Raw genomic sequence first — 1,153,433 nt, forward strand, 5'->3', positions numbered from 1 at the left:
ACAGTGGGAGAAGCCTATTCAGAAAAGATTCTTAAATACTATCTCAAGTCATATACAATCTGCTTAGTAACTATTGGTATTAAGAGCCCAAGGTCTACTGGAGTGAGCAAACAGAATACAAAAATTAAGAATGGGGATTTTTTGTGTAATTATTCTTACTTATGAAAGCTAATGTAAAGCAATTCTTCCCTTAAAGTATTATGGGCATCAGATATAAAGGCTCAGAGGCAGGCTATTGAGATGTAATTGTTACTTGCATCATGTATCAGGCAGAAGTATTAATGAACTTGGGCACAAATAATTACAATGCATAGAAGAAAGAGCACTGGTTTAAAAGTCAGACTTAAAAATTATACTGAAAAAGGAAAGAGTGCTTCATTTTTTTTCCATTAAAATGAATGGAAGCTTTACACTCTGTCTTCAGTTGAAATAGGCCTCATTCCCTTTCACAACTGCTTTGGAGTAGGGGATAGGGTAGATTATTAGTAATAGACTGATAGAATATTCATATAACATACCCTTACAGTTTTTCCAAAGATGAAGTGTCAGATTGTCAGCGGAGCTCTATTTCCTGGCTACGTCTTCTTGGAAAGATGATGAAAGTGTACGTAACTTTGAGGTTCTGGTAACTATTAAGGCATTGGTGCATGACATCAACAAGTAAATAATAAACTGCCCAAAATATTCACCTTTAAATGTCTAATTGCATAGGCAGTCTCACTAAAATTTTCACCTCCATCTAGTTGGAATTCTACATAGGAATAATGTAAAACACATTTCCAATGAAAAGGCAACATGGAATACAAAGGGGGTGCGGGGGAATCTCATCTTGCAAGTATGCTTCTTTTGTGAAAAATCTCCAATAGACCATATTTAAAGTATTTCTGTGGAAATAATTAAATATTTCCATAGCTGTATATGCATTAAGGAGGTAGCAGAATTACACAAACACAAATGGCATAATAGGAACAGTTAAGTTTGGAATCTAGGTTACAAAAACCACCATATGCTGAGGGAAAAATCCTGGCCACTGCTGCAGGGATTCAAAAGGCAAAGAAGAGGATACAAGTAGCACCATCTGTGAGCAGCAGGTAGGATTCCAACCCTGGTACTCAGGAGCACTAGGGAGGGATCAGTTACTGCCTCCTGCTCTAATAACCCTAGCCTTCTTGTGTGTTGTACTTTGCAGCAAGTGTAAAAAAAAAAGGTGACATTCTGCTCAAAGGCAGTCAAGTTTAATTCAACTGCCTTGAGCAATTTTGCCTAGTGACAGAGTTGAGAAAACATATCTTGTAGCCCAGGCAAGAGGAAAGTGAAATGCTTCTATATCATTTCAGCCTGAGTAATGGAATTTATGAATTACTCTTCCTAGTAAAAATAGGGTGCACATTTTCACTTTCTTTAAATGCCAAATTTCAGTGAGAACTTAGACAGCTTAAAATTCAATCACTTGCAATTTTGTGATTTGTCACATTTCCTCATCCTTCTTTTATCTCTCTCCTGCTTTTTTACCTCAGTTTTGTTCATTTATTAACCACATGTCTGAATTTCAGACCTCACCTTTCAATGAGCTCCAAATGGGCAGGCACTTGTGTCTGCATTTATTCTTTAAATAATTATACAGCATTCTCAATAATGTACTGGGAGCTGCTTATCAAAAACACAGTAGGCCAAATTTAGTTTCAGCAAGAAAAATTATCTGTAATTTACAGCCAAAATAGCCCAGTTTTAACTCTAGTTGTTAGACAATTGCTTTTTGTGCAGAGAAACAATGACATGTTTGCTGGTAGCTTACTCAGTAGTGTTCGTCTCATTGAGTCAGTGTTCAGCCAGTGTTCCAGAAGAGCTTGAATCAGGCAGAAACAGGAGTAGTTGTGCTGTAGCTCCATCTTTTGTTGTTGGATGAGAATAATTCAACTCTTCCCTCTTTTGCTGAGGCATGTAGTCCCTTATTTTCTTCCCTATTGTTCTGCAGCTGGTATTATGGGTGGGGAGTGGAAGCCAAAGTGTTACTGGAGGTGACCACTTTTGGATGTTTATCTGAAGAAGTGGGTCTCACCCACAAAAACTCATTACCTAATAAATGCATTAGTCTCTGTGGTGCTATAGGACTCCTTGTTGTTTGTGAAGTTACAGACTAACACAGCCACCCCTCTGAGATCTTTTAAATGAGACTTTAAATCAAAGACTCGAATACTTGTTCTTGTGACAGACCTGATAATATTGTTATAAGCATGGAGGGTCCTGGCCATGTTGTGTCTCAAATAATTACATCATTGTATGTCTGCTTCAATCCTCGACATTGCAATTAAATATGGTATCACGAAATCTCATCCTTTTGCAGTGTGAACAGTCAAGCTATCAGTCTGCTGAAAGCTTAAAAGCAAAACTGAGTTAATTGGTTTTCATTGCCTGAGATGAGAGAAGGGCACAAAGTAAGGCACTGATCTTCATGGAAGCTGAAGTGTGTGCCCCATTGAGGTCACTGCCGTAGAGGGCTGTGTGCACACATCTCAGTAAGAAATGTGGACAAACAGCCCAATCCTGTTGACTTGCAGTGCTGTTGATCAGGCCCAAAAGGAAGAGAAAAAACAGTGAAAAACAAAATGAATTTGTGAAATTATTTCACTGTTTAATAATCTAAGGTGAGGGTGGGCAAAAAGCAGCGTGCAGGCCAAGCATGGCTTCACAGGGTTAACCCCTGGTGAGACATTAGCTCGTTATTTACCTGTGTGTCTGCAGGTAGAGACTTCTGCAGCTACCGTTGGCCACGGATCATCATTTCCAGCCAATTAGAGTTGCAGAAAGCAGCGTGGACCAGGACACTGTTTCCTGCAGCTCCCATTGGTGGGGAACATTGATCCATGGCTAACAGCAGCTGCAAGTGGCCATACCTGCAGATGCTCAGGTAAATAGTGTCTGGTAGCCCCCCTGGGGCTAACCCTGGTGAACCACATCCTGCCCATGGGCCTCCTATGCCGACCCCTGATCTAAGGTGGTGTTAGTAAATGTGTTTGTAGTACAGGATATTTGCATGTTTAAATTGTAATAAGTTGATGTGTCTAATAAATAAAGTAGAAAATAAAATGTTCCCTAGATACTTAAATTTGAATATAAACTTGCAATATTTGCCTTCAATATCTAGTATTTAGTTTTAATAATGCTGAGGAGGCCACATTGGAAGCATTTATGTGGTACTTACTACAATCTAGAATGCAGTTCTAGCTGAAGTAGCAATAACTACTATGTCTCCACAGATTGTATGAATAGTTTCAGCCATACAGGAGCCATTGCTATGATGTTATGTCTCTTGTCACTAGCATGTGCCATTGTAAGTCTCAACTGGTACACATGGGCTGTCTGCTTCCGAACAATAGTAGAAACACCCTAGGGAATGGGGAAGCAGACGTCGGCTTTTCTCCTCTTCTCAGCAAACACTTAGAGGTCTGTTACTTATTATCTTTTGAAGAAAGGGCACAGGTTTCCACAAGCAACTTGAGCTTGTATCAGCCCTGAGATCGCAGCAGGCAATGTAGCCCCGTCAGTTCAGAAAGACAAATTGGTTAAAAGATGAAAACAAAATTAACGCTCTGATATTTGAATGAGTTTCTGCTAGTGTCAATATTAGGTTCACTGGACAATGTTTGGGATTTACAATGTAAAGATTAGCTTTAATAACTTGAAAAAAGAAAGAAGGCTTCCCCAGCTCGCACAGTAGCCAATGTAATCTCACCTATCGCCAAAACATGGATGACAGAACTATTAAAAAAGCGAAATCTGCCAAAATAAAACCAGGAGACTCATATGCCTCAAAGATACAAGAGCAAATTAGACTTTGTTGGAAAATTTTGGATGAAATAACTTTTTTTCATCTGAAAATGCTGCAAAAATGTGTTGATTCTTTCAAAACATCCGACAGAAATCCAAGTGGAGGGTTTCCTGCCAGGTGTCCCTACACCCCTGTTTTCTCACAATGTGCCTAGAGATCAGCCAGACTAGCTGGCTGGCGCCTGAGGTTATACAGTTCCCCAGCAAACTTACTGTGGAGCATGGCGGCACAGGGAGTCTGTGAAGCAGGAATGACTATTTCCTGCTGGTGTTTCTGGAATGAAATAGAACAGTTTCAGTCTTGTGGAAAAAATTCCAGTTTAGTTTTTGTCCAGATTCAGGACCGTATTTGCTTCAAAAATTATTCCTGTGATGGAAATTCCATTTCCTGGCTGATTCTAAAGTTATTACAAGATTAAAATGCACATTTGCTATGATAGTACATTTATCGTAATTTAAAATAGTCACTGTCAGGTACAGAAATTGCTTCTCAAAAAATAACTATCAGCAGCTGGCCCTTAGAATTAGAGCAAGCCACAACTCTTATGGGTAATGTTGATCATGAAGTTGGCTTCTGAATCTGAGTCTGATATATTTTTGCTATGTCTCAAAAATCATGATAGTGGGAAATTTTGAATATGAATCCAATTCTGATGCCTCCCAAATCCCAGACGTTAAAGTTTTCCCCTTTCTGATTTGAATTGCTGGGGACTGTATGAAGGACATCTATTAACTTTATCAAAGTCAAAGGTCTTCTTGTGGAAGATATGAGAAACCTGAGTGTAAAGTGTGAAAGTCCAATGAGGTAAAATAGCTAAATTCAGAAAGTCAGAGTTTTCTTCATAAACCTGATTGACCGGTATAGGTCTTACGTAGTAACTTTCAGTATAACTTTTGCCTGAATTTTGGTACAATCTGGCCTAATCTTATAGGATGGCTGAGAGAAACTGAAAGATCTCAGCAGCAAAGTTGGGGTGGGGAGGTTCTGCTCTGTTATTTCCTTCCCCTCCTGTGCCCTCTACTCCTCTCCCATTTCTGTAATATCCAGGCTGGGAAGTGGGAGAAGGGACTGAGACCCTGCTGTATTCCCTACAAGGCCTGAGGGAAGGAGGGTGAAAAACCCCTGGAGCTACACGAGAGGCAGAAGAAAAGCAAGGGTCAGAGGGTACAGATGTGGCAGCCAAATTGCGGAGGGAGACATGATGTCAATTTCATTTCTGTAGAAAATGATAGCCTCCATTTTTTTCCTTGCCACTTAGACCATTGCTAGTTTATTCTTTGATTTGGGTTCAGCTGTAGAATAAAGATGTGTTTTCTTCTTGCAGCCCTACCCATCCCAGGATATTAGAGGGACGAGATGGATGAGGTAATATATTTTATTGAACCAACTTCTACTGGTGAGAAAGACAAGCTTTCGAGTGACACTTATGTCTTCTCTGTAGTTCAAAAGCTTGTCTCTGTCACCTACAGAAGTTCATCCAATAAAAGCTATTATGTCATTCACCTTCTCACTAGAGTTGAGATATTTCATATTATACCATGATTTAGATAGACCTGGCTTTTCTTTATGACTTCAGGAAAATTTGCCACACATCTAGTTGGCAGGAGACCAAGCATGCTGATAACTCAAACCTATCACAAAAGAAGTTACTTCTTGAAAAGTGAATTTACCTTAAAACAGTTTTGGAAAATCTAGAAACTAAGATACGCCAGTTGTTTATAAGAACTCTATAAACCAACAGTATTGCATGTCCCGACTGAAGGAATGGTTTCCTGAATAAAAGCAAGCTACAATAATTTACAGTGCTGCATTTGGTGTTAATTACTCTCGCCCCAAAAAGAGGTGGTAGCTATATCAGTGGTGGGAGAGCTTCTGTATACACCAGTACTTACCTCACTTGCCAGTGCATGAGGGTGGTGAGGTAACTTATGTCCGCCTAAGCTGTTGTGTACACATAACCCAGGTTAAAGGAATACACCAATCCTAGCAACAAAACTGTCTAAATGACGACCTACATTCTGTTAAATGTGCCCATATACCAGAGGGAGAATAAATATGATATCAAAGTCAAATGGAGATTCAACCGCTGCAAGTAATAGCATTTTAAAATGTAGTCATATGCATTTCCTTCCTGTTTCCTTGGTCACAGATACATCAGTGACAAGACAATTGAATGGGTACGTGTCACCAACAGAGAAAATATATTCTTAGCTCAGTGTTTTGCATCATTGCCTCCTGTAGTGAAATACAGAAATATATCAGTTATCTGAATTTGATAGGTATGTGTAGCCAGAGCAAGGAAATAAATATGTTCAATTAACTTTGTTCACTTATCAGAATACTGAGATAAGTGATATTTCAGTGAGTCCAAGCCAGAGAATGAACAAACAGAGCAATGTATGGAATAGGAAATCTGTAATAAATAGTTTACAAACGGAAATCTGCAGAAGAGTGTTTGTTTTGGATAGAGTGCAGAGAACAAGTTATGTCAGTGTCTCCATCAGTGAAACTTGTATTACTGCTAATTGATGACAATTCTGATGTGTCAATATGTGCAAAGGACAATTAATTCTGCTTCAATGAGAAATAACAAATAAGCTATTTGTCAGCCACTCGGATGAGGCATTGAAAGCCTACCTCTGATTTTAGTTACGCATGAACTGTATGTTTTTATACAACAGAAATCATTAACTGAAATTATCACTTTAGCTTAAACCTCTGTCTTCAAAATCCTTAATTATCTTATTTCTTGGTTGTACAAACAGCTATGAAATGTTGCACTTAAAAATAGTCTAGCAAAATTTTAATTTTTTTAGGTGGAAATAAGAGTTAATATTTATAAACAGTTGCAAATGGAAATTTACTCTTTTATTAGATATTGAGAGCCAAATTCAGACTCATCATAATTGGATCCCAAATCCTGTGAAGCACATGATTTTTCACCTATTTATACCAGGTCTGAATTTGAGCTACTGGGACCCAGTTTTGCCTACCCTATTCAGATGCATCTCTCGTTGATCTCGATGGGAGTTGCACCTGTATAACAGGGAGTAGAAATTGGCCATAAGATTTAATTCTCCATCTTCTATTACACAAAATATTACTTTTTAGTAACAGGCTAAAATCATCTGAAGTATTTTGTGTGTGTGTGTATAGAGATTAAATTCACATTCTAAAGCTGTGCTCTGTGCCAAGGTATCTAAGCACCCTCCTGAGTCAGAAAAATCAAACCAGGAAATCTTAATATCTGATTTTTAATGTCTGACTTGTGGTCAGGTGTGGGGATGAAGCAGAACTAGAAGTTTTCTTCTCATTCCATTTGCTAGACCAGGGTTAAAAACCATGTTTAGAGAATGCCTTTGTAGTTTGCGCTCAAACAAAAGCTGTCTTCGTATTCAGTTAGTTATACATGCAAAGGCAATCTTTTCTTCTTGGATGTGCATTGTGTGATGTGCTAAATAACAGTACAGCAAAACATAAGGGTTCCAGTACAAAATACTTTATACTCTGATACCAAAATAACAATGTAAAACAAGTCTCATTGATATGTATTATGGGGAGAACAGTTACCTAAGGGGGTTTGTGAATCACGGATAAGTACTTTCATTAGTCTGCCTAGGCTGTTCCTCCTAGCATCCTGAGCTGCTCCTCCAACCCACATCAACCCCATAAGCTACTTTCGCTGGATTGGGGAAAGGGTGAGCTTGTGTGAGATATAGCCCTGGGGCTAGTGTGCCCTTCTGGAAGGGAGCTATAAATTCAAATACCTGCTTTAGAGCAGTTGGGAAAAATTGAACTGGGGTCTCCTACATTCCCAGGTGAGTGTTCCAGTCACTAGGCTATAACTTATGGATGGGGACCACAACCTCCTTAAGTGGAAATACTACTTCTAGAAATAAAATAAATGCCTAAGAGACCAACTTCAGGAAGGGGTTCTTAGAAGAGAATCCCAAGCACAGACAGATGGCGCCCTTCAGCCTGGCCAGAGGCACTTAAGCCCTGCCCTGCAACAGCAGCTGGATCACACCCCTTTCCTTGTTGTTTTCTATTGGCTAGCTTAGGTACCTCCCCATTCAGTGTGCTGGCTTTTGTGGATACAGTGTTAGGTACTTAACTCTTCCCATGCACTGTGCAGGGAAACAGATTACCTAACACAAGGCTTTGGATTCTGCTAGGTGACAAGAGCTCTAAAAGTTAAGCACTGCAACACCCAAGTCCCTCAGTGGATCTAGCCTAAAATACCTACTAATATACTTTAATATACCGTAGCAGGCCACAACCTGCAGGCAGCAAAGTCCTGATAGAAGGCAGATATATTGGGAGTTGGGTTAATGCATTCCTGTTCCCTAACTAATCAGGGCAGGCAGCTGTGGCCTCATTAGGATCCAGCCTGCTGCAGTGGGCTAATTAAGCACCTGAGGCCTCTGGACTTTCTGTAAATGGTTCCCTCCAGCCAGCAGGGGAGGAGAACTGGGAGGCATACTGGGAGAAGTGGCTGGACGATTGAGATCAGAGCGGAGAAGCACAATAAGGTACCAGAGGGAAGTGGCTCAGGGAGAGGACGCTAAGGTGGGCCGGGGCCTATAGTCCCACTAGCTGTCTCCCTCTCCTAGGGACCCTGGACCAGAGTCCAGGTCAGTGGGTGGGTTCTGGACTCCCCCATCTTCCCCTGGAAGGCTGCCCTGCTGGGCCAACAGGAGCAGCTCAAAACTTATAAAGGGAGTCTGCCATACCCCCACTCAGGACTGGCCCATGATGAGAATGTCCACTTACTGAGCCACTCTTGTCTTGGGGAGGGCCCAGGCAGCAAAGGGGCCGCTGTGAGTCTCTGAAGCACACAAGAAAACCACCTGAAAGTACAGGAACCCCAAGATGGCCAACAGGCAACTTGCCACAATACTTGCTATCCTCAGATATCGTATATGCCAAGCTTATGTGGGGGAAGGTTTATATATTATAGGTTTTCCCAGGTATACCCCTAAACTTTGCAAGAGTTCAGGAACCTTATTTCATGAAAGATATCCCACAAGAGTCCATTATATAAACTGGTGTGATAGCTAAAGATGATTGGACATATGGAATTACGAAGGAAAAAAAAAAACATTCACCTCAAGCACATCTGTTTGTAGTAATTTTATAGTATATGTCAGTGGTATTGCAAAATTACATATTATTCCAAGTGTTACAAGCTAAAAACAAACAAAAAACCCACACTGAATTGTTACATACAATTTCTTTCTTACTTAATTTCTATCTGGAATATAGAGCTGGATGGTACAGTAGATAATTAAATGCATACTTTGTATGAACTCTTGAGCTGTATGGTATTTTAACTTGACCAAACACACCAGCATCTATTGTGCTAATTAAGCAAGGCTTATTTTATCATTATTTATAACAAAACCCCAACTTATTCTGAAAGAGCTGAACGAAAATAACAAGCTGTTCACACACATCATATGATCTGCACCAAACATGTCAGGAAATGTTCTATATCATATTCTTCCCATAGCTTCTTATTGCTAGATTTTGGAATAGTTCCCATTCTCTTCTGATGAGCATTAAAAGATACCAACAAAAATCCACTGATGTCTGAATGCTGGGGAAATGAGCTGTTTTCCTTCCCCACCTTTCATTTTAAGAAAGTCAACTGAAACTCTTTTATACTGGTTTTCAGACTTCCAAACACTTTGCCTCCAGTACTAATAAAGCTTTTCACAAAATCATTATCAAAGGAAGAAAAAGTTTTTTAAAAAAATGTTATGCTTTAAATAGGTAGGCTTAAAGATGCTGTTTTTCTCTTAAAATTGTCCTATTTCCTATCTCCATCCACATCATCTCTAATGAAGCGTCACCATTTTCAGTTGTAAACTAGTTGCATTATGTACTCTAGAGATTTAAGTTAACCTTATCGTGAAGGGAGATTAGCTTGAAGTTGCATTTATAATTCAAACTGGATGCATGTCCCTCTTCTTCACAGTAGGGATTTCATTCCATGTGTTGCACTGTTTTTTTCCTGGCACTTGTCACCTGGCCATTATAATCAAAGTATCAATGCTGCTTTAATTGTCAAAAGTAAATCAGATTTATTTAGATTACTCATTTATTATTTCCTTGTAAACCACTGATAATTTCTCGCTAAACTCTCTGGCTGCATCTACAGGACAGTTGTTTCGGAAGAACGTCTTTTGAAAGAGGACATTGAAAGATGTGCTTTCGAAATGGAGTGTCTGCACACCCCAGCAGGCACCGAAGGTTCGGTCCATTCTTTCAAAAGGCCCCCAGCACAATTTCGAAAGAGAGCGTCCACACACGCCAGGGTGCTCTTTCAAAAGAGCAAGGACAGGCAGCACCACGGGCAGGGTCACATGACAGACAAGCCCTTCTGGAGCCGTCACCCGCTGTTCCCTTACACGGCCCCCCCCATACCTAAGCCTGCACAGGCCGAGGGCCAGCAACCCTGTCCCCAGGCAGCGCAAGAGAGAAAGAAACAGTGGAGGTGGCATCTCAGGCCCCCATGGACCCCAAGCAGCACCCCCACTCCATCGCAGCCATGGCCAGCACCCTGGCCGCTGTGCTGCAGTGGATCCTGGTAGCCACCACAGTAGCCACCCTCCTGGACACCATCATCAGGGTGCAACATCCCCAGCTGGTCCCCCAGGTCAGCTGCTGCCTGTGGAGCTTCCCCACAAGCAGCGACTGGTGGGACCGGCTGGTGCTGGAAGACTGGGGTGATGACGGGTGGCTACAGAACTTCAGCATGACCAAGGGGACATTCCTGGAGCTGTGCCACTGACTTGCTCCACTCATCCAGCACCAGGACACATACCTGAGGCCAGCGCTCCCCCCTGCACAAAAGGCTGGCCATCCTGGATAGTTACTGATCCATCAGCCACCAGCTCAGGGTGGGCAAAGCCACTGTCGGGGCTGTCCTCATCGAGGTAAGCCATGCCCAGCTCACACCTCGACTGCGTGTTGGGGGGCAGCCTGGCAACAGGCACCGTCGGAAGAAGGGCGGGCACCCCAGGCCCAAGTGCAGGGATGGGGATGGCCACAGGCGGGCACCCCGGGGCCAGCAGCAGGGATGGGGACGGGCACAGGTGGGCAAACTGCACCCCACCCCATGCTCACAAATGCGTCCCCCTATGCCCTGCAGGTCATCCGGGTGATCAAAAGGTGCTCCTGAGGCAGCTGGTTCACATCGGGGACCTGGACGATGCCAGCCAGGGATTCCAGGAGCTGGGCTTCCCCAACTGCTTTGGGGCCTTGGATGGGCCCCAGGCCCCGGAGCACAGCCGCGAGGCCTACGTGAATCGCAAGGGCTACCACTCAGTGGTCCTGCAGGCTCTGATCAATGCCAATGGCCGGTTCGAGGACATCTACGTGGGCTGATCCAGCCACACCCACAATGTGAGGGTCTTCAGGAGCTGAGGGCTGGGATGTCATATGGCTGAAGGGATCTTCATACCCCAGTGGGAGCTCCCCATTGGTGGATGCAATGATGCCACCCTACATTGTGGCAGATGTGGCCTACCCCCTGCAGGAGGGCTGATGCGGCCATACACCAGACACACCCAGCCGAGCCAGGACCTTTTTAATGAGTGGCTGAACCATGCCTGGAACACCTTGGAGCAGGCGTTCGGCCGCCTCAAGGGTCGTTTTAGATGCCTCTGCACCAGGCTGGAGGTGGGCCTCCCCAATGTCCCGGTGGTGGTCAGGGTCTGCTGCATCCTCCATAATCTCGTGGAGGCAAAACACGAGCCCTATATGCAGAGATGGGCTGCCAAGGCAGGGCACGGTTACGAACAGCCCCCTGCCACCCCGTGCCACCAGGCCCAGCAGGACGGGGTGCGAGTAAGGGAAGCCCTGTGCCAGGCCTTTGAGCAAGGGCCACAGTAACCAACCCCACCCTGCACACTCCCCCACCGCACCCGCATCCCACACACACACACCAGCACACATGCATGGGGGACACAGGTTAAACCATAAAGATAAACTATTTACCCTCTCCCCCATGAACATAGTTCCCCCTAGTAAATGAGGGGCACAGTTTTGTTAAGTAGAGTGGAGAGAACTATTTACATGGGAGGGGGGACAGCGGCCTGGGGTGGGGAGGCCTCACCCCTCCGGGGGCTCAATGGCCAGGAGCCCTGTCTCCCGCACCCGCCCCTTCTTCATCAGGTCTGGGGGCCCCTCTGGGGCCTGGCCAAGGCAGGTGGCACAGGGACGTAGGGGCGCTGCTTGGGAATGGTCCCCCCCATCTGTGCCAGGCTCGGCACGGGGAGGGATGGCGGCTTGGCCTCCACCAGGCCAGTTCTGGCCAGCAGGGTAGGTGCCAGGCAGATGAGGCTGGCTGAAGGGAGGTGGGGAGAGAGCAGGGCCTCCAGGTCAGCCTTCTCGGGGAACGGCGTTGTGGGGAGGGCGGGGGGGAAACCACTAGGAGGAAGTGGGGATGCATGGGCAAGGGTGGTGTGGGGGATAGTGGAGGGGGTGACAGCAGGGTGTGGGTGCAGGAGTGACCTGCAATGGAGCAGTGGCAGGGGCCAGGTGGCCGACCACGGCCTGGGTGAGGGCATCCAAGTTGGACCCCACCTGGTCCCATGCCTGCCACTCCATGGCAAGCCACTCCCGCATGACACCCATCAGCTCCCCCATGCTGGCCCTGTCCGAGGCCTGGGCTGCTCTCCCTCACTCTTGGTTGTTGGGTTCCCTGGGCCCGTCATGGTGCTAGTCCATCTGCTGGCTGCTGGAGATGTGGAGACAAAAGGGGAGAGGAATGGGCTATTAGTCCTGGTGAGGGACCCCCCTGAACCCACCCCCCCGTCCCAACCACCCCATCCCAGCAGTCCCTTTATCCGGGGTTACCCATCTGGGTTGCAGGAGTACTGGCTCTTCTCTGCCTCCCTCGGTCTCTCTGCAGCCCGGCAGCCCATGGTACTGTCTGGCCCGCATGGTGCTGGGTGCCATGTGGCAGCTCTGTGAGGCCAGGATGGTGGGGCCATCTGGCCTGCCTGTGCCCTGGAGCTGATGTCCCTGTGGGTGGGCTGTGGCTACCCAGGTAGGACTGCACGCCCCTGGCCCCGCAGCCACCAGCGTGCATGGTACATACTTGTGGGTCCCTCCAGGAACTCGGGTGAGGTGCGGTCGGAGGGGGCCAGGCTGGATGGGCCCGAGGGGATGTCGATGATGAGTGTTCCCTCGCTCGAGCCCTCATCATTGCCAGTGTCCTGGATCCTTGGAGGGTTCCTGCAGGTGGTCTGGGCCGGTCCTCCCCCTGGGTCCCCATCCCCGTCTGCTCCAGCTCGCTTGGGGAGTCAGCAATGTCCATGTACATGGCCGGGGGTCCCACCTTCTTGGGCCCAAGAAGGCAGTCCAGTTCTTGGTAGTAGGGGCAGCTGGTGGGCGCTGTCCCTGACCGCCTGGTCATGTCTCAAGCCCAACAGTATGCCTGCCAGAGCTCCTTCACTTTTGACCTCACCTGGTCCAGGGTCCAGGTGGGGTGACCCTGGCTGGTGAGGCCCTTGGCGAGGCGCTCAAAGGTGGGCGCATTTTGACGCTGGACCCCTGCCTGCTGCAGGACCTCCTCATCTTCCAAAATGGCGAGGAGGTTCTGCAGCTCGGCCTCTGTCCAGGAGGGGGCCTGACATTTGGGGGCCTGGCTCCCCTCCTGGGAGGACTCCGCCGGGTCCCTGGACAGCCCCTGGGGTGGACGGGAGTCCCGGCTGCTGGCCATGATGCCGGAGGTGCTGCGGCTCCCCCCCCGGGCATTGCGGCTGGGAGCTGTGCGGGCGGCAGCGTGGGCTCCGTGCTGCCTGCACGATCTCAGCTTCCTGCCTGAGGGCTTCTGGGAACCTGGGTGCTGAAAGGTGGCCAGACGCTGGCGCCATAGGGCTCCGCTTGTGCTGTGAGCGGCGCCGTCACCTGCCAACTGATCGCGGCCATGGAGGACCCGCTCTTTCGAAGGACCAGGCCGCACAGCATCTACACTTGCTCTCTTTTGAAATTGTCTTTTGAAGGAGGGTGCTTTTCCCATCTCAGGAGCAGAGGACCAACTTTGAAAGAACAGGGGGTTTTCTTTCAAAGTTAATTTTGAAAGAGCGCCGTGTCAGTGTACACACTCTGCGGCTTCTTTCGAAAGAACTTGGTCTTCTGATCCTAATTTTGAATGTACTTGCTAGTGTAGATGCACCCTCTGCATTTACATCTACACTAGAAGCATCTGTCTACAAAAGTTACTTGTCAGAAAAGATGTTCCAACAAAACATCTGTCGACAGATCACATCTACACATAAAAGTGGATCGGTCTTTCACTCCACTCTGTGGACAAAAGCCCCCCAACCCCCCGAGCATCTACACAGCAGTTTTTGTTCACAGTGTGTTGACAAAATGTTTTTTGTGTGCAGAGATGCCACAAGTTTTGTTGAGGAAATCCCAGTTTTAGCTACAAAACTCTCTAGTGTAGACATAGCCTCTCTTTTTTCACTGCTGCATTACACATGCCATAAAGCTTCCTCTCTTCTGTGAACATACTGAGTTTTTTTTCTCCTCTTCCATCAGATGGTGAAGCTCAGAAGTTGCCAGAAGACACTGAGGGTATGTCTACACAGCAAAGTTATTTCAAAATAACTATGCTAGCATCTACGTGGCACAATAATAATTTCAAAATAGTGGTTGGCTTATTTCAAAATTGGTAAATCTCTTTGCGTAAAGGGATAATGCCTAATTCAAAATAACTATTTTGAAATAGCTGTTTAGACAAGCTGTGTCTACACTACAGCAATCCTGTGAAAGAAGTTCTTCCAGAAGAGATCTGCCAAAGAAACCTTCTTTTGAAAGATCGCGTCCACACACAAAAAAATGTACTGAAAGATCTATCTGCTCTTTCAATAGACACCACACACACAGCCTCTGTTCTTCTGAAAGAACGAACCAGGGACTGAAAAATCTGGTGCCATAAGGACTCTTCCTTCGAAAGACAAGCCCTTGGCCCACCTACACATACTTTTTTAAAGAATCTTTCAGAAAAAAGGTGCTCTTTCTCATCTGGGAGAGGAAGAGGACCGCTGGATAAAGGGTTGTGTTCTTTTGATTTCAAATCAAAAGAGCACATTTTGGGTGTAGACGTTGCATGGGTTTTTTTTGAAAAAGGCCCATCTTTTCCAAAATAACTTGCTAATATAGATGCAGACACAGGGAACAGAGCCCATTTCAAAATAAGCCATAGTTTATCCAATGGCTCTAGTTCAAAATAGGTTCTGTGTGTAGATGCTGTATTTTGAAATAGGTTAGTGCTATTTCAAAATGCATTTCATATGTAGCAGTGTTATTTTGAAATAAACCACTCTAGAATAGCTTGTTTCAAAATAAGGCTGCTGCATAGACATAACCTGAAGGACCAGTTCCTTCCTTTTTCTGTAGTAAATCCTTTGTTCTGTAAAGTAAAATGTCACATTGCACATCTTGAACTATCATTCTTGATCATTCAGAATCGAAATTCACAACTTGAACTAACAACCTGATCATTCAACCTTAATACAAAGGTTTATATTAATATAGAATCACTGTTGAGGTTATGTCACGTACATTCTACAAAATTCTACATTTGTAGGTAAGGATGGGACCTTCTCTCTAACGACATTAGATAATGGGCCACACTCTAATATTACAGTACATTCACTCATGAAATTATTTCACTATATAACTGCACAAGTGGAAAAAATGAGCTTTAGCTTCATTTGTTTTGCTTTTTTGGGGGGAGGCATATGGCAAGCTTAAATTTGCTTGACATAATTTAAAATGAAAAATAAATCTTAGCAATGTATGAAATTGGTAAATTACAGTGGTATTATTATGCTGCATATAAATGTTTACTAATCTTCCAGAGTTTGGATTATGAATAGTTGCATGTTAGGATCTTTAAAACAATCATATAGTGCAAAGGAGTCTGTGCTCTATTAGGATCTCTTTACGTATCATGTACTCAGAGATTTTTTTTATCATGTACTTTGAGATTAGCTCAAATTATTTGAATAACTATAAAGTTAATAGACTTTAAAACTACATATTTGCAGTAACATAACCCTGAAGATCACATCTGGTACTAGCAGCATTAATTCATTTCAATTAATTACTTTCACCATAAAGTTCTGTGAAAGTTGTTCTCATAATGCTGTTGACTTCTAAGCTATATTAAATTTATTACAAATGCAAGTTTGGATTTCCAAAAAACCTTAGCACTGATTAATTGCTGCTGTTAATGTTGGTGATAAAATTTCCATTGTTTTCCATAGGAGCAGATTAGTTAAGCCAATAGTGAGTTCTTGAAAAATCAGTTTTCAATTAACAGACTTCCAGAATGGGAGCGTCTGGCACAAACACAAGAGGCATCAGGGTTTCATAGCACAAGGAAATGGAAATTCATTGTTAAAGGAAGGAAAGAGAGTGACATGCTGCAGTGTAGCAGTGTGCAGCTTTCATAAGGCTACCCAAAACAGGGTCAAAATAACCCAGTTTCAGCCTTTGCAACTTTTCATGTGAACCTGAATAAGACTTGCATCAATGTGGGCCACATTTCAAGCAAAGTGCTCAGTATCCCCAGATGGAAGGGATTTAGGGTTTAATCTTAAACTCGGCATTCTTTGAACCTGAAACTCAAAGGGAACACTAACTTGCTTGGACCAAAACAACACAAGTTCTCTGAACTCCTGGGAACTGAAACCACAGTTACATACGGCTCTAGCTGGCTATGTTCCAGTGAGAGGGAATGGCGTAGATAAAGAACAAAATGTTCAATGGCAATGCACAATCCTAAAGAGACTCCAAGTCTAGCGGGAGGTAAGGTTTCAGGCTGGTTACATTAGGCTTTTGAAGAGGCAATAAAATACATTTAGGAAATGAAGTCCCAAGTGTGCTGACTGCTTATTGCAAGGTGAACAGGATAATGGGAAGGAAGAGTTTCTTCAAACTCCCAGCTGACTCACTAAATACTCCCTTCAAATCAATTATCCACTGAAATGCTTCTAACCGGATGTGCTTTGATACTGCTGCTTAATGATACTGATGTGTATTTTTAATGTGACTCGTCTTCTTGCTCTGGCAGTAGTACAGCTGCAAAGAGGAAGGTGGGGATGGGGAGGGCTACATAGGTATTGAATCAATACAGTGAGGTGCTAAAGCAGGCTTCACATTGAAAATTGTTCTCTGCCACAAAGCATAAGACATTTGAAATAAACACTTCCAAGAAATTGTATCTTCTTAAATCATGTCACTATAATGTGACCAGCTCTGAATCTAACACTTGAGTTCTGTGGAAGAAAACTAACTATATTTTCTTTCTCTGACTTTGGAGGAAAAGTGTTTCCTACTGAACATAAGAAGTACAAGTAATAAATGCATACATACCAGAGTTGTTATTGATCTATTCTATCCCTGTGCACAACACCTTGGTCAGGTCCTCCAAGGGCACATTTATTAAAAGTGGAATGCATTATTTCCATAGCTGTGAAAAGCAGTTGTATTCTGACCTGCTTGTTACTTCTGTTGAGAACTGTCCTGCTGGAAATATTATGGAAATGCTTTCCAAAGGAGTGGCAAGCAGCAGCAGAAACACACACCTGACAAACTTTAACACGAGGTCATAATAGTATTGAAATAATAATCTCAAGGATGCCCTAGAAATTTCAGGAATAGAACTTTACATGAGGTTTTTGGGTCCATCTACACTGCGTGCTGCTGCTGGCAGGGTCATGCACGTGACATCACTTGACATTGCAAATGAGGCACTCATTTACAAATCACATTCTGCATTTGCACACTCTCACGTGATCGCTGTCCCAGTAGAGGCTTCAGTCTCCACAAAACAAGCTGTGTAGATGGGAGGCTGTTGACCAAACCCCCACTTATTGACAGCCCCCTCATCCCAGGCCCAGAGTTTCAAAGGGATCTGGAGCTCAGCCATTTGCTTCTGCCAAAGTAGCAGTAGCAGCCAGAGCTCCAAGTCCCTTTGAAATGCTTCAGTCCACTTTTTTGCTGCTCCATGCTGCTGGAGGGTGGGGGTGGCGGGCGGGGGTGGGGAGTAGGACTAAGTGCCAGCTGTGCTTGGCTCCACTCCTTCTGAGGTGTGACATTCGGACCTCTCCCACTTTGCCCTAGGGCCCCCACTGGCTGTTGGCCCCAGTGGATCCAATTGCTATTTTACCCAGAATATGCAATAAACTAGGCTTTTCAGGAAGACGAAATAATGCATAGAAAAGCGTTTGTAAACCAGGGGCAAAGTTAAATGGCACACATTGGTTAAAGCCTTTTTGCTGCTGGCAAGTATGGCATGACTCATCCAGAATTTGTCTTGCAGGGTATCCAGACTAGTTTTAGTTTTCCCCCATCCTTCGAGGGGATGCTGTATGTTTTCTGATCTGTGACCTGGTAGCTTTGCTGGTCTGCTATAATAAAGGTGTGACCTACAGGACTGTTGGTAGGAGACCAACCTGTACTGAAACATAACTCTAATTGAAACATAAGCTAGTTTGCCCCCTTAAATCCCTGTGCAGATGACAATGAAAGGATTGGCCCAGTATTGTGTTATTGCAAAATAGGTATTTTTTGTTACCATTCTGTGTGGCTGCTATCAGAAGCACCTAATCAGAGGGGAGGGATTGAAGAGCTGCTCTGATGTGAAACCTTGTATTCAAGACTGAAATAACATTTTCAAAGTTATCAATAGTTATTTTTCTATCACATGTACAGAAAATAAATATCAAGAACAAGTGACTCCAACTCTTTCATTTAAGTTGCTGGCTCAAGGTTCAAGTTTTCAATAACATCTCTGAATTTGCTTTTGACTATTCTGTGCTGCGTCATTTCGTTGCTTCTCTCTGCTGCTTTCAGTGGTTTCTTCTGTCCTGCTCAATCTTGTCCCTAGTCATGCAAGCTGCTCTACTGATGTCCCTGTAGGCTGGAACAATTTCCCTGCATTTCCCTGTGTTGTGAACAAGACACGAGAAGTCATTCTTCCTCTCTACTCTGCGCTGGTTAGGCCTCAGCTGGAGTATTGTGTCCTGTTCTGGGCACCGCAGTTCAAAAAGATGTGGAGAAACTAGAGAGGGTCCAGAAAAGAGTGACAAGAATGATTAAAGGTCTAGAGAATGTGACGTATGAAAAAAGGTTGAAAGAATTGGGCTTGTTTAGTTTGGAAAAGAGAAGATTGAGGGGAGACATGATAGCGGTTTTCAGGTATCTAAAAGGGAGTCATAAGGAGGAAGGAGAGAACTTGTTCTTCTTGGCCTCTGAGGATAGAACAAGAGGCAACGGGCTTAAATTGCAGCAAGGGAGGTTTAGGTTGGACATTAGCAAAAAGTCCGTAACTGTCAGGGTGGTCAAACAGTGGAACAAATTGCCAAGGGAGGTTGTGGAATCTCCATGGCTGGAGATATTTAAGAACAGGTTAGATAGATGTCTATCAGGGATGGTTTAGATACTACTTGGTCCTGCCATTGGGTCAGGAGACTGGACTCGATGGCCTCTCGAGGTCCCTTCCAGTCCTAGTGTTCTATGATTCTATGATTCTCTGCCTCTCTGGCCTTCCAGGTGAAACATATATATCTTGTCTGTCATGCTACAGACCCTTTGGAAAATGAGTGCTGGTTCTGTGCAATCATCTTTCACCTGAGAGCTAACAAACACGTACACATTTCATAGAACTGGAAGGGACCTCAGGAGGTCATCGACTCCAATCCCCTGCCCTTTTGGCAGGACCACCACCATCTTTACTACACTGAACATCTCATCCAGGATATATACCCCAAAAGGATAATGTACAAGATATTGACAGAAAGTACTTTACTTGTCAAGATTCATAATTAGCTCTAGGTGTGCATATATGTAATATTTAAGGAATGAATTTGAACTGAAAGTAAGCATCATGGACCTGTGGTATAAAGCAGTTGCTGGGATTATGTATTTCCTCCATGACCCATTCAAGGAAGAGGCAGTTGCCATCCTGTTAATGGAAAGTTCTGTGATATACCCTTGCCACAGCCTATAACAATCAATGTAAACTACAAAAATTATTGCAGATTAGCCACTTGGCAGTAAAAGGAATACTGAGACTGATAGGAGATTCCCTGACTATAAGCAAAGATTATTTCAATATAACTGAGGCTGTGTCTACACACAAGCTGTTTCTACACATGCCACTTTCCTCCGAAAGTGGCACACTAATGAACAGCCCGAAATATGCTAATGAAGTGCAGATGGAAATTCCTGGTGCCTCATTCGCATACGGTCACGTGATTTGGAGTCCAGAAGATGTTGTTCCAGATTCCAAAACAACGTGTAGAAGCGTTTCCCCCTTCCCCCGCCCAGGGGTCTTCTGCAAGGAAGTCCTCCTTCTGGAAGCCCCTTCTTCCTGAAAATTTTGCACCACATTTACATATTTCTGCAAAATGCAGCCTTCAAAGTGGCATCATTTTGGAAGTGAAAGTGCCATGTAGACGCTGATACTTCGAAAGGATACCCTGACTTTGAAATTCCTTTATTCCCATAACGACACCAATTAGCTCTTCAACAGATGTAGGTTTAGGAGAAATGAGTGTGTGTGTGTGTGTGTGTGTGTGTGTGTGGAGGAACTCACTATAGGAAAATAGTCTCAGGGGGTAGCCGTGTCAGTATGTTGCTGCAAAAAATAAAAAAGAAAGAAAAAAGAAAAAAATCACACACATACAAGTAGTTCTGTTGTTACACCAATTTCTCATTTTTGCTCCAAAATCTGATGAAGTGGGTTTTAGTCACAAAAGCTTATTACTGGAACAATAAAACTGTTAGTCTTTGTTGTGCTATAGGACTGTTCATTTGTTTTGACTATGGGAAAAGTTACTACTGGTAAGTGTAGCCCAAAGTGAATAGTTTATGATTTGTGACCCATTTGTAATGGTTTGTAAACATCTGCTTCCAATACTTTCTCTCATGTCTAGGTAAAACTTGATTCTTTCCTGAACAAACCTACTTTTTTTTTTTTTTAAATCAGACGTGCTCACAAGTGCTGTGACATTTACAGGCATGTTGGTTTTGGGTACAGCTAATAAAATGGGTGCAGAGGATCTAGAATTTCAGAGAGCTGTCAGAGACTGGCTCCCAAAGGTGAAAAATTCAAAGGGATGCAAGAATGGGGTTTCACCTACTCATAACCTGACAGGTGAAGTTAGGCAGGCAAAGACCTGAGGAGAGTGTGTGAGTGGCTGAAAGACCGATGATGCAAGGGAAATGATACCAGCTAGTATAAGAAAGACACGCTTCTGCTTGTTGCAGCAGGTAACAAGATGACTGTCACTGCCGGATGCCCTGAGAACTTACACCTATAGCTCACAATTACTCACATTCAGCACTACTGTTGTTTAATTGTTCAGTTGCATAATTTACAGTAATTCTGGAAGGCACAGCAAAAATGTTAAAAATAAGTGTATGCTTTATTGCAAGGGTGGGCAATAATTCTTGATGAGATAGGCCACTCCAAGAATTTGGGAAGTGATCAAGGGCCCCAATCTTCCATGATATTAATGGAGGAGATTTGGGATGGTAGTTGCATGCAGAAGGGAGCTTGGGTAAGACATTGGCGTGAAGGAGGGGCTGTAAGGTTTGGGAGAAGGAAGGCAATTGTGACATGGGTCAGGGTATTTGGGTGCAGGATATGGGTTGTGACCTAGGGCAGGGGGCAGGGATTTGGACTGTGATCTAAGATATGATGTGGGTCTTGAACCGCGGCAGAGGATTGGGTGCAGGGTCTGGGAAGGGGGTAGGGAAGCAGGACGGGGCTCAGCGGGTTGGGAGGTGAGAGATTAGGTCTGGAGTGCCAGAGGCAGTCTCTGGTCAGCAGACGTACCTAGGTGGCTCCCAGCCAGCAACCCTCTGAGGCAAGCGCTCTGCCTGCTGCATCCCCAGACTGCTCAAAACTACTGTTGCTTCATGTAGCTCTCTACTCCGAATGCTGGAGAGGAGTGGGAGGCTTCGTGCGTTCTCCTGCTGCTCAGCTAAAATCTCGAAGCTCCTACTAACTAGAAACTGTAAACCAGCCAGTGGGTGCTGAGATATTTTGCAATGGAGTGGGAGCAGCACACGGAGTTCTTGGCATCCAGAGCACAGAGCTACATGGAGCAGGAAGCCACTTAAAGCAGTGACTGGCTGCTCCTGCTTGAAGCGGTTCACATGCTGGATCCGCTGGCTTGGTGGGCTGTAATGGCCGTAAATTAATGGCTGTAAATTAAGTGCCCAGGTAATATATATGTGATACCTTGCAAACAAAGACTGAGGGGTAGTGAGGAAGCAATAAGATTTTGTCTATTGTAAACACATGGCTGTAAAATCACAATTTATGCTGAAACTCAGTATAAGAATTGTGAAATGTCACCAATGCTCCAAGTCATTGTGGGGGACAGGGTAATCGATATAACTGCATAAGACATGGATTACACAGGGCTTTCTGGTTTAAAGCATTGTAAAGCAGATGGGGAGGGGTATGGGTTGAACTAGCTAACTGAGTGCCTTGGCCATATAGCTGTAAGCCTGGTTTGACTAGCCCTTCCCACCTGTTAAAAGATAAAGCTGGCTACTAGTGTTTTTATGAGACTCCACTTTGGTGGATAGATATTAAGAGCTGAAATCACAGATTGACAGCTGAGGCCACCAAGAACTGAAGTCACAGGGTTTTGCCTTAGGCCAGACCCACAGCAGTGGATGGCACAACTGGTGGGTGGCCCGTAGGAGGAGCAGTGGATGGTGCAACCAGCAGGCAGCCGGTAGGAGGAGCAGCGGACGGCGCGACTGATGGGCGGCCAGTAGGAGGAGCAGTGGATGGACAGGCAGCACGACCAGCGGATGGCTGGTAGGAGCAAGCAGAATGCTGGACAGGTGCAAAGGTGGCATTGTCTCAGGTTCCATGAGGGAATGCATCAGCGTGAGATGTCAGGGCCCACGTGGACTGGACCAAGTTGTAAGTGGGGCATTTGAATTGAGGGGTGTGGAGAAAGTTGGGTGTGTAGATTGGCTGTTTACAGTATTGGACTGGTGAGCCTGAGAGGCCAAGGACATTGCTCAATTCATTTGAGTGGGGACAGTTTCTTGAGAACTGGTTATGAACTCTGGGTGTGATAATTTTCCCAAGCTTATGCTAATTGACTTTTCTGCCTCGTTTATTAAAAATGTCCTTTTCTACACTCAGCCTCTGTGCTTGCAAGTGGGGAAGCATTGCCTCTCTGAGGTGCTCGGGGTGTGTGATGTTCCCAGGCTACTGCGTGGGGGCTTGAGCCGGTTCTGTGTGAGATGGATGAAAAGGAACCCCTAGATGTTGAACCCAGCCCTGGTTGCTGCCAATGCCTTCTAGCAGAAGGCTTACATATACCATAGCTGTGTGTCTTAAATCCATATAAACACTCTGGCACACTAAGATGTGTTTTACATCTAGCACAAAGGGCTCTAAGCTGGCTACAGACTTATGGGCTGCTGCTCTATAAATGTTAAAAAATATGACATACATAGAGGTGCTGGCTGACTCCAATATCAACAGGCCTGCTAAGGGAGGGGAGGTGCAAAGAGGGCAGCTGCCCTGGGGCCTATCAATAGGGTCTGGGGTTCCCAGTTGCACATCAGCTATTGAGGCAGTGGCTGGCGCCCCAGCCCCTTTAAATCACCACCAGATCCCTATGCAGGGTACTCTGGGTTGCTCTGAGGCCTGTTGGGGGGAGGGTGAAAGTGGTGCAGACTGGGCAGTACCAAGGGCTGGCTGTACCCCAGCCCCACCCCTTCTGCCTGAGGCCATGCCCCTTCTGGGAGAGCAGAGCCAGCCCACCTCTCAGCGCTGCCCAGGGGCCTGGCAAGTCTGTCAGCACCCCTGGAGGTCTGTGGCATTAAATGTTTCTCAAAAATTAAAAAGAAAAATTGAGATTGATACATTCTTTAGGCCAAAAACAAAGGCCATATGAACAGTCAAAAGCCTTATTTGTAATTTGATTGCAAACTCTGTGGGACAAGAGCTGTCTTTGTCCTTCTTTGTACAATGCCTATCACAATGAGGTCCTAATCCATTCCTGTCTCCAAGGAACTGTGGTAAATTATTAACAGTATTGCCCTTGCATTTCATTTAACTGGTTTGTGTTTTGGAATCTAGACTTTCTCTCCCATTATCAGGAATGGTCTCCACTGGAAAGAAAGAGGGGTCTGAGGTTTACCAGCTGGGGAGTGGGATCAGATTTTTAGGGGTAGGTTCTGAGTGTCTCAATATTAAGCTCCAGGGGACTCTGGAGCCCTCTCTCTCACACACTAGATAAAAGTGGTATTTAAGGATTCAGGAGTTTTCCGTTGTGGGGTATTTCCTCCCACTTTCTCATCAGTACGTGGTCTACAGGTAAAGAGGCCAGATGCCTGAGGTGAAAGGCTGGTCCCCACTGCAATAAATGACAGAATTCCAGTTTGATTTTGTGAGATTGTGCTTTCACCCCGAGTTGTTTCCTCCTTTTGCTCCTTTCTTAGCAACAGACACTGTATCCCTCTGGCTTCTGTCCCAGTGGGAGACGTCAGCTAGCTCTGCTTCCAAGCCGCAGACATAAAAGCTAGCTGGCTCCTCTCACAGCAGCAGACATGATGACCGGCTCCAAGCCCCAGAGACACTTAAGGTCACAGACTCCACGCTTGTGTTATGAGATTTGGTGGGGATTTTTTCTGAAGGTTCATAAATGTAATTCTGGTCTTGTATGCAGCTACCTATTCTGCTGCAATAACAACCATATGGAAAAACTGAAGAAAAATTTACACAAATTGGGCTGCTCTTCTTTCTGTACTAATTTTTTCATTGTTGTAATTTAAATAGATTTAGCCTTTTTTCATGATAAGCTTTCTTAAAACAAAATGCCTCCCACTTCCATAAACTCCATGAACCTTATTTATTTGATTGTTGTTTTTATTCTCGTTTTCCATTTGCCATTCTCAAATGTGGATTTTTCTTTTACTTTGTATACCTTCTGCCACTTCTAACCTACTCAGGGAGCTGCTTTTTCTTCTCCCTTACAGTCCTTACCAATTATGTTAGTTATCCTCAACATTTGCACCTCAGTAAGGACCTACTGTTCTTTCATTCATCTTCCTATTCTTTAGTTTATTTTGTTCCTTTGTCATTTCTTTCCCATTATTTAGTTGTCTAACATGCCTACTGATATTTTGTAGCCTAACTGTTTACAGCTACAGTGGTCCTGGCCAGTACTCCTGAGAAACCTGAATAAACCTGATGTCTGTTGTGCCCATATTATGCTTATTTCCATCATTGCTAATTTGTGAATGCATATAGTTAGCTGGAAGGAAACTATTCCTGAGCATTACTTTATTTTCTTGAGAAGTATTAGAACTTCCATAGCACTAGATAAACAAATTCTGCCAGTGGTATCCCCCTTCCCAACTCATTTCATGCTCTGCTTCTGAATTTCAAGTTTTACTCTGGCATCATTTCTTTCCTGTTAATTGTACCTGCTCACAACTATCATCTTGTATTCCTACTTTTACAGTTGTTTTCTTTTCTTTCTTCACTGATCTCGCTAAATCTCCTTGGCTACGTCTACACGTACACGCTACATTGAAATAGCTTATTTCGATGTAGCGACATCGAAATAGTCTATTTCGATGAATAACGTCTACATGTCCTCCAGGGCTGGCAACATTGACGTTCAACTTCGACGTTGGGCAGCACCACATCGAAATAGGAGCTGCGAGGGAATGTCTACACGCCAAAGTAGCACACATCGAAATAAGGGTGCCAGGAACAGCTGCAGACAGGGTCACAGGGCAGACTCAACAGCAAGCCACTCCCTTAAAGGGCCCCTCCCAGACACAGTTGCACTAAACAACACAAGATCCACAGAGCCGACAACTGGTTGCAGACCCTGTGCATGCAGCATGGATCCCCAGCTGCGGCAGCAGCAGCCAGAAGCCCTGGGCTAAGGGCTGCTGCACACACTGACCATTGAGCCCCGCAGGGGCTGCAGAGAGAGTGTCTCTCAACCCCTCAGCTGATGGCCGCCATGGCGGACCCCACTATTTCGATGGTGCGGGACGCAGATCGTCTACACGTGCCCTACTTCGACGTTCAACTTCGAAGTAGGGTGCTATTCCCATCCCCTCATGGGGTTAGCGACTTTGACGTCTCGCCACCTAACGTCAATTTCAACTTCGAAATAGCGCCCAACACATGTAGCCGTGACTGGCGCTATTTCGAAGTTGGCGCCTCTACTTCGAAGTAGCGTGCACATGTAGACACAGCCCTTGTGTCCATTTTTTTTCCATTTACTCAACTGCCCCACTGAGAACTGTCTTGTCCTAATAAGATTTTTTTCTCACTTTATTGACACTTTGAAACTTTTAAATGGTGATCCTGTTCCTGATTTCATTTCATTATTGGCTGAAATTATTGCTACTGACAAGACCATTTTCTGCTCTGTACTCCTTGATCTGAATTATTCTGATAGTTCAGTTCCAAAAGATAAATCATAATAATGAGGAAACAATCCCAGTCCAGACTCTAGGGGAATTATTCAGAGAAAACATGTATGTGTTATTCCCACCAAATAGTGTGCCACGAGAATATAGTGGTTTCCTATACAAAGGTTAGCATGATTTTGCAACATCTGTGACGGCATACAGCTCAGTGGAATTAGGAGCACTCTATCAAGCAATCACTTAAAAATCAATTCATGGTGGTCTCAGGCTATGTTTTTGTTCTGGCACGTTAAACAGAATGAAGACATATGTCTGAATTTAAGACATCCTTTTGGTTCCCTATTCATATGAGCCAGCTGAGAAATTAGAACTATTTCAAAGCACTAAAAATGAAATTGTAGGCACTTCCTTTGTTTCAGCATATATTTTTAATTATCCTGCTTTTTAATACTCTTTTCCATTTGAGTATAATCAGACAAAATAGATCCTGCTGGGCATTGTCATGCTTAATATAAATAAGATTGAACATCTGCAAATTTGGCGACACTGTGGCGCATATGATGCACCCATGGCTGAGCTGTATTCTTACAGAGTTATAACACCACATGTAGCTATAATAGTGTCATTTTCTGTTTACATTCATTCTACCACTTATTCTAAACTTTGCTGGACTGAGGGCTAAGCATTCATACCGTCTAAAATGAAGAAAACCGAGAGAAAAGAGGAGGGACATAAAATAAGAGCGAATGTTGTATTTGTGTTATTGTACATGCAGACATTTAAAATACACACTGTAGAGTCTGATTTTGATCATACTTGCTCCATTTTAAATCAGCAGTCGCACTGTTGAAGTCAATGGACATGCACAGTGTGAAACCAGAGAAAGTCAGATTAAAAGTTAGGCTCATAATCTCTTCATAGTACAGAAGCTTCACCTAATACCAGCCTCCAATTCTGGGATGATTTATGCATGTGCTTCACACTGTACTCCAGCCAAGCAATTTTTCACATGATGGTGGAACATTTTAGCCCTCCCTACAGGAACAATGGATGCAAAAGTCACTCTCTCATAATCTCTTCCCTAGAAAATGAAAATCTCATAAACTCTTTATAAACCTAAGTCGCTCAGTGGGTCAAATCTTGCATCACCAGCCACACCTCAGATTCTCTAGATTATTACCTGTCAGAGGTACAGAACAAGTAGAGAAAGAAATGCAGTTCTCTTCTATTAGAAGAGTAAATTGCCATGTGTATTTTCAAAAAGTCTCTTTTTTCCTCCAGAATTCAGGCTGATTTAAATTCAAGTGATTTTGGCATCTGAACTAATTGTCATGTCCAAACTCCATAGTTGTCTCATGCAGCATGGAAGCTTTTCAAAAAGTAAACCCTTATATCTTAACAACACTTCACTTGACAAATGACAATCTGTGTCTTCTTAGGGTATGGGAATCATACCTTTACCTCAGACTTAGCAAGTGTGCAGTAAGTGAAGAAAAAGGTTTTGATATTATAAAATGCTCATGTTCAAGTTCACTCATGAAAATATAGGGGAAATGTAATTGCCATATTAGATACATGAGCGAGATCAGTTACAGAAAGCCCTCAAAATAGCCCCAAGTCATTGCGCTTTGTAAAAATTTAAAACTTTTGACTAAGATAAAAATTCATTTAACTCTATTTTTCATTTACAATTAAGGCATTAATAAGGCAGCTACCTTTTCAACTATTAAACACCTATTTTGTATGATCTTTGGGGTAGTGACTGTGGTTTTTCTCTTTGTAAAGTACCCAGAAGAGTTTGGGCACTACAGCAATATAAATACATAACTAAATTAATCATAAGTAGGGCAAAGAAAGATGCACTTAGATCTTCAAACCTCTCTGATTAAAAAAATCCATTATCAATTAAAACTCTATTTTGACAATACGGTAAGCACTGTGCAACATACCTTCTCCCCTCCACACACACACAATTAAGCCTACTTTTGGTTTGGATAAGCTTCCCACCATTCATATATTCATCCAAAGCTTTTCTAAACTAGACAGTTTGCAAAAATTACCTAGAAGTCTCATGAGAACAGCCACGATTATGTGATTAGGAATTTCCTCTAATGTTAATCCCTTATTCTCAGACCTTCTGTGAAGAGGGGGTTTTGATGTAGGTTTATTTTGTTTTGTTTTTGGTTGTTTTGGATTTTTATTGGGGAATCAGAAAATCAAATGGAGTGCTCTGATGCTCCCGTTTCCAAGGGTAATTCTGTGTTCCAGTGGTCCCTTAAAGAAATGTGAAGCTTTAAAATGACACCTGAATGACCCCCTTTCTCTCAGAATCTCCTCCTCACTCCTCTTCTGCAGTATGGAAGCCTAGCTGTGGTCTTGAGGAAATCTTTCTCCTGAACCTACTGGGGACACTAGCCATAGTGAGCAGCCAGCAGCAGCAACCCCACTGGAACCTAAGCAGCTTGCGCCAGTAACAATGCAACAGCAACATGAGGCCTGCATGTGTAGGGCTCAGCTAGTGGAAATAGCATTAGCTAGGAGTCAAGTGGAGGGAATGAGTGTAAGGAATGAGTTCCCCAGTGGGGTGAAGAAAACAATTAGACTCTGCACAAGAGGAGGAGGTGAAAATGTCCCACGTTAACTGAAGAAGGGGAGATGGAAAGATTCCAGGAGACCTCTGTCTCCAAATTGGGAAAAAGGTGGTAAATCTGATTTGTTATCATGCATTATGTCAAAACAAATTTAAGTGGATCCTAACACAACTCCTTACTTGAGAGAAATAAATTTCCTCGACAGCTAAAAGTATCATCTTGAAGTTGAACTAATGCATTTTGGGTGTATCTACACAGCAAAGTTATTTTAGAATAATGGCCACTATTCTGAAATAACTTTGTGAGTGTCTCCACAGCCAAACCGCTCTTTCAAAATACTTTTGAAACAGTGGACAGCTTATTTTGAATTCTGTAAGGAATAGCGCCTGTTCTAAAATAGATATTTTAGAATAGGGACTGCATAGTCGTGGAATAGGGACTATTTTGAAATAAACTAATCTGGAATAGTTTATTCCAAAATAATCTTGCTGTGTAGACATAGAACACTGGCTGCAAGCGGCTATCTTGTATGTGCTTTCAAGGGCTCTGACCTGAAATAGGCTCTGTTGTATATGGGCACACTATTTCAGAATAAGTTTTGCTTATTTTGGGGCTTCCCTGTAGTGTGGATGCACTATTCCAGAATAGTTTATTTTGGAATAATGACTCTGGAATACACTATTCTGGAATAACTCTGTAGTGTAGACATTCCCTTTGAGCGCTTATTAACTATGGCTGAGTCTACACTAGCAAGTTCTTTTGAAAGATTTTTTGAAAGAAGGGGACTCTTTCAAAAGATCCCATGGGAGCGTCTACACACACAAAGTGTTCTTTTGAAAGTAAATCGAAAGAATGGGCTGCTGCTTTTGAAATCTGGAGGAAACAGGAAAAGAAGAGCAATTTCTAAAACAGCAGCTTTCCCCTTTTGAAAGTTTTCAAGAGAAAAGGCATGCAGATGCTCCACAGGCCCTTTTTCAATCCCTGACCCGTTCTTTCAAAAGAGCAGGGTCTGTGTGGATGCTCTCTTTCGAATGAGCAGATCATTCTTTTGATCTGCTTTTTTGTGTATGGATGCGATCTTTCAAAAGAAGTTCTTTCTGAAGAGATCCTCCTGCAGGACTTCTTTTGAAAAATCTTGTTGTGTAGATCTAGCCTCTTTATTCAACTTGATACCAACCCTAATGTTTGATACTGTTATGAGCAGGATGAAACTTGTTATGGGTTTAATTAAAATCGTGTTGAGCTTGATAGCTGTAAACTCACACTTCTGCTAACATAACTGGAAGATTAAGCCCCCACCCCTGCCCAAAGACAAAAGGAGTATGGAAAGCTACATAGGGACTTTTGCTGATTTTTGGTTTTGGATGGTGGGGGGAACACAACAAAGTGAGAGAGATGATGAGAGAGAGCGCCTGACACAGCAGCTGAAAATGTGATTGCTGATTGTGAGAGAGGATTTTGGGTGAGGGGTGCCGACTGAAAAGAGTTCTTGGTGCTGTAAGTAAAAGAAGCTGTTTCCTGCTATTTATTTGATTCCTTCCTTGTTCAGGGAGCCAGGATTTTGTACGTCCTTTGTCAATAAACAAAATACATCAAACAAATGCCTGACTATAGCAATTTCTCCATCTAACTGGACTATCCAACTAGACACTACATTTTTGACTAGCTGCTCAGTTCAAAAATACTATCATGCTTAGTAGTAGTTGGCAGCTACAATACAATTATCTTGATGGCCGGAAATTTAGGAAGAAGAATGTTGTTAGGATTTGTATGCCTCTGTGCCAAGAATTATTCAAATATAGAGAAAGGTCTTTGATGTTATGCTTGGTATAGTTATTGAGAATATTTCAAACATTTTAGGAGTACTTAATTCATTGTATTCATTACTCAAATTTACAGTCATGTTAAAAAATAGATCAGTGGAATTGTTTACTTTTCTACAGTAAACCCTCAATTATACAGACCCCAATTTAGTGCACTTTGGGAATAGTAGACATCCCCCTATTGTTCCTGAAATCTGCCGGGGTCCATAAAATCTTCCCCCCCCCCGCAAAAAAATTGATACTTATGTTGCCGCAGCCTGGAGGAGCCACCATGTCCTCCACCAGAGCTGCCATGCGCTCCTCTCACCAGGGGTTGGCCATGTACACAGGCAGACTGGCACTCCTGTACCCTGGCATAGTGGTGGGAGGATGGTGTGGTGGCTCCACCAGCGGTCTCTCCAGCCCTGTTTTTTTTCCTTTGCAAAATCTCTCCTGACACTGTGAGAGCATGACAGTGTGCTAGTGAAGTGCAAGATTTGTAAATCAGGGCTTCATTTACAATGTCAGATCCCCTCGTTTGCATTTCTCTCGCATGAGAGGGATGTCGTGTAGGTGTAGCCTGGGACACGGAACACATTTATGACCCACCATTTTTAAAAACAAAAAAGTGGTCCAACCATGGAACCTTTACGCACGCTGGTGAATGCTTAATCAGATGCATTGTCTGATTTGGAGTCAAATGATCATCTGAGCACATACTTGTGAACTTAAGAGTTCTATAATTGGGCTGTAGCAATGTGATTTAAACAGCAAAGTGCAAAATGTTACAAAAGGAAAGTAGGACAGGAGGTGCTGTCAATAGAAAGAGGTGAGCAACAGAGGGAAGCTTGGCATCTTCAGAAATTGCATTATCTTTGGAGCATTTGCACTTCACCAGAAACAATGCATCATCTAGGAATTTAATGGCTTTCCAACTGAGAAATCAGATATAAACATATGCACCTGGCAAAGTGGATCTGCCCACAAAAGCTTTTTGTGCTCCAAAATAAGCTCTGAGTCTATAAGGTGGCACAGGGCTTCTCATTGTTTTTGCAGATACAGACCAACACGGCTACCCCTTTGAGGCTTGTCATCCTGCAAAAATACATTATTTTGTATTCTCTTTGAAGTACTCCAGTAGTCTGAATCTTTTTACATCTAAAAGCTGGAATCTTGAGCTATTAATCAAGAACTAATTAGGGAAAAACGGAATTGCTTTTCAGGCAATATCTAGGTGTCACTGCAACCTCCATGCCTCATAGCTGTTTATCACCTAACCTAACTAAGGCTAGTGCTTGTCATTCAGTTCACTAAAAAAGAGGTTCTCTGCACTGAGAGAGCACATGAGAAAAGGAGAAAATTCACAGTCTCTTCTAGGTGTGCTGTCACTCTCATGGACTATGTCGTGTTTAGTGGCAATTTCTAGGTCTAAAGCTTTCGGTTTAGTGTAAACCTCTTTTAAAAACACTGAAAAGTAAGGGTGAATGCACAAATATATGACAGTGGAAATGAATATCTAATATATACACTAAATAGGGTTAGAAAGATGAAATAGATTCAAGCTTCCAGACAGTAAGTGCTAAAATGCATTCCTGTACAAAGGACCAGAACGTGGCATATGCATCATTTAAATCCCACTTAAGATCTCATATCAGGGATTCCAGCCATTGAAACCTGTGCTTGCATTGCTTTTCTTGTTGTACATAATGAAATCATAAATATTTCAAATCTTTGACCACGGTGGCAAAGGGGAGGATCTGGAAAGCATGCAGATTAGCAAAACACTGAATACATGATGTAGAATCTTCATTAAACATTATTTTTCCCTCTTACCTCCTACACTCTCTGAAAACAAAAGAGAAGTGCACCTAAACATCCCTCAGATCCCCTGGCCCATCCTATGCTTGGTTTTGTATCAAATTATACTCTGAAGCAAAAAATAAACTAAAAGGAAATATTTCAGTGTTGTCCACACTCACTGACTAAATCAGGGACAGTCACAGACTTTCTGATCTTGGAGTGTTGTGACTTATTAGTTGTCTAAACAACAAACATCACCATTTTCCCCACTCCAGATCTGCTTTGCATAACATAAGTATTGTATAATTCTTCCCCCAACTATTCATTGCCTCCTGAACACTGCAGAACAAAACAATTATATTTGTCAAGTGCCTAATATATTATTTTCAAAAGTTGACTCTGGCATGGAGTCCTACCAGGGCTTCTCGAATTCTCAAAGAATGTTGTTAAACAATCCTAGAATAAATATTCCATTACTCCTGATTCTCTAACATTTTTGTGGTGGGGGAAAACAGCTTCTGTGAAGGGGCTGCTTTCTGTAGATCTACAGCTAATGATTAGTGAATGGCCATAAATTAAAGGCAGCAAATGTGCAGGAACCACAAGTAAGAGAAGCAAATAAATAAATAGAAAGTGAAGTATATCACTGTTTTTGTTTCTGTCGAGAGTGGAAGCAAACAAAGCTTTTGATTTATGGCTTCCAAATTACAATGGGCCAGCTCCTTGAATTTGTGGTAGTAGATGTCCCCTGTTCTGAGAAATGCCAGCAGGCATTGACCATGGAATACTCCTAAAGGTGAGGTTCTACAGCAGATTGCTCTCAAGAGTTGCAAACTCAGATCACCTAATGCCAGTACCAAGGGCAAGCGGTGACTCTTCACCTTCTTCCAAGGGCAGGAGACAAAAATCAACAGTTTTTTTTTTTCTGGAGTGTCGTTTAACATCTATTTTGAGTGATTGATCCTGAAGAAGTGGAGGGGAGTCTATCCTCCTAGGTGCATGGATTTGCCTCTGTGCTATCCACACTTGGCTGCCAACTTTCCCTGAGTCCAATCAGGCTCTGGTAGAGCAGTGCTGATAGGGCTTCCCCGCAAGCACTGGCTTCTGTCCCTGCCACACTACTGAAATCTGAGGTTCCATTACAAAGGGAAATTCTGTAGATATTCCCCATAGGTTGGGATGAAAGCAATGTACCTCTTCTGAACCTATACCCTCCCCTCCCTCAGCACATCAGCCATGTGCTTATATGAACTATAAGTTACTTACCATCACAAAATCAAATGCTGGCCCTGAATTTTAAAAGGCTTGCTCTTGTACATTCAGGATTCATACCTCTTTGCACTTTATTTCTTACATTGGAAAGGCTGTCAAAGAATCATAGAATCATAGAACACTAGGACTGGAAGGGACCTCGAGAGGCCATCGAGTCCAGCGCTCTGCCCCAATGGCAGGACCAAGCACTATCTAAACCATCCCTGATAGACATCTATCTAACCTGTTCTTAAATATCTCCAGCCATGGAGATTCCACAACCTCCCTTGGCAATTTATTCCGCTGTTTGACTGCCCTGACAGTTAGGAACTTTTTCCTAATGTCCAACCTAAACCTCCCTTGCTGCAGTTTAAGCCTGTTGCCTCTTGTTCTATCCTCAGAGGCCAAGAAAAACAAGTTTTCTCCTTCCTCCTTATGACTCCCTTTTAGAAAACTGCTATCAATCATCTCTTTTCCAAACTAAACAAGCCCAGTTCTTTCAGCCTTTCTTCATAAGTCACTTTCTCTAGACCTTTAATTTTTCTTGTCGCTCTTTTCTAGACCCTCTCTAGTTTCTCCGCATCTTTTTTGAACTGCGGTGCCCAGAACTGGACACAGGACTCCAGCTGAGGCCTAACCAGCGCAGAGTAGAGCGGAAGAATGACTTCTCGTGTCTTGTTCACAACACACCTGTTAATGCATCCCAGAATCATGTTTGCTTTTTTTGCAACAGCATCACACTGTTGACTCATATTTAGCTTGTGGTCCACTATAACCCCTAGATCCCTTTCTGCTGTATTCATGCCTAGGCAGTCCTTTCCCATTCTGTATGTGTGAAACTGATTGTTCCTTCCCAAGTGGAGCACTTTGCATTTGTCCTTATTAAACTTCATCCTGTTTACCTCAGACCATTTCTCCAATTTATCCAGATCATTTTGAATTATGACCTTATCCTACAAAGCAGTTGCAACCCCTCCCAACTTGGTATCATCTGCAAACTTAATAAGCGTACTTTCTATGCCAGTATCTAAATCATTGATGAAGACATTGAACAGAACTGGTCCTAACACAGACCCCTGCGGAACCCCACTTCTTATACTTTTCCAGCAGGATTGAGAACCATTAAGAATTACTCTCCGGGTACGGTTATCCAGCCAGTTATGCACCCACCTTATAGTAGCCTCATCTAAATTCTATTTGCCTAGTTTTTTTATAAGAATATCATGAGAGACCGTATCAAATGCTTTACTAAAGTCTAGGTATACCACATCTACCACTTCTTCCCTATCCACAAGGCTCATTTTCCTATCAAAGAAAGCTATCAGATTAGTTTGACAAGATTTATTCTTTACAAACCCATGCTGACTGTTTCCTATTACCTTACCACCTTCCAAGTGCTTGCAGATGATTTCTTTAATTACCTGCTCCATTATCTTTCCTGGCACTGAAGTTAAGCTGACTGGCCTGTAGTTTCCTGGGTTATTCTTATTCCCCTTTTTTATAGATGGGCACTATATTTGCCCTTTTCCAGTCTTCTGGAATCTCTCCTGTCTCCCATGATTTTCCAAAGATGATAGATAAAGGCTCAGATACCTCCTCTATCAGCTCCTTGAGTATTCTAGGGTGCATTTCATCAGGCCCTGGTGACTTGCAGACATCTAATTTTCTTAAGTGATTTTTAACTTGTTCTTTTTTTATTTCAACTTCTAACCCTACCCCTTTCCCACTAGCATTCACTATGTTGGGCATTCCTTCATCAGACATCCCAGTGAAGACCGAAACAAAGAAGTCTTTAAGCATCTCTGCTATTTCCAAGTTCCCTGTTACTGTTTCTCCCTCCTCACTGAGCAATGGCCCTACCCTGTCCTGATCTTCCTCTTGTTTCTAATATATTTATAAAAAGCCTTCTTGTTTCCCTTTATGCCTCTAGCTAGTTTGAGCTCATTTTGTGCCTTAGCCTTTCTAATCTTTCTCCTGCATTCTTGTGTTGTTTGCCTATATTCATCCTTTGTAATTTTTCCTTGTTTCCATTTTTTATACAATTCCTTTTTTATTTTGAGATCATGCAAGATCTCCTGGTTAAGCCAAGGTGGCCTTTTTCCATATTTTCTATCTTTCCTACACAGCGGAATAGCTTGCTTTTGGGCTCTTAATAATGTCCCTTTGAAAAACTGCCAACTTTCCTCAGCTGTTTTTCCCCTCAGTTTTGCTTCCCATGGGACCTTACCTATCAGCTCTCTGAGTTTTCCAAAACCTGCCCTCCTAAAATCCATTATCTCTATTTTGCTCTTTTCTGTTCTACCCTTCCTTAGGATTGTGAACTCTATGATTTCATCATCACTTTCACCCAAGCTGCCTTCCACCTTCAAGTTCTCTACCAATTCCTCCCTATTTGTTAAAATCAAATCTAAAACAGCTTGCCCCCTGGTAGCTTTTTCAACCTTTTGGAATAAAAAATTGTCTCCAATACAATCCAAAAACTTACTGGATAGTCTGTGCCCTGCTGTCAGGTCACTTCTCTCTCTAATGATAAAGTTCTTTAAAGCTATGCAATATGGAGACCATTCAGGCTGCAAAAACATTACTTTTAGGTAGAAAGTAGAGACATTGGTATCATCCGTTACTATTGGTACATTGAAACCGTTTGACACTATGGTAGTCAAAAATGAATGGCACGGTCTGTGCTTACCTCTTAAATCTGGATTACAAATAGAAAGTGGGCTAGTATGAATTTTAATGTATTTTAAAGTAATTCCATATATAAGTGTGAGAGACCATTAATTTCTCTTCAGAAGATTAAGTAAATATCAAGGATATGCTGGAAATGCAAGGTATTGTACAAAAATTTTCTAATTCAGAGTGGAGGGTCTAAGTTTTAGCTGTCCCTTAAAACCACAATTTTAAATTTTGTTTTAAAATTCACAATACTGAACACTAAGGAGTAACTTTCAGATCTCCTGGATTTAATCTGCAAGAAATCAGTTCAAATCCCGTCAGTGTCCAATGTGTATTCTGATCTAGTCTTTGTGTGTTTCCCTTCTTTGCAAACTGAAAGGTTTCCAAAATGGCTTGTGTTATATGTTCATCAGTAATAAATTTGCCATGCCATACATAAGCCGTACGTTGCTTACAAACTCTATTAACTTATCTCAAAATATATTACATGGCAAACCCCAATGCATGTTAGCAAAAGAATAAAGTGTTCAGTTGTGGCTGGATTGGACTGCTTTTACTTAAGTTGAATGCTTTTGCTCCTGGAGAAGAGACTTACTCATATGAAACAATACCCCAACATCTCTCCATTAGCACTGCACAGCCTGATCTAGCCTACACATTTTACTATGTAAGATTTTAGACTTCAACAAATGTGAAAAATGTGTTTTGGAAGTGAATATATTTTACCACTACATAACAGTGTAACGAACTCATTAAGGAGGGGTAAATGGGTTGGCAAGGAAGGTTGCCTGCTGAAGCCCAAATTGTTACAGTAGAGGGTCTTTTCCCCTTGAGCTTTTATGTCCAACCAAACAATGTGTTTGTGTAAACAGCAGGTAACAAAGCTTCAAACTTTTTGTAGTTTATATTGCCTCTTAAAATACTGTAAAAATACTGTTCCTTTTAAAATGTCCAAGATGAAAGTTACAAATCATTTTAAAAAAAGAAGCCCCACACAGTTGAGCTGAATCCAGTGAAAAAATAGTAGATGTGAAAGCTTTGTGTTTGCTAAGTGGACTAACCTTTCATCTTCCAGCTGCAGTCTTACTACTCATTGTTTGTTGCTACCAAGCAGTAAATGTTGTTTGTCTTCAGTGGAAAACCTAGGGCTTTGAATCTTTGAAGTGTTTTCTGTTACTTATTGTCACCTACTGTTCCTGTCAGCAAACTGAGATAAACCTGATGGACTCAAGGTGTCTGGTCTAATTCCTTTATTGACACATAGTCTTGTCTTCAAACACTTGTGTAAATGAATAAGTGTTGAGATAGTAATGTGTCAGTAATCGCCTGCCAGATAAGCACCATTGTTTATGTACTGATCCTTGCTTCCTACCTTCCTAACAACCCCAAAATCTTACAAATTAGCACCTCACTGAGATCAAAGATTTTTCTTTCTGCAATTACCTTCTTGTATGGCAGAGCAAATGAGATTCCTTTAAACTGTCTCTTACAGGATCAAATCTTACTGTTGCATAGAACAAATGGTGAAATTATTCTTCCACTATTTAGGAAGAAGTGATACTAAAGCATAACGTTTTTCTGTAATTAGCTATGCAAGTTGGGTCAAAAATAAAAGGGAACTCTCAAATCGCAGTCCTCCTCCATTCCTTCAATTTTAAGCATGGCGGAAAGAAAAGTTCTCTAATTGCTCTTAATAATGAACCTCTGTGATCCTTGAAAATGACAGTGATATTGCTATACTGTGGAGACAGACAAACTTCCAGCCCTTTAATTTCCTATAGTATTCCTAGCTCAACAGATTTAGTTATCTGTTGTTGTTATCTAATAGTAACAGAAAGGTAGCCATGTTAGTCTGTACTCCAACAAAAACAAAGCAGCAGAAATGCTGCACTTTAAAGACTAACAAAATGATTTTTTCTGTTACGAGCTTTTGTGGGACAGACCCACTTCTTCAGATCTGTCCCACGAAAGCTCATCACCAAATAAATTATTTTGTTAGTCTTTAAAATGCTACATTTCTGCTGCTTACTGTTGTTTAACGTCAGCTTTTCCTGCCCAGTCTTTTACTCTTGCATACATCTCCTTTCCGTTCCTTTTTTTCCCCTGTGTGTCCCAAAAGCTCTATAAATTATCAGAATTCCTAAGTATTTGGTGAGGAGAGAGAAAGTTTTGTTTTTCAGCATAGAACTAACATGCCATTATGCAGAATAGTAACAAAGAGGAAGCCGTGCTAGTCTATACACTATCAAAACAAAAAGCAGTCAAGTAGCACTTTAAAGACTAGCAAAATAGTTTATTAGATGAGCTTTCGTGGGACAGACCCACTTCTTCAGGCCATAGCCATACCAGAACAGACTCAATATTTAAGACACAGAGAACCAAAAACAGTAAGCAAGGAGGACAAATCAGAAAAAAGATAATCAAGGTGAGCAAATCAGAGAGTGGAGGGGTGGGGGGGAAGGTCAAGAATTGGATTGACCCACTTCAGCAGGTCTGTCCCATGAAAGCTCACCTAATAAATTATTTTGTTAGTCTTTAAAGTGCTATTTGACTGCTTTTTGTTTTGATAGTATATAGACTAGCACGGCTTCCTCTCTTACTATTCGTAAAGGCGTCTATCAGCTTGTCAGTTTCTCTTTGCTTAATCCTCATGTTTTGCACACAAGTGGACATTTATGATCTTCCTTTTATCTTACTGTGTTCAGTTTTGTGCAAAACAAATTTAGCCAACCCAATAAAATTGATGGAAAAATCAGTTCACTATATTGGAAGTGTGTGTGTGTAAGTGTAAGAGAGAGAGAGAGAGAGAGAGACAAAGGATATGTGCTAGAACCAAATTTTCCAGTTAATTCACTGAATTCTTTTCCTGACTGCCATTGGGCCCAGTGGTACAATCTGAACTACTAGTACTTGGAAAAATCTCAAATTTGGTGTTTTATTGCCTGAAGAAAAATGCTGAAAAATACATCACCTTGAGCTGCAATAGTCAATCCTCTGCCATAATATCACGTACACACACACTCAAATGCTAGAGCAGTGAGAAGTATTGTCTTTATTACATGGAGGAAGAGGAGTTGAAAACAGTGATAACAATAATATATTGCTTTATCATTAAGAATGTTCTTACATCTGTTTCTGGTAATACTAGTGCTTACAATTTTTCAGAATACTAGTTTACCAGCAGTAGTTACAATGGGGCATGAAAAAGGAGTATGCAGAATGTGCTATGTAGCTGTATACTGCGTTGCTGTAGCTGTTCTAGGATATTAGAGAGACAAGGTGGATGAGTTGTTATATTTTACTGGACCACCTTGTGTTGGTGACAGCAGAGCCAACAGCTGCTGCAGGCCCTGGGCCAAGGTGGGAATGTGGCTTGACTCTGCACTGTGAGCAGGAATGGGGCAACAGGTAGAAGGTGTGAGGCCTAGGGCATTTACCCTCAACATTGCCAGGAACATGGTACTGGGTCCCCCACTCACACTCTCTCACACAGCTGCAGCACTTCAAAGGGGCCCAGAACTCCAGGCACTGCCAGTGCCAAAGTAGCAGCAGCAGTGGCCAAAGCTCCAGGCCCTTTCAAAACACTGGGACCAGAGGCAACTACCTGCTTTGCCCCCCGCACTGTTGGCAGGCCTGGTTGTTGAGAGACAGAAGCTTTTGTAGTTACAGAGTTCTTCAGGTCACTTCAATGACTAAGTTACAGAGCATTATGGCCAAACTGAAGTTAGCATCATTTCCCTAGGCAGTGGGTCTTGAATGTAATGTGAACATTTACTTTCTAAACAATTCCTTTCATGTTCTCCCGTAGTTAAGGTAACTGGCTTATAGCGCAGGCGCACTGTATAAATGGTACATATAGGCTATGTCTACGTTGTCCCATATTTCAAAGGAAGCATGATAATCACGGTGATGGGAGATTACTAATGAAGTGCTCCACTGAATATGCAGCACTTCATTAAGTTAATTCTCGCCCCACAACAACTTCAAAGTGTCAACCTTCGAAGAGCCGGCATATGTGTAGCCGTGGGCACTTAGAAGTAAAGGCACTTCAGAGCAGCCCAGGCACTTCAAAGTACCCGTGGCTGCATGGCATGCCAGCACTTCAAAGGCTGACACTTGGAAATTGTGGCATGGGAGAATTAGCCTAATGAAGTGCTTCATATTCAGTGGAGCACTTCATTAGTAATCTCCCATCACCCTGATTACCATGCCCCCTTTGAAGTATGGGGCAAGTGTAGACATAGCCGTAGAGTTCTACTGGCACAAGTGTTTCCCATTAGTTGGTCAGCTAGAAACTTTCATCCATGTTTTTTTTAAAAATATCACTTTACTATTTCACATAGACCGTGTCTACACTAGCTCCCCCCTTTTGAAAGGGGGATGCTAATGAGACACATGGGGGTATGCTAATGAAGCACTGCAGTGAATATTCAGCACCTCATTAGCATAATGGCGGCCATGGCACTTCGAAAGTGCCGCTTTTGATCAAGCGCAGCTCGTCTACACGGGGTCCTTTTCGAAATGACCCTGCAGACATTGAAATCCCCTTATTCCTATAACCCATTGAAATGGCTGCTTACCATATAAGGAATCAGATTTAGCCGGAGAGAATCTGAAAAAGGAGGATGCCTTTAAATAAGGACTGCCTTTGTGCATTACTCCCACATGTAAACTACCAGGATGTGATATCTATAGTGGGGTCTACCTAAACTAACTTGCACAACACATTACAGATGGCCAGTGGTTGCCTGTGAGCAGTGTGTTTGGCCATCCAACCAGGACATTCACATACCACCCAGCAGAGTGGCTGGAGCTGGCAGCATGTGTTTCTGCTGAAGGAGCACAAGCTTCAGTGCACATAACAAAATTTATTTTGTACATGGTTATTTATTTGTTTTGATAATGCACCTGATGCTTACGCCAATCTCTAAGTATTAGGGATTACCATGAAATGTTCAGTGAGAGGAGATTATCCCACGTTTGCCTTCTCTGGGATTTTGCGACTTCTAAAATATTTGGTACTGTCTGGGGTAGGATACTAGAATAGATGAACAATGGATCTGATCCCATGTGGAAATTCCTGTGTTCCTAGGTGCCACATCCCTGTTTTTTATTTGTAATATAGGAACATAGGCCCTGGTCTGCAAAGATAAATTAGGTGCCTCATTCCCACTGATTTAAACAGGAGGCATTTAAATATCTTTGAGGATCTGAGCTATAGTATCCTCACCCCCATAATTTCTTCTAGAAAATATTTTCATTGTGATATGCTCCTAAAACTAATTATGGACAGCTTTTCTCAGGTGCATATCCTTTGACCCAAAGAGTGAAAACCTTAACATTATCTAGTATATCTGTCCATTTCTGCTATACAAGTCACTATGTTCTCTGGAAATTATATTGATAGTTAAGGAAACCAACATTTACCATTAATTGTTGTTTATACGGTGCCACAAGTGCAGATGTTACTTACAGAAACTGTTTTTAAAACAGCATCATATTGCTCCACCCATTCTCTGTTTGCAGCACTTTTCTGTCTTATAAAGTTATTTCTGGATTACATTCTGCAACTATGTTTGTTAAGAAAAGGCTCTTACAAAGAGAGAGGTTATATATTAAGCTTCACATGACAAGGTTCAGGAACATGCTAATCTTTGTTGTCAGTTTCATAATGGAGGGTCTTCCATTGAATACACAGTCCTTAGCTGCTGATCTTCACCATTGTTCCAGAGATTTCTCAATGAATGTGGTTTTTATGGTGGTCTGTGAAAAAGCCAGGCTCTAATTAAAGATTAAAATCAAGACTTTAGAGTTCTAGGGCACTGTGCTTTTGTCAGTTTATCTTATCAAAGTGGAGTGCTGCTGCAGGTTGAACCCACTGGAGTTTGCACGTGGCATTAATCTCAGAGTGTAGTACCAAACAGTAATGTATTTGTGGAGCTTTGAGGGTTAACGTTTCGTAAGTAGAAAAAAGTCAGCAAAAGTTTCTATACTACCTACATTAGCCCCATTTTAAAGTGAAAGCTATCAGAATGCACATTAGTATGAAAACCTGAAAATTGGTTCTGACAAATTCTGCTTCATGGGAAATTACTGTTTTATATCCACTTTGAACTCAGTCCATAAGAAACAATTGATTTGAAAATGGGTAAAGTGATTGTGTTCATATTTTGTCACTGTGAGGAGACTAGCATGTATGGGTGATCTCAGAACACTCTATTATCTGATTTTAGGCCACAGTAATCAGCAAGTAGAACACCAGATGTGAGATTTTTCTATTTAATGGCCTGTTTCTTTTGAAGTGTGAGATTAATGACCATATCAGATTGTTGACTTTACAGAGGCTTTCGTCAGAGCTAATGTCATTGTGAGATACTTTGATATCAGGAAGATGATACTCATGTCTGATAAAAGCTGCCAATACACAAAGATAGACTGAACTCCCTTCTATTTTATTAATCTTTATAAACAATACAAAAAGGTTGACTCAGCAGGTCATAGTTTTATTTCATCTAAAAGCTTGATGAAGTAAGTGATTGAATGTATTGAACACAGTTACAAATATCTCAGAAGCACACTGCAAGGCAAATAAGAATGGTTTGAACCGAGATGGAAATTTTCTGAGTCACTATAGGGGCTGGTTTGCAGACTTGGCTTAATCTAGTTTTTGACCTCCCCACCACCACCACCCCTCTGCTCTCTGATTGCTCACCTTGATCATTTTTGTTCTGATTTGTCCTCTTTGATAACTGTTTTTGGTTCTCTGTGCCTTAAATATTGAGTCTGTTCTGGTACAGCTATAGTCTGAAGAAGTGGGTCTGTCCGACTAAAGCTCACCTAATAAATTATTTTGCTAGTCTTTAAAGTGGTACTTAACTCCTTTTTGTTTTCAAGAAAAGGTTTGTGTTTTGAATTGCTAGTGAAAAATATCAGCTATCACAATTTTCTCCCATATATAAAAGAAATGGAACAAAGGTAGAAAGAATCCAAATACACTTTAGAAATAAAGTAAATAAAATTTGATCCATTAGAAAATAAAGTGTTCTGTTTATCCATTGAACAGGCACCCTATGTATTAGTACGTCTATAGAGGTTTTCATCTTCAAAGCACTTTACAAATAGTAACTCATTAACAGGCGTGAGAAAGGTAAACAACTGGCACATGAAAACTGACAAGTGAGCCCTGACAAGGTTGCTAACCCATGATCTGGCAAGAATAAAGGCAATATTTTTATCTTTTATTCCAAGTGTGTTAATACACGGGTGTGGGGAACAGAGGGGGAGAAAACCTTAAAGAACTGTTGAAACGTCTAGTCTCAATGATGATCCTGATAAGACTTTTCTGTTATGCCTAATATAATTTTATGTGTGTGTTTCATTTCTCCTTCTGAGACTGGTAACCTGACTTTTAGATGGTGAGGAAAGCAAGCTTTTAACTGGCCAAGCAATAGTTTGATACCTTACATGTAAATTGGGGGGAAGGATAGCTCAGTGGTTTGCGTATTGTCCTGCTAAACCCAGAGTTGTGAGCTCAATCCTTGAAGAGGTCATTTAGGTATTGGGGCAAATAGATGCCAGGGATGGGGCTTGGCCTTGCCAAGAAGGTAGGGGGCTAGACCAGATGACCTCCCAAGGTCCCTTCCAGTTCTAGGAGGTGTGTACCTCCACTACATTCTCATTCATTCTCAAGAAGGGGCTCCTCCTCAGAGGAGAGGCAGGGCAGAGGTGTTGAGATATGTGCAAGTAGAAAGTTGGCAACCCAATTTATAGCAGACTGTCTTTCTCTCTTCAATGTTGCTTTTAGGAGATATCAGAACATATGCTAGTTTAGTGCAATTCCTGTGGAATAAAGCCAAAGCATACACATGGAAAAAATGGTATATGAGGTTAGAATATCCAATTTTTTAAAGATTCCCTTATAACATAATGCAAAAATATATCAGAATCAGGTATATGATACAAAAAAACTACCCTTTCCCTAGGTTGAGGTTGCATAGATGTAAATAAAATGAATTTAGCCAAACTTTGAATTATTTCTCATAAACAGGACCATTTTGTATAAATTTCATATTATAATTTAAAAAAAATTCCTCATTCCAAGTGGATTAGTATTATCCCAAAAATTCTGTATAAGGAACTAAAAATAAGAAGGTGAGAAAGAAGGAAATAGAGTTGTTGGGAAGGGAGCTTTCTCAATGAATAATAATTACACATTTTAAAAGCATATAATTAGAAGTATGCTGAGGACAGAATTAAAACAGAATTGTCTCTGGCACAGATTTTTCTGCTTTTCAAAAACTGTAGGTGATCCTTCTCTAAAGCCACTCCAGCATTCTGTCAGGTAAAGAGACCTTCAAGTGGGTATAAACTGCATTTCAAATACAATGTGAAATAAAGCATCTTCACAATGCCCTTAAAACTTGATATTACTAAAATATTACCCATACTTTACTCAATTTACTTTTATATCCACTTTCAGGGTCCCATTAGATTGCCAGATCAGCCTAAAGGAAATGTAACCATGGCAGTGAACTAGAAAGAAAGGTGTATATATAATAAAACATAAAAGCAGTCACGTAGCACTTTAAAGACTAACAAAATAATTTATTAGGTTATAAGCTTTTGTGGGATACACACACTTCTTAAGATCTGGAAATTCTGATGAGGGTAAATTGGCACAATGAGAATTTAAAGAAGCACAGAGGAAAAATTCAATGAAAACAGACAAATCAGCTCCTTAGGACAGAAGCAGTGGTGGGAGTGGGAGGGCAAGTGTCTATTCAGTTAAGTAACTTGCCTGAGATCATTGCAAATATCAAAGATGGGGAAACTATCCTCATAATGTGTAAGGTGATTGTTATCTCTATTGAGACCTAGGCACAAAGTGTTGAATCTGAGAATAAATTCTAGTTCAGATGTCTCTGGCTACGTCTACACTAGCCCCAAACTTCGAAATGGCCATTTCGAAGTTTACTAATGAAGCACTGAAATGCATATTCAGCGCTTCATTAGCATGAGGGTGGCTGCGGCACTTCGAAATTGAAGCGCCTCGCTGCCGCGCGGCTCGTCCCAACAGGGCTTCTTTTCGAAAGGACCCCGCCTACTTCAAAGTCCCCTTATTCCCATCAGTTTATAAGGGAATAAGGGGACTTTGAAGTAGACGGGGTCCTTTTGAAAAGGAGCCCTGTTGGGACGAGCAGCGTGGCGGCGAGGCGCGTCAATTTTGAAGTGCCACGGCCGCCCGCATGCTAATGAAGTGCTGAATATGCATTTCAGTGCTTCATTAGTAAACTTCGAAATGGCCATTTGCGTGGCCATTTCGAAGTTTGAGGCTGGTGTAGACACGGCCTCCCTTTGTAATCTGGTGTTAGTCTCTTTGTTGTAGGATGCAGAGTTTCAGGTCTTTAATGCTATGGCCTGCTCCACTGAATGCTCACTGATGTGTATGTATATGTGTATTCAGATTCCTAATGTCTGATTTGTGTCCTTTCATTCTTTGGTGAAGTGATTGTCCAATCTGTCCAATATTAATAGCAGAAGGGCATTGCTGGCCTACAATGGCATATATAACATTAGTGGAGGTATAGGAATGTGAGTCCCTGATCATGTAACTGACGTGGTTAGGTCCAGTGATGGTGTCTCCAGAATAAATGTGTGGAAAGAGTTGGCAACAGGGTTTGTTGCATGGAGAAGTTCCAGGATTAGTATTTCTGTGCTATGGCATGTGGTCGCTAGTGAGAATTTTCCTCAGGTTAGGTGGTTGCCTGTAGGAAAGGACAGGCCACTCACCCAGGGCTGCTGAGAGTGTAGCATCATGTTCCAGTGTAGACTGTAGATTGTTGATAATATGCTGGAGGGGGTTGAGTTGTGGGCCATAGGTGATGACAAGTTGTGTTCTGTCATAAACTTTCTTGGGACTATCTAGAAGTAGCTGATTTCTGGGTATTCATCTGGCCCTGTCAATCTGTTTTTTCACTTCTCCTGGTGGGTAGTTAAGTTTTATGAATGTCTGGCAGAGATCTCTGTGACTAAGTAATGTTTTAAGTCAGTCATGGGTGATCTGTGACCAGTGGACTGCATGTGGCTTGTCAGGAAAAGCCACTGAAGGGCTGACAGACTGGTTGTTTACGTTGTGTCCACAAGTGTGGCCTCCTGCGGCTCCTACTGACCACAATTTGCTGTTCCCAGCCAATGGGAGCATTTGAAAATGGTGCAGACCACAGAGACTTGCTTCCTGTTGCTTCTTGCAGCTCCTATTCACCAGGAATGGCAAACTATAGCCAATGGGAGCTGTGGGTAGATGTACGTGCAGTCTTGTGCAACTTACCATGATGAGCTGCAGTGGTTCACAGGCCACAAGATGCCCACCACTCCTGTAAATATTTTGTCATGTAATTTTCACTTCTTGTAATTGTCAGTCATGTGCTAACAGACACTCTCATTCACACTTCTGCATCATTTTCTGTCTTCTCATCATGTCCGAAATCACAGAGCAGGAGCATGGAGATTTATGTGGTGATACAAAGCACACAAAAGATTGAAGTAAAGTTTGAACAGTCCAGCCAGGTCAGTCTATTCCATGGACAGTGTAAGGAAGAAGATGCAAGCATCTGATTCGATTGTCTTTACAGAGTGCTGAACTGAAAAACACTTCAGGTTACATAATTGTGATCTCTAGAATTAAGATGAATTAAATTTCTGTGTGTGATGGGGGGAGGATTTTTAAAAGAAACCCTAGAAAAATAAGCCTATTAATATGCTAGATAAATTTCACATGTCCAATAAGTAACTGCCTTTCATTTAGCAGATAGTGTGTGAGCTAGTGCCTTTATAGAAAATACGCCCAACTAGAACTAATAGAAATACTTCTGAGACAACAGCCTGAGAGACTATACTCATTATCTGGCATCAAGATTTTGGGTATTGCCTTCGCATTGACTTGTCTCCTTATCCTACTCTACCAGTAGTCACTCAGAGTTTTGCTATCAATTCATTGGAAATGGTACTGGGCCCACAGGACTATAAATTCCATACTGCTATCTTTAATCTCATGAATAGCTCTTGCTCAAATGAGCTATTTAATGTAAATAAATTAATGTGACTTAGAAACATGAGAAAGGGTTTTTGGAGTGGGCCTTATGCTTTAAAGACCTCAACTTCACATTTTACTGGGCCTGTATGAAGTCTTATTAAAGTAATGCAGTGAATTGCAAAATCAGAGCTTCTAAGACAAATCAAATAAATCTAAGTAAAAACACAGCAGCTTTCATTTTTATTCAGAGAAGACTTTGTAAAATCATTCGTTAATGGTAGGCTTAGATTACATCAGAAAATGTACGGTAATATATGCCAAAAACCTTCACTTTAATACCACTCTATATTTATGTTTCTGTTGATCTGCTATGGTTTACAAAGAGTGCTGTAGTTTCACACTATGCAGGCATATTCATGCTCTCTGATAATGGAGCTAGGCTACTTAAAGAAGACCATTCCTATGCTTTTCCATCTCTTTTTCTACATAGTAAAGAGCAAAGAATTTGGAGAAAGGCTTCCTCCCAGGAATGTTTTCTGTTAAAGAGAATTATATGTGACTTTTCCCAGGTTTCAATGAAAATATTTTAGGTTTTTTGTAGTTTGTATGTGCATATTCTTATGATGTAACATTTGTACAGTTGCATTCTTAGATTATTATTTCCTCTAGACTGTTTGAAGCACAAAAATCCTATGATAAAGTAGCAACTAAATCAAAAAGACATTTTAGTACATAATTAAAATGATTAATTTTATTATACAAAAAATAAATGCACAGTAAGTTCTGTAGCCCGTCCTGCTCGCTAGCCCAGTAGAGGTTATCCAAAAAGGGAGAAGCCTTGTGACTTTTTTACACAACTGGGAGACTCGGTTTGAAGCTCCTTTGTTTGCTCTATGTTGTGTGTCAATGTGTGTGCACCTCAGACCAGACACACTCAGACAAAGCACCAGTAACAGGCTGTATTCTGTAAAGAACACAGAACAGTTCAGCATCCTCCTCTCTGCTTGCAGTCTATGTGCTCCAAGATCAATCAGTGCTGAGTCCCTGTTGAGTGACCAAAGGTTACATTGTACAAAACAAGCCCCCTTCACAAACATGTTGTAACTCCCACAAAAACTAAACCCCAAAACAAACAAGCCCATGTTCTGCTCTCTAAGCCCTTTTTGGTCCTACCTGTAAAGAACATAGAATAGGATTACAGCTCAGCAGCCTCCTCTCTGCTTGCAGACTAAGTGATCACAACTCACTGAGACCCCACTGGGGAGCAGAGAGTATATCCTGGCAAGAACCAGAAAGTTCCTCCAACATGCTACAGTTTTTAGTCCATAACTTGTACTTCCCAGGGCTGCTCCTGAAGCACAGTGGACATGGGGCTACACCCCCATACAGCCCCTATGTTGAAATGTTGCATTGTCCAGAATTGGATACAATGAAACCAGAATCACAGAATCACAGGGTTGGAAGGGACCTCAGGAGGTCATCTAGTCCAGCCCCCTGCTTCAAGCAGGATCAAACCCTGAGGCTAGAGCCATACTACTGCAGAAGAACGACTTGCTCTGGGTCAGTCTTCCAGGGTTTTGTTTTGCACCTGTGTGAAACAACGCTTTCAGTGGTCAATGTTGCCCCCAGAACTCCTCATGAGAGGCAAGGAATAAGGAGGGTCAACAGAAGAAACGTTCCCATCTACAATTGGTGTAGCTAAAATTGCGTATCAGCTGTTGACTTCTATGTCTAGTGTAGACATAGCCTGAGCTTTTTTAGCTTCTAAGCCCTACTACAATGCCAATGTTAATAATAATTCGGTATCTTGGATAAGGAAACAGCCAAAGAAGTCAGGCAGTCACCTGATGAAGCAAAGTAAATCCAGAAGAATATGAACTTTTATATTAGTTTCTCACCGTATAAAATTCTTTGTAATGAAGAAATTATTAAATGTCATTTGAAGAGGCAGATTTTTCCTAACAATCATCTGGTGCCTGAGTTGTTAAATTAGCTGATGTGCAGAGTGTCCATGGCTACTCACTTCCTCATTTCCATTCCTCTTTTCCTTGGCTCTAGAAGATGAATTTGGAGAAATGCTGCTAATGCCTACTTTCTCCCTGAGGTAGGGCAATTTCCACCTATCTCACTAACAAGTAAGTAGGAGTAATTTTAAAGGGTGAATGCAACATATAGAACAAATTCCTGCGTGAAAATCCTGAAACAGGGTTGTCAGCTAGCAGAGTAGTTATGAAACTGGAAACTCTCCCTCCAGGGCAATTGGCTGGTGCCTTTTCAATGTTTCATGAAATGAAACACTCACATAGATTTCAGTGGCCTTGGATCAAGTCCTTATTGAATAGTGATCATGTAGTGTGGGATGGGGAGATAGCAGACAAAAAAGCAATTGGCTGCTCATTTACATAAGAGCTTCACAGACAGAAAACCTGGCCACAAATCTACTTGTCAGGAAGATTTTATTCTTTTTAGCATGAACCATGGGATTTTCAGAGCTATAGAAAGCTTGTAGACGGCAGAAACAGGCATTCTTTTCCTGAATTGAGCCTCTATAGTAAATTAGAACATCTGAGCTGTTATGGGATTGAGAGCTCAAAAAAGGCTTTAAAAATTTCTTAGGGAATGAAGGAAAAACAGGGCCTATGGCCTTGAAATTGAAAGTGTCATCTTACATTAAAACAGGAAGTATGATAACGGTAGGCATTCGTACATGAGTTCATAGCAGTGTTTGGATATAGTTAAACGAAAAGTTTATGAGAGTCTTTCACAGCAAATCAAAATGTTCCAAAGAAATGAAGAGCTTTGAAGGGACCACCAACCATAAACACTTTTCCCAGAGATGACACCATCCAAAGAGTAAATGATAAACAGATGAATTTGCAAAGTGATATTTTCACAGCACAGTGTCTTAACTTTAACTTTCTTCATGTGTGAAGAAATATGCTTTGTACAACAGCTATGGAGCTGTTTAGCATTAACAATGGGTATATTTGTTTATATAAAACCCAATTCACTTCTGATCCAATGATCAGACACTTGGTGATCTTTAATTTGCTGCCAACCCAATCTTCCGTTTACCACAATATACTTTTTATTTTTGCTGACCAGCAGTTTTTGCTTATATTAACATTATCACAGTATGCACACAACTTCTCATAACTTTGGATGATCTGTACAATATATATTGAGGTGAAATACATTTCAACTGGAAAAATTAGTTTTTGAGCCATAATTACAAAAGTGTCAAACTCACAGGCTTTTTGTTCCTTTCCCCCATACCTGCACATTAACCCATTTGGAATAAAACATAACATATCCACCCCTCCACACACACTTACCTTACCTCCTCCAGGTCATCAGTAAGGAACATTTTAAGGGTAGTGTGGGTAAACTCACTGGTCAGTATTCATGTGCCAGTTGTTTACCTTTCTCACCTGAGTGTTAATGAGTTACTCTTGCAAAGCGTTTTGAAGAAGAAAATCATTAATAATGTTGTGCCTATTTGCAGGATAAACAGTATACTTCACTTCCTAATAGAGTAACTTTGAAGAGCATTCCATTTATTTTGGAAATGAAGTCTATTCAGATTCGATTCCAAGGGTGAAGGTTGGCAGCCACCATTCCCAGGAGGAACTACAGGGTGTTAGTGGTTCAAGGCTCTCATCGAAGGAGGATGTAGGCACGTATATATTGCCCTGATCATCGCATGCTGGGATGTATGCTGCCCACCAAGGGTCCATATCTGAGATGTTAGTAAGGGATTGTTGAGGATTATCTGGCCCTCTGATTGCTACCACCATGCTACTCATCCATGAGGGCACTGACGATACTGCAAGGTATGTCTTTCAAAAGATCAGGGCTGTGGGAGTACAGGCACAAGGAGGTGTTTTCTTCTGTCCTTCTGCACAGGGGTGGGGCCCAGGTAGGGACAGATGCATCCTGGAGGTGAATGCCTGGCTGTGAAGATGGTGTCATCTTAGCTTACCTTCTCTGACCACGGGATGCTGTTCTAGGGAGAAGGACTGCTAAGCAGCGATGTGGTCCCCTTCTTGAGGAAGGAGAGGAGCATATTTGGATACAGCTCAGCTAACTTAGTAAGGAAGCCTTTAAACTAGGTTCAACAGGGGCAGGTGACAAAATCCCACAGTTAAGTCATAAACATGGAGACCTGGGAGAAGGGTAAGAAAATAGGGACAGGAAAGGGGGAGCATTGACTATAATACCGGTTGCACACATACAAAATGGGAAATGACTGCATAAGAAGCAGTGCTGCAGAAAGGGATCTAGGAGTAATAGTTGACCTCAATCTACATATGATTGTCAATAGTGTGACACTCTTTCAAAAGAAGCAGGCACCATCCTGGGATGTACTCGTAGGAGTGTTGTGAGCAAGGCACAAGAAGTAATTCTTCCACTCTACTTCACACTGATCAGGCCTCAACTGGAGTGTCGTGTCCAGTTCTACGTACCATATTTCAGGAAAGATATAGACAAATTGGAAAAAAGTCTAGAGAAGAGCAACAAAAATGATTAAATGTCTAAATAACATGACCTCTGAGGGAAGATTGAAATATTTAGGTTTGTTTAGTCTGGAAAACAGAAGACTGACAAGGGATGTAGCAGCTTTCAAGTACCTAAAAGGTTGTTATGTAGAGAAGGAAGAAAAGTTATTCTCCGAAACCTCTGATGCTAAGACAAGAATCAATGGGCTCAAATTACAGCAAGCGAGATTTAGGTTGGACAGTAGGAAAAAATTCCCAACTGTCAGGATAATTAAGCATTGCAATAAACTGCCTAGGGTCATTGTGGAATCTCCATCACTGGAGATTTTTATCAGCAGGTTAGACAAATGTCTGATAGGGATGTTCAAGATGGTGTCTGGTCCTGCCATGGGTACAGAAGATTGGACTTGATAACTTCTCGAGTCTCTTTCTAGTTCTATGATTCATCTTAACAAGAAAAGTGATTGGACATGGTCATAGGAAGAGGCATGCTATTTAAGGGAGAGAGTTGCAGTTTGGATTTACCAGAAATAAACATGGGCAAAACATTCCATTACAGTTTTAAATAAGAAACACAAGGAAGCTCTGTGAGCTGGAGTTTGTCTGTTCTTAGGCCAAACTCTGGGTTTACATGTACAAAAATGATTTCTGCAATGCTGCTTCATCACAAGAGGCTGGGAATTTGGTGTATAGTATCTAAAGCACACATCGATTATGGCAACTCACCAGGAGGTGTAGTCACTGAGTATGTATTCTATATACATACTTCTCAGAGTTTTCATTCCAGTAGGTGTGTCTATAGAGGGCCCGACTCTTCACTGTTTAATATGCTAACTATAAAAATAATGTTTAATAAAGGGTCATTTGTTTAAATGGTTGAGTTAAACAACCCAGTTAGCTTGGTTCTTGTTTGTAAGATTAGAACTCGCTATCATATATTATTATGTGCAGCACTTGTGAGAAAAGGCAAAACTGATGGCTCCCTGGATCTGTCTGTGTGCATGAAGTGGGGAGAAGGCCAGTGTTCCCTGAAAGGCTCCCATTGAAGACGAAGCATGAGTAAGATTGCCAGGCATCCCACAATCTGCTGAACACTCACACATTTCAATCAGCAGTCCTGTGTCCCGCAGTTATACAAAAATGTCCCATGGGGCTGCCGATTGAAATCTGGAGTTCCACAGCTGTGTTCCCACGGACATCCTCTACAGCTTCCCAGGCTGGGGATCCTGTGGCTGGGGCTGCCTGTCCTGCATAACCTGCAGGAATATTTGGCAACCCTAAGCATGAGTTGACTGCCCACAGAAATTCAATGGTGAGAGGCATGAACAATTATGCTCCCCCTCCTTCAGAAAAAAAGGGGCCAGTGAGCAGTGGTGCCAACAGTTGTCATGGGCCCCATGGCAAGGAGGGAGGGAAGCCTTGTTCTGCACCCCAGAAAGTGGAGGGATGAGTCGAAGGGGTGGAGCTAAGGGCAGTCAGCCCTCAGCACTGCCTTGACCTCAGTACTGGGCTCCTCCCCTCCCACTCCCTGACAGCCCTGGTCAGCCAGACCGGTATGGCCATGCATTTGAAAGGGGCCTGGAGCTCTGGCTGCTGCCACTGCCAAAGTAGCAACTGCTGCCAGAGCACTGGGCCCAAGGGCAACTGCATCTTCCCACACCCTGCTCTCCTGGCCCCTGCCCATCAGTAGGCATGCCAGGGAGATAGAGAGGAAGGTGAGACCTGTATTACCAGAATACAGAAACAGTTTAAGGGGTGCCCGGAGAATTAACAGAAAGTTATATGGACTAGAGTCTGAGCAAAGTAGGCTGCATTTGCACCTATAAAATCTAGATGATTGTTTTCCACAATGTGGAACTAACTGGATCCCAAACCAGGATGACCTATGCAGTATTCTTCATCTATGTCTTCCACCTTCTCTCCTCCACCTACCCCACAAAAATAAATACATTAGTTAGTAGCTGCAAGTCAAGAGCAGGCATAATTCTAACTTCTATCACATCTATCTATACAAGGTCAAATTTAATAAGGAATCTGAGGGGCTTCTTTGAAAATGCCAGCAATAAAACTTTGCACACTAATCACTTCAATAGCCCATTAAAATATCAACATGTTATATAAACAGAAATATTATAGCCCAGCTCAAAAACCACATAAAATTTGCATGAATACTAGAGCTACCTTTAAATAAAGCAAGACATGGATCACTTCACAGTGCAAAAGCGATACTCTAAGGGCATTTTGAGATATAACAGGCTTTGCAAGTAAACAACACCTAATGTATAAGAGACTTATGTGCAGAAGAGCTCAAATGAAGGAAAGCTTGGGCTGAATTCCCTGCCTTTGCTGGCATTCACACCCTTTCTGGATGCTGCTAAATCGTCCCTTGGACTCATAAACATGCTTCTGAAAAGTAAACATTTGACTTTGCTTGCAGAGTGATATCTGAAAAAAATAGTCGTCAGAGAAGCCTCCCCAAGTCACCCTTACAAGATTTATACAGGCACACCCAACCAGGATCAAATTACACAAGTTCAGTACATCACTTGCTAATTTTTTTAATGGGAATATTAATAAGCAGAAACTCCAATCTCAACTATATGACCTGCAGAATACATACCTCTGGAACTAGACAGGAAAGTTAGAAGTTAGGAAAAAGAACAGTTTAGCCAAATATGATGTGGGATAGTAGCTATATGTGGACTTGGTTGCTTGTTTAAATAATCAAGTTAAGTTATGGCACAAATAGTGCTAACCTGATCTGTCCTTCACCAAACAACAAGAATTCATAAAACCATTCATAACAGCTTTAAATTAACAGATGAGAGCCAAGTTAACTGGGTTTGTTTAGCTTGACCATTTAAACAAACAATCTTTTAATAAACATTATTTTTATAAATATCACTTTACAAAGTAAAAATCTATACACATACCTATTGTAATAAATTAAATACTATAAGTAAATATGTATCTGGCACACACTGCTGAATTGTTTAATTTATGGAAGATTTTAGAATACAGATTTAAAAATAAGCCTGTAAACTTTATAACACGGCAAGAAAATAACTTTATTTTTCTCTATGGTGAGACCACACTAGTTTGCCTCTTACCTATTTCCAAAGGCCTACCTATATCAGAGGTTCCCAAACTTTTCTTATTGCTCACCCCTTCCAGATCTATGAGCTGCTCACACACTCTTACTGTTCACATCACTGATACTTTATGTTCTTAACAGTATCTGTTTTTAGGCAACTGTCCATTTTTCACCATTACAAACAGAGATAAGGAAATAGGAAAGAAGATCAGTGTAGACAGGATCAAACTAGTGAACGTAGAGAAGTTCACGTATCTGCGGAGAGAAACATGGTGTATGATCTAGACTGTAAGATAGAAATAGCAACTAGAACAGCGAAAGCAAGGGTGAGTTTGAAGTTGATGGATAAGATCTGAAAAAGGAAAGCAATTAGCTTAGGAACAAAGCTGAGTGTCTTGAAAATGTATGTATTCAGCAGCATGTTGAATGGATGTGAGACATGAGTGATACTGAAAGATTCTAAGATAAGGATATTGGCATTCAAGAGGAGTTGTTATAGAAAGATCCTGAGAATATGGATGCAGAAGGTAACCAATGAGGACTCATGTAGGAAGATACAGCTGAAAGAGAACCTACTGCAGAAGGTTATACAATGGAAGCTACAGCTATTCGGGCATATCTGCCGAATGAACAATGAATGAAAATTCAAGACCCTGGTATTGGCATAATGGACGGTTCGAATAGGAGAGGCAGACCCCATGGAGAATGGGTAGGTGATATAGTAGATTGGTGCAGAGCTAGCCTACAGAAACTAAGCCACTCCGCGCTGGACAGCGAATTATAGAAGGAAATAGTGAGGGAGGCTATGGTTGTTGATGATGATGTCACCACTGGAAAAAAAAACCTGCCAGCTCAGTTAAACTGAACATTTACGTGGTACCTGAACTGTAGAGTAACTCTGATATTGACGCAACAATCTTACTTAGAGCCCTTGACCTGCTTTCATACAGGACCAATTGGTGTTCTGCAAAGAAATGCTCAATGTTAATTGTGAGGTTTATCTGGGAGTCATATTTTTAAAAGCATGTAGTGTATGAATCTGCCCAATGAACTAATCTTCATGGCTGTTTTCTTTCTTTCCCTGCAGATGCTCTGTGAAATAGTCCTGATTATTCTGCACCACATCGAGGCTGCCAACAGGGTGTGCAAAGGGGGCAATTCTCTCCAGACCTAGCATTACAAAGGGGCCCAGAGCTCTGGCCAGCACCACAGCCAAAGCTCCAGGCCCCTTTGAAACATTAAGAAGGGCTGTGCACCTCTTCATGGGCGGCTCATAGAGAGTGGGGGGATCCAGGGCTGAATGCCCTTCTGCCCTTGGCTCTTCCCCTTCCAGGGTGGAAAGCCAGGCCCCCCCTCCCACTTGCCACGGGGCTTGCGGCGCCTGGTGGAACTGCTGATCACATCATAGGCATAATGTATATGTTTTAATAGTGTTACAAAGTATATCTCCCCTTTGAGCCCTGAAGATCATCCCCTTTGATTTCAGAACAGAATATGCTAGTTTACTAATCAGTTTTTTCTCTTTCGTTGCTAATTTAAAGTGTTATTCGTTAAATAAACACATAGTTCTACTCCTCTTTTGTGTTTATTTTAAATGCTTCCATTTTAAGAACTTCTTTTAGTTTTATATTCATAAAGGCTATCTGTGGGCATCACTTTTTTAATAGTGTATACACATGATTATGGAAGATGGGGGAAATGGACTTTAATTCAAACCCTGCCCAGAGAAGGGTTTTTACAACGTCAGCTACCAGTGCATTCGCATATAAATGTGAAGAACTGTTTTGCCAGAACCTTACATACTTTGAAAATGAGAACAGGAAGCAATACTATAACTTTTCTATTTTCACACCCTATCAATCACTAACTCCCTTCCTTTTCCTACACAACTGAAGCATCTCAAGAATTGACTATATTTCTGTCACTCGGGCTACATCTACACGTGCAGCCAACATCGAAATAGCTTATTTCGATGTTGCGACATCGAAATAGTCTATTTCGATGAATAACGTCTACACGTCCTCCAGGGCCGGCAACGTCGATGTTCAACTTCGACATTGCTCAGCCCAACATCGAAATAGGCGCAGCGAGGGAACGTCTACACGTCAAAGTAGCACACATCGAAATAGGGATGCCAGGCACAGCTGCAGACAGGGTCACAGGGCGGACTCAACAGCCAGCCGCTCCCTTAAAGGGCCCCTCCCAGACACAGTTGCACTAAACAACACAAGATACATAGAGCCGACAACTGGTTGCAGACCCTGTGCCTGCAGCATAGATCCCCAGCTGCCGCAGAAGCAGCCAGAAGCCCTGGGCTAAGGGCTGCTGCCCACGGTGACCATAGAGCCCCGCAGGGGCTGGAGAGAGAGCATCTCTCAACCCCCCAGCTGATGGCCGCCATGGAGGACCCGGCAATTTCGACGTTGCGGGACGCGGATCGTCTACACAGTCCCTACTTCGACGTTGAACGTCGAAGTAGGGCGCTATTCCTATCTCCTCATGAGGTTAGCGACTTTGACGTCTCGCCGCCTAACGTCGAAGTTAACTTCGAAATAGCGCCTGACGCGTGTAGACGCGACGGGCGCTATTTCGAAGTTAGTGCCGCTACTTCGAAGTAGCGTGCACGTGTAGACGCAGCTTCGCAGTGCTCAAGAAAAGTGCTAGTATCTGAAAACTAAGTCATCTGTTGCAGAACAGGTCCAGTATGATCAAAAGCAATGCAACTGTTACCACAGTACCCTTTGCACAATGTGATCTTCAGTTAACAGTCACATCTCTCTTGTGTGCAGGAAAGTAGTAGTTTCTATACTGGGTCAGAACAATGGCCAAGATCACAAGAGTGCTCATTGACTGTGACCTGAGCCCGATACTTGGAAAAGAAGGCATTAAAAACTTCATAATAGATGATTATTAACAAAATGCCCATTTGTAAATGTTTCTTCTTAGCTCTGGACTGCTATAATGGCTGTTTTATCTGACATTAGAAATAAGAGGTAAAAAGGACAATCATTTATACTGCTCTGATTGACTCAGTGCAAGTTATATGGTTCAGATACTGTTATATTGCACACATACAACATAATTTGTTCCTGTTATGAAATTGCTTTTGGAGATTGTAAAAACAACATCACATCTGGAGTATGAAAGGTCAACCTATATCATCAGGAAATTATTCTGTACCATCTTTCTTTAGCTCTTAGTTTTTCTGTGCCAAATGCAAATAGCCAATTTCTATTTATTATGGGGACTTATGCTGCTTTAAATGGTCTGATAACTATATGTATCATCTTGTCTGTTCTTTTTTCCCCTCTTTCTCTTTGCAAACCAGCTGCTTTTTGATAAATTTAAATAACCCTTCTAGCCAGCAGGATGCAAAAAAGACTAATAGGAAAGTGAATGGCATGGCAAAGTACTTACTGTTCTAACTTAAAGAAAAAATTGCCTTAATTTTGGAACTTTCAGCTATGGGTGATAACCTGACTTGCTCAGTTCAATGTTCCTTTTTACTGGCAGACACTGATAATCCTCAGGAAGGGGTTCATTAAGCCAAGACAGACTTTTTTAATCTTACAAACCGAGCTTCATGGTCAGACAACAGACGTAACATCCCAGGCTTTCATCCTTGGAGACAGACTAGGAGACAGACAGAAAAGTTGTAAGTAGGCTTGTAAAATGCTTAAGAGGAGGTAGAACTGCTTTGAAGATTTCAGTACTTCATAATGGGTAGTGTGGCAGGTATAGCAAATTAATGGCATTTACTTCAGAAAAAATGACATGACCAAGGAAACCTCAGTAAGAGATCAGTGAAGCTCAAGATGATGAAGCATTTGGTCAAAATCTCAAACATTCTCATTTTCCCTTCAGAACTTACCTAAATGCACAGAAGTATTCTGCCTCTTCCCATGTTTCAGCTTCTCTCTTCCTTGCTTCCAATGTGCTGCTTCTTTTCCATTCACACAACTGCATTTATGAATTCTTCTAGCTTTCATAAATTGTTTCTTACACAGCACTCACCTCATTGGCTCACAGTTTGGCTCACTCTACCCTGCATACCTCAGCAATTCCCTTTCAGTTTTTCTCATCTTTTCACCTTTTGACCATCATGATATCTCTTTTACTGAGATCCTACTGTACTTGTGGTAGGAGCTCAGCAAACCAGGCAGTTTATGCTAGGTAGGCTATTTCTTCAAGAATTCTTGCTTCCTTGGACCAGACATATACTTAGATACATAGGTAATAAAAATGATGATTTCCTCCCACCCAGATAATTATTCCATCAAATAAAAAAACTACTTAACTGTCCTTCTAAAGCTATTTTCATAATTCAGCAAACTTTTTCTGGTGTCTGTGACAGCACAGAATGATGCATTCTGGGCATCACAACCTGACAGTTGCAGAGAAGGAGAAGAGCAAGCAGTGTCCCAGTATGGATTTCTCCTTCCCGCCACCCACATGAAATGCAGCCCTTGCCAACATCCTCAAGCTACCACTGAGAGTACGGTTCTTAAATAGCTGTAAGGATTGGTGCCTTAATCTTTATTAGAATCTTTCAGTTTGTTTTTGTTTGTATCCCATAGACTCAGAAACCAGGAGGCTAATAGTTGTGCTGAGCCAAAAACTATTTGCCAAGTGGAACACCAAAGTGGTGGGAATTAGGTAGAATTTCCAGCTGGGCAACTTGGAAACTGTCAACTTCTAAGACTTTGACTACACTAGCACTTCTGCTGGCAAAACTTTTGTAGGTCAGGGAATGAAAAAGTGATACGGCTATGCCACTGTAAAGTCTGTAGTGAAGACAAAATTGGTCTCTGAGAGAGCAAAGAGAATTCTGATTATTTTTATCTTATTTTGTGGTGGTGAGCCTCAAAGTTCAATGACTTGAGCTAAGTTTCTCAACATGTGTCTGTTTCACTACATTTTCTCAGAATCTGTTGATATTTTCCTTCCTTTCTTCATCACTTCCCAGTCTTCGTACAAACTAAGCATATCCTTCTCTCGATCCTTAACCTTTGCTTCTCGACATGACATGGGAGTTAACATTTTCTTTTTGATTTCCAAAAAGTTCTCTGCCTTTGTCAATATTGCAGTATTTCACAAGTGTTCCATGTGCCATGTTCTGACTGTTCAAATGTCGTGGTTTAGGGTTATTCTGGATCAGATTGACTTGGTGTTTCTTCTTGAGAGAAAAGGGATTTAAAAGCAGTAGCTAGTTCAGATTATCATACTTTCAAAGGGAGAAGTCAACAAAAGCAAGAAATCTCTTAAGGATTGGAGAGATGAATAGTGTGGATTCGATTTAGTTTAACATAAAAACAAGCTGGTGATGGTGAGGCTGAACACACCTCAGCTAGAGGGGAAGTGGGAACTACATATATTGAAATTGGAAAGGGTTAAAAAAAAGGGCAAAAAATTATTAGTTCTAATCTAATATCTATGCCAGTGAATTTAAATGAGAGGTATAGTTTACATGCCATTGTCCTGTCAGTTGAACAACATGGATAAATCATACTATCTGAGAACAGAATTTTGATAACAGAATTTTTACTGGAGAATTAATTCATGGCACCACCTTAAATTACTTAAATGTTTGTTTATGCCATGCAGAGCTGACATCTGGTCTTTTGTGTACTATTAATTTCCAAGGACTGTTGTCTCACAATTGACTTTTTCCTCATAATACCTTAGTTGTTAATGTCTGAATAATTAGCAGTTGAGACAGTTGTCTTCACCTTTTGTTAACCACTATGATTCGTTGCATACTTTTGCTTCCAGTATAAGAATATAGCCCCAAGAAACAAACATCACGTAATTCTTTTCTTACGTAGTAACAAAGAGAGAGCCGTGCTAGTCTATACACTATCAAAACAAAAAGCAGTCAAGTGGCACTTTAAAGACTAGCAAAATAGTTTATTAGGTGAGCTTTCGTGGGACAGACCCACTTCTTCAGACCATAGCCATACCAGAACAGACTCAATATTTAAGGCACATAAATATCGAGTCTGTTCTGGTATGGCTATGGTCTGAAGAAGTGGGTCTGTCCCACGAAAGCTCACCTAATAAATTATTTTGCTAGTCTTTAAAGTGCCACTTGACTGCTTTTTCTTTTCTTACAGTGTATGAAATCAATTATAGGGTTAATATATATATATATACTCAATAATAAAACATTCAGAATACAATGGCTTTTGTGGGACTTTTTGTTTAAGAACTACTTACATAAGTAAGACTTAGCTCTAAGATCTTGCCCTTACATGGTTTCAAACAGAGGGTTTGAACTGAATTTCATCCAACTTCGGCCGCGTATTGTTTTATTGTGTTTTTCCTCAATATAAGGGAATAAACATTCCTGTAATTGCACTCAGTCCTACCTGGTGATAGTGCTCAGATTTTCAGGACCATGCTTTTGAAAGTATCTTAGACACTTAAGCAGTGCAGGTTACAGGCACATGATTTAGTTGTATACCAAGGTTGGCAGGAAAAAAAAAAAAGACCAGAACCCTGTCAATAAACTCTGAGTGTTCCCACTGGTTTCAGCTTCCTGCTCAAACGGGCTTCTTTGTGCTATCTAGTCATAATGGTACTTGACCATGTTTGCCCCCATTGCATGGATTATTGGAACAGGATCCAAGGAATATGATCTTGTTGAAAGAAACCCATATTCTGTTAAGGCAAATTTAAACATTGTGATGGAGCATCCATGATACACAAGACTTGAAGTGGTTAAGATGACCAGAAGACAGGAGGAAAATAAATGCTCAGGCTGCACCTGGAGAAGCAACAAGGGCTTATACATGAGCCTCAGCTGTATGGGAACAGGAAGGATTTAGAAGCTGAGTGCAGCTAAGGGCGGCAGGAAGTAATCTACAGTCATTCGCTGAGAGAATGGTGGTTGTCTGGGGCTATAGAAGGAAGTACCATGGAAGAGGGAATTTGGGCCTCACAGCAGGGGTGGAGGGAGGTTGAAAGGTCAAAAAAGGCTCAGGGGAAAAGCAGCAAGGTATGGGGAAGACCTTGATTGCTGATGAAAGGGCTCCAAGTTGGAATCCAAAATAGGTTATAAGTCCTCATTCCGCTACCAGCCACTGGGGAGGTGGTACAGCTATGGAGAGTTGACTGCCTGGGACATATTACTCTGGAAGGGGAAAACACTCATAGGCCACATCTACACAGCAGTATTATTTTGAAATAATCCATTCACAAATAATTATTTCAAAGTAACACAGCTACACACAAGAATGCATTTCAAGATAACACTTGGCTATTTCAAAATACAGTGCTTATACGCATAAAGCTTATTTCAAAACAGAGACATCAGATGCACTATGGCTTATTTCGAAATAGAGTAAATGCCCGAAATGTGCAATTTCAAGTTGTGTTTAATTTGTGTTAAGGTGAGTTTAAGTGCAACTCAAAGCTGTTCTGCAGCTGGCTGGCTGGCTGGCTTCCTCCAGCTGGGAGAAGCCTGGTGGGCAGCCACAGTGGGACAGCTGCTCCCTGGCTCCCTCTGCTGGGGGAGCAGGGGACAGACAGTTGCCCCATTGCAGCTGTCTGGATGCCAGGATTCCTCCAGCTAGAGGAAGCCAGGGAGAAGCTGCACCTGGTTCCTAGAGTGGTGGGGACCTGGAAACCAAGCAGCCGCCTGGTTCCCAGCTTCCCACCACTGGCAGGGTCATAAAACTGGTCAGTTTCCTATCTCCTGTGAGTGGCGAGAGCTGGAACCTGGCTTGCCGCTCTCCACTGCTCCCAGGAGATAGTTTTCTGCAAGCAGTGGGGATCTGGAACCTGGCTCCCAGCTCACTGCACTCACAGGGGACTGGAAACTGACCAGCACTGCTTTGTTGGTCAGTTTCCTGGCTTTCAAGGTACGCAAAAATTCAACTTATGCAGAAGTTGCCAAGAACACAACCTCTGCATAAGTCAGGGGTCCACTGTAGTGCTATTCCCTGTCTTAACAGTGCTTATTTTGAAATAGATATTTTAAAAGAGGCACTATTCTTGCAATTAAGTTTACAAAATTCAATATTATGTGCCTGCTATTTTGAATTTATTTCAAAAATAGTGATTGTTGCTCTAAATGTTATTTCAAAATAATAGTCAAGTTGTGAATAAGGAGCACATAGACTTGCAGAGACAATTTGGAAAACTGCCAGATAAGGGTGCACCAATAGGAGGAGCTAATCCCCAGAGCAGCCAGGAGGAGGCACACTAGTGGTGAGTGGACCCTGTGACATCTGGGTAAAGGAGATGAATTGGCTGGTGAACAGTTCTCTTGTCTCAGCATTGTTCCAAATTTTTCAAATTGCTTCTGAAGAAGGTCCCTCATTGCTAAACAAAGTGGCACAATCCCAGCCTAAGGGACCCTGTCATAATATAGAAAAAAGGCTTTGCGGTCATTTTGATAGGCTGCTATGAGCATGGACAGGCTGCTATGGAGCACAGTCCCTGCAAAAGCCTTACATGGACTGTTCCTCATTCCAAGCAGATGATGTAACCAGGCTGGAGTCCAGCTGACAGCTGCCAAATGCTCTAGGGGAATATTTTGTGCTTGGCACATGAGCAGCTTTGCAGTGTGACCTCAAGTTGTCTAGAAGAGTCAGGCTGGACTGCTTTTCTTTCTTTCTTTTTTAAATGGTACTTGCTATTAGAGCTATAGAAAAGATGATTGAGTTACAATGTGGTTAACTTAATGCTGGTGTTACTTCCTGCACCTAGATAAAATCATATTACAGCAAAATAAAGGATAAATAAGCCTTTTCCATGTGTTTGAAGCACTGCTGTCCACTCCCACTTCTTATCACTCTCCTCCAATGGCTGTACCTAGCTCATTCAGCCTGGAAGCAACATATGGCCGTTGTCAGTGGGACCCAAAAGACAATAACTGCTACACAATAAACGAACTTGGTTTTGACTTATAGCTTGATTGATGTTTTGACTTGTTTCTTTTGTTTGGTATGTGACCTAGCTTGGATGGGAATGTGCCCCATTTAGTTGGAAACCCTCTGTATGACGCTGTAGCCAATAAAAGAAGGCTTCCATGTCCTCCAATGCAACAAACCCCCCTTACACCACTATTGCAACACCCAGGAAGACCTGTCCTCATGCTCCTGGCAAGCCCAACCAATTAGCTCTGCCCTTTAGCAGCAGATGCAGTGCACAATGTAAACATTTGATTTGATGGTTGTTTATCTGGAACATTTGTAAGTGTTTTATACTGTACAGCCTGCAGGGATGAAGCAGTAAATTAAAATAAATGCAAACTAAATAACTGATAGTATGATACACTGCTGCTGGCTGAGAAGAGTCTGAGGCTTCAAACCATGGACATGCCTCTTCAATGGAGGAACCAATGCGCCAGATACTTTTACCCAGCAGTTACAACCATTTTAGGGTTGTCTGGACTGAATCTCAATCAGTTCAGTTTCATCTAGACCCCAAAGGAAGAATGGAGAGCAAAGAGACCACAGAAACTGACCTTGGTGCAGGGCTGAATCGAACCCACAAATATTATTTTCCTCAAAATAGCCATGGAAGAACTCCAAGTGAAAGGTAAATAGCCGGCAAACATATAGTCTATGCAAGATTTTTACATAAACTATACATTTTTTTTGTCATTTGACTACAGAACAAAAGTTTGTCTCACAGTTATTTCAAGTGTGTATTTTCACGACGATCAATCTCTTTTGAACTCAACTGGGTCAGTTCTCAGTTGTAGAATAGCGGAAAGCCAGTTAGAAATTAAATTTGTTGAGCAACATGCATCTAATTAAAGTATCTACTAGTTAACTGGTTTTATTTTCAGGGCTTGAACCGAACTGCAGCTCCAGACAGGGTATAATCGTATTTATTCAGAAGCAACATATGTACGAGGGGAAAAAAAAAAAGCTAATAGGTGAAATTGCTTTTAATAAATACATGTGGAGGATGGCTGGGACACTGTGTGTTAGTTCAGTGCTAGAATTCCCATTGTAAATGAGCAAGGTCTGTCCCCTTTCACCATCTAAGAGTGTGCTTTAATATGTTCTTTGGGACTTCCCCTTTTCTCTTTGATGCAAAACATTTCCATCATTATTTATTTGCATTGTGCTGGTAATGGGAGAGCTCAGTCCCTTTGCATTAAGCAGTCTATAACCTTATAACAAAGAGATGGCTCCTGTCTGTCCTGTGGGCCAGTGGGCACAGGAACCCACAGTAAGGAGAGGAGTATGCCCGTGCACCAATTAAGGCCCATGCACAGAGCCCACCTGTCCCTACCAGGCACACCGGTACTGCTCCCTGTCCCATAGTTCTGCCCCGGTGGCTCTGTCCCTGCCGTCTACTCCCTAATCAGCCTCGAGATACACCACCACACCAGAAGGGAGAGAATGAGCACACGGGAAGAGGTTATGCAACTGTAATTGTTTTATTTAAAAGACAGCCCATAAATCTAAAGGAGGATATAACAAACACAAAGTTTAAAACTTAAGATCAATAACTAAACAAGGATTAAATTAAAAAGCTTTGATTTTTAAGAAGTACTCACACTAATGAAGGCTGATGAAGCCATCTTCAATAAGTAGAACTATAGCCTTCAGGAAACCTTTTGGTAAAGAGGCACCAGAGATCGATTTCTGGAAGGGAGATTATCCCGGGTAAGGAAGAGGTTTGTTAGGCCTCTCCACTTTACCAAGGACAGTTTGCTAGGCCATCCCTTTGTGGTCCAGACACCTACCAAAAGGTTTTCACGGCCCTTCAGTGGGATTGGATAGGTGGGTGAATTCAGGTAATAGGGTAAATAGAGTACAAAATTAAATCGATTCTAACATAACAATAACAATCAATAACGCTAACACTAAAATTGTTATGCTGACTATTATACTAACAACATTAACTGCTTAGAAACATGAAGTCATTTCTTGTCAATCTGTAGGTAAGGAAACTAAACTGAATTTATAAAGTGAAAGGTTAAAGTCATTAAACAGTACACGCAGTTTAAACAGGAAGGATATAACAGGCGACTGGGCCGCAATTCTTTTGCTGCGGCCTCAGTCCCTGTGCTGTAGACAGCTGGGGGCTCTACTGCTATGCACACTGGCTAGGGCGCAGTACCCCTAGAGGGGCCAGTTCGACCGCTAGCCAAGGGGCAGGAGCCACCCACTGGGAGTCACTTCAGGTTCTCCAGTCGTTGTATGCTGCAGGGACCATCGCCGGAGTTCCCGCTGCTGCAGCAGGTGTGCAGCGGGGCAACAGTCTTTCGCCTCTGGAAAGTCTTCTTGTAAATCAAGGTAAGGTGACAGTCTTGTGCCAGGTGTGTCTTTGGGTGCCAATCTCTGCCACTGAGGTCTTCAGGACTTGGGGCAAAGCCCCGGGACTGCGCTAGCTATTACCCTAATGGGGTTCGCCAGCCACTTCCCTCCAAATCCACAGTGATTTCAGCTAGTGAGCTCTGAGCAGTGGAGTGGACAGTGAACAGTGGACAGTGAGCTGTGGAATGGCCCCAGAGGCCTGTGCAGGCTGTTCTTTTATAGAAGGTCCTCATGAATAATTCATGAGATCATTATCATGCAAGTAAAGTCCTCAACTAGGTCCACACTCTGATGGAAAGTTCTGGAAGGCATCCAGGCTCACCTAATCAGATTGCCCCAATGCAAATTTGAATACCCCTGACTCATGAATATGGATGAGCGCATGGAACAATTCAAATTCTCAGGGGAGTTAACAGTCAAAGTGAACTGTTTACAATGTCTACCAATAGGCAACGATGAAATACTTTAGGTTTCCTTAATGTTGTGATCCCCCCGCATCAGTTCAGTCCTAAATAAACAGGATCATGCTAAATCCCAGCCAACGGGGACGATAATGTCCATGCAGATGTTATCACACGACACTGTCCTCAAGGGTAAGAGCTACAACAGGTGGCTACACCAAAAACATGAGGTAAGGGAGCACAGGGCAAAAGATGAGATGACAATGGTCAGCATGATAAGTAGCAATAACAGCACACCAGCTACCTAAACATTATCAAGGAATATTTGTTTGTTTGCTTTGAATTGGTTTCATATTAGAGGAGCATTTAAAGGAAAAATATAAAGGAGGACAACAACATGGATTTCAATGAGGAACTCCTTCCGAGTATAAGGTGAAGTATGCGTCCATCTGAAAATACGAAAAATAGGCGGTTGAGTGGGATCATTAGATGAATAGAGTTGAAGATCATCTCAGATGGTAGGTAGACTATGAATAGGCCAAGATGGAGAATTGTCTGTGATTTGACATAATGGATAAATGGAAGCCAATGAAGGAATGCAAAGAGGAGGAGGAGGTCAAAATGACAAGTCAGAAAAACGACGTTTGCAGCAGGATTTTGAACAGATGAAAGTAGTATGTGTCAAGGCCAGAAAGGAGACGGTTACAGTAGTGGGAAATACATTGATGAGAGGATTTTCTATGTGGATGGAGAGGAAAAGCAAGAGCTTAAGAAATTATGTGCAAAAATCAACAAGGTTTAGTTATATTTTGAATAAATTAATGAGTGGAGGGGGCCTAAGTAAAATAACCAATATGCAAATTACAGAAGGATGGTGGTGTTCACAAGGACAGGGAAGGACGTTAGAGGTGAAGTTTAAGAACTCTTTTTCACTACATCAAGCTGAGGATGATAACTAGCCATCCACCAGGAGACATCAATGGACTGAGATTTTTGCTTGTACAGAAGGAAAAATGACAAGAATAGAGAGTCCATCAATATGCAGGTGATATAGATGAAGTTGTTTTGGGGAATCAGATTACTCAGAAACACGCCATAAAAGGAAAAGAGCAAGAGGACATGAACAAAGCCCTGAATGACCCTCACAGAATGTTGTTACAGGAATGAGGAAATGGTGAAGATGTGAGAGGAGGACAACCAGTAACGGAAAGTAACAATAGCTGAGGAAGGACACAATTGACTGACCAGGTTGATGGCATTAGAGAGGTCACAGAAGATGGAGTATCAATTCTGACCGTTGGCCACAAAATGTCATTAGAGACGTGGCTGAGAACCATTATCTGAAGTTCTTCTCCTTCCATTTTTTATCAGATGCTCTCCAATCCAACATCTGTCCTCTGAAAGCCACGGAAATATGCATCTCCCTTTCCTGATGTTTTTCACTCTAATATAGTCACACCATCCATTATTAGGCTAATTGTCCACACGCCAAGAAAAAAATTCCCACTTCATCATGCTGCCACATGTTTATGGCTTGACAACAATTTTAGCTTTGTATTGTGAAAGAAAAATTAACTGCCTGATAATGATATGATTTTTAGTACATTCCTTCTTGAGATAAAATGCAGACCTAATGACGAAGGAGATAGCTTAAGAGCTTTAAGAAGCTTTTTAGACAGAAGTTACAGCCACAGCTGCTGATCTATTCAAAATACCACATCAGTTGTCTTCATCCTAGAAATGATAAAAATGGAGATGGGGAAGGATAATGGTTGTACATTAAAAATCTTGAAGATGGAATGGGACAGTCACTTCTTTAGAAGGTTTGTATTTCAGCTATGGTTACATTCTGAGTGACCATCTGTTTCCTTTAAAAACCCTAAGAACAAGAAAATCAGCAAAATTCAATGTGATTTTTTCCATACATCTTAGCAAAATCAGTCCTGCTCCTTCCTGTTCCACCGACAGTTTTAAATGTGCTTGTCATGTACTGCACAAGTGTATGAAGTTTCATTTGGAGAAAAATAATCATATTTGGAATATTTGGGACATTTGTCATAGATACTAAAGCTAGAAGGGACCATGGTAATCATCTACTCTCACCTGCTTGATAGCACAGACCACAGAGCATTCCCAGAATAATTCATAGAGCATGTAGGTAAACATCCAAGCTTGAGTTAAAAATTGTCAGGGATGGAGATTCCAACATGATGCTTGACAAATCATGCCAATGGCTTCTTACATTTATGCCTTATTTCCAATTATTTTCAAATGTCTCCTTCTTGTCATGAAGAATGTAACTGAGTGTTTAGAAGTGTTAATAAATTATTTTTATTTAAATTTTCCTTCTTTAAATTGTCCCCTCTGGATGTCTCTGTACAATGTAAAGCCAAGGTGTAAGTAAAAGGCAATACTATGGCGCCTCAGATGCAATCCTACAGAGATATAATTCTAGAACTCACCTCCAAAATATAGAAGTTAAAATGGAAATAAACCCAAATAAGCACACTAATATTTAAGACAAAAATGGAATAAAGATGACAACTACTGGGAGAAAACAAAATATTGAAAAAACATACTGTCCTTCATTACCCTGCCCAGACACGAGGTAGCGATATTCTCTGTTACAACCCCTTTCCAGCTGCCAAATTCTCTTTCATCATGACATTCTTTACTTCTGCAACCCATAGTAACAAGGATCCAGCTCAGTAAAACAGCCATCTCGCCATCCTGGACAACCCTTTATGAGAAGCACTCACTGAATCCCCTTTGTAACTGCCAAACCCACTCCTCCTCCTTCCACAAATGCCTATACTCTCCCTGCCCCAGTGACATATAATAAACCAGAAGAATGTGTGAACGCATCTTATAATTGCAAGCTCCAGATAAAAGTTAATAGCTAATGAGGCTGGCTCCAGCATTAAGTCTGAAGGCTTGCTAGCCATCTGTAAGGAGGGTCATTTCAATGTTGCTGCTTTCATTCCCGGAAATTCTGTAGATTCCTCAGTTATCTACCTTTTACAGAATTGAAACACAATAGAGGATATCTTTGATGATAAAGTATTGTGAGATACAGCGGGGACCACTGTACAGTGACACAAAAGAAACACTGTGGCTGAGTACAAAAAAATTAATGAGAAAAAGAGCAGCTTAAGAAAGTAATTTGGACAATATTAAATTAGGTTTCAAAAGCAGGTATAATGGACAAAGTTTGCCAAATATTTTAGTTTCCTTTCACTCTATAACTCTTGCCAGTATCCTAACTGTCTCTACTATTCACTGATGTTCTTTCCTCTTCCTCCTATTAATCGCCTCATCCCTGACAGTGTGCCATCTGCACCATCACCCTCCTACTCCTGCCAGTCCTGCCTCAATTAAAATAATTGACTTTTTCTCTATTATTGCTGTAATCGAACCATTTGCATCAGACTTTTTCTACCTTTAAACAGGTTTTAGAAAAGGGAATGGCAGCAGCTGCCAACAGAAAGTTTATTCTTCCATTTCCTCTACCTCTTTATTGGCTTTTTCTGTTCTGTAAGCACCTCACAGCCTCCTGCTCTAACTCATCTCCAAAATACAGATGTTAAAATAGAAGAATGTAGTATACCTGTTTTCTAGCACATCTGTTTTCTAGCTGGCTGTCATAATATAATGGGGCCCAATAAATTTGCTAAAAGATGAGATTTGATTAGATAATGACCACAACTGACTGGCCGTTTGTTTTACAAGAATTATGTGCCATAATCCTTTTCTCCAAGGTGTACAGAAAAATCTGCCAGACTGAACACAAGATCCAAATAAGGTTTAGCAGACTAGACACATTTAGTATTTTATGAATTACAAATGACAATCATATTTTGAGAAAACTACCATACAGCTAAGAGAAAAAAAAAAGCTCTTGCCAGTGGTTACAGCTATTTGCATTCTGGGAAGACACTCTCTTTTCAAAACAAATTGACTAGATAGATACAGAGAGACTTTTCAACTTAATGAATTTTCAATTTTCTGCTGTAAATTCACAGGGTACTTAAGTACTGTAAATAAAAGCTTAATCTTACTTGCTAGTGTCAGAAGTAGAGAAGTACTCCACACATCGCTCATCCACCCCTGTTCTTGACTTCTGGAAAAAGACATTCATACTGCGTTATTTGGGGATGTGTATGTAGGGCAGAGGGAAGGCTGGCACAATTACTGCTATTGCTTCATCTCTCAAAAGCCATCTCTTGAACCTCCAGTATGCTTAGCAACCTTTGTCTTACAATACACCATCTTTTACGCTATGTTCTTCAATACCTAACCTCCTGGACTTCAGTGAAACAGTTGATGTTACTGAAAACAAAAGCCTTTAAAATGATGCTGTTTATATTGTAGCTCTCTTCTCAACTACGAGTAATCTTGGAATGTAAATATATTTATTTTAAAAGAAAAACAAAATCTTTTCAAGTACTCTTTTCTGCTTTCAAGGATGACATAACACTGGTTGAGGCATTAAGTTTTTCTGATGCTGCAACACTTCCAAATCTCCCTTGAAGACTTCTTGTTCCCAGACCAGCAGCTCCCCTGACCCCTTTCTTCCTGCCTCCCTAACTTGTCATCCCAACCTTCAGAAAATGCACATCCCTGGCTATCTCAGAGGTTAAATCTTAACACCAACGACAGCAGACTTTAAATCTATTTTCTGAAAACTGGAATAGCGAAACCATCTCTTCCTGAATCCCCCTACTCCTCTCCAGCCTGGGGACCTGTCTAGTGATGGAATACTATTCAAGTAAAAACAATCTTCACAGCAGACCTCCTATAAAGCTAGCTGATGCACTCCCTCACCCCATGGCTTAGACTTACTGCTCATCAGCCTTACTCCTCATAGGGGAGGATTAGCTCAGTGGTTTTATGTTGTTCATTGGTTTTTAATCACAGACAATATGTTCAATACAAAATTATACAAATCACTATAGGAGTCCGACTGCTTCCACTTAACAATCAAGCACATTCTCCATGTCCATCATCATTACTGTGTTTTTACTAATAATTTTGATTTATTTTTCCTTCTATTAATCCAACAACATTAAAACAAAAGGCCATGAGACTGATGTGTTTTGCTGAGACCAGAATGGCTTTACCATTTACTGTTTTGGAGTACTATAACTTTAAAATGTAATCCAGTGCTTAGCAGACTGATTGTAAAGTTACATACCAAAAAGAGTGCCACGTCTGAACGAACAGTATATAAATGTAGGTAAAATATAACATATTCACTCTACACACTCCTTATTGATACTGAAACATTTTCTTTTTTTTCTGCTGTGTAGCTCCTACTGCATGTCTACTCGTGCTTAGCATTTCTAGGCTCTTCTTCTCCATTGCAAATCATTTTTTTCTAATAACTCTTTAGATTAGTGGTACGGCACCCAGGGGGCTGGGGAAGCGGGGGGGGGGAAGGGAGGGGCTGGGTTGGGAGGGGAATTGTGGGGGGGCGGTGCCTGGAAGGCAGGGGAGGCAGACAAGGTGGAGGTGGCCTGGGGGGGGCAGGGGGGCACTACAGGGCTTACAGCTACACCTGGAGCAGGGGAGGCCAGGAGGGGCACAACAAGGGTGGGGCAGAGCAGGATGGTGGGGGACACGGGCATGGAGGCCTGCACCTCCCTGGCATCTCAGATGGTGGTGATGACATTTGTTCTGGGCCGGGGGGAGATAACTCAGTAGTTTGAGCATAGGCCTGCTAAACCCAGGGTTGTGAGTTGAGACCTTGTGGAAGCCATTTATGGATCTGGGGCAAATAGATTAAAAAAATGTCAGGGATGGTGCTTGGTCCTGCCGAGAGGGCAGGGGACTGGACTCAAAGCCCTCTCAAGTTCCCTTCTAGCCAGCTGAGATATGTATATCTCCATCAGCTGGTCCCAGGCTCTTACCTGCTGCTGCCACTCCTGGGCCTCCTGCAGCTGCTGCTCCACGAGGCCTTCTGTCGCCTGAGGGCAGCCGGGTAGGCCTGGAGTACATCATCATCGATGTGGCAGTAGCCGCTCCAGACACAGGCCTGCTCCGGCAGTGGTGGGGTTCTGGCTGAAGTGTGTGCTTGTCACAGGCTGCCGGGCTCCGGGAAACGTATGAGACTGGCTGGCCCTGGTGGATTAGCCACAGGGGGTCCCTGCATGAGCGGGAGGTGGTGTGGGTGCAGGCTGGCCCTCCCCTCACAGTGTTGTCTGTGGGCGCGGGTGCTGATCAGTGCCTGCGGGCATGCCCATGAGATGGGAGCCAGGGTCTGCAGAGGTGTGGCTGGCCAGCTCACAGCCATGGCAGGGGCAGGCTCTTCCCTTTTCCCCCACCCCCCCCACTCTGGGGTGTGCATTATGCAGGGTACTTATTGGACTATTCCTCAAAAGGTCCTGTGACACCGTGGACAATGGGGCCTGGCTCAATAAGGCCAAGCCTAGGGCAAGGTCCAGGTCCAAGGTCAGGTCTGGCTCTGGCTCTGGCTCCGGCTCCAGCTCTGGTTTTGTCACAATCCTGGTCTGCTCCCCTGTCAGCTGTGACTCCAACTCTGGGGTGATCTCAGCTGTGGTGTTCATGGGGTTGGTGGCAGGGAGCTGTGCTTGGCCTTCAGCAGGCTGTGAAGCTCCTTATATTAGGAGCAGGTGACAGGACACCCCCGCCCCAATCCTGGCCAGGTCTTGTCTTGGGCTCTGGCAACACCCTGCTGAGCTCCTTGACATTGGCCCAGACCTGCTTCATGGTCTGGGTGGGTTGACCATGGTCTCAGCGTCTGTTGGCTAGGCGGGCATAGCTGGGGGCATTCTGCCTCTTGGCTAGAGGGTCCTTGATGATATCCTCATCAGCTTCTGGGCTGATGAGGGCCCAGCTCTTGGGCTTTGTCACTCAGGGGCGGGGGGAGCTTCTGGGACCTCTCCAGTGAATTCCTGGGTGACCACAGGTGTTGCAGGGCTGCTGGCTTGCTGCCATGGTCTGGAGAGACACTGTGGAATGGCTGAGAGGCGTGGGTGCAGACAGTGTGCTGCTTGCATGCACTCAGCTTCCCGCCATGGGGTCGCTGGACTCCCAGGCTCCCTTAGCCTTTAAGAATGGCTGGAGGCTGAGAGCACACAGCTGTGACTGCACTTGGCCCATGAGTGTGTCTACATGGTGTTATTCCTCATGGTGGAGAGGCAGAAGGCTGTCAGCAGAAGTGCCGAGTTTTATTGCCAGACTGTTGGCAAAACACATGTTGTGTGTAGAAGCGCCATGAGTTTTGCCAACAAAAGGTCAGTTTTGTTGACAAAACTCTCTAGTATAGACATAACCACATAGATTTACTGTCTTAGTGGATTTTTCTTTTCATACCAGTGCCCTTAGCATTCAAACCTCTACATGTGCTCACTTCCATTCCCTGTTTTGATCATCATTCAGTTTTTTTTTTCCCCCCACTTTTATGTCCTGTCAGGCGGGCACATGGGCTGTTGCTACACCTACCACTTTCTCTAAACGTGACATGCTCATAAACAGCCTGAAATATGCTAATGAGGCATGTATGTAAATTCCCAGCACCTCATTAGCATAAGGCCACATGATTTGGAGGCCAGAAGATGCTCTTTCAGATTCCAAAAGAGTGTGTAGAAGCATGGGCCCACGCCCCCCCCCCCCACCCCCCGGCCCACGGGCGGGGGGGGCGCAGGTGTGTGTCTTCTGGAAGGAAATCCTTCTTCCAGAGGCCCCTTCTTCATGAAATTTTTTGGGAAGAAGGGGCCTCAGGAAGGAGGACTTCTTCCCAGAAGACACCGCCCCCATGCCCCCACACCCCCGCCACCGCGCTTCTACATGGCATTCTGGCTGTTTATTAGCATGCAACTTTCTCTGAAAGTGGCATGTGTAGACCTAGCCATGGTAATTAGGGATGCTGCACAGCTCCTAAAAGAGCCGGATTTTAATGTCTCCATCCTACAACAGATAGCAGATGAAAGATTATTGCATAGATTATTGCATAGATATTGACATGATGTGTAGATTTAGGCAATCTCAAACAACAGTACCCAGGAAAAATAATGGAACAAGTAATTAAGGAACTCATCTGCAAACACTTGGAAGGTGCTAGGGAACAGCCAGCATGGATTTGTAAAGAACATAATAGATGACCTAGCTAGGAAAATTAAAGTGGTAAAGGTTTGCTGTAAATATCATGAAAGTATTCCTGAGGCTACTTTCTGGTTCATGAGATGTGCCCCCCCCCCGTATGGGTCCAGTGCGTACTTACTGTCACATAAATATGCTGCCACAACTGTTGTATGCTCTAAATTTATAGAACTGTCGCATGCTTTTAATACATAAGGAAACATGTACGGTCAACAATTGCTTAGTTTTAATAAAAAATGTATTAACTAAATGAGGAAAAACTAATCACAAAGTTTGTGAACCAGAAGCTCAAATATCCGAAGGGCTGTTGCCTAGAACTGCCTTCCCTCGCAGGTTCTCAGTTACCCAAAAGCACAATTACAACTGTTAATTGGGGCACAAATCAGACACGGCTAAAGAATAAGTTCAAAAAACAGTACAATGTAAATGGCACCACAAACATCATGTTGAGTTATTAGAGATGTACCTACACTATTTTGTTTAAAGAAGAACCATAACGTACTGCATAACAAAGAAATCAACATTTATACTTTTACACCTGTGCCTTTTATTTGAATGAACTAATTAGCTGTTAGGCCACCTGCGTGGCTTTTTCCCAATTCAGAGGACAGCAGGGTTCAATTAGACAGCGACCTGAAACCAGCAAAGAAGAGCATAAAACTGTTTAAGCAGGTGGTCTAGGCTTTTTTTTTGTAGGTAAGAGCTATCTGTGCAGCCTTACTTTCATGAAGCTTTCACCTGCTCACTCAGTGCAATGCTTTCATGTTTTTTGAAATACTTGCATGCTGTATCCTCTGTAAAAAATCTTTTGTTGAACCAATAAAAATATTTAAAAAAAATCCTGTTCTTAGTACTGTTTTCTGAAATATCTGTTGGTGGGGCTGCGTCAGAAGCAAAAGTACAAATCACTGGTTCTGTTTCTTTGCACCACAGTACATGAGTGGAAGGTTTATTTTAGCCAATTTCTGGGCTTTCTTTTAACTGCATGCCACCCTGCCTGTGGTACTAATAGATATTGCTCCTGATCCATTGCCCTCTAGAACTTCAGGCTTCAAAGACAGCAGTATTGTCCAGCGGCTAGGCTTGCTGGTAGGAAGACTGAATTTGAAGAGACCTTCATTAATTAAGTGCTTCATATGCTATGAGATTCCCAGTCAGACGATACAGTAAAAGTCAAAGGGCATTAAGCACCTATTTAAATGTTTTCCTGAGCAAAGCTGCACCTCTATATTGAGCCTATTCCCCCCCTCCCCCGCTGCCCCGTCTCCCCAAAATAATGTTTAGCATATAAAAATGGGAACTGAATGTAAGATGTTTGCCCTACGGCTGTACTAGTAATCAGGTATAGGGAATCTTCACTAGGTGCACAGCTTCATTTTACCACAAGCCAGTAAGATTAGCATGACTTTGTGTAAATAATGCTCTCATCAGCCCAAATGTAATAATATGTTACTGAACAAAGTATGTGTCTTTTATGGAAGGATTTTTTTTTTTTTAATTACTAACCTAGTTAGAAAAAATGGTTTATGTAAGTGAAGAGTTGTCAGGGAAATAAAAGATTGTAACATCTGAAAATAAATTCTAGCTGTAAATGAAAGGCTGGTGGGGAGGTAGGGCATTAAAAGAGCCTCTCTTTAGGACAATGTAATTAAAATTCTAATTTTTTTATTTTATGAGGTCTAGTTAGTATAGCCATCACGAATTGGGAAAGCTAGTTGTGCGGTCATTAAATCACAACACTGGGACTCCAGAATCCTGCAAACGATTCAGTAGCAGTGATGTTAACTCCTGTGCTAAGAAGTGAGCTCTGAAGTAAACCTTAAATGACTTGTGGAACTTGTGATGGTGGACTGCACAGGGGAGAATTTTACCCTATGTGACTTCAGGACCACTGTGTTAATCTCCGTGTGGCTCTCTCTTTAAATAAGGTATGAATGACTGTAAAGTGCTTCTCATTCACACTCTTTCAGATTTCAAAGTTATTCTAGGTTTATTGTTTTGTCAGAGTATTCTTCGAAAGATCATAGGCAAATAAAAGTAAAGTGGGGATTCCCCCCCACCAAAAAAAAGCACTGTTTTACACATCCTACCCCCCAAAAAAAGAAAATGATAAACAGTAGTTTTTAGTAGCCCAAGAAAAGGACCAACAAACAAAAAACAAAAACTTCTTTGGAGGTATAATTTGTAGCAGTCAGAAGTGCCTCCTCTTTGGAAATAGGCATCTAAGGAGTTTTTTTTTTTTTTCTTCAAAATCAGTAGCCACAATAGTGAGGCAGTAGAGGACCCCACCCCCTCATAATTTTTTGTAAGGCTCTGCCATCTGGCACATACACAATCACTGAGCACCTTCGCACTCCAGTGATGCTAAAGTAAGAGCATGGTTACATTAGGTTGGCACTGCAGAGGTCCAATTTCTCTGCTCCACTGACATCAGTCATTCAAAATGGAACAGCTTTAACAGGAGAAACGGACTGGTCCACAACTGAGAGGTTGGGCCTTTTACCTGAGAGTTGGGAAAGCCCTGCCTCTCTTATTGAGAGGTAATATGAAAAGGAAGTTGTCTCCTCCATCCCTGCTCAATAACAACCACTACCAAAAAAGTTATGAGGGCCTCCTCCCCTCTCCCCAGCTGTTCTGTACATCCCTCTGAGCATATATATTTGGAAGAATCCTATAAACTTACAGAACCAAAGCCCAGACATCTGAATACGTAGAGTGAGGCAGCACTGTGCATACCCTGTGGCATAAATACAGGCATCCAGAGGACTTTTCAACTGCAAAAAGTAGATGTTGTGAGTGTTCAGGTACCTTCAAGGTTTAACAGGAGTCTGCTGAATTGGCGCTTAAAACTGGCCCTAGAGGATTTTAAGTGCTTAAAAATCAGACTTTGGTGCCTAAGTACCTTTATTACGCTAGACCCCTGATCCTATAGTGATGGGTGCCCTTTTAAAATAATAGCACCAAACAGATGCCAAAACTGGGGTAGCACTTGGAAGGATTGCAGAAGGACGTTACAAAAAATATTCAAGGTAATGTTGAAAGTATGCAGTCCCATGGAAAGCCACACAGTTTGCACTTGAATTTTCCTCAAAGTTACCCATTTTGAACACCAACCACATGTCAAATGAAGCTAGTTTTTGCCCACAAAAGCTTATGCTCCAAAATATGTTAGTCTACAGGACTTGTCTTTATAAAACACCACTAACTTATTTTTATTACACCTATTTTTCTGACCATACTGTCTGTACAAACCAATGGCATCGCTGTCCAATTTGCACTAAGTTAGTTTTCTGGCTCAGTATGCGTTAAAAAAAAATAGCTGAATTATACTGAGCACAGTCCAAAATAAATTGATCAGCATTTCAGGTACACTGCACCAAAAACAAAAACTTATTTTGCACCAGTATCTTGTATGCTCTTTGTACTGATAAGATGCTGAACTTTTGATGCTGTGGCACCCGCTCTCTGAGTTAAGATTTAATCTATAGCACTAGTAATCTAGATCACAGATGCAGGATGTCTGATCCTACCCCATCCTAGTGTACGCATGGTCAGCTTTAGAACCAAGTGGGTAGAAGACTTGTTTGCATTTTTTAAAAACAGATTATCTAAGTTCTTGCCTTCCTATATAGAAATGATCTTACCAATTTCTAAGTAAAACTACAATCTACAGTAATTCTAGAGGTAGAGTGGTTTCAAGCAGGACAACTTGTGCCCTTCCCCCTGAAGAAATTGGCTGTTGTGTCCTTTGGCGTCCAAATGAGCCTCTTCACTCTACAAATGGTTTCCTGTTTCTGCCCTTCTATTATGTTTTTCTGAGACCCCCGCCTTAGATCAGTGGGATCTCTATTTTCCTGATACTTAAAGCACTGCAAGGGGAATGAGCATTTCAACCTCAGAGGTGAAATTTACTCCTAAAATGCAGTGTCACAACATGCCAATTTCCTGTGCTTTGATATGGCCCCTTTTGTCACTGAACAGCAATCCCTGATGCTATAGGTATTACTGGCTGTAACCCCTTGTGACAAAATTGAACTCAGTTCAGTAATATTAAAGCAATGTGCATGCATGTCTGACAGTCACAGGTCACTGAAGAGGCCTTCACATTTAATAAAGTGCTGCACACACCCCCAGAGCAATAGTTACAGTGAGTTAGTTTCAAAGGACACACAAAGCAAAAAAAAACCAAAAACCGTGATTTAGAAAGATTTCATCTCCAATGTGTGCAGCCCCAAATCCTAAGCCTCTTTAACACGTTGGCTTAGAGTTGACATTCACAACAATTAAGACACTGGAAGTATCACAGCAATGGTGTGCGTTTAATCCTTCTGGAAATTAGTCAGTGAAGCCAATGGCTAATCGAACCACCTGAGGAGTCAACATTTTGAGCAGAGGTCTAAAGAAGTGCACCCAGTTTCTTTGAGTTAATGGCTATCTGAAAAGATACTGGAACCTAGAACTAGCCAGCAGAAGTTATGTTTGTATGTTATTCTATAACTGTGGAGGAACAACTCCCCATCTCACCCCCAGAAAAAAAATTGAATACAAGGGGCCAGTCTTTTACTCAGGTGCTCTTGAGTGACCTCTTCAAGTGTGTAATATCTGAACTCCACAGTGATGGAAAGTATATAAAATGCATTTGTTTTGTGCACCTTTGTTCCAAGTACAGTGTAAACGCAGGTCGGTCAAAGCACTGGGGGAAAGCCGATCCTTTCCTCCACAGCAAGAGCACTCCTAACTGAAGATTTATGGGTTCCAGAGTTGTTGAACCATTTTCAGAAAAATGGAGAAGAGACCACCACCATGGAAGAAGCCCACCTATTCATATTTAACCTTGGACCTCTTCCCATGCAGAGACTCTTATAAAAGGGAATTTCAAGTTTACACACATTATTGTTTCTGACAAGTATGTCTCCATCGGGGATGGCTCCAAGCAGAGTTAAGAACATAGCAGTGTTATTTAAGCTCAACTTCAGCTGGGTATTCATTAGACTAGAGGTAGGGAGAAATTTCAGGACATGTCAGGCTTTCTTTCCTGAAAAAGAGTTATTTATTTAATTTCCACCTGGCTAATAGATTCAGGAAGCTTTACACCAGTGTGTACAAAAAGAAAAAAAAAAAAAAAAAAAAGCAGCTAGAGATCATGCAGCACCTTAAGAAAAATTAAAATTCTGGAACATGTACACAAATAAGTGCCACATTGAGTATATACACACACAACACAGTAATTTACTGCAAATTAGTCACTGAAAGTAGTTTCCTAAAGAAACAAGCCTTGTATTCCAGCTAGGAAGGGAACAAAGAATACTTCATATAACCTCTGAATCTGTACATCCTTAGAGAGGAGCTGCAAAAACAATGACCGGAGAGGTTCTCTGAACACAAAGTTCATCATAGGTCCTAAACAGTGGTGATCAATGTCTTTGGCAAGTATGCAGTCTGGAAGAGTTGGTGGTTGCATAATCTTTTTGTAGCCGACAGGACAGGCCTTCTCCACAGTAGCATCGCTGGAAGATCTCTAGGCCATGAGAGCCTTTCCTTCGGTGTCTGGTACATACTTGACCTTCCTTAAGGACAGGTTTACAGATCTTGGACCAGAAGTGCCGGGCACAGCACTGTCCAGCACCACAGTCAGAAGAGCGGAGGCAGGTGGTACTTTCCTGACCTTAGAAAAGAGAAAGCGATTAGAGTCTGGTCCTTGGCCTGAACTGCAAGAGAGTCAAACAAGCAAATTGCAGGGTAGGAGACAGACTGTCACAAAGCAGCTGAACTGGGAGAACTGCAGACTAGTAGCTAGACCCTGCATTTTGCCTCAGTGCTTCCTCCGGGTGGTATTTAACTTAGGTTGGGCTGTCTTGGTTAAAACCCTTTTAGAGAAAACAGGACTTGGCATGACTAAGGGAAGTACTGCTCCCGAGTTACACGTGCAGCGTAAGAGACCCCTTCCTTACCTTTTAGGTGGTGCGATGTCGTCCTTTTGGGATGCAGGTCTGGGATGGCCTGGTCGCTCTCTATGATGGTTTCCTCCAGGTCCCCCGGGAGGAAGGGACCTTGCTCAGAGGACACGCAGATCCCTGGGAGGACAGGGGTAGGAGTCAGCACAGCCGGGGTTAAGGGCCCGGCCGAGTGGCCACGCCGCGGGAGCGCGGACACACGCCCCTTATTTCCTCCCCCCGTGTAGCCATTGCACCTGCCCTACGGCCGAGCCCCTCCCGCAGCAGCGCGACCCCGCCCCGCAGCTCACCGTTGTTGCAGTAGTTGCCCGGGCAGCACATGGCGTGGCGCAGGCACCGCTTCCGGCGTTTCCTGCAGGCCAGGCAGAGCGGGAGTGCGGGGCCGGTCCCGGGCGGCGCGCTGGAGCAGAACTCGTCCGGGGCGCAATCCTCGTCCTCTGAGCACGTGGCCGGCTGCGGGGGAGACAGCCGGGTGAGGCGGGGGCCAGGCGCGCCGCTGGCGCCCAGCTCCCGGGAAGAGCACGTACCTGCTGGGACTGGGCGAGCTGGTGCTTGTTGCCCGCCTCCAGCAGGGCTGGGTCTGCGGGCGCGGCGGCGGAAGAGCCCCCCGGCCCGGAGGCGCCGCCTACCGGTAGGCTCTTGATGGCGTTGGAGTTGAGGAGGCTGGGGCCGAAGGCGGCACTGGCTGCTACTGTCCAGGCGGAGCAGCACAGAGCGGCCGCCAGAGCCACGCACGGCAGCATCTTCCCGGCTGCGGCGGCGGCAGTGGCAGTGGCAGGGGCGCAAGGTAGGGCCCCGCAGCGGGACCGCGCGGTAGCTGTACTCCGGGGGTGGGGTGGCGTGGGGCAACGCAGCGCTGCAGGCTGAGCCCTGTGTGGCGTGGAGCAAAGTCCCGCACAACCGCTGCTGTCTACCTGCCTGCTTCTCTCTGGCGGCCTTTATACACTTGGGGCTGGCTGGGGCCCGCCCCCACGGGGTGAGGGGAGGGCGCCACGGGTCAGGCTGGGATTTCAAAGCGAGCCCCGCGGGGATTGCGGTGCTTCCCGCCCCCCCCCCCCCCCCCCCCCCCCCATCGTAAAGGCGCTTTCATTGGCTGAGTCCCCATATGGGGATTTCGCAATCGCCGCCCTGGCAATTATCACTGATCCCGGGCGGCCGCTGCTGCCCCCGGTCTCTCGGGGGCCCCGGCCCTGCCTATTCGGCGGGGATCGCGCACCCGGTGCGAGTGAAGTCCCGCCTTCCCACTCGCGTTGCCCCCGCCGCCGCACCCCGGCCGCTCCCAGCTGCCTAATCCACGTCCTTAGCCCCGGGGTGCGCTTTTGTGTATTCGCGGGAGCCGCCCATCCCCGGCTGCGCTGGGTGCGAGGCTGGCGGCTGGCTCGGGCCGGGGCTGCTCGAGCACTGATCCCCTCGGGAGAAAATGCCCTGGATTTCCACATCAAACGGTGCGGCGGAGTAGGAGCCACGCTTGCTAATTACCCCGTGATGGGCTATTTAGCAGCAGCCGGGCACCTGTCAGCTGCAAATGAGCGCGGGCGGTGGGTGGGTGGGTTCGTCTGTGCAAACACGGGTAGCCAGCGCGGCTCCGGAGCGCGTCTGGGCCCCGCACAAAGGAGTTTATTGGAGCTTTATGCAAATGCTTTTGCTCAGCGGGCAGCATTTGCCCCCTCCGTTCAACGGGAGACGCCGGTTAAAGACACGGCAGAGATCAAAGGCCTGCGTCGCGGCTGGCTGCCGAAAACCGTTCGCCAAATTCATTGGCTGGGCCAAGTCCCCCGAAGGAAAGCTGCGCTGAGCGGCACGTCACGAGAGGCGGCGGGTCAGGCGCTGGGAAGCGCGCCCAGGTCGCAGCGTTGCGACCCAACTGGAAGGGTTAGGCTGTGCAAAGGGGGAGTTACTTAACCAGCGTTTCTGTGGGGAGAGGGCAGAGGCGACTGGCCTTTCGAGGCTCCCGCGCTAAAGGCCTGCTCCAGCCGGGGCTTGCTTAGCTGCAGCTGCGAGGGCTCGCGTACGGTCCCTAGGCTTTGGCTGGAATGCCTCTGGTGTTGGGGCACTGGCACAGTTAAGAGAGCTGGGCGGAGATGTCCACCTGCTAGGCAGGCTTCGAGCCATCGAAGAAGGCCCTTGCCATCTGAAGGGGCTAGTAGGCCCGGTTGGGGCTTTAAAACAGTGGATCGCTCACCCCAAGGTGGCAGGTGCAAAGAGGTCTCCAGGCCTAGCCTTTCGTCACACGCTGACTTCAAGGCGGCTTCTGGAGGTCACTGGTGTGCTTAGAGACAGGTTCGGGCCTTGTGGTGGTAAATTTTCCAGGCAACTTTGTCTCAGCTAATAGTCCCAGGCTTGGGCTTTACCAGCAGAAAACGCTGTTTGGAGGAGCTGGGGGGAGCCATGTCTGAGCACCCGTTTTTGCAGGTACTCAGGTAGCTGTGCGGTTCCCACGCTGGTAGGGTGACAAGGTATCCTCAACTGGGCACACCAGGCAAAAGAGAGAAGTTTTGGTGCACAGCCCGCACTTTTCTTCAGTTCAGATTTTGGTGTCTGCCTAGGCAGCAGAGCAAATCAGCTCCTATAATACAGCACAGAGGGAAGCCATTGGGCAGTGTGGAAGGATGTGGCTGAGTGCTGTATGGGTTAGGTGGCCTCCCACGACAGGACGCACCTGCTGTACTACTCAGCACTGCTAGCTGAGCCCGTTTGTCTCAACAGAACCATAAGGCCTCAAACAGTAAAATCAGTTAGGTGGTGGGGGGGGGGGGTCGTCAGACCAAAAGTCCATCTAGCCCAGTGTCCTGCCTTTCAGCAAAACAAGAAGTCCTGCGGCACCTTATAGACTAATAGATATTTTGGAGCAAAAGCTTGTGTGGGCAAAGACCCACTTGGTCAATTGCATCTGATGAAGTGGGTCTTTGCCCACAAAAGCTTATGCCCCAAAATATCTGTTAGTCTATAAGGTGCCACAAGACTTCTTGTTGTTCCCGAAGCTACAGACTAATGCGGCTACCTCTCTAATACTTGCCTTCCAGCACTGGCCAGTGCCAGATGCTCCAGAGGGAGGGAGGGAGACCAGATCAGGTAATCATCAGGTCACCTGAGCCCTCTCCTTTCACCGACTTCCAGGGTCTGACAGTTCAGCGGTGGCTGCTCTTACCTGCAAAAGGCAAAGCAAAAAAACAGCCAAGTAGCACTTTAAAAACTAACAAAATAATTTATAAGGCGATGAGCTTTTGTGGGACCAACCCACTTCTTCATTGGATCTGTCCCAGGAAAGCTCATCACCTCATAAATTATTTTGTTAGTCTTTTAAAGTGCTATGTGACTGCTGTTTCGTTGTGATATCTCTCTGTCACTGTTAAAGGCAGGTACTGTACTGCCCCCCCCAGGCCAGCCCAGAGAGGGGCAAAGGGGCCTGCGCTTTAAGGGACCTCAGGGCTGCAGCTGCTGCCTCACCTGCTGCAGCCCTGGGTCCTTTTAAATAACGCTGCTATACCAGCGTGGTAGGACTGTGGAAGTCCGCAGAGCTAGGATCTGCAGGGGGCCTGGCGGTTTGAACTGGGTGTGTGAGCAGGGCGGGGAGAGCTGAGCTCTGGGCTAGAGTCTGCAAAGGGACTGCGGGGCGTGAGGGCCGAAGAGGTCGGGGAAGGGAAAAGAGCGAAGGGTGGGGGCTGAGGTAGGCAGGGGGGTCGGGGAGCAACAAGCACAGGACTGCTGGAGGGCAGAGGTGGAGTGCGGGGCGGGAGAGCCAGAAAGGGAAGGGGCTGAGCTGGGCACAGAAGACCTGGGGGGCGTGGAAACAAAGAGGGCAGGGCTGAGGCGTCTGGGAGGGCAGGTGGAGGCTGGATTGCGACCGACCCGTGTCCTGTGACTGAAGGGTGGTGCTGGGGAGGTGGGGTTCCCTGCTCTCAGCGGGGCTTGTGGGCTCTGTCCAACCGTGGGGACGGGTCCAGTGACGGTGCTGCCCGGAATATCTGTCCGGCGCCCGATCGCCGCCGTTCAGCTTTCCTTCCCAGCGGGCTTGCCCGCTCCGCGCCTGGTGCCTGGGCAGCGCTGCAACAGTGCTGTCAGACTCAGGCGGCCAGCCCTGGCGAACGCAACCTGACTGGCCGCTCGGGCTGTGGCATTAGGTGGGAAGGAGGGGGCTTGGCCGTCAGACCAGGCCCGGGTGCAATCCCCAGTGGCGCTGCGTCCTGCCAGCCGGCGTCTTCCACCCCCCTAGAGCCGCAACCCCGGTGTCCGGTGCGAATGGGGCGAGGCAGCCCCCTCCCGCCCCGTGGCTCTCCCCGCCTGTACCCTCGCTGACCTGGGCGCGCCTTGTCGAGCCCCCCCCGGTGTAGTTGTAGGTGGGGCCGGGCTGCGCGCACACCCCGGCTCGGCTCAGCGCCGGGGTGGGTTTACTCAGCGGTGGCGAGCGAAGCGCCCTGCCTGGCTCGCTTTGCTGAGCGGCCATCAAAGGCGCCGGAAACACTCGGTCTTAATCAGCCGTGCGCCTCAATGGCTAGGCCCCGAACAGGTCTGCGGCGCGGCGCGTCTCAGCTCAGCAGCGCCTCGGGGCAGCGTCTGCCTGGCTGCAGCTCCAGTCACGCGCCAGTGCGCGGTGCTGCCGTACAGCTGCCGCCCCTCTGCCTGCACCAGCGGGGAGCGGCGCGATTCCAGGGGACAGGAAAGCAACTCCCGCGGCCCCCTCGTGTGGGCCGTAGGCGGCAGCTTGCAGCACACTCCGGCGTGTCCCTCCCCCGCCCCCCTTGCGGCGAAGGGGTGGTAGCCAGTACGTGGCTTTCTAAAAACGGCGGGTGGGGGAGGTGTTTATAATGATGCATAAAACGCTTCCCCTGCTAGGACCACCACTTCCACTAAACAACAACAAGAAGTCTGGGTCTTTGCCCACAAAAGCTTATGATCCAAAATATCTAGTCCATAAGGTGCCACAGGACTTCTTCTTGTTGTCGAAGATACAGACTAACCTGGGCAATACAATTGCACTAGGAAGCTCAGGTCTGAATGGACTCCAGGTCTAGGTACCAGTGTGGCAATAGGGTGAAGACTGGCTGAGTTTGACATAGCAGGAGAATAATGTTTAGACATGCCGTCAGATGACGAGATGCCTGCACAGGCTGTGATGTGCTCAACAACAACAGGCTAGAGGTGATAGGAGAGCACTAACCAACAGGGTAGTTCTTTATGAAGTTATTGGGGCTCCTGTATACTTTAGGTTTGTTCTCAGTTTAGGGTACAGCTCTTTAGTATGTCTCACCCTTCTTGTGTAAGGACCTCTACACCATGTAGCTTAGCCCAGGAACCATCCCCACAAGTCAACATGCTGTGATTGGAATAGGGTGTCCTAGTACTGCTGCTACAGTATGAACACTAAGAGTAAACTGTGTTGTGTCCCCCTTATCAGCAACTCTTGCACAGCTGTCAGATTGGTTTGGTAAGGCAATTTTCAGCCCATAGCTGCTCTTCAATATTAGGGCAAGTAAAAGGCCTGCCAAGCCGCTCTTCCTTCAGAAAGGGTTTACAAATATTGCTGGCTGTGCACTTTTTAAAACTTGCTCTTGATAAGAATGGGTATTTCGTGCCACCCCACCCCTCCACAACCTTCCCCCTGTTGCTCTAGCCCTGCCCAAAAGTTGAGATTACTTCCGCAACATACGTAAAGGAGAGTCTCAGCCTTCTTTTTTTTAAGGTTCAAGTAATTTTTCTTGTAGTGATAACACCATTTGAGACAATCTAATCTTTAGGATTGATAGCAAGGAATGAAGGAAAAGAGAACTGAGTATCTTTGACCAAACTAAATGGAGTGGGATTCTCAAAAACTCTGAAAAATCCCACCCTACATGTGGAAAAATGAATCAGTGAAGTTTGAGGCAGTGTCCCAGCGATCAGTTCAGTAATCTTGGCTCAAAACTTCAGACTAGCCCAGAATTAGGGATTGGTTAATTTGAGAGACAGCATAAAAATTGCTCATCAGATTGCTATTTAACAGCAGAGCTTCAAAGCATTTCCACCCAAGAGGTGGACAACCAAGGGGAAAAATAATGTAGCAATTTTGCAGGGGAAACCCAAAAAACAAACTGGTGCACTGAAACTATCATCAGTATGAAAATGGTTTGAAAGTAAAATGAGGCAAAAAATACCTGGTTACCTGGAACCCTTCTTGTGTGGCTCTAGTCCAGTTGCTGCTGGATGGGCATTCTCCAGTGAGTTGGGATTGAGAGGTACTAAGGCTATGTCTGCACGAGGCAGTGTAAGTCAACTGCACATTTGCAATTCTAGCTCAGACGGTTGCATAGCTAGAATCGACCTATCTGTCCTCTGCTTACTTCTACTCATGAGGAGTACAGGGGTTGGCTGTGACCCCTGAGGGGTGAATTTTGCCCATCCCTACCAATGTGTGAAACTGAACCCTGAAAGATTGACCTTCAGTGGGTCAGTCTTCCGGGCTAGTGTAGATATAGCCTAAATTGGGTGAATGTTATGCCCCACATCAAGTTTGAAGTGTGTGCTCTTGTGTGGATGAGAGACCTGGCACACTAAGAAGTCTTCAAGTCACAAGCTGCAGCCATTCATAAACAGATGCCTGAGGTATAACCTTCACATCAAATGGCAAGACTTCATCACAAATTAGGAGCATTGGAACAGAGCAGGACAAGAACCAATTGACATTGAACTCATGAGAAGAAAATGGAGATGGATAGGCCATTCTCAGAAAGCTATCATCCAGCATAGTCTGTCAAGCTCTCACATGGAACCCACAAGGAAAACACAGAAGAGGAAGACCTTGGACAACATGGATAAGGTCTACTGACATTGGAGGCCAACAACTGGGGTATTCTGGAGCCACTAGAAGTTGTCCCAAGACAGACTGAAGTGGAGGAGATTTGTAGATGACCTATGCTCCACTCAGAAAGCAAGGTTTAAGTAGTAGTAATTAGCAGCCCCACCCTTCCCCACCCACAAAGTATGTAATGCAATTCAAACTGATAAATCTGTGGTTATGCTCATCTAATTTAGAAAAAACACTTTCAGCATTTGTAAGAAAATACATACGTAAAAGCTTTATTAGTAAGTATATAAACATGAATATACAGATATAAACAGTTCAACATTTTAAATTAGATGGATGGGTCTGAGACCCAGCAGCACTTTGCTCACTGCTGGCCTAAGGAACATATTGCCTGTATTACCATAATTTAGTCCACTGGCAGAGAAGGAGAAAGAATCCACTATAGAATTCCAAGTAGTTGAGTGGGGGTAATTATATACTGTGACAAAGTCAGTCCAGTTCCCGTACCACTGTCCTCTGGTCAGTCCATTAGGACCCTTAAGGGCCCTGTTGCCCTCAGTGGGGTGAGAGGTGGTCTGGGGGGAACCTAGCCCCCACCCACTCATGCCAGGTTCTGGCCTAGGGACCCTGTGCATGCCAGTGGGAGGAGCTGACTCCCTTGGTCCTTGGCACAGCAACTCTCCTCCCTGGGCTACTTCCCCAGATGATTCCCCACCCCCGGGTACCTTTTCCACGCCATAGCAGTCACAGGCCTTTATTTTTGATCTTGTAGAAGAAGCTCCTGCTCACATGCGCGTGCCCGCTTGCTCCCTCTGATCTCCAGTGTTCCTATTATTCTCTTTCTGCTCCTCCCCTTGTGTCTCTCCCTCTACCCTTCCCACTGTGGAGGGTTTTAAAGGCCTCTCAATGGCCCAGTCATTGGGGCCAGCTGATTTTAATTAGGCTGACATCTCCCACCCAGCTGCCTCTCATTGCCCTGCAGGCCCTTCTGCTTGTTTAGGCTTCCTTCACCTTGGCCCTGCCACAATACTGTTTTATGCTATAATCCATGACCTCTGTTTTCATGATAGCTGCAGTAATGTTAAGGATCCAGTAATTGTGTGTGTGTGTCCATTCTCCAGTAGTGTGCATGGTTTATCTTGACACTAATGTACATTCACTTGGGGATAGTAAGTAACTTTGCAGAGTATTTGCAGGTATGTGAAGGCTCAGTACTCTACACAGGTGGTTTTACATAAGCTTCATATAATAACTTTTCCTGGAGGGAGAAGGAGCTAGATAGTGGGAGGAAAAAAAAAATTCTATAACTTTTCCTCATGGGCTATTTGTCTCTGCCAGCCAGAGTGAATTTCTCCTTAAGATTCTTCCTCCCATCACTAGGCAGATTGTAGAAGAGAGTAGAAAAGCACTTGTGTTTGAGTGATTGAGGACATTTAATTTGTGTGACTATAAGAGAATAGATTTTCTTAGTGAGAATTTATTTTTCTCCTAAAATTTGGAAAACCATGCAATCTCATTGTGTAACAGTGGCATTGTTGTTATAATGTCTCAGACTATGGCTACACTGTAGCTGTAACTCGAAATAACTTATGCAATTAGCCTTGCACAAATTGCATAATTTATTTTGAGTTAATTTAGTTCAAATTCAGTGCTGTCCACACAGCACCAAAATTCACAATAATCAGCTATTTTAAAGTTTCCAGTACCCATCATATGATGAGGAGTACCAGACCCAGAATACTCTGCTCAGAATAGTGCTGCTATTTTTGAGCATGGTGGTTAGCTGTGGAGTTTGTATCCCAAAATAGCAACTATGTAGTGGCCATAGCCTTAGGGTATGTCTACACTACAGAGTTACTCTGGAATAGCATTTTCTGGAATTATTATCCCCAAATAAGATATCCTGGAATAACACATCCACAGTACAGGGAAGCCCCAAAATAAGCAAAACTTATTCTGAACTAATGTCACCAAAGATTCTATTTTGGATTAGAACTTCCAGAAACTCTGCTTCCAGTGGCTCTAATCTGAAATATATCTACACAGCAGTTTTATTTCAGAATAAGATATTCTGGAATAGTTTATTTTGAAATAGCCCCTATTCCGAAATATCTATATTGTAATTCTTACCTTAATTTACACTAGAGAGACCACCCAGGGTTACACTAGTATAGATTTACTGATCAAGGAATTAAGCACTCCAATATATGGACTATATGGGTAAACGAAAGAGGATAGAGCTTCCACTAAAGGTTTAAATTAGAGGGAACCAGCTTCACTAATTCACACACACATTCATTCCTGGCCCTGAGGTGCTCACACACTTGAACAGGCATATAGGTTGCAGAAGGAGCCAAGGCATGTTGGTCCTGGAGCGTCTGTTGGTCATGGCTGGAGAGCTGGTCAGGAAAGAAAGTGGCTGCAAGAAGGCAAGAGGAGAAAGCTACTGTGAGGTGCTCTCTCCTTTTATAGCCTCTGCACCACCCCTGTGATGTATCCACATTCATCATCAGGGAGCATTCCCTAGAGACCGAGAAGCAGTCCTGTTCAGCCTTGCAGGTTGATGACACATTTCCATGTGCTCAGCCTTACAGGTTCTAATCCCAAACGTTCAAGTCTCCACTCTCTCACACATTCCTATGTGAGGGGACAAATGCTGTTTGGAGGGTGGATGAAAGTTACAGAAGATTCCAAGCTTGCAAGGCTCAGTCTCCAAGCTTACAGTAAGTTTTGGAATTTATAAAGCAAAGTTGCTTAGAGTTACAAAGATTAGAGTTGTGGGGTTTAAAAAGTAGCGCAGCAGAAACGATTACAAAGCTTCAGAGAATCATTTACAAATCATAGGTACCGAAGTGGCTTAGAAGAAAACTGATCCCACTCCCCAAGCAATGCACTCAGCAGGAGGTTGTGCTTTTTTTTTGGTCAGTCTTTAAGTCACATGTTGCAGGTCCTTACAGATTAGTGTACTTCCAGAAAATCCACGTGTAAAATAGAGTAATAGCTTGAGTAGAGGCTTTATGCAACAGGAGTTAGTGCTATTCCTTGTAGACTGAGGTTTACCAAAACTGACATAAGCCATCTGCTATTTCAGAATTATTTAGAAATAGCAGTTGCATTGTGTAGACACTTGCAAAGTTATTTTAGTATGGCAGTCAGTATTCTGAAATAACTTTGCTGTGTATATTCTTAGAATCTAACTCTACGTCTGTTGAAGTCAGCTGCAAAACTCCTCTTGACTCCATCTGACGTTGGACTGGGCTTTATTTTATGAATCACCCCCATGCTGTAAGAAGGCACAGTTATCTTTAATGCAAAGCAGACAGTTGTCTGTTAAAAGAGAATACTGTTTTGCAATGGGGTAGGATAAAATGTGTTAGTAGTTGGGGGAGAGGTTCCAGCAGGTATAAATTTTCCTTCCACCTAGCCAATTTGGTGATTTCATTATGAGGCCTTTGAAAAGATTTTTTTCATATTAATAGGGAGTGCAGTTTGTTTATTTTATTAATTTCATTTACTAAGGTTAGATAAAATCAGCAGCAATACTTTCATCAGCAGGAAAATATATTGCTTTGAAAGTAAATTGAGGCAAAAATAGGGCAACTGTACCATCTTCATCAAAGTTTAGTGGATCATAAATGCTAATTCCCTTCAGGCTTGGGTGTTTACTTGAGAAGATACAATCCTTTGGTGTGGGGGTGGCTCGCAGGGCACCTGCTGCTTGGCCATCTGCGAGGCTCTCAGCTATAGTGCGTCCATGAGGGCGTGGTGGTGGGGGGGAATGCAGCTTGTAACCCTGCTGCTTCCATTCACTCAGCTTCCTGCCACAGGGCTTCCTGTGGCTTTAAGAGGGGCAGTGACAGGAATCAGAGAGTGCTAATTGCTGTAGACAGGGTGGCCCACAGGGCAACTGCACAGAGCCCTGGAGGCGTTTTCTGTTGACAGAGAGCCACCTGGAATGTCCAGGCCCATGTTTTGTCAACATATCAACAGAAATGCTGCATTCTGTCGACTTTCTGTTGACAGAATGTGATTGGTAATCTGGATGCTCCCCAGGTTTTGTTAACAAAACCTTCTAGTGTAGACAGACCCTTTGAGTCAGTGAGCAACCATCCTTGGAACATGGTGTTTTAGGTATTGTGCTGCTGTTTTTTCAGCTGAGATATGAAACCACGATTCTTACAGAATAGTAAGGAAAGCTTACCTGATAGTGGAGGAAAATATCAAGAATGATTTTTAGAATCTGGTAACTACCAGTGTTGCAGTTTGTAGACAGAGCCTTTGAAATTGGACCATTTTATCAAAGTAATTCCAGGGCATTTACAAAAATAATGAAATACCACAAAGCCCTATAAACTAGACAAGGGATGCTGTATAAAGAGCTGACTTCATGCACTACTGACATGCAGCCATATCTGACACTGAATGCAATAGCCACTTTCCCGCAACAGTTTAGGACATGAAGTAAAGATGAATTCAGCTGAAAATTACAAAGAGAATTTGGGCTAAAAATCAGATTAAGGCCAGCGGTGACATTAGATATTTTGTGCTAAAAGTAATATGAATTCATGAGTTCTGTAACTATGTAATTCTTTTACAACTTCTAATAATTGTACATAAACATATGATACTGTTAATATACTCAGGTGTACCATCTAACACACCTGTGATGCTCAAATGAAACATCAGACTTCAGTCACCATGGCTTTCTCACCTCTTCCTCATGATTAATTTGTATATATTTTAGAAAAGGACATGACTACATTAATGCCTTAAGAGTACTTAGTCTGACAATACCTCCTAACAATTGTTAGAGTATGTCAGTGTGTGTCGTCAAAATACAATTAGGCTCTCATTTGAAGTACAACCTGTACAAAATTAGAAATATGACACTACAGTGTTCAAAAGTAATTATTTTTATTTCAACTCTATAAAGTATACAACAGGCACTCGGCAATTACAGTTGCAGGGAAAATACAGAGCAAAACAAAAGCAGTTAAATTTCTGGAAAAAAAGTTCTTAAATCTACATCAAAAGAGTGCATCTGGTCAGTGACCACTGGATGACAGACACTGTATTTTGACAAACAAAAATCTTTCATGTGGAATCCATTGTAAGAAGAAAACCAAAGAATTATAGCCATCAGAATACAAAACAAACAACCAGTGTAAAAATAGCGTACATTGGAGTAAGTATGGTAGGCAACTCTGAATGAAATTTCCCTTTGCTAATAAAGCCTGAAACATTTGAGAAATTGTCAACATCTGTTCATGTAATAGACTGATACGGAAGAAGAGACTAATAACACACTTTCAATATTTAGCTTTCTAGGGGCTTGTCTACACTTGTCCCCAACTTTGAAGGGGGCACGTTAATCAGGGCAATGGGAGATTACTAAAGAGGTGCTGCAGTGAATATGCAGCACTTCATTTGGCTAATTCCCGCCCCCCCGGCGGCAACTTTGAAGCATCAAACTTCAAAGTGCCAGCATGCGTGTAGCCGCAGGCACTTTGAAGTGCCTTTACTCCTCAAGGCACTTTGAAGTAGCGCGAACACTTCAAAGTGCCTGCGGCTACACGCATGCTGGCACTTTGAAGTTTGACACTTCTAAGTTGCCATGGGGGGGATTAGTCTAACAAAGTGCTGCGTATTCACCACAGCACTTCATTAGTAATCTCGTGTCGCATGGATTGAAATGCCCCTTTCGAAATTGGGGACAAGTGTAGACCCAGCCTAGGTGTGTTGAGAGCTTGCCCCAGAAATGATTTGCATATACAAGAGCTCATATAAAGCACTGATCCTGTTTTGTTGAGTGGTGCAACAAAGTGTTTGTTTTGTAGTCATTGGTTTCATGTTGACTTGTGATTTTATTTGGTGTAAATTAATTAATTTTTAATAATTTATTTATGTGGAACATTTGTAATGGAGTTTATAAAATATGATATGTTAGAACTTTACTGCACTATAGTCTTTTTTTAAATCTGCACAGCTTAGCAAAACAGGAATACCTGTATACAGACTGATAGAATGTCATATATTAATTTGACCTGCACATACATTTATACATTTCACAGAAATGACGCTGTATCTCATTAACAGATTCACAGCTCTGGTACATTTAACAGAAATAAGAGAACAACTTCATCATTTCTGTAATTCATCAATATTATATAATAAAGGCTTATAAATTGTTAGCAGAAAGAACTGTAAAACGCAGCAAGCTAAGAAAGGACAACATTTTGAGGTGTGTTTGTCTTTGTCATGCAGCATAACACCAAATTTGTATTTTTATAGGATGCCATGAGTTTAAGGCACTTGCAACAATGCCAAATAGCTAGGTCATGTTCTAAACTATGGGACAGATGAATAAGAGTACAGTTGACAAAGTTCAATAATACTGACAATCATGACATTAATTCAAGTCTACTTTGATCTAAAAACATTACGTTACAAATAAGAAAAAAATGATTTGATAATGCCATGGAACACTAAATAAAAAGTTATGAGTACCACAAAATATCAACACGAAATACTATTTACATAAATATTTGCTTATGGTCCTATTGTTAAATAAGAGTTTTTTTTTAATGAACAACACAGCAGTGTAATGAGCTACAGATACTCTTTTTCTTGTGAACCCAGTGCTGACCCACTTGTTTTAAACATGGCAGCTGATTTCTCCTTCTGTAAATGTCATTTTTCCATATATTATAAAGGAGGTATAAAAAAGACAAGTGGAAATGCAGAGGCAATCAATTGATGTGAATGTATATATGAAATCCAAATATATTAATTATAAATGAAGAGGTTATTCATATACTTATAATTTAAGTTTCTTTAAAATATACTTGGTAAATAAGATTAAAATTGAGTGAAGATTTGTATCAAAATAAATTTGTATTAAAACACTACGTTACATAATTCAGATATTATTGTTCATGGCACAAGGACAAAACAGATATCAACAAATAAAAGAATTGATAATGACCTCACTGAAAAACATCCTGCTGGTAATGTTTTCACTTCACCCAAAAAATATTGTGATGCTCTTTTCTCGTGGCGATTCTTCAGTTTACTGTTATACTGATAGTTGAATCCAAATATTAATACCAGAATAACTGTTTAGAATTGATTCAGATGATCAGCTCCTGTTCTTTGTTTTCTTATGTATAACAAGAAAGTCAGTTAACAAATTAAACAAGTTTCATTGTCCAGTGTAGCCACATCGCTCTGTGTCAGACAATGGGGTAGAGGGAATCCAGGCTTTAATGTCAAAATAAGGTGAATACATTTTTTTAAACTAAGATGGCTATGTGATTGTTTTAGCCCTAATATCTAGTGTCTGCTTTCAGACAGTATTTTAAATCCCCAAGTTAAATGTTTAAAATTAAATGTGTGTTATACTTGTAAAGAAGTAATTTCTGGTAGATGGTATTATTACTTTTACATGATTGCTTTAATGTCTACAAATCTTAATGCAATGCCACACATAATTAACAAACAGCATAAATTACTTGCAGTTATGTTGTGCTGCTGATGTTGCCTCATCCTTCTATATGTAACTGTAAAAAATAAATGATATAGACTGCAGAAGGTGAGGCTTTCCAGTCTGCTGGCATTGTAGACTTGTTGGTACATTTATTATTCTATTTGTTTGAAAATGCTATCTTTAAAATGCTCTGCTAAACCTATGGATGTCCTTATGAGTACGAAAACCTACTAAAATGTATTAATGGTAGGCTTTCTATTGATAAATCCCTTGCTATTTGCTTCTCCTGTGCCACAAAATCTTCACTTGCGGCCTGGTCTTCTTGAAGTCAGTAGTGAAACTCCCACTGATTTCAATGGGATGAGATTAGATCCTAGATTTCCAAGCTTTGAAAAATCATGCATACTATTAGTATGCTAATGTATTGGGACAGGTGCAGTGTTCACCACAGAAAACTAATATCTGTTAACTTGTTCCACTATGTTACTGGGCGTTACCATATTCTTCACCTAGATTTAGAACAAGCGATACCTATAACAACTGTGTGGTAATAAATATAGCCAGTGTTGATCTTCTAACAGCTTCAATGTATAACGTGGTGGAGCACAACAAATTAAGTCACATAGTTGACTTGATAACCTTGTATAAATCAGATGTGGTATCATCTGCTGTGCCAATGCATATAACAAGTTATGGGTAAAATCTTTTTGCAAGGTATGAAAACTTTAATGCCTCTTGTAAATGTGAAAGGGCAAATTTACATTCAGTCTAACACATCTCTGATTATTTGGCAAATAAGGTTTGATTTTTTTTTCTGACAGTTTAAAACAGGGCTAACTCTTAAGAACATAGAACTGGCCATTGTGGGACAGACCAATGGTCCATCTAGCCCAGTATTCTGGCTTCCAGCAGTGGTCAATTACAGGTGCCCCAGAGGGAATGAACAAAACCCTCTGTCATGCATTCTGAGCTCTGGCAAACAGAGGCTAGGGATACCAACCAACCCTGTTCATCCTACCCAATAGTCATTGATGGATTTGTCCTCTATGGAGATATCTAGTTCTTTTTCAAACCCTCCACTGATGTCCTTGATTTACAGTGATGCAAAAGCAATGGAAGTGAGAAAAGAACTCAGACCAATTGTATCCTTTTCTCCTTCCTTTTTTTTTTAATAGCAGTGTGTATACTTTGTAGCTATTGCAGCACTGCAGTATAATCACTGAAGTGTCTGTGTACTGCAAATATACATGCCAACAGATCTCATGCAAATACAGTAGACCTGTGCTGCTGTCAATAATTTTCCACTTATATGGTGTGCCATTAGAATTCCATCTGTTATTGCAGGTGACTGTGAGAATTCATTGTTATTATACTGATTTCTAATAGAACTCATTGGTTCAGTTACATTTCAAAATATAGCAAATAAAAATATAGCTAAAGGCACCTGCACACGGCCCTAGGTATTTACATATTGTAGAGAAGCAGAAGTAAGAATACTATGATGGCTCCCAAATACTGCAGAATAAAAGCAGAGAAGATGATTAAGATGAATTCTTAAAGGATTTTCTGTGTTTAGGTCATCACTAAAAATGATGTCTCTTGCTACATATTTCTGAAATGCTTGTTGACTGCTGAACATTTATGTTCACAGATGAAAGATGTACATAGCACCTATGCAGTATGTTACGGGTGTTAGATTTTCATCCTTGGGTTCTAAAAGGTAAGTGTTATTTTAAGATCAGTCTTTATTTCTAATTGATAATTAATAAGATCAGTTGGTTGCTCTCATTCTCTTTTAGGACCTTTATGTAAGCATAATTTTTATACGTAAAATGAATAATTACGATTTTTCCATGCAAATATGTACTGTGACAAAGAAAATAAGAAATACGTTAAATACATCATGTTCTCTTTCATATGTGAGAACCGACCCATTCCTGCCTTAACAGTTCAACAGAATCTGTAGCAGTTGTGCTTTTGTTATATTAGTTTTTTTTTTAAAAATTCTGTCAGAAAGAAAAAGGAAAGTAACATTCAGTCTTGTCATGAACACTGCTTGCAAAAAGGACAACTTTTAGTAATGCTTTGACATGAACTCATTGACCAGTAGTTTTGTGGTCCTCCTTTGTTTTCACACTGGCCTGCAGTAAAAGACCCTACAGATTCACTCTGAAGTGTGGGAGTACCCCAAATTCTGCACCATTGATAGCTACTGTTTGATCCTAATAATTCTAGTTGTAAAATACTGGCTTTAGGTGGATCTTACACTATTATTATCTTTCAAATTATAATTAGAACATAGCAAAATAACTGCAGTGACAGAAAACACATTTCATTACTGGTAAAAAGGCTTTGCTTCAGGACCACCATGTCAACTGCTATTATAAGTTCAAACAGAAAACATGTGAAGAGCACTATTGTCATCTAAGCAATAAGTTCTAATGCCACTGTAGTTACTGTAGCAGCATCAATCAAGGCATCATGGTGACCCCGAGCACTAATCCTCCCAAATTCCTTCACTTTTGCTGGCAGCCATGTCTCAGGAAGCTGTCTTCAGCAAGGCAGAAGCAGGTAAGAGAAATACATTAAAAGTCTATATCCCATCCTGAGTTGTCATCAGGTGGTGGTTCATCATTGTCCTCAGGGAAACTGTCAAAATTGCTTGTGTCTGTCGGAGATGCAACCTGTCAAATGAACAGTTAATGTGTTTGCATCACTTGCATTTGATTTTAACAAAGTCTGTTTTTCGACCTTTAGAAGGACCATTCTTCCAATCTCAATATTGTGCTCTTCAATACCATTTACTAACAAAGTATTTTATTTGTAGAAAAGCTTGCTCGTTGAAATCTGACTAGTAAAACCTTTCAAAGAAAAGGGAGAACAAAATACATCTGTCTCTTGGCAGTATGGTCATCTAAAAGCTATCACCGGCAGCATAGTTTTTAAAATAATTATAGGAAATTAAAAAGTGATGATGCTGAGGTCTATGTGCATGTAATGTAATTGAAAATATGGTAGTGCCAAAAAAAAAAAAAAGTGGTTTCATCACAGCAAGAAAATAACCGAAGATGTAACCTCTAATATCACCACACCAGTAAAATCAAAACATACCAGTGGTATCCAAACACACTCACACATACCAATTATCATTTTCCTCACATACAAAAAGCCTAGAGTGAAAGATGTACCTTGCAGCATGCCCTGTATGTCAACAGGCCACTTTTAAACCACAGAGAGGGGTGAATTGTACACAAGTGCACAATGACAGCTCCCCTGCTTTTATACGAAAGAAGTGCCATTTCAGGTACTTCACCTGATGCAATTGAGGTGGTATGGCATGGAGAGAGGGCTTTACTTTTGAAAAATCTTGGGTGCTGACCTATGTAGACATAACCCAATATTTCTGCTATGCCTAAAAATAAGAGGTAGCAATACAGATCCCAAGACACTGTGCTAAGCAGGCCACCAAATTCTGCACCACGATCAAATTTCCACAGTGATTTAAAGCAAAGCATCTGCGGGGCAGGGCATTGCTGTAGTCTAAAGGCTACAACGTAAGGGATATATTCTTGATGATATAATGTCCTCTTGGAGAGTGGGGTTAGGGCATCATGTGCACACATCTTTGCTCAATTGGAACAAAGGGTTCAACCCAAAATTTTAAGTACTCATCTGCATCAGTACTTAGTGGCTTCTTAATATATCTTGGAAATAATTTTTATCCTTTAAAAATGTACATCAACAGTTTAATTGAAGATTGTGGAATGCAACTCAGTAAAATTTTGTTAACAATAGTCTTTCATGGGCAACTGTCTGCTTTAAGTGATCAACACAGACTAGTCCCATTATCTAGCATCTAACTACAGTGCGCTCACGTGAACTGGAACTAGTAACTGTTAGAGATGTCAAGTCAGACTTATCACAACATAAATATAAGCAAATATTTATAGAACTAGAGAAATATTTTAAATACAAACACTTCCTTTGAAGCATTTTTTGCTAGTGCTGCACATAAGCCAGAAATGAATAGAAATGGGCAAGCAAAAGTATTTCCACTGTCCACATGGAAAGTTAACAGAATTAACTACAGAAGTTTTAGAAAGAATAAGTTTTATCTGTTACTGTCTGAAAGACATGGATGAATAGAATACCAATATTATTTTAAATGTTGTTCCATATGAACCCCCCCCCTTTTTTTTTCCCTACAGAATCCTTTTGGCGAGAATGACTTGTCCTCCACATCTCACAGAGAGAGAGGGAAGGGCACACGACTTTCTGCTCCCATCACAGTTAAGAAAAGGAACAACTTGTTACTGAAATATGGTCATACAGCCCGGTACAGTGAATCATGACATCTGCTGATGTTCCTGTACTGATCGACTGTATGGATGAATGGAATATCAAAGTACAATTGATTGTTAAAATTCATTCTGGCTACATCTTCACTAGAAGCATCTGTCTATAGAAGTTACGTTGGAAGAGATGTTCTGACAAAACTTTTGTCAATAGTTTATGTCTATGCAGAAACGCCGATCAATCTTTTTATCCGCTCTGTCAACAAAAGGACTCCCAGAGTGTCTACATTGCTTTTTTGTTGACAGTTTCTGTCGACAAAACACATTTTGTGTGTAGATGCTCCACAAGTTTTGTTGACAAATCCCCAGTTTATCAACAAAACTCTCTAGTGTAGACATAACCTCTGAGTCTAGAAGAAAAGAAAAGCAAAAAGAAGGGGGAAAAAAGAGGAAGTACGAAGAGATCAAAAACCAAGTGATGCCAAAGTAGAAGAGGCAAAGAGAAAGAAGAACTCAATAGTGACAGGCTCACCCAACTTGAAGTGCTGGGAAGAATATTTCACCACAGGGCCTACTGATGAACACCGAACCACAAGAAAAACATGTATTTGACAGAAATAAAAGAAAATCTTTGTGACCTATTTTCTATTGGTCTTTGGCAAGTAACTTCAGACAAGTTTCTCTGCATGCTGCTGCTACCTTTACTAAGGTATATGTATACTGGAACTTTGCACAAGTTACACAAAGCAAACCATTCCTGATTGAACTGGCAAAGACAGAAGTAGGAAAGTACTTACACTTGGTATTATGGGAGGTGTCAGTGTACCTTTTCTTAAACCTTCCCAGTTAAAGCCCTCAAACCATCTAGAAAAGGGATAATATTAGAAGAAATCAAGATGTTAGATATACAAATTAAATGTTTGTATAATACAGAAAACATTATTCAAATATCTTAAACATTTTTTTTAAATTCCTGCAGACACTTTCTTCAGTCCTTCTGATTTACAGTCCTCATTATAATTCTGTTGATTTTATGAAATACACTTCTGAAGTTTTTTTTATTTTTTATTCAAACTAAAATATATGCAGCAATTTCATGATGATGTAAAGGGTGGTGTAAGATACATGATTGGAGAATGGCATTAGGAGTCATCCTTCTGACCGTTCAGGGTGTGACCTAGCTAGTCTTCACTACAGGTGTCCTGACAGCTTCTTCTTACCTCTGCAGAATCCTTGTGGGTCCCACACTCCACAGGCTCTTAATTCAGATCCTTTGATCCACACTATCGCTCAAACTGCAGGCCTTCACAGATTGTAAGGGAGAACAGCACAGCACTGCCTCCAGTCTTTGGGTGGCCTCCACAGACCTCTTGGTCTGGTTGCAGAGGAATACAGGGTTGCTCAATCAGTTAAGCAGAGAGTTGATAGTTTTGGCTCCACCACCCAAAATACTGACCAACACAGCTGAGCTGAATGGGGATAAGGTAGTGGGGGTGAACCTGCTGCTACTCCTCTAGTGGACCACCCTCCCAGAGGAAGCAGTCATGACACTTCCACAGGGCAGAGTGGAAAGGCAAAATCTTTCCCTCCAATAGGAGCTCGGCTTGCTCTGGTTTACCTGCTATTTATGTGTCAAGCAGAGCGCAGATTGCACTAATCACTGAACTACTGAGACAAAAAAAGATCAAATGAAATATCAATCAGAGGCTCTATACTATTCGTATCTTAATGCCAGGGCAGAGCCACATGTAAAAAACAAAAGAGGAGTTTGGAAAATGGTGGTATGTACAAGGGGGTTAAAATAGACAGTGACTCTAATTTTTCATGTTGCAAAATGTCATTTGGATGCTAAGTAAAATGCGTATTTCACTAAGCATACCACCTTATGTGCCACATAAGGAAGGACAGAATAAACTGATGATGGAATGTAAAATAGCATAATAGCCAAAGTTCAAGTTAGAAGAGAATTGTTGTGAAGAGTGTTTTGTATCTTAAATGAACAATTTTCCATATATGAAAGTATTTGATAATTATGCAACACACTTACTTGTGCTTTTGGATATCTTTTACTCCATTTTTCAAGTTTCCTAATCTTTCTGATGGATTATCCCTATGAAGAGAGTGACAAGGTTGTTTAATTTTTTTAGGACTTACAGGTTCAACATCCCTCATTTGGGACCTGAGCGGTCCCATTTGAGGGATTTTGCCAGACCAGGGGTGGCAAATTCTGCTCTTTACCCCAGCCTCCGCTCCTCTCCCCACTGTTGTTGCAGCTTTCTGACCCCACCGTCTCTCCACCCCAACATCCACAGGCACCTCAGCTGCCAGCTTTCATCCCCAGCTGCCCTTCCCCAGCCTCCCTGGGCCACAGCTTCTTTCCTTGCATCAGCTGCAGCTTCTGGGGGCTGTGGCTTTGCGTACAGCCCTTGACATGGCTTCCCACGTGGCTTTGAGGATGATCTGGTGTGAGCCACCCCTACCCAGCTGGGGGCTTTGTGCTTGGCCCAATGAGCTGCCATGAACCTGGGCTGCCAGCTTACCTGTCGGAGCCACTGCTCCCTGCTGCTGTTCCTGGCCTGAGCTTGCTGGCTGCAGCCCCCCACCCTAGCCACCAAACCAGCTCTGGCTGCCCTGCGCTGGGCTCCTGCTGCTGGTCTGGCTGGCCCTCCTCCTCCCAGCCCCAGGACTCTCTGGTTCTGCAAGATCTGTGGTCCTGTTGGACGACGGATGTTGCCAGATGAGAGAATGACGGATTTGGGAGTTTCAACCTGTATTTCTTAACTCATAAAATACAGATTATTGTATTTAAAATATATTTACCTGCATAGTTTTTTAATTAAATTAGCAGCATTTTTGGCAATCTTCTTTGGAAATTCAATCATGTCAATTCCCCTTAATATGATGTTATAGGTCTTCATGGGATCTGGGCCTGAGAAAGGAGGACTTTGGGAAATGGGAGTGAGGGGAAAGTGAAAGTTAAATGCCTGTCTTTAAAATAAAAATTTCATTCCATTGTATTATAAAACAAACCTGAGGAGCTAAATTACAGAATTAATATTTCTCCTCCTGTAGTCTGAGAAATGTTGAAAGGCCAGAAATTAACATTTTATTCTATGCTTCAGGAAGTTCTCAAGATGTTTCCTTCCATCTCAAAAGTCCACGCCTGGTAATTGTTTTTACGGCCAAGGAGTTCTGGGTGTGGTTCAATCTGGACTTCATCAATGTTGCTCCAAGTGTTGGCCAGAAGGGGGCATTACAGAGCAAATTAAGGTGGTCATTTCCCTGTATTGGACTAAACATCTCTTTTCACCCGTGATCCCATGCGCTTTCAGCCTCAAAAGCCAGGGGCTGAACTCAGTTCTGACCTTGGGTCCTCTGTCTTTCATATTTTATTTATTTATTATGTAATCATTTTCAAATAGCACTGGATAGCGTGCTGGAGTAAATGTGTCCTCGTTTAAAAGCACGAAGACACAGCAGAGCACAGTGATAGGTGAACAAAATGTTCTTAAAAATGGATGATGGAAGGTGCTCAGTTTGGGCTAGCTTGTGACTTTGACTACAAACCCACAAAAGTGTAAAAAATCCCCTCTTACACCTCAATGCTGCTTGGCTTGGTCTTGGATTCAGTTGCATAGGAGTAAGTGGAGTTAGTTCACTTGCTTCCTACGTACTAGAAGCAAGTGGGGAGTGAATGTGTGAGCAGGGGTGGGAAAAAGTTGGATGGAACCCTTGTTCAAGGGCCAGAATAGCTGAGCCAGCACAGAGTGAGAAGTAATTACTGTTGGCTTATTACCCCCTGCCCATTCCCCTAGAAAAAGAAAGAAGCAAGGGAAGAGCGGTGACCCCATGCTGTGAGTCTGAGTAGAATATTTTCCAAAGTTAGTGCAGTTTATGTACTGTTTAGGGTCGTGCCTGAAGTCACAATCTAGCCCTGTCTATTAGGGGGAGATTCATCCAGTACTACTGGTAGATTCAGACCCACCTTGAGAATTAAATTTTCACTATCCTACAGACAAAAACAAAAAAAACATTTCATAGAGCTAACAAACTGAAGTGTTGTACAGTCTGTGCTCAAAGTCTCATCTAACTTAATTGCCCCTCTTTGGACTACTAATTTCTCTATGGATGATACATTTTGACAAGTATCAAACAATAGCCATCCTCTTTATGAAGAATAGGGCATAAGTCAGGCTGTTGTGTATTTTTGATAAATGTAACAAAGCTACATTGGAGCCAGTCCAGGACATGCAGCCACGTGCAGAGAGACTTTGCATCCGCTGAACTCTCTGATCATTGGTGTCTTTCTACATAGATGATGAGTCTAGGTGTATGACCAGTGTGTTTGCCACTGTGCGGATCCACTGGATAAATCATTGCATAGGAGGTGCATAGGGGCAGCAGACAATTTTACAGCTCCCAAGGATGAGAAGAATCTTCTCCTTAAATCCACCATGGAGAGAGCCCAGGCTGAAAGTCAGTTACCTCAGCTTTGTGCAGAGACCAGATTTGTTCCTTAGATATTATTTGATTGCTGTTTTGTAAAATAAACAAAGTGCCTCCTATTCAGTAATAAATAAAGGAATAAATGTTAACATTCCAGTAATGTCTAAGAGTTTCTAATTTGTGTAGTTTTTAATTGGTAATTATGAAAGCTAATTGCAGATGGCTAAGTGATATGTATAAACTCTGTAGCTCACATGTTATTTAATGGAAGATTAGTAACAAATATTTTTATCAGTAAGTGCAAACATCAGATGACATTTTCAAATAAATGATATATCATATAAAAAAAATGCAATTTATAAATGAAAAACAGCTCACAGATGATTAGAAAAGTTTAAAAATTGCAAATATTTTTGATCAAAAGCTCACACATCTGAAAGAGTACGAGCTTTGAAATTATTTAACAAGAGGCTTTTGTATATTAATTAATTTTGAAGTTTCATTCAGCAGACTTCCAAGCAATGTATGGGGCAAATATTCTCAGTAATAAGACTTTGAGAATGAGAAATTGTGAAGTTTCTGTACCTTCAGCACAAAATGTAGTTTAAGAGACTAATTTCATGTATTCCTCTGCTGTACAGTCATTTAGAGCTGTTTAAAACCCAGGATTTACCAGGAAAGCAGAGTTCATGGGTCATTATGGCAAATGATACATTCTAGCATGATGAATTTAAAGGTACATACGATGCCATTTTATGTTATGATAAAATCTACATAATATTTTGTGTTTTTTTAAATCTATGTATAATTACCAATAGCATATACAATACTGAAGAGAGAAGTTGGTTAAGTTATAAATAGACTTGGAAGGAATAGATTTTTATTGGTAAATGTGGTTAAGCTCTGCACTGACAACTCTTCACTATGCACACAAGGCAGTGAAAAATATTTGCATTGATCATCTAAATCTGGAGATAGGCAAAGCAAGAAAAATGCTGCTTGAGAATTTAGAAATTGATTTATGAATTTACTTTAGTCTATTTTGACGTGATGTTGACCATTTGTTTTATAACTGTTAAAAGCTGTAACTTTTTGAATCTCAGAATCAATTGTCATTAAATAATTATTGTTGATTCCTTTATTGACCCCATTACTTCCTGAAAGTGTGAAAATTTAAATAGATAAAAACAGAAAAATATTAAAATGAACATTATTATCCATTGACATTATTAAAGATTGAATTGTAGATAATTATGTTTGTTAACCTTCAATACAAATTAATAGGATATTTTCTCTGTCTAATTTCTCCTGATTGTATATAATTTATTTCCTAAATCCTTTCACAAAGCTCTGAAAAGATGCAGTTTGTAATCTTGTTAGCAATAAATGCTGGTGCAGTTTATTGTTGATTCCAAATGCCTACAAGAATTAAAAATGGAACCATCTGCCTTTTAATTATCTGATTTGTAGTTTTTAATGGAAAGTTAAATTTTCCTTTTTTTTGTCAGAGAGGCTACATCTACACTAGAAGTATTTGTCTACAGAAGATACTCTCGGAAGAGATGTTCGACAAGACTTCTGTTTACAAATCACATCTACGCATAAAAGTGGATCAATCTTTTGATCCACTCAGTTGACAGAAGGCCCCCTCCCAACATCTACACAGCTGTTTTGTTCAGTGACACTTTCTGTCACCAAAATGTATTTTTTGCATAGATGCTTTGTGAGTTGTCGACAAAACTCTTTAGTGTAGGTGTAGTTAGTGAGGGGGGTTTACTATCCAGAATCTATGATGGCAATGCTGAGTTTTTACCTAGACTGTTGAGTCTGTTCTGAATCTTCAGTACCAAATGTGATTAATTTGCTGATTTTATTTAATAAAGTTCTTTGGATCACTACAGGAATAAAATGGAAATATTCTAAAAAAATTGTAAATTTGTATATATAAAATGTGTAATAGTAAGGCTGTGTCTACACTAGCCCCCTTCTTCGAAGAGGGCGTGGTAATCAGCCTGAGCGGAGAATACTAATGAAGTGCTGCAGTGAACGTGCAGCACCTCATTAGGCTAATTTTTCCCACGACATCTTTGAGGTTGCAGACTTCGAAGCACCAGGACGCTGTGTAGCCATGAGTACTTTGAAGTGCACATGCAAATTTGAATTGCTCTTACTCCCCAAAAGCTTTAAGGACATGAGAAAGGTTTTGGGAGTTGGGTGTTGATGGGTAATAGATTACAGCTTGTGATATCCAGCACCCACACATTCAGTGGTTTCCCCCTAGAATGTGGGGGGGGCAGCCTTCCTACTCATAGGCATTTGGGACTCCACCTCTGCCCCTGCAGGAGGAAGCCCCTGAAGGGAATGTCTCAAGTAGCCCTTCAACCAATTTCCCCCCATGAATGTCATCCCTCCTAGAATGTGGAGGGACAAGCCCTCACAGTCATAGGCATTTTGGGGCTACCCTCCTCTTCCAAGAAAGCTGCTGAAGGGACTCTGTCAACTGGCCCTTCAACCACTTTCCCCATGACATCCCTCATTGAATGTGGGACCACTTTGGCCAGGCAGGGGTAGTTTCAAGGTGTGGGAGTGGGGAGAGAAGAAGTAGCGGGGGGGGCAGTAGAGATGACAGTCACCTGGGTGATCCTAGTGCCCAGTCATTCTGGCATGTGAGTATGACAGTCCCCTGCCTGGCGCTAGCTGACTGATCAGGTAGCAGTTGTACCTACAGGTGTTCTTTCTAAGGGTGAAGAGCAGCTGAGCAACCTGTTTACATGGTGCAGTCACCTGAAGCCAGCCTATTTGGTTTTCTTTCACCTGGGATTCCCTTCTTTCCTTCTGAATAAATGGCAGTTTGCTTTCCACAGGAGGGAAATGAGGGCAATGCAATGTGGGAAGATGACATCACATACCCACAACCACTTGTGGGCCATTTTTTCCCGTACTGCACCAGTGAAAAAACCCATAATGCCACTGGGCTGAGGGAACTGTAGGATAGGCTCCCACAATGTACTGCTGCAACAGTCAATGTCTGGCAATTCAGTGTGGCAGCACTAACTTGACTTTGGGGGGAGGTGAGGATACTCAAAATTGAATTTCTAAAATCCAGTGTTATAAAATTGAATTTATATTGTAGTGTAGATGTAGCCTTAGTTAGATTTAAGGGATAAAGATGAGACAGGACCACATCCCTGTTTCCACTCTTGCATAGCTAGCAGGATGTGTACGGGAGAGCCTGCTGGGTTTTCCTTTACTCCCATGTATCGCAACCTCATCCTGAACAACCAGGGAGCATCACTGAACTCTAGCCATAGGTTGCACTTTATAATCTGATGTCAGAGTGATGACATACTTAGCTCCCTGGGCACTGCTGCTTTGTGTGATTTAGAGCTGAGGTAGCAGTGCCAGGGAAGCCCTTTTAAGCACAAAAGGAGAGTCTGGGGTTAAAAGTGAGAACATGCATGTGTCATTTTGTTCTGTAATAAGAAAAATATAGAGATGCTGCACCATATCAGGTCTGCCTGATCTCTTTCAGATTCTCCTAGCTTTCACTCTGTTAGCACCTCATGGCTGAAATACAAACATTTCACTTTGCCTCTCAAATAAATTCAACCCCATCTTTCTCATTAGGAATTCTGGACAAAAATGTTCATACATTATAGCTATGGTTTTAGTGTCATTTTACATGTATTTCATGATAAAATTGTAAACTGCCTAGCGACAAAATTCCTTGTCGTATGAGAGTTCCATATGAAAGCGTTCTGTGATTAAACAGAAAAAGCAATAACGATTAGGTTTAACAGTAAAGTTTTCAGACTGTTCTATGTCATTATCACAGATGCCAGCCCTGAGTCTTCCAGTGTTGTAATCAAAGTGACAAAGGCAGAAATATTCTGTAATTTGCTGATCTATTTTTATCACCAATTCCAGTTCCAATTCCCATACCTGCCAGTCAAGAGTTCATACATTAAGATTCCCAGTGACCAGTAGTCTGCTGAAATGTCATGACCTTTGTTCAAGATGATCTCTGGGGCTACGTACTCTGGAGTTCCACAAAAAGTCCATGTTTTTTTTCCAAATCCTATTTTCTTTGCAAAGCCAAAATCAACCTGTGAAAAGAGAAGGAATTCCTTCAGTGTAAAAAAAAATAAGTACATTTCAGTGATGTGTTCTGCTCTACTTAGAGAAAGCAAAACAGAAATAAAGGTTTCCTCATGGGAGTATTATCATAAACCAGAACATAGGTTAAAAAATAAAGCAGCCAAGCACAAAGTCACATTTTTCTGGAGTTAGCATTCACAGTACAAACTAGTGCTTATTTTGAAGTAAGACTAGAGAATGACTATGAGCCCAGCATAATGTTAGTGATTACTAGATCTGGTATAATACCTCCGTTCATCAATGCCTGCCCCCACCCTCGTTGAAGTGATGTTGGATATTTGTACATGGCTCACATTTTTTTTCTTCTAATACCAAACTCCTGTCTGAGTAATGAACTAATTGTGTCAATTTCGTATGGTCAGATCACAGGGTAGGCACCAGCTCAGAGTAGCATGAACAGATTATGCCCTGCAGTGTAGGCTTGTGCTCCTCTTCCTGTGGGAACTAATGCCATCTGAACAGTTCCTAAGAACCACAATTAGGCAGAGCAAACAAAGAGGAAAAACAATCTCTGTTGCCCATATTTTCTCCCTTGATTAGCTGACTGAGCCATATCAACTGGGATTTGAGCAGGGGCTGCTAGTGGAACATAGTTCTGTGCTTTTTCAATGAAAGTAGCCAAGGAGATGTTCGCATTTGACTTTCACACACTAGAGCAGTACAGTAAAATAATTTGTCACCCAACTAGGAGATGGCAATTATTCTGGCTTTTTGTAATAATCCACAGAGTGTCACTGCAGCAGAGCATAAATGCTAGAGCAGCCCCAGCAACTGCTATAATTTAGAATAGGGACCAAAATGGTCTTTGATCTAAGTGGCATGCAGCCACCTGTTGCACTCCCAATTGTGTCAAGCTAAACTCAGAATTGGGCCTTTGTTCTTTTAAGTGCTTTTCGTCAACTAGAGAATTTTGATAGCTCTCCAACCATATCTGTCTAAATAAACTACCAAATAAATATAGGCAGACTAGAATCCATCCTTTTTGTATTACTCTGTTGAATGATGGTGTAAAGGATGGGAGGACTACAATCCTTTTTTGAGACATCCGTTTATTCAGTTAATTAAATTGCCTCTAAAGGGTTAAACCTAGAGATAGTGGATCTCTGAAAATCTCCAGAAAGTATTGGCAAGGAGCTAGTGAGCCAATGGGAAGAGACAGTGGGATTTTTGAATTGAAGCAGTGATTTGTCTGCAGCAGTTCTTTCTGTGGCCAGAGTATAGGTACTGAGATGAAATACAGCAGTGATCAGATATGAAATGCAGAAAGGGGATGTTTTGTCAGATGTGATCATGCTATTTTTTAATTACGGATTTGGTTTGCTGGATTTCTTAGCCCGATGTATGAAACTCCATATGTCCCTGTACACTGTAACTTTTAAACTGAATCCCAGGAAGCAATTCTCTGTGTTTTAATCTGCCTTTTTTAATTGCTTGGTAACACCTAGCAATCAAGCCTACCGCCTTTTATGACTATGATTTCTGTGTCCTAGAAGGCAGGAGGTTGTGTTGCACATGCCTGTGATTGAAAGGTCAGCTATTCAGAAATTGCAGTTTGTTTTCAAGTTCTCTCCTAAGGGAGGGTTAAGACCATGGGGTTACCCCACTGGGAGACATCCAAAGTGTGTCTTCCTGGATTCTTTAGAGGAGTTTTTGCACTTGGTTGGTGGCAGTGTATCTACCAGGGTCAGGGAATCTGTGTCTTTGGGGAAGATATTTCTGGTTTAGCTGAAGCCTTTAGAGGCAGCACACACAAAAAGTTCTTGCAGACCCCCACCTTCTGCACTCCAAGTGGGGAATCAGCCTTGACAGATGGGTGCTGAGCCATTGCTGTCTATGGAGAGCTCCTGAATTCCATTTACATCTATGAAGTTTTTGTCTAGAAATCTCTTTTAGAGCATCTGCTCCACCTTGTGACTTAACCCAGAGCTACGCTCCTTGACTGCCCTTTGTGTTATCTCTGGTGGGGAGACACACTGGATGAAGGACATTAATTTCTAATTAAAGGGCCCCTGTCTAATTATGTTCTGCCATTTGTCCCTTCCTATGTACACTATGGAGCTCAAGCAACTCCAGTAATTGCTATTGCCATGGTATCAGATTGGAAGTCATATGCACTCTCAGACAGGACTAAATTATGGTTCTAGCTCAAAACTAACACCTTAAATTTCACCAGGGCAATCATTCTGTAGCCCGTGCAGAAGGTGGTGTGCACATACTATGTACTAAGCAAGCTGCTTCTTTCTGAAGCATACACCCCGTTGAAGCTTCTATTTTAAAACTCAGGAAATTCTGACTCAGTCCACAGGAGAGCTCTAGACGTAATTCAGCAGCAACTACCTTGGATAAACAAGTGAAAAAAGTTCTCATTGCCAATTATCTTTCCTCATAATCACTTTACAATTTAGGGTTCACAAAAGGTTTCTGGATAAGAGTCAAAACAAAAAGCAATCAAGTAGCACTTTAAAGACTAGCAAAATAATTTATTAGGTGAGCTTTCATCTTTAAAGTGCTACTTAACTGCTTTTTGTTTTGATAGTTTATAGACTAGCACAGCTCCCTCTCTGTTACTGGATAAGAGTGTGAGGACAGGAAGCCCAGGCTAAGTGGATCCAGATCTGCAAGCATTTTTCATTCCTGGTTGATGTTTGATTGACTGGTAATACAACCTGATCCGATCCTTATTTTAGTAGGGTCTTGGTGAATACTTTAGCATATTATGCAAGTGTTGTGTTCGTGTTCTTCATTTAAATCAACAATTTGTGTCTAGAATAAAAGATTTTTAAAGTACATATAAATATACCCAGTTCTAACAAGCAAAGAACTAACCTATGTATCCAACATGTAACTAAATTATAATGTTTTGGCTAGCACCTCATCTCCCTCTGCACCCTGAGTGCCTGCAGCATTTTATATCTATATTTTGTCTGGATAGGGATTCAGATGTGTGTAGAAAGGGGCATAAAAGAGGAAGGAAAGACATTCTGGGCACTCCCTCATCTAGTAAGCTGTCCAGTATTGTATTCAGGGCTGATAGTTTTCAGAGAACAAGTCAGATCTCTAAGGCTCAGCTTCTGCTTTTCCAGGAGCAAATAATGGTATTTGACTATTTAATTTCCTTGTTTGCAGGTGAAATATAGTAATTCAAATGTCTAAATGGTGATTATTTATGCCTACTAACTAAATTGTGAGCACAAATATAAAGGTCAACTTTACAATCTGGTGAACAGTCAAAAATTAATTTTTACTTTTAACTTCATAGACACACGCAGTAAGTAATTTTCTTCCCCACCTTCTGTCCTATGCAGCTGATTTGTCAGTTTTCATTTAGTTTTTTTCTACATCTCTGTTATATTTTTGTCATGCTAGTTTATGTTAATCAGAATTTCCAGATCTGAAAAAGTGGGTAATTCCCACGAAAGCTCACTACCTAATAAATAATTTTGTTGGTCTTTAAAGTGCTACTTGACTACTTTTTTGTTTTGTTTACAATTTGAGTTATCTTTCCTTTGCCTGTTACATTGATAAGCATATCTATATGAAACGTAATACACATTGCTACTCTATGTAGAATTCCTCTGATGACCAATGTAAAGATTTCAAAAAAGGAAATAAGATCAGGCATCACCAATCTACAGTCTAAGGATGTTACTTGAAATCAAGGGAATACAGTACTCCTGTTCCAATGCGCAGGCATAAGTGCTTGTAGGATTGGAGTCTTCATGTGAAAGAATTTTAGCCTTAAAATATAACTAAATAGAAAAGATTCTTATTACAGCAACATTCTGTATTTAGCTACATATTAGTAGGACAAGCCTGAGAAACTAAAACAATTAAAGAAAGTATTTCTGAAATAAATTGTGACTAATATCTCCATAAAGCAAATATGATTTTTTTAAACAAAGCAAGCAAATGAAGAAAATTGTTCTTATCAAGGCCTTAGCAGCCTACAAAAATATGGCACCAGTAGTCTGTAAAAAATAAAAGTGAATGTCAGACAAAACAAACAAAAAACCCAACAACTTTGAAACATGTGAACTTCCATTTTTTGCCCCTGTACAGATTAAAATGGTTAGATGGATTTTTTCTAATTCTTTTTTTGAAATGATTTGTTCTGGGATTTCAAGTCTTTATGCTCAGTTCTAGCCAGAAATACTGTATTATTTGATAGGCGGGTTATAAATCCTTCCAATGGGAGCTCCTGATGGAAAAGACACTGGAGACTTAACTCACATGTAGTAAACATGGCACTGCAGAATTTTGTGGGTTTGTTTTTGTTTGCTGCACAGAAAAAAAAAATTGTAAGCACTCACCAGTTTGGCATAACCTCGGTGATCTAGAATGAGGTTTTCTGGCTTGAGGTCCCTATAAATTATTCCTTTGGAATGCAGATAGGCAAAAGCTTCCACTACACATGCAGTATAAAATCTGGTAGTAGAATCTTCAAATGAACCTCTGTATAAAAGAAAATGGAAAAAAGGGTATGGAAACCATTCAAATTTTTTGTATTTAATATTGTATATTTGATTGTAACATTACTGCATTCCACTATGATTACAAACAATGAAATAAAGGGTAACAAGGATTAACCTCTGTTAGGCATGTAGGGAAGAGAGATCTCACAGATTTAATATTCTAGATTTGAAAGCCTTGATTTTCTAAGCTGCTAAGCACTCTGGCCATGCTTCTTATAAATCTGCAAAGTCCTACTTACTTCACTTGGAAGTGTCAAGCCCTAAAAATAGTTACAGTTCAAAATAATCTTGCTAAGAAAGCATATTTTTCAATATTTTTTTTCTGTAGCTGCCTCAAGGGCTTGTGGTATCAAGAGAGTATGCTTTACACACACACACACACACACACACACACACACACACACACACACACACACACACACACACACACACACACACACACACACACAGAGAGAGAGAGAGAGAGAGAGAGAGAGAGAGAGAGAGAGGGCTTACTCTAGCCCAGGAGTAAGCAAACACAGTTAAACATTTCAATGAGATGGGAGAGCCTCAGACACATGCTGTGCTCTGCTTATGAAAATTCATGTCTCCCGAAGAGGCCTGTCCACCCTTTGCTCACTTCTGCTCTAGCCAATCCTTAGCTGCAAGAAGGTAACATACTGTGAAATAGCTGTATAGATATGATACAATCATGTTGTTCTGTTTGCTTAATTTATTGAAAGTTAAGGTTATAATTTGCAGATAAATAAATAAATCTTCTTTATTCACATTCTACTTATGTTTTTATTCAGATGGGAAAAGAGAAGACATCAGGATCTCAAACTGATTGGAGGAATACCAACTATCCAGTTGTAGGTTAGTTATTTATTCTTTCCTTGAGAGGGTTAGTCTTCTGTATTAACAATTATGGAAACCCACTCGCTTCCGCCGACTAACAGACTACTCTCCAAATGCTAATCTGATCTATCACTTTACTTTAACTAGTACGACAGATACACAGTTTGGAAGCCTCTGCTTATTGGGAAATAGCCATTAGCAAATATGCTTTTATTGATAAAAGCAAGCTTATTTCTGTTTGGTTTCCTCTCATGAAGTTATCACTAGATGAATCCTTGTGAAACATTGCTTTCATGCTAAGTTCCAAAATTAACACAAATATTGTTACGTTAGACACAATCATGAAGCTAGATGGCAGCAGATACCACAATTCAAAGAGCAAAGATGGAAGAATTTATGAGACTTCTGGAAAAAAAAAAAAAAAGAAAAAGAATAAATCCAGACACCTGACATCTTTAGAACTGTAATGCTTTTTAAGTATGTTGAGGGTAGGCAAAGTTTAAAATAATTAAAAATAACTGCTTAGAGATAATTACAGTGCTATTTTATGTTGGTTTTCAGCTGCATTTTCATTTAACATTTAAATATTTACTCTGAGGATAATGTTAAATTTACAAATGTCATTATATCTATTGCATTTTAATTGTATGCCCATTATTTATAGTGTTTGTGTACAATTTACCACATTTTTCTCTCTCCTCATAAACACACACTCGCCATATGGTATATGGCATACATCCAACAAGCTAAGATGAAAGAACATTATCAGGGTTACAAAGACCTCTTACAGGGTCCCAGAGCTCAGATTCCAGCCCGATCCCAAATGCCTACACCTCAAGCAGCCCAAACAGCTTGTGCTCTATGAGTCCATATCAGCTGGCATCCCTGCTCTTGTTTGCTTCTTCCCTCTGTCTCCCTACTCTCTCCACTCCTCAGTATTTTGGATGAAAGTTCATTGCTGAATGCAGTTTTTGCAGTTTAGTACACTACGAATCAGAGCCTGTCCCCTGCCTCTGTTCCCTTTTTATGGATCCCAAGAGGCTCAGTGTAAGTGAAAGCAGTGTTTTTTTTGTGCCAGCTCTCCCCCACCCAATTTTTTTTCTTTATTTTTTTTAAAGAAAGGCACTGAGTGAAAGGATCTGAAAGGGGACACGATAAGGTGGCAGAGGACAATCCTCAGTTGGTGGGCTGATTACTGTCCTAGTTATCAAAATTTACAGCAACCTTTAGTCTACTCCCATTTATGAGAGGAGTCACTTTGGTCTTTGCTCATCTCCAGGATGGGTGGGGAGAAGAGTGGAAAACATGACTTTCTCCACCTTTTCTGGGTCCTGTGCCAAGCACAGCTTGATGAGATCCAGGGGTCTGGCTTTTGATGTATGTTAGAGATTGTCTGCTAGGAATAAACATGTACAAGATCACAGTTCACGCTGACATATAATTTTCCTGTTCAGAGAGACACTTTTTAAAATGTCTTACCTGTCCCTGAGAATTGTCCAAAGCTCTCCCCCAAGACAGGCTTCCATCAACATGTATAAGTATTTGCTGTCTTTGAATGTCCTGTATAGCCTATTATTTGCAAAAAAGAAAGTGCAACAAAAGTTAAAGAAATCTTTTTGGTAAAAGGTATTCTGGTGATTCTCCAAACTCCTTATTGTTACATCTATTTTGCACATCACAGTATTGAGCCTTACTTACTGTCTTCATTCATACTTGAAATGTTTCAACAGAACAGATGCACTATTTTAGTGCTGAAATATATTGTAAGAGGATCGTGTTGGTACTCCAGGAGCTAAATTTAGGGCATGACATTTCTAACTATGTAGCCGCTTTCCAAGATTACTTGAAGATATCATCTCCAGATCTGAGGAAGTGGTCTGCCCCACAAAAGTTCATCACCTAAAAAATTATTTAATTAGTCTTTAAAGTGCTACATGATTGCTGGTTTGTTTTGTTAGAATACAGACTAACACAGCTACCTCTGTTACTGTTGAAAGAGAAGGAAGACAATATGTTCAGTAGCTCTTGTAATGAGTAGATTATTTCTCCTTCAAAGTAAGGAGTCATTCTGTAGATCTGAAGTCTTTCTTTCATCTACTAATTTCAAAGAATGCCCCTTAATTTTTGGTTCACATAAAAGTTAACACAATGTGTGAATAAATTTCATAATTTTTAAAAAGAATAACACAAAGAAATCCTGATCATTTGAACATCAGAAGATACTTGCTTCCCCATACAGGTTAATTGAGTATGTGTAAAAATGTGCTTAATGAGATAATTAGGGCAAGTAATATGCATTCAGCAGGTACTCTATATCAGCCTTCACCTAAATTCTACAAGGAAACGTTCCTTTCTAAGCATTTCTGCAACATTTTTGTGAAGCAGACTGGAAATTATGTACTAGTTTCAGATCAATTAAATAAATGGAATATTTTTATTCAATTAAATGACAATAATAACAGGAACTTTACATTATTGTATTTATTTGATGTTTAACTAAATTATTTTTCTCTGCCTACATACTTTCCATTTTCAAGGTGCTGAAGAGCTTTTTACTGATGACATACAACACGCAGAATCTTTTTGGGGGGAAGCTGTCTATTTTGGCAGATGGATAGCTACTCAGGTATATTTGCAGAATGAACGAGGAACAAAAATCAAGACCCTCGTATTTGGCATAATGGATGGTTCAAATAGGAGAGGCAGATCCCACAGGGAATGGGTAGATGATGTAGTAGGTTGATGCAGAGCTATTCTACAGAAACTGAGCCACTCCACAGTGGACAGGGAAAGATAGAAGGAAACAGCGAGAGAGGCATCAGACATCAACATGCATTGAGCCCATGGTGGTGGTTGTTGATGATGATGATAGAGAACCATTAGGGTTTTGGGCTGCTGGTAAAGTAAGGTCTGGGAGACAGTTTGGGTTTGTTAGATAAGTACATTTGCTCCCAATGTTGACATTTAAGTCACCATCAGATTTCACAGTTGCGATAGCACTGAGAGACTATTCTCAGAGCTATTGTTATGCCTGTGACAGTTGTCATTTCAGGCTCTCTGCAGAAAACAGCACACTTTACTATGTCTGTTTACACTCACTTCGCACCTTTGGAAGATTTGCTTTGTAACCGCATCATACAGAACACTTTTTAAAAAACAAATCAAAAAGCTTAGATTCTGGAACATAATTCTTCAGCAACCAGTGGCTTCTGTGACTGTGTAAGTGCATCCAATGCACAAAGCTCTGTATGAGTTAAGCATTATGGGCCTGATGATCTCAAGTGACTACAATTAAAACAGAAAGTATTGCAGAATCAAACAGTTCAAAGTACTGTTGTGTGACATATGTTATGACAGAGGGATAGAACAGCTGAATGTTTGATTGAGCATGATTAAATTGTTTAATGCAGTAGTCTTTTATTTTTGAGGGATTTGGTTAATTATCATCTTAGGTAACATGAAAATGTGCTGGTCTCAATGTAGTACCTATTGGACATTACAACACAAATCTGGGCATAGTTTGTTTTTGGTCTACATTTGGCCAGAGCACTGCACAATGTCACTTAAGGTAATAAGGACAATAATAATAAACCAACAGTCACACACTTTGGGATAACTATTCATCTTGTTCACTTCTACTAGAAAACTCTGAAACTTGTGATCCAGGTTGGGACTGAGGATAACTTGCTGACTTGTATGAGGAAGCTTGCAAAGTTTCACTGAATCAATACTACTTGTCTCTTGATTTCATGAGTGCAAATGGTCACAGAAAAACACAGATTAAAGCAGTAAATGCTCCTCTATTTGTGAACTATTTTTCTTGATTCACTAAAATGTACCACGTGATCACAGAAGATTAATAGAAATAAATATAAACCTGTCTTTTAGATCCTTCTTAACTACTATACAATTTTTCAATTTATTTTGACACTTAGGGGGCTTCTGTACAAGCTCAAATAGCCAATATTTAGTTATCTACTTGTTTTGGTTAAGATCTGTAGAAAGAATCCAGTAGTGGGATGATATACTAACACAGGAACAGCCATGCTGGGTCAGACGAAAGATCCATCCAGCCCAGTATCCTGTCTGCTGACTGTGGCCAATACCATGTGCCCCAGAGGAAGTGAACCGAGTAGATAATAATCAAATAATCTCTCTCCTGCCATCCGTCTCCAGCCTCTGACAAACAAAGGCTAGGTACACCATTCCGTACCCATCCTGGCTAATAGCCATTAGTGGACCTAACCTCCATGAATTTATCTAGCTCTTTTTTAAATCTTGTAATAGTCCTAGTCTTCACTGCCTCGTCTGGCAAGGAGTTCCACAGGTTAACTGTGGTGCTATGTGAAGAGAACTTCCTTTTATATGTTTTAAACCTGCTGCCCATTAATTTCATTTGGTGTCCCCTAGTTCTTATATTACGGAAACAGGTAAATATTTTTTTCTTGTTCGCTTTCTTCACACTACTCATGATTTTATATACCTCTGTCACATTCCCCATTAGTCTTCTCTTTTCTAAACTGAAAGGTCCTAGTGTCTTTAATCTCTCTTCATATGGGACCGGTTCCAAACCCCTAATAATTGTAGTTGCCCTTTTCTGAACCTTTTCTACTGCCAATATATGTATTTTTTAAGATCAGGAGACTGCATCTGTGTGCAGTATTCAATATGTACGTGTACCACGGCTTTATATCAGGGCAATAAGGTATTCTCCATCTTATTCTCTATTCCTTTTTAATGATTTCTAACATCCTGTTTGCTTTTTTGACTGCCGCTGCACACTGCGTGGATGTTGTCAAAGAACTATCCCCGATGACTCCAAGGTCCCTTTTCTGATTAGTTGTAGCTAAATTAGTCCCCATCATATTGTATGTATAGTTGCAGTTATTTTTTCCAGTGTACATTACTTTACATTTATCCAGATTAAATTTCATTGCCATTGCATTGCCCAATCATTTAGTCTTGTGAGAGCATTTTGAAGTTCTTCACAGCCTGCTTTGGTCTTAACTATCTTGAGCAGTTTAGTGTCGTCTGCAAACTTCACCACTTCACAGGTTTGGTCCTAGGACTGACCCTTGGGGAACACCACTAGCAATCCCTCCCAATTCTGAAAATTTACCATTTATTCCTAGCCTATGTTTCCTGTCTTTTAACCAGTTCTCAGTCCATGAAAGGATCTTCCCTCCTCTCTCATGACAACTGAATTTACGTAACATATTTTGGTGAGGGACCTTGTCAGAGGCTTTCTGGAAATCTAAGTACATTGTAGCTGCGTCTACACGTGCACACTACTTCGAAGTAGCGGCACCAACTTCGAAATAGCGCCCGTCGCGTCTACACGCGTCAGGCGCTATTTCGAAGTTAACTTCGACGTTAGGCGGCGAGACGTCGAAGTCGCTAACCTCATGAGGAGATAGGAATAGCGCCCTACTTCGATGTTCAACGTCGAAGTAGGGACCGTGTAGACGATCCGCGTCCCGCAACGTCGAAATTGCTGGGTCCTCCATGGCGGCCATCAGCTGGGGGGTTGAGAGATGCTCTCTCTCCAGCCCCTGCGGGGCTCTATGGTCACCGTGGGCAGCAGCCCTTAGCCCAGGGCTTCTGGCTGCTTCTGCGGCAGCTGGGGATCTATGCTGCAGGCACAGGGTCTGCAACCAGTTGTCAGCTCTGTGGATCTTGTGTTGTTTAGTGCAACTGTGTCTGGGAGGGGCCCTTTAAGGGAGCGGCTGGCTGTTGAGTCCGCCCTGTGACCCTGTCTGCAGCTGTGCCTGGCATCCCTATTTCGATGTGTGCTACTTTGACGTGTAGACGTTCCCTCGCTGCGCCTATTTCGATGTTGGGCTGAGCAACGTCGAAGTTGAACATCGACGTTGCCGGCCCTGGAGCACGTGTAGACGTTATTCATCGAAATAGACTATTTCGATGTCGCAACATCGAAATAAGCTATTTCAATGTTGGCTGCACGTGTAGACGTAGCCTGTGTCTACTGGATCCCCCTTGTCCACGTGTTTGTTGACCCCTTCAAAGAACTCTAATAGATTAGTAAAACATGATTTTCCTTTACAGAAACCCTGTTGATGTTTGCCCAACAACTTATGTTTTTCAATGTGCCTATTTGTCTAAGCTATGCCTCATCAGCTAGTCTGATATTTATACTCATACTAGAGATAAGGGCTACCTGAGTATATACTCTGTGTGCCATGGTGACAAGTATGCAGCAATAACCTAAACAGTTTCTGATCAATTTTAACAATGTTAGATTTACTCATTCTTAAAGTAGTCCTGCAAGTAGTTCATTACATGAGCAGCCTTATTTTAGTGCTTTCACCCCAGTATTCTGCAATAGATCTGACGATAAAGAGAAATAATTTCCTGGATCTCATCTTATACATGTATTAAATAAACAAAAGAGAAGGGAAGAAGCTGTTTAATATATATTTCATTAGCTATTGAGGTCAGTGTTACAAGACTTGTAAGTTTGCAGGATCAGGCTCTCAGTCTTGAGAATATGTTCTTTTCCAATTACATGAAAATGTCCTTTGTATTTTTAGTTGACATGTCCTGCTAGCTCAGTCAGTATATTGATTCAGAGAGTGGGTAGCACATTCAAAAATTTAGAAAATAATTTGTATGCTGTAATAGTCTACAAGAAGTACTTGGCATTTCAGAGGTATGTCCAATCTAGATAACTGAGGCATTTTTTGGATATAATCTGAAAGAAAAGCAAAGTATAAAGATGATTGAAGCATTACATCGTGTCACTCTCTTTATATCATACAGTATTTGCTGTGGCAAATGAATCAAGCATGAGGTTGAAATAAATATATTACAAATGGAATAACAGATGGTGCTTCAAGTCTTTTCAAGATATATACATACACAATTTTCCTTTCAAGTCTGCGTAACTTAATGCTTACACAAGATAAGATACGAGAAAACACTTCTCTTTATCTAATGTCTAGCATAGAGTACAGAGAACAAATTCACTACCCCTCAGAAACATATGGAGCGAAGTTATTGTTCCATTTCAGATCAGTACTAAGAGGGAGTATTTGCTGTGTTTATATGTCTAGACCCATGCTCAGAGTGATCACTTGTGCACTGCAGTCCTTCCAACGGTGTTTCCTCTTCTGTTAAATCTCACAGAGGCCCCTCTGCCATCCAGGGTCTGCACAGACTTAGGAAATGAGACTAGACAGTGGGGGAGGAGAAGTGAGGATGTAACATGGACACATCATCTCTGCTCCATCCCTGTGGAGTTCATATAGGTAGATAATAAAGTCCCCTGCTACGTTATCTCTTCTGCTGAGCCCCATCACCAGCAAAACTGAGCTATAAGGGAGTGGAAGTTCTGTCAAAGACTAGAGCTGGTGCAAATGCAGAGAGCCCTTCCCATGGATCTGAAAGTATTTCTTAAGTCTCTAATAGGCGTTGCAGCATATTTTACTTTGGAGGAGATATCCCCAGCAGTGATGTGGGGAAGGAGTTTTTGTGAGGGTGTTCTGGAGAGTTCATTCTCCACAGACTTGTGCATGGATTTTACCACAAAGAGAATGACTTGGGCCCTAGGTTTATTAATCTACCTAATATGTTGAATAATATTGTCAATACCTTTGTCATAATGATTAAATGTCAGATTTAGCAACTCCTCAAGGCTCTTACGATAATCTTGACTATATAAGGGAGTATCTCACCATCCATTTTTTCTTAAAATGTTCCACAATATAAGAATCTAAGTGTGATTATGATCAGAAAAGTGACCATGGCCACCTCTTATACATTCACTTGCTGATCAACATTTGGTTTTACTGCTTTTTTACTCCTGGAGAGTAAATAAGCCGGAGGGATGATCATCTAGATTCAGTTTTAGCATGCATAATTAAAAGATTTGCTGAATTTGTTGACTCCATACTGGTGCAGGATCCAGAAAGAGTGCACTTGACTTCCAGAATCTAAGGCTACGTCTACACTATGAGATAAAATCGATTTTATTAAAATAACTTCTTAACACTGGGTTTTATCCATTCAGTTGTGAGCATCTTCACCTTCACACATGCTCCCCACAAAATCGACTTACTGCTGCCACACACAAGTAGCTTAAATTGAGGGTTGCTGCAGTTTATTGTGGGAAGATGGCATCATATACCCACATCTACTTGTGGGGCCAGAACACAATGGGGCTGAGGGAACCAGAATACTGAGAGACAAGACTGCTGGCTGTAAACAAACTTTATGGGACCATGGGAAATTTGGCCACACCCATGATAAGTGGACATGAGGCTAATTAAAATCACTCTGGACTGTAGATGTTGCCAGACCAGAGAGGTTCAACCTGTTTAACTTAAAGGTGTGTTACCTTCAGTGCTTGTGGGACAATTCATGACCACTTCCATAATACACTGCAATTTTATGAGAAACAATAGCAAGTCTGAGATGTTCTCAATTTGAAACGAGTTTATGAAGTGGACTGACAATACCTCACAATGAAGTCTGAATGAGCCCCCTGCATTATCTGCTTCTCTGAGCGTATGTGCTCCTGCTGTCTTGTGTCCACTATGTGACGTTTCTTCAGTATCTTCATTGCAAATGTTTTGGATTCTTCACTTTTCAGCTGGACCTTGAATAAAAGTGGCACATTTGTTAGTTAGAAGACCATAATACCTTAGAAATTAACAGTCTGGAATTTTGGATGGGCATATTTAGCTTCTTCTGAAAATGTTAGATCTTCTGAAGAATAGAAAGTTCACTTCATAGGAATAGAAAGTTTATTTTATAGGGGGACATAAACATAATTAAACAAACAAATAAAAATGCACTTATTTCTTAGATGACTAAAGATGACTGTTCTTGTCTTCAGTAGTCTTTTCTTCACCAATATGATCCTTCCTTTCCCCACCTTCTGAATGAGCTCCAGAACACCAGACTGCACACCGGAACACCCCTTCCTCAGTGGAAAAGCACCCTCATGTTCCTTGAATGCTTACACCCACTGACTGACACAATCTCCTTGCACAATACCACTGTGAATTTTGTGAGCAATTGATTTTTCCAGTTCCTAGTTTGACACAACAGCACACTTTGTCTCTGACTTCTGATTTCCAGGCCAAGAGAAGGGTTTGGCTGAATGGACAGATGGATCACAGTAAGAGGCCAGGCTGAGCCAGAGGTAGACAGGAGAAGAGTTTGTAGCAGCAAGAACTTATTCAAGCATAAGCTATGACCCATTTTAACTCCCAAAAGCTAGGAACCCTCTCTTTTCCAACAGAGTGTTTCCTAACTTCTCTCTTAGGAAATTAATTTACTGTAGGCAATAACCATTTGCAAATTAGTTTCCCATGCTTTAATAAAGCATACATTTTAACTCATTGGATGCATTCACATTTGACAGTATGATACACAATTGAACTGAAAAGCCATTTATTACAACTGGAAAAAACAATCACATCACCATTATATATTTCTCTGAGATATATTCACAACATAAAGACGCTGGTGCTCATAGACATACAACTTCAATAGAAAATCTTTTCTATAACTATAACATATCCACTGGCTTTGACAAGGCAAGGTAGTCCCTGAAAGGGTTAAAAGCATGCAGAAACGCAGCTTTTTCTTTTTCTTTTTCTTTTTCTTTTCCTTAATTTGCCCACCCAGTCTACTACTTTGCTAAATTCCTCCCCTGGTTACAGTAAAGGAGTCATATCACACCATCTTGTCACATTGTGACAAGTGCACATAGCTAATTCATTTTTTTCGTATAGAGCAGTGTATGGTACAAATGCTATTTGTCAATTTTTACAAAAACATAGAGAAGCAGCCAGCTTTCATTTTGAAACCTATTACTCTACCCAGTATTTTGAAATGCAGGCCAGATCAGAAATCTAGTTTGTGTCTGGGGGAGGGACATCATGTGAATTCAATAGAACTTACTTAAAAAAATAATTTTTATTAAACAAAAGGACAACCAGATTTCCGTAAAAGTAAAGAAAATAAAAAGATCTAGGCTGGCCTAAGAAAAAAATCACCATCAAACATTTTCCTAGCCTGTCTTTGAAAACTATAATTTTTAAATATTTCCACTTTCCCATCAGTCCTTGCTGAATGGCTATGAAGACATTTTAAATGGTACACTTAATTGCCAAGTATGTAATAAGTGAGTGGAAAACATATATATAGGTTGATTTGCGCAGAATGAGAGCTTTTACTATAAATTAGGGCTTTTCTATACTAAGTGGAAGATGGATCCAGTTAGGGTCAATCTTCCCAGAGTTTGGTTTTGTGCATCTGGTAAAGATGCAGCAAAATCAGTCTGTCTGAGGTCAGTGATAGTGTGGCATAAGGAAGGTCGATGGCAGAATATATAGGCTAGTCTTCACTAGGGAAATAAGTTGATTCCGATATGTCAAATCTAGCTATGGAAATACCACAGCCAGAACTGTGTATCTGAAATCAACTTATCTCCATAGTATAGACATAGCCTTAAGCTGACACAACAGCTGTCCTCTCTAAAGTAGGGTTAACACATATGAATATACTAAATTTAAAACAACAGGTATAAATGCACACCAAACAACACTGCTTAAAGAGCAACTCTTGTCCACGTGATTCAGCAAGAATGTTTAATAAGTGATAATCCATTTTATACATATAACATTTTTTCACAATCTCTTCAATTTTTAAATTCCACTTCAGAAATCTTATCTACAGTGAGCAAATCACACATATTAGAGTTCTTTACACCTGTCATACACGTCACATTTGTTGCTCTGCTTAAGGCTACAGCATCTCACGACAAGTAGTCTACAAAATACAATTTAAGATTGATGAATTCTAAGAAAATCTGAAGAAGGGCTGAACGTACTTTCATTACGTAGACCCTTCTGGCAACACTTATGAGGGTTTCATTTATACATATGTTCCTGTCACTACTTGCATTGGAAGCACCATGTTGTTTCAGACTCTGGTTTGCTAGTTTATATTTTTTGCTGTTGCCATATGCTGAGGTTCTAGTATTCCCCTTGCCACTGATACAACTCTTTGCTTTACAATAAATGGGATAAATCCTTAGATGCTTGTAGGTCTGTTTTTAAATTGTGAACAATTCTTTTTTAAAAAAAGCCTCCTGGCGTTTCAGTATAACTTAAGTCCTGGTAGCTGTGGTTTTTATTTTCTTCATATTTTGCAAGCATTTTCAGTCTTCCACTAAACTTTTGTTTTTCCAGAGGAATAGCTCTTGCTTCCCACACTGAGATTCTCAACTATTAGTTTTTCTTGAAGGTTATGCTTCCCACCTAATTTTATGAAACTGGAGTATCCACATAAAATGAAAATAAATATTTCTCGCCATCCATCTCATCCATCAAGGTTTCTCAGTTCCTCTGTTGCATTTACACTGCACTGTGCTGCCGTGCTATGCATTGTGCCCTTAAAATGAGGGAGGAGGGAAATAGTTGTGGATTTACTGAATGAGGAAAAGGAAGGCGTTCTGTGTATTAATTTGCATAGATATCATATGCACCTCAGTTCACCTATTTGATATTATTCTACATGATTACATAGAATTAATTCAAACAAGGCTCTTTAATGTGAGAACATACAGGAAATGAAACTGGCACAGAATATCAGAGCATGGCAGAAAATACCAAGGAATTTGAGGAAAAAGTAGAGAAATTGCTTTAAAAAAAGTTTACTTTTTCAAGACCAGAGCTTTGAATCAGAGGGGATATTAAAACCTTAATAACAGCATCCTGAAAGAAGCAGATTCAGAGCCTTGTCATCAGCTGCTGAGGGGAAGCTACTGACAGTGACACATTGAGTGACAGTCTTGGCAGCAAGCAGGCTGGGTCTCTGGACCCAGAGATGGAATTGATTGGGCTGAATGGAACTTACCAAAGCATGTGAGAAAACAGTAAACTGGTTTAGATATGGGAAAATATGTGCACAGGCCCTTTTTGTTTTATTCCTTTTGGAGGGTACTATACATCTGTGGTTAAAAAATATCCCTTGTTTTGAGGAAGGTATTTTTGAATCACTTTAATTAGCCACTGTCACATATTCTCAGAGGATACCAGTGCCAAATAGAGTTGAACCTGTTGGATTACAGTTTGTAAACAGGAGGTCTGTAGCCCAGAGATCCAACCTGGAATTGCAAGGTTCCACTCAGAATGGGATAAATGTAGTAAAACTTGTCCCTAAGGGTGCACAGAACAGAAACTACATGGAAAATAAAGCACAGTTTTCTCTGTAACTGTGAGTGTGCAAAAATCTAATTCTCTCTATCAGATACCCCAATTGCTCAGTTCTCTACTAGAATTATATATTTAATAAAGAGCAAGCAGCTGCCACAGTAATAATTTCAAACAAAAGCCAGTGCACAATCATAGTGGTACTGCTGGCGTTACAAATAGGACTTGTTTTCTTTTGTCATTTTTATAGATAAATAGTTCAGAAACAAAACACTAATATATAAACAATGAAATCAACAGAAAATCATTAGAAGACTCAATACAAAAGCAACCCATCTCAGTCTAATCACAGAATTTTTAAAATTATGTTCACTGTTCCATTTCTTATGTGTATAAATTTTATTTATACTTTTTATTTTTTCACACAACCTACTGCCTTTATTTTTAACTTTGGCATCTAATAAATCTTTGTAATGATCTGAGTGATTTTTCAGACCAATAACTTTTAAAATTTTATGATGACTGGTAATAACAATAAATCATATGTCCACATATTTTTTCTTCCCTTTCTAGTATATCATTCCAATAGCATGGATTTTTTTGCAAAGAATTATGCCATTTATAGCAAGGACTACTTTTTTAAATGACTGTCTTCAGTGAGGCAAGTAATTCATAGCATTCCAAGGAAGCTTCAAAATGAATAAATAGAGCAAAAGTAGTTACTTTTTGGAGAGAAAAAATACTCAGCAATTTTCTTATTATCTAATTACAGTTCTACCTCCACGACCATACAGAACACACAAAAAGCAACAACTAATTAATGCAAGGTATTGACCTAAAGCCACAACACCATTCCAATTTTCTACTTACATTCCTAACTTACTTTAAATTGTGTAAGTACTGCAAGTGTTTCAGATCAGTGTGAGTAAGGAAAATTGGCATCTACTTTTGGAGACAAGTCCTTTGTTCAGGTCTACGCTGTTCTGAAATCTGAGAAGTTGGAACAAGGCAGGTAATGACAATATTTGGAATTTATATTCACTGAATGACCCAGAACCCCTCAGGAATATCAGGACAGATTTGTACGTGTGCATATCCAATCCAAGAAGCACTTTCACATCATGAGATGGCAGATTTCAGGATCCTGACAAAAGGAAGAAAGGTGAGCAGTAGAATACAGACCCTTGATTTCAGAAGGGTAGACTTCAATTCCCTGAGAGAACTGATGGGCAGGATCCCTTGGGAAATGGATATGAAGGGGAAAGGAGTTTAGGAGAACTAGCAGTATTTTAAAGAAGCTTTATTGAAGGCACAGGAATAAATCATCCTGATGTGCAGTAAGACTACCAAACAGGGTAGCAATCAGCTTGGCTTAACATGGAAATCCTTGGTGAGCTCAAACTCAAAAAGCGTGCATGTAAGTGAAAATGTGGACAGATGACTAAGAAGGAATATAAATATATGGATGAAGAAAGCTGGGGAGTAATCAGGAAAGCAAAAGCACAATTCAAAAGGCAACTAGCAAGGAATGTGAAGAGTAACAAGAAGGGTTTCTACAGGAATGTTAACAATAGGAGGGTGATCAGAGTGTGCAGGGCTGTGACTGGGTGAGGGAGGTAACCTAGAGACAGATGATGTATGAAAATGCTGAAATACTTAATGCTTTTTTTGGGTTTTTTTTTTTTTTTTTTTTTTTGCTTCAGTCTTCATGGACAAGATCAATTCCCAAACTATGGCACTAGGCAATGCAGTATTGAAAGGAGGTTGGCAGCCCTCGGTGGAGAAAGAACAAGGTAAGAAATACTTAGAAAGCTGGATGTACAGAAATCCATGGGTCTGGATTTAATGCATCCAAGGTTACTGAGAGAACTGGCAGATGTCATTGCAGAGCCTTTGGCCATTATCTTTGAAAACTCATGGAGACCAGGAGAGATCCTGGCTGACTGGGAAAAAGAAAATGTAGTTCCCATCTTTAAAAAAGGAAACAAGGACAATCTAGGGAACTATAAACCAGTCAGCCTTACCTCAGTCACTGGAAAAATCATGGACGGAATCCTCAAGAAATCCATTTTGGAGCACTTGGAAGAGGGGAAAATAATCAAGAATAGTTAACATGGATTTACCAAGGGCAAGTTGTATCTGACCAATCTGATTAGCTTCTGTCACGAGGTAACTGGCTTTGTGGTCATGGAGAAGTCAATAGATGCGATATACCTTGACTTTAGCAAAGTTTTTGATACAGTCTCCCACAACATTCTTGCCCATAAGTTAAGGAAGTATGGATTGGACACATGGACTGTAAGATGGTAGAGAGCTGACTTGACAGATGAGCCTGTAGGCACCCAGGCCTATGGCAGTGCCCATAGCTCTGGGTGGGACCGCGGCCACCCCGGCTGTCCCGGGATGCCCAAGGTCTGTAGCACCAGCCCAGCCCTCAGTTCAGGGCAGGGCAGCAGCTCACAGTTTGCAGCACAAGCCCAGCCCTCAGTTCAGGGTGGGGCAACAGCACTAGGTTTGGGGAACAAGCCCAGCCCTTAGTTCAGGACGGGACGTTAGCCCAAGGGTGGAGGAACAAGCCCAGCAAGGGCTTACCCTGTGAGGGAGTGGGGTAGGGGGTCGCAGGCCCTCCCACACCACTGCGACCCGGCCCGGGGCCCTGTGGGTCGTTTACACACAGCCACAGCGGTGGGGATCCAGGCCGCAACACACCGCCATGGGTTCTGGTGCAGCGTTCCCCGGGCCACTTCCTACCTCCACCTCTGTCGGGGGAAGGTTCCAGTCCATCTGGTCAGGGGGTCCCACGGGGTTGGCCCCCTCCAAATCGTCTACCTCTGGGGGCTCCGGCCAGTCGGTCATCTCCACATCATTGGGGTAGTCTGGCAGCGGTAGCATGGTGGGTTCGAGGCAATCCTGGGCCTGGGGGTTGCAGGGGTCCACTGGAACTCTGGGGAAGTCCGCTCCTGGGGCCTCGTGGTTGCTAGCCCCTGGCTGGCTGGCTGGGCCTGGGGTTTCCTCCAAGGAGGGGGTCCCCCACCGGCGTGAGGGTCCTAGCAGGTCTGGGAAGTTTGGGTAGGTCCCCTGGGGCATCCGGATCCGTAGCTGTCCAGGCTGGTCTGGGCCGCTGGGGGCTTGCTCCTCCCGACCGGCCGGGTGGCAGCGGGTTCTCTGCCCCTGGCGTCTGGGAGCCCGCGAAGGCACTCCCTCCCTGCCTGGAGGCCCAGGCTTTAATGGGTCCCGCACTCTGCCCTTGGCCCTTCTGGCTCTAGGCCCCGCCCTCTGAGGGGTGGGCCACTGGTGTTCTGGCCCCAGGCCCGCCCACCAGGGCTTCTGCACAGCCTCCTCTGCCTCTGAGTCAGTGGGAGGCCACAGTGGCTCACTACAGAGCCCAACAGCTAGTGGTCAGTGGCTCAATATCTGGTTGGCAGTCAGTTTCAGTGGAGTGCCCCAAGGATTGGTTCTAGGGCCAGCCTTGTTCAACATGTTTATTAATGACCTTGATGAGGGGATGGATTGCACCCTCAGCAAATCTGCAGATGACACAAAGCTAGGGGGACAGGTAGGTATATTGGAGGGTAGGGATAGGGCCCAGAGTGACCTAGACAAATTGGAGGATTGGGCCAAAAGAAATTTGATGAGGTTCAACAAGGAGAAGTGCAGAGTCCTGCACTTGGGACAGAAGAATTCCAACCATTGTTATGAGCTGGGGACCAACTGGCTAAATAGCAGTGCAGTAGTAAAGGACCTGGGGATTAGAGTGCATGAGAGGCTGGATATGAGTCAACAGTGTGTCCTTGTAGCCAAGAAGGCTAATGGCATATGGGGGTGCATTAGTAGAAGCATTTTCAGCAGATCCAGAGAAGTTATTGTTCCCTCTACTTGGCGCTGACTGGAGAATTGCATCCATCCTTGGTCCCCCCAAGGATGTGGACACATTGGAGCTAGTTCAGCAGAGGGCAACAAAAATGATTAAGGGGCTGGAGCAAATGACCTATGAGGAGAGGCTGAGGGATTTGGGCTTATAAAGTTTGCAGGAGAGAAGATTGAGGGGTGATTTGGTAGCAGCCTTCAACTTCCTGAAAGGGGGCTCTAGAGAGGATGGAGAGAAACTATTCTCAGTGGTGACAGATGGCAGAACAAGGAGCAATGTTCTGAAAGTACAGAGAGAAAGGTGTAGGTTGGATGTTAGGAAAGAAGTATTTCACCAGGAGGATGGTGAAGCACTGGAATGCATTACCAAGAGAGGTGGTGGAATTTCCATTCCTAGAGGTTTTTAAATCCCAGCTTGACTTAGTCATGGCTGCAATGATTTAGTTGGGGTTGATCCTGCTTCAGGCAGGTGGCTGGACTAAATGAGTTCCCGAGGTCCCTTCCAGCCCTAGAATTCTGTGATTCTATGATTCACATTTAGCACTATGTTCAAAAATCTTCCAGTCATTATGGTTTCTGGTCCACTACTTCAGTAAACCTAATCTGCACAGACAAAGTAGTGGAATGCAAAACAGATCGACAATGGACCTGCTATTGCAAGAATCTAGGGATCTCTCAATATACTGAAGAGTCTATGTACCTATTCTTATGACTTGGGCAAGGTGCCTTTAGTATTGAGTTTGTTAAAAGCACAAGCACTATGGTTTCTCTGATCTCTGTGTTGCAAATGAAATTATGAAGCAGTGCTCCTGTTTCTCTTTCCAGCACGTTTTCTGTCAACACATTTGCAAACTGAAGTAACACTGGTGCATTCTTCCTGAAATGCAAAGGGAAAGAAATAAGGTAGAGCCTGTAGATAGAACTCATGCTCACATTCCATGTTGAAAGGTGATGTATAAAAATATAGGTTCTTGCATAAAATTAGATTACATGGATTTGATTAGACAGCTCTAAAGGATTCTTTATTTCCAAATGACCTGCATCCCATTGACAGAAAGAAAGGCAAATCCTTGTTTAAATATAAACCAGCCTATGACATTAACAGCAGAAACGCTATGGGAAAATTTGTTTTGCTTTACTTTCTAAAAGGTATTAATCCAGATATTGCATTGAATATTTGTAGGTAGTCCGTCATGTCCAACAATGATGTCTTGAGCTTGCACAGGCTCATCAGTTGTGGACTCGCATGTAACTGAGGAGTCCAAGCTTTGAATGGCATGGGTGTTCACAGTGGGGGCCAGGGAATTGAAGTGGCTCTGTTGGCGCGGCTGCTGCTGTTGCTTTCTTCTTCTCATGAGCATCTATGAGGCGTATGCGTCGCTGCTCTTCAAAGTTGTCATACGTGTGTTGTACAAGACCATGCCAGCCCGTTCAGTCTTTTGCATGCTGATCTGGTTTTAAACCAGCATGAGCAATGTTGGCCTTCACGCAGTCTTTATACCTCTTGCGAGGCCTACCTTGATTCCTTTTGCCCTGGGAAAGTTCACCGTAGAGGAGCTGCTTAGGGATTCTTGACTCCTCCATTCGTATGACAGGCCCTGTCCAGCGAAGCTGGGCTTTCAGAATCATGGCTTTGATGCTTGTGGTTCCTGCTCTATCCAGGACTTCCAAGTTCTTAACTCTGTCGTGCCATTGAATGTGCAGAACTGACCTCAGGCTGCATGTGTGGAAGCGCTCCAGCAGTTTTATATTTTTCTGTACAAGACCCAGGTTTCACAGCCATACAGGAGACTGGTCAGGATTATAGCCTTGTACAGTTTCAGTTTAGTGGACTGTTGGATATTGTGCTGATTCAACACTTGCACTCTCAGATGTCCTAGTGCCCATCTGGCCTGGCAGATTCTGGCATTACAGGGTTGGTTAAAGTAGAGTCTGCAACTTTATCGTAACAGAACTAAGGAAAACTGCCAGGCATCTCCTCCCAATGAAAGCCATCCATCAGATTAATTTCAGAACAATTTCCAAAGAAAAATAAATTCTTGACGTGAGACTCAGGGTATCAGAGGGGTAGCTGTGTTATCCACAAAAACAATGAGAAGTCCTGTAATATTATAAACTAACAGATCTGCATCTGATGAAGTGGCTCTTTGCCCACAGAAGCTTATGCTCCAAATACGTTAGTTTATAAGGTCCACAGGATTTTACATTGTTTTATCAATACTACAGTCCCTGTCCCTAACCAAACCTCATGTGCACTTTTAGGAAGGTAATTTGTTCCTTCCCCTGAGGCCTCCATTGCAATGTGGGAAGAGTTTTTAACAGGGAGGTGGCTGAAATTCACAACACAGTGGGACATTCAGCAGTAAAAAAACAGGAAAGGAAACATCAGAACAAAACAAGGGAAAGGCAGATGGGCAGAGCAAGCTGGTACAAAGGTTGTGTATGTCTTGGAGGCACAATATAAGCTTCTCTATCCTTGTGGAGTACCACTGAGCCTGTGGGTGTGCCTAGTAGTTATGAATTGGCCTGTTGTATTGAAACAAAGTTCCTGCCCATGCACAAACCTGATGCTAGTACTCCATGGGGAAGCCTCGTCATGCTATGTTTCATTATGGTGAACCAACTCACTTTGTATTGGTTTATTAATCATTAATATCACAGTTTAACAGGTTTTTTGAGGGAGGATAGCTCAGTGGTTTGAGCATTGGCCTGCTAAACCCAGGGTTGTGAGCTCAATCCTTGAGAAGGCCATTTAGGGATTGGGGCAAATAGATGTCAGGAATGGTGCTTGGCCCTGCCAAGAGGGCAGGGGACTGGACTAGATGACTTCCCAAGGTCCCTTCCAGTTCTAGGAGATTTGTTTCCCCAATTATTTTTTTTTTATTTATAAACCTGAACATATTGGTTACAATCTGAAAGTCCATTAGCGTGATAATCTCCTTTTAAGAAAACATTAGGATATTTCACTGAAATGGGCTTCATTTTGCTGCCAACTGCTGTGAACATATATGACAGCTTTGAGAAAATATTTCTGTTCAAAATGTCATTACCAGCTCAAGGGTTTCCTACTCTTTGGTTGTTGTATTGCTTAAAATGATGGTTGAGAACCTGAGGATTAGCATAAGAGCCTTGTAAAGATACATATTTTTTAAATCCTGTCAGAAAGAGGTCAAGAGCTTTCAGTAATTAGAGCAACATCCATACAAAATTAGTTAAGCCAAGATGCTAACATTTGGGAGAAGAGAAGAAAACAGATATAACCTCCCACTCTTCTCAATTCTTATTTCATTAGACCTCAGTTGGCTTTTGCATGGCTCACTCAGCTTAATTTACTGTTTCTCTGGAACCACTCCAAAATTGCATCTCTGCTTATGATGGGTGAGCTACTTTAGCTTCCAACACACTTTCCATGCAACGACTGATTTTTTGAAGACAGTTGTAATTCACAGACAAATAAGCATTTTAATCTTTAAAACATTTTTTCAGACTTTCAGACAAATGAATAGTTAGCATGAAAAAAGTCAGAAATTTCATGATGTATTAGGAATGACACCAGCTATTTGTATGTAATTTCAATGAGATTTGTGTCACTGCAATATTAATCATCCTTTTCTATAATTAACCCTTAACAAATATTTATTAGAATGTGGAGTAATTTTCCAAAGGAAGAATTTTTGAATGAAGATTACCGAGAAGGTTGTGATGAGTCAAAGCAGGACCTAGAGTCCTCATGACAGTCTTGACCTCAGGCACAATCTGGTTTTCCAATATAGCACAGAGAGGGCACGGGTTTCTTTAGTGAATGCTTCCCTTGTAGTGGATGAAAGTAAAAGAAAATTGCATTTTTGACTATTATCTATATCTGACATTATTAAAATGCTTGTGGACTGGGGCAGGGGTACATGAAGTTGTACTTGAATAACTTTGTTCCTTCTGAGGGTTATTATAGATCATATTCCATCTCTCATGTTTTATATTCAGATTATTAGTTCAGGTAGTATGGTCTGTGGTGTCTTCAGTACTCAGATGAGGCTCAGCTCCATTTCTGCTTTATTACCTTGTTGGTGAAGTTGCTCATCTCTTTCAGAATTGAGATGAAATTCAGGCATGGCTGAGACCTGGCAGCCCGATGCCAAAAAGACAAGACAAAGGTAATGTTACTTAGAGGGGCGAAACAGTGAGAAACTATAGTGAAGGTTACATCAGCTTCCTTGAAAGAGGTAATGTGCTTCCTTTTTGCATTTCTGGTTCACAGCTTGAGGGTCTAGCTATATATAGAATCAGCTGAGGATCTCTAGAGAGCACTAGTGCTTTTTTCCCACCTGCATGGGGCAGATAAGAACATAAGAACATAAGAATGGCCATACTGGGTCAGACCAAAGGTCCATCAAGCCCAGCATCCCATCTGCTGACGGTGGCCAATGCCAGGTGCCCCAGAAAAGGAGAACAGAAGACAAGTGATTTATCTCCTGCCATCCATCTCCTGCCCTTGTTATGAAGGCTAGGGCACCATACTTTATCCCTGGCTAATAGCCATTTATGGACCTGACCTGCAAAAATTTATCAAGCTCTTTTTTAAACCCTAATAGAGTCCTGGCCTTCACAGCCTCCTCGGGCAAGGAGTTCCACAGGTTGACTGTGCGCTGTGTGAAGAAAAATTTCCTTTTATTAGTTTTGAACCTACTACCCATCAATTTCATTTGGTGTCCCCTAGTTCTTGTATTATGGGAAAAGGTAAATAATTTTTCTATATTCACTTTCTCCACACCGTTCATGATTTTATATACCTCTATCATATCGCCCCTCAATCGCCTTTTTTCCAAACTGAAAAGTCCCAGTCTCTCTAGCCTCTCCCCATATGGGACCCTTTCCAAGCCCCTAATCATCTTAGTCGCCCTTTTCTGAACCTTTTCTAATGCCAATATATCTTTTTTGAGGTGAGGAGACCACATCTGCACGCAGTACTCGAGATGTGGGCGTACCATAGTTTTATATAGGGGAAGTATGATATCTTTTGTCTTATTATCGATCCCTTTTTTAATAATTCCTAACATCCTATTTGCCTTACTAACTGCCGCTGCACACTGCGTGGATGTCTTCAGAGAACTATCCACTATAACTCCAAGATCCCTTTCCTGATCTGTCGTAGCTAAATTTGACCCCATCATGTAGTACGTGTAATTTGGGTTATTTTTTCCAACATGCATTACCTTACACTTACCCACATTAAATTTCATTTGCCATTTTGCTGCCCAATCACTCAGTTTGCTGAGATCTTTTTGTAGTTCTTCACAATCCCTTTTGCTTTTGACTGTCCTGAACAACTTGGTGTCATCTGCAAACTTTGCCACCTCACTGCTTACCTCATTTTCTAGATCATTGATGAACAAGTTGAACAGGATCGGTCCCAGGACTGACCCCTGGGGAACACCACTAGTTACCCCCCTCCATTGTGAAAATTTACCATTTATTCCAACCCTTTGTTTTCTGTCTATTAACCAATTCCCGATCCATGAAAGGACCTTTCCTCCTATCCCATGACCACCTAATTTACATAAAAGCCTTTGGTGTGGGACCGTGTCAAAGGCTTTCTGGAAATCTAGGTATATTATGTCCACTGGGTGCCCCTTGTCCGCATGTTTATTAACCCCTTCAAAGAATTCTAATAGATTAGACAGACACGACTTCCCTCTGCAAAAACCATGCTGACTTTTGCCCAACAATTCGTGCTCTTCTATGTGCCTTGCAATTTTACTCTTTACTAGTGTTTCTACTAATTTACCTGGTACTGATGTTAAACTTATCGGTCTATAATTGCCAGGATCTCCTCTAGAGCCTTTTTTAAATATTGGTGTTATATTGGCCGTCTTCCAGTCATTTGGTACCAAAGTGGATTTAAAGGATAGGTTACAAACCACTGTTAATAACTCCGCAATTTCACATTTGAGTTCTTTCAGAACCCTTGGGTGAATGCCATCTGGTCCTGGAGACTTGTTACTATTCAGCTTATCAATTAATTCCAAAACCTCCTCTAATGTCACTTCAATCTGAGTGAGTTCCTCAGATTTGTCACCTAAAAAGGCTGGCTCAGATTTAGGAACCTCTGTAACATCTTCAGCCGTGAAGACTGAAGCAAAGAAATCATTTAATCGCTCCGCAATGGCACTGTCTTCCTTGATCGCTCCTTTTATATCTTTATCATCCAAGGGCCCCACTGCTTTTTTAGCAGGCTTCCTGCTTCTAATGTATTTAAAAAACATTTTACTATTGTTTTTTGAATTTTTGGCTAGCTGTTCCTCAAACTCTTTTTTGGCTTTTCTTACTACATTATGACAGTTAATTTGGGAGTGTTTATGTTCCTTTCTATTTTCCTCACTAGGATTTGACTTCCACTTTTTAAAAGCTGCCCTTTTCTCTCTCACTGCCTTTTTAACATGGCTGTTTAGCCATGGTGGTTCTTTGTTAGGTCTCTTACTGTGTTTTTTTATTTGGGGTACACATTTAAGTTGGGCCTCTAGTATGGTGTCTTTAAACAGTTTCCATGCAGCTTCCAGGGATTTTAGTTTAATTACTCTACCTTTTAGTTTCTGTTTAACTAGCTTCCTCATTTTAGTGTAATTCCCCTTTTTGAAATTAAATGCCAGAGTGTTTGACCGCTGCGGTGTTCTTCCCAACACAGGAATATTAAAAGTTATTATATTGTGGTCACTATTTCCAAGCGGTCCAGTAACAGTTACCTCTTGGACCAGATCCTGCGTTCCAGTCAAGACTAGATCGAGAATCGACTCTCCCCTTGTGGGTTCCTGTACTAGCTGCTCCAAGAAGCAGTCATTTAAGGCATCAAGAAATTTAATCTCTGAATCCCGTCCTGAGGTGACATGCACCCAATCAATATGGGGATAATTGAAATCTCCTATTATTACTGTGTTTTTTATTTTGATAGCCTCTCTAATCTCCCTCATCATTTCAGCATCACTATCACTGTCCTGGTTAGGTGGTCGGTAATATATTCCTAATGCCATATTCATATTAGAGGAATGAATTGTTATCCATAATGATTCTATGGAACATTTTGATTCCTTTAGGATTTTTACTTCATTTGATTCTATATTATCCTTCACATATAGTACCACTCCGCCACCCGCACGACCTGTTCTGTCTTTCCGATATAATTTATATCCCGGTATGATAGTGTCCCACTGATTGTCCTCATTCCACCATGTTTCTGAGATGCCTATTATGTCAACTTCCTCCTTTGATATGAGGTACTCCAGTTCACCCATCTTATTAGACAGACTCCTAGCATTAGTGTAAAAGCATGTTAGAAAACTACCACTATTTATATGTCCGCCTTTCACAGACGCGTTGGATTTTTTTATGCACGATTGTTTCACATCTGATCTTGCCCATATATTATTTCCCACGTTCCCTATCTGACTAACTTCTAGGGAATCCCTGTCTATGGAGCCTCGTGTAAGAGAAGTCTCCGTCCGATCCAGGTGCTCCCCCGCACCAATCGGCTTTCCCCCACCTCTTAGTTTAAAAACTGCTCTATGACCTTTTTAATGTTTAATGCCAGCAGTCTGGATCCACCTTGATTTAGGTGGAGCCCATCATTCCTGTATAGGCTCCCCCTACCCCAAAAGTGTCCCCAGTTCCTAATAAATCTAAACCCCTCTTCCCTACACCATCGTCTCATCCACGCATTGAGACTCTGAAGTTCTGCCTGTCTATCTGGCCCTGCGCGTGGAACTGGAAGCATTTCAGAGAATGCCACCAAAGATGTTCTGGATTTCAGTCTCTTTCCTAGTAACCTAAATTTGGCCTCCAGAACATCTCTTCTACCCTTCCCTATGTCATTGGTACCAACATGTACCACGACGACCGGCTCCTCCCCAGCACTGCCCATAAGTCTGTCTAGATGCCTCGAGAGATCCGCAACCTTCGCACCAGGCAGGCAAGTCACCATACGGTTCTCCCGGTCATCACAAACCCAACTATCTATATTTCTAATGATCGAATCCCCCACTACTAAAACCTGCTTCTTCCTAACAGCTGGTGCTCCCTCCCCCGGAGAAGTATCCTCGGCACGAGAGGATACATCACCCTCTGGAAGGAGGGTCCCAACTACGGGATGGTTTCCCTCTGCTCCCCTTGACTGCTCTCCTTCCCTGAGCCTTTCATCCTCCGTAACAGCCTCAGGACTGTCAGATTGGAGGTGGGACAGCCCTACTATGTCCCGGAAAGTCTCATCCACAAACACCTCTGCCTTCCTTAGCTCCTCCAGTTCAGCCACCCTGGCCTCCAAAGCACGCACTCGGTCTCTGAGGGCCAGGAGCTCCTTGCATCGAGCGCACACATACGCCACCCGCCCACAGGGTAGGTAGTCATACATACTGCACTCGACACAATAAACAGGATAGCCCCCACTCTGCTGCTGGGCTTCTGCCTCCATTTCCTACTCTAGTTATATATGAGGGTTAATTAATTAAATGGCTCTGACATTTCCTGCTGGATCTCACTAAAATAAACACAATAAACTGCACTCGACACAATAAACAGGATAGCCCCCACTCTGCTGCTGGGCTTCTGCCTCCATTTCCTACTCTAGTTATATATGAGGGTTAATTAATTAGATGGCTCTGACATTTCCTGCTGGATCTCACTAAAATTATCTTTGCTTCTGACACCTCCAGATTGGTCCAGGAACAAGTGCTTGATGGGTGAGCTGCCATTCAGAGTAATTTGACAGCTTTATTAATCGTGAGACCTTAATATTCGTGGTGTTGTATTCTCATATGGGATTTGCAACTAAAAATTAAAATTTGAAAAGCCCAAAGCTGTTTTTGATACATTTAAAATACTTGCAAATTAAAATTTTAATTGTTTTTACCCATCTTCAACTTTTTAGAAGATAGCCTCAGTAAGAAATCATCCTACCATACTGGAAGAAAGAAATTATGTATAATAGAAGTCCTGGCTTCTAGCTAAGGGAAGATACACAGTAAATTGAATTTGTCTAAGTAAAAAGTGCTGATTAGTCTAGGCCATTATATAAACATTAGGTCAGAGTGAATTTTTATGATGTATAGAAGCTACAGTTACAGTGTTGCGTACATTAACTCTAAATGGGCTAGTAACAGGGAGGTAGCCGTGTTAGTCTGTAGTCGAACAAAACAGAGCAGCAGAAATGTAGCATTTTAAAGGCTAACAAAATGTACTTATAAATTGCAGTCCGTACTGGAAATGCAATTGATGTGAAGAAGTGGGTCTGTCCCACGAAAGCTCATCACTGAATAAATCATTTTGTTAGTCTTCAAAGTGCTATATTTCTGCTGTTTTGTTTTGTAAATAGGCTAGTTAGGTGCTACTTAAGTGTATTAATTTAAAGTTGTCTGTATTAGCAGAGGTAACACATCTCAACAATTCTGGATCAGGTGCATCTGCTGACACTTTTGAAATTGTTTGCAAATACCCTGTAATATAGTTAATAAAGATACAGTGATATAGCAAAACTCAGAAAACTATGATTAATAGGGAACAGATGAAAGCTACAGTTTCATCCAACTACCTCTATCAAAATAGCAATAACTCACGCAAAAACCTCAATTAAAATATGAGTGCCTTATCGCTCCTGCCATCTACAAGGTTTCCTGCTTTCTGTGGTCTCACAAATATATATTTGACCAACAAAAATAGCAGCAGTTGTCACTGAAGATAGCATTTAAAGTACAGACAAGCTAAAGAGAATGTAAGCTGAGTTATCTTAATCCTAGCAGCTGAATTGCTGCATGAACAGGAGTAGCAAGAGTTTTTCCAAATAAAGGAGTACATATTTTAACTCCAAATGCATTCCTGTTGTCCAACCATGAAACTGTTTTCTCTGTTAATAGTGTTCTTTTGCTTTACAATTTATTCTTTCAAAAATCTGTGGGAAGATAAATACCTCAAGATATTTTTCTTCATTCACTTTCAGATTTGTCACTACAGTGAAAATTTGAAAGTGTACCGCCCATTTACCTAAGACCTGATTCTGCCCCCATAGCCAAGTTGGTCCTGATCCAATATGCACGAAGCACATTCTTATCGAGAGCTGGGCAAACTATGGTCCGTGGGCTGCATTTAGTGCACCAAGTCACCAGATCAGCTTGTGGCCCAGCGAGAGTCTTTGCCAGGCACTCGGCCTGCCCCACCCACCCACACCAACCAGAGTGGCAGGCTATGAGTGCCTTTGTATCTCTGAGCATCACTTTGAGTGAGGGGTAGGGGAAAAAGTCTTTAAATGATGCTCTGCCCCCCAGCACAATCTCACAGCTCTCACGAGCCAGAAAGGGGTCCATGGGAGCTGCCTGTTTGCAGGACAGGCCACATATGATGCCTTTCCCCTCTCCAGCTCCCTGTGCTGAAAGTGGCACATGGCTCCAGCTGCTGGCCACTCTGAGCAGCGTACGTGGGAGGGAAGGCAGGAAGCCTGTCTGAGAATCTGCTTAGGTGAGTGCCTCCTGGCCAGAACCTGGCTTTGGCATCCCAGCTCTTCCCTCTCTGCAACACTCTGCAACCCTGTTTGTGCACCCATATCCCCTCCCAGACCCAAATCACCTGCTACTGGTCACAATTCAAATCCCTACTTTCTACCGAGCACCACTTCCCCTGCTCACAACCCCATCCCAGACCTTGCATGCCTTCATGTACCCTTCCTGCAGGTCACAATTCTTTCCTGCACCCATGCCCCCTCCCAGACCCTGCACCACAATTCCTTTTTCTAGGTCACTCCTTCATGCCTCAGGTAATAACCCAACCCCTGCACGTCCTGCATCCCTGCCCTAGGTCGTGACCCCCTCCGAGATACTGTACCTTCCTCCTACAGCCCTCCTTGAGGTCAGAATTCTCTCCTGAACCCACATGGCACCAGGTCAGATCCTCCTCCTTTACCCAAACTCCCTCTTAGACCCCACACCATCTCCTGTGCCCCAGTCTTCTACCCTGAGCTCCCTTCTGCACCCAACATCCATCCTAGATCCTGCACCTCCTCCATTTATATCATGGAAGAGTGTGGCCCTTGACTACTTACACATTTTTTGAGTGCCCCTTCTATCAAAAATGACTGCTCCCCCATTCTTAACTGTAAATATACAAGTAGTGCCACTGGAATCAATGGGTCTACTTATGTGATTAAAGTTATCATGTGCTTAAATGCTGTGCTGATCAGGGCCACTGAGTAGCATATTACTTCGTGTGTGGTCCAGTAGAAGGGGGCTATTCACAGTTAGGTATTACTCTATGTGAGAAAAAGGTGGCAGAATCTGGCCTTTACAGATTCTGGCTCTTACTTAGCTGTGTGATGATTGAATTTTTTTAAAAAATAAGTCAGAATTGCATTTCTGGTGAATAGTAGTGTAAATCCAGGATTTGCAAATGGCTTTGTGTCCTTGGAATTGGAAAATAAAAGAGATTAGATTCAATTAAATGACAAACATATGTTGTGAAGAGCACTAAATATCATATTGGTACGCAAGACAATTGCATTTTGAATGCTATGGAACACAAGAGGAAATCACAAGAGGAAATTCTGACCTCAAGGAGGGCTGTAGGAGGAAGGTATAGTATCTCGGAGGGGGTCACGACCTAGGGCAGGGATGCAGGACGTGCAGGGGTTGGGTTATTACATTAGACATTGTATGGGCACGTGTATATAAACACATGCTAATGATCCTACTAAATTAAGTTGCCTATTTAATTATTCATTCATGCTTAATCAAATATTGCAGTTTAGCTAATAGTCCCTAACAGTGTATTTTGGTTTCAGTATTATGAATTTATATTCTTGCTTTTGAGAACCTGTGTTAATATTCTTTTACCAGGGGGTACATATTTTTTTTAAATCCCAGTAGGAGCCTAAAAGCAAGTCTGATAGTCAATGATGCTGGAGAGAACAGAAGAAGGCAATACTCTGCCATTCCATGCATAAAACCATCTCTATAAAATGTAAGTACAGGATGCACCTCCCTCATCCAGCTCCCTCAGTACTTGACGAGCCCAGAATGAGAGAAATTGCCAGACAAAGAAGGGTCCCCCTGCCTCCAGCCCTACAGCCTGCTGCCCCTCTCTGCCACTGACTCCACTTCCTCCCCACTGGTCCCCCCCCACTTCCAGCCCTGATGGCCCCCTTACCTCAGGCCTGGGCCCTCGCCCTGGCTGCTGGACTCAGTCCTGGCCCTGGCCCCCAGGACACTGGCTCCAGCCCCAGCCAGACTGCCAACCTAGTCCTGGGGACACAAGGCCCAATGGGCTTTACCGTACAGGGCCACTGGCCTCACTGTTGCTGGGCTCCCATCTGCTGGCCCTCATCCTAATAGCTTCCCAGCCCAGGGATTTCTGGTCCAGTAACATCTCTGGCTGATGTTGCCAGACCAGAGAATCCCAGTATTGGGAAGTGCAACCTGTACCAGAAAAGATGTTATTTAGGTAACACAGAAAATAAAATAAATATCATTTTACTGTGTTTTCTGAAAATAATAGTGATTTCTACAGTCTCCCACATGCTCTCATTTATTTAGCATTTTAATTAAGAAAACTACATTTAAAATAAATCTTTTCTCTACACTGTCATCAAAGCAAGCTCTATTGCTTGATGGCTTCTTTGAGGTCAACTGGAGATCTGGTATTAATATTCCTGGAGCCAAAATCTCATTCATTATTTATATTTATTTGGCTTATCACTACCAGATAGGTTGTAAGTTTCAAAGTTTTCAAATAATTTCATTCATTAATTTTAAACATCTTTTTCAACAAAAAACAAGTACAACAGCAATCAGACTTTTTCTTCCTTATTCGTTTCCCCTGCTTTATAGCCATCCAGCTAATATAGTTCAGAAAATGAAGCATAAATGTGAGGTTTGATAGATGCGTCAGGCTATGGCTACACTGCAGCCCTATTTTGAAATAAGATATTTCAAAACAGCTATTTTGAAATATCTTATTTTGAAATAACACAACTACACACAAAGGCAGCGTCTACACTAAATTCGTCTTTCAAAAGAGGAATGAAAATGAGGGCAATTGAAAAGGCAAATGAAGTGATGATTTAGAAGTCTCACACTTTATTTGTGTAATCTTGTCCAATCACTTATTTGGAAAAGATTTTTTTTGAAAAAAAGCAATGTAGATGGAATTCTTTAAAAAAATTTTTTAAAAGAACCCTTAGTCCTCAGTTTTTTCAGAAAGAGGAATACAGCCAAAGTGTATTTTGAAATAGCATTTCTGGACACATAGCGCTATTTTGAAATAGTGCCATTGGAGTCCATTATGGCTTATTTCCAAATAGCATTATTCTGTGTCTTAATAGTGCCTATTTTGAAATAACAGTTCCTCCTGGATTGAGGGTTACCAGTTTCAAAATAAAACACCTGAAATAGCACATGCATACTTGAGACTCCAGCAATGTTATTTCTACAGAACGGCTGTTATTCTGAAATAACTGTGTAGCATAGCCATAGCCTCACAGACAATATCTCATCTTTTTGGAACTGCACATCGTTCTTTTTACGTGAGAAGTGCTATATAAAAAGTAACACTGACAAAACGGTTTTCTCCAACTCTTCCAATAGATAATAACAACGAGAGAAAGACGAGTAAAAAAAAATTAATTCTGTAGTATTCAAGCCTAGTGTGATAGTGTCACTCAAAGCCTTAAAAGAAAAATCACCAAATCTGTGTGCATGCGTGTGTGTGTGTGTACAGAGGCTATGTCTACACTATAGCGATCTGTTGACAGAAGTCATTGTCGGAAGAGGTCTTCCGATAAAACTTCTATTGACAGAGCGTGTCCACCCACAGAAGTGGATTGAAAAAGCAATCCACTTTGTCGACAGAGAGTGGCTGGAGTCAACAGAACGGTTGACTGGAAGCACAGCAAACAGGGCTGACTGGTGACCCGGAAGCCCTGTCTGTCAACAGAGTGCCTCCCTGGAGTATCTACATGGATTTTTTGTCAACAGATTCTGTCAAGAAATGAGTTCTGCCTTGTGGGGGAGAGGCAGAAGGCTGTCGACAAAAGTGCCAAGTTCTGTTGACAGTATGACAACAGAATGCATTTTTAGTGTGGATGCTCCACAGGTTTTGTCAACAAAGCCCTCTAGTGTAGGCGTAGCCAGAGCGGGAGAGGGGGAGAGAGAGAGAGAGAGAGAAAACAAAGCCTTTATAATCAATGATTTTTTTCAGCTTCACCTAAATTGGGTTTTCCTTGTCAGTTTTATGGGGAGGTCTCACTCAGATCTCCAATCTTAACTTCCACCACAGGGCATCATCTTCCTTACCATTACAGCACTCAGAATGTCCCTTCTTTTGAAGGAAAAGCACTTAGTTGTTTCCTTGCATGCACACACACTTCAAATACAAAGCTTGCTTTTTTAAAAACTTGCAATATTCCTTGCAAAGTACAAAAAAAAAAAAAAAGAAATAAAGGAGGAAGCCTGCATTAAAAAAACAGAATTTCTGTGTACTTGGAAGTATACTCAAATAAGTGATAGAATCTCACTTTGGCCATCTTGTGGGAGTAAACTTAGATTTTCCCAAGCCAGCTAATTAATTGAGTAGGTCTTCTGGAAATCCATAAAAAGGATTATTTACAAGAATGCTTACAGGCTGCAGCAAATTTAGTAACACTCATGGTCAGCTATCAATTAAAATGAAAATTAGCATGAAAAATGACTACACTGTCTTTTAAAGCCTGTTTTTTATAGGTTCAATGCAGGAAATTGTTAAACACATGCATAACTTTAACCATACGTCTAAGTCCATCCCAACTCAGCAAAGAAGTTAAACATGTGCTTAACTTTATGTAGTAAAGCTCTATCGACAGTAATAGAACATTAATATATGCACAACGTTAATACACCATTACGTGCTGTGCTGAAATTAAACCTAAAAACCAGACTCATTTACTCAGTTGCTCATAATTTGGTTTTTACAGTCTGACATCAATGACACATGACACCAATAATAGGACTTTGCCCTTTGGCAAATATCCTTGAATATTAGGCTATCAACTGCTCACTACCAATTTGTATATCCATGGTGACAATGGGAAAGATCATAGATTCATAAAATTGTACAACTGGAAGGAACCTCAAAACGTTATCAAGTGTAGTCCCATGCACTCATAGTGGACCAAGTATTGACACCATCCCTGAGAAGCATTTGTCAAAGCTGCTCTTAAAAAATTGCTAATGATGGAAATTTCACAACCTCCCTACACAATTTATTTCAGTGTTTAACTACCCTGACAATTAGGAAGTTTTCCCAATGTCCAGCCTAAAACCTCCCTAACTGCAATTAGAGCCCATTGCCTCTTTTCCTATCATCAGAGGTTAAGGAGAATAATTTTTCTCCCTTCTTCTAACAGTATTTTAGATATTTGAAAGCTATAATCATGTCCCTCCCAGTCTTCTCTTTTCCAGCCTAAACAAATCCAGTTCTTTCAATCTTTCTAGACCTTTAACTACTTTTATTGCTCTTCTATGGATCTTCTCCAATTTCTCCACATCTGTCCTGCAATATGGAGCCCAGAAATGAATACAATACTACTGTTGAGGCCTAATTAGCACAAAGTAGAGATGAGGAATTGTTTCTCGTGTCTTGCTTATATTACTGCTGCTAATACATCCCAGAATTATTTTCGCTTTTTTTGCAACAGTATAACACTCTTGACTCATATCGACCTTGAGATCCACTATAACCCCCTAGATCCCATTCTGCGGTTCTTCTTAGGCACTCATTTCACATTTTGTGTGTATGCAACTGATTGGTCCTGCCTAAGTGGAGTACTTTGCATCTTTCTGTATTGAATTTCATCCTATTTAACTCAGATTATTTCTCCAGTTTGTCTAGATCATTTTGAATTATAATCATATAAGTCCAAGGGCCTGGATACTAAGATGACAATATTTCCTAGTGTTATTTCTACCTATTTGTAAGATATTAGAAGTGTATAAAGGTAGCTGGGAATGGTATAAGGCTTAACACTTGTGTAGATTGTGGCTTGTATGAACAGTCCTTTTTAATATATTTTGGACTAGGAATACTAGACGCAATTACAATTCATTACAAACAAGAACCCTTAGTTTACTTTGTCTATTTCATGGTGATATTTTGTGATTGTTCTATAAACTTTTCTCTGGAGCTATACAGTCTGTGTATTCCACCAGTATCCCATTTTGTTGTGAATTCACATTAGCATGTATGTATGTGACTCATTTCTCTGTTTGCCATATGAAACAAATCTTATTATTTGCATGTTTACATGCCAGTATTACTTTAGTCATTTTACTCCAGCTGAGTGCATGACAGGTTGCATCTTTCAAAACTGGGATTATCTGGACCAGCAGATATTACTGAATCAGGGAGCCCCAGCTATGAGGAGGGATGGTGGCTGGGAGCACTGACAGGTGAGAGTCAAGCAACAGGGAAGCTGGGATCCCTGTGCAAGGCAGCCCAGCAGAGCTTATGTTCCTGGGGCCACCTCAACAGCCCAGCCATGATTGCCGCTGATGCTCCTGGGGCTGGGGCCAGGGCCAAGCCCAGCTGTGGCTGGAGCTGGCACCCCCGGGGCTGGGGCAAGGACTGAGTCTGGCTGCACGTGGAGCTGGCACCAGAGACTGAGCCAAGTCTGGAATCTTGGCCGCAGCTGGTGCCAGGGCCAGGGCCACGTGGCAGTCCAGCCACAGCTGGAGCTCAGACCAGACCATGGATGTTACTGGACGAGTGGAAGGCTATTAGGATGGGTTCAGGACCATTGATGTTACTGGACCTGGGCTGAAAGGCTGTTATGAGTAGGGCTGGTGGCTCAGAGTCCTGCTGGGTGGGAGCCCAGCAACAGGGAGACCAGCAGGGTTTGTAGCCTGGGGCTGGGGCTAGCTCCCGTGGCTCTGGGACCAAATCCATTTGATCCTTAAGCTGGCACCCTTGGGGCTGAGTCCAACCATGGCTGGAACAGATGCCTTTGGGGCTGGGGCTAGGGTTGAATTTAGAGCTGGCACCCCTGGGGCTGGGGTTGGGGTAGAATCTGGTAGACCAAACGTGGCTGGAGATGATGCCCTGGAGCTGGGGCCATGTCCAGGGTTGGGGCTGGCAGCCAGGGCTGGGGAGGAGGCAAGGGGGCTGCTGGAGAGGAGGCAGAGCTGGTGTCAGGAAGGGGCAGGAGGCTGAGGGGCCAGAGGCAGGGGAACTCCCTTCATCCAGCAAATTCCCTTATTTGGGACCGGTCAGGTACTGAGGATGCTGGACGAGAGAGGTGCAACCTGTAAAATGTAAATGAATGCCAAGTAGAATTTAATGGCAATGAACTTTGTAGCAGTGTATGCTGATAAAAAGTAAGTTTGACCAAATATCTCTGTTGATTATTTTTGGGGGGTTATAGTTTTCATCAGTTGTGACAACCAAAATCATTGGTTTCTGTTGTCCTGACTACATAGAGTAAACTATTCCATGTTCACTTGCAGTTTGTAGAGAAGCTCCAGCTCTTTTATTTCCACTTCAATGACATCCCAGTGGTGTCAACATTAGAGGACTATTCTTTCAAATGTTAATATTCAGTTATCGATTATTAATTGTCATAGGTAAAGTAAACACTAGTTTGAGTGTATTGCACCATATTTTGGATGTACTAATAAGACAGAGTGATTGGAGAAGAGACCACTGACTTCCTAAGCGAATGGGTCAAATTGCCAATACAAGAAGAGAGAGAAAATCAGAATTAATGGACACTCCCTTTTTACTAGTAGCCAAGAGTTCTTTAATGGCTCTATGAAGAAGGAGGGGGTTGGCATATGGTGAGTGTTTGATATGAAAGGATGAGCTTAGTTTGGCTTTTGCTTGCCTGAAATGTGCCACTCTTTGGGTAACTAGCCAAACTCTCAACAACTGGAATAGCAGTGACAATAACTGAAATGTGCCACTCTTTGGGTAACTAACCAAATTCTCAACAACTGGAATAGCAGTGACAATAACTTTGGAAATGCTTCTGGTCTCTCCTTCCAGTGGAAGACTTCAACAGATGTTTACCATAGAGGAAGTCACACTGGGGGCAAAAAAAGGACAAAAATGGTACCCATGATGATAAAATTAGCATGGAACAGAGGTGAGATATCTAACAGCAAGTGTGTTAACTCCATGTATAAAAACACAAAGCTAACAGAATTGTCTATTAACCTACATAGATGACAAAAATACACAGGAAAGCCCCCATCATCCTATTTGACAGATAAACTTTTTATTGCAGATGATTTTATGTTCCTGCTACATTTCCGTTCTTTGCTACAAAACCGCCAAACAATCCCACTCTAATCTCCGTAGAATTGGTAAGTGAGTAACTGATTGGCTTGCCAAACAACATGTACAAATATAAATTGACTAAAGGAATGAACCCTCAAAACAGTCTAGAATTCACAAAGGTGTCTGCCATCCTTATATTTACACAAACCACATCTGAAAGTTAAACTATTGTCCATTGATAACATTCTTCATAATCAGCTAACATTTGAATCCCAGACTTTTCAATTTCTACCTCATTACAAGGTACACTATTGAAGGGCATAAAGCACACCCTGGGGATGGGAAAGCTTTCACTGCAAAAACTGGGATAAAATTATAAACATTGTTTTTTTCTCAACATAGTGCATTGTACTTGATTGCTGTTCTTCAGGAGAAGCACAATTATTATAACAGTTTAGAGCAACAAATTTTACCACTGCTACACGATGACAAGGTTGTATAACATTTTTACTATATTTATGCAACAAAAGATGAAAACAGATTTCCTTGGTACATATACTGCCATTTATATTTGGTATTATATGCATATCTAGTGCATATATAGCATCAGCACTAACAGATTTGTATTTTAAAACGTCATATCATACTGTTTTTAGACAGGATAGATTTCTCTGAAATAGGTTGCTATGCTACATAATGGGATATGCTTGGTCTTTATGGGAAGGAGAATTAGCCATCCTTTCATACCCAGCCCTTCTACCAGAATACAGGGCAGTGATGACAACTTTTGAAAAGTGTTTACAAACTAAAAAAAAAGAAAAAGCCCTAAAATTAAATCAAGAAAAAAGATCACTTGTTCTAGTCTGATATTAAATCATAAGCTTTCCTTGTACTTTTTCAAAAATATTAACCATAATAATGTCTTTGACCATTATATAATAATTAAATATGCAAAGGGTTAATCATCTATCAAAAACAGTCATGGTTACTACAGTGGTAACATATTATGGTTATTCAGTTATTTGAAAAACTTAATTTTAGGCCAGCTGTTTCAGAATTGGATACCTAAAGAGAGACATCTAGATCTCTTTTTACAAGGTTATATATAGGTATCCTAACCATAGCACATGAATTTTTGTCAGGACCAAGTCTGTGGCTGTGACTAAAGAAGTCCATGTAGTATACAAAGTGCAAAAGTTTTTAAATTTTGCCATATGTTTCCTATCTATATATTCTGTCTATTATGATTGATATCAAGATAAGTTTATGAAGAGAAAACGTCTCTTTTCCAATCAGCCTTCTACTCCTGAGTGGCTTATTAAGTACAAACTGAACCTCTCTAGTCAGGCACCCTTGGGACCTGAGAGGTACTGAACCAGTACTGAACCAGAAAAGTTACTGGACTATGGAAGGTCAGCATTGTCCAAGAACATTACCAACACTTCCACTACTTACTGGGCTCTTAGATTACATTTAGGAGTAAATTGCACGAATTGTTGGGCAAAAGTCAGCATGGTTTCTGCAGAGGGAAGTCGTGTCTAACTAATCTATTAGAATTCTTTGAAGGGGTTAATAAACATGCGGACAAGGGGCACCCAGTGGACATAATATACCTAGATTTCCAGAAAGCCTTTGACACGGTCCCACACCAAAGGCTTTTATGTAAATTAGGTGGTCATGGGATAGGAGGAAAGATCCTTTCATGGATCGGGAATTGGTTAAAAGACAGAAAACAAAAGGTGGGAATAAATGGTAAATTTTCACAATGGAGGAGGGTAACTAGTGGTGTTCCCCAGGGGTCAGTCCTGGGACCGATCCTGTTCAACTTGTTCATCAATGATCTAGAAAATGAGGTAAGCAGTGAGGTGGCAAAGTTTGCAGATGACACCAAGTTATTCAGGACAGTCAAAACCAAAACAGATTGTGAAGAACTACAAAAAGATCTCAGCAAACTGAGTGATTGGGCAGCAAAATGGCAAATGAAATTTAATGTGGGTAAGTGTCAGGTAATGCATGTTGGAAAAAAAAATAACCCAAATTACACGTACAACATGATGGGGTCAAATTTAGCTACTACAGATCAGGAAAGGGATCTTGGAGTTATAGTGGATAGTTCTCTGAAGACATCCACGCAGTGTGCAGTGGCAGTTAGTAAAGCAAATAGGATGTTAGGAATTATTAAAAAAGGGATCGATAATAAGACAAAAGATACCATACTTCCCCTATATAAAACTATGGTACGCCCACATCTCGAGTACTGCGTGCAGATGTGGTCTCCTCACCTCAAAAAAGATATATTGGCATTAGAAAAGGTTCAGAAAAGGGCGACTAAGATGATTAGGGGCTTGGAACGGGTCCCATATGGGGAGAGGCTAGAGAGACTGGGACTTTTCAGTTTGGAAAAGAGGCGATTGAGGGGCGATATGATAGAGGTATATAAAATCATGAATGGTGTGGAGAAAGTGAATATAGAAAAATTATTTACCTTTTCCCATAATACAAGAACTAGGGGACACCAAATGAAATTGATGGGTAGTAGGTTCAAAACTAATAAAAGGAAATTTTTCTTCACACAGCGCACAGTCAACCTGTGGAACTCCTTGCCCGAGGAGGCTGTGAAGGCCAGGACTCTATTAGGGTTTAAAAAAGAGCTTGATAAATTTTTGCAGGTTAGGTCCATAAATGGCTATTAGCCAGGGATAAAGTATGGTGCCCTAGCCTTCAGAACAAGGGCAGGAGATGGATGGCAGGAGATAAATCACTTGATCATTGTCTTCTGTTCTCCTTCTCTGGGGCACCTGGCATTGGCCACCATCGGCAGATGGGATGCTGGGCTGGATGGACCTTTGGTCTGACCCAGTATGGCCATTCTTATGTTCTTATGTTCTTAATTAGAGCTAAATAATAGCACAGAACACTGAGAGCCAGGACTAGTGGATGCTAACAAACTTTACAGGACTATGGGAAATTTGGTCACACCCATGATAAGTGGCTGTCTGGCTAACTAAAATCATGCCAGATTATGGATGTTGCTGGATGTGAGAGTGCCAAACTAGAGAGGTTCACCCTGTATGGGCACAAGAGTGGATATAACTGTAATTATATTGTATTAATAATTTTGGTGTCAGAAACGTAGTGGTGACCAGGTTTTTACCCTCTGTACTGGATAGTATTTTATCATCAGTGTATGAAGTCTTAATATAAAATGTGTGAATTTTTTTTGTGGCACTAAATGTAATAGGTTTCCTATATTCCATAGATACTGAGGTTGAACAGCCAATGTTGCCGTGTTCACTTTTGTTTCTCAGCCAATCCTGCTTTTCATACTATAATAGGTATTGACTAAAGTCCTGCCCACATAATATGACTTCTGACTAATGTTATAACCATTTCATGGCACAGACATAACTGACTATGAATAACACGGTTCAATTTATGTCCTAGTCCAGAAATCTTTACAGGATTAGGGTCCTAGAAACAACAGGAACTCTAAAATATATACCTAATACAAATGGCCAGGAAGGATCATCTTTGGTTAACTTTTAATATAAATGAAAGTCCAAAAACAAAATAAAAACCAACCAAGTAAAACCCCTCTTAAAATACAAAAACAAACCAAAGAAACATGTTATTCCGTGTTACAGAATGTTGAGACAAAGTTAAGATGGCTAATGAACCGAAGTCAGGAGAGTCAGAGTTCTCACAGCGACACTCCGTACTCTGACTTTATATAACATAGAGATATAATCACGAGGCACAACTAAATTATGTAAATCAGAAGGTCACAGTTTTAACATAGAACTTACTGGCTTTTATCTACTTTCACAAACATTCCAGTGTTATTTTTCAGTATTACATATGCAATAATAAAAAATCTGATTGATGGCTTATGTGTTTAAGTGCTTCTGCTGAATTTCAAGATCCCAGCAGTAGGAGGATAATACAAAAATAGTGTTTCATTCCTTTACTTTTATGGAATGGGGGCTCCCTTTCATTTTTGTGATGGCATTAGTAACTGTGTTTACTGCACTATACATAATTCACAGGAGTTCCTAACATACTGAACTGGTGTCATATATCAGGGACTCCCTGGTCAGCACAGTCATATGGACTAACCTCCAGTTACTAAAATAATTCTCTTATGCACTTTAAATTCCAAATGGATCTCTCAGTTGATAACCTCTCATGTTTTTCTTTGAATAGTCTTTGCTTTTAATAAAAAAAAACTATCCATCCACACAAAAATGCATGTGTAGATTTTTAATCATTTATATTTCTTCCTCACAAATTTAGAAGCAAAGGACATTCTTTTTGTGAATTTCTATTACAATTAAGCCACATATTACTAAATATACAGATAATCCAGTTTTATTGTTAATCAATGACATTATGTCTCTCTACTTATAAATTGGAAAGGTCTGAAAACTGGAACAAAACATGTTATTTCAATTTTCAATAATTAAGATTTTTGTTACATTTTACCTTTAACCTTTGCATGTTCATCCATTTAATTTTTAATTATTACATTTACATTTTTAAAAGTAGATAAATGTAAGCACTATTCATAAGTGGTAATATTTAAACATAAGATGACACTGGCGGGTGGGTGAAGACATTATGAATGCAGCCCTTAGTGAAGGGATTACATTAAAAATAACAGCTTGCAGTTCATTCATGCATATTCCCTCTAAAATTTAATGCAGCTTTCCTCAGTTGCTGGAAACTTTAGAATCCTGTAATGTAGGTAATTAACAGTAAATCAAGTCTTTTAATGAGAAATAACTAAAAGATGGAGAAAGCCACATTTGGCTCAGATAATACCATTATATAGACATCTAAGTTATTTAAAAAACAAAGAATGATTACCTACCAGTTCAACTCGTCCAAAACCTCCAACTCCAAGGGTGTCAATGATGTTGAAATCAGACAGTTTCAGGTTAGCGAAGAAGGCAGCTTCGGCTTCATATCTGGATTTTTTTATGCGAAAAAATGGAAATTTCTTAGAGGTGCAAACATGGGTATTGCATAAGGTTGTACCTGAATGGCATGAGTGCGGAACAGGATTTACCTGTTTAACTTCCATCTCGTCTCAAAGTCTGTGTTTGTTCACACTCATAGTTTTGTTGGTCCCAATTGTAAAGTATACCATCTATTAGTACTTTTTTCGTCAAAGTAGGAAAACCAAAGTTTCTACTGCGTGTCTATAAAACAGTTTTTTGTACTGTAATTCAATTGAATACTACATTTTGACACTTCCTATTAATCTTCTGCTTTGCCTTTTTAGTATTTTTGGAAGATAAAGTCTCTCACATGAGTTTCCCTTATCCACAGGCTGGCAGTAGTTTCTATAAATGTTTATTGAAAGTAGCAAGATCATTAAGGTCCCTGGAGAGAAATCACAGCCCAGTTATGTGAAATCAGATCCGATAAGCTGAGGGCTGGTGTGTAAATGTCTGAAATGAATTATTTCAGACACATATTAACATTCCTAAAAGCACATCTTCACTTCTTTTACACTTATAAGCTTGCTTAGAGTAGAAATTCCCACCAAGTGATCCCACAGTTCAGAAGCTCTCTCTTTAGCTTGTGTACAAGTGGCTTGCATTAAAAGTTCACAAAGCACTAACTGTGCAAGCAGGCAAATCTGACACATGCAAGCCTGCCAAAATAAGCTTCCCACGAATATACTTGTGAATATGTATCCCTTAAAATATCTCCTTGTTGAGGATTATGTTATTTTTAGAAAGGCTCAGAAGGCAGATGGATGAACAGGATCCTCCCGCTTAATAAATTTTGGACTGTGAGGCATTCAGCTGCCCAAAAAGTCCTCAGTGCATGTGCATAGTCAACTGTAATCTCTGACCTTCAAGAACACAAGCTGTATATGAAAATAAAGGTGACAGGCTTATGAGCACAATCATGCAGGGCAGAAGTGGCTTAGTAAGTTGACTGAGATACAATATTTAATTTTATGCTCATATTTTGAATTTAAAGGATCCAAATAGTCTACGAAGTTCTATTTCATCATAACATAATAAATAAGCATGGATCACTAGACACAAGAGTTTAATATTTTCTCACAATAATACAGTCATGATAAAATGTCATAATGTTATTGATGATCACATACACCTATCCATTCACCTATCTTTTAATGTAACTTATCTTTCTATTTAAACTGTCACTGTCAAATCTGATCTAATTCAATAATGGAATTTAGCTTTTTACTCCCACCTTATTCCCCTCAAACAAGCATTTTAAAAATAGCATTCTTTTTAAAACAAAAGGATATTGTGAGGGCAGGGAAAGCATCAGCTAAATTGTTCCAAGGTAACAGAGGAGCATGAAAAAAGAGATATGGGAGGAGGCGGAGGAAGGAGTTTGAAGTGGTTATATATAACAAAGACCACATTAAAACATAATACAAGGCAAGCTTATCTTCTGATAGGTCTGATGACAAATTAGTTGAGTTCTTTTTTATTATTTATAATGTCAGATTCTGTCAATAACCTTGTGCCTAAGGGCAAAACCAAAAAATCTGATGGCATCCGATGTTGGAAGATAATCAGTGCTGATTCTACTTAGTACTTGGAGTAGCCTTGCATGACATGGTTGCTTATTGATAATTTTATACTAGCCATGATGTGCATATTAAATTGGTAACATGGAAAAAAAAACCACGTGCTGTTGGTAAATGAAATGAACTACTTATAAATCTCCTTATTCCTAAATAACAAAGAAATAATTATATCAGCTATCATGAGAGATAGCCAAGTTAACCTGTATCTTCAAAAACAACAAGAAGAGATCATGAGAGATATTACTTCAGTCTGGCTGCCTGGACCAATTTAAACTATATTACAGTTTGTGACTTGTGGGCTATGTCTACACTAGATAGTTTTGTCAACAAAATTCACTGCATGTCAAGACACAGAATGTGTTTTGTTGAAAGTCTGTCAGCAAAACTTGGCACTTCTATGAACAGACTTCTGCCTCTCCACAATGATGAATAACACCTTTGTTGATCATTTTGGTTGGCAAAAAAGCCATGTAGATGCTCCAGGGGCCCTCTGTTAACAGACAGGGATTCTGGTTCACCGGACAGACCTGTCTGGTAAGCTTCCAGTTGGCTGTAGTGTCAAGGAAGCAGCTGAGCAGTCTGGCAGCTCTCTGTTGACAGCGAGGACTGCTCTTTTGATTCACTTTTGTGTGTGAATGTGACCTGTCGACAGAAGTTTTGCTGGAAGATCTCTTCTGGCAGTAACTTCTGTTGACAGACTGCTGTAATGTAAATGTAGCCCTATTGTTCTAGCCCTTTTGGCCGATCTGCTACATTTACTAGTTTCTCATTTTTAGATCTAGTGGTAGGGCTTACATCTGGTCAAGGATTTTCACCCCAGAGCTGAACCAACTGAGGGAAGGCTTCCCATGTGCAAGACATAAGATACCACATTAGCCAGCCACATTCCATCCCAGACCTGTGGTAACTCATTTTAGGAAGATGGGACAGGAATTAGCAAGATAGTGTGGTAAACTGAGTTTACCAAATGAGGAGCTCCATATGCACTAAGCCAAGTCATTTATTCCCTAAAATAGGACCTGCAATATGCATTAGGGCAGTGCCAAGCTGTCAAATCCCTGATTTCAAGGAGGCACAGGATCGGGTCGTCCAGACTCCTTCCCCAATCCTGTGAAACTTGGTTGGATTCCCCAGTGCTGAGTAAGTAGAAGATCTGACATATTTTGCATTTTAAAGTGGGTGTTAGGGCCTCCATGATCAGTTTTTACATTGCAAAAACATGGAGTCAATGGTTTTTATTTCTATAATGTCTTTTGGCTGAAAGACTGAAAAGTGATGCATAAACTGTATACAGGTCCAGTTGAGAGGAGAAAGCCAACCTCAGCATCTCAAAATAGCACACAAAAAACAGATGCTCTTTCTGATTCTTGAGTATTCCAAAGCACCTCTTCAAAACATCCAGTACAAAAGAGCATTGCACATCAAGCACATGAGTCTTCCTTATGTGGGTTAGTCACAAAAATTGAGGTTCTACTGACAGCTTTTAAATTGACTTGTCTGACTTGTTAGGGAAAAGTTAATAAAATAGTTTTAAGGTTCTCAAATGCATTGTTTGACTTTCTTCTTTTTTGGCTAATTTCATTTGGCACATGGGCTGTTATTCCACAATTATTAGACCAGTTCAATGAAGACTGCAAAGCAAACTTTGTACAATGTCCCAGATACTTTGTCATTGGCATTATAGAAGGGAAATAAATGAATTATATATATCCTGAAACAAAAAAAAATGTGTGTGAAAGAAAGCACACAGAATTCACTTACAATCATGTATACACCCTAATTTTGTTTCATTCCTACAAGCAAAGACCGAACTCTAATCCCATTCAATCTTCAATAAACAGAGACTGGCATTGTATTTTGTTTCTTAAGGAAAACAGAGACAAATTCTGCCCTTACATATGAGCATGCAACTGCCTGAAAAGACTGAAGTCAATCTGGAGTAACTTCTCTGAACTCAGTTAAAAACAGATTGGCCCTCAGGTCATGTAAAGTTTTTGTGCATATCTAAGCATAAAATTTAGCACTACCTCCAACAGTCAAAGATTAGCATTGGGTGTAAACTGTACAATTAACTTTAATAGAAGTCACAAAGCTCAACACTAGGAAAACCTAGCAGTAAATGTATAATACCATTTAAATAAAAATATCAGAGTGAGAAGATGCCTGTTCATGCCATAAATTAGGAATTAACTCTTTATCCGAGTTTCCCTTTATACAAAGGCTAGCACATCAATCAGTTTGTTTCTTGTACATTTTCATTAATTCACGTTCTGTTTTCTAAACCAAAAATTATGAGACGTAGAGTGCATTCTCCCAGAAGCACTTTCAATTACAGTAATAGGCTATGGTTACCCTACAGCACTCTGCCGACAGAAGTCACTGTCAGCAGAGATTTCCTGACAAAACTTCAGTCAACGGAGTATGGCCACACACAAAAGCTAATCGAAAGCGTGTTGTGCTCTATCAACAGAACAGCCAGACCGCCGGGATGCTCTCTCGACAAAACAGGCACACAGCAGACAGGGCTTCCCATTGTTCTGGATGACCTGTCTGTCAAGAGATGCCACCTCCCCAGAGCATCCACGCAGTTTGTCAACAGATTCTGCAGACTGCAACATTATGCCTCATGGCTGAGAAGCAGAGCACTGCTGGAGAAAGTGCTTAGTTTTGTTGACAAACTGTCGACAAAACGCATTTTGTGTGTGGACATTCCACCAGTTTTGTCAACAAAACTGGAGTTTTGTCAGCAAAACTCACAAGGGTAGCCATAGTGGGAGACAATGGGCAAATATAGTATGTTCAAATCATGCTGTTTAGTTGAAATAGATTTCTCAATTTCATGTAAAAGAGGAGCAGTATCTTGTAATTTTGACAAAAATTTCACATGAATTATCCTACAGTGAATTTGCTTAATTTCAAAAAATATTCTCCAAAGTGCATTTAGTCATAAAGGATTAGGAGGAGAGCAATTCAATCAAATACAGATCCATGTGAACATTAAATATTGGATGTGCAAAGGCATGTCTCGTTTTTGGGGGAGTTCAAAGCCCCAGCCACTTCCGGAGACACCCAAGTCTTTGGAAACCCACCCCAGCAGGGACAGAATGAAATGCTGGTCAGGCCTGCTGCCACCAACAGGGGTGGTCAGGGCAGCAATAAGGGTCCCAGCATTTAAAAGAGGCCTAGAGTTCCAGCTGCCACTGCTGTTGCTTTGGGTGTGTCTTGAGTACCAGGCCCCTTTGAGTTGCTCCACCGCTCTGTGCAGCTCTGAGGGAGGGGTTGCCCCAGTGGCGTGGTCTAGGCAGCACTATTGGCTAACTGTCCTGACCCCTGCCCCTTCCACCCTTGGTCACGCCCCTACTGGGAGTGTGGAGCCATGCCCCGCCTCCCACCTTGACCTGGGGCCCATAATGGCTGTTGGCCCTGCTGAGTCTACTGGAATGTTTACAGGAAAATTATGATGATGCAGTGTCTAAAATAACTGGAATATCCTTTGGACACGTTCTGGTCATATTTCTTTATGATTTCCACAACAGAGATTCTAAATACTTTCTACAGCTGGCATGGCAGATTTGTTTGCATTAGTTTGAGGGCAGAAGGTTACATACTAGAGACTTTGCCTTATAAATTGGCTGTCTGGGTTTGTTTGAACTTCTAGCCATGATCTTTTAGGACCCCTGGAAGAGAACATGACAGCCATTATATCTTAATTATATAATTTAATAAAGTAAATAATGTACGGAAGTACAATATACAAATCTTAGAGCAATTCTGAAATTTTGTTGAAGTATCCAAAGGTCTGAGTACTTATCTGAACCATATTCAAATGCTCAGAAATTCTTGCATCTGGATAGTTCAGTGAATTTGAGAGAAATTTGCCATACTGAGATTTCTGTTACTTTTCCTTAGTTGAGCTAAAATATATTTCAAGAACAATCTTTCTCATATTTTTGTTCATTTCCACTTCAGAGTCTAAAGCCACCAGCAGTGGGGCCATTAAAATGACACGTGAGAATACAAAGGAAAACAATAGAATGGATAGAACTTTTTTTTCTCCAAAAAATGATGTGTCAGATGTGTAAAGGAGAGTTAGCTTATTCTTAGCAATCATGGATTCTCAGCAAAATATTCAGCTTGTAGGAGTGGGGAGGGTGGGAAAGAAACATATCTTGTAACCCAAGCTATCCATGCAAGGCAACCAAACTTTTTCTCTTAAAACATTTTCAAGAATTTAGGGAGGGATTTTCAAAGGTGATGAAAGGAGTTAGACAGCCAACACTCACTGAATTCCAATGGGATCCAGCTGCCTAAAGCCTTCAAGATCTTTTGTCATTAGATAAAATAATAACTCATGTTTTTAATAGGAAAAATTCTCTTTGTGTTTACAAACATTTAGGTGTCATTTATATTAGAGATGGACAGAAAAGGAGATATTTAGATCCAAATCAAGCATAAGCTATAGTTCTCCTTCAAGGGATGTCCCTGGGAGATGCTCCATGCCAGGGATACACCTTGATTGTAAGTGGCACACCTTGAGCATTTCTCATCTTGAAAATGGTCAGTTACTGCACAGGTGAGTAACTTCATCTTCTGATTTGACCATGACAAAATTTCATGAGCAGTTCTATTAAGATATTTTTGAAAATTGGCATGTAGCACTTATGTCATCTTGTAGTTCTGGAATCTCATGAAAATGGTTATCCTTTTGATATCTCTGAGAAAGAACCAAATACTAGAAATCAGGCTTCTCATAGTTGTGGCAGATTTTGGTCTAGGGGTTTGTACCCAGCCATTTCCTTCTCAAAATTCATAGTTATAATTCAGTGTCCTGATTTTATAAACATTTAGTCTTGAGTGATGTCACATGTTAAAAAAAATCTCTTAAGGGGCACTAACCTCTTTCTTTTCATCATACGATAACCCTATTGCACAGTTTCTCTCAGTTTCCAATAGCGGTCACTGAATCAAGCCCTAAAAATTCATGTAATGTATGTTATGCTGGGAGGTTGTGGGGAGGAGAGCTTTTGGCTAGCATGTATGCTATGTTGGAATGTCCACTATCCACGTTGGAGATTGGTGTATAAAAACACAAAGAATTACTTTGAAATACATTTCAAGTTCTACTTAAAATTTATCTGAAGTGTCACCAAAATGTTAATCTCCCAGGCACTCAAAAAAGATGAGAAAATGACAAGTACAGAAATTTGTAATTATTCTATTATTTAGTTTTATTGAACTGGCTGATAAATTAAGGTGTTAGGAAACATTAGACATCTGTTACTAAGCAGTTATCTCCAATACAAAACTTGGCTGAACTCGATATCTACTGCCAACTAGATATAAATTGTAGCCAGTTGGGAGCCGACAAATTTACTGACACTAATAAGATGACTTTAAAGGAAAAAAAAAATCGGTGTCTTTTTTCAGTGATATGCATTCAATGGCTTTCTTTGGTCTTACATTCCATTTTATTGGCCGCCTGAATTGCTTCTGTGTTGTAATAGTGACAGTGCAATTTTGCAGAAAAGATTGTGGACGTTTTGTAGAATGTTAGCTAAATTAGCTTTCTAGCATCTGGATCCACTGTTCAAGTCTGGCCTACAGTAGTCACATATGTAATAAGCCTCATGATGTCAACCTAATTAGCATAGGATAATACTACAAGAGCAAAAATGTATTTCAAAACAATTAATATTGCTTGCTCAGAAATAGTTTAGAATTTTAATAAATTGGATTTGGAACTTGACACATTTGTAGGACTAGTGTAGAAGGCTCACATTTGTAGGACTTGTGTAGAAGGCTGCATATTTGTGCTGGCTCCAGGAATCAATATGTATTTTAGTTGGAAGAAACATTCAATAACAACCTAAATTAAAACACTTAGGCTATGTCTACACTAGGAAAAGAGTCAATTGCAGATACACACTTCTATTCATGGCAACTGCACAGCTAGAATCTAGTTACCTGGTCATCCTCACTGAAGAAGGTTGATGGGAGAGCTTCCCCAATAGACCTGCCTTCCTTCTCACATCTCACAAGGAATACAGGGGTCGATGTCAACCCCTGATAGATTGATTTTGCATGTCCCTACCGGACATGTGAAATCAAATTCTGGAAGACTGACCCTGAGCTGCTAGATCTTCCAAGCTAGTGTAGACATAGCCTGAGTCAAGCTCCCCTTTTCCTGCTACTCAAAAAGAATATTTTCTCTCGCTATAAACACGTTGTGGAAAGAATGTAATTTAAATGATCTATGATAAAGTGAAGCAAATGTTTCTTTATTCTCTGCATTGTGACCTTAACTATCTCAACTTCAATATCATTGAACTGATATTTATTTTACTATGGTTTCTCACTTCCTACTAATTTTCATGTGCATTAAACAAAGCTTTTTAAAGTAGTGCACTTGCCATGTTTAATATTAGTTTTCTGCCACTGAAATAGAATTAGACATACACTCATGTTTGATCTAAAAAGGGACTGATGCAAAATTATGAAGATTTATTTCAGAAGCACATTACACCTAATCTCCTTCATGGGTGAAATACTGGCCTCACTAAAATTAATGGCAAAACTTGTTTTGCCTTCACTGAGGTCAGGATTTCATCCCTATAGAATCTTGTGTTATACAGGGAGCATAAGGAATGCCATTACACTGACAGGTCATCTCTAAGGCCTGATGATACTTTAACATATGTAGCTAACTACATTAAAACTTAGGTGTGCACACTTACATAGGGGCTTATTATGTAGCTGGTTGTATTTTGTAATGTGACAAGAAACTTTAAAACCGTTTGTTTTGATCATATTAAATAACACAGTCAGTCAACTCCTGCATCAGAAGAGTTTTAGTAAGAGCTGTTCTTCTGAACTGTGTTTTGAAAATTTGTTAGCAATACATTCTGTGTGATGGTAATGAACCTTCTTTTTTAGAGTAAGTAAACTATAGGTGAAAAGATGGTTTAAATTAGTGAAAGAATGAATTTCACCTAATTAAATTTCAACTTTGAATACTTAAGAACAAAGGTGATGAAAAAGAATTTATCATCATATAAATAATAAAGTGGCTTCTTTATTTTTTTCCTCTGTGGTCTGATACACTCATACTGCACCTGGTAAATATATACAAATTGCTGCCTTCCAATGGTTTCTGATGCCTATACAGATAACCTGTTACCCCAGTCCCAGGTACATTTTCTAGATTGGATTTGTATATACCAATTGGCAAACAGAAGTGTCATTGTAGGCACTAGTGGATTAAATTCAAGCAAAGAATATTCTTATTTGTACTAATGTAGACAAGAGCAACATATGGTAAATTGTATTATTGTTGCATTCCCACTATATTACTGACTGCCCATTTTTTATAATATAGATTGAGATATTTATATAAAGGTCACATCTCACATATTTCTACTATATGTGATTAACCCTTGGAGAATATGGAATTTGTGAACACACACATGGGCAAAAGAAAAAAAAGTCTCATGTTGGTTTTGTGACATCCTTACCTTCAACTATGCCCTGTTTGTGTGGGGCACAGATGATAAATCAACTCACACACCTTAGCCACATTCAGGCAACAGAGAGAAGTATGAAAGATCGACAGAATATATTACAACCACCATGATCCAGAGCCTGGAAATGCCTGTAAGCAGATTCTTGAGAGGCATTTACAGCATATCTTTGTTTTATTTTAGAAGGCTGAACAGCTGCAGAGTTTTTGTCAGTCATCTTCTCAGAGCTCCCACCTTGTGTGTGGACAACAGTGATCATCTAATGCAGTGTTTCTTAAATTATATTCTGTGGAACACTGGTGTTCTGTAAACACTCACAGGTGTGCCGTGAGTGTCTGACACTTTTCGATATCATACACTGATGGTATATATTTTCTGTTATTAAAACCAGATACAGTGTTACTTCTTCGTTGCTATGATAGCTGATAAAATTACTTCATTTTGTTTTTGCTGCATGTGTTGCTGTTTGGTTTTTATTTTTGGTCTGCCAGCAATTTTTTAAAGAAAATTTTCATAGGTGTTCAGCATAAAAATATTATTGTTTGGGGTTCCATGGTCTCAAACAATTTAAGAAACACAGTTCTTATGTATGCTTAGCATGTTGGTAATCTTCAGTATTAGATACAGCTGGTGGAGATGTCCCTTAACGGACCATTTTAATATGAAGAAATCTGAAGATGATATTCCTCTTTCAGGACTCAGTCCTGTGAAGTGCTGAGCATCCTGAGCTCCCACTGGTTTCAGTGGGAGCTGAAGGGGCTCAGCCTATCCCAGGATTGACCCCTAACTTGTTTTTAGGTGCAGTGATGTCCAAGTATAAATAGAAAAGGCAAACGCAGTGGGCTGAATTTTCCTGAGTGGAAAAAATAAAACCTTTTGTATAGGTGATGCCTATGTTTTGGATCTCCTACCGCCAGGAACCATTAACTGATTTTTAGATGCTGTTTCACAGCATATAATGCCATTTCATATAGACCTTTTTCGAAGGAACACAGACATTGGTAAGATAAAAGTGTTGAGAAAGAGGCTTTATCTTCAGTTATTTTACTGACAGAAGTACGGAAAGGCTGTATTCATTTTTATGGTCCATCAAATCATACTAGTAAGGTGCCATTACTTCAGATTAGTTTATTAGTTCATTTTTTTATACGGGATCACAAAACCATATTGGGACTTCTCCATTTATTGGAAAATACAAAATGATTCTAACAAGACACTGCACTATTAGATGTAAATAATGACACAACAAACCTTTGATGTCACCTTATTCCAAGATTGTCATTTTTGTCCACTACAGCTCCCAGTGCTGCTGACCAGAATGCACTGGCTTGTTATTGCTGTAATTCTGAAAAGGACCTTTTTCCCTTTCCACCTGCATATGGAACAGGAGGCATTCTTGTATGTCCACGCGGTCCATTTTGTGCATTTATTTGCTGTCCTCATGGTAGAGCATACAGGGGACAGATATGACTCAGAATAAGAACAGATCTTTACTTATTCAAACAGTAACACACAGGTATTTGCTGCATGACCAGTATAGCAACAAAGGGAAACAAAGATGAATCATCACATTAATCTTTTACCTTAATCTTATTTTTTTATATAAATATTAAGGGAAAGGGGAAAAAAAAGGAACGTGTATCAGTAGAAAAAATATTCTAAAAGAAGAGGATTATAAAACCTTTCCTTTAGTTCAGGTCTCCTTCTTCCAGACCAAGATCCATCTGAGGTCAGCAGTGCAGTGGCTTTAATTCCTGATTTAGCTGCTACCACTTCATTTTACCCTTTTTACTTTCTACTGAAAATCCAAATCAGAGAGATTATGTTTGGATTTTTAAAAGCAATGTATAGCGAGCTTGTTGTGTTTGTGACAACTATGCAATTGAAATCTACAGATTCACAGACAATTGCATTAAAAAGAAAGGTTTTCTTTCTTTTCAAGTGAGTGTTGCTAAGGCTATGCAGTTTGGTACCACTTTAACTTACAGTGTACTTGCCTTTAATGAATTCCAAATCAGGAGAAATAGCATATCTCCTAGTTTAGATTTTCTAACAGAAAGTGAACATTTGAGTTGCAGCTAAAAGAGACATTAAAGCTATGGCATCACTAACTTCCTCTGGAAGGGGAAAGAGATCTGAAATTAAAAACAAAGTTAAAAACTAACAGAGAAGTGATATTTCACGAGCAAAAATACTTCACTTATTTTAAAATTACAGTATTTAGGAAGTAGAATTATTAAGTAATATGAATGTAGTATCTGGATACACAATTGTTTGGTCATCATTTTAACATTTTTTAACTATTTTATTACTCAGACAAGTAAATAAGTCTGAATTCAAGGGTACTGAAATGTAGGGGAAGGGGGATCATTTTACACAGAACTGCCACTGCATGCACTCAGATTTATTTTAGATATAACAACTGAGGATGCTCCCCCCTATTAAAAATTGCAGCTCCTTAGTAAAAGGATTATGCCTAGCAGTACTTTACACATATTATTACTAGAAGTTATTAGACTTATTTCAAGAGGACCTTCTCTGGATAAATAATATGTGGAGAGTGCTTGATCAGCCTTAATTGAAAAATAAACCCAATAACTCTGTGAATGAAATGAGAAGGATTGCCAGAAATGGCTCGTCTCATCCAATTGTTTGCTAAGTTGATAACCTGGCCTCCTCTGATGTGAAAAAATGCGTTATTCTTTAAATAAAAATCACTGTTTTTACTTTTGTCTGAGTCCAAATTCAACCTATTAGCAGAAAAAAAACGGTATTACAACTCTGAAACTCCTCTTTGCAGTAAGACATGTTTAGACACGGAGAAGTCCACAAAACTTATGCCCAAATAAATCTTTAAGATGCCACAGGACTCCTGTCTGATTTCGTGGATACAGACCAACACTGAAGGTGTGTTTAGGTAGCTCACACAGTGTTTACTGCCATCTTAAAATAGTCTTTCCGCATATTGGTCAGAAATAGTTTTTTGGATGAGAGAATAAAATGTTCTTTTCATTATCACCCTAACAGTAAGTTTGGGGAATAGATTTTTGTGTCAAACCAATTTTCATGATAATTCTGCAATAAGATGAAAAAACAGAGCAAGTCACCAGGCCAATCCTACCATGACAGATACAGCAAACTCAAGGCAAATGTTTAGTTACAGTACTAGTAAGTTTACTTGCTGTCCTCAAATAAAATTGGTAACTTCCTGAAAACGTTAAGTTGTGCATTCAATCTCTCTGAGAACAATGGAAATTTTAACGTGATCAGTTCATACACCAAACAAATCTTCAGTAAAAAAATCCCTACATGTGTATACAATGAAACAGAATTAAATTCCTTTTCTAAGTTGAGGTTTATTGTACCAACTGAACAAGAGTTCACAAAAGATACTTCACACCAATTCCTCCTGCTGTTATAATTTTGACATTGCAACCAGTTTGTCCATTCAAGAGTTGTTTTGTTACTTTCAGTATAACCCCAATTTCCAACAGTTTAAAATTCAGCTAATAACATGTAATGCCAACTGGAGTTTGTCAGTAAGGGTTCCAGCCCTGGAGCCAATTACGTTTGGCATGTCCAAAAGTTTTTTAAAACGTGTTGATTTTTAAGAGTGCTAGAGCTTGGTCTGAGTTTTTTGCCACTGACTTCGTTAGAACCTGAATTAGACCCAGAGAATTTAAAACAAAACAAGAAGTTATAACAGTTTCCAACATATTTTTGTACCTCTCATACAATAGTATATTCTCATATAATTTTAGCCCTCGCTATGAATTAGGAACTTTGATTTTTTTAATTAAAATAGAATTAGTTAAAATGTGAACATCACTGGTAACAAGATAATTCTTCATAACTTAATTTTAAGAAAAACATTTTTCTTAACACTGTACCTTTCTGTAACATGAACCAAGGACCATAATGGTTACAGAGCATCAGATATACTCTAATGTTTCAATTTTACATACCTAACTGCTTATATGAATATATACAAAGCTTCAGTTTTTGGATTTTAAGGCAGAAGGGATGCCAGAATTAATTTCGCTTACTTCTACTACTAAAGTATCCTTGTGAAGGATGTTTTTGAACCTGGCTCTGGTGAGCTTATAATGGATGTGATCCAAAGCCCACTGATTACTGGGAAGATTCCCACTGATATTTCCATCAGAGTCCATGCTGGAGCAGAACAGTATAAATTATCAGCCCTTTCACATGGCTGCTGAGCATGGTGCTTTAAGTCTCAAAGTGAGGGCTGGCTGAGAGAGAGGCATTTTTTGTTTCTCAGGATTTTGAAAAAATATTCTGTTCAGAAATGGAACAAGACCAAATATTCTCAAATTTTCCTGTGAAACAAAATTCTTGAAAAAAAAATTTGTTTGGGAACAACTAAAATTTTTGTTTCAACAAAACCAACATGTTTCATGTTAAAACATTAAAAAAATCCCCCAAACCATCATTTTGTAATGGAAAAATGTAACATTTACTTTCAGTTTTGTCAAAACTGACACATTTCCCTTTAGCGTTTTGCTTTCAAGGAATCAGAAAAAAGTCTCATCTGCATTAAAGGAAATCAGTTGACAGGAGCAGGGCCTGCAAACTTTCAAAGACCTTGTGCCGAGCATATATCAATAGCAGCTGGCTAGGAGAGATACTGTTTTATTTGAAACCTCAGACATACTCTGTGCCAATGGCTGATCTTCAAAGCTGTCCCTGTTATCACTTTCTTCTCAATGCTTGTGGTATGTACTCTCAAGTGAGCCATTAGTCCTGCTTGGCAGAAGTTAAAAAATGGCCACAATGCACATAATTTACTTTCACTGGATTACATATAAGTCGCCATGCCCTGGCTGTACCTCTTCCTCAGCCATCCTTCTTTCAACAGGGTAGAGAGTTAGACTCATATTGCAGAAAAATGTTTGCAGGGCTCAATGATCTGCTAAGCGTGTATGTACAAAAGAGGATCATAAACTGACATTGCAGTGCTACTGCATTGGTTTTTGGTTCTGTAGCACCTTAAAGACTAACAAATTTCTTTATTAGGTAATTTATGCATTAGATAATTTGTTAGTCTTTAAGGTGCTACAGGTCTGCTTGTTATTTGTGAAGCAACCAACTAACATGGCTACCCCCTGAGTCTTATTGATTGTGGCAGAGTGGAAATAACTTGGGACAGTTGCAGTATCACCGCAAGTGATAGTTCTGCTAGTTCTTGTTGCTGAATATTGTTTGCAATTGCTGAAACCATTTCCACTCCTCTAACGATAGTTAATGGAACACAAGAAATATTAAATGCTGGCTTCAATCCGCAGGATATTGCTACCAAGTGTGCATGTGTATTCACTTGATAGCAATTTCTTTTGGGGAGATTGGAATCAAAGCTCTCTAGAGAGACAGATATTAAAGAAGTCAAGATAGCAAGAAATTGACAAACTGCATTAGCTAGGGGTTGGCCACTAGGCATCATCATTAGTATTCAGTGAGAGGTAGGTTAGAATTGAAGTATAACTGTAGAGTCTAGTGGTCAAAATTTAATTTTTAAATTATTGGAATGAATTAGTAAATTGAGTATAACATTCTGAGTATTACCCTATAAAATTCACCTGGTCCCAGCAGTCCCCCAAACTCACAGAAAAATAATACTGTAGGGAAGGGAGGTCATTTACTAAACTCCCTTTACTACTCACTACACATGCATTAATTTTGTCTTTTCTGCAATTTAATATGCATATGAAAAACATGTTTAGAAGATAAAGCTTCAACCTTTCCCCCCAAAGCCTCAGCCTCCAATCTGATGTCTATAGAAAAAAAATCCTTTGGAAATGGAAGGATGGATATTAACATAATTTAGATTAATTAAGATATATCTGAAAGACCACTATTTTTTGTAATTGGAATGCATCAGATAGCATCCCCATTTAAATGGTATTTTCAGGGAAAAGTACTAGAATCACGTACACAGACAAATGCAAATTAAATAAATTTAACATTGACACAAATATTGGAACAGAATACCTATTCTGAACTTTTGAAAGAACTAATCTCTTGCCATCTTATCAATGCTTTTCTTGTGATTAAATAATATAGTCTACCTACCAGCAGGATTGGGGAAAGAGAAGAGGACCTCCCTAAAAAGTGATCTCTGAAGTTGCTGCTCTGCAGAACATCTACCCTTACATCAAGCTCCTTTGGAGGGCAATGCCTCCTAAGCCAATAAGATTCAAACCTTTATTTGTGCAGATGAGTTTCTGTGGGTTTGAGAAAGAGGTGATACTGACGCAATCTCTCTCTCCCCGCTCTGCCTGTCAGTTCTGTGCCCACTGCAACAGAATTTCTGCCACACCGCTATCTTCCTAGCCACATAATGGAATGAACAATGTAGCCTCTGGTCTATTAAAAAAAAATGGGCATCTGCTATCTTCCCCCCATAGCAAGTCTATATCCCAAGGACATTTTATGTGCAACTGCTTGAGCATTTTGTTATACATTTAATATAATTCACCTGGAATAAAGTTCTATTTTGTTCTGGATAAGCTGAGGCCCTATATGATCTTTGAAATTAATCCATGAACACAATATATCATGGATAAGTCTGTCCCTGCTCAATGGCAGATGGTTGTATATATCAGTGAGAGAATTTTGAACATTGATTTTAGACGTGTACTTTGATTATGACAAGTATTGTGCTCTTTAACGGTGAATCTATCACTTCAAGAATAATTAACATCAATAAATGGACCTAATGCAAGTGCCTGACACCATATGTGAAAAAAGAGCAAAATACTTATTCTAAGGTAATTTGTAGCAGTTGGCAAGGAAAAGGTGCATTGGTATTAAAACATTAGCTAACACCTCCTCAGTAAGTAGCATGTAGCCTCAAGAAAAAGACAGTATAATTACAGCTTCCACTTGGTCAAATCATAGTCATTTTGTTCAATTAATTCCATTCTTTTTAGTACTGCTTGATAAAAATCTCAGGAGTTTATAAATGTATTGCATACTTCTAATTAGAGCCTGTGAACTGAAGATCTGCTCATCTAAGCATGTAAACACTTGATGACCCCCTTGTTGTCAGACTGAACTTAAAAGACTACACTGCTTGCATAAGTAAATGCTCACCATGACAACAGCCATGCTCCAATGAAGAACTTGATTGCTTTTTAAAAAAAATAAAAAAGGAAAGCGAAAAAAAAGCTCGGATGTCCTCAGTCTCCTTTTCCTGACCTCCTGGCATTATACATATGTCCAACTTACCATGTACTTAATTAATTACATATTGATTGAAATGACACAGTTATCAAGTAATAGAGTGACTGAATTTCTGCTCTGGAAATGCTATGTGAAACAGTCATATTTAAAGGTTTTCCTTTGCAGACAAAGACTTACTTGCTAAAGACTGATTTGATACTGAGGAGTCAACCACCAACCCATGGTCTCACCTCTTAAGGAGGGCTGAGAGACATTTCTATGTGCTACAGGTTGCATAATCTACTGTAAGTTCCAAAATTCCTGTAAATTCTGGGTTTATGTAAAAAGTGTTACAATTTTGCTTTAGCAAGTACAAAAATGTGAGTGGGAATCTATGATGCCTGGCAAGCTTCAGCAACTCACCAGAATAACCGAAAGTCCACCAAAGAGGACTGTATTTTATATGATGGTTTCAGAAGTTTCTAAAACTGTATTTAGTGCATTAAATTTCTTCATTTATGCCACAGATTTAGCACCGTTTCGGTCATTGTGGTCTCACTGCTGAAAGCTCCAATGACTGAAACATCTGCAGATAACTGAATTAAATGATATCTTTTAAATGTTAGAAATATTTTAAAGCCATCAGGGACAGAGTAAGTCTTTCTCTAATGAACTTCTGCAACAGCTCTGAGATGATTAGGAAAACACTGGTTTTCTCAAAGGGCTGCTGGTAGTGTTCTTCTACTGCACCCTGTCAAACAGTGAAGCAGTTTTAAAAATTATTTGGTGATGAACTTCAACTATTTAAAATTGGACAAAAGTTTGTTTATATCAGTGCTTTTGTTTTGTGCTGGTACTTGCCGGTACTGAGTACCAGCATCTCAGAAGTCCCAGCTTCAGAATCCCTGGCTGGGTGGCAGGTGGAGTGTGGGGAGTGGGGAAGGAGAGCTATCTGACTACCAGCTTGTCTTAAAAAAATAAAATTAAAAAAACCACTAGTTTATATGATACAAATATTTTAGACAGACTTGAACTATCCTTTCTGAATAGCAAGTCACAATGCGAGTCAAACTCTTAACTTAGTAGTAGTGAGTTTACATGAATATTCTTTTAATGGGACAATGCCAGTTGTTTACTGTATGATAGGACAATATAATGCAATACCTATGATGACATAGATAAATCACACACCAAAACTAAATATTTTTGCAAACAGAGCACAACAAATCTAAAATGGGTTGTGATTCTCATCTATATCATTTCAATAGTTTCCATTTTTGTGTTTGTATTGGCAGCAATAGAATAACACAGAAGTAATGGTAGATTGTGCCTGTGGGCTACTTCTCTGAATCTGCAGGTATGTGGCACGCATTCCAGGGACACTTGTGGACAGATTGTAACAGAGAGGGAGCTGTGCTAGTCTATATACTATCAAAACAAAAAAGCAGTCAAGTAGCACTTTAAAGACTAACAAAATAATTCTTTAGGTGAGCTTTTGTGGGACAGACCCACTTCTTCAGACCATAGCCAGACCAGAGGATTGGCTTCAAGAATTAAAAAATCATCATTGAACATTCTTGGAAGGATGGGGAATATGCTCAGAGTACCCTTCAATTTACCTCCCCCCCAATGTGCCAGATCTTCTTGTGGGCAGACCCACAGGGGATGGCAGAAGGGCCATCAGTGTTAAACATCTATTTCTCTATAGGCTCATCCCTTGGGAAAAAAGAAAGTGGGTAATTTGTCTGAGATTAGGAGGACGTGCTTGAATTCTCTTCCATAGAGACAAAAACCTAAAAAATTGCTTTGCAGTTTGTGGTGTGGGAGTTCTAAATGTTCTTGGAAACATTTTTTTTTGTTTTTTTGTTTTTGGTTTTTTTTAGGTATTTCCGAAGGACATTCTTGAAGGTGGGAGTTGGTAGGAAGTAGTTTTTATACATGGACGTGCTCAAATATCAAATAGGTAGCGGTAAGAAGGGGCATTGTTTGTTTTAATTATTTTGACAGGGAGATAAAGTTATAGAATGCATTAAACAGCCTTAGGTTCCATATATTTAGTCCTATTATGATGCTTTCATGCCAAATGATCTCAAGTTTGTATGATGCTGTAAAGATTTTGATACTTGTGGTGTCACTATGCTTGTGAATCAACATTTACTTCAGAAAACTAAAATTATTCATTGTGTTTGTGAAGTAGAACATCAGCATCTCTGCTTTAGTTTTCCTTAGAAGTTATTCTCCACTAAATAAAATCATCAAATGAGTTTTATTTCACCATATCAAAGGCATTGCCTGATTGTTTCATGTTTTACTCATATCTGAGGATTAGAATGGAAGACAAACTCAGATCTTCGCTCCAGGCCTTCCCTTCAGTCGGACTTAGGCTACACTGCAGAGATATGTTGGAAAAAGATATGCAAATTGCACACCGTAACTTGCATATCTTTTCCCCACTTTCCTGTTGGGAGGGGCTTTTCTGAAGGTTGGCCCTTCTACATGGCACCAAATTTCAGAAAACCATCCTCTGTTGGGCCATCCCGTCTTCCTCAGGGAATGAGGTTTACAAGGATAGCAACAGAACGCTCCCAATGTGGCAGACCTCTTCCAAGAGACCACCAGTTACCCAGAAAAAGTCCTCAGTCTATACATAGTTTAGGAAAAAAGTTTTTTTTTCTTGTTTTAAAATCACATATTATCCAAAAGTTGTAACTAATATGTAATAAAATATTAGCATGTACAAGGCAATTGTAGGTTTCACAAATGTTAGCTGGCTGAGGTGAGCCTAGGGATCACTCACACCGCTGTGTACTGTGCCCCCCTGTGTAGTGCCCCAGTTTTGCTAACACATGAAAACTGCATACTTCCCTGGTAACTATGATGTGGTTCTATTCTAGTGTAAACAAGACAGTCTGTAAATTTCATTTTAGCAGTTCTAGGTATGTACTAGGGAGGAGCCTAGGATTTACCTCAAGCAGGTAATGCATGTGAAGATTACAACTACTTGGTCAACCCAATAATGTAATAAATGTTAGTTAACATGTAAAACACCTCACCATTTTTACCTTGCATTGACATACCCTTAGCCTGAGTAAGAATATGAGTGTTGCAGACAGAAGTGTGTTCATACAGGAAAGCAACAAGAATGCATAGGAATGGAATGCCTTGTGTTATCATAGAGACACCTGGCTGGCTTGGGAATCACCCTGATAATTTCCACAGTTCAAACATCGTCAGATGATGGTTGAATAAAGCAAGGTTGGAAGGGCATGTTTTTGAGAGTGGATGGGTTAAACTAAAAACAAAGGTAAGGATATTGTCTAAAACCACATCTCCATTACCCAGAAGATTGACCCAGTCTGGTTGGAACATGCGAAATAGACCAATTGGGGTTGGCAGTCAACCCCTATACCACTTGCTATCACAAGGAATAAGGAAGGTTGGTGGTAGAAATGCTCCCATCGCTCTTCCTAAGTGAGGATGGCCAGGTAAGTCGATTACAGATAAGTTGATTCTAGCTACACATTGTCATAGCTAGAATTGTGCATTTGAAACTGACTTATTTTCCTAGTGTAGACCTCACCTAAGAAACACTAAGGTGTATGGTAATCTATTTAATATGTCATTATTGCTTGGTGAGACATCATTGCTGGTTCCCATTCATCAGTTTTCCAGCAACCAAGGAATGCTTCTGTCAGGTACTTTCTCATAGCTCCACTGGAGGGCACAAGTGTATTAGGTTTTCACAAGTAAAACATAAGCTCATGTCTACATATTTGTTTATTTAAAATACTCTAGTCTACTTCTTGCATCTGGGAGATGTTCTTATATATGATGCAAGCTTTATTTTTGTGTTCTACATTTGCTAACAGTTTTTGTAAACTATACTGACATTGGCCTGCCAAAGGGATTCTTTGCTTCCAACTCACTATTTTGATATTTTCAAGATTAACATAATAGACGGAAACATCATTGTACCACAAAAAAGAGTTTATCTTTTGAAAATTCTATCGTAATAGGCATTTAGAAAAATAGTTAAAATACTGAATTTCTTCTACTTTACAGAAATATTTTCCAAATGTATGTACATGTGAGTATAGATGCTGAAACAAATATTGTAATTTGAGAATGTATGTACAATGTATTGCAAAAAATAAATTCCACTATTTGTGTAGTTGCAAGGTTTCAAACCTTGAAGTTTTGACTTAAGTTTTGACTTAAAGAGTTAAGCAGTTTTGGGGATTTTTTAGGCCAAATTTTCAAAAATATTATGTTTCCCAGAATGTTTCAGTTTATCAATGTGGAAAGTACTTTTTTCAGGTAAAATTGATTTTTTACTCCTTTGATTAAAAAAAAAACCTCCTTCAAATACAGCCAGCAGCAATAAAATCTGTGGTGTTAAATTGCTTAAGGTTCTAGCCCCAGTGGCAGCAGACAAGGATATATTTCTAACTGTGTGACAGACTTTCTGTGACCTTGGATACAACCTCTGTGTATTTCAGTTTTTTCACTTGTAAAATACAGAAAATACCATATAGAAACATTAATATCTGCAAAGCATTTTGAGACTGTGCTACAGAAGGGAAATTTATGATAAAATTTTAGACTTTATTTAGGGGAACCTTACATATTGCTGAGGCTCTGCCACCTTTGTACACTGACCTGACAGCCCTGAAGATCCCTGGTAGCTGGTGATGTTGAATGTGAAACTGTTTGCTAGACTGAACCTCAAATTTTAAGAGGTCAAACTGTTCCACAGACCATGATGATCTTGGGATGTGTAGTACAGGACAGGACGTCTGTGGAAACTGACCAGGATTGTAGAAAAGGCATAACTAGGCTTGGTAGGATTCGATTTTTTATCAGTAGTAGGTAGTCCGTCATGTCCGACGATGACGTCAAAACAAGTAAATATTGGTAAATGTTGATTTCACTGTATACTCTCTCTCTCTCTGAGGAATATTTCCATTGCTACTAGTTGAATCTACCAATAGGCAAACTAATATAATGTTTTTTCAGAACTACAGTTTGATGTTTTGTATATTGTTCTGTATGATATGATAATTTGTATTCTAATGGTTGAAAACCAACTTTTTGAATCTCAGCATCTACTGACATTACATAATTATTGCCTATGTCTCTCCCATTCTTTAATTTGCTGCAACTAAAAATTTAAATCAATAAAAATCAAAAGAATAGCTTAAAATAAACATCAATATTATCTTTCAAATTTATACAAAATTAAAAAAATTGAACTTTGCTAACCCTAATCATAACAGATGAACTCAGCCAGTTACTGAGATGACACATGAGAAGTTAAAGGGACCAACAAAGAGAATCAAAACTGCAGTGGATGCTTTTTGATATATTTTAATGTAGATGGGCTTTTTGTAAAGCCAAATTCCAGTCTATGAAAAGCAGGATAATTTTCAAAGAAATAGTTTTGCTTGTGATACTCTTCCTCTCTCTCCACACACACACTGAGTTGGGCAATATTATCAATTGGCCAAACTATATATAGCAGATGAAGCAGTGGGGCTGGCCTGCCTGTTGCCAGTTACTGCCCTCTAAATCACTGTCTGACCCTATCTGGGGGTGGGAAACACTTGCATATTCTATGCTAACTGACTTTGGTCCCCTGCTATATGGGAACGGTGCTTGCCTTTTCGATACACACCTCTTGCTCCATAAACCCCGTGCACTAGCAGTTGTGGATCAGAGTTGTACAAGCTGGGTCTGTTCTTGGTAGGGACTTTTCCATACCAGAGGTCTCCCTAGCAACGTGCTTGTGGTTAATTTCCCCTCTGCAGCATTTCAGTGCTTGAAAGACACCAGGGTTAGCATCCATTCACCACATTTTTAATATTATGGTGGTTATTTCTTTGATAGGTTTATTTTTATGCTTAAATGTTTCTTTGTAAGCTACATGAAAATACCGTCCACTATCTTTCTTAAGTCATTTTCAGCATTATTGTAAAATACATTAAAATATTTTAAAGTTGTCTCAGCTGCTTCTTATAAAGATGAACACACAAACATACAAACTGCAGCCATGCATGTGTCTGCACACACACCATCACAGAGGAAATAATGGGAATCCACTGATAAATAAGAATTCTTTTTCTTAATATCATCTTCGGTAAAACTACAAAAACATACTAGGTCATTTTTCTACAATTTCTTCCAAGGGCAGAAAGAGACCTGATATACAGCAACATTTATTCTTTAGTGGAACAAAAACACTTATCAGCCAAAAGGGAAAAAATGACTTTGGGAAAAGAACTATTTAGCCTTTCTTCTGAAGATCATCTTTCTACATTTCCTCTCCATTAATGGGCACATTGTCACTTGAAACTCCCAGAAGAACTTTAATGGCTTCTACGTTTCCTGGTATTAGCTACAGTGGTTTCAAATTAGCTCCTATTGCTACAAGGCAGAATTGAAAATGAATACGAAAAGGGCAGAACTCAGTTACGTGTTGAACAAGTATAATTGTAGGATTTTACTGTAAAACATTTTACTGTAAAACACAGCTGACTCCTGATTAATAGGGAATGCAATCATGCTACAGGCAAGTTCAGATATAATTTTTAAGTAACACAAGGGAATTATAATGATATGGAATGCTTGCACTTAGCAAATCTAAGAGGCACTTACTTTCTAAACAGATAGTAACGTATTAGCCAATGTTAGTATAAAATATATATTTTTACTTATAGGGTGGAATATGTCCCTTTGAGGAGGACCCTCATACAATTCTCTTGTCCAAGGCTACCTGTTATAGCCCCATATAGGAAGGGGTTAATGGCACATTTTTCCAGGAAAGGGATCTCAAAAATCTTTCAATTGTGCTGCCAGATCCAGTACCAAGGAATTTCTGCATAGAGTACACAGAGGGACAGAGAATGCTATTGCAGTCCAGTCCAAAGGTTGAGATGAAGCTCCTGGCTCACCCAAGCCTTTTTTTTTCTTATATCTTTGGCTTGGTTCCCCCCACAAATTACATTTACTTTAGGGAGGTGGGAGTGGAGGTGAATTTCACCCATAATGAATAACTAGAGTTAAATGCTATTAAGCAGGTAGGAGGTTCTCATTCATTTCTGCTGCACTACTTCTATTAAAAATACTTTGTTCTCTTTCCTTTTATTATGTGACTCTTCTCTTGTATGCTGTTTATCTCTGCTCAGCTGATATATCGCTCTACATTATTTCTATTGCTTTTTCAGTGTGTCAGATAGTATACAATTATTTGTTTTTCTTGGAATTGGAGTGTAACACCATCAAAGTATTTTTCTTTTTTTCTTGATACAGACTGTCTAGAAAATGAAGTTCCTAGACAATGTAAATACATGTTCCTCCAAATAATAGACTATTAAATACTGTCACTGAACATCACAACTGATAAACACACACAGCACCAAATTTGGAACCACACATAAAGCAGTGAATGTGGGAACTGCAGATTTCCTTTATGGTACTGAAGATTTGGACTGAGCTACTATTCTATTGTTGCAGCCATAAGTCCCCCTCAGTTCCTTCAAATTACTGAAGCAAAGCAATTGCAGCCTCTAAATGAAGGCCTCTGCTTTTGTGTGTTCCTGTTTTGCCAAATAGCAGATGTTGCCACATTAATCTAGTTCTTTACTACATTAAATAAGATTTTCTTGTTTCTTTTTATTGGACTGTCACAGTTTTGTACCACTCATTCCAAGCCATTTTTTTTCATTTGGTTCTAGTGATTCTCTCTTTTTTTTTTTTTATACAGTCATTTTGATTTTGGTTGAATATGAGAGAGCGCGAGAGGGAGGTTTAAAGTGGTTCCCATTACTGCAGGGATAAGATGTCAATCAACTATCACCACTTGCTTTGAATGCATTTTCTGAGCTAGGATTACTAACTTGTTCTGTTTTATTTTTATATCTGTACTTCAAGGGATCATGAGTACTGGTGCTGGTCTGTTTTGATGGAGACAGCTTTGAGAGCCTCACTAAAACATTTTGGTTTTGGTGCTTGCGTGACACTGTTCCATGGACAATGATATTGCTCCATCAGTAGATGAGAATTATAGAATTGTCAAAAATAATGCAGGAATGGCACAAATATTCAATAGTTTTTTCTGTTACATGTTAGGGGGAAGATAAAGAGATGATGCAGTCATGTTATATAACAACATTCATTCCAGTCCATTTTTTTAAACTGAAGCTACTAAAGTTAGACATTCTCGGACCAGCAGGAATTTTAAAGAAGATGGTGGTGGAGCTTGCTGGAACATTGATATCGATTTTCAGTAAGTATTGGAACACTGGGGTCATTCCAGAAGCCTAGAAGAAAACTAAGGTTATTCCAGTATTTTAAAAGGGTAAACAGAATCGCATAGCTAATATTAGGCCTGTGAGTCTGATATTGATCCTGGGCAAGATAATGGAGCAGCTGATATGGTATTTGAGTAATAATTTTTTTTTGAAATATAATTAATGGCAATCAACATGGCTTTCTGGGAAATAGATCTTGTCAAATTAACTATGTATCTTTTTGATGGTCCTACACATTTGTTTAAGAAAGGAACTGTATTTTGTAATATACTTGGACTTTTGTAAGGCTTTTGATTTGTTACTGCACAATATCTTGATTAAAAACAAATATAAAATTAACATAGCATAAATTAAAAAAAACCTATCTGATAACATCTCAGAATGCAACTATAGAGAAGGAGGTGGGTGTTTTTCTAGCAGGGTCCTGCAGGGAATAGATCTCGTCCCTTGCTATTTAGTGTATGAGTGTAATGCTGTTGCAGAAAAAGGGAACATCATTCTGATATGAATTAGCATGAGTGTCATAAGCAAGACATGAAAAGTAATTCTTCCACTCCACTGTGCACTGCTTAGGCCTCAACTGAAATAGTGCATCAAGTTTGGGGCATCACATTTTAGAAAAATGTGCATAACTGGAGAAGGTCCAGGTAAGTGAAACAAAAATGCTTAAAGGTCTAGAAAACATGGCCTATGATGGAAGATGGAAGGAACTAGGTTTTTTAGTCTGTAAATGAAAAGACTGAGAAGGGACATGATAGCAGCTTTCAAGTACCTAAAAGGTTATTACTGGGAGGAGGGAAAAAATGTTTTCCTTACACTCTGATGATGGCAAGAAGCAATGGGCTTATATTGAACATTAGGAAAAACTTCTTAACTGTCAGACTGATTAAACACTGGAATAAATTGCATAGGGAATTTGTGGAGACTCCATCAGTGGCAATTTTAAAAAGCAGGTTAGATAATCATCTGTGATGGATGATCTAGATGGTGCTTGGTCCTGCCATGAATGTAGGGTTCCAGATCTGATGAGCTAATGTTCTGTGATTCGATGGCATTTTTCATAATATCAATGAAGTGTGGTTCAGGCTCTAACAAAAAAAAACAAAACAAAAACCTCCATAAAAAAACCTTCTAAAATAACAGGATATTTCTATACCCAAGCCCCAAATTCTTTTGAAGTTGCACTATATCAGTTTATTTTTCCTAAACATGATACTTGACACACCTTAAAGAAAACTATGAAGCATTTCAGTGTTCTCCTGCATTCCACATGTGCTATCAAATTCAAGTACTAGATATACAATAATAATCCTTAACACTTTTCATGAATAAATCTCAGTAAATCTCACAGCGCTTTAAAAAGGAGGTCAGTAGAACTATCCCTCATTTTACAGATGGAGAAACTGCAGCACAGAGAAGTGAAGTGACTTATCCAAGATCACCCAGCAGATTGGTGGCAGAACCCAGATCTTCTGAGTGTCAGGCCAGTGTTCTATCCAGTAGGTAACATTACCTCCCTTCAAACAATACACTACAATGTAGTAAGCATTCTTCTATGTGGACGACTCTCTCCCCAAAATAATATAGCTACAGATGAAATCATAACAATCCAGATTAACAGCTTAGGAAAGAAAAGTGAAGGTTATACATCAAACTTAAATTTAACATTTCCTGATTTTTTAGGTTTTTTTTTTTTGTTAAAAAAAAAAAAAAGGAGTAAAACGGTTCTTTTTAAAAGGAAAAAGAAAAGACAAAACCAGAGTGAATGATGGCTTTCTATCTAGGCAACCAGACATAGACTGAACTCTAGTAGATACAGAAGCAACATTTGGTCTTGCTTTTCTTAATGCACTGAATTTAATAGTAATTTTACATAAATAGATTAAGAAGGATTTGATGTTTAACGTGCCATTCAGCCAAAGGCTGAACTCCACACAACAGAGGCTGGGAGTCACTTGTGTTAGCTTAAAGATATTCTTAAACTCTACAGTGATATGAGTGTATATGAAAACAAGTACAGAAGTGCATGATCAGGGCCTGTCTATATTGTGTGGCAATGCACACCTGTTGTACACCAACTGGCCTGTTATGCAGAGCCTGCTGCTGTGCATTATGTTCTCCAATACACATTAACCTAGTGCTATTTGAAACAGAAATGTTATCCTCCTTAGTTTTGGTCATGGAGTCATGGGCAACTGTGTCCTTTGTCCTCAGGATGTGAACAACGGAAGCAGCAGAAAGGCCAAGGAGACGATGAGAAGTGGGAATGGTGTTGGCCACAATCAAAATGATAATTATAAACTTATAACAGTTAGAATAAAACCTGTTACTCTCTTGTTAAGACATAGGTAAAACAGAATTAATGAGTTATTAAGGTAGCAGCAGCTAATAGAGCTGTGCAGTACAAGAAACCTCTACTTGGCCGTGTCTACACTAGCCCCAAACTTCGAAATGGCCATGTAAATGGCCATTTTGAAGTTTACTAATGAAGTGCTGAAATACATATTCAGCGCCTCATTAGCATGCGGGTGGCTGCCGCACTTCGAAATTGACGCGGCTCGCCGCTGTGCGGCTCATCCCGACAGGGCTCCTTTTCCAAAGGACCCCGCCTACTTCGAAGTCCCCTTATTCCTGCGAGCAGATGGGAATAAGGGGACTTCGAAGTTGGCGGGGTCCTTTCGAAAAGAAGCCCCGTTGGGATGAGCCGCGCGGCAGTGAGCCACGTCAATTTCGAAGTGCCGCGGCCACCCACATGCTACTGAGGTGCTGAATATGTATTTCAACGCTTCATTAGTAAACTTCAAAGTGGCCATTTACATGGCCATTTCGAAGTTTGGGGCCAGTGTAGACATAGCCCTTCAACAGTAAAGAGAAGCTTCACTATATGCTGTATCAGTGGGACCATAACTAGAATGCTCACCCAGGGCCAAATAGAGTCTCGGAAGTTGAAGAGATTGGCAATATCTTAAGTCAGGGCAAACAGGAACAAATGATGCCAAGAATCATACCTGACAGCAGAAGTTAAAGGAGGGTGAACCCAAGGCACAAGAAGTCTCAAAGGTTTTAAGTTAGGAAAAACCATCACAACCATCTAATCCAGGCACGTCTAACTCAAAACTGACTGAGGGCCGCACAGACAAAAACAGATAACTTTCAGGGCCAAAAGTAAATCTGCTTCTATTGGAAAGGCATAATTATTTATTACAGGTTATGTTTTAGGTAGTTTTTTATAATATTTGCCAGGTCTTGATTGAATATAATACACTAATTATCATTAATTATTAATTGATATTAATACTTAATATGAATTGTATTGTTTTATAATTTTATAATCATAAAATTTGGGTTGTGTAAAATTATTTGCTCATATGTAACAATTTTTAATTTAAATATAAATTTAAGGTATTCTGCACCCTAGCTGGATCCCAGCCCCAGGGCTGCAAAAAAAATTTGATAGGGCTGCATGCAGCGCTCAGGCCACATATTTGGCATGCTTGATCTAGTCTGACTTCCTGCACACTGCAAATGGGAGTGCAGAGGAAGACTGCATCATCTGTGAAGATGAAAAGCGTGTCTACTTTGTTGGGAGAAACACCAGATCACCCTCCGGGCTGCATGCCTTGGCTAAATTCAGCTGAGATTGGGAGAGACTGCAGCTGGGGAAAGAAGTTCATACAGTGGGGAAGGGGTGCCATTGTGAAATGAAATGATTACATGAGACAGAAACCACTTAATTGACTAGACAACGGAGATAACATATGAATATTAGTGGGGGATAGGCCAGATGTTTATTTAAAGGTATCTGAAAAGGGGTGTACATTTAACCATGGTGACTGGATGGTTCCTAGATCCTTTGTTGAACAGGCACTCTCAGCCATGCATGAGTATTATTTGAAATAGCACATGTTAAAAATCACTTTGCTACAAACGTTTGAACTAACCTTTAAATAATATAGAAGAAAACTTTAGTGAGCTCAGAAAAAAGAGTTTGGAGAATTATTCTTAATTTGCAGCTCATTTGGGAGAATATCTAAGGGAATAGATGTACCAGAAAAGGGTTTCTATGCCAGAAGAGGCCTTCCAGATGATGAGAATAAAAGTTTTATAAACAGTACTCTCATGAGTTTAAAGCAGGCCCAAAACATTATACACGGCAGGCAAACAAGCAGATGTATATATTGAGAGCCTCACTCTCTGGATTGTCACCTTGTTGTGGTAAGTGGACTGGTGTGCTTCAGTGAACCCGAGAGCAATACCATAGTGAGTCTGGTACTACCAGCAGAGTCACCCATGGTGGTAAGATCAAGGGGGAGGGTCCAGATGAAGAATGATATTAAAGTCCTCAATGGCAAGCAGGCAGAGGTTAGCAAGGGTAATGCTACAATGATTGTGAAGGCGGATAAAGGCTGCAGGGGACAGAAGACTCTCAGTCATTGTGTATCCCATGCCATTGGACCTGAGTCTTCTATCCATTCACAACCATGTGGTGGCAGCAGTGTAACAGGCCCCCCATGTTAAAAGATGTCACACACAGGTAGGTGTACTCCTCTCCTAAACTTAAGCCCTAAGACAACAGGCAAATGGCAACAGGAGCAGGATTGTGAAATCTGGAAGCTTTAATCATGGACCAGCACATAGGCAGTAGATTTATGTATTAGCTGTTCTGTTTCACAGACTGAGGTGGTAGAATAGCCTGGCTGCTGCATCCATGACTGTACAGCCCTATTTAGGATCTGCTCTGCTTACTCCACATGGAGAGAGGGTAGAAAAGGTGCCTTAAACGTAGTCCGCCTCAGCCCCCATGACTGGATAACTTCATCCAGCGGCTTTACCTCTGGGCAGTCGAAATCAAACAGTAAACTTTGGAGTACAGAATATTCAGACTCTAGTGGACAACCCAGATAGCGAGCAACCCAAAAGATGAATGACAATTATCATCCATGAACTGCAACAATTCAACATCGATATAGCTGCCCTGGCAGAAACGCATAGACCAGAAGAAGGACAGCTAAGAGAAGGTAATAGAGGGTATGCATTTTTCTGGAAAGGAATCCCAAAGGAAGAAAAATGAACTCATGGAGTAGGGTTTGACATCAAAAACAAACTGACAAAGATCCTATCTGAAGTCCCTGTTGCCATCAATGTGTGTCTCATGATTCTACACTTGACGCTGGCCAAAAAACAACAGGCAACTATCATCAGTGCTTATGTACTAACTCCAGATGTCAAAGACACAGTGAAGGAGAATGTCTGAACCCAATTGGACACAGTCCTGAAAAACATCCCAAAGGAAGACAAGATTATGCTCTTGGGGAATTTCAATGCCAGGGCCAGAAGAGACATGGACTTCTGGCAGACTACCACCGGGAAACAAGGAATTGGCAAAAGCAACTCCAATGGAGTGCTCCTCCTTATGAAAAGTGCACAACACAGCTCATCATCATGAACGCCCTCTTATGCCAGAAAAAATTTAAAACCTCATGGCACCAACCTCAATTGCAGCACTGGCACCTCATAGACTATATCATTGTCTGTGCTTGGGATAAATGTGATGTCCTTCTCACACATGCAATAACTAGTGCTGATGACTGCTGGACTGATCACTGCCTTATTCAATCTACAATGGTGATTAGGATTGTTTCCAAACAGAGAAGTTGGAGGAAACAGATCTCATGAAAAATCAACTTACAAGGCTTGAAGAACCCTAACAGATGAAGTGACTTCCAGATAGCACTCCAAAGGAAGCTGCCAACAGTACACCCTGAGGATGTAGAAGAACATCAGTGTCAACTGAAAAATGCCATCATTGGAGCTTGTTGAGAAACCATTGGCTACCAGTCAAGAAAGCATCAGGACTGGTATGATGAGAATAATGTGGAAATTGAATGCCTGATTGAGGCAAAAAGGAAAGCCTTTAAGGCCCGGCAAAGTGACATCAACTGCATTATGAAGAGAGAAGCACATAAGGCCAATGCAGAAGTCCAACATAAAACAAGTGTAGAGCAGAGCCTTCTCTCGCACCAGATGAGGTCTCAGTGCCTCTGGGTTCTACCACGTGAGCTAAATGGCAGCTGGCTCTCAGCCGAGGCTGTAGAGCAGAGACTTCACTCACCCCAGATGAGGTCTCAGTGCCTCTGGGTACTACACAAGGATTCTGAAAAAACAGTGGTGCACTGAGAAAGTGAGAGAACTCCAGCATCTTGCAGACATTAACAATATAAGAGGTTTCTTCAATGCTACCAAAGCTGTTTGTGGACTGAGAAACCACTGAGAATCAATCCCCTGAGATCCAAGTATGGTACCCAACTCTTGAAAGACAACAAAGCCATTGCTTCTCGCTGGACGGAGCACTATAATGAGCCCTTGAACTGCCCTTCACCATGGTCCTAGAATCCCTTGACCATATACCTCAGCAGTTGCCTAGGGACAATCTTTCCATACTTCCTATCTTAAGTGAGGTCCAACCTGCCTTCAAAGTGATGAAGTGCAACAAGGCAACCAGACTAGATGGAAAGTCTTCAAAGAAGGTAGGTCAGATCTCCACAAACAACTCCATCTTCTGATTAGCAAGATCTGGGACAGGGAGCAGATGCCATGAGATTTCAGAGACATACTGAATGTCAGTCTTTCCAACAAGGGTGACAAGTAGGACTGTGGAAACTATTGTGGCATCTTTCTCTTGGCAATGGCAGGGAAAATCTGTAATAAGAGCTGTGGCTCCAGAATCAGACTGATCAGTCACAAATAGGAGGGTGACATGAAGATGTCCTACTTGTTTTTGAGTGACCACCAAAAATATTGAGAAGTTGCCTGAGGTAGATAATGAGAACACAGGATAGACAGAAAACAGGTTCAAAAGGAAGGATTATGTGGGAAATCTGCTCTTGAAACCAGATAGGGCATCACCACTCCAAATCAAGTCCCTTCAGGATGTTGTATCTGACAAAAACATAAGTCATGTCAAATATGACTCATGAATGCACAAAAGTTAGAAATCTGAGCAGGAAACAAGCTGTGCTATACCTCCTCTGGAAGAGAGGAAAAGAAATGAGATGACCAAACAAAGAGATGCACATTGAAAAGGTCGGAATCATAACATCGCAGCAGAATCAAGACGTACAAATTAACAGGAAACTCTATGAGGGCCGTGGCAATACTCAGTGTATATGTAATCTTGCAGAACTTTTCCTATTTTGGAGAGCGCATTGACTCAAATAATACATTCAAAAGGAAGTGTTGAAACAGATTTGAATGTATTAATCGAATAAGGATAAGATGGCCTAACATTCTGTAGGCTGTTTTATTTTCAAAGTGCTGTACATTCCATAATCAATTCTGAGAGAAATGCCTAAAGATGTGATGGGAGATATTTCTAACTATTTAGGGACACTGTTGAGAAATAGTAACCTTAATGCATGTGGACATTAAAAGCAAAACTAACTCGCCCACAAAAAATGTTTCCAGGCAGGTTTATGAATCTTGCCAGTAACAGTCTCATCAGAGACTAGTGATCAGCATCATTATATTCTTCTACATACATCCTCCTGAGAAGCACTCCAGAAAATCCAGAAGACAGGCTGTTCTAAATTCAGCTCCTAAGAATACCATTTTATTTGAAATGTGGTACAGCTGATATACTCAAAATGTTGAATTCACACATATCTCGCAGTCACTTTGAAATTTAAGTGTCCCGGGAATTCATTTATATCGCACAGCATGTAAGAAGTGCTTTTAGGAGTCTTTCTAGTTATTTTATATTAATCAGCTCAAGTAGCAAAATTATCTGCTTTACTCACCTTGATTCACATGACAGGTACTGTAATAGCAGACATGTATTAATATAACTGGATTTTTTTCTTACAAATGTAATGTGTCCTTACCTGGATATAATGAGCATTAATAGCTATATAAAATAGAGGGAGAAATTACTTTTTAAGACTTCTTGGTGCACTGGAGTTCCTTCTAATGAAATAACAATAAAATCCAAAATTGATGATTATTTTCTGTGTTCCCCATATATTTCCTTATCACACAAGTATTCTAACGTTTAGGTAAACATTATCAAAAGAAAAACCCAAAAGTAACCAATCACAAATTAAGCTTTACACTATTAACAATCTTGCACTTAATTTGCGTGTTTTGCTTTTACAATGTATATACTTAATGTGCTCAGATTTGGATGGTTTTTGGGCTGCTATATAATCCTGGGACTTCTGCACTGAGATCATTTATATCTTTGAAGAACTGTCTTCATTTCTTATTCTCTATTGTCATACCAATTCAGGTTTCCATAGAAACTGAGGCTAAAGAGTGAAATCGTAAAATACAAATGAACAGGTCTAAGCTGACAATGTTGTGTTTCGTTAGACATATAAAGGAAACCGTATGTACTACGTATGCACTGCATTTTAATAAGTAAACCAAAACACTATGTCTTATAAAATCACTTATATACACATTTTCAAATCTGAAATCCACTTAATGCACTGGAAAAGTGATACTGTTTTTACAGCATAAAAATTAGACATTTGAATACTAAGATGCTTTCACAAGTGAGAGCCTCATCCTGCATTCTTCGTATAATCTGAATTTCCACTGATTATAGTTTACTATAGTTGGAGTTTTGTATGTGCAGGACTGTAGCAATATGTAATTTAAGGTTTAGTCTACAGATTTAGAGCCAGATTCTGTTCTTGCACTAGTATAAAGTAACACCATTGACTCCAATGGAGTTGACTTCAGTAAAGTTACTCTGATTTACACCAGCCTAAAGGAAATCAGAATCTGGCCCTTAGAGAGAGATTCTCCTTTGAAAAAATGTGCATAAATATATCATTGTTCCTTTTATATTGTCTCTCATTGTCTTCTTATCAATATACTAAATTTACAATTAACTCTAGTCCTGCAAAAATATTCTCTGACCTGAAAGTGAAGCTATGCTCTTTTTGGCTTGTTTATAATCATCAGTAATGAAGATTCTTCCCCTTATTTAGCTTCATTGTCCTTAAACTCAGCCTTTTCTATACCTATGTAATCCCTTTATTTACAACTGGTTTGTACCAACCTAATGGTGGACCAAATGTGACATGATTTTAATGCTGTATATTCTCACTTACAAGAGTAATCTTAGATCTGTAGAACTGGCCCTTACTCAGCTCATGATACACAAACAAGAAGATAATCCAGTTCACCTTTTCATCGTTGTAGGGTTTGGTCATGCTAATAGAAATGGCATAATATATCAGTCGACCTTAAATTGTCTTGTGTTTAAGCTGAATTGAGGAAGGGATGATGCATCCAAGTCAAGTTCTCTGTCTGACTCAAATGCATTTCAGTCAGAAAAGAAAATTGGTGAACAACAGGAAGTCCTGTGGCACCTTATAGATTAACAGTAACTTGGTGCATAAGCTTTTGAGGGCAAAGATGAATTTTCATTGATTATAGTTTATTACAATTGGAGTTCTGGATGTGCAGTATTGTAGCACTATGTAATCTAAGGTCTTTAGCCACAAAAGCTTATGCTCCCAATTCTACAAGGTGCCACAGGACTTCTTGTTGTTTTTGAAGATACAGACTAACTCAGCTACCTCTCTCTTACAAATTGGTGAAGTTCTTATTGATATGATGGCAGCTAATGACACTGTATTGCAGGTTGGACTGACTGCCAATTCCCTGTAGGTTATTCCTTGTAAACATATTGTATAGTTCATTCAGGCAATGAATAGCAATAAAAGCTTTATCCAACAAGCTGCAGAGAAAATAAATAACTTTAAACATCTCCTCTGTAGCCTTCCACAAGGGTCAGTTTTGATGTCCCTTTTATTAATATATACATGCAACCTTCCTGAAACTCAGGTCAAAAAGCATGTTTAAGCAGATGATATATGTGTTACTGACCAACTGAAGGGAAACTGAACCAAGTTATGGAAGTTTGACAACTTTCTGGCAGCAATGGAGACAAAATTTCAATGAAAGTAAAACAATGACACCCCTTTCCTTCCAGAAAAGTCTTGTCAATCATCCTGTCTCAATCCATGTCTAAGAATGGCAAGTGATGCCCTGCCTTCTGGGGAACTTACTGGTGGTGCTGGGACTGCCATGAGCCACCTACTCAGAGGAGGCAGATGATGCCCTGCTGATCCTCACCCCAAGGGGACTGAGGAAGAGGCTCAGGGAGAGTGACTGTAGCCTAGCTGCAGTTCTAGCTTATGCACAGTCAGCATGTCCTGACTGGGATCCCCACTTACTCAACTGCCAACCATTCCACCATCCTACTGTACTGGGTTGGGGTCCAGTGAAGTAGGGTAGGCCTGGACCACACCTGTCACTGCAGCCTGGGTTTTTCTGATCTCTGCACCAAAACAGCCCAGCTCTACTTAACTGCTGGCTTGCCTCTGCCTCAAGAGCTGCAGACTAAACTACTGGATTCTGCTCTGGCTCTGCAATGAGGCCCCAGAGCTAGCTGACTACCAGGCATGTATTCCGTCCCTGAAGCAAGAGATTAGAGCTGACTGGCTTCTGTGTGTGCCCTGCCTCTGCATGAAGGGTTAAGGCAGATTGACTGCTGGGCTTGCTCTGGCCCTGCTATAACAGTCCAGAGGTAATTAACTGCTGGGTTCCACTGGCTCTGTTTCAAGAGCCTAGGACTAAATGACTGTCGCTTGTTCTGAGACTGCTGCCCGAGCTCAGAGCTGGGGGATTACTGGGAACACCTCATGTCTGTGGCAGAAGCTAGGGCCAGCTGGCTATGGAGTTTCCCTAGTACCTGCTTACTGTGCCCTACAGATTTAGTGGGGGTATCTGTCCAGACTGCACAACGCAAGGCATACTGACTGCTGTGGGGGAGCCTGCTCCTGCATAACAAGCCAGAGCAAGGTGCCTATCTGGGAACTCAACCTCATTAGGCCTGCAGGGTCACTACTGTCAATCTGCTATTTCCCCAATACTAAGATGAGATACTGACAACACACAGTGAGGCCATGTGGCCTTCCTCCAACCCAGACAAGAGGAAACACTGATCTAGGTAATTATAGACTTGTTAGGGTAACTTCAGTAGATTGCAAGACTTTGGAATACACTGCAAAGGAAAGAATAATTTAATTCTTAGATGGAAAGGGGAAAAGGAAATATAAGCTGTGTCTACACGTGCATGCTACTTTGAAGTAGCGGCACTAACTTCGAAATAGCGCCTGTCGCAGCTACATGCGTCGGGCGCTATTTCGAAGTTAACTTCGACGTTAGGTGGCGAGACGTCGAAGTCGCTAACCCCATGAGGGGACAGGAATAGCGCCCTACTTCGACGTTCAACGTCGAAGTAGGGACAGTGTAGACGATCCGTGTCCCGCAACGTCGAAATTGCTGGGTCCTCCATGGCGGCCATCAGCTGGGGGGTTGAGAGACGCTCTCCCCAGCCCCTCAGCTCACTGGTGGCCGCGTGGAGCGGCCCCTTAAAGGTCCCCTCCCCCTCCCTTCCTCTGCAGGAAGCTGAGGGAACATGCAGGCTGCAGCCTGCACACGCGGGCAGCCTGCAGCACCCTCAGCCCCACAGAGCGGCGATGGCTAGCCGGCAGCCCCCCCAGCGCCCCCAGGGGACCCTCCCCAAGGGGAGCCAGGGCAGCCAGGCTGGGAAGCGGCAGCGGGGCCCCTCCTGGACGGAGGCCGAGCTGCGGGACCTGCTGGGGCTCTGGAGCGAGGAGGAGGTGCTCCAGGTAATGGGGAGCAAGAGGCGGAACGCGGATGCGTTCGCTCGGCTGGCCGACGGCCTGGCTGCCCGGGGTCACCCTGCCCGCACTCCTGACCACGTTAGGAGTAAGGTCAAGGAACTGCGGCAGGGTTACTCCCGGGCCCGGGATGTGGCCAGCCGATCTGGGGCCACCCCCGTCACTTGCCCCTTTTACAGGGAGCTCAGGGACATCCTGGGCTCCCGGCACACCTCCTCCCCTCTGGCCACCCTTGACACCTCGGCTGACGAGCCCCAGCAGGCCCTGCAGCCGGAGTCCACCCCGCACCCCGGGGGCCCCCCCCGGAGGCCACCCCCGGGACATCGCGGCAAGAGGAGGAGAAGGAGGAGGAGGGGGGCTCCTCCTCCGCAGAATCCAGCCTGCAGATCCTCCTCCTGCCATCCTGGAGCAGCAGCAGGGCCTCCGACCCCCAGGGATCTCCGGACCGTGGGAGCGGACCGACAGGTAGGTACCCCTCTCTGGTGGACACCCCTGGGCTTGAGCGGCGGGGGTAAGAGATATGTGTCGTGGGCCCCCCACATGCTCACATGGCCATGGCCCCAAGGACATCAGGGCCATCGCCCTCACAGCACTGCAGCCATCAGCCCATGCCCCCCCCACCCCGCATGACAGTGCCATGCCCCATCCCCGGGCCAGGGGGGAGAGGAACCTCGAGGGGCCCCCGGGAGGAGGGGGTGGGACACTCCGCAGCAGCAGCATGTGATGGAGTGGGGGGAGTGCAAAAGGGAGACTCAGGCTACATAGGAGCCACAAGAGCCGAATAGCTCCCAGGGCCAAAGGAGGATCCTGGTGCTACAGCTGGCAGGTGACACCTCTGCCCTGAACAAAGAGGAGGGAGGAGCCGAGCTGGCTTGGAATTGGGGGGCGAGGGCGGGGGCCACAGGTAGAGGCTAGGGGAAGGGAGAGCTGGTAGGCAGCCAGCCTGAGGAGGGGGAAAGCTGCATCCCAGAGGGGCCCCCCTTGGGGTCTTCTTCCCACGACGGGTTGGAAGGACTGTCTCTTCCGACAGCTGGTGCTGTCACTCCTGCCAGAAACTGGCCATCTGTGGCCTAAGAAACCTCTCCTGCTCTCAGACCCTGCGGGGTGAAGTGAGAGTCGCTCCCACCAGGGGACAGGGTGCAGGGCAGGGGGACCCCTGAACCCCATCCATCACAGCAGCATCTCCCGGGGACGGGGATGGGGAACCTGCAGCACAGGGCTGGGAGGACAAAGGCCACGGCTCGGGGCCCACACTAACGCCTGTCTCCATTCTTCTTCCCCTCCTCCTCTCCTGTGTCCTGCACCTGCACCATCACAAGGACCGGAAGAGAGCGCCGGCGAGGCGTCAGTCGTCCCGGAGAGCCCTCCGGGACCATCGCTCCAGGGCAGCCCCTCGGCCGAGGACCAACCAGCCCCGCGGCGGGCTAGACGGCGGACCCCGCGCCTACAACCGCCGCCGGCGACGGACCCCCAGCTGCTGGCCATCCTCCGTCGGCAGCTGGAGGTCGTGGAGCAGCACCTCCACCTGCAGGAGCGGGCGCTGGCCTAGCGCCAGGAGGCATGGGGGGCCTACATGCAGACATTTAACCGCCTGGTGGACTACCTGGCCCCCCATGCCGCGCCGGCCGAACCATTGCCCGCCCTGCCCGCTCCTGCAGCCCCACCACCAGCTGCTCCGCCCATCGCCGGTCCGTCCGCCGTCGCCCCGCCACCCACCCGCGAAGGCCAGAGTGCCGAGGGACCCCTGGAGCCACCTGACACTCGCCGGCCCCCATACCTTCCGGTCCAGCCCGCTCCCACCCAGCCACGGACTAGGCTGCGACCGCGGCGGGGCTCCCAGCCGGCCAAGCCCAGTGCCGGGGTATAGGGGCGAGGGGCCCGGGACGTGGCCCCCCCCTTGTATATAGTTGCACCCTGTTTTTTTGGTCCCCCCGTTTGCCCCGTCCCCCCCATGTAAATAGTTCTCCCCTTTATCCTCCCTGGTTTTCTTTTTATTATTTATGGCACACAGTTGTTTCTTTGCATTGTTTTATTTTTGTACATATTGCTTTTGTTGAACGTTTGTACCTAGTTTTCTGTTTGTGGTTCACATATTTCTTTACATCCAAAAAAAAAAAAAAAAAGGTTCGGAAAGACAAAAAAAAATTTACGTTCAGCCACAAGTGCGTGCTGTCATTTGTCCAGGACAAGTGGGGGGGGGGGGGGGCGGTGGGGTGCTCCATGGTGTGGGCGTTGGGGCAGGAGTGTGGGGGAGGAAGGGGCGGGCAGTAGGGGGCCTGGGCAGAGTTCACCCCGCGGCCTGTTTGTCGAAGTGGGCCCGCAGGGCCTCCCGGACCCGGGTCTCCTCGGGGTCCACCTGCCGACTGGGGGCAGCAGGTGGCTGGACGTGTGCCCTGCCGGCCTCCGCAGCCCAGCCCTGTAGAAAGGTCTCCCCCTTGCTCTCGACCAAATTGTGCAGGGCGCAGCAAGCACCCACAATCTGGGGGATGTTGTTGGGGCCCGCATCCAGGCGGGTCAGGAGACATCTCCAGCGTCCCTTCAGGCGGCCAAATGAACGCTCCACCACCTGGCGCGCATGGTTCAGGCGCTCGTTGAAGCGCTCCTGGCTAGCGGAGAGATGGCCCGTGTAGGGGTGCATGAGCCACGGCCGGAGGGGGTAGGCCGCATCTGCGATGACGCAGAAGGGCATGGTGGTGTCCCCCAGAGGGATCTCCCGCTGGGGGATGTAGGTCCCCGCCTCCAGCCAGCGGCACAGGCCCGAGTTCCGGAAAACCCGGGCGTCATGGGTGCTGCCAGGCCAGCCCACGTAAATGTCCTGGAAACGTCCCCGGCTGTCCACCAAGGCCTGCAGGACGACAGAATGGTAGCCCTTGCGATTGAGGTATCGTCCGCCACTGTGATGCGGGGCGCGGATGGGGATGTGAGTCCCATCCAGAGCCCCGAAGCAGTTGGGGAAGCCCAGGGTGGCAAAGGCGGCGATGGTGGCATCTGGGTCTCCCAGCCTCACGAGCCTGTGCAGGTGCATGGCGTTGATGGCATGCACAACCTGCAGAGAAAGCACATGGGACGGCACCAATGAGAGGAGCAGGGTGTGCGTGGCCCTGCCCTGCCCTGCCCTGCCCTGCTCTGGCCCCCCTGCCCTGGCCCCCCCCCGTGGGTTCGCTTACCTCCATGAAGACAGCCCCGACGGTGGCCTTGCCGACACCAAACTGCTGGCCCACGGATCGGTAGCTGTCCTGAGTGGCCAGCTTCCAGACAGCGATGCCGACCCGTTTCTGCACCGTGAGGGCACGCCGCATGGCAGTGTCCTGGTGCCTGAGTGCGGGGGTGAGCCACTGGCACAGCTCCAGGAATGTCTGCCGGGTCATCCTGAAGTTCCTGAGCCAGTGGTCGTCGTCCCACTCCCCAAGCACCAGCCGCTCCCACCAGTCGGTGCTGGTGGGGTAGCTCCACAGCCACCGGCGTGTGAGGCGGGGGGTGGAGCGGGGTGCTGCAGGGGTAGGGGTTGAGCCCTGCTGCCCTGGGGGCATCTCCTCCCCTGGGGCAAGGAGGTGCTCAGCTGCCTCCCACATGGCATGGGTCAGGGCAAGCCCTGCTCCTGCCGGGAGGGCTGGGTGGACCTCTAGCTGCTGCTGCTGCTGCTGCTGCTGCTGCTGGGGGTCCATGACTGCGGCGCCCGGGGTCTGTGTGCCTATGGCTCCTCAGACCGCGTGCTGTGCAAGCTGAGTGTGTCTGGGAGGGGCCCTTTAAGGGAGCGGCTAGCTGTTGCCCCGGAAGCGCTAGTCCGCCCTGTGACCCTGTCTGCACCTGTGCCTGGCATCCCTATTTCGATGTGTGCTACTTGGGCGTGTAGACGTTCCCTCGCTGCGCCTATTTCAATGTTGGGCTGCGCAACGTCGAAGTTGAACATCGACGTTGCCGGCCCTGGAGGACGTGTAGACGCTATTCATCGAAATAGCCTATTTTGATGTCGCAACATCGAAATAGGCTACTTCGATGTAGGCTTCACGTGTAGACGTAGCCATAATGCCGTATAGGTTTTAATAAAAATAGATTGTGCCAGATTAACAAGATTTCCTTCTTTGAGAAAATAACTGATTTTTTTAGGTAAAAGAAATGCATTAAACTTAATATATCTGACATAGTAACACGGGGACCCTTATTAAATTAGAGAAGATGGGGATTAGTACAAATATTATAAAGTGTATGAGGAGCGAAGGCAAGAGGTTATGCTGAAAGGTGAATTATCTGACTTGAGAGAGAGGTCATTAGGGGAGCTCTTGATGGTCAACTCCTATAGTGTATGAATCAAGTCCAAAGTGAGCAGCATCTCACAAATAGTCCTTTGCAGATGCTGGCCCCTCATGATCTAATCAGAGAATAAAGATTGCACCAAAAACAACTAAAACTACTTTTTTCAGGTGTCAACCTCAATTTGTAGCAAGAGAGCATTTGAAATAGTGTTATTTTACATGTAATGCTTTCTTTTTCCTGAGACATGAACTTAATTATGGATTCAGCAAGAAAATAAAGCTGTGAAGAAAATAATGAAGCATAGGCCTACTGAACATTGTTTCAGTGATTAAATGGTCACCTAAAACTAAACCTAAATATATAGGATTTCAGTTTTTACATGCATAATAATAGTAACGTGTAGGCCTTATAGGCTATTAGAACGTCATAAAACATCTCTCAGTTTTCAAATCAGGAAAGGATGGACTTGAACTATTTATCTCCCATATGTGCATGCAATTAGAATACAAATCATGAAGATGTTGAATGTTAAGCAGCTTAAAAAGAGTCCCAAAAATCAAGGGGAGTGAGGTGTTATTCGCCCTCTCCCAACCACCCCACAATCACCCGAGCAATAGCATATACGGGGGCTGAGTCAAGACATTAAATCATGGGCTGCTCCTAACTTTCTGAAATGTAAAAGTAATCAGTATCAGCTAACCTGGTATATTGCCAACAAAGTTCTAATTATTGGTTCTTAAATGAGTTCAAAATATTTGATAAAGCACATAAGCAGCCATCAAAGCTGAATGGTATTCCCTATACACACACTAATTTTCTAAATGAACTAAAGAAGAGCTATCCATTAAGGTGACAGTCTGCAAGAAAAGCATCTTTGTTAGAAATGATCTTCTTAAAAGAGGAAGGATTGGGAAATCTATCAAATCTTGTTATTTAATTCAAACCGAGCTACTTAAGCATTTTAAATGCATCTGTGCTTTTGATGGATTTGGTTGGTGGTATAGTAATTCACAACACAGTAATTAATAGCAGGAAATAAAAATTCAGATATCTTCCCTTGGGTGCACAAGTGAAATTGGTGTGGCACATACACATACAGTATGAAATTTAACATTTTAATAGGCTAAATTGACATTTTGGTGACAATAAAATACATTACCTTTATATATTTATGAAACAAAAGTTTTTGGTATTGTTTATTGACCCACGAAATGTAATTTGAAAAAGGATTCATGGAGTGGAAACATACAAGTTAAAAACCAAAAGGTTATAGTACGCATATGTATGGGTACAAGATGCAGAGACAGAGAGAATGGGAACTGATTAACTTCCATGAGCAAAGCAAAGCAAAATATATTTGAGGACAAATTCTCATATTTCAATTTATCTATGATTAATAAGTTTATTAAACATCCAGAAAAAATTTATCATCAGCCAAGTAGATAGGACATTTCAGATTTTTGATGGATTTGTTGTAAATTCTACATGAATTTGGTTTTCCTGCAAACTCAAATTTAATTCTACCTAGATATTTTAGAATGTTGTAATCTTAATCTATGTTCAAAATTAAAAGTGTGGTTAATTAAACCGTGAGCTCCCTTTATTATCCTTTCAACAGCAGATGAGGAGGAATTGCCATAAGGAAAATGAAAAATAGATGAATATAGTATTCAGTGTTTCATGAATAATAATGAATATATTTTCACCTCAGCCCTGTGAGATCAGCAGGCATTATCCCCTCTTGACAGAAAAGAACTGAGACACAGAGGCTATGGCTACACTGACTTTTTATTTTGGGGTACATTTGTATCCTGAAATAGAAACCCCGTGGCCAAACACCATGCTCAAAATAGAAAGGCTATTTCAAGCACAGTATTTTGCTCCTACTACCCCTCATTCTATGAAGGGAAGTGGGAAGTTTGAAATAGGTGGTTATTTCAAACTCTAGTGCAGTGTAACTGGCATTGGGTTTAAAACAAGTTCCCTCAAAATACCTTATGCTACAGGAAAGGCCTGCTCAGTCCTTGGCTGAAACATGTCCAGTCCAGCAGGAATATTCAGGGAATTTATCTGCTAAAATCTAAGCAGCCCCACTTCATATATGCAAATTTCAGTGAAATTTATCCAAATCTGGTGAAGTGGCAAAAGTGGCTTCCTTGACATAAAGGGCATCTCCCTGCCATATTTCAATTCCAAAACATGGTTCGCTAATGCTTTTCAAAGGAAAGATTTAAAGACATTTTTAACACAGGGAAAACAACATACTTTTCCTTATCCTCATCTTGGATGTGATTGGACCACTTTGGCTGAAATTTTCAAAAAGTAATTTAATATCAACCTGCAGCAGGGAAAACTGGTAAGGAAAATTCAGTTGAAATGATCGATGTATGGCAGAGATATAAGCAACCAAAACCATAAGATGTCTGGAAAATTCAATAAGCAGAGGTACCTATGTTTGGTCCTACCTATATTTGGTCAAATGCTGATGTCATCTTGTTTTCTTAATATTTTAAGTAGTCTGAAATGAGAACTACACAAAAAATATGATACTACCCCTTAAAGGTATATTTGAGCTTTTGGAGAAAATATGTAGACAGAAAGGAAAAAAAGCTAATTTGATGTGGTGCCTTGGCTATTCGTATAATGGAGATGTCAGCAGGACTCTGAGTTAAGGTTGTGTTGAACTTTTCACTTGCAACAGTATTAAAATGCTTCTATTTCACACTTCAGTAACTGATGTCAGTTTCCAAATTCAATTACTGATGATGGGTCAACTGAATTTGCTATGCTCTGTTCAGATAACATACTTACTAACTTTTCCAGGGCAATTAATATTCATTCACCTTTGAAATTTGGTCCTAACATACTTTTTTCCTCATATCTGCCAATGTAGATATCACAAACTAAGGCAATTATTAGACCAGAGGCAGCGATATAGATCTTTCTGAACATTTCCAATTCAATATAAAATTATATCTTTATGTGTATAGCCTTTATTTCTTTAATATCCTCTTATTCAGTTGTTGACTGCAAATAAAGGGGTCTGATCAATGTAGCCAGACAGAGTCTCCCCCTTACAAGCCAGCTTGCTCGTTGCCCCCCCCCACTGAGGAGCACACAGGGCACGGAAATGGCTGCTGACAGCACAGTCTTTGATGCTCTCATTGAGGCCCAGATATGCTGGCTTATCGTGACCCTGAGAAGCAGAAAGTACAGCTAGAAGGCTAACAGGCCAGACTGTCAACATGGGGGGGGGGGGGTGAACCCTCAAGAAATCACCCCAGCTGGCATTGATCAATATGATGCACACACAATCACCCAGAAGGGGACGTGCCCCGCCCGCACAAAAGAATGTCCTGTACTCCTAAATTGTTTCTCTTGTCTTACAAGTGCAAACTAAGTAGAAATGCCCTTGTAACAAACTGGAGTCACAAAGACAAACCAGTATGATCTGGCACCATAGATAAGAAAGAGAATACGTAACCCAAAAGGGGGTATAAAAGATGGGTCCAGCAGAACTCTAACTCTGAGTGCATTTCAACCAACTACCTGCTGGTCGGGTCAGGTGATTGCCTCCCGAGGTCCACTACTGGGGACGCCCAACCTCGTATTCGTCTTTCCGCGGAATTGAGTGACCGATCCGGCTTGGCTACGCTGGTATCGAGAGACGCAGAGAGGGTAAGATACACCCATGCTAGGTCTCTGACTTTTTTTGTGCACAGCTAAAGAATTAGAGCTCTGTAACTAGTGCCAAGGTATCATTGTGTTAGATGATAACACTGGTTTCAGTGACAGCTAGATTCTTCAACAAATAACAAGTAGTCCTGTGGCATCTCAGAAACTAACTTGGAAACATCAGTGAAGAGTTATGATGGTAATGATTTGATATTGGCAGCCCTGTAGGGATTGGCCTTGTGATGGAAACTTTTCAATATTGATGAAAAAACGATATTTTAGAAGCCCATTTGGGCATTTACGGACTATATATACACATGCACACAGACACACACTGATTATTCGAACCCCAGTTATCCAACATTTGTTTTATCTGATACCTCCCAGGGCGCAGGGAGCTGACAGTCAGCCAGCTGCCCTCCCACTTCTGCCCTCCATATTCTCCCTCTCCCCGACTATCTGACATTTTTGTTTCCATCGGTCAGTCCTGATTTTGTTGAATAACCAGGGTTTTACTGTATGTGTGTATATATACTGTATATACACATATAATTTCAATTACAACACAGAATACAATAGTATATCGTGTTCACCTTATGTTATTTTAATTCAAATATTTGCACCGTAGAATGATAAAGAAATATTATTTTTTCATTGATCTTACACACATATAGGTTTAACTTCTCTAGTCTGGCAACATCTGTGGTCCAGCATGATTTTAGTTAGCCAGATGTCGACTTATCATGGATGTGGCCAAGTTTCCTGTGGTCCCATAAAATATGTTTTACAGCCACCAGTCCTGGCTGTCAATTCTCTGTGTTATTTAGTTCCAATTCATCTGTAAATGTCTTCTAAGAGCCCAATAAGAATGGAGGTGTTGGTAATGCTGCTAGACCGGGCATGTCAAACTCAAAACCTACTGAGGGCTGCACAGACATTCCAAGGAGCTGGGATTGGTGTTAATTCCACCCCCTCCCACTTGTGCAAGCCAGAGAAGGGTGTGTGACTGGGTGGGCTGCACTTAGAGATGTTTTATTAAAGTCTAGTTGTGGGCTGGGGAAAAAAAAACGCCATTGTCAGGCTGCACGCAGCCCCCTGGCCTCACGTTTGACATGGCTGTTCTAGACAATACTGACCTCCTGTGGTTTGGCAAATTAGCTGGTTCAGCAACAGTCAGGGTATACATATCTCATAAAACTGGAGGGGACCTCAAAAGGTTATAGATCCAATCACCTGCAATCACAGCAGGACCCACTGACATCCCTGACAGCCTTTTTTTTTTGCCCTCAAATCTGACTTGGCCAAACCCATGAAACGCCCCCTCAAGGACTGAACCTACAATCCTTGGTTTACAAGACTAATGCTCTTACCACTGAGTTGGTGCCATATGAGAGAGGTATCTATACTGTAATGCAATATCCCTATAATGAAAGTGCAATTTACAAATGTGAATATTTTGTTACATAACATCACTCAAAAACAAAGGAATACAACTCTTCAGTGCCTACAAGTCCACTCAGTCTTAATTCGCATTCAACCAATCCTTAAGACAAACAAGTTTGTTTATAAATGGGAGATAATGCTGTCAACTTCTTCTGTCACCAGAAAGCAAGGTATTTAGGTTCCAAATATGCTAAACATTCATATGTCCCTCATAGTTTGGAAACAGTCCAGAGAACATGCTTCCATGCTGATGATGCTTGTTAAAAAAAACAGATTAGTTCAATTTCAGAGTGAATGCCTAGGCACAGGGTGGAAGCGGGGTGGAGAATTGTATGCCTTCTGCTGTTTTACCCACATTTTGACATGACTCAGATGATGTCAGTTTGTACTGCTTTGGATCATTATTGTGAAGAACCCACATAAATGAATATTCTCTCAAATGGTGCTTGAAGCATAAGTGGGAATACTTCAAAAGCCACAATAAACAAGAAATTATCTCTTGCAAATGTAAACAAACTGATGGGTCTGAATGGTTGGGTGAACAAGACGTAGGACTGAGTGGACTTGCAAATGCTACAGTTTTACATTGTTTTAGTTCTAAATGCAGTTTTTTGTCCATAATTCCACATTTGTAAGTTCAGCTTTCATGATAAAGATATTCCGCTATGGTACTTATAGTCTGAATTGGAAAATACATTTTTGTACTTTATACTGCAAATATTTGTAATAAAAAATAAAGTGAGCACTTTATAATTTGTAATCGGTGCTATATTTGAAATAAATATATATGAAAATGTAGAAACCTTCAAAATATTTAAATGACATTCTATTACTTCCAACAATGAAATTAAATATGAAATTAATTTTAATCACTTGACTGCCTTAGAAAAAAATAGCTTAGGAAACAGACCATATAAAAAGAGTTAAAAATCTATCTTTGAAGTTTTATCTTAGAATCTCCTACCACAGAATATATCATGCCTTCTCCCCTCCTGTCCACTATACTAGTAACCCTGTCAGTGAAGCAGATATTGGTTTGTCACTTCCTCTTCACAAAGCCATTTTGGCTATTACCTATATGCCTATTTTCTTAATTTTTCCAGTATGTTTCCAGTTAAATAAGATACAACATTTGGTCTACAATTCCCCAGCTCTTCTTTGTTCACCAGTTTAAAGGGACCTCACCTGTTCTCCATGAATTCTGAAAAATAACCACTAACAATTCTAAGATTCCTTAAAGCTTGTTCCTCAAGTACCCTTGGATGAATTTCATCAGGACCTGATGATTTGAATACATCTAAACTATCTTTAACCTATTATTTCCCTATTTTGGTTTGCATTCCTTCTCCTTTGTTGATAATACTGATTGTCTTAAGTAGGTTGCCAGAAATTACCTTTTTAATGAAGACTGAAGCAAACTAGACATTAAAATATCTTGGCAAAGCACAAACATATCAATATGAGATTTCTAAAGACAGCTTCACTAGTCTACCCAAGATATAAGAATCTGAAGTATCTTCCAAAATCTGAGAGGGATGAGTTCTGAAAGATCTTGAAACTACAGAATCTAAACCACTCAAAAATAACCTTTCACTGGTGTGTATCTCAGCTTTCTTCATGTGATTATTTGCTCTCCTTCTCTTACAGTTAGCTTAACTTTCTCTGTTTCTTCTACTGTGTCTATAGAACTTATCACCTTTTATGTCCTTTGCAAGATGCAATTCATTTTGTGCTTGAGCCACTCTGATTTTGTCCCTACCTGCTTATGCTATTCTTTTGTACTCATCCTTCACAAATCTCCATGTTTCCACTTTTTATTATGGTCCTTTTGATTTTCATGTCATTAAAAGAGATCAACAAGAAGTCCCGTGGCATCTTATAGACTAAAATATATTTTGGAGCATAAGCTTTTGTGGGCAAAGACCCGCTTCATCAGATGCATGAGTGGGGGTTGGTTTCAGAGGGGTATTTAAAGAGTGGAGTCCCAGTAAAAGGGAGGGCTAGAGCAGACACGGTCTATTCAGTCAGGGTGGAAAAGGCCCATTATCAGTAGTATGCATGAAAAGAGGAAAAAAACAGGTCAGATAAGACGGGGGGGATATGCCCATTGTCAGTCTAATGTGGAGATGTTAACACTGAGGGCAGGGAAGCTCCTTCTGTAAGGTGCGAGCCACTCCCAGTCTCTGTTTAATCCTTGATTAATGGAGTCAAATTTGCAAATAAATTGCAGCTCAGAGATTTCTCTCCATTTGATTTTTGAAATTTCTTTGTTTCAGGACTGCCACCCTTAAATCTGCTGCTGAGTGTCCAGGGAGATTGAAGTGCCCTCCCACAGGCTTTTGTATCTTACCATTGCTGATGTCTGATTTATGTCCATTTGACCCTCTAAGCTAGCAGTCCATGGATTTTGTAGTGAATATTAGCAGAATGTTATCAACTACAGTATGTTATCAGAAGGTATATGTATTAGAAACGACTTTGTTTTTATATATTTCTTAGAAACACAAGTCTGGAAACAGCCCTGATTAGGCTTCAGTTGGAGTATTGTGTCCAGTTTTGGGCACCACCTTTCAAGAAAAATGTGTAGAAATTGGAGAGGTCCAGAGAAGAGTAACAAGAATGATTCAAGGTCTAGAGAATAGAAGCAATGAGGGAAGGCTGAATGTATTGGGCTTGTGTAGGTTAGAAAAGAGAAGACTGACAGGGGACATGATTGCGGTTTACAAGTACTCAAAAGTGTTACAAGGAGGAGGGAGAAAAATTGTTCTCCTTGGCCTGAGGATAGGACAAGAAGCAATGGGCTTAAACTGCAGCAAGGGAGGTTTACGTTGGACATTAGGAAAAAATTCCTAACAGTCAGGGTGGTTAAACATTGGAAAAAATTTCCTAATGAGGTTGTGGAATCTCCATCACTGGAGATATTTAAGAGCAGGTTAAATATACATCTATCAAGTTTGGTTTAGATGGTCCTGCCATCAGGGCAGGGGACCGAACTTGATAAATTCTTGAGGTCCCTTCCAGTTTTAGTGTTCTATGATTCTACCTTCATCTGAGGAAGACAGTGGAGGCAGATTCCACCTTTTACCATGAGAATTGCCTGAATGTGCTCTTCTAATTTCACAAATTCATATGTGTACACAAACAGGTATACCAGATCACTACCAGATTATTTATGAGGGCCATTTGATAATTTGTCCCTGAATATTCTCAGGTACAATGCATTAAATCTGAAATTTTCAAAAACAAGTCCAAATTTCATGTTTCCTCCAGAACCAGGACAGACAGACTGCGAGCCTTAATTTTGAATTATTTGTCTACAGTTATTAGTTTGTTTTAATAACTTGGCATTATTTAGGTTTAGTTGAATAGTATTGCCTTTTTTGGTTATGCATTTCATTGAATTCTGCCTCTGCTACCCTGTGAATCCAGCAAGGCAGTATAATGAAAACCAATCAAATACCATATTTTATCCTTCAAATACCCAAACAGAAATAGGGGGTGTTTAATAAAAACAGAAAGAAATTCTAAACAGGACATTGATGAAAGAAGCACAAAACAGCTTCTGTTTTTTTATAAACAAGAGAAAAGCAATGGATTTCAGGACTTAACAAGTTCCATATTAGAAAACTTACACAACTATAGTGACTATCAGGAGGAGGGTGGAATCCTTTAAAAGCAGATGGCATCCATGGATGAGATACCTGTCATTACCAGGACTAAGTTTAAAATTCAGCAAAGGACATTCTTAACTTGACATGAATAGATTAAGTAATTATGTGCTTTGCTAGAGTGGATCCTTAAAAACCTGTGGTGCTAAATCTGAGGAAGTGGGTCTTACCCACAAAAGCTAATAAATAAAATTGTTAGTCTTTAAGGTTCTGCAAGACCACTTGTGTGTGTCTTTTTGTGAAGCTACAGACAAACACAGCTACACATCTGAGACTGTGATGGTAAATTAATGACAGCTAATATTTTACAGGCAACCAATGAAAATAATGAAGAACAGGCATAGTAAAATCATGTTTGAGCAAGTCATAGAACTATATTTTACATATTAATGCCAGAATAAATGTTACCATTCAAGTCTAAAGAAAAGAGAAAATATAACGCATCAGGGACAAAATTTAAGTCTGATTAGTAAAATGGAACTATCACGATATGAAATGTCTTCCCACTGGACTGGAAAATGAGGGAGCATTATATTCCCTTTGGGGCGTGGACTCAAACCCATTTCAAACCCTGCCCCAATCCCTAGAAGTACTGTGTTAAAAGGGAGGCACCACTGCTCAGTTGGGCTGGATTCTGCAGAGAAGGATGCGTCTGTGTTACTGTGGCACCAGGAGTGGAACCTGGACACTGCTGTCCCTGTCCCCAGAGGGGACAGACTGTGACAAAGAGTTATCAGGATGACCTTCGTCTCCATCTCCAGAGGAGCACTATTTCCTGTAAACTGAGCACTTGGGTGGCCACCAAGGAGAAATTCAAATGGCACCACAGTGATTAGCAGAGTGCCCACAGCTGGAGGCATGTGTTTCTTTTGATGGTGCACATTTACACATACCTCAGTGCATGAGACAAAATTTACTTAGTATATGGATGCAAAAAATTAGAGGGATCTCGGCAGAGGAGTCCAAAGATCTGTGGAAGCCCAAGGTACCAAAGCATAGAGAGACAGGAAGTAGCCAGGGGCAGCTGACAAGTGACATCCTCTCAACTGACACTTTGCAGCTGAATCTTCATCTATCCAGTCGCAGACCATCCTGAAGATCTTAGGGTCCTGAGTTGGGATGTCGTGGAGTAGGTGCTCCAGAACCCCTGCCTGCTAGTACTCTAGACTGCCTGCTGGGTGCACAAACCCTCTTCTGAGCCCCTAGACTTTAGAGTGGGGGGTCTCCCTTATGTAATCTCCATACTGGTGGTTTTTTTGCTGGGTTCAAAAGGCCAAGCTAAAGCCTGGTCACAACTAACTGTGTTTGGTTGCTGGCTGGCTGAGCCCTCAAGTCCAGGCTAAACCTGCTTCCTGCTCTGCTCTGCCAAAGGGCTAGAAGCTAATTGACCGACAGGATCTGTTTGCTGGTTCTCTATGCCAGGGCATAGACAGGCTGCTATCACCCCAGCCCCACCCAAGGGCTAGGACCAGAGATTGTTATTTGCTGCTAGCCCTAATGTAGGGCTGCAAGCCAGGGACTTCCACGCACACCTCATCGAACTGGAGGGGATCTTGGGAGGTTGAGTCCAGTCCCTTGCCCTCTTGGCAGGACCAAGCACCATCCCTTTAAACAAAAATCTATTTACTCCAGATCCCTAAGCGGCCCCCTCAAGGACTGAACTCTTATCCCTGGGTTTAGCAGGCCAATGCTCAAACAAATGAGCTATTTCACGCATGATCGCACCATTCAAGGACAGAAAAGAAGCCCTGACACTGCTATTGCTTGTCTCCATTGGCGGGGCCCAGAGCCGAGGACTAAGTCCCCAGGACAACCAGTCAGATTGGCCTCCATTCCCACTGCTGCACTACAGGAACTATATCAGCCAAAATAAGAATTAAAAATCTTTCACAGAAACATGAAAATCAAACTGTACACAATGAGATTTTGCTAGGAGTGATGAAAGACAAGTGGTCAGTTAAAGAAAAACATTAATTGTTTTGCATGCAGCACAGTAGCTACAGGTCTTTAAACAGGGATAATGTAAAGATGAGAGGAACTACTATGGAACAGTTAAGACCACATTAAGACATCGGCCCCCACCTTGGGCCCCAGCTTCCAGCATAAGGTGATGAGGGCAGAATCTCCAGTTTTCATTTTCAAAAAGTAAGCCATCAGAATACCACAAAACCTTAAAAAAGGAATTGAAAGCACAACCAAGACATCTACCTGATTCTTCAAACAGTCTGGAACAATAACTCTGAGAGATGTGTGAACTGTGGTATATTTTAGCAGGATGTTAACTCCATGACTCACTGCCTGGGGGACCCCATCAATAACCCCCCTGCAGAGGATACAGTATTGTGGGAGGAGAAACATTCAGTGGCCTTGGCCTGCTACACACATACACCTGATTGCTGGGTATAACGGGGTGGTAGACATTTCTGCCAGCCTACCTCTATTCTGCTCCTGTTTCCCATTGCTGCAGCCCCTGCCTGTCTAGCCCCGGATGTGTCCCTCCTTTCCACTGCCACACAAGGCAGAGACAAGTAAAAATTGCAGAGGACCTCATATGGGTGTGTGTTTAGGGACCCAGACTGCTTTCATCTGGCCCTGACAGTGGTTAAAGTGGTGTAGAATGAACATGGGTAAAGGTAATGTAGCCTCAAGAATACATGGAGCATAACAAAAAAGAAAGAAAAACAGCAGAGGTGATAGTGAGAAAAGAATTAGACATAAAATTCATAGAATCCTAAGACTCTGCCACTCCACTTGTCTTCAGTAACTTCATTAGAAGCCACTTTTTTTCCTCTTGGATTTGTTAGAACTTCAGTAGTGGCTCCACATGGAATTAATTTAAGCAAACAGATGCTCTCTTTTTAGCAATTTATTTTCACACGGAATAATAATTCACCTTATTATGTAACATTTGCTGAACCTGATCCTACCGTCAGAATGTACTGTTTCTTCTGCAATTACTGTTATTGTTGGGAGTATGTATCATGTTAAATGTATGCTTCTCATTGTGATCGAGGGACCTTTTGATGCAGAATCCACAGGGGGTTCACAGGATTTTACCTTGAGGGCAGATAGATGCATAATAGTTCACCAAAGGGTGGCATGTGAGATGTCAGCCGAGAGCCACTAGCTCACTGGTCATCATAATTGTTGCTAAAAATAAGGATGGATAATATTTAAGAAGTTGTTTATCAACATTGAAAATAAGGTTCTGAAGGTCTTGGAGTCACATAAGGTCACCAGGAGGTGATGTGTTTTGAACATATTCCTTCCAGGCAGGAGGTAACGGAAACCCACCTCCCAGTCTCATCACATGCATATTGTCTGCCACAGAATGAAGACCTATTTGTATACTAAGCCAAGTGCCAGTCAAGAAGCTGGGAAATCTACATGACAGAGAAAATCTGCAGGAAGAAACAAAATAGGAGGGGGGTACAGCCTATTTAGAAATGAAAACAAAGGATGGACATTGCATATTTTGGAGGGCAAAGGAACACACTGGATCCTTCACCAGAGAAGAAAGTTGACACTATGCTCATCTCATGAAAGGAGGATTACATCCAAGTCTGGCTGCAAGGATTTAGGATGAGCCAAAAGCTACAATATCTAGATAAGTAAGTGTAGGGTCTAGAATGCATGCTATAATGTTGTTTTCTATGTAACCATTTGTTTCCAATACTTCCCTAATGTTAATCTCCAGGCTTTGTTAAATAAATTTATGAAACATTAGACTTGAATGTACTATAAACATATCTCAATGCTGTGTGTTAAGTGAAACAGTGACCAGAGGTGGATCTTGTAAACTGCACTGTTTCTTTGGACGTAATAAATTGGAATTCTGAGTGGCCTGCTAATACACGGAGCAAAAGATGCTAATGAGGCACAGATGCAAATTCCCTGTGCCTCATAAGCATAACATCATGTGATTTGGAGTCCGGAAGACTGCTCTTCAGGACTCCAAAATGCCATGTAGAAGCGTGGCCCTGGGGTGGCTTCCAGAAGGAAGTCCTCCTTCTGGAGGCCCCTTCTTCCCAAAAATTTTCAAGACGAAGGGGTCTCCGGAAGGAGGACTTCCTTCTGGAACACCCCCCGCCCAACGCGGGGCTGTGCTTCTACATGGCCTTTTGGAGTCCAGAAGAACAGTCTTCCGGACTCCAAATCACTTGATGTTATGCTAATGAGGCATGGGGAATTTGCATATGCACCTCATTAGCATCTTTCGCTTCATGTATTAGCATGCCACTTCCAAAGGAAGTGGCCTGTGTAGAAACAGCCAGAGTGTCTAGTGGAAGAGGGACTGAACACTCCAAGAAGAAACTGAGAGGGCTTGACAGTTAGGGTGTGCTTATGTTAAATAAAGTTTATTAGTGTGTTACTAATCCATCTGTGCTACATCAGAAATAATATTTATAGTCTTCTTGGTTCAATGAATATTTCTTAATTACTTGAAGGCATAATATACATTGAAATAATAAAACACTGTGGTTAAAATATTAAACAAAATGTTTTGTTGGCTTCCTCAACTGCTAAAATCCATCATGATCCTATTAAAAGTGATAGCAGACATCAGTATGATATAATACAAGTTGAACCACTCTCACCTGGCACTCTGAGGACCTGACCAGTGCTGAAAGAGAGAATTTGCTGGACTGTGGGAGGTCAACATTGACTAACACATTACCAACACTTCCATTGCTTATTGAGCTCTTAGAAGACATTTAAGAGTAAATTACAGCTAAATAACAGCACAGAACACAGAGCTGTAAACAAATTTTATGGGACCATGGGAAACTTGGCCATACCCATGGTAAGTGTTCATCTAGCTAACTAAAATCATTCTGGATTACAGGTGTTGCCTGAAAAAAGAGTTCTGGATTAGAGAGGTTCAACCTGTATTAAGTTGAACTGAGATAAGGGTGGTCAACACTCTTCAGAATCAGATCCTTACTGTTTAAGGTTTACAATGATGCTTGCTGAATTTCTGATCTCTTTTTGTGAAACATCTTTCAGTGAACCTTATATTTGATGACAGAATGTTATGTAGTAACCTTATTCATTCAAAGAACTGTTTATTACATCCTATAAACAGCGGAACATGTCATGCTTGCTCCTAAGAAGTGACAAAATACTATTATGCAATTTTCAGTTATTGGAAAGCACAGCACTTTGACAAAACAGTTGTGTCTCATGGTTTCTAAGCCAGGCTCTTTTACTTCATAATCTTTCATTTTGAAAAGATGAACCCTTGAAGGGCAATTAGCTGAAGTTAATTAAGAACTGATTGAAAAAATAATCTAGGGTAAAGTTTCTGACAAGTAGATTTCCTCCAAGAGGAATATTATTTTTTCAGAAATAGACATAACTGTTGAGTGGCAAAGCAGGTTCCGATATTTCTCCTTTTACTCCTAGCTTTTAGTCACTTCTGCTGTTCTATTCACGCCTTTTCCAAGCAATTGCTTTCAAGAACTCAAGGAAATCCAAATGTGGTATTTAACTAATAAAGGCCATAACTTTTGAAAGAAAATTTCCTTTATAACCTTTGTAAAGGCAGACAGCACTGATGACTTCTGCTTTTTTAAAGTCAAAATGTCGCTATGTGGGGGGCAATGGCATGACTGCTGACTCTGGCACCTTGGGATTGTATGCAAGAGTTAACCCCTGACTTGTAAAGCTGTGGGTAAATACCTAGAATGTGCCATAGCAGCTTGTCAGCTCTTCCTACTGTGAAACTGTCCACTTAATTAAGATCCCTGTAATATTAGGAATCTTCTGCCTCATCTTTTTCATTGTTTAAAATATTGGACGCTAAGAAACAAACAAGAAAAAGACAAAATTAAAGAGGAGCAAATTTTAAAGCTGTGTAGTGATGTTTACTTTTAAAAAATGAGTTGCTCCCTAAGAGATGAATTCTACTGTGGTTTCTCAAGCAAAATATCTACTAAAGTCAATGAGATTTTTACTAGAATCATGGCTGAATGAGTTAAGTGACCATAAGGCTTTAGAAGAGGGAAATAAACATTGAAAATACTTCCTTACATGCCATTTATGTTGATGTTTATATCAAGGTAATTGAATCTTTTCAGATGTTTAGACCATACCCATCTGCATTCCCCATCTCACCCTGATAACTGAGTAGAACATATGGCATATCAATAACACCACTTAAATGACATAAACCTGAGAGAATTTTCTAAAAATAGTGAAAAGAATTCATTATTTTTTCAACTTACACTAGCTGCTAATGAATTAGAAAGTAAAGGTCTTCTTACACAGGCTGCATATGCAATAATGGGATTATGCTATGCAGGAAATCCCCACTCGTACTACCAAGATTTCCTCTCTACTCTATTCCCCTTTACATTATCCCTTTGGACATTTAAATAACAGCACTGATGTGGTATATTTGTAAGTATCTTCCCAAAGAAATGTTTAGTTACTTATGATTAGTTTACTCAACAGCATGCAAATTCCTAAAATTGGGCCTTTTGATAAGCTTCTACTGGCAATTAAAATAAAATTATGAGACCTGATTCAGCATTTCAAGCCAACGAGAATTTTATTTATTTATGGAATCCAGGATGAATTCCTATTATAGTTTGTTAAGGGGCCATTATTCTGCACAATGAGGAGAAAAGTAACGTGGTAGTGAGATGCAATAGCTTTAAAAAGCATTCAGAGTGATAAACAGAAAATGTCTCTCTAGTCTATTGGTGTACTCTGGCATTACCAAAATGAATGAAAGACACTGAAAATGGGACACAGACTCATTATATAATAATCATCAGTTTCAATTCTTTCAAAACTAGGAAGGTTTAGTTCCTTTCCATTTCTTTACACAATAAAACAGTGTATTTTTCATATAGACTCCCTCAAGCCCCTAAGGACTAGTACAAAACCACTATTCATGTATTGGTTATAACCATTAATTTAGGATGACAAAACTGAAAGTCTATGATAGTCACACACTTCAAATATTTAATTCTGAGAAGAGCCCTAATGTCTAATAATTTCCTTTCTTTAAAGTGGTAATTGTAAAGAGATCTGCAAAAGAGAAAACATCAGACTTTCATGCAATGGCTTCCATTTCTCTCTAAAAGACCCTTAACTCAGAGCCACCTGTGTTTAACGTCAATATTGACCTGCATCTCAGTAAATCTCGATGTTCACTTATTATGCCAAAGCATTACAGGGGATATTCCAGAGTTCCCAGCTCAAGGTTAAGAGTAAAATTTTACAAAGCTAATTAGGTGCTTACATTCCATGTTTGTAAGCCACACAATTCCTGCTAAATCCTGTAAGTGCCTAAACATATTTGGTGCTTATATACCCCCTGAGCATATGCACTACTCCCTCATTTTAGGAACCCAAACTCCTACCTTCTGCTAAGCCCCAGAATGATTCATGAACCAGGGAAGACAGGCAGTCATTCACCAAAATTGTCTCAGGGTCGGGATCTGATTAGTGCCATCTGGACATATCTACTGGATTTTGTCCCATTCAAAAGATGCCCAGAAGAGGAATGATGATGCTGCCATCCACCTTAGAACTTTTAGACCACTGAACATTAATAGTTGGAGTACTCACCAGGATGTGTGAAACCCAGAGGCTTTTGGCACCCAGGTGGGTCCCCAATCTCTGGACTATGGAGTCACTTCCATGCTCTCATTCCCAGAGAGTCTTTAATTATTTAACCAGAGCAGAGAAGCCCCCGATCAGAACATTCCACAGTTCAGTGGTTAAAGCATTCTCATGAGAGGCTGGAATTCCCTGTTCATGGATCAGTAGCAGAACTACGTGCCTCCTTGCAGCCTGGGCTTATAAGTCTGTCTCCAAGAAAGGGTCCCCCTTTAGCACATTAACATCTCCCGCTGGCTAGTGTAAGCAGAATGCCACCTAGCATGCTGGCTTCTATAGGTCACATTCATTCCAACAAAATTCTATGGATCTGCAGACACCCAAGATGCTCAGGATTGCAACATCTAAATATCTTTATAGACTCCACCCCTGGAGTCTAGGCATATGGAAGTCTTTCTATTAAGCACAAGATGTTGACCAAATGAGAACTGTTGCAGCTCTTGTTTCTATTTGGTAGCACTTACGTGATAACACATTAGTCTTAACTTCAAGAAAGAACACTTTTAGCCAGCATTTTTTACTGGAAATGTTATTCCATAGCAAACAAAAAAACAGTAAAGTAGCACTTTAACGACTAACAAAATAATTTATTAGGTGAGCTTTCGTGGGACAGACCCACTTCTTCAGACCATAGCCATACCAGAACAGACTCAATATTTAAGGCATACAGAACAACAAGAAGTCTTGTGGCACCTTATAGACTAACAGATATTTTGGAGCATAAGCTTTTGGGGGCAAAGGCCTGCTTCATTAGATGCATGATGAAGCGGGCCTTTGCCCACAAAAGCTTATGCTCCAAAATATCTGTTAGTCTATAAGGTGCCACAAAACTTCTTGTTGTTCTCGAAGCTACAGACTAACACAGCTCCTTCTCTGATACTTATTTACGGCATAGAGAACCAAAAATAGTAATCAAGGTTGACAAATCAGAAAAAAAAAATATCAAGGTGAGCAAGCCAGAGAGTAGAGGGGTGTTGTGGGTGGGAGTCAAGAATTAGATTAAGCCAAGTATGCAAAAGAGCCCCTATAATATTTTGTAGTTTTTAAAGTGCTACTTTACTGCTTTTTTGTTTTGATAGTATATAGATGAGCATGGCTTTCTCTCTGTTACTATTCCATAGTAATGTATCTGTTATTCAAAAATCCACTCTACTTTCTCCTCTTCAACCTTCTTTTACAGAATTTGTTTTATTTGCTAAAATTTGAAAAACTCAGGACTGTTTGAAAACAACCCAAAGTATATTAATACTTTCCACTGCAGTAATTTCTTTGTCAACTTGAGGGATTTTTTTAAAATCAGTTTAGAATTTGCATACGTTAGTTTATACCTTAAAATATTTCATGACAACTATTTGTCAACCATTTTTAGATTAACAAAGCACTATTTCTTTTATTACCTATCAGACATTTTATTCCCTATGTTTGAGCATCATGTGATAAAAACTCCTTGATTTGATTTCAATTGGTACAGGCAGTACATTGACATTTAATTGATTAAAGCCAAAATCTTTAGTGGTCACTTACTTTGCTTTTGCTTCTGCATCTTCATAGGCCTTATTGGAAACATCATCTAGACCTCCAATCAAATGTTTGAAAGAGCTGTAAGACCAAAGTGAGATATATCTAAGAGATATGTTTTTCCTAACATGGAATTAAAAGAACAAAAACATGTTTCCTCAACAGCACATCATCATCTTGACCTCAATTTATCAATAAAGACAAACATGATCAGCTGAAGCTGGCAAAGCACACAGAAAAGTGAGTAGACAGCTAATATGCTCACCTCCCATTTTCAAAGTTGATGTACGTAAGTAAGTAAATAAATAAATAAACAGAGGACCAATCTTATCACTCAAACTATTTTAGGGATTGATCAAATTGAGCTCAATGGCAAAACTCCCAGACTACAACTACACTAGAAGTTTTTGTTGACAAAACAGGCATTTTATCAACAAACCCTGTGGAGCATCCACACAAAAATGCATTCTGTTGACATACTGTCAACAGAACTCGGCACTTTTGTTGACAGCCTTCTTCCTGTTCCCTGTGAGGCAGAACAAATTTCTCAACTGCATCTGTCCACAAAACAGCCATGTGGATGCTCCGGGGCGGGGGTGGAGGGAGCCCTCTGTCAACAGACAGGGCTACTGTGTCATCAGGAAGCCCTGTCTGCTGTACTTCCAGTTGGCCATGCTTTCAAGTGAGCAGCCGAACAGTCTGTCCACCCTCCATCAAAAGAGCAGATCATGTGTGGCTACAATCTATTGACAGAAGTGCAGTGGTGCAGGGTCAGGTCACAATAGCCAAGTTCCCCAGGAAGAAAGAAACTGTCACTCTTGATAGTGAATCCCATAATGGCCGAGAGCATGACTTATTTCTTGGTCTTATCTTTCTCACAACTGCAAGGAAAACAGCAATGAAGAATGTAGGTGGTAGAAGAATAGGAAAAAGGGAAGACAGGAATGAAAGGATAGACAGAAGAGAAGGATAAAGACAGAATAAAAGATCCTCTCACTCATACCCACAATAGTCCAATTTCCTTAGGAGAGTAGGGAGGAAAAATAGACTTTTGTAAATCTGTGCACTAGAGACTATATACATAGCAATATATGCTCCTTTGTGCAACATTTATACTAATGAATAACAAGAAATAACTGACTAGAGTTTGCTCCTTATAGACCTTGTATTTTGAAGAACAGCCTACCAAAACAGTCACATATGAAGTACTTTTACCCATATTTTGCTCATAATTACTATAAAATGTTAGAAACAATGTCATAATTATGAGGGCTATTTATACCTGTGCACATAGTGCTAATTGCTGTCAGCTTCCCTTTTACATAGTAAAAATAGTTATGACTGACACATGACACAAACATATATATAAACACACCTCTTCAGTTTTGCCACTTTGTTGAAGGCATAGTTTTTTAAATTCCGTGGCGTATGCCACTACTCATGCACAGCTTGGTAAAAGCAACAGGGAACTCATTAATGAAAAATTGAGTTTCCATGAAAAACATGATTTTAAGAATTTTACTACGATGGGGCCTCAGCAGGCTGTCTTTATAACCATTAAGATGTGCTTGTGATTAAGCAAAAACCTCTTTTCCCAAAGGAGTTTCTAAAATATAAAACTCAGTAGAGTTTCTAAAATATATATTTATATGGTTTAGCCACATTTAGGTTTGCCTTTTGCAAAGAAACCTGACCATGTGCATGGCTAACAGTTAAATAAATAGATAGATATAAAAATATATTCATTGACAAACATCTTATAAACCCTCAGGGTCTGAATCTAGATTTCATGGACAACTTGCACAATACATTCACTTCTGTAAAGATTTGAAGGTAAGGTTAGTCAAAGAACAAAAAGCCAAAGCTACAGCAGACAAAACTTGTCCATTATAGAACCCTGTGGCTTACAAAAAGGCAACTCCTGACCATCAGCATTACTTTCAATCAGCCAGATGTCACTGGAAGAATACCGTTCACAGTTTGGCACCCGTGTCTTCTGAGTGCCAACTCTATGGCTTTGGCCACATTAGGATGACGTAGCCAAGCCACGTGTGATCAAAACACGGCACCTCAGAAGTGCCGTGGCCAGCAGCATGCTAACGAGGCACTGAATATTCATTTCAGCACCTCATTAGTATTCTCCAATTTGACCATTAGCATGGCCCTTTCAGAATTTTGGCCAAGTGTGGCCACAGCCTATGACGTCTGGGGGCTATGGCCAATGGCCAAACCCTGAAAGAAGATAAGGAGAAAGAAGAGGTGAGTTTATGTATATTACTGTTTGTTTGCACCATCCACAAATATTTAAGTTGTAATGACCCTAGCATGTCGTGATGCCAGTCACCAGAGGGTTAAAATGATAGCCTAGAACTGTTTGACTGTAGTTATGAAAATTATTTTTGCAATGTTCATGAATGATTCTTCCACGGTGTTACCTAGCAGCTCTGTGTTCTTGGGAAACCAGCGAATATACGCATGGAAGACCATGCCCTCTGGCCTCTACTTCAATTAAAGTCAATACAAAAAGCAAAGAAAAGGCAGGGGAAGAGGCACCTACACCTGCCAGACAAGGGTGATGGGATTAAGGAAACACCCCTAGCTTCATTTGCAGCAGAGATGGGACAGCTCTAATAGTATACAGAATGGAGAACAGAGGTTTTGAAGCAAGAATTACACTAAACTGAGGGACACAGAGAGCAGGAAAGCACTGAGTGGTGGAAAACCTCTGTTTCAGATGCTAATGAACCTAATGCCTGGCTACACACAGATCAATAATTATCGAACAATTTCAGTAGTAAATCCTCTATTGGCATCCAAAATACTGAAATTGCCTAATTGCCTTATGGCCTCCCTCAAATGACCACTAACCATAGCCAGGAATGATCAGTTTCTATTATCTATTCTATTATACAGCCCAGACAGAAGAACTTCAGAATAGTCCTTTGAGCCATCCATTTACCCTTAAATACATCCAGTGTTCCTTCTTCAACTGTTGTTTGTTTTGTTTTTTTTCCCTTCTACAAAAAACTTCTACTCAGTAAAGTGTTCTGATGCCTGGACCTAAACTCTGCAATAGTTCCATTGGGACATCATCCTTTCCATAGTGACTATGCTAAGGGCTCTGCTTTGCCTGTTCCCACCACTCTGGATCCCAGCTACCATCTTTATCTAGGAACCATGATCAGTTCAAGCTTCAAGGAGTGATTGATGAGATCTCAATCTCAATCCCCCCATCTCTAGGTATAGCTTCCCTTCCATGCCTTATGTGATCAGTTGTAATTTGCTAGCCATAACATTTGTAAACGGATTTAAGTTAGATTTAATATTGTAGCTGTTTTGTTTGTTTGATTCCCCATATGTGGTTACTACTTGGAAATAGCTTTCATGGTTAAACTGGTTGCTTTCATCTCTTCCTCTAATTCTCTCCCCCATCTCCTTTTGGGGGCCACCCCATTCTCTGCAACAATGCTCCTTGTACCTAACCTAAAAATGTGGCACCCTGTGGGCTTTGCTCATCAAGTGGGTTACCAGCAGAATGGTTGTGGTGTGAAAGTGAGGGTAGGGAGGCATGAGTCTGGGGAGAATGAGGGTGGCAGTTTAAAGTGCTGTTTAAATCCAGTCCACTGAGTTCAAGGGCACATGAGGGTCACAGCTGGGCACTGCAGTGCAACACAACCTGAGGACAGCAGGGACATATAAGGGGTCAGCTTGTGAGTGCTGATTCACTGGTCCTCTTAAATATGCTCAGATGAGGGTGGAGTGTTCGTGTTCATCTGATTCTAAGGTGGGAAGAAACCTGTCCTGGGGAACCCAGATGCTGCAGGATAGCACCATTGAAAGGGAATTGACAGAAGGAGAAATAAAGCTCCAGGTGAGAACACAACTAACACAAGCAGCACATTAAAAGAACTACTATGCCCCGCCCCTTAAGAGTACCCTTAATGAATGAGTATACCCCAAAGTAAGGGGCACATCTGGTAACAACAGCGCAAGATTGTGTAACAGAATAATAGGAACATTTAAAAGCATGACAAAAGTATCAAATTTGACATATTTTTATGAGTTGCTGATATCAGTGTGTCATCCTTAACAGGTGGAGCTGGTTGAGATGATGGTCTGAAGCAGCAGCAACATACTCTATGTGTAGGACTAGATGGTCATGAAATGCAACCTAAGATCTGTATCTGGGTATAAGTTGCACTTTGCAGGTGATGGTGACCAGAGAAATGGTGAAGGAGTTGTGATTCACAGTTTATTTTGTAAAATCTCTGTCTTCCCTATTTGCCTTTGACATAAAAAAAAAAAAAGATCCCCTTTCATAACAGGGTTTCATTTTCAGAGTTAAACAAGTTTTCAGCTGCATGAACTCAAGTGACTTTATTAGGATCTGAATAGTTAAGACTTTGTACACTGGTCCCCTTCTCTGTGTTTCAGAACGCTAGTTAATTTTCTATTCTCTTGATTTACAGATCAATAGAAGTTGTTGAGCATATATTGTTCAAAGACAAACATTTCATAAATGGGCAAGCGAATAATCACAACATGGTCATCAGGTTGTTTTGTTGCAGAGCACATGTTGCCAGTAACTTTTCAACACTGTCAGTACTTTATAGCTTTACAAGGCAACAAAAACAAAAGCTTCTTGAGATACGAAACAGGACTGAAGTCGTCAAAGTATGGTAATTTAAGCAGAGCTACATGATACCATTTGACCTAGGTCACGGAATGTTCAATCTCTAACTGCGTAGGACACAGAGCTATTTCACTTGGTGCAGGATGACCATATCTCCCTGTCCCAAATTCGAGATGGGGGGAGGGCCGCTTCTCCCAGCTCCACTAAGTCCCAGGGAGCTGGGAAGGAGGTGGCAGCTGCTAGCTCTCCCTGACAAGCAGCATGCGTTGGCCCACCCCCAAAGTCTAGGGAAGTGGCAGTCACCAGCGCGCCCTGTGGAAGCAGCAGCCGCTGGCCCTCCTTAGGAGCCTGGGGAAGCGGCAGCCCCCAGTGCACCCAGGGTAAGTAGCAGCTGCAGGAATGCAGCCCCGGGGAAGCAGCAGGGATGCAGCAACCGCCCACGCTCTCCCGCTTCCCTGAGGCTTGGGAAGAGACTCCCACCAGCAGCTGCACCTGTGCAGCTTCTGGCAGAAAAGGTCAGTGGGGGGGAGGGCCCAAATATGAGACAATTAGTCCCTTTTAAAAAATAAGTAGGGATGCCTTTTTGGCATCCCAAATATGGTACTGTGCCGCCTATTACGGGACAGATAGTCACCCTAACTCGATTTCACAGTGGTTTCATGCAAACCTACTTCCATACTTTGATTTCTTCAGGTTTGAAACAATATTGATATGGACTTGTCTAAAACTTGATCAGACTTAACCCTTTTCAAACAATGCTTCTGGGCCATGGCTAGAGTGTAGGATTTGAAATGAAAACTGACACATTACAGAGTTTTTTCAGTTTGGGGTCCATGAATCCAGCAGGGTTGGAAGCTTCCAAATAACAGCAGACTTCCACTTCTTTAGCTACTGGAGTAACTATTAGCGATAGTAGCTTGCTATTCTCAATCTTACTACTCGAGAAGAATAAGATATATATTTTTGTCAATTAGTGTCACAGATATTTGCTAAAGAATAAAGAACTGTTGACACACAAATCTTGGGTTCTGTTCCAGGGTCTAGAAAAAATGCGCTTGAGTGTTTGAGGATTCTTCTACTACTACCATCACCTCAGAGCTTTGTCCCTTCCTCTGCAAACTCCATCATTCTCTATTTGACTCTGGCTGCTTCCTCCTCTTATTCCAGAATGGGAGCATTCAGACCACAGGTGAAACTATATCATGGCTCTTAATTCTGATACCTGGCACCAGAAGCGGTTGCAGAGAGAGACCTCTTGAGCCCCTGAAGTGCAGGAAAGACTGGAAGGGGCTTTAGGGGATGCAGCCCAGGGGGCCCATGACCTCCATAGCTCAGAATGCTGTGCTGAAGCCACCAATGCCCTTAATGCCCACCCTTCCTGGTTGGGGGGGAAGGCAGCTTCATGTGCTGCCATTCCCCCAGGCTGGAGCTGCAACACTGCACATCCCGGCATGCTCTATCCCTGTGCTGCCCTCACCTGGAGGCTCCCATTGGCCAGCAATTATAACCAATGGAAGCTGCTGGGGATACCTACAGGTGAGTATGGGGTTGTGAGAAGACACCTGTTCTCCCCACACCAAACAGGAGCTCCCTACTCCAGCCCAGAGCCCCCCATACACTCTAACTCCCTCCCAGACTCTCTACCTCAACCCTGTGCCCACCCCACCACCCTAAATCCTGCCCACAGCCTGCAATCCCCACCCAAACTTATTTCCTGAGCCCACTCCCACACTCTAATCCCCTTGGACTCCAGCCTGGAGACCCCTCTTCCCCCACAAACCTCTTATCCTCAGCCCTACCCCAGAACCTGTATATCCAATTGGTGCCCTCAGCCCCTCCCACATAATATCTACTTTTCTGCCTCAATCCAAAGCCCCCTCCCACACACCGAACCCTGACAACAGGGCTGGAGCATGCTCGGTGCAAGCAGAAACTTGAAAGGCTTATAAATAGGCCAAACTTGAGTGGATTCTTACAAGTAGTTGAAAATAAATCTTTTCTCTGATCGCAGTGTAATCCCTCTGCCAAATCTCTAGTTCCTTCTCCAAAACAAGGAAGTAGAAGAATTTCTCAATGGATCTCATGTAAGAATTCAACATTTTTCCACCACTTGTTTCTGGAGATGACTATATCATTGTTGCTACACTTTCTATAAAAGTTCAGTTTGAGGCAGATGCATTCATGAAAAGCTATAGACTACATGGAATGGGAAGCCCATGATCTGGCCACAGGGGGAGCCTAGCCTGTGGCCCCTCCCCTTGTGCCTAAGATTCTGCCCAACCCATTCCCTCTGGTACCCTTTCCTGCAGGAGCTCAGGGAACCCCCACCACAGCTGGCCTCTGAGCCCACGCTCAGGGGGCCGGGGGAGACAAATAAACCCCAGCCCTGGTGAATGCAGCAGTTACAGCTGCCCCAGCCCAGTTTTCCAGGCAGCCTGGCTGTGCAGGCACAGCTTCTCAAGTTCCTGTGCAATGGCTAGCCAGACACAGAGCACTGGGTGGGGTGGTGGCATGATCTGATGCTGGGTAGGCAGTGTAGCCCCAGTCTCTTGGAGTCCCTGTGGGAGAATGGTCAGCCAGCCCGAGCTAGCATAGCCAGCCATGGCGGAGCACTAGGAAACACGGGAGGGGGCCTGGCCAGGGAGCAAGGTGTAGGCAAGGCCATACATAAGCTGTTTGAGGAGGCATAAAGTAACAAGCAATTGAAGACAGAGTTTTATAATGTATAATGTCAGACAACGTAATTCTAGATATTGCTGCTAGCTCTGTCCATAACAGATGACACAGTATCAGCCACTGTAGGTGAAGCGAATTCCTATTTTCCATTGACGCCTACTCTCTTGCTCACATTCTCAGACAGTTTCAAGTTACTTGAATGTTAGCTTAATAATTGCACAGTACTTGGCAACAATTATCAGACTGCAGCATCTGAATTATCTAACTAATTTCCTGTTGTGTAGACAAATGTAGTTAAAACACACACCACACCACCGTAGTTGTTGATAAAAGTTTATTTTTTAAATAGCAACCCCTGTATTTCGCAACCAGAAATTCGACATGTGGATAACTTAAAAAAAATGCTTGAAATTAGAAAATGCAAGCTAAAAACAATGCTGGTGAATTTGCAAGAAGATGCCTTCATAACAGAAACAAGTATAATCCAGGGAAAAATGAAATATATGCTGTGACTTCTAAAATTAAAGTGCATTGTGAGTAATATATAAATGAGACAAAATCCTTTGGGTATTAATATAAACAGTTGACCAAGGCTTTAAATAAGTACCTTAAACACTTCAAAATAGATTTTCACTACATTAAAATAAGTTTTTCCCACTTAAGAGTACATATATAAAATAATCAATTAAATACTGATAGCAACTATACTGACAGCAAAATCTCTAGAGCCACAGAACAGACATACTTGTCTTGAGCTATAAATAGTATTGTGCAACTAGTCTTCTCTTAACTGAAGAACATTGCTGGGAATCTCTGGCATACCCTATGGATTAATTTCTGTTTTAAAATTTTAAACTTAAATGTCTGATTTCGTGCTAGTTCAGGGATATTTTTATAGTGAAATGAAAATATATTAGACGGAAAAATGACCAGTTGTTAATGTGAACAATTAGGATTCACTTTTTGCCTGACTGTATTTACAAACTATTCTTTTGATTAAGACACAAGGTAAATAAAATGTCTGTATGTTTGTTCAGATAAAATTGGGATAGATAGTTGTTCCACACGTTTCTTAAAAGATATTTGCTAAAATATTTGGGTTAAATAATTTCCCCTTATCCACAGTGAATAACGTAACTTTCTCTCTCTTACGTAACATATACCTTGCTTGTGGATGTATCAAGAAAGCTATTTAGCTGATAGAGATTCTAGCCACAAATGGAAGACATTAAGGTTACATCTACATTACAATGATCTATTGACAGAAGTTACGGTTGGAAGAGAACTTCTGGCAAAACTTCTGTCAACAGATCACACCTACGCATCCCTGGTTTTGTCAGCAATACTCTCTAAAGTAGATGTAGCCTAAGACTGCTTTGTTAGCTGGTCATAAATTAAACTGTATACAGAGAAGCATTTTAAAAGCATTATTCAGTTACAGTTTAATAATACATCGCATAAATTTATCACTCAAAGTCATTAATCATTTTTTAAATGTGCATTAAAATGTCTCCCTGCAAAATAATCCAAGTCATTAGTTAAGAACTATAATATTGTTTGGCACTATCCAGTATTGTATTATAAGAAAACAATATACTTACTCTCGATCTATGACAAGACAAGTTACTGCTTCAGCAGCAATGACATTTGCTGTTCGCACATCTTCCCTGAAAAAAAAAATAAAAATACGTCTCTTAAGTAACATATAATTTTCTGTTAATAATCTTCATACCTTAGAGTCATTATTAAAATGTCTCATGAAAGAGAAATGCATGTCACATAGATTTGCATTTCATCAATCAGACAAATTTTAAGCATGCTCAAATGTAAAAAATATTACATACAGATGAAGTAAGAGAAATATAATCTGCTTTTGTAGATACCATCAAGTACTCAGTTAGGTATGTCCCATTTTTGTCACTTTCCTAGTGAGTAGTTTGTTTTCTACCACATACTATTTACATAAGCGAAAACCAGTCATAATTGTCAGTAAATTAAATACTTATATAGTCTACATCTACATTAGAAGCATCTGTCTACAGGAGTTATTGTCAGAAGAGATGTTTCAACAAAACTTAGGTTGACAGATCACGTCTACACATAAAAGAAGACTGATATTTTGATTTACTCTGCAAACAGAAGAGCCCCCCAGAGCATCTACATGGCTTTTTTTGTCAATGGTTTATGTCAACAGAAAGCATTTTGTGTGCAGATGCTCCGCAAAGTTTGTTGATAAATCCCCAGTTTGGTCTGCAAAACTCAGTAGTGTAGGCATAGCCATAGATATGTTTAAAATACACATATTCAGGGCTATGAGTAATGACAGCTACAAACAACTTACATTTCATCTGTTCCTTCTCTCACCTTACATTATCTCACTACATAAATCTAATTGAATCATTCCAAATATGTAATGGATTTTGATACTGTATATCGAGAAAGAAGGGTTCCCAAAAGCTTTCAGACTCTGGGATGTCCTGTAGAAGGGTTAGAGGCAAGTACAGGTCAAGCACTTGAGGGAATAAGGGATGCCACTCCTTCAGATGGGTGCAAAATACATCAGACTATATCACATTTGAGGAACAGTTAAGTATGCACTCTCACATCTGACCATTAGGTAGCTTGGGAAGGGATGGTGCCTTGTGGAAGGCTCAATTAGGGATTTTTCAAAAACTCTCAGTATTGGCCTAACTCTGGTATCATTAGTATTAATGGGAGTTTTACTATAGATATTTGCAAAAGCAGAGTTAGGCCACCCCTGAGCATTTTTGAAAATCCAACTCCTACTTTTAAATCTTTCTTTGGGGTCTAAAATGTGACATTTGGAACTACACTTTCATTTTACTTTGTGATTCTTCACTAACGAACACTTTATGTCTCCTGTTGTATATCATACTGTAATACATGGCCACCACTCATAAGATTTCATTTCAGGAAAACAGTTCCATGACTTGGGTTAAATTGTATGTTGTCAATTAGTCCTGACTAAAATATGGAATAAATGTGACCCTAGATGCATTTCTTTCTTCTTGAAAAAAATAGTTTAAATGTATTGATTTATAAATTATAAAGCAGTAAAAATAAAGATGGTTATGGTCTCAGTTTACCCTGATTAACTAAGTCATTATTTTTACAAATGAAAATTTATCAGCAATTGAGCTGGTTTCTCTCCATTGCCATGCACGCTGGTTAATCTTTCTAACCTGCGCAAAGTAATGGTACTCACTGATACTCATCAGAGTCTCCTTTTTTAAACACACCCTGCATGTATGCATAAATGACAAATTAGTGGTGAATCATGCTCTTAATAATAACATATGCTTCAAAGGATCTGCCATGTGTAAGTTTGGACAAACTCAGTGCAGTTAGCAAAGAGACGTTTGTCAATTAAAAAATACAAACCACGTGTTCATGATGAGTTCATATTGTAGCAGGAGCATTGAAATTTATGTTGGCCTCTTTGTAATACTTCTGTGATGTACAAATAGGAAAGTAAACCAATAGTAACATTAATTTATGAGGACCTCATTATGAAGGTGATTTTCTATTAAAGTTTAAGGCTGCACAAATGAAATGCATGTAATTAGAGACTCACGTATCATTGCTGTACTATGAAACTACAACCCTAGGCTCTGTCTACACAGCAGCATTATTCCTGAATAAGCTATTTTGGAAGAGGCATTCTGGAATAGCTTATTCCAAAATAGCTCATCTACACACAAAAGGGCCTATTTTGAAATACAGCCATTGGACACACTATGCTTTATTTCAAAATAGGCTCTATTCCCTGTCTACACAGCCCCTGTCTTGAAGTACCTCTTTTGAAATAGGTGCTGTTCTTTGTATAATGACGTTTACCAATTTTGAAATAAGGCACTCACTGTTGGAAATTATTTCAAAATAGAGGTTGTGTTGTATAGATGCTTGCTTAGTTATTTTGAAATAGTGGTTGCTATTTCAAAATAGCTTTGCTGTGTACACATACCCTTAGATGATACTGGGAAGATTAACAGTCTCCAGGCCATCTAGCAATGCCATAACATTTTTGTTATATTATTTCACTACTTCATGATGGAATAACCATTACTCTGAATCTATATGGATGTGAGGCCAGGGCATCCAGGTCGTCCTCAAGAGGGACTAAACCTGCCACCTTAGAGGCTAAAGCCCTGTGCTCTACCACATAGGCTGAGAGCCACCTCACATAGGCTGAGAGCCAGCTGGCTCTCAGCCAAGTCTGTAGAGCAGAGACTTCATTCTCCCTTGTCAGTGGTCTCACTGCCTCTGGAGTTACACAGACATAGCTCAACTAAAAAGGATGCTGAAGAAGAAAAGCAGAAACTAAGAGGCTGAACTAAGTTCAGTCTGCTTACAAAGAGCAGTTACTAGATAAAAACGCAACAATATGCACTTACTATTATATTAAAAATCTTAAGGTTCATTCCACAACAGAAAGGAAATTCTCATTTATTGTTGCAGTAGCACCTCTACTGTCATATTATGTTTACTTTCCGTAGCACCTATACATAGGTTGTATGCCATACTATACATGCTCCCTTGAGAGAACAGATTTACTGGAACTGAATGAAGATCAGAAAAGCTCAGAATTCCCTTGCTTTTTCAGCATTTTGTCAGAGCCTTTGCATTACTGTTCTGTAAGTATTGTGCTTAATGATTTTTAAAAGGGTATCATATACTTGGACAACTGCCATATTACAGAGTTTATATAATAGGTGTTTGGCAATCTTGTTCTAGGTAAACTTAAAAGCCTCTTCAAACTTTCAAAAGCCAAAGACGATGACTGAATTTGCATTCATAGCAGTACAGAAACATTAGTACAACTACAGTGTAATTGCATATTAACTTTAAAATATAGTATACATAGTGTTCTAAAACATATTTTACATCAATACCTATTTTCTTAGTTACTATTATTCTAGTTAAGGTGATAAAAATTGCATTTGCATCTACAAACATGCAACTAAGTACTGATAACACTTTAGAGCTATATTCAAATAAAGCAAGTTTTTAAAAGTGTCATTTAAAAGTATCCACTAGCTCAGTGCAGTACAAGCAAATCAATCCAACATGAAATGATTTTTTAGTATTGTTTTCTGAACACTGACTCTGATGTTTTCTCAACTTCATCACTGGAATCTTCTTCACTACTTCCTGAGAAACAACACTCTTCGTCGGAAGATTCACTTTCGCTCTCTGAATAATCCATAACCTGTGTTCGCATCTACCATTTGCCTTTATGAAGACTGCTGTTTCCTTCTGCCCAGCTCCTGCATCTTGTCCTCTGGACTCTCTCTGGAACATAAAGCTCTTAGGCTTGGAAAAGGTCACAGCTGTTGAAGAGATACCTACTACGTATCATTGGGAACTGCAAGCAGAGTATATTGATGTGCCACAGGCGCATACAACTAATGCAGGAAGGCAGTATTCTCCTCCCAGTACTCTCTCTTACAGCTTTGGTGCAATGTGCCTGCTGTCAACAGACATAGTAGCAAATACTTTCAGCCAGCACTTACTTAAGCAGACACCTGTTAACCCTTGTATCAGGACAAACTAATGTGTGTGCCAAATCCTTTTATTATTTTTTAAAGTCAAGCTCAGCAGTTTCATGCAATGCCATAAACATATTTCTCTAGCCACAAGATCAGCAGATTTCTCCACCACATTAAGATATTTGATTAAATAAACAGAAAATCCGAAAAGGAAAAAAATATAATCTAAGTTTACTACAACTTTGAAAAGTGTATTACATCACTATAAATCAGGATACCACTACTGAAATACATATTAACAGACGTTTTAGAGGAGAATAGGTGTGCATACATATAGAATTCACCTTTTAGATCTGAGGGATCAGTTCATTATAGCTATGGTTACATTACAGAGATCTGTCGACAGAAATCAGTGTCGGAAGAGATTTCCCAAAAAAACTGTCTACAGAATGCGGCCACCCACAAAAGCCAAACAGAAGAGCACTCCACTCTGTTGACAAAGCGGCCGGACGGCTTGGCCACTCTCTCGACAAAACAGGCACTCAAAAGCACAGCAGACAGATCTGCCCATTGTCCTGGATACCCTGTCTGTCAAGAGAATGCCCCCAGAGCATCCACACAGCTTTTTGGTAGACAATCTGTCAACAGCAGCATTATGCCTCCTGGCTGAAAGGCAGAACACTGCCAGCAAAAGCACTGAGTTTTGAGTGGGACATTCCACCAGTTTTGTTGGCAAAACCAGAGTAACTGTAACTGTAGCCAAGGTATTTTCAGCATTTTTATGCTGACAAACTGCCTACAAAGAATTTTTTATAAATAGTTGTGAATAGTTTTGTGACTAATTCTTTATATTCCAATAAACAGCTTATGAATATAGTGAAATATTTCATGGGTGAAATTTGCAGTTTTGATTAGAGACATTATACTGTATGCCTACATCTATATAAGAGGGCTTTTCTGGCAAAACTGGGTTTTTGTTGGAGAAACATGTGGCCCTTCTACACAATGTGCTTGGTTGAGAGTCTGCCAACAAAACTCGGCACATCCACCAAGAGTGTTATACTTTTTTGTGTTCACGCATAATGCCTTTCTTAACAGTTTCCTGTTGACAAAACAACTATGTAGATGCTCTGGGGACCTTTTGCCAACAGAAAGGGCTTCCAGTTCACTGGGCAGCCCTGTTTGCAGAGCTTCCAGCCAAGAGAGGGCTGGAGAGTCTAGCTGCTCTTTGTTGACAGAGTGGATTGCAATTTTGATCTGCTTTTATATGTAGATGCAGTCTGTTGATGGAAGTTTTGCCAGGAAATCCCTTCAACAGATGCTTCTCATGTAGTGGTAGCCTATATTTCTATAGGTCTATATTGTCTGATTATATTTACTTAGGGCTTGTCTACACTGCCCTGTAGTTTGGACCAGAGGGGTGTGAATAGCAGATTGCACCAAATTGCAATGCTGTAACTCGCCAGTGTAGATGTGGCAGGCATGTGGAATAAAAGGTACTCGTGTTCTTATTCATGTCATCCTGTTTGAATAGGATTATATTAGCATGAATTAGGAACTTTTAGCTTGTGCCTGCATTACCCACACAGAGGAGTTACAGTGTAGCACTTTGGTGCACACCTCTATTCCCACCCGCCATAGTCCAATCTGCAGGGCAGTGTAGACATGCCTTACAGGTGTGTTGCTGTAAGATCTTGTACATAGCCATCTTTTTGCTGGCAGAAGAGAGCTCTTTTGCTGGCATAGTTAACCACCCACCCCCAGGAGCAGCATTTGCTACACCAGCAGGAAAGCCTCTCCTGCCAACATAGCACTGTCCATACCAGTGTTTTTCTCGGTGAAACTTATATTGACCAGGGCTGTGTTTTCACACCCCTGACCAACAAAAGTTTTACCTATAGAAGTGCTAACGTCGACAAAGCTCTAGCTGGTAAGTGTTTGAATGGCAGAGACTTCCTGTGTTTGCATATTGCTTTGCACAAAGGAATTCTGGTTCATGGTGAGGTTCTTAGGTGTTACTGTAATCTAAAATAATCAAATTCATGCAATCCATAAAAAATTATACTGAAAGGCTGTGTCTACACGTGCCACTTCAAAAAGAATGATAATGAGCTGTCCAGAAGATGCTAATGAAGTACGGATGTAAATTTCCTGCACCTCATTAGCATATGGCCATGTGATTCAGAGTATGGAAGATGCTCTTCTGGACTCCAAAATACACCTGCAGATGTGCAGCCCACAGGGATCTTCCAGAAGGAAACCGTCTTTCTGGAAGCCCCTTCTTCCTCAAAATTTTGGGGAAGAAGGGGCTTCCAGAAGGAGAGTTTCCTCCCAGAAGACCCCTGTGGGTCGCACATCTGCACTTGTATTTTGGAGTCTGGAAGAGCTTCTTCTGGTTCCAAATCACGTGGCCATATGCTAACAAGGCACAGGAAATTTACATCCATGCCTCATTAGCAACTTCTGGATGGCTCATTACCATGCCACTTCCAGAAGAAGCGACATGTAGATGCAGCCATACAGAATATTTAGTCAGTGAATAATTAGCTTAACATTTATTGTTTTACCGATAAACTCAGCCCTAGAATATTTGTGGAAACTGAAGCCAAAGAATGGTCACAGCTGTGTTAGTCTGTATCTTCACAGAACACAAAAGCAGTCCTGTAGCACTAATGATATATTGTTAGTCTTTAAAGTTCTACAAAAATGGTGCAAACACAATTCAGCAAATCATTTAAAAATGTGAATAGTTCTTATAATGTTTTGCAGTATTTGGCAGCACTAATGATCAGATTTTGAAATTCTCTCTCCTTACAGAGAAAGTGAAAAGTGGTACATAAAACATAGAAAGAGTGCATCCTCCATAAACTGTCAAAAGAATTACTGTGAGTTATCTACATGAGTCTAGGTCTACACTAGAGAATTTTGTACATCAACATAATGCAGCACCTCTGTCAGCAGCATTCCGCCACTCCCCTATGAGGCAGAATGCCTCTGTGAACAGAAAGCTGGTCTGGAAATTCTGCAGACACCAGGCAGACCTGTCTGCTGTACTTCTGGTAGGCTGTTTGGTCAAGAAAGTGGCCAGTTAGTCCAGCTGCTCTTTGTTGACAGAGCAGTTTGCTCTTTTGATCTGTTTGGCAGTCTGGACGCATTCTGTTCACAGACGTTTAGTCAGAAGATATCTTCTGACAAAAACTTCTGTCGACAGATTGCTCTACTGCAGACATAGCCTTCCTCGTCAGTTAGCCTAGCTTTAGTGAGAACAGCCACACTGTGGGTACTTCTGTAATATAAGATAAAGTCAAATGTATTAATATTGATTTTGTAATGCTGGTTTTTATACATTGCAATTTGACTGTCCTCACCTCCCTACGTGCTTCTCACAAAATCCACGTACTGGTGCCCCACTTACTCAGCAAACATCGACCGCTACAGAAATGCATTGTGGGGATCTATCCCACAATTCCCTCATGCCCGTAGCTATCTGTGTATTTTCACTGGTATTTGACATCAGCTTCCCACATTGCATATCCCTCAGTCCCCTCCTATGGTAAGCAAACATCCATTTTTGAAGTAGGAAGGAAGGAAGGAAAAGCAGGGCATCAACAAAGATTGCCAAGTTAACAGAAAACTCTTCTGTAACTGAATTTATCAAGGATTTTATAAAAATCAGCAGGTGTGTGTCTTCTCAACTGGCCATCCACTGACTGTCCCCTCTCTTGATTGCATCTGATCCCTAAAAATAACACAGAGACAATGAAAAGCCTGAAGAAATAGCAGATAGTAAAAATTTGAGAAAAAAAAGAGAGTTGCTGATGGGAAGGTCTTCAGCTTCCCAGTCCATTATACAGCTTCTCTGCACAGTCTGTATTCGCAACTGGCCCTCCACCCACTCTTCCCTGCATGAAGGGATCCAAAGTTAGAAGAAAGAGTATAGAAAAGGCTGGGAAAAAAGATTTTTGTTTTCCCTCGTCACTACACAGAAATTATCAACACGGGGGATGGGCTGAAATCTCTTGTTTTTTGAAAAAGCCAACAGATTCTCAACTGGCTCTCCATGCACTCTTCCCTGCATGAATGGTACCAAAGGTAAAAGAAAGCGGGTAGAAAAGGCTAGGAAAAAAGATTTTTGTCTTCCCTCTTCACACTACACAGAAATCGTCAACACAGGGGATGGCATCAACGCCCCAAAAATCTTAGCCACCGGGGAGACTGTGGAGACATACCCTAATAAGCATAACCATAAATGTTAAATACAAAACTTTCGTTCCTTCTTTTTTAGTCAAAAACTCTTTCAGGTAAAATTTTGAAAATCACCTTAGTGACTTGGAGTCTAAATTCCATTATTAAAGGTGCCTGAAAACTTTATGCTGGGATTTTTCAATATAGTAAGAGCTTTCAAAATGCAAACCAATCATGCCTAGCATTGTCATGCTGAAAATAAAAGCAGAAAAACCACAACTCATAAGCTGGGCTCCTGCCATTAGCTACTACAGTTCCAGAAATTAACTGACTTTTCCTGGCACCTTCTTTATTTACCATCCCAAACAAAGGGGCAGGGATGAGTCAAATCTTCCTTTTCCACATGCTGTCCAGTTTTTGTTACATATTTGCTCTTAGCTTCAGTGCCTGTGCTACCAGTAACATCAGAAAAATGTGTCATTGGCCCTTCCCCTGTACAAACCCCAATGTAGATTGTTACTGTATGTCTTTGGGAGAAATGGAGCCCAATATGAATGATGTCTCCTGAAGGTGTTGCTGCCTGAAACTTGTTGAAGAGTCTAAAAAGTGAGACTCTACTTCCAGGATGATGCATTATGCCACTTTTGGGGAGTAAGGGAAGCAAGTAAGGAAATATTATTTACATTAAACCCTGTGGATTAAAATTTATGACATATGTCCTAAAAAACCTTTTCTATTATTTGTTACTGAAATATAGTTAAGCATCATTCTCCAAGTGAACTGTAATGAAAGTAGTGTAACTATTTTGGAAACCATGTGGGCATAACCACTTAGCAAAATTCAATTTGTATCCAGCAAAGCAGAGCTACATTAAATCTCCTATAGCAGGCAATTACTGGCCACTGGTGTGTAATGCACAGTTCCCTTAGGGATCTGTAGCTTAGGGGCTTCTGAAATGCCTCTATAACTATTCAGTAATGCCTCTCTTCTAACTCCCAAGAGGCTCCTCTTCTGAACTGCTTCAGGCTGCAAGATCACTTCCCAGATTATTCTTTAAACCAGGAGTTCTTCAGTAGCTGCAAGTCAAATTGTTTGAGATGAGTTACAAGAGCTATGCTTCTTGTGATTGTTTTCTCTTTTGAAAATATTTCCGCTAGTACCTGGGAACATTTTTGTAAATATTACAGCTGCACATCAAAATAAATTGTTCTTACTCTTTCTTGAATTTGCACAATAAAACCACGGAAGCCCTTGTTCTTTCACAATGTTGAAAGGAAAAAAAAAACGTAAAAATGTCTGCTGCAAAGTTACAATATCTGTCATATAGTGTTATAAAGTAGTATATAGCACTGCAGATGCTGATAAACCTCTGGGTTACAGTCTCACCTTGACGGCGATTTCCGATTATAGCTCACAGTTAACCACAATAATAGTTGTACACCTAACCAAAATGTAGATAAATGCTCAGCTAAAATGAGTGAAAAATGCAACTTGGAAAAGCTTCAGTTGTAATGAAGTAGGATTTTTCTAAACCTAAAATAAGAATTAACATAAATGATGTAGAAGAAATTCAGTCAATGAATTACAGCTTTTGCAAGAAGAGAGAAATGCAGTCCCAGGACGTCAAACATTGGAAGATATATAGACAGTAATAAGATTTGAGGCAGTACTACGTAGGTAGTTTGTCACATCCAACAATGACATCTTGAGCTTGCATAGGCTCATCGGTTGTGGACTTGTGTGCGGCTGAGGAGTCCAAGCTTTGACCGGCATGGACGTTCACAGTGGGGGGCAAGGGAATTATCCTGGCTCTGTTGGTGTGGCTGCTGCTGTTGCTTCCTTCATCTCACGAGCATCAATGAGGCATACGCATCGCTGCTTTTCAAAGTTGGAATATGCATGCTGTACAAGAGCACGCCAGCCTGTTCGGTCTTTTGCATGCTGCTCTAGCTGATCTGGTTTTAAACCAGCATGAACAATCACGCAGTCTTTCTACCTCTTGTGAGGCCTACCTTGATTCCTTTTGCCCTGGGAGAGTTCACTGTAGAGGAGTTGCTTAGGGATTCTTGACTCCTCCATTCTTATGGGGTGCCCTGTCCAGCAAAGCTGGGCTTTCAGAATTATGGCTTCGATGCTCGTGGTTCCTGCTCTGTCCAGGACTTCCAGGTTCGTAACTCTGTCCTGCCATCGAATGTGCAATATTGACCTCAGGCTGCGTGTGTGGAAGCGCTCTAGGAGCTTTATATGTTTTCTGTACAAGGTCCAGGTTTCACAGCCATACAGGAGACTGGTCAGGACAACAGCCTTGTACACTTTGTTTAGTGGACTGTTGGATATTGTGCTGATTCAACACTCGTGCTCTCAGACATCCTAGTGCCCTACTGGCCTGGCAGATTCTGGCACTGATTTCTTTGTCAAGGGAGCCATCATTGGCTATCACACTGCCAAGATACTTGAACTCCTCCACTGTTTTTAACTCTGTTCCTTCAATAAAGATTGAAGCAGGGAGAGCAACAGATCCTGGAGCAGGTCGAAACAGTACCTCGGTCTTTCCTAGACTGATGGTCAAACCAAAGAGGTGAGTGGCATCAGCAAACTTGTTGACGATGAGCTAGAGATCAGATTCCTTGTGTGCCATAAGTGCACAGTCGTCAGCAAAAAGGGCTTCAAGGATGAGCCTCTCATGCATCTTGGTTTTAGCATGCAGACAACGGAGATTGAAAAGTGACCCATCAAGTCTGTATTTTATGTAGACTCAGTGGTCCAGGTCCCTAACTGCGTGGCTGAGGACACACGTGAAAAAGAGGTTCAATAACATTGGGACCATCACGCACCCTTGCTTCACACAATTGGATATCTCAAACGGATCTGAGGACTCACCATTTGAAAGAACAAAGTCAGTCATGTCATCGTGGAACAGGCATATGAGGTTAACAAATCTTCTCCGGCAGCCAAATTTTGACAGGATATTCCACAGGGCTTCTCTGTTGACAGTGTCTCTGTTGACCAATGCGTTGGTCAGGTCTATAAAGACAGCGTACAGATCCAAGTTCTGCTCTATGCACTTTTCCTGGATTGACGAACAGCAAAGATCACGTCAATGGTACTGCGGCCTGGGCGAAAACCACAGTGTGCCTCTGGTAGGTTCTCCTCTGTGATGCTGGCGATCAGATGGTTGAGGATGACTCAAGCCAAGATCTTCCCAGCAGTACAGAGAAGGGAGATGCCCTGGTAATTTCCACAGTCAGCTTTGTTGCCCTTGTTCTTGAAGAATGTGATGATTGTGGCATCTGTACAGTTTTGGGCATGTCTTCTTCTTCCCACATGCTGATCAAGATGTTGTGAAAGGCTTCAAGTGACACTGGTCCTGTCGCTTTGAAAATTTCAGCAGGGATACCGTGCATCCCAGGGGCTTTGCCAGAGCTGGTCTGGCTGATTGCTTTTTTGACCTCATCCATTGTAGGGGGCAGGTCAAGACTGTCTATTGTGGGTTTCTGTGGGATCTGGTCTAGGGCCACAGGGTCGACAATGGAGTGTCTGTTGAGAAGGTTGCTGAAGTGCTCTCTCCATCTATTGTTGATGCTGTTCTTCTTCCTCAGAAGGGTCATGCCATCTGCAGACTGGAGAGGTGTAGTACTTGGAGCACTATGTACACTGATATATAATTAGCTCACACAACAATTCACACTTGCTTCAGAAAAGAAAAAAAACCATTACTTACAGCCCACCATTTCAGTTCGGTCCAACAAGGAAGTTTTAAAGGCATTATTTATAGCTTCCTTACATCTACTCATGAAAAATAAGTTTTATGATTCATGTATAGGCTGGATAAATGTACCAACCACTTACAGTAATTCATAGCTCTATCCCATCTGGTGCATATAAATAGTACTTACTCTGGCCTCCTACATCAAATATTTAGTTGCATTCACAGTGGATTCCAGCTGAAAAGGTTTAGCTTCAGGGAGAATTTTACAGGAGAGAGAGATAACTGCATGCTCTCCTTCTGACTGTTGTAATTTTAATGCTTTTAAAGTTAAATATTTGGGGGTCATATTGAAACAGTTTTTCCTTGAACCCTGTTGTGCCCAGCAAGATAACAAGCATTTCTATCCAAAAATATTGCTCTTTCCCCTACTCTACTGGAAGCTTCTAAAATCATGCTGAGACTTCAGATAGTAACTGCTAAAATGACAGTGAATTTTAATTCAAAAATCCTACTACAAAGGATGCTCTGAATTCCTGCCAAGATTTTATGTAAGGCCTGTGAATTACCTTTTGTTTCATGACAGTTATGGACATTATTTTATAAGGAAAGGATCAGTGGAAAATGCCACGGTGTGTTTGTTTCTTCTGTATTTGGTGCAGGATGTAAGTTAATTTCAGTCTAACAGAAATGTCTCATCTTAAATATTTTATATAGAAGCTCCAAAAGGAAAAAATGTTATGACTTTATAATGATTGTGTTTATTTTTAATTGTATATATTTGAAAGGCAGTGTGGCCTTCTTGATAGGGCCCTGTATTGGAACTCAGGAAACCTGCATCTATTCCTAGGTCTGCCATTTGGACCACTGACTTCACTGCTTTATGCTTCTAAATTTCCCCATCTATGTAACAGAGATAATGTTACTTAGCTCCTTGCTAAAACCTGTAACACTTATGCATGAAAAGCCTTATATAGGGTGGAGGTATTGTTATTATCAGTGCAGTAGTTTTGAAACAGTAGAAGGCTGATTATATAATCAATGCTATGTTTTTTTTGTGTGCGCAATAGAGGGGTTTAGTTTATTTTTATTGTGCCCTTCAATGCATAAAAAAGGGAATAATTATAGGGCCCTGTGTAGAGATGCATTTCTACCTTCAGGTGCAGATCTCCATGGACAGAAATTGATCTGCTGGGCTCTACTCCCAGGAAATGCTGCCACAAAAGGATGCTGTCGCTCTACTACCAGGAGCCAGTGCCTCATGCCAGCACTCTTCCCAGCCATGCAGCTGTACTGTCCTCAGCTATGTTTCCTATCTGGGGTCAGACAGATCCATTGGTGGTGGGCCTCCAGATGGTACAGTGGTACTGCTGGAGGAGTTGCTGGAAGGGGGCTTTGGCTCCCGGGAGTGGCACCACCACATTCCTCTCATTTGGCTGCAATATCTCCTGGGAGTAGAGCCCAGTGGATCAGCAGACACCAATTTCTATCCATGGAGATCTGCATCTTTGGGTAGATATTTGTATTCATGCAGGGCTCCAGGAATAAATATAAACAATTGGTGGCAATAATTGGTACAAATTAAACTGACCTGAACTTCTACTACCTGAATCCAGTAACGGGATATATAGTCTTCCAAAACTCAGACAAATTAAAAATAGTCAATGTGAGTATACATGTTGCACTGATTCCCTAAAATCGTTAATCCTGAGCTTTAGTAAAGAGTAGGTGGGAGCAAACTTCAGAGCCAACATCTTTCTGCTGAAAATGCCCTGAAGCCAGGCTCCAGGAGTTCAGCCTTGGATGACAGACAACAAGCTATAAGCAGCCATAGCAGAGCAGAGAAAGAAAGTAGGTCTTTCAGATGCCTAAGATTCAAGCTTTTGGGGACTTTGCATAGGATAGCCAACAGTTTACTGTGTATCCAGTTGTAGACCAGAGTGCTATGCACTGAGTGAGAATTTGATATATTATGGGTGTGTCTACACTAGCCAGCTACTTCGAAGTAGCTGGCACAATGTTGAAATAGCATGTGTCGTGTCTACATGCTCTGCGCGCTACTTTGACGTTGAAATCAACGTTAGGCGGCAAGACGTTGAAATCACTATTCCTATCCAAAGATGGGAATAGCGCCCTACTTCGACGTTCAATGTCAAAGTAGGGCATGTGTAGATGATCCGCATCCAGCTACGTTGAAATAGTGGGGTCCTCCATGGCAGCCATCGGCTGAGGGGTTGACAGATGCTCTGTCTATCCCCCGCAGGGCTCTATGGTCACCGCATGCAGCAGCCCTTAGCCCAGGGCTTCTGGCTGCTGCTGGGGGTCCATGCTGTGTGCATGGGGTCTGCAACCGGTTGTCAGCTCTGTGGACCTCGTGCTGTGCAGGCTGAGTTTGTCTGGGAGGGGCTCTTTAAGGGAGCAGCTTGCTCTTGCCCCAGAAGGGCTAGTCCAGCCTGCGACCCCATCCACAAGCTTTGCTGGCCCCTTATTTTGACGGAGAATGCTTGTGTGTGTGGACGCTCTGCATTTCCTTCTGGGGCGGCTCCTTTCGATGTTCCCTGTTGCTACTTCAACGTTGAACATCGACGGCACCAGCCCTTGAGGACGTTTAGACAATATGCATCCAAGTAGCCTCTTTCGATGTTCTTACTTCGAAATAGGCTACTTTGACATAGTGTGCTAGTGTAGACATAGCCTATGTATTAGAAACAACCAATAGGCAGGCACACAGAAAACAGACTGGAAAACACTTCGCTGTCACCAAGACCTCATCCTTATTAGGAGAAATTGTGAATTCTTAACATAAGTTAAATGAACACAGGGGAAAATTCTAGTGAAGCTAAGGAAATTTGTAGTTTTCACATGACTTAGATCAAGGTAAACCCTGTTTCCCACCATGCTGTTTCAATTCAACAGGAGACCGATCACTTGATTACTGCTCTGTTCATTCTCTCTGGGGCATCTGGCATTAGCCACAGTCAGGAGACAGGACACTGGGCTCGATGGACCTCTGGTCTGACCCAGAATGGTCATTCTTATATTTATGTTCTAAAATGTCCAAGATGATATAACCTGTAAGTAGCGGAGCCAGAAATGTCATGCTACCTCAACTTACTCTCACCCATAAAGGAAGAAACAAATTATTCCCAATTGTATCTTATGTATATCATTTTTACAAGTGATAACCTTCAAAGAATCTTCTGTATAGATGTAAAGAATCTCCAGTGGGTAAGGGCTTGTATTCATGTATCTACAACTGCAAGATCAGAGTAACAAATCTTTTTTTCTTAAAATGTTTTTATGACTGGTCTGTAACAACCTAGCTTTTTTACATCTCAATGCTTTAGATCACATATTCTTTACCACATCAAAGTGACAAGCAGTGGTTCTACTAAAATATACTTTCATATACCAAAGCTAGCTGCATTCTTCGGAATTAATAAATTATTTTCCAATAAGAAACATTTTTATAACACTTCTTCTGAAACTGATAGTTTTAAACTGAGATTATGTATTTTAAACTACATTTTTGCTCAAGTGCTAGTTAAGATGAAACGGTTGCAAAAAGATTTTCAAGTGTTATTTGCAACATCTTCTTTATAAATGCCAATTACAGGACAAGTTGTGCATGTACTTTTTCTGCTGGTGATATCTGTCTCCTTGGATCACACCAATAACAGCCCTAGTGGAAGGTTTATCTTTGGGGGTGGGGAAGGGAAACTTTGAGTCACTTTTTGAGATAGGCTGTGGATTACAGTCTGTGCATCAAGATTTGTCTTCTGATAGCTTAAAAATCATCTCTTTGTTTATCCTTGGAGTTTTTAAAATCAAGAAATAAATGAAGTCTCTAGATCCCTGAGTGATAACAACCAGGCTGAGCTTCTTTCACATACTCATTGCTCCCTGCATTCCACCCTCTCCCACATCTACTATGAACCAATGCATCAGCCAGAGTGGCCATGAGGATGACAGTGGACCAGGCATTGTGTAGCACAGTTCCATTACCTCCTCATCTGGCCACAAACTCCCTGTGTGCCACCTTCCCAACCCCTTCATTTCAGGGACTACCTGCAGTTACCCACCTGTATACCAGGAGGTTTTGGCATCTGCATGCCACTGTTCTCCATTGTCTCTCCCTGTACTAGGATCTCCCATTCTTCTTCTTGCGGGAAAGAGTGGATGATCTTGGAACTGGGATGAAGAGAGGTATGGGACTGTGTCTAGTATAGGAGATGGGGACTTGAGAAGAATTGGGGAACACACAGAGCCCTGCCATAGTGGGCATCCTGGTAAAGGAAAAGTAGAAGAGGGCCACAAAACACCCCTGTTGGACTGAGAGCTGCAGAAAGCCCCTGAAATAAAGGCAGGTGGAAGAATGACATAGACGAAATTTGTGGGGGGTGAAAGAGAGAGATTCAGGGAACCTGGCGTGTGTCATAAGCTCAGCTGACAAAAGTCACAAAGTATATGTCCCCTTAGTAGTTAAAGGCCATTTGAAACCAGAGTCCTGGAGCCTGCTTTTGTGGTGTGCAGCTAACAGTGCAGCAAAGGACATACTGCTGCCTTTCCTTCTGCAGTATTTTCCTGTCTCAGACACATCTCAAACCAGCTACGTAAGACCTGTGCCTTCTCCCCTGCCCACATCCAATAAAGCCCAAACTTCCCTTCAGACGTGAAACCCTCCCACTGACAGGATGAGCACTAACAGAGTTTGGTTAACCTGGCAGCTCTTGGACCTCATAAAAATTGTCTAATGTAGTTTTATTTTTCTAAAATGACACACACCAATTTCTTTACTTTAGTGCTTACTTTCTATTTTTTTTTCTATTTGGAAACTGCATTTCACTTTAGAGTATGACTACCATAACAGATGAGCTCCTAGTCCACAAGAAGGGTACGGAGTTGCTTATATCTTTCCCATTATTGATTAAATCAGAGAGGAAGGGAAGTACATGATGTTTTTATTAAACTATTCAGGAAAACAACTGGGCCGTTACAATGATTCAAGGTCTAGAAGTAACAATTATACACCTATATTTAAAAAAAAAAACCCAATGTGAATGATCCCTTTAATGACTTAGATTGCTATTTTCAGGGCTTCTTTGAACTACTAATGCTTTAATTACTGTGAGATTCAATTGCACTCCAGAACACACAGGGTATGAAAGCAACAGTATCCTGAGATTTGCCCAACTTCTATCTAATCATTAACAATACAATGTTCACTTTCATTCAACAAACAGAAAGTGGATTCTCCTATAAAGCCTTGACAGCATCTTAACACATTTGTGAAATGTAAGAAATACATTTAAAAAGAGTGAGAATCAGTTAATGAGTTCTGTTGAGTACTTGGTCTTCAGATCTTCACCAACAGATCACAGGAGATCATTAAACATGATAAGATGTCTAATTTAAATTTTTTCTTCTAGTCTAATGTAGGAAAATGATGTGCTAGATTTTATGGTATGGTTAAGTAGTCTGTGCTGGTTTAGTTTATGCTCAGCTTTACAGAAAGCGGAAACATCTATTGTTTATTTACGATGGTTTGAAGACTTCTTTGCAATCTTCCATGGGTTTTGTTGGATGACCTCAGGGAGGTCCTAGGCATTTCCACTGTGAGTTCTGACTCTTATTTGAAGAAGAGAAGATGCCAAATTTTTAAAAAAGACTCTTAAGCTAAACAGACAATAATAAGAACAAAGCAATGGCATGGGCCCATTTTGCACAAGGTGCAGCTACATAAGACACTATTAATTTATTACTATTGGGCTACGGCTACACATGCTCCCTGCATATTCAGCGCTTCATTAGCATGCGGGTGGCCGCGGCACTTCGAAATTGACGAAATCAGCTCATGGGAATAAGGGGACTTCGAAGTAGGCAGCATCCTTTCAAAAAGGAGCCCCGTCTGGACGAGACGCGCTTCATTAGTAAACTTCAAAATGGCCATTTGCGTGGCCATTTCGAAGTTTGGGGCACGTGTAGACATGGCCTTGATGTGCTCTGTTGTTTACTATAAAGAATGGTTATGTGCCATTTGGAGTGCAGTGGATTACAGTCTTAGAAATTACTGGGAATCTAAAAAATTCATTTGATGAAAACTAAAAAAAAAATATATACAAATAAATTTGAAAAAATTATAAAAAGCAAAAGAGTTTTTATTTTATTTGCCTCAAACCTAGAAAAATAGAAGGAAGTGGTTTGTTGGCACTGCCTCTGGCCTTTAGCAACCACCAGCAAAATAAATTGGAAAATATGTACATATATCTCCAGAAATTGCTGACTTCTAAGTAGGGCCAAATTAAGACATGCTGAGGCTCTAAATTATGTAAAGTTTAACAGGCCCCAGAATATTCTCCCCTCTGCCCCCAAATTAAATTTAGTAATTGTTTTGTATTTGGAAACCCCTCAGTCTGAGGCCCTAAACTGTAGTTTATTTAGCTTGTGAGTAAATCCAGCAGTGCTTCCAAGTCATTCTTTTATAGTTCACCACCATGATCTCAAACCTGACCAAACATTCCAGAGCCCAATTTATGGAGCAATATGTAGCCAAACTTCACAGCCATTATTATATTCTTTCCATTCTCTTAAAGAAAAAAATAGGTACAGTAGATTATAAAATCTCATGGAAATGAAATACATAATGGCATGAAAAACAGAGCTTTTTTAAAAAAAATCTGCCTATTAACATTTGTAGAGTTTATAGCATTATAGTGTACATGGCACTTTATATAACAAGTGAATGAATTTACACTCTTTAGACTGATCACCACAGAGCACGTGGGGGATAACAGACAAAGAAATGAAAGAATAAAATTATGGGACTGCTGCCATGGTGCAGCACACATGTTAATTCCATGTTTAATTGTATTATTTTTATTTTAGAAACAATTGGAAAGGATTCTTGCTTGAGGGACTGTGCTAGAAAAGTGGCTTTTGAGGAGAGACTAGGAGGAGCTGAAAACTGCAAAGGTTTGGCTGGTGTTAATCCAGGAATAAAAACAAGGAACAACGGTACTTCTCCAAGAGTACAGCAGACAGAGTGAAGCAGAATTGTCAGCATACAAGAGCATAAGCAGAGTGGCACATATCAAGTGATGTGATTTAGGCAAGATCAAAGCTGAAAGAGCTTTGGAATTAAGGAAGAGGTATTTGAAAGCGAGAAGAAATCGTTTTTTAAATAGGGATGAGGTAACAGGTGAAGATAACTCTGTTAATGTCAGTTCATCTAAAAGTGTCAGAAAAGACAAAATGAAAGAAGTTACAGCCATCCAAATGGAAGGCAATTCAAACAGGACAGGATTTTGGATGTGTGATCAAAAGATACTTTGGGGTGTGGACATGCTGAGAAGGAAAAAGGTGACAAGACCATCATGGGCTGTACCTGCTGAGCATGGCACTGAAGTTCCTAGTCTCTTCTGGGCTTTCACTCTCTCTGGCTACATCTACACTAGCCCAAATCTTTGAAATGGCCATGCAAACAGCCATTTCGAAGATTACTAATGAGGCACTGAAATACATATTCAGCACCTCATTAGCATGCTGCCGGATACGGCACTTCGAAATTGCCGTGGCTCGTCCAGATGGGGCTCCTTTTCAAAAGGACCCTTCTAACTTCGAAGTCCCCTTATTTCTACCAGCAGATAGGAATAAGGGGATTTTGAAGGTCCCAGGGTCCTTTCGAAAAGGAGCCCTGTCTGGACGAGACATGGCAATTTCAAAGTGCCGCGGTCAGCTGCATGCTACTGAGGTGCTGAATATGTATTTCAGTGCCTCATTAGTAATCTGCAAAATAGCCATTTGCATAGCCATTTCAAAGATTTGGGGTAGTGTAGACACGGCCTCTGACTCTGAAATAGTGCCCTGACTCCCAGGCTCCTTTCCTAGATCCTCCTCACATACTCCAGCAGAACCTCATGCCCAAACTGAGCTTTATCAGGTCTTTTATAAGGCTTAGGTGTTTCAGGCTGTCATGTGACCCCCAATTAGTTCAGACCCCTCGAGCTGGTATGAAGCTAATTAACCCTATGCCACAGATAGAGCTGACTGGACAGGGCTGGCTAGAATAGGATTCCTAGCGCATAAGGGGCAAACTAAGATGTCACACAGATGGAGACTAGTTAGATCATAGTTTCCCAAACTGGGGGGTGTGCCCCCCCTGGGGTTCATGAAGAAATTGCAGGGGGGTTGTGACGTGACCCAGCCCCTGCCCCTGTCGTCCCTGCACACCAAGAAAGAGCATGGCTTTGCTACCAGCTCTCAGACCCTGCCATTTTACGTAGGTGACCTTGTGTAGCTGCTATAAAAAGCAGGCAGCTGGTGAAGACCCATGTGAGCTAGCAGCCTCCTGCAAAGATGAGTGAGTGTGGGTTGTGTGGGGGAGGAGGAGGAGGAGAAGATTAAATGAGAAGCTGGGGGTGTCTTGCTCAGGTGAGAGGGATAGAGTAAGAGTTGGGGGGCTGGTGGTCCCTGGTTTTGTGGGATACGAGGGGCTTGGGCAGCCAGCTGGCTTGTGTGACTCACGGTGCTTGAGCAGCTGGTCCTGGCATTGCAGGGTTCAGTCAGCTCAGGCTGGTGGCTGGCCCTGGCAGCGTGGGGCTTGGGCTGGCAGGCAGGTGGCTGGCCCCAGCCATGTGGGGCTCGTGCAGCTTGAGATGGCAGGCAGGCAGCTGGCCCTGACAGCATGGTGCTTGAGTTGGTGGCTTGGGCAGCTGACCCATGGCTAGGGTGGGCGGGCAGCTGGTCCCAGCAGGCCAGGACTGAGGCAGCTGGCAGACAGGCGGGTGGCTGGCTGGCCCCAGTGGCACGGGGCTTGGGGGGGCAGCTCTGGCAGTGCAGGTCTCAGGCGGGCAGGTATCTGTTGTGGCCAGTTGTGGTGGCCCAGAAAAGCTATTTGTGCTTGTTTTTAAGTAACATTTTTATTTCAAGTTTTTGTGTTTATTTTAAATGAGTTGAATTTTTTGTTAAAAGGGGAGTTGGATGAATATGTGGAGGTGGGCATGTCGTTTCTCAACTATCAAACTGGGTGGGGGTGTGATGCTGAAAAGTTTGGGAACCACTCAGATTAATGCTTGGAAAAGAGCATTTTAAGGGGAAAAAATCATTGCATGAAGTAGTTCTTTTAATTCAACAAGTAGCAGTCATCTCTCTGAGTCATTATTTTGAATTCAAGAGATTACCCAGCAATATGTAAGGAATGCAGAACTAGACCAATGGTTAAAATTTGTAAACAAGTGAATCTTGGGGAAGAATGTAGTTTTCCTCTAAAAGTCAGACAGGATCACGTATGAAAAGATGTACCAACATCATCCTCAGAATGACAGAGGTTTAAAGCTTAAAGGGAAAAGTTTTAAACTCAGGATATAATCAAAATCCCTCCATTCTGTTTAGTGAAAAAGGGAGAGCTTCTAACAGGAAAATGGATGGAAGCTCCATTTCCTGAAAGGATTAGGGGCCCAAGAAACTAGGCTAGTTCTGGGGGCTTGACTCGGTGTAGCCTTGGGCATAAATTTTTTGGTAGTTTCTAATTTACCTTTATGGAGATGACTTTACTGAGAAAAAAGTTGTGTTTCTGCCATAGAATAATGTGAGTTAGAGGACAAAGTACAACAGCAAGGCCAACCATATGCATGAAGTTGTCTGCCTACCTTAGAGTAAAATCTATAGGTACCTTGTCTCCATTTAGGGTTTCATAGATAATTGCTCTGCACTAGTTGTCTAGCTATCCTGTTGTAAAAACATGATATTGAAAAAGCACAGTAGTGATACCATAAGACAAATTAAGCTAGGATCATTGGGCATTGGTAACCTCACCTAACTACCAGAAAATAAAAGCGTTTAGGATTTTACAAAAAATTAATTGCTGCACTGTTAAAAAAAAAAAAGAAAAAGAAAAAAAGAAAAGAAAATCCCTCTTCTCTTTTAGATGCAGTGTAAGTACAAACTCTTCTATTTCTCCTTTCTTCATTACTTTAAAATGAATGAGTTTATGAACTGCATGGGTTGCATCGTCTTACTTGCTGTTATCAGAGAACTAGTTTGTAATGAGAATTATCATAATAGAGAAGGAAGTTACAACAGCCCACAATAGTCAAAGATTTGCTTCCAAACTGATCTTAACAAACCTTCCTTTGAAGCTAAGAAATAGCTGCAGAATAAATAGTAGCAAACTGGAAATTGTGCCTGTCTGATGCAGAAATTGAGGTGAAGATATGGTAATGGAAAATTTGGAGTGAGGTTAAAATATTCAGACAGAGAAAACATGTTGGTGACTGAGCTGCCACACACCTAAGGGCAGGTATTAAAGATAGTTTGCAGAAATTTAAAGTTCTCTTTAGGTCTGTGTCTAGCTTGCCGAGAACTGTTGGCAAAATATACGCAAATTGATGAATGCATTTGCGTATCTGTTGCTGACAGTTCTATCAGGAGAGGCCTTCTCAACATTTGGCCCATCCACATGGGGCCAAATGTCACTGAAACTCCCTCTTCTGAGGCATCCTTTCTTCCTCATGGAATGAGGAAGACCAGGATGTTGCCAGAATGCTCCCAACGTGGCAGACTTCTGCCAAGGGACCTCCGGTCTCCTGCCAGAAACCTGCAGTTTAGACATAGCCAGGGGTATACCCTAAACTAGCTTCATATTGGTTTGTTTATAGTTATGGGTAATTATATTTTTCTCTATTTTCACATGACTATATAAAATAAGCCACTCCTGCACCTACATTTCATGAACACATTCTTGGGATTCAGAGTCGGGCTGAGGCTTTTCTAGCATGGCTGTTTAGATCAATACTTTTTATGGCTGACCTGTTCTTTCTCTAAAGGTTTTTTCACATGTTTTAGATTAGATATTACTATTCTCTGCATGTCATAGTCGTATAATGGAAACTTGCTTTAATGTCCAATAAAATATCCTTCCAAAATATACTCTTTTCATTTAATTTTGGAATCATGGTGTCTCTGTTAGTTAAAAATAATGGCTAGTGATGTGAAAAGACTCTTCTCTTTATAGTGAAGGTCAGTCCGTGTATCCATTTTCCATTTGGTTCAATTAGGAAGCAGCATAGCCAAGTGAAGTAAATGAAAAAAAATCCTCCTCTGTTGTCTCCAAATACTATTGTATTTTGAAAACTGGAGTAGTGGAAAGGTGAATGTTAAAGATAAACAGCACATGGTGTTTACAAACAACATGAGCCAAATTCTCACAAGGTTTTAAATATTTTGTAAACTATAGCTCCTCCTCTTCCCCCTCGATTTCTAGATAAGCATCACCTGTACCTTTGTAGCTTTATCAAAACTGACTGGAAACTGAACATTTAGTGGCTCTGGATGACCTACATTGACTTTTTCATGATGTGTACAGTTCTAGCTGAGGAGGACTGAGCAGCCAACAATTGTTGCAGGTTTACACTCGGTAGAGAAAGTCAACCTAAGGTATGCAGCATATGCAGCACCAGCTATGAGAATAATGGAGCTGGAGTTGATTTACTTTACGTCAACTTTCTCCACCATCCTCACAGTGGGTGGTGAACAAGAGAAACTCTCCCATTGACTTCCTTTATTTCTTATGACTGCGAGAAGCACAGGGTTGACTGGGGCAACCTGAATATTCAATTTAGTGCTGCCCTACTAGAGGCACTAAATCAAACCCCAGAAGATTGACCTCCAGAGTGTTGATCTTCCGTAAATAGAGACATGCCCTTAGTTATCCCAAAATATTCAAAAGTACAATCTTGGAGGAAGAGGATGCACATATAAGCAGTTCTGGACATTAGAGCAGCAATCAACTGTGGCATGACAAACAGTAGAACAGGTAGTTTCTAGATAAATGCTGCTCTGAACACAGTTATGTGCTTTTAAAAAGTTAATTCAAGAAATAAGACTGATGTGGGTAAAGAACCAATCACACTATTACCAGTATGTGCAGACTGCACCAACAGCCAGGCCTGCCAACAGAGAGGAGGATAAAGTTGCCCCCAGGCTTGGTGTTTCATAGGGGCCCAAAGTGCCAACCACCATCACTTCTAATTTGGTCACAGCAGCGGCCAGAGCTACAGTCCCCTTTGAAACACCACTGATACTGGACTGCCCATCTGAGCACAGCTCTGAGGAAGTGTGGGGGCCTCAGGGGTAACAGCCCTAAGCCCTGCCCCTTCTGCCCTTGAATACATTCCTTGGGGGCCGTGAAGCTGGTCCCCCTCCCACCTTGCCCGAGGACAGCCATTGGCTCTGCAGCCAACAGACAAGCAAATAAAGTAATTTAGTACAGTAACAAATATGTATTTTATTTTTCTTTTTGCCGTTATGCAACATCTAGCAATGTACTCCTGCTCAAAAGGGATGCCTCAGCAGACATTGGTCTGCATGCCATAACTGCTAGGAAATCAAAGTCAATGTAGGATTTTTAAAATGTGTTGTAATTTTTAATTATGCGAACAACAAAATTAAAAATACTGAAGAATCATGGAATTAATATGCAAAATAGACTGTCTATCTTTTGTGTACTCCTGCTGTACTCTGTAATAGCTGCAAAAGAAAAAAGACAATGTAGTAGATTAAACACATTCTGTTGAATGGCAATGTCCCTTATGAACGTAAAAAATCTAATTTGCAAAAATTTTTTGTTGCTGATAGAAATGACATGAGTTTTTAAAAATACCCTTTATATTTAATTACATTTTACAACCAGTCCTTCTAAAAGTATCATAAATACTGTATGTGAACAGCTTTGGTTTGTCATCTTAAAAATTCTATCCAGGGAATAGATTTGATTTGAAAAGAAATGAACTAGTTTCTGGCTCCAATGGGAATGCCATTCATTTGACCTACAGGAAATTAAGTTGCTAGGAGTATGACATAAATGTTAAAGGGGCAATTAAGGTTGTCACCTGGCACATTCCCAGGAGAAATATGATAGATTTTCATTCTTGGCCCCATGTCTTGCAGATGTCTTATTGGGTATTATTATATTACTTTAGCACTAAACGAAAGCAGGAACTTCAGGAGTTCTTTTCTATTCACTCAAGTCCAACTTGTAGGATTCCATCAGTATCCCAACGTACTGATATTTTCAACCACTGTTGCCTTTTTTTTTTACACACACCTTCTCACCTATTTTTTCCATTTTCCTACTTCCTACGAGTGGAAACCTTCCCCGAACAATTGCATTAATGTATTTTGTTTTGTTGTGTTTTGCTTCTTTTAAAAAAAATGCTCGCAATTTGGGGAGAAAAGCATTTCTTGAGTGCATTGACATATCTGGTTAAGTGCCTACCATTATATTAAGTCTTTTACCATATCAATTTGGACCTGCTGAAACAGTTATTTCCCTTCTGAATTCTTACGGACTATACTCAGTTCTACCCCGATAAGTTGTCGGTTCTCATAAGTTCTGTTGCTTCAGTCCCTTGGTTTTACAAGGTATGCACAGCTGAGCACTCACGTACCAGGATACAAGATTCAGTGACTAGCATCACAGAACATAATGTTAAAACCCAGTTGTAAGAGGTTTTTGTATGTGCCGCAGCTATGTTTTAAACTACATCAATTCAGAAACTTAGCATTTTTCACAAATTAATTTTAAATGAGCCAAATAGATCTTTCTCAAAACACATTTGAAAACACTGATATATTTTGGCATGATGCGCATTTAAACTGCTAACTACTGAATCTTTGGAAACAGTGAATTTAATACTGGAAACATTCACATGTCAATTACAATTAGAAGGCTAACCTTTGGTGCAGCAACAAGGAGGTCATCCTTCTTGTGGTCATTTCAGATAAGATCCCACTCACTCATCCCCCTGGCTGTTCACCTCTGGTTTCTCATTCTGCCCTCTATAGCCAGCCTTCTATAAGGTTTAATGATATTTGTAAACCAAATATAAACTCTGTTGAAACCAAAGATGAACCTGAACTGAAAACCTGAATCCAAATACCTGTGTACTTTGTGGGGCAAGTGACTCTCACTCAAATCCAAACGCTGTGATTGCAATCAGTCTCTTTGATGGCTTGAATCAGATCAAATAGGAATGAAATCAGCTTTGAGAGATCTTGAAAATCCAGACCTTAGCTTTACCCTGGATCTGAAATGTATGTGGCCCAAGCCCATCTTGAGTTTGAAAGAGATTCCAGGTGACCAGTTTCAAAAATCACTAGTGGATGAGTGTAGATGGAGAAAAGCAACAGGTCTAGGCTTAAACAGCATGTCTGAAATGGATTTTAAAAAATACTGACTGCAACTACCCTGACAGGACCAAACACTTCTGAAAACGTTTTAGCTGAAGTTATTTGCTGCATAGATAGGTGCTGAGGGGGTGATGTCTAGAGCTGAAGCAGCACTATGTTTTGGCTAAAGTTTAAAGTCTGGATGTAAACCCCATCAAAATATTATTTACCTAAAATAAAAAATGAAAGAAAGTTAGTATGAAAATCTCTCTAACATCCCTGGGAAGTTGCTCCATCCATTCTGAGAGCAGAAGGAGGTGGAGAGACCCCCAGAGAACGACAGGTCAGATTGTGCAGAAGATCTAGGTTTTACTGAAGAAACATCTCCCTCAGCTTTGTCCAAGTCTCCTCAGAAGAACATCATGAATGTTTCCTTGTTTTAGGAAAGGGGTGAAAAAGGCAAAGAAAGCAAATGGAAATGCTCAGAACTCCACTGGAGCTCAAATGCTTGCTTCATCAATCCAGCAAATTAAGTTAAAAGCAGCCATGCAGACTCTATATGTTGGAAAAAAGAGCCACCCAGAAAGCAAATAAACAAAAGGCACCCATTTCCTCTAATGTAGCCAATTCAGATGCACTACATCTATTTAATAATCTAAAGGTAAGCCAGGCAGAACAGGCTTGTTACCAGATAGTGCTGTAAAACAGAGTAATTCAGCTGCAGAATGAATGAGACACTTTTGAAAGATACAGCTTTCATATAAGAACTCAAAAAGCGGGAGAAACTTTTAAAGAATTTGTGACTGTTCTCAGATGGCTGAGTCAACTGTGTAATTATGGAGAGAGCACAGATTTCCTAATTAGAGAGCAGATTGTTATTGGGACCAGAGACATAAAGCTCAGAAAGAGACTGATGGAAGATCCGGTCTTGAATTTAGAAAAGGCAATCAGAATTTGCCAGGCATCTGAGGTTACTAAGGCCAGACAGCAGCAGTTGAAGGGAAACGGATACACTGAGATAGAGGACAGAGGATGACAACTACTGTAAGCCAGAGAAAAGTGCAGAGACAAAACATATTTGAGAGATCTCAGGACAAATCTGATGAAATCCCCCAAAGGAGTCAAAATGAATTCCCAAAAGATCCACACACATTGTTACGCCTCAGTAATGTGGAAAATCTGCAACTGCAAAAAACGGAATCAGTTTGCAGACTGGAACAGTATGTGCTCAAACAAAATGAGATGCACACCTTACGTATACTGCAAAGAGAATAGCACAAGCACCAGAGAAGAAGAATTCTTCAGAGGAACTACACGAAATAGCAAAAAACAAGGCCATGTCTATGCAACAAAAATAGTTTCAAAGTTGCTTACTTTAATGTACAACTTCAAAGTAAGACTTCAGAGCTGACTGAGAGACTTCAGAGCAGTCTACACACACCCTACTTCAAAGTTAAACTTAGAAGTAGGGCACTACTCCATTCCTGTGAATGGAGTGAGGACTTTGAAGTTGGGCTTCCTTACATAAAAGTTAACTTCGAAGTTAGGGAAAATGTGCATAGACTCTCTGCAAGCTACTTCAAAGTAGCACCTAACTTCGAAGTTAGTTCCTAGTGTAGACACATTCCAAGTGACTGAACTATTATTTTGGTAACTTTCTTGTCTTTCAGTTGGACACTGGTGCACAAGTACATTTTGGTACCAGATCCATTGTGTTGGTTGAAAAGGAAGGGTGGGGTGGGGTGGGAGCAGAAGGTGGAAACATGGTACGCTGGAAAAACACAAGTAAAGCTCAGGACTGACGGTTGGGAGCTGGATTTCAACTGTTGGCATCTATGAGCTTAGAAGAGGTAAAAGACAACGTGGAAAGGATGATGTTTGTAATTGTGCAAGGTGAAAGAATACCAATGCTAGGGCTCAAACGGTGTCAGACTCATATATTGAATATTCTTTAGAGCAACAGAGGATCACTCACACTGATAACCAGTTCCGATACGTCTTCAAGGGGATTGGAAAATTGTGAGCAGAATATGAGTTACAGTTGAGTGAGCTCAAAAGTTCCTCATCTCACTTCCCATCTTTACAACCCTTATCAAATCTGACTAAGGTATTGATTAATTTTTTTTCTTACTTCCCATGTGAAGAGAATTTTTGGCAAGTTAAATTCACTGCACCTGTGACATCTTATTAAAAATACCTGATTTGAATCCGTGAGTACAATTTCATTGTGCTTATTAGGGACATAAGACTTTACTAAACTAATAAAAAAGCTAAAAAACAACATCTAGTTAACAGTGCAAGACATATTGAGCTTTTAAAATAAAAAATAATGTATTTTATTGGGAATATCCAATGATTAAATTTTCTCTCTATCTTTGTAATCCTCTACATCACCATCAATGATTTATATTTAAGCAAATCAAGATGTAAAATTAAAGTCCAATTTTGAAAAGTAGATTCTAAACTTTTCAAGCCCATGTACATGTGCACACCTTCAGAGCCCTTACATCAGTGCATGCAGGTGAAGACCTTTGTGTCTTTATGTGTAAATTCTATCAACGGTGCACACCAGTGACAGAATATATCAGTTATGCATTCCTAGAAGTGTTAATGCACAAATAGTGCCACGTGGCATTTAACAAACAAACATACCCATGAGCTAGGCTAAGGCCTCTCTCAGAGAAATCCTCTAATCCTTTTAGCCTTTTCTTTGTATTAAGTTACTGTTTTCCAAGACGAATATGCAATCAAATGTTCAAAATGGAGTGCTGGCTCTGGAGAACTTCTAAAAATGAAACTGTGGAAGGCTTCTGCCTGAAGTGGTTCTGCTCTTTCCTGCTAGGAATATTATTCTTCAACCCAACAAGTGCTTCTCACTTGAACTCTGTTTACTTTATTTAATTGTTAGATATGCATTACCTAGAACTGGAGGGGACCTTGGGAGGTCATCTAGTCTAGTCCCCTGCCCTCTGGATGGGACTATGTGCTATCCCTGATGTCTATTTGCCCCAACCCCTAAATTGCCTCCTCAAGGATTGATCCCTCAACCCTAGGTTTAGCAGGCCCATGCTCAAACCACTGAGCTACCCTCCCCCCAACAATGTATCAGGTCAGGAAGGAATGAACCGTAGAGGTCAATCAGCAAAGAGCACATTTCTAAGGATCAGAGAATGAGTACTCTGGTCCCCAGTGCAAGCCAGTCCTACACACAGTTTTTCAAAGTTTAAAAAGTACGCAGATAAATCCCTTATTCTTTGCTACTCACTCATGCATAGCAAGTTATCTGGTGTAAAAATGTTGTAATTTCAAAGTTCTTGTCATGGTTACAGTCTCATGCATGTTGCATCTCTCTAAAGATCCTTCAATAGGTGCCTATATTAATCACTTTATTAATTTAGTATCAAGTCTAAATCAAATACACTTAGAAGAAGGTATTCCTGGATGTGGGTCTATTGCCTGTGTTATTCAGGTCATTGTGCTAATCTAGTATGGACCCCTTAAAATCTTGGAAATAGCGAATGTCAAAAACATTTCATTTCTTTGTAGTGAATTTAGTTCCACTCAACAGCAGTTTTAGAATCCAGTTAGTTTACACTGTTTTTAACAGAGATCTCCCAGAAGAAAAGAGTTTTCAATTATAGCAGTTTGGTGATGATCCTCTTCATTTCCTTATGTTCTCATGCGTTAGCATAATGACTCCCATCTCTCTCCCCCCGATATGCTCCTTGGAATGAAGAAAGATAGTGTGTTTGTGTGTCTTAAAACCTTACAATATTCTGCAATATTTGTTGCTACCTCGATCTATTTACTAACCTAAAATTCAATTCAACTATTCAAAGTACAGTAGTATGTACTCATGAGGAGAGAATTTATTTTATTGTTGAAGCATTTGCCACAAGTTGTGTGTGAGAAACATAACAGCTGTGTCTACACTAGCCCAAAACCCCCAAATGGCCATGCAAATGGCATTTCAAAGTTTACTAACGAAGCGCTGAAATACATATTCAACACGTCATTAGAATGCCAGCAGCCGTGGCACTTCAAAATTGACGCAGCTCACCGCTGCGCGGCTTCTTTTCGAAAGGACCCCAGCAACTTCAAAATCCCCTTATTTCCATCTGCTGTTGGGAAAAAGGGGATTTTGAAGTTGCCAGGGTCCTTTCAAAAAGGAGTCCTGTCTGGACGAGCAGCGTGGCAGCGAGCCACGTCAATTTTGAAGTGCCATGGCTGCTGGCATTCTAATGAGGCTCTCAATATGTATTTCAGCGCTTCATTAGTAAAATTTGAAATGGCCATTTGCATGGCCATTTTGAAGTTTTGGGCTAGTGTAGACATAGCCAACATAACAAAGATTCTGTTACTAGCTAAATCTTAGCTTTTTTTTACATCTTTTTCTCATTTGTTTTCTGTTTGCCTGCAAGTTAGAATTCAAGTTTGTGACTCAACCCTCATTCCATGTTAATAGCAAGCGTATGTATTTCTTCCCCTTCCACCTTCCCAGGACTGTTAAAAACAAAATGAGGAGTCTCTAGAGCTGGGTCTACACGTGCCCCTTCCTTTCTAAAGGGGCATGTTAATGAGCAGGTTTGGAATATGCAGCGCCTCCTAAGCATAATGGCGGCCTCAGCGATTCGAAAGTGCGGCTTTTCAAATTGCACGCTGCCCGTGGAGAGGAGACCTTCCGAAAGGACCGACCCCAGTTTTCGAAAGCCCTTCTTCCTGTCTAGTGATCAGAAGAAGGGCTTTCGAAAACTGGGGGGGAGGTCCTTTTGGAAGGTCCCGTCTCCACGGGTGGTGCGCAATTCAAAAAGCCGCACTTTCGAATCGCTGCGGCCGCCATTATGCTTAGGAGGTGCTGCATACTCATTGCAGTGCCTCATTAGCATATTTCAAACCTGCTCATTAGCATGCCCCTTTTGAAAGGAAGGGGGACGTGTAGATCCAGCCTAGAAGTTTTCACAGTCTGCATCATCACTCTGTATCAGGTTTCTCCATGGAGGATAATCAGTTAAACCTCAAGCAATAAAAAACTGTGTGAAGGACCATAAATTAGCATAATGGTAAAAGTACTGAGTTCTAGAAAGACACCTCATATGAGGATTACCTGGGTTTGTGTTAGGTCCAGCACTGCTTAACCTCTATAAATATGCTATACTGAGAAGATTAAGAAAAAATTAAATTAAGGGCCTAGTGGAAGGAGAAGATGAATCTGTCAGCAGATCCATTTAGGGGCTTGGAAAAATGTGCACACAGGAGGGTGGAAAGTAAATTCAATGAAATGGTTTTCCATTATCCAGGACCCCTTGAAGTGTTCTTTGTAGCTTTTCACACGACTAAGTGGCTGCAGGATTTTGGGCATAAGAAAGAGTGCAACATAGGACCAGCTGTAGTTTTCAATATAATCGCTTTTTGACCTCTTGCAGTTATAACCAAAAACCTTAAGAATGGGTGACAAGGATTGCATCTTAAGCATAAAACCACCCATGATTCTGCAGGCTGATATGGCTTTGCAACGGCCCCTCTGAGCAAGCCCTTTGCACAACTTATATTATGTGGTTTCAGCACTTTTTCATCTACAAAAGAACTCACAAAGACCAAACTCATCAACACCTAGTCTAGCCTTTGAGATAGCAGTCCTGAGCTTAACCTCAGTGTAGCATGGGTTGACAATCTTCAGTAGGTAGCCCACCAGGTATATCTACTGGTGGGCCATAAGACATTTTATTCATGTTGACTGTCCACAGGTGTGCCTCCCCATAGCTCCCACGGACCATGGGTTCATCATTCCTGACAAGGGAAAGCTTTAAGGGGGCTGTAGGGATGAGTTGATGTAGCAAAACATATTTTGTTCCAAATTTGTAATCTTTACAATGTCCTGCAACAATTATGCTAAAGTTAAAAATGCAACAATATTTCCCTTTCAGCATGGGTTGGGTAAATTAGCATATGTAATATGTGCAAACATTTATAAAACCTTGACATTGTGGTTTAATCATATTTTATACTTAACACCAATTTCCTTCCTAACTTAAATGGGCTATACTTGACTAAGTGTCTGTTCCACCAAGACATATGGAACATCCAAGAGGCTCCTTATTGTCAAAGGTCCATTTGCTTGAACCAGCTTTGCAAGGCTTGTGTTTAAACCTTATTAAAAAGCTTCACACTGCTGTCTTTTCCGATGTGTCTGAGTAATTTGAAGAATAGCTGGATAAAGGATGGGTCAAGTTTATCAGTTTAAGGATAAATTCATAATTTATAATTTAATTTCTGCACAAATTATCAGTTGCCTAGATGTATTCAAAGGTTTCACAGATACTAAAATTTATGTTTTGCCTCCTTGAGGAGACATGGAACAAACCACACATTTACAATTTTCTCTCATTTGCTTTTCAGAAACACAGTTTTGTACAATTTTAAAGAGATTTGAAAACTGATGCAGGTTTTTAAATTTTTATAAGCAGTATCATTTGCCTCTTTTTTTAGTTTATTGGATCAATTGTTTCTGCTTTCTGCTGCATAATTTAATTGCTATCATGGCCAAACAGCCCGAGTCCTGTTAAAACTGATAGATAATTAGTGAAAAATCCTGCATTTAAAGTAAATTCCATCTGGAGCTCATGGCTTATTGATCATTTATGGTTCAAATTCTGAAAACTGTGTTAGAACACACTTATTTCATTAGCCTCGTTTTTCACTAAGAAGGCAGTCTCTACAGGGAGTGCCTTCCTGATCTGATAGTGCAGATGGGGGAATTACATTTTACTGAGACAGTTTCTATAATTATGTGCAACAGACTTTAAAGCCACCACTCACAGCAGCCAAATTCAAAGTAGCTCCATGAGTAACATTTCTGCGGATAGTCACAAAAAGGTAGCTGTGTTAGTCTGTATCTTCACAAAACTAAAAAAAGCAGTCCTGGAGCACTTTAAAGACTAACAATATAATTTATTAGATGAAGAAGTCCTTCAAATCTGAAGAAGTGGGTCTGTCCCATGAAAGCATTGACAATTTCCAAGTGGGTCAAGTGACTATAAAGAAACCATTGGCAAATATTTACAGTACTTGGCATTAGAAAGAAAAGCAGAAATGCAATCAAAGTATTAAGGCAGTTCACCAAGAACATTGGCATCTTGAGATTTTTTCATTGGCAAGATGTGAATTAGGATTTTGAACTGATATATTCTAGAAAGACAAATGGAATCCAAATGGAGTAAAGTCAATATCAGTTTTTAGTATCAAATTACCCATTAAATCTATTACAGGTTTAAAACTATTATTCCTTTATGTTACACTTGGCATTGAAATGGTGATTCACTGGAAATAAATTCATAATGCTTTCAATTTGAAACAATCCATACGTATTAAAATAACACATAGTACCCTAACAAAACTGTCTTTTCAAAATGTAAAAGGTATCATAACATATGCATCCCACTAAAGATTTTCCAGCAGAAAGTGAGTGCAACGCAGAATGATTTTGCTATCAGTTATTATTCAAGGACAAATGAATTGAAATATGTGCCACCCAGCACAATTCTACCACTTACAGCCTCAGGGCATCACATTGACTTCACTACCTGTGTATCTGTAACTGGAATTAAAAAGTTGCATACTGATATAATTTCTTTGATCAGATCACAAAAATAGCAAGTACTCCTACAGAGAGGGATGTGCCCAGAATATGTATATGTTTCCTCAAAATGATTATTGTACTTGTTTCACTTGCATTTAGTGGGTGCACTTGAACAGAGTCGCTATTGAATACTAATGTGTCTCGAACTGGCTTGACAGGCTCAAAAATATAACAATTAGGAAATATGTGAAGGTATTTCATGTACAGGTTGAAGCTCTCTCATCTAGCACTCTCTCGTTTGGCAACATCTCTGGTCCAGTAGAACCATAGATGTTCCTGGACCAGAAGAGTACCTGCTGGCAGGGAGCACTTATTGCACAGAGCCTCACTGGCAGTCCACAATGGGAAGCCCCAGGAAAGGGGAAGCCTGGCTGGAGTTGGGGAGCCCCGCTGTAGGAAGCCCAGCCCTGCGGCAGGGAGCCAGCATTGCCAGCAGGTCCGCAGCTGTGGCGACCCCCCAGCAGGCAAGGAGCCAGTAGCTCCCAGGCAGGGAGCCAGCTTGGGTTCAGAGCCCTGGCAGCAGCCTTGCAGTCGCAGGCGCTCCAGCCAGGGCCAGGGGCATCCCACAGCCATGGGGCACAAAACACTGCTGGCAGTCCCACAGTCACAAGGACCCAGGCTAGACTTGGAGGCAGCCCAACAGGAGTGGCTCCAACCTCCAGCTGGCCTGGGGGCCTGACCTACCCTTGCTCAGCAAATTCCATTGTTCAAGACCACTGAGGTCCTGGGGGTTCCAAATGTGGGAGGTACAACCTGTACTTGTCAAAGCTAAATACATGTAAAGAAATATTTTGTAAGAGGAACATATCAAACATTTATTTTACATATTTAAAATATGTATACCATATAACACATGAATGCTGTGCAGTTAAATAATATAAAATATATGTAGTAAAATCCTGGGGTATGTTTAATCTGGACAGAGTTCCAGTCAGAATTATTTGTACAAAGGTGTTTTACGAGTTATTTTTGCATTCTCTTCATGACCTCAAAGATCTTTATCTCTACCAGAAGGAACAAAAAAGGTAGTGATTCCCATAAGGGTCCTATCCCTTTCAGAGGTTGAGAGAGTGGATAGCTGGGTGGAAAGAGGGCATTTTCAAGGGTCTCCACCAATGCTTTATGAAAATTGGCTTGCTTATGAATACACATAATTCAAAGATACTTTATGCAAAACTGATCATGTAACTTATCTATTTTACAGTTACCATCAGCTGAATCTATATATCCTATTTTTGTGCTTGTACCATTCTTGTATATGAAGTCAGAAATACAAAGAATGCTTCTGTTCAGAATTCTAAATGTGTTAGTTATGTCCTGGAACTAGAATGGTTTTAGTGATAAAGTCAATGACTTCTGAATAGCCTTGGTTTTCTTGTAAGCCCAAACTGTGGTTGGTCCTAGGAAGACAGAGTTCTTGCTCGGGGGAAACTCTATTTAAGCTATGGGAAGCCATCAGTCCTCTTTCTTCAGCTGGCCTTTGAACCTGCCTGCCCACCATAAGAGGAAACAAAGAACTTTGAAGAAGTTGGTACAGATCTCTGATTTGATGTTTCTACCTGAGATAGGAACAGCTGTTTAGGGTAAAAAAGTTTGCATGTAATAAGTTTCTTAGGGTATTAGCATTAGCTAAGCTTTTTTTTTTCCCATTCACGTTAATTTAACTTATTTAATCTGTTTTCACTTAGAACCATTAAAATCCTACTTTGCGTATTTCATAACAACACTTCACCAACGAAAGAGAGAGATGCATAGGAGTTGTCCCATGCCTTCCCAAGATAACAGTTGTTTACATTAGGCTTGGCAATAAAGGTGGCAGACCTTACGATCTTTTCCTGCGTAAAACATTTTTGTCCCATTTGGGGATGTATTCCTGGGTGTTGAGCCCTTATAACTGAGTCCTTGCAGAGCTGAACTGATTCAGTGTCTGTGTTGTTCTGCAGCAGGAGTGTTAAGCAAAAGTCTGTGGTTTGGCTGGAGGAGAGGGAGGATCTCTCTCAGCAGGACAGGGTGATGGGAAGCCCCAGAGAGCAGGCATGCTTGGCATGATCAGCACACCAGGGAATCCCCAGAGGACAGGAAAGGGTCTGAATGCCAACGAACGAGAAATATTATACAAAGCTTGTAATGTTCTTAACTTGATAGTCATTCTGAGATATGTATACAAATGTCATTTATGAATCTGTACAATTATGTGTATCTAATATTATGCTAATAATTTGTACAGCAATTTCAAATAGACAGAGCAGGGACCAGCTCTGCCCAAGCCTGCTAATTACATGAAACTGCCTTTGTGTACCCATCCATTGTCCAGCCAGGGAAAGATGTTTGTGAACCGTGAGGATTAATGAGAAACACTGAAACAACTTGAAACTCAAAAGAAAAACTGAATTTTGGAAAACCAGGGAGGAGAGAATTTCCCCCATGGTGATTGACCAGTTGTCTGGGAACCCATTAAAAAATCCTGCAAGCCTTTAAATAAGAAGGGGTTGATATGAAGGACACCCAGCAACTGAGGGCCTGCATGTGGGTAAGCAGGGTGCTGTCAGTGATGGATTAGCCCAGAACTCCCAGCCAACTGGGGAGCCTGGAAAAATGGGCATACCTTTGCCCAAATCTATTCTCTCTATCTGATGTTTCTGCAGAGAAGTGGGGCTGTGCACAGGCATTTACCTCGCTCTGCCTGCCCACTGCTCCAGCTGGAGACTGAGGTAATGGTACAGCAGCTTGTCCCACTCTTCTCAGCCAGTGCTCCAACTGCTCCCCATCCCCTGACCCTGCTGGGGCGGGTTACTGCAGGAAAAGCCTGGAGAGGGGACCCTCACTTGCTGAGGCCCCAGGGCATGACAAACCTGAATCCACCCTGGATGACGTCAATGAAATACTCGATCCCTTGGGTGATGGGGGTATGTTAGGAAACTGTTCAGAAGCACTAGGAAACATACGAGAAAAGGGAACTTAGGTAACATAGAAGTGTAACGTCCGAAATTGCATATTGATGTTTTTTTTCTGTGTAACTTGTGCTTGCTTCACCTTACTACTTCATCTCTGAATTTGTGATTATTCTATTAAATAAACCTTTTGTTTATATTTACCCCCAAGCAGCAGTCTGTTGTGCAAACTGTGTGTGGAACATATTTGCCAAGGTGAACTGATAACAGAGGCATGTTTCACTCTTGTGGGGTGACAAACTGGAGGGGAAAAGTCCAAGATTCTGGTGTTAAGTAATCAGCATGGACAGTCTTTGGGAAACATGGAACTGGAAGATGCTATTTGGATCACTCTGCAAGGAGCAAATAGTTTGGTAGATGATGGGGTGACACTTTTGTGTGTGTAGGCTGGATATTAGTATTAGGGCTGTGAGCCATATCTTCATAGCACTAAGGCACCTGGGGCAGTCCATGACAGAACTACTTCCTGGGCTGATTTGCAAAACTTCACGCATCTGTAAAAGCTGGGAGTCCAAGGCTGCAGCTATACTACAGAGATCTTTTGAAAGATGTTCCAGAAAATCCCTTCTGGAAAATCTTTCTAAAGATCCCGTTCACACACAAAATGACAACTGAAAGAGTGATCTGCTCTTTTGAAAGTGCATGGCCACACAGCCCTGGGCACTCCATGGCATTTCAGGCCTGGAAATGCCATGGACAGGGTTGCATGGCTGGCAAGCCCTCCTGGGAACACCAGCCATGTGCTCCCTTAAAGGACCATTCCCAAACACCCTCTCCTCTGCACATGCTGCTGAGGCCTGCGGAGCTGTTCACAGTGAAGCTGAGCTTGTGGCTGATTCTGACCCTCGCTTCAGAGAGCCATGGATACACAGCAGCCACGGAGCTGCTTGCATGCCCTGGCTGGGTTACTGGCCACAGCTCACGGCTGCCTTCCATCTGTTCCAGTGATGGAGCCCCATCCTTGGGGTCCCCACACCCAAGGGCCTGCTGGTGTCTCTTGAGCTACCCACCAGCTCTGACTGATGGGACCAGCTGGTCCTGGCCAAGTGGGATAACACACACTGGCTGCAGAACTTCTGAATGAAGGACACCTTCATGGAGCTCTGCAGATGGCTCACCACTGCCCTCTGATGCTAGGACCCCAAGATGTGGCCCGCCTTTACCCTGGAGATGTGTGGGGCCATCGCCATTTGGAAGCTCACCACCCCAGACAGCTAACGCGCCATGGAGCAGTGGGTCAGGTTGGGCAAGTCCACGATTGGGACCTTCCCCTTTGAGATAAGGTACACTCCACTTGCTGGCCCAGCATGGGGAGGGGGTGCCAGGGAAGGGGAACCCTGGGAGGCTGGAGTTATGAGGAAGTGGAGCACAGGGGTGGGGAAGGCAGGCCCAAGGGGACCGTAATGCCCCATCCTCCCACATGTTCCCTGCCGAAGGGGGTAGGGTGAGGAGGGAGGGGGCCTGGTGAGCCCTCTAGGGCAATGGGCACCCTTCATGCACTTATGAGTGTGCTTGCTCTCCATCTCTACAGGTCATGACAGCAATCTACCAGGTGCTGCTCTGGATGTTTGTGCATGTTGGGGACCTAGGTAAGGCTGTCGCAGGGTTTGCTGCCTGGGGTTTGCTGCCCTCAGCTTCCCCGCACTGCTTCAGCACGATTGACAGCACTCCCATCACCATCTGACCCTCAGACAACAGCACTGACCGACATATCAACTGCAAGGGCTACCATTCTGTCGTGCTGCAGGCCCTGATAGACCACAGGGGCCAGCTGGGGCAGGCCCATGACACATGGCTCTTCCACAGCTGTTAGCAGTTTTACAGGTTTCTGGCACCTAACAGATCTAAATGGTCATGAAGTCCTGCTAAGGCTAGGAAGCCTAACATTAAACCGACCAAATTTGTTTTAAATTAATTCATATTTTGACATGCTTTACACTAAATCATTTTTTTTTAAATAGGGATAATCGAACATATAAGACAAGCCTCAGGCAAAGAGAAAAAGCAGTTAAGCAAAAAAGCAGTACATTTGATAAACTGCACATTTTAAAATATTAATGCACAAAACAGCATTTGAGCATGGTGTGCAGAGTGAGAAAACATGTTAGTGTACTTGGAATATGCTGTCAGATCATTCAGCAGTGCACTAAAGAAAAATATTTTAAGCTCTCTGTTATGGCAGAGAGATGTATTAAGGAAGGGGTTCTCAAACTTCAGTGTACTTCAACCCCCTTCTGACAACAAATATTACTGCATGACTCCAGGGGTGGGGAACCTGAGACCGTCTGACCCCCGTTCTTGGGGTCCAAAACTGGGCTTCAGCCCTAGGCAGGGGGCTTGTAATCTGAGTCCTGTCACCCAGGGCAGAAGTCCTTAAACTTCAGCTTTGTCCCTGTGCAGTGGAGCTTGGGTTTTGGCCCAGGCCCTAGCAGGTCTAATGCCAGCTCTGGGGACCCCGTTCAAAAGGGGTTGTGGCGTAGTTTGGAGTCCCAATACACAGTTGGAGAATCACTGTATTAAGGTATAGCCTTCTTTTCTAATTTATCTCAAACCTGCCAATATGACAGACTAAATAGCACAAAAGTTGGTCCCGTAAAATATACCACCTCCATTACCCTGTCAAACAGTGCTCAAATTATCTCCTACAAACTATGTACTTTATTATACCAATTAAATCCAATGTCATTTTCTTCAATTTTAATGTCTTAAAGTCCCCCACTTCTAATAGCTTAGTTCTGAAGTTTACTGGTTTCCAAAAGTTCTAAGAAATATTTTTTTCTACCTAGGCCTGAAATTTAGAGTTATAAATTATGCTGTTCTAGACAGGCACCAAAAACTCTGACTGACCTCATTGGCAACTTCATGCAAAGAGCCCATATAACTGTCAAATAAAGTCGTTTAAAAACGGAAATTATCAAAAAACAAAGCTCCCAAATTTTGGTGGCTGGAGAGGACTAATATCTGAAATCAAATTTTGTGGCTCAGACTCGTTTCTATTTTGTATTGATATGCTAATAGGGCCTGCTAGAGAAAACATCAAACAATATAAATGCTGAAATGGCCTCATCCGCCACTGAGACCTAGAGCCACAGTAACAGTGTTTCCTTACTAAGATTCAAGGTTTCTGATAATCGGGATAATTTCAGATAATTCCCTTTTCACTTTGATCTCCTAATCTAGGCTCTCCGCAAGAGAAAAATTTGTTCCTCTTGCAAAAAAAGGAAAACAAAAGAAGAATATTGTCAAAGATTAAATAAGATGTTTTATAAAACCTCCACAACATGTATAGGTACAAAACACTTTCCTACATTAATCTGTATTCCACTGTGACTCCTTGCCTAGAAATAATGTGCCTTTATTTGTAAAATGTCAACTCTCTCACAAGCACACACATTGGGATTAGTATAAAACCTCAACATTTTGTAATTGCTTTATAACAGCAAGGCAATAAACCAACAGTATGAGAGTCAGATTGTCTCAGGTTTTGAGTGCCTTAAGTAGAATGTTCTCTTGAAAAATGCCAGACAATATATTTCACAGATTGTTGGAACTTGAAGATGTCCAAAAATGGTACTTGGTGTATCTCTTAATCCACAACCCTGCATTGTGATTCAGGCAGATTAACCCCTTTGCCCATCATGAAGTCAATGGCACCTCTTGTCTGCGCAGGGGCATACTTCTGCATATGACAATGAATGACTGGGATGTAAATACTGTAGCAATTTATATCTAAGCATCCTTTGCTCTTAAATCCCACACAATTCAATTTTCAAAAAGTAGTTATATTTTTTCCAATAATTGTATCATTTTGTGTATGATACAAAACTACAAGTTGTGTAGGATGCACATTTTGTAGGTTTGACAAAATTAAAGGCTTTACAGCTTGTATTGTCTCTTGAAATTACACTCATCCCTTGTTTAACGAGTACTTGCTAAAACGAGGAACATATATACCTACCTTTATTCACTAAATGAGTGAACTTCCCCTGCTTATATGAGCAGGGTCTCTGGCCTGGGGGTGGGGAGACCAGCCTTACAAACCCCCTGCAGCCCCAAACTTCCCCCAGTCATAGACTCCCCTCTCACCGGGCATCCGTCAACAGCCACAGCCTGAGACACTCCTCTTCCTCCCACAGCCTCTTCACCGGGGTTGTCAGGCTGGGTGGCTACGCCAGCCCTCCTGCTCCCAGCAATTAACTCAAGTATTAATGTTTCAGCACCGAGGCATAAGGTAACTGCTCTCCCTAGTGAAAGAGATAGCTACCATCTCCAGAGCTACGGCTATTGATAGATATCTCTTTAACCTTTGATGATAGAACAAAAACCAATGAACTTAAATTGCAGGAATGGATGTTTAGGTTGAATATTAGGAAAGCTTTCTAACGGTCAGGGTGGTTAAGCACTGGAATAAATTGCCTATGAAGATTGTGAAATCTCCATCACTGGAGATTTTTAAGAGCAAGTTAGAGAAATAGCTGTCAGGTATGGTCTAGATGGTGCCTGATCCTGCTGTTAAGTACAGAGGACTGGATTCAATGACTTCTCAATGTCACCCTCCACACAGTTTGAATATTCTCTGATTCTATGAGGTCTCTGTTGTTGTAATTAGTGTCACTCTAAAGAGATGATGGAGAAATAGGCCCTCTACACAACCCCATCTTTTTAGGATGCTGTAATATAAAACAAATAACTTTCCCCTTAATAATAACAAGCAGCAATATAATGTTTCAAATATCCAAACTATTTTATATTTAATTAGCCTCAACTAGAGAGATCAAGAACTTCCATGATATTCCACAATGTCCAGAGACTAAAGATAAAACATTACATCAAACTGTTATATAAACTGAAATCTCCTTTAGTATTTTTAGTGAAACTGCTTCCTTGGTGAATTTTTGTTATGCAGCAAGAGTTGTAGCCACAACGTACCAACAGCAGAGGGTACCCAAGGGCATGGGGAAAGCTTGAAAAAAGAATAGGGATTAGAACTGGCAGCTAGTTTATTTAATTGTAACAAAGTGTGGCCAGATGCATTTAGCAAACAAAAAACAAACAAAACAGACCATGAAATCCCTCTGCACTGAGGGTACATCTATACTTACTGCATGTTCGGCACACTGCAATAGATCCTCCAGAGTTCAGTTTTGCCATGGCTCTGAAGACTTGGCAAAATTGAGCTCTCTGAGTCCGGCCATTGACTCTGGAACTCCACACTGTTGCATGGAGTAAGGGACTTTGGCACAAGCCTGAAGAGCCCCAGTCTACACCAGGGAACAAAATCGATCCTGATATGTCGATTCTAACTACGCTAATGGCATAGCTAGAATTGTGTATCTGGGATAGACTTTATTACCTGATGTAGACCAGGCCTGTGATAGTTGGGAAGAGGTATGCAGGAAATACAGTTTATGCTGCCTACTAAATTCCACAGATCCTTACTGGTTTCTCTACTCCCAAATAGTATCTCATGACCTTCTTCATCTTTGTCTCCTGATACATTTTTTTTTATAGTGGTAATTTTTTAACAGACTACACGAAAGGTTTGCTAAGGTTATGCGGTGCCTGGAGCGTTCCTCTAGCTGTTCTTAGAGCATGTTAGACGAGCAGCCAAATGTTTCTCTGCACACCTCCCATTCACATATGAATCTGCTTCAGACAGGAAAAGCATATTTGTTTTTCATCTTTAAAACCTGGCCATCCTGAAAGTGAAGTATATTTCATTTTAAATTTCCAGATATTTGAAATATCTGTAAATATTTGCATCTCCGGTTTAGACAACTCTATCAGCGGGAACTATCTAGTTTTTTTGCATGCACATCTATAAGGTGTAAGTGCTTTGGACAATGTTATCAATGAAACAAATTCCCACTCTAACACTTCTATTATTTGTTCCATTGATATTTATTTCACTAGTAGTCCTTCTGACTCATAACAACCTTAAGTGGTTTAAGTTTCAAAAAGCAGCATTCTGCAGACATTGCAGTATATGGGAACAGGAACTTTAAAGGCAAATATACAGTGAAAACCAGGGGCAGTTTGCCTACTGCAAGAAAAGTCTGATATTTCAGAAAGCATGTCACTCCTTGATTAGTTTCTGATTATTGAAGTGATTTTTAAATATATTTTAGGATTTTTCACAGAACTCTATTCAAGAGTCAGCCTTGTGTGACAGGTGGCTTGGGGAAACATCTTTTGTCAGCTTCTAAATAAGAAAGACAGCTCAGTATTCACAGCCTGCCTGTGGATTTTATTATGATTCATTATAGGACCCACTGTGCTTGATGCTGCACAAAAACACAGTTTCTCCTAAGTGTGAGGGGTCATGTAAGAGAAAGAATAAATATGCTTGACTGAAAATGTAACAAGTGGGCTATGGAGATTGGCATCCATGGTCAAGTTGAGATGGGACAAGTGTTCTCGGTATGCTGAGCACTTGGGCAGCCACCCATAGAGATTCAAATGCCATCCAGCTGATAAGCAGAGCACCTGCAGTGAGCAGCATGTGTTTCTACTGGTAGTGCACATTTGCACAAGCCTTGATGCGCTTAAAATTTCTTCTGCACCTGAATGGAAAAAAATTAGAAGGAACTTTGGATAGGACTCAACCTTATGATAGGCCAGACAACAGGGATGAGGACTGTGGCTGACCGCTACTGCTACTCTTCTCTGGCATAATAAAACTCTGAATTATCACAATAATGCTTATCTGTGTAGGGACAGAAGGTTCTCGGGGCGGCTGCCTAAGTGCTTAGCTTACAGACTTTACCACATTCATCTCCAAGTGCACGGTGCATCTCTCTGACCTTTTGTTCATTAAAACACACTCATAGCAACAGATATATTTATATCAAAACCCAAACAAATATAAAAAATAACTCCCAAACCACTCTACACTAGGAAAACAAGACACACCACTGCAGAGTCTGCTCTCCCCCTGGAGAGGATGAGATAACAAACACATGAAAAAATGTTACTTAGCTACAGAGGAAAAATAGCGTTCTATTCCATACAGATTCTTATACCATGCCTGTCACCACAGCGTCTGTGCACCTTCCACCAGTGTGTTAAGCAAAATGAGTAATAGCTTTTCAGTTGGGGTGGAGAAGGGAAGAGAAGTAGGTAGAAGTGCAGGAAACTGCAGAGCAGTGAGTATATCCAGGAAGGGGAGATAAAGTCAGTGATAGGAAGGAAGAGGAAAACAAATGATTTGGCGCAGATGATTGTGGTGACAGCTGTGGGTGAATGGCACTTCATTTTTAACTGTCAAAATATGGATTTAAGTGTCTATTTTATACACAACTTCTCTATGATTCAGCATCCACATTTGCAAACGCAGTGGATTGGGACAATTTAAACAGGCTATGCACAAATTGCAGTTTGTCACAGTATGTTCACAAAAGTTGGCACCTTTGCCAGCAAACTGCCTCTCTCAGATGAGGAACAGCACTTTTGTCGACAGAGTCTGTTGATAAAAAAAGCTGTGTGGATGCTCTGGGGAGCCTTCTGTCAACATACAGGGCTTCCAGTTCACTGGGCAGCTGTTTTTGCTAAGCTTCCAATCTGCCAGTCTGTCCAGAGAGGGCTGGGCAGTCCAGCGGCTCTCTGTTGACAGAGCAAATCACTCTTTCAATCCACTTTAGTGTATGGCCACACTTTGTTGACAGATGATTTGTCAGAAGATATCTTCTGACAGGCAGGTCTGTTGACAGATGCTCCTGGTATAACCATTGCCCCAGTGTTTATAAAATGCACACTGAAAGTCACCACAATGCATACTACCTTCCCAGCAAAGGCATTTATTTGCTTTTTTTTAAATTCCTAGATTTTTATTTCAACAAAATCAACTGAACTAGCACGCATGTTGGACTTTTGCTCTTACTTTTAAATATCATCTCATTTTCTTCTGTGGGAACCCTAAAACTGAACAACCCTGAACAAACAAAATTATTTCACTTTGCATTCCTTTATACTTCAGAACTATTGCATCATATTTTCCCTATTAATTAAAAACTTAGCAGACAAGTTGCAGATGTGAAAGTATTTTCCCAATAAGTTGCAAATTTTTCATAATAAAGAATTACAAAAGAAAGCCTGAAAGAGTCAGGACTGCAGTGGCAGGAGTGAGCAACACTAGAATAAACATCTCTTCAGTTCATTTTACCAGGTTCTCACACAATTTAAGCTATGAAGGTTAAGGCTGAACTTGGCAGTACACCTTCCACAAACTGACTGATTTATAAAGTGTTCCCATCCAACCTACGTAACCCCCATTCTGGTAAAAAAGAGGTCTTAAAGAGCAAAGATAAATTGCACTTTAAACGGAAAACAAAAGCACAATTTGTATAAGTATTTCTAGTTACCATTGCCTTCCCATCAAATGTTAGTTGATTCTTAAGCATATACGGACATGGAATATTCCTAAATATTTTCAGGGTTTACCTATTCTAGGCCTTTGGCTTAAGAAAATTTGATGGGAGAATTTAAATGGTTACTCGTGAGATATTTTCCTCAGAAAGCCACTATAAAAATACAACATTATTGAATAACTTCATCAGAATAAAAGGAAACATATTGCCTGTGCACAGATTTTGGTAGCTATAATATGTCCGCAATAGGACATTTAGAAAAGTATGTTCATATTTTTTGATTACAGAAAATTTGGGTTTCTATATTGATAATGCAACCTATTTATTTTTAAATACCAAAAGACTATGAAAGAAATTTCCAGTTTGCTTCAATTTGTTTTCTAAGGTCTGCAACATTTTCCACCTTTCTGATCTTGTAGCATCCCTAAAGAGGTTGTACAAGGGAAAGCACACCTAGTTAAGTTATTTTATAGACAACTGCCTCTGACTATCACTGTCACAGACAAGCATTATTGAAGGTTTAAGAGGAAAGAATAGATGCTTTTTAAAATCTTAAAAAGGTTATTTTGATAACAGGACTTCACAGCAAAACATTCCCTCTCTGGAGATATATAAGAACAGGTTAGATAAATGTCTATCAGGGATAGTCTAGACCAGTGATTCCCAAACTTTTCAGCATCATGTCCCCTTTTTGATTTTTGAGAAACTTTCATGCCCCCCACCTCTTCGTTACCATCATCCAACCTCCACTTTCACAAAAAAATCAATTTGTAATTTGAAATAAACACAAAAGCTTTATATAAAAATGTTATTTAAAATTTAAAATAAGCACAAAATTTTTCTTGGCCCCTTTTGATTGCCTGGTGCAGCCCCAGCTGCCTGAGCCCCATGCCAGCCTCCAGAGCTGCCTGTACCACCCACCTGAGACCTGCACTGCCAGAGCCACCTGCCTGAGCCCCACCCATCCCACAAGCTGGCAAGCCACCTGAGACCCTCCTCCACCCTCCCACACAGCCAGACATCCCAACCCCTGCATCTATCCCATCCTCCTCCTCCCCAACACACACTCAGTCTCATTTGCAGAAGGCAGCCAGCTCCACATGGGTCTTTGCCAGCTGCCTGCTTTTTATAGTGGCTGCATCGGGTCACCCACGTAAAATGGCGGGGGCTGAGAGCCAGAAACAAAGGCTGAATCTTTCTTCAGGTGGGGGGAATGATGGTGGGGCTGGGTCACCTAATGCCTCCCCTGGAATTTCTTCATACCCCCTGGGAGGCATACCCCCCCCTGTTTCAGAAACCATGGTCTAGACAGTACTTGGTCCTGCCACGAGGACAGGGGGCTGGACGTGATGACCTCTCGAGGTCCCTTCCGGTCCTAGTATTCTATGAGTCTATAAATTTAATATGCTCTTACTTTTGAGAGATGGGGCAATTCATGTTTGCTATAGGATATTCATGAGGTGTATGGTGGTACCCTTACAAGCCCACATTAACAAAACAAAAACAAAAAACATAGTACTCATGAAAACTACTGGTGTGGCAGTCCCACTGTGCCTGCTCCACATTCTTCAACTAAATGCCTTATTTCTGATGACAATAGGTTCCTTTTAGTGATGAGACCTAAACCTGTTCAATCCTTGGTTTCTCTATTGAGACTGCAAACCAAAGTACCACAACAGGTGATGTTTTTGTGACATGAGCACAGTTGCCCTCTGGAAATTAGTCTGACATCACCAATGTATTTCAGATAGGCCACCAAGAACTCTAAATATTGTCTTCCATCCATTTGTGATCTGCTAGATCAAGCCACTGACTTAGTAGTCAAAGCCTTCCTACATTTGTGCAATCATCTGCAAAATGGATACAAACCCACAAAAATCTGGAAGTCGTCATTTATACTAAAAAGTACATTAAATATAAGCCTGAGGAAACATTTTTTTATTCTAGGTTAACTGCCACAATTATATTTATGGTTTCAAAATATTGTAGAAAATATAGTTTCCAATGCATTTGTTATATTCTTGCAGTCACAGATGTACTTTCAGCTTGCAAGATAATTTTTTCTAAGATAAAGGAAAATTACTCTTTCTTCAGTTTATGTGTGTCCTTTGTATCATACATCTTCTGATGGCACAAACAATGAATTACATGTTAGATAATCAATGTAGTCACTCTAACATACAATTATCATCCAGAGCCATGAAGTACACCCATTCACTTCTATGATTTTAAAGAAAGAAATCTGTAATGATATGGCACACTCTCTGTTCTTGAGCTCCAGGGACAGGGAGCTCAAGAAGCCCCAGTGATAAAGATGTAAGTTAAACTGCGTATAAACACAACTTACCCTGTTGTAACATAGAAGGATCTTCTGAGTTATATAGTTGTTCTGGAGAAAGTGAGAGCTAATCCAGAGATATTGGGGATGGATAAATGAGTAGTCTATCATTAGTCCAAAACGAAGTCCCGCATCATCTTTTGATGCTGTATTCCTTACAAAGTTTGTGCCTGATGTACAGTCTAAAAGGTTCAAACTGCTTCAGAAAAAGGAAGTCTTGATTTTAGTAAGTGTTTTTTATGTGGATTTAGATGAAATTATGATGTTAACAGTCTTGGAATTTGGCTAGATACAGTAATATGGGCAGGGCCTTTCCTTCACACCTAATTGCAGGAGGAGCACTGCCAGCCTGGACTGGGAGGTGGGAGATAGGAGTTTTCTGGGTTGCATCAGTGATAATATGAAGGGCAGGGTTGATCATTGAGTTCAACTTAACATAACGATGGCTGGAGCCTCATACTGCCACACAACATTTGATTGGTGTGAGAATATTCTAGATAAACCCCCTACCTCCTTAATTAAATAAAAATGAGGATTTGTTGTCCTTTTTTGACAAACATTTTTGTCCTTTAGTACAACACAATATCATCCTTTTACACCCTCTTCTATATATATGCTTCTACAGTTTCCTTACAGAGTAAGCTCATGTTTGTGTCTTCAGAGCTTCACTACTAGCTTCCAGTGGCCCAATACACCCCAGGAAGCTTTGACTTCCTTTCATATTGCCAGTTGCAAAATCTTTTGCAGACAATGTTTAAAAAAATCTGGTTCAGGAGCCCACGGGTACTAGAGATGCTACAACAGCTCTGACGGTCATATTGCCCAAAGTGTGGCTGTTTTCTCTTAACAGATTAAGAAACTGTGCGGGCAAAATAGGCTCCATTCTTGCCTAGATTCATTAGTTACTGCAAGCTGGTATGGAACCTTGATAGTCCTGAAAATGCAAACAGGAGATTACTCTCTAAGGAAACCGAGGATGCAAATGTATTGAAGTGGATGTAAAAGATTCACATTACATTGTGCTAAAGGACAAAAATATTTATCAAAAAGGATAACAAATCCTCATTTTTATTTAATTAAGGATGTAGTGTTTTACCTAAAACATGTTTGACATCAACCCTTTGTTCTTCTGATGTTCTAATAACAGATTACTGACATGAAGTGGTACCTCATTCTACAAGTAGTTCTACTGGCTTCAGTGACATTACTTGTACTATTCACACAGAATGTTACCCAAAATATTCCGAGTACAGAACACACTGTATGTAAAGCATAAAGGACAAATTCTGACCACATTGTATTGTGTCCCCCATCTGGAGTAACACTGACTAAGAGTAAGGCAAAGCAACTTTCAAGACAAGAAGTTAAAGATGAAATTAGTATTTAGGTACCTAAGTTTTACATGCTTTCATTAAAGTTCTTTTTAACATCTATGTTCCTAGTTCACTGGATTTTATCCTGCAAGAGATTGCAATGAGAATCTTAAGCTTACCATCAAGAATGTTCTAAAAACCTTACCAACCCAATGACAGATAAATCCTTTAAAAAGGGGTCTTTGGAGGAAGATCTTTGACCTGTGTTATAGAGGTGGTCAGAGCAGATGACCACAATTATGCTTTAAAGCTACACATCTATTTAATGATTTTAGTTAGAAGCAAACTTTTAAATTCAGTGTTTTCAAAGTGAATTGTAATTTATAGGTTGTTTCAATACCATTTTAAATAAGCATTTCTTGAAAGATAATTTAATTTATTAAATTATCTTTTGAGTTAGACAGAGATCTTGGATTAAACATTCAAACAGTAAGCAGTTCTGTCTCTATGCTTTTACTAAGTTTTGTTGATTGAAAATGTCTATTTTATACCATTGCATGTTTTATGTTTAAATGAAAATACAGTTAGATCTCTTTTTTTTTCCACACATGAAAAGGTTAAAAGAAACTGCTATGTTAAAAGAGTAGCAACTTTGAAATCAGGACAAAATTCAGCCAAGATGAAAAGAGAACAAGTTTCTACTGAGTTTAGCAGTAGCCTGCATCACTTTTAAATGTGGCAGTTTGGGACATGAACTTTGGCCCCAATTCAGAAGACCAACTTTATTTTTGAAACTACTTGAGCATCTGCTTAAGTAACATTGAATTCAATAGGACTTAAGCAAGTACTAACATTTAAACAAATGCACAAGTGTTTACCTGAATCAGAGCTTGAGTGAAGAACAGACATGCAGAGTCAGAGCTTAATTTTCTTTCTGTTGTATTCACATATTGTGGTACACATGGCAATGTATATAAGGTTAAGCACTTGCTGAAAGTAAAATCCTTTAAATTGGAGTTTTCTTGCTTTCATTTTCCTTCATCATTCAAAATTGTACATACACAGTGAGATACACTTTAAATCAAGCCTGAAAGTAATTTGTTTCATCATTATACCTTCTTCAGCTTGTTTCTCAATGGCTTGATGAAGGCAATGAAATTGCACCCAGCCACTAACTTTTGTGTTCTTTGAAAAATTACCTTCTACATACAAAGCCCTTTTCCTGAAAATAAAATATTGAAATGCCTTATAAAATGCACAATAATTTAAGAAAAAATTCAGTGGAAAATTTGAAATGATATAGGCTTTCGTATGTATTTTTACATCATCATGGAGGTATGATTTTCATAATTTTGATCACTTACTCATTGAATAAGAACAAAAGATATGTTAAGAATTTTAAGAAATAAATATGCTACTATCTACTATTCAGACAGTTCCTACTGTTCTACCAAAACTGCATATATCATTAGCTTCGTTGATAAGAAAGGCAGAAAATGTTTCAAGACTAAATTGCCTTGTATTCATCCAACAGGAGACCACCTACGAGTGGGTCTGTCACACGAAAGCTCACCACCAAATAAATTATTTTGTTAGTCTTTAAAGTGCTACTGGACTGCTTTTTTGTTTTGATAGTAACATAGACTAACACAGCTATCTATCTATTATTACATAAACCCAGAAAATCTAGACGTCCCTAATGGTAGCAGTAGAATATGTTGCTGTCTTATTTCATAAACTGACTCTCCTAATTTGTCTTGGAGATGTGTGTGCCCGCACACACGTATATATGCAATCATGCAAGTATAACAGTATATTTATAATAATAAAACAATGGCAATATCACATGACCCAGTTCTGCAGCCTTTACTCTGACAAAATCTCAGTATTAGCAATATTCTATATTGCTATTCCAACTAAAGTCAGAATTAGTTTTTCCTGAGTAAAGACTGTAGAATTGTGTTTTCTAGGTATAACAATATATAATACCTTCTTAAATATTATAAACTTTTAGTTCACGCATTTGAGTCTGTTCAGTCACACATTAACATCTTATCTTCTTATATTTTTATAAGATTCAAAATGACATGATTGTTTGTTAGTTCCACATGATTTACATTGTATTTGAACATTGCTTTATTGCAGAAATTGTGTTTTTGTATCAAGCGTAGAGGTGAATGCACTACTCTCCTGTTAAACAATTATATAAACAATCTGTGTCTTCTGAATAGGCCAGTAATTCAGCAATCATCATTACATGAACTCCAGCCAAAAGGAAGCTTTCTATCTGATGGTGTAAATTCAAAAATCTGAGATTTTCGTTACAGAACACAGAAAATATTTTATTCAGACTTTTATTAGCATGGTTCCCTGTTTTCCTTCAGTATCAAATTATTTTCATCATTATGTATTTTATGTAAACACGTTTTTGAAATGCAAAATGGTTATTTGAAATTCAGCACAGAAGGGAAATGACTGATAAGACACAAAAGACTCCAGTTTTAATGTTCACTGATCTTCTAGCTCCAGTATATATTCATTTGTTCCTAACTCTTAGTGTGGTATTTACTAATGCTGTTGGGCTGGAACACTTTGTTTTTATTCAGCTTTATTATAAAAGAAATCTACATCTAATTTCCTAGGCCATTTCACATCGATCCAAGAGTCTTGAGGCAAGACATTTGGCGATGGTGTATGTGGCAGCTGAAAAACAATCTTCTGCTTTATATTCACATTGCACAAATTTAATAGCTATTTGATTCATTTTAGGTGCCCATCAAAACAGAGCCACTGAATGGGGCTCACTCAAAAGATCATTTTCAACTTCTAATTACAGTTTTTCCAAGTGAAAGCATGAAATAATCCATTGAAGTCACCCATACAAAAGTTTCAATAGTGAGATATGCCAGAAGGTGGAAAGAGTGTAATCTAGGTCAGTGCTCAGCAACCTTTATCACCTCCTGGCACACTTCAGTACTCATTGTAATTTCACTGCACACCCTATATATAACCCAATCCCCTCCCCCTCTCCCAGAGCCAGGCACCCCCAACCCCCGGCTGTAACCCAATCGCCCTCCCCTCCCTCCAGAATAAGTCACCCTCTGCTCCCCACTGTAACCCAATACCCGAGAGAGTCAGGAATCCCCCGACCCTCCATTTTAACTCGATGCCAGTGACTCACCACAGCCGCCGCTGCTGCCACCACACACTTCTCCCACCAAGCAGTGGGGTGTATGTGTAGAGCGGCGGACAGCACACACTCAGTGCACAGTTCTGAGGCATACTAAGTCCCATTTTGTGGCATGCCAGTGTGCCATGGCATACCGGGTGCAGAGCCCTGATCTAACGTACTAACATGATAGCATCTAGGTGAACCCTACCCTCCAAAATAACTTAGTCAACACACTAAAAAAAACACAAGAAGGCGAGAGCTTAAAAGCTATCTTGGCTTGGGAAAAATGGTCAGCTTAGTATCCATGTGGTGAGTCATTTTTACAAATCATGCTACATTAAAAAAGTGGTTACTAGAGCCACAAGGATGAAATCAGATTATAAGTGAAGATGTAAACTGGGATAATAGGTTGTGTGTATGGTATACTGATACTTTTATCTCATCTAGATCTCATTGTTTTTCAAGTGCTCTACTTGTCATATGTCAGGGATTTTTTATCCCTAGGACTTTATCACCCCCGTGTGTCAGGGGAAACAAGCCTCTGGCTGTGTTAAAATCAATACAGGTACATGGAAAAACTAAAGTCTCATAGGCTGTCATTTAACAGCCCCCCAACCCCACCCCCCCGGCCAACGGTCACTCTGAGGCAGTTGGTTTCCCTGGTAACCGGAACTCATGAATAATTCACGACTTAGGGTTTCAAATCCAGGGTTCTGATTGGGCATAGGTGGGAGTTTCTAGTAACTTCCACTGCCTGGAGGACCTGGTTGAGAACCACAGGTAGAATCACAAATATTCAAATTGACTAATGAATAATGTATGAGGACAGAATAAAAGCAGGCGCAGCACAGCGCTCTGAGGCCCTTGGGACAGACAGGATTCTGTCACCTGTACAGGTAGGTGCTGGCCACTTGTGGTATCCACCAGCCCTCAGGCCAGCTGCTCAGGCAGTGAAGCCTTTTTGAAGAGCCCCCGAGGGAACACTGGAGGCACCTGTTGGCGCCATGAAGCCTTTGTGAAGAGCTCCTGAGGCAACATCGGCGGCACCTACCTGCTGCTGCGGCGCCAGCGCCGCTTGATACACCGGTGCCTGCACCAAGGGAGCAGCAAGCAGGCCCTGTGGTGCAGCGGCCAGGTGGTGAACTGGCCCCGCCCTAGCGGTGGGGTACTGCGTGCCTGGCTGCGAAGCCCAGGGTCCGCCATCAAGCGGCATCTGTGCTCCCGCTGCCTCCGCCACCTTGCGGCTTCGACGCCTTTAGCACCTACCTGACTGGACACCATAACCAAACAAGACCTACCTACCGGATTGGACTGCTTCTTCAGGACACGTAACTTTACTAGGCCCATGGCAGGGCCCGAGGCCTCCTTCACCACTGAACTAGACATACATACACTTTATTTAAAGACATTCTAACATTTCTGTGGGTACCAGGACGCCTAACAGGGGAACAGGGGGTCGCGACCTCCGTTGTGCCATCCTTCGGCAGGGGGAGGGCAGAGCCTGGGGGCCTGACCCCTTAGGGCTGGGCCTAAAAAGCCCTCTCTAAATTAGACACACTTGATTAAATTTAGTGGTTATAGTTAGTTATAATTGTAGTATTCATAGATAAGATAAATACACTTATAAGATAAGGTAATTAGTTTAGTGCCCTAAGGCCTCATTACTACCACCCTATTCCCTTTTTCCTTACCTTTATATTCTTCTCCCGAGTGGGTTAGAGACCCGGGGAAAGGGCTGGGGATAAAAAGGAGCTGACTTTGGCTGAGACCCGGCAGTCCCCACAACCAGCCACTTGGGCCGGGTGTAGCGCCCCGGCCCAGATTCCCTTACCTTCCCTCCTCCCTTTATTTGCTAACCAGATTTTTTAGAACATAAGAATGGCCATACTGGGTCAGACCAAAGGTCCATCCAGCCCAGTATCCCGTCTGCCGACAGAGGCCAATGCCGGGTGCCCCAGAGAAGGAGAACAGAAGACAATGATCAAGTGATTTATCTCCTGCCCTTGTACTGAAGGCTAGGGCACCATACTTTACCCCGGGCTAATAGCCATTTATGGACCTAACCTGCAAAAATTTATCGAGCTCTTTTTTAAACCTTAATAGAGTCCTAGCCTTCACAGCCTCCTCCGGCAAGGAGTTCCACAGGTTGACTGTGCGCTGTGTGAAGAAAAATTTCCTTTTATTAGTTTTGAACCTACTACCCATCAATTTCATTTGGTGTCCCCTAGTTCTTGTATTATGGGAAAAGGTAAATAATTTTTCTATATTCACTTTCTCCACACCATTCATGATTTTATATACCTCTATCATATCGCCCCTCAATCGCCTCTCTTCCAGACTGAAAAGTCTCAGTTTCTCTAGCCTCTCCCCATATGGGACCCGTTCCAAATCCCTAATCATCTTGGTCGCCCTTTTCTGAACCTTTTCTAATGTCAATATATCTTCTTTGAGGTGAGGAGACCACATCTGCACACAGTACTCAAGATGTGGGCGTACCATAGTTTTATATAGGGGAAGTGTGATATCTTTTGTCTTATCATCTATCCCTTTTTTAATAATTCCTAACATCCTATTTGCTTTACTAACTGCCGCTGCACACTGCGTGGATGTCTTCAGAGAACTATCCACTATAACTCCAAGATCCCTTTCCTGATCTGTCGTAGCTAAATTTGACCCCATCATGTTGTACGTGTAATTTGGGTTATTTTTTCCAATGTGCATTAACTTACACTTACCCACATTAAACTTCATTTGCCATTTTGCTGCCCAATCACTCAGTTTGCTGAGATCTTTTTGTAGTTCTTCACAATCCCTTTTGGTTTTGACTGTCCTGAACAACTTGGTGTCATCTGCAAACTTGGCCACCTCACTGCTTACCTCATTTTCTAGATCATTGATGAACAAGTTGAACAGGATCGGTCCCAGGACTGACCCCTGGGGAACACCACTAGTTACCCCCCTCCATTGTGAAAATTTACCATTTATTCCAACCCTTTGTCTTCTGTCTTTTAACCAATTCCTGATCCATGAAAGGATCTTTCCTCCTATCCCATGACCGCCTAATTTACATAAAAGCCTTTGGTGTGGGACCGTGTCAAAGGCTTTCTGGAAATCTAGGTGTATTATGTCCACTGGGTGCCCCTTGTCCACATGTTTATTAACCCCTTCAAAGAATTCTAATAGATTAGTTAGACATGACTTCCCTCTGCAGAAACCATGCTGACTTTTGCCCAACAATTCGTGCTCTTCTACGTGCCTTGCAATTTTATTCTTTACTATTGTTTCTACTAATTTACCTGGTACTTATGTTAGACTTATCGGTCTATAATTGCCAGGGTCTCCTCTGGAGCCTTTTTTAAATATTGGCGTTATATTGGCTGTCTTCCAGTCATTGGGTACCGAAGCGGATTTAAAGGATAGGTTACAAACCACTGTTAATAACTCCGCAATTTCACATTTGAGTTCTTTCAGAACCCTTGGGTGAATACCGTCTGGTCCTGGAGACTTGTTACTATTCAGCTTATCAATTAACTCCAAAATCTCCTCTAATGTCACTTCCATCTGGGAGAGTTCCTCAGATTTGTCACCTAAAAAGGCTGGCTCAGATTTAGGAACCTCTGTAACATCCTCAGCCGTGAAGACTGAAGCAAAGAAATCATTTAATCGCTCCGCAATGGCACTGTCTTCCTTGATCGCTCCTTTTATATCTTTATCGTCCAAGGGCCCCACTGCTTTTTTAGCGGGCTTCCTGCTTCTAGTGTATTTAAAAAACATTTTACTATCGTTTTTTGAATTTTTGGCTAGCTGTTCCTCAAAATCTTTTTTGGCTTTTCTTACTACATTATGACACTTAATTTGGGAGTGTTTATGTTCCTTTCTATTTTCCTCATTAGGATTTGACTTCCACTTTTTAAAGCTGCCCTTTTCTCTCTCACTGCCTTTTTAACATGGCTGTTTTTCCTTTCCGGTAAAATAAAAGCAAGTGTACAGGAGAGTGTCATGAAGTATAATTTAATAATTGTAAGTTAGAGTATAGTTATAGTCAATATAGTAATTAATATGAGTAGAATAATGTGCATGTTTTACTGTTGTTGCTGTGTGTTTGCCTGTTGTCTTTTTTGTTAAATAAATTATTTATTAGTAGTACCCTTTATTCTGTGCCTGTCTCTCTCTCCTGCTGTCAGGGACTCTGTCTGCCAGGGAAATAGAGTGTAAACTTCAACACTTATATTGCTCCAGGAGTGACTGCGTTCTTCCCTTGCCTAGGGGTTGGTGGGATCGCCCCTCCTGAGGACCTTGGGTTCTGACGCCAGCTCACCCACATTAATTTGGCCATCTCTCACAGGGAGTAACCACCGGGCGTTGTCATCATACACTTTTGTCCTGAGGAAACCTTTAGCATGTGCAGGCTGAAAGAGAAACTACTCTGTTACTAGCCAGCTGGCTCATATCTGAAGTCCTGTACAGCTTTCAGACACAAATATGAGAGTCGTCATCACCTACAAACAGCAGTTAGATAATACCTTCCTATATCACCAACATATGGCTCAGCAAAAGAGAGAATCGGTGAAACAATTATTTGTCAGCAAGTGTGGTACTGAAATCGATTATTGCTATTTCCATATCACCTTTCGAGAAAGGGTACTCCAAGACAATCAGAAGTCAGATTCCACTTTGACAGAATTCACTAAAACATTTACCTGATATCACTTAATATTAAATAAATGTGAACTTAAATAGATATTCTGACATTTGTATTATAACAAGATGACTTTAGATGTCTCCTATTTCAGAGTAAATCATGTATTTGAGAGCATATTGACTACAGTTTGAATTTATCCCCTTCAGATGTGAACTATATCCCAGTAATAACAATATATTGTTTACTAGAAGGATATTCTGAAAAATCAAACAAATCTGTTCAATATTCGTTGCATTAGTCTCAGTTTAAATAAAGTGACTTATATCCTTAGTAACAAAACTATACTGAAATTCCTGAATCATACATAACACTGCACCTGATCAAAAGTCCATGGAAATCAGTGTGAGTTTTTCAATTGACTTTAATGGGCTTTGGCTGGTACTCTTAATTACGAAACCCACAGTTGGCCAGAGAATTTCACACAGCTCTGAGAACATGAAGCAATGAACAGAAGAAGTTGAGTAAAATCCAATATGATCAAAATGTTACATCAGATTGCATTCTATGAAGAATCCAAATAGCTAGGGATTATTACTGCAAATAACAGAATGTTATTTAAGCAACACATATCCATTTGCAATAATGGAAGAATACAGAATTCAAAGGCTACAAGATGATTTCATAATTCATTTGGGAACAAGAATGAATCGCTTGACAACACAGCCAGAACTTTCTGATACATAGTACAGCTACAATGACGGAGAGGATCACAGAAGTCTCCTTGGGATTGTCATCCAGTGTGCCGATCAAGCCACTGAGACTGCCTTCCAGTCCCCTGAGACTCCCCTCCCCTCCTGCCCCAACTCTGTTCTTCTGGGCCTGACGCTCTGGATTGCCCCAGCCAAGGCATCGAGTTGGGAACTACCCCCACACCTACAGAGTAACACAGACACTGAATCAGCTCATCTCTGGAACGGTTCAGCTCTAGGGCTATTGACAGCACTCAGGAATACAACACACAAAAGGGACCAAAACCGCAAATAAATCTGTCTTACCCCATGTAAAAGTTTTACACAGTGAATGCTCATGAAGGTCAGTCCTGTATCAGTGAAAGAGAGATGTGCTATTTTGTTTTGATAGAATATAGACTAACATGGCTATCGCTCTGTTACTTATTTACACTGGGCTTGACAGTAAACCAAAAGGTTTCTATTAAGTATAAAAAGTGGGATTTAAGTGATTAGAAGTAAATTACCAAGCCAAAATAAAGAAAACACACTAGTTAATCTTAATACACTAAGGAACTTGTTACATAAAAATTCTTATCCTAAATGGTTGTTCTAATCATTTCTTTCACCAGCTAAACAGCCTCCTAGCTGAGGCCCTAGCCTGCCCTGGTTCAATCTTAGGTGTTCACAGCAGGCTTCTTAGATGGAGAACAGGCAACTGGCAACTCCCTCTATTGTTTGTTTTCCCGTCCCCTTTGTAGCCCTTTTGCCCAAGGCAGGAATTCTTTGTGTTTAGTTCAAATTTTTCTCACTTTGAGTGGAAAAGTACCAGATCCAAAATGCATTCCACTATCAAGTGGTGTGGTCACATTCTCTGTAGCACCAACCACAGTTTGGGTTTACAGGAAAAAAACAAACCACTCACAGGTTGTTGACTTGATCACTGAGCCATTAAGTTCCTAAAGTATAACTCATGGATCCCTTTAACACATTTATATGAAAAACAGATTCACACTTCATATACTTCACACATGCAAATGATACATGCACAAAAATAGGATATACGGTGACATGTTACATGACCTGTTTTGCACAAAGTGTCTTGAGTTAGGCATAAGCCAATTTGCATAAAGCATGGAGAAGCCCCGTGACAACTACCATCATCTCAATGATTCTTCTCCTTTTAGAAGCATGAGGCAGGAGTTGAAGAAGCCCTATATTTATGGAAATGAGTCCCTTGTCCCAGACTCCTGACATCGTGAATGCATTTCTGATAGATGGCAGGAGTAGTGGGGGGGTGGGGAGCTCCTGAAGATTTACTTGGAGTAGAAGAGGGAGATTTAGTGCTTGTTTATTACATTGACTGGTATAAATAAAATGTTGTAAGATTAATAAAAAGGATAATATTTTTTTAAAAAAATATTTGCACTGCTCATATATGCTGTTTTGTCCAAGACCCAAGCTTCAGCCAAAAGCCAGCTGCTGCTATAGATTTTCTTTTTGTTAAAAATATATAGCTTTGACATTCCTCCTTTGGAGATTAAAGCACCTAGGCAAATGTACCAGCTCCTACTGGGCATGAAGAAAGCAGTGAGATAAATTCCCCCCCGCCCCCATACAATCCCTTGTTGTAGGAGTGGTGTTCTCCATTATTTTCATAATTTAGATGAATTGTGTATAGTCTAATTGTGCCATTGACACTCTCTCTCCAATTCAGGATTACTTTAGTCACCTGCCTTCCACCTTTGAATCATGAGGTTCCCTTACTGTCTCAGTGTGTCCCACTTCCTTTCCCGTTTATGATCATGTGACAACCTTGTGGCAACTGTAGCAATTGCTCACAGAGATAAGCAAACTTATGAAAGTTTAATTTATTTCTAGCTCTATTTTAATTCGATTTAGCAGCTGGGAAGAAAGAGAGCCAATATAAAGTGACCAGCCAGCTCCTCACAGAGCTCCTCTGAGAACTACCACCATACAGGGCAGGTTTCTTACAATCGCCAAACATGGCTCAGAAAGACAGGGAACCGATTCCAGAAAAGAACTCAACAGGATGATAATAGCCCAACACAACGAGTTTTTAGTGTTGCAGCTTCATAAAACAAATGGATTCAGGAAAACACCTTGTTCTGTACAAGACTAATATCTCCATGGTATAATAAAAACAAAAAAAGCAGTCATGTAGCACTTACAGACTAACAAAATAATTTTTAGGTGATGCGCTTTCGTGGGACAGAAAGTCTTTAAAGTGCTACATGACTGCTTTTTTGTTTTGATAAAATACAGACTAACATGGCTCTCTCTGTCACTATTCAACATTGTACAATATGTCATTTTAACTCTCCTCTGTGGTTCAATTCCTTATCTGTGGTTAGCCAAAGGCTTCCCACATTTTTCCAACCATCTAAATTCATAACAGACATTAACAGAAGAAAATGTTTTCACTGAAAATAACAACACAAGGTAGCGACAATGCCCAGTCAAAGTGTCGCAGAGAATGAATGACCCATTGGAAAGAACCAGTATGTCATGCAGCACACACTGTAATAAAAACAGGGAGGCTAGTTTCTTTCTTTCCAGAACAAGAAACCAAAATATATAATCAAATAACCTGGTCTGAGCTCAGACTAGTGCTGGATACATCCACTTCCACACCTGCATGAGCACATCTTCCTAGCTATTAGTACACCCCAGGTGATGATAAAATATTCCAGCAACATCTTCAAGAATCCACAAAATCTAAAGTTATCGGATTAATGAGTCAACTGTTGCTAAGATTTTAATGAAGTCACAGTGCTGAGCAATCCCAATGTTGAACTAATTTGATAGCATTGTATAGCTGTATGGTGTAAGTTTAGTCAAGGACACTCAAAAGGCTTTATAACACACTTTTGTTCCAGAACGACAGGGGCCAAGAGAAATGATAATGAATTTAGTAAATTAACACTTGTATTATCTTTCCCTACAAGTGATTTGTTGCTCCCAACTTCTTGTATTATCTGCCCTTAAATTCTGTGTGTTAAATGAAGGGGAAAATAAATGATAAGTAAGCGAAAGAGAGAACAGTTGTTTTCAATTGTTATATGGGAGATTGATCTCAATAGAATATTGAATTTTATTATTATTTTTTAAAAAGAGAACCATTTCTCTTCTACATTTTGTCTTTCTGAGCCATGCTCAAGTCACATGGGAGGAGTTAAATTCACTAAGTAGAGAATTTTGCAAATTAGAAGAGGGAGATGAAAAATAGAGCATGCAAATCAGTTTCACTGAACAAATTAACTCTTTTTTAGGCATTAAGTAGAAGAAAAGTCAGTCAGTCTCAGGCTAGACAATTAAACAATCCAACAACATGGAAGGGCTACACAGGATATGAGCATAGACAGGTAGGTAAGGGCTTTGTGAAAGGAAAGACTTAAGAGAGAGATGCCAGGACAAGAGGATTTCAGCAGAAGAGTGTGACAGAAAGGATGACAGATGAGACTCAGATAACTAGACTGGAAAACATAATCTTGGGACAAGGATTTGGTTTGTTTTGGAGAGAGAACACAAGTTTCAAAAGGTTCAAATACATTTCAGTTTTGGAGGGAGGTCCAAATATTTAGGCCTTATCTGAACCTAACTGCCTTGCTTTTGAGGGATTTTTTTTGTCAGTATGAGGAATATGGCAAAGGCAGAAAAACAATTTTGGCATTAGAGTAGGGCTAAACATAGTTCAGAAATATACCCAGCAACATTCATCATGTGAGGGCAGATAAAATGAAAGGAACTGATATTCTGGCAGCTGACTTATAGTACTCTCTACCACAAGAGCAAACAGGAGCACTACATTACAAAAAGGGTACAAAAATCAATAGTACTGTCAATGTTCTAATGTCCTATTGATGTTTCACATATTGATTTTGGTCATAGGCCTTTTAGCTGTTAGATGCTCAGAAAACTTTTTAGAGAATGTATGTGATTCGTACAGTCATCCTGAAAAATACCTTAAAGTTTTAATACTCTCAAGTGTCTCTGAGATCTAAAGTAGTCTTAATATTTCATCAAGGATTTTTTTCTAAATTCCCAAATGAAATTCTCACACCAATACATGTATTTTGTCCAATCTATCTATAAAGATTAATAGAGTTAGATTTTGACCACAGTGATCTGAGCAAATTAAAGAGCGTAGAAATTGGAGTTAAAACTTTTTTGGGTAATCACAGAAGAAATTTATCATTGCATACAAACAAATACTCAACATTAGTGTAAATTGCTTATTCATCCTGATGCACAATACACTACAGAGATGCTTGAGGACACAGAAAGTGGAAGTTGCAGCACAAATAATATTAAAAATAGCAGCAGAACAACTTAGGAAGAGGTTGGGAGATACACACAGAAAATAGTAAGAGTTCTCATGAAAATAGAAGACACCCAGATTTCTCACAAAACAGAACACATTAACTATCCAAATTGTTTGTGAAATGACAGTGCAAGTCAGCCTGTTGAGTTAGCAAAGGAAAATATTCATTTACAAAATATTCATTTTTCATGACAAAACATGAAAATGTCACACATCTAACACAAGTTGTTCGCCTCAGCCACTTTCTTCAAAAAACCAGGGCATAAACAAGATGCACCAAAACCAGCTTAACAAATTTGGAAGGGCAGAAAAAGTGTATTATTATTATTATACCAACAAACACTAACCAAGATAAGGGCCTCATTAGGCGAGGCTTCATACAAAGTTGTAGTAGGAGATTGTTATCGATTAAGGAGTTTACACACCAAATAGAAAAGCCAGACAAGAGGTATGAGAAAGGCAGATAGCTGAGGGAAAGATTAAGTGGCACGATCAAGACCATTCATGAAGCCTGTTACAGAACTAGGAACTAAATCCAGGTCTCCTGAGTTTGAGTTCATTGCACAGACTACAAATCCAGTGCACCTCATCCTTCTGTGTGTTTTGTTTTCCTCCATCTGAATTTAGAAAATATTTATTTTGCTTTTTGTGGAAGGGAAAACACATCAGAGAGGGTACTATCTCACAGAGCTCCCTGTCTTAATCATGAGATTCCAACTCATGCAGCAATAAGCACATACGATTCTCCACTCAACCCTTTACATATGTAAAAGACTCATTCAGGAGGTCTTTCATGTGGTTTTTCAATATGGAATGTCAAAGTAATTCACAAGACATGCCAAAAGGAGTCCCCTCAAATGGATCGTTGTTGTACTGTATTATGTTTGCAATCCACTAAATTTAATATTTCACTCTAATTTAATTAAACTAGAAAACTATTTGCAGAAAAATACATATGAGTGCATTTGTAAACATCAGTAAAATCAACACACAGTAATTGAAGAAAATAAGTTTTAATGGAGGCACAGAAGTGAAAACCACATGCATTCATTTTAAAGTAAGATTAGATGGACCAATTAACAAACTATATTGCTTCATAATTAACATTTTATTTTAGTAAACTTTTTTTTAAAATCAGCAATATATTACTTTGTCACATAGAACTAGCTACCTCTTGTGGTAACAACATAAAATAAACTCCAATGAAAGACAAACCACTGAATATATATTGATGGAGACTTTAGAATAAGCTGCAATTTTCATTTTACCTTCTCAAAGATATAGGTGAAAACAATGTTTCTCTTTTTAAAAATTAAATCCATGCACACTGTTTATTTTGTTGCTGTATAAGATATATGTTGATCACACCAACAACAGTCAGTAGCTGAATAAATTTTTAATGAGCAAAGAATAGGAGTTATAGTTTTATAGCTGTATTTTATTGCCAGTCTACAGTGGCAGCTGCAGTCTTATGCCTCAAATTTTTTTTTTTATTTTTGTTAGTACAAGTTGAACCTCTCTAATGTGGCAACCTGATCAAGGCTGAATGAGAGAATTTGCTGAACCGTGGGGGATCAATATAGTCTAGCAGCATTACTAAATCTGCTGCTGCTTACTGGGTTCTTAGAACACATTTAGGAGTAAGTTACAGCGAAACAACAGCACAAAACACTGATATCCAGGACTGGTGGCTATACACAAACTTTATGGGACTAAAAGAAACTTGGCCACATTCACGATAAGAGGACATCTAACTAACTAAAATCATTTCAGACAACAGATGTTGCCAGACAGAGTGTTCTGGATTACAGACTTTCAACCTGTAGCTGTTACTCTATCTGCTTTTTAGTGTTGGACACCAGCATCATTTTCCCCTTCCTAGAAACATTTGCTTATTTGGGTCAGTTTGAAAGTAAATGCATCTATCGTGAATTGGGGCTAACTTTTAATACTGAAAGTGCAATTGTGAAAAATCCCATGTTTTTATTTTACTCTCGATGAGAAATAGCCTCATAAATAAACCAAACACACCAGCTAAGGACTATCAGAACATACATAGTTAGTATTTCATGTATGAAGTAGTACAAAGGATTCTTTTTAATACAATGCTCAGAGTACTGGATAATAAAAGTTAAAGTTGTGCATTTATGGCTTGTTTTTGAGAAATACTGAGTCCTCAAACTCTTAATGAATCAATGGCATATGCAGGTGCTCCACACCTCTGACTACCAGGTTTCTAATTCCTTATTCAACAGTGTTCCAATGTGCTCTAAAATGTCTTCAGAAAAGTCCAGGGAGTATTTTTCCCCACCACTGATAAACTACATTTTCTGGAAAGCACTAATGTGCAGTAATGTCTGCTCTTAAACCTCTTTTGGATTTTGCCATTGACTTTAGAATTTGGCCTGTTACATTTCAGACAAGTACACAAAGAACATACTTACATTTTTCGATTAAAGATATGTTTTGTACATGAACACGTGTACTACAATAAAGAACTTGCTTTGAGAGACCTAAATGCAAGCCCTACATAACAAAACTTCTTTAAGTTTCATTTCCAGTTACACAACTAAAATTCATATTCAAGCGCTCATTCGCCTGTCTCAATTACTGCAGCATCCTGCTTGTTGCACTTTACAAATTCAATCTCCACACCCCCACTCACATCCACTTCGAATGTTGCTTCAAGATCACTGTCCTAGCCTGCTGCTTTGAACATATCATGCTCTTGTATGAATCCTTCAACTGGTTCCCCCTTCTCTACTGCATCAAATTTACTATCATCTCTCACTCACTATAACATTCTCATGTGCACCTCCATTTAACCCAGGAAGCCAGTTTCCATGGCCTATTTGTTCAATTTTCAAACACCTTATTGTTTTCCCCAGTGCTGCACACTCAGTAGGAAAGCACTCCCCATAAACAGCTGCATTACTCACCTCATCATCCACCTTCAAACACCTTCTTAATATTCTCCTTTACCATGATGCTTGCAAAAAATGTACGGTGTTAAGTCTGTTGCTATGCAGAGACCATTGCCTATCATGTTGACCCATACTGCCAATTGTTCACTTATCTCATTAGCTGAGGCAGGTAAATCCTGAATATGGGGGGGGGGGGGAACGGGAGGACTAGGCAGAAGGAGTTAAACCTGGGGTTGGTTGGGTGGGTTTGTGGGATGGGAGGTAAAACATTGGGGCAGGAAGGCAGATTTGGTGGTTGAGGCAGGTAGAGTAACAACTTTCTAACTAGTACAAATCACTGTTTTTAAATTAAGGGGGACCAAAAATATGGTTTGACATTATTTAATAAGGACTGTCTCGTATTCACATGCATTGCAGCTCTTGAAGGATTGATTTTGTGACTGAATTTGAAAGAAAGGTTCTTCTCACTATGTCAGTTGCAGACCTCTGGGGTGTGGCTGTGGGTAGGGCAGGCACAAAGCAGCCTGGGTGCCTCAGCCAGGTGATTCCAGGAAGCGAAGAATGGTGGGAGAGCACCACACGCACCCTCAGACACACCTCAGTGGCCAACCAGCCTGTCTGGGATGGGGGTGGTTAAACCAAAAAATTGGGTTGAGGGAAGGTGACATATGTGCCCCCACCCACTCTGTCATCTGTAGTGGTGAGTGCAAAATATGTGCTTGTTCATCCCAGGAGCTAACAGGCCTGTGGAGCAAGGTTCCCTGTTTCCCTAGCCAGTATTTAGGCTGGCAGCCTTCCCCCTTTGCCTGATGTTTGGGCTTAACAGCAGGTTTCTGTGGTAGGGAGCCCAGATACTCCTCCTAGTACTTATAACAAATACTCAGAGAAAGAATTGGGCTTGTTTAGTTTGGAAAAGAAAAGATTAAGGGGGGACATGACAGCGGTTTTCAGGTTTCTAAAAGGGTGTCATAAGGAGGAGGGAGAAAACTTGTTCTTCTTGGCCTCTGAGGATAGGACAAGAAGCAATGGCCTTAAACTGCAGCAAGGGTGGTTTAGGTTGGACATTAGGAAAGAGTTCCTAACTGTCAGGGTGCTCAAAGACTGGAATAAATTGCCTAGGGAGGTTGTGGCATCTCCATTTCTGGAGATATTTAAGAGCAGGTTAGGTAAGTGTCTATGAGGGATGGTCTAGACAGTACTTGGTCCTCCCATGAGGGCAGGGGGCTGGACATGATGACCTCTCAAGGTCCCTTCCAGACCTAGCATTCTATAATTCTATGATTCTAGGACTCTCTCCCCTGCTGTCTCTAACTCTATAACTGTTGGTACTCCATATGTCTCCCTCTCTCTCTGCATCTCCTTTTCTCCTCCCTCCCACTTCTTCTAAATGGGGAGTCTTCTAAAGGCCTCAACCATGCCTGAAGTGGAGTCATCTGGCCCTGATCTCCAGCTCCCTGCTAGCTGCTCCGAATTAATACAGCCCTCCACCTCTAATTAACAAGATTTTCACCCTTTTGGAGCCCCTTTTCCTTTTCCCTATGCTGTAAGAGTCCGCTGACTTGATCTCATTGCACCTAGGAATTGCTCTGCTCATCTTGGCATCTACCCCAAGACTATTGAGGTGTGACAGGCCATAAACATTTATGAACGGGGACTGAGCCATTAAAGATAACGAGATCATGTAAAATAAAGTGTAGTGTGCACTGATTAGAAACATATGATACAACAGCATAAATATTTCCAAAATGTTATAAAATACTTGTTATCCTAATTCCTTCAGTACAGCAATATGTGTAACGAAGACTGCAACTATTCACTGTTGCTGTTAGTTGTAACTGGATAAAGTGTAGATGAAATTATACATGAACTTCAGATTTTTTTTGTAATACTTTATCACTGTCGGGTAAAGTGCCACAGGATTGAATGGAGCTACTATTGAACAATTCCCAATGAGTCAATAGGTGTCACTAAAAGTTGCACAGAAAGCTGTGAAAAAATATCTTTAATTGCCAGAGGGGTGCACAAAATACCAAAAGACAATACCCACTGCTTGTTTCTTGCCTGTATTATATGTGCTGCTTGTCTATATCTATTTATTTTTAACTAATATTCACAGAGGTTTCACAGAGACATCCAGACACATCTTTCATTGTAACAGCAATATCTAAACATTTATTGTATATATTAGCATTTGTCAGCTAGCCTCAGATATGCTTTCCATCCATCAAATTTAAGTTGAGATACAGCATTATTGAGTTTACTAGTAAACTGTATCTGTGGTATCCTAGATATGTACATGTTCATTCAGAAAGCATCTGTGTATGTTGGACTAATACTTACATTTTTAAGGCCCCACCCCAACAATTATATTCACCAAATAAAACACTTCAGGTTGCTCAAGTGTGTACATTATGAACATAATTGTAAAAGTACAGGCAATCAGCTGCTCACCCAATGCATGAAATATACCACAATATGGGAAATTTTTTAAAAAAGGAGGAAAAAAAGTTAGCCAGACCCAGATTGCCTGGGCAAAGAGGACATGGTGCAGGTATGAGTGAATATTCACTTATGCTAACAAACTTGAGGGCTAGATGCAGACATTTAAGTACAAAACAATAATTTTATTACCAATTTGAAGCAAAATTCCAGTGCAATGTTCACTACAGACTAACAGTGCCTCCAGGCTAATGACTGAACAAGATTACCTCGAATTCAGTTATAGCTACAAGAGTACCAGTGATCTATTCAGAATCCCTATACGCAACGAATCACAGTCAAACAGCTACATAATTTATAGTACTTACCCTTGAAGTGCTTTTTCTCCAAACCAGTCTCCTTTCCCTAAAGTGCGGAGAAAGATTGGGTCTTCACTGGGTGAATCTTCATGAGTAACATTTACCTGTGATAAAGGGGGAAAAAAAAAACCCCTCAAGGTTTTATAAATAATGACTATTCATTTGGGAGTCATCTTATGGCAATTTCTAGGAGTCATCTTATGGCAATTTCAATTAATGGCCTGATTCAATACCTATCTAGTTAACTTGGTAATTCCTGTATCCTAAATCTCATTAGAGTCTTCCCAGTCAACATTTTAGCTTTATGTCATCAAACATACTACAATGCCAGTTCCTCATATGAGCCTCTTAGGCCATGCAAGGTAATCTATGATTACTTTTCCTGGGGTATGCATTATTCTTGAGAATGCCGATATGAATTGTATCCTCTCTTTGACTTTAGCATTTGACATCCCAGTCCTGCAACTGGCTGTTTGAGCACAGAGGTCTGTTTGTTTAGGTCTTTTATAAGTACAAGACAGACTTACTATGAGGGCTTATTTTTACAGAATTTTAGGTTATTCTGTTACATTTACTAACCAGGATAACAACGCTACAAGCTGAAATGAAGAGAGAATATTTCAGGATGAAGACCCTCCCTCTGTCAATCACTGACTGCAATGAAGCGACATGGCCATGAACCTCAAACACTAACTGGAGCAGAGATAAAAAAATTCCATGTATATTTAATTTAAAATTAAAATAAAAAGCAATAGAATAAAATAAAAACTGTAAAAGTGGTTTAACAGCCTTTAAATGGCTTTGCCAGTTTAATGAATGAAAAATGACAGTCCGCAGCTGTGCAGTCTGCAATACTTTTCTTTTTGCTGTGGAAAAACAGGCTTTTCAGTTGAAAAGTTGATTTCCAGCCCGTCTGCAAAATAAGTGTGGTGTAGTGACAGATTCATTTGAAAAATATGGGTATTACACAACAGCTGGAGGTCTTCACATTCATTGGAGTTGGAATTCGAGCACTGGAGGCCCTAATTGTTTTTAATTTTCCTTTTAAATGCTCTTCTGAAGACCATTCTACTTTGTACTAAGATAGCATGAAACCTTGATTTCCTTGTACTTTGTTGTTTGTCTATGACACATTGGTAAACTGCTAGCAACTGCTGCAAGGCAAATCCTTCCTGGAGATGCCACTAGCATTAAGGATTATGCAGCACCAGGCCCACTGACAGTGGGGGCAGTTGCCCCAGGACCTGTTATTTCAAAGTGGACCCGAGCTCCAGCCACTGCTCCTTTGAAAGACTGCAGCAGTGCTCTGCTGCTGCTCTGAGCACAGCTTTGAGAGGGTGGGGCGGGCGGCAAAGCTGAGTACCCTAAACCCTGCCCCTTCTGCCCTTGGCTCCAACCCTGCTGCAGATGGTGGGCTGGACCCACCCACTCACACTGCACCTGGGCCCACAGTGACAATCAGCTCCACTATACAGCACATTACACAAGTCTGCCAAAGATTCAGAAACCCTATGGAGGTAGTAGATCTAGGATGTATATGATAAGTAGATGTGGGATGTATATGCCCCTCATATGAGATGCAATTCTTTCCTTCAAACCTAGACTTAACCAGGGCCAACATTTCACCCTTAGATCAAATTTGCAAACGACATATGCTTTCTGTGGAAATCACAGGTTTTGAATATGCAATTTCACAAAGAAATTTGGGATGTCAAACAGTTTAATTTAGTTCCGTTTTGGGGAAATGGAAAGCATTCTAGGTTAATTTTATTGTGAAACTCCACCTCTGACTCCAAAAAAAAAAATAAAACTCCAAAACATTCCAACTGCCTTCTCCTTTCTCTTGTGGGTGCTCAATGCAGTAGTTTTGAGCCAGTAATGAGCAGTCAGCCTACAATAGACTTTTTCAGTGAGTCATCAAAGATCAGACAAGGGTGGCAAGGAAAGTGTAGCAGACCAGATAGAACTGTCTGTAGCAGATGACAAAAAACAAGCAAGTAAAGAAAGTCTTTTTGTGTTTTAATCTGTTTCTCTGTGATCCTCTATGACTCCAAGGAAAGAAGGAAATGCGAAGGGATTACAGGGCTGTCACCCAATTTAAAGTGATGATGTGAATTAATCACCAGATACTATGACATCAGTGATGCACATGTTAAGTTTGTGACATTGATTTTTTTTTTACAGGAAAATGGCACACAGCAGAGCAGCATGGTGCACAGTCTGACTATACTGACTGAGCGATGCCAGACTGTCAGACTGGTATGAAGAGTGCAAACTATTGAAAATAAACCATTTATTCTCCTTGCAGTGTCCTGGTGGCAGGGCTCCAGCCTCAGCCTGAACATCTAGACTGCAATTAAATAGCTCCTTAGCCAAAGCCCCGTGAGCTGGAATCAGCTGGCATGGGCCAGCCTCAGGCTTCTAATTGCAGCTTAGCTATACCCTGGGAGACCAAGGAATTAATCTGTGTGTGAAGATAGGTTGGCAGAGTTAAGGAATTTTCAGGACCTTTCTTGTTCAATCAAGCCAGGTTTTGCCCTAGATATCACTGCTGGATATAGTGAACTATATGAAAATCAGAAATTGGAAACAGCTTTATACCTAATTATCTCTGATAATAATCAAATCAAGTAAGTGCATGTAGCACGTACATGTCCAGTCATGAGATCTGTCGTCAGATTCTTATTTGGTTTATTTAACTGTCTGGAGCAGGATTCAGGTTGGGACATTATGTGGTCACATTTGCAAACAGTAGAGCCATATACTCTAATCCATTTTATTTAACTGTTGTATTGCCAGGGCTCTGGCTCGGTGTTCGAGGAACTCAGGTCTGTGAAGTGACGTTGTCATTGCACTGTTCCCATACACAGCAAAGATTTAATATACTTGCCAAAGGCATTTATTCAGTTTACTGATCTCCAGTTTCTGCCATCCATCATCTTTCACCACAGTCCTCTCTGGAAATCTGGAGTAATGGGGTGGACTGCACATTCTTCATTAAAAAAGGGCACAGTGGGAATCTTTGAAACAGTGTCCATATCAAGGTGCAGGTTAAGGCCCTGTGGCACATCCCAATGGCTACAGTTACACTAGCAAGTTTTGCTGACAAAACTGGGGTTTTGTCAACAAAACTTGGAGAGCATCTGCTCACAAAATGTGTTTTGTCAACAGAAACTGTTGACAAGAAAAGCTGTGTAGATGCTCCAGGGGACCCTTTTGTCCAGAGTGGATCAAAAGATTGAGCTGCTTTTATGTGTAGATATGATCTGTCAACAGAAGCTTTGTGGGAACATCTCTTCCAATGGTAACTTCTGTAGACAGATCACTGAAGTGTAACCATAGCCAACCAGTATTACTTTATTTCAGCTGCCTTGGCTGGCCATCAGCTCTCACAGTAAACATGAACATAATCAATAAAGAGAAAAAACAGTCTACCAAATAAACATTTAGACCCCAAGTAGATGTCAGTGTACTTCCATAACATTCTAGCGTTGCTGTTAGTGGCAGGACATGACTATTGACTGCAGTGAAATATCAATCTGTTTTGCATGTGGACTGGTAAACCTGTCAGACAGGGACCTAGTCATCCTTCCGAGTACAGAGGATGGGGTGCAGCCGGCTTTGAGTACCTGATGATACAAATTAGGCCAGCATGTCAGACTCTGTCTGGAAACGAATGTTCATGTGGGGACCATTTGTACTCTGCTTTTCTTACCCAGAGATGTGGGAGAAAGATGATGATGGGATGACATTGCCAGGTGTCTGATTTTCAGCCAGAATGTCTGGTCAAAAAGGGACCTTGGAGGCTCATGTCAGCACCACTGACTGGAATGTTAGAAGTCTAGACAGAGGTGCAGCGTGACTAAGACAGGGTCCCTGCCTGATGTGGTTCCACATAGGTCCCAGAAGCAGCTGCATGTCACCTCTCCATCTCCTATACATAGAGGCAGCCATGGGGCTCTGGGTGCTGCTCTCACCCCTAGTACTTGCTCTGCAGCTCCCAATGGCTGGGAGCCATGGCATAGGAGCTGGAGGGAGGATATGAAGTTACTTTGAGGAGCTGCTTGAGGTAAGAGTCACATGCAGGCTGCATCATTGAGGGCCCCTGTACCCCAACCCTGATCTCCCCTCATGTTCCAAACCCCTTGGCTCCAGCCCACAGCACTCTTCTGCATGCCAAGCCCCACCCCCTCTTACATCCCAACCCACTGTCTCAGTCCAGTGCCCCTTTTCATACCCTGAATGCCTCATTTCTGGCTTCACCCCAGATCCCATATCACCAGCCAGAGCCCTAATGCCCTCCCACACCCCAATCCCCTGTCCCAGCCAGATGAAAATGAGTAAGTAAGGAGGGTGAGAGGACTGAGCATGGAAGTGATAGAATGAGAATGGGAATGGCCTGAGAACAGGGCTGGGACAGTGGTTGGGCAGGGGTGTAGGAAGGGTGTGTGGTTTTATGAGAGTAGAAAGTTGGTAACCCTACAATAGGACCAGTTACTTCATGCAGGGGGCAGGGGATGGGAATATCATGAGAGAAATGTGGTAGGAGGGGGACAGAAAAAGGAGTGGGTAGAGAATATGAACATTCTGAGCACTCATATTACATACATGTCCCATAATGTGCTCCATTTAGAAAACCTGCCAGTGATTGCCTTATTCTCATGGAAAATACACACACAGCTTCGCCCCCACCCCAGTGAATATCTGACTTGAGCTGTTTGGTAAACATTGGCTAAAGAGACAAAGTGAGTGAGATAGAATATTAACTTCAGTACTTGTGAACTGGCAGCATCACATGCTCTCTCAGAAGACATCCCTGCATATGTGGCAGTCATGTCGGAACAAACTGAACAATTCTCTTTCCATCTCAGAAGCCTGTGCTTTTTTGTTGCCTTTCATAATAAAACACCTGTATGAAACTGTGACTGCACAAGTATAAGAACTTTAACTAGAATGTTGGAATTGACACATCCAATTTATCTGTCCCCTTTTGTTTAGTTTTATTTGTTTTTCAGTATGTGTGTATTCTCTGCAGAGGGAAATTGCAGTATATTCCCTTCAACATCTGCGTCCTATTGTGGTAAGGAGTAATGTGGTTGTCTAACTTAACAGCAAATAATTCAGAACTTTCAACTGGCAAAAAAGCTAACACTACCAAGATTTTGAAATAAAACAAGGTTAAAAAAATTTCCCACCCTGCCTCTCCCCTTCCCTCTCCTGTGAATTGTTGAGTAGAGGCTTAGCGTCAAAACAAGGAGCAAATTTTAACAAATTCTCGATAGAAATATGGTACTATATATTTTGTTTCAGTTCAGAATGACAGCTCAGAAGTTTTATGAGCCCCCATGATTTAAGTCTTTAAAAAAGTTTTTAGTCAGTGTTTATTTGGTCCATCTCTTATGGCATGGGTGGGGAAAAATTTTTGATTTTTCCAAACTGCAGAGATTTGGAAAGTGGTCAAGGGCTGCACTCTTCTATGATATTAATGGAGGAGTTGCAGGTCTGGGATGAAGATTGGGTGCAGAAGGAAGTTTGGGCTAAGGGACTGAGGTGCAGGAAGGGGCATGACGTCTGGGAGGGATATGGGATGAAGGAAGCAGTTGTGACTGGGGTTAGGGGTCTGGGATGCAGGAAGAGGTGCCGAGGTTTGGGTTGTGACTCAGGGCAGGGGTCAGGGATTTGGGCTGCTACCTAGGGCAGGAGGGGATTGTGACATGGGGCAGTGGAGTGAGGTACAGGAGGGAATGAAGAGGTTTGGGGTGCCACCTAGGGTGGGGAGTGTGTGTGATGTGGGACAGGGGTTTTGGGTGCAGGAGGAGGACCAGAGGGTTTGGGTTATATGGAGTAGTAGGGCTGAGAGCTGGAAAATCTGGAGTACCTGAGGCAGGCTCTGGACTGAAGACTTACATGGTGACTCCTGGCGAGCAGACATCTGAAGCAGGCTCTCTGTCTGCTGCAGCCCCAGACCACTCAAAACTGCCTTCTGCTTCATGTAAATTTTCTGCTTCAGAGGCTGGAGGGGTGTAGGGGGCTTTGAGTGCTGCTCCCTACCCACCAAAAATATCTCAGCTCCTACTGGTTGGAAACAGGCCAGTGGGAGCTGAGATTTTTTGCAAGGGGGGGGCAGGAGCAGTATGTGAAGTCTTCCCATCCCTCTAGGAATCCAGAGCAGAGAGCTACATGGAGTAGGATGCCACTTATAGCAGTGGCTGGCTGCTCTGTGCCTTAGGTAGTCCATGGGCCAGATGCAGCCTGTGGGCTATATCTTGCTCATCCCTGTTCTATGTTGTAAACATACAACAAATACAAAAAAATAATATTATTTAGAATGAGAGATTAAAACACATATATCTGGTCCAAATCTAAGTAAACTTCATACTGACTACATGTAACTCAATCACAGTTTTTGGCTGTGTCTACACTTGGCCAAAATTTTGAAAGGGCCACGCTAATGGCCAAATCAAAGAATATTAACGAGGCACTGAAATGAATACTCAGCACCTCAATAGCATGCTGCCGGACGCGGTGCTTTGAAAATGATGCATTTTGATTGTGCACGGCTTGTCTACATGGTGCCCTTTTCAAAAGGACCCCACAAATGTTGAAATCCCCGTTCCTTATTCCCATCAGCTTTTTGGCCAAGTGTAGACATGGCTGATAGGAATAAAGGGGATTTTGATGTTTGGAGGGTCCTTTTGGAAAGGGCCCGGTATGGATGAGCCACGCATGATTGAAACATGGCATTGTCAAAGTGTCGTGGCCAGCAGCATGCTAATGCGGTACTGACTATTCATTTCAGTGCCTCATTAGTATTCTCCAATTTGGCCATTAGCATGGCCCTTTCAAAATTTTGGCCAAGTGTAGACATGGCCAATAACTGTGATTGAGTTACACCTAGTCAGTATGATAGGAATAAGTGGATTTTGACGCTTGCGGGGTCCTTTTGAAAAAGGCCCTGTGTAGATGAGCTACACATGATCCAAACGCCGCACTTTCAAAGTGCCGCAGCTGGCAGCATGCTAATGAGGTGCTGAATATTCATTTAAGTGCCTCATTTGTTTTCTCCGATTTGGCCATTAGCATGGCCCTTTTGAAATTTTGGTGAAGGGTAGACATGGCCATAATGTTTCATTCCTAAGAGACCTACTAGCATAATGGGCAACCATGCTGGCAGTCTCAGGTTATGTCAATACTTTAAAAGTTTGTAAAGAAAGCCTGGATTGTCATGCAATTAAGATGTCTTAACAATTTTTTTCATAAGCCGAACAGTGATCATTGTTCATTGTCTACTCCAACTCTGAGGAAGTGGGTCTTACCCAGGAAAGCTCACGACCTAATACATTTGTTAGTCTTTAATGTGCTACAGGACTCTGTTATTTGTGAAGCTACAGCCTAACAGGGTTATCCCTCTGACTCTGTTCATTGTGTGTACAATGGAAAATAGCGTGAGAGATCTGCCTTTGGGTGTTTGTGTGGTGTTTTTCCGTAGGTTATTCTCCCTCCTGACACTGCCAAGTTTAATTAAACGTGAAATGTAGTAACATTTGTGGCCCTGCAAGAAAAGGATTGATTGGGACTACATTTCCAGAGTTACACCATCATTGTTCATGACACTTCCTTTGAAAGGAGTGAAAACTTACCTTTCCTTTGCTGATTATAAAGAAAGTGTCCCCTCGAGCACCTTGCCTGATAATGTACTCTCCATTTTCATAGTGTGTCTGTAGGAAAATTAACAAGAACAAAAGGAATGAGACTGTCACTCAGTTTGCAGTCAAGCAGTTTTACAAGATAACTCTTAGGGAGACATGAAGCTTGAATAAGTTTTATCCACACCTGACACCTGTCATGAGTGAAGCATTACCCTACATCAAGAAATATAGCATGAAAAAGAAATCATTTGTCTTGCCCATTTTTCTTATTAATTTTATTAATGCCAGCTCTTGTGTGTGAGGGGCCTTATCCTCAGGGTTCTCAATCCATGTGTCCTAATTGAATAAGACACAGGAATTTTTCAGCAGAGCATCAAGTACAAACCAAACGATGGTAATAAACTGCTTGTAACAAATGTTCTGTACCAAATCTTTTTATCTGTATTTGTGGTCTTCATCTTATTTTGTCAGTAACTTTATCTAAGCAATTAGTTTCAGTTCAAATCAGTTGTATTAGTCGCCTGGATTTGTTGACCCTTGTGTATAGAAAAATTCCCTGCTAATATATGGTCTTCTCCAGCTGGAGTGACTGTCTCAACATGAGCCAGAAGAAATTCCTTGTATTACACCAATCCATGTAACAATATTGGGGTGAATAAATAAAACCCAGTGTGTTCCAAACAAAGTTCCTATATCCATATTTAGGCTTCTGAATAATTGGCATGACATTCAGAGGTGTTGGGCATCAGCAACGCCAATAAACTACAGACCAATAACAAGCAAAGGCAGAATTATGTCAAGTGACAGCATCACACCTAAAATTTTGACCTAATTTTCCCCAGGGTACATTAATAGTGGTAGCCTTATTAAGCTTTTGTGGTGAATGCCATACTTATTGCAGAATTCAAACCTCTTATGCTTCCCCTAGGGTCAACTTATACTTACCGGCTAATCGACCATGCCGTGCTCGATCTTATGCAGTTCAATTTTGCTGCATGTGTTAAGACATGGTAAAATTGATCTCTATGAATTCAGCCATCGACACTGGTACTCCACACTTGCGCGTGGAGTCAGGGATGTTGGTGCAAGCCTGAAGAGTCCCACTCTACCCAGGGTAAGAAAGTCAATTCTGATATGTTGATTCTAGCTATACTAATGGCCTGGCTAGAACTGCGCACCTGGGATCGAGTTTCTACCCTAGTGTAGATGTAGCCCCTGATTGCAATATGAAACTTTGAAATAAGTTTTAGTAAATGTGTTATTTGAAGAATGAAGCAAATCCCAGGAAAGACAGCCAGATCTGTTGTGTTCTCAAAAGTAGTTTATCACCAAAAACACAGGTGGAAAAGACCTTAACTCAGGATGCAGGAATTTACCTGAACCTTCAAAATAGGCTGAAGTTTATAACTACCCTCATATTTTACAAATCAGTTTGTTGAGCTATAATTTTCACCCTCAGTCTTTTTGGTGTCTCGAACTCAGATAACACCCTACCATGAAAAAAGCGTATTTTAGGATTCAGCTGAGAAAAAGCACTTGAGAGCTAATAAATATACAGTAAAATAGTTCTGTGGTAGGAGGGTAAAGTATTTATATTTAGTTAAACAGTAACTCAATGAACGATACTTTATTCCTAAAATGCAACTAGTTCTTGTCTGCAGAGGTTTGTCTAAATTGATTGGTCATGAAAAAAAGAGGCTAGAAGAAACTGAAAAATTGAGCATAAGAAGGTAACTTGGATGTCTGAATACTCTTTACAATCTAAAGAATAATTTAATAAAAGGGACATTCATTTACACCAAGTCACCACCGTTGAATAATTCTCATGACACTTCAAGAAGGGAAGGTCTATGGAAACATGACTGTAGATGCTCGGCAAAAGGCTCTAGCTTCTAGTGAGTCTCTCATGAGCCTCTGAATTTGGGATCTGAACTCTCTTTGCGCCCCATGCAGCAAAGATAGAAGAACAAAAATGTTCAAATAGAATCCATGAAACTGCAAGAACAAACTCAGGATCTTCCAGTCCCTGAGACAGGAATGACTTGAGATGGGGATATTGACTGCATAAATTTTGCATGAACAACCTGAGGCCCTTGAAGGGGCCTAACTTGAAAATGTGCTGAGAACTATTTTCTGAAAATCTAGCCCCTTCATGGCACCTCAAATCAGGAACCCCAAAACTGACACATAACACTAGTCACTGAAAATGCTGTGCAGCAAATTTCCAGACCTTCTGGTTGAGAAGCTAATCTTAGTGTAAATGGGACCCTGAATCCCTGTTCATTTTATGAACAGAAAGACTTCATGAAAACAAGAGAGATATGACCTTTCCTCAGACTTTGAAAGGTGAATCAAAAGAGCTTGGAAGAAAAGTTTAAGTTTAGTTTTCCTTCCAAGCTCTTTTGATTCATTCCATTTTAATAAACAAGATAAATAAAAATAATCATAATACCTAGGTCTTAGTTTTCATCTAGAGAGCTCAACATTCCCTACAAGAGAGATAAGTATTGTTATCCCCATTATGCAGATGGAGAACCCAAGACACAGAGCAATAAAGTGAATTGTCCAAGATCACGCAGTACACCAGTGGCAGAGCTGGCCATAAAACTAAGAACTTTGGTCCTGATTCTGTGCTCTACCCACTGGGATACACTGCCTCTGTATCAATCTCCCCATTAGCAAGACTCACAATCTGCTCCTCCCTGTTAATTACCCCAACATTCAGGCTGTCACCAAACCCAGTCTCTTCAGGCATTCTAAAATATCCCTTTCATTTTCTCCTGTCTCCTGAAACATAACTGCCTCTTGCTTTCATTACTATATCTTCTTTCTTTGTAGTCTTCAAAGCACTTCAGTCTGTAGGTCATCCAAAACACTATAGCTCTTTCTATCTTGATCACTGACTCCTCAGGGAATTCCATCATTCGCTGGCCTCCTGCACTTTGCCACATGAGTTTCAATCTTGTTTTTTTACCACCTTATGCTTCTGTATAGCATTGATGCCATGCAATCCCCTCACTCATTTCTGTCTGCAAACTCTCTCCAGACTTGGACTATCCTCACTACTCTTTTCCTATCATTTCTGTCTCTTCCTCTCACTCTTGGCTCTATGCCTTGTTCACACTATTCTCTGTGCTACGGATATGCACCGAGAATCCACTAACTCTCATAATTTCTCACTTTTTAATCAGCTCTGCTCATTCTTACTCTTCATCTTTTCATTTCACTGTTTCCATTTATTCAGACAATATGCTTCTTGGTGCAAGAAGCAGTGCAAAGTGCCATGATCCCCTGTGGCACTACATAAAAAATAGAACTAATAATGATCCTTCTACCACACCCTATTTGTAAGGCAAGTTGAAGACGGTAATAGTTGCTTGCATGTATATAGGGGTATTATTATTCAGCATGATTTGAACCAACCAACAGAACATTTTTATAGCTGGTTCATATATGTTATATTAACATTAGAGAATTACAGTTCCTCTACAGAAAACCAGTCCAGAGACAGCATAAAAATGATGTTCTGAATGAAAAAGTACGAAAATAAAGATCTGGGAGTTTTAATGGTAATACATGTAGAATCAATGAAGTCTGAATTAAAAGTGAAATAAAAGAGGAAGGAGAACATGCAGGTTTAATGTTTGTCATGTTCTCATCACTAACTAAACATGTAAAAAGACTTTGCTAACAGATTTCTCCTATTCTGGTTATTTGTCTAGACTTGCACAAAAGGACCTTATTCATGAATTATAAAATGTTGAGAGACAGTCTATCTAGAAAGGGATCCTTCAAAATAAACACATGTTCAGCATTTACAGAATTCTTTTATATCTTCCAAGCCTTTTACATACCTTAAGTAAACAATCCCCAAAACATCACTATGAGGTATGTTAAGTATTAATATCCACACTTTATGCTTGGAAAATTGAAAGGTAATGGTTATCTGACTTGTCCAAGAACACAATCAGCAGGATTAGAGTACTCTGCACTCAGATGCAAAAACTGGGCAGTATCAATATATCAATAATTGTATTTTTAAGAAGGCATGCCCGAGGTGATGAAGAGCACTAATTCTCACTTTTTTATACAGGGCTGTGAAACCTGATTGTTATTTAGGAGATTAAGGTATATCTCCTAGGTGAGAAAAGACTTCAAGATACAGATTAGTTAGAAAATAAAATTTAAAAAATGTTCTTAAAGCAGGGCATAGGAAGTAAATACATTAAAGCTGTTCTCTAACAACATGGGCCAATTTCTGAAAACCTTAGCCATGTAAATGATGTTATTTTTGAGAGAGTCCCAGTGAGAAATGGGACCACTTGTAAGATCAAGAATTACTAATATGACTAAAGATTTGGAGGCTCATCTTCAGGATTTATGCATTGTCCCATATAATGTCCATTAGGCCAAACAAGAGACAGCATATTAATTCACTCATCATTTCTCCCAACCAGTGTGTGAACACTTACTCTCCACCTCTGCCTACTATGTGCCTGCCCCTTCCTAATCCTAGGGAATCTAGAACCCACAGGGTTCTCTACAGAGTATCTAGGAGAAAGAGGATATAGTTCTCTTGAGGCAGATGACTTCCCTTCTTTTCACATGCAGAATGTTAATTGGATTACACTATATACCTGGTATACTACTTCCAGAAGCTGGATAGCAGGGAGTCAGCACTGGAGTCCAGTTTAGCCAGACAGAAGGAGAAACTACAAATATAGGCTGTTAAGAACAGTACAGCAGCCAAGGCTTGGATAGCTGGGGAAATAAGCCACAGAAGTTAGCTGCAAGCTTCCCTTTCCCTAGTTGGGCAACCCAGCCAGCTGAGGCCCATGAAAAAAGTCAGCTGAAAAGTTGAAATTAGTCATTGTTGAAAATAATCGCTGAATAATTTTATATACCAAGAACCATAAATGTGTATTTTTGTAAGCATGGGACAATGTACATGAAGGTTAACTATGGAGATAGAATACATTAACTCTTCTGCATAACCTGAGTGTATTGCCACAGAAATTGTCTGCTGTTTCAGTGGAATACACAATACATGAGTGGCAGAATTCAGCCAACACACAAGAAATTAAAGCAGGCTCCCAGAGGACAGAAGAAGGGTTACAATAAAGCAATGGTGGCTCTCCAAAATGTTGTACATATGCAGATAGTAGTTTTTGAGCTCCTGTACCCCATGCACAGGAGATCAGAGTCTTTTAATGAACAGTGTCCATTGGGGCGAGTACAAACCCTCATACTACTTGCCCAATGGGTATAAATGGTAGGGGGACCCCAACTGCCCTAAGTTCTTTCAACACCCAGAATCCTTATCGGAAGCCTTTGAAATAAGAGAAGATTTTAAGAAGGAACTGAAGATTTTTCCTTCAGGAGAATGTCAGCGTCAGGTGTTCCTCTCATGGACTCGTTCTGTTTTCAATGTACATTTGCTGACTCTCTGTGCATGTTTTGGAAAATATTTACTAACTGTATACTTGGAGCTGGTGACAGACTATGGCTTTCTCTGAGGCCAAAACAGACGTTTTGTGTCCATCATGCAAAGGGAATGTCCATGATAAAAGGAGAAAGTCATGTCACTCAATGCACAAGTTTTAACACAGGGATGGTTTGATTCAATCCTGAGGACAGACTGCCCCAGTATGGGGCAGCTAAGTAACAGAACCTTTGTGTGTGTGCACGCGCGCGCGCGCGCACACACGTGCATAGGCACACATGCAGCAACATGCTAGAACAAAACATAAGAAATAAAAGTACAGCGACTCACTAGTAACTATGAGTCTACAGAGAGTCTACAGAGGCTATGGGGGCACTGAGGCTGTTAAGTCTGACGGTCTTGGATGATAAAAACAGAAGTAGTGATGGGTAGGGTCACTATTCCCTTTATGGCTTTTGACATGGTAGCATGAGGGGTGAAGATGCAAACTTCATCCTAATGGGCACTGCTGGTTAAAAAGTTCTCACTAACTAAAGATTCAACTCTCCTGGGCACGGGATGTGTGCACACCAGGAATGACATCCCTGTGCACAGATACCTAAACATGAAGAAACAAACATTGCACAATATGTTTCTTCCTAATAAAGTGACCAATACATTTTTCATTGTTTCATTTTTTTAACGTTCTCCTTTATGTACAATAAATATGATCACTAAAGTCTCCAAAGAGTGAAGTTTTCAGCTGCTTGAATTCCTCCTATAGTATTTGTAGCTTTTCTTTTTAAGTCCAGTATCATCCATTCCTTGAATCCTAGTGTGACAAATGTGAATCCTGCGACATGTAAGAAATTAAAGACACTATATTCAGATTCTATACCATAATTCAAGTTCTGTGGTGACCTTGAAGCCTTCTTTCACCGCCTCCGTCTAAAGGAATTTTTCCAGCACACCTATGAACAACAGTCTGACTCTCTCGACCCCCTCTACCAACAACAAAAGAAGAACAACTCTATGTGGACTCCCCCTGAGGGTCGTAGTGAAAGTCTGGATTTCTACGTTCAGTGCTTCCGCAACCGTGCTTAGGCTGACATTATACACAAACAATGCCAAATGAGACACAATCTCAACTATGCTGAATGCCATGCTGTCCAGAGTCTCAAAAATAACCCAGACATCATAATCAAACCAGCTGACAAAGGGGGTGCTGTTGTCATCCTGAATAAGTCAGACTATGAACAGGAGGCAGCCAGACAACTCTCCAACACCACATTTTACAGACCTCTCTCCGCTGATCCCACTTTGGAATTCCAAAGGAAATTACAACAACTACTGAAGGAACTCCCTGCTGCTACTTGGGACCTCATTCACTCGGACACACCATCTGAGCCGCAGCCTGGATTATTCTATTTACTTCCCAAAATCCACAAACCTGGAAACCCTGGACGCCCTATCATTTCAGTGGCACCCTTACCACTGGACTATCCAGTTACGTGGACTCCCTCCTCAAACACTATGCCACCAACACTCCCAGCTATATCTGAGATACCACCGACTTCCTGAGGAAATTACAAAACATCGGAAAAGTTCCTGATAATGCCATCCTTGCCACAATGGATGTAGAGGCTCTGTACACTAATATTCCACATAAAGACGGATTACAAGCAATCAGGAATACCATCCCTGATGCCACCACAACCAATCTGGTGTCTCACCTCTGTAACTTTGTTCTCACACACAATCATTTCCAATTTGGGGACAATTTATACCTCCAGATTAGTAGAACTGCTATGGGCACCCGCATGGCCGCACAATATGCTAATATATTTATGGCTGACCTGGAACAACGATTCCTCAGCTCTCGTCCCCTATTACCCTTCCTCTACTTAAGATACATTGATGACATCTTTATGATTCGGACCCATGGTACAGAGACTCTAGAAGAATTCCACAGAGACTTTAACAATCTACACCCCACCATCAACTTATGCCTCGATTACAACATGCAAGAGATACATTTCCTGGACACTACAGTACTAATCAACGATGGCCTGATCAGTACCACACTGTACCGAAAACTTATTGATCACTATGCTTATCTACACCCTTCTAGCTTCCATCCTGCACACATGACTAGATCCATTGTTTACAATCAAGCTCTTAGATACAATCACATTTGCTCTGATCCAACTGACAGAAACCAAAAACTACAAGATCTTTACCAAATATTCATAAACCTGAATTACCCACCAGGAGAAGTAAAAAAACAAATCGACAGGGCCAGACGAATACCCAGAGACCAGCTACTCCAAGATCGGCCCAAAAAAGCCAAGAACAGAACACCACTGATCATCACCTACAGCCCCCAACTCAGACTACTGCAACAAATTATTAAAGACCTACAACCTATCCTTAATCAGGATGCCACACTCCAGAAGGCCCTGGGTGACATGCCTGTTCTCTCCTACAGACAACCTCCCAACCTTATGAGGATCCTCACTAACAGCCACAGTCTATACCCCAGGAACACCAGTCCTGGAACCTTTCCCTGCAACAAAGCCCGCTGCCAGCTTTGTCCACATATCTTCTCTGCAAATACCATCACTGGACCTAACCAGGTTACTCACAGAATCACGGGCACTTCCCCATGTTCCTCTACTGACATCATATATGCCATCATGTGCCAACAATGCCCAGATGCTTTGTATATTGGACAGACTTGTAACTCCCTTAGACAAAGGGTTAATGGGCACAAAACAGACATCAAAACACTCCAGATCCACAAACCAGTTAGTCAACATTTTAATGGAATGGGGCATTCTATTAATGACCTAAAGGTATGTGTGTTACTGAAAAAGAATTTTCTCACCGTTCTCCAAAGGGAAGCAGCTGAGCTGGCTTTTATATTCAAATTCGGCACATTAACACATGGTTTAAACCGGGACGGAAACTTTGTGAGTCACTATAGGGGCTCATCTGCATACTTGGCTTAATCTAATTCTTGACCTCCCCCCCCACTCTCTGATTTGCTCACCTTGATTATCTTTTTCTGATTTGTCCTCCTTACTTACTGTTTCTGGTTCTCTGTGCCTTAAATATTGAGTCTGTTCTGGTCTGGCTATGGTCTGAAGAAGTGGGTCTGTCCCACGAAAGCTCACCTAATAAACTATTTTGCTAGTCTTTAAAGTGCTGCTTGACTGCTTTTTGTTTTGATACTGTATAGACTAGCACAGCTTCCTCTCTGTTACTATATTCAGATGTGCTAGGCAAGCATGGACATCTGGGACACGCAATATTGAGTGGGGAAAATCCTTTGGGTAATGTGAATTTCACAATTACCATTATGCAAAAAATAAAAACACACAAAAAACAGACTTTGGAAGGTAGGCCTTTAACCCTGGGAACTGGAACATAAGAGTCGAATATGTATAAAGAAACAACTGAGATGGCCAATTGGTGTTCTTATTCCTGTTCCAAAAAATGACACTGATTGTCACCAAGGCTGTGTCTACACAAGCATTCCTCTTTCAAAAACAGGCATGCAAATGCGGAAAATTTGAAAATGCAAATAAGGTGCAGATTTCAATATCTGGCACCTTATTTGCACATTCTTTCGAAACAGCTTCTTTTGAAAGAAGAAAAGCAGTGTAGGTGGGGCTCTTTCGAAAGTAAACCTCATCTTCGAAAGAATCCTTCTTTGTAAAAAAAAAAAAAAAAATGGTTATTTCATTATTTAAATAAATATTTTCTCTGTAATGCATTTACCATAGGCATGAATGCAGTTTACTGTGTGAGGGCTGGTGGGTAATTGGTCAGAAAGAAAAAAACTACATTAATGATTGAGCATTCTTTAGAACAGTTGCAAATTCAAAGCATATTTTATGTAAAAATGAAAATAATCTGAATAGAAATATTATGTTATAAAAATCTCACATTCACATTCATTAGGGAACCTTTCAAAAGCCCACTGAAATCAATAGAATGATTTCAGTTGACTTTAGCAGACTTTAAATCAGGCTTCTTAGGAGGAAAAGGAAAATTTGAATATTAATCCAATCCCATTATTAGCTCTTTCAAACCCTCTTGATCAATTGTATTAAGTAAGCACATCTCCATCAATATACATCAGCTGAGAATCAGACACTCCCTTCCTTTCAAATTCCATTTCAGGTTATCTAGTTAATATATTAATTTTTTACTACTTGTCTCAGCCATTTTTATCCATATAAGCCTCACTGCCCTGATCCTGGTCCTGCAAACACTTTTAAATAAGTGTAGCTACTGTTTTATATACATTTCTTTTTTAAAGATCATTGTCCAAAAGTTCATATATGAGAAACTCATGTATATAATTACTTTGGAATGAACACAAGACATTTCTGCTTAAATCTTAATGGGCGATGACACAGTAGCCTCTTTTAAGTAAATGCACATTTTTGAAAATTTAATTCTTTTGTTAGAAATAATTATATAGCATGCTAGAAAACATTCCTGAAGACTAGAGAAGACTATTTAATCCAGATCTAGTTCATTTATTTAGTCTTTCTATTAGTGTATTATAAAACTAATGTAACATGTCTCCCTCGAGTAAATTCTTCAGTTCAAAGGATATTATAACAACTTAAAGAGTACTGGAAAGAATGAACAGAATCCAGTATGTGTGAACTATAGCCAATCTGAGCAACTTTTTGCCTTCAGCACCTTTGCCACAAGATGTCATTCTCTGCTACTATCTTTGAACACAGATTTCATCTATGAGACAGGATCAAGAAAGCAGCTTTTCAGACAGTACCCTCACTTTAGTGGAGTTCAGTCACTATTGTTAGTACACTTAAGATTTTATCTGAATTGTGGTTTAATTATAAATCACTGATATAACCAACCACTCGGTCCAGACTGCAGTTGTTATACAAGATCTTGGACTGGAAGCAAATATTTTAATTAACAATACAAATGCTCAAGACTTGTCAAGTAATAAAATGTTAAGTGGGTGTTGTTTGTTTAGAGAAAACGATTTTAATCTAGTATTTAGCAATAACATTGCTGTTACTGGACTGTACTTGCAACATTTTAAAGGTGTCTTTTAATTTGTAAGAAAAACACTATGGCTAAGAAATTACTTACAGTTATGTCTCTGAAAGTTGGATTGAGCAGTCACACTGCATTTCATAATGGTGTTAACAGTTTACATGTCCCTGCAAAACTGAGGGCTAGATTGCACCAGGCAGCCATATGTTAGGGGTTGTAGTGAGCCACACCGTATCACGCAGAACACTGGGAGTCAATCTGCAAAATGTCTCCCAAAGTTCTTGGATGGAAAGAGCTTGGCCAAGATTGTCTGTGCAGACAACCAGTTCCCCTAGCCAAAACATGAGGGATGTCTCTCAGGAAAGGGGTAACTTGAATCCTCAGAGACCATTCCACTGTCCAACATTGACCAGCATTATGGTGCTGTTCAGCTACGTTGGCTTCCACTTCCAACATGTTTTCTATATCAGGGCGCAACCACGGGTGGGCTTGGGTGGGACTTGGCCCACCCATTTTGCATCCAGGCCCACCCTCACCAGTCTACCTGGTGCACCAGCTGAGGAGCAGGATCAAAGCATGGGAGCTTATCTGGCTCTGTCTGGTGAGCCAGCCAGGGAAAGGACCAGAGCTTACCCCGCTGGGCTCCAGTACTCTGGTTAGGATGCAGGGCTGGGGTTTATACTGCTCCACTTCAGCTCTCCAGCCAGGGAGTAGGCTTGGGGTGTCAGAGCTTACCCTGCTCTGCCCCAGTGCTCCAGCTACAGAGCAAACTCAGGATTTAACCTCACTTTTCTCCTACCCTGTTCCTCCTCCCATCATTCTTGCCCACACCCCCAATGTCAGGGCCCACTCAAGTGGGTCCTTCTGTCTACACCACTGTCCTTTATTGGCATGAGAGGCAAGAAAAGGTGTCAAAGAGCTACAGGAATCCTCAAATAACTAATTAATCCAATTTTCTTAACACCTTTTGCACTGCTGGAGGGGCATGAACAAGATGAAGTGGTGTTCCGTATCTGGTCCTACAAATGGAAAACAAACACAAATGATATTTTTAGTGTTGCTATTATGAAGTCATTAATAGGACTAATCACATCATGGCTTTAAAATTAATCCTCTCAGAAACGGAAACTACTTTTCGTTTTCCATATAAATTAACACATATATATACACACACTACATGATTTTCAACCAAGTTTCAACCTGGATATCGACCTCTCAGGAACAATTTGGCATCAATTATAAAATGTGGACATATAATTTTGTATCCACGCAGTGATTTGAACCTGCAACTGCACCCACTGAGATTGTGCTTGAATAAATGGGTACAGTCAGATGCACCAGCTTCAGCAGTTGACAAATAACTAGACCTATAATTCTGTACCCACAGTTGATTCTGGGGATACAATCGTCCACAGTATTAAAGGCTCATCACATACGGCAGGCCATTCGTCAGGGGTACATAATTGAGAAGATGTATCATACCACTGATTTGGACATCTTGAGTTTAGGAGAGAATGATCATTCAAAATCTGAACTAGGATCCAGATCTGAATTTTGTGGTATTGATTCAGTTTCAAATTTTTCATGACTATAATCACCCTAAGCATTTACCATTTAGGGTGAAAACCTAGATGCACTGAAGGCAGTAAGAACTGTGCCATTCATTTCAATAGACCCTGGGTTCCTTAGTTCTATGCAGCTCACATGTACCTATCTACCTCTCCAAACTCTACCTCCAAGTTTTAAGTCGCAGCATAGGGCTAGTCTACCCTACACCAGAATCATGGCAGTGCAGCCATGCCAAAGTAGCTGTGCCGCTATAGCGCTACTAGTGTAGATGATCTATGTTGATGGCAAAGTACTGTGTTGTCACTGTAAATACTCTACCTCCCTGGCTACGTCTACACTACAGTGATCTGTCAACAGAAATTACTGTTGCAATAGCTCTTCTGGCAAAACTTCAGTTGACAGATCATGTCCACACACAAAAGCATATAAAAAGAGTGATCGGTTCTGTCAACAGAGTGGCCAGCTGCTCTTTCAACAGAATGGGCCACTAGAAGCTCAGCAAACAGGGCTGCCCGGTGAACTGGAACCCCTGTCTGTCGACTGAGGGCCTCCAGAGCATCTACATGGCTTTTTTGTTCATAGATTCTGTCAACAAAGGCACAATTCCTCGTCACAGAGAGGTGGAATGCTGTTGGCAGAAGTGCCAAATTCTGTCAGCAGACTGTCAACAAGACACATTTTTTCGGCATAACTCTGTAGTGCAGACGTCACCCGAGTGGCAGTAGCTGTGTTGATGGGTGACGCTTTCTCGCTGACTTAGCGCTGGTAACTATGATGCTTAATTCAGTGTAACATATGTAGCTGCGGGGGTGGCCACCCCAAGAGAGTTAAGTTATATACAAGTAGGCACTAGGGTTGATCTGCCTTTAGTCTTTTCTCTTTTTCCTGAGGCAGCATATTTATCATAAGCTGTTCTATTTACAATAAATATTTGTGAAAGATGCAGCATTTCAAATATTTGTTTGCATATAGTGACATAAACTACAATATATAGGCTTGCACCTGACATGTTTCCTTATTTAGCTGAGTCCTCATCTTGCAGATGGCAGAGGCCATGAATATAGCATAAGGCCAAGTACTTCTGAGCACTGCCAAAGAAAACCCTTTTGGGAGGTCCTCAATACTTATCCCATTGATTATATTTGAGTTCTGAGGGAGGTTAGCCATTCAAAATGTGGACAGCTTGTCTTTAGAAAACCTCAATAACTGGCAATCCACATTTACATGAACAATATCTAAGAATTTTATCTTTTGTCAAAGAACAATGTGAGAACAGGAGAGATCCAAGTATTGTAAACTCAAAACACCACTAGGAAAACCAGTCCAATGTTAATGCAGTGTTAACATTTCAGAATTAAAATAATAATGTTAGAAAATGCAAAAATTCACAATTGTAGCTCTACAGCAATACCACTGGACATCCTATCCTATGCTATATGTTATTCATTTTCTTACATATAAATCAACATAAGCTATTTATTAAATAGGAATAATCAGGATTGTCTTACTATGTAAGACAAATATTACCATGGGCTTGTCTATCTGGTAGGCCAATGCGCTCTACCAGGTTGTGACTACTCAAGTATGCTAATGTCCTACCCAGTGCCTTTTTTGGGGTGGAGCCGGGGGGAAGAGGAGCTGGTACGCAGCTGGCTCCATCACCACCACCCCCAGCCATTCCCATGGCTGGGGCTGTAGAGGTGTTGGTACTCAGAAAAGCACTGGTTTTACATATTAATTGATCTGCGTGGCTACGGTTACGCTACAGTGCTCTGTCAATAGAAGTCACCAATGAGAGAGTTTTCCTGACAAAAATCCTGTTGACAGAGTGCAGCCACAACATAAAAGCCAATTGGGAGAGCACTCAAATCTGCCAAAGCAGCCAGACTGGCTGCTTTCTCTACGAAGCAGGCACCAGGAAGCACAGCAGGCAAAGCTGCACATTGTTGTGACCGCCCTGACTGTCGAGAGAAGCTCCTGCCCCGCTGCTCCCGGGCGCAGAACATCCACACAGGTTTTTTGTTGACAGCAATGTTATGCCTCAAAGCTTTGAGACAGAATCCTGCTAGCAAAAATGCTGTGTGTTGCCCAGATACTTTTGACAAAATGTATTTTGTGTATGCATGCTCTATGAGTTTTGTTGACAAAACTGAGGCTTTGCTGGCAAAACTTGCTAGTGTAACCGTAGCCTGTAGGTCCTGCTCGTGTCCTTTACCATAGTACTGTTTCAAAGGCACTATAAGTGGACCAGCAATGTCTATAGAGATGAATTAATGAGTAGCAGCTTAGTACTGCTGTAGAAAGTTTTAAAAAATCATGTCAATAAACCCAAGTGCATCTTGTAAAAAATGCTTCTGATCTTTTTGTGATTTTAACTGTACAACCTTAATATTGCATAAGAATTGTTTTTTTCTTTGTTTTGTATATAATTTTACAGGTAAAAAGAAAGAAAAATTGCTGATATTTATTTAAATGGATGCTCCAAATTTCAGACAACTTTACAGTTGCTGCTTCACTACAAATATCCTTCTGCAATCATTTTGCTAACAGAGCCACTGCAGATTAGTTACACTGTGCTGGCTGCGTCTTCACAACAGAAAAATATAGCAAGGTAAGTTGGTTTTAAATGAAAGCTCAGAGTTTGCAAAATAATGCAGAGTACAGCAGAGGTCCAGAAATACCTTAAATGTACAAGATACATTTTTTAATCATCTTCCGCTTCTCCTACTTCTGTGCATATTTTTTGGATTTAACTGAATTTATTATGACAACACTATTATAATCATTTTCATGCACATTGTCCCAGCAGAAGCCTTGTACCTGCTAGTTTAGACAGCAAAAATCTGTAGTGACTTCAAAAAGGGGAAGGTCAGAGTACATTGGGCTTTTCAAACTCTGCTAATATCTTGATATGCTAAAGGAGTAGGCTCAAAAGTGATTTTTCAATTGCTTTTTGTGCCTTCCATCTCTCAAATAGATGCATTTATTATATAAAATTATGTATACTAAATTTCAAACTTCAACAATTTTAAATGAAAAAAGTTTAAGTATGGGGGATTTTTAAGTGTTTATTTTACTTTTTCAACAAATATCTGAAAGAACTAAATAAAATATTAAACAAATCTATCTTAGTTGAAAGACAAAGCATAGTATTATCAATACAAAATGTTTATGACTTAGTAGGCATAAGTATATGAAAAAAGGAATTAAAATTGAAACACCACACTCACTATGTTAAATGAGTAATGTCTAAATATTTATAGTATAAGACACAGAAAACATAGGAATCATGACCCCAAACAATGAGATCTCCATGAAAGTAATGGCAATCATTGTGGTTGTCTCAAGACTGATATTTTCCCATCAAAAATATAAAACTAAAAGCTCATAACAAGGCAATCAGTGCTCTCAAATGACAAAAAGATTGGGTCTCACAAGAGTTGGATTTTTTTCAGATTGTTTTTCCTCCCTGACAATTGTTTATGTCTACAAATTTCTTAGAGACCTGGGCATGTGCTTAAGCTAAATGTGGCAGATGCATAGTACATATAATTTCTTACATCCTTTGTCAAATAGCTTTTAAGGGCACTATTAATCATTTACAACGTAGGAGAACTATCACCATAATTTACACAAAAGTCATTACAAAATGATCCTTGGAACCAGCCTGTCTATCCTAAGATTTTCTATAGTGCCAATCACTGTGATATTTAAGTGGGTCTCTCCATAAAAGACCCAGTTTCCTTTAGACCTGGATGTTGCACACATTTATAAAGGAAATATCTTAGAGTCAACTAGTCTTGATCTTGTAAGACTAGATCCCCTGAAACACTCAACTCACTCCACAGGGATGTACAATGCTTAACACCTCACAGACGAGTCCATTTTTGTGCTAAAATTTACTATAACATCTTTTGGAAAACTAATTAAATTTTATTATGAGACTCCACTAAAACCCTCTGGGTGAAATTCACCCCTGTGCAGAATGCCAGCACATAGCCTCCAATGCAAGGGTGAATTCCACCCTCAGTGACTAATTCCTTGGAAAAGATTTTTGTAAAAATTATCTAATCTGCAGACTGCCACTAATAGAAATAGTAAGGTTCTACTGTGTGTCTACAATACAAGTAGCAAGCTGCACCAAAGTTTGACAGTAACTATTTTACTAAGCCAGACATTAGCTTTCTGTTTTCTCTGGGACTGAACACCAAGTCCTCAGTCAGAAAAAAATTCAAATGAAACTGAATGAGTTGAAATAAAACGGCTTATAAAAGCTGTATACAACACTTCGGCTCATTATGTCTTAGCACGTCTGAGATTCTCAGTGAGTGTGCATTGCAGCATCAGTGAGGGAAAGTAAAAGTTTACAAAATTTATTCCCTACATTAAAAGAGAAATAAAATGTGACCTCACACTGAACTTCTTTTAATCTTATTCTTTTTTCCTCGGATACTGGGTACAATAAGGGAAGACAGTGGCTGAGGCTGGGCACTGTGATCATTTCACTTTTATTAAGAACAGCATATAAGGTCCAGACTTCCACTCTTGATAGTAGTAGATAGTCATTATGACTCTGTTTCTAAAAGGGTTTCCATTATCGTTCCCCTTTGCACACATTCATAACTTAAGGTTAATGGGACTTTTTCCTGAGTAAGGACAGCAGCATGAGGCAAGGCAAAGGACTATCCCCTTTTCCTCCCATTAGGAAGACTTTAATCCTGCATCTTTCCTAGCATTAAACACCCACTCAAGTGCATAAGGGAGGTGCAGGAAGAAGCCTTTTGACCATTATGATTATCTGATCTTTATTTTGTCATTCAGCAGCCTCAATCAAAGTTTTGTTGTGGCACACTGCATGAAAAACGGAGAAGCTTTTAGTACTGTGTCAGTGCTCGGTCAAGCCTAAAGCAGAAGCCTTCACTCAGACTGGATGGATGGTTAAACTTAAAAAAATACCTTGTTTTTCTCCAGCTGGATTCCTTTTACTTTTGTATTTATATTCAGAACATTTTAAAAAGATGAAAAATAGGTCTTATGTTTAGAATTCCATATAACATGCGTCAGCTGCACAGAGGGTGGGGCAGAAATGTTGAAAGGTCATATAAGGCGAACAAAAATACAAGGCTGGTGTGTTACTTTACTGACAGCTTAAGTAATATTTAAAGGTACACTGACAGGACTCCAAGTGAAAGCAATTTTTAAAATACATTCGTTTCTGTTATATACATCTAATTTGATACAATGTACTAACTCTTCGAAATGCAGCTGTAGTACTGATAGAGCATCAAACTTTCTTTTGCTGAAGACTCCTCAGAAACAAATTCAGGATACTAAGTGTCTTTGCAGTTATAATCTTGAGAAATCACTGCACATATTAGCTCTCAGCTTTGATCCTGTTTCATTCTTTTGAGCCAAAAGGGCAGTGAAATATAAAGGAATCTTGCACTGTGAAGCATTTAAAGGGCAAAATTGTTATAATATAGCTCTGCTATCTCACCCTATAAACCAAATTGAAATTGGTGGGTCTAATTTTTAGCCTTACAGACTCGAGTATTCCTTCGACCATCATGTAAGTTTACCCATCCCCCTATATCTCCCTGCCAGAAGAATGGAATGCAAAGGTAAAATGAAAAGGGGGGCAGATATATCTGGACAAATATTGGCTTCATCATAACCTTTACAATACCACAGCAGGGACAATGCAAACCCTATGGCTACAGAGAGAACAATGGGTTGGGAAAGCTGCCTCCTTAGCACACAGGAGGAGCAGTTTAGTTGGCCATTCTGTAGGGGTTATGGCTGCTCAGCCTGTTCCCTCTGTTGTGCCCACTGGGATGTGCATATAGAGCAATGCCTTTGTTCTTGGGAGTACAGTGACTACATTAGAACTGCACAGAAGACAAAATGGGTGGCTTCCTGAACCCCATGGTCCACACGCCGAAGTAGCAGACTAGCCCTTGGTGAGACTGGGCACCATTCAAGCTCTCATTAACTTCAGTGGGAATTCTAGAACTAGAACACCACCACCACAGGAGCTAGAATCTCTCTTCCTATCACAATTCCTAGATATTGTGCCATGTTATTCTCCAGTATATTGTTTGTTTTCTCCAAGGACTACAGATCTACTGATCATTCTTAAAAATCAGACCAGCAGCTCCCCTAAGGAAAGCCTATGTGAGCATAACATGAAATAACTTTTATATTAAATTTTAAAAGTACTCATTTTTGTGGAGCCTCTAAAGTAAACATTTTATGTTCATAGTGCTTATACATTGTGACTTTCTCATGCCTTACAGTAAAACAGTGGCGCTAAAAGTAAAGCGCATATTTATCATTCCGACATCAAGTGACACTAAAATCTCAGCATTCACCACCTCAAGTATCTTTAATAATTGAGAAGTCTTCCTTGTTTCAGACCCTAGGTCTGTACATATTTGCATTAGTTAGCTGCCTCTTGAATATCAGTAGCTCCACTGTATTTAACAGCACTATCTGCGTGCATGTGCAGCATAAGAGTTTAAAAAAATATTGTAGTAATGGAAATCACTTCAGGGTATGGAATGTTGAATTTTTACTCTTCCCCATTGCTGTTTTAGCATCTTTCCAAGGTACGAATCTGTAGTTTAGGAAAAGAGTCAGGGGCAATTTGATAGCAGCCTTCAACTTCCGGAAGTGGGGCTCTAACGAAGATGGAGAGAGGCTGTTCTCAGTAATGACAGAAGGCAGAACAAGAAGCAATGATCTGAAATTACAGAGGGAGAGGAGTAAGGCTAGATATTAGGAAAACTTATTTCACCAGAAGGGTGGTGAAGCACTGAAGTGCTTTACTTAGAGAGGTGGTGGAATCTCTATCCCTAGAGCTTTTTAAGTCCCTGCTTGGATGATTTGGTTCAGGTCGATCCTGCTTTAGGCAGGGTGCTGGTCTCGATGACCTTCTGAGGTCCCTTCCAGACCGAGGATTCTATGACTCTACAAAACTTACACAATTCAGAGGAAAAAACTAACAGTAAACGGGCAATGAAAAATCACTAACTGTAGGTCAAATGGCAAGGGGTAACTGTTGCTCTAGCAAATATCCTTTTATGGGAACAAACAGAGAATGCACACATCTTTTCACTTTGGAAATCTCATGCATCTCAAAATTTGATGACAACTGTTTCCCTAATTAGATTAATAAAGAGAATGAATCTTTTTTTTTCCAGTGAGAAAAGAAAGGTCTGAGCTGAGAGTTATATCCAAATATTTATTTAAAATTAATTATGTGCCCAGTGTAGTTATGATATTACCTGAAAGGTGGCATTCAGTATCAACAGTGGTCATTAAAGATGCAGCGATCATTAATATTCTTCTGTAACACGTGTAAGATTAACTGGCAAAGAACTTTACAGATGTGCCAGAAATACGTGTTTAAATCAGACATGTCAGAGTGAGTTGATAAACAGGTTTTCATCAGACAAGGAAAAGCAAGTAACATCTCAAACCAGGTGTGGCCAAATATCAGGAACAGAGGAGTATTTATCACTGTGTGCGGTATACCACCTAACAACAATAGGTTTTGGAGAGAACAAAGCACATATTATTGAAGAACACTAAACCAAATAATATTGAGCAAAAGAAGGATTGCAGTAAGTGTATATATACTTCAATCACGCAACTTTTTCACTATCCTTAGAAACACCAAACCTCTCTTCTGTTGATTTTACCTAATATATCTTTCTAGAGGCAATTGAGGTCTATTTATCATTCATTAATTCAGTTTTATGGGGTATGTAAACTCCATGTAGCCTAGCATATTTGGAGAAGTGTCCATGGGGTGAAAGGTCAAATGTGTGTCATGGGAAAAGCATATAAATGGACTTTTCACTCTTAAATCTACACTCACCTTCTAAGTCCTTCCCATCCACCACCCTCTCCCATTTCAACTCCTCCTCTGACTACTCAGGAATTGGAATTTCCAAACTTTGATGCACAGAAATAGGGGGCCATTTAGCCCTCATGTAGCTGGGATTTTTTTCCCCCATCCTCTGATCTGATTGAGATAATTGGTGAGTTTCCCTCAACTGAGACACTCCATTTTCCCATCTCTCTCGGATTAATTTGTCTCAATTTTCTCTTATTACTTTGTTTGATATTTCCAGTCCGACAAATCAATTTGTCAAACAAACAACAAGTCTTCAGATCATGTGGCCTCTAAGATTCTTTCCCAGATGACTTTCAAACACATAGGGGAAAGGCTGGCCTCTGTCAGAGGCTCAGAAAAACAATGCACAGGTTTGGGACATCTCAAAGCTGTGGGCACGAATGAACCATCTTGCACAAATGAGGATTTGTGTGGGTGCATAAAGTCTATCTCCAAGAGAAAAGACACTCGGAATACCAAACATTGTGGATCATCATCGACTTTGCAGATGTGGTGTTTTGGCCTGGATGGACCCATAAAGACCTTACTGATGCAGTTGAATTTGCAGATGCCTTCATATTTTAAAAGCAGTTTATATCCTTGCAGGAGAAGGTGGAGGAAAGACAATATCTATATAAAAGCAAGTGTACTTCCAATAAATGGTTCCTTATGCAAATAAGCACAAAGAATTAAAAGCAATGTTTTTTTTAATATTAGTTAAATCTACACTATACCTATAAATAGAATGAAAGACTACTTTAAAATGCAGATTCTCTAAATTGTGACTAGCCTAAGTGAAACCTGGCATTCACAGGTACTGAGGCATGTAATGTTCTCTATTTCCAACTGGAATTTTCATTCTCTTCAACATTTAGTCCTGGTACTATAGGGGTCCTTAATATATTCTGCTTCTGATACCTAGACTGCAACCATAGTTTCTTGATTAGTACTGAGAGCTGAAGTCACTGGTTCACAGATTACACAGAAGTCACAGAGGAGCCTGAACACCTTTTGTACAGGATATTTACACACATCTGCAGTAGGGTAATGACTGATCCTAAGAAATTATATTTATCAGCCATAGACACAACAAGCATCTGTCTATCTGAGCACATAAGTAGTGAGCATGATATTTAGAGACGGGGAAGAACAAGCAGAAGACAGAATAGTAGATGGTGGGGAAGTAGAGGAAGGCTATAAGACAGTGACATGGGTACAGACAGAAGAAAAGAATTGAATGGAAACACGCTCAGATCAGCGTGGCTATGTCTATTCCCACTACATCTATGTCTACACTGTAGCCAGATCTTGAAATAACTTAAGTAATCTGTCTTGTGCAAATTGTGTAAGTTATTTCAAGGTGACTTGTTTCAAACTCATTACCGGCTATATGGCAACGGAATTAAAACAAGTGCCTATTTTGAACTTCCCACTATCCCTCTCACGAGGGGTAGCAGGAATGAAACACCGCACTTGAAATAGCCCTGCTATTTTGAGTGTGGTGTTTGGCCATGGGTTTCCATTTTGGGATACATTTGTACATATCCCAAAATATAAACCTCAGTGTAGCCTTAGCCTCTGAGTGTGAAGTGAAAGGAAGAAAAGGTGAGAAGCAACAGAAATAGAAGAGAAGCTTAACACCTCCACCACCATCCATTCCTTTGCAAATGGCTAAAGGGAGACCAAGATCATCCCCAGAATTAAAGTCACAGTTAATGATCAAAGTTTTTATGAATGCAAGAAGACAGAGGGAAACAGATGCAGAAAAGTCATGGATGTAGAGATCTTTTCTGTGTTGCAACGGATACTTCAGAGGGAACAGAAAAATGGGGATGATCTGAGGTTTGAAGGGAAGTATCTAAGGGGCAGAAATGGTGATGAAGATGGAGAAGGATGAAGGAAGAGAAATACTGGAGATGTAGGGATGACATGAGTTAGAACAGATGCCACAAAGAAAGAGTATAGAGGTTGTACAGCTTATGGAAGCTGTGGATGGAATGGGCAAAAGGAAAAGGGAGGTGGAGATAGTGGTAGGCGAAAGTGGAGGATTATGAGGGAGAAGGAGAAAGAAGATCCAAACATCCCAGAAAGATGCAATATAAAACAAGGGTGAGGTGATGGCTAGTGACAGCATATTAGTTGGAGCACAGTAATAGTGGTATTAGGAAATCAAGTAATCAATTAATTGGGATGAAATAATTAAATTATTTGAGTTAGCAGCCAGTAACTGGGGAATCAACTCAATAGGTGAAAAGTCATCTGAGTGATTAAACTAATTAGGTATAGCATACACAGGCAGCATGCTGGAATTAATCAATCAGTTAACTTGCTTTAAAATAGCTGAAGATTAAATCAATATGCAGACGATCAATTAAACAGGCAAAAAATTATGAAATGAGACAGTTGGCACTGAGTGAATAAATTATTGTGGTTGATATTTGTGATCAGCATTGGAACGATGAGAAGTCAGGAGAGACCATCAAGCCTCTAACTGAGATTCAGAACAGTTACCAGAAGAGGACAGTGTTTAATTTTATTCATATGGGTGGCCACAATGGCTTATGTTCTCATAATTAAGCATGTGCATAAGCCTGTGTAGGGCTGAAACCTAAATCTGTACATTTAATGTCCTACACCCTCATGTTAAGCAATCAGACTACCCATTTTTAATTCATTTCCAAATAGTCATACAGATGACTCGGGGATATGACTGACTAAATTGCTTCTTTTTTACATGTAAGAGCATCAGAACATTTTTCTTATATGCGCTACTTGCTTTGTTAAATACTCTACCTTTATGCTTAACTGATGAGAACTATGGAGTACGAACCCTGTCTCCTAAACCTGAGATTAGTCCCATACTGCTGGACAATCCTTCCACTTTAGCATTTACAACTATCTTGAGTTACTTAAGGGGTAACACTATTTGAATTAGGTCAGATTTTACCCACTATTTTCAAAATAAAAACTTACACAGAGGTGACAGATTTTATTTAACTTTACAGGGTAAAACTAATTTTAGTCACCTTCTTTCTAACATAATGGTCAGCGTGTACTTTACCACCTTTACAGACTTCCCAAGTAGATCATCCTATAGTTAGCTAAAATCATGGCAGACAGCCGAGCCTACTTATGATATGGGAATTTTCTGGAGTTACAGGTGTATTGTCAGAAGCACTGAGATCAAGAGCTTTCCTGATACTGCAGCTGCGAATTCTAACCTAACTGTGGGAAATGTAATATGAAAAATGAAGCAGACAGTAGATGTTATAGCCCCTAAGCATATGGAGTCATCACGGCAGCTAATATTTCATCTCTAATGCTAGACATCAGTTATCAAAGCTGTTCACTAGGGATGAAGAATCTAAAGTCAGGAGATCAAAGTTCTCTTTACTATGTACAATAAAAGGTCACAGAGTGGCTAAACAAGATTCAGTCTGTTCTGACCCTTGCCTTGGCATCTGCTGTATAACATTGTAAAATGGCTCAGGTTTTTACACTGCACAGCTAAATTTTCATTTTGAAAATTACTAACCTTTTAAGTTTAATTTAGATAAGGAACTAAGAAAATTATGTGTAGAAAAAAATATTTTCTTTTTCGCTTTCAAAGCACTCTTTTTTTGAGAACATTTTACATTAGAATTTCCTTCTTTCAGCAAGTTAATGAACTAGAATTTTCATCTCAGTTTTCTTTCTTGTAGAGATTATTATGGGTATGACACCCCAACTCAGCACAAAGTTACAAATGTCAGAGCAGTCTTGGTGATAATTTCAGACTGTGATTGGGTATCAGCAATTTTCATTTGAGGTCTGACCTTTTTTTTTTTTTTCCTATACCAAAAACTTCCCCTTGACTTTATTGGTGGCTTAGAGAACAAGGCTGCAGAGTTGACCATTTAGTTAGCTTCTCCCTTTCTGAATCTGCAGCCATTTAGCAACACAAAGCAACTGAAAAAAATATGACAGCTGGGATTATTATACATCTCTCACACTGCTCGGTGCTCCAATCATCTTTGGCCTAAAGGTCATGACAGGGCTGTGTCTGGAGCACTGCTGCAATTTTGCTGAGGCCATTCTAAATTGTATTGGAGGCCACACCAGCCAAAATCATGTCCAGGACTGGGAGGGGGGTGAGCGGAAGATAAAAATGACTGGCTCTTTAAAATTTCGTGGTTGATCAGTATTTCAGTGAGTATAAAACAACCCACCTTAATTATCACATATATTTCTTTAGCAGGGTAACTTTTGTGCAGGTGAGGTAAAGTCCCCTTATGCATTGCTGGGAAAAATGCCAAAGGAACTTTATGATCTCCAGATTTAAAAGTATATTGCCATTTCCTTAGGACGACTGGCTCAGTAAGCTAACTAACCTTGCTCACTTAGGGCTAACACCCATCTACTTTTTTTTTTTTTAAAATATGGCTCACATTTCATTGTGCCCAGGAATTGCTTATGCCTACAATGCTTCTACAGGATATAAAGTGAAATAAGAAATGCTGTTGCTGGAAACACCCCTCATGGAAATGTTCTGTCCTATTTAACTAAAATTATAGCTTTTGAATAGTGGTTATAAAACAGTCACACACTGTTAGGCCAGGGAAGGGATAGAAAGTTTCCCACAAGTTTTTTGTAAGGTCCTCTCATTCTATTATCCACAAAACAAACAAACCCACATAAATCTATAATTTCTATAGGTTTCCCCTGATTTAATCAGCCAAGAGGGAAAAGGGCACATCATATGCCTTAGTTCCCCTTTGACCCAGCTTCCTCTTCCTGCATCCTTTTCTAAGTAGCTGCTTAACAGTCAGGAACCTGTTAACCTTTTACAGACCTTAAATAAACCAAAAGAATCATGTAGCAAGGCTGTAAAGCTCTATTTAATGTATAGGTTGGTTTAAAAGTTTCTTCAAAAAGATTTAATTTTCTATTAAATTTTGCCTATTTAAAGAGTAATTTCCATATAATTATATTCTTACTGTGTAAGATATTTTCACGAGACTAATCTTGTGAAATCAAATCATATCAAACCAGATTCATCTGAGACAAAAAAAGGCAAGCAATTGTTTCCAGTATTGACACACAATGATAAAAAGATATCTGAGGCTACTTCTGCACTAGGCAAAGTCAGTCAACCATAGATACTCAATTCTAGCTATGACAATTGCATAGCTAAAAATCAACATATCTGAACTTAGCTACCATGGCTGTTCATACTGGGGAAGGTTGATGGGAGAGTCGTAAGGAGTACAAGGTCGACTGTGACCCCTGAGAGGTTGATTTTTTGCATCCATACTAGATGTGTGAAATTGAATCCCAGAAGATCAACCCTATGTAACTTCATATATCTGTGAATATTATTAATGCAAAGCATTCACAAAGTGTCTGACATTTAAATAATACAAAAATACAATTTGCTAAAGTTGATAGTTCCACATGTAATGGAATAAATGGAACACCAGCAGGCAAAGATGTTGGGATTTTTTGATGTATATTGTCTGTATTTATGACAAACTGTGGGAAAAATATAGCTTTAGCTCCTGGTAATTAAAATTATAATCATCCACTAGACACATAAAGGCTGGGCAAAATATTTCTGCCTTAAGAAAGTAAATGTAGTCAAATTACTGTGGATTGAAGAATGGCATGTATCATCCACAGTATGAGAAGTAAGAGAAATTAGGAAATGTCTGAAGAATTCCCACAAAAACCCTATCTGATTTTATTAGGATGGTCAATGTGACTTCTTGAAGATCTCAGGAGATTCCTCATGACAAGACGATTTATATCAGGTGACAATTTGTTTTAATGTCTAGTAAAGGCAAAATCAAGATCCATATGGAACAAGTCAGATTCTCGGGATTATTTTATATTTATGTACCTTGATGGCATGTAATAAAGCCTTACTGGAAGTTTCGCTGAAGAATGCAAACAAGGAGGCTATAAGTGAGTATATCTACAGAATACTCCTCCCTTTTTAACATTTACTATTCAAAAAATGTACGAATAATCCAATAGATAGTACCTGAAAATAAGTGTCCTCTGAGACAGAAACAGGTTTTATCCCAACACATCCTGAATAGCTGCTCTTCTTATTAGGAAAAGAAGCTAGAATAAACCGTGCAGTTTGCAATATGCCCTTCTAATTCAGTTTGAACACACTTTAGGTAGAATTGCAGTAAACAGTTATCTACAACACACAGGTGATTGGAGAAACAGACCACATTGTGTGGAACCTGCAAAGTTTTTTTCATTTTGTTTTGGGGTTTTTTTGGGCCTTTTTTATTTTCCATTAGTCTGACACATTTTTTTTCCATTAAAAGAACTGTGATTTTGTAAATTGGAAATAATGAAAAAAATATTTAATATTGTATAAAATAATTGAAAGGCAACAATGTAAAGTTGCAAATATACTTGTACTATAAAAATCATGCAATCCTAACACACAAAAATGAACTTTCCTATTTTCAGTTGCAGTAACTAGTGCTGTGACATATGGTCAAGTTTGGATTTTTCATCAATATACATACTTAGCTCATATTTTTAACGTGAGTATTTTATAAAATTGCATGTGTAACCTAATCAGAATGGATCTTTGGTTCTTTTCCCTTATCTTTTTTGATAGCAAGGAAAGATAACATATATGTAATATATAAATAGTGTATATGTATAAATAAATGTAACACACACACACACACACACACACACACACACACACACAAAGAAGCTATACCCAAAAGATTAATCTTCTATTTTGTCCCAGAAGTGACAAATTTCATGGTTATTCCAATGTATTATAGATTAAAACTATGTGCCAAATACACCTTATCTACAAGATTCATAAGACTAATTTCATGTGGTTAAAATTCAACTTATCCCAGAGGATCATAAGTTCCTTATTATAAATTCCTTATCCTTGAGGTCATAGCAGTTCATTATGTGAATATGAATGGCACAACCTGGTGCAGCCTGCGTTCAACCCACTGGAGGCTTTGAAGATTAGCATCAGCTTTCTTCATTTTGTAAAGCAGAAGGAATCATTATCATCTAGGCTCATCTCCTGGGTCAGACAGGGGACAGATTTCACACACTGATTTCTGCATCTTTTTAGAAGGATATCCATTCTTGTTTCAGCGACAGATTAGCTTTACTGTTAAATATTCGTATGCCTCATTTACAGTTTGAGCCTCTCAATTTAACTTCTAGCCATGCTATCTTATTATGCATTTCTCTGATTGATTGAAGAGCAAGTTTGTATCCTTAGGATTCTAGACCTTCTCTCTTTTAACTAAATAAACTGCTCTCCTTTAAGACTCTGCCAGAAAGGAATGTTTTCCAGCTCATTCTTGCAGCTCTGTTTGAACCTTCTCCTTCCAGACATATTTCAGGGCTGATATAAGTTGCAAAAGAACCCCAGGGACCATTCTGGCAAACAGGAATTGCCAGAGAACTTCTGCGCTCTAGACGAACTCCCGCCCCACACCAGTCGTGGTTCCATATACTCCTTCCCTATGTTGAAGGTTGCAAGAACGGATAAGCCAGGTATCTGATTAGAAGAATTCCTCCTAAACAGTAACAGCCAGGACCAGCCTCCTCTTATTTGGTATACAGCTTCCTCTTATCACAACTAAAAGCTAGGTAAGGGTTTGTGCCAGGAAAATGGGATGTGCCTGGAATGGGATTGCTTCTCATTAAACCATACAGAAAAGAGACAATCACCAGACAGATGAAAAGGGCTGGCTGGGGGTACACTCTTCCCTCCCATCCAGGACTGCCCCAGCTCTGAGCCTTCCCCTCCCCAGCTCCCTTGGGGGGGAGGGGCTGAGCCCTCCATCCCACAATGTGTATGGGAACATTGATGCCTGTTGTCCTTTACCAGGGAGCAAGGGGAAAGTGCATAGTTTGCGCATCTATTACCCTGGCTAGGGAGTGCAGGGGACATACGAACCTGAAGCTTCCCCAGCTGGGGAACATGCACCACTGCAGCTGCCGCCACCATGGAGAGTCACTTCACAACTGGTCCCAAGCTACTGCAGTGAGAAAGGTCTGAAGTAGTCCTCTCTCCTTGGGGCAGCCTGCTTACTGAACCCCTCATCCCCAGCCCTACCTCAAAGCCAAGATTTAAATGAAGAAATGCAAAAATTAATCAAGTTAAGGACTCAAGCAACACCAATTAAATCTTGGAGTAAGTAAATATAGAGTAGCTACCTTAAATAAAAAGTGTTCCTTACCACAGTAACTGATGCTTCTTTCAAAAGTTATCCCTATCAGTGCCCTACTTCAGGAGCTCATGCGCTTTCAATCAAAAATTTAAGTATATTGTCCTGTTTTGTGTGCTTGTGCTGTGAGCTGAGGACACTTAGGGAAAAGTAAACTCATTACTGGTCTGGTTCCTTCTCAACCACCTGCAACCTAAGATGGAATCTTGTGGTTTGTTGGTTATTTTTGCTAATCCAGCATTATTCTTACCCAAATTGTATTGATTTTATTTAAATGTAGTTATTTTAAGTTTGCTTTCTTTCACATTCTGCCCATCTTGGGGTGGGGAATGGAATATTACATTTCCTTCCAGCATCATAGGTGCAGTCTCCCTGTCTGTATCAGCTCCCAGATAAACTCAAACCGGACTAGATGCTCCTTGTTCTTCCATCTGCCATTATTAAGAATAGCCTCTCTTCATCCTCTTTAGACCCCCCCGCCCTGACTTTCAGGAAGTTGAAAGCTGCTATCAAATAGCCCCTCACTCTTCTCTCCTGCAAACTAAATAAGCCAAAGTCCCTCATCCTCTCCTCATAGGTCCTGTGCTCCAGCCCACTAATCATTTTTGTCACCCTACAATAAGCCTGCCCATTGCACCCACATTCTTTCTATACTGGAGGGCCGAGAATTGGATGCAATACTTCAGATGAGACCTCTGCCATGCCGAACAGAGGGGAATAATTTCTCTAGATGTGCTGGAAATACTTCTCCTAATGTACCCCAATATACCATTAGCCTTCTTGGCTACAAGGGCACGCTGTTGACTCATAACCAGCTTCTCATCCACTGTAATCCCCAGGGCCTTTCTTGCTGCACTGCTACTTAGCCAGTTGACATCCAGCCTGTAACAATACTTGGCATTCTTCTGTCCCAAATGCAGGACTCTGCACTTGTCCTTGTTGAACCTCATCAGATTTCTTTTGGCCTGATCCTCCAACTTATCTAGATCACTCTGTACTCTATCCCTACCCTCCAATATACTTCTCTCTCCTGATCTCCATGAGTTTTCAAAGGTAATAGTCAAAGGCTCTGCAGTGACATCTGCCAATTCCTCAGTACCCTTGGATGCATTAAATCCAGACCCATGGACTTGTGTGCATCAAGCTTTTCTAAATAGCTCTTAAACCATTCTTTCCCCACCAAGGGCTGCCCACCTCCTTCCCATACTGCATTGTCCAGTGCCGTAGTCTGGGAGCTGATCTTGTCCATGGCCCCACACCTCCCTGATAACCTTCTTATTGTTAACATGCCTGTAGAAACCCTTCTTGTTGCCCTGCACATTCCTTGATAGCTGCAATTCCAATTGTGGTTTCACTTTCCTGACTATATGGCTGGAGAATATCAGGGAGTATTTATATTCCTCAGTCATCTGTCCAAGTTTCCACTTCTTACATGCACCCTTTTTGAGTTTAAGCTCACCAAGGATTTCCCTGGTAAGCCAAGCTGGTTGCCTACCATATTTGCTTTTCTTACTATGCATTAGGATTGGTTTGTTCCTGTGCCTTCAATAAGACTTCTTTAAAATTCTGGCAGTTTTCCTGAACTCCTTTCCCCTTCATATTAGCTTCCCAGGGGATCCTGCCCATCAGTTCTCTCAGGGAGTTGAAGTCTGCTCTTCTGAAATCAATGGTCTGTATTTTACTGTTCACCTTTCTTTCTTATGTCAGAGTCTTGAAATCTACCATCTCATGATCGCTGCAGCCCAGGTTGCCACTCATTTCTATTTCTCCTACTACTTTTTCCCTGTTTGTGAGCAGCCGGTCAAGCTGTGCATGGCCTCTGGTCAGTTCCTTCAGCACTTGTACCAGTAACTTATCCCCAATATTATTAAAAAACTTCCTGGATTGTCTGTGCTGCTGTATTGGTCTCTCAACATATGTCTGGGTGATTAAAGTCTCCCATGAGAAGCAAGACCTGTGATTTGGAAGCTTCTCTTAGTTGTCTGAAGAAATCCCCATCTACCTGATCTGGTGATCTATAGCAGACACCAACTACAGCATCACTTCTGTTGCTTCCGCCTCTAAGCTTAAGCCAAAGACTCTCAACTGGCTTTTCTCCCTCCATATACTGGAGCTTTGAGCAATCATACTGCTCTCACATACATAACTCCTCCTCCTTTTCTCCCTTCCATGACAGTACTCCAGTCACGTGAGTCGTCCCACAAAGTCTCCATTATTCCAATCACCTCATACTTCTTTGACTGTGCCAGGACCTGCAATTTTTCCAGTTTTTTATCCCCAGGCTTCCTGCATTTGTGTACAAACACCTTAGATAATTAGCTGGTTGGCCTACTTTCTCCTTCAGAAGCCGGGGTCCTCCTTTGTTGTTCCTTCTCCACTTACCTCAGGGGTTGGGTCACCATCCCCCAATGAACCCAGTTTAAAGCTACCCTCACTAGGCTTGCAAGCTGCCCACAAATATGCTCTTTCATCTCCTTTTTAGGTGGATCCCATCTCTTTCTAGCAATCCTTGTTCACAAAACAGAATCCCTTGGTCGCAGAAACCAAATCCCTCTCTCTGACACCACCTGCGCAACCACACATTTACTTCCATGATTCAACGATCTCTGTCTGGACCCCTTCCTTCAACAGGGAGGACGGGTAAGAACACCACTTTCACTTCATATTCCTTGAATTTCCCTCCCAGAGTTAAATAATCTGCAGTGATCTGCTTGATGTCACTTTTTGCGTGTTATTAGTTCCTACACAGAGAAGTAGGAAGGGGTAATAATCCACAGGTTCGATGATTTTTGGAAGTGTCTCTGTCGCATCCTGGATTCTAGCTCCTGGTAGACAGCAAACTTACTGAGATTCCAGGTGTGGGAAGCAGATGAATGACTCCATACCTCTTAGGAGGGAGATCCTGATCACTACCCCTCTCTTCTTCTCATGGGGATGGTGGTCATAGAACTCCTGTCCCTAGGGCTACACATCCCATGCCTTCCAGTCAGTGGGGCATTCTGCTGATCTCTTCCCTGAGAGGTTTCTGACACCGCATTCTCCACAATATCACTCATGCTTACCTCCACCAGAATTGTAAATACCTGAACTGGCTTTCTTCTGCTGGAGGTTACATGTTTCCAGTTTTCTTCCTGGGTTTGTACTGCCCTCTCTGGTTGCTCAGATTGCTATACCTGCAGTACTAAATGTTGCCTTCTCTCAAGGAAGTCTTCACCCTCTCTGATAGATGGGAGAGTTGACAAGTGCACCTGAAGTCCTCTAATCTTTTCTTCCAAAATAGCAACCAGCTTGCACTTGGTACATACAAAATATCTTCTGTCTTCTGGAAGGAAGACACACATAGCACATGCCGTGCAGGTCACAACATCTGACTTGTCAGTAGATTTGTCACTATGTTTTTCCCTTTCTTCAGAGAATTCCCTCAGATGATATTAGTGCTGCCCTGAAGGGCAGAAGAGAAACAAAACTATTAAAAAAAAAAACAAATAATAATATGGGGCTCCTCCCAAGGCGAACTCCCAGGCGGACTCCCTTGTTAGCAGCCCTCTGTTTGCAGCTCCTAGCTGGTCACGTTCCCACTGGTCGCTAGCCTTTGGCTTTTGAAGCCTTCTCACCTTTGGTCCCTCCTACCCCTAGTGAGTCACAGGGGGAGGGGCTCAATCACTCACACAATTTTACTGCCACAGTAAATCAGTAATATGTCGTCACAGAGATTTGTTTCACAATGCACAGAGAATGTGAAGTCTGCTTTTACTTTCTACCCTTGGCAATCAAACCATGGTAAATCTGATGTTTTCCATATTTGTGTCCTCCCTCACAAACTGCAGCAAACAAGTCAGGATTTGGCCCACAGTAAAGTGGGAAAATCATTAAGTTCTGTTCAAGGAAAAAATGCACCTTGACAAATTGAGAATATTTACATAGTGAAACTTCCCTCGAATACCCTTATGTTGCATGCTGTGAAATATGGAAATAGGAAGATTTCAATTTTTGCCACATCACTAACTCCATTTCTAATGCAATTTTTCCTTCAGCTGTTGATTCATGTGGCTATCTATTAAGATGTCCAATGCTAGTTTTTCAAAGATTAAGGATGAAGGTTATTTCTGCTATCATAAAGTCACCATTGTAATTAGAATGATGACATATCAAAAATACTGGCTCACTGCTAGAAAATAAGATTCCAACGCTTATACGTTCTTGAAAATTTAACTCAATGTTTAATAAATACGGAGGAAATGGTGGTGAACAAAGGGAGAGTTACTCAAATGAGAGCAAGTTAAGGGTACTCATTTCCCAAAGCAAATAATCTCTAAGCAGCAACATCCACCTACCAGCTTTATATTTTACCTGCGCCACCTAATTTTCTACAGCTACATATCTAACCCTTTTAAAAACCTGTGCTTTTGCTTGGCACAGAGTTGAAGCATAACTCACTGGATACATTTCTTGTAATATATTGCTTAATTGCCCCAGTAAGTGTTAAAGATGGGCATTCAAGCATAGACCAAGTAACCTCTGTCTGAATTTTGGTGCAACAGTTGACAGACGTTTCTTGGATGGCTCCTTTTGTCTCAATGAAGAAAGGAAAATCAAGGGGACAGTAATTAATTGTCTCAGTGCACAAATGGTATATTATGATTCCAGTAGGTGCCCCTTGGGGAATGGTATTTTATGAGCTTGGTAAGAGAAACAGAAGACTAAGAACACAAAACATACATTACAAATTAATTATTCCTTGTTTTAAATATAGTCACTAATTTTATTTTTCATATTAATGCTCTACTTTAAATAAAATAACTTATATTTTCTTCAACTCGTACAGTATTTGCAGTAGGACAAATTTTTCCACACAAATGTAACATTTTGTTTCTCAAAGATTTGCAAAAGGAAGAATCAGGCGTGTCAATTACAAAAAAAATAGACTAATTTTATTTTTGAAAACATGTGAAAAATAGATTTTTACAAATTGTTATTCAAGTAATCTAGATGGAAGAGCATTCTCTGAACAGAAGAGGAACAGAGAAGGGTCCATTTCACACTTGTTTTCATCTTTGGCATGAATAGATTGAAAATACGAATCAGAGCTAAAAATAATAATGTATTCTCACAGAAACAAGAGGAAAAAATGTATGGAATGGAAACCTCTTAGGAAGCTTTATGCACAAAATAAGCCAGAGAAAGTCTCTATGAAGAAATAAGGGGCAGATGATAAATTGGAATAAGCCCATACTCCACATCTTAGTACTATATAAACCTTGCTAATATAGGATACAAACCAGAGATGAAGTGTTGGCCAGAGTTTACTGCTCAGAACTGGATTCCAAGATTCTTGGATTTTATCCTGTATCCGGTGTATAGTTGTGAAAAATGTGTATGGATGGCACTGGAACAATACCAAATGCCCTCCAACTCTCTATGACTGCAGCAGAAGTTGAGGGCACTCAGCATCTTGCTGTGTCAACCTCTTAATCTCATTGTACCCCTTTATACCATATTGCTGTGTCTACACTACAGAGTTTTCTCGACAGAAGGGACCCTCCATACACACAAATCAGGGACCATCTACACACTTAAAGTGATCTGTTGACACACTCTGGACAGAAATTTACATTTGCTTCGACAGGATTATCCCTCAAAAATTTGAGGCACAACACCGTCGACAGAGTACTATGTACTATCGATAGTACATAGAAGTGCAATGTTGACAGAGCAGGCTTCCAGTTCACCCGGCAGCCCTGTTTGCAGAGCTGCCATTCTACCTTCTGCCACCAGAGGGCAGTGCAGTCTGGCAGTTCTCTGACAGAGCAAGTTGTGTGTAGCAGCAACCTGTTGAGAGGTTCTGTTGAGATCTCTCTGGCAACAGTAACTTCTGTTAACAGATGCTTCTAATGTAGATGTAGCCTTTGTAAAATGAGTATAAATAGTTACCTGTGTGTGTCAAGCACACTGATACGTATATCTATCGCTCTCTATATAACAGTATTTATTATTACAAAAGGTCTTGTAATTTTGAAAAAAACCTGATATCTGAAAAAAAAATGTATTGGCATAATTTAAGCAGGGAGACCTACTTGCACTGTATGTTTGTAGGTAGCCCGTCATGTCCAACTATGACGTCTTGAGCTTGCACAGCCTTATAGGTTGTGGACTCATGTGGCTGAGGAGACCAAGCTTTGACCAGCATGGGCGTTCACAGTGGGGGCAAGGGAATTGTCCTGGCTCTGCTGGTGTGGCTGCTGCTGTTGCTTTCTTCCTCTCATGAGCATCAATGAGGCGTATGCGTCACTGCTCTTCTAAGTTGTCATACAGGTGTCGTATGAGAACACACCAGCCTGTTCGGTCTTTTGCAGGCTGCTCTAGCTGATCTGCTTTTAAACCAGCCTTCATGCAGTCTTTGTATCTCTTGCGAGGCCTACCTTGATTCCTTTTGCCCTGGGAGAGTTCACCATAGAGCAGGTGCTTAGGGATTCTTGACTCCTCCATTTGTATGACATGCTCTGTCTAAAGTTAACTTCCTCAAGAGCTCTCAGACATCTCTATCAAGTTTGAACTTTTCAAACTCACCTTTGAAGCCTCACACGCAAGGTCTGACCTCAGCCAACATCTCCAATCTCATTTCTTCCTGAGTCCCATAGACCACTTTACTCATCCCCCAGGAATAAAGACGTTAATTTAACAAGAGTAACACATTTGCTGGGGCTGAGGTATACTGAATAATTTTTCATTTCTTAGTCACATGAGAGAGATACCACAACATTTTTGGTTGACATTATTAGAGGGGAAAAAACAAACAAAAACAAAAAAATCTTTCATTTAGGAGAATTTTTGCTGTCTTGTTTTGGAAATCAGAAATGGAAATGTTGTTCAACTAAAAGTGTATGAAGTTTTACAGCCAAATCCTTGGCTCCAGGACAAACACAGCTAGTAAAAAGGCAGTGGGGCACTCCCTTTGTAAGCAACTTACTATGGAAGGCATTCATATAAGCTGCTTCTGCTTCAGAATAGTAAGAATTCTTCAGCCATGCCAGAATTGGGAAGAAGGGAGGGTGATTGCCTAGCCCATGCTGTCGTCTTATGATCCTGGGAGAAAAGAATGGTCGTCATGGGTTGTCTCAACTATTTCAATTTGGAGAGGATTTGAGGAAACTGAAGTAGAGTCCAGGCTGCTCCTACACTCAGAGTTTGAGAGAAAGATGGCAAAAAAACCAGCTGACTCAAATGATCTTTCCCTTTAAACTCACATATATGTTCACTATGACTTCACCCTTTCCCAGACAGAAGCAGATATTCTCCCACTAGCAAATCCTCCTTTCCTCCTCTAAGGACACCTGTGTCAGGTCCTTTGACAACTCAGTCAATGGAAAATAAGCAACTGGAGCAGGAAGAAAAGGTGAGCGTATCTATAACACACTAACGAAAGATATATACTGTAAGTAGTATAGTTGCAATTCAGGCTGTACAAACTTTTGGGACAAAATGTGAAACCAAGTTAAATTCTCGAACTAAGACTGATTTTTCTCTAACATGGTGCACTCGGATGTCTTGAATGGAGAATAAGGTAAAAGGCCAGTGAAGCAGCAGCCTCTCTCCTCACTGATGCAGAAAGGGAAGGCAGGCAGGCCACCTGCCACCCCTGTTTCAGGACGAGACAGTAGTATAATGGTGATTTATATGGCAGTGGGCCACCTGGCCATCCTCTCAAGATGCCGAAAGTCTGAGTGGGATGGAGGATAACATGAAGAAAGGACAAACTTCATTTTTCAAGTAAAAGTTACGATTCATGAAACCCAGAGCTCCCTGCTTTTCTCTGCTAAAATGCAGTGATGCAGCACCTGACATTTTTGCAAATATTGAGCAGAATAGCCCCAGATGCCTGATATCTGGAAGCAGTCAGAATCCTGGACTCCTTTGGCAAGCAATAAAGTAACAATCCATTCAGCCTGCGTAGTAGGTGCTTGGTATCTTTATATGTTAGAAAGCATCCTCAACCACAATATTTACTCACTTTCTTCTGCTCCTCTTGCTATGTTTACCTGCAGCATCTAAAGCCTTAATTCTTCATTTCTGATATCCTGCAGTCAACTATTCAAGTCCACTAAGATATCAAAATAAAGGATTATAATATTAGTTTTGGAATAAGCTTTCAGAGAAAAACTCAAGAAACACAAGTTATGGGCCTTATTCTCAGGCTTCTAAATCTGCTTTGTGGATGTAAGGATTGCTTCAGTGTAAAGGAACCCAATAGGGGTACATATGCCATTGTAGCTCCTGGGCCTGCCCCACTCTCCTCACTAGGTACCAGGGCAGCCTGAGAGAAAGTGTGTGAGGGTGAAAATTTGCACCCAGGTGATGCATGGATTGTTGAACTGTGTCAGGGGCTGTCTGCAATTCAAACAAAAAGAGGTAGATTTCTATGTATTTTACATTGAGGTCCTAACGGTGCTAGTTAGGCCTTAATATCACTAAGGTCTTCCTCCATTCCTGCACCAAACCCAGTCAAGCTTTACCATGGAATCTACGCACCCCATCTTTTCACATCAATGCACAGTCTGTAAACAGAAGTAAAGCCACAGAAGTTTAGAAAATGTGATGAGCAGAACTGATTCTAGGTAAAAATGAGGTTCATGTTTCCCTGTGAGCCTATCTTGAAGGCCATCTTCCAGGACCTATTTCTGCTCTGTTTGGAAATCATCAGCTGCAGGTTACAGTCTGATGGTTTAAGATTGGAAAGATTTTTCTGCTCTACAATCTTGTAATTACATGGCTGTCAGATGGGTTCTGGCACACTCAGATCTCCACCCGGTGGAGTTTCAAGTATGCAGCATGTCTCAGGATTAGGCCAAGGAGAGGCAGAGGTTTCTCTGTATCTTGCAGAATCAGGCCCTTGTGGCATGTAAATCTGAAACCAAATTCTGACTAAACAAGACTGTACTACGTTTTGATTTATTTTTATATTTACCTGTTTCTATTTTCCTTCCTCACACCCCATCTGCTTTTTCTGTTGCTTCTCTTCACTCAAAAAAACAGATTTGCTTACTGTTTCATACCAGCTACTGGGATGCCTGCTTGGACATTAATGTTCATTAGGTGTTGGATTTTGTTTCCACCTGCACACTGTCAACGCTATCAAAAGTAGCACTTCTTTTCAGACACTGGGGGGGAAATCTGCCTGTGATGGGACTGTCAGAAAACAGAAACAAATAAGCAGATTAACAGTAAAATAAAGGACAGTTCTAGCCTGACAAAGTTTGATCTGCCTGCAGATGTACGTACAGTGAAGTAAAATGCTTTGTATGTTCAGCCTGAATAGAAAAAATGAGCTGCAAAATTAACCACCAAATTAACCAAAGCAATTTTAAATCAAAATTACATTTTCAATTTCTACCCAAGCCATAATTTCTGGAATAACATGCACCAATTCAGTCGAAAAGTGTGATCAAGCTCTAAATATATATTGTCTGTCAAAGCTGACAACTTTTGAAATAGCAGAAAGGTCTTAACCTATATAATGATTATTAATAATAAAAATCCTTTAAAGTTTACTTCAAGGAGATAATTAGCTGACACTTATCGAACAATGATCCCCTCCCACCACGCAGCCACACACACCAGGGATTCTGGAATGCCCCAGACTTGTGGGAGATTAATGAAATTTCAGATGATAAAACTGCAAATAATTAGCTAACTTAAGTCCGGGGAAATAAAGTGCAAAGCCTGCTCACTGGGGACATATTTATTTAAAGATCATGTATAATTATCTGTGACCTTCCTGTTCTGTATTCTCTGAAAAGTTCACGTTGATCATGCAACTTTGTGAAGCGAGATCAGTCTGTAGGCATAAACACTAAATTCCATATTCACATAAATCTCTCCTTCATATCTGAGAATCCCTAGAACACATCTTCTGGGAATGGTAATAAAAATAGCAACTTACAAGATTGTTTTTTATAACAACTGAGCTAGATGGTGTGGGAAAGATGTTTAAGTGAAACAACCAGACCACATCATACAATAATATATTCCACAGATACACACAGTATTTCAGTAATGAAATTCATTGCATAAAATGGCAACATGTGTGCTTGTAAAGCTGCTTAAACTGGATCCTGTGATTTTAAGGTGGGCATTTTATAAACTAGCATTTTATCTCTGAAGAATAACAAGAGAGATTTAAGATTGATTGATTTAATTTTTAATTAGTGTGTGTTCACAATCCTATTGTAAATATATTCAAGAAAACTGGAATATGCTAACTCCAACCACCACTACATTCATCTGTTTTTTGCACTGATGGAAACTACAGGTGTGTTACTACTTCATGATGGCAAGCACAAAAAAAGTCTGATGAGTGTCTTCTTCTACCAGCTGAGCTGGGTGAGAGGAGGTTAATCAGTTGGTGTACATCTAATGCAGCAGGGTGCTAAAACACACTGGAAAGCTCTGCATGGAGAGTTAGAGGAATAAGTTACATCTAGATATTTATAAAGGTGCCAGAATTAATAAAATTAAAAATGGGTGTTTCTGTAAAGCACCTCATTTAGTGTGGGGGGCTCCCACTGTACAGTACCTCTTTTTAGCACCTGATGTTTGTTGTTAAGAGACTCCAAGGTTAGTGTAAAACTTCCAATAATTCAGTAAAGGAATTGGTATATTGATAGACTTTAAGGGATTATCAAGGCTGCCTTTGACTGAGATTCACTAGCAGAATGGGGAGAAGGAGCAATAGGATCCTCTTGAGAGGTCATGTTCTGGAAGTGAGAATCAGGCATAACAACTCTCGGTTGTTAAGTGCATATACCAGAAAATTATTTTCTTCCAGATGTTTACAGATGAATTCCTTAATTACTTGTTCTATTGTCTTTCCTGACACAGAAGTTAAACTTACCGGTCTGTCATTTCCTGGATTGCTCTTATTCACTTTTTTATAGCTGAGCACTATATTCGCCCTTTTCCAGTCTTCCAGAATCTCCCTGGACTTCTATGAGTTTTCAAAGACAACAGCTAAAAGGCTGAGATACCTCCTCTATCAGCTCCTGGAGCATTCTAGGATGCATTTCATCAGGCCCTGGTGACTTGCAGACATCTAACTTTTTAAGTAATGTTTAATGTTTTTAAACTTTATTTTATCTTTTAAAGCTACCTCTTGCCACTAACATTCACTATATTAGGCATTCCTTCATCAGACTTCTTGGTGAAAATGGAAACAAAGAACTCATTAAGCATCTCTACCATATCCAAGTTTTCTGATATTTTTTCTCTCTCCCCACTGAGCAGATGGCCTACCCTGTCCTTGGTCTTCCTCTTGCATCTAATACATTTATAGCATATTTATTCTTGTTATCTTTTATCTCTCTAGCTAGTCTGAGCTCATTTTGCACCTTTGGCCTTTCTAATTTGCCCTGGCATACATGTATTCTTTGCTTATATTCATCCTTTGTAATTTGGTTTAGTTTCCACAGAAGACAAATTAATATTTAACTTCATAAAAACAGAGAAGCAGTGAAGAACTTTGAAGAGAAAGAGCAAAAGAAAAGCCCAACTAACGCTAACAGGTGAAGATATACTATGATTAACTAAAGAAGTCAAAGCCTCTCTCACTAAAATGGTAAAGGATAACAGCCACTGTGATAAAGAAGTGCACAGCATATATTTCGATGAAATTAAAAACAATAGCTGCTGTAAATATAGAACACATGGACGCAGAAACAGCTATGTCAACACCTGTGACAACTATTCGAAGCATGTCTGTAATGTGAGAGGTGGCTTGAGCTGCAGTACAACTCAAAATATACATATGAACACACTGTAAAGAACTTAACCTAAAAACAACTCTAAACACAGATTATGTGGAAAATTGGCAATAATAACATATCTAAAGACGACACTGGTATAATTAATTCTGAGCTAAACAAGAGAATGGCCTTGACATATTGTTCCAGGATTTATAAGTCATGTATTGATGCCCACGATTTGTGTAAAAAATGTACTGCTGGAATGTCTGGAACAATCAGATAATTAAAAAGCAAACAGTCACAGGGTTAGAAGTAGTAGTACCAATAATGGAGGAAGATAAATGTTAGGTCTACAAAAATCACAATAAACCCGTTCTTAAATATGCACACATTTCTCACTCTGATCAAAACTAAAAACCTGAGCAGCTTAATATAGAAATACATATCAAACTTCTGCAAATGTTTTCAATATGGATTCAAGAAAATAAACACCTGTTAATGTCCACAGAGGATTATGGGTCAAATTCAGTCAACTCACTAGTCAATGGTTTAGAAAAATATGAAAATTAACAAAAATAGCAACAAATTAACAAAACAGCAACAAAATAAAGTACTTAATCAGTGTCCTAACACTTGGCAAAGAAGCTCCATAAAGTATCAGATGCAATAATCTGAAGATGAAAATTTAGGACAACATAATACTACTCGTGATGTATTAAATTCAGTGTGACTTACATCAGAGGGCTCAAGTTACCTGAATGGACACCAGTGGAACAGGAAATGTGAGGAGTTAGGGTGGATCCATTCCCAGCTTGCCTGCGTCTGGCCCAGGAACCTTGGGGATCCACACCCTCCACCCTGCAGCAGGCTGGATACTGGGGACAGGAGCACTGAGCCTCCGGGTATGGATCCAGGCAAGCTACAGGCTGGGTCTGGACTGTGGCCCAAGGGTTTCCCACCCCTGTTGTAGAGGAAGCCTCAAGATAATGAATAAGAAAGTAGGCAACACAATACCCCACAAATTCATGCAGTGTGAGACAAGAAAAGGGAGTAGGTGCTGAGGGTTCCATACCCATAATCGTAGACATTGATGGTGGAGGACAGCATGAGTCAGTGAAGAAGAAGTGCCTTGTACTGGGGCAGAATTGTAAAGAATGGGGCAAGTTTAACCATGTTAGCAGCATATTCCAGAGCAAAAGCAGGTCATGGGATGATTCAGTCACACTTGTATACAATGGAGGATGTGAAGATGACCTCTTGATTCTCTGGTTGAGTCTGAGAGTGTATCAGGTTCAGGGTGTTGGGAAGTGAAAAAAGCAAGGGACAATTCCAACCACCAGAACTGCAACAATATTAACAGGGAAACACTGCAATGGCAGCTTGATAGCGACGCCTCTTGCAACGTGATTCCTCAGGATGAATGGGAAATGAACACACCCATTACAGAAAGCAGACACAATCTAACATTGTACAGTGACTAACCTGAAATATAACAGGGGGTACTAACCATGTAGATAGTAAACACCACAGACCCCTCTCGAGGAACGCACTCATACAAGCTATACCTGGGTGCAGCATCAGAATTTTATAGCTGCAATGCAAGGAGCAAAATGAGGCATCACAAGCCATCAGGCAAATTATGCAGCTGTGCAGATCCAAAGCCTCTGAATTAGGCATTGAAAAGATGCCACTATTCTCTGCCCATAATTGTTTACAATCTGCCAGTATTCTCCAAAGCCAGAATCTCTACTGTCTCTGTTGTGAAGAATGGGTTTTGGCTCAAAACTCTGGATAATAGCCCAGCTAGCTGACAACTCTTGAAGAACATTTGGTCACTGCAGAGGTTGTACATAATGATAGATGCAAGTACAATGCCTGTGGTGTTCCAGCAAAGATTTCCAGGTACGGAAAGCACTTTCTGTAGTGAAAATAACCTCATTGTGATGAAGTGAACAATGATACAAAAGAAGCTGAATATGACCATGACATACAAATAAAAGTTTGTCTCCAGGGATGCAGAGACAAGAACACAAAGCTCATTCCAGAGAAACTGACTCAAACAGGGTGAGGAGACATTGAACATCCACTCACAAATGGAGCAAAAGCAGATGCCAACAAAATCAAGACAATCAGAAACATGCCAGCTCCAGTGGATGTGAAAGGGATATGCTGTTTAATTGGAAAGATTACAATAGCAAACATTTGACCCACTGAAACAAAGGACAATGGATGTCCCTGCCCTGAAGTACTGCCCTTCAGGACATTCAGTGACACTTTAGTACAATGCACTGGAGAAACGACTGGGCATCTCTCTTTTTGCAGGAGCAGCTGGTTCTTAAATCATGGAGAACTGTCAGAGACTGAACACAGCTACACCTGAATACAAAAAGATTCTGGGTATGGTATTTGAGGTGGCACAATTCCATCAGTGCCACATAGCAATAGTGCAATAAGAACACAAACACATAGATACAATTAAGGCAAAACTCCTTAGTGATCCACAGAAATTGCAGTGCATATTGACGTGTGTAGTGCTACAAGGTAGAAACCAGATATTGTGTGGGAAAATTACTGGGCTTGGCCAACATCCTGAGAAAGATTGTACGTACAACTTCAAAGAACTGGGAGAAGGACGATGAGGGTACTGAATCAACTAACGTGCTGCACTATCTCCCAGTTTGAACAGTGAAGCTGTTGGAAACCAAAGAGGCTACAGAAAAGGACATGCAACTTCATATAGTGTAGAAAGTGATACTAGCAATGTGTACTAGCCCAAAAACAAAAGCCAAATATGGGTCATATTTGAATCATATTTTCAAATTAAAAATGAGCACATTCTGTAGGATGGAATGATATATCCAGGAGAAGGAGCTATCTTCTCTGCCTCGTTACATACGATATCATGCAAAACAAAAACATGCCTCACACTTGGCCATAGACATGTACAGTAGACAGGTTTAAGGGCATGTTTACTAGTGGGGAATGAGTATGCAGCTCTGCTCCTTGACACAAGACGATATAGCACATGCCAGTTGCATGGTAATCACAAGAAAAAAAAGAAAGAGAGACTTACTACATGAGCTGCTCACCCAACAATGGGAAAAAGTGGGAGCAGACTTCCTTACTTTATATGGAAAGCAGTAATTTATTACAGTGGTCTAATATTCAAATGTTTGAGAGGCTGATGGCCGAACAGACAGAACAAATGACAGCTGGGGTGTTTATTTTGGTTCAGAACACTTGTGAGTATTTTTGATGCACAGGAACATAGCATTTACAAGAGTGCCAGAACAGTATAGTGAAGACACTAGTGGGACAAAGAACAAAATATGCTGCTATGAGTGAGGGGCGACCTGATGCTGCCAGAAGAATAAAGATACCAAGGGAATATTGCCAAGTATCAGAGAAAGCAAACACTAGAATATGACAGGTCAGCAAAGGACTTACTGGCCTGGAGACACACAAGGACTGAACGAAAATAGTCGGAAGGGTTATAGTGGTACTCAGGTCATATGAGATGACTATGCAAGAGGAACAAATGACTGAAAAAGAGGAGGAACTTATGAGTAAGCAGACACAAAACCCAGAGAAATTCTACAGAAGTCTTCATTCAATGGGGAGACAGAATCATCCAGAAACCAGCCCTGCAGGAAGGGAGGAGACTCCCCAGACAGATAATTTGCTAGACTAAGAGACGGTTAGTGGAAGACTGAGATAGGTCACTCCTTATACGGTCATCTGTTGACAAGATCAAACTGTCTCAAAGACTATGTAGCCACCTGAGTGTATGGTAAAGAGGAGACTCCAACTCAGCTATGTGCTAATAACTTCTGGGAAAGTGACATAGGTTGAGGGCCTGGGTGTCAATTATTCATATTGATTTTTGAGTTTAATATTAAATTATTTGTAAAAAAAAAGAAAAGATTTATCTTTATTGGTAGAACTGGAGTCAATAGGCCCACATTCCTGGGAGATGATATTATTGACAAGACACCAGCATAACAGTGAATATGAGTAATTAGGGGGCAGCCATGTAGACAGAGTGGTGCACAAGTTTTAATAGATATGCACTTGTTCAGTTTAGAACAGCAACGTGATGACGTGAGTCTGTGCTCATGAAAGCTCATGCTCAAAACTTTTCTGTTAGTCTATAAGGTGCCACAGGACCCTTTGTTGCTGTTACAGATCCAGACTAACACGGCTACCCCTCCGATACTTGTTCAATTTAATGTGCATTTAGCTTCAGTGTCTGAAGAAAACACTGGAGTAGCTCTACAAATAATAGGGATAAGGACATTGTGCTTTCAATTTCAAAATATGTCCTTTATAGCTACCATATGGCAGCAAATAATACATTTAAATGAGATGACAAAATATCAAGGTGGAAAAATAAACTGTGGCAGGGTTGTTATTCCAGGTGTATAGTATTTGTATCCAAGTATCAAAATTTTACCAGCTTAATCTTACAAAATCTCAAATTCAATTCTGCAGTGCCCCCAAAGAAAACATATATGCCTTATAAGGAGAAGGCAGCGTAACAGAGTGCAAAAGAGCTTTGTCTTCCCTCTCACTAAAGCACTGATTATGTAATATGACTTGGCCCCATACATCACTGTTAGGACCAGTGGGGTCCAAATAGAATCAAATTGCTATTTTTATCTCTGGAACTGTAGGACTCCTGGACTTTTTGTCTCATATCCTCTCTTAGCACACGGAGTGCCACTGGCCAGCGGCCAAAGTCAGCATTAGGCCTCCTGAGATCCCAGTCACTTATTCCCCCAGAGCACCACAGGAGCTATGGGTATTCCAGGTGTGGAACCCATTCAGGGGTAACATGGCAGGTTATCAAGGAATAATAGGTTAACAAAGGCACTTTCTAACCACAGGCTCTTTATTTAGATAACATTTGAGAGTAATAGATTTTAAAAACACCACCACCACCACAACAGAGAAACACCCTCCCCACGCCTAGTCTTATCCCTTCTTGCGAGTCTGAGGTTTATCAGCATTTCAAGCTAGAAAGAATTCTGGTTCCTCTCTCCTGGAAGTCCTCCTTACATGTGATGACAGTGAGCTCCCTGGTGTCAAGTAGAGTCTCTGTCTCACTGCCATGTCTCCCCTTACCATGTCTCCCATGCTCCAGCCCTTCTGACTGAGTCATGCATATGCCATCGAGGACCCTTGCATAAAAATAAAACCAGCCGTTGAGAGTCATTCAGAATTAACAGAAGTCTTGATAGCCTTTCAGCAAGGTATCTAGCCCCTTTCCTCGTCAGGGCACCATCTGAAAAGCAACATAATAAGCTGTTCTAACTTGCCCAAGGGCATGTGCTCAGCACATAACATGAACAGGAGTCCAGAATTCAATGCAGACTTATCTGCTCTATTGTACCATGAAAACAAAACTACTTTTTTAGTTTGCATGCTAAAATTTAAATCTGAGGAGAAAGAACCATGACACTGTCTTCTGGGATCTTCTTTTAACTCTGCTGAAAATCCTACCCTTATTTCATAGATCAAAGATATTGGACATATTGGCTCACCTATTTATAATTTCCTCACTGCTGTTTCCCTACAGAAATCTATGTGCTCTGCTGAGACAGATCAGCTCATCTTCAGCTCCTAGCTGCAGAACGTGCTATTTACTCTTTTTTAAATAAGCAAAAAAGGTCGTCTCCCTTTTCTCCATCATTAGTCAAGGAATAAAACATAGCTTGACTTTCCACAACCTGTATTGTAAATGGCGGTACTCTCTCCCTTATTGTTCTTCACCAGGCTATTGAATAAGGTAAAATAAATGTTCACCTATTTTTATCTTGGGTTTGCAGATCAGTTTGCATGGCTGTAACTACACTAGCCCCCTTCTTCAAAGGGGGCATGGAAATGACACAGACCAGGGAATATCAATGAGGCACTGCCATGCATATGCGGCACCTCATTATTGTAATAGCGGCTGTGTGAATTTCGAAGCTGCTAACTTCAAAGTGCTGACAGGCAGTCTAGGCGCAGGTGCTTCGAAATATGCACCCAACTTCAAAATTCCCTTACTCTCAATTCATTTTGTTGACAGAAACTGTTGACAACAAAAGCTGTGTAGGTGCTCCAGAGGGCCCTTTTGTTTACAGAGTGTATCAAAAGATCAATCCTTTTCTATGCATGGACATGATCTGTCAACAGAAGTTTTGCTGGAACATCTCTTCTAACAGTAACTTCTGTAGACCAATGCTTCTAGTATAGATGAAGACTACATTTTTGCAACAAATAAGTACATAAGAGTTGGGTTCACCTGTATGTTTGTACATATGTAAGAACAGAAAATGGGTGAGAAAAATGGGGTATGTTAATGAGGTTAATGTTAATGAGGTAGTTAACGAGGTAGTTAGGAAGATGCTAATGAGGTGCTGACATGAATATTCAGTGCCTCATTAGCATAATGGTGGCTGTGCAATTTGAAAGTGCCACTTTCAGAATGCACTCCGCCTGTGTAGACCGGGGCCTTTCAAAAGAACCTCCCTGGCTTCCAAAGCCCCTTCTTCCTACTTGGCTTTTTAATGTCAGTGCCTCGTTAGTATCTTCCCAAACTGCCTCATTAACATGCCACCTCTGAAAGGAGGGGGCATGTGTAGACACAGCCTAAAATAGAGATTATAAGACTGAGCTCTAAATATTTTCAAAACTGGGAAATGTCAAGCACAAGAATGCATCTTTCTTGTTCTGAGCTGTGTTTATGAATAATTTTGCCTAAGCGGGGATGCTATATTTATAATTTCATGTTTCATTTCAACACTAAAATCATGAGAATTCATGGTATGCATTAATGTTACATAGTACAATAGCAGGAAAAGAAAGGTTTGATGCTGATGACAGTAGAAATGCTCATGTTTTCTTGGATCAGGCTCCTAATTATGAAAACCTGGGTGAGAACTTTTAGCATTTGATCAGAATATCATTAAACTGAGTGATGTGTTTTTTCCCCTTAACATTACAGAAAACTATGCCAGTAAATCAGAAGCACGGCCCATCTTTAATAACATACAAATCCCACCATACTAGTTGGAGCATTTTCAGAATTTTTCCTGTGTCCCTGAGTTCTATCAGTTTTTCCTTTTTTTAAAAAAAAGTATTAAACCAAAACAATCATGAAAAAATTAGTATGATTTTAAATGAAGTAACTGAAGATAGCTATGATGATCTATGCCTTCAGCGTTTGAGATTAGATTACTGTGATAGTCTGCATATGGTAAGAAAATAAGAATGGTTATATTGGGTCAGAACAATGGGTTCATCTAGCCAAATATCCCGTCTTCCACCAACGGCCAGGCCAGAATCTTCAGCCTGTATGAATAGATTGTTCAATTGTTCCATACTCTCTCATCCAGTACCAGTTTATAGCTGTCAGAGATTTAGAGACCGCCGCCCCCCGCCCCAGCCAGAGTATGGTTTTCCTGGCCATCCTGGTTAATAATCATTGATGGGGCTATCCTCCTGAACTGCTATTAATGTTTTTTGTTTGTTTTTTGTTTTAACTCCGTTGCACTTGGAACACCAAAGATTTCTGTGCAACAATTTCCATAGTTGGACTATAAATTATGCAGAAAAGTACTTCACTGTGTTTCTTTTTTTGAATTCCAGAGGGCGATACCTGTTTGTTGTATTATGTGAGAGGTAAAAAATAGTTCCTAATTGATTTTTTCATGCAATCCATGATTTTATATACCCCCTATCATAGCCCAAAATCTTGTCTCTAAACTGAGCAGTCCCAGTCTGTTTAATTTCTCCTTTTCTGGAAACCATTCCATTTCTCTTATCATTTTTGTTGTCCTCTCTGGACTTTTTCGAGTTGTAATATATCCTTGGGATGGGGCAACCAGAACTACATTATCTACTATCTATCCCTTTCCCAACGGTTCCTCTTAATTTTTTGTCTACCACTTCACCTTGAGTGGATATTTTCAGAGAACTATCCACAACTCCAAGATTTCTTTCTTTTATGGTAACCAGCTAATTTAGACCCTATTATTTTGTATGCATAGCTTGGATTCTATTGTCCAATGTGTATTACTTTGTATGAATCTACAATGAATTTCATGTGCCATTTTCTTGCCCAGTCACCCACTTTAATAAGATCCATTGTAACTTTTACCAGTCAGTTTTGGACTTAACTACCTTGAGTAATTTTGCATCGTGGGGAAATTTGGCCACACCAGTGTTTCCCCCTTTTTACAGATCATTACAAATATGTGGAACAGCATTGGTCTCAGTACAAATCTTTGGGGAGCCTGCTACCTCTGTACTGTGAAACTGGCCACATATTATTGTCCTTCAGGCCTGCTGCAAGGGGGGGGGGGAGGGGAGGAGCAAGTGATGATTCAAAAGGATCCAGGGCTCCGGCTGCTGCAACTGCTATCACAGCAACAGCAGCCAGAGCTCCAGGCCTTTTAAATCACTGTTGGAGCACTGCTGTGGTGCATTCCAGGGGCCATGAGGACTGCTAGTGGAAGGCCGAAGTGAAGCATGGCATGCTCTGGGCAGTGCTGAGGGCAGACTGCTGCCAGTCCTGCCCCACACTTTCCATGAAAGGGCCTGGTAAGCAGGGGGTCAGGCATTACCCTCCTGGTAAGCAGGGAGTCAGGCATCCCTACACCTTGCCCAGGGACTCAGCAAGGCTCTCAACCATGCCACTACCCTTTGTTTCAATCTTTTAATCAGGATCTAATTCATGAGACGATCTCCCTTTTACCCCTTGACTTTTTACTTTGTTTAAGATCCTTTGGTAAGAGACCTTGTCCACATGCTTGTTAACCTTTCCAAAGGCCATGTTCACTATTCCTCAGTATATCATCTTCATCTATGTGCCTGATAATTCTGTTCTTTACTATAGCTTCAGCAAATTTGCTTGGAATTGAATATCAGCTTACCCTGTTTGTAATTGCCAGGATTGCCTCTAGAGTATTTTTTTTTTTTTTAAATCAGCATTATGACAGCTTTTTTTTACTCATCTGGGAAAGAGTCCAATTTAAGTACTAGATTAAATAACACAGTCAGTCGGCAGGTTCATATCTAACTTCCTTCAGAACCCTTGGGCGAATACCATCAGCTCATGGGTGACTTCTTATTGTTTCCTGTACCAATCTGTCTTAGGTAGTTGGATTTGCCACTCAATAATTGCCCTCTTCTGTTCATTCTTTCTGTAGCTCAGATATGGGAATCTCCTTTATGTCCTCTGCAAAGGAGATTGATGTAAACAATTTATGGGCTCTGCAACAGCTTTATCTTCTTTAATAAATACAGGTTCAGGCTTTTCTGCTTCTAGGTATTTGTATATTTCTCCCTCTAATGTATAAAAATATGTCCACTTCTGGTCCTCTCTGCAGGATTTTCACTGCCAGTGCTTGAGTTCACAGTAGGTTTTACTTCAGATACTAATATCACCCAGTGCTTCTTGTCTTAACACATATTTGACTGATTACACTTTCTAGGCATTACTCATCACAACAGGGACAACATGGGCACTGTACCATTCCTTAGAAAGATGAAGAACATGCTTCCAAAAGGACAGGCCATGCTCTTTCATGTCCATCTCTGCTCTTTGTCAGATGACTGTTGTCATTGGTGGTACTTGACTGGCATAGCCTTTGCTTGCAGGGGAATTTAAGGACTGCAGTTATGCTCAGATATTTATGAGCATGCAAAGTGTCTTCACCAGCCTTCCTTGCTCCACTTCGTACACTTTCCTGGTGGCAGGGTACTATGCTGCCCATTAACATTTCAACACTAGCCCTGTTCATCTGTGGCAAATACTCTAATTACTTTTCTACATAATTTATCAAAATAGCACCCATAGCTTGATAACAAAAATGAAACAGGACTTCCTCTAAAATTCCACTCACTGATTTATGTCTATCACAAGACTCAATTTATTTCCTTCAATACGCTTCATCCTGGTCTTCCCAGCTGGCTACTACTAAGCATGCTTTCTTCTTCAGAACTCCTTGCCTCTTATCATATGGACAGGGATTGTTAGAAAACTGTGATTTTTTTTGACTGAAGCCCATATTGTTACATTTCTCTTTCTTACAAACAGATGAACTGTGTGTACACTAGAGAGTTTTGTCGACACAATTGGGGTTTTGTTGATCAAACTCATGGAGCAAAACACACAAAATACATTTTGTTAACAAACGGTTGACAGAAAAGCCAGGTGCCCTTTTGTCGACAGAGCAGATCTAAAGATGCATCTGCTTTTATGTGTAGATGTGATCTGTTGACAGAAGTTTTGTCAGAAGAACTCTTCTGGCAGTAACTTCTGTAGATAAAAATGCTTCTAGTGTAGACAGAAACATGACCTCTGCCCCTTGCTGTTTCAATAGTGCAGTTGTGGATTTGTTTTTCACTACTCAGTAAAAATGCTGTGTCTACACTTGCATTCCTCTTCCAAAAGAGGCATGCAAATAAGGGAAACTGAAAATGCAAATGAGGTGTATTGCTTTTTCAAAAGAAGAAAAGCAGTGTAGACATGGCTTTTTTGAAAGTAAACCCCAACTTCAAAAGAACCTTCTTCCTATTTTTTTACACTGCTTTTCTTCTAATGAAAGAATATGCAAATGAGGCACCAGATATGTAAATCTGTACCTCAGTTGCATTTTTGATTTGCCTCATTCGCTTGCCTCTTTTGGAAGAGGAATGCAAATGTAGACGCAGCTAAAAAAAGTGTTTTTTTGTTTTTTCCAAATTAGTAAGTCATACTAAAGCATCTGTCAGTTTTTACTGTGAGGTGACATGGCAACACTATGTCTCATGCCAATGGCTGACCTCGCCCACACTTACCTCATGGTAAAACTATGGTGCCTTGTCTTGACTGGCTTTTACACAACAGGATATCCTATGGTAACACACACCTTTGGTGGTAAAAACATCAAATACATAACTACGTTTCTCACAGATATTAGTCCCTTTCATATCGTTTCCCAGGACCACTAAGTGGCCACCACAGATACCTGAGCCTATGCAGAATAATGCCCAGTGAAGCACTTCCTCATTTGAGTCACAGGCAACCACACCACTACACAGTGAGGATAATGGATATTTGCCACCATTGTACGTGTACGTTGGATTGGTGGCTCCTTGTGTTACAGCATTTTGCTTTTACTAACTATGTATGTATTTAAAAATAGCCTGAGCAAGGGAGACCCTAACAAATATGGTAAAAAAATCCTTGTTTTTCCTGATTACATGAAAAATGGAAGTGGAAGCTTCACCTAGCAATTAGAGGATCTGAGGTGAGGAGGAGGTAAAGTAGAATTTCTACATGGCTTCATGAGGTCTTTTCAATAACATAATTTACTGTGCAGCCATGGATGCTGATCTCTATCTGTAGGGATTTTTCTTGCTCAATAGTATCTGTAAAACTCCCAGGAGCACTTACTGATTCTACCAGGTAAAGTGAACTAAGACAGTCAGGCACATGGGAATACCATTGACAAGATATGTGTTTGAAGGGTACAAAAGTGGGAAGTTGTTCTCTATCTGATTGCCCCAAACCTGCCAGGGAAAGATTTTTTAAAATCATTTATAACTCAAGGATTATGTTTCTCTGGCTGTGCCACAGCTCATCCAGGAAGTAGAGAAGCATTTGGTGAGATGTTTCTCACTGCTTTTTCTGCCAAGCACATGAGTATACAAGGCTAACATTTTCACAATCTTCGAGACTGAAGCCCTCCAGGGAATGGACTCTAGTAAGAGGCTAAACAGAACTTCCTACACAGGTATTTATAGAATAAAGTGTAAATAAAATATACCTTGTAGAATTTTAAGTAGGCCCCAGCATGAGGTATATGGGAGGGAAGGAAAGGAAAGAAGTGAGACAAGTAAGATACAGAGTGGTGTTATTAATGTAGCTGGCTCCACAACCCAGGAGACCTGAGACAGCTTCTGGTAAATAGTTTTACTGGGGTAACTAAGGAAGAAAACAAGATTCTGATGTACCAATCAGTTTCTGAAAACATTTTCACAGTTTACCACAATATGAGGTATGTTTTAATACCATAAATATTTTGTGAATAGAATTCAAAATGTTGATAGCAGGCAACTCATTTACTGTTCATCACATCGTCATTCTTTGTTTGCTAAGCACATCAGTCGTAGCAAATTGCTATGCATATTGCCTGGCTTTTCAAAGTACCTTCTAACATTTGCAAAAGAACTCATCACAGGTTCCTTTTCTGTTTCTAAATTACATGTATGGTGAAGAATTGCTAAAAGACAAGACCTGCTTATGCATATTATTGAGAGGAACTGTTTAGTACATTTTCTTTTAAAACTTACTAAATAGGAAAAATCTATCTTAATGGGAGTACTAACTGTGCATGTAAGGGAAAAGTAAATTATGCCAATTTTAATACACTAAAGAAAACAAACTATTGAAACAAAGACTTCCTCTAAAAACATAAATCCCTTAAAGAGGGTTCCAATATGTTTGCATGCTGTATTTCAGCATTCAGTATAGAGGACTTTTAAATGTCTATCTTGCCTAGAAAACTATCGTGAGCCATTTTATTTTAAACTGAATTTCCCCTTTTTTATAGTTTTTTATGGTCAGTGAATATTTATAATCATTCAATATTTATAGTTTCCTTTAGGGAAACAGAGTTATTTGGAAAGTAATTTTTGTATCAGTAATGGACAAACAGGGCTATATAGATGATGTAACATATTTAGGTAGGCAACCATGGAGAATCTCTACCTATTTTTCTTCCCTTCCTCTCTAGGCTCTTGACAAATCCTGCTACCACATCTCTTTAATCTGCCCATTCACGTATACACCTTCTGCAAAAATCTTAGTTTTTGCTTTGATTAATGTATGAATTTGGAGTGGAGAGAGGTAGGAAGAAGTCAGGGGCTGGCATCCCAACGGGAGCAGAGCTTAGCATGTGGTTTGCACAGTCATTCTGATCACTTTCTTTAAGCCAGTTTGTGGGTGCCATTTGTAGGCTGAGCTCTTGCTGGACAAAAGTAAAATTGAGTGAACAGATGCACTGTAAACAAAGGTGGACAGGCCATATGATTTGAGTTGCTCTAGAATCAAGGTTACAACATCAGACTGGGTGCTAGAGACTCTTTAATATAGTTAAATGGGATAACCAATGAAGCAGAACAAAGATAGGGTAAGTATATAAGGAAATGGTCCTACATGATCTGTACAACGACCAAAGCAATTAGATCAAAGAAATACAGATGTTAGTAGCTTAAAATGCATATAAAAATTCTACTATGGAACACAAGTTGGATTTGTGATATCACCATATGCCTGAACCCCCACATCTGGATCTGGCCACTATGAGCATGGATCCTGTACATGCCTAAAAAATATAACCTGATTTGTTAAGCTGGAATTTGTGAGATTTTTTTGTGTTCCCATAAAACTTAATTTAGTGTCCTCCAAAAATTGATGAGATGTTCTTGATAAGTCAAAGGGAAACCCCAACATATTTCAGAGTCTGAGTATATTTATGCAGCCTATTTGGCATGTACTGGTCATGTTCAAAAGTCATTTATATGCCATTTTTCATGTAGAATCTATCTATACACTTTATTGTTACAGGTAAACAACCACCATCTGAAAGATGATATGCAGAGCCACATTAAAAAAAATAGCTACAAGTCTCATATAAACCACAGAAACATATTACTCATTGACAGATGTAGCATGTTTGGTAAGCCCAAGGACAAATACCCTCAAAGTCAGAGACCAGAAAGATATGCTCCAATACAGACAACTGAGACTTGGTTTAAAACAATATAAATCAAACCCTGAAAACAAAGCCGTACTTCGGTTTTAAAATAAACGGGGAAAAAAATTCAGCTGTAACCAAACACTTTGAACACTGAAATAAAAACTTCAGTCACACACATTTTCAAAATATATATGAATATAATGATTTACCAAAAACAAAAAGAAAGACCCACAACACACCTGTTCCTTGTCTCTGTTTGAGGCTCCTTTCATCAAGCTGGTATAAGAAAAGGGAAGAAATTTGGTGTGAGCCAACTAGCTAAAATACTGGCTCTGAGGCCCTTTAGGGAGATGCCAAGGATATGTCTAAAGAATGCAGTGTTCTCTGGTGGTCCCCAGTTGTTATAATGGCCCTTGGGGGCAATTACCACTTGGAGCAGTTTGAAACTTTGAGGCGGCTCTCAACTGTATTGAGTTTGCAACAGAGCAGAATTAATGCCAGAGACAGTAGTTAAGCCCAGCATTTGTAGCCAAATTCAATCTGTGCAGGTAAAGATAAAATTTAACCTGTTAATATGAATATACTAGGTGAGGTAACTGCAACTACAATATTAATTGGTGTTCCCATATGCTGACATTCATTGGGCCTGGTTCTGTTCACTCTGGTGTAAATCATGAGCAGTTAAAGTGATGTTACATTAGTGCAAAACCTCTAGGAGAGAGAAGAAAATTACTCATGTTTTGTTAACTCACTGTCAGTTTATCTGTTTTAAGTCATTTTAATTTTTCTACAAACTTCGAAGGTGTGATCATGTTATCATACATAGTCATTTTCTCACCGTACGAACAGATCCACAATTGTGTTGGATAATGGATAACAAATGCAGCTCTTCAATTTCTGAATTTTAGCTAACTATTCTTTTAGAAGCTGTTAGGAAAAAAAAATGAAGTGCATTTGTGTTCCATTATTTGCAGCGTTTCTTAAGAAACAGTGTATTAATTTGTGACACCAGGAGCAAGATTATTCCCTGCCTCACGTTGTGCCACATCAGTCTCTTGTTCAGTTCTTGTTAGAGTAACAGCTAAGATAAAATACAGTTACTTTGGAAGTTTGTTTACATATGTTGGCTTGGCAAACATTAAATTAGTCTCTCAGAAAGTGTTACAGCTGATTCTATAGTTTAAGAAAAAATCGTTATTGAAAACAAATAAGAGTGAAAAGCAAACATGTTTTTTCACCACATAGGAAATAAAAAAATTGTTGTTGGAAAGAACTTTAATGTATCACCTAGTACACATTAGATGTGATAAACTTCCCTTGAAGGAGTGTACAGTCTACCCTTAAATAATAGGCTCCATGCAGGTATTAGTTACAAAGGAAAAACCACTTTAAAAGTAAAAGATATATTCTCTTACCACAGTATTACTGTAATTCCCATGCAATTTGTTTCTTTTAATATTTTGCGAACTTGTTTCACTTTATTTGTCTACTGTTTTCTTGATAGCTATTTTCTTAAAAATGAGAGATCCATATAAATTAAAGATCCAAGCTTGCTAGTTTTACCAATCCATGTAAGATTAACAAAAGTAATCCCAAATAAACATTCCCATGGTTGGTTACACATTTTTATACCTCAATTGTTCATCTTGAGGGTTTTTTCCTGACAGCTAATGTGTAGCTAGAAAAGTACCGTATTGATGTTACAATTTTTTTTATTTAAATTGATTAATAAAGTTTGATTTATTTGGATCATGTTAACATTAAACTATTTTAAATTAAGCACATATTCTGACATTCATGGAATTAATTTGGCACAGATTTATACATAGCATTCTGAGTTATTATGGCTATTTTTCAAAATACAACAAATATTTCTCTGGCTGCAGCAAAGGAAATAAAAAGGTCCCAGGAGTACTTTATTGTTCTGCTTGACAAATGTATGATTCTCTTAGATTTCTAGTGAAAACAGAGGTTGTGGAACTTTCTCACATATTCAATTAAAAAAAACAAAGGAAAAGCAACAGCATATTAATGGAAGTTGCAGAACAAAAATAAGTTGTTAAATACTCAACATTTTTCATGAATCTTTACATATTATGTATTATTCTTTTGCTACATGGTTATAAGACAGGCTTTTCATGGTCAGGTGCTTGGGAAAAAAATCAAAAGTATTTTAAAGCATACAAGCTAAAATTTTAATGGATCTCATTGTTCCTACAATACTCAGATATGTGTAGTTTTGACATGCAAAAGGGGTGGTTAAGTAGGAAAATACAAACTCTGTGCAATGCAATTATTTTAAATTAATTTTGAGAGAGCAAACAGGAACTGAAAAATACTGCAAGTCCCTATTAAAAAAAGCTTGTCACTAAAAACATCATATATATCTTATTTGCAAATTCAAAGACTACACAAAATGACATGTACAAAGCAGAAGGAAAGTGAAAACAAATTCATAAGTCAAGAGAGTCAAGATGGCTTGATTCCTAAAACGTACTAATTGCTTTGGGAGTTGAAGATACTCAACAACTTGCAAGCTACAGCTTTAAATTAGCAGAGAAACTTCCAAATCAGTTACTAAAGGCTGACTGTCCTCCTCAGACTGAGTCAAATCTGCATGCTGAGCCTGATTTAAGCTACTGGCTGCTGATAGTGGAAAGTTTGCCAGAGGATGGGTGAAGTGAAGCAGAATGGCCATGGGGGAGGGCCAGAATCAGACAAAACAGACTGCAAAGATGTAAAGGGGAGAGCAGTAAAATCCTATTCCACTGACATTAGTATTAAAAATCCTACCGATTTCAGCAGATTCAGGATTTAATAAAGAAAAATAAATTAATTTAGAATGACTCCTGAGCAGCTTCTGCCAGCAGGCCATTTATTATATCTGGACTCATCTGCTCTACCCTGCGGGGAGGGCAACAGACATACTGCTACCACTCTCCTCCCAAGGCGGATATATTCCTCCAGCCTTGCTGCCCTAGTGTATGTAGAAGGACGGAAATTTCACTCCCTACACCTTCAGGTTTAAGGAAGTTCATTATGTCTAAATAATGGAAGAGATTACCATGATCTAGACAAAACTGTGAAGCTGTGATTTCAGAAGAGATCCTATAAAATTTTATTACCAAAGGACCTACAGCTCATGGACCTCATATTATTCCCAATAACTAAAATCACTTACTTCTTCTAGGACATCAGCTAGCTTACTGAGTATCTCTTCAGGAAGGCTCTGGAATGTTGGAACACTGAAATGGGAAAGAATGGTTGTTAGTTAATAAAGTTACTTGTATTTCATAAAATAAGTTAATCATGAGACCCAAACAATACCTTTATTACTTATAATCAATATAGATTCAGTCTATACTGTAGTTCCTAACATCAAGACAAAATACCAAATTTTGCTTAACAAGCATAACTCTTTAACACTGATTATAATAAAAGCCCCATACACATTGAACTCATATTGCTATAAAGGTTGAAACTATTAAATCCAGCATTCTCTTGTCTGACATCATCTGATTTCCAGCATGACCACTGATCTTGCAGGACCAGCAAGTCCCAGGGCCAAAGAAGCCAGACCAGGGCTGGGAGGAGAAGAGGCCAGCAGGGGTGGGCTATAACAGTCAGGGAGCCTGGGCCCTGGACTTGTAGCAAAAGACCCTTGCCCTGGACTGAGAGCAGTGGCCAAGGCTGGCAGGAAGCCACAGCTCTGGAAAGCCGCAGCCAGGGCTCGTCAGGAAGCCGTGCCTGGGGCTAGAAGCTGGCAGCCAGGAGCCATTGAGGGGGAGGGGATGGAGTAGTTCAGAGGGCAACATGGGACAATGAGCGCAGGAGCTGGAGGCCAGTGTGGGGTGGGGGGCAGAATTGGTCTGGCAAAATTCCTGGTCCAAGACTACTCAGGTCCCACAGAAGCCACACCATGTAGATTGAACCCGTAACTCCTTGAGTATAATTGAAATATTCATTTTATGCAGGAATAAACATTTTTCTGCTATCCTTGTGTTTATAAGATGAAATGTGAATATCTTCTATAAACTCACATTGGAAATCAGCTAAACTAATCAATGCTACGAATTTTTTCAAGTGCCTTATCTTCTTGGAGGCTCACATCTCACTCTTTTTTGAATGCACCTCTTCTATATACTTGAATGAACCACAACTCCTGGACCAGGATTTTCAAACACCGGAACTTAATACCAGTAAAATAATTAGGCTGGTTTTCAGAATTGCTGACCCCTCAAGCAGCTTTCAATTCACTTTAGTGAGAACTAATAAATGCTCAAAACTTAAAAATTTACCATTTTATTTAGGAGCCAATATCAAGATTTAGGAGACTAAAGTTAGCACCCTATTTAAGCAAATCTTTACTCTGATTAGCAGCTAGGATAAATAAAATCATTAGAAAGGTGGCACATGCCATTATCATTTTTAAATACTAGACAACCTGTCTCTGTACCCATCACACTATTTTTCCTTCTTGTGAATCATATTCATTTTAGAATGAGCACAGAAATGAATTAAATGCATATTTGAAACATTTTTATAAATCACACTGATTGACATATTAAGAATATATGTTCTATTTATTTTAACAATACAGCACTTGTATTTGAGGGGGCTATAATCACAGGACTGGAAGAGACCTCGAGAGGTCATCAAGTTCAGTCCCCTGCACTCTTGGCAGGATGAAGCACCATCTCGACCATGTCAGAGAGATGCTTATCTAAACCATTCTTAAAAGTCTTCAGTGACAGTTTCCACAGTCTCCCAAAGCAACTTACTATAGGGATTAAACATTCTGACATTAAGGAAGCTTTTCCTAATATTCAGCCTAAACCCTTCTTGCTTCAGTTTAAGCCCATTGATTCTTGTATTTTCACTAGAGATTACGAACAACAATTTTCTCCCTCCTCCTTGTAATAAGGTACTTGAAAATTGCTATTACATCCTGTCTCAGTCTTTTCTTTTTTAAATTAAACAAACCCTGTTCTTTCTATCTATCAGTCCTCATAGGTCATGTTTTCTAGGCCTTTAATCATTTTTGCTGTTCTTCTCTGGATTCTCTCTCAATTTGTCCAAATATTTCCTGACATGTGGTACCAGAACTGGACACAATATTCCAATTGAGGCCTAAACAGCATGGAGTAGAGCATAAGAATTACTTTTTGTGTCCTGCTTACAACACTCCTGCTAATACATCCAGAACAATGCTTGGTTTTTGCAACTGTGTCACACTGGTAATTCATATTTAGTTTGTGGTTTGCTATGACCCCCAATCTCTTTCCACAGTATTCCTTCCTAGGCAGTCTTCTACCATTTTGCATCTATGCAGCAGATGGTTCCTTCCTATACTGAGCATTTTGCATTTGTCCTTGCTGCTTTTCACTCTTTTTTCCCCAGACCTTTTCTCCAGTTTGTCCAGATTCTTTTCAATTATAAAATTCTATCCCCCCAAATTAATTGTAACCCCTCCAAGCTCGTATCATCTGCATACTTTATTAGATGTATGTTATATGCCATTATCTAAATCATTGATGGAACTATTGAACCGAACTGGGCCCACAACTAATCCCTGTGGATCTCCGCTCATTATACCTGTCCAGTGTGACTGTGAATCATTGATAACTACTCTCTAGGAACAGTTGTCAACCAGTTATATACCTAATCTACTTTATAGTAACCCTGTTTAGGTTGTATTTCCCTAGTTTGTTGAAGAGAAGGTCATGCAAGATTATACCCAAAGCCTTACTGAACTCTAGATATACCACATCTACCACTTTCCTCCTATCCACAAGGCTTGATCCCTTCCCCCCCCAACAAAAAAAATGCACCTTATCAGATTGGTTTGACATGATTTGTACTTGATGGATCCATGCTGACTATGTCTCATTGCCGTATCTTGTAAATGAAATAAATTAGGGTAAAACTCATCCGGTACTGAAGGCCTGCACAAGGCCAATCATTTACTTTGCACTTTAACCGTCAGAAAAGAATGAAGGTGAGAGATGAGCAGTGTATACGCCTGAGGTGGGACCTCTCTCTAAGGTGAATTACATCTTATAGGAATGAATCTTTTTTGTTCTGTAGATATGGGTTCAGACAATTTTTTGATCACAGAAATAGCATGAGCCCATAGAGTGGGAGATAATGGAATGCTCTCTGCACCACGTAAAACCAGCAAAGGGTCTGTGCTGGTGTAGCAGCTACATATGGGTATGTATACACCCTCACGAGGCACAGATCATTTTCTAGCAGCATCATAATGTCCAGTGTGGAAAGTCAAGGGGTAACCCACAGATGAAACTGTGATCCAAGAACATAACATAAGAATGGCCATACTGGGTCAGATCAAAGGTCCATCCAGCCCAGTATCCCATCTGCTGACAGTGGCCAATGCCAGGTGCCCCAGGGAAGGAGAACAGAAGACAATGATCAAGTGATTTATCTCCTGCCCTTGTACTGAAGGCTAGGGCGCCATACTTTACCCCTGGCTAATAGCCATTTATGGAGCTAACCTGCAAAAATTTATCGAGCTCTTTTTTAAACCTTAATAGAGTCCTGGCCTTCACAGCCTCCTCCGGCAAGGAGTTCCACAGGTTGACTGTGCGCTGTGTGAAGAAAAATTTCCTTTTATTAGTTTTGAACCTACTACCCATCAATTTCATTTGGTGTCCCCTAGTTCTTGTATTATGGGAAAAGGTAAATAATTTTTCTATATTCACTTTCTCCACACCATTCATGATTTTATATACCTCTATCATATCGCCCCTCAATCGCCTCTCTTCCAGACTGAAAAGTCTCAGTCTCTCTAGCCTCTCCCCATATGGGACCCGTTCCAAACCCCAAATCATCTTAGTCGCCCTTTTCTGAACCTTTTCTAATGCCAATATATCTTCTTTGAGGTGAGGAGACCACATCTGCACACAGTACTCAAGATGTGGGCGTACCATAGTTTTATATAGGGGAAGTGTGATATCTTTTGTCTTATTATCTATCCCTTTTTTAATAATTCCTAACATCCTATTTGCTTTATTAACTGCCGCTGCACACTGCGTGGATGTCTTCAGAGAACTATCCACTATAACTCCAAGATCCCTTTCCTGATCTGTCGTAGCTAAATTTGACCCCATCATGTTGTACGTGTAATTTGGGTTATTTTTTCCAATGTGCATTACCTTACACTTACCCACATTAAATTTCATTTGCCATTTTGCTGCCCAATCACTCAGTTTGCTGAGATCTTTTTGTAGTTCTTCACAATCTCTTTTGGTTTTGACTGTCCTGAACAACTTGGTGTCATCTGCAAACTTTGCCACCTCACTGCTTACCTCATTTTCTAGATCATTGATGAACAAGTTGAACAGGATCGGTCCCAGGACTGATCCCTGGGGAACACCACTAGTTACCCCGCCTCCATTGTGAAAATTTACCATTTATTCCAACCCTTTGTTTTCTGTCTTTTAACCAATTCCCGATCCATGAAAGGATCTTTCCTCCTATCCCATGACCGCCTAATTTACATAAAAGCCTTTGGTGTGGGACCGTGTCAAAGGCTTTCTGGAAATCTAGGTATATTATGTCCACTGGGTGCCCCTTGCCCGCATGTTTATTAACCCCTTCAAAGAATTGTAATAGATTAGTTCGACACGACTTCCCTCTGCAGAAACCATGCTGACTTTTGCCCAACAATTCGTGCTCTTCTACATGCCTTGCAATTTTATTCTTTACTATTGTTTCTACTAATTTGCCTGGTACTGATGTTAGACTTAGAAGAGACCAAAGTTCCCAAAGTCTCATTCTCAATGAAACTTGCTTTTATAACAATGACCAGAGATCGTATCCCACATTAGCAGTCTGCGGTAGGTGTGGAAGAGGCAGGCCTAGACTATGGATGAGAGTTAGATTTCACCTCTCCAGCTGCTCAATAGTCCATCCATATAAAAGTCTTGTTATATGCCGGTGAAGTGGTTACAGTCCTGAGAGATGCTGAGTCTTCTAATCGTACATCAAAGTAGTTAAAGGTATTTGACGCCACACCAAAATTGGCTCCTGTGAGTCCTAAATCCTGTAAGGTATTGAAGCATCAGTAATTCCCACTTCTGTTCATGAATTTTAAGAACATTTGTGAGCATGTGTTTACCAGGATTTCTTATGGTTGCCAACTCTTTGGATGAATTTCTGGAGGTTTCTTCACCTGACATTAATCTTTAATTCCTAGAGACTACAGGACAATCCTTGATGGCTTGCAAACCTAGAATGTGTCCCTTTATGAGCTTAAAATTAATGTGCTCCACAACATAGTTTATACAGTTTGAACCTCCCTGGTCCAGAATGCTCAGGACCTGAGTCACATAGAAGCAGCGAATTTCCCAGGCCACCCTGCTTAAGCCAGCAGGATTCCTTGCCCCCCAGCAGCTCTGCACCTTAGGCCTGCAACAGCTCTGTGCCCCTGGATGTGGTGGCTCCCCACCCAGGGCTGGTGGCAGCTGAGCCCCCAGCCACTGGCAAACTCTGTGCCTGGGGTTCTTTGGTCCAGTAGCATCTGTGGTCCTGCAGCACCACGGATGTAGCAGGACCAAAGTCCTGGCCGTGAGACATTAATCCTGTAGTAACTTCTTAAAGCTCAAAGAAGCAGTCGTTATTTACTAAATATTAGTAAAGTGTGTATAAATTAACTGTTTAGGTATAATTACTAACTGAAGCACAACTGGCTACCTATTAAATCATGAGTAAAAAACATGTAAAAGTAGGAGTTGTGCCTACGCCTACTGAAGTTAGTGAGAACATTTCCACTATCTTCAGTGAGCCCTGGATCACTTCCATAAAGAGAAAAATTTCCAAATGATTTACCAAAGGTCTAATAATATTCCTCCTATCCAACTTAAAATATAATGGTGCAAAAGTAATGGTGCAGAGTAATTTAGATAAGCGCTTGGTAGTCCAGTAACAAACAAAAAAATTAAAACCCTTACATTTGGCAAAATGTAAGTGCAAGCTTCTTCCACTCACAGTATTTTTTCTGCAAAATAGCGTCTCTTTCATGGATGTACAATACTGCTACTAAACTGTCGGCCAAAATAAAGAGGTGGAGCAGAAATTACATATCGCCTTTATTCCTATGTACTCATGACATTTATTATTTCAGCTCAACTGTTCTCAGGAAAAAGAAATCAGAAAGAATGTACATATAGAATAATATTTCTGACCAAAAACAACAGTCCAAAGTTTTACACTGTTTAGCTCCACCTAAATTAGAATTAGGATAGAATTTACCAAACACGTTTTTACTGAAAGTAATTTCCCTTTTACAACACAAAATCTTCTATTAAAAGTATGCTGCAATGAATGGTAATAAATCCTCTACAGCTTAACCTGTAGAAAAACACCTTTATGAAGTCCATACCATAAGCAGGTAAGAAAAAAAAAAGCTTTGCTTATATTGTACCAGCAAACAGTCTCAATGAACTAAAATATCTTATTGTTGAAAGCTTAGGCTATTTAAGCAAATAGAGGGTGAAAGGAGAAAGAAACATTTACAACTTTATCATGGTAATGAAGCAGATAATTAGACAATTAGAAATGTTGAGAAAGCACAAATCCCAAATAAATTATATCCCAGAATTACAAAATTAATTTCTTAGTAAACAGAAAGCATCTAGAAAGGGTTTATGATTGCTCAGAAAGTACCAGGGAGCTTCCTTATGATTAAGGGATGGTGATATAGTTAGCTAGTATTTCCTGTGTGGAATATGCTGGGATACCACAGTTACAAAAGCCAAGCTTATCAAAACCTCAAAGAATATATTTATGAAGCAAGATAGGCAAAACTAATATTGATCCACTTGAATTTAGGAGATTATGAAGTGAGCAACATTATAAATGCATAATTCAGTAAGCGGTAGTAAACTTGGTGTATCAGAATCACAAACAACTCTTCCATTGATATTATCAAACTGACAGATAAGGGAAAAATAATAGACTTAGCTGGATTTGAGGAAAAAAATTGATATCATATTATACTACAGATTTACTTAAAAAGACAAATGTTTTCCACTATCAGTACCCTCAATTACATCCCTGAACCCAAATGTAGTCGTTCAGGATTTTAAAATTGTGACTAACCTCAAAAAAGAATAATATAGGTAAGAACTGCGTTAGCAAAAAGATAAGAAAAAAGTAGTCATGAACAGAAAGATATGTAGCAGAAAGATGACAATTTGGGTGATGCAAGGCTTAATAGAAAATTATTTTTACACACAATGTTTTCAGAAGGCTGGAAACCAAAACAGTATCTCATTTTTGGTTTAAAATTGGAGAAGAGAAAGTCTGAAATTATTTAACACAAAATAAACATTGTTCCGGATATAATGTCAATTTATAAAGAGAGTAGTTGTCTTCTGGGGAAAAAAGATTACAATGCAAGCTCAGTGGAAGGTCTTCAATGAAAAGACATCAGTTCATGCTACCTAGGGGACTGACACCACTGGGGTCACAAAATTCAACACATTTGCAGGAGAACCTCTTTTCAGCCAGTTGCATTTGCCTGTTTTCTGTAAGTATTCTCCCAGAAAGCAGGAGAAAATTGCTATCCTTCTCCTTTCCCTTGCTTTCACCAGGGATCTTCTGTACCAGCTACCCAGAAGCAAATGATAATGATAATGATTCCCCCTTAGACTCCGGACCACAATATTTTTTTGAGCAGCCATGTAGAAGCAAATGGACTCCCACCTCACAGGCATCTCCAGAAGACTCTCTCATTGTTTTAGCAGACTGGCAATGGTCATTCAGGTATGTTCATATTTTTCCCAAATTATTTACAGTGAACATTATTTTTTCCCAGTTGCCTTAGATACTTAGATCATATTTGGTCAATATCAGTCGTATTGCCTAGGCATTTCTTGTACTAAGAGGAGGAAACACTGCTGGTATTGAGATGGTGCTACATAAGGCAAAGCTGGAACACTCTTAGCGTTATTCATTCTATCTGTCCCTAGTGAATGCTAGTAGTCTCTTAGAGTGACCATTCCTTGTATAATCTCCAAATCCAAATGAAAATGGAAATGGGACCTTCCTGAAAATCTTTACATATGCTTTTAAGAATATGAACGACACCCAGAAGTCACATACTTACAGGTCATGCCAAACAAGGAAGATAACAGGACACCACCAGCTATCACATACAGCCCCAGCAAAATCGCTGCAGTACATCACTGACAATCCGTAACCTATCCTGGAAGACAATTCCTTGCACTCAGACACATTGGGAGGCAGGCCAGTCCTCATTTACAGACAACCCCACAACCTGTAGCAAATACTCACCATCAGCCACATTCCACATCACAGAACCGCTAACCCTGCTGATCCTTTCTGTTTGAAGTCTTATATTAGTGATGAGACACAACCCAAGGAAATTTGAGAAAATGCTTGCAGATTGTGGAACAAACAAGTAATAAATATGGCTGCTTGGGCTGCCCTGTTTGTGATCTTGGTTCATATGGCTATCGAACTCCTTTTGGATGTGCTGGTATCGGTGATTGCTAAGATTATGTTTTTGTGTGTTTTACTGTTACATACGTCATACGGAACTGAACATAGGTTACGGATGCCTGCAATGGGAGGGAGTGCAAGATAGGCCACCACAGGGGACAGGTGGGGCACCCCATTTAGCAATTACAATTCTGGCAGGGGCACAAGGAGGCAGTGTATCTCCTGAGTGCTCCCTTGAGTCAACTATTGAAGTGAAGAATAAAGTGCCCATTGGAAAAATGGTCAGAGGCTGGCAATAGCCCCCAATTCTTTCTGGTTGTAATTCAAAGTGCTGGTTTTGACCTATAAGCCACCCATCTCCTTATGTGGTCTCAAAGCAGTTGAGATCAGCTAAAAGCCATCACAGCATGGTTTTTCCCAGGGACTCTCCAGCAATGCCGAGAAATTGACAGCAATGCTGGGCCCCCGACAGGTGGTGGGAAGACGCTAAAGAGCAACCCCTCACCACCTTTTAGGTTCCGGAACACGCCCCCACGGCCTTTGTTGGGGTGCGCCTCCAGGAGATATGAACCCACGCTGACACCCCCTTTGGAAGACTAGGGCTAAGGGGGAACAATGAGGCAGGCAACAGAATTTTTGAAACACAAACAATTAGTTTATTAATACTCAGGGAAGGAACGGGGATATTATTGCAAGTTCGTATTCTAATAACAGTACGCACTTACTTGAATTAAGAAATGGATGATCACATTAACACTAGGGTGTGACGTGGTCTCAGGTAAGTTGGCTGCAGAGGTCAGTTTAAAGGAAAGTAATAAATGTATATATATGCGTGTTTTGAATTAAAAGGAGGAAGAGGGTGCTACTCCTCTTACCCTTACCGGGATCAGGTCACTACTCCAATCCAAATAATTTTATGAAAGGCCGATGGAGGGTTTACCTCTCTGTCAAGCCAAGTAGAAATTCAAGGGAAAAGGGAGACCACGCCTTCACCTTAGTATGTATTTCTCCAATAAGTTGCTAACAAGTTACTAACAATTTCCCTAAGTATTCTAAGTATTAATAACTTACAATTATTATCTATAATCAACTACTAAAATAATTTAACAATCTTATCTATTACTAACAACTCAACTATTAACTAATATTAAAAGACACTATCTATGATAAACAGATCAATTAAGGTAATAACAGTTTCAAGTTATAAACAGTCTCAGCAGATGTCTTTTTTGGACTAGAGTTCAGCCAGAGGCCAGCAAGGCCAGGCCTAAGGTTGGTCTTCAGGGTACTGCACCTGCCCTGCCAGGCAGGCACACAGCAGGGGGATCAGGCCTGCTCTCCCACTAGGGGTCCCTTAGCTACTGGCTCAAGTGGTGATGCTTTGTCTGTAGGCCCTGCTCAAAGCACAGACCTGCCGGTGAGTTAGGATACTTGTCTAGAAATTGTGTCAGGTCCTGTATCAGGCTGCTCTTGACAGGCTTGGGGGTTCACTAAGTCAGGGATGCAGTACCTGCACGAACACAGGCCAGTTCAACCCCTGGCAAGCTCCCCGACAGAGACACCACCTTGCTGCTGAAGACGCCGCCTCAGGGACGCTGGGTGGTGACAGTCTTGCACCTTCTGTCTTCAATCTTCGCCCAAAGGGCTGGCCTAGGGACTTGGCGGACGATCTTTCAAGCCATGCCTTCCCATCCAGGGCCGAGCACAATGGGTCACGAGCCCTGCTTATATAGTAGGTCCTCATGAATTATTCACAAGACTATTACCATACTGGTAAAGTCCTCAACTAGGTCCACCCTCTGGTGGAAAGTTCAGAAACCATCCACGCTCACCCAATCAGATTGCCCCTATGAAAATCTGGACACCCCTGATTCATGAATATGGATGAGCGCGTGGAACAATTCAAATTCCTGGGGGAGCTACCTGTCAAAAAGAACCATTAGAGTGCTGCCAACAGGCAAGCAATGACAGTTTAAAGCTTCATGTGTCTGAGGGGATTTTTATCACACAGCCCCTTCCCGCCAAAATCATGGTGTCCCTGACTCACAGGGGCGATAATGCCTGTACAGATGATTTACACATGACAGGTTTAAACTGAAGCAGGCTGGAATTAGGATGTTCTTAGTACGATGACCTTGACTAACTTCTCTTCTCAGTTCATGAGATCAAAGTATTTTAAGGTGCTCACCCTGTCTTCACAGGACTGCAAGTGTCTTCCACACTGATGCCAAAAGGACACTGCCTTTCTGGGCTGAATGACTTCAAGATAAACATTGCTGAGTAGAATCTGACACTTGATTTAGGTTACTGGCTAAAAACTGCACTCTGAAAAACTTGAGCTAGAAACACCATCCAACTGGCAGCTGTCCAGTTGTCTGCAAGTAGTTTCAAGGAATAAATTGCTGGAACAGTCACTCTCATGATAAATCTTGGCCTTAAAATGAGAAGCAAATAACTTCAGCTGAAGTCTGAAAACATACATTTACTCTGATACTCTTGGTCTTGTTTTCCCTCTGCCTTTTGGAACTAGTGTATCAAAGCATCTTGCGCACTCCAGCTGGTGGTTGCACTGACTTAAATTATCTTCATTTTTAACTCTGCTCCTTTTAGATTTATTTTTAACCTGCTTACTGGATCTGCTTAATTTTCAAAGATATTTTGTAAAATCAAGGACATTATCTGTAGAATATTGGTGCTACTTTACGTGGAAAATAGCCTTGTAGAGACTAAGCACACAAGAAAGACAGAAAGGTGGGGTCTTCAGCTCATATGTCCACGTACATTTGCTGCTGGACAGAGCGTAGGACAGACGTGGGAAACTGCCTCAGGACTTGTGGCGCAAGGGCTGCACTTCAGGGGCATATGGGGAGTGAAGGGGGGTAATGGGGGCCTGGCACCAGCAGCACGAAGTCAGACCCATATTTTCTAAACCTTTTTATCCCCCATCCCACCACGGCTGGGTTTTTCTTCTTTTTCTTGCCTGTAGCTCTTCCTCACTTGGGCTGCTTAGTCTCTGTTCTGCAAGCCAGTCAAATAGGTTATGTCTATACTACAGCAATCTTTCAAAAGAAGCCTTTCTGGAAGATCTCTTCAGGAAAAAAAACAAAAAAAAAAAAAACACTTATTTGAAAGGGTGCATCCGCACACAGAAAAGTGGATCAAACAAATCAATCTGCCCTTTCAGTAGACAGCATCCACACATCCCTTGCTCTCTCAAAAGAATGAGCCATGGACTGAAAAATCCGGTGACATGAGGACTGGTCTTTTGAAAAAAGGGCTCCCGGAGCATCTATACATACTTATTTCTGAAAGAAGCTTTCGAAAGGGAGCACTTTTCCTGACCTGGGAGCAGGAGCAGGAGCAGGAGCAGGAGCAGGAGAGGGCTTCTGGAAGAAGAGCCGTGTTCTTTTGATTTCGGTTTGAAATAGCACACCAGAACTGTGGGGAGGAGGGTGTCCATACCACAAGATGGTGGCAGTTCTTATCACACACCCACTCCTCCCCATCACACATATCACATCACACATATCAGGATCCTCTGTGCTTTTTTTCAGCTCTCCAGCAGCAGGCTCCAGCCCCCCACCCCCACAGTAACAGGACTTAGGGTCCCACAACTCCATCACCCCCACTGGACTGGTGAATTACAGAAAAACAGCAGGGGATTGCCATTGACACCCACCATTTTAGGAGATTTAAATCAGCCTATGTACTCTATAATCTGAACGGTTACTCTGAATTGCTTGGAAATCTACCTCCTGGAGATGTAGAGACACAAATGATCCAAATATGTTCATTTGACCAAGGGACCTCTGAGTTACAGGCTCCCCCACCAAGAAAAAAAGCCCTGTTCCCTTCTGGACTACAGAGAATGACATACTAAATGTGTGGATGAATCACAGACAGACCTCATTGTGTTCATTGAGATTGGTAGTGTGAACTCAACTGCCATCAGTTAACATAATTAAAGGTAAATCAATCACATCACAACCCCTTTTGGAATAGATGCCTGCTGGAGGGAGTTTCAATTTGAGAGTCATGGGGGGCCACAATTTGATGAGAATGTAATCACTCAATGGGGGGGAAGGAGTGATTTAGTCATAGGAAAGCTTGCTGGGCAGAGCAGTGAGGTGTGGAGGGTACTGTATATACTGGGAGGAAGATGTACTGTGTATTGCATTCTCCAGGCCCCTGCTTAAGAGGTCTGGAGTTTGGGACTGGGGCAGGAATTAATTGCATTGGGAAAGAGGGGCCCTGCTGGTTTCTAATTATGGGGGATGGGGAAGTCTGCAAGTTGATGGAGGTTGGATCAGAACCCTATTGCCTGTATAAAAATGTTATGGGGGTGCCCCATACAGGTTATTTGCCATGCTCCCCACTCCCCGACAGGGATGTCCCTGGGTTTGGAAGATCAGGTCAATATTACTACGTTTAAGAAAAGAGAATGTATTGTTCTGGGATCGTTTCTGATAATCTGCCTGCTATGCTAAAACTAAAAAGGCACTAAAATCATTCACACTCATTCATCTTCAAGAGAATGAAAATGAAAAAGCTACAAAAGCCGTTTCAGCTCTACCAACCATAACATATACATTACCCTAGTAAATAAACTACTTCTATTACTGAAAGTAGATCCTATTAACTTTTCCTCTCTGAAAACAATTACCTAGGTATCTACTAAAGACGGTAGCTTGAAGGAAGTGTGAAGGATGCAAAAATTAGATGAGCTGCTGCACTGATTTTTTATTTTAGTACGCAACTGATGGAAAGAAATGAGAGTGAATAACTACATTCTTCTTTTTATGACTCTGGACAGCTTCTACCATCTGTGGTGAAAAAAACCATACCCAGATTCACAGATGGATTATAACTGTCAATAGGCAATGCGTTGAACAAATATTGATCACTTGCAGTGCACATATTTTATGAAAGCAGTTTGCATTATCTATGGAACAAATATTGCTCACCTTCCCACAAGGAAAGAGGACCCTGCCAGCAGTAAAATCAATGTGGTTCTATCATATGCATATCTGTATGGACCAGAGGTGAGGAGTTTATACAGAGTTATTGGAACATTTAATTGTTATGGAAGAGCATTCTACTGGGGCTTCAAACACAGTGTGCTATTTTGATTCTATTTGGTGGGGAGGCAAGCCGGGGAAAGACAAGTGAATTCACAGCTGTACCAATTCTTTGGTCATTTCACCAAATGGAGGGGACATGTGGTAATCATGAGGCACATGTCACAAAACTTGACTTTACTTTTCAAAGCACAGTTAATGTGATTAAACACTTTATTTTGGTCAAGAGATTTATTTTTAATAGGGTGCTCAGGTATTCTCTTTAGTCAGAAGTTAATTTTGTTTTTCCTCCTGAACTTTTTCTCTCTCACTCTGTCTCCTCTGGACAGGGGCGCATTATTAAAGATAACCATTTCTCTACATCTCATTTTGAAATCCTTGCAGGAGGTAACACAATTAAAAAAAACCCTGCTATTAGGCCCAAAGGGGGGAGAATAGACAGGTGTATAAATACAGTAATCCATTTTTCATGGATTTCCTCTCTCATGATCAGGATGGACTATTTTTGAGTAACAGAAACTCCCAGGAGTGTTCTCATTAGTGAAAGGACAGCATTTGAAAGTATCCAAAAATTTTTAGTGCCTTGATTTTTGGAAGCCCATTTTAAGACACCAAGGTGTCTCATTACATTGTATGCCTTTCATTTCCATGATCCCCCCATTTCAGAGGTCAGTCATAAACCAAATTTTTCTGTAGCCTTGTATAATTAGCTGTTACGGTATCAAGCTGAACTTATCTTTTAAAAGTTCCATAAATCCTCCAGGCTAAGTAAAATATAGACTATGGGTAAAATGGCTTTAAAAGATTGTAAAGGAATTAGGTGTTGAAATTTCACTGAGCTCTAATGTGACTTAGGCATCTAACTCCCTTAGGCACTCCCCGCTGACATTGGCACAAATTGCTAAAATTAAGATGCAAAATAGTGATAACTTAGACAGGCTTTCTTCTTATGACAGCAGTGAACCAAACAGTAACAAAAAAAAGCCACTTCTTTGTAAAAATAGATTAGATAACATGCTTGATTTATCGCCTTAGTATGAATGAATGCTAAAATTATAAATTGAATTTTCCTAGGATTATTTCTATATTTTATATACAAAAAGTAATGAAAGAGCAGTTAGTATTTTGGAGGCACAGGGTATGAGAGTTTAAAGAAATTATAAGTTATCTGTGTATCTATACATGTGCTGACCATTTGTTCTGATTCCCAAAATTAGAGGCTCAGTTTGAATTGGTTTAAGATATCAGCAACACCTAATCTCAGTCTAAAGGTATATCTGCTACCCTTGACAACAGATTGCAATAACAACATCCGTTTTGTAAAAAGAGTGACAATATTACTTCTACAGTGTACAGAGAAGCTATTTGCTATGCTGTTTTCACTGCTGTAATTCTATCTCTGTGTTGTTAGTTATATTTTGCATTTCCAATATCACTGAAGGGATATTTTCCACCAGTTCAAAATTAAATTTTTTGCAGAACTGTATATAGGAGAAACATGTTGAAAAATGTAAATATATATACATATATATTATTACAATTCACACTTGCAGACTCAGACTCAAACACTGGAAATCCAGTAAAACTACGAGAAGTTCCACAGGGAGATGATTTGGTTCAACACTTCACAGGATCAGACACTTCATTAGGAAAAAGAAAATCCCCAGAAAGTTCTGGTAAATCAACTAACTACAGGTTGAACCTCTCTTGTCCAGCACCCTCAGGACCTACCAGTGTTGGATGAGAAAAGTTTTCAGACCACAGAAGGTCAATATTGTCTAGCACATTACCAACACTTTCAATGCTTATTGGGCTCTCAGAAGACATTCGGGTGTAAATTACAACTAAGTAATGGCACAGAACATTAAGAGCCAGGATTGATGTTGTAAACAAAATTTATGGAATCACAGGAACCTTGGCCACACCATGATAAGTGGTAGTCCAGCTAACTAAAATCATTCTGGATTACAGATGTTGCCTAAGGTTACCATATAAAAAGGAGAACACCCCTGAGAAGGAATGTATCTGTGTCCGTATCTACCAAATCACGTTGTATTAATGTGTTATAGTATATATAGTATATTTATACAAAGTTAATTTGTAGATACGGAGACAGATACACTCCCTCTCAGATACAATCCAGATTAGATGGGTTCAGTCTGTATTGCTGGAAAAGCAAATGTGTATATTTTCAAAATGACCCCAAGAATGGTCAGAACAGCATTTATATTGTAACAAGGAATACTGAGAAAACAATACTTGTGTACTGCTTTACACATTTGTTATTAAGGAAGAACACAAAGATTGTATGGGTCACCCTCATTTTACCAGTTCTATCCCATGCTGAATTGTCAAAGAACTAGTCTTACGAATGAACATGGGTTTCTCATGCACTGAATCAGAGTATGTTATGCTAATTGAATGCTTTGAGTAGGGTGACAATAACGCCACATACACAACCTAAGTACTTTTGAGCTGTGTAACATCACTGGTAATGGCCTTCAAGGAAGCTAATTAGTACAGTCCTCACCAGAAAACAGTTTTATATAGTGAAAAATAGGGGTGCAAAAAAAAAAATCTTTGTTTCTTTCTATTGTACTACCAGAAAGTCACAGACTTCTGCAGACCCATATAAAAAAGCAGATGTTAATATACAAGATTGTTCTGTATCTCTAGAAACCTCATGAGATGTGTTGAGACTTTTATGCATATACCTTGTCTTTGTCAAAGTACTGAATCATAGAACATCAGGACTGAAAGGGACCTTGAGAGGCCATCGAGTCCAGCCCCCTACCCCAATGGCAGGACCAAGTACTGTCTAAACCATCCCTGATAGACATCTATCTAACCTGTTGTTAAATATCTCCAGCGATGGAGATTCCACAACCTCCCTTGACAATTTATTCCAGTGTTTTTGACCACCCTGACAGTTAGGAACTTTTTCCTAATGTCCAACCTAACCTTCCCTTGCTGCAGTTTAAGTCCATTGCCTCTTGTTCTATGTTCAGAGGCCAAGAAGAACAAGTTTTCTCCCTCCTCCTTATGACACCCTTTTAGATACCTGAAAACGGCTATCCTGTCTCCCCTCAATCTTCTCTTTCCCAAACTAAACAAGCCCAATTCTTTCAGCCTTTCTTCATAGGTCACATTCTCTAGACCTTTAATCATTCTTGTCGCTCTTTTCTGGACCCTCTCTAATTTCTCCACATCTTTCTTGAACTGTGGTACCCAGAACTGGACACAATACTCCAGCTGAGGCCTAACCAGCACAGAGTAGAGCGGAAGAATGACTTCTCGTGCCTTGTTCACAAGAATATTTCAATAGTTGCTGCAAGATATCCAAAAAGTCATTGCCTCATATAATTATTACACAACTACTCTATCAGCAGAAAGCAAAAGTACCCACTTAAATTTCTAACCTGCATTACCACAAGGACATCTTAAACAGCTTGCTTTAATAATTGATCCTTGCTTAGAGACACAAGGAATGCTGACTTCGAAATCTGCCCAAGACAATGATACACTGGCATCAAGTCCTCAGTGATTTGAAATATCAGCATCTTTGCTGGGTGCTCATTTGGTGATTTCAGAGGTAGTATTGAAAAGACATTACTGACTTTTAGGTTGTAGTTTTTAAATCTAACGAATGGTTTGATTTCTTAATTCACTGACTATAGGTGCTTTAATTAGAATTGCTATTGGGATAGATCCTACAGACCCTAATTTTTACACAGGAAACTCCACCTGAAGCTAAGCAGATTTTTTTCGTGGTGAAAACTGAGTAAAGACTGCTTGATGTGATCCATTTTTAATACTAATTTATGGCGCATGGAAGCTTTTAGAAGATTTACAGCTTTTTATAGAATTAGTAGCCATCACACAAATCCTTCATCCTATGGAAGGAAAAAAAATGGGGAAAACCAATTTATTCTGCCTGAAAAGAGAGGTTTGTAAGATTGATCTATGACGTTCAGCTGTCCAATTACATCCTTTCTATATTGTTCCTTAAGAACCACTGCAAAATAGATAAAGAGCAGGGCTGCCAATGTCATGTTACCTACATCTGAACCATCTCACGTGCTGACAAACGTTCAGGAGTTAATGATAAAATTCTAAATATTAAATCACACTGATTTATCTAATAAAATTCTGTAGCTGATGCTGTTTGGCAGGAGGAGGGGGGACTTGACCTTCAGCTTTACTTAACACCCTCTGGCTGGACATCACTTCCCAAATGCAATGGAGCCCCAGTAATGCAGTCTTTGTAGGCACGCTAGAGATTGGAGGAAATTGGACCTAAATGTGAAATGGGTTTTCTATGTGCTAAAAAGAATTTTCAAAATTTCCTTGTTCTGCATCAGGCCAAAACCAAGATCTTTTAAAGTTTTTTATAAAAAATGTGAGATAAAGACCAGCCTCCTACTAAACAACAGCCAGTGCTATGGCAGGTAGGTCACTAATCTGGGATGACCCAGGTTCATTCTGTGAGAGTCAGAGCCAAGACTTGAACCTGGATCACTCTCATTCCAGCTAAGTCACACAAGGGTATTCTGGCCCAGATTAGTCAGTCTGGACCTGTAACCCATTGAAGGAATGAATGTTTGTCAAATCAGGCACATTTCTGCAAAAATAATTTTGTTTGAACAAAACGGCATTTTGTGACAAACCCTGATTTGCTGAAAATTTCCTCACCGTTCTATTGTGAATGCTGCTCCTTTGACTGTACATCCCAATCCTTTTGTGTACAAGGCCAAATCGGTGACTATTATGCTACCCTAATCCCTTTTATGTCTTAAAGTTGTTGGGTATATTATGGTTCTGTTCACACATCAAAGTCACTTCACTCCATAGAAGCAGCATTGACAGACGCACTCAGGAAGTCCTCTGAGAAGTGATATCAGGGATACTGGCCAGAAAAGATGCATCAAGGTCCTGGTCCAAAAAGAACCACAGATAACCTGGGAATGTGATGCAGTACAGAGGCACACTGCCTTCATGAAGTAGCAAGTTTACATCTATTCCAGTGGATGCCTCTAGCTTGGGAAAAACAGTACTAAGTTTCTCCAACTCCCTTTCCCCCTTTTATTCCCCTAGATAACTGGCATAAACCTATATAGTTTATATTTCTGTACAGAACATTTCATCTCCTCTACTGAATTAAAGAAAATGGAAGGAAAATTTGCTTCTTCTCTGCTGTCTGTCATTGTAATAAGTTTTTTTATCTTGATAGTACAGTCCTTACTCCTCAGGTGTCTGATATTATCTGTAGACATTATGACTATTGTTGTACGTTGTGCTTCCAGGTTAAATAAGTTTTAAAACAAACAAACAAACAAACAAACAAATAGAATCCAGCCATTTTAGATTAGATCACAGTTTCTACAAAAGAACTGTTTGGAAAAGCTTAGGGCGTTCAAATAAAGTGCATAAATTCAGTTGCTTTGAAAACACAACAAATAAAATATAAAATAGACAAATATAGACACTTTTAAAAAAAATTAACTGGAAAAAAACAAACAATTCTTCATTCATCTAGTATCAGTCACTTTTCCAAATGTTTACTTATTCATTGCTTTTGAAATTGATCATTTATTGAAAGGATATCAGGTCTCAATTGGGTGCATTGCATACATTTTGCCTAGATTGAGTCTGCCATTCCCCCTTGAAAGGAAAATATTATAATTTTAAATTCCATGCAGTGCATGTTATTTTTTTCCTATTACTTCATTGACGTCAGCAACCCAGATCTTACATTGTTATTATTACAGAATTGTGATATTAACACATCAAAACCAAGCAATTGAGTACTACATATAACTATGACAATTATTAGAGAAGCTTTTAAATCAAGCAATTCTATTTAGAGTTAACAGCTTGTTAGCCTACAGATTACAAAACATGTATTTCATAAATGCCTCCCTCAGCATATGCAACTACTATTTCAATCAATCAATCTCTGTCTGGCTGAGCAGATGAAAAGACGACTCTCTGACATCCATTTATATTGTCTTCCTATGACTGAACCCATAAAGTTTTTGCCCTTTTGTTTGTTTCCAACAAGTGGTACAATCTAATTTGAGATAGAATTTTTAATAGGTATTTCTTCAGTTTAAAGCATGAAGACTGATAATTACATATGGAGACAACAAACATAGCAGGTACCTAAAAAAACAACTCCTGCTTCAGATAGGATGCAAGCAGAATGCAAATATGATTCTGAAATTAGCTTGCAAGTGCTTCAATGAAACACACATTACAGGGACATTGATTTACAAGGTATAACATAATTACATTCACTTTTGAGCACTGAATTTCTTGCTGTGCACGGGCGCCCAGTGGCCTAATTTCAAAATCTCTCTCCAGGGCTATTCACCAGGCTGTTTCATATAGCGGTATATAATTTAGAAAAAAAAGTGCAATATCACACACCTGTAACATAGCAAGAAAAATGCTATGGTGCCAACAACATAGGTACCCATTCTGTCACGCATGACTATTACTTATATTTAAGTTTCACACGAAAATTGGTTAAGACCCCTTTCAGAATAAGAACTTTAAAAAAGCAGTGCCACAAAGAGCATATTACCTAATTGAGAAGATACAAGGCTTCTTTTTTCCATTCAGGTTTACACCATAAAGTAGTGGATCCAGGCTGAATTCTTAAATCCCACTTTGGTCCCATAATGATTGTTTGTTGGAGACACATAATAATTATGAGCCACACCCGGCTTGTATCATAGAATACTGTTAAGTATTGTACAGCTTTGTACCTTTAATATCATGCGTTTTTGGGAGCAAGCATTCTATCATTTTAACACATACTATTTACTGCAGAAGTATGTACATTTATATTAATACATAAGTATTAAATACTAACATGCAGATGTAACTAATGTTAATGCAATGGTAAATGGTGTGGGCAGATAGCCTCAAGGAATCAAAATGTCTGCTGAAATTGCCAGACACATAGGGAAAGCCCAGGTGAGGTTACATACATGAGGGTCCTTCTCTCTTTCTAATTCCTTCTGGGACAGTAGTACTACTAGACAGTAGCAGTCTTTATGCACAGCGTAGCAAAACCACTGCAGTTATGGCTCTTATGGGCTTTTATTCTTACACTGAGCCTGAATACTGAGTTCAAAAATGGTTGGTATATAAGCAGAAAGCCAATTCATCAGCCTGTCTGACATGTCAAATGCACCAAGTGACCTTACACTTCCCCAATTAGAGCAAACTGAGGTCCCCAGAATTTGTGGCCTCTAGAAAGTGTACCAGCATATAGAGGCACTGACTGTGATTTGCCGAGGGGTGCTCAACCTCCACTTGGCTCCCTTCTTACTCTAGCCCTTTCCCAAACTCCCACCCCTGTCCCATCTCTTCCCACCCCATGCTGCACCCTCACGTGCTTCTTCCCCACACACTCCATCCATCAGCTGAACATCTGATCATTGCTGGGAAGCATTGGGGGAAGTGGCAGGAGCTGATTGGTGATGCTGATAGTCAGTGCTGAGTGCCCAGTATCATTTTCAGTGGATGCTCCAGGGTTGGTGCCTGTGCCAACACATTCATTTTTTCCCCCACCTGAACATAGAGAATAGTGATTTATATATAGTGACAGAGATCATAAAGCATCATGTGGTCTTTGAAGGACAGAAACCATGCTTTGATGCTAGTTGCAAAAGTCCATAATAGGAATACAACTGTCACTTGTTGGCTGAACATTAAAAATCATTCCTTCAAAACAAAGGACAAAGACAAAGTTGTAGTCTACATTTACAAATCTACTGGAAACAGGATGATAAGATACTAGGTTCTGATCAGATAGTCACCTGTGCAACCCCCCTCCCCAAAACAAAACAAAACACACTAGCAGAGTCTGCTTTCTCAGATCAGCTCCTTCACTGGAGCTTTTTCAAATGCCCAATACTCATGCCTGAGAGTAATTATCTGTGAAGCCAATTCCCCCTCATTTTCATGGATATAATTGCCACTGACTTCAATAGGAATTGTGCAGTGTATGAGAGAATGTAATCAGAATCACGTCATGAGTATTGCCAAAGTATCAAATCCCATGTACTTTTGTGAGCCCAATCAAACAGTTTGACTATTTTCCTGATAAAAACATAAAGCCAAACAGTTCTAAGTCAAGAAACCACAAGTATTTTCTTAAGTCCATCATTATTAGGACAGAACTTCAGCATACCTGGCAAGGGATTTACCCTTAATTGCATTACCAATTCATCTGCCCCAAACATGGAGAATATAATAATAGATTTTGCACATTTCAATCACCTTTTATGTATAGTATAGTTGTGAAGGTTTGTCTTCTCCTCCACAAATCCTGTTTTTCTATAGATACAGGTCATTTATAACATCACTACTTACCTCTTAGACATCACAGCACTTTACATTTAGGGAGACTGATGCAGAGATTATGACAAGACTTGTCTTGTATTACCTATCAGATGAGGCAGAGTCAGCAACAGAATCTAGAGGTCTCTTATGTGCAAGATTTAGTACACTGCCATCAGTTGGAGAATTTTAATTCATTTTATACTCACTGTAAAATGTGAACTTCCAAATGTACAGAGGCAATGTGGCTTAGTGATCAGTGAACTAAACTAGTTATCAGAAGATCAGGGTCTATTCCTGGCTTCTCCACTGAACTGCTGTGTGGCTTTGGGAAAACCATTGCCCTAGTGATAACAATTGATCAGTAAGAACCAGGTAAAAATAGCATCTGATCAGATTTAATTCTCAGTGTCCTTGTAGTGAGGTGGAGTGGCCTTCACTGACTCAGAGGAGGGAAGAACCCCTGGTGGGTGAAGCCCCACACCTGCCTGTTTCCTGGTTAGAAGCCACGGGGGCAGTAGAGGAAGTATAAAAGCTAAACCCAAGAGCTCAGCTAAAGCCCAGCCACTGGAAGAGCCAGATGTGGGCCCTGAGCTTTCCACTGGAAGAGCCAGATGTGGGCCCTGAGCTCTCCCCTGGAAGGCTGACAGCCTGCAGGAGGCTGAAGACTGAACCAGACAGCCAGGCCCACAGCTAGACCTCACCAAAGAGGAGTTACAAGCTGGGATGGAGACCCCACTCTATTTAGACATGGAGGAACCCAACCTGCTGCCCAAGGAGGTACAGTAAACCCTCAAGATACATGCAACTAAGTTGCATGTGCTTCAGGTTAATGCGACTGCCATCCTTGACAGGAGCAGGAAACCATTCCTGTTGGGGTAGCAGCAACAAATCAGGCTATGACCATGACAACAGTGGCTTCCCATCCCCTCTACTTGCAGAGCCAGGAAACTGAGCAGGGCAGCAGCTCTGGTCAGTTTCTGGCTCCAAGAAGTGGAAGGGCGCCAGGCTGCCCCTGGTTCCCAGTTCTCCTCCATAGGCTGGAGCCAGGAAACTAGCCAAGGCTGCTGCCCTGCTCAGTTTCCCGGCTCTGCAAGGGGAGGGAGTTGGAAGCCTTGTTGCTGCCTGGTTCCCAGCTACCTGCCACTGGCAGGACCCAGGAAACTGACCAGCTCCCCTGGTTCCCAGCTGCCCACCACGCTGGTGGGCTGGTCAGTTTCCCAGCTCCTGCAAGCCCAGGGGAGCCAGGAACCAGGCTGTAGCCTGGTTCCCATCTCCTCTTGATTTGTGCAAAAATTTGAGTTACATGGGTGTTGCATTCCTGCAACCCCCATGTAACTTGAGGGTTTACTATATGTTCCAAATGGGAGTTTGGAAGTGACCCAGTGATAGCTGAGTTAGTGTGTTGTAGTTTGGGTCACTGATGACCCTATTGGAAGACCACTCCACTGGTGGAACAAGCCACGGTTGGGGCACAGGGGAGTGGGTGGCTCTGCACCCACTCCTCCTCTGCAGCAGCTAATCCAGGGGTGGCAGTCTCCCCATGTCACTATTGTAGGCACACATCTTTGTTTGTTGGCCCTCTACCTTGCTTCGGGAACTTAATCTTTTGCTTCCTCCACCCTGAGCCAGGGCTGCGGCTTATCCCATGGGAACTTTTGGCAGCCCTGCCTGAGCCAGGGCCTGGGCTCATCTGACTCTGTGCTTGGCCCAACTGGTGGCCCAAGCCCCTGAACTACAGTTGCCCTCCCTAAGTGAGGGCCTGGGCTTGTTTAACTGTCTGCTTGGCCTGATCACAGGCTCAGACCCTGGGAATAGTTTGGTTGTTGAGACTGATTCCCCATAGACAACTGCAGTGAGGTGGAATGGCCCCTCTCTGACCCAGAGAGCAAAGAACCCTTCTCCAAGCCCAACCAGGCAACAGTCCTCTAACTCAATTTACAAGACGTCAAGAACTTTGAGATTATTTAGGATTGGAAGATTATATGATCTACTATTCCCTGATGCTAATGGCCCTTTCTTACTAAGATATATTGCTAGAAGTTCATATTTAAGCACATTGTATAAATGATATTTCTTATTTGACAACTTTAAAAAATGGCTAAATTCTTAATAACTCATTCTGGTGTTAAGCAGGCTCTGTGGTGAAATAATTGATCAGACCCAGGATGGCATCACTTTGCAGCTTCATAATTTAAGTCTTAGATAACTATATTCTTGTATTAAAACAACAGCAGAAATGTAGCACTTTAAAGACTAACAAAATGTTTATTTGGTTAAGAGCTTTCCTGGGGCAGACCCACTTCATCAGATCAATCCCATTTCCAGTACAGACTAACATCCATAAGGACAGAGGACCAAAAAAAAAAAAGCCCATAATTACTTGATCTGTCAGTTTTTATCTCAGGCAGGACACTTAACATCCCCCTCTCCATATCCCCTCCTTCAGTCTTATGTACTCGATCTGTCAATTTTTATTGCAATTTTTTTGGTCCTCTGTACTTATGTCAGTCTGTATTGGAAAAGAGATTGATCTGATGAAATGGGTCTGCCCCCCATGAAATCTCATCACCAAATAAATCATTTTGTTAGTCGTTAAAGTGCTACATTTCTGCTGTTTTGTTGTAGTGGAGTACAAACTAACATGGCTACCTCTATGTTACTATTCCTATATTTTATAATAAAGCCTTGTAGTGTGGTGAACACCCACTACTACAAAAAAAAAGGGCTATGGCAGGCTGGAGGGAGCATGTGCAGCTCCTCCAACCAATGAATGAAGGGCACCTGAGAGAGTCAAAGACAGGGCAGCTTTCTGGAAAAAGCTTAGTATATAAGGAGCTGCTGCATCAGAGCTGCGTCAGTTAGGTCCTGGCCAGGGAAGGGGCAGGACCGGCTCCCAGGTAGGGCAAGCAATTCAGCAAGAGCAGGGATGGACAGGCTAAAGGGGGCTAGGAAGACGTTCCAGCCTGATACTTTATAGACTGCTGGCTGTGCAATAGAGACCAAGAAGGTGCAAGGGGACCATGCAGGAAGTGGCCTACGAAGCAAAGCAGTTGAGGGGAAAGAAGAAGAGGGTAGAACCAGAGTGCCACCATAGGATCCCTGGGCCAGGACTCAGAGTAGTGGGCAGGCCTCAGTTCCTCTCCTTCCCCATTGTGCCACACCAGTCTGTCCTTGACATGAGGAGTTAGACCAAGGCTGCAGTGGGCTACAGTGGTGGGTGCCCTGGAATGAACCAAGACTGATAAACCCTCTGGATAGTGACAAAGGACTATTAGAGTGGACACTGCTGGAGGGCAGTGTCCTGAGGAGGACACCGCCATCTAGATAGCAATGAGGGTCCAGAGGCGATTGTGTGAAGGATGAGGCAGACGACAATGCACCAGACAAAAGGTGGTTTTCTGCTGGAGATCAAGCTAGCTAATTCCCGGACCAACCCAGCAGGAAGTGCTACGGTGGTGAGTTGGCCCCATTACAAGCCTTAATATAAAAATATAGTAGCGTGAAGATGAAGCTAATATCTTAAAGAAAAAGCTGTCTTGAGCCAGAGGTTTCTTTATCAGTCCTGAAACACGTGAGCAGGTTCATGAGACAAAAGCCACAATCACGAAAAACAAAATCAATTTCACTGACATGAGAGTAAACACAAACAATATTTCACGCAATATGGGAACTATCTTAATATATAGTGTGACACAATGGATGACACAAAAAATAATCAAGGCCACTGAAAGCCAAATCACCATGTTATCAAGCCTTCTGTGGGAAGCTAGCAATTTAATGAGTTTAATTGGCTCATTTCACATACAGCTCTAAACAAGATGAGTCATTATAGGTGCTTTCTGCAACAGTCCATTTTCTGCTAATTATATTATTCTATTTCAAATCAATACTTTCTATAACTATGTTAAAACCTTTGGAGCAAGCTCATTAGGTGTACTCTCAATCAAATTGTCAGATCCCAAAACAATTGTAAATCATAAGTGAAAATACATATAAACAGATCTATTAAATCACACAAAAGGCTCTATACTTAATCTTTCTTGTACTTTGCTAATATAAACCTCAAAAATTAACAGATAAGGATGTTCACTTTCATCAAAGACTTTACTAAAAAACATTTTTTGGAAAACAGAGTAAGGAGCATCTTCCTTACCTGTACATTCTTCAGTAATACAAGCATGAATTTTCATTCTTGAAAACAGTGTTGCCCATGTGACTTCTACTTCATGTTACTACAGCCACTGGACACAGTATAATGCCATCACACAATCCAAACAAAAAAGCAGTCCAGTAGCACTTTAAAAACAAACAAAATTGTTTAAGTGATGAGCTTTCATGGGACAGACCCACTTCTTCAGATCATAGCCATGCCAGAACAGACTCCATATTTAAGGCACAGAGAACCAAAAATAGTAATCAAGGTTGACAAATCAGAAAAATTATCATCATCAAGGTGAGCAAATCAGTGAGCAGAGGGGCAGGAGGATGGGGGAAATCAAGAATTAGATAAAGCAAAGTATGTAAAAGAGTCCTTATAATGACACACATAATTGCCATCCCAGTTCAAACCACGTTTTAGTGTGTCAAATGTAAATATAAAAACAGCCTCTCTTTCCAAATGGCTGTTAAAGTTCCTCTTTAGTAAAACACAGATGTTCAGGTCATTAACAGAATGGCCCACTCCATTAGAGTGCTGGCTGACAGGTTTGTTAATCAGGAGTGTTTTTATGTCTGTTTTATGCCCATTAATTCTTTGTCTAAGAGAGTTAAGTCTGTCCAAGATACAAAACATGTGGGCATTGTTGGCACATGACATGTTGGCATATATGATGTTGGCTGAGGAACTTGAGGATGTGCCCATGATTCTGTGAATAACCTCGTTAGGTTCAGTGATGACATCTCCAGAATAGATATGTGGACAAACTTGGCAACGGGCCTTGTTGCAAGGAAAAGTTCCAGGATTGGTATTCTTGTGGTACAGTTTGTGGTGGCTGATGAGAATCCTTATGAGGTTGGGAGGTTGTTTGTAGGAGAGAATAGGCATGTCACCTAGGGCCTTCTGGAGTGTGCCGTCCTGATTAAGGATAGGTTGTAGGTCTAAAATAATGCATTGCAGTGGTTTGAGTTGGGGGCTGTAGGTAATGACCAATGGGGTTCTGTTCTTGGCTTTTTTGGGCGTATCTTGGAGTAGTTGGTCTCTGGGTATTCGTCCAGCTGTGTCGATTTTTTTTTTTTTAGTTCTCCTGGTGGGTAATTTAGGTTTATGAATATTTGGTAAAGATCTTGTAGTATTTGGTTTCTGTCAGTAGGATCAAAGCAAATGCGATTGTACCTAAGGGCTTGACTGTAAACAATGGATCTAGTTGCGTGGGCAGGATGGAAGCTATAAGTGTGTAGGTAACTATAGTCTTTAAAGTGCTACTGGACTGCTTTTTTGTTTTGATAGTTTATAGACTAGCATGGCTCTCTCTCTGTTGCCATCTCACAATGTTTCTCTCCTCTACATCAATGCAGATCCTTTTTCATAGCTGTGAAGGACCATATCAGTTTTTCCAGACTTCAGTACCTCAAAACTACTACTAGATCACAGTAGATGATGTAGGCTGCATTCCCTCACCTTAGTTATGTAACTACTAGCTGTCCCCAGCATGGAACTTTAAAGAATAAATCACGTCAAACCAATCTGATATTTTTCTTTGACAGGATAGTAAGTCTTGTGGATAAGGTATACCTAGACTTTAGTAAGGCATTTGATATGGTCTCACATGATCTCATCAATAAACTAGGCAAACACAACTTAGATGGGGCTACTATGAGGTGCATGCATACTTGGTTGGATAGCCGTTCTCAGAGAGTAGTTATTAGTGCTTCACAATCATGCTGGAAGGGCATAACAAGTTGGGTTACACAGAGATCTGTTTTGGGACTGGTTCTATTCAATATCTTCATCAACGGTTTAGATATTGGCATAGAGAGTATGCTTATTAAGTTTCCAGATGACACCAAGCTGGGTGCTGTTGCAACTGCTTTGGAGGATAGGGTCAGAATTCAAAATGATCTGGATGAGCTGGAGAAATGATCTGTGGTAAACAGGATGAAGTTTATTAAGGACAAATGCAAAGTGCTCCACTTAGAAAGGAATAATCAGATTCATACATACAGAATGGGAAATGGCTGTCAAGGAAGGAGTACTTGAGAAAGGGATTTAGGAGTCATAACAGACCACAAACTAAATATGAGTCAAAAATGTGATACTGTTGCAAAAAAAACAAACAAGATCCTGGGATCAGGAGTATAGAGAGGAAGACAAGAGTAGTCATTCTTCCAAACTCCTCCATGCTCATTAGGCCTCAGTTGGAGTACTGTGTCCAGTTCTGGATACCACTTTTCAAGAAAGATGTGGAGAAATTGGAGAAGGTCCAAAGAAGAGCAACAAGAATGATTAAAGGTCTAGAAAGCATGAGCTATGAGGGAAGACTGAAAGAACTGGTCTTGTTTAGTTTAGAAAAGAGAAGACTTAGAGGGGACATGTTAGCACTTTTACAGTACCTAAAAGATGGGTACAAGCAGTAGGGAAAAAATTGTTCTCCTTGGCCTCTTAGGAATTTTTTCTTAACGTCCAACCTAAACCTCCCTTCCTGCAGTTTAAGCCCACTGCTCCTCATCCTATCCTAACTGTCATGTGGTTAAACACAGGAATAAACTACCTAGGGAGGCTGTGGAATCTTCATCACTGGAGATATTTAGGAGCAGGTTAGAGAGACATCTATCGGGAATGGTCTCAATAGTGCTTGGTTCTGCCATGAAGGCAGGGGACTGGACTTGATAACCTCTCAAGGTCCCTTCCAGTTCTATTTTTCTATGATCCTATGGCTAGGTCTGTGATTTTGTTAACAAGAGCATCCACACACGATGCATTTTGTCAACAGAAACTGTTGACAAAAAAGCCTTATAGATGCTCCAGGGGCCCTTTTATCAACAGAGTGGATCAAAAGATTGAACTACTTTTATTTGTAGACGTGATCCCCCAATAGAAGAAGTTTTGTTGGAACCCTCTCTTCCAACAGTAACTTCTGTAGACAGATGCCTCTACTGTAGACATAACCTAAAAGTTTATAAACTTCTGCTCACCTTAGCATTTTGGGCAAAGTCAACAAAATCTATTTCCAGGAAAGTACAGGCAACAATTAGCTCTGCCACTCACAACCATTCTGGTAACTCCAAAAACAATATTGTCTCCAAAAATTTTAACAGAAACACACGCATCAGACCACAGAACTCAAAGAAAATGTTTTCATTTTTGAGATGGAAAGAAACTTTTAGGCAAAATGTTTAGATGCTAAATCAATCAAATTTGTGGTTGATCACATTATATACTTAAGGTTGGCTAGCAACCTCCACTAAAATCTCACTGATCATAACCATATATGAGTAACATGCCCTGATGAATTTATGGTATATTTTTAAACCTTATTTACAAGAGTACCAAGCAAAAGTTTATGGAAGAAAAATCTGGACTATATTTTCCCTTCTGGGTTAATCAATTTTTTCTCAAGAATTCAGATTTTTTTTTTTTGTAGTAAAGGCCAGAACAAGGCTGCCACTTGCCTTCTTTATGGCATATCGCATCCACAAATAAGCTAAAATGCACTTTCAATTCTATTAATTCTGTTCTTTTGCCTACTGTTAGAGATTTAGTCAAGTGACACCTAGGCTACGTCTACACTCGAGAGTTTTGTAGCCAAAACTGGACAATTGCTTAAAACAAGACTACTTACAGCCCAAAATTGTGGTTCCTTCACTATAAGTCAAACCAAACCAGTCACAAAGAGTACCTCTGCTGCCTCTCTGATCAGCAAGAAGTCACACAGGCAACTCCTTTAGCTACTCCAGCTTCTCTGGTTCAACCACCAGTATCCCTCCTTACATAAATGAGAGTTAAGAAAATGAATCTCACCAAATCCACACAGATTCTTCCAGTCCTAAAGGACAAGCCACATCCCCCCCAGTTAATATATACTTGCATCTTACCTAAAACACCACATTGTGCCAATCCTTTAGAATCTAAAGGTTTATTAACAAAAAGAGAAAGCAGGGTGAGATTAATACTTGTTGAAGTGATCAAACACATGCATCAATCACAAAGTTTTTGATGCAGGCTGCACCAGATGGATTAGGCTTCTATCTTAAAAATCTTTGGTGTACATCCTTTGTTAGGATGTGTCAGCAATCCTTCCAGGCTTAATTCATAGTAGAGTTGCTCATGAAGTGATGAGCTGGACTGAAGATGGAAGATAAAACGGAGGAACCTCAGGGTCCCCTTTATAGCCTTGCCTATGTGGAGAGAATCCATTGTTCCTCACTGTCTGGGACCATGTTCACAATGGAGAATCACATGATCATGTCACCAAGCAATGCCCTTTCCTTGGGCATTCTGCCATTGGCAGCGTCCCAGACTGCATGTCCACAGCTAAATTCCTGAGATGTGGGTTTGAGTTAAATGATGCTTTACCTCATTGGGAATCCGTTTACAGTAGGCTTCCCCACCTCCCATTGTGATCTCCTAGCAACTAACATTTTTAGTATAAGCACAGCGCCAATCTTATAACTCCAAATATAAGAATGATACAAACATATAGGGCAGCATAAACAGATTCAGTGACTAACTAGCTTTTATTAGACACCTCACTTGGCATAAGATTTGGTGCAAACTTAGGACAGTGGTTGCAATAATGGTCCTCATATTCATTTTAAAATCGAGTAACATCACAGATCTAATAACGGGTCTAATAATGTGCTTTAAGTCCACAGAGACTGAACAGAGTCCATGCACTCATGAGCTTGGAATGCCTAGGGACACACTCTTGGGGTAGAGGCCATTCATCTAACATGAAACTTCACAGTCCAAATGTCCAAACGTCTGGGATCACTACTAACCCTTCAGACTCTCCCTGTAACAAATACACCCCGACTCAGAACTCAAGCTATGTGCTTTCTCTGGACTGTAACACAAAACACAACCTTTACATAGGATTATAAATCATAAGAAACACACAAACCTATATAATAATAAACCCTGATCATATTTCTCTTCACTTTTCTTTTCACTCTAAAGCATTGCTTGCACTGGGCTCCATGTCCTCTGGGGCCACCCAGAGTTGAAAGCCAGCTTGTCCTGTCAATCCTGAAGCCTCTGTCTCCTGGCCAACTTGCTTTGAGCTTGGCTGGCCTTGCAGCTAAACTGGGCCTCTACAGCTATGAAAGGTATTCCTGTTTTTCCCTCTCTCACGCACAAAGCTTCCTGTGTGACTCTGAATCCCTCAACTCTATGTGTCCTGCCTCCACAACTTGCTTCCTTTGTCCTAGTCAGGGCTTTTCTTTGTGCTTGTACTGGATGATATGCCATGCCACCACCTTGGCAGCCCCAGGTGGGATCCCCGGCCAGGTGGGCAGTGACCCAGCCAGCCCTGCAGCTGGCAGCCAGCTGGGGCACAGAATTCCAATGACAGCTCTAGTCCTGGGGACATAGCCAGGGCCACGGAACCCTGACAGACCCAGATCTGTGAGCTAGCCAGGGCACAGAGCCCCGCTGCCAGCTCCAGCCCTGGAGACAAGAAATCTGGTGGCAATTGGTTTATTCCCAGGTGCCTTTCAAAGAACTTATATTTAACTTTAGTCTTGATGAATTCATTTTGTCACATTATAATTTCTTTGCAAGCAATTATCTTTTCTCCTCTTCTATAACAATTAAAAAATCCTCTCAGAAAAAAATAATTCAAATTGAATATATTTGATTTCAATTTCCAGCTAAAGTCACAATTATTTATACTGCACTCACAGGTTCTTAGTAGTTTTACTTTGTTTGAAAAAAAGCATATTGAGACAGGAACTCATCCTTACAGGCTGCGTCTACAGTACAAAAATAACTTTGAAGTTGCTTACTTCGAAGTTGAGCATCTACACACACCTTACTTTGAAGTTAAGTAGGACACTACTCCATTCCTGGGAATGGAATAAGGACTTTGAAGTTGGGCTCCCTTACTTCAAAGTAAGGGGAAAGGTGTGTAGACGCTTTGCAGGCTATTTCCTAGCATAGAGGCACCCCTTTATACAAGCCATGACTACATTTTTCTGGGATGTAACAAACTCATCTTAAGTATTTTCTGCTTATTAACAATTGTTAATAGTTGAAGTAATCAGACCCATTGATATCTTACTTATTCTTTCACGCTTAACAGGATTTTATCAGTTTTATTATATGACCTGGAAAAACAATAGTCCTCGAGTGAAACAGTACTTATTTTTGCATTAGTATGTTTCCTGTGCAGATGCACTATTAGGAATGAATGTCTTCAAGTCTATTAATGGGCACACTCAGCTGTGTGATTGTGAATGATCCATGATGAGTGATAAATAAAAGGATAAACACTTTTACATACAAGATCTCAGAGAACAGCGGAAATCTACTACTCATTAAAACAGTCTCTCCCCAGACCAGTTAAACAGTCTCCCCCAGCAGCAAACAGAGTGATCAAGTGACTTTCATACAGTCAGTTTGAACAGACTTACACTTGTCAGTGTGCTTTTATTTGTGAGCCCAGATATCCATTTACACATTGTAATTCATCATGCTCACACACAACTATGTTGAATGGTCTGAAGAAGTGGGTCTGTCCCACGAAAGCTCACCTAATAAACTATTTTGCTAGTCTTTAAAGTGCTACTTGACTGCTTTTTGTTTTGACAACTGTGTTGAATAGTGACAAAGAGCTAGCCGTGTTAGTCTGTTTTCTATCAAAAAAATTAGTCATGTAGAACTTTAAAGACTAACAAAATAATTTACCAGGTGATGAGCTCTGAAGAAGTGGATCTGTCCCATGAAAGTTCATCACCTAATAAATTATTTTGTTAGCCTTTAAAGTGCTACTTGACTTTTTTTTTTTTTAAACACATAGCTATATATCAAGAAATATATATTCCACTGTGGAGACCACTTGGGAAGCTATTCATTAATTCTCAGAAATGTAATTTAGATCACTATTTCCTTTGGCTTTCCTTTCTTTCTAAGTAAAGTAGACTTTCATCTTGATTGCATTAACAAGCTTTAATATTCACAGCTGGTGGCTAGTAGAGATTACAGATATCATTAGTATCTCAATTATTTAGATCTCAACTCTCAAACTGACTCAAAAACAGCAAATTGTACACCATTACTCCAAGGAACCAGTAAAGAGTCAGTTGTGACTAGATACTTAACACTATTAATATTAAAAGGGGCGGGGGGAAGGAATGCAAGCCAAAATAAGGAAAGAACATTTAAAATATTTAGATAAAAGTAGATGTATTCAAATTATCAGGATCTGATGAAATTCACCCACAGGAACTAGCTGAAGAAATCTCTGAAGTGTTAGCGGTTATCTCTGAGAACTCCTGGAGGAGAGATGAGGCCCAGATATTTGAGGAAATGGTAAATATAGTACCTATATTTTAAAAGGGGGACAAAGAGGACCCGGGGAATTACAGACCAGTCCTTGTAACTTTGATAAGAGAAATAAGACCAGAACAAGTTATTATACAATCGATTTGTAAGCACATGGGGGCTAATAGGGTTATCAGAAATAGACAGCGTGGTTTCATCAAGGGCGTTCACAAGCCTAACTTCATTCTTTATCATAGTTACTGGTCTAGCGGGTTAAAAGGGAATCTTCACTGCAGCACAACCCCTTCTGACAACAACATTTAGCACAGAACAAGGGGCAGAAGGAACAAAGCTAAAACCAGGGTCCCACTGCATCAGGTGAGAGAGCACAGACATAGCTCAAGTAAGGGGAAACCAAAGCCCAAGGGGCTTCAGCCTGGGTAGGTGGCCTGGAGACTAAGCCCTAGTCCAGGGCTGAAGGCCTTCACCTCTGGCCCCGGACAGTGAGGCTTGAACTTCAGCTTTGACCCTCAGCAGCAGGGCTCAGGGTGTTGGCTTCAGTCCCAGACCCCAGCATGTCTAATATAAGCCCTCTGATCCCATTAAAACAAGGTCATTGGCCCACTTTGGAGTCCTAGCCCACAGAGATCTGTTGTGTTAATGGTTGCCATAATGAAAATGGTAATCTGCTTTTGATGTGTTGGTGTAGCTTCCAGCACTACAGGGCCATTTCTACACATGCTAATAAATGGCCCAAAGTATGCTAATGAGGCACAGATGCAAATTCCCCATGCCTCATTAGCATAAGGTCACGTGATTTGGAGTCCAGCAGATGTTCTTCCAGACTCCAAAATGCTGTTTGGAAGCGTGGCCCCCGAGGGGGTCTTCCAGAAGGAAGTTCTTCTTCTGGAGGCCCCGTCTTCCTGAAAGTTTTGGGAAGAAGGGGCCTCCAGAAGACCCCCCAGGGGCCGCACTTCTAAATGGCATTTTGGAGTCCGGAAGAACACCTTCCAGACTCCAACTCATGTGACCTTATGCTAATGAGGCATGGGGAATTTGCATCTGCACTTCATTAGCATATTTTGGGCCATTTATTAGCATGCCAAGTGGCATGTGTAGAAATGGCCCAGGAGTCTAATCCTGATTGTGTTTTCTGGGTTGATCTTTACCAATGGTTTTTAACCAATGTGCCGTGAGAACTGTCCAAGTGTGCCATAAAATTCTGTCAATTTCCGCTGGCTGTGGCTCTTAAGAGAGCCACCAGGCAGGGACACACCAGGCCTGCAGGACTCCTTCATACTGGGTGGCAACCGAAATGCTGCTTCCCAGCCCAAATGAGCATTTGGGAGCTTGCCCCCACTCCCTGGTCTGGCAGCGGGAAGGGAGGGTGAGAGCCTTTTGGAGCTGGCTTACTGTTTAAATGCCATGTCCTGGTTCCAATGAGCTGGCAGGGAGGGGAACCTGCTTTCAGTGGCTTCTTGTTTACTCAACATCCCTAGCATAATGTTGACCAGATTTTGCAAACGTGTCTGTGCTCGCTGTTTAAGATGGTGTATTCTGTGGTGGATTTGAAACATTAATGCATTTGGCCCTTGTGTAGCTTGCTGTATCCATTACTGTGTTGCAAACCTCTCCAGTAAGACTGTCACCAAAGTAAATGTGACTTTTATGAGCAATTGATTCAGCTGAACAGTGTGTGTTGTGGAGTCAAGTGTCAGAAGGGTAGCTGCGTTAGTCTGGATCTGCAAAAGCAATGAGGGGTCCTGTGGCACCTTATACACTAGCAGAAATGTATGACCATAAGCTTTCGTGGGCAAAGACCCACTTTGTCAGATGCAGGTCAGGTGTTATGGAGTTGTCTGTCTCACTGAAGTGTGCCATACTAGGAGGTAGGGAACCACTGCTCTATATCACTAGTACTAAAAATACATTGTTAAAACAAACAGGTTGACAGAGTTTATTTAAAGCAACCTTCTTCAAGAACAACAAATTTGGACTTCCACATTGCAAACATGCTCACTAAAATGTTCAGTGTTCTTTTCTTCAGAATGTTGAAGCAAACACTCATTGTACAAATGAAATTCTCAGAAAGATTCAAATTTTACCACTATTATGAGACCTATACTACATATTGTAAAATATTAACATCTCAGTCAATCATCCTGGTGTCCAAAGTCTTTGTGCAGACTTTCTGTGGGTGGATATAAAAATCACAGTGGCCATGTCTCATGGCCTATTACATTTGTCCCCTATTTACCTTTTAAAATTTCTAATACTTTTTATTCTTTAATGTTATTTTTCCCCTCTTAAATATCAACTTTTTTGACTCTTTGATTCTGAGGACTAGCTGCTGTATCAAATTTTGTCAGAGAAGCAAACACCATGCCAATTTCTCTTATAGTGTACATAGAATCTCTTCAGTTTCATCCAGCACATGAAGCTAATATGGAAAAAGAAGAGATTTCACGTGGTAACTGCAAACAGCTCAATCTCTGGCACAATTCATGCATAAAGATAACTAGAGTTTTAATAATTGTATTGCATCTTTTCAGTTGAAGGTGTTGCAAATAGGATTAGAAAGTCGTCAAAAGCATTCTGTGTCTACTGTGACTATTCTAAAGATGCCAGAATTCTGTTTCTATGTTCACTCTTCTAGAGTGTAATTTTGAAATCTGAGATAGTTTAATGAGTCGGAAACATGGTTGTATAGAAAATGAGTCAGATCCACAAATTAGCAAAAATAGAAACAGACAGTTTAAGATCGCTGTAAGGCTAAGACAATACCACCACTGTTGATAGGAGAAAACCTCCTCAGTCCCCAGATGCAAAACTCACTCAAACATAACCCTATCTTGTGAGAATGTCAAACTAAGAAAGGAGGATTAGAAAATTGACCTACCATTAACTACAATAGTGATTCCTACCAGGTCTTGAGAAAAAATCTGATTTAAAGGCTAACATTAGATTACACAGCTAATGTAAAAAAAAATCCTAGCACTTATGCATTAAGTCACGCACATCCCTATTTCAACTGGATACTAAATAACAGTCACCATGGCAACAAAGCTGCCATGGTTTGACCTATTTGTCACTTTTGGTGGGTATCAAATGCAGTATTACTTCCCACTGGTATTTTGCCTGAACAGCTATGTAATCTTGAAAGGAAAGATCTAATTTTTAATTGTTCCAGGGTAAGCAAGTGTACTTTTTCCATCAAAGCATCAGGTTGAAAACTTTGCAGCTACATTTAATTATTTAAAAATTGTTTACTTTACAAAAACGCAATGTTTGAATTATGATAACATAACCATAACACTTTGGCATCAGTGAGAGTTATGAATGCCCAATACTTTGGGAAACCAAGCTATATATGCATAGAGACTGGTAGCTTTTAATGCAAGAGTTAGCACAGACATGGTATGTGACAAGCATATTAAAAAATAAAGCATTAGACACCTATACCTCATCTAAGATACATGAATTTACAGTTTTATTGCATAGGGTCATGTAAGGAACCTTAACTAACTTTAATCCTTTTGTAGTCAGCCTATTTTTTAGGAATGAAATGGATTAGTTGCTGCTCATGGTCATGTGGAGGAATAGATAAGTCATTCCTCTCCTAGGCTGCCGCTACACTACTATTCTCCCATTGGAGGCGCCACGGTAATGAGGCAATTAGAAGCAGGCTAATGAGGTGCTAATATGGATATTCAGCACCTCATTAGCATAATAGCAGCCATGTGAACACAGACTTGGAATTACAGATTAACAGTGAAGATGGGGGCAGCTTCGAAATAAGTGCCCCACTTTGACACTCCCTTACTCTGATCTAGTTCTGTGGGGGTAGGGAATGTCAAAGTGGGGCAATTATTTCAAAGCTGCCCCCCATCTACACTGCCAATCTGCAATTCAAAGTCAGTTTCTGTGGCTGCCATTATGCTAATGAGGCACTGAATATGCACATTAGTGCCTCATTACCATGGCAACTCTGAGGGGAGAATGGTAGTGTAGCAGCAGCCCTAGTATAGGATTTTCATAGCCCACATAATTTTATTAAGATCTTTAGTTTCTTCAGTTTCAGAGACAAAGCATTTGGTTTGCAAATACAGGGGAAAAGAAATTCAATCACATGAGAAAACTTTTCCAGATGTTATCTAAAATATTCATTTATTATTTCCAAGGAGGTGGCTCATTAGCATGCTTTCCCTACATTTCCAGTCACTGTAACTGAAAGTCACATACTGGCAAAAAGGAATTAAAAAATATCTGATATAAGAGACTAGAAAGTTTTGAATCAGAACATACACCACATTTTTCTAGAGTATACTTAGTAGGGGGAGAGATCTTCCAACAAAACTTCTGTTGACAGAGCACAGCCACACACAAGCAGATTGAAAGAGAGATCTGCTCTGTTGACAGAAAGTGGCCGACCTGCCCAGCCCACTTTTGACAAAACAGCGAACTAGAAGCACAGCAGACAGGGCTGCCCAGTGACCCAGAAGCCCTGTTTATTGACAGAGGGCCCACCGGCGTGTCCACACAGCTTTTTTGTTGACAGATTCTGTCAAGAAAGGTATTCTGCCTCATGGGGGGGAGGTAGAAGACTGTCAACAAAAATGCCTGTTGACAGTATGGACGCTTTTCAGTGTGGATATTCCATGAGTTTTGTCAACAAAATGTCTGTTGTATCAAGAAAAACAAACATTTTGGGGTGCTGTGCAGCCTTCTCCCTAAAGGCACTTGTAACCATGTCATCTCTTTTCCCAAGGTAAAGTGTGAACACGAAATTAAAGTTTTTCACCTTTTTTGATCAACTTGTGTGTGGCCGCACTCTGTCAACAGAAGTTTTGTTGAAAGATCTCTTCCGACAGTTTACTTCTGTCAACAGATCACCGTAGTGTAGATGTAGCCTAGATCAGAGCCCAGCAGTGAGTGTGGATGCTGACTCCCCTACCAACAGAGGGAGCAGTGGTAGAAGTCTGTTTTCATCAGGGAACCTAGTTGCCTATTATCCTGACAGTGCAAGAGTTTACTGTACTATTTAGGTACTTTTTAAGCATCAATTTAGTTGTCTGACATATGTAGCTTTTTTTACATAGAGCAAATCTGAACAAAGCATGTCATTTGCTGCACTAGAAGGTCATTTTTGTGAGGCGTTTATCAGAATTAATCAGAATTGTGTTATATAAAGTTTGTACCAGGAAAAAAAACAATAAAACTTCAAATCTATAGAACAGGCTCCTGATACATGAAAAATACGTCTACGCACAGTCCTTCTCAGAGGCTAAAGGCACGAGTATCATTCAGAATGGTTCGTACGTATTCTGGCAAAGTTTACCATTTGCTTAAAGTCAGGGGAGCAAAAGAAAAAGTGGAAAAATAAGCTAAATGTATCAGAATACACACTAAACTAAACCCCAGGTGACTATTTTACTTGGCAGGGAGGTCATCCTGTAACATAAAATCTGTTGATAATTAGTATAGAACACAATGCACTTTTGAAAGTCCATGAGCTACCTCTCAATAATAGACAAAGGAATGTGGAATGGGTGTTATCTACCAGGTCAAGAGCTGTCTGGTTAAATAAATCTTTAAATGCAGACATTCCAATATTTCTAATAGACCATCCCAAAGCCTCTCCTTTGTACAAACTCCTTGATGAGAGAATGTGAATAGTTCCAGACATTTTATTGTGAATATCTACCCTTAGAGAATGAGTCAGGTGGGAGAAGCGATACATTGGGTGGGGAGTGTCAGGAATGGTAATACATGACTGGATAAATAGCTCCTATGAGAGATTTTTAGAGTTGTTCTTGCCACCATGCTGGTCCCAGCATATGAGACACAAGGTAAGTGAGATAACACCTTCTAGTGGACCAACTTTTGTAGCTAGAAGGTACATGAGAGAGCACCAGCTCCGCAACCCTTTGATTATTAAGGAACTATACTGCAACCAAGGGCTTGGAAAACAGGACTTAGAACCAAAAGAGGAGGGAGCTAAGAGGACAGGGGAAGGAAATGAATCACAGACAGCCTCTCCACGAGCAGCGTGGGGTTTGAAAATGGATGCTGCATTCTGGAAGTATCCAATATTGTCTGTGCTCTTCATAGTAATTACACCAAGGTCAGACTACCCCAATGAAGAATATTCTGATATTAAAAAAGCTGTTTCACATGAACTGCCCCCTCCCCACCTTTTCATTTTAACCAGACTATGAATCACTGATTAAAGCATTGTTTATTTTGTGTGTGCCACCTGTAACAGGGTAACACCTCCTGCAAGCGCCCACATCTTGCCCAATGTGTTTGCCTGCACTCACTCTAGCCTTTTCAGCTATTCAGTCCTCTGCTCAAGTCATACCCTGTCTCACTGCCTTCTCTATGGTCTCTCAGTCTACTTCCCCCTTGTACGGGGACTGGTTCCTCTAGGGCTTCCTGTGCAACAGCGTTCTTGCCCTTACCTCAGGGCTCTGGCTATCAGAGTCCAACCAGCTCTTCCATCTCAGAGCTGTCCATGGTGCTGCTGCTCCCTCAGCCAGTCACCTCTGGTCGTCTCTTCCTGAGATCTCCAGTGGCACTCTAGCCTCCTTGGAGAACTCTATGGTTTCGTGAGATGGGATGTGGCAAGGTCACAAGCCTCCAGCATGGGGCTTTGGGGCCTAGTCTGCCCCACCACTACTGCAAAAGAAATCAAAGTCCATGAACCTTGAAGGGACCATTCACAGAAAAGGCATAGTCTCAAAAGGTGCACTGTAGGTGTATCTGTGGTGAAAGCACCTATGGACTATTAAGGGGATAAAAGTTGGAGGTGATGCCAGTGACATAACCTTTATAAAATTTTGGCTCACACTACTTCCTTTATCATTCTCCTTTCTCTTCCCATGGTTTGTCCCTGTATACCTATTTCCCATGACTTAGACTTCTGCCCACACTTTTAGTCCAAGCTCCTTCTGCTGTTTTCTTTTGCCTGCTTATATAAAGCACAGGTTCCTCGTCTAGTTTCAGCACTCCAACGTAGGTGACAGGTGGCTGCAGCAGACAGGGTTCATTGCTTTCAACCTATCGGTGTGAAAGGCATTTAACAGAATTGGGAAGGTAGCCCTTTTTGCAAACACACAAACTTGCTCAGAGCACAGCAGTACTACAATCATGTCCTTGCTACTGGTGTTTTGGGTCATTATTTTAGATTCACACCAGCATAACTGAACACAAAATTTGGTCTCAAGTGACTTCAAGAAGGGTCAAAAAGAACTTGATAGAACAAAGAAAATCAGTCTTTACGATACTCTTCCAAGGAATGTTAGCAAATCACATCAGCCACATTTGTTATGTGGAGAAGATAACGTCACTTGGAGCTGTCAATGCCAGAATGGAGACTCCTCTGTCAGTTTCTCTAACATTAATATTTAAGGTGATGAGAGGATTAATTTAGTGAGGCTTTTCTGACTAAAGGCTACTGACGGGGCCCAGTTACCATAATTCAGTTAACCCTGGCCACACAGCAAACAACTGGCAAAGCTGGAACCAGAACTCAGGAATTCCCAGATTTCCATCCCACAGCCTGTTCATGCTACTGCTGTAGTATTCAATATTGAAGTGCTAATATAGTTTGGTCAGATATGTCTTCCTCACTGCAATAGACATACAGGATACTAAAACTCTCTTCAAACAAAATTCATATGTGAATATATGCTTTCATCTTTTTAGTTAAATAAGCCCCTAAACTTCTACCAAATTTTAGTTAACAATTGAAAAGACAGTCTCCTGCTATATGGAACAGATGTCCACATAACGTTACCAGAATTTAGCTACAGCCTCACACTTTGTTTAGTAGAATTATGAGAAATACCATCTAAGCTGTTGCCACATTTTCACACATTCGTTCTGCGGCACGCTATGATTAGGTTTTAATTTGTTTATTTGCTAGCATTGTCAGTGGTGTATGTCTGTAATCACTTGCTTTTTTTGCAACTCAGACAGTGGGATGTTCACCAAATCACAGCTGTAACTAGTACTGAGAACTAAGCCAATATCACTTCTGACACACATTCTTGAAAAAGTTTTTCTTCCAGCGACAGCCAAGGTGTCAGACTGGTAACTGCTAGTAATGGGCTTGAAGAGCCACTGAAATAGAGCTATGGGACTTAACTCTGTCCTCATTTACATGAGCTTGAGTCCAGAGTAATGCCAACAAAGCCAATGACATTATTGTATGCTTACACTATGGAAAATGAGGTCAGAATTTACACACATTGAAAAGTGAATGTTGATTCTGAAAGGGAAGAAGCCATAGCTTCTGAGAAATAAAGAGATGGCACTGAGTTGAAAGGACTGAACATAAGGAACAAAATAAAAAAGCCCAACTTACTGTATAAGCTCATAGAAGGAAAGACAAAGAAGCCAAAAATCTGTTAATCCCCACGTCCACTGCAGTAGAGCCTTAGTTCAATCTTTATTGGCTACAGATAGAGTCAGATTACTTGACTGCTCAAAGCAGGCATTTATTTTTAGACAGTCCGAAATTACCAATATTCAGTGTTTTAGCCTTGGTGCACAGGCTTAAAATCCTCTGTGTGCAAAGACACCAACACGAGTGCTAAGTCCACAAGAAAGGATACACTGAAATTGTACCATACACAATCACTTTAAATTTATGAAAGTTCTGTCTTAATTCTGACCTTGCTTTAGCAGGTTGCTAGGCAGACATTCCTTTGTGTATCTATACTTGAATAGTCCACCATATTTCTTTCCTTATTTCTTTAAAAGCTTCTGGTTTCCTTTATCATCACTAGACAAAAATGTAATTGTCCTTATATTTATTTCATGTACCATAAAATATTTATGATTATAGCAGAATACTGTCTTGCCTTTAATGATTGACAGCTAATGAATCAATAGTTAACATCAATGCTGTTTCTGAAAATATCTACATGTATTGCAACGTGTTCAGGTGAGAATTTGTTGATGGCCCCAGTACATTCTGATTACACTGAATAATGAAATCCATTTAGTTCCACTAATATTTTTACAATATAATTTGAAATTATCGTACAAGATGAATATTCCAGCGTGTACTTTCTATTTTCACCATTATATGCTATCTCTTTACATTGACTATAGCCAGTATTTCCTTATGTATGAAATGTTACAGAGCTGTATTCTGGTCATACTTGAACATCTTAAGCAGTAATGTTAAAGATCAAACTTTACTTTCCATACAAACTGGACCATAAAATCTTCAGTCATACATTCACATACCATTTTAAAATCCATTTCATAAAACAATGCTGTACTGACTTGTAACCTGTAAAATAAGACTATCTAAAATAGGACACTAATGAGTTCACACAAAAACAGAATATTGTGTCTAGATGGACCATGTTCTTCCAATCTTTTCATATCAGTTTACACAATAACTTTGGTGTGAAAAAAGTAGTTTCATGGTAAAAAGAAAAAGTTCCTGGGTTTCTTCCTTTGAAACGTGAAGCAGTAGCATCTTATAATGCAAAAATCTCTATAGCAAATTAGATTTTATCTCAGTCAGAAACTCCTGGGTGAATAGAGAAAGAACAGTAAAAAAAAAAAAACCTTCAAAATCCTTAAGATCCACAGGTGCCTTATTACGAGCTACCACCTGTGGCCCTTGTTGCACAGGCTGTAGCTTCCATTTATATTCTCTGCAGTTCTGTATAACAAGATTCTTCTTTTCAGACATGTCTATAATTTTAGCAAACCGAGGTTGCCCCACAGCTCCACTTGGGAGCAACTCCTTATGTGCAGGACCACTCCAGCAAGCTGTTCTCTGCTTGGCTCCCCGCACAGTGAGCTCTTCATCCATTGGCTGTTATGCTGTGCAGGTTCCCTCCAGCCTGTATTAATCCCTTCCTTGCAGCAGCAGGGTACTGACCCCACTACACCAGTGAAATGTAAGCATGAAACCGCAGTATCTGATATTTGTTATTCATGTAACTGAAAGTTTGTTAGTTGCCTGAGCCCCTGAATATTAAGAGCTCAGAATTTAGATGAAGTTTTCTGTGATTCACTTTTATCATTGCTGTTGGTTGATACTAATTGTTTGTATACCAACATACAAGTGTGTAGTGCTGTTGCCTGATTACAGATTCTACATCTGTTGCTATGATTCAGCATTATATGTCAACTCATTTGTTAATTCCTTTTCTTTCCAAATTATCTTGAGCATGGAGTTGGCCTTGATCTTGAGGTGCAGGTTACCCCACACTGGTAGGAGACATAGTAATATCAGATGCTGTAATCATCTTAACATCTTGCAGGATGCCCCAAGCAGATGTAACTATTGGCTTTTTCCTTAAAGCTATAGTTACTAATTTCAAGTATATAAAATAGGAGGAGGAAGTAAAGGCATAGCTAATTATCTTAAACCACACTCGTGTATATCCTGATCTAATGGGAGGAGAATCATCTTTCAAGATGTATTTGGAATGCTGGTTAATATAGATGCACATCTGGCAAGTCCATTTCCAGATGCTCAGGGTTTTTTAAGTGTCTTGTGTGACAAGCGAGATTTTTTTTTAAATCTTGTATAAATTGCCTATTTATTCAAGCAAAGAGCAATGGAGCAAGCTTGAAAGTCCTTGGCTATGTCTACACTAGCCCCAAACTTCGAAATGGCCATGTAAATATTATGTACATGCATATTCAGTGCCTCATTAGCTTGCGGGCAGCTGCAGCACTTCAAAATTGACGCGGCTTGCCGCCGTGTGGCTCTTCCCAACAGGGCTCCTTTTTGAAAGGACCCCACCTACTTCGAAGTCCCCTTATTCCTGTGAGCAGATGGGAATAAGGGGACTTCGAAGTAGGCGGGGTCCTTTCGAAAAGGAGCCCCATTGGGATGCGCCGCGTCAATTTCAAAGTGCCGCAGCCACCCGCATACTAATGAGGCGCTGAATATGTATTTCAGTGCTTCATTAGTAAACTTTGAAATGGCCATTTACATGGCCATTTCGAAGTTTGGGGCTAGTGTAGACGTAGCCCTTATGACATAATTCATTCTTGGGAAAACACTCATTTCAGCTATTTCTCTTCTTCCCAGCAGGGAAAGAAGGAAGACAGATTTAAAACTTTTTAGGGAAATTTGTTCATTCTCCCTTTATTCCAATTTCAGTGTTTGAGAAATCAGTTACACACATTTTTTATGCAGCAGGATCATACAACCCTTCCTATTACCACTTTTGCTGGTGAGGTATGTAAGGATCTAGTAGTGCTCGTTACATTAAATGTTGAAAACATGCTCAGTCAGCATTAACCTTCAGAGCTTTCAATTGAAGACACACATTACTCTACATCCTCTTTTAAATTCTGACTGATGATTAAGGTAATAGCTAGAAGACTTGCTCATTGTAAGGACACAAATTCTTTACCTGACCACCCTTCCCCCATAAGAGGAAAAGAAAATAGAAAAATATTCCTTAAAAAGGTCAGTAAAAATAGACAGTGTGATACTTTGGCACACCATTTCAGTTCCACTTCAGTGGCTGGCTGTGCTCTCTGGTTTAGTGAAAACCACCTTATTACATTCAGCTGCTTGCAAACAAACTTCCTTCAAAATAGTCTCATGTGTCCTGACTGCAAACTGAATTTAAAACAACAGCCAAAACAGCACAGAGCAGTGAAGCAGGATTTTGGGTACCCTCCATTTCAGATATACTTCCCTTCTCACACGGAGACCTCTAGCCTACATATCACAAAACTCATGTCACAATCTCTTTTCAAGTTGCCCTAGCAGGACATGAACTGGCAAGGTACTAAGTACTTCCTGAGAGGTTTTCTGGGCTCAGGGAGAGTACAGGACACTCAGAACCTTACAGAATCAGGCCATGAAACTAAACACAGGTGTACTCGCTAACATCCCATACTCAGCTCTCCCTTACAAAAGTTCTGCTCCCATTTTCCAGCATAGCCTCTCCCCTTCCCTCTGCCATTAGCCTCACACTTGCATTCCTTTCTAACAGAGATCTAATTAATTTTCAGTCTCCACACCTCCCCCCACCCCACATTATGACAGAGTCCCCTTCAAACATACACATCACACAGTTTCCCACCTCGCTCTCAGCTGCTGCTCCCTTCTCTTACCTGCTGAGTTCTGGCCTTTAAAAGGTATATTATCCCCTTAGCTGAACCCCATAATCTCACTCATTGCCTATTTGCTTTTTGAATTTCATACTCAGATGCAGTCAGGCACATATATCTTTTTACATAGTAAGTTATAGGGTTCCTATTATAAGGTTAGATGTGTCTGTACCAGACACCTTATGGCTAAACAGCTTCCTTTCCAGACAGATTCACAGGCTATATTTACTGTACTATAAGATCCATTAAGAAATTGCCAGGAATAGCTGTGAGCCTGTTATGTTATACATTAGCTGGTGCCAAGTGTAACACAATTTAGCATTCCACTACATCCCCCCTTTAAGTTTTACGGACCCACCAGTTGTAAAATTTACTTTATTATGCTATCTTTAAAGCAGACATCAGTCGGTTTAGTGTCTCTGTATCATACTGTTTTTTAATGACCCAGACAGAACATGTAAACTTACCTAGCTCTCCATTAGTTGCAACAACCGTCTATGGTTAGTTTGGGAATTTTGAGTCCTTTTCACATTCTGCATTTGCCATCTGTAGTTTCCTCTCTTGATTGTTCCTTCTGAGGAACAAACTAGAGATGCTGACAGTTTCTGTTGAACTCTGTCAGCCTCAGTCATGAATTAATTACCCAGATCATACTTTTTCTTTATGACAGCTGGAGTTTTTCAGCTAGTTTGACAAAAACATTGGCACCTTATTCTAGACCTGGCAGTTCTGAGTGGCATTTGTTGTAAAAGTGTAAGGTATTTCTGCTTTTTTATCTGATTTTGCCACTATTTATGTCTGTCCACTCCAGAGATTGGAAAGAGCAATAGTTCTCAGTTGTCTTCCCCTTAAGAGCAGCATTGGACTTTGTCTATTTGCTGTTACTGGTATTCATCTGTAATTTAGAAGAGCAAAGGCTGGATCTTTTTTCTCTTTTTACTGTTTGTACAGCTTGGATTATGTGGACTGCTAGTAATATCATAAAAATCATTCCATTCGGAATAAGAAATTCTGATGCAGTAAGTGGTTTCTTTGTCCATCACTAAACTAATTTCGCATTTTCAGTTTGCTCCTTCCTTTTGTTCTGCTTTTTCACATGGGCTGTGTCTACACTAGCACCCTCCTTCGAAGGAAGGGTGGTAAGTAGAGTGTTGAGAGTTGCTAATGAAGGGACTAACGGGACTTTGAAGTTGCCCTGGCACTTCGAAGTACCGGCGGGTGAGCCGTGGCTAGACGCAAGCTGGTACTTCAAAGTTTAAAACTTTGAAGTTGCTGCGCAGGGAATTTGCTTAATGAAGTGCTGTGTATGCAGCGCAGCACTTCATTAGTAAACTCACAACACCCTACTTACCATCCTTCCTTCAAAGGAGAGCGGTACTGTAGACAAGCCTATGTTCAGACTGCTTTGCTATTTTGATAGCTATAGCTTGGGTTAGCTCTGTCTTTAATAGGAATTCTTATGAAAGGTTCTTGTATCTTAACCCAATAACCAACTTGTCTCTGACATTTTCAAGTTTCTCTGTCCCAAAACCATAGTTCTACATGCAAAGATTTAGCATTTTCCCTTGTTTCATGAGGTTTTTTTTCCTGATGAAAACATGCTTTTATAATCCACATTTCTCTGAAGCATAAAGTAGGCACCAAACATAGCCAGAACCCTTTCATATCATATTTGTAACAGTTTTCTTTAAAATTAAAAGGATTTAAAGATAGATATGCGCACTCTATTTCACCATAGCATACTGTCAAGATACATACATATCTTCAGTTTCCTGGTGGAGTTTTATGGCGATATAAAATTCTGCTTTCTTGCTATCTATGCTAAAAGTCCATGGCATGCTGGAGACTGGCATGTTGAAGAGATTCTGTGACCTTTCTTGCTATTTTTCTTGAATTAGTTTACTCTCTGCCTTTATGGAGGTACAGTATGTCACAAAAATATAGGCTGCAGGACCACTACTAACATATCAGGATTCTGTACCAGAGCTTCCTTTGAAATGAGACAAACCAGACATGTTCATTAATATAGCCTTAAATGCATTGCCAGGACAGCTTATTTGTGGTGAATTTAAGATATGTTACACACACACTGACTGAAAAGTATAATACAGTTTAACATTCCATTACACAAGCAGATTTGTTGAGCAAGTATAAAGTTAATATGAGAAATACAAAAATAACAGCTGCATCTTCCACTGTAACATGCCTACCTTCAGTAGGGGTAGCTAGAACATTTGAATGATCTAAAAGAAAAACAAAGAACTAAGGCCTGCAAAGACATATGTCTATGTTAAACTTAACCTCTGAGAAACGACAAATTACTGGGATTCCTCTTTATGTGAAAACTTTAGCACATGCTGAAATCCTTGCATTATCAGTGCCTACATCAAGGTTTTACTGTGGAGCTACAAATTTAGCCTATGAGCAATTTATTTAATAGTTTCTCTGACCCAAACCTTCTCTCCCTGAAGGTCACCATTTCCTTTTTCATAGCCTAAAGGCACTTTAGTTAATCATTTCTGTATGTGTTAGACGATTAGGCATTTTGTGTGTATGGACAATTTTAATTAATATAATTACACTGAACATACTTCACAGTTTCACTGACAATACGTGCTTCACATTTATGGTGAAAATAAACAGCTCAAGCAAACATTTGCTTTTTTTTACTTTCACAAAATTCTGTGGAAAAGGTAATTATTTCAATTTATATGCACAATTTTTCATGCTACTAATCATTAGTTTGCCTAAGATACTTCTGGAATTGGCTTCAGTTTGGTTGGTGAGTATATAGTAATGGCCAGTACCTCAGTGAATATGTAGATTTCCTGAGCAGCGTTGCTGTAGCTGTATTGGTCCCAGGATATTAGAGACACAAGGTTGTTGAGGTAATATTGTTTATTGGACCAATATCTGTCTGTGAAAGAAGTTTTTGAACTACACAGAGCTCTTCACTTCTGGGAAAGCTATTCAGTGTTACAGCTAAAACCAAGGTGGAACAGATTGTTTAGCCTAAATAAGTATTATATGAGACCATTCAAGGTGAAGTGTCTAAGAGCTCTGCAATCAAAGGACAAAAAAGGAAGGTTAATGGTTTACACATTTTTGTAAAAAGCCATAAATGCAGGTGTCTTTATTAAGACAATGATTTTTAGAGTCTTGAAAATTACTAATTTAAGCTTGCAGGTCTGACCTTTTGATGGTGTTGTCCAGATTGCCTTTGAGGATGTGGACAGGAATTCAAATAGAGAGTGATCATTATGTGAAAATATATTCACCCAGAAGTGATTAGACATTTTTGCCTTTCATCATTTTCTGAGTTCATTTGAAAGCAAAATGATTGTATGTTTTCACACATGTAGTTATTATTGGACACAGTGTACAGGATGAGAATGCTGACTGTTGTAGATCACATCAATAGGCACCTATCTTTCCCCATTCTTTGTATATATGGAGTATAAGTGCCTAACTCAGATTCTGGTGGATTCTGCGATTGCTGTTCCTGTGACTTTTCTAAAGATTAAGCATTGCAAGATTCACTGCTGCAATGCCCAAGTTCTTTGTAGATCTAGGCCTAAATGAATACTTCCTTGTTTCTTACATAAAATCAGCTCTATTCTGCAGCCATTTCTCAGATCAAGCTTGCAAACAAAGCCAATTTGGCATGGGAGAGGACCCCAGAATTGTGATAAAGATAAAAAAATATTTCTATAACAGTATTAAATATAAAAATGCATGGATTTAATAACATTATGATAGTGACATAAGTGCTGCAAAGCTGGAATATTAAAACTTCTGAATGACATTACAGTACTGAGTTTCATTTTCTTTTTCATCCTTGGTTAGTATTATACTTTGGGGATTATTTATAAGAAATCAAGGCTTTTGTGTATAACTTCCTTTAACCTTCTTATCCTAAAGTCAAATTCCTTTTTTGAAAGGTTACAGAAACACACATATAATTTACTCTTAGGATTGATTCCAGACTCTTGGATGACTCAATGTTTACACAATGGACCGGAACATTTAGGCATCTTTTAAGGAACATTTAGACAGTTTTTTTTATTTTTTTTTAAATAAAATACAATATTTACACTTCTGAGACTTTCTAGTCTATTGGGAAATAGATATTTGTGCTATCCCTTAACTTTTATCATTTCACTCCTAACTACTTTATTTATGAAAGAAAAGAAGCTGTGAATTTCTGCTATGGCTAATTCCCATTGTATTGTATTGGTGGTTTTTTCCCCCCAGAATTATTTACCTTTTGAACAGATGTATCTTAGACTTGGTTTCTGCCTAAAAATTATTATTTTTCTTCAAAATCTTGGAAAAACAAATCCCTAGAGCTGTTTGTAAGGAGTGAGATAGAGAACATATCTTGAAAAAATCATTTTGGTACAGCTGTAGTCCTCACTGAGGATTATCATATTAACTTAGTTGATGAGGAATGGTATAACTACAAATGAAATGTAATACAAAGCAAATATTTTACTAAACTAAACTAAAATAGAATAAAATACTTAGAGAACTACAAGAGAATCGTTACATGTGCAGAATTGCTAAAGTCAAAATGAAACATTTTTGCTATAAAAACTATAACTCATTTAAAATGTAGTTATGAACGTCAGCCCTTACGAGATGTGTGGGGGTTGAGGCTGGGATCTGCACAGAACTCTGACATCACATGCCACAAGCTTCAAAAAGGAAGAGCTGTAGCTGGTATATGGTCACAGCTCTAACGAAGTCAAGCTGAGAACCTGCCCCTTAGTTTTGAAAATCCATTCCCTGAGCATATTTTTAGAGACCCACCATGAACTGCTAGACACCTATATTTATAAATGATCAACTGAAGTCACTTTTGTTCTTGCATATATTCAAATATAGACCTGAAATGCTCTCAAAGAGCAAAGGCTGCAGGATGAAACCAGTGGACTCCCACTCAAAATGAACTGCGTATCTCCCCCATGACTTGAAAGGGACCAAAAACAACAGATTGATAGTTTCTCATAAATAGCCATAGATGATTTATACAGCATCAAATAAGCTATCCAAAGTATTTTAAAAATACACAGATACTATGCCGTACACACATGCTTTCACTAGAGTAACTCAAAATGGTAATATCGTTAACATTTCTAAGTCATTAGCTTATTTTGTGTCTGATTTGTTAAAAGCAATAACAAATCACTTAGAAAAAAAACCTTCTTCCAACCATCACCACCACAAAAAAGATATTTCCATAATAATTTCCCACTTTTTCTTTGGCCAAACATTTCTGCTTTCTTTCTGGCAACCAGCAGTGGCTCATATTATCTCTTCCTTTGATCCACACAATTTAGAGAAACAACCTATGTTAAATACTACAGACTGGAAGGATAAGACTTAAAAATGGACAGAAAAATTTTCTATAAGTACTGTTTTTAAAAGTTATCGGCTAAATTGGTATTATTATTACACTGGGAGGTATTAAAGATTGTCATCTGTCATAGACCCAGTTAAAGATGATAGGTTTTACTAAGCAACCTTCATTTGGACTAAATGGAAGAAAAAATAAAATGCCCCCTTGTGTGGTGACAGCTGAAACTATAAAAGCCACCACCCAAAGCCTCAGCAGCATTGCAAGGGCTGAGTAGATGCTAAATCATATGGGCTGAGGCAGGTGGACAGATTATAGCTATGTGCAGGAGATGCAGAAAGTAACTAGAAAGCCAAGAGGAAATGAGAAGAAAATCAGAAAAGCAATGCTAAGCATGGTCCTGGAAGACAATCAGAAGAAAGTGTTCCTTTGGGCATAATAGTTTCTGGAAAGGCAGACTTGGATTTCTGTGCAGGGAATCTACCTCCCTTGGTTCCTATGATATTCATGGAAACAGGAATGTGTGTTCAGTCTTCATAAATAAATAGGAATGCACCAAAGCAATACCTGGCTTATACTAATAACTTCTTGTTCTAACGGAAACAATCCAGCCTGGCTCCAAATATTGGCCAATCACTTAAGAAAATATAATTTAAAAGGGGAAACATTAATTAAAGTATGGGACACCATGCCTTTATACCTAAATTTTGGAGATTTAAAGTAAATTTGACTTTTATGTAAAAAGAGGATTGATATAATTTAAACACCGTTCTGTGTGCTTCATTGAAAATGAAAAAGTAGAGTTACTCGGGTTGACCCTGAGATAAAGGGGGAAATTAATTTGATGGCATTTGTGCAAAATCTCATATTCTAAATGATGAAAACACAAACATCTGCAAGAGTGCTATATAGCAAATTTAAAACAAATATATTTTATATGCCTGTAGTGTCATCCCTAACAAGAATGAGTACACAGTGCACCACACCATAATGGGCTGCAAGAAACAGGCTTGGAAATAGTCTGAGAAACCTATTCTCAATTTCTGTCTCACACTATTTGCGTTCAAATTAAAGCTGGGCAGGCTCTGTAAAATGTGCATTCAAATTAATCTTGACAATCTTCTTGAAAAGCTCTATTAAAGCCCAAAGCTTAAGAGCTTAACATGTATATAGCTGCTACTTTGAAAAAGAACAAACACACCCTAACTTCAAAAGCTCAACTTAAATTCGTCTACTTTTGTAATCCACTGGAATACAAAAAATGGAAACATTTAACATCAAGGTTCATGATTTTTATAAACCTCTTCAACATGGGACAACAAGTTAGATGTTGTGTTTTCTCTTGCAAGTAAACTTTAGTAAAGATGGTAACATTCCATGCATGTGTGTGTGGGGGGGTGGAAATCTTATAAAGGAGATCAGCCTCATGATGCATACAGAAACAGAGAGATAAAATGACCCAATGTTTGAAGAAAAAAGAGCAAATTGAGGAATGAAAAGGTTGAGACACATTACAAATGTTTGTAAACAAAGACTTAAAAATCAGAAAGTTAAATTATTGATTGAGAAATTAGAGGGTTTGAAGGTAAATCTACCCACACACTACATCAAAAAGGGAACCAGGAAAGTGACAGGAATGAAAATACCTGCTGTTTAGTTCTTAGGAATCTGGAACTCCTGTAATTGCGGCATGCATTCATATTTTATATATATAAACATATGTAATTGAAGATGACCATGGGGGAGATTTTCAAAGACACAAATGGCAGTTAGAGGCCTTACTTTACTACTACTGATTTTTAGAAGAAGTTAGGTACATAGCTCCCATCTGTGTCTCTGAAAATTCCCCCTCCCTCCACTATGAATGTAATTACAATTTTAATTTCTCAAGTCACCGGCTACCCTTTGCAGAACTGTCCCACTTCAAAATTACTCTTAAACTGAAGTAGCCAGAATAAACTGTCAAATTTCTTTACCTTCTCATGGAACAGCTTTCCCTGATTAAGTCATGCTGAACGATTTTTGCTTCTGTTATTATCTGTGCCATCTTAATTTGCCTTCACCCAAAAATTATAATACGCAGTCTTTAACTATTATTTCCCATGATGACTCCGCCTTCCAGAATCTTTACTTGAATTTTCCAGAATCAATTCATTTTACCTCTATGGAAGTTATATTTTTGAAAGAAATCAAATATATTTTGCATGGTTTTATAATTGTACATTTTAAAAATAAAAATGAAATATAGGTCAGAAAAAGTAAACACCACATAAAACTGTATAAAACAAAATATTAGTGATCTCAACGTTAGCAAGCCCTACTCTATTACATTTCAAGAAGTATATATCTTGGTAGAGATACGTTTCTTAGAACAAAAGAAAATCAAAGTAGAGTAGAAAGACAATTTGCTATGGCTAAATAGGATAAATTGATAATAAAAATGTAGATTCACTTGAGACATCGTTTAGTACATATTTCACTAATGTTTCTTGTTTGCAATTTTTATGTACCATATTGTGCATTTAATTAAAAGGGTCTTTGAAGACAGAGAGCTATATTTTGGAAATACACGATAAGTAAATTTAATACCATTGGTGAAATGGTCATGATTACTTCAGAAAGTAATATGAAATTTATTTATTTTTGGGAAAGGCCAAATCCAAGAGCCCCTACTCAACACTATGAGGAGAGAAATTGGTGATTCCACCATGTATTTATTTAGTACCTCAGTTACTGAATCCACACGTCTCACTGGGTCCTTGCATATGACACACAGGGACCAGGACTGGAATGGAAATGATTCAATAGCACAAAAGTCTAATGGGAAAGGTTGTTGTCTGGGAAAAGCACGTGATGAAATATTTAGTGATTACACTGATCCCTGTTATCTCTCACTGACCTCAAGTAGTATTTTTTCCAGGAAAAGAATTGCAGGATTTTGCCTCTTAAAACTTATTTCATTAACTTAAAACTGACTTTCCTTTTGTTGCCATAATATACTTACTTATTGAGCCATTTAAGCATTATTACAGCAAGGCAGATTTATGATGCTTTGAGATGGCTGCAGGAACTGAATCAAATTAGTAAGATGAAATTCAGGTTTCAAGATAAGACAACATGTTATGACTTCGTTATGTTAGTCTTCTGACCCATACCCCATAGAAGCCTGTACAACCATCCTTTGCATGTGTTTGACAGAGGACTAAAAATGCACTCTGCATTTCCTAAACAATATATAAACTAGATTTTTTTTCCCACTGGCAAGTTATAATTCATTTCTTTGATATGTATTTTCTTTAACAAGGTAATTTTGAAGAATTCATAAATGTTCAGTCTCTCAAAATGCAAAATACATTGTTGCAGTTCTGATGTGGTCCTATTTGCAAACGATCATACAAACTAATAACTTTCAATTAGAAAAAAGCAATGGTAATGCAACCATTATCTGCAGCATTCCTCCTTTCAACTGTGGAATATGGCTTACAAGTCGTTTAACAACAAATTAGAAGAGATGAGAAGAAGAGAAATCAATATACTGCACTCACCAAAAGCTGCAAGTGAGGACAGGAGTTTTAATGTATTTTTCAAAAAGTAAACAAGTGTCGTACCTTTTTAAAAATTCCATATACTCTGTATGCTTGATGAGGCCTGTCCTCATCATTATTGTTTGAAAACATTGCCGATCAATAGCCCAAAGTTTCACATTTACGAGAGCTGGAAAAAACAAGACAAGGGGAAAATTTAATTAGCAAAATCTCAAATGTGAAAAACCTTTTGTGAACTGCAGTGGAAATTAATAATTCATGAGAACATGGAAATCACTAGTTTTTATAAGCAAACTATTAACATAAAAATAATCTACTGGACAGTGGACTGAACATGCACAATCCAAAAATAGATCTAATTTTACTCAAAGATCTCATCATGGTATGGAAGTTTTGGGGAAAATGACTGAGAACTGTGTCATAAGAAACCGTTGGAGTAAATGCATATCGTAAGTTTTGACCATGTATAGTGAAAGAATGGAAAAAATGGTCTCTATTAATCATTATAAGTTTTTTCATATTCACTCTTACTGACACCAGATGATTTGAGAACTAGTTTAGATTTAACCATGGTTTAGAGGGAGCAAAGTTAATCCTACTGTCATCAAAGTAAATGTTGACCCTTCCAGTGACCTCAAAGTTCCCCCCCCCAGAACCTTTTTGCTACTATATTTTGATGACAGTACACTTCCAAAGGGGCACATGGCTTAATGAGGACTTTTTTCCATCTTTGGTTTCAGTGTCTGACAAATTCCATTATTTCTCAATCATGGACTATTGAAATGTCAAAGCTATGTCTATACTCCAGTGATCTGTTGACAGAAGCTACTGTCAGAAGATATCTTCTGACAAAATACCTGTCGACAGATTGTGGCGAAATAGCAAAGCAGATCAAAAAAGCAATCTGCTCTGTCAATAGTGTGTGGCCAGACCGCATGGCTACTCTCTCGACAGAATGGCCAAACAGAAACACAGCTACCAGGGCTGCCCACTGACTTGGAAGCCCTGTCTCTCAACAGCAAGCTCCCTGAAGCATCTATATGGCTTGTTTGTTTACAGGTTCTGTCAACAAAGGTGTTCTGCCTCATGAGGTAGAGGCAGAAAGCTGTCAACAAAAGTGCCACATTCTGTTGATTTACTGGTGACAGATTGCATTTTTAGTGTGGATGCTCCACAAGTTTTGTTGACAAACTGGCATTTTGCTGACAAAACTCGCTAGTGTAGATATAATCAGCAGTACTCAACTAGGAATTGTGGAAAGCACTACAGACCACTTGCATTACTACACATTGAACTGACTGTCCTGATAGTGCTGACTGTGTGGTGGAGGAACTAGTAAAGAAAATGTGGAAATGCTAAAAGATTTTTTTAGTTTGGTTTTCAACAAAAAAGACTGGCCATCTGACATAGGGACTGCAAGTGAAAAGGAGGATTGGAGGTTAAAACAGGGAAAGAACAAGTTCAAAAATTATTCTGACAAATTAGATGTCTTCAGGTCACCAGTGCCTGAGGAAATACAACGTAGAATACTCAAGGAACTGACTGAGGAGATATTGAGCCATTAGTGATTGTGTTCAAGAAGTCATGGAAGACAAGGGAGATTCCAGAGGGCTGAAAAAGGACAAATATGCCGATCTATATAAAAAGGGAAACAAGGACAACCTGGGAGACTTACAGGATAATCAGGTTAACTTCAAAACCAGGAAACATATCAGAGGAAATAATTAAGCAATAAATTTGTAAACAACTATAACTTTCTAAGGTGATGAGCAGGAGTCAGCAGGGAATTGTCTAGAACAAATCATAACAAATCAACCTTATCACTTTCTTTGGCAAGGTGACAAGCATTGTGGATGGGAAGGAAGTGGTGAATGTAGTGTGTGGCATGACTGTCTCATAAAAAACCTAGGGAAATGGAACCAAGATGAAACAATGATTACTATAAAGCGGGTGCAAAACCATTCATAGGCAGTAATTATCAGTATTTTTCCAGTCAAGATGGAAGGGCATAATGAGTGGGGTTCCACAGGGATCAGTTATGGGTCTCAGTCTTTTCAATACCTTCATAATTTAGATAGTGACCTAGACAGTACACTTACAAAATTTGCAGACAACGCTAAGATGGGAGAGGATGCAAGTGCTCTGGAAGATAAGATTAAAATTTAAAATGATCTGGACAAACTGGAGAAAGAGAGTAGAATGCAGTACGGACACACACAACGTACTCAGTTGCACACATACAAAATGTAAAAGGGCTGTTTAGAAAACAAATCTGCAGAAAGGAATTCAGGTGTCACAGTGGACCACAGCTAAATGAGAGGCAACAATATAACACTTCACAAAAAAATTAAACATAATTCCAGGATGCATTAGCAGGAGTGCTATAAGCATGACATGAGAAATAATTCTTCCGTTCTGCTCCTCACTGACTAGGCCTAAACCGAGGTATCGTTTCCAGTTCTGGATGCTATATTTCAGGAGAAGTCTGAACAAATTAAAGAAAGTCCAGAAAAGAGCAACACCGCCAATTAAAAGTTTAGAAAGCATGAGCATTGGCACCTGGGGTGGGGGAAGGGGTGGAAAAGAGAAGTACAAAAAAGATTGTTACAAGGAAAAGGGAGGTACATTGCATGTGTTAACCTTTCACGATAGCACAAGAAACACTGGGCTAAAATTTACAGGAACAGCAGCTTAGTTTGTACGTTAGGAGGAACTTCCATTCAGAGTGAGTAAGCACAAAACAAATTTGTCTAGGGACGTTGTGGAATTTGTCATTTTCTAACTTGCTCTTAAAAATTTCCAAATACCTGTTAGGGAGGGTCCAGATAATGATTAGTCTTGCCATTAGTCCAGAAAGCTGGGCTTCCTGTGAAAGTTGGGAATCAGGCCCCTTCCAGTCTTATGATTCTAGATCAATTCAACAAGGACGGAGGTATGCAATTAATCAGGAAAAAGGGGCTCAAGCTTCCATAAAAAAAGACAGGATCATAAGGGAGAAAAAATTGAACGTGTCTCCAAAAATCAGTTGCATCTAATCTGGCATCACATACTATGTGCCTTCATCATAATTATATGGTTACTGCATGGTGTCACTGAAAAGCAAAGAGAAGGTTGTTTGGGAGCCTTAATTGTGCGCTTCCACATCTTAACAATTTGGATATCTTTTGCAATTAAGTTTAATTCTTAATTTCATTTGTTAATAAAGCTTGAATTTTCAGATACATATATCTCTAGTATATTTTATGTGCTCTCAACCATAATTTCACTTTTTTTTAATCTTGGAGTGCTCAGAATAACTTCTTATGCACTCCAAATTCCCAATTCTAGTCAAGTTTAATTGAGAATGAGATTTGCCATCTGCTACATACTGTTTCTGTTCCTGAACAACACACGTTGCGCTCATTCAAATGCTGAATTATCAACCACCAATAAGGATATAAAGAGTCAGTAAATAATTGCAATGAACAACAAATAGAAAAATTCTGAAGGCAACAGATATTGCCAAGACTGTAGGACTCAGAGTCCCAGAATGAAAATAAAATATTCACAGGAACAGGAAGAGAGTGTGCTCACTCTTGATTTTCTAAGTGTCTAATTCTATGGAGCTCATCTTCACAGGTACAGAGTACTCACAATTCCTTTGACTTCTGAAAATAAGGCTCTGTACATTTGGAGAGACCATGTGTCTCTGAAAGCCAATAATGCTCTAAGATTAGGCATTAAAAGGCTTTAGCTATGTGCAAAATAAAACAAATTTCATGTAGATAAGGAAATAATCAGTTTATCTGGTCACAATTATAAAATACAATTGCTGTATAATTTTCCATTTGCAGTCACACAGTCTTAATTAATCCACCTTTTTTTTTTTTTTTTTTTTTATAATATATCCATATATCTCTCAGAGAGGTAGCCACGTTAGTCTGTATCTTCAAAAACAAGTCCCGTCGCACCTTGTAGACTAACAAATATTTTGGAGCATAAGCTTTTGTGGGCACAGACTTGCTTCGTCAGATGCATCTGACAAAGTGGGCCTTTGCCCATGAAAGCTTATGCTCCAAAATATGTTATTCTATAAGGTGCCAGAGGACTTCTTGTATTTTATATACGTGTGTCATACATCATAAAACAGCAGTGGCCGATTCATCAAATTGTGCTATGTCTAGATTACAGTGATGTGTCAACAGTTTTTTTTTCCTGAAGATATCTTCTGACAAAATTTCTGCTGACAGATTGCAGCTAAATTGCCAGATGGATTGCAAGAGGGATCTACTCTGCTGACAGGGAGCATCTGGACTGCCCAGCCTCTCTCTCTCGACAAAACAGCCAAGTGGAAGCAGAGCAGACAGGGCTGCCCAGTGTTCCAGAAACTTTTTCTGTCAAAAGAAGGCCCCCAGAACATCCAGACTGGCTTTCTGTTGACAGAGTGGGGAGTGGGGTAAAACTGTTGACAAAAGTCCTGCATTCTGTTGATTTACTGTCAACAGAATGCCTTTGGAATCAGAACTCTGCCCGGGTTTTGTTGACAAAATCATCTAATATAGACACTGTCTGTGTCTCCAAAAGGAAGAGAAAATGGATACTGCTGATAACAAATGAAATTGCTGGAACTTTCGGCTTGTCTAGAAGAATATTGTCTAGACTGAAGCAAGTTGAAGTGTGAATCAATGACCACTAATTAATAGTTAGTGCATCAGGAAGCTCCACAGGGACAGATAGCATGGTGTAGGCTAGTAGCACCTGATGGAGTTACACCCAGCATCATGTGATCTAAATGTTCAGGGAGATAAGCCCTTCATTTTTGGCAGATATGAAGTAGTGTTACAATTTCTGGTAGACTGGTGATTTTCAACAGATTTTTTTTAAAATCACTGTTTTTGAATGAAGTACCTTTGTGCATCATCTCATTATTTAGACTGTAAATCTCATATATATTAGTAAGTAACGAATATTTAAATCTCCAGTGAATCTGTAGTGATGAGCACTCTTCTATTTGCAGGTAGAAGCAATGCTTTAAAAACACAATAGAATATATGCCTTTTAGAGAGCTTCCATTTATATTTCCGAAAAAATATCTGTTATGTTAGAAGTGCAACCATTACCAGTAACTTTTTGTTATTCATTTGTGATCACGTCCTAATCAAGAGGAATGGCATTTACTTGTTTCAAGGGTTAAATGCAAAATTCTGTGACCCCTATAATGAAGTCACCATAAGAAATTTAGACTCTGCAGATTAGTTGTGGAGGTAAACACATTGACAAGATTTGATGTCCTTTTAGGTGCTAAAGATGTCCTTTCAAGTGCTACATTTTAATATTTATTTTTTTCATTGTCAAATGTATATGAACAGTCTGCTGGGCGATGTTGGAAAGTAACTTCCCCCCTCTAGGGTTTAGTTTCTCCATTTGTAAAAGGGGGATAGTAGTACTGATCTCTTCGATAAAGTGCTTTCATATCTACTGATGACATGTCCAGTATAAAAATTTGGCATATTATAGTTAAAGATATTTCTGTAAAAATAGAGGCATACAGACCAAGTAAAAATGGAAAAGTAATACGAAATTGGCATCTACTTTTGATTCTCTCCAGTGAAAGATGTAACATAACTCATTTTTATCGAGGCTACTTGCCTTCTCCAGAAGGAGAAGGAGGAATTCATTGGTTGTTTAGCAAATCAACATGAAAAGTCTGAAGAATGCCTCCTTATTTTCCATTCTTTCCTGATGATTTTAAATTGCTTTGCTTCTTCTACCATGTTCAGCAGACTCCTGCTGGTAAACTCCTTAGAAACAGGAAAAGATGTTCATCTAAATAGTTAGGCTGCATCTACACTATGAGATAAAATCAAATTTAAAGGAATTAGCTCAACATTGAAACATCACTGCCTTCACTCTAAATACCATTAGCTCGAATTAGTGAGCCCTAATACCGATAACAAAATGTCGATATTACCAGATGAATATAGCATCAATTTCAAATTTTGAATAAAAGCTAGTGTGGAAGTGCCATGTTTTTAATTTGAATTTATTAGCCTCCAGAAGTGCCCCAAATGTATCCCAAAAAGCTGTGTGGTGACCCTCCATGTATGGCCACTTCCTTCTTCCTTCGCAGGAAGAAGGTCACAGGAAGCCTGAGAATTTGAGTGAATTAGAATTTGAATTCTGCAGGGACCAGGTCCAGACGCATGGCTGACCGAACCAGGCAGGAATGGATGGGATGATAGCACAGCTGTGCATCGCTATGCCAATGTCTGCAGATGGCACAAAATACAGGGACCTCAGACAGGTTTGAGGGAGGTCTGAATTCTGTTACTGAGTGCTCTGAATTCTGGGACAGTGCTTTGCATTCTGGGACTCTAACATGAAACACCCACAAGCAACTGGAGCCAAGGCACTGAGATAGATACCCACAATGTACTGCTCACGCTGCTGAACTTGTATAGGGCAATGGGGATGCAGAAATTTGACGTGGAATAATGATGGGTCGAATTTCTAGTAGGTTTGTAGACACAAATTTGAATTCATAACAATGAGATTAAAAATAGAATTTATTAAAAATTGAATTTATCTTTTAGTGTAGACATAACCTTACTTTTTTTGGAAATGAAAAAGCAGAAACCCAAATTTTTTAGTGATCTCATTTGTCTGGCAAGTTCAAAAATTGTTTGTATTTGGCCTATTGTCTGCCAGTCATTTGTCTTTCGTGCCAAGTTTCCATGAGTCATTGAATATATGGGTACTGATGTGCTAATGAATAGCAAAAATTGTCATGGGGTGATTATGGAATTAGTGGAGTGACTGTGCTTTCATGTGTTTTATGTTGGATTAAGAAGTGACTTCAAATTTTACACTGAGCTTTCCAAATTTTTTATTAACGAGTTAAAAATATCACCCTTATGTGTTCTTTAGAAACAATGAGAATCCTTACACATTTTTAAACTATGTAAAGGTAAGAAACTAATGCTCTAAAAAATTAAAATGCTCTTCTTTGATAAAGTCATTTGTCTTGAAACTCAAATTTGTTTTTTAAAGACATGCTCTAGGAATTATTTCTGGAAAGTTCTGTGGTCTATGTTACACTGAATCTCACACTAGATAATCCCTTTGGGCATTGAAATCTATGAAGAGTTACCAGATAGGTCTCAAAATTGGACCAAAATGAATTTTATTTTATTTTTTTATTATAAATCTTTCCTTCTGCATCTTAATTCTTGGAGTGATATGCATGTTAAGCTAAAAATCAAGCTGAAAAAAGTTTTAAAGATATCAAGGAAAATATTTCAGCAAGCTCAGTTCTTATGCAGGATGTACCCTTTCTTAACTGCAATTTGGTCATCTAGCAACATCCCTTGTCTGGCAGCAACTTCTCTTGCTGCTCAGTAACTCCTCCTCCCCTGCCTTCCCAGAGCTTCCTGAGTGCCACAAAACAGCTGATTTGCAGCATTCAAGCTCAGGAAAGGAGTGGGGACAGTAGGAAGTTTCACTCAGGGGAGGAGTCAAGGATGTGGTAAGGGGTGGAGTGAGGGCCAGGCTTGGAGCAGATGGGAGGGTTGAGCACCTCTTCCCTCCCAAAGTTACCCAGATGTCTGCTTATTGTAGGTGGGAACAAGTTTCTGGGAGTCAGAGAAAGTCCTGCCAGTCCTAGCTCTGAACTGTGTTTCGCTGTGAGTTACACCAGATAAATCTTCAAAGATACCAACAAGCAGTGGCAGTTGGAATGTTGCAGAAATGGAAAAGGGTACATCAGTATATACGTTGTGTAAGTTTTACATTAGAGTGTATGATTTGAAGAAGCTAAAAAAAATCTTTAATTATTTTGCCCAATGTGACAGCAAAAAGATTATGAATGTTCATAGGACCTTGAGAGAGGGGAAAAACAGCAAATTAGAAAGTGCACTTATTCATTGGTTCAAGCTACATAGGAATGAAGGTGTTAGTATATCAGGTGCGATGGTGATGACACAACCAAAAATATTCCATAAAGAAATTTGCCTGTAGCATGACTGCGACTATTGACAAGGATGAACAAACAAGCCATTAGCCTACATCACGTGTGGTGAAAAAAATGCAAATACAGAACTACAGCTAAGTATGCTGATGGATTTGCACAGTTAGTTACAAATGAGAGGCTATCCCCAGTGCAGGTACACAATGCTGACGAAAGTTCTCCCCAATGGCATTGTATGTCTAAATAACATTAGCTACTGAGGCAGAGGAGCCATCATCTTGTATGAAGAAGCTGAAGGACAGGGCAGTGCAGCAAGTATGCACAATGCCAGTTCATGGTTATTGGGAAAAGGGTGAATCAAAGGGCATTCAAAAGGGCGTAATATATTCCTAATGGTATACTGCGGCAACAAAAAGGGATGGATAGAGATTAAACTATGTCTGGAGTGGTTTGAGAAATATTGTGTCTCAGAGGCAAGAGCCCATTGCATTTCAGTACGCCTGGATTCAAAGTGTAAAAATGTCCCGAGACTCATCAAGTACTTGGCCCAACCTAAAGCAGAGCTACTTGCCAAAAATAATGTGATAGGACTATATTTACTCCCATTCTGTATCTCCTTGATTCAGCCTTGTGATCAAGGTATCTTATGACCCCTGAAGTATTTGTACAGGTCTGAGTTTATGCACCAATTTCTAGTATTGCATAAAAATGGGAACAGTTTGATAACATTCGGGAAAGAATTTAGCCTCAAGAATATGACTTGGATGCTGGCTAGAACCTGGGACAGAGTGATTCCATATACTCTGAAGAATAGATGGCATAAATTGTGTTCATCCCTCATGTTTGAGGACAGTCCGGACATCAATGATGATTTCAAGTTCACTGGATTTGAAGTATCTGAAAACCAAACAATTGCTGATGAGTTAAAGGAGTATGCCAGAAGTATGTCCCATCCTGTAGCACTTGAGTTGGTCAAGGACCTGGGAGAGGAAAATTTATTTGAGTGGAAGTCAACAAAGATGCACCAATTGCTAATCAAATCACAGATTAAGACATTGTGCAAATGATGCAGCAGGGAAAAAACAAATCATAATAAAAACAATGAGAATTCCTGTGGCACTTTATAGACTAACAGATTTTTTTTACAACATAAGCTTTCGTGCATCTGACGAAGTGTGTCTTTGCCCATGAAAGTTTATGCTCCAAAAAAATCTGTTAGTCTATAGGGTGCCACTGGACTGCTCATTGTTTTTGCAGATAAAGACTAACACGGCTACTGCTCTGATGCTTGTCAAACCTAACAAAGAAGCCAGCAATGGGGAAAAAGGATGAGAGAATGTTGCAGAAAAAAATTCTATCAATAAATGCTTTCAGTTGGCAACAAATTGAATAGAAAGTTTGGAGCAAAGACAGTTCATTTCTAAACAAGAGATCATCTCTGCCTACAAGATAAAAACTTGTTAAAGAAAAAACAAAGTACATGAGACAAGCCAGGCTGGAAGATTGGTTAAAGGTAGCAAAGAACAGCGCTCTACAATCAGAAGCCCTGGTGCCTCCAAAACATCCACTCCATATACCTAAGAGCAGAGACAACAGACAACCTGCCTGACTTTCATTTCCAAAGTGATGACAATAATGACTAAGTTTATAAATTATTATTATAAAATGTACCTATTCTATACTATTTCTTTTTTCACATTTCATGTTTCTTCTGCTTTAACTACATGTACTTTTTCATGCACCAATACAGTAAATTTATCTAACAACACCGCCTTGCAAGCCTTGTCAATTTTATTCACTTCTACTAGGATCAAAATAACAAAAGACGAGTAAGCAAAAGGAGTAGGAATGCTGGCGATGATGCAGCACTCTCAGGATTTATATCAGGGGCTCAGCTGCCCTGCCACATGGGATTTCAGGTTCCAACCCTTTGCTTGGGATCTCAGCTGCTGGCTGAGATGGTCCCCAGCTGCTTGTGGCAAGTGCCAGCAGCCAGCCCAGGTCACTGCTGTACTGGGGTCCCTGGGGTTCCAGCCACTGGCCCCAGCTGCTGACTGCCCATGAGTTCCACCACTGCCTCAGGACATAGCAGTTATGTCACAGCTGCTAGCTCAGTTTGCCACCATCCGTGCACCCCAGCAGCCGGTGGGCCCAGGTCTTAGCCACCTAAGAGTGCCCCCCCCCCGGCAAGTCCCATCTGATGGCCCAAGGAGAGATTGTCAATTGATGTAATCTTTATGTTCTAGTAATTAAGTGGGAGGGGAGAAAAGAGGCTGTTGGTTGAATAGATTGTAGTTTAAATATTGTTTATAGAATCGTGGCTTGTAATTTATCATTTACGAACGAGCACAGGTTGAACCTCTCTAGTCCTGCAACCTCAGGACCTGACCCATGCTGGACTAGAGGATTGTCCAAATGAGGGAAGGAAAATGCAAAGAGCCATCTGTTGCCAGCCCCAGCTCCCTACCACCTGTGGGTCCCAGGTGCCAGCCACAGCTCCTGGCAGATGGCCCCAGCTTCCTGCCATCCATAGGGTCCTGGCATCCAGTGGTGGATCACAGGCCCCCGGCCCTGGCTCTCTGCCACCTGAAGATTCTGGAAGCTGTAATTGGCTCAAGCTCCCTCTTGCCTGTGTGTTCAGGCAGCCAGCAGCTGATAGCAGCCACCCCCCGCCCCACTCACTGCGGGTCCCAACAGTCTGTGGCTGATAGTAGCCACAGGCTGCCTGGAACCATGAGTGGTAGGGAGCTGGGGACAGCAGTCGGGACCCACTGCCAGCTAATGGAACCTGCGGCCAGGACCCAACTACAGCTTCCAGAATCTGCTTCCCAGCTTCTCTGAGCTGCAGGGAACTAGGAGTGTTACTTCTTCCTCTCCTCAGGATTTTACCAGTGATGTTGAGAGAACCTTCATATCAAGTGCTCATGTCCTGGAAAGGTACTCCAGCTTCACCCTGAGAACTGACAACACTGGAGGCAACAGTTATTGGTTCTTATATCTTCTTTGACCTGAATAGAATTGAGCACCAGGGCTGTTTCCAATGATGGGAGAGATCACAATAAACAGTCATCACCTACCATAAGACCAGGCTTCTCTGAGGCAATAAGATGATGTCCTGCCAGTCTGCCCGCTTCAATAGGTGCTTGCCACTTAGGTTTTATAACTTGACAAATGGACTGTAACCAATGCACCGAGCAAACCAAGTAAAAGAGAGAAAATAACCTTGTCGAAACATTTGCACCATGACAACTGGATAGTCTGAGGACCTTCAACTGATCAACAATGCATATAAAACTGCCACAATCAATGATGAGCTCAATCTGAATATTTCATCCTTCAAAGAAACACATCAAGTGGATCTGTCAGAGAGAAGGACTACACATTTTTGGCAGAGGAAAAGTGCAGAAGAATCCTAAGAGCATGAAGTGGGATTTGCTATCAAGAACTCACTTCTGGGGATAATTGAGCCACCTTCAAGTGGATCACGGAGAATTTTGGCACTACACTTCTTGACATGTAAGGTTCCAGCCAACATGATGAGTGTGTTATGCCCCAACACTCTCCTCATCTTCTGACACCATGGACCAGGTCTACAACTAGTTGAACATGAACATCAACAAGATTCTGAAATACAAATGTTTTCCCAAAAGGAGGTTTCAATGAAAGGTGAGAGCTGATCACAAAGCATGGCCCAACCATCTTGGTCAATACGGAATTGGTAAGATGAACGGAAACCGTGAGATGGCAAGAAGTTTGTTCTTATTATGATCTCTTTGTAACAAACTCACTTTTTCCAGACAAAACTGCTACACAAAGGCTATGGTTACACTACTGAATTTTGCCAACAAAATCCCTGTTTTATTGACAAAACTGGTGGAATTTTCTCGACTGTTTGTAGATAAAACTCAGCACTTTTGCCAGCAGCATTCTGCCTCTCAGCCACAAGACCAACCACTGCTGTTGGCAGATTCTGTTGACAAGACACTTTGGACAGACAGGGCATCCAGAACAATGGTCTGTTGTGCTTCCAGATGCCTGTTTTGTCAAGAAAGCAGACAGGTAGTCCAGCTGCTCTGTTGACAGAGCCAAGCATGCTTCTGATTGGCTTTTGTGCATGTTCACACTCTGTCAACAAAAGTTTTGTCAGGAAATCTGTTCTGACAGTGACTTAACAGCTTTCACATGTGTTACCTTTGTTGAATTTTTGCAATTTTCTGGAAGGACTGAGTCACAAATATACCCCACCTTCAAACACTCCTCAACAGAGATGCCATCCCTGGCTCAGGCACGTATGCCAAATGAGTTATGAGCACAATTCAAAGACATCCTCTATAGTGAATTGGCATCAGGAAAAGGATCTAAAACATGTCCAAAGTTACATTTCAAGGACATGTGCAAGCAAGACCTCAAAGTAGCGGATATGGATTGAATAAATGGGAAGATCACTCAAGACCACAGCTTAACAAAGGTCTCCAGATTTAGGAGAGGAAGCAATATAGCTTAGCAGAGGAGAAGAGAGATTCTCAAGGGCAAAGCCCAAAGGAACAAAACAAAGCTTGTAAATAAAACAGATGCAGCAGAGCTTGTCTTTCAAAAGCTATGTCTACACTATGAAATAAATTCAAATTTGTTACAAAGTCAACTTTAACACTGGATTTTATAAAGTCAAAGTTGAGTTTCCCTACCTGCACAAAGTTGACGTGATGCGTCCCCACTAAATTGCCAACGTTTGACTGTTGCTGCAGTGCACTCTGGGAACATACCCCACATTTCCTTCAGCTCTGTGCCATTCAGGGTTTTCTTGCTTGTGCATTATGGGAAAAAATACCCTGCAAGTGGTTGTTGGTGTGTGATGTCATCTTCCCAGAATGCATTATCCTAATTCCTCTCCCACTGAAAACAAAACCAGTTTTCTAAAGACTGTTTCTCTAATGAGAGAAACTGTGATTCTTCCACATTATGCCCCACCCCACACAGCCATTTCTAAGCATCCATGACTGGCACTGTTCTTCATTCTGTCCCTTTTTAAAGAACAATGGCTTTAAAAAAATAGTCTGACAAATGTGAAGTGCAGAAAAGAAATTTCTCAGCCTCTCCTGCTAAATCCTGTTCAGGGAAGAAGCCTTATCAATGTACAGGGCAGGACATGCCATCCTCTGGTCCCCATAGCCAAGCCACCATGTGGTGAGGTGCGGTGGGGGCTGGCCTGCAAGCCCAATGAAATCCTGGCTGTCCTGATGGCTCCATAATGAAGCTCTCTTTCACAGCTAGATATGATCACCATACGGACGAGAAATAAAATTATTTCAAATTGCTGGGCTTCCTGTTTCTTACTTCCTGCACACCTGGAGAGGAGTGGAGGTGAAAGCAGACAGAACAGACACATTCTGGGCATTGTGGGATACTTCTGGAGGCCAACAAAAATCAATTTAAAGTAATGTTGTTTCCACACTAGCATTAACTCACCCTTTTAAATTTAAGCAATGTTCCTCACCTTGACCCTCTGATGCAGTGTAAGTTGACCTTAGCATCCCTTAAAATTGACTCAATGGTATTTGTAGTCAAGACAGTCACATTTTAAAATCCAGCTATGTGCTTTAAAATTTACTTTGTGTGTATTGTAGACATAGCCTGCGAGTCTCTCTTCAGCCACAGCTGCCATAAAATCAACTGAGTAAATTTCCTCTCAGGAATGCATACTCATGGTTTCTCAAGACTGAAGGATGACTACTACCCAGTAGATACTTACAGATGGTAATCAAATCATCATCAACAACCATGGGCTCAGCGCCCATTGGTGTTTGATGCCTCTCTCACTATATCCTTCTGTCTTTCCCTGTCCAGTGCAGAGTGGCTTAGATTCTATAGACTAGCTCCACACCAATATACTATATCATCTAGCCATTCTCTGTGGGGTCTGCCTCTCATATTCGAATCATCCATTATGCAGAATACCATGGTCTTGATTTTTCGCTCATAGCTCATTCTGCGAATATGCCCAAATGACTGTAATTTCCATTGTATAACCTTCTGCAGTAGGCTCTCTTTCAGCTCTATCTTCCTATATAAACTCCTCGTTAGTGACCTTCTGCATCCATCCTATTCAAGACTACTTTTGAATGCCAGTATTCTTCTCTGAATCTTTCGTTATCACCCATGTCTCATCTGTACAACATGCTGCTAAATACATACATTTTCAAGATTTTCAGCTTTGTGCCTAAGCTAATCACTTTGCTTTTCCAGATCTTATCCAATGCCTTCAAGCACGCTCTCACTTCCTCTATTCTAGTCTCTATTTCCTTCTTATAATCAAGTCACCCCTTAACCTTCTCTTTCTTAAGCTAAAGAGATAGAACTCCTTCAGACTCTCACTCTAAAGAATGTTTTCTATGCCTTTCATCATTCTCTAGGCTGTTATTTGAACCTCTTCCTATTTAACAACATCCTTCAAATTATAGGCACCATGCAGCAAGGACTGTCACTCTCATGTGGGTCTTCATAGTCACAATAGATGCTGTAAATGAAGTCCTCAATTGAAACTTTAAAGGGCACGATCCATAGTCTATGCAGACTGAAGGATGCCTACTACTACTACTGCTAGCCACAATATTCCAAGCAGTCATTGTGACTCAAGGTCATAGTAGGTCAAAATAATTTTAAAACACACATAATATAAATCACTTTTAGTTTGTAAATTGCAACACATTTTTTTCTCTTTTTAAGCACCTTGATATTCACTTTAAAACTCAAGATAGGTTTCTTTTTCCAGCATTACACTATACAATTGAAATTTTCTGTTCACAGTGGAGATATTCTAACCTCTCCATGGTTATAGTTTAATCAAGAGTGCCACCATGCAGCTGACTTCCAATTCAGAAGAAACAAATTAACACAAATTTCTATTTATGTATTAGAGTGAACTTTTTCTGGAAGATATAAGCAATTTGGGCTAGGCTTTGATAGTACAAAAGTTAGTTCCTTCACCTTTGGAAATTTTATTTTTTTTTGGCTTGTACTTCAAGAACAACTTAATTAGAAACTCAAAATGTATTTCAATCTGCTGGTTTATGAAGAATTAAGACCCTTTGCATTATTTGAGAGGACTGGAGGTTATTTTTAATTGATCACAAATGAGAACAGTGAGGGGTGGTTTTACCACAATACTCAGTAAACACTATCTCAGAATGCTGTGCTGCTGTGGCTCTTTTGTCAGGATGCTACCAGCACAGCATACAAGAATGCTGAGGCTCCATAAACTCCCTTTATTCAAACACTGAATTGCAAATGAAATGTAATTTTGATAGTTTTCTGACAAAATGTTCTGAAAAAGTACATTTTTCTGACTTTCAAAGTCAAGTCTCAGCAGCCTCAGTAGACAGAGGTTCACAGGATTTAGGACTTGGCTACATGGAGGAACGTCCCAGAATAACTCTTGGGATGTTCTAAACCTCAAAAAGACCACTTAGGGGATGTCTATGCTGTATCTGTAAGGGTGCTTCCCAGCTTGGACAGATAATCATGAGCAAGCTCTGCTTGTAAAATAGCACTAAATATCACAGTGTTGCCAGGCTAGAATGGGCAGCTGCTGAGGCTACCAACTAAGCACATAGTAGGGGAGTGAGAGGGAAGAGTTTCGTACTCAGATAGCTAGTCCAGGACAAGAGCTGTGCTGTCCTCAGCTACACTGTTGTTTTTACCATGCTAGGTTAACGAGAGTTACTGCATATCTGTTCATCTGCAATGTAGACAAAGTGTTTATGCAAAATAAGAATGGCCACATGATGAGCTAGTGCAGAATAGCTATTCTACTTTAAATTCTCACCCTTGTTTATTTTACAATAGCTTCCTCATGCAGACAAACTATTACTGATTGAACATTAAACAGATGTAATGTTTTTAAAAACCTAAATTTCTGAGGCTGCTCATACAGTACTTACACTCTCTTAGCTATTCAAGTTTTTATTTGCTTAGTGAGCTTCTACATTTTTTTCCAGGGCTCACTGGGTGACTCAATCACAGATAAATTGCTACACTAGCTGAGTATTTTACTGGAACTGAAATTTTCTCCTTGCCCAGGACAGTATGTTGGCTTCCAGCTCTCAATGTAGCTTGTAGTCTACTGTGACACACAGGTCCGTTTGTTGAATACCATTCTGTCAGCAGATCTGGTTGCACCTGACATACTCACTGCACCTAACACACACACACACATCACATATCCTAGAAATGGAAGGGACCTTGGGAGGTCACTCTACTCCAGTCCCCTGCCCTCTTAGCAGGAACAAACACCATCTCTGACATCTATTTGTCTCAGTCCTTAAATGGCCTCCTCAAAGATTGAGCTCACAACCCTGGGTTTAGCAGGCCAATGCTCAAACCACTGAGCTATCCCTCCCTCCTATGCTGTCACAATGCTGTCGATCTGTATCTGAAAAGTAGGCATATAATTGGAACACTAATAACTCACTGATGACTAATAGACTTCTGTGATTTACGCATAGGAGAGGTATAAAATGTCATTAGAGTGTGCTAGAATTAGGTTTTTAAGATGTATTTGGCGAGGAATGCGTAAGCCAGTATACCCTTGACAAAAGAACACATTTGTTTGCTTGTCCAGGCTGATTGGGCAGACAGTTAAGCTCTATTTACAAGTAAGGTAAATAAAGTTATTGTAGACAGCATGGCATCTACATGCCTGAAGGAGGGAGAAATTTTATTTTGGCTATGGAAACCAAGAGCCTGAACATCAAATAAGTAATTGAATCAAATGCTTGTGCACAATATTATTGTATTACAAATATATATATCAGTAAACTCTTCTCTGAAATCTAATGACACACTGGTAAGTAAGATGATTGTGAAATGTATGTATGTGTTAACACTATCAGAGGAAATATGGATAATTAAGAATGATGAGGAAATATGGATAATTAAGAATGATATGCTTTAAATTTGATAACCAAAAAAAGGAATCTCAATTTACATAGAAATAAGCTGGAGAGTGGGAAGTCCATAGAAAGTGAAGAACAAAGTGATGATATCCTGAGTCTGGGGGCGAAACAGCATCTTTTGAACTCCCTCATTAACATGCCCCTTCCGGAAGGAGGGGGCTCATGTAGACACAGCCCATATGATTGTTTTTCTGAGAATTTAAGGAATGGGCTAAACACTTTCAGGCAGACAGCATAGGGAAAATTAAGGACAGGAAACTTGTGTCTCTCCCCTGCATACAGTAACTGTGTGATACAGACTAAAGTTGGGGCTTTGTGTTGTAGGTAGGTTTCTGGAGTCAAAGCACTGAACCAAGGCTGCGCGGTATACAGACCCTCAGTATTCTTCTATGCTGTGCTGGAAGCATCCTGACAAAAAAGCCCCAGCAACAGAGCATTTTCAGATAGTTGTTACTGATCATTGTGGTGATGCCACTGCTCACTGGTCTTGACTGTGCCTCTGAACATGACTCTTTCTATACCCAAAGAGTTGTTTAAATGATCTGCAAGTAATGTGATGAAGCTTATAGAGGTTTAAAAAAAGAGCCAGTAAACCTTCCAACAGAAATTTAATCAATATCTTTTTTTTTTTTTAATCATTAGCCTCCAAGGAATTATCATGGCTTCACTTTCATCTAAGAGATTTTCAGCTACTCCAGTTCTATGGTTCATAGCTAGTAAAATAATGATGAAAAGCATATGTACATCTAACTAAATAGAAGCACTACATTAAATTATTCTACCTTTCCAGATATCTCCTGAATGAGCTACCAGCAGACTCCAAGTGTGGATATTTCAAAGAGCACTATGGAGAGAATGTACTTAGAGCAGAAAACGATAAGCAATTACACTCAAATATTTATGTTCCAATTTTTAATAAGCGGGAGAGTGGGAATATGGGTTTATTCTAATACTACTGTCTTCTCATTACTTCCTCTAACGAAAATCTCTAGGGCTGTGGCCACACTTGGCCAAAATTTTGAAATAGCCATGCAAATGGCCATTTTGAAGATGACTAATGAGGCTCTGAATTGAATATTCAACGCCTCATTAGCATTAGGACGCTTCCAGCCGCGGCACTTCGAAAGCTCCGCTTTCAAACACGTGCAACTCGGTGCGGCTACATGGGGGTCCTTTTCAAAAGGACCCTGTGCATTTTGAAATCCCCTTAAGGGATCTGAAGTGCCACGGCTGGAAGCGTCCTAATGCTAATTCAATTCAGTGCCTCATTAGTAATAGCCATTTTGAAGTTTTGGCCAAGTGTGGCCACAGCCTAGAGTAGGTTATCATCCAATATTCTGCAGAAGGTGTAATAACTTTATATTTGGCCAACTAAAGATAAGGGTATGCTGCAGAGACCAGGAAAACATTAATGGGCTTTTTTCAGTCAGAGCCTACAGTTGATCTTCAACTAAATAAACCAAGCATCTGCTTTTTTTAGTTTTCTCTTCTATTACTAAGAAACAAATTGCCTGTAACCAAAATAGATAACATTCACAGAAAAATATGGAAATGGTTCATTAATTGCATTCCAGGGACTGAACCTCGCCTCCTAGAGCACATCTAAAACAGCTAGAAATGTGCTTTTCAGGATGACTCAAGAGATGTGCTAGTCTATTCAAGCTAGAGTGCTAAAAACAGACCAGTAGCACACCCAGAGTGTACAAACCTTCCTGAACTCCAACAGTTAACCCAAACTGCCACCTACTCCCAGCTACTTTGTAGTTGTTCCTTTACATGTCCAAACATCTCTTGGGGTATGTCTACACAGCAACCTTATTCCAAAATAATCTATTCTGGAATAGCTATTTCAAAATAGAGTAAACCCTCAATGTAATGGAACCCAATGCAATGGACTTCAGAAATAACAGACGCTGTCCACCACAACAGCTCCCAAATAAATGCCGATGACTCATCAGAGCTGCTGGAGCTGGAGCCATCAATGCTGGAGGAGCTGCCAGAGCAGCTGGGGCCATCTGGACCAGAGGAGCTGCATGGGGCCGGGGTGGGCAGTGTGAGGGCTGCAGTGGGGCACAGGAGCTCTCCTCCCCTAGCCCCATGTGTGGAGGATGTTGGCGCCTGACTGCCACTGCCTGCAATGGCACTGAGCAGCAGCCATGGCATCAGTGGCTTCTCCACTGGCTGGCATGGCAGCCATGTTATGTCTTTGCGCAGGAGCCTCAGAGCCAAGGAACTGGAGAGGCAGCAGTGCTGAGCATGCTGAGAGCCATGAAAGGAGCCAGAATGTCATGCAGCTCCTTTCCCAGTAACTGGGAGAGCGAGATGGAGGTGTGAGGGGAACACTGGGGCAGGAGGAGGGGAAGGGAAGAGGGAGCAGAGGACAGGAGTGAATGATGGAGTGGGAAGGTCTGTGCATTGTCACACACAACCATTCAGATTTACTGGACTTTAGGGATTAACAGACACCTCTGTCCCCCATTAGTCCATTAACTCAAGGGTTTCCTGTACCATATTTCAAAATAATGCTGCTACACAGAAAACTGCATTTTGAAACAGCACTTAGCTATTTTGAAATACAGCCTCTACGCACAGCGCCTATTTCAAAATAGAGTCATTGGATGCACTATAGCTTATTTCAAAGAGATTCTATTCCCTGTCTTAACAGCATGTATTTCAAAATAGGTTCTATTCCTCGGTTCTGTCTACATTAGCCCCTTTTTTTCAGAAGGGGCATGATAATGAATGAGTTCGGAAGATGCTAATGAGGCACTGCCATGACTATGCAGTGTCTCATTAGCAGAATGGCAGCCACATGTGATTCAAAAGCACTGCTTTTGAATTGCATGCCACCCATGTACACAGGGGCTTTTGAAAGGACGCCCTGGACTTCGAAAGCCACTTCTTCCTAAAACCAAATGTCTACACATGCATGGCCACCACTATGCTAATGAGATGCCACATATTCATGGCAGCATCTCATTAGCATCTTCCCAAACTCTCTCATTACCATGCCCCTTCCAAAAACAGAAGGCTAGTGTAGACACAGCCCTTGTGAAATTAGAGTTGCCAATGTTGAAGTAAGATGGATGCTATTTAGAATGTATTGTAAAATAGCAGTTGCACAGTGTAGACACTAGCATAGATATTTCAAAATAACTGTGCTGTGTAGACCAATCCTAAGCAATGAGAGGAAAAGGGAAAAGAAAAGGGGAGAGAATCAGGAAAAAAAAACCCTGAACCCACATTGAGTACAAAAGCCATTCTGCCAGTGGAGGACAGGATGACCAGGGAGCATCTCACTGAATGATCCATCTCCATATAGCTTAGCAGTGGCCAACCAGTTAAGAAACTAAGAGTCAAAACAGGTGTGGATAGATGCAAAGAGCCACATATTATGTATATTTATTTTTGTGTATGTAGAGATAGATATCTAATTTATCTAGGCTATGTCTACACTAGCCCCAAACTTCGAAATGGCCACGCAAATGGCCATTTTGAAGGTTACTAATGAAGCGCTGAAATGCATATTCAGCACTTCATTAGCATGCAGGTGGCCACGGAGCTTCGAAATTGACGCAGCTCGCAGCCCGTCCCGACGGGGCTCCTTTGTGAAAGGACCCCGCCTACTTCGAAGTCCCCATGGGAATAAGGGGACTTCGAAGTAGGCAGGGTCCTTTCAAAAAGGAGCCCCGTCGGGACGAGCCGCACGGCCACGAGCGGCGTCAATTTCGAAGCACCGCGGCCGCCCGCATGCTAATGAAGTGCTGAATATGCATTTCAGCGCTTCATTAGTAAACTTCGAAATGGCCATTTGCGTGGCCATTTTGAAGTTTGGGGCTAGTGTAGACATGGTCCTATAGATATAAAAGATAAAAATAAGTGTATAATACATGGCTCAATGCCCTTGCCCTCCCCCCAGATCCAGGCACTCCCCACCTCTCTGCTCTAATCTCCTCAGTTCCTCCAGAGCCAGGCACCCCCAACACCTCCCCCTCCACCTGCTCTAACCCAAAGGCTGGGATTTCTAGAGCCGCCGGTATGTGCTTCTCCCTCCAAACACTGAGGTGCATGTGCAGCGTGGTGGTAAACACTCCTGGCTCACGGGTCTGAGCAGAAGCCACATTTCATTGCTCAAAGAGCTGCATGCTGCTCAAGACACATGGGCTGGCCACCTGAGACAACTCCTAAAAGGAGCTATTGTTCATGTCAAGCAAGTGATTATTGCTGTACTTAGTATAGAATTATAGACTGGGACAGAACTTGAAAAGTTCTCTCGTCCAGTTCCTTGCACTCATGACTGAACCAGTATTATTTAGAACATCCTTAACAGGTAACCTGCTCTTAAAAATCTCTCAGATGATGGATTGATGTGTGCTGGATACGTACCTATGTTTCCTAACCAGCAGATATCCTAACTGTGGAACATGGAAATATTTTACTCTATGTTGGAATTCTATCCCACTTTCGTGTAAATGCACCAAGGTTTGCAGACCATGTCCATTACTATTGTGCAGCAAAGGGCACAGTAGTCATTCCCAGTAATCATTTTCACAGTAATTCATTTTCAGTTGAATTAAGATGCAAACTTCTATAAGCCTTCTGAAAATATGTACTGTTAAGCAGATAATAAAGGCCCATGATAGGGCTGATTTAGATTAGCTTATGGGTCATCCCATTTACTCTAGCTTTCCATTTTTTACCTTGAGATTTTTAATGCTGTTTGCCCAGTGCTATAAGATAAATGTTATCTCCAGGTAGTTGAATTCAGATATGTATAGATATGAACATTACAAAATCATTGTACCCTTTGAATGGGAACATCAAAAAAGCAAACTTGCTCAGTTGGAGTGGAGATAGTAATTACTGGTCAAAAGTAAGCCAAAAATTGAATATCTGTAGTGTTTACAGGCCGTAGATGACATATTGCCTAATGTGATTTGTGTACTTTTTCAATTAAAAAAATGAAAGCCTATCAATTCCTGGAGGCACCACACTGACAGATGCACTAAGAGCTGTGCAGAGAGGCATGTACTGTGCCTGCCTCTGTTATGGCTTTGTTTTTCATAGTGCTAATGGGCTCATGTTCTAAAGGTCTAACTAGATCACCCAATACACTCAGAAAGGGGAAAAACACCACCCATTTCTAAAAAGAAATTGGATTAGTCAAATGTTGTATTTGTATAAAAAGATACCACTTGCAAAACAGAAAATTAAAACGGGAAAAAATATGAAGAGGGAAGACCCTATGGCCGCAACAGTGGCTTAGAGAATCCTACAGATAGAAAGAAAAAGGTGTCCGAACATTGGACTGTAATCCAGGTGTCGCCTGTAGCCTAATATTCTGCTATATTTTAGCACATTTTTAAATATTGCAAATTGCTTGAGGGCTTTTTTTAAGATGACAGGAGCACTAGAATGTGTAATATATTAATGCATCATACTAACTTCTTAGGGCTCAGTTTTCCCTTTAAAAAATAAACACATACTTAAACCAGGTACTATTATGCACTCTAGAGGAGACTCCAATTACTGTCCTTTCTGTCTTGGCAAATTTGTTTATGTTAATGTGGCTGGGGGCAATATTTCCATATGTTTATTGTGTGTAATTGAGGCCAATATTTAATTCATATGTAACCCATCTAGAAGTACTTATTTTCAGGGATAGTTTATTATTTACTAAATACACAGAGGGAGATCTGCAGCTGGTATAAATTGTCATAGTTCCTCTGAAGTGAAAATTAATGCTAGGATACAGAGGAGTAAGCAAAAGGGTGTGGTGGGGTGGATATGGGAGAAAGTTAGGTAAAAAGAACTATAAGATGAGTAGAGGTAGGGGACAAGTGTGGGGAGTGATAGAAATAGATGGGAAGAGGGATGCAATAGTGGTTGCAGATTTTGGACAGAAGGCTGTTGGAAAGAGGGAGTAGACGCTGGGAAGACTTCTACGAATTTAGACATCTATGAGGGATGGTCTTGACAATGTTTGGTCCTGCCACGAGGGTGGGACTGGACTCAATGACCTCTGGAGGTCCCTTCCAGTTGTAGTGTTCTATGACTCTAAGACAGGAACTGAGGTTAAAAAATGAGCAGTGTGAAAGGTGCAGGACACAGCGGAGGGGAACAGAGCGGGAGGGTGCAAGGTGTCAGATCTGGGTGAATATGAGGAGTGTGAGATCAAGATGGGGGAACAGGAATTAGGAGACATGTAACTTCGTGTACCCAAATTACTTTTCCTATATCAGTAGAAAATCTTATGTCAATCTGATTTGTCCTTTCTCAATAAAATCTCCATTAACTTCAATGGGCATTTCTTCTGCATAAGAAAAGAAGCAGCAGGACCTATAATAATTTGGTTAATATTATCTAAGAAACAATGTGTGGAATGATAACTATCGATGTCAGTGTAGCCAGAACATCACTCAGTACATTTGGAATATACTGACTTGTGTATGCTTGATCTCACAAACTTAATATTGCGATAAAATGTTTTCCATAAAATTTACCAGTTTTTCAAAGCCAATGAGAGCTAAGAAAAAACACACACCAAACAAAATCAAGGGTTTTTTTTTGTAAAAAAAAAAAAAAAAAAAAGTCAATATCTCAAACGAAGGAGTTGTTTACAAATGCTCTCGAGGCATTATGATATTTAATAACAAAATGTCTTTTGGCACCTTATAGACTAACAGCTATTTTATTTATATTTATATTTAACAGACAGTTAAATATAAATATAAATAAAATAGCTGTTAGTCTATAAGGTGCCACAAGACTTTTTGTTGGTCTCCAAGCTGCAGACTAACATGGCTACCTCTCTGACACTTGTCACTATGATATTTAAGTCTCCTCAAATTGTGTTTCATGTAAAATATTTTTTTATCAGATCTGTCTAACACAGGAGGCCTTATATGACTGGGTAGTCTGCTTCATTAAGTGCAATAATGACTAGTGGACACAACTTTTTAGAAAGATTTCTTTATAACTATTTAGGCAGAAATCACATACTTGCTAATACTGTTTACATTGAATTTAATTTAGGTGTTTTAGGAATAGATCAGACAGAATATGTAAAAAACCACTGCTTTAGATACTGTGTTACTCCTAAAATCTGAGGTCAAACTACACTGCAAGATGTTGGATGCTATATATGCAAATGGAGACTGGATTAATCTGATATGACTATCAAAATGATAAATCAATAAAAATAAATATTAATAAAATGAAAAACAAAACATTTTATATAAACAGGTATAACACGAAACAGCTTTCTACTGGAACTTCTTTGGTCAAAGAGAGAGGATATGACTGAAGAAATTGCACTAAATAAAAAAAATTGTTACCTAAGAGGAAGAATACATTGATGGCTCAAAATCCTCTTGACAAGGTTTTACAGGAGGAAGTTGAAGTACTTTTGCTTGATAAAAGGTCAGTTATGTATAAACTATTTTTCCTCTAATTCACCAACACATTTGCCTATATACTTTATCACCATCCCTTTTCTAGGATAAAATTATTTAAAATTTTTTAGAAAACCAATCATTTCTGTTCTGCAGTCCTATTAGCTACAAAGACATTCTAAATCTTGAGAAAGACAGAGAAGCCTGTAATGAACTATCGGAGGGGTCCTTGTAAAAATGTCAAGGTCCAAATAAAGATCAAAATTTCAGTTTATCTTTAAAAATCCATTAATTAATAGCATGATAATTAAATACTAATCACCTTTATTTTGGGTCAGTTCCCTCTTCCATTCACATCAATAGGCCTGTACCACTGAGACAATAAAATGACTAAGAAAAATTCCTCAAACACAAAACAATTCTCCACAAGTGTACAATTCACCCTTCAAATTCTTCTACTTATTTTTACAGGAAAGATTCTGCCCTTATACTGAAGCCAGAACTCATTATTTGGTGTAAAAGAATATTCGTGATACCACAGCCCATCCATGCCAGCGGGCAAAGGGTTCAATATCCTGTTTCAGCAACTCCTAACAGGCCTGAGAAAATTCACTGTACGCAGAACACTGCTTTCATGTTTATCCATGAATATAATGTATGGTATTTAACAGGGCTGGCCAAGGAATTCAACAAATTAATCACAATTGTCCAACTAAAATTAATCATGATTAACTGCACTGTTAAATAATAGAGCACCATTTATTTAAATATTTCTGGGTGTTTTCTACATTTTCCAATGTACTGATTTCAATTAGAACAGAATACAAAGTGCAGAGTGTCCACCTTATATTTTTATTATAAATATTTTGCACTGTAAATACCAAAAACAAACAGTAGTTTTCAATTACTCATATGCAAGCACTGTGGAACAATGTCTTTATCATGCACAAAAGATTTGTGTCCCCCATCATGCTTCAACCATCATTCCAGAAGATATTTCCATGATGATGATGGCTTTTGCTCTAAAGCAACGCAGACCAATGCATATTCATTTTTGTTATCACAGTCTGATGCCATCAATGCAAGATTTATTAGTGTTTTTGGTGGTTCAATTCTATTGTTTCTGGAGTGTTGCTCTTGTAAGATTTCTGAAAGCATGTTCCATTACTTCTGCTTTTCACATTTTGGATGTCATTTCACATACTTGAACCATGGGGCAAGTACTGTTGATATTTTTCACAAATCTCACATTGTTATCTTCTTTGCAATTTGTTACATCTTCTGTGAAAGCATCCTTAAAATAAACATGCCCTGGGTCATCATCCAGGACTATCATCACATGACATATATGACAGAACAGGTGAAAAAGAACAGTAGACATACAATTCTCCCCACAAGCAGTTCAGTCACCTATTTAATTAACAAACCATTTTTAATGACCATCATCAGTATGGCAGCATATTCTCTGGAATGGTGGCTTAAACATGAAGTGGCATATGAATATTTAACATATTTGGCACATGAATAACTAGCAATTCCGGCTATAAAAGTGCCATGTGAAGATCTGTTCTCATTTTCAGGTGACATTGTTAATAAGAAGGTGGTAGCATTATTTCCAGCAAATATAAACAAACTTGTTTGAAAAATTTGCTGAAGAAGAAGAAGCAGTGCCAAGTGGACTTACAGGTTCCAAAGTTATACATTTTTTTTTTTTTGCTTTTAAGTGCAGCTATGTAACCAAAAAAAAATCTACATTTGTAAATTGCACTTTCACAATAAGGAGTTTGTACTATAATACTTGTATGAGGTGAACTGAAAGATACTGTATCTCTAATTTTTAAAGTGAAATATTTTTAATAAAAATAAGTGCACACTGTGCACTTTGTAATCTATGTTGTAACAGAAATCAAGATATTTGAAAATGTAGAAAAATCCCCCCCAAATTAATAATTTTTAATTGGTAGTCTATTGTTCAACAGTCCAATTAATCATAATAATTTTTAATCATGATTAATTTTAGAGTTAATCATGTGAGTTAACTATGATTAATTGATACCCCTACTATCTAATAAAGGTGATTATGTCACGCGATTCTCAATCACTGGATTAATATTTAAGGAGAAGTTTATATGTGATGAAAATTTATTTTAGGGTCTTTTATTATTTTAGTCCCAGCAGAGTGATCATACAAAGGATTTGCCTAGGTTCATAAGGAGATTAAGCGTTCTAAGTGAACGCAGCAGAAGCCTGAATCAACACTATAATGTGAGGACAAGTTGGTGCCAGGACACCAAGAAAGGAACCACAAGGCACCATCTTGACTCTGGAGACTACACAATGAGTTCTGTGACATAAAAGGAGAATCACCAGGATAATTTGTTATCCAACGGTAATGAGGAAAAAGGACAGTGCTTTCTGCACTCATGAAAGCAGAATCTCAGACATATTGGTTGGTGAGGCTAAGAGATTGGTTCAGGTAAGAACCCATTTAAGACAAGGGTTTTAACCTGTTTAAAATTACATTTAGACTCGAAAAGCATGATATATTTCTGTTTTATATGTAACCATTTATTTTTCCAGTATCTTTACTCATTATCTCTACAGTCTTCGTCTTTGATAAACTTATGATCACTGTGAGGTGTCTTGAATTGTACCACTCAAACTGTATGTATACTGTACCCTTGGGTACAAAAAACTGGGTGATTTCTGTGAGATCCAGTGACAGGGGCTGGATACTACGGGGAGATATTTTCAGAGGTACCCAGCAACAGATGTACACCTGGGATATGTCTACACTAGAGAGTTTGACTGACAAAACTCAGAGCATCTACACACAAAATGCATTTTTGTTGACAAACTTTTGACAAAAAAGCTGTGTAGATGCTCCAGGGGCCCTTTTGTAGACAGATTGGGTCAAAAGATCGATTTGCTTTTATGTGTAGACGTGATCTGTCAACAAGTTTTGTCAGAACATCTCTTCCAACAGTAACTTTTGTAGACAGATGCTTCTAGTGTAGATGTAGCCCTTCTGTTAGCCTGAAAGTCAAACAAAGTAAGGGCTAGCAGTGCCCTGAGGAGATTGTTGGTATCTTGAAGTTGACACCCAGTTAAGCACAAAGGCACTTTTCAGTCCCAAGCACCCTGAAAAGCCATTGCAATGCTGTCTTGCCCATTTGTTACACAGAGGGCAGAGATCTCTCTGCAACTCACAAGCACATCACAACTCATTGCAGCACCTGGAATGTTCAGTGAAAGTCACCCAACTGTGAGCTAACCTGACATGACCCCTGAGCTGGTGAGAATTCTTGGTACCACATCAGAAAGTGGAATACCTGAAGAGAGGATGTAACTCAAGTGCAATTGATGATGGAAACACTGTAGCCCTATTCAAGTCAAGGCAAAACTCCCAATGACTTTTCAGTGAAGCTGGATTTCATCCATAATCCTGCAGTGTGCAGCTCAGTATATAAAAGATAATTTGTTAGGACAATTTTGAATCAGTTAACTTCTACACTGGCAGTATTATGTTCAGGTTTTTGCTACATATTATGTTGCATCAGAGAATTTTGCCTTATGGAATAATTGAGTCACAGAAAACAATTCTCATCAACTCCAGGCAATTTATGGTTGACTCAGGGTTTGTACCCTAAAGAAAATTTCTGTCTTATGTAACATAATTGTGGATGTTCTTACTGCCCATAAAAATATTTAAGTTTTCTTCAATCCTGCTAACCTTTTGGTGTTAGTGATAATTTGTGACAGTTATGTTGCTTAATTTTGTAAATATATTTTTAACAGTTTATAAATTGTTTCCTGTTAATTTCAGTATGTGTCCCCTCAAGATCTCATGTTGACAATACAGTATAATTAGAATATTCTAATTTACCATCTTTAAGTTGATTCTTATTTTACATACCATCATCATGTCAGCTGATGCACTCCTCTGTAAAATACATAGCATTAATCCTTTTTATTTACCTCATAAGGAAGTCTTTTCCTGTTTTAATTAAACTTTCTTGAAGATGAAGAATATTTGAGAAATTGTATTGAGTATAGTTCTGTATGTGTTTGTAAAAGATAAATTGAAATATTAATAGTGTAATCAACTAATTAGTAATAGAACTGAAAACCCTCTTTATACTGTGTATTGACTATTCAAAGTGGTTTAAAACCACAAAGAGTATCATAAACTGCTAATTTAAGCTTATGAGAGACTGCCATGGCTGGTACAAGTGATACATTAGTAAATGAGAATTCTGCCTCCAGCTTTATCGAGCAAAAAAACATTATGCAGTGTTACTGTGAATATATGCTGTTTGCGTAGTTATTTTTCCCCAAACCATCTATGCTAGAATAGCAGCAAGAGTAGATTTATTTCAGACTTCATATTTGAAAATTATACAACTCTTGTACTTTAGAAAATGGTCTCCAGAGACAGTAGTTTAGCTAGTAAAACAGTAAAAAGAACAAGCCAACTGGATGAATGGATGAACATGCTCTTGATTCTTTCTTTCGTAACTTACGAGTCACTGCTGCTAAGGACAAAGAAGAATAAAACTAAGTTGAATATACATTTGGTATCATCAATATTTTGACACACTTTAGTTTAAATTTTCCACAGCATTTGAGATATTATTTAAAGTGTAGGAAGCACTGAAAAATACAACAGGTAAATTAAACACAATATTGGGAGATGAACTACCAGGATAAATTCCCAGCCTTACCGCAATAAACCATTAACTACAATGAGACAAGATTTCACCCAAAGACTTTAAATGCACTCAGTTTAATGGAATAATTTTGAAAATTCTTTGAGCAGTGAGGTTTGAGTGGGGACGGATATAAAACAGTTGGCTGTTTCTTTCCTTTCTGTCCTTCCTGCTTTGCAGATACTGAATGTTGGAAACAAACTCTGGACTCCATGTATGAAGCAAGCAGGAGGGTTTATTATTATTATTATTATTATTATCCTATACTCAAAAACACAGTTTACTGGAAAAATAGGGTGGGGGTGGGTTGCTGCTGCATCCCTAACTTTAAGCCATTTCCATCATATACAGGACTTACAGATTCAATGGTTCTCAACACCACACAAACTGTTCCAACACTCCACACAAGCAAGTGTGAATCAAAGAGCAGAGATGTCATTTTGCAAAAAATGAGAAATGACTTTAAAAAAAGCAAGCAAGCAAAAAAAAAAAAAGATGACTCCATATGAGATGTGGCTTTAAAACAAGTAGCAATACACAAATGATTGCACAGAATTTAAGATGAATTTGCAAGAGGGCATTGCATAAACTCAGAAATAGATTATTTCAGAGTGAAATTAAATATTTAAAACATTAAAGCAACTATTACTGTTACTCTTGAAACACAAAACAGTGCTGAATAGAAAAAAGAAATTATTATTGTTATTATTATTATGATTAGAATACGTGGGGAGCACACTTTTGTAGGAAAGACCATTTCAATTTATATTGGTTCTAAGACAGAAGGTACCAGTCTACTAACCATATCATGGCTGTTCTTCTACTAATATATTTCAATACATGACTTTCCTTTAAGGATGTTAAAGCAATCTATAAATATTAATTATGATAAGTATTAAGTATGGAAAGATACGTATTATACTAATTCTATATGGGGAAAAAAAGCACAGAAATTTAAAAAGTATTTTTCCTATCATCCTATAGGACTCTGTGAACAGAATTCAAGTTTCCTTCCCGTTAGTTCCCTGCTCCCTTCCGCAAGATGTTTCCTCAATTAGCATATGCTGTTTTCTAACATTCATACCATACTACATTGCACTGATACCAAGAAATGGGTTTGCTGAAAATTAACCTCTCCCTTTGTTCCCTCAGAATAATCATCAGAACTGGATATGGTACTTGAAGAACGGGCATGAAAAACTTTTAGATTTAGTAATTAAGGGGTTATATCTGGCCATCCTCATTCTGAACCCATTGTAGCATTGACTATCTGACTTTTTTCAGGTCTTTTGTGCTTAAAGTTAAGCATATGCTGATGAACTGAGATCTTTGGAAAGTTCTAAATATCTGCAGTCCTGAGTCAAGTATGCTAGGCAGCTCAGACGATCCTTCCCACAATCCTTACTCAGGCTATGTCTACGCTAGAGTGTTTTGTCAGCAAAATGGCCATTTTAGTAACAAAACCTGCAGAGCATCCAGATTCCCAAGGTGTTCTGTCAACAGGCATTCTGTCGACTATCTGACAAAGTGGATCTTTACCCACGAAAGCTTATGCTCAAAAAAATCTGTTAGTCTATAAGGTGCCACAGGACTACTTCTTGTTTTTGCAGGTACAGACTAACAAAGCTACCCCTCTGATACTTAGTAATTTTATCGATAGTTTTATTAGCTAAACTACTCTACTGTCTCTAGAGATCATTTCCTAAAGTACAAGATCTGCATAATTTTTAAATATGAAATAAATCTACTGTTTCTGCTATTCTAGTATAGATGAACAATGGGAGAGGTTCTGAAGGAACAAAAGGAGAGGTTAATTTTCAGCAAACCCATTTCTAGGTATCAGTGCTATGTAGTATGGTATGGGAGTTAGAAAACAGCATATACTAACAGAGGGAACATCCTGTGGAATGGAGCAGGGAACCAAGAAGAAGGACCTTGAGTTCTGTTTATCGTGTCAAAGCTAGGAAAGATACAAAGATCTGTCGACAGAAAGCAAGTCTGAATGTTGAGAGAGGGCTCCCTGGAACAGACAGGGCTTCCAGGACACCAGGCAGCCCTCTCTGCTGTGCTTCTGGTTGGCCATTTTGTTGAGAGCATGGGCAGGCAGTCCAGCCTCTTTCTGTTGGCAGAGTGGATCGCTCTTGTAATCTGTTTGGCAGTTTGGCCATGATCTGTCAATAGAAGTAAAATCTTCTGTTGTTAAATCCCTGTAACTGAGACATCACCTCAGACAAATCTCCCATTGACTTCAAATACAGCTTTATGTCTTAGTCAGGAATAAGTAGAGAGGTCATCTCTGAGTAACTATCAAGATGACTTTGCTTTGGGATTTGATTAGTTATGAAAACAAAGACATACATGCCTCGGAAATAACAGCCACTTTTCTGATTATACATGGAAATAAAAAGATCTGGAACATAAAATTACTTATTCACAATTTAACAAAATAGGAAAATGGGAAATTAATTACACTAACATTCATCAAAACATCATTACACTAACATTCATCAAAGGCAGTATTTCTGGGATATTTCATCACTGGTTGGGCACTTATTGCAATGAATGGCTAGTAGAACCCACTTGCTCAAAAGCTCATTGAAGCAGTCAGACCAGCATGAAGCCATGTGGAAATCCATTTACACAGTTAGACACTTTCTCCTACAATTCTGCTCAGCTGGATACTTTAATTCACGAATAAAAACAACAAAGCCCAAAACAAAGGTTTGGTAGGACTTCAATATGTGTGAGAAACTGACAACTAGCATATTCTGACAAGGCACTCTATTGTTACAGCATCTCTTCAAAAAAAACCACACACACAAAAAAACAAAAAAACACAAAAAATACCTTCCCTTCTACTTAGAGTTGCAGAAGTTTATGAAATCAGGAAAAGAAAGAAAAGCTCGTTTACTATACATGCTAAACAAGCACCAAAGCATCATTTCAATACCTCTCTCACTTAAGTTATTAATGAAAATGCTTGACATGACCAGTATACAGAATTTACTACAAGAACTTAAGGGTTCCCCAGGGTCCCATTTACATTTTCAACAGTTTCCCCTGTAAAATGGTTGATCTTGATGTTACAACATAGTTAAGATCTGATAGTAATATATGTTCAGCTTCATAGCCTTCTAGAAATTTGATAAAGCCACCAGTCTGAGAAATGACTAACTATAAGATTTAAGAAAGGCCTCTGTTCTATAGTGTTACTTTCCTTAATTGTGGAATACTGCAGATTTTATTTTCCAGATCAAGTGTCCATTAGGACATGCTTCCATATAATAATTTTTACATACAAATTACAGTTGTTAATTGCAGTTAACTCACACAATAAACTCAGAAAAGGAATCACAATTTTAAAAAATTAGTTGTGATTAATCACACTGTTGAACAATAGATTCCCAACTGAAATTTATAATATATTTTGGATGTTTTTCTACATTTTCAAATACGTGCAATTACAACACAGACTACAACGTGTTCTGTGCTCATTATATATTTTTTATCTGATTGCAAATGGAGATACCGGATGACCGGAAGAAGGCAAACGTAGTGCCCACCTTTAAAAAAAAAAAAAGGAAAGAAGGACAATCCAGAGAACTATAGACCTGTCAGCCTTACCTTAATCCCTGGGAAAATAATGGAGGGAATCCCCAAGGAATCCATTTTGAAGCACTTGGAAGAGGGGAAAGTGATCAAAAGTAGCCAACATGGGTTCACGAGGGGCAAGTCCTGCCTCACCAATCTGATTAGCTTCTATGACAAGGTAACAAGCTCTGTGGACATGAGGAAGTCGGTGGACGTGATATACCTTGACCTCAGCAAGGCTTTTGATATGGTCTCCCACAACATTCTTGTCCATAAGTTAAGGAAATATGGATTGGATCCTTGGACTATTAGATGGATAAAAAGCTGGCTTGATGGTCGAGCCCAACAGGTAGTGGTCAATGGCTCACTATCTGGATGGCGGTCTGTTTCAAGCAGAGTGCCACAAGGCTCGGTTCTGGGGCTGGTGTTATTCGACATCTTTATTAATGACCTGGATAAGGGACTGGGTTGCACCCTCAGCAAGTTTGCAGATGACACAAAACTAGGGGGAGAGGTAGATATGTTGGAGGGTAGAGAGAGAATCCAGAGTGACCTGGATAAAGTGGAGGACTGGGCCAAAAGAAACCTGATGCGGTTCAATAAGAAGTGTAGAGTCCTGCGCCTGGGGCAGAAGAATCCCAAACATTGTTACAGGCTGGGGACCAACCGGCTCAGCAGCAGTATGATGGAAAGGGACCTAGGGGTTATGGTGGATGAAAGGCTGGATATGAGTAAACAGTGTGCCTTTGTAGCCAAGAAAGCTAACAGCATACTCGGGTGCATTAGGAGGAGCATTTCGAGCAGATCTAGAGAAGTAGTTATTCCTCTTTATTCGGCACTGGTGAGGCCACATCTGGAATAGTGTGTCCAGTTTTGGGCCCCCCAGTATAAAAAGGATTGGATTTGCTGGAGCAGGTTCAGTGAAGGGCAACAAAAATGATTAAGGGTCTGGAGCACAAGACCTATGAGGATAGGCTGAGGGATTTGGGCTTGTTTAGTTTACAGAAGAGAAGACTTAGGGGTGATTTAATAGCAGCCTTCAACTTCCTGAAGGGGAGCTCTAAAGAGGAGGGTGAGAAACTGTTCTCAGTGGTGTCAGATGGCAGAACCAGGAGTAATGGTCAGAAGTTGAAGACGGAAAGGTATAGGTTAGATATTCGGAAAAACTTCTTCACCAGGCGGGTGGTGAAGCATTGGAATGCGTTGCCTAGAGAAGTGATGGATTCTCCATCCCCTGAGGTTTTTAAGTCCTGGCTGGACAAGGTCCTGGCTGGGATGACTTAGTAGGGGTTGATCCTGCTTGAAGCAGGGGGCTGGACTAGGTGACCTCCTGAGGTCCCTTCCAGCCCTGTGATTCTGTGTTTTCACTGTGGAAAACCAAAGCTAATAGTATTTTCTAATTCACCTAACTGAAGTACTATAGTGCAATCTCTTTATCCTGCAACTACAATTTACAGTTGTAGACTTAAAAAAAACTGAACTCAAAAACAAACATGGTGTAAAACTACAGAAGCGACATGTCCACTCAGTTCTACTTCTTGCTCAGCTTCTCATTTTCTCTTCTCCTCAGCTCAAATTTTATATCTCAGTTCTCTTTCTTCACCTATCCTGATGATAACTTCAAGCACTACACTCTTCAAAAAGAGGCTGCTGAACTGTCTTTTATATTCAAATTCAACACATTAACACGTGGTTTGAACAGATATTGGAATTTTCTGGGTCACTATAGGGGCTCATTTGCATACTTAGCTTAATCGAATTCTTGGCTCCCCTCCCCCCCACCCCTTCTGCCCCTCTACTCTCTGATTTGCTCACCTTGATAATTTTTCTTCTGATTTGTCCACCTTGATTACTGTTTTTGGTTCTCTGTGCCTTTAATATTGAGTCTGTTCTGGCATGGTTATGGTCTGATAAAGTGGGTCTGTCCCATGAAAGCTCACCTAATACATTATTTTGTTAGTCTTTCAAGTGCTACTTGACCGCTTTTTTGTTTTGATAGCATATGGCCTACCACGGCTTTCTCTCTGTTACTATATCACATTAGAAGAAGTGACAAGGGTTTGATGCTTGTCTAGGAAAAAAAAGCCACAAAACTGGGAAGTAAAAGGCAATAAGTCTACCAAAATTCATCTTGATATACACAGACCATGAAATACCTGATAAGATGTAATTGTGATTCTAATGCTTTCAAAGTGGATTACACTGTTGTGCATTGAAAACAGTGGTAGTTTGTAATTTTTACATGAAATTCAAAGAGGTTTCCTGATCCTGGCTGCAGGGAATTCTGAGAAAAGCAACATAAGCTGACTCGTCTTCTGTTAGTTTGCAAAGTGCATTGTGTCTCTCTACCTTAGGAAGTAGATGGCTCTCTCCCTTCCTGTTTTGGACACTTGTGTAGTAACAGAGAGGTAGCTGTGTTAGTCTGCATTCAGCCAAAATAAAAACAGCAGAAATGTAGCACTTCAAAGACTAACAAAATAATTTATTCAATCTTGAGCTTTTGTGGGACAGACAAACTTCATCAGATTAATCCAATTAGTAGTTGTGCGTTAGAATTCTTCATTGAAAGAAACAGAGGTGTTAAAATTGCCACCTTTCAGAAAGACAGCATCTCTTGCTTTAAAACATAGCATACAATGAAAGAAGCTTTTGCTGAGTTAGTTGTTCTTCCATCACCTTCTTTGTTATATGTAACTTCTTTTCTGTTTCAACACCGATTAATCAACTGAATATTAAAAAGGCGATTCCCTTCGCTTTATATTTATACACACATTCTCTGTCACATGCACACTAGCTATGTATGCATAATTGAGAAAATAGCAACGTTAGTATTAAACCAGGTGAGCAAATATAAAGCACCAAACACAGTGACAAACTAACCTTGCAATAAATAGAGGGAAACATGATCAGAGGAAACATCCCAAAGTGAGTTGGTTTTAGAACAAGTTGATAAATTAAACAGTAATATGTCAGGTACGGTTGGCGTTCACTCCAGAGTTCTGAAGGAACTCAAATGTGAAATTGCACAATTACCAACTGTAGCCTATAAGCTATCATTCAAATCATCTCCCATATCAAATGACTAGAAGATAGCTAATGAGATGTCAATTTCTAGAAAGGAGTGTAGAGTGAAGTGACAAAATTTCAAGAAGTAAAATTGTGAGGTGATCCTCACAATTTCAGACCACTACGGCCCTCAGATCTGTTCCTTTCCTGACTTCAGTACTGAGCAATCTGGTTAAATTACAGTAAAGAACTATATTGTCAGACATATATACTAACAATTTGCTGGGGAGGAGTCAAATATTTTTGTAAAGAGAAATTATACCTTCCCAATCTACTAGAATTCTTTGATCCAGTCAAAAAAGCATGTGGATAAGGAGGACCCAGCGCACATAATGCACTTAGATTTCCAGAGTGCCTTCATCATGGTTGCTCATCAAAGGCTCTTAAGTTAAGTAAGGTGTTAAGGAATAAGAGGGCAGGCTTCTTGTATATTGGAAAATGGTTGAAAGATGTTAAAGTGCAGAAATAAATGGTCAGTTGTCAGAGTGGAGAGAGGTAAATAGCGATGTCCTCCAGTGGTTTTTTTTTCTAGATCAGTCTTATTCACAGCATGAGGTGACAAAATTGTCAGAGGATACAAAACTATTCAGGATTGCTGCAAAAGGATATCCCAAACCTGGGTGACCGCACAACAAAATGGTAGATGAAATTTAATGTTGGTAAATTCAAAGTTGTTCAGATTGGAAAACAATGTCAATTATACATATCAAATGACAAGGCTTAAATTATTTTTTTCCATTCAAGAGCGATATCACTGAAAACATCCATTCAACGTGCAGCAGCAGTCAAAAACCAAATGTTGGAAATCACAAAGTCAGGAAGACAGAAAATGTATTGCCTCTCTCTAATTCCATAATATGCCCACATCCTGTATACTATATTTAGATCTGTTCACCCCGTCTCAAAAATATGTTGGAATTGAAAGAGGTTCATAAAGGGCAACAAAAATCTCTCCATATGTGGAGAGATTAATACTACTAGGATTTTTCAATTTGGAAAACATAACTAATGGGAATATGACTGAGGTCTATAAAATCATGACTGATATAGAGAAAGTAGATAAGGAAGTTGTTTACTTTTTCATACAACAAGAACAAGGCAGCTGTAAATAAAATTAATAGGCAGCAAGTTTAAAACAACAAAAGGAAGTTTATCTTCACAAAAAGCACAGTTAGCCTGTGGCGCTCTCTGCCAGAGGATACTGTGAAGGCCAAGACTAAAACAGGGTTCAAAAATAACTAGCTAAATTCATGGAAGATAGGTCCATCAGTGGCTATTAGCTAGGATGGACAGGGAGGTTGTCCTTAGCCTGTGTTTGCCAGAAGCTGGGAATGGGTGACAAGGAAGGGATTACTTGATGATTGCCTGTTCCGTTCATTCTCTGTGATATACCAACAATGGCCAATGCCTGGAAGACTGGACAATGGGCTAGAGGTTATGGGTTAGTCTGACCTATGTAACTGTTCTTAGGATCTTTTGTGTGTCACAATCCAGCACACTAGCTTGTATCATTCTGCTTGTATGTTTTGATTTCTGACCATCCTTTGTTTGTTTTATTCTGATTGAATGCTCTTTGAGGAGTGAATTATACCCTCTTTTGCACTTACATACTGTTTGAACACAGTTGGTTTCTGTAATCTAAATAAAATACTCTCGGAGGCGTAGCCATGTTAAGTCTATATCTTCACAAAACAAAGCCAGCAGTCCTGTAGCACCTTAAAGACCAACAATTTTATTTATTAGATAATGAGCGTACATGGGTAAGATCCATTTATAACCTTCCTAACCTGAAGCGGATCACACCCACGAAAGCTAATAAATAAAATTGTTAGCCTTTCTTTAAGTTGCTACAGAACTGCTTGCTGTGTTTTTAAAATAAATTATAAATCATAATAGTGTCTGGCAGAGAATGGACCTTAACACTGAATAGAGTGGAAAAATTATTTCTCATTTTTTTCTCACAAAAGTCCTGCTAATACTTGCCAGAATTATGTCTACACTTTTTTGCAACCATATTACGTTGCTGATTGTCTTTAGTGAGTGATCCACTATGACCCCTTTTCTATTTGTGCAATTTATTATCTGTACTAAGACAAGCATTTTTCCTTTGTCTTTACTGACTTTCATGCTGTTTTTCTGGGTACATTTCTCCAGTGTTTCCAGATCACTTTGAATTATAAAGCTGTCCTCCAAAGTGCTTGAAATTAATTCCAGCTTGGTATCATCTGTAAACTTTTCAGTGTACTTACTATGTCATTGTTAAAGTAATTTATGAAGATATTAAGTAGAACTGGACCCAGGACAGATCCCTGAATGACCACATCCTATATTCTAAGTACCGTTTTCTAACCAGCTGTGCATCTACCTTATAACAGGTTCGTCTTCCATGCTGTGTTTCCATAGTTTGCTTCTGAGGCGGTCACATGAAGGACTATCAAATACCATGCCAAAGTTGAGCTATATCATATCGACTGATTTCCCACCCCATCCACAAGGCTTGTTACCCTGTCAAATTATAATATTCAGGATCCCCTTTAAATAAGTCCTGTAAACACTCAAGAATGTCATTGTAAGACAATATTGCAATATTTTATTCTTAGTTCAGAGGGATATTATCGTGAACCCTAAGGGCTCAAAGTTTATAGGAAGGGAGGGAGTGAAGTGCCACATAATGAACAGATTTGAATATACAAGGAATGATTGCATACTCAAGTGGCGATAATAGATTTACTAGAATACTTGTTAGAGCACACTACTGGGAGGATGGCAAGACAAGAGTTGTATTCTTTTACGAAACACCAAGGCTAGAGTATACCCAGCTCTATGAAGGTGCAATGAGTTTTCCCTTACTTCCAAACCAGCATGTTTCCAGGCATGATCACAGCCATTATGCTCCAAAAGCCAGTTACTGCCGCATGCTACTGACACTGCAAAGTGAGCAGATGGAATGACTCCCCTCCGTGTCAGCCAACACAGCCTAGCCCCACGACAAGAAACTTGGGGGAAGCATAGGTTTATCTTGTTGAAAAACTGGTGCAGAGCCCCATCTACCTTGCGCTACAAGAAGCAAAATGTCTGCCTGCAACATATCATTTTGAGGAGTGTAATAGGGCTCTGCTCCAACCCTGGATACAAGCTGCAAATTGAATCACCACCTCCCTGTGCTTCTGTTTCCGTGTCTGTAAAAGGAAAAACTACTACCTGCTTTTGAAAGTGTTCTAAGATACTTGGATGAAAGATTCTATGTAACTGCAGATTTAAATTATTAATGTTTAGTTCGAGCAATGAGATATTGCTACTATTATACTGTCAAATCTAGATGCTAAACACATTTTGTTTAAATAGAAACAGCAGCTTCTTTTCCTTTGGATGTCAACATCTGATGGATGATTTATGTAGAGATTTTCTAGGCTTACAAGTATATATCATAAAAATCATAATACTGTACATGCCATAACACTAACTTTTTATGACATGCTGCAGGAAGTCAGAAAAATGCAGCTCCTTCTGCTTTCTTTGGAATTATATAAACTGCACATATACATCAGCTGCTGATAAATGCACATGATGAATAGAAATCTGATTCTGCTTTAAAACAGCATTATCTCATCATTACGGTTTTTACTTTGATGAAAAATGTTGCCTACATAAAATTGGTGGTTGGAGCATGGAGTCCTGCTGTACAGAATCTAATGAAGCAATTTAATACCCAGTAATGCCTTTTAGAGAAATACCATTTTAAACAGCATTTTCTAGAAGTGTTAATTCTTTGAAGCATATTTTGTTATTTTCAAATCTCTCCAGTCCCACTCCTTCCTCTGACAAACCTATACTGGGTTTAATTAATTTACACATAACTTGAAACTAGATCCCACAACAGCATCCCCTAAATGATATTAACTACGCTCTGGAGACTGGTTACCCCACAAAATTTGGCCCTTTATGTACACCTTAGTATCTTAATTATTCTCGTCTTTATTATTTAGAATATGTTGACAGCCAATTGCTGCTGTATGAAATAGGCCAAGAGCAGGCACTGCTGATGGGAGATAATTGTCCCGGGACCCAGCAATTCAGAAGGGAGGAGAGGTGGCTAGAGCTCCAGCCCTTTAACTTGCTGCCAGAGCACCGCACCGCAGACTCCAGGAGGCATAAGGCAAGCTAGTGTGGTTGGGGGGGGCTAATGCAGCATACTCTGGATGGTGCTGAGCAGTAACTGTCCTTGCCCCACTCCTTGCACCAGAGGTTCTGCCACTTCCAGGAGCATAGAGCTGTCCCCACCACCTTTTCCAGTAAGTTTGTAGCCACCCTCGGCCAGGAGTTAATAAGCCAGAATGAGCTAACAGATACAGAAGAAAATAGTAGGTATCAGGCTTGGCCTGACTGAGCTGCACTTAACATAGGACCCACAATATGGAAGGAGCATCTGGTCGGAGATGATGGAGCAGCAAAACCAAAAGGTGACTTCATCATTCTGGGGCCAGCTGCAAACTGGTTTAGTCCCAAGACTAAGTTACATCATACTAAGTGCAGTTCTGGTAAGCAGGAATAGCCAGAGCATGGATATCCATATGCTAGTGACTGCAAAGATGAGGAAGGAGGAAGCCATTGACCTACTATGTCACTCAGACATTTCTCCTACATATGAAATCAGCACCTCTCCTGATGCATAAAGCTTCTGCCCCTAATGCACCAGTGGAGTAATGCACATAGTCCACCATATAGTTGAGATTCAGGCCCACGGTGCACTGGTTGTTCAGAGAGTGGAATTAGTAAGACAGCTTTAAAAACAGATGAAAGATGAATGACACTCAGTCTGTTGGATTTAAGATGACAGTATGGGAAGGAAGGAGTTTTAAGGTGGCACTTCAAAGAGGAGGAGAGGAAGTCTGGTACTGAAAGTATTTGCCTTTATTTTATACAGGGTGGCTATTTTAAATCCCGCTTTCTACTGCTCAAATAGACTGTGTATACAAACAAGTTCTGAAGGAGTTGTGTGTCTATTAGTTCTGTAATAAATACATTTGGATTGAACTCTTTGTTCAAGATGAAGAAGAGTTATCATACTTTCATTAACTGCCCCAGAAGCCAATCTAACTAAATGTGCTCAGGCTTCTGCAAATACCTGTCTCCCTGCAGCACACAAACATATTTATACAAACACTTCTATGCTAATATTAATTGTTACCTATCCATATACTAATGGCAGAGTCTGGAATCCCTTTTAACTAGCCTTGTCTCAATCTTTAACAATCGGTGACTTTTTGAAACAAGAGGGAATTGCAATGCATTTGTTCCTGAAAGGCATAATCCTGTAAAGTACTGACAGTGCAGAGCTCTCAACCTGATCCAATGAAGCATTTCAGCATGTGATGATTATATGAGTACAACTAGTTCCCTTCCCATCAATAATGCTTTGTATGTGCTTAAAGAATGCGCTTGCATACTTCACTGGATTGGGAGATACGTGGGATTGATCCTGCACCAATAAACTCAATGGGAGTTTTGCCAAAAAGATCCAGTCTTGCAGGGGAAGGAAAGGGATTTTCTGAATTTGTGCGCTTCAAAATGCTTCCAGAGAGTACAATGAAGATACATTAGTAATTAGCAACATTTACCAACTACACCAAACTTGTTCCTAAGCATCTCATTTACTTATTACAATACAGGGGCTAAATCCGAGCCTGCTGAGTCTTCCTTATGTTGTATCTTTTATGTTCAGGTTGGCTTGTTGGCTTCATTATGTTGGCTAATTTTTATTGTTTTTTGATAACTTATGTAATTTTGGTTTTTGCTTATTAGCACAGCTAGCAAGTGTGTTCAGGATGGTTTGCAGTCCCCAACAACAATGATCGGATTCCCTGTTCCCCTCCCTCAACTGGAGCCACGAGCCACAAGCCCCCACCCCCACCCCGGGAAACCCCAAGCAGCCCCTCTCAGCCAGAGAATCCCCTGACCAGTCACAGCCCTACCACACATTCTGAGCCTCAGTCCCATCCCCCCAGTTACTTGAGGAGCCCTAGCTGCCACATCCTTGTCCCTCACCTATCTGGAGGAGTCCTGGCCAGGTGCGAGCGTGCATTCCCCCGCCTTATCCAGACTGAAGCTACTCAGTTGCCCTGGAACCTGCACAGAACATATCAAAAACATTTTGGAAAAGACACTTTTCCCCAGAGCCTTTTGAGTCTGGGGAATGGAAGGAAAGTGTAGCTGCAGCTGGCTCAGAGCTCCTCTAGTCAGGAGCTGAGGCCAGAGGGCAGGGGCACTCAGGGCTTTTGAGTAGAGTTTCTACTAGGCAAAGAACAATATTGGCTGGAGCTAGCTCTACATTTCATTAACATAGGCTCTCATTTTACTGGGTTTTCTGCAACTACACTATTGCAAAAAGCTAAAATATTGTTCTGCACACAACTTGTTTTTGCCTTATTATTCCAGAAATCTGCTCTTATTTATCTATACTGTGAAGCATACTAAAAGTCAGTGACAGTGCCTTTAGCAGTTTAATTTTTTCCATGGTTTCTTCATAGTTGTTCTGATTCCACAATATTTATATTTATATTTCTTTGAAGAAAAAACAATTGAGAAAAGGACTCTTCAGAGGTTTTATTACATTTCATATCTATATATCACATGGAATTAAGAGACGACGCTATTTTTATCTCGGCCTAGAAACAACAACACATTATGATAGCCATCTCACTGTCCAAAGCAACAGTCTTATTACAACAGGCCACATTCAGCCTTCACTGTACTGGACTTTGGGCCCAATTTTGCAGACATTCAATACACAGAACACATGCAGAATTGAGCTTTGTGTCAGTAATTAACATCAAGCTTGTTAATCGAAGAGGCATACTATTTATACATGTATATGTTTTCACAGGAAACTTCCACAAAGAGTAGTAATAAAGATAATGGTACCCAAGGGAGAAGGTTGCTCTTTGTTTAAAAGGGACAATGAATTGGGCAGAAGAGAGAAGACCTTCAAATGTAACAATATTTTTTTCACTGATTTACTCACATTCAAATAAATGGGATTGACAACAATTTTGTATTTTAAAGCCCACGTTATTTGAACTGTGAAAGGTTGGAGACAAACCAAAAGTGTAACCTTTCGTCTTAAAAATACAGTACAGCTAATACCCCTCTCAGTATTTCAGTTAAGAGGACTCGGCAGGTTTTCCAAAATTACTTTATCATGCTTTGGTCATGTAGTATTCTCTCTCTGCTCCAAGTAAATTCCACACAATACCATAAAACGTCCAAGGTTTGACTTTACTGGCAGCCTGAATCAGTTTCTCCATCTATCCCAACCCAGCTTTTTTCTAGGCAACCCTCCCTCTCTCTGTTCCTAGTTCCTATGGCAAAGGGAAGCAACACCACACTTTTTATGGGCTAGAAAATAAATATCTGAAACTGCGACAATGTGTCACACCATCTTATATAGCAGCTTTACATAGGAGTCTCACTGCTGCTAACAGAGTGGGACAACAGAAGAGCCCAGCAATTCCTTTATGAGAAATCTTAAATCCTGTAACATTGTTACAAAATGTTTAAAGCTAAAACAACACAGGAACAATCCCGCCTTAGCTAAATAAAATCACAGAATAGTAGAATTAGAAAGGACCTCAAGAGGCCATCAAGCCCAGGTTCCTGCACTCAGAGATGGTAATGCGCTAAATGACCTAATCTTCTTACCTTCTGGTTCTGGGTTATGCATAATCATAAACAGAAGTGGAAAAGGTACCCAGAAAGTTACTTGAGTACAAGTGCAGCTGCTTTCTGTTCTGGATACTTTAGTAAAAACAAGATGTAATGTGTGCATGGACATGTGTGTGTACTTTTACTCAGGTAATTTTCCAAGACACCAGTGACTTGTACCTAAGTACGCCCCGCACAACCTCAAAAGCAGCTGTACTTTTACTCAAGTAACTTTCTGGGTACCTTTTCCACCTCTGATCATAAACCATTTAAAACAGGCATAGAAAGCCAATTTTCAGCTGTTTGTTTTCAGTTATGCTTCCTTGAAATTGGCTGCCTTCTCACCTCTTCTGCTGTTGGCATCCTAGCACGCTTTTTAGGTAATTTGGTAAAAGGGATATTTTCTAAATTTTTACCTGCCAAAGAGGAGAAAATCTCAGGGCTCTTATGTCGTAGATTGCCAAGGGGATTTCAGAGGAATACAGACTTAAGGTGCAAGATGAATTTTCTTCACATTACTCAATGTTCTTGTTTTATATTACAGCAATAGGGGGTGTGAGCAGTGTAGGGGCCACGCTGCTTAAGGCATAACTTCAGTGAAGCACTCGGGGGAAAGGAGTCTCTCTTTGTGGAGTCAGTTAGAGATTTGGGGTCATACAAACAGGCACTATGCTTGCTTTTGAAGAGCTTACAATCTAAGAATACATGCAATAAATGTTTAATTAAAAGCAAAACTAGTAAACAAATATACAAGACAAAATTCTGCTTTTATTTTAAACGAATGGAAATACTTTCAGTGGAGCTATTCTGGACTTGTACTAGCATAACTAAGGAAACAACTTGGCCCATCATATGAAATGAAACTGATGTAACATGTTCTGGGTATTCAGTGTTTACCAGCTAGTTCTTCAAGCCTAATTAGCAAGATCAGACCTTACAAAAGTAAACGGCAAAACTGACGCTGGCTTCAATGTGACGAGATTACAGCCTGTAGTTAAAATTCAGCTATTTATTTATTTACTTTTCAATTATTTTCCCTTAACAATTTATTCGCATAAAAACGGAATCTGGAACTCAAGCTAACCATTGTAGTTCACACAGAATGACTACAGAATGTTCGTTGGTATAATAGATGCTGTAGGATGTGCAACTGTGAGATTTGTTATTTTGTTTATGCTTTAGAGAATAACCAAAATGTATTTTGAACTATTTACTGCAAATCAAAAAGCATTAGTGAAAGTCACTTTAGTTTAAATGACCCCATGAAGTTCAGCTTTTATTTCTTATAAAACATGCATTGGTCCCTGCTGTCAGAGAGCAGATAGTTCTTTCTTTAAATGAAATTAATATTGTGTTTCTCTTTGCCAGTAAAATGTAACGCTGTAAAATTGGTGTCATATTGTGTATGCCAGATTTTTTTTTAATTTTTTTTAAAAAATAGAGGATGCTAACATTTCCATGTTTCTTTCTTCATTTCACTTTGGCTGTGGACACACTACCTCTCCCCTTTGGAAGGGGCATGCAAATGCAGCCAATCAGAAATGCAAATATGGCAAGGATTTAAATATCTTGCACCTCATTTGCATACTTGCACAGGATCTCAGTTTCAGAAGAGCTGATTTTTGAAAGGCAAAATGGCTGTGTAGATGGGGTTTTCCTTCAAAAGGAAACCCCTCTTTTGAAAGTACCCTTCTTACTAATTCTTTTCAGGAAGAAAGGTGCTTTCAAAAGTGGGGTTTCCTTCCAAAGGAACCCCATCTACATGGCTGTTTTGGCTTTCAAAATCAGCTCTTCTGGAATCAAGATCCTGAGTATGCATGCAAATGAGGCATGATATATTTAAATCCATGCCTCATTTTGTATATGCAATCACCCATATTTGCATGCCCTTTCCAAAAGGGAGGAGCAGAGTAGCCACATCCTATATGTTAGACTTGACCCATACAACTATTCCTTTACCTTCACAATTGTTCGTTCTTTGCCCAATATCCTTCCATTTGGAAGTGATGGGGCACTGTACACAGCCAGGGCATCATCAGCCTCAGTGCTTCCAATGTCAAACACTCACTTTAAAAACCATGTATTTAAACCTGAATTGTGCTTATCAAATTACTACCCATTCAACTATATTTTAAAGTCAATTGCAATTCATAGACTCTCGCACTGAAGGCCAGTAGGGACCATTAGATCATCTAGTTTGACCTCAAACTAATATATCACAGCCATGAAATGTCACTCAGTTATCCCTGTATTGAGCCTATAATTTGTATTTGACTGAACAATAACTTATGTTTGCTAAAGGTTATTTTCCCTAACAGCATCCAGTTGTGATCTGAAGACACCAAGAATGGGAGAGTACTACTTTCCTTGGTTCCTGCAATTTTTAAATTCAATTTATCTGATTTCCAGCCATTGTTTCTAGTTAAGACTTTCACAGATATTAAAAGAACTCTTTAGTTCACAATATTTTCTCCCCATGAACCTACTTACATGCTATAATCAAGTCATGTCTCCAAATAAACAATCTCTCAGGGGTAGTGAAGGGCTGTGTCTGGGAAAAAAAATCAGGAAGTTCTGTGGCACCTCATAGACTAACATGCTCCAAAAAAATCTGTTAGTCTATAAGGCGCCACAGGACTTCTCATTGTTTTTGCAAACAAACTAAGCAGACTGAGCTCCATAAATCCCTTATTGAAAGGCATTTTCTCCAGCCCCAGTGTTGTTTGTGCCTCTCTCTTCTTCCTCCACTGCTATTTTTCCTAGATTTACCCTATAAAAAGAAGAGGTCACCTCAGAGGCAGTGTATCTATATCAGTATCTACCAACACACATGTATTAATATGCTACAGTATATATAGTACATTAATAGAATGTGAGTTTGTAGATACTAGTGGAGATATGTTACCTCATGGGGGTGTTCTCTTTTTTGAAACGTCAGATATAGTAACCCTAATTTTTCCATTTACTTTTAACAACTTGGCTACCACAACTGGAAACAGAAGTCTCACCACCGCTGCAGAGATAAAATCATGCCCTTCCCCAACACACACTACATCTGAGGATCACTGTGGCTTTTTCTTTTTTTTTTGCGCACACAGTTGCACTGGGAACCTAATTTCAGTCGTTTGTCCACTGTGTGCCCAAATCTTTTTTATACATTATATTGTGGCCCACTGTCTGAGCTCTGTGTCAGGTACACTATGCCTTGAAAAATGCTCCTTTGGTTACCTGATCGCAAGTTTTACTGTGAACATGTAGCTCCTTTCAATGTTGTTGTAGCCAGCATGAAAGAGAGACAATACAAGTGAGGCAATATCCTTTATAGGACTAACTTTTGATGGTGAAAGGGATAAGGTTTCATAGTGTTCTTCAGGTCTGGAAAAGGTAACCAAGATGTATGATTTCGGACAGATGATTCAGCATCTTGTTCATCACTCAGTTTGGAGGTTAGAGCTGGGATTTCACGAGGCAATAGACCAGGAGTCAGCAACCCCTGCCACAGGTGCCAAAAGGGGCACATGAGCTGATTTTCATCAGCATGTGAGGTGGGAACTCAGTCCCACCCCTCCACCCCATGGAGCTGGGAGCTTGCTCCAAGTCATGCCACCTGTGGATTACCAAAAGACCAGCTAATACTACCAATCACCAACTAAATGGTAGAGCTCTGCATGTTTGTTTATTAATGAATCTGGACACCCTCTGGCTTGTCTTAGGCAAGCCTCTGTCCTCAGAAACAAGGCATAGCTCTCACTTCTTGGTATCAACTCTTAAATCAGATGGGGATTAGTGCTTAATATTATTCAAGCAAAAGCCCATTTTGCACACATAGCTCAGCTCATCACTTAACTGTTAGTAAAGGGTAATTGCTCCTTGTAATCTACCCAGACCAGGGATGTGAATAAGACCACTGCCTGTAGCCCCACATCCTGTTTGGTCTTTTTTTTTTAAACTGCCGAAAGCCTCACATCAAATGTAATGCTATTATTGCATGTTGATAGGATCGCTCTCCAGTTTCACAGAGCTATCTGTATTGTAATCTAGAAGTCATGCTTAATGTGTCTGCTACCAGAAGTGATTTTCCTCTGTCCTCACATTATAGCACCAAGGTGTCTATGTTGTGTTGTAGCTGCTTGGGTGCACTCAGCAGTGGCTTCTTACAACTTTCTAATGGCTGTGATCAGAGATTGCACAACCAACTTGAGCCCAGAGGAGAACAAAACTGTTCCATTTCCAAAGTGCACAGCCTAATTCCTTTTCTAACCAGGCATAAGCCATTTCAGTTTGTCTTGGATTGTACCAGCAAATGCTATGGGCTAATGGCTTTGTATCAACTCTGCTTTTTCTGTACTTTAAGACTGATGCCTTGCTTTTGATATTCTCAACCAATTCAAGTGCCTCTTCTTGGCACTCTGACAATTGCCATGCTGCGTCCTTGTGCACTGTCTCAAGAGTTCACAGGCTTGTGATATGTATGTACAGTTGGAAAGATAGTTGCCATCCCTATAAAATAACTGGAATCCCTTCTTATTCTTTGTTCTGAGCGTTTCCTAACTAGTTCAGTTTCTCTGGGTCTAGCTAATATCCTACAGAAGTCAACACAAGTCTAATGTAAGGAACCAGAGTTCTTCTCCGCTTCAACTTGTTTGCATTTAGCCTAATATTCCATCTTCAGCACTGTTTAAGCACTGTTGCAGCTTGGTACCATATTCTTAAATTGCCTCAGTCTTGATATTTCCTTATGCTACAGTAAGAACCTCAGCAGCTACAATCTTGAAGCCCAGAAGTATCTGGTTCAGTTTACACTGCAACACTACTAGTTCCAGGTTGGTGTTCAGAAGCATTTGTACCTAGCAGTAACTGGCAAAAGGTGTGACAAAAGTTGTTAGGTGGATAGATGGCTCATCTAACCCAATATGCCAGGCCCAATTCCTGAGATCACGAACAGTGAGTACTTTTGACTTGGATACATGAGAGAGCATGTCTGCAATCACTGCATAGTTCCCTTTTTTGCAATTCTCCGTTCAGTGACTTTAAATCAGTACTGATCTTCAATTTACGTGACACTTTTCTCCATTCTAACATTGCTGCTTTTCAGTATTGCCAGGCTTGTGGCACCAGCTGCCATGTAATCCTAGTTGCACTGACAAGCAGCAACATTGGATGAAGAAATGTGAACATGTGCGGATGACAGTCAATAAATCTATTTTGTGATCAAGTGCTGACAGAGGTCAGGGAGACTTTGAATGAAGAATATGAATACAGAATGATTTCAATAAATCCATAGACAGAAAGCTGCCAATCAATTGGTCATTGAGCTAATAAGAAAGATACAAATATGACAAATGAATAGCTGGCAGCTTTCTTCTGTGGCTTATTTTGAGAGTCTTTGACTATATTAAAGGGTAGCTGTAATAAAAAGGGGTTTGTTTCCCATATTCCTTGCACCATAACTCACAGGCCGGATTTTCCTTCTGTCTAGTATGTTGCTTTGGACTATGCCTTCAATCTCAGCTGCTTTGCTTCTGTCCCATCTTCTGGATTGCTTCAGTATAACCCTACGTACACATTCTACACTGAAGGCTGTCATTATTTTAATTCTTTCCTTGGAAAGTTCAGTTGACCATGCTATTTGGAGGTACTTTTCTATGCTTAGCTGTTTTTTCTCAATCTGTCTTGCAAACTGGAATCTCATGTCCCGCAAATGGTCCTGTCTCTAATTAGTGAGTCTTTTATGTCTCCATTGTATCATGTCAATACCAGAGTTCACAGCTCTGCTGCTACCCTCATTTCTGTTTCTTAATTTCAGGCAAAAATCCTCTCCCTATTCAGCCTATTTCTTCCCAGGATCAGTGTACTTACCAAACACTTCCATCATTTGTTCACATGTTTTTGCTATTGTTCCTGGTAACAGTGTCTCATTCATTTTTGTCCTTTTTTTCATCAATGAGATAGCTTAAAAAAGTTTTATCTTTGTCATGTTTGCCTTCCTTGGTCAGTGCTGTATACAGAATCAATGTCTGCTTCCCCACTTGTGCAATTTTTTTTTTTTTTGGGGGGGGGGCGGGTTCTGGAAACCTAGCTTTACCACCAGTCCAAGTTCTTTCATGTTAGCTATTTGTAAGTGCTGCTTTGCTTGTCTGTTTCTTGTGGGTCTCATCAGATTGACGGCTGACCCAATATTTCATAAAATAACAGGCCTTCATGCTCTTAAATCTGAACTGACTCTTTATTAAGAGAAGTAGTTTCAGATGTGTTACCACTGGAGCTACAATTCAGGTCACACGCATACAGATTAATTTTCTTTGTCTTCTCCAATACTTACTTCCTGCAACCATTCTCCCTCCAAGTTTCATGTAGGGTACTAGATAGATCATTCTTTATGACTGCCCTGTCCTCCTAATTTACTGCTTTGTGAATCTTTGTGTCATCTACACATTTTATCATATATTTACTTCCAGATCATTGGTGAAAAGATTCAACAGTGTTAAGATTAGTGCCCATCACTCTAAAACCCCACTAAAAATACCCATATTTTGGATGATTCTCATTTACAACTACAGTTTAAGACGTCAGTCTCTTTTAACACACTGTATATTGTTAATTTTTAATCAGTATGTAATATAGTACTTAGAATGGGATGGAACCTCAAGACGTCATCAAGTCTAGTCCCCTAAATTCATGGCAGGACCAAGCACCATCTCAACCATCCCCAGCAGGTGTTTGTCTGGCCTGCTCTTAAAAATTTCCAATAATGGAGATTCCGCAACCTCCTTTGGCAATTTATTACAGTGCTCAACCAACATGACAGTTAGAAAATTATTCCTAATGTTCAACCTAAGCCTCCCTTGCTGTAATTTAAGCCCATTGCTTCTTGTCTACTCATCAGAGATTAAGGACAGTTATCTCTCTCCTTCCTCCTTTTAACAACTTTGTAGGTATTTGAAAGCTGTCATCATATCCCCTCTCGGCCTTCTCTTCTGCAGACTAAACAGACCTAATTATTTCAACAATAAGCTCATGTTCTCTTGACCTTTAATCATTTTTATTGTTCTTCTCTGGACCTTCTCTAGTTTGTCCACCCAGCACTGGACACAGTACTCCAGGTGTGGCCTAATCAGCAGAGTACATTGGAAGAACTACTTTTTGTGTCTTTACAACACACCATTAATGCAATTTTTTTTTTGCAACAGTGACATATTGTTGACTCACATTTAGGCTGTTCACTATGACGCTCAGATTCCTTTCTGCAGCAGTCCTTCCTACATGGTCATTTCCCCTTGTGTGTGTGTGAAACTGATAGTTCTGTTGTAAGTGAAGTGCTTTGCACTTGTTCATATTGAATTTCATCTGATTTACCTCACACCATATCTCCAGTTTCTTCGTATCATTTCTAATCCTATCCTCCAAAGAACTTGCAACTTCCCCTTGTTGATACCATTCACAAACTTTATAAATGAGCTCTGTGTACCATTATTAAATCAGTCATGAAGATACTAAACAAATCCCATTCCCAAACTAATCTCTACTTAGTCTAATACCTTATGACATCTGCAGAGTTACCTTTGCCGTAAAAAATTGTAATCGTAGCAAATAATGAAATCATGTTAGATTGAAAATGTCTGTTTGCAATAAAGCCAACGTCAGGCACGCATTGTATTCCTAACCTTGAATTCTCTATCAATGAAATCCTGAATTAGTTTACCCATGATTTTACCTGTCATTGACAGGCTAACTAGCCCACAATTATCCAAGTCATTCTGTTTGCTCTTTTTGAATGTTGGCAAAACATCACTCTTCCAATTTTCTGGAATTTACTGGGATTTCAAGATGAAAAATAAATAAATAAACAAACAAACAAATAAAAATCAGAGAGCCAGAGATTGCCTTAGTCATCTCTTTTAGGTATCTTGAGTTTACAATATCTGTAACCACTGCTTTAAAAAATGTTTATTTGTAGCAGGTGTTTAACATTCTCCTTAATTCCAAGTAGGGTGAAGAGATGTTTAAAGTGAGTCAATTGCTGCAAATAGAAAAACATTGAGGTACATGGCTGTGAAAATCAGCCTGGCATTTTTTTTGCACACTTCTAAGTTTTTCCTCATCTTTTTAATATTTATTTATGGTAACAACATCAATATGCAGAACTGATCAACCAATTGAGATAAACATCTTTGCAGAAATTTAAAACCAAAACTTAAATACTGGAATTTTAACTCCCTGAAAAGAGCGACATTTTTTGATTACTAGAGATGCCAAGAATCATACAATCACGTTTGCAGTGGCTACAGATTGAAAAACATCAACACTGATGGCTGGCAACACCTCATTTCTCAAGCAACCATATCCAATTTTGGATGAATTTAGTATTGATTTGTTTGCAGCAACTTACTCCACAAACGTAAATATCTTTATCTAACAAGACTTTTATTGCAAATTTCTTTATAAATCACTGCAGATGTTATCCTTTGGATTCTCAGGCTCTTTTCAAGTCCAATTACTCTGTCCTTCCTCAACGTTACTTACTATATAATTATCAACTGGAGAATGCTATTTGTTTCCTAAATGCAGCATAATCAAAATATTTTGTGTCAATAGATAACATGCAAAATATGTAAGAGGAAAAAACAAAACTGTACTTCTATTGCCACTGTTCTCAAGTATACGAATGGTGTCTAAATATATAGTGGGAAAATCCTCAGGTGTGATATTGTGCACACACAAGGCTTCTTTTCAAAGTGATAGAAATTACATTCTACCATTGCCCATTTTTCTCTATTTGTTTGATACTGATTGTTTTCCAGTTGCACTCAAGAGATTCTCTCAACACATTACACACATTATTAATACAAATCTTAAGCAACACCAGCATAGCAAGACAGATCCTAATCCCAAAATAGACCCTGGGCTCCCACCAGAAAAGTTTTTTGGAAAACGTGAGTTTTTCCATATTGTCAGATCTGGTATAGCAAAACAGAAGGAGCTGAATTTTAAAGAGCATATCCTTCCTGCCATATGCATTTGTATTTAAATCAGAAGGTTGTTAACTCACGTACTTTGGACAGCTGCAGTTGCTTCACAATTAAAGTTCAAACCATTAAAAGCTTTATTAGTTCAAAACCATCACTACTGAATTTCACAACAGATTCAGTTGGTACCCAATTTATCACAAAGAACAACAGAAGGATAAATGCTTAACCAAGGGAACCATACAGACTCATTGTTGCAGGTATGTGGGATGAAAAACAGAGTTCACGTAGCATAATTTCATTAGATTGCAACTTTATTAACTTAGTCATCTGGCAGTAGCTGGTATAACGGAAGTTGTCATTCCTGCCTCAATCATTTATTCACTTTCACTTGGTGAAAAGTTGCCATCCAACCCTTAATCCCTCCACAACTGCTTCCTGACCTTTTCTGGGACCTCACCATTCTCCCCTCTTAGGAGGGCTAAGATATTAGTGAAAAGGGATTGTCTCTAAACTTCTCTCTCAACAACCGAGGTTGACCCAGTAAAAGATATTACCTCATCCACCTGATCTCTAGATTAATGAAGTCAAACAGTTCTGCTTACTAGGATTTTACAGATGATAGAATGGAGCCAAACAAGTTTTTCTCCACCTTCCTCATAGGGACAAGTTACAAAACTCCTGTCTGCCAAAAACGATCCATTTCAGAGGAGGAATTCCACAACTGCTTTTCTAGCCTCTTTCCCAATTCAATGACGAATAGATCCACTGAATATTAGTCACATTTTAGGACTAAGCTGTTTGTGATAAAATGTGGTAACAATAAAGGACAACCAATGATTGTAATACAGAACCAAAGAGTCATCAAGTCCATTTTGACAATTATATTTCCATTATAAGCCACCAATTTTTAAGCAAGATCATTTCTGTTAAATGCACTAATTTTAGTGAACTATCAGTGGTTTTTAGATGTGCAGAAATCTGGCTACTGGTTGGACGTGATTTTTTTTTTCCAGATTTCAACTTCTTTACTATTTTCTGTAACACACTGTGATACAACCTGCTGCGTGCCATATTGTTTCAGATGTACATAGGTTTGTACATATCAGAGGAATTGCTCCAGAATGCAACTTTATTGTTTTAGTTTCAAAAAATATGTGCAGTTTTTTAGTTTTGGTCAGTGATTAATTAAGATGAACCTATTTTAAATAATGTTTTAAGTTCTTGTATTTAATTTACTTTTTCCCTGCTGTTGTTAGTTTGGCATCAACTTTGTTTTAACATTCTTAGTTTCTTAATATTTAGTAAAGTAAATTCTGTATGCAAATTGTTCTGAAGTGTTATTACCAGAGAACAAAATTATACTATTAAGATTCATAGCATAGAAATACATTATTTTAATAATTCAATATTATTTGCATTGAAATTTTGCCACTGTATTCTACAATGCTGTGTTGTGGCAGGGGGAGATACACAGAAAAAAACCACACATACATTTTATTTGCCTCTGTTAAATTTCCCCTTGTCAAAACAAATAAGTCTACAAAGTTAAATATATCTGGGTGATCGTTTAAAGCTTTTTAGCTAAATGCATTAAGAATGGAAATGAGATCAACTTGTTTTTACGTTTACAACCTCCAACGCAAGAAGTCAAAACTTTTGATCTACAAATACCTGCTTCTTTCAAGAAGCTAAAAGAGATTCCAAAATTATATGCTAAAATGATGAAATCAAGCATCTCATTAACCTCTAGCAGTATGTCTACATTGCAATAAAACACTTGTGGCTGGGCCCATGTCAGCTGACTTGAGTTCACAGGTTGCAGAGCTATAGAATTGGAGTGTAGACATTCAGTCTTGGGGCTAGAACATGGGCATTTTATTGTAGTGTAGGCATACCTTCTGTGTCCTGTACAATAATAGATTATCCCACAGAAAAGTCTCCTTGCCTTTAAATGAAATATGGGTATGTTGATAAAAGTCCTAATATTGAAGATTTGAATCTAACCTCTTACGGGAAAACGTGTGTTATTGTTGCTCTTTTTGTTTTAAATTCTTCATTGGTAGAAACTTATGCATGTGTGCATGAGCTAAAAAGATGTGAATATTTCTATACTTTTAATTGAGGAGATCTGATACGTTCATATATCTTCATATTCACAGTGTAATGTGCAATAAGCAGTGGTGCCAATAGCTACCATGGCCCCAAAGGCCCATTGGCAGCAAGGGTGTGATTTAAGTCATTCAGCTCTGGCTGTCCCATGCACAAAGTCGTGGCACAGTGCTCCACAGCATTCCAAAGGGGTCCGGAGTTCCAGGTGCCCCCTTTGCTATCCCCACTCATCAGCAGGCCTGGCAATATGAGGTGCACTCTAACAGCAGCAACTCAACAACTCCATAGTCATTACGCCGAAAGTTCTGGCTATCTTATGGGAAATCATATTACTGCCACCTCATCCTCTCCTTTTAAACAATGTGATGCAATGCGCTAAGTCATGGTGTTAAAGAAAATATGGATCAGTACGTTTGGGGAGAAGAAAATATGGATGACAAAAAAGAGAAGCCCACAAGCCAAAATGGCACAGAGTTATTTTAATACATCCTGAAGTATATTATATCCATCCCCAAGGTTCAGGTGAGGGAAAAAGTTAAGGTATATGGCATCTTTATTTTGAACTATACTATTATTTCCTAATGGATTTTCCAATGGAATATGCAACTTACACGTAAACATTCTACTCTTACTACATTAACATGCCTACTACCTTCCAAAGCATAAAGCATTTATAAGCAACCTCTGAAGTGAAATCCCGGTCCCATTGATGTTAATGGGAAAACCCCTACTGACTTTAGCAGGACCAGAATGTCACACATTAAAAACAACTTTTATATCCTTTGTACCTGTCTGCCCTTACTTTAAAAGCAGTTATGTGCAATCTATTTTCATATATCACCTGTTGAGAAATATTTAACATAAAATTGTGCCATAATGGGGGTGCTACATGTGATTACTTCATACATTACTGTCCTGATTTTTAAAATGTATCAATTGCATTTTTGCCACAAATTTCTGGCAGCATTTTAGCACTGCTATTAGGGAACAAATTAAGTTTTTGTAGGACTATTTTAGCACGTATTCATGTGGCTGCAGATACTGGAATTTCTTGTTAATTCTGTGTTGCTTTTTTTCAGAAAATTGACAGTGAGTCAGCAGAAATGGAAAGGAAAGGCAGAGAAATCCACTAGCCAATTAAGTCAACCACAATTCTTAAAATACAATACTTCCATTGATGTAGCTGCAAGAGACATGATTCAGTGGTGTTTTCTAAAGTTTTGCAGGTTTAAAGTAACATGAGAGTCTCTCTGGGTGCAATTCAGTATTGCCAAATGAAGAAAACAAGCTAAGCATATTGTTCCAAATATCCGTTAAAGCAAAAGTAAAGCCAGAGACACTCCAGTCTCCAAAACATCACCAGACAACCATGGAATGCCACTATTAGTGTTAGCAGACATAGGCACACTAAAGGAAGAGGCAGACGCCTTCTGAATGCAGGTTTTTGTCAACAAAACTTGCCGAGCAACTACAGAGTTTAAGTGCTCTGTTGAGAGTTTCTTGACAAAACTCAGCTGTTCAGCCAGCAGCATTACACCTCTCCCTGATCAGGTATAATGCCTCTGTCAACAGTGTTTTGTTGACAGAGTGCCCTTGTAGACTCTTCTGTTGACAGAGAGGGCTTCCAGTTCTCTGGGCAGCCCTGTTTGCAGAGCTTCCAGTTAGTCATTCTGTCGAGAGATGGCAGAGCAGTCTGGCTGGTCTCTGTCGACAGAGCATCTTGGTCTTTTGATCTGCTTTGTGTGTAGATGCTACCAGTCAACAGAGGTACTACTGAGATTTCTGTTGAGAGTGACCTCTGTCAACAGAGGCTGACCATGGCCCCAGAGTATTTCAGGTGGAACATGAATATAGCTTATGGTAGAGCAAAATACATATACCCAGAAAACACAAGTGATGCAGGGGACTGCTTGGCTTATCTGCATATATGCATATTTACATAGGTTTAGAACCAATATTTTTGCAGACTCTGTTCCCAGCTGTTGCTGGACCTGGGGAGGAGGGGGCAGCTAATAGAAAGCTTCAATGTTTTCCATGAAAAATTCAGCATTTGCCAACAGTTATCACACACACTGGTAAGGAATAAATCAGTTTTCCTCTATATAGCTCAGAAGCAATGATGATTCTTAGATAATGTCGTAAAGCACCCATCGTTTAATGGTTAACTTATAAATACTTTTATTTTATTAATGATAAACTGAACTGTTGAAAGAGAAGGCGTCCGGTGTACCATACAAGAATATACATCAGTGCTAAAGAGGTCGGTGTCCTGGATTACAAATGTTACAATGTTTATTTTAAATTAAATTAATCTGTTTGGGTCATCTTTAACCCAAAGTGAGCCATACATCTTTCTATTTCAACTGTGCTACAAGTGAGGTAACCCAGCAGCACCTGTGGCTTTACTTTTTGTAGTTCAGGGAGAGGTCATGTGTGTGATAAAGTGGTCATGCATAAATGAATAACCGCCATATGATGGCTAAGATCCCAGACTACTTTGTTTTTTCTAGGCACATAAAATAACTGCACTATATGAGATGTTTGAAATGGTAACTGCTTGTGGATTCTGACATTTCAGCATTCATGATAGGAATCCTCTTCCCATTACCTTACTTTTATTATTGATCTTCAGCTTTTGAGGACAGCACATTTGTGATTGCATAAAATAGTCTGTGCAACTGTTGTGACCTACCAAGAAGTACAACTGATGACAAGGAGTCCCAGATGACAGTGCCTATTGGTCTAGTACTTTAGTAAAAAGAGCCACTATTGACTTTGCACATATTGTCCAGTCTATATCACACTGACAAGAAAAATATGGGGACTAATGGAGAGAGAAAGCCAGACTTGCTTGACCCAGACTCTCTTCTCTGTTGGGTACTTGAAACTACTTCCACTAGCTTGTGTACTGTATAATGGTATGAGGAGCAAGGAAAGGACCATGAAATATTTTTTTCTTCTGCACAGAATTGCATGTTTCCATCAGAAGTAACACGCTGTAGCCCTTCTCTGGGATACATTCATTGTCCTTGCTGTATCTCTCATTGTCACATTAGGTTCCCTATTATAATCATAACACAAACACCCGTGTGCTTAGGTAGAATGGTTTATTATTTTGAATGACTATCATCTCAGAGCTGTAGCCATGTTAGTCTGCAGCTTCTCCAAAAAACCAAGCTATCCTGCGGCACCTTAAAGATTAACAAACGTGTTAGTCTTTAAGGTGCTACAGGACTGCTTTTTAATTACTATAGTCCACAGTCATACAAAAAAGATGCAATCTACAGTAGTTTGTATTTGTATTTTTATATTAAAAAGTTTTAAAGTATGTACAAATTTCATCTTCAGTTTAGGTGCCATCATGGCCCCAAGGCAACCCTGTGTTTAGTAAGGAAAGTGAACCTGCTTCAGTCAGTTATCTGTCAAGTTGCTAGACAAAGTAACTGATAAAGATGCTAAACATTCCCTTGGGAATGCCTCAGAGCATATTTTCATCCTCAGTCCAAATAAAAAGCGCTGTCTAAACCTAAAAACTTTTCTGAATCCTACTCTCTTCTTACATATTATTCCCTTTCCAGTTAAAGCCACCGGGAAATGCATGAAAAAAATCTACTGAAGAAATTTTTCTTTAATGGGCAACAAGGTGACCCCCTCTTATAACCATTTTATAATTCAGCCACAAAATCCATGATTATTAAATGGGAACTTTAACCTTTTGCTAGTTATTCCATGTGACTTTAGATTACAATTTCCTTTAAACTGTAATTAATTGAATATTTTGTGCTTCTCTTAACAGAGCTCAGTTCATGCTTTGAAAAAAAATTTAACAGCATCTTGTAATCTTGCATGCATTGCAACAGTATTGTTAGGTCTGGGAAGGCTTATGCTTTTCCAAACAGATACCATTCACCAATCATCTTGGAGAAAAAGATAGATCAAGTGCTCTCTTGCAGGCATTGTGTGTGTACATATATTTACCATCTAATGTGCAGTACATATTTAATAATTAGGCAAACATTAGCAATTCTATTCTGCATGCAAGCTATGAGTGATATTCTGGCTACTCATCTGAAATGAAATGGTCCAATGGCATAGGGTAGCTCAGAGGTGGGCTATAAGAGACCCACAGGCCAGATGTGGAAGGAATTGGTATAGACTGGGACACCATTTCCCACAGCTCCCATAGGCCGGGAACCATGAGTTTTGGCCAAAGGGAGCTGCAGGTGGCCATACGTGTAGAAATGCAGGTAAATAACGTATCTAGCAGCTCACTAAGGGCTAACCCTGATGAAACATCTGGCCTGTGGACTGCTTATTGCTCACCTTTGTGATAGCCTCTAATGACAGTTGACAGTTTCTTCAACAGAAAATTAACTCATTACTTTAAAAAATGATGGAAGACTAAAAATTGTCATAAGTATTTGGAAACTAAAATTATATGGTATGGAAATTATATACAAAGTGTCTAAGAAAAGTTGTTGGAGTATCTACCTCATATGTAAAAAGCCCATTAATTTTGAACTAAATGCTAGGTTTTGTGAAAGGTCCCAGATAACAAGGTTGGACACTGACAGTCTTGGTTTCTCCAAAACAAAAAAGCAATCCAGTAGCACTTTAAAGACTAACAAAATAATGTATTTGGTGATGAACTTTCGTGGGATAGACCCACTTCTTCAGATCATAGCCATAACAGAACAGGCTCTGATATGGCTATGATCTCAAGAAGTGGGTCTGTCCCACGAAAGCTCATCCCTTAATAAATTATTTTGTTAGTCTTTAAAGTGCTACTGGACTGCTTTTTTGTTTTGATAGTATATAGACTAGCATGGCTATCTCTCGGTTTCTTTTGTTTCTGAACATGCAGTGGGATTGCGCCACTTTCCTTAGACTCTGACTTCAGGGACTTCTACAGTGCAACGAAAAACCTATGACTGGCCCACGTCAGCCAGCTTAGTCTCATGGGGCTCAATCTGGGAGCCTGCATAGGCCACACAAGGTTTTTTTCCAATAAAAACCATTGTATCCAGCTAAAGGGAAAGGGAACGGGAACAAGAGATCTTGTTAAAATGAAACCCTTACTTCTAATCTGGAGGGAGCTGTTCTACAGCTGAAAATACAGTTCTCTGTTAAAACACATTCTTTTTTACTTCACCAATGATACTAATAAAAAGGGTGCAAATTAATGACAAGTGTGATGGTATGTGGAGTGAAACAGAGACCTAGCTAAAAGGAATTTGGCCGATATACAAATATTACTTAACACAGTTGGACCTTTCAAAGTAAAAACATAATGGCTTCCAGGGAGCTGCTTCTGTATAAGTGGTGAAGCATCTGTTAATCTTCAAACATCTGTTAATCTTCAGACTGAGTCTTTTAGAGATCCATTTTTAACAAACTAAGCTAAAAGTACAAGCACACCTTGGTTAGATGGTGAAGATAGGCCAAGAAGCCCACGTTTACGTCTGGACTGGGTTAAGATCAATGTTCAGTTTTAAGCTGGGTTCCCATTTAAATTCAAGGGTGCTAAAATCTAATAAGGATTTTTTATGAGATGTCGGCCCTAAACAGAATTCTTGCTTACATGCACTAAGTGAGATTTCTGCCAACATGGGGCGATATCTCATGAGAACAACTCCATCTGAATCAGAAGTAGAAACTAATCCATTCCCTGTCCTTAAAACAGTTTCATTTCTAACTCCTCTGATGCTTGAAGTAGTTTTGACTAGAGCAATAGATCCCAGCCTTTCCAGTGACACTCCACATTTCAATGAGACAAACAGTTCCATGGCACACCCACTTTGTTCAGCTGAATTACTTGCTCGTAAATGTCACGTTCACTATAGTTACAGTCTTACTAGAGAGGTTTCCAACACAGAAGTGCAGTAGAAAAGATAAACAGGGATCAAATGCATTGATGTTTCAGATCCACAGAATACACCATCATAGACAGCAAGCAAAGACTCATTTTCAAAATTTGCTCAATGCCATGCTAAGGATGTTGAGTAAACCGTGCCCCAGTTCCAAGAGGCTTCCACCCTCCTTCCCTCTGTCGTGACCAGTAGTTGGAAAAGACACGGACCAGTCAAGTTACCCCGCTGGGACCCAAAAGGTCGGTCACTACCGGGAGGGGGCGTCACAGCCCTCCCTCTATCCCAAGGACCTTGTTGCAGACCCCCCAACAAACCCAGATGCTTGAGTGTGTGCTACCCCAGGGAACACCCCTGGAGCTATGGACTCGCTGTGAACCACCCGGCAGGAAGGAGCTGTCAGAGAAGACTGAGACCCAAACAGGTAACAAACTAACCAATTGTTTTATTAGTCATACAACAAGGTTAAACAAAAACAAATAACAAACGTAACAAAGTAACATATGCAATATGTAGCAGTGTTTACTTTAACTTACTATTGCATCCCTTCTATTCATGCTGACTCTGTTGTGAGTTCTCCTTGAATGAATACTTTATTGTACCGGAAGGCAAGAATCTGATAATTAGTTTAATATAGATGGGTATGGGGACCAAGGTGATTAGTTTATAGGAAAAATGGGGTACCCGGTGTACATATCCCTTTAACGGTGCTACCGGATGGGAAAATTTCCACCGCCTGTGTTCTCTGCACAAGCTGGAGGATGTCGCAGTAGTGGAGGGAATAGGTAGGTATAGCGGGAGATAAGAATAAGGGAGGCGTTTGCCTTCACCTTGCTTTGTGTTATAGTTTAGTATTAACTCTATTATTATTAAATTAAAATACTAATAACTAGTTAAACTACTAACAGCTAAACAATAATGATTAAATGCGCTGCCAGCCTGGGAATAGGCCCAGCCTCAAAAGGTCAGGCCCTCGGGTACTGCGGGATCCTCGTTAGGACACCCACAGTGCAAGGGAGCCACCCCTGCTCCCCCACTGGGGGTACCGATACCCCAGACGACAGCGTCTGTGTTTGTCTGGATAAGTATATAAGTTTTACATGTCCTGAAGATCAGTATGGCTGTCACATCCGGTGAGTTGAGTCGAAGTTGGTGATATTGTCAAATCAGGTAAGCAGTTAAAATGGCGGCATGAACGGTGATGCTGCTGGTATGAAGGCGGCGTGAGCGCTGGTGTGGCAAGATGGAGGACCCTGGGTTGCACAGCCAGGTATGCAGTACCCTGCTGTAAGGCAGGGCCAGTTCGCCACCTGGCTGCTTGGCCACAGGGTCCGCTTGCTGCTCCTAGATGCAAGTGCAGTTATGGAGCTGGCACTGCTGGCGCTGCAGCGGCAGGTGAGGCCGCGAGTGATTTTAGCGGCAGCAGTTTACAAAGTCTTCGCCCAGCGGGCTAGCCTAAGGGTCCAGCGGATGCTGCTGAGGCAGCCACACTACCCTATATGGTTGCCGCTGTTATGTCAGTGAGCTCCCAGGGCTGCAGAGTGTTCCACAGCACCTGCCTATATTCTCTGTTCTCATACATAATTCAAGATTCTGAATAAATATTCATGATCAAAATTACATGCAGGTGTGGTTTTCAACCAGGTCCTCTGAGGGAAGGAGAGTTCCAGAAACTCTCCCTTTCGCCCAATCAGGAACCTGGAATTTGAACACCTGCTCATGAATTATTCGTGAGTTCAGGTTACTGGGGAAGCTAACTGTCAAAAAGTGACCGTTGGTGCTGCTGCTAAATGGCACCCTGTGACACTTTGGATTTTTCATGTGCCTGCACTGATTTTATATAGCCAAAGGCTTGTATCCCCTGGCCCATGGGGATGATTATGTCCAGGGGATGTTAAAAATCCCTGACACCCTCCCCCTTGCCAAAGCAGGGAGTGGACGCCCCACCAGCCCATTCAGGCCTGGAAGCAGCACTTTAGCTACCTGCCATTATGAATGGGTTCATGCAGGGTTGGCATTTCCTCTCAGAGGGGCTCTTCAGAGAGCTAACATGGGGCGGCGGGGTAGGGGCAAGACTGAGAAAACCCTGCACCAGCTGGGACTCAGGCAGCCTTGCCACTTGAGCCCCAGCTATTGCAGGGTCATCAATTGCCTCCTACACCCAGCCACAGTGAGGGGAAATTGGCGAAATTTCATGGCACACTTGGACATTCTCATGGCACACCAGTATATCACAGTACAATGGTTGGAAACCACTGGATTAAAGATTCTTTGTTGAGGCAGCATGAACTGGTAACCTATAGATTAAAAGGCTATTACTGTTTTTAAAGTGAGGGCACAGTATTAGATGGATCCCTTTTACAGGCATTTGTAAAATCAAAAATTGATATTTTTTTCCCTAAAGGATACCGTCTAACTCAACCTTAAATTGTGGTCTTGATATAAGAATCATTTGATGGCGTTATAAGGCCTTGGTCCTACAGGAAATCGGATTAGAGCACCTTTAACAGTTATTTTGGCCATAACAGTCAGTGGTCTTTCAAAACGGTAGAACTTAATATGGCACTTCACAATGTACTCAATTTATAAGCTGTCACAGATTTTTCTGATTTGTAAATTTTTATTTTCCTAATGGAAAATATTATATATTTTAAAACAGGGATGGAAACAATAGACTTGTAAGGTCAGATCCACATATATGTATCTGGAAGGATGACACTGAAGCCAAAGGGACTCTGAAAATTTGTGCACGCATACCTGTAAGAATTCTGAGATAATGAATTCTCTCTCAATATCTGCATCTGCCTTTTTTGCTTCCACTTCAAAATAAATTTGAAGGGTTAATGAGACAGGTCCAACTACAGACATAAACCCTGAGGGCCCTTTATTCACTTGGCAGCATTCTTGGAGAAAGAATTCACTGCCTCACAGAAGAGCCTGTCTGTCACAATAAGTAGGCAGTTAAATGATTGATCTTGTTCTGGAGGATTTGATTACCTAACCAAGCAGGACTGCATACTATAAAAGGGATCTTTTCTCATCAGCCATTGTGGAAAGAGAACCATATGCAGGAAGGAAGAAAGGGATTAAAAGACACCAGGAATGGTCAAGAGTGGTGGGGAAACTAACTCAGGAAATAGTGGATAACTCCTTTGTTGTGTCTAGATCCATATATCTCTTAAGCTACGTAAAGCAGAAAGCAAATGTTTTAGAAACCTGTTTAAAAACAAGTGTGTCTGGTGTTGTATGTTTCAGCTCTTACATTTCCTGGTTTCCATATTGGGTTATTGTATACCTACAGTAATTTCTGCTCCATCAAGTTGGCATATTACAAACATGCCTTGACTGAGATTAATGGGAGCAAGATAAACTCCAAGGAAACTACTACATGTCTCATTTGAATTTTAATTTGTGTTTTTAAATGAGTTAGTTTTACTAGAGATCATTGACAAAATATCAAGTATTCAATATACTAATCAAAACATCATTCTAACAGTTTGAATGATAATCATTTTGCCTTGTCAGCATGTATCAGCACAGACCTTACATTAAGCTGCTTGTGAAAAAGTCATATAGAATTTGATTGAGAACACTTTTACATAATTTAAAATCAGCCAGTAGAATGCTATTGCAAGAATCAAATTCTCTATGCAAATCCAAAAGTAATTTCTATTTGTTTTCTGTCATTTCTGTCTTTTCATCCATTAATATCCATTGGGTATTGAGCTGGATAGTGGAGCTGCAGACTGGCAGAAGGAGACAGCTGCAATTGTGAGAGGAAATGCAGCTGAGGAGGATGGCAAGAGGGCACATTAATAAGGAGGCACTCTAGCATATATCACTGGAGTCAGGTTAGGCAGACATGCTGTGTTTGATATCCAGTACCCAGTAACTGGTATTATTTACTTCAGCTGCATTTACACTATGAGATAAAAATCGATTTTAAGTCAGTTAGCCTGATTTTTCCTAATGCCTGTCCTCACTGTAAATTCCATTTGGTCGATTTATGGACCTCTAAAAATCGACATAGCAAAATCCTAAAATCATACTAACCCGGCGAGTGTAGCATTCAATTTGAATTTAAAATCCAAATGAAGGGTAGTGAGGATGTGGCATGTCTTGAAATTGAATTCATTAGCCTCCACAGATGTCCCATATGTGCCCCACAATGCATCACAGTTCTCTGCTTTGGACCCTTACATCTGCTCACTGCTCTCAAGTGCATAGGAATTAGGCAACAGGACTGTTACAATTTGGCACCTGCAAGCCCCTGGCTGTAGGATCATGAGAGGCTGAAAAATCTCTCTTTTTCTTTACTAGGAGTGCAGCTGTGGGATCTGTGCTTCTGTGTATACCCCTGCTAGCTGGGTTTTTTTTCTCCCCCTGCGCTGCCTGGAGCCAGCAGCTGGACCCTGTACCATCTGGGTGGGAGGTTGTACTTGTCTGGTAGTTTGAGAAACTTCTTCTCAGCCATTCTCCTGTTGTCCAGACCCCCACATCCCTTCCTTTCCTTCCTCCGTGGAGGCATCACAGAGTACAGAACATTCCTGCACCCAGCCACATCCCATGGCTTGACTCTGAACCAATAAAAGGATGTACTGCACAAGGTGCCAGGCAGCTTGCATATGGTGAGAGTCATGATTTTCGGGGGCTGGCTGTAGCCAGGGGTCCTGTAGTCACCTGGGGGACATCTTCCTTGACAGTCACTATTTTCAAGGGCTGGCTGTAGCTGGGGCTCTTTTAGCTGCCCATGGGACACCTCCCTCAGCGATCATGATTTTCGGGGCCTGGCTGTAGTCAGGGTGGCTTTTAGCCTCTCAGGGGACGTCTCCGTCAGCAGTCATGCTTTTGGCAGGGCTGGCTGCGACCAGGGGTCTTGTAGCTGCCCCGAGCCATACATGTCTCAATGAAGGCAATGTATTAGTTATACAATTTCCACAGTTGTTGCAGTAAGGCTTGCAGCGACGTGTATTCTGGGGTGTTTTCACTTGATGAATCATTCGAGTTTCAGTGTAACAATTGTTTCTGCTTGGACATAAGGATCTTTTTTGGTAAGGTGCTCTAAATCCAGATTCATGTCCTGAAAGGACTTCCAAGGCTGGTCACAAGTTTTGTGGCTGTTGCCAGTATACTGTCTTTTCACTGCCCTGGTCCATTACTGATGATTCATTTGAGTTTCAGTTTAGCACCCGTTTACTTAAATATAGTTAACATGGCAGGGGAAGGAGGGGAATTAAATGTGGGAAGATGGCATCATATACCAACATATACTTGTGGGACCAGAATGCAATGGAGCTCAGGGAACTGTGGGATAGGTTCCCACAATACACTGCAGCAGCACTAGATTTAAGCTACTTGTGTGTGGCACCAGTAAGTGGATTTTGTAGGTTGCACATGGGAAGGTGACGATGCTCGAAATCGAATGGATAAAACCCAGCATTAAGAAATTGATTTCATCTCAGTGCAGATGCAGGCCTACTCTTCTTTATGTCTCCATCATCACTATTTCATTGTCTAGTTTTCTCGTTTGCACTGTGTGCGCCTTTACTGCACAGTTAATAGATTGATTCAAGGCCCAAAGAAGTCCAGACAAAAATCATTAGAGCACTTGCTTAACTTTAAACATGAGTAAATCCCACTGAATTGAATAGGACTACTTGTGCTGAACCGTACAAACATGGAAGAGTATAAAATCTTTGATTATGTTCTTGATTTTAAATACAAATATGAATCATCTAAGAATGGGAAAGGAATTATTTTTCCGCAAACAAATAGTTGATTATTTCCATTTCATACCTTGAGCAGTCTTGTGTAGTACTAAATAACTTCGCTGATGCAATAGTAACTCTAGTACTGATGTCAATTCTTTAAACAGCACAAAAAGGCTCACTTTCTTCAGCTAGCCAAAACAATATTACTCTTGACAGATTATTAAAGTCTAAAAAAACCTACGTAAGGCATGGAATTTTCTTTATGACTAATTCTATGTATGACAATTTATAGATTTTGATTCAGTGCACTCTCTTTAACCAGGAATGACAATTTAGATTAGTTCTAATACAGGAGACAATCACACAAAAATTGTCTTCCTAGAATTATAATTTCACACAGACAGATCACAGAAATCTTCCCAGATTGCCAGCCGTGTGTCGAAACAGTGGAGAATTGTTTATTCTGCATCCCCCAGATGCTGTTTTCTCACTGCTCGGCAACAATTGTTTTCACTTAACAACAGTAAAGTGAAGAACAATGTTTAAAGAACAGCAAAATGAGACAAGAAAAAGATAAGGCAAAGAATGAGAGATTTGTTTTAACACACAAACCTCTTGAATACCACCACCCAACAATATTTGTAAGCAACTGAGCCAAATTGCAAACTAGCTTTTAATTGCAAAGACCTAACAGTGCTGCTGTTATCCTTTCCCCCACGTTTCATAGAACCTCAAAGGCTCTTTAGGAACTTTTAGTAGTTACCTTGTTTAAACACAAAATAGACAAAAATGTAAGACCTCAAACATGATAAACTGCGTAAAAGGGACTTTCTTTGTGCTAACACTTCAGTTGACAATGAAAATATCCAGATAACAGATATTTGTTGCTTTGGATACCATCTTTGAACCTGCTTATAAACAATGTTGCAAATTAGTCAAATCAATATTTGTAAATTTAAGCAAATTACTTGCCTTGTTATATGATATTAAAGTAATTTTTCTTACACATTTTAGGAATTAGATTGAAATTTGATTTAAAAAAATCAAGAGAGACTTCCTATTTGTTTCATCAAGGCATTACTATATTTACAAAAGTAAATGTACTGAAATACTAACATGACATTTGAGCACGTGATCCCTAAATCAGTCTTTTATGGTCCTTACAAACTTTGATATATTTGTTCAGTTAGAAAAGAAAGTAAAATGTGTGTACTGTCATTGAAAACTTTAACAACTGACTTTGGGATGATGACAGCCTTTGAATTTTCAACAGTAAGAAAGCTGTGCATCTCTTCCTCTCTTCGCTATAGTTTTACATTAAAATAAGCGCAGTCACATACACCAAAGACGACGACATATTTACGCATTAAGAATTCAAAGACAATTATCAGACTTCTTTAACCACTTTAAAACCAAGATACCTTGGAGAAGTTAAAAAAAATCTCGGCATTTTAAACCCGTTTCCTATTTAGCCAACAGGCAGGTTTTTATTTATTTATTCTCTACTACAGACAGGACAGTTCCAAAGAATTAGGGAGGGAGTTACTATCAATCATCACAACTAGGCCTTAATCTGGACACAGACTCTACAAAGGCAGAAATCTGCACTCACAGAGAGCCTAGGTGAAATGGGGTTCCATATGAGTTCAAGGGGCTGCCCATATGGGGTCTGTAGCAAGAGGGCAGCCCAGGTCTTAATTTCCATCTTATGTAGGACACCATTGAAAACAAGCACAATAGCGTCACCCCAATACCTTCCCCTCTTTTTATCTCGCCACAAAAAGAAAATATAAAAGTCACAATGACTGGCAATCTGCACTCTAGAGAAGCTCAGTACTGAAAGAGAAATGGCACTTCCAAGTCAAAACTGGCATGGGTAGCAGCAGTTCAGTCTAAAGTAATTGTCTGATTGGAGATACATATCTCCTGGAACTGGAAGGGAACTCGAAGTCATCTAGTCTGGTCTCCTGCCCTCTCATCAGGACCAAGCACCATCCCTGACATCTATTTGCTCCAATCCCTAAATGGCCTCCTAATGTCACAGCAGCTGCCTCCACAATTTTCAGTTCTAGCTAGTGTTACTAGCTAGTGTCCCTTTGATAAGCACCAAAATTCAAAAGAACAAAATGAGAAATTTTGATTTGACAAACAAGCAATTTAACAGTTGCTGAAAAAAATTAAAATAAAAAAAATAAAATGCAGTCGGAAAGGGATCTGTTTTCGCACACTACATTCCATCCATTTTTTGTTAGAATGGTATGAATTGTCTCCCTTGGGGGGTGCGGTAATTATTTTGTTTTAAATTACCAAGAATGGTAAAAACCAGATAAACACACCCACTCACACGACTTTTACCCTTTGGGTGTGGATTACCAAAATTCCATTTAATTATTAACAGAGTAGATTAAAATAAGATACCATTTAAAACAAAATAATTATACCCCCCACATAAGACATAGCCAGCTGTGACATTAGCTGAATGTGTATATTCAGCTAAAGTCACAGCTGGCTCTGACACTGGCAAGTTTAGAAATTGTTGAAAAATCCTCATCGGAGGTGATTGATGTGTCCCTGGCCATGGGCTGTGGTGTTTGTGTAACTATCCTGCCTCCTTTCCAAATAGCCTTAAAAACCAAGCATCTAAAATAAAAATTCTGCTTTCCCAGCAGTAATGATATTCTTCCCTATCAAACTGCAATAAAAATATATAAAAACCAAAAAGAATTTATTTCAGAAAATGTGTTTAAATTGATGTATGAAAATGATCTATATAAGTGTATAAGAATGACCGTTGGTTAGGGTCAGTTATGAATATTTATTAGGTTCATTAATATTAATAAGCTAGGATTTGAAATACTGTACTATGATAGGTTAGTTTTGGATTCCTTATGAATAAACATTAGAGAGTGTTTACCTGGTTGCTGGGGCAACAGGGACACGGACCTGAGCTGACAGGTGTTCAACCAGGTCCGCCCCAGCTGCATAAAATTTGAGAGCTCACTCCGGAGGCAGTCAGTCCGTTTTCCATCGCTGGACCAACAAGATCAAAGAGAGAGTCAGTCGGCCGGAGATCGTCGACGGCGTGGGACCAAAGAAGACGATGACCTTGGACTGTGTTAAGAGCTGGACATTGAATAGAGCTGAAATCACCGAAGAGGTGGAAGAGCCCGAAGCAGACCGGCGTGTCAGTCGACGCACGCTAGCCAATGTGGGCCTCCGAAGACTCGAAGCGGACCAGCGAGAAGAGCTCCAGTCCATTATTTACCAACAAAAGGCTCCGGCGTTTAATCCGGAGGGTTTACCTGGCAGGAGCTAACGCCTTACGGAGGGGGGCCCTGCACGGGGAAACCGCAGCAGCAGTCCTGCCCTTTCCACCACTGACCACTGCCTTGAGCCGGTGGCGGAAATAAAGGCCGTCGCTCTCAGGAGGGTTTTTTGTGTCACCAAGTCGGCTTTTTCCCTCCTGTTCTTTTTCCTCTCTTTCTGTCTGGCCTGCTGTGGCTGCCGTAAAAGTGCGCCTGTGAGGGCCATTTCTTCTCAGCTCAGTTCCTGTGAAGAGATCAGTGGGCCCGGCGCCCAGCTAACAGATCAGGAGAAAGAGAGGTATCAAAAGAGTGTTAGGTTTAGAGTTAGATATGTCTAATTGGATGTGTGTATTCTATTGTCTTTGTTGCCTGTTTGCATGTTGTTGGATGTGTTAGAATGCATATAGGTTTATATTCTTCTTATTGTGTTTGTTATTTCTGTTAGCTGTACTAAAGTTTATAGTGTTTTACTGTTATTATATACATAGAGAGTCTAAACATTTAGTAGATGTTTAAACTGGGACTGCCCCAGGTATTCATGATTGACGCCTTAGATTTTGTACCCCATATCTACTAGATTCACACTGTAAAGCACAGGAGGCTAGTCTTTATAGCCTAGCCTAAGAATTTGGCACTCAAACAGAAGAATAGTCTAGGAGTTAAGTATTAATTTATAAGTATATTGTAAACAGAGCTATAAAGCTCCCTCCTGTAATCAGGAAGGTAGAGCGGCTAGGGATAACCCTTAATAGGGACAACCCTAGTAAATTTGTACAACCCCTTGAGGGTAATTCTGGTGCCGCAGTAAAGGGATAGCCTATAAATTGGGCAGTCGGCATAAACGGTACCGTACATAGGGCTCTCCCCTGTAAGGCCAGCAGGGCAACCCACTTAACATATACATATATAAATATAAATAAAATAGCCTAGATAGGCAAATTATAGAATTAACAAGTAAAATCTGCTCCCCTTGGTAACTTGGCCCAGGGGAGAGCGACTGGTGAAACCCATAGTGGGAAGGATCCAGAATTATATTTAAATATATAGTAGCTCTGTATTTAATTATATTCCCTTTTTCAGCACACTCCGAAGAGAGTAATATGTCTGCTCCATGGATCACAGTAAGTAGCTAGTTGGGGTTAGACAGTATTGCCACTAATTGCAACGATTATATAATTCCAAGGCTGTGTGCCTCATAAAACTAAAAATCCTGTGCTAAATCTAGTTAGATAGGGGATTAGGTTAGTCTGTTAACGTTAGGTAATGTAGGTATTAATCCTTTAAAAGGATTCCATCCTCCTTCAATAAATTCCTTGTCTTGTTTTGAAACTTACTCATCTTGTCTGTCGTTCTTCCGGGGCAAAGTAACCACTGGCAGCACCAGTCACACACCCTGTAGAATCTCATTCGATTGGCCACGCGTGCTCGACCAGGGTCACGGGGTAAAATCCTGAGGGCAATTGCCCAGTGGACATGGATTGTTTTTGGTCATCCTTTTTACGTCACATCCACGCAGCTTTCGATAGAAATAAATCAGTATCAGCTAATTCCACTCAAGTTTTTAACCTTCAATTTTTATACATAAGGAAATATATCCTTCCTTGAAACTGAATCATCTATATCAAAAGGTACTGTGACATAATTATTACTATTAAAGAAATTAACTCTTTATACTTTATTTGCCACAGAATAATGTCATCTTTTCCTTTCAGATACAAAACCTTACTTTTTTCTTCTGCGGACCAATAGCTGCCCTAGATACTTAGGTAAGCATCACACTGAGTACACTGGAAAAGCATGCCAACATAGTAATAAAGTCATTTTCCTGTCTACCAAACTGAAAAAGTGTCCATTTTCCCAAGAGGGGCATTAGGCCATGTGTCAGATAAACAAAGATTTGAAACAATGTGTCCTACTAAATAACAAAAGGTTAAGTTTTTCATAGAAGAAATAAAAATGTTGAATACAAAAATCAAAAACCTATTTTTCAGGACATATATTCATACATACTATATGGAAGGGTTGATTTCATAGTTGTGTATATAACAAGGACAAAAGTGTACAAATTCAGAAGTGTAATGGAAGACCTAGAATTCCTATTTGCATGTCAGTTCTCCACATGTACTTCATAGCTCTATGAATATCTTAAATTTAGAAGCAAATCGTAAGATTAAGGGGCTGTTGTTGAGCTCTTATGTGTTATTCTACGTAACTGCTGAGTCGGATTTATAGAAATATTTTTCTACTTTTGCCTTCTAGACTTTTTTTTTCCCCCAGCAGCAACTCTACATCAAAACTTAGCAATCAGTGCTGAACCTTGGGGTGCTACCACACACCTGGCATGAAATGGTTTCCCTTATATAGTATCAACAATTTGGGTCAATGGCTCTCAGCATCTGCACTAGGAAAATGTTTCCAGCACCTCTGAACTTAGCTGTGGCATCACAGACCTACTGCTGCTGCTAGTTTTTTGTTGTAAAGCACAGGATATGAGAACAGATGCCTTTGAGTGAAGCTCTTTAATAACATTTTGAAGAGCAATACTGTAAAAGTAGTAACTGTCCCCTCGTATCATGACCGAATAACTGTCTTATCAGATACTGCACATTCTATGTAACATCTATAGACAAACGCACATAATAGCACTACTATATTACATAAACATTAAAGAAGATATCTACATACTTGGCAATGAAGAGTTTTAAAAATGATTAGTGGTGGTGGAAATGTTATGACTTCTAGATTTATAAAATTAAGATAGTCAGTGAGGCAAGAAGGTCTCACGTTCTGGACTTTGACAATTTAATCTGAAAGGTGAATTTTTTTTTAATTTGGAGCGTTTACTTATTTTAATGGTGTATGAAGTGGTAGGTCTCAAAGCCTCTTTGTGGCCATGTCTAGTACTATGTTTAAGTCTCAACTCACTTCCCCCCTCCTCAGATGTCAGTGAATCTGTTGTGAGAGACCAAGACAAACAGAAGGTTGGTCCCTCCATTTCCCACCCAAAAACCTAAACCAAAATAGCTACATTTTCAGTATGAAACCCACAGAGGAAAACTTGGAACAAGTTAAAAGTCTTTGCCTAAGGATCATGGTTCAGAGCTCCCAAACCTGAAATCCAAACCGACGTCTCTGGGCGTATGGCCTAACAAATTCCTCTCTCTCTTTTACAAAACATGGAGTCCCCTTGATTATTCCCAGAGTGTTCTGACTGTGAGATCCATGCTGAGTTCACTCCTTTTCCACAGTCCACTAATCCTGTCTATTTAATTCATCTTGTCCTCTTTGTCAGTCTGCATACTACAGACCCTGTCAGGTCACTAATCCAGAAACTAGCATTAGTTTCCTGCAGTTCACAAATCGCTGTGTCTGATACTATTACTACCAGTATCCACTTCCTTTTTATTTCCCAATGGATTACTGTGTACTGAAGCTAAGCCTCAAGATCACCAAACATAAAAACAAAGGAAAGAGGTAAAAATCATAGTAATTTTTAGTGGCACTACAGAACATTTTGAATCAGACATTTTCCCCAGTACAATCTGTCATAGGTCAAATGGGGAAGGGAGGAAGAGGATGCAACACATCTCTCTATCCTCTCAGGCTGTGTCTAAATTGCTGAGCACTGTTGGCAAAATATATGAAAATTGCACAACATGTGGGTATCTTTTACCAAAAGTTCTGTTGGGAGAGGCTTTTCCGACATTCTGTCGAGGCATTCCTTCTTCCTCATTGAATGAGGCATACAGAGATGTTGAAAGAATATGCCTGACCAGCAGATCTCTTCTGAGAAGCGTGCAGTCTGGATCAACACACTGCCTACAAAAGTTTTGTCAACAGAAGCCTCTAGTCTAGACATAGCCTTCTTGTCCAGCTACTTGCTCATAGCAATCTTCGTACTGTCACATTGTTGAAGTAAAGGGTGTTCGAACAATGATATCAAGCACTCATAAAATGTTTTTTTCTTATGTTCCTGATTCTTTCATTATTGCAATGTTTGTGGATCTAATAAATCCATGAATTAACCTAATGTAATAATGAAAATTGAAGGACATGAACTAAATATTGTTATGAAAGTGAAATATGTATCAACGATGTTTTGAAAAATGTACTCTGCATATGAACTCCATAATTCTATAGTAACTCCATAAAAAAGAGCTAAACCTAAGGTTAGCCTTATCAAAATATTTAAAAACATTTAACTGGCCAAAGCCAGGCTTGTTACTCCTTTGAAAACGGTGACCCGCATTGGAAAAGGTCTCTCTGAAACTTTGCTTTGCTTTTTCATTCCATGTAAACAGTCCTTTGAATAAATTAAAGGAAGACGTCCTGAGTCTGTATCACGAGTTTCCTCGTCCAGCAAAGAGAAGGTTCATCCCAAAGACACAATGCGGCCTATCAATTGGCAGAATGACAGGAAACACACACACACACACACACACACACACAGAGCAGAATCTGCAAAAGTGGGTCTTATCCACAAAAATGCATTACCTAATAAATAAAACTGTTGGACTTTACGGTGCTACAAGACTACTTGCTTTGTTTTGCAAAGATACAGACTAGCACGGATACCCCAGGGACACACAGAGCAGGGTTAAGACCACTGAAGCCAACCAAAACCAAAGTGGAGAGTTTGTAGACAAAAATAAAGCAGACAAGAAATTAGTAGTTTCAACAGACAATATCTGCTAATTTGTATTAGAAAGAAATTTTGAACATATTTTCTGTCATGGAAAACAGAAGGAAAAGTATGGACTTTTTCACTTGAGGTTGCTCCTCCGTAGAGATGTTGGAAATGACAAGCTTTGGTCATTTATAGTAAAATAATTTCAATTGTCCAGATAATATTTATGCTAGGCTACCTGCCTTCATTCTAGTCTTTGCTTGTCATGATGCTGCTTTATTAAATTTTCCTTATGTTGACTTTCTTAACACTTATAGCTGTACATGACTGGTGATGTATTGTTTATGAAACACTGCAATGGAAGATAGAGGGGAGAGGAAGATAATCAGTCCAACAAATACACAAAATGTTCTGCCAAAAAAGTATGTAATTCAATTGATAAGTATATTATTAATTAAAATAATCAATTGGAAAACATACATGACAATATGAATACACCAAAACTTATGTAAAAATGGAAGCTTGTATATGTGCACTGTTAGGGTTGCTAACCCTTCAGGATTCTCCTGAAATCCCCAGGAATTAAAGATTAATCTTGAATTCAAGATATTATTTGCTGAAACCTCCTGAAATGCTTCCAACTAAAACTGGCAACTGCACAGGTTGTGTAAGACTTAATTGTTAACATTATTTGTATGTTCGTATAATATGGAAAGGTATAAAAGTGTTAAGCTGTGCCTACACTTGCATTCCTCTTTCGAAAGAGGCATGCAAATGATGGAAATTAAAAATTTAATGAGGCACTGATTTACACATCTGGTGCCTCATTTGTATATTCTTCTTTCAAAAGAAAAAAGCTGTGCAGACAAGGCTCTTTCAAAAATAAAACCCATCTTTGAAAGAACCCTTCTTCCAATTTTGTTTCAGGAAGAAGGATTTTTTCAAAGATGGAATTCACTTTTGAAAGAGCCACATCTACATGAATTTATTTTTTTCTTTTGAAAGAAGCTCTTTTGAGAGATATGCAAATGAGGTGTGAAATATGTAAATCAGTGCCTAATTTGAATTTTCATTTTCCTTCATTCACATGTCTCTTTCGAAAGTTCTGCAGTCATCAAACAAAAACGAATTAGCTAGGGCAAATGGTAGGGAAAGTCTATTCCTGTAATATGTGTTATCACTGGGAAGACACTCTTTCTGGTTTTGTTTACTGAGAAATTTCAAATATGTTCTGTGTTTTTATTTTTCCAAACATTAAAAATGAGGTTGTCATGGGCAATTCCATATACTGTGCTTTGTTCCCCCATACCAGCTTCAGGTTTCAGGGCATGTGTCTTCTCTCAAAGTATCCTTACAGAGACGTAAGTATCAGATTTAGTGCTGCTATGCTAGAGGTAATCATGAAGGAGTTGTTGGCCATAGAAATTACAGAATGGGGATAAGAATGAACAAGACTCTAAGGATCCTAAACTAAGCAGTAGAAATCCTTGCTCTGTTAAAATCACTACAAAACTTCAGCCAAATCTAGAATTCCTCCGTGTCTTCATCTCCCTGGCACAGGTCTGTTGACAAAAGCTAACGAATGAAAGCAAGCACACCCTGAATCCTAAGAGCCTTACTTCCACAAGAAAAGAAAAAAAAATACAACCCCTAAATCTTACTCTATTTTTTTCCAAAATTTACCACTAGGAATACATTGACTATAATCCTATGAAGATGTTCTTAGAAATTGGAGGCTTGACTTTTCTGAATTATTGTTCTTGTAACCAAGCAACATTAACATTTCTGTTTCCAAATCATGGCAAAACCAGATCCTTACATATGTATATATATTAAAAAAAAAACCCACCTTGATAGATAACACTGTCACGAGGTCATGGAAGCATAACTGTTAGCTTAAAACTGAAGGATTGTGAAACACGCATACCTGATTTTCTTTTATTTTTACACTCTATGAGAAAGCAAGATGCAACAATTGGAAAAATCAGTCATACAGACTTTTGTGCCAATATTGCTATATTACAATTTTCTTTTCACTTTAACTGGATCAGTATCTTTAAACATATTTCCATTAAGTACCACCTGCAAGGATTATCTCATTAGCAATGGTATCTAAATTCCAATGGAACACATATCATACTTTTAAACTACATTTTTTATATGAAGCTAGTGACAGTGGCACTGGAGAGATAGGCAGAGTCTACTGAAAATAAATAGGACTGACCATAGAGATATACTTCCAAGTATGGATTGTAAATTCAGGACCCATTTTGAAAGAATCCACCAAAAAAAAAAAAAAAACACCACCACACTCAATATTTGCAAGGTTTCTAACTTCATTCCTCATCAAAATTAAGCCCCTTTTGTAGATTTAAATCATCTGAACCCTGCCAACAATAATCTAGTCTGAAATTTGAAAAGCCTACAGTATTTAACCTCAACACATGACAATATATATGTCATTTTACTAAAATGTATACATTTGCATAGTTTCTATTGAAAAGCTGAGGCTGATAATATTCTGAATTGTCTTGAATACTAGCTACAACTAAGAGTCAGAACAAAAAAGAAAATAACGAACATTTCAGAGTACAAATATTTTGCTACATACAAAATTGCATTTTATTGGTCATTGATCAAAGTTAAGAATATTTGGTCCTGCTTTCATCCAAGCAACACAACTAACATGTTAATCTTTGCAATATTCTCATTAAAATATAACTAGCTCATGCCAGAGGGAGCATTACCAGTATATAAATGGAAATTATTTGGATTCCAAATTTTTTTTTTTTGCATTTTCATACACTTTTGATTTTCTTATTAGGCCACAGACACAGTTCAAAAACCACCTGATAGTTAAAGTTTTAAACTACATGCCCCTGAAATACCAAAGTTAATTTGTGGGGTGAAGGTTGAAAAACCTGCTTATTTATTGTGGAAACCCTCCATCATGCCCTTTAAGAGGTTTCTTGGGAGCTACCAAGTATTCAAACTTACATTGTTTAACAATTATACATCACAATGTCTCAAATACTTAATTTTTCAGGTTCTTTTTTGAAATTTCATGGTAACCTCCCTGTTACACATTATCAGAACACAAGCTAAGAATTTCCAGTTCAGAACAACAACATTCATATAATAGCACCTTTCATTCAAAGAAACCTGAAAGTATTTATTTTAAAACTATTCCGGCTATTCACTAATTATTTTACCCATATTTTTCAAATTGTCACCTTATACTTTCATTCACAGAACACTTTATAGCTCTGCTGCAAAGACAACTGAAACCAGCAGTGGGCAGACAATGAGGCATTGGTCCCAGTAACAAGCCAATTAATTACACAACCACAATTTATTCACTGTCAAACAACTTTTCTGTTGCTTTTATTTTGGGGAGAAAAAAATTCCCCCTGAAATTGGCCTAAGTTGAAAATACATTTTCAAGTAAGCCTCAACAAAGGTAAAACCAATGGAAAATTATTATTAAACTGTGCACATTTAAATATTCACTAACGATTCATCTTCATCTCGCAGCAGCCTTATGAAAACAGGATTAAAATAGGTCTTTCTACCCGTTCAACACTGGAATATAATTCCATACTGTCACTTTGCCACAGGTGAAGAAACTACACCCTAGTATATGGGACAAAAAATCTCAAACTTCCAATAAACTGTATTTGAAAAGTAATGAAACATTTTTAAAACAATTGTAAGCTGTTCAGCTAAGAAAACCAAGCCAATTCCCTCTGAGGAGACATCTGCTTCTAGAGTTAAATTCTGTCATAATCTTAACTTTCTTAACTCTTCTTAAAAAGGAGTTCACGATGCTCATCACTATTCAGAAAGGGGCTCAACGGCTCACACATCATGAGATCTGTAATGTGTGGATGAATTAGTGTACAAACTATTGTCCTTACAAAATATTGACCGAAGAACGATTTGACTTCTCCTCTAAATATGTATTCTGAATAAATTATTGCAATGTAATGCACTTCACAAAACATGTACCTGGACTATCCTTCGACAATCTGCTGAGCATGTTACCAGACTGGAATTGACTAATTTTGCACATCAAATTCAATCTAACTCTACTATCTGTGCTCTGCAGGACAGTCAAATCACAAAAAAAAAGTTTCACAATTCATGGAAAATGTGACACCTTCCTCCTTCCTATTTGTCTTTATAAATCATCAAGTCTGCAGCTTGGTCCCACTAATGATTTTACACTAGTGTTCAGAAGTATTTGATGAATTTCTAACCATCAATTTTACCTTGGTTTCTGAATATCTGTTTTACATTTCTCCACTCCTAAACTAAGTGAACAGATTCTTGGACAGCCTGGTCTTCCTCAATATGGCTGAAGCTCTGTTAAACAATGTGTGTGTCAAAACACCACAGTAGTGTCTGAAATACCACATTTTGCTATATTTAAAAGTTCTCTTCTAAACTAATAGTTCACAGCTAAATAAATGCTCACTTCCTAATACTGACTTCTATTGGGGGTATATGTGTGAGTGTGAGACAGAAGACTACACATGGTTACTCTACTTCAATTGCCTTGTTTAAAGTCATGCAGCAGTAGAGATTGTGGGGAGGGGAATATCTTGACTCCAACATCTATTAGGCTATTCCATGTGTGGCTCCCTAATCAACTGCAATGGTTTCTAAGTTAGATCTACAGTCTGATATGATAAAATTATATCTGCATTGACTAAATTAGCTCTTTTGTAAATTTTGCCAATGAAAAATGATAAAATGCTTTCCCTCCCCTCAATGGTACTGTACTACACCAGTAACATTAAACTAATTAAATAAAAATAACCTCTCACTTTTATGGTGTATTACTCTATTCTAGCACATATTTTTTCAGTTAGATTACTACTTAAACTAAGACACAATGACTACAATAGTTTCATCTCACATAAAGATACCTGAGGTTATTAACCTGGCTAGCCTTTGTACATCATATAAACACTGAACTCTAGTGTCACTGAATCTGATTTTATATATTATTTTAACTAATTCAATTAGTTTCATACTTGGACCTTAAAAAGGAAACAAGCCACATGCACAAATACCACAGGTTCCAGTTTCCTTATGCTTTTCCCAAAGAGTAAATTTTACAATGAATACTGAAATCAGTTGTTTCTGGAAATAACACATATATGAACAGTCAAGCTAATCTGAGTGAGCCAAAACCCCTAATTTAAGGAAATCTTTTCCCGCATGTAGTGTATTGACTTCAGTAAGCTTGAGAAGCTCTCTCGCATATGCCACTAAAAAGCCCTTGCTGGGGCACAGCTGATTCCACCTGGGCTGCCTACAAATAGCTAGATAAACCAGAGTCCCACTCCCGATATACAGTAAACTGCTTTATCAGGTATTCAATCAACTGGAATTCTCAAATAACCGACATTCTGTCCAACCCCAAGCCACTACTTCAATGAGTTTTCCTGCAGAAGGGGCAATGGAACTCTAAGCATTTCAAAGCCTACCATGTAACACACAAAGAATCCCTTCCAAGTTCCATTTGATTTCCATGGCCCTTGGGTAAGCTCCTGATCTACTGTGAGGCATTTCCTGGATTTATCATCATAATCTTTTCCCTGTAACACTATTTTTATGTTTCCACTTTTCTCTGTCCCCTTAAATGGGGTTTTAATCCTCTTAGATTTGTAATAAATAGAGCTGACTGGAAAATGCTTTGCCTCCTAACCCTACCTCTCAATGAAACATCAAATATTTAAATTCAGAAATGCCGCCAAAGTGCCTCATGCTCCTATTCACTTATATATGCTGGGCTGTTTTCTTGGTGAGCCAAGGGGTGTATCATTGAAATCCTGGGGTCAGAGTGTATCATAAAAAATAATCTGATTTAAGGAACTGTCAAAAGAAAATAGGGAGTGGGGCACAAAGCACCCAGTGCAAGGCACCATGGAAGCATTTCCAAATGCAAATATTTCATACACTCATCTTCTTTCTCAACAGATAAAGCCGAATAAAACCATAAAATCCATCAAGCCAGAAGCCCTGCTTTTATTAGCCACGTTCAGAGGTAATGGCCATGGATGTGGCTAATTTAATTTATTATTTGTCTAATTACATCTCTATCATAATTAATTTTTATCTACTCTGACGGTTATATTTAGGAACACAGAAAACAGACTTGTTTCCCCCTACGAGTAACTAGAAAAAATGGTTATAAGGAAATACATAATTTTCCCATTATACATGTGAGAATACAGCCTAAAAAGGGATTGTATGCTCTTGCTGATATGTCAGTTTATTTTAAATGAGGGTTTACATGTACTATCCCAGGTAAATACATATGTAGCCTGCTGACGGATCCCAGCTTCTGTCAGGCTCTAAGGGCTTTTACAAAGGTTTACAATTAAGATAGTGGCCAAAGCTGTATAACGCCATTCCCAATGTGCTCGGAGTCAGTTTGAGTACAAAATATGTTAGAAACCACTTCTGCAGTCAATTAGAGTGGTTTCTGCAAGGGGTGATTTGGATGAACTGCTCACTGAACTAATGACAAGTCAGGGCTGCACAGCCCCAAGTAAGCTAACAAGGGAGTCTGCAGCCTGGGATGAAAACACGAAAACAAACAGTTTTGAGTTTGGAAGCTGCAAGACAAACACTCAGGGAGGTCCTTACTCAACTGCCACCCCCTAGAAGAGAGTTCATAGAATCATAGAACAATAGATCTGGGAGAGACCTAAAAAAAGCGATCAAATCCAGCCCCCTGCCCTAGGCAGGACCAAACCCATCAGATCAGCCCAGCCAGGGCTTTGTCAAGGCGAGACTTAAGCACCTCCAGGGATGGAGACTCCACTGCTTCCCTGGGTAGACCATTCCAACGCTTCACCACCCTCCTCGTGAAGAAGTTTTTCCTAATGTGCAACCTGGACCTTCCCGACCACAACTTGAGACCGTTGTTCCATGTTCTGACATCCGTGACCACTGAGAACAGCCTCTCTCCAGCCTCTTTGCAACCTCCCTTCAGTAAGTTGAAGGCTGTTATCAAGCCCCCCTCAGTCTTCTCTTCTGCAGACTAAATAGTCCCAATTCTCTCAACCTTTCTTCAGAGGTCATATGCTCCAGCCCTCTAATTATTTTTGTCGCCCTCCACTGGACCCTGTCTAGTGTATCCACATCCTTCCTAAAATTGGGGGGCCCAGAACTGGACACAGTACTCCAGATGCGGCCTCACCAAAGCTGAATAAAGAGGAATAATCACTTCCCTGGATCTACTGGCAATGCTCCTCTCGATGCAACCTAACATGCCATTAGCCTCCTTGGCTACAATGGCACACTGTTGACTCATGTCCAGATTCTCATCCATTACAACTCCCAGGTCCTTTTCTGCAGAACTGCTACTGAGCCATTTGGACCCGAGCCTGTAACAATGCTTGGGATTTTTCCGGCCCAAGTGCAGGACTCTGCACTTGTCCTTTTTGAAACCTCATCAGATTTCTTGCAGCCCAGGCTTCCAATTTGTCTAAGTTACTCTGGACCCTATCCCTACCCTCCAGCATATCTACCTCCCCCCAGCTTAGTGTCATCCGCAAACTTGCTGAGGGTGCAATCCAACCCCTCATCCAGGTCACTGATAAATGTGTTGAACAGAACAGGACCCAGAACCAAACCTTAGGGCACTCCACTAGAAACCAACCGCCATCCTGACATCAAGCCATTGATCACTACCCGGTGGGCCCGACCTTCTAGCCAGCTTTCTATCCACCTTACCATCCATTTATCCAATCCACGTTCCTTTAACTTGCTGACAAGAATATTGTGGGAGATCGTATCAAAAGTTTTGCTAAAGTCAAGATAAATCACATCCATTAATTTTCCCCTATCCACAGAGCCAGTTATCTCATCATAGAAACTAATCAGATTGATCAGGCATGACTTGCCCTTTACGAAACCATGCTGACTATTCCTGATCACTTTCCCCTCCTCCAAGTGCCTCAAAATGACTTCCTTGAGGAGCCCCTCCATGATTTTTCCAGGGACTGATGTAAGACTGATTGGCCTATAGTTGCCTGGATCATCCTTCTTCCCTTTTTTAAAGGTGGGCACTACATTTGCCTTTTTCCAATCATCCAGGATTCTCTCTTGATCTCCACGACTTTTCAAAGATAACGGCCAAGGGCTCGTCAATGACATAGGCCAACTCCTTCAGAACTCTCAGATGAATTATGTCTGGGCCCATGGATTTATGTACGTTTAGCTTTTTTAGATAGCTCCTGACCTGTTCTTTCCTCACCAAAGTCTGCTCACCTTCATCCCACAGTGCATCACTTATCGCATTAGTCTGGGAGCTCTCCTTGTCCGTGAAGACAGAGGCAAAGAAAGCAGTAAGTACTTCAGCTTTCCCTTCATCATCTGTCACTGAGTTACCTCCCTCATCAGCCCTCTCTGATCACCTTCTTCTTGCTAACATGCCTGTAGAAGCTTTTCTTGTTATCCTTCACATTCCTCGAGTCACAATTCCAGTTGCACTTTCGCCTTCCTGACAACTGCCCTACATTCTCAAGCTATACATTTATATCCCTCCCTAGACATCCATCCAAGTTTCCACTTTTTGTAAGCTCCATTTTTGTGCCTAAGATTTCCAAGGATTTCTCCAGTAAGCCAGTCTGGTCTCCTACCATATTTACTTCTCTTGCTGTGCATCGGGATGGTTTCTTTATGCACCTTCAATAGGGCTTCCTTAAAATACTGCCAGTTTTCCTGGACTCCTTTTCCCTTCATGGTAGCATCCCAGGGGATTCTGCCCATCAGGTTCCTGAAGGAGTCAAAGCCTGATTTTCTGAAGTCCAAGGTGTGCAATTTACTGCTCCCTTTCCTTCCTTTGGTCAGGATCCTGAAGTCTACCCTCTCATGATCACTGCTTCCCAGGTTGTCACCCACCTCTACCTTCCCTATTAGTTCCTCCCTGTTTGTAAGCAACAGATCGAGCCACGCATGTCCTCTGGTCGGGTCATTCAGCACTTGTACCAAGTAGTGATCCCCAACATTCTCCAGAAACTTCCTGGAATGCTTGTGTACTGCCGTATTGGTCAGCCAACAGATGCCAGGGTAATTAAAGCCCCCATGAAAACAAGAGCCTGCAATCCTGAAACTTCTCTCAGTTGTCCAAAAAAAGCCTCATCTACCTCATCATCCTGATTTGGTGGCCTGTAGCAGACACCAACCACCACATCTCCAGTGCTGCCTACACCACTAAGCTTGACTCTCAGATTCTCAACAGGCTTTTCTCCCTCTATAGACTGGAATTCCAAGCAATCATAGTGCTGTCTTACATACAGTGAAACTCTCCTCCTTTTCTCCCTTGCCTGTTCTTCCTGAACAGTTTATACCCTTTCATGACTGTGCTCCAGTCATGCAAGTCATCCCACCAAGTCTCTGTTATCCCAATCAAGTCATAGTTCTTGGACTGGGGCAGAGCTTCTAATTCCTCCTGCTTCTTACCCAGGCTTCTGGCATTGGTGTATAAACACCTTAGATAACCAGTCGCTCTCTCCTCCCTCTCTACTCGAACCAGGGTTCCACTTTTGTTGTACATTCCCCTTTGCATTTCTTCCCAGCCTCCAATTTCCTTTCTCCCCTCAGGGTTTTGGTCACCGTCCCCCAGCGAACCTAGTTTAAAGCTCTCCTCACTAAGTTTGCAAGCCTACTTGCGAAAATGCTCCTTCCTCTCTTGGTTAGGTGGACCCCATCTCTTCCAAATAATCCTTATGCCCAGAACAGCGTCCCATGATCAAAGAATCCAAAGCCCTCTCTCTGACACCACCTGCATAACCATGCATTTACTTCCTCAATTCTATGGTCCCTACATAGCCCTTTCCCTTCAACAGGAAGGATGGATGAGAACACCACTTGCACTCTAAATTCTTTGACCCTTCTTCCCAGCACCACATAATCCACAGTAACCCGCTCAAGGTCATTCTTAGCCATATCGTTAGTTCCCACATGCAGTAGTAGGAAGGGCTAGTATTCTGAAGGCTTGAGCAGTTTTGTAAGTCTCTCAGTCACATCCTGAATTCGAGCTTCCCGGTAAACAGCACACCTCATGAGATGCCAGGTCTGGTCAGCAGATGCATGGTTCAGCCCCTCTTAGGAGGAAGTCCCCACCCACCCACCACCCATCTTTTTCTTATGGGGGTGGAGTTCCGTGAACCTCCACCCCTAGGACCACACATCCCATGTCTTGCAGTAGAAGCAGTTGCCTTCCAATTTCTTCCCTGTGAGACTCCTTCCAAAGCATTCACCACTGCAGAACCAGTGGAGAGAGCCTGAAAGCAATTACTTATCTCTGTATCGATGGGGGACTCATGTACCAGCCTTCTTTTCTTCTAGAAGTTACATACTGCCAGTTCTCTGCTCCATCCCTTACCGCCCTCCTTGGTTCTTCCACCTGCTGTGCTTGCAAGATTAAATGCTCCCTTCTGTCAAGGAAACCTCCATCCTCCCTGATTGAGCATAGGGTCGACACTTGGGCTTCCAGTCTTCTATTTTTTTCTTCTAAAATGGAGACCAGCTTGCACTTAGTGCAGACAAAATCCCTTCTTTCCTCGGGGAGGAAGACAAACATGGCACATCCCAAGCAGGTAACAACAGCAGACCTGTCACTATCCATGCCTGCCATGTTGGGATTTAAAAGAAAGGCAAGGTTCCCTGGCCCCTTCAACCCCCTTCCAAACTCCCTCTCTAAACTCTCTGTTTGCAAGCTCACCTGTTCACTTGGACACTGTTTTATAAAGCCCTGAACTGCCTCAAAGTCCCCCCGCCCCTTACTGAGGCTCAGCCAATCAGCAGAGGCTTCTAGATATCAAGCCTATTTGGAAGCCAAGAGTTTCCCTCAGCCAGTCCCAGTCCACCCTCCATGGGAGGAGGGAGGGCAGGAGGAGAAAAAAAAACCTAACCAAGAAACACACTCCACAGAACAGAAAAACACCACAGCCACAGCCAGAAAGCCCCAAACACAACACATACCCAGACAGCCTCTTACTTAAGAATCCTGTATTTGCTTCTCCTTTACCTGGAGAACTCCCTCTCTAAACTCTCTGTTTGCAAGCTCACCTGGACACTGATTTATAAAGCCCTGAACTGCCTCAAAGTCCCTCCCCTTACTGAGGCTCTGCCAATCAGCAGAGGCTGAGTTGCACTGCTCAGAGATCAGGTGGCTATTGCATCAAGAGAAAGGGAGATATATGACCTGACAGTGGCTACCAGGAGCCTCCCAAGCTCCCAGATGGATTCCAGACTAGGGAAACCAGTAAGCCTAATTAGAGAGTTGGGAGAAGCCCCTTGCCCCATATAGAGAGAAACAAAAAAGTTAATTTCATTTAAGCTTGTCAACACCACATGCAACCTCTGCTGTGCCATGTGCCTCAAGAAAGTGACAGGAAGAGATCTGGGATCTGAGAAGTGTGGGAGTATTAGTTTATTTATAACTTAGTTAATTATCCTTCATCCTTTCTTTCCCCAGATCCCATTTTCCTTTTCCATTAATGGTCACATCTCTAACACTGCTATTTTAATGGGTCATTTCTTTGCCAGCACTTATTTTCTTTATTGTCCACTATAAACACCACCTTACATTCCTTGCCAGCTATCATCATCATCATCCATTTTTCCAAGGGAAACCTACTCAAAATTGGCAGAACAATTTTTATATTGGGGTGCGCAGAGCCATTTAACCAAACTGCACACCATGTATTTAATGAAAACCACTTAAAGACAGGGAGTGTGGCAACACCTCCAGTTCCAGCTTCTTCTGGTATAATGTCTCCCAGCTTCTTCTGAGATAAGGCAAAATGAGATACCACTCTTAATAGAGACACCTGGCACCAAACAACAACCCAAAAAACAGGACTCAACTTTAACAAGGAAAGGGGAACAGCTGCTTCCAGACACAGGTGATTCCACACCCTGGGAGACAAGAGAATGCTTAAGCCACACCTCTGGGGAAAATTTATGCCGAGATGTTACATTTTTTCAGTAAACTGATGAACTTTCAATCCAAAAATAAAGGAGTCATTTGGAAGTTTTGGGCGAATTATTATTATTCCAGTCATACCATAGATGTTGTATACATGATATATATATTTTACAATTGTAACATTCGATGCCAGCTGTAACTACTGAGTTACACAAAACTAGATTCAAAAGCCACAGAATACAACTGAATACATCTCTCATCTCCACAACACTGACCATCAGAGGACATACTACATCCCATGCCTTAGTCCCATCATAGTAGTTGTCGTCTCAGTCCTGAAGACAAACAATTACCAAAAAAGCCGGGAAGGGATAGCCCAGTGGTTTGAGCATTAGCCAGCTAAACCATGGGTTGTGAGCTCAATCCTTGAGATTAAAAAAAAAAACAAAAAAAAAAACACTGCCAGGGGCAGTGCTTGGTCCTGCCAAGAAGGGAGGGGACTGGACTCAGTGACCTCAGGTCCCTTCCAGTTCTGTAAGATGTGTAAGATTACATTTGCCTTGATGTCTGATCCAGGACCTAAAGCATACCTCGTGTCTGTTCTCTTACGCCACTGCCCACCGTCTAGGGAAAAAGGGTAAACCAAAACAACCTTACTCCAAAGAATTCAACTGAGTCACACCAAAAATGAACACTAAAACACAAGATGATTTCTCAACTTAAATCACTCTAACCTTAACGCATATGTGAACCTGTTTGATTTTTTATCATCTAAACAACTCCATAAGCAAATTCTAACATTCAAACTTACTGTTTAATATCTAAATTTACACTTTTATAATGAATACAGATAGGTGCCATGTTACTAGCATTGGATTAGCTTTGGAAGACAGATTGCATGATAAGACTCAATTATGCTAATACAAATATTAATATTCCAAGTAGATTCAGTATTAGCTAGCTATTTCCAGAAGTCTGGTCAGAGTAGTGCAGTTAATAAAAAGTACGTGGCCTTCTCTCCAATCTGCATGCATCCTTATATAAATATCAAAAGTCTAACACTTAGAGAATTTGAACTCTCTACTTTATCCTGTAAGAGAAAGGGGAACCAGCTCTGGAAATCTTAATATTTTAACCAAGTGTATTTTTATCCACTATTTTTATGGATTCTGATCTTCATTTCACAGTGCAACTTCTAAGAGGTATTACCATACCTATATCATAGCAGCATCTTAGTACCTAGCTGAATGATATGCACATTGGTAAAAAAGGCTTAGGGGAGGCTGGCTGGCATCTAATATCACATGCTAGAAGGCTGAGGTCTACACTAGACACTAAAGTCAATTGTAGATATGTAATTTCAGCTATGGCAATTGCGTAGCTAGAATCAACTCATCTGCAATCGACTTACCTAGCTGCTCTCACAGAGGGAGGTCAACAGGAGAGACTCTCCCATTGTCCTCCCATACTCCTTGCAATATTGAGGCATGCAGGGTCAATTGTTGACCCCAGATAGTTTGATTTCACACAGCCCTATTAGGCACATGAAATTGAACCCCGAAAGATCGACCCTGACCTGGTCATTCTTCCACATAGTGAAGACATACTATAAATTAGAGAGAAAACAGAAGGGACTTTATTTTGCCTGAAAAGCAGACCAGATCTCAGATTCACAGAATGAGTGAATTCAGACCCTCTCTCTAGATATTGTTCTTTTGCACAGACCTCTTAACATTCTAGTAAAAGTTACTATCTTTAACAACTTCCTGTCTTGCCTACCATGTCATCCCCTCCCCCCCCCCAGAAAAAAAGTTCAATCTCAAGTTCAGATCGTATGCAGGAATGTGCATCACTGAGGGGCAGGACGGAGAACACCACAGCCAACGGAGGATGGCAGGCATGAGGATTATATCCAACAATGTACTTCACATGACCTACCAAGAGGCTGGAGACTTAGAGGCACATGAGATGCAATAACCATCCAGAGACAGAGACTGGATGAGGTTGTCAGAGGTGTAGTGCCTAAAATTTAGTGTTAGTGTTCTGAGAAGTTATATGAAATGGTGCAAATTTTATTCTTTTTAATTTTTTTAAGCCAATTTTCAGTCTACATATCAGTTTCTCTCTCTCTGCTAATTTGAATTATATTGGAGACAGACTACATTCAATGCAAGATCTACATCTTCACTAAAAACCAAATATACTGTCTGCTTTGTTTCTTTCCTCCACTCAATTAATAATTCTGTTAAATTAACTTCTGTCGTCTTATTCTTGATATAGCAATACAATTTATTGTTCATAGATCCATTAACCTCCAGATGTTTAGAGCAAAACTGAGTCTGAAGCTGCATAATTGTAGTAAATTTAGCAGAATGTACAAAGATTCCTTTCCTCTAGCACACTCGTACAAGGTGAAAATATAATCTTATTGTCACAGTTAGGAAACTGAAAGGTAGAAGACAAGCTAGCAACACTGGCAGCATTAGTCAACCCAAAAAGGAGACATCTGAGGAATGTGAGTAGTAATGCAGTCCTCACTAGGAGATGTGAGCAGGGTATCACAGGATGCCTAGAATCACAGACTCACAGGACTGGAAGGGATCTCCAGAAGTCATCTATTCCAGTGCCCTGGGCTCTTGGCAGGATTAAGCATTATTAGGGTATTCCTGTCAGGTTTTTACCTAACCAGTTCTTAATCTCCAATGGTGGGTCCTCCACAATCTCCTGAAGCAATTTATTCCAGTACTTAACCACCCTGACAGGAAGTTTTTTTCCTAATGTACAACCATTACTGCAATTTAAGCCAACTGCTTCTTCATCTATACTCAGAGGTTAAGAAAAAAAATTCTCCTCCTTCCTCCTTGTAATGACCTTTCACATACTTGAAACTCTCAGTCTTCTCTTTTTCAGACTAAACAAAACATTTTTTTCAATCTTTCTTCATATGTCATGTGTTCTAGACCTTTAGGCATTTTTATTGCTCTTCTCTGGACTTCTTCCAACGTATCCACATTTTTCTGAAATGTGGTGCCCAGACACAATGCTCTAGTTGAATCCTAATCAGCATGGAGTAAAATGGAGTATTTACTTCTCACGTCTTCCTTGCAATACTTCCGCTAACACCTCCCAGGTTGATTTTTTTTTTGTTTTTTTTTGTTTTTGTAACCTTGCTATACTGTAGACTCATATTTAGATATTTGTCCACTCTGACTCTCAAATCCCTTTTGGCAGGTCTCCTTCCTAGGTAGTCATTTCCTATTTTGTATGTGTGTAATGGATTTTTCCTTCCTAACTAGAGTACATTTCCTGAGTTTGGTCAGAAAATTTTGAATTATAATCCTGTCCTCAAAAGCACTGGAAACCTCTCCCAGCTTCATACTATCTGCAAACTTTATAAGCGTATTGTCTATGCCACTATCCAAATCACTGATGAAGATATCGAACAGAACCAGACCCAGAACTGATTCCTGTGGCTTTTCAAATGACTTTTAACCAATGATAACCACGTCCTGGGAACAGTTTTCCAACAGGTGTGCATCCATCTTAGAGTAGCTACACCTTGGTTGCATTTCCTAATGCACCTCTTTTTCAGGTGTAAAAAAAAAAAAAAAAAAAAAAAAAAAAAAAAATTGGTTGCTTAACATGCTACTTTGGTCCTCCTGGAAAAATTATGGCCCTGGTTTTAGGGTACATTCCAAATTTTTGATTAAAACTGTTTTTGATGGAAAATTGGGTTTTTGCCAAAAAACCTTTTGTGAAAATTGTCTAAATTTTCCCTACAAAACAGATTTTTTTTCATTTTTCTCTTTAATGAAAAATTCCCTAAAGCAAAAACTTTGATGACTGAAAAGTTAAAACCTTTTGGTGTTTTGCTCAAAAATTTTCAAGTCTTAAGTGTCTCGCTGAGTTGGGACTGATAGCTTTCACAGTCAAAAACTTCTTCTATTAACTGCTACAATCCATAAGTACACTTCTACACTAGAAAGCAGAGAGTCTAGCCATTTTTAATTTTCCTTCCAAAAATGCTGTCCTCTCTTTTAGCAGAGGCACAAGTTAACTAAAGCAGCAATAATTTCCTAGTAACTTTTCATTGCTTTTTGAAAATTGTTCCATATTTTCTCAAAGAGAATTGCATGTGATACAATAAACCCATTAGCTAATTCCTTTCATAACATAACATGCTCATAATTTTGACTTTGTTTTGTATAAATTCACAATTTCTAATGATTCTCTTACATTACACTTATCCAAAGTTATCATCCTCTTCATAATTTAACAATGACCTACTCTGCTCTCCCTCTAGTGCCTCTATTTTACCACATAAGACAAAAAACCCTTTTCCTCTTTAACTCCTTAAGAGAGCATTAATTCATTCTGGTTGTTTGTTTATTTTAGCCATTTCTCTCATCTTTCCCCTGCAAGCCATTAGTGCCTCTGCATTATTGGTTAGGAGCTTCTCCCAGTGATGAATATCCTCCCTTCAAGCCCTGAACCGTAGGATTTTGATCAGTTTAATAGTTACATAAACAGAACAGCTGGAAATGTAATTCATTCTGTGGCTCTCACTTTGCTGGAGGGATAAATGGGCCACAAGAGATCATTGCTTGTGACTCCAAAGGGGGTCGACTACAATGTTATGATGTGACTGTTGCTACACAGATTCATGCACATTGCAGGCATTAGTTTTTTAATTGAAAATTTTGAAGGACAGAATTTAATAAAATCAATTTTAAAGCAGAAAAAACTTTTGCTAAGGAAATTAAAACTAATTATTTAGTTTTTTTCTGTAGTTGTCAAGTTCTTAATTTGTATTGTATTGATGGAAAACAAAATCATAAAATGCTTTATTAGCACCTAACATGCTCCGGGCTTGTAAGAATTGCCTCATGGGTTTGGGAAAAATTGCTTCTGTTCAGGAGAGAAACAATAAGGCTTTAAAATGCACAGTTGCATGATAAATTTTCAAATGTGCAGGATTCTCTCACCGGCTGGGCTTCATTTCAGATGCATACAGACATCCACTTGCTTTTAACACCATATTCCACCAATTTTGTTTCAAGATCTTTGAAACTTGCAATAAATTGGCCTTGTGCTTACAAGTTGAAATATGCAAGACTTGTATTACTTTTACTTAAAGGAATACAACTGAATTATTTAATTAAAAAGACCAAAAAAGAAAAGAGACAGTGCCTTGATACATATTTCCGACTTAACCTTAACTTCGTGACTTCAAAGTGTCAATTCACTGATATTGTAACAATTGTCTTAGATTAAAGGTATTCTAGTGGTTTTGGAGTATTAAAACATTTACCCAGGAGATAACTAAACAACATCTGGGATTCACATACTTCTCTTCCCCCATAAGCTCCCTTCTCTATTCCATTCCTGGATTACTCTGATTCACATTTCTACCATATTGTGTCTCTTTCTCATAGGCCGTGTCTACACTAGCCAAAAACTTCAAAATGGCCATGCAAATGGCCATTTTGAAGTTTACTAATGAAGTGCTGAAATACATATTCAGTGCCTCATTAGCATGCAGGTAGCCACAGCACTCCGAAATTGACGCACCTCGCCACCGCGCGGCTCGTCCAGGCAGGGCTCCTTTTCGAAAGGACCCTGGCTACTTCGAAGTCCCCTTATTCCCATCTGCTCATAGGAATTTCAGCGCTTCATTAGTCAACTTCAAAATGGCCATTTGCATGGCCATTTTGAAGTTTTTGGCTAGTGTAGACGTAGCCAGTGTTCTTTTTCCTTCATTGCTCAGGAGCACAACCTGTCTCAGCACCCACTGAACCTCCAAGCACATGGCATCACAGACATCTATGATTTAGATGCCCCTCCCCCCACATACACAGCTTGTACAGTCTCACTCTCCCATCAGAAGTGCCAGGGTAACGAGGCAATTTGAAGCAGGCTGATGAGGTGCTGACATGCATATTCAGCGCCTTATTTGCATAATGGCAGCCATGCAAATTTTCAAGTGATGACTTCCAGTTGCAGATTGACAGTCCCTTACTCCAATCTAGTTCCGTGGACATAAGGGAATGTTTAAGTGGGTTGCTTACTTTGAAGCTGCCCCCACCTACACTGTCAATCTGCAATTCGAAGTCTGCACTTTGAAATTTGTGCAGCCACTATTATGCTAATGAGGTGCTGAATACACGTTAGCGCCTCATTAGCCTGCTTCGAATTGCCTCATTACCATGGCACCTCTGACAGGAGAGTGAGAGTGTAGAAGCAGCCACACACACACACATTCCTGAATTATTCCCTTAGACACACAAGATGCATGAGATCAGCTTCTTCTGGTCAGAAAAATAAGCTTCCAAGCTTACACAGAACTCTTCTTCAGGTCTCAGAAATGTTCTCAGAGTGGCACAGCTAAATTCAGGTTGAACAAATTGTTTAGTAAACATATATTTCAAGGCAAAGTGGCCAATTAATACCTCTCCAGTCACAGGGGAAAATGGAGGGGGGAAAAGTATGAGGGCAGGAGGGTAAAACATTGTTCATTTCAATTGACTATCACAACCAACTGCTACCCTTATGAAATACAAATTCAACCAGTTTTAAGGCCATTGTAGAAACAGGGACACCTTTTAGCACCAATACAAATATTCATCTTGTTTAAGAGGGCCAAAAGGGCCCCCAAATAAAGTCAGGGACGGGTGGCTCTGCACCCCAGAAACAGGGTGCAGCCTAGAGGAGATGGGGTAAGAATGTGGGTAGCCAGCCCTCAGCACTGTCCAAGGCTCGGCAGTGATTAAAATGGCTCAGGTGTCTGGCCACCACCACTGCCTCAGTAAAGGCAGTGGTGGCCAGGAGTCTTAGCCCCTTTAAATCATCATGTCCCAGGGCAGTTGCCCCCTGTGCTTCCCCCACCCCAGACACATACGCACACCTGCTGTCAGCAGGCCTGATCCTGTTTGAATATTTTTATTGCACATCTGTGGCAACTTTAGAATCTAAGAAATCTTTATATAGCCTTTTATGTTTCATGATCTTCCTTATGGGCCGAATATCAAAGCAACATGCTCACCCACAACAGCAAACAAAAATCTACTGACAAAAACAAATCTATACTGACAGCAGAGGCCATATTGCAGAGCTCTCTGTTTATTGAAGAATGCTGTAACCTATATAACAAATATTATTAGGTAAATCTGGCATTTGTAGGTACCATGAACACAGAAGAAAATATGGAAAACAAATAATATAATAAAAGATACATGCAAATTCCTAATGAATGGCATTATTTTGATAAAAAATATTTTTCTTTGCAAACAATGTGCGTGACTAGCATTTTGCTGAGACATCTGTGGTGTACTTCTTGAACTGAACTAAGGCATTCATTTTATTGGATATTAAACAATGCTAAAACAGAATGAATTCAGTATTTATCAACTGGAATAACTGGAATCTGTCAAAGCAATCATGAAGAAACCCGCTAGAGCATAAATATGATTTTATACAAAGTGTGAGTATTAGTAGTTGAAATAGTGTATTGTCAACTCAAAATCCCAAATAGTAAAAATAAAATCTAAAGCAGCAGGATATTAGTTTAAATGATAAATCTAGAATCCTATTTTTGTTTCAGTCTTTAGGGTTCACATTTTCAGTTTACCTCTGCAACTATGAGGATTACAATCCTTTATTTTATTTTATTAATGAAAGATAAATTCTCATATAATCCAAAGAATAGGTACACTGAAAATATATTAAAAATTCATAATATTCACTTATGTTAGAAACTTCTAACACACAGTTGTATTACATATCGTGGGTCTGAGTTCATTCTTTTAATCTAGTTATGCTGGCATAAGTGAGAACAAATTGTCTCCTATGTCTTTCAAGTCTATTAAAATTGGTGACAGTCTGTTTTAATTCAAAAATATTAAACAAACCCCCTCTTTTAAATCATTTGTATATCTCTCCGCAGTATTTGTAACCTAAATTTTTTGGAATTGCTAATACAACCAGAAAATGAAAGAGATGAACAGTGAAAATGACCATCTGAAAGCAAAGCGCACAAAGAGCATAAATGAATGGAAATTAAATGTATTAAATTTCATTTTGCCTATTCCAAGGGATTAGTAAGAAAGGGTTATAAAGTTAATTTTAATGAACAAGTTTTAACTTAAAAACAAAACTATATGAGCCTTCCAAAGATATTCGGATATTATGATTGTTAAGCTAATGACCATACATCCCTATCTTAATGTTTTGTCCACTACACATCTGTTATAATTTCTGTAAATAACTCCCTCTCTTCTAGAAATCTAAGGCACTTCCATGATGTCTCAACCTTATGTTTCCTGAGCAGCTCACCATTTACCTTCATAATACCTCAAAAGGCAGAGAAGTACTGTTCTCCCCATTTTACAGATGGGAAACTGAGGTCCAGAGAGACTAAGTGATTATACATGGTTATACAGGAAATCCATTGTGGGCCAGCTGAGACAAACTGTGGGCTCTCAAGTCCAAGACTTCTGTCATAAGCACCAACCACTGTTTCTTCATCATACATTCACTTCACTTTGGGATTCCTTTCTCTGGTCATATTGAGAACATGTTGTTCTTTTGTGCCCACAGTCATACAATGCCCTCTCAGACAGAACTTCAAAGGTTGGGACACCTTGTCTTTTGGGAGTGGGAAAGGAGGGAGTCCCATTTAGAATTTCAAATCCCCTCTCCTCCATGAGGGCAATCAGCTTCCTTAATGTCCCTGAAGTTGATTGATTGGTTAGAAGAGTGCAGAGTAACTCTATTGGCTTCTACACACCCAATGGCAGGGCTTACATAGCTCTTCCTCTTGCCTGGGACACACCTTGGGCTCCAAGATTTAACACACCCTTTCCACCTGCTCATTGTGGAATTTGCATAAGAATCAGTTTTGGGGGCTTTGCTGTACACATCATGCTAATTGCCTTTTTAGGTCTGGGAAGACTTTTTGTCATCATATTCCCAGAAAGGCTGAGGAAAGTGTTAGTTTTATTTTGCTTTCCTCTCACCAGCAAAAGGTCCCAGTGAGTAGATTAGTTGTAGAATTCATTTAGTCACAGCTTGACAGATGACCAGAGCTGGTACACATCCAACAACAATCAGTTCCCAGATGAACCAGAACTGGAAGCAGATTAAAAAAAAGGAATTTCCAACTGTACCAGACCCCTCCTCCGCACCCCCTTAAATGTACAAAGGAAGCTGTGTGATCAGATTCAGGCCTTTTAACAGCATTTGTAGTTCTCTCCTTCCAAATAATCAGTATTATGCACTGTAATTAAACTCTTATGCATGTAAACACATTTACATGACTAGCCCACTGGAGATAAATGTTATTGCTCATGTGTGCAAATGCTTTCACAATCAGTGCTGTATGTGTAATTCATCATACATTTATATTTACCATCATGTATGTATGCATATGCCATCTTTTCTTCACCACGTATTCAACATGCACCTCTATTTTTAAATGTAATTTTCATAAGAAAATATTCTGAATAGCTTATATAGTCATACAACAGAAGGAAAATACACTCCCGCAAACGTATGTGATAAATTTGGATGATCCTATTTCTCAATCAACAGGCAGCACTTCTCCCACCTAATCTGAAGATTTTGAATATATGAAATGGGTTTCTGCTGATTAGCTCCTGAAAAAACATGGTCCTATTTAAAACACTTCTGTAAGAGACAACAACAAGGTTTGCAATCAAACCAAGATGCTCTTTTCTATTTTCCAATGGTTTAGGGAATCACCTCTCTTTTTTCTCAATGGCACTTCAACGTGCCCAGGAATTACTTCAAGACCAAAGATCATATTCATTAGGTAAAGCACTCATCAGCAAGTCCTTAGTTAGTTGGACCATCTCTGCACCAATCAATTGATTCAGTTCACCCTTGCCAATTTTCAAATGTGAAAGCTACATTTTTTTTAAAGTTGCATTAAATACAACAAACTAATTGCCACCAATATTTAAAAGTTGTACAAAGCATCTTTCCATTTCCACCCTGACTGAATAGACCTTGTGAGCTCTGGCCTTCCCCTTTACCGAGACCCCACCTCTTTAAATCCCTGCCTGAACTCCCCAGATATTTTAGTTACAAATATATCAGTAACTTTACTTTTTTTCTCTCTCTTTTCTTTTAAGATTTTCCAACTGTGTTATTTAAAAGGGGATTCATATCAAATAAGTTAGCAGTGATTTTGAAGTGGGTCACATAATTCTCGTATTTCCCATGTGTGATCTCTTTTTAAAATGTCCGTACTTCTAAAAAAAACAGCCACCTTGCATTTGCACTAAAGATTTAATGTAACAGCTTATTTTACATAAATATAACACTTTTCAGCCAGAACTGCATGATATTAGATATGCTATAACTGTTCCAGTCAAAGGGAAATGAAAAAAAAGAGTAGTTACCAATAAAAAGTCACGATTTACCCAATTAACACACAATTGCTCATCTTTGCTTCCTAACATGCTGAGACATATGTAGGAATTGAAGAATCCCCACTTGTTGTGACTATTAACTGTTTCCTATAAGCAAAGGAAACTTGCATCTGGGGTCCTATGTACGCAGGTAAGGCACTTGGAATTAAAGTAAACCAATTTGGACTAGTGAATGCCCACCCAGAGGCTTAATGCAGTTTAACTAAACCACCTTAAATTCACCATTTAGTTAATTTGGATTAACTTTTCTGAGTGTCCATGCATAGACAAGCAGTTAGAACAGTCTCACAGCTATTTCAATTTACGGCTCACTGTACTGAAAATTATCATTTCAAAAATTGGATGCTTAGTTATAGGAGCACTAGTCTATTTCACAGAGGCATTTGGACCCCAAGAAGTCCATGAAATTTAAAGGGCATAGCAAAGGCAGTTCTAAGGATTGTATCCTTCATAAGTGGAATCTATACGGGACTGGAACTTATAACTTAATGGGCTTGTCTACACTACCACCTTCCTTCAAAGAAAGGATAATTAGGAAGCTAATTAGGGTATTGGGAGTTACTAATGAAGTGCTGTGGTGCACGCAGAGCACTTCATTAAGCAAATTCCCGCCCCACCCCCCCAGCAACTTCGAAGTTTTAAACTTCGATGTACGGGCACACGTCGAGCCATGGCTCACCTGCCAGTACTTCGAAGTCCCTTTACTCCTCAAAGCTTCAAAGTTGCCACAGAGGGGAATTTGCTTAATGAAGTGCTGGATATGCACCGCAGCACTTCATTAGTAAACTCCCAACACCCTAATTACTACCCTTCCTTCAAAGGAAGGAAGGTGGTAATGTAGACAAGCCCATTAAGTTATAAGGCTGCCAGAACAGTTTCTTTTTTGTTTTAAAAATAATATTTAAGCTGTAAAAGGTAATGTTAGAAACTAGGGCTACTGAGAAAAACATGGTTTTAAAGTACTTCTGGATAAACTACAGAAACACTCTTCAAAAGAATTTCATTCATTCACTTTAAGAGGCCATTGTATCAGTATCAGAGTTGTTTGAAACGTAGAATTTCCTTTCCACTCAAAATGTTGATGCTTGTGCGCGCACACACACACACACAAAATCCTCAGTAAAAACAATGTCAAAATCTTGACATTTAAATTATTATATTTAACGCACAAAAATAATTTGGGGTCAACCAAAACATTTTATATTGATTAGATGTAAATGTGTTAATTCAGTCTTGACTCTAAAAATTTTATTTGACAGGACTTCTAATTTTATGATTATTTTATTTTAAACAACAGAATAAAACCAAACAAAATAGTTGATCATCGCTTACATTATTAGTAACTAGTATAACAACTAGGAAAATATAAATTACTTATATTATATGTTAAACATTGAACACATCCTTTCCAGTAAGGTCCAACTTTAACGTTGAATGAAACATTTTGTCCTCATCAGAAACTTTTTTTTTTTTTTACCCCAAACTATATTTTATTAAAATGAACATATTTCTACAGAACATTTAGATTATGAGCAAGTGGCAATATTTTCAACGGAAAAATCTTCCAGCCAAAAATAGATGATTTTATATAACCTGCTGAAATGATGTTTGATTAGAGCCTGTCTAAACTTTTGACTGGAAAATTTTCCTAGAAACACTAAAATAGATGCTTCTACCTCATGGTCCATTCCTATGCCAGTAGGAGCTACAACTCCTGGAAGGGTCAAACAAACTGGACAGGTCAAAGGGTAGATACAAGACAAATTTGGATCACTTCTCCCTGAGGTAAAAGGGGTTGACTTAGGGTTAACCACCCTATCCATTAAAAAAAAAAAAAGAGTTACAGAAACATCTACAAAGTAAACTACAACTACACAAGTCTTGGCAGGAGTTGGCAATCTGCTCAGATTAAGTATGAAGCATGGTAGTGAAAGCCAAAAGTAAACTGCCCCACGGACGTGCCTAATAAAACTGGTGTTTGTATAATAGCTTGTAAAATAGTTCATCTCCCCTGTACATTTTTATTTTTAAACTTTTCTACAATACTTCTATTGGGCAAGATTATACCCACCCCTATGGATTTTTGGTCATCAATTTAGATGGAATGTTGGGATGATTTTCTTGTCTGTGGTGGCAGAGTTCAACCCCTGCATCTGCCATTCCATTAGCAGATTTATTTCTCAGAGCCATAAAGCTATTTCAGAAGGCCAAATTACGCTTCTGATTGTACCAGATTGCACCAGACGGTATGGCTACATCTATACTTAGTAAAAACTTTGAAATGGCCACACTAATGGCCATTGCCGCTTTTCACTGCTGCGTGGCTCATCCAGACAGGGGTCCTTACTTATACCTTATTCCGATCTGTTTAAGTTTCAAAGTTGGCAGGGTCCTTTTGAAAAGGACCCCTGTCTGGACGAGCCGTGTGGCAGCAAAAAGTGTCAATTTCAAAGTGCCACAGCCGGAGGCATGCTACTGAGATGCTGAACATGCATTTCAGCACCTCACTAGTATTTTTCCATCTGTCCATTTCCAAGTTTTTACAAAGTGCAGACACAGCCTATGTGTTTAAAAAAATCCAAAGAGAAGATCCCCTCAGACTCCGTTATTCAATTCTAATTCTCCAAACAACATAAAGAGTGTGATGTAATATCAGAATATGTAATATTTTTAGATAAAAATGAAGATATTTCCTGCAAAATGCAACTTAAAATACATCTGTTTGCCAAAAGAGTTGCTATTTTTTTTTAAATGAAAGAAATAAATTGGGTTAAACTGGAAAAAAATGTTTCCTCAACCTCTCACTCTTCCTCTCTGTAGTAAATTCACCCCAGGGGGAGACAGTTCAACAGAGACTATGACGTAGAGAAATTTGGGAAAACTCAGGTTTTAATATATTTGCAGTATGTCCGAGATTTAAACAGATGTGCTTTCCAATGTGTTGGAGAAGAGCTGTTTAGCCAGTTCTGTCTTTGTTCATGCTGACCCACTAATGAGATAAAAGGAATACCAATCCTGTGGTGGCTGATCTCTCTGCTTTGCTGCTACCCAACATGCACCTAGGTCAAAGCAGGGGCACAAAGTGTAATCTTTGCCCTTCTGTCTCAGAATGGCCATAAATCATCAGTTCACTTTAAACAACATTATGAATACTTTTCTTAGCACCAACAGCAACCTGAATCCCTCTTATGACATTGATTTTTAAATAAATCTATGCAAAAGTCAGTACTAGCAACATTTGACAGAACAAAATCCTTGATCTAGGAATCTGGAAGAATCAGATTAACCAATTTGTTCACTTTTGACTCGCTTTTCTAAGAGGTTCTTTTCATATCAAATTAAATATGAAAAATAAGCTCTCCAGGTCCCTGGGGAAAGATGGTGCATTTTATAATGGCTCCCCAGGCTATAGTAATTTGTGCTAGGTCCTGGCATTTTAGAATTTGAACCATTGTGGTAATTTCTTATGACAATATTAAACAGTGTATAAAACTTCCAGATATTTTAATATGTACTGCTTCCAGCGGAACTGTAAATATACATTCAAAACAAAACAAATCCAAAACATTTCTACGAATGCCTCCTGTAGTTTCATTTCTGAAAACATTTGTATAAGAAAAGATGACTTCATGATAAAGGTAGCACAACCATGAAATAGTATCTTTTTCCACATTTTGGATGTGAACAATGGGACCATGTTTGTATTCATACTATTATAACTATAACGCATTACATAAGCATCATGCGGTTTTATGTTATTTTATTCTTATTTATTTTTGCTTTTCAGACTGGTTCTATTTGTTTCTAAGAATGGCAGTGTTTGGATTTTTTCCACTATGGAGGAAACAACATAATGCAGCGCCATGTCAATTGTTTTCAGCTACGAGCTATATAGTTTAAAGTGTGATTGGGGGGGGCGGGGGAGAGATTTCAATGCCTCCAAGACAAAAGGGAAGTGGGTTTTTGCTTGTCTATCTACATTAATTTTAAAATAGCAGTATAGAATTAAACCTTAAAACCAACTCCACTGGAACTTTTAACCTGTTGTAAAAGTAACTATCAGACTATCAGTAAGATAATTCAGTCACATTTTTACCTCAACTTTAAATTGCTGTAATATAAAATAGAAAGCTGTTCTAAAAAGACTTTGGGAAAAATTACAGAACTGTGATTGACATCTGAGAACATTAATGGAGTTATAATCCAGTGCTTCAGTCTAAATGCTTCATACATCTACAAAATGTTTCTCAACCTGTCAACCTGCTGGTCTATCGTTTCTCCTGAGACAATAGCAAAATATGACCAAAAGAAAGAAACAGCATTTTCTACTGTCAACTATCAATGAAGGAAATGACATCAGGCTAGGTTAGCAAAACATCTATACTGTTTAGAGACTGTTTCATCTTAAAGAATTGTTACTCATTTCTACTGTTACTTCATGCAATTCTCTTATGTTGCTTAACTATTTAGGTTTTATATCAATAAATGTCATTGTGCAAAATATGAAGTTCATATTAAATTTCAATTGTTTCATGGTCAACCACAGTCAGTGCTCTATTCGTATCAGATTTATAAATCCTGACAAGTAAAAAAGGGACTTTTTCATCTTATAGCATTCAACCGTTGCAGAACATTAATCAAACGAACCAAACTAGAAAAATATTCAACTAGTGCATGGCATTGAAAACATCCCAGAACAAAATGTGACTACATCATCACAATTTGTTTTTACAATCTGCACTCCATCCTCTCCCACGTCCTGTACTCAACCCTCCCAAGTGCTTTTTTAAGCAATGATGAACACGAAGACCATTACTATTCTGTTTACTGTAATTATTTCTCATTATACCATTTATTTTTTGATTTAAAATTTATGCACTCAAGTTTAGGAAATCATTTAAAAAAAACAAAACAAAACAGACTTTGCATTCTTACTAGCATATATGCAACATACTTCAGGTTTCATTCATTCATTTTCAACATGGCCAAGGTTCATTGCTGAATGCAGTCTCCTCTACCGGCTCATCAACATCCCCGGTGGTCCAGGGCAGGCAGTGACAGAGTGTACAATGTGAACATTGATCCATACTGCTGACATTATGCTGCACAACTTTTTCTGAAGGTGGATTCCGTATTTCACTTGACATTGAGGAGTAATGTAAAATGTCAAAAGGAAATGGTGAACACCTATGTGTTCTTCACCTGTGTGATGTCGATTTGGTTCATTAGGACATTCCCAAATTATCTGACCCAGTAAGTGCTCAGATAGCTGGTGAGTGACTCAAATGCCTCAGGAATGGGTATGGCATAAGAATCTAGATAAAATAGTTACTGTGCAGTTCTGTGCAACTTGGGCTATGTCTACACTAGCAACCCCCTTTCGAAAGGGAACTGCTAATGAGACACTTCAGGATATGCTAATGAGGGGCTGCAATGAATATGCAGCCCCTCATTAGCATAATGACGACTGCAACCCTTCGACGGTGCCACTTTTGATCACGCACGGCTAGTCTACACAGGGACCTTTTCAAAAGGACCCCGCACAGGTCAAATCCCCTTATTCTTATAACCGAATAGGAATAAAGGGATTTTGAAGCGCAAGGGGTCCTTTTGAAAAGCTCCTTGAGTAGACAAGCCGGGCACGATTGAAAGCAGCACTTTCGAAGGGCCGCAGCTGCCATTATGTTAATGAGGCTCTGCATATTCATTGCAGCACCTCATTGGCATATCCCAAAGTGTCTCATTAGTATCCCCTTTTTGAAAGGAGGGGGGTAGTGTAGACAGCTTTGATGAGAAGAAACATGCAAAGTGATTTTCCTCTGAGGCTATGTCTAGACTAGAGGGTTTTGTTGACAAAACAGACATTATACCCACAGAGGCCAAAATTAATCAGCTAAACATTTAGACGACCATCAAGAAAATTGTTGTGCTTAAAACATCTCTGTGGACATAATTGCCCCCATGAGTCAGGGATGGCATGCTTTTGGCGGGAGAGATCTCTGTGAGGAAAAATCTCGTCAGACACATGAAGCCTCAAATTGTCATAGCCTGCCAGTTAGCAGCACTTCAACAGTCACTTTTTGACTGTTAGCTCCCCCGGCAACCTGAAATTATCCATATTCATGAATCATGATTTGCATGCAGTGCTCTGATTGGGTGGGTCTGGAGAGTTTCCAGAACCTTCCACACAAGCGAGGACCCGTTAGCAGACTGTGCCTGCATGCTAATTCCTTCATAAATATTCATGAGGACGTTCTATAAAAGCAAGGCCCGCAGCCCATTCTGCGGCGCTTGACAGGAAGGCGTGGTTCCCCGGAACGTCCGCCAGTCCCCAGGCTAGCCTGAAAAGGCAAAGAGTGAAGAAAGAGCTGAACACCTCACAGAAGCGCAAGATTGCCCATCACCTGAGCTCCTGGCAAGCAGCGTCTCTGAGGGGAAGCCGCTGCCAGCTGTCAAACTGGCCTGCACTTGTGCAGGTACTGCGCAGCTGGTACGGTGAAACCCAGGGCCCGCCAACATACATACCAGACCTGACCAACTTATCGGACGTGACCTTTCCACCGGACAGGACATACCGAACAGGACAAGTATCTCCATTCACAGGCCTGTGCTTGGCACAGAGCCACAGCTATCACACTTCACGCCAGTCAGTGGCATCAGGACCCTCAGTGGGGGAGCGAGGCGGCTGATCACCTCACTGTGTCCCTGCCTGGCAGGGTAGGGGCAGTACCCGGGGGACTTGGCTGGACTAAATCTAGAAAAAGAGAGACATTGAATAAGCTTGTCCATTTTACAACTGTTATTATTGTATTTAATTGTTAGTTATAGAGATCTTTATAAGATTTTTTAAAACAAGGTATTTTAATGACATTTAATTAGTTAATTTATCAGAACTGTTAGGATTATAATTGTTAAAAGAAGATAGGGTACCCCTGTTAAATTATCTTAAATGTTAGTTGTTAACAATATTCAACCACAAAGGAATTAGTAGTCACTTACCAGACACACATATATGCACTAAGGTGAAGGCGTGGCCTCCCTTTTTCCTTGATATATTTTTGGGTCCAATAGAGAGGAAAATCCTCCTTCAGGACCATAATTGATATATGGATTGGGCTAGCAACCTGATCCCGGTAGGGATGAGAGGGGTAGCGTCCTTCCCCCTCCTTTGGGGAAGAAAAGGTTACACATATATTTATATATTTAATATTTATCTATTTATCATACTACTTTAACTTTCTTTAAATATCACACCACTTTAGTGTCGTCATGAACACCGTGGCTCTCATCCAAGTAAGTGGGTACTGTTGTTAAGCAAACTAGTGCAATACCATTCTATGCGCTTTTCAATGAATAAATCTATTTTAAGTGTTTTCAAAGAAAAAAGTCTGCTCGTCTGTCTCGTTGTCCCTCCTGGCTCCTGCTTGTCTGGGGGTGGGGTTTGGTGGAGACCGTGTCAACTGAGTGTGCACCCCGTCATGGGTCCGCGGGGGTGGGTCCTGGGACATTCGGTGAGGAGGGCCTAATGCTACTGTAGTATCTGCAGTCCTGCTCGAGAGCCTCCCTCTGCATTCCATCAAATATGATAAGGACAAATACAGGTTCATGATCATTATGCAGAGTGCCATCACTGCCCTGCACCATTAGAAGAATCAAAATAAATTGAATGATCAATGGAAAAGGGCAACAATTAGAGTCAACAGAATTGATAGTGAGGAACAAGCTTTTCTGATCCAGCTGAGGTACAGGCAACTAGAAGTTGATGATTGTGTCCCTCCCATTTCTCTGACTGCATTCAAAGAAGCACAGATAAGTGCTGCCTACGTGACCAAAAATGTGAATATATAATACTATTTCCATGAACTAAAAAAATTAGAGATATTGAATAGCATCAGACAAATTAGTGTGAAATCCATGGTCTACACATTGTAAGAAAAAGGAAAGTTAAAAAGAACTGGTCTTGTTTATTCGTAAGAGGGGAGCACACAGGGTCACATGCACTCCCCCCCCACCCCGCACTCCCAACACAAATTCCTGCCAGGGTTCCCACCAGAATGTGGTCAGCAGTAGCCTTCTGGCAGTGTGCAAAAGGAAACAAAAAGGGGCTGCTGCCAGCTGCAGGGAAGGAGGAGTGTGACCTATGTCTTTGCAGAGCTCTTCTTTTTCTCTCCCCCACTCCCAAGTGGACAAAAGCACTATTTTGCCATCTTACCCACAGTGTCAAAAGGCAGCTGCTTACCACCAACATAACCCACATGCCTCTTGTCCCCCAGCTACAGTGTGTGGAGGGAGGAAGGGATTAAGCCCAAAGGCTTCATTGTGTTTCCAGTTAAAGGTATTCTATCAAAGAAAGCTAACATATTGGTGTGACATTATTTGTTCTTTACATAGACATGATTTGTTCTATTATCTTCTAGATGTCTAGGATTCTTTAATTATTTGCTCCATTATCATTCTTGGCACAGAAGTTAAGATAGCTAGTCTATAGTTTCCTGAGTTGTCCTTATTTCCCCTTTTAAAAGATGGGCACTATTTGCCTTTTTCCAATCTTCTGTGATTTTTCTAACACTATCTAATGGCTCAGATATCTCCCTGATCAGCACCTTAAGTATTCTAGGATGCATTTCATTAGGTCCTGGTGTTTTGAAATCATCTATTTAAATTTGTTTGCTTCCCATTTCAGCTGCTGAACACTATGCTGGGTGTTCAACCTTCTTGGTGAAAATCATAAAAAGAAATAATTAAGCACCTCTGCCATTTCTACATTTTCTGTTATTGTTTTTCCATCTTCTTTGAGTACGGGGCCTACCTTGTCCTGTCTTTTTCTTGCTTCTAATATATTTATAGAATGTTTTCTTCTTACTTTTTGTCTCTAGCTAGTTTGACCTTTACCTTTCTAATTTTACCCCTACGTACTTGTATAATTTGTTCCTATTCATCCTGTGTGATTTGACTTAGTTTCCTTGTTTGGAGGATTCCTTTTTGATTTCTAGATCATTCAAGACCTTCTAGTTAATCCAGTGTGGTCTCTTGCCATACTTCCTGTTTTTCTATTCTGTGGGATAGTTTATTCTTCTACCCTTAATAAGGTCTGCCTTCAAAATGGCACTGTTCTGTCCATTATGAATATGGTTACAGCAGAAATAAAGGTTATTCAATTACTTTAAAATAGAATCACTATCACCAAAAACTGTGGAAAAGCTTCCAACTTTCTAGTTATAGTCAGTTCACTAGTATCTGTTGTTTAAATTCACAAATTAGAATGTATCTGAAATTTGCTGAAATTCAAAGGCAAGCCAGAACACCACACCTATCCACAACTCAAAGATATTTAATCCAGCTGATCATTCTAGCTCCTTTCCTTTTCTAAAACAACAATGATGGGAAATGACAGCCAGTAAAAAAAGAAAACAGAAACTTCCTTCATTGTACATGCAACAACGATCTCACTGCCTATTTTGATTTGCCGTCTTGAAAATGAGAAATGGCAGACAGGGGAAGAGGTGACTGATGTGATAAGAAAACCTAGACAAGTCAATGATGTGGTATCAACATCACATTGCACAGTTAAACCAAAACATCTTAAAAAAATAATTTACCTTGTTTTATTTATTTACTGTGTTTCCTTGGATAACCTTGAGATGGTTGTAAAAGCAGTGTTACAGAGCAATATCATATGTAGTTAACCTGCACTGTTTCCAAATGAAGTTTCCCATATTTACAGGGTGTTACTTTTTTCTGTTTTTTAAATACATGCCTCTAATTTTAAAAAGAAAAATAATGAAAGTGTATGATTGTATATATGAAAATATGATTTTTGAAAAAATACATTTACTAATCTGAGATCCTACCACTGAAAAATGCACGGGTTGTTCCAACTGTGATCCTTTCCAATAATTCTGTAGAAATTTATACAGATTTACCTTACGTTAAAATTTGAATTCACAGACAAGATGAACTCTAATATCCTTAGAACTGATAGATAAAAACCAATACCAGAAATATCAAAATGATTTTGTCAGTTACGTCAAGTCTTGGGGTACAGTAAGATGCATAATGCTAAAAATTAGCCAGTGGAGGGGAGCAGAACCTGGTTGTTGTGGGGATTGGTGTACTCCTGGGGATATGCAGTTACCCTGCCTCTTCCTCCGTGAGTCCCCTTCTTCCCACCCCGACAGCCAGTCTCCACACAGTAAGTCCTCTGCTGCAGCCAGAGCAGAGCCCCTCAGCTTGGGGCAGCACAGGGACTAGCACTGACTTCCCCTGGGGTGGCAGATTCCCTGGTTCAGGACCAGTCAGGTCCCTAGGATACCAAACCTGGGAGATACAACCTCTATACACTGTAATAATGATAAACCCCACAGTGCGGGGTTTTATGGGTTCAGTTTTATGGCACTCACTCTATTGTCCTCCAGTCTTTAAATTCGACTTCACTGAAAAGTATTTCTGGGACTACACCACAAAACCTTTTGACTATCTTTAAAAATTACCCATTATTTGAAAGGGAAATTCAGTTTCAAGACTCCAGAAAGGCGTATTTACTGTGATACTGTACAGTACTGTAAATAGCCATATTTAAAATTTAAAGAAACGTATTGCAGCTAAACATATTCATTGATACATATTACACTGGAACATTTAAACATTGTACTTCATGCTTATAAACATGTGGGATTTTGTGTGTATGTGTGTTTTGTAATAAATCCAGATTGTTTGTGAAAGCCAAAAATATTGTTTACCAAAAACAAACAAAAAAAACAAAATATTGTTATGGCAACCTAAATTTTTAAAAACACTAAGGAAAACTCATCAAGAGCTGCATCTTGTTATAGCAACTAAAAAATTCAAAGTAATTGCATGTAAAGGTTTTTTACTTTTCTCCTCAAGTTCTGCAAAATACTAAAATGCAATAAGCTTTTATTATGCTAGAATATCTTTTGCTTTGAACTATCACAAGCATATAAAATTAGGTTCCCACTGCATGACTGTTGGAGTAAGTTTCTGATATGTAATCTGTATGTACACTGTGTTAATGAAGCAATTATTTCTGATAGTTAAATCTCAGAGTACAAAGTCAACTATTAACTGGTGGAGAAATAAAGGCTTGATATAACCAGTTCTTAACTGGTGCTATAACAAATCAGCAATGCAAATTATTAGAATCCTGAGGTAAGGGGCATTGGAACAAGAAGTTATTGTATACCATTTATGCCAAAGCAAAGGGATGGTCCAGACCTCCTCATCTGTGAAAAGAGATGTTACCACAAAATTACTGTCTTGCCTGGCCTCTCAGGGTAGGGGGCTCAGGGATGAGGAAAGACATCTCTTTCTAGTCTACTTCCAGGGCTGGTTGTTGGAGATGGGGAAGAAACTGTGATTGAATGTGTCAGACACTAGCTATATTAGAGCTGCAACACTTCCAGCACCCAAGACCAAGTTCCCTGCTTTCCACTATCCTGGGCTGTCATCTCTTGATGCTGATTTCTTCATTTTTTTCAGAAGAAAGCAAAGTTTGGTGACAACATGGAAAGTAACCTAGGCACCTTCATTAGGAAAATTCTGATTGTGCCCCAGGTATAGACTCAACTCGTTATAACAAATTCCTTATGTTAATCACATAGCTTTAATCCTGATTTCAGACCAATTCTTCAATTTATCAAGATATTTCTGAATTCTGGTCCTGTCCTCCAAAATGCTTTGAACTCTTCTCAGCTTGTTATCCAAAAAAATAAAAGTTTACTCTCCAGTTTACCATCCAAGTTTAAAAAGGCTGATTAGTACAATACAAAAAAAAGACAACCCATCCCCACATGGTTTTGTCCAATTCTACCAGTAAACTACTGATAACTACTATGATTACTATGACCAGCATCTGATGAAGTGAGTCTGTGCTCACGAAAGCTCATGCTCAAAACTTTTCTGTTAGTCTATAAAGGTGCCACAGAACCCTTCGTTGCTGTTACAGATCCAGACTAACACGGCTACCCCTCCGATACTATGATTACTGTCTTCCACCCAGTTGTTGACCCCCATCCCTAAAGTAATTTCACCAAGACTATATTTCCCTTGTTTGCTTAAGAGAATTACATGTGGAACAGCATTAAAAGGCTTGCTAAAGTCTACCATTTCTCATCCTATTGACTAACACACTTACTCTGTCAAAGAAGGAAGTCTTAGCAACAGAAAACTTTTAAGTGGAGATATAACACTGAAATGTTAAAGGTGTGTAGGAAAACACCACCATTATTTAGGGTAAATATACGCAGATTAGGGTGGTTCTATTGGGCTATAACTATATATGCCATCACACAAGAATACTTATTTTGTTGTTTGGCCATGGGAATAAAACTGAAATCACAACATACTCTCCAAAAAGGTAGTATACAAATAACTTGCCTTAAAATGAATTATAATATCTGAACAATCCCACATACTCCAGTTAAAAGCCAAATCAAATTTTGGAGTGTGGAAAAATTAGTATTTAAATTATTGATATTAAAGTGAATTATAATGCTTAAAGAATCCCATATAATCCATTTAAAAACCAACTATATTTTGGAGAGTGGCAAAACATCAGTATACAAATACACTTTCAAATTCTTACATGCCGCTGTACAATACCTAATATAGATAACATCATTATTGTCAAATAATGTTTAAACACAAGACAAAGGGGAAATGTCAGAGAGAAAACTAAGTGACGTCCACAGCTGATTTTAAGAGGTGGTACTTTAGTATATTTAGTTTTGATCTTGGTTTATGTCCAAGCGTCGTTAGGAATCTATGTGGAAGTACTACATTAAAATTCTGGTTCAAAGAATTTATGCTGTTCCAATGGTAAAACTCTCATGTTGTACTCTCTTACTCTCAACTTGAGCACATTCATCATCATCATCATCAATAACCATGGGCTCAGTGTCCGTTGGTGTCTGATGCCTCTCTCACTATTTCCTTCCATTGAGCACATTCATTTCAACAACTGAGGCAGGTTATTTTCAACAACTAAAATGTTACAATTTCAGAACCTGCATATTGTGCTCCATATATTTCTCAAGCTTGCGTGCAACTCTGCAACAGACAGGGTCTTATGTGCATAAAATTCCTATTTTTCCTATTACATTTCCCTCCATCATTAGTTTCTGAAGACCATGCCACCCAGAGCCTATTGCACTGAGAAGGCTAGAGGTCCCAATTTTCCATATTATCAAGTTAGTTTTTAAACTTTCTTCCAGAACAAAAGGAAACTTTGTCAATGGATCACAACAGTCAAAACTTTGTTTATCATATGACAATATTCTCCTTCCAGACATGTTAGACTGTAGAAAGCATTTGAAAATTCTCCTGTGTCATCTTCTCTCTCTGTGATTGTCTCATTTCCAGCAAATACTTTTTAAAATTAACTTAATGACTTAACAGGTCTTTTTGTTTTGTTTTTTAAATCCTAATACATCTGCATCTATTGGTTGAAAAGTTAAGTGGCACCACGTAACACACTTATTTTTGCTGTGATTCTGAACAAAATACATTAAATTACAGTGTAGCATAAATAAACCAACACAATGGGAACACAGACATTAAATAAAAAACACAGAATGAAATGTTAATTGAAAACTAAAGAAAAAAATCCAGTTACCTTTTCAATATGGTGAGAAGTTAGCTCTTTTAATGTTTTTCATTACTAGTTCTCTGTGAATAACTGATGAAGGGATGCCAAGTGCAAGTTGTAGTACTTAATTATCCTTCTATCGGTATCTTTTTCTCAGTATGAAACCAAGTTTAATTTAGATTTCTGTATGGTTCCTCTAGCTACCTTATTATATGTTTACCTTCAAATAATACGGTTTGTGCATCAGTTTAAAGGATGTCTGACACTAATAAGGGGCCACGTAGGTTACATGGAGTCACTTTAACTAAAATGGATTTATGTCAATGACTTGCTGCTCCATAAGCCCATGGTCATCTTGCACTTTAATTGGGTGACCTACCTTTTTTTTTAATTTCATTTATAGCATATTTGATCACATGCTGGACAATGGTACAGAGTGGTACAAAGAACCTGCCATCTCCTTGGTCTTTTTGAGTAGTGCTCAGGTATAATTGTAGTATAGGTTGAACCTCTCTAGTCTGGCACTCATCTGGCAACATCCGTAATCTGGCATGATTTTACTAAGCTAGACGTCCACTTATCATAGTTGTGGCCAAGTTTCCCGTGGTCCCATAAAGTTTGTGTACAGTCACCAGTCCTGGCTCTCAGTGTTTCATGCTGTTATTTAGCTGTAATTTACCTATAAATGTCTTCTAAGAGCCCAATAAACAGTGAACGCATTAGTAACACTGGTAGACAATATTGACCTCTCACAGTCTGAAAATGTGGTCATTCGGCACCAGGCAGGTCCCAAGGGTTATGGACTAAAGAGGTTCAACCTGTATGTGCTCCCTAGCACACAGAAAGAGGAAAGAGGCAAAGTCATTGCCAGCCCACTCAGTGCTGATGGGATTGATGGCTGGCCATGGAATAGAGTGAATGCCACATGGCCCTACTTGTGAAATAATGTCATTCCTTGAGCAGATGGTATATTCTCTATATGCCTTTGCCAAAAAAGATATTTCAAACCCTGGCTTTTTTTCTTGGAAGTTTTTCTGAGCAAATCTAGTGGACTTGGAAGAAATACTTTTTCAATCCTGGTTTGATATAATTTCTGATATCATGGAGCATTAACGTATGCTGAAGAGTATCATTTTTCAGTGAAGGCAGCACAATAATTTTTAATAACTGCATAAGAATTCAGTTAAAGTTGTTCAGACTTTTTGAAATATCAAGTTAATGCTGTGTATGTTCAGATGTTTATATAGGCATTAGCCTACACCCTACTTATTTCAGTATTAACATTACATTGTCTCATTTTCATCCTTACTTTCCTGCAGTACCATTCCTTGATGACTAATAAATTTATTGTTAAAACCCTCCTCTTTCTTCTCTTTCAAACAACACTAAAACACTACTCTCTACTTGTAACTTAACCTTCTCAAGTTCTTACACTCTAATTTTACGTGCTATAAGCACTGGCAGAATGCACTGGCATTTAACTTTATAGTCCTGAGAGAAAAAGGCTTCACTGACTGGAAAAAGTAGCACAGCCCTTCTGATGATTTATGGATATTTTTAGTGTTTAAATTGATTTTCTATCTCCTAAAAATTATCTTGGATAAATGTTTCATTCGTCTGTTTAATATTAATCTATTGTGAAGTTTAAAGACATTCAACTTCAGTAGCCAAAAAGTTTTGACTGACTGACTTACAGATATAAGCATTCATCTTTTTTCTTTATAAAGCTGGAGAACAGTATCTTGTTGAGTTTGTATATTATTAGGAAGAAAAGTGCTTCTGTTTGTTTAAATCTATCAGTTTTGTGCAACGATCAAGCAAATATGCCACAGTTAAGCAAAGCTAACCTAACCAGGTTACTCACAGAATCACGGGCACTTTCTCATGCTCCTCTACTAACATCATATATGCCATCATGTGCCAACAATGCCCAGATGCTTTCTGTATTGGACAGACTTCTAACTCCCTTAGATAAAGGGTTAATGGGCACAAAACAGACATCAAAACAATCCAGATCCACAAACCAGTTAGTCAACACAAAAAGCAGTCAAGTAGCACTTTAAAGACCAGCAAAATAATTTATAAGGTGAGCTTTCATGGGACAGACCCACTTCTTCAGACCACTCCTTCAGATTTGCTCACTTTGATCATTTTTTTTTCTGATCTGTCCTCCTTGATTACTGTTTTTGGTTCTCTGTGCCTCAAATTTTGAGTCTGTTCTGGCATGGCTATGGTCTGAAGAAGGGGTCTGTCCCATGAAAGCTCACCTAATAAATTATTTTGCTAGTCTTTAAAGGGCTACTTGACTGCTTTTTGTTTTTAAGCAAAGCTGTGTTAAAAACAATGTTATTAACTGTGGTGGCCTTCCCCAGACAAGTGGTATCATTTAATGCAAACACAACTGCAATTTGGGCTAAATCCCATAAAGTTCTTAGTGCCTGCATTTTCCACTGAAGTCGAGGAGAATGGAGACCCCTCGAACATTCTGCCTTAGGTGATTTTTGCACCCCAATGCTCTCTATTTTTTTCTTGTGTAGCAGAGCTTAGGACAGGGAAACCTACTCCTGGACAGCTACTCTGCCTCCTGCAGGGAAGACTAGAGAAGGGCAGACAGGGCAAAAAGTAGATGAATCCTGAATCTGCCTTCCCACCAGGTAAGGTAGCACACTACAGGAAGTAAACAGAATCAGCAAAAGGCTGGAATAGGGTTCGTGACCCAAGCACCAAACTGGGGCAAACAGGCGCTCTCTTAGTAAGGGCATACAATGTTGTAATTTTGCTCGATGCTCATGATAGTATTCAAGCAGCCCTCTGTTGGAGGATAGAGCACTTATTGCACAAGCACAAGGTTTAGAGGATAACATTATAGGAATGTTGTTCTAAAATTTTATGATGTCATCATTTAAGAAATTAAGGATAATTTCTAAATACCATGAGGGCCCCCTCCCAGCTTGCCACAGAGAGCACACTGGTTGTCACCCTCTCAAGCCTTAAAATCTATGACTCCATAACTGGGCATAAACATTAGTGAAGAAAGGGGCTGTGCTTCCTATGAAACCGCAAATAATGACCATTGCCTAAAAGCAGGTCAAAAAATATCATGTACATACACACCTAAATACTACAAGAATGAATTATAGTCTAGTGCAGGGGTTCTCAAACTTTGTTACACCACAACCCCTTCTGAGAACAAAAATCACTCATGACCCCACGTGGGGGTACCAAAGCCTCAGCCTGCTATCGTCCTACCACCTTAAGTGGCAGGGAGAGGGGTGCTGACAGCCAAAGCCCAAGGGCTTCAGCTCCAGACAAGGGGCCTGTAACCAGAAACTTGACAGCCATGGCTGCCGCTCTTAGACTTGCGGGACCCAGGGCCCAAGCCCTGAGTCCCAAGGTCAAAGCCAAAGTCAGCACTGGAAATCCTATTAAAATAGGGTCATGGCTCACTGTCACCCTGACCCATAGCTGGGAAACCGCTAGCCTACTGTAATATGATATACAGTGTTGGTCCCTCCATTGTCCATGGACATTTCAGGTAAAACAACAAAAGCATAAAAATTAGGGAGAAATGTCCTCATTCTAGAGCTACAGGTAGACATCCATTTTTTTGTTGTTGTACTCTCTTCTATGTACACATTATCGTAGTCTTGAAATATCATCCTTGATAATTCCCAAGGACAGTCATGGACCTGATTACTACATGTGCATGGACAGATTAGACATGCAAAGAAACAGAGGCTAGAAACAGCACTGACAATTTGTATGTTATTGGAAATTTTTTGCTCTGACTCCTTTGACAGGATATACCTTATCATTATGGCTTTTAGGAGAGAAGAAATCACATATTCAGTGGCTTGGGCCAAGTTTTGATTTAATTAGGAGTCCATGATTTGAAAGAAAGACTAGAACTTACCTTCTTGAGTTCCAACTCATTCTTTGGGGTTCTATATAGATGCTAGGTGAATCAATAGTTCTAATCACATAGCAAGTCAAGGACATATTGTGATAATACTTCCCATTCTGGGTTATTACATACAAAACTGAATGGAAAGCAGGACAAAAGTTGACCAACTTTGCCAGAATTTCTTCTGTCTTTTCCAGTAAACAGAAAGTGTGGTAAAGAGAAAAATTATTGTTTCAACTGGAAGAGCAGAGAGACAAAATATTAGCAGTCCTGACACTGTTCTGAAATGATTTTATTCTTGCTTTGAGTAATAATGACAATTTAATCAATGCAATGTCAGAATTCCGGCCACAATTATTTTACAGTTTTCTGCAGCTCCATTTAGTGACTAATTGGCTGTTTAACCATTCAAGTTTGACTCTCACTGGTCTAAATGTCCAAGCAATTGCATATATTATGGCCAATAGGCAGAGGTGTTTTTTTTTGTTTTTTTTTGTTTTTAAAAGTACTTGAAAATAGTACACATGATCATTAGCATCATATTTACACCACAAATTCTGTCTTGCTAAGAGTTCCTCCGACTCTGTTTCATCCAAACAATACATTCTGAAAAGAAAATATTCAAAAGTTATAGCAAGCAAAAGTCAAATGTTACTCATGACCACACTAAACTGGCAGTGTGTGGAAAAAATGTCCTTTTTTCTATGAATCCCTTTATAACTGTTCAAAAAATCTGGGTCAGATTTTCAACCAGATTCAAATACCTTTTCTAAATGTTCTCACTCAAATTTTGCTCATATGTTCAAGCAACTGCACATCAAATAAACTGATTCACGCACAAAAATGGATGCTGACACAAACACAGAAAAACAGCAAAAGGACACCAACAGCCAAACTGTGTCTGCCCTTGCATTGAGGTGATGGCAGAAAGCAAAACAGACATGCTACCTCTCAAGACACATGTCCCTAGGGACAGAGTTCCAGCAATTATGTGTCCAAATGATTTCTCAGTGCAGTTTCTAATAAACAAAAAGGACTTGATTTGGTTCAACATGAAATGAAAAGTTTCAATAGGGGAATGTCAAAATATTTTGTTTTAATAGAAACATTCTGACATTTCTGAATCAAATTTTTTTCAGCTATTTTGCAGATAGAAAAATCTTGACTTATTCCCACTTTGGAGATGACAATAGTACAATATATCAGAATTTCCAAATGGGATGAAATTCTGATTTTCACTCAGGTCTACCCACAGCACACAGCCCAAATACTGCAGCTGGTGCTCTCTGAACGAGACTGACATCTAAAGAGCACGTCCAGCTATATTGCACATGCCAAAGATGGTTTTAATAGCTGAGCTGGTACCATGCCAATGACCTCACCCTCAGGCCCCCAATCCTCCCGGATCAGCTATCACCCAGAAGTTATGCTGGTGACCATTCATAGTGCATGTTGTATGTTCTATTTCTCAACACATTACATGAAGCACTTGCTGAGACACTCCTGCTGTGCAATTTGCTGACAAAACATGCCTCAACGACTGCTTATAAATCACAACAGACACACACACACACACACACACACCATGAAAAGGCTGGAACTTAGCTAAAAGCTTGATACAAACCAACCCATTAAAAGGCAGAAAAAGCTAACTGTTTTACTTTCTGTCTTCATCTGCTTGGCTCAGCTACTTTTTACAATTTATATCACTGAATAAGCTAATTTTTCTGAAAACTGGTGAAACAAAATGTTTATTATAGGAGATTTTATATGACAAAATGTAGTCCTAGATTAATTCTGGTGATCACATTTTAACTCTCTCAAAATATGAATGCTTCCATTGCATACCCAGCAAAATAGACAGAAAAATAATCATTTAGATATTTGATTGCCACTTATTGAACACTTGGGCAAAATCCTTTCACCTGAAACAATAACATAGCACACCTGTGCCATTCTTGATATTTTTATGCATATTGACATTTAATAGGCAGGTTGTGTTTGATGAAGAGATGCAAATCAGACATTGCATTGAACTTATAAAATTACCAGAAGCATTATGGCTTACATAAAAAGGTTCACTCTGTAAAATGGTAAGACCATGTTAAATGGAGAGATCTGTTAATTCTATTACAGTACAGGTTGAACTGCTATAGCTCCCGAGTCCTGGCAGCTCAGAATTGTGGGAGAGCCCAGCCTACCACCAGGAGCCATGCCAGAGCTGATGGCAGCAGGGCCAGCTGGCCAGGGGTTGGGACCCCAGCCTGGGCATTTAGCTTAAGTGATGCCAGAAGGAGCAGCGTGCAATTTAACTGGGGTTCCCAACAGCATGGTGAACAGCTTCTGTATGGCCAGCAGCACAGCTGTGGCCAGGAGCCCAGCAAGGGCTGAAAGCAGAGCTGGTCTGAAGGATGGGTGCCAGCAGCTGGGGTCAGGAGCAAAGCTGAGCAGGGGGACAGGCACCTGGGGGCTGGCAGTGGAAGCTAGGGCTGGGTGTGGATCTGGGAGCTGGGCAGTGGGGGGTGGGGAGCCAGAACTGACCACCCCTGGTCCAGCCAACTCCTTTGTTTGGGACCTGGGAGGTCGTTATGCTGCCGAACCAGGGTGGTCCAACCTCTATAACGTTCCTCTAAAAATTTATTTTGTCTCTGATACTTCCATGGCAATGATTTGCAAATCTGCTAAAACATACTACATAAATACATAGCTTAATAAGGATGATGCTAACAACTCGGATTTTCTACATGAGAAACAGAAGTCTCATAATGATCCATGAGTACCTTTCAGGTTTAGCTCTAGAAAGTATTTTCTCTGTGCTAAAACAATTGTCTTCCTTAAAGAGGAAATCTTATTTAAGTCTGTATTTATGGGAATGATAAAATACCAAGAAGTGACCCATTTTGTAGTATCTGCTTTTTTTCCCCCCACTGTTCGATATTATTTTTTGTTATTTCTGCACTAATATTTTACAGAATTTTACTTTTTAACAAGTGGCTGATTAGGAAATAATTCTGTTTTTGCTAGCTAGACATTAAAAAAGAAAAATCCAACTCTATCATCTGAGTGATCCCAATTACACTCCTGACATATCTCAGGCATCATACCTCTGCCAAGTTCTGTATCCCAGAACTCTCATCCTTGTGTGACTTTCAACGACTCTGCTAAATATGGACTACTCCACTACCTCCTCTCCTTCAGCACAAAATATGTCTCTGCATTATGCCTAGTTCTCAGTAATCTAAGATGATAAAATGTCATGGCTGTTCCCAAGCCCTGGTTTCTCACATAGCAGCTCAAAAATATTATCTTTTGTGTCTCTGACCAAGCCAGGATTAATATTTTTGGGTAACATGACTACGTTATTTTGTCATCTTTTTCTCTGTAAATATTCAGTGGACTAATATATATTTATTGGAGAATTTTCCAGGTGATATCATAGATTTATACAAGATTAGGTTCAGAAGAGACCTCAGGAGGTCACCTAGTCCAATACCCTGCTCAAAGCAGGAGCAACCCCAAGTTTATTATTGCTGACCTTAAAAACCTCTCAGGATGGAAATTCTACCACGTTCCTGGGTACTTCATCATTCTCCTAGCCAGTGTTCCCTGTAAGATGAGCACTGGGGCACTTCGTCAGTGGATATTCAGGTGCTGCCCAGCTGACAAACAAAATGCTCCCAGCACACACAATTGGTAGAATATGTTTCTATTGGTGATGCACATCTATGTGTCTTGGTGCATGTGACAAAATTTATTCAGCCAAGGATGGAAAAAGTAGAGGGAACCCTAGTGAAATACTTTTTCCTAATACTCAACCTAGAATTCTCCCACTGCAACTTGAGACCACCACTTTTGATCCACTTTCTTTGGAACCCTCTTTTTAAGGGGTTGAAGTCTACTAAATTCCCGCCCCCCACACACACAGAGCCACCATTCTTCTCTTCTGAAGACTAAATAAGCCATGTTCCCTCAGCCTCCCCTCATAAGTCACATGCCATTGTCCCGTAATCATTTTGTTGCTCTGCTCCTCTTGAGTCTTCTCAATTTGTCCATATCCTTTCTGTAGTGAGAGGCCCAAAACTGGATGCAATATGTCAGATGTCACCTCAACCATGCTAAAGAGAGGAAAATAATCACTTCCCTCAATCTGCTGGCATTGTTGCCAATAATGCAACCCAGTATGCTGTTAGCCTTCTTGGCAGCAAGGACTCACTGTTAGTTCATATGCAGCTTCTCATCCACTGCAATCCCCAGGTCCTTTTCTGCAGAACCAGAAAAGGTTCTTTTCTTAGTCACCAGCCTGTATCAGGGCATCGAATTTCTTTTGGCCCAATCCTCTAATTTGTCCTCACTTGTAAGAAGGGAGAGGGGTGTCGAAAAATACATATAAGTTATAAAGTAAAATGGACAACATCCATGCCAGAGGGCAAGCTTTAGATAAACCATGTAGAATTTTATGTGGGCATGAGGAAGTATTTTCCACCATTTATGATATTGGCACAATTTCTTCTTGCTGCTTAACCATTTAACTGCAGTAATTATCACACACTATTCTGACAAACTGCTGCAGTTTCTTTTCATGATGTAGCAGAGGTGAGGAAAGCACAAACTCAATCTTTGAAAGAAGTTTCAGCAAGATGGCTAACTAACGAAACACGGATTTACACATCTAGGTCAATGGTTTAAAACTAAGTCACCTGATCGTGATAGAAGCAGTGTAGTCAAATGGTCTGAGCATGAAGTTGAGATCATGGAGCTCTTGATTTCTAATCATGGCTCTGTCACTAGCTTGTTCTGACACTTAGCTTTCCCATCAGTTATTTTTCTCATGTGAAACAGGAATATTAACCTTTACCATCCTCACCTGTGAGCATCAATTAGTAATGTTTGGTGTTTTCATTTTTGTGCAGTGCACTACAAATTGCTGATATGATTAAATCAATAATATGGAAGGGCAAAGTGTTAGAAGACCCATTTCAAAGTTTAACTAATTTTTATGTTTTGATTATGATTATGACTACTACATGTTGCTTATTGCTACACTCTATATTCCATGTAAGCCCAGAACCGCTTCTGTGGTAATTCATATAAATTATTCTCAAAGGATTTCAGCCTGAGAAAAACATCAGGGAAATGTTACAAGAAATTCTGTCCTCATCAAATTTCCAGCTTAATTTTTCGGGATAAGGAATGTCAAATATTTTGGTTTAGAATCTAAACCAGGGATAGGCATTAAGTGGCCTGCAGGCTGGATGCAGGTCATCGAGATTAGCCCCTAGAAGTCTGCCAGATGCTTTATTTACATGGTAATGCTATATAAGAAGTAGGGGGTCACCAAATTAAATTAACATGTAGCAGGTTAAAAAGTAACAAAGGCAAGTTCTTCTTTATGCAACACAAGGTTGCCCTGTGGAACTCCTTGCAGAGTATGTTGTGAAGACCAGACCATTAAGAGTGCTTTAAAAAAAAAAGGCTACACTAATTCATGGAGCTAGAATGGATAAGAATGGTCTCCCTAGCCTCTGTTTGTCATAGGCTAGAAATGGATGAGAGATGAGGGATCACTTGATGACCTGCACATCTGCAGGTAGAGCCACTCACAGCGCCTGTTGGCTGCAGATTGCTATTCCTGGCCAAAGTTAGCTGTGGGAAGCCATGTCCCAGTCTGTGCCACTTCCTGCAGCTCTTGATGGCCAGGAATGGTGGCCAATGAGATTTGCTAGTACTCATACCTGCAGATGCACATGCAAATAAAGCACTGGCAGCCTGCCAGGGGCTAATCTTGACCAACTGCATCCTGCCTCCAAGTTACTTACAGTTCATGTCCATCTAGACTGAAGGTTTAATGAAATTGACTTAAGTTTGCCACTAGTCATTATCAATATCATTAACTCACATAAAATACGTTAGTGCTTTAACTCCATTTCTTAACAGTGCATTAGAAACAATACCATCACCAATGACACCTAGTTTTATCATTGTTGGTGGTATCAGAAGACACATGGAAAATTATCTTCCCTCAGAAAACAGATCTTGAGTACTTTGACATACCGTGAATTTGCTTCCACTACTGAAAGTGTTCTGTAGATAAACAGAGAACTCTCACATTAGGAGCTGAGGAATACAGAATGTAGGTGGTTTATAACAATCATTGGGCCATCATGCTAACCAATACCTAAGTGGTGACCTATCCATCGCAGGTCTGGCCACAGCCACTTTTTTTTTTTTTTTTTTATGACTTCACCTGGAGCACTGAACTGAAAACTTGAAGAGCATTGACATTCTGTATAATTTTGAATGTAAATGATGCTCTAATGCATCAAACAAACAGTTATGATGATCTTTCAGAAGTATAATTTGTTTGTAAATGTACTGTCATTTAGATCAGGTTGATTGCATTCACACATAAAGTCAACTCACTTGACTGACAGTCTAATCTTTATGTCATTCCACAGCGACAAACATTTCCTCTTGGTAATTTGTTTACACTGCAAAAGTTCATACAGAGAAAGGAAATGATGCAGTAAGTCAAACAGACCACTTGCATGTGATATACAACCATCAAGCAATGATTTTATGTAAAGTATGAAAAATGGTCAGAGCTCAGAGAAGAATTTTAACATGAAAGAGACAAATGGCTCACCTATTTCCCCAAATGTTTTACATATATTTCACAGGAAAATGCAAAGACTATTTTCTAGGTGCTGCTTTGTTATATAATATTTATGGCATATGAAAGAAATGGTTAGTGCTTTTCACAAAGAAATAACACAATATCAAAATAGAATTCCTCCTGCTTTGTGTCACGGATTTCTTGATCTAAATAATGGTTGTCTATGTAACAGGTGCCACTGTAGTACTGTAGTGATTTCTGCAAAGAGTAGTGTTATTAGAAACATTTCTCAAAAATGGAAATTTAATACTAACACAAGAAACATATCAGTTCACATATTTGTAAAATCAAATTCAATTTGCCATGTGCTTGTCTCACTTATTAGTGCTGAAGATTTCTTTTCCTATATTCAGTATCTGATTAGGATATTGGGGAGAAAAAAAAACCAACCTCATCCCTCAAATTTACTCAGTCCATATTTCTGCATGACAAAGGAACAACCCACTGTGTAAGTTATAACAGACTGCTCTCCTGGAGTGTTTTCCCTACTTTTTGGTGAATATGATCTTCCCACCCACAGAATTGTGATGTTCTGAGAACTGAAGTTCAGATTGTAGGAGAAAGAAGAGGAGAAAACGTAGCCACATCACAAGACAATTCCTCACTACAAAAATAGAAACCAAAGCAAAACCAACTACTTCAGTATTTGAGAGAGAACGAGTTGCTGCCACAAATTCCCATAGCAGAAGAGTGGAATAGGAGAAGATACTGAAAGAAAAGATGCAGAGCAGGGCCCCTCTCCCACATTTGGGACTACAGAGAAACCCCATTACACTACTCAGATACCCTTAGCTGATCATGGATTAGACTTGTATTAATAATTGATTTTTTTTATTCTGATTTTGAATAAATAAAGTAATACCAATAAAACGTTCTGGTCAACTAAAGTTTTTCAAAAAATTTGGTGAACTAAAAAGAAAAAAGCAGCAAAATAAAATATTTGATCAAACCAAAACAAAGTTGTTTAATTTAGACGAAAAAATTTAATTTGTTAAGTTTAAAACTGAAATTGAAGTATATATTGAAAAGAAAAAGTCACCTAACTTTGAATAAGATATTTTATTTATAAAGTGTCCAAATGGAATATTTCAACTTTGATTTTCCCGTAGAAAACAATTTGGTGAATTCAACGTGAATTCACAAACATGTTTCAGTCAACTTTAACCTAATTTCTGGAAAAGAAATATTTAGGCCAAAATATATATAATCACCCAGTTCTTTATGGATCTCTTTGGAAAAGAATCCCATTGCTGTGTATAGTAAGGGTGAGAGGACAGAGAAGCCACAAGTGGTCTGTTTATGATCAGAGAGAAGATGGGGAAAGAGGCTCAGCAGCAAGGAGGTAGCTGCAATGTGTGAAAAAAAGTGGGACATAAGGATAAAGATTTAACTTCCAGTGTCTGCCACCACAACCCTCCTCCCCCCATCAACCATTGGGGTTGGTTCTCCACTGCAACTGCTGCTTAGACCTTGCTATAGCATTTTACTATGCCATAATTTCAAGTTGGCTGATGTCAGCCTCTATATGGAAACTGGGAGGGAATGATCTGCAGGTAGAAAATACCAGTTTTGTAATATATTTTGAAAGGTTTTCATTTGCATAACTAAGAATGAAGAACAAAACTACATATTAGCATCTACTGCAAAACTTTCAAATTTACATTAATATTTTCTCTAGTTATGTGAAAATTTACTTTCTGAGAAACCTATATTATGCATATTACTTAGGGCGCTTAAAAACTAACACAAACTTCAGGCACTAGTTGACACCAGGATATTCAGTTTTGTGAGAAAAGTATCAGAGAGGTAGCCAAGTCAGTCTGTATCTTCAAAAACAGTAAGAAGTCCTGCGGCACCTTATAGACTAATAGATATTTTGGAGCATAAGCTTTCACGGGCAAAGAGCTGCTTTGTCATGAAAGCTTATGCCCCAAAATATCTGTCAGTTTTGTGAGGTCTTCTAACTAGATGAAAACAGTCTTGAAGCTGTCTTGTTCCCAGCATATTAGAAACTGGGTATGGAAATCTTTCTTACTGGACCCACTTCTGCTGGGGAGAGCCACAAGCTTTAGGCTTAGACCAGGGGGTTGGCAATTTACGGTTCCAGAGGCACATGAGGCTCTTTGAGGGGTCACTTGTAGCCCCGAGAGCTGCCGCCACTGACTCCACATGTGGCTCGATGCATAAACAAAATCTAAGCAGTTGAATTGAACTTAGTTTTGTTGTTTAAGTGGCAGCAGCTGGCACTGCTCAGCCATGGCAGGGAATCCCAGAGGGAAAGCTGGCTACACAGGGAGTCGCCCCATGTGGGTGGAAGTCTACGCTGATGTGAAAGCTGCAGGGAGGTGTGGCCAAGCATGCCCTTGCCAGAGCCATGCAGCTAAGCCAAGAAGGAGACGGCAGTGAGGAGTGGGGAGTGAACAGCAGCCATGGCAGAACTATGCACTGAGGTGACTTAAGCTTGAGGGCAGGGCTCAGAGGGGTTAAACCCTAGGGGCGGGGGAGGGAGATTGGGGTTCATCGGGTGTAAGCCTGGGAATGGGGTTGGGTTTGCAGTATGGGGGGGTAAAGCCTGGGGATGGGGGTAACTTTCTAATGAGCACAAATCATTTTTTGTGCACTGCTCTTAAAATAGGGGTGATAAAAAGCACGGTTTGACATTATTTATATTAAGGACTGTCTCATATACACACTGCATTGAGGCTCTTGAAGGGCTGATTTTATAACTGAATTTGAAAAAAATGGTTGTTTCAATTTTGGTTGCAGGTCCCTGGCTGAGAGATAACTCCCAAACTGGAAGAAAAGTTATCTCCACAATGCTCTTTTCAAGATCCATGGGACCTATCATAAAATATGGTGTTGTACATCCTCCAGTGAACTAAATGTCTCCTAACAACTATGTGTATCACTATTCTCTGGAATGAAGTCACACCAGAAAATGACAAAAGACAAACAAACACACTCTCACTTGTGGGTGAACACTTTTCACCAAATAATCATTATATATGACTATCAAACTGAGTCCTCAAAGGAAACCAGCACAACACTTTCAAAGGAAGAGCCTGTGAGCATAAATTCATAACATTACTTGACTGAATACAGACACTGGATTTATACCTTATTACCACAATTAACATCCCCCTACAGCTGTCTTTCCCCCTTCCACTATTTCTTTTCCTGTGACTATAGGGGTGTTAACAGGCCACTTTACCTTGAATGGACTCTTGAAATATGAGTTTACTAATTATACCAACCACTCCACCTTGTATTTAGCTGTGACAGTTTGAATACAGTTTTCAGACTCAAAGACGACTCCTGTGTAAACTTGAAAGCTTGTTTGTCTTGATGACAGAAGTTGGTCCAATATAATATACTATGTCATCACCTTGTCTTTCTAAATAGGTATGATAGCAAGAGAGAGAAGCTTGCAGCTTAGCTACAAGCTATTGAACAGACAAGTGGAAACTTGGTTTTTGGTTATTTCACTTCTGACCTAAATGCAATAGTACTGCCACTATTTCCCAACCCTTGTGCTTAAGGAAAATTGGCATATGAATATACATAACTTGAAGATGCTTTAGGCAAAATGCATCATGACATTTTTAAAGTTACAATCTGCTGAATGCGTATATTCTATTTCTGTGCATGCGTCATTCTTGCACGTGAAGTTAGAAATAGAAATTGTGAATCTGTATATAATTCTAGATGTGCTAATGAGCAAAAACATCTAGAGCAAAACTCTACAGACGTAATGGCCCAGTGCTCAAAACAACAATCTGTAAATGGAATAGTTTTCCCTGGCAGCCCAAACTGTAGTTGGTCCTACAAAGACAAGTGACCAGGCCTCCTGATGCTGGAACCCATTTTGGATCTTTTACTTGTCTACTAAAGGTGAGAAAGGCTTTAAATCAGCATGCACAATCACCACCTTATGCAAAAGGGATATATAGGTGGGAAACCAAACAACAGGGGTGGTGGCTAGATGCCAAGAGACCCCCATGTACCACCCAATATGACTGATGGAAACATCTGAAGGTGAACAGAAAGAAGGACCGAGTCTAGGCTAGTAGGTTACCTAGCTCATGAAAGAGATGGATTAGAACAACTGTTAGGGTAAGAATGTGCATGTAACAAGTCCCTTGGTGTACTAGGATTAGTTGGTGCATTTTGTTCATTTTAGTTTAGTAACTTAATTTTCTCTGTTTTAATTTGTAATCACTTAAATTCTACGTTTTTATACTTTATAAAACACGTTTGTGTATTATCAAGCCTGATGTAAGTAATTATTATCTGTGCAGGAGCAATCATTGTCCACCTCTCTCATTGATAAAGTCACCTGACCTTATGAGCTTTTTCTGTGTAGCACTTTCACACCAAGACAGATTTATCTGGGGACTAGGTCGTCTATGGGGCTGTGTTCCTGCATGTGGTCAACAGTCTCATCATTGAGCCCTCCCACAGTTGAGCTTGGTCACCATCTTTGTAGCTCTGCTGATGGACGGCTTCCCCAACTTTGTGCCTTTGCTGAGGAAGACCAGAGCTTGTCGCTCAGCAGAACAGGGTGGAAAGACACCCTAGAAGGAAGATAGGTGGGCTCAGTGCCATGGCCAGCACATTGGGTGACAGTCCCCAGGGGGAACCGTGTGATCCAATCCAGCACACATTCCCCTGTGGCTAAAAGGATTCTGTCTCCTTTTTCTTTTAATCCTTGTTTTCTTCTTTGAGAACTAGAAATATTAACTCCAATTATTATACAGATGGTAATACAGGATTGACATCATAGGAGGTGACTCCATGAGTGCTCCAACCCTAGAGCACCCATAGAAAAATAATAGTGGGTACAAGTTTCCCTCCCCTGAGCACCAGGCATTTGCTGGTAGTTCTGCCAATCAGCTCTTCCCCTGCCCTCCCAGCACCTCCTGCCAGCCACAATGAGCAATTCCATGGCGCATAGGAGGCATTGAGGAGAAGAAAGAGGAGCAGGGAAGTGGTGCACTTGGAGGAAGAGGCTGAACATGGTGGGAAGAGGGAAGCAGGAAGAGGCAGAGCCTTAGGGAAGGGTGTGGAGTGGGTGGTTGGTGCCTGGGGCTGAGTGGACAATGACCATCCCAGGCAAGGGAAAAAGCTAGTACCTGTGATTGACAGGTAATATCTGTAATACTAGGATGTCATGCCATGATAAGACACTGCATGAAATGAAGTTGTTTGCCAATGGAAAAAAGGAAAATGCGATGTAACCCCAAAAGCACTGAGACTACTAATAATGGAGAGCAAAGTCTGCCAGTTGAGACCAGACTTCATTCTCTTGTCAGTGGTCTTGTGCCTCTGGGGTCACAGTTAGTATGGGAAAAATTACATGAGGAGAAAAGCAAAACAAAATCTACTTGAACAGCATCCTATAAAAAGCTGAATTCATGTATATTTTAACCCAAATGATTTCATCCTTTAAATGTTAGTTAAGTTGTAGGCTAAATAATATTTTCAGCACAGCAAAAGGAGAAACTTTTTGAATGATAGGTGCTGTGAAGGCAGCTGCTGTTGAGGCACAATTTTTAGCAATTTCTGGACTGATTTATTTTCGTTCAAAAGTCATTTTTCAAAAGGACATATCTGTTGACTAAAGACAACATTAGAAAGAAGTACTGGAAAAACCTCTCTGTCAATCCCCAATGTCAACTACCAACACACTACAGGAACTTTCCTGCTCATTAATGACAAAGTATCTGGATGTTCGGTAGATCAAGAATTGTGATAGTGGTACTGGGCTTTGGTATTGTTTCATTTTACACAAATAAATGAGAAAAAACTTCATAATGTTGAAATTATTCAGTTGCAGAATACCTGCACTTCAAGGAAAATTATCAAAATTTCATCACTTCAGACATTTAAATCTAGACTTGACAAATTTTCCTTAATAAATAAGGCATAGTTTGATGAGGGCTTCAATTAATAAACTGCACTGAGCTCTTAGAAATAGAAGATTTTGCTAAATCTCATGAAGATACTAAGACAGCAAATAAGAGTTACTTTTGTGATGCTGCATGAAAATGTAAAGTTTTCTCCAGCACATTCAAGCTGCCTCTTCCACTTTGAGAAAAACACATGGTAATCTGTTGCATTTAAGAGACAGTATTGCTTAGGCCTTCTGTAATCCAGAACAATTTAATTTTTCAGTTACCATTGCTCGTATTCAGAAAGCATTAATAATTTAACAAGTAATCATCTGAAATTAAACACATTTCAAGACCTGCTAATTAGCTGTTTAGCTACCATCTCTCAGAAAAAAGCTAATGGTAAAATAAAGGTACGTATTTCTGCTCTTCTGATCACTGCACAAATATTAATGGCTGACATAACAGTATGATGTCAGCAGCATATAACTTTTTAAAATGTTCATCTTTGAATGAATTTATTGTTTGTATTAATGTTATCAACCACATACAACATTGGGAACATCACCTAATCTTGACTAATTAGCTTATAAGAAAAAAAAGATTAAACTTTAACCCTTTAAATGGTGCTGTATGGAATTGGTAGGAGTTATTTCTCTTATCAAGAAGCACACAATTTTCATCCACATGAAACAATACCAAGAGGGGAACAGAATTCCTCCCACTTTTTAGTTGGCAGCACTTTGCCTTTGAGAGAGACGACCAACAAAGCAAACTTGCAGTCCCATACTTTTGGGAACTTAACCATGCCTCAGAATCTTTGGGAGATGAGCTCCAACATGGATGAAGATGGAGATTCTATTTCCTTATGTAAAAAGAAAAGCAAGATTTTTTGATGTATTCATTATGCAGGTCACAGTTATAAAATACTTCTTTAAAAAAGTTGTTAAAATAATGCTAGCAATCTGGTATACATTAGCAAAAGTCATACCTAACACAATACCACCTTACTATATAACCTCGTACTCTGAAGCCAGCAGATCTCACAAGTTAATCAGGATCAGGCAAAATTAGTTCTTGGTTGGGAGCTCCCAAAAGAATACTGAGATGATAATGGAAAGAATTTTTGGTCATTAGGTAGCATTCTTTGTTCCGGATTATTAGTCAAGCAATTCCCTAATAGGATATTAGGAAGAAAAGTGTTGCTGTATTTCTTGCAACGGACACACTTGAAATCTTGGCAAACTACAATCATTAAACATTCAATGGTATTTTTTTTTTTTTTTTTAAACACAAGAGCACAGTTTTAGCTGTGGTATTCTTACATATTTCAATGGAGGTAGCTAAATTCTGCCTACATAAAATTCCCTACTATTCCTAGCTAGATGCAATATTCATTTCCTATCTTAAAATTCCTTTGTAGGATTGCTGGGCACTGTTACACATATGTTACATTTCATCTTAGATTTGACTGAATGGATGAAGCAATGCCTGTGTATAATTTGCAGATGCTCTTTAAAGATACTTTGAGTTCATTCAGTATTAAAGTTGACAGGCATATAGTACAAGTAATATCAATATTACAAAATTTTAGATTTCACTAAATTCATGTGAAAGCTGAATGAAGTATCTGCAATCTCCTCAAAAGGTCTTCTTTGTGACCAAGTTTGTACATAGGATTTTTGAGTCTTCCTTGCACAAAAAGGTGCCCCAAGCCAATATGATGTCTGTTTGTTCCAAGCGCAAATTTAAAATAGCTACATTTCAGCTTGAAACAGTTTACTATCAACCCCTGAAAATAGGAATAAATAATCAAAATGCTGACAGATGTTCATCTAACAGATTCTATTGGCATAATCCAGCATTCCCCCATTTTGATTATGCATACAAAGAATTAACTTTTGTCACTCTCACATTCATCTTTTTTCTTTCCAATGAATACAAATAGATACATCAAAACTAGGTAAAAATTTTACTGTCAGCAGTGCAAATAAAGAACAGTTAACATCTAGTGAGCACAATGAGTTCCTCTGAAACAAAAAAAAAAAAAAGACTACTGTTTAATTGACTTGCAAGAGAATTCTAAATTCTGAAAAGTAGCATTATATAGTTATTTTCTATAAATACCAAAATCTTATCTTGACCTCTTCATCCTAGAAATATGCTTAGAATTCTCATGGAAAAATGCTTTTATAATAGATGAGAGATTTCCTGGCCAAGTCACTTAGAATTACTGGGAAAATATCCTCGCAATGAATTTTGATGCTTCCCGTTCTGGCTAAATGCAAGAAAAGTCAACAGTATAATAAAATAAAAGGAAATGAAAATAAATTAAAAACAACAGGAAAAAAGTTTAAGTCTTCTGTTTCTGTCTGAGTTTTTGGTGATGTCTTGAATCATTTCTTTTGCCAAAAAGAGTTCAGTTGAAAAAAAAAAAAGCAGCAAATTTGATAAAAGAAATGATTCACAAATTCCAGTTATTTCTGCCAGATCAAAAAAAAAGAAAAACACTGATAAAATGTGGGTTCCACATTTTTTTTTTAAACATAGCATTTTTACATTGTTTCATAGTCCACTTTAATTTTATTTTAAAAATATAAAACTTAATGCAAGCTAATCATGAATTGTGTTTTATTTTTCAATTCACTGTACATGTTGAAAAAAAATCTTTTTTTCAACCTGAAAACCTTTAAAAAATTACAAGTGAATCAAAAATGTGCTGTTTTCATAACTTACATTCAGAAATTTTAGTGTGGTCCTTTATTTCAATACAGCACAAGTCAAGGCATTTCTATGTTAAATGTTATGCACATTGGATTGCAATATTTTTGTAGCCATATTGTCCCAAGATGTGAGAGAGAGAAGACAGAGAAAATATTGTTTATTGGACTAACTCTGGGTGGCAGAAGGGACTAGTTTCACAAACTTCATAAAGCCATTCTTCAGGTCTGGGGAACAATACCAGAGAATCTAAGCTAAATACAAGTTGAAAGATATTGTTAGGCATAAGGGATTCACATATGCTGTAGGAGACCACTTAAAATGAACTTAGCATTTAAGTGTTAGCAGGACATAGCACGTATCACAAATTGTTCTAAGGAGCCATAGAAACAGCATGACCTTGGCTACACTAGCCCCCGCTTTTCGGAAGGAGCATGGTAATGAGCCATTTTGGCAGATGCTACTGACGTGCTGCCATGAATATGCAGTGCCTCATTAGCATAATAGTGTCCATGCACATTCTGAAAGTGCCGCTTTCAGAATGCATGCCACCCATGTAGCTGGGGGCCTTTTGAAAGGACCCCCTGTATGTTGAAAGCCCCTTCTACCCAAACGGGAAGAAGGGGCTTTCAAAGTCCAGGAGTACTTTCAAAAGGCCTCCATCTCCATGGGCGGCATGTGTCTCAAAAGTGGCACACAGACACCATTATGCTAATGAGGCACTGCATATTCAAGGCAGCACCTCATTAGCATCTGCCAAAGTGGCTTATTACCATGCCCCTTATAAAAGGCGGGGGCTAGTGTAGCCGTGGCCAGCATGTCTGGTAAGGCCATGATTTCAGTGTCCCCTTGGATGTCTTTTTTTTTTTTTTTTTTTTTTGTAAAGTACATTGCAGGGTTTTTTTTTTGAGGCTGAGGTCTGACAGGTCAGCTTGATCACTTTGTGAAAAGTATAAGTCTTCAGGTGATAGTGTTTTTGTCTTTAATAATCTTTTGTGCCAGGTTATATCACAGTGTAGTGCTTGTCTGTGGTTGTTGCCGGGACATTTGATAAACCGAATAAGGTATGCCACATGTTGTGATAGGCACGTGTAGGAATCTTGAAGTAGATAGTACTGACCATTATACATGCGGAGGTAAGTGTACAAACTTTGATTCTATGGTTCTGGTAGGGTTTGGCGCTGCTTTGAGTTCATGCATCCTAGTCTGGGGAGAATTTATTCTGATGAGCTTGGCAACATTAACAACTGTTGCCAGCCTCTTGACTATTGAAACTATGCATGTTCCTTACAGGTGTGTTTCCTTTTCATTGGCACACTCCTCACAGCCTAAATCTCCCCGTTTGATTGGGCTCAGCTGTCCCAATTCAACTCTTTCAGGGCTGATATAGATACTATAACCCATCGCACATATCCATTAATTATTCTTCAAAATATTTATGAATGCATATTTAGCTGAGACTTGGGAATGTATTGTTATGCTTACACGTAAATCAGGTCAGAATTAAGTCCATTGAGTCTTCTGCTTAACTTTAAAAGTTTCTGTGGTTTTGGACCAATTTCTCTTCCTCATGAAAGCTTTGAGTAAACAGACCATGTTAGAAGCCATGCAGTGGGTAAGGGAAAACCTCATGCACACCCCTCCCAACCTGTAACCAGGGCACAGAGCCATTGTGTTTCATTTGTCAGCAGCTACTATATCTTCTAGGTTACCATAACTTGCCGAGTGTCAGAGGGGTAGCTGTGTTAGTCTGTTTCTGCAAGAACAATGAGAAGTCCTATGGTATCTTCAAGACTAACAGATTTTTTTTTGGAGCATAAGCTTTGGTGGGCAAAAACCCCCTTCATCAGATGCATGTAGTCAAGATTCCAAAGGCAGCTCTAAATATACAGGTCCATGAAAAGGAGGGAGTGCTGATCAAGAGGAAGGCCAGGGTTGATGACATTAATTCAGAGAAGGAGGATGTGGCCTGCTTCCAGCAGCTGATGTGGAGGTGTAAACACCAAGAGAGGAGAAACTTCTTTTTAGTTGGCCAACCATTCCCCATCTTTGTTCAATCCTTGTTTGATGGTGTCAAATTTGCAAATGAATTATAGCTCTGCAGTTTTTCATAGGAGTCTCTTTTCGAAAGGTTTGTTGGCCCCACCTCGTCACGTGGTACAGCTGGGTCCCTTCCTTGCAGGGCAGCAGGAACAGCCTGCAAGCGGAAAGCTTTGGCTGTGGGAGAGGAAGCAGCTGACCCTGCCTACAGTGCTCAGCTATTTGCCTCTTGGTGTGCAGCTAATATGTGGGAGCTGCAGGGAGGCACTGATAAAGTTAATATGGGGCATGTCTCAACCTGGGAGGGTTTAACCTTTAAATTATGTCACCCTCCCCACCCAGGCACCAGTTGTCTCTACTACTCGCCTTTGCCTCAGGGCAGAAGCCCTACAGGCCAAGAACTGGGGGAAGGTTAGGGTTAAAACAGCCAAATGCACTTGTGAGCTGCCGTTTGGCCACCCCAAGCTAGTCTGTATTTTTGAAAACAGATTCTGTCACCTGACTGTTGTGTTTTTGAGAGGAACTTTATGTCTGAACGAGGGCCCCATAGACAGACATTGTCTCTTCTCCTCTGTTGCCAAATAAAGGGATACAATAAACCATCAAGAAGTGCACCAAGTGAGTTGCACCAAACTCACATTAATGCTGGGGTGCCCGGTGGGCATGCAGCTGCTTGCTGCAGGGTTTCTCTCAGCTGAGAGAAACCCTGCAGCAAGCAGCTGTGCAACCCCACAGCTGGGAGAAGCTGGGGGGGCATGTGGCTGCTCCCATTCCCCCAGCTGGGGGAAGCCACCAGCTGGAGCCAGCAGCTGTGCCGCTTCTCTCAGCCAGAGGAAGCAAGTGGCTGAAATGGTGGTGGAGCCTTCCTGGCTTCCCCCAGCTGGAAGCAACAGAGATCTGCAAAGGATCCAGCTGCCTGCTCCCCCAGCCAGGGGAATTCTGGGGATCTCCCCAACCTCCCCCACCCCCAATTTACACAAAATTTGATTTATGTAGAGGTTGCTCAGGGTGCAACTTCTGTGTAAGTCAAGGGATCACTGTACAGGATTTTATTTAATTTTTAGAAAGGTATGAATTTAGGAGGACTTGGTCTAGATTTTCTCATTATTGCAAAGTCAAACTTCCAAGCTCCTGAATTCAATCAGTGACCTTTACAACCACTGTGACTAAATGGCTTTCAGAGAAAATGTCTGAAACATTTATTGGGATACATTATATAATTATTGATCACCAATATTTAATTGAACACTTTTTGGAAGGTTTTGCTTTATACAGAATAAACAGTTTTCCAAAACTGGAAAATAAACCCACTGTGCGCTGAGATTTGAAATACTATATTTTCAGCCAAGAGATATTAGCTAGCAGAGGATTTATGGATTCCTGAGGATTGATCTTTCACTGTTATAGGCAGGTGCACGTCAGAACCTATCTAAAAAACAAGGTAAATTAAGCAAGCAAAAGAGGTGACCTATGAAGATTTTGAATGATCTGCCCCCTACATATATGAGGGCTGGATGAAACTTACAATATATATTTTGAAGGAACTTCTCATTGAATTAATTATATCATCACAAAAGTGCCATACAAATAAGGAACAAATAACCATCTACACCACTGAGAGATCTGGCAATGTGAGATAAATAACTCCATATTTTTAAGTTAATACCTACATTGTTCAACACAGGCCTTTGAAATTCAGCAAGAAAAAAAAACACATCCTAAAGAAATGCATTTAGCTTGTCCTAGGTTTATCTGAGTTGTCAACTCTTTAAAAATTGCCATTACATATGTCTTGCTTGCATTTCTTGGAAAAATTTCAGCAGCTAGCCAAAACAACTGACTCCACCTGTGATATTTACATATTCCCACCCCAAACTAATACATGATTGCCTCATCGTCTGATCCTCTGAAGTCACGTAGGGCTATGATGCCCATTTTATAAATGACTGACTCATGAAGATATGCTAAGTGACTAGTACAGTGTCACATAGAAACTTATGCAGAGATGGAAAATTTAATCCACATTTCACATTCCACCCTTGAGACCACTATGTCTAATTTTTTTAAAAAAGGTTTATGCTATTGCCAAAGCATCAGTACCCCATTGTGGCACCCCTTGAGACAGGAGCTTCTGTAACTACCTGAATGGGGTAGGGGAGAGATAAGCTTCTGCCAACTAACATAATTAGTCCTGAAGCTCAAGCACTGCATTGCTAATGCTACTGGGTTCAAACTATGCTGACAATACAGCAATGAGTGCTGGAGAGGATCTATTACAGCTATATATAAAGGATTTTTTTTTTTTTTTTAACTTTTTCAATCAAAAAAGTAAAAATTACACAAAATGTTATTTACGTGGAAAGACAAGCACTTGAAAATAAGAAAACATCAGATTCCACAGTTTACCTGTACAACATAATTCTGCCCTTTTATCTGTATGCATTGATAGTCTTTAATTACATTATTACCCACTACATTTTCCACAGAAACCTGCCTCATTCGTAGCACAACTGGATGCACAAAGAGACAATTAAAATAGCAGAGGCAATGGTAAGCCTGGTGATATGAGTGCATGATTTAATCAAATTATTTTCCTTTAAAATAGTTTGGCTGAACATTTTTAAACGTGATAACATGAACTGCTCAAGTGGAAGTTTACAATAACCTGCAAATAAGTGATAATCTAGAAATTTAAAGATATTCAACAACTGTAATATGATTCTTTTTTAAAAATTCAACTGATGTTTACAGACATCTCATAATGCAAAATTTATTCCCACTGTCTGCATCTACATGAGCAGCTTCTGTCGACAAAACTCGCTGGGTGTCTACACCGTTAAAGCACGCTGTCGAAAGCATGTTGACAAAACTCAGCTGTTCAGTCAACAGCATTATCCCTACTCCCAATAAGGTAGAACACCTCTGATGACAGTGTTTTATAGACAGAGTGCCCATATAGACTTGTTTGTTGACAGAGGGGGCTTCCAAGTCCCTGGGCAGCCTTGTTTGCAGACCTTTCAGTCAGCCATTCTGTTGAGACCGGGCAGGGCAGTCTGGCTGCTGTCTGTCGACAGAGCAGATTTCTCTTTCCACCTGATTTTTTGTGTAGCCACTATCTGCTGACAGAAGTACTGCCAAGGTTTCTCTGTCAACAGAGGCTCCCTATGTAAACTTGGCCACTGTGCTTCTGTTTCGAGAATTAAAAAAGAATCACCAAAAATAATGGAAAATTAACACTAACATTAAGTCCAAAACAACGGACTACTGGAAAAGTGTTTTGAAAAAAATCATTTGATTTAAATAAAGTTACAAGTATTAATTGTGGATTAATAATTTAACAAGTGGTTCATTTTCAACAAGCAAAATGATTTTGACTTATGACTAACCATGCCTCTCAAATCTAGCTTTAGAAAAAAGTTCCTTACATCCAGAGGATAAAAGCTTGTGGAACACCTGTATATCAGCTGTTTGCAGAAGGATGTGCAATTATATTTTATACAAAAATTTAAATGGCAATTAAGTCAATCATCATATTTTACATTCAATAGCAGCAATCTACCTCTAGTGATTAACTAGTATACAACATGTATTAATTTGTTTCTGTTCTACATCAGAATCCTAATACATCATTTGATTTTCAGTGCCCTCTTCATGGATGACTCTACAGGCAAATAAGCTCTTCATTGGTGAGCGTGTTATGGAAGGGTGTGGCCAAAAGGTTATGAAACAAGTTGGAATCTTTCTGAAAAATAACTCAGCAATAACTTGTTTTACTTTAAAGAAGCTTCATATCATAATCAAACACTACTACTAAAAATAATTACAATTTATGTAAAACTGACTTGAAATTTAATAAGCTTAATGGGAATCTTTTCATAGTACCTTCTATACATGGATTTCAAAGCTCTTACTAAACTAGGCTCTGATCTTGCAAAGAGATGCACTTCATGCCCTTATAAATTCTCATTGATTTATTGGGATTCTGAGCAGCTGTACGAGTGCCCCTGTGTGCATCTTTTCACACAGGATTCAAACTACAGCAGGCTCTCTCATTACTATTACCCTCATTTTAAAACTAATTGTCTTTGATTGTGTTCTTAGACCTTTTCACCATCCATAAATATTTGAGTGAGCAAATTTACTGGTAGGAATATTTTCACTGAAGTCTGTGAAGCTATGTCAATTTTCATGATCTGAGGATCTTTCCCAGAAACCATTCAGAGAAAATATTCTGAATATAATTTGAAATACATTTGTAATCTGCAAACTTGCATCCTGTGAAGCAAAAACTGTCATTTGTTACAAATTCTTCATTCAGCACCACTCAACATCCTTTTGAGGAAGGTAAACAAAGGCAGGTGACATGATTCAGGAAAAAAAACTGGTTCCTGTTACTCATGTCTCTTCTCTCACTGGGCATCCTATCCTATCATCCTATAGCAAACATGGGACAATTTACAATAAAGTTTAGAAGTTCAGGGCTACTAATGCAGCCTCGCAACATGGGTCTAGCCTTCTCTGCAGCAGATCTTGCCCTTGTTCACCAATATATATATATATTGATCATATACATTATCCATAACATATACATTTGCATGTATTAAGCACAGTCACCACAGGCCAATTTAAGATATATTTGCTCACATACGTTAAGTATTCCATAATCTCTTGCATTCACTGAAGTTAGTTTTGGCTTGAGCAAATGGGGAAGAAGATGTCAAGATCAGCAGAGATGAGTGCTTTACCAAAGGAAGAGGACAGGACAGGACTGATTTACCCTACTACCGTTCTAGGAGGTGCAGCACATCTTTTGGCGCCAGAAATACACATTTTCAGAGCAAAAAGGTAAGGATATACAATGGTACCAGAAAAAAAAAAAATGTATAAATCTACTTTGAGATCACATACACAGTCTCTCTTACTATAAGCAGGTAAGGTATAGAAGATGGCTTAAGGATGCAACTTTGGGAGTACAACTGTGTAAGGTGAATGAAACATTACTGCAGGAGATGCTTCTCAAAGACTGACATCATATAAAACCCTTTTCCTATATTATATTATGAATTACAGCAATAAACCTCACACTGGCTACATCTACACTAGCCCAAATCTGCAAAATGTCCATGCAAATTACTAATGAGGCGCTGAAATGCATATTCAGCAACTCAATAGCATGCAACCAGCCACGGCTCTTTGAAATTGCCAGTTTTCACTGCCATGTGATTCGTCCAGACTGGGGCCCTTTTCAAAAGGATAGGAATAAGGGGATTTCGAAGTTGGCGGGGTCCTTAAGAAAAGGGCCCCCGTCTGGACAAGCCACGCAGCAAAGAAAAGCAGCAATTTCAAAGAGCTTCTGCCAGCGTGCCAATGAGACACTGAATATGCATTTTAGTGTCTCATTAGTAATCTTCAAAATGGCCATTTGCATGGGCATTTTGAAGATTTGGGCTTGTGTAGACATGGCTACTATATATTTAGCCTCCTAAGCATAAACCGAAGAGTGGTCAAGCAATCGACTATACAGTTTATCAATACCCTCCTTTTCTTGGAATAGTAGCATTTACAAACCCTCCTGGGAGCATCTATGTATACATAAATTGTTATTGGACTCATGTTTACTAGGACAGCACAAAAACATGTGCACTGTAAATAAGAATGGTAATAGTCTTCATTTTGTGAAGTGGTAACTAAGTATTAAAATTAAATGTTTTGTTTATTTGAAACAAAGATAATTAGATCAGATATAGGAAAATGAAACAAAGTCTGTACCTTTTAGTGAGAAAAAATGTGTAATTAAAATTGTCCCATAGTGATGGGCAAATTTTTAAGACAAAACCTTTTTTTTCTATGAATACACAGAATCAGGTTAGCAGAGTTAACCATTCATGAATTCATGGTGAAGTTTGGATTTTTTCTGCAAATATATATTTCTCATAGTCAAAACATTTCATCTGAATGCTTTCTAAATGAAAAAAGTTTTCCCTTATTCTTTCGAAGCAACTTAATTTAGAATTTGACTTCATTTTTATTAAATATAATTTCTCAAAATGTAAAATGCAACACCAATATATTTTATTTCAGTTAAACAATGAATCATATAAAACCGTCTTTTTTATATATTTTTCAGTTTACTAAAAATGTTTGTTTTGGGTTGACATGAAATGATTGTTAGTTGAACAGCTCTAATTATAATGCATAAATCACAAAGGACCTGAATTTACACCCTACCTTAATTTTGGCATTTCCTAATTTGTGTGTGATTGATTTTGCAACCTTAATAATGGTCTTTTAGCAAAGATTTTGTGTGTAACATGCATTATCTGTAGAACTCACTATTCCCAGTTGTCATGAATTTATCTTAATTCTGCAGTTAGACATTCACCATGCTTCCATTTCTCACCTGGCAAAAGGGAGTGAGTGTGAGAGAGAGAGATTTAGAGAAAAGACCAGGCTGGCTAGAACATCCAGCCTATTGATTCAAGAGGAAGCAGGGTGGTTTTAGGAATATAAAATATATATTTCCCAAGGACATCCTAAAAGGAAGACCTAAAGCAGGCCAGACTGTAGGAAAGCAGAAGAATAGTACAACTATAAGTATTGTATGGACTGAAAAATCATTTTAGGGATTTTGTAGACTTTATTTCTTAAGGGCAAAATATCATGCACTGTACATTTAGCAAAAAGTTGAAATTAGAGATTTCACTTTTTGTTAACCCAATGTTTTTGTGATTAGATGAAAGTTTTTTCAAACCAGAAAGCCGAAAAAGAGGTGGTAGTGGAGTGGACAAGAGTGAAAAAGTTTCTCTCCACTCCACAGAGAACATTATTAAAAGGGCAAATTGCAATTTCACATATAGATAGTGAATACTTACTTCAATAATCAAAATAAGCTCAAGTTATTCATGGCATTCTTAAGAAAAAAATTAAAAGGGCTTACAATTAAGTAATATTCTTAACGTAAACCCATATTTCTACAGGAAGTATGACAAAATGCTGTAAAAATATGAAATAAAACTAATCTTCATTACACAGTGTCAGCAAAAGTTTACGTCATTTTTCACATCTTGAGCTAACAGACTGAGAAATTACACAGTTGCCCTTGCCACACTGTGAGCACGTGGCAGACATCCATGATTAGAACTTAGAAGTTCCTGAATTTATCTTATCTATTCAGTGCATTAGATCACATGGTGCCTCTAGGATTGTCTTCAAATAACCCACGAGCAGCACTTTGTCTTTTGTTAACAGCTAGACTGAAGATCGTAAGACTCATGGGTCTGTTTTCAGCCATAGTTTTAAACTTGGAACTTGCACCTTATAAACAGAATATACCTGTTTAGTGTTCAAGGTATCCATTATTCTGTAAGGTTCCACAGGATTTTTGATTCTTATAAACAGAAAGTCAGTCTAAAGATTGCTAGGCTTTTCAGACACATTCTGGAATCAATGAGATCCGATATGCAGTTTTCCACCAAAATCAAAAATTCGTGAAAACTATCACATTTCTCCCGCATCTCAGTGTGAGATTTAGGTGTTTTCACACACAGTTTGTGGGGTATGGAAGCTAATGAACTAAACCAAGAAAGGATTTACACAATCAGTCTGAAAAGGAATGTTTGAGCTTTACATAGCTGAGTAACTTATAAACAAAATAACTCCTTGGATATGACATCTGCATTACATTACTTGTTTCTGATTCAGATTACAGTAATATACATTTCAAATGTGCCTTTTGTGGACATACCAAACCTCCATCAGGAACCTAAACTCTGTATCTACACTTGTATTTCAGCAATTAACTTCTGGCACAAGGACTCACTCATAGTTTTTCTTCTTGGTGGCTTCTCATATATACATCTAGAGGTCACAGAGGTGACAATATATTAGGGTGAGACAGTGATCTATATTAGATTAAGCAAATCCCCCCTCCCCATCGTGGCACCTTCGAAGTTTTAAACTTCAAAGTCCTGGCCCGCATCTAGCCGCGGCTCACCCACCTGTACTTCGAAGTCCCTTTACTCCTCCTTCGAAGTACAGGTGGGTGAGCCGCGGCTAGACGCGAGCCAGTACTTTGAAGTTTAAAACTTCAAAAGTGCCGCGGGGGGTGGAATTTGCTTAATGAAGTGCTGCATATGCAGCACATCACTTCATTAGTAAACTCCCAACACCCTAATTACCGTCATTCCTTCGAAGGAGGGTAGTAGTGTGGACAGAGCCCAAGAGAGATGGAGAGGAAGTGTGTTCAAAGGTAAAATATTCTACCAAAATAATTGGGTTTTGATTTTTTAGTGCCCTTCAAGCTTGACTTGAGACAAACTTTGAGCAGGCAATAGGAGAGAGCAAACAAACAGAAAAGAATCAGCAGCAAGAGCTAACAGGTAGACTTTGAAAAAAACAGCAGTAGAATAAGCAACACCTAGGCAAAGCCAGAACATACCAGGATTCTCTTACACATGCTAACAATTGGTCAGGCACCTGACTGTGTAAGGCTGCATGTTTCTCTTTTAGACAATATTATGTGCATGGTTTAATTTAATCTCAATCTACAAATTACATTTGTAGGGAAGGGTTAATGGTTCTACTAGTGGTAAGAGAGCCTCACCAGCAGCGAAAGGTTGTGCAGAGTCCTCTTTTTTGAAATTTTGGAGAACTCAATTTAGGGCCAAGGAAATCATCATTCTGGAGTTTGGTTTTTGCAGTCAAAAACAACTAATAACAATGTTGTGAAATGTTGCAGATCCTAACCACCACAAACTAGCATTTGATTCCAACCATGACAGTCAAGCTGAGAAAAAAAATTACAGTAATCAGAACCGAGCTGTGGGATAATAACAGTGTAAAGAAGATAAATACCCTCTTTGGTGCCTACCCTCGTTTGTGACCTCCCCAGACTCCAGCCAAAAGACAGAAAAAGTAGAAAGGAAGAAACAAGCAAAAATAATATTATGAAATCAGCATACACCAATGTACCACCTGCAAAATTCACTGAGAACTACATTACAATCAGTGGAACAGAAGTTCTTTAGCTATGTTACTGAAAAAATAAAGGTTTGCTCGCATAGCATATAAATGCGGTTACCCTTTCCACATCTCAGGTGCATTATGAATAACCTTGCAGAATATCACCTCTTGAGATGAATAAAAAATCCTGACATAAGCAAAGCTTATTAGGATTGGTGACATTTATAAACCTATAGCAGTGAACCATGACCACGTTATTTCTTTGATAAAACGTTCAAATACCAAATATAATGCCATTTTCTCAATGAACAAAATGTATTGAAGTGACAGCTGTTAACTATGAATCTCACTTGGCAAACTAACGCAACAATGACAAAATTTTCAAACCCAGTAATTAGGATTATAAATCAAATACTGAGGACACTAAGTAGGTTTCAAGTGTGTAGCGATATCTCACATTTTAAACCTGAAGGAGCACTTCAGTTGCTTCCCAGGCAACACTTGATTCCTGCAAAAGTTTTATGTTTGCTTCCTTCACTCTATCTGCAGCTTGAAAGTAAACAATGGTCTTGTTCATATCCTACAGAGCATCATTTTTATTTTGGCAAGTATTTCAAAAGCCTTACCAGTTGCAATGCTATAGTTTAGGAAACTTGATAGGGAAGCCAGGAAGTTAAGAAACTGATATAAAGATTGCTACAGCTGTTTCTCAAGCACTGATATAATTTTCTGTAAAAACTTTAATTGTATTATGCTACTAAATCATGCAGAATTTACAGCACCCACACTGATTTCTATTTCATTTTAATGTTATACATGAGAAAGAATTGGCCTAGTGTGATAATTTTGCAAGTTAGCCACTGTTGTGGACTAAATAATCAATATTTCAATAAAAGTATAAGGTCTTTTATAATGATTCACTGTTCATTTTAAATAAAGTCTATTTCCTGAGTTTTCCTGAAAAACACTAACTGGTCGGAATATTCTTAATAAACTATGTTTTTTGGCTGAAGTTGAAATATTTTGCAGCATTATACCAGCTCCCCCAAATATTCATTAGAAAGGTTTTTGGGTCTGGGGTTTGTCTGATTAATTGTGAATGTCTGGTGAAAGAAAGATGAGAATGAATTTCATGTTCTGCAGCCCAATGGATTAGAGCACTGATGTTGTGTATGGGAGACTTGGATTCAAGCCGTGCCTCATGTAAGTGGGACTGGCATAACATGGGTAATTGAATACATGAGGGAAAAAGTGTCACTTTTTTCAAGACAGGATTACAGAGGTAAATGAATCAGGCTTACCATGGAATGTTTGTGCTAAATAAAATAAGTTAATAGGTCAGTAAGATTAATAGGTCAGTAAGATAAAATGTCTGAACAAGTTATGATAAGAGGGAAGATGCCCATGGAAGCATTCACTGTGAACAAGATAACAATGGACAAGATAAATTAGGAGTGTAGCAATAAGGTAAAGAGTAAGCCAGACATGGCAAGGCCTGGATAGAGCATGCGGCACAGCAGCTGGGTCTTGCAAAATAACCAAGCCAATCCAAAATAAGCAATCTTAATGATGTTTAGCGTTTTTCTTAAAAGCCCCAGTTCCTGGAATTTTGAGATTATAAGAAAAGCTCAGCTATTTTTCCAGAAAAAGTAAATTTGTGACTGTGGAGAAAATCTTGACTACATTAATCCTGAAAACTTAAAAATAGAAGGTTGGTGAAAGGAACCTTTTTTAATACTGTGATTTTGGATGTCTGACTCATTTTGCCAAATGGTTAGGATTGGCAATACAGCAATCAAAAGCCCAACACTGCACTTTTTACTCAGAAAACAAAACAGAAATCTTCAGTGTGAATTTCACTTGAGAAAGAAGTTTTGAATGCGGTCCTAATTAAATAGAAACAAAGTAAAGAACTTTATTAAAACAAAAGCTCATTATTTAAAGGTAACATATTATAGAATCTCAGTTTTCTACTTGAAAATGTTCCTGCTATTGTTTTCATATAGGAATATTCCCCGATATAGACTCTGCGCGTGGAATCTTGGAAATCACTAAGCATAAAACGAAAACAACAAAAACTCACCTGTTTCTATAGCAACTTGACACTCATGAGAGCACCCACAAAAAATTAAAAAGAACAAATTACTTCAGGGATATTTTCAACCACTGTTCACGCTTAGGAAAAAAACAACCTTCACAACACTGCTACTACATACACATTGCACATATGTAAAAAGCTATTATGAATAGAGATTGTTCTTGCAGAAATATTGCCCTTAAACTTCTAAAATGCCAATTAACAGACTTAATTTAGGTGTTGTGTAATAAAATTGATCCAGAGTATATGGAAACTTAAACTAAATTATTTTCATATACCTATCCGTAAGTGAAGCAATTAGGTTGACCTTAAAGGTTATACTGCTGCATACCGTTACTTCAGTCAAAGGAATTAACATGAAAATTAGGTCACTATCTTTATTAAGCATCACACAGTTTATATAATCCATTATTTCTTTTGCTCCTGATAAAGTCATACAAATGAATTAAGTTCACAACACACAATAAATTAGCTTCTTGCCATGAGATTTTAAATGTCAGAATTTGGTGCAATGAAATGACTGGCTTCAAACAAAGAACAGACACAGATGAATGCCAAATAATCTTTTCTGCATTAAATTGGAAGAAAATGTTCCTTTAATGAACATGCTAAGATTAAATAATGAAATTAAAAACTTTCAGGGCATAATTTTATTTTTATTATGTTATTCATTGTTGCTGTAATATTCACTAACTGGTAAATTATGAATTTTCTCCTCAAATTATGTAGCTAAAGTACATTGAGCCATAACAAGACAGTTGAAATCAATGAGTCTACTCCAGGAGTAGGCAATGACTGGCCGATAGGGTAGAGGTGGCTCATCAGAGTTAGCCTTAAGTGGGCTGCCAGTATTTTATTAACCAGTATGTCTGCAAGTATGGCTGCTCACAGTTCCTGTTGGCTATGAATCACCTTTCCTGGCCAATGGGAGCTGTGAGAAGTGGTGTCCTTGTCTGTGGGGCTTCCCTCAACGTTTTTTGGCCTCAAACAGCAATCTATAGCCAATGGGAGCCGCAAGTAGCTTGACCTGTGCATTCACATTCCACTAGACTGGTGCAGCACTGTTTCCCTTTAAAAATCTGTTATCTATTTCCCAACAAATTGTGTCCATCTTGGTGTCTGATAATGCTAGTTTGCTAATTTGCCAAGTGCTGAAGTTAGACTTACCAGCCTGCTACTGCCAGCACTACCCCTGGAGCAGCTTTTATACCACCAGTGCTAGATTGGCTCCTTCCCAGTACCCTGGCACAGAGGCTTGTTTCAGTGATAAATTAGCTACTACAGTTAGTAACTCAGCAATTTCACATTTGAGCTGCTCTGGAATTCTTGAATGAATGTCACTTGGCCCTGATGATTTATTACCATTTATCAAATTATGACAAACCTCATCTATTGGCACCTCAACTGGGGGCATAGCAGCTAATTCCCCCTATCGTTGAGGGACAATGCTTAACCCCTCCCACCCTCTTTTCATCCCTTCCCCCACACTCTCACCCTTGCCTGGCCTTTTCAAAACCTACATCTCAAGTGTGTGCTGTCCCTGCTCCTCCCACTGCCTTCTGGAACTTCCTGAATACTGCAAATCAGCTGGTTGGTAGTACATTCCTTCTGCTATATTCCCGCGACTGAAGCATAGAATTTCTATGTATACAGATTCTCTGGTAGAATTTGTGTCATTTGCTCTTTCTACCTGATTTGATTGTACTCTTTGTCACATAATGACTCTCTCACACCATCTCTGTCATTCTTTGTATCAGAGTGATTAAGGGCCGTACTTTTCTCTGGAGGCAGTATGGGTCCGGGATTGGGGCTGGGTGCAGAAAACTTGGGGTAGGCAATTGGGGTGTAGGAGAGAGTGAGGGGTCCGAGAGGGACTTTAGGCAAAGGGCGGAGTTGTGGCCTGGGGCAGGAGGTTGGATTGCAGGGTCCAGAAGTGGGTATGGGTGCAAGAGGATTCTGTCCTGGAAGGGGGAGATGCAAAAGGGGATTCAATGTCAGGGAGGAATGAAGCAGGCGGTGCCAGAGCCAGCCTGTGGCTGGGAGGCATTTACCTAAGCAGCTCCTGAGCAGCAGCACACTCAGGCAAGCTTCCAGGCTTGCTATAAGCCCTACACTACTCCATGTGGCTGGCTGTGTTGCGGGGGAGTCCTTGTTCATTGCCCTGCCTCCCAGCAAAATTTCTCAGCTCCGGTGGGGATTTTTGCTGGAGATGAGGGCAACATGCAAAGATTCTTACATTCCCCACAGCTCCACAGTGCAGAGAGGCACAAAGAACAGCTAGATGCTTTGAGCAGTGCTGCTGTATGACTAAGGGTGGGCAGCATCCAGCACCAGGGCCATATCTTGCCCACCCCTGCTCTATATTTTATACTGTTAATACCATGTCCTATTAATTATCATTAATCCACCTAGTTTCCTATTATACTAATACTGTTATTTAATAACCAACAACTTCATTGGACTGGTCACATGGTTTGGATGTCTGATCAATGCCTCCTAAAACAGATAATGTTTTTGGAGATGAAAGAAGGATGAAGGGGCATTGGGGGCCAGTGGAAGTGATGTAAGGACAAGAAGGCACACATGAAAAAGCGCAGCATGTGTGTGAACACTGGAGAGAACCTTGTCCAGAACTGTCCCCAGTGGAGAGCAGTAATCTGTGAGGAGGTGCCACAACTGGAGAGGTCCCTCTGCAGTACAGACGAGGAGAGGCAGAGAAGAAGAGAGGCAAGCACTGCCCCATGCCCTTCCAATAGTTACCAACATCTGTCCCTTCTGCGATAAGATCTGTGGTTCCACAATTGGGCTGATCAGTCATCAACAGACTCACAAATAGGAGGGTGCTATGGACATATCCATTATCAAGGGACCGCAAAGAGAGAAGAGAAGAGATTTGGTGACTGGCACTCTAGTTCACCCATCTTAATATTTTAGCATCTAGTATTCGCATGTAATTACTTATACATGTTGTCACTGTTCAGTTTCTTTCATTCAGGTGTTATTAGTGAGATACAACTGACATATGGAGATATGAATAACGTACATTTGGCCTCAAAGTCAAAACTAAACTCCAGCACAGGGTAAAATAAGTTCCAGTACATTCTGCAACACCATGCATTTATGACAGTTTTGCTAAAGATTTTTAAATTATTTTAATTTATTTAGAACATTTTGCTAACATATCTTAGAGCATGTGTCTACTTTTACTATAAATTGACTTTCCTGTTAAAACACTTACAATATCCTTTTATTCAGCTACACAACTTATTTAAATGTCAGAGGGGTAGCCGTGTTAGTCTGGATCTGTAGCAGCAACGAAGGGTCCTGTGGCACCTTATAGACCAACAGAAAAGTTTAGAGCATGAGCTTTCGTGAGTTAACTCACTTCTTCAGATGCTGGTCATCTGAAGAAGTGAGTTAACTCACGAAAGCTCATGCTCTAAACTTATTTAAAAGTGTTTTTTACAGTGACTACATCTTGCCTTTTTGTTATGAGTTCTAAACATATTATTTCAAACCATTGTATTGATTGGTCTGGTTATGATTTAGGAAAGAGACGCTCACCTATGCATTTCTTCTAATCTGTACCTTTTCAGATACCGAGTCCCTCTAGTTCTACATCTGACACTGTCTAACAGGAAAAAAAACACAAAAAATAACCCCACAAAAAAAAAAGTGCATGCAAGCAACCAACCAATCAAGTGAAACAGAAATGAATACTGAAAGCAACCAAAAATGTAACTCAAAGGAATTAAAAGAAACAATATAAACAACGCACCGTTGTAGTACAATTGTCTGATAGAACACCCATGGAACAAGCATGTTATAATGTAAGAAAAAGAAAATAAATATGAACAAAATTTAAGTGTTTTTTTAAAGAATTCAGTTTTGCTTTTAGAGGCAGTCCCTTTTATTAGGCACTCAGACATAGTTCCAGCTGGTGTTGTGCCCAAGACACTTAGCTTCATAACAACTCTCCTGCTTCCTCCCTTGTTTCACCAGGAAGAGGTGACAGCAACAAATTATGAATCATCCCACCTTCCCATACTGGCTCATCTGTGCTGACCAGCATGTAGTGGGGAGGTGCTATAATCATTCTGCAACCATTTCATCCTGGGCGGCAAACAGCACACAGCATCTATTTACATGTGTGAGCTTGCACCTATTGCCAAGGTAGCCCATTCAGCAGTCAACAGGATTTTTTTATTCTCTTACTTACCAGCATGGGCTTAAAATTCAAGTCAAATTCTACCCCTAAATGATTTTAAGAATACACAGAAGTACATCACAGGAGAAATAATACTCTTTAGAATTGCAATTCAGTAACATTAAAAAAAAAAAGTCATTCAAAAGGCTAATGACAAATTAATCTGTGATATAAAGACAATATGAAAATGGATTCTTGAGACAAGGCAGAGAAACAGAAGACAGACATCCTGGCAGACCAACAAGGAAGGATGGTTTCAGGAAAGTATGGAGCAATGGGATGAAAGTGTTGAAGCATAAGTAACGTAGGTATAGATTTGTAGGCTAAAGAACAGAAAAAAATTTCCTCATGGTGAGATAGCAAACTGTAGAAAAAGACTTCGAAAGGGAAGATGTACAGAAATCCATTGCCAAGTCTTTTACAAGAAATGTACAACTATGGAAAATTAACAGTTGGAAAACATTCTTTCTGCCCTGGAGTGTGATAAACTACCTCACCCCATCCCAAATTTAGCATCTGTGCTCACTGTGGCTCAGAAATACAATCTTTGTAATTTAACCAATGTTGTTACTGTGCAGAGTTAGACATTCAGTAGTTCAATCTTCATGATTCTTCAATTCTTGGCATTTCTGCTGAGTAAAATGGACTTTAGCTGGTAGCCATGCTACCTTAAATTGGATGAACTTGTCTGATCTCATAAGGTAAAATGGATCAGGCTAGGTTAGCATTTGGCTGCGAAACTACTAAGGAAAAAAGGCTAGCCTGGGGAGTGATGCAGTTGAAATTAAAAGTTGCTATCTTCTTTCTCATTCATTATGAATCTATGCTACAAGCATAGTGGGAGGGGCGCTGTGCTTCTGAGGCGATGACTTGCAAATGAGATATAAACTCAACATCCAGAACCGTTGGAGTTATTAGTGGTTTCCAAGAGTTCTGGCCAATTTATCTGACCTTCCTTTGGTCTGAACACAGCTTAACACCTATTTTATATCATTTAGTGAATATAAAATACACATTAAGGTCCATAATCAAGTTGTCCACTTGGGGCTGTCTATATGCTGAGTCTTTGGATAAAAAAAAAGTGTCGATTTAAAAATCTGCATAAAATTTGTTTGAGTGGGGTTGTTGGTGATGCACCCTCCTTCAGCCTGGCGAAGAGGAGAAGCTATGCATATCCCACACTCATGGAGCCACCAAGCCCTATGTAAGAAGAGGTGGAATTTCTAAATAATGTAATTCTATTTAGGTGTAAAGTGGATGTTATTCCTCTCCTCCTCCTTATACCTTGCAATCTTAAGCTTCACATTATAAAATGAGGTGAAAAAAGAAAGAAAATTGGTTGTACAGAAAAAAAAAAGGAAAGATTCTTGATAAGGAGGGGGAAAGGGTGGAATTAGGGGAAAATGCTGAAGTAGATTTTAACTAGAAGAGATCAAGGACACAGGGGAATAGGTTGCAAATGTCTTGTTTCTGCTTCGCACTACTCCCTTATCTTCTCCCAAAGCACCAGTAATTGATTCTAACATGTTAATTCAGTGAATTTTCACACAGTGCAGAACTATTTAACCTAAGAAGAAAATGCCTGGGCCTTCCTCATGTTTTCCTGATTTTTGGTAAGCAGCAGCAGTTTTTCAGTAAGTAAAACAAAATATGCATATTTTTCATTATTTAGTAGCAGGATTTGAGAGCAGAGTATTAAAGATCCTAGCAAAGCAAGCTATGGGTATGTTCATGCCTAAAACAGGATGGTCTGGTCCCTTTTAGAGACACTCAGTCTATTTGATGGTCAGACATCTGAAAAAAGGGTAAAGCAATCATATAATGGCCTGGAAAAGCTCAGCTGAAGGGGGAGGTGCAGGAACTCAGTGAACAACTGTGGTAGGTCTCGTATTGGGGGATGATATGCAAAAGCCATTAAGCCCCTACAGCCTGCTTTGGTGAGGGGAATAGAATTATTCTTGTTTTGTGTTTGAACAATAAAACTGCGCCCTGGAGGAAGAACCTGGAAAGACTTTGATGCAAAGGAAATATAAAACAGATATGATTAACAACTACAGATTTTTTTTCCTGTCCTACAAAAATTTAGAAAAAACTGTGTGTACCTCTGTTTATCCCATAATTGGGTCCACTTAAAAAGTAAATAATATGGAAATTGTTCTCATCATGAGACACTTTATACGTAGGAAAAGCAAGGGGGGGTCCTGTGGCACCTTATAGACTAACAAATGTATGAGCATAAGCTTTCACGGAAAAGGACCCACTTCGTCAGATGCAGGTGAAGTGGGTCTTTGCCCACAAAAGCTTATGCTCACACATTTCTGTTAATCTATAAAGGTGCCACAGGACCCCTCGTTGCTTTTGTAGATCCAGACTAACACGGCTACCCCTCTGATACTTCTATATAGGGCGGCCATATCTCCCTGTCTCAAATATGGGACATGCAGATATGTGGGAGGGGGCAGCTGTGGACACTCCCAGCCCCAGAGCCCCCGGGCCATGGCAGCCACCCGCACTGCCCAGAGCCCCCGGGGCAGCAGCAGCTGCCAGGAGCCCTGGGGAAGTGGCAACCACTTGCACTTCCCAGGAGTCCCAGGGCAGCCACATGGCTGCAGCAGCTGCCCACACTCCCAAAGCTCAGAGAAGTGACTCCCACCAGCAGCTGCACAGCTACTGGCAGAAAAGGTCAGCAGGGAAGGGCTCAACTATGGCGCAATCAATCACTTTTAAAAAAAAGTCGAGATGCCTTTTTGACATCCCAAATATGGGACCGTCCTGCCCAATACAGGATGGATTTTATATAAAGGCCCACTGATCAGCCAGGCCTGGAAGTACCCATCCCCCAAAATAGAAACTAAAATGGCCAAAAATGGGAGTATTGTTAATCACCTCATCAGCAATCTAATTTTCATGCAGATAAGATCCATTTTTGTCCCTCTGAAGCTAAATAAAAAGACCCCCAAACCCTGTTCCAGTCTGGATCCTTCAGTCCTAACCTGGAGCACCATCCTGTACCCTAAATTGCTCATCCCCAGCATCAACCCAGATTCTGCACTCCCAGGAAGAACCTATTACCTCACCCCAAATCCCTGTCCCACCTCCCATCTGCTGAACCCCTGACCTCAGCCGAGAGCACTCTCCTGCATCCTAAACCCCTTATCCCTATCGCCTGCACCCTCAGCCACAGCCCTCACGCACCCTGCACCTTAACTCTCTGCCCCATCCCGCACCCCCAGTCAGAACTCTCACCCCCCTCACACGCTAATATACTACCTCAGCCTAAAGCCTCCTCATGCGCTCTGAACCCCTCATCCCAGCCCCACACCCACAGTCATTTGTGCATCTCAGCCCCCTGAGGCAGCCTGAGGAAGTGAGGATATATACACATTGCAACTTCACCACATGCTGTTAAAACCCTTTCCACTTTAGTCTATAATTCTACCATACATGCCCTTCGCCCGAACTTTGAAAACCCAAGAGTATCACTCTCTCTACATGGCATGTGCCCATTGTCCCATCTTGTGATGGTAGCCTACAGAAATTACGCACTTCTCATGCTTGTTACTAGATAACATGAATATTACATGAGTTAACATTAGTATACAGTAAAACCCTAGACAATTCAAAAGCCATCTGGAAATAAATTAAGAATCCATCAGAACGGCATGTTTATTGTGAAAGCATCTGTAATACTTGCTGCACAGGCAGCCATTTTCCAGTAGCTTAGATCTTGTGGAGTTCATGGAGTACATCAGTACCTCATTATAAAATTAAATCATTCATTCTTAAAGAAATACAGAAGAGGGAATTATCAGGTTAATTATTAATTCTTGGCTACTCAGAGATGAAACAACAACTAATTTGAGAAGGCTTGCATGTTTTTTTAAGCTTCTTAGCACAATTATGACAAACTACATTGTGGGTTTGCAGAGATTTTTTTTTCCTAATTGATTTGTTAATAAAACTACAAAAGAAAGCACACTGCAAAATTAAGATGCATTGGCAGAAATATCATGTGTAGGCTTTTTTTTTGCTTTGTTTTTCACTTTCACGACAACAAATCAAAAAGACTGAGTTTTTGTAGAGAATTCTTATGGTCAGCAATATGGAGATTTCCCCCACCCCAAGTGTCAGTCAGTCAATTCCTATGTTGTCCCACAACTGAGAATATTATATTTAATCTAATGAATTATGTTAAATTGAATAGATATACAGATTTCAGTGTAATTTAAAAGGTTCATTTTCCTTACATTATCCTGTGAACTGCATTTTATCATCAAATGTTATCTTTGCAATAAGATTGATGTGAAATCACTGTGAATCATAGTACTTTGTGTAATTTACTATCCATTGTGATACGTTTGCTTTTATTTAGTTCCTGCTTTTCTTGCTTGATATGTATTACATCAATGCTTCTTTACTATTTGTTGTAAATAAATCTTGTTTTCTCTACTATCTAGCTTTTTTTTCCTTCTGATCTTAACCTATATCTCCTCTTTTATCAATGCTTCCAATTTCTGCATTGCTAAATCTTGCAGTTTTGCCCCTTGTATATGATATTTTTCTTTATGTTCCAGGTCCTGGAGTCATGTGTTTGAGAGCACATCTGAGCTTTCCGTCCTTCAAACCCCTTTAACAAAAGATTGCAGAGAAATGCTTAGAAACATGAGGCTTCCTGAAGATTTAGAAATTAGAAGCCAAAAAAAAAAAAAAAAATCCAAAATGTATTTATTCATTAAAACTCCCAATTTTAAACCAAATTTACAATTTTAGGGCCTGACCCAGGATTTTTGAGTGTTTAGGTTTGGAAACACAATATTATAGTAAAGATTGTACCTCCCAAATCTGGGACACACTCATTTAGCAATGTCCCTGTTTCAGCGGGATCACAGATGTTCCAGGACCAGAGAGGTGTTTGTGGGGCTTGGGCTCGAGACAGAGCCAGTGTCTGCACAGCTGAGGCTACCTACCACAGCCCAGCTGGGACCACACAGTCATGTCCAGGGCCAGAGCAGTGTCCACCAGGCTGACCAGAACCAGAGCAACAGCAGGGGCACTGATCAGGGTGGAAAGAGTGGGGAAGGACAATGATCTGACAGGATGGCAAGAGAAGACCTCCCCTAATCCAGCAAATTCCCTTATTCCAGACATGTCAGGTCCTAAGGGTGCTAGGCCAGGGAGGTCCAACCTGCACTTTGCATCTAGTTTGCGTCTGCTTTATCCAGGCTGTTTTTCGCATAGCATCTGTGTATTTCTAGGTTTGAAAGTTCAGTCAGTTTATGGGTCTGATTTTGGTGCTTTGAATTTGCAGAAAAGTTAAAGTCATGGTGCACATTGACAGACGGCAAGGAGAGGTCTGCCCTTATCCTGTGAATGCAAGAAAAAGAAAAATGTTAAAATTTGCTAGCACCACCCCAAATTTCACCACATTTGTCACCTTGAGTCTATTTAAGAATGCACTTCACAGCTCTTCAAAAATTAAAGAATGTGCAGAATGGGACAGCCTGCCCATTAAGTACTGTACCTTACCAAGAAGGCACAAATGGAATCTCTGCTCGCTCTTTGGCTTTCCAGGAAAGGTTTGAAGCACTTCCCCTGCCCACTACAAAGCCTCAAAAGGCCAGGATCTGCCTGTTTGAATGAGATACTTTGTCTCACCATGCTCTCCTGCCTAGAGCCATTTTGCAGGATGACAATTCCATTTTGTGGAACTTTTGAGGTTTTAAAATTAGTTGTCATTTCACCTTGAAAGCAAAACTTTTCCCAAAAAAAGTGTCATGCAAACTCATATCACCGTTAAGCACTCAAGCTTTGATGACACAGCATGTTTTCCTTTCGTGAAAATGTTCCAACCAGCACTCATATTGCCACAGCTGTGTTAGCAGAGGAGTCCAAGCCAGGACCCTCTGGCTTTAACCAAGGCGCATGAGTGAGACCACTCTCAGCAAGGCCCTCAGCTGTGAAACAAGCTTTATGTGGTCAGGTGGATGGGGGTGATCATTTATAGGGGGTGGATAGTTACTGGGGGTTTTGCTGGTAGTGGGAGTTTTCCTGAGGGGTTGCTACTGATCTTATTTTTGTCCTGTTATGGTATTTTAAAAGTCAGAGGCATTTGATATAGTAAACCAAGGTGCTAATATAATGAGACCAATTACAATAAATAAATAAGTAGACTAGCCTTCCAGTGCAGGGAAGAGTGTAGCAGCTGTTGCTTCTGCATATGTTTTCCTGGTATCCCTAGAGGTGTTCTGCCTGGATTTTTATTTATCTATCTATTGCACAAGCTGAATGCCTGTTGTAAGCCCAGTCCTTCTTAGCGACTTCAACAGTCGCAACAGAATCATCTCAGTGAAGTGTAATGGACTAACAAAAAGACCGATTATTGCCTCACTGTAGACAATGGTTCATATCAAGTACATGTCACAATTTATGGGGGAGACACTGTGTATAGCAGAAAGTGACAAGTTTTAAATGACAAACTTCAGTGACTGTGTATGTTTTTAGTGTATAACTGGAAGGTGGTCCATGTTATGGAGACTTTTGCATTTTACTATCAAATCAATATTTGCACAGCTGACAAGTCCTCTGAAATGAGGCATGAGTTCAAGAGTCAGTGCAATAGTTTGTTTTCCTTTTTTTTTGTTGTAGTCTGTAACAGATGTCCATTGCCATTTCTCCTCATTCTCTGTAAATTTTCTCAAAAAAACATTAGTTTGATGCCTCCACAGTCAAACCATGCTCACTAGCATTTGAGAGTAGATTTAGCCTAATGCTACCCTATCCACTCCATATCCTTGGGCAAATAGTGTCTATTTACAATACACTAGTAATCACATTACTCATCTTGAATTATTCTAAATAGACATGACTCTCTGTCTTCAGTAATATTTCCAGTTCTAATTTTTCCTCTCACATTTGTGCATAGACTTCTTCATACACCTTCTTCATCTTCTGTTTCTAAACAGTTCTATCCTCTGCCTTGTATTGTGTAATGGAAGTGTAGGTGAGAAAAGCTGAAGTAAGTAAAAGCTTCTCTGTCCTTCCCTGACACCAAGCTGAAAAAGCTACATCCATTTGGACCCAAGGAAGTTGTTACCCTAGCCCTTCTATCATCTAACCCAATGCTCATTACAGCAGACACTTCAATTCTACATCAAGTTCATGGACGTAGTTTCAGATGGGCAAGCGGACTTACTCCAACAAATGGCAAGTCTCAGGCAGGCATAACATTTGGCCCTCACACTCCTGCACTGGCCTCTCTTGAATATCAAGCATATTGTCTCATCATACTGCTAGCACTTCTCGTATGAGTCTTCCATCCTGATCACAGTTCAAACTAGCAATCTCTTCTCACACTGTCCCAACAAGGGCTGAATACCCACTGCAGGTATCAAAATGAAAAGGTTGCACATAGCTTTCTCTTCAGCTCTTGTTACAGTTTATTGTTTTGCCTTGATCAGATATTCCTTCATGTGTTCACATTCCATTGTAATAATGAGATATCTGGTGCCCAATTCTGGTAAGACCAAGCCCTGTGTTTTCAGACAAACTGCATTGGAAATCAACGTAATAATTGTATTTGGCATTTTCAAAGGGCCTTGCATTCCTTTCTTCTTTTCCTGTAAGGTATTATTGTCTTATGACTTTACAGAGCAGTTTGACCTGGACTATATCCACCAATACCAAATAAACCCCCTCACTTTTCTGATGAGGGTGAAAAAAGAGAGCCAAATATAATTAATTACCTCCTATTTCCAGCAATCACAAACAAGGCATTTCATATTATTGTTTTGATTTCTGAACAGAATCCTACTAAGCTTGAGGAAATGTGCACCTGCAACACAACTCTCAAGCTACAGTCTACCATCTTCCTTGACCAATAAAGCCTTTGCTTTATAAAAGTCCCAGAGCCCAGGAGCATTCTTGCTGTGAATTTTCAGCATCTTCCATAAAAAGCTTTGACAGTAAACCCCTGTAAACCACAAACACCTGCTGTGAAAGTGGAGAGTGAAGCCATAGTAGTGGCTTCCCTCAGCCAAATCATTCTTGATTTAGAAATGCTTTGTGGACTGAAAAAAGAAAAAGAAAAAAGGAGGTACATCAGACAGTTTAGAATTTTAGCTCACTGGCAGCAGGAAGCCAGTAATAGCGAAGGCTGGTTCTTACAATACAGCGTGTTATTGTAAAAGTTGCTAAATGACACTAAATTAGAAGAGTTACGATGTCAGACAGGTAGAGCTGATTTCCCTGATACTCATCATCTATCTTAGGCATTCAGAATCCATTTGCCAATTTAAAGCAAAATGACTTTTGCATTCAGTTCACATTTGTGTTCACACTTGTCAAACACATGATGTATTAGCACTGTCTTTTTTTCATACACCCAACCAATTATTTTCATTATGTGAGTTGAAACATTTGGAAATGGACCCAGAATGCATTTAGTGTCCATGTAAGCTTAGTCAATAGTAAAACAAGATGTCTTCCTCTCCAAAAATATTAACATATTCATGTGAAACTTAAACAAAAGTCAATGTGTAAGTAAGCTATCATTTAATCTGATAAATGAATCAAGTCAGACAAATAGACAGAAGAAATAAAAAACCCTCAATACTGAGAGTTGTTTGTGACTCATTAGTTTTGGGTAATGATAACTCATAGTCTCTCTCTCTCTCTCTCTCTCTCTCTCTCTCTCTTCCTGGTGGCCCACGGTTACTGCTTCCACACTGGGTATCATTTAACAGTCCACACTCCAGTAAACACAATGCTCCAGATTCAATGTCATGACTGCTGATGCAGGAAGACAACAAAGCACCATCTTCCTCCCCAAAGAAGTCAGCACTCTATCATTCTCACAAGAGAGCAGAAAGAGTGAGCCCACACACTCAGGGTGGTTTGCACCTTCCCCACCAGCCCAGCCTGAGATTAAAAGGATGGCTCGTCTCATCTCCTTCCTGGAAGGACCATATTTGTGAAAGGGATTGGATGAAGGAAATGCAATAGGCCCAAGCTTTATGGATGTCAGTAAAGCATTTGATACAATTCCACATGGATATTAGTTATATTAATTTCCATCTTCTCCCATTTAAGAATTGAAAAGTGGTAAGAAACTGGTTAAAGGGGAGACAACAGGGAGTTATACTGAAAGGTGAATTGTCAGGCTGAAGTGAGGTTACTTTGGATTTCCTCAGGGATTAGTCTTGGACCCAATCGTATTTGACATTTTTATTAATGTCCTTGGCACAAAGTGTAGAAATACGCTAATAAAATTTACAAGCAACACAAAGTTAGGAGGTATTGCAAATATAAAGGTGGACCATCTATGAAGATCTGGGTGCCCTTGAAAACTGGAGTCTGCATTGGTGAAACCAAGAGTGATATGCATGTCACCCTAAATCAACACCAGTAAGCCCTTTATACAATATAGCACCACTGTATGTTCTTTATCATCCACATATACAGTGCAGGAGCTGGGAGTACCTCAGACAAAAGCATTTCTTTAAAACTGTGAAAATTTTAGGCCACTTTTTGTATCCCTCCACCAATAAAGCCAAAATATTGTAGTACTCAGTATCCAGTTGTTAACAGAAAACCGTATTTAATTTTTAAAACCTCTAAAAACTCTCTTAAATAGCTTTATTTGTAAACAAGCAGCATAATTTTATAAACTCTTCTGGGGCAGAAAAAAATATTGGTTTCCATGGGAAAGCTAAGTATCTCCCTGTCAAATAAATGTGACAAGATATCTGTCAATCAGGCAGTAAACATTATCCATATTAATCTTCAATCCAGTATTATTTTAAATATGGTAAAAATGGGAAATATTTTTGTAGTGGGCTTTGTGTGTGTTTGCATTTGTTTTAAGATCAGAAAGGTTAGAAATAGTCCTGAGAAAAATGGATCATTGGACAGGTTGGAGATGTGACCACAAGGGTATGGGATTAGGGCCTTACAAAATTCATGGTCCATTTTAGTTGACAAGGATTTCAACTCTCCCATCTGTGCTGTTTGTGGAGGGTGATACCTTTGGAGCTGCCAGAGAACAGCGGCCCCTGATGGGAGGCCCAGTTCCAAAGCCAGCAAAATCAGTACAGAAATGAGGGTTGCAGGGTATGGGGCTGGAATTACAGGTGCGTGACCACCCAGACCTCCACAGTAAGGGGAGCACTGCCATTCCCCTCCACAGCCACAGCCCTCTTAACTGCCAAGTGCCACACCAGGAGCCAGGAATGGGCAGAGCTGGGAACACCTTAGTCAGGAGTTTCTGCCATGCTGATCTCCTGCTGCTAGTCCTATCCAGGCTGGGGAGGGACAGGACTTTTTCTTGCACTACAGGATCCCTTCCTGGCTGGGTCTTACCCACCTCTGGGAGCATCCCATTGCTTTAAGGGCTCAGTTCTGAAGGCAGTGCAGAAGTAAGAGTGTGCCACACCCTCTGCTGTGCTACCTGCAGCCAAGGAGGTTCCCAGAAACAGATGTGACCGGGTGCGGGAGCAGCAGCTTCAGGGAAAAACAAACACCAAATCTTCTCCAACACAGCTGGGACTAGCAGCTGGACCTTAGTACATGGTAGTGTGCCCCCTCTGCCACAGCAGATTTCACAGCAGAGGTCAGATTTCACAGTCCATGATGTGTTTTTCACAGCCATGGAACTGATAAGGCACTGTACATAATAAATGCATCACATGGCTGTCATCGCCATCTATCAGTCCTGGGGGGAACGCTACAATTCTACTACGGCTCCAAAGGCAACAATTGCAGAGTTCCCACAGGGCTAATATATGTAGTTTACATTTCTTCCTGTAGTGGGGCAGCTTCCCCACTCTAGCAGGGAAGGAGTTAAAACACAATAGAAGCAGCCTGTGCAGATCCCTGGTCAGTCAGACTGGGGAAGAAGCCAATGAAAAGGCAGTTTGCTGGGGCAGCTCTAGTTATTATAAGGAGCAGCTCAGCACAGAAGAAGGCAGTTGGAGTCCTGACCAGGGAGGGTACAAGGCTGTCTCCCACCAAAGGAGAAACATCCTCAATAGGGTGGTGCTAGGTAGGCTCAGAGGAACAAGACAAGGAGGCTCCAGCCCCCATACCTCGCAGGCTGTGGCCCTCAATACAAGGGTTGAGGTGGTGCAAGGGGTTCCTGGAACGTGGCCCAGAGAGTGAAAGGCAGAGGATTGGTGCCTTTAGTTCATTAACATCAGAAAAGTTTTAAAAATAACCTAAGAACACATAGCATTCTGACTGGGTAAGCGGTTTCTAGTTCTAATGGAACACACACACAGGGCCCAAGCTTAACACATTTACACAAGAAAAACTATTAAATTGTTGTTTTCTTTATTCCAGTAACAGAACTTGTATTTCCAAAAAATACTATATGCTTACATGATTTTCAGCATCTTGTAGTCTCATAAATTTTAATGAGGGGGGTCCTTAGGTAGTAAAGAGCACATGTAGCTCCACAAAGTTAATAGTGTTACATGTTTTACACAACGTAAGGATTCGGCCTCACAAAACCCCTTTAAATATAGGAAAATATTTTGTTATCCGCATTTCACACATGGGGAATTGAGGTACACAGACATTAAGGGACATGGAATGTTTATGCAGAAAATTACTGGCATAGCTGGACCATTTTCAGATATCATATTTTCATTCTGAATAGCTCTCTCTATGGAGCAGGGACATAGTGTGAAGGACTATCAGCATGGTGTTTGTCCTGATCTTACTCATGGGAGTGTTTTCTCTAAATGCCCTCTTATGTTTTATTGCCTCGCCCCCAAAAACCGTCAAAAAAAACAAAACAACCTTTAAAATGTAAGCACTTACTTGTAAGCATGCACTTCATTTGCCTTCCTGTGGGAAATCACATTCTAAGGAGCAATATATTTAATCATAAAATTAGAAATTTCAATTTATCCAACTATGAATCCTCATAATATTATACAACTGTATTAGGATGCTAGCAGAATTTATCCATCAGGAGGTGGTTTCAGAACAGCTATTAAGTGAAACTGAGTCATCGTTCTTGTGCAGCATGGATTATTTGAGAGATCAATACACTTGGTAAATTACTTGATAAACTGTTAGGAACATGGAAAGGTTAAAAATGTAGCATCTGTCAAAAATTTAAGTGAAATAAGGATACCAGGATCTACCAAATGGGAACATCAATACTTGATACATAGTTCCTATATTATAGGCTGAAATGAGGATGTGCGTACTGGGAAAACAAACCACTGCTTTTTTGATAGGTTCTATGCCAGATCTATGAGTGGGATAAACGGGCTGAGAAAAAAGTCTTGCCTCTCTCACATTGTGGATTGTGGGGAGGAATGTCTAGGTTTACAAGAGCCACAATCAATTGGCTTTGCTGTGTTGACATAAGCAGATTGTGTCAGGGAGTCTGCTCTAATGGCTCTGTCAAACTTCCAGCAATTCTCAAAACCTGCTTTCAGGGAAGCACCAATTATTATTATTATTATTTTGTTTGTACTGACTGTGAGCTTGACAGCATTTAAGGGGGGAAGTCACTTCCCTGAAGACCTTATAATATAAGGGATACAAATTTACAATTGGTCACCCAGATGCACCTCTGACTTCAGTAGGCCCACACAGCTGTATCCACCTGCAGGCTATATGTCTAAAAGACAAAGATTAGACAATCAAATTGGGTGGTCCAGAAGCCAGTGGCAGCAGAATGTTGTTGATATTTAAAAAATGTTTATATTGGGAGGAGACATTTATGTTGGAATTCATAATAGCAATGATGATGTGGATTAGCCTTTGTGGGCCTCTCAAATCATATGAAGTCTCCACAAGGGATTTAAATGTAAAGAAAAGGAGACCCTTGGAGAGAGATGTTACTCCAGGTATACGGAGTAATGGAGAAAAACAATGGGAGTGATGAAGCTGAAATCCATGCATGAAAAGCAGAAAATTCTTGTCTGATTTAACTGGAACAGTCACAAATGAAATGCACTAATGGAGTCTGCAGTAGTCAGACAAGAAAAGGACTTCTTGCAGCCAGCCATTTCCTTGAAAGAATTCATTAAGCAACGTGCGTCCCGGGGGAGATTTAACAGTAACAATAATATTCTCATTGTGAGTTTCTTATCTGCTATGACCTACACTACAAAACTAGGTTAACATAAATCATGTGCGATCTAGGTGTGCATTGTCTCCCACTGACCATCTTCTCATTATAGTGATGCAAAAACACCACCTTCCCAGCTATCTTTGAGCCATGTCCTACCTACTGTGGTCAATGCATTGAGATTATTGAGCCAGAATGACTGTATGGTAACCTTAACACCCGTCCAATAGCTGCCCCACAACGTCCAGCCTGGTCCACTCTGGTCACAATCATGAATACTGCACCGGAATTATGAACACTGGAAGCCATCCCACCTTTTCAAATCCTGCATATTTGTGAAATAACTTTTCCTGATTGCACATCTTGCAAGCACACCCTTGTTGAGTGCAACACAACTATGACAGCAGGGCACACCAGATGTGCTTCTGCTTGAAGCAGACAAGAGATGCTGATCTCTTGGACCTGTGGGAAGAAAAAGCTGTGCAGACACAGCTATGGAGCTATGAAATGGATCAGAAGTAGTGCCTCAAAAGCACAAGAACTCGAAGGCATAGCAGAAATCCAGGGAAGCTCACAGTAAACCTGCTGCCCAAACACAGACCCACTGCTCTTACATCAGATTGTATCATAGAACTGTAAAGGGACCTAAAGAGGTCATTGAGTCCAGTCTCCAGCCCTCACAGCAGGGCCTATCATCATCCCTGACTTTTTTTCTTACTCTAACCTGCCCCAGACCCTTGAAAGGCTCAATCAAGGATTTAACTCGCAGCCCCAGGTTTACAAGGCCTATGTTCTACCCACTGAGACATCCCTTCCCACAATAAGCTGCTTATCATTCTTGGTAAAGACTCTACTTACACCTTGCAAACCACCCTAGATGCTTTCAGCAAGCATGACAGAAACAGCAAGGATGAGGAAGATGGGAGACAGGAAATCAAGAGATCCAGCTCTGCCACAGGCCAAGGTCTGTTCAGGACTCCACCACAGACTAGCCATGCAAGCATGAGCAACCCCAAGACAAGGAAAAGAAACTCAAGTAAGTTTATGAGTCTCTCTCTCACTGTAATGTTTAAATGTTCAAATAGTAGGATGCAGGTAGTAAGTTTTCATAAATTTACTTGTACTAAAAGTTTCCAAAAATGGAGAGTTGTCATTTGTTTTTTATTCCTCTTTAGAGTTAGCCAAGAGAGGGGGCATGCAGAGCAGCGTGTACACAGTGAAGGCCCCTGACTTTTCCTGAGAGATCTCTATGAAGCTGTCATGGGGGAACTCACCGACCTCTCTAAAGGTTTACAGGGATGACTATCATTCCTTCCTCTGTTGCAGGACACTTCCCAATGCCAGTCTGTGAGAATATCTGCAGGCATCACTATAGTAAACAAGCTAGCAGCACACAGACATGGTCAGCTCTCAAATACCAGCAGCTGCTGTGTTCTATGTACCATTGCTACTCTCAAGAGCAAGACATTAACTAGAATCACCACTGCCCATGGAAAATTGTCCCAGTGCCCAGAGCATTGTCCTGCACTTATATCCATGGAAACAGAAGCTGAAACTGTATTGTTGCACACAATCAAACAATTCCCTCCTTTCCCTGACCCACACACACACCCCTCAGTGTTCCTGCTGGGCCATACTCACCATAGGTGGGGAAGGAGATACTGCAGCACTCCAAAGGTTGATATGTCAAGAAGCATGCCTTGCTTGAAACTTTAGGAAAAAGAGAATGTAGTTCTGAAACTTACCTTTTGCCTCTCTTTATTTGCCATTACTGTCATTGGGGCCTAGAAGTGGTCCCCACACTACACCTGCAGAAACCCTGGCCCCAATGAAGAGAAAGAAGAGGCCAGGGGAGAATTCAGAGAGCTCCTGCAAGCCCGGGAAGCACTGCACTGTTGCTAGCAGAGAGCCTGGTGGATTAATATTGCATGCAGTACAAAGGGAAATACCAGACAGCAGAAAGGCTCAGGAACCAGAGAAGGAGAGGCACAAGGACCTAATTTGTCTTCTCTGGTAGCAAACACAAAAGTCTGAAGATTCTTATTGTTGAATTTGTAGTACAATCAACTTCTCTCACTTTGCAGTCAATGGAGAATTCATTTCAGCACCTCCCTACCACTCCCATATTACTCTAGATGGACCTACCTCTCCCACTGACAGAGACAGGAGTTTTGTTTCTCCATTTAAAGTTTTCTTTTATTAATTGGTACCAGAAGTGTCAGATTGGATTGCCCACTGATTTTTAGCAGGAAATAATCTCTCTTGGCAAATAGTTCATCTTTCTTCCTATGCCACATTTGCAGCAAAATGCCTAGCAGCACCATTTGTTATTGTTCTGAATGGCAGAACTCATAGAAACAATGACAAATACAGAAGTATAACTATACAGAAAGCACCTCAAAAATAATTGGCCCATTAACAGATGGTTGTATTCATAAATCTACACCAAGTTCCGCCCAAATTCTAATAGATCCCAAAACTTCAAGACCAGCTAGATCACATTATGTCATACCAAATTACTGTCTGACAGCTGAAGTGCTCTTAGAAGGCCTCCCTCACCTGCAGACCTCCCTGTAGAGCTTCTTGTAACTGACTGTTTGAACCTGGCAGACAGCCATTCTCCCTCTGGCAACAACTTTTCTGCCTTTACCTCACAAATACTAATCAGAACACAATAGGTAGATATAGCTAGTGGGATATTTTTCTCACCTAGATCCAATCTTATGAGCAAACAATGCCAGCATCCCTTTCCTCTATCAAAAGGGCATTCAACAGTCATTCTTAACCCACTGAACAAGTAAATGTGTCTTTCCTGGATGCGGTTGAGTTGGCCAGAGTACTACTTCACAAGTTTGGGCAGCAACAGTTAGCTGGGTTCCCCAGGATCACTATTAGTATTTTGACCATGCCAGTGATAATCTGAAGCTTCCTGAACAGTCATGTATTCTTAAAGAGGAGAGCATCATGCAATTTAGAATATAAGAACATAAGAATGGCCATAATGGGTCAAACTAAAGACCCATCTAGCCCTTTATCCTGTCTTCTGACAGTGGGCAAAACCAGGAGCACCAAAGGTAATGAGAAGAGGAGGCAATTATCGAGTAATCTATCCCATCTCCCTTTCCCAACTTCTGACAAACAGAAGCTATAAACAGCACCTCTGCCCATCTTGGCTAATAGCCGTTGATGGACCTATCGAGCTCTTTTTTTGAAAGCTGTTATAGTCCTGGCCTTCACAACATCCTCTGGCAAGAAGTTTCACTGGTTGACACCCTGTGTTGTTTAAAAATACTTCCTTTAGTTTGTTTTAAAGCTGCTGCCTTTTAATTTCATGTGGTGCCCCTAGCTCTTGTGACCTTGATTAGCCACCATTGATGTTGAAGAATTGGTGATCCACAAATATTTTCATAACCATAGAAAAATAACCCTGTCTGTTGATGTACTCTGTGGCAAAGTGGCTGTTGCCAAAATAGAGATATGTATGCTGTCGGTCACTGACTGTAGTTCAGCAACCTCATTGCTGAATGTCTGCACATTATCCGGCACCACACAGCTGTGAGGAAGGAGTTGACCAATGGCTCTTTTTACTTGCATTATAATTACCTGCATAGTGGATCTTCCAAACTCCAAAATGACTTCCCACTGACTGGTAGCAATCTTGGGCTGCAAGCTTCTTCAGAGTTTCCACTTGTTTCTCCACCATCAGTGATGGCTTTTTTTTTTTTTCCTTATGCCCCTGCACTTGAAGGCAGATCTAGGGCTGTGGCCTTTCTGTACCTGAAAGTTCAGCAGCCTCTGTTCATGGCCCCACCCCTGCAATACAATGCAATCCCACTAGTCAAACTAATTTTTCAGACCCAGAAATGGCACTCCCTCACCTTCAGCTGTTCCACAAATGCCACCCAAGTTGAATTCGTTTTTACTATGTCTCACCATGTGTCATTCACAAATCACGTCCTCACACTGCTGAAGTTCTTTCTGAGGCTCTGCTCATTCATCCTGTGTTTGCAATGAGCATATTTGCACAGCAGCATAAGTGTCCATGCTGCCATCTAAAATGGCCAGCAGCAAGCTATTGTGTATTTTCAGAAAAGCCAGAGGTAGTGCTTTAAGAGAATATACGCAGGAGGTCAAAAACTGCTGCTGAATAGGTAGGTGAGTATCAGCTTGGTGACGATGGCTCATCACCAGAGAACACAGGGCAGAAGGTTTAAGAAGATGCACACCTGGGTGTTAGAAGTCCTTTATTCAGGCAGCGAGAAAGGCTGCATTCCCCTCCCTCTTGCTGAGATGGTGACTATCAGGCTTAGGTTAGGACCTGCTGTGTGTACTATACTCCTAGTCACTACTTTTATGAGGGCTGGGACAATTTTTTTTCCCCTAGCCATCATACTGGCCTGAGTGTGGGTGGGTGGTTGTGGGGGTGTCCTCCACAGCCAATGTCAGTGAAGTCCTATTATAGTTTGGGAGATAAAGAATTCAGTTTGTAAGTGTACGATGCATGTCCCGTGCAGGTACTCCACAGACAATGCAGCCAGTGACCAGATAAATAGTCTAATAATTGACTTAAAAAGGGGGTGTTAGATAAAACACTTCTTCTATTCTCCTTCTCTGGGGCACCTGGCATTGGCCACTGTCGGCAGACAGAATACTGGGCTGGATGGACCTTTGGTCTGACCCAATATGGCCATTCTTATGTTCTTATGTTAAAAGAACAGAATGGGGGTAGAAGGGCTCCTATGATTTGCACAACAGGGACCCAACCCCTCTTTCTTATAGCCAATGTTCACCCTCTGATGAGGGGCAATGGATGGCAAAGTCCAAGCCTTGCATTGATGGAGAGACCTGAATGGAAAAATGAAGGTGGGCTGGTGGCTGTGTTTGAATGAAGACAGGGTTGCCGGCACTGCTAGGTAGTCTCAGACATCTCATAATAAATCTGCACCCTGTTAAGTCCATACCAACTGTCTCCTGTCCTTTTGGTATAGCTGAACAAAACAATTTTGTTTTAAATAAGCAGTTTTCATAGTTCTGAAGTTTTAAAATCCTGATTCATGCCTTGATCAAGTTGTCTATTTCACTGGCTAAATGTAGTTACTTTTGTTAAAACTGTATTTTCCCTATTCTCACGTCAGATTCAAAAGTGCACACAATTAAAGCTGATGACGCTGCTAATATAAAAACAGCAGCTGCTTTAAGGACTCGCTATAAGAGAGTTTGCAATAATAGAAATGCTTTCTACTTTGTTTCAGTCTATGATATTGGTGACAGCCTGTCTCCTGAGCACCCCAGTCACATGAACTAGAAACCCATTTCTATCTAACTTAATTGAAAGTGCCGGGAATGGGAAAAAAGCAACAGCCAACCTTCAGATCCTTGAGGCTGTTAAATGACGTGCTAAAATGGATGGAAAATTTGAGGAAAAAAATAGTGAACAAAAGAGAACTAAAACTATCTTGTAATTAGGATTATAATACAAAAACATCAGTTCAAATGATCTCTCTTACTGAATCCATATCGTATTTTTCCCCATTTACAAGTATAATAGGGTGCTACCACAGCTCTGTAAAAATCACTCTGCAATCTGACAAATCAAGTGGGTTTCTCCCAGCCATTATGCATCATTGGTTGAAACTAGCTTACAATGTGGTAAGAAAATTGTTTTCTAAATTGAATATATTTGGTTTGGATTGTTTATCTTAAACATTTCGACTGGGGACATGTTTGATTTCAGCATGTCAATGCACATTTAAATAAATGTAAACAAAAGCTACAGGTGTGCATTGATTTAAACAAACACACCGTTCACTAAAATTAAACTGAATTGTGATCCATGGCACAGACCATTATTAATGGGTTATTTGAATTAATATCTGAATTTACATTCTAAAAATCTCTTATTTTCCTAATGGTTATAGATAAAAACACATTAAAATCCTTGGAATGAAGGATTAGCCTGACTGATAAGGTACACGCACATTTTGGGCATCTGGACAATTTTACAAAAATATAAATTCAAAAAATGTATTGGAACTGGGCTCTAAATAGATTTTCAATGCCTTCTGGCTCATCGGAGTTATAAAGAACATAACTTCCCTTTAAAAAGAATCATGAGTATCTGGCTATCTCTTGGGTGAGGTCCATGAAACTCCTTTCCCAACGTCCGTTTTCCCCTTTTACAGAAGGGTCCAGCAGCCTTGGGAATGTTTAACTGTGTTGGACAAGAGGCTAGGTCAAGAGTTCCTATTCTTTTTTTTCATTGCAAGAACCGTACCTTCACAAAAGTCAGTCTGATTGATCTTCCCTCTTCTCCGTTTGTGGTTAGAGAGACCACTGGCAATAAGATGATAATAAAAGAATGTGTCTTTGTCAACTGCAGTGATGCTTTGACTCATTGCATGGGAAAGGTGGACAGTGAAAGAAAAGTGGGGTATAGATGTATGATGTGCATCAGAGTATACCGGTGTGAGTGCATACGGCTAAATCAAAGGAATCTGTCAGGAGGAAGCAGTGGTAAAGATACATGCAGTACTATGACAGAGAATGCCCAGGATCCTTGCAGAAACTGTGGAGAAGATATTAATTGAGGAATACCTGCAGGCTACCTCCAGCTAGAGGGTGGAAACATTTATTCATCCCTGACCCACTGTGGATCCAGAGAGGTACTAAAACCTTAAAGAATGTAGGTAGGAAGGTTGTGTTACATGGCTTGTGTTGCCTGTGCTTAGCTTGTAGTATTAGAATTAGGGTAGATATAAGGAAGCCATGATAGTTTGGCTAATTGAGGCCTAGAAGAATCTATGCTTACTTTCTTTCCTGTCAGCAGAAACACAAGGGGCCTGCCCAGTAAGTCGGGCATGAGGGGGGAAAGCTTGGGCAAATTATCTTTTTATAAGTAGGTTTAAGGTCAGGTCAGTAATGGTGCATCATTTCAGTCTGGCCATCTAAAAACACCTCTCAAATAGCAAAATATGCCCAAACATTCTCTCACTTACGGGAAAGAATAAAAGGTCATCCGATATATTCAGGTAAAAGGGCTAAGATGGGAATTTCCCTTTTAAACTCTGTTTCGAGAAAAACAGGATGAATAGAAAAGGTCATCATACATACAGGGGTCTCCGTAGGTATTCAAGATTCGATTAAGTCAGACCCTAATTTAGTCAGCACAAGAGAAAAAGGGTATAAAACAATCCTTTGGGAGAACAGAGGGGCGGGTAACAAACACCCAACACGACGCGTGTGAAGCTGTGCCAGACGGATCCACACCAACGGGGCACCTATCACCCCAAGTCTCTCTCTCTCTCCCTCCCCCTCCTTGTTATATTCTACTCTTGTTATTTCTTAGAACTCTTAGCTAACTTCTTCCTTTTCTGAACCACTCCAATAACTCCCTTTTGACAGGTGGAAGCAAGCTGGTCTCTGCTTCTTAAAAGTTTCAAAGAAGTCAGTGAGTATTGCATCCTGTTTGCTAGCCATAGGATAAAACCATAAGATTAATCAGTAAAACAATAGATATTGCTTAGTAATATTGTTAAGTAAGATCTTTGATTGTAATCTAAGTACTAACCACGATATTTTTTTTTGTGTCTTGGCTAAGTGCTGCATATGTATTATTGTACTATTAAATAAAGCATAGGTATCGTTCAGATCATTGTCTGTGTTGTGACTGGGAATCCCGAAAACTCACCTCCGGCTTTGGCCTGAGGCTTTGCCTCAGATCTCACCGTTAACTCAGGGGAGATGTGAACCTATAATCTTCAACTTTAAGTCAGATTGGTGAGCCTTCCCAAATTTATATACCTACATATCTTGCTACCTTTCACCCGGGTCAACACTTGTCACCTGCTGCAGCATGTAACTTGTGATTCTCTAAAGCAGATAGATAGAGAAACTGCTGCTGCACCTCCCACTCCAAAGGTAACTGGGCTGAACAGAACTTCTCAGATCTTTCAAAAGAGGATTATCATTTAAACAAGAGGACTGTGTTTCTGTTTGCTCTGCCTGCTGTGCGCCTTTGGGTGAATTAAATGCTTCACGTTGAGAAAGCTGGTTTTGAATCACTTCCGCACATTTGGGAAACAGGGTGACCAACTCACAGGCCCAGTCAAAGAATTGTTCATTTGCACAGTTTTACCTATAAGAAAAAGGTGCAGGAAGATAAATCTGTCAGAGGGGCCAACAACCACCGAAGGCCTCATGGCAAGTGGCAGGGGAGGGTGGGGCGCAAAGGCAGAAGAGATGAGACCAAGGGCAGTCAGTCCTTAGAGCTACCCTGACCACGGCACTGGGTCTCTTGCCCCTTTTTCTCCCCAAAACCCAGCTGCACAAAATGGCACAGCTGTGCCACTACAGAACTTCAAAGGGTCCCAGAGCTCAAGCTGCCTCTGCTGCTGCCAAAGTAGCTGTAGTGGCAGCTGAAGCTCTGGGATCCTTTGAAATGCTGGGCACTGGGGCAACTGTCCCCTTCGCCCCATTCCCCCATTGGCAGGCCTGCTGAGGATGTAGTCCAGGGGGTTAAAATGCAGCCCACCCTGTAAACATGACAAAATAAACAGTGAAGGATCTGTGAAAATGAGATGACAAGTCATTGCCCTATGAGATACCATCTGTACCCCACCACAGACCAATAGCAAGTGCTGTTGGACTACTGGTGAACCATATATACCAGTTTGGGAGCAACTAAAGTAGACACATTGGCTACATCTACACTTAGAGAAAACTTTGAAATGGCCATGCTAATGGACAAATCAAAGAATACTAATGAGGTACTGAAACACATATTCAGCGCCTCATTAGCATGCCGCCGGCCACGGCACTTTGAAATTGCCGCTTTTCACTGTCACTCGGCTTGTCCATACAAGAGTCCTTTTCTAAAGGACCCTGCCAACTTTGAAATTCCCTTATTCCTATCAGCAGGGGTTTTGGCTCCAGTCACATGCTGTGGTGGGGGTCCCTGGCTCCGGTCTGGCTGTTGGCAGGGTCTCTGACCCTGCCCCCAAGCCACAGTGGGGGCTCTGTGGCGGCGCTCTGGCCCCAGCCTCACAGCTCTTCGTGAGGGCTCCTGCCCCCTTCCATGCTGCATGGGGAAGGAGGGCGGGGTTAGTGGCACGTGTGCCAGAGGTTGCCGAACCCTGGTGTATAGAAACCCTAATGGCTTATAACCAAGGCTCTTTGCTTACACCACTTTTAATTCAGGGTGGTGGTGGACCGGGGAAGGATGTGAAAAAGCGGCTGATAGAATATAATTTATCCAAGAAAGAATGCAAGTGGCATAAAGACTCGTGTTATAAAATCTGACACAACGGGGTCGCACCTAACTCTGGCGACACTGCTCAGTCTGGCTCGCACGCATTCAGCCCCCATTAAGGCACTGCTGGATTCTACCTGGGAAGGAGATCCAGCTCCACACCAAAAAGGGGAGGGACCAAGAGTGGAAGGGCAGGACCATGGACAGTCAGCCCCCGACACCAACCAGACCACGGTGCTGGGCCCTCCCGCCACACCCTGACAGGCATGCGCAGAGCAGCGCTGTCACGGCATTTCAAAGGGCCCAAAGCTCTGGCCGCTGCCACTGCAAAGTAGCATCAGCAGTGTCTGGAACCCCAAGCCCCGTTGAGATGCTGGGCCCCAGGGCAATTTCCCCCCCCCACCACAATGGCAGGCCTGAGTACAACTAAAAGCTCCTTATGCTTATACTTAATAAAATTAAGATAACTAGAACTTAAGTATGTTCTCCAAACGTTGCTGTTAGAAAGTAATTCCATACTACCATGATACAAAATTAAGTACTAAATATTTATTACACATCCTGCTTGTGTAAATTTCTGTAATACATATTACAAATTCTGGTGCATGAAATGCTAAAATTAAAAAACTGAATATTTCACAAAATTTGTGGTTTTATGTCAAAGCAGACTTAGAAAACTGATTCCTATTTTACATTCTGATTATGTTATTTTAACAAAATTTATTGCAAATACAGTATGTAGACTAAGTAATAATAAAAATGCAAAATAAGTTAAAGCACAATTCATTTGCTACTATAGAAAGTAAAAAACTTCCTTAGCTACAAATCTAATAAATGGAAAAAAGAGGCAGAGATTCAGCACTTTCCTACATTATTGTTAAGTGTTTCTAAGACTCATGTACAGTAAAGTATTTGCATTTCCATTTTTACATATCTATTTTAAAACGAAGTTATTTTTCAATATTTAAATTTAAACTACACCAAAGTTTTGATGATGCACACAAACTTACATGCGTGCACCCTCCCCCTGCTTCTCACACAGATACACACAATATGGAATCAAGCTAATTGTTTCTATAACTCCATAGATATTAAGCTTAGCCACAGAAGTTGCTGGAGTTACAGGAGGAATTAATTTGGCCTAAAACAGCTTATTGATTTATTTGCAATGCTTACACAGGTCTAATATCCGCAGTAGTAAATTTAGGTTAACATCTCTATTACTTAAATAATGTACAACTTAATGGTAAATTTTGAGGGGGAAAACAGGAATCCGGATAGTTTCCAAGTCTTTATAATAAAATGCAAAACATTAAAAATTCTCCTAATCTGGATGCTTTCCTCATGTGGACTCAGAGCTTGAGCTTCAATGCCTTTAACTTGTATTTGCTATCTGTAAAATCCAAAATATTAACGAACAATGAATGAAGAAAGTTATAATGTCAGGGAGCATAGGGTACAATTTTCTTCCGAGAAGCATTAATTTCAGAATCAGATAAAACCTATGCACAAGAATGAATCAAATTATCAAAAGCTGTAGAATATTTAAGTCACAGGAAAAAAGTCCTTTTGCACTGATAAGCAGAACCCTTCCAGGAATGACAGATATCCCACCTCTCTTATTGACAAAGGCAAGTACTCAATATACACAAACTAGCAAGAGTGATTTGGGAAACGAATGCCTGTATCATGGCTTTTTGTAGACTGCTTCCTAATCCCCATGATTTAGGCTTTGTCTGACATAGAATACCTTCTACTTAGAGATGCAACTGCTTCCAGCCAAACGCAGCAGAAACTCAAAACATATCAAGCCTCTGCTGCTAGTTTTCTACGGGCGTGAAGCTGAACAAGCTGACAAGGAAAGAAAAGAGAAAAACAAATTATTTCCCTTCTTCCATTCATGTGACTGAGTTAAAATAAAACAAAAATAAAATAAAAAGAATTAGATTGGTCAGGTAAATGCAGCATTTCTGTAAATACCGAGGCATAACTAGCATCGTGGCTGTCTTCTCCTCACAGGAGGTATGGTCATCTAATCAAGCTGCAGAAGACCTATGATTGAGAATGAGGATATCATACACATTTTTACAAATATACTCATGTCTCAATTTATGTTTAATAATATCCTGCCTGTCCACATAGTTAACCCAAAGGTGGCTGTTAGCATGTAACCAAGGAATTGACACAGTGAACAAGATAAGACTCTGTAAGGGAATGTTGAAAGAAGTATTAACTGAGGGAAAGCTCATGCCTTGCTCTTCTTAGCCTTCAGTGGTTGTTGGATCCCCACAGGCTGGGTGGCAATCCAGAGATCCAACCTAGGAGCATTTGTGTTGTGACTTTCCTATCTCAAGAGAAGTTGCTGAAGACAGGCTTGTCTCCAGAGGGTAGCACTCAGAAGGAAGTGAAAGGGGTCTATCATGCACCTTCCCTTCAACCACCATACCCAGCTTTGTTCTCTTTTGCAAGAAACCAGGAATGTGTCTATGGAAAATACTTCATTTTCAGTCCTGAAAGGTCTCAGATACCCCATCTACTGGAGGTCAATTTTATATTCAGCCCTGAAACCAGGCACGTTTTTAAATTATTTGGGTTTCACTTTAAAAATCTGTGTGACTGTAATTTTGCAGTTGTAGTTGTAATAGTAATTATTGTGCCATTCTATAACAGTGGATTTAACAAGTTAGTGGACATCAAAAATGTGAGAAAGTTATGTGCCTTTGAGTTGGTCCTCAATCTTACCTGTCTATAGTCACACTACAAAATAGAGGTATAATTGCCAGCTAATGTACAGATAGTTTTCCCACTGTTTATCTGAGTGACCGCACTAAAAATAATAGGATAGCCATGGCAGCACAGGAAGCAGCAGCAGAACAGGACACTTGCCCCATTTAGGTACCCACAGGCTTCAGGTAGGTCTGTATGCCGAGTAACTGTCCTGACCCAGCCCTGCCATTGCCGCCATGGCTATACTATTCATTTTTGTGCAGTAGCTCTGGTTAGAGTTACCATATGCATATGTGAACTAGGAATCATACCCCTTGTCTGTAGAATACACAAATTCTTAGTCAATGAGCTAGAAACATGGAAGTGAAAGTTCTACTTGAATGTCATACAGCAACCCGATGTGTTTAAAAATTATTCTTTCTTGCTTGAATCAGGATCAACTTGTATATGGCTTATTAATCAAATGTAAACAGAGACTAGTGTTCAAAGTTCATAGCAGCCCTTACCCCAAAGTACAATTTTTAAATTTTTTCCATAATGATTTACTGATCTGCAATTCCCACAGAGCCAACATGACCATGACAAAGTACATGGTAAGAATGGATGATCCCTTTCAGAACAGACATGGGCAAGGAGGACATCTGCTCCTCTCGCCCAACAAAATCACTACACATCTAGAATCTGGTTCTGACCCCCTCTCTCAACAGTAACTACCCTTTTCAACTGCAGAATAAGATCAGGATAAGTACATGAAGAAATCAAGGAATTCATTGTGTCCCCTGAACCTTGATCAGCTTCGTGAATTCTAGCCATGAATAAGGCACAGAGCTTTTTCATACTCTGTGTAATATGGGCTCTCCCAGCTTTTCAAACAAGCAAGCAAGTGCTTGGCTGGGTGAAGAGAAGGTAAGAGACTATCTGTGACCCTTCTAACCCTTTGTGCTAGAGCCAAATTAAACTGTATGGCAAGCAAATTTTAGGGTATTTCTCCAATAAAAAAAGAAATGCTGGTGGACTGTAGGAAGTGTGCTGTAGACAATTCGACCAAAGGATTCTCTCTCATATTCAACATCCCAAATGCTTATAGAATATAGTCTTGAGAATCAAAATTTGAGCCCACAAATTCCTATTTTGAGGATTACTGAGCAGCACACTAAGTATATAATTTAGTAAGATAATTTTATAGCATGTGTTTAAGGCATCTCCCAAAAAAAGTCTACTCTTATTTTGAGATTAGAAGAGTTTAAATGAAATTGTACCCACTCTGTATCCAAGAGAAGATTATTTTATGCCAAACCACTTATGATGAACAAAATGGATTGGTTTCAGCTTTCAGAATAGTCCACTTAGAACTTGTCAAATACCCTTTTGTGAATGTGACTAATCACAAATTGGCTGTGTGTTCTGAGCGGAGAAAAATTATCAAGATTTGTTGCGAGTCTTGACCAGCATTCCTGATGAGACAGTTCCCCTGGTAACTATCTGAGGTTAATATCAGTGAAAAAGAAAACATCTTTCTGCTGTCTCCACCTTTATTAACAGAAAAAGTTTAATCGCCTTGCAGGAACAGTTTTGTGAATTTGCTTCATGACTTGATTTAGCTGGGCTAGAATTTCAGCACAAAGTCGTGAATGACTTTGTAGTTTGGGCCAGCTCCATGCTACCACTTTGGTATAATTTATGTCACACAAGTGTGTGAATAAGCTATCGCACCCTCAAGTGACAGAAGTTGCATCAAACTAACTGTTGGTGTGGACACTACTATGTTGGCAGGACAACTTCTCCTGTTGACAGCTCCCCACAAGAGGCGATATCGTTCTCCTGTCAGCATAAAGAGTCTTCACCAGATGCACTACAGTGGTACAGCTGCACCATCATATGGCTCTAGTGTGACTAACCCTTGATAATCAAAGCATTCAGCTGAAAGGCAAAAGATGTGGATTCACAGATGAGTGCCTTTTAATGCCAAGCCATAGAGCAGGAATAGGGAACCTTTTTTGGCCACTGACCCATAAACAAATCAAAAACAAAAAAGCCCTCACTGATGAGGTCCCCAACTGAAAAAACAACAAGAACAAAAAAAAAAACAACACACACTCCCCTCACTTCCCTGGGGATAGCATGCGAGGATAATGAGGGGTTTAGTGTAGGAGGGGCTGCCAAGAAGTGAACTGGGGGTGTGTGGTCTGGGTAGGAGGGAGGGTGAAGGAAGGACCTGGGATTGAGGCTGTGGTTGAGGGGGGCAAAGGAGCGGTTAAGGGGCATGAGATCTGGGTGAGGGTGGTGCAGCTTACCTTTGCAGCTCCCCTGGATGCATATGGCTCTGCACCCCCTCCCTTCCCTCCCAGGCACCAACCCTTGGCCAATCAGAGAAACGGGATAAAGACTCCAGGCAGCGGTGCTGAGACCACTGCCACTCCTCTCCCTGTGGGAATGGCAGTAAGTGGCACCGGTGTTGCACCAAGCTGCTTCCTGTCCCCCAGTTCCCTGGCATAGCCCACCATCTGGATCCAGTCTGGTTTGCCTGATCCAGCCTGTGAAGCTCAGGCCTCTGCACCCTCAACTGTCTCAGGCTGGATGCCATGGAGGGGAGCCTGAGCCTCAGGGCTGAGAACCAGGCAAGCCGCAGTCCAGATCCTGACTGTTCTGTGGGTCCCCCACACCTGCCATAGAGATGTTCGTGTTGTCCACAGAGTGTATGTAGTTACAAATGGGAACAGCTTCAGAGGCAGAGAGATCCCACCCAGAAGACAGCTGGTGGTTAGGATTCTCACCTATTTTGATACACACAGTTCCAGAAAAGCCAGGAAGAAATGGAACAGCTACTCCCCAAAGCTGGTGGTTATTTTGATATTTATATTTACTAAACCAGCACAAAACAGCTTCCGTACTACCTTACTGGACACTCAGAAGTCCAAACCACACAGCTCCCTTAACATACCCAGCCTCAGGCCACCCACGAACACTCCAGCCAAATTATGTTCTACCAGTCCCAAAGGATTGGACACCCTATTATTCAAGCGAACAAATATTTCCTACCTAAACCAAAGACAGATTATAGCCAATTCTTATTAACTAGACTATAATTTGTAAGATCAGTGTACATAGACAGGTTTGCACTTCAAAAGTTCTAACCTAACTACCACTGAATGACCTAGATTACCATTTATTTACTTTTCTTACAGGCATCCACAGGTTGATTTTAGGTCATCTGGCCTGGGATTGTTTAACATTTTTGTGGCCCTGAGGCCTACAGATTTGTTGCAACTATAATACAGTTATATTAATAATGTTTTATGGTCATATTACAATCAGATGCCACACCTATAACAGGGAGAAATCTGAATTTGAGTCCTCCCTCCAGAGCAGGGGTTCAAACCTGGGCATCTCACATCCCAGTACCCTAACAAATGGGCTTGAGGTTATAAAGTGAAGTGCATGGATGCATGCATGCACACCCCTCCCCCACCCACTCATCCACATAGTTTGCTTGCCTGAAATGAACTTTTTCCAATTAACTTATACATTCAGACCATTTTTGGAACCAAATTGAAGATTTTCCCTGATTATTGGTAGCCTAAGCAAGGCAAAATAATTCAATCATTCACTCATCTCTAGTTCTTATAGTAAGCCATTGATAGGCTGATGACTCATTTTAAGAGATACTTGGGTTAAACAAGAAAAAACATTAAAGTAACATAGTTCAAAAACAAATAAGGAATCATGTGCCTTTTCTGAAGGAAGAGGTAAATGAGAAATTTTATACCATCAGGTGCAGTTAAACTGATAAATTCTAGACCATAAAGCCTGTAGCAAATACTAAAGAGTAATCAACTGTCACATCCAAAACTGTAACCAAGGAGACTTCAGGGATTCTAGAGCAGTTATCAGTGCAAGGAAAGTGAATGAAGTATCAGTACTTCAAGACACTGACAAAGGAAAAAGGTGGCCAAATAAACTATCTTGAACTTCAGAAATTGCTTTAATCCCTAGTTTTAGGGAATTTTAACAATGCAGTTCATATATTCTTTGTATGGTAATTATCAGATTCAGGAAGTCCTTTACCCAGCCTGACAAATACTCATACCTACAACTGTCACCTTTATCAATCACTGCACTTTTATAAATAATTCAGTTTTTATGCCAGCCTATAGGGAACTTTATTTCTCTCCACTCCTCTGCACAGGCACTTCTCAATTTATAATATTGTTACTATTCAAGATACAGTCTGTGGTGTTTCCTTAAGAAGTTATTTTGTTACTGAACAAAATATTAATATATTAATGAGTATAAAACTTTCTTCTGAGGTATCTACTCTGTTTCTGGCATGTCACTCTTTGTAAATTGCCAGATTTAAATAAAAAAAACAAAAACAAAAACAAAAAACAACTCTGGTTAAGGGACTGAAGACAACTTTTCATTTGCTTATGATTATCTAATTCTTTAAATCCATGTCAGCTGGGTAGAACTCGCTTTCGTTTCATACTTTGAGTTGGGGAAGATCAAGCAAAGACTAACGCGTATTATGCGGTGATAATTTTGAATTTCTGAAGTGATGCCTAAGTGGTATAAGACCACTTCACAATCAGTGAGAATCCCTTACACATACTTAACCCCATGCTACCCTCACAGAAGGGAAATGAAGGGTAAGTCTGCACAGGGACAGTCAGGAATGTTAGGATGAGTTAATTAAAATGCTGAATTAAGCTAGTGAACTAAGGTTTCTAACTACCAAATGAGAACATCAACATAAAGCTTTAATAGGCTTTCACCAACATGCTTTTATTTCACACTTAACTCATCTTAACTTTACAGAACATCTCCATGTAGACACGCTTTGAAGTGTGAAAGAAGGTATAAATAAAATGTGTTCAAAACTACTTTAACCTCAACTATCTTCTACTCCCTTGGCACATAAATTAGCTCCAATTAGACTCTCTAACATGGAACAGCAAGTAGCTACAGAGGTGTCGAGTGAGCAGAAAGTACAATATAGTTACTGTGAGGGGTAACAATCACGATTGAGGATGACTATTTACTTCCTTGGGAGGGGGAAGACAAAAATAATATATCATGAAAAGCTTCATTCCTGACAGTGAACTTTTATTCCTTGGCTCTGATTTGACCTACAGAACAAAAACTTGTATTGCTAAGCACAAACATGGGTCGGTCTTCCTATATAAGAAACAGCAAAATGACAGTTTCCATAGGATGAAGCTTTTTTGGATTCCATTATAACTGTCAGTTCCAGACAAAGATTTCTAACATACCATGGTTTAGAGCATCCAGATGTGGGTTTTGAATAGTGATGGTCTCTACTAAAAACTGGGAGCAACATCCTGAATTCTTCTATATAGCATATAAACACATGCAGACTTCACATTCTACATAGGGAGGCAGCACAATTTGAAACTAGCAATTAAAAATATTTAAGAACCTCTGTTACTTGCAGACCTGGTTTCACAAAAAGTGTGAGTATGAACTACAGTAAGGAAAGGAAGAAATAAGTGTGGTCACAGTTTCTATTTCTTAAATTCAAATCAGACTATCATTCCAAATATTTGAACGTTCACTGAAACTAAGCAGCAGTTAGCACCCAGTGTTTAGAAATGATGGCACAGATCTACAACTGCTGTAATGAAACAAATATCAACCAAGCTGATTTACAGGCCACGTCTACACTAGCAAGTTCTTTCGGAGAATCTGGCCCTTTTTTGAAAGAACACACGGAACACCCACACACAAAATGTGCTCTTTCTGTCTGAAATCGAAAGAATGAGGTTCTTCCTCTGGAAGTCAAGAAGAGTGCCTTCTTTTGAAAGCTTCTTGTGAGGGGAAAAAAGCATGTGTAGATGCTCCATGGGCCTTTTTTTAAAGAAAAAAAGAGCAGTCTTCATGGCAGTTTTTTTTTCTGTTCCTGGCCTGTTCTTTCAAAAGAGCGAGGGCTGTGTGGATGCACTATCAAAAGAGCAGATTGATCTTTCAACAACACTTTGTGTGTAGATGTGCTTTTCAAAATAAGATCTTCTGGAAGATCATCTTTCCAAAGATCACTGTAGCGTAGACATGGCCACAGTGTCTGAGGTTCCAGTGCAGTACCTACTGAAGTACTACTAGTTATGTTGCTCTCAGGGAGTACAGACACGATGTATGAGAAGTATTTACTGGTGCTGGATTTCATTACTGTAAAAGATAAGTGGACAAAAACTTTTAGTCCAAAAAAATAAATAAATAAAATCTCACCATGGAATAAAACAAACTTCACTCTTCCCACAGAGTCTTACAACAGCATGACTCTAGAATACTTAACAACAATGGGGAGATGGAAGAAGGGACATCACATAGACCAGGTGAAAAGAATTTAAAAAATTAAAATGCGTAGGCCCAAAACAAAAACAAAACCTGGACAAGAGATTAAAAAAACAAATGTACAAAAGCAGCCACAGAGATTTAGCATCTGAAGGATAAATTTAAAGTATTAGCTAATTTACCTGTGAGTTGTGGTCACCCTGTGAAAGACAGGATGCATTTTACTGGATCAGGCATAACCCAGAAAGTAGGAAGATTTATATTCTATTACTACTTCTGCCATTGATTGACTGCATAATCTTTGGACAGGTGACTCATCCCCTCCAATATAGGGACGATAGTGCCTATCCATCCTGGCAAGATACTGACACATGCATAAACACATTTGATTAAGTTGAGGATTACACTAATAGCCACTGTACAGTTCTCCCCAGTGGCAGACCTCCCACAAACCTTGCTGTGCTGGGGGAGGCCTGGAACAGCAACACCAAAAATGGACAGCACCTGGGGCATGAGGAGTTGTGGGTAAGACATGCTAACTTACCACGTTGCCCACCAATCTTTCCTGGAGGAATTCTAGGCACACATTAATTCTTTCCTTCAAGAGCGTGTCAAACATGAAACATTCAGAGCACAATTACACTCTTTCGCTATGTCTACACGGGAAGTCTCTCTCTGTCAACAATACCGGGCTTTTGTCAACAACACTCACCAAGCATCTACACAATTAAAGCGCTCTGTTGGGAGTTTGTCAACAAAACTCAGCTGTTCAGCTGGCAGTGTTCTACCTCTCTCCCTCAGGTATAATGCCTCTGTCAGAAGTGTTTTGTCAACAGAGAGGGTGTCAGCCATTCTGTCGACAGAGGGCAGGGCAGTCTGATGGCCCTCTGACACAATAACTTGCTCTTTTGAGCTACTTTTATGCGTGGATGAATTCTGTTGACAGAGGTACTGCCGAGGTTTCTCTGTCAACAATGGCTGCCTGTGTAGACATAGCCATAGTGATAAGACTCAACTATAGTTTAATAGAGCAAACTATTTCATGTTATAGACAGACTAGGCTGGTAATACCATTTGAGGACGTGCTGTACTGAAGCATTTCTGCGAAATACAGGTACAAGTTCTGCATCATTAGAATAACTCACTGGTACTCACATGATTTGAGAGCACTAGTAGTACTTCCAATTATTTGGATTCATAAATATAATTTTCATCCTTACACATCAGGGAAGTAATTTCTAGGGAGCTTCAACCGAAAGACCTCTCTTTAAGGAAATAAAAACTATCATTGAATGTCTCAGTGCACACTCTACTGCACTCTAAGTACTCCAGTTTGATTCTCTGCTATGCCAGGAATCGTTCAGCATCAATTTCTATAAATTCCCACATGCCATCTTGTTTAACACAGACACTCAGAAATGAAGTGGTTACTTCTCACTCCCTCTTTCATTTACTAGAAATTAAATTAACCCCCATCCCCTCCGTCCAGAGGATATGAGTGGTTCTGTTATGGATTTTTCTCTAAACATCAACATAGATGTGCTAGACATATGAACACAACACTGAGAAATAAAATATAGAAAATGTTACCTGTAATTGTCTTTTTCTACCAGAAGTACAAAGTAGCAACTGCATTGACTTCAGATATTTTGAGTTTAATTCAAATTTCATTAACAAATCAGCAGCTCAGAATATTTACTATGGATCGTATAAGAGGTAGGAGATATAGCTTTACACTTCTGTTCCCAACACTGTGCCATTTACACTTCACATCACTGTCATATACAGATTGCAAACCATATTGAGAAAACTAGATAATTATCAAAACATGTGTTTGGTGTTCTCTCAACTATCAGGCTTTTCTTTTTGTCTTTATAACAACAATGTTTTATCATCTCATTCTTCTTGAAATTGTGTAGAGACCAGAGATTAGAACTGTTTAACACACTAACTCAAAAGCAAAGGTTTCTGCAATCACCACCATAAAGTAAGTACACTTTTCAAACTCTATTGTTTGTGCGATTTCTAAAGTGATTGCAAAGCAAACAAAATGTTTCCCATCTAATTACATTCAGAGAGAAAATGTATCATGAAATTTAAAACTCTCTCTCTTTGTAATATTTCATTACAAAGTTTGATTAAATTTATCCATCCTTGTCACAGGCCCTGACACTATGCTGCGCCTCACTTTTCCCTTTGCTATTTGTACATAATTTAGATAGCTTGTGCGTATGTGTAAATCCATCCACCTTCCTGTGAGTTCATATGTTTGAGAGCTCCTCCTAAATGGTAAGAGCTAAAGCCACCAAATTTAGTATGCAGTTTACTCTTACTCTAACTTAAAGCAAGATTGGGAGGTTGGTTGTGCCAGGAAAACAGGACATGCCTGGAATGGGATTTTTCTCCCCCTCTCAGAGTATGGAAAGGGAGGGAGCTCAGAGAAATTACACTGGAGAGTGTCCAGGTGTGGGCAGCCACACCACCAGTAGAGTGGCTAGCTGGAAACAGCGATCCCTATAGCCAGCCACCAAACCTGGTAAGTGGCTCCCCTTCTGCAAGCAGTGGCAGATGAGGTGAAGCCCTGTGGTGCCCCTGGAGCCAGGCACTGCAGCCCAGCTCCCACCCAGGAAATGCCTCCTAACCAGCTGCAAGCCAAGGCAGGCAGGCTGGGGGGGAGGAACTCTGGAAATCAGGGACAGCCCCTGGAGCCTTCCTCCCTGCCAAGACCAGCTGCAAGCCCAGGGGCTGGGGGGAACCTGAGGATGGCACAGCCCCTGGAGCCCCTCCCTTATCCAGAATAGCTGTACAGTGTGGGAAGGGGATGCTGTAGAACCTACTGGACAAATTGGAGACTGGGGCTGGCCCCTACAGGTCCAATCCTGTAGGAGGAGCCACTGGCTGAGGAGCAGAGACCAGGCTCCCCAGGAGCTGCTGCCACTGGAGCAGCAGCACTCTTGCTGAACCAGTAAGTTCCACCCTTGGCCTCCCAGCCCCCTGCCTGAACTCTTCCACTCCTACCCCATGCCCTCTCTGCATCAAGCCCCCAACACTGACACATGCAGCAGCCTCCACTCCGTCATGATCCCCGCAATCCTCCTAGCCCCTACCCCAACTCCTGTATCCAGCCCCTGCCCTGACTCCTGCACTCCCACTCTTGCCCAGCTCCAGCCTCTCCACACTCAAATCCCTGCCAACTTCTGAACCCCCACTCTCTGCCCTAAGATCCCCTCACAAGCCCTGTTCCCCAACACCCTGCCCTCCCTCCAGCACCCTCCACCCAAAGCCCCTAACCATTCCAGCCTTGCCCTCACTCCTATACCACCACACCCTCCCCTGAATCCTGAACCTCATCCCCCCACGCATCCACACACAACCCCCACACTTATCCCCCCACACACTTCCTGCCCTGACTTCTGTAACTCCACTTCCCTGCCCAGAATCCCCCATACCCTTGCCTGACTCCTGCAGCCCTCTGCCTTGAGCCCCAGCACTTAAACGAAGCATGTTCTTTTTCCTTTCAATTGTTCAAATAATTGCTATAGTTAAGGACCTGAGCAACACCAACCATACCCGGTAGTTGTCATATAAACAAACGTGTCTTGACTCAAGCTTTGCTTCTGTCCCTCCTTTATTCAGAGAAGACTTTTTTCTTTCCCCCTAGAAGCCACCACTTCTTTATGGAACTATTTCAGTGCTTCTGTTTCTTCCATCATTATCAATAACTGTGGGTTCAGCACCCGTTGGCGTCTGATGCCTCTCTCACAATTTCCTTCCATCTTTCCCTACCCAGTGCAGAGTGGCTTAGTTTCTGTAGACTAGCTCTGCACCAAAGCTACTACATCATCTATCTATTCTCTGTGGGGTCTCTCTCTCCTATTCAAACCATCCATTATGACAAATACTGGGGTCGTGATTTTTTGTTCGTCGTTCATTGTGCAAATATGTCCAAGTACTTGTAGCTTCTGTTTTATAACCTTCTGCAGCAGGTTCTCTTTCGGCTGTATCTTCCTATATAATTCCTCATTGGTGACCTGCATTCATCCTATTCTCAGAAACTTTCTATAACAACTCCTTTCAAATGCCAATATTCTTTCAGAATCTTTCGTTATCATCCATGTCTCATATCCGTACAACATGCTGCTGAATACACACATTTGCAAGATGCCCAACTTCGTTCTTAAGCTAATTGCTTTGCTTTTCCAGATCTTATCCATCGCCTTCAAACTTGCTCTTGCCTTCGCTATTGTAGTTGCTATTTCCTTCTTACAGTTGAGATCATACTTTATGTTGCTCCCCAGATACGTGAGCTTCTCTACATTTTCTAGTTCAAGACCATTGACAATGATCTTCCTTCCAATTTCCTTATCTCCAAATACCATTGTTTTTGTTTTATTGATGTTCATAATCAGTCTGTACTGCTTCCCTTCTTCGTTTAACACACGCACCATTTTCACTAGCTTCTCCTCATCTTCCTCAAATGATAACCATATCATCCATGAACCTCAAGTTGTTAATTCTTTTCCCGTGCACAGATATCCCTTCTACCTCTTCCTTGATCTTGTCCATCTCTCTCTCCAGATGGGTGAAGACGACACTTGGCTATAATGGAGCTCCTTCTTTCGTACCTCTACTTGTTCTAAACCAACTTCCTAACTCCCTGCATGTTCTCACCGCTGCCTCTGCATTATCATTGATATCTTTCAACAACTGTATCAGTCTGCTATCCGTTCCATACGACTCCAACACCACCCAAGTCCCTTTGTGATCTATACTGTCAAATGCCTTTTGAAAAATCGACGAAGCAAGTTTATACATTTTTGTTCTTTTGTCTCAGTCAGTATCATCATCAGCACCTTACCTAGATGACTCATTAGGGGAATCGTTCCGTAGTTCTTGCACTCCAATGTACTTCCTTTCTTGGGTATTGTCATCATCACAGATCTTGTCCATTCCTTAGGTGCCTTCCCTTCTTTCCATGCTATATTACATAGTCAGCGTATTTCCTGAATCATGCTTCCTCTGCCATATTTGATCATCTCTCCTCTGATCTTTTCATTTCCAGGGCTCTTGTTGTTCTTTAGTCATTTCAATGCTTTTTCTGCTTCCTCCGTTGAAATAATCGGTCTTGCCCTCGATGCTCGGGGGAGAGCTCTCTTTCCATTCTTCAATCAGTCTCTCTGAGACGCTCGGGTCCAACTGTGCTTTGTATAGTTTGGTGCAATATCTCGTCTATCACTGCACAATCTTCTCCCTGTTCACGAGCACTTCTTCGTTCTCATCTTTGATCACCATCCGCTTCGGTTGCCGTTTCCTATTAATATTCCTAATTGTCTTATACACCTCCCTGGTCTTACATTCGCCATTATACCTCTCGATATCTTCACATTCCTCCTCTTACCATTTCTCCTCATCCTTTCTGGCTGGTTTCCTACCCTCATCGCATTTCATCCTATATTGCTGTTCTGCCATCTCAGAAACCTCTTCTGATCTTCAACGCTCTTTTCTCAAGTCAACTTCAGTGTCTTCTGGGTAATCCACTTCTTATTGATCTTTTCTTCTTCTGGAACAGTCTGCTCAATTGCCTCTTCTATAGCGATGACTATCCCTGCAACTCTTATCTAGGTCTTTCTCTGTGACAATATTCTTAATAATCTCTTCGAGCACTGTTCTGTATGCATTCCCTGTTTCTTCCTCACACAGCCTTGCCACGTCTCTTCTTTTCTTATGTCTCTTATTTTCTTTTGAGTTTGACCTTGATGTTTGCGATCACTAAACTGTGGTCTGAGTCTATATCTGCTCCTTGGAAAGTTCAGCACTGCTGTCCTGATGTTATCCATCTTCCTATGAAAATCATATCTATCATGTAGGTCAATCTAACTTACAAGTCAACCTAATTTTGTAGTGTAGACAAGCCCTAATACATAATGGTGACCATCTATGTCTTTATCACATTTGGTGACAATTTTTGCAAGGAAAAGATCTGTCCATAATCAGATTGTGCTTCTCACAGCAAACTCTTAATCTTTACTCATTGTTTGCTGTCCACATGCAATGTTATCCAGCACTATTTGTTTGCCATATCTGCTACCAGTCTATGCTTTCATATCTCCCAGTATCAGACTTATACCATGATTAGGAATCTCATCTGCAACATGAGCCAGCTAAGAGGAATAAGAGGATTTTGACATTTGCAGAGTCCTTCTGAAAAGGGCCCCATGTAGCCAAGCCAAGCGTGATTGAAACGCATCACTTTCAAAGTGCCATGGTTGGCAGCATGCTAATGAGGCACTGAATATTTATTTTGGCACCTCATTAGTATCCTGCAACTTGGCCATTAACATGACCCTTTTGAAATTTTGGCCAAGTGTGTCCACAGCCTTTGAGTTTTGCCATTGACTTCTGGGGTGTCAGTTTTTGAAAAGTATAAATTTATTTCTTTTGATTCCCAATACCGTAAATAAATAGTTTTCCCTTTACATATTAACTGTATTAACAACTGATTTAATATGTTAACATATTAACTGAATATTAGCTATTCAAACTGAAACAATAAGGAGATAAGTTGAACTAGAAGTAGCAGTTTTAATAAAAAACCCTACTCAGCTTACATAAATACAATTTATCAATTTATTATTTTAAATGATGACTGTTCTTCCAAGATAGAAAGAATGAAAAATTCTGCCAATTTGCCTTACATAGTACTTTTTAACTCAGAAATGCAATATTATAATCTCGACATTTGTTAAGTATTAAAAATGGATGGTCACTAAAACAATTAAATATTAGTAAACAAAGTAATGTAAATTTTAAAAAAGAAGGAAATATCACATCAGATGAAATTCTGAGCCCAGTAAGGGTCACAATATACTGACAGTACTTTTATAATTTTTGAGAGTGTTATATGGGCAAACACAGAGTTTAAGTACAATTAACCCAGACAAGTCTGTGCTATGGCCCCAGATGTTCCTTACATTTTGTAGAAATGGTTAAAGTTATAATCAATTATGTAAGAATATTAGCCTTAGGAAAACAGAGCTGACAAACTAAGAACTCGATTATTTTAGATATGTTGATGCACTGATGTGCACATTGTACATGCAAGCACAATTGCTGACGCTACTGGATGCAACAATTCAGCAACAGCACCTCTGAGAGCAGACTCAAGCCTTAAAAAGTGAAAACACCGCCAAACTTCTAAAAACCTCTACTATCTAAAAATTTACCAGAGGGTCCACAGATGCAGTCCTCAGACAAGCACTTCTCATTTATTTCAACAGCAAAACAATTACGGAATTGGACCATTACTCTTAAAGAATTATGGTAACTACTTTAAACAAGCTCAAGTTGGAGGGGCCAACCTCTTCAGGATGCCTGATGGACTTTTAGCAATGCAAAAGCCTGGGCCTTCAAGTATCACTATGCTTAGATATTTGTTACCATTTGGAAGTGCAGGTGAGCAACCATCCTTTCTAATGAGCAATACAATCACATGCAGATATATAGTGCTGTGCTCTGGTATTGAAGGTGATCTTTACTGCATGCATATTTATTTTGATTAATTAAGTGTCCCCATCTTACTCCAGTTAAGGTCATTGTTATGAGTATTCTCTGGTTGTTTACTCACTTTAATAGGAGTTGGACTGGTAGATAGATATGTCTGAGAGAAAAGTATAGCTCCCATGAAGAAGAAATGTAGATTTAAATCTGTGCCTGCTTTGAGCAAAAGGAAACCTCATTTCAGATAAATTAGCATAAAAATACCATGAAAAATATGCTTTTCTGCAGCTGATTGCTAACAGTGTGTGTTAATTTCATTTTTTCAGAATCATCTCAAGTGGCTCTGGATGGGGAAAACACTTGGAAAGATTTTTCTTATTCCAAATATAGGTTGATCATTTCTAGGTGCCTTTCTGCTGTCTTAACATTGACTAGTCCCTTGTTCCACAGATAGTAATCATCAAGGATTTCAAGAGGCAAACTAGACACATAATATACTATTTAATATTAGTGTGGAAGAATTGTGCTGATATAACCATAGAATAAAGCTCATCCTTCTATGTTTTAGTCTGGAAGAAAAACAACATGATGGTGAGAATGTAAGTGAACATGAAGTGAAAATCATATTGCATTTCCTTGAGCATTAAACCCTGCTGAAATTAAGGATTTTTATATCATTAGCAAAGTTCAAATTCCTCATTTATCAAAACTATTCTAGTCTTATCATTTCACACGTCAATAATGTTTTAGATGAAAATGAGGCTCTTGAGAAGTTATTTTACAGCTGTTAGTCACCACTTCTTCATGGCTTGAACAAGAAAAGATTGTAATCCACTTGTAAATATTTTAACTGTACAAATTTTCGAGTTATTTAACATCATAATTTAAAAAAATACATTCTCAAAACTATTTTAAAACTTATTGAAATGCTTGAATTCCCTTAAATCACAATGGTGTCTTCCAGATAGGCAACAGAATGAATTTTTATCTAATCTGGTGATAGTTAAAGTGAAGTTCAGTAGAGTTTGCTAATTTGTATTTATGTGCAAACTTTGCAGTATTGTTCCTCTTTTGAAGGGGAATGACCTCCCCCATTCTAGCCTCCATTTAATATGTTTCAATTTACAGTGATTAAAATTATTTTAAATGCAATTAAAGAAAAAATGTTTCTCCTCTTCCCTAGAACTACAGGTTACACCGTTTCCTATATAGGAGAGTATTTATTAAAACCACACATGAATACCAAATCTCCAGATACATATTTTATAATAAATGCTTTTACAGGAAAAGTCTGATTGATGGTCTTCCAGAGTTTTAATTATCTGTATTTTTCCAGTGTTGCATTTCCCTGGTCCTTTAAAACCATTACAAGATACAGCAAGCAAGGAAGCATGTTCAGTTCTTCAATGATTTATTTTAAAATGTTAACCACACCAAACACAGCTAACATTCATTATAAGTGGTGTTCCTCATTAAAATAATTAGTGAGTTTTAAGGGTACTTTATAATATCTCTTTCTAAGACCAAAAGGTGGAATGTGAAAGAAAGATATAGACAATGAGTAATATGGGACCAAGGAAAAAACCTTCATGATATACTACAGTTACCACAAAACCAATCTTAACATATACCAAAAAGAAACAAATCAAACAGAATGGCTAACATATAGTTGAGCTATTGCTTTATGATTTGAATTATTTTGTAACAAGTCTGAGTGGCACATGATGTACAGGTAATTATTCTGATTTTCATGAGCACACGGGAATTGTGAATCAGGCCTTTCCACACATGAATATAACTATAACATGAAGAACTATTTCAGCAAACACAGACCTATAATACATAGCATGCTGTAATAAAGCAGAGAAAGGAGATCAAGCAAACTTCAGTCCTGGGGAAATTCTGCAATTTTACTATGATTCCAAATGCAACAATTGCAGAATTCCTCCAGGGCTAAAACTTTGACCATTGCAGACCAGGAACTATGACTACAGACCCACTGAAACCGCTCACAAAAATGATGTTTGCAGGGGGCTTCTTACACTGTTCTGTGTTGCCTTTACAGATTCTTTTCCCATGGAGGATCATTATAAAAACAGATGCATTTATTGGTATCCTCTTCAGTAAAAAATGCTTTTTTCACCCCCAGTAAAGAATAGATGCTCTCTTCCATAACAGCAAACGATCCCATTAGACTGCAAACTTGACCTAGACTTCATCACAACCTATTTAAATCTTTACTGTAGTGTGCAGAGTGCATTCAGAAGTCAGATTCCCCCATTCCTTAAGGATTTCCCCCAGCAAAGGGAGTTCAAGACACCATAGACTGGCATAGCAAGAAGTGTGTCAGAAGAGAGACATGGCATAATGGGTTTGGACAAATTGATCTGCATTAGTGTTATCCCAAGCTGCTCCAACAGTCTCTTGGGACCATCGCAACCCAGATGAAGCTGTTCTGGATTACAGCTGAAGCTAAATCAGATCTAGGAAATGTACCAATTAAGCTTCTTGATGTCCTTAGTTATAAACTTTATGAAAATACTTGGTAAACTCGGGATTCTCAGGGATTTCTGCACTATGATCCACTATGCGAGACCACTGCCACATTATCCCATAACCCTCTGCCTTGATCTTCATAATGTCAACTTTTCCCAACAGATGATCTGTTAATAAAGCTAGAAGAAAAGCCTGGTCTGGAGTCCGGGTAAGGCACTTAGCTGAACTAACTCCTAAGTTCTCTGATGCAGTAAACTGAGAAAATGTAAATGACAGAACGCATACCAATACAGAAACTTCTGTGGATGTTAACCTAGGATAATGGACCTTAACAAATGATCCTGAATAAACAAACTACCAAAATCCATAGTAAATAATATATTAACTGTCAACTCTAAAGTGCGTAAATTCATTTGGTGAGGTGCTAGCAAACAGCATGTATTTTAATATGTGACTAAATGTAGACATACAGGAACAAAATTGTAGGCCATACTTACAGGATGGGGGACACACTTCTGGAGAAAATTTTAGTAAAATTGAAGGGTTCAGAGAAGAGCCACAAGAATGGTTAAAGGATTTGAAAACATGACAGTGACAGACTCAAGGACCTCAATCTATTTTGATTAATAAAAAAAGGTGGGGAGGTAAACCAATCAATCAATCACATTATTTAGATATCTACATGGGGAACAAATGCTTGGTAATGAGCTCTTCATTCTATCATAGAAATATAGAACACAGTCTGGTGGCTGGAAGATGACACTAGATGAATACGGATCAGAAATAAGGCACAAATGTTTACCAGTGAGAGTAATTAACCATTGGTACAATTTATAAAGGCCATGGTGCACCCTCCATCGTAGACATGAATCAAGATTACATTTTTTTTTCTAAAAGATATACTGCATCTAAGAATTTTTTGCGGGGTGGAAGGGAATTCTATGACATTTGATACAGAGGAGGCCAGACTAGATGATCACAACATTCCCTTCTGGTCAAAGAATTTACGATTCTCTTTAAAAAATATTTAACTTCAGGAATACTTAGGAAAAAAATTAATTGAAACTGCAAAAATTATCAGGTGATCATCATACAACACACAAAGCCTCAAATTCACAGCATACTTTTTGATGCACCTAAGTTTAACCCCGAGTGTTCCAGTGCATTAAACATATTCAAGTACCTTACTGAATCAGGACCTAATACTCCAACTCTCTGAAAGGTCTCTGAATTTTGCAAGCAACTTTAGTTGCATCACAAACTCCTTACAATTCAGAGAAAAACAGCCATAGGCATCTTCCTTGATGTAAGATCTTAATATCGTCAGTCAGTGAAACAGTTCATCCAGTTCCAAAAACAATCACTACTTCTTCCTCCACTCTAATGAGCACTGCTAATAGAGAACACATGCATAATAGCTCCCACTCCAAAGTATACATAAGTGAGCTAATAAACGTAATGGCAGCATTAACACACATCATCAACTAGAAGGACCAAAGGGAAAACTTTGAGCAGCATGTGCAAAGCAGGTAATCAGTATAAAAAATTTATCCAAAAGAAGAATAGTGGCAGTGAGAGGAAGGCAAACAATTCAGACAAAAACAAACAATGAAGATAAAATGAATTATGCAAAAGAAAATAAAATCAAACCATAAAATTTGCAACATCAAAACAAAGGGTAGGAAAAGACTTGTAGGAAGGAAAGCATACCAGGAGGTCAACAAAATAAAACTATAGCAGTAAAAACTAAAATATCACCAAACAAATAAAAGCAGCATAAAAATTGAAAATAACCAAAAAAAAAAAAATCTAAGGAACTAAAGACTAAAGTTCAACAAAAGAAATTAAGACAAGGATTTTTAAAAAATAAAAAAAAAAAAAAAAAAAATCTACAGCGATAATTGCTGGAGACAATAAGTGCTTCAACAAAGCAACATTGTGTCAGGGATTTTTATCATCCCTTGGGCATAATCATCCCCGTGGGCCAGGGAAAATAAGCCTTTGGCTGTAAAACATCAATGCAAGCACATGGAAAATCCAAAATCTCATAGGCTGCCATTTAGCAGCCCCCTAAACGGTCACTCTGAGTCAGTTGGTTTCCCCGGTAAACTGAACTCATGAATTATTCATGATCAGGAGTTTAAATTCCAGGCCTCTGATTGGCCCAAGGTAAATCTTTCTAGCACCTTCGGAGCCTCAGAGGACCTGATTGAAAACAGGTACATGGAATTTTCATATTATAATTATCTTATGAATTATGTATGAGGACAGAAGATAAAAGCAGGGCTCGCCTGCAGTTCGGGGGCCCTTAGGGACATGGACTGGCATCCACTACCTTACACCGAGGAGCGTGGCAGCTCCAGCTGTGTTCGCTGAACTCTGAAGCCAGATGCGAATCGCCGAAGAACTGAAATCACTGTGGTGTCAGCCTCTTTTTGGTGGCACCTGCCCAGAGTTGAATAAATCACCACCGCGCCTGGCCTACCTGAGTGGCCCTACCAGTGCAGAAGCGGCGCCCTCCAGCATCAGCGCCTCAGTGCCCACAAGCAGCACGTTTGCATCGAGGAGCAAACAAACAGACCCTTCGGCCAAACCTCCAGGTGGCGAACTTGTCCTCCACTTTGGTGGGGGGTACTGCATACCTGATGGCATAACCTGGGATCTGCCATCGTCATCAGCGTTCCTGTAATACCATCGCCCGCGCTCCCTTTGCAGACGACTCACCTTTGAAAAGGCTACTTCTACTGGACTCGACAAGCACCGGATTCGACTACAAAAACACGTAAAATTCCCATTAGGCCCGGGGCATATCCCAGAGCCGCATTACCAATATTGTCACTTCACACATATTCAAGGGAAAAACCAGATCAACTAGGATACCAGGACCCCTTATAGGGGGACGAGGGCATTCCCTTCTCGTGCCTTCCTTTGGCGGGGGGAGGGCAGTGCCCGGGGGCCCGACCCCTCAGGGCCAGGCCTAGAAACCCACATTCAGACAACCAAACTATGCTCACACTTAATAATTTATTATTATGTTAATTAGTACTAGTAGTATCAAGTATTAATAATTAGAAATAATTAATAATTAGAAATCTATCTTCCACTGCTGTATTATATTTGTTCAATTGTATACTATAAAGGTGCCTTTACCCATACTTACCTTTACCCTTCTAAATAGTAGCCAGGTTTCCTGGCCTAGCCAATTATTGGCCTCCCTCCTTCCATTTAAACCCAGAGTGAGTGCAAGGGCTCCCGGGCAATTAGGGTGGGCTTTTGGTAGAGAGCCACAGCCTCTCCAGCACCAACCACCTTTGGGCCAGAGTAGCGACCTGGCCCCAGGTAAGAGGAGAGGACCAGCACCCTCGCCCTACCTTTTTTCAAAGAACTCAAACCGTTTCTAAAACCTATTGCCTTTTCTTATTTCCAACTAACCAAACATTTGCCTTCCGGACAAATAAAGATTTCAATACAGAATTACACCATGGATCTTTTAATACTTGTAAGTGTTTAGTTGTGTTAGTTAATATAGGTATGAAGATAGACATAGTTAGTCGTAATTAGCATTTTGTTGTTACTTCATGTTCTTAAATAAACTGTTGTTCTGTTGTATCCTTTAATCAGTGTCCAGCCTTTGCTATTCTGGGCCAGCCACTGCCTGCCAGGGGAATTGGGTGGAGCCCAGGTGCACAACCCCAGTTTCTTCCACTCCGGTGGGGCGGAGGTGGGTCCTGTCTAAGCATCCCTCCTTGAGGGTAGTTTCCTGGGAGACCTTATAGGGCAAAGGGTCTCGGCCTCTGGTTGGCTACCCAGGGCCAGCTGGTCATGAGAGATCCCTACTGCGACACATTGCATCATCAGCAGTCAATGTGCCACATGCTTCCGTGTAATTATATTTAAATAAATTCATAAATGTTTGTGATTAAAGTGCTTCTTCTTTGCACTGCCCTAAAAGTTAATATTCAATGTCAATAGAAATCAGGAAGACCATGTCATAGACGAAAGTGACAAATACAACATTGCCAACGATAGCATTTTTCTCGAGTGTCATGTGATAGCTAGTGTTTTTTCTTAACATACTGCCTGTTGGAGTCGAGTCAATATTCGAGTTCATGGGCTTCGTTTTTCTTCTTCTTCCTTGAAAAAGTAGCAAGTTTCTAGCCCTTATGTGACATGAAGACAGTACAATCAAATAAGCACTCGAGCAAAATACATTTTTCATACCAATGAGTTTTAAACTAATCTCTTGATTGGAGGGTACCTATTTTCTAAATGTGCATGGACAGTATTACTGAAAGACAAAAAAGCAAAAACAAATAAACCCCAACACACACAACATCACCCTCCCACATCCTGTCTCTCCACCCCATTTCTCCCCGCTTCCGTCTGCCACACTGCCTCAGAAAACTATGCCTGCATGCACAGATTATGTTTTAGTAAAGAAATGCACTCAGGAGTGAAAACAAGTGGGCAAAGAGGCTGTTGGGGGAGTAATGAGTATTTTATCAGCAGTACAGCATTGATCTCAAAAGGAGAAAATAAGTGGTTAATAAAAAGCAATTAATTCCTACTGTATTACCAATTTGTTATTAAGGGGAACCAGATGCTTTCTGCCAAATCTCACTGTTTATAGTAATAAAAACACTGTAAGACTCTTTACAGCTGAAACCTCAGAAGTGTAAAGATGAGCAGCAATTCCACTGTTCTTGAAGAGAAATGGAAATTTTTCTCCTAATTACAACAAAGTGATAAAAATTCAACCATTCTGTTCAAAAGTAGTATACAAATGGCAACATGCATAATTACTGTATACAATGGGAAAAGACATGAGCTGTATTTTTATAACTGCAGAGCAACTACAGACTCATGTATGCTGAGAAAATGGACTGCGTAAAGCAGCGCCTTACAATTTCATGGACTTGCATTATCCAAAGAAGCACAGTGTTTTTTTAATTGAAAGCCTCCTCTAGCAGTGTCCTTTTGTGTGTTCCACCACAATCTCAGTTACGGTGCCTTCTGCTCTTCAGATTCACCCATTGTTCAGCTATGCTCAAAGGTGAAAGTGGGCCTGAGCAGGCTTGTGCGCCACTCTGGTAAGAACAGTCTACTGGACCAGCCCCCACACAGCCAGCTTGTTGCTTCCCCTGTCTGCTTTCAGTAGAGTCTGTCTAAGCTGCAGCAGCAGCAGCACTTTAACCTCACTGTCCCTTTTGCTTCAAGTATCCACAACTGTTTTGCCTGGGCTTAGAGTCTACTTACTAAAAGTTGCTACTTCCTATTGAACCTAAGTCATTTATGAGCCTACGCTTACCTGCTTTGACCTTGTAAACAACTCTGATATATCTTTCTCCCAATTAATTTGCTAGTTAATTACAAGATTGGCTACAGCCATTATGTTGTTTGAGATCTGAGTACAGTTGTCCTGGGATAGGTGACTGGTCCTTTAGGACTACACATAGCCCTGAGTTGTGTGGTAATTTCTGTGTAAACTGAGTCTCTCACACATAGTCAAGCTTACCTATGGCAAGAAACTCCTCTTGAGCATTTCAGTTGGTGACTTCATGTTAAGACTAGTACAGGGCTTTAGGCATTTACACTTGTTACTGGGTTGGTCAACTCTAATTATAAGGAGGTTTGCTTGGCTTCTCAACAGCCTACCTGAAGTTTGACACCCATGGTTATGAGACGATCCAAACAGCATGACGACAACACATTGGGGCTATAAGGTCTACAGAGATCTGTAATATCATGGTGGGGAGAAGAAGTGTTATTTCCCCTTCACATAACACACGAACCAAGAATCACTCAATGAAACAAAGAGGCAGCACTTCCAGGGGAATGCAAATGATTGAGATCAAAAATGCAAATGAACCATGGATTTATATATTGTGTCTCATTTGCATATTCTCAACCAATCACGCTTCTGGGAGAGGTTTTTCTGGAAGCAAAAACAGCCATGTAGATGGGGTTCCTTCAGAAAAACACCCTGTTTCTGAAAGAACCCTTCTTCCTGAAGCGACTGAAGGTGAGGGGTTCTTTTGGAAACAGAGTGTTTTTGCGAAGGTTGCCATGGGCATGATGTATTGAAGCACTTACTCTTCCAGGATCAGCCACATGATAGACAGGCCCTTCCTCTCTTCAAATTGCACAAAACCATTCAAGCTTCCCTCATAGCTCTTAAGTATCTGTGGAGTCACTGATTACCACCCTAGACTTGCAAGTCATCCTTTGCCAACATGTAGAGTGCTAGCAGCATCTATTTAGATACCTTGTTGGCTCCAGGTGCCAGTCTCTGAAACCTGTCCACCTGAAAGCAAGACAATGCAATAGCTATACCTTTATCATGGGCACAAGTTTTTTAAACATTAACGTTTCTATTACAAATATCTACATCAACTTCAAAATCCCAAGTGACTTGGTGGGTGGTACACATTATCAATTGCATGCTGTCACACCTTTTGTTAGGATGTGTTCCCCAAATCACGACTGACACTAGAAAGAAAAAAAAATTACATCCTATTTTTTTCCTTTTTGTATGCATGTGCATGGCCATTTCTGAGCATAAAACCTGTGCTGGTAAAATACCCCAAAGCCCACTCTGCTAGAAACAACAAAGCATACATTTGAAGATCCACTTGAAGTACACAATTCAGCTTTCACAATGATACTATTTAAATGGCCCCGGAACCCCAAAATGTATTTATACTTAAATGACTAAATGGCCTTTCCATTCTGTTAGCTTTTAATTCTTATGCAATGTTCTTCTGTACAACATTAACTAACCCTACTGAGAACTGACATTTGGATGCTGCATGACTTCTTTTCCCTCACACAGGGGATCCTAAGTCCTCATGTAAATCTGGCCCACAAATATGCATCATCTATTTTATTAGGATAATCCCAAAGGGAAAACCCTTACTACTTCCACTTTAATATATATGAGAGAGAGAGAGAGTGCGCGCGTGCTTTCGTCCAGCACACCACTTTCAGGTTTCCCTCTTTTTAATCCTGTATGCACAGAATCCCCCTGGCTTAGTCTGTTACCACACTAGAAATGCCAGGCTCTATTGCTCTCATGTATTAGCAGAGACATATTAAACTATTGCAGAACTTTAATACACATTTATAGAGGAGAGAAAAATGAAAGTCTCCAGAATGAATTGATTGAGCATGAAATGCTCATGGACTAACAACCCTGTAGACTGAAGTTACTCGTTTACAGAGCAGCAGCCACCACTCTGAGGAGACAACAGAGGACAATGGTAGTTGAAAACTCTCTTCTGAGGAATGAACACACACATCTGTTATTCTGATATGACATCCTGGGAGGTATGCTGCCTGCCAGGGGCCCATATCAGACGCATAATGATGGACTGTTAAGGATTATCCATCAGTCTGACTACTACCTCATGCTACTCATCCGCATAGGCACTACTGATACTGTGAGGTATCACCCTCAGCAGATCAAAAGTGACTACAGGGCCCTGAAAGTATGGGTGAGGGAGTATGGAGTGCAGATGATGTTCCCTTCAGTCTTTATGGAGAAAGGTAGGGGCCCAGGCAGAAACAGATACATCCTCGACCATCCATGCCTTCCTGCTAAGATGCTGTCACCAGAAGCAGGCATGACAACAGCTTTCAAGTACCTGAAAGGTTGTTACAAGGAGGATACAAAAATATTCTTCTTGACCTCTGACGACAATACAAGCAGCAATGATCTTAAGTTGTGACAAGAGAGGCTTAGGTTGAACACTAGAAAACACTTAGACAAACACCTATCAGGGATCGTCCAGATGGTGCTTGGTCTTACCAAGAGTGCAGGGGACTAGGTCTGATGAACTCTCAAGGTTGCCTCATGTTCTGATATTTTATGATTATTTAGTTTTGCTATGAATGCAGGGAACTAGACTGTGTGACCTACTGAGTCCAGTCTATAATGGCTATCACATGCACAGAAAAATTGCTTCATAATTTCAGTTTTCTGCTGCCTTCTCATAATTATGCTATGCATTGCTGCATTTGGCAGCATGAAATCCTTTGGCTATAGGACCAATTTTATTTTGCCATCCTATCTCAATCTTCTTTCTGATTATGCCATCTCTGTTTTCCTCAAGATTGCACTGCACTTTATTGTAGGCACCTGGACATCCTATAGAATCAAAGAGCCCTATATTACACACCCGCACACCCACACACCACATAAACCTTTACTTAGAATCATAGAATGCTAGAACTGGAAGGGTCCTTCAGAGGTCAGCCCTGACAGATATTTATCTAACCTGCTCTTAAATATCTCCAGTGATGGAAAAACAAAATCTTACTACATCAAGATGTAAGAAAGGGAAGTTGTACAATTATTAATCCACTGTCCTCAATGCTGTTTTCTTCTCACTTTCTTTCAGCATGGAAATCATTTTGGAACCCTTTGCCAGTTCTCAAATATAGCAATTTTTTAATAAGTTATTTGGATCATGACCCATAAGACCTACAAACAACTATGCTGTGATGTGCGTGACATCCTTAAAAAGTTGAGGCTCCACCTTGTTACACTACCTAGTCAAAACCTTATGGGACATTTTAACACCTGAATAACAGTCCTTATGCGGACATGCGGACGCTACTAATGGTGGTGGTTTCGTGTGTAAATTTAGGGTATGGTTGGACACAACAAACTCCTATGTCACTTTATTAGATTTACAGATTAACAACATTTAAAATTGGTAGCAAAGAGCTGTGCACACAAGGTAGACAAGAGTGTCTCTGGGGGGTGCTGCTGCTATGCTATCCTTCATATGGGTTCAGGGAACATACACTCTAGCCAATACCAAGGAGATCTGGCCCTGTCCTCATCCTTTATTGGAACCTAATGCCGAGGAGGCACTAACGCTGAACACCCCATCAATTTGGGGTCGCTCAAGGGTTACAGATGTGGCTATCCTCAGCAATAAGGGCTCAGAGATTAGAGAGAGAAGATTTTGTGTTCTTCACTTGTGCACTTGCACCCAGGCGGTAACAGAATCTGACCCTTCATATAATTTTCAGATGTTTTAGAGAGTGGGAGAGAAAACTGCAAAACATTGTTACATTTACAGAAAATTTGGAATTCTGATGAGGGAGGCTGCAGGAGTCACTGTTGAAAGACACAGGGCAGGTAAGCGACCTTTCTGAAGCAGTGTGCCAACATTTGACCTTTTGACCTCTACATATTGTCTGAGTGCTGGTAATACTTTTTCCAGTCACTAATAGTTCTACTTACAACAGCTTCCTTAAGAAATAAAGATCCAGAGCTTTGATGTTTAGGTGGTGGTTGGTAGCATTAGCTGGTCTTTTGTTAAACCACAGGTAGCATGGCTTTGAGCAAGCTCCCAGCTGCCTGGAGGAGGAGAAGCGGGGCTCAGCTCCTACCTCATGTGCTGATGAAAATCATCTCACATGCCACTCTTGGCCCCTGTTGTGGTGGGGGGGCGGTGGGAGGAATTGCTGACCCCAACAGTGTCAAAAAGGACTATTTCACCAGGAAGAGTGGGAGGTTTAAAAGCACCATCTTCAATGGTATCCACGCTTACCCCTAACACAGCACATACAGGCAGGCCTGCTGATGGTGGGGGGGAAGAGGCAAAGTGGGCAGTTGTCCTGAGCCCAGCCTTCCAAAGGAGCCCAGAGCTTTTGAAGTGACAGCAGCTGGACTTTTGGGCCCCCTTTAGAGTGCCAGTAATGCTGCTCCACCGCTCTGTGCAGCTGTGGGGAAGCACTGTGGTCCCAGGAACATTAAGAACTGCCTTTGGCCCTGCCCCTCCTACCCTTTGAACCTGCCCTTTTCTGGGGCACGGAGAAAGGCCCCCTCTCCCACTTTGCCCTGGGGCCTTCAGTAGCTCTTGGCCCTGCTGCATACAGGGACACGCATCCATTTATAAGGAGAAATGTATAGAGTCCTGATGTTCCCTGCAGGCACAGCGCGTTCTATTCCTTGACTGTTGGTTTACGCAACATACATACTAAAAGACAACCTTCCATCACCAAGACCTAGAAATGGTTCTTATGCTGAATAACTATTTGTTTTAACAGACAACTGAAAGGCTGTTGTCTTAGTTTTCCCAGCAAATTATCACTGGTATCAAACTTTGTCAATGTATTGCCATTCTTTATTAATGTAACTCACCGTAATGCTGGAGGGCTCAATAAATACTACTTCTGGAAAACTCACCTTATCCAAATTATCCAAGCTTGCAGCAAAACAGAAAAATTGGTCCCCTAGCTCTGCAGTGTAGAGGTGATTTTTTTTTGTACAGTTAGCATTCCTGATACACATAAAACAAACAACTATTCTTCTCTTTGCAGGGAAGCATTTTTAGTTCTAGCAAAGAGACTTCCATAACATAACAGTTTTAGTCGTGCTTCTCTATTTTATTCATATTTAACATTCTTAAACATATGGATCTTAGTTCAGGATAAGCCTAGCCTCAGGTGAATTCAACACACTTACAGGAGGATGTTTTTGGTTCATGAAAGGGAAGGTGGGAAAAAGGTTTTTTTTAAGGCTTATGCATATGATTAAAAGTGTAATATGAACACAGAGGACAGCTCTTCAATGCACACAGCATCTTTGTGCACTGAAAGTCTATTCCATTTTTAAACCTATTTTGTTCTCAGAATATACTTAAACTTTAGAGCTATTAATGGGATTATTCTTTAAGAGTCATAAAAGTTATTGCATATTATTGCACACAGTTTGACTTTTTCCCACTTTGGCCCTCTTCATATTGCCTCATGTTGTCAATGTTTCCTCAAATGCAAATCAACCTCAATTTTTAGATCTATATCTTTCTTCTCTCTCATTCTTCCAGTGGCGTACAAGTTTCTGCTTACAGAGAAAGAAGTCAAACAGTTTTTGTCCACCTACTTCCCCATAAGGATGCAGATAATGTTCCTCATTAGCAGGATTTTCTCTATTAACCTCATTTTTTTTCACCAGGGTGGTGGAAGAAGTATGACAACTCAGCATCTCTCTTCCTCATTACAAGCAGAGATGAGAACTGCATTTATAATTAATTATTTTCTCTGTCAGTTGCCTGGAACGCATGCTGTTTCAGTTTCCTATTTACAAGTGTCTATATCATAAAATATTACACCAGTGTAACCTGTGAATTTATATGTTGAATTAGAAGCCAAGTACCAGCTCTGTCTTTAACCTTTTGTCATGAACTAATAGTATTGTTTGAAGTTTTTCAGGTTTCCTCACTTTCTGTACTGGATCTTAATTTTTTCCACTTTTCACAAAATATTTGTTGCTGTTCAATCTGGCCTTTGTAAAATGTCACGCATCATGGCATATTTGTTGGTAGGTCTTATGGGTCATGATGCAAGTAATAAAAAAGTCTACAATAGAGAACTAACAAAGGGGGAGACAGTGTCTTTATGTGGAAAAATAAAAAAAAACATCTCTCCATCAGGGACAATTCCTTGCTTGTGCCCAAACTTCATGACTCTGTAGGAGGAGAGTGGATTATTCTATATTGTTCTTCCAACTTGTTTTCTAGGTTGTTTTGGATTATGCAGCTCAGCATGTGACTGGCTTTAGACCAATTAGGTTGAATGTGCACCCAAGATGTTTCTATAATAGGAGTCTCTTTACATCAGTACTTTGAAAACCATGTTCTGTGGAACACTGGTATTCCGTAAACAACTCACCAGTGAAGACGTAGCCAGTAACTCAAGTCAATGGGCAAGACCAGAGTTGATGGACTTAATCACCAAGGGTTCTGAAAGAACTCAAATGTGAAATTGCGGAGTTATTAACAGTGGTTTGTAACCTATCCTTTAAATCCACTTTGGTACCAAATGACTGCAAGACGGCCAATATAACGCCAATATTTAAAAAAGGCTCTAGAGGAGACCCTGGCAATTATAGACCGATAAGTTTAACATCAGTACCAGGCAAATTAGTAGAAACACTAGTAAAGAATAAAATTGCAAGCCACGTAGAAGAGCACGAATTGTTGAGCAAAAGTCAGCATGGTTTCTGCAGAGGGAAGTCGTGTCTAACTAATCTATTAGAATTCTTTGAAGGGGTTAAACATGCGGACAAGGGGCACCCAGTGGACATAATATACCTAGATTTCCAGAAAGCCTTTGACACGGTCCCACACCAAAGGCTTTTATGTAAATTAGGTGGTCATGGGATAGGAGGAAAGATCCTTTCATGGATCGGGAATTGGTTAAAAGACAGAAAACAAAGGGTGGGAATAAATGGTAAATTTTCACAATGGAGGAGGGTAACTAGTGGTGTTCCCCAGGGGTCAGTCCTGGGACCGATCCTGTTCAACTTGTTCATCAATGATCTAGAAAATGAGGTAAGCAGTGAGGTGGCCAAGTTTGCAGATGACACCAAGTTGTTCAGGACAGTCAAAACCAAAAGGGATTGTGAAGAACTACAAAAAGATCTCAGCAAACTGAGTGATTGGGCAGCAAAATGGCAAATGAAATGTAATGTGGGTAAGTGTAAGGTAATGCATGTTGGAAAAAATAACCCAAATTACACGTACTACATGATGGGGTCAAATTTAGCTACGACAGATCAGGAAAGGGATCTTGGAGTTATAGTGGATAGTTCTCTGAAGACATCCACGCAGTGTGCAGCGGCAGTTAGTAAGGCAAATAGGATGTTAGGAATTATTAAAAAAGGGATCGATAATAAGACAGAAGATATCATACTTCCCCTATATAATACTATGGTACGCCCACATCTCGAGTACTGCGTGCAGATGTGGTCTCCTCACCTCAAAAAAGATATATTGGCATTAGAAAAGGTTCAGAAAAGGGCGACTAAGATGATTAGGGGCTTGGAAAGGGTCCCATATGGAGAGAGGCTAGAGAGACTGGGACTTTTCAGTTTGGAAAAGAGGCGATTGAGGGGCGATATGATAGAGGTATATAAAATCATGAATGGTGTGGAGAAAGTGAATATAGAAAAATTATTTACCTTTTCCCATAATACAAGAACTAGGGGACACCAAATGAAATTGATGGGTAGTAGGTTCAAAACTAATAAAAGGAAATTTTTCTTCACACAGCGCACAGTCAACCTGTGGAACTCCTTGCCCGAGGAGGCTGTGAAGGCCAGGACTCTATTAGGGTTTAAAAAAAGAGCTTGATAAATTTTTGCAGGTTAGGTCCATAAATGGCTATTAGCCAGGGATAAAGTATGGTGCCCTAGCCTTCAGAACAAGGGCAGGAGATGGATGGCAGGAGATAAATCACTTGATCATTGTCTTCTGTTCTCTGGGGCACCTGGCATTGGCCACCGTCGGCAGATGGGATGCTGGGCTGGATGGACCTTTGGTCTGACCCAGTATGGCCATTCTTATGTTCTTATGATCTTATGTGAGATTCCTGCAGCTGTAATTGCTGTGATACTAATATGAGGTGGCACTTACTACATTAAGTATCAGTACTCTCTGAACTCGGAGTGCACATGCAGGTTTCTTTGAATGTCCAAGAATGATCAATCACCCCTTTCTAAAATCTTCAAAAATTCATCCTGTGTGGCATGCTTAGCTTATCTTGATGACATCCTTTGGCATCTAACAAGCTGAGCTCTTCTCTCAGGGCAGTATATAAATGATCTGTTCATGCATGGCAGGGTAGAAGCATTCATCAGACAATGTGGAAATCTGTAATACTCAGCACCAGGAAGAAACTAAGTCATTTCTTCTTGCTTTAGACTTCATGAGGAAAGGGAATAAGGAACAAACAGGAACTTTCATCAACATCTCAGAGAACTTCAGGACCTGCTTAGGACTATTTTGCCAGTCAATCACACTTTCAAAGCACTCATCAGGAGTTCCTAGTGTTGCGCCATAGGGGCTGGGTCTTAGCACTATTTAATATTTTTGACTGAACTCAAGGAAAACAAAATCATTTATCATTTATGAAGATGGCACAAACATTGAGGGTAGAGTAGTAAATAATAGAGAGGACAGGTCCCAGTGCAGAGCTTTCTGGGTAATATGGATGCAAGCAAATATCTGTTTCAGGGGTTAAATAAAGTCATATGTTTAAGAACAAAATGTAGGTTTGCAGGATGGAGGGCGGTGGGGGGGGGAAACTCTACCCTGAGAAACAGTGGCTCTGAAAAGGCTTATCGGGGATAATCAGTTGAACATCAGCTCCCAGTGCAAATTCATACCCAAAAAGAATCTTGAATAAGGAGGTTAGATTACTTGCATATGGCACTGGTGTGATTAATGGAATACTGTGCCTAATTTTGATCCTCTCAATTCAAAAATGATGTTGATACATTGGATATAAGTTCCCTACTGTGACAAGCCAAGTAACACCTTTCATCAATAAGACAGGTCCCTTCAACACATTCATGTATGAATGTATTTAAAACATTTTAGTCCTCATGAAAATTTGCTTTTAGAAACTTCATAAGCAGCCATTTCTAGCAGGGTTAAGGTTGCCAAATTTAATCTGTTCATAGTTAAATTGGAGGTCTTGGATAGGAAGAGAAAATATTCTCAGGTGGTGAATAGGATCAGAAGTGGATATCCTGAATGAAGGTTTCCTTATTTAGAGTGTTATTTACTACAGGATATTTTCCCTTGAACTTTTTTCATAGAAGACAAAGTATGTCCCCTTGATACATTTTCTAATCCTCAATAACAGAGGAATGTTTACTTTCACCACAGTTCCAGTCAAATTTACTTACACAAATAAGGAAATACCAGCTTACTATCCAGGGTGCTTGTTTCAGCTCAATCACCACCTTCACACTTAACCATTTTTAACAACACTTGAATTTCTAGAGCTTTAATAACTATATTTACTTACTGTTAAGACAGACGAATATCTACAAAGGTTTTAATAAGATTGTCAGAAGTGATTGTAGTATTTTAAATTTATTAGTCAATAACATCTCAAATTGTTCTGTGCACCTCAAAATCCTGTATATTTACACACACAAAATGACTCCAAAAGTGTCAAATGGTGACCTCCCATGTCACTAGATTTGAAAGGATAGGGAGTAGGTTACAGTCACAACGGCCACTCACTTATTAGTGCAATAACGAGAGAAATTGCATTAAAGTCACTTGTTAGCATTCTAAATGAGATTACATTTAGAACAGCTGCCTACAGAAGGAGGTACATAATTACTGCCATTTTCATATGCCTGGCAGAAAGCAAGAGAGCACTTGCTAATAATGCTGCCTATGTCTTTCTTAAGAAAAAGGTCTTTCAGAGTGGCGACAGTACCGACCTTACTAGTGCCCCTAATTTAATAAGCAAAAAAAGATGCAGATACAACTAAGTACCTATCAACAGTTTAGAAGAAGGCTAATGAGAAAGGACAGAGTAAGTAGTATGACAGAATGAACAACAACTAGCAATACAGTTACTGTTTTCTTGTGTGTTCTTATGCTGTCTGGAAAAGAACAGCATACAAATGTAAACAACAACTATCAATTTCCTCATTTTCTTCTTTAAAAATTCTCTGTCTCCTTCACATTCCCATTCTCCTGCAATGTCATCTCACTGATATTACTTTGGCCACATTCTCCGTGACTAAAGGAGCTTTGATTTTCCAAGGACACTTAATGACTTACTTTTCTGTTATGTCATAATTCATTTTTTTAAGTTGGACATTTTCAGTTATTTTCTTCTGAACAGAGAAAGCCATGTCTCATTGGCTTTTATATTTTTTTTTTGGTCTATATTCTTCCAATTGCCTATCAGCCATTACTGCCTTAAGACAGTCTATAAAACAAAAGCATTCTTAATTTGTTCTCTCTTATAGAAAACCTATGAGTCTGTATTTCACAGGTCATCACCAACCTCTTCTGTTCAAGACCAGAAGGGTCTGTCACTATATTTTACCATCTCTGGCTCTGAATGTGTGAACCCAAGACTGAATGATTGCTTGTAATCTCATTTGACATGACATATTTCTTTAAAAAAGGTCATGTAGAGGGTAAAAATTTCCCCTCACGTGTCTTAACAGATTTTTGCACTGCACACATTTTAACGCATTGTTTTATAGCGGAACAATGGAAAAATGGGAACTATATTTAACAAGGGGACGAACACCATGCAACTGCTTGTGAGCTTCTATTGCAAAGGGAACTTTTGGAATCCGGAGCATTCCAAATATGCATTAACCACTATTTCTTACAGCAGGATTGACCTGTCCAGAAAAAAATACTTATCTCCGATTTTTATAGGGCCCATGCTAAAGGCTAAATTTGTAAGCTAATGAACATTTTCTTTTCTGATGAAATCTCACCTGTGAAGTTCCAGCATACTCCAAATAAAATACATCACCATGGACTGAGGAAAACAAAGAGAGGGCCTTACCATTCTTCACCCATCCCCTAAACAAAGCTCCCTTTGGTTCCAAAGTGCTGTGTGTTAGCTGAGAACGTATCTTGTGCTCAGCAGGTTATGAGCACAATGGCTGAGTAACGAGGCATTAAACCCTATCTATGACAACCTCAGGAAGAAGACTGATCAAGTTTTTGAGATGTGATGTGAAGATCTCATTCTTTGCCCTTCTTAGAGTCTTTGCTATCAAAAATTGTGACACCTGAATCCCCACATAACATTAGAAAGAAGTCAGTTGTGAATGTCCTGCATGAGAAAGATATTTTCTTTCTCCTTCAAATATGTGATTCACACAATAATTATCAGTTAAAAATGCATATACAAGCAGCTACATCAGGGGGTTCAGCAACAAAGAAATAGCATCACTGTCAGTAGTTTCTTGTCTTAGTTTTCCCATCAGAATAGAAAGTGAAACAATGGGGTGATAAAATGGATGGTTCCAAAACACTTATCTGGTACTTGCACCAGCCTTCCCAATGTACAGAAGAGGGATTGTTCATTGTACTTTGGTTACAACTGGGTTACTGAAGTTCTTTTTCTTTAATATGTGAGGGGGGAAAACCCTCTGATTTTCTGGAATTTAAGGAGATTGAATGAGGTAAAATTTACTGCAGACACTATAACTTAATGCAGTAACTTTTCTTTCTTTTTCACAAAACCCTTCCAGCAAAGAAATCAAGTCTGTTGCAGTCCAATGAAAAGAATGTACCACGTTGCATGATATAACCTATTCAATATGCAAAGCCAATCTGGAAACGGTGACAGTAAAGCTGAACTATTTTAACAATGTTTTTCAATCAAAAATGCCAGAGAAATCTGATAACTGACCTAGTGGAGCCATGCATTAACACTGACAAACATTTTTAAGACTTTAAATTCTAAAATTGTCTTACTTTTGACCGTTGCTGTCCGGGTGCAATTGTAAAGGATAGCTAGCTCCCCAAATACTTTGCCAGGTCCCATGGTGCACAGTTTCACACCTTCTTTTGTCACTTCAACCTTTCCATCTGTGGGGAAAGAATGCCATTTTAAGTTCCAAGCTTTCTTCTCATCTCTTTCATGAAAATTTGTTCTAGGTATAATGTAAAGAGAGTAACAGAACTTTTTTTATGACAAATTTATAACTATGTTACAGAAAGATAATAGTAGCATAATCTTTGGAAAATTATTTTATAAATAAAGCTTATAAAAAGGTAATGATGATTGAAGTTTCTTAATGGAGACAAAAGTTTAATGGAACCCTAGAATAACATGTAGCTTATTTTATATAAGACATTTCTGAGCAAAATTCTCTCAGATGTTTTGTATGAAAAAAAATCAGGAGATTTGAGTTTAACATCACACATGGAAAACAAATTGACTAATATTGGTTCCCCCACACACTTAAAAAAACCAGAAAAAACTAATCTTTGTGAACATTCATCCATGAATAAGGCAGCTAATATCAAAACGATTATTACTTTGACACATGTTCATTATTTCATTCACATCTCACAGTATCTTCTCTTTTTTGAGCATTTTATCTTACTGGGGCAAGTCTGTTTTATCTGCTCATCGTGATCACACATATAGTGGGACTGTATGGAGTATTAAAAAGCAACAGCTGCAGGAAAACAAAGAATGTCAATACCAAATTATATTCTTCAAACAACTTCAGAGAAAAGACTGGTAGAGGGAAGAGAATAGAAACAAGAGCCATAGCACCTACCATATGCGTGCTAGTTCAAAAATAGTGTTGAAGAAAGATTCATGACAGACAACAAGGAAAATAAGTATAATACAAGTGTGAGGAAATACATGATTATGCTCAATGTTGTCATTTATCGTGAGACAAAAGATCACAAAGAAAGTAAAACAAAATGTCAGTGAATAATGAAGAAAAAGACCACTAGAACAAAAAAATCTACACAAATGTGCACACGTCTAAATTAACTATTGATCTGTTTCTGGAACCAGGCTCCACAAACAACTTCCTTCCCAATTCAACAACAGGAAAAAACAACCCTTTCTACAGAATGTCTTCCAGCAATAAACGAACTACAGATCACACAAAGGCCTTGGCACTAAAGCAGGTCTCATAGGCTGCTCCAGCCACAAGCGTCTCACCACATGCCCTCTGAACAACTTGCAGATGGAGCACAGGTCTTTAATGCATCAGTGAGACAAGAAGCACCTTATGTGGGGATGACTGTTGGGGATACCCCCCAATGCATAATGTTAGAACCTAGTGAATATCACAAAGGGCAATCAACTACTCAAATACAGTATTAGGACTAAAATTTACCTAAGGTACGAATTCTTAGTACAACATACAGGAAAATTTTCCCTCAAAGACTAAAATATGTGGTTTAAAAAACAAACACACCAGGGCACCAACTCTAACTTTGGTTGGTGAGATAATGCCCTTACGGGGAAACTGCTACTCAACTCCATTGCATTGGGTGCACTGGCACATAAGCTGAACACATGGCTGCATCGACTTGAAGTAGAAAAATGAAAATGTACATACATTTACTGAAATTTAAGCCACTATCAACACATTTCAGGACAAGCAGAACAATCAAAAAACTATCTATATTTTTCTGTTCTATCAATGTGTCACACAATAAGAAAATTTATAGCCCTTGCATAAACATCAAGAAATGAAACGGTATCTTAGCAAATATTTCAAAAGTAAGTATCAACCCAAAATTGTATAAAATAAAATGTGCAGGGGGAGGTGTCGATACTGGGTTGGGGTGGACAGCATAAATTGAATGAGGATAGCGAGCAATGAAAGGTGAATCTGTTCTTGTTCAAATAACGTTCAGGTGATTTTTAAAGGTGTACAATTATTCAGTCAAATTGTATATGCTGGTTTATTTCTGTGTTAGATTAATTAAATATAATATCAATCCTATGTTCTTAAAAGAAGGGGGGGGTTGTGTGAGAATAAATGCTTATTTCAAATTTATTTCTGTATTATATAGACTTTTTCCAAGACCTGATTCAGTAAGGTATTCAGCTCATGCCTATATTAAATCAAGCTAGTAATTTCATTGACATTAATAGAACAATGCACGTTTAAAAGCTCACATTTGCTTACGTTCCTTACAAATTTTTTTGTTGCACTTAAGTCTGTTATTGTTTGAATTCAGTCAAACATGAATTCTATCAAAAACAAATGACATGTAACTGGAGGGAATATATGCCAATTTTGACTTTACATGAATGCAGCAGTATGTTTCTTACAATATATCATTGGTCTCTATTTTGTCACTCCTGAGTCAACTGGCCGCAATAGTGTATTCACACTTGTATGTGCACAGATTTCAGCATTGATCACACACCCCCTTTGAATATACAGTACCAACATCTGGTGTGCCACAGTTGAATAAAATGGAGTGTGCGTTTAATGAAAACCCAATATACACTTCATGCTGCTTTAGGAAAAAAAACAAGAAAAACTGTATAGAAAAATACCTATTCTTAAAGAAATTGAGTATGATAAGTTTTGTGCACAGAAGGTGCAACATGTGCCTGTGCATGCATATTGGCTGCTTACATGTGTACATTTATGGACATAAATCAACCTACAAAGCTGTCTTGCGGGTCCAGTGCTGACTTGGTAAGGTGGAATTCTCACTGAAATCTCACTAGTGTGTTTATTACTGGTCTATTCAAATAACTGATAACATGTAAAACTAATATTGAAAGAAAAGGCTTCTTCATGAAATATTTGAAGTGGCAATACGTCAAAGTGAACTACAAGATTTCTAATGCATGGTAGCAGAGTGCATGCAGGCAGTTACTGTGCAGCGAAAGCTAGACTGCTGTAGGTTTTGGCTTGCCATGCACTACCAAACATTAGTCAAGCCCAAAGAAAAAGCCAGTTTCATAGTTGAGAAAGTATAGAAAAAAAGTGACTGTTTGGGTCCAGTTTACTTGTTTAATCCTATAATTCACACATATAGGTATTATTAAAAATTAGATGTGTAAAAATTAGTGTGTATATTAAACATCTTAGAAAATAAAACAACACAGATAGCTTTTGTTATAAGTGACATGTGAATTACAAAAATCAAAAATTGTTTCATATCATTGCTTTTGAAAAAAGACATTATGTAAAAGGTGCAACACACCGGAGAAGGGTTGGCTTTGCTTTTAAGGCACTACCGTAAGATTTCTGAAAGCAGCCGTTCTCTACAGGAAAGCACAAAAAGAACATAATGAATAATGGCATGGTGCCAGATTATGGATCTAAGATTATTTTACTTCAAACTAGATAAAGATCCAAACCAAAGCCAAGACAGAAAAAGCTTACACATGCTGTTCATATTCACCACATATTTTATGTATAGCAAAGCAATGAATTGACAAAAGCAGACCTTCCTTGTAATAACTCTCTCATGTATGGCACGTTAAGACTCACAGAGAGCAGCATAAACATCAAGTCCACATTTGATTTCTGTCAGTCTCTCAAACAAATTGCTATCTGTCTTCCCTTCAGATTACAAAAAACTGTTACATCTGGTTTCATTTAAGGCAGCTATCATGCACTGAGGACAGCCTGCCGTTGCAGAGAAGAGTGGTCGAAGAGTAAAGCTTTAGAAGATTAAAAACCAGCCTACCCAAGACAAAATGTTTTATGTCCCTTCTGTAGGAAAGAAGCTTAGCACTAGCAGAACTACTCTGAAGAGACTCGTACTTCCTTCGAAAAAGCTGCCTCAATGTCACGTTAGTAAATAATTATGGACAGTAGAATAGAGCTGAAAAACTGAGACCAACTCTTCCACCACAAAAGAAGCACCAATCTACAAATCAACAGCTGTCTCACACATCATCCATGTTATCAGCATATACCACAGTTACAGTTGTGTAGTAGGAATTGCTATTACAGTTGCTCCATGGAATTTTCTTGGGAAGCTATTATATTTTTTTATACTTCCCGTTCCCGTGGAGCAGTACAACACAAGATGCACAATTTTGCAGCTCCTAACACAATAAGAAATATAGGGTATGTCAATATTGTAAATGTGAAGGGGGCCAATGAAAGTTTAAGGATGCTGTGTTATTCCAACTAGATAACAATATATGCTCCTGATTATACTCCATGAAACATTCACTGCCAAATACCCAGAACACAATGTGTTCATAAACATATACAAAGAGAGATGAGTGACAATCTTAGAAAGTTTCAGACTACATCAGAATTCATAAAAAACTAAGGGTTAAGCCCCAGTCTTACTGAAACGAGTGGGAGTTTTGTCAGGAGCTTCAGACGGACCAGAGTTTCATTCCTGGCATTATCTGTGCCTTAGGCACAATGCTTTTAGATTTTTTTTTCATTAAAATATTTATTCCAAGATATTTTACACTCTAGTATATTGGAGTGACTTATGTCAAGGTGTCTACCTAATCAACTGCAACAATGTGTAAAGCTTCTCCAAACAAATTCTTATGTTAACTTGTGAGGTTGTGGAATCATCACCGGAGATTTTTTAGAGCACATTAGACAAACACCCGACAGGGATGGTCTAGATGGTGCTTTGTCCTTGCATGCAGCATTCTGGACTTGATGACTGCCAAAAGTCCCTTCCAATTCCATGAAGCTTGGTACACATTTGCAGAATTATTAGGAGGAGTTTCAAGGGTTTCTGCAGAGATACAGCTTAGATATGTCTGTTAAGCACTCTGCAGAAATTATTACAATATTTACAAAATGAATAAGTTTGCCTGGACTTTTTACAGGTCACAAATGGTTTCAGAGAAAACAAAGCCACCAAAATGTGTGCAGTAAAGGTTAAAGAGTGTATTGTTTGAACACACTTTAAATTCCCTCTTCCCATGTAAAAACTGAGTTCTATTCTAACTTAAAAATACCTCTTTCCGTATTATAAAGGGGGAAGAAGCAGAAACAAGGGCTAGCTCACACAAAATCTTCAAAGTAAATGTTTTTTTGGATAGTTTGAAGTCTATGTGGCTTGAAAACTGCCAGGAAGATATCCCTGGGATCAAAATTTTTGCTGGTCCCCTAGGCAACCAGCTCAGATTTGGTCAAGTTAAAAGCTATTTAAAAACTGGGAACTCTAATATGTTGTATCCATTGTACAGTTTGTTTAAGGCAGATTCCCAATACTTCCATCATTATAGAACATTGAATATGCATTGCAATTGCTCTAAAAAGCAGTCAAAAACCCCACCAAACATTAGGTATCATTAAACAAGTGATAGATATGACAAAAATATCATATGAACTCTATATAAATCCATTATAGACTCACATCTTGAATACTGCACAGAGATATGGGCACCCCATTTAGAAAAAAAAAGACAGTGGAATAGGAAAATGTTCAGAAAAGGCCACAAAAATAACGAGGAATACTGAATGATTGTGCTATGAGGAGAGATTAAAAAGACAGGCATTTTAGCTTTGAAAAGAGAAGACTGAGGGCGGGTATGCAGGGGGAGGAGATCCGAATATCCGATAAAAACTTATAAAATCAATGACTGATGTGGAAAAAATAAGGAAGTGTTATTTCCTCTTTTATGACACAAGAGCTAGGAGGTCCCTCAAATGACATTACTAGGCAGCAGGCTTAAAAACAAAAGGGAGTATTTCTTCGTACAAAGCAGTTAAATCTGTGGAACTCCTTGCTAGAGGATTTTGTGAAGGCCAAGATTAAAAAAGGGTTCCAATAATAAAGTAAGTTCATGGATGATAGGGCCGTCAATGGCTATTAGCCAGGATGGGCAGGGATGGTGTCCCTAACCTGTTTGCCAGAAGTTGGGAATGGGCAAAGGGGACATAAAACTTGTCAATTAGCTTTTCTGTTCATTCTGTCTAGAGCACCTGCTTTGGCTGCTCTCAGAAGACAGGATATGGGGCCAGGTGCATCTTTGGTCTGACCCAGTATGGCCGTTCAACATCCTATGCATATTTCAAGCTATGAATGCTACTGTACTAGAATCAACATAACCCAGTGAATCTTCTGTCTGTACCTCAGTTTCCACTCACCAAACAACTCTGACAGAGTCAGGAGTTTTGATGAACATTCCCGTTCTTGGAATTTGCTTTAAGATACTTGGTCCCACAACAAACAGCTCTGTTAGCCATTGAAGGAACAGGCTGTCTTGACATGTTCCTTTTAACACACATTTCTGCTCTATTTTTGTGCCTTGAACTTACCAGGAGATGGTTACAGGTTCCAGCCCCATTGTCACATGATCCCTTTAACACTCAGACAATTTCTTTAGCCAAACACTGTATCGTGAATCCTCCTCAGTGCTCAATAGTCTGCTACACTTTTCAGCTCTTTGTGCTCTCTGCAGCTCTTATTCCACTAGAATAGTTTGAATTCTGGCAAATTATCACTCCAGTTCTACCACAAGAAAATCTTCCTTTTTCCTCCCAGCACCACCTCTTGGGAGGTTTCACCTTCTTGATGCCCCTGGGATACTTAACTCAAGCACAAGCCCGGGTTTTGGGCCTCATCTCCTTTACAACTTTAACATGTCTATAGTTTCCTCATGTAGTGTTTTTATGCAGAAAGGTTATACCATAATAATTATATAAAGTAAAAACAGAACTGGGACTTGTCACAAGCCACAATACTATTGTTAGCTCTTCCACAGACTTCCTGTCTGACCTTGGGTACTTAACCCTTTTATAGCTCAGATTCCACACCTCCAAGTAGAACTACCATTGTTGTACCTTGCGATGTTGTCAGGACTCCTAGAAAAATGTTGCAAAAGTACTATATGACCGTTAGTTGGAATCCACTTTGGGTTTAAAAACTAAAAGTGCATGAAGGCCTAGGGTGACCCTATTTCACTATGATGAATATGAGACACCTGGTAAAATTGCTCAAATTCAAGCAAGCTCAACAGCAATCAAAACAGAACTATGCAGTCCCCTCCCCCTCCCAGGGTCAATGGAGTCAGGGGAGGCAGAGCACCATTTGACCTTGACCTCAAACTCAAAGGGGGGCCTCAGATTTAGACACAATTTTTTGGCATTTGATAGGGGAGAGAAGCATTTGTTAAATAAAACATATTACAATTCTGTCATTTTTTGAGCTTATTTTGTTTCCATGTATTTTTTTTTTTAATGTGCATTATAATAAGGGCCCTCAAAAGCTGAGAGTGGCCCAGGACTCTCCAGAGAGGCCCTGCTCCCAACGTGCTTTAAAAGCTCCAGGGCCCACCGGGGGAAGGCAGCCACGAGGGTCTGGCCTGAGCTGGGGACTCAGGTATAGGTATAGGATGACTTCTGTTTTGGGGCAGGGCCCAGCAGGCTCAAGCTAGCTCCATATGGCAGGACCAGGGAAGCAGAGCCACCCTCACCCCATTCAGCAACCACCGAGCCTGGTGCATGGGGGCAGGGGATAGGAGGGGCGCTCAGATCAAAAAAGTGTGAAAACAGCTCAGGTAGAGGGAGGAGTAGTGTGAGAAGAGGAGTGACATGGGGCTGTGAGAGGCCAGGAGCTATCTAGTGGATGTGTGCGGGCAGCTGAGGGTTCAGGTTAGGATTGCTAGGGGCTGTGTGCATATAGGCGGCTAGCTCAGGTGTGGAGGTAGGGGACAGGACAGAGGTTAGTTTGGGGCTATGTAGGGCTGGGGGTAGAGTAGGGTAACTAGGGGCTGTGTGGGGTCAGGTGTAGCTGATGATGAAGAGTAGTAGCAGCTAAGGGCTGTTTCCAGGCAGAGGGTAGCTCAAGGTTCAGGCGGGAAGTAGCCTGGAGCTGCGGACAAGCAAGTGTAGCTAGAGATCGTGTGTGGGCTGGGGATAGCTCAGAGGGTAGAGATAGGGTAACTAGGGTCTGTGTGTCAGGAGTGCTCCCCTGCACTCAGAGAGCTCTGCCAGCTATGGAGATGCATCCCCCACCCCTGCAGCTCTTACTGGCTATGTGAGAAGAGTGGGTCAGGAGCTGGCCAGAGGCAGGGAGTGAGGAGTAGGAGGTCAGTCCCTGTGACTGCACCGCACTTTTAGTTAAGTTTTGAGGAATGGGTGGCCCACAGGGGTCACTAGGGCTTGGGCATTCAGTTTCAACTCCCACAGCTTGTGGCTTCATTGGCAAGAGAGAGAGGGAACAACAGGGATCAGGACTTAGCTTAGGAGGAAAAGCATGCAGGGGACAGGGGCGGGAAGGAATGGTGCACTAGAGAACAGGTCTTCAGCCTGTGGGGACTGGCACACCAGGGACTGGGGCTTCAGCCCTCAGGTTCCTATCCTCAGGCCTGTGAGGTAACCAATGGGAGCATTCAGCTCCGCACCTCTCAACTTCCACAGGGGCAGGGGTGCTAGGAAGTAGGGCTTCAGCCCCACAGCCTGAAAGGGCTAGCAGACTCCATCCCCCATGGAGAAATGCTGCTTACAGTGCACGTGGAGAGGGGTGACACCCCACCACATAATCTTCCATCACACATAGGCTGCCTCTCCTGATTGGGGTGTGTGCACGCACGCACAAGAGAGAATTTCTGGGAGTCCCAAAACCATCTTCACTACTCTTATTACTTCATTAGCCTTTTCCATCAATACGCAGGATGAAAAGTTGTCTTTTAGGGGCTGATTTTTTTTAAATGGATAACAGAAGTGGTTTTCTTCCCCATAAACAGATTTTGATGAATGTATAATGGCCTTATGCATTAAAATTCAGAAGCTGAGTGAAGAGAAATTGAACAGTTGCACTTCATAGGCAATGAGAATGACAAAATGTAGCACTGTTTTATTGTGCATTTGTTTGTACCAATCACATTCCACTATAAGTTTTAGTTAGAGTACATTCTGCTGTAGAGTTTAGCATAAAAATCAAAGGTCTCCTGAAATGTTTGCAAAGGAAGGAACTTGCTCAAAATAAAATAAAATAAAAGCCAGAGACTTCAGACATTTCACAGAGCTCTGTTCAAAAATGAAAACAAAACAACAAATGAGAATTTTACCAATAGAAAATTGGCCTTGAGTTTTGCTATTCGGTGGAAGACTGACACTCATCTTTTTTTATATCCAGCAGATAAATAGAGCATTTTCAAGGTGGTCTCACTGCGAAGAACAGCACATTTGAGAGACAAAGATGTGCCCTCAAATGTATGTGCCCATGGAAACTGCTAATCCATTGCCAATGTTTTAATGTACTTCGCAGGTAAGGTTTGTAACCTGACAAATAGCTTGAGATATTAAAACTGAGAAACTCTACTACTAAATTCCAGCATTACTACTTAATGAGGACTTAAGTGCTATCATCATAATGTTTTTTTGCATTTCAACTCAAAAATAAATCCTGTCCACGAGTCCAGCGTCAGTCGCTTTCATTGTTATCTTGTTCTATGCCTGTTCTCACATTCTACTTCTGCTATGTATTGTTTGCATATGATGAGAGAGAAATTGTGCTCTTGGTCATCTGTCGTCATTGGTCCGAGAATAGTGAATGGGCCACATCCTCAGAATTACTCATGTTGTGACTGCAAGAGGAATTCTCTTTTTTGCATACATTCTCAGCTAAAGAGACTGTTGGTAATACAAGTCAGTATTTGTGTCAGTCTGGTATTAAACAAATAAGATGCGAAGGATTGCCTTTCCTGCTTTGCCTAAATTCAGAGATCAAGAGCATCATACCGCACCAAGTAGCACCAGCAACAGGATCCAAACTGCCGCTGTAATTTAGGCAATGAAGCATGGCGTATGTACGTGCATATGGAGCACAGTTACTGCAGTAACCTCATGTGGAACACCATCATTGTCTCAAAGAGCAGAATTCCTGTTACCAATCTACACACAGCATTCAGTTATAGGACTACAGACTATTGTGCCTTGTCTTTCCCTGCTGCTCCCAATTAACACACCTAACGCAGTCGAACATCTCAGTCTAACTCGAGTAACATCTCTTACTTTAGTCCCAAAATTACCTGCATATCCTGTGCATGCCACACAGGATGTGTCTATACTTATGTGGTGCAGTCGACACCTCTCAATCGATCTTCCGGGGATCAATTTTGCCACGTGTGAAGATGCAACAAAAACAGATCTCTCTGGGTGGGGCCATCAACCATGGTACTCCACACTGACTTATGGAGTACGGGATATGGCATGAGTCTGAAGATCCCTGATCTACATCAGGGAACAAAGTCGATACTGATATATCAATTTCAGCTATGTTAGTGTTGGGGCTAGAATTAGGTATCTGGATCAACTTTGACGCTAGCGTAGACCAGGCCATTTGGTGCCTCCTCATTTACTGGCTGAATATTCACATCAAAAATAACGAATTGTGAAATTAAGATAATAAAAGACCATCACTAGTGATATGAAATAAGTCCCATGTCTTTTTAAGTTTGCTGCACAAATGAACCGTGTGTGTCCGTCACACAGCTGGGTGTTGTCAGGTGGAAAGTTTCATCAGCTAACCACACAACACTTCTAAAGATGTGATAAAGGAAAAAGTGAAAAGACCATCTGGGTGCATAGTTGGCTGCTGGAGCTACTAATATGCTTCCTGAGAACCCAAACTTCCTGAGAACTCAGGCAGTGCACTGGAATAAGGTGGATTGACCATCACCTGCAGCCATCTCTAAACTATTAATTTTGGTTTTCCAATATTCAGTAGCCTCCTGCTGTTTCTCCTCAGGGACTTCACAGCAGCATGTTCATCTATTTTCAGATGAACTACACAAGAAGAATCCTTTTCCAAATTTAGCAGCAAAAGCAACCACTTCCTACCCCCACTTAGTTTTTTTTTTCTGGGCAACGTGAACCTTCATCTGCCTCTGGACAGCGCTTCCTTATTGGGTTTGGAAAACTCGGCCTAGATTTTTGGTTATCAGCTCTCACAGACAGACACAATTGTCTGGTTTGAGCTCTTGGAGCTTGGTTAGTGCTCAAGAACCTATTCAAGCAGCTTCCCAAGCTCGGTCCTCAGCCTCCCACAACAATTCTTTTTCTAGTACAGTTGAAGCTCTCTAATTCAGAGCTCTCTTTTCTGGCAAACTCTAATTTGACATGATTTTACATAGCCAGATAGCCACTTATGGGTGTGGCAATGTTTCCTGTGGTCCTATAAAATATGTCTACAGCAAACAGTCCTTGTTCTCAGTGTTCTGTGCTGTTATTTAGCTGTAATTTACTCTCAAATGTCTTCTGAGAGTCCAGTAACAGAAATAGTGTTGGTAATGCGCTAGAAAATATTGACCTTCGGTCATCCAGCAAACTCTCTCACCCTCACTCGTCAGGTCCTGAGGGTGCCAAATGAGAGGTTCAACCTGTAGTATCTTTTTGGAGGGAAAAAAGGGATTTTATGAATGTAGGATCCATTCTTCCATAGTTTCTCCTGAGCCTTTTCATTTTGGCAGGAATACCTCTGGGTCAGAACATAACTCCAACTCTTCTCAGGGGTCTGCGTTCCCTTATCTAACAATATACCAACAAACATGAGGCTTAACACCAATCATGGACAAAGAATCTGTTCCTAGAGCATATAGGTGGAGGATCAACTGGACAATAGCCTGCAGGAGGGCAGGAATCAATACACAGATATACTACATTAGTGCTTTGATACCACAGCAAATAGAGATTTACTGGGGTTGTTTCATTTGTAATATGACATAATAAATGTACTGTTCAATTAATGGTTTACCTGCAGGGAAATGTACTCTACTCCCAAGCTGTGTAGTTAAAGAATTTGAAATACCAAATATTAGAGAAACAAACAATAGGCCAAATTCATCTGGGTAAAGGAAATGGTGCAGTACAGGTATAAAATAAGAGGATTAATTTGACCCACTTATGATTTTTTTTTCAGGCTGGCATATAGATAGCACAATCTTCCACTGAGAAAAATAAAGTCTGAACACATGGAGCGGATCCAGCCAATTGGGAAAATGAAAGAAATATCAGGAAGTTCTGTGAACAAAGTAATGAAGCCAACCACTCCATCTTGAAATTTGTAAATCTGATGTGTAATTTGCATTTACATCTGGACAATGCAAAACAATGAACAAAGCAAGTGACATTTTAATGGATGCACAAAAGACTAAAGACACTACATTTTGAAGAACTGTTGATAACTTGAAAATAACCTCAGTTTGAAATTGAACCTATTTTACTTGGTCCCAGTTACCAAAATTGTGCCTATCAATCTTAAGGGTTTGTATTGCCACATATCACTGAAGTATCTGAGCCCTTTTCACACAATATAGATTGGCAATAGCAAAGCCCTTTCATGGAGTTTATGGCTTTTCTCTATTTCCAGATGATGGAAAGCTTTGCTTTAGTTAAGTTTTTTTTTTTTTATTGAGTGGGGGAAAGCGAGAAAAAAACAAACAGACAGCATTTGACATTGTGAATGTCATTCTGGTTACGGTGTAAAGCTTTGTCATACTGGAAGGCTCAGCAACGCTTTCTAAGGTAATCAGATTCTGGATTCACCTCAAATCCCCTAGAGTTTTTATTTCAAATGTGGACCCCGAGATCTGAGAATGCTCTAGCTCTGACTCTCAAATACGTTGCTAACTGCATTGTCCCAAATAATAATTATAATCTTGGAAGATCATAGATGGTGATACAGTGCCTAATTGAAAACAAATATATTAATGGGTTCAAAATATTAATTAGGACTTTGTTAAATGGAAGTTACTGGGAGTCAATGGAATGGCCACATTTGTTTTTTTCCCCCCCCCCCCCCCTCTTTGCCACACTTTTCTTGGAGTCCTGGTCAAACTCCACATTAGACAATAATTGAAACTCTGTTTCCACCTAAGGAGGAAAATATTCCCATAGCATAAAGCTGAATAATCAGGCATCATTCTTCCTTCTTTGAAAAGAAGAGACAGTACTGAGCTGAGATAGGTACAGTGCTGGTGATGGTATGGTCATACCAGACACATGAGGGAAATGACTGAAAATAAAACCAGACCTATCCAATAACTGATTGTCTTCTTTTACAAGTTAAAATATATGTTTACAGAGCAAACAGCACCAAGATCCATTTAGCTAATCAATTTGGTGAATCTAAAATCATGAAAAATGTGGAAGTAATGCTCAACTGGGCTCAGTAGTGTGGTGAAATGGTCTTAGGAGCAGTTTCTCTACAGGTGTGTAATCAAAGAGAAATTAATTTAGAAATTTACAGAAGAATGCAAACAAAGCATATAAGTGACAACAGCTCTGCTTATTCCATTTATGTGGCACAAATGATAGCAGTTCATGTAACATCACAAGTATTTTTAAAAGATTTTTTTTCACGTACTTCACTAGAAATGTCATATGTACATAAGAATCCACCAGCCCACCCACCTCCTGCCACACACACCCTGATAAGCCATGGACCAGTATTAGCTGAACTGCGAAGAGCAGTTTCAACTATACAGAATAATGAAGTGGAAATGCAAAACCTCCCTGCCTTTGCCTTATCAAGTTTATTTGCATATTATCACAAGTAATAATGTATTAATCTGATTCACTAACCCAGAAACAGCTATTAGCTTAGTGTTCTTAGAGAAGAATAAGGATGGTGGTATGGTACCCGGGGAGAGATCTCCCCAGTGTAATGGTGCAGGACTCATCTGCTTAAACCATCATGCACTGTTCCTGTCAGATGGTCAGAAGATTGTCCGTCCCACAGGAGATTCTCTGATTGTCTTAAAGTGAATTCTACTTCTGTCAAAATGATTTCAGCCTTCCCCTGCTGCCTCCTCACTCCTCTTTACCTCATTATGTTCATTTTGTTCTGAGTCTGCATATCTCCCTCACAAACTCATTTTGTAGAAGAGCATACAGTAAAAGTATGACAAAGTAAGTAATCTAGTTGTGACAGATATTAAACAGATTTAAGAGATAAGTGGGCTATTCTGCATACTTGGCTCAATCTAATTCTTGACCTTCTCCCCACCCCTCCACTCTCTGATTTGCTCACCTTGATTATCTTGTTCTGATTTGTCCTCCTTGCTTACTGTTTTTGGTTCTCTGTGCCTTAAATATTGAGTCTGTTCTGGTCTGGCTATGGTCTGAAGAAGTGGGTCTGTCCCACGAAAGCTCACCTAATAAACTATTTTGCTAGTCTTTAAAGTGCTACTTGACTGTTTTTTTGTTTTGAATTGTTTACAGCAGCCATTTTAAAAAGGAACACTTATATAGCTGCAATGGGGTCAATTTTTAAATTCCACTATACTAACCTAAATCTATCCCGAGTGTTACAACCAGGTTACTAAGTGTTTAACCAATGAAACCCATTGAAGGGTACGTGTATGCTGTAGCTACTATATTGGCACAGCAACAGCTTTGTACCTATGCTGCTGTAGTATCACACTGTAGATGCTTCCTCCATCAATGGAAAGGGTTTATCCACCACTGCAGCTAATCTGCCTTTCTGAAAGGCAGTCTCTTGTTTATTGGAAAAATTCTCCCATTGACCTAGCAGTACCTACGCTGAAGGTTACTTAGACTAACTACATCACACAGCAAGCAAAATTCTTCACAGAAGAGTGACATAGCTAGAAAGATATAGTTTTTAATTGTGGACCAGACCTAAACAAAAGTAAAGCTGTCTTTCAAAGAATGTAGTTAATTGTTTGCTTTAAAATATGTGTTCACATTTATTGTATTAATGTTTTTTTGCCTGTATGCTGACAGGATATTTTATGCTATACTTATTGTTTATGTAGATCCATAAATTTGTGTTGTACTATAAAAATCATTAAACATATCTTCACAGGTTTCTCCAGAGATTGTAAGATCCAGCTCTCTAAGAAAATGTTCATTTCCTGGCTTTTGTGGGTCAAAGATTGGAATAGTTTCTCTTAATGTACTTTGGCATTTCTACTTCTTGCCTCTGGCCAGACTAGGACATGTAAAATAGTGAAATGCTACTCAGTTTATGTAGTGCTGGTTTAACCATTTTGGTCCCTGGACTTCAGAGAGACAGGAAGGGTGAAGTAATATTTTTGACCAACTTCTCTTGGTGTGAGACAAGCTTTCAAGTTTATATACAGTGCTTCTTCACATCTGGGATGAATGCCTGTGGGGAGAGCATGTTATAAATTGTTGTATTAAGTCCTAAATCCAGTGCCTTTACTCAGGGCATAATTCTTTCATGTCTTGAAAAGACACTAAGGGAGTAAAAGCTGTCTGTCCAGAGAATGAACACATCACTGATACTTTATAGGTATATTATCCATTTGGTGGTGCATTGGTTCAGAACTTCTTCATAAAAGGAGGCTTGTGAAGAGGTTGACACATTGGGAAGCCATGCAAGTGAAAAGCCATGGGTTTTCCCATGGTTTTGACAACATGCTTGTTGAACATAAAATTGTTATAGTTGACAATGAAATGGATGAGTCTGGCGATGTCTTATGACTGACTATTGAGGGTTGTCTGTTTTCTAATATCTGCCTTGCTGTTAATGAGAAGATACAGTAGGGTATATGAAGTGACTTCTATGGTGGCGAGAATGGTGTTTTGAGGGAGGCTGTTAATGTTGTGGAATTCATGGATAAAGTTGCCCTTTTCTGTGGTGAGATGTTAGATGATATCTATGAGTCCCAATATTTATTTGGGAAGTATGCCATGGCAAGATATGATGGATCTGCCTGCATCTCTTGTTTATGTATTTTGGGAAACATGCAGTAAGTCCCTGGGAGTGGGGCGCGGGATGAGTTTGTAGAATCTCTCAAAGTTGTTTGGGGAAGGATTTGAAGATATACTTAAAATTCTTGAGTAAATCATAGTGAAGTATCTTGAGTTTTCTATAGTAGATGGTGTCAAGTTGTCAGTTGCCCTTGTTAGAGTACTTTTTTTCCTGTACATCTTTCTTTCCCCTTCCCTATGATTGGAAGGATGTTAACACATGACTTTTTCTTAAACGGATCCCTTGAAGTGTGTTAATTACTTATGCTTGACAGTGTATTCTACCTCATATTTAGCTGTGACATTGAATACATTTCCCAGATCTGACAAGTTTTACATAAACTTAAAGCCTGCCTTTCTCCAAAAGAAGCTTGTCCAATAAGTGATGGCACCTCAGCCATCTCAACTGACTAAGACAATTCAGACATCTTCAAATGTCCAAAAAGTTCTGTTCAATGGGTTTTTAAATTGTAGATGAAGATTTGAGCAAAGGCTATTGAGGCAATTTATTGGGAAGACCTATTTTAGCCTTCAATCCATACTTGGGCCTTACCCTTAGTTCTGACTATGAAAATGGATAGCTCCTTCAGATTCTGTGGGGACTATAGCTAACTAAATAAGTCACTATGATTTTTATCCATTACGACACATAGATGATACCCCATGTGCTGTGGCAGATTGAATCTTGCTTTCTGCACTGGATCTTAGCTGTGGTCACTGGTGGGTGGAAATTAAGCTGAAAAAGGGGAACAAAAACCTGCTTTCATAACAGGGCTAGGCCTGCAGCAATTAAAAGTGATGCCTTCTTGCTTGTATAATGTGCCAGACACACAAAAGGGGCTAAGAGTTCTACAGGACATGCCCCTTAGTCTGCTTGTTATTAAACCTAGTTGCCAGCCTGGTGTGTGCAAAAATACTTCAACAGAAACTCACATCTACAATTGCCTGTGATAGGCAAAAGCTGTGAATTTGAAACTCAAACATGAAGAAATGGGAGTTCTTCCAAGAAGAGCTCATTTACCATGGGCACAAAATTGGCAAAAGGATGAATTTCCACCAAAGAAAACTGAGGCTATAAAGAACTATGAGTATGTGGGGAGGTGGCCAGATCTGTAACAGGTACAGATGTATATGGTTGTACACAAGGATGATTTTTAGGTTTGCCAGTAATGCAGAACCACTGCAGAGGTTGGATGAGAAATGGAAACCAGCAGAGCATGATGTAACATTTTAAGAGTTGAAAAAGGCTCTAGGTAACTGCTTTTGTCTTTGTCTATCCACGTTTCAAATCCCTTTTCATACAGGACACAAATGCGAGTACTTAATGGTTTAGCGGTACTGACAGGAAAATACAAGTGACTTCAAGGGTGGTAGCTTATTATAACAAAAGTTCTCAAGAGAAATTATGGCATCATCTAAAAAGGAACCCCAAGTACAGTTTAAATCTATAGATCATGTTCATCACTATTTGTAGAGGAAGTTTATGGTCAGGACAGACCATACTTCCCTACAATGGCTATTTAGAGTCAGGAATCCTGAGACACACCATGCCAGGCGATTGAAGAAACTGCAGTGCTCTGATTCCACTATTACCCCTGGGCCAGGCAATAAGCATGGAAATACAGATGCTTTGTGCAGATGGCCTCGTTGGAAAGCAAATTGAAACACTGTCCCAGGCAAGAGAAAAAAGAATTAGTTACTCAAGGGAATGGGCGTTCCTCGCCTAATTCACAGAAGTGCCAAGGTTCCTGGTTTGGACAGTTAGGATATGATTACAGGAACAGATCCCAGAGCAATTAAGTTTCCTAGAGAAAAGATCCTGGTATTACTATAAAGCACAAGTGGAAAAATCAGTAGCAAAATACAGTTCTCCTGGAACATAGTGACCTCTCAATACCACCGTAAAAGCTTTCGTCAGAGTGGGAAAACTTGGATTTTTAAAATGCAATATTGTAGAGGAGATGGAGTCAGTTACCAGCTGGTTGTACTAGTTAAGCTCTAGAAGAAGGTTCCGAGATTGGCATTTTAAGAGTGACACACTTTAGGGTTGCAAAAAAACTCAGCCATGCTAAGGGAGAGTTTTCAGGAGGTAAATGAAGACTGGCTATAAAAAACTGGTGCAAGAAATGTCCCAGCTTGCATCGCAAAGAAGGGTGAGCCCCTTTGTCATATCTCAAGAGGCCATTAATAGAGTGCTTTCCTGTTGATATGCTTGGGCCCTGGATGGTAGAAATCAATGTTTTCATAAAACAGCCAAAGGCTTATCCAGTGAGAAATCAAGGGGCTCTGACAATAGCAGAGGACCTAGTGCATGACCATATTTAGGATCGCAGTTGAATTACATATGGATCAAGGCAGAGACTTTGAACTAAAGTATTAACATATTTCAGCAATTCAGATGAATATGGATTTGGATCTGCATATCCCATTCTTTTTTGATGTCTCATGGAACAATAGTCAATGAGTACAAAGAGTGTCCCTATCACTCCTTTTTTCCAGAATGAACTAAGGACCCCAGCAAACCTCTGGTACTGAGCTCCTCAAGAGGAACAAAGGGATGTGACCTATTTGGACAGAGACCCTACAGTCTAAGAAGCTGACCCTTTTCCATGGAACATTGGACAATAGCCCCGATCAAGTGAAGAAGCTATGTACGTTCATATAAGGAAACTTTTAAAGCTGGAGACGTGCTTATGTTCCACAATCCTATGAGAAAGAACGATTGGGGCTGCAAGTTGGATAAACCTTGGGAGATGTATATTTACTGAGGTAAATGAACTGGTGTACAGAATATAGTTGGGTCTCAGGACTAAACCCAGAGTTATTTAAAGGACCATCTAAAGTAATTGCCTGAAATTTAGAACATAATTGTGGAAGCTGAGGCTAGGAAAATCTTGACAGTAATGACCCTCCCACTTGGACAGAACTGTCAGGATTGTCACAGCCATCAAGTTCCACAAAAACTAACACACCCTTGAAGATCATGCTGAAGGAAACCCAGAGAAGGGGAAAAGATCTGGGTTAAAATTCTTGTGTTGGTGATATAAAATAGCTTGATAATGACTATGCAAAATTTTAAACTCATACCATTTTAAGTTATTTCTTTTCTCCGAGTTTGGGATGTAGTTCTTGAAAGAAGTTTACGCTCTCCAGCTAAGCTGACATATGTTAGCTCAACTTACAGCTAGCAGAGTAATTAAAATTACTGCGGTTTTAATGTACATGCTGCCTTTGGTCACTGGTGCACATCCTCACCAGCGGCACTTGCCTCAATTTAAAAGGAGCGGGAGGCCAGGGAGGCGGGGGCTGAGAACCTGGGCTCAGCTGCTGCTGGACTCTCTGCTCCCTGTTCCCAGTTGGAGTGTGACTGCCAGCAAAGCTCTCAGCTTCACACTCCCCTTAGAGCAGCATTACAATCTTACTATTTGCTACCCCCCACGTTCCTCTCTTACTGCACATAAGCTATTCCCCACACTGTCAATGGGGAAAAGCAACACACACCATGGTAAATTTAACCAAGTTGGCTGAAACCAGAAATTCCAAACTTACTGTGTTTCAGAAACACCAACATATGGTGCTGCTGAAGAAGAATAGGCTCCCCAGGCCCAAGACAGCTGTTGAGTGAAATTGACATTCCTGCTATTAGCAATGGTGAAACTGACAAGAATGTCAGTTTCACTCAACAGCTGCTTGTGTTCCTAGGGTTGGTAGCTACCTGGCAGTCCACCCTCATGCACTGCCCTGTACTGTAAACCCTGGGTGCTCTGGCATGACTGACTTCTCAGATCCATGGAGTCCCCTGTCTCAGAGCAGAGCACATGGCAGGACTGCCCCCAGGCTAGCTGGTGAGATCCACCCACCCTGACAAACTTCCACAAACTAGCATTTTCCATTGAAACAGGGCTTTGTTGGTAAATTTCTGACCAGTTAAGCACTCCAAAAATTAAATACAAAAGTTCTTAGAAATGCCCATTCTACTACACTCCAGATCCAAGAGGAGAAACTAAAGTTACAACTGAGATTGCCAAGTACAATTCAAAAGAAAACATAACACTAAAAGACAATTGAAACAAAATTTGTGGAAAATCACAAATTGAAATTATGGGGACAAACTGGCACCTGTATTCATACCCAATTCAAACCTGTCAGTTGCTGAGTGCAGGACCATGAAAGCTGGTAGCTGCCTCCTCATCTGCTATTTCATTAATGATGTTCATTACTTTGTGATTGTTTCTCCGGATCAACCAAGAGCAGAATCCTATTGTGCTCGATACCACACAAAAACCAAGTATTAGACACTCCCTGGTTTAAGTTGGTTATACACAGAGAAATTATACTAACCTTCTCACACTGGTCCCCCTCTCTCCCCATGCCGCACTAGAATTTTGGTGGTATTTTAGAGGCAGCCCATTATGTCTATGTGGGCAACCACAAACTATGACATGCATTATGGAGAACTGTTAAGTAACTCAATTTCCTACAGGTCTTCCTGCCATGACAGCACAGCCTAGACCACATAAGTAACTTCCCTGGTTCCTCTGCTCCATAATACACCTAGTTTTGCTTCCCAAATCCTTGGTAAAGCTGAACTGCAGTTAAGCATTTGTAACTTTAAACCATGTGCGCAAATTGCTTTGTAATGACAAATTTAATTGCTAAGCAATGAAAACATAAATTGCATTATGACTGGCCAAAATCAAGTCTAGTCTGATTAATATTGTTAGTATTTTTGTTTGTTTCAAAAGCAGCATTATAATAGCTTATATTATGCACTGGAGCATGCCAAAATCTACCTATTGCATGTCTTAATTGTGGTGTTTACAAAGTAGTTTACTGTACAGTTAGAAGAATTAAAAGCAAATGACATTTTTGCTTCTCAAATGAGCTCATGTTTGAATATTTTCTTACGGAAAAATTTTTATCGTGCTCTTTTTGAAGGCCTCTCTCGTCAAACATAAAGGAGCAAATGTCTATAGGAGAGGCCATGAAATGTACATTTCAAAGCCAGAACATGGCCATTATTGAGCATCTTCCTAAAGTAAAATAAGGTGTTATGAAACATTTACAGCAGAGTCCAGCTAGCACTGAACAAGGATAATTTCTAGGCATCTGTTGGACTAAATTTGCTCCAGTTTGTCCAAAGCCATTTGCCCTCACATCTCAGTGATTTCTTCTGTTTTCTGTGTGTGGATCTGAGCCAACCTTGGATGCACAACAATGCTGAGGGAGCTAGAATAAACACTAACATAAAAATATGTAATAAATATTTGGTCTCACAATTTAAGTTACTACAATTTTGGTTTCATCTTCATTGAGCCTGAGGAGATACTTAAATTTATTTTCACACACAATAATTAGAGAATATAATGGCTCACATGCTTATGTTTGTGGTTACTTAGTAAGATGAACTGTTCACATGAGGAAGTTCTCTTAAGAAAGCTTTGCTTTGTGCCAACCAAGTGTCAAGGAAAATGATACCGCCTTCACTATAAAATCATTTACCACCTCCAAGTTTTCACGCTGATTCTGGGATGCAGCTTTACCACTTCTATTTTGCTTTAACATTATAAACTCTTCTTTTAGGCTATGTTTTGAAGTATACATATGCAAGTTTTAGTTATTGTGAATTGTGCCTTTTACAGAATATTTGAAAGGCTGGTCCAGCTGTAAATTGTAAATATACTAAACATAGTATGTTGGAAATCTAAGACTTAGCTGATTAAACATGGAACAGGAACATCTTTTCAAAGACGAGAAGCCCTTCCTCCCTATGGAAGGCACTATTTGGGTACAGACAAGATTTTGGGATAAAAAACGTGCTAACATATTCATGTTTAGTAAAAGACCCGATTATGTAACAAGATTGAGAGGATGTTCTTTATTTAAACATATGCCTAAAGAGGTGCTGGTTAGGACGTCTTATCACAGCTATAAACAAAGTCATAAAAGTGGGTTCTTCAGGCTTTGTTTTAAAGCCATTCAAAGATTTTTTTAAAAAACTCTTCAATGTTTAATAAAAATAGATGCATTTAAATTAAGTTTGCAATCTTCAGATGTTAAAGGCAACATCTGTGGTTGAGAAATGTAGCGGAGATTCTACTGATTATGTTCAACTCATGTTTCCACCGAAAGATGAAAACCTTTGCTGTCTCTTAAAATGACCAAGATGGTATGAAAGCTTCTTTTGACATCATCATCATCCATGGGCTCAGCTCCTGTTCATGTCTGATGCCTCTCACTATTTCCTTCCATCTTTCCCTGTCTAGTAAAGAGTGGCTTAGTTTTTGTAGACTAGCTCCACACCAATCTACTATATCACCTATCCATTCTCTGTGGGATCTGCCTCTCCTATTCGAGCCATCCATTATGCCGAATACCAGGGTCTTAATTTTTCATTTGTTCATTCTGCATCTTTTGACATGCATCTGTACAAATATTTTGTTTCGAAAAGTTATTCTTCTAACAGTAAATGCCGATGGATAGACAGACATTTTATGTACAAATTTAGCAAGGTAATTTGATGCCATAAATAGTTACAAGCAGCAATCTCAGGAAAATTTTTATTAATTGGGAAATTAATTAGCTGAGAAATCAATTATCTGGGAACGTGTATGCAACTACTTTTGAAACTCAAAGGCAAGAACTTCTCCAGTGATGCTCAGAAAATATATATCTTTTTTGATGATCAGTTACAAAGACTCTCAAGGAATAATTTAATAATGCTATTTTAGAAGCTGACAAATAAGGCTGTTTGAATTAACTCGAAATCAAATTTCAACAACTATTATACCCTAATGGAATTAAAGCAACTGAAGTAAAAATTAATACTTCAACCTTAAAAGGAGAAATTCCTGCCACAAAGACAGAAGCAATATAACCATAAAGTTGAAGAAATACATGCATGCATGACAGACAGCATACTCATGAGCTGAACATGGCATCAGTACCATCTAATGAAGGTACACAGCCAATGAATGATGACCACAGTTAAATGTGAAATCAGACAAGCTGTCAACAAGGTATGCCTTCCACTTTGAGGGACTATGGAAACAGAAGAATAGAAATTCCTTTGAATCAAAAAGTGTTTTTATATTTGAACTTATCCTGACCCTAATGCACTTCTGTACATGCTTATTCTTTTACATTCTCACCTGAACTTTAACTCTTCTCTATAAGCAAATAGCAGGAATACTAAAACAGCTTAGAACAACAAAAAAACCACTACGGCATTACTACCATAAACTGGGTGTTGAACTTTTTGTGCACAAGTGTTAATACCTTAAGAAATGTTTGTAAATTGTTGCATGCATTAACCTCACCAATATCTTTATAACTTAATACAAGTTTTAGCCCTAACACACATTTAGTGCTCACCAATTACTGTAGTTCCATCACCTTTTAGTAACAGACTGACATTTGTGTATGTGTTTGCCTGGCTTAGCTCATAAATACTGTTTTCTCATAATTAATAAACTCTTTGTGACTACTACAGAAATGGATGCAAGCATTGTCTCCCATATGAGTCCTGAGGTAAAAATTTACTGGGGTTAAACAACAGCTCAAGACTGGAAGCAATCTGAATCCTCTGTGATATTTGGCGTATAGATATCCATCAGTAGAGTCCTTGCTTGCTTGAGTGGCAAGACAGACCTGCAATACCAAAAGGGACTGTCTGTGACTCCATGGTAAGATTGTTACAGTACTCCAGAAATTTACATTTGTCCCTGGGTTTGTGAAATGGAAGCTTGGGAGATATGTTGTGCTACTTGACAGCCAGCCATGAGGTTGGCAGCCATGCTTGTGAACCACCAGATAGTGTGACAATGGTTTCACTGAGATCTCAGCATCATTGATGAAATGGAGTTTGCAAGAACACTGCAAGGGATTGCATTTATTTTTTTTCCCCAATATTTATGATGCACTATACTCAATTACTGCCTTACGTGCTCGGTGCTAAGCAAGTTCTACGAGCAGCACTGGTACTAGTGATGATTTTTTGCTAAACAAATTAAATTCATCAGCACTGTGCCATTCTGTTATGAACTCTTTCTTGGGGCCATTGAAAGCTTTTAGAATTGAAGGGTTTCAAGAATTTCACCAATTCTTCTACGGTACTGTTTCTCATGTCATGTCATGTCTAAGGTACTGTTCCTCATGTCACAGACTGTAGAGAGAGACTAACACACACAATCCCACGTATAAAAACCACAGCTAAAGAGGGCCATTGGTGGGGGGGTTCATTTTGCCTTCATTTCTTAACTGGATAAGAGACAAGTAGTGGGAGTCTCAGCCACCAGCCCTGTTCACCTGGTCTGATGTCCACAGTGTGGAGAACACAGGGGGCAGGATAGGGAGCAAGGTAGAAAGATAAAAGCTGGAAGGCAAGGCAAGTCCAGTCTTCCGCAACCAGGGAAAAGAGGAGAATAGATTCCCTTACTGCCATCCTTCAAATTGTGGAGAAACACTGAGGTGGAAAGAGATGAGGCAGGACACAAAGGAAAAAGCTTGTAGAGACCAGGAGAAGAAAGGAAGTGCACTTCTAGATTCAGTTGCAGGTTCTTCATTTCTGTAATTACCTATTACATGCTATTAAACAATTAGTGCAGTTTAACTCACAGTTGCCTTTCAGTGGTAGATGAAGTGATCTCTGGCAATGTTTTATGTTTGGAAAACACTCTGCAAACCTATAAGACTATATTTAAACCATCTTCAAAAATCATAAATGTTTCACAGGATTAGAGAAGGAAAAAAATGGAGACAACCCTGGTGAGGGCAAGTCTGAATGTTTTTTTGAGTAAATAGCCACAACAGTAAATGTTTGAGTTCTGAGTAAACTGGACCAAACCTTCATCCTGTCAGTACTCACACATTATTAGTTATATGATGACACACCTAAGTGCATTCTTGCACAAAAACAGTACTTTTGCATAAAGTGGGATATAATAGTTGCTGGGAAATTTTCCATCAAAGAAAATCATGTTTTTGCTATGAGAAAGTACATTCTCTTGTCCTCTAAAATAAAATAAGAAGCTAAAGGCCTTTTTTTCTTGTGCTATGATGGGAACATTTGGTACTTCAGCATACAAAGTCCATCCAATTAAAAATTAAACACCATCTTTAGCTGAATTGCATTCAAGTTTCTGAAATAAATCGGACTATAAACTAAATAGGCTTAATGCAACTCTCTCAATTAGTACGATAATTTTTTCTTCTGATAATTAAATGGTCATTTTCTCTTTCCTGTGCAGAAGAAAACAAATTAGCTCAACATCAAGAATTTGTCAGTCTGCATGTAATTCAAATAATGGCCAATAATTTAGTGCGATGTTATTGGCTTTTACTTTTCCTGGTTATAATTAAGAAAAAAAAACCAAAAAACAGAAACACCCACTACCTGAGGTTATTTAATTCAAAGAACAGCAACCACAGTTTACTAGCAGATAGATTTTCTCCCTAACTCTTATTGCTTTTAGATAGCCTCTAAGATATGCCTTCAGTTTCAAAAGTGTGTCAATATGAAGTTTGTTGCTATAGTGTAGTAATATCCTTCTGACTTACTAAAAAAACCTTTAATGTCAAGAAAATGCATTTGTCCATTGTTATATTTTGATCCTGCAGGAGAGAAGAAAAAAGGCAACTCATGGTTTGGAGTCTTTTCTTGATATTCAGTTTGGTATTTTGAAAGAGACAATCTAGGAGCATTGTCAGTATTCAAATTATTCTTCATCTTTTACATCTTTCCATCTTCACTTCTTCCAAAAAGTAGGAGTGATCAATTATCACACATAAACAGCATTAAAAACTTAATTTAGGCTGCAAAGCTTTTCTATAAACTTTAATTTGGTCTTCCCAAGCATTACAAAACAATCTTTAGTTGCATGATTACATGCTATTACAACAGTCTCCCAGTCTCATTCCGTGAGATGAGCTATGCTTGTTGAGTAAGCATCTTTTTAAATTTGTTGATTTTCTCTCATTGTTCATGCCTTATTTACTGCACACTGTTCAAATCCTTTTGTTAAGGTAGCATTAATTTGTCATAGACTCTTATGTTGGTCATTACTTTAGCATCTGAGTGCTTTACAAATTAAACATTTTGGCAATACCTCTACCTACATCAGGCAAATAGGCGGTATTTCCCTATTTTACCAATGGGGCACAAAAAAAGTCTAAGACCACAGGTACAGACTAATTTTGGGTGCCCAATTTAAGAAACCCTGGATCTGCTTTTAATCAGAATTCATAGTGCTATACAACACTTTTTATGTTCAAAGCACAACTCCCATTTAAACTTAGTTGCAGGTGTAAGTAGAGCTGGTTAAAATGTGAAGTTTCTTTTAACAGGAAAGTGACATTTCAAACACTGTTATTGCATATTATGTGTTACTGCTGATATATATGAAATAATGTAAAATTAAAACAAAAAACCCAAAAATATTCTAAACAAATTTGGAATTCCTAAACAAAATTGATTTTTTTCTAAAATCCACAAAATGAAGTTGTTTTGATTTTTAAATGTTTTTCCACAGAAGTTTTCGAATTTTTTTTTCAAATAAATTCAAATTAAACAAAGAAAATCATCCAAAAACATTAAACAAAAAATTTCTGACCAGATCTACTCTGACAGTGCTCATCCATTCAGAAAATCATGCCTCAGAGTCTGAAGTCAGGCATCCAGGATGTGAAGAATACACAATTAGTGACCATATGAGAAAACTGAATTTAGTTTAACTAGCCCAGCATCACATAGAAGCACTAACAAAGATTCTCCAAGGCAACAAGTCACATGCCTTACCCATGAAGCGATCTTCTCTTTCTGAAATATCACTTTACTCACTATACAACTCTCACCTTCAGCAAGAAATGAAAAGGGTGTCCTACAGACAACAGCTTCCTTCACACAACCCTGATCATCTCTGAATGAAGCAGGGATCTTGTGGGAAAAGTAGTATGTGACTGTGCAATTAGAGAGACTGGATCATGATGTATATGCAAAAATTAAATTTGGGTAAACCACCTTAATGCAAATATTTCCTATTTTGAGCATGTAACTTTTCCACCTAAATATTGTTTTATTATAGGTATTTCTACATAATTTCCATAGAATACTAGAACAAGAGAGACCTTGACAGGTCATCTAGTCCAGTCACTTTCTCTCACAGCAGGATCAGGCACCATCTATCTAATCTGCTCTTCAGTATCTCCAGTGAAGCAGATTCCACAACTTTCCTAAGCAATTTATTTCAGTGTTTAACCACCCGACAGTTAGGAAGCTTTTCCTAAGGTACAATGTAACCTCCCTTGCTGCAGTTTAAGACCCCTCCTTCTTGTCCTATCATCAGAAGTCAAGGAGAACAATTTCTCCCTCCTCCCTGTAACACCTTGGGAATACTCGAAAATTGCTGTCATGGTCTGTCTTCTCTTTTCCAAAGTACACAAGCCCAATTCTTTCAGTCTTTCCTCATCATAGGTCATGTTTTCTAGACCTTTAATACTTCTGTTGTTCCTCTCTGGACCCTCTCCAAATCTCTTTCTTGAAATGGGGTACCCAGAACTGGACACAAATACTCCTGTTGGGGCCTAATCAGCAGCAAGTAGAGCATAAGAATGACTTCTATCACCTTGCTCACAACACTTTTGTTAATGCATATCAGAATCAAGTTGCTTTTTTTGCAGTAGTGCACACTGTTTACTCATCAAGCTTGTGGTTCACTACGACCCCTAGATCTTTCTGCAGTACTCCTTCCTAGACAGTCATGTCCTATGCTGTATGTGTGAAATGGATTGATCCTCCCTAAGTAGAGTACTTGGCATTTGTCCATACCTCACACCATTTCTCTACCTTGTTCAGATATTTTGAACAATGACTCTGTTCATAGATTATGCTCAGGGCTGTACAGGGGGAAAATGCTCCCCTGTATCCTCTCCCTAGCACTCACTATGAATGCCACCCGGCTTATGAGCATGGTGGGGTAGGGGGGCTATACCTGCCCCACAGCAGCACAGATGAAAAGTGCTGTTCCTAGGCTGTGTGACTCCAGGGGAACAGAGGATTCCCCTGCAACCACCCAAAGCACCACAGTGTTTTTGTGGGAAGAGGAAGGCAGGGTATAGGTGGAACAGGGCTGAAGGAGTGGCATGGGTGGAGCAGGAGGAGAGTAGCATGGGTACAGGGAGTGGGCAGGTAGAGACACTTGGCCAGTGTAACCCCTGCAATCCCCACACCAGTTGCCATTGACCCTGTCCTTCAAAGCACTTGTGCAGCCTTGGTATCACCTGCAGACTTTGTAAATGTACTCTCTATGCCTTATCTAAGTCATTGATGACTATATTGAGTGGAACTAGCCCCAAAACTGACCCCAGGGAACCACCACTTGTCATTACCTTACAGCTTGACTGGTTATTAATGATTCACATTCTCTGAGAACAGCTATCCAGCCAGTTATGCACACACCTCTTACAGTAACCTCGTCTAGATTGCATTTCTCTAGATCATTAAAAAAAGAAAGTCTAGGTATACCATGCTATTACTTCACCCTTATCCACCAGATTAGTTCTTTCATCAAAGAAAGCTATCTGATTCATCTGACAGAATTCGCTGGCTGTTGCACATCATCTTCCAGATGTTTGCAGATGAACATCTCACTTATTTGCACAATTATTTTTCTTAGCATAGAAGTTAAGCTGGCTAGCCTGCAGCCTCTTGGATTGTTATATTTCCCTTTTCATAGATGGGTACTATAATTGCCCATTTCCAGTCTTCTGGAATCTCTCCCAACTTCCACATTTTTTGAAAGATGATAACTAAAATGGTTCAGATACCTCCTCTATCAGCTCCTTGAATATTCTAGGATGCATTTCATCAGGCCCTGATGGACTTTAAGACATCTAACTTCTCTAAGTAATTTTTAACTTGTTCTTGTCCTATTGCTACTTCTACATCGATCCCATTTCCATTAGCATTCACTCATGTTAGGCATTCAGCCACCTGTAACCTTCTTGGGGGGGGGGGGGAAGTCATTAAGCCCCTCTGCTATTTCCACATTTTCTGCTACTTTTTCTCCTTCCATTTCCTACGTTTCTAAAAATAGCAAAAGCAACCACCAGACTTGTTTATCCCATCATCATCCTGATAGCAATACAGGCCATCAGCAGAGTTAGAAGCTTTCAACAGCCCACACAACTCTGCCATCTGCGTAACAGAGCTGTCATCTACAGGGTACCATCACTAGTGGGGGGGATGTGTTCCTTTTCTTGTTGGTTTTATAGACATTTTCTGACAGAGGAATGTGAGACTTGGGAATCTTGGTCTGTTCCAGGCATTAGAAGGTCTGTTCTCTGGGGTTAATAGATTCTTTTGCCTCTTTTCTCCAGCCATGATCTCTTCTGTGCTGTCCACTCTAACCTATCCATGTCCCAGTCAAATTTTAAAACCCATCCCTAGCTTTGTCCCCATGTCAGACTAACAAATTTAAATCTCCACTCTTGAGACTTCTGATCCTTGTTCCTTCCAGATCCCCCATTCCATTCTCACCAGTCCTTATCCCCTCCCTCCAGCAGTGCTAGATTCCTTCCTCCTGACTTCTAAGCTACTCTCAGCCTTGCCCCTTCCCTTTACCTACAGCTCCCAGTCAATTGCAGTTCCCCCCAGAAGCTCCCTCTCCCTGAATCCCACACACCAACTTTCAGTTTTTCTTTCCCCTTAATACTATAGTAGAAGCCTGCAGAGTATATCCACTCCTCTGCCCTGGAAGGTCCTGCTATTATCTCCTCTGCATTAGAATCAAGAGATTATTCCTCCTCCATATTGCCTGGACCTGAGTAGAATGGGGACAGAGTTAGGAGGTGGAAATCACTAGAAGAACAGGTGTGGCGCTCTGATCTCGGTTCCAGAGCACATATTGAAGGTAATTCTTTTTTCTTTCTGAATGGGGATTGGCTTTGTTTGGTTCCAGTGAATATATTGGTGACCCTACAAACAAAATAACTTACTTAGTATACTTGGCTTCTGAGCAAGCATGACCCACTTTTATCAGGCCATGTTAAGCATGTTTGTCAATCACAAGAGAGCAGAAAATTCCTGCAAGTCCATTATTTGTCTACCAGAATACAAAACAAGTTTACTGAGCTGTGTGAGACATCTGTCTAAACCAAAATTCTTGAAAAGATATGACATGCAAAGTACTTTTCAATTATTGCTGCAACTCCAGAATGTTTTCATAAGGAACAGGTGAACTTGGTTGTTTGATATATTAAAATACCAGGAAGTTCAAAGGTTTCAATGAAGAATTTTTTCATTTGTTTGATAATTTCACCAAAAAATGGAAAAGAAAATCACAGCTCACGTATTAGAAATTCTAGAAGGTATCAAATTACAAATGTTCAAGTCAGTATTGACCAAGTATATGACAATGGATCCAATATGGCTGGGGAGTACAAGCAGTCAAAATCCAAACGGTATTTTCTGCTGTTGTGGCATCCATACATTAAATCTTATCAGCACTGATTGTGCTGAATCATGCAAGGAATCAATCACAGACTTGGGATTAATCCAGCAATTGTACAACCACTTCAGTAGGAGTCCACAAACATGGGAAATTCTGAAGCAGCATCTGCCTGTTTCCCTTCAGGGCATGTTGACCATGAGATGGTCAGCATGAATTCATGGCATTAAACCAATTGCTGAGCTAAACGCTCAAAAGTTATTGTCTACACTACAGTCATCTGTCGACAGAAGTTACTGTCAGAAGAGATCTTCTGGCAAAACTTCTGTCAGCAGATCACATCCATATACAAAAGTGAATCAAAAGACTAATCCGCTCTGTTGACAGAGCAGCCAGACTGCTCAGCTGCTCTCATGACAAAATGGCCAACTGGAAGCTCAGCAAACAGGGCTGCATAGTGAACCAGAAGTCCTGTCTGTTGACAGAGGGACTCCAGAGCATCTACGTGGCTTTTTTGTTGACAGAAACTGTTGACAAAAGCATTATTCCTCATCACGGAGAGGCAGAACACTATTGGTGAGATTTGTCGACAAAACACATTGTGCGTGTGGAGGCATGTGGTGGGCTGTGTTGACAAGACTCTAGTGTAGACATAGACAAAGTGGCCCCGGCCTCTGTTATTCTCTGGGTGGGCCTGTACAAACTGCATATACTATAACCTATTTCTGATTTAAAAAAACAGTTCCTTATTTAGTCTGTGGAAGGAACTCTAAGTTTAGCAACATTACCATCAACAATATGAATTTATTGAACTTGTATTTCAAACAAGTGTAGAACACAGTTAAAATCAATACAACAACGAGAATAAAGCCATCAGAAGTAGACATTTTGTCTACTTGGGAATAAGAGGATGCAATTGGGAATAAGAGGATGCAAACACAAGCACAAAAATGGAATGCTCCTGACCTTCCTAATAAGACAATTTGAAACGCATCTCTTAGGATTATTGTGTCAGCAATTTATGAAATATTCCTGAACAAACACAGGAAGTTAAAAAAATAAGACTTCTTTGAAGAACAAGAAAGTACCTTGTAATCATTAGTCTCTCTCACTTACAACTGTCACAAGTGTGTCTGGGAATTTATCTGTGCAAAATGAAGTGTGTACTAAAGTCATAAGTGATTTCAGGACCTCAACCTCTTCACTTTTGATATAATTCATCAAATACTTTTAACACAGTTAAAGCTCAGAATGAATTTATTGTCTGTACTACATGGATTTTAGTTATTGTTTATGGCATTTAGGGCATCTAATGAAGAATAAAGATGGGATCAATTTTTTCTAGCCAAACTTGGATTCATTAATTACAGGGGCACCGTCAACTTAACACTTACATTCCCATCTTTTAAAAGATTGAACTTGTTATTTCAGTTTACTCCTGAAATTATTGTAACTGACATGAGATTTTACTTTGTTCATTTGACAAAAGCAATTTATGTACAACCAGTTTTGCTGTTGGTGTTCTTATAAAAAAGTTGAGGACAACAGGAACTTCACAGCTGCCAGCGAACCTACCACCTGCATCAGCAAGTGTAAGCAAGGAGACAAGAAGTAGGAAGGAGACAGAAATAGCATGCATGAGATATGTTTGGAGCTATTGGTCTTAGGTCTGACTAATTTTCCTTTTAAAAGGTAAAAAGGAAAAAAACATCTGATTTTCTGGGAATGTTTTCCTAAATGTGCAAATAACTACACTAAATAAGGCAAACATAGAAATAATGAAAAACAAACATGAAAAATTCTCATAGGCAATAATCCTTCAGCCTTTTATTGTGGGTGATTTAAAGTGTGATAGACAAATTTCAATTGGTTAATGTTTCTCAGTATTGGGATTCTGAAAAGTGGTAAAATTAAATCCAAGTAAAGCAGTTCTTGTCCTTTACTCAGTCAGTGAGAGGAAGGACATGAACAGATTTAGTCTATCCTCATACATCCATTATATTCGTGCTGAAACTTCTGTAGGGAAATTCAATAGATTGTATAAGAAATCTATATACATTGTTCATAGACACTGAATTCCTGACTCATCGGAATATTTGAAAAAAGTGTGTGTGTGTGTGTGTGTGTGTGTGTGTGTGTGTGTGTGTGTGTGTGTTTTAAAAGTTGCCTTATCTAAAGCAATACTAAGTTTCAATATCAATTTAAAAACAAAAAAAAAAAACCCAACAGAATACAAAACCTTCACTTCAGCCAAAAGCAGGTGGTTTTGCTGCAACCAGAAATTCCTCTCTGGCTAGTTTGTATTCATTTAACATTCATGTTTTGGTTGAATGATCCTTAACCTGAAAACATTTACATTCACTCTGCTGACTGGCACCAAACATCTTAAATTGGTGCCAGCAAGTTATTTCCTAACAGGTGCAGTTTGTCCTTTTATTAATATTGAGTCACTGGGCTCTTAAGAGCTTGATACATCAGAACGTATACAGGTTGATCGATCACTTGAGTGGGTCTTCACTCTGATATAAAACATGTTGGAACTTGATGAGACTGTTATAACGAAATGGTTAATTTACTGCTCTCACTTGCAATGTACTGGCACAGTGGGAAAAGAACTCTGGGAGCCAACATTGTTCACATTTTTTCTGTTGCTTTCACACCAGTACCATCAAAAGACAATGTCACACAAAAACAATGCTTATAACTACTGTCTGCCTGGGATATTTTTAATGTGTGATTTTCTCAAAGTTAAATGGTGCATGTTGTCTAGTCCATGGACTAAATTCAACCATCCATTCAAGTGGAGCTCAGTGTGGGAGCTATGGGAGGTGCCACTGCATGAAAAGATACAAAAATAAAATGCACAAACACACACCATGGAAAAACTAGCTAGTCTGTAATAGTGCAGAGAAAAGATATTGGATTTATAATATATAAATTGAATATGAGTCAGCATGATCCTGTTGCAATGATAAATAGCACTCTGATATATTAATGGGAGTCCTATATGTAAGACATGGTTGGCAACTGTTTCTCTCTACTTGGCACTGCTGAGGCTTCAGCTGAACTATCATGTCACACCAAGGGCACAAGATTTTAAGATGTGAACATACTGAAAAGATTCCAGTAGAAAGCACCAAAAATGGTACTACATTTGGGAAACGTGACCTACAAGGAAAGGTTGAAAGAAATGGGTTGAAATCACTGTTAGCCTAGAGGAGGCTGAAGGGGTATGGGAGGGATATGATAAGTCTTCTAATATGCCAAAGATAGAAAACAATTGTTAAGAGGACAGTGGCTCAATCTCTAATGAGGGTAGAAGAAATATTAATATGCCTAGCTTGCAGAAAGGGAGACTGAGGCTGTGTGCTATAATTAGCAAGCTTTTTTTCTAAAAATAGTTTAGCCCCAAGACAAGCTATATAGTAAGGTTGTAGAATTCTCATTGCTGGCAGTTTCTAAAAACTGGGTAGACAAACCCTGTCAGAGATGGTCTAGCTTAATCCTGCCACAGCGAAGGCGATAGGTGTGACTTCTTGGGTCTCTTCCAGCTCCACATTATGATTTGTGTTTCCCCTATTCTGTAACTTCCATTCATAAAATGGTCATAGGACAACTGTGAAAGATAGCCCCCCTTGATATTTTCTGAATAAAAATGGATGTTAGAAGGCCCAATAAAATGTGGAAATGGGATTTTTTCATATTATACATAGTGTATAGGTATGGAACAAGACATTTGGATTGTGCATTGGGATTAGGTAATAAATTAGCTAGGCAGGCGTCTGGACAATGAAAACCAGGTAGCCAACTCATGTTCAAGCTCCTTAGCAATTCTGTGACCTTGAAAGAATTCCCAGAAGTCTGTTTATGGCAACTTTCTGGCAAAAGAGAGACAGCAGCATACAACGGGATATAGATTATAATGCCAGAAATTGCAACAGTCTTAACTCTTGACAAAATAATGCAGTTGATACGCTGTCTTTACACATCAGGAATAGGATACATTCCCCAATATTACATTGTTTTCTTTCCAATTCACAAAGACAAGATGCATTTTTATCTTCCTTAAACAGCTGCTGGACTATGCTATTAAAATTAATTTTACATAATTTTCATCCCCTATTCTTCAGAATTCTATTTCTCATTTCCTGGTTTTTGAACTGGTTTTGAAAAAACATATTAGATTATATTTCAGAATGTTATCTAAAAGTCAGACACTAGAAACTATAATGCCATAAAATAGTGGCACTGACCAACCAGAGGAATTTTAATTATTTCTTTTTATTAAATGCAAACATGTGGCATGTACTCCATTAAAAAGTGAAGAGAAGCACACATTGCAATGTTTCAATATTGCAGATGCTGAAACATGACCAGAGATTGAGTGTTCTACTTGTCAAAGGGCTAACCAGTTTATTTTTCATTTGTAAGCTACCATTATCCATTAATTATGAGGAAGTGGCTTGATACCATCCCCCACAAAAAATAAGCCTTAATTTTGTATTAGTCCAGTCTAACCAATATACATAGGTGCTCCATATCTTTTGAGTTATGTATTTAGGTAAATAATTTATTACAACACAGAGACCATACTAATCACAACAAACTTCAGAAACAAAAATCTAAAATGAATGGGAGAGAGAAAATAGCTTCATGGTATTAAAACTATTTGTACATGTAAACATACCCACACATTTTTATTACAAGAATCTGCCAAATTCATCCCATATATATCACTCATTTGACAGTCACGGTCTCTGATAACAGACACATTTCACAAGAATCCAAATGAGTTATATATGGGATGAATTTGACAGATAGCAAGAACACAGAGATGGAGCTCATCTCAGATAACAGAGAATGTTGAATGTCAGGACAGATAGCTTGAATTCATCTCTGTTAAGTGGAAGTCAGCTTTGAGATGACAACATATTCACAGACCCAAGACCTCACCACCTCAATCACAATTCATGATCAAAAGGAACTAGCACATGATTAGTCTGATCTGTAATACAAATCAAAGGCCACCAAAACCAACCACACACCAAGCTCAACCACCAGAATTAGAACAAAGTATTACAAGGCTAAAATATTGCATGCCACAGGCAGAGAAACTGAAGAACCTTCTGTCTAGGAGAATCCATTGATAGAACATTTCAGCCCTTCAGCAACTCTTACCAAACTCCTCCCTGCTCAGCACTAGTGCCTCTTTCCAACCTATTGTTTCTTGGCTTTTGGAATAGCCCATTTTGCTGAACATCTGGACAAAAAACTCAGACATTACTTAGAATTGGGAGAGCACAAAAAGTGGCTGAAACACCTGTCGGCCTCCAGTTTCTGGTCTTTGCCATGGAAGACATGGGTCAATGAACAATAATAGTTAAGCATTGAGACTATGAATCCATGCATTCTTGTAACCGAAGCTGGTGTCTTATTACAGAGGTTTTCATAATTCAGGTAGTGGATTGCAGAAGGTAACACATAGATCACTTTGCTCAGCACCTAGAAACTCTGGTGTTTCTAGTTGGTACTGCTGACTGAGCCATTAAAATTTTCATCAGTGGTGCTGCCCAGCAAAGACTGGATCACAATCCACTCTTTGAAAACTTCTGGACTATTCCCTAAATGTTATGACACTGTGCTGTACCCTAGAAGCAGTCAGCAGCACATCCAGCCCTTAAGCAGGGGGTTCCACATGCTGCACCCACTCTAAACACTGGCTCTGAAATCCCTTTGGCCAGTTTGCAGCCAACAGTATGGGGTGGGGGGGTGCCTGCAGTCAAGAGCCACACCTCTCTGCCTAGGAGCCAGACCTACTGCTGTCTGCTTCTTGTCTGTGGTGCCATGACAGGCATGAAGCCTGCCTTAGCACTTTTGCTGCACCTGTGAATGGCAGCCTCCAGGAGTAAGCCTGTACCCCAATGCCCTGACCCAGGCCTGAGATCTCTGCAAACCCACAGCCCTCTCCTGCATCCAAAAACCCTCAACTCTGGCCCTAACCCAGAGCCTGGACCCACTCCTGTTCAAAGCCCCCTCCCACAACTCAAGCTCCTCATCCTCACCTCCATTGGGTTGCAAGAATCAACAGTTTTTCTCAGCTGGGTCAACAGAAGACATGTGCCAAAGCTTGAACCGATCTCATAGTCTGAAGGCAGATTTACCAATATCAAGGGCATGAGCTGATAAAGGCAAGTTCTTCAAAGAGCTTCAGTCTACTGGCATCAGTTCAGCATTTTCTAGATTCAGTTTTATCCAGCTGAATTACATCAAGCTAGAAACTTGTGAAATTGTGCTGATAATGGTTGCAAAAAGGTTATATAAAACTAGGTGCCTCCTGCATGCAGATGGCAGTGCAGACCATGTTGCATCACTAAGTCATCAATCATATGCAATGTGCAATAATATGGGGGATGTAAAGTGTGAATGTTTTGTTGATAGAGAAACTATTCCTTATAACAACCAACAGGGTTTGATCACAGAAAAGACTAAAGCCATTACTGGGTGCTTCTATGTCTCACCTCTAACTTCTTAGGTGCAAAAGAGGTCTGTTTCATCATCCTTACTATCAAAGTACCCTAGAGAAGCTCAGCCTGAAGAGTATAAATGAGGTGGTGGTTATCCCACCAGACCAAGAGATGCTGTCTCTGCATCAGAAAAGCCGCTACGGCTATAGTTACACTACAGCGCTCTGCCAACAGAAATCACTGTTGGGAGAGTTGTCCTGAGAAAATTTCTGTTGACAGAGTGCAGCCACACACAAAAGCCAATCAGAAGACGGCTCTGCTCTGTTGACAGAGCAGCCAAACTGCCCAGATGCCCTCTCAACAAAACAGGCACCCAGAAGCACAACAGACATGGCTGCCCATTGTTGTGGATGCTTTGTCTGTTGAGAGAAAGGCCCCCAGAGTGGCCACAAAACTTTTTTGTTGACAGAAGCTGTTGACAGCAATGTTATGCCTCAAAGCTTTGAGGCAGAACACATTTCCAGCAAAAGTGCTGTAAATTTGTCCAGATACTGTCGACAAATGCATTGTGTGCTCACACCCCACAAGTTTTGTCAACAAAACCGGGATTTTGCCAACAAAATTGCTAGCATAACAATAGTCCATATATCTATAAAATAAATATTTTGTTTGAAGATATATCATTGATGTTCTTGAAACTTCCACTATTATAATATTTAAAATGTGGCCAATGGCACATTATCCTAAACTACTGGAAAGCCAGGTAGAGTTTTGTCTAGTTTCTGTTACATCATCCAGTATTTAAACACAATTTCTCTTTGAATAATTTGTAAACAAAAAAGAGTCCTGTTTAAATATCAGCAAGCCATTTATATGTCCTTAGATCTCTGTGCAGAAGTCCCATCAGTTTTTCCTCCATTAAAGTTCTTCCACTTACCCCCAATTTAAGTGAGTTAAACTTCTCTAATTAAAAGAAAAACGTACAGAATATTTTAAACTTAAAAGGACCAAGATTATTCTTCCTGCAGATGAGGGGGGCAGGGGCAACATCATCTGCTTGCTGAGTTGCCAGTATCTACTGAAAGCATCAGATGGTTATCTCCACCTACATATTTTCTTCTAAAAATAAAAACAAGGCTGCCTTCAGTGAGTCTTGTAAATATGAAGGGATATGGGTTCTTAACCTTTAGTTATTTATAAAAGAAAAATCTCATCAAGTTCTTTTGCACTATTTCTCTTCATTTTCTGTTCAGTGATCTTACGAGCTGTAACTAGCTATTCAGGAAAATAAAATTGTCCCCATGTTCGTGTTTGGTGTTCCAGGCAACTCTTCAGTTTATTAATACATAGCTAATAAATTAACAAGTTACACTGAACTAATCAAGCTTACTAGAAAATATGGCTCAGTCCTGAATTCATCCAGGTAATTGACAAAGCTTCCATTAATTCAAGGGGTGCTGAATATGCTCATGTTAAGGAAGCTCTCTTTCAAGATTCAGTGTGCACCCCGCTTTCTTGTGAGTGGTATTTCAGCATGACTACAGCTACACTAGAAGCATCTGCCTACACAAGTTACTGTTGGAAGAAATGTATGGACAAAACTTTTAATCAGATTGCATCTATATATAAAAAAGTGGATTGATCTTTTGATCTGCTCCGTCAACCAAAGGCCTTCCTGGAGCATCTACGCTCCTTTTTTGTCAAGCTTGTCGACAACGCCTTGTGTCTGTAGATGCTCTGCAAGTTGTATCTACAAAACTCTCATGTGGACATAGCCTATGAGGAATTAGAATGAGAATTGGCCATCTCCAAGTTAATGTTCAAAAGAGAGCTTGCCAGAAAAATTATTCTTCCCACTCCTGTGAAAATGTTTAGTAATATGCAATGTTTTTGTCAAGAATTTATTTTGAATGTTTCACTTTCATGAAAACCCTAAGACATGTAATTGAACAAAAATCAACTGGAAAAAGAGTAGAAAATGTCTAGAACCTGTTTATATAAATTTGCAAATGAACTTTTCCATGTTTCCAACCTGAGTTTGGCTCATTTATTATTTTAGCTAGTTCACTCTTTCCTAATCATCAGGTGTTCATTTGTGCAATATAAAAATGTGGAAACATATGCTGCTTTGCAATGAAACTCTTGAAGGAATGTTGGATCAGTGGCTAGGGTAAAGAGATGTTCACTTAGAGTAGAAAACTAGATAGTGTCATTGCAATATATTCCTCTCAAGGCAATATATCCCTCAAGGAAACCACATAGGTTCCTCCTTATTATGGCCCATTTGCATTAGCCTCTGCTGGAAACAATACCATAGTAATTTTCCTCCCCTCATACTGTTAACATGCATAAACTGAGCTGGATTTTTCTGTACCATGCAAGTGACAGAGCACAGTCAGGAAGAAGAAAATGAAAACTGTTCTAAATCTTGGCAGGTGAAAATATCATCATTGCACCTCAAACTGGTTTTCATTGTGATCCAGAAGGCGTAAAGTGGTACATGACCCCCCTATTGATCTCAGGCAGAAACACCTGCTAAAGACAAAATAAATACTAGGCACTAAATACAGCACAAGGGAGGTTGCAGCTAGCAGCTGATCAGCATTGTTACACCTACCTAACAGAACAGTTAACATCATTAATACAACACAGGAAAATATGTAACAGCAGAAAAACCACAGAGACAACACAGAGATGCTTCCCTAGCAGATGGGCACATTCTAAAATATCCTTAAAAAAAGAAAAAAAAAGAAAAATAGAGACAGCCAGCTTTGTTTTTCCCCTCTGTCAGCTAGGAAATATTACAGCACATTGAAATGACTACCAAGCCTGGCTTTCCACCTCAGAGAGTTCTGTACATAAGGGAACGCCAGTTTGTAATTCTGCTGGACAGTGAAAGACTGTGGAAAGCAGTATGCGCCTTCCATACACCGTTTTATATTACTTGTCAGATATGTCAAAACCCATCCAGAAACAATCAAGATAAGAATCAATATGAAACAGCTGTCAGCCACCAAATATGTGAATCCTCATAGTAGTCCCAAGAACTGATATGTAGAGGGCACACACCTCATGACTCATTTTTACTCAATTTTATGTATTTTTCCAGCAATACTTTCCAAAATTTACTCCCACAAGCCATATCAGAGAGACAGAAGTCCCCCAACCTCCAAGACGATTCAGCTCTTTTGTCCACTACACAAATATAATTCTAAGCAAATAAAGCTAATTGATTAATGAAAACTGATACAAGATGACTAGCTTAGATTAAACAAATTTGCTTCCTGTGCTGAGTCTAAAAAAGAAACTAATGACTCCGAAGCAAGGAAGCCCAGCTGCAACTCCTAACTGTGGTAAGATTTTGCAGTTGGCATCTTCTTCTCTCCCCCAACAAAGTTCCACCTCCTTTTCTGGAGAATGTGAAGTGGACACCAAATCTTTCAGCAAAGGAGACAGAAAATATATATGTATACGTAATTCCAGAAAAAATAGAATTAGTAGCCCAACTGCAGTGCCTTTCACACCCAGAACTAGTGTCCACCAGCATTTTCATACTGTAAAACACCTCAGTTCACTAAGGCTGCATAGTAAGATCTGGTGAATATGAAAATGATCTTTGCTAATAATTAACATATTTGAATCCATGGCATGTCCTGTAACTTTGAGTCACATGACCCACCAAATGCATGTTTCTCTCCAAGGAGTAGCTTTGTTCTTAGAGTCAGAACTGAAGAGCAGGTGGGAGCTCTTTTAGAGACATACAACAATTCTGTTCAGTTATGAAATACCTGCAGTTATCAGTTTTAATGGCTTATCTGGGCTTGGACAAAAAAACCCAACAAGAACAGTTTTGTCCAAGCAGCAAGGTCTCTAAGCAGGGAAAACAGAGTACATGGGGGAGTAAGGATGTGAAATGTAGTAACAAACAGCCAAGACAAAGGAAAAGGCAGATACTTAATGCAGGATCTCATTTGTGTAGGGTGGGTCTACTCAAGTTAAAGGTGAGTCAGCTAAAGGTGTGAAACCAAATGGTCATAAATAATATAGCTCATTAAGCACCCACTCCCATACCTCCTGTGGATGCTTTCACTCAGGACTGAAGTGGCCATTTTTCATAGTATATTAATCTTTGGAGCCTGCTTATTTTTCAAACATTTCAATGGGATCACTATTTTCCTACAGAATATTTTGATTCATTCAAATCAGCAGTTCAATAAAAAGCTAATTAACAAGTGTTTTACCCCTCATATTTTGATCCGGAAGAGCTGCAGGGTTGAATCCACCCCAGGAACAGTAGGGCTGTGAGGAAAAGGAGAGAGTGTACATGGCTTGCCTTGTAAAACCAGTAACAGGATTTTTATGAACAGTGAGAAATACTGGTGAGGGGAAATGTGGCTGCAGGAGGGGCCTTGCTACCAGGAATGCTGGGATAGCGAGATGTAAGACAGAGAAGGGAAAAGGATGCTAGATTTGGGGCTGGAGGAACCATGCCTGCTGAAAGGTGGGAGATAGAAGTACTGGTTCTGGAATCATTGATGCTAGGTTGCTGGCGTCTGACTGAGAGCTTGAGAGCTACTGGGCATGTTAAGTAGACTTGTGTTTGTACAGGTAGGAACGGTTCTGGTGGGGCTGTTTGACACAAGATGACGGGCAGGTGCCCTCCCTGTCTATCACATCTGCCCAGACCTGAGGAGAGAGAATGGTTTTGTTGTTGGGTTCTGGTGAGAAATGAGAGTGAAAGTTTTTCTCAACTGTATGAAATTTTAAGAACCATCTGCTTTATAGATCAATGTCACTGGCATAGTTCCACACAGAAGTGCTAATAACCCCAGCATCACAGTCTATTACCATAGATATAAAACCATAAGTTTACCATTTTAACATTGTTTCAGTATCCAACAGAGCAGCAAGTAAAATCCATTTATTCATTTCTGAACATCTGGTATACATTGGAGAGAGTTTGTGCATCCGCCCCTCTGTCCATCCATCAGTCCATTTCTTTAATAACACCTCCTAACCAGTAAGAGCTAGGACCACCAAATTTGGTATGCAGCTTCCTCCTATCATAATTTAAACCAAGGTAAGCATTTGGCTGTGTCTGTAAATTGTGATGTGAGTGGAATGTGATTCAGAGTGACCACAGGTGGGGGGGCAGGCAGCAAGCCAGCATGCCCCCAACATCCCCAGAGAGCTGCTGGCCAGGCAACAGCATTGCCCCCAACTGACCCTGGGGACTTACACTGGCAACTGTCCCCACCACTGCCCTGAGCCCTCCCACATCTCCCAGGCCCCTGCCCTCACTCTTGCATCTCCACTCCCAGCCCTGATTCCTGTACCCCTCATATCCCCAGTTCCCTGCCATGAGCCCCCAACACCCCCAAGCCCCTGCATCTCCGAGGCCCCTAGCCTCCCTCCTCCCAAAGGACCCAAACAACCAAGTAAATCTTGTAACACATTTCAGAAGCCATCTCTGTCCATCCCTGGCTTCATATAGCCAGCATCTGACTTCCCAGAGGACTGTGGCACACCATCTACCTACTTCCTTTCTGGGCATTTCCTACTATGTTGACAGGCCACCACTCCTTTCATGATAACGTTCTCAACATTATCCATGTACTTTGGTCACATCAAGCACAAGTTTATGTCTGGGTGGATGGAGTAGTTGCTCAAACTCTTTACGGCATTACTGGGATTCTCTCTCAGGAACAGTGGGAGGAACTCATTCCTGGGAAGAGGGCCAGGACACAGATGTCGAGCACTTGCATTCTAGCCATTGTAAACACAGCAGTAACATTTCTTAGTTAGAAGATCATCATCTAGAGTAGTCTGGGTAAACACTGTAAAAGACTGGCTGGATAGGAGAGCCCTTTGGTTAAAAATAAGACTTGATAAATAAAAAGAGGCCATCTCATTTAAAAATGAGAACTGCCTCTGGTGTAAATGGTGTAACTTTTCAGCCAGAGGAACTTGGAACATCTTTTGAAACCAAGAACAAACTGAGTTTTAATAATTTCTGCGCATTAAGTATATACTGGCTAACTTTCTATAATTAACTCATCAATAAAGCTGCAATTTGCAATATTTCAGGTGAAGCCAATATCACAGATGTATATTTTTACAAGATATTATTTATGCTTACAAATAAGAATGTTCACTCAGTTCAGTCACACTTGATTTATTAGGGACAGAGAGATAGCCATGTTAGTCTCTATTCTACCACAAAAAACAACAAAATTGTTGTTAGTCTTTTTTTTTGGGGGGACATGGTTTTGATTTATTACTATTTGTGTACATCATAGAAAGGCAAAAATCAGTGCACGGACATTCAGTAATGGAGGCAATATAGACTGGCGAGTCACACTTTCATTCTGTATTATCAAGTCCAATACCTGACCACAAGGGGGGAGGAGAATATCTGATAGCACACTGTAAAAGATAACTTTCGGAAAACAGGTGCAGATCAGATGATCTCCATACAAAATTGTTCCAGCTTACCAGCCATCATTGCATGATGAATAGTGGCATAAAACAACAACTTCAGTGAGCCAAGTTTAATTATTCAGGTTTGCATTAGACAGACAGTAATAAAACATATGCATGGCTCTGTTAACACTACAAACATCTGTCTACCGAAGTTACCATTGGAAGAGATGTTCCAACAAAACTTCTGTCAACAGATGACGACTACACACAAGAAGCAGATTGATCTTTTAACCCCCTATCGACAAAAGGGCACTCTGGACCATCTATGGTTTCTGTTGACAAAATGCATTGTGTGTGTAGATGCTCCACGAGTTTTGTCTCCAAAACACTCTAGTGTAGATGTAGCCATGGGGATTTTCAAACCAGAGACATTTTAAATAGTGGCATAGAGGTAAGTTTTAAAATTCAGAATGGCAGATAGTGACCGGAAAACGAAAAAGGAGGAGGGTTAGAAACTGTGAAGGTGGTCCATTCTGGTGAGGACTTGCCTCCACTCAGTCTACATTCCCAACAGATATTTTGCAATAGTGGATATATATTTAGCCAGAAAGTGGCATTAAAATAGTTTCTATTAGTCTCAATTACACTGTAATGGAATTCATAAAATATACAGAAATCCCAAAACAGGGCTAAAGCTGCTAAGCCACAATAACTCACATTTCTCCCTTTTAGCCAACATTCTGGTGCATTTGCATTCTGATCCCTTTCATTTCCTCACCCACCCACCTCTCCTTCCAAACTTGAGTGCCCTGGCTGTCATCTGCCTAGTTCTCTTTGAACATGTTTCCTCCTCCACTAAGAGCTCATTTTGAATATTTTGCTTTGTTACTGCAAAAAATATACTTAAGCAGAACTTTTTAATCTGCAGAAATGCCAGTGAACAAATTGGTTCTCTCCACATATAGTTTAGGGGCATAAATGGAAAAACTGAATCTAGATGAATATCAGGTTTACCACCTCTCAGTCCCTTTGGATTCCCAGTGCTTCAGATAACAGCCATGACCAAAAGTGTTTACCATGTGCACTTAGCCAGAAGGTAGTGAACTTTTTCTTTCAGATGCGGATGTCGCTGCTGTGATGCACGTTTTTGTCCCCTTAATTACAGCATTGAATTACATATGGAATTAAACTTTGAGACCAATTAGAAATTTCAGATGGGTTTGACTGTAGTGGTCTATTTCTTAGAAGCAGTTACCTTCAGGACCATGTTCCATAATAGAACTAGAACTGCTTATGTATCCATTTCCAGGGGCCATTTAAGGTGTTGATTTAGAAAACTCAGATAGGGAATGTTTGATTACTTTGAGTAGTTTCTATCTTTATTTCTTGGCATAGTAGCTGATGTGCCTGAAGCTGAACATTTGCTCTTCCTTTCTGGTTTGCTAAAGCCCCAAAATGTATGCTAACTGCTCAGGTAGCAAGGCCTATTTGTTCTTCTGGGCTTTTATCTGGGGAACTAGGGAAGAATGAATTAATGTATGGAGTAATAAAAGCTTCGGGCTTAGCAATCTAGAAGACTTGGAAGCATCAAGTACTAATTACTATTTTATAGTCATTGTACAAGTGAGCATAGCTCTGTGATCAGATATTTATAAACAAATCAGTGCACCAATGTTAGGTATGCAGACTAAAGTTTAGTCCTGAAAAGTAGATATTCCTAAAAGAATACAAAAGTAGTGAAGGAGGCGACAGGAGCTGAGAAGCAACAAAGGGGAGCAGGTTACAATCCACAAAATAATTTCCCCTTTCAGACTTTAACCATATTTTATTTACACTTTTTGCTAGTAGGGGGCAGTGATTGATGTCTGGACTTAAATAAGGAACCTCTTGTGATGGATGATCCAGAAACACATTTGAAAGAGGAATATATTTCCTTTCCACGACTTTCTTCCTATTAGACTATGTTCATTCCACAGTTTCAGTAGGTGACTTGAATAAATCATTTTTCTACAACTTATATGAATGGCTGCCTTTCCCATCAGTTGGAGAACTGGCCTTTGATGTTTCCCCATATTTTACTCATCAGTAGAGAACACTAATCTACACTACAGCACAGAAATACTGCACCCTGTGCCTTCTAGTAAGAGCCATTAAGAGCAATACTTCTGTCCCACAAACAGAGTAGCTGATTCTATACTACTACTACTACTACTACTACTAATCCCTTGTACTCTGCATGAAGCATAGGTCATCTGCAAGTCTCCTCCACTTCACCCTGTCTTGGGACAAAACTTCTAGCTGATCCAGGAGTACTCCAGTTGTTGACTTTCAGTCTCAGCAGACCCTCTCCATGTTGTCCAAGGTCTTCCTCTTTTGCATTTTCCTTTTGGGATTCACATGAGAGCTTGATGGACTATGCTGGATGATGGTTTGAGAATGTGGCCTAGCCATCCCCACTTTCTTCTCTTGATTTCAATATCTGCTGGTTCTTGTGCTGCTCTGTTCCAAAGTTCCTCATTTGTGACAAAGTCTTGCCATTTGATGTGAAGGATGTACCTCACGCATCGCTATGGATGTCTGTAGCTTGTGATTTGAGGACTTTTTAGTATGCCAGGCCTTTCTGGTCAAACGGGCTACGTTTGTAAAGTAGACGTTCCTTGGTTGTGGTGTATAAACCAGTTAAGCAGGGAGGCAAGCTTTGTTACGCCACCATGCCAGTTACATATAATTTGGCACACCAAGGGGAAGCTCCTATCCACACAGTACCTACTACAGACTATTTACACTCCAAATGGCTATGTTAGGGAACAAAGACAACAGGGCAGACACTTCAAGGGAACAGTACTCTACATCTCCTTTCAGTACTATTGGCAACAGAAAAGAGATCACTTCATAGTAAGCAAACACTAGGACTAAAGTGGGTCCTTTCATACACTTTTATCTCAAAGAGAGACTGAATACACAGAGGATGATCACCTGAGCATATCATCAGATCAAACCATCCCATATAGATGCATGGCTATTCAGTGCTTACCTCAGCTCACCAGACATGGCAGAGGTACCAGGCCATTTTTGTACAATAGATGCAGCACACTGATGGTGGCATCCACACACAGAAAGTGCCCACCATCAGAAAAGGATGGAACAAGTGTGCATTTATAACAGCCAGACAGTTACAGATAGCTGGCAAGGCAGAGAAGTAATGAGATCCACAGGCAGTGCATGCCCATGGTATTTAAAAAACCTGTGCAAAAATAGCAAAACCAAAGCCAGAAAAGGTGCTCAGAGAAAACTAGGACAGTCCAGCATCAGAGCAACTTGCCAAATCTTCCCCCATCTCACAAACTGAAAACTTCAGAATGTGTGTTTGGAGAGAAAGTAAAAGAGAAGTGGAAAGAGGAGCTACACCCATCCTCAAGAAACAAAAGGGAATGATATCCCCAAGCAAAAGGTGCTAGTCTCACACAGCTGTGCAGAAAACCTGACCACACAGTGAACATACCCACCCTCACAAAAAAGTTAGGTTTCTGAGAACTACATATGCAACAGTGCTTTCTCCACAGCTGTCTCTGTGTGGTTGAGGTGAAACCAGACCTCCTCTTGCAAGAAGAGGGTGGAAGTGAAAAGGGGCAATTGCCCAGGGACCCAGCAATTTCAGAAGGAATCCTGGCCACTGCTGCAGGATCTCTGCCAAAAAAGCATTCAAGGGATGCTTCTGATATTTCCTATGCACATTTGGGAGCTAGATTAGTGAGCCCCAGAATTAAATGGGGCATAACAAAAGTATCTTTAAATCAAGAGACACAGGAAGGCTGGGTGGGGGATGGAAGGCTTGGCTCCATGGGGCTGCCTGGAAGCTCATCCCAGCAGGTAGAGAATGGGGTTGAGCTGGCTTAGGGCTCTTCTGGCGGAACAGGGGAAGAGGGTGGCCTCTCTCCTCTGCCCTGGGGCTCAGAATTGCTGTTGGTCTGGGTATCAGAGGGGTAAGTGTGTTAGTCTGTATGCACAAAAACAGGAAGTCCTGTAGCACCTTATAGACCAACAGATTTATTGGAGCATAAGCTTTCGTGGGTAAAGACCCACTTTGTCAGATGTACGTACAAAGTGGGTCTTTGCCCACGAAAGCTTATGCTCCAGTAAATCTGTTGGTTTGGATGAAGTATCACCTATGGGAAGCTGTGCCCGGCCTCCAGGTGCTAATCTCTGCTACCACCAGCTCCAAGGACTCAGACATGTCTGTGGGAGGAGATGAGGTAAATAGGGTGCTCTTAATTTCTTGCACAAAATAAGCAGTACGCAAGGGAGTAAGTCAATGAATGCCTACAACGCAATATTTGAGCCTCAATGGGTATTAATCACACTTTCCAGCTGTAAATAAGGGACTGCTGCCAATTGAATTGCAGGGAAATAGTTCATTGTGCTGCCAACTACAACATAAGGCTGGGAACTGAATAAGAGATAGGTCACATTTCGTTATTAATAGAGAAAGAGCTGGGTCCCTCAAAAGCAAAATTAATCAGCCCTTTGAAGGCCCCACCCACTGTTAATAGCAATGGGTTATAAATCTGAGCCACCACATCTACATGTCTTTGGCTAACATGTCTCCTTTTGGAGCATGAATGGTTCATAGGATTAGAAAGGACTTAACATGAGAAACTTCCTATTTAGATCAGTTTGAGGATGTTTAGGAGACTGCTGGAATTAAGATTATTTGCTGGGTACAGCATGTAGTTTAACTTGTCTTTGTTGGATTTGTGAAAACATCAGATTACAGGTTACTCACAGAGACTAAAACAGAGTTACATGCTAAGGGATAAGGAGGGTTTTATATACTAAGAACTTCACTTGTCTCAATTCCCAACACCACCCACTGGTGCTGGAACATTTTTATAGTTGGGGTGCTGAGAGCCATTACACCAAACTGCAAACCTGTAATAGAAACCACCTCAAACCAGCATGTGTGGCTGCCCACATGAACATGCACACACCTAGCTCCAGAATCTGATATAAACCAAACAACTTTTCTGTTTAACACTTCCCACTTTTGTCAGTGTTCCGATGAAGTATGCGAACAAAAAAAAAAAAATATTCCATCAAAAGCTTTTCTGAGAGAGAGTGTAAGGACAACAATTCAAAAGGGAAAAAGGACCCAAAGGGGAAAAAAAAAAAAAAAAAAAAAAAAAACCTAAATCTGCACAAAATGATCCATCTAGCAGGTCTCAGAAGGACTCATTTTAATAAAAATATATGAACGGAAATGTTAATTTATGCATCTTGTCTCCTTAAATGTCATCTAACATTTCCCCAGACACTTGTAATGTAGTACTTTGTAACAAGGTTTGCTATGTAATTTCAGCCACCAGTGAGAGTGGGTTGTCTCAGCCTTGTTTTCTTTTGGGAGGGGAAGGCTTGTTTTCTTAACCTGAAGTGTCATTCAAAATGGTTATTTCCTAGATGCTTTATCTACATTCCTTTCTGACAGGGGGTGGGGTGGGGTAGGGGGTGGCAGCAGTGAAATTTAGCCATACGAATAATCTGTTTGAGTTTCCACTCCAAGATCAAAAAGGGAGGATGTTCTTATAATTATTTCAGAATTAAAAATAAATAAATAAATAAAACCAGTATATTCCATAGGATTCTGCAGACATTTTCTATGGATGTTGGCATAGGTGATGGAACTAGGGGTGCTGTTGAACCCTCTGGCTGGAAGGGGTTTCCCTCACATGTAGGGTTTATAGGGTCTCACCATCCGCACAATACAAATTCTTCCAGCTCCAAAGTATTGCTCCCAGCAAAAGGCCTGTGTGACGTTGCACAGTTTCCCTTGAGCTTGCTGTACATTGGATACAAGAAGTTAGATTAAGTCTGCTGCAGCAGTTATAGTAACATCCCATTGCAGCATGTTTACAGAGATGTGTTTGAGCAGGACGAAGCAGAAACTCCACCAAATACGGAGAGAGGCAAGAGAGGCTCCAGTCATTTGCACCCCTCACAAGAGAGGATGGGATGGAGAAGCTACCACTCATCCACTTATTTCATCTTTTCAAGCAGGAAAGATGATGAGCAGGGGAGCTGGTGTCTCGTCTGTATGGAAGAATGATAGTGAAGTGGGAGTGAGCAAATGGCTTGATGCCAGGAGGAAACCTGAGCAGCAGCAGTGGATTTTTTGTGGAGAGGGGCTTCTTAGAGATAAAGGAAATGAGGAAGGGATTAACTTCACCTTGAAAATAGTTGGAAATAGGTTCACTGCAGTGGTGGGAAGAGTGGCGAGTGCATTAAATTGGACCACAAGTACAAAAGTTGGAAGGGGATTGACTATACAAAGTTAACCACTATTTTATATTTAGAAAATGGTCAGTTTATTCATGCTGTTAAAATTATATAATCAGTTCTGCTTAAACAAAATGGGCTGAATAATGCCCTCAGTTCCACCCATGCAATGTCATTTACGTAAGAAAAAACTGACCTTTTCATTTCACTGATTGTATACCACACACTGACTCATTAACTCTTGGCGTCTGATGAGAGGCAGTTGAAATGACATTACATGTCCATGAATGAATGCCTAGATTCTAGACCAATGTTCAATGAACCTGGCTTGTGGCCTGCCACACTAAATGGCTTAGACTCTGGTTATGTTGTCCAACATTGTTCAAATATCCAGTAAATGTGAATAAAATATGACCTGAGCCTTATGAAGCAGATTAAGGTTGGGGAAAATTTTAGTATGAAAACAAAATACCCAATACTCAGATCAAGAATTCTCTTGTACCATTTGCTCACTAAAGTCTGGATTTGGTGACCAACAAATCAAACTGTAACATTGGCTTCTTCTCCCTTACTTCCCACAAAAACAAACAGCTAAATCAGTGGCCGGAGAGATTTCAGTGCCTAAACTACCTTTTTCCTCCAGAGACCTATTGTTCTGCATTTAGCATTATAAATACTTCTGATGTGCATCAAGTGTTAGACAGGTACAGCTGGAAAAAATGGAATAATCTGATCAGTAAATAAATAGTAAGTTCTGGGAAAGAGTGCAATTAAGTTCTTATACAGTCAAATTTTAAACCTGTTTAGGTTACAGACATAACGTTGATTAACGCACACTAATAAAGATTAATTAGTATTTGGAACCAATTTTCTTCAACCCATGTATTAAGATTATATTTATTTTCTTGTAAACATATTAACAAAAGGGGAAGCCACTTAGCATATTTGATGTAAGCTCATCACTGCAACAAGTTAAATTCAAGAACTTTATGGAACGTGATGTAAAACCAAAATTAGATACTCTTCAATACATGTGCAACTCGCATTAAACTTAATGAAAATGTGCATAAAAAGGAAAGGAAAGCAGAGCCTCCAGACTTCAACTATAGAACGCATTGCAGATAACAGAAGTTATGAAAACAGAAGTTGTTTAAATAGCTTTGTTTTCAAACTATTGACAAAATTCTGCCCTTTGATGTTCACGGGGCTCCCACCAAAGTCACAGACTGTTGTTTACACACCATTATTCTGCTTTCCAGGTTTGGAAAAAAGACCACAATAGAAAGAGATTTGAGTGTTGGTTTAGCCTTTCATGTCAGTTTCGTAATGACTTCTTTCACAGGGCAGAAATAGTAATACTTCCCATTACTGTACCCTCAGTTATTTCAATAGCACCATTCCCAGCAGTCAATTGCTGCTGCTTCACCATGTGACCTGCATCTATAAATGCTGATGTAAACATTAACATAAAATTCAATTTAGTTGAAAAGTAGTCAAGAGAAAAAGGAAATAAAGTAATTTATCAAAGGATTTTAAAAACGCATATTAAAAAAACATAGGTATTGACATAAAACCCTGAAAGATTTTCAGACTAACCCCTTTTCTTTTTGTTCTTACTCAGTGTCATTTCTGTACTGAAAAGTAGTCATGGAAGATTTACTGCTTTTTCTTCACCAACTCTTATCTTCCCTCTACACACATACAGCAAAAGCACTGCACTGCAATTCAGTAGGTAATTAAAACTGAAATACAAAACAGCTACAACTACACGCACGCCTTCAAGACATGTACCCCATTGATTTTAAACACACTGCATCTGTCCTCATATTACTAAGTGAGTTTTCAATACAGTTTATTTCTCTTGGCTTTAAAACCTTCTCTTATATTCAGAGTACTTTCAAGGGGAATATTAGTAGAAAAATCTAAGAATTTAAAAAGAGCACTGTATGTTAGAAGTGTACATTGCCACCTCACTGACTCTCTCTGGGCACATTGTGCAACCTTCACTCATGATGAACAGCACTCACTCGTGTAGGCCTTCCTGGAATCTCAGGCATAACTAACGCTATGAGCTCAAGGCTATAAACCAGAGTAAGCCTTGCCTGGACACAATAGCAACACACATCAATCAACTGAGTAAATGCATTCCCTATCTGAGAGAGGGTTCAGAAAGACCCAGAGTTTAAGTAGCTGCATAAACACATTCCTAGCAGAAGGTCAAGGGACTCACAGCCCCCTGGTAAGACAAGGATGAATGACAAGAAAACTGATGGAGGCTTTATGTGAACTACAGGTTGAAATTTCCTCACCCAGAACCATTCCCCATCCAGCAGGATAAACTGATGTTGCTTGAACAGAGGGCACCTGGTCCACAGAGTTCTAGCTGTGCCTGACACAGTGGAGCCCAGCTGGTGGCAGAAAGGCCCACTGGCAGCCTGCTCTGGGGAGCCCCAAAAGTGGCCTCAGGCCAGGAAGCCAGGTTGCAGGGCCCCACTACAAGGAACAGGCTGGGGTTGTGCACACCAATCTGGAGAGTCCAGCCCCAGTCGAGCCCTACCAGGGCCCACGATGACTGGAGGGTGGGGAAACTAGGCTGTGGCACTCAGACAGCAGCCACTCAGATGCAAGGACCACAGCTGGGCTGGGGGAGACTTGCAGCCCCTCCACAGAGAACTCTCGCAGCCTGGGGACCCTAGGGCTGGGGGATCCAGCTTGACACTGAGCCCCAGCAGAAGATCCACAACCACAGGTACCCTTGCCAAACCGGGGGGAACCTGCCAACCTTGCAGGGGAGCCCTACAGGAGTAGCCCCCTCACCCCCTCCGGGCAGCCAGCCTGACCTTCCCTGGCCCAGCAAATCCCCTCATCCTGGGCTACTCAGGGTGCCAGGCTGTGTCTACAAGATCAACTCAAATTTCTTAATATCTATTTTGTAATTCTGGAATTTATAAATTAGCTTTAGACTATCCACATCTCCCCGGGTGCTTCTCACAAACTCAACTTATTGCTGCCATACTCAATTGTGAAACATCAACTGTTGCAGTAGTGCATTGTGGGAACCTATCCCACAGTTACCTCATCCCCGTAGCATTCTGGGCATGTTCACTGGTCTTTGACATCTTCCCACACAGCATTTTCTTCCTTTGCCTACCATGGTAAGCAAATGTCTATTTTTCCCTTTGGAAGGAAGGAAAAGTAGGGCATCAACAGAGATGGCAAAAAGCTTTACAGAAATCTCTTCTGTAGCTCAATTCTCAACTGGCCATGGGCTGAGTGTCCCCCCTCCCATGATTGCATCTGACCCCTGAAAATAATAAAAGGACCCTGCAAAGCTTGAAGAAAGAAGATAGAAAATTTCTTGAAAAAAAGTTTGAGGGGGAAGGTCTTTCGGCTTTCTGGTTCACTAGAATGCTTCTGTGCACAGGCTGTATTCTCAACTGGCTATCCACTAACTCTTCCCCCTCCTATGATTGCATGAGATTCCTGAAAACATAGGGACAAGTTGTATTCTCAAAATTAGAAGAAAGAGGACTGAAAAGTCTCAGAAAAAAAAAAAAAAAAAAAGAGATTGTCTTCCCTTTTCATTACACAGACATTGCCAACATGGGGGATCACAGTGAAAAATCATCCACAGCCCTTACAACAGGAATCTCAACATGCCCTCCCTGCTGTATTTTGGGGAGGGGGTGATCAAAGCAGGAAGACAGATAACATCTTTTTGCTAATATTTCCTAACAAATATCAAACCAGCAGATGTTTGCAATGGACAGCAAGCTCCCAACAACGTTTTTGGCAGTGGGGATGCTGTGGTCTGCGGCTGCAGAGCTAGTTCAAAGGTTGAAGCAGTTCCCCTGAGTATCTTAGCTGCTGGGGGAGACTTCCCTCCAGTGGAGCAAGCCCCCGACTCTCTTAGCCACTGAGGGAGACTACCTCCCCCGCTGGCAGCAACCACCACTGTTCCCATTCTAGGGGTGTGGGGGTTTCATGGGGGGGGGGGTCAGTTGAAGTACTCCCCTGAGCCACTGGGGGAGACTTCCTCCCACTTGCTGCAAACACTCACAATTCTTTCCTGCCCTTGGAGCCCTAACCACGTGCAAGCTAGGACATGGTGCTGCCTGGCAGCATGGTCAGCCCCAAATGGCAGGCGTATCCTTTTATGTGAGTAGCCCCCGACCCAATAATGTGGGTGTGTGAGGGGAAGACCCTAACTGTGTGGTGCCTGTTGGGTAGACAGGGGGGTTTCTCAGCCTGTCATGCAAACACAACCCCCACAACAGCCTTGACAATACATGGTGTGGTGGGGCAGCAGGTGGCACTAGGCAGTGCAAAAAAAAAAGTGTAAAGACAGAATCATGAAGTCTGTCATGGGGCATTTGTAATAGGCAGATGCATACACAGTGCTAATAGCAAAGACAGACAAACATTTCTCAGGCTCTCGTACAAACATGATCCCACAGCCACAGGCTTCCTGGTCACAATTTGAAGTTCAAGGTCATCCTATTACCAGCCAGAGCAGACCACTGAGAGGCATTGTGGGATACATATGGTCACCTCTGGAGGCTAATAAATTCATATTTTAAGATGTGGCATTTCCACACTGCCCTTTAATCAAACTTTTGAATCTGAGCTTGATGCTATACCCGTCTCAATATTAGTGTAATCTCAATATTAGTGTTCCCTAAATCAAGCTCACAGTATTTATCTCATAGGGTAGATGTAGCCCCAGATGAGGGGCTACAACCTGTAGAAGGAAGATACAGCATAACAATGGAAAGCATTTTGAGTGTGATGTGACTGGTTTACATCTGCATATGAACAGACAGGAGATACAAAGATGTCCCTAATGAGAGCAGAATTCTGTTATGTTAATTGCCCCTTTCCATGGTCATATACTTGTTAGTCTTCCTGCAGCCCATTGGACAGGGTGCTAGTATTGTTCTGTGCTACCTGGCTGAGCACCTGAATTAAGCCCAGGGTCTATTCCTTATGGAGGTCCTCTGAATCAGCAAGCTTCATTCTCAGCTAGCGCAGCTAACAAAGGAGCTCCAAGAACAGCAGCCGTAGCAACGGCTTGGAATCACCAGCAACACTAATGACCCCCATTGATATTGGGCCTGAGTCAATAGCTCATAGCAAATTTTCTCTGTAGATGTGAATCGATGATTGTCACAAATTTTTGACAAATTTCTATATTCATTAGCCTGGTTATGAAATCATTTGCTGGGCCGTTGGATATTTGGAAGAGCAGCAGCATTAGGAAACTGAAAACAAATCAACTCTCAAGGTGGGGTGGGCAAATACCAGCCCACAGGCCAGATCCAGGCTTCCAGAAGTAGTCCATGGCAAACCTCCACCTCCATCTCCATATTTACCTGTGCTGCCTCCGATATCAGGTGATCCCAGCTTTCATTGGTTGTGGATCACCATTCACAGTGAATGGGAGTGGCAGGAAGTCAGTCAGTTTAACTCTGCTTCACCTGGAAACGTAGGTAAATATGGTGGAGGTGGACCTGGTGGGCCCCACCTTTTCTTTTTATTGGCTACCCCCTGTAAAGGTGTATTTTAACTGAAATTTCCAAATAGTTAGATCTCCCCTCAAAACCGTGTTTTAGAAGGTATGTGAGAAGTAGAATATATTTGCAAAATATTCCTCAACAGGAATAACTCCTTTTATACTTCATTTTCTTTCATCTTAACTTAAAAATAAACTATTGCCTCACTACAATGATACATAACTTGGTTTTGTTTATATTAAAATATTTTAAAACTTGTATCAGTTACAAATATTTGGGGTTTTATGGTCCTTAACCATGTAAGGGGCAACAGGTATGCGATTTTTTCCCCCTTTTGATTAGGCTAAAGTAGCTAAGGATAGGATCAGTTCAGCTAACAAATCCACAGCAGTTTTGCATTAACATCCATGAGAATTGGATTCAAGCCTGCTGACCGGCATAATGAGCCCCATTGCAGCATGAATCAATGGGTCCCCTGTCCCCACTACTTCAGGCAGGGCCAGAAACCACACGCACCACTCCTTGGGAGGACCTAGACACGTTGCCCCCTTGTGATAGGCTCTGTACAACTATGTAAGATGACATTGTCTCCATACAAGGATTTTGTCCCATGTATATAAATGTGGTACACTAAGTGGGAACAAATAAAACACACCCACAATAAGAAAAAATGAAGAAAACAGTTGTAAGACCTCATAGTTACATAACTCTGTGCTCACATCAGATGGTGAATATCATTGAAAGCCTAGTAGTTAATACTGCTCTTTACAAGGCTACTCTGAAGTAATTCCTCATTATTTGTATCATGTAATTATTAATACATTAGCTTCCCTAATAAGACATGACTTTACTGACACCATTTGTAAAGCAATTTCTCTGAAATATACCATGACACCACAGTCCTTTAAAACTTATTGAAAGGAACCTGGAAACACTGTTTGCTGTTAGTAAAAATTTAACTGGAAAAAAATATTCCTACAGCAATCTTTGCCTCCTTGTGCAATATAGTACATTCAAACAGTTACCCTTTCACCGGAAAAAAGAAAGAGGTTCCCTATAGACCTTTCCCCTTTCACAGTCAAGGAATTCCACTAAAATAAACTTTATCTTGAAATCAGACTTTGTATAAACATTTATAATATTCAGAAACATCTGCAACAAACTGGTGTGGAAAGTAGTAGTATTTAGTTAGTAAAACATTAGAAGACATGCAGTTTGGGTTTTAAACTTCACTTCTTCTTGAAGAAAAAGTCCTTTATTCCATTCCATTCCATTCCATTCCATTCCAACCGCTGGAGAAATTTAGAAGAGTTTCTCAGAGATCTAGCTGATTTTTATTGTGGATTCCCCCCCACACCCACCACAGGAGAGAGTAATCTGGTCACTTGTTCTGCATATGCAGTGAGAGTAAAGAGCATCCCTTTCCCCACTATTAGAGCACCTACAGAAGACCGGCTTTTGCCCTCCATATTATAGATATAAAAGCTCATGCTTGTGCTCACAAGAGACTGACCTGTGAAACATATGAGAAGAGTTCATGATCTGGAATAGCTACTCCTCCTCTCTCTTTTCTTTGAAGAACAGTAAAAATAAAAATGCTTAATTTTCAAAGAGAATTCACTTAGTAACTGTATTGATGTTTTGATCAAACAGAATATGTCCTTTCAGTGACACTCTTTCAAACCTCTACTTCACTGATAAGTCATTTGATTATTAAGGTATGTATGAACAAACAACTGAAGGGAAATAAAATTCTGATTGATAGGGATATCATTGATTAATACATTTCTAGGCATAGATTGTAGCATAGATGATGCATAGAGGGGGCATGAGCAGGTTACATGCCTCCCTAGATTTTAATTGCTGAAGCTAGGTCCCCCTCACTTTGTGCCCAGTTCCTGCCCCCACTGAATACAGATCATCTCTGGCTTCTCCCCACAACAAATCTAATTCACATACAAGTTTCCTTGCATAGTAATACTAGAAAGAGTGCATCAGTAAGGATGACTAAATGAAGACAAAATTTCAGCAACACAAAATAAAACAAACACACAAACAAACAAACCAAAAGGTCCAGTTCAATTTGCAAATACCAAAAAAACATTCATAGTTGCATGGTTTTATATACCGGAGCTCTCACTTTCCATAATAAAGTCAAGGTGAACTCATACAGTTAAAACATTTTTTCAAAGAACAAATTAACCGTATGGCAAATAGGGCCCTTTCCTTGCATTTACATTGCTCAAATAGCAAGCATTGAAATTCAGCTCACACACCATTACCATCTTTGATAAGCCTTACTAATATAGATTCAAAACATTTTCCTTCATAATTGTAAATATCAGCCTGGCATAATTTATTTTGACTTAACTCACGTACTAATTACATAGTGGCTAGTATAATAGACACAGTCAAGTGTGGTATGGATGCTTCTACATAGCCTAGCTCAGCACAGTGCTTTGAAGCCTTGGAAAGTGAAAAATAAGTTACATGGCAACTATCTTATCACATTTGGATAGGATAAACTACAGCCAAACAATTCACCCAAAGCCCTAGCGAGACCACAGTTCAGATCAAATTCAAGTAGGGAGCAAAAACTTCACCAAGTTCAAGAAAGTTTCCTACAAATTTCTTCTATGCAGAGGTTCCCTACAACAGCATCATTAGGCTTCCCAGGTCTCTCCCAGCCAGAAAAGACAGCGCAATAGTCCCTTTATAAGGCGGCAAAGGAAAAGCTCAGTGAAGAAAAGCTCAATAGCTCTGTGCCAAGACAACTGTGGGGTTGGAAAAGCCTGCCAGACAGTCCACAATGCTCTGGACACAGCTGCACATATCCAACCTCAAAGCTGCCACAACAGCGGGTAAGAAAATCAGAGGAAAAGGAAATTAAAGAATGCTTCATATTATCTAAGTTTTTCATTTTCCATCTAATCTGAATGTTGCTTGACTGGTGCTTTTATTACTGACTGTCCAGTATTCCCCATCATATGATAATACTCAAACCTGAAGCACGGATAATCAAAAGATCTCACAATTTCAAGCAACCTTCAAAAAAACCCTATATTACTGTTTTTGGTTCAGGAAATACCTGTTGGAGCTATTTTTTCTATGCAACTTAAGGCTGATTAGGTGGCAAAAATTCTCCATTTTTGAATTATTCAAAGAATGCAACAAGTGTTTTCAGTGTTCTCTCATGTTCGTTATTTCTGAGATCTTTTCCTTTGAAAGTGGAGGCTTATCTACTGAAAAGTATCTAGAGATCAAGGTCATGAACTAAAAAGGCAACTCTCTGGATTCAGAAAGGAAAGAAACAGAAGAATTGAGTTTCGCTGCTATCTTCTGCGCTAGGAACTAGTAAAATGAAGTCAGCAAACGAGCTCACCACTTCAAAATTGAATTTCATTATCACTGCTCCAGTAAGCGCTACTATTATTACAAAATATACTATTTCCATGTGACAGCTTCTCTGGGCAAAAATAACAATCTATACTCTTACCCCTAGCCATCCCAAACTCTTAGTAAAAGGGAAACATTTCAGCACATAAGAGTCTAATTTTCATGAAGAGGTTGAAAATGTAAAGTACCCTGTAAATATTAAAAGTCAGGCTTGGGTCTGAGAGTCAAGATTTTGGGATAACCAGCAAGTGATTTTGATGCAAGTCTATTTCTAGTAATAGACAGACTGTTATGTCTTCTGACCAAAGAGATTAATATTCGGAATCTTCCTGGTTGTTTCTAGTGGGAAAGAAATTGATGAGTCAAGTGTTTCTTCATAGCAATTTGGTTAAAAAATAGGAGAAAATCCTTTTTGTTTATTGTTTCAATCCTGGTTCCAACTAGGAATTGAACCAAAAAGCAATCAAGCTCTCAACTTTTTCCTCAGGACCACACTACAAGTGCTCGTCTGGTTCTGTCAACTTCTCCTGTGCTTACTCAGTTGCTTCACATACAACCAGCACCAAACAAACTAACTCACCTTCTGAATTTGCATCTAGCCCCACAGTGAAGCCCCTCTGCCCACCCACCCACACACCACAGTCCTGACCAGCTTAGCATGAGCTCCATGTTTGGGGAGAAACCTCTCAGCTATTACTCCCTAAAGGAGTTTAATGCACTCTTGTAACTATTCTGAATGATTCTTATGCCCATCAGCTTCAGTGAAATTTCTCTTCAAACCCCAGCATAACAGGAAGGCCAGGTTTACACTTGACCAAAACGTCTATGTAAGAAATGCAATTCCCTGTTACGACAATTGTGTAGCTGGAATCAAAGTATTCTAGATTGATTTTTATGGCCATCCCCGCAGCTGGAGGTTGATGGAAGAAACTCTCATGAGCAGTAAGGGAAGTTGACAGGAATGAAGACTACCAGGGCTGACTGAAGATCCCTGATCATTTGATTTAGTGCGTCCCCACTAGGGGCATTAAAATTGAGCCCCAGAAGGTTGACCCCGAAGAAGTCAATCTTCCGGTAAGATTAGGTATATCGTCAGCGTGAAGCCTGACATCCATTCCTCTACACAGTGTCCTAAGATTTGTTCTCCTGCTTTTGAGCACCCAAAGCAGCCGCAGAACTCTACTTTCATCTTGGTGCATGATTTTCTTTCTATTATTATGGCTCCCATACACCACTTCCTATTTCATATTTACTGAGGCAGACCTCACACTTAAATCAACAACAGTTGATTAAGAATAAAGTGCAAGGACAACAACAGGTACATTTCTTACTAGGAGAGGATGATTCAGATTGTACTGAGATACCTGTACCCTATTAGCTATCTAAATTAGGTTCCCAATGATTGCTGACAAGATATGCATAGTCCATGCTCCAAGAAGCTTACAATTGAAAAATCAAAAGATACATTACAGTACAGACAAAGAGATGGGAAATAATCGGAACATTCAAGCTCCAACTTCTCCCCTTCTATAATAGTTTTTATTCAGTATCTGAGGACAAGGAGGAAAGTTACCTGCAATTTTAAAAAGGACTTACAAATCAGTACTAATAGTTCCCCAGTGTTATAGTTCTGCAATGGAACTGTTTTAACATTAAATGCACCTTATCCAATACATTTATACCTACATCAAAGAAAGAAACTTAAAAGAATAATAAGTGAATTTCCCCAGGGTATAATGGAATAAATCAAAGCATTTTTGTTAAATGCATGCATATGTTCTATATTCAAAGGATTCTGTGTTATCTGAGATTCCTACCCATGTTTTTAACTGAAGTTGGGCCTCATCCAGTCATTCATGTACAAAAAAGGGGAAAAAACCACAAAAAAACAAAAAACCTTTGATCAGGCATGGTTGGGGGGTAGGTTTAGATTCAACTCTTATGCCAAATTTCCCCTGCAGTTTTGTTTTTGGGTCACAAATAAAACCAAAAAGCAACCTACTTTTAAAACAATCCAAAAACATAAGCAGATAAAGAGTACTTTAAGATCCTATGGATATGTGACATGTATAATTCCAACAAAACAAAGCAGCAGAAAAGTAGCACTTTAAAGACTAACAAATCCTTTATTTTGTTGAAGAACAGACTAACACAGCTACCTCTCTGTTACTGTGTATAATTCTACTCCATCTAATATCCTAAAACCACTTTATAAAGGGCCCTTCTGAATGAAAATAAAGATAGACACATACAAGGGTTGAAAATTCAGGAGTTTTCATGAGGTATTGCTAATCACCTTGTGCACTGTGTTTGCCAGTATGGTGCTAAATACAACTGAGCTCATATTCCAGGAGCTCAATCTTCATGCTCTTTCCTAGTAGTGTTTTCTGTGAATTTTTCAGCCCTACAAACGATAATGTAACTAATTGCTCCACAAGTATCATATAGCTTGTAATAATAGTAAATGAGTAGGTGAAAAATTGCCCATTGTTTCAAACTTGTCATTTTTCACTCTTAAATTGGAAACCATCCAAAGAGCTTGGATGTTGCTTACAGCTGGAGTCTTTTTTTTCAGCTGAGCTGTGACAGCTGGCATCCTACATGTTCTGATACACTACAGGGTCCTTTATGCCTGTATGTCCAAGCTTAAAAGTAGGTGCCACATGTTTCAAGTTGTTTGGTGTTCTGAAGAACCGTCTTCAGCAGCTGCTGCATGAAAACAGGTGAGAAAGTAGGGCAAAAGAATAGAAGAAAGTGGGCAAGGCAAGATAAAACTATTGAAGTGGCAGGCAAATACTAACTAATTTGAAATTTTATTTATTACTACAGTGGCATTCCTTATTCTTCATATAGCACACAGAATATTGTGAATTCCATTATAACATTGATTACTTGCCAATAACCTTTGTAAAGGATTTACTCATAATCCAATTATTTATCTAGAAACTGAGGCTATATTCACCCAGCTCCAGGGTTCTGTACAATTATTAAAAAACAAACACAATACCAATCTTTTAGCTTAAAGACCACCACAACATTCCGATACTTCTATTAAATCAAATCAAATCTCTCAAAGACTTGAGCAAACATGTAGAATACTGTGCGCTGAAGTTAAATTACGCTCTGGTGGACCACCAGCATAGATCTTTCTATAACAACCTTTTGCCATTAGATGAAAGATCTCAAAATAGACAATGACAGTCCAATAAAATTTTGCATCTATAATAAGGCAAAGAAAGGGTGACAAAAGTCTCAGAAAATTGGATTCAAGGCCTAAGGAATCTTTCTAAAATGCAACCAACATTTTGACTTTAAATTCTCAGTAAGTGAGCAGATAGAGATGAAAATAAAGCAATGGTATTTGCTTATACAACTTAAATCACATTCAAGTGGACCTCTGTATTTACTTCAGCTTTCCATTAGACTTTGGCTTCTAAGGTCCTGAGTCAACCAAGTGACTTTGAAGATGTTGCCCCTAAAACAGGGATGTCCAACACATGACGTGTGGACCAGAATCCGGCCAATGAAGCCTTTTGATCCGGCCCATGAAGCCTTTTCCCCACAACAGTGGTGCCATTTTACCCAAGCTGGACAAAGCAAGTGTGGGTTATGGGGTGAAGTCAGGCTGGGGCAGGGGTGAGCAACCTGCGGCTCCAGCTCCACATGTGGCTCTCAGGAGCCACTTGCAGCTCTCTGAGCTACCATGGCTGAAATAATGGAACTAAATTTAATTGTTTTAATGGCTGGCAAGGCAACAGGGAGGGGAGATCTAGCCATTAAACCAATTAAACTTAGTTTCATTATTTCAGCACCACAGGGCAGGGAGCCACCCATGCTACAGGTGGGGGAAAATGAGCAAGAGAGCTAGGAAAGGGGAGGCCGAGTCTGCCCTGTTGGAGCCACGCAGCTACACTAAGGCAGCGGGAAGGCCGCAGCTGCAGAGGAAACACAGAGCTCACTGTCTAAGGCAGGTTGATTCTAGGGATGAGAAGGGAGATGGGAGGTATTTTGTATTTGGCCCCTGGAACATGGGAAAAATTGCCATGTGGCCCCAATGCAGAAAGGTCAGCCACCCCTGCCCGAAAACAAATGTAAATATTGGTGATGCTGAGGGCCAAAATATTTTACTATCTTCCACAGTGAAAGCCACTAAAAATGCAGTTCATTTATAAACACATACTTAACAGGGAGAGTGGCTGGCACAGCTTGCACTTCTCCTCACCTCCTTTCCTTATAAAGGAATAAAGTCGCACACAGACCTTCTTATGTCGTTGTATAGAGTTCGCCAAGAGAGTTAATTTTAAAAAGTTAGTGGAACTGAACACTACTGATAGATCTAACAAATCAGCAGAGACACTTTAGGTGAGTCCATTTGCAGAACCAGCGTGTATACCATAGATAAGTGAACTGTCTCTGTGATAAGCACGTCAGAAGCTGACCTAATAAAGAACTACAGCCCCACAGGAGATCACAATGTAAGTAAATATGCTCCAATATCACTTTTAGATAGCCTCCTTTTCATGGTAAGTTAGAGTGAAAAACAAATTATACGTTTAAGGGTGGCCAGTACTCTGCCTTTGTAAAGGGAAGCCCCAAAACTCCCCAGTGATCTCCATTGGTGGTGAAAGTAAAGTCCCACCTTGTACACATATAGGTGCAGCTCCCCCAATATATCTTATGCCTCATTAAGCAAACCCAGCGGAACACTCCACCAAAAAGGCGGTTCATTTACAACCTCCTGCTCTTATTCTCTTCAAACCAGTCTGAATCTAATCAGTCTTTTCCTCAAAGTAAACAGAATTCACTAGCAGGAAAACCGTACTCAAACAATGTTGAGGCAAGTTGGATTTCACTACACTACCCACTTCTCCATGATGTTCTGACTAACACAATGAGTAAACCATGATTTTTCTCTCTGTCACACAACACTGGAAGGTAAAACTTCTTTACGGTGCAATCTGACTTGGAGTGCATTTACTATCACCCTCAGCCTAGCCTCTCCCCTTGTCACTTCATTAGGTTCATGTCCACCTTCGAAAATATGCAAAAGCAAGCAACATGTAGGTTACAGGCTGTCAACATCTATGGATAAATTATGTATATATTTTACTGACACTGGTTCAGTGACATGAGGCACCATCCTTTAGACATGCTAAACTTTGAAGAATCCACTAGCTTTGCTAGATAAATCAAGAATTGTTCTCTACCTGGACAGAGAATAAATATACTCTGATTTTGACCCGGAGAATTTGATCTGCCCAATGCAAAAAGCACTTCCAGAATCACATACCACAGAGGGTATGTCTATACTTATGGGTGTTTTGATGCACCATGATCAATCTTTCAGAGTTTGATTTAGCCATATCTGTAAAGAGGCGGCAAAACCAATCTCTCTGGGATCAGCCATCAGCCCTGGTACTCTACACTATTGTATGAAATAAGGGATGTCATGAGCCTGAAGACCCCTGATCTACACAAGGGCAGGAAGTCAATCCTCATATGTTGATTCTAGCTACGCTAATGGCATAGCTAGAATTGTGTGTCTGGGATCAACCTCCTGCCCTTGTGTAGGCCCGGCCTGAAAACAAGATAAAAAATGAATAGCAGGTACAAATTGAGCCTGCACCCACTTTGCATTATTTCACAGCTTTTTATTTTTTTTTTTTTTAATAGAGGGAACCAGGTAAGGAGTGAATGTACTAAATTTGTTACCACTGAGCATTTAAATAGCCCAGAATAGAAAGACTTGACGAGTAAAGTACCATCTCCAAAGAGAACTCCATCTACATAGAGAGGAATGTAGGGACAGAAATATGTACAGCTTTCAGCTACACAAGAGAAATGTTGCATCACATTCAAAATTTTGGAAGATGAAGTTATTTTAAAATGGCAATGCACTGAACAACACAAGCTCTCAGCAAGAGCTTGTACTAACTATTATGAAAGACCCATGAAATAGGCCTGTAGGCAAGATGAGATAAACAGGCCCATGAATGGAAGAGGGAGTGGGCAGGGGGGGAGGAGAAAAAAAGGGGGGCAGTTACCCCAGGGTCTGGTGTTTCAAAGAGACCTGGAATTCTGGCTACTGCCACTGCTAAAGTAGCAGAGCTGGCTGGAGTGCTGGACCCCTTTGAAATGTTGTGGCCATGCTGGGCCACTGCATGAGGCATTTGGAGGGGAGGGCTGACTCTAAGCCCTGTCCCTTCCACCCTTGGCCCCTCCCCTTCCAGGACCAGGGAGCCAGGCCCCACTTCCACCTTGCCCCAGCCTCTCAGGGGCTCTTGGCCCCACTGCAGATAAATTGCTACTGTCTGCTGCACCCCTATGAGGGACCAAGACTTGTTTATTTCTGCCCTAAAGAGATATAGTGATATGGTAGTTAGAGAATAAAGTGATAAACATTTTAGAAATTCTTAGATATACCTGTCATGACAAATTTTGACTTTCCCATATCATGAATGAGCCTTCTAAATACCACCTATCCTCTGAATAAACATTAAAACAGATGTCTCTGGTACATTATTATTCTCCTCAGTGGTCTGAGTCAAAGACCCATCATGAACCACTAAAGATAGCAATCCTACTTGCATCTATTTTGTAAATTATTTATATGACAATTTTCACATACTTTATTATATTTTTAGCTTTTCAAATGGGAAATGATGCAGGGTATTGTGAATTCTTTCTATAGCTGTGTTGGTTACCTGGGAAACAACTGTAGGATGGAATTAGATTGGTTGTGTTCCCAAACTGCCTGAGTTTTAAAAGGTAAAGATACATGTTTGTATGTGAGAGAGAAGTTCTGTCAAACACAAACAATTAAAGGATTTTTATTTGAAAATGACAAACAGAACACGTTTAACTTTTTGTGTTCCTACTATTAACAACAGTTACGGGTACTCTATCAGGCAACAGAAAAAAATCACAAATTGCCAACCTGGCTTGAGTTTCAAATGCTGAGTGTCAGGTAATCTTTGACACAAGCCTAACAATGTGTAAAATAATGTACAGGCAAAACACTGATTACATTTGAATAATGAACTAAATTACAATGTGCTCAGAGATGTTTTGCAAACAGAAGGAGACAGGCTAAAAACTCATGAAGTTTATTGTCAGCTTCTCAGACATAGTACTGTACATGGGTCATCCTGAACTCCCAGAACTAGAAAGACACCAGCAACCCCATTCCAGTCACCAAAAGGTGTAGGAATCACACATTAACACTCTCTTTCAGCCTGGTGTCACCTTTTTCCAGTCTATCATCTGGTCTCCCTCCTCCATGATCTCATTTCAAGTTCGAATGTCAACTACACCTTGATCCTCTCCTACTCCAGTTCCCATCTGGGACATAAGGGCACAAGTGGAACCTTCTCATTCCCCCACCAAGTATCTTTGAGAAAAACGAACGACAGGAATCAGCCAGAGACTCCAGCCACAGGAGTAGCTAAGAACTTGAAGCAGCTCGAAGCAGAGACTGGTTTGAAGTGAGGGAAGGAGGTGAAATAGGGCACAACTAGGGCCCTCCCTCAGTTTCAAGGCTCTCCTTGTACCAAAAATTGTGCAGTTGAGAATCCCCCCATACACACTTTGAGAGTCTCTACAACACAAGTGGTACCTCACTTCACCAGTTGGCATATGGACTTTGGGAGAAACCATGAAGAGGAACCAAAAGGACCCCAGCCAGTAGGACCAGCAACAGAAGTAGCCAAAAACAAGGACCTTCAGACATTTAGTGATTTTCTTTATTGACGGATGGCTCCAAACCACTCTGTCAAGACATTTCACACCTGCCCCTTACCCTCTCTCCCTCACCCATTTCCCTTCAATGCCTCTTACCTTTCCCACCATTATTTTGTTCATGCTGCTTGTGTGTCATGTCCCTCCTCCCCATCACCTCTGTCTTGGCTATTTTTTTCTAAGTCCTTGATAGTAGTGACTGTTACTGTGTATTGGTACAGGGCCTGACAAGGGGAACCTTTAAGCATCATGTAATAAAGGAATAGCTCTTTCATCCTGGCAATCACAATAAAAGGTTAGAGCAGGCAGACTTTCTGCCTCTTAGAGATGTTAATGTAGCACAACCTAGCCCCAGGTAAGTATTTTCCAAACCCCAAGTGACTCCTGTTAATGTTAAAACACAGGAACTAAAAGCCATTGCAGACAATTGTGAGACTAGTTCATAAAGAGAAATGTGCTCAAGTAATACATTAATTCATACTACAGGAACTGCAAAAATCTAATTGTACACAGAACCAAAACCAGTAGTGAGTGAATTCCACAAGGTGTACAGGTTTGGCTCAGATAAGCACCACGTCTTTCCCTGAACCATTTTACCTAAAAACTGCAGCTGCTGTTGTGCTACCTGAAAGGCAAACAACTTGTTTTGCAGAAAAACCTCTCATAGTTAGGGAGACATGAGCAAAAGCACCACTTCAGCAATTTGGTAATATTTTACAAGTGTAGAGAAGAGATCTGTATGCTTTGTAATGCAACAATTAATAAAGGCAACTACAAAGAGTACTTATCAATAATTAACTACTTGATTGTATTACCATTCACCAGCCCGAGAGAAAAAGCCTTGTGATTTGCCTGTAAAAAAGAAGAGCAGAAAAAGGCAAAAGAAAATGAAGTCAGGGAGCACATAAGCTCAAGCTGTAATCCAGTTACAGAAATAAAGTGAAAGGTCTTCTCATAGAGGTCCTCTCTAAGCAAGTTTATCTCCTTCCAAGAACAAGACATTTAAAGGAAAAACATAACAGTAATTGAATTTTAACACTAAATTTCTTTCCAGCAGTCGAAAACTGGAAACAGACTGGTCAAACCAATACTCTATTAGACTTCAGTCATATACACAAGAGAAAGGTACAAAGCCAAAGGTAGTCCGCCATGTCCGACGATGATATTTTGAGCTTGCATGTGGCTGAGGAGTCCAAGCTTTGAATAGCATGGGCATTCACAGCGGGGCCAAGGGAATTGTCCTGGCAATCAAAAATCCCAGATCAATGTATTTATGAAATTTAGAGAGTTAGGCCTGGTCTACACTAGGAGGTTAAGGCAAACTTAAGGGTCAAAGCTTGATTTTATAAACCCTCCATCTACATCCCAGTGCTCAACAGATCAATTCTGAGGGACTTCAACCAACTTTCGTAATACTGGTTCTCTCCCTAGTAGTTGAACATGTAAAGTCGAACTATACAAGTGAAGACTGCAGCATTAAGACCAAGTTTATTAACCTTTAAACTATCCCACAATGCCCTTTGATGTATCCTTTCAGGTCATGACTCCACCCTGGCTGATCTCCAGGTGTGCAGGAAGCAGGTAACAGAAAGTCCAGCATTTTGAATTCATTCCCTTATGATCAGTGCGGCGATTGCATATACCTACCTACCTACCTACCTAAGAGAGCCCCAGCATGCAGCCATCAGGAAACCCAGGGTCTCAGTTTGGCTCGCAGGCTAGCCCCTCCACACCATGTGGTGGCTTGGTGGTGAGGCCCAAACAGTGTCCTGGGAGGTATGTCCTGCATGGGGTGAAGGCTTCTTTCCTGCACAGGACATAGCAGGAGAGGCCGGGATACAAAAGTGAAGCACAGAATAAAAGTATGTGGCAGCCTCCCTACCCGACAGGTGCCAGGCAGTCGGGAGTCTAGCCCTCACGTCACCACATGGCTAGGCCCCCCACCAGGTGCCATGTCACTGGTGGGCCAGCCCCCACCCCTCCACACCATGTGGCAATATGGCTGGGGGGGAGGGGATCATGCTTGTAGAAGCCGAGAAACTTATTTAACGTGGTTCAGATTTGCACAGGGCAGCCCTTCCTCCCCCAAAGATGCCATGCAGTCGGGGGTCTAGACCCCACCCAACCAAACCATGTGCCGATGGTGAAGTACAAACCATGCTTTCCAGAGGGCAGCGTGTCCTGGCCTGCATAGGGTGAAGGCTAAGGCTCCCCCTGCAGCAAATATTGTTCAGGAGCTGACTGGCCCCTGTAAGGCAACAAGCACTTATATTCTGGTCACTGCACCATACTAACAGGTGCCTCAGCAGGCCCTGCCACCTGAGCTTTCAGGGGGAGCAGCTGCAGCAGCATTTGTATTCTGGGCTGCCCCCTCCACTGCCTCGGCACACTGCTTCAGTAGTCTCCCTTCCCAAAGCACGTGTCTCAGGGGAGCCACAGTGTCTTAGCAGTAGCCTGTTTACTGCAATTGTACCAGGGGAAAAAAAGAAAACTCCCCAGTGTCCTGCTCTGCCCTGTGAAAGGTGTTCTTTCATGAGGGGAAACCTGTCAACATGGCACAGGCAGCTGGAGTGCCAGCAGGGGCACATCCACACAGCCTCTTTACTGACAGCACTCCACTCTACTGAGACCGAGCTCTTGCGCGGCTATGCTAATGAGCAGCCATTTGCTATTTTGAGACTGCTCATTAGCACGGACCTGCCAGGAAAACTGTGCCATGCAGACCCAGCCTTGGACTAAGAACTTTCAGCTGCTGGTATTGCCTGCAACCATTACTGGGGCAGACAAAGCCAGGTGGCTGCTGGGGTAGTGGTGGCGTGCCCCAAAGGAGCAAGCCAAAGAAGGGGAAGATCAAGGGTGAGAGCAGTATGATAAGGTATAATTTGTGTGTGTGTGTTTTTGTGGGTGCTCGTGAGAGCAGCCCATTTGCTGTTTGTATGCTATTCAGTCCTTCTTGAGAGCAGCGAGGGCAGGGGAGAATTCTTGGTGAGAGGATGTTCCCCCTTCCGTCCCATACTGAAGGTCAAGGCAGGGTTATAGTTTTTTGTTGTGTGTTTTTACACAGATGGGGTGGCTGAAAGGGAGGATTCAGATAGTATTGTGGCAGTTGTGACAGGTAGGAGGAGATGTGTTAGTAAGATCAGGAATTGACAGCAAAGGGGAATGAGGCTTAGACAGTGGTGAGATTTCTGGTTCTAGTCCTGGTCCCAGCCTCAGTAACTCTGGGAACCTTCACACCCAGCCATCAGCCCTGAGGGTGCTGCTGAATGCCAGGTCAGTCTCCCACAAGACAACTATCATTCATGATTTAATCCTGAATTAAGGGGACAACCTGGCTTGTATTACTGAGACCTGGCTGGGAGTGGAGGGAAGTGTTGACATTTCCCCATTGTGTCCGGCTGTGTTCTTGATGGTTGAGGTGGTGAGGTGGCAGTTGTCTGTCAGGATACTAGCTTATCAACTAGGGCCTTGGGCCAACAAAGCGTTAGATTGAATGTTTGTACCTGATTTTGGGTGGTCAGGATAGGTTGGGTGTTTTACTTGTATATCGACCACCTTGCTGTACAGCAGATGCTCTGCTTAAGCTGGGCCCGGTAGTCTCAGATGTAGTATTGAGGACCGAGAGGCTTCCAATCTTGGGGGACTTTAATATTCACACCGAGGCTGTCCTTTGTGGCCTGGCACGAGGTTTTATGGAAATTGTGATGACCCTAGGACTATCGCAAGACTTAAACTACCCTCACACATCAACATGAAGCCACTCGGAGAGGAGGTACAGAGTTTTGGAAGACAGGGCCATCAATATGCAGAAGACACCCAACTATTTGTCTGTGACATGGAACACTGAGGTAGCCTGAGTGGTTGACATGATTGCTCCACAGTGCCCTTTTCAGGCAAGTTAAGACAAGTATGGCAGAAACTGGTTCGAACCTTTTTCTAGAGGTGGTGGACTGGATAAAGTCGAATAGCTGAAGTTGAATCCAGATAAGACTGAGGTCCTGTGGATCAGGGGGCTATGCATTCAGAAATATGGCAGGGTTCCTACTCTAGATGGGAGTTAATCTTCCCCGAAAGAAGAGGTACACAGCTCGGGAGTCTCCCTGGACTCTTTTCTATCATCTGAGAATCAAATTTCTTTGGTGGCCAGGAGAGCTTTTGGGCCCCCTCTCTCTGACCCACCAGCTGGGATCCTTCTTAAGCAAGCATGATTTACCCACAGTGATCTATGCTCTTGTTACATCTCATATGGACCACTCTAATGTGCTTTATATGGGATTGCCTCAAGAGAGCCTTTAGAAACTTCAACTGGTCCAGCATGTGGCTGCTCAGGTTTTAACCAATAGCCATTATGCAGAGCACATTAGGCCAGTGCTCCGGCAGCTGTACCGGCTTCCGGGCACAATTTAAACCTTGGTTATCCTTTGTAAAGCCCTAAATGCACTGGGCTCAGGGTATCTGAAGAACCCTCTATTCCCATATGAGCCTGCTCTGACATTGTGGTCAGGAGTGTTCGACATGGTGGTCAGTCCTACCAAGAGTGCAAATGATTGGACCCAATAGCCTCCTGAGGTCCCTTCTAGTTCTAGTATTCTATGAGTCTGTAAAATGGTTTCCTTTGAAAATACAAATTTACAATATTATATTTACACTTCTATTTCTCTACCAATACTAAAAAATTTCTCAAGCAAAATTCCAAATACAAATAGCTTTCATATACATAGCACGTGCATTTGCTTATATGTAGTAGACACCAAAGTGAAAGACAGTGGATGCATTTTCTGCATACTGAACTTTAACATTTCTAGTACTTCCTGTGTAAAGTTTAGCAAGCATTTTGTTCTCAGCAATCAATACGCACAGCTCTCTCATGGAGACTTTGCTTCAATTCTTCCCATTTTAGTTTCTCTCTTGATACAAAGAAAGTTTATTATAACTGAAAGTATCAGTTTGCTCTTTGGGTAAGAAAAATAATTACCTACATAACCAGTTGTGTTATTTGCAACTATTAAACCAAAGTTTTATGCAGAGACTAGGTATCTTAGTTTGGCTCAACTGAGAGAAATCACTCAAAAAAAAAAAAAAAAAAAAAGTAAATTTCAACATCTAAAAAAAAGAATGTAAAAGATTAAATTTTCAATCTCTCTCTAATCATGTGCAAAATCTTCAAGAACCAAAATGTGCTCTGTGACAAATTGCTTTGTCAGAATAGCTCAGAAAAATAAAATCTTGATTTTGCCATGTCTAAGCAATGCAAAATAGCAATAAAGTCAGAGGGAAAAAAAAAAACTAACAGGGAGGAAGGGTAGAATGACAGTATCATGACATATCCCAGAGTACCTGTTCCAAAATTAATTCACAATTGTTTATATTTCTCCTGGTGGTACACATCATTTTGACTGACTCAAAGATTAAAAATGAATTAAAATAGCTATGCTATGCACGGGAGGCAAAGTTTAGAGAAGGATGAAGATATTTAGTCAAGAATTTTAATAAAAAAGGCTATTTAAAAAACACAAAACCATTCAAGTATTCTAACTTTTAAAACTATGCCTTACTTTTTAAATTCATCTACCTTTGACTTCCAGCCACTGGATTGTACATACATGTTTTCTGTCCATTATTAAATATTTGTTCCCCATGTAGGTCACCTCTTAGCCATCTCTTTATTAGATTCAAAGAGCTCAGTCTACATAGCTTGTCACTATAAGCCACTCTTTCTATTCTTTTATGCATTTTCACAGCTCCTCTCAGAATTCTCTCCAATTTGCTATCATCTTTTTGAGTTGTGGACAATTCTGCTGTAGCAGCGCTCACACCAGTGTCAAAGTAGTTATATAGCTACAACATTGCCTTCATCAAAACATGTATGGCTCAGAGCAGCTAAAACACCCCCGTTACAGCCAGCACCCACAAGTCGTGATGTTTGACAGCCCCAAAAAACAGGCTCACCCATGGAGACTCACCACCTGCCCCTATAAGCAGCATGCGTAGGCTTTATTTGGGGCTTGGATATGGATTTAGGCCTCCTGGGAAAAACTACTCTAAATAGACACCAGTGCTACACAAACTCAAATTAAATGAATCGTCAGGAACAGATTGAGGTGGCTAAAGGACAGCAGAGATTTGACAGCATCAAAAATCTTGAGTGTCCATGGACACCCTTTGATTAGGTTTGCACCTGAATCTGGATTTTGGCCTCCTGCAAAAGAAGACCCTTATGTTTAAGTAGACATGGTTGTTAACAGTGAAACTTGAATGGATCACTGAAACAGTTACAGATCGGGGCAGCTAAAAGACCCCTGAATAAAGCCAGGCCCTTTCAACTTTGATAAGCCCCATATAAAAAATTTGGTCCCAGAGGACAGCCACTCTAGTGACAAAGTATTTTCTTCCACTGACCTAAAAATCATGTCCAGCCAAGGAAGACATCCTCCAGGCAGAAAAAAGGCTCCTGACAATAGCCAGCCCCAAAAACCATGACTGCTGAGTGAGACTTCCCCCAAGTAGCTAAAAGAGCCCCAGCTACGGTCAGTCCACGAAAATTGTGACTGCCAAGGGAGACTTCCCACAGCCACCTAAAAAAATCCTGACTACAGCCAGCCCCCGAAAAGCTTAACCCTCACTATGCGCAAGCTGCCTGGCACTTTGCACATCATGTCCTTTTACTGGTTTGGGGTCAAGCCACTTGATGCAGCTGGGTGCGGGAATGGTTCAGATTGCGTGGCACCTCTAAGGGGAGGATGTGGGAGTCAGGACAAAATGTAAGCAGCTCAAAAGTAGTTTCTCACCCAAGCACAACCTCCACCCACAGACTAGCTGCTATGTGATGCAGGCAAGGGAAAGTTCTAGAACGCATGGTGCCTTAGGGGAATGTGGTCACCCTAGTTTGAGATCTGAGTGCAACTAACCTCAAATAAGTGACTCATCCTTTGGGACTGGTAGTAACCTGAATATTGTTGGGATCTTTGGTATAACGTGCCCATCACAATCCAGCATGCCTGGATGGCACCATAGACCAGAATGTCCAAGGGGAATATCTGTGACCACATAAGACAAGACTGTTACAGTGCTGTAGGAGTTCATACTCATTATTGGACGAGTGAAATCTAATTACAGAACACACTAGCCGCGTGGTGTTTCCTCCCTGCTTTACGGCAGTCTTCCCTGAGATCAGAACTCAGTTGTGAGCCACTCCAGACAACATAACTGGTTTCACAGTCTAGTTCAGTAAAAGCTAAAAGTGGTTGGGACAGCATTTACACTAGCATAGTCCTAGCAAAAAACTCACCTCTGCAACAGGATGCTTTTCACCTACAGATGGCTGGTTATAAAACACAAAAATCTACTCTATTATGCAGCTGTTGTTCCAGGGTGGCAGTTCAACCCAACAGATTAGCAAATATGCAAAGCAAAAGCAGAGGAAGCCATCTAATATTACTTACTGTAGGATATGGCAGGGGTGGATCAGCAAGTTGAATGTGTCCCATTTTACAAAAGCATTTCACTGACGTCGGGTTAGTGACCCCTGAACTACTGGGATACACTGTTCACAAGTTGAGTACTTGGCACTTTTTGCAAGAATGGGAGTGGTGTGTCATGTCTAGTGTCCTCAATAATTGTAATCTGAGTAATTATTAGGGTTGGTCAATGTTTTGCAGGACTGCTACCATACAGAGGGAATCAGAGGTGAGGCAGCCCCATGGAGCAGCTGGGGCCAGTACAGTGTCTTCAGTATTCTGCAGCAGGTATTAACACCTGGTAACATGCACCAGACATTGTTGACTGCTTTCTTGTCAGCATGGAATATTGGGCCATACCAGGTTACTTTCACCTCTGGAGAGAGGGCTCATAGCTGACAGGGAGTTATCACAACTTGCAGTTTGGAAGTCAGACAGACTGAACGACAGAGCATGGCAGAAGCATGCTAATGAGTAATGCCGAAAGAACCTGGGCTCTAGGAAGATAGGACTCAACAGGAAAAAGAAATTAATTTTTCTTAAGTAGAAGGTTTGAGAATGCATTGATAGACTTTTTGTACCATTACGTTTCCAACAAACCCTGTGGAATGTTCTCTTTATTGTGTCACTTGCTCAGCCTAGGCAAAAAGAAAAAAAGTGAGTAATACATTATGCCTGGGAGTAGAAAAATATAAAATTAGCTAAAGAAGAATAAAAATTTCATATGGCGATACCTACAGTTTGCTTTTTGAGAGCAACCATTTCTTCCGCTCCAGAATAATGATAACAGAAGTTGCTTTACGAGTAGATGAAGTGATCAGTCATATTGGAAATACGATTTTTCTCTCACCTGCATTTCAGAACCAACCAGGGCAGTGTGTGACAGAAGGCTTAAAAGATATAGCAGTGTTAATATGAGAACTTCTTCATATACTGTTAATGTTAAATCTTAGGATATATCCCCCTCATTTTCAATACAACATTAACATCTTGTCTAAATACACAGAGCTCATTACCTAATAAATTATTGTGCTGAAGTGCCACATGACTGCTTTTGTGTTGTCTAAATACAGTAAAACCTCTGTTATACAGCATGATGGGGAGACAGGGATCCCAAGGAATCCAATATGTTGGCTATCAGAGTTCTATTACACCAATGAAATAGTAATTTACAATTAATCTATAATGAAGTGAATAAAGTATAAAATAGTATGCAGGTGTTCACCAATCCACAGTAGTATTGCAGTACAAAGTGGATGGTTTCTTGAAGCACTTGTATGTATACAGGTAAAGTTTTCCATACAGTAGGTTATTGTATGACATTACATATCACTATGAGCACAGTCAGCATACACCTAGATCACTAAACATGCACTTAACACTAAAACTATATAGAACATAATTCAAGCTTCCTTTGATGCAGAAGGCATTTCAGGACATTGCAGTGCCTCAGGGTCTCTATCAGCAGCATCAATTATCATGGATCATGTAGAAGCTTAGGACACGAGTGAATCTGTAACGATCCAAGAACACATACTGGAAACTGCATTTTTGAGCTAAAACCCCCACTAAGAGCTTGCCTGTGTTCTGCCTCTTCTGCATAGAAGTAGAGTGCAGAACCTGCAACTGCATAATGTGCTGGGCCAGTTAAGTAAAGTGAAGTTTTGCACTGGGAGATATTGGATTCAGAAACTGACAATATACACCTACTAATTAGCTTCATTAGCACTTGAATTCATCTCTCACCAGGTTCAATAGTCAGCTAATAAGCTTGCTAGAAAATTTGCCACTTTTAAATTAACTACCTCCTCTCCAGATGACGACTTATCAGGCTGCAGAAGCCACAGAATAGGGATAGGAAGAGGCAGATGCATGGACATTAAGATCCAGGACCTGGCTAAGCAGGGGCTCCACAGCTGGAGCCCTCCAACAGTAAGAAGGTGGGAGCAGGTATTCTGGTTAGAAGGCTGCATACCCTTCCCAGGGGTTCTGCCTAGACTGGTTTGCCTGTTATCTACCACACTGTTCAAAGAATACAGCTTCTTTAAGTGCCCCTTTGCTATATTTCTTGTGGTAGAGCTGTGTTTCAGCCCCACCTGCTAAGAGCTGGAATCTCTGGAGATGGGGAAGTGTTTCAGTCTGCTAAAAAGCTGAAAATTACTAAGAAAGGGATGTGCAGAGGGCACAGCAGGAAAGCACAACAGCACCAGAAAGCAGTGAGGAGGACAGCAGCCAGCAGGGCAAACGAGAGGTCTCTCACCTCCCCCTGCTCAGAGTGGTATGACGTTACTGGGTTTTTACAATAAATATAAGAGCTATTCCTGTAATCACTGAATTAAGTTTGCATCAAATCTTGTGCAAAATGGGCCAAGTGAGGTGTCCAGCGATAGCTGGTGATTCATTGAATCTGTTTGTGCCACTTGTAGATCTGTAACATTTTTGCCTATGGTGTTACAGATATTGGCTCTATACCTGTATTAGAAACGTTTTAGTGTTGGGATTCACAATGGAAGACATGGTCACCTCCCAGTCAGGTAACAAAGGAAACAGCTACATCAGACTCCAATGCCCATCTCACGAATTTGACTGAGACATCTCATCAGGGAATCTGTCAATGGAAGAATGCCCCACCAAAGGAACACACGCAAACACCTATGAAGTAGCAACTCTATTTGCAAGTTATTCAAGTCCATTCAAAACACACTTGAAAGCATAACAGGAGGAAATGGAATCTAAACTCTCCTTGACTTTACCTGAATCCAGGTTTGATCTATATTAGTAGATGGTGACAGGTATTTTGCAGCAAAACTCTGTGTACACAGCCTCATTTTCAGATTTAGTGTTTTCTAATATCCTCACTGAAAAGCTGCACTATAAAGAAAGTGAGCTTTTGTTTATTTTCCTGGAGCTCAGTGACCAGAACAGAAAGTGTTTAAAATATTCCATGTTCTTCAGCAAAGTTATAAGAGGCAGTGCTAGTACTGATTTGATTTTGAGCACCACTGCTTGAGTTAAGACCACAAGCCTGATCTCACTTCCACCAGCATAAATCAGGAGCAATTCTACTGAAGTTGAGACTTAAGAGTGGCATGAGACGAGCAAGAGATTATGTCCTATAAATTAGAGTTTAGAGAATAATTTACAGTACAGCTTTTTTGCTCTGTCAATGAACTAACTATTATTTGCATCTATAAGACAGCTGGAGACTTTTAGGAACAGAATGATCATGCAGTGGTTCTGCTAGGTATCATACAGACCTGGAAACAGTTGTATACTATGTTTAGTATGACTTCTTACAATATTGTAATTCTTTCACTGAAAAAAAAAATTCACGAGTAGGGTGACTATGCATCCCATTTTGGGCAGGACAGCTCCATATTTCAGGTACCATTCTGGCATCCACGTTTATTTTGAAAAAGGGGCTAACTGCCTTGTATTTTACAGTGGTTCACCAGCTTCCCCACCCGGGATAGCTGAGAGCCAGACCACACAGCAGCTCAGCTGCCACCTGGCTTCCTCCAGCAGGGCTGGAGGGGAGCCTGGGCTGCAGAGGGCTGTGGGGGTGGTGCGTGATCTGGAGCTTCAGTGGGGCCGGATCCAAGGCCTGGACAGTGGAGGTTGGAGTAGGAGCCGGGGTGGTGGTGGTGGCAAGCTGGAGCCGGGCCGCTGGAGCCAGGGCTGTGTGTGTTGGGGGGAGGGGATTAACCATGGCCATAGCGGGGCTGGAGCCAAAGCAGCCCAGCTTCCCCCAACTGGGACAGCGGGAAGCTAGACCTCTACAGCAGCCCCAGCTGCCACCCACACCCCGGAGAAGCCAGGAGCTTCATTGGAGAGGTGGGCAGCCCTGTTCCTGGTGCCCCAGATTAGGTGACCATCCATCCCACTTTGGCCAGGACAGGGGTCATTCCCCATGTCCCATATTTGGCCAGGGGAAATATGGTTACCCTATCCATGAATAGCAACGAAGGGTCCTGTGGCACCTTATAGACTAACAGAAAAGTTTTGAGCATGAGCTTTCGTGAGCACAGACTCACTTCATCAGATGCAGTATTCTTTGAGTCTGAGATGGTGAAAGTAGGCTTCCAGATCACCGCAGAACTGTATTAGGTTTGTGCGGGTGATGGTGCAATGAGAGAGAGAGTCCCCAAGAAAGACCAGACTCTTCTGCTGAGCTGAGTGTGTAGCTGGACAGATTGACGATATTGCTGGCTGAGTTAGTGGTACCACTGCTGTGGCTCTGTGTGGCAGGCAGGAGTTTAGACAGCTTGCAGTCCTTTTTCCTCTGTAGAGTAGTGAAGTGTCTCATGTAAATCTCCTCTCTTATTTTAGTAAAGTTCAGTGGTGTGGAAGTTTGTGTTGAAGGTTGTTTTCTTATGGAAGACTCCAGATCTGAGAGCTCTTTTTTGATGTTCTCCTGCTTGCTGTACAGGATGCTGATTAGGTGGTTCCTCAGTTTCTTCGAGCGCGTATGGCATAATCTACATACTGCACAGATTACAAAGGATTTTTCACCTTTAGTCCATTTGGTATGATGTCCAGTCATTTGCATTTGGAGAGAAAAATTATGTCCGAGTTTGTTCAAGCTTCCTTGTGAGGTCGATAGGTTTCCATTCCATACGGCTAAATGCAGTGCCTTGCATGGTGTCAAGTATCAGAGGAGTAGCTGTGTTAGTCTGGATCTGTAACAGCAACAAAGTGAGTCTGTGCTCACGAAAGCTCATGCTCAAAACTTTTCTGTTGGTTTGTAAGGTGCCACAGGACCCTTTGTTGCTGTTACAGATCCAGACTAACACAGCTACCCCTCCGATACTTGACACCATGCAAGGCACTGCATTTAGCCGTATGGAATGGAAATCTATCAACCTCACAAGGAAGCTTGAACCAACTCAGACATAATTTTTCTCTCCAAATGCAAATGAATGGACATCATACCAAATGGACTGAAGGTGAAAAATCCTTTGCAATCTACATACTGCACAGATTACAGTGAGAGATTATACCATACACCTCTCAAAGAAACTGGGGAACCACCTAATCAGCATCCTGTACAACAAGCAGGAGAACATCAAAAGAGCTCTCAGATCTGGAGTCTTTCATAAAAAAACAACCAACCTTCAACACAAACTTCCACACCACTGAACTTAACTAAAATAAGAGAGGAGATTTACATGACACACTTCACTACTCTACAGAAGAAAAAGGACTGCAAGCTGTCTAAACTCTTGCCTGCCACACAGAGCCACAGCAGTGGTACCACTACCTCAGCCAGCAATATCGTCAATCTGTCCAGCTACACACACAGCTCAGCAGAAGTCTCTGGTCTTTCTCGGGGACTCTTTTTGCCCCACCACCCGCACAGACATAATACAGTTCTGCGGTGATCTGGAAGCCTACTTTCACCATCTCAGACTCAAAGAATACTGCATCTGATGAAGTGAGTCTGTGCTCACGAAAGCTCATGCTCAAAACTTTTCTGTGTTAGTCCATAAGGTGCCACAGGACCCTTCGTTGCTGTTACAGATCCAGACTAACATGGCTACCCCTCCTATCCATGATTATTTAAAAATGAGAAAAAGCTCAGAAAATATTAAATTTAATATGGTTTGGAAGAGCACTACAAGGCATCTACAAAAGATGTTTAACTTTGTTTTTCAAGCAAACAACCACAGTGTCGGTATGATGTTATTAAAGTATTGCTTTGCACGTGTCAGGAAAAAACTACTGACTTTGCTTTCATACAGGAAAGGAAAGGCACTTGACACTGTGGAAAAAGCAACAGGAAAATTTGGAACCTCAAGCTATTTCTATTCATGCATGGGAGGGGGCAGAAATCCGGCCATTTTGTATTTATAAGTCTTGTGCTAATAAAATTTCATATCTACTACTAATTAACTGAAAGATATACAGTTTCTGATGGGACAGCTACATTTGAGGGAAAAAGTGTCAAGAAATTCACAATTTCATAAAAGGTTTCCTTCTTGACAACAGCATTGCTCAGACATGAAATTAAATGTAAAATGTTTCATTGTGCACAACAATAAAGTGGATCTGTCTCAGTCATCTTTTGCACTAATTTAATGTGATTTAAAACAAAACAAATAAAAACTAATTCAAGGGAATATTTTAATTTGATGTATTTTATTTCTGTCTTCAAAGTTTTTCTAGTTCAAGAGTCTGCAGCTACAAGTGAAAAAAAATAACTTTGAAAGAAAGATACTGTTGGGGTCCAGGTTGCCCACACAAAATTATTGTAAGTTGCAATGAAAAAAATACATCATGAACCAAGGAAAATGATAGATCATGGTCAATGAGACTTAGAGACATTTCAAGAGATGCTAACTGCTCTGCAGTGCGCAAAATAACCTGGTGACCCCTAAGTGACCAGACACGCTCAGGCATGTTAGGGTGAATTGCATGGGTACTTGAATAATGAGGTGAGGTACGTGGGATGGAGGCAGGGTACAGAGACCCTTTTAAAATACTATAAAGAAATATGCCTCAGCACAAAATGGCTAAAACATTAACTCCAGGACAAGAACTGAGTAACCGAGTAAATTGGGCAGGTCTAAACCAGTTAGCACCAGGATTTACTGGATTGCATACAGCCTGCATTAAACAGCAGTGTGTAACTTCAGCAGCATCCACATCCTCTCGGCCTAAATTGAAAAAACAGGAAAGACCATGGCCTCTAACCCATCACCGCAGAGGAGCCAGCTGTGTACCTTAAAAAGGGGAAAAAAGTATGAGATATATAGTTGTGTAAAATAGGAAGGTGGGGCTGCAAGCAAAGAGAAGCAGAAGCCACCAGGCTGTGATGTGTCAAGACTCAGGTGGAGCCAACAAACGGCAAGATTATAAAGGGGGGCTACAACGTAAGAAGAGGGTGAATCCCAAATCCTGGAGAGACCAGACTCTGTCTGCAACAAGGCCTGATCACCCTTCGCTGCTCCTTCCGCCTGCTCACAAGTTAGACAAAGTAGGGTGTGAATACCTATAGGTACCACGAAAAACTGTATTAGTAGTATAGCTAGCTGAAGTAACAATGCAACTGTGTGTCTTACTCCTGTATCTGCTTACCTATGTAAGTCTATGCTCTCAGTAAACGCTCTCATTAACTTTATTTGTATTGTCTGTCTGTATCCTGTCCTGTGGCAAGTCTCTATGTTGATGTGCTTATGTTTTAGTTTCAGGAGCGTGTAAGGGTCACGTGTAAGGCTGAGGCAAAGATGCCCCAGAACCCCCGAAAGGGCTTTGACCCAGTGACCAGGAAGTTCTGAAAGCAACCTGCCTCCGCTGGGAAGCGTGATCCGCTGAGCCTCCGTGTTCTATAGGACAGAATGTCATTTGTGCCTGTGTGGCGTACCCTCCTATTAACCCCTAAGTAGTCCCATGCCCTGAAACCCAAAACTCACACTTCTTGGGAACAGATAACAGCTCTTAGAAATTGGGATAGACAACAGCCAACGAATTCCACCAACTCGTGGGCTGTTTTAGATAACTACTGGGAGTTAGAAAAACCCCAGGGGGTGCTTCTCTTTCTTTTGGGCATAATCCTGTTCCTCCTGTTAGTAGTGTGGTGTAAGCCATGACTATAACTACATCAGTTTCATAACAGCAGAATCAGTCTCAGTGGTGCGGGTCATTACCAAGAAGCAGCCCTCCTTTTTTCCCAGGTCAACACTCCACTCACCTCCACCCTCAATTAGGGCTTGGAGCACAGCTTATTCACTCCTCATGCAGTATTTGCTGAGCCCAGGGAAAAGAACAGAAGGAAATAGAGGAAGAAAATCCTAAACAAGACAACAGTTAGTTAAGCTGCAATATACAAAAAGGATTTTTGATTTCCAATAAATTCCGAGAAGCCTCAGTGGAGGGAAAAAAGGGGAATAGACTAAAACCCAGCAAAATTTGTTGCTTTTAGTAAATTTTACCATAGTCAAAATATATATTCTCTTTTTTCACATGGCAAGTATTGCACTAGGAATACATACATTATATTCCCTTTTAAACCAGAGTTCCCTTAAAAAATAAGAGCTTAGTCATCCAGAGAAATAAGAAATAACATCTTCCCGACTGTTTTGATCCTAAATTCTCCATTAAAGAATGTTATTGCAATACCAAAAAGCAGATTTGAAACTGAGCTTTATTTGGTCACTGTGTGCTATGGGGTCATATAAGATTTGTTGCACTATTTTTAAGAGACCATGCTAATTTCCTATAGTCTTAAAAGTTTAAACATTTTTATGATGCTGGAAAGACATTGGTATAAACATTGATTGTAATCAAAGTTCAGGCTACTGCATGGAAAATGTCTAATTTAAACTAAATTACTAATAAGTATGTTAGCGTAAGCTACAGTTATCAAGCTTCCAAGATGCATACAAAACAGTTTTATGTTCAGAATACCTAAACATACTACGTTCCAACAAAATTATTTCAGAGCAAAATACATTAATGTAAACACACAGAATCTTAAACCAGTGATTTAAACAGAGGTGGCCACGCTTACTGAATCCCTCAGCCACACATAATCAGAAATAGCTGGGTCACATCGGCTGGGACTTAGGTGCTTCAGCTCTGTGGGAGGTGTGCGAAGCCCCAAGGGCTAGCAAATATACCCCAAGGGTCTGAAGCCCTTACTCCACTGCAAGGTAGAGGTCCCGATCTCTCTCCCTCCCTCCAGTTTGGTAGGTGGAGAACAGGAGAAACATGGAGGTCTAACTGTAAAACCAACCTTGGCCACTCCTGTTGTACACTATGGAAATACTCAGTTTGGCATCCTAAACTACTCAGCTCCCCATCCTCCTAAGATCCATTAGTTTCGAGATGTACTGAAAGGAGGAGACCAGAAGTCACTGGATATGGTTTAACTGGACTATTTTAACTGTCTGGGAGTACGAGCACATTCATGATCATTTCATTATCTATTCAGGGGTCTTCTGTCAGCCCCGCAACTTCTATTCTATCATGATCTGCAGCCATCCCATTGCTGGAACCCTATTATCCCATCCCCACCTCAAAGGAGGCTACACAGACTACCAAGAAAGGGATGGGTTGGCTCACTGTTGTGTCAGTCACTGGGAGCCCCTGTTTCTACTCCTTTTACAAACACCATCTTTAAAGTCTGCCATAACTCTCATTTGATTTACGTGATCAGTCCCAAGAGAGATCTGCACTAGACATCCATCCTGTGCTCATGAGTTATCATAATGTAACTACTCCTCTGGTTGTAAGGAAGGTGAAAGACTCCAATTTGCCTTGGCTAATCAGGTAGTGAGGGATAATTTCTCTCTCAGCTCCCACTCCTGCACCTTGAGAAAGGAGTGGTGAGGGCAATGCCTATACTGGATCCTAACCAAACTGGTATTTGGCCATTTTCAAGGGCAGAAGTGGGGATGCTGCTCTAACTTGGCCTGGGTGAGGGCTTTTCTCGCCCGATTTCTCTCTACATACTCCCCTCTTCCTTTCCAAGCAGGTCATTGCAGAGGTAGGGTGGGAGGGAGGAGAAATGAGTCAGCATCCACACAGTTACTGAATGTATGCTTCCACTGTAGTCTAGGCCTCTCTAAGTAATGAGAGGGGGACATTTTAAAAGTGTGGTGCAGTCACTCAATTCAGAAAGCTATCCTGTTGTCCCCTAATCTCTCTTACTTCAAAAATAATGCACAAGTATTTTGTCCCATTATGGCTGGCTGATAAAACTTGTCGATAAATTGACCCTCCGCGACTTGTCCCATCCCTCATGTCATAACCCTCCTTAAAAAATCACACTGACACACAAGCCAAATTCCTCCTAGATTTTAATACATTCAAATAGTATGGTCAACAATACCCAACAACAGACTCTTAAAGCTTCAGTTCTGCCTCCCTCAACCACCACTACCCAAAATCCTTCAAAACTAGCACACCCACCATTCCCTCGTATGTAAGCCTTCCTTCAGCTGTCAGCTCTTTCCAACTTCCAGGAATCATCCAGGAGATACAAGATGATGGGGAAAGTACAGGATTAGGATGATGAAGACCTTGATTCTTTTCTTGGCTCTGCTGCTGGACAATCAAAGTTATTTCACTCCTTTTCTATCAGGCACATGGGGGGCATCAGCAACAGCATCCAAATTACCTCTGAGAAGGAAACCTCTAAGTTTAAAAAACTAAGCATGTTAGGGCTGGCCAGTTTATTTGCGCAAAAAAGTTTTCTATGGGTTGTAGTGTACTTTGTAAAGATGATAGAAATATGACTGAACAAATTTTTTTTCTATAGAGCTGGTCAGAAACCATAATTTCCATTACACAGGAAATTTAAAACTTGGAAAAAATTCCAAATCAGAAGTAAAGGCTGAAATTTGAAATTTAAATTAAAAAAAAAAAAAAAAAAAAAAAAAAAAAACAAGGCAGGTGAAGTAATGTCTTTTTATTGGACTGCAATGGGGTAGACTAAGCCCAAGGCCTTCTAGAGGAGGCTAAAGGCCTTGCCAGACCCCATCCAAGTGAGGTCCTCCAGGAAGGAACAAGCAGCAGTCTCCCAGTTGCAGCCAGCCAATCAGGTTGCTGACGTAGGCAGTTCCATTCAGGAGCTCAACCCAGGCAGTTGCCTATGCTGTCTGGGAGCCCAGCAGCACTTGGACAGCTCCAAGTGAGTAGAGGGCTTACGCCTGGGAAGACCCAGTGGCTAGACACTGGCCAGAAACCTGATGAAGGCGCTGACAGCACCCTGGACCGGATATGTCAGGTCTTAACCTCACACTCAACACTCCGGTCAAGACTGCGTGGAGCACCCTTGGTCACAGAGGGATGCTAAAAAGACCAGGCTGACCCTGTTACATGGACCAACTTCTGTTGTTAGGTGGAAGAAGTTTGAGCTTGAGAGTCTCTTCCCCCTACCCCCATCTGAAGAAGGTAACCGGTGTCCCAGCTAAACAGAGGGGTGACATCTACACTACAGCAATCTTTCGAAAAGTTCTTCTGTCCACACATAAAAGAGTGACCTACCTTTTTGAAAGGAATAGTCCACACAGACCCTGCTTGTTTGAAGAAATGGGCCAGGGATTTAAGAGAGTCAGGTGCCGTGAGGACTACTCTTTTGTGGGGGGGGGGGGGGAAAAACGGGCCCATGGAGTGTCTACATGTTTTCTTCTGAAAGAAGGTGCTCTTCCTGAAACAGGAGCGGAAGAGTGCTTTTCAAAGGAGCGCCATGGTCTTTTGATTTAATTTCAAAAGAACGCTTTGCGTTTGGATGTTCCACTGAAAATTTCAAAAGAGCCCCTTCTTTCAAAAAATATTTCAACAGAACTTGGTGGGAGGCAGGTCCACTAAGATGTGGCCAAGGTGGAACATGTTGTTAAGCATTAGGTGGTCACACATATTGTAGGAAACCACTTAAAATAAAGTGGGTAAACAACATCTTTGCAGTCACAGGATAGTGGGAGGTTAGTAGGTAACACAATGTGCTACAAATTGTTATAAGACCAGTTAAACTGAGGTCTCTGTGAAGGCCAGGTTTAGTGTTCAGCAGAGCTAGGAATGTGAGCTCCAAGGCTTGTCTTTACAAAGGAGTTACGCACTTTTTATTTGAGAATGAGAACTGAGAGCTCAGATATGAAGTAATTCACCAACAGCCAGTAGGTCATTATTGTGATTGTCAATTTTTCCCAGCCCCCTTGTAAGTCCCTCAAACAACTTTGCCAAGCTCATCATCAGAAGCAAGGTCCCCAAAGACTGGGGTACACCAATTCAAAGCAGCACCAGACTTTGCCAGATAGATGCAAGATCTGTGAACATATCTTCACTGCTTCAATGATCAATACCTGCCTCGCTACACACCTTTCAAAGTCCAAGAATCGCATGCATCCTTGTCACAATAGGCAGGGAGGTCCTTAAGATCTATAGGGCTCTATGTAGCCCCCCCCCACACACACACACACTCCCCAGCCATGGCACATTTCCTAGGGAGAGTCCAGAAGGGAGAAGGTTAAAAAAGGTCCATAAAACTAAACACCAAGGGGCTGGCCAGCATCTTAGCCAGCTTTGATTCTTTGTTTCTGACTCTGTAAGCCAGCGGGATCTAAAGCTACAGAAGCAGCACATTCAGCCCAGGACTTCCCTCCATCTCTTCCCTATGCACCACGCCATCCGTCAAGGCTTGGGGCTTCCTGTTCCTTCCACCCCCTGCCCACCCACATGGGTCCAGGGAAGCCCAAAGCCCTGGCAGGAGCCAGATCAGAGATGCAGAGGCTGAGGGCTCCCCTCTGCCTCAGTCTGGCAGGAGGGAGCCACCAGCTGACTAACAGAGGAGCAAGTAGTGGGAGGCAGGTCCACTAAGAGATCAACTGGGGAAAGAACAGGCTAAGCTGGAAAGGCACCAACACTGGTCAAGCCCATCATTAGGCACATATGCAGCACACCTGTCTGTGTAGAGGCACCAAAAACTTTAGTGCCCAAGGATGGCTCTGACAATGGGTACCTCACCCATTGCCCACTATGCTCTCAGATTAACTCTCTCAGAGAGAGAAATGCCCTGTCACGTGGGGGGGGGGGGGGAGAAAAAAAAAAAAAGAGTGATCACTCCATACCTGTTAGATCACATCCTCAAAGGATCCTGCATAACATCATCTTCAAAAGGCCTAAATAAGCACTTGGGCAGCTAAGCTGTACCGCTACCCATGCTGCAGTGACTATACTAGTGACCAAAGCAAGCGCAGGTGCATCTACCTAATATGGAAATTACACCTTCAACTGCACTGTAGACTTCCCCAGAAAGCGAGAGATTCTAAGATAGGATTGGATGGGCAATGATTTCACTAAAGCACATGCATGGCCCTCAGCATCCAGGCACTTCAACATCAAGTATTAGAATGTGCTTGTCCTAGAAACATTGAAAGGATACAGCCAGCTAGTATAGGCTCAACATCGCTAAAGAGTCTCCTTTAATTAAAGCCAACCAACCAAATCACCACTGAAAGCTGTCAAGATCAGTATGGATTCTTGCAGGGCTGATGCTATTTCAACTTAAAGTCTATACAAGGTTGTCTTTGAATAATTATAGCACTCTTACTAAGAAAGCATGACGTGCCATAAGAGATTTTCAACTGCATTGATATACACTGGACGACAGTGCACACCAATCCTTAAAACAACACTTAGAACACTGGTGGAAGGATGTAAAAGCTTTGATTCAAAACTGCCTAGTAACCCATTTTCTGTTCACCGACTATGGAAAGTAATAGCTCCAATATACTGCAGTGTCTAATCACAGTCACACATTATGAAGAAACAATGCATATAGACTTTCTAGGAAAAGTTGCAGATCCATTAAATTAGAAGCATATATGTTACACAACCATACTATTCACCCAGGAATATCAGACAGCTATAACAGCATTAGCTATCTACTAATCCTATATTTTTTTTGCTTGGTGCATATATTTACATCACTCTTTGCACAAAATCTCATTTCCACTTTATGCTGTTTCATATATTTCTAATAAATTTGTTATAATCTGGAGTGTCATTGAGGAATGAACAGCTCCTTGTGTGTGTGTCCCCCACTGGCATCTCTGTGATAGCACATAACTAGATGTTGCCATTTACCTAGTTTACTGAAGTTCTGGAAGCCTGTTACAAGTTAAACACAATATATGAAAGGGGCTGCGGCCTTTAGGTCCCCATCCTGCTATCACATACACATTTAACTGTACTGTCCCGAGTGTAAAGGGTTTGCAGGATCAGAGTGCTAAAGCACAATGATTCCAAATACCATTTTACTACATAAATCTTAATTAAAATAGCATTTTTATTTTATGAGAAAATTAAAATTCATTCGCTTTTTAGGACTGAAAGCCCAATGGCATTTATCAGCCATTTTTTGGAAAAAATTGTAAGACTCCAAGATTTACCAAATTCTAAAAATGCTATCGAGATATCATTAATACTTAGCACTACAACAGAATTACTTCAGTTCCTCTACAGACTATCATCTCTGCATGACTATATTCTCAATCTTGTTTTGCTTCTAGCAGTTTTTCTACCTATTCAAAATTAAAAATATACTATGAAAGAACACATGACGACAATTACCCAGCCTTAGAATTTTTCCTTTTTGTAATTATATTAGTTTATGCCCTGAAGCTGACATAATGAATCTATTATTCAACTAACAGTTACTAAGATCAAGTATTTTCCTGATTCTCTGTCTGCAAGGAAAGCATTCAAGCAGAGTTTTATATAATGTTACCCATCTGCAGAGATGAGCTGCTCATGAGAAGATCACACAGCAGTTTAACTTTCACTGGGTTTTAAGAGAGACAAAAAAAGTCAAGGGTTTTCTCTTCCCCCCAGTAAAGAAAAATATATCAATTCTATGAAATGAAAGAAATAGAGTTCACTGAATTCACTTGTCCAGATTTCATACTTCCCATGGCAACTGTTCCTGCAGAAATAAGAGGATAATGCACTGACTTCACTCAGTCAAAAATGCCATATATTTTACTCTGTGTTGTTGCTTGAGGCTTCCTTTTTTAATGTATCAAAAAACTGCATAAGATTATATATTCAACTCTATAGTTAACTTGTAAAAATACTCAAACTATTTCTATCTGGGTCCTATACAATTAAATTGCAAAAGAATGTCATTAGCATATGATGGGGCAGTGAAAGCAGGGCAGGCCCTCTCACACTGGCACATGAGCACACAGAGGTCCCCAAGGGGTAGGCAGATCCTAGATCCCTAAGTCATACAGGTATAGGGAGAAGAGCTCAGATTACCTATCTCAAGCCCTGTCTCAGAAACATTGGAAAGAATGTGTTGCTGAAAGTGGTCCTTAATCTTCTCCATTCTGCCTGCCACTCATTCACATATCCTTTGCTCAGTTTCCCTTCAACTCCTCACCATCCCCTTTATAAAGGCCCATATTCCTCTCACTCTAATTTTTCCAAGCCACAGAACTGCTGTAGTGGGGTCTCTCATGCTCCAGGGTCCCAGACCACTGTTCTGTTCATAAACTCAGCAGAGACCACTCCAATGCCAGGCACCTGTGCTTTTATTATGTATTAAAGTCCTACCACCGCCTATACACAGCTGATCACCTCTCTAGTTACCCAGCAAAAGGAGAGAAGAGCCTTCCATGTCCTGGCTCTGCTCTCTCTCTCTCTGGTGCCTTATGTTCCCTCTGCTCCACAGCTTACAGCTGCCAGCCATCAGGCCTGGGTTTGCTCAGCCAGCTCCTATAACCCTCTTTGGGTAGGCTTGCTGTGACAGCTCTGGCTCAAGCTTTCTGACCAATACTCTGTCACACTGTGCCTCTTCCATTTATAGGTCTCTTTTTGTTACAAGAAGAGAGCTCATTAAATTCCCCTCAAATGCATCCATTAAAACCTCCTGATAAAGCCAACCACTTTCAGGAACTAGCAGAAATGGTCTCTTGTAAGAAGTTGTCTCTCTTCAAAAGGTTTGTACATCAGAGAGCAGTGGTGTTCCAATGCATCTGCAAGTAGTCAGTTGTGACAGGTGATTTCTTCAGGAGGTGGTCACTATGATGGTTTTACTATCACAGAACAAACTTCTGCAACATGCCTTTGAATCTTTGCTGAATTTCTGCCCAAGGAGGCACACAGACTATCAAGAGAGGTCTGGTTCAAAGGACTAGTGTACCACCTTCACAGATCAAGGTTCTTTAAGAAGATTTTTAGTGTTTGAGCTGTTAATTTCTCTGTTCAGGTGCCTGATGAATTACACAGAGCAATGTGAATAGGTGCCAGAGCTCTTAGCTTGCCTAACTGGCAAAGCAAACTCCATCTCAAACATTTAAATTTGATTTTCCTCAAAGGAATAGTGGGTAACATACATATCAGAACAGTGCTCAGAATATTGCCCAACCATCTCAGTTCAGGGATTAGCGCAACAATGTATCAGCAAGCAAAAGTAATTCCCAGAATGGGTCATCTGTAGAAAGTCATAGGCATTGCCCCGCCACCCCACCGCACCTGCAGGCTCCTTCTTCAAATGACAGTTTGTCTGGATCACTGATCATGCTCAGCACCTCCATGAAAGAGAGTCAGTTTTAGGCAGAGACCAAGAATGGAAAATATCAGCCTGACAGGCACAAGTTTAAAAACATTACGAAAGTTGAAAACAGGTGACTAAACCAGTATAGAAGAGAAGAACAAATGGATATAGACAATAGAAAAAGAGGGTACAAAAGTGCCAAAACACATTCTCTTAACTGACATGAAAGTTAGCAAGAAACCCAGCTACCAGTTAAGTGTTGCACATTATCTAGCTCATGCCCTTATTCTCAAGGACTAGCGTGGCTGCAAACAAATTCAAAAGGGAACTCTCACAGCTGGTAGGGCAAAGTGTGCGTGGTGTATTGTGTTTGTTTTGCATCCAGAAAGGATTAAATACCTCCTGCTTAGAGCTCATGTAGGTTTATTGGACAATTAACTGAGGCCTGATTGAGGACATAAGAACATAAGAATGGCCATACTGGGTCAGACCAAAGGTCCATCAAGCCCAGCATCCCATCTGCCGACGGTGGCCAATGCCAGGTGCCCCAGAGAAGGAGAACAGAAGACAATGATCAAGTGATTTATCTCCTGCCATCCATCTCCTGCCCTTGTTATGAAGGCTAGGGCACCATACTTTATCCCTGGCTAATAGCCATTTATGGACCTAACCTGCAAAAATTTATCAAGCTCTTTTTTAAACCCTAATAGAGTCCTGGCCTTCACAGCCTCCTCAGGCAAGGAGTTCCACAGGTTGACTGTGCGCTGTGTGAAGAAAAATTTCCTTTTATTAGTTTTGAACCTACTACCCATCAATTTCATTTGGTGTCCCCTAGTTCTTGTATTATGGGAAAAGGTAAATAATTTTTCTATATTCACTTTCTCCACACCATTTATGATTTTATATACCTCTATCATATCGCCCCTCAATCGCCTTTTTTCCAAACTGAAAAGTCCCAGTCTCTCTAGCCTCTCCCCATATGGGACCCTTTCCAAGCCCCTAATCATCTTAGTCGCCCTTTTCTGAACCTTTTCTAATGCCAATATATCTTTTTTGAGGTGAGGAGACCACATCTGCACGCAGTACTCGAGATGTGGGCGTACCATAGTTTTATACAGGGGAAGTATGATATCTTTTGTCTTATTATCGATCCCTTTTTTAATAATTCCTAACATCCTATTTGCCTTACTAACTGCCGCTGCACACTGCGTGGATGTCTTCAGAGAACTATCCACTATAACTCCAAGATCCCTTTCCTGATCTGTCGTAGCTAAATTTGACCCCATCATGTAGTACGTGTAATTTGGGTTATTTTTTCCAACATGCATTACCTTACACTTACCCACATTACATTTCATTTGCCATTTTGCTGCCCAATCACTCAGTTTGCTGAGATCTTTTTGTAGTTCTTCACAATTCCTTTTGCTTTTGACTGTCCTGAACAACTTGGTGTCATCTGCAAACTTTGCCACCTCACTGCTTACCTCATTTTCTAGATCGTTGATGAACAAGTTGAACAGGATCGGTCCCAGGACTGAGCCCTGGGGAACACCACTAGTTACCCCCCTCCATTGTGAAAATTTACCATTTATTCCCACCCTTTGTTTTCTGTCTTTTAACCAATTCCCGATCCATGAAAGGACCTTTCCTCCTATCCCATGACCACCTAATTTACATAAAAGCCTTTGGTGTGGGACCGTGTCAAAGGCTTTCTGGAAATCTAGGTATATTATGTCCACTGGGTGCCCCTTGTCCGCATGTTTATTAACCCCTTCAAAGAATTCTAATAGATTAGACAGACACGACTTCCCTCTGCAGAAACCATGCTGACTTGTGCCCAACAATTCGTGCTCTTCTATGTGCCTTGCAATTTTACTCTTTACTAGTGTTTCTACTAATTTGCCTGGTACTGATGTTAAACTTATCGGTCTATAATTGCCAGGATCTCCTCTAGAGCCTTTTTTAAATATTGGTGTTATATTGGCCGTCTTCCAGTCGTTTGGTACCAAAGTGGATTTAAAGGATAGGTTACAAACCACTGTTAATAACTCCGCAATTTCACATTTGAGTTCTTTCAGAACCCTTGGGTGAATACCGTCTGGTCCTGGAGACTTGTTACTATTCAGCTTATCAATTAATTCCAAAACCTCCTCTAATGTCACTTCAATCTGAGTGAGTTCCTCAGATTTGTTGCCTAAAAAGGCTGGCTTAGATTTAGGAACCTCTGTAACATCTTCAGCCGTGAAGACTGAAGCAAAGAAATCATTTAATCGCTCCGCAATGGCACTGTCTTCCTTGATCGCTCCTTTTATATCTTTATCATCCAAGGGCCCCACTGCTTTTTTAGCAGGCTTCCTGCTTCTAATGTATTTAAAAAACATTTTACTATTGTTTTTTGAATTTTTGGCTAGCTGTTCCTCAAACTCTTTTTTGGCTTTTCTTACTACATTATGACACTTAATTTGGGAGTGTTTATGTTCCTTTCTATTTTCCTCACTAGGATTTGACTTCCACTTTTTAAAAGCTGCCCTTTTCTCTCTCACTGCCTTTTTAACATGGCTGTTTAGCCATGGTGGTTCTTTGTTAGGTCTCTTACTGTGTTTTTTTATTTGGGGTATACATTTAAGTTGGGCCTCTAGTATGGTGTCTTTAAACAGTTTCCATGCAGCTTCCAGGGATTTTAGTTTAATTACTCTACCTTTTAGTTTCTGTTTAACTAGCTTCCTCATTTTAGTGTAATTCCCCTTTTTGAAATTAAATGCCAGAGTGTTTGACCGCTGCGGTGTTCTTCCCAACACAGGAATATTAAAAGTGATTATATTGTGGTCACTATTTCCAAGCGGTCCAGTAACAGTTACCTCTTGGACCAGATCCTGCGTTCCAGTCAAGACTAGATCGAGAATCGACTCTCCCCTTGTGGGTTCCTGTACTAGCTGCTCCAAGAAGCAGTCATTTAAGGCATCAAGAAATCTAATCTCTGAATCCCGTCCTGAGGTGACATGCACCCAATCAATATGGGGATAATTGAAATCTCCTATTATTACTGTGTTTTTTATTTTGATAGCCTCTCTAATCTCCCTCATCATTTCAGCATCACTATCACTGTCCTGGTTAGGTGGTCGGTAATATATTCCTAATGCCATATTCATATTAGAGGAATGAATTGTTATCCATAATGATTCTATGGAACATTTTGATTCCTTTAGGATTTTTACTTCATTTGATTCTATATTATCCTTCACATATAGTACCACTCCGCCACCCGCACGACCTGTTCTGTCCTTCCGATATAATTTATATCCCGGTATGATAGTGTCCCACTGATTGTCCTCATTCCACCATGTTTCTGAGATGCCTATTATGTCAACTTCCTCCTTTGATATGAGGTACTCCAGTTCACCCATCTTATTAGACAGACTCCTAGCATTAGTGTAAAAGCATGTTAGAAAACTACCACTATTTATATGTCCGCCTTTCACAGACGCGTTGGATTTTTTTATGCATGATTGTTTCACATCTGATCTTGCCCATATATTATTTCCCACGTTCCCTATCTGACTAACTTCTAGGGAATCCCTGTCTATGGAGCCTCGTGTAAGAGAAGTCTCCGTCCGATCCAGGTGCTCCCCCGCACCAATCGGCTTTCCCCCACCTCTTAGTTTAAAAACTGCTCTATGACCTTTTTAATGTTTAATGCCAGCAGTCTGGATCCACCTTGATTTAGGTGGAGCCCATCATTCCTGTATAGGCTCCCCCTACCCCAAAAGTGTCCCCAGTTCCTAATAAATCTAAACCCCTCTTCCCTACACCATCGTCTCATCCACGCATTGAGACTCTGAAGTTCTGCCTGTCTATCTGGCCCTGCGCGTGGAACTGGAAGCATTTCAGAGAATGCCACCAAAGATGTTCTGGATTTCAGTCTCTTTCCTAGTAACCTAAATTTGGCCTCCAGAACATCTCTTCTACCCTTCCCTATGTCATTGGTACCAACATGTACCACGACGACCGGCTCCTCCCCAGCACTGCCCATAAGTCTGTCTAGATGCCTCGAGAGATCCGCAACCTTCGCACCAGGCAGGCAAGTCACCATACGGTTCTCCCGGTCATCACAAACCCAACTATCTATATTTCTAATGATCGAATCCCCCACTACTAAAACCTGCTTCTTCCTAACAGCTGGCGCTCCCTCCCCCGGAGAAGTATCCTCGGCACGAGAGGATACAACATCACCCTCTGGAAGGAGGGTCCCAACTATGGGATGGTTTCCCTCTGCTCCCCTTGACTGCTCTCCTTCCCTGAGCCTTTCATCCTCCGTAACAGCCTCAGGACTGTCAGATTGGAGGTGGGACAGCCCTACTATGTCCCGGAAAGTCTCATCCACAAACACCTCTGCCTTCCTTAGCTCCTCCAGTTCAGCCACCCTGGCCTCCAAAGCACGCACTCGGTCTCTGAGGGCCAGGAGCTCCTTGCATCGAGGGCACACATACGCCACCCGCCCACAGGGTAGGTAGTCATACATACTGCACTCGACACAATAAACAGGATAGCCCCCACTCTGCTGCTGGGCTTCTGCCTCCATTTCCTACTCTAGTTATATATGAGGGTTAATTAAATGTTTCAGATAGAGGTTGTTATAAAGGATTTAGTTTAAGGGCAACAGAAGTCACTGGCTCCCTCCAAGCTCCCCCTCTAAACTCCCCTCTCCAAACTCCCTCCTGTTAGCACGCACCCTGTTCGTGAGCACACGGTCGCAAGCTCCCTGGTCGCTTACTAGCAGGGTTTAAGTGCTCGGCCTCCCTGATAGCTCCTCCCTCTGCCTACAAACCCAACTGGGAATTGAGGACTGCAAACCCAACTGGGAATTGAGGGTGTTCAGTAAGTATTATAAAAAGACACCAATTTCATAGAGAAAACATTGGAGTGAGAGTCACACCCACCTGTTATAGAGCATTTCTGGTGTGAAATATTTTCTTCTTCCTATTCAAGTTTCTTATGGTGGACCTGTCCCAATGATTACCAACTTCTCCCTCACTGTATTTTCCCCTTTCCTCTAGCCTGGTCTATTCTTGGACATGGTGTTCACAAATATACATTTTATATATTCACAAATATAAATTGGCCTATTGCAGCTGCCAGTTGGAGTAAAAAGTATAAAGGAAAGAAAAAAAGATAGAGATGGAGAACAGACATGTGAAAGGGTAGGAATCTAGTAGGGCAGTGCACCAGAAGGGACAGTTTTTACACATGAAAGCTCATGACCTAATAAGTTTGTTAGTCTCTGAGGCTGCTTCTACACATGCCACCTCCCATCAGAGTTGGCATGGTAATGAGGCAATTTGATGCAGGCTAATGAGGCACTAATGTACATATTCAGCACCTCATTAGCCTAACAGCCGCCACATGAATTTCAAAGTTCAGACTTCAAACTGTAGATGGGGACAGCTTTGAAATAGGCACCCCACTACAACTTCCCTTATGCTCACAAAACAAGATTGGAGTACAGGAATGTTGAAATGGGGCACTTATTTCAAAGCTGCCCCCATCTACAACTCGAAATCTGAATTTTGAAATTCACGTGGCTGCCATTATGCTAATGATGCACTGAATATGCATGTTAGCACCTCATTACCATGCCGCCTCTGATGTGAGGTGGCATGTGTAGAAGCAGCCTTACACTATGTCTAGTCTGCGGTGAATTGCAGGCAAAAATATGCAAACTGTGCACTGTAATTTGCATATCGTTTGCCAATAGTTCCATTGGAGAGGCTTTTCTGACATGTGGTCCATCCACATGGGAGCAAACATCAGGAAAAACGCTTCCGACAAGACACCCCTTCTTCCTCATGGAGTGAGATTTACCAGGACTTCAACAGAATGCTCCCGACCAGCAGACCTCTTCCAAGAGATCTGCAGTCTGGATGCGCACTGTCAAAAAGACAGAAGTTTGGTCGACAGAAGCCTACAGTCTCTACATACCAAGTGGTCCTGTAGCACCTTAGGCTATTGGTGAGGCTACAGACTAACACAGCTACCCCTCTGAAATGGGAGGGCCAGACAAGAAGAGGAGGGGTAGCATGAAGCCATGCGGGCTGAACCTAAAGGGGGGAAAAAATGAACCCCATCCTTTCAGCTTCAATACAACAGCTTGCTGGAGACAAGAACCAGATCTCTCCTTTCTTGAAATCATGGGACCTCTCTCCATAGAACAAAAATAGTGAACAACTTCCGAGATGCATACTTCCCTCCCACTATCACCACCGCTATTTTTTCCCCAGTTGAAGTGAGGAGAAAATTAAAATCTTAGAGAATAGTTCAGTTATGCATGCTGGTAATTAGACAGATCCCCTGTAAACCACATTTACCTCCTGTCCCTACTTCCCCGCATCCAAAAACCCTACAACATTAGGTACAGGTTTTTTCCCCAAGGTATTACATGTTCAAATGCAATTGAATTTTTAAAATCATACAGCTTTCCAGTGAGTTAGGTGCCTAGTTCCCTTAGAAACTTGCATTAGGAGTCTATTGCCACCTTTAAATACCTTTGAAAAAAATATGACCCTTAGTTTCCCTGAAGTTTTGCTACCTGGCAGTAGCTCCACGCTGCAGAATGTTTTAGACCGCCACTAGAAAATACTGTTTGAGAACACACAAATCTATTTACTTTCTAAGCAAATAAGATTTTTATTTGGATAATTAGGTTCATTTTAAATACAACATACTTATCTCAGACAAGCTTTTTCAAAAGCACATGTTTAGCAATTTATGATCAACTGCATACATAAATGAACAGAGGGTGCATAATCAGGAATGAAAAGTTTGCCCTCTGACATAGATTTGATGGGAAAGCAAGGTCACTTAATTGCACATGAAATACAGCACTATTTTTGTGAGCTGCACAAAGGATGAGAATTGAACAAAGGTACAAATATATGGTTTGAAAGGCAAGTCATGTGACTTTCAGCATGCAAAGCAACAAGACTGGCTCATTGGTTATTATTCAAACCACATATACTTGCTCTGGATTTTGGCAAAGATGCTTTTTTTTTTTTTTAAAAACAAAAAAACAAACCACACGTGTAAGAAATACAGAAGAGCAATGTTTCAAGTCTTATGGCTTAGACTAGGCTGCTCCAGAATCAGATCATAATTTTGAAGTCTTATTTGAATTCTTTGGTGTATTCCCTGTAACAAGTACTTCAACCAATTCAGAGGAAAAGCTTAATTTTTTTTTTTTATCTTCCTCAAGCATGCATCACTGACAGCATTGCCTGGCACAATTTAGGCAAACCAAATTGCTGAAGTAATTTCTTTCAGTACTCACGGAGCATTTGATTACAATATAAATAGAAAATTTGATTACTGTCACAACGAAGTTGCTTTGTACTTTTTGCAGCTGTTAAAGTCATTTTTTAAAAATAATTCTAATATATACAAAATAAACCTCAAAAGGACAAAAATAGTTTATACCTAAGAAGTTATAGAACAACTCATGATGCCCAAGTTGAGTGCAAGCCTCAAGGTGTCCAAAAGGGGAATGAAAATGGATTAAAGCCCCCTCCCATCTCTTGCCAGTTTTCTATGTGCCTGCATTCAGGCTACCCAGGTTCAGTGTAGATTCTGTGAAGGACATAGAGGCTGTGTCTACACTAGCCCCATTCTTAGAGGATGCATGGTTATTAGCCTGAGCAGAGAATGCTAATGAAGTGCTGCGATGAATATGCAGCGCCTCTTTAGGCTAATTCTGCCCACAGCAACTTCAAAGTTACAAACTTCAAGGCACCAGCATGTTGTGTGGCCACAGGCACTTTGAAGTAGGAGTAAGGGCACTTCAAAGTTGCACAGGTACTTTGAAGTACATGCCACTACACAGCTCCAAAATGTTCTTCTGGAGGAAAGGAAAGATGGGGAACATGCTCCACCCAAGTTAGCTACATGCTTATTGGAGTCAGTCATTGGCGCACCTTTCTTGAAAGTAGGAGGCAGAAGGGAACTGTATGCGCGACTTCACCAGCATATTCTCACTAACCTTATCCACAAAGTTAAGTTGCATTCAGCATTTACAAGCTTGCTCTCTCTCATTTTTCAAAAAGCTTAAGATGTTTAATGGTTTGATGGATTTTGTGCCTCTAGTAAAGTCTTCATGATCCCACTGATAATGTACCACTGCCTCCCCTATGTGCTCTATAGGAGTTGTGTCTTGATAAGCACTGCAGGCGGTGTCTTAATGTGAACAGATTAAATACATTCTTCTTATCCTTCAGGCTTTTTTTTTTTCCCCCCAAATCACAGATGGGAGAATCCCCTCCAGGATGTCATAAAAAAGTCTCCAGAAGAAAGGTGAAATTAAACAAAAGTGAGAAGTTTTTGAAAAAAATTCCTCAAAATAGGGTTGCTATTCCAAGATGGACTGCTAAGCATGGATGGGGTCACCTTTCAAGGAATGGGAAGACCATATTTGGATCAAGATTGGCTAACCTAGTGAGGAGGACTTTAAACTAGATTCAATGGGCACAGGTGACCAAAGCCCACAGCAAAGTAAAATACCTGGAAACCCAGAAGTTGGGTTGGAAATGGGATGAATCATGGACTATAATAGCAAAGAAAAAAGGGATTAGGCAGAACTGGGAGTCAAAAGCAAATCAATATCTTAGGTGCCTATATATGAATGTAAGAAGTATGGGTAACAAGCAGGAAGAATTTGAAGTCCTAATAAACACAACTATGTATCAGAGACAGTGGGATAATACACATGACTGGAATTTGGTATACAACAGGGTATAGTTTACTCAGGAAGGATAGGCAGGGTCAACAGAAAGGAGGTGCTGCTTTCTCTATTAAAAACCATGCACACCTAGAACATGGAGGAGATGGTTGCAGGAGAAAGATGCATAGAATGTTTCTGGATTAGGTTAAGAGGGGTTAAAAAACAAGAGTGATATCATGGTAGGAGACTACTACAGACCACCCCACCCCCAGCTAGAAGAGGCAGATGAGGCTTTTTCTAAGCACTAAACAGAATCATCCAAAGCACAGGATTTGGTGGTGATGGGCATCTTCAACTATCCAGACATATGTTGGGAACTAACAGCAAGGCACAGACTATCCAGAAAGTTCTTGGGCTGCATTTTTTTTTTTATTTCAGGAAGTGGAAAAAGGTACTTGGGGAGAAGGAGTTCTACATTTGATTTTAACAAATAGGGAGGAACTGGTTGAGAATCTTAAAGTGGAAGGCAGCTTAGGAGAAAGTGACTGAAATCAGAGTTCATGATTCTAAGAAATGGTGAAAGGGAGAACAGCAAAGAGACAATGGATTTCAGGAAGGCAGATTTTGGTAAACTCAGGGAGCTGGTAGATAAAGTCCCATGGGAACCAAGACTAAGAGGAAAAACAACTGAGGAGAGTTGGCAGTTTTTAAAAAGGGACATTAAAGGCTCAAAATAAAATTATATTGATGCATAGGAAAGATAGAAAGCATTGTAGAAGACCGCCCTGGCTTGTTGAGGAGACCTCATGATCTCAAAAATCAAGAAGTCATCCTATGCAAAGTAGAAATTACAAGGGATGAATATAAGCAAACAATACGTGTATGCAGGGCAAGATTAGAAAGGCAAAGGCACAAAATGAGCTCAAACTAGCTAGATACAAAGGTGTAACAAGAAGATATTCTGTAAATATATTAGAAGGAAGAAGATGACCAATGACAGGATAGGTCCTCTAAATCAGTGACAGGGGAGAAACAATATCAGGAAACTTGGAAATGGAAGAAGGTGCTTAATGACTTCTTTGTTTTGGTCTTCACCAAGAAATCTGATGCAAAAATGCCTAACATGGTGAACGCTAGTGAGAAGTGGGTAAGTTTAGAGGATAAAAAAAAAAAAAACCAAACACCAAACTAGTAAAAATTACTTAGAAAAAATTAGATATTTGCAAGTCATCAGGGCCTGATGAAATGCATCCTAGAATTCTCAGAGCTGACAGAGGAGGTATTGGAACCTTCAGCTATCATCTTAGAAAAGTCCTGAAAGTTGGGAAAGACTCCTGAAGACTAGAAAAGGGCAAACGTAGTGCCCATCTATAAAAAGAAGAAAAGAACAACCCACGAAACTACAGACCAGTCAGTTTAACTTCTGTGCTGGGAGAGATAATGGAGCAAGTAATTAAGGAATTCATCTGCAAACATCTGGAAGAAAATAAGGTGAGGGGTAACAGCCAGAATGGATTTGTAAAGAACAAATCATGCCAGACCAATGTGTTAGCTTTCTTTGACAGGATAACAAGTCTCGTGGATAAGGGAGAAACTGTGGATATAGTATACCTAGATTTAGTAAGACATTTGATATGGCCTTACGTGATCTTACCAATAAACTAGGTAAACACAACTTAGATGGAGCTAGCATAAGGTGGGTGCATAACTGGTTGGATAACCTCTCTCAGAGAGTAGTTATTAATGGTTCACAAATCATGCTGGAAGTGTGGTTCCACAGGGGGTTGGTTTGGGGAACGGTTCTATTCAATATTTTCATCAACAATTTACATATTGGCATAGAGAGAGTATGCTTATTAAGTTTGCAGATGATACCATGCCAGAAGGGGTTGCAACTGCTTTGGAGGATAGGTTCATAATTCAGAATGATCTGGACAAACTGGAGAAATTGTCTAAGGTAAACAGGATGACATTTAATAAGGACAAATGCAAAGTACTCCACTTAGGAAGCAACAATCAGCTTCATACATACAAAATGGGAAGCAGCTGTCAGGAAGGAGTACTGCAGAAAGGGATTTAGAGATCATAGTAGACCACAATCTAAACATGAGTCAGTGTGATGCTGTTGCAAACACACACACACACACAATTCTGGGATGCATTAATAGGAGTATTGAGAGAAAGACTATTCTGTGCTGATTAGACCTCAGCTGTAGTATTGGGTCCAGTTCTGGGCATCACATTTCAAGAAAGATCTGGAGAAATTGGAGAAGGGCAACGGAGAAGAGCAAGAGAATGATTAAGGTCTAAAGAACATGAACTATGAGGGAAGACTGGAAGAACTAGGTTTGTTTTGTTTAGAAAAAAAGAGAAAACTTAGAGGGGACATGGTAGCAACTTTCGAGTACCTAAAAGGGTTACAAGGAGGAAGAAGAAAAAGTGTTCTTCTTGGCCTCTGAGGATCAGACAAGGAGCAATGGGCTTAAACTGCAGCCAGTGAGGTTTAGATTGGACATTAGTTAAACTTCCTGTCAGTGTGGTTAAACACTGGAATAAATTGCGTAGGAAGGTTGTAGAATATCTATCACTGGAGATATTCAAGAGCCGGTTAGACATCTAACATGGATGGTCTAGACAGTGCTTGGTCCTGCCATAAGGGCAAGAGACTGGACACAATGACCTCTCGAGCTCCCTTCCAGTTCTAGTGTTTTGTGATTCTTTAGGTTTTATCTACCTGAACTCCTGCAGCTTTAACTGATAGCAAACAGGCAAGTTTTGCAAACAAATGCAGTAACTAGAAAGGTACTAGAAATATTTTTCCTTTATGTCAATGATGACTAGACCTGCAGAAAAGATTAATTCCGACATTTCATATTAGGTTATTTTCTTCTATTAAACCATAATTTAGAAAGTTCAATGGCTGAATTTCAGTGTGCACTCCTTTCACATACTGAAGACATAAGGGTACATTAACTGTATATGGTAATTGTTTGAAAGCCATAAACATTGACACACTTGATTTGGTAACAAGAGAACAGACAAATATTGACCTTTTCTAAATTAACGTGAGTACTAGTTAAATAAGCATAAGCATTGGGACCCATTAAAAGTGGCTAATGTTTCTTCTGAAACAGCACTATCAGCTGACCCAGCATTCAGAACTCAGTCATTTCCTCTGAATGCTCTGGTTTTCTTTTTTTTTTTTTTTTTTATGATTTTTCTAATGATAGCACAATTTAGTCACTAAACAGCCGATTAATAACTGTTTAAGTATACCAGACATATCTGGTGATCAGGGTTTCTAAATAAACCTGAAATTTCAGCCAAGTAATGGGAAAATCTACACAGAAAATTATGGGCTAAATTAATTCATTGATGCACAATACAGTTACTCCTTGTTAAAAGAGTCCAAGCCAAAGTTGGATGCAAAACCAGAATTAAGATTATAACATTGACAAATAAAAAAAGGCATATTTCAGGCTACAGTAAAAAGAGGTATCCAGAATATTATGCTTGATGATGCCACTTTTCCAGGTTCTTATCAAGGAGGTGAAAGGTCAAGAGCTCCAGGGTGACTATGACAGTACTTTTGCTGAACGCCTCACTGGCAAAAGTTATGTAGCACCTTAAAGACTAGCAAAATGGTTTATTAGGTGAGCTTTCGTGGGACAGACCCACTTCTTCAGACCATAGCCAGACCAGAACAGACTCACGAAAGCTCACCTAATAAACCATTTTGCTAGTCTCTAAAGTGCTACTTGACTGCTTTTTGTTTTGATAGTGTATAGACTAGCACAGCTTCCTCTGTGTTACTCGGCAAAAGTTAAAATGATTTGCCTCTTACAACTATTTTTTTTAAAATCTATTGCACCCAAATGCTAGTTTACTCCAATATAAAGCAATGAAGCCTTTTTGTCCAACATGTCTAAATAAAGAATTATATTTCCTGTGTATCCAATTTGAGCGGGGAGGTGGCAGGAGGTGAAGAAGGCAACAAAGCAAGACAGAGGTAAGGATCAACTTAAAATGAGCCTGAATCTTATGTAAAACCTTATGAAATTAATCTACAAAAGTAAAATGTTCTTCACGTAAAATGCTGTTTATGTAAAATGCATGTTTGCCTCTTTCACAATTAAAACAAACTCAATTTAACAGACTAACGGGGGGGGGCGGGGGAAGGGGTGTCTGTTAATGCCAAAAGTCTATTAAATCTGAACAGCTGTAGGATGATGCTCTGACCTACCTAGCCCATCACTCACTCCTGTCCTCTGCCCCCACTTCCCTTCCTACCTCCCACCCCATTCTTTCCCTCAAACCTCCATCTCCCTTCTCCCAATTACTGGGAGAGGAGCAGCCCGCTGGCCTGACTCCTTCCACTTCCCACAGCTTTTGCCATGCTCAGTGCTGCAGCTCCTCCAGCAGCTCGAGGAGTTGCCAGCAATTATTGGGGTGGGGGGAGCTGGCAGACTGTTTTTTCCCCAATGTCTGCTAAATCCAGTGAAAAGAATCTACTACCAGAGAAGTTTACAAAATTAGGAAGATTTCACAGACAACTGAAAAACATGTCTTCTGGCTAAACTGTTCCTTTTTGCAACTGCTGAGCATGAGTCTTGCATAATGTGCAAACCCGTTTCCTCCTCCACAGTAAGGCAACGATAAAAAGGAGTGACAGTAGTTTGAGTGATGACAGATTAGATCAACTTCATCTTGCCATGGAGGTTCCAATAAAATGCAGTGTAAAGCGTATAAGAAAACTGTTCAAAAATGGTAACTTAAGAGTCAGAAGAAGCCATATCTAAATTAGACACCAGACCAAAAAAACCAGAAACATGTCATGTTACCAGTGACAGTGGAACAAGGCAAAATAGTTCTGTTGAATTGCCACAGGAAGAAACATATCCTTGCCTGTGGCAGAAGTTTACTATTACATACAAAAATGATACATCTTTGAATAACAATGTCAGTGTCTCAGGTAGATGCTTGTCAATCTGACAATCCAGCACCAATATGCAAAAACAGCAGCCAAAATAGACGTTCAAACAAAATTTCTGCCAAGTTGAAGCTGTGCATTTTACTGATTCATAAAGGAGATGAACACACTCAGGTAGCCAGTGCAATCTTTCAGCATCTCCTTAGGAAAGCTATGATCATAGGAGAGGTACAGGCCATAGTGAATGGCTTTGCTGGCCAGGGGTTTCCTAACTGCAATAGATGGCACGCACATCCCCATCATGACCTTGGACGACCTGGCCTCAGAGTATATAAACAGAAAGGGGTACTTCTGTGATTTTGCAGGCATTGGTAGATCACAAAAGGTTGTTTCACTGACATCAATGTAGGTTTTCTGACCAAATCCTCATATTAGAACTCTTCTCACAGGAAGCAATGGCTCTTTCCTTTGCCTTCTGAAGCGCAGAGAATGAAGGATTGTAGCTGGGGGCCACAGGGAGGTCTTCCTCTGTCTGTCCCAACTCAAATTCAGGAGACAAGAGAACCTGTATGGAAGTTGTTTCCAGTTAGGTTTTTTCACCTGTGTGAACTTCCTCTATCTGTCCTCTGCCCACCTTCTGCTTCATGACACAGTGTACTGCTTAAATGTCCCCACTCCTTCGTTCAAGACAGGTCTGACCAACCAGTGTGGTGCTACAAGGATCTGCACATGTATTCTTAACTTTAGAAAATGGAAATTTATAATATGCATAACACTAGTGCACCCATTTTGCCATAATTACCAATCAGCAAGTTATTAGTTTTCAAATAGCTCAAGACATAGTGGACTACACGCTAAATAGGAGTCGATATGATGCTGTTGCATCAAAAGCAAAACAGGATTCTGGGGGGCATTAACAGGAGTGCTGACAGCTAGACATTGAGAAGTCATTCTTCCACTCTACGCTGTTCTCATTAGGCCTCAATTGGAGTACTGGGTCCAGTTCTGGGCACCATATTTCAAGAAAGGTGTGGAGAAATTGGAGAAGGTCCAGAGAAGAGTAACAAGAATGATTAAAGGTCTAGAGAACATAATCAATGAGGGAAGATTGAAAGAACTGGGCTTGTTCAGTTTCGAAGAGAGAAGATTTAGAGGGGACATGACAGCAGTTATCAAGTACCTCAAAGTGAGTTACAAGGAGGAGGGAGAAAAATTTCTCCTTGGCCTCTGAGGATGGGACATGGAGCAATGGGCTTAACCTGCAGCAAGGGAGGTTTAGATTAGATATTAGGGGAAACTTCCTAACTGCCAGGGTGGTTAAAGATTGGAATAAGTTACCTAGGGAGGTTGGGGAATCTCCATTGCTGGGGATATTTAAGAGCAGGTTAGATAAACACTTACTGGGGATGGTCTAGATGGTGCTTGTTCCTCCTGAGGGGGCAGGCAACTGGACTTGAAGACCTCCCAAGTTCCTTCCAATTCTAGTATTCTATGATTCCTTCTCCAAATATCAGTGTATATCGCGTACGAATAGAGGGGTGCTTTCTGTCACACAGGCACACATGTATGTTGGCCTGCTTTCCTTTTAAACAATAATAAATTATTGGGGGCACACACACTGGTATAGAAGTGTCAGCATACAGCAAGTACAGCAACTAGTGGGGATTTCACAATGCAATTGGAGAAAGAGGACTTGCGGGGGAAAAAAAAAAAAAAAAAAGGGAAAACGAATGAAGCACTCTGAAAGTCATCTGATGTGGTTAGACAAGTCTCTGGGATTCCCTGGAGCAATCAGCTCATTTTGATTTCCTGACAATCTTGTCAGTGGTGCTAGAACACAGAGAAACAGCACACCACAAGCAGAGAGAGAGGTTACAGAATGAAGCTGATGAGGAATTTAGCAGCTCCAAAGGGGGCGGGGGATGCAGAGAAGAGGCACACCTGTAGGTTAACAGAAAATGAATAATGATGGGGGATACAGAAACGAAAAGTAGAGAAATAGGGCAAGGAGATCACATAATAAAAAGAATTGGAAATACAATATTAACAAAACAATGAAAGATTTTACAAAGAGAAAAGATTCACACAGCTCAATGTCAGAGCACTGGAGAGATCACCTTAGAAACTCAGGTGATACACAAGGATTTTACTGGGAAAGGTATTTTTCCAAACAGAATGAAGAAGCATATTAGAAAGTGAGCCTGGCTATGGGGGCATACCATTTTAAAGAGCACTGAAAATGCTGTTCTGATGAAAGAGTTTGAGAGTTAACAGTTTCAAAACACACAAGGGTATCAAGTTGAACAGGAATAGGCATCTTGGAAAAGACTTACACAGAAGGAAATATGTTCATATGCACCAAGGCTCCAGTAAAAGCTGTAAATATTAACTGCCAAACTTTGGACAAATGCTGGTACAAATATCAGGCAAAGCTCAAGGGCCTTATATCCTCATCCCATCTTGAGGATTAGAACGTGTTTCCTCTGCTTTACTGTTCTCTTTTCTTTTGGGTATTCTAATATTGAACATTTTCACCATTCTACAGCAATAAAAACTTTAATGTCACAAAGTTCTCTCTGGTTTATGTCAGACTCTAAAACGTTTCACTTAGGTGAATTTTAACTGATTGTTAATTTTAAACCAAAACTTTAAAATTTAAAGCTACTGTAAAGAGCTCTGTGATACTTCAGCAATTTAATGTAAAGGTTTACATACATTCAAAGTGGTTCAATCTAAAACAGAACAAGTCTCCTGGTCTGTTCCTGTTTCTTAACTTTAGCCATATCCCAGTAGGCAGTTAGAAAGAACACACATTCTAAATTTATATGGCACCTCACAGCCACACAAAATAAAAACAATATTTTAAGACTTTTTTCCCCACAGAATATCAATTTTTTTTAAATAATGGGAAAGGTTGATTTTTAGGTTTGTATTCATCATTTCAAAATGCTAGAAATGCATTTCAGAAGAGGCTTACAAATAGGGCTGTTCTGGAATATAAAAACTGATAATGTACATAAGTAAAAATATTTGTAGGTCAGTCATTGCTACCCATAGGCTGTGTCTATGCTACAAAAATAATTTGAAGTATGCAACTTTGAAGTTGAGCATCTACACACACCCTTCTTCAAAGTTAAACTCCAAGTAGGACACGACTCCATTCCCAGGAATGGAGTGAGGACATCAAAGTAAGTGCAAGTGCGTGAGGACTCTCTGCCAGCTACTTCAAAGTTAGCGCCTAGTGTAGATGCACCCTATAAGGAAATATAGGCAATTGCATACCTGTAATAAAATGGATAAATGCACAATGATCTCACAAACTCAACAAAAAAAATAAAGTCACATCTATCCAGTTAGATCTCTAACAGTGAAATTGAAACAAGTGAATCCTTGAGTCATCATTGGAGATTGGACAACTCTTATTCATATCAGTAGAAGTAAGTAGTTGTGCCCTTTGGTGCCAAGGTTCAAGTCTGTGTTTTAAGCAGCACAAATCATTAATGAGGCAAAGAGATATAGTCAATTGTCTATGAAATGAATTACTATTATTAGCTGTATTTCATCTCAAATCTTATCTACTTTTTCTTGTAACTGAAAAGCTACCAAGCTGCATCCCTTGAACAGAACACAAACCATCATTTTCATTGTTTCAACTGACAACACCTCAACTCTCCTTAAAATTTTAGTGTTCCCTACCAAGGAAAATATTCTGGATCTCAGAGTTGTCATTTGCTGTTTAAAACCCTGAATAAAGTTCTCCATAAAATTAATTCAGGCACTCATGGAAATTAGACTTAAAAAAAAGCAGCTAGCTTTCAATTTAAAGGCTTGTTCAAATTCCTTTCTGTAGTGTAATACAATTATGTATGGTAATTAACCTAACATTTCAGCGTAATACAACCTTTTAAATTAGCTAAATGACAAAAAGCATATACGTACTCTACAATATGTTGCTGTTTGTTCCATCCTGTGACTTATTTAAAATTTAGCATGGTGTTCTAAAATGACAAGAGCCATTTTATAATACGATAGAAAATGAATCATTTATGAAGAACTGCTGTGTTTTGTAAAATAGACATTACTGTTCTACATAATAGGAACTTCAAAATATTTTATCTTTGTGTTAATATCCAGAACTTTTATCTTACAAGCAGGCAAAGTGGACAGTGACAATATTACAGTTACCATGGGAAAAATAATTTTTGTGCAATGTCTGGGAGAAAAAAAATCCTTTTTTCTATCTTGAAGTTTCTAAATGACACTTCGTCCCATGACTCTTTAAATTTCTATGAATACTTCATATCCTGTGTATAGTAACATCTGAGTGAATATTTAAGCTTTCAGTCAGTCAATTCCGGCAACTATTTATGGCCTTGCACATTTTACTACTATTTTAAGAAGCTACTGCTCTCACTGAATATAAGGTTTTTTCCAAAAATCTCTTAACCTACTTACTAAAACACACAAAGCCCTGCCTTGATGATTTATTACAAAAGAACTTACTTCAGTGTTGTCATGTATGCATATTTCACAGATCTTTCCAGTTACCACCCATACCTAAACATAAGTCTGTACTTACAGGATATCTATAAATTCTAATGCTTTATAAAAAGGTGTTTAATCAAAACCAAGCACATAGATATTCCAAAACTTTAGGATATTTGCAATCTAGGGCTGAATGTTGTGTCCTTAGCCCACTTACTCATATATGTATACACACACACACACACACACTTTTTTTTAAAAGACCATGAAGAAATTTTCCATGTACTGATTTTTGACTGAATTTAATAGGGTCTTTAATAGAGCTGCCAATTTTGATTGATTGTATTTCTGGAAGTTTCATCATATGCCAGTCTTCAACTAAAGATTAATCTTTAATTCCTAGGGACTCCAGGAGAGGGAAGAAGACGAGACCCATATGTAATGGTGAGCTGCCTTGATGGTAATTATGGGAGAAAGGATGGGAATGGTTAAACACTATCATTTAAAGACATGTGCTCTCCTCAGGTCACTTCCAAGAATTGTGAACTTTGGAGTCTGCTGTAATTATAGCTGCTGGTACATAAATGTCCACCTGAAATATTTTTCCACAGGACAACTCATAGGCTGCTAGGTGTGAACAGTCAAATATTCTTTGGAGTATTCAGATAATTGCCAGGCTTGCTACAGTGCTAATAATTGGTGTTTACGGTGCTGGACTCCTACAGCGCAGTCTGCTGAATTATAAAATTGGACACAACAGCAACGGCAAGAGGATTTTCATTTAATAAGCCAAGATATTTTAGCTACTGTCCCAACAGGCCCATTTGGGAAGCAGAGATTGGATTCTATTACTGGAGAGGACTAGGCTGTGAAACTTTCTCCCTCTAGCTGTTTTCTTACTAATTTGGACTATAGCAGGGAGCTGTTTCTGTCCACTGTAGGCAATTTCATTTGTGTTATCCTGAATTTATGCAATGCATTCAGTAAATTAAGAGAATCAACACAAAATCTAATGTTAAAAACAATATCAATTACTCTTCTTGTACATGAGTGAGGGTATAAAAATAAAGCTTTGCAATGGGTTTCTCTACCTCCATGATCAGTCAACCAAAAAGAGGAAAATATAGAAATAGACAGACGCCCTTAATGCTCAATTGTTTAAAAAACATCTAAGGTTTTCCTGCAAACCTTTGAATGTTGGCTGATTTTGTGCACCAGGTTGATTGACCGTATTTCACTTATTCTTGGTCACATTTTATAGTTACATTTAAGTGCCAGATACGTGAAAAGTTAGAAAATAAAACGCGCAGCACTGGCTCTTCTTATAAGTGTTTACAAAGTAATTGGTGTACTGTTCAATCCCAAAAGCTTAAACAGATTTCTCACCTTGCATGAGGCGGGGGGAGGCATAACTACCTAGCCTTCCTGTTTGAGAAGATAAACTTCAAAATGTAACAGACCAGATACATACATGTGCAGTGCTAGCTGCATGTCTGCAACATTTTCAGCTCCTCTGTGGGTGTTCATAGCTCTACTAAAGAGACTGCAAAGTGGAACTCAATAAAACTTGCCTGTCTCCTTCATTATTCAGAGCTATTTAAAATCACAGAATCAGGGCTGGAAGGGACCTCAGGAGGTCATCTAGTCCAGCCCCCTGCTTCAAGCAAGATCAACCTCAATGAAGTCATCCCAGCCAGGACCTTGTCAGCTGGGACTTAAAAGCTTCTAGGGATGGAGAATCCACCACCTCTCTAGGCAATGCATTCCAGTGCTTCACCACCCTTCTGGTGAAGCAGTTTTCCCTAATATCCAACGCTCTCCTCTCTTTCTGTAACTTCATGCCATTGCTCCTTGTTCTGGCAACTGTCACCACTGAGAAGTTTCTCTCCATCATCTTTAGAGCTCCCCTTCAGGAAGTGGAAGGCTGCTATTAAAGCCCTGTCTGCCATGCTTCTGGTTGGCCATTTTGCCAATAGAGGGGCCGGTCAGTGCAGCCGCTCTGTGGAAAGAACGGATGACACTTGCAATCCGCTTGGTAGTTTGGCCGCAATCTGTTGACACAAGCTTTGTCAGAATATCTCATTGTAATGTAGACATGGCCTACGAGTGTGTGTCAGTCCCTGTGCTTTCCAACCACCACTGACTTTCAAATTAATGGATCTGGGCCCAAAACCACCAGAATTCCAGATTTCCCCTATTGCTTTGCCATCATCCCAGACAGAAAGCAGCAGATATAAGAACCTTAAAGACTCAAAGTCTTGTAGGATAGGACTATTATGAAGGATTCTGAGAGTCAAGTACCTAGTTCCCTCCTAAAATTCATTGGGATTTAGGCACCCCTCTCCTTTAAGCCTTCTTTGAAAAGCATCACATGCATAATTTAATAACCTAGAGTAAATGATCACAAAGAAAAACTTGGAAAAAGCACATTACCACTAAACAATCACTACCAACTACCAGAAGGCACAGAGCCCTATTTAAAAAGCTATGAAGATGGAGGGGGTATTGGGCAATCTATCTGAAAAGAGAGAGAGGGAGAAATATGAAAGTTAAATTTATGAAATTGCCTCCAATTAAGATGTCAAAATCTAGTTCTAATATTTTCACCTTTGGGCCAAAATGTCCTTTAGTTACATTTTCAAAAACATAAGTGGCATCAGTGGGTTTGCAAGGTTATAGGGGAGATCAGAATGTAACCCAATGAGTAAGGTTTGTATATGCGTATTCAGAGCATAGATTAATATTCAAGATTGAAAACTGAATTTAAAATAGACACATCCCAAAGCTATAAGGAATTCAACTTTTATATGTAAGAGCATAACAAACCTGAAAGTCCCACCAGTATGTTAACTACCATGAGACACCTTACTGCCAGAAGGAGCCCATATGAAACATAGTTCCCAGTTTCATTTGGGGGTGAAAAAGCAAACACTCTGCCAAACCTAGGGGAAGCCTCTCTCAGAAAGATGAGATATGGCAGGTTTGACAATAGACCTGCGCCAGGAGAGTTCACTTTGCTGTGTAAGTTGTCACTTGGTTTCAGCAATTACATTCAATATCGCTCTCTGCTGACACTACATTTGTCTATTCATTATTTCAAAATTTAAGTATCTTTGCAACTTTGACGCTAGCAAGAAAGGAAAACATATGGTAAGGAAGAGGATATTCATATTTACAATGCTGTTAGCATTTCACATCTAGGATTAAACTGGAACTCCAGCTTTTGTTGGCAAAGAAATAGAGATTCCGAAGCAGATGCTACTCTGTTTTGGCTTTAGAATTTTCTAAGCCTTACTACCACCACAGCTTTTAAGGATTACTTTTGCATGCTCTGGGCTTTTCATTTATGTGAGTGAAGTCTGACGATCACTTACCTGAGTATGAATCACAAGATTAAAGTGACAAATTTAGAAGCAAATGGGGAAAATATACTCAGAGATCTCAAAAGTGCTTTGTATATTTTATAAAAGCCCCTTTCTTACAGACCGCCCCCCCCAAAAAAAAAAACCAAAACACCTTTATATATTCTCTTGAAAAATGTCAATTTTCCAATCACTTGAAAACTGCTCTCAGAGGAACATTCACAACACCTTAACAGTTTGCTTCAAGGCTGGTTACAATAAACTCATATTGTGAGCTTCATGATCTAAAGAATAATATAGTCCTTGTCTTGTAACAGACAGGATAATAGGTTCTTGTCACACACAATAGCACTTTAAAAAAGATCACTTTTAACAGCTGTAGTCACAATATTAGGCAATTAACCTCATTATGGCTACCCCTTACCTTAAAAGTTTACAAAAAAACACTCTCAATGAACGACATTAAGAATCACCCACAACTGTTTAGAAAAAAAAAAAATTACATTGCAGCACCCTTAGTAACTGGTGTTAGCCTTCAGTATACTTTTACTAGGTTCTAAATTAATCTCTAACATTGTGACGTGTGTGGCATTTGTGCTATAGACTTTTGCTTTAAGTCTATAGCATAGACAAAGCAAAATTCCCTCCAGATTTGGATTTAGCAGGAAATTAGGGTGATCTGACAGAGAAAGCAAACAAACAAGTGCATGGATTGGTAAGAAAATAATGCATTTCTCAGCTATACATAGCATATGTCTAGGCATAGGTGTGCATTCACAAACATGTTAATGCGATGTGACTTACTATATATTTTACACCACAGCACAAGTTATATTCCACTGCAGAATTATTTTGTTCTAATCAACAGTAAAGTTAGTGGACCAATTCAAATTGTCTATTTATACAACTGAAGGACATTTTATGGACGTGGTTTACCCCCATGCAAGCAAAATTACTGAAATGCTATTTGTGGGGTTATCATCTTATGTTGGTTAAATTGCATGTAACTAAAGAAAATTGATTACCCTGAGAAGATCCACAAACTGCAAAGGACTGGGCACCACTGTGTCATCTGCTCGTCCTGAGTCATATGATTAGTGGATTCAGTCTAATAATTGCAAATTGAGAGAATTTGATTTCTGCACCATAAGCCAGAGAGAATAATCTTGTAGCTCTTGATAGCTCTTCCAAGAAGCTACTTTACGGGAAAGATTCAATGTCACCTGAAAACAAGAACGCTTTTTCATATAATCGCACAAAATAACACTGACCTGACAATATAATACACCTCAACACTGTGTTAGTGTCACTGCCAGAGCAGCTCCGCATGATGTCAGCAGCACCTGAAAAGACTACCACAGCCATTACTATCTTCTAGGGGCTTTCCTAGCTGATCCTTTGTGCCACTGCCATTAACACACTAGTGTGTGTGTGTAAGGACATAAGAGAAACTGAAATGCAAAATACTCCAGAGTTAGATAATGACAGAAAACCACCATCAGCTACCAATAATATTTGCAATATTCAGCTTCATATATACCTGAGAGGAGCAGCATTTCCCCCTCCTCAAAGTCCCAAACTGCACTGTGACCTCAGTTCTCTCAGACAAACCATCTAATTTCTCCCTCTGCGTAGGAACACTGTAACCAAACTCATACTCAGTGGGTCAAATCTACAGAGCAAAGTTTTTCAAAGTAACATATATTTCTAAACAATTTTGCTAGTGTCTGTATGGCAACTTCTATTTCAAAATAATATTGAAATAGCAGACAGCTTATTTTTAAATAGGTAAATCTCATTCCACAAGGAATCAGGCCTATTTTGAAATAACTATTTCAAAACAGGAGCTATGTAGACAGGGAATAGAGTATTTCAAAATAGGCCATACTGCCTCCAATTGCTCTATTGTGTGTAAAGACTATTTTGAAATAGCTGAGGGCTATTTTAAAATGCATTTTGTGTAGCAGCACTAGTCTGAAATAAGCTATTCCAGAAGAGCCTATTTTGAAATACTGCTAGTGTGTAGACATCCAGTGCATGCCTAAGGAGTAGAAATGCATGAAGACACATTACAAAACACATGAATGGGCAAGGGAGATCCACTGGTACTACTATTGCTACAAAATTCTTCAAAGTTACATACTTCGTGGCCAGAATAGCAGAATGAGAGAAATTCAAGCAAAAACACAGGCCACTGTTTATGGACAAAAACAAAATGTACGCCTTCTATGAAGAAATCATGATAATCAAAGAGAGACCATGACAGGACACTATTTAAGCAAAACCCAAAGAAGAAACCACAACTGGGATATCTACTCTGAATGGGACAATTTTTCCCTTTCTATGTTATGAGTTAGAGAGAATAGATCCTTCACATGTATAATAGTGTTCTAAAAATACTGCACCTCCATTACACATTATTCTACTCCAGGTGTTTGAGTTTCATAGCACTGTTCATTTGGTAACTTTGTTTTGTAAGTCTACAGAAAAATAATGACGTGGAGGCTTTGCGTCCATCTAAAGTTATTTTGCATATAAATTCCTCTTCCAAAGATGCTTGTATGGTTCTAACAAAACTGAATATAAAGTGCAATTCCCTTGGGGGGAAAAAACCACTGAATTAAGCACTGCTTTATGATCTCTCCATTCCTATATTCAGGTCTCAATTTTGTCTTGTTAAAAAGCAGAAATGATCAAAATAAGTTTTATGGTTGGTCTTTCTACCTACACCTAAAAGAGATATTCCAGAAAAAACAAACATACACAGAGTTACTATGACCAGAACACAGCACTGAGCCTGCCCACCACACTCAGGGCTCTGGCTGCCACTACTCTCACGATAGCAATGACAGTTGCTGGGAGTTCTGGATCCCTTTGAAATGCTGGACCCCTGTGCAATTGCCTCCCAACTATTCCTGTCTCTGGGCCTTCTAAGAAGCTGCAAAGTAAACTTCCCATAGCCCTGTGTTGATGGACAAGAAGTATGTGGTCAACATTATCATCTTAAACTACCAAGCTCCCCATGATTCAAAGGCTATGTACAGCTATGTCCTACAACTAGGGTGACCGTCCATCCCATTTTTGGTAGGATGGTCCTGTATTTGGGATGCCAAAAAAGGTGTCCTGACTCATTTGATAAAAGGGGCTAATTGTCCCTTATTTGCTGCATGGGCACAGCTGCCTGCCAGAGAGCATGTACTGTACATCAGTACATGCTTTCCACAACAGAGGGAGCCAGGAGGTTAGCTGCTTTCTCTTCCCTGAGGCTCGGGGTAGGGGGAGAGTGCCCCCATGTCCTGTAGGTTGCCATGAGAGAGACGGTGACCCTACCTACAACTGGCCAGCTAATGGAACTTCACACCCTATTTGCTTGCATCAAAAGCAGCACTAAGGGCTTTGCAGTCATGTTAAGAAATTAAACTGAGCAAAACAGAAATGAACCCAATCCCCGTCCAGCACCAACCACTTTTGCCCATCAAAAAAGGGCCACATTTTGCATGCACTAATGCCCAATGAGACTTCTACAGTGGCATTTATGGATGAAGAGCACTGCACAAATGACTTCTGCACATGGCACCAGTAATTTGTACAGGACATTGGATGAAGGTTGCACAGTAGGCCAGAATATGAATGGTAACTAGGATGGGGTGAATCTCAGATGTTCCCTTAGGGTTGTGTCCTGGGGCTCTGACCACGTTACTGACCCACTCCTTTTCACTCTCTGGGACACTAAAGTTCAGCTCTGGCAGAACTCTGTTCTAAGAGCTCACTGCCAGAAAACCAACCCCCAAGAGGGGAAAAAAAAAATACCCAAATCTATCAGTCTTACTCTGTGTAAAAGTTTTGCACAGAGAAAGCAGATAAGGATGTCTGCCCTCTATTAATGAAAGAAAGATAGTGACAGTGGTTGCTCTCCTGCTCACCCTTCAAGTAACAGTTAGTTACACTGGGCTTGGTAATAAACAGAAGTATAAAAAGTGAGCTTTAACTGGCTGCAAGTGAAAAAATCAGTCAGATCAAATCAGTTAAATTAAAATACTGAGCTAGTTCTAGTCCACTAGAGCTTGTTAAATGCAAATTCTCACCCTAAACAGTTGTTCTAAACATCTTTCACAAGCTGAGCAGGCTCCTAGCTTGGACCCAGTCCATCTCTTTGTTCAGTCATATATATTTCTGGCAGACATCTTACATGGCAGGGGGAGGACAAGGGATCTCACAGTACCTGCCTCTATTATTTGGTTTCCACCTCATATTCCTTTCCCCCAAGGCAGAATTTTTCTTTTGCTCAGTTCAAACTTTCTTCACCTTGAATAGGAAAATACCTGGGTACCAGCACCAGACGGCATGGTCATATGTTCTTCAAGGATGAACCACAGTTTGGGCTTACAGGACAATCAAGACAATTCATAAATCATTGACTTGATCATAGATCCATTCAGGTTCCAGAGCACCATAATGGCCTTCATTAGCACATTTAGAACTATAAACAGATCTATACCTCAAATTTCTAACTTCACATAGAAGAATGATACATGCACAAAAATAGGATATACATACTTGGCTGACTAATAGTAAAAATGATGTTTGAGATATACTTATCCATATTCAGGATCTAATTTTCATAAAGCTTGGAGGCCCCTCATGACACTTCATATGTAGTATCAAACTGAGAATGACAGCAATGTTTAAAATTCAGGTTCTCTAGTGGTTAGATTTTTGGAACTATCTATATGCTATAAGTCCAATGGGAACTGTGCAGTAAGCTTCATTTTACTGGAGTATTGTTGAGTATATATGCATGTTGCATTTGAAAGACAAAATAATTAAGACACATGATTTCAAGTACTATCCTGAAGATGTTTGCAATTTAATGAATATCTGACATGACAAATATTTTCCTCCAAGATTTTACAAAAAGTTTCCAAAATAAGGGTTATTTCAATTTGCTTTGTTAGTTTTCCCTCCTTCATAAATCAGTCACCAAACCAGGACACAAAGAAATGTTAGCTTTAATGGTTCAGTATCTTCTCACAGCAACAGAGAAGGTTGGAGGTCCTTTCCAATTCTGCAAGATTTTCAGCAGCTGCAACACTATGAAATAATGGTAACAACAGCAAGACTCTGAAGAGAGCAGCTGAATGTCTTAAAAATGGTTCTACTCATTGTATGATTGATACCAGAGGGAGTAGATGGGTATTTCTTCCTCTTCCCTTAGTGTTTCCCTTGCACAGAACTCATTTTACCTCTTCAAGACATACATAGAGTCTCAGAAGACATTCAGGTGTAGTATGAGCTGAATAACCACTATCAGTATTTGTGGAGGGTGCTCAGATACTACAACAAGAAGTGTCAGTTTAAAAATCCTAAAATGGATAAATATGCTGATGAAATTTGTCTTTGTCTCCTGATAAGATTAGATGGGCAAAGAGGAAGATGGATGAAAACTAACCTGTTTAAATTCAGCTGAGAAAAAGTATACCAACTGGTAGGGAAAAAATACAACAATGTACGATGTTTATGCACCTATTATCAGCATATTCTGCAGTCTCAGGGCCCTAAGTGCATCTCTGCTCTCAGATTCACAGGTTACAAAAATGGCCAGAAATAAATATTTCCCCCCATCTGGTCAGAAGATTTTAACCTTCTCACCTCACGGTAAAATTTCAAAGCCTTCTTTGTCATTTAGGTGACAAGCAGGCCCACCCACAGGCAGGGAGGGGCAAAGAGTAAGGGCTCTGGGACCCAGTGATACAAGAGGGCCTGGAGCTCTTGCTACTGTGGCAGTGTTGGTGGTCAGAGCCCTGGCCCCTTTAGATCACTGACAGGCCATGTCTACACTAGCCCCAAACTTCAAAATGGCCATGCAAATGGCCATTTCGAAGTTTACTAATGAAGCGCTGAAATACATATTCAGTGCTTCATTAGCATGCGGGCAACTGCGGCACTTCAAAATTGATGCACCTCGCCGCCATGCGGCTCATCCCGACGGGGCTCCTTTTCAAAAGGACCCCGCCTACTTTGAAGTCCCCTTATTCCCATGAGCAGATGGGAATAAGGGGACTTTGAAGTAGGCGGGGTCCTTTCGAAAAGGAGCCCCGTCGGAACAAGCCGCGCAGCGGCGAGGCGCGTCAATTTCGAAGTGCCGCAGTCGCCCGCATGCTAATGAGGCGCTGAATATGTGTTTCAGCGCTTCATTAGTAAACTTCAAAATGGCTATTTGCATGGCAATTTTGAAGTTTGGGGCTAGTGTAGACACGGCCAAAGGAAGTCAATATCAAACCTATAGCCCTTCTAAAAGTTGGCTCTAGCTTCCAAAGTCACGTACGTGCTTTGGAAACGTTTACCCCATTTTTGGTGATTCACATCACACAGGTTACTCCGGGCACAAATCTTAAATGCCAATTGGACTTCAGCGAATTAGGAGAGAGGCAGGCTAGCAAGCATTATAGAGGCAGGCTAGCAAGTTTGCCTCTACTCCACTGTACACTGGCTACCAGTGAATTTGTGCATGAAATTCAGGGTACTAGTTACTATCTTCAAATTCCTCAGTCATTGAAGAGTCACACACCTCAAGCATCACTTCCAGTATCCGTCAGTAATAAAAGGAAACGTGAGAATGTGTGTGTCTGATTTGCACCATTTTGGGCCCCTGTTCAAACTAAAAGGTGCACGGTTGTAGAGTGTAGGGCCTAATCAATCCTCCTCAGCTCTGTTATTTAATACCAGAGGGGTACATTTTCCCAGAGCGCAGCTGCACAAATCAGGACATGACTGCCATGGCATTCGAGTCACAACAAAAAAAAAAAAAAAAAAAAAAACCAAAATAGAAGCAATACAGAGATTGGCGTGCCATTAAGAACGGAAGAATAAGCTGCCTTTTCTACAGCTGTTGGAAGTTACTTTGTATGTCGCTTCATAGTTACACGTAGCACTGGATAAACCCCAGGCGAAGGCAAGCTTCCAGATTCAAGAAGTTCACAATCTAATCAGAGATTTAAACTACAATTGAATAGAAATTTTTTTTTAAACTGATTCAAGAGCCAAAATTGACCTGTCTGTAGGAACTGGTACTGCCAGGCAGGCAGAGAAGAAAAACCAGAGGAAGCCACCTAACAAGTGAAAGATGTTTTTCCCCCTCCACCAACAAAAAGCTCACTAGATGGGGCTGATGTAGCCCACATTTTTGAAGGCATTAATGCTTATCTGTAATAACTGGACTAGCTGAGTATAGCAACAATGTTGACTTTTGGGTCAGACTTTATTAAGGCCTATTGCTTGCTTATGAGAAACACCTAAAGCATTCTAATATTTTCTCTTTTCAGTTTGACACAGTCTGCCAAGAATCCCCAGAAAGATATAACCCTTCACTCCTATTGTTAAGAAGGGACTTTTTAAGTGATATCCTGACACACAAACACTTAAGCCAGGAAATAGCTGATGCCTCAGGCAGATCAACAGATGGACTATATTGAAAAATGTATGGGTAAAAATTATGTTTTTCCTGAGGAAGAGGAAAAAAAGTGAAGGTATATGCAACCTTATTACTGTACCAAACTATAATCAAATTTCAGAAGCTAAACCAAACAGTGTAAGATGCAGGTCATCTTATTGCAAAGGTCATTTTTAAACTGTGATGTCATCTAATAAATAAATACATAAAGCAAATAAAACCCTTCTTGTTAACAAAAGCAAAGGAAAACTGGAGTACAAATTACTGAGACCTGCAATTATCAGGTGTTTGTTGCCCTATGGAAAATATAAAAATTTGTAGTGCCTCACAAATCAAAATACATCAAACTACCCTACATGTACAACGACTAAAGCAATGCCACACAGAAAGCATTCCTGTGGCAGGCCTTGGAGGGTAAGCAGCACATGCAGTGGTTTAAAATATTTCAAAAGGTAATAAGTTAGACTTTTTTTTTTTTCCACCCTCATGCCCACCTCTGCCTTCTGCTAGACCTTAACAGTTTAAGCATTTAAAAGGAAGATATGGAGGTAACTGGTGTACAATAATTGTGGGAGGAAGTAAAAAAAAAAGAGGCAGAAAAAGAAAGCAGGGATTCTCTGTGCAAGTTGAAAGCTCATACATTCCACCAACAGAAGTTGGTCCAATAAAGAGATGTTACCTCAGCTCTGTTTTCAGTCATTTTGTGCCCATATTTTTAGGAGGCAATCTTGTACAGTTTTCAAAAAAGAGACTTCACTAAACTTTGGGTTTTTTCCATTACAGTAAACATCTATGCACTAATGTTTTGAAAAAAAATCTCAAGAGGTTGAGGGGTTCACTTTTGTTCAGATAAGCATTCAAAAGTTCAAGTGCATATCAAGACTTCATTGATGTAGTAACCAGGCTAGAAGTCTCAGGAGAACAGACTCCTTAAAAGATTTCCTATACTCATTTTGCCAGAGTGGAAACTGCTTCAAAAATGGACTTTAGCTGTTTAATGCTACTGCTTCCAGCCCACTGGCAAGTTACCTGGAAACAAGGGACACGGAGTGTCCTTGGGGCCTTCGTGTGCCTCATTGAAGTTGATAGGATTACACCAGAAAATCTTAAGTGAACTTCTTCGGTGTCAAAATAGATTTCAGCTTAGGTCAAGTGTTGGGCCAAAGTCAAGTTTGGTTTTTTATTAAACTTGAAGTGGAACAAGTAGTTCACCTTTAACTTTTTAAAGTCAGAGCAGGCAGAAGCACGCATTGTCCCTACCAGTTATACAATGATATTGATAATTTATGAAACAATATTTCTTCCAAAACATTACCCCCTATTCTCATTACTACATGGATGCATAGAAGATGGGTCTTGGGAGAGGCAGCACTTCTCTCTGGAAGCAGCATCACAGCTTGGCAGCTTCAGCAGTGGTGATACTTGCTGCACACACAGTGAGGCATGGAGGTGGAGTTTGAGAACACAGCTCAGATGCAGTGCATTCTTATTCTCCCAGCTTGGATATGGCAGACCAGGGCCACCACTTGGGAGCAGAGGGAGCAGGTAGCAACAGCACAGACTACTTGATACAGGAGCAGACTCAGCTGCGGAAAGTGAGCAGAGACAACTGGGTGGACTTTTGTTGGGAGAAGGAAGCAGAAGGGAGACTGATCTGGGAAGGGGGTTGTATCTGCTGGGTCTGTCCATGTTAGGACCAGAATCCATTACATTAGCCCCAAGTGATGGTTATCATGCAGTGTAACAGCCAAAATATCTGGCCCTGTGGTTCCCTAAATACCATGCTGCCTGTATTTCCACTGCTGACCAAACCAAGATTAGAGTGTCTTTATAGTCCCACGTACTACTGGTGAGGGTTGGAGCTGCAAAGGTACATAGCTTCTTCCCAATTAAAATGTTTACAGGGCATCTGTACCAGCTCCTGCACAGTTACCTTTGGGCAAGGAGCTTAGTAGTACTGGTGAACCACAGATTCTTGTGTGTGCCCCAGTTTCAGCTCCAGCTACACTGCAGAGATCCTTCAAAAGAAGTTCTTCCAGAAGAGATCTTCTGAAGACACTTCTTTAGAACAATCGCATCCAAACACAAAAAAGCAGATCGAAGGATCAAGCCACTCTTTCGATACAGAGCAGCCACGCAGCCTCTGCTCTTTCAAACAAAGGGCCCATGGAGTGTCTACACACACTTTTGGAAAAAGGGCACTTTTCCTCATCTGGGAGAGGACGAGGACCACCGGAAAAAAGGGCCACGTTCTTTCAATTTCAGATCAAAAGACTGCATTGTATAGATGTGTAGCTGGTCCATGGGTTTTTTCAAGAAAAGATCAGGGTTTTCCAGAAAAGCTTGCTAGTATAGATGTAGCCTGAGTTCAGCTCCCAGAAACCTACAATAATCAAGTAATGCTTCAGCATCACACCCACTAGACAGCACTAGAACTTTTCTTTTACATTTACTATTAAAATGTTTCTCCCCCAGTGTTCCACATGGAACTAGTGCCGCCCCTCCTTCAGGTTTTATCAATGGAGCCAATACTTTGGCATTGCTGTTCGATGACACAAATTAATTGAAGGGATTTTAAAGCCATTTCAGGTATTGAAAAGAAGAAGGTTTAATTGTAAGGCTATGCAGGGCACATTGCAGAAGACTTGGCAAAAAAGATGAAATCTTTAGTTATTGGCCTGATGCCTCTCCCCCATTTGTTACTGCAGCCTAAACAGGGCATTTGCTATTTCCTTTGATTTGGAACAGCAGGACTATTTTAACCCCAACTCCAGGACTAATAATACAGAGCTGAGTATGTACCATCCATAGGGTAATGCCAATACTCACACAATTTCTGCAGTGCTCTCACTTCCAACAGAGCAATGCTATGCTCTTTCCTGAGTTATCCCAACCTCTTGACCTTCTCTTTAACTGGAAGTATTTCAGAATTAAGACTAAGAAAACATAAGCGTAAGTAGATGTGGCTCTGGTTTTAAACTTTTTTTTTTTTTTTTTATTAAAGGAAAAAGTTAAACCATGGGTCTGACTGTAGCACCATATATACCATAGTATTAGAGAGAGCAATGTTTTAGTCTTTACTCAGAGGACAAATTGAAAAGATAGAAATGTCAGGGATTTTTACCATCCCCTGGGCATAACCGTCCCCGTGGGCCAGGGGATACAAGCCTTTGGCTATATAAAAATCAGCGCAGGCACACGAGAAATCTAAAGTGTCATAAGCTGCGTCTACACGTGCACGCTACTTCGAAGTAGCGGCACCAACTTCGAAATAGCACCCGTCGCGTCTACACGCGTCGGGCGCTATTTTGAAGTTAACTTCGACGTTAGGCGGCGAGACGTCGAAGTTGCTAACCTCATGAGGAGATAGGAATAGCGCCCTACTTCGACGTTCAACGTCGAAGTAGGGACCGTGTAGACGATGCGCGTCCCGCAACGTCGAAATTGCTGGGTCCTCCATGGCAGCCATCAGCTGGGGGGTTGAGAGATGCTCTCTCTCCAGCCCCTGCGGGGCTCTATGGTCACCGTGGGCAGCAGCCCTTAGCCCAGGGCTTCTGGCTGCTTCTGCGGCAGCTGGGGATCTATGCTGCAGGCACAGGGTCTGCAACCAGTTGTCAGCTCTGTGTATCTTGTGTTGTTTAGTGCAACTGTGTCTGGGAGGGGCCCTTTAAGGGAGCGGCTTGCTGTTGAGTCCGCCCTGTGACCCTGTCTGCAGCTGTGCCTGGCATCCCTATTTCGGTGTGTGCTACTTTGACGTGTAGACGTTCCCTCGCTGCGCCTATTTCGATGTTGGGCTGAGCAACGTCGAACTTGAACATCGACGCTGCCGGCCCTGGAGGACGTGTAGACGTTATTCATCGAAATAGCCTATTTCGATGTCGCAACATCGAAATAAGCTATTTCGATGTTGGCTACATGTGTAGACGTAGCCATAGGCTGCCATTTGGCTGCAGCACCAACGGTCACTTTGGGTCAGCTGGTTTCCCCAGTAACCTGAACTCATGAATAATTCATGGATCAAAGGTTTAAATTCCAGGCCTCTGATTGGGCGGAGGTGAGAGTTTCTGGCACCTTCTAAGCCCCAGAGGACCAGGTTGAGAACCACAGGTAGAATCATGAATATTTAAATCACCTTATGAATTATGCATGAGAACTCTATATAAGCAGGTGCTGCAGAGCATTCTGTGGCCCTGGGAGCTCGCTGACTTAACAGCGGCGACCATATAGGGGAGTGTAGCTGCCTCAGCAGCATCCGCTGGACCCTTTGGCTAGCCCGCTGGGCGAAGACTTTGTGAAGAGCTCCCACTAAAAATCACTCGCAGCTTCACCTGCTGCCATGGCGCCAACAGTGCCAGCTCCATCACCGTGCTTGCATCTAGGAGCAGCAAGCGGACCCTGTGGCCAAGCACCCAGGTGGCAAACTGGCCCTGCCTTACGGCAGGGTACTGTGTACCTGGTTGTGCAACCCAGGGTCTGCCATCTTGCCACACCAGCGCTCACGCCGCCTTCATACCTGCGGCATCACTGCTCACGCCGCCATCTTAGCTGCTTACTTGATTTGACAATACTACCAACTTCAACTCAACTCACCGGACGTGACGACCATACTGATCTTCAGGACGCGTAAAACTTATATACTTATCCAGACAAATACAGACACTGTCATCTGGGGTATCAGGACCCCCAGTGGGGGAGCAGGGGTGGCTCCCTTGCACTGCGGGTGTCCTGACGAGGATCCTACAGTACCCGAGGTCTTGACCCTTTGAGGCCGTGCCTACTGCCCAGGCTGGCAGCACATTTAATCGTTGTTTAATTGTTAGTAGTTTAACTAGTTATTAGTATTTTAATTAATAATAGGGTTAATACTAAATAGCTATAACACAAAGCAAGGTGAAGGCAAAAGCCTCCCTTATTCTTATTTCCCGCTGTACCTACCTATTCCCTGCACTACTGAGACATCCTCCAGCTTGTGCAGAGAACACAGGCGGTGGAAATTTTCCCATCCGGTAGCACCGTTAAAGGGATATGGGCACCGGGTACCCCGTTTTTCCTATAAACTAATCACCTTGGTCCCCATACCCATCTATATTAAACTAATTATCAAATTCTTGCCTTCCAGTACAATAAAGTATTCATTCAAGGAGAACTCACAACAGAGTCAGCATGAATATAAGGGATGCAATAGTAAGTTAAACACTGCTACATACTGCATAAGTTACTTTACCTTTGTTATTATTTGTTTTGTTTAACCTTGTTATATGCCTAATAAAACAATCTGTTAGTGTGTTACCTGTTTGGGCCTCGGTCTTCTCTGGCAGCTCCTTCCTACTGGGGGGATTCACAGCGAGTCCATAGCTCCAGGGGTGTTCCCTGGGGTAGCACGCTGGTCAAGCGTCTGGGTTTGTTGCGGGGTCTGCAACAAGGTCCTTGGGATAGAGGGAGGGCTGTGACGCCCCCTCCCGGTAGTGACCAACCTTTTGGTCCCAGCAGGGCAACTTGACTGGTCCGTGTCTTTTCCAACTACTGGTTGCGTCAAGCAAGTATTCCCAAAACAGGGAGAAGGCAGAATTTAAAGACTGGGGTTCTGAAATGATAATCTGGAGACCTCTCCTTAGCTAGAGAGGCTATTCAAAAGAAGAGATTAAAGGGAAATAGTTTAAAAGCATTCAGAGAAAATTTCTGCTCTACATTAAAACAAAATGACCAGTTATTCATGTAAGTTCTGTCAGCCTATTAGGCTGAAACCAGAGGGCCCAGATTTATGCTTTATTGCTTAAAGTCCAGTCACTCAGTCAGTCATAGGATTACAGGTCATAAATCTGGGAGAAAAAGGCCCAACTGTAGAGCCAATGCAACAATTCACCAAGACAATCTTTCAGTAAAGGCCCTAGAAATTGCCGTGCAATAACTATATACTGTAGGGTCAATTGAGATTATATAAAAACTTAAAGAGCATCTCCTGGCATATTGTTGGTTTTAACATCAAAACTCTATTTTGTAGGAATTATTGCTCCCACCCTGGGGACTTTGAATCCTTTTTAGAAAGGGCGTTATACAAGATAAGAGGTAGAATACCATGCAGTCTGGCCTTCATCATATTAGATTAAATACCAGAACTATCAGTATCAGGTAACTGCTATTTCCAGGTCTTCAAGCTCTACTTTTTCCAGCTAAGCCTCCTGTCTATTAATACTATGTATTTATTTCAACCCCCCACCCTTAGCTTCTTTTTATGCACATCTCTGGGTAGAATTTGAAACTCTCAATGACTCACTTGCAGAAAAGTATCTATTATCCAGCTTTATTGGTTTTGGGCAATTTAAATGCATGGACCTGGTAGCGGAACAAGGAAATTCCTCCTCTAATCTTCTCACTTTAAGGAAAGGCTCCTTTCATGAATTCACTGCCCATAAACAATTTAGGGAACTAGGTGAAAAATACACCAGGTTGCAATTTTTGATACTTTAAAATAGATTTTGGTTGGAGATGCTGAACAGTGATGCTCTGGACAGCCCATTAGCATTCACTCTATCCAGAGGGCCTGCAGCGCTGATTATAATGCAGACAGCTTTAAACTGGACCAGTTTTTCCTAAGGCGTTTTAAAACAGATCACGGTCACCTGACATGGCGGTAAATTTTGGCTTGCCTGCAACATTTTGAGTGTTGCAAGCAGGGAGGAAATTGGGAAGGGAATAGAGAGAGCATGTCCAGGCATATTTTTCCCCATTCTTGAGGACACACACTTGAGGTGCGTTTTAAGTCAAAGAAACTTGCACCCTGTGAGGTCTTCATTTCAAAGAACAAACTATCAGACCTGGAGGATGCATTCCATACCCGTATATTCTCAACTGATATTAAGCAAAACCTTCAGGATGATTTTGCTATCAAAAAGTAGTTTAATCTAAAAGATTAAACCTTGAGCTACGATTTGGAAAAGTCTTGTTATAGCAAACTGTCTCTATTACAAAAAACTTCCTAATCAAATGGCCTTTGGAAGAAATTGAAACTTGCTGCTGCTGCTGCTGCTGCTGCTGCTAAGAAAAACTGTATTTTAATTTAGAAGCTATGGCTATACAAATTCAAACATATTTGGAAATTTTTAATAAAATCAAAGAGCCTTTACAGTCTGTAAAATCTTAATTGATTTTTACCCATGTGGGTCAGGACATCCTTGAGACTAGCCACATAATATACTGGAGACTTATTAGACAAGTATCAGAGAGGTTGCCGTGTTGTTCTTGAAGATAGACTACCAGTAAGTCATGTGGCACTTTATAGACTAACGGATATTTTGGAGCGTAAGGTTTCGTGGGTAAAGACCAGCCCCATCAGAGCTCTGGCTGCAACTCTGCAGAGGGGAACAAGTTAAACAAGGCCTGGAAATTCTGTAGGGGCTGTATGTTCAGCCACCTATGGAAAAGAGCATTTGATATCACTCTCCCAGAATCTTCTTGCTGCAGAGCTGAACAACCGAGATAGGTTCCAAAGAAAACAGCATCCAGCCCTTTCAAGGGGAAAAGATGCGCACACACACACACACACTTCACAATGCAGGCCTTTGCAAATAGGTAAGTGAAAGACATATGGAAATCCTGATGATCCCCATTCCTAAATAGAAAAGATTGTTTCTGCCTAAATAAGAGATGTGCACACTCTTACTTTACACAATTTCTTGTGCATAATGCTGTTTGCTTTAAATTAACCCTGCAAAATTTTATCAGCTGCTTGTTCAGCAGCTTGCTTTGTTTAACAAATAAGTTAGCTTTGCTTATCCTGCAGCGCAAGTGAAAGAAATCTCACTCTCCCAAGATGTAATCCTCTAAAAATAACCATGGCAACACATTAACTTCAGAACTGATCTCTGTATTTCTCGTTTATAGGATTCTACTGGCCTTTATTGAACTGATATTTAACTTGAAACCATGTCTAATGTGTCCATTTTCAATGAATATTACAGACTTGCTCCATTTTGGATTTAATTCAGTTGTAATTGTGATTTATAGATGTTTACTGAAGTAAATGTGATTGATAGTCAATATTAAACTGCATTTAATCACATATTTTTGATTAATAATATTTCTTCACATAAAATGGGAAGCTTTGCTTTTACATTTTCATCTTCAAGATACTGAATACATCTATGATCTTCTCTATTGTGGTTAGAATTTCTTATTGATTTTATCATTAAGCCATTAAAGCCAGAAGAAGCTCTGCTTTAAGATTTGGAGACATATCTTATCTGCAGCTATAGGAATAACTGACATTCCATCTGCTAAAGCCTTTCACCTGTCTAATACTTTAGACTTTGGTCTGGCATCAAGTAGCTCATTTTTAATATTAAAATGCAGAAAAGTTCAACAAAGGAGGGAATCCATTTCTACCATTCTGTGCATACATACATAGTCTGTACCCCCTTTCAAGGAAAATTAGGACTGCTGGGCTATGCTTACACTGCAGAGCTATTTTGGGATACTGAGATATCCTGAATTAGTAATTCCACATCGAGGAAACGTGCCCGGTACTTCACAATTTTTTTGTGATACTAGGCATGCAGTTTCAGTATCCCCATGCCCTTTGCTGCAGGAGGCATAAGGGCTGCTTCAAAATAGCCCAGTATTTTGAAACTGGACACTGCATAGACAGCACCAAATCCCAAAATAGTCTATTTTCAAATTGACTCAGATAGGATATGAAATTGGCACTATGCAAATTGCATCTCTTATTTGAGGGAAAGGCACAGTGTAAACAGCCTTGAGATTGCCAGATCTAACACCTGAATATGCATGCCTCCATACTGATGTGATTTGGCAGACAAACTAAATACAAGTCTGGAAAGCAAGCAGTCAATCTAAATCCCAACCAAAACAAATTCCCATTGGCCCTACACCGTCAACTTGTCAGCATAGTTGTGTCACTTAGTCACATGAACTGCGCTGTGTGTAGCCAGCCCTCCCAATGACAATAGTTACTGCCTCTCTAGGATGTAGAGTAGCTACACCCGGAGGAGCTCTGCCATCAACATAAGTAGCATCTACACAAAGAGCTTCAGCTGTGCCCCCCGCAGTGCTTTAAGCATAGAAAAGCCCTGTGCGTTTTTACACTGCCTCAAGCAGCCCTCAGCTCCTATTACACTTCTCCTTCCTCTCCATAATCTTGCAGCAACTGAGTTCTTATACAGAGCGTAAAGCTATTTCCTCCACTTTCTGAACACGTAACCAGCTGTAACTCTGCCCAGATCAAGAAGGTTATTTCTTTCTATCCCAGTCCCAGATAGGGTTTTTTGACCCTGTCCGACACCATGTCCCACAAGCGTGGGTGTCAGTAGATGAGGTAGAAGCCCACCTCCTGGCCACCCTATCAACCAGATCCCTGCTCCCTGTGGCCAAATCCTTTTATTGGGCTCTTCTGGGGTCACCTGGGCAGTGGAGCAGAAGTACTTCCATCCCAGGACCTGAAGGAGAGCGAGGCCACCTACACAGCATGACTATGGAGGCTGTAGAGATCCATCAAGTACATCATCATGGAAACATATTTAGAAAACTTAATGCCCCCTAGGCTTTTTGAATGGCACCTGGGAATAAAAGGGCAATGAGTCACCCATGGCAACCCTCCTCCTGAGCTCAAGGTTCTCAAGGATCCTCAGGTTCTCTCAGGGCTTTCTCAAGTGAAGCTCTGCAGCAACAGTCAACTTGGCATATGGAGCAGACCCTTCTTCTCTGGTCAACAAAAAGTGTGAAAATAGAGTCTGTATAATCCTTTATTTGGAGGTCCCATAGCAGGTAATCTTGCTATATGATATGCTGCTAGTTTCTATGGAACTGGGTTCAGATTTTGCAAACGAACTCCAATAAAACCAGCAGAAAGTTCCATACTTGGCTTAAAAACATTTAAAAAAAATGCATGTCAGACATTTAAAGATTAGATGAGTCTCAGAGTTACTTCTAGCTTTATTGGAGCAGTTATATTGCAAGCCCTATTCCTTTAGGAATTGCTATCAGTTGTGTTCTCAAAAACATGGCTGATATCGCAGAAAGATCAGGGTAACAGAGTTTCAGTAGTGATAAATAAAAAGTGTGTGGTCTGCCAGAACAGGAGTCTAAAGCATGAAATACAAGGATACCAGCAGGAATTTACAACCCAGTAAAGTACCATTACCTGAAATAGCAAAAAGAAAAAAAAAAAATGAATATTTAATTTTCTAGCAGCTGGTGAATACTGAATATTAAGTGCATATCCATATTTTCATTTCACGATTAAACAGTTGGAGCCTTTAAAATGATTCTCACCACATTTTTCAGCTTAAGTCCCTTCAGCTAAAAGCTGATTTGTAGCTTTCATAACAGAATCACATTTGTTGCATAAAAACATCCCACACAAAACCCTGCTCTCATTTGCACTGATGCAATCCTTCCGAAACCAAAGATAAGCACAACGTTGCCTACGCACAGTGTACTTCATAATGCATCTGCTAAAAAGGGACTGCAGTTCTCATCAGCCCATGTCCCTTTCCCCTGGCTAAATAAGGCGAGAGACCCTGAACCAGGTTCTTTGGGGAGGGATCAACTGCATGGCCAGCCAGGAGATGCAGAGTCCCAAGTAAAGAAAAATCTCGAGGAACCATCTGTGTGCGCCAAATGTTTCTCCTATTCCAATCACAGCCTATTACATCTGGGTGCAGGTCTGCCTGGGTCTTATGGGAGTCAATGCAAGAGAGGGGTCCCAGGGAGGGACACAAAGGCCACTGCTACACATGCAGGATCTTCTGGAAGAATCGTGCCTTCTTCCAGAAGATCCATGGAGCCTCTAAACACGTAAGGTGCTCTTCCAGAAGAAGGCACCCCATCTTCCAGATTCCGTACTCCTCTGAGGAATCGGGAAGAGGAACTTCTTCCAGAAGGAGGCATGTGTAGAAGCTACAGAAGTGCTTCTTCCGGAAGAAGCAGCTCGCCACAACAGTGGCCCGCCAGAAAGTGGGAATGCTCTACGTGACCCCAGAAGGCCTCTATGGTCTCTGGGTCCTGTGGCTTTTAAAGCTGCAAAGACCCGGAGACCCTGTGGCAGGAAGCTGAGGATGAGACAGGGAGCACGTGCAGTGCTGCCAGCCACACTCCCCTGAGGCCCTGCAACAGCCACTGAGCCTTAAGCCCAAGAGCTAGCCAGCAGGCCAGCACCCCACACCACCCAGGGGAGCCCCAAGAACCCAGACAAGGGCAGCCAGGGCCCCCTCCTGGGCCGAGTCAGAGCTCCAAGACCTCCTGGGGTTCTGGTGCAATGAGGAGGCATTTCAGGACACCAGTGGGCACTGGAAGAATGCCCCAGCCTTTACACACCTCACCAAGGGCATGGCTGTCTGTGGCCACCCCTCCCGGACACCTGAGCAGATCCACTGCAAGGTGAAGGAGCTGCAGCAGGGGTACATGTGGGCCCGGGACAGTGCCCACAGATTTGGCCGTGCCCCAGCCACCTGCCCCTTCCATCAGCAGCTTCGGGATATCCTGGCAGTGGACAACACCTTGCCATCCTGTGCCATGGTGGAGATGGCCACACCCAAGCCCCCCTGCCACACCAGGAGGAGGAGGAAGGCCCTGCAACTGGGGACATCCCATCCAACAAGGAGTCCTTAGATGGGTTGCTTGTCATAGCAATGCCCTCCACCGCCAGCAGCCAGGCCCCCTCCATTCAGGCATCATCCAACATATAGGAGGCCACCTCAGGTAAGTGTGCACTGTGGCAAAGCCCTGGGGGTGGGGGTGGGGCATGCCCAGGCCCCAAAGCCTTATAGCCCGTCCCAGGTCACACCCATGCCTGCAGTTGGCACCTGGCTCCCTCCCCCATGGAACACCCCCCACTCTGAGCATGTCAAGGGCCCCTCAGGCAGCATGGCTGAGCCCAGACCACCCCCCACATGGCTGTGGCCCTCCAACCCACAGGCCCGTTTACAGGGTGGGCCACCACAGACAGTGCCCCAGCACCATGCCCCACGGCTGGCGTGGCGAGTCCATGCAGGGCCGCACTGCGGCATCCCCGGTACACAGCTGGCCTGTGGGTCTAGGGAGGGGGCAATCATCCAGGGTCCAGATGTGGCACTGACTCCCCCTACCCTCTCTTACAGCAGCACCATCCATGGGCCCAGGGAGCCAGATGAGGAGCCTAGCAGCTCACCAGCTGGGCCCGGACCAGCCCCCACAGCATGGCAGCTACGGGTTTGCTGGACCAGGTACCAGGGCTGTGAGGATGAGGCTGCAGCCTATACCTTAGCCCTCTATCACCAGAATGCCCTCACTGAAAGGCAGCTGGCCCTCAATGAGGATGAGCTACACTGGAGGTGGGACACATGCAGAGGCAAAGGTAGTGGGGATGCTCCATACAGTGTGGGACCCTTGCAAGCCAGCCCCCTGGCTGGCCCCTCAGCTGCTCCCATTCCCCCAGTCCATGACCCTGAGGCCCTGGCCACCCTACTGCCCCCAGGCCTGCCCGCAGCTGCTTTGAGGGACCTTGCAGCATGGCTTGTGGCCACAGTGGGCCCTGTGGAGAGTACCCCGAGCCATGACCTGCCTCTGCTGGGGCTGGGCCAGGTGCCAGCCAGCCCTACCTGCTGGTGCTCCTGGCCCCCATCATTGCCCCTCAGGGAACCACCCACTTGGGGAGGGAGGGGCACTCAGCTGCCAGGGCTCATGACCTTCCACCCTGTCCCTTGACTAGGGCCCCCACTATTCCTGTACAGTTCCCATCCAAGTTCAGATGCCCCGCTTCCTTACCCCCACGTATATAAAGTTTTTTTTATTTCCTGTTTAAATTTTTTTTTAATTGTTATATGTAGTGGGTTCAATATACATTTACATTTTGCACACGCGCACGTGCGCACACACACACACACCCCCCTCCCTCCCTGATTACCATGGGGGAAGACAGGGGATTGGGGGTGCATGCACGCATGTGGGGGTTTGTGTAGGGGGGCATGTGGGGAGCGGGGGGGGATTAGTAGTGCCCTTGGGTGAATGCCTCCCAGAGCACCTCCTGGATCTGGAGCCCATCACAATCGAGCCAGCTGTTGGGGGATGCAGTGGGCTGCTGGTAGCAGGGGGCCAGCTCTACGATCCAACGCTGGGGCAGGGTCCCCTCATGTGTTTCGATGACCTCCAGAACATTCTCCACCCCCACATCAAGGTGCATGAGGAGGCACCTGAACCATGCCTTCAGAGGGCCTATGGTGCACTCGATGGGTACCGGGCCTGTGTTAGCCAGGCATTAAACAGCTCCTAGGAGGGTGTGAGGTGGCCCACGCATGGGTGCATCAACCATGGCCAGAGTGGGTAAGCAGGGTCACCCGTAAGGCAGAGAGACACTGCAAGCTCCCTGATGAAGTGCTACCACCAGGGCATGAATGTCCCCACCTCCATTCTGCAGAACAGGGCAGAATGCCACAGGAAGGATCCACTCATGGTGTGCCCTGCCCGGCCAGCCAATGTAAGCATCCATGAACTTTTCACAGGCATCCACCACCACCTGGAGGGGGATGGACTGGTGCCTCTCACGGTTGACATATTAGCTGCCACTGTGGTCCAGTGCCCCGATGGGGATGTGCGTCCAGTCGATCACCGCAATTGCTAGGGGAACCCAAGTGTGGCAAAGCCCTCAATGACTGCATCCAGGTCCCCGATGCACACCAGCCACTTCATCAGCATGCAGCTGATGGCCCTCACAACCTGCAGGGGAATGGGAAAGGGCACACTTGTGGGTGTACGCGGGAGGGGTCCCTGCCCCATTTCCCTTCCATCCCCTCCCTCCCAGGTCCTCCCTGCTAGGGGACTCCTCCAGCAGTGGCCATGTGGTAACCCCTCTGGGCTAGGCCTATCCGTTCCCCAGGCCAGCCCCCTTCCAGTCGGCTCCTGGGATCCCCCAAGCCCACTGGCCCCCCTCCCTGCCCCCAGCAGGGCAGGGCTTACCTGTAGGATGATGGCCTGGACAGTGGATGTGCCCACTCAGAACTGCTGCCTGATGGGCCAGTGGATGTCTGAGGTGGCCAATTTCCATATGGTGATGGCCAGGAGCATCTCTGAGAAGAGGGCCAGCCTCATCCAGGTATCCTGGTGCTGTAGCGGGGGGGGGGGGGGGGGGGGACGGACGACAAACCAGTTGCAGATCTCCAGGAAGGTCTCTTTCTTCATCCATAGGTTCTGCAGCCAGTGGTCTTTGTCCCACTCCCACATGATGACCCTGTCCCACCAGTCCGTGCTGGAGGCATGGGTCCAGATGGGCTGGACGGTTCAGAGGGGGCCTGGCAGGGGCACTGGGGGTTCAGGACCAAAAGAATCTGGGTCTCTGTCTCCACAAGAGGCCAAGGAGGGGGACCAGGAGGATGGCTAGCCTGCAGCTGCTGTGGGTCCATTCCTGCTGGTCAGTGCGTACTGGACAGGGACCTGCATCTGCCTTGCTGTGCACAGATGTGGCAGGCCTCAGCGGCTTGTGCAGGGAGGGCCTGTTTGTGGGGTGGGAAGGGCCTTTGAAGAGCCATTTGGCCAGTAGCCCCGGCAGGGCTCCCAGGCTGTGCAACCCCACTTGCACTAATTTCCTGCCCTGTTCTTCTGGAGGAGTGCCAGTGCATGTGTGGATTTGCTCTTCCAGAAGAACGGGGCAGCTCTTCTGGGGGCCTGTTTAGCATGTAGATGCACTCTTTTGGAAGACGTCCTCTGGAGGATCGTCTTCCGGAACAAGTGGCATGTGTAGAAATGGCCTAACTGAGCCTGGGCGAGAAACCAAGTTTCTATTTGCTTGAATAGAGAAACTGGAGATGGAACACTTCCGGTTAGGCTGCCCCCAGGGTCACTGCTATTTCTCATTATAAGCTACTTTAGCTAGGGTATTTGTCACCTTCCCCTTTCCTCCCAGCCCTAGTAAAATGCCTTTCAGTAAGTCATGTATCTGAATGGTTAGGAGGACTCATCAGGACTAGTGCCTACAGGAACTAGTTGCTGAAATACCTACAGTACTTGTCTCCAAATCACAGTACTCCTAGTATATCACCGATGGTCTGGGGTTTTGGACTTGGTCTAGTCCTGATCAATTCCAATAAGTGCACCATTCTAAGAGACTTAGTATTTTAAAATGAAAGGAAAATCCCTAAGCAATTCTCAGAGAGGATATTAAGAACAGCTGACTCCTCCTAGGAAAACTTGGAAAAACCAGTCTATTGTGCACTAAAGTACCCTGTTATCATCCACTGTTCTCTATACTTAGAGACATTTGAGTGTGTGGAAGAACTTTGTTTCTGAGAAGCTCAGTACTTGTGTGGCTTTTCTCCTGTGTGCAGTGGAAGAAGGGCTGAAACCTGAAATATTAACTGAAAGATGCAACTTTATTTTTTCAATACTACAAACATATAAGCAATCCTTGCCCCGTGAACCATAGAAGTAACAAAGCTTTTGGGCAGAGGCCCTAAAGCCTCTCCCAAAACAGCTAGTCTTACCATAGGAATAAAACCTAGACACAGATGAATGGATTTAGCTCTGCTGTCCTGGGAGAACAATTGAGAAAATATATAGATGCATCCCCCAGGTGCTTATATGACCACACAACCAATGCATGAATACACCCAACTAAGCTGGGTGAAAAAAAGGCAATATAAATGAAGTTACTGCAAAATAAAGGTGATTTATATGTAAGCAGCCTGGGGGCAGAGGGAAGGGAAGTGACTCCAAAATGCAAAGCTATGGGGCATGATTGGACTCCTGACAGTCCATCAAGCCAAACCTGTATGTTGTGGAGAGAGGAGGTGGTACAGCTCAAAAAGATCAAGACAATGGGGTGGGGGGAAGAATGGAACTTCTTGAAAATCTAACACTTTCTATTTCCAGCCAGTGAGGGATCAAAAAACCAAACAAAAGTGAGCTTCGGGATAATCATAACAGCTCAAATATGGGGCTTGCTAAGAGTTATAGGAGGCAGTCACTTCCCACTTTGTTTTTTCAGTCCACTGTCAGCAGCATTGACCAATCAGGGTCTGATATCCTTGGACTAACATTCAGTAACCTGTCATCAACCAGACAGACAATTCAGCTGAAAGCCAACTATCAGTGCGCTGTATGACACAGAAAGCTGCATTATATTCTTCTTGGGGCCATCACACATTCATTGCCAAAGCCAGTTTAATGGTGATGTTAAAACAATGGAGCTTGTCAAGTGTAGGCACATTCTTAATAGACTCTTCTCATACAACCCATCATGCAGAAACTGAAATGTTACATGTGCAGAATAGTCAATAAGCAGGATGTTTTTAAAATTTCTCTTAATTTGTTGTCAGGAAATAGTCAGCATGTGAAAACTACTCATTGGTATCGCAAAATCTCTGCTCAAAAGCTCATCACTTGTATTTCCCCCCAAAAAAAAAAAAACATTTAGAGGTCTGAACTTCAAGTTAATTTAAAGATAAAATTAAAATGAATCAGTATGTGTGAAATTTGACCATTTTAAAGCAGACAAACTGACCTATTACTCCTGCACCAATGTAATTGATTGCTTCAAACACACTGACCGGCGTTCACAAACAGCTCTCTTTCCACCCCACAACTGCAATGAAAGTCATCTGTTCCACATGGCAGACTTCATGAATTTTGTGGTCCATTTCTATATTGAAATGGATGTTTTAATGAGGATAACTTTGCTAACACATTGAACACTTCATTAAAGCAACTAATTTTTGCTTTCAGGCACAGAGACATTGACAGTGAAATAAAGTCTGACCAGACTTATTGTGCTTTGTTTATCTAAGTATTACATTGATTCAAGTAGTAACCAATATATTCCGTGCATGACAAAAGATGTCTTAAACCTGACATTTATTCTAATAATAATTCACAAACTATTCAAATCACCCACCTCTGACTGTAAGACAACATAATATACAAAATATTGCTACCTTTCAATGCACAAGTTCTACTAGTGCCAAAGAGTATTATATATTTTAAACAGGTATAAAATACATAGCTTTAGTTTACTCTAAGAACTTTAAGACCATGAGGTATTTTTAAGAAAGTATAGCTTCCTACCAACTCATGGAAAGGAGGAACTAGCAGACTATAAAGATATAATGGTTCATTATCAGAATAATAAGCACTGAATATTGTCCCATTTGCTATGTTTGTCAATTATGTTTTTATTAGTAAATCAAATGTTCAGCTAGGCTTTAAAAAAATCCACAACAAATGGCTTACTTTTGTGCCCACGCAATTTTATTATACCAGGATGACACTCCAGCACTATATTAAACTGAAAGAAATGGGCCTTAAGTCAAAAGTGACATTATTTACAAAAGAACAAAGAGCATTTGCAAGAGAACAAGAGTCTCCAAATACAACACACTGAACTGAACAAACCAGCTGTTGGATGGTCTCATTTCCTAGTAAACTGAATGTGCTTAGGATCTTGCAGAAATGGGCGTTATGGACAAGGCTTTTAAAAGCAACTAATGACCTTGAGTCAATCAATTTCTAGATTTCCAAACCGATATGTCTTAGCCTGATTTGAGGATAGATGCTCAGCCCTTTAAAGGAAAAAAAATCAGACGTGTTTAGGGAGTCTGAAGACAGGCCCCAAAACAAAATAAAATCCCTAGACGAAGACACTTCTGAAAACAAGACTTCAGTTTACCTACTTTAAATTCTTTCATAGGCATCATTAACTGTAATGGCCTTAACCAAGTCTAAACCAGTTCTAGCATGCAACATGAGGCAAGGCCAGCTCAAACTCTACTAAGGGAATTTACCATCTACATTATAAGCTGCTTTTGCAGAGCATCAATACATGCAGAATCTCATACTTCAACTGGAGAGCTTCAAAAGGCCTATTCAGGATGTCGTCTCCCTGCTCTCCCTTCTTCTTAAGCTACCTTAGACTCCTTTATCCCCATTTAGAAGCTAGCATCAAATCTCACACTCTCCTAGCGTGACGGCAAGTCTTTGGTTATTCCTGGGTGCTGAGACAAACCCTGGGGCTTCTCTAATTTACATCAAGCCCCGATTTATTTTACCACTGTCCCAGGACCAAGAGACTACAAATTAGCTTAAAACTATCTTCACTACCCTCCTTAGCTCTTATGAACGCACACCACAGCCACACAGATGAGCCAACCCACAGGCAAAACAAAACTCGAATCAGAATCAGGACAATGTATTTATGTACAAAAGTTTAAAGCTGTGACCACATTAGCATTAATAAGAACTGCTCATTTGTGAATTAATTGAGAGAATTACAGTTTGTACACTTGGAGTGTTACCAATAAGACTGGGGGCACTGAAGAGGATATCCGTGTGAGAATACAAAAGGAGCAACAAGCCTTTGCCATATTACAGCCAGACTGGTGTAACAAGAGCAATTTCAATTAGAACCAAACTACATACTTTCAGTTGCAATGTGAAATCAGTGCTGCCGTATGGCTGGGAGACATGGCACATTGTCAAGAGTAACATTAAGAAAATTGAGATATTTGTTAATAAATGCCTTAGACATAGTTTCCAGCTAAAGTGGTACGATAGAATGCCAAATAAAACCTTGGGGACCAGAACAAACCAGAAGCCAATGGAGGTCCAGATCAAGAAGAGAAAGTGGTGATGAGCAGGTCATATCCTGTGGAAGGAATGTATCACAGTACGAGTGTTAGAGTGGAATCCAAATGGAAAGAGGAAAAGGGGACATCCCAACATGTCGACAAAGTTTCCTGGACAAAGTAAAAGCAGCTGGCTGAAGGTGGGATCGAATCAAGACTATAGCCAAAGATTGCAAGAGATGGAGAATGACTGTGGAGGTCCTATGCTTCCCCAGGAGCTCAAAGGATTAATCATGTTACTGTTAAGGTATATTTTATGTAGGGATACAACAGAAACATAAAATGTAGCAAAGAACAGAGAAATGGCATGAATCACTGTCACTATTTTACAGTTAAGTCACTACTTAACTGAGCATGGAAAAAATTCAATTACAGTAGAATCTTCAAGGTGAACACCAGAGCTATGAACTGACCAGTCAGCCACCCCTTGTATCTGGAACCAGAAGTTAGCCATCAGGCAGCAGGCGACACACAGGTATAAAAACCCCAGGAAATATACTAAAGGACTGTTACTGAAAATAAAGGGAAGGCAGCTTTTTTCCCTGAATAGTAAAGTTGCAAGGCTATATAAAGTCCCCGTTTAGCTGTAAACTTCTCATGAAAAAAAAAAAACAAAACACAACATGATTTGTTCAGAGTTACAAGCAACTTCCATTCCTGAGGGGTTTGTAACTGATGTTCATCTGTATAGGACAGTACAGAACAGTACACTAGTAGCAAAGTTTTCTTTTTGCTAAAAAAAAGTTGAGATATTAATAAAAATGGTATCAAAAGGAATATTGATGTCTGAGTTTATACATGGTGGCTGTGGTTACACTGACCTGAATCATTGGCAGCAGCGTGCAAATGGGCGATCTTGAAAATGCAAATGAATAAACGGATGCTCATTTACATATTCACCCACTGGCAGATGCTGCCAACAGCACAAAAAAGCTGTGTAAACATGATTCTGCCAGCAAACATCCTCCCTCCCCCCGCCCCCCAGTCACCAGTCTCTTATGCCTGCACTGTTCATTTGCATACTGTTGCCAGCGGGTCGGGTCAGTGTAACCACAGCCTGTGTGTACAAAGGATTGAAGAGGCCTGGTGGGGAAGTGATATAACAGAAAAGATTGTGACCAATGTAAAATTGCAAGTATATTTACAGTAGCAGTGTCTTGCTCCCTCACTTAGCTTTTCTTCATAACAGATTTACACTGAAATAATAGTACAGGTTCCATTGCCCTGGTCTAGCACCTTTAGGACCTCACTGATTCCCGATCCTTGGCTGCCCCCTGCTGACCCTCCAGCCCAGCCACCTGGGCCAGGGTTGCTGGGGGAAATTGGTCCTCCAGCCTTCCTGCCTCCATGTCCCCACCCCCCAGGCTGCCAGCTGGTTGCCCTCCTGTCCTGGCTCTCTGCTCTAGGAGCATCCTGCCAGGTGAGGGATTTTGTCAGACTAGAGAGCACAGGTTTAGGAGGTTCAATCTGTATTTCATTAGTGACATCAGTATCACCCCAAGGCTTTTTTTTCCTTTTTAAATTAGTTCATTTTAAAAAGGCAAACTGATGGTGTCCTTTTAACAGCAGATACTATACTGGCATTACTTTTAACACATGGAGCTCTTGCCATTTTTGCCACTTCTTGTTCAAGCCCTGGAAACTGATGGTTTCATCTTTGCCACTAGTAAGTAAAAGAAAAAGACTGTTTTTCTTCCAACATTATTTACCACGAGCACAAATGGAAGATCATGGGGCTTAAAGCCCTAACTAATTCAGCTAGGGCTGATTCAGTTTAGAACTGTGGGACTAGATGACCTCCTGAAGATCTGAAGTCCTCCAAACCTAATCTTCAATGAGCTCACATATCGCGAGTATTGAAATTCCTTTCATCACTATGAAAAACATGGTATGGATACAGGATGGTGCCAAAGGCAATGAACAATATCATATGCAATTGAGAACTGAGCAGTCAGGCGCCGTGCAGCTAGTTTTGGCACCAATCTAAAAACATATTTCTGTTGCTTCAAGGAACCAGTGTGAAAAATGTAAATGCAAGTTTTCAACAGAAATAGAAGTACTTTTTGGAAAAATAGCTGTGTACTCTGACTAGTCCTCTGTGCCAGCAATGCACTAGTTCTCCAGATGACTCTGGGAAAATATACTTTCTGCAGAAAAGATAACAATGTACTATATCAACCATTTATAAAACAGTCTGTGTTTAGCTTGGATCGAGTCCTTAAAATAGCATTAAATCTAAAATAGTTGAGAAATAAGATTTGGAGCCAAAATGGACAAAAGAAAGTTTGGGTTTTTTTTTTTTTTGGGGTGGGGGGCGGTGTTAAGAAAGCATGCTCTATCTACAACACCCACTTTCACTGGAGTGAAAAAGAGAGCAAGGAAGAGCAGGGTGTATGTATGCAAGATGAGAGAAGGGAGAACTCAAGAACCAATTCTTCTTCACCAATAGCTGAAAAATACCAGAGGAAAACCTAACAAACATGACAGGGGAGGTATAAGAAATCTCACAAAGTAGTGCATTGCCAAAGATGAATTAACAAAAGGACTCAGAAAGATAGATGTCTGCACGTAACTTACAAGAACTACCCATTTCCTAATACAGAAATTGCATTTATGTATTGCAATTTAGAGAAGCACCTATCTGAACCTCTAAGCCCCTTTATTTCTTTTAATAGACATTTAACTCAAACACCATAATCTCTCTCAAAAAAACTTCCAGCATATCACAAATGAATTTCTCAGCCATCCAGTCCCTAAGTTAGCCAACCCTCACAGGATAACACAGATGTTGGAGAAGAACACATGAGGAGTATGCAAATTCCAGAGTCCAGGACCTGTCAGAGTTAACACGGCTATTATGCCTTTTTTGTTTAAAATGTGAGGTCTGTAAACTTGACTAGCAGTGCTGTGGGATCACATGGGGAAAGAGGAAGCCTAAGATAGCAAGGACTCATTTACAGCTTTATAAATCAAACTGGATAGTTAAACAAAGGCTTTTTGGACATCCAGTAGCCACCATGACATCCAAGTTCAAAAGTAAAATTCCCTTAAAAGTAAATTTATTCCCATGATGATTCTTATAAGATCCAAAGAGCTGGGTGTTTTTCTATATATTTCTCACCCAGAATTTAGTTTGATTGTGAAGCTCTACTGTAACAAAGACTGATGTTAGCTTACTACTCCTCTACAACAATCATATTTCTCTGAACCTTTGCATTAAAGCATAATAATTTGATAAATGATGTTGGGCAGAATAACTATTTGGAACAGAAGGGAAGCTGCAGACTTCTGAACCAACTGCAGCAAAGTTCTAGTCCCAGGAGACAGATTACTGAAGGTAATTAGGCACCTAAAATGCACAAAGGCACCTACTGAAATTTTCAAAACCACCTAGGAATTCAGCTTTTATTCTTAAAAAAAAAAAAATCTAGGTGTCTAAAGTCATATTACGTTCCTGACAACATATTCAAGTTTTTAAGCATATAAAAACCATCCCATTATGCTTGATTCACTGGACAGAATGGAAAGCCTCCAGTCGAAAATAGTAAATGCAAATTCACAGGAACCCTAACTCAGTTTTCACCTAGTTAGCTCACATCAAAACTACTTAAAAAAGAAAAAAGTTAATCTAACTGTATTTGTCTGAAATAATTATGACAGACTGATTATTCTAGAGGTCACAGGGCTTACTCACCATTGGGATGCCTCCTTGGGACTGTATTTGTGACTTGCACTGGGGGGCCTGAGACCCCTTTCTTTTGGTGACTTAAAGAGTCTTCTTCCTTCTTCATGACTTGGCCCTTCATCAAAGTCTTTATGATTCTCACCCATCTCTCTAAATCAACTGTCATCATACACCCTAGCCCACAGCAAGGTTTTGTGACACTTTTCCAATGTCTGGTAAGGGAATATGGGCCTGCACACTAGTCCAGTGACCCTAGGTCTAGAAACTATGATCTCATTACTCCCAGAAACTGCTGCTATTTTCTTGAACTTCTTCCTGCTTCTCTGCTCTATTTTCTCATCTCCTTGCCATCTGGATTTCCAGGTCAAACTCTGTCATCACAGTAAGTACCTGCAGATTACTTGGCTCTATAATCCCAAACATATTTTCTCTTCTCCTAGACAGTAACAGCAGATTACATCTCCTGAGACTACCTACTGGTCTCCGTTTGATGGCTTTTTACAAGCTCAGCTCACGCTTTACCCCCACACAGCTGAGATTCATCATCATCTAGACTTTCAAGTCCTGGCTCTCCCCCAGGTGCAGCCTATCAGGTTAATAAACAATGTAACCTGCTCTGCCTTGTGTGGGATAGACACAGCAACACAGCAGATAGTACTTTTTGCAAATGCTTTATATGAAACAGATTCTGTAGATAACAAAAAAATGATACATTGGTAAAATGTCAATGTTTTAACTGATAGGAACTTGACCTTTCAGCTTGTGTGATTTTCAGTTTATGCATACAAGTGGAAGTTTCCACAAAGCCTTTTTAATTGTTAAAAATCTGCAGTGAATCTCAGACTTTGAATGGTTTCCATGGGAGGAAAAAAAGAAAAAGGTGTAGTAAGATATGCAGATGGTACTATCCCAGTACCTGGGCTGCCAATGGAAACACTGTTTTATAGCATCTCTAAAAATAGCAAACAGTTAACAATGGTGTTTTGATGAGGAGCCATGCAACAAAAACATTTCTTGCAGGCAGAGATGAAACCAGTAAGAACAAACAGACTTTGCAACCAGGGATTACTCTTCAGACTACTGTCAATACATTGCTCCAATTTTATTTCAGCTTGAATTTAAAGAAACTCATTGCTCCATAAGGTGTGCTTAAAACTAGAACATATTTACCTAGAGTTGATATCTGTACATAATATTATTAAGCCATAAATAATATAAGATTGTGATACTTGTTGGCACTACGTATGCTGAGTGACACGTGACTGCAAGTATCTTCACTGGACTCAGCCTGGGAATAAGGTTTTACACACCACAAATAAAGGTATCGAACTGGCCCACAGAACAGGACAATGCTGCATCTTTTCACCTGTCCTAAGGGAAAAAAAAACAATAAATATTTGCTTTCTAACAGAAATAAACAGAGAAGGAAGTAGTTGTCCAAATAATTCTATTTAACTGCATTATTATCCACTGATTTCATAACCTATTTCTATATTCACTTCTGCCACAAATGGGAATTGGAGAAGGTACTTTTTGGGGCCCTATGTATGTGTCTCTGTTAATGATCTCCTTTGGATGAATGCAGTTTGATTTTGTTTGTGTAAGTTCTATTGCTCTCTCTTATTCCATTGGATGATAAACTTTCTAGGTGACTTGAGACGGCTGCATACCCCTCACCTCCGCAGCCAAAGGCAATAGGTATAAGTGGAGCTATTTTTCCATTTAGGCTGTTTCTACACAGGCCACTTTCTTTGAAAGTGGCATGCTAGTACACAGCCCAAAATATGCTAATGAGGCATGGATGCAAATTCCCTGTGCCTCATTAGCATAAGGTCACGTGACTTGGAGTCCAGAAGATGTTTTCTCCAGACTCCAAAATGCTGTTTAGAAGCGCAGCCCCCAGGGGGGGTCTTCCAGAAGGAAGTCCTTCATCTGGAGGCCCCTTCTTCCTGAAAATTTTTGGGAAGAAGGGGCCTCCAGAAGAAGGACTTCCTTCTGGAAGACCCCCTGGGGGCTGCACTTCTAAATGGCGTTTTGGAGTCTGAAAGAACAACTTCCAGACTCCAAATCAAGTGACCTTATGCTAATGAGGCACAGGGAATTTGCATCTGCACCTCATTAGCATATTTTGGGCCGTGTATTAGCATGCCACTTTTGAAGAAAGTGGCCTGTGTAGAAACGGCCTTAGAGATTGTGTTCTTAGTGGAAATCTTTTTTTTTCTCTGATTAGTTTGTATTTAAAACTTTCAGATGACCATATGCATATTAACACTTAGCAAAGCAAGTTGATTTAAATAACCATGCTTATGCTTTCCTCCTATTTTCATAGGTTTGTGACAAGAATGTTTTTCTGTAAACAATGGTCCTGAATGACCACATTGCTGAAAACACTAGTTCATATTTTTACACACACACACAAATGCCAAAATGCCTCACTGGGGCCACATCTACATGTCAGGAAGCTGAGAGTGTGGAGGCAGCGAGCATGTGTGCTGCTGTGACCGATACCCTCCAGCTGGCCCTGTAGCACCCAGAGCCACCATGGCTGGCACCCTGGTGCCCCACAATTCCCAGGGGACCCCAGAGAGATGGGTGAGGGGCCACAGGAGCCCATCCAGGGCATGAAAAGGAGGGCCCCTGCGTGGACTGAGCCAGAGCTCCAGGACCTTCTAGGGCTCCAGCAAGATGAGGGAGAACTTCGGGACGCCGCGGGCCACCGGTGGAATGCCCCCACCTACACCCGACTGCCCAGCCTCTTGGCTGCCCAAGGCCACCCTGCCCAAACCACTGACCAGGTCCAGTGCAAGGTCAAGGAAATGTGGCAGGCATACGTGCAGGCCCGGGACAGCACCAGGTGGTTGGGGCAGGCCCCATCCTCCTGCCTGTATTATCAGAAGCTGCACAGGCTCCTCATGGGTGAGGACAGCTCCCCAACCTGCAGCCTCCTGGACACAGCAGCCCTGGAGCCCCCTGCCACACCACAGCAGGAGTCAGGTCCAGACAGAGACCAGCCCAGACCTGCCAACCACACCAGCACACCGGACCGGGAGCCAGAGGTCCCATCCGAGGAGTCGTCCACAGATGGGACCCTCATCACGAAGGTGCCCGTGGCACCCTCCAGCTGCACCACCTTGAGCTGGGCGTCTCTGAACCTCTTTGAGGGGTCCTCCAATAAGTACCATCAACATCACATATCCCAGGGGGAAGTCACCTGCCTCTGCCATGGCCTGAGGCAGCCTGAGCACATAAGCAATGGCCCAACCCCAGACATCCCTCCTAGGAGTGTACCCCCTGTATGTTGGCATGCCCACAAGTGACACCCAGCCCCAGCCCCCATGGACAGCACTGTGAGCTGCACACATGGGGAGGGGTGGTCAGCCCCATCCCCAAGGTATCACAGAGGCCATGTGTGGCATGGCCCACTGTGTGGGGTACACATGCCTCAACTCCTGGGACATCCCTGTCCCTTGGCTGGGGGGTGGGGGCAGTTGCCCATGGCCTGTGGGACTGATGTGGCACCTCTCTCTCTCCCCTTCCATCCCTTACAGTTCTGCCATCCAAGGGCTGGGAGAAACCCAGCATACTCCCAAGGCCAGCCAGACCCATCCAGGCTGTTAGGGCCAGACCATCCCCACCACCAGTGTCTTTCTGGGCCCACAGAGGCTGTGCTGCTTCAGCCAAGAGGATTTGGCCACCACCTATATGTCTGCCCTCCACCACCAGAACACCCAGGTGGAGTGGCAGCTGGCGCTTGATGAGGCTGACTTGGCCAGGCAGCAGGAGACACGGGCAAAAGTGGCGGGCCTGCTGCACATGGTGCACATGGCCCTTGCTGAGCTGCTGGCCCAGCCTCCCACATCCACAAGGTACCCCCCAGATACCCCCTGAAGCAGCCCTGTAAACCCCTAAGATGCCCCCCAGCTGCCCTCCCAATGCCCCAAGGCCCTCACTGCCCAGCTCCCACCAGACCTCTCCCCTGCTGCCCTATGGGGCCTCACAACCTAGATCATGGCCAGGGTGGGCCCCACTGAGGCAGCCACCCCTTGCCTCCCTGACAAGGCCAAGCCCACCGCACCCCCACCAAGGCCAAGCTCACTGCACCCCTCACCAAGGCCGAGCACACTGCACCCCCCCTCACCTCCTTGTGCTCCCAGCCCCATCCATGCCATGACAGGGACCCTGCACCCAGGACAGGAGGGGCTCCAATGGCTGGAGGGGCTTCCACAATGTACAGGCAGCAGGTCTGCATACAGATGGGGCTTCATGGTCCCCCAGGACAAGGCAAGGCAGGGCAGGGCAGGGTGGGACAGAGCGAGGCAGGGCTTCCCTGACCCCCACTCCACTCCCTTGCACCCCAACCCCCAAGTGCCCCTCTTGCCTGGCAGCCCCCTCACCCCTTCTCGTGCCAAGCCAGCAAGTGGAGCTTGCCCTGACTTTGAGGATGACGGCCCTAGTGGTGGACTTGCCCACCCCAAACTGCTGCCCGATGGTGTAGTAGTTGTCCAGGGTGGTGAACTTCCACATAGTGATGTCCACATGCTTCTCTACTAGGAGAGCTGGCCACATCCAGGTGTCCTGGTGTCTGAGGATGGGGATGAGCCAGCTGCAGAACTCCATGACAATGTCCTGCTTCATTCAGAGGTTCTGCAGCCAGCACGCTTCGTCCCACGTGGCCAGGACCATCCTGGTCCCACCACTTAGAGCTTGTGAGGTGGATCCACACATGCTGGATGGCTAGGGGGTGGGGTGCAGCAGGGGCCATGGTGGGTTGGGACACCCAGGGCCAGGTCTTCAGCCCTGTAGAAGGTGGAAGACAGCTGCAAACAGGGTGGCTAGCACGCAAGCCAGGGCAATCCTGTCGGTCTGCAGCTGCTGTGGGTCCATGGCTTTCAGAGGTGAGAGTCAGAACTAGGCAAAAGCTCAGTTTCACTGTGAACAGCTCAGCAGGCCTCAGCAGGGAGGGTGTATTTTGGCAGAGCCCTTTAAGTCTGTGTAGCCGGCACTCCTAGAAGGGCTTTCCAGCTATGCAACCACATCTGTGGCATTTCCTGGTCCATCCTTTCCAAAGAGGACCCATGGCTATGTAGACATGCTGTTTTGAAAGAGCAGATTGCTCTTCTGAACCGCTTTTTCTGTGTGGATGTGATCCTTTGAAAGACAATCTTCTGGAAGATATCTTCCAGCAGATCTTTTTTCAAAGGTTCACTGTAGTGTAGGTACAGCCTGGGTGGCAAGCTACACACAGTATATAGGAGTATTCAGTTTTAGTCTAATAATAAACATTTTGTCTGGTCCGTCCAGTCCCCAGTCCAACAACATTTGACCCATTGTTGTTTTGGGCATTTTTTGAGTTTCTGAATCTCTGAAAACCTCTAAATGTAGAATACTTCAGCTGGAAACAATCTGGTCTGGATATAATATTTGAAGACTGAAATGATGGAAGGTGAGAAACCTAAAGAAAAGATGAAGATCAACAAAAATTTGACAGCACTATGACTGAATGCCAATAAAACCATATCAGTAACCTTCAAATAACTTGAGACTTAAGAAAATTTGATTATTAAGGGTTCCGAGAAGCATGGAGTCAAGAAAAAGACACTTTTCTGTGAATGGATTAAAATGTATGATCTTTTTCTTTCCTTTATACATTTTGCCACTTGAAGCCAGTCAGAGGACACAATTCCAGTGAAATATTCATTAGTTGGCATGAGAAATAATATGTGAAGTTAGCATACCAATCTCTAGTAAATTAAATTTTCAAGGTTTGAGATACTCTTTCCTACAGATAATAGCAGTCTTTTACTTCAGCACTAAAAGTCTTCAAGGCTGTCAAGCCAGAAGTAAAGGGTATAGGCTTGAACTGTGCTCTACTTGAACTTTTGCATGCAGTGTTCCATTTAATGGCCATATGTATATATTTCTCCCTTCTCTTAGGGAATTCAATTGTTTTTAGAGGACAAAGAAATTGATAGTTTCTAAATTTGGCGTGTGGGGGGGGGAAATGCCTGCAGAAGACACACGAGGAATCTTTTTCCTTTTTTCTTTGCCATTTTACTTGCATCATTTTACAATTTATTCTAACACCTTTTCTTTTGTGTATAGGGAATCACATAGCTAAGCAATCAGACCATATAATATCAATGCTTCTGACAAATCCTCTTTCATAAATGCAGTAGTTTTTTTTTTCCTTCTTAAGGTAAAGTAGTTGTTCTCCTATGGCATTACTGGTCGAGCATCTTGTTAGATATGTGTATGAGTGTTCTTCTAACCCTTGGAATTATTTTGCTTTGGGCCATAGTATTGTATTGAATTTAGTTCCCAATAAAGGACCTTTTTCATTGTCAGAAAACTGTCAAACATTTTTACCTGTCAAAAAAAATCTGAAACTGAGGTTGCTGATTTAGATGTTAATCCTTTCTAGAAATGGACAGGGAATGGTTTCCTGTCCAATTACAATATTTAAAAATAATTTTAATTGTTCATGACAGTGGCTACATCTACACTACAGTGATCTTGCAACACGAGCTCTTCTGGAAGATCTGTTCTAAAAGAGCTTCTTTTGAAAGAGGGCATCTGTAATTGCCCACAGGCAGACTCAAACCTGGGATTTCTGGAGCTTAGTGCAGGGGCCTCTCCAGCTTCAGCTAAAGGCCAGCTGCTGCTCAGCTTAGGCTGTATAGGACACCTCTTTCTCTGTAAAGTGGTTGAGGTGCCACTACATGGGACAGTTAACCACACATAGGTGTGTGGGTTACACATCCACATACAAAAAGGCAGATCAAAAGAGCAATCTGCTCTTTCAAAAGAGATCATCCATACAGTCCCTGCCCTTTTGAAAGAATAGGCTAAGAACTGAAAAATCAGGCACTATGAGGACTGTCTTTTTGGGGAAAAAAAGGGCCCATAGAGTGTCTACACACATTTTCTTTCAAAAGAAGCTTTTGAAAGAAGGCACTCTGCCTGAAACAGCAGCAGAAGGGCACTTTTGAAAGGAGAGATGTGTTATTCTGATTTAATTTTGAAAGAACGCATTGTGGGTGTAGATGGTCCACGGGATATTTCGAAAGAGTCCCTAATTTTGAAAAATATTTCAAAAGAACTTGTGAGTGCAGACATGGACAGTAGGAACAAACTGAATTATTAGACATTTTGCACAAATAAGAGAGGTCACTGAATAACCAACAGCCCCTTGCTTAAGGAGCTGTGGAAGATCCATATTCAAGTCCCTGCTCTTCCTGCTTTAGAGCAGAGACCCAACTGTTAAAACACGTTCGTCTTGTCTACACTAGCCCCCTCCTTCGAAGGGGGAATGTAAATGAGCCTGCTTGGTGAATAGCAATGAGGTTCTGTGTTGCATACACAGCACCTCATTAGGCTAACGCCTGACGTACAAACTTTGAAGTTAGCAACTCTGAAGCTCCAGCAAGCCATGTAGCCATGGGCACTTTGAAGTACACATGCAACTTCAAAGTGCCCTTACTCCCAAAACTCACCTCGAAATGCCCATGGCTACACAGTTTGCTGGCACTTCAAAGTTGCTAACTTCGAAGTTTGCATGTCAGGAATTAGGCTACTGAGGTGCTGAGGTGGGCTCATTTACATGCTCCCTTTGAAGGAAGAGGCTAGTCTAGACAAGCCCTTTTTGATTCTTTTTTGGAACATACACACTGCTCTTCAGGTAATAGTGGAGATATGTGCAATAGAAAAGTGTGTCCTGCTTGTGGGTGAGAGGATTCTGTAAATTGCTAGTGATACTACACTATAATTGGTCCCTGTGAAAATATTCACTGTTATGTGACTAACCTGGTATTTACCTTGTGACAGCTTTTTGAGAAGATAGCTGAATTTGATATTATTTTTATAGGCTTCTATCAAGCATTTGATTCAGTGACTCCAGCAAATTAGTGGGATCTAATGAGGCATCTCTGTCCCCCTGGGAAAACAGTGTCATTGACAGAACAATTCTATAGCAGAACAAAAAGTTGTGTTTAAATCAATGCAGATACAGGGTCTGGTTTCACATCTCCACAAGACTATGGCAAAGCTTCATTAAGTCACAGTCTTTGTTAAACATTGGCACCGACTGGTTAATAGATAAGATTAAGGAGGCAACTGGTACTGAACTGCCATTCTACATTGAGATCTTGAATACACTGATGACATTGTCTTCTTGGTTCATGCCAGTGAACTGCTGCAGCTGATGGTTGATTAGGCTAGCCATGAAACAGCATTCACTGGTCTGGTTATTGATCTGGACAAATTGAAGTCCCTGGACATTACTGTCAAATGGCCTCCAGTTCTGATTATAACCAGTTCACTATTAACGTGTCCAGACAGGACATCAAGTAGATACTATATTTTAAATATGTGGACAACATCACACATTGTGCTGGAAGATGCACAAAAGATCTGGTGGATGCTTGTATAGCAGCAACTGCTGTGATGTTTTGGCCTCTGTGGGGCCATCTTGACATCAAGCTTTCTAGAAAGATTTCTTTCTACAGAATCCCAGATCTGGTGCCTGAAAATAAAATGTGGGCAATGACATAGGCCAAAGAACATGGACTGATGTTTTCAAATTTCATTGTCTCTACTGCATGCTCCATATGTAGTTGCAGGATAGTATCAGGAAGAAGGATATTTGAAGTGAAATGCCAGCTGCCGTACCATTAGCACTGGTTCAGATTTGAAAGCTTTCTTGGTACAAACATCTAAGACCATAACTATACAACTGCCACTACATACAAGTGATGGTGGTTTGACTGAATTTAGGTCCATAAATAAAGTGCACCTCATCAGGGATTGATGTAGGTGGCGCTTGAACTGCAAAGAGGACATGTCCCATTGGTATTTGTCATGATGATGGTACACTAATCACCATCATATACCCACTTTCCCAGGAACCTTTCCCTCTCCTTTTTCCAAGAATTCTGGGAAGAAAAGTAACTAAAATAATATTAGTACTATCTGTGAAATCAGGCATTACTTGAGAAATGGTAGCCTGTAAATAAATAAAGGCAGTTCATTTCTCTGCTTCAAAGAGTCCAACCTGTTGTTAGGTCTTTTGAGCTAAGGCAGAGAATATTTCTGTTATTCTGCAATAACATATTGACTGTCTGCCCTTAATGCTATGTTTTTGAACTGATAATAACTCTTTTGAAAAGACTAATAAAAACTAAAAAAAGAAATCTGCTCTATATTTTAGTGTGTGTCTGTCTGTTGGTGCTGCATTTGTTCAAGAACTCCTCTTCAACCATAGAAGCTGTGACCACAAAACTTGGTGTGCAGCTTCCTCTTACCTCATTTTAAACCAAGGTCAGGGTTTGCTTGTTCCTGGAAAGTGGGAAATGCCTGAAATCTCACAATTTCCCAGATCATGGAAAGGGAGGGGCACTGACAGTAAGGACAATATACTCCAGACACACCATTGAGGGCAGTAATCACAGGGAAGAGAAATACTGCAGAGTGACCACTGGTGGCAGCAGCAGCAAGAAAACAGTGGCCATGTTCTCAACCCTGCTTGCCTCTGGATGGGTAAGCACCCCCTGTGCCCAACAGGGGGACCTCTGCTGCTCCCCTACAACTGCCTCCACCCACCCACAATTAGCTCTCTTGGGCATGCTGGGGCTAAGAAACTCAGCCCTGCCCCACACCCCCTTGAAGGCAGGCCGCAGGAGCCAGGAGCCATGGCCTGACCCAGCCTCCAACCTGGACACAGGTTGTGGGGGCAGGGAGCTATGGCCCAAACTGTCCCCCCCACACACACCAAGGACAGATGGGGGGGGGGGGCTGGGAGTTGTGGCCTAACCAGATCCCCCAACCCAGGAATAGGTGGGGAGGGGCAGGGCCAGGATCAGTGGATTTAAAGACTCAAGCAGCACCAGTACCTCTGCTAGTAAATGTATATATGGCAGAGACTTTGCAGACTGACACTTATAGGAGGGTCTCTCCAGTTGCAAGCAATTTTAGAGATCTGCCATGATTGGTGTCTGGTGAAATACAGGAAAAACAACTGAGGAGAAAAATGTGTTGATTTAAAATGAAAAGGAGGGAACATCTTTGGTCACTGATTGGCTGTTTTGATACGGGGAGCAACCAACAAGATCTTAATCATTATCCAAAACTACCATTACATTTTCTCTTATTTTTTCTTTGAAACGGCAATATTTTTCCAAGATAGGAATTGCTTTTACACTCTTAAGGATTGCCACTACCCACATCCCAGTGCTAATACACATCATTAAAAAATAGAAAACACTGTCTCAGATTCAACTCATTAATACACTTAAGCATAGTCTACAGCTTTCATGTCTCACTGTTTCAGACAGGAACATTACATACCTAGTAAACACCTGTATCATAAGCAATTAGTTATCATTCTCGAGCAGCAAAGCAATTGCTTTGCTTTGCTGTGCTATTTATCTCTGAATTTGCTAACATGACATCATGAGGCCATATGTTGGATTTTGTGTGTAAGACTAGTTTAGAGGTTGAAGTGGAGTGTCTTATCATCAGTAAATCACAACATTTCACCTTCTAAAGATTGTTCATTTGGTCACTAACTATACATTTTCCTCACACACCTGCCTGACAAGTACATCTGTCCTTGAAAATTGTTCCCTTGTTTTCATGACTGACAATTGCAACCCCACTTTTGTGTCATTTGGGTGCCAAGCAAAAACTAGTCAATCAAAATTACTTGTCAGCATTTGGCAATTTGAAAGGCAGTTTGTGGAAGCATGCAGGAGTATAACTGAATTACAGCTATTCAGTTATTTTCCAGAACAGAATAAGCAAAAATAAGGTTCATGAAGAGAGTAACCCAGTCAACCAGACATTTGTTGCCAACTATGTTGTTACATCAATTAAGAAGACCAGCCACTTAGTTTTCTTAGAAGGATGACAATGACTTTCCTAAGCCACATGTATGTATTCAATCAACCCTGCAAGTCACCAGAAATAAAGAAACATTTTTAAAAATAAAATTTTATGAATCCAATTAGGGACAGGTCTCAGCATGTTGGATGACCTATACTCACAGTTTGAACTAGGACTAATTAAATAAACGAATATTCACAAGGTTTGAATGAAGTGCTGGACTGATGTCAGCTACTGAACAGCTTTGTACAAACTTCACCCTCATTATGAATACTAGTTTAAAATTGCTCAAACTTTAATTCATTGATCCATTTGCATTTATTCTTCTATTTATGGCGTTGAAATTATTGACGTTAAATTGTTCTGTGATCTATGCAAATCATCTGGTGTGGCAAGGCTAGCCTCGCTCCTGGGCTCCAGGCCTCTGTTTAGTCCACTAACCCCACAGCCAGAACACCGTTGCCCTTCTTGAGACGGTAGGGTGGGGAGATGGTGGTCTGGGGAGAAACTGGGCCCCACGCACTCGTTACGGATTCTGGCCCAGGGACCCTCTGTGGCTGCTAGTGGTGGGGGAGGGCTCCCCTCATTATGAACACCACAGCTCTTCCCTGGGCCACTTCCCCAGACGATTTCTCCCCCACCTCTCCCATACCTCCTCCAGGTAGTGGCAGCAGCAGCAGCAGCATGTTCTCCCTCCTGGATTGGCTCCTCCTGTGTGGTCACTCTGCTTGGCCTTACACCGAACCTCAGGGCCTCCTGGGCAGGGGCCTTAGCCCCTTGCGGCTGAGCACTCCTGTCCTCCTCTGGTGCTTCTAAACAAACTCCTCACTCTCTGTCCTCTCCTCTATCACCTCTTCTATCACTGTCCTCTCCCCCCATCCTACTGGGCAAAGGGTTCTTTTAAAAGTGGGCTTAAAGTGGGACCAGCTGGCCCCAATTGGCCCAGGGTGGCTTCATCCCCAGCTGCTCACCCTCTGCTTGTTTGCCAGCCCTGGTTTTCCCTCTTGTTCTCACCCCCTCCCACCCTTACATAGCCACATATCCCCCTCCCCAGCTCAACACCACGGGGCTGGGTTACCTGGGAAGGCATACAGTGTACTTGGGACACGCCATCGGTGTTCCCATGCTGGGCCCCAGCCCTATGCTGCATTCTAAAGTGGAACGGCTGTAAGGACAGGAACCACCAGGTTATTCTTGCGTTCCTATCTTAGTTTCTGTGCATCCACTGTAAGGCACATGATCTGTGACAAGGGTAAACTTCCATCTGAGGAGGTAGTATCTTAAGCTTTCCACTGCCCATTTCACTGCAAGACACTCTTTTTCGATGATGGCATAATTTCACTCTCTGGGAAGGAGCTTGCAGCTCAGGTATAGGATGGGGTGTTCTTCTTCCCCGACCATTTGGGACAGCGCAGCTCCCAAGCCCATGTTGGACGCATCAGTCTGTAGTAAGAATTCCTTCTCGAAATCTGGGGCAATAAGGACTGGGTTACTACACAGGGCTGTCTTTAAATCCAGAAATGCCTCCTCCGCCACTGGGGTCCAGTTCACCAGGTCAGGGCCACAGGCTCTCATGAGGTCTGTCAGGGGGCATGCTCTAGTTGCAAAGTGGGGGATGAACCTCCAATAGTACTCCATGAGTCCCAGGAATGCCTGGATTTGTTTCTTCCGGAACAGTCAAGGCCACTTTTATATTTCCTCTACCTTGTTTAGCTGGGGTTTCCCTACGTCCCAGCCCACAACGTACCCCAAATATCTTGCTTCCATTAGCCCTATAGCGCATTTTGTTGGGCTCGCCATAAGACCAGGTTCCCTCAGGATGTTTAACACCGCCTCTGCCTTCTTCAGGTGGGTGTCCCAGTCTGGGCTATGGATAACAATGTCATTGAGATAAGCTGCTGCATAGGCGTGATGTGGTCATAATAACTTATCCATTAGCCATTGGAATGTTGCAGGGGCTCCATGTAACCCAGATGGGAGGACAGTGTACTGGTATAGACCTTCTCAGGTGGAAAAGGCTGTTTCCGTGGCTTCCTGGACCAAGGGAATCTGCCAGTATCCCTTAGTCAGGTTGAGGGTAGACAAGAAACAGGCTTTCTCCAACCAGTCTATCAGTTCATCAATAGGGGGCATGGAGTATGTGTCAAATTTGGACACTTCGTTTAGTTTTCTGAAATCGTTACAAAACCGGAGGCTGCCATCTGGCTTAGGCACTAAGATGATCGGACTGAACCGCTGGCTATGAGACTCCTCAATAACGCCCAGTTCCAGCATCCTCTGCATCTCCCTTTGGACCTCCTCCCATTTTGCCTCTGGGAGTCTATAAGGTTTCACATGCAGTCTCACCCCGGGTCGGTGACAATGTGGTGTTCCACCTCAGCAGTTTGTCCAGGGTTTGCTGAAAACACATCTGAGTGTTGTTTCAACATGTCGAGGACCTCCCCCCATTGATTGGTGCTTAGCTCCGGGGAGACTCCCACCTGTCTCTCCTGGTCTTCCTCCAGCATCAACATGCTCACGGCAGCCAGCTGCCCTTCCCTGTCCCGCCAAGGTTTTAGTAAGTTAATATGATATATCTGCTCAGTCTTCTGGCGATCTGGTTGTCATACCTTGTAGTTTACTTCCCTTATGGCCTCAACTACCTCGCAGGGGCCCTGCCCCCGGGCTAGAAGTTTGCTCTCAGCTGTTGGAACCAATACCATCACCCGGTCCCCTACATTGAACTTCCGGATGGTCGCCTGTTGGTTATAGTATGCCTGCTGGGCTTCTTGGGCCTGTTCCAGGTGCTCCTGGACGATGGGCATAACCTTGGTGATCCAGTCCTTCATCGGGAGCACGTGCTCAATGATATTGCATCTATGGTTTGGCTGCTCCTCCCAAGTCTCTTTGGAGAGGTCCAGAATGCCTCTGGGGTTCTGCCCATACAATAGCTCAAATGGAGGAAACCCTGTGGAGGCCTGGGGAACCTCCCAGATGGCAAACATTAGGTATGGGAGCAGGGCATCCCAGTCTCTCCCATCCTGGCTCACTACATTGCAGATCATGCTTTTGAGGGTGCAACTGAACTGTTCAACGAGGCCATCTGTCTGTGGATGGTATACCGATGCCCTCAGGGCCCGGATGTGGAGCAATGCGCACCAATCTTTCACCAGTTTGGAGACGAAGGGTGTACCTTGGTCCGTTAATATCTCCTGGGGTATTCCAGCTCTGGCAAAGATCTGTACTAGCTCCCTTGCAATGGACTTTGAATGAGCATTCCGTAGGGGTACCACCTCTGGGTATCGGGTGGCATAGTCCGGGACTGCCAAGGTGTATCGGTGTCCTCAGGCTGACCTCTCCAGTAGGCCGACTAGCTCCATGGCTATCCACTCAAAGGGGACCTCAATAATGGGTAGGGGCACCAATGGGGCTCTCAGATGCGGTTGCATCTTCTCAACCATGAGATGCCCCCAAATAGATGGCTATGAGCTAATTCCATCACTGACCACCAATGTCTTTGGGGCACCAGAAGTTGCTCCACTGGCTGGTTCTGTACTTTCCCTACACAGTATAGTAGGTCTCCCCTGATTACACAGTATGGTCCTTGACCTTTGGCTCTTCCCTCCACAGGTATTCCATTCACCTCCACTACCTCCTGATGTATATTTCGGTATACCGGGTCTTTGGCCTGTTCCTGTGCAAAGTTTGGGAGGGAGGACCCTATATTCTCAAGCTCGGGGGAAGCTGCCTGTTCTTCTGACCCCGGGGGCCCAGCCTCGGGCTCCTCTCTCCCTTGGGTAACCCACCTCCCTGCAGGTTCAGCCTCTTCTCCCACCAGGGCTGGTCTCGTGTTCTGGAACAGGATTCTATGTCATCTTATCCTGTCATTTTCTGGAGGTAGTTGCTAGCCCACAAGGGTCAAGTCCCATCTAGGCCATGCACCCAGGCAGGCAGGGCTTTCAGCTATGTTACGACCTCTCCGAGGGTGGCTCAGTCCTGGGCTGCCTGACTCATGAGCAGCTGGTTAGTCTCTTGCTGTAGCCGCAGGGCCTCCTGCTGGGTAGCTGCATATGCCCTGGTGATCTCCTCCTGCGCTGCAGTGGCTTGTATGAGGGCTTTCACCACAACCTCCATCTGTTTTTCTTTGAGTTCCTCTAGATGGGTCTGCTGCAGGTTCTCACAGCAGCACTCCTGTCCTACCTCTGGCACCACATATGACAGGCCTAGCCTCGCTCCTGGGCTCCGGACCCCGGTTAGTCCACTAACCCCACAGCCAGAATACCGTTGCCCTTCTTGAGACGGTGGGGTGAGGAGATGGTGGTCTTTGGGGAACCCAGGCCCCACCCACTTATTCCAGGTTCCAGCCCAGGGACCCTCTGTGGCTGCTAGTGGTGGGGGGAGGGCTCCCTTCATTATGAACACCACAGATCTTCCCTGGGCCACTCCCCAGGCGATTCCTCCCCACCCATACCTCCTCCAGGTAGTGGCAGTGGCAGCAGCACATTCTCCCTCCTGGATTGGCTCCTCCTGTGTGGTCACACCGCTTGGCCTTACACCCAGTCTCGGGGCCTCCTTGGGGCTGAGCACTCCTCTCCTTCTCTGGTGCTTCCAGACAAACTCCTTTTGCTTCTCTCCTCTCACTCTCTATCCTCTCCTCTATCTCAGGGAGGCTTCCTCCCCAGCTGCTCACATTCTGCTTGTTTGCCAGCCCTGCTTTTCCCTCTTGTTCTCACCCCCTCCCAGCCTTACCTTGTCACACTGGGAAGTGGCTAGTCAAACACCTTCCTCTATTCCATATTTTCACATAAGTTTATTTGGAACAAATATCCTTAAATTACAGTTCCCTAATGTTTGTACATATATGCTCAGAAAATGTCTGCAATCATCAAAATAAGCTCAAGATTCAGGAAAAAAAAGTAAGATCTGACGTTTTTCTGAAATGATTTAGCAGCAGATGGTGACTTCTGCTTAAACCTTCCCAAGAAACAAGAGTTTTCAAACAATTTACCAGTTTAATTATGATGTTATTGATGTGATTTTTAAATGTTTAAATCAAGGAAAGATTACAGAGGAACACAAAATCTAGACTTCTGTTTAGCAAAGCAAAACCCCAGTTATGAAACTAGATATATGAAGATATTAATTGGGTCCAGACATTGCATTTCTTTGGCCCCAAAAACACCCACTTGTAGAAATTTGACGTTTGTGTATGTAAACAAAGCATGAGCTTAACTTAAAGTTACATTTTCTGTTCTTTTAAAAATCTGTTTACTACTTGCTCACATTCATCTGGATGACTGATAGTTTAGAAAGATAGATAAGATAAATAAAATACATATCCATGCAAGGATCATTTCATGCACCACTGAAATTCTGTATTTTGTCCTATTCCTACCACCTAAACCTACACCATTTGCCTTCTCGTATCTTCATATTTTAAAATTATAGTAGGAAATGGCATTTTGTGTTACCTAGCTAGGGCCTGTTCCTGTGAAATGCTAAACATTCTCAACTCTCACTGGAGTCAGTAGGGGTTGAGGTCATGCAGCCCCTCACCTTTGTTTGGATGGCCTACACTTAGACCTATTCTTAAGATATTCTTAACATCAATATCTTTTTATATTGATATTCTCAGTGTGCCTTACACATCGAGTACAAACACAAATCTATTTTAGGTATCCACAATATGACATATACTTTAAGCTTATGTTTACTGACTCAGGGATTCCAAAAGTTTAAAATATCAATGTGGGAAGATGCAAAATGAGCAAAAGGTCAAAGGACCAAACAAGAGGAATAGTCAGATGCTCAGAACGAGAACAATGATCTATATAATAAGCCAGTTATTTCACAAAGATAAGAACAAACAAGTCACTGTAAGGATATGCAAACAAGAGAAAGTAGGAGTGAATTTACTGCAAATGAGAGAAAATATTTCAATATATTTATATCAGGCAGTAATTTTCTTGACAGCAAATATTGCTTTTTTCTAGATTTCCACAGGAATGGAACTGAAAATGGTTTCTCATATTAGTACTGCCGGCAGAAATATACTACCATCTTTATTCTGAGTAAAACGCTTCTGAATGCATTAAGACAACATGTCTGTTGTTTTTTCTGTATGATAAATAGGACATCAGGATCTTTAGTGATCTTTCTGACATGCCATCATGTGCCCTCAGTGCACCTCTACCGTGTACATTGGACAAACCCGACAATCCCCTTGTCAAAGGATGAATGGACAGAAATCTGACATCAGGAATTGGAATACACATAAACCTACAGAGAATACTCTAACCTCTCTGGGCATTCAATAATAGATTTAAAAGTAGCCATTCTTCTACAAAAAATTTCACCACTAGATTACAGAGGGAGACATCTGAATTAGAATTCGTTTACAAATTAAACACATTTAAACTGGGCCTAAATGGAGATCTCAACTACCTTATACACTACTAGGGCAATTTCACCACTTTTGATATTTGAAGGAATGGGACATATCCTTCTTAATTTGCTTCATCAGCTGGTCTTACTTATGACAGGCAAGCTTTTTTTCCTCTCCCCACTATATAAACACTTGATAATATTTGTCTATGACAATCATCTGAGGAAGTAGGTCTTACCCATGAAAGCTCATGACTTAATTTGTTAGTCTTTAAGATGCTACAGGTCTGCTTGTTATTTCTAAAGCTACAAACTAACATGGCTATCCTTCTGAGAATACTTACTTCCATAGTTTTTAATAAATGAAGGAATGTTGAAAAAGAAATGTAATGAGTTTCAGAGTGGACCAAACAAAACTCACTGCTTCAGTTAGTAAACTGAGGCAGAATGAAAAACAAAATCTTCAAAGAAAAAATATACGGTTGAAATGCAACATTTTTCTTATAAATTTAAATAAAATTATTTCTATGTAACAGGTGATAACTGAGAATGTGTGCAAGAACCCTCAGAGCCTTCTTCTGTTGCTAACAAATATTTTTCCTTTTTGTCAATCTAACATACTGTGTATGGAAAGTACAATCAAATCTTACAAAAACAAATCATCAGTGATAAATGAAGGAGGAAATGAAAATTTCCTGATTAATATAGTACTGCAGTTTCACAAATAGTATGAATGGAGGGTGAACAAACACTTGGTTCTAAATAAAAGTCAGTCTGAAGTTTTGAGTCATTCATTTGCTTTGTCATAATTAAATATTCCTTGCCTTCAGTGTTATTTAATTTTAATGCTGATATTTTCTTTGTAAGTGTTTATCCTTTTGCATATGTGATTTCAGACTGGTACAATGACAGCATATTCAATTCTAGTACATCTTCCCTAGCTCAAGTTAAGGAATACTGTGAACCTGAAGTGGTTTAGAATGGTTAGTGTATTAAACTGATATATATTTAAGTTAAATCCATGCGTTAAATTATGTTAAAATGGCAAATAGATATTGAGTCATAATTATACACTTAGTCAATTGCATCATTCATGTTCATGGGGCCTTTTTATTCTTCCCTTTTTCAAATATTGACTTGGTTTTAGTTTTTTATTCAGTATTGATATAAAGAAATGCCTGGTTTTAATCTCACTCAGGGTAAGTTCAAAGTGTGACAAACAGAAAACTGAAGGATTTATTTCCAGTAAATGTTTTCAGCTACAAAAACGTGCTAGTATGAAATACATCACTAAAACTTAAATTGCATTAGAGTGGAAACAAAAACATTGATTTCTATAAAAAAGCTGCCAGTCCTAGTAAATCACATTCCTTTGAATGAAAATCAATATATTTCCATGAATATATTTATTCTGAAAGTATAAAAATATTCTAGTTATTTTTGACAAAATATTAGATTCAGTGAGATTATTCTCTTCACTTTTGGCTGAACCCTTTCCAAGCGTAAATGAGAATAGTTCAACTGAAGTCAACAAACCTAGCTTCTGGCCCTACATTTTGGTGTGTTTCAGTGAAAAATGCATTAACTAAAAATATTGATGGAGACCCATTACATATTTTCACAAGCTTCACGAAAGGTGAATTTAGACCATAGAGTAATCAAATAGCCTTTCCAGACATATTTAGTCACCATAAACTTTGTGCTAATAGTTGGAAATGTATGCTAATAATGTGTTATAAAAGCATGGTGTTAAACTGGTCCCAAATTATATAACTTGTATTGCACAGAAAACATTCATTTTCAAAATATTTAAAATCCTAAGTAAATATTTTACATTGTTTTTCTCTCATCGATAAGCATGACAAAGACATGAGCAGTACATTGAAAGACAGCCGTGTGCTTCATTATAGGTTGTTTGTTTTGTTTTAATTTTGTCCTCCCTTTGGAACAACGGGTTGATATCACATATACAAACAAAAATTTTAGTCCCGGGGTCTACTGCAACTTTGTCCTACAGCTTAGAACACTAAAGACTCGTTTATCTGTGGATACAACAAGTCAGTCACCACACCAGCCAGGCATCACCTTTTCAGTTAACCTCCCTACTGCAATGCCCCTTGACCTTTATTATCCTAATAACTTTTCCAGGATTTGTTTCTATCTCTGTGTCCAATGTGACGACAGGACACATTTTTTGCATCTGTTAGTTTCTGACATCAGGATTTGCTTCCATGCAATACTATCTGTAACAGTCACTCACTTTTTGCCCATCCAGGAGATACTAAAGAGTCTTTGCCAGCACCATATTTCAACAATATTTTTTGTAAGTAGCATTCCCATGATTCACATCCATAAATCTCTATCGGGAAAATATTAAGACTTTTCACTGTAAGTTGAACCTCTGAAATCCAGGACTCACCAGTCCAGCAACATCTGTGTTCCAGTAGGACCATGGATGTTGCTGGACCACACAACCCCAGTGGGTGATAGTGGAGGCCAGCTCAGAGTATGGCATCAAAGAGCCTCAGCCCAGGCCAGGCAGCCACAGCCAATCCAGCAACAGGGGGACTGGCAGTGGGCAGAGACTCACAGCTAAGGCCGGAGAACAGTGGGCTGCATCTGGGGAGCCCCTGGCCCGGGGCCAGAAATGGGAAGCTGTCAGCACAGGGCTGGGGAGCAGATGATGGGGTGAGGAACTCAGTGGCCCATGGTCAGCTCTGGGAACTGGAAGCCAGCAGTACAATGGCTGGGGCCCATGAAGTGGCTGGGGCTGGTGGTTGGGAGGGAAGCCTGAAAGTGGGGGGATAGAGGCCAGTAGCGGAGAATTGACCTCCCCAGATCCAGCAAAATTCCTGGTCCAGGACTGCTTAGGTCCCCAGTGTGCCAAACCATTGAGATGCAACCCATAGCTCTACTTGCATACATCTTGAGAGGCCACAGGCTTTCCACTCTTTCTGAATTGAGCAAGCATTTTTGGATTTCTTTGGAACAACCTCCTGGATCTATATCATGTTAGAAACAGAAATTCATCTTCCAGCTTTACAGCATGGCTATTAATCAGGATGTCCACTTACTGGTTTTGAACCTTTGGCAGAAGGATACCAGGATTATGAAAGCTTTAACACTATATCTTCTTAATGGATCCTTCAGGGATCCTGGTATTTAAAAAAAAAACAGAAAACTGAAAATACAAACCTTCTACTATTTTGGATGGAAGTCTCATGAAAGATTTGGGTTGCAATTGAACTGGCCTAGAGAAGTGTATGTTGGAAGTGACAGGAGGGAAAGATTACTGAATATACAGTACAGTCTCAACTGGCCAAACAGTGTGGGAAACATGGATTTTGTTAAATATGCTTTATATTTTATAAACTTAAGGCATGTCTTGCACCAAACAGCTTAAAATAAAAATAAGAACAGGACACAAAACAGGGGTAAAAATAAGAGAGAGGATGACTGTAGTAGAAACACAAGATAACACATATTACTTAGGTGGGAATGGATGGGAAGCTTTTTAGTTTTTTTAAATGAGACAAGCGAACGAGAGTTAATACTTAGTAAATAAACAGGCTAGCTATCTGGATATTATCTGGATACTATCATTCGGTAATTTACTAGGTCACAGTACTAGCGGGTCTTAAGAAGGAATTTAAGGTACTGGTTATGCGAACTGATATAGGGCTGGGATTTCTACTCATGGAGGAAGAGGATTTCTACTCATGGAGGAAGCTGCCATTATTTTCAGAGCCAAAGAATGGGTAACAAAGCAGTGATGTAAGAGATCAGAAAAATAATGAACTAAGCTGTGAGGGCCTTGAAGGCAATGACCAGCAGTTTATGTTTGAGTGGTGAAGGTGCCAGTGGTGCAGGACAAGGAGGAAAAAGACTGCAATTATTAATTTGCAAAAGAACATGGGCCTGAATCAAAAAGTTATTTGTTACTATTAAAAGCACTGATCTCATGTTTACAAATAGGTATTATATAGTTTCATGTATAGAGTAAACACAATCTTAATAATGCATCCATACCAGAAATTTCAGAATGATATTAATGTCTCCTGCCTGGTGACTGCTTTCCAAAATGCTAATTTATTATTCATGGGCTAGGAAGACCAAATCTGTTCCATACCACCATGGTGACAGTGGGAGAGTCTATGGGTAACTGAGCCTTTTCTGACACCTAAAGACCTCTCAATCCTAAGGCTTGCAGAGTAGCAGGCACCAGTAATAAATTTGCCAACCCAAACAACCAAAAAGAAAGAGGAAAATATATATCCTTTTCATTGGAAAACTGGGGAGAGGAGGAAAAGAAAACTAAGATCTTTGTGTCTCGCAGGAATTTCACACCATTCTTCCCTTTTCTACCTTGCATGTAATATTTTGTACAATGCCCGTGTCACTCATCACGTAGTGTTTCAAGCTAATATTTCAGGCCAACACATGTCATAACTCATCAGGCAATAGCACAGTAATACACATCTACTTATTCAAGCCAGGGTCACCAACACTCTGGTGTGTGCTCTGAAGAGAATTGGAAAATATAGGGAATCCGTATGGTCACCAGAGTCATGTGAAGTTTGGAAACTGTGTCATATTTATCTGAAACCTTTTAATTCGTGTTTTCAAATATTGAATTCAAGTAGATTCTATGATCCTAAAATATGTTGCCACCAACATGTCCCCCTATTTGATTTTGAAAAGATGATGAACATTGTATACATGTATCAGAATTACTACTAACTTGCGAGAGGTCCCTGGAACACATTTTAGGGGAAAAAAGATTTATGCTGTTTATATTTTGTATTAATTTCCCATATTTGTTTATTATTTTACATCTTTTTGTTAAGAGAGATATAAATACAATGAGAAATGGGAGATGTCCCTTTAAAAAGAGCCAGGAGACACTGGCCCCACTGAGATTATTTTTTTCTGGGCCCATTTAATGTAATGCAATTGAACAAGACACAAAATGGTGGTGAGTAACTCATTAGTGACTGACAGGTGTCTGCACTTCCTACCAGAAAGAATCCCTGTTGATTGACTGAATGTCTGCAAACTGTAGAGGATTATCAAGCAAACATAAGGGACAAAAGCCACAGATGCTTGACCAGGTATATTCTGCATCATTTAGAGACTGAATCTGTTAGCTCAATGGTGGATTAAGAAATATCCATATTACTCCATCTAAACAATTGCTTTCAGGATCAGACTCAGAAAGACAAATCAAAGTCAGAAATGGCTAAACAGGAATGCCCCTCTCAGGAGTGGAAAAAAGCTTTGCTAGTCTGTTAGTACATGGAGCATGTAGTGCTGCTGCATCAAAAGACAAAAGAGCAATTTAGAGCTAAGAGGATGAGAAATGAATCAGTGCAGCCTACTGTCAATGACAGTAATAAGGAAGCAGTCTCAGATCCATCAAAATCTTCTGTTAGGACTTAGGAAAGATTTCAGAATTACAGGTCAGATTGGTGATTCCACACAAAAGGACACGCTAAATTTAGTAGCCTGGAATACCAGATTGAAAATGGATTAAAGCAGGGCTTATCCAAAGCAAGAAATCATAGAAAGTGCAATTTGTACTCACAGTCCAGGATTAAAACTCTAAAGTTATCCACCGGGCAAGTGTGATCTCATATTGCCCAAACTAAGTCAGATGCTACAAACACATTATTTTGAACAAAATGGCACCTATTTCGATTACACATTAATTGAAGCTGTTAAAGAACCTAATTTCCTATTGTGTGTAATAGATCATCAAAAATTATCTATGCATTAGAGAAGTCAGAGTCTATGCCAAAGTATCAGCCTGACTTAGTCCAAAATCAGTTTCTAGAGTCTATTTTATCTAGTTTACATAATGAGATTACAGCTGACCTAAAATCATACTTACAATATTTAAATATATCTGATGAACTTTTGTTGGAAAAAAACTGAATACTACCTGTGGTATTGAACTGGAGGACCATCCAAAACTAAGAATAAGGGTATCATTGAATCTGTAACAAATAAATGATATTCAAACTGCTCTGAAAACAGGGGAAACTAAAGATCTCATCATTTTCAAACAATAACTGCAAAGCCAAGTTCTTTAGCTAATCAGATGTAACAGAACAATGAAGCAATCAAAAATTTCATGAAGACCATGAGTTCAGGGGAAACCTATAGCAATTTCCCATATTATGTTAACCAGAAATGACAAAAGCCAAGAGTTGTCAGGGACACAGTCAAAATTATCAATGAAGGAAGTCAACTGAAAGATGCAATCCCTGCTACAAGTGTAGTAGCAGTACCTACAGACAAGAGATCATTGGGTATGAGGTCAATACTAGCAATTAAGAAATGAGAGGGGGTCACCCTCATTTTTTCAATAAAAGGGAGACAAAGAACAATTTATGCAGTGTTCAGGATGTGGTCAGCTAGTTTATTATTCAAGAAATTGTGAACTCCAGCACTAGAGAAAACTCAGAACAGGCAAACTCAACAGAGAATAGTAATAAATTACCTAATCCTGGGGCTCATCAAAGCTATAAATGTAGATGTTCCCAGACAGAAAGAAGATGTTGCAATGTGAGTTGGAGTAAAGCATCTAGTGTCACATAATCTCCATGATAGGAAAGCAGTAGTATCATGGGACTGATGAACAGTGGAAATACGACCATCTTCCAGAACTGGAGCTAAGACATACTGAAGAATTGTTAAATATTGAAGCAAGTCTAGATATAAAAACAGTGAATGGTACTGAAGTTCCTTTTGAAGGTTGTTTTAAAATAAAATTCTGCTTATTACTGCCTACTGCCAATCATACTATTAGGACATGTGTCCCTATGCCACGAGTTGTGGGATATTAAACCACTGGTAACAATTTCTTCTATGATTTTGAAGCCTGTTAGAATGATTCAAGGAATGGCTAACACCTCTTTACTTAAACACAGCATTCAGAGGAAAATCAAGCAAACATATTTAATACAGGAGAAAAGCAAAAGCACAGAGGATATTTGAACAGTTGAGATAGAAATAAAAGAGAATGCTATTTCAAGAGAACAATAGATTAAAATAATGTGTATAACAAGTAATAGTTCCACAGAGGAAGATATTACATTATTTATTACAACAGAAAGAGCATTGTAGCCTGAAGGTTACAGGACACTTAATAGTCTCCCAAAAGAAAAATCTCATCCAATTGTTGTAAATGTTAACAATATCACTGAATAAAATGAAACCTTGTTATTATATAAGTATCTCATAAAACTGGGAGGGATCTTGAGAGGTCATTAAGTCCAGTCCCTTGCTTTCTCAGCAGGACCAAGCACCATCCCAGACAGGGTTTTGTTTTTGTTTTTTGTTTTTTTTTGGGGGGGGAGTTAATCTATTTGTGCTCTAGAAACCTGAATGACTTCTTCAAGGACTGAAGTCACAACCCTGAGTTTATAAGGCCAAGGTGACTATCTGTCCTGTATTAGGTGGGACAGTCCTGTATTTGGGCCGACAAAAAGGCATCCCTACTTATTTTTAAAGGGACTCATTGTTCCATATTTGGGCCCTCCCCACCACTGACCTTTTCCATCAGAGGCTGCGCGCGTGCAGCTGCTGGCGGGAGTCACTTTAATCTCTGATAAAGGTAAAGGCATAATGGTCCTGACAAGGCCAAATCTCAAATCACTGAACTATCCTTCTCCTGGTCAAAACTACCTATCCTCACAAGCACAACAGAACCCAGAAAGCAGAATCCCATGGAAAGGAAGTGAGGATTACAATACCCAAATATTTCTGGTTGAATCACAAACCTCAAATAAAATATAGGACTCTCCTACAACACTTTAGAGAAAAAACAGAAGTCAGAGGAGTGCAGATCAAAGAATACAACACTTTTTAAGTAGATGACTCAGATGTAGGGTGTTCTGAAACTTTGAAAACAGATATAATGGTCCTGAAGGCTCTCTGTAGATGAGCACAACATAAAAGTAGAGTATACCGATTTCACCAGTCAAATATACTTAGACATAATTCCATGCATCACTGGAATGCTACAGATACATTAGTGAATCCAAAAGGAATGTGAACTTAATGATATCCCCAGGCTATAAGGACAGCGGTCAGATGTGCACTTCACTTATAAACTCCCTGACTTTATCTATTAATACAGTGTGCCCATTGTCAAGGCAACCATTGTGGGCCCACTTGCCCTGTCTAGATTTCTCTGTGATGTTGATGTGGTATGAAGAATGAGCGGCAGCTGACGTCAGAAATCAGACTCATCACTAACCTGACAATGCATTTATCCATCTTTGAATTCCCACTCCACCCATGCATCTTTCTGAGCCAATTTCAAACAGGCCTAGATTAAAGCACAGCCAACCTTCACATCTGGAGCCAAGGAAAGGATCCCACATATAACTGTGGCCAACGAGACAGACAAGGTCACACCTCATTGATGAAGTGTCCTCTCATCAGATTTGATGATGGTTTGAAGCGCTACATTTCACTGATGAGGGTGCTGGAAATTGTCTTGGCAAGCTCCACATGCAATAAGGTACAAATACATCCTGGTGACTGTGCATAACATCACCAAATTTATTCATGTATGCCCTACAAAAATAAGTCTGGCAGAACTGCTGCTGAGAAAATCTTCAATGACTTCACAAATATACCATGACGAAGGAAAGAAATTCCTTACCAGTCTAATGTAAATCTAGCTCATTATTTTAAATGAATTTTACTCTTCAACGTCAGATCTATTGAGGAAGACAAGAAATCAAATTGGAAGCATATCTGCACAAAGTGCTGTACAGTATGCCTATTCTTGCACCACTAGTAGAGTGATAGGTTGATCTAGAGTGAAGAAGAGTCTTCCTTTTCATATTGGACTCACCCAAAGCTATCTACTGGCTTTTTATTTGGACTGAGTCCAGATGGAGAAAATGACACAAATAAGGTATACATTGAGCAGTAGAAGAGGCAGATGAAAGACACTTACTGTATTACACAAAAAGGTATTTGGGTATCAATCACTAAAAGGAAAGACTGCAATGACAGACAAGTGAAAGAACCTGAGCTTCAGCAGCAAGTTGCTGGGGAATCTGTAAGAGAAGGGAGGATCAGGAAAATGTTGACTATTTTGGGATGATCACATTCACAGGATCACTCAGGCTATATCTACACTAAGGTGATCTGTTGACAGAAGTTACTGTCAGAAGATATCTTCTGACAAAACTTATGTCGACTGATCGCACCCACACATAAAAGCAGATTGTTCTGTCAACAGAGAGCAGCTACACTACCCAGCTGCACTCTTGACAGAACAGCCAACTGGAAGCTCAGCAAACTGGGCTGCCCAGTGACCCAGAAGCCCTGTCTGTTGACAGAGGGCCCCCTGGAGCAAGCACATGGCTTTTTTGTTAACAGATTCTGTCAAGAAAGGCATTTTGCCTCATGGAGGAGAAAGAGAATTCTGTTGACAAAAGTGCTGCATTCTGTCGATCTACTGTTGATAGAATGTATTTTTTGCATGGATGCTCCATGAGTTTGTCAACAAAACTCTCTAGTATAGAAGTAGCTTTAGAGACAAAGATGTGCGAGTTTAAAACAGAAAGCGGAGCAGGGAGAAGGAGCTCCATCCTTCATTACAATCTCCTTATGCCATGTGATTGCACTATTCTGAACAGGAAAGTCAAGAGCTCATGCAGCAGGAAAGATGTTTCCTCTTCATAGACAGAGTGAAGGAATCACAGGCTGTTCCTGAAGGCTCTGAAAGATCAGAAAAAGATTTTTGGAACTGAAACAATTTAATCAGTGGATCAATCCTATGTTGTCTTCCTGGTCCAAGACAGAAAAACATTCTGTACAGAGAAGCAGAAGAGTTTATAAAGAGCTCTGGCCATATACAACCATCTCCAGAGAGAGTTACTTATCTTAAACTGCATACTGATGACTCCATTTCGGAACATTCTGAAGACCTAACTCAGCTAGATTATCAGGAGATGAGACTGTCAGCACAAGAAGAGATACCACTATCTGTAGGAAAACAACAGCCAAAGGACAGAATTACTTATGATCATTAAGGATGATCATTTCCAAGTCTCTAGTTTGGTGGATGTCATAAATAAACGCCTGTAAAGGGTTAAACCCAGACAGAAGGTTCTCTGTGGGAAGCAGCCAGGTGAGCCAATGAGGAGAAAGAGGGATTTTCTAATTGAAGCAGCGGCCTGCTGAGGAGGAGCCTTTTGTTCTATGGCTGGAGAGAGAAAGACCAAGATGAGCGATTTTAAGCAGGCTTAAGCCAGTAAATATCCTGGCCACATCATAATCAATACATAGATATGTAAGTAGAAAGGAAATGTTTAGACGTGATCAGGTTATTTTATTTTGGATTTGGTATAGGACCTTCCAGGCTGGTTGATGTGTTTCTCCCCTGTACAAGGTAACTTCTAAGCTGAATCCCAGGGAAGTAATTCTCTGTGCTCCAACCTGGATAATTTTAGTTGCTTTAACTACATGTAGAAACCAAGTATGCTTATCTACTTCCTGGTATTTTTTTCATCTTTTGTTAATAAATTACCTTTTTTAAGGTGAGGATTTGATTCCTGAGTCCTAGAGGAGTGTCTGGGTATATGCCTAGACCAAAATGGTCAGCTATCAAATTATAGCTTGGAAATAAAGAGCTATCTCCTAAGGAAAAGGAAAAGCATGGGGTTACCCCACAGGGAGATATGCAAGTCTGTCTTCCTGTGTTGAACAGTGGAGGTGGGGGTCTCTTCACTTGGTGGTGGAAGCCTCTCCCCAAGGGTCAGGGATCTGTAAGTTTGGAGAGTTCTTTTTTTGTTGTTGGGTTTTTGTTTTGTTTCCCCGCCTCCCCAAAGTCTATATAGTCAAGCTACTTTAAGGTCTTTGCAGGGCCCCACCTTCTGCACTCAGACTGTCAGAGTGGGGATCAGTCCTGACAGTGGATATGTCCAGTCGCTGAAGCTAAACCGCATTTTAGGAGAAACAACAGAAATATATAATGGCAGTTGTTGAACGCCTGGACACTCAGAAAAAGTTACTGCAGGGAACAGAGTGTTGCGGACTATGTTGCTGCAAAAGGCTGGCCTGTAGCTAGTCACAGGAGACGTCTCCGTCTGCACTAAGATCCTAATTTAAAGAAAAATGTTTGAATTCCTGAAACAAGCATACAATATTCTCTTTGAAAAGCTGAGGCCTGATTAGATGTGTAAAAAGCACCTACAATTTCAATGCTATTTTAACACCCAGCCATCCTACAATACATCTTACAAGCAATTAGAAAAACACGTTTTTCTGGAAAGACAAAATCTCTTTACTTTCAAGATCATTAAGAATGCTAATTTAGTAGACTCATAAGTGCAGTTTATAATTGCTTTCACTTCATTATATGCAGCAGATTGATCCATGACCAAATAGAAAGCAGACTGCCACTTAAGGAAAAAGAAACTTCTAAAGCATAGGGCTTCAGGCAGGATCCAGTTTTTCTGAAATAGCATCTTAACAGCTTGTATTGTTTTATGGCCACAGAAGAGTTTATTCAGAAGATTACAAAATATATTTTCTGAATACTCAGAAGAAAATTTGAGTTATAAAAAGCACATTTTATATAGCCTTTTTTCTAGATATGCCAAGTATAACTGAAAAACAATGTTTTGAACTCCTGCAGTGAACTTCTGGTAGAACAATATAATGCTCAAGTAGGAAAAAACTGTACAAATACTGGGTCTGTTTTTTTCTACCTGCTATTTACCACTAAGAAAATAGAAGCGACACAGGGTAAATTGGCATGCTAGATTTCCATGCCTTTTATTCTGTTCCCTTGTAAAAGTTCTGTTCACATAGTAAAGAATAATAGAATACTAAGTCACTATGAAGGAAATTCCCAAGAAAATACCATATATAAACCCCATAACTCTTGTGCAATATTATCTTCATAGACGCCTACAAAGAAAATTAAAGGAAAGTCTGAATTTGCTGCAGGCTAGACACAATAAGGATCTCACGTCCCACAATTATTTCATAAGCTAGATATTCCTGTAATATTTGTTTAGACAGTGAGCAAACTAAAATCCAGGGTTTTTTTAATACAAGAACTGGCTTAGTTTTCCCATCATTAAGCAGAAGTGCTGCATTTATAACAATTTATTGCCTATGTGGATTAAATCTTAGGTAATAAAAAAGGAATCAGATGCTGGTAAACAAGAAGTGTTGCAAATATTAAACTGTATCAGGGTTTAGCTCTAAAGATTCAGCTTGGTTGAAGAGGGTGTGAGCAACTCATAAAATCAGATTTCCCCCTTAATTTCCTTCCTTGTTCCCCCCCGCCCCACGTATAAACCAATATATTTCTTTCAAAAGACATGATACTGCACTCTTCCAGGTACTTCGCCTGAATGAGGATTCCCACATGTAGCTCAAAATACATATTTTTGTCAGAATAAATAAATTATGATGAGCAGTGTACTTTCTCATAGAAGCAGGGAGTTTGACCTTCTGGTCTCCTGGATCACAGGAATCCATGGGGGAGGAAACTCAAGTTTTATGAATTACACAGCTGATCTGCATGGCTGCTGTGGCCCCTTTTCAGTGACTGCCCACCCCAGGAAAAACGCCTTTTTGAAAGTGATGCAGAGCTAAAACATCAGCTGAGCTACTTCTAGTATCATTAGTGTAAAGGAGGACCTATGCTCAACCACCTCCCACATCTAGAGGAAAGCACATAATTGAGAACAATATATCTCCAGTTCTAGTTTCTCCCAATCTTACTTTCCAAAACCCCATGGAGATCCATTACATAGACTCTGTAATGAAGTCAGTTTTGCAATTTCATCTTTTTATGCCTTTTTTTATGACATGACTACCTTACCCTACTAGATGGAATATGTCAGAGCTGGTATAGACATGCCAAACTTCCAACCTCAAACAGGTCTATAATGTAGGTAACTCCCTTCTCTCATCCAGTATGGCACCTCCTAAGTACCACCATTAGCATGTTCCCCAGGACTTGTTCTCCAGTTGTCTTTCTTCCCAGCCTTCCCCCTTCTCCACAGCTTGTTTATTTTGTCATCATCCCTATAGAAAATGTATTGTCTTGACTAAGTTTCACTTTTCTGGCTACATAGCATGATTCTCTGCCCCTTTCTTGTGCACAGCAAAACTTCCCAAACTAGCCACATTTCACTTTGAAGTCCACTAGGTACAGGTACAAATTACAAGACCTTGTGCTGTAGCACAGAGTGGGAAGTCAGGAGACAGGGAGAGTGGGAAAAGCAAAATATTGAACAGAGAACAGTTAGCAGATGCTGCTTCAAATAGCATGGCAAAGTCTGACTCACTTCTGGCACCCATACCACAGTACAGGGCTGTGAACTGAACAGAGCACGGGGGCTCACTTGCCCTTGCCAGGGTTTGAACTTCTGTCCCCTGGCTAGAAGGGCACTGGGTTAGGCCCTTCCCAGTCTGGTTAAACAGGCACCCACCCACTGGCTGAGCTTTCAGAAAACCTGGGGAAAAGGGAGGTCAAATACTTGTTGGAGCTCCTCATCTCCCCTGCTGTCTCTGGAAATGCTGACATTCTCCTTATCAGTTTTTCACACTCCCCTCTCTATCTCACTAGCCTCCTCTTTCACTCTCCACAGCGTCCCTCCTGGGGGCTGGGGGGAGGGAAGGACTTTTAAAAGTCCCCTTGCCAGCCTCAAGTGGATCATCTGGCCCTAACTGACTTATAGCAGCCCCTTCCCACTGCTATCACTCTGCCTTTGATAACTCCTAATTAGCCATGCAACAAGGGAGCAGAACATCTCATTAGCAGAAAACATCTTCTTGAATACCAACACTGGCCAAAACATCATCTCCATTTCCAAGAAATACATAACTCAAAGCATGCATAAACATACAGAACGTCTTTCAGACAATGAGTTAAGTCAGCCAGTTGCTAAATGAAATGGTCTTTTAGCAGAATTGTACTTTGTACATTCGGCAGCTCTTTAAGTGGGCTCTTAAGACAGGAGGCCATCTAACACAGTTGCCTTTAGCTTCACTGAATGCACATAATAGTGACATAAGAAAAAGTACAGTTTTTCACTGTGGGAAGGTGGGGAATTTTTGATGTTTTACAGATAATTTGTATGTTTCTATCCCTGCTACATTGTGCTCACAATACAGTATATTTTCCTCCAAAGTGATGAGTAAGGAAGCACTGCATGAGAGAGAAAGCAGTTTTTGTGACCATAACAGGACAGCTGGATTAGTTCTGCCAAGACTAGTAGAAAAAAGTAAATATTTTTTTTAAATCATTTTCTCAGCTTGAGGTGACCAGATTGAGAGGATCAAATCAGATCAGAAAGGGACCGAAAGCTAACCTCTCTCTCTCTCACACACACACACACACACAAGCATGAAAGGAAGACAAAACCGTTTTTTCTCCTAATTGGTGTGTGAATTTTTGGGGGAGAGGAGGAGGGGAAGAATGTTTATGTGAAGGAAACAAAAATGCAAATAATTACATTGGAAGAATATTGAGGTTGTGGGAAATGTGGCTTCAGGGCTGTTCAATAGCAGTTATCTTCTCCTGTTTTGATTTACTGGGTGCTTGAGTTAATTTGCTGCCCGAATGAGAGGTAAAAGCTGCTGAATGTTATTACTAGTTTAATTAATTGTTAGGGCACCTGGTGCAATTTGTATGGAAATTTTGTGCACGTGTTTAAACACCCCCCCAAATAAAATGAAACAGAATGATTGCTCATGTTCTGCCTAAGTTCTTATTTGCTCTCTCACTTCCTCCTGTCAGCTCCATACGAGGAGATCAGCATTTTCGTTTTTTCAGTAAAAGAAATCAGGGACAGACTGATTCACAGGAGAGAATATTTGAGCAGCTTTCTCATTCATGCAAGTTACCATGAAAATGTATGTCTCAAGTGGCTCAAATACTGACAAATAGATTATCTTTAATAATGACCCTTCGATAGTTGCTATTTTTTCTTATGAGAAAATATCTTAAGTAAACCTAAGATTTTATATATATATATATATATATATGTATATATATGTATAATGACATAGACTATTGTATTAATCTTCAGTTCTGTGGTGTCAATGTACTGTAAATAAATGAATGAATGAATGTTTGCCACTTTTGCAGTCTAATAACTGGTTTAACTAAATGGCCATATATAACTCTCTCATACTTTTGGCTTGGGATATTGCTACCAGTTTAATAAAATGTTTTCCAAGCTGAGGGGGATGAGGGGCACAATGGCAGCAAAGTGGAATGTAGCAAACATAGGTCTGTGAACTTTTCCCTTCTGTTCCCCAGTCAGATGCAAATATGAACACTCTAGAAGATTGGAATGTTTCTGGTTTCTACCCTGCAGGATGCCTGACAGTTATATGCCATTCTTATTCTATGAGGACAAAAAGCATTAACTGAATCCACTGTGTACTCTCTGTAAAGCTTTCTGTTTTATTATACAACTATTGCTCTTTGGCTGCCCTCCATACTGATGAGTAATATAAGCATCTGTTGGGTTCAGTTTCAGGATAAGTGGATGCAGTTTATCTGTTCTTCCTACAGGCACGAAGAGAGAGAAGTACACAGATAGTCAGAAACCACACATTTTCAGTATAAGAAAAAGCAATTGTTCCCTTTTTTAGATCTGTTTTAACCCTTCTGACAAAGTGAAAAAGCACAACAGGTGAAAAAAAATAGCATGATTATCTGTTTACATACTTTGTTTCTTTTTTTTAAATTAGGAAACTTTAAACATGATTATCAAGTACTTCATTTGAAATACATTAATTAGCTTTTTCTCAGATAGACTATTTTGAAGACTGTTTCGTCAGTAATGAAGATAAAGTAACTTGATAGACAGATTTGCTAACTGGGTAAACCATTTACAGGTTGAACCTCTCTAATCCAGAACTCTCTCTTCTGGCAATGTCCATACCTGGCATGATTTTAGTTAGGAAGATGACTACTTACCATGGGTGTGATCAAGTTTCCCATGGTGCCATTGTAATATTATGGGGGGTTCTGGGACAAGCTGAGAGAACAGATGCTGGGCAAATTGCTTAAAACTGGACCACTTGCAGCCTGGGCTGGGATTTCCTTCTCAATCAGGCAAACCAAGCCAGCCACACAAATATCTCTGCCAGCCCCACTGGCCAGCCAGAAGCTACACAAGCAAACCTCCCAATTCTCCAGCTGCTCCTAATGCCCAAGCCAGCAACCCTCCTTACTCAGGTGATAGGTTAGGAAAACCTATTTCACCAAATCCACACAGATTCTTCCAGGCCCCACAAGGTCTAGCCACATTCCCATGTCAATATATACTTGATCTTACCTAAGACAGCACACTGTGCCAGTCCTCTAGTATCTAAAATCTAAAGATTTATTAATAGAGAAAGAAAGAATAGAGCGAGAGAATTGTTGAAGTGACATTATATGCATCAATTAAAACTATTTGATGCAGGCCACAGATATGGTATAAGTTGCTATTCTTGAGAGTCTCTGAAAATACATGTCATGAGGGATGGGTTCATAGTTCATGCAGGTTTCGTTCATGGGGACTGAAGAACCAGGTGTTCACTGCCAGGGACATTTTTGTAGAGTTGTCATGTGGAGGGAAAATCCCTTTCTTCTTCACATAGGCAATGGAGGACCACCTGATCAGGTTGCCTGTTATGGCATTCTGCCGTTGGTCACTGGGTTAGCCAGCACAGCCCAGTCCATTTTCATACAATGTGGAATTTACATCTGGGTCTCTCTTCCTTTGTTCAATCCATGTTACCTAAGTGGGGAGGTGATCACACCTTCCACTGTGAATCTCAGCACTAAAACATTTCTAATACAGATATAGAGCCAATATCTATAACTGTACATACAATGATGGTACAGACATACAAGTAACATAATCAGATTCAGGTCATTGTCAGCTTTCATTAGACACCTCACTTGTCCACGTGGCACAGGATTTGGTGCAAACTTGATAAAATGAGTACAGAAATGGCAATGTAATTATTGTAAAAATCCAGGAATATCATACCCATACAGTTTGTTTCCACCAGTCCTGGCTCTCAGTGTTCTCTGTTGTTATCCACGGTAATTTTAACCTAAATCTCTTCAAAGAGCCCAGCAAGCAGTGGAAGTGTCAGTAATGCTGCTAGACAACATTGACCTCCCACGTTCCTGCAAATTCTGTCGTCCAGCACTGGTCAGGTCCTGAGAGTGCTGAATTAGAGAGGTTCATCCTGTAGCTTCCTTTCCTTTTATTTGACACTTGAGGTTGGTCTATATGTTAAAAACTCACAGCTAACCCACAGATGCCAGGATGGCTTGATGGTGGGGAAGATGTTTGGGAGTGGGGGAGGCAGGGTCCCACAACCCGAGTTCCACACTAAGCCCTAATAGCCACAGTACAGATAAGCATCCCTCAGGCCTGACCCCTGTAACCCTGAGGTGTTTAATTATAGCATAGACATGCTATTTAGATCATGAACTATTTTACTGCTATTGCCATACTTGAAAAAAATTCATATGTCCATGAATGATCACAGGAGGAACCAACTACAGCAGATTGGGGGAGGGGAAGAATTTCCTAGCAGAATACTTGGATAAAAACTAAAAAGTTTTCATTTAAATTGTTGTTGGTTTTTTTCCTTCAAAGTCCCACAATTTTAATCTAAAGTCTGACAACTGAAATTGTTCCGCTATTAGAATTTTCAACAAAATTTAAAAAAGGCTATTAAAGCCAGACATTTCCATCAGAAATCTCAGTTTTGACAAAAACAAAAATATTTTTAATTAAAAAGAAAAGTTCTGATGTGCTGTAGAAGCAAAGTTGACCACTATATGTGTAACACTGACAGATCTGAGTTGCTGGTACCAGAAACTGAACCTGCAATCAGAGGGTCTAAAACCCTGTGCTCTATAGCATGAGCTAAAGGCCAGCTAGCTCTTAGAAAAGGCTACAGAGCAGAGACTTCACTTATCCTAGTACGAGGTTTCAGTGCCTCTGGGTACTTCATATGGTTCAAGGTTTCCCTACACTAATGTGCATATTACCAAAACATTAATTTCCAAGTTAAATATGTTCTGTCTTTTGTAATCTGCATTTTAAACTGGCATATGGGGTTTTAATCAACTGATTTCAACTAATTTTAACTTATTGCTGGAAGGTAAGCTGAGATATAATAGCTCAACCTGCAAACCCAAGTGATTACAGAACTTGAATGAGAGGGGTTAGTCTGTATCCACAAAAACAATGAGAAATCCTGTGGCACTTTACAGACTAACAGATTTTTTAGAACATAAGCTTTTGTGGGCAAAGACCTTGAACCCTAAAACAAGCTAGAGCTGCAAATTAAATTGTGTTCTTCGTCAGACAAGAAAGATTTTTGGAATGCAAGTATCAGATTTCTGTTATAATTCTTTAGTTTTTGACCATCTATGTTGTGGAATTTGCAAAGTTGTTGTAATCAGTGTTGGTCCCAGGATATTAGAGAGAGATATTAGAGAGAAATATCTTTAATTAGACCAACTACTCCTGGTGAAAGAGTGAAGGACCTGAGCTACAGTTTTCTTCACATCTGGGAAAGTTCCTGGGAGGAGAAAGTGTCACCACTTAATTTAAGGTGAAACAGATTGTTTAGCATAGCATAAGTAGCTATCACATATTGTAAAGATTCAGTGTTGTTGTAGCTGTATCACTCCCAGGATATTAGAAAGATGAGCTGAGTGAGGTACTCTCTTTTTTTTTTTGGACTGACTTCTGTTAGAAAGAGAGACAAGATTGCAAGCCAAACAGCTCTTTTTCTTCTCCTGAGTAATCCAAAAGCTAGTCTGCCTCACCAAATGAAGATTCCACACACCCCCCCGCCCCCCCAAAAAAAAACAGATATGACCTCACCCACCATGTCTCACATCCACTGTAGAAACCATTCAAGCATGGGTGTTAGGTAAAGCTTCCTCTGGGGGAGTTTAGCATCTTGCCCTGGCTCTTCTGCCTGCTGCTTGCCCACCCCTTCTGCTTGTAACCCTGACCACACTCTACCACTGCTGTGCCTTGAGTTCCACCTCTCCCTCATTTGCCCTCACCCCACAGAAGAAGGATGTACAAAACAGCAGGCAGGAGAGTCTTGCAAGGGAGAGAGTAGAGGAGAGGAGTGACACAGCAGGTGGAGGGTTTCATGGGTGAGTAAGGACCAGTGAATGACAGGCAAAATGGTCACATAGAGAGGGCTTATAGGAGAGGAGCGATACATGTGGCGAGCAGCAGAGACCTCAGGGGAGCTGGAATGGAGGAGAGGAGCAAGAAGGGACTCACCAAGGAGTGATGGACAGTGCAGGACTCAGCAAAGGAGTGACACAGGGAGTGAAAGAGGCAGAGCACAAGCAGGGTCATCATGGTCCTGGCATCTGCTGGCTGGTCTGCTTAGCATCTTCTTGCCTATTATATCTGCCATCCATACATTCAAGGTCCATGCTAGTGTGGGAGTAATGTGGAGAGAGTTATCTGCAACACCATTAACTTCCTGGACATCACAATTAGCTTCAATATGTGACATCCCTCCCAACAATTATTTATAAGAAACCCACTGAAGATCTCAATTACCTTTTCAAATCCAGTAACTAGCACAGGCACAGCAAGAAATCTGTTATCTGCAGCCAGGGGCTCAAATATCACAGAATAGCTGTGTCTACACGTGCACGCTACTTCGAAGTAGCGGCACTAACTTCGAAATAGCGCCTGTCGCGGCTACACGCGTCGGGCGCTATTTCGAAGTTAACTTCGACGTTAGGCGGCGAGACGTCGAAGTCGCTAACCTCATGAGGGGATCGGAATAGCGCCCTACTTCGACGTTCAACGTTGAAGTAGGGACCGTGTAGACGATCCGCGTCCCGCAACGTCGAAATTGCTGGGTCCTCCATGGCGGCCATCAGCTGGGGGGGTTGAGAGATGCTCTCTCTCCAGCCCCTGCGGGGCTCTATGGTCACCGTGGGCAGCAGCCCTTAGCCCAGGGCTTCTGGCTGCTGCTGCGGCAGCTGGGGATCCATGCTGCAGGCACAGGGTCTGCAACCAGTTGTCAGCTCTGTGTATCTTCTGTTGTTTAGTGCAACTGTGTCTGGGAGGGGCCCTTTAAGGGAGCGGCTTGCTGTTGAGTCCGCCCTGTGACCCTGGCTGCAGCTGTGCCTGGCACCCTTATTTCGATGTGTGCTACTTTGGCGTGTAGACGTTCCCTCGCAGCGCCTATTTCGATGTGGTGCCGCGCAACGTCGAAGTTGAACATCGACGTTGCCAGCCCTGGAGGACGTGTAGACGTTATTTGTTGCTACATCGAAATAAGCTATTTCAATGTTGGCTTCACGTGTAGACGTAGCCAATATGTCCAAGGAGAAAATCTAGGGCACAAACCTTAACACACTTAAACTGCCTTCATCAGACAATGTCATTCCACCAGAAAAGTAGATTTCCTTACAGAATCCCCAAGAGAATCTGCTTCAACAAGAAAAAAAATTCCAACCACACAAATCAAATTCTCAGCTACTAGCCCAATTGGAACCCACATTGGCTATCATTAAATGATTGCCTGCAAGATATCTTTCCTCAACCACCTCTTCAAGCCTTGAAACCAGCCCCCAACCTATCCAAGCTCATCATTAGAAACATGCTTCCCACCGGCCAAGACCTTCCAACTCAAAGGACCCCCAGAACAGATGTAAAACCTGCATATCTCCACTATACAATGATCAATACCCACCAAAACACTTTTTTCAAGGCCCATGGGTCCTACACATTCTCATCAGAAAAGTTGATACACCTCATGTAGCACACCAAACGCCCCAACTATTACACTGTCAAATGAACTTACACAGGAATAGGACAAAAGATAACAAAAATACCACATCACCTGTGGGTAAACATTTTTCACAAATCATTCCATACCTCACCTGTCAGTCAAAGAAATAATGAACCCAGGACCTTAAATGAATAACTTCACTAGAGAAGTAAAAGTTAAGGTCTGAATGGCACTGAAGCTGTGGTTTATTACAACAATCATAACTGACTATCTATCCACCACTTTTTGTCCTATGACCGTAAAGATGTTAATTGGTCATTTCATCTTGAATAGTCCCTTGAAATATGTGTTAATTAACAGCCTGTTCCAGCTTGTGGTAATGATGACACTCTGAATGCTTTTCTCAGACATGAAGAATAGCTCTGTGCAGCACAAGAGTTTGAGTTTTTCACCAACAGAAGCTGGCCTGATAAAATAAATTATCAAGATTACAGATTCTCTGTGTTGTGGAAACTCACTCCAATTCCCCAGAAGTTCTTAATAGACATGTATGTGATTCATTAAAAGGCCACATTGCATTTTGCAACTCCTAACAAACAAAGCTGTGCACATGCTCTAGGATAGCTCTTGTCACACACAGGGACAGATTAAATAATGCCTAGGATCCACAAGAAGTTAGATTTTGGAGAAAAAAACTTATTGGCACAGTAACCAATTTTTAAAGGCCAATATAATATAGAGGAAATCCAAAGGCTAAGGTTGCATCTATACAAAGCACATAGAATCATAGAATCCTAGGACTGGAAGGGACCTTGAGAGGTCATCAAGTCCAGCCCCCTGCCCTCATGGCAGGACCAAGTACTGTCTAGACCATCCCTGCAAGACATTTATCTAACCTGTTCTTAAATATCTCCAGAGACAGAGACTCCACAACCTCCCTAGGCAATTTATTCCATTGTTTGACCACCCTGACAGTTAGGAACTTTTTCCTAATGTCCAACCCAAACCTCCCTTGCTGCAGTTTAAGCCCATTGTTCTTCTTGGCCTCTGAGGACAGAACAAGAAGCATGTTTTCTCCCTCCTCCTCATGACGCCCTTTTAGATACCTGACAACCACTGTCACGTCCCCCCTTAATCTTCTTTTTTCCAAAATGAAGAAGCCCAATTCTTTCAGCCTTTCTTCAGAGGTCGTATTCTCTAGACCTCTGATCATTCTTGTTGCTCTTTTCTGAACCCTTTCAAATTTCTCCACATCTTTCTTGAAATGCAGTGCCCAGAACTGGACACAATACTCCAACTGAGGCCTAACCAGCACAGAGTAGAGTGGAAGAATTACTTCTTATGTCTTGTTCACAAAACACCTGTTAATGCATCCCAGAATCATGGTTGCTTTTTTTGCAACAGCATCACAGTGTTGACTCATATTTAACTTGTGGTCCACTATAACTCCTAGATCCCTTTTTGCCATACTCCTTGCTAGACAGTCGCTTCCCATTCTGTATGCGTTAAACTGATTGTTTCTTCCTAAGTGGAGCACTTTGCATTTGTCTTTATTAAACTTCATCCTGTTTACTTCAGACCATTTCTCCAATTTGTCCAGATCATTTTGAATTTTGACCCTATCTGCCAAAGCAGTTGCAACCCGTCCTAGCTTGGTATCATCTGCAAACTTCATAAGCATACATTCTATGCCAATATCTAAATCGTTCATGAAGATATTGAACAGAACCGGTCCCCATACAGACACCTGTGGAACCCCACTTGTTATACCTTTCCAGCAGGATTATGAACCATTAATAACTAGTCTCTGAGTATTGTTATCCAGCCAGTTTAGCACCCACCTTATAGGAGCCCCATCTAAGTTGTATTTGGCTAGTAGTAGACATAATAGACACAATCACTATTCACTGTATGTATGTCTGACAATACTCATTCTTTCACTGACTAGTCTTACAACCAACAGAGTTGTGTACTGACAGTGATTGAAGAGCACTAAAAAGAGAAGAAGATGGCTGTTGACAACATCCCTGGTATCACTTCATAATATGCTGAGCTGTTCACTATTCATTGTTTCATTTTATTATTTAATTAATGGGACTATAAATGAATTAGGAAGCATCACCTTTAAAAATGAAGGGTTACAAGAAGCCATAACCCAGCATAACCTCTGAAATAATGAATTTAACAAGAATAAGCCTATGATAAATATTCATGTAATTCTATTTTCTAGGAAAGAAGGCTTTGAATAGGAAATTATTTGATCAATACACATTTACCAAGGGAAATAAAGCAGCAAATCCTTTTGAACAATGGAAAATTAGCACAAGATTAATTAAAACATTTACAAAAAATGTATCAATTGACCTACATCCTGCCTGTGTTGTTTTGGAAGTTTGCCCATACCAGTAAGAAACTTGTGATACTGTGCCCTGTATCCTTGGATGCTTCTGTGCTGTGCTTGGAGTCTGGACACCTGCAGCACAATGACCTCACCTGGCTTTCTCCACAGTTCTGCCAATCCTGAATCTTCCCCAAACCATCTCCTCTGTCATGCTCAGCCACTCTCTCTCTCACAAAACATACTAAGTTTGCTGTTCTTTTAAAGAGAAAATACATAGCATCAGGCTGTTTAGCTGAGGATTTTTTCTCTTCAGTCTGAAACAGTGCACTGCGATGGTTGTATAATAAAACAAGATTAACTTTAGCAGTAAAAATAGATACTTATGTGGTACCAGGGAGAAAAAATTGGGATAGAAATGGCTAGAAATGCACAGCAAAAATGTTTCTAAGACTGAATCTTAAGTTTATAAATTAAAATTCTTTTAATCAGAGTAGTTTTATCACCACACTCATTCTATAGTGGGCCAGTCTTTAGCCTTGATCCAACATCCAGCCTTGATCCAAGCCCAAAGTGCTTGCTTTTTCATCTCCTCCAGTGAAGGACAATAAGGCTCACTCTGTCTGCTTATATTTCCAAAGTTTAACTTTCTTTAAAATCAGAAAGTCCTTCTAGGGGCTCAGCTTATTGTGGCCAGTAGGGAACTGATGCCATGTTTAATTTTAAAGTCCCCTCTCCCTATCATGATAGTTAAGTAACTATTTCCCCAAAAAGTTTGATAACTACGTTCACCTTTTATATAAATGTACTCCCATTGTCTCTTCTTGGACAATCTATGTTGGAGCCACATTCAAGCAGGTAAAACCCCATTTCTTTGTCTAGATTGGAGTACCCTATGGTATACCTGCCAAAAACACTTTCAGAACATATTTACAGTACATGGTTATAATTTTCCATGTGTTAACTGTACACACATCAGATAATAATGATCAGTGAGCTACTAGCTTTCCACTGACATATTTGTGACTCATGTTCACTGCTTATATATGTCTATGATGTACTTTGCACAAAGAATGTCTTGGGATATATCTTTTGAAAATATAATCAACTAAATATCATTGTCATGTTAAAATGTGCATATCAACATTTTATATATATATATAGATAGATAGATAGATAGATAGATAGATAAAATAAATTTTACTTATGATTATTGCTGATACATGCTGTAGTTCTGGGTATTGCCTTCAAACCATTTTCTCAAATGGCAAACTGGCATGTGCTAAAAGGCACCATCAATGGAATTCCACCAGTAGGGGATTTATAAATGAAGTATTTGCAATTCATCTGAAGGGCAATTTGCAAAGCGTGGTCATAACGCATCTGCTGACCCCATGACTCAAAGACTTTGTTATTACAGAGAATCAGAATAAAAAAGGGAGGTGGGGGAAGGGTCTCCTCCCTGCCTCCCAAGACACAAATAAATACCTAAAGAATAAACGTAGAGGAGAGTGCATGTATGCTGGAAAAAGAAGCAGCCCGTGAAATACACTGCAGCTAATGGTGAGACAATCTGTTTTACTGTTAGAACATTTTGCCTTGGTGCAAAGTATAGGAATTAGATTGAAGCTTCACCTTTTTCTTTTTTTCTTTTGTAACCCATTCTGACTTTTTATGCCTTGTCACTGGTGTGTCACTTAAAATAGATCTTTTTCCAGCTAACAAACTTGTTTGATTGTTTTATCTTAACCAATGTGATTAAATGAAGCATTTGGGAAGCCTCCACTTGAGACAACAAAGCTGAGGCATATTTGTTACCCTTTGTCAGAATGATGGACTAATTTATAAGATTGTATGGTACAGCCATGTACTGAACAGTACAAGATGCACATTTCTGGGAAGCAACGCTGAGACTGCGGGATATGAGAGAGGTGCCCTGTATCTGTTCAGGAATGACTAGGCACAGAATTCATATACTCTGCTGGGAGTGACTGCATCTCAGTGGCTGAGGTTGATCAGAGCCTTGAGAGGTTTGCTGCCCATGAGGAAGCAATGTAAAAGGCCTCCCAAGCTGGACACCTAAAGGGACACAGCAGTTCAGGTTGCATCCTGTGGAAAGTCACATTATGAGGCACCCTTTAAATAAATACCATGATGATCAAGCCAGTTAAGTTTCACTGCTAAATAGCAGGTACCCCCCTGCCCTTGGCACTGGGGTGCTCCTACTGTCACACTGCATCAGTAAGGATAGCCAGGCTGGTTGTTACAAACTGGATTACCATTACTGATTGGTGTTTGAATTTTTACTGTTGTGTGAAGCTACTTCCCTATGAGCTCACTGATAAGGCCAGGAACACCGACAGCACTGAACCAATGAAATACTTAATGATTGCAAAACATACAATATTCCAGTGTATTTTCTTATTTTTAGCATTCAAATTGTAAGTTAGGCAGCCACTTATGATCCTGTTTCCTTGTTAAGTAAAGAGGTCTTGTGTGTGTAATCAAGGTACATTTGTCTTTCATGCATATACTGAATCAATATCTGAGGGCTGAAACATCTACTTGCATTAGGAACTGTATGATTTCACCTCACTTTATTCCCAAGGTTTGACATCATCAATATAGGAGATAGCTCATGTGACTCAAACCTATTCAAATATACTAAAAAAAAGAAAATGATAATTTCAGACTCTCATGATGCAAGCAAATTATTGTATTAATTTATTTCTACTGTGATAGAGTAGAAGGCCCCCAATCTGGATCAGAACCCTTAGTGTTAGGCACGTTATACATAAATATACATGCTGAAAAATTCTCTTTGTCCCCCTCAAAGAGCTTGAGTCTAGCTAATATCCCCTCTTCTCTCCTAATGGCCAGCCTCTTCACAGCTCCCTAGCTTCTGATTTGAGTACTAATGTCATAGAGCAACCAAAAGTGCACTACCTTTGTCGGATTTCAGGGGTTACTAGAAGAAGACAAACAAGGAAACACTATGACAGCAACCCTTGTTCCTGAGTTGTACAAATGGGATATTTGTAACTATAGGAACAGAGCCAGCAAAATTTCCTCTTCAACCGATTTGATTAATTTGAGCTGCAAAAGATTTGAGAAATTGAAAATTAAAGTTTAGACTGACTCACGAAAGCAATTCAAATGTGAATACCAGCAGCTTGCCTCAGGGGCAGGTGGAATCCAACCCACTGATACTTAATTACAATACAAAATGACTAAAATGTGTCAGAATGTCAGAATTGGCACACAGCAGATTACAATGTAGATTAAGATTAATCATCATCGTTTTAGCAGAAATTTAAATAATTTAAAAAAATTGTCAGAAAGCAAACACCGGGTTTGAAATGTCATCACATTGCAAACGAGAAAAACCTTAAAAACACATTTTCTATTGTGGGGCTTATTTAAATTAGAAAATACCATCAATACCATCAAGAACTGTCCTTTATTGGGTTGGAGCTGTCATGCATCTATGCACAAATCTTCTCCCATCAGCAATGTCCGGGGCATCCATCGATGCAAATTACCCCATCCTTATCCAAGAGAAGTCAGCCTTAGTGAGACTTACTACAGTATAGTGTCTATATAGCTATATCCCTACTTCCAAGGTAACTAACTTTAAATAAAACAGTCCTTTCCAGGCTGTACCTTACTGCAGATATGACCTACCTGGTTGATATTCTACAATGAATTGCTTTGAGGTTCTCACAATAGTGGTGCCATCTGAAAACTATTTTCAAAGTGAGCAAATTCCATTACTTCAGTACCAACATTGTCTTTGTTCACAGTGCCTCATTCATCTGCTGGAGCTGTGAAGAGGTCACCATTCTCATTGCTCTGTGAGGTGAGGAACCCATCTAGCTACAGCTAAGATTGCAGCATTGGAATGCTAATGTCCAGCAGCATCTAATGGGAGGATTGAATGCACGGGGCTATATCCAAACTAAAAAACACTGCAAATAGTTTACATACCTCTTCTCCTCAGTCACCAGCAAATACTTCTTTCTGATTTCACAAATGTTGTTAAAAATACAACAGTTAATAAATCGGACATTATCCACAACACAGTCAATGTAATTAGAAATTTCTACCAGCCTACCTAAAGCACATTCCACAGGCATCCTACAGTAATTCTGTGTGATGTTAAATAGCTCCATGCTTCAGTCAAGATTTCCAGTAAGCTAGGGAAACAGAGTTGATCTACTCACCCTATTGATATCTATGGCACAGTAAGAGTTCCTTGTTGCATTCTTAACAAGCAGTCCTGTAGCATCTTAAAAGACTAACAAATTTATTAGGCAATGAGCTTTTGTTAGTAAGACCCACTTCCTCAGATTTTTTTCAGACGTTTCTTTCTTGTTAATCAAAATGAATTTCTGAAGATCTTGGCATAGAGGATTTCTCCCAACCAGCCACATTAAGGTTTGTCAGCTGGCCACAGGTTGCACAGCCAGGAAGCAGTACCTTTCTGGTTGATAAACTCTGAAATTCAGTGGACAGAAAAACAAAGAAAAGGAATACAGAATTTATCAATTGTCCCTACAAAACTGCGAATCTTATCCATGAATGAAGTCCTGCATCTTATCTACTTTGATCATTCCAGCAACAGCACAAACGTAGTAAGCCTTTCACGCTTCCAACACAATAGTCTCGGTTATGAATCTCCCAGTACTGACATGGTTTCCCATTGACATGTAGCAAAAAAGGGCTGGCTAGCTTCCAAACGGTTATCTCTACTTACTTCTCCATCTTGAAGGTGACACTAATCTTCTTCCTTCATTTCTGCAGGGCAAGGGCACCTTTACTTCAGAGCTCTGCATCTTTGTACCCAGTACAAGTCAGCAAAAGTCTCCAGAACACTCTGGTCATATTGGCCTGACCCAAAATCACAGTTCCACTGAGAGCAAGTCAGCAGAAAGTAAATCAGAGAAATTAACCTGGGATTTCATCAGACTACAAGCATTCAAATTACACCTTCTCCATCTGAATAATGCAAATGTTCCCATTGTCTCCTGGGTGCTAACACAGATACCATGTTGCAGGCTCTCAAATGCACCACAACTTACTTTTCTGACTCAGTAATGGATAGCACCACAATATACGAATGAGCCTCTTCCATAATGATAGATGAATTTGGAAATGTCACTGGCACCAGGTGAATTCTAGGATAAAATAAGGGAAATAATAGGAATTATGACCACAGTTCCCTTGACTTCTAGGAGATATCCTACAATCTTTTGTGAAAACTGGCCAAAATGACATGGAATTGTGAATAGTCCCAAGAACCACAGGATACTGACCAATATAACTAGGCTCTCTAACTGAAGAGTGTAGACACATTGTCTCAAGTGCACATAGAAACCACAGTAATGTAAACAAAATCTGAGTATGACACAGCAGTTCAACTATATTGAAGCAAGTTATACCAGTGGAAATGCTAAGATCAGACAAACTTAGTGGTCTCCATTACCGTGTCTTCCACACGAAAATGACGATGAGGAACAAAGTGCAGAGTATGCTGCATGGAATCTGTGTCTCTTCATCCTAGAATCGCTGCTTAGGATAGATTTGAGTGCTTCCCTCTGCCCCCACCCCCAATTTTCTTATGCATCAAGCAATAATTATCCAATGTAAGTTGGTCCATCAAAAGCACTTCCTCTACCAAGTTTCACCCATATCCTGGAACTAACATAGTACAAGAACAACTCTTCAAAGAACAATAGAAGATACCCTTTTTGTCTTTAAATCTCATGCATGTAAATCCTCTATCAATAAAGCATGTTTTGTTCTATTTTGTAACTCCAATTAGACAATAAGAAACCAGTAATAATTCTTAATCTTATTCAGTGTTTCTTTGGAAAGTTGTCATAATGTTAACAAACTAATTCTCCCATCACTATATAGGTAAGTATTATTCTCTCTGTTTTTAGCACTGAGAGTGGGTAATATGGGATTCACCATCATCCCTAACTTCCCCTGATATAGATACCTAGAACATCTGTTGAGAGCAATTTTAAGCAATATTCCCCACTTACTAGAGGCATATTACCATTTTCAGTATGACCAGAGCCAATGTAAATACAATGTTAAAACAATATTATGACAGAAATTTTGAAATGCACCAAATTCAGAAAATCCAAAGAGATGTTTCCTACAGCCCATTTTTCTTAAATTAACAGTATATTCTGTAATAGTCTACTGTGTGCAATATTAGTTTCACTTGCTTTGAGAACTACAGCTTTATTTATTATGCAACTGTATATCTTGCTTTTGTACATTTACATTTTCAGACAAAACATTGCCTTAGTAGTATATTTTACAATAAGTAAGAAGGTACTCGTCAACAAATGACTACTCTGAATTACCCATAGAAAGCTCGGAGAATTTTTATTTGGATAAAAAAAGAGTTTCCCATCACTGAAGCCATGAAAAAGTCTCCCCCAGACCCTTTCACTGGTGTTATTTTATGTAATATTGCATGTGACTCAAAATTTTTTATCAACATTACATTATTGAAAAAACACATTTTTGTTTGGCATAGCACTGCCTGCTGAGTACGCCTATTTGGTTAAAAAAAATCTGAGACTCAAAACTATAGATGTTCCTGGTCGTCACTAGTAACAGGCATATCTCAAAAGATTCAGATAAGCAAACACTAGTGTGGAGCAATATGTGAACCTATCCAATTTGCAAGACATGGTAGCAAATCTAATGAGAACAGCTTTTTGCAGGAGGCAGAGGGGTAGAAAAGAAACTTGCAGCTTATTTACACCACACTTTCCATATTCCGCCTGCAGAGCAGATGTGGATTTATATAATATCGTACGCTGGCCTGGCATACTGCTGATTTATACTTAGGCAGATGGGTTTATGTAACATAAAACAGGTTGAAGACATAGCCCATAATGCACAAAAGTTTATTAGGATAACTGACTAGAATTTTAGAATATAGAAGAAAAGCAAAAACAGCTCAGAAAAATATTAAAATAAAATATTTAACCTTTGAAGACTTAGGTAGAACTCTGCAAATAATTCATTACAAGCAAATTGAACTATTTCACCTTTTTGTTTTGTTTGTGAACTGTTGGTGAACAGAATAGCAAATTCTCTACTATGTTTGGCATTTGAAATTATTCACAATTTTACCCACTGAGCAATTTTTGCCTGGAGTTCAGGAGCATTTTTTAGAACACTGAACGTACTCATTCAGCACCACGTGGTGCTGTTTCTGTTCCATCCACTCATGTCTTCTTTAAATGATTTTACACAATACAAACTATGATTACTGAGAACAAACATAAAGGTTTTGGATTATGTGAGAGGATATTGTGCTCTCTGGATACACTTGTTATATTGCTGCTCATATACTGGATTTATGGCCTATCTCCTCATTCACTTCAGCTGTGTCCCTTTTTAAATTGGTGCTTAGAACTGTCACTGGTATTTACACAATTTGTCAACTCACACCACCCTGAGTCATTCATCCTGCTTATTTTTACTCACTTCTTACTGATCTGTTTGCTTGCACATTCATTTATTTAGACTTTCTCAGTCACTCAGAATCTATTACACAGAGGTGTCGAGCAGTGCCAACTCCTCTCTAAGTCAGTGCTGCAGTGCTCAATGCTTCCCAGGATCAGGCCGTCATTTAGGGCCAATACTGCAGCAATTACATGCAATTACTGGCATGCAATTCCCATTATAATCAATGGGAGAGACACGTGCAGAATAGATCCTGATTAACTTTCTTCATTCGCTTATTTTTCCATCACAGTACTCTGTCACATTTTTTTTCTCTCATTTACCACGTTTAATAGACTTCCTCCATTTACTGTTTTTTCCATACTCATATAGGACATGAACTTAGTAGAATTCTATTTTTCATTATGCACGCAGAGATCAATAACTTCTTCTGAAAGAAGACAGAGTTGGTTTTGGGTGGCTTTTTTTATTTATTTATTTATTTTTTGGCCACAAGCTGTGTAGGAATTTATTATACTTTATTTAAACCTTTGACATGCTAGCTGCAAGCCAAAATCATTTATCAGAGTTATTAGCTTGTGATATGCGGCTGATGGAAAGATTTTGCAATCTCGCTAAAATGGATTCCTCTAGTTCACATAATTGTCTAAATCATTGCTTATTGACATTATGAATAACTTTTCCATTAGAGACTGTTTTAGATTCCTGCCAGCTTTAGAATATAGTATTTTATATTGATGCTGTTCTTTAATTTAAATAGTTTCAGAAACAGAGAACAGATATGAAATATATATGCTTCAGACACTTCCCAACAACAGGTAAAGATGAAATTACTATGCAGTGAAGAAACTCTGACAGGGAGATATAATACATGAATCATTTGTTGGACATTAACAATGTTATCATCTAGCAACTTTAACGGTCCAAGAAATATGCTTTAGCTTGGTAAGACCCATGGAAAAATTGATATAGAAAAGAAAATGGGTTTGGTATTGAAATAGGCCTTTTTTTATTTCTAACTATGATTCTATACACATCTCTTTGGGGTCTGACTGAGGAAGAAATGTAAGCATGCCTGATCATATTGCAAATTTATAGGGAACAGTTACGTATACGGGACTTCTGTAATGATGCTAAAGACAATACAAAATCATGCATTAGTGCCAAAACAAAAAGTCAGTGACAGCTATAAGTATTACATTAAATGGAATCTTTATTGTGCCCAATTCCTCCACTTATTCTCTCTTTTCTTATATAGATTCATAGAAATATAGAGCAGAAAGCACTTTGAAAATCATCAAATCCAGACCCTTTTAATGTGGTAGGCCCCAGTAAACCTAGACCATCCCAACAGGTGTTTCTCCAACTGGTTTTAAAAAACCTTCTACAGTCTTCCTTGGAATCCAAGTTCTAATATCTAGCCTTCCTTGCTGAAGGTTAAACCCATTGCTTCTTGTCCTACATTCAGTAGTCATCCAAAACAATTGACCATCCCCCTCTTTCTGAACAGCTTTTTTCCAAACAGATGGTTATTAGGACCTCCCCCACACTCTTCTGTCTCCACGGTATGCAGTACCCATTTTAATCTATTCTCTAGGTCAGGTTTTTCTAACCCTTTTATTTACATTTAGGTGTGTGTATAATATATATAGGGTTTTATATATATATATATATATATATAAAAAAATATATAGAATAGAGTTTTTTATATATATATATATATAGAACTCGAAGAGACCTTCAGAAGTCATCAAGTCCAATCCCCTGCCCTCTCAGCAGGACCAAGCACCATCCCTGACATTATTTTTTTTTTAAATATATTTGCCCTAGACTCCTAAATGGTCCCCTCAAGGACTGAGCTCACAACCCAGAGCTTAGTAGGCCAATGCTCAAATGATTGAGCTATCCCTTCCCATTTTGGTGCCCACTGTTGCTATGCTCTCCAATTTGTCCACAACTTTTCTAAGGGTGTGGTACCCAGAACTGTACATATTAGTCCAGATGGGGTCTATCATATGCCTGCTAGAGCAGGCCAGTTACCTCCCTGTCATACGTATGACTCTTCTGTTAATATTAGCTGTTATTGTAGCTGCACCACATTCTTTCTGCAGGTACAGTTTGTGACGGACTGTGGACTTTAAATCCTTTTCATTACTGAGCCAATCATTCTCATTTTCTGGCTGTGAATTTAATTTTTTTCTCTGAAGTCAAGTACTTTTCCTCTTTTCTTCATTTAATTTCTTATGCTTCAGTTCAGACCGATTCTCAAATTCATCAAGTTAATTTTTAATTTTAATGCTGTCCTCCAAAACATTTTTCTCCACACCATTATCCAAGTCATTAATGAAAGTAAAAACTTGTACTGGACTTACAACTGACTCCCTGTGAGACCTCACTAGAGATGCCCTCCTAGGTTGAAAGAGAGCCAATGCATATGGTCCATCCCACCAGCTGCGTATCCACGTTGCATTAATTTCATCTAGACCACATTTTTCTAATTTGCTTATTGAAAGATCACGTAGGAGTGTGTCAAAAGCTAGACTAAAATCAGTATATGTGACATCTGGTGCATCTCTCTTATCTCCAAGGCCAGGAGACCTCTCAAGAGGGAAGTTAGGTAAGTTTGGCACCATTTGTTCAGGACAAATCCATGCTGGCTATTCTTTATCACCCTTTTCTGCTCCAGATATTTAAACTGATAGACTTAGGTCAAAATTTTAAAACCCAATTGACTCATGTCAGCCTCTTCAATCCATGTTAAGGCATGTCAGAAGGAATGTATGATTTTCGTTAAGTGCTGCTTCCTCCTTGCTCACTCCATCTCTTCCCTCACTGGTACTCACTCTCCCCCACCATCCCTCACTCAGTCATTTTCACTGATCTTGGGTAGGGGTTGGTGTTCAGAAGAGGGTGAGGGCACCAGTTGGGGCCAGAAATGAGGAATTTCTGAGAGAAGGGTCTGAGCTGGGCCAGGGGTCAGGTTGTGAGTTCAATGGCGGGGCCACAAATGAGGGTTTCAGACCATGGGAGCAGGCTCTGGGCTCTAGAATAGAGTGTAGGTGGGGCATAGGCTCCAGGTAGGTATTTGTGTACATGAGGGAGCTCAGTTCTAGGGTGCTGGGAGCAGCTTCTGGGCAACCCTTTCCTCGGGAGGCTGTCTGTAAGCAGTGACATGCCTCTCAATTCTGCAGGATGCATGCTCCTTCCACCCCTGGACAGTACCCTTGCAGCTCCCATTGGCGGTGATTCCTGGCCACTGGGAGCTGCTGAGCCAGTGCATGGGGTGGGGATGGCATGCAGACCCCTGCCCCAGCCATCTGTTCATCTAGAAGCCAGAGAGACGTTGTGCTGCTTCCAGGATCCACACAAAAGCAGGCAGAGAGCCTACTAGCCCCACCAACCAGACTTTCAATGGCTGGTCAGCAGCCCTGATCAGAGCCACCAGGGTCCTTTTTCAAGAGGGTATTCTGACTGAAGAACTGGACACCTGACAACCCTAGCTAAGGCCTCAGAATGTCAAATCTTTGGTCAGTTTGTGCCATAAATGGAGCAACTGTTGAAAGGATATGATTTGGGAGAAATCTTACTTTCGCCTTATGATGACAATTATGATAAGCTAGAAGTAGAGCATAAAGAAACGTTCTGAGTCAAATCCTCACAGTTAACCGCCAAAAGAGAATGAACTATGCACTCCCAGAAAATACACAAGCAGGACTAAGAAGACAACGCCACAACTGCAGGTAACGGAAGTTACAGATCCAGCACTCTTCTCCCATGTCACCCTTTCCCACTCAGAGGATGGGACTCATCTGGAGGGCTCAGCCCTTCAGTCTTAGCAGCCTTCAAATTAAAGCTCTACAGTCACAACATACCTAGTTGAAATTCAAAAGCAGTGGCATTTATTCCAGTTGGCTATTCCTGACAAAAGAACTAGGCCTATTCACTTTTATTATCTCTAAATGGCTTTTTAATCATGTCCTCAGCACTGTCCTTGCTATAAAAAACTAGAGTTTAAGATTTGTTAGATCTCAAGTTGTGCCTTTCTAAAAGATTATATATGAAGTGTTGGAATAATCATTAGCAAATTTTTATAATATTGACCTTTTAATCCGTTACCAGATATTTCATGAAATTGTGTTAATGTGGACTTGTTATAATGATATTGAAATAATTTTATTTTTACAATGACACTGAAATCTTAATAAATTAGCAGTGTCAGATGTACTTATAGTGAAGTACAAGACTTTTGGATCACACTAACAATGAATGCTCATGCACTCTGACAGTAATATGAAAGTAGTTGAAGAAAAACACAATTATTCCAGAAACAAGTCCATTGTTCTTTACTCTTTTTACTGAGTCATATTTCCACTGGGTAGAATTTAAGTAGAGGAAAAACAAAATCCACAGGCAGTCATGAAGCAATCAGATACTCTGATGATCAGAGCTGAGTAAGTACGGAGATGAGATAACTGATAAGATTCATACTTGGCAAACAACTACTTTTCTTGTATATGTATTTGACTTTAAAATATGTCTCCAATGTGTTGCCATACAGAGGAAAGAACAGGGCCTTGTCATACGAGTTGTCTGGCTATTACTTCAAACATGCAATGCAAGTAACACAATTGCCCGTCAGTTTGACTTATAAGAAATGCAAAATATGTGACTTAATGCACTTGTGGTATGTATTGCAAGTCACACAACCCTCTTCACAGATATCAGAAAAATGTAAATAATGCGGTTCACTCTGAAATGCAGGAAAGCAACATTCAATTATAAAACAGAAATATGGTAGTCATTTTCACAATTCTAATCTGTTTTACTTCATAACACCTCAAACCACAACACTACCCGGTGAGAGTAATTTTCATACCCTTCCATATCTGGATAGATGACAGAATGCATTTAAAACAGGGCAATCCTCAGGTACTGGCATTAGCATTTCAGCATTCCAGAAACCATCTATTTTCAGAATAGTTAATGTTCTTTCCTTACAGTCAGGAGATTAAATTTAGGAGTTGGATAGTCAGGTTCCATTATTCAGCTACGTTGAAAGGAGGACAGGAAATACTTGATTTGGATTCAGTCACCCCACAACTTTATTATTGGATGTATGAGCCTACTCAGCAGATAGAAAGGTACAACACAGACAACTCCATGTTCATGCAAATAACCACTCAGGACGCTCTCTCTCTCTCTCACACACACACACACACACACCCCTTTGTTTTCCATGCAGGAACCCCAGCTAACCCATGGCATGGAACTTACTCTCCCTTCCCCCTTGTAGGAAGGTTAAGGTGGCTATAATAAAGGGGTTTTGAGCCACTGCTGTACCAGTCATAGGAGACCAAAACTTCCCTCTCTCTCATTCTATTCCTTTACCCAGCAACAATTTATAAAGCCCTTAGTAGGCCATTTAAGTGGTCACCAAATACCTTCTCTGCGTCTTGCAGTACATGGTCTAATCCCCTGTCATACTCACTGTGGCTATGTCTAGATTACAGGGATTTGTCAACAGAAGTTTTTGTTGGAAGAAGCTTCTGTCGACAGATCATGGTGATCTGCCCAGCTGCTCTTTCTGCTCTGTTGGCAAAATGACCAACCAGAAACACAGCAGACAGGGGTGCCTGGAGTCCCCAAAGTCCTGTCTATCAACAGAGGGCCCTGCCATAATGTCCAGACTGGCTTTCTGTCAACAGATCTCTGTTGACAGAGGTGTTACTCCTTGTGGGGAGCAGGGTACAGCTGTCAACAAATGTGCTGTTGACTTACAGTCGAGAGAATGCCTTGGGAATCTGGATGCTTCGCACTCTAGTGTAGACATAGCCTATAATAGGTCCTCCCTGATGCCTGCTGTGGGGAGGATGAAAAACTCCACTCCATCCAGGCCAATATGTTAGAGAGAGGAAAATTCCTTCCCAGCCCTCCTAACAGGTGTGACAGGTGCAATGCCCACAGCAAGTCCTAACCAATCCTAATAACTGCCACCTCGAGGGGAGGGAGGGCAAGCGTTGCCTAGATAAGGGGTATCTAATGCTCAGGCTTCCTCCTTTTAAACCTTTCACCCTTTTTTTTCCGGGACATGAGTCAACATCAAGTTGACCCCCACCTGCATTTTTGCAGCAGTTTCTGACCTCCTTCCTTCCCACCCATGCATAAAGCACTGCTACCTGCCTCGAGCAAGCTCAGACAACATTCCCTTCACACACATTTCATCTGCAGTGTGGGCACTCCTATGTTCAGTTCTTTTTTTGATGAAGAGTACCTGGGATACACCAACCTTTAAAAAATTGACTAAAATGCTAGTGAAATATTTTCCAGAGGAATTAAAATATTTAGCGATGTATATCTATGCTTCTTGGCATATGAAAAGCATTATCCTTAGTGTTTCCTAAGCATTATTTATTGCACAAGGCTAGATTGCTTTTAAACATTAAGTCACAGGAATAATGTATGCTATGATAGAGAACAGCACTTTATTTCTACTGCATGCAGAAATATCTAAACAACTTCCATAGAGGAAACTAGTCATCAGACTGTATTTAGAGTATTTATCAATGGCTCATTATTAAGCTGTGAGAACATACCAAGTGGGATCCTGCATGGGTCCTAATCAATATTAATCAATATTTTCATTAATTTGGGTAATGAAGTAGAGTACAATGCTCAGGAATAGTCTAGGCATACTTAATACTTCCTTCATGAATGGAGAATGGACTAGATGTCCTCCCACGGTCCCTTCCAGGCCTACAATTCTGTGACTATTAGCCCAGAGAATAATGTAATTTACTGGGCTATCAGTCTCATGTCTCCTTAGAAGAACGTGTGTAAGTCTGCAGCACCCAAAGAACTGCTTTTATATTTCATACACTATGTCTACACTAGCCCCCAACTTTCAAAAGAGGAATGCTAATGAGAGACTTTCGAATATGCTAATGAGGTGCTGCAATGAATATGCAGCACCTCATTAGCATAGTGGCGGCCATGGCACTTCAAAAGTGCCACTTTCGATCATGTGCAACTCATCTACACAGGGTCGTTTTCAAAAGGACCCCGCACACTTCGAAATCCCCTTATCCTATAACCAAATAGGAATAAGGGCATTTTGAAGTGTGCAGGTCTTTTCAAAAAGGACCTTGTGTAGACAGGCCACGCACAATCAAAAGTGACACTGTCAAACTGCCATAGCTGCCATTTGGCTAATGAGGTGCTGCATATTTATTTCAGCACCTCATTAGCATATCCCAAAGTGTCTCATTAGCATCCCCCTTTTGAAAGGTGAGGGCACAGCCATAATGTATTTGTCAGAGTAATTTCTATCAGAAGTTCATAAATATTTCCTGTTACAGTTATCATTATAACAAACTAATTTTCACCTTTTTTAATATATGGGTCAGTATAAATGTTTCCACTCCATTACATGTTCTTCGCCTGATGGCAAAAACTCAATCCTGCTAGTTCCCATCTTTGGAATGTTAATATTCTTCTGTAAATTAGATTTATTCTTATCAATTTCTTAGGCTCCAAATCCATCCATACATCTCAAAGACCAAGTAAGTGGGCTTTGAATAAGGGAAATTCTTAGGACTACAGAGAATTAAATCCTTGCCCCAGGAAGTAGAACAATAATACAGATACTCCATATTTGCCATTATAGCCAATAGTCTTTAGTAACATCCACTGTACTGCATACACAGTGAGTTTTACAAAAGATAACGTATTGGCCTTTCAACATAAGTGCCCAGTCAGAGGCACAAGGAGAACTCCCCCTGAGAAGTGTTTCATTGCACACTGGGATGTAAGTTCATGACTTCTGTTCTTCCTGACCTATCCCCATTTTATGGTAGAGTTGCACTGACTTTGCCACCTTTGAAACCATGTGATTCAAATGGGGACCATATTTTATTCACAAGCAAAATTATCATGATCTTCAGTGAGGCCAGGATTTCACCCTATAAGCCAACTTCTGTGAGCATGATTTTGTTCTACTGCAAAACAAACACATCAAAATATTTCACATATATTTATTTTATTTTCACAATTAAGTTTATATACACAGATGATATCAAGAAAAACAGCAACATTAACTGTAACATAGGCAGTGAGTTTCTGTGTACAGTCTATAAAGCATCCCACACTCCCCAGTTGATTCTGTCAGTGAGTCACATAGTAAATTTACTCAGTTTGCACACAAGATTTTTTTTTTTATTCAGGTTCCAGGTTGAATTTGTAGGTAGTACTAGTGGTTAGAAAAACAAAGAGTTCTCTGGCTTTCACATCATCCCCAGCAATAAAGGTTCTGCAATGAGAAATTAGATGACAGCTTTCCTGATGATGCAAAATCTGAATCAGAAACCAGCTCATTCTCTGTTTATATTAGGTCAGCTGTTCTAACAGAGGGAATCTTACTTTTGTCTGTGAAGTAAGCACATGACCCAAGGACACACCAGGCACAGGTATTAAGTTACAGCTGTCATTTTTGCATCGAAATCTATATCATTCGGTTGTTATTATATCGTTCTTACATTAAACCACTGCCTGGAGTCCTGGAAGTCTTGTCTGTTGATGGAGGGCCTCCCTGGAATGTCATTGACAGGCAATTTAGAAAAAGTGCAACATTAATAATGGCCAAAATTGCAAAGCAAAATTAAGTTACTGTTTAAGAACACATTTTTACTTGATGCTATATTTGGTGATTCCATCCAGTTCTTCTGGAATTTTACATAAAACACACTTGCTTCTCTCCCAAATTATGAAACCTACGTATGTGTCAACCCTAAAGATAAGGAACAAGTTAGCTGCAGCTATGCCTGTTTTAACCTGGTTTAAATCACTAAACCTTAAATCATTATTTATTTTCTAATATGGTTAATTTTAATCACCAAATCATTTTAAATAATATAAATGTTCTTCTAACTTGATTATTTGTGTGATAAAGTTTTGATCATATTATGCAAAGATATTCATTCAGAGATGAAATTGAAGTGCACAAATTATTTAAACAAACAAACAAAAAACCAGCAGACTCATGAGAACTTCAGTGTGTGCCCAGGAAGAATGGCATTCACCTGGGGAAGACGTTGTTAATATGAAAGGAATTACAGCTGTTGGCATAGCACGGGTGACACTATGTAATTCAGATGGCAGAACACCACCTCCTTCCTCTTTCATATCTCTGGCGAATACCTACTGTGCATGCTTTAATTTAAAGATGGATTAACATAAGAACAGCAGTTTGCTAATTGAATAATACTGTGGGTGAATCTCCCTAGATATAATTGTGCATCTTTAAAATACTTATACTTGAAAGACAAGGTATTGGCCTTATATAGCAAGGTTACAAATATTCAACATTTTACTAGAAGCATCTTCCTGTGAAAAAGGTAAAAAGTAGGTAATATTTACTTTTTCCAACACACTTTTATTATGGTGGGGCACAACATGGATTTATGGTAAAACTCTCACATTTTCCTGCATGCCACATAACTTAGCTCTTTAGTGTTTACCAGTTTTTCAAAAGATCAACTTCAATTGTTTCAACTAAACTTTCTGCTCTCTGAGGTATTGCACATATTTCTATTTATCTTGACCATTTCAAGTACTGCAAACTGCACAAATTTCTGAACATGTTGGTAATGTTCCCTATGAAAGAGAGGACAGAAGTTAGATTAGTTTTACATTTCCTGATATATTTTTCAATGCAGTGAATGCGTGCTTCTTCCTGTTTATAGAAGAGATGGGAATGTTTTCAGGAATGCTTCTGAACCAAAGCAGAGTTATTTGCAAAAAGTTTGCAAAGTTCGCAAAACATGCAACAGTCCATCAACACAAAGATAAGAACATATCAAGCCCATGCTTCAAAGTCTACCTACATAGTTCTGAGCCCAATTCAAAATCTTCATTTAAAAATAGGAGGTATTTCAGAGACTGCTTCCCCCTCTGTGCCCAAAGCACCAGCTGAGTTAGCTGGGGCAGTGCTGTGTATAGAGTTCAATATACATTTTCAGAAACCAAAGATCAAAATGTCTTGCTTGAGGACCTGTTGCTGCTGAACAAGCTCTGGCTGGAAGTTAGACAGAGGCCAAATCTTACCACCTTCAAGGAACAGTGAAATGTTCTCATCTTGCTACCATCATTTTGTTAATTAATGTGTCTTTCCATCCAGCTTTGTAGCTAGACAGAGTGAAGGAAACCCTTCTCTGTACAAGCATAGGTAGAACTACCTTGATATTTCATTGATAGGAGTTTAGAAAAAGCACAATAATATTAATAATGGCCAAAATTGCAAAGGAAAACTAAATTACTGTTTAAGAACATATTTTTACTTGATGCTATATTTGGTGATTCCACACAGTTCTTCTGGAATTTTATATAAAACACACTTCTGAATGTAAAAGATTATCTGATATCCAACAGTTTTCTATCGTCACACCAACCTGTTTCTGAAACTCACACTTCCCATGTGACTGTCATAGTTTGCCAGACAACCAGCATATTATTCCACATATTTTGTTCTAACAAATGAAAAGTCAGAAATAACTTATCTTTAGCACAGCTCATATTCACTAATATTTCTGGAGAAGGCAAAATAGAAGCCCCAACTAAATTCAAGGAGTGGAAAAAAATTGAACAATACTTGTCAGAACACCACCCCAGGCATTTTCTCAGGGTTACTGATGGACTGGGAGAGCTTCTAGGCATTAGCCTCATCCAGTCATTAATGACATAGGAAATGTCATGAGCCTCCCATGTTATTGCTTAATTTAAGATCCTGTTTCTGTTTCATAGTGTTTGTGTCAGATTTTATATTGAAACATTGCCTGTAAACATCCCTACACATGTATACTGTTTCACAATTCCCATTAACTCCAACACTCTCCCCAGTGATCCTGTTTCTTGAGTTGTTTTTTGTTTTTTGTTTGTTTTAGTTTTTTCCCCTATTGAGAGTGTAAAATGAAAAACAGGTTTAATATAACAATTTTCTTGTTGTGATAAATAATGCAGTTTCAAGAGCAAATACAAAATTCGTCAGAACCAGCAGCCAACATAAATGAGTACAGCTACCTTTACTTCATTGAAACTGTACCAATTTATGTAAGGTTGCACAAAGATGTGGCTTATTACCCCTAACAATGGATTAGTCAGAAAGGAGACTAATTAAAAGTCAACAGTAAAGAAGCTTGGAAAACTGACCAGATTTCCGTGTTGTATTCTTATGGTTAGCCGTAGGAATATTAGAAAGATTGGCAACATGATGGTTTGGTCCCTTGGCTCCCAAAAATTTACTCATTGTAGGACTTAGAGATCACCATGACTATAAGAGTGTTAGAAAAATTGTCTCAGATTCTGACCAGAAATGAGTTTGTACATTGAAGGTTTGGTGCAAAAATCTTTTTGTGATACATCAACATTTGTTGGCAGAAAGAAAATCTCTTTACTCTCCATTCCCAATGCACTTGTGTATGAGTCATTCTAAATGATCATCTAGCAGTGGTCCATGATCCAAGCAGCATCCCATGTGCGGGCAGTCTCTCTTTATATGTTCTTTGTCATTACTTTAGTAAGGAACTCAAACATCATGGTACTGGAAAAGAGAACTCAAATGGCACTCTCCTTCTTCAAATGTGTGCTCAGCATGAGCTTTCTATTGCAAGCACATACTTCCAACAGACAAACAAATATAAAGCAACTAGGTTGCACCCTTGGTCTAAACATTGGCATATGATTGACTACTTCATTACAAAGCAAAGAGATCTTTCTGCTGTTAACTGTTTAGCAGCTCTGGCTCCTGGTATGACCGTTACATGGTATACATCTTCTTGAGCTTTGCCTGCCAAAATGACTTCATTCTGCTGTGTGCCAGAAAAAGTTAGATATAGTTAAACATGAAATACCTGAGACACAAGCATTGCTTCAGCTCAGTCTTGACACCTCCTTAGTCATTAACAATGAAGGTCCAGAGCAGCTATGCACTGGTGAGGAAGCCTGGATTAACATCAAAGAAACAACCTACAAAACTGCTGTCGAAGAACTAGATTTCCTACGATGTCCTTTGATGACAAAAACAAAGATGCTCTAATTCTTCTGTAAGACACATGGGACACACCTGGCCTGGATCAATGATAAAGAAAATGCCTCAAGGAAGTCAGCATACGTCAGAGCTAAGCAGAAGGCACAAGTCAAATTATGGCACCTTTTGAAATATCAAATAGTACAAAGCAAGGATGTGTCCTTGCTCCTCTCCTGTTCGCCATCTACTTTTTGATGACACTGTTAATAGCTTCCAAGTATTTTTAATCTTCAAAGTCTTCAGGATCACACCAAACTATTCCCCACAACCATCTGTGACTTCCTGTCTGATGATGACTGTGAATTGCTGGCTCATTCAGTTGATGCTACGTCTGCTCACCATTTGGGGCTCACTGTGAGCCTCAAGAACACATAAGTTATGTCTCAATGTGTTCAGAAGGAGCACAGCACTCCAGTGATCAAAATAAAATATTTAGCACTCAACTGTTCAGAGAGAATCTACTTGAGTATAATATATTCTGATTTTTAGGAGAAGTTTCTAAATTATTTTACCTAATCCTAAGCAAACTGCCTTTTCCTGGTACAGGAAATCTCCACTGCCCCCAGAGAATAAGTTACAGAATTATAAAAACATTTAATGTAGACAGTTGTTGTGTTGCAAGAGATAATATAAAATGTGGCTAATCCAAAAGCTTCTTCTTATGACTCCCAATGTGTTCTTTTTAATTAAAGACAAGACAGATGTAAGAAACATGTGAAAGATATCATAAAGCTTTTCAGTATTTAAAAAAAATGGATTTCCTATTTCTTCCTTCCTCTCCAAGACAAAAAAGAGTTTCTTTCAGTTAGGCAGTGATAAAGGGAATGCCTTATTAATCAGTATTGGAAGGATGTGGCTGTATAAATATAATAGGCTTACATTTTGCCTTTTCAAAAGCTGCGCCATCCAGCACAACTACTGCTGCCTTATTTTTACTATTTGAATATATTCCAATGTTATTTCATAAAATTGCTCTCCGAAACCAGAGCTGGAAAAGTATTTTACTTAATAAGAATCTTTAGCAACAGGATTACAAACTTCTTACTATGCCTTTAGTTTCTAAATCATAAATTCCCACAAGTTTAGTTTCAAAACCTGAAGACTTAGAAATCATAACATGGAGGATACTCCAAAGGCCAGTGCCAGATCATTAAAAAAAATTTAACTGGCAGATGACTTTTAGATTTTTAATGGTACAGATTTAAGCAGGAACCTAATAATTATCTACATCTAAATTCTAAACAGCTGTACTGGTATTTTGTGCTTTTCATTATTTACTGGAGAAATGCAGTGCAAACACAGATAACCCATTTTGATACTTATGAAGTATTTGTTTCCTGGGGCCATCATTCACATTCCTCCCAAAGGCTCATTCAGGCAGTAAAGTCTACAAGAACTGAATACAAATGAAAGCCAAATGAAAAAGGAGGGGGGCAAAAACTTGCTCACTAAAAAATGTATAGCTATAACAAGTCAGTGCATGATTGTATTCACATTCAGTGTCCAACTCTCTTCATTAGCTCCTATTTCTGCTCATTTTCCATTTATGCAACACAGCTCTAGAGTATAAAGGACTTGATTCTTCACCATTCAGGTCTATGGGAGCCCAACGTATGCCTCAATTCCTTGAGGAAGGGACCTGTTAACTCTATTCTGGGATGTACCTAGTTCACCTCTGGGTTTGTTACAGATAAAAAACAGCAACAAAAGAAAAAGTTTGAAGGAGTATCTGTAAGCACTAAGTTCTTACCACTGTACTTTGCAAACAAAAACTGTACAGCCTTTCCCCAGTCTAAGCCCTTGCTCCCCTAATCAACGCAGCACTAAGTAGTGAATGCCATAAATTAGCACAAAAACTAACCCCAGACTATCTAGAAATCACTGAATACCCAAGAAAAGAGTATGTGCTGTTAAACTTTGAAAAAAAATGGTATTCAGTCTTCACAGATCATTAGTACATCTGCTTCTCAGTTTTATACTTCCATTTTATGAGGGATTAAAACAGCACTCCATTGTCCCAGAATCAGAGGAAAATAAGGATGGCTTAAAGTTCTGACTCACTGCCCATTCCTGCCAACTTGTGCCATGCACTCCGCAGCCACTGACAAAGTCTAGAGTTCACAGAATTTTCAACAACCTAACTAAAAATCTGAATTTCCATTCTCTCATCTATTCACTAACTCTCCAGTCATATGAAAGTTTTTCTTCCAAGATACACAGGACACAAACTTTCCTTGTGTAAAGCAAATGGAGCGAAAAACATTAAAAACACATACAAACAATCAAAACTATTTTAAGCCTTCTTTATGCATTATTAAGTCAGCAACATATATGCACAGGTCCAATTATTTTAGTAGGCCACCTTTAATAATTGAAACACTCATAAAAACTACACAACTATAAAATCACAAGAGAAAAAGATTTACATTCAACATTCCTTGAGTAGTGACTTTGAATTCTAACATTATGTTCTTTCCATTGACATACACAGAATAAATTGTACACCCATATACTTCAATGGGAAGATTTAAAGGTCAAGACTCCAAGTTCCTTTTATGTATGGAATTACAATGAAAATTGCTTTTATTGTAATACTCAGTGGTGGGAGTTTTTAATTAAACACAAGTCAGACAGTTGGGGGTGGGAGGTGACAATAAGTAAAGGAGAATGACATATTTGTTTCCTCTTTTCTCCATCTACTACTAAAATGAATGAGGTCTTTATTTAAGCAATTTATTTTGCAAGAGCAACCATTCAAAACCAACAGTGTGTTTTATACCATACCTGAAAAACAAAACTAAATGACACAGAATGTCAGCCATGGCCTTATGTATGAAGTGGGGATAGCCACATTTACTCTGTTTCCTATCATTTTTTATGATTCTCCCTGATATCTGTGAGGAGCAGAACTTTTGGAGAAAGCCATAGCTATGCATTCTTTTTCACTACAAACTTAGAATACTGGGGAAAATGCACACTTGGCTACTCTCAGGGGAAACTAAGTGCATAAAAACCGCCGCAGAAAGGATATATTCTACTTGATATATTCAAAGCATTCATTCCTATCGATCCTATCTTTTTATTTGCTTAATTTTAGTCCCACCTTGCTTTCCTCATATCACATTTCAGTGCTTCCTCTCTCAAGCAATGTCTGCTCTAGAGGGTTCTGTTGACAGAGCATCCATGTTCCCAGGGCATTCTGTCAACGGTGTTCTCCTGCTCCCTGTGAGGGACAACACCTCTTTTGACAGAGATTTGTTGGCAGAAAGCCAGTCTGGATGTTCTCGGGGGCCATCAGTTCACAGAAAAAACCTTCAGGGTGCTGTGCAGGAGTCCTGTGGGATGCCCTGTCCAGAGCAAGAGGAGCTATTCTTAAAGCCCCAGAGAGCCCAGGAAACCCTGTGGCAGGGAGCTGAGTGTTGGAGCACGAGAGCAGCACTCTACTTGTACCCATGTTCTCAGAGCCACTCCTTCCAGCATAGCCTTCACAGATGGCAGAGACAGACCCCTCAAGGGAGCAGCAGGAGGGGTCACAGGAATCACCTCAGGGCATGAACAATCGGGCCCCTTCCTGGACTGGGACCGAGGTCCAGGCCTTCTTGGATTTGTGGGGTGAGGAAGAGACTCTCCTTGACCCCAAAGCCAAGCACTGGAATGCCTGTGCATATGCGCAGCTGGCCACTGCCCTAGTGGCACAGGGCCACCCCACCCACACCATGGAGCAGGTACAGGCCAAGGTGAAAGAGCTCCAGCAGGGCTACACGCTGGCCCAGAATGCCAGCCAGAGATCTGCCCCTATTACAGGGAGGTGCATGAGCTCCTGGGGGTGGATAATACATCCTGTCTGCCTGCCCCCATTGACAAAGTGGAGGAGGCCCCTCCTGTAGTCAGAGGCTGAGGAGGAGGAGCACTGTGGGACCCAACCCCCACAGAAGCTGGAGGTGGACACAGGGTCCACGGCAAGTGGCAGCACCCTCATCATCACCCTCAAGTTGGACCTGTCCAGACAAGCCATGTTCACTGCACCCCAGAGCTGGGCGAGAGTCCCTCCAGTAAGTACCCCATGAGCTGCACACCCCAGGGTGTGGGAGGTGGGTGCAGATGAAGCAGGTTGTGAGCCTCACCAGACCTGCTCAGGCAGGACCTCACACTGCAATCCTGGTACGTGGAACCATGTACAAGGTAGCAGGTCCCACCCAGACCCAGCAGGGAGCCCGAAGTCATGGGCACCATCCCACTGCCAGGCTCACAGGAGGCTGGACAAGCCCCAGGGGACTGGGTAAGGCCTGCCAGCCACTGCCACAGCTGGAAGCAGTCTAGCCACATGGGTGCTGGCCTGACGCCAGACACACCAAAGACTGCGGGTCCCAGCACAAGGGCATGCCCGCAGGCAGGAGTCAGCATCTGATCCTGTGGACAGCATGTTGGGAAGGGCTGGTTTTGGCAGTGGCTGAGTGCCATGCCCATCCCCCTGCCATGCCCACCCCTCCTGCTCCCCAGGTCCCCCCTGCTCTCCCTGCCAACCCAGACCCCACCATCACTCCACTGTCTCCATACTTCCCCTTGCTCCCAGCCCCAACAAGCACCCCAAACTCGCAGCAGGAGGAGATCTCAAGGCCAACACCACTAAGGGTCGTGGCTACCCTCCCACTCCATGGCCTGAGGCTCCTCCTACCCCTTAACCCCAGCCTCCCATCCGAGTTCTGATGCCCCCCACTCCCTGTTCCAATCCCCCACCCGCCCCCGCACCATACATAATTCACTGTTTTCATGTTGTTTGTAAATAATTTTATATCACACCCATTTATTTTTAAAATATTTATCTTTGGCTATGTTTACACTAGGAGATAAATTCAAATTTAAGGCAGGTAGCTCCTTCCCGGCTCCCCAGGGCTTGGAAGAGCCGCCTCTCTCTGGCCCCATATCTTCCTGTCCCGTATTTGGCCTTTGTCTTTCTGATTTTGCTCCTACCTACTTGTGCTATTTTCTTGTACTCCTCCTTGGCAAGTCATCCATATTTCTACTTTTTCTAGGATTTTTTTGATTCTGGTAATTAACATCGCAGTCATTAAGGTGTATGCACCCACATCGGACAGTACAAAGGAAGAGATTGAAGTATTCTGTAAAGACTTGACACTGGAGGAGATATCAAAGATAGGGCCATATTGGCCTCTAATTATTCTTGCCATGTCTCCTTCCCATCACAGTAATTTACAGTAGTACCTTTAACATTATCACTATGAAAAATATAAAAAACCCACCAGCTCTCCTGAATACTTTAATTCCTTAGCTTTTCTTCCCATGAGACATTACCTCTCAATTCTCAATTTATTCAATGCTTTTGCTTTTTGTAAGTCTGCTGCTCTCTCTCCCTCCTTTCCTTACAATCATGAAATCTACTATTTGATGACCACTTTCACATAAATTGCCTTTCACTGTCAGCTTTAGAATGAATTCTTCATCTTAGAACAAGAATACATAAGATTTTATGAAAAACAGAGTTAATATTTTTATTCCTACACAATGAATGAGTTAGATGTCACAATTTAAGCCTGCAAACAGATACACTACTCGGGTACTCAATAGGTACATGAAAGCATTCTGTCAACATTTCATTCTTCTATGTTTTTTGTAATTTGTGAGTTGTCTTAAGATGTTTAATTTTGAAATTCTTTTATTCATAATTAAATGTGGTTACATGAAAGTACTTTGTAATGTCAAAGTCATTAGCTTATGTCCGAATTGCTTTTTTCACCAATATTCACACTGACCACAGTTTATTCACTGAAGCATACATATACCTGATTACGTTTCACCAGCTATCAAACAGAAGTGGTCCTCAGGATTTAAAACATATCCTTCTGGCCATTACTGCTTTTAAATAGATGTTAAATAATACAATCACAATTGATGACAGAATTTGATTTGCTCATTTTTAACCAAGTATTTAAATTACAATATTTCCTGATTGCTCTGTCGGAGGACAGTGGATCTCAATTGTGCTCTAAAGCCCTTTGTGCATAGACCTACTTATTTAGTAATGAAGAAGTGAATCACACACCTCCACAGCACTTTTCTTTCTCTTGAACCTTGCATATAGCAAGGGCCACACACTATAGGGACATGTCTTCACACTGGCCCTGGGGCATAGATACAGAGCTTGTGCTGAGACAACCCTGACTTTCCATTGATCTTTCAAGATTTGTGAAGAGTTTTAGCTAGCTCAGCAGCTTGTGCCAAGGAGGAAACACCACTCTTCCTGCCTAAACAATTTAGGAGAATATTTCACAAGGAAAGGCCCACTCAATTTTCCACTCCTTCTGTTCCACCCACAGATTCCCTCACTGGAAGGTGCAAAGGGTCCAGTTATTTAAAGTTTAAATATTTCTGTGGTTAAATGAATTATTAAGCATGAAAGACCAAGATGATAAAGTAATTAATGAACATTCTTAAAGATTTTTTTCCTTCTTGATGCTTAGACTCATGCAGGATACCACTCTGCATAGCCAATAACAACTCCACCATGAAGCTGATATTTCGAAAGAGGAACTAGAAAGAGCAGTGAAATGACTAAAGAACAAGAAGAGCCCTGGATATGATAAGATCATGAGAAAGATGATCAAACACGATGGAGAAAGTATGATTCAGGAAATACACCAACTATGTAACATAGCATGGAAAGAAGGGAAAGCACCTAAGGAATGGACAAGTACATTGGAGTGCAAGAACTACTGCACAATTGCCCTAATGAGTCATCTTAGCAAGGTGCTGATCATGATACTGACGGAGAGACTGAGATCGCAGATAGAAGAACATCTAGTGGATGAGCAAGCCGGGTTCAGGAAAGATAAAAACACCATACAGCAGATACCGGCACTAAGATTGATAGTGGAAAAAGCTCCATGAACGAACAAGAACATCTACACATGCTTCATTGATTTTTCAGAAGGCATTTGACAGTATAGATCAGAAAGTGACTTGGGCAGTGTTGGAGTCGTACAGAGTGGATAGCAGATTGATATGTTAAAGGATATAAAGCACAATGCGGAGGCAGCAGTGAGAATGTGAAGGCAGTTGGGAAATTGTTTTACAACAAGTAGAGTTATGAGACAAGGAGATCTAATATCACCAAGTATCTTCATCACACATCTAGAGAGAGCGATGGACAAGATCAAGAAAGAGGTAGAAGGGGTATCTATGCAAGGGAAAAGAATTAACAACTTGAGGTTCACGGATGATGTAGTTGTCATTAAGGAGGATGAGGAGAAGCTAGCGAAAATGGTGCAAGTGCTAAACGAGGAAGGGAAGAGACATGGACTGATTATGAACATTGATAAAACAAAAACAATGGTATTTGGAGATCAGGAAATAGGAAGGAAGATCAGCATAGATGGGATTGAACGAAAGAATGTAGAGAAGTTCACATATCTGGGGGGCAGCATAACATATGATCTAGACTGTAAGGAGGAAATAGCGACGAGAATACCAAAAGAAAGAGTGAGTTTGAAGGTGATGGATAAGATCTGGAAAAGCAAAGTGATTAGTTTAGGAATGAAGGTGGGCATCTTGAAAACATATGTATTCAGCAGCATGTTGTGCAGATGTGAGACATGGATGATAACAAAAGATTAGGAGAGAAGAATATTGGAGTTTGAAAGGAGTTGTTATAGAAAGATCCTGAGAATAGGATGGATGCAGAAGGTCACCAATGAGCAATTATAGAGGAAGATACAGTCAAAAGACAACCTACTGCAGAAGGTTATACAACAGAAGTTACAGCTATTTGGGCATATTTGCAGAATGAGCAACAAATGAAAAATCAAGACCCTGGTGCTCGGCATAATGGATGGTATGAATAGGAGAGGCACACCATACAGAGAATGGATAGATGATATAATAGATTGGTGCGGAGCTAGTCTACAGAAACTAAGCCACTCCGCACTGGACAGGGAAAGATGGAAAGAAATAGCAAGAGAGGCATCAGACACCAACAGGCGCTGAGCCCATGGTTGTTGTTGTTGATGATGATGATAGCCAATAACCCATCTTGTCCGGTATCATATCTTAAGACTGGCTAGGACTAGATACATGGGTGATGAAAAAAACCCACCAACCTCTACAATGACAATTATGGAATAATCTTCCCATTATGGAAGTTTCTTCTTACTCCCCTCCCACTACTTAGTAATTAACTAATGTCCTAAAGCATATGAGTTCTGTAATATTTATTTTTAACCCTGTCTAATGTAACTGCGGATGTCCTCATTTTCTATAAAAATAGTCAACTTTTTTTTTAAATTCTGCTATCTCTGACAAAATGCTCTCATCTGGCAACAAAGTTACACAGTTTTAATGATGTGTTATGAAAAAGTATTTCTATTTATCAGTTTTAAATATACTGTTTTACAGATTTGCTGTATCTCTTCTCATCTGTTCTAAGGAAGAGTAAACTGAAACACTCCACAGAACATCTCTGTACAGTATTCTTCGTTATTTTGCACATGTCTAGCACATCATTTCTCTCACTAACACATCATCTCTTATCTCTTATTTAAAGTGCTAAGCAGTACTGTGTGAATTTTAGAAAACTACTGAGAATAAAAAAACCTCTTTTGCTATACAGAACAAATAAAATAAATGCATTTGACCTGTTACTCACACTGCCCAGAAAATAAAATTCCAGTTCACAAAAGTATTTTGAGGTGTTGGAATTTTAGTTCCTCTTCATTCATTCCCAGTTAATATTTACTTATACAAAGTGAAACGGTGCCAACAGAAGAGGTTGAAAGAGAGACAAAAAACTTTACAGGCTGGTGATTAAGGCACTTACATGGGATTACCAGATTCAAATCCGTGCTCTGATCAAGTATCTCCTACATCCCAGGCAAACATGCTATCCATGCTATATTTTGGGGGTTGGAAGTACTTTCTGACATGTACTTCCTCCATGGACCTGAGAATCTTTTCCAACAAAAAGCTGAGTCAAAACAGATACATTTCCACTAAGAGTTTGATTAATTGACTTTTCCACTTAAAAAAATATTTATTTGACAACTTCCTAGTCAGCTATACCTGTAACTATCATACACTGTGTATATAAGGCAATCACAACCAACAAATACAATTTTTCATTAGTCACAACATTATTGTAATACAACTGTGTAATTTACAAATTTATATTCACAGCAAGTAGATTAATATATCTCTAGAAGTATGGAATAAAAATTTATTTTCTGAAACATAAGTGTTAAGGTAGTTTGAATCTGAAAAAAAATTACACTAAATAGATCTGAAGTTACAGAAGACTGATTTTTACTATGCTAAAAATATAAAACTAACAGCATATTAACAACAGAGAAAGTATCTTTCCTAAGATGCTCTAGTATTATTTTGATATGGAAAGAGTGTGCAGAAATTGAACATTCAATTACACCCTTTAAAATCCTTGAAGACTGCTAGAAGCAGGCTGAAAAATTAATATACTGGTTCAAAAGCATTTGTTGTCATATCTTTCTAATGGTGATCACATATATGCACTTTTTAACACTTTGAAGTGAATACATGATAGAGTTATACAGTAAATGCAAAAAAACTACTTCACATAGATTATTAATGTAAATTTATCTCTTGTTATTTTGAAAAAAAAGCACCCAAGTATTATGACTTCCAATTGTAGTAAAGCTAGAGAGTTAAGCAATTGAAAAATTTGCACATTTTTTCCATTGATATTCAATAAGTCTTCACCTACAAAACTCAGCAACAAGCTCCATCTCTGCCTGTACTTGGACAGATTTTGTATTTTTTAATTCATAAACACTATGTAGGTGTATAAGATGTTTGATTAAATGTCAAAATAGGTTGCTCATGCTAAATCCCAAAGTCTCTGGCTATACTGCCTGTCCCTTTTGGAAGGGGCATGCAAATGCAGCTGATCAGAAATGCGAATGAGGAAGAGATTTAAATATCTCATGCCTCATTTGCGTACTCATGTGGGATCTTGATTCTGGAAAAGCTGATTTCGAAAGCCAAAACAGCCATAAAGATGGGGTTCATTCGAAAGGAAACCCTGCTTTCGAAAGCACCCATTTTCCTGAAGAAAAATTAGGAAGAAGGGTGCTTTTGAAAGCAGGGTTTCCTTTCCAATGAACCCCATCTGCACAGCTGTTTTGGCTTTCAAAATCAGCTCTTCCAGAATCGAGATCCCACATGAGTATGCACATGAGGCAAGAGATATTTAAACCTGTGCCTCATTTGCATTTCCGATCAGCTGCATTTGCATGCCCCTTCTGAAAGGAAGGGGCAATGTAGCCACAGCCAGAGACTGCTGAAGGAAGTGTATAGGTACTTTTCTTAATCAGTATAAAATTTATGGTGATTTTTCTTGTGTTACAAGCTTTTTCACACTGCATACATAAAAAGCCTGCAGTTTCTAACTTATGGAAGAAGTCTTTTTTTAGAATTGTGCTTGTGTTGTCAACTTAAGGACATTTTCAGAGTGAATGTAATAAAGAAATAGTAATCAAATTCTGTCATTTATCTCCATGCATACAAATATATAAATATATATATTAATGTATACAGATATATGCATAATGCTGTGTGTTTTCTCCATGTATTCATGAAAGGTCATCGATAGCTAGTGAATACTTCCTGTAAAATTATGGATAAACACCAATGTTCGACAAAATGCCAGTTTTGTGGACAAAACTCTCTAGTGTAGACGGAGCCTCAGAATCAGCAGCATGAATGAATTTCTCTTTAAACATATTAATGCAGATTTTAAAATGCCAGAATATTTGTTTAGAAATACTGACATGAGAACCTATAATATAATTATCAGCTGGCTTATGTATTATATTTGCTGACTGTGATGGACTATACTTTTATCCATCACTTTACAAAACTGATAGATTTTGTCCAAAGTATGCTTGGTGAGGTAACACTTCAAAACTCACTGTCCTGAAAATTATTGCCCTGGCAAAATGTGTACGGACATTTTATGTAAAGGTATAACTTTTGACTGTATAGCATTGCTGTAACATGTTCCAAAGTTTAAAAGGCAGGCTTGGACAAGATCTTTGGTAATAAAGGTATGCTACTACCTCCCAGATGCGTATCAACTAAGCAATTAAACAATCACCTTAATAAACAACTATTCCATGACAGGAAGGCAGGTGAAGATGTGAATAAGAAATTCACATTACATCACAAGAATATTTCAAACATCATGTCCACAAGAGAATACTTGTCACCCACACCGCAAATGGGAGTAACCTTCAAAAGAAGGGAGAGCAGTATCAGAGAGAGACGGACTGTGGCCTCCATGTCCTTCTCCTCCTCCTATGTCTCTGCTTATGACATCAGCAATTCTCAGAAAACTGAACTAAGGGGAAGTGGTCCCAGGCTGGAAGGAAACCTACCCTGTGAAATTTACAACAGTGCATGGTGAAACAAAACATTTGCTTTCCAAGTTCACCTTGCTTGTTAAGTTAGGTACTCGTTTATGCATTACTTTTTTTTTTTAAAAAAAGTCCTGACTTGTTATCACTTTTTAATCTAAAGTCTGTAATTAAATTTATTTTACTGTTTAATCTTCACCAGTGTGTTTGGAAGAAATTGTATGGGAAACACTAGAGTGGACAGCATTTCCATGAACTTACATTTTTCAGTAGCGTGCTGGACCATACAATACATATTTCCGATAGAACAAAGCTGGATCACAGATCCTGAGGGTGTCTGCAGTAATTCATGAGAGATGGGATCAGAGTGCTCATGTGAATTTACATGCTGAAATCTGTGTGATCAGGCTACGGTGGCTGTTCTGACAGCAAGGCAGTGTAAAAGGCACCCCACATTAGAGAGTTAAGGGGATACCATTATTCAACAGATTTTACCACAGGTAATGTCACACTTTTCTGCTGTAATCCAGCCATCACATGCAACACACCGATGTAGATAAACTCAGAGAAGGAACACCAGAGGAAACATTTGGGTTTAGAGACGGCATATATCACACCACTTCATTTGTGAGAAGTAACTTCCACATTACTAAAAACTGTCACCACAAAGCAGAACTGGACTATGAAGTGCTGCATGTTCTGTACAATACATACCTTTCAAATATTTACAGCATGTTTAAAATTCCCTTTATGTTCCAGCAATATTTTGCTATAAGAGGGGATACAAGACAATGAATAACTTCACTGAGCCTTCTCCCATACCTGAGCTTCTTATTTTGTTTTTTATCTTGAACTAAGTTAAAGGCCGTAGGGACCCTTAGGCTGTGTCTACACTACCACCTTCCTTCGAAGGAAGGATGGTGATGAGGCCGATCAGAGTTTACTAAGGAAGTGCTGCCATGCCTAGGCAGCACTTCATTAAGCAAATTCCTCGCCACGGCAACTCCGAAGTCTTAATCTTCAAAGTACCGGCACACGTCTAGCGGCTTATTGAAGAGTAAGGGGACTTTGAAGATGGCCCAGCACTTCGAAGTACCGGCAGGTGCGCCGCGGCTAGATGCGCACTGGTACTTCGAAGTTTAAAACTTCAGAGTTGCCGGTGGGGGTGGAATTTGCTTGATGAAGTGCTGCCTAAGCAGGGCAGCACTTCATTAGTAAACTCCCAACACCCTAATTGCCATCCTTCCTTTGAAGGAAGGTGGTAGTGTAGAAACAGCCTTAGAGAAATATCAGGGAAGAAAGTGTGTCTGGTGGAGAGTGACACTTTGATCTTGAGAATGGGATTTCCCAGTGGATATTGGTATACACTTTAAAAAAATTGATTTTTTCACTACAGCATATTTTTAAAGAACTCCTAGACATTGATAGGGCTTGCAGGATGACTATGCAGTTAAATCAGATTATACACAAATATTTTCTGCTTCCTTATGCAAGTAGGAGAGTGGGTGGGGTTAGGTACAAACTCTCCACACTCCCAAACCATTTTATGATTAGAAGAGGTAGCAACCCACACCTTGCAACATCTTGAAAAATATTCTGTAACTTACTAAAGCAGCCTGTGGAAAGGTGGATGCACTGCTTGTCCCAAGAGCTTACCTTGGCCCCATCTCCCCAGTTGAGGGGAAGGACTAGGGCACAGGATGATACTTTTACCCATATAAAATGAAACAGCCTATCTTCTTAGGAACACTGTTCAATGTGACCTTATCAGTGTTCCACTCTCTTCCTTGGTTCCCCAGTGCAAATTGTCCAAGCCCACGGTCTGTCTTGATATGCAAAACTCTCTAGGAGTCGAGCCCAAATTGCCAAAGATCTCACCTCTTCCTTCAGGACCACAATGACTTTTGACAACTGCATTACACTAGAAGAAATTCGTCAAAGAAGGAGTTTCATGACTGTGAGAGAGAACTTTTATGGGCACTAGACCTAGACTATGGAGACAAGAGGTAAGGATCATGAGTTCCTAGCCAGAATGAAAAATTAATTTCTTCAAATTAGCTTTTCCAATTTTCCACAGAAAGTCTCTCTCTCTCTCTCTCTCTCTCTCTCTCTCTCTCTCTCTCTCTCACACACACACACACACAGAAGATGGAAAGCAGAAAGAGTTACTGTTATTTCTATTCCTGACAGAAGACTGTAAACAAGTAGTTACACACAGGACAGCCAAATGCACAGTGGAAATTTCAGTCTGAAAGGCTGAACAGATGAGACTTAAAATGCTGTCCTAGGAACCTGAATTGCCTTTCCTCTCTGGTAGTCTAATTTATAAAAACAAGCAGTCCTGTAGCACCTTAAAGACTAACAACTTTGTATTGCTTTTTGTGATGTCACAGACTAACAAGGATAGGCTGAGTCTAATTTATGCAAAATTTATAATTTCTGGCTGTTGTTATGAAACTGTTGTATCATTTAGTGCCTATACTGAATAAACTATTTGTTAATCTGTCACCTGGGCAATGTGATAGGAACAATTATGAGTCATAAATCTGAGTATCTTCCCAAGCAAATGGAAGCCCCCTTGAAGAACGAGAGGGCTGCAGCCTAGATTTTTCCCCAAGTTGTATGCAAAGGGTGGAGTTGGAGCAATGGAAAACCCCAACATACATTAAGAAACAAAGACAAGAGTATTCAGATTACTATTTAAAAGAAAGCGTCTTGGGAACTGGAGAATCTTATTGTCTGACATAAACAAGGTAAGGCTGTGGCCACACTACCTCTCCCTTTTGGAAGGGGTGTGATAATGAGGGAGTTCAGAAGATGCTCATGAGGCGCTGACATGAATATGCAGTGCATTATTAGCATAATGGTGACCACGCAAGATTTGAAAGTGCCACTTTCAGAACAGACGCTGCCCTTGTAGCCAGGGGCCTTTCAAAAGGGCCCCCCTAAATTCAAAAGGCCCATCTTCCTAAAACCCCAAGATTCCACTCCTATGCCACCTCTTCCCCCACCCCAAGACCCTGCTCTTCTGTGTCCTCTTTCTCCATTGCTCCTAATGTCTGCTGATACCCCCTATTCTGGTACCCCATCCATGCCCCTTTTTTGATTTGCCTGCGTGAAGTGTATGTGGCTTCATAATTTCTCTGCATAGCTTGTGCATTACTTGTTTGAACTCTCACATGTCCCTGAAGTACAAATCAAAGTATCCATGAAGGTGAGTTTATGAGATGGGTGTACTTGAATAATTATGGTGTCTTGGGGGGGAAGTCAACATTTATTCTGGGGGGCCCACACAGCTGCACTGTAGGATACCATTCCCTAAAGTTCGTACCAGAGAACCTGTAACGAGCAGAGTTCCCACATGCCTACCTCTGTACGCTTGCACTTTCTACTTATATTAAGGTACATTTTAAAAAATGCTTAAAAAAAGATAAGTAACTTTTTAAATCTAAGTACTTAAAAACTGTCTGTGAAACAGTGACAGCAATTTTGCGTTCTGGCTGGGCCCTGTAGCCCACTAGCCAGGCGTGGCCATCGCAGCTCTGAGTTCTGGCTGACAGGTTTTAATTTTCCCTCTTGGCCCTGCTACTATACGACCAGGTTGACAGTCCCACCACCTTCACTTCCATAAGCTGGACAAATCCTTTTGCATATGGAAATGTATTCAAGAAGATATGTTTAAAATTATGCTGGTATTGAAGAAACAATGCTCATTCATGCACAAACTGATAGAAATTTATAAATGTATATGCATTGTGGAAATATTTTCATGTTATTCAGTGCTTACTTATGTATGTGAATACAATTCTGTTGCTCTTCATCCACATATCGAACAGACTATTGCAGCAAATAAAAAAGGCGAAGGTGTGTGTACTTATAAACACAACTACTATTCTCACAGTGTGTGTATGCAATGGCATACTCAACACTTATGCATGAATCTTTTTCATCAGTACTTATAGCAACACTGGTACACGCAAAGTACATCCAAGAAACCAGAGATTGTGGTGGTGAGATGCGTAGAACAACACAGATCCAGCTCATGGATCCAAATTCAGCTGTCTGGTGATCATCAAAGAAAGGGAGCTCAGCCAAGTCTGTGCACACCCTCCAAGCTCTGAAGTGGCTTTGTAAACTTCTCGGTTAACTTATTTGCAAGATGGACACTTGAATATCTTCTGGGGGAGATATATGAGGCTTTGTTCCGTAATAAATGTAAAGACACATAAAAAGCAATAGGCAGAGATGACATATGGACTACTAGACGGATGCACTAAAGAATATTTGGCTGGAGATCCCTCCCTTTCTTGTGATATAGTGCCTGACTCTGTGGAGCAGTGAACATAATGTCTGTTTTAATCAACATGCTGAATGCCCACAAAATATGTGACATTTAAAAGTGCCACTGCCCATTTCTCAATTCTTTTTTTCATTCTATCCAAAGCATTGTAACTAAAACCTTCTTCACATCACTGTGAACGTGTCACCCACTTTCCCTTTTCCAGCTTCTAGACTTTTTCCACATTAAGACCAAACTAAAGTACTTACCACCCTCACCTACAAACCTATGTACAGCTCTGAACACACCTAAGCCTAAGATTCCAATTTCTTCTTTTTCTTTAGCATTCTCCATTTGCCTTCTTTTCTCCCACCACTGCTGCTCCTGTTTCTCTCCCCAGTTTGCAGTTCTATGCCTTTTATCATATCATCTGATGTGTGGTAAAAGACAAGACAGCCTACTTCTTGCATTCCAAGAGCTCATATCTCACTTCTTCAGCAATCCCTCTCATTGGTCTCCATTCTGGCCCGATCCACTGCAGTTCTAGTGCTTTGCTAGGCAAGAATGAAATAAACAAAGGAAGAGAAGAGCAGTGAGTGAGGCCATGTCTACATTATGCAGAAGATTGACCCACTCAGGTCAGCCTTCTGGGGTTTGATTTTGCACACCTGGTATGGATGTGCAAAATCGACCTCCCAGGGGTCAACAGTTGACAACTATACTCCTAGCTATTGTGATGAATAAGGCAGGTCAATGGGAGAAACTCTTCCATTGACCTCCCTGAGTGAGGATGGAAGGTAAGTCAACTGCAGATAAGTCAGTTCCAGCTGCACAACTGCCATAATGAGAATTGCATATCTTCAATCAATTTACTTGCCTAGTGTAGACTAAACCTGAGAAACAGAGTGAAATAGTAAGTTTAGAAAAAGCTTTATACAATCCTAAGCAAACAGCCCTTTCCACAGGCACCATTCCCTTCCCTCTTCATTCCTAGCAGTTCTCTCCTACCCTTTAGCCATCATACCTCATTGTCATTACACGTTCTGATAACTTAAGATTAGATCAAAGAAGGGATTTTGTATTCTGATAGGTCTACAAAACCATGAAAACCAGCTATAAATACGTCCACTACCTAGCCCCTGTCCCTTCAAGACAGAGTACATTGAGTTAGTTTTTATACTGTGCTAATAATGCATACAATTTATGGTGCATTGATTGAATATATAAAGAAAATAAAGTCAAGTAAATGATTAATAAATATGGGCTTGGATGTTAGAGACCAGAGATAGGGGGTTGATTCCCCTGACACTTTACGCCAGTGTTGTTCCAGTGACTTTAGCACAGTCAGCTTACCCATAGAGTAGCTTACCATGTGGACTTTACATGAAAGTGGTAACAGGAAAACACTTGCCTTCATAAAGACAGCACTTGTGAGTACCACTGTATGGTGATTTCATGTTAAATTTACTTAAGATCTAGTTCATATAAAAATGAGTGTAGTTTCCATATGCTCTTAAGAAGTATTGGACATTAATGAATATGGCCAGGAATATCACTGATGCAGAATATGAAACCCCCCCAATTCATTCTCTTTTTATGAGATGCTATCTAGTTGCCTGATGGAATCATAGTGGTTTTGTTATCCGGTTAAGGTACTCGCATAGCCCTCATTACCATTGTATCTTACAAGCTTTTTTTTTTTTCCTCAGAACACCCCTGGATATGCACAAAACTGCTGTTAGCCCACTTTGCAGGTAGGCATCTGAGGCACAGACATTAAGTGACTTCTCCAAGCTTACCCAGGAAATCTTTAGGAGGGCAGTAACACAAACCTATGCCTCCCAGTCCTAGGCTAAAGCCGTAATCAGTGTGTTATTCTTAAAGAATGGAATCAAAAGTATTATTTGTAGAACACAAAGATGGGTGGAGGAGTAAATTATGATGGAAACAGAACTGTAAGAGCTTTAGATTTGGGATTAAGTAGAACTCACTTCAAATTCTGGATCAAGTGAATGAAGGTGAACCCTTTAAAATTATGTAAGTATTAAATATAAAAAGATGGGGGAAGGGTAAAAAGGAAAAAAACAAGAAAATAACCTCTTTAAAACTAAATGCTTCTAATTTTGGAGGTAATTCAATCATTTTAAAGTGTAAAAACTAACAAAGTCAGAGAAATATCAGTGTCCCTATGTAATGCCTTAGTTCTCCACTTCAGCTGGAATCAAGAAGAAAGATGGACAAAAAAGAAGTAGTCCGAGAGACAATGTTAGAATTCAGTCTATGGGTTTACAGACAAAATTCATCCAAGAGTTAAAAGTATAAATGCTTATACATTATTTTATTAAAAATATCAAAATGTTTTAAAGTGTGTGTACAGTAAAGAGTCATGATTCAACCCAGGGTCGCTCTATTTTTGTTCTAGTAATTATTAAGTCTGAGTTTGTTACAGATCACAGAAATCTTGGGTTCCATCTCTTTCTGTAACCTACATGACTTCTACAATGGCTGGTGTGGCTTGCACCAAGGCTACCCAAGCAGCTCAGGCAGCTCCTGCAGTCGAATTGGCCACTGCTAGGGCAGTCTGACGCCATCGCTCCACCAGGATGAGAAGTTTGGGGAGAAAGGGCTCCCCCGAAGTGGTGACATATTCCTCCTGTGACAGGGTCAGTAACAGAAATCCCCCTGAGATTGTCACTTGATGTGCTGATGTACCACTGAGCCCAACTACCTGCCCTACGGGGTACCCCACCACCCCATCCTGTTGAGCCAGACCCTCCAGTCTTGGCACAAAGATGGAGTCAGAGACCACAGTAGAGTAATACAGACACTGAGATCAGCTCAACTGTGGGAAGGGTCAGTCACAGGGACTTGTCACAGCACTGAGTGCACAGCCCCAATGGGAGCAGAATCCCAGATAAATCTGTCTTATTCAATATAAAGGTTTTATACAGAAAAAGTTCATAATATTTTCTCTCCCTTTATTAATGAAAAAATGAGATATTCACGGCCATTTTCCCCTCCAGGTAATAATTATAATTATTATAATTTACACAGATTTTTATTAAATGTAGAAAGCAGGAATTAAGTGGTTGCAAGTAATAGCAGAGAGATCAAAATAAGTTACTAAGCAAAATAAAACAAAACACACCAGCTAAGCCTAATACTCAAAGAAACTTATTACATACAATTTTTTACCCTTGCAGTAGTTCTAATCATCTTCTCTCACCAGCTGAGTAGCCACCCAACTTGGGCCTGATCCTTTACCTGTTTGGTTTTTGACATTTCCACCAGTTATCTTTCTTGGTAAGTGGAGGTCTCCTGGCATCCAGCAGAACGCCCCCCTATTGTTTGGCTTTCCACCTTTACATACCTTTTCCCAAATAGCTGGTATCTTCTGTGTTCGGTTTAAGCATTCCACATTTCCAGTGGAAAAGTATAGCATCCAACATCAGTTTCAGCTTCAGATGACCTGGCCACATGTCCTAGGCTGCTCCCACCTGAGCACCTGTGACACCCTCCTCCCCACTCTCTCCCCAGTCTCCCTCTCCCAGCACCAGCAGCCCACTCCAGAGCACACCTGGCACTCCCAGGATTTGTCAGGGGTGCCATACAAGTCAAGGTCAGAACATGAGGCCTTGAATTTTCGATTACTTCCTGTGACCTGTCCATGATTTTTACTAAAAATGCCTAAAAGTAAAACGTAGACCTACTGAGGCTAGTATTACATTACAGTAATACAGTAAGGTAGAGAGAGATGTGGAAGTAGTAACATTATTTCAGAATCCTTAAGTATGATTTTCACTTTAAATATTTAAGTTTTTGAAATTGTTCTAATGTGTCCTAAAAGTGTAGTTATTTACAATCTTGAACTGTTGTAGTCAAAATTGTTTCATAAAAGTGTCATTATTTTTATATAGACATAAACATAATTTGCTGAATGGTACATCAACACCTAATTCAACAGAGGTCACAAAACAGCCTAAGACAAGACGTTGTATTGCTCTATCAATCTTGTGCAAGGGAGAAGAGAGGAATAGGATGCCCACATATTCCATGGCATAGATTACAAACACAGGACAGGGAGACATGGGGGGATGGGCAGCTCCTCCAAGCCCTGGGGAGCTGGCAACTGCTGGCTTTCCCCAAGAGCCCCTGGGAAGCTGGCCAGCACTCCCTGGGATCCCTGAGGAAGCAGCAGCCACCAGCGCTTCCCAGGAGCCTGGGGAAGCTGCAGCTGTCAGCGATTCCCAGGAGCCCCGGGGAAGTGCCAGCTGCCCAAGTTCTCCTGCTTCCCTGAGGCTGGGGGTGGGGTGGGGTGGCATGGGAAAGATGGGACAATGAGTTCCTTTCTGTATTAAAAAAAAAAAAAAAAAAAGCAGGACCATCCTGCCCAATGATGGATGGTCACACTAGAAGTCGTGCTCTGGAAAGCGGATTTCATTTTAGACAGATGTTTAGACATGGGGCATGCAGCAAAAGCTTCATGACAAGGACAAAAGGTCTAGAACACACAACACCCCCAGAAGTACATGCAGTGAGACAGCAGCAAAGGAGAACAGGTAGTCAGAGTTCAGCACCCATAACAGGATGCACTTACGGTGGAAGACAGTGTGAGAGAATAAGGGAAAAGTATCTTGCACTATGACAGCACTGCAAGGAGTCTGGCAAGTCGAATCATTTTAGCAGGGTGTACCAAAGGAGAAGAAGATTCAGTCAGAAGAAAATTCAGTCAGTCAGACTTGTACAGGCAGGGAATGGCATGACAGACAGCTGGGATAATGACAAGAATGTAACAGGTTCAGGACACCAGCTCAGGGAAACAGCAAAAGACTATACCAGCCTCTATATCTGCAACAATGTTAACAGGGTAATGCTCTGTGGTTGAAAGAAAGGTCTCCTGCAATCTGACCCCTCATGTTGTATTAGACCCACACACACACAGTACAAAAAAGTAAGCACACACTAATGTACATTCAGAGCATAATGCAGCCCATGGGCAAATGCAACCTGACAGTAACTGATCTGAACAACAACCGAGAATACCATCCAAGTTTGTAGCCATTAGAGAGATGCTAGGAGTGGAGGAAAGGAGTTGTGAGACTTACAGTGGCACCAAGGTCATACTGGGTGACTATGCAAAAGGGATGAGTGATCTGAAGGAACGGGAGGCAGTTATGAGCCAGCAGACAACATGCAGAGAGAGCCTACAGGGATCCAGAGGCCAAACCCACAGAGATAATTTGCTAGACTGGGATACAGGGATAGGTCACTCCTGGAGTTGTCCTCTCTTGAGGAGAAGAAGCTATTTCAGACTGTAATCAGCTGAGTCTGAAGATAAGAATCTAATTTAGCTACATGCTAGCAATCTCTAGCCAAAGGGAAAGGGGTCTGGGTATCATATATTTGTTTTTCAGATTCATATTAAAATGTTTGTAAAATAGGGAAGGTTGTATCATGATGCCTAGGAAGGAGTATGGCAGAAAGGGATCTAGGGGCTATAGTGGACGACAAACTACATATGAGTCAACAATGCGATGCTGATGGAAAAAAAGCAAACATGATTCTGGGATGCATTAGCAGGTGTGTTGTGAACAAGATACAAGAAGTCATTCTTCCACTCTACTCTGCACTGGTTAGGCCTCAGTTGGAGTATTGTGTCCAGTTCTGGGCACCACATTTCAAGAAAGATGTGGAGAAATTGGAAAGGGTCCAGAAAAGAGCAACAAGAATGATCAAAGTTCTAGAGAACATGACTTATGAAGAAAGGCTGAAAGAATTGGGCTTGTTTAGTTTGGAAAAAAGGAAGATTAAAGGGGGACGTGATAGCCGTTCTCAGGTATCTAAAAGGGTGTCATAAGGAGAAGGGAGAAAACTTGCTCTTCTTGGCCTCTGAGGATAGAACAAGAAGCAATGGGCTTAAACTGCAGCAAGGGAGGTTTAGGTTGGACATTAGGAAAAAGTTCCTAACTGTCAGGGTGGTCAAACACTGGAATAAATTGCCTAGGGAGGTTGTGGATTCTCCATCTCAGGAAACATTTAAGAACAGTTTAGATAAGTGTCTATCAGGGATGGTCTAAGCAGTACTTGGTCCTGCCATGAGGGCAGGGGGCTGGACTTGATGACCTCTCAAGGTCCCTTCCAGTCCTAGCATTCTACGATTCTGATTCTATGATCAGTGGGATGACATAGTCAGAAAGATCATGTTCCCTGGAGGGACTGTTATTGACAGAACACTAGGAAAACAGGGACTGTGAGCAGTTGGTCTGAAGGAAATTGTGACTCCCTGCACTGCTCATGCAGTGGACACCTGTTTGCCATCTTTTACTGAGAGTCATTAGTAAAACTACAGTCCAGAATAGGGAATTTAGCAAACCTGAAATTACCTTCACAACATGTAGGAAAAAATCACGATGGGCAAGACAGAGTTTAAGAGCTCTATAATCTATCAACATTCTGAGATCTACAGCGCCCACTCTGGAATTTTCTAACACGTACAATGGAAAGGGAACTAAAGAAAAATTTGGAACTTGAATTGTGATGTGCAGGAACTTTAACAGTCCGAACGTCACTAGCTAGCATGGGTAACAAGAAACTTTTCAATCGTCATCATGGAATTAGTATTGTTTCTTCATAATAATCAGTTATCAATGCAACATGAGAGCAGGGTAGGTTACCACAATGTCCATGAAATGGATAGTTTAACATATAGGGTGTGTCTACACTCGCCGGCTACTTTGAAGTAGCCAGCACAATGTCGAAATAGCACCTGTCGCTTCTACACACGCCAGGTGCTATTTCGACATTGAAATCAACATTAGGCGGCGAGACGTCAAAGTCACTATTCCCATCCTCAGATGGGACGTTAAAGGCACCATCGACCCGGATTTCCTGTGGCAGGAAGCTGAGAGCGTGCAGGCAGCAGCACAGGCACATGCTAGCCCTGCACGCTTCTCAGAGGCCCCAGTCCCCGCTGCCTTCATCTATGGCCTCAAGGCAGCCCCCTGAGCGCTCCCAGGACTCCCCTCCTGAGGGGACTCAGACACCCCCAGCAGCCAGGCGGGGGGCCAAAAGGACACGGGGCCCCTCCTGGTCGGAGGCCGAGCTCCAAGACCTGCTGGGGCTCTGGGGCAAGGAGGAGGTGCTCCACGTGATGGGGAGCAAGCGGAGGAACGCAGAAGCTTTCGCCCAAATTGCCAAGGGCCTGGCTGCCCGGGGTCACCCTGCCCGCACTCTGGATCATGTCTGGAGTAAAGTGAAGGAGCTGCGGCAGGGGTACGCCTGGGCCTGCGACTCGGCCAGCTGGTCTGGGGCTGCCCCCGCCACCTGCCCCTATTACAAGGAGCTCAGGGCCATCCTGGGCCCCCAGGACACCACCTCCCCCCCAGCCACCATGGCCAACGAGCCCCAGCAGGCCTCGGAGCCGGAGTCTGTCCCGGAGGCCAGCCCCGCACCCCAGGGCCCACCCAAGGAGACCCCCTTGGGACAGCAGAGGAGGGGTCCAGCAGCGAGGATGGGGGGCTCCTCATCGACTTCCCCTCCCAGAGCACCAGCTGGGCATCCGCCCACTGGGCTTCCCCCGACCGCGGCAATGGACGGTCAGGTACGTACCCCACTGAGCACACACCCATGGGCCACAGGGCGGGGGCACCAGCCATGACTGGGAGCCTCACACAACCCCAGCGGACCCCAACCCGCGAATGCCCAGGCACAGTACAGTCCCAGGACGGCGGCACGGCCATCAGCGCCCATACCCATGGACAGAACTCAGTCCTGACCCGGGGGCGGGGGGGCAATGCCATGGCGGCAGCCAACAGGGACATCAAACCCACCGATGGGGATGGAGACCCAGCACCCAAGAGGGGGTGGGGAGAACGGGCCATGGGCCAGGGCACTGTACTAACAGCCTTCCCCTCCTTCTCTCCCTCTCTCCAGCTGCAGCATCCGATGCCCCAGGCAGCCAGGCACCCTCTGTTGTCCTCGACAGCCCGCCGGAGGCCAGCCACCGCCAGCACCCGGAGACACCCCCAAGGTCAGCAGGACGGTCTCGCCACCGCTGGACTCTGGGGATGGCCCCGGTGGACCCTCAGCTCCTGGCAGTTCTCCAGTGGCAGACGGAGGTGGCAGAGGAAAGGCTCCGTTTTGAACGGGAGGAGTCCACCCGGCAGTGGGCAGCACAGGAGGACTTTATGGGCATTTTCAGGGACATAGCCGGGTCGATCCGGAAGGCCATCACCAGGCTCCTGCCCCGCGCTGCCCTCCGGGCCGCCCTCCCTGTCACTCCACCCGCCTCGCCGCCTGCTGCCCCGCCTGCCGCCCCACCGGCCTCACCACCGCCAAGCTCCACAGAGCCCACTGGGGCTGAAGACCAGCCAGCAGAGGCATCCCGGCCCTACCTGCTGGTCCTCCCAGCCCCCAGCCAGCCACGCCGGGGACCACGGACACGGTGGGGGTTGTGAGCCGTACCCGCCGGGACTCACGCCCCTCTACCCCCACCCCGAACTGATGGGGACCCAGCGGACGCCTCGGCTGTTGTCCCCCTTTTTGTTTATAGTTGTCCCCCTTTTTGTAGATTAGTTGCAGTTTCTCTGTTGATTCACACAAGTTATCCAGTTTAAAAAAAAAAGGTTTTATTTCCAAAAAGCTGGAGGCGTGTGCTTGTTGTGGGGGTGGCGTGCGGGTGTTGGGGGCGGTGTGCGGGCATTGCAGGCTGTGGGCGGGGGGTCTTCTGGGGAAGGCCAGGGAGGTGCTCAGGGGTCTCCCTGATCAAAGTGGGCCTGCAGGGCCTCACGGACCCGTACCCCCTCATGGCGGGCCTGGCGGCTGGGTGCGGCGGCCAGCTGGGGGAAGCCCATGCCGGCATCGACCGCCCACCCCTGGACAAAAGCCTCCCCCTTGTTCTTAACGATGTTGTGGAGTGTGCAGCATGCACCCACAACCTGGGGGATGTTTTGGAGGCTGACATCTAGTCAGGCAAGGAGGGACCTCCAGCAGCCCTTTAGACGGCCAAATGTTCTCTCCACCACTTGGCGGGCATGGTTCAGGTGGGCATTGAACCACTCCTGGCTGGCGTTGATGTGGCTGGTGTACGGGTGCATGAGCCAGGGCTGGAGGGGGTAGGCCGCATCCGCCACGAGGCAGAGGGGCACGGGGGTGTCCCCCAGAGGGACCTCCCTCTGGGGGATGTAGGTCCCCGCCTCCAGCCGGCAGCACAGGCCCGAGTTCCTAAAAACACGGGCATTGTGTGTGCAGCTGGGCCAGCCCACATACGCATCCTGGAAGCAGCCCCAACTGTCCACCATGGCCTGCAGGACCATGGAGTGGTAGCCCCTGCGGTTTATGTATCTTCCTCTGCTGTGGTCTGGGGCACGGATGGGGATGTGGGTCCCATCCAGGGCCCCAAAGCAGTTGGGGAACCCCACGGAGGCAAATCCGGCGACGGCTGCATCCAGGTCCCCGAGTCGGACAACCCTCTGGAGCAACATGGCGTTACGCACACGGACCACCTTTTGGGAGGGAACACAGGTGCCTGTGAGGCTGTGCAGGGTGCCCCGGGGCCCCTCCCAGACACCTCCCCGGGTACCCCACTTGCCCAGCCCGTCCCTCCCCGGTACCCGGCCCTTTCCAGCCCCACACCTGGCTCCTCCCTCCCTCCCTCCCCAAGCCCACACCCGGCCCCCCCGCCCCCCAATGGGTGCATGCCCGGGGCTCCTTACCTCCATTACGCCGATGCTGACCGTGGCCTTTCCCACTCCAAACTGGTGTCCCACGGAGCAATAGCTGTCTGGAGTGGCCAGCTGCCAGACGGCTACTGCGACCATCCTCTTGACGGGGAGGGCACGCTGCATCCAGGTGTTGTGGTGACTCAGTGCTGGCGTGAGCCACTGGCAGAGCTTGAGAAAGGTCTGCCGGCACATGCAGAAGTTCCAGAGCCACATATCACCGTCCCAGTCCCACATGACAAGCTGCTCCCACCACTTGGAGCTGGTGGGGTAGCTCCAGAGGTGGGGGAGCAGCCAGTGAGGGAAGAAGAGGGGAGCCTGGTGGTCAGGGGCATCCCCGTCTGCCTCCGGGGTGGGCTCCTCTGGCAGGAGCCACTGGACAGCCTCCCGTGCAGCACCTAATAGGGCGCTTGCCCCCTGGATGACTACCTGGAGGGCCTCTGCTTCCTGCTGCTACTGCTGGGCGTCCATATCTGCTGTGACTTGGTCTGCGACAGAGTGGCTACTGCTCTGCAGACCTCGTGCTGTGCAGGCTGGGTGTGTCTGGGAGGGGCCCTTTTAAGGAGTGGCTTGCAGCTGCCCTGGAAGGGCTAGTGTGCTCTGTGACCTGGTCCGCGGTCTGTCCTGGCCCCTTATTTCAAAACAGGGTGCTTGTGTGTGTGCACGCTCTGCATTTCCTTCCAGGGCGGCTCCTTTCGACGTTCCCTGTTGCTACTTCGACGTTGAACGTCGACGTTTCCAGCCCTGGAGGACGTGTAGATGATAATCATCAAAGTAGCCTATTTCGATGTTCTTACTTCGAAATAGGCTACTTTGATGTAATGTGCTAGTGTAGATGTAGCCACACAGAAGAAAGTAAGAACAAAATGAGATTTGTTTTCCACGACACACTTTTAGACTGCTAGAAAATTAAGATATCTCAGGAAACAGCACAGATGTCTAATTCACATGTATAAAAGTTTGCATCTGGGGCTACATCTACATGGCATGCTGCTGCCTGCAGGGTCATACAAATTAGGGCACTTTTGTCAGGGATAAGGGGCTCTTGACAAGGGGATTTTTGATCAACAGACTTCCAACTACATAGTTTGTTTTGTGGAGACTGAAGCCTCTGCCCGGACAGCAAGCACACATGAGTATGCAAATGAGGTGCACAATTTGTAAATGAGCATCTCATTTGCATTGTCGAGTGCCCTCATTTGCATGACACTGCCGGCAGCAGCATGCCATGTAGACATAGCCTCCATGTTGAACAAAGAGAGAGAAACAGACCTAGTTACCTAGCGGCTGTACATGAATAACTTCAGTTACAAACGCAAGAGAAAATGACTCCTGGGGGAATTCTGCTGCACTGTGTGCAGAAGTCATGTCCCCTGAAGATTTCTTTGCCTCCCTGCAGAAAATAATGGGTGAGCAATGGGAAAAAACGAAAGCACTCATGTGCTCCTCCCAGCAATGTGAGTACATCCTTTCCAGAACTGCAGCAGCTAGCAGAGAGACAAACCACGCCAGGTTTGGGGAGCCTAGGGATACAGCTGAGGAGGCCATTGCTTCCCACAAACACAGGTGAGGCACAGGGGATATGCAGAATCACATGCCACTCCTTCCCCTTCCCCCCATCCCTCAATTTCTCTGAGCACAGAGTTGCCTGGGGAAAGGGAAGAGCCATTCTGACTGGTTGACTACAGCTGGAAGCCACCTCCTTGGTCCTAGCGCCTGTCACCTCCCCTTGTACACAAAACCAGTGAGTTCAAGCAGTGGGGCAGAGGAAGGGGAAATGGAAAGTGGAATCAGACTCCTGGCAGGAGCCACCCTTTTTGAGTCAACTCCCTTTGCAATTGGACTTCCCTGATGCGCCCCCTGCACCCAAACCTCTGCCCCACCAAGGCCCCTTCCCCCAGCACCAACCACCCTTCCACTGAGTCCCCTACACACTGATCCCTCTGCTGAGCCCCATCCTCCCACAACCAGACTTCCCTAATGAGCTGCAACTATTTTCATCTGGATCCCATTGCCTCTGCCCCGGCACTCCCCCAACAAGCTCCAGCACATCCAAATCCCCACTGTACTGCCCACACCCAGTTACCCCTCCCACAACTCTCCCACCTCACATCTGGATCTCCCCATGTTAAGCTTCTCCATAATTGGATCCTTCTGAACTGAGCCTGCCTGCCCAGATCTGGTGTTTCCAGGGCAGGCCTGTCTTTGGCACTGTGTTAGTGCTGGGTGCAGACTCTGCTGAGTCCCTGTCATGGCTAGAAGTGGTGGGGAGCTCTGGCAGAGTGATCTTTCTTTTCTCTGCAACCTCTCTGCATTCCCTAAAATGTTTATATTTTGGTGCATTTTTTTTTAATTTTGTGGGGCATAATTCCCTCAGGAATACAAAACAGAATCCATGAAAAGAAAGTTTTCAACATAAATTGAGTGCTTATACACAAATGAAAGATTATGCCAGTGGAACTAACACATTAAAACTAAATGTTATAAACAAAACAAAAAGAACAAAAAGGATAACTATTAAGACACGTATATCTAGCCTAAGCAAGCAAATGATTTTGTGGTTGAAAACCCATGTTGACCCACTAGATAAAATCTTCTTCCACTATTTTTGTTGTCACTCACTGCTTTATGTCTAAGCACAAACTGTTAAGTATGTCATGAATGTATTTGTTTAAAACATGCTGTGGAGCTACATAAGTAACAGTTTACTATATTAGCTTGCAAGATCAGTCAAAAACAAAGGGAGACTTGTTGGGACTCAAGGCTTTATCTTCCTACACAAAAGCTGCAGCAGAGATAAAGTTGAGCTGAAAACCCCACACAATGGAGGCTGCAGTGTTCTTAGCGTTTCTGGAAATGTACTTAGAATGGGCAGCTCTAACTGGAGAAAATCTGTATCTCTAATGGAGTCATAGAGGCCCAGGTCTTCCAATGAAGAATCAAACTCTCTTTAGTACTCCCCAACCAGATTTTAATGGCAAAACGGCAGGCTGCATCCTCCTTTCTTTGCATTCCCGCCTTGGCCCCTAAATTCCCCTTGAAGGCACACAAATAGGAACCAATAGAGTCAATATGAGTTCTGTAGTTATTTCCCATGGCGTTTACTAAGGGTCAATGCTGCATGGACTGGCTTTCAGCAGTCAAGTCCCTTGCACACATTACCAGTGTTGTATTAGCTCAGGTTTGGATTTTCACCATTTTTGTGTAAAAATATGGCAAAAGCCTATACACCTTAATTTACTTCTCCCCTTAAAAATATAATTCCAAACACACGCATTCTGTTTCAAGCCAATATATTTTACTTTAAGTCAAATTACTTTCTGACATTTCATAAAATCAAATTATGATTTTTAAACTATTTTCTTTTTCATATAATATGGGGAAAACCCTGTTCAGTGAGCTGGCTTTTGACTCTCCCATTTACAGTGCAAAATACTATTCTAATGCATAAAACAAATATCAAAAGTTGAAGGACTCAAATCGTGCCTTGAGAAAGGAATTAGCCTTAAAAGGCTGGAAAAATGAAAGCTGTTTCAAGAAAACATCTGAAGAACTTTTCAACTACAGAGCATTATGAAGGGTGTGCCAAGAAATTATATTTAAAAGCACGTCTTACTGCCTTGAGCTGCCTTTTGTTTAAAAAGATAGATTAAGTATAGGCAGTGAACTATTCGATACAGGTATATGTTTTGCAACGCATGGTTCAGAAAAATGAATTGATATGGTACTCACAGTTAAGATTACTTTCTTCCTCATCCGTTACCTGATCAAAATGTGCATAAGAGATGTGTCTAGCAAAGAGTAGGAAAGTGACTGTATGTGTGTATATTTTGTTTGATGTACCAGATCAGACCCATAGTCCAGCTAGTCCAGGAGCTTCTTTCTGACAGTGGTCAGTGCCAGAGGCACTTCTCTGAAGCCTTTCATATTATGCACTCTTAGAACCACAATGCTCTTTTAGATAACCCACACGGTGCATATAAAATCTTAGACCAAGTCAGGAGCCCCAGAATATGCATCAAGAGCCTCTTTTTCAGGGGGCTGAGAACTGACAAACCAGGGAGCTCAGTGCATTCAGCACCTATAAAAATCAAACCACAAGATTCTCAGAAATACTGTGGCTACACACAAGAATAGATGAGCCTTCCCCTCACCATATTCCATGATGTTCCCAAGAGACAATAAAAGCTTTGTTGTTAGTTACTTTAGTTGTATTATCAAACTTTGTGAATCGTGATGAAGGTATAGTCGCTCTCCATTACAGCTAAATAATACTACTTCATACCCGCATGGTGATTTTCACATGCAGCGCATGGTGTGCATTACAAACACTACTTAAGTCAGCCTCACAGCATTCCAGGAGGTGGAAAAGCATTACTGACATTGTACAGTCAGCTGTTCTGATCCCCAGTCCACTGCCTCAACACAAGATCGCCTTTCTTTCATTATGCTCTGAGCTTACATCAGGATCCACTGTCATAAAGTTAAAGAGATTTCTGCAGGCTTAGGTTACAGCTAGTGGATCTCCCTGAAGGGTCAGGGCTTTAGTTGAATTTAGTTGAATATACTGAATTCTCATACAGTTTGCACCTCTCTAGTCCAGCACTCTTGGGATCTGACCAGTGCTGAAGGAGAGAATTTGCCAAACCATGGGAGGTCATGATTGTCTAGCAGCAATACCAATATTTCCACTGCTTACTGGGCTCTTAGAAGACAATTAGAGGTAAATGAGAGCTAAATAACAGCACAGAATTCTGACAGCCAGGACTGGTGGCTGTAAACTTTATGGGAAACTTATCCACTTACTATGGGTGTGAACATCAGGCTAAATAAAATCAAGCTGGACTACAGATGTTGCCAGATGAGAGTGTGTCGGATTAGAGAGGCTCAACATATACTAACATTCCAAAAATGAATAGCCCATGCAATCAGTCCATAATCATACCTAAATAGTATTTCACCTTTTTCAACCATTTTCTCTAAAAATGGATCTGTGCAATACACCCACTTTTAGTCTGGGTGCAAGCTGACAAAATGAAAGGTAAATATTTAAAAGGTCAAAGTGTCAGGGTTACAAACCATACCTTCCATGACATACACCAGTGACCCCACATCTCCTTCTTTGATGATGCAACTGTCTTTGCCATATTCCACTGGATACATACAATCCACAATCTCCTGGATCTGAGATAGTTCTAGATTCTTCATGAAGTCATTGTCAAGGATTGCCTCCTTTATTAGATCCTTGGACCTATGGCAAGAAAGGTAAGATTTATCCACTTGTCTGACAATTAAGTTCATTAACAGAATGTGAAGGTTAGCACATTCACACAGTGCCCAGGTGCGCTGATGGATGCATTTGCTTGTAAAGATTCCAATACTTTCCCAAAAAGTCTGAAAGCAAAGTCCATCTGTGAAGAAATGAAAAACACTGAGGGATATGTGCACATGTTTGTTAACTTGTGGATGCTTATCATAAACAGAACATTGGGTATGCCAAGTTTTGAACAGAAGGAGAGTTAAAAGCTGAGAATTGTCATCTGTTTAAGTTATTGGTTTCATGTTTACACTGATGTCATGAGAATAATGGAACTACTCTGGTATTTATTATGAATATACAAAACAGAAAAAAAAAGAAATTTAAGGCTTTGTGCTTTGTAGTTTATTATGTTTGTATAATACCAACAGAACAGCAAATACAAAGTTTCAATATTGTACATATTGGGTATTCCTTTTGCAGCATTTAGGCTGTTCCAAAAGTTCATTAAATTTAATATCGAAAACTTTACTATAAAAATAAGACTTAATTTCTTGGTTACAAATTAGTAGTATCTTGAAGAAACTTTTATTAGCATATACAGATATATACAGTTGTTAAAGATTTTGCACGCAATTGTGCAGAAGTCAAAGATTTTCAGCTTAAGTAGCAGCTTTTGATAAGGTTATCAGGAAAGCAGTTTATTGTCAACATAAATAATTATAAAAAGTATAAATTGTTAACCAGTTATTTTAACATTCTTATTATTTTAATATTCTGTAATGTCTAGCAAAATGTACTATTTAATCATTCATTTCAGAATCTTTTCAATATCTCTGCCACAGCAGAAGCTAGAAACTATTTAACTATCAGAATTTGTTTGTATACATTTTACTAAGATTTTACTGAGATTCACTTGAAGGCTCATTCCCGGCATTGAGTCACTGAGGTATAACTGTTAAACAGTACAACATTCTTCATGCTCAACATATTTCCCCTCAGATTGTCCATCTTAATCCACCTCCAAGTACGGAGAGTAATGCTAAGATTATTACATATTTTTAAAAGAAAGCGTTGTACAAATTAATAGTTGAGGATGGTGTATGTATACAAACTGGGGCTTTAAAAGGATAATTTAAATAAGGACCATGGGGAAATGATAGCTGTGTCATCAACCCATCTCTGAGATCTTTGTCTTCAGTATTTGTGCAATCACAGACACATTCACTTTCACTTCCTATGTTGACTTTACACAAACATTTGATTAGAGTACAAATGATTTTTTAGAGAGTAGACACTAACTACTCAAAACAAACACCATAGTTACAATAAGGTGGGATTTTAAAAGAGGGAGCGTTAATTTTCAGCAAGTTAATCACCATCTGGTGGCTGGAAGACATATTTTCCCCAATAACATCTCCTCATATTATATTGGAAAATATGGCAGGCCCATGGGGCGAGAAGTTTCCTTTCATGGATGCATAAGTGGCAGAATAGTGGACCAAATGGCGTATTGACCTGTTTCGGGAAGATAATGCCAGTAGAAATTTGAAAAGTAAAAATTCTTTTCAAAGCCCATATACAATAACGAAGATGTAAAAGGAATTTTATTGTGCTGAAGAACATTCATTAACTTCACTCCTTGAGTCTACTTCTCATTTCATTCTACCCCCAATTATTACTCAAACGAATCTCATGATTTTCCAGGTATCATTGACATCAAAACCAGTCCCCTCATATAAAAGGCTTTTATGCTCTGGGTACACTGTTTACTTACACAGTATGTCACCATATCACTTGGCACTGCCATACTCAGCATTCAGATAGAAAAGCATATTTTAATCACTCTCATCTCGGAGAGGAATCTCTGTCAGTGTAAATTGTCATCGCTGCACTGAAATCAATACATTTCAATGAAGAGATGACAATTGACACCAGCCAAATGATTTGCTCTTCTCAGTTAGATTCATCTAGTGTTGAGGCCCCTCACAAAACTGTACACTTCACTTAAGTTCCACGTAAAGTGAGTGAAAGATGTGGGGAGTATACAGGAATCACACATCCTTGGTATGATTCCAATCTTAGCTTCTCAGCAGCTGTTTGCAAACCAAAATGTTGGTGGTAGCTACAAAGGGATGATTCGCTACCTCCTTCCATCCTCTGTATTCATGAGGTGGATGCTGCCTCCTAAAGCCGCAGTGTTGCTTCCACCTTTTCCTCATGCACATCACGTCAGTGCCCAGTTGACCTCCTTAAGGAAGGTGTTGTGGGGATGATCTTGGGGAGATGTTCAAGTGCTAGGTAGGGCCATGCATAGAGCCTATGTACCAGGGTGAATTTTACTCTATGGCTATGTCTACACTAGAGAGTTTTGTTGACAAAAACCATGGAGCATTCACATTCCCAAAGCATTCTGTCAACAATAAACCAATAGAACATAGCACTTCTGTTAACAGTCTTAGCGCGCTCCCCTATGAGGCAGAACACCTCTACCAACAGAGATCTGTCAACAGAAAGCCAGTCTGGACATTCTGGGGGGGGGGGCCTACTGTCAAGAAAGAGGGCTTCTGAGACACAAAACAGTCCTGTCTTACATGCTTCTGAGTGGACATTTTGCAGGCAGAGCAGCCAGACAGTCCAGCGCCCTCTCTTGACAGAGCAGTTCACTCTTTCAATTTGCTTTTCAGTCTGCCCCCATCTATACACAGATGTTTTGTCGGAATGTATCTTCCAACCGTAACTTTTGTTGACAGATCACTCTAGTGTAGATATAGCCTATGAGAATATAAATCTGGAAGTATAAAAACAATTTCTTTCAAGACAATCACGTTTTCTTGAACGGGAGCCAAGTTGTGGCTCTAGAAGCTTAAAACAAAAAAGAATTTAGAAAATATGTAGTCAGAAATACATTTTTGCTTGCATTAGAGAAGTTGTCTTTCAAAGTAAGTTTTGCAGATTTTATTCCATGCAGCCTGTATGTTTCAATTGTATTGGAAAAAACACAGTTCAACATTATTGTAGGTATAAATTTTATTCTTGAAGTGGCTTTCGCTCTTCTATTTCATTGACGTATTCTAATCAAAACACTTTAAAAACGCAAACAGCACTAACCTAATTGATGAACACTATGTAGAAAACGCTAGCCTTTCCAGTGTGATGTAGAAAACATCTAGTCTAACTTTATTACTTTCATGAAATCTAACTGAAGTTAAAATTTTATCATTATAATTACTAGGGCAAGCAAATAAAAACAAATTCTTGTATTGCTCTTGTTCATGGTAATAAAATACTATGGAAATTTATAGGGATGAAAAAATGATCCACATTCAGCTTCCTTCCTCATAGATTCCTCTATGCTGCAGCAAGGCTGAGCCTTAGTCATGGCTCAGAAGTGGAGTTATAGTACTATGATTTGTCTAAGTAGTGCTCTCTTGGTATTTCCTACCCCTACACCTGAAGAGAGATGATAACAACAAAGAGCATTTATTATTAACCTTCACAAAGAATGCTAACAAGTAAAACAGTAGCTCCCACATTAATCACATCAACTAACATTGTATTTACAGACATTTCAGTTTCAATTGTCAAAACAACACTCTCGTTGATGACAAAATAAGGTCCAATTCTTTCAACTAGAGTGTTCATAATAACTAAGAATAAAAATATCCGTCATGTGACTGTAGGAAATTCACATACAGAGTGGGAAGCAAATCTGATCTATCCATTAGGCAGGCAACAGAAAAGCTATATAAGTTATTGCACAGACTATAAAAAGTAGGAAAATCTCTTCTGGGTTCCAGCAGGTGCCTCAGAAAGTCTGAATGATAAATCAGGAATGGCAGAAGAAGGAGCAAGAAAACCTTTTATTCAGGGGACCAGAAGCCACAGAGCAAGTATGACAGTGGCACACTATTGAAACTGGGAATATTTTCACACAGAATTCCTATCACCATGTAAGAAAACCTCAGATGCAGGATATCACATGAATGCTCCACTAAGGCTACGTCTACACGTGAAGCCAACATTAAAATAGCTTATTTCGATGTAGCAACATCGAAATAGGCTATTTCGATGAATAACGTCTACACGTCCTCCAGGGCTGGCAACGTCGATGTTCAACTTCGACGTTGCACGGCACCACATCGAAATAGGTGCTGCGAGGTTATGTCTACATGCCAAAGTAGCACACATCGAAATAAGGGTGCCAGGCACAGCTGCAGACAGGGTCACAGGGCGGACTCAACAGCAAGCCGCTCCCTTAAAGGGCCCCTCCCAGACACAGTTGCACTAAACAACACAAGATACACAGAGCCGACAACTGGTTGCAGACCCTGTGCCTGCAGCATGGATCCCCAGCTGCCGCAGAAGCAGCCAGAAGCCCTGGGTTAAGGGCTGCTGCCCACGGTGACCATAGAGCCCCGCAGGGGCTGGAGAGAGAGCATCTCTCAACCCCTCAGCTGATGGCCACCATGGAGGACCCGGCAATTTCGACGTTGCAGGACGCGGATCGTCTACACGGTCCCTACTTCGACGTTGAACGTCGAAGTAGGGCGCTATTCCGATCCCCTCATGAGGTTAGCGACTTCGACGTCTCGCCGCCTAACGTCGAAGTTAACTTCGAAATAGCGCCCAACGCGTGTAGCCGTGACGGGCGCTATTTCGAAGTTAGTGCCGCTACTTCAAAGTAGCATGCACGTGTAGACACAGCTTAAGACAGCAGCACATGAAGGATTGCAGGAATTATGGATGAAGAAAAATTACTAAATCATTGAGACCATTTCTCTCCCCAGTACAAGACACTCTCACGTGACAAAAGATACACCAACTAATACACTTTATCTTAGCCAAAAAATGAAAAACATTCATAAAAATAAATGGCTCCACAGAATATTGTGGTTAATGTTGATCTCAATCTCATTTACCAATGAACAGACTTAAAAAAGTCACTTTTAGAACTAATTATTCTTGGACAGATACTTTCAGGAGAAGCCAGCAATCACAAGGATGATCACCATTTAAATGTCTGGAAACATCTTCCTCTTTGTACAGGTAAGCAACATACAAACGAAACCCCCAGTGCTTGTATTGGTAAGCTTATAACGGTGTTTGCATACTATCATCTATCAAATAACTTGAGTAATGTCAATTCCTTTAACCAATTTTTTGTACTACTGTACAAAAGAACACTCATCTTCAACTAATCCAAAATTCAATGCAAATATATGGTCATGATTATCGTAAGATTTATTCTGTTGTTCCAAGGAGTGGATATTTGTCAGCTTGGCAATATAAAAAATTACTGAAGCAAGTCCAGACTATTAACTCTCTCTAGATTATCTAATAAATGAAGTTTTTATACAATAAAATTCATTTTATCTGAAGTATTTCTGATAAAAACATATTTTATATAGAATGACATGCACCCAAGCACATGAAACTAATTTATACACAGAATAAACTACATATTTCCATCACTCATTATTCCTTCACTTTCACTTTTATAAAATTGCACCAGTCCCTGAACTGAAAAAAATTATGACTCTACACTTTTTGATAGAAAAAGATATGCAGCCCAATATTATGTTACCTTCCATTAAGATTAAGTGGTTTAATAACAGAGAGTTATTGCATTATCTTGTTATGTTTGAAAGAGACTCATTACTGCATTGGGATTTTTTGATTTGCTATCCCAAGGGAAGCTGTCTGTAAGTAAGATAAACCCACAATATTTTTTAATGGAGCAGGCCATCTCCAGATAACCCTATCTGAAGAATAGTGACCTCTCAAGAATATTTATTTAGTACCCAGTTTAATAGTTCCTAATACTGAGGAACACTGAGTAGAAAGTAGCACATTCATTTTCCTACTCTCTAAAGACACAGGAATAGATAGGAACCTTGGCAACAAGCAGTTATTGTGCTCTGAGGAAGTTAATGATGAATTATAATGGAGGAACTATCAGGAATAAAGAATTTAACACTGCTATGGACTACACCTTTTCCAAGTCAATTTTAATACCATCAAGATAATCAACAGGCAGTAGAACAGCCACTAAAATAATTATATTGGACTCAGAAGATTTGAGAAAGACTCTCTTAAAAAAGGTAAATATTTTTTGCCATGAGAAGGCCCAGATCTTCAGCTCTTGGTTCTGTTCTAGAGAAGGCTCAACAGTGACTTTAAATCACTGTGGATTTACCAGTCCTGAACTGGCTGTGTGACAGTCCTATAATCCAATGTATGTTAGAGGATCTGTAACTGGAGTTGCTGCAAACTCCAACTAGCCAAGACGGCAGTTGAAGATTGCCAGAACACACAGGAGATGCACCTACATTCCCTACAGGCAAGTGGGAAACTTGACTCGGAAGCCACTGAAGTAGCTATCAGCCAAGAGAGGCTCTCTTTCTAGTGGGGTGATCCACCTATGCCAGGTGTAGAGATGTTTTTCAGTAGTTGCCACACTGCAGTGCAGAATCTGATCCAGTGAACTAAGTAGATGTTGATAACATCCACATAAATGTTAGATGTTTCACTAAAATAGATAGATTTACTAGAGTGTGCAATTCAAAATAGCACTATACAATCTTACATTACTAACTATAATAGAAAAGAAAATGCTTTTTCAGATGGTGATATAAAAGTGTTACTTTAAAATGTACCTCTGTATACTTAATAAATCTTATTTTTAATTAACTATTTCACTCCTCAGTTTGGGAATTTCATGCAGATTGTCACAGGCAGCAAAAACTAAACTTGTCCCATTCAAAATTCTCAATTAGAGGTGCACAGATTAAGTATCACATATAATGGGGAAGGGCTGGCAGGGCTTTGATTTCCAGATGCACAATGAATGCTTACTGGTGAGAATGGTGTTCAAGAGGGAAAAAGAGAAAGGCTGATTACATCTGTCTTTTGTAGACTCACCCTTAAGAGCCATCAATAGCATCTACCTTTTGGCTGTGTCTACACTTGCATTCCTCTTTTGAAAGAGGCATGCAAATGAGGCAAATTGAAAATGCAAATAAAGTATAAATTTGAATACCTGACACCTCATTCTTATTTCAAAATAGCTTTATTTAATGGGGAGAAGGATTCTTTCAAAGATGGGGTTTATTTTTGAAAGAGCAGCGTCTACACTTGCATTCCTCTTTTGAAAGAGGTATGCAAATGAGGTGCCAAATAAGCAAATTTGAACCTCATTTGAATTTTTGATTTCCCTCATTTACATACCTCTTTCGAAAGAGGAATGCAAGTGTAGATGCACCCTTCTTGTGCTATTACATCACTATCATGGAGATGGGAGAAATCAAAAACAAAAACAAAAACAGAACAAAAGCTTGTGTGATCCAACCCCAAACAACATTTCATTACATACAAATAAATCTAGTAAGTTTGTTTAAATGTATGGTCAATTTCTGCCCTTTTTGGAATTCTTTACAAATACCAGCAGAGTTGGAGCTAGGGGTGAAGTCCTTCTTCACTCCAACAAACTTCAGTAAAAAAGACACTTGTAGGATCTACCCTTTTGGAATGTAAGCACCTCTGATATCCAGCCTGCCATACCACAGCATTCTCCTATTTGCCATCAGGAGCAAGTGCCACATAATCACACTTGTAAAGTTTATACTTTCTGTCCTGAAGCCAAGTCTGCCTACAATTAAGGACGGTTAGTGGTGGTGATTGGCCAAACAGTAACAAATTATGGATTTCCTTCTCCCCTTCAAAGATATACAAAAAGAACCTAAGAAAATCAATTGTGTTAAGAGAACGCAAAGTTAGTTTAACAGAAGAAAAAAAAATATCAGAAAACATTAAGGTTTCACATGTACAGTATAAAAAGAATGAAAGATGTTTAAGAAGTTCTGGATACAGAAGTATATTTGAGGCATACAAGAGACTTACTCATTCAACAGAAAAGTACATAAAAATCAGATTATTAAACTGATATTTAATCCAGAGGGGGCTGTTGTACACCAAATTGGCTCATGCATATTGATTCACACATGGTATCTTCTTTTTTGGATTGTAATTTATATTTGCTTATGCAGCTAAGTGCTGATAACTGTAACCTGCTACTCACCCTGACTGATCAAAGATGCGGAAGCTATAGAGGGCTTTAGGGTGATTTAATTTGGTAACCATATCAAAATTATCACAACCAAAACAGCACAAATTTGTTCCCTCCCCCCAGGCACACACTCATTCTTCTAGTGGTTGCATCTAGATATCCCATTAGACTCCATATGCTTGAAAAGATTGAGCTCTGGTTTTACACCTAACTATCTCTTTTTCAGATGTAGTTTTGTAACTGCAGCAACTTTGCTACAGAAAATATTGTTTATGGGAGGTTAATTAGAAATGTTTTTACTACGGAAATTTAGCATGAAGGAATGGTGTCTGTAGTGGATTAAGGTACGTTTGCAGCATGCAAATATAAAATTTTTTTTCTTTGTAGGGGAGCAATGTAGTTAAAGATTTTAACTCTTTTGGACAGAAAATTTGAGGAAATGTATATAAGAAGTCTGATCTGAATAATCAGCATACCTCTCTTTTAGATATTAGAAACTCCTAGAGGTAACATGGAAGCAGGCACAAGTCTAGGCCTACCAATAAGCTCTCAGTTTTATTTTTGCTGTAATCCCTTACACTAGGTAGTTGTATTTTACTTGTGTATTTTGGCAATTTTTCTCATTTTGTTTTTAAGAGAATTTTAAATATAATCATTCATAGGTTTCTAACAGAGATATTCTAACCTCATGAATTGGAAACCAAATAAAAGTCAAGCTTAGGATAAAGGAAAATTTTTCCTACAGTATACAAGCATAACACCTGCGAATACTAATTTTCCATCAAGTGCAGCACAAAACCACTTTTTTGTTCTCATCAGAATCTCAGCTAGAAAAAGAAAATAGAAGCATTGCCCAACAGTACAATTGGTAAGCCTGATAATCATATGGACGGACTGAATATTTAAAAGTGCTCATTTATGCAAAATACAACAGTTCACTAGCACGAACGCTATCAGACAACTGAATGGGACCACCACTTTTTTAAATAAATACATAGCTTTTTATATTGAATGTTTGGAACTGAATAAACTTAAACCCTAGGGAAATTAAATGTATCTTTGATTTTTATTTTTTTAAATAAAAAACCCATAAGTTTTAACTAAACAAAGACAATAAAGAATAGTTTCACACTTCTCTAAAGTTTTATTATTTACTTTTTATGGGAAAGAGTTTCCATATTAGAAGCTGTGTTAGCTGTGTGACCTCAGTGTGAAAATCTAATTATGCTACTAATATTTTTTACTGCTGTTGCCTGAAATTATGCTCTTAATTCATTTTTGTAAATCTGCAATTGCCCTGCAGTTTTGCTCACTATATCAAGTTTTAGCTTTCCTTATTAAAGTGCAAACAAAAATTACAAGGAAGAATGTTAATATAATGCCCCAGTCACCCAAGCTAAAGTATATCTTTAGCCAAAAGTTAGTAATGTTTCCACAGCCTGTTTGGCTAAGCAATGGAAAAGCATAGTCTTTGTAATTATTTCATTAACTACAGGGATATCCTTTAAATTTCAAAAATTTGAAGATTAGAATTATACTGATCTAAATCCTGGACAACTTTGTTAACCAGAGTTACAGCTGGAGTAATGAGAACAGAATTTGACTTAAGGAACCTCAGTGATTCATTTGTCTGTCACAGGATAAGCTAGAACATAACTGGCACTCAAAGATTTGGGGATCCCCGAGGCACTGGGCTTCATTTTGAGGAGCAATTCCCAGTGCCTCTGTAACCCCATGAATGTGGCATTCCAGCTCCTTATTTTTCTAGTGCAAAGAGCTCCTGAAAGTAATAGATGCCCAAAGAGAATTTATCACAGGGCAGGACTATAAAAAAATCAGTTATGAAAAAGACATGCTTCAAATGGCTAAGCAGGAATCATGTAAAGTGATTCTGACAGAGCAATAGGTAGCTATCTGTAGCTTATAGTTCTTATAGAGGACAACAATTGCTAATAGAGACACAAACATCCCCTTGTCTCTTTAAGAAACAATAGGGAAGTTTACAAGGGTAACACCTGTGTTTGGACACAGTTAAATATTTGAAAAATTAACTAACCTCTCTAAAGATCTTCCTCCCTCAATGGACAGAAATTTGAAGCAAAATATATTGTTAAAGACACATTGTCTGTGTACACATCCATCTTCAAAAGGGCTATTTCAGAATAAAATAGAACAGGCAATCCAGTAATGAATATAATCCTGGATGAATTTGGGAAGCACCATTTGGCGAGGCTGTTGCATAAGTGACATAACAGACCAGCTGAGTAAATCCCTTTTGTGAAAGATGCCAAATTCTGTAAAGAACTTAAATATCAGCTTGCATGACACCACAAGGTTTACCCAGGGGAAGGAGAACAAGTCCAATGAGATTTCTGGGCCACAGTAATGAAGGCGTTCTTGAAACAAGATCAGTGATTCTGGGGATCATAAAAAGAAGAGAAATTGCTGATGGCCTCTCTATGACCAAATCAGGGCCAAGAAAAGGATGCTAATTTACAGACATATATTTTCCTTTACATTTACTGGAATTGTGTTTAGTGTACTTACCTCGCTGAGCTTTACACATTATCCAGATAAGGTATGCATAACTTCTCTTCTGTTTGGATTTGATGTTCTTCCTGTTCTAAAAGAGACAGGCTGTATCCATAATAGCAAAAACAGTTCTCAGGACAGCAGGGGTCTGAAGCCTCACTCCGCTGGGAGGACTCAGTCAAAAAGTAGTCTGCTCATCCTTAATAAGGCACATTGTATATGGAGTTATTGTGTCTGACAGTGGGAAGTGAATGAAGACATTAGGGTATGAAGTAAAAATTGATATATTGAGAGAAATGAAATTATTGATGAGTAATTATCCCATCCCTAAAGATAACATACAATATCCCTTCCTGACAATACAATCAGGAGCCACTACAAGATACTATCTAAATTTGACGCAGTCAGTAAATAAACACAAATAGAAACGCAAGGACACTATACAAGGTTAGGAGATTAAAAAGGGAAAATACTGAACAGTTTGTGGCAGACGGAAGATGAGAGCAAATCTTGTGCCTTCCTATCCTGGGAAAAGGGCTGGCATTAAGCAAGAGGTCCTCAGAAGACCACTGTCTGATGGCCACTCCCTGAAGGAAAGGTGGGCCAGTACCAACTTATCTTTGATAGAGCTATTTGTTCATGTGAGCCTGTGAGCCATGCTGGGGCCACAGCTGAGCAGATGTTTCTCTGTTTCTGTGTTTGTTAACAACTGTTCAAGGGATTGCCTGTGTGGGGATGAGCCTTTTATGATTAGACTGGTATAGTGGAATACCCAGACATTGCATCCCATGTGAGCAGCCCAGAATTACCATAAAAACTAAAGCTCGACCTAGTGTCAGAGGCTAAAACTGGCTTAAGAGAATGAAACCATAATGTGAGGAAAATTCTTTAGCTGACTATGGTCAAGTTAAACATTTAATAATTGAAGCTGTAAAGCAGGTGGGCACAGAATGAGATTCTCCTGATAGTGCTTCAAAAGGCCTAAGGAATATTGTTTGTCTTATGCTAGGGACTCGGGTTCAAACTGGAATGCAGTCTGTACAGTTCAGAGCCTGGCCTAGTCTCCTTTCAAGAGGTACGTGTCTTTTACAATGTCAACAGTAGCTATACACACATAGCAAGAGGTGACCACATCAGAGCCACCTGAACTCCATTCTGAGATATTAATATTGAATCCATCTTTTCAGTATCTGTGGCTAGTTTCTGGCTTTGGATCTTAGACTTTGGCTTTTACATAATCTCTCAGGCATGCCTTTAAGTCCTCAGAACTGTCAGTGGTGACCCTGTCGTATTACAACAGGTGTCAGCCAGGCCTGTAATTACCTCAACCATGAAAATGAGATCCAATGTAAGAGAATGAATAGAGAGGAAAGGCAAAGCAAGGCAATCTAGAGTCCCACTCCAGATGCTTTCGGGTCACAGATTCGCCTAAATTTGGAGAACATTATCCTCCTTAGTTTGTTGACGCTTCTTTTTAAATTTTCCAGACAGCAGTACAGAAGAATTTGGGGAAGCTAAGCAATTAGCCAAGAGAACAATTTTCAGGGTGTCCAATTTACCTCCTCAGTTAAATATGCCCAGAATGACTAAAAAAAGGCAAAAAAATCCCCTCTCCCACCTCTGTATTTACAAATAATGAACATTAAATGTTATTTTATGCTATTTCTCTTATGTGCATATATTTGTATATTTTTGTAATGTATTTACACACATAGCCACAGATACCCAGGGCTCACTTTTGCAGATATATATGCAGATGCAGATACAAATTTTATATCCATGCAGGGCTTTCTCTGCTAAGACAAGGCAGAAATTGGAGGTGATCAACTTCCAGTTGATTCCAGTTCTAGCCCTCATAGTGTGTTTTCTGAGAACTGTATCTGATATGGAGCTAGGAAATAAAAATGTTTCCAGATTCAGCTCTGACCAAAACTCAGAGGTGGGCATGAACAGATTCACCACCAATAGCCTTAATATCCTCTTTCACCAAAACCAGAAGATATTACGGACAAGGGGGTTCTGGGCTTTTCCTAATGTGATCTCACTATTGGGAGTTTCTGTTATATAAATTACATTGCAGTTCCTGCAGCTTCATTTAGTGACAGAAACCACTCTCACTAAACAGGAATTTAAGTTTGTTACGTTGGCTGAAGACTTTGTAATATAATCAATGCTCATTAGCTCAGAACTTGATGGATAAATCAGTAATGAATTTCTAACTGCTCTCTGTGTGTGTTTGGGTTTTTAAAGATTCACCCTTGCAGTCTGCTATTTAATAAGCTACAAAATCTAACTTCTAATCAGTAAGTTCTCAACTGCAATTAGTAAGTATAAGAGTTTCAATGATAAAAAGCATTTCAAAAAACTATTAATTAGCACTGAAAACCAGATGTGTAAAATGAAGGTCTGTACTGTAAGTGTATATTGAACCAAATGTTGGCCAGTATCCTCTTAATTTCAGTGCTTTGGATGCTCCACGCTTACCGTCTTTTTTCTGGTATGACAAATTAGAAGTTAACATGTACGAGCATTAGCTTGTCGTAGGAAAGGAATAATGAGGCAGATAGAATAATTTAATACTGAACTTTGGTCATCTGTAAATTGTAAGAAATAATTTATTCAGTCATTATAGAACACTATTCTTCCATTGTGCAGATTAAAATAAAATCTTTTTTTTAAATATGCCCCCCCTACTCTTGCACCTATTTTGGCAGAAGTTTAAACATATTTTTCTTCACTTTTCCTATAAGAAGAAGGACGGAACAGCATTTTGCACTTTGCTATTGGAAGGAGCTAAAACAGGTAACATCTAGGCTACGTCTACACTAGCCCCAAACTTCGAAATGGCCATGCAAATGGCCATTTCGAAGTTTACTAATGAAGCGCTGAAATGCATTAAGCAAATTCCCCCCCACGGCAACTCTGAAGTTTTAAACTTCGAAGTACCAGCATGCATCTATACTCCTTGAGGTGTAAGGGGACTTCGAAGTTGCCCCGGCACTTCGAAGTACCGGCGGGTGTGCTGCCGCGTGCCAGTACTTCGAAGTTTAAAACTTCGGAGTTGCCGCGGGGGAGAATTTGGTTAATGATGTGCTGCCCATACACAGCAGCACTTCATTAGTAAACTCCCAACACCCTAATTACCATCCTTCCTTCCAAGGAAGGTGGTAGTGTAGACAAGCCCGTTGTGTTTTCCTCTCTAGGACGTCTCCAGAGCCTTTATATAACTTAATTAGGATTTTGCTCAGAATGGAAATAGGTATACGTTGTGAAGTTTTGAGGACTAAGGGGACTTGGAAGTTGCCCCAGCAGTTCGAAGTACCGGCAGGTGCGCCACCACTAGACACGTGCTGGTACTTTGAAGTTTAAAACTTCAGAGTTGCCGTGGGGGAGAATTTGCCTAATGATGTGCTGCCTATGCATGGCAGCACTTCATTAGTAAACTCCCAACACCCTAATTACCATCCTTTCTTTGAAGGAAGGTGGTAGTGTAGACACAGCCAAGCAGGAACAGTTATCCTGCTTGCAAGTAAAAGCAATGGATTTGTGGACTGTTCCCACAGAGAAACAAGATAGATGAGGATCAAAACTTCCCTTAGTGAAAAGTACTAGCTTTCAACAGTGGTCTCCTTCCTGTCCAGAGAAAGAAGCAGAGACAGAGCTAAAGGAAAGCTCCGTGTGGCTTGAGAGCTTATACCCTTCATCAACAGAATCTGGGTCAATAAAAGACATTACCTCACTTACTTTCTCCCATTTGTGTCCTGGGACCAAACAGATACGACAACACTGTACATAACTGCAGGGACATCCTTCCACTGAGTAAGAAAGATGACTGCAAGTTTGTCTCATGAATGGAAGATCACAGCCAAGCCTAAGTGCAATATGGTGGAAGGATTTTGGATCAGGTTTTGCTCTCATGATGTTAGTTTAGTTAGTTAAGTTTAGACTCTAGTATGTAGTGTAGGCAGCAGAGCTGTATCGCACTATGTCTGGTAAGCTGAGGTATACTGTTCCTGTGACAACAAAGGATCTAGAAATTCTGTATGTGTCTCATGGACTAGGGCCTGGGCACTCCAAAGAGAGACAGAGGACTTGTGGTTTGGAGGCTGCCTTTCATTAGTACATAAAGAGATAGAAGAGCCTGCAGAGGCCTAGAAGGCAGAGCTTGTATTTCTAGAGATTGGCCGTGTGGGAAACTGACTCGCGACAGGCACAGATAAGGATTCCTCATCCAAGCAATAGTTGTGAAGCACCTCATGACCCTAAGCCCCTCGAGCAGCATCCTAAGGAGGGACCCTATTCCACTCCCCCATATGCATCCCTGTTTTGTCCATCCAGAAATATTTCTAATATTTTTACATGAGAAAGGGAATGTTATACATATATCTTGGTGAATGGAAACAATGAATATCATGCTTTTTTTCCCTTGATAATCACCTAAATTAAAAATTAAACCTCCATCTGAAGAAGTTTCACAATCCATGTGTGGCACTTCATCACCACCTTCAGGTTGTGTTTTATGTTTTGAGACAAGCGCAGGAAGTAGCTAGGCAGTCAGACAAGTGATTTAACCTCCAGGAACTGCTTTTGGAATTTCTTTGCTGAGGATTTGTTTCTTCAATAAGACCTACTAACAAAACACAAAGCCTCCCTTTTAGGATTTTGAAATTTTATCAAGCCTAGAAGATGAGAGACAAGATATTTATAGTACAGTAGACAGTTATGTAAAAAATAAAATAAAATAAAAGGGACACAGAAACAAAACCTGACTTTCTGCTAATTACCCCACCCCTTTAAAAATCTGAAATTGTGCCAGTATTTTACATTGATTTGCTGAGGTATTTATACTGGCACTTCTTCAAAGCGCTGTTGATTCTAGGAAGTGATCCTCAAAAAAATAAAAAGTATGAAGGAGTCCAATTTTATGGTGTCTCAGTGACATCTCTATTACCTTTACTAGAAAAGAGGTACAAGGGCATATTCTCTGGTTTCCTAAAGCCTCAAGCATTGCAAAGTGGCCTTAAAACACCCAGAGATTCCCAGAAGATAATTCTATCCATGTGAAGGAAACCTCCAAAGGCACAGAGCAGGTGGAAGCAATGGAGATGACATCCCAACCTCTGTTATAAGCAGAGATTTAGCAAAACTGACCTGTGCTACCTCAGATCCTCATGAGACATTACATCAGCTTTTTCAGAGTTCCCCTTCTCGAAAAACTTGTCCCTGAATTAGCACATTCAGATACCCATGGTAAGCACTAATTATGTCTGACTGGGGAAACAGGACAACACATTTCTAACTACTAGCACAATGAACAACCTAGGATCTTGAAATAAAGTTAGTTCTGGCTTGCATATGTAACCCACACACATAGGTATGGTTCACACTCCCAGATAGTGGCATATAGGCCACTTACAAATACAGACTGCGTCTCCTCTACAGCATTAGCTGAAAGCGATCTGCCTTTTAGCTCAAACTGCAGAGACTCCTGCACTAAGCTCCAGAGATCCAAGGTTTGAGTTCGCATGATGGCAGTTACACAGAGTATCACCAATTTCAAGGATACTTCATCTAGAACTTATTAAGTGACTCTGCTGATGCCGTGTTGTTCTGAAAAGAATGGTGCATGTTCTGTGGATAGTGCTAACAGGTTAAAAAAGTCATAAATGTCACTCATTCAGAACAGACACTGAAAACAAGATTATAAACTGCCATATACAGTAATATTGACTCTAAGAAAAACATTAGATTTAGACCTTTAAGGCTGGTTCTAGACTTCTTTAATACCCAATTAAGTGGTTTGAAACTTCCCCCTAGGATACCAGGGTTTATGTATATCATTTTCTGTTAACAAAATGATGGACTTTATATGAACTTGTATTGTCCAGGACAGACCTGGACAGAGTAAGACAAACTTCTGGGGAACCCCCGACTGGGAATTTGCTGGTGTCACTCTGCAGTGTAATTCAAGAGTGGCTGGCTAGAGCAGTCAGACAATATAACTAGGAGTAACTCACTGGCTGGAGGCTGGTGGGTGAGCAGACCAGGAATAGTAGCTCTGACAGCAATGCAGTGTAAAAGTCAGCTGGTATTAGAGAGCTGAGGGGACACAACTGTTCCAGTGCAGACTGTACACCAGGTACGTAATCTCACCCTGAAGAATTTCCCAAAATATTTCAGTACATGAACATTTCCTGACATGCAATGCATGTGGTATCACATCAAGGAAGACAGTTTAGTGATACATTGCACAGCTGTAGTTCAAATTCATTATAGGCCTTTTAGGCTGTCTTTACCCTGGCCTCTTCTGTGGTTATTGATATGAAGAATCGTAACTTTGTATCTCACACTAAAGTGAAAATCTTTAGAAAAGAATGCAGAATGGTTTTGGACTTGATGATGAAATACTAATCTGTTCCTGGTCTTTGACAACAGATGTTTCTGAAGTACTTGCCAGGATGGCTGATGGCAAAATAATGATACTTGTAAAAGCAGAAGGTGCAGCCGGTGTTCTTCCATAGTAGGAGCAGTGGTTTGGCACTACGAAGAATCCAAGCTAGTTTTCCCCTGTGCTTGGTATCCGAAAAACAATAGCACACAAACCTGATGTGTGATTATTGGCTATACTATCACAGTATTGAGGCCTGCCATATTTCCAAAGATGTTTCCATATCTCATATCCCAATCCTTTCTGCAAGCAGATTAATAAATCAAGCAAATCTATAGAGAAAAGTGACAGATGCAGCTTTCCCCAGCGACATCTCTAAAGAAAGATTGCTTTGTTGTAGGACAATAGTACCATGCAAGGGAATATTATGATGTCTCCAAAGAAGACACATGATCTGCCTGTGGCAATGCAAGCTGTGAGTATGAATGCCATGTCAGAACAGTTACTGAGAAACAAAGTTACACCACCTGTACTCCCCAAAAATATCGGAGTAATTATATTCCCACTGTAACAAGCCTACTTCAAAGCACCAAGCACAGTACATCCTTTTGCACTCTTGATGGACAAGCAGTGGTCTGAACCAAGGCAAGATCAAATAAAATAAAATCTTCTCTATTTAAATTCTTATATCACACTTGTCATTATGATTTATGAGTGCCTTATCTAGAGTTGCTCCATAAATGACAGTAACTTGACAAACCTCTTTTGGCTATTCTATTTCTGGAAAAAATCATCATGAATCTGCTCTGCACTTCTTCCTATCTTTTATCTAGAATTCCGTTGCAGAAAGTGAATCAAATAACCGTCTAGTATGGGGTCTGTTCTTCCCTTAATAAATGCCACTCCACTGTTATTAATGGGAGTTCGGAATGCATAGGGATATGGAGAAAAGTAGAGCCAGTCAGCTCTAATTCAGCCAGTTTTTAATAAGAGCCTATCTCAAAGCACATTGGACAAGTCATCTGCTAAAAGTTAGACACACCCTTATGTACTTATTTGTACGCATGAAGTTAGACAATACCTACTTCTCTGTGTTTGTAGAGTGTCTTGCACAATGGAGCCCCTTATCTTAGTGGTTTTTACACACCACTGTAATAAACAAGATTCATAATAATAAAGCTGTGGTTTGCATCCTTGAAGAGCTTTATCAGCAAATGGAATCATAAAGTAACATCAGGGAACTGGACTTGATGACCTCTCGAGGTCTCTTCTAGTTATAGGATTCTATGATTCCATCAAATAAGCATAGCATGACATTCTCTCATTGGATTGTTTGAATCATGATGCTTTGTCAATATGACTCAATGCCATCATGAATTAAAGCAATGTTACAAGGCAAATTGTCCTTTCTCATTTTGTGTCCTTTACATTGTACATTTGTTAGGGCAGAGTTTGTGAATTATCTGCTTTTGGTCTGAGCAAAGTAAGGTCTAACAATTTGATAGCATGTCTCTGTAATGTAATAACTTTGGAATGTCACAGCCTCTCAATTCCAAGCCTATTGATTCTGGTGCAAAACAAACACCAGAAAAGCCATTTCTCCAGAGCTGCTTGATGCTGCAGGCAGAAGGAGAGTGCAAAGAGGCCCTACCACGAGGGGAGAAAATGCAGAACACTTGTATTGGGGGATGTGAAATGGGGATCCAAAGCCCCTGACTAGGAAACAGAAAGAAAGGAATGGAAAGCCACAGGAAGCCATGGGGAGACAATGCTGTGAAAGGGAAACCTGAGGGAAATTCCCTGACATGTGGCAGAGGTGGAAATGGGAAGCTTGCTTCACGTCCCTGAAACAGAGGCAGCCCACACAAGGAGCTTGCAAGGAGGAAGAGAGGACTGCAAGGAGTCCTTGGTGGGCACAATGCACTCCGTCGTCAGCAGCTGTGACGTGCATGACCACTTGGGCTTTACGTTATCAGAAGGGAAAAACTGTCAGCCTAGGGTGCTGCTGCTATTTGAGTGAATCTCATTGCACTCCAGTCCTCTACACATCCTTGTTCCCAAATACTGGAGGAGTTGGTTAGATTTCTCTTTCCCTCCTTTCTTGCTGTTGGCATACAGAAGAAACTAGAATTTCTCTCCTCTTCCCTTCACCCCAAGTTTTGTTACCACCAATTCCTTGTTGCAGTGAAGGACTGTCCACCTGCTCTGCACTTCTCTGCAATTCTTAACAATGACTCTTAACTCATTTGAGGCAAGACCAAGCAAAACAAGAAGCAATGTAATCATACACAGGTTCCACAAAAAATATATGGAGCTCCAATGCCACAATTTAAGTATCATTAGTTTAAAAAAAATTTTACACCACTTCAAAACTTGAAAAAGGATCCTCTCAGAGCAATAATTTTCAAATTAAAAAAAGATATTCATCTTTTGAATTCCTGGCTGAATATTATATATCCACCAGAAACTTCAGACTGATACACATTCCCTTACAAAATTGTGCATCTACTATCACAGATCTAAACAATACTGAAAATGAAGAAAAACTAATCACTCCACCAAATGTACATTTACTTTACAAATAAATAATAAAAGAGGGAGGTGCACATTATTGAAGACAAATATTCCTAAATCTTTATTTACTGAAGGGATTTTCAAGATGTTAAAAGTTCAGCATACTCAAAATATATCCACAGCAATTCAGCTTGTCAGTGTTGCGAACCCGTTTATCTATATTCTTTCATGTGTGACACATGGTGATTGCTTTGTTTAATTAGAAATTCATTGAGAATGCAGGTTTAAAAATCATACTATTACTGACTGATCTTGAGTCTCTGCTGTCTGAACCAGAGAATTCATCAGACAGGGTGTCCATTGTATGAAATTCATTTTCTTTGCTAATATTTGGGCCACAAGGAGACTAATGAATCCTCTCTCCTCGTGGATTTTTGCAGCAAAAATGTAAGACAGATGGTTCAAATAGTAATAAGCATTGGCTGATCCTAGAGACTGTGCTATAAGGGTGGGGGAAAGAATAGGATGGGATGAAAATCTAAAGCTGGTGTTCCATTTCTGAAATTATTTCTAAGCTGTTGAAACAGAATTAGAATGTGTCTGCCAGCTTCCAGAAAGCAGTGGAGATTCTGTTCTCTCAAAGCTTAATTTCTTTTGGACAGCATTCTAAATATACACACTATTTAATATTGGAATCAACTGGTTTTATATGTTGTTAAAAATCAACATCTGTGTCATTTTAAAATCAATGTAAATATTAGTTTTCTTGTGTAAAATTAGTTACAAATTTTTTTTTGTTTCTAAAATGACATTTTAGATACAATAACATATGTATTTGTTGTCCAAGATCAAGGCTTCAGGTCTGAGCAACAGACACGTGTTAGTTATTTCTCTTATTTGTTCAGATTTTCATTCAGCTCACAGAAAATTAAATATTTGAACAAAATGAACTGCCCTACAGTGTAATCTTCAAATCTATTTCTTGTAATGCACACTGATCTGGTCTGAGACTCATATGTCACAATAGTTTTGTGGAATCTAACAAGAGGCATCTCTAACAGATATATTTATAAACCTAATGAGAGATAGATTTCCAAAAAAAGGAATGCAGCCACAGACAGAAGAAAATAAAAAACAAAAACAAAACCAATTACTACAATCTGGCTTGCCAACTCTTATAGCGAGCAATATTGTATCTTGAGATTTTTGATAAAACAAACAAGGACTATACAGAGACCAATAATCTGATTCCTAATTTCTCTGTTTCAAAATCCAGGAGATTATTTTCTATTGACATATAGACTTTAAAAACCAACAACCAATGCTAAAGTTTTACTGTATGTGTGCAGGCAGTAGTTTCCTAGGAAACCAGTGACTGCATGAACACTATAAAATGTAAGTCCTGCACTTGCTTTTTTAACCACAAGTATGCTGTTGTTTCTATGATACAAACCCTGCTATGGAGATTAGATGTGCAGTCTACCTTCCGAGCTTAAGACTTTAATGCAATGTCAGAGACTTTGGTAAACACCCTACAGAAAACGTGGATGATCATTTCCACAGAAATTTTCACATGAATTTTGGTACTAGTCACAGGCTGGCTCTTGGCCCCGCAGAAGGGGTGGGGTTGGGGGCTACTGAGAGAGGCAAAGAGTGTTAGTGTGAAAGAAAAACACTGTTGTTTAAGAGACAGACTTTGTGATTGAGTGTGTCCTGCAGTGTATGTGTGACAGTGACTATGAGTTGATGGCACAGATTGGGTCTGTGCGACAGTTTGTGGCTGCCTGCTACTGGGTAAATTTCTGAGAGAAGGCACCCTCAGTCTCTTTAACAGAAATCTGTCCTGTTCTTCACTCCTGAGCAAGTCACTCACCACTCACGCTTCGGACTGGAGCAGCTTCTCTTTGTGTCTCCATCTCCACGATCTCTGCTCAGCAGAGATGGCGTACAAGGGAAGAGGAACACCCTGACTTCAGCAATACACTTGATCCCCACCCCGCTCCCTGCACAGTTAGCGGGAGAATCCTAGGAGCAGCTCCACTACAGATGGAACAAGGTGGGAGGAGGGGCAGCTGAACACATGCTGTGGACTGTAAGTATGAGACTCTGCTAATCAGCTGTGGGGGGCAGAGAGGAATGCTTGATGGGCTGGATGCAGCCCCCAGGCATGATTTGTTTCACCCTACAGAGTACATATGCATTTCTGATAAGCCACTATAAATGACAACAAAGCATCACTCCTCTTAAAAGCAGGAAAAAATATGATAAAAATGAAATAATGATACACTTCATTGTACTAAATATTTCAAAAGTTTGTGGAACAAGAAAGAGGGATGATAAACACAACATAGAAAAAAAACAAAAATAGTGCTATGGATCTCTCTGCATGTGTTGTTTTTTTCTAGGTTGTTTTTTTAAAGATTTTTCATTTGGAAGAAAAGGTATATAATCAGACATTTCCAGCTGATGTTTGTCTTTTAAACAGTAACAATTTCAGGAATTTTAATATGCTTTATGCATCACGGAAAGCAAGTGGATTGGAAGTAGCACCAACATAGGGCACTGACGGTGGCCAATGACAGAGTGGCAACAATGGGTTTATCATGTGAACTACTAACAGCCACAATTTAAAGAAAGGCATTTCAGTATCTCCGTTACCCTTAACATAGTTGGACAGAATCATGGTAGTGAATGTTCTTCTGAAATACTAGAATCAAACAAGATCTGTACCAAAGCAGACAAACAGTCAAAGAAACAGCTACATATCAAGTCAGTATATATTTTGCAATATTGTCTAAAAACATGTAAAATTCTTCATCAATATTTGATTCAGGTCAATTTTTTCCTTTGACTCATGAATCACCTCAGAGACAGAGAACATTATGTTTGTGCAATAGGCATTAATACCTTTTGTTTTCCTCCTAAGCATCCAGGGAAGATTACTGCTGGAAGTTAGACATTCCTTTGCTCTGTTCTGGTATAGTAATTCCTGTGTAATAGCACATCAGCCCATTTTTCTGAGTAATTACCCATACGAAAGCTGCACAATGCTTTTAAGAATGCAAGCAGCTAGAACTTAATTGTACCTTCCCAATGAGTCTGGAGAGCTGGTCAGAACAAAATACACACTTTCAGGAACAAACTGAAGATTTGTAAATAAATCAAACAATCACAGAAAAGTCTTCCCATACAGTCTTAAAATAGCTCAGATATGTTTCTGAGGTTTGGCAGAGCACAGGTCAGAGTTTATGTGAAAACGTGGCTTTAAAGCTCATTGTTGCACTCCAAAATCTGTGGGGGACAGAACTCTGTACTCCCACTAAGACTATCGTCAGGTTTGCTGTAATTTATGCCTAATACAAACAGCCTCAAGGCGCCACAAAGCAGTTGGGGATCATGGTGGCATAGGCTCAGCCTGGCCACGTCTGTACTAGTCTCAGCCATCCCAGCAGCAGACAGATTGAGGAACAAAAAAAGCCTGTTTGTCACCACTGTGACTCTGAAGGATCATGCTCTGGTCCAATTACACTAGCTGTAGAGTAATTTTGCTCTGGTGCTGTGGCTATACCACACCAAAGTATGTGGTGCCTTTATTTTGAAGTATCATAGAAACGTAGGGCTAAAAAGGACAATGAGAAGACATTAAGTCCAGTCCCCTGAGCTGTAAATCTAAACTAGCAGGCATTTGCCCAGCCTCCAATTATTTGGATTCCAAGACCTTCCAGGAAGCCTGCTCCAGAGCTTAGCTTTTCTTGATCGCTAACCTAAATCTCCCTTACTGAAGATTAAATCCAATACTTTTAGTTTTACCTTTTGTGGCGATGGAGAATAATCAGTCATCATCTTTCAAGGCCATTATCCGGTCCCCACTCTGTCTTGTTTTTCTCAAAATGTGACCAGTTAGTTTGAAAACTATCTCATACGTCATATCTCACAGGCCAGATTTTTTAAGGCTTTTATCATTTTTGTTGTTCTCCTTTGTACTCACTCCATTTCTCCACAACTTTCCTAAAGTCTGACACCCAAAACTGGATACAGTACCCCAGCTGAGACCCCGCCACTGCTAAACTGAGAAGGACAATTACTTCCCATGCCTTAGATTCAACATTCTTCTTAATGCACTAGCGTTTTTCTCAGCACAGTGAGCAGCACAATGTTGACTATATCATGATTCACTATAACCCCCAGATCCTTTCAGCAGTAGTAACCACCTAGCCAATTATTTCCCATTTTGGAGCTGTGTCTTTGATTTTGCTTGCCTCAGTGAAGTACTTGGCACTTGTCTTTACTGAATGCCATCTTGCTGAATTCAGACCAATTTGTCAATTCATTATAGACTGTAACCCCCTCTTATGAATGTCTGCAACTCCTCTGAGCTTGGGGTCATCAGCAAATTTTATAAGCATACTCTCCATTCCATCTCATTAATGATAATATTAAACTAATTTCAGCTCCAAACTGACAGCAAACCACTGATAACTATTCTGAGTAGTCTTTCAACCCACTGTGGACTCCCCTTATAGTAACTTTCAGACCCCTATTCCCTAGTTTGCTGATGAGAAAGTTATATGTAACTATAGCAAAAGCCTTTTGAGGTATCACATCCACAGTATCTCCCCTATCCACAAAGCCAGCAAACCTATCAAAGAAGGAAATGAAGTTGGCTTGGAATGATTTGGTTCTCGACAAATGTATGTGGGCTATTTCTTATAACCCTGTCTCCCTCCAAGTACTTATAGATTGTTTTATTATTTGCTTCAGGATTTTTGCAGATTGAAATTAAGATGTCTGATCTATAATTCCCCAGGGGCTCTTAGTTCTCCTTCTTAAAAACAGGTACTTGGTTGCCCTTCACCAGTTTCTTTGGGTGCACTGGTATTGCACCACAGAGTCAACATTTAATTTAAACCCAAGGGACTGAACCCACAACCTTTTGCTGTTACAGGTTGAACCTCTCTAATCCAGCCTCCTGGTGCCGAATGAAAGAATTTGCCAGACCATGGGAGATCAATATTGTCTAGCACCATTGCCAACACTTCCACTGTCCACTGGTCTCTTAGAAGACTTCTAGGGGTAAATTACAGCTAAAGAGCAGCACAGAACATGGAAAGCTAGGACTGGCGGCTGTAAACAAATTTAATGGGACCAAAGGAAACTTAACGACACTCATCATAAGTGGTCGTCTAGCTAAGTAAAATCATGCTGGCTTACAGATGTTACCAGATGAAAGAATGCCAAACTAGAAAGGTTCCACCTGTAGCAGAAGCTTACTGTCATTAGTGAATTGCACTGTTTAGTTGAGAGTTAACGATTTTCCAGTGTACATGAATTGTAGTTTTTAAACAAAGATAAACTGCATTTAATCAGTAACATTGTATCACCTTCCCACTGTGGTTGCCTTCAGATGCTAATTGCTATCAAAAGAACAATAAATAGGACCACATAAAAATGAATTATTTTGTATTACTTGGATATATGCCAAATTAGTTTATAACGTCAGTTATCACCCCCACTGTCATGTGATATAATGTCTTTAATACATCCTACTATGTGCTAAGATGACTGTGACTACTGCTTTCGATTGCAACATTGCTCTCGATGTGTAATTTGCTGATGTAGAACACTGAAACCATAATATAACATACCTAAAATATAGGTACTAGTATAACTCGTAAGCTTTGACAGCTTTTTTTTATCCTCCCTCCATTTAAGACAGCAATAATTTAAATTGTACTTGGGGATTGTGTTCTCAAAGTAGAGTTCTCTAATTTTAATTTCTAATGTTTTAATCAGGGTTTTACTGACATCAGTTTAAAAAATACAGGTTTCAAGCACCTATATTTTGTGAATTTAATTAACATCAAGCTCACAGTTAGTGCAGTAAGGATGGTTTCTTTAATTGAGCCTATAAACTTACCCCACTTTGAGCCTAGCTGTAGAAAAACTGATGAACACAACAATACATTTTGATGTGAAAGAGTGCAAAAAAGGAGACAGAAAGGCTGAATTAGCTCAAACAAAAAAGCCTTACTGTAATAACTCAGGGACTGTGTTAAGATCATGCCTGGTAAACAAGAAAAGTATGTCAGGAACCCAGCTGGCTCCCGATGAGGTTGTCTGACAACCCAATGAGCTTGATTAGACTGAATGAGCTCTCACTCAGAGACTGTGCTCCATACTTGAACCAAAAAGCCAGCAGACCATCATTGCAACAGCGATACAGCAACTACGCAAAGTATTCTCCACCTGCGCCACAGCTGCTTCCTGTGCTAGTCCTTATTCCAACTTACATAAAACACACATATACACAGTAAGTCTCAGAGTATGCAAACCCAGAGTACGCAAACCCAGAGTACGTGACCCTGCTCTTATGTGGCTGACCCTGGTTCCTGCAGTGAACCCTGGAAATGTGCATTTTCCAGTTGCACTTACATCGCTCCCCGCAGCCCTGGCTCAACTCCCTGAGCTCTGAATGGCTGTGGCTCAGCCCCCAGCTCCGCTCACCACCCATGCATAGCTCCTGCTCACTCCCCACACCCACTTCTGACTCTAGCTCATTACCCCTCAGGTACAACTCCAGCTCAATGCCCCTGCTGGCTCACCCCCCACCCCCACGCCTGGCTCTGGCTCACCACCCCTCATGTGTGGCTCCAGTTCAAACCCCACCCACCACCCTGGTTTAAACCCCCCACACATGGCACAAGCTCCATCCTCCCACCCCAGTTCAACCTCCCACGAATGGCCCCAGTTCAAATCCCCGTGGCTCAGCTCACCACTCCCATGCACAGCTCCTGGTTTAACTCCACCCCTCGCCCCCCTGCAGCCTTAACCCACCCCAGGCTTAGCCCCCAGTCCCACCTCCCATGGCCCCAACCCACCGCCAGGCTAAACCCTCCCCAACTGCCCCCCACCCCGCCACAGAGCTTCTCTTTCTGCTGCTTCCCTGGCTGCAGAATATGTGTTCCACCGAGAAAAAAGCCAGACCCCTACTTACATAAAATCTGGGTTACATGAGGGCATGTGGAACAGAACCTTTGTGTAACTTGAGGGTCTACTCTGTGTGTGTATATATAAAGAGATATAGATGTACCTATATCTACCCTGAAGCTGAAAGGGACCTTGAGAGGTTATCCAATCCAGTTCCCTGCCCTTCTGGCAGGGCCTATCACCATCCCTGACAGATTTATTTCTTTATTCTGTTTGCCCCAAATCCCTAAATGACCCCTTCAAGGATTGATCTCACAACTGTGGCTTTAGAAGATCAATGGTCAATCTACTGAACTATCCCTCCCCTCCACCTGTTCTTGCTCCAGCCTCAGGCTCAACCTCACTCCAAGCTCCCTCATATCAGCCACTGACTTGTCTCTTACTCCAGCTCTGGTTCTTACTCCTGATCCTAAATATTGGCTTATCTTGCCTTGTGAAGTTCTGCCTTCTAGAGTGTCACCGCTAGGCTGAATTCCCACTCTGACTACTTAGGTGCACTTCCTATACCACAGTATGTGGGAAAGCATGGAACCAGAAACCAAATGCCCAAAGCTGGCTTACAGGTAATTAGCCTTTATTGGTTACTAAAGTAATGAAGAGATAGGCTATTCCACCCATCAGTGCCTTTTGGTATGCTTAAAGGAAAAACTTGGGGGTGAGCAGGGAGTGAATGCAATGATTACTCAAAAAAGAGAAGTGAGTGAGCTTTATCATGACTACCAACCATCTGTCCCCTAGATCTCTGGAATCTATCATGACACCATCAAACCCTCTTCAGCCTGGTCCCAAGTGAAGTTTTGCCCAAACTGAGGAACTTAGATGACATCACCATCTCCACTGGCTCCAACTGAACACCATATGAACCGGGAGACTGTGGATTGGTCTACCCTAGAAAATTAGGACAACCTAATTACATTGCCCACTGGTGTAAAAATCCCACACTCATGAGCAACATAGTTAAGCTAACCAAAATTCCAGCTAGATAGTGCTGTCATTAGAAGTCTTTCATCAGCCTAACTGTGGTCTCTCAGGGAGGTTCATAAGCCCTCCCCTCAGCATAAGTAGAGTCTACACTGAAGTGCTGTTACTGTCACCTTCTCCCACCCCACCCCTGCATATTTGTTTTCTCTTCTGACCTCATTTTCTTGTTCCTATCCCCCTTCTTTTGCCTTCTTTTCAAAAAGTGTCTGCCCATGCTGCTGCAAGTGTGACAATCAGTTGATAAAAGTAATGCCCAAACATCCCAATGGTGCTAAAAGTATGTCAGGTCTCCAAGTAGCTGATAAGACCCATGTTCCAGGGCTATGTGTTTCTGAACAGTAAGACTGCAAGTGAGAATCAACAGCAGAGAAAGAAGCTGTGTTTTCTTCCTTCCTATTATTTTCTCTTCACTTTTATGCACATTTGTATTTTTTAATCTTCTTGGAAATGGGATTGGACTCCTCTTTTCCCCTGGAAAGGACACTCATTTCCATCTTTAATACCATTTCAGAAACTGTCAAGTATGAGAGATTTCCTTCTAAAAACTCTACAGCAAAATGGAAAGGGAACAGGAAGAAACCATAGCAAGAGCCTTATTTAATACTTTTTCTTCAAATGCTTTAACTATTTTAACTTCTTATTCACAACCTTTAATAACACTTTAAAGGGTATTAATAATGGTTGCCATGATACCAAGCAGACCAATTTCTGTGTATACCAGACCTTATTTAAACTTGGACAGTTATAGGGTCATATTGCCTCTGAGCCATTATGTTCCATATAAATTGATATAAATGTGCCATTTATAAATTAGTATATTACTTTATGCAAATACTCTGAACCAGAGAGATCACTTCATTCTAAATATTTCTGGTTTATTACTATTATAATAATTTTAAAATAGGTCTCTAGTCCACAAACCACTTACGCATTTGTCTTCAAAGAACCAATTTAGCTTTCTGAGGGATTCAGCTAAATATCTTGTATGTAATGTTGTACTTTCCCCAAGGCTATAAAACCATTTTTTAAAAAGAGCATAACACTTGTAGATAAAAATGACTTGCAGAATTTCTCTTTATAGAAAATGGATTTGTGGGCTTTTGGCAGATTTCCCAATTTTATATTCCCAGCATTTTAAAAGTTTGTTAACTGATAAAAATATAGCACTTTTCTTCTCACCAGATTATACAGAAGAGGGCTGTCAATTTACAGAAAACACATGAGAAAAATGTTTTATACAAATGGTCCCAATCCCTTCCTCATCAAAGACAACGGAAAAATTTCCACTGACTTTCAAGAGAATATCATTGGGATCACTATTTACTTTACAAGTGTTAGTTTTTTTGCTTTGTGGAAAGTTTGTAGTGCCCACATGTTTAATGATTTCCTGACAGACAAAACATACAGACTTCAGAAAGCATTAAGCTGCTCTGTTTGTTAACTTTAAAAAAACAAACAAACCAAGTTTGTTTTTACTGTGACAAAATAGTCAAGAGTCAGCATAAAGTTTAATTGTTCTGAAGAGGGCAGTTTTAAACCTCATTCCCCAATTTGAGAGTGAACTGTTTGGCCAAAACTCATTGAAGTAAGGTCTCACGCTTAATTCAGTGACAATAACTTTGGAGTGCCTTATCCTGGCATGAAGGGGCACAAGCTTATCAATTTTGGTGCAAATGTGAAAGTCATCAAATCCTATTTCATAGGAATAATCAGAAATCCCAGAACACCTAGCTGTGGAAGCTAGTGGTCTTAGGTACCAACATTTAAAAAAAAACAAACTCAATTTTGATCCAAATTCCATCTAACATAAGCCTTGTAATTCCTGATGCCATGTGATATTTCAGCAAAGATCCTGTTTGAGATCAAATGGGAGGCAATGAAAAACAGAGAAAAAACTTCCACAGATAGAAGAATAAAACTTATCGGATTTCCCTGGCTGGCTTCCTACTACAGAAAACTAGTCAGGTATCTCCAAAATCTGTGCTAACTATTCAAACTTCTTTTAAGCTATCCAGTTATAAGAAAAATTGAGAAAATTTTAGGCTGCCTTTACTTTTAATTAATAAACCTTTGTCTTATAACAAACTCATGAGCTGAATATGGCTACTGTTCTCACACTCGCACAAGCAGTCCCACTGAAATTAGAGTTACTATTTGTTCCAACTGAAGCAAAACAAAATTTGGCCCTCGATCTCTTACCTACAGCCCTTGTGATCCAACTATGGACTAAACAGACAGGAACGACTGGGTTTTAATACACATCTGATAGACTTCCTTTGTGACCTTGTCTAAGCCATTTAGCTTCTCTGTAACTCAACTTTCTCATTTACAGAAAATCCTTAGAGAGTTCCTGTAGTTCGTTATTGTACACAGCAATCACACATTATACGTGCACAGTAATATTACTAGGCAGCCCCCTCCCATCAAATCTGGACTTCATGGCTATGTTTACACACGCAGCCTCTGTTGACGAAACTGGGCTATTACACAATTAGGCTGTGGCCACACTTGGACAAAATTTCAAAAGGGACATGCTAATGGCCAAATTGGAGAATATTAATGAGGCACTAAAATGAATATTCAGCACCTCATTAGCATGCTGCTGACCGTGACGCTTCAAAAGTGCTGTGTTTCGATCACAAGCAGCTCAGCTACACAAAGCCCTTTTCAAAAGGACCCTACAGATTTCGAAAGCCCCTTATTCCTGTCAGCAAAGTTTGGCCAAGTGTGGCCACAGCCTTAAAGCGCTGTGTCAAGAGTTTGTCAGCCGGCAGTGTTATACCTCTCCCTGATCAGGTATAATACCGCTGTCAACAGTGTTTTGTTCACAGAATGCCCGTATAGATGGTTCTGTTGACAGACAGGGCTTCCGGTTTCCCAGGCAGCCCTGTTTGCAGAGCTTCCAGTTGGCCATTCTGTTGAGAGAGAGCAGGGCAGTCTGGCCGCTCTCAGCTGACAGAGCAGCTTCCACTTTCGAGCCGCTTTTATACGTAGATGATATCTGTCGACAGAGGTACTTCTGAGGTTTCTCTGTCAACAGTGACTTCTGTCGACAGAGGCTGCCCATGTAGACGTAACCCATTGGTTTAGATTTGAAAGAGGAACAAACCCTGCCAATCTTACTCGGATGGGTAGTTTCATTCATAAGAGTAAAGTAAACAACATTAGAGGGTGGGTCAACTCATTGCCCGCAAAGTCAACTATATGGCTTCATTCCAGTACTATTCCTTATATGGATCAATAGCATAGTGCCTTCTAAAATGCATAGGATTACTTTTCCTAGTCCTTAAAATGCACTTTCAGGACCCAGAATAATTAACGGTTATTGATTTGATCAGTCTTTGCACATGTTAGCAGGGATAGAACCTGTAAAGGCATATGGGCCAGTCATTTGAAGGTGCTTCACTCTCAAGCCCTAGAACGCCAGGCATATAACAGGGGAAAGTGGACATGGCCAAGTGCTGCTGCACTCCAGTGACTTTCAAAGCTCTTCTAAATTGCAGGTTTGATCCCATTGTGCCAACGGAACTACTCGCAGTAAGATCCTGATCTTACCTTACCTTTCCATACGTTATGGATGACTTGTAATGCATATTCTGATTTATTTTCTTTTCTGCATCCAGCTTCCCCCCCTGCCCCCCCCCAAACTGCTGCTCCAGTCGTTTCACAGATCATAAGTTATCTAAAGGTTTTTCTGTCTGCTAGTTTGACTTTAATTGTGCGAGCAAAAAAGACGGGTTTTCCTGACGAACCCTTTTAAGCACAATACAGTAAACACTTCCTGGTCCCAGAGCTGCTTGGACATGCAAGGTGCCGGATATTGAAATATTCTGGATAATAGAGAGGTATGCCTTGCAATGCATAACACTAAAGAGAAACAAGGTATAACATTAAGAAACAAATAAATGTATTCAGAGTACTTTTCTTACCAACAACAGCAGTATTGCACACTGTAAACATATACTGTCTTTGCTGTATTTATTTGTATTTACACTCACTCATAAGATTGTACTTATGGAAAAAGTAACAAAAATATGATTAAGATGCCGGTTATGTGAGCGTTCCAGATGACAGAATGCCGATATGAAAGAGTTTACTGTGTATTTTCTTTGCATGTAGTTATGTATGTGAAATGTGAAACTCAGTCATTAATTATTTCAATAAATCAAGTCTAAAAGCCGCGAGAGTATCTACTGTGCTCTCTCATACACTGCGTTTTCTAGGCCCAATCTCATCTGACCGAGTGTAACTAATCCAGTTCTATAATAAACAATAACTCCAGAGGGGCAAATCCTAATGTTCTCATTTTTTTTCTTTGGCATGACAGTATTTTCTCTCTCTCACCTTCAGAGGCGCAAGTTAGAAATGGCATCAAAGCAATAATTTACAGATTTGGCCAGACAGTTAGGATGATGAACAGTGTAACTCCAGAAGACTTCACATTATCTCAAAAGGTATTATCCTTAGGCATGGGGCTGTATGCATGACTGTTCTAGAACATACCAACTATTTTTGTTGAGCAATGCAACTTGCAAAACTATGGACAATTAAAATGGAATCACTATTTCAAATAAATAGTATATGAAGTGTGAATTCAGAAGACATATTATTTAAGGAAACTCTATAGGGTGTGGCAAAGCTCTGACTTGTACCCTGAGGGTCCTGCACTTCTGGCTGATAGTGTTTGCCTCAGAGGTTCACTCTGCCCTCCCCCACCCTCCCGCCGGACACACACACCATGCCTCTTTCTTTCCTAGAGGGAAAGGTCACAACCTACTGAGCCATCCTCATCATAGGATAGCCCACAGTTTCAGGCGAAAACCCCTCCGTAGTCCTGGTTTCCCCTCTCGGGGGGAGTGCCTGTAGTGGTAAGGGGAGGGTTCAGAGAAACCCACAGTCCACTTCTACTTTAAAGTTCCAGTCAAGGTTGTTCCCTGGGCCACGTCCTCAAAACACTTGCTCCCTATACCTTTCCTCTGATGCCTGAGCAAGTCTGTCCTGCTCGTCCACAGCACTCTATCTTGCTCGCAGTCCTCAGCTCTCACTCAATGCAATGCACCTCTTCACTCTCAGACCTTGGGCTCCTGCCCTCCTTGCAGGGAGACCTTTTAACCCAGGGATGGGGAAACTTTTCTGGGTCAGCAGCCACTAATCCACAGGGAGAAAAACCAGTTGGGGCCACATGCAAGTAAGAAACAAAACAAGCAAACCAACCCCTCACAGATGTGGCTCCCAATTAAAAAGCAGAAATAGAAGACATTCACCTCACTACTCACAAGTTCTACACCACAACCTAGGTGGAACTAGGAACCAAGCTCTGGGGTGGGGTCAAAATGAGGGGTTCAGTGCACATGAGTGGGCTGCAAGGGAGTCAGCTGGGTGGGGACATGGGGTCTGTGCACGTGTGGGCTGAAAGGGAGGGTGCAGGATCTTGGCAGGATATAGGGTACAAGAGCAGGATGGGGGTGAGAGATCTGGATGGAAGAGAGAATGTAGGAGTGGGCTGGGGTGAAGGGTTTGGGTGGCAGGGAGGGGGCAAAAGATGTCTGGGGTCTGGAAAGGGGTGCAGGAGTAGGGTGGGAGATCTTGGTGGACAGGAGGGATTTGGGGCATGGGGTCTGGAAGGAAAGGGTGCGGGAGTGGAGGGTGGGCGTGGGGTCTCTGGGCAGGGTGGGACAGGAGACAAGGGTGTGGCTGCTTACCTGGAGCAGCTCTGGGGGAAAGGAGGAGCAGAACAGACATCACTCCGCATGGCTCTCCATGCTTCAGGGAAGTGCCCCTGCCAGCACCACTCTCTACCTTTCCCGTTGGCCACAATTCAGCCAATGGGAGCAATGGGAGGGGGCAGTGTCAGCAAAGGGTCCTTCCCTGTAACTTGGAAGCCACTTCTCCTCCCCAACCCCAGCTGCTAGGCAGAGTGCACAGGCCAGACTGGATCCTAGCTTGCTCCCCTCATACAAGCCAGCCTGTCCTGGCACTCCAGACATCACACAAACACCCCCACGTGGCTGGAGTGCCAGCTCACTCTCCTGCCAGGAGCTGGATTCACACAAGCCCCACGCTAGATTCTTTACCCCTTAATGGGCTGTAGGTGAACTGATTAACCTGCTGCTTCTAGCAAGCTCCCCACCGGCTCCAAGCACCTGCTTGATTGTGCCACACTAACCTCACCCCTCACTGGGCAGGTTTAGGCCCATTCACTCCCAACCATCCCAAGAGTAATTAGGGAAGAGGAAACTGTTTACCCACAGCCTGGCATATCTGCCCTCATTAGAGTGCAGCAGCCAGCTGGTCAGGTTTGGTCACAAGAATTTGACCAAATCCAGCCCAATGCACTGCCTTATGCAATTATCACTACACTACCATGCACAAAAAGCCCTTACCAAGAAGCGATCCCTAGGATGAGGAAGTAAGCTTAAATTGTTTGAAACATTAGATAGCTCAGACATTTGCTGGGATTTCTCTATATTTTGTGGTACCCTGCACAAATTCAGAGCTTTAACTGCCACAAGCTTTACAGTCAGCTCATTGTCCAGGCACTGAAAATCAGGAAGCAGTGTCCTGTGGATGTTCCAGTGCTCTGATAATTGCTCAGATTCCCTCACATCAAATTTCTAGAGAAATAAAATGTTAACATTGTTACAAATGAGGCTTACCTATCCCAATTCACGTGATTTTATATGTGACATGAAAGTGCATTTCATTTTTCCTTATAATTAACTTATCTTTGTAATTAGTACTTCTGGTCCTCCAGACATCCTTATTACATCTACTGCATTTTACATGCTATATGCAGAGTGTGTTGCCATATGTCAAGACAGGGATGAAAATCCTCCTTTGCTATTGACACTGATTAGAAAAAGTTTATTTTCCATCAGAGGTATTTGCAAGTATATTAAAATGTTCATTTGTGTATAGAACCTTTACTTTTGCCTTTCTTAACCCTAAAAATAATGATTACATTACACATTTAAATAGGCCCTATGAGAAACCATCTAAAGTGCTAACCAAAGAGTTTACAGTAAAGGGAAAGAAAAAAGTTACCAATTGCCTGCAATCAGCCTGAATCCAGACAGGAGGAGGACTGGGGAGGTGGCAGCAACAGGGGCACACTTCCAATGGAAGTATAAGAGATATGTAGTCAGAGGTTGGGAGAAGCAATTAAAAGAGTCTCCCAGGTTTTGGTCTGAGTCTCCCAAATTTAATGGGATGAAGAACAAAAGTCACTCCCACTCTCCCAGAAAAATCTGGATCTTGGTGCACTAGGCAGCAGACTGCAGCCAAAACTCCTATTCCGAATCTGGGTCGGAGCCTTTTCTATCTGTTTAGCTCTAGACCCCAGGTTATGCAAGTTAAAGAGCGGACAGGTGTAGCCATTCTGACAAGTCTGCATCCGGATGCACCCTGGGGCTTAGGATGCTGCAGTTGGCTTTTAGCCTGTGTGCCAAGGTAAGAAAAAAAAACCGCTTTCCTTGCCATAGGAGTGAACGAGCACACGGGTCTCCCACACGCTCCAGCCTGGAGCAGAAGAGGGAGTGGGCTGCGGCAAGGTCCGGGCGCGCAGTCGGGGCGAGTGGCCCCGGCACTGGTGCTGTAGTTTGGCGGGAGGAAAAGAGAGCCAGAGAAGAGCCACTCCAGCACTCACAAGCCCGGTCTCTTCCCAGGTGGCCCCGGCGCTGGGCGGGTTCAGCCGGACCTCGCAGAGCAGCGCACGGGGCTGGCTGGAATTAACTAGCCCGGGGCCGGGCGTGGAGCTGGGGGGGCGTCTCTCACCCTACTGCTGCGGCCGGTTTCCGCTCGAAATCCGAGGCCGAGCTCCTGCTATTTGCCTTAAAAGGACAAAATAGCAATGGAAAAACTTCGGTCGGCCGGGCGGGGGGCGGCCAGAGGCTGGAGCCGCGCGGCGCGGCGCCATTGGGGAATGCGGGCTGGTCCTGCAGCAGCACAACCCTCGGGACCGCCGCAGGACGCCGCCCGCCGGCTGAAGGGCGCGTTGAATGTTTGCACCCTTCTCCCCGCCCCCTCCCCCGGCCCGGTCTCCGCCCTGCCCCAGGCGGAGGGGGCGGGAGAAGGAAATCGAGCACCTCCCCCGCTCTGCCCCCCGGCACCCAGCGGATCCGGCTTGGCCCGGCAGCAGAGCGGTGCGGCCCCACTGTTCGGGAAGGAGGCGGGCAGGGGCCGCCCCGGGGTTGTCTCCCTGCTGCCGCGCCCTGCCCCGGCCCGCGCCTGCAGAGGACGCTCCCAGGCCCGTGCCCGCAGGCTGAGCCGTCGGCGCCTCTCCCGAGCGAGCCCCCGGGCCCAGGAAGGCGGAACTGCCCAGCCCGGGATGTGCGCGCCGAAGCCAAGCTCGCCGCCAGGGCTCGGACTCCGCGGCCAAGCGGGCTGGGGGCGAACCGCCCGCGCCTTCCACGGGCAGGCGCCTGGAGGAGAGCAGGCGAAAGCGCCCGCAGTCTAGCGTTAGAGGCTGGTTGCTAGGAGACCGTGGCGCTCCTCCATTGCTGAGCAGACAAGGGGGAATGTGCCCAGGCCCTGGCAGCCGAGCGCAACGACACCGCCAGAGTCTGCAGCCCGCTGCCCGGCCCCGCGAGGAACCACAGCCCAGGCGAGGGCACGAGGCGGCAAGGAGGGCCCTGCCGCCAGAGAAACTGCCCAGCTAGCGCTCGTGTCTCTGCAGTTCAGTCTCCTAGTGCCTCCTTTACAGCCCCCTTTTCCTGGGCTCCTGACCGTGTCTGCGCCCCCCAAACTAACCCCGCAGCATCCCCCAGTGCCTCCTCTCAGCGCCCCCCAAACTAACCCCGCAGCATCCCCCAGTGCCTCCTCTCAGCGCCCCCCAAACTAACCCCGCAGCATCCCCCAGTGCCTCCTCACTAACCCCGCAGCATCCCCCACTGCCTCCTCACTAACCCCGCAGCATCCCCCACTGCCTCCTCTCAGGGCCTTACTGGTTCCAGTGTCCAGGGAAGAACAAAGGGCTTGGAGGGGATTCCCTTGAGGAGGAAGAGGGAGATAAGCACATAGCTACACTTTTACCGAGAACCCCAGGAAATGCACAACGGCTGGAGCCATCCCCTGTGGGTTAGAGAGGACGCGGGGCCCTTCTCGCTGGGGACCAGGTCTGCGCTTACTGAAAGCCGGGTGATCGCCCTCATTCTAAGAGGCCTATGGCCGTGCTGCAAACACGGCACTGGCCTGGGTGAGCTGTGCCAGGTTTCCAAGGAAGTCGCTGGCTCTGGGGAATGAGGAGTTGTAAGCTGCAATCCCCTTTCCACCCGAAGCGCCGGAACAGGCTTCTCCCAGCCAAATGCTCCACGCACGCAAACCCGCGCGTCAGCCTCACGCTCAGCCTTCGGAAACGCTGCACCCCGTTACGGTAGGAAATCACATCCGTCTCCACATCCATCCTCAACCCGAGAGAGCACGGCGGCGGGGCAGGCCCCCTCCTCTGCTGTGCTGCCCTGACCCCCTCCGCGTTTGAGAACACCGCGGATTTCTTATTTCTGGCTGGCCGACTTGATCTGAATGGACCGAACCTGCGACCGAAAGGGGTCCTTGTGTAAGAACCCATTTCCCTACCCTCTCAATGGCACCTTCTGTGGTACCTGATTTTCAAAGAAAAATCAGAGCCACAGTTGACTGAACTTGACCTGAGTGGACCCCGGGGCTGCAGATTCGGAACTCCCGCTCTAGAAGTGATATGAGTGGAGCTGATCTATTAGATTTAGAGAAAAGTCTGTGACGCCCACATATTAACATATCAACACATAACAGACGCTCACCTGGGATTAACTAACCACCTTTTGTATTAATCAATCGCCCACACCTTTAAGCTGCTTTTCTTACCTATCAGAAAGGTGACATAATGGAATAAGTATCAGAGAGGAAGCCGAGTGAGTCTGCATGTGCCAAAACAACAAGGAGTCCTGTGGCACCTTCTACACTAAGGGAGATTTTGGAGCATAAGCTTTCGTGGGCACAGACACAATGTGTCAGAGGCATGAGTGGACCCACGGTCTTTGCCCAGCAAAACTTATGCCCCAAAATCTCCCTTAGTGTAGAAGGTGCCACGGGACTCCTTGATGTCTCTGAAGATACAGACAAACTCAGCTTCCTCTCTGATACTTTTTCCATTATGTCACTTCCCAAGAACCACTCCCTGACATTATAGCTCACTCTCAAACTTCCGGATCTGGAAACTGCCTTGCGCTGTGCCTCCATCTGGCTGCAGAGAAACCCCCCCACCACCCATATATATTATTGCTTGTTTATTCTGTTTCACTGACCCCAATGAAGTGTCTCCCAAGGCTTTGCCATGGGAAAGCACATACCAACTGGACTGACTGCAATGGCCACGTGTCATAACAAACTGAGCGCCCTGCTTCCTGCTGCCCGCATGGGAAGAACTAGTACAAGAATGATCCTAACAACCCACAAACCACGTAGTAAGAATTCCCACCCCTCCCCCGCCTTTCACTAGCCGCTCACCGTAAGGAAAATGTCAGCTATAAACATTAGACAGATTTGACTTAATGAGGTCTCTATCTCTCCCTCTCCTTCCAGCCTGTGTGACTCGCTTGAGTGAATGCAGGCAGGGGAATAAAAAGACAACCCGCAAGCAGGAAGGCTGAGATTTGAGTCTTAAGGAGACAAGATTGATGGCTACAGACCAGCCAAATACAGTCGGGCACGTCAAATAATTAAACAAAACATTAGGCGGGCTGTGATGTGAATCTAATAGAAAAGGGACACGCAGGTGTAACGTGCACGGGAGATCAATACTGCCTATAGCATTGGGTGTATGTTTTACTTGGCAGATTTTGGAGCTATTATTTCCTCTGGCAGATTTGCTCCACCCACACAGATTCCTACTCACCTTCTGGTCTGGGAGAAGATGGTAAGTAAGTATGGTGAACCGCAAACCTTTGGATATCAAAATGGAAAACATTGATTTCCAACGGGACTCTGCTTGAAATGATCGTGCGAATAGTACAGGGAACCACGCGTCTGCTGTTTTGGTACAACCCGCGAATTAAAAAAGCACCCAACTTTTCCCGGGATTGTGGGGCCCAACCCATCAACGTTTTACTGGGCGGGGACAGAGGGCTCAAGCGCTCCCCGGAGGAGGTAGTCTCTCTCCTCTATTTCTCTCCCTCTTCTCGCTTAAACCCGTTCGCACAGCCTGCGACTGCAGGTGTGAAACGAGGAGAGCTGAGGAAAGCGTCCTTGCAACTGTCCCTTCCTCGGCCATGTTGCCAACCAAAACCGCACAGCGGGGTAAGTCACTGGAGTAGCCCCACACCCCACCCCCCGGCCGGGAACTGGCTCAGAGAAGCGGTGACACGAACAAAGGCAGAACCCGACCCCAAAGATGCTCTGGTGGAAACGCGCCCATTGGTCTCGGCTTCAGGATCTCGCCTGTTTGTCTTGCAGTTGGACACGGTGTCAGATGAGGACCTCCCTCCCCACGCCTGTCACTCCCTCACCAGCGCCCTCTCCCCTTTCACACCAGCCCCAGCGCCGGCAGAGCTGCGCTCGCTTTTCGCTCCCACGCGCGGCTTGTCTCGACCCTCGCTCGCACCAACACCCCCTTTCTCCTTTCGGCGCTGAGTGCCCCAAACACCTCCATGGACCCCACTCAGCTGGCCCAGCACTAGAGAGCGCCCCCTTCTCCGCAGGCGCTGAGGTAGACAAGGCCACGCGCCCCATCAGGGGGACAGCCAGGGCCGCCGGCGCGCCCAGGGCTAAGCGGGAGGTGGGTTTCCCCGCAAGCTTCCGCGTAGCTGAGGCACAAAAACGCCGCCAGCCCTGTAGAGCAGCACCCCCGCCCCGCTCCAGCAGAAGGGGCTCCGCTGCCCGAGCAGCACCCAGGTGGCCGCACCCGCCCACGGGCTTCTGCAGTCTCGGTGCCTGGGGCCGGAGGCGGGGAGGGGCTATTGAGGTAGAAACAAACCAAACAGAGCAAAGAAACGACCCCTCCCCCCCGGCCTTCCCTGCCGCTGCGCGCGGGGGGCCGCGGAGTCCCCCCCAGCGGCGCCCAACAGGTGCTCCGCGGCCGGCAACTTTCACCCTCGCGTGTTCCTCGGCCGCGGCAGTTGCCGCCCGGCCTCGGTGACTGATCTGAACGCGCTTTGGCGGGGGTCCTGTGCCGGGCTGACGCTGCGACTCTCCTCCAGCCGCTCGGTAGGTCTGGCCGGGGGACGGCGACGCTGGACAGCGGCAGCCGCGCAAAGTTAGCGCCCCGCCAGCCGCGCCGCAGCCCAGCCGCATCCTCGACCCCGGGGAAGCGCAAAGCAGCTGGCAGAGCGCTACGGGGCCGAGGGCCGCCCTGGGAGCGTCGCTTAGCCCGCTAACCCCCACGCCGGCCGGCTGCGACGCCAGAGGGATCGGCACGAAGCCGGATCGCGGGCGCTGGCCTGGCCGGGGGGACGCGCTGATCGCCCCCAGCCTGGCCCCCGCCGCTCCCCGAAGGGGGCTGCTCACCGCGGGGCGGGTGTCGCTTCCCACCCCCTTTCGCGGAGCCGCGGGGGGTAGGGGGGACAGGCTGCGGGAGATCAGCGCAGCCCTCGGACCAGGACCCCGCAGCCGCTGCGGCTTCGCGCCGTTCCCCCGCCAATCGCCCGGCCGTGCGGCTGCGGCAGGGCACAAGCCGGGAGCACGCCCAGCCGCCCGGAAAGGGGCACCACACGCGGGGGGGCGAGTCCGACCGGGCGGCCAGGAGCGCGCGTAGCCAGCGCCCCCCCGGGACGCGGTCTAGGAACTCCGGGAACCACCTGGAGCTCCGAGCCTGGCGGGGGCGCGGGCGTCCCGAGGCTGGTAGGTGCGGGGAGCGGAGCAGCCCCGGGCAGCAGCGGCAGGTGCGGGCCCCGTCCGGACACGTGGGAGGACAGACATGACAGAGAGCACGACGGGCACGGACAGGACGCACACAACGCGCAACCCCCGCTTACTGTGGGCTCTTGGGGTAGAAGGGCAGGGTGACATGGCTGAGGTCCTGGAGGTCAAAAGCGGTGGGCTCGGCGGAAATGGCCTGCCGCTTGGTCCTCTGCTCCCCCTGCAGGGCGCCCGAGCTCTGCTGCTGCGCCTGCTGCGTGGCGGGCCGGATCACCGAGCGGTACTTATCCAGCTCGTTCTGGAGTTTCTGGATCAGCTCGTCCTTCTGATCCAGCTCCAGCTCCAGCTCGTCGATGAGCGCGTCCCGCTGCCGCAGCTCCTCGATCTTCTCCTGCAGCGCGTACTGCAAATCCCGCAAGGTGCCCATGCTCCGCCTCGGCCCGGGGGCGCCCGCCGCGCGGCCCCGCTCCCGCCAACTTCCCCCCGAGGCGCCGCCGCTCCCCACTTCGGCCAACTTTGCCGATCGCTCCGGCTCGCCCGGCCGCCGCCGCCGCCGGCAGCAGCAGGCTCCGCTTGCCCTGCGCGCGCCTCCAGCCAGCTCTGGCGGGGGCGGGGGCGGGGGCGGGGGCTTGGCAGCCAGCCGCGTTGAGCTACGGCAGGCGGCTTAGCTACATCATCCGGGCCGGCACCCCGGCCCCGCTCTCCCGGCGGCTGGGCTGGGCTGGGCTGTTACGGGCGGTTTCGAGCTGCCTGCGTCAGGCTGGGCTGGAGCCGGGGGGAGACAGAGACCTGGCGGGGGAGGGGCGGCTGCAAGGCATGCACCTTCCCCGGGGCACGGGCTACTCCGCGGATAACCGCTTTCCCGACGCCTCCCCTCCCGCGCTGTTTTGCAGGGGGCTGTTGCAATTCCGGCCCCTTCCCTGGGTCTCTCTGCCGCTTCCCCCGCGCTCCAGCTCCGCCCGCACCCCCTCGGGTAAACACAGCCTCGCCCCCAAGCCTCCTCGCGGCTGCCGAGCCCGGCCCGCAGAGCTGCAGGCTGGGGCGCTTGGCTGCCCCCTCGCCAGGCCCTGGGATTGCACGGCCAAGAGCTGGGGTCGTCTTCCGTTCGCAGCTATTGCAACGAGCCGAGAGACGAAGCTGGGCTGAAGGCTTCGCGCTCCAGTAATGGGGGGGAAATCCGGCGGAAGCCCAAGCCGTGCGCTCGCACTTCCAGCTCGGCTCAGGGGGAGCCCGCCCCAAGAGAACTACCCCAGGGTGGCTCCAGCCCTGGCCAGCTGGCACAGCCCCCGCCTGGAGGCTTCAGAACCGCGTGGGCGCTTGGATCTGGCCAACGTGGGGCAGCGCCCCCCAAATTCCACTCTATAGCCAGAGAATGAGCCTAACGGGCCCCGTGCTCCAAAATCCCGGCCCCCCCTGCATTGCAGTAGCGTAAGAGCCTATAAAGGTTCCAGCCCCTGTCCCCACCCCCCCCCGCCCCAAACCTCTCCTACAGCACCTGCCAGAGGCCACGTCAGAAAAGAAGGGGAGTTACTCTACTGAGCCAAAAGAGGCGAGAGTCGGCCGGCAGAAAAACACTGCAAGAACCCACCCCTGTGATTCTGCCAATTTTTGACTGCATCCACCCAACGGCCCCTGTTCTGTAAAGTCATAAAAGCCTTTGGCCATAAATCTCCCTGCTGTATGGGGCAGGGAATAGCTAATCCCTGCTAGCTGGAGGTGCATATTTGGATTTTTCACATGTTCCCATGCCAGGAAATGGACTATTTTTATAATGGGATGGAGCACACAGACTTGGTTTGGACACATAAGATAGGACATGTGCTGGATCTAGCACAACCCCATTGTAAGGTGTGTGTTTTAGCTTTGTCTTGCACTTGATACGCCACAGCACAGACTTGCTCGTCTAATAGACAGCAGCTTTGAATAGTACAATGGGGGGAGTTAGTGCCAAACAAGGAGAGGATGCACAGAGCCCAGGTGGCACCTGCACTTGTTTTAAATCACAATTATCCAATTTAGAAGTTAAGGGACAAGATCCAGCTGAAGCCAGGTGGTGAATTGGGGTTGCTGTAGCACTCATGTACCAAGACATATGATGTTTCAGTTAAAAAGCACCCACCAGAGGAAGAGATGGTTTAGGGGAAAGGACCCAAAACTGGTAGAACATAGCAGCTGCAGAACCGCAACTGGAGGTTTGCAGCACTCATGCAGAAAATGTGTTAGGGCTCAATTCCTACCCCCCCCCCCACAGTAGGAGTAGCTAAACTCATTCCCTAGTTAGAGCTTAGGACTGAAAATAGGAAAGATACTTCAAAAAGCAGATAGATCCAAATTTTATCTTGTTCAGTTGTTGAATACTGCCACTTGACTGACTCCCTAGTCCCAGCTTTCCACCTGCTGATAGTCGCTACAATATTAAGAACCTACAGCTGAAAAAACATGTTATAAACCTCTTACACAAAACAATGGTTTCACAGGGCTGATCATTACCATAAATGCTTTGTGAGCCTCTTTAGTTTGTTGCATGTGATTGGCTCCTTATTGCTTTTTCAAGAAACTGTTTCAGGTTACATAATGTTCAAACATTTAATATAACTGGGCAGCAGTTTAAATTTTTTGACTGCACTGTTTTAAACCTAAGTGTCATACAATTTCATTTGTCTTTTTGAAATGTGCACATTGTACAAAGCATTTTAAGTCCTGAACCCATTTTGTTGCATATTTTCTCCCCTGAAATAGAAGCTGAACAAATTTACTAAGATTCATACCACCACATATTATCACCAGTTTCCATTGTAAAGTTAATGCACTTTTGCTGTGTACCAAATGGAAACAATGATGGTTAAAATGGATATACTATAATATATTCTCTCTTTAAATCAACGTTTAATTTTTCATTGCACCCCCCTCATCCCCATCAGATGGAGTCCTGACACTTAAATTGTATATATGTTGACTGACGTCCACACTTCAAGACAATTGTTACCCACAATGGAAATTGCTCAGTAACTTTTGATTAACAACACTACATTATTCTTATTTAGATTTCATTAAAGGTACATAAGATGCAGTCTAGATATCTGTATGTTACTCATGAAAGAAAGGACATCCATGAAATTACACTAGATCAATAATGCTAGCAGAGGTGTAAAAGGTCAGGATGGATGTGTTTTACCAAGCATTGGTCACAGGATGCACTGAAATAGATTGACAGCAATGGTTATAAAAGCTTGCAGATATTCTGCTTACTCTGTCACTTAAGCCATTGCTATTGGCTCCCCATATTTATGAACTATAAAACTGATCACATTATTCTAAGTTATTTCTAAAATAAAATACCTGATTATGGATGGAAGACAGGCTCCCCTGGTATCCATGGGAACCATGAGATCCAAAGACAGTTTGAGAGAAAAAAGTAATATAAACAAATAAACAAGGAAATAATCCTAACTTTAAAGGGAAATAAACCCAAAGCACTTCAACTATCAATTAAATCTTGCCAGGTGATCAACTCCGAAGATTGTGGACAGCAAGAATTAACTTATGTTTATTTTCTAGTGTCCTAAGGGGACCACAGGGCAATTGTGAATTTAGTGTGGATTTCTTCTTTTGCATTTTCTGGTGTTAGCATTCTCATACCACCACCCAGCTTGTGCTGTCAGTGACAGTTCTGTCCTTGGGGAAGCTACAGTGTGCTCCACTCAAAAACAATTTTTCAAAAAAAAAAAAAAAAAAATTCCACAAATAAAGGCACATGTCCTAAGGCAGCACCACCTACAGCACCCTCCATGACAGGCTGCACCATGAGAGCCATGCTTACACTCCATTTCCCTCCTTCAAAGTCCCCACAAGTAGTCCGAAGAGCCCTTCTGAGCACAGAGAGCCCTTAGGGAGTTAGTTTGTTAGAGGAGCAAGCCCTGTGTGAAGTCCCAGCACCACAATATAGGTGACACATCCAATACAACCATAGGTACTAGTGGTGGGCGAGTGCCCCCAGCTTGAAGTGGTTTCCATTTTATACAGGGTTTAGAGTTTGGTTCAACAGCTCTCATCCCCACCCCACTATAAAAATGCTCCAACCACCCTGAATACAATCCCCATATCCCTGACCACATCTGCTTTTCTGGCACAGCTCCAGCAGCTCTTACCATGCCCCAGCTGTCTTCTCCCATCCTTGTTCCTGAACAGCCACTTCAGCCTTTCCAGCTGGAGTGCAGCCCTGCTCTTCCCAACAAGAACTCCCACAGACATCTCTCACTCATCCTCCTTTCCAGGCAGTTCCACTAAACCCAGCTATTTACTGACTTCTCTGGGGATGGAAAAGTTCCTTCACTACTCTGCCACTCCAGCCTTTGTGAGCCCTCAGCTCCTGCTTAAAACTAACATGCATCACCTTTTGTTACTTTTAGATTTCACTAATTTCCAGCCCTTACACACTCTAGCTCAAGAAGAGCACCAGACTATTCCTTCACCTGTTTCTTAGCCCCAGCCCTTTTAGGCTTTGGGTCTTAAAAGTGAGTCAGCTAGCCCCTCCACTGGCTTCCTGATAATACCTTTCTAGAGATAATTTCTTTCTCATTGTGCAGTGTTCCCACACAGGCTTCCTCTATTATCCTCATTTTCTCCCAATTCACCAAGCTTCTCACTCACCAGATCAATTTTATGGCCCCCAGGTCCTACCCATCTTCTTAATTGGCCAAGCAAGGAGCACCTGTTCTTGCACAGGGGAGCTTGTTTAATTTACAGGGGCCAGCGACCTTGTCACAGTCCCTTAATCCCAATTCTCTGTGCCTTTTTAAGTATTACTTGAATAATTTAATGCTTTCTTCTTCCAGCTGAGAAATCTTTGAAGCACCTACCTTAGAACTCCACAGCATATAACCACACCACAGTGGAAGAATGAGCTACACGGACAAAAGGGCCAACAGTTAATCAGCTCGATGCAACTAAGTACCCCAAGATCAAATTCTGATTTTAGAATGGCCACTTAAGGAAAGTTAAGTACCTGTTCTAGATGCTACATACACAAAATGCTGCCCCAAACTCATTGGCAAGGTAATAATCAAATGAAAGAAAACAAAAAGCCATCTTACAGGCAAGGCGAGGGCAACTTCTTTGAGGAACAGAACTCATTCTAGCTGTAATATGAACCTAAATCTTTTGTGGGATTAATTTTATAATAGTACACTTTCTGGTGAACTCTAAAAATCTATTTAAGATCATGCAGCTATATAATTCAGTGTTCTCCCCATCCCAAAAACCCAACACTCTGATGCACAACATCTGACAAGACCACCAATCCTTTGACTCAAAAGAAGAGGACACATACATCTGTGTCTGAAAGGAGGGATCATATGCTCTCCCTTCAAAGTTGGATAGTCCTTATTTTCCCAGACTTGCACAGGAGTTCAGAATGGTCTCTATAGTCCTACTCCTGGTCTCAAATGGCATTGCTACTAAACCTTTCAGAGCAGAGCTTCCAACATGCAGTTGCCATCCTCCAGACAGATATTTCAAGGCCCTCCAATCAAAATGACTTTTCAGTGACCAGACATGATGTCATCAGGCTGGAGCAAGCCAAGGTACCTATGACGTACCCTCCTAATATGAAGTTGCATGCCTAAATACCCTCCTCCAGCTGGAGACATTTTTCGTGGTTCAATCCATCACAGTCCTGTTACTGGCTCCTCTCCAAGCTGTCTGTAGGAAGAGATCAGACTACAGTTTTAAGTAGGAAATAGGGTTCATGAGATCTGAACTGCTGAGAGTTTACAAGACATTTTTGCACAAGCAGTGGAAATACAAAATTACAGTGCTGGGGTTTTGAAAATAAAAACCTCATGTATCTCTAATAACCAAAAAACAGAGCCACTTATGAAACAGAATATATTGCTATTCAATTGTGTACAGCTCCACTACATCACAGTTTACGTCAAGAAATCAAAACACTTATTAAAGCCAGAGGTGGAAATTCAGATAAAATAGTAAGTAAACTGGAATTTGAAGCACATCAGAATTAAAGCAAAAACTACTATATTATCTTTGCTAACAAATGATCCAGTGACTTTGTATCCCATCTGAGAGATGACACCTCCATCATTATGTTGGGGTACTGACTCAGAGCAAAGAGTGCCACCTACTGAAAAACAAACACCTATTCTCTGCATCTGAGTTTTTCCTGGATTAGCCCAAGCAGGGACTAATCAGACCTGACCTCCTTCAGTTTAGGTGATCTGGAGGAAAAAAAAGCACACCATCCAAGGAGTTGTGTCAGCAAGTTATCATTTCATTAACACATCTTACAAATATTAGATTCTGTTTGACCTGCACTAATATAGATGTAGGATAAAAGAAAACATGTTATTCTCTCTCTGTGGTGCACCTCCACAGAGGGTATGCAGAACTTTTATGTTTTCTCTCCTCCAGTATGAATTGTGATCTTGTTCTCCCTCATCCACAAGTACACAACCATACTTTAGGCTTTTGGTCAGGGCAGGGAAGGGGATTGGCTCTGGCTCTGCTACCTTTGTACATTTTCTTGTAAATGGAGGATAATGCAAGGGAGGGAGGTGGAGACATACACATTATACCTTTTAAAGAAGTGTAGCACTCTCATTTCTGAGCATATTCCCCAGTGTTCTCAGAAGCTTTGTACCTATTTGTGTCCTTCACAGAATGCCTCCAGCAATTCCAATGCTATCCCCCACTCCACCGCCGCAGCACAGCAAAACACAGCCCATCAAAAGCATGTGTGCTCTACAGTATGAATCAGATTAACAAAGAAGGGCAATTCAACCCTAGAAGTTAATAGTGGGGCTTCTGTAGGCACTGGCTCATATAAATCTACCTTACCAAGACCAAGTTACACCAACTCTCATTCTTTTTAATGATGGCATGCAATGTAATTTTTCTTTCTCTCTCTTAATAAACATCACTAGTTCATTATATTTGTGATTCATCTTTGAGGAAGTTTTCTTCCTTTTCCTCCACAAGTACTATTAAATGAATATTTGGCCAATACAAAAACATAATTAAGGGCTCATCCTTCCTCCCCATGGATGAGCAAAAGGAGAGAGAGCACAGCTGTCCAGAGCAGCTAGAATCTTTCGCGTTGAATAGTGCACCTTAAATCCCAATGATTCTTAAGTTCTAGAAATCATGTCAAAGTGTCTTATGACTAAATTTTATTATCTCATACAGGTAGAGGGATTCAAGGTTTTTTTTTTTAAGTAAGCAGATTCTTTCAGTTATCAGGAAGGAACTTTTAGAAGCAGCCCTAGTAAAGAATATACCGCTGGTCTAGTCTGCGTGTCCTGCTGCAAGGATCAGGCCGAACAGATAAAACCAAATAATTCATGAAAAGAAAATCTATTAAATTTAAAAAAAAAATAATCCTGAACCACAAAAAGCTTGCTGCAGAGACAAGGAAAATAATGTTATCATTAGCAATATGCTTAGCTTTTGATTTTACATTACCTACAGCAAAAACAAATGCCCATATAATGTTAACAAAATGGGTAAGACATTACTACTACATAATAGTACAAAAAAGCAGAGAATCATCTATATAATGGAATGAATTCTGCTTCTTTTTCCTCAGCCTATTTTGCAAAAATGTCAGATTAAGATTTTTTGAATTCTTTTATGGACTTTTGGCCCACGGATGCTAGAAGCATGATTGACAGAAAACATCCCAGAAGAAATCACTGAATTGGCTAGATTTTTTAAGATGAAATTTCATCTTTACTTCATCCCTTTTGTGGGTGAGCCTGCACTTGCAAATGCAGGTTTTGGAGAGCAAAGCATGAACAGGAAAGTGGGAATGCTAAAATTTTGAGGCAAAACTGACAAGTTCCCTGAGATGCATAAAAGTTTAAATATTTCAAACATATTAAAATATTTAAAACATTTTGTGAAGTCCTTTTGTGAAGCCTTTTTTTTAAAACACGCTGAATGATCCTACACAAACTCTATTATCCAGTTTCCCAACAGAGCATCATAACTGTCCCTTCTGAGTTCTCTCTTTTACTAAGAAAAATGCCCTAATCGCCTACATGACTACAGAAGCCACTGATACCCTACAATCTACTTTGTGTCTGCAGTCACAGACTCCTTGCTTCTCCCAATGGTTCCTTCCACTTCAAAAATACTTATGTAATACCATCAAAGCACCTTCTGCCAGGGACCCCTAATCCCTCCCCCTTTCACCAAGGGCATTGTTGTCTCTTTCAACCCACAGAACTGCACAGAAAAATGTTCAAGGTGCTTCCTGCACAACAAGCTGTCAATGAAAGCCACTAAAGGACTAATCAGCCTAAAAACACTCTGTCAGCTAACCCCTCTATAAATAGGGTGACCACCATTTTTACTTGGACAGTCCCTTATTTAAAAACTGTCTCACAGCCTGACTTTTTGAAGAAATGGGCTCATTGTTCTGTATTTTGCAGGGCTCCTGTACCCTGGCATCGGGTGTCCTGGGTGGCAGACCTCACTATCATGGAGCTCCTCTACTGGTGGGGGGGATGCCCTGTTCCCCAGCACATCATGCCCAGGGGAGACAGCTCCTGCTGCAGCAAAGCTCCTCCACAGGGTGGCTGCCACATTCCTTTCTGCCCACCCACACTCCCCAAGGCTGCAAAGCCCCTATTCTTGGCACCCCCCCCCTTTCAGGAGGTTTTGGAGCCCCCGTCCCCAGTGCCTTACTGTGTGATAGTAGTCCCTGTCACCGAGGAGCCCTGACATGTGACAGCTGCACTCATCCCCGCAGGCTGGTGTCCCGTATTTGCCATAGGGCAACATGGTCACCCTATCTATAAAGGATCTAGACATGCCGTCTAGGGCCTGAAAGTAAGACATTTTCTTTGGAAGACTTTACTATACATCACACTAGCAATAATGGTAAGACAAAGCCGGGGGTGGGGGGAGTCCCTATAAATTGGAAGAGTCTCTCAGATATTTACGGGTCCCACCTAGTCAGTTGAGAGGAACTAGGACTTTCCATTTTCCCCTTCCAGTTGTCACTTGAGTAATATGCCTCATCTAGGTGTTTGCTGCTGCTGTTAAATGTCCTACAGTGATAACACTTCATCTTTCTCCATCCCTTTAGGGCTGTGAAACATTTGGAAAATAATAATTCCCACATCCTGCTTAGACACCTCCTGGAGACACAGGATAAACTTGAAATAGAGAGGATTGTCAGTCCTTGAAGGCAGTGTTTCTTAAGCTTTTTAAGGCCACAGAACTACAATAATAATATTTTTATGTAAAACACCTATGAAAATTTTCTTCAAAAATTGCTGTCAGGCCAAAAAAACCAGACAGCAACATACACAGCAAAAACAAAATAAGTAATTTAATCAGGTATCAGAGCAGTAAAGTAGTAATATTGTATTGGTTTTAAACAACAGGAAATATATACTCTCAGTGTATAACAACAAAAACACGTCAGATGCTAACAGCACACCTGCGAGTTGTTCACGGGACACCTGTGCTCCCGGGAACATAGTTTAAGAAACACTGCTTTAACAGCCTGAGGTTTTTACAGGCAGCAAGTCCTGTTCCATAATCAGACCTACATGGAACGGGGCAGGTGAGTCAGAAGTGGGGCAGTGCTGTAGAAGAAAGCCAGGCTCCTGAGTTAGGCACTGAAGCTGGGTAATTGAAGGGAAGGGTGTGTCCTTCTTTCAACCCTGACACACACAAGGGGAGATTTAGCCAATTATGGGCAGAAGAGCAACTTTGGTTGGAGACATTTAAATTTGATGTTTGAAGAATAAAACTGTGCCCTAAAGGAAAGGTCCAAAGAGACTCTGGATGTGGGTACCTTCCTGGAACCTGGAGGGAGGTCATGATCCTATACTTCCTAGTAAAATAAGAGCACAACTTATTTATTTGAGTAAGTTCCTTGATGCTGAGCAACTGTACTCCTGCACCCCGGAGCTGCAGTTTTATTTACTTCCTCCCTTTCTCCTCACCAAGGACATAAGACTAACCCTTCCAGTAAGTCAGTCCAGGGTAGAGCAAAGGTACATCATGTTGTAAGATCGGATTTGGTCCTAGGCATTTTCAAAATGAATGGGGAATCTGATACCTTAAATAATCCTTTTAGGGGCATGTTAAGCAACTGTACATTCTGAACACCGTCAAAACAAGCTCTTACTGCTGTTTTCACTTACTGCAGATGGACACTGACTGTATGGATAATCTCTTCTCAGTAGTCCCAGGACACAAACATTGTACAGTAAAAAGCATGACATAAATAAGGAAAACCCTGTAAGTGCAACGTCCTTTTCCTTCCAGCTAAAGCTACAAATAGATGACCCAAGGGACTGATGAAGTTAAATATAAGCCAAGTATTTTTCACTCTGATCCACATGTACCGGTCTTTACAAGGGATAAGAGTCGGGGTAATATGGGAGGCTGCAAAACATGCAGGGCACTTAAAGGTGTAGAGCTTGTGATCAGAGCAGAGAAGCCAGGGCTGCTCCTTGAAATTGGTTCTCTTGCTTCATTCAGGCTCCCATCCCTCTCTCATGTTCAATTTAGCTTAATTCAACCACCAGTGTGCAGCTGGATGGTGCTCAGTGAATTTTTATCTTAAGTATTCAGTGAATTATCCTCTTCTTTACTCACTGTGATCATGTAGCCCCACTCCCCCAAGGAACCAGATTCCCCATAACACAATCTTTACAATACTGCCTCATTTGCTATTCATTCTGTACACAATAAAACAGAATCCTTGGGAAATTACTAAGATATGAGCATAATGGACTCTAGAGCTCCATGTTATTAGACTATATAGAATAAGGCATGACTCTCTAATAGATCACAGATTCCCTCGGGGCACTGCTTTATTCCATACTCACCTTAACAGTGTATGAAATGATACCACTGACTTATAGGCAGTGTTTAAAGGGCAGCACGCTCTGTAGCCCTCCACCCTACCCCTCTAGTCTTTAGACCCTACTGGAAGGAGATAGTGCAGTGGTTTGAGCATTAGACTCCTAGCCCTAGGGTTGTGTGCTCAGTCCTAGAGGAGACCTTTTGGGGCAAATTTAAAAAAAAAAAACCTGTCAGGGATGGTGCTGCCTCCTGCCAAGAGGGTAGGTGACTGGACTTAACCTCCCAAGGTCCCTTCCAGCTCTATGAGATGTATGTATCTCCATAAGGTACCTTTGTCATGCTAGCTGATCCATTCTTTGGACTCGGTGAACACAAGCACTGCCATTCTAAATGCTCCCCTACTAACCCAGGAAGGTGTGGGGGAGACTCGCTGTAGTTTCTCCCGCTCCTTTGCATTTCCACATTGGAAGAACTCAATTCTTAGCCCTACGTATAATTATTTCACCATGTACAAAACTGGAAGCTTAGTAACTCTACAGTTTACATTTTAGATAAGAAAAGTGAAAGATACAAATTAGCACACAGTAGCTTGAGCAATTTTAAGTGAAGGCTTCATGCAGATCACAAATTTTCCTTTGCAGAGATGAAAGAAGCCTTGCAGACAGCAAATGGCTTTGGCACAAGAGATAATTAAGTTAAACAATGAAGCTTACACAGCCAGTCATCTTTTCATATTCTAAAATTGCATATTTTAAAATATTTTAATGAGGCTTTTCAGTGAAAAGGTTTTGGCAATCTACGCTTGTGAGACTGTTGTATGTGACCCATAGGAGAAGGCACCAGATGAGAAATTAGTCTGTTCTATTGTAATATATATGTTTGCTTCCCTTCTGTCACTGTCCTATACCTTTGCCTCTGTTTCCCATCCCACCCTTTGTCTTGTCTATCTAATTGTATCTACCATGTATTTGGATTCCTCTTTGGGGTAGGGATTGTTCCTTAGGCTTTGTCTACACTACAGCTCTTACAATGGCACAGCTGTATCACTGTGGCTGTGCTCCTGTAAGGTCTCCCCTATAGACACTCTACGCCAACAAGAGAGATCTCTTGCAAGCATAATTAAACCACACTTAATAAGCAGCAATAGCTGTCTGCAGGGGAGCACCTCCCACTGACAGCACTTTTATCAGTTAAATATTGTTGGTCAGCGGTACATTTTTTCCTATACACCTGACCAACAAAAGCTTTACTGGCAAAAATGCTTGTGTATGCCAAGTTTTATTCTGTCTATAGCCTAACAGCTTTGGGTCCTTTAGACACTACTGTAATACAACTAAACAAGTGTTTGATATATCTGTGAATTTGTTGCACCAGTATTCCATGCTATACTTACAAAACTCAGTGTATAAAATATACTAGGGTTTGAATGAAAATATCAGCTTGGTTTATTTTGCAAGGTAATTTAAAACTTTCTATAGGTATGTACTCTTTTTATTGTAGTTCTCAGACAGTAAACAGCTGATAGCAACAGTGTTTTCAACAGGCATATCAAAAACTATTAAGATGCTCACTGTTATTATCCAAGTCATTTTTCTCTATAACTTTTTTATTTTTCTGTTTTTAAAAGAAGCTTTTTGGTGGTGTTCTACAACTTATAGTGCTAAGAGAGTCAGCTCTACCATCAGCTCCTTGGCTATGTCTACACTAGGACACTACGTCGAAGTAACCTATTTTAAAGTAAAAACATCGAAATAGGCTACTTCGACGATTATCGTCTACACGTCCTCCAGGGCTGGCAACGTCAATGTTCAACGTTGAAGTAGTGCTGGGGAACATCGAAAAGAGCCGCCCCAGAAGGAAACGCGGAGCATCCACACACACAAGCCCCCTCTTTCGAAATAAGGGGCCAGGAAAGCCCACGGACTGGGTCACAGAGCACACTAGCCCTTCCGGGGCAGCTGCAAGCTGCTCCCTTAAAGGACCCTTCCCAGACACACTCGGCCTGCACCGCACGAGCAGCCCTGCGTTGGTGATACAAGACTTGCAGACCTCACGCCCACAGACAGGGAAGTCCAGCAGCAGCTGGAAGCCCTACAAGCCGCCTCCCGCGGAGCAGGCACCCTTCTAGATGCTGCCTGGGCAGCCGCCCAGCAGCTTCTGGAATGGGAGCCCTCCCCAGGAGACGCACCCGACCATTGGGCCCTCCTGCTTCCCCCCCGCCGGGTGCCCCACCGACTCTGGAGCTACCCCTCCAGCACTGACTGGTGGGAGCACCTAGTTATGGGGGACTGGAATGATGACCAGTGGCTGCGGAACTTCCGCATGAGCCGGCAGACCTTCATGGAGCTCTGCCAGTGGCTCACCCCTGCACTCAGGCACCATGACATCCGGATGTGGTGCGCCCTCCCGTTGAGAAGAGGGTCACAATAGCTGTCTGGAAGCAGGCCACTCCAGACAGCTACTGCTCCGTGGGACAGCAGTTTGGAGTGGGAAAGGCCACAGTCGGGGCTGTCCTCATGGAGGTAAGGACGCCTGGGGCTGAACCCCCTGGGGAGGGGAGCCTGGGTGAGGGGGTCACACTCTGCAAACCCTCACAGGCACCCATGCTCCCTCCCCACAGGTGATGCACGCACTCAATGCCCTGCTGCTGAAGAGGATCTTCCAAGTTGGGGATCTGGACACTGCCGTCGAGGGATTTGCTGCCATGGGATTCCCCAACTGCTTTGGAGCCCTTGATGGGACCCACATCCCCATCTGCACCCCAGACCACAGTGGTGGGCGCTACATCAACAGGAAGGGCTACCACTCTGTGGTCCTGCAGGCCATGGTCGACCACCGTGGCCGCTTCCAGGACATCTACGTGGGCTGGCCCGGCTCTACCCATGACACCCGCGTTTTCTGGAATTCGGGACTATGCTGCCGACTGCAGGCGGGGACCTACAACCCCCAGAAGGAGATCCCTCTGGGGGATACCACCACCATACCCCTCAGCCTTGTGGGGGATGCGGCATACCCCCTCCAGCCCTGGCTTATGCAGCCCTATACAGGCCACCTCACTGATAGCCAGGAGCGCTACAACGCCCAACTCAACCATGCCCAACAAGTGGTTGAGCAAGCCTTTGGGCACCTGAAAGGCCACTGGCGTTGCCTCCTGGCACGCCTAGACCTGGGCCTCCCAAACATCCCCCAGGTTGTGGGGACCTCCTGCACACTCCACAACCTGGTGGAAAGCAAGGGGGAGGCCTTTGTGCAGGGCTGAGCACAGGGGGCCGCAACAGCCTACCCCCAGCCAGCTGCCACCCTGAGCCACCAGGACGGGGTCCGGGTCTGGGAGGCCCTAAGGGAGTACTTTGACCGGGGGCCTAGTGAGCGACCCCCCCAGCCATCTCTGCACCCCGCCCCAGCACCCACCCTCACCAAAAGCACACAGGACACAGGTTTTTGGAAAAATAAAACTATCATTATTATTTACAGGAACAAAAATGTCACCTCTTTTCGGCATATAATAATATTAACAAATAAAACAGATTCAAACAACAATAACAACAACTATATACCAGTGGGGACATCTCTAATAAACTATGTACAGGGGGGTCAACTATATACAGGGTGGGGACAACTATGTACAGGGGGGAGACGTGGGAAGGCCACACACCAGCCCATCATTCTGGGGCAAGGGTGGAAGGGCACGAGTCCCGCCGCATTCGGCTGGCCAGTCCCCTTCTCAGCCGGGGTCCCCGGCGAGGCCGTCTGGGGACCGGGAGGACGGGGAGGTATGGCTGAGGTGGGTCCTCAGCCCCGGGTGGCTCCTGCTCTGAGGAGCTGGCAGGTGGGGCGGCAGGCAGGATATCAGGCGGGACATCAGCAGGCGGGATGGTGGGGAGGGCAGCATGGAGGACATCGGGTGGGGGCAGATGGGCCACCAGCTCCTCAAAAGGTGTTGGCCACCTGGTTGAAGGTGTCCATAAACTCCCGCCAGGCCTCCCGGTGCCAGGAGGCCTCCCGCTCATCGAATTGGAGCCTCCGGTCCATGAGGCCCGCCTGGCACCAGAGGGCTGCATCTACCTCCGGGTCATGTGTGCTGCGGCAGCCCCGGCGGGGGTGGGCCTGTCCTGGGGCAGGTGGCGACCCCGGGCATTGTGGTCCAGTGGTCTCGGAGGGCTGTCTGGGACCACGGATGGTGCGGCTGCAGAAATAGGGGGAAGGAGGAAGGAAGGCCTTGAGTACCCAGCCTTGACCTGTGGCCCACCCCAATCCCCCCAAGGGCCTGTGTACCCCCCCATCGCCCATTGGTGCGTGCAGTGATCCTGTGGGTGGCCCCTTCCAGCTGCAGACACCCAGCTGGAGCTGCAGGATGGGATGTCCAGCATGAGCTCCCCCTCCTCGATGGACCACTCGGTGGCTGGAGTGGAGGGTCCCGGCTCTAGCCCTGGGGGGACAGGGCTGGCCTCCGGACCTGACCCTGGCTCCGAGGCCAGCTGGGGCTCATCGGCCGTGGTGGCAAGGGTGGCTGCAGGGGAGGAGGTGTCCCGGGGGCCCAGGATAGCCCTGAGCTCCCGGTAATAGGGGCAAGCGACGGGAGCAGCCCCAGACCGGCTGGCCGAGTCCCAGGCCCGGGTGTAACCGTGCCGCAATTCCTTGACCTTACTCCTGACATGGTCAGGAGCGCAGGCAGGGTGACCCTGGGCAGGCAGGCCCTTGGCCAGCTGGGCAAACGCCTCTGCGTTCCACTGCTTGCTCCCCATGATGTGCAGCACCTCCTCCTCACCCCAGAGCCCCAGCAGGTCACGGAGCTCGGGGTCAGTCCAGGAGGGGCCCTGCTTCCTACCCTGCCGGCTGGAGGCCTGGGATCCCTGAGATGGCCCAGAGGGCGAGCTCTGGGGGAGCTCGGGAGGCTGGCTGGCTGCCATGGTGTCCCTCTGGGCTGTGCAGGGACACCTCATGGCACGGCTGCTGCATGCACGCTGTCAGCTTCCTGCTACGGGGTTTCTGGGTCTGTGCAGCTTTAAGAACCGCTGGGTGCAAAGATCATACAGCCCTGAAGGGGCTGGCCAGCACGTCTCAACCCCTCAGCTGATTGCCACCATGGCGGACCTCACTATTTTGAAGTAGCGGGATGCGGATTGTCTAGACACACTCTACTTCGACGTTCAACGTCGAAGTAGGGTGCTATTCCCATATTCTGATGGGAATAGCGATTTCGACGTCTCGCTGCTTAACGTCGATTTGAACATCGAAATAGCACACAGCGCGTGTAGACACGACGCGTGCTATTTCGACGTTGTGCCAGCTACTTCGAAGTAGCTGGCTAGTGTAGACGTAGCCCTTGTGTCTAGTTCTGAACTGTGCCTTCGATGGTCATTTGTCTTACCTACTTTTGGGAGTAAGGCACCACAATACCTAGGTCCATTGTATTGATCTAACTAGTCTTCAAAATATCCCAATTATATTTGAAATTGGATGAGTAATTCATGTAAATTACTCTAAAAATATTACAAAGCTCTCCACTTTTTAAAAGTTACCTTTATGACATGGTGCATCATAAGCACATGTCTAGCTTACCTGATCACATTTACTCTGATACTTATTACATTTGTACCATGAATACACGTAATGAAACATTTGTTTCTATTGTATGTATTTGCACTGTTGTAACTAGATATGTGCTATTCCTACAGATCAGTTTTGGTGAAATTTACATCCTTTTTCTTTTTTGAGGCTGATTAAAAGAATGTGAATTTTGAAGCTTTTAAAAATAATATCTATGAGCACAATGCAACTATGAAACCTTCACTTAACTAGGGGATCTCAATAGGCACCAAAAATCCATAAAGTTCTCCAAGGAGATTTTATATTCAGATTTATAAATAGGTTTCTTATTTTAAGCCTGTCTTTCAGAGGACATCTCCAAAGCTGGGGTAATTCTGAAATCTGGTTTCCATTATTATTTGCTGCTTTCTTATGCCAAAATCACAATTGCTTCATTTCCTAATATGATAATGCTAAAAATACTGAAGCAATCCCCAGGGATGACCCAATCAAGGCTAAAAACCAGATTCTCATCTCAAATATTTCACATAGTGGTAACTCCACTGACTTAAAGGGAGTAATTTCTCATTCATATTGGGGTAATATACTTCCATAGCAACTATTGGAGCATGCAAAAATGTTTAGGTTAATAAAAAAATTCTTTAAAAGATAAACATCAGCCTTCCTGTTGTCTTAATGAGTGACCACTGCATTTAATCAAAACATAATGGATCTAATGCTCTCAGACTTTGCACTAAGCATCCCCTCTGCCCTGCCCCACTTTTTTTTTTTCCTTCTTCTTCCAAATCTTGACTGTCCTGGAATTCTAATTGTAATGTCATTCAGAAAATGCACAGTGCTCTTGCTTGCACTTCTCAAAACTGCAATATCAATCCCTGCCCTCTTGCACCACAGCAGCTTGGAGCCAGGTGAGAAGCACCTCTCCATGGCCACTGCAGCTCCATGCATGTCCCCCAGCAGGGACAGGCCCAGTTATATCTGTCCCCTGCACTCCTCAACTGGGGTGAGGGATGCAGCAGACCGTGCACTTTCCCCTTGCTCTTGGTGAAGGGGTATAGGCACCAATGTTCCTGTATGATTTGGGGTGGGAGACTTCACCCCTCTCTTCCAGCTTCCTTAAAGAGCACCTAGGGGATGGGAGGGTATGTACTGCGGTACTCCTGAATTAGGGGGAGGATACATCCCCAGTCAGCCCCTGTCACCTGCTGGGGATTGACTCTTTTCTGTTCCGTTTTCTGAGAAGCAATCCCATTCCAGGCACCTCCCACTTTTCTGGCACAACCAAACCCCCACTTTGCTCTTAAGTTATAATAAGAGCAAGCTGTATACCAAATTCTGTGGGCCTCACTCTTGCCTTTTAGGAGAAGTTCTTAAACAAACACACACGCACACTCTTTAAAATGTATAATGGATGATGAAGGATGACCCAAGCCTGGGTTCCGAGACTGGGGTTATATGTCATCCCAATCAACAGGCTCTCTCATTACTTCTGATCTGGCCACTACTCCATCCTAGAAACTAAATATTATGACCAGTCTTCTGAAACCCTCTTCACAGCAGTTCATAGCAAGCAGATCTACACGATCACTGGTCCACCCATTGAAACCTACCTCCACAAGCCCTGCTAGCTCCAATCCAATTCATGTCCATCATACAATACCCTCTGTAATATGCAGACAGTGTATGCATCCTACTGAACAACAGCTGTACCTAACCCCCTTCATCTTCCTATTTGTTTTCTGGTGTTAGATTAAATGAATTTGATGCCAAAGAGAACAATTATATTAACTGATATGAACTTTCTCAAATTCACAAAAACACCTCTGCAAATGGTCATTCTGAAGGGGTGCGGGGGTGGAACCATGGATCTGTCTGTCTGCACTTCATTAAAGAATACTTTCACCTCAACCATGATGGTCACAAACTTCCATGGTTAATCTGCATCCATGCAAGAATTTATTGTGGCTAAGACTAATGCTTTACCTTCTGTGTTCTTATTTGAACCTTTGCCCCAAACAATCATGATAGCTTTTCATACAGAATCTATCCATGTGAAATCCAACCTCAGTCTCAAATGAAAATCATTAGAGACTTTGGTAATGGATGTACTGATGGTATAATATAAATGATTAATTATACCTATCATTGCCAAAATGTAGGTCTTTAATAATGGTACGTAGAAAGTGAATTTATTCACTGCCCTCTATTCAAAAGCAAGATTATTAATTCAAGGCAATTTTGTAAATTGGCATCGTTCTTTTATGTAAACACCCATCCTTTGATAAAATGTTTATCTAGTAATTGGATTGCTCTGAACACTTTCATAATTTTAACCTTCATTTTACCTCTCACCTTTCTATGGCTATTCAGCCTTCAATCTGTTCCGTTAAAAGGTACATAGCTTTACAGACCTTACATTCTTCTGATTTCCCCTGCTATTTAATCTTTTGTAAAGATAGATGCAAAACTTAAGGTACAATTGCACCCTCTAGTGTCCAACTTCTCCAATTCACAGACAACCAGAAGCATGCTAGAAGACTTTTTCCCCCCTCTGAAAATGAAACAAGTAACAATAAGAAAACAAAAACTGAAAGTAAAAATCTAAATAGAGGATTACCTTAACAAACACAATCCAAACTCAAGCTGTAGTATGATTATCAGAGTGAAGTTAATATTCCGCAACATTACTTTTGTAACCAAAACAATATTTTGTAACTGGTTCTTTGACTTACTATTGGAATTCAAAACATGTTAACACAGCATTTTTAATGTGTTACGTTTGTATTTAGAATAATATGTTTTCTTTAAGCAAGCAGAGTAACAACTTATTTTCCAAAGACAGCTTTTCTTTTTAGCAAACGTTTGAGCCTGGCATAAAGCATTAATAACTGAAGATGTTTAACAATATTCAGAAAAAGACTTCAAACACAAATTTAAATCCCCTGCCCTGAACTTTGTTGTACCACACACTTTCTACACCCTGGATCTGTTGTGTACGGGTGGGAGACAGGATACTGTATTTTTGCCCTTCTCTGATTCTAACAGATGCAGGTTGATAGGAAATTGGTGTGAATGTGTCTATTCATGCACAACCATTTGCAGATTGTGTGAAATTATTTCTCCCCTCCAAATCCATCCGCAATAACCTTTGTATTTTAACTGAATTTTGGGATAACACTTAGCATTCAGAAATGTTTCAAAATGCACTAATGTTAGCGAATGAATTTCCACAACTACTCTCTGGGCTTGTCTACACCACCACCTTCCTTCGAAGGAAGGATGGTAATTAGGGTGTTGGGAGTTTACTAATGAAGTGCTGTCATGCATAGGCAGCACTTCATTAAGCAAATTCCACCCCCACCCCCACCCCCGCCTCCGTGGCAACTTTGAAGTTTTAGACTCAAAGTACCAGCACGCGTCTAGCTGTGGCTCACCTGCCAGTACTTCGAAGTGCCAAGGCAACTTCGAAGTCCCCTTCAAAGCACTTCGAAGTACCGGCGGGTGAGACATGTGCCAGTCTAGTTTAAAAGTTTAAAACTTCAAAGTTGCTGAGGGGGGAATTTGCTTAATAAAGTGCTGCGTATGCACAGCAGCACTTCATTAGTAAACTCCCAACACCCTAATTACCATCCTTCCTTTGAAGGAAGGTGGTAGTGTAAACAAGTCCTCTGTGTGAGAGAGATCTCTTTTTCAAAGGGGAATTGATCCCATTTAATAGAGAATTGTAGCTTTTCTATAGGCTGTTTTAAAATTTCTGCAGAACCTTATGGAAGGGACATAGTTCTTTGCAACATCCTACAGAAATTCTCATGGGGGCAGGAAATTAAAGAAATTAAATGTTTTGTTTAAATCACTAAGGCGGTATCTATACTTGTCCCGCTTCCAGAAGGGGCATGGTGATGAGCAAAGCAGACGTAAATGAGGCACAGATTAAAATATCTCACACCCCATTTGCATATTCCCATGAGAGCTTGCTTCCGGAAGATTCTCTTCCAGAAGCAAAAGCTGCAGTGTAGACAAGGCTCCTTTGGAAGGAAACAGGGGTCCTTCCAAAGGAAATCCCCCTTCTGGAAGACCCTTCTTCTGCAAACATTTTTGTTCACAAACAAAAAATCTTCATTTAATCTTAGTTAAGATCACTTTTGCCAATCACCTAAAGCAGAAAAAAAAGGAATACAAAAGGTAACAATTAAAATATTTCAGTTAATCACTCTAGTTAGGAACTGACATAATAAACACTACCCATGCAACCTTAATTCAGCTCTGCAACAGGCCACGTCTCCAACACTCCTATCTTCTTTCCTGAAGAAACTTCACCATTGACTCCACTCATTCACTTTTTGTTTCAAGTTCCCTCCATCAATATCTAAGGGTATGTCTGCACTAGAGCGATCTGTCAACAGATGTTACTGCTGGAAAATGTCTCCCAACAAAATGTCTGTTGACTGATTGCAGCCACGCATGACAGAGGATCACTCTGTCGATCTCCTCTATTTACAGAATGACCAGACTGCCCAGCTGCTCTCTTGATAAAATGGCCTCATGGAACTACAGCAGACAGAATCACAGGTCATCATTTCCCTCTGGGAGCCCCAGTGAGATACACCCTTAAAGGGCTCCCTGTAGACACCTGTCCATGGACCATTCTGAAGCGTGCCTACCTCCAGAAGAGATAGTGCAGCTCCTAGAGCAGGGCTTCAATGCCCTTCTGGGAGACGCAGCTCTTTCCAGCCAGTCACAGTGACAGAGAAGCCCCCAGGTGTGTGCTGGCCCCACACAGAGGTGCTTCAGCACCTGCTGCACTTCCTGACACCATCTTCCTCCTCCTCTTCAGGGAGGGCAAGCCCAACACCACCTTGGAAGACCTCACCATTGCTGCCAGAGAGTCACACTTGCACCTGTCCCCCACCCTGCGAGTCCACGGGCTGATCTGGAGGTACCACACCATTTCTGACTGGAGGGATTGGTTGGTCATGGTGCTGTGGGATGACCAAACATCCAACTGGAAGCACAGCAGACAGGGCTGCTCAGTGTCCCAGAAGCCCTATCTGTGAACTGAAGGCCCCCGGGACATCCAGGCTATGTTCTGTTGATTTACTATGGACAGAATGCCTTGGGACCATGGACACAGCCCAGCTTTTGTTAGCAAAACACTAGATTTGTCAACAAAACTCTATAAGGTGTATATAGCTATAAAGATTCCATGCAACAGCCTGATCACTGTATCTGCAGTCTTTTGCAGGACCTGAAGAAAACAGAGTTCTCCATTCTCTGATGGGTATGTGTACACAGCAGCCTGATTTTGAAACAAGCTGTTTAGGAAGAGCTATTCTGGAGTAGCTTCTTTCAAAATAATGCTGCTACACACAAAAATGCATTTCAAAATAGCCCTCAGCTATTTCAGAATAGGCTCTGTGTGTTAAGTGCTATATTTCAAAAGAGAGCCATTGGATGCACTCTGGCAGGGGTCGGCAACCTACGACTCTTTGAGGAGTCACTTGCAGCTCCAGAGGCTGTTGCTGTGTAAACAAAAAAAACCTAAATTCAGTTGCCTTATGTGAAGCAAACTGAATTTTTATTTAAGTGGTGGCAGCCTTCAGAGCCACTGAGCAGCCAGCTGGGGCAGGGAGCCCTGGAGAAGAAAACCACAGCAGGGCTGGGTGCCCCAAGAGAGAAACCCAGCAGAGCAGGGAGCTGCCCATGCTGCATGTGGGGGGAACGCTAAGCCCTCAGGAGAGCTGGGGAGAGGGTGGCCAAGCCTGCCCCTGCTGGAGCTCCACAACTCCACTGAAAAGGAAAAGGCGGCAGTGGGAAGCAGTGTGTCAGGGAAGGCAGTGACCACAGAGGAGCTGTGCGCACTGAGGCAAATTAATCCTGGGAACGCGAGGTGGTTTGGGGCTGAGAGGGGTTAGACCTGAGGATGGGGAGGAAGGTTTGTGGGATGGGAGTTAAAGCTTGGGGATAGGGGGTGGATTTGGGAGCTGAGGTGGGTTAAGCCTGGAGATGCGGGTAACAACTTTCTAACTGGTACAAATCATTGCATGTGCATTGTTCTTAAAATAGGAGTGACAAAAAGTACAGTTTGACGTTATTTATTAAGGACTGTCTCGTATTCATGTGCATTGAGGCTCTTGAAGTACTAATTGTTGTAACTGAATTTGAAAAAATGGCTCTTCTTACTACTTCAGTTGCAGGCCTCTGCACTACGACTTATTTCAAAATTGGCGCTATCCCATCTTAACAGCATCTCTTTCAAAATAGCTATTTCTGGGTACAACCTGGATACCCCTTTTAATATTTAACTAAACATTAAACTAGGTGGGTGGGGTTAGGACTGAGTAGGATAATAGTCCTCTGACAACACATAAGATACCTTTTAAAAAGCCTTCTCACCCACTGGCACACCTCACTGACATCACTGAGAGAGATATATATGTATAAAGACTGTGCTTCTGATAATGACAGCAATGGCTAGTAGGGACAAACTAAAAACCAGTAATGTCATTGACAGAAGTGCCGTTTCTGAAGCCAATAACACAGAATCTCAGCTGATGGAAACTGTCAAAGCTCCATAGATGTCAACAGCGCTTCAGTAACTTACAGCATTTCTGAGGGCTTGTCTACACTTGAAACACTACTGCAGCCACACCATGTAGTACTTCAGCATAGACACTTCGCTGGCACGGGAGGAGTTTTCGCTGATGTAGATCATTTGTCGTCTTCTCAGTAGGTGGTAGTCAGAGCAATAAAAGAATTATCCCACTGACAAGCTGGCCTAACCCCCAGTGTAGACAGTACTGCACCATTTCAGGGTGCAGATTTTTCACTCCTTGAGACATATGCAGGGTTGACCAAACTTTTCAATGTAGACCAGGCCTAAAAATCATGTCATTAAAAGCAGTCATAGCCACTCTTTAGATTGTATATTCAAATTGCCCAATACATTTATAAGCTTTCCAAATTTTACTATGCAACATGATGTTTTAAGTTACAAAAATCTACGCATTGAACTACTACAGGCTGAACCTCCCAAAACCAGAATTCTCTTGTCTGGCAACATCCATCGTCCAGCTGGACCACCGATGTTACTGGACCAGAGACTCAAGGTTGGGAGGTTAGTAAGAGGAGTCCAGTTGCCTTGGGCAGGTGAGCCCAGCAGGGTATGCATCCCTAGCCAGAGGCAACAGCTGGCCTCCGTGGGGCCGGGACTGTGCCAGTAGCCCAACCAGGGATGCACCAGACACCTGCAAGGTGGGGGCCATGCCAACAGCCTGACTGGTGCAGAGCCGAGCTCTGGGCCAGGGCTGGCACCTGCAGGGTCAGGACAGTGTCCAGTAACCCAGCTGGGGTGGAGCTGGCACCCACATGGCCAGGGTCAGGGCCATGTCCAGCATAGGGCTGGAACCAGCCTCCGCAGCTGGAGGTAGGCGGGCCAGTGTCAGGCCAGCAGGGGCAAAGATCCAGTAGGAGGCAAGGGGACCTGGGGGCTGGAGTGGGGATGGGAGTAGTGGGCAGCAGACTGGGTGGCTGGAGCAGAGGATCTCCCTTCATCCAGCAAATTCCCTCATCCAGAGCCAGTCAAGTACCGAGGTTGCCAGATGAACATCTTGGCACAGTGCATGGACCAAATCAGCACGTCATGTAAGTGGAATTAAAAAAAAAAAAAAAAAACACACACACAACAGCTCTACATCTTGTGTCCCTGTAGAAGGGGAGTTAATTCTAAGACTAGAGCTGAAATATCAAAAACCATTGTAACAGTTCCATAAACCTGCACACCTATAAGCAATGGGCAGTGCAGAAATCATCCCTAGTGAATTAGTGGCTTGTGATCTTTTTATGCTCTTTTGGAATGGTTACTTTTTCTTAGTCTCTCACATTTACTGATATTCCCATTATTTGGTATTAACCAAAAAGCAAATTATATCTGTATATTGATAAGGGTTTGACCTCTACCTGTCCAGAGTTCCATAGTCCTGCACCATCTGTGGTCCAGCATCTCCATGGAGAACTCACAGGGAATAGGTGGGCCCTGCACTCAGCAACTCCTCCCCTATCCTCTGGAGCTTTCAGAGTGCTGCAAATAGCTAATTTCTGGTGCTCAAGATCAGGGAGGAAGACAGAAGAGCAGGGACCAGGGATGCTTGGGGGAAGAGGCAAGGGGGCTGTGGCTTCCAGGGCCAAGGAGCACTGCCTCACAGCCGTTGGTGGGAGCTGGGAGAGCAGCTCAGCTGCTGTGAGGCTTGGTGAACTCCCTCAGGGCTGTGCTCCTGGGGCTCTGCATCCACCCTGCCTCTTCCCAGAGCACTCTCCTTAGTCCTGGCAGGTCAGGTTCTTTCTTTCTGTTGCTGCCAGAGTGGGCCCCACAGCTGGTGGGAGAGGGACTGGCATTGACCTTGCCTGTTCTAGCAGATTCTCTGGTTCAAGACTGGTCAGTTCCCAAGGGTGTCAGACTAGGGAAGTACAACCTGTACTTATCAAATCTACCACCAAAAATATGCCAAACTTGGTCTTGAGATTCTAAGTTAAGAATCCCCTTTTCTTTACAGCACCAGAATCCTAGAAAATGTAATACAATCCTATACATTTTGGTCTTTCAGCAGCGCTTTAAACTATCATCCTGCAAAAGCCAGCAATATGATATTGAGTCTCTCAGAGTCACCAGTTCTTCAACAAACACATTTACCTGTCAAATGAAACTTGGAGGAGCACACAGGAAGGGAAAACAATTCCAGAAATTTTCTACTTCACCACAGAAAACTGAAAAAAAGTAGTTAGGTACAACTTTACTAAACAAGTTATATAAGAAAAATAAATCAAAATTACCTTTGTAAGAAAAATAAACCAAAATTAACATTGTAACTGAGCAGGAGCAGGGAATGAACTTAAAATATAAGTGATATTTTCAAAATCCAAAATTCTTGAGACATCAAGGATCTGATTTTGCAAAAACTTAAATACGTACAGAATTTTATTCATGGGAATAGTGCCATTTAAATAAATGTATCTACTTGTACGAAAAAAGTTCTACATATGTTTAAACTTGCAGGATCAGACCCTTTGTGCAAACAGAAAATGTCAAAGTAGTAGGGTAGAAGGAAAAAAAAAAAAAGAGTCCAATTTACATATTTAAGTAGGGAGAGGCATCTTGGGTACATTTCCACAGGAAACACTATACACAATTCTATGAAACCACTGATAGATATCAATAGATGTCAATTGATAGTTTGAAAAATATTCTCTGCTTTTGTGAAAAACTCAGATTGTTTGTCTGCAACAGGTTATGATACTGATAAAGTACTGAAAGTTTGTATAATTTACTCCCCTGTAAATTTTAAAGCCATAATTAATATTAATTGAGTGTTAACATGACAAATTAATTTTATGGTTTTGCTTTGAAGTAAGCTGTGTTATGCATTCTACTGCAGAACTCTTGTACACTTTTTTGCCTGTAATCTGAGCACTTAGGCAGCCACCCAGAAAAGATTCAAATGCAGCCCAGATGATTAGCAGAGGACGCACAACACTCACAGCCAGCAGCAGGGGTTTCCATGGGTAGTGCACATCCACAAATGCCTTGGTTCACATAAAATTTACTCTGCACATGGATGGCAAAAATTAGAGGGAACATTGCTTGTACAGTGGTTTTAGACCATAATCGTTATTCCAGAGTTGCAAATTTACCTTGGGCCTCATTCTTAAAATACCTACCCACAGGATTAAATCTGCAAAAGTAGTTCTACTGGACTCAGTGGGACTACTCCATAACATACATTTATTTGTGTATGTGTTTAAAGAACTAGACCTTTGTTTGGTACATTATTTATAATAAATATTTGAAATAAATTCATACTTTTGTTCCTTGTCTAGCTAAACCGTATTACTTGAGGGTGGAGGACATTTTTAATTATTTTAATTAGCTGTTTGTGGACTCGGTGGAAAGAACGACTCTATAGAGGGATCTGAGGTAGTTGGAAGAAAAGGGGACAGCTATTCAAAATATTCTTCCATCACCATGCTAGCAAAAATTTTGGAAAAGTGTCAAGTTTTTAAAGCTACCAATAACTATGACTTTAAAAAAACATTGAAGAGAAAATAAGTCTGAAAAATAGAAAAAAATCTGCATTAAGTTTTTAATTTGGGATAAGACCATATCTGGATAATAATATTTGACTTATTATAAATTTACCTTAAAACTCAATCCATATTTTTAAATCTGTTTTTTTTCTCCAGTATATGGTTTCTCAGTTCCTATGAATGCAAATCATAAAAGTGAACTTACTGAGGGCCCCACTAGTTATCTTTATTAACCCATTAAATGCACTCCCTTATCAAATTCAGTTCACTAAATTCACGGGCTGTATTTCATCTTGAATTATTGAAGAGGTATTAAATTATTTATATTTTGGGTTTCTTTTAAAAGTTATTAGGATCCAGTTCCCATAATTAGATTTGACAGATGGACCAATGTGCTGCCCTGAAGGCAAATTCTGCGTTCAGTATCACCTTATCTACAGAAACGACCACTGGGATTGCCTCCCACTTCCCTCCGGCAATGCCTTTAGCCATCAAAATAATAGTAGGCAGTACTTCTTCCCACCTACTAGTTGTTGAATTATGGAGGATGCAAGTTCAAAGCAAATGGAAGAACAGACGTCTTTGTTATACAACACATGTTTTTGGCTAGTCTGTCTATTGTGCACTAAGTTGACAAACATTAGTGCAGATATCTGCTATTAGTTACTGTCTTTATTGATCTTTCTGTACAGGCATCCCATAATTCCCAGCACACAAACCAAGAACCTAACAGCTCTTTAGCAATCAAGCTCTGTGGAATATTTTAGCTGGCATTTTTAGGATTGAGGAATCTCTGATGCTAGCTCAGCAGAACAGTTATTTTCTTGAATGTAACTTATTCCTTATTTTTCCTGGAAAATTCAGAGATTGGCAAAAGAGGAAATAAGAGATTGAGATAAGAAATAGATTGGGAATGATCTGTCTACCTGTGATTTTATCCTCTTTTGAGTTAATGCCTTGCTTTAAGAATCTGGCATTCCGGGACAATGTGCATTTGCAGAACTCCTTCAAATCCTGACATCCATAAATCAATGAACAGATGACACTCATTAAGTAATTTTTTCACCACCAGCAGATACAAGATGGATAGTATTTACTTCCCGAGAACCCCTACGGATAATTCAGTGAAATTAAATGTCAGCAAAAATAACCTGCGGTGTTAGAACACCATGGTAAGAACACTGCAAAATGGAAATTATTAACAATAAACCTGATCCAGCAACACAGTCACACTGAGACACTGGTCATGGCACCAATGGGATTGTTCACATGAACAAATACTACTGAATGGCTGGGTCTACACTTGTTCCCAACTTCGAAGGGGGCATGGTAATCAGGGTGAAGGGAGATTACTAATGGAGTACTGTGATGCATATGCAGCACTTCATTAGGCTAATCCTCCCCTGTGGCAACTTCGAAGTGTTAAACTTTTTGGGAGTAAAGGTACTTCGAAGTGCCAGCAGCTACACGCATGCCAGCATTTCAAAGACTGACACTTTGAAGTTTCCTCATGGGAGAATTAGCCTAATGAAGTGCTGCATATGCATCACAGCACTTCATTAGTAATCTCCCATCACCCTGATTACCATGCCCCCTTTGAAGTTGGGGGCAAGTGTACACAAGCCCAATGTGACTAAGGGCCTGCTGCATTTTGTACTCTCATATACTGCCTTTTTCAAAGAAACATACCGTGAGGCTATAAGGCAGAGGTGGACAATTTTTTATATGGGCAGGAGAACTCCAAGATTTTGGTAAGTGGTCATGGGATGCACTTTTCTACGGAGGGGGTGTGGGTCTGGAAGAGAGGCTGTGTGCAGAAGGGAGCTTGGGGTAGGGAAGTGGGGTGCAGAAGAGAGTAGAGAAGACAAGGGTGTCGAAGAGAGTAGGAAGGTCTAAGAGGAAGTTTAGGTGAAGGAGGGAATTGTGACCTGGGACAGGGGTTGAGGTGCAAGCTCAGGGAGGGAATACAAGTGCAGGAGAATGGGTGCCAAAAGGCAGAGTGTGGCCAGGAGGCACTTACCTAAGCAGCTCTGAGCCAGCAGCACTCTCTGGCAAGCGTCCAGGCTTGCTAGCAGCCCTAGACCACGCCATGTAGCTCTCTGTGCTGTGTGGGATCTTTGTGTGCTTCCCCCAGGAAGCTGGCCAATGGGAGCTGAGAGATTTTGCCAGGCGGGGACAGTGCTTAAAGCCTCTCCCATCCACAGCACAGATAGCCACAGGGACCAGCAAGCTGCTTTGAGTGGTGCTGCTCCATGGGCAAGGGCAGGCCAGATTAAAAGCTTTGGTGGGCTGGACCTGGCCTGCACTCCATATCTTGCTCATCCCTGGTATAAGGGCTTATTCCTCTGGGCTCAGAGGACTGCAACTACCTGATCAACTCTGCCCACTACACCTGGGAAAAGAGGTGGGCATTAACAGTCTGATATTTAATAACACAGCACAGCAGCAAATGGAGGAGGGAGGTTGCAATACCCTCCAGAAAGCTTAGGGTCCAGGAACCTAACTGACTGCTACTGGGCCAAGAGAAGAAAGGAACTGCTGCAGAAACCAAAACAGAAGGAAGATGGTGTGAAATTCCTCATTACTGTAGCTCTGAGGGTCCAGCCAAGAAATATTAGGCTGACAAGCTTAGTGGTGCTTTGTGCAGACCTGGGGAAGTGATTGCTCAGCCTGCACAGACTTTGAGGAAAGCTTGTTTTGTGAAGAAAGCCTGAAATAAAAACAGCTCAGCTTGCTGGAAACTGCATCCTGGGATTCTGTGAATTACCCACGGGAGCTGGCTCAGCAAAAGCAAAACTTGGCCCAGTCAGAGGAAGGCAATATACAATAGGTCCCGATACTTTGCATGTACCAGAAATTACACAGCATATATACACTGATTAATAAATTGTCTTGCTAGGCTTGTTTGCTAGGCTTTATGTACACTTTGCGTGTAACAGTAAGGAATAAATATCAGAACTGTGGATCTTTCTATGCAATTCCTTTCATCTAAGAATCATATAATTACATAATTATTTCCTGGAGGTACTTTTAAGTGTAGATTCTGCAAGGCAACAGCCAATGAGATTATGAGAGGATGAGACGATCACAGTTAATATTTTTAGGCACTGTGTATTAAAGTAATCAAAAGGCTGGGAGTATTTGATGGTCAGAAGAAAGCACACAATACTATTGGGTAAATAGACATTGATATAAAGGCATAAAAGTATGTTGGATATCAACCCTATTTGCCAGAAGTCTGGGTCTGGAAACCCTGATCAAAAGTAACATCTATGTAGAAAAAAAATATTTGGTAAAAAAAAGTGTATGTAAAAGTTCCATTGCCATTAGGTACCGTTTTGACAAAAAAATAAGTAGTCCAAAATGCATGAATAGCCAAGACATCTTTAAAACCTTTTAAGTTGCACCAAATCATCATTGTATAAGCCTGCCCTTGTCACCAGAAAATAGTCAAAAGATTCAAAATACACAGCTTAAAAAGTCTGCCTCTTAACTTCTGACAGTCCGTCTCATGTAATGTTCAGCTATAGGCTACAGATCTCCACCCCCTCACCTGCAAAGAAAGCTCAAGATCACTGTGTGAACTGCAAACTCATACACTAATTAGAGAGCAAAGGCTAGAAAGAATCCTTTTCTCATGATACAGCCCACAGGCCGCAATATCCCAAATATTATCCGCACACATGACTCAGCCTCCTTCTACCACACTGCCATCACCTAGATACATTAGTCTACACCATTAGTCTTCTTATTAAGTAATGGTCAGTGGGCAATCAGCACTCAGTGGGAGTGCTTTTGTGTGCATTAATAGGGATAGGTACTAAGCATGATACTATTCAACATTATCACTTTTATACAAGTAAATTTAAAATCACTGCTCAGAAAATTTTCAAGTAACCCAAAAGTCCTTTGAATAGTATATACTGATGAGGACAAGGAAGTCATAGAGAGGGATCTAGGTCACTGTGTAACCTGGAGTCAAATAAAATAATGTTGAATAATGCATTTCAGTACTGTTACATGCAAAGTTATAGCTTTAGGTACAGCCTGAATTCCTTGTTCCTGTAGAATGAGGGACTGTATCCTGGAAAACAGTGATTCTGAAAAAGATTTACAGGTCATAGTTGGCAAACAACTCAACATGAGCTCCCAGAAGGATGCTGGACAAATAAAGGGTTAATGGGATACTTGGGCGTGGCAATCATGAGTAGCAAAATCAGGAGGTGATTTTACTTCTGCACTGACATTGGTGAAACCATACAATTCTGGTGTTCTGTTTTTAAACATGCTTTAAAAATGTGGAGAGGGTACAGAAAAGTGCCACAAATTATTCAAAGGTAGGAGAAAAAGTTTTACAGTGAGAGATGTGAGGAACTCCATCTGCCCCACTCATCAAAAAGAATAGTAACAGAGAGGTAGCCGTATTAGTCTGTACTCCAACAAAAAGAGAAAAAGCAGCAGAAATGTAGCACTTTAAAGACTAACAAAATGAATTATTCAGTGATGAAATTTCATGGGACAGATCCACTTCATCAGATCAATTTCATTTCCAGTAAAGACTGACATTTAAGTACAGAGGACCAAAAAAAATTGCAATAAAACCCGACAAATCAAATAGGATTGAAGGAAAGGGGTGAAGGGTGGGGGAATGTTAATTGTCCTGTCTGACATAATTACAAGCATCAAAGGAAGGGAAGCAGTCCTTGTAATGCATGAGGTAATTGATGTCTCTGTTCATACCATGGATTAATGTGTCAAATTTGAATATGTACTCTAACTCACAAATCTCTAGCTCTAATCTGTTGTAAAATTCTTTATGTTCCAGGACACACATTCTTAGGTCTTTAACAGAATGGCCCACTTCATTGAAGTGTTCACTGACCGGCTTATGTGTATGGAGTTTCTTGATGTCTGCTCTGTGTCGATTTATTCTTTGGCAAAGGTTTTGCCCAGTCTGTCCAATGTACATAGTGTCAGGGCACTGTTGGCACATAACAACATATATAATGTTGCTGAAAGTGCACAAGAACGTGCCTTTGATCTTGTAGCTAACATGGTTAGGTCCAGTGATGGTATCCCCAGAATAAATATGTGGACAAAGTTGGCAGCGGGGTTTGTTGTAAGGAAAAGTTCCAGGATTAGTATTACTGTTTTCTGTCGGAAACCCACTGACTCCTACACTTACCTGCATGCCTCCAGCTTCCATCCAGCTCACACCACACAATCCATCATTTACAGTCAAGCCCTGAGATACAAACACATCTGCTCTGATCCTACTGACAGAGACCGAAAACTACAAGACTTCTACCAAGTAAAAAACAAATTGAAAGGGCCAAACAAATACCCAGAAACCAGCTACTTAAAGATAGGCACAAGAAGATCAATCACAGAACACCATTTGTCATCACCTATAGCCACCAACTCAAATCCCTGCAATGCATCATTAAAAATATACAACCTATTCTGGATCAGGATGCTACACTCCAGAATGCTCTAGGTGACAGGCCTGTCCTCTCCTGTAGACAACCTTCTGTCCTGAGAAAGATTCTCACCAGCAATCACAAGTTACACCATAGTAATACTAATCCCATAGCTTTTTCCCTGCAACAAACCCCACTGCCAACTTTTTCCACATATTTATTCTGGAGATACCATCACTGGACCTAACCATGTTAGCTACGAGATCAAAGGCACGTTCTTGTGCACTTTCAGCAACATTCGAAAAGGAGCCCCATGTGGACGAGCCGCGCGGTGGCGAGGCGCGTCAATTTCGAAGTGCTGCAGCCACCCGCATGCTAATGAAGCGCTGAATATGCATTTCAGCGCTTCATTAGTAAACTTCGAAATGGCCATTTGTGTGGCCATTTCGAAGTTTGGGGCTAGTGTAGACGTAGCCCTTGTCTTACTGATTACCATCCTCTTTATAATGACCTTTTATATATTTGAGAACTTATGTTCTCCCTCAACTTTCTCTTCTTTAGATTAAACATGCGCAATTATTTCAACTTTTCCTCATTGGTCACTTTTTCTCAGCCTCTTATTTTTGTTGCTGTGTTTCAGACTTTCTCCAATTTATTCACACTTTTCGTAAAGAGAGATGACTTGAATAGGACATATGCCAGCTGAGGCCTTATGGTGCCAAATAGAGCAGAACAATTATCTCCCGTGTCTTATGTCCGATATTCTTGTTAATACATCAAATCACAGTGTCTTTTTCACAACAATGCATTGATTCATGTTTGGTTTTAATACACACATGAAAAAAATGAAGCATCAGCGTTGACAGTTGGGAGAATCTTGCACAAGACCATCCCCAGCGGAGAACAGTAATCCTTCCAGGGTGATGCATTTCCAAAGGTCTCACCACAGTGCAGACAAAGAGAGATGGAGAACAATAGAAGATCTGTAAAAGTTGCCCCACCCCACTCCAACAGCTAACAACCCCTGCCCCTTCTGTGACAAGATCCACAGCTCCAGAATCAGGCTGATCAGCCATCAACAGACTCACAAATATGAGGGTGACATGAAGATAACGTCACTCATTATCAAGTGACAGTCAAAAAGAGAAGTAATCCACTATTATGCCCAAATCTTTTTTCAGCAGTACTACTGTCTAGTTATTTATTGTGTATTTGATATTTCCTTCTTAAGAGTAGTACTTCACACTTGTCTTTATTGAATTTCATCTGGTTGATTTCAGACCTGTTCTACAATTTGTCACGATCACTTTGAATTATATTCCTATTCTCCTACATCCTAGCAACTGTACCAGCTTGGTTTCATCTGCAAATTTTACTCTATGTTCCACCACCCAAGTTATTAAGAAAAAATATTCAAGAGCCCGAGACACAGCACAAACCCTGTGAAATACCACTTGTTACATCCTCCTAGTCTGACAACAAATCATTGATAACTACTTCAAGTTTGTTTGCTTGCTTTTTTAAATCTGGTTTTGCATGCACCTTACAAGAATTTCACCTGGACAATATTTTCCCAGTTTGCCCATGAGAACACCATGTAGTACTATAATCAAAAGACTTACTAAAATCAAAAACATCACATCTACTGCTCCTCTCTACCACTGTCACCCCACTAGGCCAGAAACCCTGTCAATTAAATTATATTGGTTTGGCATGATTTTTAATTTAGCAGTAGCCAACAGGGATTTGACAATTCATTACTATCCTCCACATTTGAACAAACTGTTTAATTTTTTTTCTGTTATCTTTCTGGGCTTTGAAGTTAGACAGATTAATCTTCTTGGTCCTAGTTTTCACACCTAGATTGCGTGGCAGCATCAGTCTCATTCCTGTGCCCCAGGTCCTCCTTTCAGTCCACTGGTCCCACCATATGAACCGCAATACCCTTGCTTGGGGCAGGGGGCAGTCTGGGGGGAACCTGGTCCCCACCCACTCATTGTGGGTTCCAGCCCAAGGACTCTGGATGGCCGCTACCTGCGAGGGCTGACTCCCTTTGCCCTTGCCCCTGCAGCTCCTCCCCTTGGGCCACTTCCCCAGACGATTCCCCCAGTACCTACTTCCGCTAGTGGTAGCCAGGGCAGCAAGTCCCCTCCTTTGTTTGGCTCTTCCAGCTGACCAGTTCCTCACATTCTCTGGTTAAACTTCAGGCCCCCCCGCCAGATTGGGGCAGTCCAGCCCCCCAGGTTGCTGAGGCTCCTCTCTTGTGGTCTCTAGGGTTCCTCCAAGTCTCCTTCACTCTCCTTCCAAACTCTCCTTAATCACCCTCCCCTTGCCCTGCGTGGAGAAGACCTTATAAAAGGCAGCCCTGAGTGGGATCAGCTGGCCCTAACTGATTTAGGGGAGCCTACTCCTGAGCTGCTCCCACTTTGATTGTCAGCTCCATCTCTGCTGTTTTCACTCCTGTCTTTTCCTCTCCTGGTCCCACCCTGCCATAATAGGTATATGTTTGCCCTTCTCCAGTTCTCGAGGACTTCATGGCTACGTCTACACGTGAAGCCAACATCGAAATAGCTTATTTAGATGTAGCAACATCGAAATAGGCTATTTCGATGAATAACGTCTACACGTCCTCCAGGGCTGGCAACGTCGATGTTCAACTTCGACGTTGCGCGGCACCACATCGAAATAGGCACTGCGAGGGTACGTCTACACGCCAAAGTAGCACACATCGAAATAAGGGTGCCAGGCACAGCTGCAGACAGGGTCACAGGGCGGACTCAACAGCAAGCCGCTCCCTTAAAGGGCCCCTCCCAGACACAGTTGCACTAAACAACACAAGATACACAGAGCCGACAACTGGTTGCAGACCCTGTGCCTGCAGCATGGATCCCCAGCTGCCGCAGCAGCAGCCAGAAGCCCTGGGCTAAGGGCTGCTGCACACGGTGACCATAGAGCCCCGCAGGGGCTGGAGAGAGAGCATCTCTCAACCCCCCAGCTGATGGCCGCCATGGAGGACCCAGCAATTTCGACGTTGCGGGACGCGGATCGTCTACACGGTCCCTACTTCGACGTTGAACGTCGAAGTAGGGCGCTATTCCGATCCCCTCATGAGGTTAGCGACTTCGATGTCTCACCGCCTAACGTCAAAGTTAACTTCGAAATAGCGCCCGACGCGTGTAGCCGCGACGGGCGCTATTTTGAAGTTAGTGCCGCTACTTCGAAGTAGCGTGCACGTGTAGACACAGCTCATCTGTCCTCTGAGAGTTTTCAAATTGCTGGAGATACTGAGACTACTTTGGTGAGTTTCAGTCCTCTAAAGTGAATTTAATCAGGCCTTGACGACTTAAATACATCTATCTTAGATAAGTATACATAAACCTGCTTTCCCTGCAAGTGCACAATAGATTGTTAACAAGGAGAAGAGAGGAAAAATGTTCTTCTAAATATCTGAGGTTAGGACAAGAAGCAATGGGCTTAACTTGCAGCAAGGGAGGTTTAGGTTGGAAATTAGGGGAAAAAAGGTTCTGTCACTTAGGCTGTGTCTACACTAGCTCCCAATTTCAAAGGGCGCATGGCAAATGGGGTGTAAGGAGATTATTAACAAAGTGTTGAGGTGCATACACAGCATTTCATTAAGCTAATTCTCCTCAGCAGCAACTTCAAAGTGGCAAACTTACAAGGGTGCTGGCTTGCATGTAGCCGCTCCTAACCCACCGGTAAATCCAAGTGCCCAGGCTACTTCCAGATCCCTTTACTCCTCAAAGTTTGCCACTTTGAAGTTGCAGCGGGGGTGAATTAGCTTAATGAAGTGTTGTATATGCTCCACAGCACTTCATTAATAATCTCCCAACACTCTACTTACCATGCTCCCTTTGAAGTTGGGAGCCAGTGTAGACACAGCCTTAGGGAAGTTGTGGAATCTCCATCATGAGAGTTTTTAAGAGCATGGTAGACACACACCTGTCAGGGATACTCAGGGTAATACTTAGTCCTACCACAAGTGCAAAGGACTGGGAGAGATGAGCTCTGAAGGTCCTTTCTAGACCTGTAATTCTAAGATACCCTATTCTGGTCTGAGATCCTTGTTAATATTAACTGTATTAATCATCTGGTCACAATTAGCTTTTTTACTAATGAACAAAGCAAAACATATCTTAAACATTTCAATTTTCTTTCTTGTCTGGTATTTTTTCTTCTTTCTAGTTAAGTGATGTGCCTTAACTGTCTTTTATCCTTTTCTTACTTCTAATGTATTTTTAGAACTTCTTATTGTCTTCTTTTATCCCCCATGCTAGTTATACCTCACTTTATGCCTTAGCATTTCTGAATTTGTTGCTACATCCGTGCACTATTCTATTAATATTCATTCTTAAAAATATTTCCTCCCAGACTGGCCTTTCACTATTCCTATCTTTCCCCTGCATCAGGAGAGTTTATTGCTGTACCTTTTACATGTCTGAGAAACTGTCAGCTCTCCATTTCCTTTAGAAGCCCATCACTTGGGACTACACCAATTCCAAGAGTTTGCTGAAGTCTGCTTATTTTGATGCCTTTACTCTGCTGCTCTGATTCTCTCCTTTCTTCGGGAATCATGACTCACTTTATTTCATGGCCCCTTTCATCCAAATTGCTTTCAACTTTCAGATTTGCAGCCAGTTCCCTCTGATTTGTCAGAACAGGTTCTAAAATAGTGACACCACCTTGTGACATCCTTAATCTTCTGAAATAAAACCTTATTCCAATACATAGAAAGAACTTGTTTAATAATCTATATCTTGCCGCATTGTTTTTCCCACTGACATCACGATAATTAAAGCACATCCTCTGCTTTGGCTGCCTCATTTGTTCTAAAAGTGCCTCATCCATTTCCTCCTCTTGATTTGATAGCCAGTAGGAGATCCCTGCCATGGACATCACCCTTTTTTTCCCACTCATGGTCTACTTCATGTCTTCATCTGGAGATTTAATATGTACTACACAGGAGGTCAAACTCGATCCTCAGATAATCCCCTTGTGGCTTTGAACTCCATGAATCTATGATCTGTCAAAAATATACTTGAGATATAAGTCAGAGATCAGCATTTTTTATATTTTCCTGAACACAGGGGTCCACACACAACAGAGGACTGAGATAACATCAGTACCAGGGTGGAAGCAAGGATATTAATAAGGAAGGAAAGGTGAAAGCAGCTCTCACTCCCTTGCCAAATTCCCTTCCTCCTTGGCTAGTGTTTCTAGAAGCAAGGGCTCCCCTTACTATGCAGTCTACTTTTACTTTTGCTTGGAAAGGAAGTTGCAGCTCATAATCACTGCATTGCAAAAGATTGCAAGATTGCAGTATATTCTGTAGGCAAGAAATAACAGACAAATTACTTTGATAACCTTCAGTAGCATTCTTTTCTATATTAGGCATTGTTTTTTTTTAATCCTGTACAGTTCATCATTGTGGTAGCTATGTGCTACATTCTCCCACCAGTGGAACCTAGGTGTAAGTAAAAGTAAGAAGAGAAGAGCTGATATCAGAACTATTTCCTGGCTTTCTGATGCTTACCTGTTTAACAATCCTTACAGCTTCAGAGTGTCCAGAATTTCAAACACTGGGGCTACGTCTACACTAGCCCAAAACTTCGAAATGGTCATTCAAATGGCCATTTCGAAGTTTACTAATGAAGTGCTGAAATACATATTCAGTGCCTCATTAGTATGCAGGCGGCCAAGGCACTTCAAAATTGAAGCGGGTCGCCACCGCGCGGCTCGTCCAGACGGGGCTCCTTTTCGAAAGGACCCCGCCTACTTCAAAGTCCCCTTATTCCTATGAGCAGATGGGAATAAGGGGACTTCGAAATTGATGCGGCTCACCGCTGCGCGGCTCATCCAGAAGGGGCTTCTTGTCGAAAGGACCCCGCCTACTTCGAAGTGCCTTGGCCACCCGCATGCTAATGAGGTGCTGAATATGTATTTCAGTGCTTCATTAGTAAACTTCAAAATGGCCATTTGCATGGCCATTTCGAAGTTTTTGGCTAGTGTAGACACGGCCTGGGTTACTATAAAAAATAGTCCACACGTAGGTCATTTACAAACTTCACTCTTACGACTTTTTGTCTGTGAGCTTTCTAGTCACTTTAATGGATCCTCCATTTATAGTTGCTGCTAATAACCATGATCTTCCTGACAGCAGGGAAAATAATTAGTATGGCCAAAATCTGTGTGCTAGAAAACCACAGAGGCTTCATCATACCTAACATTTGTTTTCAATTTTTTTTCCAGATAAAAATACTTGTGACCGAACACTGAAGCTTTTCAATTTTTGTTGGACTCCTTAGGCCAAATTCTGCCCTCAGATCTGTGTAAGCCTACTGAAGTCAATATGAATTCATGGATGTAACTGAGGACAGAATTTGGCCCACTGTTTATGTACTCTTCCTTGCTCAAACCATCTATTTAAAAAGAGTTCTGTCTTTTAGGAAATTCTAAGACTCCTTTCTTTCAAAGCACAGGGTAAGGAACTAAATTTAAAAACATATTTCATGCACTAGAAAGATTTGGCTCTATGCAAGCCTTCAACAAATACAGCACTTTTGCTCCTGACACTGCCTTCTCTTCTTCATTCACTGGCAATAATATTTTTAAAATATTTTTTCTCTCCAACAAAGTGTCCTAATATCACACTATTTGCCATCTTCTGGATTTCCCCTCCCTTGCCAGGTTTCATATCTGCTCACTCAAGAGACGTGTTATTTGATCTTCAAGCTGTTAGACATGGGACTTCCAGAATCTTCTTCCATAAACCATTTTATTTCGCTGAAAAGCATCACTGAAGTAGTCACTTCATTTTACTCTTTGGTAGTAAACTAATTCCAAAGAAAAGTAGTCTTTAGTTATTAGACATTCTCAAAATATTTTGCAGTAGTGTAGAAAGGATCTCAGAATCTTTTTGAATCTGACATTCCTTTCTTACTCTCCTCCTCTCCAAGTCTTCCTCCCCTACTACATAAGAACTGAGAAATCATGAAGTCTTAGCACTGACTTCAATATCTATTTCATTCACAATAGCAAGATTTCCCCTCCTCCTACTCTACGGTCAGTTTGATGTAACCGCAGTTAAGTTAATGGAAGTGAGAAACATTTAATAAAATGATTAAAGTTTCGTATTTGGTGACCAGATTGATTATTATGATTAGGAGGACACTCACTTCTCATAAGTACCTGCTATCAACTAGGTGTGGTACTGCAGTCTTTTTTCTCCTGGGACCCCCTGCAGATGGTCAACCTTGCTATGAAGTCTGAAGCAGCTCCACCTTCCATCCAAACCGCACAGTCAAATGGACGAACCCCTTCTGAGACAGCAAAGGGTTCAAGACAACTTTTGTCCTGCCCAAGCTCTTAAGCCCTATCTTTGAGCCTTTTTGCACTCTGGCTTCTCGACCACCTTTGTCCCCATCACAGAGCTTGGAGCTCACCCACTAATCTCGTCACAGCCCAGGACCCTGTGAACAACAGCGATGTACTGCTACCTCCAGGTCACTGCTGCTGTTCGATGAGCCTTTTCCCCGCACAGCCCCTTTCCTTTCACCTACTATCTTAAGGCTACAGTAATCAACCCTATTATTCCCAATGCCACTAAATCAGCCTGTTGACCTCCTCTGAGCAGAGCTCCCTTCGCTGTGCTCTCATCCCTGCCAGCAACTGTCTTGTTCAGGACATGCATCCCTTTTTATCTGAGTGAGCTGGGCTCTGATTGGATGTTTCTATATAGCATCTCCAGACAAGCCTGAAGGACTCTCAATCTCTGCTCCTTTCCTGGGATGGGAGAGGTAGGAGTTCAGGGACCTCAGTATAGGGCCTTAAAGACTGGGGCACACTCCTGTCATGCTTGGTCTTTCTTTGTTCTCCTACATTTTTGTCCTTTTTATCAGATTTCATTTCTTGGAGCAGTGTTTAGTTATTTATACTAAGTCTTAGTCTTATAACTGAAACCCACTATGTCCTGCAACTCCTTTTTGGTCCAAGGAGCCCAAATGAAGTTACATGAGTAAGGAGTTAAAGGGTCAAGCCACTGGAAAATACTGATCTTTCCCTACTTCAAAATTTCCCATTCATGTCATAGCCAGAGATACAGTGTGTCAGACCAGAACTCTGTCTCTGGGGGGTTCTCTATGCAAACAGAGATAGGAAATTTGTTTCATACAGGTGAAAGAAAGACAACTCCATTCTTAGATTCCAGCCTGTCATCAGTCTGATGTGGCTTTCACTACCAATTACATTTGCAGAATAACACTCCTTCCCCCAGACCCAAATTTCCCAGAAAAGTCAACTACCCAGTAGTGTCCAGCCTTTTCACTGAATACTTACAGACATTAAACTCACTGCTACCTTTTTAAGTAACAGCACGCAGCAGCCTACTGCTTTAACTGCAGTTAACACACATTATTTTAATCACAGGACTGAATTGTGTTATTTTAAAAGTAAAATGAGTTTATTAAATAAGAGGTCATAGATGTACATGATTTACCAGTGCATGGAATAAAGACTGACGAGTTACAAGAAAGCAAAGCAAAACTATACTTCTAAGGGTAAAACTTAATTTCAGCAAGTTACAATCTTTGCCTAAGCAGGTTTCTTGCCTACATTCAGTTTCCAGAAAATTCCTTATCTGAAGGCTCCAACATATGATGACTTCAAGAGCTCTGACCCCTTTAGTCCCTCAAATAATGGACACAAAAATGACTCACTCACTCTTAGATCTTCCCAAAGTTCAATGACCCTGCTTCGGGGGCAGGAAGGCTTCCTGGAAATGCAGTCTCCATTCCTAGTCAAGACTGTTCAAAAGTCATCTTTCCCCACTTGCTCTCCTTATATCTTGGTTTACCTTGCATGCAAATGTACTTTCCTGTGTCTTTGGTCACACCTGGCTTAGTTTACATGGGAGACACACTCAAAACAGGTGGAACCACATTCTTTTGTCTAAAACAGTAATTGTTCAGACATTGCTTGCCAACTACATTTTAAGAACATATTTGCAGCACATATCAAGAAAGTCCTTTCTGGGTTTAAAAGACATACACCACACAAAAATATTAATAACCAGTGAGAAGTTAGTTTTGTAACAATACGTTATATGCCTCCTCTTAGGTATAAAACATGACAACAGCATGCCAGCTGTCCTTGGGGTGCTTTTAGGGTAACAGAACTATGTACCGACCTCACACAACTCTGTACATGCTTCAAACACATGGAAAAGATTAACTACATTGTTCTTGCTCCCCTCTAACCCATATCCAGACTCATCTCAGTTCGTCATCTGATCCTAATTATTCTCGTGTGTGAAGCATACTTCAGTTTTGTCATTCAGTTGCAAAACAGCCAAATCATTACACTAGACCAGATTTCAGAAAGCATACAATTGGTAAACTCCCACTCTACAGTGTTTTAAGATCACATATTTTACTTGCAGAAACAAAAAGGCATTTTTAAAGCCCTTAACTGAACTTTCGTGTATGATGCATTTTCACTCCAGTCCAAAATGTTTAGTTATTTACAGTAGTTATATTGAGTTTCTTTTTTACTCTCTCTCTCTTGCTCTCTCTCTCTCTCCCCCAAGTTTGTTGTTTCTATGCCTTAGCCTGGCAGAAGTGTTTTAATTTACTTCATAGTGAAGAATAATTTAAAATCCATGAACATATAAGTGATGTTTAGTGCCATAAAAATAATTTTAAATCCTAGCTTTAAAAGATTACTTTATAGAAATTGCATTAGCTGCCAATCAACTGTTTTAACATTGGTAATTCTGACTGATGCATTTTGGAGAAGATATAGAGTCATGGGTCATTTAAGTCATTTGCATAACTAGTGATTGGTGAACATAGTGAACAAAGTTACTCAAGCTGTTCTCCAGATCGAGCCACTAAGATGATCAGAACAGCAGAATGGAAGATTCCATATTGTCTGCTAACAGGTAATTGGTTTCAGAACTTGCAGGATTATGTAGGAATGCAAAATCCTCACCATAAAAAATGAACTACCTATCTACTGTACATGATTTCACTTCATGAGACAGCTCCTTTAAATTAGCATTAGAAAATCCTAGTAATTTATGTAACCCCAGGCTCTTAAATAACTTTTTCCTTGCTGAATTGTCTCTTTTACCTGTACACTTCATTTTGTAATATTATCTGCATATGAATGTGGCCCTTAAATTCTTCACTGCAATCATCTTCAGTAATCTACCCACTTTAATTTAAAAATACATTTCAATGTACATGCTGCTCTAAAATAAAGCTCTACACATGATGTTTTGACCCCTTTATTCTGCATAAAGAAGCCACTAAATATTAAAGAAAATTCATGGTTGCCTTTCCCCCATGCCACTGCCACACACCTCAGTTATAGTCTCTTAAAGGTCACATACTGCATTTCCTCGGCCTGCAAAAATTCCCTGGATTTTAGTGAGAATCTTGCCCATATAATTATTGTGGAATTTAGCCTTAATCCTAATATGTGCCAGTGGCAGCAGAGAGGTTGGCACAGAGCTGACTTTGCTAGGCATGTGCCTACTGGAACTACCTACACGTCACAAGAGCTCCAGGTTACATACATGTTGCTTCCTTTGAACTACCCCAGCAGTGCAGAGAAAAATGGAATGGGCCAAAGAATCTGTCTCTTAATCTTTTGCTTTGGAGCTTTCTCAGAAGGTGAATCTGGTCTCATTTATAACCCATTTAATTTGGTTCAAATGTAGTTGGGGGGGGCGTTGGTTTGTTTGTTTGTATTTTTAAACATAACTGAACTCAAAACCAGAACAAGACCTCAGGGCCTACTGTTCCAAGCATGGAGCAGCATACAAATATTTAGCATACCTGGCATTCATACCTTACAACAGGGGTCAGCAACCCCCAGCACATGTGCTAAGAGTGGCACATGAGCTGATTTTCATTGACACGTGAGGCACAAGCTCAGCCCCACCCATCTTCCCCATGCAGCCAGGAGCTTGCTCAAACCCATGCCTCCTGCGGATTAACAAAAGACCATCTAATGCTACCAACCACAACTTAAACAGTAAAGCTCTACATCTTAATTTATTAATGAAGCCGTTATAAGTAGGACCATTAGTGACTTTAAAAAGTATCCCCATTAGTATCACCATTAGTGACTTTAAAAAGTTGGGAGCATTATTTTCCATAAATATAAACAAATTTGTTTGTATTAGAAACTGTCTGCAAAAGTAGTATTTAGCTTTTTTTTTTAAAGTACAAATATTTGTAATAAAACAAGCACCGTATACTTTGATTTCAATTACATCATGAATATAATGTAGTTGAAAAGGTAGGAAAATATTGGAATTAATTCTGAAGTTTACACTGATGTCCCAATTCATTTTGGGAGCAAGGGAATTTCAAAGTTAGGCAAGCATTTCAAAGCTCCTGCATCTAGACTGCCCATCAGCACTTTGAAGTTAGCAGCTTTGAAATTCGCACAGCTGCCATTATGCTAATAAGACACTGCATATGAATGGTAGTGTCTCACGGATATTCTCTGGTCTGTATCATTTCCATGCCCCCTTCAAAGAAGGGGGCTAGTGGAGACACAGCCTCACGGTATTGTGCCTGAGGAAGGTGGCACAGATAGCATATAAGACTACCAAGAGACTGAAAGCCCTTTAAAACACAATGGGAAATTGGACATAAAGTGACAAAGAGAATTCCACATACTCTTGCTTACATTAGGCTAAAGTAAATCCTTACCAAGACACCCTCCCTCTGGACAGTGAATTTAGTATTTTAATGGGGTTTGACTTACAATACTGGAAACTGAAATCTTTATCCATGAGGCAGATACAATATGGCTAGCAGCACATTTCTGCAAAGCAGTCTACTATTTATCTGTCTAGAATAATGCAATTCTACAGACACTTGCCTTGATTTGTGATGCTGCAAATTGCACCCTGTTCATCACTTCCTTCTACTTTCGTCCCAAGTCTGCAGCAGCACCACAGATGATATATGTATGGGGAGAATAGATGGCAAAATATCACCCAGAGAAGTTGCATGCAAAATGACAGCTTTTATTCAGGGGCTGAGTACAATAGTGCCACAGAAGTGGAGCATGTCCAGAAGCAGCAAGGTGAGCATGGATTAGTATGTGGTACTTGCACATATGTCTCTTCTCCAGGCCATTTTCCATAGTAAGGACCCTATGTTAGTCAGGCCTAGAATCACACCCCAAACACAATCTCCATCGAAGGCCAAAAGGGACCATTGTGATCATCTAGTCTGACCCCCAGCATTGCCCAGACAATAAAATTTCCCCAAACCACATCAAGGAGCATATCTTTTTACACAAGATCTCATCTTGATTTAAAAATTGTATGTGATGGTGAATCTTTCCTGGGGCACTGGGTGGGGGGGAGCCAGGACTCACAGGTGGCACAAGTATGGGAGGGAGAAACCTGCCCACACAGTAGGATTCATGCTGTCATCTCCCCTGTCCCCCTCCCTCCCTCCCATTAACTAAAAATAATGTCACTGCAGCTCTTCTGTGAATATTTGTTTATATCACAATAATTGAGACACAGACAATCTTATCCACGATCATGCAGCTTTTCCTTTACATATGAGAGATGGTGTATAAACTGTCATCCTTTTTTCCTTGTATGATTTGATGATCCATAGCAGACACTACCACCAATCTTGTACTTATTTTCACTGTGATATTGAGCCATAGACATTCAAGAACATTTTCTTCTGAGTTACCAGAGACTCAGAAACAAATAATGTCATTTTTGACAAAGTGCCATTCCCACTCCTTCCTGCCCACTTGGCTTTCCCAAGTAGGTTGTACTCATTAATTCTAACATCCCACAAAGTTTCAGTAACACCAAGGGGACTGAGTTTATGCTCAAATTGAGAAATTGTAATTCTTTGTTATCCAGATCAATAGCATTAGAGTACAAGCAACTGACTTTTCCTCTTCATGTCCTTTATTTCTTTGGTTAATTGTGTTTACAGCAGCTTGATTCTGTGTTAAATGAATGCTTGATTTTTCATTTTTTATTCTCCTCTTTCGCTAGAAGTTTAAAGCTCTTCTGGTAACTCTATAGACCCTGTTTCTGTGGAAGAAGGACGAGTGCACCACAAAACCAAAATTCTCCTTCAATAATCTTCTGCCTTCCTTCTTCACCCATGGAAAACAAATGAACTCAGAAGAGTTTGTTTGGACAGGATCCTTCTTCACCACACTTACAAAGTTCCCTGAAGTAATCTATAATGTGTGAGGCATCCCATGAAGCAGTGTCACTAGAGCCACTTTGAACCATCTGCTAGATCTATGCCTGTTGAGTTCAAAAGCCCATCCAGTTGTCGTGCCTTATGTCCTGGCCCTGCTTGTCCCTTGAAGAATGTTCTTTTGAATCTTCTGAGTATTGGATCTCCAACAAAGATATCTGTCTTCCTCAGAGAGTTGGAGAACTTTGTGGGCACAGTTCTTATAGCCTGGGCTGACCTGCCTTCCACATGTGTGCCCCATATATCAGTCTGTTCCTATGATCTGCTGGATCTGGAGAGGAACTCACCATAGTTTACATGTTGCAAACCTGGTTTCCACTGGAAATTTCTATCACTGTGGAATTACTCCTGCTTTTCTTCTCTCTGAGGGAAATAACCTAGCTATCCTCATTCACCTCCAGCCATGTAGAATGTCACAGTGACCTCTTGCTTCAATAGATATAAACCATCTGACCTCCTCTGACTTCACGCTTCACCCCTCCCCCGATTCCAGGATAGACAGTTCCATTCTTCTTTGAAGCTGAGGTACTTGTGTTTCCTAAATCTCACTGTTGAGAAACTCTTCCGCTTCTCTGATATTCAGGATCTTCTCAGATTGCCTCACCAATTCAAGAAGCTTTTTCTCTAGCACAGCCACCAACTTCCACTTCATACACTGGCTTTAGTCAGGAAAGGGACCATGACATCACCACTGTTCCATTAATGACCATCTTCCTGTCAGCATTGAAGCTCTCACATTCCCTCTCTCAATTCCCACCATAGTTCTCCTGTTAACTGCCTCTCTTTATCACTCTTGAGTTTGCCACTTGCAGCTCTGAGTGCTGCTTCCACTGACTCCTCTTGTGGCTCCAGAGGCTGCCGCTGCTTAAACAAAAAATCTAAATTCAATTGCCTGCCTTTAAAATCAACTGAATTTAGCGTGTTTTGGTTTCATTTGGGTTCTTTTTGCTTGTTTTGTTTTGTCTAAGCAGTGGCAGCCTCCAGAGCTGTTGTGAAGTCAGCCGCATCAGGAAGCCCCAAAGAAGAATGCCACAGCAGGACAGGGAGCCCTGGAAAAGAAATCTGGCAGGGCAGGACGAAGGGCAGCCAAGCCCGTCCCCGCCGGAGCTGCGCAGTTCCGCCAAGAAGAGGGCGGCAGAGAACAGCTGGCACTGGCAGGCGGTCTCAGAGGAGCTGCATGAGCTGGGGCGAATTAATCCTGGAAATAGGGGGTGGTTTGGGGCTGATAGGGGTTAAGCCTGAGGATCGGGAGGGGCTGATTTGTGGGATGGGGGCAGAGTTGGGGGCTGAGTTGGGTAAAGCCTGGAGATAGGAGTAACAACTTTCTACCTGGTACAAATCAATGGTGTGCGCACTGATATTAAAATAGGTATAACAAAGTATGGTTTCGTGTTTTTATTTATTACGGACTGTCTCACATGCACATGCGTTGCGGCTCTTGAATATCGATTTTGTAACTGATTTGAGAAAATGGCTCTTCTTGCTATTTGAGTTGCAGCCCCCTGGTTTACACTGTCAAGAAGGATGTCAAATTAGTGTAATAGGTTTCTCTGCTTTCTCGAAGGCTTTTCTGAGTACACTCATGGTAAAAGTATGAGAACACCAAATTACTTGTCTAGGCTAATGAAGAAGCTGTGACCATTTTGGACATAGCCAACTCATAAAAGGATTAATAATATGATACACATGGAGATGAAAAGCTCTCTGGATGAGGCCCTATCCAATCATCTCTGAAAACTACTTCTGCCCTGTTATTTCATTATTGGTATAATTAGGTCACCAGTCTGCATATCATTTTACTGATATATTCTTAAGGGACATTTATTTTTACCTTCCAAATCCTATGAGACACTTAGCGCAATATCTATCTATAACTAACATAAAACAAAAATAGACAAGTTTTACAGAAATGTGACTGTATGAGCTGCTCTCAACAACTACAATTAATGCATTCATTATAAATAAATAGAGTTAGCTAATGAGAGCTTTTCAAATATCACATATTTTGAAACTCCTATTTTGTTGCAGCACTCACAATTTCAAAATATTAGTAAATCAAGAAAATCACATTATGTACATTGTAAATTCATCTCAAGGGCCTCTGATTCGCTCTGAACATTTGTAGACATGTAATTATAGCAGAGAATTAGAATAACAAAAAGAGAAAACAACATTAACTGTTTTGCTTTCCCTCATAATTATAGTCACTGACTTGAAATCAGAGCAAACTGCATGCATTCTGTTCTCTAGGACAACATTGAGCTAATAATCTGTTTCAGAACTGTTTTGTTGTTCATAAACATAAAAGACTAACCAGACAGCAAAATTACTATGAAATCATACTTCACTGATCCTTGATATGGTTTCTTTTCCCCTCTCCAAAATGCTTTTTTCTCTCCTACATCTGTTCCAAGTACCTAATTTCGGTTTGCAAAATAATCCAAGAAAAATGCCATGTTAAAAGTCATCACCATTTTCACATCCACAAGCCAATCATCATCTTAATCCTTTGAGAAGGTGAATGCTGAAGCAATACAAAAAGCATGCCTATACAGTCAAGGGAGGGGGAATACAGAGATGAACATACTAACCTATTCATTCTGTGTAATTTTACATCTCTGAGATTGTACTTTTCTATGACAGGTTGGGAAACTGATCCTCTTTCATACTGAAATATGAAAATACAAAATACTTCCTAGCTGTAAGTTTCACTTCAAGACAAAGTGGAAGAGGCCTGTTGTCTAATTTTACAAAGTGGCACTGCAAAATTGTCAGACGTACCCACACTTTTCATTCTGAAATGGGAAGTGGGAGAGAGGGTAGCTTTTTTTCCTTCTTCCCCACTCACTTCCCTCCTCCCTCAGTCAAGCACTTCCCTGTAACCACAACCCTGAACAGTGTCAGAGGTTTTCACTTTGATAATTGTAAGCCAATTAGTCTGAGCACCAGCCACCACCACTGAAACAGACCTATACATGCCTGTCAAACCAGTTATAGAACAAAAAATAAGCCTGCTTTACTGGCTCCTCCCTGGATGCTGATGGGGACTTGAAAGCAGTCTGACCATTATGTAGCAAAGTGGACCACAAATGCAAAGAACAGCGCTGTTTTCTCTCATCTGAATAACAGACCTTGTAGTCAAGCCAGAAATAAAAAAAAAATACTTCTAAAATGATTTTACTGTAACTTAGTCTGCCAGTATCATAAAGGTGAAGAGGGGCTTTTGCACATTTTTGTACTACATTGTGATCCAAGGACATCTTGATGCCAATTAACAGAGGTACGGCAGCGTATAAATGTTACAGGGATGATCCGGACTTGGTATTTACATTCTAGTTCCCTAACGAGCACTATGTAAGGTCTCTATTGAAGGCTTCTGACACCCTTAACCCCATAATCATTGCAAACTATGTGCATGGATAATACATGAGGAGATATGTATGCATATTGCAAAATATGTTCCTATGGCCTTGTAGTTAAAGGCAAGTCAGTCAGAGGTAGGGTGTCATATCAGGTTTCACAAAGCTGAAGATGCACAATCATTGGTTAACTTCTCAGAAGGAAAATTAACAGATATCAATAGCAGGGAGTAGAAGGGGCACTCTTTTCAGGTGAAGCTCAAAGTCCTGAGTGGATATATCTAGAGGTGCAGAACGACAGTCAGCCATCCTTCACTTCGGGAAGGCAAGCACCTCATGAAAAAGTTTCAGTTACCCTGGACAAAAAATGCTGGAGATGAACTTCTGCAGAGTATTGCTTATACCAATTAATTAAATTTATCTAAAGCAGTTCTGGACCAGGTGTACATATACTCCGGGGGTATGCAGAGCTCTTTGAGGCAGTACATCAACTCATTTTGATATTTGCCTAGTTTTACAACAGGCTACCTTAAAAACCTCTAGCAAAATCAGTACCAACTAAAATTTCATACAGACAATTACAATGGCTAACGGACAGTGCTCTACATATATACACAGAAAGGTAAGTACAATATTTATATTCCAATTGATTTTATAATTTTATGGTAAAAAGTAAGGAAGCAATTTTCAGAAATAGTGTGCTCTGACACTTCTGTATTTTTATGCCTGATTTTGGATGCAAGTGGCTTTTAAAGGAAGTGTAAATTGGGAGTATGTAAGACAAATCAGTCACCTGAAAAGTGTTCAGTAGTTAGGAAAAGTTGAGAGCCACTGGTTTAAACTGCATTAAGTGCCTCTACAATACATGTGTTCCACTGTAGCTAAATTGATTCTGAATTCATCTGGGTCTACTGCTGTAAGTGTTCTAAAAATATAGAAAGGCCCTAGAAAACATGCCAATAATGTATCTTTACCTACTTAATAAAAATAACCAAAAATAACTCCCAAAGGAAAAAAAAATCGCTCCTTTTGAAATTACACCTTATAGCCTACTAGTGTATTTGAAATTCCTCTTCTCTTGACACCTATGTCAAAATCCCTACAGACCCTCTTGGAGCCAGGATATTTTATTCTCACCACTGATCTAGCCACAGGCTAACCCTCTCACACATACAGCCTCCCAGTTCACGGACGTCCATTCCGAAAGTCAGAGAGAAAAAAAAAGACTTCCGAGGAGGAAGCAGATTTTCCCATTCCAGACACTTAGACTGGAAGGTCCTAACCACACCCAGATCAGGGTTCCAATAATGAGGCATTCAGGCCTAACAAACATATGCTGGTCTCAAAGCTTTATTGCTAAAGCATTAGGTTAATGTACCTCTAGTTTGAAAGCTTATGCAATAAAAGGAAAAATATAGATTTCATCCATTAGCCTAGAACAGACATATTTGTTTTCTTAATGTAGCATGACAATCAATAGAAAACCCTTTTATGCTACTGTGGTAATCTTTTTTTAAAATATTCATTAGCCTCTCCTGAGCTATAAATCCAGACAAGTTCTGAGAAAGAGTAGATGAGAACTTTGATCATGAATGGCATGCGACCCATCCTTTCTTAAAACAAAACAGCAGGCTTAATTTAAGTTTGTATGTCATCTGCTGATTCTTTGAAGAGATACCTCCTTGCCTGCTAGTGCACAGCTGTGATAGTGATCACACAGCTGTCTTTGGATCTCTTTGTCTCTGACAGACCCATGCAGGAATTAAAGAAACATACAAGCATTTTGCCCTATACATATATGTCACTTAATGGAACTTAAATACCGGATCAGAAACTGTCATTTGGACATAAGCAATGTGTCACAACAGATATTTCAAAGGTACCTATTGCAACAATTTTTAACCTGACCCTCTAGAACAAAAAAGACAACAGAGCATTAGCAATTACTTGAATACATTTAAAACATATGGGCCGTGTGTACACTAGCCCCAAACTTCGAAATGGCCATGCAAATGGCCATTTTGAAGTTTACTAATGAAGCGCTGAAATACCTATTCAGCACCTCATTAGCATGCGGGCGGCCGCAGCACTTCGAAATTGATGCGGCTCGCCGCCACACGGCTCGTCCCTATGAGCCTACTTTCGAAAAGGAGCCCCATCTGGACAAGCCGCGTGGCAGCGAGCCGTGTCAATTTTGAAGTGCCACGGCCGCCCGCATGCTAATGAGGCGCTGAATATGTATTTCAGCGCTTCATTAGTAAACTTCAAAATGGCCGTTTGCATGGCCATTTCGAAGTTTGGGGCTAGTGTAGACATGGCCATGGTGATTGTAAGAACAACAAGAAGTCCTGTGGCACCTTATAGAGTAACAGATTTTTTGGAGCATAAGGTTACATGGGCAAAGTCTTGCTTCATCAAATGCAAGGTGATTGTAAGGTTATTTAAAGTTCATAGACATATTTCCACTTGCCCTGGTGGAATACAGTAATTCATGATCATAAAGACTAAAGGTGTTGTCTTGCAACAATCATGTAGACATGGCATTTTGTGGCGGGGGGGAAAACAAGACAGACCATCTTGGAATGAATGTTCAAAGTCTAGGCACTCCTTCCCCAATACATTTCTCATTGGTGTGATCATCAATACAAATTTGGTAACAGTGACATTGGGAGTACTTCCACAGCATGCCACTGTCAGCATTTTAAGCTGGTCAGAGCAAGGTTAGATGACATAGGGGTTGAAACACTGGTAATCACTCAACATGAGCCCTCTCATAATTATTACTACTAGTAGAACTGTACCACTGATAGCAAACAGTGGAAAAATCTCTTGAGGAGGTTGGGGGTACAAAAGTCTAATGCAGACAGCCTTAAGGAATTTCATGCAACCCCTGGGTTTTGGCAAGGCTAAGAACAGTACAGAAATAGCACCCTTCACCTTATGACAAAGATTCTGTAAAAATTTCATTAAATTCTTAAGTTTCATTTTCATCACATGCCATAAACATTTATGCTAGATAAGATTTCTTCACATCAAGGTTTAGGGGAAGCTCATATTCTCATAAATACATGCATTTGCAAATGCATGTGTAGGACCATCTGAGATCACGTTCCTTCATTTGGTGTGAGCACATTAGAAGAGGGAAAAGCAGAAAACACTAAGGCTGTGGCCACACTTGGCTAAAACTTCGAAATGGCCATGCTAATGGCCAAATTGAAGAATACTAATGAGACGGTGACATGAATATTCAGCACCTCATTACCATGCTGCTGGATGCTGCACTTTGAAAGTGCCACTTTCGAACGTGCATGGCTCAGCTACATGGGGGTCCTTTTCAAGGAGGACTCCGCACATTTCAAAATCCTTCTCCTTTTGAGAAGGACCCCTGTGTAGCCAAGCCACACACATTTGAAAGCAGCACTTTCAAAGAGCCACAGCTGGCAGCATGCTAATGAGGCACTGAATATTCATTTCAGCGCCTCATTAGTATTCTTCAACTTGGCCACTAGCATGGCCATTTCAAAGTTTTGACCACGTGTGGTCACAGCCTTCTACATCTACACTAGCATTCCTTTTTTGAAAGAGGCATGCCAATGAAGGCAGATTTGAAATGAAATCAGTGTTGTCAGTCAGGACTGGCAATCAAAAATGCAAATAAGGCAGATTTACATATGTGGCATCTTATTTGCATATTCTTCTTGCAAAAGAAGAAAAGCAGTGTAGATGCAGCTCTTTCGAAAGTAATCCCCATCATCGAAAGACCCTTCTTCCTAAAAATAAAATAGGAAGAAGGGTTTTTTGAAGTTGAGGATTACTGCCGAAAGAGCTGTGTCTACACTGCTTTTCTTCTTTCGAAATAATCTCTTTCAAATGAAGAATAAGCAAATGAGTGCCACATATGTAAAGCTGTGCCTCATTTGCATTTTTTATTTCCTTCATTTGCATGCCTTTTTCAAAAGAGGAATGCTAGCGTAGATGTAGCCCAAAGCTTTAAATAAATAAATTGAAGTGATTATGTATCAGTGAAGAAGTGAGCTGTCTAGACGTATTCTAGCTGGAAAATTGACTCTAAATCCCTGAATATTTCACGAAGATTAGGATTCAAATTAACAGGTCTGAGCCCTCATACTCCAGAAGTTTTGGCTCTAGTTTGGACCTAAAACTGTGGATCAATTCATTTTTCCTGTTCCAATTTGGATATACCTGAAATGTCATGAGACCACCTGTTCATATGAGATTTCTGCATATGAAGTGAACAGGGCACTGGATGTGGACTCACAAGAGATGGGTTCTATACACACGTCTGCTTCTAACCTGCATGTGACTTTGGGTAAGTCATTTCCCTTTTTCTACCTCATTTTTTTCATCTTTAAAAATGAGGTTGATGATACTGACCTTCTTTGTAAAATATTTTGTAATCTACTGATAAAATACATTGTGCAAGTACTGGGTATTAATGATTGTAAGAGCAACTGATTGTGCTGGTTTTCTATCATACAATATGACCTTATGCAAACTTAAGTTTGGACTGAAATCTCATGAGAGCCATTTGCAAGATTTATTGACATTGTGAAATCTAAACATTAGTCCTGAGTTTGTCTTGGACCCAACCCTCCAGCATGACCCCAGTCCAATCAGCCATCTGTAATATTTGCAAGTAAAAATAGATTGTATGTGAAACATGTTTTATTTTCACTGAAGAATCAAAAGTCTTTCATTTGCCCTTATATACCAATTTTCTACATTTTATTCTAGTTTCTGCTTTGAAGTTGATAATTATTCATTCTTTAGCTAATAATAATTTAATGCTTTAAATGCAATTAACAAAAAAGTGATCCTACCACCGACAGTGTACAAAAATAAAATTTGTCTTAATTCAATCATAAATTTATGTATTTCCTACCTTGTTAAAAGTTAATTCATTGCTCTACTGTGATTCATAGCTATTGCTGTATAAGAACAAACAGCATATTTCTACCTTTGTATGCATCAAATATCTCCAGGTCTTTGCTACTGAATTAAGAAATTATCCTGAGTTTGTGCTCCTTTGGTCCACCAATTAAGCTTTGATTCATTATTTGCATGGGTTTTGAAACAGATAGTATATCTCTATGGACTTGTCTTGCTGGTTTGCTTCACCTTGTTCGTCAGCTGTGGACAGTGGTGCAACCCATATAACAGGTGCGACTGGCACAACTTCTGAAAACCCACTGGCGAGGCCTGACATCCTTGGTTTGAAATCAGTTTTGTCAGTCAAGACTGGCAGTCTGCCAAGGAGAAACACAAGTCCCACCCGCTCGGAGAGAGAAGTTAAACATCATGGTCACCCTCTCCGCTATACCAGGCTGTCTCCTGTCCATGGGCTTGTCTACATGACTGGCATACCTACTGTGGAATAATTATATTCTGGCTGTATTCAGAAATAAGTCACTTTATTACAGCATAATTACTTTGCTTTCTAAGTGGATGCACCTGTGTTTGAGTTCCATGTAATTTAATTTGACTTTTTCACGTCATTGAACAGTCCCAGTGTGTAACAGATGGCATTAAACCGTCTCACGTAGCAAAAGAAAGTCTCAAGAGTTTCAGGTAAACATTAGGACTACTTCTACACTGTATTCCACTTTCAGAAGTAGAAATGCAAAGGAGGGTAATCGAAAAGGCAAATGAAGCACTGATTTACAAAGGACCCTGTCTACATGGCTATTTTTGCTTTCAGAAAAGCCTTTTCCTGAAACGCGATCTCATGCAATTATCCAAATGAAGCAGGAGATTTGTAAATCAGCACCTCATCTGCATTTTCAATTGCCCTCATTTGTATTCTGTTTTCAAAAGCAAAATGCAGTGTAGACATAGTCTAGTAGTATTGTACTTACTCTTTTTGAGAGCACCAGGAAGATCTCTCTCTCAACCTGCAATCCCCCACTAGACTTTATTTAAAGACTAGCTATGACTAGTATTTTAATATGACTGTTCAGAAGTACAACTCAAAATTATTCATGTTGATATAACAAAATGAGCAAAGAACCATGATGCCGTTATCTTAGAACTATACAAGATGGTAGTTTGCAATTCTACTCCTTGTTATGATGGTGAGGTGGAGATGCTTACAGCAGTGTTCATGTAAGTCAAATATACCTAAGTACATCTAGTTTACATCAAACCCATAAAGCACTTAGTGCTGCTAGCTCTATAGTACATACTGCTTCTTCCATTCTAAATTAAACTTAATTTAGAGTAACTGTCTGAAGTGTGTTGCAATCTGCTAGTTTAGACCTGCTTCTTCTCAAGCTCAATGTGCCCTGGCTGTTTTGACACCGGTCCTCCATTAAACTTCTAAAACAGCACTGAAGTTCAACTCCAAAGTTCCAAAAGTTTCAGTAACCGATTGTAAAACGCATTGGCTAATGTGCATTATTCTTTCTAGGGAAGAACATACCAAATAACCCATTCTCTGCCTCCTCAGTGACTCCTCAATGATTACTCAAAGATCATGTTTGAGGCAGCTTCTGCATCATGCGCTCTCCTGTGTCAAAAAAGGCATGCTCTCCACAGTTTCTCTCCCCAGCAACCCTACACCAACCTTTCCTTGGGAAATGGTTTGAAATAAAATCTGAGTGCAAACATTCCATAATAAAATCCCATTTATCATCTCAGTGCATGAAAGCCTTAAAAATCTCACATCTAGTCTGCCAGCGTAACACATACCGTATTCTGGCATCTTCCACCATACCTGGGCTATTTTCTGGTCCTTGGCTTTCAACCAGGACTGCCATGCAAGCCCTTCCCACATGAGCACATCCCTGCTATTATCAGCAGGAACCCCACAATGTGTCTATCAAGAAGTCATCCTCATCAGGGGAACACCCCTCACTTCCCCCAGCCCTTAGCCTTCTCAAGACCCTTTGTCTCAAGCTTGTCATCCTGGACGCATTAGTGGTTGCGTCCACTGTTTCTCCTCTCTACTTTCAGACCTCAGTCAGCAAGAAGCTCCCTCTGCTCTTCTGTAGCCTTCTGGTTCTCATAGTCCTGGCACTCCATCTGGGGGCAGTCAGTTGGAAAACCACCTCTGTTGTTCTTTGGCCTTCAATCTTCTCCTGGGTACCAGCTACAGCTTCTCCTGGGGATCTCCCCCAGTTTGCTGGTCTCTGGCAGCTCTCACCAGATATTTTCTCATTTCCAAATAGTTCTCAACTCTCTGTTTTTCCTGCTTAACTTTCCTCTATTTCAGTCACTTCCCATTCCCAGAGACCTTCTCTGGAGCCTACATGGGATGCAATCCCACGTAAACTAAACTCTTTCCTCTGAGTTAAGCACATCTCAAAATCCTGCTCCCCCCAGCCCCACCCTGGCTCAACCCCACGCAGCCCTGGCCACCACCCACACACAGCTCCAGCTCACCTCCCCTGTAGCCCTAACCCATCCCCCATCCCAGGCTTAATTCCCCGTGCACTCCCACAGCCAGGGCAACCCCAACTTATGCAAAATTTGGTGTATGCAAGACTAAAATCCTAGAACCAAATCACCCTACATCCTGTATCAGCTTTGTCTGCAAAACCACAGAATCCAAAAGTTAAAAGAAAAAGGAAAGTAGAACCCTACCCTCCTGAAGTAAGTAGTTGATAAAACTCATCTGGTACAGCTTCAGTTCTTCCTTGCTGTCCTTAACCAGTCATAAAGTACATGGGATTAGGCCCACCAATAGGAATTCTGGAATCCCAGGACAGCACAATCAATGGGCCCCCTGTAGCCCTCCCTCAGACAGAGCCAAAAGCCCCACCTCTCATCCCACCCTGCCACTGCTCAGAGAAAACCCTGATTACCATCCCTTGACAAGAGGACTCCCTGGGCCAGCATCCCCTCCCCCACCTGCCTGGAGGACCCCTTGGCCAGCTGCACCTGTGCTTTCCCTTCTTTCTCCAGGCCCAACCCATAACACTTCTTACTCTCATAGAACTGGAAGGGACCTTGAAGTTATCAGGTCCAGCCCCCTGCACTCATGGCAGAACCAAGAGCCATCTAGACCATCCTTGACTAGTGTTTGCCTAACCTGGTCTCAAAATATCTGCAGTGATGGAGATGCCACAACCTTCCTAGAATTTTTTAGATATTCAGGAGTAAAACTTTATTGGTTTTTGTAATTCTTGTGAGTTCAGATGAATCAGCTATAAGTCATAGAAGGTTTAAAGAGGCTAATACTTACCCGTTTGAAATAGCAACCAATCAGAAGCTGGCTTCAACATATGTTTCTCTGGAATGAGCCCAAACACCCATAACCTTGGGTTGGGAGAAGGTAAACAAACAGAAACAGTTGGGTTTGCATTCCAAATACAAAAATAATTCTCAAACTGATCTAGTATTAAAAAATGAAGACAGAAGTTCACAGCAAAATAGTCAAAGAAAATTCCATGCAGCAAGTAGCCCGAAAAGTGCTGGGTCAGTGTATTGTATGACAGTGTCTCTTATTTTTAATTTAAACAAACAGGTTATGTCTACACTTGACAGATCACTAGAGTGATCTGTTGACAGAAGTTGCTGTCAGAAGAGATCTTCCGACAAAACTTCTGTCAACAGATCACAGCCACACACCCAAGTGGATCCTTCTGTCAATCCTCTCGGTCGACAGAGACTGGCCAAACTGCCCAGCCACTCTCAACAGAATGGCCAACCAGAAGCACAGCAGAAAGGGCTCCCCAGTGACCTGGAAGCCCTGTCTGTCAACAGAGGACCCACCAGAGAGTCCACCCAGCTTTTTCATCAACAGATTCTGTTGGGAAAGGCAATTTGTTGACAGCAAACATTTTTATTGTGGACACTCAGCAGGTTGTCTACAAAACCCTCTGGCACAGACGCAGCCACAGGCTTTGTAGAGACCTGACAGAAATCAGAATATTCCAGAGGCACATGTGTGTTTGAAATTTCAGCATTTGATAAAAAGTATTCCTCTTATCAAGCTTTTCTTCTTCAGCTTAATAATCTTCTTTTAGTCTATAAAATTCCCATAGTCAATTTTCCTTTAGTCCCTATTGGGAAACTAACTTGTGAAATATACAAAGAAAGAGAGTTGGTTTCTCTTTTTCTCTTCCCATCCCTCACACCTTTACCTTTAGGCATAAGCATCCTGCTGAAAGAAGTTGTCTTATACATTTTAGGAATCAAAGAATCAGATCGACCTGGAAGAGTAAACATATATTGTGTTTTAAAATGTTGGAAAAAATCTTATATTAATTCCTTACTGCTCTCCAATCTCATGAATGCAAGCATTTCCCATGGTATATTCCAACACTGCATAATCCAGCTCTGCATAAACCAGTTTTTCTTCTGTTTCCAGCATGTGGACTACCAAATCCTCATACTGAAATGATGCGGCAGTGAGAGGCAGTACAAAAGCCAAAACAACCTGCAGGCTATCAAACTGCTAAACCCCAGTATACAGTTACAGAAAACCCCAATGAAGACTCACGTGTGGCTCATACAAAACTTCTACATGTGATTCAGGAACAGTTCTCCTGTCTCTTTTTTAAAGATGGTAATTTAAAATTACCTGCATTTTAAAAGCATCCATCACTGTTTGCTCCTCAGTGCCCAGAAACCTGCATGAGGGGTATCTAAAGCATCTTTGAAGAAGTGCTTTTCCCCAGAACAGGATGTGTCTGAAGGGAAGGGAGGTGTGGTTATGGCTGACCTGGGGCTCTTTGGGTAGAGGGAGAGGTTGCTTGTGGCTCCAGCTGAGGCGGGGATGGGGGGTCTTGCAGCTCTGGCCAGGATGAGAGAGTGTGGGGTGAATGAAGTGGAGCTGAGGCTAGCCTGATCCCAGGGGTGCTCCACCGGCTGTCCCTGCACCCATATCTGTGGCAGCCCAGGTGATTTTAAAAGGGCCCAGTGGGGATCTTCCCAGCTGCTGCTACCATAGCAGTGCCTGCAGCCTCTGGACCCCTCTAAATCATCCACATCCCTGACAACTGCCCCCTTTGCAGGCCCCCTGCTCCCATCAGCAGGCCTGCACAGGACCACCTCACATTTCATAACAAAACTTTCCCAGCACTGCCAGGATCTCAGCAAGTGTCATCACCCACAACTTCAGCTAAGGACATGTAGCATTTGTCCACTGCAGCTGTTGCTTTGCCATGGTAGCAGCAGCCGCTTTATTTTCATACCTGTGCCAGCTCTATAGATGTAATATTTAACATTCAATCATGAAAACACATACATATAAATGACATGTTCTCTTCAGGAAACTATAGAAAACACCAGCAGTATGTCCAGAGTTGGGACATGACACGCATGAAAGAAATTCATCAAAACAACTTATGGCAATACCTGCCCTTTAAAATATAACAGCTCATGTTAAAAATGTATAAAAAACTCAAAGAAAAAAAATAAAACTAAGCCTTTTAACATTGTGGATTATTGTAGATCATGGATTAGCAAAGATTTCTACCTGCAGATTCCTAGTTAACAATTTCTAGACCACACAAGAAATTAAGATAATTTTTTCTAAGTTAGTGATTTTTGCAACAAAATTCACTCCTAAACTTTCTTTTTAGAACACTTGAATGATGAGTTTGCTATCTAACAGCACAGCCACATTCTACATCAGCTGGGGTTTTGGAATGGCCTTCATAAGGTAATTCACCTGGTGCACAAAAGAAGTGTTCTTCATTACAGCTGCTGACTGAGCATCTATGCCCAACAATCTAACGAGGCTGCTTAATGGTAAGTCTGTGTGTAAGGCACCAATGGGAGTTGTCAGCAGGAGGAAATGAACCTGAAACTTCAGGAGCTAAAGCCATGTGCTCCACTGCATGAGCTAAAAGCCAGATGACTCAGCTAAGGCTGTATAGCAGTGACCTCACTATCCCTTGATAGTGGTCTCTGTGCCTCTAGGGTTACATGTGGTCCAAGTGCAAATATAATATTTGCCAACTCTTTTGCTGCTTTCCCAATTACTTGAGTATTAGGCCTGCTGAGTCTCAGCCAGCTAGCTGTTATGCAACCCCCAAACTCATTCAAGCCCCCATGCACCACTGCACCTGTTGGGTGCAAGAGATGTGGATGTAGAGGAAAGTCAAAGAACTAAAAATGCCTGAGCTCGTGGCTTCTTCCGAATCCCTCCCAACCTTTCTATATAGATGCTGAGAAGGAAAGATGAAGGGTGAGAACTTGCAGTACTTGTACACATACAAAAGCATTTGCCCAAAATTACTCTCTGGGATCTCCCACAAAGAACAAAACACTGTAACTCAGAGGGACTATGAGCTCTTGCTAAGAATTATAGAATGTTCTAAAGCCTCATGGCCAATGGTGTCAAAATCAGGCGCTCACAAAAGCAAGATGCGTACTTCATTGCCATCTTTAGCTGCTGGGAGAAGACCACTGAACATGCCCATAAATCCCATACCAAGGCCCACACCTTCAGTTGTTTAGTTCAAGGATTTCTCAGGTGTCAGCTTCTGCTAGAATTATTCCATCTGCACTTTCTTAATTGCCTTTACAAGAAAAGCAATACTCAATACAATTGTTAGCAGCATGTTCTAAGTCAAGATCAATTAACACTATATAATTAACAAAACACAAGGTTACTTTCCAAGAGTTTCACCAAGTATAAAGCCTACAAAAAGAGAATTCCCTACTTTGGAAATTCAGTTTAATTTTATACTAAGAAAGACTTAAGAATTGTACAGAGAACAAGTACATGGGAAATCCTCACTCACAAGCGAGCCTTGCTGAGAGCTGGCTATTCCTTACTCCCAAATTAGACACTCTGGAATAAAATTCCTTAATTGGACAACTTCACTTGCTGATCTTGACAAGTATTTATTCTTCACACGGCTAAGGAGAGTTCCCCTTTTGTAAGTATAGCATGCGTCGTTATTGTTAGTAGATAGATAAATGCCACGGCAAAAAAAAGACATTTAATATAAACATTAAAGCCAAGCTGAGACACTTATTTTTGAAGTGGAAGATATTTATCTCCTGTACCAACTATGCCAGACAACTTTTTTCTGCTACACCTAATGATTACAGTATAACAGACTCATATCTACTTTTGTGTAGCAAAAGACATTGATCCACTATTAAAAAGCTGCATTTCAGATCAATGCACCCAATTGGCCCTTCAAAGAAGCAATGGCAAACCAGTTTGTAAAACTACTATATTTTTTAAGTACGATGTGCTTCCTTTGTATTACTTGAAAAGAAAATAGAAATAAATGTCCCAACTTATAAAGAGTTTCATAATAAACTTGCATTTAAAAAGCATTTCTTGTAAATTAAAAATCTGCTTTCAAAAAAAGAAAAAACAACTTATTGCAGTGAAACTACTATTTTCCTGATAGTAAGGCACAAATAACAGAAATTAGAATGGGATGGAACTTGTACTACAGTCATATCAATCGGAAATCACTGAATTTGGAATGCCAGTTTTATGGGACTGTTCTTTTTTTTTCAGTTAAGTATAATTTGTTTTACTTTATTGCCGTGCAGTGTGTAAGGATAGAAGTAAATTTCATCTTTCCCAAGAAAAAACATATGTGCCCTCTAGCTGTCCTTTCTTTTCATCTCACAAAGACAGACTAGTCCATTCACCTGTACATTTCTTTCTCCCAAAATGCAATTATTCCACATGTGTGGGTATATGACATCTGCATACTACACATTTTTGCTTTTATGGCTGGCCCTCTTGCCATCTAAGGACAGTTTCTTTTAGCTTGTGTTGTAGATGCCTATTTGCCTACCTTTGAACCTGATGTTCAAGTCCCTGCACCACCCAGGATTTATGAGATTTATCTAGTAACTTTATGTTTGCTGCCTACACTGCAGTCCAACCGAAGACACAAGATTCAATCAACAAGCTGTTGATTCAAACAAATACTAGAGGTGTAATAGGTCCACCTCTGTTACTGACCTCTTATCTGTCCTTGGACAAGTCACTTCACCTTCTGAACATCAGTTTCCCCTTTCACCTTTCTTCTGTCTTGTCTATTTTCATTGTAAGCTCTTTGAGGCAGAAGTTGTCACTGTGTGTTTGTACCAAGCCTGGCACAATAGGGACCCAACCTTGGAGGAGCAGCACTACTATAATACAAATAAAAGATAATCCTAATCATATAGAACAGAGTTTTCTCAGTTATTTTGCCACAGTGAAGCACACAAATCGCTTAAAGAAAGATATCCTTTGGTTTGCTCAATGTACAATTGAACGTTACACAATAGTCTGCAAAATAAGATAGGATAACTGTTGAATGTAATGCAGAAAAACTCTTCAGGTGTCAAAAGCAAACACTGTTATTTTGAGGAAGCTGATGTTCTACTTAGGTGAATTCTTTTCTTCCTATGTAAAGAAATCTCTGAAACAGAAAGCTATATAATTTTGCAGCACTACAAGTATCAAGGGTGAAGGTGTTTACTTCACCCATTCCCTGGAGATTTACGTAAGATACACGTCCTCTTGTAAACCTATGAAGCAGCAATTGTTGATGCTAGTGGTGTCAGCTACATAATCCTTTCAATCCGTCTGTTTACTGACGACTCCCCAGAAGGTTAAACAGATTTTTAAGGCCAGAGAAACCTCTGAAGCTACTGTGCTGGTCTTCTCTATGCCTGCCCACTTAGGTCACATATATACTCGCCCACCCCTTCCGGAAGGGGTATGTCCATACTGCATCCTTATTTCTTATTCCTTATTTTGTTTCAGAAAGAAGGTCTTTTTCAGAATATGGGGTTTATTTTCTAAAGAGCCGCATCTATACTGCTTTTTTTCTTTCAAAAGAATATCTTCCAAAAATAGATTATGCAAATGAAGCATGATATGAAAATCAGTGTCTCATTTGCATTTTCAATTTCCCTCATGTGCATTCCTCTTTCAAAAGAGGAATGCAAGAGTAGACACGCCAAAATGCTTTTTGAATTAGCACTTAGCTATTTCAAAATACAACATCTACACACAGAGAGCCTATTTCAAAATAGAGCCATTGGACGCATATGGTTTATTTCAAAATAGGCTCTACTCCCGGTCTTAACAGCACCTATTTTGAAATAGTTTCAAAATAGGCACTGTTCCTCAGGGAATGAAGTTTACCAAGTTTGAAATGAGTCAACTGCAAATATTTTGAAATAGCAGTTGTGTTGTGTAGATGCTAGGATAGTTATTTCAAAATAACGGCTATTTCAAAATAACTTTGCTGTGTTGACCTACCCTTATTCTAAACTAAGAATTGCAATTAAATAGTGTAATGTAGACTATACATCTCATTCAGCTTGCTGTCCTTCTTATTATGACGTTATTTTGGCAAAGCTACGTTTATTTACAGACAAGACATTATGATTTAGTACTTCTTCAGAGGTTAAGTATGTTTGAGTAGCCTTAGAACAAAATTGGAAAGCAGTAAGACGTGGATAAATAAGGGGAGATTTTCCCAGAAAACAACAGTAACTTGTCACACAATTTCCACACTTCTTTCCTTGGCTTTCTTCTCCCCTCCTCCTCCCACAACCATCTCTCTTCTTCCAGAACAGATACTGCAAGTAAAAATTGTGATCTTAGTAGCTGAAGTACCTTAGCTATGCACTTGCTTAATTCAAGGTATATTCAATTTCACTGAAAGACTGGTAAAAACTACCAGGTTTTCCTGCAACTAACAATGTCCTGGTAAAGGAAAGGTAATCTACTATCTGTATTGAATGAGATGTGGTTGACTAACCCTTAATTACTCAATCCCCAAAGCAAAAAATTTCCAAGTACATATTTACCAGATGAAAAAGTATCTGTACACATGGATTGTACTGAATGGCTGGGACAGTATAATACAAAGTAGCATTTTCTTACTGTTTTACCACAAACTAATTCAAATGCAAAACGTAAAGATCTATTACATAGGTGAAAACTGATTCTCAGAATCCTTGGCCTTAACTTCCTCATCCACTGTGTTTGGCCTTCTAGCCACACAAGGGAATGAAGAAGGCATTGACTGCTGGCACTGAGATGCCAAAACGCCTATATCAATCTCCAGAAGCATCAAAGGTGATAGGAAAAAGCCCCAGAGCTGAGCAGATGTGGGGGTACCGGCAGGTGAGCTGGAGGTAGAGCAACAGGATATAAGTTAGTGAAGGAACAAAAGCTTGGTTGAGAGAGTATTTGTGGTTGCATGTGTGAAAGATTAGACAGTTCACAAGATCAGTTGGTGAGGTGCACAATAAAAGAAATTAATTTTGGAGTGCATTGGGTGGGGGGGGCATGTCCCCCAGAGATCTCAAACCAGAAAAAGTTCAGAGGAAGGATTAGCTAGCTCTCTAGCTGGGCCCCTTTGTTAGCAGGGGTTCTCCCAGCTGCTCCCACTTTGCACACACACACACACACCTCAGAACAGAACTTCTATATAACCTATGTTATGGTTTTCTTTGCTTATAAATAGAGAAAGTTAATAGGCTTGATACCTTTTCAGTATCCTGTGTTTTCAGGAAAATCATTCCTGGAATGCCTCTTTACTATGGATTCATTACAGACAGGATCTGTTAGCCTTCATCAACTAAGACAAAAAGCAGCATGAGAACTGCTTCAGAACAAATCAGTTTTGCACCACTGTCGTATAACTGTAGATATCCAAAAGTTTTGAGCTGCATCACAAATCCAGTAATTAAATAGTGTGGAATCCAGACATCTAGAAGCAAGGCCTTGTGACTATGAAATGTTACTGGAGATTGAATTCCAGCCATTCTAACTATGATTTGGCACAGTATGTTTTTTTCAATCATTCACACTAATTCAGTTAATCATAAACTTTTGTGTTTAATATCTTCTAGATGAGTTACAGGTATTTACTATTATCAAGAGAAAAATTGTAAAAATTGTGACTTTTTTAGAACCATTTAAAATTATTTTCCTATTAAGAAAAAAGTAATCATATTCAAAAATCTGTCCTTATACAGGTTAACTTTTAGTCTTATTTTAACCCTGAGTTGTTTGAAACTATCTAGTTAATGTCAATTTTAAAATGGTTTTTAAAACAGAAACATTGACAGCAACAAGTCAAATAGAGGTGACGGTTCTTTTGTATAGGAATTGGAAATTACAGTCACAAATTAATCTCATGCAAAGTCATGGAGGCAGCTAACATTATGTACTTTGCACTCCCATAGCCACTGTGTAAGAGGGGCCAGATCTCGGAAAGAACTCCTAGGGCCTATCATATTAAAGGGCCTAATCTTTCGCTCCAAATTCTCTTCACAGTCTAGCATGGTCATTTAAATATATATATCACGTTAGAAACGACTATGTGAAACTCTGACCTCCACTTACTGTGTCTAAGGGTGTGCACAAAGGCATAAAGAAGGGACTTGAGACAGCCCCTCCCCCCAATAATTGGCAAGGGCACAAAACTTTTCTGGCCCCAGGGCTGTGGGTTAAGATGGCACAGAACATGCCTGTCAAAAAGTGGAGAAATTTAGTTTCCTGAGCACACGCCAGGGAGGCCGACAGAATTGACAGGACCCAGGGCAAAGGTGTGGAGGGAGGCTCCGGAGTCCTGGAAGGGGCGGGTCAGGAAACAGGCAGCCCTCAATGCTCCTACGCCACACCTACCCCTCCACCCCCACCTGTCAGCAGGCCCGGCACACTCAGAGTCAAATTCATATCTGGTGCAACTTCACTTACTTCAAGCTTGAAGGCCTTGGGTTTACACCAGGCATGAAGTTAAGCCATTATTCTTTATGTAATATGAAACATATTTATTGGCAATCATATCCCAGTAATTCTGCTATCACATGGTTTGAGCAAGTGGCTGTACAATTATTCCCAAATATGAAAGTTAATGTTTTCTGCATAATTATATTCTTACCAAATGCCTTCCTGTAGTGATTATACAGAAAAATATAATCATAGAAATATAGAGTGGGAAGGGACCTTGACAGATATCCAGTCCAGCCCCTTGGGCTGCAGCAGGCCCAACTAACCCTGGACTATCCCCAACAGGTCTTTGTCTAACCTATTTAAAAAATCTGCATTGATGGGAATCAATTACCTCCCTTAGAAGCCTATTCCATATCTGAACTACCCTTACAGTCAAAAGCTTTTCCTAATATCTAATCAAAATCTCCCCATGACAGTCTGTATCCCCTTTTTCAAGGCTATGCAACATTTTTTAAATGTATTATGTCTGGTAAGGTATCATCTGAAAACGCACAATTTTCTAATCATTATTGTCCCTGGTAAAATATAGGTGGTAACACTGAATGTAAAGTTATCAGATTCTACTGAATGGTGTTACTAAGAGGACATATTCCAAATCTGGAAGCAGTCACAACCCAGTTCCTCAGAAGCCACAGGCAAACTGATATATCAGCCAGGTGTCAACATCGTTAAAAGGACTATCACCTAGTTAAGCAGCCACTCTGGCAGGAGAAAGGGTGTGTCAAAGAAATATATAATTTGGCAAAGAAACAGTGGAGTTCCCATCCACACAGACTGCGTCTCCTGAGCTAGAAATGGGTTTCAAAGAAGAGACTAAAAAATATAAACACTGTTGAACAGACACCCCAATTCATCTCTCTTCTCATCTGTGCTCATGGCATCAGCAACACTCGAAGGACAAGGAAACATCATTTGGACAGGAACAGATCCAGGAAGAAAGGAATTCAGCCAATAAGACTGTTAGAACTTGTGGCAAAATACGTTGCTTTGAATTCACTTAGTTTGTCAAGTGAGGTATTAGTTGTGGTTTATCTTATTTCTTTTTAACCGGTTTTGAATTTTATGCCTCGTTACTAGTAATCACTTGCAATCTATCTTTCTGCAGTTAATAAACTTACTTTATCTAAACCAGTGTGTTTGGAGTCAAGAGTTTGGGAAACTCCACTTAAGTGGAAAGGATTTGTGTATATCATTTTCTCATAAAATGACAGGCTTTATAGGAGTATGAGCTTGAGCTGTTCAAAAAGAACACTATAGAGTTTCAGGGGCAAAAAATGCAGGACTGGGAATGTTCTGGCATTGTCCTGCAGCGTAATTTAAGAGTGGTTGCCCACAGCACTCACAGTATAACGGAACAATTTACACAGTAGAGGCAGAGAGCACCAACAAGGACTGGTTATGCTCACAGCAAAGAAAATGTGAAATGAACCCAAGGCTGGAGAATTGAGGGGGCACAGCTGTTAACAGTCCAGATTGTACCCTGGGTAATGTCACACTCCCTTTCTGCAGATTAAGCCGATTACTACTGGTCTTTCTTTCCATGGATGTATTTAAGTACTGTTGTAAACCCCTCTCAGTCTTTTGTTCTCAAGACTAAACATACCCATTCTTAACCTTTCCTTATAAACCAGGTTTTCTAATTCTTGTTGCTGTCACTGGACTCTAATATGTCCATGTTTCCTAAAGCGTAGTGTCCAGAACTGGAAACAGTGCTTCAGCACCAAGAAGAGTAAGACAATTACCTCCTACATTTTACATATGACAGTTCTGTTAATATACCCCAGAAAGGTATTAGCCTTTTTTTCCCCTCATCTGCACCACTATATTTCCCAGATCCTTTTCAGCAGTGCTGCCTCTTGCCAATTATTCCCTATTTTGTAGTTGTACCTTTGATTTTTCCATCGTAAATATTACATTGCATTTGTCTTGACTGAATTTCATCTTGTTAAAACCAATGCAATTCTTCAGTTCATCAAAGTCCTTCTGAATTCTTCTTCTATTCTCCAAAGTCACAGCAACTCCTCCAGCATAAGGTCATCTGCAAAGTATATTCTCTACCCCATTATCTAAGTCAGGAATGAACTTACTGAGTAGCAGTGGTCTCATGACTGCCATTTCTAGGACCCCACTGGATATTCCCTCCAACTATGACAATGAACCACTGGCAACTACTTTTAGCACAGTCTTTCAATGCATTGTGTGCCCATGCTTGTAGTAATTTCATTTGGATCATATTTCCCTAGTTTGCTTATGAGAATGTCATGTGTGACACATCAAAAGCTTGACTAAAAATTACGTAAGTAGTACCATATATTATGGATATGAGTCCCCAAGGAAGCCAGAGACAAAACAAAAAAGATCCAACAACATGCCTCCAGAACATGGATTGGAAATATGTCAAGAGTTTGACTATATCAAAAACTAGTTTTACTATCTAGGCGGAATTTCTTCCTGGAAGAGGGGAGCAACCAGATAATTCTGAATCTGAGAAAATTGCTCAGCAGATAGCCATAAAACTGGCAGGAAGAAAAAGAGGGGGGAGGATAAGAAGGGAAAGGATCTGAGGCAAATTCTCTGCTGGAATAACTCCATTGAAGGTCAGAATTATGTAAGAAGAAAAAAAAATCAATGGATTTGAACATGTAAAGTACCTTCCTTTAACCTCTTTACTAAGTATATGCACTAGATGTATTAAGGTTCTGTGCAATCCTTGAACAAGGAAGAACAGAATGGCTACGTCTACACGTGAACGCTACAGCGAAATAAGCTATTTCGATGAATAACATCTACCCATCCTCCAGGGCTGGTGCAGTCCACATTGGGCAGCACCACATCGAAACAGGCGCTGCGAGGGAATGTCTACACACCAAAGTAGCACACATCGAAATAAAGGTGCCAGGAACAGCTTCAGACAGGGTCACAGGGCGGACTAGCGCTTCCAGGGCAACAGCTAGCCGCTCCCTTAAAGGGCCCCTCCCAGACACACACAGCCTGCACAGCACGCGGTCTGCAGAGCCATAGGCATCAACACCTCGAGCGACGCAGTCATGGACCCCCAGCAGCAGCAGCAACAGCAGCAGCAGCAGCCGCCGCCAGAGGTCCACCCAGCCGCCCCTGTAGGAGCAGTGCTCGCCCTGCTCCATGCCATGCAGGAGGCAGCTGAGCACATCCTTGCCACAGAGGAGGAGCTGCCCACAGGGGAAGAGGATGCAACCCCCAACCCTGCAGCACCCCGCCACCCCCCCCCGCCTCATACGCCGCCGGCTGTGGAGCTACCCCACCAGCACCGACTGGTGGGAGCGGCTGGTGCTCGGAGAGTGGAACAACGACCGCTGGCTCCAGAACTTTCGGATGAGCCAGCAGACATTTCTGGAGCTATACCAGTGGCTCACCCCCGCACTGAGGCACCAGGACACCGCCATGCGGCGTGCCCTCAGCGTCGAGAAACGGGTCAGCATCGCTGTCTGGAAGCTGGCCACTCCAGACAGCTACCGATCCATGGGCCAGCAGTTTGGCATCGGCAAGGCCACCGTTGGGGCTGTCCTAATGGAGGTAAGAGGATCCACAGGGGGAGGGGGAGACAGCCCTGGCAGGGGAGGGCCACACACACCCTGCACACCCCTCATTGGTGCTCTCCCATGTGCTTCCCCTGCAGGTCGTCTGTGCCATCAACGCCCTGCTCCTCCACAGGCTCGTGAGGCTTGGGGACCCGGATGCTGCCATCGCGGGGTTTGCCACCCTGGGCTTCCGCAATTGCTTCAGGGCTCTGGATGGGACCCACATCCCCATCCGCGCCCCGGAGCACAGTGGAGGACGCTACCTAAACAGGAAGGGCTACCATTCTGTGGTCCTCCAGGCCTTGTTGGACAGCCGGGGCCATTTCCTGGACATTTATGTGGGCTGGCCTGGCAGTACCCATGACGCCCGAGTATTCCGGAACTCGGGCCTGTGCCGCCGGCTGGAGGCGGGGACCTACATCCCCCAGCGGGAGATCCCTATGTGGGACACCACCATGCCCCGCTGTGTCATCGCAGATGCGGCATACCCCCTCTGGCCCTGGCTCATGCACCCGTACACGGGCCACCTGTCAGCCAGCCAGGAGCGCTTCAACATGCGCCTGAACCACGCGTGCCAGGTGGTGGAGCGCACATTTGGCCGCCTCAAAGGGTGCTGGAGGTGTCTCCTCACCCACCTTGATGCGGGCCCCACCAACATCCCCCAGATTGTGGGCGCATGCAGCGCACTCCACAACCTGGTGGAGAGCAAGGGGGAGGCCTTCTTTCAGGGCTGGGCTGTGGAGGCTGGCAGGGCCGATGTGCAGCCACCTGCTGCCCCCAGTCGCCAGGTGGACCCCGAAGGGACCCGGGTCCAGGAGGCCCTGCAGGCCCATTTCGATGAGGCCGCGGGCTGAATGCTGGCAGACCCCCGCACTGCACCCCACCATCCTCCACAACACTCCCTGCCCCTACGCCCACACCACAGAGCACCCAAGAGCACCCCCCCACACTTTTCTTGTAAATAAAAGCAGACATTTGTTCGTCAAACCAGATATATGTTGAACTCTCATTATTATTATCTTAACTAACTACTTACAGGCCAAATAAATATTACATATATATATATATATATATATATATTATATTATAAGTCAGATAAGATGAAAGAAAAAAAGGGGAAGACAAGGAAGGGGAGAACTATGTACGTGGTGGGGCAGGTATCAGCATAACAACATAACAACAGGGGTCTAATAGAAACTACTTACAAAAGAAGATAAAACTGAAGGGGATATAGACAAAGGGGGGGCATGTCCTGGGCCCCACACCCCCTAATGTCCAGCGCTGGGGGTGGGCAGCCACGACCCACGCCTCGGCCTCAGCCCTGGCCGGGGCTGGCTGTGGGCCGAGTGGACTGGGAGATAAGGCCGGCGGGTGTCAGCTGGCCCCAGGTACCCCTCGGCGGAAGGGCCCTCGGTGGCGGGTGGCAGTGTGACGGTGGATGGAGCAGTGGGTGGAGCGGCGGGTGGAGCAGGCAGGGCGGGCAGAGCAGCGGCCGGCACGGCATGGGGGGCCAGGTAGTCCACGATACGCTCGAATGTCTGCATAAAGGCCCCCCATGCCTCCTGGCACCAGGCCAGCGCCCGCTCCTGAAGTTGAAGGTGCTGCTCCTCCACCCGCAGGCGCTGCTTGGTGACCTCCAGCTGCTGACGGTGGATCTCCAGCAGCTGGGGATCCATCGCCGTCCAGGAGTGGGGCTGGCTCCGCTGTTGTCCCCGCCATGGGGCTGGTCGGTGCTCCGCCAAGGAGCTGGCCTGGAGTGATGGCCCCGGTGGGCTCTCCGGGACCACTGACACCTCACCAGCGCTCTCCGGTCCTTCCAATGGTGCAGCTGTGGAACACGGGGGGGAAGAAGAGTGGAGACAGCCGTTAGTGTGGGCCCCGAGCCATGGCCCTTGTCCCCCCATCCCTCTGCTGCAGGTTCCCCATCCCCGTCCCCAGGAGATGCTGCTGCTGCTGCTGCTGCTGCTGCTGATGATGATGATGATGGGTGTCCCACCCCCTCCCCCCGGGGGACCCTAGGTTCCGCTCCCCCCATCCCCAGGGATGGGGCATGGCACTGTCCTGCTGGGGCGGCAGGGGCTGATGCACTCCTGTGAGGGACATGCCACTGCTGTCCTTGAGGCCATGGTCATCTGGGCATGTGGAGGGCCCTGGTCATATCTATTACCCCCGCCCCTCAACCACGGGGGTGTGTACCGGGGGGGTACATACCTGATGGTCTGCTCCCACGGTCGGGGGACACCCAGTGGGCGGACGCCCTGCTGGAGCTCCGGGACAGGATGTGGATCCGGAGCCCTGCGTCGCTGGAGGAGGACTCCCCGTCCTCCTCCTCCTCCTCCAGTGCCCCAGGGGTGGGCTCCTGGGGGGGTCCCCGGGGTGCGGGGCTTGCCTCCGGGGCGGACTCCGCCTCCGGGGCTCATCGGCCGAGGTATCAAGAGTGGCCGGAGGGGAGGAGGTGTGCCGGGGGCCCAGGATGGCCCTGAGCTCCCTGTAAAAGGGGCAAGTGACGGGGGCGGCCCCAGATCGGCCGGCCGCATCCCGGGCCCGGGTGTAACCCTGCCGCAGCTCCTTCACTTTACTGCGGACATGATCCAGAGTGCGGGCAGGGTGACCCCGGGGCGGCCAGGCTCTTGTCCAGCCGACTGAACGCATCCGCTTTCCGCCTCTTGCTCCCCATTACCTGGAGCACCTCCTCCTCACTCCAGAGCCCCAGCAGGTCCCGAAGCTTGGCCTCCATCCAGGAGGGGCCCTGCTGCCACTTCCCAGCGTGGCTGCTGGTCTGGGAGCCCTGGCTCCCCTTGGGGGGGGTGCCCTGGGGGTGCTTAGGGGGCTGGGGGGCAGCCATCGCAGCACTAGGGGGTTCTGGTGGCTGCAGAGGAGTGTACAGGCTGTCCGTGTGGCTGGGCTGCCACCTGCATGCTCTCTCAGCTTCCTGCACAGGAAGGCAGGGGGCGGGGACCTTTAAGGGGCCACTGCACACAGCGACCATCAAGCTCAGGGACTGGAGAGAGCGTCTCTCAACCCCTCAGCTGATGGCCGCCATGGCCATGGCGGACCCCGCTATTTCAATGTTGCAGGATGCGCAACGACTACACGTTCCCTACTTCGACGTTGAACGTCGAAGTAGGGCGCTATTCCCATCTCCTGATGGGGATAGCGATTTTGACGTCTCGCCGCCTTATGTCGATGTCAACTTCGAAATAGCGCCCGCCACGTGTAGCCGTGACGGGCGCTATTTCGAAGTTGGCACAGCTACTTCGAAGTAGCTGGCATGTGTAGACGCGGCCAATGATGCTTTTCTTTATGCCTGAGGGTTTGTTTCCTCCTGCTACATATCTTATTTAAATGCATAGTATCTATAATTTATATCTGGCTGTCCACACTGGAAAATAAGAACATTTCTCCTCTTGGATGATGAAAAACAAGCAAGTCAAATCAACTGACCCAGCACTACCAAAGTCACCTCTCCCTCCTCCAAAAACTGAGGATCAAGATTCTAGTCTGAGCTAGGGGTTCATGCTGGCAGAGAAGTAGTCCAAGGACTTCAGGGTTAAAGAATTTTTCAGCTCTGGAAATATTTTTTTGAAAACACCGTCTCTTGATTCAGTTTGGTCCTTTCTTGTTGTTCTTTCAACAGTTGTGATCCTTATTGCCAGACCAGAATCGAGACTTCACATGTTCCGCAAAAATATATGGTATCTGTTAAACATCCCAAAACCAGAATTCTCTTGTCCGGAAACATCCATCATCCAGCAGGCTCATGGGTGTTACTCGACCAAAGACCCAGGGTTGTGAGGTAAGTATCAGGAGCCCAGTTGCCTCAAGCAGGGGAGCCTAGTGGGGCTTGAATCCCTGGCCAGATGCAACAGCTGGCAGGAGCCAGCCTTCACAGAGCCAGGGCTGCACCTGGTGCCTACAGGGCTGGGGACATGCAGGCAGCCTGGCCAGGCCTGCACCAAGCACCCGCAAGGTGGGAGCCATGCCAGCAACCTGGCCAGTCCAAAGCCAGCCTCTGGGCTAGGGCCAGTGCCTCCAGGGCTGGGGCGGTGTCCAGCACTCTGGCTAGGGTTGGAGCTGGCCTCTGCAGGGCCTGGGCTGTGCCTGTGGCCCTGGGGCCATGCTGGCAGCCCATTTGGGGCAGAGCTGGTGCCGTGGCTGAGGCCATGTCCAATGTCGGTTGGAACCAGCCTCTGGTGCTGGAGAAGGCCAGGCCAGTGTTGGCCCAGCAGAGGCCAAGGTCCGGCAGAATGTACGGGGGGCCCTGGGGCTGGAGGTAAGTAGGAGGGGAAACAGGAGAGGGCAGCAGACTCGGTGGCTGGAGCAGGGAATTCCTTCATCTAGGACTAGTCAGGTCCCAAGAGTGCTGGACAAAGGAGGTGGAACCTCCTCAGTGTCAACTGATAAAATACCAACACACACCTGGGTGTGCAGAAAAAGACACACTCCTACAGAGGTTAAACAAATCAGTCCTTTAATTACATCACTACAGTTTTATAATGTAAAATAAAATGAAAGTGTACTCAGAATTTAGAAGCACCCACTCTTTTTTTCAAAGCATGCTAACAGCTTGATTCACTTTTCTTATGTACTTAAAATCTTGTTTCTTCCACGAAAGATTATCTGTAAGTATGTTATATACTGTCTTGCACACTATTCTTTAAAAAACTTTGGAAAATACTATTACAGAAACTAATGTGTTTAGAAATCAACAGCACATATTTTTGCAAACTCCCTCATATATATCACAAAGCTATTAATTCCAACACAACCTGTTACCTCGATGAAAGAGTAAATGATGAAGATGAAAAATGTCCACTTATAGCAAAATTTTAAACTAGCCGTCCAATCCAGCAATTCTGGCTCAGGCCAAATTCCAGGATCTGGCTCTAGAGTTGTTAAAATGCCTAATGTTATGCTACTTTCACTTAAGGGGATTCTTCAAAGCAATACAAAAATATCCAAAACTGGAAACCTTCCTTTTGGACACATTCAGTGTCATTTCTTATGGGGCCTGTCAGTTGCACAGCCACTGATTGATTCCAATTACCATAATTGCACTTCTGCATTATAATTAGTCCTATTCAATGGCGTAATGGCATATGCTGTCAAACTTCTGTATGAATTCCAGGTCATTCAGAGAGCTTTGGGGGTTTCATTTGGGATCTCGGAATATTCCACAGTCATTTTTTTCTTCCAGTAATTAAAAGAATTACTGTAGGATAAATAACACAAGATAAAAAGAACTAAATATTCATATTATACCAATACCCACTATGCAAAGCATAAAAAAATTAAGAATTTAAATGTGGACACATTGCATATATGCATATAAATGGTAAAATAAGAAGCACTGGGTCTGACTGATGGAAAGATCACTTGATAGTTGCACTGTTCTTTTCATTGCCTCTGAACTGCCCACTGGGCTAGAGGGACCATTGGTCAGACCTAATATTGCCATTCTTATGTTCTTAACATAAAAATTTGGTTGAGTCATACAGTTGCATTAAAGAAAAAAACTAAGTAGAAATGCATATTAATCGGGGGAAAAAAATCAATAAAGTGATCCTTGCAATTATCTTTTTCATCTCTGATGATTTCGTTGGTACAGCAGCTTCAGATTGGCAGCAAAAATAATAAAATGTTCACAATACCTTCCAATACTGTTTGAAACTGTTTTCAATTTTCTTTAAGAAAAAATTAGTTTTTTTAAAACTTTTAAAAATGATTTTTAAATTGTCACATTAAAGTTATTTCCTCTTAGCATACATTTTTTGGCTTTGAGGCTAAGCATTTCAATGTTTGGGAAATAGTTTTTCCATAAATTTGTATGGAGAGATAATAAGTAGTCAAACTCAACTTTACCTTCCTGGTTCTATATATCTCTATCCCTGCCTCTCTGTTACCAGTAAAGCCCTATGGGTTTGCCACTTCTTTTCACACACAGATTGTATACTTCCATAACCACTTCTGTGCCCTCTCATATATATATTTCCTAAGGAGAGCCGGAATGATCTGGTGAGTGTCCTATGCCTTATTTGGCTGTCCTTAGCTCCAAATACCTGCTCAAACTGCAACTCTCTCAAATACATGGTCAAAAGAAACCCACGTTCTCGTGCCACTTAATGACAATTAAATATTTATTTTAAAATGTGGAAATCAAGAAACCTGAGGGCCTTACACTGTATAAATCAAAGCTGAATGAACAATTCTTAATAATTGGCAGATTTGATTTTTAAGAAGTCTGAGCAAATCTAGCGCTTCACTAGCTGAATTTAAACAATTTAAAGCAACCTTATTTTCATTTTAAAGATTGTGACTAGTTCATCAAGAGCATTCAACAGTCTGTAGATTCAAAGCTGCCTGTGCTGGGTTGTAACTGATCACATAAAATATATAGTACTGAGTCTCTTGCAATAACAGTGGTACAAGTACTTAGGTGTGCACATTCTGTGAAACTGTGCATCACTATATATTGAGAACCCCAATGCTGCAAAAAAAAGCAAACGCAAAAGCAGTCCAAGCATATACCAAGCCATTGAAAAACTGGAGCAAGTAGTCAGACTTTGTAGTATTAGCCCACTTTTAGAAAGATGTTCTCTGACATTGTCTTAGCTATTCCAAATCATAATTTCCTTAGAGACAGTGTCTTCTCAGTGTGAAGTACTATGAACACATGTTGCTGTATTAGTAAAAACTGCTGATGATGCAGCTGTTTTAGAAAGTTAAAAATAGAAGAAAAGCTCCAGTTCATCTGTTCAGTCTGCAAGAGATATGTTTTTGAACTGAGAAACTTGCATTCTTTAATTACTTTGATTTCTTAATGATATATGTATTTTAAACATTTACCATATTTCTATTAGACATCTGGAATGGCTTTTCACTTAAATCTTTCAGTACCCAGTCTTAAGAAATGCCTCAGCAGACAGACCAAATGTGCTGCAACAATGATTTTTTGAAATGTCCTCTTAATATGCCTTCCTTCATAAAAGTGGTATTAAGGGACTTCTTAAAATATAGATTTCCTATTCTGGTACAAATTTACAATCAAGAGAAAAATGTTAGTCAATTCACTTGTAAGTAAACGAATCAGAATCATTGTAATGTCTAGAAGATAACTAACAGGCCCATTTACTATAAAGGCAGACCTAATAAAAGAGAAACTATGTATTCAATTAAAAAGCTATTCATTTGGCCTAATACTATTTGATGAGCTAATTCTGGTTACAGAAAAAAAAGAGAGTCACACTTGCCACAAGTCTGTTTCACTTTATTCAAAGCCTTTTTCAGAAACCTAGCCTCAAAATAGGAATAGCTGTGCTACCTCAGATGGACATCTTGGATCAAAATCAGCATGGAGTTTTGTCCCCCCATTCAAAAATCATTTACTTCAGAAGGAGAGAAGAGTGAAACAAATCAGTGTATCATTTTGCACTATGGATGTACACACATACAAAAATTAACTTATGTTCTTTTTACAAAGAAACAGTTCCTTGAACTATGTAGCTCATATCCCAACTTGTACATTCTAACAACATATGCGCTCTTTTAACAAAAGCAGTTACTAACCTGCTCTGTGATAGTTCGTTGAGATGTGGGTGCAGATGTGCATGCCACTAAAGTTTGTTCATGCCAAGTGCATCTCCTCATGTTTCCTCAAGAGACTATATGAGATCGGTGGCACCCTAACCTCACTCTCAGTAACTTTATCTCAGAGCAGTTGGTGTAAAATTACAATGGAAAAGAAACAGAAAGAAAGCTATAGAATACATGTCTGCACCCACATCTCATGAACAACCATTAGAAAACAGGTTAGTAAAACTTGTTATTCCTCTTTGAGGGGTTGCAGAGATGTATTCCACTCAGATGACTCACAAACTGTACAGTTTGAGAAATGGGTTCAGAGTCTACGTGACCAATAATGCAAAACTTTGCATCTGAGCTGCTGGAAATCAGGCAATAGGCAGTCAGTTGGAAATCATCATCAGTACTGGAAAAGCTTCCCAAGGAGTAGAGCGCTCCACAAAGGTTTGGTACCAGGAAATCTTTCATTGTCAGTGCCAAACACCATGACAAAGTAGGTGAGAGCTCCGGGATGCCTATCTGTAGGATGATCAGGTGTCTGGTTTTGACTGAACATCTGGTCCAAAAAGGACCCTCCCCAGCCTGGTGAAAATGAGCAAGTGACTGAGAGTGGGAAAGAGTGAGTGACAGAGGGAGGAGAGATGACATGAGTGTGGCAGGAACTTAGAAATATGGGCAGGGCAAAAAATGTTCAGTTTTGTTTGGTCAGGAAGTTGGCAAGCCTGTGTGCTAAAACTGGGGATGTGAATTATTTAGGGATTGAAGGCCTCATGGTACCAGTTCTACAGGCCTCTGAACCAAGGAAAGTGTTTACTTTTTTGTCATTACCAAGGTCATTGACTGTAGCAACCCTAGCCATGCAACTGTGATAGCTGAAAAGCCTGGACAGCCAGCAGCAACAGTACTACCTTTGTCTCTTCATTTAGTTAGGAGGCAGAGTAAGTCAGTTACTGCCACATAGGTTTGTGTGCAAGATCACTGGTATGCAAAGAAGCAGTACCACACTACCCATAGGTACTGGGCTTGATGGCGGTTTCACAGAGTACCAAAATCAAGAGCAAGGTACTGAAATTCTCTTTCCTTGGTACCAGAGAGGGTTAGGGTTAACTTCACCCTGGGAAAATGTGAGGAGTTATCAACCACAGTCACCCTCCTAGTAGGTTTTTGTCATGAGAGTTGTTGCCCCTCCATCCCCCACACCAGCAAAACTAAGATAATGGGTGGCTTCGAAATATAGATTAGATAGATTTTGTGGGCAGGAAAAAAATCAGGAGGTAGAAGTAAATTTCAGGAATTCTTTATTCCCTGTTGTAATACAGAGAGACCACTATCATGTCTCTCTCTCTCTCTCCTCTCTCCTATTTAGATTTGAATTCAAAAGTTCCAGTGAGGTGTGAATAGAGGGAACAGTGACCACAGTGAAAGACATTGTTAGAATGCATCATAAATTGTCGTATCCATATACTGTGTAACAGTGGCCATGGCCCATGGCTTGAAGCAGTGACTCCCTTAAAATCTCCTCCACAACCCTCGTGCAGTGTCCTTCTGAAAGCCTATTTGCACAGGCTGTACATTGGGGGTGAGGTGAATTTTACCCCAGAATACAAAGTCAAAATTGTGCTTATGAATCCTGGTGTTTACAAGCAGTGATATGTTAGCTTCCTTCTGCTAAAATGGAAACTTTGGGATTTTATGTAGAATTTTCTTTGTTTTCATTTGTTAGTCCTTTCCTACTATCCACCTAATTAACTACATTCACCTACAGATTGTTAAATTCAAAGGGAACACATGTTTAAAGAACTTCCATGAATGCAATAATTAAAAAGCTAAATAACAAAATGTTTAAATAATTTTTGAAGCAATCAAGTCAACATGTATTACAACATTGTCACAGAATGACCTGTGCAAAATATATTCCAGGAGCAGCATCTAACTGAACAGGTATCTTGGGAGGGTTTTTTCCTAGGTTTGTCAGGCTGAAGAGAGAGCTTTGTTTACTAGTTTGCCCACTGAATATAAAAAAATGGTGTTTATAATATAAAAATTCCTCCATGTGATAATGTAAAGTTCTTATGAGAACTACATTCTACAAGATTAAAAAAGCCCTGCTGTAGCTGAGTAGCCTACAATACCATATGTCTAAATCTATGTATTGCTCAAAAGCAATAGAGAGATATATTCCCCTTTCCAAACTCCAGATTGAACTTCTATAATATCCAAATGTTATTTTGAAAAATAGTATTCTCCATCTCGAGGACTTTCCTGTTTTATATTTAAACTGAGATCAAACATTTGAGACAGAAACAGTTAACAACTGTGGACATGGTCACAGGCAACGCTATGATAAAGTTATATAGAATACTTAGGTATTCATAACCAAAACAAGAACAACTTTTCTAGGCTAAAGCTACATTACGCCTTTTGGTAATCTCTCGACTTCAGTGAAGTCTGTTTGACTGTGGGTTGGTTTCCCCAGGGAAGCAGTGGAAGTCCTATCACTTAAATAATTTAAAAGTGGGCAGAACAAAGCACGTAAGAATATACTACTGTGGACAGCTCTGTATTGGCAGATGAACAGAGAGGATTATCCTTTTTTTGTTTCCAAGTGCAGTCTAAGTGGTGTGTTGATATGTGGGCATCTTGAGCTCTTGTTAACTCTGTTATCATTAAACAACTAAGTGTGGTCCAGAGTTTTATGTCAAACTGATTAAAAATCTTTTTAGCCTTTTACTAAAGACATAGAAAACAGGAAGTTAGAGCATTAAGATAGACTCATTGTGATGATATCCTTTACTCCTTTTTCCTAACATTTTATGTGGAGTGAAAAGTAGTATTAACTTTTTTGTGGTGAAAAGAGAAAGCATTAATTTGGATAGTCAAACTGTTGTTCAGGTTCAATTCTGTTTCTTTCAAGAAAATTAAAAAAGACATACAAAAGGGGAGAGACAAGAATAGTACAGATAGAAAAACGCAATTTCTATCTCTACTGCTGACACTTACAACCCCACTGCTGGAGAAACAGACCAAACCCACAGTCTGACCAATCGTTCCAAGACCTAATAAAAAAAAACTGACTGGCACTTCCATAAGTGGGGCTGTCTAGATTGCTGTGAACTGTTGGTAAAAGATGCACATATTGCACAATGCATTTACATGTCTTTTGCCGACAGTTCTGTTAGGAGAGGCTTTTCCAACATTTGGCCCATCCACGTGGGACCAAATATCAGAACAAACCCCTCTGTTAAGACAACACTTCTTCCTCATGGAACAAGGTGTAGAGAGGTCAACAGAATACTCCCAACTGGCAGATCTCTGCCAACAAATCTGCAGCGTGGATGCACGTTCTGTCAACAAAATCTAAACGTGGCCTGAAGGCTTTGCTTAGCTTGCCTTTCTGGACACATGGCCATAGCAGTATTTCAGAGGTGAAATTATCTTAGGCGGCTCTGCCACACTCTTAGTAGAAGGAGGCAGAAGTATACAAAGGTAAACAGGGAATAGTGAAGTAACATGTGGGAGTGGGTAACAGCAAGAACCCCCAGCTCACATTCCTAGTGTTGCGCAGGATTTAACTGAAGCTGTTGATGTCATCCAATGACCTAGTCTGATAACCTGCCTTCCAGAATCAGGGCAACAAAAAGCAGAATAGTTCATGATTGCTTTCAGGAGGTGATTGGGTTGTTAGATGTGACAGTGAAATTCACTCCTTGCATTTCACCCATCCCTCTATTCTTGTCAGTGCTCCTCACGTAAAAGAAAGCTCAGAAGAGGATGGCAGTCTCAGCCCATTAAAATCAACCACAGCACATTTCAGTGATTTTCAACTATAAGCTTTTCCTCTTTTCTAGGATCTTTCAGCTCATGGTTATACCAACCCATGTGTGTACCTGGAGTTATTTTAGCTTGTGATCCAGTTAATAAGTCTACTTGTCTGCAATCTTGCTTACTTTTCTAAAAGCTTACAAAACTAGCTGAGTTTAAACTGCTGCACAACAGAATTCAACAGGATAACTTGAATGAGAAAGAATTAGTCAGGAAAGATTTCTGGGCTCAGGCTTAGGTTCAGATATTCTTTTCAGAATGTTCCTATATATTTTTAAGTTACAGAAGAGTTCCTATAACACATTATCTTCTCTCTAGGCCTGCAAGATGCTAGGGCTGTTAATCAAATAATACAACTGTTTCAGGTACATACTAGCTGCTTTTCAAAGGCAAGGAAAATCATCACCTATGAAGACCAGGCTTTCTGAATTAGCAAAAGGGAGGGGTGAGTATTTTTTTTCTTTTGATTTTTGTGGGGAGCAGGTATGGAATCAAAGGTAAAGTTGTTCCTTATTATTTAAATAAAACTACATAAGAGCAATTTAACTTTTAGAAGTAGCAGTTGAATGCACACAGCAATTAACTTGCATGAAAAATGTCATGGGGCTTTTTAGCACGCTGTATTATTTTCTGTGAAAGGATCTGTAGAATAAAGTACAAGTTGCCATGAGAGAGGCTACTGATTCTAATGAAACCATTGCGATCTTGTGTGTCAATCAGCTACAGACTAAGTACTTACAGTATGTCCTGTCGTAACTGACTGAAGCCAGATGGTGCTATATCAGTGACATGTGGGATGACTAACATGGAGACTTTCTTTTTAATCTTTTAAAACAATTACACTGTTCCTGAGTATGTTGTTGCGGCTAACCTAGACAAAAATGATATTCTTTCGCTAGCTATCTGGTTGACTATTAACCATCTGTAACTGTTTTCTGCACATTGCAATTATCTAGGAACATTATCAGGCTTGACCTATTGTGATACACCCAAAAGCACCTTGGACAGAGGCTCAGATGTAAAGATCATAAAATATTTAAGAAAGCCTTTACAATCTCAAAAGAGAAACTACAGTAATTATACTGAAAATAAGAGTTCCATGTCCATTTACAGTAACCTTTACAGAGTTTTTATTTTAGTAAAGATTTAAAGCCAAATGGAAATAGCAAACACACTGAAAAATAATTCAAGGCCATTCTATAACCAGCTTTAACATGACACACACACACACACACACACTCACAAATCAAGAAAATATTGTTTTAGGGAAACCATTCCATCTCTATCAGCAAGTGATCCTAAAACCTAGAAATATTATGCATGACACAGTGAAAGCCTTAGTTCTGAATATCCTTCCTTTTCCTTAGATACTTAACCTTAGCACAAGTCAAGTTTTGCTTTGTAGATGTATTAATGCACAATATTAAGCCTCTATCAAGTGTATAACACAGAAGCCATGGCACAAGAATGATTACTTCACTTCCTGCTTCTTGGCTGCTCTTGTGAGTAGATGCACAGGTACAGCTCGATTAACGATGTTTCATACAAGAAGGCTGAAGGGTATTCTCCAAGGGAATATAGATTCAACATATTGCAGTGAATTAGACATGATCTCATATTAACTCATCCTGCCTACTGTGGTAGCTCAACTATGGAAAATGGGTTCTTTCTACCTTAACAGAAGATGCAAAAACTTTAGGACTAGATGCCAATGCACATGCAAAAGGAGCAAAAAGTATCCTTAAGAAACTTCCAACGCCTTGAATCTAGGAAGATAGGAATAAGCAATGCTTTTAAACTGCTTATGCCTCAGAGCAAGTGGGATGGAAGGCAGCAGGGAATGAAGAGACTCTTGGCTATAGTGGACAAGCCAGTATGAGCAATCATATTATCACTAGTAATAAAGGTCAGCAAGTAACTAGCTTCTGGGAGCAGGAAGAACTTGACTCAGTGGTGTGTGTTTTCATGGGTCACAATATTTCCTGGGACTATCCCTAAACTGGTGTAATTTACACACCACCACAGAGTGTTCAGGGCTGCACTTAAGGTCAGATTCTAGACCCTAGATTGTATGTACTTGATTAAATATTGCAAGAAAAATAGACAATTTTATTCATAATATTATTGATATGGAGTTATGGGGAATTCATCAACAATGTTGCCTGAGAGCACATTTGCAGAGCTAAATCCATGCACCATACAGGCATATCTTGAAATGTAACAGTATTGAAGATAGCTAATACAGTATTCCTGTCACACATTCTTTTCCTATAGTTTGACATATTAAACAAGTCAAAGACATAGAAATTAAGACTGTCTGGTTTATTGTTTCTGGACAGCTGAATGATTTCTGCTTATCATGAGAACAAGCAGTTATGCAACGAATAAAACCGGAATTTTTGACTGACACAAAAATACACCCCAAAATTGTGTGTTAAACATTAAGTCTCACTGCCATCTTGTGGCAAACCTCTAATTCTCCTTTCTGAACTTAAAGCAAGAACACCTTTGAATAGTTTGAAATACACTCCTTGCACAAATTTTACAGTTCACAGATCATTTCCATTTTCCTACTTTATTGTGCGAACAGTAAAACAGAGGTTTTTGAAAATCCCATTAAGGACCTCTCTACGGCTTTAGGCACCAAAACTTTAAAATTCTGCACTGCTTCGTATGTGAAAAGTGCTCAGTGTTTACAGAGTGCCTAAGAGTTTTGCCTAACAACCAGAAATACTACCCACTTTCTCCAACATTATTGATGTGCCTTGATACCAAGTTGCTAGACACCAAACTGTTACTAAACTACAGATGAAATAATTTAGGGGATTTTTTTCCCCCATTTTAGATTCAGATAAGCAGCAACTAGATGACAAATCTTTAGACGTCATCTACTACTTTGTATCTATACACATAGGATTTATACACACACAGCATTCACGAACATAAAACACACAAATACAGAACGTTACATGCTATCATCACTGACGAGATATTATTTTTACCACCATCGGTTCCGCCCCTTCCCCCACCCATCCCGCCGCAGTCCACAGAACACAAAGGCTACTATTACACTACAGCACTCTGTTAAAAAAAAAAAAAAAAAGTCACTGTTGGAAGAGATTTCCTGACAAAATGTCTGTCGGCAGAGTGTGGCCACACACAAAAGCCAATCAGAAGAGTGTTACACTCTGTTGGCAGAGCAACTGGACTGCCCGGCCACTCTCGACAAAACAGGCAACCAGAAGCGCAGAACACAGAGCTGCCCATTGTTCTGGATGCCCTGTCTGTCAAGAGAAGGGGCTCCCCAGAGCATCCACACAGCGTTTTAGTACACAGAATCTGTTGACAGCAGCGTTATGACACATGGCTGAGACACAGAACACTGCTGGCAAAAGTGCTGAGTTTTGTCGACAAAAGGTATTTTGTGTGTGGATGTTCCGCCAGTTTTGTCAACAAAACTGGGGTTTTGTTGGCAAAACTCACTAGTGTAACCATTGCCTAAATGTATTTCTATCTCCATGGGCATCACGACTCCTTCCTCAAAATATTCCCATAAGATTTATGAACAAGCACTTTATTTCTGGAACATACTTACAGGCACCATTCCCAAAATTAGAAAGAATGGCAGTTTTTAGAAGACCATACAGATACACACTATATGGCATCACACATAGGATGACTATTTACAAAGTTTGTAATGTTTTATTATAGAGCAGAATATTCACAAGTCTACACAAGTGTATGCAAGAGTGCTTTCCTTTTCTCACCGTAACTTATAACAGAGAGGTAGCCGTATTAGTCTGTATTCTAATAATTTATTATGTGATTTATTTGTTAGTCTTTAAAGTGCTACATGACTGCTGGTTTGTTTCACTATAAGTTACATTATGTGAGAAAGATATTACTTTGGAGTAGTATAGTTGAGAGTTTTCTCAGGATGCTTGCCTGTAACACAGACACTGTTGTGTGAAAACAAATTACTCCTCAATAAAGACGTTTAAAAAAAAAACCAGCCATTGTCTTATAGGTGCACATCTTTAATGCACAATATGATTAAGGCAAAAAAGAGAGAATTGCTATTACAGAAAAAGCCTTTTATATGCAAGTAGAAATATTTCTATTTTAACCAAAATTTCTTCAGATCATAGCAAGTCTTTAAAATGCTGACCCATTGAACTGTGTATGAAATAGAATACAGCACTACAATATTAATGTTCTACCAAATGCATTTCAGATCTACAAACTATTGTTTTCTTCTCTCAGTAAGATAACTGCTTTTCAAAATTTATATTATATTTACTTATTGTTTAGTATAAGGATTTCAGATGCATTTGTATATACTGCAGTTACAAAGGTTCCCACTGACGTCCACGGATAAAGCCCTAAAGGAATAAATTGAAAACAACTAAAAACTTAAGGGTAGGCTGATGTCAATATTGGCCTTAATATCTTGTTGGCTTCTATTACATGGAAGTCATCTCCTGATTTAGAAAACAGCCTTATCCTGTAATCTCCAAATCAATTTCAGTTAACATTGAATTCAATTCAATTGAACTATTGGCTATTTTAGGTAAAAAGTCAGAGAATCATTGAGATACTTAGAAAAAAATGATACTACATCTACCCTGAAAGTACAATCCCACAACTATAATTTTTAACCCTATTAAAATTTGAAACAAAGCACTGAATTCAATTAGTATTTATGTTCCTACATGTTTAATAAGTATCATGTGTTTATAAACATTCCACACAAACAGGGTCTGTTTTGGTCAACTGAAGGGTTGAGGCTTAATGGCCAAACAAAACATAGTGAGATCATGCAATATACCAAGACTTCAGAGAAACATTGTGACTTTTTGACCGGTATATTTGAAAAGTTAGATTTGTAGAATCCTGAATGCTTACAAAACTGGTAACAAAATCCATAAAAATTATCCACAGAGAGCTGCATCCACATCCACACATGCAGACACCCACAGATATAAGACAAATCCACAGATACAGCAGAGCTTTATGGATTTGATGTATAACCTATGAAGCAAAAATATTGTTAGGAATGATACTCTTATTTTCAACATATTAAATTGGGTGCAAATGGAGGAGAAAGAAGGAAATTGGTCAGTAAATGCTTCAAGGATCATTATTGAACTCAGTCTCATTTAACTTGATTAATTATATGGAACAAGAACGCAAATCCTTAAACTGTCAGGGTATGTGTACGCAACAAAAATTATTTTGAAATAGCAGCTGTTATTGCAAAAGAGGCTGCATTCACACTAGCAAGGAGAGGACTCTTTTGAAAGATCCCACGGAGTGTCTACACACACAAAAAGCATTCTTTCAAAAGTAAATTGAAAGAACACAGCACTCCTTTCTAAAGTGTTCTTTGACTCCTGTTTCAGGAAGAACACCTTCTTTTGAAAGAAAATGTGTGTAGACACTCCGCAGGCCCTTTTTTTCCAGAACAGCAGTCCTCGTGGAACCTGATCTTCAATCCCTGGCCAGTTCTTTTAAAAGAGTGGGGGCTGTGTGGATGATCTCTTTTGAAAGAGCAGATTACTGTTTTGTGTGTGGTCATACTCTTTTGAAATAAGTTGGTTTGGAAGAGATCTTCTAGCAAGTCTTCTTTTGAAAGATCTCTGTAGTATAGATGTAGCCTGAGTGTCTACACAACGCACCGATATTTCGCTATAATTTTGAAATAGCAGTTGTCTTATTTCAAAATAGGTAAGCCTCATTCCAAGAGGAATGGCACATATTTCAAAACAGGTATTTAGAAATAGCAGCTGTGTAGACAGTGAATAGAGCATATTTTGAAATTAGCCATAGTGCGTTCAATAGCTTTATTTTTAAATAGACACTAGTGTGTGTAGACGCTCTATTTCATATAGCTGAGTGCTATTTCAAAATGTGTTGTGTGTGTAGCTGCACTATTTTGGAATTAGCTATTCTAGTATACCTCTTCCAGAATAGTTTATTCAGGAATAACACTGCTGTATAGACATAGTTTCAGATACTAAATTGAAAAGTGTTGCAACCACCAATAAGGGCATAGGAATCATACAGTTACCATTAACAATGTTAAAATTCTGCATATTATTACCAAACTGGAAATATGTTCAAGAAATAGTATCTGATCCTGTTAGATACTGAGCTCCTTCAACTGCTATGGAAAATTGAAGCACCTCTCGTGAACAAGACTAAAAACATAAACAGGTGTGATAAAAACAGTCTCCAAACCCAGATAATGTGCAAGAGATTGAAAAAGTAGGAATGCTGAAAGAGACTAAGAAATGATAGAGAATAAACTAAATGTGAACCTAGTGCAACAATATAAAAAGTCACTGAGATTTCTGGAATGCATGTGCAGAAGTATCACTGAACTAGGAAGTCATCTCTGCCCTATGGCAGGAAAGGCCTCAGAAAGATTGGCCAAATTTTGCTAGGCAATGTCAACATAAGAAATGACAGCCCCTGTCCCAAAGAACTAACAGGGTAAGAGCCAAAAAAAAAAAAAAAAAAAAAAAGGTGGATGGAACAAAATTAGGCAGGGCAGGGTAAAAGAGACAAAACAATGAATATAATAGGATGTGTGTGACCTCTAGCCAGGCCATAGTAGCTAGTGACCTCTGGCTGTTATCAAGTTGTAGTTACAAACCAAAGGCGACATGAGATCATCAAAGCTTGAACACAAGTTTTGGCAACATGGGAAGAGAGCAGAAGCTGAATCTTGGAGTTACTTTGGAGTATTACACAGGAAGAATTGACAAAATTTCAACGTTATCTGGGTTCATGGGTCAAAGGTGACAGTCAAGCAGCAGCACTGACAGGTGCTATGGACTCTGGGGCAAGGTGAAAGGGAGGCCTGGGGCCAAGAGCAGTCAGCCCTCAGCACTGCCTGTTACCACAGCGCTATCCCACCTCCCCACAATCCTTGACAGCTATGGGCAGATGAAACAGTACTGCCACAAGGTTTCAAAGGGGCTTGGAGTTCTGGCCACATTGCTGCCAATGTAGCAGCAGCTGCAGCCAGAGCTCCAGGCCACTTTGAAATGCTGAGCCCCAGGCCGATTGTCCACTTCCCCACTCCCACCCCTCCCTTCTGAGGCCCTTAGGCCAAGCCAAAGACATGTCTGAGCCACAGGGAGAATGGGTGATGCTCAACATTAAAGGGAAAACACAGGAAGAGAGGGATGTAAGGAGAAGATCAGGAGCTACAGGGTCTGGAACTATGTGTATAGGGGTACTGCAGCACTCCTTGACTTTAAATGGCTTATTGTATATAGTATTTACAGTTTGGCTCAATGGACCTCAGCACCGGCCCTATAAAAACATTCCATTGTTTTGTGCCATGCTGTTCTATTTTACATGCATGTGTGTATGTGCAATGCAGAGCAATTTTCTGAAGTGCCAACCAAAGTAGCTCATGATCCAAGCTGATTTCTTTATGGATAATTTGGCCAAACTAAAAAAAGTTCAGATCTTCCCATTTTTGGAGCTCACATATTGCAAAGGCTTGGCTATAGCTTCTGTTGAAGAAAACGTTTCAGAAACAGCTGTTGTGAAAGAAATGATGATTTTAATTTAAAGGGTGCACTACCAATACTGAACTTAGCTTTTTTATTTTTAATGGACAACTCTCTCATCCATGGAATATGAGGTCAATGTAATTCTTAATAGAGATTCAGATAATGCTGTATATGTCAATAGTCTGATCGATACTATGAATTTCCAAATGTCCACAGACCTTATTCAGTCAGTAGATTTTTACTTTATATTTTCTCAATAATGTCATTTTATGCTTGAAATAGCCTAAGAGACAAGATCTCTTTATTCTCTTTCCCAATGAGGTCATATGTACGGAGGTTTTAATACCGCACTCTCCACTAACATAAGTAAATCTGGACAGTGTATCATAAGGCATTCGAGTAGTGATTATAGTTTCTAGTTAGAGGAGTTTGTTTGTTTGATCTTTTTATCAATACATTTTGTTTGATCTTTTTCTATGATTGATCAAATATTTTTAACACCATGACAGTAACAATAAAAATGTGTATTGTTCAGGTGCTAAAATGTGAACAAAAACGTACAGTACATTAATTCTGCAGTTGAAGACAAACCTCCCAGTGGTCCAGCAATTAAAAAAAAATAAAATGTCAATGAGGATACTATAATTTTAAACAGCTGTCACTGGGCACAGTGCTTGAGGCTCAGTCATTCTATAAAACTGTCTCTTTTAGCTCCAATACACCTATCAAGATTTCTTCAACTTTTAGCCAGCAAACCCAACAGAACCAATGTTTAAAAAAATAAACATTTATAGCTGAATGTGAAATTTGAAGGGTACACCTTTATTTTACCAACACCTGATTTCTGAATAAAACATTTGGCTCATTCAGACTCATCAGCCATATTTTCTGACAAAGGACAAAAAAAAGGCATTGTTTGGTATACTGCTACTTCAGATATTTTGGAGCAACCCCCACCTCCAATTCCAACCATTGCTATGTCCATATATTATACTTGTCATAACTCTTTACACTATAGTGAGTCAGCCTGCTGAAAATAAACTTTATGGTTTCCATTCTAAAGCAGTATTTGGGCTCATGAGTGGAAAAGTTTACCCTCTGTCCTAGTGTAAACCAGAAAGAGAAGGAAGTGGGGACGTACTCGTAAAGCACATTGCAATAAAAATATGTGCTTTGACACACCTAATTGAATGAATAATCTGTCTGGAGCTAGAGGATACCTCCACACACGGAGCTTTTCTCAACTTTGGAGGCAGCAGGAGGGGGGCTGGTGGCTGCTACTTCCATACCAGGTATTTTTAAAGGCTTTTCCAGTGGGACTGTCACACACTTGACAATTATCACTTGAAATGCCACATTGCTAGGCCAAATGAATTTTAATTCGAGATCCACAGTGCCCTCTTTCAAGCCTTGCTGGAACCCCCTCCAGCCTGAAAAGCAGGACTGTCCGACTGGGAGGAATTTAAAAATAAACCAGTCCTCAAGCAGCAATTAAAACGCCCTGGTGAAATGTAGCAAAGGCACCACTGAAGTTGGGGAGATCAGGCACATACCCAAATCAACAGTTTCTTAAAGAGCCAGGGGCCAAGACCTGTCTACCTCATTAGAGCTGGAAGAGACCTTGAGAGGTCATGGAGTCCTGCCCCCTGCCCTCATACCGGGGCCTATCCCCATCCCTGACAGATTTTTTTCTTTGCCCCATACCCCCAAATGGCCCCTCAGCGATTGAGCTCGGAGCGTGGGTTCACAAGGCCAATGCTCTAACCACTGAGCCGTCCCTCCCACACAGGAAATGAGCATCTCTCTCTCTCACACACACACACACACACACACACGGAGCCAGAGACAGCAGCTTAGGGAAGAAGCCAAATTTTAATCACCCCCTTCTGGCCCCCAGCCGGGCTCTGGCTGCAACACAGGCTCCCGCTCCTTTCTCACACCGGCCACGGGGACGCGCCCCCTCACCGCTCCCCAGTTCCGAGGCGGTCGCCTCCGCACCAGGGCCCGAGGGAGCACTCCCAGCGCAGCTGGCGGGGGAGCGGGAGGGAGTAGCCCCGGGGCTGCAGACTACGGCGGCCCACAGTTGGCCGCCCCGCCTGAGAGGCCATTGCTGCCAGCTTGGCCGGGCCGGGGAGCAGCAGGGGAGGGGGCGCGCGCTGGGGTTACCCAACCCCCCTGCCCCCAGCTGTCCCCGCTGAGCCTGTTCCCGTCAGCGTGCCAGCCCCACCCCCCAGCCCAGCGCTCCCCGGGGAGCCGCCGGGTTAATGGGATACTCGATAGCGCGCGGCTCTCGCAGCGCCTAAAAGCCCCTAATGCGCTCTGCGCTTCCGCTCGCCGCCGGCCGCAGCGCCTCTAATGCTGCAGCGATCGATGGGGCTTCTCCGGTGTCCGGGACGGAGCCTGGCAGCAGCCGCCAGGCTGGAGGCAGCGGGAAGCCGCTTCTGCCTCTTGGCGCTGCCTCCCGGCGGCCGTGCGCGCCGCGCCCACCCCACGCCGGGCCGGGGAGCGAGTCGCGGTGTCCGCCCAGCGGCGGGGAGGGCCGCGCTCGGGACCGGGGTGGTTACTGAGCATGCCCGTGGAGCCCAGGCACGCTCAGCCGCCCCCCGCCCGCGGGCTGCCCCGCCGCCCCCGCGGCAGGAGGGAGTGGGGGAGCCCGTGATTTCTGCAAGAATCCAGAGAAACTTTGCGAGGCTCCGCCGCAGGGCGACTCCCCCCATTCACCTCCCCGCGTGGTCGGACTCTTCCCCAGCTGGCACCAGAAACTCCTGCCCGGGAGTCTCGCGGCTCCTTGTCCCCTGGCCGCAGGGCGAGGAGCGCCGAGGAGAGAGGGGCTCGCTAGCCCCCGCCTATCCCCATCTCTCCCCCCCCACACACACACACACTTCCCCGCTCAATCCGCCCCGCTGGCGGCTAAGGGGATGCTGCGGCCCGCAGGGCAGAGAGCGCTGTCCGTCCGCCCGCCCGTCCCCAGCCCCCGCGGCGGGTCCTACCTCTCCGATTTGGTGAACTTCCTAAAGGCCTGTCTGAGGTCGTGGAAAGACCTGTAGGTCTGGGGCTCGGCGGAGATGCCCTGCGCCCGCGTGGTGCGGGGTCCGATGTGGGTGGTAGGCACTGGCAGCACGGACTGGCATTTGTGCAGTTTTCTTTTGAGCTCCTGGATCTCCTCTTCCTTCTCCGACAATCGCTTCTCCAGCTCTTTTATTCGCTCTTCCTTCAGCTGCAGAATCTTGGCAAAGTCCCCTTCCAGCTCGCTCATTTTCCACCCTTGGCTAACTTTGTTAGCCCGCAGCAGCGACCAGGAAGGCGAGCGCTGAGTGAATGAAGCTTCTCAAGAAGTGAGCGGAGAAATCTGCTGCCAGTAATGGGTGGTGAACAGCTTTCTTCGATCCACTTACTGCTGAATGGACTGCAAACGGACGCAGAGAAATCTGAAGTCAGTGGAGAGGAGATGCTGAGTGCTAATCCGAACCCTCTGCTGGGAATAGGTGATTATCTTTCATTGAGAAACCAATTACAGCTGTCCTTCCTCCTTTCATATCCGCCAGATTCACTCCATTGGGGGGGGTACACACAGTCCTCTGGGCTCCCAAACCGTTTGATCAGTGTGTCAGCTCTCCTTCCATCATACAGTTATCACTGTCCAACACTTAAATGGTACAAAAGAAGTGTGGGGGAAGGCAGGGGGGCTTTTGCCACTTTCCAAGACTTGATCCTTGAAATAGCAACAATTACCATGTGATCTAAAGGGTGACGCAGCTCTCTGTAACTGGATCCTAAGAAAGACTGTGTTAAAAAAGAGTACTTCATAAATATTAAAATGTCTTCAGCTAATAACCTACATGAATCCATTGTCACTCCCTCCACCCCTCACCCTCCCCTCTCTTACCCCTGCTCATCTGGGTTGCATGACAAGACTTCAGTGCTCCAGTTTGTTGCTCAAAACAGTGCAGATATGATATTAGACTTGGCACCAAAAGAATCAAATTTTCCCACAGTAAAACTTCAATGTTTTTATTAAATGGTTCCGTGGAAATGTATGTGTAGGGTTTTGTGTTCTTGAACTGAAAGTTGACAATCAGTGTGTGTTGGTTGCAAAAAAAAACAAAAACAAAAACAAAAAAATCCTAGGAGCTTTGTTGTGTAGTCTGTCCTCTGATTCTTTAGGTAGAGGGAAGTTTATTGTGCACAGTTAGTCTTCTGTTTTAACTGATGACCACCTCCATTCATAATCTACCAATTTGTATGTAGGGTAATAGCTGATGTGACACCATTTTCACTATACTTTTTTTTTTAAGTATTTGATAGTAGATACTAATTATCTTTTGGGGAAGAGGGTACATTGTAGTTGCTTTTCTCGTCTTCAAAAATCACCCTAAAATCCAAACACTGGTTGCCTAAAGCAGCTTAGTTTTATATTATCATAACCCCCATAACATAATTATGCAGAAGGAATATAATTTTAAAGCTAAGTACCTTAAGCACCAATGATACTGAATAAATCATAGCAACTTCTATTCTCAAAAATGCTTCAGGTGATTTTACAGTTTATTATTAGCACAGCCTCTTATATTCCATGTGTCATCCCATCGGAAATGCATGTACGATATTTATTTATCATAGTACTAAGTGTTCAGTTCATACTCTCACTTATAAAGTTCTAACTCTACGTGAAGACACCAACACTTCCAAGTACTTTCTTGTTATTTTTGTTGTAACAGTGCCTCTTTATAATGCAACAAAATAATTCATACTCACAATGGTGTTAAAAAAGCTTTCACTGCCTCTCGAAGTAGAATTTTCATTCAATAACATCTAAAAGTAATATCAAGTTGATTGATAAGCAAAATATGAAGTATCATTCAAGTCAATAGGCCTCTATATGGTGCAGTTTCAGGACGCAAGCCTTGTGATTCATAATGCATAGAAATGCATTGTAAACTCTTACCTACATACTCTTACTACTCCTCAGTAGGCCTAGTACAGATTTGGTTCTCACCGTTAGCCTATGTGAGAGCTAAGTAGCTATACTGATATCAGTGGGATTTCTTAGGATTTATCTTACATTTCAGTAAATGGAATTAGAATCCAATCTATTGTTAGGTACCAATGTTAGGGGCATTGTCAGTAGACCATATCACTGTAACAGCGAACTATGATTGAACAGCATCATAAAACTGGATGGGACTTTGAGAGATCATTGAGTCCAGTCCCCTGCACTCACAGCAGGAACAAGCACATCTGCATTATTGCAGAGAGGTGTTTATCTAACTTGCCTCTGCATACTTGAAAGTTGTTATACACTTGGGATCCCTACAAAGATCCAACTCAATTTCCCCAGTTTACAAGGGTAGTGCATTAGCCACTGTACCTTGTGTGGTGAGAGTGAAATCCTAGCCCCACTCAGGTTAAATGAGAAATTTTGCCCTTGACCTAAACTGGGTCAGAATATCACTTTTAGGCTATGTCTACACTAGCACACTACGTCGAAGTAGCCTATTTCGAAGTAAGGACATCGAAACAGGTTACTTCGACACATATCATCTTCACATCCTCCCGGGCTGGTGCCGTCGATGTTCAACGTCAAAGTAGCAACAGGGAACATCGAAAGGAGCTGCCCTGTAAGGAAATGCGGAGCGTCCACACACACAAGCACTCCCCATCGAAATAAGGGGCCAGCAAAGCCCCAAGACGCTCCCTTAAAGGGCCCCTCCCAGACACACTTGCCCTGCACAGCATGAGATCCACAGAGCTGACAACCGGTTGCAGACCCCGTGCACGCAGCATGGACCCCCACCTGCAGCAGCAGCAGCAGCAGCAGCCAGAAGCCCTTGGCTAAGGGCTGCTGCACGCAGCGACCATAGAGCCCTGCAGGGACTGGACAGAGCATCTCTCAACCCCTCAGCTGATGGCTGCCATGGAGGACCCTGCTATTTCAACGTAGCGGGACGCGGATCATCTACACATGCCCTACTTCAACGTTGAACGTCGAAGTAGGGCACTATTTCCATCTTCAGATAGGAATAGCAATTTTGACGTCTCGCCACCTAACATCGATTTCAACATCGAAATAGTTCATGGTGTGTGTAGACATGACATGTACTATTTCAATGTTGTGCCAGCTACTTCGAAGTAACCGGCTAGTGTAGGTGCACCCCTATGGTATTTATTAGGAATAAACTACCACACGTGATTTTTAAAAGACACCATTCAACCTATCACATTTCCTTCTGAATACTGTGTTCCAGTAAGCCACTAAAACGCAATATTCCCACTGCTTAAAGAGATAAAAGGAAATATGTATCATCCTAGTTTATCTATGTGCAGTTGGCAGCAGTTTCACTGTTTCCTAAAGGGTGTTTCAAGCTTGAAGGTCCTTTCCTAGTAACAGCCTGCAAGGATGAAATTCAAATGACTGCAAGTACTGGGCATCTGTGTTCATAAAAAGAAAAGAGAGGGAATGGGTCTCAGCATGTCTTGTGTCTTGCTTTCTGGTCCCTCCAAAAGATCTTTTCAAGTATGAACATGGGAAAGGGAGTGTGGGTAGAGGGGACAGTATTTCCTTTTACTGACCACTTTCAAACGCTGTATCAATTTAAATGAACAGAGCCAATGTGTCCACCTCCATTTAACTATTTTAAACATTTTTAACAAAATCTCTCGGGAAATTACTTTTTCTTTCTTGTCCCAATGGAGTTTCTCTAATGAAATGAAAGTATTTACACAGCTTTAAAAATCTGCAGAATTTGTGGACATTACCTTTATTAAAATGCGTTCATATGTAAAAAATACTTTTATTTTGTCTTGTTTCAACACATGTGAATCAGAATTGTGAATACCACAGTAAATCTGTGGTAGACAGCTGAAACCCTCCTTTGCTCTAGGACATCTCATTAAAAAGAAAAGAGCACCATCTTGTGTGCAAAAATGACATAGTAGCACAGAAGGCAAAAACTTATTTTAAAGTCTAAATCACATCATTCAAGACAAAAAAAAAGGCAAAGTTTAGCAAATAACTCACTTACCAATACATTTATGCTACATGGCCCTAACTACTGTTTTCAAGGTCAGTTATGGGGTGGATTAACACATGCTGAGGCCCAAAATTATGTCAAGTTCAAGAGACACTATAGCATTACCAAAAAGGTTTGGGTCCCTCATTATCTGAGGACCTAAAATGTAGCTTAGATAGCTTGTGCGTAAATCCAACACTTACTTTGAGAACACGTGGCATGATTGTTACCGACATGCTTGTTGAAAAGTGTAAAACAAGGAAAAATTAAATGCTTTAAAAACTGTCCAGTAATCCTTAAATTGGGATTTAAGAACAGGTGTATAGAAATGGAAAATTCAATACAATTTAGTCTCGCAAAAAAGTATTTTCCCACTTCTGGATTTCTTCCACCACTTAAATTCATAGGGGAGGGGGCATTGATAGAGTTTTGTTGTTGTTGTTGTTCTTTGGGTGGGGGGAAGTTTGAGGAAAAATTAAAAAAGCATGCATTTTAAATGAAAATCTGTGCTATTCTAATTCTTGTTTGATTCTTCTCCAACTCATAGGACTTCTAGGAAAATAAAACTAAAACACAAAAGAGAAAAATATGTAGTAAGTAGTTTAAGAATTCAGGTTTTGCCAGCTTCAAATGAAGCGTAAATCTTAATTTTTTTTACATCTTTTCAAAATCTATTATTCATATTCCAGTAACACCTGAAGGCCCCAATCTCCCATTGTTCTAGCCACTTCAAATACAGAAAACCCAGTCCCTGCCTTGATGATCTTACAAAATAACACCACAATAGATGCACACAAGCAATTTACATTTTGCAAAACAAGTGTGCCAATCCTAGGTTACAGTGATCTATTGTCATATTATGGGGTTTAACAGTGGTGTTAATTTCAAGATTAGGAAGAAAAAATACTATTGTAGACAAATAGCAAGTGGTTTTAAGTCTAAAATATACCAATTTAACTACATGCAGCTTTCTCATGCTATTTGTAATATCTGGCAGTTCAGGGCCTCTGATTTGAATCTCTGGTTTAGAAGAAATAGTCTTCTTAAAGAAAGAACCATCAATGTATTTTTTCCAGGACTTCCAGAACAGTGAAGTTCAAAGTTTCTTTTCAGCATTGCCATTCCAAAGAATTATGAGCTAAGTTTAGGAGCAAGACTTACCCCCAGACAATATGGCAGTGTCCAATCATCTACATTATATTACTACTAATTAGCAGTGTGCGCCTGCTAGGTAACTTATTTGTCCATCAATTATTTGATTCTATTCTATACACCATAGAGAATGAGAGTTCTGACAAAGACTTCAGTGGAAACAGGATCAAACCCTTTGTTACTTTAGGGTGCACAGTGTTAATGTATCATTATAAAATGCCTCTGGAGTTCCACAGAAACTCGTGCTGAACAGTTTGCTAAATAATTTATAATCACTTAAAATTTTATTTTTGAGGCTCTATAGTGTATGTATAATTCCAATCTTATTAGGTCATATTAACCCCTGTGCAAAGATTGACCCAGCTTTCTTAATTTAAAATGTATTACACACCACTCAGACTGGAATTGAAAATGGGCACAAGTGGCTCATTCTCATTTAAGTTGCATACAGCATGAAATCAAAGGAGGGAAGGTTTCTCAGTCCTAGAAACCATCATTTACATGAGTGATCCAAGCAAAGTAAATAAAACTGCTCATATGAATAGAGAACATGTAAGTATGAACTCATCCTGCAACTCCATTACGTGTGAGATGCCCAGTCACTATACTGAATCATGAAAACATCAAGCTACATGTTTATTTAAATTATGTAAATGACCACTTCATTACTGTAACCCTTGACCTTACTTACCTTATCTCTTCAACTCTTACTCTCCTTGTGCCCACAAAACACATGCACAATTACACTGTAATCATTTGTGGCAGACCCAAGTCCTATCTTTTATTTGTTTCATAAAACATGTAACATAGTTGGGCATTGCAACTATAGACCAACAAAAAGTGTACTGTGTATGGCTTGTGACAGGCCTCGTACAGTTTAACCTTCATCAATACTTTGATCTTAAAAATTGATAAATCACCTTCTTTTAAGAAAAATGTGTACTTTAACGATTAAAATTGGTATGACCCAATCAAATTAACTATAACAGGGGGTTTCAGATTTTGGCTCACATCCTTGGAAGGCTCACCAGGGCAAAGTCAGAGATCATACTGAAACAAAAAGGAAGAAGGGTTCTTTCAAAGATGGGGTGTATTTTCGAAAGTGCCCCTTCTACACTGCTATTTTTTCCTTTACAAAAAATCTCTTCTGAAAAGAGATTATGCAAATGAAGCACCATATATGCAAATTGGTACTTCATTTGCATTTTCAATTTCCCTCATTTGCATTCTTCTTTCGAAAGAGGAATGCAAGTGTAGACACAGCCACAATGCGTGGAGACTTCTAGGAACCAGTGGCATGAACTTAAGATCCTTAGCGGCAGGCTTTTATCTCAACCATATCTTCCTTCCCCATTCATGGAATCATAGAATACTAGGACTGGAAGGGACTTCGAGAGGCCATCGAGTCCAGCCCCCTGCCCCAATGGCAGGACCAAGTACTGTCTAAACCATCCTGATAGACATCTGTCTAACCTGTTCTTAAATATTTCCAGTGATGGAGATTCCACAACCTCCCCTGGCAATTTATTCCACTGTTTGACCACCCTGACAGTTAGGAACTTTTTCCTAATGTCCAGCCTAAACCTCCCTTGCTGCAGTTTAAGCCCATTGCCTCTTGTTTTATCCTCAGAGGCCAAGAAGAACAAGTTTTCTCCCTCCTCCTTATGACACACTTTTAGATACCTGAAAACTGCTATCATGTCTCCCCTCAATCTTCTCTTTTCCAAACTGAACAAGCCCAATTCTTTCAGCCTTTCTTCATAGGTCACATTCTCTAGACCTTCAATCATTCTTGTCACTCTTTTCTGGATCCTCTCTAATTTCTTCACATCTTTCTTGAACTGCGGTGCCCAGAACTGGACACAGTACTCCAGCTGAGGCCTAACCAGCGCAGAGTAGAGTGGAAGGATGACTTCTCATGTCTTGTTCACAACACACCTGTTAATGCATCCCAGAATCATGTTTGCCTTTTTTTGCAACAGCATCACACTGTTGACTCATATTTAGCTTGTGGTCCACTATAACCCCTAGATGCCTTTCTGCTGTAGTCATACCTAGACAGTCTCTCCCCATTCTGTATGTGTGAAACTGATTGTTCCTTCCCAAGTGGAGCACTTTGCATTTGTCCTTATTAAACTTCATCCTGTTTACCTCAGACCATTTCTCCAATTTATCCAGATCATTTTGAATTATGACCCTATCCTCCAAAGCAGTTGCAACCCGTCCCAGCTTGGTATCATCTGTAAACTTAATAAGCATACTTTCTATGCCAATATCTAAATCATTGATGAAGATATTGAACAGAACTGGTCCTAACACAGATCCCTGTGGAATCCCACCTGTTATACTTTTCCAGCAGGATTGAGAACCATTAAGAACTACTCTCTGGGTATGGTTATCCAGCCAGTTATGCACCCACCTTATAGTCGCCTCATCTAAATTGTATTTGCCTAGTTTTTTTTATAAGAATATCATGAGAGACCGTATCAAATGCTTTACTAAAATCTAGGTATACCACATCTACCACTTCTCCCCTATCCACAAGGCTCATTATCCTATCAAAGAAAGCTATGAGATTAGTTTGACATGATTTGTTCTTTACAAATCCATGCTGGCTGTTCCATATCACCTTACCACCTTCCAAGTGTTTGCAGATGATTTCTTTAATTACCTGCTCCATTATCTTCCCTGGCACTGAAGTTAAGCTGACTGGCCTGTAGTTTCCTGGGTTATTCTTATTCCCCTTTTTTATAGATGGGCACTATATTTGCCCTTTTCCAGTCTTCTGGAATCTCTCCTGTCTCCCATGATTTTCCAAAGGTGATAGATCAAGGCTCAGATACCTCCTCTATCAGCTTCTTGAGTATTCTAGGATGCATTTAATCAGGCCCTGGTGACTTGCAGACATCTAATTTTCCTAAGTGATTTTAACTTGTTCTTTTTTTATTTCAGCTTCTAACCCTATCCCTTTCCCACTAGCATTCACTATGTTAGGCATACCTTCATCAGACTTCTCAGTGAAGACCGAAACAAAGAAGTCATTAAGCAACTTTGCCATTTCCAAGTTCCCTGTTACTGTTTCTCCCTCCTCACTGAGCAATGGCCCTACCCTGTCCCTGGTCTTCCTCTTGTTTCTAATATATTTATTAAAAGCCTTCTTGTTTCCCTTTATGCCTGTAACTACAAGTTCTATTTAGTATGGTGAGCAACCAACTGTTTTAACCTCTGGTCACAGTGCTGAGCCAGCTCTTTCCTAGATCTATGAAGTACTTCACTAGGAACACAGAAGAACAATGTGTGGAGACAAAGACAGAAGCTGAAACACTGCCATTTTATAACTTCTTTTTCTTTCAGCGCCTCTGCATACATGAGCCCATATCCATCACTCAAGAATTACTTGTGCCTTAAAATACCTGCTGGACTGTCATTAACACCTCCAAAATAAGAAAGGTCATCTGAGGAATATAGGAAAATACAATCATTGGACTTCTTAGGACCTACATTAAGGGTTTTACATAACAACGCTTGTGCATACAAACACACACTTTGAACCAAATTTCTTAGCTTACTGACAGCTACTTTAAAATCACAGAAAATGATTATTAACAATTTTGCAACTGCCAACACTTCAAAGTCAATTTCAGGAAATTACCAGTAAGACTTTAATATGAGAGCAACTCAGGAGGACCACTGAACTGCAGGCCTATTTGACATATGTCAGCCTCCTGTGCATGTACAAACTGTCTTCCAGTGCACAGAATATCTATTTTTCCCTCACAACCATGAACATTACCAGACTCTTATCCAGGTTCAGCTTGAAACAATTCTATCTCATCTAATCACAAAAATGTCTGATGATCAACCATTTTCAGTGCTGTGTAGGCTCCTACTCTGCTAGACCTCCTAGTAGGAAGGGCAAGATGGAATCCTGGAAACGGGAAATGTTTGAGCAATGGCATTGGGTGACCATCACCAGCTTTTGAGATCTCAGTTCCATTAAAGAGAAAAGTTCAACCTAACTAGGCATTCTATTGATCAACTGTGTCAAAAGTCACTCAGAGAACTAATGGCATCAGCAAGGACATATGCCCTTTGTCCATTGACAGGAGAATATGATCTACCAAATCATTTGGTGCTGTTTTTATACAAGACAGACTTTATCATTCCACACCAAAAGAGGTCATAAAAGCTAACCTGATCCAGCTGCCTACTCACAGCCTTGTCAGTAGCTTCCCTCACAAAAGAGGACAGAATAAGTTCTGTCTTGTCATTTTGTTTGGAATATGCTTTTACACCTTTATATAAAAATTAGATCCTGCCTCCCACAAAAAGACTTCACAAATCACCACAAGTTGGAGGATTGGCACCTCCCCATTACCCTACAACCATTAGAAAGAGCGCAAGTCTGTGTCTCTGTCACCTTGAGCCCACCAAACACCACCTGGATTTAGGAGCATTCTGAGTTTGAGAGACAGTCAGGACAGATGGGACATGCTTTACCTCCTGCTTAAATAGTAATCATCAAGCTGCTTCAAATCTGATTGATTAATTTGCCAATGAATAAAAACATTATCAGAAGAACCACCATTTGTGCCTATTATAGATTTCAGCATATCAAGTCCACCATGCTTCCAACATATCCACAAACCCAAAGAATTCCATACAAATAGATAATTTCCTGTCATTGCTACAGAAGAGTCTGCAAAGCAGGACATAAACCCCACACTTTTCTAGCCTCCACCATGACAATAATCATCAGAATACATAAAAGTCCAAGGGTCACATCTAGCGCCTCAGTGAAAGAAGACAAATCATTACTATTATGCTAATATCATTAGAAGCCATTATATTGATGATGAAAGCAAAGAATTCTAATGCTGAAATATAGCAACAGTGTTTTATTCACTTTTCAAGATACATGGTTGCATTAAACATTGTATATATGCTAATAATTACTGATCAGTTATAGCTATTTCTCAGATAAGTATAACAAAAAACCTGTAGTATTTCAAATACTGTGTAACTGCAGCTTTTGGCAAATGCTGACTCTGTAATGGTATCAATGCCATGCTCTGAACTTGTGTGATTTTGCAAATACATTTAGAAGTTTGAGGTCTAGCATCAATCTCCATCACCCGTTCTTATTCAGAACAAGGAAATACTTTTAGTAGAAACCCTTTTCTGTGCTCTACACTGAGACTGCTTCTGTGGAATCTATACATGGAAGAAAAGACTTTCCAAGTCCACAAATGTTCATGAAATGCTTCCTCTACAGGGACAGAGAAGAGGAATGTAATGGAAATAATTTGAGAAACCCAATATTACGGTCTCCAAAACACATTTGTTGGACACAAGCTGTCACCATGCAGGCCAGAAATGGGAGGGACGGTGTCTATTGGGAGGAAAATGGGTAGGCTGTGGCATCTGCAGACTCTCAAGAAGGGGATATTCCAAAACATCAAACAAGCCAGCAAACTGATGCTCAGAGAAAAGCAAATGGCAGGTAGTGGGAATTATCATATGAAAAAAAAAAGCAATTGAAACATCTGGGACTCTTTTTAAGGAGGTTAGCAGGCATATGATAACTGTAGAATGGAATAGAGCAAAATCTCTGCTGTCAAGGACCTGTTAAATTTTCCTCTTGTTCACAGGAGTGTGCATATATTGAGGCATTCGAGCGTGGCTCTGGGATTTTTCAGAGAGTGTGAAGGGATTTATCTCTGGACTCAGAAGAGCTTGTATACAACAAAAGAAGGTCCTTCAGTGCAATTCTGAGCCTCCCTAAAGAAACTAGGTAACAAATGCAACCAAAATGTTCAACTCATTACAACAGCAGTAGAGATGTTCTGGCTCTGGCTGCATGTAATGAAGTCCTTGCCAAAAGGTGACTGTCATCGGTGATTAACTTAAATGGCTTATGATTCTCTGGCAGGGGTTCACCAAAGACGATTATGTCCATTGTAATGGATGTAGTTATGCTTTGACACAAGAACTTGATAGTTTGTGATCCTAAACTGAGCTGCATGACAATGCTCTCACCTTGCCTCAGTAGGTCCTGCTCTTCCAGGCATATTCTTCTTGCTTCAGGAGCTGGCCATGACCACACCATAGCCCCTCTCTCCTGAGGCAAGGGTCACAGCCTGCTGAGCCACTTTCATCATAGGGCAGGAAGGGGGCTGTGGGGGAGAATTCCCACAGTCTCTGTTGCCCCTTCATGCTTAGTAGGAGTGGTTCAGCTTCCTACCACAACAGGGATCTATGTTTCCTCACAGGTCAGTGTTTCTGTAGTGATTCGGGGCAGGGAATCCTGGCTCACCTTCTACACCAGGCTCCAGCCCAGGGACAATAGTGGCAGCAGCTGTCCGCGGTGTTTCCCTTCACCACCGGTGGTTCTATAGTTCTCTGGGCCACTTCCCTATGGCCCCCTCTCACTCAACACCTACTTCACCCTTATCTCAGGAATTCCTTCCCTGTATCTTGCTGACGTTTGTATTTGTACTTCCTAGTCCTTTGGTAAAAATTTGCTCCCCTTTAGGTCCTCCTGGCATGTGGAGGGGTTTGGGGATGGATGTCAAATAGAAGTATCCGGTCCTAAATTGATTTCAGTATCTCAATTAGTCTAATGGTCTCAAATGACTCTTTGCAGGCTATGTGGCTTCAGTTGTCCCAATTTGCTTAAAGTAGCCTTCATTTTGCTTATCAGGGAACAGGAGCCTGCTTATCTCGTGGTCATTATACCTGGCTTCTACTGCTCTCCTGCTTTCCTGTGGTCTGCCACAGTGTATATGAGGGATAACTGGTTATGTTACTGGATACGAACTTTGCAATGAATGTTGGAACCAAGATTAAAGAGATTAGTGATTTTGGGTATTCAATTTAAGAGTCCTTACAGAAGCCTATTTTAGAAAATACTGCTTTTCTGCTGGGGGAGGGGTCCTTTAACAATGGGTGGGTTTGTTTACATCCTACTCCCCTTAAACCCAATAGGACTATGCTTCTGTACCTAACTAGCAACTGTGACATACTCAGGCCAAAGAGTAGCTTTTTCAACTGGAGAAATCAAGTCAATTTTGGTCTTTATCATAAAGTACAGATTTTGCATGGGGTTGCCTACTATACTCATTAATTGCTTTTACCAAATAATTAGATGGAAGTCAGAAACATTTTAATGGAACATTATACTTTTTATTGGCTCATTTATAAGTAGGTGGCCACAGGGCTAGAATCTTCTGCCAAATGGTTTTTACAGATTCTAGTAGAGTATCATTCACTGGCAAAGCCACATACCCAGAGCAGACTGTGTGTTATATATACATAAGATTATGTTGTGACTCTCGGATCTGCTCAAATGGAATTTGGAATGAGAAAATGGTGTGTTTCATGAGCTCCTAAAACTGCTCTGATCATCAGCAGAAGATGATAGTGGTCACAGTACAGTTTCATCTGATGGCTGTGAAATAGTCAAATGAGGTATCACCTTGTCTGCTCTTGCTTCTCAAAAGCCTCTCCATATGTTCAATCTCTTGAGGAGGAAGCACTGGATCAAGCAAATGTCTCTTGATATCTTCGACAGGAGAAATTAGAGTGCTCAAACTACTGGCAATATAGAGCGCATAGTTTCCAACAGGGCCACCAAGAGAGCTCATAGGATAGGGAAGACGACAACCACCATACCAGGGAGGTGGAATTTGAGATCATACTTCCCCTCAGTTTCTTTTTCAGTATGGGTGAGAGGAGAATAGTGCCTTTGTCTAGTAGACAGGAGATCCTTGGACAGAAATCAGAGACTCAAAAAATACTTCTCGACATATTCCAATCATAGCACAGATAATGAAAATAGAGACTGTTATCCCCCCTCCAGCACTTATCAGGGAAAGACTATCTCGGGACTGACAAACATTAGATACAAAATAGCTGTGGGAACTTGGACACCTCAAAAAACAAATAAATCTCTGGGGTCCTTAAACTCCCACAGTATGGCACAAAGTTGAGCTGATACTCGATAGAACTCACAGATGATTCTTGGTACCTGAGAACATCAGTGCCGATCTTGATAGCATTGGTACCAAGGATACTGAATGCTCTGATGGTGCATGTTTTGCTAGCCAAAGATGGTATGGTATAACCTATCATCTTCTGGTGCACTGATATAAAAGCCTGTGGCACCAGTTTGGGTTCTACGGAAGTCTAAATATAGTCTTTGCTGGAATGACTATGCCTGATCAATAGCAGGACGCATTTCAATACAAATATATATTTGGTACCATTGTTTCAGAAAAGCTGAAGTCTTCAACCGAAGAAGCTGAGTCATCCTGTACTAGAGCGTCAACTCACTTTGCAACCTGAGGTTTTGGAAAACAGTCATTTTGTGTGGTGACCTTGAAGAATATTTTCTGGTAGGAGATCAAGAGCCTGTACGTTTCGATGTTTTATCTGTACTGTCATTCTTATACCTCAAGGGCCTTGGTGATGGGCACACAGAAGTTGATGCAGGGAGGGCTAAGTGTGCTCCAAGGTTGTTGAACATTAGGAATCTCTGAGACTGGATTGAAGGCCAGTCACAAAGCCTGCTCCATCATGAGCAACCTGAACTTTCTCATTTTTCATAGGTCTTCTACTGAAAGATGCACAAATATTGAACTTGGTTGGTGTGCAAAAGTCTCCCAAACAATGGAGGCATTAAGTATGCCATTGCTAACTGGGAAGGGTGAAGGAAGTACAAGAAAACACACAAGTAAAATAATTATCAAATAATAAAATAATTAACTAAATAAACTCAAACTAAGACTACAAACTAAATAGAAGGGCTAAACTTTAAAATGCTGTCTAGTGTATAAACTAGATCGGGGTGGCCAAATGAGTGGATAAAGTGCAAAGAGCCATGTAGTACATGTTTATTCATATTTAGATTTTATATATCTATATATAGATGATATATAAAAATAAATATATATTGATATATAAAAATAAATATGTAATATGTGGCTCAATGCCCTCCACCTCAGCTAAGCACCCCCAGACTTTCTGATCTAAGCGAATGCCTACCCCTCACCTCCCCCAGAACCACACAGCAGACTAGAACCTAGGACCCCTGGAGTTTAGTGCAAATGCCTCTACAGTTTGAGCTAAAAGCAGCTTAGGCTGTTGAGGATGCTCATTCTGTCTCTGTGAAGTGGTCTAGGTGCCACTGCATGGGACACTGAATCACACATAGGTGTGAGGGTTATATCTGCACCGCCAGACTCCTGCAAATGAATGTCCTCCCACTTCCCCAGAGCCAGACATCTCCCAGAATCCCTCCTCCCCTACTCTAATTTCATGCCAGTGACTCACCAGAGCCACCACTTGAGCTGCCACCACCACATGCTTCTCCCACAAAGTGGTGGGTCACATACACAGAGTGGTGGGTGGCATTCCTAGCATGCAGCTCTGAGGAGGAGCTGTGTTTAAGCAAAAGGAGCCACATGTGGCTTGAGAGCCATGGCCTGGCCACCCCTGAACTAGATGTTCTATTTCAGGCCAAAGAACATTTGGGTAAACTGCCCTTAGTTCCTTGCCATACAGTTTTATATATCTTCTATATGAGCAACAAGGACCACCAGAGACTGCGTATTTGGGCAGAACAGGCACTGTTACTAAAAATCTTTGATGAAAAGCACACAGTGTATGAGCAGCTGAAATTCTGCGTCGATAGGGAAACCACTCATAGAAAAACAACATATGTTATTCATTAAATCTCCTAAAGGTAACTATTGGGCTGGGTTAGCATTTCCAAAGCAAACTCCTGGTCCTAAACTACATCACTGGTATTCAGCACTATAGAAAACAAACACAAAGAACATGCCAGGTATCGAACCAGGAAGAGCCAGACCTATTTTTCATGCACAACTCACTCATAATAAGAGCTCACATTACAAAAGAAACAGCACACAGAAATTACTCAGACTGTGCCTCTAATTATCCATTGAGAAACTATGCCAGCAAACCTTTACTTTAAGTCTAACAAATCAAAAGGTAGTTCTGGGTTTTATAAAACTCATGTAATTGCTTAGATTTTGAATCCTTTATTCCCTATGTCGGGTCCCTACTATGTTTCTTTTAAATCTTCATGCACAAGTTATGAGGCTGAATAAAAAAAATAAAGGCCATTGATTTGATGTATGATATTTAAGAAAAGTCTGGAAGTAGGTGGACTTAAGTGCTTTTGAATCTGTCCACATATATCGTTATGATATAACTCAAAAATGAAATCTCTAGCTTTATTTTTTAAAATGTTTAGCTAAATTATTCTTTTATACAAATACCATATGGTCAATTAGCAGTAAAGAAGATGCCTAACAGTAACAAAGAGCTTCTCCATTCCAATATTTACTTTAGCTGAAATTACAGATCTATATTCCTTTGTGTTTGTGTGTTAAGTAAACACTGTGTTCAGGGCTACAGGACTTATACTTAGCAGTGGAAACTGAACTGATTTATCCTTTGTACAGGCACTGCATGGCCATAAAAGTACAAGCTGCCTCAAATTACTTCCTTAAAGCTCCTCTACCCGCTTTTAAATGAGTTCCTGTCTTTATGATTATTCATTCTTTCGCTTTCAGCGATTGCCAGTTGTAAAAGTAATTTTTGCAGTAAAGCTCAAGGGAAACTTAACTGAGGTCACCAACTCCCTTTTCATAGGCCAATGAATTCTTGTAACTACTATGTAACTTGGGCCATATTCAAACTGGTGAACTAGAGGTAAATGACTCTAGTGATATACCCTATCAGTGATTAGCTAAGCCAGGATGTATCCTGATTTAATTTATCAAATACAGTACACTTTTTTCATTTTTGAGAGAATATCAAAGACAGTTCTTTCATTAGAACAGTTAACATCTCTATTTCAATTACATAATTTCTTATTTTAGGTTTTAAACTATATTTGGATGATATGATAATGGATATCTTAGCAACAGGTTCAATTACAATAAATTACATTCAGAATTGCATGACATGATCAAAAATGCAAAAAGCACGTCTTCTTTAAGATGTCTGCTACTGGTATTTTACGGATAAGCACTTTCCTTATTAATGTCATGGGCTTACAGAGTATGAGAACGTTTCACGTATTAGCATCTGCATGTGGAATAAATCAGATACCATAATAGAACCCAAACAGCGATTAATCAAGATTGCAAACTATTTGTGACTGTGAAACTTAATACATAACATGTGGTCTAGCTATTGTGTGACTATGATGCTACTTCTTGAACTATCATCATAAAAAGAAAACATTGACTTACTTGATTTAAACCCTCGTAATCCAAGCAGAGCATAGATCATCTACAAGTCTCTGCCACTTTACTCTGTCTCAAGACAAACCTTCTTGCTGACTCCTTGCCTAGTAGTTAATGGGTATATAAATTATGCAGTTTTAATAATATGATCTCTCTTAGTTTCACTTTTGTTTAGTTTCATATGGCTTTCCCATTTTCTTGTAGCATTCCTCATTTTCTCACTGATGATAAGATTGCAACTGGAATGAATGAATTTTGTGGCATGTCTATCCTAATTATCATCATTGTCAACAGAATCAGGACTGAATATATTTCACATTTTATTATGGTGAGATATAGTTAAACTTAACAGTTTAATTTAAACTTTTAAACTAGTTCATGAGACTTCCTTTCCAACATCAAGTAGTTTGTAAATGTGTACAGAAATGAAGCCCTCTGGGAAAGCCATAAGAAGATTTGTTTAAGAAGTTAAATTATGTGTACGTATTTTACAGAGTATCTGAACAAAATCTTCCTCGAATGTTGTAACATTATTGTAACACAAAGCTTTAATCAAGACCCATTAAAATTAAGGTCCTGTAGCCTATTTTAAGCCCCATTCATCTCATGCATTTTTGAAATTTAATGTATTGGCTGAATTTCGGCTCATATAGTATCTGCCTGAAAGTAAGTTCTGTTGTTAAGTTTGAGCAAACATACCTGAGTACTTTTGGAACTGAAAGTGAGAATAATTTCCCTATTACAAAAAAACGCAATTTCGTTGTAAAAGCTTTGCCACTAAAATTGCTCTAGGAAAAAAGTTTAAATTTGTGTGGTTAACACAATGGCAAAGTGTACTGGAAGCATGCAGGTTTCCAAAAAGGCATGTCCAAGGTGTTCCACAGGAGCTCTTTTCTAGTTCACTGGTCTCACGCAGAGGACCATTTATACCACCTAGCAATGGGTTCAGTATTATATAAGAACAACTCCTACTCAGCCTGACAAATGCACTTCACCTAGAACACTGCTTTCATAGTATAAATCTAGGAGGAATGTCATGTGAGATTGGGCATGTGGTGACTGGACAACAAAATGGCAGATGAAATTTAATATTGGTAAATACAAAGTAATGCATATTGGAAAATATAATCCCCAAAATACATATACAATGATAGGGTTTAAATTAGCTACTACCACACTCTTGGAGTCATTTGGATAGTTCTCTGAAAACATCCACTCGATGTACAAAGACAGTCAAAAAAGCAAACAGAACAGTGGGAATCTCTAAGGAAAGAGATAGATAATAAGACAGAAAATATCATATTACCTCTATATAAATGCACGACATATCATCTCTTGAATACCACATGCAGATGCAGCCACCCCATCACAAAAATATATTGGAATAAGGTATGGAAAAAATAATTAGGGATATATGGAATAGCTTCCATATGAAGCAAGATTAGTGACACTAGGACTTTTCAGCTTGGAAAAGAGACAATAAGGTCTATAAAATCATGACAGGTCTAAAGAAGATAAATAAGGAAGTGCTATTTATGCTTCATAAACACAAGAATTAGAGGTCACCAAATTAAATTAACAGGCAACAAGTTTAAAACAATTAAAGGGAAGCATCTTGTTACACAATGTATAATCAACCTGTGGAACTCCTTGCCAGAGGGTGTTGTGAAAGCCAAGACTATAACAGGGTTCAAAAAAGAACTAGATAAATTCATGTAGAATATTTCCATCAATGGCTATTAGCCAGGATGGGTAGGAATGGTATCCCTAGTTTCACTTTTCTAGAAGCAGGAAATGAATTACAGGACAGAGATCATCTGATGATTACCTGAGCTGTTCAGTCCCCCTGGGGTGCCTGGCATTAGTGACTATTGGAAGGCCAGACACTGGACTAGATGGCCCATTGGTCAGACCCAATATGGCCATTCTTATGTGATCTTAAATTAAAGCCAGGATCATACTGGTCTTTAGTATAATTATGAAATGTAGGTACTGACATTGTGTAAGAAGTTGTGTGTGAGAGACACACATGCACATGCACATGCACATGCACACGCACACACACGCACACACACAGGTTTTGAAGACTGAATCAAAGTATGGTTGACGAACACATTTGTTAGACAAAGAATGTATATTCCCCTGTCAGCTTCAGCTACCATGTAAATTAAGCATTGTAAGCCAACACAATAGAAGCTCAATTCTTGTATGACATCAATGTGAAATCAATATGCAGCAGGTTATACTTTGTGTGGAAGGTGGTGTATCTGACTGTGTTTTAGTGATGTGTATTTCCAGAAAAATTCATGGCCAGGTCCTTGACAGAAACAAACATTTGAGGCCCATGACCAATCCAGGACTAGTTACTGTATACCCCTGACTAAATCTGGGGTGCATGGCTGTGGGGGACAGTTCCATGGGTGCTCAGAGGATAGGTAGCAGCACATGCTCAGGACCTTTGTGGTATTGGAGGGGGGCATTGGCAGGACTGGCCTGCTCCCTCCTTGGCTCCTCGGAAGTAGCAGTAAGCTCTTCTGCCAGCTCTTAGCTCTGCGCCCTGGCCCCACCTGGAGTACACATGGCTCGTGTACATGCCCCTCACTCCTCACCTGTGATGGGAAGGGGCTGAGGAGTAATTCTTATTTCCCCTCACTCCCTGTTCATCGGGACCTGGTATACATAGCTGCTGCATTCTCCCCCTCCCAAAATGGTACCCAAGATAGCACATATGGTATTTCTGTGGGTAGCCAGTGATATGGGACATCACTGGATAATGTTTCAAAGGGGCTCTGGGAGTAGGGTGCACTTATTAGTATCCTGGCAGAATAGTGAGGGCTAGCATTGCTTCAAAGACACTATTCAGGTACATAAGAGATTGGTGGTGTTAGGGAGATGACACTCAGCTGAGCACAAACATTTCTTCCTCTAGCTGGGAGCTGGAAGAGAGAAGGTAACTCAGTCCTGAACACACTGTGAAAGCATCACAACTTGTAAACTGTGCAGCTAGTAACTTGTGCAAAATAAGGGCAGAAGGCATGGTGATGAGCGGCACGGTGATGTCCTCCGCCACCGGGATCTCCCGTTGGGGGATGAAGGTGCTGGCCCCCATGCAACGGCAGAGGCCAGAGTTCCAGAAGACCCAGGCATCATGGGTGTGGTCGGCCCAGCCCACATAGAAGTTGGTGAACCAGCCCCTCGCGTCCACCAGGGCCTGGAGCACCACCAAATGTTAACCTTTCCGGTTGATGTACTGGCCAGCACTGTGGCGGGGCGCAGATGGGGACGTGTGTGCCATCCAAAGTGCCAATGCTGTTTAGAAAGCCCAGGTCCTAGAAGCTGGCAACGGTGTTGTCCAGATCCCCCAGGTGGCCAACCCTATGGAGCAGCATTGCGTTGATGGCCCTGATGACCTGCAGAGGGAAAAGGGGGACACGTGCTCTATTGCAGGTGTGGCAGCCATCTTCCCCCACCTTGTGCCCATTCTGCCCCCCTCCCATCCGGCTCCTGCCCCATCCAGCCCACTGCCCCCCACCCTTCCAGCCCCTGCCCCATCTGGCCCCATGCAGCGGAGGGTTCCCCTTGCGCCAGCCCCCACAGCCACCCGGCCCCACCTTACCTCCATAAGTACAGCCCCAATGGTGGCCTTGCCCACCCTGGCCATGAATTTTTCTGGAAATACACATCACTAAAACATAGTCAGATACACCACCCTCCACACAAAGTATAACCTGCTGCATATTGATTTCACATTGATGTCATACAAGAATTGAGCTTCTATTGTGTTGGCTTACAATGCTTAATTTACATGGTAACTGAAGCTGACAGGGGAATATACATTCTTTGTCTAACAAATGTGTTCGTCAACCATACTTTGATTCAGTCTTCAAAACTTGTGTGTGTGTGTGTGTGTGTGTGTGTGTGTGTGTGTGCGCGCGCGTCTCACACACACAACTTCTTACACAATGTCAGTACCTACATTTCATAATTATACTAAAGACCAGTATGATCCTGGCTTTAATTTAAGATCACATAAGAATGGCCATATTGGGTCTGACCAATGGGCCATGGAGGACATCACCATGCCTTGCCCACCCTGAACTGCTGTCCCACGGAGTGGTTGGAGTCGGGGGTGGCCAGCTTCCATATGGCAATCATGACCCATTTCTCCAGGGTGAGGGCTGGCTGCATGCAGGCGTCGTGGTGCTGGAGTGCAGGAGCGAGACCATGGCAGATCTCATTGAAGGTCTTGCCTCGAAATGCAGAAGTTCCGTAGTCAGCTTTCCTTGCCCCACTCCCCTAGCACCATGCACTCCCACCAGTTGGTGCTGCTGGCGTGGGTCCAGAGGCATTGGGGTACCCGGGGGGTGCCTGGCAGTGCCCTGGGGTGGAGTCCCATGGCCCCAGGGGGACCGCCCAGCCACCCAATGAGATAAAGTGAAGCTGTGGCGATGGTGCACAGCACTGCCAGCAGGGCGTCCATGATGAGGGCGTCCTCCTGCAGGAGCAGTCGCTGGGCCTCCATGGTGGGCACGAGTGGGCTCTGCTGGGCTGGGAAAGGCTGGGCAGCACTTGGCTCATGCGGAGGGGAAGGTGGAGGGAAGGGCCCTTTAAAGGAGGCAGCTGGCCTGGAAGGGCTTGTCAGCCATGGGACCCTGTCCACAGTGTTTCCTGCCTCCCTTCTTTTGAAAGAGGGCTTGGAGACATGTGGACTCTCTGTTTCAAAAGACCTTGATGGCACTTCGAAAGAGCGGATCGAACTGCTGATCTGAAAAATGGCTGAGGGTGCTCCCTTTTGACGGCCACTATTTCAACCACCAAACTTTGATTTTCGCCCTTTTGAAAGGGTGCTCACATGTAGACACAGCTTTAGTGTCTGACTAAAAACAAAGGGTTGTCTCCATTTTCAGTCGCCTCTTCTCACATAAATATCGTTGCTGATGTGATTGCATTTCTTTGCATTCTGTTTGTTCTTGTTTGTGTCAATGGACAAATTCCCTTTGATTTCAATAGGGTCAGGATTTCATCCTCAGTTTTATTCACTGAAATCTGCAAGTCCTGGGGTGCATTTTGCCATTAGACATGATTTGATAGGCAGACCAAATGACATATGAAGACAATAAGCAAACTGATAATCTGGCGTACTATTTTACATGAGTATTTAATGAGGAGGCAAGAGGAAGGAGAGTGCTAGATCGGTGATTACACAGAAAATTACACATATGCTCATTTGTGTAATTGGTATTTTAAGTGTGATTATCAGCTCTTGCATAAAGTCGTACACCAGATTACCAATTTATTTTTCTCATAATGAAGCAATTGTATTTTTATCACTAGGCAACTGTATGGTGTCAAGAAGACTGAACCCATACAAATGGTAGTTGTAGGTTGGTTAAGCTAGTATCCCAACAATGAATGACAGCATCAGATACATAGTTTGGAATTTCTACAGCTTTGTCTCTAAAAACCCAGACATATTTACTGCTTTGAATTTGCCATTCCAAGAGAGATGTTTATGGTATAAGGGGCTATGATCAGCTATCAGAGCTGAGACCTCCAGCACAGGATGTTCTCATTCTCACAAAGCCACAAACATGAAGAGTGCCTCTATTGAAAAAGTCAAAGTTATCATAGTGGTGTCATCACTTCATTCCTCGTCTCAGCTTTCCACAATGAAATCCAATTGGATGACAACTTTTTGGAAAAGTTCAGTTCTCTGCCCTGACCAGTAATCTAATACAGGACCAGGTCTCATAGACTTTCAAATAAAACTTGTGCTCCTAAACTACTTCAAAAATTTCACCCGTGGTAGGTGGGATGGATATCTCTGAAATAGCTCACAAGTACTTCAAAGCCTTAACCAGTAACTTAGATCACATTACAATAATTCCAGAGTCAATGACTTTAAATAAGCATTGTAAAGGTTCTTCAGGAAATGTTTCTGCAGTGCATGTAGAAAATTAGGTTTTATTACAGCATGTACTGGTGGAGCCATTGATAGTTCTCTAATAAGCAGGAGTCAGTTTATATCAGATTTGTATAGGATAGGATATAGAGTACACGCTTTGTTGACAATATAGATTTGCAGTTAGAGCTCACATGAGGTTGCCAGAAGCCCAATTTTCAACACGAACACCAAGCTGAAAAGGCATCCTGGCAACTCCGTCAGCACTGCTGACCAGGCCATTAAAATTCCAGTCAGTGGTGCAATGGGGCCAAGGCAGGTTACATGCTTGCCTTGGCTCTGTGTGGCTCCTGGGAACAGCAGCATGTCCTCACTCCAGCTGCTTTATGTAGGGGCAGGCAAAGGCTCTGCATGCTGTCCCTGTCCCAAACTTTGGCTCTGCAGATGTAATTGTCTAGGAACGATGGTCGATGGGAGCTGTGAACGCAGTGCCCACCATTGAAACAGTGTGCAGAGCTACCTGGTCACACCTCTGTGCAGAAGTTGGAGGGGAGACATGCTGCTACTTCAGGTTAGCATCACACAGAGCCTTCACTGCTGACTGCTTCCTATGCCCCAGCCCACTGCCGCAGCCCTGTTCCCCCTCCCACCCTCCACCCCTTTGATCCCAGCCTGGAACACCCTCCTGCATCCCTCATCCCTGGTGCCACAACCCCGGCCAGAACCTTCACTGCTCCCATCCCAGCCCAGTGCATAAGGGTAGGGAGAGTGAGCAGGGGGGAGGTAAATGGAGTAAGTAGGGGCAGGGCCTCAGAGGGGGGTGCAGGGAGCAAAGCAAGGGTTTTCATCTTTGTGTGAGTAGAAAATTGGCAACACTAAACACAAGAGACGATGATAGCTTCAGAATGTATGCCAAACCATGGCAGCAAATACCATCAGGCTGCTTGGGCTGAAGCTAGACAGTGCAGTAGCAAATTCAGGCTGTTCAAACTGACATGCAGGGCATGCTTAGAGAATATTTTCTTCAGAAATTCTGAACTGCACAACTACAGTTTTGAGGTTGTTATTCTGAACTTCAAGGTCATCCCCATCTTTGAAAATTTTAAAATTGTTGAAAGATATTAAATTATTATTAGGTTTCAAAAGTCTAAAGCAACTTAAAGTTCTCTCTGCATTTTAATTAGAAAACAAAATTAGTTACTTTCTAACAGAGGGTTTCTATTGCTACCCTTACTCCTGCTTAGTTGACAATGGGTGGAAGTCAAGTCCTATTAAAATATTTTAGCTGTTATGCTCTTCTTAAAATGTCTACTCTGAAACACAAAATGTTCATCAATGGCAGCTGTTCGTTATAAATTGAACTGACAACCACTCCCAGGAACAGAAAGACAAATTTAAGCCATTACTCAGCAAGGTACTTTAACTCAAGCATAACTTTAAACACTGAAGAAGTCTTGCCTTTGAAGTGCCTAGTTAGACCTGTGATTAAATACTTGCGGAATCTGGGTCTTTTATCCAAAGATCCTCTGTTATGTCTTCATTTTCCTCTTCAGGAACTTTGGGTAAGAGACCCAGATTCAACAAGTATTTAATCACACATCTAACTAAGCACTTCGAAGGCAAGACTTCTTCAGTGTTTAAAGTTAGGCTTGAGCTTAAAGTGCCTTGCTAAGTAATGGCTTAAATGAAGTAGAGAAAATGGAGATGTTACCAGAATTCTGACAGGGAAGGAAACCACCCCATTTCAAAATTATGGTGTCAGTCTTGCTATATAGATTGCTAACAGCATTATAGCCATGCAGTAAGATTAGTGCACATAAATATTTGATCCAAAACATTAGCAATTCTGGATCTCAATCATTAAAGGCTGCAGCATCACAATCTTGACAGAGCTGAATGAGAAAGACTAACAAAGCTTAAATTCTTCATAAGGCAAATATTGCAATAGTCCAATGTTAAATAACGTGATGTAACCCTTTTTTTCCCCTTGAATTTATCTACAGCCATCAGATGGGGATTTATTTATTTTTTTTACCATTTTCCAAGGATTCATCTAGTGAGGGAAGAGTGCAAGATTGCTTATAAGCTTCTGCTTTTCCATTAAACATTACACAAAGGAACAAGAGCTCTAAATCCAATGCAACTGTTAAGCAAGACTGCATATTCTACATATAACTTGACAGTAGTTTAAAAAGGTGGTTCCATAAGAAACTATGGTCAACAAAACATGCAGTTCTTACAGAAAAAACAATAGAATTAGTAGGAGATGAATTTAAAATTGTAGCTAGGGGTTTAAATCTCTCACATATCAGTGATTAACCACTCTGTGTAATGTGTTATTTATTGACTCTTTGCATCACAGAAAGTGATGGCATTCACAAAACTAATGTGCAGCACAAAAGTACAGGATGTATTAATAGGTTTCTTAAAGTTTGCTTTCATTTCCCAACAATTGCCATAGAAGGGGTCACTCATTAATTCCTCTCCCTCTCTTCTGAGGTCTTACTGACATGGACTAAAATCAGATTCCAGTTAAATTCACCTGGCTTCTTAGATTCCTCAGACAAAACCTCATTATTAAAACAAAAATTACATCTATGGCCAAAATAATTTATTATTTCTTATATTTTCAAATGCTGATGACCAAAATATTGCCTGTTGATTCTTCTATATTTCCTGTATTGAATCATCGTGTTTAGTAAACTCATCTTAATGACTGAAGAGAATATTTTTCCATAAAGAAGAAGATATAAGGGTCTTTTCAGGGAGTCTGGCATAGACAACGTTGAATATGTAATTTCTCCTGCATGGTCATCCCTTCCAAAGGAAAGAGCTGTCTGACAGCTTGAAAGAGATAGCATTTACATGGCTTAAACTTATTTTCTACTAAAAAGATAGGAAAGAATGGAAATGCTGGTTTTGTTGTTAAAAATAACAAATCTGGGCACAAACATGGGTCCTGAAATTAGCTCTCCTAAACAGATATGTAGGGGAGGAATTTTAAAAAGACTTTGGAACACAATTCCATTTGATTTTCAGAAGAAATTTTGCTCCCAACTTTGAGAACTTTTGAAGATTCCGCACCATAGCATCTAATTAACTGGTCTGGTTTTCAAAAAGTCCTAAGCATCCATCAGCTCCTATTGCAAACAGTAGATCTCAAAGGGTTCAAAGGGTTCAACACTAACAAATCTGCATCCTAAAGGTGGGATTTCAGCAATAACATTGGTATTTCTTGCTTAAACCAGTGTATGTCATGGGTTAATATTTTTCAATATGCAGGTGTTGGCCTGCAATTATAATATAGATTTAGCATACACCTTCTTCCTTATGTTTGTTATACAAGATAACATTGCATGCTCTATTATAATTTTCAGCACCACCACTCAGCTGCTAACCACCACCTGGTTAGCCACAAATACATTAAGCCAGAGAAGCACTATTTGAAGAATGAAATGTTTCTCTAAAAGGCTCACCATCTCATCAGTGACAAATTCAGAAAGCCTTCTATGCCTTACGAATTAAGTTCAAGAACCAAAATAAAACCAACATACTTTGTATGACAACTGAAGATTATCTTGGGAAAATGACACAAGACATGGCTGAAATAGACTGTTTGTGAACACCAGTCAGTGTTTATACTGGATCAGTTTTGAAAGCAGACTGCATTATTAGCAACAGTATTTGTGGAACTCTACTTAAAGGTATAATCCATCTTTTCGTGATATCAGTTAATCCACTACATTTGAACACCGTACTAAATATACTGACCTGAAACGTACCAAGGAATAGACAACTCTCCCTTTAAGCATCAAATATAGCTCTTTAAAATTAGGCAGGTGACAGAACTGATGTAAAATAGCCACAAACTGATTTGCCAAATAAGGAATGTTCAGCAGAGGCAGTATCAAAAGCAACCTGAGAGGATGCCAAAAAATGGACTTCTGGGATTGTGTAAATTTTTAAAGAAATAGCTACCTTAAGATATAGTTTTGGATTGCCATATTTATTTCCCAGCAATACCACTCATACTGAGCCACTTCAATTCACAAAACAAAAACAAAGGCTCTCATTTTATTACATGGTAATACTTGAGCTCAGTCTCGTATTACAATATCATCCCAAAAATACCCACAAATTTTATGGGATCATAATTAAGCTAACAATTTTGCTTTTCTACTGCTTCCAGGAGGTAGAATTGATTATTACTAAATTCAGCTTCCACTATAAGTCTTATCATCAGCTGCGTCTACACTGAGTAGTAGTGCCATCAGCTTGATGCAAATGAGTGGCCTCAAAATACAAATGGATGCTCACTTCCATGTAAGATTGCCCTGACAGCAGAAGCTGCTGCGGGCAGAAAACAAACAGTGCAGACGTGGTTCTGCCACCAAAAAAACCCTTTGTCAGCAGCCCCGTATGCCTGTAAAAAAATCAGGGATCAGGGGCTGCCAACAAAGGGGGTTTTTGTTTGCAGAACCACATCTACACTGCTTGTTTTCTGCCGGCAGGGCAATCTCAGGTGAATATGCAAATGAGCATCCATTTGCCCTTTCGAGACTGCTCTTTTGCATCAAGCTGCAGGCACAACAGCTCAGTGTAGATGCAGCCAGAGTGATATATTTGTTTCCAGTCACTAAGGTTAATAGATGTGACATGCTGTACCAGTCATACACAGTGTTTACCAAATCACATCTTTGATTATAATTACAGGTTAATACATACCTATACATTTAAATATTACCTGAAATAGACTTAAGAATCAAACACGGGAGCATACACACACTTGATTTTGAAAACAGGATTTGGCATTTCTCTTTGTTTAAACTACTGCGGAAATCAACTTACCAAGTTGTTGTCTGAAAGGTGTACAATCTTCCTTTTACAGCCATCATGATTTAGTTGATGTAACTTTTGCTTTCGGCTTAATTGAGGAAGAGTTTTGGGTCCATTGAGGAAGTATAATTCTGAACAATAAAAAGGATGGCCAGTTAAGGAACAAATTCTGATGCATTACTTTGTGTTGAGTAGTTCTAAATGTAAACAGTTATTCATTTAATTTACAAGGAAAACCAGTCCTCTATAGCTGAAATGTGATGACTGACACTCAGTAAGAGATTAAACTATTTCCATTTTGAAATCACTTTGCGTCTGGTGAAGTAAAGCCTACTCACTCCATTGAAATAGATGAATCACTGAGTTCATTAATATTAATTGTGACTGCTAATTGATTCATTAATGATAGAAAACTCAACCCCCTCCAAATACCGTGCATTTTTATATTAGAAAGTGTTTGAGGGGAAAGAAATAATTGGACATGGCTTTATTATAAAATTTTAATGCTCACTCTAGCAATGAATATTTTCCCTTGTGGACCCTTAATTTATGTGCAACACGTAAATTTTTCAAAGCATATTTTTAATTCTGGAAACAACCCTATTCCAATTTCAACATAATGGATTAAATCCTGGAAAAGTTAAGGTCTATGGACAAAATTTTCGTGGACTTCAAAGGGATCAGGATTTGGCATGTAAATTCAAGCACAGGCTTGCCTTAAAATCAACCTTTGAAAAGTATCTTTGGGCCTATAATAATTATTATTAAGTTAAGACCAAAGTAAAATCTACTCTTTCAGAGAGTGAGAGAGTGGAAAGAAATGTTTTTAGAAGAAAAAAAAACACATTTAGCTTTTTCTGCAAAATAAATCTTCAAAATATAGCAATCATAAGGGAATGTCAGGGTTCATTTACCCGCGTTGTATGGCTACAGCTACACTATCTAGTTATTCAGAAATATTAACAATAATTTTGAAATAGTGGGTGCATTATTCCAAAAGTGGTAACCCTCAATGGCTGCATCTACACTAGCAAGTTCTTTCAAAAGATTTTTGAAAGAAGGGGGCTCTTTCAAAAGAGCTGACAGAGCATATACACACAAAAAGCATTCTTTCGAAAGTAAATTGAAAGAATGTGCTTCTCCTTTTGAATTCACTCTTCCTTTCCCATTTCAGGAACAGCACCACCTTTCAAAACCTTCTTTTGAAAGAAAAGATGCATAGATGCTCTGTAGGGCCCTTCTTTTGAAAGGACAGTCTTCGTTTTTGATCCCTGGTTGTTCTTTCAAAAGAGCAGATGACTCTTTTCATCCACTTTTTGGGTGTGTGGATGCACTCTTTCAAAAGAAGCTCTTTTGGAAGAGATCTTCTGAAAGTGCTTCTTTTGAAAGATCTCTGTAGTGTAGATGTAGTCAACGTCAGAGGAATATGCCTATTTCAAAATTGCAATTTTGAAATAGGTCCTATTGAGAGAGGCTGCATCTACACTAGCCCCCTCGTTTTGGAAGAGGCATGACAATGAGGGATTTCAGCAGATGCTAATGAGGCACTGCCATGAATATGCAGTACCTCATTAGCATAACAGCAACCACATGTGTTTCAAAAGTGCTGCTTTCAAAATGCACACCGTCTGCATAGACAGGGACCTTTTTAAAAGGACACCCTGGTTTTGAAAGCTCCTGCCTCCCACTTGATTTTAGGAAGCAGGGGCTTTCAAAGCCCATGGGGGCCTTTCAAAAGGCCCCTGGCTACACTGGCGGCATGCGTTTCAAAAGTGACTCTTTTGAAACATGCACAGATACTATTATGCTAATGAGGCACTGCATATGCATGACATTGCCTCGTTAGCATCTGCCAAAATCCCTTATTAACATGCCCCTTCTGAAAGGAGGGAGGTAGCATAGACACTGCCACAAGGAATAGCACAATTTCTAAGTAAGCCATAATGGGCTTCAAAGGCAATTTTGAAATAGCACTATGGACCCGGAAATGCTATTTTGAAATAGGTGGGAGCTTTTTCATGCATTTTGTGTGTGCCTGTGTTATTTCAAATAGCTGTTTCACAATATCTTATTTCAAAATGGGGCTGCGGTATAGCCATAGCCTGTGTGTGTAAGGTTTGTGCAGGCTGCCTCACGTATACTATTGTGTCTAAAACCTCAATTTTAAACTCAATCTTGGAAAAACAGGATCGTGCTCCAAACTTATTTTCACATCTCAATTTCACCCAGCTAATATGTCAGAATTTTGCTATTCTGAGCCCCTAGTGCTTGAATTGTCATAATCATAGGAACTAGTATATAAAAATAATCAGTTCACTGCACTGAAAGGACATCCACAGCTCATCTGCTTTATAATCATGCACACTGTATAAATACATATTTTCAAATCCAGCATAGTTTTAGCAGGTTTTCCCCTATACGGCATACATAGATTTCCCATAATACCCATTGTACTCAATCAAGTAGTCTACAACTTATTTTCATTATAGATTCTCAGAAAAACACATCCATCTATGTTTTGGGAAACTAAGAGCCATTCCAAGGTTTCAACTAGATTTGTATGCATAGCCACAAATGCTCTACAGAGGCTAGAAACCCATCGTCCTTTTAAGAGAATAACTGTGTTTTGGTGCTTTACAATAGATGTATGTGTCTCAGAGGAAGCCCTGGAGCAGCATTTTAAGGCTTAATGTGATCTATCTGGGTTTCAGTTGTAGTTAACCTTAATGTAATTTTCTCATAGTTCTTTAAGTGTAATAATACAGCATCATAAGGCACTAAAAACACAACACTGATTAAAATCAGTATATTTTTCTCTGTTGCTGAATCTAGTTGTGGTTGCTGTGCTGCTGGTATTTTTCCTATAAACACAAAGTACTTCATACGTTCTAATTTGAAATTCTCAAGCAGTCAGTTTCTGTCCACTACAATTCATTAAACTGCTGACCCAGCAACTGTTTAAAAATGAGGGTAATTATTTAGCCACCTACATTTATTCTCAACAATAGCATGCATGTATAATCAAAAGCTGCTAATTACAGAACTCTTAAGAATAAGTACCTCTCTGACAGATAACAACGGCCATAATATAGCACAGATGTTGCCATTATGTTGGGGGATTTTTGCCTCAAAGCTAGTAGGCTGAAAATCCAATTTTATGTTATGGGGTAACCCACAAAGCCTATGAGGCCAGTCCTTTTCTCACTGAAGTTAATTACAAAAGTCCCAGCACTTCGTGGGAACTGGTTGTCTGAGGAAGATCAAATATACCAATATTTAAAGGATAAGGTTTCGGAAGTGATGTGCATGATACTTATTAATGCCAGAGCACAAAGCTGGCCTTACTGGTGGGTGACTGCCCAGAGTGCCGTGGTCAACAGTCTTCAAAAGGGACATGCCCATGTAGGAATCAGGGGGAAGAGAATAAAGGGGCAGGTGGGACAGAACCAGGTGCTCATAAGGCCTCTGCTAACCCCTTTGAGCAACAGGCCATCAGAGCTACCACCACTCCAACTGCTGTTGCTCTGTCTTCTGATCCACCACACAATGCTCGGGGGAGCTGTACTTGAAAGGGTGCCAAAGGAAGTTCACCTGGTCTGACATTTTCCTTAAAGCCAGCCTTGCCAGAGCATACCTAAAAAGTAAACGCTCTACTATACTCAGTGCTATCAAGAACTGCCTTGAGCCCCGGGGGAAGGTGGTGGGGAAGGAGCCTGGTTCCATGCCCCGGAATGAATAGGGCAAATGTCAGTAGAAGACACCACTGAGGGCATTCAGCCCTCAGTGGTGTGCTGGACCCTCCCTCCCCACAAGCTATGTACAGCTTGAGCTGAGCTGCTGTAGCAATGCAAAGAGGCCTGGGGGCAACGACTCCTTTCCACCCACCCACCCCTCCTCATCAGCAGGCCTGGCAGTAGCGTCAGAAAGTAGAAACTTTTCACTGATTTGTATCCCAGGTCTAGTAATCGCTTATCAACTGTGCAGAGCACAGTCTACCTAACTTTCACATTTTTATACTTACTTAGGAAATCTATTTACAACTCACAAAAGAATGTTTTCAGTGGAAGACTCCAACCAAAATATCTCCTCATTTCTGTAATTTGGAGTTTTACAATCTATTGTAGCAACATTATCTATTAATTGTCCACTTAAAAGTCCAAGTCAGTATTTATTACCTCAACTTTTACTCCATTTGTTGAAGATGCATACATAAAAAAAAAAAGAAAAATAGGGCTGAGCTAGGTTCTGAAATGTTTCTACCTGAAGACTAATTCAATGCCATTTATAAACTGGCATCCTTCTTGTAGTGGTGTTGTTTTCTATTCAGAGATTTTATATATTAGGATTCCCAAATTAAAGACTGAAAGCTGACAGACATTTGAGGTGTACTGCTGAAAACTACTTTACTCAAAAATGATTTATTTTTCAAATTGAAATGATAAAAATGATTGAAAGATGGGCTATTTTTGTCATTTGGAGTTTGCATATCTAGATCCAATTGTTTTCATCTATCAGTGTGTTTTGACTTTTCTGAATCTATTTTGAAGTATAACACAGTAAAATGCAAAGCAATAAAAACATATTTGCTTATCCAGGAAAAGTTCATGATGTAATCTCATGTCTTTGTTTTCAAACCTCTTTTTTACAGCTAATAGACAAAATATTTAAAATGTAAGTGGCATTTTACATTTATTCTATAAAAATGCATGCTGTGATCAGCTCCTTGTTTCATAACACTCATAGTAAACAAGTGTGAAACAAATAAGGTTTTGGACTTACATGTATCATCTCAATAAAAAGTAAGTTTGGTAATCATACAGTTGGAGGATATTATATCAGCCTCTCTGACAGTTGTAAAGACCCACTTTTATTAGTTGAGTTTGCAATTTGGCTGTCTAAGGACACGTCTACACAACAGAGTTATTTCAAAATAATAGCCATTAACTCTACAAAGGTATTTTCAAATAAGTCTACACTGTGGTTGTGTTTACACTAGCATTCCTCTTTCAAAAGAGGCATGAAAATGAGGGAAATTGAGGTGCAGATTTACATATCCGGCACTTCATTTGCATATTCTTCTTTCAAAAAAGCTTCTTTCAAAAGAGGAAAAGCAGCATAGATGTGGCTATTTCAAAAGTAAACCTCACCTTTGAAAGAACCCTTTTCCTAAAAAAATAAATAAATTTGAAATAGTGGGTACATTCTTTTGAATTTTGTAAACTTCATTGCAGAAGGAATAATACTTATTTCAAAATAGCTATTTCAAAATAGGTGTTATTAAACATGGAATAGTGATATTTCAAAGTAAGCCATAATGGCATCCAAATGGCACTATTTCAAAGTAGTGTTGTGTGTCCAGAAGTGCTATTTCAAAAGGTATTTTGGGTGTGTCTACATGAGCCCCCTCCTTTTGGAAGGGGCATGTTAAGGAGGGAGTTTGGAAGATGTTAATGAGGCACTTCCATGAATATGCAATGCCTCATTAGCATAATAGCAGCTGCAGTGGTTTGAAAGTGCCGCTTTTGTATGGCGTGCTGCCCGTGTAGATGGGGCCCTTTCAAAATGATCCCCAGGACTTTGAAAGCCCCTGCTTCCTAAAACAAATGGGAAGAAGGGGCTTTCAAAGTCCTGGCGGGGGTCATTTTGAAAGGCCTCCAGCTACACAGGCAGCATGCTATTTGAAAGTGGCACTTTCGAATCACTGTGGCTGCCATTATGCTAATGAGTCCCTGAATATTCATGGAAGCCCCTCATTAGCATCTTCCAAACTCCCTCATTAACATGTCCCTTCCAAAAGGAGGAGGCTTATGTAGACACACCCTTCATGTGCAGCTATGTTATTTCAAACCTGTTTCAAAATACCTCTGTGGTGTAGCTGTAGCCAAAGACTCACAAGTTCTGTTCAATGATCAGACCTCAGCAATACCAGGATGGCTTTTTCCACTTGTGTATGATCAGGATGTTGTGACTTTTCACCTGGATATAGTCCTTGCAAGCATCATTCATCCATGCCCTTGTGACCTGAAAATGTGCTCTCTAAAACTCTAGATAGTAAATGAATTTGAGAACTAAGGATGGTGCAGAAGGTAACAGCCTGAATAATGTGCAGTAATGTGCAGTGTATATAACCAGGAGAACATGACACCAGTGCTCCAGGATTTGTAATGTCTTCTGATTTCCAGGACAAATTTACAGTACTGGGTATGATTTAAAAGCGTGACAACTACCTTCCTTTTAACACTTCTACAAAGACTATCAAATCTCCCACTAGTTCAGTCTGCCACCTGGAGGTCTCAAGTGTCAGCTGTAAATTAACATCTTTATATAATGTCTTAGAGGATTTTTTTTAAACAAAGATATTGGCTTCCATGTTGTTGTGTATCCCCTTGTAGCAGCTCACTGTACAAGACTGAGGTTGGTGGGTGTCAAGAATCTCACCAATATTTCTTCTTACCCTGGGATCTTTCAAAATGAATAGTTCACTTGCAAATGAATTTTGATAACTCATGTCGTAATCTTCCAGGGTGGTCAGGTCCAAAAGAAAGATCAGGAACAAAAACCCCACAACTCATAACAGAGTCATCCCACAAACTCTTTAGTGAGACCCTGCCTTTCTATTCAGGACTTTTCTTCAAAAATAGTCCATAGTCCAGTCAGTCAGCTAGGGTCTGACAGTCCCTTTTAGCATAAAACTTTATTCACCTAGTGAACTAGCTCCAGCTCTGATCTGTAAGCAGACTTCTCTCACATCAGAAGCAGAGAAGACCTCCTCATCTTCCTAGATACCCTTGAACTAGGCAAGGACTTCCACTGTTAAGTTCCCTCTCCTTGCCTGACATCTGTGAAGACACAACAGGGCAGGGCCAGTTCAATCCAGAGGGTCTCATTAACCCTGCCATTGCCTATCTGAAATCAGTTGGCCACATCACAAATGAAGAAAGGAAAACAGATTAAAGGCTCTGAACTAAAACTGCAACAAAATGATTAGAGAATATTAATGTAGTTCTTCTGTAAATGGACATTAGTACTTTACTGAAGCTCAAACTTGCAACTCTGTCTAGTGGCAAACAAATTCCCTGGAACATTTCAAAACATTAGAGAAACTGTTGAAGTATTTTTAAGCACAACACCATGTGTACATGTAGGTATCAAATCTGGGAAGTGAGGTGGGGGTGGCATAGCATTTGTAGATTCCTCTATCGCGTTCACATAAAAGAATTAGCTTCTAACTGATTAGACTGATGGCTTTGATGCAAGTAAACTCAAGTAGATGAGATTTAATTCATGCTACATTTTATTACTGCTAACAAATAAATGTTATTTTACCTCTCATTGAACTCAATGAGAGTTTTGCCATTAACCTCAACAAAGCCAGGTTTTTACCCTATGCATTTGAAAACAAATATGGTAAATCACTTGGATTTTATCCAGCACACAGAGCTAGATTTAGGCTATTTTACATAGCATTTAAAGTAGTTGCAAGGAAATGAACAACTGCTAAATAAGAATGACACTTTCTTTGAAAACTTTTGCAACATTAATTGTAGAGATTTTACAAATTCAAGTTAAAAAATGGCACTGACCACTGGCAGCATTCTTTAATGTTCCTTCCAATGGTTAAAATGTTCCTTGCCAATGGTTAAAATGCCTCTCTTTCATCTTTAATAAATAATTTAAAAATGTCCATTCTATAGAAATATGAAAAAGATGCTAATGTTGTTTTTTTTCCTGCGTAAGGGAATGAGAATTTCTCTCTGATTTATCAATCTTATTATGTGATTTGAAAAAGCAAAAATTCAGTCATGGAATCTGAATGTGTCAAGAAGATTAAATTTATCTGAATAAAGGAAATAATCCTGCCAATACTTTCACACAAATTTACTCATAAGTAGTCCTATTAACAGAAAATTAGATACATGCATAAATATTTGCAGGATCAAGACCAGACTTCATGCAGCAATGATAAAAGACAGGTGTCGTTCTACTTGCAAGTTTGTTTAGTTCATTAAGTGTGAAATTCATTCTCACACGCAGGGCAAACAGACCAAAATCTGACAAGCCTTAAAGCAAGCTTGTATTGGGCCCTGTGTAGACTTTCTGCATAGGGAAGAATTTCACTTTAACAAGTTTGTAATGATGGAAAGAAGTCAATACTCAGTCTCTAAAGCTGGCAATCAGAGTGCACTTACTACTCACAAAGAGAAATGGAGCTCTTTGCTGTAAAGATGGAAAGTAAACAGTGTGACAGTCTGCTATATCAGAGAACCACCTTATTGATTGTTTACTTACATTAAAGTATGGCAATTTTTTTTCTTTGTAACCTGTCATAGCACTACCTAGTTCCCCCCATAACTCACTGAGTTTTTTGTTTGTTTGTTTGTTTATCTCCAGTTATTTGCGAGAAGGCATCCTTGATAACTAAATGGACCTCAATGAGGTGAAAATCTGAACTTTAAACACAAAGCTTTGAAATAGTCTGTATAAAAAAAACTTTTTTCATAATCTAAACTTGATAAAGAAAACGGGTTTAAAATTTTGCAGGAATATTTTAAATTCAATTCATATCCTTTAGCAATCCAAATTCATTCTGATGTTTAAATTGTGATTCAGGTGCATTTTCATAGCTACTAATACTTAATATGATCAAAGAATCTTAAAAACACCCTTAAAATGATTTAATTAGTTATAAGTCCCTACTTGTATCACCTGAGGCTGTACTGAAATATGAGCAGTTAGATTTCTCACAGGCTTGGTGCACTCAGTGGAACAACATGCAGTTAAAGTCTTCAATTTTAGTTCTTTAAAGAACTCTAACACTTGTTAATTAATATAATTGATGTTCCTGAAAATAATACATCAGTTTATATTTTACTGGACTTTATAATCTAGTGACAACAAGGGGGGCTGTCAGTATTTCCATCAAATAGTCAAATTGTTATTCCCTTTAGTTTTTTTTCTTCTGTTATTCCATCTTCAGATAAAACCACAATACCCCATTGAATTTCTCATGAAAAGCTTCCCCCCTCCCCCCAAAAAAAAGAACAAATGTAAGTAGATTACTATTCCTAACAAAGAATGCTCAACTGCTCTCCTGAGGAGTAGGGTGAAACTTCACAGAAGCTGGTGGGTATAGCAGTCATCATTCATTCAAGCTTAAAGTAAAGCAACTGAGCTCATGTGGAATAGATAGGTGAAACAAACAGACTTCCCAAAACACAGGCCAATGCAAGACTGAAGCAGGAATTGAGTCGTGCAGCCTAAATGGTTTCCTCACAAGTCTGATGAATGCAGGGGCAGAGGACTGGGTAGACTGTGCACAAGTGTGTTAGTGACATGAATGGGGGTGGGGCGGAGAGAGAAATATCCTAGAAAACAGGAAAGGCAGCAGAAAGCCAAGGACAGCCAGAACCACAGGACTCTATGGAAAAGCTAAGAGAGAGCAGTCTGGAAAGTGTCTTCAGACAGTGAGGAAAGAAACTGTCTCCTGCTGGTTGATTCCTATGGAGATAAAGGAAATAGAAGTGTGTGTAAATAAAACCGGATACATCAGAGAAATACTTAATTCCATTATTAATGTCCCTTTCTAACACTGATAACTCACAGGACCTCAAATTTCGGTCAAACATTCTGATCAAAAGGGGTAACAGATGAGTATGAGGGACCAGATGGGACATAATACAAACTCTAAGAATTATGTTGTACAGTCAGGCTGACAGCAGGACCTGGCCAGTGTGAGTCAATTGGAACATAGGGCCCTGAAGGCAGAGGGTGCAAGGCACCTACCTTGCTCTCCTCACCCTAAGGCCAGACATGTGTACAACATGATTGTATACAAAACCTGCAGAGTAGGTCACTGGCAGTATGTAAGACAGTTTCTTTTTCACACACACACACACACACACACACACACACACACACACAAAATAGCTGTGCAGCAGCAGTACGCATACAAGACATCCAAGAACATCAGAAAACTGGGAAATGACAAATTCCCAAAGGTCCTAATATGAACACAGCAAAATGCAAGTCTTCAGCCAATACACTACAATCTCACAGCCCAGGGAGAGCTCTAGAAAAAGAGCTGAATCCAGCTCACTATTCTTTCAGTCCTTGCCTCAAATATTTTTTTAAAATGGGAGGAAGAAAGGATAAACCAGAAACAACAATATGATCCAAACTGTCCTAAACAATCAATGTGTGTCTTTCAATTGACTTCAATAGCTTTAGCCATAGACCCATGTTAGTGCCAGTTCTCATGGACTTGTGGTAAAATTACAACTAGATTTTGAGGCAGAATGACCACTAGGAGAAGCACATGGCTCAGGTAACCATCCTTTAGAGAAGGGTTTATTAAAGGAGATGCTCTATGTCCTAATAAAAAGACAATCTCCTCTCAATCCCCCTGTACACTCAGTAGCAGATGTAAACGTAGCCATCCTGCAACAAAAAAAAACCTTCAAAAAAACAGACTTCAAAGAGAAACTGCAGAGTTACAACTCATTTGCCAACTACAAAAGCAGTTTCTTCTCCTTCTCCTTGTTCTAATAAAAAGAGTAGATGACATAAGCTGATAAAAGTAGGAACTGAATATTAGTCATATAGATACATTTTAAAACTGCTTATCTACCTGTCGTGCTTGAAGAACCGCTTTTGCTGGGGGAGAAGGAAAATGCCACATTTACTGGTACATATATCAATCAACATTATACCATATGCATATTATATGTTACACTCATGCACTCTCACACACACGTACACACTGTCTTGTTGTTATGTAGTTGCTCCACTTACCTTCACTGGCCAGGTGAGTTATGTGGGGGTGGAGGGAAGGAAAGAGCCGGGCTTCTGCCAGTCTAGATAGATGCTTTGATGTTAACAAGATGAGACCTGGGGTACCCTGCAAAACACCTTAAATTTAGAGTAGCTTTCTTCTCATGCAGCTCTATTAGTCATCTCATGCAAGTCTATGCGCTCTGGCTGGGGCAGTTAGTTATTTGTAGCACCTTCTTCTGGGTGTTGCCACACTGATCTTCAAAGAGAGTTTAGAATTTGCTTGCAAAGAAGGTGGTTGCCTCTGACTCCCAAGGCCATCAAGATGTCTGACCTTTTCTCAATGAGCCCACTTGGCAGGTCTTAGTGTCCTGAGATCTGGCTCCTATCCCCTCTCCAGCTGCTACAGCTGTTTGAGGTGCTTGCCTTCCATGTCTTATTCATTCACACCTCACTCATTCAACAGGGCAATCAAGTCAAAAGGGAGAGACCTATTCTAGTACAAAGACATTTTTCTTTACTTTAGCTATTCTTAGGGGCTTTAGCATTATATTAAGGCTTAATACAAAGTTTCTATATAAAAAGGCTTAATACAAAGTTATATGAAAATGATGCAAAGTTATGTGAAGATCCTCAATGCAGAGATTTATCTACACTCAAATGGCTAAAAGGCTAAAAACTAAGGCTAGGCCTATGTAGCAAAAGCAGAGAAGGTCCCACTAACGGGGAATAGTCCTATAGGTTTAAGAAAGCATAGAGAGTCACATATAATAAAAATTGCAAAGCAAACTTTACCACAGAATTTATCTGGATAGAAATTCCAGATTTCAGTAATAAGAGGACAGCAGGAGGAATATATTATCAACCATCTGACCAGGTTGATGACTGTGATTGTGAAATGCTGAGATAAGAAATTACAAAAACAGAAAACTCAGTAATACTGTGGGAATTTGAACTATCCTCTATTGAGTGCGTACATGTCACTTCAGGACAGAATACAGAAATAAAATATTTAGACATCATTAATGACTGGTTCTTGGAGCAGCTATTCCTGGAACCCACAAGGGAAGACGCAATTCTTGTTTCATCCTAAGTGGAACACAAGATCTGGTCTCAGAGGTGAATGTAGCTGAACCACTCAGTAATGGTTATTCTAATGTAATTAACTTTAAAATTCTTGTAGGAGGGAAAAACCAAAGAAACCCACCACCGTAGCATGGAACTTCAAATAAGGGACCTCACAAAAATTAGGAGAGAGTTACAAGGAAATTGAAAGGAACAGTCATGAGTGTGAAATGCCTACAAGAGTCATGCCTAAAAGAGACTTCTCTCAAGATTTCTGGGGCAGCATTGGCTCTTTTAGGCAGGAGGGAGATCTGGTGCGGGATCTTGGAGGTATGTGGTCTTGCTTGGAAGTACTGGGAATGGCATTGGTTATCCTGCATCTGAGTTCCAACTGTGAGGGTTTTGGTAGAGCATGAGGCCTTCTGTGGGCATGGACTCATTAAGTGACCTTGGAGGTCATGCTGGATCTCCTAGCAGTGAGGTCCCACTGTGTGATCCAGTAACTGTAGGTAGCACCTCCACTGGTTGGGTCTTACCAGGCAACCTGCAAAGTGATGCTGGCTGTTCTGATAAAAGGGTGTTGTGAAGTCACCTGTGGAGGAGCACTGACCCTTCTGCACCAGCACTGTGCTGGACAATTTGTGTGAGTTTGTTGAACCATCTAGGGATGGTATCACCTTGCAGGGGCTATGAAGGGGCACTAAGCCTCCTCATGGCTGGATCCAGCTTGGGGATTCTTGCCGGATGGCCCCAGAGACAGCAGTAGTTCCTCCCTCATCACATGCTTGGACTGCCCTTTCACATTGTGGCTCTGGGAACACTAAGATACTGTAGTGGGAGCATTGTGAGAAGCTGGAGTTGGAAAATATAGTATATCAATCGAATTTGCCTCTTCAGGTGTAAGAAGTCCCTTTCAGGCCATTTGGTCACCTTGCTTTTTCTGTGTCTTGAAGGTCAGGTCACAGATGGCACACTGAAAATTAAGCCTATTTTGGACTTTCTTCACATGTTTACTGAAAGCATTAAGGGTCTGGATTCCCTAGACTAGGAAAGTCGGAGGGATAGAAGAGGATGACTGTCAGAGATTGGATATCAGGTATAGATGTAGTCTACTTCCCTATTATCTCCCTCTGTTGGGCGGTTCCCAGTCATACCTATAGACTTGCTCGTTGGTTCCTCTCAGTCTGGGAGCATAGCATGGAGAGGCTCAGTTGGACAGGCATCTAGTAAGGTGTGGAGCAGGGGTCAGCAATCATTCTGAGGTGGAGTGCTGAAATTTGACATTTTGACCTCTATGTAAGGTCCAAGTACTGATACTTTTTAAAGTCACTAATAGTCCTACTTACAAGAGCTTCATTAAGAAATAAATAAAGATGCAGAGATTTACTATTTAGGTGATGGTTGGTAGTGTTAGCTGGTCCTTTGCTAATCCACAGACAGCATGTCTTTGAGCAAGCTCCAGGTTGCATGGGGAGAAGGGGTGGGGCTGAACTCCTGCCTTGTGTGCCAATGAAAATTAGCTTGCCTGCCACTCTTGGCATCTCAACTGGGGGTCAATGACCCCTGGTGTAGAGGATCTGCTTTGAAGCATCTGAGTCAGGCTGATCCCACTGTCTAAGGTGCCTCTTTGCACAGCAAAACAATGAGCCGTGTAGAGCTCCTGGGCCATGGAAGACATTCTCCTTAGTTCATCCTTCTCCTGAACAGAAGGCAAGATGATGTTGTTCCTGGATGTGAGGTTCCAAAATGCCATCCTTGAGGCACAAGATCTCCCTACAGCAGCATCTCCATGGATTTCCTTCAAAGAAGCACTGCTTTTCCCATCCATGGTGTTCATCTGTGACATCCTGGAATTGCTCTTCTTTAGGATCTCCAGTCCAGGCATCTGGAAGGTGTAGTTCTGAAGGTGTAATTCATTAAACTGCCGCCCTTAAATCTGCGACTGAGTGTCCAGGGAGATTGAAGTGTTCCCCCACAGGCTTCTGTACATTACCATTCCTGATGTCTGATATATGTCCATTCATTCTTTTACATAGAGACTGTCCAGTTTGGCCAATGTAAATTGCAGTGGGGCATTGATGGCACATATTATATTAGTAGATGTGCAAGTAAAGGAGCCCCTGATGGTATGGTTGATGTTAGGTCCTGTGATGATGTCACTGGTGTAGATATATGAGCAGAGCTGGCAGCAAGGACCATTGCAGGGGCTGGTTCCAGGCTTAGAGCCACTGGTTTGTGATTTGTAATGGTTGGTGTGGATTTGTTTAAGGTTGGCAGGCTGTCTGTAGGTGAGGACAGGCCTTCCTCCCAAGGTCTGTGAGAGTGAAAGATCTTTGTACAGGATGGGTTGCAGATCACTAATGATGTGTTGGAGAGGCCTTAGGTGAGGGCTGTTTGTGATGGTCAGTGGTGTTCTCTTGTTTTCCTTGCGAGGCCTGTCTTGTAGCACGTGGCTTCTGGGTACCCGTCTGGCTCTGTTAATCTGTTTCCTCACTTCCTTAGGAGGGTACTGTAGTTTGAGGAAAGCTTGGTAAAGGTCTTGTAGATGTTTGTCTTTGTCTGATGGATCAGAGCAAATACGGTGGTACCTTAGTGCCTGGCTGTAAACAATGGATTGTGTAGTATGCCCTGGATGGAAGCTGGAGGCATGTAGATAAGCATAGCAGTCCGTGGGTTTACAGTATAGGGTGGTATTTATGTGACCGTCACTTATCTGCACAGTAGTGTCCAGGAAGTGAATCTCTTGTGTGGACTGGTCCAGGCTAAGGTTGATGCTAGGTTGGAAACTGTTGAAATCACAGTGGAACTCTTCAAGAGTCTCCTTCCCATGGGTCCAGATGATGAAGATGTCATCAATGTAGTGCAGGTAGAGGAGGGGCACGAGAACTGAGGGGTGTTGTTCCAGGTGAACCATAAAAATGTTGGCATACAGTGGGGCCATGCAGGTGCCCATAGCAGTGCCACTGATTTGAAGGTATAATTTGTCCTCAAATCTGAAATAGTTGTGGGTGAAGACAAAGTCACAAAGCTCCACCACCATTTGTGCCTCGGTCTCATCAGGTATAATGTTCCTAACAGCTTGGAGTCCATCTTCATGTGGAATATTGGTGGAAAGGGCCTCTACAGCCATGGTGGCCAGGATGGTGTTTTCAGGAAGGTCACCAATGGATTGTAGTTTCCTGAGGAAGTCGGTGGCTTCTCGAAGAAAGCTGGGGGTGCTGGTAGCATAGGGTCTCAGTAGAGAGTCCACATATCCAGACAATCCTGTGGTGAGGGTGCCAATGCCTGAGATGCTGGGACCCCATTCTTTAAATACCCCTCTGAAGCCACCCCCCAGCTCATGCATCTGATGAAGCAGGTCTTTGCCCACAAAACCTTATGCTCCAAAATATCTTTTCGTCTATAAGGTGCCACAAGATTTCTTGTTGTTCTTGAAACTACAGACTAACAAGGCTTCCTCTCTGACACTTGTCACCATGCAAATACAGGCTGCTATGGAAGAATTTGGGCTACTTCTCTGACTGCATCCCTTGTTGATGGCCCTTCTAATCCATCTTGATACTCTTGATGTTCTGAGATGTGTTCCATGTAAATGCTCTTCAGCCATCTGACACCATGAGCTGTCACCTCAGCCAAGCATAGCATTGACCAGTTCTACATGCTCTCAACGCTGTAAAGAAATGTTTGTACTGACCCTGTCAGGTGGGATCATTTACCACTCATTAAGAGGACTATCAAACCTGAATAGGGCATTGTGGGACATCACAATCTAAAAACTGTCAGTTGCTTGTTCATATCATATGCAGTTAAAAATCTCTATTTGATAATCAGTAATATCCTGATAAAATATGTATGGCAACATTGAATGTGATATTACACAATTCCCCTGTATTATATTATTAATACATGTTCCAAATCCCATAGCCAAAATCTAAGCAGAAGTCAGCAATCAGCTCTGCCCTAAAGAAAGGAATATATACTTGCCTTAATTGGTATTTAAGCAGTCACAGTAAGAAGCAGAGTAGTCAAGCAGCAAAAGAAGAGAAAAGAAGCTGAGACAAAGAGAGGAAAGCAGCAGGAATACTCCTTCTATATCAATTGTCTCCTGTTTCTCAGGTGGAAATTTTTAAATGGGAGACTGAAGCCATAAAAAGGAAGGTCAAACACCCAAAGAAGCTACTCTTTCTCTCCCATTAACTTCTCTGTACCTGATAGGAAGCAGAAAATTGCCAATGGATTTGCAGATGGCCATGGAGCAGAGGCATGTCCTGACCTGAAGAATGTGGTCAGTAATCTTGCTGGAAGAAAGTGTTGAGAAATTTTGCTTCTATCTCATATATTGTGTTGTTAGGCACTAAACATTTTATCTGCATTTTTTCAGAAACTATTGCACATTGTAATACCTCATTATTTGTAGTAACTTAAAAATCACTTCATAATTAATAAATTTGTTTTAATCAATCCAGTGTGTTTAAGTTGAACCATCTAAGTAACTATTTAAGTTAGTGTATAATTAGAGCCCTACAAATCTGTGGATATCTGCTTTATATCCACAGGTATGTGCACCTATGGATGCCAATACCTGCAGCTCATTTTTACAGATATGGATGCAGATTCAGATATAGACTTTGTATCGAGAACCCTGCAAATTTGCAGATATCTGCTTTACATCCCTGAGTATCCACATTCATGGATGGCACTGCATATATCCATGACAGGAAATTTTTCCTAATATCCAACCTAAAGCTCCCATGCTGCAGTTTAAGCCCATAGCTTCTTGTCCTATCATCAAAAGCTAAGGAAAATAATTTTTCCCTCTTCCTTTAAACACCCTTTTAGGTTCTTGAAAGCTGCTATCACATCCCCTCTCAGCCTTCTCTTTTCCAAACTAAATAAATCCAATTCTTTTAATTTCCTCCCATAGAATATATTTGCTAGACCTTTAATCATTTTAGTTGTTCTTCTCTGGACCCTCTCCAATTTCTCCACGTCTTTCCTGAAATGTGTCCAGAACTAGCACAGTACTCCAACTGAGGCCTAATCAGTGCAGAATAGAGCAGAAGAATTAGTTCTTGTGTCTTCCTCACAATACTCCTGTTAATGCATCCCAGAATCATGTTTGGTTTTTTGTGCAACGGTGTCACACTGTTGCCTCATAGTTCAGTTGTGGTCCATTATGACCTCTAGATCCCTTTCTGCAGTATTCCATCGTAGGGAGTCACTCACATTTTGTGAGTGTGAAACTGATTGTTCCTCCCTAAATGGAGTACTTTGCATTTGTCCTTATTGAACTTCCTCCCATTTTCCAGTTTGACCAGATCATTTTGAAATCTTGAACTATTCCATTTCCTCTAGCATTCACTATGTTAGGCATCCAGTCTTCCATCTTTTTGGTGAAGACTGAAACAAAGAAGTCATTAAGTACCTCTGCCATTTCCATGTTTTCTGTCATTGTTTCTCCCTCTTCATAGAGCCTACCCTTTCCTTGGTCTTCTCCTTGCCTCTACTATACTTGTAGAATGTTGTTTCCCTTTCCATCTCAAGCTAGCTGGAACTCATTTTGTGCTTTCGCCTCTCTTATTTTGCCCTGACATTCCTGTGTTGTTTCTATTCCTCCTTTGTGCTGCAACCTAGCTTCCACTTTTTATACAATTTTATTTTCAGGTCATTCAAGATCACCTGGTTAAGCCAAGCTGGTCTCTTCCTATCTTTCCTAAACAGAGGAATGATTTGTTCTTGTACCTTTAGTAATGTCCCTTTGAAAAACTGCCAACTGTGTTCAACTGTTTTTCCTCAGAGTCTTCCTTTCCATAGGACCCTACCTATCAGCTCACTGAGTTTACTAAAGGCTGCATTCCTGAAAGCCACTGTCTTTATTTCGCTGTTCTTCCTTCTAGCACTCCATAGATACATGAAATCTATAATTTCATGATCACTTTTACCCAAGCCACCTGATATTTTTCCAGTACTCAACCTATTTGTTAAACTCAAATCTAAAACATTTGAATATATGACTTTTGGGGTCATTGAGATATATTTCCGTTTGTAAACCTGAAATCAACAGCATTAGCTGGTAAACAGTGTATAATATTAGACAGTTACTAGCTGTGAAAACAAAAACATAAGAAACAGGCAAGTTTGGTTTTATGCCATTTTCCACAAAGCAGCAGGAAAAAAAGTGATATGTTTTTGTTAATCCTTCCACAGTCAAAACAGTTTACCCAGTAAATGTTGCCTTTTACTAACAAAAACTATTAGGACAGGGAGGGAAGAACGCTTGCCACGTGGCAGAAAGGCAAGAGCAAAGCAAGAGGGTACATTCTGATTCTTGTACTCATGGTTACAGTTTATGGATTTAACAACATTACAGCGGGAGAGTTGTGAATTGGAATTCATATTCAAATTTGACACATTGATCCCTGGTATGAATAGAGACATCAATTACCTCATGCATTACAGGGACTGTTTCCCTTCCTTTGATGCTCGTAATTATCTCAGGCAGGACACTTACCACCACCCCATCCCTCTGCTTTCTACTTCAGTCCTATGTACTTGATTTGTCAGTTTTTACTGAAATTTTTTTTGTCCTCTGTATTTATAAATTTCAGTCTGTATTGGAAATAAGATTGATCTTATGAAGTGGGTCTGTCCCACAAAAGCTCACCACCGAATACATAATTTTGTTAGTCTTTAAAGTGCTACATTTCTGCTGTTTTGTTTTGTTCCATCATGGCACAGAAACAATATTTATTCTGGCTGTAATGACTTGCTGTGAACTGTTCACAAGCTGAAAACAGCCTGAGTGTATTAGTGCTCCAGCACCATCCAATCCCTCCATACACTGGGGCTGCATAGAGCTGACAAAACCATTCCAAAGATGTTCTGGGCAAGAAATCTTCCTGCATCAGGAGTTTGTGGGGCAGGGGCTTTTCCACCCAATTTACAGCTTTTTTCAAGATATGAAGGTGATGTAAATGGGCTCCAAGGGCAACCTATAATTGGGGCCTTTGATAATAACCATGATTGGATATGAATTTCTGTGAGATCTTTGTTCTCTTACCAAAACCTGTCACAAGATCCAAGTTTCCAGTTTTGTGATATGATAGAACTATGAGTCTTGTGGCACCTATTAGACTAACAGATATTTTGGAGCATAAGGTTTTGTGGGCAAAGACCTGATTCATCAGATGCCAAAATATCTGCTAATCTATAAAGTGCCACTGGACTTCTTGTTGTTATAGAACTAGGCTGAGTGTTGCAGTGTCACCAAAAAAAAAGAAAACCCAAGACTTTACCTCAATAGCTTTAGGAAAGCTCACTCCTTCACTCACTTTACTCACAGAGGCAAATATTCTCTGCTATTTCCAGCTCTCCCCCACCCCACCCCAAGCTGCTTCCTTAACTGGAAGCAGCTTGAGGTTGTCAGGGGAGATAGCAGAAAATATTTAACTAGACTGGCTGAAGTTCTGTCCTGTCCAGAAACTGGGAAAAGCAGATATGCATTTGTCAATGGTAGATATGACAAAGGTTGACCTGAGTTGTATTCTCTGCTCAGCAGAGGCTTAAGACTGGATGATTGAGAGCATTTGGGAATTTAGACTCAGGTATGTTAGTAGATTTGCTTGGAGAAACTGGCACTGCGCTTGCCACCATCTCTCAGATCACCACAGTTTCATTCACATAAGAAACCTTTATATAAAAAGTGTCACAAATCTCCTCAAACTTTCTCCCCCACTGGCACACTTTGGGCAAGTGTGGGTGGGTGTAATTTATGACAGAAACTTTTCATTTGAAATGAACTTGAAGTGGAACTGACATTCACAACTGCTCCTCTGCCACAGTTTGGAAGAAAGAGTGGAAAAGGATACCCAGGGAAGTGGGTTTTGTTATTATTTAAACTAGCACCATTTTTCTAAATCAAGAAAACTTTTAAGGTCTAAACTTGGCTCATTAGAAAATAAATGGTTTGTTTAAACCACTGCTTCAAAACGACTACATTTCCCACACATCATTATGCCAAGGCAGTGTCAAGGAGGGTGCTGGCAAAACACCAGTGACCGGAACTTTGAGAAACCTTGATGCGCCTGAGGTGAACATGTTTTCCTATTTATTCAAAAAAGAAATATTAAAAGAAAAACTTAGTTTCCTTTTAGAGCAGCAAATGACATATGTCTGCTCAGACTAGTCAGATCATTCCTTTTTCCAACCTAATATATTAAATTCTTACTGAGGTAGCGGTTTGTTAGAAACACACACCTAAAAATATATGCTACTACCCTTGCATCACAAACAACTGTTTGTTAGAGCTGGATCTAACACAGAACACCAACCCAAGCCAGTCATCCAAACTCTGGGGAAGTTGAGTCTGAATAGTAACTTTGTGACAGGGGTTTCTTTCAATTACAGGCTGAACATGAAAACCAAATCCCTGGATGAGGCTCTGGATCCAAAGGTAATAATTTGAGCCCATCATTACTTTTCATGTGTCCTACTTGCTGAGGTCAAATAGGATCACATAGATCAGAAGAAATGTTAGCTTCTCTGTGACTCACTGCAGCTTGTAACCCAAGACGTCCAGAGATCAACAATATATCAAACTTCATGTGGGGAAAAGCAGGTAAAAGGAGGCACAATTCTTAGAAAGCCTTGTGCCTTCTTACAGCAATTTTTAAGAGACCTCAGCTATTTGCCCATACAGAGGGGGAAGTGATTTAAGATCCCTCATATTCTCCTGCAAAGAGTACCTACACTTCAGCTCACATCAAGGTAGGGGAGAGCAGCTAGCACGGGCTGCCACTGCACTGCCTGCAGAGTAGCCAGGAGATGAACAGACATGAAGGAGCAGGCAGTGCATGGAGCCTTAGGCATGCTCTTTGCCCACATGCCAGGCAGCTGGTTTTGGGAGAGAGCGGCACCCGGAAAAGGGCTTCTTAAATGCATCCTTTTTGAGTTTAAGCTTACCATGGATTTCCCTGGTAAGTCAAGCTGGTTGCCTACCATATTTGCTTTTCTTAAGCTATGTCTACACCTGTGTGTATTTTCTTATTGTTTCTTACTTGACTGCTGGATCTTGTCTTTCAGACATTCATGGAAATGTCTAGGTAACAAGCTGGACGCACTTGCTGGATATGCCCCATCTTGTCAGCTGGTATCAATCCTTACATTCATTACAGTTGTAATTCTTACAGAGAGGTAGCTGTGTTAGTCTGTACTCCAACAAACCAAAGCAGCAGAGATGTAGCACTTTAAAGATTAACAAAATGATTTATTCGGTGATGAGCTTTCATGGGACAGACCCACTTAATGCTTGATGGCCTCCTTGAATCTGAACTATTTTGCTGCTGCATCATGAGGCCTGACTTCTCATGTGCTTGGTCAAATGTTTTATAAACACCTCTGACACAAGATCACCAAATTTGCTACCCAGCTCTAATCTCTAGTTTATATGCAGCAGTTAGTTCATTTCCAGAAACTAGGCAGGGTAAATGTGTGTGTATTGTGAAATGGCTTTTTAGATACATGAGGTTCTCACTGCTAGAGCCTTATTTCTATGTCTGGAAATCATTCCACCCAAACCAATGAAGAACAAATTCCTGAAGAATACAGACGTACAGATGCTGAATCACTGGTGACCACAAAAATGTCCAGTACATAAGAAACATGATTCCTTCAGTGTCACTTCTCCTGCTGACAAGATAGCATATGGCCTACCCCAAGAAGCCATCTGGTATATAGTGTCAAAGAGAAAGCAAGAAAGCAGGTGAAATTTTAGAACAAATGAGCCATGCTATTCAACTGTAAATGGACATGTGTTTTCATCCTCTTACCTTAAATTTAAATGAATCACTTGTTTCAGGGTTTTAGAAGTACTCTAATCCTCCAAAATTAAATTAAAACATCTTCCTTATTAATAAACAGACATGTCTGACATAAGGAAATTGTAAACTGACTGATGATTTTTGCACATCTAAGTTACTTAGATAGTCACTGGTATAATAGAAAAGGTATCATGTTTAAAGAAAGATGGGGAAAGTAGAGAGATTTTACTGGTAGCCAGAAGAGAGAATTAGATAAAAGTCAAGTACCATCCTTGCTAAGCCAATTTAGTCTACCACACCCTCATGTTACTCTTCAGGTCCTATGCTGTTTGCAGCCTGGAATGTGGAATTTGCAGAGAATGGACAAAAATCATTCATAATCATCCTTGTCTGGTATAACCCCCACCTCCTTCTTAGCTGCCTCATTGCCTCTAACACCACCACAAAACACAGGTGCAGCCTCAGGAGCTCGCAGCAGCTGTTGCTTCCATTCCCTTCTTCTTGGCCAGCTTGCTGTCATTTTTACAGCATCACAGGGGAGTGTAAGTCTACTCTGCTGCTCACATGGCTCCAGGATTGGCCCCAACAGCTGTTCCCATATGACCTTTCTACACCAGTATGCAGATCTCAAGAGGAATAAGCAGGCAGAATATGACTTTGGGGACTGTAGCCTAAAGACCTATGCTTTGTTTTACATCAGCCAAGAATTCCCCACTAATACTTAGCCAGAGAATGATAGTAAAGTTTCAGGAATTGCAAGAGGTCAAATTGTGTGTGTATAAATGATGGCAAGCTCCAGTCCTCTGCTTTTTCAATATTTTTGTGACAAGCCATAAACTTGAATGATTACTTTGGTAGGAGAGAACAGCCTGAACTAAATAGCATTTTGTCTTGTAACTGGATGCATTTGGGGCTTCTATGCATGTTGATAGAATAAGGTCACTTGGCTACTCTAGTTGGCAATACCCAACTTAGGTCCATCAGTAATGGCATATGAATAAGGATGTATGTAGTTTATGGCAGTATTTTAGGAGAACAGATGTAGAAATAAGCAAATTGTAAACAGATGATTTTTCCACATCATATTTAAAAAATATGGGAAGATGTAGAGATACATATTTAGATTTAAATCTTTGGCTTAGACCTCTCCCTCTTTAGCTGAAAATTGTCTTATATGTAGCCAAGTGAATAGTCTTTCCCAGCCTAACTAGTCCACACCTATACAATTATTAAATTTGGAACTATCTTTTCTATCATCGCTCTGTTTTCAATAATTCTGATATGCCATGTATCTATTTGTCTGTGAACTTAATAAATCAATGATATGCATTCCTTGTAACACAGAGGAATAACTAAACCATAAACCTAATCGAACTGTGAATTCATTGTAACACTTTTGGTAATTGTTCATTGATTCCATAACAGTTTGGCAATTTTGGAACATTTTTAAGGATTTTCCATAGAAAATTTTGAATTTGTTACTGGATTTTTTTTTTATAAAGCACTTTGTAAACATTGCTCATTCAACTGTGCTAAGAACTGTATGTATCCATAATACTCCTGTATGTCAGAAAGATAACATGATTGTGATATAGTTTAACATGCCACAAGTACATTTATGAATGCAAGGAATCTCGGTTTTATTATTGTACAAAATGCTTTAAAATTCTGAAGCACAGAGTAAGACGGCCACTCTCTCACTCAGCCATTGGTAAAATTGGAACAAACTCCAGGAATTCTGGTTAACATGCTTGCTGCAGAATGTGTAAAAACATCATGTACGTTTTTAGGGAGCAGGAAAGAAACTGGCATTTCTATGCTTGCTTTAAGTTTTGTTCTCATTGAGAGAAATTAGATCACTACTCTTCTCTGATCCCTTAAGAGGTGGGTCTGTCCCATGAAAGCTCATCACCTAATGACTTAGTCTTTAAAGTGCTACATGACTGCTTTTTTATTTTGATTGAAGACATACTAATAATGCTATCTTTTTGTCACCCCCCCATGCAGTGACAGTTCACTCTACAGCATATTAAGGCTATAGTATGAACCAGAATTAGCCAGGGATTTTTTTTTCTGGTGCAATGCACCAGAATGGACTTCTGGCACCTTTTTTCCATTAAAACACCAGAAAAATTTTCACTGGTGGTCATTAGAATTGAACACCCAAACCCCTATGAGAAATCATCAGACTTGAGTTCTGGCACCTTTTTTTTTCCTAGAAAAAAAGCACTGGAATTAGGGCTATCTTTTCGAACAAGGGAAAAGCTACAGAAGTTCAGCAACTTTGCATTCAGGATTTCCTCAAAACTGACTCAAAGCAGGTGGACTAGGCTTCCTTCCTCTCTTCTTAGGTGAATAGCTCAGGAGTCCTAAACCCACCGAGCTCTGAAAACACATGGAAGCCAACAAATATTCTGTTTGATTTCATGCACATCAGAGTGGCCCCCGGCTTCCCTCAGACACTCATGGCTGCATAATCTCCATTCACGGACACAGCCAACCCTTCTTCGGATGGACTCCTAGCATCTTATACAGTGGCCCACATCTATCAATGTAGGGGTAACTTGATTTATATTCTCTTCTGCTGGATGCCCTGGGAAAATGGAGGATAGAACAGCATATACAGTGTCAGTACCATTGTCTCCAGTCAGCCACTCTGCCTCCCCCACAAACAATCTGGATTCAGAGGCCCGCACAGGCCCTTCTGTGGAATGGGATGAAGTCTGGACCTGGGGATCAGAACTTTGTGGGGCAGGAGGGTGACAGGGTTCGGGTGTGGCTCAGTGTGGGCCTGGGACTTGGGCTTACGTGGGTGTTTCTCTTTTGGGGAGGGATGGGGAGGGACTCCTTTTCCCTGGTCATGGTATCTCCATGCTGGGGCCTGCAGAGAAGAGCTTCATGCTGCTAGGTGTTGGCAGCTCCTAGCTGGGAGCTGGCAGGGAGGGTGTTCTCCCTGTCAGCCTGGCAGCTTCAGGTGAGAGATCTCTTCCCCACTGCAGGCCCTGTGCAGGGCTTAATGGGAATCTGCGCAGCCACACAGTTCAGGGGGAACTGAGCTGGCCACCATATTTTTCAAATATAAGTGGGTCAAAAAATCACAATATTTATAGAACACATGAAGAACAGTTTTTGTAATGAAAAAAGGAATAAAAACAGATAAATGTGTTCTTGACACATCTTTGCATTCTATTCTTTACGTCTTCAATTTTATGCTAAACATTTTGCAAGACTGACATCTAGAATTAGCCAAAATGTACCATATATTCCCTCTGTTCTATTTAATTTCTTATGGTGGAAAGAACACTAAAGCCAAGTACAGTAAGTGATGTTACTAGCATGTTTCACATTTCCTCCCCGCCTCTGGGAGATATTGTGAGAATTGGGCTATATGTCTGGGAAGATCAAAAAAGTGCATCTTGCTCATCCAATTGAAAAAGGGGAATGTTTGAGCTGATCTTTGATCCTAAAGGATTTTGCTCCACAGAAAAATTACTGGTTTTAGTCTTGGTTTATAAGTTGTCTGCAGGGAGATCATGGTTTTTATGATTTGTAATTACATGCAATTGTTTGAATGTGCAGGATCTCCTCTACTTCCCCAACTAAAATGTATTCTCTTCAGTGTGCAATACCTGAAGTTTGCCTTTTCATGCCGTTGCAGTACAGGGTTTTGTTTCCTGCTTCAACAGAGTGACCAAACATCCCATTTTTAAAGGGTCAGCCTTGTATTTAAAGTCTGCTGCATGTGTCCCAACTTCTTCTTTAAAACAAGAAAATTATTTTCTCTGTCCGCACATCACTACCGGCAGGTCCTCCTGCTAGCCACATCCCTGCTTGCCAGCCCCTTCAACTCCCGCCCACCAACAGCAAGTCAGGGGATCCAGTGGCCAATGATGGCAAAGCAGGTGGCAGGACAAAGCTGTCAGCCACCAGGGCCCAGTCCTCTGTCCCATTTCTGTCTGGCACTGACTATATGCTGCAAGCGGCAGTGACTGGCGATATGAACAGGTGCCAAATGGCAGCAGGAGACCTGTGGTATCTGCTGCTCACCCATTGCTCTTTTATATGCTCACACTTTTGCTGTCTTCTCCCTGTTATTTCACCCAGCCCCTTCATATCCTCCCTTCCAGAGTGCATCCCTATAACAAGGGACCGGAAGATGTCAGGCAACACCCCAGCTTGTAGCCTCTGCAACCAGCTCAAAATTACATTCTGCTTTCACTTTCAGCTGCTGCCGCCACTCACTCAGCCACAGTGCTGTTGTTCTCTCTGCCACATCCCCCTCCCGATGCTCTTTGTGACCACTGGCTGCTGTGTCTCTGCCCCAATATCATATTATGAGGTTCCGCCACATACCCCAGCTCTCAGTGATTTCAGCAGGTCGGGGGGCACCTCACTGCTAGTGCTGGCTCTTTCGCTGCCGCGTTGTCACACACCATGGCTAAGACTCAGCTTCTGGACATCATGGATTTCAGCTCCAGGGATTGCCTATCAAAAGAGGGACTCTAGTGAATTTAATCAGCATGGTCGTTCAACAGTGGAGAAGAGAGGGTCAAACTGTGCCTTGGTCAGAGGCAGAGCCCACACCAACAGGTTGGAACACCTGACCCCACCCCCTCCCTTTAGTATGATTTGGCATCCCTTCCCCAGCCTAACAAGTGAGGTTTGCGTTAGGGTGACCCCCCTCAGTCACAGCAGGCTAAGTACAGTTTCTCAGGCTTTTACTCACACATCCGGAATAACAACCCAGTATCCTGCCTTCTCACAGTGTAAAACATCAAGTGCTTCAGAAGAAAACTGACTATCCTTCAGTGAGGCCCAACCTTTGTCTGAGTCTCCACTCTGTAAGTAATGAACATGGAGGAATATAGTAGAATGCAGTGTGAGGCTGACTCTTTTTCCTCAGCCACCCAGCTCTTCTCAGTTGGTTCGTGTGCTTCATTGTGTTCATGTCATCTTGACTGTGAGTGATATTAATCTCCAAATATCTTTGTTATTTGTGATCACCATGGGTCCTACCCATAAAAAAAAGTTTCTTCGGGAGCCATCACTAAGGCCAAGAAACCAAGGACAGCAAAATGTGTGCCTACCAAACTTGAAGTTATTAAAAGAATTGAAGAGGGCCAGCAATCGAAAGTCATATGTTTGGCAACGAACTTGGCAACATTAATAGCGTACAATCTTTGTGCAGAAAGATAAAAAAGAAATGGCAGAAACGTATGTTGGTGGAGCTAAAAGTTGCATTGAATAACAAAGGACAGGGATGTAATAGTGTGTAAACTTGAAAGATTTCTTTAATACATTGGATTGACAGCCATAATGAACGCAACAGGCCTCTGAGCTTCCTCATCATAAGAGAGGAAGCCCTATTTTTCCTTTGAGAACCTGAAGAAGAAAGCTGAGGAAGAGACGCAAGTTGTTCAAAGCAAATCACAGATGGGTTGAGTGCTTTAAAGTGCGTTCACATTATCATAGTCTGCATATTACACATGAAGCAGCATCTGCTGAGATTCAGTCAGCTAACATTTTCCCAGCCATATGGCAACAAATAATTGTAGAAGGTGGATATTCTCAAAAACAAATCTTTAATAGTGACGTAATGAGGCTTTTCTGGGAAAAGAATGCCTTCTCAAACATGTATTTCAAGGGATAAAACAAAAGCAACAGGTTTCAAGGCTTTGAAGCATCAACCAACATTGTGTTGCCCCTTTGGAAACTGGTGTTTGAATTTGAGCTAAGACTCCTGAAAGAGGGAATTTTGTTGCATGCTGTAAGCAGCCACCTCTGGTCCAGGACCTTGAGAAAGAAAAATAGCACACAGAATGTATCCAGGCTCTTCTACATCACTAATTTATCCCCTGTGGTGAAGTCATCATGCAAGTCTCCAGAATATGGTGTTGCTTAAAAGGGCATTTTTCGCTCCTGCTAGTTTGTATACATGATATTGCTTGCATTGTCTATTCTCACTGAGGCATGTAAGCCTTGTACCAAAGTGCAGAATAATAAGTGATCACATTCATCTAGTAGTGGCTGATCAACTATTTTTTGCTTTGTCTGTGACTCAGTATTACTCCTAGAGAGAGGATTTCACAGGGGCTTGCTGGTGGTGGAGCAAGGAAAGGGGCAGTCGTGGGAATTTCTAAATAGTTTAAGTCTTTCTACTTTTATCAGGAGAAAAAAAAAAGTGTGGCAGACTGAGATAGAGCCACTCATTTTGGAAATCTTTGGTAAATAGCTTCCTATAAGAGGAACTCTTCAAAAAACAACCATTTTAAAATGCAGACAATAAAACACTTCAAAAAATATAGTCCCTCAAGAGCCTGCATTTGCTGTTCTATCATTAGTGAGTACTTCCTCATTGTTCCCCTGGTCCTGTGCATTCCCTGAATTCTTCCCAATGTGATAAGAGTGAAGCAAGATCATTTGGAATAGAATAAGTACTCCTCTGAGTTTATAAGGAGGGAATGGATTTGCTCCTAGAAGCAGAAACTTATTTTCTAGTGGTTTAGCAAGTTACAGGTTAGGACTGAAGTGCACCAGAGCTCAGAAGTCGCTTACCCAACAATAGCCAGTTTTTCCTTCTGTTAAAGGAACATGTAACTGAAAGATTATTTTAGCAGTTTAAGATTCGTGCAGGGTTTGAAGTCTTCTGTTAAAACCACCAGAATAGGATGCATTTCCAACTCTTAATCCCCTTATCTCTTGCCAGAGCTACAGTTAAAAAGGCTAATTGCTACCGAACTTTAAAATGCATCTAGGTCACTTGCAACTCTCACTTACAACTCACTTGTAATCTTTGAGGAATACAGGTAGACAGAAATCATTCTTTTAGAGCCTACCAGTGAAATTTTTGCATGCAAACTGAACTGTTAGGCAGCACTACTTCGGATCTTTAAAATTTATTTCCATACATACTGGCCATATGTTCAGAAGTGTTATTCAGTGAAAGATGTTAGCCCTGAGAGTTCTTTTCATTGAACAATGAGATTTTGTCCTATTTCCCCACTGTCACTATCATTCTGTTTATTTCAGGAACAAATACTGTAAAGTTAGGTGAATCTCATCCATTTTCTAAGTTGTAAGATCATAGAATCATAGAACAATAGAGCTGGAAGAGACCTAAAAAAGCCATCAAGTCCAGCCCCCTGCCCTAGGCAGGGCCAAACCCATCAGATCAGCCCAGCCAGGGCTTTGTTGAGGCAAGACTTAAACACCTCCAGGGATGGAGACATTCCAATGCTTCACCACCCTCCTAGTGAAAAAGTTTTCCTGATGTTCAACCTGGACCTTCCCAACCGCAACTTGAGACCATTGTTCCGTGTTCTGCCATCCGTGACCACTGTGACCAGCCTCTCTCCAGCCTCTTTGCAACCTCTCTTCAGTAAGTTGAAGGCTGTTATCAAGTCCCTCCTCAGTCTTCTCTTCTGCAGACTAAATAGTCCCAGTTCCCTCAACCTTTCTTCAGCAGTCATATGCTTCAGCCCTCTAAATTATTTTGGTTGCCCTCCGCTGGACCCTGTCCAGTGTATCCACATGATTGCATCCTCTAATTGGGGGGCCCAGAACTGGACACAGTACTCCAGATGCGGCCTCACCAAAGCCGAATAAAGAGGAATAATCGCTTCCCTGGATCTACTGGCAACACTCCTCTTGATGCAACCTAATATGCCATTAGCCTTCTTGGCTACAATGGCACACTGTTGACTCATGTCCAGCTTCTCGTACAGTACAACTCCCAGGTCCTTTTCTGCAGAACTACTGCTGAGCCAGCCAGACCCCAGCCTGCAACAATTCTTGGGATTCTTCCGGCTCAAGTGCAGGACTCTTGTCCTTATTGAACCTCATCAGATTTCTTGCAGCCCAGTCTTCCAATTTGTCTAAGTCACTCTGGACCCTATCTCTACCCTCCAGCGTATCTACCTTTCCCTGTAGCTTAGTGTCATCTGCAAACTTGCTGCGGGTGCAATCCAACCCCTCATCCAGGTCATTGATAAATATGTTGAACAGAAGAGGACCCAGAACCGAACCTTGGGGCACTCCACTAGAAACCGACCGCCATCCTGACATCGAGCCGTTGATCACTAACCGCTGGGCCCGACCTTGTAGCCAGCTTTCTATCCATCTTACTGTCCATTTATCTAATCCACATTCCTTTAACTTGCTGACAAGAATATTGTGGGAGACCGTTTCAAAAGCTTTGCTCAAGTCAAGATAAATCACATCCATTGATTTTCCCCTATCCACAGAGCCAGTTATCTCATCATAGAACCTAATCAGATTGGTCAGGCATGACATGCCCTTCATGAATCCATGCTGACTATTCCTGATCACTTTCCCCTCCTTCAAGCGCCTCAAAATGACTTCCTTGAGGAGCCCATCCATGATTTTTCCAGGGACTGATATAAGACTGACCGGCCCATAGTTCCCTGGATCATCCTTCTTCCCTTTTTTAAAGATGGGCACTACATTTGCCTTTTTCCAATCATCCAGGATCTCTCCTGATCGCCACGACTTTTCAAAGATGATGGCCAAGGGCTCGTCAACGACATATGCCAACTCCCTCAGAACCCTTGGATGAGGTCCGGGCCCATGGATTTATGTACGTTTAGCTTTTTTAGATAGTTCCTAACCTGTTTTTTCCCCACCAAAGGCTGTCCACCTTCATCCCTTAGTGGATCACTTATCGCATTAGTCTGGGAGCTGTCCTTGTACGTGAAGGCAGAGGCAAAGAAAGCATTAAGTACTTCAGATGCTATTCAGTAGACTGTTTATGAACTGGAAACTTGTGTTATGTAATGGACAAAGTCCTTCTTTGGATGTATACTAGACTTCAGCATTCTACTTGAAGGCTAAATACCTGAACAACAGTAGTAAGACAGAGTACGCATCAGACAGATTAGATAGAACACCCTGATGTTCCTTCAAGGCATATATTAGAACCCTATTAAGAGAACAAAGGGAAAGAAGTCTGATTTTTAAAGTAAGGAAACGTTAGCCAGGAAACTAGATCCAAAATCTAAGCAGTAATCAATTTCAAAATTGCATAGAGTAGGAGTATATAAACTGGGAATGCAAGTAAGATTCTAATTCTTTCAAATTTTGTAAACAAATGTAGTTTATGTGAATACTGTTGGAGCTGCAGTGACCCAATTATCTGGTCAAAGGGCTGCATGGAGCACAGAGATACGGTAAGTTAAAGTTTAACCTGCAAGGACTGTAAACCAGCCTAAGGCTGAACCTTTGGAGTTTTATATGATGATTAGAGAATAACCAGAGTGACACGTCGCAAATTCCCCATAATCAAGGAGAACTTTTCCGGGTGGCGATCTCTGAAATTGCTCAGGTACAGTCCATGTTGTTTGTTTGGGTTTGTTTGTTTTCCATTTAGGTGTCTAAAAAGAGAGAATACTGTTACCTAGCTGAAAGGCAGCTTTCATCACTATCTGCTTTACCAGAATTTGTAAGTAGTGTTTTAGTTACAGCCTGCTTGCTCTCCACAAAAGGAGCCACTGAAAAAAATTAATGCACATTAGAGGAAAATAGGAAGCACATGAGTGCACATATTCTGCTTATTTCTTGTGTTTATTTCTTTAACTCAGAACCAATGTGGGCATAAATACTCTGGAATGTTTTACTCTCACTGAGCGTTGCAGGCTGTGGCACTGAACACTGCAGGCTCATTGTTGTGCCAGAGAAGCGCTGAAGCAGACGTAGTAGTGACAACAGCTAGAGACTGTTTCTGGTTCTTGATCAGATTTCACATCAACTTACAGCCTTTGTGCCTCAAGCTCTTCAGCTGATGCCACCCAAAGCTTTTGCAAGTCCCAAGAAGCAAAATGAAGCATTCAGAGAACTCTACCTGCACAAATGTTGCCATCATTTCTGTACAGATAGTGAAGCAAATGAAGCATTTTGTAGTTGATCCCTTTTCTGAAGAGGAGCAAAATGTGTAGTTTCCATCTTTTAAGAAATTAGATTGGCAGGGAAAGGGGGATTTTACCCAAGACAAGTCACTTTTAAGTAGTTAAATAACAACTTTCCATTGCTAATTGTTAGGGACATGGATTTTTTTTCCCTACCACCAACCTCTGTATGCTTCCCAACATCTACTTTTACAATATACCTTCATAAAGTGTTACCTCCATTTTGTAGGCAACTATGGCTCCAAATTACCCGATTTATTATGTAAAACTTCACCAAAACAGACAAAAACTTTAATATATTAAGCTTAATATTAATTTATTAATTATTAGTTAATTTAAAAATTTAAATTAAATTACATTAAAATTAATTAATTTGTTAATTAATATTATATTAAGTTTAATATATTAAGCTTCTTTTAAATAGCCTCCCCAAAGGCTTGAAAGATCACACATATGGGTGTGATGTTGACTTGTTTATTAAATGAGTCAAAAGATTTTAGCTGTTTCTAACAAAACAGGAGTGCATTCAGTAACAGACTTCACCATTAGAGGGAGTTTTTTGGCATGCTTATGATTTCTATTATAGAATTATGTTGACCATTCCTGATTTGGGCTTTTGAATGTGACACAAATTTTTAATTATGTGATGTAAAATTTTTTAAAAATGATATTCATAGGCTATTTTTCAAGGGTAAAGATGATGCATAAAAGGAGTGTGCACAAGCTTTTAGTTTACATTAATATTCATCTTGTAAAGTACCTGTGGCTACCCACCAAATCTGTGGCTGTTTTCAATAGCCTAAATGTAGTTTAGCTCTCAGGGTACATTTCTCTTCCCCTATTGGCTCTAAGTAATAATCATTTTCATTAAGACCACTGTAGGCTGGCATATCAGGACCAAGCTTCTGTAATTGTACTGCTAATGCAGGACCCAAATAAGCAAACACAGACAAGCAAAATGCTTAGTATCCTAAGTATCCAGAACAGAGATCACAGAGGCTTGGAAAATGCAAAACATTTCTACTCTGGACTAATTAAAAAAATAGTTTAAGAAAGAATACTTTGTTAATGAAGAAACTTAGTTGAGCCTTAAAGGGAGTAGGGGGAAGGTATTCTTACATTGAAGTTAAGAGCTGAATGGCTTCTCAACTCAATATGTATTCATTTTATTAAAAGATAAAGTTAGTGAATTCAGTAGCTTTTCTCAAAGAATGCTATTCTTTACAAAAAGGGGAAGCAATGTGAGTGCTACAGCAAAATGGCATTCATTAGATATATCTTTGAATGACTCAATATGTTCAAACAAAACACTATATTGATCTACACAGGATAAACACCATTTTATTATCTTATTCATGGAAACAGTAACTAGGTTTCTCTAAAGAGCATTGCTAACATGCAAGACATGAATGCAAAGAGTAATATATTTGAAATGGAAATTTCCATCTGGGTAAGACATTATTTCAAGCTATCAGCTGCTTTGTGGTAGACTACTCTTAGTACAATGAATATTGAAGTATCATAACTGCATAATATGAGTACTGAGAATGTATCTATCCAGAGCACTTTCAGTATTGTGAATTTATCCTTTCTCCCTCTTCAGTGCCACAGAGAGCAGCCACGTAACAAACTAAACCCTGAATGATCCTGAGCAGTTGCACAGTAGTGGAGCCAGGTTTTGTAATTAAGAGGAATTGGGGGAGGGGAGAAGGTAGGCTGAGCAATTGAGAAATGTGTTTGAAAAAGTACTAGGCATTCACCTAAAGGGCTCTGGATGAGTGATAACCTTTGCCCCCTGTTGGTTCTGCTACTGCAGCTACTGCTCCCACTGACTTGCATATGTTCAGCTCTTCTCAGGACTTGGCTCAATAATGTTTCATTTTTTGAGATAGGGACTACATACATGTTCCTTTCCACCTGACAGATCACAAAGTGCTTCACAAACTGCCTCTCTCACTCTCAAAATAAATCATGTTACCCTGCATTTATTTCTACAGTAAAAACACAAGAACTAGAAAGCATGTTAAGAAAGGTAGAGAATGGCACAAAATAAAGTTGCAAGGGGATTTCAGTAGGCAGAAGACAAATATTCATATTAGAATCCTAAACAATCCTAGTTTAACAAGAAAATACCTCAGAACCTCACTGTTGATTTGAAAAACAACTCTCATATTTTCATATTGCCTTCTTTAAAATGAAGCAGCAAAGGTGCCCCTAAAAATTATACTAAAGGAGTAGATGTCCCTGAATGCTTACCACCTCAGCAAAGCAACAGCACATGAAAGATATATACTTTATAAAGAGATGTGATAGATGACCAGACTACAATTACATAAGCCAAGGGTCTTAAAACTCAGTTTACTTCAGGGCCAATATCAGTGCTCAAATCCTCTAGGGAGCCAGCAGACACCCCTCTCTGACAGGGCTTGCGGAGGACAGGGGTCTCCTCTCCCCTGCTGCCCTCATGCATCGCCCAGACCTAGCTACAGCTCTCAGGCCATGTAACCACCCCTGCCCGAGGATCCTCCAGCTCTGCCACCAGTGGAACAGCAGTGCTCGATTGGCTTCTGTCTGCTAGCTCCATGCCACTGGTGGCATATTCCTGTGGCCTGGGAGGTGTGTGCAGAGCCATTGTGTCTGCAGTATGGTACAGTGCAATCACGCTGGGCCCCATGCTTTGGGACGCTCTGCTGCCACAGCCCCAACGGTGCTATGAACAGGATGATCCCCCACAAATCAGACTAGCCTGGGGGGGCCCTGGGCAGGAGCCAAAGAGAAGCAGAGCTACCCACAGCCTGATCAGGTCTGCAGCCAATTCCCAAGCCAGCCTGCTCCGGGGCCAGGGTGCTCCATTTCCCCACCACAACCGCGAAGTGGAGTGACTGGGATGGGCTGGGAGACAGTGGTGGAGTAGAGTAAAAGGCTTTGTAGCTTTGCTTCCCTGTGGTTCCTGCTGCTGCAGTGAGTGCAGGGGAACCCAGCTCCTGCTGCTCCCCTGCACCCGCCCCTCCCCCCAGTAATCCTTGAGGCCACATCCCTCAGAGGAGAGTGCTTGAGGGAAGGAGTGTGATGGGGGAGGAAGGGCAGAACAGGGGTGAGAAAAAAAGCAAGGGAGGCAGATCAGGGGAAGGGTAATAAATCAACAGATTTAAAAATACTGTCTAAAAACTACTGCAGTGTGTACCACCTTAGTGATTACTGCTCACTAAGATGTATTTGTAACATACCTACTGCTTTAGATGCAGTCAATAACAGGTTTTTAATTGTGAGTACTGAAATTTGCTTTTCCCTGTTACCATGTTTCTTGATGAAACTAATAATAAGTTAAGAAATGGACAAGAGGGGAAGTAATAGTTACCCCTCTGACAGTAATGCTCCTGCTGCTGTTATGTTACCTAAGGTATACTCAATGGCCTTGTCTACACTAACAAGTTATTTCAGAAAATCAGACCCTTTTTTGAAAGAACACGCAGAGCGTCCACACACAAAATGCACTCTTTTGATCCAAAATAAAAAGAATGCAGCTCTTCTTCCAGAAGCCCTCTTCCGCTCCTGAATGAGGAAGAACACACATGCCTTTTTAAGACAGAGGCTTTCGAAAGGAGGTGCTTAAAAATCTGGTGATGTGATATTGCAGTATTGTAGCATTAGATACTAATCCTGTTTCATTGTGTGTTCCAGCGCCATGGGAACATGTTTTTGTTTACTTTATACATGCATTTAGTGAGAGTCACGGGACTTCTGGGTTGGAAGATGGCCCCAATACGCATGAAACAGCAAGAGCTAGAGCAAGGGTTAGGGGAGCATGATTCATCCCTCACATGGCAGCTTGTAGGAACACGTAGAAGAATATACATTGGAAGGGATGATTTAGACCATCCAGGATTGTCCAGCAAGTTCCACCAGCAAAAAAGATTAATAATTGATTAAAGATGTCTGATGAAACCTCCAGGAATACATCCAACCAAAACTGGCAACCCTAAGATAAACACTCCTGTCCTTCAAAACAAAAAAGCATTCCAGTAGCATGTTAAGGACTAACAAAATAATTTATTAGGTGATGAGCTTTTGTGGGACAGTCTTGCTTCTGTCCCACAAAAGCTCATCACCTAATAAATTATTTTGTTAGTCCTTAACGTGCTACTGGAATGCTTTTTTGTTTTGCTAGTATATAGACTAGCACAACTATCGCTCTGTTACTCCTGTCCTTGCGTATGACTGGACTCCTGTGATATTTTCACTGTTTAAAAGCAGGTATCAGCCTACCAAAAAAACCAGAAACTGCCATGAAGACATCACAAATGCAAATCTGGTCCAGCTGGACTAACGTTTTCCTTTCCTCCTCCCTCTAAATAACTGTAGCCTAAGCCATCAAACAAACTTTCAGATGTTAAGAAACTTCTTGTTGTTAGCCTGATAGGGTGTTGAACTGTAACTTTGGGGATGAAAAGCTACGCAAGGGATTGGCTGAGTGCTGCATCTTTTAGTCCCTTTCAACCCTTCATTCCGCAGTCAAGTAATGTTTTCTGATAGACTACAAAACAGTTACACATCAGCTTGCAAAAGCTTGATTGAGAATTTAATTGCTTAAAAGTTAATCAGTCCCTGATTAGCACATAATGTCTTTCTATAAGTAGAAACTGTGTTAATGTAAAAAAAAAAATTATATATATATTATATTTCAACTGCAGCAACAAACCAAACCATTAAAACAATCAGGGTTTAAGAAAGTAATAGCATAATCCAAAGATACCTATTTCCCACTTGTTTACCATCCTTTTTAGAAGGATTTTCATAGTTGACAAAAGGTTACATTGGGCATTAAGTTCAGAGATCATTAATTCTGTTTGTCCTTAAGAAAGAATTTTAGGAAATATTTTTGGAATTTGATAGGCAAGACCTTCCCCCAGGCTTCTTTAGAAATAAATTAGAAATGGTCAACCTCAGATTCCACAGTGATTAACACTTTGTGTCGTCCTGAATGTACCTTACTCGTTAATTCTAACAGCTTGCTCAAAGTAGGTTTTTCCACTGGAGTTCATGAACAGGCTCTTGATATACTGTGGGCTGAACAAATCGGTCCAACTTAAGGATTTAAAAAATAAAATCGATAAAAATAGGGGTAATTGTGATTCAAAGATAATGAAAGCCATTTATTTTTTGCTAGGATAACAAAATGCAAAAGCTGCTGCCAGTATTACACATACCTCAGAAATCTGAAGCAGAATTGAGTGTTTTGGAGGATGGTTATTTGTTATATTATATACGCATTATAAATTCCCCAATACTCCTCAACACCTCACTAAAAACACATATCCATTAGATTTTAAGAACACTCTGAAATTCATTGCAACGCACAATATCAGTGCAATGCCCTTTCATTGCATATGTCACCAAAACACAGTAATCTCTGCAGGAGTGTGTCAGTACCAGTGATAAATCCATACTACGTGCATTTTTTACCAGGTACTATACAGTCAGAGTAAGGTCCTCCTGCTGAACCAATGTTACTAAAGACAGGCTGAAATGACTGGATTTTAGTAAATCAGTTCCTTTCAGCTGTTATAGTCACCAGAAAACAAGTTACAACACAGGTGGGTTGCCTTCTGCTACCCTAGGAGACAGTCAATTTCAGAGAGCTAGGTATCTTTGAGAACAGTTATTTTACAGTTTTAGTTGTACATATAATTTTAATTGACACAATATGGGTAAATGTTCTCAGAGTACAGCACAAAAGATCACAACCAGATATCCTGAAAAATGCATCATCTTTTATAAGTGAACATGCTATTTCCAGTCGATAGATTCCTACAAGTTTTGAAGACTGACCACGTCAAACGTATCACACTATGATAAATACAATATGTACGTTCAGCAGGATACAAAGAAGGAAAGCATATTATCAGATACTAATCAATGTCTGACTTTCTGTTAGCATTACATATCTGTACATTTTAAGGGATTATTATGATTAATTCAACCTCCTTTCTAACACAGCCCAAAGAATTTCACTCAAAAATGTCTGCCACATTTTGTGCTTGAGTTGTAGCACATTTTTGTGGATAAACATCTAATCTTGATTTAGAGACTTCATGTGAGGCACAATCAACTGCAACTCTTAGTAAGTTATTCCAATGGTTAATTACCCTCACTGTTAAAAATGTAACACCTTAAACTAAAACTAGACATAGTTTTCACTCTCCAGCCATTGGATCCTCCTATAACTTTGCTACATTAAAGAGTGATCTACTTTCAGAAATCTCCTCATATCAGTGCATCTAGACCAGGGGTCTCAAACTCATAGCCTGTGAGCCACGTATGGGCCATGCAACTCCACAATCTTGCTGGGTGTGGCTGCTGGCACATGAGTCCTTGTGATTCAGGGGGTGTATCCAGACCTTTCTGCCAAGCCCAACCTCTTCTCCATCCCTGCCCCACCTCTTCCTGCCCCTGTTCTGCCCTCTCCCTACTCATTGCACCCCTTCCCTCAAACCCCATCCCTTGAGGGACATGGCCTCGAGAACTACCATGGGTCTGATGTGGGGCAGCAGCAGGAGTCCCCCTTGCCCCCGCACTTGGCAGTGGAGCAGAGCAAAAGCTGACGTGTCACTCCACTTCCCTGCGGCACCTGCTGCTGCAGTGAGTGCGAGGCAGTGGGTACAGCCTGCCCAGGGCTCTGCAGGCTGATCTGGCAATAGGGGACTGTCCTATCCATAGGACCACTGGGGTGGCCACCACAGGTTCCCCTGAAGTGCAGTCACCATAAACCACCCCATGGATGGGACAGCTCTGCTCACACTTCAGCCAGCCATAAGGATGTGCTGGCAGTGTCACACAGCTATCAGCCAGAAGTAGTGGTAGTGGTGGTTGAGGCCCCAGAGCTCAAGCAGGGCCACCAGTGGGGCAAGTGCACAGGCCAGTAGGTGGAGCCAGGAGATTTGTGGGAGTGGGGCAGGATGCATGGAGAAAACCACCTCCTCCAGCCCTGCCAGAAGTGGGTGCTCATTGGCCCATTAGGAGGATTTGAAGAGGTAAATGGAGACTGAGATTCCCAACCTACACCATGAAGAAGTCACCTCTTCACTCTCTCTTTGAACAGCCACATAGATAGAATTTCTTAAGTCTTTCCCCGTATGGGAAGTTTTCCAGACTCCAGATCATTCTCGTAGCTCTTTTCTGAAACCTTTACAAGTTCCCGGCTTAATTTTTGGCAAGGTGACACCAGAACTAGGACAATCCTTCAGTGTCCTCCTGAGTGCTGCACACCCTTCTCTCCGCTCATTATTCCCCTGCTCCTACATCCAAGCCAGAGCATTGCAAAAAAGTTTGTATTTCATTGGTTCTCTACTATGATTCCTATGTGAAATCACCATGTTATCTGGAGAATGTTTATGAGAAAATAGTGGGAAAGGTGTGTACAGTAAAGTCCTTGAAAACATCCTGGTACTTGCTTTCAATGTATTATTAAATTCATAGCTGAGCAGACTGCCACTACAGATTTAGACAACATTCAAGTGGGCAAATGTGAATTAATTTATGGGAACATACACAGGGCTTTGGAAATATGCAGATCATGAGCTGTGTCTACTTCACGCAACAACAACTGAGGGAAAAAAAGAGTCTGTTACACTAGTTCTCTATCTAGGTCACTGCAGAGGACAGAGACAGCACTAAAGTAACAACCTGAAAAATTCAGCTGCTATGGAAACACACTGGTGCAATTCATTAGAATGCAATAATTCACCTTGCCTCACTGAGAGATTCATGCAGGCCTATTTATGCAAGTAAGGCAAGTGGGGTATGACCAATGATCTTTACATCTCGATATATATATTTCCTAATGTAGTCTATTTTACACAAGATTTAAAAAAAAAAAAAAAAAGAGAGATGACTCAGATACTCACCCATAGCAGAGAAGAACACAGCGCAGGTTCTGTGCCAAAGAGGCCTTCATTATCTCCAGTGCTCATTTGGCTATATTCCAAGTCAGCTCTCTTGCGTAAGGTACACTGGCAGCTTGCTCATGGTCTCAAAAAGACCAATGTCCATCTGGAATCAGCTGGGCATAAGAAATCCCTAGTCATATTCTATACCCAGTCAGCAGGGTGCACGGGTCAGAAAGAACTCACTCTACAACCTCTCTGCACTGGCTGATCCCCTGTGCATTTTTTAAATCCTTCATTAGATAGCATTGATGGTTTATATGAGAAACTTCACAATAACTTAAGGCTAAAAACCCAAGCTATTTACCAAAGGGGACACTAGAGGCCTGGTACTGGGAGGTGTATTCATAGCACTTTATTATTTGTAATGAGGTTTTGCTGTGTGATCACAGTTGGATATGAATGAGAATGTTGCTCAGATGATTTTGGTCTTGGAATTCATCAATTTGGAATCTCCTTGGGCACTATGGTTTCATCTATGTTCTTCAGTTTTTACATTTTCATTGAGAGATATGAGTATAGGGTAGTAGTAGTAGTAATAGTAGGCATCCTTCAGTCTGCATAGTCTATGGATCGCGCCCTTTATAGTTTCAATTGAGGACTTCATTTACAGCATCTACTGTGACTATGAAGACCCACACGAGAGTGACAGTCCTTGCTGCACCTCTTGCAGATGTGGTGGGTGTCTGGCAAGTCTTTAGTGTGCTTTCTGTGCGCTCGCTTCTCCTCTGCTAGCTGTCTGATCCTCATCTCGCCCTTCTGAAGGCCCTTGTGTAACCCCTGCCTCCATCTGCTGCGGTCATCTGCTAGTTCTTCCCAGTTGTCCAGCTTGATGTCTACCTCTCTGAGGTCTCTCTTGCAGACATCTTTGTAGCGCAACTGGGGGCATCTGGGAGGTCTTTTGCCAGAGGCTAGCTCACCATACAGGATGTCTTTTGGAATCCTTCCATCATTCATCCTGTGGACGTAGCCAAGCCAGCAGAGCCGACGCTGCCTGAGGAGGGTGTGCATGGTTGGGATTCCAGCTTGCTCGAGGACGGCGGTGTTGGTCACTCTGTCCTTCCATGATATTCCAAGGATGCGCCTGAGGCAGCGCAAGTGGAAGACATTCAGCCTCTTTTCCTGGCGGGCATACAGGGTCCAAGTCTCGCTGCCATAAAGGAGGGTGCTGAGGATGCAGGCTCTGTAGACTTGCATTTTGGTGTGAGTGTACAGTTTGTTGTTATTCCACACTTTCTTGCTGAGTCTGGACAGAGTTGTGGCCGCTTTTCCAATCCTCCTATTTAGCTCAGTGTCCAACGGCAGGGTGTCAGTGATGGTGGACCAGAGGTAAACGAACTCATGGATGACCTCTAACGTATAGTTGTCAATGCTGATTGATGGGGATTCAGCAACATCCTGACCGAGTATGTTTGTCTTCTTTAGGCTGATGGTAAGCCCAAAGTCCTTGCACGCTTTGGAGAACTGATCCAGCAGTTTTTGAAGCTGGTCTTCTGTGAGAGACACTACAGCAGCATTGTCTGCAAACAGCATGTCTCTGATGAGGACTTCCCGCACCTTAGACTTAGCTTTCAGCCTTGCAAGGTTAAACAGTTTCCCATCAGATCTTGTGTGCAGCAAGATGCCCTCTGTTGAAGATCCAAAGGCTTGCTTCAGGAGGAGCGTGAAAAACAATGTCGGAGCAAGCACGCATCCTTGTTTGACGCCACTCCTGATTCTGAAAGCATCTAATAATGCGCCGTCATATTGTTCTTATACCAACAGCACCTGCTTCCAGATCTTGAGCAAGAAATTAGCAGTAATGGGGCCTGTATCACATAAATTCATAAGTCCATGACTCAGTCAGTTGTTTATAAGCACCGATAAGATCAGAATTACCTTTGCTGGAGTGGGCAAGAACTGTGATGTGAGTTCCCTAGTCTGCACTATCTTTGAGAAGTTCCATTTTCCTAGCCTGCACTATCTTTGAGAAATTATTTGGATAGCCTGGAACCTGGGCGTAACTTCTGACCAGTGACTGATGCAAGGCCATCCAATATGAGGCATGACTGGGGCTCAAGTAATTTCATCACTAGCCAGTGGAGTGTGGCTCAAAGGCTTCTTGCTAACCTGGCAATGAAGGACTGTCCTAGCCATAGGACCACTGGGGTGGCCATCACAGGGTCCCCTGAAGCTAACAGGTTTTATTTTGCAGCTTTGCTTTATATGCTGTGTTAGTAACATCTGCTTACTGACCTACAAATGGAATTCAACACAGAAAAAGTTCAGTCACTTACGAAGCATCCCAGACGTGAGCTGAGGTCAGACAATGCTTATCTGAAATGATTAAGAGTTCAAGATCTGGTTGAGAGCAAAAGGAAGTTATGGGCTCCACCTCCAAACTGCATCTGAAGTGTGGTTATGGGAAGATACTTGGCTGGGATTGTGGGAGGAATCAGAGATTTTTATGGTAATGCCTAGGTAAGTTTTACTATTTCCCTGACTGGTTAGCCACTGTAAGAAAACTCTTCAGCTGTGTTTACACTTCAATTCCTCTTTCAAAAGAGACATGCAAATGAGGGAAATCAAAAATGCAAATGAGGTGCAGAGTTACATATCTGATGCCTAATTTGCATATCCTTCTTTCAAAAGAAGAAAAGCACAGTAGCTGCAGCTCTTTCGAAAGTAAACCCATTTTCAAAAGAACTCTTCTTCCTATAAAAAAGGGAAGAAGGGTTATTTCGAAGATGGGGTTTACTTTTGAAAGAGCCTCACCTACACTGCTTTTCTTCTTTCAAAAGAAGTTATTTCAAAACAAGAATATGCAAATGAGACACCCGGTATGTAAATCTGTACCTCATTTGCATTTTCAATTTCCCTCATTTGCATGCTTCTTTCAAAAGAGGAATGCAAGTGTAGAAACAGCCTTCATGAAGAGGAAAGAGAGAGAGACAGACAGTATTCAGAGGGACTGACAGCTTCTGCAGCCCTGAGGCAAGGTGTGGGGAGGTGGCTCGGTGCCCCAGAAGCGGGGGCCCTCTGTAGAAGGGGTGAGATCAGAGGCAGCCAGATCTTGGCATCACCCAGATCGAGGCACTAGGTTCAACACACACCACCAGAAGCACATGGAATGGCACTCTGGCAGCAATTTAAAGCTCCAGTTCCAGCCACACTGCTGCCACAATAGTGCCCCTTCTTTCTGCCCCGCCCAACTCCTTTGTATTCCTTTAAGTGGTCATTGATTGGCTGTTAACTTAATATTACACAATATTTAGGTCTTCATTTTAAGAACAAAATCATCAGAGCATCTCCATTACTTCTACTTTTCAACCTTAGAAAACTAAAAAACTTACCCTTGCAAAAAGTCTGGTATGCAAAGACAGCCATGTAAAGAGGCTTTGAAAACTGGAGTTCTTGCTTTAAAATTATATTTCATGTGAATTCTGGAGAGGTCCATAGAAGTAACATTTTTGATGACAAGAGGGATTTTTTTCATTGACTTCAGTCAGAACAGGATCAGACCCAGTAGCAGCATAACACAGTTGGCAAATCAAATCAGTCATACATGGGTCATATTGATAACTAATGATCACTTTTGGGCCTCAGCTATGAAATACATGTTTCCCTGTAGTCTTCACAAAAATTTCTTAGCAAGATATTTGCAATTCAGGTAACCTAAAAAGCCAAAGCAATAAAAATGTATCTGTTTCTGTAAAAATTGTATGTGCCCATAAAACAAAGTAATAATTAGACCTCAGTTGATACAAAAAGATTTTCTGTAATCACAGATTCAAAAGACCTGTTAGATTTTCTAGGCCATCACTCACCTAGTGCGCATTAGTGAAATTTAAGACACTACGAGAAATGGAAGACAAAAATGCAGGAAATCAGAATAGATATCACAAGTGGTCCAACCTTATGCAATAAATAATTTAAGTGTACAGCATTACATAGAGTATCATTGTAACAGTAGATGCTAGATAATGAAAACTGTAAATAAGATCTAACAACATGCCAAAAGCTAAAACCAATAGGATCTGAAAATAAAGCTAACACTATTGGAAGTCTGCAAAGATTTTAGAGCCATGTAGCTTTTATGCTTTTTATCATCAAGAGCATAAAGAACAGCAGTCCACTTACCTAAACAGCAGACACAAAAACATGAGTTCTTTAGAGCTCAGTTCAGCACGAGTATGTGACCCAATTTATACTGAAAAATCCTCCAGGCCAAAATTTGCCTTTAAATGCCAGGTGTCTCCTTTCATTCAGTTATTTGAATAGGAATGTCACACCGGCATCTGATAGCACAATTTGGCCACTGAATTTCAGAAGAGATGCTACAGAGTGATAGAGTTATTGTACACAGGCCATTTCCTTTAACTTCACAGTTAGACAATTAAGTAAAACTGAACAAAGCTCATGATGTGTAACAATGTTGTCAGGCAGCTACCACCGGGACTACTTTAAATCACAAAGACAATTTTAAAACACGTTAAAATTAAAGCCCACCCCCTAAAAGCTTAACAGATCAACTCAATGTGGCAGGAAAAAGGAGGAGCAGAAGTTATGAACACAAAAGGGTCAAACTGAAGAGACAGTGAAGAGAAATTTCAAATAAAAAAGATTAGTTTTAGCCAGTACATAGCTACAGTGACTGCATTTTGCATGAGATTAACTTTATTACTCAAAGGACACACTTTAGCAAAGCTCTGGTTATGAATTAAGGCCTAAATTGGTACCTAAGGTCAATGCATGTGTTTGACTTCATGCACTAAGACAGGAGTGCACTAAGTGTGTGGGGCGGGGGGAGAAATGAAATTTCATAAGGGGAGATGCAGCACGATCAGCTGCTGGGTCTCAGTTTCATCCATTTCATTAAAAATGTTGAAATATGTTCCTGGTTTTAGGTTTACTGTTTTTACATTCTTCACACTTACTCTCTTACACATGCCAAAAGCTGGGTTTTGCTGCTGTTGTTTTTCTTCATATGAACATAACCACAGTTTCCCTTGGTTTGGATTACATTAGACAGGTTGCTAATTGCAAGGACTAAAAGTGAGGCCCAGCATAAAAAGCTTGCTCATCCATGCACTAAGATATATCCCCTTTGTAACACTGACAGAGCCGGGTTACCAGCCCTAGAAATAGAACCTCTGAGCCTCGGGTCTAAAGCCCTGCACTGTACCACATGAGCTAAAGGCCAACTGGCTCTCAGCTGAGGCTGTAGAGCAGAGACTTCACTCACCCCAGATGAGGTCTCAGTGCCTCTGGGTATTACACCTTGATTTCTGCTTAAGTGTGTTCACTCATCTTTGCATCTCCAGGTTCTCTTCCTGTAATGGCTGGATCCGTCCATAACAGGTTGTGTTGAAGCACCCCAGATACCTATCAAGCAGCTGCTCAGGGAGGAGAAGTGAACTGTAACCATTCACATACTTCAAGTGGCTTTAAAAAATTGAGAACTAGCTTACTTCATAATCTTTCCCTGTGAAGTTTAACACATAAGCGTACTATTATTAGCTTATTAACCTGGGAAGAACACATGTCACTCTACAGTGACTGGGACAACCACAATGGCAAAGCACCATAGCTCAAATTCAGTCCTAGCACTAGTGAATTTTTAATTCTCTCCTACTTGGGGTGGACAACTCTCTCGGACTAGATGCCATTGCCACAAACGGTGTCCAATCAGGAAAGTTGGTAACCCAAAAGTCCTGCTGCTGTCTCTCTGTAGCCCCATTTACTAGAAAGTGGCCTAGCAGCACGTTACCCATTCCCTACTTCATAAATCTGCTCTTTCTCAATGAACCCCACAACAATATACTATACAGCAGGTGTATATCAAATAACTTCAGCATTAAAGAGCAAATTAATTGATAAAGATTTATTTTTTATGTACGGAGTCCAAATTACTCTTTTTGTTTTGTTTTCTTTTGTTTCCCTACAAATCCCTCCTCTTTCTCTCATTCCCTTTGGGCAAGTTTGGTGCCTGAGACACATAGAATGAAATGTTTCACACACAAACTATTCTTTTATGCTGAGGGGAAGTACAGTAGCGTTTTAGGGGACACTCCAAAATAGCACGGTTGTATTTTTCATACAATTGTGGTTTTTACAGTGTTTTGAGATTGCATATTCTTAATTAAAATAATAAATTTACAAGGCAGTCTTTGCTTTCCCCTCCTCTTCCTTCTACTCCTTCATTCTCTCCCCCGCCCCCACTTTCCATTGAAAAGCATATTCTTTTTCTCTTGCATTTTCAATGCCTGGTTTCCCCCAGCTTCATTTCTTTCTCTTCTCCATATTTTGCTCTCTCCCTATGGTCCAAGTTCATATGGGCATTCAGATGTAGCCAGTTATGGCACTCACTTACCCTCACACAGGTACCCCCAGCTGCTCATTCTACCATACTTACACAGATTACTCTGTACCTCTCATTCTGGTGTATCTCATCAGACAAATGTACTCATTAAAAACCAGAAGCAGGTTCGGCAGTCTCTACCTCCTCTTTCTGGCCTTTTCTAACAGCAACAACTTGCAACAGAGTTCAGGGCTTCTACAAAACAGCAAGGATTGGAGCAGTGGAGCCCCCAAAATACCACACACACTTTTTAAAGACTAAAATTTGTTATCTGTTCCCCCACCCCTTGCTTTCCTGCAAAGTGGAGTTAAAGCAATTATTCCAGCCCTGCCTTAAAATACATTAAGGAGCAAGTGGACAAGGTGTTATACAAGAGAGAGCTACGGTGTGACATTTTAGTATTTATTTGATAGACTGAAACAAGTACCGGCAATTATTTGAAGTGTGCAGGGTTGAGTTCCGTTACCCTCCATGTGCTGTGTTAGCTTAGCAATAAACAACCCTGTCTCGTTGTCTTTTTGGGTTTGGGGTCTGGTATATCAGTGCTTAGACGCTCTATATCCCAACATTGTCATAAAGACCCAGATCCTACAAACATGTCAACAGATGCTCAACATTAAATATGTACTTTAGTGTAATTTAGTTCAAAGGGAATAGTCACATATAGAAAGCTAAGTGATTGCAAGATCAGCACCCATGTTTATCACAATGCACAATGGAATGTAACAGTATTTGGTCCCTGACCTATGCAGTGTTGGGCAACTAAATATTTTTGCAAATCCAAATGCTCAGCATTTCTAGACCCTCTTGGCATGTTCAAATACTATCAGTCAGTGCCTGTTTTGTAACAAAAAAAAAAAAAAAAAGCCAGTATTCAGCCATCTCCCCATACCTCCCTGCAGCCAATCACGCTGTTGGTGCTGCCAAGCTGCCGGTACTCAGTACAGGCAAGTATCAGCACAAAAAAAGTACTGCCATCAATATATACAAATCCAAACCTTTGAGCACACTTAAGCTTTGTCATTAAAAATTGTATTTTTTAATAGCCTGAAATTTTGGATGCCCAAATATATAGGTCAGTGAAGCCACTTTTAAAATTTGGCCCTTTGCTAGTACATGGCAATTCACAATGGTTAAAAACTAAGTATTACTGATATTTCAACTTTAAAAAAATACCTGTTAAACTGTAACATAGGTCTTAAAAAAAGAGAAACTCAGGAGTTAACATTCTGAACCCAAACATCCTGCATTCTAAGTGTAACAGCCCCCAGGCAGACTCAAACCTGGCACCTCTGGAGCTTTGTGCAGGCACCTCTACAGTTTCAGCTAAAAGCCAGGGGACTCTCAAGCTTAGGTGACAGTCATTCTGTCTCTGTGAAGTAGTCTAGGTGATACTGCACCACATATAGGTGTGTGGGTTATAGTCTTCTGCTAGCTGAGGAAGCCTGTCCAAAGCTTCATAGACTCAGTGGACCCCGAGGACAAGCCCCCACATGTAACTGCCCACAGGCAGACTCCAACCTGGGACTTCAGGAGTTTATACAGATGCCTCTACAGTTCAAGAGAAAAGTCAAGTGGCTCTCAACTTAGACTCTAGCAGATACTCACGCTTTCTCCAGGAAGTGGTTTAGATGCCATTACAGGGGACAATGAACCACATCTAGGTGTGTTCGGGGGGTCCATAAGCTTGTTCAAAATCTTAACTAGGGTGCAGATCTGAAGTCCTCAAATGGTACAGACTCTACAAACTGCTCTGCATGACCTCCATGTAGAACTCATTAGCTTTGCTACAGTTTAGCATAGCGTGATGGTCCACCCTCCCCAAGCAACTTGGAGTCCCGTGGCCTTAATGTCAATGTTTACACTCCTCGGCGAAAGGTTGTTTGAAAGCCAGTTGTGGATCTAACTGTTGTGTCTTGTCCCTTCCCTGCTACGTGTAAAGGGCAAGCTCATTTTCCTTTTGACCTTTTGTTTTTTCCCGACAGTTACCTCAATTTACATATTTAGGGAGAATGACATGTAAAAATCGTCAGTTAAATGGACTTTCTTCTCCTAGACATATTAATTTACTTAATTTATCTTAAAATTTGATTGCAGTGAGCACCCCTAATTAACCTGATTTTTTGCTGATAATCACTCACAATGGAATCAAATCAAAAATGCGGGGATGGATTGACCGGCACACAGAAAGAAGCTGCTCTCCGTGCATTAATTCAGCGCACAGGATATAGTTTGATCCAGGTAGGAACTTGTGATCACAAGCTTGAATGGTATTTTTCGCATAGTATTTAATTTTGGCTTTGATTAAGTAGTTTTATCAGGGGCTTTTGAGTGGTAAATACTCACCTAGGGAACCTTCCATCTTTGTCAGCTCTCTTCCCTTTTCCCCATTGTGTACATCTGAAAGATGCTTAATTTTAATAAGTAGCACTGAATTCTTCCATCAGTTTTTCTGTAAGTAATAATATATAGTAATAGTCATGTTATGGTAAGCCAACCAAAAGCCCAGCACTGAATATTTCTGAACCTCAGGGAAGAAGTTTTGGATTGCAATCTGAACTTCTCAACTGCATTTCATCTTTATAATATACCAAAGCAAACTCATGACCACCATATCCACACTCTGCAGGGACTAGAATGGCATAGATGAGGTGTAGCTATACTGACCTACCTCTGTAACCCACAGCAAATGAAGAGGTTTTTCCATCATTGTAGGAACACCACCTCCCAAGCCATAATAATGAGGTCAACAGAAGCACGTTTCTATCAATCTGGCTGCAGTTAGGCCATGAGTTACTTTGACATAGCTACAGCACTCAGCAATGTAGATTTTTCCAATCTCTGAGCCCTGTTGATATAAGAACCTCGTAAGTCAATCAGTGTAGATGAGGCCTGAATCAGAAATCCTTTGCACTTTACAGGTGTTTAGATCAAGTCCAAATTTGATGCCCTAGGATCATTTTCAGTCTCTATAGATTAAGTATTTTGTATATATGATAATAGAAAAGAGATTGTTTATCAGCCTTAATAATTAAAGTTTATTTAAAGTCTGTTTGAAAAAGGCCCCAAAATGGGAGACGTATTTGTTTATTTTATCTAAAATTTGTAGCTGGCCAGGGAGCCCTTCAAAAGTCAAATTATCCATCTGAATTTTGAACTGAACCTCAAAACAAACATGGACTCAGCATAATTCATTTTAAAATGCAATAGGATAGTGGGCAATCCTGCAAAATCAAGCAAACACTTAGAGCATGTAACTGCAAATGCTAAGAAGCGTGAGTTTTATGGAGTTTGGGGGCTCACATCCTTCAGTTGTTTGGGGACAGAAGTATGGTAAGCAGCACAGCAGTCCAAAGAAGCAGTTTTGGACTACAAGGAACTTGGACCTACCAGAACTAGAAGGCATGGAATTAAAAACGCACACGCACATGCACACACAAAACCCTAGTGTGTTTAATATAGCTGTGTGCACATGCCATAGTTAAGCAAATATTTGGGCTTGCTGCCTTTTAACATTGTTATCTACTATACTGTACATAAAGTGAGATAAAAACAACATGTCTAGCGCATTTTTATTCTCTGTTGTGTTCTTTATTCCAATCTTATTTTTCCAATTTTCATCTGTTTTTTTTTTTTTAAATATGTGATCTCTCTCCTTTTTCAGTTACTTCAAATGTTCTTCCTCTCACACCTTTCCAGTGGTGCTGGAACTGCTTTTGGGTGGGGGTGCTGAGCTTCACACACACTCCTCCTTTTGGACCTGATGAAATCAGGTTGCCAACTGCCTCAGACTGGACAGACCAGACTCCATTGTTGCAAATGGAATATGCTCCATATGCCCCATCCTGTCTGGGAGAGCTGGCAACCCACACTGCCCCAGCCTGGGACCACAGCTGCAGACCCCTGGGCTGGTGGTGGGAAGCCAGAGCCAACAGGGCTGGCAAGCTGAGCCCGTGGCAGGGACAACAGGCAGTGGGACTCAGAGGGCCAGCAGAGCCCATAGAGCCCGTGACAGGACTCTGAGGGCCAGCACAGCTGGCAGGACCCCAGGAGGATGGCAAAGCCCACTGCAGCAGGTTAATGTATTTGTAAGTGAATGGCATGACTCAACAGAAAAAAAAAAATTCAGTCAGCAATGTTGTCACCTCACAGGTCATCAGAAATCTAACCCAGCTATTGACTCGCCATAGATTAGGTGGAAGGGGGAAGAAATGGTTCCTTACGTCCCCTCACGTTTTTGCAGCTGAATGTGTAGGCCGTGGGAAGAGTAAGGGTGGGATAGGGCAGATATCTGCATACCATAGTGATGAGTTTGATGTGAAACCTCAGAGAAGGTGAGGAAAGGGTGAAAGGAATGAAAGTGGAAATAGGAAACACTCTCACAATGGCACGGAGGGACAAAGGGAGGAAGAACCTGCAATGCAAAGAGGAATAGAAAGGCACATATATGCAGGAAGTAGGAGGGTGGGGAGTGCTGAAGCACCCATAGGTTTTGCAGACAACTTTCCCATCCCTGTGTGCCAGTCAGTCAAACTGCTGGCTCCTCCAGCCCAAAGTCATGGCTTCTGGGTGGCCCCTGTGGGATCCTTTCACCCTTTCCTCACCTCTAAGGTTTCACATCAAACTCATCGCTATGGTATGCAGGTATCTGCCCTATCCCACCCTTACTCTTCCCACTGCCTACACACTCAGCTGCAAAAACGTGAGGGGACGTAAGGAACCATTTCTTCCCCTTCCACCTAATCTCTGGTGAGTCAATAGCTGGGTTAGATTACTGTTTCCTTCTGTCAATCTGTGAGGTGACAACACTGCTGACTGAATTTTTTTTTCCTGTTGTCATCCCATTCACATACAAATACATTAACACAATTAACTAATTAAAATAAAATGTTTTGTTTTCCTGCATTTTTTTTTTGTGGCATGGTAAATCAGCCTTTTTTGTTTCTGTTTTCAAAATTCCTTTGACCTAGCCTCTCTTGAATGGATCCTGCAGGTTCCATATGACTGTACTACACAGTAATCACAGTTCAGTCTGTGACAAAACTGAACAGATTTATCACACCACAGCTATAGAAACTGAATCAATAGATGTTCCTGGAACTCTTCTCTGTCAACAGTGAGCCTAACCTTTACTGCATGCATCGCTCAGCTGAATTACAACTTCAGGGACAGGGGAAGTGGTGTTTAATATTGCCAGTGTAATTGTTTTAAAATGGGATACTGCAGGCACTCACTCCTGAATGAAAGTATTGTTTGACTCTCCCGTTACGATGAAAATATTTATGATTTGCATAATAGTGGGTGACTTACTGCTACAGCTGTCCAGATGATAATTCATAAAAATTTCTTGGCCCCTCTTCACTTATACGCCTGATTAGTTTCCCTCCAACATCCTAATCAATTTTACCTTGCTGTGTTCTCTCCCTGTTTAAGGCGCATGAAATGGTTTCCCTTTTTATGAAATAATTTATGGCTGGAATGACTTGAGAGCAAATGGCTAGAGAATTTGAGCTTGCCTACCTAGCAAACTGCGGTGTAAAATCAGCAATACACGGGCTTGTCATGCAGTCATTGTGTGGATAGTGCCATGCCAAGTGAAAATCTGCCCTTCCCCCACCCCCACCCTCACTGCACTCACTCCCCTTCCAAACACCACCTGGAAACATAATTCTTCCAGGATCAGATGTGTAAGCTTGTCTCTTGTTAGATCTGTATGGCAAGAAGCTCATAATTAATTATTAAAATCCAGTATAAATGTAATCATTAATAAATGTTTCTAAGCAGTATGCAGATTGTGAAAACTTGCACTTCTGTTGAATCTGTTACTAGGCTAGAATCAAAACTAACATATGTCCTACTGTGTGCACCTGTTAACACCAGGTTTAGAAAAGCTGTTTGATGTTGATTTTAAGGCAACTCAAACATCTGAAAAACCTGAAATAACTGAAGTCAAGATGCTCACCTCTCCAATTCTCTAATGTATGTTGCTTGTGACTCTCAGCGAAAAATCTCTGCAGTACCAACGGGTCATCTCTCCAGTACATCGGCAAACTGCCATTAGCCACTATGGAAGGCACACTTAGGAGCTGACCTTGCTCTTATTGAAGTCAGTTGGAGATGTTTTTTTTCATTGATTGTAGTGGAGCTGGATTTGGACACCTGGCTGCTTTCTGAAACTCACAGAGCACAAGTGAATTATAAACTTTGAATCTGTAAAAGGAGTCTGATGCTAGGCATGACATTTTTTAGTCCATGGCTGACTAGCATCCCTGTCTAATATATCGTGTTCTATTAAACACGACCATATCAGAAAGTTAGTATTCGACTAGGGTCTATCTACACAGTTCAACTTTAAGTAAACAAAGATAGGTAATGCAGTAAATACTGAGTGACTTCATGGGGCATTGGGTTAGGTCTTAATGAGGGAGGGTTGTAGAGACATTGTTTCAGATGACAAGAGCTGAAAAGGATATTGTTGAATCAGGATTTATGAAGGGACAGAGATGGTGCCAGTGTTAGATTAGCAGAGAGGCCAAGTAGGAGTGGAGATGAATAGGAAAGAAAGGCACAGTTATGGAGATAAGTCCATGGAGAGTTATAAACACTGGAAAGGCAGTTCTGAGAGATTTCTATCTGTATATTTTAAAATATATGTTTCTTTTCTTTGATGCAGGAAAATGGACAAAGGAAGTATGGAGGTCCACCGCCTGGCTGGGATGCTCCACCACCAGAAAGGGGTTGTGAGATTTTCATTGGGAAATTACCCCGAGACCTGTTTGAAGATGAACTTATCCCATTATGTGAAAAAGTAATGTTTTACATTGAAGAGATTTTTCCTCCTCTTGTGCATGCTACATGTTCCTGATAAAACTATATTCAGAAAGAAAGCTGACTTTCCAATGGCCTGGTACATGATATAACAAATGAAAAATTGAAACGCATATAATTCTAATACACAAACTTTAGCTACTGTTCTTTTGTGTGTGTGAATTCCTAGGCATACAACCCATAGTACTTCTGTAAGGTGTGAGGCTACTGTACAGTTTGCTCCAATTACTTAAATCTGTTTTAAGTCTCACTGTTTATTACTGGGCTAATGTATATGCTTATATTTCTCTGGAGCTGTATAAATATGGGGCATAAAGCAGAAGTAATGAGTAGGGGTGCTTTGATGCATGCTACCTGCACAGAGCCAGTACAAGCAGAATGCCCCCAGGAGCACTGGGCAGAGAAAGCATGAAATAGCATTCCTTCCCCATGACTTTAGAAGGAGCAGCATGTGCCTTCAACAACTCCTTCCAAATCCTAGGTAACAGGTGGTGTGCAGCGTCCTGTCTGATGGCCCCCTTCCGGACCATGAAACACCAGAAGTCATACCCAGCCTTCCCTGCTATGCATATGCAGCCACTGTAACTGTGTGAATTGGCATCCAGTCACTCACATATTCTTTGCACAACCAAGAAGAAAGTAGTTTAAAAGTCATAAAAGCAACACTATTATTTGATTAACCTAATTCACCGCATAATTATCTTATTGTAATTCTTCTGCCTCCCCCATTTTTTAATCCCTACTGTTTATTGCATATGTTCCACAATTAGATTATATGCTCACTGAAGTAGAGAGAGCATAGATGAAATCCGGGATCCAGTGAAATCATGGAAGGGGAAGTGATAGAACTTCCATTGATTTCAGAGGGGGCCAGGATTTCACTCCAGGTCTTATTTTTTGTAAAGTACTTAGAACAAATTAATACAGGATAATAATAGTTGTATGCGTGCAGATGTGCATACCACTAAGAGTAATCACATTCCCAAATTTGGAAGCCTTTCCAAAGTTTCTCCTGAGCCTTCTGCAGCCCTGCTATCTTCTCAGTAATCTTCACTGTCCTCTGTCATTCTATATGGACAGAGAAAAATCCCACCAAAGTGACACAGAAGAAAGTTTGGTGAAGTGGGCTGCACATCTGAGTTTAGTGTCTTTTTCCTGTATTTTGATAACAGGCTGATTTGTGCGATTTGGGAGCCTCCAGTCCCATTCTTTTATAGAACAGACAGAAACTCCATATTTAAAAACAAAAGGCAAATCTGTGCAACAAATCATTATTGTGACAACTGCACATTAAAGTTCCGGAGGCACATGTTGGAACTCTGGGACTGTGTTATCCGAAGGTGTGAATAGAGGCCATTTGAGAGCTGCAGGGCTGACTCAGCCCTCGCTGTCAGTTAAACATTCATGGGTCAGAAAACAGTTCTAAAGTAAAATAGATTCTACCTGATGGTCACATTGATGGAGATGTTCAAACAAGTCTGAGGCGATATGCACACAAGATGGGGAGAGGGAAAGCCACAAAGCACTGGCTTTGTGTAAATAGCTTGTTCTGTTGAGGAAAACTTCCTTTGAGAATGGGTTAGTGATTTTTCTTTTCATTTATAGATTGGTAAAATCTATGAAATGAGAATGATGATGGACTTCAATGGAAACAATAGGGGATATGCCTTTGTAACATTCTCTAATAAACAGGAGGCTAAGAACGCAATCAAGCAACTTAATAATTATGAGATTAGGTAAGCATAACTGGTATGTTCATATAAAGTTGCAATGAAAGGATTCATTAATCTTTTTTATTATACACTGCTTTCTTTCTGTGAGCTCCAAAAGGTTTGTGCAGTTATCTAACCTTAAAACTCACCACATTCCATATGTGGTCAGTCACTCACTTTTTCCATTGATGAAAAGACACAATAATTAGCTAGTTGGAAACTTCCTGCTGAAGTCTTTAAAGATGGTTGGAGCAATAGAAATATTTGTAGATACAGTAAACTCTTTCATATCCAACACTCTATCATCTGGAACTCTCAAATAACTGGCATTTAAACCATATAGAAAAGATAAGTAAATTTTAGTTAAGCACAGTATAGTGAATACAAATAAATACAGCAAATACAGTTTAAGTTTATAGTGTACAATGCTACTGTTGTTGGTAAACAAAGTACTCTGCATACACTTTTGTTTGTTTTTTTAATAGCTAATCATGTTTTTCTTTAGGAGTTATGCCTTGCTGGGTATACCTTTCTATTAGCCAGAATATTTGAATATCCAGAAACCTCCCAGTCCTGGCGCTGCCGGATATGAATTTACTGTAATTTCAAAACATTTTATTTTGACCATTTTGTGTTTTTTAATAATTAGCTTAAATTTCAAAACAAAGTCATTTCATAACAGGAAAATTGAACTTTTATTTAATAAAATGTGAAAATGAAATATTTTAGGATTTTCAACCCTTTTTTAAATGAAAACAGTGCTTTTTTGTTTTTGTTTTTTGGTTTTTTTAAAAAGGAGCTGGTACTCAGCTGGCTCCCTGCCCCAAGTCAGTCCAGCCTTTGGGGCTGCCAAGGTGCTGGTACTCAGTACCAGCAAGTTCTGGCACAATAAAAGCTCTGGTTGAAAATATCTATCAAAACCAACTCCAAAGAGACGGGAACAAGAGATGGTAAAATAGGAATGAATTAAGTCATCAGTCCCTGGAACTCTGCATGGAGCACAGAGAAAGAGCAGGAAGCACTCAGAGAGCAGGAATTCGCACTCCTGTTGGCCTGTGTCATGCAGTCTGGAGAAGGCATGAAAGAGAAAGGGGTATTTTCTCCAAGCTCCCAATTGTGCTGACCCATGGGCCAACTGTGATTTCTCAGGTAGCTGACACAATCGTGAACATGATTGTAAGTCACGGTCAGCATCATATTAGTTAAACACAAGTCTTCACCCTTGTGTTGATAAATGGTACAGTTCGCGGTAAAGTCAACCCACAATTGCTGCTCGAGGAAATAAATGACTAGGAAGCGAAAACAATTGAAATTTATTTATTCCAAAGTCTCAAATTATTTCTAAGCAATCTACTCTCAAAACACTGATGCCTGTCCGCGGGCCCAATTTCACCTCCAAGTTTGTGGGCATGTGAACACAGACAGTCCTAAATATATTCCTTTTTGTCGCAAAGACTGCTGACTATATTGTAGATGGAGTATACCGCTTAAATGGACTGGCCTGACTGATATGTTTTAAACTGTGGTCTTTTGTGGGAAGATGAAGCTTGTGATTTCTCAGAGGACTGACCCTGATTCACTACAAACTGGAACTGTTGTTTGCATGCAGGAATGGACGACTCCTTGGAGTTTGTGCCAGTGTAGACAACTGCCGTTTGTTTGTAGGAGGAATCCCAAAAAACAAGAAGAGAGAAGAAATTTTAGCAGAGATGAGGAAAGTCACAGATGGAGTCATCGATGTCATTGTGTATCCCAGTGCAGCAGACAAAACAAAGAACCGGGGCTTTGCTTTTGTGGAATATGAGAGTCATCGAGCAGCAGCAATGGCAAGAAGAAAACTCCTCCCAGGTTTGGCTGCACTGTTGTTCATGCACCGAGTCCTGTCCCCTGCACTCACAGCAGGACCTCTCACTATCTGACAGATTTTTTTTTTTAATTTAACCTGCCCCAACCCAGCCCCAGAAAGGCCCCCTCAAGGAATGAACTCACAACCCTTGGTTAACAAGGCCAGTGCTCTAACTGGTGGGGTGATAGCTATGGAGCTAGCATTTTGATTTTCCCAGTGGAAAAAAACTGAGATTTGGGGGGCAAAATTGAAAGTTTTAATTTTGGAAGAAGGGCATTTTGCAGACCAAAACCACAACAAAAGTTTCCCAGCCAGTTCTACTCTAATACAAAGTGGATGTGATATTTGCCGCCATCACATTGCTATCACGGCTTGTGTGTTACGTCCTTTCCCCTTTCGCATGTATGGCCTGTCTATGTATTTAGAAAGCTCTCAGAGGAAGAGACTGTCTCCTCCTGTTTGCTCACTCATTGCCTAGTGCAAGGAAACCCCATTCCTGAATGAGCTTTAGACACTACCATACTAAACATGATAGTGTATGGAATCTTTTCCAAACAGCTGCAGAAACATTTTGAAACCAAGCAGTGTAGGGAAGGGGTTTTTGGAAGAGAAGACAGTTCCATTAAGAGAGCTCTCTAAGTGGTCCATAGAATGAAAATGTTCACATTTTTTCCTCCATCCACATTGTATGCTGCATTATCTGCAGTGTTAGAAGAATAAAATCTGGACATCTCGCTAACTGGTACATGTGCCATTGCTTTGAGCTGACATTTTACACCTTCCATATGATCAGTCAGTTCTATTAATTCTACTCCACAGTATAATTTTATACAAAATGTCAACACATCTAGAAACCAACTGAACAATGGTACTGCCAATTATGTGTTACTTTTTGCAGGAAGGATACAATTATGGGGCCATCCTATTGCTGTAGACTGGGCAGAACCAGAAGTTGAAGTTGATGAAGATACAATGTCATCAGTTAAAATCCTCTATGTGCGAAACCTTATGCTTTCAACCACTGAAGAGACAATTGAAAAAGAATTCAACAATATTAAACCAGGTAGGAAATATAAAATACGTTTTTATCTCTTGAGAGTTTAAGTCCATTAAATTGGTAGATCTTGTTCACTTAGGCTATGTTTAGACTATGGTTGCAAATGTATCCCAAAATAGGAACTCTGTGGCTACTTCCTAAGCTTGAAATAGCAGAGCTACTATTTTGAGCTCAGTATTCTGATTCTGCTACCCCTCATCAGAGGGGTAGCAGAAACCTCAAATTAGGTACTTATTTCAAACTCTAGTGCCTTTTGGACAGCGCCAAGTTATCGGGAAATAATTTATGCAATTTGCACTGTGCAAGTTAAGTAAATTGAGAAAAGAATACAGTCTAAACACAGCCTTATAGTAAAATAATATTAGTTGGTCTGCTTTTCTGAAACATTAAATTGGTGGAATTCCAGCATAAGGGATAAAATAAACTGTTTTTCCCTTGTAAAACTTTCAAATGCTGAAACAATTTTCACCATGCTTAGGTTCCCGAACTGCTACTGGTGGCATTAGGTCATCCAGTAAGCTAGTTGTTTTCTAACTGACAGCACAGTTGACTATTTTGCCAAATAGTTCTGCTGCAATCCAAAATGGTGTATGGAAAGTTCTAAGAATTCTACTTAGGTAAAAATATTCATAAGAGAATGATTCAGGCTGGCTGCTTCGCCCCTGTCTGCAGCCATTGACTGACTTCTGAAAATTCCCTACTCTTTTCAAAGGTGGTTTTACAGGATGAACATTACCATAAAACTTGCACACAGTAGAAGCACAAAGCACTTGGACTTTTTAAACCCATATTTAACTGGCACAGGACATGGCAGATGAATGAAGACAGGCAGAAGGAGGGAGTTAAGTGGCAGACCATATAGTTAGTAATGCTGGGGTAGGGACTACATGCCACACCTTCTTCACCTCTCAGTACCAGGCATCTGAGTGGGTTTGATGTGGAGTTACAGGGCTGGCACCAGATACCCCATAACTCAGGATAGACTCTCCCCAGCCTACACACACACTTCTGAATCCTTTCACCTTCCCCACCAGAAGCCGGAGAGTACCTCAGTTTCTGAAGACTTCAGTCGCCTCTTGTCCCAGAGATACAAGGTTTTTCAGCAAGATCCCAGTAAATTACCCAAAGCTGCTGGCCCTTTAGTCTTTGAAAGTGCACTGGACTCTGGTTCCAGGTTGTGACAATTAAGTATTCTTGCAAATGACTAATAACTTCTATTGCAATGTAACCACACTGTGCTTCCACAATGCTTCAAGGAAGGCAAAACCCCCAAAAAGGTATCTGCCAATTTGCCCCCAAAGGAAAAAAATGTTGTGATCCCAAACAGACACAGTCAGGACTACAAAACTCAAACTAGTACTTCTATACAGTAACTCCAGAGAGGGAGGAGGCGGCAGATAAGGAGCAGGTTTTTTGGAGCTAGGTGCTCCAAAAATCCCAAGCAGTTGTTAAAATAACAAAGGTTGGTAGGGGTGTGGAGTTCACATTTCATCTCCCTCTGACTGGCCAATGGGAGGCAGGCAGAGACTCATCCCAAATTTCCAGGGCATGTATTCCCCAAACCCCCAGTTGCCCACCACACTGCAGGTCCACTTATGTTTGCCACCAAGTGAGATGGATGGATGGTTCTGGATTTAATTCGCCTGTGTTGAACATTTTAGAACTTTCATCTCATAACTCTTGAAAATTTATAAACTTAAGTCCCCTTCATAGAAATTTCTTGTGGCTAGCACAAGAAAGTGGTGCAGAGATTACTGTGTTTTCTGGAGTTCCAGTATGCATTTTGTTACATATAATAGAATTTTCAAAAGCTTCAGAGGAACAAAATTCCCACTGAAAAAAATCAGCGGAACATGTGCCCAACTCCTGTAGACATTTTTAGAAAATCCTACCCTACATACTCCTAGGGAGTCTGTAAGAGAAGTCATAAGTCTAATAGGATAATGTGTGTATTAAATTATAAATATTGCTTTGTATTTTTACGTAAGCTTCTGTATTTTATTACTGCCCTGTTCAGTCAGCTGGGTGCTCCCACAGCTCTTTGCTCTTTGTAAGGCTAATTACGCATGCGTGCAGTACTGCAGAATTCCCCCAGGAATAACTCAAATTGTGTATCTTATTTTGAGGGTATTTTGAAATAGACTAAACAGCACCAAACGTTGGAATAATACATGATTTTGAAGCATCCCTTACTTCTTCTGCAACAAGGAGTACCGGGATGCCAAAATAGCATGCTCATTATTTTAAAAAATATTCCAAAATAACAGGTGTGTTTCAAAGACACAGAGTAGGTATTTTGGGATATTGAGGTATCCTGAAATAGCTCTGCCCTGTAGACATGGCCTGGATGGTGTATGTCTGTGTATTCACATATTCTGCAAAACTGCTTTACAATCTGGAGGAAGAATACTCAGAAATCAGGACTTCCTGGTAATGTCCAGGACTTATGACAAATGTGTTTGTTGACTTTATAATACCTACTGACAAAAACATTACCTTGCATGTAGCTAGTGGTAGGAAACACAGGAAAAGGCTCTGATGCAAAATGAAAGAGGCAAATAGTAAAAAGAAGTTAGTGTTTTTAAAATTTCTGGCTGTACTGAGGCTGCATGGATGTAAAAAAAGTCAGAACAAGCTGCAAGAAATAAATAAAACCAAAGTGAATGTGTGTCACACATGCTTAATAAGAAATCTAAATCCATCATGTAACCACATGACTCCAAATGATATTGGATTTATTTTTTCTGTTAAATTAACTATATATGAAAAAAATAAACTCATATTATATTAAAAATACTTGGCAATACCAGATCTGTAGAATACACTGATAACTTAGTCTTTTCAAACTTTTAAACTCTTTGAAGTGTTATCATACTGAGTTGGGTATTAAGTTAAAATTATACCATGAAAGGTCAATAATTACTTATTTTGATCACAACCCTACAATAATTTATCCACAAGCTTAGCTTTATACGTAAGTACTGAGTACAGTAGGAAGCTCACATGCATAAAGTTAAACAAACGACTAAGTGTTGGCGGATCACAACTTTGGTTCATAAAACTGAATGCTAAAAACACAACCCAGAATGTTAATTCAACTCTGTATTCCTTTGAAAAGAGAGTTGTAGAACTAATATCCCAAACTTTTTGTAGGTGCAGTTGAAAGAATAAAGAAAATCAGAGACTATGCATTTATACACTTTAATAACAGAGATGATGCAATTGAAGCTATGAGAGCATTAAATGGGAAGGTAATGTTGAACTCGTAGCATTTAGAGTATATTTATAACATAAGTGTATTTGCTTTTTTGTATTGCTTGCAATTTATGTATCAAGTCTCAGCCTTCTGGGTGTTGACAAATTATTCATTTTGATTATTTGCTATTTGTTGTCATAATGGGAAACTTATTACTTAAGTCAGAAAGTATTGTTCTGTTCTGACTCAATGCAAGAAACAAAATAATGAATAAATGAGAAGTTAGACAATCTCATGCCTCATCTTGAATATTTTCCCTTATGTGAACAAAAAGCAAGGCAATATGCAAATAATATAGGATGGCTGCAGACAAGGTCAAATTAAAAGAGCTGTGTGGAATTCAAAAAAATTAGTAAAAATTTTTTTTTAATAATTCAGCCAATTTTAATGCCATATACAACTTATGGCATTATAATGAAACGAGAGTTGTAACTGTTTAATTGCTTTCATATGTTACAAATATTATGTAATAACCTTACCTATTTCTCATGGGGATATTCATGCCTCTTTTATTCCTATTTCTACTGAGGAATCATTTCAAATCTGCCAAGTCCTTTCCAAACACATAGGGATAGCCCCTGCCCTGAAGAGTTTGCAATCTATAAAAATGCACTAACAACCTCATGAAATTATATGAAGAGGAGCTACCCACATATCCAAATAAAGTCCTCTGCTGAGAGCATGATTGTAAGTGATGAAATTCAAAATCCATTAATCCAAATATATGGGATTTTTAATCCCTACTCTCCATAGGCTCTGCATTGCAAGTGAATGAATGCTCGCTAAGAAAATTAATCAATTTACTTCTTGTCAGTTAAATGTCATAAATCATGTACAATGCAGTTCAAAACACTTTTCAGAGAGCTTATATTTCTTGTAATTGCAAAGCTTTTTGATCAAAAAGCTATATAAACCTATCTGTGTACATAGAAATGTAGTCCATATCTCCTGAGGTGTGCTGTTGTTATCTTAAGCATCTGTCATGGGAAAAATAGGTAATGCAGTCCTTTTTTCATGAAAGGGTGGTGTGCACTGTGGTACCTCTTTGAAAAATTGCATCAAGCCCACTGATGCATATTTTGCATCACGTATTGGAATCAATGTGAATTCTGTTTTCCTGGGCTTATTGTTGTTTTGGGGTTAATATAAATGGTAGTGTGGGTTAGGGAAGGAGCAAGCAGACTTTACCTAATTTTCCATCTTCTCAGAAAGTCTAGTGAGCACATGATTAAGTTCACAAATTACTGTGGGAAGAAGAGGAGAACCTCTGAAGCTATATCTCCGATCTCTGTCCCAAGTGGGCCAGACTAGAAAGGTTCAACCTGGACTATGTTTGTGCTTCTCTTACATTTTTTCATGCATTCCCTCTTGTTTTAAAGGTGCTGGATGGTTCCCCTATCGAAGTGACATTAGCAAAACCCGTAGACAAAGACAGTTACGTTAGATATACCAGAGGCACAGGGGGAAGAGGGACTGTGCTACAAGGAGAATACACTTACACATTTGGACATGTATATGACCCTGCCACAGCCTACCTTGGAGCTCCAGTCTTTTATGCACCTCAGGCCTATGCTGCTATTCCTAACCTTCATTTCCCTGCCACCAAGGGTCACCTCAGCAATAGGGGCCTTATTCGACCTCCATCCATTAGAGGTAATTCTAGAAGGCAATCTGTTTTTGAAATAAGCTTCATAGCTAAGCCAGTAGGTAAATTTATGAAATCAAATATCTGTGCATCACATGAATGCTGTATATCCATGCCTCATATTAAAGCTGGTTCCACTATTTTTTCAACCTAAGCCTTGCACAAGTTTTAACCAAATGGAGAAATTAGAGTGAACCACCTCAAAGTATGTGAGTTGAAGCCCATCCCTCATGCACGTCAGAGTCCTTCAGAGAGGACCTTAAACTGGGGCTGCTCCTGTGTCCTTAATTTATCTGTGTCCCAAGACCATGGTTCTTCACTACCAAGCAACTCCAGCCCATCCTGTTCTTAGTAGTTCCAAGTCCAAGAAATGAAATATTCAGTAATCTTCCTGGAACACACAATAGCCCCCTAAATTTCCTGCTTCTCTCAGCTACTTCCTCTTACCTATGAATACAACAGTCTCCATTGACTAGGACAGAGCTGCATGCATAGCTCAGCTTTCTCTAATTCTACATGGCCTCATGCTGTGCACCTTTTTAAGAAAAGTACCAAAGCCTCCACACACTGGAAAATAGCTGCTATCTTAAGAACAACTCCTTTAAAAGGGGATGAGAACCTTCAGGCAGTCTGAGCAAACAAAAATATTTATATGTTCCCTCATAAACCTAGAGGCAAGCCAAAATCTTGGTCTTGTAACAGCCTCTGCTCCAATGTAAACAAACCAAAAATCCTCCATTTTGTCCCAAGAGGGGAAAAAGGGAAAAAAAACAAAACAAAACAAGATTTTGCCACTCACAACAGAGTTCCTTGCCTGGAGCTGGTTGTTGATTCAGCCCCAGAAGCCTAGCAGTTGATTTTCTCTTCATTTTTATGGCTCAGGACTGGCTTTTGAGAAAGTTGACCATACCAAGGAGCTTCTGTGCTCTGTGTATTGATTCTTACCTCCCTGGAACCTTGAAGTTTTCCAACAAGGCCATACCCTAGCCAACCTTCAGTCCTAAGTAGCAGCATTACCAGGAATTACCAAAACGTCAACTATTTAATATGATAAAATGTCACAGCAGGTTTTTTTTGTGGGGGCGGGGGGGTATTTCTGTTTGTTTCCTGCAACAAGACAAATTGAAAAAAACAGTATGAGAATGAATAGTGTGAGAATGATAATGTTAATCTTGAACTTACTGGTGCAAAGTTGTAGTAACTAGAGATGGACCTGAATCATGCCCTGTATCTGAAACATCCCTGTAGCTAAGGCTTGAATTTTACACAAGCCACTAGCTTTATAATGGGTTTTATTACATTTTGGGTCATTCGTAATCATGATCCAGATTTTCTCACCCCTTTCTAGTAGTGACTGAAAAACATTACCAGCTGATAGCAGATTGATGTCCTAAGTGAAATCAAGTGATGTTCTAAACCCAGATCCAGATAGAAAAAGATGTTCTATAAAACATAATCCTCAGTCTCCAGTCCTCAGTAGAACTGACAAGGATTGAATTAACTAACCTAGTCTCTAGCACCGCTAGAAGTGATCTTTTCATACAAGAATCAAGATGCAGTGGCAGGATGGTATGGTATGAGAAATTTGCACTGTTGGTGGCCATGCTTGATCTTTACTGTGCATATATAAATCTAGCACCCATTAAAATTATGCTAGAAAAACGTGTTCAAATTGTGTTCACTGCTTACTGATCTCCTAAAGTCCCAAACAAGCCTTGTGAAAGGAACCAGTTGTAATGTGAGAAAATGGTCCTTACTTCAAAGAAGGGGAGAAAAAAAACCTATATTCTAAGTTCATTAAAAAGCTGAAAGTATACTCTTGGGCAGTAATCAATCTAATTTTTAGCTGTCCCTGTTATTATTCAACTGTAAATCAGGTTAGAAACATAGCAAAAAAAATCAAAAGTAATCTGTGCATGAATTCAATGGAAAATTAAGCCTCATGTTGACTGAGCAGAACAGAGAAGATGGGAATGTTAGACAGAACTAGGACATCCTTTCTAACTCACACATTTAAGGCTCTTCAGGGAAAAAAATTAAAAGATGATGAGTTAGAAATATGGGATATAGTGATAAAACTACAGATAGAATGCAAGACAGAAGTGATACTATAGGAAAAAGAAGAATCTTACAGTTATATACTGTAATAAATTAGAATTTCCTGATTCACCAGGCCTTTAACAGGCAGTGAATTTTCCAAGGAAACTATGCTGCTCATAGCTTGCAGCCTGAAATTACAGTCACTAAACATAAATATCCATCCCTTTTGCCACCCGAGAGTCTTATAAAACCCAGAATAACACAGTTGTACAGGTACTAGTTCTATATTTATAACATTGTTATATTTTACTTCAAGGGTAATAAAGAAACTACCCTTTGTGAGTCCCACATTATGGTGACTAGTATGGAATGAATCCGTAGCAATTCTCAGTCAGTCAGTGTTCCTAACCATCTTCTAATCCGAACTCAGTGAATGGGGCTAACTTTTCCATTACAGTAAGAATCAGGGTGATTTTCCGGTGATTTGATTCAGTTTAATGCTTCTTACATTCCTAGAAATTTACATGAATGTACCTGTAGGGGCTGCGGGAGTTAGAGGACTAGGAGGACGTGGATACTTGGCTTACACTGGCCTGGGTCGTGGATACCAAGTCAAAGGAGAAAAGAGGGGAGAAGACAAACTCTATGATCTTTTGCCTGGGATGGAACTTACGCCAATGAATCATATTGCTTTAAAACCACATGGAATTAAACTTGCTCCTCAGGTAGGTACACTAAATTAGAAAAAAATGTTCTGATCAAATCCATAGTAGCTGTCTTCTTTTTAATGCTTCCTGAACAATATCATAGACTTAAGCCATGTTTGAACAGTGACTTGTATTTATAGTTGCTCGTAAGTGTGTTCACATACTGATTTGTTCTCCTTTGAGAGAGACATTGCCGAGAATAACTACAAGTTAGGACTGTTTTGCCTAAAGACTACACAAACTGAAGTTACTTTTCTTGTCACTTCAGCCCCGGCATATTCTTGGGAGGTGCATTTATAAAGAGAATTGTGCTCAAAAATATTACTGGTATGCTTGATTTTTTAAAAAAAATATATTTATTTTAGGAAGCAAAGAAAAAGAACTCACCGAAACTGAATAAAATAAAGAATGGGCTCAGTAAAAAAAACAAAACAAAACAAGTTTCTGCTTTCCACAGCACAGTATATCACATATTAACACTATGTAGCTAGAGGTCTCAAATGACAATAACCATTTCAATATGGTAACAGAAGAAAAAACTGAACTTAAACCAGCCCTCAGATCTCAGTATGTCAGCTTCCCATGACTTTCATTATTTCCATAAGAGCTACATGTCAGATCCAAGGGCAGAACTTTATGCATATTGTGCAATCTAACATGAATGGTTAATACTGAGAACTTGACTATTTTCTCCGTGACTCTTCCTTTTAAAGTTAACATGATAAGGGTATTGGTCCAATCATTCAGTCCTTGACAAAAGCAGGAATCCTCTGGCAATCGTAAAGTTACTTATAGGCAAAACATTCAGAATTCAGCTCAAGACCAATAACATACTTGTTGAAATTGGAGACAGTCCAAAATAAAATCCCAGATCAGAACAAGATTCTTTGGAATTCTGAGGAGCTAGCCTTCAGGAGGAGCACTCCTTCTCTGTGTCTGGGCAAAGCCAAATTCTCATCTCAGACCATCCTGAATTTTGGTGAAGCTTGGATTAAACATAAGCTTAATGTTCTTAACACTCAACCCTGCAGAAGTACCTACAGGTTAAGATGAGTCACAAATTTTCTGTCAAAACTAGTTTTCAGCTGAAAATTGGGTTTGTGACTAAATGAGTTTTTTTGCAAATAGTTTGTTCTCCACAGAAAATTCTGATATCTTATCAGAGTATGGAATATCTGAAAAACCTAAACATTTCAATTTAAAAATAGCTCTGGAGTGCCTCATGGGAAGTACATTTGGGGACCTCATGCTCTCATTTTCCTTTCTAGACTGGGCTCCCTATTTGGACAATATCGTCTATGGTGTACCACTTAATCCTAAATGATAGGATTTATGGTCCTAGGTCACAGATGTCTTTAAAAATGTTGCCCTTAATTGGCACATGAAACATTTAGTAGAATTCATATTACTTCTAAAATAAGGTTGAAAACATCTCTCTTTCCAATTATTACTGTGTAAGTCTCCTGAGAATCCACTGTCTCAGAAGCTGTTCTTTGATAGTCATAGCCAAATTCTCCCTATACATTTTAAAGATATAAAAGAAATAATCTGAAATAAACTAATACTGATGTTTATTTCACTACGAAACTGTGCCCAATAAAAATGTTCCCCTAGGAACATACAAAATGCTGTCTTAGGTCTCACACATACACAGGGATAAACTCAGAGATGGTCTCAAGCAAATCTAAGGGTGTAATTCATATTGTCTTCACTCAACGTACATGGCCTTTCACATCACTTCTGCCTTTGACCTACTGAATCTAAAAGAGTCTAGAGTATTGTAGCTGACAGACTAAGGAATAAAAATAATGTTTAGCAGGAAAAACACTTAATATACAGATATAAAGTATTCTCTCTCTCTCTCTCTCTCTCTCTCTCTCTCTCTCTCACACACACACACACACACACACACACAGAGGCAGGACAGAAGAAGATATGATTTATCTTCCTAGATTCATCTTTGTATCTAGTCAATATTAGATATTAATCTAGGTCCATTTCAGAGAGTTTATAAGGGCAGACACTTCCAAATTTTGTTTCCTATCATCAGATAAGTTTTTCTATAGATGTGCATGTCTCATAGGGAATTTCAGTAATACTAGGGCATCCTAAAATCAGCCTAGTCAAGCTATTCAGAAACTAGCTTTAGACTTAAAAAATATTTTAACTTAAAATGCCTTTTTAAATTTTAGAGGTAAAATATTTTAAAAGCAGAGTCTACAATGTTGCCAGTAAATTTTCATATTTGAGATTCTGGAAGTGCAATTTTTCATATTTAAATTCTTGCTTACATAAACATTTGCCTTTTTGCTCCACAAGCTGCATTTATGTCTGAAAAATCAGATGGATGCCTGATTTTTGTACAACCACCATTCCTAAACTGTTTTTATGCGAAGAAGAATTCTAAAATGAAATATGCCATGTAAAATTGAACATATAAAAAAATCACTAATGTACTTTCAATGGCTGGTTCATGACTCCTTGAAAAATATAAGCTTAAGTGTCCAGAGCAGTACTGTAAGCATGAATAGGCTGCATGCATTTATAACACAAAGAAAAGATCTTATCACATTAAGAGAGGGGTGTTCTTGCACAGGATAGAAAGGATGTGGACGCATTGGTGAGGGTTCAGCGGAGGACAACGTAAATCATTAGGGGTCTGGAGCACATGACCTATGAGGAGAAGCTGAGAGATTTGGGCTTATTTAGTTTGCAGAAGAGAAGACTGAGGGGTGATTTGATAGCAGCCTTCAACTTTCTGAAGGGGGGGTCTAAAGAGCATGGAAAAAGACTGTTGTTTTCAGTGGTGATAGATGACAGAACAAGGAGTAATGGTCTAAAGTTACAGAGGGAGAGGTATAGATTGGATATTAGGAAAACTGTTTCACCAGGAGGGTGGTGAAGGACTGGAATGCGTTACCAAGAGAGGTGGTGAAATCTCCTTCCCTATAGGTTTTTAAGTCCTGGCTTGACATAGTCATGGCTGTGGTGATTTAGATGGGGTTGATCTTGCATTAGGCAGTGGGCTGGACTAGATGACCTGCTGAGGTCCTTTCCAACCCTAGAATTCCATGATAAATTAGATATAGAGTCAGAAAGGAGACCTGTGACTTTAGTGTCACCTTTAAATATCAAGGGCAACTATCTACTGCCCTGTCTTTCAATTTCCCCATTTAAAAGAAGTGGGATTAGTACTTCCCTAAGTAAGAGGAGAGGTGGTAGGTAAATTTACTAATACTTGTAAAGCACTTTGAGCAATTTTAAGTGCAAATCATTACAACACTGAACAAACAATTTAGAGGAGGTAACCCTGATGAAAGTTGAACTGGAGAACTTGTGACAGACTTTTGTGCAGTAGTGTGTTCCTATTTTAAGGTCACTGGTCATAGACCCTGATGAGAATATGCAAATAAATGAGGACAGACACAGTGATGGATTGTAGGCAGCAGGCTGCAACTTTGTTAGTTCTTGTCTTTCACCAACCTTGTCCCACATCTCCCAATAACAGACACAGAGATGGGTCCAGAGAGGCATGTACACAACTCCTATTATACAACCCACACCTTAGTACATTTTCCACTGCCTATCCCAAAGATTTAGCTTGCTTTGCTGAACCTTCTCACCTTCTCTCCCTCTCTGTCCCCCACTTTCCCATACAAAGGGGTCAGATGGTACCAAAGAAGAATCAAGGTCTGCAAAGACTTATGTACAACTGCCATTGGAAAACTCAACTCTGAATCTCCCTTTTGCTCATAGAGATGAGGTCCTGGGGTCCACCAACAAAAAGCTATGTCTCTGCCATGCTGGTCACTGGCCCTCTAGCCTCCTGTCCACACAGGACTCCAGCCTAAAGCTGCAATAATTGCCCAGACAAAAATCTTAAATCCTATAACTATTTAACCTGAATGCACCTTCATTATACTATGAGGAAAGCAAAAAAGCCCACCAGGCCACAGTCAATTTGGCCCCAATCAATTTGGGAAAAATTCCTTCCTGACTCTTTAAAAAGGCAATTAGACCCAAAGTAACATAAAAAGCACATATGTATTAGGAGGGAGAGTGGGTCAGTTTAGCTAAAAAATGGAGCAAGAGACCTAATATATCTTGGACTGGGGTTTAAGTAAATGGTTGTGATAGGCAACAGGCAATCACTTTGCATCTCCCTAAATGGCCAAGGGAGCACACAGAGAGAGGCGGGGCCTACCCCTGAGTACAATTTCCTTTTAATCCTAAAGCCATCCAGCACATTGAGGATCCACTCAAGTTTTCCATCCATAAAATTGGCAAATGGCATTGTCTGAACAAACGGGCTTGGGCATCATTAATAGAGCTATGTAGAATAGTGAGCACCTAATGCAGCTCTTAATTATCAGTATGAATACTGATTCAGACTGCCTGCTATGTCAAATGATTTGGAAGAAGGAATATGAAGTAGAATGATATAACCTATGAGGTCAACAATTTATTTGAGCGGAATAATCATTGCAAAGGAAGAGGGCAATGCCACTCAGAATTTGTTACAGACCTGGCACATAAGCTAGTGGCCTGTACAATAAACTGGAGAGAAGTGTTAAACGAACAGGTTTTTGACAAAAAATATGGAAAGGGTTACAGCCGCCGCCCCCTCCCACTCCCCACACTACTCATGCACTAGACCGTGGGTGTCCAAACTTTTGGCTTGCCTGGGCCTCATTGAGTGAAGAGGAATCGTCTTGGGCCGCATATAAAATATATAATATAGTTAATGTATATAATGTTAAAAGTTTACGATCTTGTGGGGCCGCATTACTAGCTGTCCAGGGCCACATGCAGCCCGCGGGCTGGACACGCCTGCACTAGACACCACTATGCAGGAGAAGAATGAGAAAAATGAAAGGCAATACTGTCGCAATTCTTTAACAGCAGTTAAACATACAGAATTCTGGAGCACATAAATAGGTTAAAGTCAAAGGAAATTATTCCAAATACTTCATTCAAGTAAAACTATTAATGGACTACAGTATACATCAGATTCCCTGCTGTGACAATTATCTTCAGGAATTAATTGATGATTGAACATTGAGGTATCTACATTATTCTTAGATTTTATGACCCTGTAAACTTCCAGCTCTTTTAATATATAAAACTAAGCATTTAGAGCATATACTCTACAGATGAAAACTCATGGAAAGTAATATATTTCTGCAGCACGTAGGGCTGGAGATGAACCAGACTATTAAAATTTGTCCATAATGTGTGTAATTTTTTTTTCTTTTAGGTCTTAGAAGAAATCTGCCAGAAAAATAATTGGGGACAACCTGTTTACCAGCTTCACTCTGCAATTGGCCAAGACCAAAGACAACTATTCCTATATAAAATCACTATTCCTGCCCTAGCCAGCCAGAATCCTACTATGTATGTAAATATTCCATTACATATTGTTTTTAAGCAAGTTTTTTAAATGTTTTATTTATTTAGCATCATTACTGGAAACAACCACTTAGGCCACTATTTATATAAATTTTAGACTTAGGGAAGAAGGATGAACAAAGGGGATAAAACAAAATATTAGAAAGCTGTTCATACATGGAAAAAAATAGTATAGGGTCAGATTAAAAAAGTGTGCATCAAAGCACAACCTTAGTTCTGGCACTTCCTAACTTTTAAGTGCTTGACTTTGCAACCTTAATAATGTTTAACATCATTTCTCTGGGTGATTTCCTAGGGACTGTAAAAAAACAAATGGAATAGACTGAAATTCTGTGAAGTGGCAATATATTGATACCCATGTGGCTCAACAGTAGATCTGGAACCTTTAGACCCACCACATAGACTTCTGTCACCTTAACTAATATCAGTAGTGGACTGTTACCCTCTACATGAGCCACATTACACAATAATTTATCATACACTCTGCTACTGGGTTTCACAGATATGTGCTAATAAGAACAGGACAGGTGTGACAGGATCAGATTCTGTTTCATAGACTAGAAAGATATGTACTGTACAAGGAACTTTTTCTGCCTTGGCCCCTCTTACTTGTCTCCCAAGGCTTAGTTCTTCCCCACCTTAGCTATTCATCCCAATCTCCACCCCTCAGGCTTCTTGTCCCAGGCCTTTGCCCAGCTCTTTAATCTTCTTCCCAGGCTCAGTCTCCCTCCAGCTTCTTGCTGAAGACTTTTGCCCAGCCAGTTCCAGATTCCTCCCTCCTGACTCCTCATTTATTAATCTTTAATATACCACAAGATTCCTTGTTCTTTCAACTGAAAATAGGGTCTTATAATGAGAAGCATTGGGCAACCTTAGTAATAAGTCATATCATTAAGCCTCTCTAAAAGTATTCCTACTCAGAACAAATATGGCATATTTTATTGTGGATACATTTCACAGGGTCACACCACATCATATAATCATCGTTAAGCATTGTGAATGAGTTATATTTGGCAACTATCTGCTCTATATTTAAAGGTTACACTTCCAGTTTGAGGGAGTCCACAAAAATATGCAACAACGTGCAAGTTTTAAGATAGATTACTTTTCTTCCCAAACAAGCAGTGAACAGCATACTGCTATCATTCATGTACAAGTACCTGTTTTAATATTAAGTAAGAGTTTTGCTTTTACAGAAGTGTTTTTTCTCACTTAGGTATTGTCTCACAGAATACCACTTATGCACCATGTGTTTTCCATTAAAGCAAAATACTTGCTCAGAGGTATGGGCAGTCAAACAGTCAGCCTTAGAAGAGGATGCTGTGCTGGTTTAGCCCTGTTGGTTTCAGCATCTTAAAGAGATACAGGGGGTTGAGGTAATACATCGTATTGGCATAACTTCTGTCGGTGAGACAGACAAGTTTTTGAGCTTCCACAGAGTTCATCTTAAGGACTGGGATATATATGGTGAGAGATGATCTACACTGCAAATAAATATCCCCAGCTGGCCCAGGCCAGCTGACTCAGTGCCCTGGGGCTTGGGCTAACGGGCCGTTTATTCACAGTGCAGACAGTTGGGCTCAGGGCCCTGCAGAGGTGGGAGGGTCCCAGGGCTTGGACTCCATCCCAGCTAAATAGTCCCTTAAGAATGTAAGAATGGCTATAGTGGGTCAGACCAAAGGTAGGGTGACCATATCTCCCCCAGCCAAATATGGAACATAGGAATGATGCCATCCCAGGCCAAATTGGGATGGTCACCTTACCTGGAAGACAGGTAGTGGCTACCCTGTGGGGGCTGCCACCTTCCTGGGAGAGTGGGGGGCTGCTGCGACTCATGGATGCCCCATGACTTGGAGCACTGGGAACTAGGCTACTGCCCTGCCAGCAAAGCTCCCAGCTCCCTGCCAGCTGGGGGAAGTTGGGCGACAGCCACCTGAGGTAGTAAAAAAGTGGAATACGGGGCAATTACCCTGAAATATGGGGCTGTACCACTCAAAATGAGACAGATGGTTACCCTAACCAAAGGTCCATCCAGCCCAGTATCCTCTCTCCCGACAGTGGCCAATGCCAGGTGCCCCAGAGGGAGTGAACCAAGCAGGTAATGATTAAACAGTCTCTCACTTGCCATCGTTCTCCAGCCTCTGACAAACAGGCACCATCCTTACCCATCCTGGCTAATAGCCATTAATGGACCTAACCTCCACAAGTTTATGTAGCTCTTTTTAAAACCTTGTAATAGTCCTAGCATTCACAGCCTCCTCTGGCAAGGAGTTCCACAGGTTGACTGTGCACTGTCTGAACAACTTCCTTTAATTTAACTTAAACCTGCTGCCCATTAATTGCATTTGGTCTCCTCTAGTTCTTATATTATGGGACCCAGGAAATAAATTTTCCTTATTCACTTTCTCCACATCACTCGTGATTTTATGTACCTCTATCATATCCACCCTAGTCTTCTCTTTTCTAAGCTGAAAAGTCCTAGTCTCTTCAATCTCTCTTCATATGGGAACCTCTCGAAACTCCTCATTTTAGTTGCCCTTTCTGAACGATTTCTAATGCCAGTGTGCCTCTTTCTGAGATGAGGGAACCACATCTGTACACAGTATTCAAATTGTGGGCCTACCATGGTTTTATCTAAGGGCAATAGCATAGTCTCCATCTTATTCTCTCTCCCTGTTTTTAAAATGGATTCCTAACATCCTGTTTGCTTTTTTGATTGGCCTTAGTCCATGCTCTGAGAGCCCATGTCAGCTAGCACAGTGGCATGGGCCAGCTGCAGGTGTGTAATTGCAGCACAGTACTCAGAGCATCACAGCTAAATACGCGGGAGGACAGACTGGGGTGGGGTGGGGTGGCAAGTAAGTGGTTAGTTGGTTAAAATAACCCATAAATCCAGACATTCTGATCGTCCATGATTTTTGGAGTCTTGCCAAGTTATGAATTTAAGCTCCAGGCCTCATCTTTTGAAAGGGTAGGGCAGATTTCAAAAGGGCCCAGGGGGCCCAGACACCATTGCTACTGTGGCAGCTGGAACCCCTGGTTGGTGCTGAAGGACTTCCTGGGAAAGGCTAGCCCCAGCTCCAGCCCTTCCTCTGGAGGTTCCCTCCTCCTTCTAAGACTGTGGGCCACCCCCTACTCCCACCTTTCCCAAGTGCCCAGCGAGTCCATCAGCCCCCTGTGCACAGTGTTTGTCTTTTCTCGTTTGAATTCACTGGAGAGGATAGAGCTTGTCTGGTTTCACCCATGTAGTTGTTTTGGGGGCATTTGGTGCAGTGGATGAGGTAAATCATGTGGCTAGTGTACAACCCCGGGCTCTTGAAAGGTGTGTTGTGAGGCAGGGGATTGATTATCAACCAGTGGAGACACAGCTACAAGTTTTGCATCTGGTGCCACTGTGTTTTGATGTGTCCTGCTCTAGGGGGAAGCATATATGGGACCCTTTGGCACAAGTTTAGGAGTTAATATTTTGTTTCTTGCTCACAGACATCCCTTCACACCTCCTAAGCTTAGCGCTTATGTTGATGAAGCCAAGACGTATGCTGCTGAATATGCCCTTCAGACCTTGGGTATTCCCACAGAGGTAGCAGAGGCTCCTGCAACAGCTCCTGCTTTTCCAGGTATGTGAAGGTCTGTACTAAGATGCTCTTCTGAAGTTATGTCGTTGTTGTCTGCTTAATTAACTATAGCCAGAGGGGCCATCGGCCAACACAGACCCTGGGGTGGGAGTGGCGAGGCCTTCGGTGGGAAGGGCAGGGCCTCAGGCAGTTGGTCCTCAGTATCACCAAGACCACGGCAGCACTACCCCTGCCCCAGCCCTCAGAGCCACACCCTCGATCCAGCAGCAATTCAAAGGGGCCTGGGACTTGGCAGCCAAGAACTCCAGCCCCCTTTGAATTGCCAAGCCCCAGGGCAACTATGCCCCCCCGCAACCACCACCAGGGGCTGCATATACCAGGGTTATAGCAGTGTTTAGGTTCAAAGTTACTGACTGGAAATACACTCCCGACTAGGGGAGAAGGGCTTCGTGGACGGACAACATGTGTAACACTCTAGGCTATAACAGTTTTCCGGCATAAGAGTGGCCGGATGCAGTAGTGGTTTAGCCAATGGGCTGAGACAGTGCAGCCCAGGGTCCCTGGTGTAGACGAGGGTGCATAAAAATTCATTGCTGCTGACAGAAGCTCAAAGCCCTAGTTGCAGCAGTAGGGGAAAGCCAAATGCCCCAACCCTGCTCTGCAGCAGCAACACTGGGCCAGGGAATCCTTCTCCAGCAGCCCACAAGGCAGGGGAATCCCCCATAGGCAGCTCCCTTCTGTAAACAGCAGCCATGGGACAGGGCAAGCTCCTCCCAGCACCCACTCCCCATCAGCTGCTGCAGATGAAGGATGCCCCCTCCCCGTGTTCCCCAACTTCATCCCTGACACAGCAGCCATGGGATGGGGGGAAACTCACCCTTCCCCCGCCCCCTGTGGTCCACACCACCATCTGTGGCAGCAGCCCCAGGGCCAGAGGAGTCCCACCCAGCAGCCCTGTGCCCATCCTGGGCAGATGCCACAAGGTGTCAGAGCAAGGACACCCACCCACCCACCCACACACTGCCCTGACCCTCTCCCAGAAGAAGCCACTGGGCAGCAAGGCAGGTAGATCTCCACAAGAAGGGGCAAGGGATGATAGAGAAAGTCCAAGCACCCAGATCCCCGCTGCAACCCTGGGACATACGGAACTCTTACTCCCCATTGAGTGAGATCCTGGGAATGCCTCGAGCCAAACTGCCCATGAAGCACACATTAATCGTACTACTGAGTTTTGCAGCGTCTTGAGAACAAATTCAATAATATTTTATATACATCTCCGGCTTCCTGCCACAGAAGTCCACACAAGCCTCAGAAAAATCAATTTGTCTGGGTTTGTGAAGGCTTCCGCAGCATGTAAGCCAAATGGACTTTTTATTGAATCCAGTCCCCACTTACTGCTTAATTATAAGCTCTCCCTTTCTTCCACCCGCCCATTTTTTATTTGTCTTGGACACTTGACAAATACGCATGCATTAACTTTAGTCTGCAACACATTTGACTTTGTTAGTATTCAGAAAATTATGTCAATATAAGTTAGTCATAAGGGGATAAACTGCATTTAAATGCATGTGCCTTCATGCAGATGAAGCCTCGCTAGTGGCCAAAGAGCCTTGGTCAATGATGGCTGAAACTCTGCAGTTCCCAGTGCATTGGTTCTACGTCTGGCATGAACCCAGGCTTCTCTGCTCATCCACATGATCCCATTCAGACTGAATGGGGTAGGCACTGATATTAACAATGAATATGCACCAATACACTAAAACTGAGCAAAAATTGGAATCTGTCCAATTTTTTTCTATGCTCAATTAGGTCAAAAAATGGAAAAAAATGCATTTTTATTAAATAAAACAGAAGACTTTCAATTTTTAAATATGTGTTTTGGTAATTTTGATCAAAAATAAAAATATTCAGCACTCACTAATTGAAATGTTTCCTCTTGGTTTGTTGAGCTAACCAAAAATACATCATATTGAGCAAGTTCAGCATTAAATTGTATTTCCTTATTAGGGTGAATTACTGCATGGGAGTTGTAGTTCTGACTGCCTGTTTATCACCGTTGACCCCAGTGGCCTAGACTCCCAGATGTGCCTACATCTTCTATGCTGCACCACAGCTTTGGTCAGAGGGGAAACCGTGCTGCCTCAGGGGAGATGAATGGAATGAATTTTAATGCTGACTTAACTTGAAACAAAATGTTTCACATCAGTTTAACCAACCCAAATATTGTGATTCTGGTCAAACCAACCAAAAATTAAATATCATTTTGTTTCAGTTTTCTTGATGAAAAATTAAAATCAGCAAAATCAACACTTTTGCAAAGACCATTTGAATTTTTGAAAATTGTATTTTCTGTTGCAAAATTATTCAGCAGCAGTCCTGGCTGTTGCGAGAAGGTTCCACTCTGATCCCTAAAACTACTGTTCTATGGGATTAGCTAGGCTTGACTTTCCATTCCAGACACTGAAACCTGGCTCACGGACTATGTCTACACCACAGCAACCTGTTAACAGAAGTCACTGTCAGAAGAGATCTTCTGACATAGCTTCTGTTGACAGAGTGCATCCGCACACAAAAGCGGATCAAAAAAGCGATCCAGTCCATCGACAGAGCAGCCAGACTGCTCGGCCCTCTCTTAACAAAATGGCCAACTGGAAGCACGGGAGACAGGGATGCCCAGTGACCCAGAAGCCCTCTCTATCAACAAAGGGACCCCCAGAGAGTGTCCACACAGCTTTTTGTGTTGACAGATTCTCTCAAGAAAGGAATTCTGCCTTGCGGGGGAGAGGCAGAAGACAGTCAGTGCCAAATTCTGTCGACAGGCTGCATTTATAGTGTGGCCACTCCACGGGTTTTGTTGACAAAATGCCTGTTTTGGTGACAAACCCCTCTAGTGTAGGCATAGCCACGGTATAGATGGTTTGCAACACTGCTCATGTTTGGCCCCCACCTTCGAAATAGTATTGCTGCTCTTGAGTTCCCCCCCGCCCCCCCACAGCATCCACACTCAGCTTCTCTCCACAGCCTCCATTTTCCCACCTGGAACAGCATCTGAGCTCCTCCCTGGAACACTCATTCCCTGGGCTACCCACTTCAGCCCATCCCACTTGAAATGTTGGGGAAGTATGCTATATAGCCATAAATACTGTAATCGCCACAGTTTTCCCAAGAATACATGCTGGAAATCTCTTTTCTGTACTTGATATTCCTCTCCCCGCCCCCCCCACCCCCACACTTTATGAGATGACTACGGTAATGCCACTTATACAGATATCCCTGCCATGAAACCTGTTTGGGAACACCCTCATGTCACAGATATACGTCTTGTTTTTCAAATGCCAAATCTGCAATAGAGTATATGGGCCTATAGTAATATCTTTACTAATTTAGCAGGAACAAAATACTGGGGAAAAAAAAAAAAAAAAAAAAACAGTGAACAACAAGAGAAAAAAGTTGACAAATGGTATGGTTCACAAATTCTATGTGAAAACTCTGCTAGGTTACGCCTACACTAGACCCAAACTTCGAAATGGCCACGCAAATGGCCATTTCGAAGTTTACTAATGAAGCGCTGAAATGCATATTCGGCGCTACATTAGCATGCGGGCGGCTACAGCACTTCAAAATTGACGCGCCTCGCCGCCGCGTGTCTCGTCCCGACGGGGCTCCTTTTCGAAAGGACCCCCCCCTACTTCGAAGTCCCCTTATTGCCATGAGCAGATGGGAATAAGGGGACTTCGAAGTAGGGGGGGGTCCTTTCGAAAAGGAGCCCCGTCGGGACGAGCCACGCGGCAGCGAGGATCGTCAATTTCGAAGTGCCGCGGCCGCCCGCATGCTAATATAGCACTGAATATGCATTTCAGCGCTTCATTAGTAAACTTCGAAATGGCCATTTGCGTGGACATTTCGAAGTTTGGAGCTAGTATAGACATGGCCCTAATTACCTATACCCAGTGCTTTTTTTGTGGCAGTACTTGCCGGTACTGAGTACCGGCACCTTGGCAGCCTCAGCCATGGGATTGGCTGGGGGTGAGGGGCAGAGAGCCGGCTGTAACTACTACAGCTGAGTATTGGCTCCTTTTTTTTTTTTGTTTTGTTTTTTAAACACAAAAAAGGCTCTGCTTATACCATAATTGTTGCTGTCTGATTCCTCTACTTTGCAGTTTTAAGTTACTATTTATGATAACAGCTGATAGACACCAATGTCAGAACAAATCTAACAAATATACACAGTTACCATTGACAATGAAATCTCGACTTGCTTATGTGCACAAAGAAGGGATTTATCAACTGTGTCATGCTCTGTAGGTACATTTACATTAAAATGCACTTGTGTCTGTTTTTCACTGCAGGTTACACTATAGCTAATCCAGCTGCTACTGTACCAGCTACACAACTAAAACAAGCAGTGACACTGGGACAAGAATTAACACCTTATGCAACGTATGAAGCTTATCCTGCCTTTGCAGTGGCCACTCGTAGTGACGGTTATGGAACATTTTGAAAAACTTGTAAAATCAAGGTTCTCTTTTAATCAAGTGCAGCAAAAGGCTAGTTCCATTAGGATAATTATTGTGACCTCATGGTTTTAAACTAATCTACTGTCCAAATTAAGATTTAGTGATGGTTTTATACTACTAGATTGATAGTTTTACAGTAGAACATATACCAAAAAATTAAATTTAGTTTAAAAAAAATCTAATTTATACACTGGAAAAACACAACAAATGACCTCTAGGCCAGGAAAAAGTTCTTAAAGATCCTCAGGTATATATGACTGCGTGTGTTTACAAAACCAAAACTATTTCTAATTATGTAGCAACTTTAGCTGTGCTATCATACCATTTTTCAGGGAGCACAGCAAGCCTTAAAAGCGTGAAAAGGGACAGTTATGCACACAACTGCCACGATTTTTTAAATCTCCCCCTAATCCCCAGGGAACAAGCAATACACAAGGGGCAGAAGGGCAAAAAAGGAGTTAAGAAAAACAGAACCCACTTTCCAGGCTCCTGAGGAGTAGTGTTTCTTCAGCTCAACATGAATAGTTAGTGGGATCACTGTCCTTCTGTAACCCACACACCTGCTGGGTATGGCTCACTGTCCCATGCAGTGGCACTTAGACGAATTACAGGGAGCAAGAATCAAAACAAAAAGCAGTCAAATAGCACTTTAAAGACTAGCAAAATGGTTTATTAGGTGAGCTTTCGTGGGACAGACCCACTTCTTCAGACCATAGCCAGACCAGACCAGACTCAATATTTAAGGCACAGAGAACCAAAAACAGTAAGCAAGCAGGACAAATCAGAAAAAGATAATCAAGGTGAGCAAATCAGAGTGGAGGGGTGGGGGGAAAGGTCAAGAATTAGATTGAGCCAAGTATGCAGACGAGCCCCTATAGTGACTCAGAAAGTTCCCATCACGATTCAAACCATGTGTTAATGTGCCGAATTTGAATATAAAGCCAGCTCGGCTGTTTCCATTTCCAAAACGGTGCGATAATTCCTTTTCAGTAAGACACATACCTTGAGGTCATTGACAGAATGCCCCATTCCATTAGCATGTTGACTGACTGGTTTGTGGCTCTGGAATGTTTTGATGTCTGTTTTGTGCCCGTTGACCCTTTGTCTAAGGGAGTTAGAAGTCTGTCCAATGTACAAAGCATCTGGGCATTGTTGGCACATGATGGCATATATGCACTTTCTCATGCTCCGCTACTAACATCATATATGCCATCATGTGCCAACAATGCCCAGATGCTTTGTACATTGGACAGACTTCTAACTCCCTTAGACAAAGGGTCAACGGGCACAAAACAGACATCAAAACATTCCAGAGCCACAAACCAGTCAGTCAACATGTTAATGGAATGGGGCATTCTGTCAATGACCTCAAGGTATGTGTCTTACTGAAAAGGAATTATCGCACCGTTTTGGAAATGGAAACAGCCGAGCTGGCTTTATATTCAAATTCGGCACATTAACACATGGTTTGAATCGTGATGGGAACTTTCTGAGTCACTATAGGGGCTCGTCTGCATACTTGGCTCAATCTAATTCTTGACCTTTCCCCCCACCCCTCCACTCTGATTTGCTCACCTTGATTATCTTTTTCTGATTTGTCCTGCTTGCTTACTGTTTTTGGTTCTCTGTGCCTTAAATATTGAGTCTGGTCTGGTCTGGCTATGGTCTGAAGAAGTGGGTCTGTCCCACGAAAGCTCACCTAATAAACGATTTTGCTAGTCTTTAAAGTGCTGCTTGGCTGCTTTTTGTTTTGCTAGTGTGCAGACTAGCACGGATTCCCCTCTGTTACTATTCAACATGCTGGGGAGCACGAATGTGAACCCTACAGCCGTAGCTGAGCAGCAGCTAGCTTTAGCTCAAACTGTAGTGGCTCGTGCACTAAGCTTCAGAGGTCCCAGATTCAACATGGCCTGTTGGTAGTTACACTTCCTGTCGAGAAACCAGCAAAGCTCTCGAGGACCTTCTACAAAACAATTCACTTCCTCCGTGTCCGTGGATTTCCTCTTTCGTACCTGTATCTCATTCACAGTATAATTAATATCTGCTGCAGCTGACAGCCTGCCAATGAGGAGTTTCTTCTCTGCCTACTCACCCACCTATGCGTAATGTTTTGGATATCTCACTGACAAGAACCGAGGCTGACCCATGAGCAACAGCACCCATCTAGAAATTCCTACTGTACCCTGAGCCAGGAGGCATTGTGTGAACTTCAAGACAACCCTCGATGCACAGCAATCCTGCACACAGCTTTGGTGCTTTTGAAAAATCACACAAGCCCATCTTTCATATCAACACTAAATACTCATTTAGGTATATAAAACTTGGTGAAAACATTGGCTAATATCTCAAAGGCCAGATAGATACTGACAACAAAATCTGGTTTCCACAAATTCAGAAGTACAATCTGATATGCTTATCTATGTGATGCTTAATGCAACAGATAAAGAGAACTCCAGTGAAACCTATCACCTTGTAGAACCCAGGTCTGTAGAGTAAAAAAGGCAAAATCTCAACAAAATAATGTATTTTCATCCCCCATCCAAAGGTCCCTTTGCCCTAGAGTAAATAATTTTGAAAATTATTTGAAAATCTGTAACAACTAGTGGTGAAATTGAGAAAGGGATTGCTCAGTGTGGGTGATTCTTACTAAATCAGGTCATGGGAATTTAGAAGTGAGATTTCATTGTCAGGCTAGCCAAAACTCTCTTAACGTCAGGTGCTTCTGGTACAAAACATCTCAAGATGACAAATTCACTGCTCGTGTTAACAAGTTCTTGCAACTACACCCTCCTACATTAGCAGTTAATTGCTTGTTATACTTGTGAGCATTGTCCTCTACTGTAAAAATTACACCATCACAAACTTAAAACCATATAAAATGTACGAAAATGGAACCTTGGAAACGAAGAGGTCTTTGCTGAGATTTAGCAAGACATGGAAGCCATATCAAAGTTTTACCATAGTTTAAATCAATTAAAATCTTTTTAGGACTTTTGGCCAAAATCTAGTGAAGCATCAATTTAATAACTGCAGTATTTGTTGCAGACTATAGCCAGCCCTTGCAACTGACTAATTGACCAATCTGTTTTCTCATTGCATTTACTAGTCTTCTAACAAGTGGGGTAAGGATTTGTGCATGGCCTGGTCTCATTACAGTTTCCGGAGGTTTCAGTCTGACACTAACTTTCTGAATCTCCCGGAAAGCAATTATAGGTTTGCCTTTCAGGTTTCTGTTTTAGAAAAAAAATCAGCTGTTGAAATAACCTTATGTCCCCATTAGCCTAAAAGTTACAATTCATCAACTATCAAATGACATTACATCCTACAGGCAAAACTATAGCGATATGAAAATTTCCCTTTGATTTCCACTATAAGAATCATCTTTTTACTGTAATATCAGTCACCTCTGACTTACTGAAGAATACAAGTGAAAAGACTGAAGTACAGCACACATCTTTTAATAATGCCAAAAATGTGAAGTACTTCCATGTGTAAAATACTGCTTCAGAGTCCCTGAGGGATGATATGGCAGACAGGTCTTTATGGGCACCTCAGAAAGCTTTCACATGATTTTTCTGAGGGTTGAGCCTTACAGCCCCTCCTTGTTTTTGTTCCACTGTACCCCTGTGATAGTGCATTCACTTTCAGCCTAGTCAGTCAATGTTTGTTATCATATTGCTCAGTCAGAAAGATGTGGCCTTTCTGAAAACCCAAGACCAAAAGAGATTGTGGAATGCAAGATGATCTTTCTGCGACTCTAAATATATAAAATATTGTAGAAAATGGAGAGCACTTCAATTCTCGACAAATTACATTGAAATGTACTGGAGGCACCAGATCTGGTTCCGACTTTACCAAAATTTGAAATTGTTCATACTTGAGATCTTAGCTTGGGCCCATCTTTAAATAATAAAATTTGAGCTAAGACTGACATTGCACCTAATTAACATCTGTGGTTCACAGTGGTTGAAATGAAAAGAGAATGTCATCTGAAATACACACTGGAGATTGTTCATTGGGTGAGGACCCAAGAACCAGACACAGTATAGCTGTGCATCTGCTGACAACAACAATTACACTGCATAACACAAGCCTACTTTTATAGGCATAAAGTACTGCCTTTTAAGGTGCTCTGGTGACAACTGACTTCTCTCTAACAGGAGCCTTCTGACACTATGCTAGTTTTCATATTTAAGAGAAGAATAGGAAAACTTAAACTATGTCTACTTTTTCCCTTGTTAGGTGAGCTGTAAGTGTTACTCCATGCCTATAAAAATCAAGAAAAGTTAGCCCTAACCCCAATCGCACTTTCTATAGAAATATTTTGTTGCATAGTTATGAGTATGAAGAAATCAAATTCAAAACTAGTGGAGTCCAAAAGAGAGAGACGGAGAACAAGCAATATGTTATTATTCAAAATAATTCAGTAAGTCTCATTTTAGTGTCAAAATGTTGTGCATTTTAATAAATGATTATTCAGGTCCTCCATCACATAGATAAGAGTTTTGGTACAGAGAGAAAGGAAGTTTACAGTAACAGCCTATACCTTGACATTATCCATGAACATCTTCCATTAACTGGGAGGATTTACAATATTAGATTTTTTCTTACTGGAGTCACCGGCTTTTTTATTTTTAATGACACTATTTCAGCTATGGAGCTTGTCCATCAAAAAAGCAAAACAAGTACTTTTACCCTCTTCTGCCTTCTGACACACCAGTCACATGAGAGGCACTCAGCTCTAAAATATTACCTGACTCTGCCTTCACCCAGTGTGATTAAGAGTATTGCCTTGATTGCAATGAGAAACGGATCAGGCCCCAAGTTTGTAAACCGGTATATGTGAAACAAGGATGCTGTGCAAATTTTGCTTTTCTAAGTAGAGTTTTTAATATATATATATATAAAGCTCTTTAAAGCACATTGGTGTGTGACACAGTGTGTACTAGACGAGTAACAGAAGTATTTACTTTTTTCTTGTATTTTTGTTGACTTGCTCATAGTAGTTATGGAACAAACATATAAGCTGTGTAGTCTCTAATGCTATTAGTTTAACCCTTCCTACAGTGTTGTGCTGCTTTGTTATAAAGAGGCAATGATCACACTTCTAAACCCTACTCATTCTTTTAAATGAATGGAACTTATTTAGGAAGCTTAAAGGGACACTGTCAAGATACTGATTTTTAAAACTTTCTGCTTTTGCTTTTTAGTTCATATTCTCTGTAACCCACTGAAGGCTTGAGAACCAACTAATGTTCTTATTAAACAAAATAATGTTTTAATGGCCTGCTACGGTGCCATTAAAATTCATTGCCCTTGACTACAATGGGAGCAGAATCAGACCTGTGTTCTCACCCCCCATCTCACCCATGCCCTCGTTTGACTTTGTGAGATTGCTAATGCATGCGGTATTCAGCTTTTTGGTTGTTTATTCTTTTAAGTTTTAAAATATTTACTTTGGTAAAAGAAGAAACTAGCTAGTATATAGCTTTATATAGTCTGATTCTGACTGTACTTTCAGAGATACACCCATGTATCACTCCTGAGTTCAAAACCATTCTTGGAACATGAATAAAGCCCACTGGCTTTGGAAAGCAGTAAAAAGGAAGATAGGTTTGTCACTTGGAATCAGGAACCTTGTTTTTTCAAGTCACTCAATGCCTTTGTGCTCACTTTCTTTATCTGTAACATGTGCCTTACAAAACTGTCATGTCCTCTTCTTCATAGATTAAATTAATTTCTGTAAAGCACAGTAGTATCTTCAGTTACAGGGTGGTATCTCAGTGCCAAATATATATACAGAATGGGAAAAATAATGATTTGGGATTTATCTACCTTGACAGTAGCTCTTTAAGGATTTTTGGAAAACAATAGTGAAATTACATTAATTTGTAATTTTTGGTGCCCCCTAATCTTTAGCATGTCATATTAATTTAGTTCATTGTTATAGTGTCAAAAGTGTATTCCTATGTGAAAGTCACTGAAACAAATGGGCCCCAGTCCTGCTCTTCCTGGGTGAGGTGAAACTCCCAGTGCTGTTTTGCCTGAATAAAGAGTGCAAGATGTGGCCACATTTGTGAAAGTTCAGTACTTCTGTAATTGCTGGAGCTAATGGAGCTTATTTCTATTTATACATGATCTCATTAAGGTGATAAAAAACATGAGACTCTCTTCTACAACTGCTACAGAACTGTTTGCTTGCACAGAATGACAGCGGTGCAGGGAAAACCATTTAAACCCCGCCATTGTACTCAGAGGTTTAAATAATTAATATTATTGGTGTTTTAGCTCAACTTTCCCTGTACATATCCGGTTTAAATAATTTTTAGCAATGACATACTAGTGAAAATTGCCAAGAACTAATGTATCCGTACATCTAGAGTTAACAAAAAGGCTGCTGTCAGGAAAAGATCTCTTGCTTGCATTGTAAAATAACTATATACTTTTTTTCCCCCCAGTTATTTATATAAGGTAAGTTATAGCAGGTGCCAAAGCAAAGAGACAGGAACAGTATTAAAAAGTATGTGCATAAAGCACTTATTTTTGTACTTTTAGTACAATATTTGTATAGCATTCTAACACTGAAATATAATAAAAATCACAATCCATTTTGAAAAAAAATAAAATCGCCATCTAAGAATCATGAATTCAAGGGAAATTGCTAATTGAATCAAACATGTGAAACAATTTTGTAATTCTAGGTTGATTGAGGGTATTAACTGGACTTTGAAATATCATTAAACTTTCTAAACTACTGTGAAAGTTTGTCTTTTTTTTTTTGTTTCGTTTTTTTGTTTGTTGTCAGTTGGCCTCAGCTTCATCTAAGGGTCATTCTGCGTATACTACGGAGAAGACAGTTCAGGTTCTGCTGAGCTCAGTATGGAGTTCAGGTCTCTTAAATTATCAGAATTCCTTTTAATGAGCCAAGATTTTTAGAATGCATGCAGTTTTCTTATTTACTGTTTTGTTTTCGTGCAATGCTCTTTTCTATTGCACACTTAGTGGTGCCACATACAATAACTATGCAAGTAAAAATGTTCCATTACTAAATTGCATCTTTAAATAAAAGATTAGGGGTGGTTTTGGTTTTATCTGCCATTTATAATGTGATCACTGAAATTAAACTCTGCCACCTAGTGGAAAAAATAAACTGTTACATTTGCTTTTTAAAATTGATTCAGTGAAAAGTGAGCTACACACTATTTAAAAATTCTGTCTCATGACGTCATTCACAACAGACTCACAAAGAAAGACATACTGGGGATCTCTATGGGAGCTCCAGCAGCAATAAGCACCTCTGCGGGCTCTCACTCAGGTCTAAGTATATTATCTTCAGTTTAAGAGCTCCTGTGGGATCTCAGAAGAACATTCATAAGGTGGTAATATCTCCTAAAAGGATATATAGTGGAGTCAAGATACAGAGGCCCATGGGAATGAAATGGCTTATTTACTTTTAAGGAATATATCACTTTTCAGTTTTAAAAATGCAATACTTGGCAGCATAAGAGGACTGGAACCCAAGGTGGGTTCATGTGTATAAAACAGACTGAAGAGCCTATATAGTACTCTAAAAGCAAGTGAAAATAGAGCGTGCAACTTGAAAAAAAACCTCAGTTTAGTGTCTCTTTCCTGTTTTAGGCTAAGCTACAGCACAAGCTGTTCAGAGTTTAAAGAACAAATGCATTTTCGACTGCAGTGCATTTGGGTAGACAGTACGAAATTGTTTTGTACAGTCAAGGTCATTCCAATGCTTCTGATAACAGCATTTGTTTGAATTGTGGCCAGCCCTGAACTATTAAAACAACGATTTTTTTTTAAAGCTCCATTTTTTTTTTTTTTTTAAGTCATAGCCTGTCTCACAAGTTCGTACACCCAAGCTTCATGTAAAAACAAAAACTGGTTTAGCTCATAGGAGTAGGCCTTTGATAAGTGTAAAATCATATATGAAATACAAACAGATATATATATTCCATTAAGTCTCAGACTGTGTGAATGGTATATGTAAGATCTAGACTGACGCTATATCAAGCATGGGTTAGGGACTTTCGTTACGTTATCTGAATCTTTTCCAAACTATCAGTGCTACTTAAGTCTGTAAAACTGAACAAGGAAGAAAATTTCCATAATATTTCTCATACTTGCAGGGTAGCAGAATTTTACTCTTGTTCTCAATCAGATTACTCTGGACCTAAATTTAATAGTTTTCCCCTGGAATGGGTTAAGATAACTCCATATATGGCATAAATGTATTTAAAGGAACATACTGAAATGCCACTAGGACATTCCTCATAATGAAAGTAATTCCATATTTTATTATCAACCTCTTGTTCTCCTTTCGCCCTATTTCAATCAGGATTGAATGACCTTTTTAACTAGACTATGAAGTCTGCAATGCAAGGATCAGGTATTATATTTGTTTAGCAAAGAGCTCAGCGTTCTTTAGGCATAGTCTAAAGAAAGACAATAAATGTGTCAGTTGTGGGAAAATGATACACAAGAAAAAGATTTAAGGAAGGTAAATACTGTTATGCTAAATGTGCTGGTAACCTTGTGAATCCCAGCCCTCTGAGATGACACCCTTCTGCATCATAACAATCAGAAGGAGTTAATCACATGTTCCTGCATGTGACAGCATGGTGGAAGAGAGTGTAAACTCTCACATAAAATGGGACTATGAGGGTGGAGGACTGTCGTGGGTATGAGACAGAGACAAACGGAGACAGAAGCAAACACAAAAGCAAGAAAAACATGTGGCAGCCAGTAAGTACAGAGACACCTGGGGTGGGGGGGAACTGAAGTCTATGGCTAAAAATTCTTAGCTCTGTAACCTAAGAAACTGCTCCTTTTGGAGAAGCAGGACTTTGTACTGTAAATAGATGAAACTGCTTCCCAAAAAAAAACTAGTCTCCATCCCTTTCTTCTCCCGCTGGACACCCCAAGGCACCAAACTTTGACTAGCCACTGAAGTTTAACAAAAAAAAAAAGGGGCGGGGGGCAGAGGCATCAAGCAAACCTCACCTGGGACAGCTGCAACAGTTCACACCACATTCCTGTGGACATAAATGGGTGAGTCCTCATTAAATCCATCCTAAAGTCAGTGGAGCTGCACACATTTACACACACACACACACACACACACTTAGGCCCAAAACACCTGGAAAGCTGTTTATTGAAAAATATACATTGTGACAAACCCATGACTGTCCCTTTAGGGTCCTGCGCTTCCAGGCAGCTCCTTGTGTGCCTCAGAGAGGCCCTTTTGTTGCCCTGGAGCTTCCCAAGGAAAGGGTCTCCCTCTACCAAGCCATTTTCATCACAGGCCAGTCTTGAGTGAGGGCAGACTATGAACCTCTCCACCAGATTCAGGCTGCCCCAGTTTGGCCTGAGCTGGGTACCCCTTAGGGGAAGGGTGGGAGGAGTCCAGTCCCACTTTCTGCCCTGGGCTCAGGCCCAGGGACCCTTGGAAGGAAAGGAGCTAGTGGGGCTTTCACCCCTGCCCCACAGCAGTGACCTTTCCCCAGGCCTCTGCACCCACTACTTCCCTCTGGTACCTGGCAACTGGCATCCCTTGGCTTCACTCAGCCTGTCCAGCTCTGTACTTCTTTTGGCCCTCCAGCCTCCTTCTCTCTGGGTACTGCTCTCCCCCTGCTGCCCAGGGGAGGGCGGGGGGGGGGGGGGGGGGCAGAAACCTTTTATAGGGAGCCTGGAGGCCTTATCTAGCGGCAGGTGCTTGATTGCAAGCAGTGGCTGGCTGACTCCTAATGAGCCCCAGCTGCCTATCCAGCCTGCAGGTCTGCTCTCTCCGGGAACATAGGAGAGGAACAAAAAGGCATTCCTCCATCAATGACCCAAAATGTTCGCCCTCTGTCAGACATTTGCTGGCAGCCGCCTCTGGTCTGCCCCAATATTTACAAAAGTTTAGATTTTCTGTCATTTTTCAGTTCTGCTAATATGGTGACGATCTTGAGTAAAATGGTCCCAACTGTCAGTTGCAGTGCTGACAAACAGAAGCAGATCCCACCAAGAAATGAATACATTTTGAGGCATCATGCCCAACTTTGGCACACTGATGTTTATTGGGAATAACAAACCACTCTGAAAGTGTCTTGGCCTGTGCAGCGAATTTCCCCTCAGGGTATCAAGGGAACAAGATGTTTGCTGGGTTGTCCAGTTCTCCCATGATAGACGTAGGCATGACTGGTCTTAGCCCATTCACTATTAGCTTAGACGTGGCTCTTTCAGGGAATAAGGTCCAAGAGAAAAATGCTAGCGGAGAAGTAAATGTAATGACCAGACATGGACAGAAGCAGCTTTATTTTGTATGAGACTCTGCAGGTTATACTTGTTGACGATGACAAAGAAATATATTTGGAGGGTGTATTAAAGGGAGGTTTCTTTCTTGATCTGCTAGTTAACTCTTGTGGTACGCAAATTCAATTCAATCAAGTTTTGAAAGCAAAACTTTGGCCAAAACCTTTAGCCATCATGCTGTGTCAGTGAGTTCATTTTGGGGCGAGGGAGGAGGTTGCACAGAAGTCCAAGTCAGCAATGACGACTGGTTATTGGTACGCTGCTAGCATTGCAAGCTCTGGCTATCGCTACACTATAGCATAAAGTTGATTTTAAGGCAGTTAGCTGGATTTTGCAACGTGAGTGTCTTCACTACAAATACCATTAGATTGATTTTAGGGAGCGCTAACATCAACGTTCTTACATTGACCATGCAAGTCGGCATAATGCCAAGTTAACACTTAAAAGGGTGGATTACAGCTAGTGAGGAAACCGTGCTACTTTAAATCAATTTTATTAGCCTCCACAGGTGTCTCACAATGCCCCACAGGTGTACATTCTGCCTGCTTTCACCTCCCCTGCATTGCATTCACATCTAGCCACTTTAGAGAGCCTCAGCCAGGAGTCCTCAGGACAGCCAGGGTCTCAGTTCAGCCAGTGGGCTAGTCTCTGACCCCACCACACCACGTGGCAGCTGGGCTGCGGATGTCACGCTTGTAGGCAAGGCCAAGAAACTTATTTTCTGTGCTTCACATTTGTACGGAATAGCCCCCACTCCCCACATGGCTAGCCCCTGCCCAGCCACACCATGTGCTGGCTGTGCAATGTAGCCTAAGCTTCCAGACAGCAGCATGTTGTGACCTGCATGGGGTGAAGGCTTTTTCCAGGGCTCACTGAGTGCCTGGCAGGCTGGTTCCCCACCCGTGGCTGGCCCCTGTAAGGCAACATGAGCCAGGAGAATGGCTCCCCCAGTGGGAAATATTTTCAGAGGCTGTTATCAGGTGGATGGCTCCTGCCACAGCAAAGATTTTTCAGGGGCTGGCTAGCCCCTGTAAGACAACACACCCTTGGGGGGTGGCTGATAAGAAACCATGTGATCATACCATGTCGACAGGTGCCTCAGCTGGCCCCTAGTTATATTGGGGGTTGGCCCCCAGCCACTCCTATTTTCAGGCCTGGCCCCCAATCTTGACTTGGCCCACTATATGGGGGGGGGGCTGCCCCCACAGAGGGCAGGGTAAATTTTCTTGTCCCTCTACTCCCACCCCAGCACACCGCTCCCATACTCTCCCTTCCCAAAGCGAGTGGCTCAGGGGAGCCACAATCTCAGCAGTGGCTTGTTTGCAGCATTTTTACCAGGGGAACACTGAGGTGCCTGTTGACATGATTCCCACCCTACCTTTCTGCATGTGATCTGGTTTTAATCCACAGTTATTGTTAAAAAAAGAAGTGAGATTGAAGGTTCTCTTCCTTGTGAAATGTGTTCTTTCACCAGGGCAAAACTGAGGTATCTTTTGACATGGCACAGTCAGCTGTGTGCCCCCAGAGCACATTTTTGAAGAGTGTTTCAGCTTCTGAAGCCCACCACCTATTTGGCTTTCTTTCCCTTGGGATTCCCTACTTTCTTTCTCTGTTAATAAAGTTAAGTGCTACCCTGTTCACATGGATCCAGACTTTTCCAGCATTTGGTGTTCTTTCACCAAGGGAAGACTAGTTGAACAACCTGTGGACATGGTTCAGTTGTGGTTTTCTTTCCCCTGGGATTCCCTACTTTTCCTTCTGAAAAATAGCTGTTTGCTTTCAACAGGAGAAGGATGAAGGCAACACAAGCTAGGAAGCAGTCAGTGGGTTTTCCCAGGACACATTTGGATAAAAGGTCTATAATGTAAACAACGCAAACAATTTCCCTCATCGGGGGAAAACAATTTCTGAAAAATGGCCATTTGTTTTCAGAGGGAGGAGAATGAGGGTAAGACAGTGTGGAGAGATGACATCATACACACGCCACCACTTGTGGGGCATTTTTTACCATGAGCACCAGCAAAAAAAAATAAAAAACAGAATGCAATGGGTCTGAGGAGAGAACTGTGGGATATATTCCCACAATGTACTGTTCCAATAGATGAATGTTGGTGATTTAGTGGGGCTGCGCTGTCAACTTTATGAAACCAGTGTTACAAAGCCAACTTCAGTAAATTTGACTTTATTTCATAGTGTAGATATAGCTTCTAGGACTAATGGGAGCAGAAGTTATAATGTAGTAACATTGAGCATGTCACAGAATAAATAGCTCGTTTCTTAAAATACCTGATCACATACTTATATTTTTCTGCTCTACATTATTTCTGAATTCCATTTTTGCACTGATTTGGGCAGACAGAGCTCATATAGGGTACTTTAAAATTTGCTTTTTTCCTGCATTCTTCAATATCTTTATGTGTGGAAGAACTGAATCCTAATGATTAGAGAGTTTTCAGCATTCTGCTGTTAATAATGTGGGGCTGGCGGGTGGGGCCACAGTTGGGGGAGGGCAGCGGGAGGGGGCATCTGGGCCAGGAGGTCCCAGTAGGTGGCTTCCACGTCCTGGAAGGTGGCCAAAGAACTCGCCCCAGGCCACCCCCCACCAGGCAGCCTCTTACTCCTCAAAGTGGAGCCAGTGCTTGGTCAGGCTGACCTGGGGCCAAATGGAGGTGGTGAGGTGAGGACGCAGTGCTGTCTGCTGGAAAGGGTGCTGATGGGCACTGGTGGCCATACTGCCATCCCAGGGCCATGATCTAGCTGGGCCCTGGTGGGCCAGGGTCTGATGGGAGTGTGGGGAGCGGACCCTGGTTCTGTGTGGTGCCCCCACCTCATGAGCCAGGGTATGTGCCCTGTTGGGTACCTACCCAAGGGTCCACTGCTGAGGTCGGGGGATGGCCATCTGGCTGATGCCCAGCTGGAGGTGGGGGGCTCCCCCTGTTCGCTGGACCAGTCCCTGGCCAAGGCTAGTTCCACATCCGGTGCTGTTGGGGTGGGGCTGGCCACTGTTCCCGGCTCCTGCTCCTCTCCCTCCTGAGGCTCCTTGGCAGAGGTTTCCAGGAGAGCCAGTGGGAAGGAGGTGTCCTGGGGGCCCAGGATGCTCCTGAGCTGCCTGCAATAGGGGCAAGAAGCAGGGGCAGTTCCCTACTGGCTGACCAAGTTCTGAGCCTGGGCATAACCCTGCTCAGGGTCACACTGAGGTGTGCAGGGGCAGCACGTGTAGGAGCTGCTGCCTGCATGCTCTCAGCTTCCTGCAACAGGGTTGCCTGGTCCATGTGGCTTTAAGACCTGCTGTGCTCACAAACCATAGAGCACCGCAGGGGCTCAGTAGCACGTCTCCATCTAACAGCTGATTGCTACCATGGCGGACCTTGCTCTTTCGAAACAGTGGGCCATGGAGTGTCTACACATGTCTTCTTTCGAAGAAAAAGAGTGGCGTCTTCCTATTTTTTGTTTGGAAGAGAGGTTTCAATTCCTGCAGCGCCTAAGGTTGATTTCATCTTCAAAAGAGCGTGCGGCACATGTAGACATGTTGCATGCTACTTCTAAGTGGGGCCTCCTCTTTCAAAAGAACAGTCTAGTGTAGACATAGCTGTTGTGGGCTCTAGGTGGACCCATGAGAATTCTCTCTTTTAGTTGACAGAAGGCAGCTTGTACCCCTGGGGACCAGATGTACTGAGTTCCCTTCCACAGAAGGGCATTCATGAGGATAATTAAGCTAGAAAACATCTTAATAAATTGCCTGCAAAAAATGGTGAAACTTAGGAATTGATGGGGTTCATGGATATCCATGTCCAAAGTTAGTTGTCTGAGAGAAATAACATACCCTAAGAGTTAAGCAGCAGACTGGTGCAACTCACAGTTTTCTGGCTTTGCATAAAGATGGTGTTGATGAAGACCCTCTAGGCTACTACAGCTATGATTCTGGAAGGGTCTAGTTTGAAAATTCCCACCAATAATTGCTTTTTGTACTTGCACTGACTTGCATAGATATTAGTATTTTTCATCCCTAAAGTTTGAAGCAACAGCTTCAGATCCACAGCAGCAATTTCTTCCATTTCTGCTAGAGAACGAACAATTCCTTTCGATGGAGGGAGGAGATCTTTAGTGAATAATGTGGATGTTACCATGATGGATGAAAACCACCACGTCACAGGACCACAGGACCTCACCTCATGTGCCACAACTGCACGTGGATCTTTAGCCATTTCCTCCTTTTGTACACTGAACTCCAAGTGCTAAAACACCTCCTTCATGCCAGCCCCTTCACCTACTCCCACTCCCCTGGCGCACACTGCCCAGGGAGAGAAGGCATCTAGGAGAAAATTAATGTGGGAGTAGGACAGTATAAAAAAAAAACAAGAGGCTTGTGTTTGGCAGGGTTTCACATCATTAGCCCATCAAGGTAGTAGTACCCACTTATCTCCACAAGCAGGCATGTGTACATGTAACTTACATTAACTCAAATGTAAATTATCCATTTAAGCCATCAGATGTGGAATGATAATGCATAAATGAATGAAGCAACCACTTGCACAGAGGATCCGAGCATGTTATCGTCTGAAATGAGCACTTTTCTGTGAGATAACGTAACATTTCTATAGATTCTTAAGCGTATCAGGAGTCATATCAGGTTATAAGCATATTTCTCTGACAGTTTAGTTTTAAAAGAATGTATTAATTCATGTCCCATAACGAAAAGTGGAACTCAGTTACTAAGTATACAAATATCTGTTTCAAAAGGTCAGAAATTATAGATACAATGTTGTACCTATAGCTGTACTGGTTCCAGAATATTAAAAAGATAAGATGAGTGTGGCAATATCTTTTTCTGGACCAACTTCTGCTGTTAAGGAAGACAAGCTTTTGTGCTTAAAGGCTATGTCTAGATTACAGGGATATGGCGACGGAAGAACTTCTGTCAACAGATTGCATCAAACTGCCAAGCAGATCGCAAGAGAAGTCTGCGCTGTTGACACAGAGCAGTAGGACAGCTTGGCCACTCTTTCAGCAAAATGGCCAACCTGAAGCACAGCAGACAGGGCTGCCTGGTGTCCCAGAAGAGGGACAGAGGACCCCCCAGGCTGTCTGTTGTCAGATAGCTGTTGACAGAGGCATTGTGTCTCATGGGCAGTGTGATACGACTGTCAACAAAAGTGCTGCATTCTGTCGATTTACTGTCTTGGGAATGTGGACACCCTTCCCTCCCACCCCCCCACCCCCGGTTTTGTTGACAATGCCAATTTTGTCAACAATCCCACCTAAGTGTAGACATATTGGAAGAGTTCTTCAGGTCAACTTTAGGGAAAGACAAAAGTTATCTATAAACTAATAGTTGTAAATTTGAAGATCTGACACATTAGCTAACCATTTTTGTTGAACTTTATGTACATCAATTTAATTAGTGCCAGCCTTGTTTTCGTGTAGACCAACACTGTCACCCACCAGCAGGTGAAATTAATAACAGTTCAGTATGCTGACTAGTTCATGTGATACAGCTATCAAAGTTATTGTGTTAAAGTGGATTTAAGAGCCAAGTAAGGTTAAGGCTATACGATAACTTTTTGGCATAGTTATGTCAGGCAGGGTAATAATGAGGTGAGATTTGTAAACAAAAACCCCATGTTGACGAAAGCACCTATCCAGAGGCAGATACAGCAGTGAAACTGTTTTTTGCTGATGCAGTTTAACTCAAGGAGGGCTGCAATAAACTATACAGGCAAAAGTAAAGCTGTGTCCACTGGGACCACTTTGTTGGTATAACTACACCAGAAACATGTCTGGCCCAGACCTAGCCTGGCAGCCCACACTCTCTTCTCTACTGAAAATCCTCATTAATTATTGATGCTTAGTAAGGGTTATAATTGATTCACTAGCTGCTAATTGCAGAGACCTAACTTTTCATGCATAACCTATCATCCACAATGCAATTATTTTGCCTCATGGGGATTCTCAAAAAGGGTTGAGTAAGCAGGATTTTTTGCTCCAAGGCCCTCTTCATGGCTTGCAGATGAGGCACATGAAGCTGTCCCACTTCTCTTTCAGTCTGAGCCTGAAGTCTACATCCTACTAGAACAAGCAACTGAGGCAACTTACTTACCTATAATTCAGTTTTGGCCTGCTAGATGCTCAGCTACCTTGATCATCTTGAATGCTAACTTTAATTGACTCCCTGCTCTATCATCTATTGATGTAATTAGCTCACACCACACTATCACCAACTCCTAGAAGCAGTATGCCCAAGTCAGCAAGAGAAGCAGTGAGAACCTCTGTTTTTTGAAAACTATGTTTTCGGTCAACAAGGGACACCAGACAGATCACTCAGGAGAATTTGGATAAACACTTTTTAGATTGTGCTGTTGTCATATCTCAAATATTTTTTGAAGCTTGAAGAAAATCAATGCCCTGTGTTAATCAGGAGTTCAGATGCTCACAATGGTCCCTTCCAGCCTTCAGGTCTAAGAAAAATGAACATCCATAGGGTTAGGATTAGTATTTTTAGATGCTTTGTGAAAGGCAGTGTGAGTCTGAAATAAGAACATGTCCTGGGATTTGCTTCATTTTTGAGTCTGTACATTTAAATTCTCTCTCTCCTGGATTTATATTTAGTGAGGCCTTTGAGTTATCTATTCCTTGTACTTATGTTTTCTGAACTGTTACACCACTTGCCTGTGTGTACGTCCCATTAGCTTTTCTTTTGTATTTTTCACCTGCAGTTTTAATATAACAAAGTGACTTGAAGCCCAATCTTTGACTCATCTGCCCAAAGCATTTAAAATTATTTGCACTCTAAACCAATTACAATTATTAATACTTCGCGCTTATTTACAATTGCTCTTTTTTTTTGTATAAAGCTCTCAAAAGTGCTTTACAAAGGTGGTTGTAGGTATCCCATTATTTGTAGCATGCACACACACACATACTGGTACTCATGATGTTTCACATTTACATCAGAGCTGATCAGAACTTCCATACCATAACAAATTCCAACAGGCTGGGGTTGGGGGGGGATATTAGTCTGAATCCAAAAAAAAGACAAAATTTGCTAAATGAAAATACAACAGGTTTGTTTCAAATGTAATTTCAATTCATTTTCTTTCAACATTCACATGGTATTAAAATATTAAATAGACTATATTATATACACACTTTTAAACTTAATTATAAAAGCTGGGACAAAATTAATTGAAACACTGCTATTTAAATAAAACACCAACATGTCCTTTCAAATAATGTCTGTTAAATCCCTATGTTCCCATGTAATGTTTCACTTTCATCATAAGAGCATTTGTAAGGAAAACCTATAAACAAACATTTTTGCGTTTCTCTAGCTTATTTAGAATAAAATATTGAAAGCAGAGGTGTCACAGAAACATAAGGGAATGGGGCTGGGTTGTATTATTAAACGTGGGGGTCACTAGATGGTGCTGTTACACACAGTTTTCCAAGTTTCTTAGCCTGAACTCTGTGTTCAGTCCTTAAGGACATACAAAATTATTGATGGTTTCATGAAATAATTGTAGGGGGAACTATTGCAAGCAGCAGGTGAATGTGTTTTGTCTTCATTTCTCTAACTACAACTATGCAGCACAGTTGCTCCTTGGGAACTGAGCACTGGTTTTTTGGTTCAAATTACTGAAACAATAAGTGCTTATGGGCACAGTTCTGTGTCAGAGGGAGAGCTTCTCCTACCACCTCACCTTAGGCTGCTCACATAAGGTCGTTCTTTATGCTGCCAGGGAGCTCTCTCCTGTCAGCATAGAGCATCTTCACCAGCCCTGTTACAGAAACAGATAGTGAAATGCCTATGACAAAGCCCTGCTTGGCTTTTGCCCAAATTTAATATTAACCCCATCCCCTAAGAACTAAATGAAATGCTTAATCCGCCACATTAATCTCCTCCTTGCTCAGTATTGATGCTAAAGATAGTACTAGGGATCTCAGCAGTATTTAAAAAGGACACATATATTACCCTGACTCAGTTTCCCCCTCCTGTTCCAATCTCCCTGGGCTCGGTTCCCTTTGCCAATATTTGTGGGCATGAGGGCTGTCACCCTGGCCTTCCCATACCTTCTAGCTTTCCACCTGCACCTGGCTTAGCTGGTTGTGGAGCTGGTTAAAATGATCAGGAAGAGGAATTTCTTGCTCCGCTATTAATCCCTTCACGGGGACGAGACTTCCTTTCCTTTCCAGTTCCCTAGTATGATGAGGTGGAAGAATGTATGTATGAGAGAAGAGGAACAAGAAATAAATCAACCTTTAACACATCCTCCTCCCCACACATACTCCCTTTCTAGTCAACTCTCTCCTCAGTTCACTCTGATTTGTGGAATGTGTAACAAGATGGTTGTTGAATAATGGAACAAAAAATGTAAGAAGAAAAATTCCCCCTGCTCTGTGAGATTCCACTCCAGTCCTCCATTGTTCTGTGGACAAGTAGGTGTCATTAGCTCACAGGAAGGGCAATCTGCTGCTTCCACTTTCTCTAAATCTGTTGTGAAAATTAGTTCTTCTATTAAGTTAGTTGTTTTGAATGTATTATTTTAGATCATTAATGAAACTCTCTCTCTCAAAATTAGTGTCATCTTCTGGATTTGCATGAACCTTTCTTTGTGGCATCCAATTGTTAAGACACCATGATGGGCTTTAATAATTGCATAGTATGGAATCTAACTACACTGGTATTATTTAACTAAGTTTAACAATAAAACTCGGCCTAACTTTCAGATAAAAGTGTTCTTCTGAACATTTCCCCCATGAATTAGTAAAATGTTCTCAAATAAGACACAGTGAGCTTCATGTGTTTGAAGTTTGTTTTTCTTCTCCATTAGGTGGTGCTCTAGATATGACATATTTATAAAAGTTAATTACTTTTTCACCCATGTGTTGTTTTTGGAGGTAATTTCAAGCTTCAGTTCCTGTTGCTGTGTAATAAGGTAAAGCACAAATGAAAATTTTAGTCCCTTTTATGTAAGTGATAAATTATAGCACTTATTTTCCAGCATTTTAAAGTGTCACTTGTCATCATCTCTTTAATTGGCCTTCTGTTGTGGATTCCAGGTACCTTGACTATCAATGGTTACTGCAGCAATACTTGGAACCTACAAACTGAATTAGAATTTTAGAAGTAAATGGTCCTTTTATATTCTGTTGAATTACAGTTGCTTGTTTTTATTGGTATGAGGACGAATGAAAGGATAAGATTATCAGTAATGTTAGTAAACAGTGATTTCATTGCACACACACAAACTGACAAAGAGCTATTTCCATAAATAATATAATTGAAACTTGGTGCCTGGGAACATATTAGAGATTGTTTGAAGGGATTTGCTTTGTATATGCTGACCTATGAGGTTGAGAATTTCTGTTTTAATGGTTATAAAGCTTTAACTTTGGATCTCTCCATATAGTGTCATTAAATAACTATCATCTGACTTCCCACCATAATTTCGCAGAACTGTATTCAATTTAATTCAATAAAAACAAAAATGCTTAATAATTGTGCAATTGTGAAAATTTAAATAGACATGTTTAGTTAGACAGTATACTTTACCAATTATAAACAAATAAAAATCACATTCTGCCAACTGTAAATATAAGGCACATACATGACAATAGTGAAGGTACCCGAACAAGAACTTTGAAAGATCAAAGCTCTTAAACCAGGTTCGACGGGGGCAGGGGAGCAAAGCCTGCAGGTAAGTGGAGAGCATGGATACCTGGGAGATGAACTTGAAATGGGAGGGAGTATGGACTACACTGGGAGAGTAAAAAGAGGGCCAGGGCAAAACTGGGAGGCAAGACCAAATCAATGTCTGAGATGCCTATATACAAATGCAAGAAGTATGGGAAATAAACAAGAAGAATTGGAAGTACTAATAAATGAATACAACTATGATATCGTTGGCATCACAGAAACTTGGTGGGATAATACTCATGATTGGAATGTTGGCATTGAAGGGTACAGCCTGCTTAGGAAGGACAGACAGGGAAAGAAGGGAGGAGGTGTTGCCTTGTATATTAAAAATTTACACACCTGGACAGAGGTGGAGATGGCCGTAGGAGATAGACGGGTTGAAAGTCTCTGGGTTAGACTCAGAGGAGTTAAAAACAAGGATGAGGTCCTACTAGGCGTCTACTACAGGCCCCCTAGCCAGGTGGAAGAGGTGGATGAGGCTTTCTTTAAACAGCTAACAAAATCATCCAGGGCCCAGAATTTGGTGGTGATGGGGGACTTCAACTATCCAGGTATATGTTGGGAAACTAAAACAGCAGGGGACAGACTGTCCAATAAATTCTTGGATTGCATTGCAGACAACTTTTTATTCCAAAAGGTTGAAAAAGCTACAAGGGCGGGGGGAAGCTGTTCTAGATTTAATTTTAACAAATAGGGAGGAAATTATTGAGAATTTTAAAGTGGAAGGATGCTTGGGTGAGAGTGATCATGAAATCATAGAGTTCCCAATCCTAAGGAAGGGTAGAAGGGAAAACAGTACAATAGAGATAATGGATTTTAGGAGGGCAGGTTTTGGTAAACTCAGAGAGCTGATAGGTAAGGTCCCATGGGAAGCAAAACTGAGGGGAAAAACGGCTGAGGAGAGTTGGCAGTTTTTCAAAGGGACATTATTAAAGGCCCAAAAGCAAGCTATCCCGCTGCGTAGGAAAGATAGAAAACATGGCAAAAGACTGCCTTGGCTTAACCAAGAGATCTTGCATGATCTCAAACTAAAAAAGGAATTGTATAAGAAATGGAAACTAGGACAAATTACAAAGGAGGAGTATAGGCAAACAACATGAGCATGCAGGAGCAAGATTAGAAAGGCTAAGGCACAAAATGAGCTCAAGCTAGCTACAAGCATAAAGGGAAACAAGAAGGCTTTTTACAAATACATTGGTAACAAGAGGAAGACCAAGGAGAGCGTAGGGCCATTGGTCAGTGACAAGGGAGGAACAGTAACAGGGAATTTAGAAATGGCAGAGATGTTTAATGATTTCTTTGTTTCGGTCTTCACTGAGAAATCTGAAGGAATGCCTGACATACAGAATGCTAGTGAAAAAGGGGTAGGTTTAGAAGTTGAAATACAAAAAGAACAAATTAAAATTTACTTAGAAAAATTAGATGCCTGCAAATCACCAGGGCCTGATGAAATGCATCCTAGAATCAAGGAGCTGATAGAAGAGGTATCTGAGCCTTTAGCAATCATTTTTGGAAAATCATGGGAGACGGAAGAGATTCCAGAAGACTGGAAAAGGGCAAATATAGTACCCATTTATAAAAAGGGGAACAAGAATAACCCGGGAAACTTCAGGCCAGTCAGCTTAACTTCTGTGCCAGGAAAGATAATGGAGCAGGTCATTAAAGAAATCATCTGCAAGCAATTGGAAGGTGGTAAGGTGATAGGGAACAGCCAGCATGGTTTTGTTAAAAACAGATCATGTCAAACCAATCTAATAGCTTTCTTTGATAGAATAATGAACCTTGTGGATAAGGGAGAACCAGTGGATGTGATATACCTAGACTTCAGTAAAGCATTTGACACGGTCTCACATAATATACTTATCAATAAACTACTCAAATACAACTTAGATGAGGCTACTATAAGGTGGGTGAACAACTGGCTGGATAACCGTACCCGGAGAGTAGTTATTAATGGCTTTCAATCCTGCTGGAAAAGTATAACTAGTGGGGTTCCGCAGGGGTCTGTTTTAGGACCGGTTCTGTTCAATATCTTCATTAACAATTTAGATATTGACATAGAAAGTACACTTATTAAGTTTGCAGATGATACCAAGCTGGGAGGGGTTGCAACTTCTTTGGAGGATAGGCACATAATTCAAAAGGATCTGGATAAACTGGAGAAATGGGCTGAGGTAAACAGGATGAAGTTTAATAAGGACAAATGCGAAGTGCTCCACTTAGGAAGGAACAATTAGTGTCACACATACAGAATGGGAAAGGACTGCCTAGGAATGAGTACAGCAGAAAGGGATCTAGGGGTTATAGTGGACCACAAGCTAAATATGAGTCAACAGTGTGATGCTGTTGCAAAGAAAGCAAACATGATTCTAGGATGCATTAACAGGTGTGTTGTGAACAAAACACAGGAAGTCATTCTCCCGCTCTACTCTGCACTGGTTAGACCTCAGCTGGAGTATTGTGTCCAGTTCTGGGCACCGCAGTTCAGGAAGGATGTGGAGAAATTGGAGAGGGTCCAGAGGAGAGCAACGAGAATGATCAAAGGTCTAGAGAACATGACCTATGAAGAAAGGCTGAAGGAACTGGGCTTGTTTAGTTTGGAAAAGAGAAGATTGAGGGGGGACATGATAGCAGTTTTCAGGTATCTAAAAGGGTGTCATAAGGCAGAGGGAGGGAACTTGTTCTTCCTTGCCTCTGAGGATAGAACAAGAGGCAATGGACTTAAATTGCAGCAGGGGAGGTTCAGGTTGGACATTAGGAAAAAGTTCCTAACTGTCAGGGTGATCAAACACTGGAACAAATTGCCAAGGGAGGTGGTAGAATCTCCATCACTGGAGATATTTAAGAAGAGGTTAGATAGATGGCTTTCAGAGATGGTCTAGAAAGTGCTTGGTCCTGCCATGAGGGCAGGGGGCTGGACTCGATGGCCTCTCGAGGTCCCTTCCAGTCCTACTCTTCTATAATTCTATGATAGGTTTGTGTTTCTCACTGATCTTCCAATAGAAGATCCTACCTTGTCCCTTTCACAACAGAAGCAGACATTTCTAAATAAATAAATGCAACCTCCAGCTATCATCAATATGTATAAATGTCTCATATCTAACTTGAATTATTAGCTATTGCATGGTAGGAAAGATTACTGCTCAGTTTTCACAACAAGAAGCCGCTGCTGACTATCACTCTTATAATCAAGACTCATGGTCAAGTTAGGCATAACCCGGTAGGAAATTAGCCTGCATATTTTCAGAAATAGGGTCCTTCCCTGTTTTGCTAAATTATCAGAACCAAGTGTTGTGTAAATATGCCCATTTTGCAAATAAAGCAGCACATACAAATTTCACATTTAGCTGCATTAACACTTTACCATTAAATATGTCTCACAATAGCTGTGTCTACACGTGCACGCTACTTCGAAGTAGCAGCACTAACTTCAAAATAGCGCCCGTCATGGCTACACGTGTTGGGCGCTATTTCGATGTTAACATCGATGTTAAGCGGCGAGACGTCGAAGCCGCTAACCCCATGAGGGGATAGGAATAGCGCCCTACTTCGACGTTCAACGTCGAAGTAGGGCACGTGTAGTCGTTGCGCGTCCCACAACATCGAAATTGCGGGGTCCTCCATGGTGGCCATCAGCTGAGGGGTTGAGAGACACTCTCCCTCCAGCCCCGGTGGGGCTGTATGGTCACCGTGTGCAGCAGCCCTTAGCCCAGGGCTTCTGGCTGCTGCTGCTGCAGCTGGGGATCCATGCTGCATGCACAGGGTCTGCAACCAGTTGTCGGCTCTGTGGATCTTGTGTTGTTTAGTGCAACTGTGTCTGGGAGGGGCCCTTTAAGGGAGCGGCTTGCTGTTGAGTCCGCCCTGTGACCCTGTCTGCAGCTGTTCCTGGCACCCTTATTTCGATGTGTGCTACTGTGGCGTGTAGACATTCCCTCGCAGCGCCTATTTCGATGTGGTGCTGCGCAACGTCGATGTTGAACATCGACGTTGCCAGCCCTGGAGGACATGTAGACGTTATCCATCGAAATAAGCTATTTCAATGTAGCGTTCACGTGTAGACGTAGCCAATATGTATGTACAGCTTTTCCTCTTCTGCAGGCATTTCCTACAATACTAATTTGTTTCAGATATTCACCCACTGTTGTGCAGTATTTCTCAGCCCAATATGCAGTCCATGCACATAAAGATTTGAGCCAGTGGATCCTCCTAGTTTACAGTTCGCAGGCCAAGTTCCCTGTATATTTCTATGTTACCAGTGGGAGAGCAATAAATGAACGTGATCCATACTAACGAAGGATACGACGCTCACCTGACTGACCTCTGGAACCTTTGTGCAGTGAGCTGTTTTGCTGCAGCCTTGGTGTGCCTACCTACAGAGAAACTGCATCTATTTCAAAGTAACATCTGCTAGCAAAACCTGGTGTAGCAGACCGGGCTACATAAGGAATCTGAACAATCCCATATTTGCAGGTTTATGGAAAACAACTATACTTTGACTAAATCAGTCCAATATTGTAAGGCATAAGTTCAGAGCTCCAGTGCACTGGAGTCCCAAAATAAAATATCAGAACTATCTTGTTGTGATGGATGTCACAAGGTCATACTATTAGAGAGTCTGCCAAGTGTTTTTTTTTTTTAATCCAGCAAGCAATATTTCTATTACTTTCGATTATATAAGTTTCTTTGTTTGAAGACCTGTGTGAGCTGCACACATCTGAAGGAAGGTATTGCCTACATGGTGGCCCTGACCACCTCTGTTCCTGTGTTGGGTACACATTTGTAAATAAATCACTTTACATTTACACTATACCTTGATTGTCTCACTGGTTTCTCCTTGACTGGAAAGCAAACCTGCAAGGTCAAAACATCTGTCACCTGTTGGCACTGGGGCAATAATTTTCATTTCTGAAAACAGAAACTAATACTGGTGTGTCCTTTCCTTGTTTAGAAAAGCAATATTCTTGGTACGTTTTCATTTTACAAAAATCAGTTATGATTTTATTAAAGCACAGTGGAGTTAAGTTTTAGCTTTCTATGAGAAAATAGGCAAGACATTGTGTTGCCAACACCATCTATTTCCTAAGTCTATATTAAGATTTCTTTGTATTCCTTATGCGAAGGTAGGAGTGTCTGATGCCTACATGTACATGGATTTTAAATGAAGAATTCCTTCCCTCCCACTGATTTTTGAGAGAGACTTATTTGGGTAATAAGACTCTGTAGCCCTCCACAGATTCCATACAAAATGTATACCTGTTGCTATACATAATATAGAATATTAAGAATATTTACATGATATTCTAGAGGAAGCTTTAAGTGTACAATGGGAAAAGAGAGCATAGTCAATTTAAATAGACATATGTAGTCTGTAATACATCCTTTTTTAATTAAGAAAAAATCCATATCAGCAAACAAGTGTCAGTTTGCTACCAAATGATCTGTTTGTTCTTCATGCACTTGGACTGCTCAAGGGTCCTTGGCAGCACTAAGCACACCTTATTTCTTGAAATACTGTCAGTCTTTGGTCTTCCGTACACCATGTGGAATGGAACTATCAGAGGTAAGAAGGGAGTGTTCTTTGTCTGATTTGTTGGATCTGTAGAGTACATTTCACAGAGCTATGTCCTTGGCTCACTCCTCTTCTGTCTCTATAATTTCTCTCTAAATTACTTCAGCCCCTCCATCTAGGCCAGCAGTTCACTTGTCTTTCTGATATCTCCTGGTGAATGTTCTGTCAGCAGCTTAGAGCAAATGTTGCTAAAGGCCATTCAAAGTGGTGGAGCCAAATATCTTTCTAATTGGTTGATTTATTCACATCTTCCCTCCTCTGACCCCATACAATATACATAATTTTTGTCTGGGAGGTTATTTTTATATTCCCACAAAATTTAGCTCCACTCCACCTGTTCCATAATTAATCTTATGGTGTCATCGACTATCAGTTTTGCTTCACCAACATTGCCAGTCTTTTACTTCCTGTTAATCCACAAGTACTTCAGGGTTTTCTCCCACGTTGCACTTCATATACACAATCAGACTCCCAAAAAAATACCCATAAAGCTGCCACTTTATTCATCTCATTTTGGTGATGATCCTACAGAACCTCTCCAGGTGAGGAAGGCGAGGCAAGTGGTGAGCTACAGTGTGAACACAAATACTCAGTGCAAAAAACATGCTTGTTTTACTTTGCTCTTCTTCCACAAACCCACCCCCTGCCCAATTTCTGTTGTACATATTGCAAGCCCTTTGTGGCAGGAGTGGTCAATGAATCGTAGGACTGGAAAGGGTCTCCAGAAGTCATCTAGTATAACCCCACACATACACACACTCATGGCAGGACTAAGACTTCTCTAGCCTTTCCCTTACAGGAGTTTGTCTAACCTGCTCTTAAAAATATTCATTGACAGATTCCACAAAGTTCCCAGGCCCTGATCCCTAATGGGGGCCCAAGCCTAAGAGCTGATGCAATGCTAACAAAAAACAATAATAATCTGGCTTCCTTTGATTTGATATGAAAGCCCCTTCAAAATATCTTAGCTACTTCTACGCTACAGTCCCCTTTCAAAAGGGAATGCAAACGAGACAAATTGGAAATGGAAATGAAGCACTGATTTACATATTATGGGGGAGGGATAGCTCCGTTGTTTTGAGCATTGGTCTGCTAAACCCAGGGTTGTCAGTTCAATCCTTGAGGAGGCCATTTAGGGAGTGGGGCAAATAGATGTCAGGGATGGTGCTTGGTCCTGCTGAGAGGGCAGTGGACTGGACTAGATGACTTCCCAAGGTCCCTTCCAGTTCTAGGAGATGTGCATCTCCGATTAAAAATAAATAAATAAATAAAAATCTCACACTTCATTTGCATAATCACATTTTCAAAAGGAAAACAGCAGTGTAAACAGGGTTCTTTTGAAATAAAACTCTGTTTTTGAAAGCACCCTTCTTCCTAATTTTTTTCCGCTTGACATTATCTTCTCCACTTGTTTGCAACATATGATTTTGGATTAGGTTAAAGTTTTTTTCCAATATGCTGAGAGTTTTTGAAAGTTCTCAAAAATACGTAGTTCTGAGATAGATTAAACCTTAAAACCTCATTTGCACTGACATGGGAACACACACGTTGCATAAGATAGTTGTTATAAACCCTGGAACGACAACATATAAAACAAGGTCTAACAGAATCTACTCAGAAACCAGCACCATGTGAGAAGGGAGTTCCATGGGCTATTATGACCAGGCAGGTGGCGGGAGGGGAAGGAAAATACACAAAAATGAGAGAGGGGAAAACAAAGAGCAAGACAACACACGCTTGCTGCTTGGACGGGTGGATTTCAGCATGGTCACCCACCAAATCTGGTGCTGAGACTGGGGAAGATTTTCCCCATCCTGCTCAAGGGGTGAGCTAACTGTTGTCACAACACTGTTTCATCCAGCTCAGAGCAGTACCATATAGACTGGATTGTCTGAAATAAGACCCTTTAGAAAACAGCTCTTTCTTATTGTTATATATTTAATAAGGAATGAAAATTCAAGTGCAATTGATTACATTAAAAAGGTGGTGAATCGTTTATTGGAGTGGGATTTCACTAAAATGATTAACAGGGCTGGACAACAGCAACAAGAGAGGAAATACATCAGACCAGCCAAGGAGGACTGACGATCCAACAGATCAAATGATTTCAAAGAACAAGTATTAGCATATTTAGTACTGAATTATTGATGATCTAACAACAGTTCCAAACTATGTATTTACGCAACATCAATGCCATATCCACAGTTCCTATGAAGAAACTTGTTTCCCCTAGGAGGAAGTAGCTAGAATTTTATGACTTCAAATACTGAAGATGTGCCTTTGAATGAATGAAACTGAGCAAGCTTCAAAATTCTTTGAACCTTGTAGTGCCCAAAGTATTGGATTCTGTAGAGCCCTGGTTCAGTAGTATTTGGAATATGCCATTCCACTTTGGCTGTGCTGCGACAAAACAATCCTTTGGTCCAGTAAAATCTAATGGAAAAATAATAAATCACAGGTCAAAAATATATTCCGTGTTAGTGTGTATTTTAACAATCTAGCCAACAACGCTAAATGGCTGAAATAACCACATCTGAATGTCAAATCACTAAGGACCAAAAATTTTTTTACTACAGGTTGAACCTCTGTAATCTGGCTCACTCTCATCTGGTAACATCCATAACCTGGCATGATTTTAGTTAGCCGGACGACCTCTTATCATGGGTGTGGTCCAGTTTCTTGTGATCCCATAAAGTTTGTTTACAGCCACCAGTTTTGGCTGTCTGTGTTCTGTGCTGTTATTTAGCTCTAATTTACCCTTAAATGTCTTCTAAGAGCCCAGTAAGCAGTGGAAGCGTTGGTAATGCTGCTACACAATACTGACGTCCCTTGGGCCAGCAAATTTTCTTTTTCTGCACTGGTCAGGTCCCCAAGTTGACCTGGTCTGCTAGAGAGGCCCAACATGTATAAATTAAGTGACATAGCTGCTAAAATAATCACTCCAATTCAATTTGTTCCAAGAGGATGTTAGTTCTGTGATTTCTTTATTTTCTTTTTGTTGTTTTGTTAGTAATACAATTAAAAGCACTGAAATACTCCTGGGAACACTGAACAACAAATAAGTGGTTATTTATGTAGATACAAGATATTTCTGCCTAGGTAAGTATATGGCTTCCATACTATATTAAATGAACACCTCCCTAAATTGTTACCATGATTATTAAATATTAATGACTGTACAGGCACAACTCCCCTATGAGATAAGGAAATACTATTCCCATTTAACAGAAAAAGAACTGAGGCAGAAATATATCAAGACCCTGAAGAAGTGGGTCTGTCCCACGAAAGCTCACCTAATAAATTATTTTGCTAGTGTTTAAAGTGCTACTTGACTGCTTTTTGTTTCGATAAAATAGAGTAGTTTGTCTCCATATTCATTCCCTCTTTGTCTTGTGTATTGAGACTGTCAGCAAAGAATGCTGGTTAAGACCACCTCTTAAGTGTACCTAGCCACCAATCAGCTGATAAGCCACAGGACCTCCCTGCAGGGGGGGCAAAAGGGGCAGTTCAAGAGGGCCAGGGGCTCCTGGCCACTGCTGTCATTAGTAGCTGGGAACCCCACACCCCTTAAATCACCATCAGAGAGCCACACACTCTGGGCGGCACTGAGAGATGAGCAGGAGAGCACACTGTGGCCTAGGTGGTGCTGAGGGATGGCTGCCTGTGGCCCTGCTACTTCTGCCTGAAGCCCTACCCCTTCCATGAGGGCAACACTGGGCCCCCCCTCCCTCTCTGCCCAAGGGCTTCCCTGATTGGCCATGCTGCATTGTTGGTGGTTCCCACTGGTGCCTGGAATTGAAAGGCCCACTAAGCTCAACATTGCTCTAAAGTGTGAATATTTTCATGCTGGAAAAGTGGTAAATATAACACAATCCAAATACTTCTTTGTTAGTTTGCTGCTTGTATTTAAAAAAACAGTGAATGGCCCAAGAAAACCTTACTTACAGTTATCTATAAAAAGCCCTAATCAGACACTGATACCATCTCAGGACCCCAAGTGAAGAAGCAGTTCTGTACAACATGCTGCCTGATTACAGTCATTGACAAACATGGAAAAATACCATTTCCTCAGGATGGTCATATTAGAAAAAATTAAAAGTACAAGATCTAAGACCCTCCTAGAAGTAACCACACTTACAAATATTATGGAACCAAAAGAATCCTGAAACCAAAAAAATCCTGAACAGTAGGTTAGCTTGACAAGAATTAAGCCACTGGTGTCCTGAGACTATTACCTGTCATGTTGACCAATTTTGCCTCATTTTATCCTTGTATTCCCCTCTCGGGCTGTTTGTGCCTCTCTATTGCGTATTGGTTTGGGCTTAGAATGTAATCTTTTGGTGATGAGAATCATGTTTCGGGGATTGTGGGTTTCTCAGTGCTACAGTGACAACAATATACAAAAATAATAAACATCTACCCCATGAGCTGGTGTCCTAAAACATGCAGATATCAAATGTGTGTGTTTGATCAAACAGGACTGTTACTTTTGGAATTCTGCAACCAAAATATTACTGTGTTTATTTGTGCAGCCAGGCAAAGAGTTTTCTACTTTCACATGACTCTAACTGCATCTACACTACATTCCCCATTTGAAAGGGGAATACAAATGAGTGAGATCAGAAATGCAAATTAAGTGCAGATTAACATATCATACATCTCATTTGCATATTCTCACACAATCTTGCTTCCAGAAGAGCCTTTTCTGGAAGCAAAAACAGCCATGTAGATGGGGATCCTTTGAAGATAAACCCTATTTTTGAAAGAACCCTTCTTCCTAGTTTGTTTCAGGAAGAAGGGTTCTTTTGAAAACAGGGTTTATTTTCAAAGGAATCCCATCTACACAGCTGCGTTTGCTTCCAGAAAAGACTCTTCTCACATGAGAATATCCAAATGAGGCTCAAACTATGCAAATCTGTGTCTCATTTGCATTTCTGATCTCGCTCATTTGCATTCCCTTTTCGAAAGGGGAATGTAGTGTAGACACAGCCTCTGTGAAAGGCAATGTGGCTGTTTATGTTTCTTTGCTTTCCACAAAGCCTTATGTACATAAAGCAATAAAAGTTGCACCACGCTTCTAAAAGCAAAATGTTCTTTCTATCCTTTCAGTAGATAAATTTTAAAATGTCATTGTTAGCATGGGATAGGCTCACAATTTGACCTCCCTTAAAATACAATTTTCTGCTGCAAAGTTCCTTTAGAAAATAAGGGACTGATGGTTCCTAGTCTTTTCAATATTATAATGGTGTGTAGGTCACTGAGATTTCTTTTTCAAGTATATGGTAATTTTCTTAGAAAATTTAGTAAATTTTAAATTTTTGATAAGTTTTAAATTTTTGTTGTTCAAGAAAAGGAGATGTTCTTTGTAGCATTACTTGCTTTGTGGAATTTTTATTAGGCTGCTAAACATAGAGGCACTACACATTAATATTTACAAGTACTGAAACAGCACTACCTTTATCTGAGTAGATTATATTAGGAGAAAAATATACAGAAATTGGGATCCTAATACACTGTGACAACATAAGCGAACAACATAATCTCTCTAACCCCCAAATACGTAGATTCACTAGAAAAGGTGAAAATAATCTCTGATACAAAAAGGGGTTTGTCAGTTTGTATCCTTTAAATACACATATGATTCTGTCTCCTAAAATTCCAACCTTAGTGCAGTTATATATACTGCTTAAAAGTGTTAAAAACTGTCTCAGGAGATGGTGAATTTATGTCTAAGTCCTTTGGCTACCAGAAACCAATCGGTTGCGCTCAGACAGAGAAAATTATACACTATCAGAAAGAAGCAACTGTAAATGCAGAGAAACAGAATCACAGATGCAAGTCTGTCACACTAAGAACATTGTCTCTCCACTTGTGAAGTGTATGGTGTTTTTACAGGAGTATGGCCAGCAGCACAGGATCTTCAAATGGACCTTTCAGGGATACATTCATTTGCTGATATTTAGGAGCCTGCAGTAAATAAGTCATCAGTTTTTGTTCAGACTGGGCTATAACTTCCTTGAACAAGGATCTGACAAACAAATGTGTTGTATTCTTAGTATCTACATTAATAGTATTAACTCCTACGGGTTAGAGCTCTGAAAAGCCACACTATCTTTCCTTCTGAATTCCTGCATTTCCCATAAGGCTGAAAGCCCAACAACACATTCAATTTCTACTGCCTTCCCCACCTTTTTCTTAAATGAATTGTCTCCAGTTTGGGGGCATACATCAGAGCCACTAAACTCTTTCCCAAAAAATAACAAAGTTGATTGAACTTTTTGTATCTTCCTTTTAATAGCCAACCATTAGATAACATGGTCCAGTAACTAGAGCATTGGATTAGGAAATGGGAGACAAGTTCTAGTCCTAGGTCTGCCACTGCCCTACTGAGTGGCCTTGGGCAAATCACTTCTCCAGCTGTAAAATGAGCATAATGATACTTATTGGACTTTGCAAACCACAATGAGCTCTATGGATGAGAAGCGCTGTATGACAGCCAGATATTATCTTTATGGAATTTTTATACATTAAATACAAATTGTTTAGAAAGCATTTCAGCAAAAATGGGTTTTGTCAAATTGATTCACACCATGATTTCCCTTAAGGATAAATAAGATTTAGCTGTACATTCTCAATGCTGTTTTGGTGAGAGCTCTGCATAACACCACAAATGCATTTCTAGAGGCCAATTCTTTTAAAATGGCATTGAAATCCCATACAATAGACTTTGCCCTATACAACACAGTACTCAAAAAGAAAATAAAAGTTCTGGCTTAAAGTAAAACTAGATTTTCTCCCATTTCCACCCTGGAAAAGTGTATTTTAATACCAAAACTGAGTGATCTACCCTCCTCAGCACATTACAGGTTTTTACTCTTCTGTAATACACAGAGGCTGCAGAGTGGGAAATATGAGGGTATATCCCAGGCAGAAATGCAACAATATCAAAAGCCCCAAGGATTTGTGGCCACATCTCAAGACTCCTCAGACCTAACTATCATATTATGGTCTGTTTGCATCACTTCCCCTGATACAAAAGATAGCTGAATTTGTGGATTCCACCTCTGGAAATTCCCAATGTGTCATAAAGCTAGTGTAGAAACCCTATGAAACTTCCTTTATGTTGTCTCATCTGATGCATGGGCCAATGTCAGAGAACTGGAAGTGGGGCCAAAGCCTTAGTGATTCAGCTATGCCCAATGCTAGAACAGCTCACTCATATAGGTTGCTCTAATTTATGCCACATGCTAACTGATCTCTAGGCAGCTTCAGAATATGGGAATTATAAAAGCTGCATAAAGTAACCCCCGCAGCAGGTCCTGTGCAGAGAACAAAGATTTCTGACATCCTAATGAACCGATATCTTGTATATCATTAGTTCTGGGTTTCAGGCAATCTGCTCAGTCAATATAAGTTACAAATACAGTAGTGCAAAATGCAGTATTTAATACAAATTATTAAAACAATGAATGTATTCTGCAAAAGAAGGTAACTCTACCTATTGTTCTTGTAGGAATTATTCATGTTTCTTACATTACACAATATTATTGATGGCAATTATGGATAAATCATCCTGCTTATAGAGTTCATAAATTCTAAAATCTGCCTTCTGTTTATGTTCATTAAAGGAAAGTCCTATCCAGATGGGGAATTCCAAAGCAGAATGGCTCCCTCTGACTCTGCCTCCTACATTCCAAATTAAAAAGAAGGTTGGTTCACTGACCTCCTGCTAATGCTCAAACACTGATCTGGGACTGTGGTCTGAGCATTTTACCAACACAGCCATAGCCCAAGTGTCCCCAGAGCATGCGTTTTACAATGACAGGCATAAACTATGTTGTGGTGCTGTGCATGAGATAGTCGCTAGTCAGGACGTGTGTGCACAATTAACACTCTTGCAGTGTTAGTGTACACCTGATGGAGGAAAATCCAAAAAAATGGTGCCAGAACATGGTAGCTGGGATTTTTAAAAGCAGCTCACTGAATCCTTAATACTCAGTGGAATTGCTGAAACAGAGCCAGTAGTGTGGAATTTACTCACCTGGTATCCCAGGAGGCATCATTATACATTACATGCCAATTTCCTGAAATGTTCTCATACTTCTCAACTGTTAGGAAGGTTTGATGTGTCTGGAATAAAATTAATACAACTAGACAAACACTGAATGACCATTCACAAAAGCTTTTGTTTAACTTTAAATTGAAGAACAGCTGGGTTTATCTTTGTTTTAAATTTTTATTGGCAAAACATAACAAGATTAAGCTTTATAATAAAGGGCACATTCACTTCAGGAAGACTGCAAAATATATAGCATCTGATAAATTTCCTACGAAAATAGCCAATGTTACAAGTTTGTTTTCTATTTTAAGCAAATTAAGAAATTTAGCAGTTTGAATTTGAGTCTGAGAATGAAAGCTTGGACTTGCATGAAATTGCACCAGGGTGTAGAGAAAAGGTTTCTCCTTTGTACAGGCAATTTTGACTCACATGGGGTGTGTCTACACTAGGGATTACCTTCAAAGCTAGGCACTACTTTGAAGTAGCCACCAGAGAGTCTACGTACATTTTCCCTTTTTTCAAAGTTAACTTCTAAGTAGGGAGCCCAACTTTGAAATCTTCACTCCATTCCCAGGAATGGAGTAGTGCCCTACTTCGAAGTTTAACTTCAAAGTAGGTTATGTGTAGACCTTCAACTTCAAAGTTGCTTACTTCGAAGCCGTACTTCAAAGAAAGCAGCTTCAAAGTTATTTTTATAGTGTAGACACAGCCATGGTATGAAGAGGTCATGAATTATCTAGGATTGTACCATTTGTGCAGCTTTCTTTTTCAGTGCTTAAAATCCCATTAATTTCCCACCTAGAACTTTATAATCAAAGGGATTCTGGTAATGCAAGGCTCAAAGAAGATAAGTTGTAAACTCACATAAATACAAACAGGGTGAACATGATTTTATATGAACTAATGTGGCCCTCTAATGAGTATTTCATTGCAGGAAGTTTGGTAAATTATATTTAGATGACCAGTTGGTTGTGATATATAGACATTCTAAAATGAAGGGCTACATGAATATGTTAATGCGCAGTATTTCTCCTCTGATAAATGGGTAGTTAATGTGTGATACCTTTAGTATAATATTCAAAAATCATTATTTATAAAGTTATAAACTTCAGTCACTCTCCCCTATAGTTCACAGCTAATTCAACTGCCCACAACAATAAAATAAAATAAAATAAAATATATTGTTTCCTTTGAGTTGTCTCTGTGTGTGTTTGTTTCCAAAGAGGTATCTACACTTAAAACACTACACCAGCACAGCTGCAGCACTTCAGTATAGACAATACTTAAACAGAGGGCTTTTCCCATAGCTATAGACAATCCACTTCCCTGTGCCTAGGTGCTGGAACTTGGGGTTCGGAGGGTACTGCAGCACTCCCTGAATTGAAGTGGTTTTTATTATACACAGGGTTCACAGTTTGGTTCAGTGGCACTCAGCACCCCCACTATAAAAATTGTTCCAGCCCCCCCGGTCCCCAAGGGGAAGATGCAAGAATAAGTCCATCAACCTAACACTGCCTATGCAAGGTCTTACCCTACGCATTTTCCAGCACCTCTGAGACACACAGTTAGGCCAACCTAATTTTCTAGTTTTGAAACCATCTCTGATGTACTGAGTTAGGTTTGCAACTTGACCACAGCATGAATGTCTAGGATGGGAAAAGGCTTGGTCATAAATCTGTTGGTCTTTCACTGGTTGGTGCAGTGGCGCCAGTGAAAGACCAACTAATTTTCTAGTGTAGTTCAGGCCTAAAGTCTCTGCTTCTTTTTCTCTTTCCATGTCTGCCCTAGTCTATCTCCATCCATTTGCTTCTTTTCTAACTTCCCTCTCTCTCTTGTTTTATTCCCTTTTCTCCTTATTTTTCTTTAGAAAGGTGCATCTCAAAGATCCCTGCATAAACAAACAGAACAGTAATTAAACATTAGCCTTTGTGAAAGAACAGAAAAATCTAATATAATTTCATTATACGTACAGCATTCTCAGCAGAATTCCTGGGGTTCGCGCCCACAAACGTTGCTTCAGCAACTTGCCCCTGAGGAAATGTTAGAAATTATTTTGAGAGTGGACTATATGTGATATAACAAAATCAATTATGTAAGGCATCTTTATTAACATTTCTGTATTATTTTAATAATTGCTATTGGATCATAGAGCTTACATTTTGACTGCCACTATATACAATGCCTGTCTGCAGGATGAATTCCATTATATGACATTAATTTCCTCCATGCTCCACCGCTGGAGGTACTGTTGCCAAAAAATCTTCTGACGTTAAGTGCAGCGTGCTGAAACACCTTATGTGGAGCACCTACAAGGACAGTTCTAGCAGGAGAACAATTGCTACTTCATTATGAGTCCTCATTTTACATATAGAGGAAAAAAGGTTACCCCTTCATGGAAAGATGTCAAGGGCCCTTTATTTTCTTATTTCCTGATTTTAGCTCGATTCAGTACACAAACATTGGTGGACAGGAAATCTATATCTATACTGTTGCTCTAAAATAAGGACAAGCAACCTTAATATGAAACCCCTGACGTGGTTATCCATTTCTCAGAAGCACATTATTTTTTCATTTGTGAATTTCATAGTTAAAGGGCATGTTTGGTTTACTGATACTGTATAAAGAAAACAGAAGAAAGGGGTATTTTGAAATTTATGTAAGCTGTATAAACATCTGAATAACTATTCAGGTCTCATTTGTTTTTTATTATAATCTTATTTCAGTTTCACTTTTTCTAGCAACTCACACAGCAGTAAGCTGAATTGCTATCACAACCAGGATTCAGATTACTTAGTCTAGATGTCCACTCTTCTCTATCCTGATAAAATCTAAATCTAGTAAATCAGTGATCTTTTCCATTGACATCAGTGTATTCTGAAACAGAATCGGGCTGCATGTCTTGAAAGAAATCCCATACTAATTAAGAATATGGTTAAGATTTTGACACATATTCAGAATAGTAGTTAATAAATGATATTTCCCTCGACAGTCTTACCATTCTGTACTGTGGTTGCACGTCCTGTAACACATCCCCAAATTTTTTGCTGTTTGGTGCAACATCAGCAGGAACACCAGGTAACAAAGTGAGGGTGGTTACGTTGATGAACGGTGGCTCTGGACCACGTGGCAAATCCTGAACTGTATTCTAGAACAAAGTTTAATGACCAGACATACTGTTTGTTGATTCTGCTGTGATGCGGTTGTGACAAAACATCAGGCAGAGATGCTGTTGAATTTCACAAAATCCAAAAAACCAAATATGCCTTTTAATTAACGACTATGGGTATGCCTACCCTTATGGGAAGATCAATGTGCTGGAAGTCAATCTTCCAGGGTGCAATTTAGCATGCCTAGTGCAGCTGCACTAAATCAAAATCCCAGAGACCATCATCAACCCTGGTACCCCTGACCATTGCAAAGAGTAAGGGAAATCAATGGGAGAGTTTCTCCCATCAACCTGTCGTGCAACCGGTGGCAGAAAACAATTTTAGATACTTTGACTCCAGCTATGCAATTCTCATAGCTGGATTTGCATGTCTAAAAGCAATTTTATCCCCTCGTGTAGACCTGGCTGTAATGCCAAAGTTTATAAAGTGACCCAAAAAGCACACTGAGAGTTCTTGTTTATGTGGTACTTTTAGCACCACTTCACTCTTCTATCTTATCTCCATATGACTTAGCACCAAGTAGTAGCTCCTGTGGTCTTGCTCTAGTTGGCATTCTGTTCAGCCCCAAGCAAAAGCTGTAACAGTGTAAGGGCTGATGGCACGTGGATACCAATATCCACAGTTCAACAGGGTTGTTCTAGCAGCCAGGAATTGTGAGATAGCAGAGATTTTCCCAGTGACACAGACTTCGACCTCCTGGCAGGGCCAGGAATTCGGACCCAGAGAGTCATTAGGCTACTTCTGTATCACCTGGAGATTCTGCTGACTGAAAAGAAATTCCCCAGGAGCTGATTAGGCTGGTTTCTAGTGATTTTGCAAAGCCAGAGCAGTGCATACAGTTAGATCAGAACAGAGTATTGGGGTCATGGTATTTAAAATAATGGAATGGAAAATGTATGTAAACCTCACTTCTAAGGAATACATAGACATGAAGGGTGCACTGGATTCTAATTATCTTTTATTACCGTAGCAATAGCCTTGGCCAGTCCTCTGAACAACTGAATATAAGCAGAGAGAGTGTGTGGCCCATAAATGGTGGATGCTGCCTCATATCGTTGAACCTACAAGAGAGACGAAAAGATCTCTGCATTTCTTCCACAGATTTCATTGTACCTGCTATGTTTACATCTTTGCGAAAAAGAAAAGTTATTCCACGGTCCTGTAAACACCTATAAATTATCACTGGTAAGTAAAAATGCATACTGCAAATGTCCTGTAGACTTCTTTGTCCTGTATTACTGCTATTTTGTTTACCTGGTATTCTTCATAGGTAGTAATATAATGGGTATAAACATTGCACAAGCCTGCAATTACGACATTCATTCCCTGGGTCCCATGGGATTCAAATTCCTACAAAAGATATTTACAAATGCATAATTACTTTAATAAACATTAAATATACAATTATAACTATCTCATGTCCTATCTTTTCCCCATATTGTTCCAGCCATGTTGGTGCCAGAAGCAGGTATTGACATTTTTGTGGTCATTAATCAGATGAATAAAAAGAATAAATAATCTTCAATATGATAGAGGGATAAGATTAGGCTTGTCACAGTGTGTCTAATTGTTCTCATGGTATCACCAAAGTGGTAAAGTTAATTGGTGAAATCTTGGCTCTGTGAAAGTCAATGGCATAATTCCCATTAATTTCATTGGGGCCGGGATTTCACTCCTGCTTCCTTGGGTTTATTGCCATCTTGGGAGGTGGGGTATGGTGATTGAGAGACTCAGATACACAACAAGCTTTAAAAATACCTTCAGAATGTGAGACCCAGTGTGTATTGGAGCTGGAGGTATAAGCCAACAGGAATCACACCTACACTAGCTCCATCAGATCTATCACTCTAGAAACAGAAGAGTAGTCACTGAGTTGCTAGCAACAGCAGCGGTCAGCCTTGAGTGCAATCTTATCTGAGACCCTGGGTACATACTTCGGTAGTTAGTTCACCTGCCACCAGGGCTGCTGCAGACACATCTCTATATTTTGTGCACTCAGTCAGAACTTGAGAGGGGAGATCTAGTCATGTACGAAATTATACCTTCCAGCTATTCCCCCCACCACACACACACACACACACACACACACACACACACACACACACACACACAGAACAATGTCAGTAAGAGGCAAGAGAAAGACGACAGACTCAGGCAAACACAGGGTCCATAAATTCTTCTGTCAAGAAAAGTTCTCTTTGAGCTCTTGGCCAGTAACTTACACTTTTAATAGCTTCTCGTAGTCTCCGTCCCGACATTGTCCTGTGAGGCATTATGATAGCAATGTTAAACTCCAGCAATGTAGAGAAATGCTGATATACTGAAGGACAAGATGAGTTGGAATCACTGATGGATGAGCATCAGTTGGAATGATGGATCACTCAAACTATTTTATATATAAAATGCACCTGTGTAGAATATTAGAATGGACATTGACATACAGTGGCTGCATATCCCATTAAACCAGTGATAAAGTAGCTTCTGGCTTTGTATCCTTTCCATAAAAAAATATGTACACACAAGTACCGAGAGTCATTTGAATACAAAGCTGTCTGCTTGGTTATACAAAATAAGAGTAAAAATAGTACATACGTCAGCTCTCCGGGAACAGCAGCTATTGCCAAGGACCCAATGGTAAAAAGCTGAACATCAACTATTTCAGGGTGCCATAAGTAAGGTAATGAAATCTTTAAAAAATAATGAATACAGGGTTAACATTTTTAATAAGGTTAATGAGATGCAAACTAATATTGTTCTTTCCATATTCATAGGAACAGGGATGCCAATAACATTTATTTTTGTAAGAAATTAGCGCTGGCTATGGAAAATTAATGCTGTTTCTTACTTTATCTTCTATACAACCCACGTATTAAGTCATTCAACCCAAACCATATTAATTAGGAATGGAAGAAACCTATTGTACTATCTAGTCTGTCTCCATGCCAGTGCAACACTGTTCCTTATCATATGTTCTTAAATGCTTTCTTTTGTTCATTTCTAAATGACAAAAGCAAAGGGGTTTTCATTCCCTTCTCTAAGTACATTATGTCACAGTTTCACATTACAAATCATTTCACCATAAATTTTCCTTTATTTAACTTAGTCTCATTACTTCTGATCACTACATCACCTACATTAAATAATTCCTCTCTCTCTCTTTCAGATTCTGGTAGGAAATTGTCATCTTTGGAGGACAGGGTCATAATTCAAAAGGATCTGGATAAACTGGAAAAATGGGCTGAGGTAAACAGGATGAAGTTTAATAAGGACAAATGCAAAGTGCTCCACTTAGGAAGAAATAATCAGTGTCACACATACAGAATGGGAAAGGACTGCCTAGGAATGAGTACAGCAGAAAGGGATCTGGGGGTTATAGTGGACCACAAGCTAAATATGAGTCAACAGTGTGATGCTGTTGCGAAAAAGGGAAACATGATTCTAGGATGCATTAACAGGTGTGTTGTGAACAAGACACGAGAAGTCATTCTCCCGCTCTACTCTGCGCTGGTTAGGCCTCAGCTGGAGTAGTGTGTCCAGTTCTGGGCACCGCAGTTCAGGAAGGATGTGGAGAAATTGGAGAGGGTCCAGAGGAGAGCAACAAGAATGATCAAAGGTCTAGAGAACATGACCTATGAAGAAAGGCTGAAAGAATTGGGCTTGTTTAGTTTGGAAAAGAGAAGATTGAGGGGGGACATGATAGCAATTTTCAGGTATTTAAAAGGGTGTCATAAGGCAGAGGGAGGGAACTTGTTCTTCCTTGCCTCTGAGGATAGAACAAGAGGCAATGGACTTAAATTGCAGCAGGGGAGGTTCAGGCTGGACATTAGGAAAAAGTTCCTAACTGTCAGAGTGATCAAACACTGGAACGAATTGCCAAGGGAGGTGGTAGAATCTCCATCACTGGAGATATTTAAGAAGAGGTTAGATAGATGGCTTTCAGGGATGGTCTAGAAAGTTCTTGGTCCTGCCATGAGGGCAGGGGGCTGGACTCGATGGCCTCTCGAGGTCCCTTCCAGTCCTACTCTTCTATGATTCTATCTCACTCTTTGGCCACCATTTGGATAGTTTACAGTTAGGGTTTTTATGTTTTGCAACATGGATGTAAACACTTTGTTAATATCTTTCTGGTAATGAGGTAGCCAGAACCATATGAAACTTTCTTGCTGCAGCCTAACACACACTGTGGAGAAAGGGTTTCTGAGCACTGTGGTGGAAACAATGCATTGCCTCGGAAGTGACAGCTCAAAAACATATTGTTTGAAAACAAAAGCATCAAATAGTATTTCAACCTCCTGAGGAAAATTTGGAGAAGTGATTTGAAGCCTAAATCCCATTGGCCTTCAGTGACACTGGAGCTGCTAGATAGCTATATTGCTTTTGAAAATGGCACTAAAAGGTCCTAACTCACTGAGGCATTTTTGAAATCCTTCCCCTCCCTTTAATTTGATTTCCATTCTCATTCCATCTCTGAGACTCCTTCTTTGCCACTGCAGTGTTGATGGACCCTTTTTAGATGGAATGTTTTCCAGGACAAACCCATTTTATTATTTTCTATGTCTTCCTGTAATTGGAGCGACAAATACATTAATATATTTACGTAATTAAGTATTCCAGAACTTTCACATACTAGCCAAGCCACAAAGGTTTGAAATTCTAGTGTCATTGCACTTTTAGTCTAAAATTTCTCATCAGACATTTCCATAAGTCAAAAACTCTTCTATAACTTTTCTATAAGTCTTGGCAGGCAACCAAAGATCTAACTGAACTTGCTAGCATAACAGGAGTAATCTTTTGCAAGGACAGCGGTTCTCAAATATTTTCTGCACTGTATTTTATCACAAGGACACTTTTCCTGAATTATGAGGCATGCATGTCTTTTCCCTGTTTCTTTCAAGCTCTGCAACAAGTTTCAATGGAAAAAAAACCACCTTTCTTTAGTGAATAAATGCCTGGGATTTTTACTGCTTTATCAAAATATTGATAAACATAGATTTGTGTTCCTTTTTCATGTCTTTTGAAAAAAGATTCCCTTTAAAATATTAGTGACAAAGAACCATTCTCTGCCTTCACTTCTGCAACATTAATGATGGCTGGAATTAAAATGGTGTTCCTTTGTTTTGGCAAGAGAACACAACATAGTTAAGCAATAGCTCGGCACCAAGTGATATACAACAACATATTCTACCTCTCCAGTGTTTAAAAGGATTGGCTTTGGATGGTGGCACTCTTCTGTTTTATTGGATGGCTTTCCAAGCACCTGGTTATGAACAGTTTCCCAGAATGGATCCCCTTCCAATGAACCTGTAAATACAAACTTCTTCAATACAATCTCTTCCATTTTTCTCAGTGCATATTTGACAAAGTTTAATCCCTTACCTGCATCTCCTAAAAGTATCTCTGTATCGGGGCTGGGATTTTACAGGGCTATTTAGGGGATCTAAATCTGTTCATTTTAAAAGGGGATTCTGGACACCTAACTCCCATATGTTGCGTTAAAAATCCCCTCTCTAACCAATTTTAAACCTAGCTATGACCACGGTATTTGGGCAGTGAACATGAATTATAGAAATAGGAGGGACTGTCCTCCTCACTGGATCAGGAACTAATAGCAAGCGGGAGCAAATAAACAGAGATTTTTAAAATATCAACTAAATGCTCTAACAATAGCTGGGCACATGGGCAATTGCTGATAGATTTGTAAATCAAGAATGACTGAGGAAGTAAAAAGACAGGTTCCAATTCTCACCTTCACCACTTCCCTTATACATTGTATCCCTATCACCCACTCTTCATCTGTTTGTATTTTTAAAATAGTGAACTACTTCAGGCACAAACTGCCCCTTCCTGTGCTCACACAGTTACATGAACATGACGGAGGACACTAGTGCCTTATAAATAACAGCTCTCAGAGAAGAAGATCTGTTCTTTTGCTTACTTTGTGTGAAATTCAAGATTCCCACTCCATCAGTAGTTCCTGCTGCAAAGCTGTAGCCCAAAGCTGGTTTACATGTTTTACCCTTAATAAAAGGATTTGAAAGTTAAATTATATACAGTATATCAACCCTAGAGGTAAAACCACAGTCATTCCGTCTTGAACATTCTTATAAGGATTCCCCATTGGCAGGGCAGAGAATTCTCAGGACTTACTGTGTATGTGGCATTGAGCTGCACCTTGACATTAGTCATATTCACCCACTGATGTGCTGAATGCAGAGGCCCTGTTATCTCCTGGGAAGCTAGAGTAAACAGTTTCTGAAAAGGATACGTATTATGCAGATTAACACTGGGATGAAAACTAAAGCATATAGTTTATTGAAACAGAAGCACAAAGAGCCTACTAAAAACAGATGCAAGGAATATATGAACTTTTTTAATACAATCTCAGCTCCCTGGAAAACAGGTGGCAGCCAGTAGTCCTCCAGGCATAAGAAATGATACATCTAAATATTTGAAAGCATGTCCCCACAGGCGTGGGATAGTTAGAGGCTTGCTCTTCAATGGCCAAATCTTTTCCAAGGCATCAGACATTGCTTAGGTCATAAGCAATGCTCCATCATCCTTACATGTTAGGAGGCACTCTTTCACTCCCTCTGTCTGGTTAATTTTTCCCTTTCTGAGTACTGTTTAGCAGAGCTATTCCTTCAGTGAGACTATTTTGTGTGCTCCTTTCTCTTCAGCTAAAATGTTGCTTTGGTTCTCCTGAGATCACCACTGTTATTTTCAAACGTTTTTGCTCTTCATGATCTCTCAGCCCCATCAGGCTTTCTGTGACCCAGGACAAAAGTATTCCATCATTGCTTGTGCCTATAAGCAGCAGGCAGATGGCCACTCACACCAAAGTCACTTTCCTCCTCCATGAATGAATACTTATTCAAGAGTTCGTCCGACAGCAGCTGGTCCAAAAAAAAGTGAACTAGAGCTGGAGTTCCCTAACTTTTCTGCAATATAGGCCAGCCGGCAATAGAGAGTGTCCTCAGGGACCATCTCCCGCTTCCATTTCCCATTTGCAAAGACCATTTCCTTTCACATTCCTGGACAAATAACACCTCTGTAGCAGCTACAGCTATTGCATCCATTTTGCGTGCCACTGAACAGTTACAAATAAGGAGAACAAGCAGCACAATGGTTGCAGTAAGTTTTCTGTGAGCCCTCAGCAGTCCAGAAACCCAGAACTTGTGAATTGGAGTTTCAAAATTAAATTTGGTTTCAAACATCAAATAGAGCAAGATTACATAACACGAAACAGGTTTCACAACTCACTCAAGTGCCAAGGAGAGCCTTTGTGAAGATATTCTACAAAGTTAGTAACAAAATGGAATGACAAAACTTAAGGAACAGCAGTCACCTCATCAAATTTTATAGGAGTAATTTTGTCTCTCTCCTATTAAAGCCAACCTGGATGACCCTCTCTTTGGAGAAACATATCTGCTTGAAAACACTTTTTCCAGTTCTTCGATTCTAGCTGGTCATTAGATGATCGCAGCTGAAAGTTATAATTGTCTTTAAATAATTCACAGTTAATTCATAATTGTCCATTTAATATCCAGTGAGTTGCCATTAACTGACAGGAAGCAATTGGAACAAGCTGTGTTTAGGGATTGTTTTCTCTGCCCCCCTTCCTTCAAAGAAAGAAGCGCTGTCCCTACATAGGGCTGCTTTGACACCTAGGCAGCATACGGGAGCTGCTGTTATTCCAGTTCAGCAGACAGACAACCATCACACCGGGGTCACCTACATGCAAGTTTATGACTAAATGCTTCCAGTGGTAACTTCCACCTGCATCTGATGTCACTTGCCCATAGCGGGCTTCCTCAATCTGCCACCCTGAGGATGCACCTCAGTGTTTTAATATCCCAGAGCGAGGAACAGAATTACACAGATTTGGTAATATTCTATATAACTGTGTGGCGTCATTTTACTCGACTATGTATATATTGAAATCCAATAGTACTGTCACCCACCACAGTCGTATATGGCAAAAACATTTCCTTCTAAATTAGACACACATGAAAGTCCCTCATGTACAATTAGACTAGAATAACCACTAACCTACAAATCACTGTCATTTTGGAGCAATTCTATTGCAAAACACTCAAAATGGCAATTAAAAAGAAAAGTGCTATAATCAAGCCTGCTGTTGTCATTAAATTCTTGAATCTGTTCCAGCTCCTGCAAGCTGCTGACACTGAACTTGCCAAGTGCACGGGCATTGCACTTCCTCCTCTGCTGCCCTTGACAAACTTGATAATAGATAGTATGGATAAAGCAGAACCCAGGTCAGATCGAAGGAAAATGAAACGCGTGGCTTTTTTGTGTAGCTGTTCCCAGGAAGAAGCGCATTTGTAGGCATATCTGGCTGCGAAGTGGAAGTAACCTATAATGATTCTGTCCGGACATATTACAGTGCACAGCATGGTTCTAGTCTATGTATTTTGTTGTATGTAGGTTCTTCTACAACTTCCTCCATCCAGCATTGTGGTGTGGTCTCAGTCTTTAAGTCTGTGAGAATGACTGTGCTTCACAGTCCTGGGTGCCTGGGGGTCATGCCTTGCTACCTCCTCCTCTGAGTGTGAGGAAGCTTTGTCTCAGCCATACAGGGGTTAGCACGCAGACTCCACTTACTAGAGGCAACCCAGGTACTTCCCTCTAGGCCTAAGCAGGCCTTACTTGCCACGAGTTATGAACATGCACTCTCCAACCCCCAAGCCCCTAGGAGCATCTCCCTGGAATGTCTAGCCCCTGTTCCACCAGGTGCTCAGAGTATTCACTGTGTGCCCCAGTTCACCAGTTGCACCTCTGCTCCACATAACTCACAGCACTTAGGTAAGTAAAGTTCTTTAACAAAATATTGAGATTCAAGTGATAACAAGTATTGGAAATTAATTGTTACATTAAAAAAATACCCTGACAGTCATTGCAGAGCTTTGGCTTAATTAAAAAGATACTCTCATGTCTAATCAAGTATCAACCAGCCGCACTTTCCAGCCAAGTGTCTCTCCTTTTCCATGAGACAAGACACTCTGTAGATCTGTCTCCGAGGTCAGGGTGAGCAAACTTTTTGCACTAGGCCCCACTATTTGTTCCTGCGATTAGCAGTTCCCCACCCCCAACCTGTCATAATCCAAACTGATGGAAATTTCAGTTATGTTCATATGAAGAAAAAAAAACCTCTCAGCAGGTGCAAGAAAAAAAGTAAGTAGACTGTAAAAACCTTATTAATCGATATATAAATATGAGTACACAGACATAAAAACAGTAACGTCTTTCACCTTTTTTAATGCAATGGATGAGCCTGGAACCCAGCAGCCCATCATGCTGCACCCCTGCTATGAAATTTCACACACGCCCAAGGGGCATACCCCCATTTTGGGCACCCCTGTCCTAGGTGAAGGATTCTAGGTGCCTCCTGGTACCCATTGATCTAGTATATCTATCCACCATCCTTATTCATAAATAGCATGCCCCCAGGGTTGTTTTTTCCTGTAGTTTTCTGCTCCTGTCAATATCATAATCTCCTGATTACCCTCAGGCTCAGTAAGCAAACTGGCATTCACTATGAGGCGGAGGACACCCACTGTCCAATTACCACATAAGCAGATAAGTATCTGTTAATGTCTGCCTGAATAAAACATCACTAATATCTGTTATATCTTGGTCACAAGACTTCAGAAAATAATCTTCAGTATAGACCTTCTTACATATCACCCCCATAACTTGGGCAGTGATCTTGGTGACTAGTGGGCTACCACCTCTTGCTGTTCTTTAGTGATTTATTGTGCAGATTTCTGACCGTGGGGATACTTGTAAAAAACCCTGTGTAACTCCTGTGCCTTCTGCACCAAGAGGTTCTGAGGTCACATCTACCACAATGCAATGAGTAAATAAACAAACAATAATGATAATGTAATTCTCCTAGGGAAAGGCTTGTCTTTAACTAACTCAGGTTAAAATAATTAAAATAATAATTTACGTAAAGTGCGGGGAAAGGTGAAACTTTTTGGTCCTGTTCCCTAGCCTGCTGTTGAAGAAATAGATCCCAGCTACTTATAACAATATATGTACTCAATTATCGTATTTTCTAAGTTTTGCCAGGAATGCTATTCCGTATAAGCTGGGTTCTGGAGAACCCAAAACACTGAAGGGCTGTGGGAAAGGGTCATGTGAGATTTGGGGTTTAGATAGCTCTTTACAAACATTAGCTACTTAACTCACATGTCCTCTGTAGGGTAGGTAGGTACCATCCACATTTTACAGAAATTTACAGTGAGGAACAGAGAGGATAAAATAAAAAAAAATAGCACTTTCAAACATTGGTGCCTAAAATTAGGCATCTAAATAAAAGAGGGACTATTTTGAAATTCAGATAACTCTCACATAGACACCTAAATATGGATTTAAGTGCATAGCTTTAGGTATACAAGCGTGGCCCACATGGTTTAAGGATTTCTCTACCAAAAATCATTTCAGAAACTCACTTGTCAAAAAGAAAATGTTTACTGGCTTTTCTAATCATGGCATTTGAATACACAAATAAAAGAAGTCTAGTTTAACTTACCTTTGCTTCCACAAAGATCTTTTGTCCTATAATTTTTGTACTGTCAATCATATCAGTGCCAGGACCAGCCGACATACACATTTTAGCCTGGTAAGGATTTTTTAAAGAAATAATTAAACTAATGCAAATGAACAAGATATCCTTCTAGCAATATACAGCTTTTATTGCTCTGTGAATTAAGGTATAATCATTGCCGTCACTTTCTTACAAAAATATTGACTTTTAATACACAGGCTAATCAATGCACCAGGTACTACTTTATAAGCTGAGACTGAATTCTGTGGCAAGATGTCTGGATTTTGAGCACTGAATGGTATGGAAGACTGAATTTCAGTGGCAACTTGCAGTAGGTTCAAAAATAACACAGTCTCATCTGCGTTAATTAGTGCCATATTATATTGATTTTATGCAATACCCAAATTTCCCAGAGATTGTGTATTACAGTCAATCAGCATAGTGTCATAATCTGCCTCCATGTTCCCTGAAACCAGAATTTTGCCCTTGGCACAGCATACATCTCCCCAACATAGTAGCATTGAGGAGAGTGTAGGGTATTGAGAAATTAGAGACAACTACACATCCCTTTACAGCAAGATGGGCCACACTTTGGCCATATATTTGCACATCCATGCTTATAAATCTACCTTAAAACTTGAAATACAGATAAAATAATATAAACCTACCCCGCCTATTGGACAGTAACTGTGGGGGTTATCACATGATTCTCCTGTGTTGATGCAGTGTGGGCCTTTAATATTGGGTGACACATCTCCCAGGTTGGATGACGCAAAGGCTGCTACAAAAGATCCCTGCCAACAGAAAACAGTTTTATAGCTTTTCCTGTCTCTTTTGCCAATTGTGTTCAACTTGCAGACATCAGATGTATAGGCTGTGTCTACACGTGCCCCAAACTTCGAAATGGCCATGCAAATGGCCATTTCGAAGTTTACTAATGAAGCGCTGACATGCATATTCAGCGCTTCATTAGCATGCGGGCGGCAGCGGCGCTTCGAAATTGACGAGCCTTGCCGCCGCGCGGCGCGGCCAGACGGGGCTTCTTTTCGAAAGGACGCCACCTTCTTCGAAGTCCCCTTATTCCCATGAGCTCACGGGAATAAGGGGACTTCGAAGTAGGTGGCGTGCTTTCGAAAAGGAGCCCCGTCTGGATGCGCCGCGCGGCGGCAAGGCTCGTCAATTTCGAAGCGCCGCTGCTGCCCGCATGCTAATGAAGCGCTGAATATGCATGTCAGCGCTTCATTAGTAAACTTCGAAATGGCCATTTGCATGGCCATTTCGAAGTTTGGGGCACGTGTAGATGTAGCGGGTGTTTCAATTAGGGGGAAAAAACAAACCTCATCATGCAATACGAAGATGTGAAATAAACCTGAACTGCCTATATAATGTACCGCATGTACAAGTTACCTCTAGGGCTGCAAACAACATGTGCAAAATCTTATCATTCCTGATAACAGGAATAAGACAAGATGTTGGTGAAGTTTTCAAAAGTGACTACAGGTTGAAACTCCCTCTTCCATCTGCCAGCATCCCTCCTATGGCAGGACAATGGATATTGCTGGACCAGAAAGCACCTGGACCACAGAACTCCAGCTGTGGCTGCGCAGCGGAGCCCTGCTGGCAGCCTACTCTGGGGAGCCCCCTGCCACGAGCAGGGCTCTGCTGTGCAGGCACAGCCAGAGTTCTGTGGTCCAGGTGCTTTCTGGTCCAGCAATATCCATTGCTCCAGGGTAGGGAGCCAGGTTGGGGAGCCCCAATACAGGGAGCTGGCTGGGGGTGGGGAGTCCCACTGTGGGGAGCCCAGCCAGAACCCCACCAGGAGTCCCACTGGCAGAGTGGGATGGAAGCCGGGTTATGGCACCAGCCCAGCCAGCAGCCCCACAGCTGCAGGAGCCCTGCAGCCCACTGCTGGGATGCAGAGCTCCTCCAGGAGCCTCACAGCCAGGGAACCCCAGCAGCCCCATGGCTGGAAGCCGACTGGGACACAGAGCCTCATCTGAAGCCCTGCAGCTGAGAGAGCCTGGCTGGGGTTAGCCCCATGGCTAGGAGTTGCCTGGGGCCTGGAGCCACACAGCTGGGAGCCACTGGAAGCCCCGCAGCCACAGGGACCCTGGGGCTGGGGGAGCTGGCTGGGCACTGAGCCCCACTAACAGGAACTCCCCTCTCTCCTAGTTCCTACTTCTTAATTACAAATACTAAATTCTAGCAATCCTTGCTGCCTCTTTTTCTTGATTTTCCCATTCTGCCTATGTTCTCTCCTGACAGATTTAGCTGATGATTAGCTTAGACACGTCTGTGTTTATGTCATTTGTGTGAGCCACTGAGCACAGAAACTGACTCCTGAAATTAGCATTAAAGGGAGCTAACTGAATGGGGAGCAAGTTACTCTAGTGATGCATCTGCTCTACTCCGGCCAGAAGGATTTAAAGCAGGCTGAACAGAGCCTGCGCAGAGCCCTGGACAAGCAGAGAGAGGCTTGTAGGGAGCCAATGAGAAGGTGGCTTGCTGGAGCAGCTCTGTTATAAAGAGCTGCTCTGCAGAGCAGCGAGCAGTTAGCCCCAGTGAGGGAAGGTGCAGGACTGGCTTCTAGCAGATGAGAAGGACCTGGAGAGAGCATTGCTGAGCAGGCTCAGGAGAGAGGCCTGGATACAAGGGCCAGGAGGGTGCAAGACAGGGCTGTCCTTGGGCATATACAAGGCACACACCTGTGTAGGGCATCAAATGTTTTGGAGCCCCTCCACAGCCGTTTGTGTTAATGTGCCTCCAGATGGCCCTAACCATCCACTTATTCCCCTCAGCCCCAGTCCCTCCCACAACTGTTCTCTTGGTTGCCAGCAGCAGGGCTCCCCCTCACCCCACCCACCTGCTCCTGTGAGCCAACCAGCTGCTGAGCTGACAGCTCCTGTCTGCCACATTGGGGGTGGAGAGGTTCCACCAGCATTTGCAGCGCTGCACTGGCATGGGGAAGCCCAAAGCACAACAGAAGCCACACTGTGGGGAGCATAAGGTAAGCCATTGGAAAGGACCCATCAAGGGAAGCCCAAAGCCCTAGCAGAAGCTGTTGGGGGGAAGGGAGGACACTAGGGCAGCCTTAGGTAACTCATGTAGGCCCCATACATCATAAGGATGGCCCTGCTACAAAGGTCACAGGAAAGTGGCCCAGAGAACGCAAGCAGTTAAGGGAAAGTGAAGGAGGCCAGGGCACAGCTGCTGCCAGAGGGTCACTGGGTCAGGGCCCAGAGTAGTGGGTGGGCCTGAGTCTCTCTCCTTGCACCACATTTAACTACAACTGCAGTGAGGGCTTAACAGACTGCCATTTGCCCCTGAGGTGCAGGGCTAGACCTTGACTGTAACTGGCCACGGTGGCAGGTGTGAAAGAGAGGACTGCTGATACCCCCAGAAGGGGGCGAGAGACCAGAATAGTGGGCACTATCCCAAAGAGACACTGCAGTGCAGGGAGCAACAGGTCCAGGGACAGAAAGTGAAGATGATATGCAAGCAGAGAATGATGATGGATCAGGCAACGGCCAGGAGGAGGCACCCAGGTCACAATCAGAGCTAATACCCAGAGTGACCCACAGGAGGAGCTGTGGCAATGACTTGCAAACCCACTACACATTTCTATAATGTAACATTAACTCATCACATGCAGTCCTCACCTCTTATCTAGGGAGGTTAAGATGAATTAACTAAAGTTGTGAAGTCAACATACAAAGGTTAAAATGCATTAAAACTTTGGTGGGCACTTTCATTCATGTTCACTTCACATTAGAACGAGACCACATGCACCGTGTCATAATGCGCTTTAACATCAGAGCTTGAGTTGATTCACCTTAACTTTTCTGATCAGCCCTTACAGATGGGCATATCTCACCATCCATAGTGTGTCAGATTAGGGTACGTCTACACTGCAATCAGAAGTATGAGTGCAGCACATGTTGGCAAGATAGTTTTGGTCTATTTTGAGTAAGAATAGCATTGAAATCTTGGCAGCAAGATTTGGAACTTCAATTTAAGAAAAAAATTATAAAATCTAACATAGGAAGAAATGCTCTCGTGTAAGTATGATCATGCTTTCTTGTTCTAATTTCCAACACATTCAAACACATTTGGTCTGAAAGTTGGATTCTGTGTAATGAGTATTAGGTTTGCACACCAATTGTGAGAGGGGAAAATCTAGCACAGTGGAAGAATTCTAAGGGGAAGATGTGAATTCATTTTCTATGCTGGATATAAATAGGGCACCACTTCTGTCAGTTTTGCTTTTTTAAGACTGATTGTTCACCTGCTAGGAAAAAGAAAACTTTGAAAATAGTTCCACAGAACTGTGAACACTTGTTTTTCATGAGGTGCAACCATTTCTAATTTAAGTACATATTTACATTTCAATTAGAACCTTGCATTTTCAAAGGAGTAATATGTTCCTACAGTATGTGAATTCCAAATACTGCAGAATTCCAAGAACCCATGAAAATCAGAAAGTGGATCTGCAAATAAATAAATAAATAAAGTGAAATTTATGACAGTCCCAATCCTACAATCCTTACCAATGTATTCAACTTTATTACATGAGCAGCTCCTATTGGATCAACTGTCATTAAAAAAATGGGGGGATGGTATCTAAATCAAATTTGGATCTTAACAGATCAGCAATTTCCCTTGAAATCTGCAAAAATATTGTTGGTTGCTGTGTTGAGAAGCCATACATTTTCAGCAATTGCTTTGTAGTTTCTCTTTTTTATAATTGGGCAAAGTAGATGAAAAAGGGTATAATATGTCATTACTGTGCATCTGCAGTATGTGATTGCTGTTAGAACAAGACTGCATCTATCCATTAAAGAAGTTATATTGGTCCATTTTCATTTACGTTTTAACCCACTCTTCAAGATAGCAATAACATCGTCCAACCTCTCCAGGAAGCTGTCCTTTGTTCTTCTCTTGTTCGAAGAGGTAAGATGCATATCCCATGTTGTCACTATTTACGAGAAGGTTTGTGTTGTTCATGCTGACAGGATGAATTGCAAACCAGCTAATAAACAATCAAAAAACAAATATTACAGGATATTAGCTACTATATAGGTTATATTAGGTCAGTTATAGGTGACCTAGTGGTATCTTTCATTTGGAGGAAAGAACAAATGTTAGGCATTTGGACGTACATCAGGAAATGTGGAGTTGCTGCTCTCTCTTATTTCTTCCATCTGTCAACCTCCACACGAACAAAGATCTCCGAACAAAATCTACCTTTAGCTGGCTGTCATGCTCACAAGCATGGAAAAGCCCATTCTTTTCCTACTACCAAAGAGTATTCAGAATTCTTTGGGGTGGGGGTAAGTATTTTGGGGATCACTGTAGCTGGACCTGCTTGAGGCTGCTGTGAGTTGCTTTTCAGGAATAGATCAGTGCCTGATGGTGTGAGGATGAAAGAATAGTGTGGCCCTAGTCCCCAGACTGTGGGGTACCAAGGATACAACACAGTATCATTTCTTGCTAGGTTTGATGGAATAGTAACTAAACTAAATTCATGTAAACAGCTGGCTGTGGTGCTCTGTCCTCTCTAGTGGTACCAAGACTGCTTGGTGATTAATTAATCTGTTGCAGCCTTAGAGCCATGTGGCTTTAAGCTCATGCAGTGGATTCTCTGTGTACGAAGTTCCAGAGGTTTGTGGGTTATCCTCACACACAGTAATATGACTATCCTAAAACATAACAAACAAGGGGGCAAAATTAAGTTTGTTGCTTCATCCTGAACTTTTGTCTCTCCTGGGCTACGTCTACACGTGCACCCAACTTCGAAATAGCTTATTTCCATGTTGCGACATCGAAATAGGCTATTTCGATGAATAACGTCTACACGTCCTCCAGGGCTGGCAACGTCGATGTTCAACTTCGACGTTGCTCAGCCCAACATCGAAATAGGCACAGCGAGGGAACGTCTACACGGCAAAGTAGCACACATCGAAATAAGGGAGCCAGGCACAGCTGCAGACAGGGTCACGGGGCGGACTCAACAGCAAGTCGCTCCCTTAAAGGGCCCCTCCCAGACACACTTTCATTAAACAGTGCAAGATACACAGAGCCAACAACTAGTTGCAGACCCTGTATATGCAGCACGGACCCCCAGCTGCAGCAGCAGCAGCCAGAAGCCCTGGGCTAAGGGCTGCTGCCCACGGTGACCACAGAGCCCCGCAAGGGCTGGAGAGAGAGTATCTCTCAACCCCCCAGCTGATGGCCGCCATGGAGGACCCCGCTATTTCGATGTTGCGGGACGCGGATCGTCTACACGTCCCTACTTCGATGTTGAACGTCGAAGTAGGGCGCTATTCCCATCCGCTCATGGGGTTAGCGACTTCGACGTCTCGCCGCCTAACGTCGATTTCAACTTCGAAATAGCGCCCAACACGTGTAGACGTGACGGGCGCTATTTCGAAGTTACTGCCGCTACTTCGAAGTAGCGTGCACGTGTAGACGCAGCCCTGGTGTTTGTGAAATTAGAAGCACATCGTTAATGTAATTGTTTTTTTTTTTGTTTTGTTTTTTGCATTTGGTTTCCTTTACTTTTTCTAAGAATATATTGACAAGCTAAAGACTTCAACCAAAGACCACTGCAGCCCTTGGGAGATTTTCCATTTACCTTACTTGTCTCTGGATCAGATTAGCTCACATTTATATATGGAACTGTATTGATTGTATACAAAACAACTTCCATTGTTTTCCCATTGGGCGCCATTCAGTGACATAGTTTGCCATCCCCTTTCTTCAGAGCAAATCGGCTTGCCCTTGATTAAAAATTAAACAAACCTTAGTGCCTACTTGTTATGTCTCACTACCCAAGGTCATATGTTCACTGCATCTATGAATATTTGACTGCACAGGCTTACATCTGCATTTTCAAATGTTCAAAATTGGTTAGCTTCAGTTTTCCCCCCAAACTTAAAGCACATACTAGTCATCAAGCTCTGTTTACATGCTGACTCCTGGAGTTATTCCCACAGAGAAAAAGGTGGTTACAGTGGGAAAGGGCATTTTGTCCCCATTTGTCAGTGGAAAACAGCTGAAGCAATTTTGCTCACACTAATAAGAGAAGGAAGGGATCAAGCATGGAAACATTCAACTTAAAAGCATACAGTTTGAAAAAATTATGAGAATTATAAAAGAAATTTGTAATGCAAATTGTTTTGCTGCTTTAGACTCAGCAACTGTCACCAGTCACGCATAGTAAAAATGTATGTGTTATAAATTAGCAATGTTTATTAATATGTCTGCGTGATGATTAATGCAAGGAAGTGTTTCACAGCACCTTGTGACAAGTGATATGAATGCACACAAAATCTTGAAAAATAACAAGATTGCTTCCATGTAACAAACTGCCTAAGTAATGAACCTTTCTCCCACACCTATACAGTGGGCAACAATGTTTGGCAAAGTGTAAAAAAAAAAAAAAAAAATGATGTGCAAACATCCTCCTGCACAGTAAAAAGGACTCCACTCACCTGTTCATGCCCTGAGTTAAAAGAAGTTCAAAAGTTGAATAAGCATTGCAAGTTTTGTTACTTGTTTGCCTGGCCTTGAGTTCTGAACTTTTTGCAGCCAACCAGTATACTTCAAATCAAATGAGTTACTAACATGCACCATCTTATATTCTATCAGCATATAAAATCAGGGTCACAGTGAGACATATCTCACATAATGTAGAACTAGACACTAGAAAAGAGATCCTCACTCTTGTGCTAGCTCCTTTGCTTTGGGTAAAAGAGCTCAAGTACTCTATAGTGACCCCAAAAGCCCTGTAATCCAGCTAAAGGAGGTCTCCCTTGACACAGTTGCTATGCAAGACAGCTGTAGAGTTGCCTTCATCTCTTCCCTCGCATGTCTTGGTGTGAGGAGGTCACCAGAGGCATAGCCAGAGCATGCTGAGCTGTGGAACTCCTCAGCAGTGTTACAGCTCATAAGGCAGTCTGAAGAGGTGGTTGGAATTTAAACAGGACCCCAAGTAGGTTGCGAAGATGGCTTAAAGCTGTCTTAGTCCCCACTGTCCATGGGCTCTGAGAGGGATTTGAATGAACAACCAGGAGGTGAAAGGTAATACAGAAATCTTTTGATGTCTGCAAAGACGGGAAAGCAATAGGAAGGGTGTGTTTGGGGGCGTAGCTTACATTTAGCGATTGGGAGTGAGAATTTACTTGAGGGTTCAGTACCTGATAAGGCCTAGTTCCTTTCCATTTACATCAACCATCTTCAGCACTACCATTTCTTTGTCTGTGTTCGATGAATACCTGGACAACACAACAAAAAAAATCACTTTAGTGCCACAGCCGGCATCACAATCTGTAAATTACTTCATTATATGACAAACAAGAAAATGAACTGAGGTCATCAGCTTCCAACTATTATATTTATAGGAACTACTGCATAAAGCTGTTGAATTCAGTGACAAAAGTCACATTCTGTAATATACACTGCTTGCCTGAAGAAAAGGGAACTTATTTAGCTGAGATATAAAACCGTTCCTTTCTATGATGACTATAGGTATTACTTTCTATTTTTGTCACCATCTAACCAAAAATTTGAACTTCCAGCAGTGACATGTTTTCTCAATGAACCACAGAGGTCAGTTACTCAATTACTCCTTTTCTGCGCTAGGAGCCAGAAAGGAATGGGGAGTGACAAAAGTGACTTGTGAGTCCCTTTGGGCAACCCATATTTATGGCAAATGTGTGGGGTGGGGGGAGACAAACCCTCTGCAAACTTAAAATAGCCTTGAGCCACTGTAACTGATGCTTCTTATGGACCCAGGGTAGCAACAGGACTGTCCTTAGGATTTATGGGGCCCTACACAGTGTTATTAAATTGATGTCCCTGTGCCTGACAGCAGCCAGTGGGGAAGGAAGAAGGGAGGAGAGATTTCTTTTTTTAAGACATGATTTTTATGATCTTCAGCAACACACTAATGAAATGTTTTTAAAGCAAATTTTAAAGTAAGCTCCTATAGACCAATAGTAAATACAGAAACTGACTGTATTGTCCTGTTAAATGGCTTCATTGCCACTTGAATGGCTCTTTCATGGGTTCAGTGCTCTACTAATGGATTTTAAATTAACTAGACACTCTCCAGAGAGAAACTCAAGAGAGTGCAGCAGCCACAGAAAAGGGATAGGAAAAGGTGGGTGGATGGACAGCAAGAACCAGCGATGCCCCAGATTTTCAGATGCCCCACACAGCTACATATTCTGCATATGGTTAAGGACAGCAGTGGGCAGCAGTGAACAAGAGTAGCATTGTGTGACCCAATGTCCTAGTAATATCACAAACTGGAAGAAGGGCTGGATTAGAATCCTCCTCTCCAGTCAGGAAGGCCCTTCCCAGATGGTATTCTCAGGGGCTATTTTACTCCATTTAATGTCCCTGACAAGGGGCATAAAGGAGGCTCATATGACTGAAAATCAGGCCCAGTAAGTCTGTTTAGTTTCTTATCTGCCAGCAACTACACCCAAATGTTTTCTTTAAACATAGTAGTGTTTCCATTGGGAAGAGGGTGTACCTGACCACACTGTTAACTTGGAATGCTTTATTTCATTTCAAAAACACAGCATAGAATAGAAGATTTCCTGCACAAAAAGATACTAGAGATAACAGTGCATGTATTCAGGATCATGGCATGAAAGTGAACCACAAGCCACTAGGGTGGGTTGACTACCATTAGCATAAACTTACAATTTTCTCTACTTTTTTTTGATAAAAAACTTCCAGCCACCACTATCCTGTGGTGGGGGGCTAATGGGTACTGGATTTCCTAGGTCATGTAAATTTCTACCTCTGTTTTTAAGTGACATACAGAAATGTAGTTCAACACATTGCATGATTAGTCTCAGAGGCATAGCCTTGTTAGTCTGTATTGGCAAAAACAACAAAGAGTCCGTGGTACCTTAAAGACTAACCGATTTATTTGGACATAGCCTTGGGGAGGGGCGTAGATAGGATGCAGCAAAACAGGAGTTTTTTATCTATGAAAATTTTGCCCAAATAAATTGTTAGTCTTCAAGATGCCACAGGACTCCTCATTGATTTTGCATGAAGACAAGAATCAGAGAAGTAGCCATGTCAGTCTGTATCAGAAACAAAAAAACAAGGCGTCTGGTGGCACCTTAAAAACAAACCAGTATATTAGGGCATAAGCTGGCCTGCATTTTAGGAAGTAAATTGTGCCTCATGAAAGCTTATGCCCTAATATATGTGTTAGTCTTTAAAATGCCACCAGACCCTATATTGTTTCTTCAACACGGTATCTGCAGAACAATTTCTGGCAACAGTTCATATTCTTTTTAAAGAGGTATAGCTTTCCCCATCTTCTTCACCTTTTCCTTTCGGACTCTGGATTCTGAAGATATGAGTAAGGGCTTCGGTTGATTTGGCTGTTTTCTACCAAGCCTTTATTGATAAAAAGTCTTCCTCTTGTCATACTCTGGTGTGCTATGTCAATGCTCTGAAAAACAGAAAGGCAAGGAAAATCAGAAGAATGTGGTACTAGAGAAGAGGTGCTACAGAAAAGGCAAGTATCATTCTTCTGTAACTAAGCACCCTCCTGGAAGTCCAGACAAGGACAGGTGAATCATTACATCTACAGTACATGATCTGGGGCTATTGATTGTTGCACTTTTTTTTAAACAAGTGATACAGTTTCATACTTTGGAAATTAAACAGCTAGTATCAGGCAAATTTAATTAACATTGAACAATATTGAATCATCTCTGTCTAAAGAAATAGTGTGGCTTTTGGTTTACTAACTTGAGTTGATCATGATAAATCTAAAATCTTTCAACAAATAAGATGATGTCATGAAACAGAAAACTAAATTTCCACAACAGTTCTTGGATACTCCTATACTAACACATAAAATATAGTCTCTGCTATACATGTTCTTACATTTTAGGGAGAAAATTTAACTGAAAGCACCTACCTTTATAATCCCATTTACAATGGCATTAAGGGATGGTTTGATAAGTCCCTTGCTTGTTAGCAAGAAGATGGTATATTGGAAATAGCCTGCAGGTCCTGAATGGGTATGAGTGCCACTCAGTATAACATTGTCTTGTCTGTACAGCTCCCCATATTTACTCTTCAATTGCTTGATTACCTAAAAGGAAGAAGGTTGTCAGCACAGATGATTTTCTAGGTAGCAATAGAGAATCACAATCCTGATTTGATTTTCTTTTCTTTTGTGAGAACTTAATCTTCCTTTCCCACATCCATCTTGCTACCTATTCCCACACACACTAATGGCTGAGTAACTGGAAACACAGCGAGCCACTCAGAAAAAAAACTCTCGAAGTTGTTAAATCCAGTAAGTAAAAACTGCTAGTTTGTTTTTTGTTTGGTTGGTTTGTTTTGTTTTGTAGCCAGTAGTGTTTATTCTTACAAGGCATGGGAAAATTACCTCTGGGTTTCCCAGTTCATCTCACCACACTTTCTTGATATTCTCACCAGTTTGATCTTCTAAGAATTTAACTCAAACACTTAACTGATGATATGCATGCCACACTATTTCTCTAGCTACCAAAGTGGTACCACAGGCAATAAAACAATATGTGCCTCTGTGTCTTGGCCACAAAGAATAAGTAACATACATAACCCTAGGAACAGTTATTGGGTTTTTCGTCTCTCTTTCTCTTTCTTTTTTTTTTTAAGCTTCTGGCTGAAACTAGACTTATCATAATTAAATTACTGTAGGCAGCATAACCTGCACTGAAACATCTTCTAGAAGACATTTATTCTGTTCTCAAAACAGAAAACTTTGAACTGCAACTTTTGCTTTACAAATATTTTTTTCTAAAAGCGTGTTTGGAATTTTTTTACACTTGTTAACCAAACTAAGTAATACTGGAGAGCAAACGTTACATGGAACCCAATTATCCTACATGTTCTGCAGCTAAGTTTTCCACTAACACAATAAATATCCTCCTTTGTCCATTAGAGAACTGTCAGCTCTTTTAGTCAAGGAGTACCTCTTCCTCCCTGTTAATACAGCATCTAACAATGAGGCTGCAAACCCCACCGGGACAGGTGTGATAATACTTGTTATTTTTTATTACATTACTAAATATCAAAATGGAAGAATTTTAACATTTTTAAATGAGCAGTTGATATAATTCACATACCTCCAGCCTAAGCCTTTGAGACACCATGCCTATGTCAGCACTAACAAACACCACTCTTTTGGAATCATCAGGCTCTGCCACAATGAAAGCTCGGCTATACAGGCGTGAGAGAATTCCACGAGCAACCTGGTCAGGATTGGCATAGCCCATCTGCAGCACAATACAACATTAGGCCAACCCTGCAATAACCTATTTATTGATAGATATTTCCATCTGTTTATATTTCTCCTAGCAAATTCATCACAGGATCTAAATTACAGCAAACCATTCGAATCAGAGTTATATAAGTTACATAGTAAGTATCTTATAACTAGTATATAGAATCAAGGTCAACATGAAGTTGTTTGACATTTTTATGAGTAAGTCAGACTATTATATAGTAAGGCCCTATCTACACAGGAGGCTTTTCCAGGCAAAACCAGGCTTTTTCTGGAAAAAAACAAAAAAAACCCACAGAGCATCTACATGGCAAATGTACTTTGTAAACAGTTTGTCGACAAACCCAGCACTTCCACTGGCAGTGTTATACCTCTCCCTGTTCAGGTGTAACACCTCTTTCAACAGCATTATGCCGACAAACAGCCATGAAGACATTCCAGGGCCCTTTTGTCATCAGACAGGGCTTCTGGTTCACCGGGCAGCCTTGTTTGCAGAACTTCCAGTCAGCCATTCTGTTAAGAGAGGGATGGGCAGTCTGGCTGCTCTCTGTCAACAGAGTGGATTGCACTTTTGCTCTGCTTTTATGTGTAGATGTGATCTGGTGGCAGAAGTTTTGCCAGGAAACCCCCTCCAATGGTACCTTTTGTCAACAGAGGCTTCTCATGTAGACATGGCCTAAAAGAACTGTCACTGCATATATATCTGCATTGTATGTTTTACATTTACACAGCACATATGTTCACCAGTTTTCATAATACAGTTATGCAAGTTTTAGAGTAAAAAATATTTCCCATCTAATTTTTCCCCTTTTTGCATAGTAAACACTGATTCACTACTGAATTACCAAAAACTGATATTAAATATCTGGCAGCAACTATGTATGTGGGAGGTGAGGTGAGATCAACTGAGGCAAATTTTCTGGATAGTTCACTGAAACTTTCATTCTATTCAGGCTGGCAGACTGAAAACAAAGAGTGATCCTGCTCCATGTAATATCAGAAGAAAGCTCTTGGTTCATTAAAGAAAACAAACATCCCCTACAGCAATGCTATACCAGCCAGAGTACATAAAAGAATGTTGAGAGAGTGTGTTTCATAGACACTTCCTTAAGTTGCTGTACATACCAAAGGGACTTCTGCAACTGGTCCGGTGCAGTCAGCTCGACCAACCCCGATCAGGTAGTTCTTAGATTCAGCATCTGAAGGGATTTGAGCTGATATGAGAGAAAACATTAGTGTAATGAACATACAAAAATGGAACAGACATCATTTTTCCCATAAAACTGAGCGTGGAGGAACTGGATTATCAGGTAAGATGTCTATTATTTATGAATGCTGCATGTGGTGAGCAATCCCATTTATATTATGGTGGCCAAATGGCTGTGGGACTTATCTTCTTTGAACCTGATATCAAAAACAGCTTCCTAGCACATATAGGGTTTCAGATCCCTGCATTCAGAGCAGGCAACCAATGGTCCTACTTATAGACTGAAGAAAATTTATAATTCTTGTAAACCAACCTTTAAGACAAGTCCTTTATACTCCAATATTCTGCTCATGTCAGTGCAGTTCAGATTACATGCATCTAGAATGTCTGCCTGCTTTTTAAATTGATGTTGATGAAAGAACTGGTCGATGCTTGTATAATCCAACTCACCAGCTATAGTGAGCTAGTTTCTTTTTCTTTTTCAGTATTCCAAACTTAAAGCTTTGTTGTTGACAACTTCTACAAGACAATTCTAAAGTGTCAGGGCAAAACTCTTCTGAACACCCACAATGAAAATGTGAGGAAAGTGAAAGCTAAACTGAATTTAAAATCAAAGTAAATAATTCAGCAGTTAATCCGCTGATTGTATTATTCACAAGAAATGGATAGGAATCCAGGTAGATTTGTAAAAACTCAAAGATAGGTAGTGGCAATTCAGTCAGCAAGGTTAAATCAGCCAACTTGGGGGACAACTGTACAATAAATAAAGATATAAAAACAGACCATTAAACCATGGTTCTATTCAAAATCTAACATGTAATAGTTGGGGTGAGAGCCCCATCTCCACTCCAGCTCAGCTCCACTCCACAGGTAAAAGGGCATAAAGGGATCCTACATGCTGAGGGAGGAATTCGTGAAGCAGACAGAGGGCAACAATCATAAGGCTGCCCTTGAAGGCCCCCCTTAAAAGACTTGCAGTAAAGGGTGGGGCATAAAGTGGGGTTGTCACAGTGGAGCCCAGTTTACAGTACTGCAAAGATTTCAGGCAGAGCAGCTCAAGGATGGTGTCATAACTAATGCCTCTAGCACTATTTAAACTATGCTGGAGTCCATTGCAGCCTCTCCATCATTCACGAATGAGGGGCTGCAAAGGCTGCGTAAAACCACCAAAGCCGATCCTCTCTTTGGGCTGTGAGTGTTCTGCTTTGAGGTGCAGCACAACATCTCACCTCCTGTGCAAAGGAAGCCTTGTATAATAACTTACGTAGATCACATGAGACAAAACAGGAGTCCCACAGTGTGGAAGATTCTAGGACCTTGGACAGACAGGTAGTCATTTCCGCTGACTCATCTTACCAAGTGACCCCTAATAGCTGCCACACAGGATATAGAGGTAATTGGAGTGGCTCTCTGAAGTGGAAGAAACTAGAGGCCCAGAGACTTGAGATCACCCAGGTGGAGGGAAAGTGTCCATGGAGGCATTATTGCAAGAAAGAGTTTGGCTTCACACTCTCTAAATTACAGACAGCCTGGACATTAAATTAAAGACAGCCTGGACATTTGTCAATGGGGTGGGGAAAAGACTGTGAATCTGAGCATAGTAACACATGTACAGAGAATGAAAATCTGTGACCACTGCATGATAATTCGCCTTGGTTCATGGACTGGGTCAATGACAACATGTGTATTGCTCAGGAAACGATGAGCAGCCCGGATGGTGAGAGCTGCAATTATATACCTTTTTTTGGAAGGGAGATGTATAGTAGTGAGGGAAGTCACACTCCCATTACTTTCCTTCTAATATGGATGTATTCCTATATTCCTGAAAGAACAAAATGTCTGAGAACAAGGACCTATGTCTATAAGCAAGTTTTTGTTCACACAAATTTTCAGGTGCACATTGAGACTCCTTTCAAAAACTGGCCTCAGATGTGTATGTGAACGCTTACCCACATTGGATGATATATTCAGTTAAAGACAAGAAAGTTCTTACTATGAAAAAATGTAGTTGTAGGGGCCTAAGTCCCCAGTGATCTGTGAGCAAGACTCTTTTCAATTTATAGTTAATGTGATTGGATTATTAAGCAATGGATGGCAGTCAGTGCAGTCTAGCAGAAAGGGCACTGGACTGAAAGTCAGGAGGCAAGGATTTTTTTTTCTTGTCTCTGCTCTTCAAAGGCCCACCCACCGGGCCAAAGGGGACAGTGGCCCTGGGGCCCAGGGATTCAAAAGGGCCCAGGGTTGTGGGCCACCACCACTGTGGCAGTGGTGGCATTCAGAACCCAGGCCCTTTAAATCACCACTGGAGTCCCACGTAGCACTCTCCGTGAGGTGCTGATGGGGTGTCAGAGGGAGGCTAGCCCCAGCCCCACCCCTTCTGCCAGAGGTCCCATCCCCTCCAGGAACAAGGAGCTGGGTCCACCTACATTTTACCCACATGCCTGGCAGTTCTGTCAGCTGCCTTGGCTGTGTAACTCTAGGCGAGCCCCTTACCTCTCCCATGTTAGTCTATCATGTCTGTTTACACTGTAAAACCCTCATAAAAAAGAGTCTGGCTCATTGTGTGCACAGTGAGATCTAATCTTAGCTGATGCCTCTAACTAAACAGGAAGAATTATAATAAATTCACACACTTCCAGTTAATCCATAACAAATTCATTTGCAGTTTTTGTTCATGAAGTTTACCAGGGCCCAGTAAACCCTCTAGATCAAAACAGTTGTATGGCATCAGAAAATGGTAGCAAAATACCGTTCAGTAACTTGCTGTCCTTGCCTGTCGTGTAGTGTTTCTTAGGGATAAACAGAAGAACTAAAAGGGTCAAAGAAATTATTGTCATCAGCACCAAGAGGACCATGAGTACCACTTCCAGGCATGAGAAATGTTTTTTACACTTGTGCCCCATTGCAGGAGCAAAACCTGCAAAAGAGAAAAAGCAGCAGTTAGAAATTCAGCTAGAAGTCAGCCAATTGATTGTGTGTCCAAAGCAAGTTTAGGCCACGCCCTCAGAGACCACATCTAAATTCAGATCATACCACTCTCCTTCCCTTCCGGGACCTCCACATTTCCTAGCTAGTAACAGAGAGAAAGATGTGCTAGCCTATATACTATCAAAAGAAAAAAGTAATAAAGTAGCACTTTAAAGACTAACAAATTAATTTATTAGGTGAGCTTTCATGGTCTGTGTCAGGGATTTTATCCCTTGGGCATTATCGTCCCCGTGGGCCGGGGAAACAAGCCTTTGGCCATTAAACATCAATACAGGTACATGAAAAATCTAAAGTTACATAGGCTGCCATTTAGCAGCCCCTGCAATGGTCACTCTGAGTCAGTTGGTTTCCCCGGTAACCTGAACTCATGAATTATTCAAGACTGCAGGTTCAAAATGGAGCCCTGTGATTGGCCCCAGGTAAAACCTTCCAGTACCTTCGGCCGAGAGGAGGACCTATTTGAAAACACCTGCATAGCACCTACAGTATGTAAATCATGTAATAAATATTTACGAGATCCCTCTATAAATTCAGGAGCTGCAGCCCATTCGGCGGCCTGGAGGGACTCAGGCTAGACCCCGTTACCTCGCATGGAGGAGTGTGGCCACCTAGTGGCGTGCACTGGACTCCGAGGCCAGGCTTAAACAGCCAAAAGACCTGACCTGAAATCACTACAGCGCCTGCCCTTCAGGTGGCACCAGCCGGGAGCAGGAAAACAGCACAGTAACCAGCTCACCTCAGGACCCCACCAGCGCAGAAGTGGTGCCAGTGCCCCAGCGCACCTCAACACTAGCCAGCAGCGCATTGCGTCAGGGAGCAGCAAGCGGGTCCTTTGGCCAAGTCACCGGCTGCCGAACTGGCCCCTACTCCGGTGGGGGTACTGCATACCCAGTGACGTAACCAGGGACCTGCCATCAATACCATCAACGCTCCCCAGCATCTGCATCTTCTGTGCCTACCTGGACCATTTCACCGGACAAGACATATTTACCTGGACGAGACCTCCATTCACCGGAAAAGTCACGTAATCTATTTACTGGCCTGTGGCACAGCCCGGGACCTTTGCCAAATTAGAAACTTCATTTAATACAACACTTTTGGGTACTGGGTCCCCTAATAGGGGGGTAGGGGTCGCACCTCTGCCGCGCCCTTTCCAGGGCCAGGGAAGGGCTGTACCTGGGGCTCGACCCTAGGGCCGGGCTTGATCACCCAAATTTAAAAACATTTAAGTTGTACACTTGAATTAATAGTTTGTAATTATAGTTTAGATTAGTTACTTAGCTATAGAATTAGTTAATAAGTCATACTTACCACTGTGCAGGTGGGTTACCACGGTGAGGGCATAGCCTACCGGTTCCCAAGTAAATCCTTCACCCAACCTATCCCATAATCTCCCAGCGCTAACTGAGAGGGGCCGTGGCAAACTCCCATTTAGAAGAGGGACCTCAGAGGCAGAGCCTGAAGGTCCTCCGTGTTGGCCGGAGTAGCGACCCGGCCTGAGCAGCGACCCGGCCTGAGCGTACTGGGGAAGGAGTAGCGCCCTTCCCCCACTTGGAGCTAATCTGCAAAAACTACCTTTTCCCTCTTACCTTAAGAGTTTTTTTCCTAACCATCTTACTTTGCCTTCCGGTTAAATAAAGAACATTATACAGGTTGCTTCTATGGAATTGTTATTGATACTAGTAAGCGTTTATTAGAGTGTAAGGTTTATATAGGGCACTATTACTATGAACTGTCTCCTGTGTTTATTTTATACATGTTGCTGTTTGTTTGTCTGTTGTTGGTTGTGTTAATAAATAGAATAATAGGTTCACCTTAAGCCTCCTCCTTGTTTCACCTTCGTCCCTGGAGCTAGCCACTGCCTGCCGGGGGGTTACATCTTAAAGCGGGAGGGTACGTGCATAATCCCTGGTCCCCTCGCTGGTGGGGGGTGGGGTGGTCTGCAGAGGGGCGGGGCGGTCTAACGTCGCTGGGCCTCCACCATCTCTCCTTTACACCTTAGGTCCTCGAGGATCCGGACGACTAGAGCGGGGAGCCTCGCAATCTGGTCGCGCTAACCGGGCAGCTCAGAGCGGCCATAAGAGGTTAACAATTCCCTGCGACAGTCTGAAGAAGTGGGCCTGTCCCACAACAGCTCACCAAATAAATTATTTTGTTAGTCTTTAAAGTGCTACTTTACTGCTTTTTTTATTTCCTAGCTAGGGCAGATTAGGATAGGGAGACCAGGGTCCACAACAAGGGTTTCCCACAGTACATGCTTGATGTCTAAAAAAGCCCTCACTGGTCTGAAACACTTCAGGGGGTAAAGCATCCTTCTCTGACAGTCTATAAGGTGCCACAGTACTTCTTGTTCTTCTCTGACAAGCATCTGAGGTTAATACAGCAGCTTGAACCCTGACAGCACTTCCTAACAAGTGCATCCATCAGAGCACATTTGACAGCATACATAAGTTGTTGCATAAATGGCTTAAAAAACTTAGCAAGCACAAACCTCACAGTTGGAACTGGACACAGGGCAAAATTCAAGTGTTACGGATAAACTGGAAAAAAAATGGTGTTGATTAAAGCTGGAATATGTGCACCATCTACAGTTAGGGAAGCCCATCTCTGCACCGTAGCAGTGTCACAATCTTTCATAACTGGATGTGATTTATTGCCCTACACACTAGCATTAATACAGCCCCAGTGGCCAACGTCCCACTCTGACCTGATATACAACTGACCAGTGGCACCCTGGGGTTGCCGGCTTCCAGACAGCGATTGCCACACACCAATATGGCAGTTTTCTTTCTGGTTGTCTTGCACCACAGGTTGGAGAGCTAGCTCAGCACACAGCTCCAGGAAGGTGGCTTTTTGCACCCAAAAATTCTATAGCCACTGCTCTTCATTCCACAGGTGCATGACCACCCACCAATCAGTGCTGGTTTCTCCAACACAAAATCAATTCATGGGGGTTAGGTCCATGAATGGATATTAGCCAGAATAGGTAGGAATGGTGCCCCTTGCCTCTGCTTGTCAGAGGCTAGAAATGGATGTCAGGGGCGGGATTGCTTTTGTGAATACCTGCACTGTTCACTCCCGCTAGGCATTAGCCTGTGAGCAGACAGGATACTGGACAAGATGGACCTTTGGTCTGACCGAGTATGGCCATTCTTATGTTCTCTTCATTAGCCTAGGACCTCCATTTCTCTAGTATCAAGAGGCAAGTCCATATCCCCAGCCAAGGATTTAACGCAAGTATGTTCTTAGCATTCTATCATAGACTTGTAGGACTTTAAGAGACTGTGAATTCTCCTAGACCACACACACGAAAACAACCGACTGAAAGGAGCTCAACTCTTTGGAAAAGGTGCCGTATAGTTTTAAAATACATTTATTATAAATAACATACCAAAAGGGCTGTGTGTCAAACCAATTTGCTACACAACATATTTTTGTTTGTTTCATTGTCTATTTGTAAAAGGAAGCAGTCATATTTCAACGCTATAATTCACAAGCTGTGGGCGCTAACAGAAAGGATCCTAATTTTAAAGGTGAATGGGTTTTTGCCACACCCCCATCCTTTGTTTCCATAGTACTTCAGACCCAGCAAAGTACATTGGATCAGTGCTTACCAACCCAATTGTATTAAATTGGGAAGAGGTTGTTTGAAGTGAAATTCTTATACAAAAACAATAAGAGTTTATTGTCTACATAAGATCTACTAAAACTGATTACAGAGAAGAATCTTACTTTACAATATAGTTGATTAAAGATTTCAGAATTCTGGAAAGTCAAATAATCCCTTGGTACAATTTGCAGCTTTTCAATCTCACTTTTCTTTGTTCATGAACTCTGACAGGTCTGAAGGAAAGTCAAGATAGTCTTACAATAACATGAACACTTTCTAGGTGTATTTTAGATGTATTTATTATTACCCTATGAGTCAGAAACAATTCAAGATAAGATGTTCATACATCAATAATATTAAGAGCAAGTCTATAAAAATATCAGTTTATGAAAGCTCAGCTTATTAATTATTCTATATTGACCATCACATGATGGCCAAGCACAACTTCAGGATCTCCATAATTAGTCAAAACATAGGTCTTTTGCTCTTTCCATTATTATTGGATCAAAGCTGCAAAGTTCAGAAGTTCGGTTCTAGGAGTGACAATCCCTGGACAATCTAAGCAGAGATAAAGAGCTCATTCTTCCATGACACTACCAAAGCTTATTTTGAAATAGCACATCTTATCACAAACCGTTAACAGTGAATTTAATAGATAATAAATGCACTATAAACTTTACCTTGCAATCCAACCCCTTAGTACTTTATTCAATAGCAAGAAACTTCATTGCCACAAAGCTATATTTGTTGGTTAATAACTTGTACCCTTTCAGAAAAATATCAGCAAAATTCAGACACTAGAATTTTTGGTGGAAGGAAGAAATTGTTTGTCAACCTAGTTACTGCATTTTGGGAGAAGTTCTCCCACCAGCATAGGTAGTATCTACACTGAAGCAACGTTGTGGCACAGCTGAGTCCCTGTAGTATTTTAAACCTAGATGAGTTCACAGAGTAAAGGCTTGCACAGAGCTGGTGCTCCATAATATTTTGTAAACTTAGAGGGATAGTGGAAGGAGGGGGCCCATAAGAACATAAGAATGGCCATACTGGGTCAGTCTAAAGGCTCATCGAAGCCTAGTATCCTGTCTTCCAACAGTGGCCAATGCCAGATGCCCCAGAGGGAGTGAATAGACCAGGTAATCATCAAATGATCCTTCTCTTGTAATCCATTTCCAGCCTCCGACAAACAGAGGCTAGGGATACCTACCCATTCTGGCTAATAGCCATTGATGGAACTAACCTCCATGAATTTATCTAGCACTGTTCTAAGCCCTATTAAAGTCATGGTCTTCACAACATCCTCTGGCAAGGAGTTCCACAGGCCTACCATGTGCTACGTGATGAAAAACTTCCTTTTTTGTTTTTTTAAATCTGCTACCCCTTAATTTCATTTGGTGACCCCTAGTTCTTATGTTATGGGAAAAATAACTTTTCCTTATTCATTTTCCCATACCAGTCATGATTTTATAGACCTCTGTCATAACCCACCCACCCCCTTTTAGCCTCCTTTTTTCCTAAGCTGAAAAGTTCCAGTCTTTTTAATTTTTCTTCATAAGGCACCCATTCCAAACCCCTAATTGTTTTGCTGCTATTTTCTGAACCTTTTCCAATGCTAAGATATCTTTTTTGAGATGAGGCGACCAAATCTTTACACACTGTTCAAGATATGGGTGTACCATGGATTTATATAGAGGTAATAAGATATTCTCACCCTTATTCTCTATCCCCTTTTTAATGATTTCTAACATTGTTTCCTTTTTTGACTGATGCAGCAAACTGAGTGGATGTTTTCACAGAACTATCCACAATGACTCCAAGCTCTCTCTCTTGTGTAGCTATAGCTAAATTAGGCCCCATCATTCAGTCTCCAAAACCATTAGCAACACAGCTAGGTCAGTGAGATGGGATGTGGCCCACACATCTCAATGAATTGTTCCCAGCTGAAATAGAAGACCGACTGCAGATTAATGCAGCTTGAAAGAGTAGCTAAGAGGAGTGCGAACCGCTTTGTTCATGCCAGTGGGTGTTCTTTCCTCTCCTCCAACCCCCACTCCCTGCCAGAGAATCTCCAATACGCATCAAATATGCCCACACTCAGCTCTTCAGCCCAGTGTCAATTGTGTGTTCTTGGTGTGTGCTCTGAGCACACCAGGGTTACGGGTCCACTCCCATTAGGACTCCCCAGATACTACCTCACATGGTGGGAGGGTGACAGGCACAGGCCCCCTGAAAAGCAAACCCCTGAGAATGTGTCTCATGCGAAGGGGACAGAGAGACTCAGACAGGCCTGCCAACAGGTGGGGGCAAATGGGGCAGCTGGCCCTGTAAATCTCTGCCAGAGCGCTGTGCCACACGGTCTGGGCAACTCTAAGATCTGGGGTACAGTCTGGTGCACTCTGGGCCGTGTTGGTGGGTAGCTGCCCTCGACCCTGCCCCTTCTGGGACCATAGAGCTGGCCCCTCCCACCTTGCCCAGAGACTCGTGGGGGCTGTCGGCTCCCTTGGGTTCAGACCCCAGTAGAAGCACTGGGGCCCCTCAGATGCACACCATGGGGGGGAATGTGGACTCATAGGTGTCCTTGCCCCATTCTCCACAGTCTCTATCACACAGCCCAGTGTTTCCTTCCACAGTGGCCTTCCTGATCAACCTCCTCTCTTCTCACTCTCCCAGTCTTCAAGCCTTCCTCCATCCCCTGATCCTCCATCCCCTCCTCCCACATTCCCATCCATCTTTCTTGCCCTAAAGAGCCTTGCCCACCAGCAAGCCTTCGCTTATGTAGTTTATTGTCTGTATGGAATTCCTGAACATTCTGCCGTACTCAGATTGCATTTCCTCAAAACTTTTTTTCCCTCTTTCACTTGAGATTTTTGCCCTGGATTGGATTAGAACCTATAGTGGCTAGGTTGGCACTCTGATCTGATAGCCATAACATACCTTCCAAGCTACACAACTGGCACAATACTGAGGTAATGTTCCAGAAAATTAGCTTATGTGTATAATGTAATCCACTAGGCATCCAAGTAGACCTATGAGCCTGCGTGTGCCCCACTGCACAAGCAAAACCTTGCTCAAATAATATTGTAATTTGACTATCCCCAAAAAGGCTAGGGGGACTACGCACTCTGTTGGGATTCTTCTCCATATGACTGATGTAGGGAAACATCTACAATTTTGCATTCAGGTGGGCAGCCAAATGATTGGGATAACCTTTGAGAATTACAGCTTTTGGTCCCACAATCTGAGCCTTCATCAGATCATTATCTGAGCAGAATACGCTGTCAGAAGGTGTCAACTTTAAGAAAAGCTAGGTTGCTTTTCCTCTGAGGACTGTATCTTAGAAACTATTTTGTCAAATGGACCCAAATTCAGATCAGCCCCCACCCCATGAAACACACCAAATTTCAAGGCTATCTGGTTAATTTAATGGATTTTAGATCACTTCAACTAGTTGAGCTTTAAATAAAAATCTCATCTTAAATAGATCAGAGCTGTCATTCTGTTATATTGAAGCAACAGTCTTGTCTAGGCAATGGCTATAGTCCATGTATTAACAACTGCTGAGCATTAATAGTGTCTGTCCCAAACCGGATAACCCTAGAGAATTGCATCCATTACCTTCCCAAATATTCACCTACTTCATGTTTACAAAGAAATGCAAACATTAAAAGGTGAACTGCAGATGTTTTATGCAAACAACTTTGAAAAACAGCTTAATGTTTCTAATTGTTAACAGAACATGATCTTCAAACTTTCCAATAGATTTATATTTTAAATCAAAATATCTGAAAATCAATGTTCCTCCTATTTACCAAATCTAGACTTCAATTTTTCATAATGCATTAGTTCCCCAGCTCCTAAAAACAGACTTCCTCATTGCTTTAGCCAACCACTTTTCTGGTTTTCCCTTACATGCTGGTGTTTTCTTGGAGCAATTCTATTATATAAATCTTTTCTATATGGTCAGGTTCCAAACTGGTCCTGAAAAGCAGTTTGTTGCCCAAGTGTGCATCTCCCTCCCACCCGACCCCAAAAATCAGATTGGTACACAGTTGGAATCTTGCCCCTCACTTCTTGAAACACCCAAAACACCCTGAATTCACAGCAAAATTAAGAAATGCAGGTACAAATGCCATTTTTTTTAAAATGCTCAATTTGTGCACAATCTAAAAATCAGGCGTTTTGGACAACTGTGTCTTAAAATTGTTATGTACATTTGTCTAATAATATTCAAATAGCTAGTATCTCAGATAGTCACAAGAATGATGACTCAAAATCAACATGCTAAGGTCAGATGAATAGCTGTCTGACTCTGCAATTTTCAGAATAATCTTTTCAAGATATAGAATTTTCTGACAGATTATCTACTTGCAATGTTACAGATAAAGAATTTATTGCATCTGCCATCAGCAAAAAAACCTGGCCTTTTTTTGCCAAACAAGGTTACTAACGTATAAAACAAATGTATTTTTTAGATATCACTGTATCAGTGACATTTTCTATAATTAATGTGCGAATAGCAGTTTTCAAAATATACATCTTGCTTTTTTCTCTAAAGTCGAAACCTCACAGTTTTTGGTAGTTACAGTATGCTTTATGTAACCAACGCTTAGGAAGGATTGATTTCTAGATCTGAAGAAGTGGATCTGCCCATTAAAGATCATCTCCTAATTAATTATTTTGTTACTCTTTAAGTGCTACATGACTGCTTTTTTGTTTTCTTAGGAAACTCATATTTTTACTAAGATTTTAAACTTATAGTTAGTGCAGAACTATTTATCTGAAAATTTATAGCAAATACATGGTATAATTCCAATTATCCAAATTCTTTTTATCCCAAAAGTGTTTTTATCTGAATCCTCACTATGTATCAACATACACACATCCACAACCTTACATTAATTACCTACTAACAATGTGCCAGACTGCTAAAGTTAGAGCTAATCAGTGGCTCTGTATGAGCTTCAATAACAGATGCCATTCTGAAATAGAAGTTTACATTGGTATAATACACCTCATGAGGTTGTGAAAACTTCATCTCCTAAGACGATACTCATCTAACCCCTGCTGTAGACTGCACTAGATCAACAGAATTCTTCCATTGAGATAGCTACGGCCTCTCTGGGAGATGAATTACTCATACCTTCAGAAGACACCTCTCTTTGGCATAGGCATTTTATACTCCAGTGGTTCTCAACCTGTTTCCCGATGTAGGTGTCATGTGTAGCTCTTTGTGGCTATTGCTACACTACAGAGTTATTTCAAAATAAGATATTTCAAAATAACACAGCTACACACAGAATGCATTTTGAAATCGCACACAGCTATTTCAAAATAGCATTTCCGGACACATAGGACTATTTCAAAATAGTGACATTGGTGCCACTATTTCAAAATAGCACTATTCCGTGTCTTTATAGCACCTACTTTGAAATAGCTATTCTGAAATAGGCATTATTACTCTTGCAATGAGGGTTAGGATTTTTGAAATAATGCACCCCCTTTTTCAAATTCATTTTGAAATAGCATGTGCATACCATAGATACTAGCAAAGTTATTTCAAAATAATGGCTGCTATCCAGAAATAACCCTGTGGTATAGAAGTGGCCTCTGAGAGCTACAGCCACACAATACAAATACTGCTTGTATGGTCCTGGAGATGTCACAGGGGCTGCAGCTATATTCTGATTAGGTCCCAAGCAACCCATGGGTTGTGGTTCAGGACTGCTGGCCTACAAGGAAGTGCTACCATGGGGGAGTTGCACTGGTGCATCTATGCTGCTGTAGCATAGATCAGAATACTTACCCTGAGACCTAGTACTGCAGCAGCAGCAAGAGCAGCTTGGCACGACAGTACTGAAAGAAAAATATATATGTTCATTCTAAAGCTGAAACTAATTCTCGGGAACCTAGAAGGAGGAGGAAAAAGTTGTTGTGGCACAGCCTTCCAATGTTGGTAACACTGCCATCTGCAATATCTGGAAAGCGATTGACAAGCTGCTTCTCTTTGCTGCAGCCCTGGACAGCAGTGTTCAGGGTGCAGAAATGCGCCCCAAGTACATATGGCATGATGAGGGGCTGGATATGGCAGCATGTATGTATTCAAACAAAACCTGGTGAAAGGCGTACTAAAACCTGGGTCCACATGGTGCAGAAAGCCATCGTTTGGCAAGGAAACGGGATGAGTGAAGAAGCTCACAGACTCTACTATTGCAACAACTGTATCAGAAGGCAGTACAAAAAGAAATCCCCACAAATGGCAGTCAGATTTTTAAATAAGATAAATTCAGAATGAAATTATGTCCCCTGTGACTATAATACAATGTTGATGGTGCAATATATTCAAAGATTTTTATTTTTAATGAGATATAAAGTATTAATCATTCTTCTTTTCATTCCCCAGATTTCTATTTCAGTGAAACTGCAACTCAAAATAGAACTTCTATTTATCCAAATTTCCAGTTATCTAAAATCTTCTGATAATTCTCTCAGACATTGGGATGAAAGGTAGTGTGCTGCATGTAAATACATTTATATTGTAGAAAGCAACTAGTTTCTAGAAGTTAAAATATCATTTAGTTCGCAGGTAATTCTGTAAGGATAGGGAGTTTGTTATGCTATATTTACACACTTTAGGTAGGGCTGGGAAAATTAGAGCTGGCTGAATAATTCATGGTTAATAACTTGCCTCTTTTTCAACCAAATAATTATTCGTAAATTAGGCAGTGTTCTTGAGTTGATTCTCTGTTCTAAATTATTGTTTCTATTTGTTAATTTTTTGATTAGTTCTTGGTCTAAGAACACCAGGATGGCTTACACTTACACACCAGTTTCTAAATTGTTACTGCATTGTGGTGCATCAATAAACCAGAAGATGAGGAATGAAAAAATATTCCTGACCATAGTTACTCCAGATATAGAGCTCACCACAGATTTCCTCAATCTATTACATCACCTCAAATAAAATAAAGAAATCAAGCATTTGATCTATACTTTTTACCCAACTGAATGGGGCATTGTATTCTTCAGTAGTATTAACAATCAAGATGTTAATCAATTACAACTACAAACAACTTAGAGCAGCTTTTGTTCAGGGACAATTAATAATATTCCAGATCTGAAAGCTGTAGAAAACACAGAATTCTAGTGCCGCAAGAAACCAGATGGCACATGTTGCAATCTTACTAATTCTGCTCAATTGACTGTA

The 1,153,433-nt window shown here is 41.1% G+C and overlaps 4 protein-coding genes and 1 long non-coding RNA gene across 8 annotated transcripts; 2 read left to right on the plus strand and 3 right to left on the minus strand.

Moving 5' to 3' along the window:
* Nucleotides 1-79,973: 79,973 nt before the first annotated feature.
* On the minus strand, nucleotides 79,974-81,585 carry DKK1 (dickkopf Wnt signaling pathway inhibitor 1). The gene is made up of 4 exons (XM_075000326.1): nucleotides 81,327-81,585; nucleotides 81,090-81,252; nucleotides 80,797-80,919; nucleotides 79,974-80,510 (listed from the first exon to the last, which is right to left on the minus strand). Exons 1-4 carry the CDS (start codon nucleotides 81,540-81,542, stop codon nucleotides 80,260-80,262), a joined length of 753 nt encoding a protein of 250 aa, XP_074856427.1. The 5' UTR covers nucleotides 81,543-81,585; the 3' UTR covers nucleotides 79,974-80,259.
* Nucleotides 81,586-93,409: 11,824 nt separating this feature from the next.
* PRKG1 (protein kinase cGMP-dependent 1) lies at nucleotides 93,410-973,799 on the minus strand. Of its 4 annotated transcripts, none has more exons than XM_075000323.1 (18): nucleotides 973,105-973,799; nucleotides 841,940-842,106; nucleotides 610,888-611,001; nucleotides 405,868-405,973; nucleotides 351,635-351,698; nucleotides 294,824-294,901; nucleotides 287,193-287,287; nucleotides 220,005-220,070; nucleotides 211,101-211,175; nucleotides 152,467-152,563; nucleotides 121,752-121,891; nucleotides 114,754-114,843; nucleotides 112,276-112,417; nucleotides 107,750-107,913; nucleotides 102,182-102,304; nucleotides 101,409-101,471; nucleotides 100,159-100,225; nucleotides 93,410-97,750 (listed from the first exon to the last, which is right to left on the minus strand). In XM_075000323.1, the coding sequence occupies exons 1-18, from the start codon at nucleotides 973,368-973,370 to the stop codon at nucleotides 97,652-97,654; spliced, it is 2,016 nt and encodes a 671-aa protein (XP_074856424.1). In that variant the 5' UTR covers nucleotides 973,371-973,799; the 3' UTR covers nucleotides 93,410-97,651. The 4 variants fall into 4 exon arrangements, with proteins under 4 accessions (XP_074856424.1, XP_074856423.1, XP_074856425.1 ...); XM_075000322.1 differs by lacking the exon at nucleotides 973,105-973,799 and adding an exon at nucleotides 882,527-882,924; XM_075000324.1 differs by lacking the exons at nucleotides 287,193-287,287; nucleotides 294,824-294,901; nucleotides 351,635-351,698; ... (2 more) ...; nucleotides 841,940-842,106; nucleotides 973,105-973,799 and adding an exon at nucleotides 223,530-223,682.
* LOC142016124 (uncharacterized) lies at nucleotides 97,577-115,905 on the plus strand. Its single transcript, XR_012646299.1, has 4 exons — nucleotides 97,577-97,637; nucleotides 99,275-100,070; nucleotides 113,229-113,292; nucleotides 115,812-115,905. It is a non-coding gene; the product is annotated as an uncharacterized LOC142016124 (long non-coding RNA).
* A 74,492-nt stretch (nucleotides 973,800-1,048,291) lies between the features above and the next one.
* Nucleotides 1,048,292-1,078,725, plus strand: A1CF (APOBEC1 complementation factor). The gene is made up of 11 exons (XM_074999513.1): nucleotides 1,048,292-1,048,390; nucleotides 1,052,823-1,052,957; nucleotides 1,054,583-1,054,713; nucleotides 1,056,299-1,056,537; nucleotides 1,057,434-1,057,598; nucleotides 1,060,746-1,060,843; nucleotides 1,062,228-1,062,501; nucleotides 1,065,050-1,065,258; nucleotides 1,070,498-1,070,634; nucleotides 1,074,133-1,074,266; nucleotides 1,078,574-1,078,725. The coding sequence occupies exons 1-11, from the start codon at nucleotides 1,048,292-1,048,294 to the stop codon at nucleotides 1,078,723-1,078,725; spliced, it is 1,773 nt and encodes a 590-aa protein (XP_074855614.1).
* A 27,631-nt stretch (nucleotides 1,078,726-1,106,356) lies between these two features.
* Nucleotides 1,106,357-1,142,534, minus strand: LOC142015729 (putative neutral ceramidase C). The gene is made up of 20 exons (XM_074999514.1): nucleotides 1,142,381-1,142,534; nucleotides 1,139,550-1,139,638; nucleotides 1,138,267-1,138,416; nucleotides 1,137,069-1,137,245; nucleotides 1,136,467-1,136,594; nucleotides 1,134,310-1,134,387; nucleotides 1,131,020-1,131,140; nucleotides 1,126,780-1,126,905; nucleotides 1,126,097-1,126,183; nucleotides 1,121,689-1,121,793; nucleotides 1,121,477-1,121,558; nucleotides 1,120,727-1,120,842; nucleotides 1,118,134-1,118,228; nucleotides 1,117,764-1,117,803; nucleotides 1,116,796-1,116,891; nucleotides 1,116,507-1,116,602; nucleotides 1,115,370-1,115,519; nucleotides 1,114,345-1,114,404; nucleotides 1,112,357-1,112,445; nucleotides 1,106,357-1,106,748 (listed from the first exon to the last, which is right to left on the minus strand). The coding sequence occupies exons 1-20, from the start codon at nucleotides 1,142,532-1,142,534 to the stop codon at nucleotides 1,106,559-1,106,561; spliced, it is 2,229 nt and encodes a 742-aa protein (XP_074855615.1). The 3' UTR covers nucleotides 1,106,357-1,106,558.
* Nucleotides 1,142,535-1,153,433: the final 10,899 nt, after the last annotated feature.

Source organism: Carettochelys insculpta, chromosome 7, assembly GCF_033958435.1.
Source record: "Carettochelys insculpta isolate YL-2023 chromosome 7, ASM3395843v1, whole genome shotgun sequence".
Taxonomy (NCBI): domain Eukaryota; kingdom Metazoa; phylum Chordata; order Testudines; family Carettochelyidae; genus Carettochelys; species Carettochelys insculpta.

Coding starts and splice junctions, on each gene's coding strand:
- DKK1 (XM_075000326.1), bottom strand. CDS start 81,542: ATGCTGCCGTGCGTGGCTCTGGCGGCCGCTCTGTGCTGCTCCGCCTGG. Junction 80,920..81,089: donor GGGCAACTACTGCAACAACG/GTGAGCTGCGGG, acceptor CTGTCCTCCCAG/GGATCTGCGTGTCCTCTGAG. Junction 80,511..80,796: donor GACATCGCACCACCTAAAAG/GTAAGGAAGGGG, acceptor CTCTTTTCTAAG/GTCAGGAAAGTACCACCTGC.
- A1CF (XM_074999513.1), top strand. CDS start 1,048,292: ATGGAATCAAATCAAAAATGCGGGGATGGATTGACCGGCACACAGAAA. Junction 1,054,714..1,056,298: donor CTTAATAATTATGAGATTAG/GTAAGCATAACT, acceptor GTTTGCATGCAG/GAATGGACGACTCCTTGGAG. Junction 1,060,844..1,062,227: donor TGAGAGCATTAAATGGGAAG/GTAATGTTGAAC, acceptor CTTGTTTTAAAG/GTGCTGGATGGTTCCCCTAT.
- LOC142015729 (XM_074999514.1), bottom strand. CDS start 1,142,534: ATGGGGCACAAGTGTAAAAAACATTTCTCATGCCTGGAAGTGGTACTC. Junction 1,126,906..1,131,019: donor AAGGACAGCTTCCTGGAGAG/GTTGGACGATGT, acceptor TTCTGTTGGCAG/GGATCTTTTGTAGCAGCCTT. Junction 1,118,229..1,120,726: donor TCCTTTTAAACACTGGAGAG/GTAGAATATGTT, acceptor TATTTTTTAAAG/ATTTCATTACCTTACTTATG.
- PRKG1 (XM_075000322.1), bottom strand. CDS start 882,837: ATGGGCACCTTGCGGGATTTGCAGTACGCGCTGCAGGAGAAGATCGAG. Junction 220,071..287,192: donor GGAGAAAAAGCACTTCAAGG/GTAAGTACTATA, acceptor TTTTTTTTTCAG/GGAAGATGTGCGAACAGCAA. Junction 114,844..121,751: donor CATTCAGACTTCATTGTGAG/GTATTGTCAGTC, acceptor TGCAAATAATAG/GCTATACAGGACATTCAAAG.